The sequence below is a fragment of the Cadophora gregata genome (assembly GCF_030347475.1).
Source record: "Cadophora gregata isolate MNR1 chromosome Unknown scaffold_5, whole genome shotgun sequence".
NCBI lineage: Eukaryota > Fungi > Ascomycota > Leotiomycetes > Helotiales > Ploettnerulaceae > Cadophora > Cadophora gregata.
This window is the reverse complement of record NW_026695928.1, coordinates 1,259,835-2,298,715: the sequence shown is the minus strand read 5'-3', so window position 1 is coordinate 2,298,715 and position 1,038,881 is coordinate 1,259,835. Positions and strand designations below refer to the sequence as shown.

The 1,038,881-nt window shown below is 47.6% G+C and overlaps 356 protein-coding genes and 1 non-coding gene across 384 annotated transcripts; 182 read left to right on the top strand and 175 right to left on the bottom strand.

Moving 5' to 3' along the window:
* Positions 1–1,388: 1,388 nt before the first annotated feature.
* On the bottom strand, positions 1,389–1,925 carry ONS95_011540 (uncharacterized protein; the record flags this gene model as incomplete). The annotated part of the gene is made up of 2 exons (XM_058505165.1): positions 1,389–1,701; positions 1,774–1,925. 2 exons carry the CDS (start codon positions 1,923–1,925, stop codon positions 1,389–1,391), a joined length of 465 nt encoding a protein of 154 aa, XP_058359722.1.
* Positions 1,926–2,747: 822 nt separating this feature from the next.
* ONS95_011539 (uncharacterized protein) lies at positions 2,748–3,293 on the bottom strand (the record flags this gene model as incomplete). The annotated part of the gene is made up of 1 exon (XM_058505164.1): positions 2,748–3,293. One exon carries the CDS (start codon positions 3,291–3,293, stop codon positions 2,748–2,750), a length of 546 nt encoding a protein of 181 aa, XP_058359721.1.
* Positions 3,294–3,344: 51 nt separating this feature from the next.
* Positions 3,345–5,358, bottom strand: ONS95_011538 (uncharacterized protein; the record flags this gene model as incomplete). Its single annotated transcript, XM_058505163.1, has 7 exons — positions 3,345–3,375; positions 3,425–3,750; positions 3,844–4,022; positions 4,101–4,197; positions 4,316–4,652; positions 4,764–5,141; positions 5,201–5,358. The coding sequence occupies 7 exons, from the start codon at positions 5,356–5,358 to the stop codon at positions 3,345–3,347; spliced, it is 1,506 nt and encodes a 501-aa protein (XP_058359720.1).
* An 856-nt stretch (positions 5,359–6,214) lies between these two features.
* On the top strand, positions 6,215–7,567 carry ONS95_011537 (uncharacterized protein; the record flags this gene model as incomplete). Its single annotated transcript, XM_058505162.1, has 1 exon — positions 6,215–7,567. The coding sequence occupies one exon, from the start codon at positions 6,215–6,217 to the stop codon at positions 7,565–7,567; it is 1,353 nt and encodes a 450-aa protein (XP_058359719.1).
* Positions 7,568–8,408: 841 nt separating this feature from the next.
* ONS95_011536 (uncharacterized protein) lies at positions 8,409–10,024 on the bottom strand (the record flags this gene model as incomplete). Its single annotated transcript, XM_058505161.1, has 3 exons — positions 8,409–9,584; positions 9,636–9,721; positions 9,787–10,024. 3 exons carry the CDS (start codon positions 10,022–10,024, stop codon positions 8,409–8,411), a joined length of 1,500 nt encoding a protein of 499 aa, XP_058359718.1.
* A 344-nt stretch (positions 10,025–10,368) lies between these two features.
* Positions 10,369–11,775, top strand: ONS95_011535 (uncharacterized protein; the record flags this gene model as incomplete). The annotated part of the gene is made up of 5 exons (XM_058505160.1): positions 10,369–10,467; positions 10,566–10,595; positions 10,662–11,084; positions 11,197–11,648; positions 11,712–11,775. 5 exons carry the CDS (start codon positions 10,369–10,371, stop codon positions 11,773–11,775), a joined length of 1,068 nt encoding a protein of 355 aa, XP_058359717.1.
* Positions 11,776–12,342: 567 nt separating this feature from the next.
* ONS95_011534 (uncharacterized protein) lies at positions 12,343–14,016 on the bottom strand (the record flags this gene model as incomplete). Its single annotated transcript, XM_058505159.1, has 4 exons — positions 12,343–12,939; positions 13,036–13,472; positions 13,547–13,855; positions 13,923–14,016. 4 exons carry the CDS (start codon positions 14,014–14,016, stop codon positions 12,343–12,345), a joined length of 1,437 nt encoding a protein of 478 aa, XP_058359716.1.
* A 1,248-nt stretch (positions 14,017–15,264) lies between these two features.
* On the top strand, positions 15,265–19,150 carry ONS95_011533 (uncharacterized protein). The gene has a single exon (XM_058505158.1). The coding sequence runs from the start codon at positions 15,913–15,915 to the stop codon at positions 18,067–18,069; it is 2,157 nt and encodes a 718-aa protein (XP_058359715.1). The 5' UTR covers positions 15,265–15,912; the 3' UTR covers positions 18,070–19,150.
* A 312-nt stretch (positions 19,151–19,462) lies between these two features.
* On the top strand, positions 19,463–20,844 carry ONS95_011532 (uncharacterized protein; the record flags this gene model as incomplete). Its single annotated transcript, XM_058505157.1, has 2 exons — positions 19,463–19,748; positions 19,805–20,844. 2 exons carry the CDS (start codon positions 19,463–19,465, stop codon positions 20,842–20,844), a joined length of 1,326 nt encoding a protein of 441 aa, XP_058359714.1.
* A 392-nt stretch (positions 20,845–21,236) lies between these two features.
* ONS95_011531 (uncharacterized protein) lies at positions 21,237–27,293 on the top strand (the record flags this gene model as incomplete). The annotated part of the gene is made up of 8 exons (XM_058505156.1): positions 21,237–22,275; positions 22,321–23,681; positions 23,795–24,694; positions 24,746–25,259; positions 25,379–25,799; positions 25,944–26,284; positions 26,389–27,062; positions 27,210–27,293. 8 exons carry the CDS (start codon positions 21,237–21,239, stop codon positions 27,291–27,293), a joined length of 5,334 nt encoding a protein of 1,777 aa, XP_058359713.1.
* A 30-nt stretch (positions 27,294–27,323) lies between these two features.
* Positions 27,324–30,456, top strand: ONS95_011530 (uncharacterized protein; the record flags this gene model as incomplete). Its single annotated transcript, XM_058505155.1, has 7 exons — positions 27,324–27,344; positions 27,430–27,681; positions 27,740–27,877; positions 28,010–28,666; positions 28,787–28,886; positions 28,941–29,134; positions 29,254–30,456. The coding sequence occupies 7 exons, from the start codon at positions 27,324–27,326 to the stop codon at positions 30,454–30,456; spliced, it is 2,565 nt and encodes an 854-aa protein (XP_058359712.1).
* Positions 30,457–31,717: 1,261 nt separating this feature from the next.
* On the top strand, positions 31,718–32,290 carry ONS95_011529 (uncharacterized protein; the record flags this gene model as incomplete). Its single annotated transcript, XM_058505154.1, has 1 exon — positions 31,718–32,290. The coding sequence occupies one exon, from the start codon at positions 31,718–31,720 to the stop codon at positions 32,288–32,290; it is 573 nt and encodes a 190-aa protein (XP_058359711.1).
* Positions 32,291–33,103: 813 nt separating this feature from the next.
* ONS95_011528 (uncharacterized protein) lies at positions 33,104–35,378 on the top strand. The gene is made up of 3 exons (XM_058505153.1): positions 33,104–33,512; positions 33,569–34,889; positions 34,951–35,378. The coding sequence occupies exons 2-3, from the start codon at positions 33,936–33,938 to the stop codon at positions 35,119–35,121; spliced, it is 1,125 nt and encodes a 374-aa protein (XP_058359710.1). The 5' UTR covers positions 33,104–33,512; positions 33,569–33,935; the 3' UTR covers positions 35,122–35,378.
* A 579-nt stretch (positions 35,379–35,957) lies between these two features.
* Positions 35,958–36,574, bottom strand: ONS95_011527 (uncharacterized protein). The gene has a single exon (XM_058505152.1). It carries the CDS (start codon positions 36,414–36,416, stop codon positions 36,006–36,008), a length of 411 nt encoding a protein of 136 aa, XP_058359709.1. The 5' UTR covers positions 36,417–36,574; the 3' UTR covers positions 35,958–36,005.
* ONS95_011526 (uncharacterized protein) lies at positions 36,486–36,991 on the bottom strand (the record flags this gene model as incomplete). The annotated part of the gene is made up of 3 exons (XM_058505151.1): positions 36,486–36,575; positions 36,629–36,694; positions 36,749–36,991. 3 exons carry the CDS (start codon positions 36,989–36,991, stop codon positions 36,486–36,488), a joined length of 399 nt encoding a protein of 132 aa, XP_058359708.1.
* Positions 36,992–37,943: 952 nt separating this feature from the next.
* ONS95_011525 (uncharacterized protein) lies at positions 37,944–41,071 on the bottom strand (the record flags this gene model as incomplete). The annotated part of the gene is made up of 4 exons (XM_058505150.1): positions 37,944–38,260; positions 38,310–39,577; positions 39,630–40,785; positions 40,840–41,071. 4 exons carry the CDS (start codon positions 41,069–41,071, stop codon positions 37,944–37,946), a joined length of 2,973 nt encoding a protein of 990 aa, XP_058359707.1.
* A 1,803-nt stretch (positions 41,072–42,874) lies between these two features.
* Positions 42,875–44,359, top strand: PSA2 (Proteasome subunit alpha type-2; the record flags this gene model as incomplete). The annotated part of the gene is made up of 4 exons (XM_058505149.1): positions 42,875–42,943; positions 42,998–43,054; positions 43,113–44,282; positions 44,333–44,359. 4 exons carry the CDS (start codon positions 42,875–42,877, stop codon positions 44,357–44,359), a joined length of 1,323 nt encoding a protein of 440 aa, XP_058359706.1.
* Positions 44,360–45,117: 758 nt separating this feature from the next.
* ONS95_011523 (uncharacterized protein) lies at positions 45,118–46,505 on the top strand (the record flags this gene model as incomplete). Its single annotated transcript, XM_058505148.1, has 2 exons — positions 45,118–45,201; positions 45,252–46,505. 2 exons carry the CDS (start codon positions 45,118–45,120, stop codon positions 46,503–46,505), a joined length of 1,338 nt encoding a protein of 445 aa, XP_058359705.1.
* A 1,878-nt stretch (positions 46,506–48,383) lies between these two features.
* Positions 48,384–54,919, top strand: UFD4 (Ubiquitin fusion degradation protein 4). 2 transcript variants are annotated; one of them, XM_058505147.1, is made up of 7 exons: positions 48,384–48,492; positions 48,706–49,020; positions 49,076–49,164; positions 49,219–49,853; positions 49,907–52,451; positions 52,556–54,175; positions 54,227–54,919. In XM_058505147.1, exons 1-7 carry the CDS (start codon positions 48,437–48,439, stop codon positions 54,418–54,420), a joined length of 5,454 nt encoding a protein of 1,817 aa, XP_058359704.1. In that variant the 5' UTR covers positions 48,384–48,436; the 3' UTR covers positions 54,421–54,919. The 2 variants fall into 2 exon arrangements, with proteins under 2 accessions (XP_058359704.1, XP_058359703.1); XM_058505146.1 differs by having other exon boundaries at positions 49,076–49,853; positions 54,227–54,376; positions 54,433–54,919.
* A 499-nt stretch (positions 54,920–55,418) lies between these two features.
* ONS95_011521 (uncharacterized protein) lies at positions 55,419–57,067 on the top strand (the record flags this gene model as incomplete). Its single annotated transcript, XM_058505145.1, has 2 exons — positions 55,419–55,445; positions 55,499–57,067. The coding sequence occupies 2 exons, from the start codon at positions 55,419–55,421 to the stop codon at positions 57,065–57,067; spliced, it is 1,596 nt and encodes a 531-aa protein (XP_058359702.1).
* Positions 57,068–57,691: 624 nt separating this feature from the next.
* ONS95_011520 (uncharacterized protein) lies at positions 57,692–61,801 on the top strand. 2 transcript variants are annotated; one of them, XM_058505144.1, is made up of 7 exons: positions 57,692–57,769; positions 57,834–58,085; positions 58,133–58,252; positions 58,302–58,940; positions 58,993–59,226; positions 59,272–59,607; positions 59,658–61,801. In XM_058505144.1, exons 1-7 carry the CDS (start codon positions 57,755–57,757, stop codon positions 60,987–60,989), a joined length of 2,928 nt encoding a protein of 975 aa, XP_058359701.1. In that variant the 5' UTR covers positions 57,692–57,754; the 3' UTR covers positions 60,990–61,801. The 2 variants fall into 2 exon arrangements, with proteins under 2 accessions (XP_058359701.1, XP_058359700.1); XM_058505143.1 differs by having other exon boundaries at positions 57,834–58,252; positions 59,658–61,526.
* Positions 61,802–61,987: 186 nt separating this feature from the next.
* Positions 61,988–62,665, top strand: ONS95_011519 (uncharacterized protein; the record flags this gene model as incomplete). The annotated part of the gene is made up of 1 exon (XM_058505142.1): positions 61,988–62,665. The coding sequence occupies one exon, from the start codon at positions 61,988–61,990 to the stop codon at positions 62,663–62,665; it is 678 nt and encodes a 225-aa protein (XP_058359699.1).
* A 279-nt stretch (positions 62,666–62,944) lies between these two features.
* Positions 62,945–64,491, bottom strand: ONS95_011518 (uncharacterized protein). Its single transcript, XM_058505141.1, has 4 exons — positions 63,923–64,491; positions 63,666–63,823; positions 63,532–63,613; positions 62,945–63,428 (listed from the first exon to the last, which is right to left on the bottom strand). Exons 1-4 carry the CDS (start codon positions 64,314–64,316, stop codon positions 63,061–63,063), a joined length of 1,002 nt encoding a protein of 333 aa, XP_058359698.1. The 5' UTR covers positions 64,317–64,491; the 3' UTR covers positions 62,945–63,060.
* Positions 64,477–67,536, bottom strand: ONS95_011517 (uncharacterized protein). The gene is made up of 8 exons (XM_058505140.1): positions 67,058–67,536; positions 66,863–67,005; positions 66,248–66,810; positions 66,031–66,198; positions 65,613–65,980; positions 65,088–65,562; positions 64,961–65,036; positions 64,477–64,908 (listed from the first exon to the last, which is right to left on the bottom strand). The coding sequence occupies exons 1-8, from the start codon at positions 67,060–67,062 to the stop codon at positions 64,838–64,840; spliced, it is 1,869 nt and encodes a 622-aa protein (XP_058359697.1). The 5' UTR covers positions 67,063–67,536; the 3' UTR covers positions 64,477–64,837.
* GEM1 (ERMES complex Ca(2+)-binding regulatory GTPase gem1) lies at positions 67,506–70,354 on the top strand. Its single transcript, XM_058505139.1, has 2 exons — positions 67,506–67,793; positions 67,853–70,354. The coding sequence occupies exons 1-2, from the start codon at positions 67,784–67,786 to the stop codon at positions 69,727–69,729; spliced, it is 1,887 nt and encodes a 628-aa protein (XP_058359696.1). The 5' UTR covers positions 67,506–67,783; the 3' UTR covers positions 69,730–70,354.
* Positions 70,309–71,063, bottom strand: ONS95_011515 (uncharacterized protein; the record flags this gene model as incomplete). Its single annotated transcript, XM_058505138.1, has 2 exons — positions 70,309–70,943; positions 71,000–71,063. The coding sequence occupies 2 exons, from the start codon at positions 71,061–71,063 to the stop codon at positions 70,309–70,311; spliced, it is 699 nt and encodes a 232-aa protein (XP_058359695.1).
* Positions 71,064–73,248: 2,185 nt separating this feature from the next.
* ONS95_011514 (uncharacterized protein) lies at positions 73,249–76,139 on the top strand. Its single transcript, XM_058505137.1, has 4 exons — positions 73,249–73,397; positions 73,556–73,709; positions 73,761–73,872; positions 73,935–76,139. The coding sequence occupies exons 1-4, from the start codon at positions 73,389–73,391 to the stop codon at positions 75,778–75,780; spliced, it is 2,121 nt and encodes a 706-aa protein (XP_058359694.1). The 5' UTR covers positions 73,249–73,388; the 3' UTR covers positions 75,781–76,139.
* COQ5 (2-hexaprenyl-6-methoxy-1,4-benzoquinone methyltransferase) lies at positions 76,134–77,495 on the bottom strand. Its single transcript, XM_058505136.1, has 3 exons — positions 77,092–77,495; positions 76,948–77,029; positions 76,134–76,868 (listed from the first exon to the last, which is right to left on the bottom strand). Exons 1-3 carry the CDS (start codon positions 77,282–77,284, stop codon positions 76,205–76,207), a joined length of 939 nt encoding a protein of 312 aa, XP_058359693.1. The 5' UTR covers positions 77,285–77,495; the 3' UTR covers positions 76,134–76,204.
* Positions 77,496–77,887: 392 nt separating this feature from the next.
* Positions 77,888–80,428, bottom strand: ONS95_011512 (uncharacterized protein). The gene is made up of 7 exons (XM_058505135.1): positions 80,198–80,428; positions 79,875–80,139; positions 79,758–79,825; positions 79,580–79,709; positions 79,425–79,516; positions 79,244–79,368; positions 77,888–79,195 (listed from the first exon to the last, which is right to left on the bottom strand). Exons 1-7 carry the CDS (start codon positions 80,291–80,293, stop codon positions 78,826–78,828), a joined length of 1,146 nt encoding a protein of 381 aa, XP_058359692.1. The 5' UTR covers positions 80,294–80,428; the 3' UTR covers positions 77,888–78,825.
* ONS95_011511 (uncharacterized protein) lies at positions 80,429–82,270 on the bottom strand. The gene has a single exon (XM_058505134.1). It carries the CDS (start codon positions 81,769–81,771, stop codon positions 80,986–80,988), a length of 786 nt encoding a protein of 261 aa, XP_058359691.1. The 5' UTR covers positions 81,772–82,270; the 3' UTR covers positions 80,429–80,985.
* Positions 82,271–82,682: 412 nt separating this feature from the next.
* ONS95_011510 (uncharacterized protein) lies at positions 82,683–85,977 on the top strand. 4 transcript variants are annotated; one of them, XM_058505130.1, is made up of 8 exons: positions 82,683–82,868; positions 82,924–83,666; positions 83,719–83,777; positions 83,844–84,100; positions 84,151–84,344; positions 84,395–84,782; positions 84,836–84,901; positions 84,958–85,977. In XM_058505130.1, the coding sequence occupies exons 2-8, from the start codon at positions 83,559–83,561 to the stop codon at positions 85,479–85,481; spliced, it is 1,596 nt and encodes a 531-aa protein (XP_058359687.1). In that variant the 5' UTR covers positions 82,683–82,868; positions 82,924–83,558; the 3' UTR covers positions 85,482–85,977. The 4 variants fall into 4 exon arrangements, with proteins under 4 accessions (XP_058359687.1, XP_058359689.1, XP_058359688.1 ...); XM_058505132.1 differs by lacking the exon at positions 82,683–82,868 and having other exon boundaries at positions 83,149–83,334; positions 83,384–83,666; positions 84,395–85,953; XM_058505131.1 differs by lacking the exon at positions 82,683–82,868 and having other exon boundaries at positions 83,149–83,666; positions 84,836–85,953.
* Positions 85,978–86,537: 560 nt separating this feature from the next.
* MEU1 (S-methyl-5-thioadenosine phosphorylase) lies at positions 86,538–87,995 on the bottom strand. Its single transcript, XM_058505129.1, has 5 exons — positions 87,769–87,995; positions 87,388–87,720; positions 87,250–87,332; positions 87,123–87,198; positions 86,538–87,068 (listed from the first exon to the last, which is right to left on the bottom strand). The coding sequence occupies exons 1-5, from the start codon at positions 87,794–87,796 to the stop codon at positions 86,665–86,667; spliced, it is 924 nt and encodes a 307-aa protein (XP_058359686.1). The 5' UTR covers positions 87,797–87,995; the 3' UTR covers positions 86,538–86,664.
* A 48-nt stretch (positions 87,996–88,043) lies between these two features.
* On the top strand, positions 88,044–88,967 carry RPL26 (60S ribosomal protein L26). Its single transcript, XM_058505128.1, has 3 exons — positions 88,044–88,225; positions 88,312–88,424; positions 88,480–88,967. Exons 1-3 carry the CDS (start codon positions 88,207–88,209, stop codon positions 88,762–88,764), a joined length of 417 nt encoding a protein of 138 aa, XP_058359685.1. The 5' UTR covers positions 88,044–88,206; the 3' UTR covers positions 88,765–88,967.
* On the bottom strand, positions 88,968–90,378 carry ONS95_011507 (uncharacterized protein; the record flags this gene model as incomplete). The annotated part of the gene is made up of 3 exons (XM_058505127.1): positions 88,968–89,857; positions 89,920–90,214; positions 90,264–90,378. 3 exons carry the CDS (start codon positions 90,376–90,378, stop codon positions 89,461–89,463), a joined length of 807 nt encoding a protein of 268 aa, XP_058359684.1. The 3' UTR covers positions 88,968–89,460.
* A 2,185-nt stretch (positions 90,379–92,563) lies between these two features.
* Positions 92,564–93,870, bottom strand: ADH1 (alcohol dehydrogenase; the record flags this gene model as incomplete). The annotated part of the gene is made up of 5 exons (XM_058505126.1): positions 92,564–92,612; positions 92,666–92,889; positions 92,941–93,444; positions 93,497–93,720; positions 93,813–93,870. The coding sequence occupies 5 exons, from the start codon at positions 93,868–93,870 to the stop codon at positions 92,564–92,566; spliced, it is 1,059 nt and encodes a 352-aa protein (XP_058359683.1).
* A 2,111-nt stretch (positions 93,871–95,981) lies between these two features.
* On the bottom strand, positions 95,982–97,981 carry ONS95_011505 (uncharacterized protein; the record flags this gene model as incomplete). The annotated part of the gene is made up of 5 exons (XM_058505125.1): positions 95,982–96,512; positions 96,568–96,864; positions 96,912–97,255; positions 97,399–97,447; positions 97,499–97,981. The coding sequence occupies 5 exons, from the start codon at positions 97,979–97,981 to the stop codon at positions 95,982–95,984; spliced, it is 1,704 nt and encodes a 567-aa protein (XP_058359682.1).
* A 1,484-nt stretch (positions 97,982–99,465) lies between these two features.
* ONS95_011504 (uncharacterized protein) lies at positions 99,466–100,506 on the top strand (the record flags this gene model as incomplete). The annotated part of the gene is made up of 1 exon (XM_058505124.1): positions 99,466–100,506. One exon carries the CDS (start codon positions 99,466–99,468, stop codon positions 100,504–100,506), a length of 1,041 nt encoding a protein of 346 aa, XP_058359681.1.
* A 510-nt stretch (positions 100,507–101,016) lies between these two features.
* On the top strand, positions 101,017–101,880 carry ONS95_011503 (uncharacterized protein; the record flags this gene model as incomplete). The annotated part of the gene is made up of 1 exon (XM_058505123.1): positions 101,017–101,880. The coding sequence occupies one exon, from the start codon at positions 101,017–101,019 to the stop codon at positions 101,878–101,880; it is 864 nt and encodes a 287-aa protein (XP_058359680.1).
* Positions 101,881–103,689: 1,809 nt separating this feature from the next.
* On the top strand, positions 103,690–105,035 carry ONS95_011502 (uncharacterized protein). Its single transcript, XM_058505122.1, has 2 exons — positions 103,690–104,136; positions 104,202–105,035. The coding sequence occupies exons 1-2, from the start codon at positions 103,862–103,864 to the stop codon at positions 104,932–104,934; spliced, it is 1,008 nt and encodes a 335-aa protein (XP_058359679.1). The 5' UTR covers positions 103,690–103,861; the 3' UTR covers positions 104,935–105,035.
* Positions 105,036–105,533: 498 nt separating this feature from the next.
* On the bottom strand, positions 105,534–107,947 carry ONS95_011501 (uncharacterized protein; the record flags this gene model as incomplete). The annotated part of the gene is made up of 5 exons (XM_058505121.1): positions 105,534–106,800; positions 106,918–107,016; positions 107,074–107,142; positions 107,336–107,577; positions 107,735–107,947. The coding sequence occupies 5 exons, from the start codon at positions 107,945–107,947 to the stop codon at positions 105,534–105,536; spliced, it is 1,890 nt and encodes a 629-aa protein (XP_058359678.1).
* Positions 107,948–109,231: 1,284 nt separating this feature from the next.
* ALD5 (aldehyde dehydrogenase (NAD(P)(+)) ald5) lies at positions 109,232–110,856 on the bottom strand (the record flags this gene model as incomplete). Its single annotated transcript, XM_058505120.1, has 3 exons — positions 109,232–110,263; positions 110,313–110,712; positions 110,798–110,856. 3 exons carry the CDS (start codon positions 110,854–110,856, stop codon positions 109,232–109,234), a joined length of 1,491 nt encoding a protein of 496 aa, XP_058359677.1.
* A 4,277-nt stretch (positions 110,857–115,133) lies between these two features.
* On the top strand, positions 115,134–116,048 carry ONS95_011499 (uncharacterized protein; the record flags this gene model as incomplete). The annotated part of the gene is made up of 1 exon (XM_058505119.1): positions 115,134–116,048. The coding sequence occupies one exon, from the start codon at positions 115,134–115,136 to the stop codon at positions 116,046–116,048; it is 915 nt and encodes a 304-aa protein (XP_058359676.1).
* Positions 116,049–116,316: 268 nt separating this feature from the next.
* Positions 116,317–117,063, bottom strand: ONS95_011498 (uncharacterized protein; the record flags this gene model as incomplete). The annotated part of the gene is made up of 1 exon (XM_058505118.1): positions 116,317–117,063. The coding sequence occupies one exon, from the start codon at positions 117,061–117,063 to the stop codon at positions 116,317–116,319; it is 747 nt and encodes a 248-aa protein (XP_058359675.1).
* A 1,026-nt stretch (positions 117,064–118,089) lies between these two features.
* ONS95_011497 (uncharacterized protein) lies at positions 118,090–119,003 on the bottom strand. Its single transcript, XM_058505117.1, has one exon. The coding sequence runs from the start codon at positions 118,899–118,901 to the stop codon at positions 118,263–118,265; it is 639 nt and encodes a 212-aa protein (XP_058359674.1). The 5' UTR covers positions 118,902–119,003; the 3' UTR covers positions 118,090–118,262.
* A 390-nt stretch (positions 119,004–119,393) lies between these two features.
* On the bottom strand, positions 119,394–121,656 carry MRE11 (meiotic recombination; the record flags this gene model as incomplete). The annotated part of the gene is made up of 4 exons (XM_058505116.1): positions 119,394–120,268; positions 120,321–121,413; positions 121,461–121,588; positions 121,641–121,656. 4 exons carry the CDS (start codon positions 121,654–121,656, stop codon positions 119,394–119,396), a joined length of 2,112 nt encoding a protein of 703 aa, XP_058359673.1.
* Positions 121,657–121,858: 202 nt separating this feature from the next.
* On the top strand, positions 121,859–122,745 carry RSM19 (mitochondrial ribosomal small subunit component). The gene is made up of 3 exons (XM_058505115.1): positions 121,859–122,030; positions 122,086–122,101; positions 122,148–122,745. Exons 1-3 carry the CDS (start codon positions 121,988–121,990, stop codon positions 122,347–122,349), a joined length of 261 nt encoding a protein of 86 aa, XP_058359672.1. The 5' UTR covers positions 121,859–121,987; the 3' UTR covers positions 122,350–122,745.
* Positions 122,746–122,922: 177 nt separating this feature from the next.
* On the bottom strand, positions 122,923–123,548 carry ONS95_011494 (uncharacterized protein; the record flags this gene model as incomplete). The annotated part of the gene is made up of 2 exons (XM_058505114.1): positions 122,923–123,336; positions 123,384–123,548. 2 exons carry the CDS (start codon positions 123,546–123,548, stop codon positions 122,923–122,925), a joined length of 579 nt encoding a protein of 192 aa, XP_058359671.1.
* A 217-nt stretch (positions 123,549–123,765) lies between these two features.
* On the top strand, positions 123,766–126,174 carry PRP43 (DEAH-box ATP-dependent RNA helicase prp43; the record flags this gene model as incomplete). Its single annotated transcript, XM_058505113.1, has 3 exons — positions 123,766–124,073; positions 124,128–125,991; positions 126,058–126,174. The coding sequence occupies 3 exons, from the start codon at positions 123,766–123,768 to the stop codon at positions 126,172–126,174; spliced, it is 2,289 nt and encodes a 762-aa protein (XP_058359670.1).
* Positions 126,175–128,870: 2,696 nt separating this feature from the next.
* On the top strand, positions 128,871–129,170 carry ONS95_011492 (uncharacterized protein; the record flags this gene model as incomplete). Its single annotated transcript, XM_058505112.1, has 1 exon — positions 128,871–129,170. One exon carries the CDS (start codon positions 128,871–128,873, stop codon positions 129,168–129,170), a length of 300 nt encoding a protein of 99 aa, XP_058359669.1.
* Positions 129,171–129,840: 670 nt separating this feature from the next.
* Positions 129,841–130,279, top strand: ONS95_011491 (uncharacterized protein; the record flags this gene model as incomplete). Its single annotated transcript, XM_058505111.1, has 2 exons — positions 129,841–129,945; positions 129,995–130,279. The coding sequence occupies 2 exons, from the start codon at positions 129,841–129,843 to the stop codon at positions 130,277–130,279; spliced, it is 390 nt and encodes a 129-aa protein (XP_058359668.1).
* A 2,927-nt stretch (positions 130,280–133,206) lies between these two features.
* Positions 133,207–136,360, top strand: ONS95_011490 (uncharacterized protein; the record flags this gene model as incomplete). Its single annotated transcript, XM_058505110.1, has 3 exons — positions 133,207–133,321; positions 133,379–135,926; positions 135,979–136,360. 3 exons carry the CDS (start codon positions 133,207–133,209, stop codon positions 136,358–136,360), a joined length of 3,045 nt encoding a protein of 1,014 aa, XP_058359667.1.
* Positions 136,361–139,149: 2,789 nt separating this feature from the next.
* Positions 139,150–141,221, top strand: NRC2 (serine/threonine protein kinase, AGC; the record flags this gene model as incomplete). Its single annotated transcript, XM_058505109.1, has 4 exons — positions 139,150–139,999; positions 140,049–140,348; positions 140,394–140,775; positions 140,828–141,221. The coding sequence occupies 4 exons, from the start codon at positions 139,150–139,152 to the stop codon at positions 141,219–141,221; spliced, it is 1,926 nt and encodes a 641-aa protein (XP_058359666.1).
* A 2,397-nt stretch (positions 141,222–143,618) lies between these two features.
* On the bottom strand, positions 143,619–144,826 carry ONS95_011488 (uncharacterized protein; the record flags this gene model as incomplete). Its single annotated transcript, XM_058505108.1, has 2 exons — positions 143,619–143,704; positions 143,755–144,826. The coding sequence occupies 2 exons, from the start codon at positions 144,824–144,826 to the stop codon at positions 143,619–143,621; spliced, it is 1,158 nt and encodes a 385-aa protein (XP_058359665.1).
* A 3,272-nt stretch (positions 144,827–148,098) lies between these two features.
* ONS95_011487 (uncharacterized protein) lies at positions 148,099–149,385 on the bottom strand (the record flags this gene model as incomplete). Its single annotated transcript, XM_058505107.1, has 1 exon — positions 148,099–149,385. One exon carries the CDS (start codon positions 149,383–149,385, stop codon positions 148,099–148,101), a length of 1,287 nt encoding a protein of 428 aa, XP_058359664.1.
* Positions 149,386–149,465: 80 nt separating this feature from the next.
* Positions 149,466–150,339, bottom strand: ONS95_011486 (uncharacterized protein; the record flags this gene model as incomplete). Its single annotated transcript, XM_058505106.1, has 2 exons — positions 149,466–149,471; positions 149,557–150,339. 2 exons carry the CDS (start codon positions 150,337–150,339, stop codon positions 149,466–149,468), a joined length of 789 nt encoding a protein of 262 aa, XP_058359663.1.
* A 175-nt stretch (positions 150,340–150,514) lies between these two features.
* TFB4 (RNA polymerase II transcription factor B subunit 4) lies at positions 150,515–151,953 on the top strand. Its single transcript, XM_058505105.1, has 3 exons — positions 150,515–150,719; positions 150,767–151,606; positions 151,670–151,953. The coding sequence occupies exons 1-3, from the start codon at positions 150,674–150,676 to the stop codon at positions 151,837–151,839; spliced, it is 1,056 nt and encodes a 351-aa protein (XP_058359662.1). The 5' UTR covers positions 150,515–150,673; the 3' UTR covers positions 151,840–151,953.
* Positions 151,954–152,116: 163 nt separating this feature from the next.
* Positions 152,117–155,124, bottom strand: ONS95_011484 (uncharacterized protein). The gene is made up of 4 exons (XM_058505104.1): positions 154,794–155,124; positions 154,027–154,747; positions 153,761–153,960; positions 152,117–153,704 (listed from the first exon to the last, which is right to left on the bottom strand). The coding sequence occupies exons 2-4, from the start codon at positions 154,404–154,406 to the stop codon at positions 152,365–152,367; spliced, it is 1,920 nt and encodes a 639-aa protein (XP_058359661.1). The 5' UTR covers positions 154,407–154,747; positions 154,794–155,124; the 3' UTR covers positions 152,117–152,364.
* A 143-nt stretch (positions 155,125–155,267) lies between these two features.
* Positions 155,268–157,209, top strand: ARP3 (Arp2/3 complex subunit, actin nucleation center). The gene is made up of 7 exons (XM_058505103.1): positions 155,268–155,447; positions 155,539–155,561; positions 155,615–155,845; positions 155,893–155,939; positions 155,989–156,075; positions 156,127–156,958; positions 157,009–157,209. The coding sequence occupies exons 1-7, from the start codon at positions 155,413–155,415 to the stop codon at positions 157,074–157,076; spliced, it is 1,323 nt and encodes a 440-aa protein (XP_058359660.1). The 5' UTR covers positions 155,268–155,412; the 3' UTR covers positions 157,077–157,209.
* Positions 157,210–157,946: 737 nt separating this feature from the next.
* On the top strand, positions 157,947–158,991 carry ONS95_011482 (uncharacterized protein; the record flags this gene model as incomplete). The annotated part of the gene is made up of 5 exons (XM_058505102.1): positions 157,947–158,006; positions 158,060–158,210; positions 158,267–158,344; positions 158,395–158,907; positions 158,960–158,991. 5 exons carry the CDS (start codon positions 157,947–157,949, stop codon positions 158,989–158,991), a joined length of 834 nt encoding a protein of 277 aa, XP_058359659.1.
* A 228-nt stretch (positions 158,992–159,219) lies between these two features.
* ONS95_011481 (uncharacterized protein) lies at positions 159,220–160,073 on the bottom strand (the record flags this gene model as incomplete). Its single annotated transcript, XM_058505101.1, has 2 exons — positions 159,824–160,073; positions 159,220–159,759 (listed from the first exon to the last, which is right to left on the bottom strand). Exons 1-2 carry the CDS (start codon positions 160,007–160,009, stop codon positions 159,220–159,222), a joined length of 726 nt encoding a protein of 241 aa, XP_058359658.1. The 5' UTR covers positions 160,010–160,073.
* A 371-nt stretch (positions 160,074–160,444) lies between these two features.
* On the top strand, positions 160,445–161,770 carry ONS95_011480 (uncharacterized protein; the record flags this gene model as incomplete). The annotated part of the gene is made up of 2 exons (XM_058505100.1): positions 160,445–160,530; positions 160,594–161,770. The coding sequence occupies 2 exons, from the start codon at positions 160,445–160,447 to the stop codon at positions 161,768–161,770; spliced, it is 1,263 nt and encodes a 420-aa protein (XP_058359657.1).
* Positions 161,771–162,139: 369 nt separating this feature from the next.
* ONS95_011479 (uncharacterized protein) lies at positions 162,140–162,823 on the top strand (the record flags this gene model as incomplete). The annotated part of the gene is made up of 1 exon (XM_058505099.1): positions 162,140–162,823. The coding sequence occupies one exon, from the start codon at positions 162,140–162,142 to the stop codon at positions 162,821–162,823; it is 684 nt and encodes a 227-aa protein (XP_058359656.1).
* A 439-nt stretch (positions 162,824–163,262) lies between these two features.
* ONS95_011478 (uncharacterized protein) lies at positions 163,263–165,411 on the top strand (the record flags this gene model as incomplete). The annotated part of the gene is made up of 2 exons (XM_058505098.1): positions 163,263–163,716; positions 163,763–165,411. 2 exons carry the CDS (start codon positions 163,263–163,265, stop codon positions 165,409–165,411), a joined length of 2,103 nt encoding a protein of 700 aa, XP_058359655.1.
* Positions 165,412–167,464: 2,053 nt separating this feature from the next.
* On the top strand, positions 167,465–169,176 carry ONS95_011477 (uncharacterized protein; the record flags this gene model as incomplete). Its single annotated transcript, XM_058505097.1, has 3 exons — positions 167,465–167,656; positions 167,772–168,169; positions 168,225–169,176. The coding sequence occupies 3 exons, from the start codon at positions 167,465–167,467 to the stop codon at positions 169,174–169,176; spliced, it is 1,542 nt and encodes a 513-aa protein (XP_058359654.1).
* Positions 169,177–169,930: 754 nt separating this feature from the next.
* On the top strand, positions 169,931–170,804 carry ONS95_011476 (uncharacterized protein; the record flags this gene model as incomplete). Its single annotated transcript, XM_058505096.1, has 4 exons — positions 169,931–170,026; positions 170,104–170,416; positions 170,471–170,709; positions 170,760–170,804. 4 exons carry the CDS (start codon positions 169,931–169,933, stop codon positions 170,802–170,804), a joined length of 693 nt encoding a protein of 230 aa, XP_058359653.1.
* Positions 170,805–172,511: 1,707 nt separating this feature from the next.
* On the bottom strand, positions 172,512–173,356 carry ONS95_011475 (uncharacterized protein; the record flags this gene model as incomplete). The annotated part of the gene is made up of 2 exons (XM_058505095.1): positions 172,646–173,356; positions 172,512–172,546 (listed from the first exon to the last, which is right to left on the bottom strand). The coding sequence occupies exons 1-2, from the start codon at positions 173,133–173,135 to the stop codon at positions 172,512–172,514; spliced, it is 525 nt and encodes a 174-aa protein (XP_058359652.1). The 5' UTR covers positions 173,136–173,356.
* Positions 173,357–175,766: 2,410 nt separating this feature from the next.
* On the bottom strand, positions 175,767–177,101 carry ONS95_011474 (uncharacterized protein; the record flags this gene model as incomplete). Its single annotated transcript, XM_058505094.1, has 1 exon — positions 175,767–177,101. The coding sequence occupies one exon, from the start codon at positions 177,099–177,101 to the stop codon at positions 175,767–175,769; it is 1,335 nt and encodes a 444-aa protein (XP_058359651.1).
* Positions 177,102–177,227: 126 nt separating this feature from the next.
* Positions 177,228–177,776, bottom strand: ONS95_011473 (uncharacterized protein; the record flags this gene model as incomplete). The annotated part of the gene is made up of 1 exon (XM_058505093.1): positions 177,228–177,776. The coding sequence occupies one exon, from the start codon at positions 177,774–177,776 to the stop codon at positions 177,228–177,230; it is 549 nt and encodes a 182-aa protein (XP_058359650.1).
* A 947-nt stretch (positions 177,777–178,723) lies between these two features.
* ONS95_011472 (uncharacterized protein) lies at positions 178,724–179,260 on the bottom strand (the record flags this gene model as incomplete). Its single annotated transcript, XM_058505092.1, has 1 exon — positions 178,724–179,260. The coding sequence occupies one exon, from the start codon at positions 179,258–179,260 to the stop codon at positions 178,724–178,726; it is 537 nt and encodes a 178-aa protein (XP_058359649.1).
* A 1,088-nt stretch (positions 179,261–180,348) lies between these two features.
* Positions 180,349–180,825, bottom strand: ONS95_011471 (uncharacterized protein; the record flags this gene model as incomplete). The annotated part of the gene is made up of 1 exon (XM_058505091.1): positions 180,349–180,825. The coding sequence occupies one exon, from the start codon at positions 180,823–180,825 to the stop codon at positions 180,349–180,351; it is 477 nt and encodes a 158-aa protein (XP_058359648.1).
* A 1,742-nt stretch (positions 180,826–182,567) lies between these two features.
* Positions 182,568–187,887, top strand: ONS95_011470 (uncharacterized protein). Its single transcript, XM_058505090.1, has 3 exons — positions 182,568–183,005; positions 183,292–184,951; positions 185,009–187,887. Exons 2-3 carry the CDS (start codon positions 183,378–183,380, stop codon positions 185,580–185,582), a joined length of 2,148 nt encoding a protein of 715 aa, XP_058359647.1. The 5' UTR covers positions 182,568–183,005; positions 183,292–183,377; the 3' UTR covers positions 185,583–187,887.
* Positions 187,888–189,363: 1,476 nt separating this feature from the next.
* Positions 189,364–189,666, bottom strand: ONS95_011469 (uncharacterized protein; the record flags this gene model as incomplete). Its single annotated transcript, XM_058505089.1, has 1 exon — positions 189,364–189,666. The coding sequence occupies one exon, from the start codon at positions 189,664–189,666 to the stop codon at positions 189,364–189,366; it is 303 nt and encodes a 100-aa protein (XP_058359646.1).
* Positions 189,667–195,483: 5,817 nt separating this feature from the next.
* ONS95_011468 (uncharacterized protein) lies at positions 195,484–201,488 on the top strand. Its single transcript, XM_058505088.1, has 3 exons — positions 195,484–196,722; positions 196,947–197,230; positions 197,381–201,488. Exon 3 carries the CDS (start codon positions 200,006–200,008, stop codon positions 200,498–200,500), a length of 495 nt encoding a protein of 164 aa, XP_058359645.1. The 5' UTR covers positions 195,484–196,722; positions 196,947–197,230; positions 197,381–200,005; the 3' UTR covers positions 200,501–201,488.
* A 963-nt stretch (positions 201,489–202,451) lies between these two features.
* Positions 202,452–204,280, top strand: ONS95_011467 (uncharacterized protein; the record flags this gene model as incomplete). The annotated part of the gene is made up of 2 exons (XM_058505087.1): positions 202,452–202,551; positions 202,605–204,280. The coding sequence occupies 2 exons, from the start codon at positions 202,452–202,454 to the stop codon at positions 204,278–204,280; spliced, it is 1,776 nt and encodes a 591-aa protein (XP_058359644.1).
* Positions 204,281–213,198: 8,918 nt separating this feature from the next.
* On the top strand, positions 213,199–215,690 carry ONS95_011466 (uncharacterized protein). The gene is made up of 4 exons (XM_058505086.1): positions 213,199–213,622; positions 213,677–214,356; positions 214,407–214,729; positions 214,781–215,690. The coding sequence occupies exons 2-4, from the start codon at positions 214,211–214,213 to the stop codon at positions 215,515–215,517; spliced, it is 1,206 nt and encodes a 401-aa protein (XP_058359643.1). The 5' UTR covers positions 213,199–213,622; positions 213,677–214,210; the 3' UTR covers positions 215,518–215,690.
* A 133-nt stretch (positions 215,691–215,823) lies between these two features.
* On the bottom strand, positions 215,824–217,038 carry ONS95_011465 (uncharacterized protein). Its single transcript, XM_058505085.1, has one exon. It carries the CDS (start codon positions 216,989–216,991, stop codon positions 216,041–216,043), a length of 951 nt encoding a protein of 316 aa, XP_058359642.1. The 5' UTR covers positions 216,992–217,038; the 3' UTR covers positions 215,824–216,040.
* Positions 217,039–218,235: 1,197 nt separating this feature from the next.
* LSB5 (putative actin patch assembly and actin polymerization protein) lies at positions 218,236–220,451 on the bottom strand. Of its 2 annotated transcripts, none has more exons than XM_058505084.1 (4): positions 219,447–220,451; positions 218,969–219,397; positions 218,766–218,922; positions 218,236–218,714 (listed from the first exon to the last, which is right to left on the bottom strand). In XM_058505084.1, the coding sequence occupies exons 1-4, from the start codon at positions 219,588–219,590 to the stop codon at positions 218,458–218,460; spliced, it is 987 nt and encodes a 328-aa protein (XP_058359641.1). In that variant the 5' UTR covers positions 219,591–220,451; the 3' UTR covers positions 218,236–218,457. The 2 variants fall into 2 exon arrangements, with proteins under 2 accessions (XP_058359641.1, XP_058359640.1); XM_058505083.1 differs by having other exon boundaries at positions 218,766–219,397; positions 219,447–219,845; positions 220,020–220,451.
* Positions 220,452–225,272, top strand: ONS95_011463 (uncharacterized protein). The gene is made up of 2 exons (XM_058505082.1): positions 220,452–220,783; positions 220,844–225,272. The coding sequence occupies exons 1-2, from the start codon at positions 220,716–220,718 to the stop codon at positions 223,626–223,628; spliced, it is 2,853 nt and encodes a 950-aa protein (XP_058359638.1). The 5' UTR covers positions 220,452–220,715; the 3' UTR covers positions 223,629–225,272.
* Positions 223,925–224,994, bottom strand: ONS95_011462 (uncharacterized protein; the record flags this gene model as incomplete). The annotated part of the gene is made up of 3 exons (XM_058505081.1): positions 223,925–224,615; positions 224,775–224,833; positions 224,971–224,994. The coding sequence occupies 3 exons, from the start codon at positions 224,992–224,994 to the stop codon at positions 223,925–223,927; spliced, it is 774 nt and encodes a 257-aa protein (XP_058359639.1).
* A 116-nt stretch (positions 225,273–225,388) lies between the features above and the next one.
* ONS95_011461 (uncharacterized protein) lies at positions 225,389–226,441 on the bottom strand. The gene is made up of 3 exons (XM_058505080.1): positions 226,160–226,441; positions 225,968–226,017; positions 225,389–225,817 (listed from the first exon to the last, which is right to left on the bottom strand). Exons 1-3 carry the CDS (start codon positions 226,287–226,289, stop codon positions 225,644–225,646), a joined length of 354 nt encoding a protein of 117 aa, XP_058359637.1. The 5' UTR covers positions 226,290–226,441; the 3' UTR covers positions 225,389–225,643.
* A 48-nt stretch (positions 226,442–226,489) lies between these two features.
* Positions 226,490–228,433, bottom strand: ONS95_011460 (uncharacterized protein). Its single transcript, XM_058505079.1, has 4 exons — positions 228,285–228,433; positions 228,220–228,233; positions 228,116–228,137; positions 226,490–228,050 (listed from the first exon to the last, which is right to left on the bottom strand). The coding sequence occupies exons 1-4, from the start codon at positions 228,337–228,339 to the stop codon at positions 226,762–226,764; spliced, it is 1,380 nt and encodes a 459-aa protein (XP_058359636.1). The 5' UTR covers positions 228,340–228,433; the 3' UTR covers positions 226,490–226,761.
* Positions 228,434–228,982: 549 nt separating this feature from the next.
* ONS95_011459 (uncharacterized protein) lies at positions 228,983–230,464 on the top strand (the record flags this gene model as incomplete). Its single annotated transcript, XM_058505078.1, has 3 exons — positions 228,983–229,689; positions 229,738–230,098; positions 230,147–230,464. The coding sequence occupies 3 exons, from the start codon at positions 228,983–228,985 to the stop codon at positions 230,462–230,464; spliced, it is 1,386 nt and encodes a 461-aa protein (XP_058359635.1).
* A 662-nt stretch (positions 230,465–231,126) lies between these two features.
* Positions 231,127–232,066, top strand: ONS95_011458 (uncharacterized protein; the record flags this gene model as incomplete). The annotated part of the gene is made up of 3 exons (XM_058505077.1): positions 231,127–231,351; positions 231,507–231,767; positions 231,878–232,066. The coding sequence occupies 3 exons, from the start codon at positions 231,127–231,129 to the stop codon at positions 232,064–232,066; spliced, it is 675 nt and encodes a 224-aa protein (XP_058359634.1).
* A 20-nt stretch (positions 232,067–232,086) lies between these two features.
* ONS95_011457 (uncharacterized protein) lies at positions 232,087–233,333 on the bottom strand. Its single transcript, XM_058505076.1, has 3 exons — positions 233,247–233,333; positions 232,615–233,190; positions 232,087–232,526 (listed from the first exon to the last, which is right to left on the bottom strand). Exons 1-3 carry the CDS (start codon positions 233,297–233,299, stop codon positions 232,208–232,210), a joined length of 948 nt encoding a protein of 315 aa, XP_058359633.1. The 5' UTR covers positions 233,300–233,333; the 3' UTR covers positions 232,087–232,207.
* A 143-nt stretch (positions 233,334–233,476) lies between these two features.
* On the top strand, positions 233,477–235,379 carry ONS95_011456 (uncharacterized protein; the record flags this gene model as incomplete). Its single annotated transcript, XM_058505075.1, has 5 exons — positions 233,477–233,577; positions 233,802–234,046; positions 234,096–234,322; positions 234,384–234,696; positions 234,751–235,379. 5 exons carry the CDS (start codon positions 233,477–233,479, stop codon positions 235,377–235,379), a joined length of 1,515 nt encoding a protein of 504 aa, XP_058359632.1.
* Positions 235,380–236,028: 649 nt separating this feature from the next.
* ONS95_011455 (uncharacterized protein) lies at positions 236,029–236,892 on the top strand (the record flags this gene model as incomplete). The annotated part of the gene is made up of 1 exon (XM_058505074.1): positions 236,029–236,892. One exon carries the CDS (start codon positions 236,029–236,031, stop codon positions 236,890–236,892), a length of 864 nt encoding a protein of 287 aa, XP_058359631.1.
* Positions 236,893–237,478: 586 nt separating this feature from the next.
* On the top strand, positions 237,479–237,778 carry ONS95_011454 (uncharacterized protein; the record flags this gene model as incomplete). Its single annotated transcript, XM_058505073.1, has 1 exon — positions 237,479–237,778. One exon carries the CDS (start codon positions 237,479–237,481, stop codon positions 237,776–237,778), a length of 300 nt encoding a protein of 99 aa, XP_058359630.1.
* Positions 237,779–238,501: 723 nt separating this feature from the next.
* Positions 238,502–240,198, top strand: ONS95_011453 (uncharacterized protein; the record flags this gene model as incomplete). The annotated part of the gene is made up of 4 exons (XM_058505072.1): positions 238,502–238,678; positions 238,727–239,286; positions 239,343–239,439; positions 239,485–240,198. 4 exons carry the CDS (start codon positions 238,502–238,504, stop codon positions 240,196–240,198), a joined length of 1,548 nt encoding a protein of 515 aa, XP_058359629.1.
* A 444-nt stretch (positions 240,199–240,642) lies between these two features.
* ONS95_011452 (uncharacterized protein) lies at positions 240,643–242,420 on the top strand (the record flags this gene model as incomplete). The annotated part of the gene is made up of 6 exons (XM_058505071.1): positions 240,643–240,755; positions 240,806–240,939; positions 241,002–241,378; positions 241,533–241,632; positions 241,775–241,992; positions 242,100–242,420. 6 exons carry the CDS (start codon positions 240,643–240,645, stop codon positions 242,418–242,420), a joined length of 1,263 nt encoding a protein of 420 aa, XP_058359628.1.
* A 1,169-nt stretch (positions 242,421–243,589) lies between these two features.
* ONS95_011451 (uncharacterized protein) lies at positions 243,590–245,763 on the top strand (the record flags this gene model as incomplete). Its single annotated transcript, XM_058505070.1, has 2 exons — positions 243,590–243,793; positions 243,925–245,763. 2 exons carry the CDS (start codon positions 243,590–243,592, stop codon positions 245,761–245,763), a joined length of 2,043 nt encoding a protein of 680 aa, XP_058359627.1.
* Positions 245,764–245,821: 58 nt separating this feature from the next.
* On the bottom strand, positions 245,822–251,180 carry ONS95_011450 (uncharacterized protein). The gene is made up of 12 exons (XM_058505069.1): positions 250,577–251,180; positions 250,320–250,525; positions 250,100–250,268; positions 249,564–250,048; positions 249,252–249,514; positions 249,119–249,200; positions 248,550–249,069; positions 248,174–248,491; positions 247,415–248,123; positions 247,098–247,364; positions 246,579–247,042; positions 245,822–246,491 (listed from the first exon to the last, which is right to left on the bottom strand). Exons 1-12 carry the CDS (start codon positions 251,152–251,154, stop codon positions 246,071–246,073), a joined length of 4,482 nt encoding a protein of 1,493 aa, XP_058359626.1. The 5' UTR covers positions 251,155–251,180; the 3' UTR covers positions 245,822–246,070.
* ONS95_011449 (uncharacterized protein) lies at positions 251,181–254,193 on the bottom strand. Its single transcript, XM_058505068.1, has 5 exons — positions 253,994–254,193; positions 253,739–253,913; positions 253,610–253,659; positions 253,208–253,559; positions 251,181–253,157 (listed from the first exon to the last, which is right to left on the bottom strand). Exons 1-5 carry the CDS (start codon positions 254,010–254,012, stop codon positions 252,491–252,493), a joined length of 1,263 nt encoding a protein of 420 aa, XP_058359625.1. The 5' UTR covers positions 254,013–254,193; the 3' UTR covers positions 251,181–252,490.
* PEX11 (Peroxisomal membrane protein PMP27) lies at positions 254,172–255,380 on the top strand. The gene is made up of 2 exons (XM_058505067.1): positions 254,172–254,933; positions 254,984–255,380. Exons 1-2 carry the CDS (start codon positions 254,392–254,394, stop codon positions 255,144–255,146), a joined length of 705 nt encoding a protein of 234 aa, XP_058359624.1. The 5' UTR covers positions 254,172–254,391; the 3' UTR covers positions 255,147–255,380.
* Positions 255,381–256,406: 1,026 nt separating this feature from the next.
* Positions 256,407–258,911, bottom strand: ONS95_011447 (uncharacterized protein). Its single transcript, XM_058505066.1, has 3 exons — positions 257,571–258,911; positions 257,449–257,520; positions 256,407–257,368 (listed from the first exon to the last, which is right to left on the bottom strand). The coding sequence occupies exons 1-3, from the start codon at positions 257,838–257,840 to the stop codon at positions 256,628–256,630; spliced, it is 1,083 nt and encodes a 360-aa protein (XP_058359623.1). The 5' UTR covers positions 257,841–258,911; the 3' UTR covers positions 256,407–256,627.
* Positions 258,912–261,652, bottom strand: ONS95_011446 (uncharacterized protein). Its single transcript, XM_058505065.1, has one exon. It carries the CDS (start codon positions 261,336–261,338, stop codon positions 260,217–260,219), a length of 1,122 nt encoding a protein of 373 aa, XP_058359622.1. The 5' UTR covers positions 261,339–261,652; the 3' UTR covers positions 258,912–260,216.
* On the top strand, positions 261,653–264,189 carry MAK5 (ATP-dependent RNA helicase). The gene is made up of 2 exons (XM_058505064.1): positions 261,653–263,132; positions 263,180–264,189. Exons 1-2 carry the CDS (start codon positions 262,017–262,019, stop codon positions 264,050–264,052), a joined length of 1,989 nt encoding a protein of 662 aa, XP_058359621.1. The 5' UTR covers positions 261,653–262,016; the 3' UTR covers positions 264,053–264,189.
* Positions 264,190–267,083: 2,894 nt separating this feature from the next.
* Positions 267,084–267,999, top strand: ONS95_011444 (uncharacterized protein; the record flags this gene model as incomplete). Its single annotated transcript, XM_058505063.1, has 3 exons — positions 267,084–267,125; positions 267,230–267,421; positions 267,586–267,999. The coding sequence occupies 3 exons, from the start codon at positions 267,084–267,086 to the stop codon at positions 267,997–267,999; spliced, it is 648 nt and encodes a 215-aa protein (XP_058359620.1).
* Positions 268,000–268,633: 634 nt separating this feature from the next.
* On the bottom strand, positions 268,634–270,460 carry ONS95_011443 (uncharacterized protein). The gene is made up of 3 exons (XM_058505062.1): positions 269,788–270,460; positions 268,927–269,729; positions 268,634–268,878 (listed from the first exon to the last, which is right to left on the bottom strand). Exons 1-3 carry the CDS (start codon positions 270,241–270,243, stop codon positions 268,680–268,682), a joined length of 1,458 nt encoding a protein of 485 aa, XP_058359619.1. The 5' UTR covers positions 270,244–270,460; the 3' UTR covers positions 268,634–268,679.
* A 127-nt stretch (positions 270,461–270,587) lies between these two features.
* Positions 270,588–272,108, top strand: ABD1 (mRNA cap guanine-N7 methyltransferase; the record flags this gene model as incomplete). The annotated part of the gene is made up of 1 exon (XM_058505061.1): positions 270,588–272,108. One exon carries the CDS (start codon positions 270,588–270,590, stop codon positions 272,106–272,108), a length of 1,521 nt encoding a protein of 506 aa, XP_058359618.1.
* Positions 272,109–273,839: 1,731 nt separating this feature from the next.
* On the top strand, positions 273,840–279,486 carry TOK1_2 (Potassium channel). Its single transcript, XM_058505060.1, has 5 exons — positions 273,840–274,477; positions 274,536–274,643; positions 274,715–274,834; positions 274,880–275,295; positions 275,441–279,486. Exons 1-5 carry the CDS (start codon positions 274,311–274,313, stop codon positions 276,784–276,786), a joined length of 2,157 nt encoding a protein of 718 aa, XP_058359617.1. The 5' UTR covers positions 273,840–274,310; the 3' UTR covers positions 276,787–279,486.
* Positions 276,915–279,486, bottom strand: ONS95_011440 (uncharacterized protein). The gene has a single exon (XM_058505059.1). The coding sequence runs from the start codon at positions 279,436–279,438 to the stop codon at positions 276,946–276,948; it is 2,493 nt and encodes an 830-aa protein (XP_058359616.1). The 5' UTR covers positions 279,439–279,486; the 3' UTR covers positions 276,915–276,945.
* Positions 279,487–279,623: 137 nt separating this feature from the next.
* On the bottom strand, positions 279,624–280,118 carry ONS95_015059 (uncharacterized protein). The gene has a single exon (XM_058508744.1). The coding sequence runs from the start codon at positions 279,990–279,992 to the stop codon at positions 279,771–279,773; it is 222 nt and encodes a 73-aa protein (XP_058359615.1). The 5' UTR covers positions 279,993–280,118; the 3' UTR covers positions 279,624–279,770.
* Positions 280,119–280,353: 235 nt separating this feature from the next.
* On the top strand, positions 280,354–281,668 carry ONS95_011439 (uncharacterized protein; the record flags this gene model as incomplete). Its single annotated transcript, XM_058505058.1, has 6 exons — positions 280,354–280,358; positions 280,402–280,433; positions 280,473–280,687; positions 280,966–281,089; positions 281,173–281,357; positions 281,411–281,668. 6 exons carry the CDS (start codon positions 280,354–280,356, stop codon positions 281,666–281,668), a joined length of 819 nt encoding a protein of 272 aa, XP_058359614.1.
* Positions 281,669–281,689: 21 nt separating this feature from the next.
* ONS95_011438 (uncharacterized protein) lies at positions 281,690–282,371 on the top strand (the record flags this gene model as incomplete). Its single annotated transcript, XM_058505057.1, has 3 exons — positions 281,690–282,013; positions 282,090–282,210; positions 282,259–282,371. 3 exons carry the CDS (start codon positions 281,690–281,692, stop codon positions 282,369–282,371), a joined length of 558 nt encoding a protein of 185 aa, XP_058359613.1.
* A 290-nt stretch (positions 282,372–282,661) lies between these two features.
* Positions 282,662–283,882, bottom strand: ONS95_011437 (uncharacterized protein; the record flags this gene model as incomplete). The annotated part of the gene is made up of 2 exons (XM_058505056.1): positions 282,662–283,327; positions 283,403–283,882. 2 exons carry the CDS (start codon positions 283,880–283,882, stop codon positions 282,662–282,664), a joined length of 1,146 nt encoding a protein of 381 aa, XP_058359612.1.
* Positions 283,803–285,565, bottom strand: ONS95_011436 (uncharacterized protein). The gene is made up of 4 exons (XM_058505055.1): positions 285,302–285,565; positions 284,304–285,226; positions 284,098–284,248; positions 283,803–284,044 (listed from the first exon to the last, which is right to left on the bottom strand). The coding sequence occupies exons 2-4, from the start codon at positions 285,025–285,027 to the stop codon at positions 283,933–283,935; spliced, it is 987 nt and encodes a 328-aa protein (XP_058359611.1). The 5' UTR covers positions 285,028–285,226; positions 285,302–285,565; the 3' UTR covers positions 283,803–283,932.
* Positions 285,566–287,502: 1,937 nt separating this feature from the next.
* Positions 287,503–287,883, top strand: ONS95_011435 (uncharacterized protein; the record flags this gene model as incomplete). The annotated part of the gene is made up of 1 exon (XM_058505054.1): positions 287,503–287,883. One exon carries the CDS (start codon positions 287,503–287,505, stop codon positions 287,881–287,883), a length of 381 nt encoding a protein of 126 aa, XP_058359610.1.
* Positions 287,884–289,722: 1,839 nt separating this feature from the next.
* ONS95_011434 (uncharacterized protein) lies at positions 289,723–292,679 on the top strand. 3 transcript variants are annotated; one of them, XM_058505051.1, is made up of 3 exons: positions 290,146–290,265; positions 290,336–291,666; positions 291,742–292,679. In XM_058505051.1, exons 2-3 carry the CDS (start codon positions 290,484–290,486, stop codon positions 292,203–292,205), a joined length of 1,647 nt encoding a protein of 548 aa, XP_058359607.1. In that variant the 5' UTR covers positions 290,146–290,265; positions 290,336–290,483; the 3' UTR covers positions 292,206–292,679. The 3 variants fall into 3 exon arrangements, with proteins under 3 accessions (XP_058359609.1, XP_058359608.1, XP_058359607.1); XM_058505053.1 differs by adding an exon at positions 289,723–289,944 and having other exon boundaries at positions 290,146–292,679; XM_058505052.1 differs by having other exon boundaries at positions 289,723–291,666.
* Positions 292,680–292,746: 67 nt separating this feature from the next.
* Positions 292,747–295,111, bottom strand: ONS95_011433 (uncharacterized protein). Of its 2 annotated transcripts, XM_058505049.1 has the most exons (2): positions 294,364–295,111; positions 292,747–294,301 (listed from the first exon to the last, which is right to left on the bottom strand). In XM_058505049.1, the coding sequence occupies exons 1-2, from the start codon at positions 294,516–294,518 to the stop codon at positions 293,380–293,382; spliced, it is 1,077 nt and encodes a 358-aa protein (XP_058359605.1). In that variant the 5' UTR covers positions 294,519–295,111; the 3' UTR covers positions 292,747–293,379. The 2 variants fall into 2 exon arrangements, with proteins under 2 accessions (XP_058359605.1, XP_058359606.1); XM_058505050.1 differs by having other exon boundaries at positions 292,747–295,111.
* A 2,513-nt stretch (positions 295,112–297,624) lies between these two features.
* ONS95_011432 (uncharacterized protein) lies at positions 297,625–298,492 on the top strand (the record flags this gene model as incomplete). Its single annotated transcript, XM_058505048.1, has 2 exons — positions 297,625–297,780; positions 297,833–298,492. The coding sequence occupies 2 exons, from the start codon at positions 297,625–297,627 to the stop codon at positions 298,193–298,195; spliced, it is 519 nt and encodes a 172-aa protein (XP_058359604.1). The 3' UTR covers positions 298,196–298,492.
* ONS95_011431 (uncharacterized protein) lies at positions 298,476–299,105 on the bottom strand. The gene has a single exon (XM_058505047.1). It carries the CDS (start codon positions 298,818–298,820, stop codon positions 298,515–298,517), a length of 306 nt encoding a protein of 101 aa, XP_058359603.1. The 5' UTR covers positions 298,821–299,105; the 3' UTR covers positions 298,476–298,514.
* Positions 299,106–299,664: 559 nt separating this feature from the next.
* ONS95_011430 (uncharacterized protein) lies at positions 299,665–300,039 on the top strand (the record flags this gene model as incomplete). The annotated part of the gene is made up of 1 exon (XM_058505046.1): positions 299,665–300,039. One exon carries the CDS (start codon positions 299,665–299,667, stop codon positions 300,037–300,039), a length of 375 nt encoding a protein of 124 aa, XP_058359602.1.
* Positions 300,040–300,350: 311 nt separating this feature from the next.
* ONS95_011429 (uncharacterized protein) lies at positions 300,351–301,766 on the bottom strand (the record flags this gene model as incomplete). The annotated part of the gene is made up of 1 exon (XM_058505045.1): positions 300,351–301,766. One exon carries the CDS (start codon positions 301,764–301,766, stop codon positions 300,351–300,353), a length of 1,416 nt encoding a protein of 471 aa, XP_058359601.1.
* A 138-nt stretch (positions 301,767–301,904) lies between these two features.
* Positions 301,905–304,091, top strand: ONS95_011428 (uncharacterized protein). Its single transcript, XM_058505044.1, has 3 exons — positions 301,905–302,102; positions 302,156–302,734; positions 302,878–304,091. The coding sequence occupies exons 1-3, from the start codon at positions 302,024–302,026 to the stop codon at positions 303,075–303,077; spliced, it is 858 nt and encodes a 285-aa protein (XP_058359600.1). The 5' UTR covers positions 301,905–302,023; the 3' UTR covers positions 303,078–304,091.
* Positions 304,092–305,860: 1,769 nt separating this feature from the next.
* Positions 305,861–306,541, top strand: ONS95_011427 (uncharacterized protein; the record flags this gene model as incomplete). Its single annotated transcript, XM_058505043.1, has 1 exon — positions 305,861–306,541. The coding sequence occupies one exon, from the start codon at positions 305,861–305,863 to the stop codon at positions 306,539–306,541; it is 681 nt and encodes a 226-aa protein (XP_058359599.1).
* A 300-nt stretch (positions 306,542–306,841) lies between these two features.
* Positions 306,842–307,572, top strand: ONS95_011426 (uncharacterized protein; the record flags this gene model as incomplete). Its single annotated transcript, XM_058505042.1, has 2 exons — positions 306,842–306,885; positions 306,939–307,572. The coding sequence occupies 2 exons, from the start codon at positions 306,842–306,844 to the stop codon at positions 307,570–307,572; spliced, it is 678 nt and encodes a 225-aa protein (XP_058359598.1).
* Positions 307,573–309,936: 2,364 nt separating this feature from the next.
* Positions 309,937–310,888, top strand: ONS95_011425 (uncharacterized protein; the record flags this gene model as incomplete). The annotated part of the gene is made up of 5 exons (XM_058505041.1): positions 309,937–310,059; positions 310,118–310,154; positions 310,207–310,303; positions 310,356–310,426; positions 310,488–310,888. The coding sequence occupies 5 exons, from the start codon at positions 309,937–309,939 to the stop codon at positions 310,886–310,888; spliced, it is 729 nt and encodes a 242-aa protein (XP_058359597.1).
* Positions 310,889–311,539: 651 nt separating this feature from the next.
* Positions 311,540–312,553, top strand: ONS95_011424 (uncharacterized protein; the record flags this gene model as incomplete). Its single annotated transcript, XM_058505040.1, has 1 exon — positions 311,540–312,553. The coding sequence occupies one exon, from the start codon at positions 311,540–311,542 to the stop codon at positions 312,551–312,553; it is 1,014 nt and encodes a 337-aa protein (XP_058359596.1).
* A 95-nt stretch (positions 312,554–312,648) lies between these two features.
* ONS95_011423 (uncharacterized protein) lies at positions 312,649–313,386 on the bottom strand (the record flags this gene model as incomplete). The annotated part of the gene is made up of 1 exon (XM_058505039.1): positions 312,649–313,386. One exon carries the CDS (start codon positions 313,384–313,386, stop codon positions 312,649–312,651), a length of 738 nt encoding a protein of 245 aa, XP_058359595.1.
* A 537-nt stretch (positions 313,387–313,923) lies between these two features.
* Positions 313,924–315,041, top strand: ONS95_011422 (uncharacterized protein; the record flags this gene model as incomplete). The annotated part of the gene is made up of 4 exons (XM_058505038.1): positions 313,924–314,161; positions 314,211–314,259; positions 314,321–314,494; positions 314,549–315,041. 4 exons carry the CDS (start codon positions 313,924–313,926, stop codon positions 315,039–315,041), a joined length of 954 nt encoding a protein of 317 aa, XP_058359594.1.
* Positions 315,042–315,292: 251 nt separating this feature from the next.
* Positions 315,293–316,372, bottom strand: ONS95_011421 (uncharacterized protein; the record flags this gene model as incomplete). The annotated part of the gene is made up of 1 exon (XM_058505037.1): positions 315,293–316,372. One exon carries the CDS (start codon positions 316,370–316,372, stop codon positions 315,293–315,295), a length of 1,080 nt encoding a protein of 359 aa, XP_058359593.1.
* A 414-nt stretch (positions 316,373–316,786) lies between these two features.
* On the bottom strand, positions 316,787–317,388 carry ONS95_011420 (uncharacterized protein). Its single transcript, XM_058505036.1, has 2 exons — positions 317,013–317,388; positions 316,787–316,960 (listed from the first exon to the last, which is right to left on the bottom strand). Exons 1-2 carry the CDS (start codon positions 317,212–317,214, stop codon positions 316,803–316,805), a joined length of 360 nt encoding a protein of 119 aa, XP_058359592.1. The 5' UTR covers positions 317,215–317,388; the 3' UTR covers positions 316,787–316,802.
* Positions 317,389–319,108: 1,720 nt separating this feature from the next.
* On the top strand, positions 319,109–319,489 carry ONS95_011419 (uncharacterized protein; the record flags this gene model as incomplete). Its single annotated transcript, XM_058505035.1, has 1 exon — positions 319,109–319,489. One exon carries the CDS (start codon positions 319,109–319,111, stop codon positions 319,487–319,489), a length of 381 nt encoding a protein of 126 aa, XP_058359591.1.
* A 1,151-nt stretch (positions 319,490–320,640) lies between these two features.
* Positions 320,641–324,139, top strand: ONS95_011418 (uncharacterized protein). Of its 4 annotated transcripts, XM_058505032.1 has the most exons (9): positions 320,641–321,383; positions 321,438–321,503; positions 321,556–321,667; positions 321,717–321,741; positions 321,804–321,855; positions 321,905–321,932; positions 321,980–322,981; positions 323,027–323,163; positions 323,212–324,139. In XM_058505032.1, exons 1-9 carry the CDS (start codon positions 321,147–321,149, stop codon positions 323,413–323,415), a joined length of 1,863 nt encoding a protein of 620 aa, XP_058359588.1. In that variant the 5' UTR covers positions 320,641–321,146; the 3' UTR covers positions 323,416–324,139. The 4 variants fall into 4 exon arrangements, with proteins under 4 accessions (XP_058359588.1, XP_058359589.1, XP_058359590.1 ...); XM_058505033.1 differs by having other exon boundaries at positions 321,556–321,741; XM_058505034.1 differs by having other exon boundaries at positions 321,980–324,139.
* Positions 324,140–324,250: 111 nt separating this feature from the next.
* Positions 324,251–327,625, top strand: TBF1 (TTAGGG repeat binding factor). The gene is made up of 5 exons (XM_058505030.1): positions 324,251–324,421; positions 324,541–324,944; positions 324,996–325,557; positions 325,603–325,896; positions 325,944–327,625. The coding sequence occupies exons 1-5, from the start codon at positions 324,385–324,387 to the stop codon at positions 326,714–326,716; spliced, it is 2,070 nt and encodes a 689-aa protein (XP_058359586.1). The 5' UTR covers positions 324,251–324,384; the 3' UTR covers positions 326,717–327,625.
* A 385-nt stretch (positions 327,626–328,010) lies between these two features.
* Positions 328,011–329,422, bottom strand: ONS95_011416 (uncharacterized protein). The gene is made up of 4 exons (XM_058505029.1): positions 329,323–329,422; positions 328,860–329,263; positions 328,350–328,808; positions 328,011–328,293 (listed from the first exon to the last, which is right to left on the bottom strand). Exons 2-4 carry the CDS (start codon positions 329,049–329,051, stop codon positions 328,153–328,155), a joined length of 792 nt encoding a protein of 263 aa, XP_058359585.1. The 5' UTR covers positions 329,052–329,263; positions 329,323–329,422; the 3' UTR covers positions 328,011–328,152.
* A 3,708-nt stretch (positions 329,423–333,130) lies between these two features.
* On the top strand, positions 333,131–333,910 carry ONS95_011415 (uncharacterized protein; the record flags this gene model as incomplete). Its single annotated transcript, XM_058505028.1, has 1 exon — positions 333,131–333,910. One exon carries the CDS (start codon positions 333,131–333,133, stop codon positions 333,908–333,910), a length of 780 nt encoding a protein of 259 aa, XP_058359584.1.
* A 562-nt stretch (positions 333,911–334,472) lies between these two features.
* On the bottom strand, positions 334,473–334,985 carry ONS95_011414 (uncharacterized protein; the record flags this gene model as incomplete). The annotated part of the gene is made up of 1 exon (XM_058505027.1): positions 334,473–334,985. One exon carries the CDS (start codon positions 334,983–334,985, stop codon positions 334,473–334,475), a length of 513 nt encoding a protein of 170 aa, XP_058359583.1.
* A 341-nt stretch (positions 334,986–335,326) lies between these two features.
* THR4 (threonine synthase) lies at positions 335,327–337,125 on the bottom strand (the record flags this gene model as incomplete). The annotated part of the gene is made up of 3 exons (XM_058505026.1): positions 335,327–336,304; positions 336,350–336,940; positions 336,994–337,125. The coding sequence occupies 3 exons, from the start codon at positions 337,123–337,125 to the stop codon at positions 335,327–335,329; spliced, it is 1,701 nt and encodes a 566-aa protein (XP_058359582.1).
* A 240-nt stretch (positions 337,126–337,365) lies between these two features.
* On the top strand, positions 337,366–338,271 carry ONS95_011412 (uncharacterized protein; the record flags this gene model as incomplete). Its single annotated transcript, XM_058505025.1, has 1 exon — positions 337,366–338,271. The coding sequence occupies one exon, from the start codon at positions 337,366–337,368 to the stop codon at positions 338,269–338,271; it is 906 nt and encodes a 301-aa protein (XP_058359581.1).
* Positions 338,272–338,504: 233 nt separating this feature from the next.
* On the top strand, positions 338,505–339,231 carry ONS95_011411 (uncharacterized protein; the record flags this gene model as incomplete). The annotated part of the gene is made up of 2 exons (XM_058505024.1): positions 338,505–338,792; positions 338,836–339,231. The coding sequence occupies 2 exons, from the start codon at positions 338,505–338,507 to the stop codon at positions 339,229–339,231; spliced, it is 684 nt and encodes a 227-aa protein (XP_058359580.1).
* A 187-nt stretch (positions 339,232–339,418) lies between these two features.
* ONS95_011410 (uncharacterized protein) lies at positions 339,419–341,133 on the bottom strand. The gene is made up of 5 exons (XM_058505023.1): positions 340,844–341,133; positions 340,216–340,791; positions 340,062–340,146; positions 339,793–339,994; positions 339,419–339,719 (listed from the first exon to the last, which is right to left on the bottom strand). Exons 2-5 carry the CDS (start codon positions 340,455–340,457, stop codon positions 339,661–339,663), a joined length of 588 nt encoding a protein of 195 aa, XP_058359579.1. The 5' UTR covers positions 340,458–340,791; positions 340,844–341,133; the 3' UTR covers positions 339,419–339,660.
* Positions 341,134–369,961: 28,828 nt separating this feature from the next.
* Positions 369,962–375,517, bottom strand: ONS95_011408 (uncharacterized protein; the record flags this gene model as incomplete). Its single annotated transcript, XM_058505021.1, has 4 exons — positions 369,962–373,850; positions 373,898–374,327; positions 374,375–374,813; positions 374,866–375,517. The coding sequence occupies 4 exons, from the start codon at positions 375,515–375,517 to the stop codon at positions 373,659–373,661; spliced, it is 1,713 nt and encodes a 570-aa protein (XP_058359577.1). The 3' UTR covers positions 369,962–373,658.
* Positions 371,587–372,429, top strand: ONS95_011409 (uncharacterized protein; the record flags this gene model as incomplete). Its single annotated transcript, XM_058505022.1, has 1 exon — positions 371,587–372,429. One exon carries the CDS (start codon positions 371,587–371,589, stop codon positions 372,427–372,429), a length of 843 nt encoding a protein of 280 aa, XP_058359578.1.
* Positions 375,518–375,625: 108 nt separating the features above from the next.
* UPF3A (regulator of nonsense transcription) lies at positions 375,626–380,043 on the top strand. The gene is made up of 3 exons (XM_058505020.1): positions 375,626–376,103; positions 376,149–378,990; positions 379,042–380,043. Exons 1-2 carry the CDS (start codon positions 375,868–375,870, stop codon positions 377,665–377,667), a joined length of 1,755 nt encoding a protein of 584 aa, XP_058359576.1. The 5' UTR covers positions 375,626–375,867; the 3' UTR covers positions 377,668–378,990; positions 379,042–380,043.
* Positions 380,044–380,275: 232 nt separating this feature from the next.
* PHY1_6 (Light-sensor Protein kinase) lies at positions 380,276–384,688 on the top strand (the record flags this gene model as incomplete). The annotated part of the gene is made up of 9 exons (XM_058505019.1): positions 380,276–380,369; positions 380,421–380,763; positions 380,818–381,536; positions 381,637–381,669; positions 381,808–382,644; positions 382,704–382,826; positions 382,874–383,043; positions 383,164–383,380; positions 383,520–384,688. 9 exons carry the CDS (start codon positions 380,276–380,278, stop codon positions 384,686–384,688), a joined length of 3,705 nt encoding a protein of 1,234 aa, XP_058359575.1.
* A 4,231-nt stretch (positions 384,689–388,919) lies between these two features.
* ONS95_011405 (uncharacterized protein) lies at positions 388,920–389,534 on the bottom strand (the record flags this gene model as incomplete). The annotated part of the gene is made up of 2 exons (XM_058505018.1): positions 388,920–389,076; positions 389,146–389,534. The coding sequence occupies 2 exons, from the start codon at positions 389,532–389,534 to the stop codon at positions 388,920–388,922; spliced, it is 546 nt and encodes a 181-aa protein (XP_058359574.1).
* Positions 389,535–390,441: 907 nt separating this feature from the next.
* Positions 390,442–393,108, bottom strand: ONS95_011404 (uncharacterized protein). Of its 3 annotated transcripts, XM_058505016.1 has the most exons (6): positions 392,883–393,108; positions 392,547–392,676; positions 392,356–392,481; positions 392,206–392,298; positions 391,867–392,158; positions 390,442–391,756 (listed from the first exon to the last, which is right to left on the bottom strand). In XM_058505016.1, the coding sequence occupies exons 2-6, from the start codon at positions 392,661–392,663 to the stop codon at positions 390,888–390,890; spliced, it is 1,497 nt and encodes a 498-aa protein (XP_058359572.1). In that variant the 5' UTR covers positions 392,664–392,676; positions 392,883–393,108; the 3' UTR covers positions 390,442–390,887. The 3 variants fall into 3 exon arrangements, with proteins under 3 accessions (XP_058359572.1, XP_058359571.1, XP_058359573.1); XM_058505015.1 differs by having other exon boundaries at positions 390,689–391,756; positions 392,547–393,108; XM_058505017.1 differs by lacking the exon at positions 392,883–393,108 and having other exon boundaries at positions 390,689–391,756; positions 392,356–392,765.
* A 78-nt stretch (positions 393,109–393,186) lies between these two features.
* ONS95_011403 (uncharacterized protein) lies at positions 393,187–396,073 on the top strand (the record flags this gene model as incomplete). 2 transcript variants are annotated; one of them, XM_058505013.1, is made up of 4 exons in its annotated part: positions 393,187–393,543; positions 393,735–395,166; positions 395,255–395,809; positions 395,907–396,073. In XM_058505013.1, the coding sequence occupies exons 2-4, from the start codon at positions 394,941–394,943 to the stop codon at positions 396,071–396,073; spliced, it is 948 nt and encodes a 315-aa protein (XP_058359569.1). In that variant the 5' UTR covers positions 393,187–393,543; positions 393,735–394,940. The 2 variants fall into 2 exon arrangements, with proteins under 2 accessions (XP_058359569.1, XP_058359570.1); XM_058505014.1 differs by having other exon boundaries at positions 393,735–395,809.
* A 598-nt stretch (positions 396,074–396,671) lies between these two features.
* On the bottom strand, positions 396,672–399,129 carry ONS95_011402 (uncharacterized protein; the record flags this gene model as incomplete). Its single annotated transcript, XM_058505012.1, has 9 exons — positions 398,980–399,129; positions 398,900–398,928; positions 398,660–398,822; positions 398,501–398,608; positions 397,847–398,352; positions 397,635–397,796; positions 397,076–397,586; positions 396,974–397,008; positions 396,672–396,882 (listed from the first exon to the last, which is right to left on the bottom strand). The coding sequence occupies exons 1-9, from the start codon at positions 399,073–399,075 to the stop codon at positions 396,672–396,674; spliced, it is 1,821 nt and encodes a 606-aa protein (XP_058359568.1). The 5' UTR covers positions 399,076–399,129.
* A 62-nt stretch (positions 399,130–399,191) lies between these two features.
* On the bottom strand, positions 399,192–402,508 carry ONS95_011401 (uncharacterized protein). The gene is made up of 7 exons (XM_058505011.1): positions 402,119–402,508; positions 401,180–402,043; positions 400,792–401,132; positions 400,628–400,743; positions 400,508–400,571; positions 399,432–400,457; positions 399,192–399,353 (listed from the first exon to the last, which is right to left on the bottom strand). The coding sequence occupies exons 2-6, from the start codon at positions 401,422–401,424 to the stop codon at positions 399,628–399,630; spliced, it is 1,596 nt and encodes a 531-aa protein (XP_058359567.1). The 5' UTR covers positions 401,425–402,043; positions 402,119–402,508; the 3' UTR covers positions 399,192–399,353; positions 399,432–399,627.
* A 406-nt stretch (positions 402,509–402,914) lies between these two features.
* On the bottom strand, positions 402,915–403,418 carry ONS95_011400 (uncharacterized protein; the record flags this gene model as incomplete). Its single annotated transcript, XM_058505010.1, has 1 exon — positions 402,915–403,418. The coding sequence occupies one exon, from the start codon at positions 403,416–403,418 to the stop codon at positions 402,915–402,917; it is 504 nt and encodes a 167-aa protein (XP_058359566.1).
* A 14-nt stretch (positions 403,419–403,432) lies between these two features.
* Positions 403,433–404,601, bottom strand: ONS95_011399 (uncharacterized protein; the record flags this gene model as incomplete). The annotated part of the gene is made up of 3 exons (XM_058505009.1): positions 403,433–403,986; positions 404,042–404,074; positions 404,127–404,601. The coding sequence occupies 3 exons, from the start codon at positions 404,599–404,601 to the stop codon at positions 403,433–403,435; spliced, it is 1,062 nt and encodes a 353-aa protein (XP_058359565.1).
* Positions 404,602–404,805: 204 nt separating this feature from the next.
* ONS95_011398 (uncharacterized protein) lies at positions 404,806–405,449 on the bottom strand (the record flags this gene model as incomplete). Its single annotated transcript, XM_058505008.1, has 3 exons — positions 404,806–404,944; positions 404,990–405,234; positions 405,285–405,449. The coding sequence occupies 3 exons, from the start codon at positions 405,447–405,449 to the stop codon at positions 404,806–404,808; spliced, it is 549 nt and encodes a 182-aa protein (XP_058359564.1).
* Positions 405,450–405,634: 185 nt separating this feature from the next.
* Positions 405,635–406,054, top strand: ONS95_011397 (uncharacterized protein; the record flags this gene model as incomplete). Its single annotated transcript, XM_058505007.1, has 1 exon — positions 405,635–406,054. The coding sequence occupies one exon, from the start codon at positions 405,635–405,637 to the stop codon at positions 406,052–406,054; it is 420 nt and encodes a 139-aa protein (XP_058359563.1).
* A 69-nt stretch (positions 406,055–406,123) lies between these two features.
* On the top strand, positions 406,124–407,398 carry ONS95_011396 (uncharacterized protein; the record flags this gene model as incomplete). Its single annotated transcript, XM_058505006.1, has 1 exon — positions 406,124–407,398. The coding sequence occupies one exon, from the start codon at positions 406,124–406,126 to the stop codon at positions 407,396–407,398; it is 1,275 nt and encodes a 424-aa protein (XP_058359562.1).
* Positions 407,399–412,260: 4,862 nt separating this feature from the next.
* Positions 412,261–412,581, top strand: ONS95_011395 (uncharacterized protein; the record flags this gene model as incomplete). The annotated part of the gene is made up of 1 exon (XM_058505005.1): positions 412,261–412,581. One exon carries the CDS (start codon positions 412,261–412,263, stop codon positions 412,579–412,581), a length of 321 nt encoding a protein of 106 aa, XP_058359561.1.
* Positions 412,582–412,590: 9 nt separating this feature from the next.
* On the top strand, positions 412,591–414,345 carry ONS95_011394 (uncharacterized protein; the record flags this gene model as incomplete). The annotated part of the gene is made up of 2 exons (XM_058505004.1): positions 412,591–412,790; positions 412,857–414,345. 2 exons carry the CDS (start codon positions 412,591–412,593, stop codon positions 414,343–414,345), a joined length of 1,689 nt encoding a protein of 562 aa, XP_058359560.1.
* Positions 414,346–415,338: 993 nt separating this feature from the next.
* On the top strand, positions 415,339–415,695 carry ONS95_011393 (uncharacterized protein; the record flags this gene model as incomplete). The annotated part of the gene is made up of 1 exon (XM_058505003.1): positions 415,339–415,695. The coding sequence occupies one exon, from the start codon at positions 415,339–415,341 to the stop codon at positions 415,693–415,695; it is 357 nt and encodes a 118-aa protein (XP_058359559.1).
* Positions 415,696–416,004: 309 nt separating this feature from the next.
* Positions 416,005–417,632, top strand: ONS95_011392 (uncharacterized protein; the record flags this gene model as incomplete). The annotated part of the gene is made up of 2 exons (XM_058505002.1): positions 416,005–416,792; positions 416,918–417,632. 2 exons carry the CDS (start codon positions 416,005–416,007, stop codon positions 417,630–417,632), a joined length of 1,503 nt encoding a protein of 500 aa, XP_058359558.1.
* Positions 417,633–417,643: 11 nt separating this feature from the next.
* Positions 417,644–418,159, top strand: ONS95_011391 (uncharacterized protein; the record flags this gene model as incomplete). The annotated part of the gene is made up of 1 exon (XM_058505001.1): positions 417,644–418,159. The coding sequence occupies one exon, from the start codon at positions 417,644–417,646 to the stop codon at positions 418,157–418,159; it is 516 nt and encodes a 171-aa protein (XP_058359557.1).
* A 1,321-nt stretch (positions 418,160–419,480) lies between these two features.
* On the bottom strand, positions 419,481–425,200 carry ONS95_011390 (uncharacterized protein; the record flags this gene model as incomplete). Its single annotated transcript, XM_058505000.1, has 18 exons — positions 419,481–419,532; positions 419,581–421,492; positions 421,540–422,125; positions 422,248–422,607; positions 422,661–423,062; positions 423,114–423,142; positions 423,190–423,317; positions 423,364–423,439; positions 423,486–423,506; positions 423,556–423,875; positions 423,926–423,966; positions 424,015–424,201; positions 424,259–424,321; positions 424,373–424,472; positions 424,527–424,556; positions 424,605–424,926; positions 424,997–425,035; positions 425,105–425,200. The coding sequence occupies 18 exons, from the start codon at positions 425,198–425,200 to the stop codon at positions 419,481–419,483; spliced, it is 4,764 nt and encodes a 1,587-aa protein (XP_058359556.1).
* Positions 425,201–428,352: 3,152 nt separating this feature from the next.
* ONS95_011389 (uncharacterized protein) lies at positions 428,353–430,443 on the bottom strand (the record flags this gene model as incomplete). Its single annotated transcript, XM_058504999.1, has 2 exons — positions 428,353–429,100; positions 429,155–430,443. 2 exons carry the CDS (start codon positions 430,441–430,443, stop codon positions 428,353–428,355), a joined length of 2,037 nt encoding a protein of 678 aa, XP_058359555.1.
* Positions 430,444–431,143: 700 nt separating this feature from the next.
* RPC25 (DNA-directed RNA polymerase III subunit rpc25) lies at positions 431,144–432,408 on the top strand (the record flags this gene model as incomplete). Its single annotated transcript, XM_058504998.1, has 6 exons — positions 431,144–431,155; positions 431,220–431,415; positions 431,672–431,758; positions 431,847–431,910; positions 432,001–432,125; positions 432,245–432,408. 6 exons carry the CDS (start codon positions 431,144–431,146, stop codon positions 432,406–432,408), a joined length of 648 nt encoding a protein of 215 aa, XP_058359554.1.
* A 297-nt stretch (positions 432,409–432,705) lies between these two features.
* Positions 432,706–434,195, bottom strand: ONS95_011387 (uncharacterized protein; the record flags this gene model as incomplete). The annotated part of the gene is made up of 2 exons (XM_058504997.1): positions 433,355–434,195; positions 432,706–433,213 (listed from the first exon to the last, which is right to left on the bottom strand). The coding sequence occupies exons 1-2, from the start codon at positions 433,639–433,641 to the stop codon at positions 432,706–432,708; spliced, it is 795 nt and encodes a 264-aa protein (XP_058359553.1). The 5' UTR covers positions 433,642–434,195.
* Positions 434,196–437,197, bottom strand: CYS3 (cystathionine gamma-lyase cys3). Its single transcript, XM_058504996.1, has one exon. It carries the CDS (start codon positions 436,798–436,800, stop codon positions 435,541–435,543), a length of 1,260 nt encoding a protein of 419 aa, XP_058359552.1. The 5' UTR covers positions 436,801–437,197; the 3' UTR covers positions 434,196–435,540.
* Positions 437,198–437,578: 381 nt separating this feature from the next.
* ONS95_011385 (uncharacterized protein) lies at positions 437,579–439,861 on the top strand. Its single transcript, XM_058504995.1, has 3 exons — positions 437,579–438,073; positions 438,216–438,237; positions 438,288–439,861. Exons 1-3 carry the CDS (start codon positions 438,027–438,029, stop codon positions 439,545–439,547), a joined length of 1,329 nt encoding a protein of 442 aa, XP_058359551.1. The 5' UTR covers positions 437,579–438,026; the 3' UTR covers positions 439,548–439,861.
* Positions 439,862–439,886: 25 nt separating this feature from the next.
* ONS95_011384 (uncharacterized protein) lies at positions 439,887–443,829 on the top strand. Its single transcript, XM_058504994.1, has 2 exons — positions 439,887–442,830; positions 442,902–443,829. Exons 1-2 carry the CDS (start codon positions 440,090–440,092, stop codon positions 443,230–443,232), a joined length of 3,072 nt encoding a protein of 1,023 aa, XP_058359550.1. The 5' UTR covers positions 439,887–440,089; the 3' UTR covers positions 443,233–443,829.
* A 278-nt stretch (positions 443,830–444,107) lies between these two features.
* ONS95_011383 (uncharacterized protein) lies at positions 444,108–446,419 on the top strand. The gene is made up of 6 exons (XM_058504993.1): positions 444,108–444,766; positions 444,820–444,939; positions 444,995–445,078; positions 445,128–445,184; positions 445,231–445,574; positions 445,646–446,419. Exons 1-6 carry the CDS (start codon positions 444,192–444,194, stop codon positions 446,332–446,334), a joined length of 1,869 nt encoding a protein of 622 aa, XP_058359549.1. The 5' UTR covers positions 444,108–444,191; the 3' UTR covers positions 446,335–446,419.
* A 1,862-nt stretch (positions 446,420–448,281) lies between these two features.
* Positions 448,282–448,638, top strand: ONS95_011382 (uncharacterized protein; the record flags this gene model as incomplete). The annotated part of the gene is made up of 1 exon (XM_058504992.1): positions 448,282–448,638. One exon carries the CDS (start codon positions 448,282–448,284, stop codon positions 448,636–448,638), a length of 357 nt encoding a protein of 118 aa, XP_058359548.1.
* Positions 448,639–449,749: 1,111 nt separating this feature from the next.
* Positions 449,750–452,450, bottom strand: ONS95_011381 (uncharacterized protein; the record flags this gene model as incomplete). The annotated part of the gene is made up of 7 exons (XM_058504991.1): positions 452,155–452,450; positions 451,898–452,108; positions 451,437–451,780; positions 450,899–451,387; positions 450,697–450,850; positions 450,332–450,641; positions 449,750–450,201 (listed from the first exon to the last, which is right to left on the bottom strand). The coding sequence occupies exons 2-7, from the start codon at positions 452,027–452,029 to the stop codon at positions 449,750–449,752; spliced, it is 1,881 nt and encodes a 626-aa protein (XP_058359547.1). The 5' UTR covers positions 452,030–452,108; positions 452,155–452,450.
* A 981-nt stretch (positions 452,451–453,431) lies between these two features.
* On the bottom strand, positions 453,432–454,211 carry ONS95_011380 (uncharacterized protein; the record flags this gene model as incomplete). Its single annotated transcript, XM_058504990.1, has 1 exon — positions 453,432–454,211. One exon carries the CDS (start codon positions 454,209–454,211, stop codon positions 453,432–453,434), a length of 780 nt encoding a protein of 259 aa, XP_058359546.1.
* An 800-nt stretch (positions 454,212–455,011) lies between these two features.
* Positions 455,012–455,927, bottom strand: ONS95_011379 (uncharacterized protein; the record flags this gene model as incomplete). The annotated part of the gene is made up of 4 exons (XM_058504989.1): positions 455,012–455,271; positions 455,362–455,627; positions 455,716–455,831; positions 455,904–455,927. 4 exons carry the CDS (start codon positions 455,925–455,927, stop codon positions 455,012–455,014), a joined length of 666 nt encoding a protein of 221 aa, XP_058359545.1.
* A 458-nt stretch (positions 455,928–456,385) lies between these two features.
* On the top strand, positions 456,386–457,477 carry RPF2 (rRNA-binding ribosome biosynthesis protein rpf2; the record flags this gene model as incomplete). The annotated part of the gene is made up of 2 exons (XM_058504988.1): positions 456,386–456,457; positions 456,508–457,477. The coding sequence occupies exons 1-2, from the start codon at positions 456,444–456,446 to the stop codon at positions 457,475–457,477; spliced, it is 984 nt and encodes a 327-aa protein (XP_058359544.1). The 5' UTR covers positions 456,386–456,443.
* A 428-nt stretch (positions 457,478–457,905) lies between these two features.
* ONS95_011377 (uncharacterized protein) lies at positions 457,906–458,716 on the bottom strand (the record flags this gene model as incomplete). The annotated part of the gene is made up of 2 exons (XM_058504987.1): positions 457,906–458,599; positions 458,667–458,716. 2 exons carry the CDS (start codon positions 458,714–458,716, stop codon positions 457,906–457,908), a joined length of 744 nt encoding a protein of 247 aa, XP_058359543.1.
* Positions 458,717–460,978: 2,262 nt separating this feature from the next.
* On the bottom strand, positions 460,979–461,970 carry ONS95_011376 (uncharacterized protein; the record flags this gene model as incomplete). Its single annotated transcript, XM_058504986.1, has 2 exons — positions 460,979–461,663; positions 461,717–461,970. The coding sequence occupies 2 exons, from the start codon at positions 461,968–461,970 to the stop codon at positions 460,979–460,981; spliced, it is 939 nt and encodes a 312-aa protein (XP_058359542.1).
* Positions 461,971–462,341: 371 nt separating this feature from the next.
* On the bottom strand, positions 462,342–463,335 carry EMC3 (ER membrane complex subunit 3; the record flags this gene model as incomplete). Its single annotated transcript, XM_058504985.1, has 5 exons — positions 462,342–462,523; positions 462,572–462,733; positions 462,787–463,147; positions 463,199–463,232; positions 463,289–463,335. 5 exons carry the CDS (start codon positions 463,333–463,335, stop codon positions 462,342–462,344), a joined length of 786 nt encoding a protein of 261 aa, XP_058359541.1.
* A 185-nt stretch (positions 463,336–463,520) lies between these two features.
* On the top strand, positions 463,521–464,792 carry ONS95_011374 (uncharacterized protein). Its single transcript, XM_058504984.1, has 2 exons — positions 463,521–463,600; positions 463,703–464,792. The coding sequence occupies exons 1-2, from the start codon at positions 463,558–463,560 to the stop codon at positions 464,356–464,358; spliced, it is 699 nt and encodes a 232-aa protein (XP_058359540.1). The 5' UTR covers positions 463,521–463,557; the 3' UTR covers positions 464,359–464,792.
* Positions 464,793–464,970: 178 nt separating this feature from the next.
* On the bottom strand, positions 464,971–469,065 carry ONS95_011373 (uncharacterized protein). The gene is made up of 6 exons (XM_058504983.1): positions 468,773–469,065; positions 468,631–468,723; positions 468,522–468,581; positions 467,866–468,470; positions 466,242–467,816; positions 464,971–466,194 (listed from the first exon to the last, which is right to left on the bottom strand). The coding sequence occupies exons 1-6, from the start codon at positions 468,867–468,869 to the stop codon at positions 465,220–465,222; spliced, it is 3,405 nt and encodes a 1,134-aa protein (XP_058359539.1). The 5' UTR covers positions 468,870–469,065; the 3' UTR covers positions 464,971–465,219.
* Positions 469,066–470,695: 1,630 nt separating this feature from the next.
* On the bottom strand, positions 470,696–473,567 carry ONS95_011372 (uncharacterized protein; the record flags this gene model as incomplete). Its single annotated transcript, XM_058504982.1, has 4 exons — positions 470,696–471,653; positions 471,701–472,726; positions 472,779–472,984; positions 473,031–473,567. The coding sequence occupies 4 exons, from the start codon at positions 473,565–473,567 to the stop codon at positions 470,696–470,698; spliced, it is 2,727 nt and encodes a 908-aa protein (XP_058359538.1).
* Positions 473,568–474,348: 781 nt separating this feature from the next.
* On the top strand, positions 474,349–474,978 carry ONS95_011371 (uncharacterized protein; the record flags this gene model as incomplete). The annotated part of the gene is made up of 1 exon (XM_058504981.1): positions 474,349–474,978. One exon carries the CDS (start codon positions 474,349–474,351, stop codon positions 474,976–474,978), a length of 630 nt encoding a protein of 209 aa, XP_058359537.1.
* Positions 474,979–475,813: 835 nt separating this feature from the next.
* ONS95_011370 (uncharacterized protein) lies at positions 475,814–480,616 on the bottom strand. The gene is made up of 7 exons (XM_058504980.1): positions 478,456–480,616; positions 478,079–478,352; positions 477,462–478,028; positions 477,166–477,416; positions 476,678–477,103; positions 476,495–476,626; positions 475,814–476,448 (listed from the first exon to the last, which is right to left on the bottom strand). Exons 1-7 carry the CDS (start codon positions 479,815–479,817, stop codon positions 476,050–476,052), a joined length of 3,411 nt encoding a protein of 1,136 aa, XP_058359536.1. The 5' UTR covers positions 479,818–480,616; the 3' UTR covers positions 475,814–476,049.
* A 225-nt stretch (positions 480,617–480,841) lies between these two features.
* ONS95_011369 (uncharacterized protein) lies at positions 480,842–481,513 on the bottom strand. The gene has a single exon (XM_058504979.1). The coding sequence runs from the start codon at positions 481,470–481,472 to the stop codon at positions 480,993–480,995; it is 480 nt and encodes a 159-aa protein (XP_058359535.1). The 5' UTR covers positions 481,473–481,513; the 3' UTR covers positions 480,842–480,992.
* Positions 481,514–481,831: 318 nt separating this feature from the next.
* Positions 481,832–482,048, bottom strand: ONS95_011368 (uncharacterized protein; the record flags this gene model as incomplete). Its single annotated transcript, XM_058504978.1, has 2 exons — positions 481,832–481,884; positions 481,940–482,048. The coding sequence occupies 2 exons, from the start codon at positions 482,046–482,048 to the stop codon at positions 481,832–481,834; spliced, it is 162 nt and encodes a 53-aa protein (XP_058359534.1).
* Positions 482,049–483,329: 1,281 nt separating this feature from the next.
* On the bottom strand, positions 483,330–489,123 carry RIM15 (rim15, signal transduction response regulator; the record flags this gene model as incomplete). Its single annotated transcript, XM_058504977.1, has 2 exons — positions 483,330–488,579; positions 488,626–489,123. The coding sequence occupies 2 exons, from the start codon at positions 489,121–489,123 to the stop codon at positions 483,330–483,332; spliced, it is 5,748 nt and encodes a 1,915-aa protein (XP_058359533.1).
* Positions 489,124–493,419: 4,296 nt separating this feature from the next.
* On the bottom strand, positions 493,420–493,878 carry ONS95_011366 (uncharacterized protein; the record flags this gene model as incomplete). Its single annotated transcript, XM_058504976.1, has 1 exon — positions 493,420–493,878. The coding sequence occupies one exon, from the start codon at positions 493,876–493,878 to the stop codon at positions 493,420–493,422; it is 459 nt and encodes a 152-aa protein (XP_058359532.1).
* A 3,278-nt stretch (positions 493,879–497,156) lies between these two features.
* ONS95_011365 (uncharacterized protein) lies at positions 497,157–497,672 on the bottom strand (the record flags this gene model as incomplete). The annotated part of the gene is made up of 1 exon (XM_058504975.1): positions 497,157–497,672. One exon carries the CDS (start codon positions 497,670–497,672, stop codon positions 497,157–497,159), a length of 516 nt encoding a protein of 171 aa, XP_058359531.1.
* A 303-nt stretch (positions 497,673–497,975) lies between these two features.
* On the bottom strand, positions 497,976–498,936 carry ONS95_011364 (uncharacterized protein; the record flags this gene model as incomplete). Its single annotated transcript, XM_058504974.1, has 2 exons — positions 497,976–498,391; positions 498,447–498,936. 2 exons carry the CDS (start codon positions 498,934–498,936, stop codon positions 497,976–497,978), a joined length of 906 nt encoding a protein of 301 aa, XP_058359530.1.
* A 967-nt stretch (positions 498,937–499,903) lies between these two features.
* Positions 499,904–502,639, top strand: ONS95_011363 (uncharacterized protein). Its single transcript, XM_058504973.1, has 7 exons — positions 499,904–500,016; positions 500,216–500,771; positions 500,922–501,125; positions 501,176–501,266; positions 501,315–501,713; positions 501,793–502,158; positions 502,207–502,639. The coding sequence occupies exons 3-7, from the start codon at positions 500,978–500,980 to the stop codon at positions 502,286–502,288; spliced, it is 1,086 nt and encodes a 361-aa protein (XP_058359529.1). The 5' UTR covers positions 499,904–500,016; positions 500,216–500,771; positions 500,922–500,977; the 3' UTR covers positions 502,289–502,639.
* A 190-nt stretch (positions 502,640–502,829) lies between these two features.
* On the top strand, positions 502,830–507,159 carry ONS95_011362 (uncharacterized protein). 2 transcript variants are annotated; one of them, XM_058504972.1, is made up of 4 exons: positions 502,830–503,088; positions 503,187–504,420; positions 504,471–505,649; positions 505,712–507,159. In XM_058504972.1, the coding sequence occupies exons 1-3, from the start codon at positions 502,875–502,877 to the stop codon at positions 504,763–504,765; spliced, it is 1,743 nt and encodes a 580-aa protein (XP_058359528.1). In that variant the 5' UTR covers positions 502,830–502,874; the 3' UTR covers positions 504,766–505,649; positions 505,712–507,159. The 2 variants fall into 2 exon arrangements, with proteins under 2 accessions (XP_058359528.1, XP_058359527.1); XM_058504971.1 differs by lacking the exon at positions 505,712–507,159 and having other exon boundaries at positions 503,187–505,582.
* On the bottom strand, positions 505,981–507,159 carry ONS95_011361 (uncharacterized protein). The gene has a single exon (XM_058504970.1). The coding sequence runs from the start codon at positions 507,027–507,029 to the stop codon at positions 506,007–506,009; it is 1,023 nt and encodes a 340-aa protein (XP_058359526.1). The 5' UTR covers positions 507,030–507,159; the 3' UTR covers positions 505,981–506,006.
* A 1,552-nt stretch (positions 507,160–508,711) lies between these two features.
* Positions 508,712–510,778, top strand: ONS95_011360 (uncharacterized protein; the record flags this gene model as incomplete). Its single annotated transcript, XM_058504969.1, has 1 exon — positions 508,712–510,778. The coding sequence occupies one exon, from the start codon at positions 508,712–508,714 to the stop codon at positions 510,113–510,115; it is 1,404 nt and encodes a 467-aa protein (XP_058359525.1). The 3' UTR covers positions 510,116–510,778.
* Positions 510,779–510,959: 181 nt separating this feature from the next.
* ONS95_011359 (uncharacterized protein) lies at positions 510,960–512,571 on the top strand (the record flags this gene model as incomplete). Its single annotated transcript, XM_058504968.1, has 3 exons — positions 510,960–511,437; positions 511,495–511,561; positions 511,677–512,571. The coding sequence occupies 3 exons, from the start codon at positions 510,960–510,962 to the stop codon at positions 512,569–512,571; spliced, it is 1,440 nt and encodes a 479-aa protein (XP_058359524.1).
* A 403-nt stretch (positions 512,572–512,974) lies between these two features.
* On the top strand, positions 512,975–514,042 carry ONS95_011358 (uncharacterized protein; the record flags this gene model as incomplete). The annotated part of the gene is made up of 1 exon (XM_058504967.1): positions 512,975–514,042. One exon carries the CDS (start codon positions 512,975–512,977, stop codon positions 514,040–514,042), a length of 1,068 nt encoding a protein of 355 aa, XP_058359523.1.
* A 476-nt stretch (positions 514,043–514,518) lies between these two features.
* ONS95_011357 (uncharacterized protein) lies at positions 514,519–515,631 on the top strand (the record flags this gene model as incomplete). Its single annotated transcript, XM_058504966.1, has 1 exon — positions 514,519–515,631. One exon carries the CDS (start codon positions 514,519–514,521, stop codon positions 515,629–515,631), a length of 1,113 nt encoding a protein of 370 aa, XP_058359522.1.
* A 1,112-nt stretch (positions 515,632–516,743) lies between these two features.
* Positions 516,744–517,660, top strand: ONS95_011356 (uncharacterized protein; the record flags this gene model as incomplete). The annotated part of the gene is made up of 3 exons (XM_058504965.1): positions 516,744–517,320; positions 517,379–517,474; positions 517,584–517,660. The coding sequence occupies 3 exons, from the start codon at positions 516,744–516,746 to the stop codon at positions 517,658–517,660; spliced, it is 750 nt and encodes a 249-aa protein (XP_058359521.1).
* Positions 517,661–518,369: 709 nt separating this feature from the next.
* On the top strand, positions 518,370–520,376 carry ONS95_011355 (uncharacterized protein; the record flags this gene model as incomplete). Its single annotated transcript, XM_058504964.1, has 4 exons — positions 518,370–519,326; positions 519,427–519,541; positions 519,612–519,713; positions 519,766–520,376. 4 exons carry the CDS (start codon positions 518,370–518,372, stop codon positions 520,374–520,376), a joined length of 1,785 nt encoding a protein of 594 aa, XP_058359520.1.
* A 390-nt stretch (positions 520,377–520,766) lies between these two features.
* Positions 520,767–522,233, top strand: ONS95_011354 (uncharacterized protein; the record flags this gene model as incomplete). The annotated part of the gene is made up of 1 exon (XM_058504963.1): positions 520,767–522,233. One exon carries the CDS (start codon positions 520,767–520,769, stop codon positions 522,231–522,233), a length of 1,467 nt encoding a protein of 488 aa, XP_058359519.1.
* A 141-nt stretch (positions 522,234–522,374) lies between these two features.
* Positions 522,375–523,846, bottom strand: ONS95_011353 (uncharacterized protein; the record flags this gene model as incomplete). The annotated part of the gene is made up of 7 exons (XM_058504962.1): positions 522,375–522,790; positions 522,842–522,909; positions 522,966–523,158; positions 523,248–523,422; positions 523,471–523,538; positions 523,597–523,633; positions 523,691–523,846. The coding sequence occupies 7 exons, from the start codon at positions 523,844–523,846 to the stop codon at positions 522,375–522,377; spliced, it is 1,113 nt and encodes a 370-aa protein (XP_058359518.1).
* Positions 523,847–527,962: 4,116 nt separating this feature from the next.
* ONS95_011352 (uncharacterized protein) lies at positions 527,963–528,349 on the top strand (the record flags this gene model as incomplete). The annotated part of the gene is made up of 1 exon (XM_058504961.1): positions 527,963–528,349. The coding sequence occupies one exon, from the start codon at positions 527,963–527,965 to the stop codon at positions 528,347–528,349; it is 387 nt and encodes a 128-aa protein (XP_058359517.1).
* A 390-nt stretch (positions 528,350–528,739) lies between these two features.
* Positions 528,740–530,040, top strand: ERG26_2 (erg26, C-3 sterol dehydrogenase; the record flags this gene model as incomplete). The annotated part of the gene is made up of 2 exons (XM_058504960.1): positions 528,740–529,272; positions 529,396–530,040. The coding sequence occupies exons 1-2, from the start codon at positions 528,790–528,792 to the stop codon at positions 530,038–530,040; spliced, it is 1,128 nt and encodes a 375-aa protein (XP_058359516.1). The 5' UTR covers positions 528,740–528,789.
* A 259-nt stretch (positions 530,041–530,299) lies between these two features.
* Positions 530,300–533,152, bottom strand: ONS95_011350 (uncharacterized protein). The gene is made up of 9 exons (XM_058504959.1): positions 532,406–533,152; positions 532,314–532,347; positions 532,158–532,252; positions 532,085–532,106; positions 531,937–532,033; positions 531,873–531,884; positions 531,655–531,823; positions 530,729–531,606; positions 530,300–530,676 (listed from the first exon to the last, which is right to left on the bottom strand). The coding sequence occupies exons 1-9, from the start codon at positions 532,436–532,438 to the stop codon at positions 530,670–530,672; spliced, it is 1,347 nt and encodes a 448-aa protein (XP_058359515.1). The 5' UTR covers positions 532,439–533,152; the 3' UTR covers positions 530,300–530,669.
* A 1,162-nt stretch (positions 533,153–534,314) lies between these two features.
* ONS95_011349 (uncharacterized protein) lies at positions 534,315–538,102 on the top strand (the record flags this gene model as incomplete). The annotated part of the gene is made up of 4 exons (XM_058504958.1): positions 534,315–534,731; positions 534,796–535,507; positions 535,554–537,589; positions 537,641–538,102. The coding sequence occupies 4 exons, from the start codon at positions 534,315–534,317 to the stop codon at positions 538,100–538,102; spliced, it is 3,627 nt and encodes a 1,208-aa protein (XP_058359514.1).
* Positions 538,103–539,178: 1,076 nt separating this feature from the next.
* On the top strand, positions 539,179–540,514 carry GAL80 (transcription regulator gal80; the record flags this gene model as incomplete). Its single annotated transcript, XM_058504957.1, has 4 exons — positions 539,179–539,371; positions 539,478–539,805; positions 539,856–539,932; positions 539,991–540,514. The coding sequence occupies 4 exons, from the start codon at positions 539,179–539,181 to the stop codon at positions 540,512–540,514; spliced, it is 1,122 nt and encodes a 373-aa protein (XP_058359513.1).
* Positions 540,515–540,910: 396 nt separating this feature from the next.
* On the bottom strand, positions 540,911–542,223 carry ONS95_011347 (uncharacterized protein; the record flags this gene model as incomplete). Its single annotated transcript, XM_058504956.1, has 2 exons — positions 541,341–542,223; positions 540,911–541,252 (listed from the first exon to the last, which is right to left on the bottom strand). Exons 1-2 carry the CDS (start codon positions 541,947–541,949, stop codon positions 540,911–540,913), a joined length of 951 nt encoding a protein of 316 aa, XP_058359512.1. The 5' UTR covers positions 541,950–542,223.
* A 1,797-nt stretch (positions 542,224–544,020) lies between these two features.
* On the top strand, positions 544,021–544,587 carry ONS95_011346 (uncharacterized protein; the record flags this gene model as incomplete). Its single annotated transcript, XM_058504955.1, has 2 exons — positions 544,021–544,099; positions 544,166–544,587. The coding sequence occupies 2 exons, from the start codon at positions 544,021–544,023 to the stop codon at positions 544,585–544,587; spliced, it is 501 nt and encodes a 166-aa protein (XP_058359511.1).
* A 1,071-nt stretch (positions 544,588–545,658) lies between these two features.
* On the bottom strand, positions 545,659–548,757 carry ONS95_011345 (uncharacterized protein). Its single transcript, XM_058504954.1, has 3 exons — positions 548,646–548,757; positions 547,384–548,588; positions 545,659–547,266 (listed from the first exon to the last, which is right to left on the bottom strand). Exons 2-3 carry the CDS (start codon positions 548,254–548,256, stop codon positions 545,908–545,910), a joined length of 2,232 nt encoding a protein of 743 aa, XP_058359510.1. The 5' UTR covers positions 548,257–548,588; positions 548,646–548,757; the 3' UTR covers positions 545,659–545,907.
* Positions 548,758–549,953: 1,196 nt separating this feature from the next.
* PEX6 (peroxisomal assembly protein) lies at positions 549,954–555,648 on the top strand. Its single transcript, XM_058504953.1, has 5 exons — positions 549,954–550,487; positions 550,538–553,925; positions 553,975–554,726; positions 554,795–555,138; positions 555,327–555,648. The coding sequence occupies exons 1-3, from the start codon at positions 550,325–550,327 to the stop codon at positions 554,669–554,671; spliced, it is 4,248 nt and encodes a 1,415-aa protein (XP_058359509.1). The 5' UTR covers positions 549,954–550,324; the 3' UTR covers positions 554,672–554,726; positions 554,795–555,138; positions 555,327–555,648.
* A 376-nt stretch (positions 555,649–556,024) lies between these two features.
* On the top strand, positions 556,025–557,086 carry ONS95_011343 (uncharacterized protein; the record flags this gene model as incomplete). Its single annotated transcript, XM_058504952.1, has 1 exon — positions 556,025–557,086. One exon carries the CDS (start codon positions 556,025–556,027, stop codon positions 557,084–557,086), a length of 1,062 nt encoding a protein of 353 aa, XP_058359508.1.
* A 487-nt stretch (positions 557,087–557,573) lies between these two features.
* ONS95_011342 (uncharacterized protein) lies at positions 557,574–558,953 on the top strand. The gene is made up of 4 exons (XM_058504951.1): positions 557,574–557,827; positions 557,903–558,099; positions 558,149–558,759; positions 558,812–558,953. The coding sequence occupies exons 1-4, from the start codon at positions 557,778–557,780 to the stop codon at positions 558,944–558,946; spliced, it is 993 nt and encodes a 330-aa protein (XP_058359507.1). The 5' UTR covers positions 557,574–557,777; the 3' UTR covers positions 558,947–558,953.
* A 45-nt stretch (positions 558,954–558,998) lies between these two features.
* ONS95_011341 (uncharacterized protein) lies at positions 558,999–564,000 on the bottom strand (the record flags this gene model as incomplete). The annotated part of the gene is made up of 7 exons (XM_058504950.1): positions 558,999–559,862; positions 559,998–561,072; positions 561,116–562,421; positions 562,474–563,059; positions 563,112–563,477; positions 563,527–563,742; positions 563,797–564,000. 6 exons carry the CDS (start codon positions 563,998–564,000, stop codon positions 560,562–560,564), a joined length of 3,189 nt encoding a protein of 1,062 aa, XP_058359506.1. The 3' UTR covers positions 558,999–559,862; positions 559,998–560,561.
* A 2,564-nt stretch (positions 564,001–566,564) lies between these two features.
* ONS95_011340 (uncharacterized protein) lies at positions 566,565–568,014 on the bottom strand (the record flags this gene model as incomplete). Its single annotated transcript, XM_058504949.1, has 2 exons — positions 566,565–567,808; positions 567,927–568,014. The coding sequence occupies 2 exons, from the start codon at positions 568,012–568,014 to the stop codon at positions 566,565–566,567; spliced, it is 1,332 nt and encodes a 443-aa protein (XP_058359505.1).
* A 2,003-nt stretch (positions 568,015–570,017) lies between these two features.
* On the bottom strand, positions 570,018–570,730 carry RPS15 (ribosomal protein S15; the record flags this gene model as incomplete). The annotated part of the gene is made up of 4 exons (XM_058504948.1): positions 570,018–570,087; positions 570,153–570,449; positions 570,539–570,615; positions 570,716–570,730. 4 exons carry the CDS (start codon positions 570,728–570,730, stop codon positions 570,018–570,020), a joined length of 459 nt encoding a protein of 152 aa, XP_058359504.1.
* Positions 570,731–571,371: 641 nt separating this feature from the next.
* RPP2B (60S acidic ribosomal protein P2) lies at positions 571,372–571,815 on the bottom strand (the record flags this gene model as incomplete). The annotated part of the gene is made up of 3 exons (XM_058504947.1): positions 571,372–571,418; positions 571,470–571,602; positions 571,657–571,815. The coding sequence occupies 3 exons, from the start codon at positions 571,813–571,815 to the stop codon at positions 571,372–571,374; spliced, it is 339 nt and encodes a 112-aa protein (XP_058359503.1).
* Positions 571,816–573,372: 1,557 nt separating this feature from the next.
* On the top strand, positions 573,373–573,467 carry ONS95_011337. Its single transcript has one exon. It is a non-coding gene; the product is annotated as a tRNA-Ala (tRNA).
* Positions 573,468–573,729: 262 nt separating this feature from the next.
* Positions 573,730–574,822, bottom strand: ONS95_011336 (uncharacterized protein). The gene is made up of 2 exons (XM_058504946.1): positions 574,459–574,822; positions 573,730–574,176 (listed from the first exon to the last, which is right to left on the bottom strand). Exons 1-2 carry the CDS (start codon positions 574,588–574,590, stop codon positions 573,814–573,816), a joined length of 495 nt encoding a protein of 164 aa, XP_058359502.1. The 5' UTR covers positions 574,591–574,822; the 3' UTR covers positions 573,730–573,813.
* A 1,460-nt stretch (positions 574,823–576,282) lies between these two features.
* ONS95_011335 (uncharacterized protein) lies at positions 576,283–577,358 on the top strand (the record flags this gene model as incomplete). The annotated part of the gene is made up of 3 exons (XM_058504945.1): positions 576,283–576,327; positions 576,388–576,762; positions 576,816–577,358. 3 exons carry the CDS (start codon positions 576,283–576,285, stop codon positions 577,356–577,358), a joined length of 963 nt encoding a protein of 320 aa, XP_058359501.1.
* Positions 577,359–577,806: 448 nt separating this feature from the next.
* Positions 577,807–578,652, bottom strand: ONS95_011334 (uncharacterized protein). Its single transcript, XM_058504944.1, has 3 exons — positions 578,389–578,652; positions 578,115–578,307; positions 577,807–578,049 (listed from the first exon to the last, which is right to left on the bottom strand). The coding sequence occupies exons 1-3, from the start codon at positions 578,505–578,507 to the stop codon at positions 577,852–577,854; spliced, it is 510 nt and encodes a 169-aa protein (XP_058359500.1). The 5' UTR covers positions 578,508–578,652; the 3' UTR covers positions 577,807–577,851.
* Positions 578,653–580,939: 2,287 nt separating this feature from the next.
* On the bottom strand, positions 580,940–583,310 carry NOP12 (Nucleolar protein 12). 2 transcript variants are annotated; one of them, XM_058504943.1, is made up of 2 exons: positions 581,785–583,310; positions 580,940–581,736 (listed from the first exon to the last, which is right to left on the bottom strand). In XM_058504943.1, exons 1-2 carry the CDS (start codon positions 582,628–582,630, stop codon positions 581,233–581,235), a joined length of 1,350 nt encoding a protein of 449 aa, XP_058359499.1. In that variant the 5' UTR covers positions 582,631–583,310; the 3' UTR covers positions 580,940–581,232. The 2 variants fall into 2 exon arrangements, with proteins under 2 accessions (XP_058359499.1, XP_058359498.1); XM_058504942.1 differs by having other exon boundaries at positions 580,940–582,924; positions 582,984–583,310.
* On the top strand, positions 583,177–586,571 carry ONS95_011332 (uncharacterized protein). Of its 2 annotated transcripts, XM_058504940.1 has the most exons (4): positions 583,177–584,533; positions 584,585–584,654; positions 584,705–585,191; positions 585,240–586,571. In XM_058504940.1, the coding sequence occupies exons 1-4, from the start codon at positions 583,561–583,563 to the stop codon at positions 585,855–585,857; spliced, it is 2,148 nt and encodes a 715-aa protein (XP_058359495.1). In that variant the 5' UTR covers positions 583,177–583,560; the 3' UTR covers positions 585,858–586,571. The 2 variants fall into 2 exon arrangements, with proteins under 2 accessions (XP_058359495.1, XP_058359496.1); XM_058504941.1 differs by having other exon boundaries at positions 583,311–584,533; positions 584,705–586,050.
* ONS95_011331 (uncharacterized protein) lies at positions 586,169–586,533 on the bottom strand (the record flags this gene model as incomplete). Its single annotated transcript, XM_058504939.1, has 3 exons — positions 586,169–586,284; positions 586,343–586,470; positions 586,526–586,533. The coding sequence occupies 3 exons, from the start codon at positions 586,531–586,533 to the stop codon at positions 586,169–586,171; spliced, it is 252 nt and encodes an 83-aa protein (XP_058359497.1).
* A 146-nt stretch (positions 586,572–586,717) lies between the features above and the next one.
* Positions 586,718–590,547, top strand: ONS95_011330 (uncharacterized protein). 3 transcript variants are annotated; one of them, XM_058504938.1, is made up of 7 exons: positions 586,718–587,249; positions 587,416–587,581; positions 587,634–587,764; positions 587,810–588,013; positions 588,060–588,414; positions 588,461–589,325; positions 589,387–590,547. In XM_058504938.1, the coding sequence occupies exons 1-7, from the start codon at positions 586,921–586,923 to the stop codon at positions 589,524–589,526; spliced, it is 2,190 nt and encodes a 729-aa protein (XP_058359494.1). In that variant the 5' UTR covers positions 586,718–586,920; the 3' UTR covers positions 589,527–590,547. The 3 variants fall into 3 exon arrangements, with proteins under 3 accessions (XP_058359494.1, XP_058359493.1, XP_058359492.1); XM_058504937.1 differs by having other exon boundaries at positions 588,461–589,962; XM_058504936.1 differs by having other exon boundaries at positions 586,718–587,581; positions 589,387–589,962.
* Positions 590,548–591,497: 950 nt separating this feature from the next.
* On the top strand, positions 591,498–594,402 carry ONS95_011329 (uncharacterized protein; the record flags this gene model as incomplete). The annotated part of the gene is made up of 3 exons (XM_058504935.1): positions 591,498–593,747; positions 593,867–594,023; positions 594,140–594,402. 3 exons carry the CDS (start codon positions 591,498–591,500, stop codon positions 594,400–594,402), a joined length of 2,670 nt encoding a protein of 889 aa, XP_058359491.1.
* A 77-nt stretch (positions 594,403–594,479) lies between these two features.
* Positions 594,480–596,929, top strand: ONS95_011328 (uncharacterized protein; the record flags this gene model as incomplete). Its single annotated transcript, XM_058504934.1, has 2 exons — positions 594,480–595,041; positions 595,137–596,929. 2 exons carry the CDS (start codon positions 594,480–594,482, stop codon positions 596,927–596,929), a joined length of 2,355 nt encoding a protein of 784 aa, XP_058359490.1.
* A 992-nt stretch (positions 596,930–597,921) lies between these two features.
* MET17 (Homocysteine synthase) lies at positions 597,922–600,170 on the bottom strand (the record flags this gene model as incomplete). Its single annotated transcript, XM_058504933.1, has 6 exons — positions 599,728–600,170; positions 599,613–599,668; positions 599,476–599,559; positions 598,255–599,277; positions 598,053–598,201; positions 597,922–597,931 (listed from the first exon to the last, which is right to left on the bottom strand). The coding sequence occupies exons 1-6, from the start codon at positions 599,771–599,773 to the stop codon at positions 597,922–597,924; spliced, it is 1,368 nt and encodes a 455-aa protein (XP_058359489.1). The 5' UTR covers positions 599,774–600,170.
* A 2,712-nt stretch (positions 600,171–602,882) lies between these two features.
* On the top strand, positions 602,883–604,431 carry ONS95_011326 (uncharacterized protein; the record flags this gene model as incomplete). Its single annotated transcript, XM_058504932.1, has 3 exons — positions 602,883–602,961; positions 603,066–603,194; positions 603,254–604,431. The coding sequence occupies 3 exons, from the start codon at positions 602,883–602,885 to the stop codon at positions 603,538–603,540; spliced, it is 495 nt and encodes a 164-aa protein (XP_058359488.1). The 3' UTR covers positions 603,541–604,431.
* Positions 604,432–605,587: 1,156 nt separating this feature from the next.
* On the top strand, positions 605,588–608,229 carry ONS95_011325 (uncharacterized protein). Its single transcript, XM_058504931.1, has 4 exons — positions 605,588–606,842; positions 606,905–606,997; positions 607,051–607,571; positions 607,625–608,229. The coding sequence occupies exons 1-3, from the start codon at positions 606,386–606,388 to the stop codon at positions 607,218–607,220; spliced, it is 720 nt and encodes a 239-aa protein (XP_058359487.1). The 5' UTR covers positions 605,588–606,385; the 3' UTR covers positions 607,221–607,571; positions 607,625–608,229.
* Positions 608,230–609,857, bottom strand: ONS95_011324 (uncharacterized protein). The gene is made up of 3 exons (XM_058504930.1): positions 609,403–609,857; positions 608,598–609,346; positions 608,230–608,545 (listed from the first exon to the last, which is right to left on the bottom strand). The coding sequence occupies exons 1-3, from the start codon at positions 609,489–609,491 to the stop codon at positions 608,490–608,492; spliced, it is 894 nt and encodes a 297-aa protein (XP_058359486.1). The 5' UTR covers positions 609,492–609,857; the 3' UTR covers positions 608,230–608,489.
* A 470-nt stretch (positions 609,858–610,327) lies between these two features.
* ONS95_011323 (uncharacterized protein) lies at positions 610,328–612,089 on the bottom strand. The gene is made up of 2 exons (XM_058504929.1): positions 611,555–612,089; positions 610,328–611,498 (listed from the first exon to the last, which is right to left on the bottom strand). Exons 1-2 carry the CDS (start codon positions 611,691–611,693, stop codon positions 610,864–610,866), a joined length of 774 nt encoding a protein of 257 aa, XP_058359485.1. The 5' UTR covers positions 611,694–612,089; the 3' UTR covers positions 610,328–610,863.
* On the top strand, positions 612,090–613,628 carry ONS95_011322 (uncharacterized protein). Of its 2 annotated transcripts, none has more exons than XM_058504927.1 (4): positions 612,090–612,158; positions 612,211–613,029; positions 613,129–613,261; positions 613,317–613,628. In XM_058504927.1, exons 2-4 carry the CDS (start codon positions 612,705–612,707, stop codon positions 613,429–613,431), a joined length of 573 nt encoding a protein of 190 aa, XP_058359483.1. In that variant the 5' UTR covers positions 612,090–612,158; positions 612,211–612,704; the 3' UTR covers positions 613,432–613,628. The 2 variants fall into 2 exon arrangements, with proteins under 2 accessions (XP_058359483.1, XP_058359484.1); XM_058504928.1 differs by having other exon boundaries at positions 612,090–612,455; positions 612,545–612,661; positions 612,763–613,261.
* A 1,843-nt stretch (positions 613,629–615,471) lies between these two features.
* On the top strand, positions 615,472–616,995 carry ONS95_011321 (uncharacterized protein; the record flags this gene model as incomplete). Its single annotated transcript, XM_058504926.1, has 1 exon — positions 615,472–616,995. One exon carries the CDS (start codon positions 615,472–615,474, stop codon positions 616,993–616,995), a length of 1,524 nt encoding a protein of 507 aa, XP_058359482.1.
* Positions 616,996–617,527: 532 nt separating this feature from the next.
* On the top strand, positions 617,528–618,284 carry ONS95_011320 (uncharacterized protein; the record flags this gene model as incomplete). The annotated part of the gene is made up of 2 exons (XM_058504925.1): positions 617,528–617,634; positions 617,696–618,284. The coding sequence occupies 2 exons, from the start codon at positions 617,528–617,530 to the stop codon at positions 618,282–618,284; spliced, it is 696 nt and encodes a 231-aa protein (XP_058359481.1).
* A 1,656-nt stretch (positions 618,285–619,940) lies between these two features.
* On the bottom strand, positions 619,941–623,902 carry ONS95_011319 (uncharacterized protein). Its single transcript, XM_058504924.1, has 7 exons — positions 622,754–623,902; positions 622,635–622,645; positions 622,433–622,577; positions 622,092–622,317; positions 621,491–621,991; positions 621,128–621,440; positions 619,941–621,072 (listed from the first exon to the last, which is right to left on the bottom strand). The coding sequence occupies exons 1-7, from the start codon at positions 623,624–623,626 to the stop codon at positions 620,481–620,483; spliced, it is 2,661 nt and encodes an 886-aa protein (XP_058359480.1). The 5' UTR covers positions 623,627–623,902; the 3' UTR covers positions 619,941–620,480.
* Positions 623,903–624,150: 248 nt separating this feature from the next.
* Positions 624,151–624,592, top strand: ONS95_011318 (uncharacterized protein; the record flags this gene model as incomplete). The annotated part of the gene is made up of 4 exons (XM_058504923.1): positions 624,151–624,246; positions 624,298–624,329; positions 624,413–624,494; positions 624,566–624,592. The coding sequence occupies 4 exons, from the start codon at positions 624,151–624,153 to the stop codon at positions 624,590–624,592; spliced, it is 237 nt and encodes a 78-aa protein (XP_058359479.1).
* A 561-nt stretch (positions 624,593–625,153) lies between these two features.
* ONS95_011317 (uncharacterized protein) lies at positions 625,154–627,748 on the top strand. Of its 2 annotated transcripts, none has more exons than XM_058504922.1 (4): positions 625,154–625,560; positions 625,632–625,659; positions 625,716–626,244; positions 626,294–627,748. In XM_058504922.1, exons 1-4 carry the CDS (start codon positions 625,364–625,366, stop codon positions 626,716–626,718), a joined length of 1,179 nt encoding a protein of 392 aa, XP_058359478.1. In that variant the 5' UTR covers positions 625,154–625,363; the 3' UTR covers positions 626,719–627,748. The 2 variants fall into 2 exon arrangements, with proteins under 2 accessions (XP_058359478.1, XP_058359477.1); XM_058504921.1 differs by having other exon boundaries at positions 625,716–626,688; positions 626,740–627,748.
* Positions 627,749–627,957: 209 nt separating this feature from the next.
* Positions 627,958–628,877, bottom strand: ONS95_011316 (uncharacterized protein; the record flags this gene model as incomplete). Its single annotated transcript, XM_058504920.1, has 3 exons — positions 627,958–628,176; positions 628,340–628,651; positions 628,704–628,877. 3 exons carry the CDS (start codon positions 628,875–628,877, stop codon positions 627,958–627,960), a joined length of 705 nt encoding a protein of 234 aa, XP_058359476.1.
* A 4,435-nt stretch (positions 628,878–633,312) lies between these two features.
* ONS95_011315 (uncharacterized protein) lies at positions 633,313–638,042 on the top strand (the record flags this gene model as incomplete). The annotated part of the gene is made up of 3 exons (XM_058504919.1): positions 633,313–633,546; positions 633,624–635,668; positions 635,717–638,042. The coding sequence occupies 3 exons, from the start codon at positions 633,313–633,315 to the stop codon at positions 638,040–638,042; spliced, it is 4,605 nt and encodes a 1,534-aa protein (XP_058359475.1).
* Positions 638,043–639,559: 1,517 nt separating this feature from the next.
* ONS95_011314 (uncharacterized protein) lies at positions 639,560–641,539 on the top strand (the record flags this gene model as incomplete). Its single annotated transcript, XM_058504918.1, has 4 exons — positions 639,560–639,887; positions 639,942–640,195; positions 640,254–640,770; positions 640,821–641,539. 4 exons carry the CDS (start codon positions 639,560–639,562, stop codon positions 641,537–641,539), a joined length of 1,818 nt encoding a protein of 605 aa, XP_058359474.1.
* A 1,771-nt stretch (positions 641,540–643,310) lies between these two features.
* On the top strand, positions 643,311–646,133 carry ONS95_011313 (uncharacterized protein; the record flags this gene model as incomplete). The annotated part of the gene is made up of 1 exon (XM_058504917.1): positions 643,311–646,133. The coding sequence occupies one exon, from the start codon at positions 643,311–643,313 to the stop codon at positions 646,131–646,133; it is 2,823 nt and encodes a 940-aa protein (XP_058359473.1).
* A 276-nt stretch (positions 646,134–646,409) lies between these two features.
* On the bottom strand, positions 646,410–648,299 carry ONS95_011312 (uncharacterized protein; the record flags this gene model as incomplete). The annotated part of the gene is made up of 2 exons (XM_058504916.1): positions 646,410–647,630; positions 647,746–648,299. The coding sequence occupies 2 exons, from the start codon at positions 648,297–648,299 to the stop codon at positions 646,649–646,651; spliced, it is 1,536 nt and encodes a 511-aa protein (XP_058359472.1). The 3' UTR covers positions 646,410–646,648.
* A 549-nt stretch (positions 648,300–648,848) lies between these two features.
* ONS95_011311 (uncharacterized protein) lies at positions 648,849–649,894 on the bottom strand (the record flags this gene model as incomplete). The annotated part of the gene is made up of 2 exons (XM_058504915.1): positions 648,849–649,580; positions 649,631–649,894. The coding sequence occupies 2 exons, from the start codon at positions 649,892–649,894 to the stop codon at positions 648,849–648,851; spliced, it is 996 nt and encodes a 331-aa protein (XP_058359471.1).
* Positions 649,895–652,831: 2,937 nt separating this feature from the next.
* ONS95_011310 (uncharacterized protein) lies at positions 652,832–653,014 on the top strand (the record flags this gene model as incomplete). The annotated part of the gene is made up of 1 exon (XM_058504914.1): positions 652,832–653,014. One exon carries the CDS (start codon positions 652,832–652,834, stop codon positions 653,012–653,014), a length of 183 nt encoding a protein of 60 aa, XP_058359470.1.
* Positions 653,015–653,112: 98 nt separating this feature from the next.
* ONS95_011309 (uncharacterized protein) lies at positions 653,113–653,793 on the top strand (the record flags this gene model as incomplete). The annotated part of the gene is made up of 1 exon (XM_058504913.1): positions 653,113–653,793. The coding sequence occupies one exon, from the start codon at positions 653,113–653,115 to the stop codon at positions 653,791–653,793; it is 681 nt and encodes a 226-aa protein (XP_058359469.1).
* Positions 653,794–654,801: 1,008 nt separating this feature from the next.
* ONS95_011308 (uncharacterized protein) lies at positions 654,802–655,716 on the bottom strand (the record flags this gene model as incomplete). Its single annotated transcript, XM_058504912.1, has 3 exons — positions 654,802–655,148; positions 655,237–655,479; positions 655,593–655,716. The coding sequence occupies 3 exons, from the start codon at positions 655,714–655,716 to the stop codon at positions 654,802–654,804; spliced, it is 714 nt and encodes a 237-aa protein (XP_058359468.1).
* Positions 655,717–658,619: 2,903 nt separating this feature from the next.
* ONS95_011307 (uncharacterized protein) lies at positions 658,620–659,509 on the top strand (the record flags this gene model as incomplete). Its single annotated transcript, XM_058504911.1, has 2 exons — positions 658,620–658,776; positions 658,824–659,509. The coding sequence occupies 2 exons, from the start codon at positions 658,620–658,622 to the stop codon at positions 659,507–659,509; spliced, it is 843 nt and encodes a 280-aa protein (XP_058359467.1).
* A 637-nt stretch (positions 659,510–660,146) lies between these two features.
* On the bottom strand, positions 660,147–660,831 carry ONS95_011306 (uncharacterized protein; the record flags this gene model as incomplete). The annotated part of the gene is made up of 3 exons (XM_058504910.1): positions 660,147–660,212; positions 660,261–660,342; positions 660,473–660,831. 3 exons carry the CDS (start codon positions 660,829–660,831, stop codon positions 660,147–660,149), a joined length of 507 nt encoding a protein of 168 aa, XP_058359466.1.
* Positions 660,832–661,209: 378 nt separating this feature from the next.
* Positions 661,210–662,600, bottom strand: ONS95_011305 (uncharacterized protein; the record flags this gene model as incomplete). The annotated part of the gene is made up of 6 exons (XM_058504909.1): positions 661,210–661,371; positions 661,447–661,503; positions 661,555–661,619; positions 661,665–662,135; positions 662,188–662,211; positions 662,453–662,600. 6 exons carry the CDS (start codon positions 662,598–662,600, stop codon positions 661,210–661,212), a joined length of 927 nt encoding a protein of 308 aa, XP_058359465.1.
* Positions 662,601–663,571: 971 nt separating this feature from the next.
* On the bottom strand, positions 663,572–665,505 carry AIM9_5 (Phosphotransferase enzyme; the record flags this gene model as incomplete). The annotated part of the gene is made up of 6 exons (XM_058504908.1): positions 663,572–664,431; positions 664,479–664,890; positions 664,947–665,098; positions 665,183–665,283; positions 665,336–665,387; positions 665,448–665,505. The coding sequence occupies 6 exons, from the start codon at positions 665,503–665,505 to the stop codon at positions 663,572–663,574; spliced, it is 1,635 nt and encodes a 544-aa protein (XP_058359464.1).
* A 1,098-nt stretch (positions 665,506–666,603) lies between these two features.
* Positions 666,604–671,220, bottom strand: VPS10 (vacuolar protein sorting/targeting protein PEP1; the record flags this gene model as incomplete). Its single annotated transcript, XM_058504907.1, has 4 exons — positions 666,604–666,848; positions 666,908–667,254; positions 667,303–670,709; positions 670,756–671,220. The coding sequence occupies 4 exons, from the start codon at positions 671,218–671,220 to the stop codon at positions 666,604–666,606; spliced, it is 4,464 nt and encodes a 1,487-aa protein (XP_058359463.1).
* Positions 671,221–672,111: 891 nt separating this feature from the next.
* ONS95_011302 (uncharacterized protein) lies at positions 672,112–674,834 on the bottom strand (the record flags this gene model as incomplete). The annotated part of the gene is made up of 2 exons (XM_058504906.1): positions 672,112–673,560; positions 674,460–674,834. The coding sequence occupies 2 exons, from the start codon at positions 674,832–674,834 to the stop codon at positions 672,112–672,114; spliced, it is 1,824 nt and encodes a 607-aa protein (XP_058359462.1).
* A 5,146-nt stretch (positions 674,835–679,980) lies between these two features.
* ONS95_011301 (uncharacterized protein) lies at positions 679,981–681,962 on the bottom strand (the record flags this gene model as incomplete). The annotated part of the gene is made up of 5 exons (XM_058504905.1): positions 679,981–680,310; positions 680,395–680,945; positions 680,999–681,161; positions 681,236–681,427; positions 681,480–681,962. 5 exons carry the CDS (start codon positions 681,960–681,962, stop codon positions 679,981–679,983), a joined length of 1,719 nt encoding a protein of 572 aa, XP_058359461.1.
* Positions 681,963–684,610: 2,648 nt separating this feature from the next.
* ATP1_2 (Alpha subunit of the F1 sector of mitochondrial F1F0 ATP synthase) lies at positions 684,611–686,190 on the top strand (the record flags this gene model as incomplete). Its single annotated transcript, XM_058504904.1, has 6 exons — positions 684,611–684,682; positions 684,875–685,044; positions 685,132–685,188; positions 685,241–685,361; positions 685,411–685,848; positions 685,912–686,190. 6 exons carry the CDS (start codon positions 684,611–684,613, stop codon positions 686,188–686,190), a joined length of 1,137 nt encoding a protein of 378 aa, XP_058359460.1.
* Positions 686,191–686,839: 649 nt separating this feature from the next.
* Positions 686,840–687,985, top strand: VMA1_2 (H(+)-transporting V1 sector ATPase subunit A; the record flags this gene model as incomplete). The annotated part of the gene is made up of 1 exon (XM_058504903.1): positions 686,840–687,985. One exon carries the CDS (start codon positions 686,840–686,842, stop codon positions 687,983–687,985), a length of 1,146 nt encoding a protein of 381 aa, XP_058359459.1.
* A 519-nt stretch (positions 687,986–688,504) lies between these two features.
* On the top strand, positions 688,505–689,453 carry ATP1_1 (Alpha subunit of the F1 sector of mitochondrial F1F0 ATP synthase; the record flags this gene model as incomplete). The annotated part of the gene is made up of 3 exons (XM_058504902.1): positions 688,505–688,507; positions 688,683–689,129; positions 689,193–689,453. The coding sequence occupies 3 exons, from the start codon at positions 688,505–688,507 to the stop codon at positions 689,451–689,453; spliced, it is 711 nt and encodes a 236-aa protein (XP_058359458.1).
* A 1,860-nt stretch (positions 689,454–691,313) lies between these two features.
* On the bottom strand, positions 691,314–694,521 carry ONS95_011297 (uncharacterized protein; the record flags this gene model as incomplete). Its single annotated transcript, XM_058504901.1, has 3 exons — positions 691,314–693,170; positions 693,220–693,561; positions 693,613–694,521. 3 exons carry the CDS (start codon positions 694,519–694,521, stop codon positions 691,314–691,316), a joined length of 3,108 nt encoding a protein of 1,035 aa, XP_058359457.1.
* A 2,927-nt stretch (positions 694,522–697,448) lies between these two features.
* On the bottom strand, positions 697,449–699,030 carry ONS95_011296 (uncharacterized protein). The gene has a single exon (XM_058504900.1). The coding sequence runs from the start codon at positions 698,799–698,801 to the stop codon at positions 697,560–697,562; it is 1,242 nt and encodes a 413-aa protein (XP_058359456.1). The 5' UTR covers positions 698,802–699,030; the 3' UTR covers positions 697,449–697,559.
* A 244-nt stretch (positions 699,031–699,274) lies between these two features.
* Positions 699,275–699,853, top strand: ONS95_011295 (uncharacterized protein; the record flags this gene model as incomplete). Its single annotated transcript, XM_058504899.1, has 1 exon — positions 699,275–699,853. One exon carries the CDS (start codon positions 699,275–699,277, stop codon positions 699,851–699,853), a length of 579 nt encoding a protein of 192 aa, XP_058359455.1.
* A 300-nt stretch (positions 699,854–700,153) lies between these two features.
* On the bottom strand, positions 700,154–701,246 carry ONS95_011294 (uncharacterized protein; the record flags this gene model as incomplete). Its single annotated transcript, XM_058504898.1, has 1 exon — positions 700,154–701,246. One exon carries the CDS (start codon positions 701,244–701,246, stop codon positions 700,329–700,331), a length of 918 nt encoding a protein of 305 aa, XP_058359454.1. The 3' UTR covers positions 700,154–700,328.
* Positions 701,247–702,590: 1,344 nt separating this feature from the next.
* Positions 702,591–704,430, bottom strand: ONS95_011293 (uncharacterized protein; the record flags this gene model as incomplete). Its single annotated transcript, XM_058504897.1, has 4 exons — positions 702,591–702,884; positions 702,944–703,837; positions 703,892–704,296; positions 704,377–704,430. The coding sequence occupies 4 exons, from the start codon at positions 704,428–704,430 to the stop codon at positions 702,591–702,593; spliced, it is 1,647 nt and encodes a 548-aa protein (XP_058359453.1).
* Positions 704,431–707,966: 3,536 nt separating this feature from the next.
* On the bottom strand, positions 707,967–710,395 carry ONS95_011292 (uncharacterized protein; the record flags this gene model as incomplete). Its single annotated transcript, XM_058504896.1, has 5 exons — positions 707,967–708,234; positions 708,286–708,971; positions 709,016–709,237; positions 709,289–709,867; positions 709,916–710,395. The coding sequence occupies 5 exons, from the start codon at positions 710,393–710,395 to the stop codon at positions 707,967–707,969; spliced, it is 2,235 nt and encodes a 744-aa protein (XP_058359452.1).
* Positions 710,396–711,044: 649 nt separating this feature from the next.
* ONS95_011291 (uncharacterized protein) lies at positions 711,045–712,595 on the top strand (the record flags this gene model as incomplete). Its single annotated transcript, XM_058504895.1, has 5 exons — positions 711,045–711,200; positions 711,253–711,616; positions 711,664–712,010; positions 712,062–712,508; positions 712,557–712,595. 5 exons carry the CDS (start codon positions 711,045–711,047, stop codon positions 712,593–712,595), a joined length of 1,353 nt encoding a protein of 450 aa, XP_058359451.1.
* Positions 712,596–713,573: 978 nt separating this feature from the next.
* Positions 713,574–716,380, top strand: ONS95_011290 (uncharacterized protein; the record flags this gene model as incomplete). Its single annotated transcript, XM_058504894.1, has 5 exons — positions 713,574–714,006; positions 714,050–714,573; positions 714,623–715,024; positions 715,726–716,140; positions 716,280–716,380. 5 exons carry the CDS (start codon positions 713,574–713,576, stop codon positions 716,378–716,380), a joined length of 1,875 nt encoding a protein of 624 aa, XP_058359450.1.
* A 2,206-nt stretch (positions 716,381–718,586) lies between these two features.
* On the top strand, positions 718,587–718,945 carry ONS95_011289 (uncharacterized protein; the record flags this gene model as incomplete). Its single annotated transcript, XM_058504893.1, has 2 exons — positions 718,587–718,667; positions 718,718–718,945. 2 exons carry the CDS (start codon positions 718,587–718,589, stop codon positions 718,943–718,945), a joined length of 309 nt encoding a protein of 102 aa, XP_058359449.1.
* A 298-nt stretch (positions 718,946–719,243) lies between these two features.
* Positions 719,244–720,033, bottom strand: BOS1 (protein transport protein bos1; the record flags this gene model as incomplete). Its single annotated transcript, XM_058504892.1, has 2 exons — positions 719,244–719,978; positions 720,031–720,033. 2 exons carry the CDS (start codon positions 720,031–720,033, stop codon positions 719,244–719,246), a joined length of 738 nt encoding a protein of 245 aa, XP_058359448.1.
* Positions 720,034–721,336: 1,303 nt separating this feature from the next.
* ONS95_011287 (uncharacterized protein) lies at positions 721,337–721,888 on the top strand (the record flags this gene model as incomplete). The annotated part of the gene is made up of 1 exon (XM_058504891.1): positions 721,337–721,888. The coding sequence occupies one exon, from the start codon at positions 721,337–721,339 to the stop codon at positions 721,886–721,888; it is 552 nt and encodes a 183-aa protein (XP_058359447.1).
* A 3,797-nt stretch (positions 721,889–725,685) lies between these two features.
* On the top strand, positions 725,686–726,941 carry ONS95_011286 (uncharacterized protein; the record flags this gene model as incomplete). Its single annotated transcript, XM_058504890.1, has 2 exons — positions 725,686–726,690; positions 726,762–726,941. The coding sequence occupies 2 exons, from the start codon at positions 725,686–725,688 to the stop codon at positions 726,939–726,941; spliced, it is 1,185 nt and encodes a 394-aa protein (XP_058359446.1).
* Positions 726,942–727,235: 294 nt separating this feature from the next.
* On the bottom strand, positions 727,236–728,858 carry ONS95_011285 (uncharacterized protein; the record flags this gene model as incomplete). Its single annotated transcript, XM_058504889.1, has 3 exons — positions 727,236–728,157; positions 728,205–728,702; positions 728,788–728,858. The coding sequence occupies 3 exons, from the start codon at positions 728,856–728,858 to the stop codon at positions 727,236–727,238; spliced, it is 1,491 nt and encodes a 496-aa protein (XP_058359445.1).
* Positions 728,859–729,092: 234 nt separating this feature from the next.
* ONS95_011284 (uncharacterized protein) lies at positions 729,093–730,196 on the top strand (the record flags this gene model as incomplete). The annotated part of the gene is made up of 4 exons (XM_058504888.1): positions 729,093–729,269; positions 729,319–729,371; positions 729,421–729,638; positions 729,685–730,196. The coding sequence occupies 4 exons, from the start codon at positions 729,093–729,095 to the stop codon at positions 730,194–730,196; spliced, it is 960 nt and encodes a 319-aa protein (XP_058359444.1).
* Positions 730,197–736,000: 5,804 nt separating this feature from the next.
* ONS95_011283 (uncharacterized protein) lies at positions 736,001–738,563 on the top strand (the record flags this gene model as incomplete). The annotated part of the gene is made up of 4 exons (XM_058504887.1): positions 736,001–737,383; positions 737,436–737,561; positions 737,616–737,696; positions 737,748–738,563. The coding sequence occupies 4 exons, from the start codon at positions 736,001–736,003 to the stop codon at positions 738,561–738,563; spliced, it is 2,406 nt and encodes an 801-aa protein (XP_058359443.1).
* Positions 738,564–739,002: 439 nt separating this feature from the next.
* ONS95_011282 (uncharacterized protein) lies at positions 739,003–739,971 on the bottom strand (the record flags this gene model as incomplete). The annotated part of the gene is made up of 2 exons (XM_058504886.1): positions 739,003–739,665; positions 739,741–739,971. The coding sequence occupies 2 exons, from the start codon at positions 739,969–739,971 to the stop codon at positions 739,306–739,308; spliced, it is 591 nt and encodes a 196-aa protein (XP_058359442.1). The 3' UTR covers positions 739,003–739,305.
* A 2,748-nt stretch (positions 739,972–742,719) lies between these two features.
* ONS95_011281 (uncharacterized protein) lies at positions 742,720–744,030 on the bottom strand. Its single transcript, XM_058504885.1, has 5 exons — positions 743,835–744,030; positions 743,314–743,779; positions 743,128–743,267; positions 742,942–743,076; positions 742,720–742,894 (listed from the first exon to the last, which is right to left on the bottom strand). The coding sequence occupies exons 1-4, from the start codon at positions 743,937–743,939 to the stop codon at positions 742,969–742,971; spliced, it is 819 nt and encodes a 272-aa protein (XP_058359441.1). The 5' UTR covers positions 743,940–744,030; the 3' UTR covers positions 742,720–742,894; positions 742,942–742,968.
* Positions 744,031–744,100: 70 nt separating this feature from the next.
* ONS95_011280 (uncharacterized protein) lies at positions 744,101–745,188 on the top strand (the record flags this gene model as incomplete). Of its 3 annotated transcripts, XM_058504882.1 has the most annotated exons (4): positions 744,101–744,138; positions 744,206–744,306; positions 744,383–744,438; positions 744,563–745,188. In XM_058504882.1, exons 3-4 carry the CDS (start codon positions 744,393–744,395, stop codon positions 745,186–745,188), a joined length of 672 nt encoding a protein of 223 aa, XP_058359438.1. In that variant the 5' UTR covers positions 744,101–744,138; positions 744,206–744,306; positions 744,383–744,392. The 3 variants fall into 3 exon arrangements, with proteins under 3 accessions (XP_058359438.1, XP_058359440.1, XP_058359439.1); XM_058504884.1 differs by having other exon boundaries at positions 744,206–744,438; XM_058504883.1 differs by having other exon boundaries at positions 744,101–744,331.
* On the bottom strand, positions 744,101–748,169 carry ONS95_011279 (uncharacterized protein). Its single transcript, XM_058504881.1, has 5 exons — positions 747,851–748,169; positions 747,424–747,800; positions 747,160–747,378; positions 745,863–747,112; positions 744,101–745,807 (listed from the first exon to the last, which is right to left on the bottom strand). The coding sequence occupies exons 1-5, from the start codon at positions 748,027–748,029 to the stop codon at positions 745,376–745,378; spliced, it is 2,457 nt and encodes an 818-aa protein (XP_058359437.1). The 5' UTR covers positions 748,030–748,169; the 3' UTR covers positions 744,101–745,375.
* A 202-nt stretch (positions 748,170–748,371) lies between these two features.
* On the top strand, positions 748,372–749,106 carry ONS95_011278 (uncharacterized protein; the record flags this gene model as incomplete). The annotated part of the gene is made up of 1 exon (XM_058504880.1): positions 748,372–749,106. The coding sequence occupies one exon, from the start codon at positions 748,372–748,374 to the stop codon at positions 749,104–749,106; it is 735 nt and encodes a 244-aa protein (XP_058359436.1).
* Positions 749,107–750,388: 1,282 nt separating this feature from the next.
* On the bottom strand, positions 750,389–752,525 carry ONS95_011277 (uncharacterized protein; the record flags this gene model as incomplete). Its single annotated transcript, XM_058504879.1, has 4 exons — positions 750,389–751,001; positions 751,051–752,170; positions 752,218–752,352; positions 752,399–752,525. The coding sequence occupies 4 exons, from the start codon at positions 752,523–752,525 to the stop codon at positions 750,389–750,391; spliced, it is 1,995 nt and encodes a 664-aa protein (XP_058359435.1).
* A 2,886-nt stretch (positions 752,526–755,411) lies between these two features.
* Positions 755,412–757,269, top strand: ONS95_011276 (uncharacterized protein). The gene is made up of 3 exons (XM_058504878.1): positions 755,412–755,976; positions 756,201–756,429; positions 756,483–757,269. Exons 1-3 carry the CDS (start codon positions 755,756–755,758, stop codon positions 757,161–757,163), a joined length of 1,131 nt encoding a protein of 376 aa, XP_058359434.1. The 5' UTR covers positions 755,412–755,755; the 3' UTR covers positions 757,164–757,269.
* A 31-nt stretch (positions 757,270–757,300) lies between these two features.
* Positions 757,301–757,661, bottom strand: ONS95_011275 (uncharacterized protein; the record flags this gene model as incomplete). Its single annotated transcript, XM_058504877.1, has 2 exons — positions 757,301–757,521; positions 757,583–757,661. The coding sequence occupies 2 exons, from the start codon at positions 757,659–757,661 to the stop codon at positions 757,301–757,303; spliced, it is 300 nt and encodes a 99-aa protein (XP_058359433.1).
* Positions 757,662–758,676: 1,015 nt separating this feature from the next.
* Positions 758,677–759,648, bottom strand: ESF2 (RNA-binding ATPase activator esf2; the record flags this gene model as incomplete). Its single annotated transcript, XM_058504876.1, has 1 exon — positions 758,677–759,648. The coding sequence occupies one exon, from the start codon at positions 759,646–759,648 to the stop codon at positions 758,677–758,679; it is 972 nt and encodes a 323-aa protein (XP_058359432.1).
* Positions 759,649–759,947: 299 nt separating this feature from the next.
* On the top strand, positions 759,948–761,454 carry ONS95_011273 (uncharacterized protein; the record flags this gene model as incomplete). The annotated part of the gene is made up of 3 exons (XM_058504875.1): positions 759,948–760,352; positions 760,405–761,289; positions 761,341–761,454. 3 exons carry the CDS (start codon positions 759,948–759,950, stop codon positions 761,452–761,454), a joined length of 1,404 nt encoding a protein of 467 aa, XP_058359431.1.
* A 1,082-nt stretch (positions 761,455–762,536) lies between these two features.
* On the top strand, positions 762,537–762,987 carry ONS95_011272 (uncharacterized protein; the record flags this gene model as incomplete). Its single annotated transcript, XM_058504874.1, has 3 exons — positions 762,537–762,641; positions 762,694–762,755; positions 762,813–762,987. The coding sequence occupies 3 exons, from the start codon at positions 762,537–762,539 to the stop codon at positions 762,985–762,987; spliced, it is 342 nt and encodes a 113-aa protein (XP_058359430.1).
* An 852-nt stretch (positions 762,988–763,839) lies between these two features.
* Positions 763,840–765,289, bottom strand: ONS95_011271 (uncharacterized protein; the record flags this gene model as incomplete). Its single annotated transcript, XM_058504873.1, has 2 exons — positions 763,840–764,740; positions 764,850–765,289. 2 exons carry the CDS (start codon positions 765,287–765,289, stop codon positions 763,840–763,842), a joined length of 1,341 nt encoding a protein of 446 aa, XP_058359429.1.
* A 1,974-nt stretch (positions 765,290–767,263) lies between these two features.
* ONS95_011270 (uncharacterized protein) lies at positions 767,264–769,366 on the bottom strand (the record flags this gene model as incomplete). Its single annotated transcript, XM_058504872.1, has 1 exon — positions 767,264–769,366. One exon carries the CDS (start codon positions 769,364–769,366, stop codon positions 767,264–767,266), a length of 2,103 nt encoding a protein of 700 aa, XP_058359428.1.
* ONS95_011269 (uncharacterized protein) lies at positions 769,367–769,696 on the bottom strand (the record flags this gene model as incomplete). The annotated part of the gene is made up of 1 exon (XM_058504871.1): positions 769,367–769,696. One exon carries the CDS (start codon positions 769,694–769,696, stop codon positions 769,367–769,369), a length of 330 nt encoding a protein of 109 aa, XP_058359427.1.
* A 531-nt stretch (positions 769,697–770,227) lies between these two features.
* Positions 770,228–773,174, bottom strand: DBP7 (ATP-dependent RNA helicase dbp7). The gene has a single exon (XM_058504870.1). The coding sequence runs from the start codon at positions 773,127–773,129 to the stop codon at positions 770,379–770,381; it is 2,751 nt and encodes a 916-aa protein (XP_058359426.1). The 5' UTR covers positions 773,130–773,174; the 3' UTR covers positions 770,228–770,378.
* Positions 773,175–773,463: 289 nt separating this feature from the next.
* Positions 773,464–774,618, top strand: PAN6 (pantothenate synthase; the record flags this gene model as incomplete). The annotated part of the gene is made up of 1 exon (XM_058504869.1): positions 773,464–774,618. One exon carries the CDS (start codon positions 773,464–773,466, stop codon positions 774,616–774,618), a length of 1,155 nt encoding a protein of 384 aa, XP_058359425.1.
* A 1,312-nt stretch (positions 774,619–775,930) lies between these two features.
* On the bottom strand, positions 775,931–778,206 carry ERG8 (phosphomevalonate kinase). The gene is made up of 2 exons (XM_058504868.1): positions 777,435–778,206; positions 775,931–777,232 (listed from the first exon to the last, which is right to left on the bottom strand). Exons 1-2 carry the CDS (start codon positions 777,716–777,718, stop codon positions 776,155–776,157), a joined length of 1,362 nt encoding a protein of 453 aa, XP_058359424.1. The 5' UTR covers positions 777,719–778,206; the 3' UTR covers positions 775,931–776,154.
* A 766-nt stretch (positions 778,207–778,972) lies between these two features.
* On the top strand, positions 778,973–782,485 carry ONS95_011265 (uncharacterized protein; the record flags this gene model as incomplete). Its single annotated transcript, XM_058504867.1, has 1 exon — positions 778,973–782,485. One exon carries the CDS (start codon positions 778,973–778,975, stop codon positions 782,483–782,485), a length of 3,513 nt encoding a protein of 1,170 aa, XP_058359423.1.
* A 750-nt stretch (positions 782,486–783,235) lies between these two features.
* On the top strand, positions 783,236–783,625 carry ONS95_011264 (uncharacterized protein; the record flags this gene model as incomplete). The annotated part of the gene is made up of 1 exon (XM_058504866.1): positions 783,236–783,625. The coding sequence occupies one exon, from the start codon at positions 783,236–783,238 to the stop codon at positions 783,623–783,625; it is 390 nt and encodes a 129-aa protein (XP_058359422.1).
* Positions 783,626–793,172: 9,547 nt separating this feature from the next.
* On the bottom strand, positions 793,173–795,217 carry ONS95_011263 (uncharacterized protein). Its single transcript, XM_058504865.1, has one exon. It carries the CDS (start codon positions 794,451–794,453, stop codon positions 793,311–793,313), a length of 1,143 nt encoding a protein of 380 aa, XP_058359421.1. The 5' UTR covers positions 794,454–795,217; the 3' UTR covers positions 793,173–793,310.
* Positions 795,218–796,455: 1,238 nt separating this feature from the next.
* Positions 796,456–801,117, bottom strand: ONS95_011262 (uncharacterized protein; the record flags this gene model as incomplete). Its single annotated transcript, XM_058504864.1, has 2 exons — positions 799,059–801,117; positions 796,456–797,702 (listed from the first exon to the last, which is right to left on the bottom strand). Exons 1-2 carry the CDS (start codon positions 799,678–799,680, stop codon positions 796,456–796,458), a joined length of 1,869 nt encoding a protein of 622 aa, XP_058359420.1. The 5' UTR covers positions 799,681–801,117.
* Positions 801,118–802,075: 958 nt separating this feature from the next.
* ONS95_011261 (uncharacterized protein) lies at positions 802,076–802,828 on the bottom strand (the record flags this gene model as incomplete). Its single annotated transcript, XM_058504863.1, has 1 exon — positions 802,076–802,828. One exon carries the CDS (start codon positions 802,826–802,828, stop codon positions 802,076–802,078), a length of 753 nt encoding a protein of 250 aa, XP_058359419.1.
* A 10,290-nt stretch (positions 802,829–813,118) lies between these two features.
* Positions 813,119–817,871, bottom strand: ONS95_011260 (uncharacterized protein). Its single transcript, XM_058504862.1, has 10 exons — positions 817,201–817,871; positions 816,022–817,153; positions 815,605–815,864; positions 815,391–815,555; positions 815,252–815,339; positions 814,844–815,108; positions 814,711–814,797; positions 814,547–814,662; positions 814,443–814,496; positions 813,119–814,391 (listed from the first exon to the last, which is right to left on the bottom strand). The coding sequence occupies exons 1-10, from the start codon at positions 817,823–817,825 to the stop codon at positions 814,304–814,306; spliced, it is 2,880 nt and encodes a 959-aa protein (XP_058359418.1). The 5' UTR covers positions 817,826–817,871; the 3' UTR covers positions 813,119–814,303.
* Positions 817,872–818,579: 708 nt separating this feature from the next.
* Positions 818,580–820,110, top strand: ONS95_011259 (uncharacterized protein; the record flags this gene model as incomplete). The annotated part of the gene is made up of 2 exons (XM_058504861.1): positions 818,580–819,907; positions 819,999–820,110. The coding sequence occupies 2 exons, from the start codon at positions 818,580–818,582 to the stop codon at positions 820,108–820,110; spliced, it is 1,440 nt and encodes a 479-aa protein (XP_058359417.1).
* Positions 820,111–820,205: 95 nt separating this feature from the next.
* On the bottom strand, positions 820,206–822,072 carry ESA1 (Histone acetyltransferase). Its single transcript, XM_058504860.1, has 3 exons — positions 821,954–822,072; positions 821,864–821,891; positions 820,206–821,746 (listed from the first exon to the last, which is right to left on the bottom strand). The coding sequence occupies exons 1-3, from the start codon at positions 822,037–822,039 to the stop codon at positions 820,343–820,345; spliced, it is 1,518 nt and encodes a 505-aa protein (XP_058359416.1). The 5' UTR covers positions 822,040–822,072; the 3' UTR covers positions 820,206–820,342.
* A 249-nt stretch (positions 822,073–822,321) lies between these two features.
* REX4 (3'-5' exonuclease) lies at positions 822,322–823,320 on the top strand (the record flags this gene model as incomplete). Its single annotated transcript, XM_058504859.1, has 1 exon — positions 822,322–823,320. One exon carries the CDS (start codon positions 822,322–822,324, stop codon positions 823,318–823,320), a length of 999 nt encoding a protein of 332 aa, XP_058359415.1.
* Positions 823,321–823,522: 202 nt separating this feature from the next.
* ONS95_011256 (uncharacterized protein) lies at positions 823,523–825,007 on the bottom strand (the record flags this gene model as incomplete). The annotated part of the gene is made up of 2 exons (XM_058504858.1): positions 823,523–824,551; positions 824,600–825,007. The coding sequence occupies 2 exons, from the start codon at positions 825,005–825,007 to the stop codon at positions 823,523–823,525; spliced, it is 1,437 nt and encodes a 478-aa protein (XP_058359414.1).
* Positions 825,008–826,891: 1,884 nt separating this feature from the next.
* On the top strand, positions 826,892–827,502 carry ONS95_011255 (uncharacterized protein; the record flags this gene model as incomplete). Its single annotated transcript, XM_058504857.1, has 3 exons — positions 826,892–827,018; positions 827,091–827,398; positions 827,464–827,502. The coding sequence occupies 3 exons, from the start codon at positions 826,892–826,894 to the stop codon at positions 827,500–827,502; spliced, it is 474 nt and encodes a 157-aa protein (XP_058359413.1).
* A 1,123-nt stretch (positions 827,503–828,625) lies between these two features.
* ONS95_011254 (uncharacterized protein) lies at positions 828,626–829,060 on the top strand (the record flags this gene model as incomplete). Its single annotated transcript, XM_058504856.1, has 1 exon — positions 828,626–829,060. One exon carries the CDS (start codon positions 828,626–828,628, stop codon positions 829,058–829,060), a length of 435 nt encoding a protein of 144 aa, XP_058359412.1.
* Positions 829,061–829,280: 220 nt separating this feature from the next.
* ONS95_011253 (uncharacterized protein) lies at positions 829,281–829,763 on the bottom strand (the record flags this gene model as incomplete). The annotated part of the gene is made up of 1 exon (XM_058504855.1): positions 829,281–829,763. One exon carries the CDS (start codon positions 829,761–829,763, stop codon positions 829,281–829,283), a length of 483 nt encoding a protein of 160 aa, XP_058359411.1.
* A 451-nt stretch (positions 829,764–830,214) lies between these two features.
* MCM6 (MCM DNA helicase complex subunit mcm6) lies at positions 830,215–834,539 on the top strand. Its single transcript, XM_058504854.1, has 3 exons — positions 830,215–830,720; positions 830,768–833,267; positions 833,316–834,539. Exons 1-3 carry the CDS (start codon positions 830,446–830,448, stop codon positions 833,436–833,438), a joined length of 2,898 nt encoding a protein of 965 aa, XP_058359410.1. The 5' UTR covers positions 830,215–830,445; the 3' UTR covers positions 833,439–834,539.
* A 4,255-nt stretch (positions 834,540–838,794) lies between these two features.
* On the top strand, positions 838,795–839,438 carry ONS95_011251 (uncharacterized protein; the record flags this gene model as incomplete). Its single annotated transcript, XM_058504853.1, has 3 exons — positions 838,795–839,000; positions 839,065–839,285; positions 839,338–839,438. The coding sequence occupies 3 exons, from the start codon at positions 838,795–838,797 to the stop codon at positions 839,436–839,438; spliced, it is 528 nt and encodes a 175-aa protein (XP_058359409.1).
* A 1,277-nt stretch (positions 839,439–840,715) lies between these two features.
* Positions 840,716–843,438, bottom strand: ONS95_011250 (uncharacterized protein; the record flags this gene model as incomplete). The annotated part of the gene is made up of 8 exons (XM_058504852.1): positions 840,716–840,892; positions 840,961–841,297; positions 841,351–842,124; positions 842,169–842,258; positions 842,345–842,604; positions 842,652–842,861; positions 842,974–843,194; positions 843,246–843,438. 8 exons carry the CDS (start codon positions 843,436–843,438, stop codon positions 840,716–840,718), a joined length of 2,262 nt encoding a protein of 753 aa, XP_058359408.1.
* Positions 843,439–846,262: 2,824 nt separating this feature from the next.
* ONS95_011249 (uncharacterized protein) lies at positions 846,263–847,102 on the top strand (the record flags this gene model as incomplete). Its single annotated transcript, XM_058504851.1, has 4 exons — positions 846,263–846,412; positions 846,515–846,673; positions 846,728–846,926; positions 846,990–847,102. 4 exons carry the CDS (start codon positions 846,263–846,265, stop codon positions 847,100–847,102), a joined length of 621 nt encoding a protein of 206 aa, XP_058359407.1.
* Positions 847,103–847,912: 810 nt separating this feature from the next.
* On the bottom strand, positions 847,913–850,495 carry ONS95_011248 (uncharacterized protein; the record flags this gene model as incomplete). Its single annotated transcript, XM_058504850.1, has 3 exons — positions 847,913–848,201; positions 848,252–850,309; positions 850,371–850,495. 3 exons carry the CDS (start codon positions 850,493–850,495, stop codon positions 847,913–847,915), a joined length of 2,472 nt encoding a protein of 823 aa, XP_058359406.1.
* Positions 850,496–850,989: 494 nt separating this feature from the next.
* KRE2 (alpha 1,2-mannosyltransferase 2.4.1) lies at positions 850,990–852,886 on the top strand. The gene is made up of 4 exons (XM_058504849.1): positions 850,990–851,345; positions 851,413–852,237; positions 852,288–852,576; positions 852,626–852,886. The coding sequence occupies exons 1-4, from the start codon at positions 851,295–851,297 to the stop codon at positions 852,691–852,693; spliced, it is 1,233 nt and encodes a 410-aa protein (XP_058359405.1). The 5' UTR covers positions 850,990–851,294; the 3' UTR covers positions 852,694–852,886.
* On the bottom strand, positions 852,887–854,060 carry ONS95_011246 (uncharacterized protein). Its single transcript, XM_058504848.1, has 2 exons — positions 853,765–854,060; positions 852,887–853,701 (listed from the first exon to the last, which is right to left on the bottom strand). Exons 1-2 carry the CDS (start codon positions 853,990–853,992, stop codon positions 853,351–853,353), a joined length of 579 nt encoding a protein of 192 aa, XP_058359404.1. The 5' UTR covers positions 853,993–854,060; the 3' UTR covers positions 852,887–853,350.
* Positions 854,061–855,706: 1,646 nt separating this feature from the next.
* Positions 855,707–856,866, top strand: ONS95_011245 (uncharacterized protein; the record flags this gene model as incomplete). Its single annotated transcript, XM_058504847.1, has 2 exons — positions 855,707–855,904; positions 855,970–856,866. The coding sequence occupies exons 1-2, from the start codon at positions 855,851–855,853 to the stop codon at positions 856,864–856,866; spliced, it is 951 nt and encodes a 316-aa protein (XP_058359403.1). The 5' UTR covers positions 855,707–855,850.
* Positions 856,861–858,837, bottom strand: ONS95_011244 (uncharacterized protein). Its single transcript, XM_058504846.1, has 4 exons — positions 858,545–858,837; positions 858,375–858,498; positions 858,234–858,324; positions 856,861–858,184 (listed from the first exon to the last, which is right to left on the bottom strand). Exons 1-4 carry the CDS (start codon positions 858,559–858,561, stop codon positions 857,172–857,174), a joined length of 1,245 nt encoding a protein of 414 aa, XP_058359402.1. The 5' UTR covers positions 858,562–858,837; the 3' UTR covers positions 856,861–857,171.
* Positions 858,838–859,121: 284 nt separating this feature from the next.
* On the top strand, positions 859,122–859,493 carry ONS95_011243 (uncharacterized protein; the record flags this gene model as incomplete). Its single annotated transcript, XM_058504845.1, has 1 exon — positions 859,122–859,493. The coding sequence occupies one exon, from the start codon at positions 859,122–859,124 to the stop codon at positions 859,491–859,493; it is 372 nt and encodes a 123-aa protein (XP_058359401.1).
* A 2,814-nt stretch (positions 859,494–862,307) lies between these two features.
* On the bottom strand, positions 862,308–866,315 carry ONS95_011242 (uncharacterized protein). Its single transcript, XM_058504844.1, has 6 exons — positions 865,368–866,315; positions 865,142–865,312; positions 864,310–865,073; positions 863,962–864,261; positions 863,516–863,914; positions 862,308–863,467 (listed from the first exon to the last, which is right to left on the bottom strand). The coding sequence occupies exons 1-6, from the start codon at positions 865,538–865,540 to the stop codon at positions 862,701–862,703; spliced, it is 2,574 nt and encodes an 857-aa protein (XP_058359400.1). The 5' UTR covers positions 865,541–866,315; the 3' UTR covers positions 862,308–862,700.
* Positions 866,316–868,153: 1,838 nt separating this feature from the next.
* On the top strand, positions 868,154–869,116 carry ONS95_011241 (uncharacterized protein; the record flags this gene model as incomplete). The annotated part of the gene is made up of 1 exon (XM_058504843.1): positions 868,154–869,116. One exon carries the CDS (start codon positions 868,154–868,156, stop codon positions 869,114–869,116), a length of 963 nt encoding a protein of 320 aa, XP_058359399.1.
* Positions 869,117–870,121: 1,005 nt separating this feature from the next.
* On the top strand, positions 870,122–872,007 carry ONS95_011240 (uncharacterized protein; the record flags this gene model as incomplete). Its single annotated transcript, XM_058504842.1, has 7 exons — positions 870,122–870,172; positions 870,231–870,453; positions 870,509–870,604; positions 870,665–871,124; positions 871,201–871,540; positions 871,597–871,761; positions 871,846–872,007. The coding sequence occupies 7 exons, from the start codon at positions 870,122–870,124 to the stop codon at positions 872,005–872,007; spliced, it is 1,497 nt and encodes a 498-aa protein (XP_058359398.1).
* Positions 872,008–872,380: 373 nt separating this feature from the next.
* On the top strand, positions 872,381–874,423 carry ONS95_011239 (uncharacterized protein; the record flags this gene model as incomplete). Its single annotated transcript, XM_058504841.1, has 1 exon — positions 872,381–874,423. The coding sequence occupies one exon, from the start codon at positions 872,381–872,383 to the stop codon at positions 874,421–874,423; it is 2,043 nt and encodes a 680-aa protein (XP_058359397.1).
* Positions 874,424–874,773: 350 nt separating this feature from the next.
* Positions 874,774–875,525, bottom strand: ONS95_011238 (uncharacterized protein; the record flags this gene model as incomplete). The annotated part of the gene is made up of 3 exons (XM_058504840.1): positions 874,774–875,293; positions 875,345–875,388; positions 875,445–875,525. 3 exons carry the CDS (start codon positions 875,523–875,525, stop codon positions 874,774–874,776), a joined length of 645 nt encoding a protein of 214 aa, XP_058359396.1.
* A 1,172-nt stretch (positions 875,526–876,697) lies between these two features.
* SED1 (Tripeptidyl-peptidase sed1) lies at positions 876,698–879,915 on the bottom strand. Its single transcript, XM_058504839.1, has 8 exons — positions 878,991–879,915; positions 878,668–878,931; positions 878,248–878,619; positions 878,108–878,200; positions 877,775–878,006; positions 877,507–877,724; positions 877,026–877,452; positions 876,698–876,977 (listed from the first exon to the last, which is right to left on the bottom strand). Exons 1-8 carry the CDS (start codon positions 879,200–879,202, stop codon positions 876,825–876,827), a joined length of 1,971 nt encoding a protein of 656 aa, XP_058359395.1. The 5' UTR covers positions 879,203–879,915; the 3' UTR covers positions 876,698–876,824.
* A 110-nt stretch (positions 879,916–880,025) lies between these two features.
* On the bottom strand, positions 880,026–882,244 carry ONS95_011236 (uncharacterized protein). The gene is made up of 3 exons (XM_058504838.1): positions 881,431–882,244; positions 880,468–881,349; positions 880,026–880,394 (listed from the first exon to the last, which is right to left on the bottom strand). Exons 2-3 carry the CDS (start codon positions 880,817–880,819, stop codon positions 880,237–880,239), a joined length of 510 nt encoding a protein of 169 aa, XP_058359394.1. The 5' UTR covers positions 880,820–881,349; positions 881,431–882,244; the 3' UTR covers positions 880,026–880,236.
* A 162-nt stretch (positions 882,245–882,406) lies between these two features.
* Positions 882,407–883,454, top strand: RFA2 (replication factor A protein 2; the record flags this gene model as incomplete). Its single annotated transcript, XM_058504837.1, has 5 exons — positions 882,407–882,410; positions 882,460–882,581; positions 882,629–882,681; positions 882,733–882,787; positions 882,837–883,454. The coding sequence occupies 5 exons, from the start codon at positions 882,407–882,409 to the stop codon at positions 883,452–883,454; spliced, it is 852 nt and encodes a 283-aa protein (XP_058359393.1).
* Positions 883,455–883,848: 394 nt separating this feature from the next.
* On the bottom strand, positions 883,849–884,774 carry ONS95_011234 (uncharacterized protein; the record flags this gene model as incomplete). Its single annotated transcript, XM_058504836.1, has 3 exons — positions 883,849–884,040; positions 884,125–884,377; positions 884,458–884,774. 3 exons carry the CDS (start codon positions 884,772–884,774, stop codon positions 883,849–883,851), a joined length of 762 nt encoding a protein of 253 aa, XP_058359392.1.
* Positions 884,775–887,050: 2,276 nt separating this feature from the next.
* ONS95_011233 (uncharacterized protein) lies at positions 887,051–889,553 on the top strand (the record flags this gene model as incomplete). The annotated part of the gene is made up of 2 exons (XM_058504835.1): positions 887,051–887,898; positions 887,952–889,553. The coding sequence occupies exons 1-2, from the start codon at positions 887,515–887,517 to the stop codon at positions 889,551–889,553; spliced, it is 1,986 nt and encodes a 661-aa protein (XP_058359391.1). The 5' UTR covers positions 887,051–887,514.
* A 2,133-nt stretch (positions 889,554–891,686) lies between these two features.
* Positions 891,687–892,572, top strand: ONS95_011232 (uncharacterized protein; the record flags this gene model as incomplete). Its single annotated transcript, XM_058504834.1, has 2 exons — positions 891,687–891,811; positions 891,891–892,572. 2 exons carry the CDS (start codon positions 891,687–891,689, stop codon positions 892,570–892,572), a joined length of 807 nt encoding a protein of 268 aa, XP_058359390.1.
* A 435-nt stretch (positions 892,573–893,007) lies between these two features.
* Positions 893,008–896,044, bottom strand: DBP10 (ATP-dependent RNA helicase dbp10; the record flags this gene model as incomplete). The annotated part of the gene is made up of 2 exons (XM_058504833.1): positions 895,591–896,044; positions 893,008–895,541 (listed from the first exon to the last, which is right to left on the bottom strand). The coding sequence occupies exons 1-2, from the start codon at positions 895,862–895,864 to the stop codon at positions 893,008–893,010; spliced, it is 2,808 nt and encodes a 935-aa protein (XP_058359389.1). The 5' UTR covers positions 895,865–896,044.
* Positions 896,045–896,439: 395 nt separating this feature from the next.
* On the top strand, positions 896,440–897,971 carry ONS95_011230 (uncharacterized protein; the record flags this gene model as incomplete). The annotated part of the gene is made up of 2 exons (XM_058504832.1): positions 896,440–896,571; positions 896,619–897,971. 2 exons carry the CDS (start codon positions 896,440–896,442, stop codon positions 897,969–897,971), a joined length of 1,485 nt encoding a protein of 494 aa, XP_058359388.1.
* A 428-nt stretch (positions 897,972–898,399) lies between these two features.
* Positions 898,400–900,034, top strand: ONS95_011229 (uncharacterized protein; the record flags this gene model as incomplete). The annotated part of the gene is made up of 3 exons (XM_058504831.1): positions 898,400–899,260; positions 899,331–899,739; positions 899,811–900,034. The coding sequence occupies 3 exons, from the start codon at positions 898,400–898,402 to the stop codon at positions 900,032–900,034; spliced, it is 1,494 nt and encodes a 497-aa protein (XP_058359387.1).
* Positions 900,035–901,152: 1,118 nt separating this feature from the next.
* ONS95_011228 (uncharacterized protein) lies at positions 901,153–902,149 on the top strand (the record flags this gene model as incomplete). Its single annotated transcript, XM_058504830.1, has 4 exons — positions 901,153–901,156; positions 901,178–901,330; positions 901,385–901,600; positions 901,650–902,149. 4 exons carry the CDS (start codon positions 901,153–901,155, stop codon positions 902,147–902,149), a joined length of 873 nt encoding a protein of 290 aa, XP_058359386.1.
* A 943-nt stretch (positions 902,150–903,092) lies between these two features.
* DBP4 (ATP-dependent RNA helicase dbp4) lies at positions 903,093–905,534 on the top strand (the record flags this gene model as incomplete). Its single annotated transcript, XM_058504829.1, has 2 exons — positions 903,093–903,218; positions 903,264–905,534. 2 exons carry the CDS (start codon positions 903,093–903,095, stop codon positions 905,532–905,534), a joined length of 2,397 nt encoding a protein of 798 aa, XP_058359385.1.
* A 489-nt stretch (positions 905,535–906,023) lies between these two features.
* FAD1 (3'-phosphoadenosine 5'-phosphosulfate sulfotransferase) lies at positions 906,024–906,972 on the top strand (the record flags this gene model as incomplete). Its single annotated transcript, XM_058504828.1, has 3 exons — positions 906,024–906,229; positions 906,325–906,724; positions 906,775–906,972. 3 exons carry the CDS (start codon positions 906,024–906,026, stop codon positions 906,970–906,972), a joined length of 804 nt encoding a protein of 267 aa, XP_058359384.1.
* A 600-nt stretch (positions 906,973–907,572) lies between these two features.
* On the bottom strand, positions 907,573–910,523 carry ONS95_011225 (uncharacterized protein). The gene has a single exon (XM_058504827.1). The coding sequence runs from the start codon at positions 910,047–910,049 to the stop codon at positions 908,268–908,270; it is 1,782 nt and encodes a 593-aa protein (XP_058359383.1). The 5' UTR covers positions 910,050–910,523; the 3' UTR covers positions 907,573–908,267.
* Positions 910,524–911,275: 752 nt separating this feature from the next.
* On the top strand, positions 911,276–912,430 carry ONS95_011224 (uncharacterized protein; the record flags this gene model as incomplete). Its single annotated transcript, XM_058504826.1, has 3 exons — positions 911,276–911,395; positions 911,451–912,136; positions 912,190–912,430. 3 exons carry the CDS (start codon positions 911,276–911,278, stop codon positions 912,428–912,430), a joined length of 1,047 nt encoding a protein of 348 aa, XP_058359382.1.
* Positions 912,431–912,939: 509 nt separating this feature from the next.
* On the top strand, positions 912,940–914,336 carry AAT2 (Aspartate aminotransferase, cytoplasmic; the record flags this gene model as incomplete). The annotated part of the gene is made up of 2 exons (XM_058504825.1): positions 912,940–913,209; positions 913,266–914,336. The coding sequence occupies 2 exons, from the start codon at positions 912,940–912,942 to the stop codon at positions 914,334–914,336; spliced, it is 1,341 nt and encodes a 446-aa protein (XP_058359381.1).
* Positions 914,337–915,780: 1,444 nt separating this feature from the next.
* Positions 915,781–917,121, bottom strand: ONS95_011222 (uncharacterized protein; the record flags this gene model as incomplete). The annotated part of the gene is made up of 4 exons (XM_058504824.1): positions 915,781–916,164; positions 916,230–916,644; positions 916,742–916,855; positions 916,934–917,121. 4 exons carry the CDS (start codon positions 917,119–917,121, stop codon positions 915,781–915,783), a joined length of 1,101 nt encoding a protein of 366 aa, XP_058359380.1.
* Positions 917,122–917,579: 458 nt separating this feature from the next.
* On the bottom strand, positions 917,580–918,619 carry ONS95_011221 (uncharacterized protein; the record flags this gene model as incomplete). Its single annotated transcript, XM_058504823.1, has 4 exons — positions 917,580–917,903; positions 918,010–918,335; positions 918,387–918,491; positions 918,553–918,619. The coding sequence occupies 4 exons, from the start codon at positions 918,617–918,619 to the stop codon at positions 917,580–917,582; spliced, it is 822 nt and encodes a 273-aa protein (XP_058359379.1).
* A 3,885-nt stretch (positions 918,620–922,504) lies between these two features.
* On the bottom strand, positions 922,505–923,627 carry ONS95_011220 (uncharacterized protein; the record flags this gene model as incomplete). The annotated part of the gene is made up of 2 exons (XM_058504822.1): positions 922,505–923,437; positions 923,487–923,627. 2 exons carry the CDS (start codon positions 923,625–923,627, stop codon positions 922,505–922,507), a joined length of 1,074 nt encoding a protein of 357 aa, XP_058359378.1.
* Positions 923,628–924,681: 1,054 nt separating this feature from the next.
* On the bottom strand, positions 924,682–925,854 carry ONS95_011219 (uncharacterized protein; the record flags this gene model as incomplete). Its single annotated transcript, XM_058504821.1, has 3 exons — positions 924,682–925,523; positions 925,580–925,785; positions 925,838–925,854. 3 exons carry the CDS (start codon positions 925,852–925,854, stop codon positions 924,682–924,684), a joined length of 1,065 nt encoding a protein of 354 aa, XP_058359377.1.
* Positions 925,855–928,560: 2,706 nt separating this feature from the next.
* ONS95_011218 (uncharacterized protein) lies at positions 928,561–929,844 on the top strand (the record flags this gene model as incomplete). Its single annotated transcript, XM_058504820.1, has 3 exons — positions 928,561–928,931; positions 928,982–929,444; positions 929,503–929,844. 3 exons carry the CDS (start codon positions 928,561–928,563, stop codon positions 929,842–929,844), a joined length of 1,176 nt encoding a protein of 391 aa, XP_058359376.1.
* GEF1 (glycerol ethanol, ferric requiring protein) lies at positions 929,798–932,859 on the bottom strand. Of its 2 annotated transcripts, XM_058504818.1 has the most exons (7): positions 932,620–932,859; positions 932,547–932,562; positions 932,341–932,496; positions 932,166–932,294; positions 932,051–932,118; positions 929,938–932,002; positions 929,798–929,876 (listed from the first exon to the last, which is right to left on the bottom strand). In XM_058504818.1, exons 1-6 carry the CDS (start codon positions 932,788–932,790, stop codon positions 930,008–930,010), a joined length of 2,535 nt encoding a protein of 844 aa, XP_058359374.1. In that variant the 5' UTR covers positions 932,791–932,859; the 3' UTR covers positions 929,798–929,876; positions 929,938–930,007. The 2 variants fall into 2 exon arrangements, with proteins under 2 accessions (XP_058359374.1, XP_058359375.1); XM_058504819.1 differs by lacking the exons at positions 929,798–929,876; positions 932,547–932,562; positions 932,620–932,859 and having other exon boundaries at positions 929,938–932,294; positions 932,341–932,498.
* A 544-nt stretch (positions 932,860–933,403) lies between these two features.
* Positions 933,404–936,540, bottom strand: ONS95_011216 (uncharacterized protein). The gene is made up of 5 exons (XM_058504817.1): positions 936,502–936,540; positions 936,142–936,447; positions 934,813–935,853; positions 934,148–934,661; positions 933,404–934,098 (listed from the first exon to the last, which is right to left on the bottom strand). Exons 3-5 carry the CDS (start codon positions 935,515–935,517, stop codon positions 933,809–933,811), a joined length of 1,509 nt encoding a protein of 502 aa, XP_058359373.1. The 5' UTR covers positions 935,518–935,853; positions 936,142–936,447; positions 936,502–936,540; the 3' UTR covers positions 933,404–933,808.
* A 506-nt stretch (positions 936,541–937,046) lies between these two features.
* ONS95_011215 (uncharacterized protein) lies at positions 937,047–938,349 on the top strand. Its single transcript, XM_058504816.1, has 6 exons — positions 937,047–937,085; positions 937,138–937,233; positions 937,583–937,658; positions 937,709–937,794; positions 937,842–937,932; positions 937,980–938,349. The coding sequence occupies exons 3-6, from the start codon at positions 937,595–937,597 to the stop codon at positions 938,306–938,308; spliced, it is 570 nt and encodes a 189-aa protein (XP_058359372.1). The 5' UTR covers positions 937,047–937,085; positions 937,138–937,233; positions 937,583–937,594; the 3' UTR covers positions 938,309–938,349.
* Positions 938,350–938,661: 312 nt separating this feature from the next.
* On the bottom strand, positions 938,662–939,669 carry LEA1 (U2 snRNP complex subunit; the record flags this gene model as incomplete). The annotated part of the gene is made up of 5 exons (XM_058504815.1): positions 938,662–938,889; positions 938,938–939,072; positions 939,127–939,387; positions 939,475–939,515; positions 939,591–939,669. The coding sequence occupies 5 exons, from the start codon at positions 939,667–939,669 to the stop codon at positions 938,662–938,664; spliced, it is 744 nt and encodes a 247-aa protein (XP_058359371.1).
* A 602-nt stretch (positions 939,670–940,271) lies between these two features.
* VPS15 (Serine/threonine-protein kinase) lies at positions 940,272–945,036 on the bottom strand (the record flags this gene model as incomplete). The annotated part of the gene is made up of 2 exons (XM_058504814.1): positions 940,272–944,776; positions 944,826–945,036. The coding sequence occupies 2 exons, from the start codon at positions 945,034–945,036 to the stop codon at positions 940,272–940,274; spliced, it is 4,716 nt and encodes a 1,571-aa protein (XP_058359370.1).
* Positions 945,037–945,554: 518 nt separating this feature from the next.
* Positions 945,555–946,112, bottom strand: ONS95_011212 (uncharacterized protein; the record flags this gene model as incomplete). The annotated part of the gene is made up of 4 exons (XM_058504813.1): positions 945,555–945,653; positions 945,730–945,795; positions 945,869–945,912; positions 945,968–946,112. 4 exons carry the CDS (start codon positions 946,110–946,112, stop codon positions 945,555–945,557), a joined length of 354 nt encoding a protein of 117 aa, XP_058359369.1.
* A 1,332-nt stretch (positions 946,113–947,444) lies between these two features.
* FES1_1 (hsp70 nucleotide exchange factor fes1) lies at positions 947,445–948,368 on the top strand (the record flags this gene model as incomplete). Its single annotated transcript, XM_058504812.1, has 4 exons — positions 947,445–947,727; positions 947,843–947,931; positions 947,981–948,131; positions 948,187–948,368. 4 exons carry the CDS (start codon positions 947,445–947,447, stop codon positions 948,366–948,368), a joined length of 705 nt encoding a protein of 234 aa, XP_058359368.1.
* An 856-nt stretch (positions 948,369–949,224) lies between these two features.
* CCT1 (T-complex protein 1 subunit alpha) lies at positions 949,225–952,081 on the bottom strand. 2 transcript variants are annotated; one of them, XM_058504810.1, is made up of 4 exons: positions 951,722–952,081; positions 951,022–951,589; positions 950,886–950,963; positions 949,225–950,837 (listed from the first exon to the last, which is right to left on the bottom strand). In XM_058504810.1, the coding sequence occupies exons 3-4, from the start codon at positions 950,896–950,898 to the stop codon at positions 949,300–949,302; spliced, it is 1,551 nt and encodes a 516-aa protein (XP_058359366.1). In that variant the 5' UTR covers positions 950,899–950,963; positions 951,022–951,589; positions 951,722–952,081; the 3' UTR covers positions 949,225–949,299. The 2 variants fall into 2 exon arrangements, with proteins under 2 accessions (XP_058359366.1, XP_058359367.1); XM_058504811.1 differs by having other exon boundaries at positions 949,225–950,963; positions 951,022–951,069; positions 951,159–952,081.
* A 67-nt stretch (positions 952,082–952,148) lies between these two features.
* Positions 952,149–953,889, top strand: ONS95_011209 (uncharacterized protein; the record flags this gene model as incomplete). Its single annotated transcript, XM_058504809.1, has 2 exons — positions 952,149–952,588; positions 952,635–953,889. The coding sequence occupies 2 exons, from the start codon at positions 952,149–952,151 to the stop codon at positions 953,887–953,889; spliced, it is 1,695 nt and encodes a 564-aa protein (XP_058359365.1).
* Positions 953,890–954,648: 759 nt separating this feature from the next.
* On the bottom strand, positions 954,649–958,445 carry PKC1 (Serine/threonine kinase; the record flags this gene model as incomplete). Its single annotated transcript, XM_058504808.1, has 7 exons — positions 954,649–954,710; positions 954,765–955,170; positions 955,215–955,416; positions 955,466–956,567; positions 956,618–957,604; positions 957,657–957,926; positions 957,977–958,445. The coding sequence occupies 7 exons, from the start codon at positions 958,443–958,445 to the stop codon at positions 954,649–954,651; spliced, it is 3,498 nt and encodes a 1,165-aa protein (XP_058359364.1).
* A 1,499-nt stretch (positions 958,446–959,944) lies between these two features.
* ONS95_011207 (uncharacterized protein) lies at positions 959,945–961,513 on the bottom strand (the record flags this gene model as incomplete). Its single annotated transcript, XM_058504807.1, has 5 exons — positions 959,945–959,976; positions 960,065–960,399; positions 960,454–960,880; positions 960,928–961,355; positions 961,413–961,513. The coding sequence occupies 5 exons, from the start codon at positions 961,511–961,513 to the stop codon at positions 959,945–959,947; spliced, it is 1,323 nt and encodes a 440-aa protein (XP_058359363.1).
* An 851-nt stretch (positions 961,514–962,364) lies between these two features.
* On the bottom strand, positions 962,365–963,943 carry ONS95_011206 (uncharacterized protein; the record flags this gene model as incomplete). Its single annotated transcript, XM_058504806.1, has 2 exons — positions 962,365–963,508; positions 963,558–963,943. 2 exons carry the CDS (start codon positions 963,941–963,943, stop codon positions 962,365–962,367), a joined length of 1,530 nt encoding a protein of 509 aa, XP_058359362.1.
* A 715-nt stretch (positions 963,944–964,658) lies between these two features.
* Positions 964,659–965,133, top strand: ONS95_011205 (uncharacterized protein; the record flags this gene model as incomplete). The annotated part of the gene is made up of 2 exons (XM_058504805.1): positions 964,659–964,969; positions 965,028–965,133. The coding sequence occupies 2 exons, from the start codon at positions 964,659–964,661 to the stop codon at positions 965,131–965,133; spliced, it is 417 nt and encodes a 138-aa protein (XP_058359361.1).
* A 22-nt stretch (positions 965,134–965,155) lies between these two features.
* Positions 965,156–966,584, bottom strand: ALG3_1 (dolichyl-P-Man:Man(5)GlcNAc(2)-PP-dolichol alpha-1,3-mannosyltransferase; the record flags this gene model as incomplete). Its single annotated transcript, XM_058504804.1, has 3 exons — positions 965,156–966,055; positions 966,128–966,372; positions 966,428–966,584. 3 exons carry the CDS (start codon positions 966,582–966,584, stop codon positions 965,156–965,158), a joined length of 1,302 nt encoding a protein of 433 aa, XP_058359360.1.
* A 462-nt stretch (positions 966,585–967,046) lies between these two features.
* On the top strand, positions 967,047–967,529 carry ONS95_011203 (uncharacterized protein; the record flags this gene model as incomplete). Its single annotated transcript, XM_058504803.1, has 1 exon — positions 967,047–967,529. One exon carries the CDS (start codon positions 967,047–967,049, stop codon positions 967,527–967,529), a length of 483 nt encoding a protein of 160 aa, XP_058359359.1.
* A 594-nt stretch (positions 967,530–968,123) lies between these two features.
* On the bottom strand, positions 968,124–969,479 carry ONS95_011202 (uncharacterized protein; the record flags this gene model as incomplete). Its single annotated transcript, XM_058504802.1, has 2 exons — positions 968,124–968,674; positions 968,723–969,479. The coding sequence occupies 2 exons, from the start codon at positions 969,477–969,479 to the stop codon at positions 968,124–968,126; spliced, it is 1,308 nt and encodes a 435-aa protein (XP_058359358.1).
* Positions 969,480–970,679: 1,200 nt separating this feature from the next.
* Positions 970,680–972,711, bottom strand: ONS95_011201 (uncharacterized protein). Its single transcript, XM_058504801.1, has 6 exons — positions 972,279–972,711; positions 972,025–972,204; positions 971,871–971,973; positions 971,606–971,818; positions 970,881–971,552; positions 970,680–970,829 (listed from the first exon to the last, which is right to left on the bottom strand). The coding sequence occupies exons 2-6, from the start codon at positions 972,144–972,146 to the stop codon at positions 970,803–970,805; spliced, it is 1,137 nt and encodes a 378-aa protein (XP_058359357.1). The 5' UTR covers positions 972,147–972,204; positions 972,279–972,711; the 3' UTR covers positions 970,680–970,802.
* On the top strand, positions 972,465–976,245 carry ONS95_011200 (uncharacterized protein). The gene is made up of 4 exons (XM_058504800.1): positions 972,465–972,713; positions 972,767–973,607; positions 973,734–974,005; positions 974,055–976,245. Exons 2-4 carry the CDS (start codon positions 973,327–973,329, stop codon positions 974,972–974,974), a joined length of 1,473 nt encoding a protein of 490 aa, XP_058359356.1. The 5' UTR covers positions 972,465–972,713; positions 972,767–973,326; the 3' UTR covers positions 974,975–976,245.
* Positions 976,246–976,549: 304 nt separating this feature from the next.
* Positions 976,550–976,939, top strand: ONS95_011199 (uncharacterized protein; the record flags this gene model as incomplete). Its single annotated transcript, XM_058504799.1, has 1 exon — positions 976,550–976,939. The coding sequence occupies one exon, from the start codon at positions 976,550–976,552 to the stop codon at positions 976,937–976,939; it is 390 nt and encodes a 129-aa protein (XP_058359355.1).
* An 825-nt stretch (positions 976,940–977,764) lies between these two features.
* Positions 977,765–979,884, bottom strand: MDV1 (Mitochondrial fission protein; the record flags this gene model as incomplete). The annotated part of the gene is made up of 4 exons (XM_058504798.1): positions 977,765–978,040; positions 978,096–979,129; positions 979,178–979,778; positions 979,825–979,884. 4 exons carry the CDS (start codon positions 979,882–979,884, stop codon positions 977,765–977,767), a joined length of 1,971 nt encoding a protein of 656 aa, XP_058359354.1.
* A 447-nt stretch (positions 979,885–980,331) lies between these two features.
* On the top strand, positions 980,332–981,176 carry ARO7 (chorismate mutase aro7; the record flags this gene model as incomplete). Its single annotated transcript, XM_058504797.1, has 2 exons — positions 980,332–980,402; positions 980,462–981,176. 2 exons carry the CDS (start codon positions 980,332–980,334, stop codon positions 981,174–981,176), a joined length of 786 nt encoding a protein of 261 aa, XP_058359353.1.
* A 21-nt stretch (positions 981,177–981,197) lies between these two features.
* On the bottom strand, positions 981,198–981,974 carry BCP1 (Mss4p nuclear export; the record flags this gene model as incomplete). Its single annotated transcript, XM_058504796.1, has 1 exon — positions 981,198–981,974. The coding sequence occupies one exon, from the start codon at positions 981,972–981,974 to the stop codon at positions 981,198–981,200; it is 777 nt and encodes a 258-aa protein (XP_058359352.1).
* Positions 981,975–982,284: 310 nt separating this feature from the next.
* On the top strand, positions 982,285–984,325 carry GUA1 (GMP synthase (glutamine-hydrolyzing)). The gene is made up of 2 exons (XM_058504795.1): positions 982,285–982,378; positions 982,429–984,325. The coding sequence occupies exons 1-2, from the start codon at positions 982,308–982,310 to the stop codon at positions 983,987–983,989; spliced, it is 1,632 nt and encodes a 543-aa protein (XP_058359351.1). The 5' UTR covers positions 982,285–982,307; the 3' UTR covers positions 983,990–984,325.
* A 1,013-nt stretch (positions 984,326–985,338) lies between these two features.
* ONS95_011194 (uncharacterized protein) lies at positions 985,339–986,121 on the bottom strand (the record flags this gene model as incomplete). Its single annotated transcript, XM_058504794.1, has 1 exon — positions 985,339–986,121. The coding sequence occupies one exon, from the start codon at positions 986,119–986,121 to the stop codon at positions 985,339–985,341; it is 783 nt and encodes a 260-aa protein (XP_058359350.1).
* A 2,656-nt stretch (positions 986,122–988,777) lies between these two features.
* ONS95_011193 (uncharacterized protein) lies at positions 988,778–993,243 on the top strand. The gene is made up of 3 exons (XM_058504793.1): positions 988,778–990,251; positions 990,304–990,604; positions 990,655–993,243. The coding sequence occupies exons 1-3, from the start codon at positions 989,911–989,913 to the stop codon at positions 992,023–992,025; spliced, it is 2,013 nt and encodes a 670-aa protein (XP_058359349.1). The 5' UTR covers positions 988,778–989,910; the 3' UTR covers positions 992,026–993,243.
* Positions 993,244–993,245: 2 nt separating this feature from the next.
* On the bottom strand, positions 993,246–994,668 carry ONS95_011192 (uncharacterized protein). The gene is made up of 4 exons (XM_058504792.1): positions 994,526–994,668; positions 993,842–994,346; positions 993,633–993,781; positions 993,246–993,529 (listed from the first exon to the last, which is right to left on the bottom strand). The coding sequence occupies exons 2-4, from the start codon at positions 994,321–994,323 to the stop codon at positions 993,369–993,371; spliced, it is 792 nt and encodes a 263-aa protein (XP_058359348.1). The 5' UTR covers positions 994,324–994,346; positions 994,526–994,668; the 3' UTR covers positions 993,246–993,368.
* Positions 994,669–994,798: 130 nt separating this feature from the next.
* ONS95_011190 (uncharacterized protein) lies at positions 994,799–999,862 on the bottom strand. The gene is made up of 8 exons (XM_058504790.1): positions 999,800–999,862; positions 999,516–999,709; positions 998,868–999,450; positions 998,585–998,817; positions 998,433–998,535; positions 997,652–998,375; positions 996,504–997,600; positions 994,799–996,453 (listed from the first exon to the last, which is right to left on the bottom strand). The coding sequence occupies exons 2-8, from the start codon at positions 999,627–999,629 to the stop codon at positions 996,278–996,280; spliced, it is 3,030 nt and encodes a 1,009-aa protein (XP_058359346.1). The 5' UTR covers positions 999,630–999,709; positions 999,800–999,862; the 3' UTR covers positions 994,799–996,277.
* On the top strand, positions 994,866–996,185 carry SHE9 (sensitivity to high expression protein she9; the record flags this gene model as incomplete). Its single annotated transcript, XM_058504791.1, has 1 exon — positions 994,866–996,185. The coding sequence occupies one exon, from the start codon at positions 994,866–994,868 to the stop codon at positions 996,183–996,185; it is 1,320 nt and encodes a 439-aa protein (XP_058359347.1).
* A 1,401-nt stretch (positions 999,863–1,001,263) lies between the features above and the next one.
* ONS95_011189 (uncharacterized protein) lies at positions 1,001,264–1,005,298 on the bottom strand (the record flags this gene model as incomplete). The annotated part of the gene is made up of 3 exons (XM_058504789.1): positions 1,001,264–1,002,753; positions 1,002,806–1,003,745; positions 1,003,793–1,005,298. The coding sequence occupies 3 exons, from the start codon at positions 1,005,296–1,005,298 to the stop codon at positions 1,001,264–1,001,266; spliced, it is 3,936 nt and encodes a 1,311-aa protein (XP_058359345.1).
* A 653-nt stretch (positions 1,005,299–1,005,951) lies between these two features.
* ONS95_011188 (uncharacterized protein) lies at positions 1,005,952–1,007,057 on the bottom strand (the record flags this gene model as incomplete). The annotated part of the gene is made up of 2 exons (XM_058504788.1): positions 1,005,952–1,006,890; positions 1,007,043–1,007,057. 2 exons carry the CDS (start codon positions 1,007,055–1,007,057, stop codon positions 1,005,952–1,005,954), a joined length of 954 nt encoding a protein of 317 aa, XP_058359344.1.
* A 1,968-nt stretch (positions 1,007,058–1,009,025) lies between these two features.
* Positions 1,009,026–1,014,339, bottom strand: ONS95_011187 (uncharacterized protein). Of its 2 annotated transcripts, XM_058504786.1 has the most exons (8): positions 1,014,166–1,014,314; positions 1,013,055–1,014,053; positions 1,012,854–1,012,940; positions 1,012,205–1,012,794; positions 1,011,896–1,012,076; positions 1,010,550–1,011,826; positions 1,010,259–1,010,323; positions 1,009,026–1,010,194 (listed from the first exon to the last, which is right to left on the bottom strand). In XM_058504786.1, the coding sequence occupies exons 1-6, from the start codon at positions 1,014,222–1,014,224 to the stop codon at positions 1,011,598–1,011,600; spliced, it is 2,145 nt and encodes a 714-aa protein (XP_058359342.1). In that variant the 5' UTR covers positions 1,014,225–1,014,314; the 3' UTR covers positions 1,009,026–1,010,194; positions 1,010,259–1,010,323; positions 1,010,550–1,011,597. The 2 variants fall into 2 exon arrangements, with proteins under 2 accessions (XP_058359342.1, XP_058359343.1); XM_058504787.1 differs by having other exon boundaries at positions 1,009,033–1,010,394; positions 1,010,505–1,012,076; positions 1,014,166–1,014,339.
* Positions 1,014,340–1,014,737: 398 nt separating this feature from the next.
* On the bottom strand, positions 1,014,738–1,016,907 carry ONS95_011186 (uncharacterized protein). The gene is made up of 5 exons (XM_058504785.1): positions 1,016,452–1,016,907; positions 1,016,114–1,016,401; positions 1,015,552–1,016,056; positions 1,015,391–1,015,504; positions 1,014,738–1,015,340 (listed from the first exon to the last, which is right to left on the bottom strand). The coding sequence occupies exons 1-5, from the start codon at positions 1,016,524–1,016,526 to the stop codon at positions 1,014,775–1,014,777; spliced, it is 1,548 nt and encodes a 515-aa protein (XP_058359341.1). The 5' UTR covers positions 1,016,527–1,016,907; the 3' UTR covers positions 1,014,738–1,014,774.
* Positions 1,016,908–1,017,029: 122 nt separating this feature from the next.
* On the top strand, positions 1,017,030–1,019,398 carry ONS95_011185 (uncharacterized protein). Its single transcript, XM_058504784.1, has 4 exons — positions 1,017,030–1,018,057; positions 1,018,117–1,018,333; positions 1,018,390–1,018,509; positions 1,018,560–1,019,398. The coding sequence occupies exons 1-4, from the start codon at positions 1,017,419–1,017,421 to the stop codon at positions 1,019,201–1,019,203; spliced, it is 1,620 nt and encodes a 539-aa protein (XP_058359340.1). The 5' UTR covers positions 1,017,030–1,017,418; the 3' UTR covers positions 1,019,204–1,019,398.
* Positions 1,019,399–1,038,881: the final 19,483 nt, after the last annotated feature.

The following is a 1,038,881-nucleotide window of genomic DNA, read 5'->3' as shown; positions in this document are numbered from 1 at the left end:
GCACTGGCCTGAATAATAACTTACTGAGGGAGAACGTCCATTTATATATTAAATCGAGGTTGCAGTGCTGGCTGCTCTCCGGAAATGATATCAAGCATTATATCAAGACCTTCCCCTCACGGGCGATCATCCTTCAGGGATGAACATAAATCGCCTGCAGGATCTATCCGCACTTCTGCCTCATACAGGGCATGCCCCGATGACTTCGGGATTCGACCGGCAATCAGTTGACAAACTCCGCGCGTGTGAGAAAGTCCTCACGAATGAGAGCCATATCCCGTTTACAAATGAAATTTGATCAGCAGTGGTGGTTCCGGGGAGTGTAGTATTGAGTGAAGCTTGCGATATCAAAAGTGTCACAGATACTGAGTCACAATTCGTAGCATCGTTGGCTCGCCATACTCGTGCGGAGAAGGATAACATGATTGGCTAGTATCAAGAAGTCGAAAATCCAAGTATACGGTGATGTTTCTGGATCCAGAAATAGACTGCGGAGGTGATTCCAGAAGAGAAAGGTGGTTCCCGCCAAGCGATCGAATGCATGCTGAGGGGGTTGCAAGGGGGCCTGCTATCACCAGATTTGCACGTGTGCGCATGAATGGCTTCAGCTTTATCAGTCTGTAAATCCGGACTAACATGATTTTCCAGAAGTGTTTCGTTCAATGATCCTTGATCAACGGTGTCCGTCGTGAATTTTAAGCTTTGATTGAAGGGGTAGAGGGGCAAAGGGTTTGTGGCTGAGGAACTTCATGTTGCTGATCTGATCCACTACCACGACTCGTTGCCAAGAAAGCAGACTCGTGAGGATTTATGCGTGGTTCCCGCTCACTTGCTCTTTCAACCTCCTCGTCGCTTGATATTGCTTCGCAGCTTCTACAGTAGCACTTGCATTGACAGATATTAAGGGTTCTCTTAATATTCTCCACGAGCTGATGGACCTGTCTGATTCTTCTGCTTCTGAGATTTGAGGACCCAGAAGGACTTCGTATTCTGATTGCAATCATCAAGGCCCTCAAGGTGTACATCATCCATACTTTCATTGTAAACATCTCCGGAATAACCGTAGAAGGGAAACATTCGCCAGAGATGAGCAAGTTTACGGACCGAATCCTTGCCCTCGTTGTGGACTGATTTTGTCAAAATCGTCTTCGGTCAACCCGTCAAGTAAATTTACATTGTTTGATAGACCAAAGTCCAATCGCTTGAATCTTCGATACAAAAATAGACATTTTTATTGCCCTACAGGAATACTCCCATTTAGTCCCACTTTTCTACCTCCGTAGCTGTTTCTTCCCTTCCTCGCTCGAAGTCAAATGTCTATCAGGGGTATGAGCTCATATCGATAAGACCGATCATCCATCGTGAACAATTCTTCCTGCTAAATGTTTCTAATCGCTATCCTCGTCAACAAGATCCATACCACTCCCCTCCTCGCTATTATTGTGTTCTTCACCTTCCTCTTTATCGTCGTTTTGGGCATATCGATCCTGCCAGTGCCTATTATTCTCTTCCTCTAATTTCTTATGCAAATCCTCATCACCATCCTGCATTGGTGTTGCATACTCATACTCTCCATCTAAGTGAGCCAACTGATTTGCAGCAAGCTGTTCGTTGGCTTTGACTTTCTCAATCCGCTCGTCGTGTCCGTCGTTTGCATCTTCATCCCACTCATCGCGGGCTTCTTCGCGGCCGATACGCTCCCTGATATTCTGTGATTAATTTCATCGAACCAGGTGTGCAACTTTTAAGTCGTGACGAATGGCGAATACGTACTGCTCTGCTGCTAAGCGCATATTCCCAGCTTGGTTTCGCTCTTGCTGCTTTGTCCATTTCTCGGGGTCGGCATCGTCACGCCTGCTGTTATCCCATGCTTCTTCGTTTAGTGAGTCGTAGCGATTTTGCCATTCTTTGTAATCATCTGACATGGTGAATCAGTAAATGATTTCAAAAAAAGAATCGCATTCTTGACCTCCTGCCGAAAAGCAAAGGTTCCAAATTGGATACGACAGGAAGCCGAGACTCGCGTGCCGTGTTGCGTGAAGGTGCGCAATTGAATATACATATGTCAGACAGCCAAGTTGTAACACAGCTGTCAACCGGTCTAAAGCACATGCTGTAGTGACCGGCTGTAGGTTGTCTATCTCATGCCATGATTTTTAGGACGCGTCGTACAGACATAAGTGTATGCCCGACTGGAGTGAGTCGAGCCATTGTCTGCAGTTTGATCAATTACTTATCAATGCCTCTTAAGCTACGTGTCCGTATGTGATACGTTTGATATTTCAGTACTGAAGGAGAGGAACCTGTACCAGAGCGAAACTAGAAACATGACTGGGAACCTAATGGCCCAGCATATTTTCGTGCGACAGGACTTTTCTGAACTGTATTGTATTGAGCCTCTATCAGAAAGTCCACAAACAAGCTGCTATTTGCCTGGTGATCCATCATCAGGTATTTGAATGTGGGGAATTGTTACTTCTCCTCCTACCGCCGTATTTGTGCTGTTCTCACTTAATAAAAGGGGTGGGGTCCATGCAAATACACTCGTATCTCTTGACGCGACGATATGTGTGTGGCTTCCAAAGATTGGATACAGAGCCATCTCAAAAGAGTAATCAAGGTCCATGGTTAGACAAGCCTACATTCACTATAGAATGGTAGGAATACCATTTACAGCTCGCGACGCGACGTTTGCGAATATGCCTAAGATGAAACCCGCGGTGATTGTTACTATTATTATTGCCTCGTTATTCGCAGTTGGCACTGACTTTCAACAAACTCTTCCATATGTTCTTGTATACTCCAAGACTCGGCTCGAATCTCATCATCTCGTTCAGCATTTGTAAGTTGAAACCATCCCCTTCACACAAACTCAACATCCACTCGGCATCCATTTGCCCAAGCTCTCCGTGCCGCCCTTCCCATCTGCCTTCTGCTCCAGGACTTGTCTGGGCTTGAGGCATGTATCCAAAATCTTCTTTCTCAGCACCGTCATCATCCATGAAGCTCGCTAGATTGACGTCGCCATTGGAATCGACAACTCTTTTTGGAGAGCCTCTCAAGTAGCTCTCTTGCGCTGCGCCAGTGAACGCAATCGAGGCTGCTCCACCGTCGAGCTCAAGGTATGGTTGCGAAACCCGTTCACTAGATGGCTCCTGTGCTGAGTTTGAAGGGAGACTTGGATCTTGGGTGGAATTTGGCGGTGGTGCGCGAGCAAGGAACTCCATTGTTGCTCCTATGACATTTTCCAGGGCATCACGATACTTCTTGACTACCGGGGTTCGCTCAGCCATAACAAAAAGAGCTGATGAGCAAGCGCGTAGATCATTTGATACTGTGAAAGTTCATAGAGATGGCGAGATAAAGAGACAGTAGCTGAAGAATATTTAGCAGGCATTCTTTAGGAGAAACTTAGTCCACCAACCACATAGTAACACCGGCAATGAATGTAGAATGCAGTGCAATAAACGAATGCCCGTAAGAATCTCTCTGGTGCATCCGTTTGAAGATCTGGCAAATCTGCCCAGACACCTGCAAGCAAAGTGCGACTCGACGGTCCGTCGGTGGCAGTATCGTCAAAAACGGCTGAAGTAGGAGACGCATCGCCTTGTAGTAGTGCATGTTCAAATAATCCGACTCATATGGCGATGAGGGCGGCAGCTCTCGATGCCAATCTTCCAGCATCTTCAAAGTAGGATTGATCTTTGGTGTCAGAGACGTGACGGGACGGTCAACACGATACATCGTTCCCTATTTGAAAAGGCAATAAGTAGGGATCTTTTCACATTTATGAGGTGGCAAGCCGGGGTACATGTCAAGAAATGAAAGCTTCTATATGCTTACCTGGATGTAAGATTCTAACCGCTTCAATCGAAAGCCTTGTATTGCCAGTGTTATGTTCGACGATGGCCGAGATGCTTGGAAAGTGGGCGAAGGAGACACAGCCAAAGTACGGGCAATGAGACTATCATCACGAACAGTGTCATCGATCTCAAGTGGCAGAGCTGCATCTATATCGCGGTCTGCAATGCTATATGGGCGACCGACGGAAACAGAAATGACCCTTTCCAGGAAATACACTGTCCAGAACAAACGTCAACGGAGTTGGCCTTCGTAAGGCTTGTTGTTGCCGTAGTATGCTTCCCTATGAAGGCCGAGATCGACACAAGTTCTCATAGCTAGTCCGATCATATACCACTTTGTAGTGTTAGCTCAGCGTATGATTGACAAACTTTTGGCAATATCACGACGTCTGAAAGCAAATCACATCGAGAATCGAGACTTTGACGGGGATTGACATAGAATCTAAACGTACAATTCCGGAATTCGATGGTGAGCGCAGATTATAGAGCACCAACAGAGTCATAGCTTCAATGTTATGCACGGAATGTGACTCGCGAGCTGCGGATATGTACTGTAGTGCTTTCATGAAGAAGTTCTCGGGAGGAGTGTAGTCATAAGCCTCCGTCAACTTTAGCATCGTTGCTCCAATTGCGTATATCATATAGATTTTGAATGTCCCATATTGGTCTTTAGGACTCGTATTATCTTGAACAAATCTATTACCGTGCCGTTCCAGAATATCTGATCGATCCAGGAAAGGGTAGCGAAGGTGCACTCTTGTGAGATATGCGTCAAGAATCCTGCCTCCCCTGGTGACAGAATAGTAAGCAAATGCTTGTGTAGCAAGATAATGGAACATTTAGAACAAGAAGAATCCCCAAACATGCAACAGAGTAATTTCTGGAACAGGTAACACTTACATATCATCATTTGGAGGATTCGCGCTATTCTTCTTCAACTCCGCAATACTGAGAGGCTTCGTCTGGCTTTGATTGACTGTTGAAACCAGAGCTTTGTTCCAAACAGTTGCTTGTACCATTTGCCCGAGATTCGTGGCCAAAGAGAACCCAGAGGAAGATCCAACATATGCCGCTTCTCCTCCAAGACTGAGAAAACCTACAATATCCGCAATATTGCCATTGGCGAACCTCCTCTCTGCCTCGGGACAGGTTGGTGATACTACAGAATGCCGTTCGATCGGGCTCTGCGCTACATTGGGAGGGGTAGGTGCATTCGTATAAGTCGCTAATTGAGCTTCAAGGTCGGATATTCGTTCAAGGAGAGCATTGTTTGGGCCGCTACAAGTAGGATAGTCAGAGATGACTGCGAGATCAAGAGTATGGGTCTTGGCTGTTACCTGTTCCACTCTTCAATGGCAGAAGGAGATTGAACAAACTGCTCTTTCGCGTTCGCACAGTTCGCGCAAATGGGAAATCCATGGCATTTCTGCTTTCGTGTACGGCATCGCTCACAAGACTTTCTTGCTCTCTTGCTGGGTCGCGGATTGTCATCCATGGTCAATTGAGGGGTAGAATGGGCAGGACATTGCGATGGACACCACAGAGAGATACATCATGGCCGATTGCTCCAGGAAGCCAAGAATAGGGGATCAATGACAACGCCAGTGGAGACAGGAGATAAGCTCTTTGGCAATTGATAAGAGCTGTTGTTGGAGGTGTTGTGCTCGGAACCCTGTCGCGGGCAATTGGCCTCGGCAAACTCCCTTCCCAGCAGTACACGTGACTAACAAGGTTGCTGAAATTGCCAAATTTGTGCAGTCCTCCGTTAGAAATCCTCATCCTCACATTCGAGTCTTTTACACTCTATTGGGAAAGTGGGCTGGTACGATGGTTTAGGAGTACCAAGCAATCTAGTTACAGTCATGCGCCATGTATGAGATAAGCGCTGGGTTATGCTTGGCTGATAAAAGTGGTACAGTTGGTGCCGCTTTCTATACCACGCTTTTCAGCTTCGTTGTCAGTTCCATTTTATCGTGATCTCGTGAAGGGGTTCTCCATTGAAAGAATCAGTTGACATTATACTCGCTTCAATTGGAGTATTGACATTCCTACAAATGTTTGTGGTGTGTTCGTTTGCTGACAATGCAGCTTTCCCCTCCTGCATATGTCTGAATCTGCTTGGCAGCCCTCAACCTCTCTTTGCCGCTGCAACCTCATTCATTGGTACAACCTTACGACAAAGTCTCACCAAGACAACATCACTAACTTGTGCAACGTAGAGGAGTCCGGCCCAAGCCAAGCTTATCTCACGTGCTGGATACTGAAATTGGGACCTTGGTGTACAAAGCTACAGCCTCTTGCTTCCTGACCTCCTCCCTGATCAAGCACGGCCAACTACCTCTCATCTCAAGATGTCTTCGCCAACGAAACCACTTCTTCTTTTCTGCTCGACGCCAGGACATGGACATGTTATGCCCGTCCGGGCCGTTGCTAAGACACTCGTCGCCCGTGGCTACGAAGCAATCTTCACTACGAACGATGAGTTCAAGTCCATGATCGAGGAACTTGGCGCCAAATTTGTCCCTCTCCTCGGACGAGCAAACTTTTCCATGTCAACAATCAACACTCTTTTCCCCGATGACGATAGACACGGTCCGCCAGCAGGACCATATCGCCTCGCTCGTGCTTTGAAATATATTTTCGGAAGCACGATACCCGCTCAGCATGAGAGTGTACAGGTGATTTTGAGAGGTATCGAGGAGCGAGAACCGGGGAGACAGGTGATTGTTATTCACGAAAGTATGTTTTGGGGTACATTACCTATCTTGCTCGGAGCGGAGGGTTTGAAGCCAGCAGGCGTGATAAGTCTCGGCATATCACCGCTACCCCTGGCAGGACCCGGAATTCCACCATTCGGTCTCGGCCTGCCCTTTGACTCATCTCCCGCTGGAATAGAGAAGTATGAAGGGATGTCCAAGGTTCGGGAGGAGATGTACGAAGAGCTCACTGAGTCCTTGAATGAGATCTTTGCGGGGTTTGGACTCGACAAAATGAAGCAGCATATCATGGATTTGCATGTCACGGCTCCACACCGTTGGATACAGATGTGTATCCCAAGCCTGGAATATCCGCGAGCGAACCCTCCTCCAGGTCTCCGCTTTGCAGGAGGATTACCTGGCGGCCATAGGGGCGTGACGAGGGCGAAGCCAGACTGGTGGGAGGACGTCACTGTCAACGCAGCAAAGAAGCGGATTGTCTTCGTCTCTCAAGGTACAGCTACAGATCTGTACGAGAAGCTCATTATTCCAACGCTGCAAGGCTTAGCCGAGTGCGAAGACATCCTAGTCGTTGCAGCTCTTGGAAGAGAAGGAGCCGTGCTACCCGATGACTTCCAGATCCCCAAGAATGCTCGGGTGGGAGATTTCATACCCTTCGACGAACTTCTTCCTTATGCAGATGCGTTCGTCACTAATGGCGGGTATGGTGGTTTCCAACATGCAGTCAGCCATGGCACACCATTAATTGTCGCTGGTTTGGCAGCTGACAAGCCTGAAGTGGCCGCGAGAGTGGAATGGGCTGGACTGGGTGTCAACATGAGAACCGAAGTCCCCACTCCCGAGGCTGTCAAGGAGGCTGTGGAGAAGGTGCTGAGTGATGGGAAGTACAAGGAAAGGGCAAAGGCTCTGGAGGGCGAGGTGGGGAAGTACGATGTCTTTGAAGCAGTCATTAAGAGTATCGAGGAGTTATGTGCTGGGGATGTTTGAGGGATATACAGTCAGTTGATTTGATGAACTTGCGGTGTTCTGTCCTCTGCTAATCTTCACTCGAGAAAGTTGATGTCTTTAGCCTGGCGATAATTGGCTTGCACAAGCAAGTCCAGCCCAATAGTTGGAAAAATGTGGCCAGTCTCAAAAATCTATTACCACCCACCATATCACTCTGCAGTTTCCTTGATGTGCGAGCTCCCTTAATAGCCATAGGATATGAACATGATTTGTTTTCTCGTTAGAACTCAAGGTATTAGAAAGCTTATATGTGGGTAAGGAGAACATCCAAAGAACTCCACTGCACCAGTTCGCGGCGCAGACGAAGAGTGAAGACAAGGACCCCACCTTTAAAGACGTGATATTGGGGAAGTCCAGCTTGGTTTGTTAAGATGTCTTTGTTTACCTATCTTAAAAAGAAAGCGAGGTGTTGCGGACTGAGAAGCGAGAAACCTGATCAGGTAGTTGGGATGGCTTTTGAGTGAGACGATGAGACTGATGTGTTCAAGTTTGGCACTTATCCGTCTTAAATAATTGAAATAGCTGTGAAATAGCTACAGCTAGGAGTTAAATGTCTTGCTATTATCACTGCTTTCCAGGATTTGGATACATTTGGATACCTCTCAGAACCTTGTATTAGTCAGATTTGGGGTACTCATATCATAAACTGTCTTCTATATAACTGGAACAGATGAATCGTAGATAGTACAAGACAAGGCCAGTGAATACATCTGTCTCAGATATCCCAAGCAAATATCATATCCATATCTTTAACGTCAAGAGATCCATAATATCAATCCCTCCCTCCAAAAAGAGAAGTTCGTCTCATGCCAACCAAATCTCACAAAATCTTCCTCCTCCTCACAACACAAGGCCAATCATGCGGCGCAACCGTAAAATAATTCTCATACCTCCACTCCTTCCCCGGATCCACCAACTCAATCTCAAAATCCCTCATCAACATCGCGCATGTCTTATTCAATTCTAGTTTTGCAAGATTCTGTCCAGGACACTGGTTATATCCAGCTCCAAATGCAATCATGACGGAACTCATCTTCGCTGCTCGGGCTGGGTCCAGCCACCGTCTTGGGTTGAACATGGCGGCGTCATCGCCGAACAGAGACGTCATCTGGTGCATGGCCCAGATGTTGACGGAGAGGATTGTGCCTGGTTCAAAGTGGCGGTTACAGATGGTAATGCCTTCTGCGGGAGCGACTCTTGTGAGACCGAAGCCGACTGGAGGATGAATGCGCAGAGTCTCTTTGAGACATGCTTGCAGAACAGGCAGGTTCTGGGTTTCCTCAAAAGTCGGTACATCTGCTAGATGGGCTTCATCGAGCTCTTTCCTCAACATCGCCAGTATCTCCGGATCTCGGATCATGTAGTAGACGAAAGCCTGAAGCACCGAGCTCACTGTATCGGAGCCAGCACCGAGGTTCCCGATGGCGTTTGTGACGATTTCGATTTCGTCCATTCGGTCGGGATGTTTGGCAAGTTGGTCTTTCCACTGCTCGAGCATGTCTTTCCTTACCTCGGGATTTTGAGAGCGAGATTTGATGGCTGCCATGCAGGTATCGAAAACGTGCATCGAGGGTGTAAGATTGAAATACTCGATCAGCGGATTAGCGAGGAGATAGTCGTGAGCCCATGGGAAATGGCCTAGGATAGAGATGTAAAGTCGCAAGAACACATTGTTGGCGACTGTATCGCCAAGGTCCTTCCCTGCTTCGAGAAATCCAAAAGACTGGGAGAAAGTTGCTTCTCCCAGAATATCGAAGGCCAGATAGTTGAACCATTGTTCAAACTTGACTGGGGATTTTGAAGCCCCAAGTCTTTCCAGTTGGGTCCGAAGTAGTTGAAGTGCTCCATCGATGAACGGCTCTGTTTTAATCACATTTGTGACTGAGTAGCCAGCAGCCAGATTTCTGGCTTTCCGCATGTGTTCTGAACAATGCAACTCGGCCATCTGATTTACATAGCGCTTGTCAGGCATACTGAAAATGGCATATGTAGGCCCCTGCAGAAGTGTTCAGCTCGTGTAACCCAAGGCGACCCAGGCAGGAAGTACTTTGTCCATGTGTGACATGAGGACCTGCCGAATCGCAGACGCATCACAAATGCTGACTTCATTATGTCCGATTCGGACGAAAGTCCCTATGATAGATTCAGCGTGGTGAGGACTTGGGAAGATATTTAGTAGCAATGATCGGGACACGAACCATGTTGTTTGTGTTGTTTGATGACAGCTTCTTCGACATGGCCAGTGTAAATGTGCCAGAGATGCCACAAAGAAGCAGAAAATGAAGCCACGAAAGGACCAGGGATATCACTCAAAGGAGAGAAGTACCGCCTCCTGACAAATGATGTTCCCAGCAGAAGTACTGCTGCGGCAAGGATGACCTGTACAACACTCATGTTCGTCTGTTCTTCTTGCGATTTGCAGTCGAGTTTCTGCATGAATTGTTTTACGAATCGTGTCGACTCGACATAAATCAATCCAGCTCCCACACCAACATAGAAGCGAAAGCAAGGGACAACTTAGATGAGGTTAACAGCTCATCTCCATCTGGGGCTTCATCCACCCCAAAAAGAGATAAGAGGCCAGACTAGTGTCTGTCCAGCCTAAATTCTTCCAGGCTAGACTGCGCCGGTTATGCCATACTTAACGGTGAAGTCTAAAATGACGGGAACACTAGGGAACATCCGAACCCATCGGAGCCTTCCCCGACCTTTGAGTGGTTGTCAGATCTGTTTTCATTGTGACTGTGAACCATCAATTCAAACACCAAACACAGGAAACCATGAGTGAATCAGGCCATATCGATCCACCGGCAGAGACACAGGCTCAGGCTCAGGCACAGCTCGAGCAGGAGGGCGAGGAGGAACTCATAGAGGCCGACGTATGCCCGGCCCTGCCCCTCTTATCTCCTATCTCTCGTGCTTGCGTGCTGCACCTCACATCGCGAGCCTGTCCCTGACCATGCAAAAAATCCCATAGATCTTCTCAGACAGCGGATATGACGAGCAGGTAAGGAATGAAGACCCTCTTTTGCCCCGCAGAATGATCGGAATGCTAATGAAAGGTTTCAACCAGAGCGTGCGGAGCAGTCTTGAATCCGTCAATTCCTCGACGTTCGACTTTCATTACGAACATGGTCACAGGTACCACCGAGATGGGCAGAGTCTACTCCCGAACGATGAGACAGAACAGGATCGTTTAGACTTGCAGCACCATATCTTCAAGCTAGTTCTCAATGGGGAGTTGACCCGCACGAAACTCCCGCCTACGACGGGGAAAGTTCTGGATATTGGAACGGGCACGGGAATATGGGCCATTGAATTGGGAGACAGTCTTCCCGGCGCAACAATCATTGGCGTCGATCAGTCGCCCATACAACCACAATGGCTGCCGCCGAACGTTTCGTTTGAAATTGATGATGTGAATAAACCTTGGCTGCAGGGCGAGAGGTCGTTTGACTTTGTGTATATCCGCACGATGGCGGGGTCGATAACAAGCGTGAGTACTTATTCGGGACCTCTATTTTCCTTATCAAGATTCAACTCCCGAGTCCTTCTTTCAAATTCCTCTATATTTTGAAAATATTGTTCTAAATCACTGTTATTCAAAGTGGCCCAATCTCCTGCGAGAAGCCTACAAAGTCCTCAAACCCGGCGGCACCGTCGAGTTCGTCGAGTTCGGCCTCCGCTGGGAATGCATGGACGGGACCTTCAACCCCCACGGCAACTGCGCCAACTGGACCGACTCCTTCCACCGGATCGCGACCGAAGTCCTCGGCATGGATTTCGATCCGATCCCCAAAATGCAGAACTGGCTCGAGGAGGCGGGGTTCGAGGACGTGAAGGTCGCGGATGAGATCGTGCCGATCGGGCCGTGGCCGAGGGATAGGAGGCTCAAGGAGATTGGGAGGTACTTTTTGAGTAATATGTTGGAGGGGGGCGTGGAGAATTATACGTTGATGCTGTTTACGAGGGCGGGGTGGAATGAGACGAGTGTTAGGGCGATGTTGGGGGGTGTGAGGAGGGAGTTGCTGGATCCGGGGATTCATGCTTTTACTCGGGCGTGAGTTTGTTTTCTCACTATTACTTTGCTGTGGAAAGAGAGTGTGTGCTGATTGGTGTATAGCTGGTTCGTTACGGGTACGAGACCGCTTGGTCCTTTGAAGCCTTGCAGTTATGTCGATGATTGAAAAGTCGAGGATTGGGATGGGATAGATGTGGATCCGAGCTGGATACCATGATAGTGGGACCAACAGCACAGGGTAATGCGGAAAGAGCGTGGCAATTTGGAGACCATTTTGGACTTTGAAACATCTAGCACAGATATTTCTCCCCATACATAAAGCAGCACTACTGGCGTTCTGGTGTTGTTTTGATATTCTAGATATCCCTTTGGTATAGGCAAAAGGAAGCGAGCGTTGAATATTCTCCTGGCAATGGCCAATAGCAAAGCAACGTAAAGTCTAAATTTTGGGCATGGTTGATTAGCAGTTTACGGTGCGAGTGAACAATTTCTTAGTTCACTCGAGATTCTGGAAGTTCGGCCATAAATGAACAGATAGAACATTAAAGGACACCGCAGGGTAAGCGAGCAAGCAAAATTTGTTTGTACGTGTCCAACCCATCAAACTCCGAAATATACATCCATAAAGCCAAGTTTCCTCTTTTCTCCGCCCATACTGATATCGTATTTCCCCGATCCTCACATGAGCTCCTCGCTCGCTCTTCCCCTCCTCCTTCCAACACATTCATTCCAACTAAACATTTCCATCCGGTAAACTGACCCACACCAACCCACTCAGAATGATCGCAGCCACAACTGCTGTCAAAATACCTGCTCCAGCTTTATCTCCCGTCGTCAACGGCTCCAAGATCGTCGGATCGGTACCAGCAGGACTGCCTCCTCCAGCCCCGGGATCGCCCTTACTCGTTCCACCCGTCGCGTTCGTCAACGGCTCTCTAGCCTTCTGAATCAGATTCGCCTGAATAACCTGCATAGCAGCCATCTCCTGCCCCACTCCACTCGTTCCATCCCACACCTCGCCTTCGCTCCAACTAAGACCACACATACGCCCGTTGGGGCGGTCGGGGGGCGACCCAGAACATTGCTTGGCGGCTGCGACGGCGGAGGTTTTGAGGACGGGCATGACGGCGTCGGTTATGAAGGGGGCGAATTTGGTGGAGGCGGCCATCCAGCGGGTTAGGTAGGCTTTGTAGGAGAGCATGTCGATGGTGCAGTGGATGAGGGCTTTTTCGCAGGCGACTTCGTAGCAGATTCCGTCGGGGAAGAAGATCGCGATGGTTTGGGTGAGGAGGCCTTGGAGGCGGGATTGCCAGATGGCGCTGCCGTTCGTCTAGAGTGGTGTTAGTGAGGGTGACATCAAGCATGGCTGTTTAGGTGTGGCTCGTGGGAATGATGATATTGTAGAAGTGTTGAGGAAGGGACTTACGAATTTGTACATGGCAGCTGCACCGTGAAGGAACACGCCTGCATTGTACGAGAATTGGGCCTTGTAAATTTCAGTGCAGTTGGCATCATTTTTCACACCGGCACCGTCAAAAACGTTGTACTTTGCATCCATGAAGCCAACGCCCTCCATCCACTCCCAGATCACCTCGGCTTCATCAGCATAAGAGGAATTGCCTGTATATAAGGCTAGTCTGGAAGCAATATTGAAGAAACATCCGTTTGAGATGGAGTTCTTGTAGTCGTATCCGTTGAGGAATTTCAATGCTTGCCAGCGAAGACCGCCATTGCATACATCATCGATCTTCTGATGCTGCATGTTGTACACAGCTTGAACGAGGGCAATCCATTGTGGCTGACCTTCTTCGGCGTCTCGGAAGCCAAGCTCGGCGGCAGTCATAGCAGACATAGCCCAGAAACCTGGAAGGATGTCAATATCACGTGATCGAGGAAAAAATAAGTGATCTGCTTTGTTATAAGCTGGTGAATCGTACCTTGATCATCGTTACCCATGCCCAAGGTCTGGTTATCGGGGAAGTAATCGTGCTTTGGCCCGGCCTGATGTTGCAGGGCGTCGAAGGTTGCATTATTGTAAGTATCATCACCAGTGTAGTACCAGTAATCGATCAAGGCCCCAAACATGGCTCCAGCTTCCCACCAGAAGTAACCAGCATTGGTGATTGCGGGAGTTGGAGGAGGACCTGGTAGTTGGCCCGGAATGTTGGAAATGATCACGCCTGGAGTTGCTGAATAGTACTCAAACATGTCTGCAGCAATCGTCTTTACGACTGACTTGATCGAATCTGGAATTTGGCTTTAGCTACTGAAATCTCTCGAGAAGCCCAAAATGGACAATCCGACATCACTCACCCTCAGATTCGATGTCGAGGTCGATGCCGGCGACTCCATAATTCCAAGCAGAAAGCGCCAGCACCAGCGCGGACAGATTGAAGCGCACCATCATCTGTTCATTATCCGACGACTCTCAATACTCCAGATGAGCGAGTGGATCTGGAGAAGAGATGCTGTTGTTGTATGAGCACGAGGTTGGGTGGGTGTTGATGGCGTTGTAAAAATGAGGTTGTCTCCGGATTCAACTTTCGCCTCGCTCGCTGCAGGTGGAAGGCTGACAGAGCCAAAAATCGACTTGGCGGGTTGGCCGAACCTCGTAAGATGACGCAGCGCAGGAGCCCAGCAGAACCTTGTCTCGTATTTAAGGGGCGTGGGGCAATTTTTCAGGAACCAGAGCCCAAAGGAGTAAAGGAATCGCGAAATAAAGAGCTTCGGATGCGCTGAGTGGGTGCTGCTAAAATAAGTTTAAATCATCGACAAGCGCAGGCTCGGTGGTTTTGAAGTGGTGCCCCTCTAAATATGGATCGCGCATTCCAGTCCGACGGTGCGGCCGGTTGCCAAGGAGTGGTGAACTGATCTGTGGATGGAAGAGTACGGAAACGGGGTTTGGAGGAGAGGAGAAGAATGGAGGAAAAGGATGAAAGCCTTTCAGGGCGCTTGGCTGAGGGATCCAATAATACGAGTCTAAGAGTCAACAAAGGCGGCAATGAGGCCGTTGAATTTGGAAGCGGAGGGGTCGGTACGGTATTTCAGCGAGGCGCAGCGGTGGTGTACGGTCAATGGCAATTTAAAGCTCTCTCGTGTTCTCGAACAGATGCAACCTGCCTCGTGGGCTCAGGGCGCCAAACAGACGATGCGGTGCGATGCGATGCTTTCGAGAATTTACCCCTGGGCGAGGTATTTTGTGACTGTTGAAGATGTGATGTTATGTGATGCAAGAAGACTGCACGTCCACCTGCAGCGTGACAACCTGGTGATCCGTAGACTACGTAAATACTCTCCTCTAGGCCCAGCTGGGCATAATACGTTGAATAGGCTCGACAGGGCAGCATTCTGGTTTGCTGGGAATGCACAACCTAATATTTGCCTGCCTGCCAGCCAGCCCCCCTTTCCCTGCCTTTCCCCAGGTCCGCTCTGCTTTTATGCTGTAGTGCACAGATAAGCGAGCCAGCCAGCGTCGGGATACGAGCTTACCCGCAGGGCCTGACCTGAATTCGGCTGACTGGGCTCGCTGGATTGCTTGGCAGCTCGCTCGCAGGGTCAGACAGGGCCGTGTCCGGGAGGATCGGGGCTGTGCAGGGAAATGAAATTTTTCAAGTTCCCATCCCATCAGGTTTTCGGCCTTCTTTCGCCTGCCCCTCCCCGCCCTCCCTTTCCTCACTCCCACGAGTCCCAGTCCCAGTCCCAGTCCCAGTCCCGTCAGCTTCTCGCGCCAGTTCCTCAGACCTTGGCCACCCGACACCACCACCCAGGGTCAGGACCAAACAACAACCACCCTCCACCACCTGCACCTCATCAACCACGACATGCGAAACCTGTTGTCGTTTCGCCCTCGATCTTTCTCTTCATAACAACCATCTATCTCCTAACCGGTGGATCTTCAACTTCGATGACGACGTGTTGCTTCTCTCCGGTCTGATCTGTTCCTGAACTCCGGTTTCCCCAGCACACTCGCCGCCACGTCGACCCTCACGCTCGCTCTGTTCTATCACACGCCCTCTTGAATCTGGATGCTCTTGCAACTATTACGCAAGGACCACCAAACCAGCATCTGAAGCCAATCTGAAGTCATCAAACGATCTTCGACGACAACTCAACCCCATCTCGACCCAGCTCACACTCACTAACCCCACACTCGTTCCTGCATCTCGAGTTGTGAGCTCCGGACAACCAAACCACGTGCCCCGCCTTTGTTCATTCTGATCCTAAATACCTATTCACCTGCTTTGTCCGGATCAGAATTCTCTCACCTCTGATCTCAGCTAATTAATTCCATCACACCTTCGCGATGCGTCTCCCCTCCTATGGCGCGGCGGCGCTGTCCGTGTTGCTTTCTCTAGGATCTCTGGGCTCGGCTGAACGTGTCTTCCAGTCTTCCTCTCTGGAAATCTGTCAGGACAACTCTACCATCTCTGCCACTCTCTTCAACGTTGCTTTCACACCGGGGAACAGATCCGCATCACTAACCTTCGACGGCCAGTCGACATATGAAGGTAATGTGACATTTAATGTCACAGCCTCCGCCTATGGTTATACTTTCCTCAGAACAAACTTGGATCCTTGTACATTCTCAGGTCTGGAAACGCTCTGCCCGTTACAACACATTGATATCGGCTTCTATGAGACCTTTGAAAATATCTCAACCGATACCATCGGAAACATCCCCGGGATTGCTTATACTATTCCGGATCTGGATGCCGTCGTAGAGATCAACATGTATGCCCGGGGCGACAGTCAGATTGAATCGCATCGACTAGGCTGTGTCCGTCTTCGTCTTTCCAATGGCAAGACAGTCAACCAAACCGCAGTGAAGTGGGCAACAGCAGCGATTGCGATTATTGGACTTTTAGCATCAGCCATTGTTTCTGGACTTGGCCATACCAACACTGCTGCCCACGTCTCTTTGTACGCAACAGCACTATTCAGCTATTTCCAGAACATCGCTATCATCGGCCTCTGCGCAGTCCCCCTCCCACCTATTGTCATCTCCTGGACTCAGGATTTCGTTTGGTCGGTAGGAATCATCAGGGTCGGATTTCTCCAAAAGTTTGCTACTTGGTATCAACGAGGTACTGGAGGTAAACCAACGAGCATCCTCGTGACACTCGGAAGCAAATCGGTGCAAGTTGCCAAGCGTGGTCTGGATAACTATGGTGGGAAAGCCATCGTCGCGGCAGGACATGCCATCTATCGACGAACCCAAACCGTTGTCACCAATGCTGGTGGGGCCTATGTTGTAACTGGTCTCCAGCGGGCAGCCTTCCTCGCGCCAATGGAGCCGACCAACCTCTATGTCACATGCGTGACTTTCTACTTCATCTTCTGCTTCTTCACACTTCTCGTCATCTTCCTCTTCAAGGTACTTTGCGACGTAGCTATCCGAGCAAGGTGGATGGAGAGCCAAAACAACCGCTTCCAGGACTTCCACGACAACTGGCGAATCATGTTGAAGGGCACAATGTTCCGTCTCATTCTCATCGGTTACGCACCCATGATGATCCTATCGCTCTGGGAATTCACACAAGTCGACTCCCCAGCCGAGGTCTTTATGGCAGTCATTTTCTTTGTCGGCATGAATGGTGCTCTCTATCTCGCCGCCTTCCACGTCATGACCATCGCTCATCGCTCAGGACACAAGCATCAAACACCCGCCTATCTCTTGTACACAAACGCCACCACCCTCAAGAAATGGGGTTTCCTTTTTATTCAATTCCGCGCCTCGGCCTACTGGTACATCGCGCCGACTCTTTTCTACATCCTTTTGAAATCCTTCTTCGTCGGCCTGTCTCAGAAATCCGGCCTCGCTCAAGCTATTGCTCTCTTGATCATCGAAGCTGCAGCTCTCATTGGCGTCTCCGTCATCCGACCTTATATGGACAAAACATCCAACAGCATGCACATCGCCATCTGCGTTGTGCAATTCCTCAACGCTGTCTTCCTCCTCATCTTCACCGATGTTTTCGATGGCCCAGGTCTCCTCATCGGTGTCTGCGGCGTAATTTTCTTCTTCCTCAATGTCATCTTTGTCTTCATCCTTCTGATCATCGTCCTCGTCGCCTCCACTCTCTCTGTCATCCGCAAAGACCCCGAGACAAGATATCAGCCTATGGGCGATAACCGCGGTTCCTTCATCAAGTCTCAGACGACTCTCACGGCCGAACTCGACATGCTTGCTGCTACGGCGAGAGATGCTGGTGATGGCGAGGGAGGTTATTCCAAGGAGCAGATGCATGCTCGAGGCGCTAGCGCGAGTCCTGTCAGCCACATTGGCACGGATCACGGGAGCCATTATCGCGACCCCAGTCTCAGCCCTGTTAGTTTTGGAGGACATGAAGATCAACCTGGCTGGAGGCCACCGACGGCAACCCATAGGTCCATTACGCCACGTCCGAGTATGGGATCGGAGAGGTTGAGTGTAAGGAGCGGTATCAGGCGGCCTCAGTAAACCACGCCAAGCTCGGAATCGATTGTACAGCTTGATTTTTTGAGATGTAGCGTTGCATGAAGGTGGAAAGTAAATCTATATATAAAGTAATATGCGAGTATGGTGCATTTTTCAAGGAGTTTGGAGTGTGGGAGGTACTTTTTGGGTACATGTTTCTGTGCCTTTGTGCCAGTCAGTCATACAGACAAAATTTTAGAAATTCTTTGTGTAATGAATGATCTTCGTTCTTCTGACTCTATATCACACTGGCTCTAGTTACTTGTTGTATTCTTGATTATTGATGGGTGGCCTTGGTTTCCGATGACTTCTTGACCGGGTGTGAGAGAGCTTGTAAGATGGAAAAGTCGCTGCCTTTCTGGACTGTAATGTCTGACAGCTTGTGAACCCTTTCAGTGTCAACAGACAAGAAATACGGACCTACGAAACCATCGTTCAGAATTCTACGATCCAAGCAACAGTTCAGACTGTCCGTTCTCCCAATGTCTCCATGCTGCGACTTCCAGCCAATCTGGATTCGTTACCAGTGTCAAGCTCTCGACGCGACTCGAACGCGGATCTATCCAGCGAGATAAGCCAGGAAACATTGCTGTGCATGTATTCTAGGACAGATACCAAGCTTGAAGACTTGTGGGTCTCCAGAGATCCTCAAGTCCGTACTGCACTTACTTTTGGTCCCTGCTGAGCATGCCTTTCCCAAACCCCATGATCTTCTCTTACAATCACGCTTCTCCAGGACATGCCTTAGCAAACAATACTTCATTATGCAGAGGGAATTGCGGAAGACTTCGAGTCCAGAGGGCAAGCAACAAATTATAATCTGATCTAATGTGCGCAGAGCGAAATATGTTACATTTGAAGCACGCAAATAGCAAACAGCAAAGTAACTAGGCTTTTGTTCTAGCCTTGCCCACAATTTCCTCTTCCCAAAGTACACACTGATAAAATTGAAAGTGAAATTGAAAGAGGGGCAGAGGTGCAAACAGAAACGAGAAGGAATCGAACAATAAACTTGAAAGCCGTCTACAAAGCCAGCTAGATAGATTTCTTTTCTTATCACATTCGTGACGATGTTTGACCTTCTTATCAAGAGACCTGTGGAGCGGCCCGCCCCCAAGTTTCCCACTGAAACACGCTTAGGTAGCTGCAGAACTCAATCCACGTGTTTTCGGGTTCGCGTCTTCAAATTGGCGCTAAGTTGGCGCGTCAACCCCTGCTTGAACCCTTCTCTCCGAAACCTCCTGTCCATAGAGCAAAAATCCCACTGATTTATCAATTCGCAGTTGGTCAAGATCAATTCTCGATTTCAGAATGCTCTGAAGCTTCACAGCACCGGTTTTCCTATTTCAGGACTGTCGAGCGGCTCCATTCAGTGACCCTCACCACACGATTCAACATGGAGCCTGATGCGCCAGGCGAGTTCCCATTGGAGTACATCATTGACCATGTCTTTCTACCTCCCAAGCTTCCTACGGAAAACGACACGAGCGTAGAAGAAGAAGTGATTTTAACGAAGCTTGTACACGATACGCTTAACAATTTCATAGAGCTTCTGCCAGATGATGATGAGACTAGCCAATACAAGCGGCTCCCTCCCATGCTGAGCATCCTCATGGAGGTTGGCAAGCTGGAGTCGCCAATCAAAAAACTTGGGGCGAAGATTGAAGAAATGACAGCTGGAGGTGAGTGAGACACTCGAGCCGGCGTTGTGTGGATTATCATGCTGACCAGTCAATAGATGCCCTTGCCCTGCACATTACACAACAAAATGCTGGACTTATTCTGCGGAAACAGATTCACACATACTCGATCGAAACCTTCGAGCTTTCTGCATCTGCTAAAGCTGTCACAACGTCCGTTGGAAGACTGGTCCGCCGGTTCCCTGGCCCTGTTATCGCAGTGGCAGATCAACGGATTCGTGATCATAACTTCCAGAAGCATTTCACGAATTGTCTCATGTACTTAGACATCGAGCCACTAGAGACTGCCACGAGCCACACTACGGGTATATTCCGTGATTCTGCCGATCCTCAATTCGCCACCGAATGGCTACCTGGGATATTGCGAGGCATAGGTTCAGTACTCGAAGTCCCGCGAATCTTTAAACGCACACGCGATGAGGTGGTGTGGGGATCTGGCGTAGAGCCGTGGCGTCGCTCTCCTCGGTGGATGCTGATCCGTGTCGCGATGCAAACGACTCTTGCGACGAAGAATAGAGATCAGACTCGGTATAAAGTGTTCATGGTTTACTTCATGGCCACTGTACTCGAAATGGCTGTAACTGATGATGCTCCCAGCGACACACTACACATTATGCTTGCAAAGGTAAACAGACGCATTCAAAAGTTGGGGCCTATTATGACCGATCTTCCCTGGGCTGCTCAGGCGCAAGGTTACATCTTGGAAACGATGGGGTCTGCTCGTACATTAATGACTAAAAGATGGCAAAGCCTCCAAAAGAAACATTCTGATTCAGCTAGAACATTTCATCTTGCGGATCTCAGGAAATTGAAGCCTCACACCGATACAACATTAGGTCTATCGAAGCTCAGGCCATATCTCAGACAACTCCATATCGCAGAGTTCGAAGAGCGCGAAGAAATCATCTTTGAAGGCAAATGCCGACCTCGAATCAACAGTCCTGGAAGGTCTCTCCCAGATGCATCATTGCTCAAAGAGCCGACTACCAGAGAGATTCAGCTTAGCTTGCTGGATTTGGAACTTGTAAGTATAATCGGAAATGTTATGTTTTGTGCTTATGGTACTGATTGGGTTTGATTGTAGTGGGTTTCAGTACATTTGGATTCGTGGCTCGAGCAACATGTAAAATCCGAGAAATATATGCTTAAGCTGTCCAAACTCACCAACTGGTACATGAATAATTTCATGCTTGTTTTCACCGGGTCCCCAGAACGCTTCTCTGTCATGGTTCTAACCTTGATGCTTCTATGGGTTGCCCTCGACAAGGCTGCCGTCTCCCATGTAAGTTGTCGTGAATGTTACGTTCTCATCCTTTCTGTTCCAACTATGGCTTCGGTGATCCCTTTGATATCAGATATCATTGTGTTGACTTCATTTTGTGATACAGTACCCTTTATTAACTAAGTTCGATCCCGCTTTACCTTTGACACTTTTCGGGTCTCTACTTCTTCCCAAAAGGCACCAACCAGATGGACCAGTTACGAAAGGTCGAGACTTATATCTTGAAGCGGAAGACGAACTCGAACAACGCAAATCCTTCGATATTTGGGGACGTCTTGTCGCCGACAAGCTTTGGAGCCCAGTACTTTGACCAGTCCAATGCCCACCAGGTATTAAGGATCCACATCGAACAGGAAGCCAGAGATCAAAAGAATTCGAAAAAGATCGAGTTGAGAGAAAGAAGATCTGTGCATGCGAAAATCATTGAAGAATCAAGCAATCTTCAATGTGAGTTTATCCTGAAGTGGGTTGGCAGAGGTAGCAATAGGACGCAACGAGAGACTCATGTCAGCACCTGCCTGAAATGTGTCCTCATCAAGCAAGCTTCAATGATGAAGATAGAATGTCATGAGTGGCCGCTCCCATCATCTGAAGCTGCCGCCAAATCTGTCGTCTTTGAACTGGATATACCCGATCTATTCCGTAGCTGGAGGTCAACAACATATCGAATTCTTGCCGATGTGTTCAGTGCAATCCCTCCTCCTAGAGTGAAACCTAGGGGCACAATACTTACTGAATACGAAGGCCTTGCGAGACACCTGAAATCGAAGCCTGACAGAGTGCAGTTGGCGTCGTCCACAAAACCTCATGTCGACACTCCGCGTCGCTCACAACTCGTTTCTAGTGCCTCGGAAGAGAGTGTATGCCTATCGAACGCTCTGAATTATTTCATGCAAGATGCCAATTCTCAGCGTGCCGTGGGAGAACATCTTGGCAAGTACAACATCCAGGACAGGTGTACTTTGAAGCTTCCAAAAACTTGCTATCGACCACTTCAATATGCTGTATCTGATACCACACATACTCCCAACGAAGTCGTTGCGTTGCAAGGCGACTGTCCCGATGGTATGACTGTTCATGAATTTCATGCGTTCGTGGCGTTGCGTTGTGGAAATAGACTTCAATGGATGAATATTGCTCGGGAGCTTGTTTCCAGAACATTGAATTTTGGATTGGAAGAAGTGTATCTGCTTCTCCTCCAAGCTTCTTGTCAAGCTGGACCCTCTGGTATGTAATTCTTGCTGGTGGTATGTTCGCACTAACGTCCATCAGCTCTTCAGCAGGTTTCGAGAGATTCGCACGTTGATTTGGAAGAGGAGGGGTTCGGCCAAGACCTACTGTCTGCCATAGAAGCAGGAATGGCCTCCATTGAGAGCAATTGGCAAGGATGTACAGCAGCACTTTGCTTCATCTCTTTGACAACCCGCCTTCTATCTATGTCGCTTTATGAAAGTGTTCGAGTTCGCTGCCTCAAATTCCTCCAGCATGCTCGAATGGTCACAGTTGGATGGCTTCGAGATGTCAGCAAGCTTCTTCACGAAACCGCAGACGAGGATGACATTGCTTATCTCACTCTCAGAGTCCTTGAGCTGGCACTCATCTGTCATAGTACCTTTGATGTCGACCCTCGTCAGCTACCATCTCTGCTATCGTCGACCGAGACTGTTGCGATACTCATTGAAGCTGCGACAACGATCGATGATCGCTGGCCAGTGTCAGAAGAACCTCTGACCACAATGACTCGAGAGCTTCTCAGGCGATTCTCTAGGACTTCTCATATGATGGAATCAGTATTGAAAGAGAAGATTGTCTCGGCTCCAGAGGGCATTAACAAAGCAGTAGGAAGGATGTGGACTGACTACGAACCTGGAACGCCATGGAGCGTGCTTGCTGCGCCAAATGACCGATGGGTAACGAGTCAATCTGCAGCATCGGAGCACGGCTCATCTATGACGATCCATTACGATACATTGTTGGGGAACCTTCTAATCAACGGTCGTCCCTTGTCACGCCTCCCGCCCGAGTATGAAGAGCATCCAACCTACCGCCGCTTGTTTGGCAACAAGATCCTTGCGGTGATTCCATCACGTAAGGGATTGTATTTCCAAACGAGGAATACTGTCCATGGCTTTCAAGTGCATTTTGCTCTTGACGGTCAAGAATTGATTGTCAGAGCATGCCATGGACTTGAAATGTACGAAGCCATCCCTATCCATGCCCTTGAGGAAGATTTCCCAAAAGCCCTCATCAACAACTACGTCCATTGGTGCCACAGAGGGACTATGGAAATTGAATTTAGACCATTGGAATCAAAATGGGTGCTCTCAGCTGACAATTGGCGAATTTCGATGCCACAAGAGCCCAACGCAGGTCTTGTTTTAAGAAACCGCCGCTTGGTAGAACCTGCGAGCGAAACAGCGACGGTTGTCTGTCGATGGCTAGCTCCGCTAGAGGTCCCTTCGAATATCAATATATTCTACAACAGTCAGACTGAGGAGACCGAGATTCGCTTGCCGCGAATGAATCTAGACTTTATCCTACGTAATACCGGTTTGGAATCCAAACAATTTAGAGGTATGGTCGTGGATACGAACCAGCAAATTGGGACCTTACATGGATTGCTTCACAAATTGGTAGGTATTTCTAATTCGTCTTTGATTTCTTTTCTGGGGTCTTCCTGTTTTGATCCCACTGAGCATCCAAAGACGACTCTTTACATAGTGTATGCACTGACTCTACACCCAAGGTCTTGAAGGAAGCCGAGGGACGCTTGCGAAACGTCATTATTCCCCATGGAAGCGTGGCATTTCATCACCTTGAGCAGAATAATCATGTTTCAGTAACCATCTCCACTGGCTCGGACGACAAGGTATCGTACCACCGCTTTGACATCGATAAAACCTTGGGACTACTCGTCGACAATGGCAGCCTTCGAAGTCGGTTGTTCAAACTTTATCTTCATGCTCTCACCTCACATTGTCTTCCTGACAGTCTGACTGGAAGGACAGGAACTGAAGAAGCGCTTCATGGGCTGAGATTGGCCAGTACTCGATCTTTCCTTTCACTTGATGCAGAACATATTGATCTGCTCAAGCTGTTCGCGAAACTCACTCCGAGTCGTGATTACTACCCTAAGAATAAAGCATCAAAGGAGACGGTGAATTCTACGCAGATGGTCTGCTGGGAAAACTTATCCCCACTGTCTCATCACGAGGGTTTCGTTACGGAAGCTGGCCTGATGCTAACTCAAGCGGAATCGTATCGTGCGTTCCAGGCAGCGGCAAAGACTAAGTATCACATTGATGCTAGAGGCGCTATAGAGCTTCGAAATCGAGCATCTGTACGCAATGCGTATTACCGGCTCGATACCTTTGGTGCAGAAGACTTCACATCCAGCTATGATTCGATATACGCTGGTGCCCGCGACGCAATTCCTAACAGTCTACGTGAGCACGAAGCATGCTTCGTCTCTACCCTTGTAGACACATGGAGCTGTCGGCTTGAACCACAGACGAATCTGTTCCAGCAGCTGCTGTCATGGGGACCGATTTTCTATGGACCGCAGCCGAACTTTGATTGCAGTTTCGACAAACGTTGGCTGCAGCCTCCAGAATATGTTATGCCACAGCAATGGTTCAGTATTCAAGTGAGTTGAGATGAACTCTGCCTTCTCCATCGAACACTAACGCCTCTTCAGTCATTCTTGTCGAACTCTGATTCCAGCCGAGATAAGTATGGCATAACGATTCTTTTGGCCAATCTCGCTCATGGAAAATGGCGCAATGTACCCCTTATTCACACTTTGCTGGCCTTTGCTACAGTTCCGGCTCTGCGTAATTTACAGCCACCCCCATACGACAAGTTTGATTTATCCAAAGGCTTCGAACCGGACAAAGCTAGTCTCCGAACCATCATCGACGAATGCAAAGTCTCATTCGATGCAAGTCCTGAAAGGTTCATTCCCCTTCTTCCTCAGGAGCACGAAGAGGATCTCGCATATAGACGTGTCGCTACCTATCATTCCGCGACAAAACTTCAGGTCGGGAACTGCTTACAAGCCTTGATGCAGCAGTGGCCGACGAAGAATGTTTCCCGTCCGCGTACGGCGGACATCAAGACTTATCTACCTGGCCTCAAAAGCAGGTTTGGGGAGATCCAATCTATGTTTGGGATGTGGCACAGAAACCTAGAGTTTCAAACTTATGTGCAAGGTAAGTTGGACCCGATATTGTACCTCTTGCTAAAGCAGAATGTCAAGCTGCTCTGCACCTCACTACATCGAAGCAATAAGGCGCTTGACTTCTTCGTTACAATAGCTGATTGGGATTAGACATTCAGGATGTGCTCGACTCGCTGCCTAGACCAGAAGAAATGCCCGACCATTACGCTATACCACCCCAAGAAGATGTCTACCAAGCCAAACGTGCTTACCTCAGAATGGACGACCTGCTGCAAAACCCTGCTCCTCAATTGCCTCTGCCGCAAGACGATCTTGAAGATTTCTTCAAAGTTACTGATCAGATTCAGCTAGGCGAAGCAGAAAAAGGGCCATCAAAGTTGAAGTCCCTGCTAACGAAGCTCTCCAGAACTGCTACTGGATATTATCAGAACAGCTATGTCAAGGACATGAGGAATAGCCACAACGCCTTTCTCGCCACTTCGTCAACTAAACATGAACTCACAACCGCCTCTCCTTACGCGGAGTTGAAGCATCATCTGGAACAATGCCAAGATGATGCAGGAACATTGTTGTAGGTCTTTTCTTCTGCCACCGTTTCTTATAATCTGCTCGTTCCGAGAACCGGAGAATCACGTTCTTTCTCTCTTCTGCTTTGGAACAATCCAAGTGCTCTCATATTTGGACCATGGGGCAATGCCAATCTTACAATCTTTAGCAAGAAAATTACTGCGAAGTTTGTCGTTTATGGCTCCACTACTTACGACAGTGCTCGACAAGCCTCTCTATTGCCTCGTTTATCGCCGAGCATACTTCTTCGTCTCCTGGCGCGTTACAATCCCGTCACCCTGAGTGCAGAATGGAAACTGGCTATCATTCGATACGCATTATCTGTCGCATCCCTTCAGAGAGCCCAGCGAATAGTTGCATGCGGCAAACGAGATGCAGATATCTTGACCGAGTTGACGAATGGTGGACATACAAATTGGGATCCCGAAGACTTCCCAGAATGGCTCTTGTTAGAGCTAGAGAACAACCTGCTCATCAGACCAGAACAAGGTAAGGAAGTTCGCTTTGACATCTCAGCCGCTAAAACCAATTTCTTTCGCATTTGTATAAACGCATTTTATTTACCTTGGACACTTGCTTACTCTGAGGAACAGCACAAATTGCTCGTGAGATGATCGAGCCTCAATCGGGTGCCAATTCTATCATGCAGCTGAATATGGGACTCGGCAAGAGCTCTGTCATCGTCCCTATAGTCGCTGCAACACTGGCAGATCAATCGAAACTTGTCAGAGTCGTTGTGCTCAAATCCCTTTCGGAGCAAATGTTCCAGTTACTTGTCAGCAAATTGGGCGGACTGATCGGTCGACGAATCTATCGACTGCCGATCTCGAGATCATTGAAACCGACTCTGCAATCAGCCGAGTTGATTCAGAAGACCTTCGAGGAGTGCATGGCTTGTGGGGGTGTTCTTTTGGTGCAACCGGAAAGCATTCTGTCCTTTGAGCTGCTGGGTATTGATTATCTACTTTCCCGAGAATTGAATACCCCCAAGGCTGAGGCAAATCCCTCTCCTGAGGACTCCTTGGAACTCTCTTTAGCCAACTATGAGACGGGAAAGCTCATGGTCAAAACTCAACAGTGGCTGTATCAACACGCCAGAGATGTACTGGATGAATCGGATGAGATTCTGTCGGTGAAGTACGAGTTGATCTATACATTAGGGCTGCAACAGAATGTTCAGTTCAGTCCTGATCGCTGGGTCATTATCCAGCGTGTACTTGGGGTATTGGGTGAGACTACACAAAAGATGATGGAAGAGTTTCCGAAGGTAAGCATGGTCATACCGCCCGAAAACGATTGGCTGCGAGAGGGGTTTCTGTTTGTATGCCAAGGATCACTAGGACCAAAGGCATTCGAGATGAAGAATCGAAAGCAGGCAATATTAATGGAGGTATATGCTAATTTGTCGAGGTAGGGTCTCGAGATCATGACAGGTTTCGCTGGTTCTTTTCCTCGAATCCGGATCTTGCACGAAGATGTTGGCAAGATTCTCCTATAGAGAGTGGCAAAGGCTATTGTTCGAAGTGGAATGGTGTCTTTCCCAACATGGGTAAGTAGTGCCAAATATTTCTCCAGACATTGCGTTAGACCCTGATTCCACACCTTGCCCATGCTGATTCAAATATTCGCTGCAGACATTCAGTGAAAAAGAACGAGATTTCGTGCTCGAATACATCACGGACCTACATATGTCGAAGGCCAGAGCTGAAATTCTGGAGGAGAAGGTCTTCAAAACCCAGTTCACCAAGATGAGTTTGCTGTTGCTTCGTGGACTCTTTGCCGCTGGCGTGCTGGCATTCGTCTTTGCGAAGAAGCAATGGAGAGTGAACTATGGACTAGATCTCTCGAGAAGTATGCTGGCGGTGCCATACCACGCGAAAGATAACGTGAGTCAACACTGATGACTGCTGCTGAAGGGCTATTGCTGATAAGCGGATCGTGTAGCCAAGCCCTAGGTCCGAATTCAGCCACCCAGATACCGCGATCGCGTTAACATGTTTGTCCTACTACTATGGTGGTCTAACTGACGAGCAAATCCATGACAGCTTTGAAGAGCTCCTGCTCTCAGATCAGTCCCAGGAGGTAAGCTTGCCCCTTCAAATATTAAGAGAGAGCACAGAAACGGCCATACCTAAGTCGGAGGATCTTTCGGCAATGCACTTAGATACATCTTGAGGATTTCTTGAATATCAGGCTGACATAATTGCTGCACAGGAGTATGTGCGATGGATCCAATACTCGGAGGACTTTCCAAAGAAGTTCAAGCGCTTAGCCGGAGTCAATCTCAGAGACAAGCATCAATGCACGCAAGAACTCTTTCCTGCACTCCGTCATTCGAAGGGCCTCATCGACTACTACTTAGAACACTTGGTTTTCCCCAAGGAAATGAAGGAGTTCAGCAACAAGTTGTCGTCCTCTGGATGGGAGATCGCTCGCGAAAAGACACACCCCACTACTGGGTTCAGTGGAACGAACGACAGCAAGTACATGCTACCAATTCCGATTAAGCAGTGCGAGCTGCCCGAACAGCTGTCCACCAATGCAGAGGTACTAGCGTGTCTGCTCCAGCCTGAAAATATGTATGATACCGTCTACGCACCACGGGTGGAGGCTCTCGACGCAGCAGCCCTTCTTGATATAGCAGTCAACATGGATCCCCCAATCCGAGTTCTTCTGGACGTCGGCGCCCAGCTCCTTGACGACAACGAGAGAATAGCCTCCAACTGGTTGGACAAGGTGTCCCCCGACAATGCACAGGCCGTAGTATTCATCCATGATGATGACATTTATGTGCTGAATCGAGAAGGCATGAAAGAGCCTTTACTAATCTCTCCCTTTGCCAAGCAACTGGACCAGGTCCTGATTTATCTTGTGAGTGCATTGTCCGTTCCAATCTTCGCTCATTTGAGAAAATCTGTCTTTCCTTGGAGGCCGTCTCATTTCACTCCTATGATGGTTCCAGATCATGTGCTAATTTATGCTCTATTCCAGGATGAGGCGCATACTCGAGGTATAGATATCAAGATGCCTTCGGACTATCGAGCTATAGTTACTCTGGGACCCGATCTTACCAAAGACAGACTTGCCCAAGGTATGGAATTTCGGGATTTATGAAAGTTCACTTAGCTAATTTGTATTTTCTTAGCTTGTAAACGCCTCCGAAAACTTGGTCATGGTCAATCAGTCGTCTTCTGTGCTCCATTGGAAGTCCGGTCGAAACTCCTAGAGTGCAGTGGAAAGAAAGATGCCTCACTTCTTGATGTAGAAGATGTGTTGTTTTGGACTATGCGGAATTCTTGGGAGTTTACGAAAAAGGGCATGCCCTTATGGGCGACACAGGTCAGCACTCCCCCCATTTGTCTTTTAGATTTTTTTGAGACCCAGCTCTCTATAATCTTTCTTAGCGTCAAAGACTCTTGAGAAATCCCGAATTGAAACAATGCTAATGTGCCAAACAGGGTATCCGTCATTATCGCCGACGCGCTGCATGTGACTATTCTGGCCTGGTACCCCGAATACCACTGGGAATACTCGAACCTGAAGCTCTCACGTTAGAAGAACGCTATGGACTCGACCGAGTGTCTGCCGAGGAGGGGATAGTTTGTCGAAATCGCATCCAGGCTGAGACCGATCTGACGAGAACTGAACTCTCTTCTATCCGAGTTAAGTGCCGAGAGTTTGGGCTGAAGTCTTTTGGTGATTCGGATCTGCATGAAGAGCAGGAAAGAGAGCTTCATCCCGAAAACGAGCGTGAGCAGCAAGTCGAGGCACCACCTCCAACCAAGCCTTATAAGCACGTATTGCACGAAGATATCCGACAACTTGTCCTCACCGGCAAGCTAAATTCACGTGAAGGGGTGGAAAAGGCTTTCCGGGTATTCGACCTCACCCGTGCTCGCGACCGACTGAACGCAGATGACTGGCCTGAAAACCTTCTTATGTCTCACGATTTCGCAGCTACTGTCTTGGTGCCCGAGATATACAACGAGGGTAATAAGGACTCTTTCTTGCGTCCTGTCAATTGGATTCTCTCTTTTAAGGGTCCAGGTCGCCAGGACTCCTACCTTGTGATGAGTCCTTTCGAGGTACAAGAGTTGCTGCCGTACATGAGAGGTCAATCTCGAGTACGACTCCATGTCTATACGCCTCGTCTGAGTCTCTCGAATCGCAGTCTAGAGTGCCTTTCTTTCTGTGCGACGCCACCTGTCCGGGGTGATTGGACTGTTCCAGCAATTTCCACAGTGCTCAATCTCTTTGCGAGACAACTTTACTTGCGCGACGAGGATGAATACCAACGACTCTGCCGCTTCCTTGGGCTTCGATTCGAGTATCCTTACCGAGGCGTTGAAATCAGTGCTGATGGCTTCATCTCTCCTGAAACTCGTATTCTGCAAGACAGCGAGACAGCCATAATCTGCAAGTTCGCCCAGAGTCCGGTTGACTTTCTACGGCTCGTGACCAGCTTTCGCCGGCTAGGTCAAACTTTCACTAACTCGCACATGGGCAAGATTTTGAGTGGAGAATTAGTCATGTCAACGCAATTTGACACAGACAGTGGGATGATTGAGAGAGTAGAGGAGATCGACGATCCCATGGACGTAGATGAAACCGCTTCTGTGGCACCGTCTATTCCTGTTATCATCAAGCAGGAAAGACGATGAGGGATGGATAGAATTTGACTACCTGTAAATTTGTAGGATACCAAGTGGCATTGGGAGGCTGATTTGTATTATAATATGGCGTTGGATTGGGTGGTCATAGATGGGCTAGCCGCTAGGCTTTGTGTGTTGGATTATGTACTTAGGATTTTGGCACCATGATGCCAGGCATGAATGTGTTAATACAGAGACGACTTGCCAAAATTCGTCGACCTAAATGACTTTGATATCGTACCCACCTACGTTAAATACTTGCTATTTCCAAAAACCCGCAAATTATCTTTCCTTACATCACAATCAGCTGTTCCAGTTCACTAGAATTTCCTGAACTTCGCGTGTTGCGAGTTCCCCCCTGTTGGGAGACAGAGTGTTGGGTGTATCGAGCTTGATTGTTAAAGGTAAGCTGAAGCCGCGGTTATGTAATTTACAGAGGAAACCTCAAGTAGCTCCTTCCCTAACACCCCCTCCCCCACCCTTCGGAGTGACACAAAGGCAAATAATATTTCTGGCACCAAGTATGCTTCCATTCATTCGACAAAATCACAAAGTATCATCCGGACCCAATCAAAATGAGTTCAATGCATAAAACATCCAACTGCTCGCTGTTGATATTATTCGCCGAGCCGATATGCCCGAACAGAAAATACCTACGTTTCCGAGCCAAGCCTACTCCACAACTCAGCCGCAAATCAACTTAGAATAGAAAGTGGAACGTTTCATCGGCAAAGCTAGGCTAGCCAGCAAACAAAAATTCTTGCGGATCCACTTCATACAGTCCGGGGAAGTAACTTATGTAGTACTCTGTCTCGTCTGCCTGTCAGCCTGTCTGCTAAACCAAAAGTCACGATGCCAGGGAGAAATGTTGTGACGCTGCCAAGGTCGTTCCCTGTAAAAGTTACCCGTTCCGCACCAATCGAGGGGCTTGCCACAAGCGAAGTCTCCGCTCGGCAGTGTAAATACGAGGAGGCTAGCGGCTCTGTTCAACCAAATGCCGACGATCAATGGACCCCTATGATGACAACAAGGCAATCAGAATCATGAGATGAACACCCGCTGTGGATGCAGCGGATGCTATTCTCGTATTCTCTCGAAACTATAAGGAATCTTGGATGCGATGAAAAATATATAAACATGCTCTGCCTCGACGTATTTTCAATCCACCATCACCACACAACAACCACTTCAATCTACTCTTCACAACTACAAAACTCAAATCCTATTTCTCAATCAAATACCATTCTTCATCATTTTCACAATCATCAAAATGCGATTCACAACCATCACCGCTCTCACCACCCTCGCTGGCCTTGCCGCCGCATGCCCAACTCCTCAACCCCCAGTCACCAACGACCCAGCCTATTTCAGCCTCCTCGCCATCCGATCAGGAAGCTCCATCCAATATGCTACATTCGGCGCCGCAAAGAGCTCTCTATTCGCCAATCTGCCCGCACAAAATGCAAGCTGTGACGCCTGCGGCGTCAACACAGCAACCTTCACACTCAAGGACGGCACACTAAACCTTTACGCCGCGTCCGCCACCCCTCAGACCTTCTATGTCGACAGATCGGGTATGGGACAGGGCAAGTTGGGATACACCACTGGTGCTCAACCTACGCCTAAGAACGCTGAGAGGACCGGATGGAACATTAAAGATGGATATTTGTACTTCAATGAGGCGGGGTTGATTGCTTGCCCGAACTCTATTGATGGTGCTTGGAGCGTGTGGGTGTCTGCTGGTATTGAGAACCCGGCTGGGAACTCGAATTGCACGCCTTTTGCGCCGAAGGTTCAGGCGATTGAGAAGGGACGCCAGATCGGGTGCGTGTATACTGAGTAAGATGTGAGTCTGAAAGGGGAAATCGAAGGGACGTAACTTGTACGTTATTGCCCAAGGTTCTTGTATATGTTATTCAACGTTACGAATGAATGATGACACTTCAAGTGTTTTGAATTTTATTTGGTATTTTCTTGGAAGCTACGAGTATTAAAACTCAGTGCCATTCGTTCTCAGCACAGCGCACTTTGATGATACTGTAATATTTCCGGTTGTGAGCGTTCTCACTATTATAAGTTATGATCGATTCCACGATTCATTTGGTAGCTGAGCCAGGTGTAGGACCAGCCACGTCCACACCGCCAGATGATGATTCAGAACTGGTCTTCTGTCTTCGATTTCGCCTATATCGTGTTCCATAGGTCCAAGACAACTTCAAAGTCTGGCACTCTGACTCTCCTTTCCTTTACACACAACAGCTTGGCAAGAGACGTTCTGACCTTTTCAAGTCTTAAGAATTCCCAACACTAATCGAATCTTAGAAGCTGTTGAAATGCATCGTCGGTTACACCAGCTGCTGCATTTGGATTGACGGCGAAGAGGACAACTGACGAGGGAAACCAAATTTAAGTCCTTTTGGGAAGGAGCAACATGGGCGATTGCTTGTGAAACCGTTGATGGTGTCGGTTCTTTCAGATCGATCAGACATCCTGTTTATTACATCACTTTTGCTTTTTGTTATCGCCGACTGACTTCAGCATTGCCTTTGTTTACTTCTCGATCTCGCCTTTTCCACGTGACTTGACCCGTGACTTGGTACCGACCAGTGGCAAGATGGACGATCACCAGCTCGGCTGCGAGCTACTAAACTGCCCACTTTCGAGCCGTGGGCGGGGTCACGAATTACTCAAAGATGGGGGATCTTTCTATATAAGCGGGGATTGAAAGACAGTATCAACGGATTTCCCGGCGGTATCTGAACGTTTTGCGCGTTATCGTACTCTGGCCGTGAATTTCTTATCATCCAAGCATTCTCGGGCTCCACCAGCGGCTGATATCGTTTAGGGTTGAGATTCTTCGTCGTTCATAAACGGGAGTGTCCGACTGAACTCCAGGGGGCGATGGTTACATATTCAGCTGTCCCTGGTATACTTGAAAGAATAAACCTGTCGCAGAAAATTCTCTTTGGACTTCAAGTTCAAGATGGCATTCATCAAGCGGGTCAAAGATTATATACATCAGCCCTATGAACATCCCGGGGAGGGAAAGCTTGTCAGAAAGCTTGGTAGGCTTTCAAGAACTCTGCTCAGTTTCGACGATGATATTGACTAACATCAACAGATTTCTTTATCTTGACGTTTTGCTGTTTGATGTACTTCTGTAATTACCTGGATCGGTCCAACCTTGCCAATGCATACGTCAGTGGCGTGAAGGAGGAGTTAGATTTCGTGGGTAACGAGTACAACGTTATCAACACAGTGTTTACAGTTGGGTATGCTTGCTTTCTATCTTCTTCTCGAGTAGAACATATATTCCTGGGTTTTCAGCTTCTCTTCATCATTGCTGCCGATCCCTTTCCAGCTGCTACCTTCAGTATCTTGCGTCCCTTGACTGTGACCATATACTGACTGTGTCTAGATATATCATCGGCCAAGTGCCCAGCAATCTTGCACTCTATCATCTCAAACCCCGCATCTTCTTCCCCAGCATGATGCTTGTCTGGGGTGCTCTGACCATGGTGACCGCCGCTGCAAAAACCCCTCAGCACATCATGGCGATCCGTTTTTTCCAAGGTATTGCCGAGTCATCTACTTTCGTCGGCACTCATTATATTCTTGGGTCATGGTACACAGGACGGGAACTCGGAAAGCGAAGTGGTATCTTTACATCTTCTGGGCTCGCAGGGACTATGTTTGGAGGGTTCTTACAGACTGCAATCAACTCTTCGCTTCATGGCGCCCAAGGGATGGCAGGTTGGAGGTGGCTTTTCATCATCGATGGAATAATCACGATTCCAGTCGCGATATACGGCCTCTTCCTCTTCCCAGACACACCCTCGACAACATCAGCATTCTACCTCACATCTGCCGAGCGCGCGTTGGCCATCGCTCGAGTTCCAGAAGTCCCTGAGAGAGCGCCATGGAACTTCGCATTTGTCAAGAGGGTGTTCACGTCCTGGTACTGGTATGGCTTCGTCATGCTCTGGATCATTGCCGGCGAGACGGAATCTTTCTCTTCAAACTCCCTGCTGGCCATCTACATGAAATCAACGAAGAAGTACACCATTGCCCAGCTGAACAATTATCCCACTGGTGTACCAGCTGTTGGTATCGTGTCAACACTCTTCTGGGCCACTCTCACCGATTTCCTCGGTGGCAAGCGATACTTGGTGGGATATTGGATTGGTGTCACCGGTGTTGTTACTGCAGCAATGATCTTGAATCCTAGTGCCAGTGTTTCCAGTATCTTCGGAGCGTACTACTGGGCAGGCAGCGTTTACGCTTGCCAAGCTACATTCTTCGCCTGGGCAAACGACGCCATGAGGTATGAGGAGGACAGTTTGCGGGCTGTGGTCATCGCGAGCATGAATTGCGGGAGCAATGCTGTCAATGCCTGGTGGTCTCTGTTATTCTACTCTGCGAACTTTGCACCTAAATTCACGGTAAGTTTTTCATACATGTTGGGAGTCATGTACATGGCAGACAAGCTGACGACTTGAATAGAAAGGTATGTGGGCAATGATTGGGACGTCGATTGCGTTGGCTATCTGGACGACTGGGCTTCTGTATATGACGACGAGGACGGAGAAGAAGAGGCGTCTAGAGGCGGAGGTACGAGTCACGGATGACAAGAACTTTGACGCTGAGGGTACAGTTGGAGATGGCAAAGTGTGATGCTGTGAAGCTTTTAAAACTTCTGGAATCTCATAATCAAGCTCTTCCATTGTCTTCTGCAGATATGAGGACATGTACATACCCCCTTGGAAATAGCTAAATCCCAGTATCCAAGGCCGGACACCTCAAGCACGTGGAGAAGAAATTGATTGACAAATATTTCTGGTTTCGAGATATAAAGTTATATCAATGTCCTTTACACAATGCAAAATATTCAAATCCACGATTCCAAGTATGAGGATCCGGGATCCTAGGTCTCAAAATCGGTTGATAATAAATCTAGATTCTGAAAATAGTGCTGTTTCAATGTCATTTCCAAATTTAAGAACATTCAGTCACGCATTTCCGACAGCTGGATCTCAAAGTCCGAGATCCTCAATCGGAGGACAGATCACATCGACAATTATTCTAGGATTCAAGAACAGCTGTAGTTCAATGTCATTTGTAAAATTCAGGACATTCTGTGTCTCTGAACAGCTGGAATCTCAGTTCCAGGTCCAGTCCAATTCCTCAACTAAGACGCGTCAGAAATACTTCGAGGAAACATCAGCCTCGTCAAAATTTTGATTTCTTAACGCCTATAGGTATCTAAATAAGCAAAAGGGTCTGTTCAAAGTTCTTAAACTCCTCGAGTAAGTCGTGATGCTTGCTTCTATTTGATGGAATTCAAGTTAGTCTGCTGCTATTAGTAACAATACATATGGAAAAACTTTTCTTTGTGATGTGTAGGTGTACTAAATCTAAGCGAGAGAAGGCAAGTCACGAAATTCTATGTCACTGATAATTTGAAAATTTGTAAAAAGAACAGAATTGATTGATTCATTTCTTTGCAGGTGGTGTTAGTCGAAAGGCTATAGTACAAGCAGAACGAATTTGAAATGCATTCAAGCCGAAGCAGGGGCAGCACCCTTAGCGGCGTCCTCAGCAGCCTTCTGAGCAGCCTGCTTTGCCTCCCGGTTAGATCGTCTTTTCTTTTGCTCCTCGATCCGCTTAGCCTTAATAGCCGCCCAATCTGTGAAGAGATGACCATATTGTGCACTAAACGCCTCCAAATCCTTGCAGATCAAAGAATGCATGGTGTTGTAGCCTCGAGGCAAAAACCCCTGAGGATTCTTAGGGTTTGCCTTATCCCAGAGATATTTGGATTTCAAGTTGTAAGCCCAGGTGATTGCCTTGAAATCGCGTGGCATGAGAAAAGCATCCTTTGCTCTACATCCCTCAGCGACCTGCTTGTTCAAATACAGTCGATCTTCCAACTTCTGGTGATTTTGACGCCTATTAAACGCGGTCATCATTTCACCTCGCTTTCGTGGTGGATCGGTGTATCCGACTGTCTTGAATGCTGCATAGACTCGAGGATCAGATCAATAGAGGTAGCCAGGTTGAAGCATAGTCTTGTCGGCGGCGTTGAAGGTAGTACGGCCTTCGAAGCGGTAATTAACAAGGTAGTCGATCTACAAAATTTAGTAAGCACAATTTGAAAAGTGAGTGACTCGAAAAAGCGTACCTTCTCAGCCTCAGAGATAGTTGCTACGTCAATTTCCTTCTCCTCACGTTTGGATTTAGAAATGTTCTAAGTTGAGTTAGTGATTGCTAGCAGTGAGAAAGCGCAAGAGAGAGTATATACCTTCTTATCCTCGGCCTCGGCCTTTGCAGCAACCTTTTTCTCGAGAGCATTAATCTTCTTGTCCATGGCCTCTTTAGTAGCCTTATTAATAACCTTAGCCTTTACTGAAGCAGTACTGGCAGGCTTGACGACCTTTGATGGAGTAGTACTGTTGATAACATGACTTAGAGACTTGGTGGCAGCGGAACCCTTAGTCTTTCGAGCTTTAGGCGTAGAGCCAGGGGGAGGTGGTGCAGGAGCCATTGCTCGAACGATTGATGACTGTGTTGTTGCGCACGCGCAATGAGAGACTTTCTGTTGATGAGAGAAGAAGGAAGGTATACTTTGAAGAAACGGAGGCCACTACTTGTACCTTTTCGAAAGCTCTGTGTGGTTGATAGCGCTAGCATTCGCACCCTTCTCAATTGGAGGAAGCGAACCTCTTCGACCTTGATCGGAGGGTGAATCGGCTGCAATTCAGGTCAATAACTTTGAACTTAGCGGAAAGAAGACTAAACTGTAAGGTTTAAGCGAGGCAAACAGCAGGACTGTGACTCGAAGGGAGATTTAAGGCTGATATAAGGTATAGCGTGCTTAAGGTGTTTGATATGTTTGTTTACTTTAAGCTCAAATAGGCATAACTTCAACAGGCAGAGCTTGATCGTGTCAAGAAAAGGGGAGTAATATGCTTGTAAATTCTTAGCTATGTCACTCAGGCAGGAAGACGTCTAAAGTTGTGAAGAACAATTTTATTACTGTGAGAGTGCTATGAGTATTATCATGCCAGAGCAGGGCTATTCTCAAGGCACAAATGTAAATGTCTCAAGTAAACCATCAAATCAGAACAGTAATAGAGAGATCCTCCCAGGATGAATGATCCCCACAAGGAAGATTCAGATGACTATGCTTGCTACGTGCGGCTGAACAAATTACTCCAAGTACCATAGGTACAGAGGTGCAAAAATCCAATCATGACAAACAAAGGGAAGCTGGACAAAGACTAGCCGCACAATGAAACGCGCCCCAACTCAACCCGCCTATTTTCCCTAAAGAGGCAGAACGCTGGTGAAGGTATGAAAATGTATGGTACAGGCTGAAATGTAGTGTGTCCAGTCAGAGTATCTGGTATTTTGTAATGAGGCAGCGGGGCCAGAGACCCTATGACGGCGCAGCAAATCCACCACAACTTAGAATCAGAAGTACCTTTGTATCGACTTCAAATTCCATTCTGCAAATGATTTGACGTCTGGGACATGGAGCCGCTGAGAGTTGGAGAAAAACTCTCTACATAGAGTCTTCCATTCATGCCGTTAGACTGACGGTGGCCATTGGCTTGACCTGACAGATTCACAGCAGAATTGTAGCCCTCCATCTCCTCATCAGAGTCAACGCCATCATTGCTGTTGAACTCAGCCTTGAGTTTGTTGAGGACTTTTGTGAACTCGTGGAGCTGGGCCTTCTTCAGCTTCAAGGAGTTGCGCCTAGCTGATACCTCAGCATTACTCTCAAGTAGATCGCGGCACTTTTGCTCGCCTGGAATTTATTAGCATACCTCAGTCAAATAGTGTGCGACATGACTTACTGTCACCCTCATTGAGCCCAAGATTATTTTCCAGATAATCTATAACACCACGCTTGATGCTTTGGAAGTACCTCGCATTCATATTGGCACATATTGTGTCTGTGAATCGAAGCCTCGCAGTGGTGTAGTATCCCCGGATATACGCGGCGACCTTGAGCTCCTCCATGTATTTGTCTGGGCCTAACTGCTGATCTGTGATAGAATTCCTGAATTTCTCTTCGTCGTTTACCTTTGCTCCACTCTGGATTTGCTTCGACACGTAACAGTCAAGACGAATCTTGCGCCGCTGCGCAGTTAGGGCGTCTAGTGCTTCTCGCTGGTACTGGTTGAAGGAGTCATCGTTGATTGTAAACAAGCTGGTACGCTCTGTCTCAAAGAACTCGCAGGTAATCTGGCGCTGCTCCTTCTCCTTGTCATCAAGAAACTTTTCGATCAACTTCCTGGAGCTCCGGTACAATTCTGTGTGGATATATTTCTCGAGCACACTCTCCAGAGTTGAGAGGATAGCCTTTCGAAGTCCTTGGAATGTGTAGTCGATGAAAGTATGGAGCGGACCTTTCCACGCAGCAATCGCTGTCAGGGCGTAGTCAACCTTTACTTGGTGACTGACGTAACCAGGAATGCCAGTAACCGCGTGCGCCTCGATGGAAGCACGAATGTCCATGATTCGCAGAGCTCCGGACCCTGCGTCAAGGTAGCCTTCGTAGAATGGGCCGAAATCTTCCTTTTTAAAACTGCGAAAATTCGCAGATCGTCTCGGGGTGGCGTTGATCATTCTGCGAGGAGTTCTGTCCTCCTGCTTGACCTGCTGAGCTGCTAACAGCGAGATCGAGGACTCACGGTCATTGTGAGCAGCTCTGGGTCTGATGTTGCTACCTGTGAATCTCTTATCTCCATGCTGATCGCCATCAAGCCCTCGCTTGCGATTCAGAGGAGATGATGCAACACTCACACTCCTCCCATCGTCGGATTCATCATCCAGTACAATCACACCAACATCCTCGTCTGAGCTAGCTCTGCAAATGCAGCCAGGTCTCATAACTTCTGTGGCTTTCAAGAATTGGCGACATAGCAACTTCCACTCGCTGTGGAATGAATACGCAGAAGTCGAGCTGCTCGTGACAAGATTCTGCACACGGTGGCTGAATTCATGCAATTCCCGGCGAACGATGTGCTGGACTTTGTCGTTCGGTACCTCGGGCAGCAAAGCAAGCTGCTCATCAACCTCTCGAGTCTGGTCGTTGACTTTCTGAGTCAGATCAGGAATACTATACTTATTAGCTTATTTGTTGCATCTTGAAGATAAGTGAAAGCTCTTACCTGTTCCAGATCAAGGCGGCAAACTGCCTTGAAAGGTATTTCTGAATAGCCCCAGTTCCACAGATGTCCCTATATGGATGCCACTGCCCACCTTCTCTCCAAAGTGGATCCGTATCGAAGAATTCATTCTCTTGCCTCTTAGCATCTTCGTGGTATCGTTCGAGGTCTAAACTCGCATTGGCTCCAGGTTGTTTTGTGACAAAGTACCCAAGAGGTAGTACAAACTTTTTCTTCTTGAAGATATTATCGTAATCGCCATGAGCCGTTGCACTGGTTTGAAGCCTGTCAGGCATAGTGAGCACTCCGATACATCGATCTTCTGCCTTGCAGTGACCAATTACAGCTTTGGTCCGGGATAGGCCCGGATCGTTTTGCATGGTGATGGTACAGATGATCAACGCATTCTTGTGGTGAATGTACTTGCGAGTTAAGTTCTCGAAAACCTTGATTAGATACTCCTGTGTGGTGTCCTCAGCTGCTTGGAACAAACCAGGTAAGTCGTAGAACGACAGATTAGGCAATCCAGGTCCGCAAATCTCGACTGAGATGACGTTGGGGGAGAACTTCGCTTCGTCTGCGTGCGGTCCAGTCTCGTGTCGTCGCTCATATTCATCAGTGCCTGGAATGAACGATCTAGTGTCTTGACTGGGGTTAAGAAGAGCAATCTGTGCCATTTGCAGGGCTTCTTCTAGTTGAGCTTTGCGCGTCAGGGTCATGAACGCCCTCGTCTCCATGGGCCGATCGCTTTCGACCCATCCTGGAAACTCAACATTAGGTCGAGTCTTCTGGCGGGTGTATGACAACTGCAAAGACACGACACATCTCCAAGCATCTGCCTGCGACGTCTTGATATTGGTGGGGCAACGAGTACACATGCTCTGGCCTTTCGGCAGATTGATCTCAGCAATAGCGCCCATTAGTGAGCTCTTTCCCGCACTCTGGTCTCCAACAAGGACTAGTTCTGGTAGCTCGGTGTCGACGCTTTGGAGGCCGATCTGCTTCAACTTTTCGATAGTATCGATAAGTCTTTTGGCATCTCGGCCAACAATTGCGAGCCCGTCGGGTTCTAGGGGCCGCATTGTGGTAGGATGTGGCTGGCTGGAATATGAAGGAGGAGGACGAGAAGACCGAGAAGGGAGTGAGGGTGAAGACAATGCTGATTAGAATTGTGGTCAGTCATCAGCAGCACCAATATGAGTAGGGAACAAACTAGAGACTGATCTTCGCTGTTGCTTGAATGTTTGGCTTGTGCCTTCTCTTTTCATTGGCAATCCGTGGTAGATGAAGGTATGCTCTTCGACTTCGGAGTCTGACGTCAAGTCAATCTCGTTTTTGATAGGTGTTGGTGTGCGAGTGCGACTTGAATGCGAGCTTGGATCTGGAGTTTGATAGCCAAAGGCAGTGGACTCACGCTTGGGCAATGTTCTAGCGCCCGAAGCCATGAGAACAGCTCCGTATTTTTAGATAGCACTCTCTGGTAGCCTACAGAATCTGAGGTCGAATAATGGTCAGCATAAGAGAACTCTGAGGAAAGGTGAGGCTGAGATGCAGGCACTAAGAGAGGTGGAGAAGGTAGTAGAGATTGACAAAAGTAGAAATGGTGAATGCGGAAAATTGGCAATGAGAGCCAGCTGAAATTCTGAAAAATGAATTTCGAGGCTAAAGGATAGCGGTAACGACAAGGTGACTCGAAAAGTAGCAGACAGGAGATAAGATGTATGAATGGTTCGTAGATCTTGTGTGCTTAACGTACCTTTGTTTACTCGGGCTCCGAAAAGACGTTTTGATGAATAAACCCGTGGAGTTCACAATTGGGTGAATGGCCTTTGTAGCTACCTTCGATTGATACAAGAACAAAGCCCCTCGTTGCCTGAAGCAAAGAGGAGGTGGTGGCGAGGGGAGACTTGGTTGTTGTTCAAAGTGAGATATGCGCGAGCCCGACAGATCGGAAGGCTGAGATCGGGAGGCGAGAGAGAGGCAGGCCCAAGTAGCTTAATCAAGTTGGGTAGCAAACAGTTGCAGAGCGTTCATTCAGTGCAGCTATAGGTAGGCGAGGCAGAAATGCGATGATGGTTATCGACGTAGATCCGGCTGTGGAATTATGACAAGAAAGCAAACAGGTTCAAGGATCAGGATTCGGCAGGAAAATATCAATCATTTGAAGCAGAAAGGGTATTGCCTTTTTTCTAAGAGTTTGCTCTCCTCTTTATATTCGTCCGAGTATCACGAAACACTTCCGCACTAGCAAATCAACACGTCCAATTCCACTGTCTCAACCGCACATTTCATACTCGCGACGGAAAATCATTTCGCAAGGAACGCGTAAAGTGCATGCATGCTGCATGAGACCATTGGGACTCAGCATCCAATTGAAAAACAGCCCCGATATTCAGTTGCGGCCGTGGCCCGGCGATCGATCAGACGTTTGTTCAAACATCCTCTGAGGCTCTCAAGGCTGACCACAAGCGAGATCTCATTTGAGGGGCACTGCCGCCAGAAAGCAATCTGACTTGTGATCTTTACAGAGGGCAAGCAGGAGGATTTAACAGTGCAAGGGAATATCATTGGGCTGCAAAAAGGAGGGGCGGTGTGGTTTAGTGGAGAGCTACTCGGACAAGAGAGTGAGCGAACTTTCACAGCTCTTCACAGCCAACGCGCTGTTTTTGTATGGGACTATCGTGAGCCTCTGTGAATCTCTTCACGCCCACATTTTAGGACCAGAGTTCGCAATTTTGGCCTAGCGCAACATCCCTACACACTCAAGATCAAATGCCACACCCATCCCGATGGGATAAGTGAAGGCTGTGATCCTATTCAGCCCAGCTGGAGCTGGAGTCTTGACCCGCCATCTCCTTGGGAGGAGGTGCGGCAGTCCGATTGATGGGGCGGAACGTTTACCAGCATCCATCCAATTTATCGAGTTCCACACAGAACAATTGACGGCTAGAGCATCTGAGTTGAGAGGAAGAAAATTATAAGAGAGGCTTTAGACAGAGCCTTCTGGTCGCGATGAAGCGCTTTGTACCGCACGACGTGTCAAAGATACGAATGCAGCAGCAGCTGGATACAGCCAGAGGAGCCAGACAAAGCCCATGATACCCCACGTGATACACTAAAAAGAATCGCTTGACCTTGTCTGGAGATAATTGCGGGTTGTGCCGTCGACCGAAAGTCTACGAGGCCAAAGTGTCAAGTTCTATTGCTTCATAACCTACCAAGAACTCAACTGAAAAGGATAATTCAATATGTCTTTGCAAGTACCACACAGAGAGAAGGCCAATGGCTCGCATGCCGCTACAAAGGCTGTGATTTTGGTGAGCGGGGAGCATTGAAAAAGCTCCAGAAAGGGGCACTGACTGGGATTACAGGTTGGCGGCCCTTCGAGAGGAACTCGATTCAGACCTTTGTCCCTGGATCTTCCAAAGGTACCGCATACGTCAAAGAGTCTCCAAAGAGTGTTCTATACTGATTCTACCTAAATAGCCTCTCTTCGAAGTTGCTGGACACCCCATTGTCTGGCACTGCCTCACCGCTATCGCCAAAGTCCCAGCCATTCAAGAAGTATGCATGATTGGATACTACGACGAATCAGTCTTCCGCGACTTCATCAAAGATGCCTCGAAAGAATTCCCACAAATCAAGATCGTATATCTGCGAGAATACCAGGCATTGGGAACGGCTGGAGGACTCTACCATTTCCGTGATGCCATTCTAAAGGGGAAACCTGAACGCTTCTTCGTTCTTAATGCAGATGTGTGCTGCTCATTCCCTTTGAATGATATGCTCAAGCTGTTCGAGGACCGTGATGCAGAGGCTATTATTCTGGGTACTCGAGTCAGCGAGGACGCTGCTAGCAACTTCGGATGCATTGTCTCAGACGCACACACCCGCCGAGTCCTTCATTACGTCGAGAAGCCCGAATCCCACATCTCGAACCTGATCAACTGTGGTGTCTACCTCTTTGCTACCGAGTGCATCTTCCCTTCAATTCGAAGGGCTATCAAGAAGCGTACCGAACGCCCAAGACTTGTCTCTTACCCCTCCTCCGAAAATCTCGAATCCTCCTTCTTCCAAGATGACGATGAGGAGACGAAGAACGAAGTTTTGCGTTTAGAACAGGATATTCTGAGTGACTTGGCAGATAGCAAGCAATTCTTCGTGTATGAGACGAAGGATTTCTGGAGACAGATCAAGACTGCTGGGTCTGCCGTTCCAGCAAACGCGTTGTACCTGCAAAAGGCGTGGCAGACGGGATCCAAGGAGCTTTCCAAGGCATCTGCAAACATTCTTCCACCTGTATTCATACATCCTACAGCTCAGGTGGACCCTACCGCCAAACTTGGACCCAATGTCTCCATTGGACCGCGAGTTACGGTTGGAGCTGGTGTCAGAATTAAGGAGTCAATTGTTCTGGAGGATTCCGAGATCAAGCACGACGCGTGTGTCCTGTACTCCATCATTGGGTGGAACAGCAGAGTTGGCGCATGGGCTCGTGTCGAGGGTACACCAACACCAGTCAACAGCCACACCACTAGCATCATCAAGAATGGCGTTAAAGTCCAGAGCATCACCATCCTTGGTAAGGAGTGTGGTGTTGGAGATGAAGTTCGTGTCCAAAATTGCATCTGCCTACCATTCAAGGAGTTGAAGCGAGTGAGTGTCATCTTTCGTTACCAAGCAAGGCTATTACTAATGATCGATAGGATGTTTCCAATGAGGTGATCATGTAATTAGTTTCTTGGAAAGCTTTTGATGTAGGGGACATGCACCATTAATACCAGGCGTTTTTCTGGACCTCAATTTTGTTACTAGTATGTTGCAACTCTTTGGTGCATCTTCCCACATAGTCCTTGAGATAGACAAAATTCTAGACAGCATAATTTTGCCTCTCAAAAATAGATTCAGAGCTGGTATCTGTCTACAAATAATGCCCATTCGCCTCTTGTATCGTATGTCGACAATTCCTATTCTATTTTACCAACACATCCATTAACTCACACAAACACCGACGGGATTTCTTCGGTTCGGGATTAAGATAAAGATGTACCCCGCCGTGGGGCAGGATCGTTGCGTCCTGTCTGCCTCAACATACCAGCTTACAAATGCAGCCTCGTTTCCTGGAAAATCTGAGGAGCAGGCGTGTTTTCTATTTGGATTTTCCTTCACTTATCCCGGCTTAGAGCGACGCATATGCTACTAGTGTTTCGCTTTGGAAGAAAGTGAGGGAAATTGTTCGGCATTTAAGGTGACATCATCTAGCCCATGTTGATCCCTCCTTTCCGTGTCATATAAGTATGGCGGATGCTGCTCTTTTCTAGATAATCTAATCTGAACATCCGTTTGTGTGTCCCCTTTTTCAATCTAACCTTTCCCTGTTTCAGTATCAGACCGTCTTTCTCGTTCTGCTCAATTGCACTTTCCTCACTCAATCGTGCTTCATTTGACATCCTCCCGTTTGCCAATTAAGTAAATCAGCAATACCTTCAAAATGTCAACACATCACGCAGTACCAGCCAAGCACGGTGAGACCGAACCTGGAAAGAGAGGCATTCCCAATAAGGCCGCACCTGGTGTGAGCAGCATGCCCCCCAAGTGATGTGCCACCCAATTGACAATTAATAGGTCCCATATTTCACACCAGCGCAAGAACCTCCATCCGGAACAGCTACCGATCCTCAGCCTGATGGAAAGCCTCTGCCAAAAGTATTCCGACCTCTTACAATTCGTGGAACGACATTCCAGAACCGCATCTTCCTCTCACCCTTATGCCAATACTCGTCCGAGAATGGTCATTTCACAGCATGGCAGTTCGCCCATCTTGGCGGCATCTTTACCCGTGGTCCTGGACTTACCATAATCGAAGCAACAGCCGTTGTTCCAGAAGGACGAATCACTCCCGAGGATAGTGGTATCTGGAGCGATGATCATATCGAGGGTGAGTGGGGATTGAAGAAAGTCACTGAATTCGCACATTCCCAAGGACAAAAGATCGCTATTCAACTCGCCCACGCTGGACGGAAAGCGTCGACAGTCGCTCCATGGTTGAACATGGGAGCTACAGCTACAGAGGATGTGAATGGCTGGCCAAAAAAAGTCAAAGCCCCATCCGCAACCCCATATAATGACGCCTTCCCTCAGCCAATTGCCATGACTCTTGAAGATATAGAGGATTTGAAGAAGAACTGGGTTGCGGGTGTTGAACGCGCCGTCAAGGCGGGCTTCGACGTTATTGAGATCCACAACGCACATGGATATCTATTCCACGAGTTCCTGTCACCTGTTGCAAACCAGCGGGCTGACAAGTATGGTGGATCCTTCGAAAACCGCACACGTCTTACGCTTGAGATTGTCGAATTGACTAGAAAGGCAATGCCAAAGGACATGCCCCTGTTCCTTCGAATTAGTGCTTCCGACTGGTTAGACACCAACCCAGAATTCAAGGGCGAGTCTTGGACTCTAGCAGACACAGTGAAACTGGCTCCTCTGCTCGCAGAACGTGGTGTCGATTTCTTGGACGTATCATCGGGAGGCAACTCTCCTCTGCAGAAGATCAAGGGCGGCCCAGGATACCAAGCGCCTTTCGCCAAGGCTATCAAGAAAGCAGTGGGCGACAAGCTATTAGTTGGGACTGTCGGCAGTATCACTGAAGGGAAGCAAGCTGAGGCTATATTAACAGGGAAGGGAAGTGAGGAGCAGGCCAGAGGAAGTGAAGAGCTGGACGCTGTGCTTGTAGGACGCATGTTCCAGAAGGAACCTGGTCTGGTGTGGAGGTTTGCAGAGGAGTTGGGCGTGCAGATTAATGTTGCTAACCAGATTAGATGGGGATTTGGTGGCAGGCCGGGTGCGCCAAAGAAGGAGAAGAGTGGGAAGTTGTGAGGGGGGCCGAGCTAGATCGTGTCATATAGACCTACAGACGGTAGAATAGACAGAAAGGAATTAACAACCCCAATTACCGATGTTCTATATTTGAAGTTCTGCCGTTGCAGTCCCTCGGTCCCTATCGCCTCCTCGATAGTGATGCTACCCATAACGATGTTAAATCCTCTGACTTCTCGGCCTCGGATACTGAAACTTCCGCCTCGTCCACCTCTGCTGATTCCAAAGATTCGGACAGGCAACCTCCGCCTATTCCTTTGGTGGCACCATTCACTTCCAATGGAATTCCAGCTTACACCATTACTCGCCTGCCCGAAATACCACCTCCACCTTCGCAGAAAGCATTAGGTGGACTAGCAACAAACGATGCTAGGCTCGATGACTCGGCAATTGGATGCATTTCGATGTTTGTACGTCTTATCCGCTCTGATTTGAGCATCCACTTGCTTTGTCTCTCACAATATCTCGAATGGGCTGATCCTGTATCTGACTTTCTCTGAATCGGTTCTCTCGTACACAGAGTAGCACACCCGACCTGTATCGCGGTTTTCAAACCGAGTTGGAGGCTTGTCCTCTCCTCGAAATGCGGAGACCTTGCAGAGTTTGCTGGACCTCTTCGTTGCTATCACTGAAGGCGTCCACAGGTTTCTTAGGAATGACACAATTGCTCCAGTTGAGCTCGCGACGAGCTTCTTTTACCTCCCTAATGGCGGATCTGAGAATGTGCTGTCGGTCGCTCAACAGCTAAGCACTGATTTGCCTCCAAGTCCACATCTGTTGCCAGTGGCCGGCTTCCAAGGTCTTGCCTGAGCCCTATAAGGTATCGGATGGAACTGCTGCTGCGGTTCTGGGAAGTCCAATAAAGTACCAAACGTTTGTTGGTCAGCAGAGGGAAGATATGAAAGGTAAATATATCTTTTTGGCCTCGATAGCTTGCAAATGGTGCCATATATATTCGATTATAGCGCGTTGACTTACTTGCCCGCTGATGGACAAGGATAAGGTATCAGACTGTCATTTGTCTTAGCTCGGTTCAAGTGTCCATCATGGATGTCAACATCCAACAAGTGAAGCGAGCCGGAGGGATCTTTGATATCTTGAAAACGACAAGATATGTAATGAGTATGTCAGTGAAGTGGAGCATTGTAGCTCTGCGCGAATGGCACGATCACGTCTTGATCACTTCACAACGGAAGAGATGTTGTTGATATAGACTTACCCGATCATTGCGATGTAAATTACCGTAAGCTGGCTGTGGCTTGTAAGGGATTTCCAGTCCGTGCAAAGCTCGAGATGAAGTCGGAGAAAGCTGGAGGGTGACAACCCTGTCACAGTCCGGACCCCACGTCATTCCCGCTCATGGCGTGCTGAGAAGCGAGAATATATCGTGGCTGATAAAAGAAAGAGAAGAGCCGCAATGTACACAGGTAATTGACTTAATAAATTTTTACAAATTGGACTGTAGATAGTCTCAATGTTATGTCCTTAAAGAACGAAGCAGCAGGACTTTCCTGTGTGTAGGTCATTGATCGAGTGTCGCAACGTGCCATCCTGATTCAACCGCCAAGGGTTTTTTGGTACGGGAGCCGCCACATATTATAAGCGAGCAGCGGTAGCGGTAAGGTAGCGGGTAGGAATCTCCACTGGAACCTGAAGGGAAAGGCACGACAGACTGGCTGATAGGCTCGCCCAGCGCTTTCGAACGAACACCCAACCCCAATCCAGCACATCACAGCCTTCCCATTTCATCTCTTCTATCTACCTTACCTACCTACTTCACCTCCATCACGCCCGCCCACCCACGACACCTCACCCCCTCCTTCACCACCGCCTCCTGAACACGACACAACTCCTAACCCTGCCATACTGTCCCTTGCACAATAAACCTCGACGACTGCACTTCCCCCGCTGCCGCCAAATGGCGTGAGCCGATGGATCAACGAATGAGTTCTATTCCAGCAGCAGTATCGAATTCAGGAACTTCCAGGTCTGCATCTGCCCGTTCACTACTGCCCTCTTCTACTTTTTAAGATCAATCCTCCCTCCCTCCATATCTTCCTACAACCTGCGTTTGCTGCTTTCGATTTGCGTCAACCTCTGTCTGCATACAACAAAGCACTGCACAGCACAGCACATCATCCTACCCGCCCCATATTACATCACATCAAGTTGAGACACACATACTCATGCCTCCCAACAGCAGAATTACAAGAGCGGCAGCCAGGCAAGCAGCCAGCTCTTCAGAATCACCTGCTGCTTCTGTCGGAGCTTCCTCAGCTGCTTCATCCACTCGACAACTTCCTCCGCCAACATCTACAAGAAAGCGCAAGGCCCCCGCCCGCGACACATCCCCAGCACCTGAAGCCGAACTTGCAAAGCCCTCATCTGCGAGACGAACAAAGCGACAGAAGGTTGTAGATACAGACACAGCCCCGCCTGCTCCTCCTGCTCCTCCAGCAGTTCCTCCATCTCGCCGGAAGAAGGGAAAGACTGCTGCGGTTATGTCGAGTCCTGGGTAAGGAAGAACCAATCAGTGGAAGGTGTTGAGTGAAGCGCTAATTATTTCATAGTGATTCTGCTGGTCCTTCAAACGAACCCCCAGCTGCGGCCACGACATCTTCGAAGCGGAAATCTGCACGAAACAAGAAGGGTGGTCAAGGTTTGTCACACCGTGTGAAATCAAGCTCCGCTACAAATTTAACACATAAACTAGTAGATACGACCGTCACTCCCAGCGGGCGCCGATCGAAGAAGACGATTAATTCTGCAAAAGATGGGGACAACACTGTAGACACTGGTGTGGATGAGAAGGGGCCCCTTCCTGGTGAAGATGATGTGAGCGATGATAATGAAGACGAGGAGATGGCCCGTCATTACGAAGGCCGAGATGATGATGACGATGATGATGATCCCTTCGGAGGCTTTGGTGGGCCTGGAGGACCTCCTCACGGACTGTCGAGCACACTAAGAGCCTTGAGTGGCATGATGTCTGGGGTGTCTACGAGATTACGGGACATCTTGAATAATTTGAAGCAAAAGGACGACCCATCGCTACAATTGATTGCCCTCCAAGACCTTTCTGAAATCCTCCTCGTATCTACCGAAGACAACCTCTCCGGACACTTCTCCCCCGATGCTTTTGTCAAGGAGCTGGTTTCGCTGATGCAGCCATCCGACTTTGGAGAGGAGAATCCAGAAATGATGCTTCTTGCTTGCCGATGCCTCGCAAATCTGATGGAGGCTTTACCTGCTAGCACAGCCAACGTGGTATATGGAGGTGCTGTCCCGGTTCTTTGTGCAAAGCTGCTTGAGATCCATTTTATCGATCTGGCAGAACAGGCGCTTAGCGTAAGTATCAAACTTCTCTCTTGATTTCAAATTGAGTTAACATATTTCAACAGACTCTTGAAAAGATCTCAGTCGAATACCCTGCCTCAATTGTACGCGAAGGGGGGCTGACTGCTTGCTTGACGTATCTCGACTTCTTCGCCACAAGTACGCAAAGAACTGCCGTTACTACAGCTGCCAATTGCTGTAGAAACATTCCCGAGGATTCTTTCCCAGTTATTAAGGATGTGATGCCCATTCTGTTGAACGTTTTGAGTTCAAACGACCAGAAAGTCGTTGAGCAGGGTTCTCTGTGTGTTTCTCGAGTTGTTGAGAGCTTCAGATACCACCCTAGCAAGCTCGAAGAGCTTGTCAGTACGGATCTTCTGAAGGCTATCCTCCGACTCTTACTGCCAGGCACTACGAATCTCATTGGACCAAGTATCCACACTCAATTCTTACGAGTTCTCGCATTCACAGCAAAGGCCAGTGCAAGACTGTCTGCTGAGCTCTTCAAGATGAATGTTGTTGAGACCCTGTACCAAATCCTGACCGGAGTTTCACCCCCAGATGCTACAGAGGATGCGGCCTCGAAGCTAGATAGTGTGGTCGTCATGCAAGCCTTGATTCACCGACCGCGAGACCAGGTTATTGAAACCCTCAACGTCATCTGTGAACTGCTTCCAGGATTGCCTAAAGAAATCGAGATCTCTTCCGAAGATCTCCTAGATGCGGACGCTGCCTCGGCTGCGGCCACTAACTCCTCTTCGGGCTCCCGGAAGAAGTCCTCCAATGAGAAGCGTATCGAACTTCTAGAAGGATGTAAGAATGAAGTCAAGCGGTTCGCCATTATCATATTTCCCACGTTGACCGATGCTTTCTCGAGCACTGTCAACTTAAGTGTTCGGCAGAAGGTCTTGACTGCCCAGATCAAAATGCTCTCCAACCTGGATAAGGAGATATTGATGGAGGCATTGCGATCCGTACCATATGCCTCATTCCTTGCTGCAATACTATCTCAACAAGACCACCCTAGCTTGGTGAACTACGCTCTCCAAGCTGCAGAGTTACTTTTGGCTCGTCTTGATGACATTTATCGATACCAATTCTACCGTGAGGGAGTCATTGCTGAGATTGCAAAGCTTGCCACTGCAACGGAGAGTGCGAAAGCTATCTCCGAGGACTCTCCATCGATCGAGGTAGCAGAGCCTGTGGAAGCTAATGGCACAGAAAAGAACTCCGAAAAGCCCATACGAGGTGCACCAGGCGATGACGATGATTCTTCGGATGAGGACAATGATGACGAGAACGAAAATGACGAGGATAACGAGAATGATGATATCCAAGACGATATCAGTCCCTCTCCGAGCTCTCGTGGCTCTACCATGTCTCTTGATGGCCCACAGCATCGCTTACCAACAGATGCTGGGGGAATGCAGCAACTTATTGTCCAGCGAGCCAAGAGATTTTTGGATGTTCACGAAAATGAAAAGAACAGTAAGAACATGAAGAAGAAGGCGACCAAGATCTTGACTAGTCTGCAAAGCTTGGCGTCTGACATTGAAGCACATTATCTACAAAGAAAACCAGGCGATGGAATGAAGCTCTTCAGCACCCTCGCGTCCTACTTCGATGGCGACGTCTTGGAGAGCGTCACGAGCGCTGAATTGCTGAACTCGGAGGTTGTTCGCGTCTTGCTTGAGGTCTTTAGCAACCCAGACGAAAATTTGAGTAACGATGCTCGCTCAGCTTTCCTCGAGATCTTTATGGGAAGGACTGTTACGAAGAAGCCAAAAACTACGAGTGCTGACTCACCCGCTACACCTTTCAGTATTCTAATCCACAAATTGCAAGATCTTCTGAGTCGTTCAGAGCATTTCGAGGTCGTCACCGTCCACCAGAACACATTTGACGGGAACAGAAGTAGCGCTGCCTCGATGCTAGCCAAACAAATCCGTCTGAAGCTTGTAGCAGACGATGATTCCGAGATTCCAAGACCATATCGCAACATCATGGTCTCGATTCATGCAATTGCAACCTTCAAGGCTTTGGACGATTACCTTCGCCCTAGAATCAGTCTTTCTGAACGACCTCGGGGATCGAGAAGAGAGGGTCTCAGCAGTGCACTAGCTGCTTTGGCAGCCGCAGGAATGCCCAACCCGTATGCCCAGACAGGTCAAAGCCGGCTCGTGGAGCGTGGTTTGGCATCAGCCACTGCCGCTACACCAACAGCACCTCCCCCTGCCACATCCCGCAGTTCTCGAAAGTCGAAATCCAAGACCGGCTCAACCGGTGCTGCGGTTCCTGGGGGACCTTCCACTTTGGCAACTCCTCAGGACAAGACCGCTCGACGCTCCAGCAGACGTCAAACTCAACCAGAGACACCAGTACAGCCTCCCATGCAAGAAGAGGATAGTTTGGCTGGTGCTTTGGAATGTGCAGATGAGAGACAGCTCACTGACGATGAGGAGATGGAAGACAGCGCTGCTCTGGATGCAATTGTAGGCGATCTCGAGGATGATATGGAAGAGGGATCTCCTGCGGACCCTACTGCAGTGAATCTTGAGGTTGCTGCAGGTGGCAAAGTTACGGCACGGAAGGAAGATGGCACTCGTGTTGGTAAGTACATCGCACTGTCAATCTCTCAATCTTTCTTTGATTGAATACGTCAAAACTTCTTGAACCATTCAAACGAAAAGCTACTAACGTTATCTTCTTTGCAGCAACTCCGTCACAAATTCCTGGAAGCAATCCACGTACTGCCTCAGCTCTTCAAGCCGCCGCAGCCCAGGCAGCTCTTACAACGCCAAGTGCTTCTTCGCGGCCTATGTCTTACGCCGCTGCTATTCAAGCCATTCCCCAAGACTGGCACATTGAATTCAGCTTGGACGACAAGGTAATTGCGAACGAGACCACTATTTATCGAGCTGTCCACAGCACATCAACTACGATTGATGATCAAAACAGCCGCAGTGTATGGTCAGCGATCCACCCAATCAAGTTCAAGCGTGTACCTGGCCCGCCACCACCTGAGCCAAGTTCTTTGACTCAAGCTTCTGAGGTGATCACCGAGACTACGGCATCTGGTATCCCAGCCTCCTTGGACAAGCATCCAGCTACATCCTCAATCCTTCGTCTTCTCAACATTCTGCATGCGCTGAATGCCAACTTGGACGATGTGTTGGCGGAGAACAAGGATACTTTGAAGCTCAATGCGGAACCACTGTCGCAATTCGTCAATACAAAGCTCACCGCTAAGCTCAACAGACAACTGGAAGAGCCTCTTATAGTTGCTAGCAACTGTCTCCCCAGTTGGAGCGAAGATTTGGCTCGTCTATACCCATTTTTGTTCCCCTTCGAGACACGACACCTCTTCTTGCAGTCCACATCCTTCGGCTATGCTCGGTCCATGACAAGATGGCAAAATGCCCAATCTGCGGATGAGTCTCGACGTGACCGTCATCGGGACGAGCGACCTTTTCTCGGTCGCCTACAGCGTCAAAAGGTACGAATCTCACGGTCCAAAATCTTGGAGTCTGCCTTGAAGGTCATGGAGCTTTATGGTGCATCTCAAAGCATTCTAGAGGTAGAATACTTCGAGGAAGTTGGTACTGGCCTAGGACCAACACTAGAGTTCTATTCAACAGTCTCGAAGGAGTTCTCCAAGAAGAAGCTCAAGCTCTGGCGTGAAACTGAAGCCAACGATACTGATGAGTATGCATTCGGTGTACGTGGTCTATTCCCGGCCCCTATGAGCGAGGAACAAGCCTCCAATGAGAACGGCAAGCGCATCCTCCACCTCTTCAAAATGCTTGGAAAATTTGTCGCGAGATCAATGATTGATTCCAGAATCATCGACGTATCTTTCAACCCAACATTCTTCCGCATCGGTGACGAATCAACAGCAGTATCACCATCTTTGGGAGCTGTGAAGACCGTGGACCCACAATTAGCAAAGTCGCTAAAATTGATCAAGAAATATGCGATTGCAAAGAAGGCTATTGACGAAAATCCAAACCTCACCGCCGCTCAGAAGGTGGCCAATGCACAAGCACTGGAGATTGACGGCATGAAGATTGATGATTTAGGTATTGACTTCACGCTCCCTGGCTATCCCATCGAGCTTGTGCCTAATGGTGCACGAACTCCCGTTGATATCGACAATGTTCAGCTGTATCTGGACAAGGTCATCGACTTCACCCTAGGTACTGGTGTGCAGAGACAAGTGGATGCCTTCCGAGTGGGCTTCACCCAGGTTTTCCCATATTCAGCACTGAGTGCATTTACTCCTGACGAACTCGTTATGCTCTTTGGTCGTATCGAGGAAGATTGGTCTCTCGAAAGTAAGCCCTTCCATTCCCATGACTTTTTGCTTCGTACACTAACGTTTTTAGCTCTGATGGATTCCATTAAGGCTGATCATGGCTTCAACATGGACAGCAAGAGCGTAAAGAACTTGCTTCAAACCATGAGCGAGTTGACGCTACCGGAGCGTCGAGACTTCTTGCAGTTTACCACTGGCAGTCCAAAACTACCAATTGGCGGTAATTTTCTCGCCCAGTTTCGTTCTCCACAATCCACTTACTAATTCCAATTCTAGGTTTCAAGTCTTTGACTCCCATGTTCACTGTGGTTTGCAAGCCAAGCGAGCCGCCTTACTCGTCAGACGATTACTTGCCTAGCGTGATGACCTGTGTCAATTACCTCAAGCTTCCTGACTATACCGATCTCGATGTCATGCGACGACGCATGGGAACTGCAATCAAGGAAGGACAGGGTGCTTTCCATCTGTCATAAGTTGCCATTATAAACAGGCGCATATGCGGACCGACAACGGAAAAGCGAAGATTTTTTCTTTTGCCCATGAATTTACTTTAAGTTCATTGGCGCAAACATCATGGCATTTCATGTATTCACGAGCTTTCTTCCCCATCATGTTTTCACCCTTCCACCATATTTCAGGTAGTGGATCGAGTCAAATTGCATGGAAGGTCGTTTGGGCGCATCAACGTGGGAAATTCTTTATGAAAGGTCAGGTCTTTTAGCTTTTGCACTTCATTAGATAGATGAATGAATCAAGTCATTTCTACTACGTTCTTAATTCCTTTTGAAATTTCATAGTTTGCATTCGCAGCTTGCGATTATGGTAACCTGGAAATGCAATACCCACCAATCCTGACTGAATAGCTGAAGAGCAGGCTGAAAACATGACTTATCAATATTTGATCAAGCCTTGGATCAAAGCTTGACTTTGATTATGATTGGGACAACGGGCCAGCCAGCGACGTCAGCTAATGATACAGCTCTTTAGTGAGTCAATGGATCATCACATCACTAAGTCGAAGCCTCCGATTCTTCCGCGGCAGGACTTTAATCCGAGCTCCGGCATGACTTCACCAAACCTCGACCTGTCTTCGGATGGTCTCAATTCCAGTTCAAACAAGAATCTGACAATGACAGCCACTCTCGAATCTCTATTCCAAAAATTGTTGAAAAACATTGCACCGCGTTGGATCTACAGAGACGCCAGTTGAAGATAATATTTGGTCGCTGTTCCGACACGCACACTGGCGCATTCGTGGTGGGATGGAAGAGCTTCAAGCACGATTGATCGTACGACTGTGTGAAGATCTCATGGTGCGGATTTCGACTGACAGATGTTCTAGGAGGAGTATTCTCAGTCAATCGAAACTTCCACCCTCCTAGCCATTCTTTATGACTACGACATCAAAAGGCCGACCGAACTTGCTGCCGCACGAAATATTCTGGACATTTTGAAATCCTCTGCCTCAGAAGAAGAGAGTACAGGATTCGACCCGAGCGGTGCTAGTGGACCACAGCATGGACTCGACGATGGAAGCGTGCGCGACGAGGTTGAGAGTCAATCTGCCAGTCAGCGAGAATCAAGGACGCAAACTGATGACACATCACTTTCACAGGACCCTGGTACGTTAGATTTGGAGGGGCTGGATCTGGAAGAGGGGGAGAGGGAGGAGAGCACCAGCAGATCCTATTCGAGTGAGCTTGACAAGCTCGACCAAGCAGGTAAAGAGCAAGCTTTGATCGGGATATTCCCGGCTCTCAAGCCTTTCGATATAACTTGGACTTTGAAGAAGTGCAAAGGCGATGCGGGTCTCGCAATTGACGAGTTGATGACTCAAGCCTTCCTTGAAGAAAGTGGAAGTCGTCACAGAGGTGTCGATGCATTCTCAGAGAGTGATATAGCTCCCCGACGGAAAGGCAAAGGCAAGAAGAAACGAGCAGCCAAAATTGTCAGCAACCCGACCACGCCGCCAAGTCCCGTTGAGTCACCAAGTGAAAGCAAGTGGAATACCGGCAAGCAAGACATCGAATTCATCTCGGATAAGACTGGTATTCCTGACCAGCAAGTCACTTCTTTATACCACAAACATGGAGGGACTGCTCGTGGCACTATTGCTGCTATCATTCAGGCCCATGCTGAGATGGGAATCTACGAGGATGATCCCATTGTCGCTATCGATGCCTATGGACTCCACCAAGACTTCCCTTCAATTTCGATTGCCGACTTAGAGATTCTGCTGCACATCACCAACCATGCCCCATCAGCCCGCGACCTCGCTAAAGCGCTCGCGACACCAGTCAACAAGGAAAATGCAATCTTGCTTGATATTCGACATGCACCAATACAACTCGATTCTGAGCCTGCAGCCAAGCCAAAATCGTTCAATGCAGTCTATCATGACGGCCCTCACGACTTCGCCGGCTCATCTCAGGCAGCAGCTCGTTACTCGGAGTCTCGTAATGTTGAATTCGCCAAAGCAGCTGACGCATTCCGCAAAGCAAAATCCAATCCGTTGATGGGCGGCGCAGCAGCTTATTACTCAGAAGTCGGGCGGACTTACGATACGAAGGCCAAAGCAGCTGCCAGCCGAGCCGCAGACGCATTAGTAGCCAGCCAGAGCTCGAAGCTGGTTGTGGATCTGCATGGTATGAATGTCAAAGATGCGACGCGCATCAGTCGTGAGCGGGTCACGATGTGGTGGCACGAGCATGGTGAGGAGAGGGCGGATGGGAGAAGTGCTAAGGTGCCGCCTTATAAGATTGTCACCGGTGCAGGCAATCATAGCGCTGGTGGAGGTAAGCTGGGACCGGCGGTTGCAAAGATGTTGTTGGCTGAGGGGTGGAAGATCCAGGTTGGGAGTGGGAATAATATGGGATTCTTGCTTGTTTTAGGAATATCGAGGAGAAAGTGACGAGAGGGCGTGATTTGACGATTGGTAGAGTTGGATGCGAGTGGCGTCTCAGAATTTGGGCATGTTTTGATTGTGCATTTGGAGGAGTTAAAGAGTTTCCCGGTGAGATGGGAGACATTTTGGGCACATGGTTTCTTGGATGCAGGTGTGGAGTCTGGGGTAAAGAGATGCGGATACTTGTGTGGACATGTAACGAACTTGTGTAGGATTTGTCTGGGACATAGATATCCTCGTTAGAAAGGCACTGGCGATAATTGGATCTATAGACCACTGTAGCGACGCGCAGGTACGACTGAAATAGTGTTTCGGTAACAGTAAACAAGCGATTCTTTGGCCTTGGCTTGGACTTCTGTCGAGCACCCTCTCTAGACTCAATTTTGGAAACCATTGCAACTGAACCCAACAGAGCGCCTGCTAGAAACAGGATAGCAAATTGTATTGAATAAAAGCTACCACAGATCTCTGATGTCTCAACGGATAATGAGAAAGGAAGTTGAGATGTGAAGTGAAGCCTCCATAGAGAGCCACCAAGCGAACTGACGCTATGCCGATTTGTACCAGCTCCCGCCACCCCATGTTCCTGCAGGCATCGGCGCCAAATGACGCCGCGACATAGCTCCAGCCCAGCTCCCCACTGCCTTTGCTTCACTCAACCACAAGCTGCCATGATATCGCAGGTTTGCTATCATGGCTTTAACTTCGGTGAGCTTCCCATGTCTTGAACACATCCGATTGTTGTTTGGCAGAAAGGCTAATACTTCTGCAGTGGAAAACATTCGATTTCTTCGAAGTCAGCCAGGTTAATCCACCCGACGATGAGAGCCGGTCCTTCTTCGACAACAATGAGATCAGCTGCGTCTGCTCCGGTTCAGAGAGCCTCTTCCTTGGAAGCCATGATGGTGTTGTTCGCATACTCTCCTCTTCCTTCAAGATCTTGCGAACGTTCCAGGCGCATGATACTGGCTCGATTACGCACATGAGGCAGGTGGAGGGAACGTCTCTGTTGGTCACAATCTCGGTGTGTATATACGATGTTGTGGGGTAACCTGGTCTGATTCTCTACAGGAAGATATTTCCAACGAGCCTGTGTTGAAAGTATGGGCGTTAGACAAGCCGGTGAAAAAGACTGGGCTCCCGACTTGTCAATCAACACTTAGCATCCAGAATGGGAGGAAACCGTTTCCAGTAGGTGGACGCAATGTCTGGTAGAGTATCTGCTAACAATGATCTGCAGATCTCAGCCTTCACAGCGCTCGATGATCTTTCGCAATTAGCGGTCGGATTCGCCAATGGATCGGTTACTGTCGTACGAGGAGATTTGGTTCACGATCGAGGCGCAAGGCAGCGGACAGTTCACGAGTCGGAAGAACCGATCACTGGAGTTGAATTCCGAGAAGAGGATAGACTTACGACCCTCTACATATCGACGACTTCCCGGATTCTGAAACTTGCCATTTCTGGACGGCATGGACAAGCTCCAAGAGTCGTGGAGGAGTTGGGCTGTGCAGTGGGTTGTATGACCCTCGACAAAAGAACTGGGGATATTGTAGTTGTTCGGGGTGATGCGATATACTACTATGGTGTTGACGGTCGAGGCCCATGCTATGCGTTCGACGGACCGAAGAGCTTGGTGACCATTTTTGGGGATTATGTTGCCCTTGTCTCTCCGCCATCATCGAATATCAGTGCTGCTAAATCGAATGGACTAAGGCGTTTTGGTGGAGCACAAGCCGAGGATCTCTTCAACACTTCGACGTTCACTCTGTTAGAGACAGGACTACATTTTGTTGCGCATTCGGAATCGTTGGTATCGCAAGTCAAGTCTTTATTCAAGATATGGGGAGACTTGTTTGCACTCACCCAGGATGGCAAGGTAGACCTTCTCTGCTGTGTGTACACCGAACGTATGCTAATCCGCAAGCTAGATTTGGCGATATCACGAAAAGCCATTACAGCAGAGGCTTGAGATATTGTATCAAAGGAATCTGTTCAAGGACTCCATAACCTTAGCCCAAAAGTCCGGGATGGATGCGCAACAACAAAATGTGATATACCGCAAGTACGGTGACTTTCTGTACCAGAAAGCGGACTACGATGGCGCCATGGAGCAATATCTCAAAGCCATTGACAATACTGAACCATCACAAGTCATTCGAAAGGTATGAACTTTCAGTATTTCCGCTGATCAATGCTAAGAGTAATAGTTTCTGGATACACAGCGAATTCATAATCTGATCGAGTACCTTGAGGAATTACATGAGCATCACAAAGCTACGGCCGATCATACCACCTTACTTCTGAACTGCTATGCTAAGCTTAAAGATATTGGGAAGCTTGAAAAGTTCATCAAGTCACCTGGTGATCTCAAATTTGATCTAGATACAGCCATTTCGATGTGTAGACAGGGTGGTTACTACGACCAGGCAGCGTACCTGGCAACAAAGCATGGTGAACATGAGCTTGTAGTTGATATCCTGATAGAGGACTCCAAACTCTATCCGGACGCTCTACAATACATTTGGCGACTGGAGCCCGATGCAGTGAGTATCCCCGCGATTTCTTAAATGTGAGTTTTCTGACTAGCAGAAAGGCATATCCGAACATGATGAAGTATGCGAGAGTCCTCCTAGAGCATTGTCCCAAACAGACCACGGAACTTTTTGTCCAGTACTTCACTGGGCGATATCAAACACAGAAGGATGTTATCGTGCCCGCGACAGTCGCTGTACAGCAAGGTTATGCAGCTGGGGCTGTTACGGCAGTCCAAAATTTGAGAGACCTATTACCACTACCCTATATGAACACTTCAGCTGTTGCTTCTCCTCTCACCCAAGGCAACATTGCAGCCACGGTCAGCGACAACCAAATAGTTGACAACCCGGAGCAGGCACTGGCTCTGAAATACACTCCCCCTCAGCCTCGTACAGCATTTTCTTCCTTCGTTGATCATCCAGACGAGTTCATCTTTTTCCTCGAAGCTTGCCTGGAGGAGAAAGATTTGAAAAAACGAGACCAGATTGATCTCTACACCACTTTATTCGAGATGTATCTCCACAAATCGAACGAAAAGAAAGGTGCCAACAGGGAGGAATGGGAGGCTAAGGCCAAGAAGCTCATATCTGGCAAGGATATTCCTATCGATACCTCCAACGTTCTTCTACTGTCTCATCTCTCCAACTTCCGAGATGGAACAACCCTCGTCCGCGAGCAAGCCGGCCTTCGATTCGATATTTTCCGATCCTATACATCTGCAAAGGACACACAAGGCGCCATCAAAGCTTTGAATAAGTACGGACCAGAAGAGCCGCAATTATACCCTGCTGCTCTAGCATATTTCACTTCCGACCCTCGAATACTGGAAGAGGCCGGAGATGAGCTTGGTGCTGTTCTGAAGAAGATTGACGAAGACGGGCTGATGGCACCTTTACAAGTCATTCAGACCCTCAGTACAAACGCCGTGGCAACGATGGGCATGGTGAAGACATATTTACAGCAGACAATCGAACGCGAAAGGAAAGAAATTGCTTCAAATCGTCGACTTATCACTTCATACCGCACCGAGACTGTCGACAAGCGCCAGGAAATCACCGAACTATCCACGAAGCCCCAAACTTTCAACAACACACGTTGCTCGTTCTGCGGGTCCCAGCTCTCGTTACCAGCAGTTCACTTCCTATGCAAGCATAGTTTTCACCAAACATGTCTCAACATGGAGATTGGGGAAGATGGGAATGTGGAAGGCAGCTGTCCGAACTGTAGGAAGGATAACGATACCATTCGTGCGATCAGGAAAGCTCAAGATGAGAGTGCTGATAAACATGATATGTTCCTGGATGCATTGGCGCGGAGCAACGATAAATTTGGGACCATTAGCGAGTTTTTCGGAAGGGGGGTTATGGAAATTCCTCCAACACTGGAGTAATAATCAGTTGAGAATTTAATTTACAGTATACCCATGAATCTACCATTCTAAAGACCGTGACCTGGCCTCTGAGTAATGTACCATCCACCTATTATGACACGGAGGCCCATCGAGACGTTCCTCCCTAAGAGATGCTGCCGAGCACAGCATGGCTGTGCTAGCTCGAGTCCACAACAGTAGGCACAACCCACATGTACAACAGTCTCATTATTTTGTTGCATGTCTAAGATTGCGCCACATCAGTCATTATAGCTAGCTTACCGGTCTTTATGGGGGCTTCGATCGTAGAACAAGAACTTCTGGGAAGCTACCGGAGCCTGATGCTAGTGGAGTAGCGTTTGTACACTCCTCATCCGATTCGAATCTGGTCCCTGGGATTCTGCATGACTGGAGTCAAGGAATAATAGTCGCATGAGTTTTCCACTAAGAGTAATGAGAAGAGATTTTGTCGCCAGACAGATGTATAATTCTGCCTGTGAACATTGCGGATGATATCTCGCGTCCAGTGGACTTAGTGAACCAAGACTGCCGTCGGGGAATCCTAGACTTAGCATGTATTAGTTGCGGAAAGGACTATTTAGCTTGATTTTAACAGTCAGAAAGTTCTAGCGTAGCTCCTAACCATAGATACAAGTAGACGCTAAGTATCATGTACCAAGAGAGGTAGTCCTACTCCCTACGCTAAGCACTTAGTGATATCCGAAAAGGAAATCGTGAGAATGATGGCACCAAACCGTACCAAGAGCCGGTCAAAATAGAAATGGCAGTCCAAATTGCAATTCGAGTGTTATATTAACACGGCCTATCCGCTGGGAAAGCATTTTTCAAACTTTCACTTCGCTCCAACTTCTTCACCTTCCACACAAATTTCAGTCATACCAGACCACCAACAATACAACAGTACTTCAGATCCTCCTCAAAAGCCTCGAAAGATATAAAAACATCTCAAGTACCATATAAATTCAAATACAGTCAACAAACAACAACAACGCGACAAAATGTCCAGCCAAGGAGCACCACTTCTTCGGGCAATATTCTCAAATGCCATAGGCCTTCCCTTCGGAAACATTGAAATATTCCCCAGCTACAGTACCGAACCAAGCCTAGAACACAGAACCCTAAACAGACTATGTGTCACAGCGATATGGTTCGTAATCTGCGCCTGGATAACGCATAGAGTAGGCTGGTGGAATCACATGGCCGCACCAGCTACAGAAAATGAAACGGTAGAGGCAGAGGAAAATGAACATGACGAACATGATGGAACCGAGATGACGGAAGAGGAGATTTTGTTCCATCAAAGACGAAGACAATATTACGAACAACAAAGACAGCAAGAGGAACACGACCGACTCGAAGACGAAGCCCACCTCGCCCGCGCGACGACCTGGTTCATCTACTGGAACGACATTATAGTTCCTCTCTTCGTCGTAGTGATATTTTTCTCGCGCTTGAGTTACGCTTTCCACAGCTTCGCGTCTGCGTACTCAATTGCGCCGACATGGAAGAATCATTTCGTGTTTGTATTTGGAGAGTGGAGTTGGTGGGATATTGGGCCGGTGGTGTGTGTACTTGTGGCCTGGGTGTTTTTGCATCTTGGGGCTATCTTGAACGTTGATGGGGAGAGGTATTTTCATCTTTGGCTTGATGAGTTGGTACAAGAACTGCTGGATTGAAGGTGGATCTTGGATCGCGTTGTGGATTGGGGATTTGAGCTGGTGGATGCTGTGGAGGAGTGCATAAAGTGGTTTGGCAGTATTATGAGAGGATCTGGTGAGGAGGGTGGGGGTAGGGAGGTTGAGAGGGAGTGGAGTGCTTGGGAAATTGAGGCGAGGGAGGAAAGAGAGCTGGGACTTCCAGTTCGTGCTCCTCGACCTGGGAGGAGAATGAGATTGTAGAGATTGGGAATTGGGAAAAGAAAATCACCGACGTGAAGAATATCGAAGAAGGTTCGACGAAGAATGTAAAATATTTAATGCTAAAGGGAATGCACAGCAGATTTATAATGTAAGAGATTGTCAGAATAGGAATACAAAGTTCGAGAATGATTTCGGTAAGGTGATCCATCTCACTACTTACTCATACCACCAAGCCTTTCCAACTCCAGCCTCTTCATCTCCTCTACCTTTCTAATCCTCTCCGAAACCCACGGCTTTCTCTCGCTCGTGATCTTCCATCCCTTCAAACCACCCTCCATCCCCAGATCTCTCAAAGTCTTCTTTTCCACAAGACTATACCGGCTCTCATCTTCTCTGTCAAAACAAAACGGCTCTTTAAGCGAGACAGGTGGATTGGTGATGACTCTCGGTATGCGAAGTAAGTTTCTTGACACGGAATGTAGCATCAGAGGATGAAGGAGGTAGACGTCTCCGATCTCGCCGGTAGCTTCTTGGAAAGCAGAGTCGGGAATCTTGGATTTGTCCCAGGCGAGGGATTGCCCTGTAGAGATTGACATTAGAAACTTCTCAGTTCCGGATCCACGATGGCGAAATCAAGGTGACTGAAACAGCTTTGGGACCTGGTTATGAAAAGAACAGCTTACAGTATTCACGACCTTCGTAAGTGCTGTGGGTAGGATCGAGAGTGGATCGCATCCAAGGATTAGTGCCCTCGGGATGATCATACTAATATCATGTTAGACAATGAGAAGAGACGCTCGAGAGGGCGGCAATTCACCAGGTGTTTGGCGATGTGCTTGATTCCTTCGCCACATATAGCTGTCCCACCTCCTTTGGATTCAATATCGCTCCAGAGCGGAATGACAAGCAGAGCTTGCTCAGGACTATCGAGGAAGTGGACGAAGAAATCTCCATCGTTATGCCAGCCATCCAGCGCTATCATCATCAATTAATGACCCAATAGCCACATTCCGATTTCAGAACAATCGTACCTCCAGATAACAGAAGAAGGAATTATATTTTTGACACACTTACATCTCAAATCCAAATCATCATCAGAGCTGTACTCATCCTTTCCAAGATTAACAATGAACCCATCACTCCACCCCCTAAATTCAGGACTGTCCGAAATCCTCTCCTCGCCACCAAGAAGTTCACACATAGCAGCCCAAGCTTTAGGTGCAAACTCCGACACAGGAATATGGCGATGCCATGGCATATTTGTCCTCTCAGCTGTCCAAGTTTCCTTATCATTTGGATCCATACCAAGCCGAGTCCACAATGTAGAAGTGAACTCGGCTGCTTGGTCTCGCGTAAAACATTGTGGGATCTTGACGAAGCCGTGCTCAAGAAATTGAGACTTCTGGGCTTCGGTGAGTGAAAAATCTGAATTGGATGGAATGATGCCCATCGTCACCTTAACAAACATGTCGATTAAGAGGATGCTGCACTTAAATGGTAAGAGCTCCTTTTAAGCAGTGACTCCAACTTTGTACAAATATGAGTGTTTATATATTTACCCTGTCTCTCGCATCCGTAAGCAAAGAGCAGTGATAGGACACTGTCCAATTTATCCGGCGGGGGAAGTGGTCCGACAGTTGTCGCCCCGCCCTCCTGGGACATCTGGAGGTTTCCCGTATAACCGGTATGACATCTGATTTGACGACTGACAGACAAGAGAAACTTGGAAACAACTCAAGCTTTCGCTGGAAGGCTGCCTTGAATAGTATGGGCGTTCGTTAAAGTATACTGCTCTTCGGTCAACCCTCTCTCACACGGCGCGATATTAAGCTTCACAGGCAGCAAAAGAAAAAAAAATCGAGAATGAAATTAGCAACGAGCTCGTTGTATCAAGCTTTGAGGTATGTAAAATTAAACAATTCAACTCCATAAATTATTTTGTATCGCGCTAAGTATGCAAGAGATTTCTTTGGGGCAGAAATAAACTGCCTAAGTAGATGATAACGTGATTTCACTTTGGTTGGCAACGTCCCGAGGCCGGTCCCAAGTGCGAATGTGGCCTAAAGTAGCACGTCAATGGCAGTTGAGCATCAATAGTATCAGAGAACTTACCGCTTTTGCAGCTTGTGAGAATTGAACTTTCGGTGAACTCCAACCAGCAAAGTGGATCTGGATCAACAACCTTAGACTATTGAAATTGTTAGCAATAACAGCAGCTTGTACTACTTCTAGCACATACCATGACTGGTGGAAGCATTGCCGTGTTTGACCTTGGCTCCACGGGATGTTCAATCAGATGCTCATCTTCATCCGATGCCGAGAGACTGGAGTTTGATCGTAGCCTACTAGTTCCTGTGTTTTGGGTTTCGGCTCGCTGTAGCGGATTCGCAAAGCGAGAGGAAATGCTTCCTCTCTGTCGAACAGAAACAGCCTTTGGACGGTGCAACATTCCTACGCTGAAGTCCCATAGCAAGAGCCGGCAGTCCTCGCCAACGCTACCAAATCGGTAATTTCGGTCATCACATCGCCATGGATCAAAGCAAACAGCGGTGACCCAAGATTGATGACCTTGGCAACGAGCAACGATGGTAGACTCAGCAACTGACCAGATGGATACGAGATCGTCTTGGCCTCCAGTGAGGACATATTTGCCATCTGGAGACCAGCAGACGCAGAGAAAGCCACCATAGTAACTGGCATAAAGGTCAAGAAGCCTGTAGAGGGATGTCAGCGAGAAGTGAAGCCTTGCAAATCGAAGACTTACTGCTCCTTGAGATAATCTATGATCCGTAAAGTTCCATCCTCTGAAACTACTGCCAAGTGCCTGTTATCAGGCGAAAATGCAAAAGCATTTATGCGTTGGTTGGACAACTTCCAGAATGATACAGGGTTGAACTTCTGGTTCTTAGAATGTACAGACTTGTCCACGTGGAGCTTGGCGGTTTCGGCGTGCCCATTAGTCTGGTCAGCATTACCATTTGTCGTAGTACCATTCTCTTCTGGTAGGAAAGCCAGATCCTCCTTTTCCTTGTCATACACGACTAGAGAGCCGTCCATATGTGCCGCAAGAAATAGGTTTTCAGATCCAGGAATCCAACGGATTTCCGAGACAGGAGTGGCATTAATGATCCCCTGAGGTCGGATTAGCATAATGAAAAATAAGGTTTCGTTAAATAGCATACATTCTTGTTCAAGCGTGTGTATTTCTGAGAAATTGGCTCGAACCAGATAATTTCGCCTGTTGAAAATCCCATTATGATATCCATATGGTTTGGAGCTTTGGTAACTTGGTTGATATCATGACAGAGACAATGACCCTTGGTGAACAAAATCTTGGTTAAATGATCAGCCTGTTCGGCGAGTTAGTGCAGGCCGCATCCTGAAATTTGTCACATGTACCTTTTGAGGTGAGGACAAGTCAAGCCATTGGAAAGCTCGATTGATATTGGCAAAAGCGAAGTATCCATCCGCCGGCCTCTCCTGTACCCTCTTGCCCATATTCTCGTTGACAATGCACCTTGAGATGAACGACGAGTTACTCTTGGCGATATTGTTCTTGGGCTTCCTTCGTTTTCCGGCATCTTTGCTTGTTGCGGATAACATGGAGTTGCCTTCGCCGAATGCTGGAGCAGAACCAATGGAGAGAGTTGCCCTGGCACTCCCAGTGACAGATGTTCCGCCTCCATCACTGCTACCAGGAACATTATCTCCAGAAACTCGGTCCTCGGCAGGATGCTCTTGGATGCTACCAGATAAACCCCCAGACCTTGTGCTTCTGTTCGTATCGACCTTGTAGAGAAGCGGAGCTGAACTTCGGGAGCTGAACGAAAGCAGAGATATCTTGGTTCCAGCCGTCGCAGGTTGGGGTGTTGTCGCAAGGGGATTCGGATTGATAATTGGGGCTTCTGAGGGATGCGGAGGCGGTGTCGCAAGGTGTAGATCTTCTTTTAGAACGTATGTTCCTGTGTCGTCTTTATTAGCTTGGCTCTCAACACTCAATGCGCCGGGCACTACCTTCACCCACAACCAGCTGGTACTCGGGTCCCGTAGGGTGTGACAGGATGTTATTAGTCTCAATAAGAGCTGGAGCAGTTCCATTGGCAACAGCTGCGTTGTACGCATTGATTGAGGGATATCTGGGTGGGGGTGGGAGTACACTGGTTGATTAGTGGAGGCACAGCAGCAAGGCAGGTGTATCATGGCACTTACAACATGGCGTTTTTGAGCGTCCGCCAAGCGCAGACCAGCTATAACTGTGCAATTCAGTAAAAGCAAAATGCTCTAAATTGTATCGAAGATATCCAGAACAATGCTGTGTTGAGTGAGACGTCTGCAAGGTACTGGCGTGGTGCGGGGCAAGCTTGTTGGTACAGAGTATGGAGAACGCTGTCTATAAGACAATAGTGGATATAGCCGTAATATGTGCTGGGGTTGTGCAAATATGAAACCGGAGAAATGCGTAATATTTGAGAACTGAAGTCTGCAAGAGAGTAGAGGAAGGGAGCGAAGTGAGGTAGAATGACGGAGGAAGTCGAGAGCAACTGCACCGTTGAAGGATGGATGTCTTGCCTTGCCCCAATGTGGAGGCGAGTGGAGAGCCTAGAGTGGCTAGATGGTGCCTGCAGCGCCGCTGGGCCAGTGAGTGGTCTTGACTTGACAGCGGAGCATTTCAGGCCCGGATCCCGAAAGCTCTGGCGCCAGTTTGGGCCATTTCCCACGTTGTGCATTTGTGCCTATCAGAACACTTGGACGATCACTGAATCATCAACTATCAACCGCGGCCCAAAGCTTCAAATCCAGGTAAGCGCCGTGTGAGCTGTCTTTCAATTCAGCTTGGGAACCATCACGCAGAGGATCTATCGACAGCTGGCTCCCGCCATCCGAAGCATGGAGAAGCAATAAAGTAGCCGCGGCTCACAAGGCTGAAACACGATAATGTCTGCAGGTTCGATCCCTTCCCCTCAGAGATGCCTTGCATGTCAAGCTGACGTCTGATGGCAACAGTCCGGATTGTCTGTGTTGGCGATGACAGCGTTGGCAAGAGTAGCCTCATCACATCGCTGGTCAAAGATGTCTTCGTCACCAACAAGATCCAGTCTGTCCTCCCTCAAATCACTATACCTCCCAGCATTGGAACCCCCGAGAACGTCACCACTACGATTGTCGATACCTCTGCCCTTCCCCAAGAACGAAATACTCTGCGAAAGGAGATCCGGAAGTCGAATGTTATTTTGCTGGTATACTCCGATCACTACAGCTATGAGCGGGTGGCATTGTTCTGGATGCCGTACTTTCGCTCCCTTGGAGTCAATGTACCGGTTGTGTTATGTGCCAACAAGTCTGATCTGACAACGAATGGGAGCACGGCGCAGGTTGTAGAAGATGAGATGCTCCCAGTGATGGCAGAGTTCAAGGAGATTGACTCCTGTATACGGACGAGCGCAAGGGAACATCACAACGTGAACGAAGTCTTCTTCCTATGCCAGAAAGCTGTCACGCATCCCATTGCACCGCTATTCGATTCCAAGGAAGGGAACCTGAAGCCAGCAGCAGTAGCTGCTCTGAAGAGGATATTTTACCTTTGCGATAAGGACCAAGATGGATACTTGAACGACCAGGAGATGAATGACTTCCAAGCCAAATGTTTCGAGAAGCCATTGTCGGCCGAGGATCTAGATAATATCAAACTATCTATCAGTAAATCATCACCGGGCTCTGATGTTGATAGAGGAATTGAACAAAAGGGGTTTATCCAGCTCAACAAGATATTTGCAGAGAAAGGGAGACATGAGACCATATGGATCATATTGCGGAAGTTCCAATATACGGACAGCCTGAGTTTGAAGGACAGCTTTTTGCATCCAAAATTTGAGATTCCAGAGTATTCCTCTGCAGAACTAAGCCCGGCTGGTTATCGATTTTTCGTGGATCTGTTCTTACTATTCGACAAGGACAACGATGGCGGGTTGAACAATTCGGAGCTCGATGCTCTATTTGCGCCAACTCCCGGTTTGCCCTCTTTTTGGCTGGAAACCTCGTTTCCATCTTCCACTGTACGGAACGAAGCAGGTCATATCACTCTCCAAGGCTGGCTTGCCCAGTGGTCCATGACAACATTTGTTTCACCAAGCACCACGCTCTCCTACCTGGCATATCTTGGCTTCGAGCCAACAGGAGGTCCTCGCCTTTCCACAACGTCCGCCCTCAAAATTACCAAATCTCGCAAGCGAAGACGGCGAACAGGTCGGGTCGAGAGAAATGTCGTCCTCTGCTACGTAGTCGGTGCCCCCTCATCAGGCAAATCGTCCCTCCTAGATGCCTTCCTCAACAGACCCTTCGACTCCCTCTACCGACCCACCATCAAGCCTCGCACAGCAGTCAATAGTGTCGAGCTCCAAGGCGGCAAGCAATGCTACTTGATCCTCGAAGAGCTTGGAGAACTCGAGCCCGCCATCCTAGAAAATCAAGCTAAGCTCGACGCATGTGACTTGATCTGTTACACATACGACTCATCCGACCCCGACTCATTCTCGCACATTGTTTCTTTGAGAGCAAAATATCCGCAGCTGGATGACCTACCGGCTATCTACACAGCACTGAAAGCAGATCAGGACAAGACAACCCAGCGCTCGGAGACTCAGCCGGATGAGTATACATCGACGCTGAATATGAGTGCGCCGCTACATGTGAGCGTTACGTGGAACAGTATCAGTGAGCTTTTCATTACGCTGGCGGAAGCGGCTACGAATCCTAGTTCAGCGTTTCCGAAGAGCGAGGAGGAGGCTCCGGATAGGACGGGTGTATATATTGCGTTGGGGGCGACGGCTTGTGCCTTACTTGCCGCAGGGATGATTTGGAAGAGGACGACGAATGCAAATTGAGTTCCCATGATGTTTGAGAGCTTGAAGTGGCTAGGATGAGACTACGCGGTGCGTTCAGTGTGGTTGATATGCTTATTATAATTGTTAATCAATGATACCCCTCCCTTCTCATCACGAATTTCTTCAATGTCTTTTTGATTCGTAGTTGGTACAGTGTTTTAGCAAATTTTGGGCAACTTCACGGCTTTCAGTCACGGGGGGTTAATCAGCATAGACTTTCTTTTAAACACCAATCCTGGCACGCATTGTTAGACTGATGAGAATTCTCCATTGTAGCCCTAGCCTGCTAGTCCTTCCAAGGGAAATCTCAATTCGCACATGCTCGTAATTTGTATGGCATGGTGATCCGCAGATCGATTGGCTTGCAATCTTCTCAATCTCACTTTCCCATATCTTAGACGCATGCCAGCTTCAGTGCCAGATCCAATGCCTCCTGTTGCACCGCAGAACGACACAAACGCATTGGCATCTAACAGTTTCAGCCATTTACCGAAGGGTAAGACGCATTCCTGTAAGCATGATATCGGCCTTTTTTCCATTTGAGAGGTTTCGCAGCCTGCTTAGCTTACCGGCTCTGTACTATGACGAGTCTTTCCCTGCGTTCTCAGGAACATGGTAGTTGGTCATTGTCAGTAATGGATTGGCATTATAGCCTTCATCTGTTTGCCTGTACCGCTTCGTGATTTTCCCTGCGGCTTTGAGGACTTCGAGAATGCAGTTGTTCGGAAGTTCACTGACCCAGTCCGCATAAATCGAGAATTCATCCACATTCCAAACAATCCAGTCGATAACGAGACGACGCAGTTGACTTGTGTCCAGTGTATAGTTCCAAATGAACGCCAATACACCGACCGAAGGGAAATCTGTCTTCAGGTCGCTAATATCTTGCATTGCATCCAGAGTCTGGTTCATGAGCGATGGAACTTGAGCCATGTCGGCAAGGATGTATAGCTTCACAAGATCATCAATATCTGGCCAGGTCTCCTCGTGATCACTGTTGTTCCACACAGACTGGGTATAGAGCCAGCTCACGAACAACTCGAATGGCTTGACACCGGTCTCTGCAAGGTTCATGACACCTGTCTTGGTCTCTTCAAATCCTGAATTGAATACAGCTTTGAAGTACGGAGAGTAGTGGTAGATGAGGTCCTTGTGTACTCCAAAGTCCTTCAGCTCTGGACCGACTCTGATGTGGACAATCTCCGAGAGGGAGGCTCTATTGAATGTTAGCTATCAGATGGAACAGGCGATGAAGCAATGGCGTGCTTACTTCTATCCAATGGCGCCCTCCTCTTGACTGCCTTAAGACTTGCTCGGGTCGATGGAGAAGCCATGGTCACCACAGAGGCTGTTTCAGCAGGGTTCGTGAAAGTCGCTGAGTTCACTCTTGGAATCCTTAGAGATTGGGCCTTGCGAGGTATGAAAGCGTTCAGAAGACGAGGGTTTCAGTCGCCTCCTCTGGAAACAGGTACAGCGTATTGAGGTAGAGACCGAGATCGAGACTCCTGAGTCTGGTGAAGGCAGTGGAAGAATCAAATCAGCGTGAAGTAGTTGAGAGATGCTGAAGGTGAGGAGAGGAATCCTGACCGTGGAGTTTAACCAAGCTTGTGATGAGCAAATTCGATGCAGATGCAGATGTTTTCGACTTGGAAACGGTAGTGAGGAGTTATGGATGGAAGTCGTGTTCTGTGACAGATGAACGTGGATGAGATATTCACAGGATCTGATGGCGCGAAACACACGAATGTGGTGAATGATGTTGTTGAAATCTACTTAGAGTCGCACGACCCCTGACAATTGGAAAGGAGTTCACTTTCAAGCGCTACTAATAGACAGAGGTACTCGAGTCTAAAGTTATCGCCTGAAGTCTCAATGTCATTGAAAAGCTAGATGATTTAAAGCAGCATCTGTCATGTTGTCAGCATCAAGGATCTGATAGGAAAACCTTCATCCACGTGGTGCTGTCACGAAATACGAGACAAAGGAATGCGCTCTTGTCATCAAATCTTGCGATAGAGATCAATAGATCTGTATGAGTATAGGTCGTGACTTACTACACAGCTATGCCATCCTTGTCGGTACAGTATTAAAAGCTTATTACTTCGTGGGCGAGGCATCGTATCATGTTTATTCCTCATCCACTCTAAGATATTCTAACTTCCGCAGTGCACCACATGAAGACACACCTCTAGAAATATTGGTCTGATTTTATGACTTGCCAAATATTTTCAGACTTATCTATATACAGTGGTTCAAGAAGGTACGACGTCGAGGACGTAAGACAAACATTGTTGACATTGCGAATTCGCTTAACCAAATCCACCCCTCATAATATAGCTTTTCAGACTATTACTAGCCCCTTCAGCCATGCGGAATTCTCTACAAACTTGGATGTATTAAAACCCATCGCCTGACAGAATGGTTCCAATAGAAAGAAAATATCGTCCATTTTGTAGATATACTATGTCAGTAAGATCTGTCGTCCATATTTTAACATAGTGATCTTCACGATAATCACTAATCGACTAAAATCTGGCACCAGACCTCCACAATCCACCGAGGAGCCTCCAGAATATCAAAAGAAGAGCTGTGACAGCCACTCTGGTCAGCTATATAATGGCAATACTTCCACCTGGTCCAGACCAGCGGCACTAGCGAGGCGAGAACTTTACCACACGTCCTACAAGGTGCTTCGTTCTGTTTTACGCCCTTCCAATCCTGACATAGAGTTTGAGTCCGTCTCCTTTGATTTATGATATCAAAATCCACAGCCAAGTATACGAGTCACTGGATGTGTAGTATCTCATTGTCCTTGGCAAAGACTCTGTTTCATCGATGGGTTATGCAGGAGGCTGCGAGGTAAAACAATGGTCAGGTCTGTGCCTTGAGTCGCGGCCATCTGCGATAGTCACAGTATTTCTAAGAATATTGTGATTGGAGCTTTTCGAAGATGCTTCAGTTTCGGCTGTAGCATGGAGAATTGTCCCTTTCGGCCATTCTAAGGATACTGGCACTTGCCAAGAAGTAAAATGAGCGAGCGAGCAGCTGACAGTTGGTCAGAAACGCACCCTGAGTATGCTGTCATATGCCTTCCAGGACTTACTGGAAGGTATTAATGATTGAAATGGAGGGAGGTATGGCAACATATCAATTGGTTAGTATATTGAATAGGGGTATTGACTTCTGGTACCTGCATAAACGATGCACCGAGCGAAGCTGAAGTTAGACACATCAAGGGACGACACTCTGTGAACAAGAAGGATTCAACAACTCCACATAGTCGGCATCGTCCTGATAAATGATGGCTTGAGAGAAGCTGTGTTATCTTCCTGGCAAATGCTCTCACGAAAGAGAAAAGGGGAAGTAATTGCACAGGGGTGCAGTCAGCAGTCGGCTGTGACTATTAGTGCAGCAAGCGAACCAATAAAAGGCCCAGCCTTGCTAGCCTTGTCCGTTTCTGGCGGTTTCAAGCTCTCTGAATCTGGCAACCGCGACTGATTTGGCTCCGTTCTCAAAAACATCAAATTCGCCGTCAACCTCTCTTCCCACCTCACTCCGCGAACCTCCTCACAAGCAGTCGTCACCTCTTTGTTTGAGCGCGCTCTAATTTCTTATTCGATACCACTCTGCACTCCCCTCCTTGACCGTCTCCGTCAAGTATGGCCTCTGTATGTTGCCCCCAGCTCCTTCTACAGCTTCAACCTCCCACAAACCACAAGTCTATCACGGAGTTATCAACTCTTCACGCACCTACAGATCTACTGACATTCCGACGAATCTGCGCGCTCATTATATTTTCAAAGCTAACTTTGCCATGTTTTTACAGCAACGCCCTCACCCTTACAACAACCAAGGCTACCTTCCAAACGGCGGCGCAGGACATACGGGACTACCTCCGGGAGCTGCGCCTTTACTGCCAAACAATGGACGTGTGATTCAGACTGGCGGAGTTCGAGTGTTGTGCGTAGCAGATGTTCGGGGTAAGCATGAAGCTGAAATCTTTGTCACTGTACAAAGCTGACAAGGAGCAGGAAACCTTCGATCTCTCAACGAACTCGCAAAGCAAGCACGCGCAGACCACATTATTCACACTGGAGATTTTGGTTTCTATGATGGCACATCGCTGGACCGTATTGCTGAAAAGTGAGATAGAAACGCTGGACCCATACTTCAATCCTGGCCACGTGCTAATCCGATATTTTCAGGACCCTAAAGCACGTCGCGCAATACTCTCCGCTCATTTCAGAGAACGTAAAGAAGGCTATTGGAACTCCGGGAGGACCTGTCAAGCAAAGATTCAGTCCCCAGGATCTGCCGCTCTCCGAGCTTCCACAATTTCTTGACGGCAGCCTGAAGCTCGATGTTCCAGTATACACAGTCTGGGGTGCTTGCGAAGATGTCAGAGTATTAGAAAAGTTCAGATCCGGCGAGTACAAGGTCGACAAGCTACACATTATTGATGAGGCACGCTCAATGCTGCTAGAGATTGGCGGCGTCAAGCTGCGACTCCTTGGTCTTGGTGGAGCTGTTGTGATGCACAAGCTGTTCGATAACGGCGAGGGACGAACAACCATTGCAGGAGGACAGGGTACTATGTGGACGACTCTTTTGCAGATGGGCGAACTGGTAGACACTGCGAATCGCGTATACGATCCTACAGAAACTCGCATTTTCATCACACACGCCTCCCCTGCTCGTGAAGGCATCCTGAACCAACTTTCTGTTACGCTGAAAGCCGACTTCTCGATATCTGCAGGTCTTCATTTTCGCTATGGAAGCTCGTATAACGAGTTCAGCGTTAATCCTACCTTGGACCACTACCGCGGAAAACTTGCTGCTTCGAAAGCATCTTTCAACGATGTATGGGAAACGGTTAAGAGTGAGGTACAGCCGGCAATCTCGCAAAATGAGGCTCAGCAAAACCTGCTGCAAAATGCTCTTGGAATAGTTGACAAAATGCCAAGCACTGCTCTTGGAGGAAATCCATTTGGCGGCCCAGTCGGAGGACCCAATGCTGCTGGTGTTGGACAAGTTGACGAGAGTGCGTTCAAGAACATGTGGAATTTTAACTTGGCAGACGCTGCATTCGGATGGTTGGTTCTTGAGGTTCAGGATGGTCGCATTGGTACGGAGATGAGAGCCCAGGGGTTCAACTTCGCACATAGAGGAGCGAAGCAACATCCCGTTCAACAGCAGTCCGGCCAGCCTCAAGCTCCGGCAACAGGCTCTGGAACTCCCGGTGCGAGCCACGCGGTTGCAGCTGCTGCCCCACCAACTGGACCAGCTCAAAGACCCCCACCCACTCAACCGCAAGTATCATACAACCAACGAGGTGCGCAGCAACCACCAAGAGGACCAGCTGTCCCTGACATCAAGCCAGACTCCCCAGCTCCCCAGCAAAAGCCAGCGACTCCTCAACCGCAGACAAATGTGGTCAACCTTCCAGGACCAAGTGATAAGAAAGAGAATGAAAAGACTCAAAATACCAATGGAAACTCTAATGAGGCTACCTCGCCAGTTGCAAAGCCAGCTAGCGATCCTATCATTGGTCTTTTCATCATGAACGTGACCTCGGATGAAGCTGTTCGAGAGTTGTTCAAGGAGGAGGACAAGGAGAAGATCCTTAAGATTGAGAAATGGGGTCAATCCAACAAGGTTGCCCACTTCAAGACTTTGGAGGAAAGAGATGCAGTTCTCGCAAGCCTACCAGAGGACGTCAAGTCTCGGACTGGGGAAGACAGAAGTCGTCCATTGGTTAAGATCTTTCAACCACGTGAGAACAACAACAGCAAGCCTTTCACGGGTACCCGTGGTGGAGCTGGAAATTGGGGAAGCAGCCGGGGCGGAACCAATACTGGCAACCCTCAAGGCGGTTACAGAAGTGGCGGAGCCAGTGATAGTGAAGGCGGACGAGGTGGCCGCGGAGGACGTGGTGCACCAAGAGGTACTCGAGGTGAGGGACGGGGACGCGGACGAGGCCGTGGATTCAAGAACGATTCTTCTTCGCCAGCGCCATCTCCCGCGACTCCAGCTACTGGTGGCGATGCTTAATCAGTTATATTCTTTCTTCGACGCCAGATTCCCTTGCTTTCAACCAAAAGTTCCCTTTCTAGTACATCTTCCTAATGGTCACCCTTTGTGAGCCGAGGATATCGATCGGTCACTCGGTCTTTTGGCTTCTGCAAGGGCTATCTGCGATTAGGGCTGGAGGCGGAGTTAATCAGCTTATGCTTCGAAGTGGGGAGGCGATGATGGCTTTTCCAGCTCTTATGTACTCTGACCTCTTCATTGCATCATTGATTTGCTCTCAAATAGCGTTGCGTGTATTCTAGTTCTGGCAGAAGACAGAACATCGCTGGTGATACGATGGTGTTATAACATAGAAAATACAACAAATCTTTGTACTCGAGTCAAATAATTATGGGAACTTCACTTCCTTAGGTTTGCCTATGATACATATGATACACTGGTATGCTTACAACTTCTGGACTGGTTTGATTCCCTTGTGAATCGCTGCAATGCCACCAGTCAGATCTTCCCATCCTTTCCCAGGCACAACAAAACCCGCGGCCTTGATCATATCCCTAAACTCCTCTTGCTTGGGGAACTTCTCAATACTCTCGACCAAGTACTGATAGCTCGCCCTATCCCCAGCAACTAGCTGCCCAATCAACGGAATAGCACCAAAACTCCACCTCTTGTAGACTGCATCAAACAGCGGATTCGTAACCCCGCTGAATTCTAAGCATGCAAACACTCCACCCGGCTTTAATACTCTATACGCCTCCCTCAGTGCACGATCCTTGTCCGTAAAATTCCTTATTCCAAACGCCACGGTATATAAATCAATACTGTCACTCTCTACCTCATCGAGATGTTCGGCATTAGCTACAAGCCATGATAATCGAGGAGAATTGGCGTATTCAGTCTTCAAGGAGCGTTTCTTGCCCTCGGCAAGCATTGATGGATTGATGTCGGAGATGGTGATGGTAGATTGAGGGGAATTATTAATGTTCGTTGCGTGATCGAGGAGCCTGAACGCGATGTCTCCTGTTCCGCCTGCGATATCGAGCATTTTCCAGCCGGGTGAGGGACTGGTTGACGAGGAGCCCGGGTTGAGGCCGCGGACGAAGTGGTCTCTGTTGATTTGGTTAGAACATACTTCATTAAGATCTTCTAGCAGGAGAGTCGACGAAAACAAAAGATTCTGCGACATACTTCCATAACCGGTGTATCCCAAGAGACATGAAGTCATTCATCGTATCGTACGAGGCTGCGACATTGCTGAAGACTCCCGCCACTACAGTGTACCCCAATCAGTACAGCTCAACTCAGCACTATATCGTAAAGTCGGTATTCTACCTCTAGCTTCTTTCTCTGCCTCTGCGACGGTTTCGAACCCGAAGTGTGTGGTCTTTCCCTTGTTCGTAGACTGTGGTTGCGATGGCGAGTCTGCTCTCCGTGTGCTGTTCGAAAGACACCGATTGAGTTGTGACGGCCGAAATTGAGGCTTTGCAGCCTGTAGGAATGGCCGTATGGCTGGTCTAGATGCCATCGGAGCTGTGTTATGTGTCGGAGCGAGTGGTTGTTCACCTTGTTGAAGACTATAATTCTCTGTAGTTGCAACGGATACTTTATTTTCTCAGCCTCGTTCCATGCCTTAGGCTGATTGGCTTGTGGCAACAATGACTTCGGGTTCTTGAAGTTTCAACAATTAAACTTGAAAAGGCTTATGTAAATTCATTTTTTCATTTAGTATACATTATACTGACTCTGCTCAAAAAAAAAATGGAAGTCCAGCCCAGTCTGATCCAATTCGCCATTCAGCTCATGTCACGTGGCAGGTGCTAAAGAAACAACATGGTCCAGCTACATCGACAACGAATGTTGCAAAAGCGTACTGGAGTGATTCAAATGTCAGATATTGAATCACTGACATTCCTACACTCGTATTATCACGAAGACTAATCACAAATGATCCAGGCCACCAGAAACCATCCGCACGTGACAGGACACAGTGAGCCCAGCATATCGATGATGAAAATACAAAAAGCTCACCAAAGTAATTTCGAAGTCGAATTCTGATTTCAGTACATTGACAGCTTGAGATTTTAAGCCCAGCCAACGTGGTAAATACCTAGGGAGTATGCGATTTGACATCCCGACTCGCCTCGAGGTTTAGCCGTCGCTTCGAAATCAAAACATCAAAACATTGCACGTGGTGCTATCTGTGTCTCGTGACGGAAAGTTGTGCTATTGTCTGGCCGGAGTAAGAGGCTGTTAAGACACTGGAGAATTTATGCTCCTCAAACGGGGAGTTCTGTTGCGAATAACCCATCTCGGCGCTAGACTTTTATGTGCACCGCACGAATAACAACAAGGTATTAGCTACCTCGATAATTCTGGGATAGAGCTATAAATGTATTTATAGTTCGAAGCCAATACCGTTTCTTTTTCGATGTCCAATGTTTTATTAGACTTCAGAAAAGGGACATCACTCTATCGCGGCGCAAGCGTACCAGAGATTTGCACCAGAGAACGCCCCTCGCTGTTCATGTTTATCTATTCCAGCTATCCTACCAAGGATCGAGATCGACCAAGTCCAGCTCCGACCTCTTTTGCAGTACCTCATCCCAAAGCTGTCGAAAAGGAATCTCGCAGAAGTACTCGATATAAATGACACTCATCAAGTACTTTAACATCTCTCCCCACGAGTATATTCCCAAGTCCGATGAAGCGGACAGGAGCTGGCCTATGAACCATCCTCGCTCGGGCTCCTGCGCGAATATTCCTCCAGACATGAGTATCCATGGCAGGAGGGGATGACTTGAGGAACCGATGTCAAGCATTATTTCGAGGTTGGCTTTGAGCTTGTGGAGTTGGACGTTGAACATAAGGCTAGAGCTGTTAGCGGCATTATTTTAGTCGACAGAGCAAGATTGGGAATCGCGAGGCACAAATCAAATTTGGAGATCCACAACTGGCTGCTAAAGTTACGAATTGTCCACGACTTCACATACTGGGAAGTCCTTAAGAAAGTGAAGAGGCAGACATGGTGAAGTGGCTGGGCTGGACTGGAAGACTAATGAAAACAACTTACTCAGGACTGGGATAGTCATGTTGAAAAGGCAAGAAGCATAGCATAACAGTAGCGAGTCTTATACACTCAGATACACAAGATACAAGTGGTCCCTGGTCTTGCGGGATTGGTATGGAAAGCAGGCGAATTAAAATGTTCGAGCACAGCGTCGGTGTTGGTCTCGCAGGCCACCCGATACACTGTGGGTTCGAGAAGTTGTTGGTCATAATCCTCAGCTCCCGGATGGCACATGCAAGTGTTGATGATACACCTCCGTTTTCATAGTGGAATAAGCTCTTCGTGTTGGAGTAATCTGGCATGTCTTCGAGAGGTTTCCAAGCGGTAGGCGAGAAGAACTGGGGTTCGGTCATGACAGTCATTGTGATTCTGCACAGGTCAGCGCTTGCAATGCTGAGTAGATTAACTTCGGCATACCCAAATATTAAGTTTGTCAGTACTGGATTCGTAGCTCGAATAGCGTCCAGACCGCCTCTGATGCTGACGATTCGCTTCAGGCCTTCAACATGCATTTTCACCATTCTCAAATTGCCTCTCTCGAACTAGACTTCCCAAGTTACTCGAGCTCCAATCAAACTTTTGCCGTCTCGACACATACCTCAACTATGGTCAGGACTAGAATTGAGCCGATAGTCTCGTCGCTAATTCCCAATACTGGATCTTCAACACGTTGTCTGAGGAGACTGATACCTGGAGGAAGCGAGTTAGTCAACACTCGCCAATTAAGGCTGGAGACTACTATTTCCAACTCACATTCCTTATTGAGAAGCAGCTTCGAACTCTGTGTTTCTTTGCTTCCTTGCAATACTTCAAGATCAAATGCACTCAGTTGCAGAGTTGCATTGAACATAGCAGGGTCATCTGCAGCCATTGACCACCATGTCTGAAGCAATCAGCCGGGAATATAGATGGAGACCAAGAATCTATTGACCTGCTGAAAGGGTTTCTCTTGATATCCCAGAGCCATTGGAAAGTTCTTCGATTTAAAATTCGAGAAGTCTAGTTGAGTCAGCGATTGTAGATTGGACCATGACTGCAGAATACACACAGTGATGCATGAAAAGCTCGGCATTTGGAATGTTGCTTCCAGCACAAGATTTGAATGGATCCACTCCGCCTCCCGGATTTCCAAACAGGTTGATAGATGCCCCTTTCCGCACCTGTTTGGGTTTCCTCGTGGTACTCCGTGGCTGGGAGGTAGTCACATAATCTCCAGAGGATACGGACTTTTTGGCTGGGGGAGCAAAATCACACTTTTCCATGTTACGGAAATGCTTGGAGCAGTTTAGGCAAAGCGGTCGCCTCTCATCGCACTATCTGCCGTAAGCCCTTTCATTCTCTTTTCTGAAAAGAGATCTATAAGTGTTCTACCTTGACTTTTCTCTGTTTACATTGTAAACAACCATTCTTGGATTTCTTATGCTGTCTGTTTGGAATAGGTCCCAAATCAAGAGAAGTCGAGACCATTGCGACGTTTGCGGCTGGGGACTAGGAGGGAATTTTGGTCGAATATTATAGCTCGAGAAGGGCCATTGAGAGATTCATTTACCTGATAAACTTTTCTCGGAAATTTCAGCCACGTCAAGAGCCAGTCTACGACTGAGTTGATGTGGCAGGTGAAGCAGTGCAGTTTCACCGCTGCGCTGAGTCAGCGAAGGACGTCAGCGCTAAACAAGAAAATGGATCGGATGGACATTCTTTTCCGAGAGAGAAAAGCTTATTAAGGTTGCTATTGAATGATTAAATGCTCGCTGGGATTAAATTACCTTGTAGTAGATGGGCGTTGTGAAGGATCATGGATTGACTAAGCACAGCAATTTACAATCGACCGTGCAGACTGCACCTGTATACATGCATCCTAGCATGACCTTTTGCAATCTTCACATGCTCAAAGTTGGCATTTATTACGTTTCGGAGAGCTTTCGACTTTATAAAATCCTTCGTCGATATGTGGTCCCAAGTAGGCAATATTGTATGGGGTTGACACCCAAATCAAATTGTGGAACAGCCCACCACCTACGATCCTAATCACCTTCGTCCTTGCCGCAAATTATATAGACTTAAAGCAATGAACAAGTGAAGCTCTCGGAGTATGTAGGTCTGTATGCCAGTATTTCATCTTTGTTTGTCTGCGAACCGTGGAGATTCATCAGATTCATCTATCTCCGACCTAGGACAATCCTCAACTTCACTACGATCCCCCATCCCCTCTCGGTACCATACATTCCGTACTCATTCTCTGTCCTGAAGACCACCTCCTCAGCCTTCACGTCAACAACAACTCGATCTTCACCCTCCCTGCCCAGACTTCTAGCACCAGCATATCCTTTTGAACTCCGTGGCTCATCGATCAAAGGCGGCCTCTCCTCGCTTTTCTTCTTCCCAAAGAATGACCAGCCTTTAGACTGAGGCTGTGGTGTCACCTGCTCCTTTCTCTTCGGCAGCTCTAACGTGCTGGGGGGAGGTCGCAGATACTCCACCAATCGCTTGGCCATATCTTCATCTTCCCAGTACCATAAATCATCAGTGCCATAACTGTCGCATTCCTTATCGGTGACTTTAACGACTCGGTCGTATTCTGATGGCTCACTGAAATCGTAGTCCGTAGGTGTGGCCTTGGGGTCTTGTATTGCCTTTGCTGGGACGAGGATGAGGCTTCCTTTTGAGAGGCCTGTATTGGCGAAGTCAGAGATGTAGAGCTGGATGTGGTGGGTTAACAGGGAGAGAATCTTCTCTTCATGCGCATGTGAGAGGATGTCCCTTTGTGTTTGGATAGAGGAGATCTGTGTGTTGAGTGTCCGGAGTTGAGACTGAATTTGACTCGAATAGTATTGTGATGTAGATGAGGCTGATGTAGGGTGAAAGCTGGATATTGTGTCGTCGTAGGAAGGAGGGCCAGCTTCTTCTTCCTGAGTGTATGCTGGAACTGTACTCTTGGAGTCCATTCTGATGGACTGTTGGTCGGTCTTATGGAGGTTTTGCTAGAGCTGAAGCCCTGCCAAGTACGGAGTCGAGCTTCCTAGGAACGACGACCGTACAAGTGTGATTGTATACGCTCTTGCCGTCAGTGACGGTTCGTGAGCTCAATAGCCCCCCGATAATTTTAGATCACCGCCAATGAATCAGCCCAGAACCAGAAGAACCGTGGAATGTTCTTCTGTGACGTCTGGTGTTCTTCTGGAGATTCGAGGTTGAGTTCTAGAACGTTTCAAGAATACTTGAATGAAATGATAGTGGATTTCGACAACGGAGTTGGGATCCCGTTGGTCGACCAAAGTTGCAGAACTTTCGGATGAGAAGAGACGGAAAGTGACGACAGAAATCGGAACTCTCCGTTACTCGGTGTCGAAGGATTGTCCAGTAAGGCTCTCCGCAACAATTCGGCTGCTGGTTTCGAGACAAAGGGCAGGAATTCAGACCTCGGCAAGTGTCTGGTAGAGAGGCTGTGAGAGGCTATGAAACTGCTAAATATGAAAGGACAAAGAGAGGCAGGGGTAAAGCAACAAGTATTGCTTGTTGCCTTGAGCTAGGCCTTGAGCAAGGATCTGAGCTATTCGGAAGCCCAAGCCCCGGTCTTTCACTAGGAAGATCCACCATGAGGTTCTGCTCTGCCACCGTCTCGCTTGTTCAGAGTTGAGGGGACCCGAGGGGACCAATGATGGAGGAAGTGAAGTCTTGGGCAACTTTTACCTAGGAAGCAGTGGTCCGTCTGTGCCTTCTAGAAGGCCGCTAGAACATGCCGGGGCCCGTCTTGGAGGTCAGATTGAAGGTCACGAGACGCTAAGCGAGACGCCAGGGGGATCCTCAGCCCTCCGACTGACCCACGACGTGAATTCCTCCCTTTTAGTCAACAAAGGCCTCAGCTATTCGGGCTCACCACCATGCATTGCCTACCACCTGCCGAAGTATTGAGGCGATATCGGACAGCTCCATGTAACCATCCGAGCTTGATGCGGGTATTCGGAACACGGTGGCATCCCATTTGTTCTGAGTTTGCCTGCTTGCTCGGGCAGTGCTGGAGGATCTAGCTTGGTACCGGCTGGCAAGGCTGACAACCGATCAAGAATTTGAGAACGTGGCATGCTCACCCAATCCAGGTCTTTGTTTCTTTGAGCACCATTGAAGAGGGGTTTGGAAGGCGCCCTGCTATGCTGGCAGTCAGGCCTTCATCCTTCACAAAGCATATGCGGCATTTTTAGACACTGCACTTGGCCATACGACTGCCCAATTCTTGTAGGCAGTCAGCCTAGTCAAACTCAAAGTTTGTAGCATATATGAGCTGTTTTTTGACACCTTGGTATCAATCATATCTCTTACCATCGTCCCCTTCGCAGCTAATCACATACTCTCGCTCTTATTTCTCATTCACGTCATACAAGTGGATTTTTGTTCTTCTAGAATCCTTCCAGTGGTCCGCAATTAAAATCAAGCCAAAGTAACAAGCTTCTTGGAACCCCGCCAAGCACTACAATCAGTCAGAAACCATCCGCCCACGCTTGATTGAGATAGTTAGAGTCACCTGATACCCACTCCCCGGGTTGGCTGACAACCTAGTAGGCTTAGCTCAATCAAAGGACACTCAGTCATATCTAGTCAAAGAGGCATCAAGTACTTAAGGCTTCTCGATATCCTTCAATCTCAAGTGTTCTTCCAAATCATCAACTCCAACAACAACCATTTCACCGACACACAGTCTACCCTACCAAGGTCGAACACATAAATATCAGTCACAATGGTCTCCTACCAAATCGCATCTCCCGATGAGTACCTTGCCATCACTGGCGCGGGGGTGAAGACCATGAGGATTGTCAAGTCCTCGTGGGTTTTGCCTTTCCAGAAAGTAAGAGAAGTTGCTATATCTTTGGACTTCATCACAATACTGATTAAGACAGTGCAAACGTTTCAGCATTCAACCACATGACTACTCCATCAACCTCCAGGCTATGACAAAGTAAGCTTTCTTCTTCTATATTCTTGGTGTGGCACAACACTCTGATCTCAGATTAACCGGCAACAGAGAAAAGCTGCAGTTCTTGCTCCCCGTCGTCTTCACGGTTGGTCCTGATGTCAATGCACGTGGAGGAGTTGCCGGACAAACCCCAGTCGATGGTGTCAACATCGAGGATGCTCCAGAGGACCAAGGTGATGCACTCAAGAAGTATGTCATGCTTTTGGCCGACGCCGAAGCAAAAGGCAATGGAGGCGGCAGTCCAAAGCAGCATCTGGAGAACATCATCAAAGGAATCATCGAGGGTGAAACGCGAGTGCTCGTCAGTAAGTAGCCGACTCCACGACCATAATAATAGTTATCTAACCATGTGTAGGTGCCATGACAATGGAGGAAATCTTCACTCAGCGCGAAGATTTCAAGAAGAGAATCTTCAAGAATATCCAAGGAGAACTCAGCCAGTTTGGACTCAAGATCTACAACGCGAACGTCAAGGAATTGCGTGACGCTCCTCAGTCCAGCTACTTTGAGTCTCTCTCACGAAAGGCACACGAAGGTGCTATCAACCAGGTCAGCTCCTTCCCCAATTTCTAAATTTCGATTGCTTACATGTTATAAAGGCTCGTGTCGATGTCGCAGAAGCACAAAGACTTGGTACAGTCGGTGAAGCCCAACGCCAGGGAGAGCAGAACCGTGAAATTGCCAAGATCAATGCCGAGACAGCCGTCCAAAAGACTGAGCGAGACAGTGAGAGAGCCCGAGCTGAAGCCACTCTTGCCACCCGCAAAACGAACTTCAACAAGGACGTCAATCTCGCCCAAATTGAGGCTACTCGTGCCACTGAAGTCCGTGATGAGGAGCTCCGCAGAGAGGTTGAAGTCAAGCGCGCTCAGACAGAGTTGGAAAGACTGAGAGCAAGCGATGTCGTCAAGGCTACCATTCTCAGAGAATCCAAGCAACAGGCTGCTGATGCTAGTAACTACGAGGAACAAGCCCGCTCCAATGCCGGTATGTTACCATAGCCTCGTCTGCGTATCTCTACATGAGCTAACTCTTCCTAGCATTCTACACCCAACAGAAGACCGCAGACTCCCATGCGTACGCTGAGCAGAACAGAGCCAACGCAGGTACGTATTAAGTCCAAGTTACCGACCTCAGATACGAAAAAGTTAACATTGTCTAGCCTTCTACTCTGAGCAAAAGGCTGCCGACGCTCACGCCTACAAGATGAAAGTCGAGGCCGAAGCCCGTTTCCACGCCGCTGCCAAAGACGCCGAAGCCAACCTCATCCGTCAACAACGCGAGGCTGCCGGTTTATCCGCCATGGCAGGCGCCTACTCCGATCTGTCTGCTGCTTTCGGTGGCCCAGCTGGTCTGATCCAATACATGATGATCGAGAAGGGTGTCTACCAAGAGCTTGCCCAGGCCAATGCCGATGCTGTCCGTGGTCTCAACCCCAAGATGACAATCTGGAATACGGGCAACCAAGCTGGAGGAGAGGGCGAGAACGGCCAGGGTGGTATCAACAGTATCCGAAACATGTACCAGATGCTTCCTCCGCTTATGTCAACTATCCACGAGCAGACTGGTGTTACCATGCCTGAGTGGCAATTCGGCAAGCTCGCTACTCAAATCGGTGAGGGCGAGGGCCAGGTCGCTGAGGTCAAGAAGGTTAATGGGAAGGGTCCTAACGGTGTCCAACACTAAATGGCTCGATTCAACTCCACGAATGGTGGAAAGGAGTCACTGAACAGCTGTTCAGACCTCTGACTTGGAAAAACAAGCATCGCCTTAGCAAGACATCGCCCTTCAATATCCACAACTTGTTTTCAACCGTCACTCAGCCTCATCATCACACCTCATAATACACTCTGCGACGCCCAGCCACCACACCAACATCTTCGCCGCTTTTTTCCTTTGTTTCGTTTGCCATCAGTCACTTTTTTGCATGAACACACTCAATCTCCAACTAGCATACATGTACGAAACGGGGTGGTCTTTTGCAGCATGTTTGTTCTCTGCGTATGGAGTTGGCTTCTAGATGGTGGAGTACGGAGTCATTGTTTCAGTCTTCTGACAGTCAGTAATCGGGCGCCTTACGGAGAGAGTGGAGAGGCTGTATTGTTTCTATGGGCTTTGGGAGTTTTTGATGATATGTAGTTTCTAATCAAGAGGAGAGAAAATACAAAAAAAAAGTTAAAAATAAAAAGCGTGTGGAACTGAGTAACAATTGTGATTCCATTCTCGTAAGTTGTGTTTCAAGCACATGTCGTCTGCCGATGAACTTCTGGTGAGAATATTCGTTGGCTTGTGATCCAGGATACGATCAGGATCGAGGGCGCTCCTCAGTAAGTGTTCAGTTTTACCTTAGGGAACTCGGCCGTAGAATGCTTGCCCGCAGCCTAAGTCTGTCGTGAGTCGAATGAAGATATTTTAGCTGCTTGAGCCACTCTTTACTTACAGCCGTGCCAAGTTCTTTCGATTGCCTGCATCACGATGTTAATTCGTTATAGGACCTATTCACAAAAGTATCTTCTTACTAGCAGGGAATATAGAGTCAACAACCGAAATTTGTCTTTTGAATCCAGATTCAGAATTATAAATTGCCATAGTGACTGCACAGAGTGCTGCGTGCCTCCGTGGAAGTAGTGTAGGTTCGTCGGGAATTCAAAAGGCGAGGTTTGGAGGCACAGAATGTCTACCACAAAGTCATGAGTGCCGCTTGCTGCACTTTTCAGAATATCCGTCCAATAGATGTTGAAATCCACGATAGATTGAATGCTATTTTCTTCTTATAGAAGCTCCGACGAGTGTTTTTCGTCGGTGATATGCACGCGATAATGAACAGATATCTATATAGTCATCTCCACTCTCCTCCAGATCCTCAGACCTACGAGCTAAATACCCCCGGAAATAAAAATTCAACATTCTTCACGCCTTCAGCACCTCTCCCCTCGGCCTTGGTCATGAACTGAATCATGCCGGTTGTAGATCCCTCCCAGTGTGTCCCTTTCACCAAATCCTTGTGCTCGTCCTTGATCAACTCATCCAAGACTGCACCAACCAATCTCTTGGCGTTACCGCCATTTGCAGCCATATGTCCCATGACCATTGCGACGTCAACGTCTTCGGTGCTGTGCCAGCAATCATAGTCGGTTGCCATACAGATCATCTGGTAGACCATCTCGGCTTCACGGGCAAGCTTGGCTTCTGGGAGGGCGGACATGTTGATTACGGAGCCACCCCAGGAGCGGTACATGTTGGATTCGGCGCGAGTGGAGAATTGAGGTCCTTCTGTTAAAGGAGGTCTGTTAGAATTGTTAACTCGCAAGGTATTGAGTAACGTACCCATGCAAATGATGGTTCCTTTGTCGTGCAATCTGATCCCTTCTCCTTCCAAAGCATTTCCGCATTTCTGAATGACCTGCAAGAGCAATTAGTATCTGCTTCATGCCACCCAGCGAGGGAGAATTACCTTCGCGATCTGACCATCGAATGGGTCTGCAAAGCCAACATGTCCAACTACACCCTTCTCGAAGAAGGTAAAGGGTCTAACTCCTGCCACATCCAATCAGGATTCTATATGCAGTACTTATTCATCACAATAAATTACCCTTTGTACGATCAATGACCTGATCTGGAACAACGAAGTCCCTTGGTCTAATCTCCTCCTGCAGACTTCCCACAGCACTGAACGCAATAACAGTTCTAACTCCAATGCTTCTCAAAGCCGCAATATTCGCCCGGTTCGGTACTTCATGTGGTGCATACTCGTGGGATGCGCCGTGGCGGGAGAGGAAGGCTACTGGGACGTTGTTATGTTGGAGGATGTGAATGGGTGCGGAAGGGAATCCCCATGGTGTCTCGGGATTGACTGTTGCGACTGGAGTGTAGCCTTCGAGCTTCTGGAGCCCAGTTCCACCGATCACTGCTATCTGGACGATTCCTGTTCAGAAGTTAGGAATGTACGAGGAAAGACGTTTTCGAGACTTACCATCATATGTTGTTGGGAGGTCTGCCATTTGAGATAATTTGTTAGGAAGCAACAAGACAACTTAAGAACTTGTATGTCAAAAGGCTAATAAATGGCAGCTGAAGATCACGCAATATGAGCTGTGAAGGGAAGCAGTAAGTAAAAAGAGAAAGAGTCTACGTCCAAGTGAAGCTCCCACGTGGGTCGGCAACTTCAACTTTTTTGAAGGCACGACCCCTCCATTCAGGTTTCGGCCTCGCTGACTTCTACCCCGCCAAATGTCGCAAAATTCACCTCCGACATTGAAGTCATCACGTGATAATTTACCGCCAAGATTTCTCGCTAAATCGTCTGCGCTAACGCCCAGCTCCCACATTCTGGATTTTGCGGTGAAGCAAAAGATTTCCTCCTTTCAACGACCAACGACAACAACGCCAACGTTTATCACCAACCGCCACGATGACCAAGATCAACTCCGGTACGTCAAAGTCTTACGATTGCGTTTCCAATTTCGCTCAGCGCAATTGTATCGACGATCCACTGACCTGAACTGACAATTTGCAGCCCTCCACTCCTCAAGGAGAAAGTCGCGCAAGGCTCATTACGATGCCCCATCCAGCGTCAGACGTACCATCATGAGCGCACCTCTCAGCAAGGAGCTCCGTGAGAAGTACAACGTATGTAAACCTTTCGCGCAATGCCTTGCTCCGGCCCTCCTAACAGCTCTCTCAGGTCCGCTCCATCCCAATCAGAAAGGATGACGAGGTCACCGTCGTTCGCGGATCCAACAAGGGCCGTGAGGGCAAGATCACCTCCGTCTACCGTCTCAAGTACATCGTGCACATCGAGCGTGTCGTCCGCGAGAAGTCCTCCGGACAATCCGTCCCAATCGGCGTCCACCCATCAAAGGTCGTCATCACCAAGTTGAAGCTCGACAAGGACCGTGAGAACATACTGGAGCGCATCAAGGCCGGCCGCGAGATCAAGGAGAAGTTGAAGACCAAGGCAAAGGCCTAGATGGAGTGGGCATATAAACGAATGTACGGATGGATGGAAAACCCTGGGCATATTGGCGTCTTTGGCAGGATTTGTTATTTGCACATCAGTTCGGCTGCTGACTGGCTGGCTGGTGCTGCTAGGCATAGGGAATGAACAACAAAGACAAAAATTATGGCCATTTCACATCCTCTGTGCTTGCACGTTGGTTCAAATTGTGAAATGCTCCATGGGAGTTCCTCCCGAAGCAAGCGGTCGCCCACCAGGGCACGCATATGTTGGTTACGTTGCTATACATTTTGCTTTGGGAGGGAGCTGGCCTCTACTAACTTACAGGATCGTGGGATGGGCTCAAGTGCTTCAGCTGAATCTGCTGGATGCGCTAATTATCTCCGCGTCAATCGTCCTTTACTGGAATCATGGTTTTCGAGGTAAACAATAGCGCAAGAGGAAACGAGAGGTTGGATTCTTCGGAAGACGGCCTTCCTCGCCTGCAGACTGTCTCTAGATCTTGGTCCTTGATGATGAGAGTTTGATGGTGAGGGATATGCCCTTACATATATTGAACACTTCCCTGGAGAAATGTAAGTACTTTCAAGACCTGGACTTATTCTTCGGACTCGAGTTTCTCTTCCACTATTCACGTAGACATATGTAATGATTTTTTAGCGACTCAATCACTGCTCATCCATTCTTGCCATCTATTAATACACAAATTTAAAACTTCTCAATATATGGCCTAACATCCAACTCCTGCGTGAAGTGACTCCTCGGCTGTGTATGTAGATACCAATACGAGTCCGCAATTGCATCGGCACTGATCTTCCCATCCTCCACACCACCATTTACAGCCCATTCCTTCGTCCTGGGGATATCAATTACTCCATCTATAATCGCATGCGCCACATGTACACCCTGAGGACCAAACTCTCTAGCCAGACTCTGTCCTGTAGCTCTCAATGCGAACTTGCCGCTTGCGAAAGAGGACATGTTCGCGCTGCCACGGAGGGAGGCAGTTGCGCCGGTGATGATGAGGGATGGTGGATGAGGAGAAGTAGGTACGGAGGAGAGAAGGCCTGGGAGAACTGCCTGGGCGAAGAGGAAGAATCCTTTGCTGAAGAGACAAACAATTCAGCAAAAGGTCACGAGATGAGAGATTAGACAGAAATAACATACCCATTGGCCTCATACCCCGCCTCGTATTCCTCCAACGACAACTCCAAGAACGGCTTCCTCACAAACTTCCCTCCAACATTGTACACGGCAGCTGCTAAGTTCTTGCCCTTGAACTCCTTCTGTATCTCTGCAAATGCATTCTTGATGGAGGATTCGGAAGATACGTCGGTTGATATGCCGATTGCCTTTCCGCCTGCAGCGTTGATCTCTTTGACAATGGATTCGTAATTTGCAGGGTTGCGGGCAAGTAGGGCAACGGGATAAGTTTGGGCGAATTTGATGGCTACGGACCGGCCTGCATGGTGGTCAGCATCCGTGAAAAAGTTACGAAATTGGTACCGTACCAGTTCCAGCGCCCACGCCGGCGACGATGCTGTAGAAGTTACTTGCTGCTGCCATGGTCGTTGTTGATTTTAGATGGTTATTTGTTGCTGTTAGACGCTGTGAAGGTTTGGACATGAATTGAGAGGAGATTGAGACTGAGTATGTAGATTAAAGAAAACAGCGAGATGTGCTGGATAGGAGCAGTTATTAAAACGGTGCAATTGCTAACGCGTTGATTGATAATGCTATGAGGGGTTACGGATGATGCAATCGAGCTTCTCAATCAAGCCGACATTAAATCCGGATTAGTAAACAATAAAGCATGTACACCAAACATAGACCAAAATAAATCACCTACCTGCCTTCTCTGACTTTGTGCGTTTCTCAATGTCTGAAAATCTTGCAGAACATTGAAGTTATTCAGAGGTCGAAAGACCTCGAACCTGGAGTTCAGATCTCCTTGTCAGTTGTCGCCGTCCACCCCGCCACAAAGTGATCCGTGCCACCAGCTGCCTTCCGAACTCCGAGGTCTGCTGGTCCTGACCATCTAAAGCCTCAAGCCTCAAGTCTCAAGCCTCAGTCAAAAAAATCAAGGTTCTCATCTCATCGATCTCCATCCTTTCCAACCTAGCGCAAACCTTGAGAAATTGATTCCTTCGATCGACCCTTCAATTTCAAAAAACGCGAGTCTTTTGTTGCATGTCGCTTTTTCCACAATCAAGTTTTTCTAAAAATCAAACCCCTTAAATCATGGAAGAGGCCAGGTCCTGCCAGCTAAATCTGATAAAACTGTCCCACATTAGCACCCGGAACCCGACTCGAGTATCTACATCCATGTCCCTCGTGTCTCAAACGTGACGAGCAGGTTTATCTGTGGCAGATTGGTGGGAGACGCGGTTTCCTACATCCTCTATCCTTGGTCTTAGGCAGGGGAAGAGCGGATCGACTTCTTTGTGTTACCTCTGCTGGCGATGCGACTTGCAACAAAATATTTATCTTTCTATTTCTTTACCTCAGTGGGATGATCCGGTATGTCGCTTATACCTTATCCCTGATGTTGAGAGAGTTGGTTTGTGGTAGCGCGTGTTGTCTTCTCGGTTCCTGTGGCGTTTTGAAAGCCAGTTGTACTGTTTCCAGAAAATCTGACTCGCCATGTTGGTGGAGACGTCGTGAAGTCACAACTTTATTTTCTTTGCACACCCAAATACTCTGTATTTTCAGACACTTTTCAGCACATGTTTTCGTCTTCCAAGCTTCTCTTGAATCCAAGGAGGCCAAGTTCTCAGGTTTACATGCCAGAATACCAGTGGGCCGGAGATATGTCCCGGCGCAACTTATGTTCTGTGGCGGAACAACCCTTTATGCAGAATAGCTCGCAAATCTAATCTCAATCCATCCCTCCAAGTTTAAGCCTCCAAGCCATATGGTCTCCTTTTTTAGTCAGATCGAGAGATCCCAAGCCGTGTTCCCGTCCCGATTGTCCAGCTTACAGGGACCGAAGTCAAGTCTTGTCCCGTCGGAAGTTGGCTCCGACGAGTCTTTGTTGACTTCGGGTATTTTCTCGGGACCAGAAGGGGGGTTCGCACGATGAGATCTCTTGCATGTGATAGGTAGAACGCCTTAGAAAGATACGAAGGGACGCTTACTGCTACAAGGTCTAGTTCCGCTCGCAAATGTCTCGGATTTTTACAAGCATTACTATGTTCATAAATCAGAACTCATGTACTTGCCTAGTGAACTTAAGATACATCCTTTTTCACCCAGCTCTGGTGCAAGCATATGAGCATGGCACACATGCCTTCGCTCTTTGTTCGCTTCTTCGTCAAGCGAACTCCGAAATGGAAGCAATTGGAGCTGATATTGCTGGTCCAGATGATCATTTAGCCACGTGGAGAGCCACTGCAAATCCTATCATCGTAGTTACAGCAGCGGAGCTCACTTGAATAACCTTGATACAAGATCGTATGTATCGAACTAGCTGTTATGAGGCTTGGGGAGTTTTCAGACATATCAATCTTCAATAATGCGCTGATCACGTGCACGGTACTCGACGGCCTTCCGGTCAGAGTCGTCTTTCTCCCCGTTCTCTTGCTGAAGCGACTGCAGCGAGGCCCATGTCATCTGTCCCATCATCACAATTATCGCAATGGCATTGCATGCCTGTTTCAAAGCTTGATTTTTCAGAGACTATGTACAAGCGAACTGTTTCCAGCTCTCACATTACCTTGCCAAAACTTATCCAACCAAGCACTTGACGTTATCCCTTCATCAAATAGATCGTACATTGCTCAATATTGTTCAATTTCTGCCCAGTTTTCCATTACTTGGAGGTATCAACGACGTATCGTCCAGCAATCTTGCCCTCGTGCCTAGGAAGTTGTCAGATGTTGTTTACCTCTGAGGCATGTAACGGGAGACTTACATTAGGTCGTACACCTTTTGAAGCTCACTCATGCCAATAGACTTGTACGGTGCCTTAATTACGCCTCTTCTGAAGAACTCGATGGCCTCAGCCGAATCAGCTCTGTTTCCGACGTATGATCCTTTAATGGTAATCATCTTGATGACAGACTCGAAGACTGGTGCACGGAGATAGGCACCTGCTGGAAGACCAATGGCCACCACTGTACCACGAGGTCGAACGTACTTTAACTGTCAGCTACAAGATCAGACCAGCATGACGGGACATGAACATACCTCAGCAGCCTGTTGGAACGGCTTCTCGTTGACAGCAACCAAGATGACAGCGTGTGGTCCTAGACCATCCGCAGTAGCAGCCTTGACATCACTGACGAGGTTCTTGCTGGACATGAAGTCGACGTACGACTCAGCACCAAGCTTGGCAGTCATCTCCTTCTTCTCATTGCCACCATCGATTGCAATAACTCTGAGACCCATGGCCTTAGCATATTGGCATGCAAGAGACCCAAGTCCACCACCAGCACCAACAATGGCGACAGTCTCGCCGGGCCTAGCACCTGACTCCTTCAATCCCTTGTAAACGGTAATACCGGCGCAGAGAACAGGGGCAATGGCCTCGAGGTCACACTCCTTGGGAATGCGGGCAACGTGTGCTGCCTTGGCAATACAGTATTGTTGGAAGGTGCCGTCAACTGTGTATCCAGAGAGAAGGGCCTTAGCACAGAGAGGCTCATCGGATCTCTGGCAGAAGTCGCAGGCCAAGCAGGAGCCGTTGATCCACTGGAGAGACATGTCAGAACATCCAACTTGGGATCTCCATTTTCGAAAATACCTTTACACCAGCATGGTCACCAATCTCAATATCGTTGACCAATTCGCCCTTGGCAACTACGACACCGGCACCCTCGTGTCCACCGACAAGTGGGAGCTTGGTTGCCAATGGCCAGTCGCCATTCACGGCGTGGAGGTCAGTGTGGCAGACACCAGAAAACTTGATGTTGATGAGAACCTCATCTGAGGCAGGCTTTTGGACTGGGATCTTCTTGTAGACGACAGCTGGGGAAGTGTCAGCAAAGCTCAAAGGTTTCAGTATATGAGAGAATGGCGAGTTTGGGAAGCTTGAGGCTCAGATTCTAGGTATAACTCACGCTTCCCGGTCTCCTCGACAACCTGTGCCCATTGCTCAGTTGGGATGTTTGGTGCCATTGTGATTTCGTTGTTGTTTCAAATCGAAGTGCTTGTTGTGTTGGAATGGATTATTGTAGTTGTCAGTTATCTTGTGTATGAGAAAAATCAATTGATGAGAAGCAAAAGTATCTGAAGGAGGCAGAGAGCTCGGTGTTATATTTACTCTAGACAAACATGCCACTTTCAAGAAAAAAAGCTACCCCTCCATCTTACCTTGCTGCTGATAACCCCACTTGTCTGTCCCATCACGCCGCTAGAGCTTGCATGCCTGTCATTCCTTCCACCCAAGCAATTCCTATGCGTCTTATCTTGAGCAGCTCCGTGATCTATTGTCAAAGAGTTCCAATTATCCGGTTCCTGTGACGCCTGAGACCCAGTCCCGCTCAACCGTTGGCTTTGAGTTGAGCATCCCTTCGAGCATCGAGGGAAACAGATTGGCTAGAACACCAGAATTGGACCGGCCTAATGGCGGACATGGGCGACCCCCAGTGTGCATGAGGTAAATTTGCATGCAAAGCTAGCACGGTTCCAAGCCTCTGCATGATGTTGACGTTTGGCATGGATCTCAGAATCCAAACAGCTCTGCTCTTGTCATCAAAGTTTCTGAGATACGTATGTCTTGGCATCGAGTGCCTCACGTGGTCGGCTTGAACGGTCGAGGCTCGAAAGTGGTGTGTTTTCCTTAACGATAGATATCTTATGATTCGAAGGACCGACCCTTCCACCAAGCACCTCTGGCTTTCGCCAAACTCCGGAGTGGAGCCGCCCTTGAAGTCTACCAGTCACAAAATCGCCGAGAAATCCTGTCTCATTCGTATGGTAAAATGGATAGTTACGGCTTGAATGGCAGAACATGAACTGATTTCTGATCTCCCTAAGCCCACCAAGCCGTCCAAGATGCAACTAAATGCGGCGTATAATTCCAGGGTCGGTCAATCCCTTACTCCATACCCTTTGCAGTAAAGCCCATTGCGGGGAAGTTCCTAGACCGACCAGCTACGAGTACTCCATAAACAATTGCGCGTGGTGGACATAGCGGGGCTGTGTTGATTGACAGATCTACAAGGAAGCAATATCGAACCCCTTGATCCGAAAGCTTGCCCACGGAGCTCTGGATCTCCTAAGCTCGCTCGAGTCATGGCACAAGAGGGAGCGTCGGGCGATGATTTGATTGTTGGAGGGCATTGTAAAAATTCTCGGACGAACGCCTCTCCCCGCATGGTGCAGGAGGAATACATTGGCCAATTGAAACTGTGATTCCCAAAGTCAGGCCATTTCGACCACCTGAGTCTCATGGCCATGGCACCCCACATGCAGCCATGCTGTGATATTCGCGTAATATCGAGTGACGGCTAGGGATCCGGCGTCGAAGCAAATCAAAGGTTATGCTGAAGATCGATGACGGGGACTGAATTGTTTGGTAGGAGTGCGACTGGCAGTGAAGATCCGAGATAGATGTGGTGTGATGTAAAGGGGCATCTCGGTGGTGTTCCGCAGTTTTTGCTCTTGAACTTCTACTGTAAAAGCAGCGGTGCGCTAGTCTCAAGTAGAGACATCGAAAGTCTCGGGTCTTCTTTCCTCTGGACATTCGGTAACATGAGTATGGCTGAGGGGGTAGGAGACTGGTGACTGGCATCTGGCTGAATCTTATACTTCGTCGACGATCGACCTCTATGGTTACCCATGATATCATGCAACACCTTTACGGCGGATTAGTCCAGATTCTAGATCTCTTTCGCTTCATCCTTGTATATGAACCAAACAACATTCACGACTAAGAAAGAACGGCTTCGGCGTATTGAGAAGACAATTTGTCATCCATTGTGTCTTTACCGCACTACTTAAGGAAGTTCTAGGCCGTTATCAAAAGAAGAGTCAAGCCAACGAAGGGTCGCGAAGGAGAGCTGATACCCAACTTGTCACTGAATGACAATCAGCCTCAACACAACTACATAACGTGGAAAACAGACCGGGACATTCGCTAGAAGGAAAGAAAGCTGAATCAGAAAGGAAAGAATGTTTCAAGATGACCATCCGAAAGGAATTTGTTATACATTCGGCAGCAACAGGAAATTTGGTCATGTCCTTCGATCCTCCTCGACTCCTCACAAGTGGGGCACGTTGAGCGATCAAGCAGAGACCTTCACCATCTTTGACGGAGAGAGGAAACCATCGATCTTTGGGATCTTTGTTTCGCTTTTGTCAAAAGCAAGGACATCCTCAGGCTTCTCAATAGCAGCCAGTTTAGAGTAGCCGAGAGACCGACGCTCGAACTGCTTCTCGAAGCGCTTAGTAGAAGCTGGAACTTGTGGAGTCGACTTGTGGAAAGTATTCATGTCAAGACCGTAGGAAGGGCCGTCGACGGGAGGGAGGAGTCGGCCAGCTTGGAATCCAATGGCAGGACGGTAGCCGTAGAGAGCTGTCTCTAGGATGGCGGCATTCTGACGAACCTTGGTCTCGACAGCTGCTTGTGTCTCTGGGGTATTCTGAAGTGCACCCATTCGCTCGATTGCGATACCTTCAGAGAAGTACTTGGGACTGGGCAGAGGCACATCGTATATGCGTCGGAAGAGTGCACCATAACCCCACAGATTCCAGAAAGAACGCTCTTGAAAGAACGGCAGAGTGTCGTAAGGTGTGTGGCCAAAGTTCCAAGTACCCTAACACAAGTCAGAGGCTGTTTAGATCCTTCTAGGTGGAGAGACTATTACTTACACTATTGTTTGGTGCATCAGGGGCTCGCTTGTAGGGTGACTGACGAGGATTACAGAAATTGCGGATGAACCAAGCGCAGAGTCCGAACAAGCTGTAGGCTATGCTACGAAGGACTGGGGAAGGGCCCAATTTCTCCATTTGGCAGAAGTAAACGATATCGGCGTCGAGGATTGAGACGATGAGCTTTCTAACAAAAGGTTTAAACAGGGATGGAACGGAGTAAATAATCTCATTCATCATGGCCATCCCAGCTTCTTCGTTTGCGTCTTCGCGCCAGCGACACTTTGTCTCAAAGTTCTGCAAGTTTCAACGGTTGATCAAAAGCACGGGCTAAAATGACCTACCTTGCGCCACTCCTTGGCTTGCTCAAGAGTCTCGGGAATATATTTGACACCCATGGAACAACCGAGCTCACGCCAGAGAAGCCACATAGCTTGAACTTCGAAGCCTTCGAGCTTCCGGTATCCAAACTTGCTGATCCATTGAACTGGCACTTCCGAGAAGTGGATGATCAGATAGAGGACGTCGTCACTGTTGATCCAGGTGCCATATCGGTGATGATGTTCATTGATGCGAGAGATGACCAAACTATGGTTGGCAGATCGAAACTTGTAAGCCATCATACCAGACATCAAGTGCACGGTGGATTGCAAGCGATCATGCTCAACCATGGGATCCGGGTTTACCACTGTAGAAAGTCAACATAGTCAGCATTGGTCACCTCTTCGATATGTTTCGATGCCACATCTTGTACTGAAGCTGTAGAAACGGCAGGTCCTTGTTTCTGAATCTCCAATGACAGCAAAGAATTGAAGGGGAGGGGAAACCTACTATGTCCAGACTTAACAAGAGCACGAGAAACACCAGGGTCAGTCGAAGTCTACCAGTATTATTAGCATGGATATGACGTTTGGTCACAACGGTCACCTACCCGAAGGAAATCGGAGATCCATGCGAACTGGAAAAGACGAGGAAACTCCCACTCAGCCATGTTGCTCTCAATCTCTTGAGCCTGTTCGACAGTCATATCTTTCCACGAAGTGGGGTCATCTGTAAAGCCATATTTTTCCTTCAAGGCATTGATACGTCCATAACGCGATTTCTGTTGGAAATATCTCCAGAAACACAAGATAGTGCCGAACTCAAAAACGTGGTAGAAGCTGAACATCGCAGGTTTCATAGAATCCAGGGAATTTGTGCCGAACAAGTGTTTGGATATTGCAACTTGGGGAAGGAGGGTGCCGAGAGCAGTGGGAGCTGTTGGAGGTTGAATGAGAATGTTGAAAGCTGTAGGGGCGAGCAGGGCAGTCACGATAGCCTTTGCTGAAGTCGAAGTTGGAGAGTAAAGGATAAAACCAGGGAGTAGGAGCAGGTAAGCGGCTGCAACCCCCTTGAGTATGAGAATCACAATCATGGTTGTGGGTCCTGTCTCGATCAACATATCTTTCTGGGGATCAGAGAAGTGGCTTTACCTTCTCAGTGTTGAAGATACGTTGTTTCTTCTACGGTTGTGCAAAGCCCCTCGTTCCGTTTGCACTGTTATGTACTCTGCAACAGTAGACTTGTTTTAATGAGAGCGTCTATTTCTGCTTGTCAAGAGTGGACTCGCACTTCAAGCTCGTGTTGCTTTTATACTAAAACGAAACAGCTCTTTTTTCGCTTTACCGCTGTAAACGAGCGCCGACATAGGCATGCTCCGGCTAGACATCCTCTTTCGAACTGTTGTGCAGCAAATTACAAATGGATAGCTCCGATTTAGCGATCTTCAGTATCATATTCTCTTCAGCATGCGGAGATTTCCTTTTGCTGTGGCGATTTTGTGGCTGGAAAGCGAGACACTCAAACCGTGAACCAACATCCTCTGTTGCATTCTGCAGCTCTCTTTGGCTGAAGAGCAGTATCGATGTTGGTGACCACAAAACATGGCTTTTGGATTCACTCAATGGCCAATAAAGGCCGTAGTGGAGTTGTCTTCTGACCTTCTACGAGTCTCTTCTCAACAACAAATTATTCAACTTTTCCGCTCTGCACTACATATGACCCTCCACATCCCACAGCAGGTTCCGTGCGTTCAAAACTGCCTGGAATCTCACGACGAAATCACGCCAATACAAGGCAAGGGACATATGTTGCGTAACCTCGAGGTACTCTCGGCCAACCGGATGGCTTGGCTCTTCCAGGTCGGCATATTTCCATCGCGTGTTGTCTGCAATGACCCGGTTCTGCAAAGCACCGTGATTCTGGATCCAAAAAGAAACATAGGATGAGTCTAGAGTAGCTCTACAGTAAATTCCAACCACTGAGTGCTGGTCGCAATAAGCGGCTATTCATATTCTTGCTGTATCGCGGGACTGTGCAGCATCTTTGTAACTACCTGGAGACTCGGTTCAGTTCAGGGAGGTGGCCTTCACTCTCACCTCGTAATGGCTCTGGGTTTGCCTTTTGTGCTGGAGTTAGCCTCCTTTTCCAACAGATACGGACCAATTCCAACAAGTCAACAAAGTACAGTACATGAAAGCCAATATCATTCTCGTCTGAAAACACTTCCAATCGTTGTTGTGTAAGCCACGAAAGGCTCTGCTCTGTTCCAACAAGATCGAAATCATGCTCAGACTTCTGAGGCTCGTCGAAGCTGACCGAGACCGAAGCTGCAGAATCAAGGCAGGGCACTGCGGCGACTTCCTGACAGATTGAGTCAATGGAATATTGTTCTCCTCAATCAGCGTTTTAGGCCTTGTTCGTGAATAAGTGTTCTAATGCGAAGCCATGAGCGGAGCAGTGACTCCCCATCTCTTACAAAAGACAAGACGTCGTTCCCGATTGAGCTTTAAATTGACCCAAGATTAACCAGACTAACCTTTTCAGCACGAATACCCGAAGTCCAAAGTTTCACTCAACATGGCACCAGAAACCACTAAATCCTCCAGGAAGTCAAACTCCAGCTCCAAGCCGGGCAAAAAGTCGACCAGCCTAGTGGAGTCCATACTCAGCGGTGCATTCCACAAAGACGAGTCATCGTCATCTAGATCTTCCAAACGTCGCGAGGGGAAGGTTTCAAAGGATTGTACTACGTCCGAGTCAAAGGATCACAACTCTGGTACCAAGTATGGAACTAAAAGTACTAAATCTACAAGTTCGAAAACTTCCAAAGCAGCCAAGTCCACCCATGCATCATCAGACACTTTCCTTGAAAGTGTATTCTTCAGAAATGAGTCTCAAGCACCGCCGAGTACAAGCACTCATCCACTACAGCCATCTCAACCATCTCAACCAGCTAGTACGAAGATAATCTCCTCGCCACCTTCAGGACCACCTCAAGACCACCAACATTCCAAGCCTTCCGCAACAAGCATGAAGAGTGTACACGTAACCGAGAAGGACAAAGAAATGGCCAAAAAACAACTCAAGATAGAGGAACTTTCAGAGAAAGAACTCGAAGAACAAGAGACGTGGGCACTGGAAAAGTTGATCCAGTGTGGCCGTTGCCCTCAGAACTGGGGCTGGGAAAGATATACCGCGCCAGCTGGATATGAGAAATACAATGGCTACCGATGTTGCGGTTCCCCTGTGCCAGGAGCCAGGCATGTACATATGATCTCCCATGAGCTCTTGGCGGAGGGGAAAGGTGGACTTTATATTTTATCTCTTACAACGAACTGGTGGGATGGACCTTTCTACCCTGGTGATCATGAGAATGCCTTTGCTTTTCAAGTAACACCTTTCAGCCAGACCGTGAACATTCAGCAAATGGCACCTGGACAGCAGCAAATACAAAGCACACTCAGCACCAATGATAATCATAGTATCACAGTAGCCCAGAATACCGCAGCTGGAACACAGATGCAGTTTCAGCAGATGCAAAATATGTTTGCTCAACTGTTCCCCGGAACACCTCAACTCCAATTTCCGTCCAGCCCTCCACCGCTTTTCAAAAGATAGGTCTAGTACGCAGACTATAAGTATGTCGTAGCACTGGGCTATTTGAATATGATGGTCCACTGGGCCAGAAAGTGGGAGAGGAGGATTTGCTAAAGTAGATGGCAACTTGTTACAATCAAAGATGTTTTCAGAACAGACCAAGTTTTTTTTTAAAAATTGGTTGCAGTCAATCACTGAAGAGGGATTAGAATCAAACCCTTTACCTACAGAGAGCTTTGTAGTCAAGTGAATAATGATAGGATGGGAAGATGCTTCTTAGTTAATGTCGTCACTTCAAATGGTGACTTGGGTTGGCATCTGTGATTCTACAGTGAAACTAGAATATGGTGCCCATGATCTAAGTGACTGTCCCGGGCTCCCCGGGGCCTGACTGGCAGCGTCTCAACTTCCTTCCCGAGACTATAAGATCAACCGCACTGCTTTTGCTTGAAACTAAGCTCGCAGGTAACACCACAGGACTTCCCAAGACCTGGTCGACCACACTAATAGGATAGTCTCTCTCTCGAAGGAATGGCGCCACACTCAAAGAAACTCCCAGAAGCTTCAAGTTCAAGCTCGCCTTCGAAGCCCACCAAGAGAACAAGTATCTTAGGATCCATGTTGGACAGCGCGTTCTCGAGAGACAGCTCATCAAGACCCAGCTCCAAGCTCTCCAAACACACCGACAAGCAAGATGTCAAGAACTCCGCGAAAGAAACAAAGAGCTCGAGATCAAAATCCACTTCTAAGAGTGTCAAATCTTCGGCATCGAAACATACTACTGAGAAAACCAAATCTTCGAGTTCAAAGCCGAAATCAGGATTACCGACATCGAAGCTATGCAATACAGCCACAGCAGAAACAGAACAGTTCTTAAATAGTGCTTTCTTCAAGGACGAATCAAGAGTTCAAGTTGAGGAGTCACAACCTCCAGCTCCCGCGCAGTCCACCACCCCAGACATCACAACTGCCTTTACCAGCGAACATGACAGGAAAATGGCAACAAGACAGCTGCGAATCGATACTCTATCTGAGGTGGAGCTCCAAGAACAGGAAGAATGGGCACAAAAGAGGCTCCTAGAGTCTCAGGCTTGCCCAGCTGGCTGGGGCTGGCAACGATACACAGCTCCTGAGGGCTACTCCCAGTTCAATGGGTATCGCTGTTATGGTGGAGCTAGTACACACTTAGTATCTCATGAACTGTTAGCAGAAGGAAAGAATCGTCTGTACCAGCTGGATCCATTTACAAACTGGGCGGGACCTTTTGATGCAGAGGAGGTGAGACGAGAGCTTGTAGAGCTCGCCATCGGAGGACAACAACTGTCACTTGCGGATCAGGCAAAACAACTTACTCCGGAACAGTTTGCAGCGCTGCTTCGAAGTATATTCTCCTAACAATAGATGTGGAACGGGTACTTTGGTCGGTGAGGCTATGCTGTGCAAGCCCTTCATTCTCCCAGAAGCTGAACAAAGATCTGGCATCTATCATGTAAGGACGGCTCACATTACATATGCAAGCTAAGCATGCCAATTTAATGCTCCGATGTGGCGAGTACACTAGTGCGACTTAATTTCAAGTGATATGTTGACACTCAAGTATTCTGTGACTTGATTCGGAATTCTTGACAGTGAAGTCCTTCTCGCCTGGCTAAATGGGCTTGCTTGTTGGTGAGAACACTAGAAACTAAAGTAAACACACCGACGCGAGCAGGCGAGACCTTGTAGCGTCAGAATTAGCGAGATCGGCCTCCTAAATTCCAACGGGACCTGTACTCTCCTCGCCTCACGTCACTCTCTTCGCTGCTCCAACACATCTGCAATAACAGACAGCCTACCAGGCACTTTACGTTACCTCAATTGGATTCCTCCGCAAATGGCGACGCATCTTCTGACACGTTTATCTCTAGTTGAAGCTATCCCGATGCGCCGAGTCAGGACTTTTTGGTACAAAGGAGGTATGGGCTATATCTTCAACATGATCTGGTAGATCGTCTATGGAATCGAAGCCTACGCGGATGCCAGTTTGTGAACGATGTCACACGTCGATGATCCAAAACCAAGGAGAAGGTCGTCGCCTGTTTGCTCTGCAGCACCGTCTTGAGAGGCCACACAATGGAATTCAGAACACGATCAACACATGAGATGCATCTGCTCTGACAGGATATACGGGTTGTTGATGGATGACAGAGAGGCCATGCTGAAGCCGAGATTCTTCACCGAGTAGCGACTCCTCTTTGTCAATGCTCTACGCTCTGTGGTTGCGACATTAACCAGACGTTTTCTTTGGCTGTACTTTGGTCACAGGCAGGTATCGACGTCCTAAGGACACTCTTGGGAATTCTTCGCGACCACATCTTCCACATACGACGCTAAATGCTCGAATCAGCCTTCCCCCGCAGGCAGTCATTTGCTGTTGACCGCCACACTTAATTTGTACCCAGTGTGCCGCTTGTCGTTTATCATAGTCGTCGGACAAAGCCAAGCTGTGTATCCATGGTATGGAAGAGGCGGCTTGTGCTCTGGCTAAGTATAACCAGTCGATGCCAATTTGGACGTGTCTGAATCATGGTTCATGATCAGAAGCACTTTTCACTGTTCTGAAAAAAAAATTGTCCTCTTGCCAAGGAAGTCCCTAGCTTGAAATCGCAAGCAAAGTTGCATTCCTTACAAATCCCGAGTATTATCTGAGTCACTGCAAATTCCATTCCCGATGCTTCGATGTGCTGAATCTGCTTTCTAGGGTCGCTCAAGTAAATTCTTTCGGATAGCTTCCTCCTTGACCTTGGCTGGCTTGCTGTGGTTGCTCATGAACTATTCATAGTCTTACGTGCATGTCGTCGAATATGTTGTCCCAAATCTACTAGTCCTAAGTGGATGTCGTTGCTATCCATGACGACGCTTGGTCCATTTCACAATTGACGATGAGCCTCGAATGGTTCTCGAAATATGTCAAGATGCATTTTTCAGTCTCCTGTGGCCCGCTGCCAAAAGCACGTTTATCACGCCAATTGTGACAAGGCTGCAGGAGGCCTGTCTAGTTCCCAACCTTACGAAGTTACCAAAGTACCGAAAAGACGGTGTAACCTTCTGGCATCAGCTCCTCTTCTTCAAGAGTATCTTGGCAAAAATATCTGCCCTTAATAATGCCCCCGCTGTGGGCCTTTCCAATTGCATGAGTGTTCCCCGCAGTAGTGTGCAGCGGGAAAATGGTCTCCCCTGCTTGCTGCCATTGTCCGACTGGGAAGTTCGCCGACAGGGATATGTAAGCTGATTTACCAAATTTTGGGTATGAAAAGGACGAGCTTCCCTCGAGATCTGCACCTTGTAGAACCTCGAGTTTCTTAATTTAGCAATTGGAATTCTCAACCTGTCTACCATGGCGCTCTTCAGTAAACCTGCCGTCCTGATTGTCCTGGGCTTGTTGAGTAGTTTAGCAATCTCTGCCCCATCTCCAGGACCTCTGCTCCGACAGATATACACGTTTCCTCCGAATCACTTCATTGAGAACATAGCAGTTCGCTCAAATAGTGATTTGTTGCTCACGTCTATGAGTGTCAATACACTTTTCAGTGTCGATCCCACAGTTGCCACACCCAATGCTACAGTCGTTCACACGTTCCCCGAGGGCCATGGTCTTATGGGCATAACCGAGTAAGAGTTTCTCATATCATGTGCAACCTCTAGTCACTGGAAAACAATCTAATAATAATATCCAGACTCACCCCAGACTTATTCGTCGTCGTAACCGGAATTTGGGACCTAGCACTCACAAGAGCCACTCTGGGCAGCCTCACAGTCTGGACCGTAGATCTCTGCACCTCCAACCCCATCGTCAAAAACATAACCACTATCGCCACCTCCGTCCAACTCAACGGTCTCGCCCCAGTCCCCGGATCCAAAGACTTAATACTCGCAGCAGACGCCGACGTAGGAGCCGTCTACCGCATCAACATCGCCACAGGCGCCTACTCCATCAGCTTCAGCGATCCTCTTTTCGCCCCAATCAATCGCACTATCCCAGGGCAACACCTAGGCATAAACGGGATCCGCACGAAAGGCTCATATTTCTACTTCGTCAGCTCCGCCAAGCAGCATTTCGGGCGTGTGAAAATCGACTCCCTCGGACAGAAGACCGGGCCAGTACAGATCATCAGTAACAACACCATCGTCGGCGGAGATTTTGGGTCTCAATACGACGATTTCGCTTTGGATGCGGGGAACGATGCGTGGATTGCTACGCATCCGAATCATGTTGTGAAGGTTACGCCTGGGGGTGTGCAGATGGTGATTGAAGATACGGAGTTGTTGTTGAATCCGACGAGTGCGCAATTTGGGAGGGGAAGTGCGAAGGAGAAGAAGACTTTGTATGTGACTAATGGGGGGTGGTTCACGGAGGACTTTACGTTGATTAATGAGGGTGTTGTGGCGCTTGATACTACGCAGGTTTGAGAAAGTGTTGGGAGTTTAATGGCTGTGTCATGATGATATGAATGATGAATGTCTAGTGATAATTATCAATGGGATGTTCGATGCGAATTCTATCTGAAACCTGCCTCCTTTCCTTACCCTATTGTGCACCCATCTAACTCAGTAAGATGGCATTCAGCCTATGTTGCGAATATGAAGCTCACACATAGCACAACTGAGCAAAGGATAAGCTACAAGCAAAAATATCCCCCCTCTTCGAACTCGAGAAGATTGCTGTGAGAGGTGTGGTTCAAGAGCTATCTTTGATGTATCTATTGAGGTATGTATGCTAAGTAAATACAACCGCAAACTACCAAAGGAATATTCCAAAACGCCATCATCTGCAATATCTCAACTAAAAGATTCCAGAAGGGGTATATATGTGTAGTGAGAGACACGAATGGGTATCATTATATGTTCGTCAATCATAAGAAATCCAGCTGGCACCCTCAACATAGTCGAGTTCCAAAACATCCGGTCCTTGCGGTTCGAAGACCCGAATCAAAAACCCACCATCCATCTACCCAACACAAAAGAAATCACTCTCTCCCACCAAAGCCGCTTATCAGTCGAGTCAGCACTCAAACCTGATCAACCGGCCTCACCGGATCCACAAAGGGATCCTCCCTCTCCAACTCCCTACTCCTCCTACTATAATCAACACCACTCACCACCCTCCCACTCTCAATCTCCTTATCCAGACTCCCCTGCTTCCTCGACTCTCCATTCGGACTCTCCCCCAACTCCCAACTCCCCACCCTCTCATGCCTCACAACCGTCGCGCCCGCACCACCCTTCCCAGGCGTAAACGCCAGGTCCGCATCCGAGCTCAACTTATCCGCTCCTTTGAATCCACCATTCGCACCACCACCTGCGTTACCGCTCCCGCTGCGTTTAAGCACGCTGATATCGCCCAAATCCGGAAAGACCCTGTTCCCTCCCTTCTTCCTCTTCTCAAGTCTAAACCCCGCGAGAAGCAATCCAGCAACAAGGAAAATAAACGCCGCCACCGCAACAGTCGCACCAATCACGCCTCCAATAGTGGGACTCACGCCCCCAGCACCAGTATTTCCTGCTCCTCCCGAAACAAGCCCATCAGAAGAAGAGCCATCGCTGGCATCTCCATCATCCGAAGAAGAGATGTCTTCAAACGCCGTGCAGAACAGCGTCTTCGTCTCACAGACACGACACCAGTCCAGTATATCAGTCAACGCAAACGCCACCATCGCTTTCTTGAAATCCTCCCACGGGATAACAGTCTCTGCGTTGCCTCGTCCGAAGAGCGTGTAGGCTCGCAGATCGGCTCCGGGCTCTGATCCATTGCGGAAGAGGAAGCGGACGAACAGCGAGTCTTGGTACGGCATGGGCATGTCGCTGGTACTTTGCTGCTCGGCGTCTGCTGGAGGGATAGAAAATAGCTCGAATGTCATGGTTGAGCCGTGGTCGGGAAGGGTGTTGAATTGTGGTGCTGAGGGGCCGGTGGCGAGGTTGGCGAGGGCGAAGAATGCGAGGAAGGGTTCGTGGGAGCCGATGTAGACGGTGAGTTTTGACATGGCGCCCGAGGAGGCGATGTTGTCGCTTAGTTTTTGGATTACTTTTGCGGCGAAGGTGCGGCCTGCGATGGCGTTGATGGTGTTTGTGCCGTTGGGGGTGTTGAATGTCCATTGTTGTTCGGAGGCTAGGTTTCGGAGGGTGGCGAGGTCGTTGGTTGTGAAGTCGGGGGAGTTGAAGATGGTGCTATTGTGCCGGTATTGGTAGAGGGCGCTTTCGTAGATAGTGAGTGCGTTGCCATAGTTGAGGGTGCTGCTGTCGAGGGAGTGGAATACGGTGTTGGAGAGGGAGGCGTAGCTGGGTAAGGTGGTAAGTAAGTGTTCATGATTGCCAGTTCGTTTTCTCAAGAAACAGCGGTTCGCACCACAAATCCTAAAGTCGGAATTCTGTGGCCGAAGGCAAAGTCAAACTCACTATGTCTGAGTATCCTCAATTTTCTTCACATAAGCTGGAGTGTTGACAGCTTTCGCTTGCGCATTCGAGTATTGTTTACAATCGGTTTGTCCAGCAATCCTGTGAAGCGAGTCAGTAGCTGAAACATCAAGGAGACTTCGGTCATGAAGAGCTTACCAGATATGGTTGAAATCCAATTCGCTCAATGTGGCAACTCTGGGGTATTGATATCCGTTTAAGGGGAATCTGGATCTTGTTAGTCTCGTCTCCTTCAAAGAAGCCCCCTGGTGTAATTGGGACGCGAAAGTTTACTCCGCTCGAGCACAACTCCACGGTCACCAAATCAAGCTCATTTCACTACTCTCCTCGCCCCCAGACATCCAATTTCCATTCTCTTATCCATTCCCTCAAAATCAAACAAAATCAAGAAACTACTCACTCATACGTCCCTCCATCCCCTCTCGCCGCCTCCTCATCACTCGAAATCGTATCAAACGGGGGATATAGACCCTGCATGAATGCCAGCGCACTCGCCGCCAAATACGGCTCATCCGTCGTCATCACATCCAGTTGAGAGTTATCCAGATCATTCTTACTAAGTCCATTGATTGGGACCGTATCTTGTGAGATATTCGTAGGGACGATGTAGCGGTTACGGATTCCGGAGCCGGCGAGGAAGAGCTAGGAACAGAGAATAAACATTAGCAAGGGATTTTTTGGGCTTGGGAGGTTTAGGTGTGACAGCTTGAGGAGACGCAAGCATTGGGATTTTGATCTCAAGACTCCGATCGCAAGACGAAGTCTCTGGTAAATACGGAGGGAGAGAGAATGCGCCTACCTGTTCCGCGCCAAGAGGCGTTAAATCAACACTCCTCGCACTGGTATGGAAATCCGGTGTTTTCTCCCCATGATACGTATAAGTCACTGCCGCCCAAGTAATCTGATTCTCGTTCGTGGTTTGCGACAGGATTGGCGTGGTGAGTGTGAGGAGCGCAAGAGGGAGGGAGAGCCTGGAGAGGGCGGTGAAGTGGGGTGGCATTGGCATTGGCATTTTGGCGGGTCGGGTTTGGAGGGGTAGCTTCGTGTGGGTGCGGGTGAGAGAGAGACGAGAGAGAGGAGAGTCGCTGAGTACAGCGATGCGACTATCTTTGGAGCACAGCTGTCGCAATAGAGGAGGGAGAAGCTGGAACGGAAGAAGGGGAGAGGAGGAGGAAGAGACAAAGACGGAAGGGAGAAAGGAACAGAGGGGGAAGAGAGCAGGCTGGAGCTATAGCTATGTAGTATAGGCTGAGCTGAGCTGAGCTGAGCTCATCGAGAGCTTGTGATAGTTACCGGTAGCTAGCTCGCTGGCAAGGCTTGCTTCATCCAACATGCACAGCTCCCATGCGTGTAGCTCGAGTATAAAATAAGCCTAGGGAGCTCCAGGTACTGTCCGCTCCCTCCAATTCCATGCCGTCCTCACCGACACACTTACCCATTTCCATCCCCCAAAGCCTTGCACATCTGCACGCATCCGTGTCTGTCACAGAGACTGAATGTCCGTACGGTACGGACGGTAAAGTGCTTGCATGTCAACCTGCATGTTCGCCTCTTGGCAAGAGCTCCAGGGCTGTCTGCACTCAATCACGCGATGGTGGACGGATAACAATAGGTGAGCTAATGGTGGGCTGGTATCGCAATTGGTTCGATTGGCTGCTGTGCCGGATCCTTCCTCTCGCTTTTGCATGCATGAGATGGGTATAGAAAGGATTGAGAAGGGTTTCTGGGTGGTTGGGAGGAATGTTGCCAAGTACGGGCGTTTGCATCTTTTCCCAACTGCTGGCTGCCGTCTCTTATCGACTACTGTATCGATTGGCGATTGCGCTAGAACAGGGGAAGATGGTCGTGATATCATTGACCCCGCAGGAGCTGTTGGGGGGAGAAGCATTTTGATTTTGATGATGCTGCGAAAGTAGACCGATACATTTTCCAGAAAATGATGCATGAAATGGATGAGAAAAGTATATCCTGAATAGAAAAGATTCTGTAGAAGTCCCAAGCACAAAGTGGAATAGTTGCTGCACTCAACATTGGGCCATCAAGCTGTCAGCTTATCCGGACCCCTGTAATGCTGCCGAGGTCTGGTGACGGGAGGCTTCACGAAATTCTGGTGGTTGGGAGGAATACCGCCCCAAATGCACAATACCGTTTCAGTGATGAAGGAGATGACCACGAGTTCTTTGTTTGTCAATTTGTTTGGATTTTGATATAGTAAATGGCTAATAATCATGTACAAGTTTTCATTTCAATTCATCCCGTCCGTTCCAGTTCATTACTCCTCCAAGCCGAGCCAAACTTAACCGAAGAGAGCATCACCCAAGCGGATAGATACCGACTTGGTCTGAGTGTAGTTGGCCAACGCAGCCTCGCCGAGCTCTCGTCCGATACCAGACTCCTTGTATCCTCCGAATGGGACCTGGTGGTGCAACATGTTGTACGAGTTGACCCAGACGGTACCGGCGCGGAGCTCGTTGGCGACGCGGATGGCGGTGTTCAGATCCTTGGTGTGGACAGCGGCGGCAAGACCGTAGGTGGTGTTGTTTCCGGTCTTGATGATCTCCTCCTCGGTCTCGAACTTGGCGATCGAGCAGACGGGGCCAAAGATCTCCTCTTGCATGATCTTCATGTCTTCAGTGACATCAGAGAAAATGGTAGGCTGGATGAAGTATCCCTTGTCTCCGTGGCGCTCACCTCCAGTGACGACCGTGGCACCAGACTTCTTACCCTCTTGGATGTAACCCATAATGCGGTCATATTGGACTTGAGAAACTTGTGGTCCCTGGAAGGTATCGGCCTGGAATGGGTCACCGACCTTGTTTTGGGTGGCACGCTCCTTAAATCTCTGAACGAACTTGTCGTAGATACCGGATTGGACGTAAACACGGGAACCAGCACAGCAGCATTGGCCGTGGTTGAAGAAAATACCAAAGTTAACCCAGGAGATGGCGTTATCGATATCTGCGTCGTTGAAAATAATGTTTGGTGACTTGCCTCCGAGCTCGAGAGTAACCTTCTTCAAGTTGGAGCCAGCAGCAGCCTTCATGACTTGACGACCGACGACAGTTGAACCAGTGAATGCAACCTTGTCAACGTCCATGTGGGCAGAAATAGCTGCACCAGCGACCTTTCCAAAACCAGATATGATGTTGATAACTCCTGGTGGAAAACCGGCCTCCTTGACCAAGTTTGCAGCAACAAGACCAGAGAGAGGAGTCTGCTCAGCAGTCTTCAAAACAACAGTGTTACCGGTGGCAACAGCGGGACCGATCTTCCATGCCCACATGAGCAATGGGAAATTCCATGGAATAATTTGACCGCAAACACCAATCTAGCAAACGTCAGTAACTCGTCTTGAGAATTACCACTGCAAAACGTACGGGTTCTTGTCTTGTGTATGTGAAAGTCTCCGAATTGGTATCAATAACCTTGCCCTCGATCTTGTCGGCCCAGCCTCCGTAGTATCTCAAGCATCCAGCGACCGCAGCGACGTCACCTTTGGCCATACCAAGAGCCTTGCCATTGTCGAGAGACTCAACGGCAGCGAGGAGATCGAGGTCCCTCTCAATCAAATCGGCGAGCTTGACCAGCAGCTTGCCTCTGTTCTCTGGTGTCTCCTTTCTCCATGATCCCTCGAATGCCTTGCGGGCGGCTGCTACGGCGATATCGACGTCCTTCTCGGTGGCCTCGGAGACGGAGCAGATGACTTCCTCGTTGGTGGGGTTGATGGTCTCGAAGGTCTTGCCGTCGACACCCTTAACCCACTCGTTGTTGATGAACCTGGGGAGAGTAAGCATTAGCAATGCAGACTACGCAATGACGTGAAGGAGATCCCCAAAATGCGGGGTAGAGGATGAGAACTTACAATCCTGTGGGTTGAGTGTACTTGCCAGTTGATGGCGTGGTGAGTTGAACTGAAGTCATTGTGAATATGTTTAATTGAAGTTGAATGCACAGGGTATCTCGAAGTTCAGTTGGATTTTGTTTGTTTGGATTTTGCACAAACGCGATGTATGAGGAGAGGGAGAGAAGAGGAGAATGGCGGGGAGGGGTAGAGTTTTATGTGTCCTGGAGGCAAGACCTGTGTTACCCTTGGCCCGGCAGGGAAGAAAAGCTACAACCTGGTAAGTATTCAACTGTCGCCTCCTCTCCCTTCCTCCCTCGAGGCGAATAGTAAGAATTAGTCAGTCTTGGTGCGTTACTCTAAACCTTTTGGTGACACTTGGTGGAGTCTAGTCGAACTCCATGACCACGATGGATGGCTGTGAGAGGCCCTAGATGTGTGGAAAGCTCCACGAAAGCTGTTTAGCTGTCTCGCAGCTCCCGGGGCTGGGCAAGGATCAACGCCTGGCATTGCCCCTTCGCGCATTTCTCCTTTTCATTCTGTTCCAAAGAGTTCTAGTTCTAGTTCTAGTTCTAGTTCTACTGTGGCCAGAGTTTGGGTGTATGGAAAGGACCAACGGCCGTCAAGGTGGTCCGGCAGAGGAGAGGAGAGGAGAGGCAAGGAAAAGTCAAGTCAAGGAGACATGGCAAAAGTGGTGTGGCCATCTGCATGCATCCTTGACTTCGATACCCCTCCATGCCATGAACACCGTGCACGATACGATACGATAAACACCATCTCCCAGCTAACGACACTAAGCGTCACGGTGCATCGCTGATCCGAAAAATCTAGACTTTTGCCTCATGATCTTCTTGTTCGTCCGAAGCAGCCCAAAGCTTCAACGAGACCCCGAGATCCAAAATATATCTGCTTTCCTGTCTGGCTGCGAAGTGTCCACTCGAGTCCCCATTTTCGGTGACAGCTAAGGTATCTTTCGTGGCATAGCCTCGGCCCCCTTTTCACCCCGCCGAAGCCCCGCATCTCGCTAGACTTTCCCGCGAGCTTTCAACACCTCATGGCCTGGAGCTGGACGTGACAGCGGAAAGTATTCGGAAATGTGACACTCCTACCAAACAAACAAGCAGAAGGATGGATGGATAGAAGGAGGGCAAGGACAAGGGTTTCTTATCGGCGATATCAGGAATTCACAAAATCCTTCGGGCTTAAGATTCGCACTTTGCTCGGAATCTCCGTACTTGGTCGATCAACGAAAAAGCACAAGCATCCAGGCCCCTCCCTGCCAACTACCTTGATCTCGCAAATCACACCCTGATCCAGAAGCACAATGTCAAATACTTCCTAGTTTCCTGAAACCCAGAAAACGCCTCTTTCTTTCTTTCAAAAAATGATATCGGGATCGTTCCGCTCAGCCCTCGACTTTGCCCTCTCACCTGCATCTCCTGCGCCAGTTGGGCAAAATCTCCATTCCACAGGTCCAGAGCTTCCGTTCCTCCAGAACTGCTGCATACGAGACATGCGGAAGGGGTTTCGATCTAACCGCCCAAAACAAGCGCCACAATTCTCCTCAGATCTGATCTGATTCTGAACTTTATGGCTTGATGTTGTTGGAACTAGGCGTTAACCATTCTTCCGAATCCAACGGAAACCTTCACTCCTCGTTTGCGTCGTTTCGATGCAGCGACCTAGTTCCCCCAGACCAGACTTCTTAAACGATTTATTTCCCCGCACACCAAAAGCGGTTGGTCTGCGCCTCAACGTAACTTTTATCGACTTTGATGCTGGCACTGGCTCGAGATGGTCTCCGGATCGCCGAAAGGTGAGAAAGTGGGATAGCTTTGTGTGGGGAAGGGGGAAGCATGCAGAGCTAGGTTCAGCCCGGTCGCCTGGTTGGCTTCTGGGGGTGCCGGGAATAATTGGGTTCTGGGAACGCGATTGCGAAGAGGGGTAAGGTAGAGAAGCATGAGGAGGACGGAATTAGGTTTGAGCTCTGGGAAGGGGATGAGGTTTGGTATGGTGCTTTTACTGATGGAAAAGCAGCGAGGAAGAATCGTCTACACCTGCCACTTGGGGAAGGGAGGTGGTCCACGTGATGAGAATGTGGTTTGATTTCAAGACTGTGACTTTGACTTCTATATTGGAAGCTGACAGGGAGTCCAGATTTTGGGAAGTGATCTAGGCTCTTGATACATCAAAAGGGGAGAACGATTCGCTATTATTCTCTTGCAATCAACTCATGCTTCCACGATTCGAAGTTTAAATAAGCGAATGAAAATACATCCCACAACAAACGCTCCTCATCGAATGTATCTTTCGAGGTCCTGCTACCACCGTTTCAGAGCTCAATCCATGCTGAGATACAGCCGGCTCTGCACCGGCATCTTCTACCACAAGATGGTTCAAAGGCTATGGTACTGCTCTGGAGTTCTCATTTTGGTTCTGCATCTTATTTGAAGAAGACAGCCAGGAGACACAATCAGCAAGAAGCTGCACTTACAGCCAGAAAAGATATTTCAGTCTCAGATATTGTACACTTCCCAGCGGTCGTTGCTCTTCATGTCGATACTGTACAGAGTCAATAACGTGTTTAGAAAACCTCACAGCACGGCTCCTGTTTGAATCTGGCGAAGAGGATGAGTCCATGGTATGGGTTTTAATATGATTTTTTGCTGCATTGGAAAGAAGTATGGAGGGATTATTGCTGTTATGTAGCTGATGCGAGAGATTGATCTGGATTTGCTCGAAGGAGTATTTGCTTTGAGACCGTAAACTTGAAAGGGAGAAGGGAGAAAAGAAAGAGAGCAAGAGACATTGTGGAGGAAATCGCAAGATATACTTCCCTATATGATGGTATCGCTAAAGTGCTTAACATTTTCGTATTGTGGGCGACGCATAATAGGATGGATAATATATCCACTTCCTCGCTCGCTTATCCTATTGTTGAAGGATTCCAGCGTTGAACTTTATCGAATTAGGATTTGGTCAGAAGAATAACAATAGAACCATAACTTGCGCAGCATTTAGTCATCATATCATCATTGAAGACGGTGGCTCAGGACGAATACTTGATTTCGTCCTTCTAGGACTGCTGAATCGTGAGTTTAGAGCTTTATTTTGGCATACTGAGGATTACAATAGCAAGTCGACAAGCGAGGGATTTTCCAGGGGTTCTTGCTAAATCAGTGACCTCTGCGATGGTGAAATCTAAAAGGAAATTTCACTACAATGCTATCCGAATGACTTCTAATTTATCATCCAGTTAATGCGTGAAGTTGCTGGTGATTTTACATGTATGAGAAACTGAGAATATTGGAAATTTGGCCAACATTTCATAGTGATAGGTCTCAGACTTCTTTCACTGGTGAGTAGTTTGTGTACTAGATAAAGTGACTGAATTTCAGTTATCAAGCCACTGGTCTGACTAAGGCTCTAAATATTACTTGTTCCTGTCAGGGCCAGACATTTTGTAGTTCCTCAGTTCGTCTGAATATGTAGAAATGGTTGTCGATTATCAATTAAGGCGATGATCGACTGCCACCCACCATCTTCATGAATGGCTTGGAAATTGATAAATCAAGACGATAAGAAAAAAGGTCTCTTAATCTTTACATGATCGGACGATTGTTACGACGACCGAAGAACAAATTACACAGAACGCGCCGAGAATGTGACGATGGCAGAGTTGGTTGAATCCAAGCGGGACAACAACAAACCAAATCCTCGCTTACTGTATCCGTCAAAACCTCCCAGACCACATCGTGATCCAAGCTCGCACACTGATGCTGTACGCACAAGAAACTTGAAGTACCTCGGTATCAGCTGTCAACCTTTCAGTACGGCCGCAAACATTTCCACAACCAATTTGTTGAGCATCTCAAGACCTCAATCCAAGCTGTCAAGATTACGAATACTGCTTATGGTGCTTATGGTGGAGGCTGAACATCATCGCCAAGGGGCCTGATTTAGTATCCTGCTCGGGAAGCCACAGGGATCTTCTTGCCAATAACCTCGTCGGCATCACCATTCCCAACAGTTTGAGGACCAATGTTGTGCCGTGTCGGGTGCATTGATGATTTTCTTCTCTTCTGTTAGATTTTACATTTGTACAACTTAAGCAGAGATACTTCCTCCCTCATTATTGCCTCAAGTTACCTGTTTTCTTGTTCACACGCTGTCCATCAAATTTTTCGGTTGACGGGACGTTCCCGTTCCCGCTTTCAGTATTTGGTTGTATCGTTTTATAGTCGAGGTTTCGAAACAAAAGCCAAATCGAGATTTCCCCTGGGAAGGATTGATTGATTCATCTACTCGAGTTGTCCCATATCAACTATTAAGACGCCATCGTCTGCTTGCCACCATCATGCCTTCAAGAATCGAGCCAGATGATGCACCACTCCTGGCATCATCAACTTTGGCACCAGCAAAGCCACTCTCACAATTCAAACGTCTCTCCCCTGTAGTCGGTCTGTACGAGCCCCCCAAAGCCTCAGGAGTACCCTCTCCTAACGACCCAACCACCATCCTCTTCTGCTCCTGGATGAACGCCACCCCGAAACATATCGACTACTACACACGCACATACATGCGTCTTTACCCATCCGCGCGCATCATCCTCGTCACCATCGCCACCAAGCAATTCATGTTCGAAACCGAAGCCAGGCGCCGGAAAGACGTCGCTCAGGCAGTCACCGCGCTGCTAGCTCAAGATCCATCCATCCAGAGATTGCACGTGCATTCGCTGAGCAACGGCGGCGCCAAAAGAGTCTACAACATCGCCGGGGCGTATAAAACAACTACCGGGAAAAGCCTCCAGATGAAATCCCACATCATTGACTCCGCTCCGGGCATCCCAAGATTCAGGAGGGATATCCACGCGCTTGCTGTGCCGGCGAGGAAACTCCCGCTGTTTCCGTGGATGATGTTCATGTCCGTCACATATGTTATTGTATCTGTTGTTTATGTGGCGGTGAATTGGATGCCGAAGTCTTTCTGGCACCAGCTGGTTTGGGGGCCGACTTTTGCATTTTACAACAAAGAGCTGTTTGATGAGAAGTGTCTTAAGGCGTATATATACAGTAAGGAGGATTTGGCGATTGATTGGCGGGACGTTGAGAATCATGCGAGGACTACGGAGGAGAAGGGTTACAGGGTATTAAGGAAGTTGGTGGAGGGCGCGGAGCATGTCCAAATGTTCAAGGGGAAGGGTGGAGAGCAGGATTATTGGCGTTGGGTGCAGAGAGTTTGGGGGTTGGGGATTGGGGTCGGTGAGAAATGAGGAGCAAATGAAAACATGTAGACGTGGGAGTGTATTGCCGGCAAGATAAAAAGACTGTTGGGCAATATATGACGAGTACGAGTCAGTAGAATGCGGTCATTCAACATCAAAGCTCTAAAGTACCTAGATGTCAGAATCTGCAAGTTCGCTGATCAGCGAGACCGGCACTACAGCTGGTATGCCGGGAACACAGTCGATTTAGTACGATCGCCGAACAAATCTTTGCCTACATCACAAAGGGCCGCTCCACCTTCCAAGGGACTGGTTATTAGTTCTGGTCAGCATCACTTTCAGCGATGTCTGTGGAGCTCCCATCCTCAGTGCTCCACTCAACCATCCTCTTCAAAACCGAAGCTCCAAACTCTTCATTCCCAATCTCCTCACCCCACCACTCCCTAAACGTCCGCATCCTCTTAGTCGCCTCTCTCGCCATCTCCTTGCCCTTCTCTGTCTTCATCATCCCCTCCAGCCTAAAGAGCTTCCAATCCATCATCTCCACACTCCCATGCATATTCCTGTCCGTCCTCGCACCCCCATAAGTAAACAATCTCCCAATGCCAACGGCACCAATAGCATCCAACATGTCAGCATCCTGAACAACGGCCAATTCCGGGTGCTTGTCGATGAGATCGAGGGCGTGAGATGGGTCTTTGATCTCTGAAGTGAAGGAGACGGCTAGACAGATGGATTGCACCTTTGAGGCGAGCGAAGGGGAGGCGCCCAAATTGAGGAGGAGGTCACGGACTTGCGTGGCAGGGTCTTGACCTTCTGCGAGGTATTTTTGGTCGCCGACGTCGTGGAGGAGAGCAGCAAGGGTGATAATCGTTGGGTCGAGAGCGCTTGTTTGAGTATCAGTGGTGTCTGTAGGACTGGAAGATGTGATCGAAGATGAAATACGGTGTGCTATGCCGACGACTCTTTTGATGTGGTTGAAGTCGTGTGACCCATCGAACTTGTTCATGTAGGCCTCCACATACTCTGTGACCTTGTTGACCAGGTCCTCGTTAGTTATCATATTCTTATGTATCGAAGCTGTTCAGATCTTGCTTTCGAGGTTTGGTATAAGTCTTTGCGGAATCAAGAGTGTAACTGCTGTAATGAAGGATTGAGCTGAGGTTTTGGTACTGGGCCTGTCCTCATAGCTGATGTGAGGTGGTACAAATGTGTTTACTAGCAAGAATATGCAAATGAACAATGTGACTCACATTTCCAGCTTGCTTCAAGGCACCAGAGAAAGAAATGGGTATTTGCTTGGGCGACGTGTCCAGCGCATGGACACGAAACGCGTTCTCACGTGTTGTTGATTTTGCGCTGACAGGGCAATCAAGCAAGCATTAGCTCAACTAGCAAGATAAAAATAGATGTCATCGCTTAAGAAGGATCACTGATATGTCATGCGTGGTATTGAAAATGTTCCTGGAACGAGCTGTGGACCTTCGTCAAGTTCAAGTCCAGCAAATCGGCACACCCAATGCGCCCCACTTTTCTTCCACTTTCATCTACCTAATGAAATAAGATGATTTTACCTCAACCAGCGCATGAAATACTGCGAGAGTAATTGCCTTGAACAGGTTTCTTATTCATGGAGATATTGGTCTCTCCTTGTTCACCTTCCCCGGGTGCGGCAAGAAGCATACCATTCTCGTTGCCCCTGTTCAGATATCGACTTCCGTCGTTAGGAAAGAAATTTCTTTTTGTTTGATCATCTTTCGTCTATAGTTTCATTTCTTATTATTCATTTAGGGTTGGATTGTTCACCCTTCTCCATTTGCATATATATATATATATATTGGCGTTTTGGCAGTTTGTTTACTTACGCGAATCATCGCTTCGGTTGTGCTTCTTCGGCAATAGAAACAAACAGGATATTTATTTCTCTACCGGGATCGTGAGTTGATGTATTCAGACTTTCGAATTTCATCTAGTAGACAGCTAAACTTAATATACCTAGATAGGATATGGTGCCTTTCACTTGACCATAGAGAGAAGTGGATCGGAGTTTCGGGGTAGATCATCAGAACGTAATCATACTTATCAATAGGACTTTGAGAAGCAGTAACTTAGCAGCATGCAGTGTGAGGATTGATCGACAGGATTCAGTAGGAGAACCTCGAGGGAGATCGATTAGTATGAAAAGACGACAATTGTAAACACGCTTGGCACTCATGAGGAGTTACAGAGAGCTCATTTCACACTCCGATTCCAGACTCCAACCTAGGCCGCCCAACTCTCCCACACTTTGACAACCTCCTTCGTCTTCGTAATCGTAGCAAATTCTCTCAAGCTCTCCGTGTTAAATCTATGAACAATTTCCGCATCAAACTCGCCGTCCGGCTTCTTCCACGCAGCCGTCGCATCCTCCACAAAAACCACCTCTCCTGCCTCTCCATTCTCTCCATCTGCAACTTTCAAATTCCCCGCCATTCGTGTCGTCGTATTGACACAATGGTCCGTCGTCAGACCGGCAAGATACAATTTTCCTGGCTCGCCAGCAAAGTGTTTTCGGAGGACTTCCTCGAGGTTCGTGCCGATGAAGCCAGAGTTGACGGTTTTGGTGATGATGAGTTCGGATGTGAGTGGAGTAGCGAATGGTTGGAATGAGAAGCCTGCGGATGGAGGGTGCAGTGGTGAGTCGGGGTGGAGGGAGGAGTGTTGCACGTGGATTATCTTGTGGCGTGCCGGGGACGTTGATGAGGTACTTGAGGCGAGGAGTTTGCGATAGCTGCTTAGGAGGGATTCGGTATTTTGTTCGAAGGATGGGTTACTCCTTGAAGGGCCCCAATGGGTTGGATGTGTGAGGCCTTGTTGGACGTCGATTAAGAGAAAGGCTGACCTCGGTTGTGTAGGCGCCATGGTTAGGTGATTTGATATTATTGTAAAGCACTAGATTAGGGAATGGCCTACTTATTTTATCGAGTGTAAAGAGTAAGGAGTTGAAATTGAGTGTTATGTTCACATCTGAGTATACCTATTCGCTTGAGGAAGCCTATCTATCAATCCGCTTAACAGTCCCAAAGGCGCGTCACCTGAAGGGCGCTGACTTGCCGAAAGTGGGTCGCAACTCCGTTCAGAATAGCCCCCCTCAATCTGGTCTCATTAGAGGTACAAAACTCCGCCGGTTTGGGAGAAGATGTGCTAGCACGGAAGTGCAATTCAGATAGCTATCAGTATCGACCACGCAGTTCCCTAACTTACCATCTATCATAAGTCATCATGTGGTATCCCGCAAAACAAAATTGCACAAGCTTTTCCCAATTCTCCAAATCCCATATCGCCACATAGCTTAAAGAAAACTCCCATGCAATGCCCATGACCCAAATCCCATCACTCTTTCTTAGTTCGGACCTACTTTCTTCTAGATGATGCAGGAACTGGCTCAAATGCATCATCATCCGAGATCTCATCATCGCTCAATTCCTGGGCAGCCTGGCTCTTTGCCTGTGTTTGCGAGAAATTAAGCTGCGTTTGCCGACCTCTCGTAGTCGTAGCAGCAGCTCGTCTCGGTTGCGACTTTGTTGGAGCTGGCTCATCAAGCATGACAATATCGTCGTCATCTTCATCATCACTTGGTTCCAGAACCTTCTTCCGACCTTTTGCCGGTGCCTTTGCGGGTGCCTTTGCCTTCGGTGCAGCTTTGGGCTTTGCTGGAGCTTTTTTCGCTGGAGCCTTCTTTGCCGGAGCCTTCTTGGCCGTATTGGAAATGACCGACTCGTTATCGTCATCACTTGCCACAGTTTTCCTTGCACCACGCTTGGCTGCAGGCTTTGGAGTATGGTCTTCCTCTTGGTCATCGTTGTCTAAATAGACCATCGAACCAGGCTGGTCAGCCCATTCGCCATCGACGTCCGAGTCCCATCCTGCAGGTACAGGCTTCAGAACACCCTTTCTCTTTGGCTTCTTGACACCGGCTCTGAAATCAGCATTCTGCTTCTCGCGCAATCGCTCCATAGCAGGTTCAAGATCATCTTCCTCATTATCCAAGCCCATCAAGTCTCTGACTCCCGTAGCAAGACTATCGACAATGAAGGTGTCCATAGCGTGCTTATCGTCCTTCTCAACAAACTGAGTAACAGCATCTCCAAAAGGCTCCTGGGGGAGGATTTTGAGTGACTGAGCTGAAAGAAACTCGTGGACAAGCTTTCCAACCTTGATATTGTCGTTGGTGATAGCTGCCAGAACCTCTGCATCGGGCATTTCCTTCGAGTCAGAATTCGTTTTTCCTGAAGCTATTAGTGAAAGTTCATTTCTATCTCCATGATCTGTTATAATTACTGCTTGCTGTCTTCTTCCGGTAGAATTGGACCACATCCTTTCGGTTGGCGACAGTCTCGGAGAAGCGGTTAGAGAATCGCTGAGGGTTTTCACACTCGAACTTGCCACCGTCAGGCGCCGAATACTCAACTCTGAGTCTTACGAGCGGCAAAGGTATCTCTTCTGGTGGATCATCAGGATCCTGAATCGAAAGCCACTCCTCCTTCGCCTCTTCAATAAGCTCGTTTACCAGCTTGTGTAATTTATCGGTCAAAAGACTCTTGTTGTCTTTTACCTTGGCGAGGCGCTTGAAGCGGTCGTCGTCCGCAAGTACCAGCTCCCGATGGATGAAGGGTCGCACAGACTTGATGCGATGCTTCTCAACAGTGAAATCGCGGCCAGTGACACTAATAATAGCAACATGCTTCGAGACTGCTTCTCCAGGCACGAGCGACGTTGCAATGGAAGAGCCAGGCTGCATCACTTTAAAGCCCATCTCTGGGTTTTCGCGTGGATCGATCAGACATTCGTGCTCATGTCCCCAGATAATGAGATCCAACATCTGAGGTAAGAAGTTCTCTGGAAGGTAGCTAGACTCAGTATGTGCATGGTGATTTTGGTGGAGGGCCATCAAATTGAACCATTCCTTCTTTTGAATACTTGGTGAGAAGAACTTAACACCACCTTCTCTCCATGTGTGATAGAGTCTCTCATCTCGGACATTGCTCATACCATAGAGTGCCAGCTTGGTATTACCTTTCTGTAAAAGAATAGGCTTGATCTCGATTCTGTCGGATTCTGGCGTTCGGCCGAAGTAGTTGAGTAAACCTGACACTTGCAGGAGGTCAAGAGAGCATAAATGACCATCTCCTGTTGGATCATCGTGGTTGCCATGAATGGAGAAGACAGGAATAGCAACATTGATATCCGGGTCCTCGTAGTTGACGATATTGAAGGCACCATCAAAAACCTCGTTTGCATCGCTAAGGAACTCCAGCTCACAAGGCTTCTCTCCTAAGCAGTTCTGTCGAAGAGATCGCATAACCTGGTAGATAGATTTCCGGGATGGCTTGTTGTCGTGGAATAAATCACCAGCCAAGAGTACCATGTCGACCTACGTGATATCAGATATGCTGTGCTCATACGAATATATCTACTTACATCTTGGTCTTTTGCCATGCGCATAACTTCGTCGAAGCTTCTCCATGAATCATCTTTTCGGACTGGGTCTCGCTCTTCGTAACCTACATGGCTATCAGTAGCGACAAGGATACGAATAGTGTCCGCGCCTGTATACTCAATTAGCATCAAGTAAATACAGAGAATGAGGTGCAAACTGACTGCTTCGCGGAGGCATATTGTAGGTGGACGTAGCTCTCTTCAGAAGTTTGTTCTGCTAATTTATCTCGATACGCTTAAGAAATTGGTGAGAGCAGACAATGAGTCCAAGATATGACCTTGGGGGGTTGTTGCGTTCCGATGTTGTATCGAAGTCGCGGGCAAGGCTGCTGGATGCACAGTATTTAAGGGATCTTGAGGTCGTATGTCAGGGAGACGCGACAGGCTTTAGCGTGTTTAATCCCTGCAAATGTAGCCTGGAGCCTGGTCACTTTGCTTCCGGTTCTGGATGAACTTTTGTCGAAGCGAATTTACGAGGACGACAACCCGACCTCACAAGCAGCGCAACAATGAATCCCACGCGGGCCCTTCTGGCGCGTTCAGTCTGGAAAGGTATATTGAATGTATATTGTATTCTACACAGATGATGGTCACTGACTCTCCATAGGACCCAACATCGTGCCGTAAGAGTCAACATCTATGTTAACTGCCTCCTCTGACATCGAGTAGACTCCCCATCCAACGAGCAGCACCAGGCCAGAAAGTCCCTCCAATCAAGACCCAAGCCCGATCCGCGACCATCCTTCCCAACTTCGTAGGACTTGTGTTCCAGGTGCATAACGGGAAAATATACCACGATGTAGCGATTACGGAAGACATGGTCGGACACAAACTTGGTGAATTTTCGGCGTATGTATCGATTCTGTCGTGAATTAATTAGGACTGATCATGGCACAGAACGAGGAAAAGGTTCTCATACAGGCAGAGCAAGAACAAGTAAACGGAATGAAACGGCATATCGATGGGCGGCGTTTTTGGGAGCTATCAACGAACTCTCTGTAGGAAGACGATTGTATTATACAAACGCGAGAATATGGTCCAGTAATTCTCGCTCGCTGGTTAGATGTATTATTGGCACTGGAAATGGACTACGAGAATAGGAACATTATCGCTGGGTGGAACATTGCATGAAGTCGCAATCCTGAAAGCTATGCAAACCAACTTTCAATTTGGAACGAGGAGTAAGCTTCTCTTGCTTTCAAGATAGCCCGACTTCCGCCTCGTTCGTATTGATAATTGATCAATGTGATTCGGTTGATTAGAAGATCTTTCATTTACCCTAGCAAGCCCTTGTGTGCAAGTATCGAACACTTTTGCCCAGATGATGACTGCCATATTCCATGGCAATGAAACGCCTCATTATGCACGTAACGCCACCTGTTGTATCCTTCAAAACCAAACCAGGCCAACCCAAACCTTAGCTTCCTGTATGTCCAAGAACCGCTCATCTATAGAATTCGCCCCTTTTGACATTGACTCCGTATTCTCCAACAGCCATTCCCAGGTCTTCCATTGTAAGAACGGTTCTGTTCTGGCTACCACCTTGCCCACCACCTCCATAACCTGGTCGTTGGATACCAAGAGGACCGCCGCGACCTGCCTGCTCCTTGCTACCTGGCGCAGCGGTTGGCTGACCTGGCACAGGGAATCCAGCAGCAGCACCCAAGTTTCCCATAGGATTGTTCGCATTCGAGGAGTTGGATGAACGGATACGTGAGTATTGATAGGCATCAGCGGCGATATCTGCGATGAACTTCTGTGTTGCGAGAGCAAGCAGGCGGGCAAGGCGGGGGTCTGTCTGGGGAGGAGGAGGAAGACCAGCTTTTGTCAGATAGTAGTTCGTAACAGCATCTGGGATCTGGTTGTTTGTTAGAACAGCTGAAAACCCGTGCGGCTCGTACTTACAATTGGCGCATAGTCGTCCATCTTGGAGAGGAAGTCCTTCAACGAAGCATCTTTCCGCGTCGGCACCTTTGGTTCAGCGGCCGGCGCAACTGGGTCAACCTCATCCTCCTTATTTGCGACTGGAAGAAGATCCTTCGTGGGATCTGGAGAGTCTGCGTTGGCCATTCTTGTATCCGAATAATATGGGGGACTCGAGGATGAACCAGGGCAGCTGAGCGGCTCAAAGTCGCGATAGCAGTTTGGTCACATGATTATTATCTTAGCGTGGTTTTAGCTTATCACCAGTGGAACTTTATCGGAATTTTTGAAATATTTTGTAGGCAGCCTTGTCGCGCAAATTGAAGTAAACACCACAAACTTCCCATTCTAGTCAGTTTTCACCATGACTGACCGACGTCCAGATCAGCAAGAGATGTCAAAAGCAAAGAGGGCGAGGACCGATAACCTTGACCCTAAGCAAAACCCTTACCTGGCGCATCACTACGAAGTTGAAATCGACGATTCCTACTCCAATGGCAACAGCAACGGCGCGCAAACTGGCTTGTCAGGCTTCAAAAGACATGCTACCACTGCTGCACAAGCACATACTGCTGAAGATGGACCTGCGAACCCATTCAACAATGCGCCATTGTCGAAACAATACTTCAATATTCTGAAGACCAGACGAGATCTTCCAGTCCACAAGCAGAGGTACGCGCAGCACGACAAACCCTCTATATGGCTCAGATACTGACAGTAATACAGACAGGAATTCCTAGACATGTTTCACAAAACTCAGATCCTGGTTTTCGTTGGTGAAACGGGTTCTGGAAAGACTACACAGATTCCTCAGTTCGTCCTCTTCGACGACTTACCCCACTTCAACGGAAAGCTCGTGGCCTGTACCCAGCCTCGTCGTGTCGCTGCAATGTCAGTTGCTCAGCGTGTGGCTAATGAAATGGATGTGAAGCTTGGTGAGGAGGTCGGGTACAGCATTCGATTTGAAGATGTGACTTCTTCCCGGACGATTCTGAAATATATGACCGATGGTATGCTTCTGCGAGAGGCTATGCATGATCACAACTTGACGAGATACAGCTGCATCATTCTTGATGAGGCTCACGAACGTACACTTGCGACGGATATTCTGATGGGTTTATTAAAGGAAGTTGCGCTGAGACGTCCAGATTTGAAGATTGTTATCATGTCTGCTACACTCGATGCACAAAAGTTTCAGCGCTACTTCAACGATGCGCCACTCCTGGCTGTCCCTGGTCGAACTCATCCCGTCGAGATCTTTTATACCCCAGAGCCGGAGAGAGACTATGTCGAGGCTGCTCTGCGAACAGTTCTCCAAATCCATGCCACCGAACCGGAGGGAGATATTCTACTTTTCTTGACTGGAGAGGAGGAAATTGAAGACGCGTGTAGAAAGATCTCACTTGAGGCAGACGAGATGATACGAGAAGCTGATGCAGGGCCATTGAAAGTTTACCCACTTTATGGAACTTTACCTCCTGCGCAGCAACAACGCATCTTCGAGCCAGCACCACCACCGGCTAGACCTGGCGGGCGACCAGGCCGTAAGGTCATTGTAGGAACCAACATTGCAGAAACTTCTCTGACAATTGACGGTATCGTGTACGTCGTTGATCCTGGTTTCAGTAAACAGAAGGTCTACAACCCACGTATACGAGTCGAGTCTCTGCTTGTTTCTCCGATTTCCAAAGCCTCGGCACAACAACGAGCTGGTCGTGCAGGTCGTACACGACCCGGAAAGTGCTTCCGTTTATACACTGAGGCTGCTTTCAAGAAGGAGCTTATTGAGCAGACATATCCCGAAATTCTAAGGTCAAATCTTGCCAATACTGTCCTGGAGTTGAAAAAGCTTGGAATCGATGACTTGGTACATTTCGATCTTATGGATCCACCAGCCCCCGAGACATTGATGAGAGCACTCGAGGAATTGAACTACCTTGCTTGTCTCGATGATGATGGAGATTTGACTGCTCTAGGCAAACTTGCTTCTGAGTTTCCTCTCGACCCAGCACTTGCTGTCATGCTCATCTCCTCGCCCGAGTTTTACTGCTCCAACGAGATCTTGTCCCTGACTGCTCTGCTGTCAGTTCCCCAGATATTTGTTCGACCAGCGAGTGCAAAGAAGCGCGCAGACGAGATGAAAGCCCTCTTCGCACACCCAGACGGTGATCACCTCACCATGCTCAATGTCTATCACGCTTTTAAAGGACCTGCAGCTCAACAAGACCAAAAGAAATGGTGTCATGAGCATTTCCTGAGTCTGCGAGCACTCCAATCTGCCGACAATGTTCGTCAGCAACTGAAGCGAATCATGGAAAAGTCGGAATTGGAACTCCTCAGTACTGATTTCAACGACAAAGACTACTACACCAACATCCGCCGTGCGCTCGTCGCTGGTTTCTTCATGCAAGTCGCGAAGAAGGATCCTTCCGGTAAGACGTACAAGACTGTTAAGGATGATCAGAGCGTTCTGCTTCACCCTAGTACGGTTCTTGGCGTCGACAGCGATTGGGTAGTTTACAATGAATTTGTGCTCACAACGAAGAACTATGTCCGAACTGTCACGGCTGTCAGACCTGAGTGGCTATTGGTAAGTCGCCCTATGCTTTCCCTACCATCGTATTCAGTAGGAATTACATTGCTAACATGTGAACAGGATATCGCCCCAACCTACTACGATCTATCGACCTTCCAAAAGGGTGAAATCAAGACATCTCTCCAGAGGACACTGGACAAAGTAAAGAGAAAGCAAGCCATGAAGGGAGGAAGATAGATAGAGAATCGTTTCGGTTTAGAAGTCGATCGGTCGATCGAACAATGCCTTGCAAGAGGTACGCGCACATGTTTATTCATAGGAGGGAGCGAAGAAAAATCCCGGTTTTATTTCTTGAAATGCTAGACGGAGCTCGAGTGGCGCAACAGAAAAGGGAAAGGAGGAAGGGATATCCTGGTTATCTAGAAGGGACTAGCCAGTCAATCTGCCTGCCTGCCTGCCATGTGATAGTGTCGAATCATGAATTGCCAAGCGACAGCTTGTTCTCACCAATATTCAACATTCATATTTGAGATGAAATGGGGCCGCCAACGGTAGATTCCAGGCGAATGAAAGCCTGGATTTCCAAATGTTGGTAATATGCATGTGAGTATGCACAAGTGCAGATAGCGTGGGGTTACACCTACCTTATAATCAGTTAGCATAGGTACATGATACTCAAGTATCGCCGCATCGGCATCCGAGGTATGTAACTGGCGGTCCGAGGTCCATCATGACACTAGCACGCCTGCAGCTGTCGAATAGGATTTGTCCCGGAGGTAGTCTATGTTGTGCATAACGAATTGAAGGTTCGTTCGTACATTCGTCCTGTTATATCGAAGATATGTATAGATGCAACTACAAGATCGGAATTGCGCCGGCCTCTAATCAGCGCCAACAGCTGCTGAGCCGCCGCCGCACCGTAGGTCGTTGGGTCTAACTAGTGTATTCTTGAGTGGAGTTGGTGAGAGGCTGGAAGAGGAATGGATCCGAAGTAAGGTTGGGAGGTTTGCTCCCGGTGTACGCCTTTTGGTCGTCCGATTAAAAAGTCAACTACAGACCAAAAATCATAAGAATAGTGTGTTTTTATTCAAAAAAAAAAGCAGCGCTATAATATTACATTATTGCTGTTTTATGTTTTATTAATATTTTTGTAATATAAAAGTAGTTCTGTGCAGCAGTCGATTTTGGTGTGCGGATAATTACATCCACCGGGAGGTTTAGTGGTAGTGTTGGAGGATGTCTGAACTGGAAATAGTGAGGGCCAGCGAGGAGAAGAGGGGAATGTGATATATCGTATTTTTGTGTTACTCTCAGCCAAACCAGCTCCACTTCGCAAGTGCTTTCTGGAATTAACTCCGCTGTCTCGACTGGGCAGCCGTAGTTTAGCTGAAGCTCCGTATCTATAGAAATGAAGTGTTCTTGACAATAGCTTGGATGGTGGTACGTGATTGGACGAGTGCCTGGCTAGGTAGTGAGATAATTCACTGTTGCCTGTGACTGAGTTACCAAACTTTCAAGTTCCAATTTCCACCTGCGCTTGGAGTAATCAGTTCGGGGATAGGTATCTCGTATGATTCCATATCTGTCGTATTTTCTAAAGCTGGTGGCGTTGCTGTCTCAAGTCCAAATGTTGCTTTCTCATTGTCACCCTTCAACAGCCTGATAACAAACAGTAGCTGCGTCAACAAGGCGGCGCACTCTAGAACTTGTCTGTAGTGATGCAACCAGAGCTACGAGGAGCACAGTGTCGGCCGTTCATTAGCAAGGACCAGATACTCGGAGGAGAGCAATTTCCTTCGGATTCTGTCCAAGAAACGAGAGGTTTTATTTCGTTAGTTTACAAGTATAGTCGCGCATGGGGCCGCTGAAGACTGAGGCAACCCATCATGAATCAAAACCAGATCTTGATTTTCATTGATGTTACAATTTCCCCAACTGTCGAGGCGAAACCAGTGTATGGGCATACAATCTCCCGCTCCCTTAGTGGTTGGAGATATCTCCGGTGCGTGGGACAAGAACGCCATGTTGCCGCTCCCCACAAGACTTCTCAACGTTCGTAAATGATGGCGTTCTGCAACATTACAGTCCAGTCTGACTAAGGTTGTGAAGAAAGAGTATTTTTCAGCCGTTACATGTGCTGAAGCCTACTCCGTACCTGCTGTCTTGACATGACATCTGATAGTACACGAAACACAACACCCTACTGTAGAACGGGCCGCTGCCGTCAGCCAAAAACGGCCACTAAAGCAAGTGTTCTTGACAGCGGGTGAGAAACTTGACTAGGGCCTCTTCCCGGCCCGAGCGCAATTCATGTTTGGTAAATTTCTCGCTTCGTAAGTGCTGACACGCCCCTCTCTCATCATGACTCCTGAGTCCTGCTCGAGTCCTGCTGATGGAACTTGTGGATTTGGGTGGATTCTGAGTCTTGGACTTACGACAGCAGATCCTTCCAGAAAGAAACAACTGTCCGACAGTCCACTATTCTGCGCTCGTTTGTCGCACCTTGAACCTTACATTATGATCTATCTGATGGGGCAGGACCGAGGAAGACACTGGCGAGACTGGGAAGTCGGCTTGCGGGTCAGTATCGGTAAAACACTAAAAGCCGGTATGCCATTAGTGCAGCAGTCTCAAAACCTAGACCAACAACATCAGAAGCTTGAAATGTCCTCATCCTGCCTTGTGTTTAATTCACAAGACTGTATTCATCATCGGCGATGCGAGTTTCGGGGTGCGGCCGCTGCATTTTTAGTGCACTGACATCGTTCGATGGCGCTCTCTGCACGTGGGATGGAAGGCAATGCGACTAGGGCTGCTGGGTGCGATCCTTGTCGCGGACCTTGGCCATGTCCAACTGGTGATCCTCGCTCGGTGTGCCTTCACTGCATGGGTCAGGACGCTGATTGTGGTGGCACCACAGGAAGCTTCCGGGCATGGGTATTTGCGTGTGTGTCTATCGGAAATCCAGTGTGAAATCGTTCGAACCAGAAGTCCAGCTACAGAAACACCACAAAATCAGGCTCTGCATGGTTGTGAGCCCGGCAAGTTTCCCTTACCTGCCCCGGAGTCCAGTATTGGATAAAGATATCCGCGTGTGGTCAAGCGACCGCCCATCATCACTAGAAATGTTCGTCTTCGACGTATTGTCAAGCCTGTCGTGGGGGAAAGTCAATTGGGGGAGCACTGGAGATTTCATGGGTACTCCGCTCCAGGAACGCCATCAGCCGTTGTAGAAATGATGCACCCTAGAACCCTGTTCCATCTGATAGCGGCAAGAAGGTACCGTAGTACAAGGAAAGTCCGGAAGGACAGTAGATGAAGGCTTTTTTCTGCAGTCCAGACCTCGGAGAAGGTGATATAAAGTTTTCGAATAGTGGATTATGAGTCTTGGTGATGCGATGAGGTAATTTGTCGAAGGCAAAGACGCATATGGGTGAGAACATCCAATTTAGAGTGCTACAGTGAAGTGAGGAGGAAAATTCGCAATTTTCGACTTTGAGGGGGTTCCAGGATAGACCCCAGCTCCCAGAATTCCCGGGACCTTTCTAAGCGAAATGCACCAACGCCTTCGTTGGTCTGTCTATCTTGCTGGAAGCTGAGGATGAACGCGCGGGAGGGGTGGTGAGGACTGGGTAGGGTTTATGTTGCATTGTCGGCAGAGCAAAGCAGGGGGCCACCTTGTGTATGGAGCTTCCCTCCGTATATATCCTGGACACAGATCTCTTTTCTTTTTTTCCGAGCTTGAAGGCTCGGCTTCCTTCTCTCGACCCTGTACCAATTGAGATCCACAGTCCTTCCTCATACTATTAGGAAACCTTTAAAGGCTTCCTGTAATCCCTCTTTTCCCGCGTCTTATCGACGTGGACTCATCGCTTTTCTGCCAGCGGGTAGAAGTCCATCACCATGAGTGGTTCTGGAGGGTACTATAAGTATCGGTGCAAGTACTGGTTGACTTACAATTGCCCGCATTGGGTTTGGGTGAATAACGCACCATGTGCACATTGTCTTGTAAGCTCTCACGAGGTAGATGTGAGGGATCCGCTGACGTCCATCCCAGGCAGACGGTCGTGATTCTGAAATGGCTGAAATGTCAGCTCCGTTCCGCCTCTCACGAGAGGTATTTGTACCACAATTCGAAGATGGCATGCTTCTTTACACCGTCATGGAGATCGTTGCTGGAAGTGATTGGGATAGTGGCTGGGCTGTCAAAGAAACGCCAGCCGAGCCAGCCTTCCCCAGCGTCACTGGACCAACTGCAGTTACCATCTCTGCGATGGATGGGGTTGATACTCAGGAGACTGGAAAGATCGGAGTCCAAAGTCCGGCTGCAGGAAGAAACTGAACCGGAAACGAAGGTCATCTCTGATACACTTTATGGAAACGGGAATAGGGAGTTCTTTTTCGGTGCCACTCTACCTTGACGAAAGCAGAGTGGAGATTGCTATTTGTACGGGCGGAATTTGAAATGGTTGGTCTGTACGTCCTTGTCGTCGAGCATTTATGGGGATTTCTGCTATTTTCGACTTGCGAGCGTCCTTCTTCTGCGTAATGAATCATGTTACTTAATGACATTCCATTCTTGGAAGGTAAAATTGGGTGGTAGGCGAGACGAAACGCCTTTGATTCGTTGATTTCGGAAAGATATGGGAAGTTATTACCATTTGATGGGAAGATGTTCCAGAGATTGTCAATTGACGAATAGGAGGACTGCCGGATTGCAAAGGATATCAAATTTGAATCTTTGGGAAGCCTGATGATTTCCAATCATGGTTCATATCCAGGTCCACTCGACACCCTTCAAGCATGTGTGTCGGTCAAGCCTAGCTGGGCTCTCATAGACTTTGCTTGTAATGATCTTAAAATGATGCCAGCACCAATTGCTAATTGATAATCTGGATTTGGTTCGTGGCGGGACGTCCAATCGGAGCTTAAATCTCGAACGATCATGTATGGCCTAGGCGAGAAGTATCTCGTCACCAGAAAGCAACCCGAGAATAGAAGAAAATTTCATTCGAGAACATTCAGCAGATAGGCGCATCGGACAGAAACGCGAAATTCTCCTCGCCATTCCATTGATGAATGCATGACATGGACCTCCTGGAACCTCGCGAGTGATAAACAGTGCCAGTCTTCTGGGTCTATTCTGCTTTCAAGCCAACCTTGGAGAGCGAGGTCGACAGCTGGATGAATTGCGCTGCAACAGTGGAGTCGATGATGCATGCTGCGTAAAGACCAGCAGGGTGTGAAAGAGCATCATTGGTTCGGTCGGGGGAGAGTCAGAAGTGGTAAGAGCAGAAGTCTCGAGCCTGTAGGAACGAGTGAGTCGCCGTAACATTGCATGGTCATCATACCGCATTCTCGCGACTATGGACTCCTCGCCTCTGCGCTGTACAGAAAATGATATGTGATAGAAACGCTCTGGGATTCAAGATTGTAAGAGTCTTACGATAGCGGCAGTTCTTGAACTCATCATCCGAGGTTGAGCTGCTCTCTGAGCAGTTTTAAATTATGTGGAAATTAGTAATACTGTAGCCATGGGGTGCAATTGCTGGGAACAGAGGGATTTTCCGGCGCCGTCCAGTGTCCGGTTAATCCGAGACACTCCATTGATAGACACCGACACGTGATCGGGCTTAAATTGACTTCATGACATTCAGAGTGGTTCTCTTTCAAGCATTTCTGCCTTCTGCATCGCCAGGGAGGACTGGCGGATCTTCAAAGCGACGCGGCAATGGAAGTCTAGACCAGAGCCACTTGCGATGCTCTCTCGCAAGGAGTTTCTTCTGAAGGTAGAAACAGTGGAAGGACACTGAGCACGACAGCGAAGATAGTACAATCGAAATAGCTTGTTTCGGTACGTCATATTGAAGCTTTTTGAGTGATAAATCATGCAACAGGGAAATGTCCAGGCAGTATTGAGCTACTCATGCAAGCGGATATTGTTGCAGGAGACGATCATCAAAGGAACAAGTCTTGAAACCAGACCAGCAGCTTTGGGAACAGCTACCATAAAGAAGTGCTAAGAGTGATCTCTTCTGAAAGTTTGTTCACTTCCATCCCGCATATGCTGTCCAGTGCTTCTCTTTTGTCTTGACCATAATTTTGAAGTCATGATGCTAAACAGACGCGTCTAGTGGAATTGACGAACTTGTCAAAACCTGAGATGACTCTTTCTACCGTACCGATGGGGCTGAGTCAAAGAAAGAAGAAAGATTGGAACGTGAACTGAGGAGAACAGTGCAGATCTCCAATTCGAAAGAGATATATTGGAGTCTTGCATGTTGACAAGGCTCGTAATTCTCAAAACGCCATGTCAGATGATTCGGCATTAGGAGAACTTTAATTTTTGCAAGAAACCATATACTTCGGAAATTTCTTTAATTCTTTTTGTTTCGAACTTGCCGTTGCTTGGTCGAGATCTCAAAGCGGTCACCTCGTAAGAAAGCCGTTGCTTTCACCGTAAACACGGCAGCACGCTTACTTTCAACGATATGCTGCATCCAGCATATCTTTGATAGAGAATCAGCAGCCTGTTTTCTCTATTACAGATATAGAGAATGGCTCCTTCTCTTTTGGACCAGGTGGTGAATTGTTGCCGGCTTCGCATCGCATCAGTGCTGTATCGCTCCTGCCACGCGAGAACTCCTGCGTAGTGCGCGGGCATCACATTTCACAGCATCCACTCTTAATCTCTCTCTTCCCTTCAACTACAACATCATCCTCCACAATTCTGGACGCCTCTCTATACATTCCTTTCCATTTGCTGGCATCATCTCAATCCTTCAAAGTCTATGACCGTGTGCGCACAGTCTGGCACATTCCTCTTCATCAGTGGCACCGTGGTTTTTCGTTGTCGTTCTCTTCTGTGGTAAGCCTGTGTGCTGTTGGTGAATTGTTTCTCTTGTACTCCTCCTCCCATACTCTCTCTGTTGTGGACACAGCACTGGGGCGCTCAATGCAAAGGCTTGGGTTAGATATCATCTCGACGGACCCGTGTCTGATCAATTCCCGGCTGGCTTGCGACTCTGGTGATTCTACCGTGGCTAGCAGGTTATGCGCGTTTGGAGGTTTAGTCAATTCACCATGCAGGATCAGCAATAGAAGTCCAGAACATGAAAGACAGAGGCTTACAAGATGGTAGGTTCACTCACCTGCTGTCCCGGACATAGGTGAAGACGACATATCGGAGCTTGTCAAGCCGTTCATAACACCTTGCGCAAATCGCCCCGCTAGGTAGCATCAGTCCTGTCGACACAATCATTTTCCAAGATGGAGGTGCTTACCGAGACGCGTCGCTACTCCGTCGACGAATTGCTAAGACTGAGAAGCTCCCTTCCCGTGGTCACCTGCCTCGTCAGAAACATCAACCAACACCCTGATATTGGTAAGTGTCGATATTCCTACCCTAATCAAGCACCTTTGCTAATTTGGTGCCTAACAGCTTGCATCTTCAGGATCCCTGAGGAGGCACTCCGCAGACCAGAGCAGTTCTCTTGCACCTCCGCGCACCTCACAGACATTACGAACAAGCCTGTCCTTCGCCAATTAGGCAGAAAGAACGTTACAGAGTCGTCGGAGCAAAGTGAGCCGCGCCCCCTCGAGGTTAGCAGAGTCCAAGGCCTTCAACCTGTTCATTGGCACCTTCGAAGACGCGAGAACTCAGATCGATCTTCTCAACCACACTCTGCACCATCTGGCTTCGCCGCACAACAATCTGAGAACTTCCAAAAATTCTACAGAGCTGTTGTATCACCCACCCACGTACGTGTCACAGCAGGTGGTCGTATCGTACCAAACAACCGATCTCCAGCTCCTACACCTTCAGAGGTTATCACTGACAAGAACGAGCACGAGCTCGAGTCTAAATTTCCCGGTGGAGTCCCTTGGATTCAAGACGTCTCCTCAGTGTATTCGCAGGTTCCTCAGGTTCCAGGCGGTTCGTTGCCCCCATTCAACTTGCATCCGCAATCCTCTGCAGTTGGCTTTCCCATCATGCCTACCCCACCACCTGGTTACTATGGCGCTGGAGCGGCTGAGCAGCTCTCCAAATCACATTTGGGCGCACAGCTTCCTGGGGTCAAGCCTCAGCAAATCAAAATTTCTCCACCGGCTCAATTCGACCAGACCAAGCCATTCACCTACAATGGTCAGATTGTCTACCCAGTTCCTTACGGCCACCAACCCCCTCCAAATGCAATTCCTCTTCCCATGGGCATGCTAGGTAATCCGAACTTCTTTCCTCAGGTTGCTCCTCAACCACCTGGTCTTATGCCTTCTGCATTGCCTTTCCAATTTGCCAATCAACCAAATCCTGTGATCTTCGCACCTGCTCAGCAATCTGGAATGTTGGCTATGCCGAATGGTGTCCAAGGCTCTGAACCTTTCATGCCTTATATGCCGGTTCCCGGTCTCCTTTTGCCTTCAGACTATATGAAATCCCAGCTTCAAGTCTTGCAAGCCCACCTCCACCAGATCGATACAATTCTGGGCAGCGACAAAAACAGAGTGGATAAGGCAGTGCTAGAGCAGCAACGTACCAGCCTCCACTCCCAGATCGACCATATGGAGGAACTTCTCCAAGTTAATTGTAGTCGTGGAGGTACTGCAACAGGTGTTGTTCGTCGTAGTGACAACAAGTCCGGTGGATCACACGAAGAGCACAAGTCCACTCGATCTGTATCCGAGAGTCTTCGGGCAGACACTGCAACAAAGACCGATGCCAAATATGACAACAGTGCTTCTCATCAAGATTTGCCGTCCAAATCCAAGTTGACTATTGCAGCTGCCATGGCTCCACCATTCCAACCACGCTCTCGTACTACTGTTACTTCTGCGGCTGGACAATCAATTCAACCAAAGCACCCAAAGCACATTTCGCGTTCAACTTCGGCTATTGAAGATAATGAGCCTGAGGAAACAGTGGCCGAGATTACAGCTCGTTTGATGGCTTATTCTACCACTGATTGGCTTCGAAGCGGCTTCAAGTTCGGCAATGATAGAGGTTACGATCCTCCTAAGGACGAAGTTCGCCATGGCGTCTCTCATCATAATACACAATATGAGAAGTCTCGATCTTACCAGCGTTCGAGTACGTCACATAGTCAAGCTCCTGCGATGAAGCCAAACACTTCGGCACCGCCATCCGAGACTATCCCTTACCTCATTGGCACTCTCCCAACTGGTGTAAGTGCTCAGACTGCCAACGCTAATGATCTGGTCTATTCTCGTCCATTGACAGATGATGAGCTTCGTGCACGATATCTGTACTGGGGAAAGGCACCTCGATCTGTTCAGAGTGGTTTGCCCAAGTTTGATGGAAAGGATTTCTACCCACCTTCCCCGGTAAAGAAGCCTGCCAGCATTGCTTCCGTTAAGTCGGTTGAGACCCAGGTATCACTTGAGATCGAGCCTGAGAAGACGTACCCATTCCGTCTTCCATCGAACGATATTGCATACCTTAAGCCAATTCCTCAACCGGTCTTTACGGATGCCAAGAGCAGAGGAAATTCGCAGCAGTCTACCTTTACACAAGGATTGCATAATGGTTGGTCCCGCGATTCAAGATCTGGTCACAATCAGGAGGCTACTGTTGGGGAGAAGGTCGTCAAGTCGGTTCCTGGCCTTGATTTCTCGAAACTGTTCATGGAGAAGGGATGCCCCGGATACAGATCGCCCTCTCCAAAGCCCACTGTTGTACGATTCAGCAGAGATCAGGATGAAGCACCTGTCACCCCTGAGAACGCTACATTCTTCGAGGAAGCCGAGGACGAGGTCGACGATGCTAAGTCCGATGATTCTTGGCAACCAGCTGGTCGCGATTCTCAACGCTACAAGAGCGAGAACGGCGTCATCAGTGTCGATTCTACTGCCAGCGACACACAGGAAACCGAGTCAACCGTCGAAATTAATCTGTCTCCTCGCGCCAACGGTCACCGAGTTTCTCCCAAGCCTTTGAAGTCGTTTGATGAGCGAGTTGAGAACTTCAAAAAGTAAGTCTCCCTGGAACGTTCCACGTGAAGAGACAGAGCTGACTTTCGGAAGTGTTGACGAACAGACAATTTTCTTGCAGCAGATGCTTAAGAACGAAGGCCGAGCTGGTACTCCTTTGATGGGAACCATTTCGTCTGCCACTGCTCAAGGATTCCTCCCTCAATATCGTGGATCCGCGGCTGCATCTCTTACCCCAGCTGAATATATTCCATACAAGTCAGCTTCAACCAAGGCCACAAACTCACAAGCCGAGAATCGTCCATTCAACCAAGATAAGAATGAACGCCATGGTGTTCCTGGTCCCCAGACTGCCGAGGCATACTTGAGACAGATCAGTGAACAGCTCCAAGAGACCGAAAAGAGTACCCTTGATCAAGGATGGAACCCTAACACCACCCGTACTGGACCTGTCCGTCCTGGTGAGGAGTGGTAAATTGCTGACACATTATCTCATCTTTGCCGTTTTCGGTTCCATTCATTACTTGACGGATTATTGTCCTCGGTTTCTCAACATTTCAATCTCAGTATTGTAAGGGATGTACGATATGTCTGCCTGACTAGGCTTTGGGATTGCGGTGTCAGCTGCTGTACCACAAGCCTGATGGATTTGCCTCACCTACATTATATTTCTCTCCTCTGTACATGGTGCGGAAAGATGCTTCATCTCATACGAGTCTCGATACATGTATCATTCGCATGGCTATTGCAATATTGCATCTAATCGCCTTTCATTGATGATATTGGGCATGCTGTAGAATTATTTGTTTCTTTTTCGGACTGGGGAAGAATGTGGTGGCGACGATACGGGATGGTCTGAGATACTGACACTGGGTTTCCTTTTGCTCTGCTACTGGTAAGGGTAGCGGCATTACACAAGAGGTTTCACTGATCATGAGCACAGTCACGCATAGGTCAATGTCTACACATGCAATGAAATCCGATGTCTTTGTGCGAGGTAATGTGATGTGATTTTGTGGCCCTTCCCTTACTGTCTTTACAATTGATGCCCTGTGGCTGTGCATTTGGGTGCTTCAAGCCAAATGTGCCTATGCATCTTCTAGAAGTTCTAGAAGCCGTTCCTTCCCCGAGTTAAGCTACTAGGAAACATCATCCAATGAGTATGGTCCTAGATCAACGATCGGCTGGGTCTCGGGTCGGAATTTCGGCTCAACGCTGGCCCATCTCAAGTGTTTGCTTTTTTCCTTTTTCCGTCTAGGAAGGTTTGCTTTTGGAAGGAGGGGTAAGTACCAATATAAATGGCGCCATTTGGGTTATCTTTGCGGGTTGACTGTGCATAATGTTTTTTGTGGAGGATAGCTGCGTCTTGGGAAGGAGTAGATTTCAGTTTATTGGATGGATGTGAGAGGATGGCAGGAGTTTGGTCTGGAAGGGGAAGGAGAGGAGAGAAGGCGGGCCTTGGCTCGGATGTTGGATGTTAACATTAGCAATTATTGGTTGATTCGGAACATATTGCTGCTCTGTGAGTATGTTTCTATACTCCTGTCATATCCTACACGATCAGAATTTGATCGACTCGTTACTTCAGTAAATCGCGATTCGCGGGGTTGAGTTTGAACTGTGTGATCCCTGCAAGGATGAGATCATAGGGGATGAGACGAGGTGGGATGGATGTTCGAGATGGGATGGGGATGGGGATGGATTGGATTGGTAATGGTTCTTTTTTTTTACCTTCGGAGGCTGTTCGAGGCAAGCCGAAGTGCATGCAGTGCATACGTGCATGGAGATATTCCGATCGGTACGGGGGTTTCCGCTGCCTTGGGATTGGAGAGATGTAGGAAACATTACTCGAGTAGGTAGGTAGGTAGGTAGGAGATGTGGAAAAGGGCAATTGACGAATTACCTACCTGAGAGTGTTGGGTGTGTGGACTTGAATTTTGCCGCTGGGCAGGGAGACGAGGGAGACGAGGGAGAAGAGAGGCGGGGAGGAGGGGCCGGCGAGAGAGAGGGTGAGGTTTTGGCGGCGGGAGAGGGCTAATAATGGCTGGGGGAAATGATAAAGAGGAGTAAGAATTGTAATCCATAATGATATTAGGAGGCGGAGTAGATGGCATTGTTTGTAATTACAACCATCGAAAAGAAAGCATTGCAGTATGATGAAAACATGATTAGTGTCGGATCCAGTCCTAACAGGCTCTGGGTGAAGCCATTGATGTTGCTTCCGAGGACGAGGGCTGAGGAGGGCTGAGCTATTGGCAGTGCATGGCGGCAGTAGAGCCAGGCAATAGAGCATGAAGAACGAGTGCGAGTTCGTAAGGGGGAACCAATATGATATATCTGCTTGCTAAAAGTTAATATCGAAGTTTACTCCTGTTGTGCATGCCTCGGTCTCGCTCTCAAAATCAACTCCTTCCTCGCTCTTGCTCCGTCTGACTACAATCCTTTTAAACACCCCTACCAAAGTAACAACATACTGTCTCATCCTCCTTGACGACTCCAAGACGTGTCTTGTGTTTCTCTTGTGTCTGGATTCCAGAACATTATTGAGGTCAAGGCCCGCGATACCTTACCTTGGGGAGTTTAGCAGGAAGCAGCGGAGTGGCCAGGCTGTCGGATCGCCCCCTTTCTGGCCCGTTCAGGCTTCTGTACACGCCCATTCCATCCCATCCCACCTTGGAGTAGTGAGTGGCAGTGGGAGTGGGAGTGGCAGTGGGAGTGGGAGAGTGCAGCTTCCACTTTGATAATCCGCCCCGAGAGACCAGCGGGACACCAATCTAGCGCAGCCCAAGACCAAGAAACGAGCATCCTGTCCTGTCCTGTCCTGTCTTGTCCTTCCCATCAGTTCATCCATTCTACAGTACCTCTCCCCCCCCCCCCCCCCCCCCCAAAATCTCCGAATAGCGTCGTGTTCGTGCTCCTGCACCTGCTGTAATTACTCCATCGGCAGACTCGGGGCCCTCCTGAATTCAAATTTCTGATGGCCCAGTAGCGATAGGCATCGCCAACTGCGCCACGGCCCCCCGAAACCGAAACCGAGGGCCACTTTTCCGCTGGTGTGCTGAGGAACATATCGGCCTTGATTGATAAGTAACTGCGAAGCACGGTCCAACAACTATCGACTGTCAACGCAACGGCGGCACCGCAAGACGGTCCTTCTCCCATTCACCACGTCCTCCATTCCATTCCATTCCCATCCCTTCCTACTCGACAGCCACTCTTCGAGTACCGCGGTGCAGCTGTTGTTAAAGCTGCTGCGGATTCTCGATGACGGCTCTATTTCACGGCTCGTCTCCAACCTCGATCCCCAGCGAGAAACGAGCCTTCTCGGGCATCTCGATGTCGTCCAACAAGCACCCCAACGGCCACAGCCCGTTTCCGCAGAAGCTGAAGAACTTCTTCCGGATCAACACTCTAGGTAGCAATGATGAGAAGAAAGATGGCTCGATAAAGTCCGAGAGCAAGAGCTCATTCCGACAGTCCAAGTTCTTCCCCGGCTCAGGACGGAATCGCTCCACGACCGTGGCCAGTGAGGGCAATGCTTTAGATGATGGGGTCAGTCCTACGGCTCATGCCAATCCATACTTCGCGCACCAGGGCCCTCCTGCGTTACGACACCACAATGAAGGTTCGGTTCCTCCGAGTCCACCTGATACCCCGACCCTTAAAGTTGATGCCGTGTCAGGAGCGAATGATCAGGCAACGATTGCTGGGAAGGAAGAGTTGGCACGAAAGTTGAGGAGAGTAGCCAGTGCTCCAAATGCTCAGGGACTTTTCTCAAAGGGTAAGGGAAGCGGTGATAGGCCTGCCACAGCTGAGCTTGGTAAGGAGCCATTGGCACACAATGCCAGCACCAGCATGCTGTCCCTGGTGGATCCCAAGACGAATGGATCGCCTCTCGCTGGCCCTGCACAAGATAGCCTAGGAGCTCTACAACCACCCAATTTGCGAAATGCCATGGCGTTCAGGAGGACATATAGTTCGAATTCCATCAAAGTACGGAATGTAGAGGTGGGACCAGGCAGTTTTGATAAGATTAAGTTGATTGGAAAGGGAGATGTAGGAAAAGTGTACCTGGTGCGGGAGAAGAAGAGCAGCAGGTTGTATGCTATGAAGGGTATGTAATGTGCTACTCGCGCTGGTGCCTTCTAGCTGACAAATTCCAGTATTGAGCAAGAAGGAAATGATCAAGCGGAATAAGATCAAGAGAGCTTTGGCAGAGCAGGAAATCTTGGCCACAAGCAATCACCCGTTCATCGTTACCCTATACCATTCTTTCCAATCGGAGGATCATTTATACCTGTGTATGGAGTACTGCAGTGGTGGAGAGTTCTTCCGAGCCTTGCAGACTCGTCCTGGAAAGTGCATACCAGAAGATGATGCGAGATTCTATGCCGCGGAGGTTACAGCTGCTTTGGAATATCTGCATCTGATGGGATTCATTTACAGAGATTTGAAGCCAGAGAGCAAGTTTCCCTGTCCCTGAGTCATTGCTTTACTAATTGTATCAGATATTCTGCTTCACCAATCAGGACACATCATGTTGTCAGATTTCGATCTTTCCAAACAGTCTGACCCTGGTGGAAAGCCAACCATGATTCTGGGCCGAAATGGTGCAAATGTTAACTCATTACCAACGATCGATACGAAATCATGCATAAACAATTTCAGGACGAATTCGTTTGTTGGAACAGAGGAATACATTGCGCCGGAGGTCATTAAGGGATGTGGACACACAAGTGCGGTAGATTGGTGGACTCTGGGTATTCTGATCTACGAGATGCTGTACGGAACGACCCCTTTCAAGGGAAAGAACCGTAATGCTACATTCGCCAATATCTTGAGAGATGATGTCCCGTTCCCCGAGCATTCTGGAACGCCACAAATTTCTAAGTAAGTGGGGAAATTGAGGTTAATAAAGGAGTCAAGATGCTGACCACAACAGTTTGTGCAAATCCCTGATTAGAAAACTCCTCATCAAGGATGAAAATCGCAGACTTGGCGCTCGGGCTGGAGCCTCTGATGTCAAGACGCACCCCTTCTTCCGCACTACCCAATGGGCTCTCATCAGACACATGAAGCCACCGATGATCCCACATCAAGGACGAGGTGTCGATACCGTCAACTTCCGAAATGTGAAAGAGAGCGAGAGTGTGGATATTAGTGGGGGCAGAGCAATGATGCCAATTCCCAAAGGAGTACCTCTCGATTCTGGACTGGCCACACCTGGTGGTGAGGTCCTGGATCCATTCGAGGAATTCAACTCGGTCACTTTACATCACGATGGAGACGACCACCACCAAACCGAAGATCTGAACAACGGACGATATGACCATTGAGGAGGAGCATCCATTGGCGAGCCATCTTCTACAAATTTTCCGGAGATGGTGGGTTTTGTTTGAGTATAGAACGCTACATTGATTTTGCAAGACGCGGGAAAAGTTGCTTGCTTGCTACGCGTATGCAATTTGACGGCCACGAGCGAGAGACAGTCTACAGCACATGCCAGCTTAGACTTTGATCATTGAGAAGTATTCTCCTGTTTCTTTCATTGCTTTGAAGCATTTGAAGGAGGAGAAGGGCGGCGGATTATTTTCGTGAAGGCACTTCGATCTTGGCCCGATTTCTAGTGATGTCGAACAGAGAAGGCAGAAGAGGACAATAGAGGGAGAAGAGAACCGTCCACACGCGCAACGACGGTGTGGACTTACTGAATGGCGCACAACACAACACAACATGACACTGGCATGGCATGCATATCGATCGGTCAAAGCAAATTGTTGAATTTTTTGGGAGGGTTGGGACTGGGACTGGGACTGCATTTGTACATATGGCTTTTTCTACCGGGTGCAGGCAATTTTCTTCTTTCTCTCCTCAGTCAAATAGAGATTAGTGGTCGGCAGGGACGGGGACCATGTTTGTACCTGATGAGGAGATTTCTGAGGATAAAACTTGCTGCTTATTACTGCTACTACTACAACAACTACTGGTATGGGATCGGGAGAGGCATGTGCGCAAATGGAATGGACTGAATTGAAATGGTATGAAAATTCAATGGATGGCGTTTCAATCTTTGAGTGGTGCTGCTCGATTTTTTAGACTTTTCTGTGACATCATTTGGACTTCAAAATAGCTGGGAAGGTGAGTGGAGATGAGACATGCCCGGTGCTCTCTTACTTTCTCGCTTTGGAGAGTGGGTGGGTACCAAGGTACCCATAATCGGCAACTACCTAGGACACCATTTCTTCAAGCCAATTCATTTTGCTTCGCAGCACTGCGGTCGATTTTGGTGAGGTTTTTTTTTTTTTTTTTTTCGCTTAATAAATGCCTGCTTATTTACTCTCTCTCACTCTCTCACTCTCACCAGCAGTCTCCTACGTTGCCGATATCCCCAACACTCATTTCCCATCCATGTCCCACTCGCTACCCTGGGTAACTTTTTGTGTTTTAAGTTTTAGTGACTAGCAGTGCTTGAGTGTTGAGACAAAGGATGCTGGTCGAGCGTCGTCGAGCTTACAGAACAGTGAAGGTTGTGATGAACAGTCATCTATCTGTCTGAAATAGCTTGATCTATCTGCGAAATGCAATGACTAGTCAAGTCTGTCATACCAATAATAGGTATATTGTTTTGGGATGGTGATGTTTCCGTCTGCTGTCAGCAGATAATGGGAATATCTTAAGCAGGTACGTTTGTGATAGGAGCGGGACAGGTGAGAGACACTTATAATTTGCGAGTTTGTGCTATGCGTCATATAGCTCATCACTCGCTTTGCCGGGGTATATGTGAGCTATGGACTTGTTCAGAGTAAAGTTGACTTTGAAAATTACGTCTGGTGTGGGATCCCGAGCGTGGTTTCTTGAGGGTCGATGGCCCTTCCATGATTCAGAGGCTGTCTCTTAAGTACCATCCATCAAATGTAATTTTTGGGCTCCTGTTCCTTGTAGTTAGAGGAGGGATAGATGGAGGTCGAAGGAGGGTTGTTCAGACTTCCCTTGGTTTGATTTTGTGTAAGATGAAGATTTGATGGAGGGAATGGTGCGTTAGCGGTCAGCCAACTGAACCCTTGACTCAGTTTTCCGTTGGTACTCTTAGACATTTGACTAATCTGTTTTAATTCATCCATGGGATCACTACTTCGTGTTGATTTCTAATGATACCAAATATGGAAGCGGACGAGAGAATGCAAGGCATCTGAATTCAAAACAGAGAGCACGAGCTAAGCGAGCACGCAGTGAACAGCCGCTTTGAAGTCGCGGATGACGCTCAAAGTTGGTTAAGAGTATAAAGCTAGAGTTTCTCCATCTGATATGAAGAAGATCAATACCCCAAAAGTCAACAGCAGAAATGCGTATGGGTAGCAATTGCTTCATGTAGCTAGTCACTTTACTCTTTTTTTGGCATGGCCTCTTGGTTAGCGATCCGACTAGTTTAAGATCCCAACTTTGTTGCGACGTCGTCCATTCTTTTGCTTTTTGCTTTATTTCTTCACTTCAACACGGCTATTGGAATATGAAGATGTTTGTTGGCTTTGCCCCGTACTATTGATGTTACTATTATTATTTTGTTCATGGGTCTCATGAGACCATCGCCTGCCAGCCGGTTCAGGCGCTGTCGCAAACTTCATTGATCTCCAACTCCAAAACACTCCTTTTGAAGACTATATATATTTCAACTGTTGAGCTCCTGTTTCTTGCGCAGATATTAGATTTCAAGATTAATTTCTGCATCAAAAGCTTCATTGTACTTTTGTCTGTCTTGAGCCTCTTCTCTTCGTAGCTGGTCCAGCGACTACTTTTGCTTTTGGTCGGATTTGTTGGAAGTCTGGTTGTCATCAGCCTGTGGTTCTTCTTCCCTATTTATTCAGACCTTACCCGACTGAATACTCTCGAGCGTTTCACTCTTTACCAAGACTGGTCTGCTCATTGCCTCCATGCCGCCAGCATTGAGGATGATGCTCCCACTCATAGCCAATTTCTCAAAGGCCCCTACGCGTGTCTTTAAAGTGTCAACTTCGCTGCCGAGTCTCTGCGTGGTTTTCTCCAGGTGCTTGATATACTCGAGAGCTCTCATCAGAATCGCTGCTTTTCCATACTTTTGCTGGTTTGACTTGCTATCACCTTCGCGGACGGAATCCTCCTCGCCACCGTTGTCATTTGGCCCATAGAGGGACGGGATTCCTTCACGCAGAGATTCGATCTTGGCGTTCAAGTTTGTTCGGTATCGCTTTTCGATGGCGTTGTGACCCCGCTTTCTCGATTGGCACAGTGCACTGTTTGGCTGGTCTTCCATGTCCACCGATTTGCGTTTATTATTCTTGCGCGTACGAGTTTCTGGCTCGGGCGAAGGAGAGAAGGATTGCGATGCTTGGGATGCTTGGGATGCCGCTGGTGAAGCGGACGCTGAGGCAACTTTGATATTGGGAAGTACATGGGATGGCATGGCGATATCTTGCAGGCTCCGTTCTTCGGCTTCAGTGAGGGAGGAAAATCCACGATAGGACCTGCGAAGCTCTTGCTGCACCTGCCCTTGTGTTGGATTGGCTCCAGTCGTGGGGTATAGAGGGATGTTTCTCTGATTGTTTGTCGAGCCTGCTGATAATGGTGGTGTGTCTTCGAACTCGAATGGAGCATCCGCAAATGGGAAGTCGGTGCCAGCAGAGTAGGACGTCGGCATCATGTCAACTCCCGAACTCTCGATTCCCATGGCCCAGGTCTCTAGAGATGCATCGTGACGTTCCATACTTTCAGTACATTGAATATCAGCTGGAATCAGATCCGTCGTCGTTGCACCTTCCCATCTCATCCAGTCGTCCCAATCTTCCTGGGCGAATTCCCCGTTCAAAGATTTATCGAACAAGTTAGAACTCGGGTTGACGAGGTTCCTTGGGGTGACCATGATGCTGTCTTTGCCGGCTTGGCAATAACTTCGGCTTCTTGAAGGCATCTTAGATATTCTTTGTCTTCTGATATGACCGAGGATCGAGGAGATAGGGTAGATCGATCGAGATTGGGCTGAACTCGTTGCTGATATGAACGGATCAAACAGAGCGAAGGGTGATTGACGAGAAATAGTACCTTTCTGGAACTGATGATGACGAGGGGTAGAGGTCAAGTTTGTTGGATGAGGGGGTATCTGGGATGGAAGAGGTCCATGCAGTGGATCGGAATGGGGGGCTTACCGAACAGATATACTTGGCATGGAGAGAATGGAGATGACAGCCCAAGATTCTCGATCTCGCTGGCCAGACCTTCGGATCGGGTATGGGGTCAAAAGGCATCCTCCCGGAATGCGGTAGGACAGTGACAGTCATTCTGGACCCTTGGACCCTTGGAGACCCTAGGAGCACTAGACCTCTTGCACACAAGTGGCTGGCCAAAACGTGGGCAGTTATTGAGAATCCGCTGCTTTTTGGAGAATATCCTCGCTGGCTTAAGCTCTTGGAACCTTACGCAGCCGATCATGTTGGTCTTGTTCATTGGCTTGATATAGTCTTTTTGCAGCTGCCCCGCTCTTCCGCTTCAACCATCTGGGGATTCAAGTGGACCCAGACGTTTGCCGCAATGTGTTGTTTCTTCAAGCATGGGCACCCGCAGCTACTCCCCTCCCCGTTGACTTGTGCGATGAGACATTGAGTTGTCGAACAACAAGTGCCAACAATTCTTGCAGTTGGAATCAACCCCAGATGTCAACAGCACGTCCTTCCGAGCATCGTGGGGTACTCTTGAGTCTCTCACGTCATTTGAGAGTTCAAAGGACGCAGGGACCTCTGGACCCTGAGTGCGCCACGCTGGACCCCTAGAAAGCCCCCCCTAGGACCCTGAAATGATTGGGATGGCATTTCCTCGCTCCACATCAAAAAACTAGACTGCACATCTAACTAACAGCTCACAAAACTCGCCCCATCTTCATCTTCATCTTCATCTCAATTTCCATCTCCAACCCCAGCAATTCGCATGTCGGCGCCCTACAGCCAGTGCCTCATCCCGTGATTCTCTTGATGAATTGCTGCCTATCAGTGAGATGTGGCGCAGACGAGTGCACATCGAGCGCCATCGAGAGCAGCTGTTCGCGATGTGGTGTCATAGCCACGGGTCTCGATGGGGGGAGGCGTCTTATGCCGCAATGCCTACGTTTGAGCTCTTTGCTATTGGTTCCTATATTCAAAAGAATGGACCATGGATTATCGCAGATAAGAGCCGGGCGGCGGCTGGTCTATCGGATACCTTGCAAAGGCACAGCAGTCATGGATTTTCGCCTTCTCCAGTTCTCCGCAGTGGCAGCGTGGAGGCGCCAAGGCTGCACAAGACGCAAGAAGCCATGGTTGAAATCTCTGAATCTATCCTTGTTGACTAGAAGCTCTTTGGGATAAAATGTGCATTGAAATTTTTGGCAGAGCTTAAAGTTACGGAAATAGTTCCGATGGAAGGGAGCATTACGGCCCCTGGCAAACAATCAGCCCTGACCATTGTCCGTTCGGACATCTGTCATAACAAAGTTCAAGACTCCTGAGTCGTTACGAAACGAAGATGATATTTCTCATACTTTCTTACCTTTCCTAGAGTTTTGATTCTCTACTTGTCACCGCTATCAAGGCAAGACGTCCCTCCAAAGCCGATGCAGACTGAACAAGTGGCGACGTCACAATGCAGCGTCTCGATATACTCTTCTCATCTGCAGGTCTCATCACACTCATGCGGGCAATAGTAACACTGCATTGGCGTCTTTTTGATAATAAGCTTAAGATGTGAAAGAGCCGAGTCGATAACGGCCATAACATCGAAACACCTTTGCATGACCTTCGAAAAGTATTGCGGTACCTCTACCTCCCAGCTCCTCAGGGGCAGGTGGTATCTCCGTTCCAATAGACTTGTTGTAACTGCTGTTTTTACGGCTGTACTACTGCAGATAAGCACCAAAGGCCACTTTGCGTGCCGCAATGTCAATCAAGCCCCAGCAAGTCGTCCGTGGTCTAGACTCGGCCAATGTATTCTCGTCGCTCAAAATAGGTGCTGGTAGACATCTATCACATATTGTGGATCGTTACCAGTGGGAAAGGCCCGTCTGTTGATGCTGTCGAGCTCGTACGTGTTTCTCGAAACGCGCCACTACGTTGTGACATGTTATTTCTTGCGATCCTAGTGTAGAGGTAACGACAACAAATCCTCAATTGTAAAATAATCCAGAAGGGCCATCAGAGAACCAGAGATTGGGGATTAGCCAGTGGTTGCGGAAACTTGGACTCGAGGACTCCAATCCAGGAACTCAAGCTTGGCGATAGTGTCTTGCATCTGGTATATTAGGGTCGAGGAAGCCATCAAGAGAGGACTCGAACTAGATGAATGAATTGTGACACCTCTCAGCCAACATTTCCCAACCCAATGCTATCACAACAATAATAGAGAACAAGCTACGACCGTACGAAATCCTGGACCTTTCATTCCATGCCACCGTGTGCCCGTCATTAATGTACTGTTTGAGTAGACGGAGCAACTTGCTCAAAACCTCATCCGAATACTAATAGCTCCTTCCTATATTGTATCATCCTGTCTCTGGTAGGATACGATCTGATTCTACAACTTATTTCATGACGTGAAGTGGTTGTTCGCAGACAGCTCAACACTGACCACTTGAATGGGGAGACAATCATGTAAATAAGAACCATGCAATCTAAAAATTTATAAACAACAGCACCCAAGCGTTGGCATTGGCGCTACGTATCTATTTCTGGTTTGACACTCAGTACGCGGAATGGGGTTTGATGTATTGCAAGTCATAACATAAATTGCGAGTTCTTCGCTTAGAAGGTCGGTTGGAGAAAGAGCGACGGTGATGAAGACGGAGAAGATCTTGAGTCTCGAATCTTTGGAATCAGAAGACTGAAGCCGGAATTTGGTTCGATTGCACAATGCACGAGCTGCTTGGCTTCTGGCTTCTTGGCTCAGCCTTACGTTCCATACTTTTCTGCTGACAGACGATCACTTACGTGAGACGCTAATTCCACCGTTGAGATGTGGGGATTTATGGTCAGGATCCTTAATGGGGAGTTTGTGGTGTGGTGAAAGGAGGGATCTGGGATCTGAATGCAACGACACAAAACCCACAGAGACATGCTGCTGTAGCGGGCAGAACCTAGAGCGAACTCAAATCTTCCGGGGATTGTGTCATCAATTTTGACTGCTTGGAATGATTGTTCATATAGTTGAGGATGATCTGGTTCATTCGGTAAGCAGCGCGGCGCCCGGCTTCTCGTCCGCCAGCAACTTCTTCAGTGCCTCAACAGTTATTTCTAACACCTCTTGACTCCTTGATTTCTTCAAACACTCCTTCAAAGCATCGACACCGCCTGCTTCCTTCACCTTTTTTATTCCCCACTCTCCAACCTTCCCTGGTGCCGTCATCAAATTTAAGATACAGACGATTCCTCGATGTCTCAATTCTTCCTGGTCTTCTTTGCAGAGCCCTAGCAAGAGTGGTACACCGCGATCTCGTTCCAGAATGGCATTGACAGCGGTGTCCCATTCTGTGAGACTTGCCATGGCACCACCAGCTGCCCGGCGAGTCTCGAAATCTTCGGAATCGGTTAACGCGAGGAGTATGTGCATTCGCTGGCTAGCCTGCCTGCCTCCGTCAGCGAACTTGGCGACACCTTCTGGTGCTTGCATGAGATTGCAGATCAGCTCGACCGTTGCTCGCGTCACCATCTTATTATTTGATAGGAGCAGTTCTTCGATCTGGGGGAATGCAATCCGGATGATGGGGTTTCGAGCTGTGTCGTCTGTCGAGGCAAGGTTGGTAAGAGCCAGGAGGGATTCGAATACTGGGAGCAGATCTCGATGTTCGACTGAGGGATCATCCCCAAGGATCAGAAGAAGTGGTCGAACAGCCGAGGTGACTGAGAGCGGATTAGACCCTCCGAATACGTGCTGAGGGTTGGTGGATATAAGGATTCGAGCTAGTGCATGAGCAGTTGTTCGACGTGCTGGGATATTATCGGTGGGAAAGACAGAGTATGCATGAAGGAGAAGCTTCACGGCTCCTTGTTGAGCCATCCGTCCCCGGATCTTCGTAGTTCTGGACAATGAGTTGACGACCGAGACAACCAGCATTAATGAGGCGGTCGAGCCGTGCTGGCTGTGGGTGACGAGAATCGGAATTGCACCAGCATCAAATACTGCTTGACAGCGTTTCGCGGCATGTTCTTCATCGTTTAGTGGATCTGGTTTGGATGATTTCGAGGCGTTGGCATAGGCTTTGAGTTGGGTCATGCGTTTCTGCTCCTCTGTAAGAGAAGGTGGATAGGTAGTCAAATTAACAAGAATGGTGAGCGCTCCGTAAGTCGCAGGTGATTTCGCAGGTGATTCTCCCAAGGCTTTAATCAAATTCTTCAAGAATATCTGATCAGAAGCCAAGCTATGTTTGACTTTCGGCTGTAAAGAAGCGTATGCTAAGCCCTCTATTGATGTGTTTTGCGAAGTGCTTGTAGATATCATATTCTTGAACATGTCCGAAAGTTCCTCAATACTGGTTGTCGCGGGCTGTATTCGTTCCTCTTCTCCAGCACTTGGGGCCGAGGTAACAGCCTTCAATCCTGAAGTTAGTTAGAATACTTGCATGGAAGGTCCAATGTATTCTTGATGTTGTATACGTGAAGACCAAGACGAGAAAGTACCTACCTGAAGCTTGGCCAGAACAACAGCAGCTAGATTTCTCACCGCCTCGGAATGAATACGTTGTTGCATCGCTCCATCTTCTACAACTTGATGTTTATCTGAAGATGAAACATCCACAACAGCGGAAGGAACATCGGTGACAATCTCGTCCAGCCACTCTGTGCAATACTTTTTGACAGCCTCTCGACAAGGTGTGTTCATACAGGCTGCATTCAGCATTTCCAAAGCAGCTTGCTCGACCTTTCTGCTCTTCCACTTCCGTCTCATCAAAGGTCCGAGACTAACGACGAAGCCCTCACTCAGGAAGAGGTCAGCTATGACATCGGGAACGATAGGGAAGAGTGAAGCTGCAACAGAAAACGCAGTGATAAAGTCATCGTAGGTGCCTTTGCCAACGGTTGTATGGAAGAAACTTGAAAGTGCCTCGACACCCTTGTCTCCGGCAGCTTTGAGATATGCCGATGTTGTCAAAGTTGCGTGGCCCCGTACTGTTGGCGGCTGTCTCATATCCAGATAGCCCAAAAGAGTTTCTACACAATCTGTATCGAGAAGATCGTAGAGAGGCTTATGTGGTCCTGGAGACCTGGTCTCTTTCGACGACTCATCTGTGAGTAGCTTGGTGAGGGAGTTCAGCTCTCTGCAAGTATCTTCATCCTCCTGCCCGCCTTCCATCAGCTGAGCAAGAAGTAGCAATGTTCGGTCCTCCAGAGAGACATTTGCCTTCTCTACAGCTTCTGATGTTGCAGGTACGCTGGGATCAGCTACCGGTACGAGTTGAGAAGACATTTCGAATATTCTGATTATCTTAGTGAAGGATGAAGTTAATGGCCAAGAAGAATGAAGAGGGGCATTCTGAACTTTATGGGCCATGTCACGGGACCAGGCGTCACTGATTGACAGGGATTGACAGAGCAAATTCGCGCTCGAATGTTGGACGTAGCTTAACATTCGTCGGAACAACAAAGAAGATATATTCACCCAGCTGGACTGGCTCTAGCTTGTGGGTACCTACTTGAGGCTTTGTTGCAGTCACAAAAGTCTGCGAAGGCTGATTTCTAGCAGAAGCGCAGTTCTAAGTCTCCCAGTCCCCCGAGGCTGACATGCCTCATCTGCCTCCACCATGAACGCGGTAGATGGCTCCGAGCATTATGAGGTTGGTGCTAAAGGTTGGTATATCGCTTCTGGTATGGTATCTAGTCTCACAATGATACAGTCGCCTCACCTTCTCTTCTGGTCATTGTGCTAGACACCAATCCCCACGCCTGGGCACTCCTCAAATCCACACTTCCTCTCTCGAAAGCGATTTCAAACCTCCTCGTCTTCATAAATGCCCACCTAGCATTCAATAATGCAAATCAAGTTGCTGTAGTAGCATCTCACAGCCACCGCGCAGCATGGCTATATCCTAGTGCCCCCTCCACCTCCGAAGACGTCGAAATGACCGATAGAACGGCCTCGAATCTCGACAATGCTAACAAATACCGCCCCTTCGCCCTCATAGAAGACACTCTTCTCACATCTCTCCGCGAGCTCATAGCTTCTACAACGGAAAGCGATGTACGGACAACGACGACAACACAAATGGCTGGGGCTCTCACTCTGGCATTATCATACATCAATAAAGCATCTGCAGCCTACTCTGGCATATCGACGGAAGACAAGCCTGTAGGCCCAAACGCGGAGACTGCAGATGTCGTCGGTTTGCAAAGCCGTATCCTCGTAATATCAGTATCAGGAGATCTGGCACACCAATACATTCCAATAATGAACACTACATTTGCAGCGCAGCGGCTACGGATCCCTATCGATATTCTAAAACTCGCGGGAGATACTGTCTTCCTACAGCAAGCATCAGATACTACCAAAGGAGTTTATATGCAGCTACGGAACCCAGAGGGTCTGTTGCAGTATCTGATGATGGCATTTCTGCCAGATCAAATGGCGAGGAAGCATCTAGTTGCTCCAACGCAGGAGGTGGTAGATTTCAGAGCTGCTTGTTTCTGCCATAGACGGGTGGTGGATGTAGGATTTGTGTGTAGTATATGTTTGAGCAGTAAGTATTTCTGGGCAACCATCGTTTTGACTTGAACGAAAAATTGTTCTAATGCGGCTATAGTTTTTTGCTCGCCTCCAGAAGGAGCAATTTGCTTGACTTGCTCTACACATCTCACGCTGGGTGATTATGGTGCAAAGCCAGCAGTCATACCTCGGAAGAAGAAGAAAAAGAAGAGGATAAACGGAGTAGAGACTGGAAGTGCCAGGGGAACTCCGGCACCTGGAGAATAAACGTATTGTGTTGGGATAAACATTACACAGGCAAAACAATTGCCTTCCATTTTTCAATATGGTTATCCAGGCAGAATGTCTGCCACCAACCATTTCACATTTAATTGATCCCCTTTGAATGTAACCAGATATGAAAATTGCTTCTAGGCTTGCATGCTTCGTGCAAAGATGTCCGTCAAGAATCACAAAGGCCACAGTGAAGATTGAAATCCAGGCATTCTGAATTCTGTCTATAAGTTCGATGGTGTGTAGCGAGCACTGAAGCTGCATTCCATTGCCACAATCTTCGCCAGGCTATCTACGAGACATGTGTCTCTAAAAAATACCAGCATATCTCGACGGTTCGGAATAAGGAGCCCTCCCATGTTGACCGCCATCAAAGCAATTTTGTGCCGCCGCTAGGCCACAATCATAAGTCATGTCCCCATCCTTATGAGGCCTATGCCATCTACCAAACGCCATGCTAAAACAATGATGAAATCAAACGCAGTAATGATGACTACAGGGTGGGAGCATTTACACTCATCAGTCGACTCGAATCTTCCTCCCCCCTTGCACAACACCACCATGGTCTCCAATTCTTGACATCACACACTTAGCCTCCCTTTCCCTTGAATGCATGGATGCTAAAGCGAATGAGTCGGTGTTGTGTGCGAAATGGAGGAAGAATCCGTACGGGGTCTTTTTGACAGCCATTACACCGATAGCACCTGCTGAGTTACTTCCCACGACTCCTGGATGACCCATAAAATCGGCCTGGACGAAAGACACCATGGCCTCTTCCTCGGTCGCATCAATATCTGCACCACCTTCGGCACGCCGAGTATTGTGATACAGCCTCTCTGCGCACCGCTGTGAAGCCATGGTAGTTGCCATGTGTTCGCCGGTACCACTCGTAACAGCTGCCACGGTGATGCCCTCCTCATCTGCTTCATCGGCTGGAATGACGGCACTTCCGATGCCAACAAGAGCAGCAGGTCCAACACGGCCGCGGAGTTTCATACCTATACCTCCAGAGGACGAGCCTGCGGCGATGTGCCCGTACATGTCGATAGCAATGGCACCAACAGTATCTGTAATAGCGTCTTCTTCTCCTCTCCTGGAGAGTTTAGGCGGGGATTCTGCAGTGCCCTCTTCAAAGAAAGCACGAGAAGGTCTGATTTCGGATGCTTCTGTTTCGCATGGAGGAGAGTGCTGCCCATCGCTGCTACCAGGTCGAGGTGGATCATTGGAAAAGAACTCATCTTTGCTCATAGAGACTTCAGGTGGGCTCTTATGCAAGTCGGCACTTGGACCGAGCAGCGAATGCGTCCGTCTGTCTTCACTGTGGTACTTTCCGAAACGAGGGCGCTTCGCGGGGAGACCTGTTGGTGAATGACCACGACTACGAGAGGTCGCAGTGCTGGAAAACGCTGGAGGGCTGACAGAAAGAAGAGCTGGACAGGGATCTTGAGTACACATTTCACGCCCTGGAGTAACTTGAGGAGATGCTCCAGGGGAATCCGGCTGACCCTCATTCCATGTACCATTGATAATAGCAGCAGTATGATCTCGTCGCTGCTTTGCTCGGACGCGCTCCTCATACTCAGCGTCCAGCTCGTCTGTTTGGCTGTTGCTTGCACTCGAGCTAGGTGTCATACGACCACCGCTTTCCACGCGCCTTAGGTCTTCTCGCCAGCGTATATATCGATCTCTTGCATTTCGAGAAACAAGCATTTCATGCGGAACAACGGGAATTCCGTGCTCCCATGCGAAGTCCGTAGCACCTTGCCCAACAAGGAGATTTGGCGGAACTCTTCGGAGGGAGAGTGGCTTACTGGAGGCTTCTAGGATTGCTCTAGCCAAATGTATAGGATTCTTAATCTCTAAATAATGAGTTAGTATCATTCACCCAATTCCTTGGAGTTGGGGTTGAACTTACGTGCTGTAGCACCGCAAGCACCACTCCGACCAAGATAGTCAACGACGGTAGCATCGCATTCTACAACTCCGTCGATTGCCAAATTGCTTCCATAGCCAGCATTGGTAATTTCTTTGTCTTCGAGAACCTTGATAGCAGCTTCTACTGCATCAACAGCGGTTCCGCCTCCTTGCAGAACACGCATTGCCATTCGAGCAGCACTGTGGCAGTGTTAGCATATCTAACCACGAGAAACCTTGTAGCCGTTCAACAGTCAGTCTACATACCTATCACATGCCCCGAGGTGGATATGCTCATTGGTAGTACTATGGTAACCGGCACCAGCATGGACAAAGATCGCAGCAACATTGCCTTGCTGATTTGATTGGTGGCTCCGTCTGAACAGTCTATCGGTCGCCCCATCCATGGTTGAGCTGAGATAAGGTATTTGTGAGATAGTTTCAGGTGCGTGCGCCACAGCTCTTGCCAATTGTTCCCGCCCTTCAGGGTCGTTGTGAAATGGTGAAGGAACAATATCGGCAGGCTGATAGTGGTGTCTGCAGAGCGAAGTCCTCAGACTTTGGCGTAATTTTCGGAGCTGATTACTGGCAGCTCTGAATCTGGCTGAGGTTGAGCGGTCTCGAGTCAATAGGTCGAAGGATTGCATGGGAAAAGATGACCTTTCAAGTTAGAAGAATGGGTCCGAACGATCTAGATCGACACCGAGCTTTGTAGCTTTATGCTATGGCGATGTATAGCATTAGATCGGACTCGAAGAATGTTGATGAAAAACGAAAGTAGCTGTCTTCGTCCTGTGTTCGGTTCTGTTGATCTCGGATTGGCGACAGTGCTCAGTTCAAACAAACTGGATTCTGATGAAACAATTTGGGAGTAAAGTTGAGAATTGGTAGGTCTGGAGAGAGAAGAATTGTTGTGGAACACAATAGGATTATTAAAATGAGGCTTTAGGAGGCGCGATGTTGAATCTCAGAGGTGAATTCGGGAGACCTTGAGATGTTAGCACGATGGCAAGCTTTGGTCGAGGAAGCCTCACAAATGTGCTGCTACTGCAGCTGTCGCCGGCCTAGGAAATATGAAGCTCGATCCAAGTCATGAATAACGCGCTTGGAAGCGAGCGTAAAATGATACTCGAAGCTTCGTGCAGGTATAGAGATCCAAAGTGAAGCGAATGACTTGTGAAGTAAAGCTAGAAACAGCGCAAAGGATATGGGTGTTGGTGAGAATGAAAATGAAAATGGATGGCTGCAGGACACGAGGAAAAAGGTTGTCTCTTTTCACCTATTTTATTTCTCCCCATCAGGAAGCCGCAGGACAATGCTACAGTAAAGATCTCCCACCTCTCCTCCTTCGACGCCAAATCCGCTGTATGGGCTTTGGAGAAGGAGCCTCCCCTCCTTGCAAACAAAAACATTCTGAAAGTCGTTCCACGACACGTGACCATTCCCCACCATGATGGTCGTCGGAGGCGGCGGGGTTGGGAGACTAGGCGATGCCACACCTACCAACTGCCTGGGCTGTCATCTTGAGCGCATCATTTGGTCGACTGACGGTAACTGGACACCTTCGAATCCTAGAACCACGAGCCCCTTTTGAAAGCTGTCGCATAACTTTTCCGAAGAGGTGGAAGTGCTCTGCGCAGCCTTTATTCCAACATGGCTTCCCATACTCCGGCCGTTGTCATGGACAAGTATGTGTACCCCGACCTCGAAGGCAGCTCCGTCAGGGGGATGACTATGTCTGGATGTGCACTTTGGACGCAGCTAACTGTCAATCTCCAGCGGTACCGGTTTCTCCAAGCTCGGTGAGTCCTCTATGATGGCATCTGGTGCTGTACAGAGGCTGACGAATACACAGGCTTCGCAGGCAACGATTCCCCCTCCTTTGTCTTTCCAACAGCGATTGCAACAAAAGGTCCAGCTGGTAGTGCCGGTGGTGGCTCTGGATCGGGGCGCCCTGCTGTAGCCAACAAGCCCTCGTATCTCACAGGGGGAGCTGGACAGGGTGGGCACCTCAACATGAAGCGCGGCACCGAGGATTTGGACTTCTTCATCGGTGATGAAGCTCTTGCCGCAGCCAATGGACCAGGTATGTACGCCGATGGCAGGATGGAGACGGTATAATGACTTTACTAGGGTATAATATTAACTATCCTATCCGCCATGGTCAGATTGAAAACTGGGTAGGTATAATCTGTTCGTTGGGCACAATGCATCGGTTAACTGGCGTAGGATTACATGGAAAGGTTTTGGTCGAACTCAATCTTCAAGTACCTTCGAGTCGAGCCAGAAGATCATTACTTTCTGTTGACAGAGCCCGTAGGTTATACATCATTGTCAACTCGGAGTATCTGCTGACGGAAGTGGTAGCCTCTCAATCCTCCCGAGAATCGCGAGAACACCGCCGAGATCATGTTCGAGTCTTTCAATTGTGCTGGGTTGTATATCGCGGTACAGGCAGTTTTAGCTCTGGCAGCTTCGTGGACGTCCTCCAAGGTCTCGGACCGTTCTCTGACAGGGACAGTCATTGATTCTGGAGATGGCGTTACCCACGTTATTCCAGTTGCTGAAGGTTACGTTATTGGATCCTCGATCAAGTCCATCCCAATCGCAGGCCGAGACATCACGTATTTCGTCCAGTCCCTGCTACGAGACAGAGGCGAGCCCGATTCCTCCCTCAAAACAGCCGGTGAGATCAAGGAAGAATACTGCTATGTGTGCCCAGATATTGTGAAGGAATTCTCTCGTTTTGATCGAGATCCCACACGTTTTGCGAAGCATCAAGTTACCCAGCCAGGAGGTCGCAAAGTGACAGTCGATGTCGGTTATGAACGTTTTCTTGCGCCAGAAATCTTCTTCAACCCCGAAATCTACTCCTCGGATTTTTTGACCCCTCTACCCACAGTTGTTGATAGTGTCATCCAATCCTCGCCAATCGATGTGCGCCGAGGGTTATACAAGAACATTGTTCTGTCAGGTGGAAGCACATTATACAAGGACTTCGGAAGGAGGCTACAACGTGACATCAAGCATCTCGTTGATGACAGAATCAGAGCGAGCGAGGCGCGTAGTGGAGGTGCACGAAGTGGTGGTTTGGAAGTGCAAGTCATCTCTCACAAGCGACAACGGCATGGCCCGTGGTTCGGTGGAAGTTTGTTGGGCCAAACCCCCGAATTCAGAAGCTACTGTCACACAAAAGCCGGTAAGTTGACCCACCTTGATTGTTATGATCTTTGACTAAGGCTCGACTAGAATACGAAGAGATAGGGCCATCCATTGTTCGCAGATTCGCGTTACTAGGCGGCCCCGGTGGATCATAGAACTCAAAAAATGAAAGGAAGTGAGGTTTACTAGTGGACAAGGTCAAGTGAATGGCGATACGAACCGTAAACGAAAGTGATAGATCTGAGAGAAGCAAAAAGCTGCATGAATATAAGAGCATTCAATCGTCTCGAACAGGATTCCCTTTTTGTGTTCGACCTCACTTCGGGCGTCATTAATTATCCCGGTCTCAATAGGTCTTACCTCTCTCAGGAGCTACCTCGCTCCTTTTGAGGGCAGATGAATCGGCTTCCACAAGCTGATATCACAACCCTTTGCCTCATTCTGACCTTGAAGTATATTAAGCCGAATTTGCTGGAAGGAAACTCGATCATTCAATCACGGAAACGACGCTGTGACAAGTAGATCATGGTCTTGAAGGTGCTTGCCATTCTTAGCTTGGCGTGACTATCGACAATAAGTAGAAGGCATTCCGACTGGCTCCCTCGATAACAAATATTGTTGTATCTGAATTCAGATGCAGATTCAGTCAACCGTGATGTGCTCATCGAAGTATATTTTCCCCAGGTCCCGACTCCTGGTCAAATGTCAAGCAAGCACAAACCTTGCCGAGGTGGACCTCGGTGATGGGTCCTCGGGACAGTACATACAGGGGGCCATGCACTGGAGGATTAATGATCAGATCCCCGCAGAATAGCTAGCTGCCGAAACCAACATCAACATACCTCCCCTTCTGGAATCCTGTGCAACTTACTGACCTTCGCTACCTTGATCCCGTTTGTTACTTTGATGAATGAATGTGAAGATCCACCCTACATCCATCGACTCTGGAAATTAAGCTATCACTGCTGTGATCCCGCGCGCCTCCGGTCAGACGAGATATCAGCAACTGGTCAGCAACCATCATTATGTCCAACAAATACGAGGAAGTCATCGTGGAAATCTCAGGCCAAATAGGAATTATCAAAGTAACATCTCGAATCCATTCATTTAAAGCAAGCTTCAACTAAACATGCCTTAGTTCAATAGACCAAAGAGCTTGAACTCGTTCACAGGCAAGCTGACGCAGGAAACCATCTCCGCCATCAGAGAACTCAATGAACATCCCGATACGGTGTTCACGGTCCTTACCGGCGAGGGTAGATTCTTCTCATCTGGTGCAGATGTAAGGGGTAAGCGCTTATCCTCTTCTGATGTATTTCGATCGTGGCTCACCAAATGGGAGCAGGATCTGGACTAGAATCAAACCAAACCTATGCGAACGATGGAGAGAAGAAGCTTGCTTTTATGCAGAGATTTACACCTGGTACGTCCATCTTACCTTATAACTTTGCAAAGGACTAACCTGGAGTACAGCGCTCGAAATGCTTCGGTCCATTATTGATCACAAGAAAGTGTTCGTCCTTGCCCTCAACGGTCCAGCTGTTGGTGGGGGAGCGGCCTGGTTCACCGGCATATCAGACATTGTCTTCGCATCTTCATCATGCTATTTACAGATTCCATTCAGCGCACTCGGACTTGTGCCCGAAAACGGTTCGGCCATTAATTTCGCTCAAAGCATGGGAGTGCACCGCACCAATGAGTTTTTCATGTTTGGTCGCAAACTTACTGCTAAGGAACTTGAGGAATTCGGAATCGTAAACCGTGTGTTTGACAATGAGGGGTTCCAACAGAGTGTCAAGGAATATTTGGAGGAGCAATTGAACCTTAACGATCCAAAGAGTATGATGGAGATGAAGCGATTGCAGAATGCCCCGCTTAGGGATGGGAGGTTGATTGCGGTTGTCAACTCTGTTGATGCTCTCGCGGAGAGATTTGTTGAAAATGCGCCGATGGAGAGATTTGCGATTAAGAAGAAGGAAATGGAGGGTGAGTCTCCTGATAGGCTACTTATGACGATTGTTGACAATTCTATCTACAGCTAAATCGAAAAGTCGTACTTCCAAGATTTGAGATCTTGGCGATGCTAGGGGTGTAAGATCACGCAGATATACAATTTGAAGATAATGAACATGGCACTGGTGAAACTTTTGTTCCTCGCTCCTCCAGGCGAAGCAGGCCTAGAGCCTTTAGGCGTCCGTCGCATCAAACTCATGCTCATCCGACAAGCTGATGGAGGAGGATTCACCAAAATTTGAAGAGAAATCCCACTTTATTAATCATACTAGCTTCATGCTCATTTTATCGACTAGCAGCAGCCATAGCCTCCTTGTCAGCAGCCAACATCCTTTGAATGGCCGGACGGTCCACACAGCGACTCCACCAAGCGCTTACAGCTTCGCGACCAAGAATGATATCTCCATATCCACAAGCAAAAAGTCTCTGAATCAACGGGATATAATAAATATCCACAAGCGAGAAGTCCTTTCCGGCCATAAACTCCCTTTCCCGCAAGAGCTTTTCCGCAACATCAAAAAACCCTTCAACAGACCGCAACGCATCCGAGAGGACGGCATCATCGGCAGACAAGCCGATGAATCGCTTCGCGAACTTCTCGAATGCAATTCTGCCTGCTGGTTCGGCGAAGTAGAGTGTCTCTACTGACTGCGCTTGATCAAACAGTGCAGTGGCTTCTACATCAGAAGCAGAAGGTAGAAGTGCGAAGGAGTACTTCGTGGCGAGGTACTTGCAGATGGCGCGGCTCTCGTAGAGCGTGAAGCCGTCGCTCGAAGTAAGAGCAGGTATTTTGCCCCATGGATGACGATTCATGTGTTCTATGGACTAGAGCGATGGCATTAGCTAAGTATTCCCGAGAATTCGGTCGATATTGGAAGTAATCTTGCACATTTTGCTCTCCTTTTTGAAGATTTAAAAGCACCATTTCATAATCTGTGAAGCCACCCTCAGCGAGAGTCAAACGAACTCGATCAGTATTTGTCGATCCCCGAGCGCCATAGAGAGTAAATGCCGGCATCTTCGCGTTGGATATGAGTTTTGATGCGAGTCTGGAGCTGTTTCTGAGCTTGTACATTTGAAAATTTGGTAGACATTAGGTCCGCCAGCTAGTATATATATACACCATTTGACATTTGACATAAAAACGAAACCGAGCGGTATCTCCGACCACAAGCGTCCCCTGTTCTCTACCTACAATACTCGGCTCTTCAATGAGCGAATAAACACCTCCGAGGTGGGGGATCCTTCAACCTGCTGATTGGTCTGTTCGCTCTTGCGACCCAATCGAGCTAGAGCTGACATGTCGCCGCAACTATCTAAAGCGAGACCCTCTCAACTTCAGGTTTTTCCTCGATCTTTTAAGAGAATGAGCTCTTCTAATTTGGCGGCTCGGATTGCTCTCCGCGTACGTCTTGTTCTCCGCTGAACAATTTTGTATGTCGAGCTCGAAGTTTATATGAGCGTCAAGTCCGACCTTAACACCGTCTCCTCCACCTTCTCCTTTTCCAGAATGGTGGCCAGACCTCGGGATGTTGTCGCCCGCAAACGAAACACTGGAAGAAGAAGCAAGGTTAAAACTGGTTGTAAAACTTGCAGGTCAGTAAAATTAGACATAGCCATCGCTTGCCTCGGAATTAACTCGTGCTCACATACCCACAGGATCAGGAAGATTAAATGTGATGAGATCAAGCCGTCCTGTCAAAGATGTACAACTACTGGCCGCACCTGTGACGGCTACGAGTCCGCGTTCAAATCTTGGGAAGCACAGTCTATCGGTAGTATACGGGTCTCTTCTGGCGGCAACAAGTCCATTGCATTGTCAGGGATCGTTCAGCCGACTGTTGGGTTTATCTCTCAGGATATCGAACTCCTCAATCGCTATTTCTCCACCAAGACCCTGTTTAATGTAAATATGGGTTGTCTTGAAGAAGCCCGACAAGTCCTCCAAGCCAGTTTGACTGATCCCTCTGTACGTCACGCAGTGTCGTCTCTGAGAGCACTTCGGCAGGACCTCGAAATATCCGGTGATACCCCCACGTCTGTCGCTCACCCGACTCCCGGCTTTCACTATGGCCTTCAGCAATATAACATGGCTTTGGGAGGTCTTGCGTCAAACATGTCACTGCCGAGCTCCAGCACAATCAAGTCGGCATTACGTTGCTGCCAGATCTTCATCAGTATTGAGCAAGTACAGAAAAATTACTCTGCCATGGCCCAACATATCATCCGAGGTCTAAGAATTATGTACGAATACCGTGCAAGGCCATACTTTATCGAAGGGAGCCAGTTAGTACCAGCCTACGATGGTCATTTACCTCTGGTGGATGTCTTCATCATCAAGCTTTTTTCTGCGCCTTGTAAATTCGCAGATTCTCCAGCAGTACGGGAGGTCTTCCCGACGACCTCACCTGCGTCTTTCGATAGCCCGCATGAAGGAACCGATGAATCTCCCAATGTTCGCACAATTTTGCCTGATATGCGGACAAGACTTACAGTAACTGCTGAGTTAATACTTGAATTTCTGAGCAAAATGTCACAAGTCGTGTCGGTGGAGGATGCTCTCCAATTGAAGTCCGAAAAAAATGCTATTTTGGACTCCCTGGACTCATGGCTAAATGATTTCGAGCTTATCCAGATGGGACCTGAGCCGATCTCGATGACTTTCTTGCGGATCTTTCGTCTGATATTGAGAATCATTCTCTTAGGAGCACTTGACTCCTCGCCAACGACATGTACGGAGCTGCAGCTGGAGAACGAACGATTACAAAGTCTAGCCAACGATGTGGGCGAAAGAGTCCAGACTTACATAACTTGCAATGGGACTAGCAGCGACTGAGGCCACGCTCCAGTGCGCACAAAAGGCACCATTATCTGGCATAGCAAGACTCGTTACTGGTTCTGTCAAACTTAACAAAGCTCTTTATGGTGTATTGCAGCACCTATGGAAGTAGCCTAGAGCAGTCCACGGGTCTCTCGACGAAGAAATCTATCAGCGTAAGATTTGACGCGATTTCCAAATCCAGCATGAAGACCGAGCTGGCCAATGAGCTACAATTACTGGACTCACTTTCGCCGCACCCCGGAGACATTCTCAACAATATATATGGAACCACAGACCCTCCGCACTTCTGCAACATACATTCATCGTTGTCCTTGCACTTCCAATTAGACAAGTCCGGTATCACAATTGCCATCGTTAACTACCATGCATTTTCTCCTCCTCGGCGCTACAGGAAGGACAGGCCAACACGTCGTTTCCGAAATACTCTCTCAGGGCCACACGGCTGTTACCCTCGTATGTAGCTTTGCGAACATAACTTCTCGTCCTGGCCTCACGGTCGTCACCGGCTCGCCACTTTCAAAACCAGACATAAACAGAGCTCTCCTGGCAACACCCTCTCAACCAATATCTGCTGCAATCACCACACTGAATACAGTCCGCGAGTCCGACAGCCCTTTCGCAGCTCAAGTCTCACCTCCTTGCTTCCTAGCTGACTCATGTGCCAATATCTGCGAGGTGCTGGAGCAAGCCGGTTGTCATCGTATCGTGGTGATGTCGACGGCAGGCGTCGGAGATTCGTGGGGCAGATTACCCATTTTGAGCAAGGCATTCATGAGATGGACCAATATCAAATATGCTCTTGAAGATCACGGGCTTGTTGACAAGGAGACTCGGTTGACGAAGTTGGACTGGACTCTTATTAGGACTGCGAGGCTCCAATTCGACGAGGAGAAGTCGGCCCAGATTACGGAGGTGAGAACGCTAGGGAGTAATGGTGAGGGAATGAGCATGTCTGATAGCGTGAGTGTTACTGCTGTGGTAAGGTTCCTAGTTAAGGTCGCTGTTGAGGGACTTTTCATCAAGAGCGCTGTGGTTGTGACGAATTGATGTAGCCCAAGCACTCGGTAGAATGCATCTTCTTGGTCTACCATGCAGGATCATAGTTCTATTCATGCCACAATGAAACGAACGGGCGTTAGTACTTCTCCATGAGCTTTGATCGAATACAAACCTTGAGTACATCATTACCGTCCTGTGCATAATGGACCGGGAAGGACGGAAGCTCTGCTTCTTCCTGTTGAGATATTTTGCAAGCCAGTTGCGATTTCCAGTTCCCGGGCACTCTAGGACTCCATCCAGTTCTATACCAGGACTGTTGCCGTGTCTAATTAGCTTCAGCAAACCTCAGGGGAAAATATTAGCCTTGTAAATCTGACTAATCACCTGCCAACTGGTGGCACAGCATCACCACAAGGCATGAGCACGTTGACAGTGGGCTCCTAATTGCCACTGTGTTGACCTGATCCCTTAGATCTCCTGCAACGGAATGGACAGTCAAGGTGTCTTTACAGCAGTGTTTGTCCCTCGAAAGCGCCGGCGACATTCGATGGGCTCAGCACCTATTCCCAATATTCAGTTGTCAATCAATACAGCTCGACCAACCCATTCAACCTGTCCAGCATGTCTTAATCTTGACTGGAGCTCATTCGGTAAAGAAAGAGAGTTTAATCATAATCCTTACGAGCGTCAGCTCACCGTCAGCTTTTGCGAAGTGATCTCCAGTGCGAAATCTGGCTGCCAGACCTGTAACCTGTTGGAGGACGCGGTGATACAATTCAGCAAACCGCTCCTGAAATTGGATGTTGGTCTTTTCGAAGACCTGGTTAATTGCGAACTTATGGTGAAACTTCGTTATGGATACTCCGTAATCGTGGATGTTATGGAAGATTCCGAAACCGTGGAAGGAGAATATTTTTCCATTGAGATATACAGAACCGAAGGTTGGTTCTTCTTGTGCGACTCCAACGGAAGCTCATCTGAACCTAGATCATGCCGAAAATAGTCAACTGGTGGCTCCAGCAAGAGATGTGATTGCAGAACTAGATATTGACTCGGTGGTAAAGTTTATAGAATCCAAGAGCAGAGTGTGTGCACAGCAGCACAAGCATTGGCAAGTAGATGTCACACCACTGCCTACCCGAATTCTGCACATTAGGAAAGAATCCGATGAGCTCCGAATCAAGCTCTTGGAGACTAATGGTATGTCCGGAAGATATATGGCACTCAGTCATTGCTGGGGTCCAGGTGGGGCCCCTCTGAAAACAACGACAAGTACAATTCAGAGCCATTTTGCAGGGATCGAACTCGCAATGCTACCGAAAACATTTTCGGACGCCGTACGGATCACTGAAGCAGTAGGTATTTCCTACTTGTGGATCGATTCTTTATGTATCATCCAGGACGATCAACACGATTGGGGAATAGAAGCAGCTAAAATGCATGATGTCTATTCCCGTGCATATATCACTCTCGCCGCAACAGGCTCCAGCTCAAGTCTGGGCGGCTGCTTGTTTCCCAGAAAGCATGTAACATACTTTGGAAAAAGTATTATGCATAAGGATTCGCGTCTGCTAAGTGCTGGGGCAGAGCTCCCGGATGGAGTTGGTGTTAGATACGAAACGAGGTCTCATCAACAGATCATGGGAGACTCCCTCTTAACCTATAGCGGTGGGGTTCCTCTCTTGACTCGGGCCTGGGTCTTGCAAGAACGATTTTTTTCTCCTGTATTCCTTCATTTCCACGAAGAAGAACTGGTCTGGGAGTGCCACGAGGGCATATCTTGTGAGTGTGGGTATTTTGATTGGGAGAGGTTAATCTCCGGAAACACGCGCCAGAACAAAACCCTCTCCTTGAAAGCAAATTTTAGAAGAATATCACAAAGTCTCGGGAGCGTCAAGACGACTCAGGATGCCTATGACTTCTGGTTAGATTTCACGAAGAGCTTCACGTGTTTAAACATAACAGTAGCCTCAGACCAGTTACCAGCCGTCATGGGCATTGCTGCTCGACTTAGTAGAACTCTCCCAGGGTTCTATCTATTGGGAATTTGGAGTGGTGATCTGGCTCGCGGCCTCTTGTGGCGGAAATTCCCCTATCAAAAGGGCACAAGAGTTGAGGTTCCTCAAGACTGTCATTGTCCGACTTGGACCTGGGCTTCCGTCAGCGTCAATTCGGCAAAGAAACATGGATTCGGCTACCCATGGTGGGACGCCAACCCTCCTTTTGAAGTTGATCCTCATTTTACTGCAAGATGCAATGGCCTAGATGACGATATCTTGATTTTCGGCCCGCAATGCAAGCTGCAAATCGGGGGAGATTGTATCTTCTGCACACTTGAGCATCGGTCTCCTGCCGATTATAGAACAGCTTCACACATTCTACACTTTGAAGACGAGGAGGCGTTCATGTATGCAGACATCAATTGCAAAATTGAGAAGTACGGGCCGATCATGGGCAAGTGTTCCTCTAGAACTGTGTGCTGCCTTTTTGTTGGCTCAAGACTGGAGAAGGAACAGTGGGTGCTGGTTGTTGAACAAATTTCTTCCGGAGAATATGAGAGAATAGGAGTCGCTGAGGTTGATTCAACCAAAGATTGGTTCAGAGATGCAGAAGTGAAGCAAATCGTCCTGATTTAGGTCTCTATGGGTTTCAAGAGAAGCCTAGGCTGTGTGGTAAGGTCAAGATACACTTGGTACGAACGTGGAACTTCACAATTGGTGCAAATCAATTCTACGCACGTTCATAGGGGATCCAAACTTATAAAATTTCAATCGGCAACTCCGAAACTTTCATTCACCCAACTTGGTGACAGCAGTATCCTTGTTATCGCTCTCAATGAGCAGCTGACCTCCATTTCTCTCAAACAGCTGCAATCTCAGGCTATCATCTGACAGAATAGCAGTCCCAACATGCTCTTCCGGCAATTGAATAACGCTGGCGGAAGACAGGAACTGTATCTTGCAGTCCGGAGCTCTAGAAATTGATTGGATAACGGTGCCGAATAATCTTTGCAGGGTTCATCTGCTCACACGATCTCGCAACGACAAACATGTTGGAATGATGGCACAAGACTTGAGCATCAGCTTTGACCTATTCCACCTGCTACTGACTTCAAGCGAGAAGAGAATGGTGAAAGCATGAATCATCGTATTGAACAACCTGACTTGATTTCTCTCCAAATCTTTCTTGCCTTCGTTTCATTGAGAACCTCTCACATCTTTGCCCGTTGCCGGCTCAGATCTAATGAGTCCAACGTTGGGTTCCAGGAAGCTCAGTCTTCTAGTAAGAAGATTCCTGATTGCCTTGCCAGATCGAATCCGAGAACATGCTGTCTGACACTTTCCATGTACGGTCCTGGATGGCCAACTCAAGAGTTTCTAGCAACCACTTGGAGCCGTTCGTCCTATGAAGGAGTAAAGAAGCTCAACAGCCGCTCAGTTATTGGCCAGAGTTAGTTTTCTGGTCAGGTATGCCAAAGACATGCTGATGATTCACGGCATACGTGGTTGACAAGAACTTTCAATATGCACCCGATCTGCTCACCCTTCAAGATCTAGCACCCCGCTGACTTCTGGGCTCGTTGGTCGCTTGTCGTTCTGCCAGGGCTGCTTAACACACCATTGAGGTATCTGCATATCTCTATCCTAGCCACCCTTTGCTATATGTGCCTCGCTGTCTTTCTCTCCAGAAGTATGCATGTCAAAGGTTCGGGGGAAAGCTACAAGGCTTTTGGATACCTATGGCTGGGTCTGGAGAATCCAGTTAGCTTTACCAATGTCTTGAGAAGGCAAGTTACATTACAGGTCACGGCTTCATGATAGCTGCCGCATTACGACGCGACACTGCGGAACACGTCTATGGAAGACAGATGATGTTGGGTCTCTGTTCGCTTTCTTGAAAAAGCCGAGGCTAAACAAGTCCCTGCACTAAATGCTTGGCATACATAAGTCCGCCAACTGATGCCGCAACCTTACTTGGCCGGCACTGAGATTTCCCCTCAACCTTATCAAACTTATCATATTTTACTTCAGTGTTGGGCTTCTACTCAAGAAAGACGCATCCGAAGGCTTTTGGTGCTACATACCATTGGTCACTTCCTACTTGAGGCGACTCGCGCCATGTTCCACCCCGTTTCACCCGAAGAAACATGGCGAGATGCAACTCGGGTACTTTGAACTCCTTGCCTCAAGCGAGCTCCAAGTGACATACCCTCGGTCTGTACTGTCTGTATAGGTCAGCTGTAATTGCCGTCGCCCATCCTGAGGAACATCCTGAGCCGCATTCATTCTGCTTGTACCTGGCTTTCTGTACATTCCAGAAGCTCCAGTTCTGTCCAAGATCGCCTTATCATTTTACCATTCAGGACAAGCGAGCGTGTATTACAAGAGATCGACCTCCATTTCTTCTTCTATTTGACGAGAGTTCATGGCGTGGCATGAAGCACTATTCGGATTTTGTTTAGTGCTCCGACTATGCTTCAGAGATCGGCACTGCCATTCCACTGATTTGACAGTAGTTGAAAGCTAGCTGCTGAATATGGTGTAGGCTCATGTGCATGCCCACCGTTGCCGGGGCTAAACGCATGGTCCCGGATACGGGTTATATGGGACTTTTCCCTCTATTTCACTCTAAATCAACGTCTTCAGCTCGTGTACATCCACCTTTGTTATTTTGGAAATTATCTTAGTGATGGACTCAACCGAAAAGTCGCCGCATAATTCGGGAGTATCTTCAGATGAAGACACTGGCAAACAGAAGAGGATTCTGCTCTTTACAAGCAGCGAGTACGGGCAGGCGAACGTCATCCTCGCAGTCTCACACGAACTACTCATTCTTCAAGAGTATGAAGTGCATATCGCATCATTTGCACCTCTCCAAAAGGTACTACTTGGAGAGACCATATATACTTCTCTTGAATGTTCAAAAGTTATGGAGACATAGATCTCATCCTTATACTCAAGCTCTGGAGGCAACTGCTGACTCCTCTCTTACCTAGCGTATAAATGAGCTCAACGAACTCCTGCCAGAGCATGGAACTGCCGCTGTCTTCCACGCCATCACTGGGCCAGCGGCTCTGGATGCTCTTGCTGCCAAGGATGAATTTATTGGACCATTCCCGCCCGGAGTTACAGGTGCTTTGAACACGTACAGACTCACGTTACCTGCAATGGCAGATACATGGTCCGAGTCAGAATACATGTCAAGCTACTGGAGATGTTTAGATATTGTTGGCTCGGTTGAGCCTGACATTATCGTCGTGGATCCGCTCATGAGTCAAGGGCTGGAAGCATGCAATACACTCTCTCGAAAACATGTGGTCTTGAGCCCAAATACGTTTCTCGAGCTCTTGCGCAAAAAGCAATCGCTATTCTCACAGTTTTTTACTATACCAACGTGAGGTCTCCTGGTAAAATCCAATGAAGTAAACTGACGATCTCTCTTTTTCTAGAATTGCTTCGGGATTCCGCTACCCAGTTCCATGGCACCTGATTCCTGCCAATATCTACCTCAAAATAGCATTGATCTGGATATTAGTCACTTCACCAAAAGTCAAAGCACTCATACGGTACCGCAAAGCAAATCAATTGCCCAGCCTGCCTCCAGTGTTCAATATCTGGCGAGAAGATAATCACTGCCTCGTACCATCAGTGCCTGAGACTGATTACCCTTGTCATATTCCTTCAAATGTGACTCCATGTGGACCAATCCTCCTCCCGGTTTCGCCAGTCTCACGGCAGGATCCAGCGCTCCTCGCTTGGCTGAAGGGTGGCCCAACAATCCTCGTAAATCTTGGCAGCCATATTCGTATGGATGATACTATGGCGCGTGAATTTTCGTCGGGGTTGAAAATACTGTTGGATAAGAAGCCCAACATTCAAGTCTTATGGAAACTGAAAACATCTGGAGGTGTAGCCGTGTCGTCCAAGGCCAAACCTGACAGTGGATTCTCAGGCTCAGGTCTGAACGAAGCATCGCTTGGCTCTATTTCTGCGGAAAGAACAAATGGCAGGATCCGGATTGTCGAATGGCTCTCAGTTGATCCTCTAGCAATCCTCCAAACAGGTCTTATTGCATGTTCTGTTCATCACGGTGGCTCGAATTCATTCCACGAAGCTCTCAGCGCTGGTGTCCCGCAGATTGTGCTTCCATGTTGGCTCGACACACTGGACTTTGCCAACAGAGTGGAATGGTTAGGCATCGGAGTATATGGTAGTCGAAACACCGCTCCCAATGTCGAAGGTCTCGAACTTTCGCGGGCATTTCTGAAGGTTCTAGATGACAGTAACGAAGCCTCACAGATGGCTTCGAGAGCCCGAGAGCTCGCTGATATCAGTGGTAAAGTAGGAGGACGGAAGAGAGCTTGTGAGAAAATTGTTGAGCTGCTGGAGAGCTCTTGGTGAAAGTAACTCTTCAGTCGTATGAAGAGTCGTATTGAGGGCTGTAGGCCCTATTCTCAGGCTTCGCTGTTACATTGAACTCTTGGATTCTAATTCATGGAAACACCATGTTCCTTTGGCAACTCCATCAAGGGCTACTATTATCCGTGCCTAGATACGCTACTACCAGACCTTGTCGGTACTTTCTCGTTTCTCGTCCACCGAATGACGAAATCAAAACGTGTACTGTACTGTGACAGAAACTAACAAACGGCCGGGCACATCATGTAAAACATGAGACCAAGCCACGGGGCTTAGTCGTATTAAGTCCTAACGCCCCTGTTCGTTTTGTTGTCACTTTAAACGAGGCACGTGTATTTTCTCCTCGTCCGGATAAATTCAGGCAAGCCCGTTTCCCCTGGTGCCGGTTTAGGCAAATACGAGATATATTATGATCAACGTATTCCGTCCTCAGTCGAAAATCTACGATCAGCTGGTCCCATAGTTCAATTTTCAATTGGTAATGCCGGGGCACTAAGTGCCGCGGCTACATCCAAAATCTGGGGTTGACCTCTGACTGTGGGGGCCTTAGATACCTTCCAAGCTTCAATCGGACATGGACGTGATCAAGAAGGAAAGTGGCTGCGATTTTCTAGGAATCTTCTGCTTCCGTTGTTCCGGATTTGCTGCTGGGTATATAAGCTGAGCCGTGGTACGACGTTTCTTGCTGTCTCAAGAGACCAATCTCGTTACTCACTCTGTAATATCTTTTCTCAAGATGAAAGTCATAACTTCTTTCTTCGCTCTAGCAGCAGTGGTACGAGCACACTATGATTTCCCAGCCCTGATCTCTGGGTCTACCAAAACACCCGCAGTAGGTCATTTTCAAAATAGCCCATGTATCTCTCAAAAGTCTCTCACCCGATGTTTACTGACTCGTTGATTATCTAGTGGCAATATGTTCGCCAATGGTCTGGGTCGTATACATACAGCCCTGTGGTAGACGTAACTTCAAAGGATATCAGATGCAACGTCAAGGGCGATTCAATCTTCGCACCAGGTACTCTCGGTGTGACTGCTGGCTCGACAGTTGGTTTCACGGCCGATCCACCTATCTACCACCCAGGTCCACTGCAGGCATACATGGCAAAGGTTCCAGCAGGATCGACTGCATCAACGTGGGATGGTTCCGGGAGTGTGTGGTTCAAGATATTCGCGCAAGGGCCGAAGTTCGGTGGACAGTCACTAACATGGCCTTCGGACAGTATGTATACCCAATGTCTTATCCTACACAAGTGCTGATTCGATTTGGGAACAGGTGCCGCAACCGTGACTTGGAAAATCCCAGCGTCAACCCCCAACGGGGAGTACCTGCTTCGGGTTGAGCACATCGGTCTACATTCTGCGTCAGCAGCCGGCGGTGCCCAGTTTTACATTTCCTGCGGACAGATAAACGTCACTGGTGGAGGTTCTGGAACTCCAGGGCCGCTTGTTGCTTTTCCAGGGGCGTACAAAGCGACGGATCCGGGACTGATGCTGAATATTTACTATCCAGTGGTTAGAAGTCTTCTGATACCCTACCATCTCTCGTGCTAACACATATTCAGCCAACATCTTACACTCTGCCAGGACCTCCGGTTTGGACTGGTTAGGTAGCATTAAGCCTCGTGTCATCTAGAGCCCGTCAATGTCAACATTGACCTTCATCGAAACCTAGGAATCTCGGGACCGGAGCAAGGAACGCACAGAATGAGCGCAATCCCGCATAGTTTAACAGCACTGAACGATGTCTACTCACATTTCCATCGCACATTTCAAGCATTTATACTTATTTCAATAGCTTTACAATGTCACTGCACATTGATCTCTGTTTTTTTGTTCAAAAGCAGCGAACAAAGAAACAACGTTAAGATTGGTGCCTCTAGCACTTTGCACAAAGGTCTTCTCAGCTACTCGGCTTCAACTCCTCAAACTGACATTGGATCTGAATTTTCAATGCAATATTATTTAATTCTGCTTTTCTTAAGGGGGCCCTGCTCGACGGTAGAGAAACGCGAAAAGAGCAAATCCAAACCCTACGGGGGTTTTTTACAGACACTGTCTGTAAACAGGTATTTTAGACGGGATTTTTATCTACAATTTGGTCAATTGTCTGCATTTTTCTCAGTTGGATTCTCTGATTTTAATCGATTTTTGAGGATTTAGAGTGAAAATGCAGACATTACCTATAATTTAAGGGAAATACAGTTACTATGTGCATTTCTAAGAGTTTCCTAACTAATAAAGTTAATTTTCCCTTTGATTTCCTTCCCTCCGTCTCCCTCCTCTGTCTCCTTCCTCTGTCTCCCTCCTCTATCTCCCTCCTCTGTCTCCCTCTAAGGTAAGGTCTCTTTCCTCTGTCTCTCTCTAAGGTAGGTCTCCAAAGGTAGGTCTCCCTCCCCTCTAAAGGTAAGGTCTCCCTCCAAGGTCTCCCTCCTTCTCCCTCTAAGGTAGGTCTCCCTCCAAGGTAGGTCTCCCTCCAAGGTAGGTCTCCCTCCAAGGTCTCCCTCTAAGGTCTCCCTCCTTCTCCCTCTAGGTAGGTCTCCCTCTTTCCCCCTCCGAGTGTGCTAAAAGTAAGTAATAGGTCCATGTTTATATTGAAACAGAGAAGGTCTGAGTTACCTGAACTCTCCTACCTACCCCTAACACAAGCTAATTTATCTGTATTTTTTGGATACACTTATAGTAGACATTGTCTGAATTTTATCTGTATTTTACTACTACTAGGAATATAAACAAAATGCAGATAATTTACAGACGTTGTCTGTATAAAACCCCTGTAGGGAAAGGGTGTCAACCGCCGCGACGCAAACAAACATCACACCTCTTCATGCTCTTTAGACTGTGAGCGTAGAATTCATCGCAGGCTTCAACATCCAAGCCTCCAATAGCGCGGTGATGCCCACACATGGAAAAATCCTTTGTGTGGTGCCCACAGCGATGATGGATTACTATTAGGTTACACATCGATCGTAAGGTGATGAGCTTGGTTTGGTACAACTCTGCATCAGACGATTTGTGGTCTCGAGCTGTTACGTGGAGGAATTTATTTTTTGGAAGAGTCGGAGGTACATCAAGGTCTTTATAGCCAACACTAAGTATGCTGTTTCAAAGACTGTTTAAATAACAGACAGAGCTTGTCGGTTTGTTCCAGCGAAAGTAATGACTGGACGATTGCTGTATGGCCACATCTGAACATAAAACCACATGAGCACCAAATCACTTTCTCTACCCGCCTAACCTCTGATCTTCCGCCAACAGCCTGATTTCGTTCACTGCACGTATCTATCCCCTGCCAGAAACTGTAGCGTATCATTGGCTTACTCCTTAAGAGTGAACGATGAGAAGGTCGATACTGTTCTGTATATCAGCTGTTGTGCAAAATGTATGTTTTGATAAAAGTTCCTGAGATTGTTTCTAATATTAACCATGACAGAACAGAAAGGTCACTTACCAACGTCGGACACAGACGTGCCATTGTACCATAGGGCAACAAGCTTCTCGAACTCATCATCATTCAAGCTTTGGGCAGAATATTCTACTCCATCTTCATCGGCAAAGATATCTGGGCGTAGGCATTCAGAAGATGGAGCAGCTTCCACGTTACTGTGGTCATCATCCCTCTTTCGGCCATAGAAGTTGTAGCCGCCACCAGTGTAAGGAGCATCGCCTCCGATACACATTCTGGTCTGGCCAACGGTATTAAGTTGTGCTTTCTGTCGGTTGCAAGCATTTTGATCATAGCCTTTGACCGTGATTCTCCAGTTGCTTGGGATAAATTCAAAACTGATGGAGTTCATTTCCGCTTGGTTACAGCACTGGTTGGGGTTGACGTTCCAACAAGAATTGAACCGCCCGGAGCATCCATTGTTGCCATAGAAGCGGATTTCGATTGCAGAAGCGACAGTAGCAAGGCCAAGGAGGAAAGTCATGGTGAGTTTCATGTTGATTGAAAGAAGCTGCCTGTTTTCCAAGATAGGTTCAAGTGCGAATGAAGTGATTGGTCAGAGCACGCCGTTGCTGATGAATGTTCTGCTGATGGAAAGTGATGATTTGGGAGTGACTGTTCGCTATATATACCCAATTTTGGTGGAGCTTGTTGCTGTAACTGTTAGTCAGACACTTCTTCTTGCATACAAACACAGTAAGCCCAAGAGGTGCCAAGGTCTTGAATTTAAGTAGGAGCGCATTTATCTTGCTGGAATTTCTAGAGGAAGCGCCAAGGTATATTGGATCTTGGACAACATAAGCACTGCTTTCTCAGTGATGGAAACTCAGAGAGGCTTTGATGCCTGTATCTATCACTCGTTAATGGCGACTTCGTGAAAATTGTTGTCCAGCTACAACTATGTAGTCAGACCGTTCATATGCCACCGCCCAAATCCCTGCCAATGCAAAACTCGAATCATTGATCCATATTCAAAGTATCTAGCGCTTACACCTATATTAAAACTTGTAGATCGGAATTGCACGTTGCCAATGAAACGCTGCGCAAAATAGCAATTGTCCGAAGTGCGATGTGCAATTTTCGGGGTTCGGGGGTCTTGGCCAACCGGCGACACGAGTCAAATAGACACTGTACCACTATATTTGCTGGAAACAAAAGGGATGATAGAAAACAGAGAAATATTGAGAAAAGGTGACAAAGGAGAACAATTGGCATATCCAGATACGTCTAGGGCATGGGCAGAGATGACAAGTGTAGAGAGGTACCTATCCTCCACAACCTGCTACTGGTATGCCGTTCCATCAAGTAGGTTTGTAACTTGTTGACGGTAAATAAGATAAACTTTCCTTTGCATGGTCTTTGGTGCGTGTTTGACAATTAAGAGTTGGAAGGGGAAAACAAGTGATTTTGCGACCGTCACGCTTCTTTTTCGGTAGTGGAAGAGTAGCTTGGTGCTTGGAAGATGCTAAACAGTTGACAGGGACACTCCCACCCATGAGGTAAGGTTCTTTCATTTAATTAGATACGGCTCATTCGAATTTGTATTGTTTGGTCGGATTTCTGGGCATGATAAGTAACACGATGGGCGGGTGATTTCACTTGTTGACATCCCTTACCTCTAAGCGAATTGAAATGCGATTGGTCGACTTCTCGAAGGAACGCTACCTACCATGACTGGCAGCACAAGATCTTGCCATAATGTCCCACAGATTTCAGAAAACATTGTCGATCAATCTTTCTTAAAAAAAAATATGGAGAAAGTCCATTTTTGGCAGAAAGTAGCATAGCTCCTCTGCCAGTTTGCTTTTGTTCCCTACGAACACCCTGAGAACTAGCGATGGACTAAAACCCCTTCAAGTCAATCCACTTTTTCAAACAGATAGAAGCCAGTTGTATGGTAAGGCAAATTATATTACCACTTACCAAGTTATGCGGTATCGCTTTCAGGCACCTACATCGAGCTTCGGCTTCCTCCCGCGGGCCAAGAAAGAAGGATATTTCAGCTGTTTGTTGTCGGGGAAATACGGTCCACTGCAGCCCCCTAAAAAACGATATCATTAGCCAGATTCCTATGGTAGTGAGCTACATGTAACTTGGTACCGCCCTAACGTCTCTCCTTGCGTAGCGAGACACCCCCTGTAACGAGACAAATCATAGGTACCTTGAATTCAAGCGACTCCAAATCTTTGAATGTGTTAAAATTTCTCTACATTTTTATTTTAATTACATTGTATACCTCTCCCGAACACTCCTAACCTATGAATTCTGAAAATTTTGATCACGTCGTCGCCGCCTACCTGAATTATAGAGCGCCTCTTTTTATGGTATAATAGGACCCCTTGACCCGCGGCACCACCATTGGGCTCTTTTCGCCTTTTCAAAATAATAGAACGATTAGATATAGATTTCCGAGTTTCATTATGATACAAAAAAGATTTTCTTGGTGTTGTGGCGGCCAGAGCGCGCCATGACATACGCCATTGCCACATAGGCTGATACTTCCTCCAACAAGCGATCACGGATCGCGGTGTGGCTATAGTAACGTCGGTAAAATTCTAATAAAATCTGTCGCTGCCTAAGAGTGTACCGGTTAGAGTAATTTCATATATGCAGTATTATAATTTAGCGCCATTCACTTATGTGGCTGTGCGCTGGATGCCTGATGCTCGAAAATCACTCGGCGAGGCCTCTCACTCGTTCGTTGTCATTTCTGCGGCGTCCAGCTATTCACCAACCAGGCGTAGCCAGGTGGTAGAGCGATAAATATGGACAGTTCCACCTACCCCGCACATTTTGCAAGGCTGATGATGTAGGACTCCCCACTTCTTGTACAGAAATGCAGCTCTGGATTGTTCTGGCCTAAATCAAAGCCGCTCGTCTATCCCTCTTCGTACTTTATGCGTCAAAGACACTTCACTTCTTCAAATGATTTTTCTAATTACCTACTTTGACCGATCCAAGCTGCGAAAGTACGACCTGGCCTCGAAGGACATCAGGGAAAGCTTAGAGCTTCTTCCTGATGAAGATGTAAACCCTGATGCGCCTTGGAATATCGCAACCTCTACAATATTAATAGATAGCAACGTTTTTATAAAAGGTCCGAAGCTACGCGACCATAGGCTTTATTTCAATTGAGAACAATTGTGCTATGTCCATCATTGGTATATCGGTGGTTTGGTGCTTGATTGTCTGCACTATCAGACCACCTCTGATGTGATACGAAGATACCCCATCTTCTGTAGTAGCCTCTACGTTGTACTTCATCTGCTACCAAGACCAGTCCTACGTACAATATGTCTCCAAGTGCCCGTGAGGTTTCACAGTAGGATCCCACAGGCAAGCAGAAAATCTCGGGCTGCATGTCTGCGGGTCCTAATAGCTGGTCTGGCGTGCACTCTGCAGCTATTGAATGGCTTTCTGAGCCGCAGGCCTGCAATGCGTAGGAATGTCCACGGTAAGGGGCAACAGTCAGATTATGCATGAGCTTTCCACTGAGACGAATGTACCCATCTGACATCCTGCCGAATGGACTTCTTTCCCAAACGGGCTGTGCCGCTGCCTCGACGACTGTTACTTCGGGTGACACAATCCATCCAGGGAGATATTTCACAGGGCAGTTCATAGAAGCCCATGACCATGAAGGAGCTCGGTACTCTAGAGGTTGTTTCATAGCGGAGTCGCCGGGATTAGCTTCCCAGAGGAGGTCACTTAGAAGAGTAGACCTCCATAGCCCAGCGAGGTAGTCGGTGCCTAGTCTCTGCGCGAACAAAGATGCAATCCCACTGATTGCAGGCAGTTTGTCCTGCTCATACGTCATTTCGTTCCTCGAATAATGCATAACTAAATTATGCCATGCAAGACTCAGGCGTCGGGCGTGGTTCTCTTCGAATCGACTGTCCGCATGGTAGTTTAGGGAATGAGTCTTCAGCCTATCTTGTATCCCAGGCTGCGGAAAGTCCCTTTGGCGTCGTTCAAATAATTCGGAAGGGTATCCAAAAGGAAATTCTTCACAACAGCGATCGCATCTACACTCCCAAAAAAGCTGTTCCTTGGCAAAGCCCAGTGTTCGGGGTGACAGTAGGCGCTCCTGCATTACCCATGCGCGAGTGTTAAGTTTGGCGGATTCGAAGCTGGCAGGCCAGACATTTTGATCCCATAACTGATAAGATGACTTAAAGCCATCTTTCATGCTCTCTACCGATATGAAGCGTGAGCCCGAGTAAGAAGGTGGTCGATTTTGGAACAGGCCGCCGGTACAATCGTTCGAAGAAGTGGCTGCAAGATTCAACAGGCATCTGCCATACACCTGGGTCATCAGAGACGATTCGAAATTCCAGTCTTCCTTCGAGTCCTGGATGATGCATAGAGAGTCAATCCAGAGGTACTGGATTCCAAACTTCCAAGTAGCATAGATTGCATCCTGAAAGGTCTTCGGCAAGGCATCTATAGATATTCCATCCATGAGTTTACTCAGATTGCTCCGTAACAGCCTGAAGGGCTGCACAGAACCCCAACAGTGGCTCAAGGTAGTATAGTGCACTGACCTCTGCCAGCTGTCGGTTTTTCTGAGTTTGATTGTCGTTGGAAATTAGTTCGTTGCCGGTCCTATATCGAGCAGCCGACTAGGGGCCCAGTCCCCCAGAGTATCAACGCTGTTGCAGTTGACATGATCGTGCATGCACTTGCGCAACCATTTCTCTGCTCTTAAGAAGCTGCTTTCTGAGCCTGTGCTTTTATCGTCATCGTTCACTCCACAGCCTGCAACGTGGGTTTTTGAAACGCGCCACAATCGGAACTTGATCTCCTCTTGAGAGATAGAGACCCGCAGAAACGGTCGGTCGATATCCTCTTGCCACTGCAGATTTGTGTTGTAATATTCCTCAATAACAACTCGGAATTTAACGGATTCGCCATTCTTCTGGGCGATGACCAGTAGATCTGACTTGAGAGATCTGAATTTGCATACGACAGTCTCGCACACATTGCAGCCCATACCGGCTGTCTTTATAACTCGAGAGATGAGTCTGTCATCATCTAAGCTGTCCTTAAAACGTCGCCAGCTCTCGTCGCCGTAACAGCTATCGTGGTGATTGCTCTGAAAGAAGTCGCTACAATCTCCGCAAAGCGAGACGTCCATGATACTTCCCGAAGTGCGACTGAAGTAAGGTTAGGTATTGTTAGAAACAAGGTCGCTGGAGGCGGTCTCTTAAGCTGCAGTACGCGCTTAGGCAGCGGCGAGAACTACGAGTCACGTGACATGCTCCCGGGGACATCTAACGCTGAGTCAGGGCACGCCACGCACATGACCGGGCCTCAGAATAGTGGATGAGTAAAATTTAGCGAGCCCGGGCGTGAACATAGTATATTTTGACTCGGTTAATTCATATTACTAAGCACCGAAATATGTGGCCCCTCTCCTCCCAATGGCGAAACTCCCGGACAGCATTCTTTCTGTCTCTGAGTTTCTTTAAAATTTAGAGCCATTTTCTTTCGTTATGGACCTTTCCCTAAGTGCTCCGAATTTTGAAGAGACTTTAATTGTCGTGATTAAGCATGGGGGTATAGCCGAAACGGCGATTAGTAGCGTGATTAAAACGATTAATAGCACAACTAACCACAGTTATTTTCTTCTTGTTAAGTGTTCTCTTTAGGGATAAATAGTTAAAGAAAGTCATATTCTAAGCACAAATTCATAGGCCTGCTAAAAACAAGTTGTGATTCTAAAACTATAGATTCGTCTCGTTACAGGGTGCGTCTCGCTACGCAGGGAGACACGTTACTGTGTTATCATTCATGCAACTGTTGATTTAACTTGATTGTCCTTGGGATGGGAAATGCGATGAGTCTATTTGAAAGGTTTGATGTTTAATCAGAGTATCTTACAACTGTAAATCATGATAAAATCACAATTACTTTTCATGTTTGGGGCATATTAATATCGCATGATGTTTATTCACAGTTCCTACAGAGTATATACCAACAGCTCTGTTCTGAATTATGAAGAGAGGCTACACACCTTATCTATCCTAGCCTAGGTACTGAAATCTGTCATCTTCTTCTCTCAAGGCTGCCGTTATCTAGTAGCTAATAGCTATCGTAAATCCCGTGGAGGAGGCCCCAATCGCGCCACCTAGGTTTACTGACGCTGACAGGGATATCTCCTAAGCCCTTTTCGTAGACGGGACTAACAGTGCTAGGAGTATTCATCCCTTCGTCAGAAATGGAATAACACCATTCAGGATGACTAAAACAGACCATACAGTTCGACTTAGCGTGCTTGACAGGAATCGTCGTGGCAGGGATGCTATTCCACCTTTCTAGATCCACACCAGATACAACTTCAATAACCAGCTCCGCCCTGTAGATTCCTTTCTCTGTTCCCTCGGGTACATGCTCAATCTCGCAGCTGGTCACAATCTTGAGGTTTCCATTGGATGGGCCCAGAATCCTGAGATCGTAAACTATCCCGGCTTCCACGGCGCGGACATCAGGCTGCTGATCCAACATACCTCTATCCAGGAGTTGCAGAACATGATTCTCCCACGTTGTTTTGACTTCCAAGCACCGCTGTGCCACCGCTTTTTCGAGTTCTTCTTCAGCTTTTGATTCTTGTAGAGCCATCTCGCGTTCATAGATCATTTACATCGTTGTCGGCTGAATGATTGGAATGATGTTCTGCCAATTGGGTGGTGGAACTGGCGCGAGAGGGTAGAATTGCCGGAAAGCTTTGCAGCTGTTACATTCCCGATCCTTAGTTGCCCATATGATTTCGAGGTTTACACAGAGCTGGAAGTTCTCCACTGGGGTGTAGTATTGTATTGATGTGGTCGGGAAATGGGTACATGTTTCTGTGTGACTGGTGGGGCTATGGATGCATCCACAAGTCAGGTAGAGGCAGGAGATCTTTTGGCAAGTAGAGGATGGTTGGGATGCTGGTACCCACCATTTTGGGAAAGATCCTGGAACCATGATGGAGGTGTTGGCACACTTTTCATATTTTCCGGCAGGCATAATTGGATACTATAGTGGAGCCTGTCAGAATATTAGACGGTGGTATATAGTATAATGAATAGTGACCGATGAGAATGGATGTGTCAGTGTCAAGGCTGATATGACAAGCTCCATTCTTGTCCATCATATATCGGCGGCCATCATCACTGTTCAGAACCTCTAGGGTTGTTCAAGAGTTCAAAAACTTCTTATTGTCTAGCAGCGGAAAGTGGTACCAAAACCTCTTCTAAGAAGTGGGAGCTTATTGTGTGCATTGTCAAATCACCTGTTTTTTTTTATACTGTGAGGCCCTTGTGGTGAGGAAGTATCTAGGACAAAGGAGTAAAGGATATTACTATCAATAGTCAATGGTTTTGAAAGGTGTTCGTGAGACAAAGCACCGCTCTCTCTTGCCACATGCTTTTGTTACTATCTCTGTGTGCCTTGCCAATGGAATATCTGTTGTCTGTGACCCCGCTGATAATATCTATTTACATTCGCTTACGCAACAATTTCCCTCCAACCGCCCTGAGCTCCAATAAAAGCACAAGCAATGTTCAGAGGTCTATGTGGCCATACAAAAACTTGCAGTCATCGATGTCCGTCCTTGACTCAAAGGCTTTTGCAATCACTTTAAGCTTGTAGCAACACTTGACCGCTTTCCGGGTGGTCACAGGAAAGCCTTGACAAGGCATCATGAAATCAATCAAGCTCTTTGATCAACAACCTCTCTGTTTCTTAAACTTTTCTATCTCTTCTTCTCTCTTCAATTTCCACTTCTCCTGCTTCTCCACTTCCCACATCCACTCCCTTCTTCTCTTGATAACTTCCCGAATGGGCAAAGTCTCCCTAGTGTCGCCTTTCTCTTTCACATCTACATCTGGAGCGCTGCTCTTTCCCCAAATCTTGAAGAACCCTTTCTTCACAGCGGGCACTGGGACACTACATTTCGCACATGGATCTCGTTTTATGGCAAAGTGCCGATTCATGTTGAGGCAACCTTTGACTTGCACGTATTGCGAAGGCTCGGGAAGCCAGCCACGGTATTGCTTTGTGCAAGGGTGCTCGTGGAGGAAGAGTGTTTCGATGTGGCCGCATTTCTCGTAGAGGAGAAGAACTTGGAGGCAGAGGAAGCCGGGGACGGGTTGTGGCGGGATTGGTGGTGCGGAGGATGGAAAGGACTGAAAATGTGGCATGTCTTTTCGGGTAGATCAATTTTGGAGCCCTCGTAGCTCTCCTCGCTCGGAGGGTGTGAAATCTCTACGTGCTTCTGGCGTGGTGTGCTGCACCAAGGTGTCTGGTTAGAATTCTTTGAAGTGTTCGTGCGCTTCTGTGTTGGTCATGAGAATATATGACCAACATAATTAGTTTGTGACCGGGCGCTGAATAATTCACTCTTAAGAATCGAAATCTCTTTGATAATGATAAAGCTTTGTACTCCATGACAATGACTGTTCAGGTGTTGTGACAAAAATGGACTGAATCCGCGATGCAGGTCACAACGACAAAGAAAATTTGCCATGGACATTGAACAACACAATCTGGGGGCCAGAATCTCCACAAGCTATTTGTGGTGTTCGAATCAAGAAAGATTCTGTAGAAACTGAAGAAGGGGTAAGCCCTTCCATGTCACTTGATTATATTGCAAGTCAATAAAACAATGGCCGATAGAACAAGCAGTGGGATTCAGATCCGAACTCCACTGTCATAATTAGGACAAGAAGCTGCTGATGAATATTTGAGCAGTAAAGCCTACCTTGTTGCTGAAGTTCACGATATTTGACGCAGAACTCATTCCAATCAACCTAGGTACATCCCTTGCAGTGATGAGGGGAGTACTGGGACTGCCAGAAATCACTACATTTAATCTGCTCGCCAAAAAGGGACTGCCAGTTTAACTGAAGTTGGTAAGGAGTCCGTATGCAAAGAAGTAAAGGTGAGAATGCAGGTCTCTGATGTCGACCTCTTGCAGAAGACCTCACAATCTCCATCCAAGACTGAAGTCTGCAAATCGTAACGATGTTGGGGTTGCCCGGCGAGGCTGGGGTGTAACAAGTACATGTTTGAATTCAAATAAAGATAGCCTAAAGCTTGAAACAGTCTTCAATTTATGACTGCTCAGATGTGGAATGGGCAGATGTACAACAGAAAACACCTTCACAGGCTAGTGCCCATATCAAGAGACTATCGGCTGCACTTGAGCCTCAAACGAAGAATGACCAGAATGAAGCAATAGAAACCCCACCACAAGAGTGGTGGGGAAATGAGACATTTGACGTTGAGATCCGAGACCAGGGAAAACACAAGCAAGCACTATCTGACACTGTCAGCCACCATCAGCTGGAACATGGTAAGGAATTGAAGGACAACAGACCTGCCGCATCCGCGCCTTGGCAATCACTCCAGAAAACTACAGACAATTACAAGACCAATCATGACGATACAAGGCTGAAGTAACCTTGGTTTTACAAACAGTAACATTCTCGTTAATCGACACTTGGGATAAGATCTTGGAAACCGATGCTGGACCGAGATATGGGAGTTTTGAGGCGTCAACAGAGACTCAATAAATGATGTCATTGACGCTTGTGTCGGCGATTAGCGAAAACAAAAACAAAACTTGAATCAAATAAATAATAATATTTAATTCGTCAAATAATAATAAAACAGCCCCCGCCGAGGTAGGTAGCTATGGATCATTCTCACTCACTTTGAGTTTATCCGCTGCCTTGCTGCATATTCCTAAACTCGAGAACGGTGACTCAGATGAGAGGCCAAAGTGACTCTTGTGGCAAAGGCTCTGCCGCTGCTTGACTCATCAATCTCGCGTGGCAGCGTCGACCTGACTTCTCGTGATCACAACCGAACCACGACGACATTCAAATCAAATCATAAGAACATCTCCGCTCGTTCTCTTTAAGCAACTCTATAGTTGTGATACCTGGACATTATTTCGTTCTCTCTAATCAACACACAGCAGTGCATCTGCTCTCTCATCACAGTCGTCCCCTCCTCGTTATCGTCAGCCAATCTCTCCACATCCGCGCGCCCCGACGCCCGACTGTCGTTGTCATCAAGTTGAAATTATGGCATCCAGCCCTGATCCAGCCACTACGAGTATTTCCCCTCATCTCGCCCACACAGGTCAGCAGCTGCCCACACCGCCTTCCTCAGTGCCTCCACACCATATGCATCGCACTGGAGACAGAGGTTGCAATGCATATCATGGCGGCCCGTGGCTGAGGTCGGGGTCATCTGCTTCGGTTGACTGATGCGTTGGCAGACATCCCTCCTACACTCAACCATGATTCCGCCTTGCACGATGGAGCAGCATCAGCGCTGAAAACAAGGGTTTGCCGATACTTCGGCAGAGCAGGTATTTAATTCCTATTTTTTGTGAATATTTCCATTGGCTCGATGCGCCTTTATTTGCATATGCAGGAGTGTGTTGTGCAGCATGTGTTATGTATCAAGTGATTTTCACCGCTTATTACGGGCGTGGGGGACCAAAGCATTTGACATCTTGATATCGAATTGTTGGGAACCAGATCCTGGCTCTGTCACCATAGCCTCCTCGAGTTCCACGTGATACTTGCCCGACGATTGAAGGACATGAGAGCAGAGCATGAGAACAGTGAGGCCAGCGCTGATCGACACAATAGGTTATTGTCGGGCGGGCAACGAGTGTCAATTCTTGCATGATGAGACACGACTTCCCGGAGCACCCAATGCAAAGCCAACTCATGAGATGCCCGAATCATCTGTCGAAGGAGCTGCTGGCCAACTCGTGACAGAGGATGGATTGATACAGGATCGTCGTCAAGCGGTTACAAAACCCGTACCCAGCTCCCGTGTGGTAGCAAAACCAGTCCCACAAATCCAAACTCAAGATCCGAGAGAGTTTCAACTAGGCCAGATTCGAAGACGCTTCTCTCCAAAGGAGACCAAGCAACCAGGTGGGGGAGCCACACTCCTGAAGTTCAGCCTTGCACCGTCAGACCCGGACTTCCCGTTTGAGATGACATCCTTGGAATGTTTACTTTCAGTACCAGTCGCATATCCGAAGGAGGGACCCTCTTTGAAGGTTGAGAACAAAGACATCCCCCGAGGCTTTTCTCTCAATGTCGAATATGGTTTCGATAATATGGTCAAGGAGAAGCCAGAGTCTACCCTATTGGAGCTCATGAAGTGTCTTGACAAGAACCTTGAAGCTTTCCTATCTGCGCCGAAGGCGGAGACAATAAAGCTGTTGCCGAACAAGGATACCCGACATCTTTCAGCGACTCCTTCAAGGTCAGTTGAGCCCGCTTTCAGGCCTGCAAGTTCATTGATAGAAGCGGCTGCAAGTATACAAGTTGGGAAAGAAACTCTCAGAAATGTCGAACCACTTATCACATACACGGCTCAAGAGAAAGCTGAAGCTCTGAAGAGAAGAGAAGTTGAGACTAGACAACTGGAAGCTCGGATGAAAAGATTACCTCTTTACAAGATGTCTCCTGATGGAATCGCTTACACCCTTCCTCTTGAGCCCAAGCGAAGAACCGATTTACCTCTTTCCTTACAGGCTGTCAAAGCCGTTGTTTTGTTTGTTCCTCTCTTATATCCCCTACAGCCTTGTCGGATTAAGCTGGACAAATTAGATATTCCCGAGGCTAAGCCACTCGAAGTTGGGTTTCTTCAACGGTCGACGGAGCAGAAAGCCACTACATTGACTGGTCATGTCAACTATCTTGCACAAAATATGCATCTTTTGGCAAAGACGAAGTTAGAAGCCAATCCTGTACCAGCTCCAATAATCCAGTTACCTGTGAGAGAGGAAACAGAGGTCACAAAGTCTGCTATTGAAGGTCATCAAGATCCGGAACGCAGCCACATTCAATACATTACTCGACCTCCAGAGTGGACATTCATTGAACGAGGCGAAGCTTCTGACTCGGACGACCTCGACTTTGACTCTTATGATACAGGAGATGAGACTACTGATGAAGAAGGCGGAGTCGAAGTTCCAGAGGGGAATGGAGAAACGTCAAAGCAGCCAGCTCAGAATCCTGAACGCGGTACGGCGATCTCTTTCCCATTTTTGGACTTGTTTGGTATCGAATTACTTGAGGTTGTGGCTTTGAATATCTCCGTAAAATGCGAGAGATGCAAGGACACCACTGAGGTCAAGGGACTGAAGGATGGCGTGACCAAAACTCCAAGCTGTCGCAAATGCACGACTACTTTCAGCGTCACTTTCCGTCGAGATCTCCTTCACGCCCACGCAGTCAGGGCAGGTTTCCTCGACCTAGAAGGCTGCATCATTGGCGACATGCTACCCAGGTATGATCCCAGACTTTTATTTACTCATTACCTGCAGTGAAGACTAACAACTTCTAGCACATTCATTCCAACTTGCTCACAATGCTCCACTGTCTATCCTCTTCCTGGAATTATATCTGTTCAAGGCGAATCAACCAGTAATATCTGCCGAGAATGCCACCAAAAATTCACCTTCAAGATCCCTTCCGTGAAGTTCCTCCGCATCTCTTCCACAAACCGCCTCCCACCATCCTCTGGACCCCGCCGCAAACGCGAAACACTCGGTTTAGTACCAGGTACTGAATTGCCAAAGCGAGGCCGATGCAGACATTACACAAAGAGCTACCGCTGGTTTCGCTTCAGCTGCTGCTCAAAAGTGTATACGTGTGACAAGTGCCACGATGAAGCAGAGGACCATCCGAACGAATGGGCGAATCGCATGATCTGTGGATGGTGCTCGAGAGAGCAGAACTACAAACCGGAGGACTGCGGAGTCTGTCATGGGAGTTTGGTGGGGAAGAAGAGCGTTGGTGGATTTTGGGAGGGAGGAAAGGGGACGAGGGATAAGGTAAAGATGAGTAGGAAGGACAAGAGGAAGTTTAGGCGCATTGGGGGAGACGCGAAGCCGAAGAATTACTTGCATCAGGCATAGATTCTGTGTAGTGGGTCGTCAATTGTGTACTGTATTACTTTGAGAGTGGACGGCTGTTGTTCCTCAACGAGCTGAATGTTGTGGGTGGCTTAGGACACGAGTGTTTACTTGCTCCAGGCTTCCCGTCAGCTACTGCTCGCTAAAACACAATCACATGGCTTACCTCGCTGCCCAAAGAATATAAAGGATCAGCAACTGCATTTCAATATGTAACCAAGGAAACTCCTCTCGTTCTTACTCATCTCCTCCCCCTTTTTCTAATATCGACCCTCGTACAACCCCCACACTGGACGTCCAATGACAAACCCGTACAACCCACTGCTCTATCACGACCCAGCAAGATCCAACCCGTCCGAGTTATACCAACGCCCTACCCAATACACTCATCCATTTCTGCAGTTCAGCCACAGCCAATAACCAACATCGGCACCAAGATCTAGACCTCTCCACACTCGGAGATCTGTCCGTACGCCATCCTGCCCTACATGCATATATATACAAGAACATATGTATATCTTTACCCCGGGTAGGACTGCACCAAGCTGTGCCACTTCCATTTTCTCAGTGACACTGCTTCTGTTTAACGCGGGTCTGTCACCACCCTTCCTACCGTCCCGGGTTCTCGTCACCTGCGCAGTGCGGGCAGTAGTACATGCAGCGTGGGGGAGAGGAGTTGGGATGGGCAGGTAAGGGGGACGCTGAGATATTGATCGACGGGCACGTGTGTTATGGATATTGTGGGTAATGGCAAGGGAAAGTATATTGGTATACGTATGGAGTTGGTGATGTGATGGGAATCTGGGCCGGAGGTATGTCCGCAAAAAATAAAAATCCAATACAACATGCCTGGCATGCAGGTAGGTAAGTAGGCAGACTGAGAGAGTGGGAGAAGAAGCAAATGCACGCGCAATACCTCATTGGCATTTCGACGGATGCGGTGTGCAGAAGGCAAGGTTCTGATGTTGAAAATGCAAAGAAACTGTACACATATCTTGATCAGTGTAAGACAGGTACATCATGAATTTCTTGGAATAATGCAATCTTCAACGGAGGACAGAGTTGCATAGCCGTTCCCGCAGCGCATGCTTCTATCTACCCAAGAATGTGCAAGCATCCCACCAATGCTTCTACACATTTGACAGAGAAGCAGAACCAGTACATAGGTACCACAGCTCTCCTGTCTCTTTTGTACCTGGTGTCGTGTACAGTACTACTTCACATCATCGGCTCCTTCACCCTCACCATGCACCCCGCCAAAAAGGGAAATCGGCACAGCGTATAGACGCACAATTCACGGAGTAAAGTATCAAGATCGAAAGCAGGCGGTTACTTACTTCTTCATTCCCACTCTCTGCACAATACACCGCATCGCATCGCACCGTACCGCACATGTGTGTACTGCAGGGTCTTGCAAGCAGGAGAAGAAGAAAATATGTGAGAGAGGCGGAGGGGCATCCGGGCAGGTCGTTACACAGCACACAGCGTGACGGCGGGCGACATGCCGTTACAGTATTCTCTCCCGCAGTACCTCTGCAATTCAACGATCCCAACTCCCTGGTTTTCGTCTTAGGGCGACATTATGGCTATTGAATCGGATCGGATCTAGATTGGAATCGAGATTATGCTGAGCTCATCAGGTTGGGTTGGAGAGTTGGATAGTGGCTGTTGGCATCTGAATATGGCATTTGAGGCTTGAGCTTGGCGATATGCTTTTGTTGGTGGAGGTTGGTTTTGGGGGAAAACGATGACTTGATCACTTGAAAGGCGGGGAAATGGAGCTGCATTGCCGCTGCGCTGAGGAGAAATGCTCCGAGCGGTGGGTTTTGCGATAAATGATAGATTGGATATGAGAAACAAGAGTGATATAAACAACATGACTGATCCTGTTAGAAGTAAGTAATATTGAAGAATATTTTGACAAAACTTACTAGTTATATCAAAAATGAAAGAATCACACAAACCTAACAAACAAGAAGTAACAAAACAAGCACAAACATAAATTGAAAGAGGTTGGATACTCAGTATGTCCTCTTGCAAGATGTGAGCTATCACATCCGACCGAGATGCTGCTTCCTCACCCGCATTCTCACCCGCATCGGCAGCTATCTGGTAACCGTACAGTAGCAGCGATCTCATATCTCGGGTAGAGATCTTGCTGGGCACCTGGTGAGGAACGCATCAGGATCACCACCGGGTATCGATCCGATTCATTCTCCAAGATTGAAATCCAACACCAACAACCTGATACCACGAAGTGGCCTGACAAAAATCAAAAAGGGAGCTTGTTTGAAGCATTGGTTGGCAATTCATCACCAACGTCAGTCGAGATATTGCTTTCAGGCCAGCTGAGAACTGGGATACTGTGAAAAAGAAATAGGAATTACGGCGTGAGGTTGGAGCTGGAAGACAAAGTGGAGGAAGCCACGGAGGGGTCTCCGCTCCAGCTGTCAGCCCCCAGTCAAGCCACGAAACCGCCACCGACGCAAACCACAATCCAGTATCGGTGTGCTGCCCAATTCAGGAATCGGCGGATACACGTGGGCGCTTCTTTCTTGATATGACCAAGAAAATAAATCCCAATGAATGAATAATAATAATAATAATAATAAACAAGAACGAAACAAGAATTGAGCTGGTGCACAGAACTACTACGGGTGCAGGGTCCGGAAGTATCGGGGAGGAGTGAAATAAACAGATCAACACGGTTTAAACGAACAGTGCTTGAAAGGTAAACGCGAAAGGAACACCACACCACAACATCGGACTGAGTCCTCTTTGGAATGAACTGTCCAGATGAGTGGCCTGGAAGCAGCGATGTTTACCTGAGGGGTAAGCAAGCTTATCTGTTTATCGAGTAGTGAATCCGATCCCGTGGAGCATTCTACAGGACCTACCTTACAATAATAGCCTTTCGACGTTCCTCTAGTCGTGTTGATAATTTCACATATGCACGACGCGTAAAGAACGCAAAATAATCAAGCGTGTCACAGACTCACAGCCTCAAGACAAGACGTGCTTTTCCCCTTCCCCTTTCTCCTTCCACATGTGAAATCTGGCGTTCTCCTCACGCATCAATCACGCTTGCCTCCACGTTTCTTGCCGTGCTTCAAGTCAAGTCAGGGCGAGACGCGGGAAGTCAAGAGCAGAGGAGAAAGCGAAGGAGATGAGAAAGCCGAGATGGCGTCGGCGTTGGGGACACTCGCGATTGCGGTTCTGGGAAGCGAGGGGGAGAAAGTGCGATTCCCAGGACGCTGGTTCGCGGAAAGTCCAGTCTGCTTCCCCGGCGCTAAAAGGGGAACTGGTTTTCGGGAAGTGGGTGGGTGGGGGGTCTGGACCGTTAACAATCTTTGCTGCTCGTTGGATTTGAGGATGATCTGAGGGAGGTGATAGCCAAGAATGCAGGTGTGATTGGTGGAAGGAATAAGAAAGGAAGGTGTGATGGATGGACGGACGGTGATTTGAATGAATGTTGTATTTGGGGAGGACATGGGGTATTATTCCGATTTACTTTACTGTAAATTTAATTCTTAAATTCTTTTGGGAGGGGATCAGATATCAACCTTGATACTTTTGGGACTTGCTTTTTTTATTGATTAGAGGGGGAAGCGACGATTGGGGTTTGGCATTTAGGGTAGGAGCGAGCCGTGGACTTGAGATTTGGATGGGGCTAGGTATTGATTGCGGTGCATTAACGGGGTCTTGGACTTGAATATGATGGGTTTGATAGGCACAAATGAGAGCTTGAAAAGTGATCGAAAGGGTAAGTGATTTTTGCGTGCTTTCATTGTAGGATTGGTACTATCACAATGAGTGGGTAGCGACTGCTCATCACAGAAGAGAGTTTGAAACCGGAAACAGCCGTCCCTTCCTTCCTTTCCAATACTGAGGTCTCCGGATGAAGCAAACATATTGGCCAAGCAGCAACGACCTTCCCTTTCCTGCCAGGTTTTGGCACTCGTGCACTTTTGACACCTGTGATAGGCGTCCAGAAGATAAGCTCCACGCACAATCCAATCCCACGGAATTGAAATGCCACGCTCATGCCAGGTATTTGGTCCCCCCACCTTCTACTTCGAAAGAGCATCCCGCGTGGGGGTTTGGGTGGTGGTGTGAATTGGGGGGTTGGGTGACGAAGTGATGGCTCTTTTTAAGGGTTCAATACTGGATAAGACAACACGAAACGAGACGGTGGGCTTGCGCCTTCTGTAAAAAGGAAAGACGCAGGGAGCACCCGCTGTTTGAAAATAAGGGCACAGCAAAAAATAATAAGAATAATGGACAAGCAAGAACAGGGGAGAATAAATCAAGTCAGGAAAACAATTGTTTGCGGCGTGAACCCCCTGAGGGAGAGCTCTGATCATCATGACACTTTCCTCTCAAGGCACTTCCCCTCTTCAATATCACCTTGTGATAAGTTCTCACCGAACACGCCAATAATCCGGCGACATGAACATGCTATCAAAACATCGCTTGGGCCGGCGTCGAGAAATCGAACACCTACCGACATGACCCCAGATTACCTGACAACAATGGAGAGTTCCGACGAGGAGGTGCCCATCTTTTCCTCTCCCAACTCCTAGAGGTGGATACACTCCTCTTCTACCAAGGATTCAATCACTTTCAAATCCTCGATCGCTGGTAATTCGTTTCCATTGGGCTGGGTCGGTGGTCTCGGTGTTTTGGGGTCGGGGAAGCTGTCAGCGAGAAAGACCCTGCATTACTATGGGCTCAGATTGGAAGTTGATGGGAATTGTGGGTAAAGGTAAGGATAAAACCCTGGTATCCTGCCCAGTGCGTGATTTTCCTCTTCTTGTTTGCAATTAATCGGGGCCCGGGGGAAGTCTGGATTTCCATGGCGCGATATTTTGGGTTAATTGTAATAATTCTCTCCATATCACTGGTTTCTCTCCATATCACTGGTTAGGGAGGGAGATCCTGTTCGTTTTCGTTTGGTGGAGTTGCTGAATCTTGGTACTGGGGAAGAAAAGTAACGTTGTCGGCGACATGTTCGGTTTGCCATTGGAGAAAAGTGGCGGTCAGCACCGCATGACTTGCAGCTCTTTTCTGCTCTTGGAGATGAAAACCTCAGATGATGAACTGAATTCTCGATTGAGAACATTCCTTTTTTTCTCAAGATGGAATAAGGCGACGAAGGAGGGACACCGGTCCTACATGCCGAGTATTAGCTGTGGCACAGCATCGAGGCTGATATGAGGTTCTCCTCGTCGACCAACAATTTGCAAGACGTAGTAGCACAAGATCCAACAATCCCTCGTGACACAGAACCAACCCCTCATCACATGTCCCGATCGTCTGCGCCGGACGGAAAAACTTCTCCTCCTTCCCCTCTCCGCCCCGTCGTCCTTTGGTCCAGATAATTTCTCCAAGGAGTCTAGCTCGGGCAGCAATTTAGCCAGGGAGGTCCGCATTCATCCGGCCTTTCTCTTTCGCCCAAAGCGGGGAGAACCGACAGGGAGGTGACAAGGCCTGGATCTTTTGATCTCCGTCTGGCACAATTGCGTGGATGGCCATTGGTGAGGCGGCGCTTACGCGTGGGGCGTGATGTGAAAAAAATGCCATGTGTGAAGTCGGACCGCTGGACATGGCGAGCCGGCGGAAAAGGGTGGAGTGCGTTGCATGGAGGTGAGTGGAGCGCATGGATTGTGGTTCCCAGGGATCCAGGGCGGGAAACGCAGGGGGCAGACGCATGGAAGGCGTTTTTGGATTGCGCTAGAAGAAATGGATTGCTGGGGACACGACTGGCACGTGAAATAGAAGGAGAGTGGGAAATGCGCACCAATGGAGTCGAGGGAAAAGAGCTGTGAAGGAGTTTGGTACCTGCATGGCAGATGCAAAACTGGCGCAGCTTTAGATTGCGCCGGCGATGGAGATGATTAGCCTCAAAACTTCCGATCATTGATTGCACACGACGCGCTTCCGGGAGCATTTTAGTCGCACTGCATTGCAGTGCAGACGCATGTGAAAGAGAGCAGATAATGGAAAGAATGAACATCCTCTCGAGCGCATTCTCTGCTCATGACTTGCGTAGCTGTCGTCGACTCGTCATTGAGACCCCATCCGAGAAAATAGACTTTGGGGAGAGAGTGAAGAGTCAAGCTCACGGTTTGCCGATACCTTGATCCTGAGGGCCTCGTGGAGAGGAAGAGGCTACGGTGGACGGGTCGCAGAGCCAGCTTCCGCGGCCAGTGATGGTCAAAGGGTTGCTTCCGGAAATCCCTTTCTGGAATGCTTTCTGGGGCAGCGTTCCAATGGCATGGCTGGTCAGGGGTTCAGTTTGAACCTTAACGACGTCTGTCCCTGCTTTTGGGAGGCGGGTGTTCATGCCCTCTGCTTCCAGGGGTCAAAGATATTCAATTTTATTATTTCTACTGCATGGCCGTTTTATTTTTTCATTTTATTTATTTGGGACTCTGGTCCGACCGTTCTGCGATGGCAATCCTTGATTGCAGGGTGTTCTCAGATACGCTGGCAGTTGTAATCTCGGGAGGGTGTCCGCGAGACGGTCCGTCGTCCTGGGGATACTGATCATTGATGTGGTCTGAGCAAACCCAGATCTTCTTTCCTTCGTGACGACGGATTAGGCAAGAGTTTCGCTGAGCTGCTGAATGAGGAGAGGCTTGATTTCCGACTGTTTGTTTGTCGGGTCCGGATCGTATGAGCATATCAGGGACATCTCCCTCGAAGACGAAGTGATCAGCCGAGGGGCTTGAGGAAGACGAACTGTGACCTGAATTTTGGCAATGTTCCGAAATACCATCACGACATCTATTACCAAGGTGAAGCTTCTTTACTGAGTCGCAGCTGGGGAACTTGATAGAACTCAATCGCCAAACTCTCACCCTCTTCTCTGGCTTCCATGCAGCAACACTTTCATGCGATCTGCTGCAACCAACAAATAGAGTTCGCGACCATTCCTGGGCTTTGAACTGCCATAGCACCGGCTGTTGCTTCCGCGGTCGAGTGAAAATGCAAAGAATGGCATCGTGACGAACCCCTATCACACCAGCAAAGTTTCAACCTGACTCGCAGCACGAAACATCGTGCGTTCAGGCTACATCGTGCGGTCTCAAAATCGTGAAGTGGCTTTGAAACATCCTTCTGCGCGACGGCGCTTTCCTTTGGCTGGGCTGCTGCGAGGCCCGTCCCGAAATTCAGATGAGACACCGGGATTTCTGTTTCGAGAAAAAAATTGGTTGATGCGATGTTGATCAGCGTTCTCGACGCCCCGAGTCAGTAATTACACTTCCCAATTCGAATCGATGACGGGCTCTGGCGTTGGGCAGAGTTCGTCCGAGTATTGTTTGATTTAATTTTTTGTGTTTTGATATGTTCCAGAAAGGCTCCATCTTCTGACAACTGACTACTGTCCATTTTTGGCAATTCATCAAGGGGGTCTATTTAATCTTTATTGACTGAGGTAATGCAGGTGTACACTGGGTGGGGACTACTGAGTTTGCATGATCGGGAACTGGTCACAGGGAGAGGCTCGCTAGGAGCAAACAATGCCATGAGACTGTTCGTCCGAAACCTTTCTTTCTATTTAATTCATAACAATGTATATATCCGGGGACGGAAATACATTATTCACTCAGCTTACCTGGGAATGAGGCATTCGATTAATTAAATCAATGTCGAGTATCCAAATCAGGACTTCAATCACTTCTGATCATCCTATCGCAACTGTCTATCCAACCCACGGCGTTACGTTGGGTGTATCCGACCATGGAAGCGAGTCGTGGATGATGCACAGCGCCTGATCTTCACCATCCTCCGCATCACTTTTCAGGGGAAAGAGCCGAGCCGCACCCCCTGGAGCACCCCAGACTAATCCCTAACGGCACAGGTGCCGGGGAAGATTGTGGTTGATCCCCTGGCCGCCACTCTATTTTACCAGTTTTCCAGCACACCCTTTGAGGCTTCATAGGGAAGGCTGAGCTACCAAACTGTCCAGCTGCTTGGAAGCGAACGCAGGATGGAGAGAAAGAGGGGTTTTCTCCGCTATGTGTGACGGTACGCACTGTACCAGATTTTGGGAGAGTTTGTTGCTCTCCTGTTACTGGCGCTGCAAGGCTGGAGAGTTGACATGTCATAACAAACCTCCGAAAGCAGCGGGTGAGATATATTAAAGAGAGTTTGGTAAGGAGTTGTCAACTACGACGCTGCGTATGTAGGCAGCCTTGCCAAGGTAGCAATGAGAGGAAGAGAGTCTTTGCACCGCAAAAGAAAGGCGAGGTCGCATTCGATCAGTTTCGCAATTGGTGGTACCGTATCCGATTGTCTCTCTGCACATAGAGAGGTGAGCTGACTCGGAATTTCCAGATGTTCTGGAAAATCCGCATCCGGCTGCTAGCCGACACGGCCAGACAGGCTGAATATCAACCGCGGATAAAGGCTATCCCCATGAACTTTTTGCACGTCGTGTGCCACTGCCTCGGGTGCGGAATGGAACTTTCATTTATTGACTCGCCGTGTCTTGGGGAACTCGGAAATTGTGAGTACGAGCTAGAGGTCCCGAGTTATGCACTGAAGCAGTGGAGGATTTGGAATTGATAGGAGGGGATGTATGGGGTGGGGAAATGCCATGTGGAGGTGGGGCCGGGGCGCAAGCCGGGAGTTGCATGCATGTGAGATCGTGAGTTTGTGGCATGATGAATGAAACGTCTTGGAATCGGGGGATCCGGGGAAACGTAATTTAGTAGTCTCTAGGTAGCTGAATGATGCCTATCTTTGGAAGGTCAAGCAAGAAAGACGACAAGGTAGAGCTCGTAGCATCCTAACTGCAGTGAGAGATATTCTCCAAAAAAGTAAGGAGATTCGTTCGGCTGTATTTTTGCTGCGCTGGGCTGGGCAGCTGACTATGCTCATCACTTTCCCAACAGCATCACGAGCAGTCTGGTGCTTGACATCTTGGACTTCTCATGGTCGGTGCGCTTTACTTTCAAAGGCAAAAGCATGATACTCATGGGACGACGCAGGGTCTGGTGCGGGCTTGCTTGCGGGGTACATAATGCACCATTATTTGAATAGTGAAGTTGGGGGAAGAGGATGAGAAGAGAAGAAGGGTCGCTTGAAAATGCCACCTTACACTGCCGTCATCTAGTGTATCCCTCACGCGTGGAATCCACGAACTTTAATCTAAGCGCGAATGCGCTCCCAGAATTGAAGGTCAGGCGCAAGCCACGAAAGCCTGCTCTAACTCTCGTACTGAATCAGCTGCGAATGCGCAGGCGGAATACAGTCCGTCATGTCCGTCCTTACAGCTAGGCTGAACAAGCCATTTTAACTATGTTCAATGGTTCGACATTCGAGGAAATTCAGTTTTGAAATTTATGATTGGCGGGGATATCACATATTAGAGCTGGATACGGAGGACCTCCGTTTGTTGCGATGCTATGCTAAACTAGAGCTTTGAAGAGGAGTCATACACGACTCTGGGTTTCAATTTCAGTAGTCATTTCCATAGTAGACTGTTGATATCGGGAATTTAAGGAGTATGGTACCTCACACGCGCGCATGTGAAAAGGGTCGATTTGCTACCGCGAAACTGATCTGGAGGCGATATCTCCTTGTGATAGCGGCGCGCTTGCTGAAGTGGAGATGTGCTGTGGGACCCGAGGTACAAGATACATGCGACCGAATGGGAATATTCCTTTACCATGTTACCCTGGACTTCTCCATGTCTTAGAAATTCTAGGCCACTTTGAACTCGTTGCATCATCCTTTCGACGCTGAAAAATAATTTCAAAATAATTAATGAACAGTTTGATACCAAGAAAAGACAAGCAAAAGGAGACGTTGTGAAAGATAGTTGACCCCAGATTTCTCCGCACCTTATCCCGCCGACCGAGCGGGATTGCTGGAGAAGCTTGGCGGGGGGCGGGATAAGGAAACGGCAAATTGCCGAAAGAGGGAGGAGCGAAGCAAGTCAAGACCAGTCAAGGCAAGTCCGGTCAAAGTCAGGAAAAATCAGGTTGTGGTCGTGACCTGACCAGCACCTCGACACGACCCCATGGGGATATTGATGATGTCAAACACTCGAACCCTTTTCCGACCCTCGCCAGCGAAACAGAAGGGCCGAAATGGAAATTCTTGATTTTGTTTGGCATTTCGCATCGCCGTTGCATGGCAAGCCCATGGCTGGAAGGGTCGTTGTCATCGTTTTTGCTCGGCGCAATGGAAAGGGACCCAAGGATGTCTCTCGGTCGTTCCTTGCAGGATGTTGCCGAACCGTGGGGAGGAAGTCATTATTCGGTGCATTATTATTATTCTTATCACAATTTATTTTACAGTATTTATTGGTTCATCCATTATTTACTAGGCGTGTTTCTTTGGAATTTAATCGCTGCCGCATTCCATTCAGGCGCTTAGGATGAAAGCGCACGCAAGCAGGCAACTCGTTTGCAGCGTCTCGCTTTCCGCTTCCGTCTTCGTGATATGTGTTGATGAGTCTTCGACCTCCATAGGGGTGGCGAAGGCCCAAGCTGGCAGGGCAGGCAAGGCTGAGTATCAAAGTCGTCCTCGTGATGCTTTTCGATACCGCGGCTTGCATCCCGAACCACAGGGCACCTCCACACAAACACAAATAGGCATTGTGGCGGCCGCGTGGGGAATCTTGGGGCTCCCTTATTGAAGATGGGTGCCTGAAGCCGAATTGTTATTGTTTGTGTTTTGTGTTTGTGACTACCACCAAATAATAGATCGACTGCACCTATCGTGACTTCGGAGGACGCGCTGATCTGGTGAGATGAGATGAGATCGAGGGATACCAGCAGCTCCGATTGGTGAGATTGAGAGACGTAAGCACCGAGTTACATTCTGCTTCCGAGACTGGAGAGCGTTACTTTCCAGTTTAATGGTGAGTTTAATGGGATTCCTGCTCAGGGCGGATTGGCCCCATGGGAGTCATATGTGACATAATGGCTTCGTTCCTCATCCAATGCATATCGCTTCTACTCCATAGATTCCTTGCTGTGATATACTTTACCTAGGACAGGATATCACGAGCAGCCTTCCTCCGCTCAGCTCATGCAGGTGTCGTCGCTTGCCACAGCCAGGCTGAGATGATGATGTAGTAACTGTAACTCGAGGCTGAGTAAGGCTTCGTGCCTCATCCACCATCGTACGTACATACTCCAAGGTAGTAGAGTTGTCACGCGTGAGTTGACCTCTGCGCTGTCAAACCCCAAAGTTCGCAGATGGACAGGCAGATCCTGTTTTCAGCAGGGCAGAACGTTTACCAGCCGCTCGGATCGTCCATCACGCACCTTGCTTTCCTTCTTACCTTGCCTGCAAATCAAATCAAATAATTATTTTGCCAATATACTTGCCTAACTATGGGTACAGTTGTCTCGGGCGCGTAAAGCCAGTCCGATAGACCATTATAGCTGTGTTTTGCTGCCCATCTGATCGATATTCAGGCTTCGCCCAAGCATTCAGCTCGCCTGATGTACGGTAGCGAACAATAACAGACCGCGACCACGGCGCGAGGATCCGCCCCGCTGTCAGTCAGCGATACAGAGCGCAGCACAAGCGATTAACTCAAAGCAAAGCAGATTTGGAATGGGCAAGTGATCTCATCCACGATGCGAGCTTTGACAACACCAGAGTCATAGATAGAGTGCTAAGATGTGAGTGTGATCGATATTTCCCCATGTCGCCATGCTGCGTTGTTGCTTTGCCTTTGTTAGGCGTGGTTTTGCGTTAGGGAGATCTGTGTGCAGTCGGGCGTGTTTCATGAGTTGTTCAAACGCTGGAAAGCACAGGCTGATGTGCTGCAGTGTGTTTGGGCTGCGCATGACCCCCTTTTTTTTCTTCATCGCCTGGCTGCCGGCCTGGCTCAGGGGCTTCTACTGCGTACATTACTCGCATTTTGAGGACGCTGGAGAGTTCGCAGGCGCAGGGCTGCTGTTCAGGAATTGAGCGTGGTTAAAAATATCAACCAACGAATTCGGAATGTGGATGTGACTTGTTGAGATCCTTTGAATTCGTTGGTTAACAAGGCCCGCGTTGCCAGCCAATGAAAAAAATCATAGAGCAGGATTTATGTCATTTCTCCTTATGACGGGGGAGAAATCCTGATATGATAGGAAGGTTAACGCCAGACATATGATTTGATTATCTGATAGCGAATGATATGATAAGGGTCTGGCTTTTATTTTTTATTTGTTTGTGTTGGGTAAGAGAAGTGTGATGTGATGCGATGGGGTTTGATGAGTTGCACTCGACTGAGCTGAAGAGGCCTCAGTTCCAGGTTGACAAAGCGAGTCAGCGAAGGAAAGATAGGAGGACCAGGCGGTACGGGTCGTGCCTTGCGGTCGCTTTGATTGTCATGTGGCGACTTGCGAAACGTGGGGAGACGTGGGGTTCGCTCATGCCCAGTAGAAACCAGTTTCGGGGCAAGGAGTCTCCTCCGGTTCTGTCTTACATCATATCTGATTCAATTGTTCGAGATGGCAATTGTTTTGTTTTACTTGTCAATCGATAATGCATGCAAGGACATCGCGCACGATTCAAATCGACATTCCTGAGCTCCAAGTTCCAGATTTGCGAGGGGCGGATCGAAAGACATACATACGTCCGCATAGGAATGTTGAAGGCCATATTTATTGAGGTGGCTTCAAATTATAACGAGTCATAAAAACCACTCGCAAACCGGCCTTGGAAGTCCGATTGATCGACGCTGAGTGACAGGGCAGGGCGACGGGGAAGTAGATTCCTAGCTGCCGGTGCTGTACCATGCATGCGCGGAGCTGATATGCTGTGTTCTGGTCATTTGTGATAATAACATCAGCACAACATGGGCTGAGATTGGTAGGATTTGGGGGTTGGGAGATCTGAACGATAGCCGCTTTGGGGTGATCGCGAAGCCACATGATGGATGCGCCGCAAATCAAATCAAATCACTGTGACCTTGCGAGAGTTCAATGATGCTTGGAAGATGGAACGATGGTAGGGCTTGTTGTTGAAAAATAATTCGCATGGATGGTTTGACTAATGGAATTATTGAGTGGATTATTGATAGAGCCTATGAAGAAGAGAATTTCTGTTGGGTTTGGAATGCTTGGTTGAGAGGATGACCTGTCGATGGATTATTTGGATACATTGTGGCGTTCCTGTTCGGGAGAGCGGAGAGATGTCTTCCATATCTGAATAGGGCTAGTGTTGTGGGGGTGAACTTGGGGTAATTCCCGTTGTCTTGGGTGGGGCTGTCCCGTCCATCAGGACAGACGTGACAACATAGGGTGTGGAACTTTACGATGAGGGTGTGTATATGAGTGAGTTGAGGGTGTGGTGTGTTGCGCTTCTGGAAGAATGCGTTGGCGAGCGGGTAGGCGTTTGAAGCGGGAGTTTATATTACATTGGATGGGCGGATTAGTTTTTGATGTTTGAAGATGTCTTCTGACTTGCTGTGTGACGGATGAGATTTTATCCATAATTGACGATTTGAGATATGAGATGATTTAGATGACTCCTTTCTTAATCATCCAAGCAGACTCATTTAAGTTGATCTGAAAAGTAAAGTCTAAAAAGGGAAACTTGAGAGTAATGCGGTAGGCCAAGTATAGTGCTTGTACGAAGTCGGCGCACGACATTTCTTGTGCCAATTGGTGACCGTGACTTGTTACTATCCTTCGAACCCATGAACTCGCCCTTCTAGGTACGGGTATCACATGTATTCAGGCTTGGCTTCTTGGTATCGATTTCATGATACACCAAATGCTTCTTTCCGAGGTGTTTTCGTCGTCGAGAAGGGAACAAAAGACGTCCCCTCATCTGGTCCCCTCATCTGGTCCCCTCATCTGGTCCCCTAAACTGATCCGAGCCTCGGAACTTTCATGGAGCCTTTACCTCAAGCCATCAATAACAACAGCGGCCCCATCACCCGAATTGTTGTTCCATTGACATCAATGCGAATAACTCGTAACTCGCAAGCCATAATGACAGCGGAAATGAGACGGGCTTTATTCGTAAGTTCGTAGAATATCCAGTAAAATACCAGTATCGTTCTCAGTGAATGGATTCCTCCATTTCTCCGCATCCTTTCGGTCGGAAAACTTTGTTCTACAATGTGACGGCGTTTCCAGCGTGTGCATTCTTCCGGCTGAGACAATCAGGAGGGGAAAGGAGGTCACGATACTCCGTTCCTTCAACGACAGCGGTTCAGAGGATGCAAATTCCGAACTGCTCAGCATAACACACACGAATCGTGTCGGCGAGAGGGGATGATGAAGCCGTCCCGAGAGACAAATGAGACGACAGACGAGACGAGAGACGAGTGCGCGGGATGAGTCGCTGAAGGGTCTATTTGCTATTATCAATTTTCATGGCGAGCCACTCACTCACACTTGTTGGTGTCAAATGATGGTGCTGGGATTTCCAATCTGGTTGGCCTTCGCTTCACGATGACCGGTGCAGCACACTTGACAAGCGAGACAGGGCTCCTTGCTGGGGAGTTCCAAAGATTCGGGTTGATGCCCTGCGAAAGGGAGGTGTGCAACCGGGGGTTCTGGGAGTCTCCCCGGTGGTGGAGCGCCGCCGAAGCCACCACAGCCCTGAACTGCCTCTTCCAGAGATGTTGCCCCATTGGCAATAGACCAGACGAAGTGCCGGGTAGTGGCTTTTGGAGGCGTCTTGCCCCTTGGGGTATTACATCCTCCAAGAACACCGGTCGGCTTTTCCGTTCTTGGGGAAGGCTGAGAAGTGTCGGACAGAACAGCGGTCACGGGCGAAGAGTTGACCGCCAAAACCCCACGCTTCTATTCCCAGCACCTCTCAGTCTTTCACGATTCAGTGCTTTCAGGCAAGTCGGTCAGAAAAATTCAGGGATTCAGGGCAGTCCTTTTGCTGTAGCACGACTGGTCACAGTTCATTGCAGCTGGTGCTTCAAGAGTCATTGACTGGCAGACTGGACTGGAAACCGTACATTGTTGCTTCACCAGTGTTCATGCGACACTTCGTATTGACTCCGCTGGCTGTATTGGAGTCACCACCGAACGCATTATTGCAATGATTGAGCGAGCCAGCGTCAGAAATAGGAACCTCAAGACGCTATTGCCAGCAGGCCCAGCCAGCATCGCCCACTGTTTAGAGTCCATTGCCACTGGCCAGAACACGAAACTCTGATATCGTTTTCAGCGTTCAGCTGTGCTTTGCTGTCGGGTCCTGGAAGAATCATTTGCCAGATGGTCCGAAGCCGAGCGGGGAGACTGCTAAGACCCAGTCTGGGTGAGTCTGAGCCTGAATAATGTCAATAACATGAACTTGCTTTCTTGCTCTCTTCCTTTCTTCTGCTGCCTGTCCTTTGAACGCCTGGATCCCCCCGCGGCGGCCGGTAGAGTGGGCGTGTTCATCATTCCGCGGGCGGAGTTTCCGTGCTGAGGGGTCATGTGCGCTGCGCTGAGAGATGGCGAATTCCAAGGCTTGAAGAGGCCATTCAGAGGGTGCACGTGGTGCCGGGACCTCAAAGAGCAGGAGGGGCCAGGCTATGGAGGCACTTCGGATGAGGCAAAGAGCGGCGCAACTGAGGCTGCGCACAGCGATGAGAGCCTGGAACTGGCACTGGCACTGGCACTGGCTCTGGCTCTGGCTCTGGCTCTGGCATTGGCACTGGGAACAGCAAAAACGAAGCAATTGCGCGGGCAAGATTCTATACAATTGAGTAATTGCCGATGATCGAGCGTGGACCGGAGACAGCAAAATGAACAGCTGATTGATTTCGGTTCATGACACCGCTTTCTTACAGTAATGCATACAACGCCGGTCAAATATCTACGACCGCTGGAGGAGCAGTGAAGTGAGTTGGACGCTGGGATGATGCCCTGAGCACCAAAGCCAGAGCATCGTCACAGGCGCAGGAATCACACTCACGAGACGAGACATCGGAGGATGCCCGAGTAACTTAAGAGCTCTTTCTTGCCTGAGTTGCCTGGATGCCTCCCAACCTGCCCACCCCCATAATTTCTAAGCCTATCTCCCCTCTCCCTCGCCCTCGCCCTCGCCCTCGCCCTCGCCCTGGCCCTCACCCTCTCCTCCGAGCTCCCCTCTCCGCTCCCCTGTCGCGCCGACTTGACCTGACCGACCCTGCAATCCCGACGACGACAAGGGTTCAGCGTCGTCCCCGTCCCAATCCGGCATCTCAGGAAAATGCCCCTTTCGTGATAGCGGATTCCTTAGATGCTACCCCTTGCAGCTAGTCATTTTCGGGCCTTTTGGAAAACACCACCTCACACACCTGCAGTGCTGCACCCACCTCAGCATCCACCCCACCCCACTCCAACTCCTCCCCCCTGGGTCCACCCGACCGCAAATACCTTAGTGCGCCAAACGGCCTAGCCCAGTTACCCAACCCAACCTGCCCTGCCCTGCCCTGCCAGGCCAGGCCAGGCCAGTACTTCCATACGCGATATCCATCATATGTGCCCTTCCTGCACTTCTCAACTTCTCCCCAACAACACAACCACAACACACTCCGCCGAACAGCATACACACGCACGCAGTACAACTCCATATTCAGTCTTCCTCCGCTCCGGCAGTGCAACTATTCTACAGCATCGACACATCGTGACTGTTCCAGCACCTTCGCATCGATTCATCATCATCGACACTACCGCCGCCGCATTCGTTTAATGCATCTCGCCGCTGCTATCGATTACGATACCGATTAAAGAACTGAACCACCCGATACTTCTACCCCTCGACCGCGCGGAACTCTCTACATTCGACCATCAAACAGGTCGTCTACTAAAACACCGCATTTTCCACGTCGCTCAGCGATTCAATCGCGAGCATCTCGCAGCAGTCGTGTCTTCACTCTTATAACAGCTCGCGCGCTCGGGCAGATCAGACACTATGCCTTCACGACTAAATACACCGGTCTTGACCGTCGACGCTGGTCTCATCCACAAGGTCGATACCAGAAATGTCGAGAACCTCTTCAGCATGTGGACAGGTGAGCAGAGAAGTGGCTTCGAACCAACAGGTCATAGACTAACTCGTGCATAGTTTTTTCCAGATGCGCAGGATCATTAGAGGAAGGACGAAGATTAGAGAACCTGAGCTGGAGGTTATGGAACAGAGAGACTTTCTGTTGCGATCCAGTATCAGAAGCCAATGCAACGACTCCAGCAATCTCCATCTCATCAAGAAGTTCAGAAGGTCGGTACTCCTGCACGGAGGTACCAAGTCTTTCTGGAAGTCTCGACTCATTAGATGAAGACGCTCTAGAGTTTGATACCGACAACTCCTCCTCAACATCCGCTCCCGTCGATATCGCCCACCCAGAAATCCAGAGGCACGATTCAGTAAACAGCCGGAGTCGGGGCCGCGAACGACATATTACACCTGATGACCTCGAGAGGATGGTCATCACAATCAAGGAGAAGAAGGACCTCGAGCCACTCGCTCCCAGCACACACACCTACCTCGCGCCTCTGGCCCAGAAGATCCCAGAACCAGAGCAACCTGCCACTCCCGAAATCGTCGAACCCGTCGACACTTCGTTTACCTCGGATGCTGGCTCCGAACAATCGGCGCAAGGATCACAAGCATCATCTAGTACCAGCGCCACCTCGGAGAGAAGTACCACGAGCGTGGTCAGAGGCTTCTCGCCTTCACATGTTAGCTCATCATACCGATCCATTCCTCTTCTTACTGCACCCTCGTCTATCCCAACAACCGACCTCACCGACGCTCCAGCTGCTAAAGGACCACAACCCAAGAAGCACAACATGTTCGCCCTCGGTGGGTCTTCAGGTGAAGATTCTTTGAGTGAGCAAACCAACTCCATGGAGAGCAACTTGCAACCTATCCAGCAGAAGAAGAAGGCCGTCTTCAGCTTCGGCGGCTCATCAAACGAGGACGAGAGCTCTCTACCTCAGAAGATGAAGCTGCAAAGTGCGTTGGCTGCAAGCCGACCGCTTGCCAATAAGAAGGTTACCTCCTTCAAAGAGGAGGTTGCCACCCGGACGATCAAGGAGGAGCCTGTTTTCGACGACGACGTCTTCGAGTCGGACGAGGATGAGATTGACGAGAGTGCTATCGACGATGACGACGATTCTTCGGATTGGGAGGATTCAGTAGAGGACAGTGGTAACGCCAGCATCGACGAGAAGACCTTCTTCCAACGCGTCGACTCGAGACCGAACTTGACCTCGCGCCGATCCTTGATCACCACCATGCTTCATCAGAATGACCGAGCCAATGCTCTGGCTACTGCGGCTGCAGCTTCGCGATCAACTCCTGCTCTTCATCGATCGCGCACATCCTCTCCTAATGGACCATCCCTCGCAGCGTCACCAGACTCTGATGATGCCGCACCTCTCATGATGAAGAAAGGTCTCAAGCCAATCTCTGAAATCCCACGGTCAGCAGCTCAACCTATCATTCAAACCACTACAAACACTACCCCACATCAACTGGCTCTCTCACCAAGAACAACCCGTCGAAACATGCTTGCTTCGGAACTCACTGTCAGTCTTCGCCAACATCTCCTCTGGGAGCGTAAGCAGAAGTCGCAGACTGCCAATGCTGTTCTTAAGCGAAGACACACAGCACATGATGTCGCCAACCTCAAGCAATACCCCGAGAAGGCTTTCATGGACAAGGAAGACTCCCAGAAGTCAACCTGGAACGACTACTATGGTCAGGGATTGGGCGAATACCACTCGAGAGGATGGTAGATACAACAACTCATATCAGTCGCATAATGTAATTCGGGACAAGAACGGATTGCGCATTGAGCATTCGGCAAACATATATACGTTGGCATCAAGTTACCTTCAGCAAACGAAGAAGTATACTTAAAGCTACATCGGCTTCACAGCCTCATCAGCATTCATCGACCTAGCATTCTTGGCATAGAAGCAGGCGTGCGGTTCACCACGGAGCATTGGCATTGGGCAAAGGATAATGCCTCTTGCTTTTAGCAACAGCATTTGCTTATCAGCGACATTTTATTGTTATGATTTCTCGATTTCACATCATTGCGCGCGCGGAACGGCCTAAACATGGGTGGCGTTTTTGGCCATGCATCTTCTTCCATCGTTGGTTGCAAAGCATGTGTCTGGTACGGGAAAAGAAGATTGGCGGCACACTTTTTGAGCTGCTTTGCTGTGTCTGTTTTTTGATACCGAGTTTCTGATTCCAGTCTTGAACTGATCAAACTCATTTGACCTTGGGGGTTCTCGGCGTTTTACGGAAGATACCAGGGATTGATCTTTGTGTGGGCCAACTGAAGTTTCAGTGGTACCTTATTTTTGTACATGGTGTGCTACGATAGTTGAGGGTCGGCTTGTGACTTGGGTTCAGAATATGAGCCAGCAAGTGAGCGAACAAGCGAACGAGCAAGAATAGGTGGTTTGGGTTTGTTCTATCAACCAACAACACCTGTGGAGGATCAAAAAGAAAATAGCGAGTAGTATGACCAGTCTGCTAGCAGAGCTGCGATCCAAAAACAATCGAAAACCTTTGCATGTATACCAAACTTTCCCACCTTTCTCTGCATTATCGTGACTTCTGTGACAACAACTCTCAAACTCGCTACCTCACTACGTCAAGAATTGAATTGAAACGAAACCACTTCTCGCGACCATTCTATTACTATTGTAGGAAATGAAACCCATCCAACTAACTCCCTCCTGTCACGTCCGTCTTATACGCCGTACACTGCAGCAAAATGCAGCCTCGAGTCACACCCGTCCCACTGTGGCTTTGGTCATTTTCTTTCATGTGGTGCCGCACCGTGCTGCTGATGAGATAGACGATGTAATGTGATGTGATGTGATGCGATGTGATGTTCCCTACTTTCCGATGTATGTACGACGTACGACAGTTCTGTTCTGTTCTGCATTTGCATGTACGACAGCGATGCAGTGCGTTGCATCACGTCGTATCGCAGCGGATGCGCGGGTGGGGTTCACGATGGTGTTGTACATACAGATAGATAGATACATACATACATTCATACATACATGTACAGGTAGGCAGGCAGGTGGTAGCAGCAGGGCTTGGCGTGGGTGGGTGTTGACACATGGCTTGTGGATACGATGTGATGGGGATGGGGCGTATGTATGTGTGTCGTACAACAATACCGGCGCGCATGCATGGGAGTGATTAGATATGTAATTTCTGGATTGTGTCACGGCCTGGAAGTCTGACTGTAATTCCCCAGCCATTGGGATGAGCTGAGGCTTGAGGCGCCATGATGGTATTGTGTTTAGATGACGGAGGTGGGGGTTTCTTCAGCGGGATAAAGGGAATCTAACTGGAGTTTCTCCTGGAGTAATGAATATGTCGTGCTACAGTGTAGAGGGACAGTATGAAAGGGGAACGAGTGCCCGGTTGAGAAGCCTGATACAAGAGATGCTGGTGGTAACGTGCATTATCGTGACTTTGCATCTAGTGCTTGGCTTTCTTGAACATGTCCTCAAAAGTTTGATGCACATCTGAGGAGGAGGAGACCCCGGTTGCGGGAATGTGTGTTACCACACATTACCTATTTGTGGTGGTGATGTTTGTAGAACTGCTTACTGTCTTCTGCTTACTTGAAGTATTGCTCTTACTATTTACTGGCGTGGCAGCCGATGCCGTGATGAGGTTCAACGTTCGACTGCGACTGTGAGCCGGGCAACGAATGCATTGGAATATGCGATGACCGTGGGGGTTGCATGTGAAACAATGAAGCATGATATGAGCCGGGCGATGAAGCTGGTCACTTGTTGAAGTTGAGGTTGCACAGGGAATAGTGCTGAGTTGTTCTTTGCTACCCTTTTCGTCCATCAATTTCCTCCACCCTTTTAACTCCTCTTGAGACCGTGTCTTGCATAGACGATCCGCCTAGTCGAACCAGCGTGCTTACTTCTCGCCCTCCTTTTATTCATTTATTATTTTGTATTGTATTTCTGTATTTCTGAAGTACACAATTCTTCACCGTCTCCCAGGTCTCGAAAGTAACTGCCGACGAGCTGAACAAAAGCTGACGCTGACCGCACCGGTTGAATCCTCTCTAGGTCACAATACAACACACTCCCTCCTCCTGCTCTTCTCGGTCGCCGATTCGGCCAAATCAGATCCTCTCCGTTCAACGTGAAATCGAACTTGAAAATACAAATTGAACATATGACCCCGACCGCGCCTCATACCAAAATGCAAAAGATCTGACCCGAGCATGCTGGACGATACCCTGATCTGACTGCAGCGCGACGGACCGGCCAGCCACTTCCTTTATGTGTGGTCATCTTCCTTGTCTATGTTGCATTTCGAGGTGAGATCTTGACTATTGCTGGTGTTTTCCTAAACGATGGAGGGGATTTGTTTGGAGCGGGGAAGTCGGGGTAGGAGATCCTGGACCGGGGATGAGGATGACTGTATCTGGGGATGTACAGAGGAAAGGAGGTAGACGAGACGAGACAAGATAATGGTCTGGGGGGTGTATGACCGTGGGGTTTTGCGACAAGGAAAGGGAATAGAAAGGTATAGATTTGGATTGGATGCTTCTACGAGAGAGTGACGAAAGTTTGGAGATCGTATTTCTTGCATTGGTGAGCCGATGGTGGCTGAGGTCAGATCAGATGGAGCGGGATTTCTGTACCAAGGTACGTTGTATTCGGGTATCAATTCATCTATTCATTTATCCCTTAAAATAATATTCCATCAGCCTTGTATAGAGTAGAATCGAACAGCAGCTGAAATAGAAAGCTGCATTACTCCAATTTAATACCTTTTGCTGGTCTTGTTTGGGGGCTTCTCGCTTAAATTCAGGGGCGAACTTCACCAGTTCAGCGTTTCGATTCAGCGCTTCCACTGTTGGAACACTATCACAAACATCACCACAGCGCTTCAGGCGTTGCGCGCGCGCATACCATATCTACAAACATAATTTAATCATTAATCCACGGCGCATAAGTCGACTTGACCTTAGGTAACATCTTTGCATAAATAGTCCTCTTCACAATTTTTCTATTGGTTCAAGCACAGCCCAGTAGGGCCAGCACCCACCTAGCATAAAGTTGTGCGTTGGGAAGGTTGCCTATTGCCAGCGCTTGCATAACGGCGGTGAAGAGCCTGCGGTGATTGGACGGTGGAGGCGATATTTTGGAGTTTGGGGACACATGTGAAGATCAGGAGTGGGCGTGGAGGTGGTGGAGCGGTTACGGAGAAACGAAAATCTCTGCAGGTAAGGATGACTTGGTGTTTTGCGTTCCGTTTGCGTTTTGACTTTTCTGTGTTATTTGACAATAAAAAGAACTGCTTATGGTATGCAAATGAGACAAGCTTTATTGGAGCTAATTCATTATTGCGCAATGCTACCTAGGCAAGGTATTTGAAATATATGGTTTGTTTTGTTTCGGCTACCTCCGTCGGCGATATCTCGTGGATGGGACGAAATATTCAGCACCAGCAAGTTAAATTTTCTAACTGAATCATGAGCTTACGAATTCTCCAAATGCAGTGCATTATCTTGCCTTAACATAACTATCTTCGGATTCATCCGTCGCCACGAGGCTACTGTTCGTATGCCGTAAGTTCTAGAATGCAGTGGAGACATCATCACATGAAAGCATCCGCAAGGCTGTAACTTGACGGCCCTTCTCTTTTTCGTGCGGTCTCCACCCTACTTCTCGTCCCCCATTATATCTGCAAAGCGCGTGCAAAGTCTTCTTTTCGCTGGGTTTCAGGATGAAAAATTCCTCATTAGGGCTCGGTCATATATTTTATTTCATTACGTGCGCATTGGATGTGATAGCCGAGACTCTCGGATAGTGTTGGGATATGTGATAACAAGGGATTTGGAAATACCTCATTAAGGGAAAACAAGGGTAATTTTTTTGGTAAGGCTGGCGTGGAAGATGTGGACTTGGCTACATGCAAGAAGGGTTTATTGGGTCTCCACTGCTGATGTGTCTGTTATCCGGTTGGAGAGGGTAGTCGAAGCTATTTAGCCTGATGTGATGCAGAAGATGTTGAGGAGGGCTGTGTGGTTCATGAATGGTGGAGGGGTACAAATATACCTTCCATAAAGAGCGGTATGTGTCTTGGAGGAGTTGGAAGTCGCCGACTTTGTAATTGTTTGCAATAATGATAATGCTCTTTCGCTATTTACTCTACCAGGACTTGCCGGTCTCGTTAGTGAAAAACACCAAGTCATTCTCCAAAAAGCAAACAATAACCTGGAGAAGAATTTGGGGGTCAAAGGAGGGGTACTCCGGTGAAGTCGGGTATCGCGGTCCTCAGTTACCTTCACCGCAGGGCTGTTGAAGAAAGAAAGCCTCCTGTACTGTAGTCTGCGGGACTGACCGCTCCCTTTTCAACTGCAGATTCTGCATTGATCAAACGCAAAAAACCTGCATACCGCATCGTTCGCATGAACTGAATTGTTTACCTCCTCGAGCCTGCACATCCCTTTAAAGCTTGTCTCGAGACCGGTATTTTGTCCCCCTAGCGTGGAGAGCAGGTACCGCTACCGTCTCCAGTACCGCGACTTGCGTACTGTAGATCCTCTGTCATGAGCTTCTAGCCTTCTTGATCTGCAGACTCTTGACTCTTGAGACGTGAAATGTGGAGCTCCTGTATTTCTGGATCTGGGATGGAAATCAAGTGGGTACAAGGTAGTCAGGGACAAGATCTTGCAACCTGAAATTCATGGCTCTTGGTCTGGAAAACGGCGTCTGACGGTGGCAGAACCGCGGCGCTTCTTTCCCTTCTATTTCCAGGCTTGGAGGGGTACGCCTTCCCAGTGGGGTAACCCGCAATGGAGGGGTCGGCGTCTGAGTTGAATGATGACGATGAGGTGCATGATCCGAGAGGACCGTTTCCGATATCCATATCGTTTGGAGCTTGCAAGGAGCTTTAGTTTTGAATGAATATTTATTTATTTATTATTTTCTTCATTCTTTTGGCTTTGGTTCGCTTGGTATGCTTAATCGTCGGAACTACTTTTTCTTGGACAGAGTCTGGGGAATGTTGATTAGAGTTCGAGGGAACCTGTCATCGTCTGCCCGGTGATATACTTTCGAGAAAGTGGCATGTTATTTCTTGCTTGTTTGTTGACCTCGTATTGGAATTTGGTGCTGAGAGCTAGATTCCCATGTCCTCTAGGTCATCAACAGGAAACTTTTCTTTCCGCGTTGTCTTCCACAAGTTACTATTTTGTCATTTCATCATTGAGTCTGCCAGCAACGAGTCAGTCGTTTTTGAGCGGGATTCTCTCCGAAAGTTCCAAAAGGCGGAAGTGTTGCCAAGGGACTGCGGGGGAAGGGAATCTGGGTCAACCACGTGGATGTCCTTCGGGGTATCTTTTCGTCGGCTGGGGAGTTGTTTATGCGCTCGGGGATATCTTTCGATGAGGGAGTTGAGTACTAGCGTACCGGTCTGAAGGATCCCAGGTTGTCAGGCCGAAGGCTTGGGTCATTTTCTTGTTTTACATTTTGATTTTGATGACTTGTCTGTATCGTGAAAGTCTAGTCATCACTGCCCCTTCAAATTTATTGCCGAGACTTCCTGGGATATCCTTACATCATTTCTATCATGCTGTTTGTTTTTCCGCCATTGGCAGCGTCAAGTGTCGCTCTGCGGTTTCTTGCCAAGCGGCGTCTGGCAACATCGTGACCATTGCCACGGTGGTGAGGTTCCTTCTAGAAAATTGCTTTTGGAATAATATCCTGGGCAATCCTGGGCATTTGGATCAGTTGTTTTCCTTGGGTCCGTCAACTTGGTTGTCACCAGATCCTCTAACCCAATTATGAATCCGTGCCGACGCTGGGATGTGGTGCCGGCATTGTCTTAAGGAAGACACTCTTCTTCCGAAGTGGAAGGAAATTACCGACAGCAACTCCCGTAGTCTAAGTGCACTCTTTTCTGGCCCCCAGAGTAGTAGTAGTTGGATCCCTAAAGAAAACGTTACAGTTGAGCTCCTCCCAAGCCTTCATGGTCGCCCTGATGCATGGCTCCGTCTGGGGGAAATTACCGCCATCGGAGTCTCTCCACATACCAATACCTAGTCCCAAACTCTCTTTCCTCCATTCCGTGCGGAACGCTCCAACTTTCCTGTCAGTTGGAGAATGCCAGCTCTAGCTTCGACACACTACTCCCTTCCCTTGAACTACAACCGTCTTATGCCCAACCTATCATACCATCCTTGGGCACAAACTCAGTGTTTCCCGGTCATGATTGCACGCTACCTCTCCGAACTTGCCCGAGAAACACTCGGTATAGGTGTCATAGACGTTAAACTTTGTGCCGTCTCACTACTCAAATCAGATGAAGGAAATCCTCGCGGACTGGAAGCCATGATCTACCCCGCATTCGCGGGGCTCCATGTTCGGCAAGTGAGCTCACCAACTGTCCTCCCCGAGTCAGACTTCCTCGGCAGACATCCGACCGAAAACCCAAAGAATTAAAATAAAAATGAATGTTTAAAGATTAGTTTAATCTAAAAAATAATAAATTCGTCCATCCAGAAAGTCAGAGAGGCTAGGATATCCATCATTCATCAGGACGTGAACGTGTTTGGTCATGCAATTCCCCTTCAAGCCGATAGGACAGCTGCGTTGGAACGGAAGTTTTGTAATCTGATATCAGAGATAAATATCCATGTACCGTAAGCATCTCACACATAGCCTTGCATGTCATCTGCCATCCATGCCAGTCTCGCAAAGCCCCTGTGAGGAAGATACCAGATGGGATGGAGCAGATATTAGACATCATCCGCATCCGCGCTGCATGCTCTCTTGGTCACTACGGGAAGCCTCAACGTTTTCGCTTCGCATCCTCAACAACTCCTGTAACGCATGATTACTTGAGCCGCTGCTGACGCGTATATATGCTCAAGGGCCTGCTGGTCTAGAACTTCGTATTCATGAGATTGATATGAGAGTGATAACGGACTTGCTTCGCTGTCGTTGATTATTGTTATGGCTCTTATGCCACCACGCTATGTCAAGTTATGTCATCACAGAATGGACGAATGATATAGAGAAGTCCCTGCATTCGAGGAAAGTTGCTGCCCGCTACTTCCGCTAGGTGATGATGATAGTCGTATTGAATAATCTGATGATCCTCGCACGTCAGTCGAGATCTAGGTAGGCGTGGGAGTTTTGTTCTTCTTTTCATTGTCAGATGTCCTTGACATGTTGAGTTTAGAGTGATCGTGCTTGGATAAGGCAAGTCCAGCCAGACACCCGAGTCTTGGCACTCGAGTATCCTTGTCTTTATTGTCGTAAACATACTCACTGCTTACAAACATCGTTGGTGTTATTGTTCAAAATTTGTCTTTGTGTGTATGGGACAATAGGACTGTTGAGCAAAGAGGAAAGAGTATGGTAACATACTTCCGCTTTCACAGAGAGTAACAAAGGCACGGGAGTTTTGTGAACCTAGAAGATTTTCACTCTGTATAGTCCTAGTCCAATAATAAAAAGATCCTCTACTATACATTGATACCAAGTATGCCTGCTGTATATTACTTCTTGCAATGCCTCCCAACTTCTCTCGTAAAATGAACCCTGAGGAGACGCAGGAGTCTGAGCAAAAGAGAAATTGCTTGGAGGGTCAATAGGTAGGCGACATTATCTGCTGCGGAGTCAAGATAGACTTCTATAAAGACTGCGGTCATACTTTGACACTTACTGACCATCATATCTCCTGTATCCACTACGTAGAAGAGAAGTCGTCTACCTCGCAATACGGGTATCTCCTAGCCGTCCAATCTCCTCAACCACCTCCGCTCTCCATGTCTCCTAAATCAGGCTCTCATCTGCCCTACTCTCAACTGCGCTGTACAGATCTTCATAGATACATATCCTTAGTATCAGGCAAGTGTGGGTGCCAGCATCTCAGTCGCCACTCCGCCCTCCCAAGGGACAGCCTCGTCTTGTGTGATCTGTAAAATGAAGACCACTAATCAGCATTCGAGAAAGTTGCCGCGGGGATGTGTGTTTGATGTCATGTGTTTGCAGAGTTGGTTTTTGGGGAGGAAAGATTGCCCATTATGTCGAAAGGGGTTTAAGTTAGTGAAGAAGCGGACACCGTATGAGGCTGGCTATGGCAAGCCGGTATGGAGGATGATAAATATTCCGGGTTTCTCCAGACTGGTCCTGAGTGGTTACTTAGAGCTCGGGTGAGTGTTTGTTTTCATATTTGGCGAAGTTGAGAAACATAGAGAGTACAATTTTATCTCCCAATTTGATGCACAGCTCGCGGCACAATATTACGGTGACTGACCACAGAATCGGGTTCCTGGTTAGACAGAACCGTGCACTGGATATAGAGAAGAGAGGTCAGTTTTAGGCGTTGCTACCTTTTCCAAAGAAAATAACTTGGTGGAGCTCGTGAAGTTGGAAATGTAACCAAGTGGTTCCGACGAAGTGGGCCCCAGCGGATGCTCCTCAGGAAAGACCATTAAACGATATCATAGCATAGGTATTCTTACAATTGCATATCTTGAATATCACCAGTGTGTTTCTTTCTTTTCATTTGAGGCTACTGCACCTCAGCCCACTGGGGGTCTTAGCGAGCTGCACTGTAAATAAACCCCTGGAGCGGGAGACCTGGCGGTTATTTTTAGGCGAGTGTGGAGTCATCGCGGGGTCTTCAACGTCACCCATCATTAGCTATTCCCAGGCTGCAACTGTCAAAGAACTCTCCATTCCTTTCCACCTGACGTTGTTCCCGAAGCCCTCCAGTACAGTTGTGGCGTTGAAACTCAAAACTCTGATGGCCGTCACAAATAGCCATAATGTCGAGCTCAGTCACCAAGTCCGCCTGTGGGCAAGGATGTAAAGCGAGCCGCTGGGAATGCAGCCGCTTCGATGACCTGCGTTTCGAGACGTTTGGTTGGTGGTCAACATTGCCGAATTGCTCCAGCGCCTTTATCCATGATCTGCCGGGCAGTTCTTTATCATAAAGTGCCACTTGGGTACATACATAAAAAGGTCTGGGTGGGGCGTTCAAAGCACTTGATATCCAGTCAAATGATGTGACTGCTTAACGGACTGGAGCTAGCTTACAACCATGCATACACCTAAGTAACACAGATGCAAGTTCTTTGTGTCTTCTTGTTCTATTCTAATGATTGACAGGGGCTTCGGGTCTCTTTCTGGTCACAGCTACCTTGTGAGCGATGCCAGGCGCGCCTCCTGAAGCTGCATCACTACCTGTGAAACATGGTAATGTCCAGAGCTTACTCGAGGCTTTCAATATATAAAGGTGCACGAAGCATAATTTTTGCTGATGTTAGTGATTGTACTGGGATGCTCAACTGCCAAAACAAAAGCGAGGTCTACCCGACTGCCAAGCCATTGTCTGCTTTCAATTGTGTTTTCCTTTATGCCATTCACGCGCAAAAGTTCTTCCGCTCTCACTCACAACACGCTCATTGTCAATAGGTAGACTAGTTCGCTCCCTGCACAATAATAGTCTTCTTGTTACTGTACATACAAAGAATCATCGAGATCTACATATACTGGCCTGGGCCACTTCCTCTCCCTCCTCTTCTTGGAACCATTACTTTCGTTCCAAAAAAAACGCCATTTCGAAAAACACAAAAAAATTCTCTTCCACAACACACATTCAACAACTATTCAGCGGGTCTGAATACCACCACTCTTTGCAAAATGATCCCAACTACCTTCTTCACCGCGCTAGTCGCACTTGTAGCCACAACCCAAGCACATATGGAAATGAAATGGCCACCCGCCCTCTCCGGTCGATATAACGGCTTCACCATTAAGCAAGACAATAATAACCACGCACCTCTCAGGTACAGATTTCGATTCTTCCTTCTTCAACGTACTTGCTAACAGTTTCTAGCCCCGATGGTAGCAACTTTCCCTGCCGGGGCCACCTTTCTGATCTGGGAACTCCAGCCGGCAAGAGCGTCGTCACCTGGAATGCCGGATCGGAGTACAGTTTCACTATTGTCGGTGCGATTGAGGCTCCAAACGCGCCTGCATTCCATAATGGCGGATCCTGTCAAGCAGCTCTTAGCTATGACAGCGGAAAGACATGGAAGGTTATTCACTCCTACCAAGGTGCATGCCCGACTTCCACCGGGGGACAATTCAAATTCAACGTCCCTTCCGATGCAAAAGATGGCGCTGCGGTCTTTGGCTGGCTTTGGTGGAACCACACAGGTATGTTTCCAATGCTCGAATATTCAAAGAGTCCCTCTAACTGATTATCAGGCAACCGTGAGATGTATATGAATTGCGCCAGTGTGACAATCGCATCTGGAAGTGGACCTGCGCCAGCAATCCCCTTCGAAAAACGCCCTGACATCTTCAGAGCCAACATCGGTAACGGCTGTACCACGGCAGACGAGACCGACGTCTTCTTCCCCAACCCAGGCCCAGATGTCACAACAGTCGGAACCAAAAAGGGAAATACGTTCAGTGGCGAATGCAGTTCTGAGGCCCCAGCAGGACCAGTGGATGCAGCAGGTTCTGCAGACCCAGCAAGCTCATCCGGCGCTCCACCATCTTCAGTTCAAAGCCCGGCTCCAACTGCGGCTCCAGCAAAGGGCGCTGGTGCAGACTCTGCAGCAGACGGCGGAATCTTTACCACCACCGTGACGATCGCTGTTGTTGCCTCCTCTTTAGATCCCACTAGCGGTCCCTCCAACCTTCCTTCCAGCTCTGCTTTTAGTGCCTCTTCCAAGTTACCCTCCACAGTGCCTTCCAGCATCCCTTCCGGCATGCCGTCAGGAAACCCTTCCAGCTCCGCTTTCACAGTCAGCACCAATGGTGAGTGTGGAGGAACGACAACTTGCTTGGGCTCTGTCTTTGGAGATTGCTGCTCGAAATGGGGATGGTGCGGCTCAACGGCGGACTATTGTGGTGCTGGTTGCACTTCTGATTTTGGAAAATGCGAGGCTGTTGCTGGCCGATCTGCTGCTATCCGTGGTCGTCACGTCCGGCTCTGAAAAGCATAGGAAGCAATGATAGCTGGAGAAGAAGGATATCTCTATACATAAGTGTGGAAGATGGTAGATCGTGATGACGATACCTGGCATTTTGTACATATCTGACTACCTGCGAGACTTTGGAGTTACAGCACCGCAAGGTTCACATGAAAATAGAACGCTCTTTTACAGTATTCGGAAAGAATTGTAATTTTTGACTTATAGTGACAGTCGCTGCAAACATTCCTTTCAAAGGGTTCGGGCATGCCTTACTCTTGGCAGTGGAGCTTGGAGAGACTTTCCACGAGATTGAACAGTTGAACCGATGTAAACATCAGGTGATGTCCTGGAGACATTAACTTCTGCGTCCACCACAAGCATTACGATAAGATGCAGTCTTCAAGCGAACATGGGATTCGACATGCTATTAAATCGCGTCTCATTGAATTAACTCTTACAAGTTCCACATGCCCTCGTTGCTTTTCTCTCCATCCACTTCGCCATCTCTCATAAGAAAGCCCAATTTGTGGCTGCCGTACTAATTCTACAACGAGTTCCAAACACCAACATAGTCCACTTCCAACCCAGCACCTGTCCCATCCTTAGTCTGATCGTTCGGGAAACCTGGCCACCAGCCTCCAACTGCGACATTGAACAGCAAGAAGTGTCCCTCGTGAGCCAACTTGGCCCAGGTAGGCTCATCGCCAACAGTTGACCCTTTGACAGTCAAGACCTTCTCTCCATTCAAAAACCAGCTCAGAGACTCATCAACCCAAGTACCATTGCCCTTGCCAGACGCAGTCCGGTCAACCTGAAAGCCAACCGTGTTCCATACCCCTCTCGTGAACGGCACGCCGCCGTTACCAATACCGTTGTATTCATTGCACGGTCCACCAGGAGCGGTGCCGCAGTGAATGGTGGAATAGATCTTGTTTTGCCCATTGAGCACTTCCAGAAAGTCCCATTCACTAGCACTCGGCCAGTTGGTAAAGTTACCCCTGAAACTTTCACCCAGAGCCCAGAAAGCGGGCCAGATGCCTTTAGATTGAGCTTCAGGATTATCGCCGACTTTTAGCCTGCTCTCGACGAACAACTTGCCACCGGGTGCAGCGACGAAATCCTTTCGTTGCGTTTCGATTCTTGCTGATGTCCACTGACCATGCTTAAGGCGTGGGGAGATCATAAGGGTGTCTCGGTGGGTGAGGCGGACATTGTCAGGAGAGTCGGTGTAAGATTGATACTCGTGATTTCCCCATCGTTCGGCTCCGCCGGGATATGAAGTCCCGATATCGAAAATCCAGTTGTCAGACGATGGAATTGTACCGGGAACTCCATGGAATGTGTCGATGAATGTTATGGAGAATCCAGGTTTGATAAGCCTCTGGGTAGTGCGGGCATCCAGAGGTGCTCTGCCACGAGCAGCTAGTCCTGGACCATGAACGGAGCCCGCCCAGGTGGTAGCTACCACCATAGAGAGTGCCAGAATTGACTTCATGATGATGTGAGATTCTAAAAGAGTGACAAGAAAGCAAGTAAAGAACGTTGGGTGCTGAGATGATATCCTTGGGGAGACCACCTGGTCTTTATATGTATTTCGTTCATTATGACACTTGAATAAGGTTTAATTGCGATAATGCTACCCAAAATCATATCGCACAAAGCACAACAACGAAGTCCGATACGCTAAGATTTTATTCCTTGGATTGCAGATCAGGTTCGGCTGATAATGAATTTAAAGTTTTCCACGTGTTCGCGACGCTGTGAAGAAGAAATGTCACGAGCAAGTTAATCTCCCAGGGGAGAGCTAGGGAACCTCCGTAAAGGCTTCGCTATTAGGGACTTTCCGCTAGCCCCTGTCGTCTTCGAATATTTCAGAAAAGGGTATAGCTACGACTACAATGCTACAGATCGACGAATATTCGCTATATATATAGGTCTAAATCACGATAAAATATTCGTTTGGACAAATATTCAGATTCGTCCACGATACTCCTTTCGTTTACTATATCTGGTTTAATCGGCTTCGCCTATCCTTTTGATCTTCAAAACTTATATATCTTAAGATAGATTAGATAAGAGCTTAACGCAGTAACCTGACGATCTTTAAACTTAAAGAAACGTGACTAACTAAAATACCCTACATGTGGCATTCATGAGTATTCAGATGTCGTTAGCGCATAAGGTGCGGAAAGTCTCTATTTTGACTGGGCTTCGGACCCTCCAACGAGAACTTAATAGGCGAGTGTAATCAACTATGCTTTTGGTTTAGTCTTACCACAGCTCTTCGTAGAAAAGGGGCAGAGGAAGTGACAGGTGAGGCTCTGTGTCCTACTAATGAAACTTTGAAAATTTTTGTTAGTTTCCCCTGAAATAAACCCAAGCAGAGTTGACTGGCCAAGTAACTTTGGTGCATTAATATCGCCCCCCCTTAAACAAACGTTAAACCTCATGAAAACTGGACCTCGTGTGGGTAGTCAGCTAAGGTGTTAATCCAATAATTCTGCAGATTCTTAGCCTTAAGCAGGGCTTCGAGTGTATCTCAAACCTTCTATCTACTCTTACTTGTACAATTGACCAGAATTTAGCTCGTGCTCTAAGTATTGCTAGGGTCGTCTACCAGTGAGAATAAGCCTTTCAGGTGTTCAGCCTACAAAAGTCCACCTTTAACGTTTGTTAAGGGGGGGTAGGGGGGAGAAAGTAATAATCTATGGTCTAAATTGAAAGTGTGATAAGAGTTGACCAGGTATGCGACGGAAATCAATAATGATCTATCACTTGATTTGAATTCAATAGTGACAAAGAATGTTCAGCGAAATAAATTAAAATGTATGTCATGGCGTGCATTACTCATATCCATTGCGTGACAACATCGCTGTCAGGTCAATGCCATATTCCGGACCTCGGCACCTAATATGATCATCTCCCAGCCTAGCCTGTATGCATTTGACTTCTCCAAGAAAATCAAATCGTTCTCCACACTGGTTCACGCTTCTCGACTTGCGGGGTGTTCACAGCATTACGATCCGCGAAAGGATCGTCCTCGTCTTCTTCATCGATTTCATCCTCTTCGTCTTCCTGTGCTGGAGGTGGCGGTTGAACAGGTCTCGGTGGCTGTCTAGGAGCCAGAGCTGGAGCACGCGAGCTTGGACTGTTGCCACCGATACTGAGACCAGCTAATGACTGGGCAGTCTCTGTTTCCTTGCCTTTCTCAGTCATGACTGTTGTGCTGTTAGCTATGCAAACGTGCAGGTTTGGAATTGAAGGCCTACCTCTGTACATGTGTTGTTGGTTAGCCAACTCATCATCAGAGTCGCTATCAGCATCGATAGATCGATCAAGCTGCTCGAATGTCATGAGCGAAGTAACAAGTTCGTCGTTGGCATGAAGAAGAGCGCCGAGCCACTGTTCTGACTCGACAAGTTGAATCTGGAGACATTAGAGGGCCTAATACGATTGGATCTGTTGGACTCACATAACGAAGAATCTTTCGACGAAGCAACTTGCAAGATTCAAAATGCTGTACGGCGTTTTGGTTCTCGGAAATCTGTTCACGCTCCCGGTTGACCAATTGCAACGCATTCAACAGATTCGTTGATGCCACCGAAGATTCGGCAATGCAGTTCTTCATGATGTCCTTTTCAGCGTTCAAATCGAATGGCTTCCCCTTCTTATTCTTCTTCTTGTCTTTATCTTTCTTTGACTTTTTCGAATCAGGTAATGTGACAGCCATGGTGGGGTAACTAGGTGAGAAGCTCTTGCTAGATTGAGCAAGCGAAGTCTGACGAGATTGTGATGCCGAAGCAGGGCTTTCATCTTCGTCGCCTTCAAAGGGGTTCTGCTCAGTTTCGCGCAGAACTTTGGATCTGTCTTGAGTGACAACCTGTTTTCGGCGAGGTAATTGCTGCGGGGATGTCAACACGATGCATTTCCATCTACCTGTGGAGACGTACCTTATAAAGACCTGCAATTTGCTCGAGACCTCGAGTATTTTTATACTCAACTGCCCATTGCCTGAAAAGGTCTTTGCACTTGTCTCTCACAAGCGGATCAGAAAGATCCGAAGTACCACAAACACGCAGGCGCTCCAGAAGCATTTCATCCGCGAAAGTACGCTGGAAGTTTGCTCCAGCATTTTGAATCAAGCCATCCAAGAGAGTAAGGGCACGAAGTTGACGGTGAACATTGCCGTACTTTAACTTCTTCCGAATCGAGCGAGCAGCTTCTGCTGGACCCGTTGCTTGTAGTTTGATTGCCTCTACCAAGTCTGGAATGCCTGCGAGATCATCTTCCTCGTAGCTTTCACTAGTGAGGTTCTCAACAGCGACGGTGACAGCCGAGTATGGCTTCTTCTATAAATCCATATTGCACATTAGCAGACATGAAGCGATCAAGGAGGAACGGTGATGTGCTTCCACCAGACAAGCCTGGGTGATTCGAGGCAATCTAGAGACCGTTCCCGTGTTCTCAACATGTCCATAGGCAGGCCACGTGTGAATTTCAATGAGAGAGACATTTGGACTTACGTGAGAGAACATAGCAGCGAAATTCCTCTCCAGCAGTCACGATACCTTCCCGTGACTTTCTTTAATGTGTGGGAAGACTCGATAACCGGCTACCCAATCCTATCTCAGAGTCCGGCAGTCTCGGGACGTGTTGCTGACACCTTGTCGACACAGTAGAAAGAAATAGAGACGCAGAATCCTTGGATAAGAAGCACAAGTCTCGAGGAGCCGAAAAAGAACGAGGGATATGGGCGATTGCTCGGCTTGGTAGCTATGAACTGAAGTCGGACAAAGGACACAGCCAGGATGGCGGGGTAGCTTGTTTGTTGAAAGCGGGGTTACAGATGAATTCCAACGCTCGAAGGAGCCCGTAGCTCACGTTATGGTCGTCGGTGCGAAGGCTCACGCATAGGAGATGAAGCCCACGATGGTGAGAGCTGGGCATAATATGATACTGCGGACGAGGCTGGAGTAGCAATGGCAGTGGCTGCATGAACGTGCCCCTCCATTCATGTGATGTGCTTCAACTGCCGGATTGGGGAAAGCCGGCCCGAAGCTCAGCCTTGTCGGGGCCTTCTCAATGATGCTCATCCAGCCTTCTTCCTTCTTCCTTCAACCTCCCCCCTCCAGCAGAGACTGCTTCCTATCTATCATCAACTTTGTGGTGGGACGGGGCACTGAGATGTTGGGAACTTGCGGCATTCAACACGAGCCTTGATGTCTTTGTATCGCGGCTGGGATCGAGAGGCAATGGTGGAGCCAAGGAGTGTGGAGAGTGAATCAACGTACGTTGGTTGCCCATTATTCACCGTTGCGTTCAATCTGCTAATTATCTATCGGGATAGAATGTCGGGACCATCTGTATCATCCTTTACCCCCATCAATCCTACTCGAGCCCGTGTTCGGTTCGTCGATCCCCAGAGGACCCTTCATGAAATTGGACTTATTGACGATACCTCTTTCTTGCATACAATTGAAAGTGCACCTGATTTCCAGGGACAAAGGGGAAAGAAAAGAGGCGTAACAAACGCGGAAAACGGCAGAGCTGTTTCAATTGGGCGAGTCTGGGAGTACAGGGACGAAGGCGACGTGGCAGCTCAGAATCAAGGTCCAGACTTTGAATCATCATTTCCCAAGAGACGAAAAGTGGCGCCTGCCAAACGTACCAAGACTACCCTAAGAGAGTCAAAGAATCAGCAAGAAGCCTTGAAGCTAGACAACCCGTCTCAGGTTTCACTTACTCAATATCACAAGGACGAGAAGTGTTCGCAATTGACAACTACTTCCGATTCTAGCAAGTGGGGGACCAAGGAGGCAGTACCAAATCCCCGAAAACAAAAATTCCCAACGGGCCCCTTTCGCGACCCCGTCATAACAAAGCCTTCTCTACCTCGCCAGACATCTCATGACGAGAAATCCATTATGTCGAAGCCCGTTACGATCCATCAAGGCTGGACGAGCACAGAAGAGGTAGTGAAAACAAAGTTTAATGGCATCTCAAAGACAACTCTCGACAAGTTAGCTACGTTCAGATACAATCCATGCACAGAAACTCAAGCCGGACTGCCTGCTTCTAGAAGCGGAAGTCTCCAGTTGGCTGATAACTCTGTCGGGGGGGCCGAAGAAGCACAGCTCGCTAGTGAGTATGGTTGCCATTCAATCAACGAGCCTACCTTCAACGAAGGCGACCTGGATGGTCAAGAACATAATGCTGAGCCAGCAAAATGCCACGTTCCGCAGTCACAGGGAGCGGCGTGGACCTCTGGTCAACTTCATGAAGAGGATGAGTTCTTCAGCGATGCTATTTGGAATGTAAATGTGAGATACAATGGCAATGAGAATGCGTATTCAGCCAGCCAGCCAACGGACCTCCCCCAGAACGTACTTATCAACGATCCAGCCATTTGCTTTACCAGTGGACTTACAACTCCTCTGCTCATAGCTCCTGAGGCTCCTGGAGCTGGTTCGGAGCCTTCACAGAACGGTTTCGACTGTGACGATCTTTCTACAAGTGAAGTAAAAGAGCCGACAGAAATGCCGGCCTATGTTGATATCTACTACCAACGAAGTGATCTTATGGCACCTGCACTTGTCCACCCGCCGAAATCCTCTGATCTAGCTACTACTAAGCACAGTCCTGAATATGGCAAAATGCTAAGTGGCTCCCAACACAATCATGGAGGCTTGCCCGATCCTGTGCAAGATATACAAGCAAATGGCGTATGCCAACTTCGTCAACAGACTCAAACTGCGACTGAACCCACACAGTCCAAATTTTCGTGCCCTACGCACGCTGTGGATGCCCAGGTTGAGCGATCTGATCTTGATGACCCTCAGACGACACCTAGAGACGTAATCAACGACTTCAACCTTGATGAATTCGATAACGAGGGTGTTGATGACGCAGACTTGCTCGCCATTGCGTCTGAGGCAGCTATACCAGAAACACAGCGAATTGAGACACAGTCAGTTCACAGAAGCCCTGTCAGCGCGCCATTGAATGTATACCTCCATGTCAGCAGCTGTGCAATCCGACATACCACAAGCGTTGCTGGAGACGAGCAAGTTATCAAGGATGTAACCCCAACGTCACCCGTGATATTCTCCGACGACGAGTTCCCACTGGAAGAAGGGCTTGATGAGGAGGATATGATCTGCTTACCCACGCATGTTCAAGGCGTCCTCGAGACCTTTGAAGCTCCTCCGAGCCTCGAGTACTCTTTTGCTAATTGCTCTATGTCAGGGGAAGTATATGACAAATCTCTTCAATTCTCTCCTCCCAAATCACGGCCAACATCTGTAATCCCAGGGAATGTAGAAGGCGGGTCTTTTGCTGACGGGCACAGTCCCTTCAAAGTACAGCATGTCGAGGAACTAGGATCAGATCCTGTTGAGAAAGAAGACTGGTCTTTTATCAGGTCGAATGACAACATGGGAAAATCTACCGTACCAATGCTGTCAAATCCCATGTCAGATCAAGAGAACGCGATTGCAGACAAGATGACGAAGCATGCCATACCTTTGGGGCCTCGAAATCTGCACAAGCGCTCGGCTTACACCAAACTTCAGGCTGTCACTCACTCATCAATCATTGAAGAAGTCACGCTAGATGATCGTCACGACTACTTACCTTTGCAGCCATTCGCTCGCCCCGATTTTCCTTCCTTGGTTCTCGATCGATGCCCAATCGTTGGAGTTTCGGCTCAGAGCTTTCTTCGCGTCTGCTTTCGAGTTGGTGAAATGTTCAGAGAGGGTGCGAGATGCCATGCTCTGAAGCATGATGCTGTCGTCGAATTCTTTGCACGGATCACATTCTCATCTCGCGAGCCTAGTACTACCAAGCAGCACTTTCAGCTTGCAGATCTTTGGCATGACCGCCCTCCCTTCCCGACTGGTATCTTAGCCAACTACAAAACCTCAGGACTTGCAGAAAGTGAGAGCCGTGCCTTCATTGGAGCTGAAAAGAACTTGATGGCCAGGTGCATCGGAAGGTTGAGAAGAGATACTAATAACTCCACTGGCTGGTCGATTGACATCATCAATATTAGACCTACAGACTGGGAGGAAATCGGATGGACGAAGAGAATCGTAAGTGCAGGTCTTGTTAAATCAGAGAAGGGGGCAATCTGAACGGCCAGGGTACGGAGGATCTCAAATGACTGGAGTGTCTTGCTATTGCTATCACACATCTTGCTAGCCATATGGCTGAACTGACATCTAGGTACAACTAACCTGAGTTCTGATACCTACCACATCCATCTTACATTAGCTCCTCTAGCCATCACACCTAGCTAGCCCTATCAGACTGAATAAATGCTACAAGTCCCTAGCCAAAAGAAACTCCTAAGACCCAAAGGCAAATGTGCCTGGCGTGAAATCAGCTCACCTTCTAAAACGCCATCCCTGACCCCTAATCCATTTCTCCCTCATGACTGATTCGCATTATTCAACTCTCCGTCATTCGATCCAGGCGGGTACTGTTTCTTCGAGCCCGCCTCCGCAACCGATACAATCGTCAAGCAAACCATAAACAGAATAAGACACAGCAGCAACGGACCCTTGTTCTTCTGCCGCCCATCACTCTTACTCCTAAACGTAACACAGCAGTTCGTGCCCTTACCAGCCGTCAAAGCCCTCTCCAGATCAGGCGACGCATCCGTGAATGTCACGCAGCAGTTATCTCTCTCTTTTCTCCCCTCAACGCCGGACCCATTGTCGCTTCCACTTCCATTGCCGTTCCTATTCCCGTTTTGATCTTTCTCCATCAGCAATCGTCCAATACTCTCCTCCAACCACTCAATCCTCTGCTTTAGCCCTGTAATGGTAGCAAGCGCATCGTTCGACGTGCCGATTGTGTTGGTGTTCGTGGTGTCCCCGCCGAACGTGGAGGGCGCGACACCCCATAACTCGGCGTATGATGGAGCGGAGGACTCGTTGTGCGAGTGGTGCGAGGCATAGGTGGTTGTGCTGGGAGTTGGGCGGGGTGTTCCTGGTGAGGAGTGTGTGTGGAAGCTGGGAGGGGGTGAGTTGGGTATTGAGGGAGGTGCTGGAGGACCGCCAGCGATAGAGGGTTCGTAGCGGGAGGATGCGACGCTGTTGGCTAGGCCTGAGTTGTAGCTAGGAATTGTTGTTAGTAGGGTGTCTTGAGAATAGCAAAGAGACTTGTGTTGCGTGTTAGGAGGTAGTCAAGTGGAGGTTGGAGCTTGTGGTTGTGGTTGAAGAGTCCAATGTGGGGGGTACAGAATTGAAGAACAACTGGACTGCGACAACCCTTACTTGTAATGTGGAGAGCCATGAATGCTTTCCAGGATAATGGTTTCGTCTCTTTGAGGCACCTAGATATTGTATTAGGCATCATATTCTTTCTGTCTTCTTGCTTCGTCTTCTCTCCTGAGCCAATTCCTCCATATCCACATCTCAAAGTCCGCGCTTCAGGCAACCATTTTTTGTACCAAGCAAAACAGCAACTTACGGGCTCATATCGTGTACGACTCATCTTGAGCTCAGATATCTCTCTATCACTGAATGAGAATAAAGAAGAGACGAACAAACAGTGTACTAATTGTATGGACGGACAGATGTCATGCAAAGCAAATGGCTGAGGCAGAGAATCAATAGAAGTGGACCTGGAGATACGGAGTGCAGTGATGCGTGATGAATACGAGTAGAGCGAGATGGGATTCGATCAGGCCGAGGATTATGTTTCGCCGCGTCAGCAGTAGCTTCAGCCCTTCAAGCCCGCAGACTGCACCGTCCAATTGTGTGGCCGGGCTGCGGCTGCGTGAAGGGGACCATGCTGTGCCGTGCACTTGCATTTGAGAGACATGGCCAGTTTGGGAAACTCGGCTCGGCTTGTCACGAGGTCTAGGCGTGATGTTGAAGGATTGTGAATGGAGTTCAAAAGATAGAAAGGTGCATCGGAATGGCCGAAGATGTCGTGAGGTAAAGTTTGAGCGTGAGAAAAGCGAAATCGTCTATCTCGTGTTGTGGTTCTATATTCATAAGTACATCTATCGCGAGTAGGTATTCTTCTTTCAAAGCTTGCTCCCGACTCGAAACGTGACAAAGGGGCTCTTTCAAGACCACTGCTTTTAACAAGTTGAATGAAATAGGTATCACCCATCTCAGAAGCTCAAGGACAGCATTTAAGCTTCGACCAATCCCGGCCACTTCTCCTTCAAGAACGCCACGATAGCATCAGGTCCCTTCTCAACTTGCAGTCCTTGGGGGATAGCCATCGTCTTGATGCCAGGTACTGTCTCCTTCGCTATCCTCTGGATCTCGTCACTCTCTTCTTTGGTCCACATTGATGCGCAGAACTTGATCTTGGTCAGCCTAACTCGCTGTGGACGCACTCTGAATTGAGTTGAAATATGCAATGAGATCTTGCTGTGACTAGTGCCGAGGTTCTCGACCATCACTGACTCGGTGTGAAAGACGAAACGGGTATATGAGAGGGGATTAAATACCAGAACATCAGGTTTGTTCCTTTCACACATCGCCTTGACATCTTCTATTCCTATATTTGAAATCAGCTCATGTTCGGAATTCAAGACTTCATACACCTTCGTCCTTTAGATACAAAGTTTCAAACACAAAACCAAGTACAATTTGATCATCTCAAAAATTTCCAGACACTAGCGTAGAGGGCCAAAACTTACTCTCAGCATTCTCAGCATGCACAATCGTAAATTCCTCCTTGACGTCCTCGACAACTCGGCCAACAAGACGCTTCGCTCTCTCAGGCGCCGTGTTGACAGTGCATAACTTGTAGGGACCTTTGGGAGCCATTGTTCTGGTTTGTTCTCGTTTAGTTTGTAGAAATTTCTTTTGCAGATATGTGAAGGAGAGAATGGGAATTCTAAAAAGGAAAGAAGGTAAATAATGAAGATGAACGATACCGGAGGGTAAAGGTAGAAAGATAAATCCTTGAGGTGGACGGGGAGTGGAGGGGAGAGTGGAGTGGGGATTTGGCGGGTGTGGGGATGTGGGCGGCGGGAATGGGTCACGGCACTAGGTAAGATGGGGAAGTAATTGAATGTTTGAGGTGGACATTCCTGATCTCTTATTTCCTTCCTTGATACAATGCCAACCCCGGTGCCCCTCTTCTTAGATGGGCCTATTCGAGTAGACAGTCTAGCAAACAGGACATTGGACAGGTTAGTAAAATCAAGATCCAGACGATACGTCCAGAAAAAGACTCGCATAGTTTCATGAAGCTCAAAATTGAGTAGAGATAGATCTTATTCGCCATTCATTGCAGCTAGGTATTCTGAAGCCGTTCTATGCCATATACTGGCATCTCGCCCAAGCCAGCATCGGCATTCTCACATTTCTCAAACTCCTTCGCGGCCCACTCCATCCTCGGCTTCCACTTCTCAGGCAGCATGCCCACGAGAGCCCAAAACTGGTCTCTCGTCATAACCGGAAGCCACCAGACTTTGTCCATGACCCTCAACAGCATGAAAAAATAGCCCACGATGGTCAACGTCCGAGGATCTTTTTGCTCCAGCATCTTGACGAACTTTGGCTGCACTTTGGTCGTGAATTTGAAGACGTATTCGCTATGAGGGTTGTAGTACATCTTGGTCAGCCAGACGACACTCAGTTCGTAAGCTTGTACAGTCTCCTCGTCAGTGGCTTCTCTGTCGAGATCTTCGAGAAGGAAGTTGAAGATTGGTGGTGAGTCTTCGTCGAGAATTGGTGGGACTTGGTTGATGCGCTCATGTTCTAGAAGGGTCTTGAGTTCTGGATCCTGGAAGTGATACCATGCAGCAGCTGCTACGGCGCGCGGGCCATTCCATGGTTGGAACCAGTGAAGCGGGAGTCCGTTTGGGCTTGCGGAGATGTATTGCTGGCTGCTGATGGAAGTGAAAGCGATGAGGCATGCTGTAGCAAAGAGGACTTCCCCGTTATTGCTGCTAATCCCCTTACTCAGCTCTGCAGCATGTGCTGAGATTGCCCTAGTCAAGTAGACGTGGGATGCTTGAGCAAGAGTCCGGTCAGTCGAGTCTAGACGTCGTAAGTTGAATGCCGAGAATCCAAGTAAGGCGTCCATTAAATCTTGGTTTGTAAAAGCCAGTCGCATGATCCAATTTACATAGATAGTTCTCGTAGCTGTCAGCTCATCAACCGATGCCGGTCCGAGGAGTTTGAAGTAGGTTCGAGGGCTCATGCTCATGAAGTGATGCATGAGCCTCAGGTCCAAAAGTCGGTCTGAGGGTGTGCCCATATGCATTGGGATAGACTGATTATTTTGTAACATTTGCAATAACGTAAAGTCATCCATAGTCGGCGGATAGGCTAGTGATGGTTTGCTATCCTTGTTCCTCACTACAATGGAGGTGGATATTGCAGAGGAATCTGAATCGGCTGGACTTGCACTCCCACTGAGGCCGGAGCTTTCAGAAAAAGCCAGAGAGCTCTCGCGAGACCTCCTCAATGGAGGGATTTTCACTGGCGGGAGTTTTACCGGAGGTAATGGTAAAGCAGGTGATCTGTCCTTCGACGGACTGAAGTCGCATTCAAGATCATGTTTGCTGCAGTTCATACCTATAACATATATCAACAGACTGCTTTACTACGATGGAACGACTACGGTTCACTCAAAGACTTACATATCGGATGAGTTTCGTCACACTAGCACCACGTTAGCACTCTTCAGCTTTGGCGGAGGTGACGAAATGATGGGGCTACCAAGGGAGGAGTCCAAATGACCTACTTTCATTCGCCGTACTGCAACGGATCAGGATATGTCAGGTACATCACGGTTTTGGATGGACGTACCTTTACATCGCTTGCAACCTAGCCTCGACTTCCTATGTGGCCGCCTGGTAGCCATGCCAATAGGCCGCGGTAGCTGCGTCTTCCCCGAAACGCTTGGAGAGGGTAGGCCGGGTCAGTCAGGGTTGTGCTGGACTTGCGTCTCAACACATCATAAGGTATCGAGGATTCGCAGGTGCTGTTCTTGAAGGTTTAGTGATATGCATACTGACCGTTATAAAATGGTCGTCGGGATTTAGGCCAAGTTCGAAAGAATGAGCAAGACATCGAACGTTCAAGACTTAACTATTCCGCATCGGGCCGCATGCCCACTGCGAGGCGCAGTGATATTACTGAGTATCCTTGAACGCTGTGAACTCGGAGAAATATTTCCATTGGACGGCTGCCGCAAGGCTGCAGAAGGCTGAAGAGGACTTCGATATGAATGCTTCGAACAAAGGACAGCAGCCAGACCTTTGCATTGGGCTGTCCCAAAACAACGAAGAGACCAGGACACGGAGATAGATAGATGCGTTAAGGAAAGCTGGTTGAAAAGTATACAAGTGCTAGCGTATTTGGTTGGTGACACTCCCCTAAGTTCTAGCGAGATTGTCCTGACTTCGCGTCTCAGTTTCAGGCGCGTCACACTCAAGCACCAAATCGGCTTTCACATCTAAATAGGACCATCGGTCGCAGTCGCAATTCAGCAGATTGATATCACGATGAATAATAGACGACTAGTCTCCAGGTCGCGTTTGAACGACGCAGCATCTCCTGCCCCTCGTCGCCAGCAACCGCGTGCCTCCGAAACTCCTGCACGTCAGCCCGCGCGACTGACTGAGCTTCCTCCTTACGAACCTCCAGTATGCGCTCTTTCTTTCCAGGCTCAACAAGCTCTAGATGCCTTAAGCAACACCTACGACTACAGCAAGTACAGGAGGCATCTCGATAGCGCGAAGGGAGTGGTCAGAGAAGCTGCAGCAGAGAGCAATGACCGACTTGTAACTCGAAAAGAGGCATTTCCGAGGGCAGTTGAGAGGCGCCGGAAAGAGGGGGTACCAGACGAAGACAAGCCAGAGGCGGAGATTAATGACGAGGTCTGCTTGAAAGGATTCGAAAGGAATAATACAAAGTTCACAGCCGAGGCAGAGGAGGCTATGAGAGAACTGATCGACTACAGCGATGAGCTTGCTATACAAAGCACTATTATGAAAGATGTTGTCCGCGAAATTAGCTCTACGCCTGCTCCCCGTCGCGCTGTTCCTCGGAGACGGAGAGACGTTGATAGTGATGGTGAAGAGCAAGAGGAGGAGGAGGCGGAGGCCGAACCCCCCGCGGCAGATCCAGAGCAGATGAGCGCACTTGAACTGCTCAGGCAGGCAAGGGAAGACCGTGCTGCTGAATATGCAGCACGAAGCAAGCGGTCAAGGTATGTACTCGAGGGTCCGCTTATGCATCTACGCTAATGCTGCCGCAGGTATGGTGATAATAACGACTACAAAACATTCAAACAAATCCTACACGATGCTCAGAATCCAAACTCAGGCCTCCATGTCCCTCATCCTAGCACTTGGTTCCCCGAAGAGAACGACGATAATCCTCGCAGGGGCAGGAATGACGATGATAGTGATGAAGAAGTCATTATTGCCAGTGCTTCCGAAAGTCTGAAGTGCCCTCTGACATTACGTTACTACGACGACCCCGTCACCAACAACAAATGCAAGCACACAATAGACAGAGCAGGACTGGTGGACTATCATAGGACGGAAGCTCGTGTCTTCCAAGGCTCACATGGCAACCGGAAAGTGGCAAAATGCCCTCAGACTGGCTGTGATGCAGTAAGTACACCATATCCAAGAAAAAGTATAGCCCAGCTAACAAGCCAGATGCTTGCATTGGGCGACTACGAAAGAGATGAGCTTATGGCCCGTAAGGTGAAACGAGCTATCAACAGGGAAAGATTGCAGCAGCAAGGTAATGATGACGATGATGACGAAGACGACGGAAATCCCCGAGGTACTCAGCGAAGTAGACCTGAACAGATCGATGATGAAGATGATGATGACGACATTGTGGCCGATATCGATGAAGATAATAAAGCCAAAGCTGCCAGGATCAAGCGTGAAAGAGCACGTAGTCGTGGCTTGAGCTTAGCTCCGCCTGCAGTTTCGATGGATTCAGACGAGGAGATGAGTATGAACTGATGTCGGGTCTCGGCGTTGTTTTGCAATTTGGGGACATAAATGATGACATTGCTCTACAGCTCGGCTATGGGGAGGGGGCTGTTTGCAGGAAATTTGACATTAATTGAACAGATTCGATACTGTTTTCTTCCACTTATAGGGAGGTTGATATCTCAAGGCCATACTCTCTACCTTTTCTACTCACCGACTCCTTGCAAACTACGCATGCTCTGCGACATCCCCAGCCAAAGGAGAAGGAAATTCGTGTTTATTACCCTCTACGTTTCTCATCACTTTCAGCAGGGTAGCGCGGCTTCTTCCTCTATGCAAATATCGACTTTCTGAAGGAACATGTAAACGCTAAGGACTTCGGTAATTCCCCTGCAGATTTTTCTAGATAGACATGTTCAACCGACCAACAAGAACCGGAGATTGTGTCAAGTTCATCTCACGATCTTCTGATCATTGCGTCTTGCACGGCACCAGGAAGCCTCAATCGAACGTATCTTAGGTAGGAAAGAAGGTATGGATAGTGAAGCAATTGGAAAATTTAAGCTTGCCCCACCTCGCTAAAACCCCCACCATCTCAACCTTCACCCCTCTATCTACCCATGCTACCTGCGTCTCATCTCTCGTAGCCGTAAGTTACCTCACATGAGCATATACTGCTCTACTCACTCATCATGTCTTCCGAGAAAGAACTAGAAGAACTCTCCAAGCCCGAATTCTGGGACAATCGATACGCAGAACACATCACATCTCCAGACAGCAATGAAAGTACTGCCGAACAAACCATTCCCTCGTTTGAGTGGTTCAGAGACTACAGCAAATTACGAGCTTTTTTCCAGAAATGGTTACCCATACCAGGAGGAGCGGAGGTGATATTGCATTTGGGATGTGGAAACAGTGTTTGTACTTCTCTTCTAGTTTCCCCATATCTCCATGTCAAGATTTTTGTCTCAGATTATCTCCCCACTACGCGAGAGACATTCGCCTGAGATTGATGCTTTGATATCATCTTATCGTTATATACTTCACAAGACATCACTAACAGAATCGTTAGACTTTAACTTCTGATCTCTACTCAGAAGGGTACAAGAACCAGATCAGCGTCGATTTCTCGCAAGTGGTCATCAACGCCATGATGATGAAGTACGCAGCGCTGGGGACGACGTGGTCTGTTATGGATGTACGGAAACTGGAATTCCAGGATGCGAGTATCGATGTTGCGATTGATAAGGGTACGCTGGATGCGTTTCTACATGGCAGTCTGTGGGATCCGCCAGAGGATGTGAGGGAGCACGTTGGGGCTTATGTTGATCAAGTATGTCTTTTCTTGTTTTCAACTTTCGTTTTTATCTTAGGTTGGCTTTAAATGGAGTCAGAGTGGAGATGGAGATGAGAGTGAGGGGTGTAACGCTAATTGTGGTGTAGGTTGCTAGGGTTCTGAAGCCAGGTGGAAAGTGGTTATATATCACGTATCGACAGCCGCATTTCATGAAGCCCCTGCTGTTGAGAGAAGAGAAGTGGACGTTAGGGGTTGAGACACTAGTCGATCCTGATGGTGCGGGCGGCTTTGAGTATTTCGGGTTTGTGATGACGAGAAATGGTAATCCTCCATGAGTAACTACTATGTATAAACGTATTCTTCACAATGGTCTTCTGTTCAACCAATGACTTAACAAGGTATCTTAGGAAGGCCTATTGTAAGTCAAGGTCTATCGGGATATCTACAATCTAGTCCATGAAGATTCTGGTAAGGGTCTACCCCTTGATGCCAATTACCCAGGTCATATATCCTGTGGGCCAAGTATGCTGTTCTTGACCGTTCTTGACGGTCCAGCCGTCACAAGATGCTCCACAATCCTTCATTAGAGCCTGTACCTCCTCGGCACTCCTCGTCCGTAACGAGGATACATACCCATCAAAGACCAAAACAAATGGAATGATAGGTATGATATACGTGAAGAAAAGGTGGCCGGGAGATCTCCAAAAGTAGAATGGCGTAATGAGGAACATCAACAGACCCATAGCGAAGATGGTAAGTAAGGACGAGAATGTCCTCTCTTGGAGCTCAAAAATACTATAGAAACTGTCAGTAAATTTCCAGTAGCTTGCTTGTTTTTAAAACCGCATATTAGAAGTCAAAGTCGAGTATTGGGAAGCCGTACCCAAACCCATCCGCCGTCTCAATGGTATTCCGCAAGATATCCAAGCCAAGCTTGTCCTCAAAATGATGAAACGCCAGATTATACAATCGAAAGATCTTCCTCCCATCCGCACCATTCAGACTCGCCGGCGCACTCGCAGCATCCACTGGATCAGATATAAAAGTCAAGTTCTCGCTCCGCTTTGAGGCGTCCGTCCAATCTGGGATGTGAGGGTGCAGATCAGTCAGGATGAACTGCACAGCTCCATTGTCTGGTGTCAATGTCCGAGGCGACGTTACAGCGCGGGGAGATCGTGGATTCAATGCTGCTTTCGAGGCATTGATAGATGCGGTGTATGGAGAAATAGGTGTGCGGGAGGAGAGCTGTGCGTTGAGATCTTTCTCGATGAAGGGTGTCGGTCCACCTGCGCCAGCGCAGAAATCAACATATGTATAGCTCGTCACATCGTCTGCAAGAGTTCGGTACAGCGTGCTGGCTACGAGCTGGGCTGGTGAAGCTTTCTGCAGGACTGGGACGCGGAAGGTCCAGCAGAGTGTGAGGCATGATTGGACTTTTTCGCGGAGGTATTGGGGAAACCTTTTGCAGCAATTAGCTAGGTTGACTTTAGAGAGCAATTGGACGGATTTGCGCACCATTCTTGGTCATTGATCTCGTAAAAGTGAATACGGGGGCAAAGAAGAACCATTATAGCTATGGCTAGAACTCAATGGCAGAAAACGTGGGAGAGAAGGAACGATTTTTTAACTTTGAGAAGTCATTGACACGGCTGAGACGAAACATGAGGACGAGGCTAGTGCCAAGGGCACACTAGTTCTCCCCAACTTCCTTGATTCCAAACTTTCCTGGTCATAAACATTTGGAAATGCACGCGTCAACGCTTTTTGTTTTGTTTTCGTTTGTGTTCTTTGCTGCGTATTTTCTACTTAGAAGTCCGACCATAAGAAGGAATGGAGTTGCCCTGAAGTAAGTTATTTGGCCCACTCTCAAATATTTGCCTCTCCTGGTTTGGTCGTACGACAGAACATGCCATTGGATTGCGATTCAGAGTACACTGGTATACTCGGTGGATTGTTTCCTCAATTTTTTTTTTTTTTTGAGTTTGCCACGGTCGTCTGCGTTTTGAATGATAGCGCGAGAAATGCGGACTGGCCGTTGTGCTCAGAAGACCTCGCTGACACATCTTCAAGGCGACCTCCAAATACCTTGCCGCTTGTGGGAAACGGCATTCTGTTTCTACAAGCACGTCACAAGCTGTTTTCGTGGTTTGTTAAATGTGAGCGTCAGTTTGGATTCGAAACTTTTCAAATATCTGTTCCATCTCTGCCACCTGGTGTGGTGATCAACGACCCGAAGAACTTGGAATATGTATTCAAGAACGAAGGCATCTTTGCCAAGGGTGACTTTTTCAAGAGGAGGTCATGGGACTTATTTGGTAATTTGGTAAATTTAATCTTTCAGATGCACCTGCTTACACATCTCAGGAAATGGTATCATTAACGCAGACGGTGAACTATGGAAGGTTCAGCGAAAGGCTGGCCTCCACTTCTTGAACAACACCAACCTTAAAGTCTTAAACGACGTTGCTCTTCCTGACTACCTCAATGAGACGGTCGAGAGCCTCCAAGAAGTCAAGCAGGGGTCAGTGGTGGATCTAGAGGAAGTGCTTCACGAATTGACAACCCAGCTGATGGGTCGAATGGCTTACAATGTATGCCAACCTTGCACCAAGATAGTTAGCAACCCATTACTCAAAGTTAATGGTCACACAGATGGACATTCACAACTCGGACCCTTTTTCGAAAGCCTTCGACTTTGCTTCCGGTGCCACAGGAGAAAGATTTCAGAACCCGCTGTGGCAGATCAGTGAGATCTTTCTTGGAGAAAAATTCAGGGATTCAGTTGCACAAGTCAAAGCATTTGGCTCCATGATCGTTGCCAATGCTATTCAAACCAGAAAGAGCAAGACAACCGAAACCGATTCCGCTTTAGATGCAATGTCTGGGAGTTTGATAAATTCCCTGCTCGATTCTATTGACGACCAAGACACGGTTGCAGATGCTGCTTTGAATTATCTATCTGCTGGTGAGCAAACGGTCACGGCAGCTGCCATTGGCTCCTTTCATTAACTCTTTTCAGGTCGGGACACCACTGCACAGGCACTGACATGGACATTCTACCTGCTCATGCGAAATCCTAGTAAGGCCGAAGCAGTCAGACAGGAGGTGATGCAGGTAGCTGAGCTCGACCCCTCTTTTCGACCAGGTACATGGCCAACAGGTAGTGTCCAATATCTCAAAACGGCCATATTCCGGCCTATAGCACTCCCATATGTCACAGCCGTATTTCATGAGGCGCTTAGACTGTACCCACCTGTACCCTTCGAGCTCAAGCAGTGTGAACAAGCGACGACCCTTCCAGACGGCACATATCTCCCCAAGGATTCTATTCTTGTTTGGTGTACCTGGGCTATGAATCGGTCTAGACTGATATGGGGCGAAGACTCGGCAGAGTTCAGGCCAGAGAGATGGCTGGCAGACGGCGTTCTTATTTCAAAAACCGCATTCGAGTATCCGGTCTTCAATGGTGGCCCCAGAACTTGTCTGGGCAAGACAATGGCAATATCCGTTGCAGTACAAAGTATAGCTACGCTGCTGGCTAAATTCGACTTTCAGCTTGCCGACAAGAAAGAGAGAATCAGTAAGAACAGTCTGACACTGCCAATGGAAGGCGGACTTCCTTGTCGTGTTAATATTCGGGGAGACTGAATCTAATCGATGTTTACTTGGCGCCTGAAAGACTTAGCGACTAGCAGCTCCGCGGAGACATCAGCAGCCTGATTACTAAAGCTAGACGTCAGTAAAATGGCCCATTTGGAATCTTACTCGCCTGTGTCGCCAAAATGCAGACCAGTCATTGGCTGCCGGTGGGCTGACAATTCAAAACCCGAGGTTTCTGTAGGCATTTGCGCCCTTCAAACAGCGGCCAATCTAGCCTTGCCAGACACTTGTGGTCGTAAATTTATTGGATGATCAATCATTCCACATGAATCCAAAGCGGGTTGAAAGGCTGCAGGCTTCCCCGCCCAATGGAACTTAATGAATAGCTTCAATCACGAAGCGTGGCCGCTTACAAATGACGCCGCCAATGTTCCCACTATCGTCACCTTGGATCCAAACTCTCAGACTTAGGCCAATATTATGTTATAATCATGCTCCAGGTTTGGAATCTTGTAAGGTCTTACGGATGTACCGCAGAGTTGCATACTATCCACGACGATAAGGTTTCCTCATGTGGCTGCATGATGTGTTCGATGCGAATATATAAAGAGTGCCAGTTTTCTCTCGACTACAAAATTCGTTACCATCAGATACACACTCAAAGCATCAAACTGCCTATAGAACAAATATCATAGCTATGTCTGCTTACACAACAAACCTCGTCAAGGCTGATGGCCTGAAGATATTCTACAGAGAAGCCGGTCCAAAGGACGCGCCAGTTATACTTCTTCTCCACGGGTTCCCAAGTTCATCTCACCAGTTCCGAAACCTCATCCCGCTACTCAGCCACAAGTACCGGGTGGTCGCTCCCGATCTTCCAGGGTTTGGCTTCACAGAAGTACCAGCAGAGCGCCAATATAGCTACACATTTGAGAACATCGCCACAAGCATCGGTGCATTCCTTGACGTCCTTGAGATCAAGAAGTTCTCGCCATACGTCTTCGATTATGGAGGACCAACTGGATTCCGTCTCGCGCTCCAGCGACCAGAAGCCATCCAAGTCATCTTCACGCAAAACGGCAATGCCTACGAAGAAGGCCTCGGCGAGTTCTGGGCACCTGTTCAAGCGCTATGGATGGAGGATACTCCAGAGCAACGAGCTGTAATCCAAAAAGCTCTCCTCACCCTCGAAACTACCAAATGGCAATATACGAACGGTTCTCATGACCAACAAGTAGCCCCTGAAGCTCCCTACTTGGACTGGGCACTGATGGAGCGGCCCGGCCAAACAGAGATTCAGATTGGTTTCTTCTACGACTACCGTACCAATCTTCCCTTGTATCCTCTCTTCCAAGAATACTTTCGAAAGTCGCAAGTTCCACTCATTGCATTCTGGGGCAAGAATGATGAGATTTTCGTCCCACCTGGAGCGGAGGCTTTCAAGAGGGATTTGCCGAATGCGGAGATCCATTTGTTGGACACGGGACATTTCGCTGTGGAGACTATGACTGCGGAGATTGGGAAGTTGATGTTGGATTTCCTGGCTAAGAATGGTATCTAGTTGATGGTTGATGGGGATAGAGTAGGACTCTGGGGACTCTAGGGACTCTAGGTAGTGGATAGTACAAATAGCGACGGAGCTATTATCTGATATATCAGCTAGTGGAGAATTCTTAAATTTCTACTTCTTAAAGTTTATCAATCCTTTAAATGCTTTCAAATACACCACTCCTCCCATCTGAAGCCCGGCCTCCAAGTGGAATTTGAAGCCGATCCCAGTCACTATCAACAACTCGCACTTTGGCCGAGATGACGATATCACTCTTATGGATAAGAAATTCAATAGAAGCTGGATCTAGGACCATGACCCATTCCCCAAGTGGGCTGCATTATTAGGAGCAATACTATTGTAAACATGTGTTGGTCTAATGAGCCTGGAGATGTCTCTCAAAATGGAGAACAATCAGAAGGAACCACAAGTCTACAATTTAGATTGCTTCAAGCCAGGTTCCACATGGTTCCTTCCTCAGAACTATCATCCAGCTAAGCCGCCTTAGACTCCAATATCAAAATTCGATCTGAGAGAAACAAGTACACACGTGCTTCAAGTCTTGGCGGTCGTCTCTCCTCATTAAGTCCATGAGACAATGCCGGAAAGTCTCCGATGGAACAGACGGCACCAGAAGATATGCCAGACGCCACCAAATACCACCGGGCTGTCATCCGACTTCATCGGGCAACTTTCTGAACAAAAAGTCGGCATCACCGATACACCAGCTCTTCCTCTTGTGCAGGGGGGACTGCGACCCGCTCTGTTTATCATGCCAGCGGGCGTGCAGGACAGCGACGATGTTATTGGGCGTTGGAAAGTCAAGCCTTTTAAGTCCCGATTTAAGGGTATGGATGCATCCTTTAGGGCAGCTCAGCGGATCGAGAAGAATAACTAGCGGTGGTTGGTGTGTGCGTAAGGATTGAGATGGTCTCTGGGTTTGGCTGGGCTGTGACTGACAGCAAAACAAACGTAGTAAAAGCGTGCATCGTTAGGTTGTCGAAGTTATTCTATTTAAAGAGGCCAGTCGCAGGCAAATAACAGGCGATAAGAAGTTCTGGTCAATAGTCGCTTCCATCTTCTCGTCTCAAGAAATGTCGAGGATTGAAGCCCTCCCAAGCCACTGAGCGAACATCTCAGCATCCTTGCACCCACCACACCGGCAATCTATCTTTCGGCTACCGTATGATTGGCCTCGAGCCACAGGATGATCACGCGCCTAGTTACCCCATAACCATAACCATAACCATAACCATAACGGGTGGCTTTCTCGAGGGGAGGCTTGATTCCCCCAAGCAAAAAGCTTGAACTAGTCTTCGGTATAAGTTAACAAAACGTCGAAGCTTGTCCAATGTTGGATGGCTTCCCCCCGTGCAAATCCCTGCCGTGTGCCGAGCCCTGCCTTCCATCTCGAGGGTCCAACGTCAATCTTGCCTGTCTTCGTGAGGTCGAGCCGAGCTTCTGCTTCTGATAATAGCTGAGCTGCAAGACTAAGTACCTTGCGACCGTTTCCCCCGGTGCCACACCACATAAGTATCATCCATTTCCCATTTCCCCGACTTCACTCTTGTTTTCCTCGCCTCACACATCTCTCTCTACTCCAGACCTCTCCTCCTCAGCAATGTTCGGGTTCAAGAAGGAACCAGCCGTCCAGGCGCAAGGCGACTTTGGCTCGGATGCGCCCTATGTCCAAAATGCGGAAACGGATTTGGAGAATACAGGCAAGAATCGATGGGCGAAGCTCTGGCCGGTCATGGCTTGCGGAGCTGGTCTTTTCTCCGATGGATATGTGAACAACGTAGGTAGACTATGCGCACTTAGTCCGCGAGTACTGACAATTTTGTAGGTCATAGGTTCCGTATCAACAATGCTCGGCCAGATCTACGGCGCCAGATATAAAGGATCCAGTGCCCAGAAGAACATTTCCGCCATCACATTCGCTGGTACTGTACTCGGCCAGCTCATTTTTGGTTATACCAGCGACAAGTGGTCGAGAAAAAACTCTTTATTACTCTCGACCGTTATCCTCATCGTTTTCACGGCTCTTGCAGCAGGATCGTACGGCGCCGGTGGCAGTCTACAAGGCATGTTTGCTGCTCTTACAGCATATCGTTTCCTCGTCGGAATTGGTATTGGAGGAGAGTATCCAGCAGGTAGTGTTGCATGCTCTGAAGCCACGGGAGAGCTCAAGTCCGGCACAAGAAATCGATGGTTCATCCTTTTTACCAATGTCATGATCGACTGGGGGTTCGTCATTGGTGCTTTCATACCTTATCTCCTCGTGGTTATTTGCACAGAAAATCATCTGCGTGCTGCATGGAGAATCTCCTTGGGTTTGGGTGTTTTGCCCCCCTTGATTTTGCTGTGGTTGCGGATCAAGCTCCAGGAACCCGAGGAGTTCAAGAAGTAAGTCTTACAAGTCTGATGGCTGCTAGGAGCTTAGAATTTTCTGACTCGACCAGGGAGAGCATGAAATATGTCAGAATTCCTTACCTATTGGTACTTAGATACTATGGATTCAGGCTCTGCATCGTTTCCCTGGTTTGGTTCCTCTACGACGTAAGGCTCTGGAATAAAGTAAGGAACTCTTGCTGACATTCCTAGTTCTCTACTTATTCCTTCGGTATCTTCTCGTCAACAATTCTCGCAAATATCTACGGAGATACAGCTCCACTCACAACAGTTTTCGGGTGGAACACAGTAATCAACTTGTTCTATATTCCTGGTGCTATGCTGGGTTCCATTTACTCAGACAAGATTGGTCCCAAGTATGCCCTAGCCTCTGGTGTATTTGCGCAAGCTGTGGTCGGCTTCATCATGGCCGGTCTATATCCAACCCTTGCCAAACCCGAGAATGTAGTTGGGTTTGCCGTGGTTTACGGAATCTTCTTGTCGCTTGGAGAACTCGGCCCAGGGGATAATATTGGACTGGTTGCATCGAAGACATGTGCTACAGGAGTCCGAGGACAATATTATGCTATCGCTGCTGCGATCGGGAAGGTTGGTGCCTTTGTTGGCACCTACATCTTCCCATATATTGAGGCGGCAGGAGGAAAGGGCACGAATGCTTCTGCTCAGTATCCTTTCTATGTCTCAAGTTGTTTCTGTGTCCTATCGGCGTTCGTGGTCATGGTGTTCCTCCCCTTCATCGGGCAGGATACCATCACGAAAGAGGATATCAAGTTCAGGGAGTATCTCACAAGTAAAGGGTGGGATGTGAACCAATTGGGTTTGTTGAAGGGCGAGTCTGTTGAGAGCCGGGCTGCTGTTGCGGATGCTATTAATGCTGAGCATGAGAAGGATGCGAAGTCCGAGTAAGCGGAGGAATGGAAAGGTTCTGTTAGCTCGAGTAACGTTAATTAATGTCCTTGACTAGTCAATTACGTATTGATATAGTTATGAGAAGCGCTCTATTGGCAATAGCTTCGGATGTTTTGGGATGTTGAAGTTTGGATGAGGTCTGGTAGTGAAAGGACGAGCTCCATAATTGGTGACGGTCATGTCAAGCTGGTCCACCGAATTGATCTGCAGCAGCAGCTCGATACTGTAAAGTATGACGTCTAGAAAGATACTTAGCATAAGCTGAATACCAAGTTTCATAATTGACGCCGCTGAAGGTTCAAGCACCCAAAGATGCGCTGGTTGATCAGTTGATATGCTTCACATAAGTAAGCTTATCGGGTAGGGTGCTATGCGCCAGCGCTCCGAAGCCTCTCCATCAGTCTTCCTCCAAAGTCAACTCACACCAGCAACTAACCCACGATGGCGTCCATCATCCCTTTCGTACGCCGTAATTGGGCTTTGGCCTATCCAGCAAGGCCTGCAAAGAGCCAGGACGCCTTGCGGATTGGCCTTCTGGGCGCATCAACCATCGCGTGAGCTGTCTCCACTGTGGTAATGCGCAAGCCATGCTGATGAGCATCAGACCACTTGCGGTTATTGGACCTGCGAAATCTCATCCAGATGTCATTGTTGTAGCTGTAGCTGCACGAGACAAGAAAAGGGCTACTGCGTATGCGAAGCAGCATGGTATTGCAATCGTACATGAATCGTATCAAGGTTGGAGCTCAGATCTCGTCCAGCATAAGCAAACAATGACTGACTGACCTTCTGCAAACCAGAATTAATCGACGACCCCTCGATCGATGCCGTCTACATCCCTCTCCCGAACGGCCTCCACTACGAATGGGCAGTCAAAGCTCTTAAAGCACACAAACACGTCCTCCTCGAGAAACCCTCCACGTCCAACGCCTCGGAAGCATCCTCTCTCTTCCGGTCACCCCTCCTCTCCCAGCCAAATGCCCCAGTCCTCCTCGAAGCCTACCATTCGCGCTTTCATCCTGCATGTTCTGCCTTTCTCGCGCATATTGATCACAAGAATGTCGTTTCGGCACATACGACGATGACGTGCCCGCGTTATGTATTTCCAGAAACGGACATTCGGTTCGATTATGATATTGGGGGAGGTGTCACGATGGATATGGGTGCATATACTACAGTGGGTTATCATACATGCTCTTTTCTCCTCTTCGAGATCAAGTCGCGAAGGTTGCGGCTGCGGCAGCACAGTTCTCTCACATGTAGCATGTCGACGTTGTTACTCTGCAATGATACCCAAGTAACGAACACTAATTGTGCTTGGTGTACTATAGTTGTTTTTGCGCCTAATATTTGGGACTGAACCAGACGAATGTTTGGAGGCAGTACCTAGACCGATGCCCAAGGGGTTTGATCAGAGGTGCGATCAGGCTAGTACGTGGACATCCTTACAGCGTACCCCTCTTATTTCTGGATCGACTTTTCTAGAAAAGGAACTTCTCGCGAACACATCCGATCTACACATTTCCACAAATTATACATTCTATGAAGCCCGCATTCGCTAACTTTCCTCAAGTGACGGCTAAATGGCGATTCCCAAATGGAGGAATTGGCACGATGTATATCGATCTGAGTCTACATGGTCCAGGACCCCTTCCGGGGTTACAATGGCCGAGGTGCGAGGTTGAACATCGTGAAACTGTTATCCAGGATGAAAGCCTCGGAGAGGGAAGTAAAAAAGAACATGTGGTTGTCAAGAAAGTCATCATTTGGAATATGCTTATGCCTGTGGTGGTGAGCTCATTTTGAGTTATTCCCAAACCCACGGAATACCTCCGACTCGATCCCTCGATCCCACGATGATTGTACCATGTTTCTATACTGACATCCTGACCTTGTAGTGGCATCGAATCGATATTGTGGAGCATCACTCTATCCGAAGCTCATCTGACAAACAACCCCTCAAAACTTGGACGACAACCGTGTATCAGAAGGCCTATACCTGGCAGGACGAAGCTCGAAAAGGTCAAGGACACGAATCTTGGTCTACGTACAGACACCAACTGGAGCAGTTTGTGTACAGAATCAAAGGCAGAGGGTCATCTTCGGGTATCTGGATGGAAGGCGAAGATTCCGTGAAACAAATGGAGATGATTGATTCTGCCTACAGGAAAGCCGGTTTACCGCTCAGACCTACGAGCCATTATCGAGAGACAGTCTGATATGATTCCAAATGTTTGTTTCGATTTTAACAGATGGCTGGACCTCGGCTTCCCTGCCCATATCATCTCATGAGGCAGACTTCTCTGTGTAATCATGAGAGTGCCGGCATGAACTGGATCAGAGGTAAGGTTTGTGCGAAGGAACGACAACGGGACCGAGTCCTGTTTGAGCGTGCCAACGTACGGCGGTTTGGCTCGATGGAGTACTGGTCGTTCCAAGTTCCCGGCCATGCTCAAAACACGCCAATCATTTATCAGATGACAGTTTTGACAGCTGCGCCTCGTCGTGGGGTCAAGCCCGGATACAAAACTTGAAGCAATCCCGGGACCACAAATTCATCATTAGCCTTGTCTTGATACAAGGGCTATTTTTGGCTTCTATAGGAGATTTGACATCGCCGTCGTTGTGTTGTAGGAGAGACTTGGATTGATATCTACAATTCGATGTAGCATTGAAAAGTTAAGTACGCTTCGAATCAATCTCCAGAGTCGGGCAAGAATGAGACTGGTCGATGAATCTTTAAAGTTCACAGCTCGACAGGGGAAAGAACAAGCATCCAGTGGTGTTGATAGCGCCCGTCTCTTGATCGACGAAGATCTTTCAGGATTGATCCAATGATGTCCGTTGGCTTTGACAGACTCATCCCCGCCACCCACATCGGAATGTTCTTCCAACGACAGCTGCTTCAACGGCGTGTTTGATATCCCAGGACGCATTGTCCGTGCGGCCGGGTGCCACAGCCACATCACGGGAAGCCTGCGATATCCGACGAATAACCTCCCCGCTAGTGGTTTAAGGTGCGCCGAGGATACGGTAAGCGAGGTCTGAAGGTCTGAGGCAAGCATGGCATGGGTGTTGGGCAGGCGGGCATGGGCTTGTTTCTACCGGGCTCAGGCTTCTCTGTTTTCCCCCTCTATTTCGATTCTCCGGTCCTCCAACGTTGAAAACGGGTGTGTTGCCCAGATCCACCTCTTATCCAGATTATCAGGGGTTGACGCGTAAAGGAGCTGCAGCCCTGCGAGGCATAGCTCTCCTCCTCCATACCCAAGCTTTCTCTCCATGTCCTTGTATATAGAGATCTCTCCTAGCTTATATTCTTCTCTTCACGCCACTTCCACCTGCTTGCTTACTTCCTTTTTCTTGTCTTCTCTTCAAAAGTTTGCCCAAGATGCGCTTCCAGCTCTTGTTTCTTGTTGCGGGACGATTATTTCTCGTGTCCGCTCAGGTTTTGTTTAGCCAGCCCACGGAAGGGGAGGTTATGAGCGGGGGGGTTCCTTTTGTTCTTAATGTTGCCGAATCGACGTCAGCGCCATATTTCAGCCAGATGACGAATTTTTCACTGTATCTTCTTGCCGGGTCGTATTCTTCTCCTGTAAGTTATGGCCCTTATTTTGGCATATCGATCTGCGAGTCCTGTACTTGATTTGCGTCCAAACCATGCAAGATTTGTCTTCTATGTTCGCCTGTGTCGATGACCAATACACAGCCTGACTGATTGATTAGATCCCACTTTTTGCTTGGAACCTTCCAGACGTCAATCCTTCTACTATTGCCAACAATGTCAATATTCCTTCTGATATGGGAACAAACGCAATCGATGCGTACTTCCTAGGAATCCGTGGCACCATTCTTCTCGCCTCGACCCTTTCGGTAACCTACTTTTCACCTCTCTTCACTCTTCAAAATATGACCGGTCCCTCATCACTCGTTCCCGCGGGTACCACGAGAACACTTACCGCTGCCACGGGTACTGCTACGGGTACTCGAATATCAACACCAACATCCAAGCCTCTTCCCCGAGCCATCAACTGTTTGGATCCAAACACAGGGTTAGAAATCGTGGTTTCGATTGGAGAAATTTCAGTGGATAGTGCATGCAGCCGATCAGCAATCAGTATGCTTGATCTCCTCTCCACCCAAACTAGATCCGCGACAACAATTCCGACTGCGAGTTCGGCTTCGTCTCCAACGACAGCTGTCGGTAGCAGCAACGCAAACAACACATCCACCAGTCCCAGCGCTCAAACATCAATCGGCGCAGCCACGGATCAGAGCAAAGCCTCTGGACTCAGCGGCCGTGTCGTCTATATTAGTATCATCGCTGCGCTATCTCTCCTAGCTCCAATAATCTGCCTTTGGCTCGCCCTCCGCCATCGCGCAGCCCAAGCCCTACAACCCCAATCACCCTCCCCATTCGCCATTTTCCGGCCCCTCTTATCCAACCTCAAAAACTTTGCTGTATTCTTCGGCAAAAAGGCTTCCCAGCAGCGCACACAGACCAGACCGAAACGCAAACACAGCGACGCGGAGAAAGGCGAAGGATTGGAAGTCCATGTTACGAGGTCATTGCGCCATATGTCGACGAGGCAATCGCAGCCAGTCGCTCCACCAGTTAATACAAGATCGAGTATGGTGCAGCGTCGTGCGTTCGAGGAGATGTATACGAAGCGGGAGAGTCGGAAAACGATCCTTGCTGAGCTGGAAGGCGATGCTATCATTTCTGAAGTACCTGGGATGCCAGCTACCATAACGGATCCTGCTGTACCGGAAAGCAGGTCAAAGTACGCACGTGAGAGTGTAGCGAGCGACATTAAGCATTGGAGGACGGACCTAGATCAGGCGTTTGATTCTTATGAGGCGAGGAGACGCAGTGAGACGATGAGTACAAGGACAGGTGCTGAAAATGAGAGGAGTAGTGAACGGGATAGTGTTACGACCAGAGGCACAACGGTTTTAAGCGAGGGTAAACAAGCAAAGGTGGTGAGAGGGAAGGAGGTCGCGAATATCGTTACGTATACGAGGAAGACTGTCTCACCGCCTCCACCACTACCAACATCATCACAAACACAGACGCAAACAGTATCATTACGTACCTCTCTCCAAGAAAGAGATCTCCCGCCAATACCGCACATCGCAGAGCTTTCCACCCTCCCTAGTCCCAACACCCACCGCACCGACCCTCCAATTCCAATATCTCGCTTCTCGGTGCGTAGTGCAAGCTTACCGAGGAGCAACACGATTTCAAATCTAGACTCGATTACAGATTCAGAATTCAAGGCGAAAGCGCGGGTCACACAGCTCGAAGATGAAGTGTTCAAGAGGGAAGCGAGCGTGGTCGTTAGGGGAATAGAGGAAGAGAAGAGGATTAGGATGGTTAGGCAGGAGAGGAGGGAGAGGAGGAGGGAGGAACTGCTTCGGGGTGGAGTTGGAGGAAGTGCGACTATCGACATGGAAGTCGTTAGGTGGGTGAGGAAAGGCAAGAATGGCGGAGTTGAAAGAGACGGAGTAGAGGAAGATGATGGCGAGTATAGAGCAAACACACATGCTGCTAGGTCACCCTAAATGTAGCTTGGATGAAATGAAAGTCTCATCTGAAGCAAAGATTTGAATTGAATATTGCATGACTGATGCTTCTATTTGTGAAGGGTGAGATGAGTTATCTGCTTAACGTGTCCTCTATGGTTTAGTGTCTAAATGCCTCATGTTTTCTGGCAAATGCGCCTCCACCTGGTTCGGGCTACTGCACCCGTCTATATCTCTACTCGTACTATACACAAGAAAGAAAATGAACGAAGAATTTCCATATCGAACGTCCCACCATCGCGAAAAGGTATCCTATTTAAAGCACAAAACAACAAGGGCAAACCCACTACTCCTTCTTCACCTTCCTCTTCCCCTTCGGCACTCTCGCCAACCAATACAACCCAACAGCACCAAAACAATTAACCACAATAAACATCCACAAGATCCCAAAATTCCTCCACCGGTCCGCATAATTCGCATTCACACTCTTCAAAAACACATTCGTGTACTTCACGCTGCAGAAACTGCAATCCGTGCTATCACCCTCGTTGAGCACGTAACCACCCGCGGCGGATGTGTACGGGTTGAGGTACTCGCCGCACGTGAGGTTGGAAGGCGGGTTGATGTGGAGATATTCGATGGAGGAGCAGACCACGTTGGTATTGGCGAGGCCGGTGGAGAGCATGCCGGATACGAGGTAGGTGAAAGGGCTGACGCGGTACATGAATATCCAGAAGCGCGGGAGGGCGTCGGGGGAGGCGAGGACGCTGGGTAGGAGTGTTAGTTTAATCCGCGCTTATTCTTCTCTTTGGGAAGTAGTAGATGGAACGAGCAAGGGGAAGACGCAAACTTACCCATTGAAAATCAAACACAGCGAGAACAGCAGATTGCCCACGTTACCAGCCGTCTCCGCGGTCTCAATACCAGCCACAACAAGATGTGTGAACGTCCCAGCAAACATGACGAAACTCCACAAGAATAAGAACATCAGTCCTCCACGCTCGGTAACCGCATCTGTAGGCTGAGCATTCCGGTACAAACCGATAGGGTAGTACCAGGTAAAGTACAGAATAATACCCCCGAGGGTGTTCCACGGCATCTCGACGATAAGGTTGGACAGAATGAAGACTACCCAAGAGTAGGTTTTTGATGGTCGTTCACGGGACTCGTAGAGTGAGCGTTGAGTTACGAAATGAGGCATGATTTGCTGGGAGAGATTGCCGAAGACTGTGAGGAGCATGAAGATTGCGAAGAGCTGGTTTTGGAGACCTTGCAAGGAGGTGGGTGCGTCCCAGAAAGAGAAACCAATGAAGAGACCCTAGGGATGTGTTAACTACAGGGGCGGTCAATGAGAACAACCGACCAAAACTTACTACTGATGTACAGAGAGCAGTCTTCGAGTAAAGGTACGAAGGCGTTCTCCAGTATTGCTGGAAGACACGGAGAAGGACAGCCATGAGCTGTACACTTGGTGGAGCGGCGAATTGATCCAATGCATGTGGGTCCTCAGAAACCGGCTTCTGACTGAGTGTTTCTTTCATACGAGCAAGTTCTGCCTTCACGGCTTGTCGTTCTGGAGAATGTTTCCAGACTTCAGGCCAGTCGATATCAGTGGTTGACCCAGGAGCTGCTCCAATGACCTGTTCGAATTAGCACAGAAATAGTGTCGTTCAAATTACATGAGACTCACCTCGAGCATCTTTTCAGCAGGGTTATCATCCGGTCCAAATTTAGCTGATCCATTCCTCTCAAAGTACTCGGTTAAAGTGCGCGAATCCTTTCCCACATCACCGAAGTAGACAGTCTTTCCACCACGTGCAAGAAACAAGAGACGATCGAACTCCTGAAAGAGAATAGCGGAAGGCTGGTGGATTGTGCAGAGAATAGCCTGTCCATTATCTGCGAGCTTACGGAGGAGTGCGAGAATCGACCATGCGGTTTGAGAGTCCAGACCGGAAGTAGGTTCGTCGAGGAATAGAAGAAGAGCCGGCTTAGCAGCAAGTTCAACCCCGATGGTGAGTCTTTTACGTTGTTCAACATTGAGACCTTCACCAGGGACACCGACGACCGCATCAGCATACGCTTCCATCTCCAGGACCTTGATGACTTCGTCTACATATGCAAGTTTCTCGGCATGGGGGATGGTCTTTGACTGGCGAAGAACTGCACTGAAAGTTAAGGCTTCTCTGACGGTTGAAGTGGCCAAATGGAGATCCTGCTGCTGAACGTATCCTGTCTTTCTCTGGAAGCCAGTGTCCCTTTCTCGGCCATCAACGAGCATCTGGCCAGAAACTACACCCATAGTGACACGGCTTGCGAGGACGTCGAGAAGCGTTGTTTTACCGGCACCGGAAACACCCATAAGTGCTGTGAGAGTACCAGGTATCACCCATCCGTCACTACACCAGGTTTAGCACACGTCCCGGTTACTATCCGTGGAACAACTTACACGTCATCCAAGAGCCTACGATCCTCCTTCTTGATCTTGATATCATAGTTGACACTGTCCCAGTGAAACACTGCCGTCTGCTTTTGAATGGAGGGAGGTGCATCAAGCACAGTCTTCTCTCTAGCAAGTACAGCTTCAGTATTAACGCGATCATCAACATTAGCTTCTTCATCAGGCTTTTTGGATCCGAGGTCTGGTACTCTGCCACGTCTGAAGAGCAGGACTTCACCCTTGCTTTTCTTGGCGGAAATGTACTCAGTGCAGATGAGGTAGACTGCGCATCCAAAGGCCATTAGTGCGAACATAACACCGAGGTTTCTGATACTCCTGTTAGCCTAACAGTATCACTAATGTACCTCCTACTTTAAATACGTACCTCCAGAGATGAGCACGCTCATATTTGAAGTTAACCATCAAATACGTATCTCCATCCACAAAATCTGCACCAGCTGCGGCCCCGGTAGTCGAACAGATCCTTTGTTCAGGCGTAATATTTTCGTATCCTAAACCAGCTGGGACGAACATCGCAGGAGAGCACGGAATCTTCAGCTTGTGGAACTCGTTGATCATCAGAGCTTCGAAAGCATATGCGACAGGGTTCAACCAATTAATCCATCTGAACCAAGGATGCATATCTCTTGTCGGGATGGCGAAACCAGTGTAGATAATCAGGGCGAGAATGAATAGTGCTGCAGGAGCCATTGCTTGAGATAAAGTCCTGGACATAGCAGCAATCGAGCGAAAGTACATGCTGATGGTAAGCGTGCACATGAAGGCAAATAGATAGAACACAAAAAAGTGTTCTGGTGTTCTCCGAAGATTGGTCATGAAGTACAATGCAAGGTTGAAGCAGGTAGCCGTGCCTATTTTATTTGGCAGGTCACACAGCATGGAGGCTGATCAATTGTAAGTCAATGTCATAGCTGTTTGGATAGCGGGTCATACCTATAGCTTCAGCAAATGGATGGTAGAAGGCGTATTTGGCTTGCTTTTCAACAATTGGTCGCTGGGCATACAACGTCAAGATCTGCCACGTATTTAGTAAAGTATTCGGAATCATTTCACGCACAGGGCTTACCTCTAAAGCGCTCTGGAAAGCCGCCATTAGAATTGCGAAGAATAGTAGCGCCCCTTTGCTGTACAGAGAAGCAGTCTCGTTCGGTAAATTGTAGAATACACTGCCAATGATGAGAGCCATTACAGCGTTTCCAATGAAGGAGGTCAGCATCAGTGTCATATCGCCTTGAAGTCTCTGGAAGCCGCGCTGTACGCAGAGCTTGACCTGCTGAACGACTGAAAGCGTGTATGGTGATTTGATGCGTTGGTTTTTGGATTGAGCGGCTGCCACTGATTAGCGATTGTCCACAACTTGGCTTATATATTTTCATACCTCGACGACCTTCCTTGAAAAGCTCCAGACTTGGGCCACCGATAGGATACAGGGTGTCAAATTCTTCGATATCTCTCATCAACTTCGCCCTATCATCACTTTTGTACCAGGCCGCAGCGAACTCGTCAGGGGTATATGGTGTCTTGCCCTCAAATCCTGGTCGTGTGACACGCTCTGCTGGACTTGTAATGGAGGTCAAGAAATCGCCTGTTGTTTGTCGTGGAGGACAGTCAAAGCCCATGTCCAGGAAGTACTTTTTGGCGGCATGAATATCCCCGAAATAGATCTGTCTGCCTTCATACAAGACGGCAACCTTGTCAAAAATATCGTAAATGCTTTGTGAGGCTTGGTAAATAGCAACGACTGCAGCCGAACCAGCAAGATCAGTCGACAGTCTGAGAGTCTTGACAAACTCCAATGCAGTGGCACTGTCCAATCCTCTGGTACTGTTATCCCAGCATTGCAGAGGACTTCCCCCAAGAGCTCTGTTCCCAAGTCAGCAATGACACCAGAAAGAAGGAAATGTTTCTGCTTACGCCTCTGCGATACTGACACGCTTCCTCTCTCCTCCGCTTACCCCACGAATGAAATCGTTTCCGACCTTGGTATTGAGTGTGTGATTAAGACCGAACACAGCCATTATCACATCGCGCATATGAGCGGCGTATTGTTCTCTCGTTACGCCAGGAATTCGGGTCCGGGGAGCTGGAAAACACATTAACAAACAAATGTTGACTATGCAGTCAGAAAACCTACCTCGAGCTTTCGCAGCAAACTCCAGAGTTTGTCCGACTGTTAGTTGAGGAAAATGGACATCGGTTTCCGCCTGGTAGATACACTCTCCTCTGAAATCGTTGTGCATTTGCTCGACCGAGATACCTTGGTAATTGATATGCGATTTCTCATCGATAAAATATCCATCAGTCTCTCCAGAAATAGTCTTCAGCAAAGTTGAACAACCACTAGTAGAGATTATAAGTAAGAGAAGATCGTATTGGGGAGTACAAATCTACCTTCCAGGTCGGCCTAGCACCACCAACATCTCTCCACTTCGGATTAACCCATCGAAATTCCTCAGGATCTGGATCTTGGTCTGCTGCCTACGGCCAATGATTTTCTTGAAGAGCGACGGGATTTCCAGAGGGTAGTTTCCAAAGGTCTTCTGGTAATCAGTGGCCTCACCAAATCCGTGCGCACTTAGATTCCGGTAGGCGATTCCAGCAACTCTTTTGGGGAACTTTTCGGGGTCCCGCGAATGAATAGCCAAAACTGTTTTCATCCATGATCTGTAGTTGAAACTGTCAGATCTAGGATCAAGGATTGGGTTGTTGGTCTCTTCGAAGGGGTTAACGTAGTCTCCCTCCCCGTTTTTCACTGAGTGGTGTGTGAGAGCTCGCGCCAGTTGATGGATTTGGGGCTTCAATTCTTCTTCATCTGCAGAATCCAGTAGAGATTCGTGACCGGTCTTCTCGCTGGACTGTCCTTCAGTCTCTTTTGCGTAGGTGTCGCCTGTTGGATTTATCTTCTCCTCAACTGTTTGCGCAACAGCCCCAGCCTGAGGCAAAACGCCAAATGGTGTTGCGGACGCCATGATATAGATGGCGCGCAGATGGCGCGGGGGCCGACGAATTAGGAAATACTAGTACAGTCAATTATTTAAAGGAGAGGAAGAAGATGAGATGGTTGACGACATGAGGACTGCCAACAACTGTAAAAGGTCACAACAAGCAGGTGGGGTATCAGGAGAGAAGAGAGAAGCATGGAAACAAAGCCAAGACCGAATATGAGAAGACCAGATGAACAATAATTTCATGTGCACGCGAAGGGTCCAGGCCGAGTGCAGCTTCCCTTCCCTTCTAGTCCCTTACCATCCCTGCAGGCGAATGCGAAGAAGAATACGAATACTCCGTACAGTGGGTGCGAACATTGCGAGAGCCTCTCACAAGACGACAAGCCCGACGGATGGCCAGACATCCGCTATCCGAGTCCACTCAGCTTCACAGAATCACAGGAACGATAGCAAGGATAGCAAGGATAGCATGCCCAGGCGGCTCTGGCATGGTGAAATGCGCTCCAGAATAAGCGAACGCCGGGTAGCTTCTTTGATTGACACAATGGCAGGCAGAACCATCACAACGCCGCATACTAGAATTGCAATCTTGAACCTAATCTGCTCCGCCGACTCGGGCAACGGTGCGGAGCGTGCCATGCGACTTCATATCTGTCAAACCCCCCGCTAACAATATCAACTCGCAAGACTGCAATGGGCTTGATCACTTTGAGTCATGCCAAGTTGTGCCACAACACCACATGCAGTTATCTTCGAAATGGCGGATGAAAATTGTATCCAGATGTCTGCGACGGTGACGGGGAGATACGGAGGCCATTTTTGCCAAGCGCTGCCAAACGAAATACCACCAATGAAAGAGGCGTATGAACGAACACGAGAAGGACAAGCAGCCAAGAAATAGCCATGTGCGGCGTAGTCGCCTCAAAAGTTTTTGAAAGTTGAGAACAAATTATTCAGATGGCGAAGCAAGAACAAACAAAGTTACATAAATCGAGTCCCGACTAGGGATCTCGTTCCCAAACATGGAGACAAGCTGGGACCCGCAACTTTAATACAACACCCAGTCTACCCCACGCTGACGAGATGCTCCATGCTCCATATAAGGTTAGAACCCCAAAGAAACTCAGTGCTGGAAATACGGATACGAAAATCATTGGGTGCCCAAAGAACTTAAAATAATGTGTTATCAGCGAGGTTGTTGGTGAGACCGATCTGGTATGATCATAACTTCTCAACCATTTTTGTGCTGTGCGACCCACGCGACTTTTTCTGTGCATTTGGGTTTGGTATATGATGGCTTCTTCATCTTCAAATGTCGTACACTGTTGCTGCGTTCGTACAATCCGAAACCGTTGGATTAAATCTTTCCGTTCGTAACCCGACCAGATCGACGTCTGCCACTCACAGGCTCATTCTCGACCTTGGCCTTTGTGCCTCCCTTCTTAGAGGCAGGAGGAGACTTTGTTGTCCCTTTTTCCACGTTCAGCTTCTTCGATCTCCTTGGCTTTTGAGGTATGGGTTCTGCCGTCTTGAGATCCTTCTTGCTGGTGGAGGTGCGCTTCTTTTTTACGGGAGTAATATCCCCTTCATTAAGATCCTCCTCATCCTCCTCTTCTTTGAGGACAATCTTCCGCTTCTTCGAAGGTCCCTTGGCTTTATTACTTATGCTTCCCTCCCCAGCATCTGCGCTGTTTCCTGCACCGCCGCCCATTTTCCCATCTACATCAGCAGCAACTGGCCCAGTCTTCTTCTGAATGCTTGGCACCACGCAACTTGTCCTGCCGCCAACAGTTAGGAAGGTAAGTTTTGCTCCATTGGGTAAAGTGGTCGCCGCATCTTTCTTTCCCTTGCCCCATCGATGCTTGAATAGCCATTCCTCTGGGAACTTGCTCGAATCTGCCAAATGATCGACTGCTGTCTGGCAGACATAGAGCATAGACGTATGAAGCTGCTTGATTTGGTCCGCGCTGAAAGTGTCGGTGTATTGCTCTGGGTGAAGCTTTGCGTGGTACATAATTTCATCACTGATAATGTCAGCGGTGATTCTTGGACATTGAATGAAAGGCAAGCCTACCCGACCCAGTTGCCAATACCGCTGATATTTGCTTGATCCAACATGAAAGCTTTCACAGGAACATGCCTCTTCTTCATCTTCTCTAGGAGCCATTCTTCTGTCAAGATGTCCTTGTCAATGACTGGGTCAGGGCCATTCTCTTTGAGTGGTGACGTGTTTCTGATGTCTTCGGCAGCGCAGTCGACAAGTCGGATACGAGCAAATCGCCGAGCATCCGTAAATGCTGCTTCGACCTTGGGCTCGCTGTCGGTCTCCAGGGCGAACTTCCAAAATTTCGGTGGCCATACTTCTTCTTTGTCTGTCTCCTTCGGTCGATAGTAAGCAGTCTGCTCTCCTCGAATATGAAACCACCCTATATATGTATATTAGCTTTCGACGTGGTAGTGGGTCTAGGATACTTACCGGTCATTCCGAAATGAAACACTGGATGCGGTGGAGATGACATGATCATCCTTTGTACTATCAGTAAGGTTTCCCAGTAAAATGCAGTTTCCCTTTCATGACGCTCGAAGAAGAAGTTGACATGCATACCAAAAATATTTGCCTTGCTGGCCAGCATCCAGAACTTTTTTTCCTGTCAAGGACGTCTGAAACTCCGTCGCGCTGGTCCCAACTTTTCCAAACACGTTTGCATCATCTTGAGCCTTGACTACAGAGAGAGTTTTGCCAACGAGACTCTTCTTCAAATGATGAACAATCCGCGCAACTGGGCAGCAAATTAGTATGAGTATGGATTATGGATTATCATGGTGTCATAGATATCTGTGGGGCAGGGACTAAAGGTACCTTCAGCGATCTCAGGCATTTTGAGGTTTGATATGGATACACGTAAGCTCGTCAAATTGTTTGTGTTTATGCCTTATAGAATTCGAGAGCAATGATGAAGGTAGCTTCTGAAGTAGGCAGACGCGTCCTGCTTGGTTGGATGAACAAGGATGAGGTGAAGCATGACACGAGGTAACGTGATCTCCACTGCAGTAATGTGGGGCTTGTGTTTTCCCAGTGGGGTCGGGATATATCCCGATCGACGACCGAGGTCTCCCGGGACTTCAGACTTTCACAAGCATACAACTGTCAATTCCTAAACATCTTCCCGACGCACCTCCATTTTCACTCTTCACATACCACTCATAACCCCCCCCCCCCGCCACAACTTCATCTAAATCATACAAACAACCGGCAAGATGGTTGCAGACTCCCTCATCTATCATCCCTCTGTGGCTCACTATCTCAAATACGTAGCGACGACCGTGGGCCGCGACAAGCTTCTCCGAACAATACAATACTTCTCACGCTTCTACGCCTGGTACCTCTACCGTACGAACGGCACGCCTGGGGAAATCGCGCCTTTTGATGCTATTAAGAAGCAGTTCGGACTGGCACGCAAGTTGATGCGCGTGGGCAAGAACGTAGAGCACTTCAAAGCAGCAGCTATCGCGGCAGATTCCAAGAGCTTGGATCCCATTATCAAGTTCTGCGCCGTGGGACGACAGTTGGGATATGCAGGATACCTGTCTCTGGATGCCGTCACATATTTGGATGCCGCGGGCATCAGAAAGAGTCCTATGACACAACGGTTGGCAAAGGAGGCCTACAGGTGTTGGATGTTTGGATTGATATTCAGTGCTGTTTCCGGCACGTATTCGCTGTACAACTTGAGACAGCAGCAGAAACGCATCAGCAAGGAGGATGGGGAGGGGGTCGTTGCTACAAAGAGAATTGAAAAGTATATCCCAGTCACCACCCAATTTATACTTTTGGCTAATTGCGATACAGGGAACGAGCAGCAATTAATCTCCAGCTTCTTTCCGACCTTTGCGATCTCACAATCCCCACCTCTGCCATTGGTCTGACGAGCTTCGATGACGGGTTCGTTGGGTTGGCTGGAACGGTTAGCAGTTTGATCGGAGTTTACTCGGTATGGAAGAAGACTGCATAAGGTGGCTGGAAATTAGGGTTTAATTGGCGTGTTTGTCTGATTGCGAGTTGTATTTAAGTTGGAATTCTTGGCTTTGCGATGAAATAGACCTGCTGCGCTGTGGAGGGAGTGATACTTCATTTGCCTACAATTTGATACCGGAATCTATGATTTTTGTCCACCATTGATCGCCATCGTTTTTGGATGGTTTGATTGAGAGAAGCTTGCCACAGTTCACAATTAAATTGATTTGGGTTAGAGTGTAAACCCATTCCTTGATCGACCCTCCTTCCATCCCTGCTGCCCCTGGTTTGCATGGATTCAGACCCTACAGCATAGCTGCTTCATGCCTAGTCTCGAAGAAGAGCTCACCTTGGCGACTAAAGACTCTGCAAGGCTGAGACGAAAGGGCTGCTATATCGTAATAACGAGTGGCCCTGTACATTCATACTGATACTGACTTGCTTGTTCTCAAGAACATATAACCTCATAGCAAGGTTTCGATCCGCATCAAACCTTCAGGCCCCCATGCATCAGAAGCCCAACCCAAAAAGAAAAATTGGAATCGCAAATGCCCTCCTGCTCTATCCATTCCCAATTATAATGTTCCGCTTGACTCCTCTATTCTAGGAAATTTTGGTGACCAAAAATTGGCGTGGAGCACTTAGGTCGCAGAATTATCTCGCTTGTCGCAATTGAAGGATCTACATGTAAACAAATGTTACACTTATCCTCCAGAAACTCCTCAGCCGCGAGTTTGATTGGTCTATTACTTCGGCATCCTTCCATCGCTCATCGTAGTTGACTTTGACTGAGCGCAGCAACCGTCGAACTTTGCGTTATTGACGTTTGTCAATTTCGACTATCTTGTCTCATGCTGAGGTGAATTAAACGACACAAAGCGCCGGGGCCGACAAGCAAAAATCTGCCAACGACCTAAAATAGATCAAATTGAAATGTAGCACGTATCTAGTGAAAAGATCTTCGTCACATTACTTGCCTCACGCTAACCTATCTCGGTATGCCATTCGTATACTAATGAATTGTCTCTCGTTTTGTTGCACTTCGCACTTCTTTTACGTAGGTAGATCCCCACTTCTTCGTTGGGGACTAAATGATTGTACATCTACAGGCCAGGACGCTGGCTGAATATGGTTATAAGTCCGAGTACTGCAGCTTCATAAGTTGGCGAGTAAGGCTTCGGGATTGGATAGCTTTACGACAGGCGAACGAAGAACGTTCGACCACATGATGTCCTAAATTTTATGTTGATGTCCATGACAGAGAATGTATGCGAGACACTTTTAAAATCACGAAAATTGACAAACGGTACCATAAGTTCCATTCCTAGTCTTCAACTTGCAGGAGACTTGCCAAGGAGCGCAAACACACTCAAGAAGTAGCCGCAGCACAAAGATACCCTACAACCAGCATGTCATCCAGCACTTCCAACCGTTCATCGAGCGTCCATCCACGAATTTTACAGAAACACTACCGTCATCTTAAATCGAAGCAGCAGGGACCGATCCTTCATTAGCACCAACACGTCCTCTCATGCGTCTTGTAACAAGCCATCCCACACCACCTGCAAAAGAACTAGCACCCGTAAACACAATAAGTACACCATAGCCACTCTTAAATCCTGACACTCTACCAACCGATTTATTCAACAAAACCTCACTTAGAGGCCCACTGACCACAGCACCAATGCCTCTTCCAGCAGCGAACACACCCATCAGAGGACCCATACCAACATCTTCACAGCCTTTGACCTGCTGGATCTCCTTCATCATGCCTGCCCAAAGCGCAGAATATCCACCCGCGAACGCGCCATACATCATAGCGAAGATGATGAGAGAACCTATCTCCTTCGCAGGGCCCCACAGGATGAAAACGGAGAATGTACTGCCGAATGTCGAGATAGCGATGACATGCGAGACGTGCATCTTGTCGCAGAGGTGCCCTATGACTATAGATCCAACTACAGAGAATAGATTGAGGAGCGAGATGAGTAGAGTGCCGATATGAGGCGAGAGGTGGAGGTATATGGCATAGGTGGGGAGGTAAATGGCGGGAAGGAAGAAGCCAAAGGATCCGAAGATGTTGCTGGCTTGGAGGATGATGTGAGTTGGTTTGAAAAAGAAGGCGTAGGAGGGTTTCTTGTGTGGTGACGAGCTGGCGGGCAGCCGTGGCTTGATGAAGTAGATTAGGGGTGTGCAGCAGAAAAAGAGGATGATTGCCCACTGGAATGGATGGCATCAGTGAAATTTCCCAACTTGAGAGCCTGGCTTTAAAGATGCTTGAACGAGTCTTTCGAACTTACGACGCGAAGTGTATTGGCAAAGCCCCATTCATCAAGCAGCGCCTTTAGAGCGAACGGAAAGACGAGTCCGCTCTAAAAACCTGTCAGCATTGGCTTGTTGACACTCGGCTAAATGGACGTACGGCGCAGACACCAGCCCACATAACACCAAATGCAAGGCCCTTCTTTTCGACAAACCATTCATCAAGGTAAAACATAGTCGGTGAGTATAGGAAACTTCCACCAATAGCGTATAGGACTCCTTGAGTGGCGATCAGATGCCAAACTTGAGTCGAGAAGCTGGAGGCAACCAAGGCACCTGTGGCAATCACCAGACCAATGATCGAGGAGAAGCGTCGAACGAAAGGAAATGCCTCGAGGATATGCAATGAAATTGGGGCAAATAAATACATGACACCAGTAGAGCATGTTCCAATTGCTGCAATGCCTTTATGATTGTTGGAAAAAGGGGCGTGGGTGCTGTAGTAAGACTGGAAGACCCCAAAGGAAAATGGAAAGCCTATTGTCGCGTTAGATTATATTTCTGCAGCTTATGAGGCAGCACCCACCCCAAACAAAAGCTTCGAATACGAAGAAAGCGGCCAGGAAGAGCCAGGCATCTCGACCACCATCAGCTCGCGGCATCTTTGCGCTCCGCGACGAATTCGGAGTGGCAGGCCGGGCTGGATTCGCGTTCTCGAGATCATCATTCTCAACCGGTGGAGCTGGTATACTGTCTAGAGGGATTTCATCGTCTTTGGCATCGGATGCATTGATTGAAGCTGTCGCTGATGGCTCCACTAAGATGCTGTGGTGAGCGGAAGACATGGTGGTCGAGTAGCCAGTCTCGCTGAGCTTTATAGAACTTCAACCCAGATTCAAGATGATGAAGGAGCAACATTCAAAGTCTTGGGTTGAGAGTGCACGTTTGCTCGCTAGAGACGATAAGATTGCTCATAGAAGGTGAATTCATGTTCACAGAAGCCGTAAGCGGAGGCCATGTAGTTAAGAAGTCGCTTGAATTTGCTGAGCCGAAAACACAGGGGTATTTTCATCATAGGGCACGAAAGGCTATGTATGTCTATGCTTTCAACTGCTCCTGACCTGTCGGTTCTGCACCTTGATCAAAAGTGTTCCGACCGATACTTTATTGAGCAGGCATCGCTATCCTACCCGCGGACTTCAAGAATTCGGCACCGACAGAAGAGTCTTGCTTCATGAGCCGGCTCGTCGTCGAAAACTGAAGAGTTGGTAGCATAGACTTGATACTACCTGCGACGAATATGAAGCCAGCCCCGTAGATTCATCCATGGAAGTTAAAGTGGTGTTGTTAACCAACAAGTGAACCACGCCGATGGATATGATGACAGTTGGACACTCCATCGTCAAAATGGAGTACTCGACATCATGAAGCATGCAAAGTCGACATGACCTAACGATAACAGAATACAGAATACAGTGCAAACGTAAATATGCATATCCAAGCATCTGATAGTCTCTGATCGGCGCACGGTCGAAGTGCACAGTAGAAACCAGGCAGGTATTGACCTTGTCATTGCGTGCAATCATTAGTTCCGAGGCAATTGCGGCTCGCAAAGTGGATCCAACCCGTACTATGCAGCTCAAACACGCCATCAGAGCGTACATATAAAACTGCAAATACAACTGTATACCGTTCTTTGTATGAAGCATTCCATAGAGCTCTCATCACAACCAACATGAGCCAGAGTGAGGTAGCCATGTCGCAAGTTCCCATGTATCACGATTTCCGGCAGACTGAGACAGCTCCACAGGGTTCAGATAAAGGCAGATGTTGAAATGCAAGCAACGCTATCATAAACAGCTGTCAAGTTAGATGGAGCACAATTAAGAGGATCTCAAATGAAGCAGGACCTCTCTGAACGGTAGGTGTCAACTCTTCTACTCTTGATACCGCATTGACGCTGTTCTGATGAAACCTCGTATTATACCCTCAAAAAAGAAGAAAGCAGCTTGGTGTTGGGTTTTGATTCGAACCGAATGGGAGTGTGACATCGCTTGTTGCTTTCTGCGTGGTTACACATGGCGACGAAAGAGACCTTGGTGGCGGCGGAAATGGGTGGCTGGAGAAGTGAAGCATTGCTGGAAACTTACGGTCGCTCTGCAGGCACGTATTCTCAATGATGACCAGTACGGCGAAGTGCATCATGCAAGGCACCAAACGCGTGGAATGGAAACATCGCCGGCGATGAATGCCAGATGCTGGTACCCGTCCAGTGACGACGGCCTGTTGAACGCAAAGAATGGCAACTTGCACCACACTATGCCGCCACAGTCCAAACCAACGTCTACAAGAAGAACATGGCGGAGGGCAAATCGACGCGATCTTGGTTTCCAGTCGTCTAATGCTAGCCAGTCGAGAGGGGGAGAAGATATGCACAGAACAACCTAGACCCAAATTTCCATGTGTAAACATAACAGATAGAACGCTACACAGTTCCAGCGTCGTGCTTGGGATCGGATGGGAACTCTGGTGTAAAATCAGCCCAACGTGGAAGAGAATTGCATTCGAAACTTCCGCATCAAATCAAATCAGGTCATCACGAAAGAGGTGTTACAGGTTAATGACTTGATCTCTGTATGGTTTATTCCGACCATCTCTTGGCAGCATAATCGCTTCCCAGAGCCAAGGTCAAGTCTCACTCGATGACTCTCCTCTGTCTCGCGATATAGATCATGATGAGTATCCGCTCCAGTCCCAAATCCAACGCCAACGCTATGCTATTCTGAAATCAAGTAGAAGCGGGGAATCAAATACTGGTCTTTCCGTATGCGCCCCCTGCAGCTTTTCTCATCTCGAGAGCACGCTTGTATGGAGGAGCAGTGGGAGGCTGTATTGGATCCAATGAGACGTGATCTTTTGACAGATGATATGAAGCATCCGCGTCAAATCCAGACAGATCTCCACAGGCAAGAAATGGAGCAATCCACCTCCCATTCTTCTTGGCTTCCGATTCGACTTCTGGCAAGGTAAGTTCCACCAAACCATCCGCGGAAGCGAGAGGCACTTGGCCGCTCTGACACCACGTCCCATAGTCGGACTCCTGAAGTATTGTCGGGGCAATAATGGGTTCTCCCCCAGTCATTGTGGTAACCATCTTGGACAGTTTGTCCCCGACGCCCATAGGTTCTTCCAAGCTGGCCTTGAAACCTTCTGGAGGGTTGAAATTCAAGCAGACAATGAATGCCTCCACACTGCTGGCACGGCTTGACCTCGGTTTAGCAACGACGACATCCTCGAAAAAGAGCTTAAGTTGCGCAAAAAGGAGGTCTATGTTGCGTCCTCTAAAGATTTTTGCCACGAATTTTCCTCCAGGTCGTAGAACGCAGAGTGCCAAGTTCAGGGCTGCAAAGAGCAGCTGAGATTGTACATATATATCGAGATCATGCAAGCCCGTAACGTCTGGCGCTCCATCAGAAATGACAAGATCGACGGGATTTACAGCATGTTGTGATTGGGATGAAGGGTCATATTTCGGATCGAGAGCGTGAAGGAGAAGTGGAACAGTCGCCGGATGAGTGATGTCTGCACGTAGAGTTATGATGCCTTCTAAGGGACTCATAGGCTGAAGATCTATGGCGACGATCTTGACATCTTTCCGAGGCTTCAGCTCGGCAGCTTCTGTTTTATTCTTCTCTGCTTCAAACTCTTCTTGTTGTATTTCAGCAAGCGTAGGCTCCGCTCCGGTAGATTTGAGGATCAATTGACGAATTTTCTCCTGTTTGTCTTCCCAGGCTGTTCGGCCAAATTTCTCGCCTTTGATGAGAACTCGGGAGAGAACTTGACTCCAGCTTCCAGGAGCTGCACAAAGATCAACAACACGCGTTACACCAGCAAAGAGATCAAATTCTGCGCTCCCAGTCAGCTGCATGTCACCAAAACGCCAGGGTAGATCAAATTGCCTTCATCAAGTTGGAGGAGTTTGAATGCACTCCGCGCACGCCACCCTTGCTCCTTTGCCAGTCGGTAATACGCATCGCGCTTGTCCTTCGACGATTTACCCATGATGACCAGAGATCAGGGGACTACAGTGCTTTCGGATTTCTTCTGAGCTGCAAGGCAGAGACTCATTGGAGGCTGGCGTTGGCTTAGCACGAGGCTGTTACATATTTTCACTAGCGCAAGGCTAACCGCGCTAAATAACTACCCTGTGGAAAAAGTCTGGTGGGATGCTTCCCTCCCAAGGCGAACTCCCAATACACAAAGCTCCTGCTTAAATCCTCACAGACGCCCTACATAATCGAAATGGCACCCGAGCAGAAGAAAAGAACAAGGCCCGTACCTAATGCCAGCCAGCAATCGAAGAAACGGCAAAAGATTGAGCCTGTGAAACAACCAACAGATGCTGTCGTTAAGCGTCCCGTGGTGCTGGATGCACTGCCATGGAACGAGGTGCAGATGCCGGATATGTTTAACGACGCCGAGGGATTCTTTGGTCTAGAAGAGATCGAAGGAGTAGAAGTCGTTCGGGAGGGCAATACCGTTAAATTCGTACGTACTCATAACAATGGCATGGAGTTTGGAGATTAATTCGATATAGGTTACTGCTATGAAACCTACGTTTGACGAAGACGAAGAATTCGAAGGATTTGGAGATGAAGAGCCAGAGAGAAGCGTGCCAAGTACATCCGATACTTCAGAATCCACCCAGAAAGCTAAAGAGAAGCCCGAGAGGATAGAGAAGAAGGAAAAGCAAAAGGACAGGAAAGAGAAAATGGCCAAAAAGGACAAGGCCAAAAAGTTAGAGACGAAAGAAGACGACAAGTCAAAACTTAAGGAGCCCAGTACTAATGTGTTCAAGCTTTTGGAGGAGGACGCAGAAGTGGAGGAGACTGACGTTTCGGCATGGGCAGACTTGGATCTTTCCCCCGACACACTCTCTGCTCTCTCGAAAATGGGATTCGCAAAACCGACCTTGATTCAAGCTTCCGCCATACCTGAAATTTTAGCAGGCCACGATGTCGTAGGAAAAGCATCTACCGGGTCTGGGAAGACTCTTGCCTTTGGCATACCCATTCTGGAAAGCTGGCTGGAAAGATATGGAGAGTTGGATGAAGCTGCCCTGAAAGAGTCAAGGCCCCCGACTGCACTGATCCTTTCTCCTACCCGCGAATTGGCACATCAGTTGACGGAACACATCACAGCCCTTTGCAAAGGTCTTAGGAATGCTCCCTACGTGGCGGCGGTTACGGGAGGATTGTCTGTCCAGAAGCAACAACGTCAGCTTGCGAAAGCTGATGTAGTTATTGGAACGCCTGGTCGACTGTGGGAAGTGATGAGCACCAGTATTGACTTAACAGCAGCTTTCAAGCAGATCAAGTTCCTGGTAATCGATGAAGCGGACAGACTATTGACTGAAGGCCACTTCAAGGAGGCAGAGGAGATTATCAATTCACTTGATAGACAGCAGGATGCGGAGGAAGATGATGAAAGTGTTCCGGAGAGACAGACCCTAGTTTTCTCTGCAACATTCCACAAAGGCTTACAGCAAAAGCTCGCCGGAAAGGGAAAGCATGGACTCATGGATGACGGGGAGTCAATGGAGTATCTTCTTAAGAAGCTTAATTTCCGAGAAGATAAGCCGAAATTCGTGGATGTCAATCCTGTTTCGCAGATGGCCGATAAGCTTAAAGAAGGAATGGTGGAGTGTGCAGGCACTGAAAAGGTAAGATACGTGTCGTAATGATCTCTCCTTCATGCTAATTGTCTTAGGATCTGTACTTGTACTCGCTCCTTCTTTATCATCCAAACCAGCGGACACTCATCTTTACAAATTCCATCCACTCAGTCCGTCGACTTACTCCCATGCTGCAAAACCTCAACTTACACGCTCACGCCCTGCACTCTCAAATGGCCCAAAAGGCACGAATGCGCTCTATTGAGCGTTTCTCCTCACCCAAAGCTACCAGCTCGATTCTTGTCGCAACAGATGTCGCAGCCCGTGGTCTTGATATCGGTGGAGTTCAGCTGGTCATCCATTACCACCTTCCCCGAGCAGCAGATATGTACGTGCATCGTTCAGGCCGAACAGCTCGAGCCGAAGCCTCGGGAACCAGTATCCTGATGTGCGCCCCTGAAGAAGTGGTCGGAATGCGCCGTCTCGTTGCAAAGGTACATGCGCAGAACGCAGTTGCAGGGGGAGGAAACAAATCAAAGTATTACATGCGATCATTAGACATTGATCGCAAGGTGGTATCCCGTCTCAAGCCTAGAGTCACGCTCGCGAAGAAGCTCGCCGATAGTGCTTTGGCTAAGGAGAAGAAGGGGCACGATGATGAATGGGTGAGGACAGCGGCTGAGGAACTGGGAGTAGACTACGATAGTGAGGAATTTGAGGCTGCTGGCGGAATGCGGAAGGGACGTGGAACTGGGAGGAAGTTAAAGGAGAAAGAAATGAGAGCGCTTACGAAAGGAGAGTTGGGCGCTCTTCGTGGCGAGCTGAAGAGCTTGTTGGCACAGAGAGTCAACGTTGGTGTTAGCGAAAGATATTTGACAGCGGGAACTGTGGACGTTAATGAGCTCCTCAAGGGAGCTCAAGGCAATTTTCTTGGGCAGGTCGATGGCATAGGAATGGATGATGTGTAGTCATCTGTACTCATGAACATTAAGAGACTATTCTCAACACCTGACGTGGATATACAAACGATAATTCTTTCAACCTCCAGAACACCAACAGTTGCCTTATAAATCACACATACCTTGTGAAGTCGGCGCGTCACGACAATCAAATTGATGTTGTCCGTGCCCCTGAACTCAACTTCATTGTGACAGAGCGTCATCCTATAAAGGGCGAAGAACATTTTCTCGTAAGGAACAGCTTGTGGTTTCTGAAGAGCTACTGGTAACACAAGCATGATCTAGCAATACCTAGCCATCGCTCACATTGCCGTACAAGACTGGTAGAGATTGGCTTGATATCTGCAAGAAAGTAAACAAACGAAGACCTTGCTGACCAAATGAAACATTCAGTGTGAAAGGGAGACGAACAAATAGCATTCATTATGTGTAATTACGTCTCAATATGAAGCATAAGAGCTGGTTGGCTCTTATGTTTCCCACTTCATACCTGGTGGTCAAATGTCAGATAAAATCATCTCATCGACATCACCATATCACCCTCGCTTAACGGCAATCCGGCCTGACTAACCCTCGCGGGCTGAAGGACTTCGACCAGCAAATTTGTCAGGACAACAGCACAGAAGCATACACTAAGCGAGCCTCCAAAATGCCGTGGAGGCTCGCCAAAATACCAATTCTGATAAGTAACCTTGTCCAGCATCCAGTTTCGAGGCACTTTATAGACAGTGGATTGGTCAAGCTGCAGGTATTATTTGGCTTTTTTTGGAGCACTTCAAAAGGCTTTCACACAGAGCTTCCAGTGCAGTTACTGCGATATTCAGATATGGTCGCTCCTTCACTGCTCGAACTCAAGGATGCTCACATCTGTGGCCAATCTCCCAACTCAGCTATTAAAGAGGTGGCATGAAGCCAACTTTCCCAAGCATTACCGGCATTGCTCGTCACTGCACTCATGATAAGTTTAGTTGAGGTCAACAGTATTGGAGCTCGCTTGAGAATTGGTAGCGATGTCATGATCGACAAAAGATAAGTGGCCATGTCAAAGAGATAGGGAAGGAAATTATACGTATCTTTCGCGTGCTCCCCAAGAAGTCTTCACTTCAGTCGATATTTATGGCGTACCAAATGGACAAGGCTCAACCATGAGTATCATCATCGAACTCATGTATGGGTGACCTGTATAATAGGAATCACGGCCAAAGCTGATCCGGTGAATTTGGTGAATCCAGAATCAGAGTCCAGCTTTGGCTAGTCATGAGTTCAAACAAGTCCTGGCGTATGGGCTATCTCAACTCATTCCACAGTTTCAAATCCATGGTAACGACAATGCAACGCAGCGCTCTCTCCTAAGCAGCCAAAGACTGACCACCAAGATTGGCTTGGAATTCAAAGACGAGTGCTCCGCTTCTCCTGGCACTTTAGTAAGGAATCTCCGACTGGGGCAACACTGGACGCCGCCATTGGTGGCAGACTAAACCAAGAAGCGTTCTTGGCGCAGCAGAGATGTCAACCTCTGATGAGACTGCGAGGCGGTCAGGTGAACCGACCTTACCATGGCTTTATTGATGATTGCTCCTCCAAACACTCCCGTTTGCTGTGACTCTCATTTGGTCTCTCTCCCGGTTTGCCAGCATAACCGACAGTACTCAATGCAGAGAAATCATTCAAGAACGATCCGACCACGTATATGGCGACCTTGAAATCGCAAATATTCTCGCTACCATCGCGTTCTGTCATCGAGTCCCTCGACAGTATGAGAGGCAAGCAGCCGGAAGTAAAACACTGCGGATTGAGTGTCCGGTGCAACCAAAATCACACCAAAGTGTAACTAGAAACGCATAGCACTAATATATCGTTCCTTTGATCGGGATATTGAGCCAAGTGGGCCTTGACGCATGTCGAAATTACATACCAACACATGACAGCACTAGCTGAGAGAGCGAGCATATACAGGCGTCAGGACGGAGACGTCGACAGGTCGGGGAACGCCCTGCTGGTGTATTGCTGCAGCCATGGCATATCACCAGTCGACATTCAGTCATATCCCGCTTATGCCTTCTAAATTAGCACAGCATAACCATCTACTTGACAGGAACGACCATTGAGAGTCTCTGCAGAAAGCCTCAATCCAAATTTCAAGGCAATAACACATAGAAACTACCGCCACCAATATTGCTTGCGTGCGGGACGTTTGGTTCTATTGGAGGCTCATGTGAAAGTTTTTGCATTCTCTGAAATCTGTAAGCGACTCGAGCCGGATTGAGGAGCCGGCCATAGGCATTCTATGACGAGGCTCCACGGGAGGAAGTCTGTCGAGGATACCCCTCTTTATCGAGGGATGAGAAACAGCTATTCTCAATACGGACGTAGAAAGGACGTCTAAAGCAGGGTCACAGCAGCCTTCATTTCAGTCGTAAATTCAAGATCAGATCGTGTGTAGTCAGTGTAAGGCTCTTCGATTTATCGCGACATGCCAAGCCAGAACTGCAATCATTGACATTGAAACGTGGCAGCCGTCTCGAGATTGAGGCAATACGTGTATCGGACGCAAGACCTACGTGACAAAACTAAGTAACAGAACTCATTCCCGAGCTGGATCGGGGACTTACTGCATGTCTGCATGCGCCAAAAACTCACGATATTTCTATTGCTGTTCACGTGATGCGCCTCTATCGCAGAAAATACGGCACATTGTTTTGTCCCGGAATCGGTTCCTATCGCGAACCCATACAATTACCCGGTCTGACAGTGAGACTGATATGCCGGTGCACACGAGGGCGCCGGGTTGTCCAGACTTCCAAGTGGGCTCTATCTTTCGCGATCGGCAGTTCCATAAAACGCTCTCTGGATCGAACCAACTAAAAACGGCCCTGTTGACGTCTTTGATATGAAGAAATGGGTTGCTTAAGTAGTTGATGAAAACACAAAACTAAACGGCTTTCTCATGCCGCGGCAATCACATACAAGCGTCCGAATTCGACCATACAGCTATGTCGTCGCTCTATGACTCGTAGTACTTCTGGTTCATCGGCTGAGCATGAATTCGGAGTATCAGGAGCAGGCGAGGAGGTTAAATGAGGTGAGGGCTCCAGCTTCAACCTTGCCTACCTACTCTAGACAGGCCTGGTCCAGGCTTGTTTAATAGTCACGTGATTGTTACTAATATCTGTTGGTTGTTTGTAGATTCGAACTTATGCTAGTCAAGCTTCGCAGGGAGGACGTACGAGCTCGAACTCGAATGGCAATGCTGGAGAGAGCTCGTCATCGAATGGCTCATACTCGAATCAACAATGGGCCGACAGTCAACCGGTGAATGACCCGCTCATCTTTCAAGGAGTGTACGCACCGAGCGGATTTGATATGCTGGACGTATTGGTATGTTCTTTATTGTCTTTCTATGTTATCCACTCTGTGTCGAAGCCTATTCCATCGTTGCGAAACCTGGGACCCGAGAATCCTGGGACCCGAGAATCCTGGGACCCGAGAACCCCTGATCTTCGAGCCAGTAACTTGGTGTTCTCGCTCACCAAAATCCATAGCTTCAAGTATATAACAGACCAAATCCTCAAATTCAGATCGGCAGTGTCGATAGTGCCGTAGCTCTCGTCCTCTGTGATGCAGAAGCTCCAGACCACCCAATCGTGTACTGCTCGGAACCTTTCGAGAATCTCACGGGGTATAGCGAACAGGAAGTCATCGGACGGAACTGTCGATTTCTGCAGCACCCGCCTGGACGATACTGTTCAGACAGGAATGTCAACCAAGGCAATTCAGTTGCTAAGAGGGAAGTGAAGCACAATATCAGCACAGCTCACGAGTCCCGAGTACGCTTTACGAACTTCAAGAAAGATGGAACGCCATTCACGAATATTTTGACCTTGATCCCAATAGCTTGGCAGGGAAGGAATTATATTGTAGGCTTTCAGGCTGATGAGGGGAGTCTGTATCGTTGAGAATTTGGCAGGCCGACTGGTGTTTGAATGACAGCTGAGGAATTCGTCTTTGGCTGGGCTGCATGGACGGCGTTACTGGGGTAAGGATACATGACAGTGGCGTTCGAGAAGATAAATCGCAAACATCAGAAGCCTTTGCATATTCCCAACGCTTGAGAGGGAGTTACAACTGGTGACGTTGCAGCTAATGGCGATGCAGCCAAAAGCAATAAAGAACGGATCAGCGGGACAAATCGCAACCGAAGGCGATCTCCTGAGAAAGCAGCGCTTGGCTTTCAGCGCAGATGCACTCCAACAAGAAGTTATTTCTCTGGAGTGATTCTTACACGAGTTCGGTCGGACAGTTGTCTGTCATCCCGGGTATCTTTCCTCATTGATCTCTTTTCATACAGCTTGAGCACTATCCCAACATGCAATACTCCGTAGTCAATACAATTTAATGGAGGAAAAGCACTCGTCCCTTGTCACAGAAAACGCAATGGCGTGCGAAAGGACTGAGTATGGTTGTTATGGCACTTGCCATTGCAATGATTTCACATGGGACTTCCACTACCCTTCTTAAGAGCTCAATTGGTAGCACAAGATCATGATTGATTCGTGTGAAGGCGCTTCTCTATCCGCCATGATATCGTACAAACGCGGAGTATGCATGCTGTCGCTGCTCAGTATCGATAAACCATCTATGCTCGCTCGCTACCTCTCAGTCTTACGGCTTGCCCGTACTTCTGAAGCTTGGTGATGAGCTGATCACCCTGTTTCACAACGTCGGTATACTGCTTGTTCTTATCGTCAGGTCTGTTGGTCTCAATGATACCCTTTCCGGTTACACGGTCAATAGTACATGGGATGCGCTCCGCGGCAATGAACTTGGCCAAATCCCTATGATCGTAAGCATGACGCAACTATTGGCAAAATATAGACACTTACCGGTCCAGGAAATCAACAGAGACACCGAAATCGTTGGCCATACTTTCAAGACCAACGACACGGTAACTTTGCAGCAATTGCTGGTAAGCGCGGAGACGCATCTCTCTGACGAACCAGCCACGATGCTCGTAAAGATAGCGATCCTGGGTCAGAAAGCTGACTTCAACAGCAGCCAGAGCTCCAAAGAATGATCGATAGCTTCCGGTGTACAAGCTACCAACGAGTTGAGCAAGTGGCGAGAAATCGACAGCAAGTTCAGCCTCGGGTTGATCGCTTCCCAGCGTTGTGAGGTTTACAGCTGTTTTGGCAGGAGTTGCAGATGAGACATCCTTCATTTCTTCATCAGCACCAGGGCCAGCTGAGAGTGCTCCCGACAGAGCCAGAAGCTTATCCTCGCCATCCCCAAGAATTGCCTTGATCTCTGGCGCATCTACAACCTTTGACTTGAAGTCAACGCGCTTTAGCGAGACGGACCCAGCGAGTACGGAATAGACGACAAGTGACGAGTAGCTGCACAGTTCGTAGCTGGTGAAGGTTGAGAGACTGTCGAGGAGGAGGGGAGCGGCCAAAGCGTATGACCGGACTGTGAGGAGGTAAAGACCTTGGTATGCCTTCAATCGATTCCTTCGGTCCCAATCTCCACCACTCTCAACCAATGTCTTTGCTCTATCAACGTGCTTCTTGACCAGTAACTTGTCCCCGTAAAATAGACCCATCCTGATTATAGCAAGTACAATATCAATTTTTGTTCCCAAGACACCGGTTTTCTCGAATACCTCTTCATACGCTGCGATTGCACGATCCTACATTCGCTCATCATTAGCATATTTCCAAGCCTTGGAGCAGAACTGTATCCCCCACCTTGTCTCCAACTCGTGCCCAGAATTCTGCACGCTTTCCTCTCGCAGCCTGAACCTCAGTCTCGCCAGCCTTCTCCGCAGCCTCCTCTTCTTCCTTCTTGAAGCCCTCCAGCTCCTCGTCGTTTTCCTTCTTTAACTTTTCGTACAATGAATCATCCCATGGCAGATCGACCTTGGGTATTGAATGCTTGCTTGCCACCATACCAGCCGCGCTTGGCTTTCGTCCCAAGGGCTTTGTTGACTTCGACGAGCTGACACCACTCTCGTTGAGGATACCTTCCGTTGGGTGTGCTAAGTACCGATACAGAGGTGCCATCTTATGCTCAGAGATCGCGTCTTGGAGAGACTTCAACGACGTTTGCTGGACTGGTTTTGGCGCAGAGGGATTGGTAAGAGTGAAGATGTGCTGGGCAATGGGTAGAAGTGGATACTTCGCGTATTGAGGATCAGAACCCATCTTGACAGGAGAAATTGAGGTTTCGGAGGGGTGAAGTGACTGTAGACTGCTCTTCAGGGAGGTGGTAGTCTATTTCGGTGGATGGATGAGTTATTGATCTGTTTGGTTCCAAAGCTCAAGCTCGCGAGCCTCTTGAGATTCAGCGCCAGGCACCTAGCGTACGCGAGGCGAGGCTGGGGCCTTGCTTTTCTGGGGTCGATTGTCCTGCAGGTGAATACAACTCAAATTCTTTGTTCATCACACACGAAACAATATTTCCACAACATTGGCTTCCAAGCAGCTTGCCATCTTTTGCATCTCGAGTTTGAACAATTGGAGTCTCGCCTTTCAATTACGCAGCAACTATGGCGGGTGGTGCAGATACATCTGCTGTCGATGAGCAACCTCAGCTTTTCGATGCCACCAAACTCGAACCGGCCAAAAAACGCAGACGCTCACGGTCGCCCTCGAATTCAACTTCGAAGCGCGTAGACAATCGCTCTGATTCTCGAAGAAGATCGCCTTCGGCTCCAGGCTCCTCCAGACCCCAAAGATCACCCTCTCCCCCACCTCGAAAGCAGAAGCGCCCAGGCCAGCGAGCTCGTATCACAGATGCAGAGCGCGAGCATATTCGACAAAAGCAGATCGAGCGCGAGAAGGAACTTGAGGCTTTAGCTGCTCAGCAGGGTATCCACGATGCTGTCAAACAACATTACAATGCAGTACCAGAGCGAGGTCGGGATTGGCGCAAAACGGACAGTCGAATTAAAGGGCTTCGAAGCTTCAACAATTGGGTCAAGAGTACCATTATACAAAAGTTCTCTCCGGCTGAGGACTGGACTCCTCCGGTACAAGAGCGCGGAGGCATGGTATTTGCAGAAGGGCCCTCCGCTACGAAAGGCTTGCTGGTACTAGATATCGGATGTGGAAAGGGGGGTGATTTGGGCAAGTGGCAGCAGGCACCACAGCCAGTCGAGCTGTATGTTGGCTTAGATCCAGCAGACATTTCAATTGATCAGGCCAAAGAGAGGTATCGACAAATGTCAAGCCGTGGCGGAGGAGGTCGTGGAGGTCGCGGGGGTCGAGGTGGATACAACAACAGACCGCAGCAAAGATTGTTCCAAGGCGAATTCTACGTCCAGGACTGCTTCGGAGATACCATTGAGAAAGTTTCGCTGGTTCGAGATGTTGGATTTGATGGGTCTGGTGGGCCTTCGAGATTTGGTGGAGGAGGGTTCGATGTTGTCAGCATGATGTTCTGCATGCATTATGCTTTCGAGAGCGAAGAAAAGGCTCGACAAATGCTCAAAAATGTCGCAGGAGCTCTTAAGAAGGGCGGCAGATTTATCGGAACTATTCCAAATTCTGATGTTCTCAGTGGCAGAGTCGAGCAATTCAACGCACGAATCGCCGCCAAAGCTGAGGCAGAAAAGAACAAGGAGAATGGTACAAAGCCAGAAGAGAAAGCAGAGAAAGAGGATAAGGAAGATGATGGTGAAATCGAGGAGGGTGAAGCCGAGGAGAGTGCAGAATGGGGCAATGAGGTCTATAGAGTCCGTTTCCCAGGAAAGACACCGGCCGATGGTATTTTCCGGCCTCCATTCGGCTGGAAGTATAACTTCTTCTTGCACGAAGCCGTCGAAGAGGTTCCCGAGTATGTTGTTCCATGGGAGGCTTTTCGTGCTATTGCAGAGGACTACAACCTCGAGATGCAATATCACAAGACCTTTGACGAGATTTGGCGGACGGAGAAGGATGATGAGATTCTGGGCCCATTGAGCGAACGTATGGGTGTCAGAGAGAGAGGCCGTGGTGCATTACTTGTCAGTGATGAGGAAATGGAGGCAGCCAGCTTTTACGTCGGTTTCTGCTTTTACAAGGTCTAAGGATAGATCTGGCTTCAACAACTGCATATTTGGGAGTTGAACAAGATAATCTGGGCAACTATGGATACCGGGAGATGGCCGACTTGTACTATACATTAGCTCAATGCGTCTCAATGGGGTCGTAGCTAAAACTTACATTTGGCAGATCTAGAAAGCGTTGATCTCTAACGACAGTCACAAATATCTTTGATCTGATTGCACACTTAACGCAATTTGAAAGTATTCATGGTGCAATCAGTTCATGGTTTTGTTTCCAGCTTCTGCTATTGTTCATTACCTTGACTCGTGAGGGTATTGCGATAATACTTGATAAAATGGCCAAGGGTGAATGGCGATCTCACCATATCTCGACAAAGGTAAACAGACATGGTGAATGGAGTCTCGGTAACATCTCGCGCGACTCCAGACTCATAAGAAGGCCTCCTCGCGTTGAGATGGTGTCAACATCGAGGAGATTTCTCGATGCGCGAACAGCTCATCTTCGAGATCATTTCGAAAGGAGCTCGAACAACCAGAAGGTAAAAACAGCACATTCAGAACAGCACTTCTCTACATCAAACACCCACAGGAAAGCACTTATAAGAGCACCACGCATAGAGCACAAGCCTTCTGATTTTCATCGTCTCCAAATCAGTCGCGCTCTCGAGTCCGCATACTCCCTTCAGCACTCGAACAATTGGACAAAGCAACCGACAAAGAACCACACAAAGACTCGAGATGTGCGTCCACACGTATCGAACTTGGCTTCAATGCCTCCATCGCATATGGATTGGTTTCGAAATCTGCCCCAACCATGAGAAATGCACAGAGGGCTGGTTGCCAAGTCGTAACTTGCAGGATGTGCCTGGATGGTGCGATGGTTGTGTAGCCAAAAAGGCCAGGGAGGAGAGGGAAAGAGCTGGTGGAGATCACAAAGATGAGGAGTATGACTACTAAGCTAGGAGAGAAGAAGGAGACTTGCACTGTCTCTGACCCTTTCTCGGAGTCTTTGCCACTTCCCAATTTTCCACCTTGACCATGCTTACTGCTGGTCGCTGGAGGAGAGACATCCAGACTTTAGCGCTTAATACAAGTAGACGGGCAGATAATGAAAAAATTGACCCCCATTATTCTCTAATATACATGGACTTCTTTTCAATGTGATGCGATTGTGAGCAAGGCTGTTGTAAATACGTTCAATGTAAAGAAATGCTGATTTATTTCTCGCTTATGGAACAGAGGCAAAGCGAGTAATATCAGCGCTCAGCAACTGCAAAGTGATATAGTACGTATTTCCTTCAAACTTCCAATTGGAAGGCAAGTGACCATTAAAATGGCATTGTATGACTTCTTTTGTTAAGAACAAAAAAACCACTTTCCCTTCGAATGGCAGATATGCCCATGGAGAGCAAAGCTTCGAAGGCTTACTTGTTGGCTCTTTCATTCGGAGGACAACAGAGAGTAAGGTTGTGGTGAGAGAACAATGAAGGCAATGAATGAACAGATGGTAGGTACCTCAGTAACTTTTGAAACAGGACCTCTTGAACTTACCTTCTGCATCAATTATCCACTTACTGTAGCTTGGGATCTTAACTCTGCTTAGCGTAAGGGGTAGCTACACACCGAACTAATCATCTCAAGTGAACTTACTTTTCGATCATAAGTAATTTCCACCCTCGAACAGTCTCTTTCTCGTCTTTATTGCACTCTACAGCCAGTTTGTTGGATCGAGGCTGAAGTTGCTAAGGTAATGGAAGCAGAAGCAAGAAACCTGGGAATGTCCCGCGTAATCCCTGATCCCCACCACCCATCCCGTCAGCCCGTCTCCGGATTCCAAGGAATAGGCCAAACTACGTCACCAGCACCTCCTGTACCAAGCAGAAATTCAGGACCCTGCAATAACTCTCGTAATAGCCATTAATATCCAAGCAGAACCTTGAAATGCACATGCAAAGACAAGACAAGCTTCATTAGCGCCAGCCTAACCGGCGTGGATCTCTTAACTACTGACCTCCCCGTCCATCCACCTTCTCTGCAAACTGCTGTGACATGTCTTGGCAGGTTGCACCTACTGATTTCATTGTCCTCACTGCACAGTGTTCTATTTATTTACATGCATAATTGTTTTGCTCTCGAAGCACGACATCGACACAGACATTAGATGTGATCTGGTCTACACAGGAAATGCCAAGATAGGAAGAGAGCTTTCGGGGTTGTGACAATATGAACGATCCAGGTCTGGACGAGCCCATCTCAAATGATGCGAAAGATGTCGAGAATCAGAGGGGTGAGGAAGGAAATGACACGAAAGAGGAGGAACAGGAGTTTTTAGCGCCTAGTCGATGGTGGCTTGCAAGTACTGCTTTTCCGTTGATCGCTGGAACGTTTGGGTGAGTTTGCCGAGCTTTGTGTTAAGTGAGGGTGGTGGAAGGCTGACGGTATTTGTAGTCCTATGGCTTCGGCTTTCAGTATATGTGCTCTCGTTGTGCCTTGGAGACAAGAGATTCCGCCAGGTAAATCAGAAGCTGACGGTGTGAGATTGCCTGATCCGAAATGGTAGGACATATCCAAACTTCTCGACATATAATCACAAGAGAGCATTCTTACTGATATACAGGTTCGAACAGGTTGATCGGTATCAATGCAGCTCAACTAGCGATTGCCCTGATATCGAACCTGTTCTTACTGTTGAACATGGCGAGACGAGTACGCTTTTCTATTGCTCAGCCAGTAACAATCATTGGCTGGTATGTCCTCCTCGGAAACAACCGTCCCAATACTTACACATCTAGGTACATATCCTCGTTCGCACTCATTGGCCTCTGCGCCTGCGTATCCGGCCCCCTAATAATCCAACCCAAAGCATCTCACGCCTTCAGCCAAGCTTTCTACTACGCCATCTTCTCCGCGAGCCTCTACTTCCTCGTCGCCTCACTAATGCTCATCACCGTCTGGGGCGCTTCAAAAGGCCACTACGACAAGGAATTTCAGCTGACCATGAGCCAACGCACGCTGATGTTACAGACTATCAGTTTCCTGGTGTATCTTCTGTGTGGCGCAACGGTATTTGCGCATATTGAGGGCTGGAATTTCTTGGATGCTGTCTATTGGGCGGATTTTACTCTGTTGACGGTGGGTATTGGGGACTTTTCGCCGAGTACACATACAGGGAGAGGATTACTCTTCCCATTTGCGATCGGTGGAATCAGTAAGTGATACATCCAAGTTCCCCCTATTTCTCTCAACAAGATTTGCTCGCTTAAGTGTGGACCTATGTTTACGTTTCTCTTGGCTTTCCCTTTCTATACTTTATATCACTGTAGATGAAATGGAACTAACATTATAACTTAAAGTCATTCTAGGTCTAGTAATTGGATCTATCCGGTCCCTAGTCCTCGAGCGTGGAAAAGTGAAAATGGGCGCTCGAATGGTCGAAAAAGAACGCCGCCGACTCATCGCAAAACTAGAAAAGAAAGACAGAGCCGCCGTCTTGAAACCCATCTCCTCAAACCAAAATCCTCAAAATAATCATAAGAACAATAATACCAACACCAATGGAATTTCCAACACCAACCCTCAACCTCTATCCCGCGCTTCCACTAAAACCCTCGCATCCAAACCAAATTTTCAGACCGAGCGCGAACGCCGGGAACGAGAGTTCACACTCATGCGCCGCATCCAAGAACGCGCACACACCCGCCGCCTCTGGACATCCCTCACCATCTCCGCAACCGTATGGATGGCGCTCTGGTTCGCCGGCGCCGCCATCTTCTACGCATCTGAATCCCACCCTCAATCATGGACCTACTTTGCATCCCTCTACTTCTCCTACACGTCTCTCCTGACCATCGGCTACGGCGATATCTACCCTGTCTCCAATGCCGGGAAGGCGTTCTTTGTATTCTGGAGTTTACTTGCTGTGCCGAGTTTGACGATTCTGATTAGTAACATGGGCGACACGATTGTGAAAGGAATTAGGGATTTGACGCTATGGGTGGGCAACTTTACGGTGTTGCCGGGGGAGAAGGGTGTGCTGGCTACGGTGAAGGAGGGAGTTGGGAAGGCTACTAGGGGGAGGGTCGGAGGTGTTGAGATGAAGGATGTTCAAGGAGAGGAGGACGAGGAGGAGATGCCGCCAGGCTTGTTGGGGGAGAGCGAGAGGGGTGGTGAAAATGACGGTTCAGCGAAAAATGAAAGCGAAAACAACGGATCAGATTCCAGAATTCAGAGCGGCAAGAAAACGAAGAAACCCACCAACTTACCCTCCAGCAAAAAGGCATACCACGTCATCCTCGTTCGCGAAATGAGCAAAGTCATGACACACCTCAACAGCTCACCACCAAAGCAATACAGCTTCGAAGAATGGGCTTGGTACCTGAAACTCATTGGTGAAGACGAGAGTAGCGAGGAGACGCATAGGCGGCCGGTGAGGAAGCCGGAGGCGGACAGGGAGGGGTTGGGCGGCGGCGGCGGCATTGTGGGGGGAGTGGAGGGGAAGGATAATGGGGAGAAGTTGGAGTGGAGTTGGATGGGGCATAGGAGTCCGTTGATGGGAGGGAAGGGGGAGGCAGAATGGGTGCTGGAGAGGTTGATGAAGAGGTTGGAGGGAGAGTTGGAGCGTTTGAGGAGGGAGGAAGCGGAGGGAAGGGGAACTGGGTTGGATCGTGAGGGCGGCAAGGAGAGGACTCGTTCGCAATAATGATATAATGGGAATCGGAGTCTGGAGGAGCGAGCATTACTTGGGGTAATTACCGCTCTGTGTGATAATCTTGTATTCTTATCCACTATATACCCCAAATTCATAATATCCTATCCTCATAGCCTGATACTCATATTCCACGATCCAACACCCACCAAATCAATCATCCTCATCATCCGAATCCTGAATGAAAGCCGGCGGACCCGGCACAGTATCCTGTAATAAACTATCCGACAACAGCTGAGTCTTTGACAGTATCTGGGACGAAGACATCGAAAACGTAGGGTGAGATTCATGCCCTTGTGTTTCTAGATAGGAGTTGTGTCGAGGAATCGGCAAGCTCACCGGTGTGCTGTTGACGGGTCGTGCGGGAGACTCCCAAATAATCTCGCCTTGCGAATGCCGCATTGGTGTTTGTGTTTGGCTCAAATCAACGGTCGTCGCTTGTGATGGCGGTGGTAGGCGGATGGATCTTGGGGCAGGCCGTGGAGTGGCTTGCAGTGATGGGGAGGACGGTATTCTCTCTTCAATGTCTTCGTCTCCTTCTTCATCGGACATGACCTCTTCGTCAACTTGATCGGGAGATGCTTTTGACAGGTCGCCAGGTTGTGTAAACTGCTTCATCGTGCACACAAGCTGCTCATCGACTTCTTGCGTATCTGTTGATGATGAAGCTGGAGCAGCCGGTTCTGGTTTGTAGCGATCAAGGAACAATGGTGGCAAAAGGTTGGCCATGAGCTCGTCTATCACAGCAGGTGCAACTCGTGCAGTTTTCGACGGCGGTGCTTTCAGCCATCCATTCTCTTTTAACTCTGGCAGATGCTTGGGATCTGCGAGCTGGTAAACCTGCAGGATCTCGTATGCCCTCCAGGTAGAAGCTTTCTTGTTGAAGTCAACATTACCCAGCCCCATGTCATCCGCCAATTCACCTGGTTTCTTGGCTGGACCGATCTCCGCCATGTACTTTAGCATAGAGGTAGGTTTCATCTCATAAATCCATATCCGACGGACGTGAAGAGCGAATGCCCAATTCCTGAATTCGTGATTCTTTGCACCACTGACAATATTTGTGACATGTGCGGGGTGCATCGAGACAAAGACGTCAGATTCGGCTGTTCTTGGACCCATTGAGTGAGCATGTTGCGTGGAAAGGCGTTGGCTCTCCATGATTTGCGTTTTCTCAACAGCGGTCTCGTGTTGTATCTCAGAATCCTCCTGTTCCTCCTCATTCTCATCTTCGTCGTCGTCATCCTCATCCTGTGGAACCTCTGGTTCCTTCGTCATGTGGCGTAGCTCGGAAGAGCCCAGTATTCTGTCAGCTTCCATCTGGGTCTCCAGGCCGATATTTCCATAGCAAGTTTCTGGCTCAGCTTCCTCCTCCTGGCTCTTTTGAGCCGCATAGTCTTCAACAAGTTCATCATTTCCAAGTTCTGGAGACTCTGCGGTGTGATGTTCCTGATCTAATGTGTCTCTACTCAGACCGAGCTCTACGGAGCACGATAATTCAGACTCGGAGACACGATAGTCCTCATCATTGCCCAATTCTTGGGATCCTACAACCTCATTGTCAAATTCTCGTCCTGGCGCTATCTCTTCGTCTTCTTCTTCATCAACTTCATCAACTTCATCATCGCTCTCTGCATCAGAGTCCAAAATCACCGTTCTTTTCATTGCTGACTTTCTAGCTGGAGTCGACCTCCTCTTCACCATTGGTGAAAGCGGCTCTTCAATCTCATCATCCTCAGGGAATACAAATCGAACACTCTTCGCGGGACTTGGCCGTTTGGCTGGCGAAGAAGGAACTCGGCTAAATTGAGTTGTATCGACCGAATCATAAGTATCTTTGACTTCAAGCTTGGGAAGCTTTTCAGGGCTGAGTTCGGGTCGTCGACCAGTGTTGAAAGGTATTGGGGTGTTAATAGGTGTCTCTTTCAAGGGAGATCGTCCTAAGAACTTTCCAGAACGAACCGAGACGGGAGTAGCTGGGGATTGTGACGAAGGAATTTCTGTCGCCAGGATTCGTCGAGGTGTTTGTGGCGGCGGCATCTCGTTTATTGGAGATGTTTGTGGATCTGCAGCGCTGGCCTTAGATGACTCTCCGGTCTTCTTCCTCGAGGACAGTGTGGGTAGAGTTGTTTGCGACGAACTTGGGACGTCAAATATAGAAGGATCTTCTTCTTCGTCTGGTGCGGATGTGAAACTCCATTCCATCTGTGTAAGACGCTGCGTATGAAAGGATGGTGTGCTGTCCGGCTCATCCCCTGCAGTCTTCCTCCGCTTGTTCTTCCGTTTCTTTGCCTGCTTCTCGTAGTCTCCGTCTGGCTCCTCGACCTCAACCGGGTCCTGCTCGTCGTCACCCAATGGAGGTGGGTTTCTCATCCTCAGATAGTCCATCTGTGTAAGAGTTTCCTGCTTCGTTGGCTTCGGAATCCGAACCGATGTCTTCTTTCCATATGATCTGATGTGCTTTCTTGGTACCGGTAGCTTGCTTTGCGTCAAGGGTGTGGACGATTTATACACTCGATCAGGGGGAGCACTGATGCGCTTTCTGGGAGATGGTAGTGTGGTTTGGGTCAGTGCTGGTGCTGAGGACCCTTGCATCTGATCAAAGGTTCCGCTGGAGCGACGAGTAGCCTTTTTGCGGGGAGGCATGTCTGTAGACCCGGCTTGTGCGGATTTATTGTTTATATATTCAAGAAGTAGAGCAAGTAGAGCACCAAGGTAATTGTACAGAGAAACGAAACGCGTCGGAGCCCCGCGACGCGAATCCCTGCAAGCTGATGTCACCACTTACACACGAGAGCACAGAGCACAGAGCATTCACAACCTCCCAGCTCTCTCGACCTTCTCCTCGCTGCATCCCTTCCCCGTCAACAGCACAGAATAATCACATGTTTCTTATCATTGGAGATTGACTACCCAAGGTAGACAGGTCTGCCAGTGGACTTTGATAAAAGTTCAGACTCATGAATTTGTTGGGCTTGCTAGCCACGATACAAGCATTGCCCAGTTATCGTTATCTTCGTACCTGAGCGTTGACATGAAAGGAGCCACCATGATGCAGAGAGATAACATGGTGAATGGTCTATTGGTGAGTCTTCAAAGTCTTGGAGGAGTGTTCTTGAGTGGCAGCTTGTCCTCTCAGAGATTGTTTTTGTTCGATATCGACCCAGCTCGCAGTGGGCTGATAGCATTTCATTTTTCATTTTCCGGTTCTGGGTCCTTGCATATTTACAATGTCGCCTCTTGTCACGTTTTGCATTGTCCTGGTCGGGAGTGAGATTTCTTCTAAATGGCCGAGTACGACATACAAGTCCCGCTTGATGTGCGATTACAAGGCAAGTACGACTTCGAATCTTCACCTCCATCTGGGAACACCATCGGCAATCCTGTTTGTCCTTACACCTCGAAGGCGAACAGGACTGAACTTCGTGAACACTGGTAACAGAACATATGAATACAAGGTCGCACACATGTGACAGAGACTTCAGACTAGGTTGTAAGACTCGCTTTCTCCACATCATCTCATCGTGCTCTACTCACTTCTCTCCACTCTAAGAACCTCTCATGGGGTACGAACGAGGCAGGCACCCCTTCTCAAGCTATCTTCCCCAGTCCAACCTCTGCATACGACTTAGACCTCTCAAGTAACTCATGGTCTCTCATCTGCTAATCATCTCATATAGACTGCTTGCTTTCATTCATCTGCCACCTAGCAACCTCGACTACTTATTGCAACACTACCATCAAGATTGAAGAGGCCTTCAGAATGCAGAGCTTCGAGATCCCCAATCATGGCACCATGGACGCTATGTCAAATGCAGCTGCTGTCGCTCTTCCTGGCTCTGAATTGTATGATAAATACATAAAGCGATGGTCAAAAGCTGCAGAGAAGCCAGCCGTAAGTATATCTTATGATCCGCATTCTGCCGAGTTTACCTGGAGTACCAATCTGACGGGTGTTGGTCTTTTATTCTACTTCCCGCTTGTGCTGAAGATGTTTCACAATCCATTCTCTTTTGTAATAGACATGGACTAGATTTTGCTATCAGTGGAGGAGGCCGCGCAACAAGTGGTTCATCATCTTCTGACGGCGGTGTGTCGATTGATCTTTCCAGAATGTAAGGTCATGTTCATCCCCAATTGCGTCGGAACTGTGCCTAGATCTAAAATTTCTAGGAATCGAGAGTCACCGTTGATGCAGAATCGAAAACCATCACGGCACAAGGAGGAGCGCTCTGGAGGGATATTGATAGAGAAGCTGAGAAGTATGGACTTGCTGCTGTAGGTGGCGCAGTTAATCGTGAGTAAGATCTTGCCTGTTATCCAGAACCAAGATTCCGGTAAATTAGATGGACATGTTCAGAGAGCTGAAGTTCCCGACAGATACTGGGGTGGGCGGACTGACTTTGGGTGGAGGCTACGGTTATCTGACTCCAGCTCATGGTCTTGTGGTTGATAACCTCCTGGCTGTGGAATACGTGCTTGCTGATGGTCAAATCGTCACTGCCTCCGAGAAGGAGAATATGGATCTGTTCTGGACCGCTCGAGGAGCCGGAACTTGCTTCCGTGTCTGCATCTCTCGCTTGGTACCCCTGAATCATTCTTCGCTGATCCGTTCTAGGTAGCTACCTCCTTCGTGTACAGAGCTCACGAGCAGAAAGATCCTGTTTGGGCGGCAATGCTCAGGTTTGAGAACGATCAGCTTCCTGCTGTGATCGATTACGGAAATGAGTTTCTAGATATCTGCGATGAGAAGGCTCTCTTCCTCGTTGCTTTTTCCAAGGTTCCGGCCTTTGGAGATACCCCTTCCCTACTAGCAGTTTGCTTTTACAACGGACGAGAAGCTGTTGGAAAGTCATTCTATGACTTTCTCTTCTAGCTGAACCCGACCGTCCTCAAAATGGGTGAGATGCCCTACTCGGCCATGAACGCGTATATGAACGATAGCCTTTCCCATGGCTTTCGCAGATCGATGAAAGGCTCGGCTTTCATGGTGCCCCTTAATTTCAGTACAGTCAAAACGATCCTTGACGAGTTTACCGACTTTGTGTCCGACCACAAGGATGCCGACACTTCAACTGCTCTCATAGAATACTATCCTTTCAAAAATCCGATCAAGATACCCCAGACTGCCACGGCATTTTCGAATCGAGGCGCGTACGGAAATCTGGTATTTGTGATGACCTGGACAAATGAAGAACTAGACGATGTTTGTCGTGGGAAGGTGAGCAGATTTAAATGGCATTTTCGTACTCCCTACTGTGATACCGCAGATTATTGATGCTAAGTTGAGGTATAAGGCTCGGCGCTGGACAAACTTGGTACAGGAGGAGTTCCAAAAGATCGGATTAGCGATGGTGTCCGTGGGAGAAGTCGACTCCGTAACAGAAGATGGAATTGGAGAGTATATGAATTACGATGGTCGGTATGATATCGCATACGCAGCTTCATAGACTGACGGTCATCTAGGTTTCGGTTCTGATGGCGACAAAATGTTCGGCATAAACTATCCTCGACTTAAAGAGTTGAAGCAGCGCTACGACCCCAAAAATATTTTCAACAAGGGTCCAAAGCTGATCTAAGTAGAGATTCTTTCAGAGGTTGGTGAGTGAACGTACCAGGGCTTACAATACGTGGGCCCCTCAAAGTAATCGTCGGAATTGAAGGTTAATTAACATCATTCTTCGCCTTATGTTTCTACAACAATAATAATAACTTAGCTGCTGCTCTACTATTGGCATCATCGATAACCTTAACTACACATCCAGCTGTGTTAGTCGTCGATTCTAAGTCCGCAGTGAGATGTGAACGGAATTTTTCGAGGGGACATTTGATGTGTCAGCTTTTACATATGGGGTATCAAGTTCTCCAGTTACATGGCAAAGCTTTCTTTCCTAGTGTTCGGCGTCCCTCCTTCTCGACTCCCAGCACTCGATGAACTCCTCAGATATTCGGCATAAAGATGCCTATCATCCGGCTCACCGTTTGTTCTCCCTGCACCTACCCTCCCAACAGACATTCCCGTCCTAGATCCTCTCACACTTTTCAGTCCGAAGCCGCCATCTGCTGTCAGATCTATACTCGGAGTAGCCCTTATAGAACCTGCGCGGCTGGTATTCCTCGACCGACTCCCGTTCGCGGCAAGGCGCCTCCTCTCATCGGCCATCTCATCCACCAAGCCATACATCGGCTCCCTCGTCCCGTAACTAGAATGCATGGGCTCTCCATCTACCGGGACTAGAACCACCATCCACACTCCCACTCGGTCATCGCTTCCCAGCAAAGGCGTGCAACGGATGAATCGAGGTTTGACCTCTGATGGGCCACGTCCCCTCTCGCCGACGTGTGTGTTCTTGGGTAGCCAAAGTACTTTGGCTGTCACCGAAGCGCCATCCCGAAACGCGGATTCGAGAGCTGAGATCGTTTGAGTTGGACCGCCGAGTTTGGTGAAGAGGTGAGTGCGTAAAAGCCCGGGAATGCGGAGGGATGGCGAAACGAATATTATTTGCAAGGAAGGGTAAGGGCGCACGAGGAGATACTGTTTTCAGCGTAAGCACATTTTCTGGAATCAAATCCAGGGATTGAGATTTCGGAATGTTTCCTTCTCGCTTACATGTTTATAGACTCCTGGTAAGTTCATGTTCATGGGATTAGGATTACTAATATTCATATGCGAGAAGTTGAGACCATTATCCACAACCTCATCACCGCCAATTACACGTTTTGATTGCCCTCTATTCTTCACACTGTTCGGTGTACCTGACCTGACAGAGCCGCCTTCTGTTGACTCGTCACCTCCACGGCTATTGCTTCTGGCGACATCGGATTCTTCTTGGCTGAACATCGTGCTCAATTCCTGGAGCTTGGCGAGAGATTCTCTGGATTTATTCTTCGGGTGATGCGCGGAGAATTTGGATTGTAGGTTTCTGTGACTTGCATGGTGCTTCGCTTCCACGCGTTTCGCTTCGTCGTTTTGAAGGAGGGCCCGGAAGGACTCGATTCCAAGACCCTCTCTCACTAGCCCGGTGACATCGATTTGAGCGCCGATGAAATAGCGAACTACGCCTTTGTCGTCGTAGAGAGGTGAGCACATGAGGAGATCTACACGCAGTGGAGAGTTAGTATTGGCCTCATAGGAAGGTTTCATGAAAGGCCCGAGGTGTGTCCCAAGAAGTCCTGACTCCTGAGACAGTGGGAAGTAGGTAAAAGCGGGCTTGCCCAGAACATACTGACAAAGGGAGTTCCGTCTCGGCGACTGCGTATGTCAGTTATGTTTTCATATTACGACATTTGGCAGGTGGGGTTTACTAGTTCAGTAATATTTCATTTGATTCTTGTCCAAGAGATATTGCTTTTGCCAGCCTCAGAGTTGTATCCTTGTCTGTCGCTGGACCCTGCAGGAATCTGCAGTTGCTGTTGATCGCGTAATTCGTGCCGTACTGGGTTGTTCTGTGGAACTCTGCGAGGGTAGATCAGTCAACGTCCATGGTCGTATACTTCCGAACAGAACGAACCTTCACTTGCAAATATTATGGGATTATCGTGAACCGATGGGTCGGTCAGGCAGTAAACTTCAGCCAGATTTCCCACCAGATCCCGCATTATTGGGATTCCTTGCCCAGTTATATCCCTTGCGACACAATCACTAACGACCCCGATCAGTGTGTGCGTAATGAAAGCCGGGAGAGCTTCCGAGCAGAGTAACAGTAGTTCTCTAGCTGCATAATCCTGAAATCGAGCATCGGTCGACGCAGCTTGAACCCGCGAGAACTTGCAGTAATCTGTATGCGATGGCCAGCGAATCGACCTCGCGACTGCGTTCGCATACTCGATCGCTTTCATCGCTTTGCGCATTTCCAGGTATCGGATTAGGGTCGGAACCAGACTCGGTCTGAAGCGATTGAGGAATGTTGAGAATTTGTAAAACAGATGGTGATCTCCTAAGATGAAGTGAAGGTGTTCGATGGAGAAGAGTCGGTTGACAACATCCTCGATTGGTACATCGTTCGCTGACGCGGGTGGTGGTTGGAGATTGAAGAATTCTGCCTCTGCTGCTGTGTCTGCATCTTCGAATGTGGGTACCTTTTGGTCCAGGTCGTCCGCCATATTCAGAGTTGCGTCGTCGAGGGAGGTACCAATTGGAGAGAAAGGCAGAAGATCCAAGTGATCTTTTCCAGGAATCTGTGAAATTCGATGTACCGAAATCGTTGGACTGCTTCGGGCACTAGGAGGCTCCATCTGCGTTGTTCTTCACGTTCTTGCAAGCTCACAAGTCACAACGACGGGAGCATGCTGCTGTCGATATGGTTTTAGACGGAGGTACAAGGGAAATTGTGTGCTACTTCCCAAAGTAGTCTCTGTCGCGAGGGAGCAAGATGATGAAACTTATTTCTTGAACAGTTTCCAAGAGCAGCAAATAGCGAATCTTGATTTAAGACTGGGAGACCGGTTTGAAATTAGAGACACATCTTTAAACAAGGAGATACTGGTTGAAACCAAGCGATGACTGCACCTGAATCTAGGATATGTGGAAACAATCAGCCCATGGCGGCGAAGCTTTCACTCCACTGCGGATACTCTTCCCCATCATCTAGGATTAAACTCCGGAAGTCTCTCGTTGTAGGAATGAATGTTCTTCTCGCACAGGACCCTGCATCTACAAGTCAACAAATGACTCGTGGGCTCTGTTTAACATTTATCATCGGATTTATGTGGCAAAGTGTCATGTGGTACAGACAATAGGCTTTCGGTCGTGAAGATGATAACGAGATAAACATTAGTAGCTTGATGCAGAGAATGCAATCGTCGTTCTTGTCATATCAGACATCATCGAACGTCTGGAAAACAATCTCCACCCCGCTTTGACCCGCAGCTTTGGGATAGGATTGACCTTGTCACCGAAGACATGGGGCGACCTGGTGCAGATATTCCAGATGCCAGATCCTTGGGAATAATCGCTCGAACTTTTCAGGTAGTGAGGAAAGTTAAAATAGAATTGTGGGAATAATTTGGCGGCAGAATGGGAACTACGTCAATCGCTGCCATGCTAATATGTTCTGTTTGTTTTTCAGGTCTAAATCAATCGAGCTGGTTGACAGATAGCAAAATAACCCACTAAACTTCTGATACTTGTAGGCCGGGGTTGCTTGTACATGATGATTTAGTACAAAGAGGGACGTGCTATGAGCGTTTCAAAACTTGGAAACAGTGTGTTCAGACTCATGGGGTACCGGAATGCGCAGGGCCAGGGCTCATGGCGTGAACTCAAACTGATTGATAACGTGTCTGTAGAGTTCGGATGGATCCGTGCCCTGACTAAACTGATTAGAATGACAAGAGAGGACACTCAAACTTGCAATCTTGAAGCTGATAAAAGAATGATGAAGACAGAAAATAAAACATTATCCAAAGACGCCGTGAACAGATTTTTCCGCTGGAACTGATGACAGTGGCAAAACCGACATCGTATCGTGAGACTGGGCATTTCGTTTCTCATACATTGCACCGCACTTTTAATGGACAGGTATACTGCTAGGCGCTTTCTCGTCCCATTCGGCGCATGTGTGTTTCGTACCCAACGCAAAAAAGATCATTAAGTCGTTCCACTTGGGCTGCCAACAAACACGACTTGAATCGAAGCGAAGCTAAGCTTTATGGGCATATCAGAAGATACTCAACTTTTACACAAGAAGGCTTACATACGCAGCAGTAGCGGCAAATATTTGCACTGGTCTCGCGTTTGTCAAGATCGATAAAGAAAGCAAGAACGGAGACGAGAACAACAGAACCATCCCGATTCTGACCACCACTTTTTGGATGAAGTAAAGCACCAACCGCCACAAACAGTAATGTAGTCGAAGCAGGCACAGTGAGATCCAGATAAGGCGGTAAAGTACGAATTATTCCTCTTGACAAGTCCGCTATCTTCATGGTTCTGACTGGCGTCTGCCACCTAGCCAGCTAGGCTAAGTCTTGCCATTGGCATGAATTGAGAGTTGGAGAGAGTCAAAATAGATACTTTCCAGCAATCCAAGACGATCAGATGAGGCCGTGGAAGCAGTCTTTGTGTCATCCAGCGTCTGGAAACCTCGAAGTCCTGCGCCAAAAGCTCCGGAGATAGAATTGGCACAGGCTGATGGGACGACAACCTACTAATGTGTTCGTTTTATCTTCAGCAAACAGCAAGCAGACTACGTTTCTGAAGTTGAAATAGCCATCAAAGAATAAGTAGCGAGAATTTGTTCCCCGCGGTTCTTGTGGAGGTATATTGAAGTCAGCTTATAGATATCTCTTGACGGGAGGGAAAAGAAGGAGCAACTGTCATTTTCAATGCAAACGGGAGAAGAAGGAGCCCACTGGTCGGTTCCTTGCTTCTGAATAAATAAACAAATGCGACAATTCAAGCCCGTTGAATTTCACGTCTACATCCACAAATATATTTTAAAGACACTGTCCTCTGAACCATCAACGGAGCCCCTGACTGATCGACGGATGCATCTGCCAGTATTACCACAAACCCTCCCCACTTATGGTTAGCGAACTACAACACCAAGTCCAATAGTTGGCATCATGATGCAATCTCGGATACCAAGTGCGAAGACAAATCTATAGTAGTGCATCGCCAACCAAAACGTCCTTTGAAGTCTCCTTGCACGCGTCAACAAAGGATCTGAAAATGATTGCCAATCGAGAGTAGTCCAACAAGCAGACGACATGGAAGATTCGACATTTGCAGTTGTTGCACCTGAGAAAAAGGATATCCGCACGCGGCTGTCGTATATCACTACGGGCCAAATACCGAAAGTCATGAAGGGAAACCCACTCAATGGCAACTGCAACAAGAAAAAGCCCAAAGCTGCAACCATCTCGCCGAAACCAACGCTCCGTTTCGTCGAGCAGCCCGTTGGAGGAGTATACACAGCAGCCGCTTATTACACTCCTTCAGGGGAATTAAATCATCCCACACAACTTCTTCCAAGGGACGAGCCGCATCAGAAGAGTGCTCGGGAAAGTTGGAGATGTAGCTCGTTTGCTGTGACGTCGAAGGAAGACGGGCTGCTGCGTTTCCCAGTTCGTATTGTAATAATCCCATAGCTTCTATTAAAGCGACCCAACAGCTGATTCTCCAGCATCTTCGACGAGAAGATGCACAAAATCAGGAACGAGAACTAGTGCAGCAGCAAACTGATCAGCAGGTGAGAATGCTCCTGAACCAGAATCGGCAGGATGCCGAGCGAAGAATGCTACAATTGAAAAAAGATCACCGTCAAGCTCGCGGTAGGAAAGGAACGTCGGATTTCTATCGACAACTCCTCAGCGAGACACGCCCATGAACATGCACTCACCATCAATGAAGGTCCAAGTGCGTATCGTTTCCTCTGCCAGGGCTTCCTCCACAGACTCTACGTGTCTTGACCACAAGTGCTCAACCACTCTCCACGAAGTAGTTAGGATCTAACACTCGACAGTTGTATCCTGGATAAGCCACGCAATCGAGTCTTCAGTCAAGTTTCATAATGCTACCTACAACTCAGCAACACCACTAGTGTAACTTGACACCACAAGATTTCGAAAAAGACTAGCTCTGCCGGGATAGAAAGGACCTGTAGGTGACAGCTAGGTCACCGCATTCATTAACTACAGAACTTACCTATATCCTCAAAAACAAATGATAACTCCGGCCGACTGGGGACCAGATACCATCACCAAAACAGAACCACTTGCAAGACCGGCATTAGGTCATTCAAATCCCGCTTCAGCAAACATCGCAGGTACGACGGACGCCATCTTGCCTGAATATCTCCTCAACCTCGCCTGATTGGGAACAAGCGACGAAGTACAGTTTCGTAGAAAGGCTTAGTTGTGCTTTACGGCAGCAATGATACGTGGTTTGCCTTTGAGCTCTGTCTTACTGAATGTGCTCAAAGTCTATGAAGGAGAAGAAGTCATGGATTGAATAGTAATGAATAGAGAACCTGGTTGCAGGCCGCAAGGAAGGTGGTCAGAAGGAGAGGAGTGAAAAGTTGTGCTGCAGAAGCCTACCTGGAGATTCGTTAGCGTTACTGGTGTAGCGTTCTGTAACCTGAAACCTAAATGAGTTAGCGTAGCTCGCAGGATTATTTCAGCGCTTGGAAGCTGACCAATCACAAACGATATTCAACTGACTAATTATTCTATGAAGATTACAATATGGCTTAATTATCTTTATATGATCCAGAAATGGATTCTTCAATTGAATTGCTGAGTTGATCTAAAATTATTTTCTAAGTGAATTGATTTCTACCTTTGTAAAGGTAGTGGTAACTACTTCTTTACTATACCCGATTAGGAAGAGTCTAGAGCTCGGCAAAGCTCGGTAAGACTCGGTAGAGCTCGGTTAACTCTGAAGGGGTTTACCGACAGTTACCCACTTAGTTATACGCAAAGGGAAATAGCTCTACGCTACTATGGGAGTTTACGTCAAGTTTTACGTCAAGTGTAATTAGGCCTAATCGGGAATAGCCCGGGGAATTTGTCTATATAGGCTCGAGCGCCCTCCACGGAATCGAGGGCTCCTCAGCTTGATATTCGCGCTAATAGAGAGGTTATCACCTGATCCGTGGTTATTTCGCTCACGTGCTAGCTAACGCTAAACCGTGCTATTACAACCTTATCCAGAACAAATTCAGCTTTGCGACCTTTCACAATTATAAGGTTTAGATAAAATTATTGCATCTATTTTTACCTAAGGAAGTTTATAAAAAACAATACATATTATCCCATGTTATTTTAACACTATACTTTCTTAGAGTATTATTTTTATTATTAATTTCTCATTTTTAATAACAATAAATTGATCAAAAGATTACTTTAAATATAAACTTGGTCTTAGATTATGATTTATAAATATTATTGAGCCAAGCGCACTAGCTTCAGGTGCTTAGTCATAATATAGCTGGTGTAAGCGGAGAAGGCTCGCGAGATTACAACCACGACCGCCTTGTTTGCTTTAACTTCAACGCCCGACGCGCCTTCATCTCTCACGTCCGGGGCATCGCTGGAAGCATCAAAAGGAGCGTCTATATTTTTCATTTTTGTTCATCCATTCGAAGCGCGTGCCGTCTTCGTGCAGCCCCAGGCGTGGTTGGCCAAATACGACAATTCCTCATTTAATCCGTGAGTTCTCTTTCTAAATTTCGCGGCGTTTGGAGTGGGCCTCAGGCTCATTTTACGCTTTAACCACCCTCACCATCTCCTGTTTGCCACAACACATTATATTTTGCTCTTTTTATGGCTGCATATTGTTTTGCTTCCCATTTTAAATCACGTATGGCTTTTCCACTCTTTTTCCGAGATGCTAATTATAGTAAATTACAGATATCGGTAGCACGTGATGTCCTGCCTGCTCCATTTAAGTCAACACCCTGCCTAAGCTCTCAAAAACTACCTGTATGGACTGAAGGAAGGCCTCAAATAGTGAGCGAGAGCTTTAATCCAGTACGATTCCTTGGGATCTTGTTGACCCGGGAGGTTTTGCTCTACGGCTAATCAATATGCCAACGCCAAGCACGACGGGCCAACAAAGTATTGCTGCTGGGAGCTATCGTTCTCCCTTTGGTTCGGGACCTGGTAGTTCTTCGTCTAGTGTATCTAGAGTCGCTCACCAATCGTCGGGGCATTCTTCGAACCCTCGAGGAGAGTATTCGTCAAAACCTATGCACCAAGGAAGCAACAGCCACCCTCTTCCCAAGCCAATCCGTCCTCCCAGTTACTCAACGCCTTATGCTTCTATTGGAAGCACAACAGCCGCGAATGGTGTCTCTCAACGGCCAAGTGTTCCTGGTTTTGGAACTCAGGGTTCTTCATCGCAACCTGGAACTGATCACGCACCAAGACCCCTTTTGTCGCCCTCCCCTGAGCCGGTCTCGCTTAAATTAGACAACAGATCTACCACTTCAGCGTCCGAAAGCCAGAAAGCATCCTACTCCAGCATCTATGGATTTCAAATACCTCCTGAAATCCAAGTCAGCAGGTTCGGATACCCTGAAAGGCCCAGTCAACCATCCCGTCAGATCCATGGAGGTAAGTCATCGATAGGTCAGGGGCGTGCCCGAACCGATCTACCCCCACCAGCCAAGGCACCATTCCGAGCTTCTGCAAACATTGCACATCCCTCACACTACCAGCAAAGCACCCTTCAATTCTCAAGCACTCCAAAAGTCGCGGCATCGCCTAGATCCAGCTTCCAGGTAGTATTACCTACAAGTCCAGCGACGTTCTATGGCACAAGTCCGTACTCCGCAGCAAACTCCCGTCCCTACCCCTCAGGCGCTCCATCATCTGCTGCCAGGAGAGGCAGACCACTCAAAGGCGCAGAAGCCAAACCAGCAGACACAGTGCCAAAAAAGCGTGGCCGTCCCGTTGGCAACAAGCCTCGCGTAGAGCCCACGCCAAAGAAGCGAGGTCGCCCTTTCAAAACAGTCGAGTCGGAGTTGAAAGCTAAGGCACGAGCTAGCTCTAGCGGTACGAGTACGCCTACGTACAAGAAGAAAGGCCGGCCGTTCAAAGTCCGGCACCAGCCCTTCATCCCACAGCCGGAGCCTATATTCTACCCCTTTATATGCGAGTGGAAAGGCTGCCAAGCCGAGTTACACAATCTGGAGACCTTGCGTCTACACATTCATATCGTACATAAGAAGAAAGAGTTCGGTAAAGTGACATGTCTATGGGCGAAATGCGGAGCGAAGAAAGTTATTGAGGGAGCAGATGGTGAGAAGACAGTCTTAGATGATCATCCGGCATTTGCGACGAGGCAGGAGTGGAAAGAACATTTGGAGGTGAAGCACTTGATTCCTTTCGCGTGGCATATGGGCGATGGACCCAAGGCTACCGATTTATGTGAGTTCCCCCGTCCACACTCGAACTACCCTGAGAGTCATCATCCTCCACTCCCAAACTAACACAACCGACCAGCCGGCAAGCCCAAAGGCATTATCAATCCCCTCTGGCTCAACGACTCAAACGGCAACCAAGTAACACCTTCCGTGAAAGGCCAACTCCTTGAAGAAGGCCGCGCCAGTATCCTCAACAAGAAACGCTTCCGCAAGATGAAAGGTATGAACATTTTCAAGGAGAAGCAGGTCGCTGGCGGACAGGATCTGAAGGGCATGGGTGGTATGGCACCACCTGCCATCTCGAGCGATGATGAAGATGAGGATACGGGGATTGATGAAGCGGAGCTTGAACTTGAAACCGAGGGTTTGGTTAATGAGGAGGGCGAGGAGGATGAGGACGACGAAGAGGAAATGGTCCGGAGCGAAGCTTTGCATGATAGGAGAGCTGGTGGGAGCCAGGTCGTGCGTCTGGTGGATGAGCATGATGATAGTGATGGAGACGACATGCATGAGGAAGACGATGTGCAGATGATGGGACTCTGAGCCTTCCGCTTAATCCTTGTCGTACACTACATCGCCGCATAGGCATTGTGCTACCAATACTTCTTAGGGATTCACTCGGAAAAGTGCAGCTTCATTGGGCTGATTTGCATGGCGTGGCGTGGGGTATTATTTGGTATTGCATGGTGCGCTGGAGTTCTATGATTTTGGGACCATCTCCACAGCTCATATACCTCGAGAGGAAGTGGACGGTGGGGAGAGAACGCCCGAGAAGAGTATTGGGACTGTATGTATAATATCACTAACCAAAAACGGAGGCTTTAATGAAAACCTGACCGAAGTCAAAATGTCTTCAGTAGTGGAATTTTCGGTCTCTTGTGATTTGGCATCTACCTCGAAAACCAAGGAGGCACAAAGAGGTGTCGTCAGGTAGGCTGACTTGAAGGCGGCAAGGTCAAAATTGTTCAGTAGCGCCCGCCGGAGATGCACGAGAAGTAATGAAAGATCTTTGACGTGCGTGGGGTTAGACAGTGCTCTCTGGTCCAATGACAGCCAACAACGCAATCTACGAATACTGCACGTGGCCATGTTTAACTATTTGCATTTGTGCTGTTACCTAGGTAAGTCTAAGTTCTCCATCTTACCAAGTTATCTGGTTGTACGAATCTAAACAGAATGCTGATCTCGTCCCTTCATCCTGTTATTATGGTCATCCCACCTTCTGAAAACGCCACATTATCTGATCAAGTCATCTAGTCACACGTGAGCCTCTAGATGTTGGACCACGAAGCGTGCCCTTTCTGATCTGTTCGCCTCGTATCCACATCCTCAATCCAGATCAACACCATTTAGAGCCTCGCTCAAAGAATCTTTCTGTTCTGGAACCTCTGGATGCACATCATTCAACTTCTCGTTGATCTGTACTCCCTTCTCTTTCGCACTCTTGATATTCGCTGCTGTCTCTTCAGCTTCGCCTTCGCTTCTCGAGCCCTCGCTCTCCGTCTCTGGCGGAGTCGCCTCTCCCGTAGTGACAAGCGTCCTTCTCACATGATTCAGATTCCTCTTCAGCATACACATCTCGATAGCAATACCTGGTCCAAATGCGCAGCCAACTACAAAATCCTTGACCTTGCCTCCCGGCGCAAGCTCATCCATGTCTTTTTGCCGCAGGCGATCCATGACCGATATTATGGTGGCGGAAGACGAGTTGCCGTGGTTAATATATGTGTCGTAGCTTGCGCGCATATGTTCTGCTGAGATACTCATTGCGCGCTCGACGCCCGAGAGGATCGTTGCACCGCCGGGGTGGAGAGCCCAATCGAAGTCTGAGGCTTCTTTGTAGCTCGTAGGAAGGTTGGGGAGAGTGGAGATGAGATCTGAAAAGGTTGGTGATACGACTGCTGCGGCAAGTTTTGGGACTCGAGGGGAGAGGACGACTTTCCAACCTACAAACAAGGCTCGTTAACATCGACGTTAGGTGAAGAACAGAGAGTGATATACCCAATGGATCAACATCAAATCCCAAATCCTGCTCGGTATCAGGAATCATCCTGTGGTCCCACCCAAACAGCTCGTACACAGGCTCGGCATCTTCGCCACCGATACCGTTACTCAGTACGAGCGCGCTCGCACAATCGCTGAATAGCGTAACGCCAATTCTTGTCTCCTGGAGCTCATGTACGCTGTCCAGTTCACTTCTCACCAGCAGACTACTGATCTCCAGCGCAATGACCAATACTCTTGCTTTCCTCCCGCGAAAACTACTTCCCAGTGCCAAGTTGGCCGCTGTTCTCAGACTCGCAAGACCTCCGCTACATCCAATTCCATGCAGGAGCACTTTTTCTACCGGCTGTGTCATTCCAAGCCCTTTGCACACATAGTGATCGAAGCCAGGGTTTGCGCTGTTTGTGCAGGTGGTGGAAACGACATGCGTAATATCTGTAGGCGATAGCTGTGCTTCGTGGAGAGCTTTCCGGGCAGCGGTTACCGCGAGCGCAACGCCATCTTTGAGAAAGATTTCGCAGAGTTCTGTGATCGTGGGTGCGCGGTCCATGTTCGCCATGGGGTGGTCCACTGTGCCAATTGCTGAGCGACTATCAATTCCTGTGTAGTTGTTTATGGCGCGGACTTTGGTCATGCTGGCGAGGGTCAGTTTATGTCTCTCCATATCTGCAGAGTGTGTGTGGTATGATGGACGAACGCTGGTGTATCTGGATAGTGGCGTTTGCAAAGAGTATCCAGAGCTTCTGGGTGGAGTTGATATGGAGGGTATTCGACTCCCAAGCCTGTGATGGAGAGATTGAGCTCTCCGAACTGGTTGTTCGTCCCACTGTGGGTGTCTAGAGATGGCGACATGGTGGCGGCGATTTCTGCGGTCCAAATTCGAGTCAATTGAGGTATGTGAAGCTGTATGAGGCTCTACCAGAGATCTCAGCTGTGTTGTGTGGAGAAGAAGTTTCCAGCTCAGGGACACAGTCCTGTGCAATTGAGTAGTCAAGCAGCTGATTCTGCCGAGGCTCAGACAGCAAGTTCACAGATTGAAAAGAAGTTCGAGCTGTTCCTCTTGATACCGGGAGTGGGTCGTGTGCCTGCCGTAAAGTGTGGAGGGGGTGGTCCTATGGTGCTAGAGGAGGCGGTCGAGTATGGAGGGGTTGATTAAGGAAAGGCAAAGTAGGTGGTTACAAGGGTAAAAGAGAGGTGATAGAAGCCAAGATCCTGTTTTCAGTGTCTCCTTTACAGCAAACCTGGAAGTACATGCAACAATTGGATGCCGCCTGGGCTATCCTCAACAAAATCGATGAGCAGCAAACGAGTGACAGCCCTGATGGTAGGTCAGTACCTAGTAACGAAAGAAAGTTAGTGGGATTGTCACCAGTGGGCTTGGGCTTGGACCTTGGTTGTGGCTTCCCTACCCTACCGATGGACCCTGCCATGCCCTGCCATGCCCTGCCATGCCCTGCCCCTCGATTGCAGGGAAGTGGTGCGCCTGCAGCAGCTACTGTACTGGTAGTGTTTTGTTTGGCTCTCAGGCTCGGGACGGTTAGTGAGATGCCGCATCCCAGCCACCGCCAGGGCGGCATGCAGCAACGACTTTAACGAATTATGTCACCACGAGAACACACTCTTGAAATGTCTGTTGGCACATGCTTGAACAGGGCAGCAGGGAATATATACTGAGTACTAGTTATTTGATCAAAACATGTTTGCCTCACTACCGTCTTATCTTCTGTAAGAGTGAGGTCAGTGCCTATCTTTTTATTTCGCAAGCTAAAAGCTGCGGAAGGGGACTCTCTGACAGCGACATGTTAGACACTACGCAGCGTAGGCCATTTATCTCCGGGACGTCCATCGCTGCCGGGGCCGGACTAGGTCGCTAAGCTAGCTTTTACTCGCATTCGAATGCGATGCCTTACAGACTTACAGTACTCCCCCCTGTCCCAACGTTAAACTGTGGGGCGGCTCTATTTATTATTTATACTTGAAATAGAAGGATTTCGTGCTGTTTTAAAGATTGACAAGGGGATAACGTGACGCGATTTTGGTATGTTAACAGAGCAAGCGTGAGGGGAACACTCAAGAGCAGCGTAAAAGCAGCTGCCTAGGCGCCAGTGGCGATTTAACGTTGGGACAGGGGGGGTACTGTACTACCTTTAGTTTCCCAAAAGTCGGTGACATAAAATCCAACTTTGCTGTCGCCCCAGGATGACGCTTCAAGAACTCGAAGGTTGGACTCCTCATCGTCAATCATTGTGACCGTACATGCAAAATAACACTGGAACTGGCATGCCAGGACAAAAGTATCAGGCGTGCACAGACTAAATCATTCTCGTTTGTACTTCTTCACTCACTCCTCGACGTCAGCAGCTTTAACGTCAGGATTATCCACCTCCAAAGTCTTGGTGGTACAGTCACTAGCTGGCCTGAGCAGATTGTGGCTATTTCATATCTGTAGACTTGCTTCCATAGCATGTTGTTCATTTGTGGTTCGACCTTTCGGTGCGGCCATTCCAGCTTCGTCAAGTAGACGAGGACTGTCAGCATGAAAGAGTGTGCAGGCAACAGCAGGGACAAATTTGTCGCCGGCGATCTGTCTGTACTTTTACTCGTGATGATATCTTTACTATCTTTTGGAAGCCACAAATTGATCTCTATATTTCTGTTCAGAGGCGAGTGGCGCAGCTGGATAGTAGTTCGGCCTTATCTGAGTTGCTCAGCCCCTATGTTCCGTCAGGTAGGCCGATGAACAAGCTGTTCTTAATCATGTTCCGACATCCTTTTTCGGGATTTATCACTTTCAATAAGATCGCGATTGGTAACTCCCACTTGTGGCAGCGTGTTGGTCACGTGGCTCGACATCTGACTTGTCAACCAAACTTTTCGCCTCTCGGATGGAGTTGCATCTTCGAACTGTATCTTAGCCCCAATTCTTCGTATTCTATCGATCTTTTGTTTCCGTGCTGGCTATTAAAAGCGAAAGAGATATGGCCCTGTTCAGCATTGGCAGCTGAAATGCTGGCCGTCATTCAAGGTCACATTGTTCTGGACCTATTTTGCTGACAATCCGCATTCTTGATCGCATTATAAATAAAGATTGGAATCTGCTATAGAATTTTGCATTCTGGCCGCTGTATGATTTCGAAGCTCTTTGCACAAACTTGGGTGATTAGTCCCCGCCCCCCATACCTCACCCGCGCCTGCTAAAAGTGTCGGCGCTGGTGACTTATGACTGCCCTGGCTGATATTGGATCTACCCGCAAATTAGTCGCGTTATCGTCGATTTTGTTTACATGACTTTTCCCCAAGGAACCGTCTTAGCTGGCTTGACTTTCCTGTGCATCTGGTGATCTGGTTCTGCCAAACTTTCTCGCCTTTATATCACCGACACAACACAAAGGGGACTTGAACATGCACAGAAAATTAGCATCTATCTATAATGAATGGACGTAGAGTTCACTGAGTTCTGGCCAGACACAATTACCACTTCTGACTTCAAAATTCCACGACGGATTTCCTGATACGTGCCCGCACGTGAGAAAATAAGCGAGGTATCAAAACAAACAAAAGAACTGGTCCAAGTCCAAGCCAAGCACTAAGCTGTAGCGCTTTAGCTAGCAAATAAGCAGACTTACTATTTCGCCCAGTTTGTAGGCTGCAAGCAGCAAATACGAGTTGTTTGAACGCAGCCTCGTGGTGTGCACATAGCTTCCAACGGAATCTGGTTTACGGTGACGCCAGCGACTCGGTACCACAATTGACAAGCGAACCGCCCAGTTAGAGCCGCAACCTTCAGTTGACATGCCAATAATCATAGTATACTATAAACTCAAACTTCTCTACGGGAAAATTCCCTTTCCAACTCACAATCAATGTCGCACAAGTTTTTAAACCATCTCATACCGCCAGCGCCAAACAAGACCTCATATAATCATTATATCCCATAAACAAACAGCAGTCGCTCATCATGGATCGCGAGCCCTTCTTCGATTACTACAAAGCCCTGGGAGTCTCTCGAGACGCCAGCATGAATGATATCCAGACGGGATATAAGAAGGTGTCCTTGAAGCATCACCCCGACAAGAATAACAACTCCCGGGTCTCCACAGAAGCATTCCAAAGAGTATATGCCGTCATATTCCTTCATTACACGTATAATACTGACAGTTTCACAGATCAATGAAGCAAAAGAGGTGTTACTACATCCAGTGCAGCGCCGTATGTACAACATAAAGTACGACCAGCACGTCGCCTGGACTCTCCGCGATAGCAGAGCTCAAATTTCTAAGTGTAAGCGCAAAACTGGCAGAGACGAAGAAGATGATTTGGAAGAGAAGATGCGAAAGGCAGCAAGAGTATTTGCGAATAAGCGAGCAAGAGATTCCTACCAAGAGCCCGATCCCGAGATCACTCGCACGGGAAAAAGTCGCTGCAAAACGGGAGAAAATTTTGAGCGGCAATTTAGACCAAATAGATCAAGGCTCTGGACTCCCTATCAACATCCTGACATCAGGATTGTTGGTGATAAAGGCTGGTAGATGATATAAATAGACTTTCCCTGTCCCTGATATGAAGCAATTCTATCTTTTGGTGATCTTTAATCATTCTGCATTCGAGTCCGAGTGAATCTTTCGTGAGATTGGTATCGTGTGAGACTGTTGATAAGTTACTAGTTCAACGTTCGTGGTATCAGACGGGCGCGTCGATCGCCAGTTGCCTGAGGTTTCTGTTCGTGACAGCTACGCCAGGGGCATGATGAGCATGTTCCAAAAAGAGTGATATGAGATACCTTAATCAGCTCCACTAAATGTAGTTAATGGCAGCTAATATAGATAATGACACCTGTTCGGTGGCAGATCATGAAAATTGAAGAATTGCCGAACGAGAAGATTTATCAATGCCCTTGCCAGCTTTACATCTCGCTTCCAATTGAACGCAAGAGCAAGCTGCCCTGATCAGCCATGGCACCATCTGCAGATGTTCATTGTCTCGCCTCAGAAATTTCTGTACTACTCCAAGGGGCTCCGCCAGAAGTTCCAGATTGCTGCAACCAGACCTGCGAGTGGTAACAACAAGGAGGAATACGCTAAAATTGGCTTCAAAATCAGGGAAGAGAAATACCTCACTCTTTCCTCTAGTAATGCTGCCTTGTAAGGAATTCATCCTGACGTTCCGTACGGTTGGTCAGCAATTCTCCAGGACTGAGAGCCTTCCAGTTGTACCCGTAGAGTTGTGATATCCAGTAAAGATCATGTGTCCAAGAGACCAGGCATCTCTAATCTCTCTCATCACTGGTTCTGAGCGGGAAACGTAAGAATGACACCTGCATTCACCGACGAATCGGAGACCTACTTTCCTCTTCCACTTACCGTCAATTCATGCCTAGTATTGCAAAACAATGTTACGAACCCTCCTCCTATTTTTATTACAGCCTAGCATAGATGCGTTGGCCGGGGATGGGATTTCTATCTCGGTATTGGACGAGAGAGGTGACCTGGGTGTGTGACAGCTCTGTCGTGACTCTATCATAGTATAAGCCCAGTGACTTGACCGAGAGCGCAAAATTTATCCGCGATTTTGACTCAGTGTACTGCCGCCCAGAAGTCTTTCTTTTTGGGTGTGATGTGTAAATTTCGCGTTGATGAGTGAGTGTTGGACAGATATCTTTCCGAACTTCATGGAGACTACTTAATTTGCCACTTGATAAAGATGTAATTTCGATTGAGATTAAAATATTTCGGTAGGCCCTTTATTCATTTCCAATTTACACTGATTGAAAGCGGCGTATTATTGTTGTTATCACTTAGCGGAAGCGAAGCGAGATGTCGGTACAGTAGGGAACCCGGCAGCCCGGAACTCGTGGACGGCCGGTCCGATGATTACTGCATGGGCCGATACCTAGACCTCGTAAATAGTTGTTACCTATCCAACTCCAACTCATCACGCGGTATTCCATGCCCCAAATTCACGCGAATCCAGTGAGCTTTCTTGCCTCGGTCTGTTAAAAATGCCCATAATCAACCCAGCTTTTCTGATTCACGCTCTCCTCGAGCTTCCGGCATCACTCAACTTTTTCTTCAGGCCAAACGAGCAGCTCTCAACACCTGTTCCACAAGCGCACGCTCTGATACGTCAATATGCCGTCCTACTCATGAGCTCCAATATCGTTGCTCTAATATTTGCTTTTCGGCCTGTGGATGAAACGAGTCGGAGAGTGGCTGGTGCTCTGGCCACCTATCATGCTGCGCCATTGGTGAGAGCTGTTGGAAGGATTACCTCTCACGATGAGGGGTATGGGAAGGCACTCGGTGGGCGCTGGGTTCATGCTGTAGTGCATGCTGGGGCTTTGGGAACTTTGGGATGGTTATTCTTTGGGTGGTGAGGAAGAGAATTGGATTGCGGTGAAGGAGTCTGCTATGTCATGTCAGGCTCAAGGTTGCTAAAGATCGCATAGATTTTGGAGAGGATCAGCTCGAGGGAAGCACTTAAAATCGCCGAGAACGTTTGCGCCGGAATCTATCCGTTGCGTTAAGATCAGGATTGGGATTCTTGACAGGGTTCGCTTCGGTGGATCAACAGAATCCTGATCGCAGCGCAACGGAAAGTATTGAGAAGCAACACCTCCACTCCATATTCAAACCAGCGTTGTGTGACTCTCAAGATTCTGTTCATTTCAAGGGTATCGAAACTAGCTCAATCAAAAGTGACCTTTTTACCCTGGAATGTTGCAGTCTGTTTCTCCTCCTTTGCTTTCTTCGCAGCTTGCCAACTGGGATGCAGTACGCCGACATCGTCTCTCTTCTTCTCCCGAAACCTAGGCTCAACAGCAATAGCATTTTCCCCTGTCACCTGGCTGAAGTCTCGTTGCCTTCCACCTCTATCATTGCCACCTCTCCCCCTTGCTCCAAATCCTCCCCTTCGGCCCCTTCCGCCATCAGTCGCACCTCTTTTCGCATCCCATCCGTCACCCTTCTTCTTGCCCATCTCTGCAACAGGTGGCAAACCTTTCTTGATATGATTCGCACCTGATCCATGTTTTTTCTCAGCTATAGCCCGTCGTGCCATTTGGCCAGGCCTGTTCTTCTTGACGGGAGGAGGAGCATCGTCAAAATCAGATGCAGATGATTCAGATCCGGACCAGTAACCAGCATTAAGACTCGGTAGGAAGGTTGACCCTCTGGGGGCACTGATGGGTACCTTTGGTTTTGAGCTTTTCTCTCGCCGTTGTGTTGCCTCTGGGGATTGTGATTTTGTGATCTCAGCAGTTGATTTAGACGAAGCTGACGATATCGAGAGTGAACGTTGTCTCGATTGATAAGACTTCCTCTCAACGGCGTATTCTTCTTCGTTGAAACTGTCCTCGTCCGAGGAACCGCCCAGGAGGGCATCGTAGCGAGCCAGTTCTGCCTCGGAATCCATATCCTCATCACCATTGTCCTCGTCATCTCCAGGTGATTCAAATCCGTCCCAAGCAGGGTCTTTTGTTGTTACTCTCTGGGATTTGGGCCCTTCATTTTCTGCTTCAAGATCTTCGTCGTCCGTATCGACTCGTCGGGAGACTCCAATTTTCGATTGCTTCAGTATTCTTTTGACCTCCTCCTTCTTCCCCCCCTTCCCTTTGCTAGGTGCTGCTGGCGGTGGAATTCCCATCGCAATATACATCCCGGTGATAATCTGCGGTATTGCATCTTTGACTGGTTTCGTATTCGTCATCCCACTCAACACATTATTCGATGCTGCAATCATCTCCTCTGACATATCAGGCCTCGGAACCACTTTCCTCACCTCTTCTGGCAGCACTTCACTCTCCGCCAGTCTCTTGATTTTCAACAAGGTTTTGTGTAAATGAGAGTCTGTGGCCTGGTCCAGATTTATCATCTTTAAAGCCTCTATTTCTCGATTGATCCGTATGATATCCTCGCTTTTGTTCTCCGCCCTTGCGATTTTCAATCGATTCCCCAGTTTCTGCCGCTGAAAGCCTTTCGCTGTTTTGAGGGCTTTGTGAAGCAATCTCTTACTCTGCGTGAGCTTTGCTTCGGCATCTTCCTTGCGCATATGCTGGACTCGATCGCCCGAACCATCAAAGGTAGATCTCTTGCGTTTTGGCATTTTGTGGACGTTGTGCAGTGCGTCAGTCAAGAAAAGCTTCAGCCTTGCGATATTTTGATTGACGCTAATTCGGATTTGGAGCAGTGGGGTGGCAGAACTCACCGCCAAAGTGGAATGATGCCCATATGTCAGCAACCTCGGACCTAATCTTGAGACCGGAGGTCGTAGACAATGATCTAGAGCTATTGTAAGTAGTAGATAAGTGGCAATCTCTTTGTGCGTTTCACTGCATATCGATAATTCAAATCCTAATCAAGATGGCGACCACTTCAATTCAGGCATCAAATCTGTTCAATGTAGATGGCATTGTTGCGGTAATCACAGGAGGAGGATCAGGTATATTCCAGCCATTCTCGGAACTTTGCAGATCGCGTACTGATATCGAGCAGGAATTGGATTGATGATGGCAAGAGCTTTGGCTCTCAATGGTGCACACAAAGTCTATATCATTGGCAGGCGGAAAGAAGTTCTCGAGAAAGCAGCTCAATCGGTCAATACAAACAATATTATTCCGCTGGTTGGAGACGTCACCTCGAAGGACATTTTATCCTCCCTCGTTTCTATCATCAAATCAGAAGTCGGGTATATAAATGTTCTCGTTGCCAATTCAGGAATACTTGGTCCCCAAAAGTCCATACCGATCACAGCCGAGTCGAGTATCGCGGACTTTCAGAAAGCCTACGGAGATGCTAGTTTCGAAGACTATGCAAGCACATTTGAGTTGAACACTGTTGCTGTATGGTTTACTGTTGTCGCGTTCCTTGAACTTCTCGATGAGGGCAATAAGAAAGGAAACGTCGAGCAGAAAAGTCAGGTAATTGCCACGAGTAGTATTGGTGGCTTCAATCGTGCTGTCCCAGGTGGCTTCGCGTATGGACAGTCTAAAGCTGCTACGACGCATTTGATGAAGCAATTAGCAACAGGATTGGCGCCATTTGGGATACGATCCAATACTCTCGCCCCAGGGTGTAAGTTTATTCATATATTATCTGGCCATATGTCTTGCAACCTTCCGTCAAGTGAAATAAGTCTTTGCCTGATTCTGATGCCTTGCTTGATTTTTCTCGGCAATTTCTCTGTTCACTTCCTGGCTATGTCTGACTCTGAAAAGTGTTTCCCTCTGAGTTGGCAGCCGGCATCATCGGGAACGGTATTTTTTCACGATCTGTGATTCCTCTCGAGAGAGTCGGTACTGAAGAGGACATGGCTGGTGTTATCTTGTTCCTCACAAGCAGAGCTGGTGCATACTTGACTGGTACAGTATTACTGGTCGACGGAGGAAGACTCAGTCTAATGCCCGCAACGTATTGACAGTCTTACGTTCGCATGGTATGCTGATGTATTTCTGAAGGATGATACATATATATTTTACGGAAATTGAACACGTCTACTTTCACCCTCCTTATTCACGATAGCAAAGTCTGAGTTCGTGTTCATCGATGGACTACGTCCATTTGTCTCGAGAAAGGATGTCATTGCTTGCTAAAGAGACAGAAGGCCAGGTTGGCGTGGGACACAGTCTACTTCAGGAAACACTCCCAATGTCCTGCAGCAGTAATGGAGGAGTTGCCGCGTGATAATGTCGAAGTTCGGTCGAAGTGGCCAAAGAAGAATGACCATCTGCCAATTTTTCCTGCCCCAGCACCTCGACACACGATCGATATGGTGGGCTGCGTCGTAATCAGACAGTATAAGACTGAACATGTAGCATCATGCAGATAAGCATGCCATGCTTTTTTGTACTGCCCGTTGACAACTCACGAGGGGAGAAGATTCTTCTGCTGCATATGCATCCTAGAATGTTGTCGCAGATCATCCAAACGAACCCCAGATATAGGCTTCGAGATTCACTTGGTAGACAAAAAATAATGACTGTCAAACGATTTGTCATGTCGGACATAGTATATTTGGGCCTGTACAGATAGATGCGGGCTGGTAGATCTGCTCGGCGAAACTACTTGTTTAGCCTCCGGTGTCAGTTGTAACACTTCCGCATGGGATTATCCGAAGTTGTTCACTATCAACGATTGTGAGCCTCACAGACCTCGGAATATGCCTATTTCGGAGAGGCGGAATGGACACGCCTGCACGCGCGGATAGAGTCTATGGTTGTCGCCATGTCAGTCATCCAGTTAGCTGGATGTATATGAGATACAACACGACCATTTACGCTTATCGTCACTGTTGCTGCACGGCGGCCGGACATATGTCTCTTATGGACCCGTATCAGTGCATATCGATAGTTTCCAACTCTGACAACACTTATGTCCGGGGAGACCAAGACTGGCATTGAGGTTGCTGATATCCAAAGGATGTGGACATGCTGGCGGCTGGGACAGCCGTTCCTCCCTGTCCAGGACGTTGGCCAAGAAGCTGCATTGACTTCAATCAAATGTCGATATCATCATTGACCGGAGGCATCCATTAACCAGCCGCTGCGGTAGGGATCGCAATTACTTGAGATGAAAGTTAGTCTATAAGGTCGAAATGACTGCACCCAAGCCTGGAGCTCTGGGCAAGTGGCGAACTTGCTGTTCACCATCTGACTCTTACCCAATTACAGTTTGTCTACGTGCTACGTCTGATGATTCGGCAATATAATTTCGGATGTACAGGGTACATGAAAGATTGTGGGCAGATTTTGTTTTGCTTTGCAATTCTGCTGCATCGCTTAGAGCTTGCAGCGACGACAAAACAAAAACTGGGCTGCGATTTGACTCCTGGCCCGCCAAATTCCAATGTTTAGAACATAGTTTTGTGATGTTCGGACATTAAATGATCCCTTTAATCAATATTGTCCCACTTGTCACCATATATTGCAAGTTCTGCCTAAACTGCTGGTGAGATCTTCGCCGCATGTCGAGATCAGGTGCAAGAAAAGAAGATTAAGTTTAGGCTCCTCCAACCGAGGAGATGATCAGGTTCTATACGAATTATGGACTTCTTTCATATAGTAGATGATATCTACATGGGTGCTGAGTTTGGTCTATATCTCAGCCCCCGGGGAAATTCTTACAGCCGGCTTGGCAGCACCATTGATTCGTATGTGAACGTTTCAATCATGTTGCATGGAGGGAGAAGGAGACGATTGAAGGTTTTTTCTATTGTGGAAGAAGATACAACATCCATTGAGGTGACAATCGTTGACAAAGTGGGTGCAAAATTTGCTTCATATCGTCAACATTTGATACAATATATTCTCCGTTCCCGCAACCCAAGCCAGAATGAAGCACCCCTGGTAGACTGGATACTGCATATTTCCAACATGATGATAGAAATCTCAGGACTTCCTCGCCGGGGCTGAATGGACCCTTGAAGTTTAATATATCGGTCGAAAAATATCCTTGTCTTGAAACCCCACCGGCAGATGGATTTTGTGTTTCCCCGCGCCGTGCCCCCCGCGTCCGGCCCCAGTTTTGGCGGAAGAGGCGCAACTGGTCATCATAATCGGGCATTTTCAAGCCATGATCTACATTCATAAGCTTCGCTTTGTATCTCGGAGGGATCTGCCACTGGAAGCTAAGTTGGTGCGCAGAAGATGAGCTTTATGATAGAGACGAAAGTACAGAAGTCTATATCCAGAGGCAGAGGAATTTCGTAATAGCTGTCTGGTAGATTGCTCCTGCTTTGTTTATGTCCATGGTCCATATCTCAAACAAAGTAAATCAAATGCGTGCAAACACAACAAGGTATAACAGATGAGCTTGTGCTCTTAATCATGTCAGGTACCAAGATATCACCTCTTTAGGCTGTTCTACCAGGTGGATGCTACCGAAGTTTTGGACCTATCGCAGGAATTCCACTCACTATTAAGGGTTAAATTGAAACGACCAAGGACAGCACCTAGTGCTCAATTTGATATTGCCTCTGTATGATCTTTCTCTTGTTCATGCGGCTTGCGGCTTCCAAAACTTTTCTCCGTAACAATACTCTTGGGTTTGGTAAGTGACTGGACGTATACCGCAGGCGGCGTATGGAATGGTGCCAACATGGTGTAAACGCCTCCAACTCGATGAAGCCTTGAGATTGTGGGTCAACATTTTTTTCGGCTGCAAACACTCCGTCGGGTGGTCTCCCCGCGTTTCCATATCTCTATGAACGACGTATTAAGTGAGCTAGCCGACAGGCGAGAAAGGAGAGTCAAATGTCCATATAAGAGATGGAAGTACGCCATCAGGACATTCTTTCAGCATCCAAGAACAGCAATACATTCCTTCATCATGATCTCCTCTGCACTTGCACTTGCTTCCCTCTTCGTCGCTGCCAGCGCACAGCAGGCTGGAACTCTTACTACAGAGACCCATCCTGCTCTTCAAGTAAGCATCTGCACCTCGAGCGGATGTAAGACTTCATCTCAGTCAATTGTCATCGACGCAAACTGGAGATGGCTTCACACCACTTCTGGATACACCAATTGCTACACAGGCAACACCTGGAACACAGAAGCTTGCCCTGATGGAGCCAAGTGCGCTACCAACTGTGCTTTGGATGGAGCAGATTATTCCGGCACCTACGGTATCACCACCACCGGTAACTCTCTCAAGCTCAACTTTGTCACCAAGAAGGACCAGACCAATGTCGGATCTCGAACATACTTGATGGCCGCCGGCAGTCAAACCAAGTACCAGATGCTCAAGCTCTTGAACAAGGAGTTTACGTTTGATGTGGATGTGTCCAACTTGCCCTGTGGACTGAACGGTGCTCTTTACTTCTCGGCGATGGATGAGGATGGTGGAATGTCAAAATACTCCACAAACAAGGCCGGTGCCAAGTAGTATGTTCTCCCCCTCTCCCACCTAATGTATTCTGAGAGAGGATTACCTCAAGAGATTGCTTGAGAGATTCACTGCTGACTCTGTACCTTCGACAGCGGAACTGGTTATTGCGATGCTCAATGTCCACAGGACGTCAAATTCATCAATGGTCAAGTAAGTGTACCCTGATTTCAGATCCAAGCTTCAATAATGTGAGACTCACAAGCTAACTTGCATCATCAGGCCAACTCCGTTGGATGGAAGCCATCCGACAACGACGTCAATGCTGGTGCTGGGCAATATGGATCTTGCTGTACCGAGATGGATATTTGGGAGGCAAATTCCGTCTCCACAGCATATACACCGTAAGTCTTCTTGAAAGATCGATGCTCATCAAGTGCTGACAAAGCCGGAATAGTCATCCTTGCTCAGTTGTCGGACAGACACGCTGCTCTGGAACAGACTGCGGAATCGGTGCTAGATACTCGTCCTTGTGCGATGCCGATGGATGTGATTTCAACTCCTACCGTATGGGTGTCCTCGATTTCTACGGACAGGGTAAGACGCTCGATACAGCCAAGAAGATGACCGTTGTCACCCAATTCATCACCAACGACAACACCGACACCGGCACCCTGGTTGAGATTAAGCGCTTCTATGTCCAGGACGGTGTAACTTACGCCAACACAGAGTCTGCTATTGAAGGAGTCACCGGTAACTCCATCACCGACGAATTCTGTGAGGCTCAGAAGACTGCCTTCGGTGACAACAATATCTTCAAGACCAAGGGAGGCTTGGCTGTTATGGGCGCGGCCTTGAAGAAGGGTGTCGTTTTGGTCATGTCCATCTGGGATGACCATACCGCAAACATGCTCTGGTTGGATGCTCCTTACCCACCTACCAAGGACGAGAGCGAGCCAGGTGTCTCCCGAGGAGAGTGCAGCAGGGATTCTGGAGATCCAAAGGTTGTCGAAGCCGAGAGCCCAGACGCATCCGTCACATACTCCAACATCAAGTGGGGTCCTATTGGTTCCACCTTCAAGGCTCTCTAAATGTTCCTTGGATCATTAGTACTGCGATCTTAAGAATCAGTATTAGATATCGGAAGACTTCTTGTACATACATCAGACAGCTAGGCTGTAGATAGACTGAGGGTTTCTTTTCTGTACCTAGTTTCGGCAAATTTGAACAAACGGGCGGCTTATCGGTGGAAAATGACAGCATGAAAAATAAAATACACTCTTTTCAACAACGCAAGGAGTCCAAATCTAGGTGTCGGTGGACAGATCGTGAACGTGGAAGGTTGTGTCTTTGGAGTTCCAACGAATTGAAGCTGCTAATGCTTCAGACTCCTCGCGGCACGAGATAGAACCGGTGAATCAACATGATGTATGATGACTGAGTACCTGGTCCTCGAAGTGAATGTTGTTGTGAGGTCGAACATGCGGAGGTTGGCAAATAACGGGGGTCCGAGGCGACGCTAACCCCATTGGCATGCCACGTTTGAGTCTGGGATGGGCATCACGTTTGGGGCTTGTCGATCCCATCAACAGCCATCACCTCACGGCTTTGTACTCCGTACACCAGGTAAAGACCTTAATCAATTACGCGCCGTGGCTATGGAATGGACGAAAAGCAATGCATCCCCATTTGGGGCTTTCGCACAGACCTCAAGAGCCCTCAATCAACTGCTTTCGCAACCTCCGACGTCTCCAATACTCTGATCCAGCCTCAAACTCCGCTTGACGCGGATAATGTTCAGCTGTCCAGAGAGCTGTAATTCGGGAGATCGTTGCTGAAGGACACTCAACTGGCGCCTCAAGAGGCCTCGGACCTCAGGACGACCACACTCTAGAGATCAGAAGGCAGATCTAGATCTCTCGGGGCGTTCGGCTGGACCTGAGCTTCACACAATCATCTCGAGTCTAACGTTTTCTTCAACTTCTGTCAGATCTTTCCTTTTCTCTTGGTCTGAAAAGCAAAGCTGAGGCTTGAAAGGCGGCTGGATGTGGCAGAAGCTACGACCTCGAAGGCCACTGGCGATCCCTACCCCAAGAACTTTGTGTTACGCCAAAATCTTTGGACCTATAGCGGCCTCCAGAATGAATTCCGAGGTGGCTCTGCGTGGGAATGTCTCTGCCGAGTCTCTGATGTCTCACAGAATACCAACAATGTCATTGTTGAGAACATTGGAATTTGGCTCCTGTGCCCGTCTTCTTTGCAGGTCATGCTGTGTGTCTAGTGGCGCATACCCAACATATTCCTAGATTCTAAAGAGCCGAGTGCGTATTTTGGGAGGAGGCGACTCTCGTACAGGCTCACTTCTAGGCTGCTTGTTCCCGAAGAATGTGTAACATTCCCCTCCAGTTGGTGTCTTGTTCCAATAGGCACGGCTGTCGGATTCTTTGACAGCCACTTCATGCAGTATGTGTGACCTACTGAGCCTACTTCGTTCTCGTAGCTGGAACATTGTTCGATCTCCACAAGCTAGCCACGATGGCCCGCGTATGGATCCCGTGCAGGGAATACGAGTAGTTTGTTTTCTTATTCAAGTCTTGAAGATGCATCTAGTTGCCCAGTCTTCGAATATCCGCATGGACCCGTTGGCTCACGCTCAAAAGGGTTGCACGACAGCCCTACTCCAAGTCGAGGACGGCCCAGGCAAAGAGGTTCAATCTCTTGCTTGAATTCTTGTATAATTGTAACTCCCCTCGCTTTCTCATTTCGCTTGCCGTTTTTGGTGCGCAAAGCTCCCTCTGGATCAGAAATCTTGATAATGGTTTTGCCTTTGCGAGAAACGAGAGCTGGAACGGTTGTGTCTGTGGTTTTATCACTACTGTCCATGGCTACCTTATCTGTATGCTTTGGTAGGATTTCCCCTTCCACCTTTACACCTTGTACTGAATTTAATAGCTCGTCGAGTTCAGAACGTACGGAACTGGAGCAGGCTACCACTGGTGTGTTGGCGTATGTCATGAATCTTTGGTGACATCTGGGAATTCAAGCTAAGGATGTGTAGTAATCTTGATCATATACGCGGATTCGATCGTTTTTGTTTCTGGGACTGCAATTTTGTCCCAAGGTTATGGAATAGACTCTTCGCAGTCAATATGCTCTACTGCTCTAATCCTGTGTTTGAGTTGCTACATGACAACAAAAGTACGTCTAATCTGCTATCATGATTGTAAGGAAATTGACTTTGTCTAGGTGGTATGGCAAACTTCCAATAGCGTTTCACAGTGAAATTTGCTTACAGGAACAGTTCATATACTACTTCCTTGTAGAGCGTGTTGTATGTTCCTGATCGATCATTCTACTTGATGTGTATGTGCTAATGGGGTGCTTCGCAGTATATCGTCCGGAGAAGCTCAAACTCAAGGCTGAAGGACAAGCTTTATTTATTCAATTCTTTTGGCATGCTGCTTCCATACCTGGTTGTCATCGCCCTCAACTTCTACTTTCGATTTGCAGACTATGAGCAAGAATCATGTAGAATCGGAATGAAAAGAGAGTCCATGATACCCCTCATAGCATTTGATGTATTAGTTAACGCAAGCTTAATCTCCATCGCACAAGAATTCCCGCTAACAAATACAGGTTTACCTGACCTCATTGTTTCTCATTCCTCTACGCTGTAAGTACCTCACTGAGAAAATTCGAGGCTCTATTAACTTTATCATACCCAGCCCTCTATTCCTACAAGACAGATCGGAGTTCCCAAACCCGGACGGTCGCACTTCGTACTTTCGTTGGAAGTTGCTGTACCTTGACGTCAAGCATTGTGTAAGTTCAAATCCCTCTGAGCCCTTCTAACTGCTTGCTAACATGACTTCAGCAATTTGACCGTAGTCATGGTACTTAAAGGCGAGCCAGGCTGGATATGTCTCATGTGTTGCAACATTGACAGTAAATCCCCCATGCACCATGCCTCTTTCCAGCAATCCAACTTACACAAGATCTTCCATAGTCCTCTTCAGCGTCCTAGTCCTCCACTGGATAACATCTAAAGACAACGCTTCGACATATCCCTCTCCCTCATCAAATTTCCAACCCTCCTCAGGTCCCACCTCACCAGCCCGTCTCATCCCACGCCCACCCATCTCAGATATGGAAGCCTACCACATGAATCTGCGAGACCTGAGCCGCAAGTCCGGCGTCACTACTATGGTGTCTGCGAAAGATTTCGATGATCTGGAACTGGAGAGGATCAACACCTTGCCACCCAATGTTGTAACCATCGAGACGGAACATACGATGGAGGTTAGTGAGATAAGACCAGATACTGATGGGAGTGGGAGCGATTTGGGATTGCAGAGGGTGAGGGCTGATGGGAGTAAGGAAGAATTATTTGGGAGGGAGAATTGCTAGTGTAATGGTTCATATCTATCTTGTTGGCTCCTTTGAAGGCGTCTATGTTTTCGCTTTGTCGGGTTGGGAACTGGCGTGTATGTGATTTGATGGCGTGGTGCGGTCCTGGGTATCGAAGGCCACCAAGTACTTATATCTATTTATAGGCGAAGCAGTATCCATTAACATACCAGACCACAATGGTCTCCAGTCAGTGATCTAGTATTTTTCCCATTGTAATGCAATGCAGTTTATATACTGGAACGTTTCGCTTCACTAGGGTCAATAGGCTACTGCCACGGCCCCGGATTGTGATGAATAAGCGACTTGCTTCCTCGGGTAATATTTGACCTCTTTGGCCGAGGAACGAAGGCTTGCTATACGTACGTTTTTACTAGTTGGTGTTCTTTGAGAGATATTTTCGAGTAGATGTGTGTTGAAAGGTCGTGTTACGATCGTTACCGCGGCTGTCAAGCCTGGAACATATAATCGTCACGGTCGTCCTACCTTTTCAGATTTCTTTTTGCACAAACTGCCTTGAAAGCTACATCACAGTTGCAACAACTTTAATATCCGACAAAATTTCATCTACTCACCTTCCGTTTCATTTAATAAGATCACGCAAATAACACCCAATAACAAATACTTACCATCCAATACCTTTCCCTTAAAATGTCCCTTCCCTCAACAATGCGCGCCATAACCCTCCTCACGCCGCAAACCTATGATCCTCACAACCCTCCAACATCACTCACACTCACCACTCTTCCAATCCCCGTCCCCTCCGCAACACAAGCACTCCTTCGCATCACCGCTACGGCAATAACGCCATACGAACTCTCCTGGCCAATGCCAGCCTCAACGCCCCGGCCGAGAATCCCAGCCCATGATGTAGCAGGAACTATCATCTCGTCCCCATCCGAGCAATTTCAACCTGGAGATAGGGTTTTCGCTCTGATGCCTTGTTTTGTAGTACAAGGTGGTTTGGCAGAGTACGCTGTGTGCGATGTTGAATTCCTGGTCAAGATCCCGGATGGTTTAGGAGATGTTGAGGCAGCGAGTGTGCCGAGGGCGGCGTTGACGGCCGTACAGGCTTGTGGATGGGCGGCTTTGAAGCAGGGTCAGAAAGTGCTTGTGACGGGTGCAACGGGTGCGGTTGGAAGGATGGTTGTTCAAGTTGTGAGGAGGGCGGTGGGTGGAAAAGGGGCGGTTGTTGCAGTTGGTGGCGTTGGGAGTGAGGGTTTGAAGGGGTTAGGTACTGGTTTGGTCGTGAATTATAGGGATGTAGAAGGAGGTTGGTGGGAGGACGTTGTTAGGAAAGGGGTTGAGGGCGGTCAGGTAGATGCTTTTGTTGATTGTGTTGGTGGGGAGAGTTTGGAAAGGGGAACGAAGTTGGTGAAGAGTGGTGGTAGGATTGTCACAGTTGGATCGCCGCCTCCTGCTTGGGCTAGGAAGGGGGAGAATGGCTGGGAGGAGATTGAGGAGAATGGAGTGGAGAAGTTGTTCTTTATTGTGGAGGAAGATGGAAAGCAGTTGAAAGAAGTCGCAGGTTTGCTTGAGAGTGGCGATCTCAAGCCGTCTGTTGGTCTTGTTATCGATGGGTTGACGGAAGAAGGGGTCAGAAATGCTTATGCGAAGGGACTGAAAGGAGGATTGTCTGGATCGGCAGTGGTGAAGATCGCTTGAGGCTTGCTGTACAGTTGGCACATCCCGAAGAATCACTGTAACAATTAAGTTCCTGACTCTAATCATTCATGACTACCGAGATCGGAAAAGAAAATTCAATCGAACTCAAAATAAGAAGGGATGCCACCTCCTCTCGTTCCGCGACTCTTCTTAGCACCAGCTTTCCTGCCACTGCCTGGCTTGTTGTTCAGATCCCTGTGTTGAAGCTCGACTTGCCAGCCAGGCCAGGACATCTTTGCGAGCTCTTCTACCATCGCGACACTTCTATGCCGTCCCATGGCGCAAGATATGCCCACTCGAAGTCTCGACGGATCAGCCCATTCCGCTTTTTCCGACCTGGAGTCCATTCCACTTGGGATGGCATCGCCATCTTCTGGCTGGTCTGCTGAGAAATTCATTTCAATTTGCGTTTCCCCTTGCGCTTCGCCCAGGTCTCTTTCAGCGTCGTGTCTTGACTTTAGGACAGCATTCTGCTCCCGCTCCGCGTTCATCTTCGTTATTTCCACTTCAATCTCTATTCTGATAGCATCTCTTCTGCCGCAGAACTTGGTGTCGGATAGCATCCATTCCTGTAACCTCCTCGAAGTGCCATTGAACGCATCTCTGATGTGTTTTGGTGGATTGGGGAGATTTCGCACATCGAACCTTAATTGAGGTTGCGGGTCGAGAGGAGGCGCATGGCCATGGGATATTAAAGTCAAGACTGGGAGGTCGACATGTTGGAGGGAATTCTGCGCGTAGTCTGGCAGACCGATATTTTCTTCGCTGAATGACGATGAGGAGCTGCGCAATGTCTTCTGCGGATTCGATGTCGTGGAGTTGAACGAGGACATTGATGTGTGGAGGAGGATGGGGAAGCTCGGTTCGAGGCTTTCTTTTCCCGGATATTTTCCGATGTCAAGAGTCAAGACAAAGTCAAGTGAAAACCAGCCAATCACAGCACGCTGAATACGGCTTCAAGGATCTTCATATAGATTCTGGCCAATCCACACGGTCAACCTTCCAAAAACATCTTCAAGATCGAAATTCTCCCGCTAAACGACCTTGGCCAAAGGGGGCATCCGAGGGATGCTGCAATCAGATGAAGCACAGTACGGCGCTTCTTCAAAAGCTGCAATAAGAGCCCCCAGAGTACGGTGGTTGACTGGGTAAATCCATCAAGGCGTCGGGCGAATTGGTAGGCTGCATTTACGGATACGGACCACTCACAGCCTCGATGTCGTTCCGATAAGTATGGCGCATCAAGTGCCTTGTCCTTTTGGCGTCCGCTCTTCTTCAAGCTGCACGTCACTCCAACGTCTTTGCGTTTTCATTTTGCGCCTCTCTGCTTTTCTTACCTTTTCACAGAGGTAATTTCAATTAGTTGGATCATGGCGTCTATCATCGAGTTGCTCAGCCGGGCTGAGAGGCAGTCCACGAAGAATTGTACTATTGATACTTGCCCCGTCAGCAGCTCGGTCTACGGCTACTACCCAAACAAGCCTGTGACTCTTATTCTGGTCGTCCTCTTTGGACTCTCGATGATTGCACATATCGTTCAGGGCCTCAGATCAAGATCTTGGACCTTTCTGGTCGCATTAGGAATTGGATGTTTTGGGGAGAGTGTTGGTGAGTATTCACTCATGAAGGATCTGTCAAGAGGTGCTGATTGGTGTAGGATATGTTGGCCGTTACTTGCTGAGAAGCGATCCTTGGAGTCGGGCATAGTACGTTTTCTTTAGCAAAGTCGTCCAACTAATACAGAACGTTGCTGACTTTATCTCGAAGTCTCGGAATTCAGCTTGTTTGTTTGACAGTATCGCCGGCGTTCATTGCTGGTGGCATCTATCTCACTCTGAAGCATGTTATTATCATTTACGGCTCAAGATTCTCTCGAATTGCTCCGAGGTTGTACACTTGGATCTTTGTTAGTTGCGATATCTTGTCGATTCTCATTCAGACGTAAGACATTTTGCTTGATTCTCCTTTCTTCACTGTAATCTGACACATACTCAGATCTGGAGCAGTCATCGCCTCCCGAGGAACCGGTAAAGTCAGCACTGGCAACAACGTGATGATGCTTGGACTTGTACTCCAAGTTGTGACCCTCGCCATCTTTGGCGGCATGGCTCTTGACGTTTATTTCCGCATAAAGAAATTCTCCGGGCAACACAACGAGTCTAATCGTGCTCTTCGACACTCTAAGCGCTTCAAGTGGCTTCTGATCTCCATCTTTATATCGTATATCGCTATCTTCCTACGCTGCATCTACCGTATCGCTGAGATGGCTGGAGGCTGGAGGAATCCCATTATGCAGGATGAAGTATCGTTCATCATCCTCGATGGTGTGTTGTGCTGGATTGCCGTGTTGGTGTTGAATATCTTCCATCCTGGATTCTTATTCAAGGAGTCTTACGCTACAATCCAAAGGGAGAAGGATGTTCAATCTGAGACGCCCACTGATCACGAGGCTCCTTTGGAATCTGTGCCTATGGCCACGAAGGCTTAGGCGGAGCTACTGGTGCATTTAACACTTTCGTTGTACAGTACTCTTCGTTATTTATGACAATATAGAGATCCATGATTATTTGATCATATTCTGCTAGGGAAAGGTTTGCAAATTGGGTTCGACCTTTATCATACCTGATTACCTTGCAGGCCTCCCTTTTACCATCTGCGAACTCCAACTGCCAATGTGCAACAATCGAAGCCTGTTACAGAACGCCAGTTTGCCAACGTCTTCTTCATCAAAACACTTACTCACACCAATGAAACCATCTCCACTCGCTCCCTACCTACTTCCTTCTCGCCTCTCGTGGCAGCTTTCTTCTCCTCCTTTGCAATCACCTTCGCCTCCTTCTTGATTCTCTTGGCCTCTTTCTTCTCCTTCCTACTCGGCCCCTTCGGAAACTCACTCCCTTCACCCCTCAGCACCCTGCCAGGATGCACTACGTTGAACAAAATCCCTGCGATCAACATTGGGAGTGCATCCAACGCCATAAAATATGCCTCATGGTACGGAATCGGGTTCTTGTCAGCATCAAGACCGGATGCAAACTCCACCATGCGGAAGATGATACGGATGGTAATAAGTACCAGCGCTGCGAACAGCACGTATAGAAGTGTGCGCCAATTGTGTGGCTTATCGTCAAGGATTTGCGTCGACGAAGTGATGCCCCGTGAGCGTTCATGTTGGCGCATGGTGATCGCGAAGTGAAGAGCAATAGCAGCGAACAGCAGAATACACAGCTCCTGAAAGCCAATTCCACCCATGTAGATATGTATGCCCAACATCTGCGTCTTGTACGAACTGCTAGGCTCGATCATGACACCACCTCCAACTTGCGTGAGGAACGACAGGACGTCGAGCCACACGAAGATCTTGGCTATCTTGATGCCCTTGATGTGGAAAACTTGCTGTTCTGGGGTGAAGAAGTAGATCATGCGGCCTAGAACCATGTAGACAAATGCGTTGATCCACATCGGCGCTAGTAAGACGAGGATCTGGGAGGCGAAGGCGAGGGCTGTGATTTGTTGATGCCGGGTTCCAGCTGCACGGATGGAGAAGGATGCGAATTCCCAGGCGACGCCCATGATTAGGACCCAGCAGAGCTTCTTCTTAGAGTAGTGGAATGCTTGGAAGATGTGGACGAGGAGGCACACGCCAAAGGCAACGGAGAATACAATTGCGGCGGTGAATGAAGGATAGTACATGTAATTAGAATCGCAGGCCCATTCTGGGACATAACCGTTCTTATCGGGCTTTACACGAATACATGTTGGTGTTGAGGTAGATGCGGAGGTTGCAGTGCTGCTGGGAAGCGAGGAAGTGAAAGACATCTCGACTGTTGAGGAAAGAGTTCAAGGAGAAACGAAGCTGTGGTTGGAAAGCCATTCTGCGAGCAAGAAGCACTGGCTATATACTCAGAGTAGAATATAATCTGACGAGAACGAGGCATGCAAAACTGCGACCCTCGGTCTTAGGAGGTACACCCTTTCAGGGTTGACGCCTCAGCTTCGAATCAGCACCAGCATCTCGGAGTAAACGCCGGAGACATTTGACGAGGTCGTGGCAAAGCACCAGTAAGGAAGGATTCTCGAATGCTTGAATAATAACCCAGTTCACATTTCAAGGTATCAGAGATAATGAAACATCAGCATCCTGGAATATCCAAAGCTTGTCCTGCATATCTTATTGTCAGATCGGGAAGATTCTGCGCTTCCACGTGACAGGGAACGATTAAGCCAACAGCATGAGAGAATTGAGCGGTTAAGGCTGGAGAAGAATGGAGCCTCTGAAGGGGTTCGGAGAGGCTCGTCGTACCGACGCGTCATCTGTGCCGTAGAAGTCGCACAGCCTCGCTTCGTATCTTCCCTCATGGAAATGTTTAACAACGGAGCGAACGAGCCAATCACCGCTCAACACTTCTGACCTTTTGTCAGCAAACTATGTTACAATACAGCACGCGCTCTTACTTACCTAGGTATGCCGCATCAAACCTTTGAATCAGAAAATAGTCCCCAAGGAGACGAGATTTAGACAGGTCATATTGCTGCCTAAATTTCGTACACCCATGATTCCTGATCTGAGTGCTGAGCAGGAGATGGCCTTGACCGTGATCTTCGCGAACGAGGTCATGACCTACTGAACCAGCATGGAATAGCCAAAGTGCCAAAACCATTCTCGAAAAGGATGTTGTTTAGAGGTGTGAAATTTCAAAAACTCAATTGTATGACTTTTGCGGCATGTGAGATCTTACCTTGCCTTCCCTACCTCAAGGCTCCAACTGTTCAATTGGGAAGTGAGGCATTTCTTTATAAATCAATTGGACTCACTTCAGGTATTTCTCTAGATCATGAGAACTGGTACTGGATGACCACACAGTAACTGAGTCATGCCTGGTTGTATGCAGTTTAAGGCACGTTCTGTGGAAATGCAACTTTTGGACGGATTTTCTGTACTTCTTCTTCTTGGCAGCTGTAGTCTGATACTATTTCAGGATGACTGCTGACTGTGCATTGTCGAAATGGGAGAGTTGCATGTTTGAGTATCAAATTTCGCACGAACAAAGGTTGCGTCAAAGCTGCAAGTTAAGGGGACTTCGGAAACCGTTACACTAACCAGCGAGGATCGTGGACTAAGCTCCTCACGAGGCCGACGTTGTCGTCTCAAATACATATGGAATGGCTGCTGGAAAGCCGCTCCTCCAGACGTTGCTTCTGGAAACTGTTCAGAGACCTCCTGCGTCTATTCACTGCGGCTAGAGGCTGCCCGGTTCTGCAAGGAACCGAGTTAATAAAAGTAGCTTTACATGGAGTGTCGCTGGACCGATATTGTTGGAGCAGCTTTTGGACAAAAAACCGGTCCAAATTCCATAGAATGGTTAGCTTCCCGAACATATCAATGAGTTGGCCTCTGTGACATGCCTTGCTCCCCAAATTGGGTGTGCCGCGTCATCCAGGATAAATCCCTCTCCGCCACGCCGGAAATTTGGTAGCTATTGTGCGATACTTGACGATACGAGTAATTGATGCTCAGGCTTGTGCGCAGCTACACCCGACAGCGGATGATCCTCTGGGTCTAGCAGAATGGATTTCTGGTAGATGGTAGAGAGAAAGGGGTTCACAATTCGACCTGAGACGTTCTTGACCATCGGTCCGTGCCAAGGCTCGTCAAAAAAGCTTGACTATTGCAGCACTTCAACAACACCAAGATTCAAAACAAAGTCCCTAGTTGCATTGAATTGCCAAGATCAACAGGGCAGGACCCAAAGCCCATGAGTGTATGCTAGTGTCAGTCAATCGACCTCCTTTTCTTCGTCTGGCTCGTTCCTCTTGTTTTGACTGCAAATCTGTGTCGACATGACGCGACGTACGCTAAACGAGATTCGACAGAGCAAGCAGAAACGGTCCCGATCCCAGCCTCGAGATAGTTTATTCAGTCGGTACTAGGGTCCGGGTACCTTTCGGGTACTTTGAGCATGCAAACAAAAGTCAATTAGTCTGTTAGCGTTGCCACGATAGTGAGACCACGGGCCTTTAATTGGGCCTCACACAAACCCACCACAATGTCCCCTATGTGGGTAAATGGTGCCGAGCAAATGCTAGCTATTTGGGCATTACCCCTGATTTATCGGAGATGGAGTTTCTCGGGAGTGTAGCCGCACTCTATTTACCATCCTCATCCCTGGAGTGTCGAAATGGAATGAACTTCTGCGTAGTTAGCTCTGCCTAATCTCTGACATTAAAATGTCTCATACTAGGTATAGTCTCTTAATATTCTGCATTTAGCACTACATAAGACAGTTTACTCCGAGAGAGGGTACGATCATCCCTTGAAACAACTGCCTGGGTCATTGCTAGATTGAGCTTTTACCCAGCAGTCATATTCACTGGACTGTCGCTACCTCACTTCACGCTCTGTTCTTGCTGATGACTTCCACAGTTCAGAGATCTTTATACTTCTTATATTTCTCTTTCGAGTTGGAAGTGAGCCGGATTCCAACTTCATCTTCGACAAATAGCTTCGACATTTGATCAGTTTTGGATCTTCCGTCTAGGTGCCGTGTCAAAGAAATGGACGACTCCGGGAACCGTGGTTCTCTCAGAGGACCTCATATCACCCACGTCCCTATCCAATCTATATCTCGCCTTGCACCTTTCAGTGCTCTGATTATCAGCCTCGTCTTCGTCGTTTACTTTCTGATTCGCTTTTACCTTCTTGAAGGATTCCTCTTAAGAAAAGTTTACCGGAAAATCTACACGCAAATGAACGAGATCACCCGACGAGGCTTCGTAAACCACCACATCGCAGGAGCCACAAAGATTCTGATTCTGATCATCGCTGCGTATCCGTTTGTTGATGTTGCATTTGTTCATGAGGATTTGCACACGCCGTTTGCTGGCTCAAGATATGTGACGATGGGTGATATCTTGATCGTCGCTGCCCAGATGTAAGAGTTCTAACATTGCGCCGATCTCGATGAATAGGAGATCAAGTACTTTAAAACTCCATACACTTTTCCATGTTTTTAAAATTGCTCTTGCCAATCCTCATCAACCAGGCTCATAGCAATGTATGTTTTCGAGCTGTTCTACAGACCGAAGATATCACCTGTTAGCGTCGGACATCATATTGGGACGATTGTCATCGGGCAAGTAGCTATTGCCATCAACTTCAGGCTGGGATGGGAGAAAGATGCCACAATCGAGTTCATTCTCTGTACAGTGTGGGGTAGGTTTACCATGCCAGAATGCATACGAGATTGATTCTCAGAACATTTTGCTAATCCGACACCAAAACAGGAGCTTTCGACATCGTCTCCGAGTTTCTTCCCCATGTGGCTATCATTTTATATCGGGTATGCCCGACCTCACATCAGTTCCTACGGAGAGTCTTCGCTATTTCGTGTATCACTACTTATACGGGAACAATATTGGAGACTATCGTCACCATGTGGCTGTTTGGCAGTTTGGCAGTTTGTGGAAACGTTGGACCATGGCATTCAAAGTCACGACACCGATGTTGCATGCTCTCTTTGCCACTGCCCAGCTGTGGGGGAGCTGGAACTTTTATAAGATGTATCAAAGACAGCAAAGATTGATGGGCGAAGAAGAAAGAATCGCTGAAGATCTGGAGTTTGGTTCTGAGGAATGCAAGGTAGTAAAGCTTGAGCATGGTGAGAGGAAAGTGAATCACATCGGATTGATAGAGGTGTCTGAGAGTAGAATCATGCAGAAGATCGTTCCATGATTGGCTGTTGCTGTTGGGTCTCGTCAAAGGATCTCAAAATATGGGACACCTGCGTCTTTTTATCTGTATGACTGAAAACTGTACAATACGGAGTGAGTTTGGAAGACCTAGTTGTGGAATGATGCATTGCGAGGACTGCGGCGGAAGCATGGTGGCCTTAGTTTATAGGTCAATTTGCATTTTCTTTGTTCCCATGCTTCGTTGATCCTGTCGTAGATTAAGTAGCAATTCCAAACTCAATACTTGTAAATATGGAGTGGAGCGTTCCATTAAGAGAAAAATAGTGGTATTCCGAAAAGCCTTGCACGTTCTGAAAGATATGCTTTTATCGGTATATCCAGGAATGCGCAAGATTCCAGGCTAATCCAATAAGGTAGAGCTTCTCACCCCACTTTCCTTCAATACCTTCTCACAAATCAAATCCGCTGACACATCATCTCTCCCCAACCGACCGATGAGTAGTCCGGGTTTAGTTTGTGAGCATCAAAATCTGGATAGATATTTCTCCTGCGTTAGAAGGCCGGAAAAGTGTTCATACAATCAGAATTAAAATCAGGATTGATTCGTTGGCAGCTTGAACTCCCATGAGATAAGCCACACAAGTTTCCTTCTATTCAAAATTGGAATGCCGGGGCGTTTTAGCATTGCTTATCAGATTTCTCTAGCTCGATCAGATAGTCCAACTGAAAGCTTATTCGTCAGAGCCAGGATGCAAGATCCAAGGGACCTCCACTTCTGACCTCCATACATGCAGCGTCGATCATCAGCTGACTGCGGGATGAACCTCGAAACTTCTTGGGACAGCTTCGTTCTGTCCTTTCTTCTTTTCTTCTGTCATTGTATCACAATACTCGGGGGCTCATGGCTTGCGAAAAGGACTCCAGGATTGACTTCCTGGACGAACAAGTTACTGCTACAGTTGGAAGGACGAAACCTTACCACTCAACACCTCACACACGAAATTTTGTTCGTGCATTCGTTCTTTCCTCGTCATTGATGATTACACTGGTTTTCTGGCCTCTTGGAATTTGGAGTCAATGGACACTTCCAGCTCAATTGTCCCGCGAGACACCCGATCATGAGTTCAGGTGGATGGATGTAAGGACTAAAGCATTTCGGTCATAGTGAGCGCTCATGCTGACCCACCAGTAGATTCAGCCCAAGAGAGAAATCGAATGGCATCCATGCTACGATAAATTCGATTGTGCCAGACTTGATGTGAGACTTGTGTGGACTCATATGATTTGAGTTCTAATCTGACATGTTGTAGGTGCCTCTCGATTGGCAGGATCCATCGGATGATCTGCGAGCATCAATAGCCATGATCAAGCTCAATGCTACGGATAGGAAGGACTACAAAGGATCTTTGTTTATCAATCCAGGTACTTAATCTTCAGTTGTACTTCTCGGCAAACGTCCTGATCAGCATAGGTGGACCTGGAGGTAGTGGTGTTTGGTAAGATGCTCAGGACGGGCAATGGAAGTTCACTAAACTAGATACACTGACTGATTGGTTAGGTACGTGAAGAAACTTGGTGAAGAATACCAGACGATTGCTGGAAAAAATCATGTGAGTCAATATGTATGGATACGAAGTTTTCTTTGTTGATTTTAGATAGGACATTATTGGGTTTGATCCTCGCGGAGGTAGCTATTTTGACCCCCTTTGGTGGACTTAACTCACTTTGTTGCAGTTGGGTTGACTCGGCCGGTAATCGACTGTTGGAACGGATACCGGCAAAATGCGGAACTATGGGCTCTTTCCAGACTACCTGTTATTGATGCCCACCCAGGTATGCTTTACGATGCATACGCACAATCCAGCGCTTGGTCAAAACAGTGTGCATCTACGATTGGAGGTGAACCGCGTGGAGATATCAAGAATGTCGCAGAAATGAGGGTCCAAGAAGCCGGTCCTGGTCGATTTGTTGGTACCGCTTCCGTTGCTAGAGATATGCTCGACATGATGGAGAAAATTGGAGAGCAGAAGCTTCGATATTGGGGGTTCTCTTATGGTACCGTTCTGGCATCCATGTTTGCATCGCTGTTCCCAGATAAGGTTGATCGGATTGTGAGTGACGGCAACGTGGATATCAGAGGATGGATGATCGGATCATCAGTCCATTTCATTGATGACGCCCACAAAATCATGGCGGCTTTCTACGACTTCTGTCACATTGCTGGTCCCTCCAGATGCAGATTCTTTGCCAAAACGCCAGAAGCCATCAAGGAGCGTCTCGACAGGCTGCTTACAGCTATCAAGAAAAGCCCTGTCATAGTTCCCGCCAATAAATCGCCCTCCAATCGACCTGAGCTAATTTCCTTTTCTAGCGTTCGGCGGTTGATCTCCAAGTCTTTCTACCAGCCGATTTCCATATTCCCAACGCTCGCCGAAGGTCTTGCCGGTCTAGAAATTGGTGACGGAGTACCATTCATAACAGCCCAAGGTGTGTCTAAATCTCCAATTTCTTGCGGCAACGGATCAGACGTGGAATTGGAATTATCAGAGGGAACTAGCGATGCTTTCCCGGCTGTGATGTGCTCTGAAGCCCAGCCTTTGCTCGACACGCCAGATGAATTCCAAAAATATGTTGATGCTCTGACCGGCTTGAGCTCGGCAACGGGAGCAATAATGGCGCAGGATTTCAGACTGCAATGCGCAGGGTGGACAGTTCGAGCGAAGTGGAATTTCACAGGTATGTATTACCACGACCCAAGCTTCATCTACTAACATAGATCAGGACCATTTACTGGCAATCCAGCCAGCCCAATTTTATTCATCGCTAACTCAGCGGACAATGTGACACCTCTGTCAAGTGCGAGATTAAATGCGGGTGGTTTCAAAGGTTCCAGAATCTTGATACAGGATTCGTTCGGGGTAGATAATAGCCTGAACTTCATGAGTAAAACGGCTGACATCCTCTAGCATACAAGTCTCTCGACGCCATCGAAGTGCAAGGCCGCAGTAGTCAATGCATATTTCCAGAATGGAACACTTCCAAAGAACGAGTTTGTGTGTGAAGCTGATGTTAAGCCGTTCGACCCTGCCGAAGGGAAGAGCGTGAGCTTTGACGAAGTGGGCAGGGCCCTGTATACTCTGATGCGCCATCATACGGAGGTACACAAATGATGGCACGGTCTTTTAATTGAGCGAACATCCTGGGATGCTTTTTCTGGACCCTTGCGAGAGTGTTGACGAAAGGGAACTTTACACCTGCGACAACAATTCTAGACTTCAAAAGATAGTAATTCGAGTCGATCGTAGCAGCTGGAAATCTGCATATCGACTTTCCATGCAGCCATGCTAGACATGTGGGAGTAGAATAATAAGGTCGTTCTGTTGATGCATACTTATCATTGGTAGAGCTCTCTCATGTAACAGTCATCGGAAGCTTTTACTGGATAACGTGAAGCTTTGATGAATGTTATGAAGACATGCACTCAACGACCAGATCAGGAAGCTGGAAGTCGGACTGCGAATGCTCTGTAGCTAGACGAATGAACTGTGCGAAAATTGTACTGGAAGAAAGGAGGACTTTGCTGAAGCCTTTAATAAGACTGGAGCATAATTTGAAAATTCGACTCTTGAATGGACTTTTGAGATGAGAATCAGGCTCGGAAATGACAAGGTAACATGCAACGAGCGGGAGTTCCATTAATCTTAGATGGAGAATCAAAGAAACGAGAAGTGCTTTCAAGCGACGGACTACCAAGCCTCTGTTTTAAACACAGGCTCGTTCAAGAGTGAGTTTGATATTCATAGTGGATGACGAGGGGCTTTGGTGGCATTATTGTTGGCAGGATGCGAATTCCGGCTGACTTCTTTTCGAATGCCGCTATTGTGTATCATGGAGAATGATGTAAGTTAGGGTCTGAAGATTGGGGCAGAATTTTTACGGCAAAGGATAGACACCAGTGACACAATTTGGGAGCGGCGACCCAGGGAAAAAATCGCGGTTGTCATTGTCAAACCCAAGCCACCTTCGACGCTGATAATCCAGTACTTTGGTTCTGGCGCTTTATTCGATAGTGGAAATACATTCAGTTTGCAATTCCTCTCTGGTAGTAGCCAGAATTGAAGGGCAGAAATCTATTCACCATGGCTGCAGCTATGGCTTCCTCAAGAGAGGAGATGGGTAAGTTTGAATCCGCTTTCACCCTGCGACCCGGCCTCACAGTCGCAATTGCATTGTGCTTGAAGAAGACATTCTTTATTTCAGATCGACAACGTATTTCTGACATGTGCTTCTTGTAGACGTTCCTATAAAGCATGAAGTCTCCGATTACCCCACATCCTTCACTTCCCCGGATACCTCCCCATACCTCAAACGACGCCGATCAGAGCAATCACAAGACACGGGGGAGAAAAGGCAGAGGCTTGATTATGCTGCCCCATACTCCAATGTACCTATGGAGAGCCCAAGCATTGCAGACCTGGCAGAGCAGGCTTCGAAGGCAGTGATGAAGCAATTCGAGCTGGAGAATCAAGCACGGAATCAGACTCAGACGTATCTACCGCAACCTCCACCACCTTCAAACATCACCTCCTTTACTCCTGCTCCGACCGAGAACGAGAGTGGCGTACCAGCTGGGAGTGATTTTATATCGGATCCGTATCTCTACATGCGGATTTTTAGTCTTCCAATACTAGAAAGCTTGGTGAGCGCCAGATTGGAATTCTTCTGATGGCATATGCTGATACATAAATAGTCTACCCAGATACTGTCAACTTTAGCACAAGGACCCTATAGCGAGACCATCCGAATAGTCCAAGATCCAGACTCCGAACTTGGGCAAGCATATGCCACCCTGAAGTCGCTCTTCGACCAAACAAAAAGGATATATTCGAAAGATGGACTTTTTCTCTCCGCAGACGAATTGAACATCAAAGAGCCCGAGCACCGAGCCACTATTCGGACCACAAATTTGGCTTCATTCTCGGCGGCAGTATTCGCATCTTCCGTTGGGTTCTACGAATTGAGCTCTTCGTTCATTGATATTGTTACACCTGACGGAGCTTGCCTAGAGAAGGAACCTGGGGAGCTTCTGGTAAACCTGAAAACACAAATGTACCTGTCCATGGTTACTTCAGAGGAGCAAACAGATACCAAGGAGGATGTGCTAGAAGAGATGTTCCCATACGATTTTGATGAGGTGCTGAGGCAGCGGCATCCTGATATCCCATTGTCTCAGGACGAACTTGAATTTGTAAATTCAATAAACAGTCGAAGAGAATATCTTATGAACGAGCCTACGGATGTAGATTCAATACGTGAGTTGGAACTTTAGTCTCGGTTGCACTGCTGACCTTTAATAGAGGCACTATCTGAGAAATTTGGCTGGGAAGGCTTCTTGACTGGCGTCAGCAGCTATCTGAGGAAGAATTATGAACCACTTCTGGCTCCCTATATGAAGCGCCATTCACTTACCGCACCTGCATCACCTCGACGGACGCCAGCAGCAGAGAATCAGCAGACCTCTATGAACACTTTTCAAAGTGCTAATGGTGCATCAAGCACTTTCGACCAGGATATATCAGTACATGCGCAACTTGCTGCTGACGAGGTCCTGAAAGCGCTGGGCTACAACATTTCTCCACAGCAGAATTCTGGTATGTCCTGTCCAAATTTCCTTGGTTACAGCTAACTTTGATAGAAGTTCCCACGCATCAAAGCCAGAATACCGCTTCGAACGGCTCTCTCCTTCCCCCGGATCTCAGAAACACTGTGCCATATCCCACGCAAAGTGCGCCAACCCAAGTTTTGTATGAGAAGGCTAGGCGAGCTGCCAGTACCAAGGCGAACACTGCAAGTGCGCGTCGACCTGGGACGCCTAGTCAGAGACGACCATGGACCAATGAAGAGGAAAACACTTTGATGGCTGGGCTCGATCAAGTTAAGGGACCACACTGGAGTCAGATTCTTGCCCTTTATGGACCGAATGGTTCACTTAATGATGTCTTGAGGGATCGAAACCAAGTTCAGCTGAAAGATAAAGCGAGGAACCTCAAACTATTCTTTTTGAAGAGCGGCATTGAAGTGCCTTATTATCTTCAATGCGTTACAGGAGAGCTCAAAACCAGAGCCCCAAGTCAAGCTGCCAAGCGAGAAGCAGAGCAGAGAGCACGTCTCGCTGGTGAGGATGAACAGATGCGCCAAGAAGGCATCTCGGCTCTCAGTGGTATGGCAAGTCAGAGTATGGCGAACGGTGAAGACTTTTCCGGAAGTGCGTCTCCGGTGCATTCGGAGGACAGTCAAGACGAGGGGGCTGAAGAGTTCCATGTCGTTGAGCCAGAAATGGAGGAGGCGCAAGAGACGAAAGAGGCAGCTTTACAGCCGTCAAAGCCTCCCACGCCACCGATATTGTCGGATGAGGAACACCTGCGGCAGAGCCTGATGGCTGCTAACGCTGGCAATTCAATAGCTGGGTAGTGGCTTCTGCCTCTTGGACGATACAAGCGAGTTTCAGCAGTGGGAAGCAAAGAGCTCCCGTTCCCTCGCACCTGAGAGCAAAGGAACAGTATTAACGACAGGATCTCTCAAAAGTGTTCCTAATGGCATTCCATCAAGTCAAACTCAAACATCTGACCGAATTTCATATACTGGAACCTGAATTTGTGACTTTTGCGCTTGCGTTTATCATGCCTGTCAACACTATCGCATTCCAAAAATGGTACTCGACGGGACATTAGATCAAACCGCTTTCGCAGGCCTCGAGGACCAAGAATTTGCTGCTGCCTATCACTGCTTACCCGGGGCTGAGCTGTTTGTAAGTAGTGAATTATGTATAGGTAATTCTTTACCCTCACCGCGTTGTGAAGATGAGGCAGAACGGGAAGGAATCAACTGGTTGAGAAGCTCTCTATTGGCAAGTTACATGGGTAAACATAAAAAAGGGCAATGGATGAACATCAACAGACCTTAAGACACGCCGAGTGAACTTTTGCAGCTACGCAGGAATATAATGCGCCAAATCTTCTATTATGATTAAGTCTACCTATGGACTCCACAGAGGTTTAATCAACAAGGTTCCTCCACACCAACAACAAACAACAAAGCAGCCAAGAGAGAACAGAAGCAGAGCCTAAGTGATGCTGTTATTAGAAGTCACCTAATACCCATGTATCGCCCTCTTGGTAGATGGAAGCCTCAAGACAATTTTTCACGTGAATTGTCAGTTAAACTTGCCGTTTTGCCGTTTCGCCGTCTCCGCGTTGTTCGTCTGTTGACCTCTGTGTCTCTTCCATTTCCTGAATGATTCACAGCTCCACGCTGGTGAGAGACCGGGAGAGAACGAAGGAGTACCAATAGCTCACAGGTATAATGCAAAAGTTTAAAAAGTCCTCTATGTTACTTTTGGCAACTTGACAGTGCTCGAGTTGTACCCAAGAACCTTCCATGAGATGTGCCAGCACGCAGTGGCTCCCACCACAGCCTCAGCGTAGTGCTTAGGGCTCAAGCCAGTCTTGACTGTCAACAAACCCGACCAGCACTCAAAAAAAGTTCGTTTTCAATGATTGATAGCCACTTTACTCTGTCGTTGCATGCGTGAGGTAATCCTACTTCTTTCGACCAATTGAAGTGACTGCCAACCTTGTGTTTTGACCAGAAGGGCCGTTTGTCGCTAAGCGAGTTGCGCAAAAAGGCTTGCATGCTCATAGGAAGCGCAAATTTATTATCTGATGGTCATGTTGACCCTTATTGCAAAAGAGATCAATTGATTTGGGTTATTTCGGTGAACCTGTAATAGTCACATTCAAATGAACGGTGATCTGGTAGCAAAGATGTAGTGGCATCGGTGATTGTGGGAGTTTAAAATCTAGGTAAGCCTCCAATGTCAAATATATCTGGCAACAGTACGTCGTGAACTATACTGTCCGCGGCGGAAGTTCCATAGTCAGTCTTTTAATCTCCTTCTTCGTCTTTGTACGTTTGAAAACTAATATCAAAATCCCGACTGCAATAGCATTCACGACCGCATTCGCGATGCTCAGAACCCATGTTTTTTGCTGAGAATATATGTCAGCATAAACTTTCGGCCATCTACTCATGTGGAGATGCCTACCCCTCGATCGCAAACGTTCTTGAAGTTCACGATTCCCTCGAAGTTTGGCTGAATATTCTGCGCAATCGGAGAACAGGCCCAGCCCCAGAGATCTTTCCCATTCTTCGCGACCCGGTATGCAATTGCAAGGGCGATCCAGATAGCCAAATGCATGATATCAACTGTCATTCCGATGCCTCCTTGGATGCCGGCGATGGTGTTGGCTGCTTTGATGGAGAAGAAGTAGGCGATGATGATCCCGAATCCTAGCAGGGCAGTGATGAGCGAGAGGGCAAACATCATCACTGAAGACCAGATTTCGGTTTGCTTCGCCCATGGCCCACGACCACCTCGCATTGTATCCTGTGTAGACAGAAAGGAGTGAATGGTTTGTCCTTCCTGAGACAGAGTTGTGAGGGCTATTCCGGTTCCAGCGAGCCGGGAGAGTAACCGAAGGTAGCGGATTCTGTGTTTCAGTTTCTTGACCTGGTTAGTTCTAATTCGTTTGATGTGGACGGAGACGATGCTCACTTTGTCTTGTTTTGAGAGCATGGGAATAATCGGAGATTGATCCTCAATGCCACTTCCGCCATTCTCGCCAGTATAGCCTGGGGACTGAGGGACAACACTAAGAGGATGATCTTTCTTCTCGCTAGATCCGTATTGCATGTATGTTGGAGTCGTAGGTGTTTGCGGCACCGTGTTGTAAGTTGGCGCTGCCATGTCGCTAAACCTTGAGGTTGGGGTTTCCGTCGTTATTGGGACAATGTCTTGAGAATTGACGCAATCAGACGATCGAGACGAGACTCTACAAATGTCAATAGAAATTGTGGGTGATACACTTGTTTAAAAGCGATTATGGCCTGCGGAGTGGCTTGAAAATTGAAGTGGCGGCCGACACAGTTCGACTTGGAAGAACACGCCTCAAGTCTGGGCTTGATCTGCTATATCAATCACTGATACGAGAGAAATACCAGGATGCTTCCCGTCTTACTTGCTTACAGGTGGAGATCCTATGCGGGTTGATTCATGCCAGCTGGCATGGCTGTTTGGCGGAGACCTCGATTCGAGGATTCAGCCCCCAACCACCGCGGCGAATGTGATTGCGGCACTGTTGTTGGGATCTTTGCTTCTAACTTGTTTCTTCTCGGTACTAATGGCGAAAATATGGAAAAATCAAAAGCAAGATTAGTCTCAAAATGGTGGCAGAGATGCAGAAGTTTACGTCCAAAACTACCTCCTGGAAAGTTCGACTGCCGAGGCCAAAGCTGTTCAAAGTCCAGACAAAAATTTGGTATGGCTTCCGACATACTGACTTGGTCATTGTAGAGGAAGTAGTTTGGGCGAAAACTTGGTCCCACATCAATTCCCGGAGTCTGACTCTTTCCAGATATGCTGTTCAAAGAGGACCCTGGTTCAGATAAACATTCAGACCCATGCAAGCTCGATGGTCACAGCAAGCTCCACTGTGACGAAAACCCTTATCTCAGCTCTCAGACTTGCTTGAGAGGCTAAGTGGGGAAATGGCGTATTTTAGTGGTCTTAGTAAGTCTTGGAAGGTTCAGGATTATTAAGCAAGGAGGCCTCTCTACGCAGCGTCTGAGGTTATTCGGGCGTATTTTAGTGTAATCGTCGAATGGCTTCGGCGATAATTGCTCTTTAAACAACAACTATTACCTGCACCACAATCTAGTTGTAAAAGTCTGAGATGAAGGTAATAGACTGATCTTTGATCTATCTAGTGATATCATTAAAGTTCCTAATAAAAGTTATCGTATATCAGGCATATAGCTTCGGATTTAAGTCGAAATCTCGTGTTCGTTAAGTAACACGCGTCGTGAAAAGACGCGATTTTTCAAACACTTTAAGATATCTCAACTTTCCACGAATAATAAGTAAAATATCTTAAATCAATCAGATAGAGTAGCTATTTCTCTACACAAATATCTACTTCTTTTTTGTGTAGCTGTTTTTTGAAGATCAGGTATTTAAGGCTACACAATTTGGATTTGATTTCAGCGATTTTAATTAAAATTTCAGAAATTCTGAAATCTCAGAACAAAACGCTGACGAGTTAGAATATCACCTAATATCTAGGATATAAAATAATCTCCTGAATCAGGGCTTTTCAACGGTGCTTTCGTTTTTTTATTCCGAGTTCATTTGACTACAGGTTTATCGTGTTAAAGTTGATGAGATTCTCAGCTGAATTACTCGACGAACACACCAAAACGCGCCCGAATAACCTTAGGCCCTCTACGGAGTTTTACTCTCCTTAAGTCCTAATTGGTCCAAATGCCCCTGGATCCACTGTAGGTACGCTATTCACCACTAAAAAACGCCTGCCCAGCCTTGATCCACAAAACTCGGAACTTAGTAGAGGTGCCTGAAGACTGAGGTAACGAAAACCCCTTAATTGGCGGGCCTTGGCCACTGCACGGAAGCGGCCAATGTCTAATCAAGGTAAGCAATTCGTGCTGTCCTGATGTGGAAATCAATAAGGGTGAGGAAGAAGGTTGAGTTATGGAGATCTGATACCGCGCAATGACGCTAATGCAGTCAGCGTGCAGAGGGACTAACAAAAGTGGAAATGGGAAAGAAAAATTTCCGCGAGGTTATTCGTCTTTTGACATTAACCCGAAAAGGTATCTATCTCGTACCCTGACCGGAGCCGAGATCTAAGCTCTCAGCGTGCGCAGCATATTGACTGTCATGCTATCCGGCCTCGAATAAGTCGCTCCATTGTTCCGATCCGAATAGCTCCTTATCCTGCACGATGACTAGCGATTGAACTGTTGGCGGACGGAGGAATCCTTCTACTGGAGCTGCTGGTGTCCTGTAAACGCATGGTCATATGCTGGGGGTCAGCGTGTTTCCGGGAATCGCGATATCAAGATCACAATATCTCCCACTTCCTTTCTGTCCCGAGCTTTCAGCTTCAAGCGAAGCTTACAATACAAGAACAGCAGACTTCAGCTCCTCAAGAAAATTCTCCAGAATCTTCGCACATGTCACAAATTCCTTCGCGAGTGCTTTGATGATAAAGCAACCTGACAACATTATAGTCTTACACCGTCACCCTCAGCAGAAGCGATCCGGTATATTGCTACGGTTCAAGAGCAGTATCCAGTTCTCAAGGCTGGTATCCCTGTTTGCTTTCCAACAGGGTCCGAACATGGTTTGGGTTATATGTTGAGTACTTTCCCACGTCCTGTCAACCTGCTCCCTCCAGAATGATTAACTGTACTCAAGCACTCGGAGTTCTTGCAGAGTCTCTATCCTGGAGAGGCTTGTGGTCTTCATGTACTTTCTCACCTTGTCTGGCTCGCCCATCTAATATGCAATGGTGCTGCGGAACTTCGGGGCAATCAGCCATGAGAGATGGCCTCCGAATGAGAAATTTGAGCGAGCTTGACACCAATTCCAGAGAACCTTTTACTTGTTCTCCCAAACTTTCCAACCCAGCTTTAGGGCAAGATTTGGGAGACAGCTAATACTGAACCGCGAGCTGTTGTGATTGATCTCCCGGAGATTCGCGCTTTGTTTACAACCTAATTTCAGTCTTTTTTACACCTTATACCTCTGGTAAGTTTTTTATACTACGCTGAACACATAACTGTCATTCCTACAGAGTGTCGAGACCATACTAAATGATCCGGCCAGCAATATACCTGCGGTCTACTCTAATTTAGTTCAAGACATGACCAGCTTTCGCCAAGCTTATGGCGCTACAAAGTATCCTTCAGCACGTTTCCTTCCTGAATACCGAAAGAAGACTTGAACAAGCTGTTACTATTACTCTGGCAACTAGCGAGCGTCAAAACTTCGCACCTTGGTCTTTGCCTGCACATCACTGAGAGACTCCAAGTTCTTTTTTGGAAGTATCGCCCTTGGAATGTAGACTACCGATGCTGTCTTCTGTAACAAACAGTGGACTTCGGAGTCTACTTGGAGAACGTTAGGCTAACTTGCATCCTCGGAGTATGTACTAATGGCTGTTGTCTTCAGCTGTTGTAGACCAGATCAGAGGACGCCTTCTGGAGACACCCCGGAACCGGAGAGGGAGAGCTTCTCTTCCAAGGAGGCCACGATCTAGCTTCGGTCAAAGTACACAACTAGGGAATCCGAGATCATGCCAGAGAATGTGTTGATGTCAAGTACTTCCTATCTTTCTGACGATCTCAGTATTTGTTACGGATCGACTGAGAGATTCTTCGGTCACCGAAAGAGTCGGACGGATTCATTCTTGATCTATTTCAGACTACATTTTGAGGTCACCTAGAATATACCTTACATATGCGGTCCTCCGATGCTTAGTTGATTGAAAATGGGCCGACTACAGGGGACGTCTTGAGCAAAATGAGGACGGATTCTGGTCACGTGCCATGTCAACTTGTAATAAATGTTCTCAAGGAGTATATTTATTGAGATAGAACTGACTTAAACGAGGACATATTATACTATGAGAGGTATATAACTCTCTGCATTTACTTATTCGGTCGTCAAATTTGCGATATACCATCCTGAATCCACTTCATAAGGGATGTTTCCCGGTGTATGAAACTCACCGAGCCGGAGTCGGACACAACGTTCTCTAAGATTCTACATTCTCCAATTCGGAGGTTATTTGTAAAACGACTCATCTTTAGAAATCTCATAAAACCCTTTCGATGTCCGAATCTCAACTTCTCTTTCATTCATCCCGAATATCTCTTCACTCGTGCTTACCCCTGCAGAATTTACCGAGCCGATTCGGTGGAACCCCCGAAACTCACTTCTCGGTTCAGCGACATTATTTCAGCATGCAAATCCTAACAACTCCCAACACTCACACGTCTCGGACTCCGGGCTATCGAAACATGGCCCTCCAAGCCGGCGTCCTATCTTCCCCCGGCGGCACAGGTGCAGCCTCCAAACCAGCACTCCTGTGCCTCCACGGCGGCGGCACAAACTCCACTATCTTCAACATCCAGACCATCCGACTCCAGCGTGCGCTCTCCGCTTCCTTTGAATTTGTTTTCATTGATGCTCCGTTTGAAGCCCCGCCCGGACCTGGAGTCATGCCTGTCTTCGAGGGTTGCGGTCCATTTTACCGCTGGACAAAACTCGGGTGTGATGACATGCCCGATGAGACCAAAAAGCTTATTGCCGATGTCCTGGCGCGCAGAGATAAGAATTTCGTTGGCATCATCGGATTCTCACAGGGCGCGAAGCTGGCAGCGGGGATTTGTCTGGAGCAGCAGATTCGAGCCAGCAAGACTGCTGACGTGAAGAGGTTGGGATTGTTGAAATTCGCCGTGTTTCTGAATGGGACCAGTCCCCCTCTTACGTCGATGCTAACGGCGGAGGAGAAGGGTGAGTTGATCAGAATTCCTAGCGTGCATATTGTCGGATTGCAAGACCCGTGGAGAGAGGAGAGTGCTGCTCTGTTTGGAGATTCGTTTGATAAGAAGCATTCGAAGAAGATTGAGTTTGATATTGGGCACCGGCTGCCAACCGCTGAGAAGGATACTGCCTTGATCGTGGGCGAGATCTCGAGATTGTATCGGGAGACTGCTGGAAGAACGCAGAGATACTACTGAGTATGTAAGACGATTGGAGACTGGAAAGGACTGTTGACAGAACGGATGATCCAATTCTGAGCAGGATGAAAGTGACAGATGGCGGATTGGACCTACTCATGGGTTTTGGTGAAGCGAATGTTCTTGAGACAGTATCTAGCTGTTAGAAACTGAGAAGTACGTAGGGGGAGGCTCGAAGCTAGGTCATGCGTGCATGGAAGCCTGTCATTGTGGTTGGATACCGCATATGTTTGTCATTTGGCGTGGCGTTTAGGACAGGATAGATCAGTTCGAGATTTACGAATGTTAATTTGCAAGTTTGGTACGAAAATTCTTACTTGCACTTCAAAATGTCGCCTGGTAAGTTTCTTCCATCTTCCGGTCGATCCGCGAGCTAGCCCATTTTGAGCAGGATATTATGGTGACTTAAAGATTCTTAACCTACTTCAGCAAACGTGGTCGTCGAGCTCTTCCGAAGATCCTTTGGTCATATGCTGCTTTGTCCAGGCATACGAAGCAGCGAACATGATGCTGGCCTCGTCCACAAGTCCTAGGTCACTACTCGCCCGGCAAAGCTATGGAGTTATATACGTAGAAGCAAAAGCCTGGTAATTTCTCCTTCTGATTCCAGGCACTTTTTATGCCACATCTTCTCGTTCTCATTCATGAACCCGTACCTCTGCCCGTTCTGAATTTCCGTCAAGCCCATCTGCGGTGAACGGCATCTTAAGGACTTCTTTGGCTCTGATACATTTTTGGACTTCAAAAAAGCTTCATAGTACGCAGCAGCTGTTTCACTAGTTGAAGGCTCACGAGGGATTCTTGCGCTTAGAGACTCGTACTCTACAAACGGGTTCCGCTTCTTCGCCTGTTCATTCGCATACAGCTGCACCTTCTCCTTTGTCCAAGCTGGCATGGTATTCAGTAAGGTCTCCAGATCCGTGGGCTCTCTTGCAGCGACGTTTTGATCGTATAATTGCTCGAGGAGGTCTCCCAATTTTCTCTGCTCTTTTGTGTGTGCGAGGAATGGTAATGGTAGAAGTTCAGAGTGAGTTCTGGAGGACAATTTGTTAAGAGTAGCAGCTTTAGCTGGCATCTGACATATGAATCTACAGCATTTTCTGGATAGGCAAGCTTGAAGAATCAGGGATTGAGGATATCCTAGAGTATTGACCGATCGCTATCGAGTCTGTATTTATGTGACTGACAGACACAAATGATTCATATTTTCGATTCTCGCTTTCGATGAAGCAGCTGCCTTGAAGGCTCACAGTTATCAGGTGCTGAGTTGGGTCGCAGATGGTGGGGTCGCCAAATTCGCTGGCATTATTTTGCACACCTCTAATCCAGTGACTTGCAACGATATGGAAAGGCAATATCAAAATGGAATCCGAACCAGGGTCAACCAAATGCTTTTGTAGCCATCCCAAGTCGAGATCATCTAGTACCCTTCAACTCTGCCTCAACCTCTTCCTCCACGATCTTTCGTACACCCTCCCATCCAGCTCCCTTAGGAACGACTCTTACCCTTCTCTCTTTTTGTTCTAACCCAATAAATTCCTGTGGCAGGACGCTGTCAAAGCTGAACCCTTGCTCGCCCTTCAAAGCTACATCTACGGCATTTGCGAACTTAGCTGGATGAGCTGTGGAGAGCGAGATGTGGTGAGTGTCTGCAGGCGAGTTTCGGTCTATGGAGCGAAGAGATGCTGCTACACCGATGGCTGAGTGTGGGTCCAGAATATAGCTCGACTTCGCAGTATAGAACGCTTTGATAGTCTCAAGTGTCTGCGCATCACTGACTCTTTCGCTCTCAAAGTCTCTCTTGGCGGACGCAAGTACCTCATCGTGAACACCAAAACCTCCCTTGTTCTTCAGATCCTTCAGCCAGCATTCAACTTCTTGACCAGATTGCTTCTTATTCCATTCGTCGTCCATCCCTGCTCCCGCTGCGAATTCGTAGGCTAAGAACCATAATAGACGCTCGAAGTTACTTGATACCAGAATGTCCATGGCAGGACTGAGAGTCTCCTTGACGCCGTCCTCGTGAGCCTTGGCTCCGTCTGCGGCAATGCCTCCCTCGGCAGCTGCTCCGTGAACAGCCTTCTTCTCATAGTGCCCTGTTCTCCAGAAACGATCAAGGATATCGTTCTCGTTTGTTGCGACAACAAGCTTCTCAACAGGTAGGCCCATTCTCTTTGCAAAATATCCAGCTAGAATGTCTCCGAAGTTTCCTGTTGGTACCACGAAACGAACTTTGTGATTTGCCTTGTATGCGGGCGATTTGGTGAGTGTGAAGTATGAGTGGAAGTAGTAAGTCGTTTGGGCGAGAATTCGGGCCCAGTTGATCGAATTGACAGCACCAAGATTCAAGGTCTTGTTTATTTGCGGGTCTGCAAAGAGAGCTTTGACGGTATCCTAGAGAATAATCAGACTTATTTCTTCAGACTCCAACATACTCACCTGGCAATCATCAAAGGTGCCTTCAACAGCCAGATTATGAACATTGGCATCCAAGACGGTTGTCATCTGCGCCTCTTGTATGGGGCTAACCCGTCCTTTGGGATGTAGAATGAACACTGAGACATCCTTCTTCCCACGCAGGCCGTAGATCGCCGCTGATCCAGTATCACCACTTGTTGCTCCCACCACTGTCAAATGATGCCTGTCCTTCCCAGTCTTGCCCTCATTCCGTCGGACAAGGAAGTATTCGAAGAGGTTGCCCAGTAGTTGTAATGCAACGTCCTTGAATGCAAAAGTTGGGCCGTGGAAAAGCTCTAACAGGTGTAAATTATTCGTTTCGTCCAACGTAACAAGTGGGGTGGTTTCTGAAGTACGAAATGTTGAGTAACTTCGATTGATGACTTTTTTCAGATCTGCAGGGGGTATTTCGGAGGGAGAGATATATAAGGACAGAATTTCGAATGCAAGTTCGGAAAAGGACAGGTTCTTCCATTTCGACTCCCAATCGCGGGGTATAGCGGGGATCTCTTCAGGGATGAAAAGTCCACCATCGGATGCCAACCCTTTCAATACGACTTCCTCGAACGAAAGCTAGACATAGTCAGCGATTTTGCTATCTGTTACAACTTTGATTGGTGCCATACTCCATAGGATCCTCCTCTTGTTGACAAGTACCGCTGGGAAGGCGAATGAGTCGTATCTTTTGGTTCCTCTGCGACTGGAACAGGTTTTGTGGCCGGCACAGCCAAACCAACTGGCGCAGTTGAATCAGACATCTCGTTGATTTGTGAGAGTGGCAATTGACAATTGGGATGGTTGTGACTCAAGCCAGCTTAGAAGTTTATGAGGCCAAAAATTCCCATCCGCAATCGGACCCTTTGGCGATGCCCGCCAACCTCAAATCACGTGTGGATAAATACGCCTTTCATTGGGCGTAAATCAAGCATCTTGTTTCTTTGCCCCTCAAAGTGAAACAACAATTGCCCAGAAAGTATCAACTCATCAAGTAGAATTTCATGGGTGGGGCGCTCATGCATGTGCAACAAACGCCCGCATACACTCCAATATCTGCTGTTGCCCAACTACACGGAAGTTCCGTGAGGCAACGACAGGCTTTCCGCATCTCTGTCACACCGCAGCTTCCTCACCAACTCGCCGTTCCAGTGCCGGCTATTAGAGAAATCATGGCCCAGAATGTCTATGATAATCAAGATTTCTTTAAAGAATACATCCAGCTACCTCGTCAAGTTCGGGGCCTTGAAGGGACCCCGGAGTGGCAAGACCTGCGAGCTCTGATCCCAAATCCCAAAGGCACAAACTTCCTTGACCTAGGATGTGGATTTGGCTGGGTATGCCGATGGGCTCGAGAGGAAGGCGCTGGTTCAGTCTTAGGTGTTGATGTGTCTGAGAAGATGCTTTCGAAGGCAGCTGGCTTCCCCACAGATCCTCGTGTGACTTATGCTCAGGCTGATCTAGAAACCTACGAATTGCCCATCAACAAATTCGATATAGTTTTCAGCTCGCTGACTTTCCACTATCTGAAGAAGTTTCCCGATTTGGTGTCTAGGATACATCAATCGCTGAAACCTGGTGGAACGCTGGTATTTTCTGTCGAGCATCCCATTTTCACCGCCCCCCGAAATGCCAAATTCGTGAAGGATTCTGAAGGCCATAATATCTGGCCACTAGATTCATATCTGAGCGAAGGTTCTAGGACGACAAACTGGCTTGCAGAAGGAGTCATAAAACAGCACCGCACGATCGCGACGTATATCACGATCCTTCTGGAAGTCGGCTTTACTTTGTCGGCTATTATTGAATGGGGACCAAGTCTCGAACAGCTGAAAGAATCGCCTCAATGGGCCGATGAACGGAAGAGACCTCCTTTTCTTCTCATGAAGGCGACAAAGGGAATTCTGTGATGGGGAATTTGGTATGGCAAAGTCCGCCACTTTGAACAAGGGGTCTCAGCCGTACGACTTTAAAGCTCCAATTGGCTGGCATTGTCTGACCAGAAGCTTGATTCAGCAACGACGCCTCAGACCAATAGTCAGCTGCCACCGGACAAACAATGAGAACCTTATTCATTATATCAGGCGGCTTGAATTTGTTACCTCGCTTTTCGAATTTTTTTTTATCATTTCTTCAACTCACCATGGCGTTTCTCGAGAATTATCATAACTGGTTGAAGGTCGCCGATACGGCCTTGCCCCAGAACATCATTGGATACCTTACCCAGCTATGTCTTGGGCCTCTTCGAGCTGATCCTTTCACACTTCTGCCTTACGACCATCCAAAGGAAATCGCAAAATGTGGACATAAAGTCGGCACGAGTTTCTTGCACGGAGAGTTACCGGAAAGGGAGGGTCCAAGGCCGGAAATCTCTCGATGGATAGCTCCCCACCGACAGACAACTCAACTGACTGGAGATGACATGCACAAGGTATGAAGTCCGGCTTGACGAAGCACTTTCGCTGACGGAGTAGCTACTCGCTCAAGCTATGGAAGAGCTAGCAGCGAAATACTCGTCACATACCGTCGTCCGGACTTCTGTGCTGGAAAAATCAGGAGATGCCTTTCTCGTCGCAGATGGCGTTGCTACTCCGCACAGCATCGCCAAGAGTACGAAACGCGAAATTGCTCATGTTCATGCTGGTACTGGAAGTGGTGACTATTCATTGCATATGTCTTTGAGTCCGGCCGATTGCAAGGAGGTGATTTCAAAGAAGTGGGGTGAGAGGATGACGCTGGCTGGCTCCTTGGTACCGCATGAGTATTTGATGGTCTATACGCCAAGGACGAAGGAGGAGGTCGAGGTTGTAAAGACTATTGTGAGCGCGGCGATAGAGTTCATGGCAGGTGTTGAGAAGCCTTCTGGATAGGGTGGGAACTTAATTGGCAAAACATGCAGCCCATAATCTTGAACTCCAATGCTTGTCAGTTGACTTGTCACTTGCACTTCATCTCCTTGTTACCTTGTGTCTACCTGTATGAAACTGAGGTCAAGCTTTCTTAAGAACGATTGCTAAAAGCTCTCAACATCAGAGAAAATGCCTTTTCAAACCGCTCTTGAAACTTTACTTCCATTTCGAGCTACAAATTCTCTGAATCACGATGCCAAATTCATCTCGGCAAACACCTCTACCATTCCAAGTGGAAATAGCAGCGATCGGCTTACCTTCCACGTTTTAAGCCAAACCTTGGAATCACTTCTGCACGCAGGTCAAAGCAGCTGACTCTATTGTTTGTCATTTGGAGAGAATAAACTGCGTAGTAACGTGATCCCAAAACCTGCCCCATCTCGGATATCGTCAGAGTAATATCTCAAGCTGCTCAGCCTGCTTTATTATCTCGGGCGAGAGCTCAACAACTTTGACATCATACCGAATTAGCGACTACATATCTTCCACGGTGGACAATGCAGTTCAGAAGTTGTGACGTACCTTCGAGATTTGACCGAAGCCTCTCTTCTTGTGAGCTTTTTGGAATGACACTCGTGCCTCTTTGGATTGCCCAATTCAGAATGAGTTGAGCAGGCGTAATTTTGATACTTGCTGCAATTCTTTGGGCAACAGGGTCGCTTGCAACATTGTATTGGGTAGATCGGTCGATTGTAAGGGGTCCCCATGCCGTGACGTGCATGTTCTGTTGAGCCTTAGACGGAATCGTGGGCGGAATCCACGATGAGAGTAGCATTTAAGTCTTGACTTACCTTGGATCGACACCAGTCTATCCTATCCGCCTTCCGTCGATAAGGTGTAGCCGGGATCTGGTTCACAGCGGGAGGAATTTTGGCCCTGAGCATTTGTATATTGAGTCTGGACCGAGAAATGGAGTGGAAGAGATATTTGGACAGAAAGACTTACGTCAAGAGCAGCTGTTCAAGCTCAGGTTGGGAGAAATTACTGACACCAATAGATTTTGCTTTCCCAGCGACGACGAGAGCTTCCATCGCCCGCCACGTCGATGCTATTGGAACATTGGTCGTAATTCCATTCCCGTTCTCATCCTCCGGGAAGGCAGTGTAAGGAGTCTGCTTCACATATGATTGTGGCCATTGGATCTGGTCTTTGTCAGTCTGTGATCGTGATTTCAGAGAGAATAACATGATACCAAGTAAAGATCCACATAATCAGTGCCAAGGTCTCGCAATGTTTGGTCAAGAGCTGGTCCGACATCTTCAGGGTCATGTTCTGTGTTCCAAAGCTTACTTGTGATCTGCCCAATTGATTGTACCATGCAGAATGTTATGTCAGAGACGTCTGAAGCTGACTGACAAACAAGTCTTTCCGTGGAATGCCTGATGCTTTGATGCCACGACCAACTGCAGCCTCATTCTGGTAAATTGGAGCGCAGTCGATATGGCGGTATCCTATCTCAAGAGCAAGTTTTACTGTTTTTTCAACTTCGATTGGATCTGGCGCTTCAGACGTGTTAGAGAACTACAGGATCGTCAGAACCTGCAATGAATATATTTGATAAGTGACTGTTTACAGATGTTCCGAGGCCGATTACTGGCATGCGAAAGCCCGAAGACAGAGTCACCGTCGGCATATTTCGAGTAGCCATATTGACGTCAAGTCATGGACGGGACGAAACTGTCTTGCTGGGGAAGTGGGGAAAGATGTTGGTTTTGTAGATGCACTGCAGGTGTCGTATTGCATTCAGGCTAACTTGATTGGGAGTCCAACACTGGTGAGGTAGTCAGCAGCGAAGCCAAAAGCTTCTTGCCTGAAAGCAAAAATGGAAACTCTCATATTTGTAAGGTTAGCAATGATTATGACGATTATCGAGTTTACCAAGGATGTGACTGTATCCTGACGGTGTCATTTCCCGCGCTGGTGATGTCTTTGCAGGGCATCTTACGGTGTGTCTTGACAAAATCTAGATATAACAAAGCTAGATGCTTGTTGAAATTAAGTATTTGCGACACTAAAAACTGTTTAAAAATAAGACATTAATGTTTCTAAGATGTGAACTTAATGATTCCAAGATACTACACTGTACATCTGGGTAGGAAGACAAAGTCAAGATATGATGCATTTACGAAAAGTTGGTTCTCTTATTTGCATGAACTGTCCAGAGTAATTCCCACTTTTGTTCCAGGTATTCTTGCTACAGTTGTAATAGAGTCCTAAATATTCCGTAGCTAGTCTTCCGTTTGGGTTTGGGTTGGGCAGGGACATGAATTTGGAAGTGAATAGCTGGAAGTCAAGGATTGAGGGAAAGCGAAGATGCCTAGTGTTCTCCGTATATCGACTTTGAGCAAACAGCATGGGCTCAAAGGTGATCTTTGCTTCCTTTATAAGTAAAATTCTCGACTCAATGTTGGTATTACCATGGAACACAGGTAAGTAAAGCCAAGAAAATACACGTGATGTTTACTTCGGCTACAATCAGCACGCCGTTGATTCCACCCTGCCCCCCAGGGTGTTTCTTAGGGCGATACCCATATTTCCTGAGTCCAATGCAGTCAGTTGGAATTGTTTCGGCTCCGAAACTTTTTGTAAATTCGTACAAACTCTGATTCCGGAATTTCAAGAAACAATCCTGTGCCTATTCCACCAGAAGGAAAAGCCCCGGGAAATCTTCGAGGGGTCTGCTGGAACAAGCGGAGGTTGGCTGAACCATCAGCGGGGTGGTCTTTCTATTTCTGATTGTTCGAATTGTTCTTAGAACATAGAATACCATTCGTGTCAGAGTCCAGACCCCATGCCCGGATTGAAGCGAGTAGGGCATGTACGTTGGTAAAATCATTGCAGCCTTCACAGTCAAATAGCATTGCTAGAATGGAGATAAAAGCTGCATGGAATATATTATGGGAACAAAACTAGAAGATTATATCTCCTTACCATGGCTGACCAGTAGTCGGCCATATCTCACTCCATGCTGGGCAGCACAGATGGCGGATGATGTAGTGAAATGTGAGACTTCAATGTCACTTTTTTTTTTTTTTTTTTTTTTTTTTTTTTAAATCTATAGTCTATTTAGCTGCTATCTAGCGCTATACAGACGTACTGTTATAGGCTAGTTATATATATAATCACGAGCTAATTAGCCTCGTATCTAGAGCTAATTAGAGTATAAAAGGAACTAGTATAAATAAAAGAAAATTAAGTAATAAAAACCTATATAACTCTATATGATCTTATATACTCCCTAGGCCTTTCGCTCTTATCTTAATATATATTACTATTATTATAGCCCCTCTTTAGCGAAGAGCTTAAATTTCCTTATTATATTATCGCTAATTTACTACTCTAGCTGCTCCTTAAGAAAGTGTAGAATATTACTTTAGTAGTAAGTCTGTAAATATTACCTTCGAGTTTATAAGACTTATAGTAAGTATAAAAACTACTGTTTTAGAGATAAGCTCTAGATCGTTTAGATATACTTTTATATTAGTATAGACCTCTATAAAGTACTTATCCCTTAATCCGTCTAAGTATTCGTAATCTTTAATAATATATTTAACTATTTAGTACGCTTATTCGCAGTTATACTATAGGTTATCTAATCGTTTAATCGTATAAAAGTAGCTACAGAGACTAATCTTATTAGTTCTTATCTAGATTAGTACTAAACTCTTAGCCTTTATAAAGCCCTAGTAGAGCTTATTAATATATTAGTTAATATAATATTAGAAGAACTTCTTTTAGGTTTTCTTATAAAAGAGTGATATCTCGCCTTAGTTCTAGCGTTTAGTCTATTAGTATCTCGCCTCCTTCTTAATTTATCTCTTATACGATAAGATTAATTAAGGAAGCTATAGTAAGTGTGTTCCCTTTATTAGCTAGCTCTTATCCTCGTAGTATCTCTAGCTTATAGCCTCTTTTATAAGTTAGTTTACTACCTTATTCTTAGGGACTCCGATATATACTAGAATCTAGTGTATTATTACTAGTACTTATCTATATTAAAAGATATTTACTAAGTAGTATATCTTCTATAGAATTATTTAGCTAGACTACTTCTAAGGGCGTGCTAAGAATAGGATTATAGCTTAGTTATCTATAAAGATAGTAAGTCTTCTTATATTATTATCCTTTAAGGCTATATCTAGCGCTATCTAGATACTATATAGCTTAGCGCTATAAACTATAAATTAAGAGAATAGACTAATATCTAGTTAATACTTTTTTCTCTGTTTTAAGTCTTACGTAACTACTCCTACTTATCCTTTAATATTACTTCTATTAGTGAAGATTTATATATATAATATCAGGTTCTTCTACTAGAGCTTATTATAAGATTCTACTACTATTTCGGCGTCCTTAATAATATAAGTTAAGGGAATCTATTATAGTTCAGCTACTACTAGTACTTATTACTTAAGTCTCTTAAATACTTCTAGTAATATAATATATCTTATACTTTTCTCTAGCTCCTAAAGTAGTAACCTCCTTAGGTGTTCCTTACCTATCGTGCCTCTCTCCTTTAGTATTCTTATCTCTTAGTATATCAGAGAAGCTCTAATTTAATATACAGTAATTAGGCTAAGCTAAGTAAGTTATGCTTTAGTATTAAACGTCTCTATCTCAGCCTTAAGCACTACTATAGCTATAAATTAGAAGGCTCTAGTAGCTAAGTATAGAGCTTTCTTTTATAAAGTATCTAGTGTTTATAGCTACTTTACTTAGTGTATCTTCTTCCTATAGATAGGGTTTAAAATCTACTAAGTAGAATAATTATAGAATATCTATAGAGTAATAATTACTTTAATTAGTATTAGTATATCTGCCTTTAACGCTCCTTACTTAGAGCTAGAGATTACTCCTATAGCTTAGATAGATTTCTCTACTTGTATCTTAATATACTTTATATATTTTATACTATTTAATTCACTATTTAGAATAATTCTTAAGTAGCGGGTATAAGTCTTTACTTATACCTCTATACTATTTCTAAGGTCGACCGGTTTATCTTATACTATAATTTTCCTTCTATTACTTTTATAAGTGAAGTATATAAGCTCGTACTTCTATAGTATAAATACTAAAGTATATTACTAAGCCTATTCCTCTGCCTTTAAGTATAGGAGTTCTAATTTCCGTACTATAGATTCGATAGTAGCTCTTTCTATTATAAAGCTAGTATTATTAATATAGCTTATTACTAGCTCTTTTAAACGACTTATCTCTAGTAGGTCTATATTATAGAATAGATATAAGATAAGTGATAGTAGTAAGCCTTAAGGGATTCTAGTAGAGACTCTAAACTTTATACTTACGCTCTTATAAAGTTTAATTTATATAGTTCTATCTTATAAGTAGCTAGCTATCTACTAAATAATCTCTTCTAATAGGCGTTATTTTTAGAAATTATAGAGGAGTCTTTCGTAAGAGATATTATTAAAGGCTCTAGAGACGTCGAGTATTAAGAGACTTACTACCTTATATTTCCTTTATATTATATATACTTTCTCTAGGAGTAAGTATACTATATACTTATATAAGGACTACTTCCGGCCTGTAGTATAAGACGCTAAAAGAAGCTTATATTATTTCGCGTAGTATTATATTCTTTTTACTAAGATAATATCTATAACTTTTCCTATTATATTTATAAGAGCTACTAGATAATACGACTTTAGTTATAAGTAGTTATCTTTCCCGGGTTTTCTTAATACTACTATAATTAATCTTTTAAACTTACTCAGATAGTATTAGAGTTAAATAAACTAGTTAAAGAGTCTTATATAGATCAGAGCTAGAATATCTATTATAGCCTTTAGGACCCTATTAGGGATTCTATTCTCTCTTAAGGCTTTATCTAAAGAGGCGTCTCTTAATACTTCTTAGACTTCCTACTTATTAATCAGAGTTTATCGCTCTATTAGTATAAGGTAGTTATAGAAGTACGTATCTATTAGGTCTACCTCTAGAGATTAAAGGAAGAAAGTAGCTTATAACGCCTCTGCTTTACTTTCTATATTTTCTACTAACTCTCTATTACTTTTCCTAATATCTAGTATAAATACTAGAGCCTTAGTACTTCTTTATCTTATCTACTTTACTAGTAACTATAACCTTTTCTTATCTTATACGCTTAATACTTTCTCTCTATAGATATCTCTTTATATAACTTAGATCGCCTTCTTTCTTACTCTCTTTATTATTATAAACTCCTATAAGTCTTAAATAGTACTCCTAACCTTATTCTACTATTTCTAAGCTCTTTTAACTTTATCTACTACCTCTTTATAAGCTTTTATAAACCTTAGGACTATTCTCTTAGTATACTCTTTCTCTATTATAGCTAATATTACTACTTACTATATTACTTCTATTACCTTATTAGTAATATCATTAAGGTCTATTAGTGTAATTATAGTGTTAATTTCAGCTATAGAGAGTAAGAGCTCTTAGAGCGTTCTCTAGAAAGTCGCTTAGTCTATAGTTTTATAGTCTTATTAGCGGACTATTAAGGTTCTAGAATAGTCTATTAAGACTACTATCTTTATTAGTAGATAATCTAAAGCTATATCTAACTCTAGGATTACTTTATAAGTAGCTAGCTTATCTATAAGTTCAATGCTATACTAGCTAAGGTTAATCGCTATACCTTATAAGCTTAACTAAATATCTACTCTTAGTTAAGTAACTATACCTGCTAGAAGAGTAAGTTTAAGGCTATAGTCTACTATTATACTTCTTACTGCCTCTATATATACTCTTATAGCTAAGCAGCTGTTTAAAAGTAGTAAGTTCTTAAACTACTTCTTATAGTATATATTAAAGTTCTTTACTACTACTTAACTATTATTCCGGAACTTCTTAAGAGTAATATCCAGTTCTAGTAATATACTCTCTTAAGGTATTTCTTCTTAGACTTTATATATATACAGATCTAATACGTTATATAAGTTATATATATTATATACTATAATTATCTTTATAGTACTTCTTAACTTAACTATAATATATACTAAGCTTATATAAGGTTCTCTCCTTGTAATATAGACTAAGCTAGAGTAGATTTTACTATAGATAAAGAAGCTAACTAGCAGTCTTTTAGTATTAGCTAAGTAAGCTTTAAATTATCCTTAGAATAAGTTATAAGTAGCTTTCTTATTATAACTATTAAGCTACAGTTCTTAGATTATAATAATATTATACTTCTAGGTCTTCTTATTTTATAGTAGAAAGTTTATTATATCGTATGATTTCTATATATTATACTATAGAATAGAGAGTGTTTTATATTAGTATATACTTATTAGTAAAAGTTCTAAGTTTACTATTATATAACTATACTTATAGACCTTAATAATAATACTAACTAAGTTTCCGATAATATTATAGTAGAGTTAGTAAAGACACTAAACTTTACCTCTTCTAATTTAGCCCCTAAGCTTATTCCTTTTAGGTTAGCTTTATTAACTATAGCGCTCTTAGTAATTAAGCTATTAATTTCCCTATTAAGGTCCTTATCTTTTCCAGAGTTTATAAGTCTCTAGAGTTTTAGTAGTCTTATACGGTCTTTATAAATCTTCTTTAGAGCTCTCTTAAACTTACTAATAGTCTTAAGCTTTATTACTATAGTATACTTATCGCTTAGTTCCTCTTCCTTTATAAGCTTAACTAAGGAGCTCTAAAGTTTACGAGCTACTAGCTTTAGTGTTCTTCTTAGTTCTTGTAAAGGTAGTGGTAACTACTTCTTTACTATACCCGATTAGGAAGAGTCTAGAGCTCGGTAAAGCTCGGTAAGACTCGGTAGAGCTCGGTTAACTCTAAAGGGGTTTACTGATAGTTACCTACTTAGTTATACGTAAAGGGAAATAGCTCTATAGTATTATAGGAGTTTACGAAAAGATTTATATTAAGTGTAATTAGGCCTAATCGGGAATAGCCCGGGGAATTTGTCTATATAGGCTCGAGTGCTCTCTACGGAATCGAGAGCTTCTTAGCTTAATATTCACGCTAATAGAGAGGTTATTACCTGATCTGTGGTTATTTCGCTTACGTGCTAGCTAACGCTAAACCGTGCTATTATATTATATTAAGCTTAAATTACACTGCTAGTGACGGCGTAATAATATCCTGACGACTTATACTCGTTACCCTAAGCGAGCCTTTGTTTTTCGACCCTTATCGTCGCTACTTTACTGGCGCTACGCACTCGGTTATACGATAATAGATTACTTATATAAAGTTATAAGACTACGCTTAGCCTAGTGTTATTTAAAAGCTGGAATCGCCTAGCTTTACTATTGGTTAGAATTGCGAGGCTAGCTAAAAGTAGATAAGTGCTTATTATTACTTAACACTCTTATATTAACTCTGAACGTCTAACTAGGTCACGGGACTTGGCTATATAATCCGACTACTGAGCGTTGTGCTAGTCGTTAAGAACTCTCTTAACTCGGACTAGCGTCTTATTCGCTATTAGCTATTATAAGAGCTAATATCCCTCTTAGAAACGTTATTATATTACGACGGCGAATAAGAGCTACTTCAGAGAGCTAAGCGAGCCTACTAGCGTGCTCCTAGTAGCGGTAGAAAAGACCGTTTTTATAGCTCCTATTCTTTAATACGCGCGGCTCCCTAAAAGAACTAATTAAATCCTCGAGTTTAAATATATATTTAACTTATACGCGTAAAACGCTAAAAAGAGTTATTTTAGTACTTATTACAATAGTTATTATTCTGTAATAAGATAAGATACGCTAGTACGTAACGTAAAGGTTACTATTCTATGTTATAATAGTGAAAAGAGCTTTTATTAGGCTTATACGCTGAAGGGGTCGTTTATATAATTAACTTACCCTTTAAAAACCCTATATTATCACTTGATAATATCTTAGTTAAACGTTAATCGATTTCCGCGATTTTAGCAGCTAATTAATAGTACGAACTATAAGTTCTTGATATAATACTTAGGGTAGTTATAATAATAGCTCTCTAAGTAGAAATATAACTTCTACGGAAAATCAAGATAAATCGAACTAATTAAGAGTTAATAACGAAGCTAAGTTATTCTCCTTAGTTTAAGGTACCTCTACTAAAGTATAAATACCCGGCGCTAGTAATATAGACTAATCAGAGGTAGAAGAAGCTTCTATAGCTAGACCTAGGTCTCGCTTATAACAGCGAGATTTAGCTAATAAGAGTCTAGTGGACTAAATCGCCGAACTACGTAATATAATACGAGAGTAAGCTAAAGAGAATCGCTTATTATAGCGAGAACTATAAGAGCTAAAAAGCTCTAACTCTAACCCTAATTAAGTAAGAGACGAAAGCCCCTTAAGGTATATTCGTGAAAATATATTTAGAACGAATATTATAGAATGTACTAGGAGTAAGTAAAGAGATAAGGAAAAAACGCCTATAATATATATTATAACTCTATCGCTTAATAGACTAATTAGAGAAGCGAACGCTATAACTCGCTTTATAACTCAAATTTAAAAAGAGCTTCTTAGAGTGTCTCTACCTCTAATTTCTCCTATAAATTCCTCTTTTATTAGAGATATAATTAGAGCTACTATCGTAGGAGCCCTTAACCGGTTTCTTAGATATAATAATAAGCGGCGTAAGACCGGAAAAATACGTGATCTGAAGCCGCTTATAGATAGTATAGACCCTACGTTCGAGTGATAGGAATTATTAATTATTTCTAAGCTAAAAGTAAATTAGGATTACTTTAATAACGAATTTGCTCGAATAACCTACGTATATAATATAACGGAGAGTAAAGTATAAGAAGCCTTATTTATAAGGCACAATACATATAGCGGGGATCCTTATACGCACTATACGGAGCTAATAGCTAATTTACGTAAGATCTTTGTTATAAAGTAAATATCGACGTACGAAGCTAAATATAATAGCTTATATATGTTATCTACTAACGATTTTAGTGATTTTAAAGCTAAATTCTTACGCCTTACTAATAAGGCTAGAAAGCCTAAGGATCACTTAAAAGATTACTTCTATATGAAGTTATACTCTAATCTTAGAGCTACTATAAAACCCGTAGTAAACTTTATCAACGGATTCAACGAGTTTTATTAAGCTGCGCTAAAATCGCACGAATCGCTCTTTAATTAATATAGGCGCTAATAGCTTCGCCTTCCTAAATAAGCCTTTTGCTAAGAAATTACAATATCTCTTTAGCGTTACACCTTAACGGTTATTACAGCCTATTATAATAAAAGGCTACGACGGAATCGCTAATAATCAGATTACGTCTTATCTCTCTCTCTCTTTTACGATTAATAAGTGTAGAATAGTTAATATACCTTTCTTTTTACTAGAATTAGGTAATTATAACCTTATTCTAGGCCGCATTTAGTTAGAGTACTTTAAAGTATTACCAGATATAGCGGGAAAAGCCTTGATTTAGCTTAGCGAGCTTCCTAAGAGCGTTAGACCTTTTTATAAGGAAATATCAATTAGATAAGAGTAACTTAAAAAGAAGCTAATTAATAAAAATCATTAAGATAATATTAATCGACGTCTAGAGGCTTAAGGGGCTAAATGTTACGGACGCTCCTGGGAGCCCGCTGGGTCCCAGGAGGAAATATCCTCAGAGCAGGCGTACTCCTGGGAGTCGGACGGCTCCTAGGAGTAAAGCTCACAGGAACCAATAAGGTCTAAGGAACATGTATCACATAGCATTACATTATAGTAGTATTGCAGGTCACGGTGATCTGGCAGCGGCCTTCCGCGGTCGGGTCACGTGACGGATCCCAGGGGATCCCAAGGGATCCAGTACGACTATGTCGTGAAGGATCCCAAGGGACCTGTGGGATCCAAGGAGAACGAAGGTTCTATATAAGACTGGCACGTCTGCCATTAGATAGGAGCTTCGTGCTCAACTTCAAATAGTATTCTGATACTTAGTAACTGTCTTCCCGTCTACGTGATACACCTACCTCTCGATCATCAGAGATCAACTGCAGCCTTCTGTATTTACAGCGAGTAAATACCGGACCGTTACACTTTGAGCACCTTCTCGTCAGAGGTACCGACTCACGAAGACAACATGTCCTCCGTCAAAGGATCGTCGAACGACCACTCGGCTCCCGCCAAGGTCTTCGACCCAAAGAACATACCCAAGATCGCCGCCCCGGATCTCTACAACGGAGACCGATCCAAGCTCAGAGCATACCTCACGCAGGTTAAGCTCTATACGGGCTTCAACGGTCACCAGTTCGCCACGGAGACTGACAAAGTCCTTTGGGCTTCGTCCTTCCTCCGGGGATCTGCCTTCAACTGGATCGAGACCTTCCTCTCGGACTACATCCAGAACCTAAAGCAGGTCGGGTCAGCGACCACGTATACTGCCGCCTTCCAGCAATTCGCGAATCAGACCAGCTGGAATGACGACGCCCTTCGGGCACAGTACTACAAAGGGTTGAAAGACGGAGTGAAAGATGAGATAGCAAGATCGGACGCGCCTACCGACTTGCAAGAACTCATCGAAATGGCTGTCAAGATTGACAACCGAAACTACGAGAGGGCACTCGAGAAGAAAGGCCAATACCGCTCCGGAACGCACATGCACCAAGGAAGAGGGGGCAATAACAAGAAACCATTCTACCCTCGGGAAATGGAACTCGATGCGACGTTCCGGAAGCCAAGTCATCAAGGAAAGCCGCGCAACGGCGGGCTATCTAAGAAAGTCATGAGCGAGCGACGAGAAAAGAAGCTGTGCTTCGAGTGTGGCCTCCCTGGTCACATGGCCAGCTCTCATCGACAAAAGAAGTCGTGGACAGACAAGAAACATGCCAACGCAATGGGACGTGGCTCTTACAATGAACCAACACGACAACTCGCCGCGACGTATCGACACATGACTACAGACGAGCTCGAGGAGAATCACATCCACACCCAGTTGGGCGATTCTGACGACAGCGAGCGAGATTCCGCGAGCGTCGTGGATCAGCTCGAGCAAACCGTCGTCAGCACGCCCCCTGAGGACTATGTGTATCGAGACAACGACAGCTCTGGGCCAGACGATGACACAGAGTTAATGCCAAGTGACAGCGAGGAAGAAGCCCAGGAGCCAGAGTGGACTCCAGAACCAGGGCCACCTCAACCTGAACTCTCAGGACCAAGAGTGGGTGAAACTTGGGAAGTTACCCAACGAGAAGAGAGCCTGTATCAGGTTAGCTGTAACACTCGCCACTGGACCAATGTAGCCACCGGGGTTACTTATCAAGAACCAGGCCTTGTCGGCTTGGGGGGTCCACCGTGGGGGGCAAGGTACGAAGTAGTCTACCGGGACTATAAGCGTATCGGATGGAGAATGGCCGGCAGCTGGGAAGGACCGACGACCTTTATGCAGCACTTGCCACTCCAGAATACCGTCATTCTTAACACCAGCGCGCCACCAGAGGTGGGCGAGGAATGGGAAATCATGGCTGAGAACCGACATAATAGGACATGGGTCCACGTCAATGATAACGGCCGGTACTATTACGAGATGTACAACCCAGTAACATACACCGAACTCGGAATAGGGCTCGTATACAAGGTCAGCCTAAGCTATGGCAATCGAAGGGTATGGGAAAGTGTCCTCGACCATAGCGTACATTGGGAATATTTCTGTGTGCGGCAACTTGCCGCCATTGGGGATAAACATCTCACGTTGGAGGTTAAAATCAAGGGAGTCAAGCTTCAGGCGATGGTAGACTCTGGGGCACAAGGGAACTTCATGTCTCCTACTGTTGTGCTCGAGCACTACCTGTCAACCGAAGTAAAGGATAAGGGATACCACCTGGTACTGGCGGATGGCAAGGTCGCCTCCGATGGACTGATCGAGGTCCAGACCGCTCCAGTCCATATGGGCATCGCCGGACACTCCGAAATAATCCAATTCGACGTCGTCAGGATTGGAAGGCACGACATCATCCTGGGGCTGCCATGGATGGAAAAGCATAATCCTGTTGTCGATTGGCAGACAGGAAAACTTGAGTTTAGTCGTTGCCAAGACTGCTGTTATCCACCGGGAACAGAAGCAGTGAGCATTCGAGAGGTTAGCGCCACCTCCAAGGAAGAGCTCGGACACCAAGACAAGGGTCCACTGATGAAGGATATACCATCAGCATACAAGAAGTTTGCGGCACTGTTCAAAGAAGAACGAGGCATCGAGGCCTTGCCGAAACACCAGGACTACGATCATCGGATCGAGTTAGAACCAGGTACCAAACCGATATTCCAACCACTTAGGGAATATTCGGCGACAGACTTGATGACGATCAAGCAATACATCGATGAAAACCTAGCGAAGGGATTCATCCGAGAGTCCAAATCTCCATGGGGGAGTAACGTCTTATTCGCAGAGAAGAAAGACGGTGGACGACGAATGTGCATCGACTACCGTCGATTGAACGATGCCACAAAGAAGGATCGTTATGCACTACCATTGGCCAAGGAGCTGCGGGACAGACTCGTTGGAGCCAAGATCTTCACTCAGCTTGACCTAAGAGGAGCATACAACCTCGTTAGGATGGCTGAGGGTGAAGAAGAGAAAACAGCATTTCGCACCCGTTTCGGTCACTACGAGTACACGGTCATGCCCTTCGGCTTGACTAACGCACCAGCCACATTTCAGCGTCTGATCAACAATGTTTTGCGGCCTTACTTAGACGTAACGTGCATATGCTATTTGGACGACATACTGGTCTACTCCAAATCAGAGGAGCAACATGTGAAGGACGTCACAGCCATTCTCCAGAGGCTGGAGGACGCCTGCCTGTTACTCAAACCAGAGAAGTGCAACTTCCACGTGGACGAGGTTGTCTTTCTAGGCTATGTGGTCACCACCGCAGGATTGGCTATGGATCCCAAAAAGATCAAAGCAATCATCGAGTGGACGGGGCCCACGAATGTCAAGGAAGTACAATCATTCCTCGGGTTTGCCAACTTCTACAGGCGATTCATCAAGGACTACTCGAAAATCGCCGGGCCACTCACGGAGTTGACCCACAAGGACAAGGAATTCCACTGGTCCGACAGCGCACGAAAAGCGTTTGAGGCACTCAAAGCGGCTTTCATCGCGGAACCAGTACTCACTTCCTTCACCCCCGACAAAGAAATACGCATAGAGACAGATTCTTCGGACTACGCTATTGGAGCCGTGCTCAGCCAGCCGGGCGAGGACGGAAGATAGCAACCAGTCGCTTACCATTCGCGGAAACTATCACCAGCAGAACTCAACTACGACATATACGACAAAGAGTTGCTGGCAATTGTGGACGCAGTACGCGAATGGAAGGTCTACCTCGAGGGCGCCGCCCACGAAGTACAGATCCTAACGGACCACAAGAATCTCATTTACTTTACAACGACCAAAGAATTGAACCGACGCCAGGTTCGATGGTATGAAACACTCTCTACCGTTAAACTTCGAATTTCTTATGTCAAGGGAACGGAAAACGCCAGAGCCGACGCTCTGAGCAGGAAACCAGAATATCTCGCAAACAAAACTCACGAATCCCACACCGTACTGCGGAAGGATGGTGATTCGCTAATAGTCAATCACCGACAGCTGGCCTCAACGGGCCAGGTCGCCGAGAAAATCTGGAGGGGCTATGCCAACGACCCGGTCATAGCCGAACAGAAGAAGCAGCTGGGCGAAGGATTCTCCTTCACCTCAGACGGCACGCTTCTGTACCAAGGACGAATCTATATACCCACTGGGGACAGGATTAAATTCGTCACGCACTGGCATGGGCTGCCCGCTCATGGACACCAGGGGGTAGCTAAGACACTGTCTAGGCTATCCAGGGAATACTACTTCCCAGGTATGAGGAAGGTAGTCAAAGACGTGGTAGCGTCGTGCGACACATGCATCCGGAACAAGGCATCACACCATGCTCCGTATGGGCTCATGAAGTCACCAACAACACCACCTCGCCCATGGAAATCAATCGCTTTGGATTTCGTGGTCGAGCTACCACCCTCGAAAGACCCAGTCACAGGAATCGTATACAACTCGATCTGTGTAATAACGGATAGGTTCACAAAGTACGCGTACATGGTACCAGTACTTGGAACACAGGACGCGCCCATGATGGCGCAGGTATTCCTCAGAACAATCTTCGCAAGCCACGGAATACCAGATGAGGTCATCTCAGACAGAGACAAGCTCTTCACCTCGAAGTTCTGGAAAACTCTCATCGCGCTCTTAGGAATGAAGCAGAAAATGTCAACCGCATTCCATCCTCAGACCGATGCACAGACAGAACGAATCAACCAGATAATGGAAACTTATCTTCGGTGTTATGTGAACTACAAGCAGGACGACTGGGTGCAACTACTTCCACTCGCTCAGTTTGCATATAACAGCGCGGACCAAGAGACCATTGGAGTATCGCCGTTCTACGCGAATTATGGGCACAATCCCACGGCATACAACCCACCAATAGCCGGTCAGGGTACCGCGCAAGAAGCCATACTACAGGCAGATGAGCTTAAACAGCTCCATGAAGAATTGTCAGCCGATATTCTCTTCATCGCGCAGAGATCTGCGATCTACTACAACAGAAAGCGTAGCATGGGACCAACGCTCAAGGAGGGGGATAAAGTCTACTTACTCAGAAAGAATATCACAACCAAGCGACCAAGTCACAAATTGGATCACAAGAAGCTAGGACCATTCAGGATTGCAAAAGTCAAGGGACCAGTCAATTTCCAGCTAGCTCTTCCAAGGACAATGAACATCCACCCGGTATTCCATATATCCCTCCTCGAACCAGCACCACCAGGAGCACCACCGGCTCCTGTCACCGAAATACAACCAATCAACCCGAACGCCGAGTACGAAGTAGAGACTATTCTCGACTGTCAGTATTCCCACGGCAAGGCAAAATATTTGATCAAGTGGAAAGGGTACCCACAATCGGAAAACACCTGGGAACCCAAGTCTAACCTCCACTGCTCGGGACTCCTCCAGCGGTACCATCGGGAGCATGGGGGACCGCGGCGGAGGGGGAAGGAAAAGAAAGCCCCAACCAGAAGGAGTCGGGCAACCCGGAAAAGGCTTGGGGATCAAGGGTAGGATCCTCGAGGAAGCGGGAGGCTTCCGCCAGGGAAGAAGCGGCTTCTTCCTGACGAGCGGCCTCCGCGCGTTCGGCAGCTTCAGCAGCGTCGAGTTCGTCGAGCGTCTCGACGCCTCGACGGATCATCTCTTTCTCGCGATCATCCAGGAAGCGCTGTTGCTTGCGAAGGCGGAGGATTTTCGCCATCGCCTCTTCCTCCTCGTCACGAAGTTTTTGGCGCTGGCGATCCAGCGAGGACCAGTCGCTCAAGGACGGGAGTTTCGAGGTGTAATTACAAGAGGAGCGCTTCTTGCGAACGCACTCCGAACAGCGAGTGGATTCCTTGGAATCCACCACACAGCGGCGCTTGTGAAGCCGACAAAAATCACAAGGAGACATTTCTTCTGCGTCTTGGGAACGATCGATTCGAAGGGCCAGGGCGATACGTTCAAGTTTCTTGCGGGTCGCCTCAGAGGTCATGATGGAAGAAGAAGACGGCCGTGGGCAGTCGTCGATATTTCCTTTGGCATACTTAAGCGTGGGGACCACGCTAGGCTAGGGAGGGGATAGTGTTACGGACGCTCCTGGGAGCCCGCTGGGTCCCAGGAGGAAATATCCTCAGAGCAGGCGTACTCCTGGGAGTCGGACGGCTCCTAGGAGTAAAGCTCACAGGAACCAATAAGGTCTAAGGAACATGTATCACATAGCATTACATTATAGTAGTATTGCAGGTCACGGTGATCTGGCAGCGGCCTTCCGCGGTCGGGTCACGTGACGGATCCCAGGGGATCCCAAGGGATCCAGTACGACTATGTCGTGAAGGATCCCAAGGGACCTGTGGGATCCAAGGAGAACGAAGGTTCTATATAAGACTGGCACGTCTGCCATTAGATAGGAGCTTCGTGCTCAACTTCAAATAGTATTCTGATACTTAGTAACTGTCTTCCCGTCTACGTGATACACCTACCTCTCGATCATCAGAGATCAACTGCAGCCTTCTGTATTTACAGCGAGTAAATACCGGACCGTTACACTAAAGAACTTAAGCTAGTACTTATTACTATAAGTGAGAAAAGGAAGTGAAAAGCGAATTGCCCTAAATTAGTAGCTAAAAATTCGTTTAAAAGTGAGCTACGCGAATAGCTTAAAACTATAGAAAGAGAGTTATTAGGATTTTCTAGTTCTAGCTCTTATAAACTAGTTACCCTACGTTATAATCTACTTACCTTATTAAAATCGAAAAATCCTACTAGCTCTTCTCTAGATATTTTTACTATTAGCGCTACTGCTTTTAGTCGAATAATAAATAAGGATAAAGGGTAGGGAACTAAGCTATTTACAACTAGCTTATATAAGATCGATCGGCTAATAGCTAAGCTTTCCCCTAAGGATCGAAGCGAAATAACAGCGAAAGTACCTAAGTTTTTAAAGGACTTATACGATACTTTTAGTAAATAAGAGTCTAATAAGCTACCTCCTTATAGAGACTATAATTATAAGATAGTTCTCGATAAACCTCATGACTTAAAATATAGTCCTTTATATAATATATCACGGGAGGAGCTAGTCCTAACTAAGGATTACTTAGAGGATAATTTACATAAAGGCTTTATAGAGCCTTCGAACGCTCCCTTCGCTTCGCTAGTCTTATTCGTTAAAAAACTAGGAGGTAGCCTACGCTTTTATATCGATTTTAGGAAGCTAAATAAGATTACGCGAAAAGATCGCTACCTGATTCCTTTAATCGATAAGATACTAGCTTATATTAGTAAAGCTAAGATATTTACGAAGCTAGATATTCGATAAGCTTTCTATCGAATTAGAATAGACCCTAATAGCAAGGAGCTAACTATATTTAGAACGTGTTACAGAGCGTATAAGTGTAAAGTGCTACCTTTTAGTCTTATAAACAGACCCGCTACTTTTTAAAGGCATATAAATAATATCTTATTAGACTATTTAGACGATTTTTATACTACTTACCTTAATGATATTCTTATATATTCCGAAAATATTAATAAGTACGAAGATTATATGCGAAAATTTATTAAAAGGCTAAAAGACGCCGGCTTATAAATCGATATTAAAAAGAGCGAGTTTTTAGTTACACGAACTAAATACTTAAGCTTTATAATTATAACTAAAGGAATAGAAGTCGATTAAGATAAAATCTCTATAATAAGAGACTAGAAAGACCTTAGCTTAGTACGCGGAATATAAAGCTTTTTAAGCTTCTATAACTTCTATCGACGATTTATAGCAGACTATAGTAAAATCGCTAAGCTACTTATTAATCTTACGAAAAAAGAAGTATAGTTTAAATTCGATAATAGCTATAAAGATACGTTTAAGAAGCTTAAAAAGAGCTTAATTATAGCACTTATACTATATTACTACGACCTGGAATTAGAGACTATAATCGAAACTAACACTAGTGATAGCGTAATAGTAGGGATATTATCTTAGAAATACTTAGACAGCGAATTTTACCTTATAGTATTCTACTCTAAGACTATAGCTCTTACTGAGTATAATTATGAGATATATAATAAAGAGTTATTAGCAATTATAAAATCGCTTAAAAACTGGAGATCCGACCTAGAGCGTACTTACTAGCGTATAAAGATCTACACTAATTATAAAGCGCTAGAGTATTTTATAATAACTAAAGCTTTAACTAGTAGATAAGCGCGTTAAGCTAAAGCGCTAGCTAATTATTATTTTATTATTAGCTATTATAGAGGTTCTGAAAACGCTAAAGCTGATATTCTTATAAGAGATAAAAACAATACTAAAAATCAAGACGCTATAAAAGTAAAGTATTATCTAAAATCATTATTATAACCCGATTAAGTCGAAGAGGCTATAAAAGAGGATTTATAGCTAGCTTCTATAAGTACTATTATAAATGACTCCTACTTTGTCGATAGGCTTTTAAGAGCTAATAGATAAGAAAAGTCCTACGAGCTTCTAAGGATAGAAGTAAAAGAAAAGCCTAATAATAACTTCTCGCTTAAAAACAAGTTATTATTATATAAAAGAAGACTATTAGTCCCTGATATCACTAATTTATAATATCAGCTAATTAAGGAAGCTTATAATTAGATCTCTATAGCTCACCCTAGTAGAGATAAGATATATCAGCTTATAAAGGCTCGATATTATTAGTCTAATATACTAGTTAATATCGCTAACTACGTTAATAAGTACTACAATTATTAAAGAACTAAAAAATCGACAGATAAAACACCAGGGTTATTATAACCTTTACCGATCTCTAAAAAGCCTTAGCATAATATTAGTATAAATTTTACAGAGCTACTAAAGGATCGACACAGCTATAACTACATAATAGTAGTTATAGACCGTTTTACAAAGTAATCGATTTCTATTACTTATAATAGACGAATAAACGCTAAGCAAATGGCTACGTTATTTATAAAATATATTTATTAATACTACAGCGCCTCTGATATAATTATAAGTGATAGAGGCTCTTAATTCATTTCTAAATATTAGTAAGAACTATATCGTTTATTAGGAACTAAATTAAAGCTTTCTACGGCGTATTACCCGTAAACTGATAGTTAAATAGAGAACTATAATCGCTACTTAAAACAGCAACTATAAGTGTTCTTAAATCACTATTAAGATAACTAGTCTGAAATACTACTCTTATTAGACTACGCGCAGTTAATATTACTACACGCTAGCTTAAGGTAGCTAAGTCCTTTTGAAGTACTTAATAGCTATAAGCTTAAGACGTCCTTTAATTAGGAGCAATTATCTAGCGAAGCCGCTAATAATATCGGAAAAAATAATATAGCTGCTATAACTAGATTTAAAACTCTATTAAAGTCCTTAAATTTAGGCGCTAGTAATAACGCTAGCTCGAATAATTGTTAAGTATTAAGGTCGACTACTTGATACTTAAGCGAGGAATATTAAGGTAAATAAATATCTGGACTAGATTCTACGCTAAGTAGTACTAGTTATACACTGGTGCGGGAGCTAAAGGGTAGCTCTACTATATAAAAGGGTAACTAAAGTATAGGGGGAAATAGCTCTATACTATATAATAGGAGTGATATTAGGTTACTAGATTCTACTTAGATGTTAATTCTACACTAAAACACAGCAATTCCTACGTTAATTCTAAGACCTGGATCCAACGACGAACCTTACTTAGCTCTACTACCGTTCGACGCTAATACGTAGCGTACTAGAGATAATAATATAGTTATATAATATAAACGTACTTAAAGGAGTAACATAATAAATACCTTACGGCGTATATATAATATAATAGAGCGTGCGAAGGTATATATAAGTAAAGCGTAGGCCTCTTAAAGAGAGTATATAAATCGTTTAAGACGAGATATCGATTTTACTATAAGAGATCACGTGTAGTTATATACAGAAAACCTTAAGTTAATACGGCCCTTAAAGAAGCTAGACTTTATTAAGCGAGGTTCTTATAAAGTTATATAATAAGTAGGCTACGCTTACGAGTTAGAATTACCTCCTTTAATAAAAATCCACCTTATTATTAACCTCTCTCGATTATAGAAAGCGTATAAGCGAGCTAACGACGAATTAAATATTACTAACGCTATAGATAATATAGAATATAACGAAGACGAATACGAGCTAGTTCGTATACTAGCTTATCGTTATTATAATAATATAATATAATATTAAGTAGAGTAGAGAGATTACCCCTCTGATAACATATAGTACGATATAAACAGCTTCGGTAATTCAGCTAAAGCTATATATAACTATTATAAAATCAACGGCGGAAGACCTCTTAGCTAATTAAAGCTCGCCTTTAACGCTCTATTATAAAATAACGATTTTATTTTTACAAGTAATAATCTTATAAGCGAATCAGAGGCCAAAGATTAGCTAGAATAGCCTATTATAGCTATAACCCTAGTCGATAATTCGACTAATATCGATGAACTAGAGCCTAGATTCCCTGCTTTACAGCTTACGCCGCAATAAGCTTTAGAAGCTAGCGAATTAGCTTCCTTATTACCGGCGTATTTACTTCACCTTACTAAGCTTATAGCTCGATTCTTCGCTAAACCAGACGGTATAGCGAACCCCTTTTATTAGGTATTTAACGAAAAGCTCTTAACGCTAGACGCTTATAAGTCGAATTATAAGCTATAAGGCTTAAAACCTAATAAAGAGCGTATTATAACCTATATACAAGCTTAGAACTGAAAACTCGTCGAAATCGCCTGTATTATAATACAAATAGAAAAGGCTTAGCGAAAGGCTAATCCTAATAAGGAATAAGTAGTCCAGGAATATCTAGTGAATATATACTATTTACAATTATAAGACTACTAGCGTTAAAAAAGTGCTTTGTTTTATCTGCTTATTAGTTTAGTTTTATACCTCTTTTTACTTACTTTTAATCTTTAATATATAATAATTACTTTTACTTTATTTTTTTAATTGTTTTATTACGCTTTTAAGCTTATAACTCGATTTTTTCAAAGGGGGGGGGTAATATAAAGGTAATAGTAACTACTTCTTTACTATACCTGATTAAGAAGAGTCTAGAGCTCAGTAAAGCTTAGTAAGACTCAGTAGAGCTCGGTTAACTCTGAAGGGGTTTACTAATAGTTACCTACTTAGTTATATATAAAGGGAAATAGCTCTATAGTACTATAGGAGTTTACGTTAAGTTTTACGTCAAGTGTAATTAGGCCTAATCAGGAATAGCCCGGGGAATTTGTCTATATAAGCTCGAGCGCTCTTTATAGAATCGAGGGCTCCTCAGCTTGATATTCGCGCTAATAGAGAGGTTATCACCTGATCCGTGGTTATTTCGCTCACGTGCTAGCTAACGCTAAACCGTGCTATTACAGTTCTAAAGCTAAGTCCGGGTCCGCTGCTATAAGAGCTAAGGATTCCTTAAATACTCTTTCTATATTCACTAGTATTTTAAAGTAAATATATTACCTTAGAGTCTTTAGGAGGTTAAAGATTAGTAAGCTCTAGTTTATATCTATATCTATAGTATTCTTTTTAGTACTCTCTAGTATTAACTCTAGTATTATTATTATTAGTATAGTTAGTACTAGTATTACTAGTAGGGAGGTTAACTATCTACTGCCTTTCTCTAATACTAATAGTATTAGTATTAAAGTATTAGGAAATAGTAGTTCCTTTACTAATCGCTACTTTTCTTATATTACTCTTTTTATAATCTTCTTCTACTACTTATATTCCTTATAGAAAGCTAGGTAGTTCCCCTTATAGTTACTATACTTATATATAATAGTAACTTTTAGCTCGGAGTACTCCTTAGTCTAGTGCTTCTTTAAGCTATAGAATCCGTACTTTTTTACTATAGTATATATATAAGCTATATAGTTAAAGCTATAGTAGTTAAAGTATTATACTACTTAGGCTTTTTAGCTATACTATTAAGTCGCTTTTAGGGCGCTCTCCTAGACTATTCGTCGTATTATAATATATATATTTATAATCTCTTTACTATATAATTCAACTATAATATTGAAAGGTATAGCCTACTATATAGTATATTCATAGGGCTGAGTAAGAAAGACTAGACGATAGTAAGTAAGACTATTTATATTAGATAATAGAGTTAACTGTAGTTAACTCCTCTACTTTATTATAGGTTTTTCACCTCTAGGAAGTATATCTATAGAGCTATATAGAACTATCTATAGAAAAAGCTATAATATATAAAGAGTTAAGTGCCCTTAACTAGGCTATCTTTAACCTAGTAGTATATATAATATCTAGCTTAAATCCCTTTATATTCTAATACTTCCCCTTAAAGTAGATTACGCCTACTATAAGTCCTTCTTAACACTTAATTCTAGATTATAAGTCCTTCTTAGCGCGCTTAACTCTAGTAACCTCCTTAGCTAATCTTATCTAACTTTTAAACTATTTAAACGTAACTTATTCTAATAGTTTTATTATACTATTAGTAACTATTTCAGCTATAAGGATATAATTAACTTTCAGCTTCTTATAACGGTCCGGTATTTACTCGCTATAAATACAGAAGGCTGTTATTAATCCCTGATAATTGAGAGGTAGGTGTATCACGTAGACGGAAGATAGTTACTAAGTATTAGAATACTATTTAAAGTTAAGCACGAAGCTCTTATTTAATAGTAGATGTACTAATCTTATATAGAACCTTCGTTCGCCTTAGATCCCTTAGGATACTAGATCCTTAGATCCTTGGATCCGTTTTCTTATAAGGGGATCCAGGGATCTAGGGATCTATCACGTGACCTATTGTCTACTATGATCTAGGTAACTATTACTACTGAAGCGTGAGTATATAGTAGTACTACTCGCTTATCCTGTATTATTCCCTAGCTAGTACTACCCTATCGGTAGTACTGCTCCCTTGTTAGTACTAATGCCCCTATAGTACTACTGATAGTTTTATTATCATATGGGTGCTAACTGAACCGTAGCGCCAAGGGGTCCGTAACACTTCTCTTATTCCGCGAGATTATAGATATAATAGTACGCGATATTAATATACTTAGACTATTTATTTAAGTAAGTATTCTTTATTAATATAATAGCTCCTTAGTTATCTCTAAGTATTTATACTAGCTCTAGGTTTCTTCTAATAAGCTTAGAGTAACCTAAGTCATAGAAGACTTAAGTAAACTATTAATTATACTTAGTGTAGTTCGTAAGTACTATATACTTAGATTTATAGCTTAATATAGCAACTAATCGTTACTTCTTACTTAACTAAGATATTAAGCTATTATAGAATATAGTTATACTTCTTAAAGTACTTTTCCTATTAACTTTATCGCTTACCTAATCTATATTAGAGTAGAGTATAGTAATACTATACTCTTCCCTTAGTCTATATTAGATCCGTGTCTTAATAGTTAACTTTAAGTACCTAAGTAGTAATTTTAGAGTATATCTATAGTACTTAGCTAAGTCGCTTATAAATTAGCTAAGTTTTCTAAGGATAAAAGCGATATTAAGCCGTATGAAGATTATTACGTATATCAGGCTTCTAATAATATATTAGTACTCGGTAATATTAATCTGCTTATTATTATTATTAGCAGGGTAAAGGTATTCGTATCTAATAGTAGGAGTTCTCTTTAGCTTAAAAGTTTTCTAGGTAATTCTAAGTTTATTAAGTACACTTATAAGGTATTATTCCTAGTTAAGTTTAATAGTCTTATACTTTCTATTATAAGTAACTCTAGCTCTAAGAATCTTACTAATCTCTCTTAGGTTCTTAGTGTTAAACCTTAATAATAGTTTCTTATAAAACTAATCTAGCTCCCTCTTAAACTTAGCTACTACAACTATATTATCGATATATATAAGGAGCTTAATTATCTTATTCTTATATATAAATATATAAGGATCTACTATACTTTATTAGAATTCCTATTTAATAAGTTTATCTTTTATTAAATAGTTCTAGTCCTTTATTACTTACTTTAGTCTATATAAGCTTTTCAGAGCTTACTATACGTAGCTGGTTTTAGCTAGGATACTATCTAAGATCTTTAAGAAGATCTTCTTTTTTAGTTCTAACTTAGTGAAGGTATTCTTAATATTATATTAATAGTATTTAAGATCTTCCTTTACTATAAGTGCTAAGAATAGCTGGAGTATATCTATTCAGATAGTTAGAGTAAAGGTCTAATTATAGTTTTATTTATATATTTAACTAAATCCCTTAGCTACTAGTCGAGCTTTAAACCGCTCGATCTTACTCTTTACTATAGTCTTAATTATATATACTTATTTATAAGAGATAAGGTTTATACCTTTAGGTAGAATCATTTTATAGAAAGTATTATTTATATAGAGAGATAATATTTCTTTAGATATTATAGTATACTATTACTCTATATACTTACTTTTAATAGCTTACTTATATATCTAAGGAATTATAATACTAGTAATCTCCTTTATAAGTAAAGCCGCTTTATTACAAAGTTTATATAGCTTATTATCTGATATATTTCCTTCTACTAGAATCTATATAATTATTACTCTAATTCTCTTTACAATTCTTTTATCTTCTAAGTCTAATCTAGTTCTCTTTTATAATAACTATATAAAGTAGCGTAGTACTTTTTTCTCTTTTAAGTTAACTATAGTTAACTTAGGTTTATTATTAGCTTTTAGTTCTACTAGTGTTTTACTTAGAAGGTCTAGTGTAGTCATATTAGCTTATAATCTAAGATTAGGAGTCAAGTCTATATTCTTATTAACCTCTAAGTTAACTTCTAAAGTTATACTAGTTACTAGTAGCTAGTCTAGCGTTACTTCTAGTTCCGGTTCTAAGTTATAATCTAGTATATTAGCTTCTATAAAAGCTAGTATATCTACTAGTAATATAAAAGAGGGAATAACTACTATAGGGTTTATTTACTAATCTTTAATTATCAGATTAGTTTCCTCTAGTACCTTTAATCTACCTCGAGCTTTCTTATCTAAAGTAATATTTAAGGTTCCTTATAATCTTACTAAAGAGTTTTAAATCCTTAGGTTAACTATTCCTCCGGAGCTACTTTCTTTAATAATTACTTAACTAGATAAGATCGTTAATCTATATTCCGGGGAATATACTTAGAAGTACTTTATTATATTTTCCGAGTATCTTATTAAGACTCTAATTCTACTAAGATTAATAAGCTTATCATGCTACTTATTTATAAGTATTATCTTCTTATCTATATAGTAAAAGTATTTATTCCCTTACTTATAGATATAGTTAATTAATAGTATTTCTCTTATAAAGGCTTTTATTAGGTAAGTCTTTATACTATTAGTTACAGGTCTAGTTATAGTCTAGTTTCTTATATATAAGTCAGCTTTAGTAGCTTTATCTTAGAATTCTAGTAGTAGTTAAGTATCTTTAAGTATTATATATATATTAAATTGTATAGTCTGAATTAATTATTTAATAGGTCTATTCTAATATAAGGATATAATAGTTATTAATTATACTAGTACTCTGTCTTTAGTTCTTTAATTATTAGTAGCCTTAAGTAACTTAAGTATATTATCTAATCTTACTTACTTAACTTTCTTACTAGATTATAGTTTAATACTAACTTTCTAATCTTAGAGTACTTAATAAGTATCTCCTTTAGTTTTTAGTAGAATTACTTAATTTTAGTAAGAATAGATATTAATAATTAGTAGAAAGTAGTAGTTCCCTCTAATTAATATTAGAAATAGTCTAGTGATATTAAATTATACTAAGTTAAGGATTTCAGTAAGCTATATACTTAGTGCCTTTAGAATCTAGTTCTTTATTTTTATAATAGTATATATATTACAGATATTTAGATTCTTAGGAATCTTAATTACCTTTTTCAGTGTAGTTATATTATATAGTTCTGAATCTTTTTAAGTCTAAAGTATATAAATTATTAGTAGTACTTAAAGTATCACTTAAGGTCTTTTATAGTAGCTATATTATTATCTATTAAGTTATCTTTTACTAGTTCGATAGCTAGTAAAGCTCTTAAGGTTTTAAGTTAACTATAGTTAACTTTTCTAATAGTTCTAATTACCTTCTTATTAAATACTTTAAAGATATATTTTATAATATAAAGATTATAAGATTACTTTACTTTTAGAACTCTTTTATTCCTTTTAATAATCTAAATATTCTTATTATTAAAAGTTCTACGATAGTCACCTTTATATAATTTCTTTACTAAGATTAAATTTATACCTAGCTTAGGAATATAAAGTATATTATCTAGAAAACAGGAAGTTCTATCTATTACCTTAACTAGTGTAACTCTATATATATATAAGTATAATATCTCCCCCCTAACTTAGATACAGACTTTAAATATAAGTCTTAGTTTCCTAAATAAGTAGAGTTAGTTAGTTATAAATAAACTTACACTTATATTAACTACCTAGTCTTTAGGGATACTCTTATAGATTAACTCTTTAGATAGTATAACCTTTTTAGTAGTATTATCTTCCTTATTAAAAGAAGTATCCTTACTAGTGTAGTTAGACTTATTAGATATATTATTATCTGAATTATATACTACTATATAATTCTTTCTTTTATATTTAGAGTAATAAGATAAAGAGCTTTTCTTAATAAGCTTAGGGTAATTCTTTTAATTAAATCAGGAATAAGAGGTCTTATCTTTAACTTATAATCTAAGCTTATATATTAGCTTAGCTTATCCTCTCTTCTTCTTCTTTAGCTAGAAGTTTCTAGCGTATTCTCTACTAGTAGCTTAAAACTTGTAGTTAGCGATAAAATAATCTTTAGATCTATAATAGTAGTATTCTAGAGTAACTCCGGTTATACTATAGTCTAATAAACTACTATCTTAGTAAGAGTAGTAGTTAGAGTAATAGTATACTTACTTATATTATTACTAAGTAGTATATACTTATTCCTTACTTATACTTTATAGCTTTAGATCTTATATATAAGATTCCTTTTCTTATAAGATCTTAACCTTCTTATCAACTATTAGAGATTATTAAGTTAGGAAACTATCTACTATAGTAGTATATTAGCCTTACTTTTAGAGAGCTAAAGTCAGAATTAAGAAGAGTGCTTTATTAGGGTATATATTCTTTATTACGTTATTTACTATAATAATCTTCTATTAGTACTTCTTTAGCTTACTTTATAATCTATCGATACTAACGTCCTTATTAAAAGTGAAGTTTTAAATACTTATTATATATTAGTTAGTAGTTAATAAGCTAGTCTTATTATACTTTAGCTTTAATTATATCTAAATAGTAGAAGTAGTCTTATACTTATTAATAAGTATAATATTATTTTCACTAAGTCCTTCTAGTATAATTTCTAGAGCTTTTACGTTATCTTAGTCTTATTCCTTTACTTTATTAAGGTTCTATATTCCTCTAAGTCGCTTAAATCTTATAGTAATCTCGTTTACTCTTAAGTTAGATAGTATCTTAGAGGTAGTAGCTTTAGCTTTACTTTCTCTTTCTCTTAGGATCTATATATATTTAGTCCTAGTTACTTTAATAGTATAAAAGACGCTTTTACTCTTAATCTTAACTTTCATGTAGTAAAACTAGTCCTTATAGCACTCTCTACTTAAGGTTAGTAAGTACTTACTATCTTTTCCTATTTTATATATCTATTAATATATAGAAATCGATACTTTTTAACTAGATAGTTTTTATATATATATAATTAATAAAAGGTTTTAACGTGTTATTAACTTAGGGTTATATAGAAACTATACTTGATTTTATAATTATAAGTAGCTTTCTTTACGTGCTACTCGACTTCTTATATTTATATAGAGCTTCCTCTAAAGTCTATAAGTCGTGTAGTTATTATAAAACTCCCTCTAGAGCTTATAAGTTATTTAGTTAGTTACGAGAGTACTTCTTACTTAGCTTCTTAACTTATTATTATTAGTACTCTTACTTAGCCTCTTAGTCCTTCTTACTTAGACTAGTTCCTTTTCTTACTTTAAGGAGTTCGAATTAATCGCTTTACTTTTATCGATTCACTTATTCTAATTTATCTACTTAAGGCTTATAACCTATTAAAAGGTATAGCCTACTATATAGTATATTTATAAGGCTAAGTAAGAAAGACTAGATAATAGTAGGTAAGACTATTTATATTAGATAATAGAGTTAACTATAGTTAACTCCTCTACTTTATTACAGGTTTTTCACCTCTAGGAAGTATATCTATAGAGCTATACAGAACTATCTATAGAAGAAGCTATAGTATATAAAGAGTTAAGTGCCCCTAACTAGGCTATCTTCAGCCTAGTAGTACACGTGATATCTGACCTGAATCCCTTTATATTCTAATATATAATTATATTATATATTTTCCTTAGCTTTACTTTAGAGAGCTACTTTACTCTCTTAATAGCGCTTACTAAGTATAGTAAGTTAGGGTTATTATAGAATAACGTATTAATTATCTGTTCTTAGTTTATTATATCTATACTTTTAATCGGGATACTTAATACTACTACGCTTTATATTAGTATTATAACTTCTACACTCTTCCCTAAGAGGCTTTACTACTCCTTCCCTTAGTAAATTAGTCTCTCTACTATAGCTATATTCTTAGCGTATATAAAGATATCTTTACTATATATTAGTCTTACCGACTCTACTTATTATAGTAAGGTAGCTAGTATTAACGCGGTAGCTTATCTGCTATTATTACTATAGCTAATACAGTTGCCTAATACGCTAGTAATAGTGATATTAGCTTACTTAATAATATACTTATTTAGCTTAAGCTACTCCCGGAGCAGTTTCTTTATAGTTTCACTATTTATAGTAAGTTATATCTCTCTTATAGTAATACTATTAATCTAAGAAGCTCTAGCTATAGATGTAGTAGATACTATAGTTACTCCTCTAGTAGCGATTCTACTACTAGCTACTAACGCGTAAGACTATCTTTTCTAATATATCTGTAATACTATAATCGTATTTAACTATATCTCTTATATTAAGAAGTTACTTTTACTAAGTAATTTATATAATAACGCGATCTACTATTTATACTAAGCTATAATATTAACTTAGAGCTACTAGACTACTTTCTAGAGCGTATCTTACTTATCTTATTTCTCTGCTACTTTAAAATAGGTAATAATTAAATCTAAGAATAAGACTACTATTCTATAAAGTATACTAACTTTATATTTAGCTTCTAAGTTATATACTACTTTAAGTTAATACGCCTCCTTATTAAGGTTTAACGTATAGATTTTCCTATCTGTACTCTTCCTACTTATAATAAGCTAGGGAGAACTTAAAGTTAGTGCTATAAGGGTAAGAAGCTTCTAGGAATCGATTCCTAGGTTTTATTTTACTAGACGAGGCGTAGTTATTAAGTTATTTCTAAAAATTAAGTTTGATTAAAAGATAATATTTAACTTCAATGTCACATTCTCTCTGTAGGACTTCAAAAATTGTGCTTAGCTGGATAATCGCCGAGGACATTTCCCAATCCCAGGTACATCGTGATTGTGTGCTGTCGTGTGAGAGCTGTAAGCAGGGATATTGCTTACAAAATTATAGATACTCCCACCTTGGGTAGGAAAGGAATTCTTTGCACACCACACACCTACCTAGGTAGCAACTTGTCTGCGAAAGTCCGCGAGCGCTCGCTGTATGGTTGGTGCGGCCGCTTCGGACCGGGTAAACTCTGCTGAGACAAGCAAGCACGTGAGAACTGTCAAACATTCCATCAAACATTCTGTCAAACATGTCAAACATGCTCGCTAACGTCAAGAGGAAAAAATTTCTCAGCCGCGCTAGACGCACGGGCCATCGCTGGAGGAATATATCTAGGCCGCTCCCTCGGACTCTCTGCAAAAATTATCGACAATACTGTGAGCACCACCCCCCCTCTACAGCCGCCCTCAACACTGTGCTAATATATTCTTCAGTCAAAGAATCATTTCTAAAGTAAACGTCCTCTTCTGAGCTTCTCAAACAAGCTACAGTACTCCATCCGCGACGATGACCATTATTTTTCCTCGGTGCCCAAGAGTGAAGCCTTTTACTTTCGAACTGTCTGCAAAGATGGCGGCATATGCGCAAGCGTTTGCTGTATAGAAAGTGGTGATGATCTCGGCCCTTTCCTTGTGTGCTTCGGCCTCGAGGTCTGGGTGGGTGCCGATGGATGACTGAGCGGTGCTTTTTTTTTTTTCTTTTTTTCATTGCGAACCTTGATTTTTCAAGGCCGTGAAGAAGAAATCTTCCTACTTCATAAATATCAACAAGTGGCCTTGACGTCGAGTAGCTTTCTCCGAGGCTTGCAGCCTCTCCACTTGTCGCGTCGGCTGCTCGCAGGACTGCAGGTGGCTGCATTGCGAGCAGCAACTGCAGCCAGACAACGCACTCTGACGATGGATTAACATTGACCACTGAGCTGTCCGAACGACTGCAATTCCACAGCCCGCACAGTAGGTATAGTAGGTAAGGTAGCCTTCGGATGTAGGTAGCGAGTGTGCTCCACTTTTGCACTTGCAGTCTTGCACTGCAAGGAACAATGGACAGTACTTGTAGTAAGGTACGGAGAACTGCAAAGAAAGCATGCAAACTGCAAGACCGGGCAGGGTCGAGGAGGAGGTGCAGGTGGGGCAAGGAAATCCCACGGTGACGGATCTGGACATCGCCAATGGATTACAGTAGATACCTTGGTAGATAAGGTAGGGTAGGCAACATCGACTTTCGTCCACATTTGCAGGCCCCCCAGTTCAACCGACCGAATTTTCAGTACCATAATGTACCCCAGGTAAAGGCCAACCGGGAAAAGGGAAGAAGGAGAGGCTCTTCTGTAGGCGACAAGGCGGATTTCTCTCCTCTTTGCAGCGGCTTCAGTGCGTGCTGCGCCTTTTGGCGTTCCACCTGACAGGCTTCTGCAGCGAGAACCACGCAGGCTCGCAGGATCAGGATATTGTAGGCAGCCGGGCAGTGCCCGCTTCTTTTCCATCCTCCATCCTCCTCAAGGCAACCTGCGCCTATGCCCACCCCATCCCCAACCCTCACCAATGGCAGTGCATCGCCGTTCTCTGTGAGCGCAATTGGTGCGCCGGTAGAACATGCATGGCTCGATGACTCCCTCCCCTGGCTCGTGTTCCCGTCCTCTCACGCCGGTGGGCAATTGGTCGGCGTGGGCCTGGTGCTTGGCGGGCAGTTTACTCGGTGAGCAGATGAGTCCTGGTCTGGCGAGGATGCTTCCAATTGACAGGTCGGTATGGAGGGGAGGGCAGGGTGTGTGCGATGCCCTTTGCCAGATTGCATTGCCAGCTAGGCAGGGCGAGAATGAGGGAGGGAGGATATGTATGTAAGGAAGGTAGGCAGCAGTTCGAGCTAGATCTTCCTTTCTTTCCTTCTTGATCCCGAGTCTTCGAGTACTTCTGTTCAGTTGTCTGTCAAGTGGTTCCTCTCTACCCTTTATATACTGCAACTGGACCTCAATCGCAACCCAACTCAGCCTTGCATCAACATTGGGTCTCAATCCTCCATACTTCACCGCCAGTACGCCCCACGAGCTGGATCTATCCTACTATTCATTGGCACTTTCCTCTTTGCCAACTCACCTTACTGCACTTGGGCAGCCATATCCTACCCAGCCTGCGGTCTGTCTCGCCTCGCTTTGCAGTAGTACAGTACTGTACACAGATCCATCCAAACAAAACATATCTCATCCTATCCTATCACAATGTCAAGCCCCAACTCAACCAACTCAACCAAGAAGAAGGTCCACTACGAGCGTGGTACCAAAGGAGCCTCCCACCACCACCGTTCAAGCCGCGACTCAGGCGTCGGGTCATCCAGCGCAAGCGATCGAGCCTCCTTAGGAACAACACCTAACAACAACACTTCCTTCAGCAACGCCCAGATTGAAACGCAGCGCCACAGCCTTCGCGCCGTGCAAGAAGCCCTCGACGCCGCCAACGACAGAATCAAACGCTACGAGGCCAGCACTCAGAAACTCGACGCCGCTCTTACAGAGAGCAACAAGGAGAACCGACTCCTGAAGAAAGAGAAAGCAGAGCTATGTAACAAAGTCGAGGATCTACTCGACGCACTCGACGATGAGCGGGAGAGAAACGCAAGGCTCAGACGAGAAGTCCAAGGCCAAGTCTCATCCTCATCCTCATCCCGCAACAGCCCACCTCGCTCATCACCCCGATCCTCGCCTCGCAACTCAAGGGAGATCGAAGAAGCAGCCACCGTATCCTTCCACCGAGAATCCGGACGCAGATCAAGCTATCAGCAGCCTCAGCCAATGTATCCAGCTGCTCCTCAACCACCGCCAAACTCAGCACCGAATCCATTCTTGCCTTCGCCCAGGAACTCGAGCTCGGGTGTTCCTGGGGTAGTATTCGTGCCTGAGAGGACTGTCAACTATGCGCCTAGTACGCTGTCGTATTCTAGCTCGCCTGTGTACGCTCACGCGCCGCTGACGGTTCAGACTAGGGGGAGCAGGTATGAGAGTGGGAGTGTGAGTGGGAAGGGGAGTAGTGTGAATGATGGGAAATACCACCTCTCCCCGCTGTGAAGTGGTTCTTGAAGCGACAAATTGGAACCGCACCGGAAAGGAAAAACAAGCAGAGAAATTGAGGAAGCCATCTGAGTTTTGGATGAATGCATGAGCCTTGCTCTGCATGACATATATCTATCTTGGAAAGATAGATGAGAACCTGGTAACCAACAGTCAGATCACATCTGAGATCTGAGCAGCAGTCTCCGGACTTATCTGCCTTTGAGCCATCTGATCCAGCCGATTCACAAGAATCGGCAGACATGGCACAGTACGACACAGCATTTAGCCTAACGCACCTGCGGGTGTGCACTTCAAGTGACACGAGACTTTACGGCTGAGACGATGAGATGGGAAGAAGTGGCTTGTAAACAGCACGAGCTACAAAGAGCTTGAGATTGTAAAGGAAGTTCGTCAACCATGTATCGAAAACGGGTGTACGAAAATACTGGCGGTTTGAGCGATTATCTTGCTAGATCTTATCAGTGAGCAATTTGCGAGTTTGGAAGCGATGTATATCTATGTAGCTAGCTTACTGTATTGAATCATTCTCAACGCAACTTTAATACATACTTGTTTTCTCTTGTGTGACATGTGAGGCACACCGTACTTCGCTGGAATGCTGCAGCAATTGGATGAAGAGCATCACAACATACCTAGGCAACCTCATACCACAGGCCACCTCAACATTGAAAACCTCAGCATCTAAAATTTTGGTATTTTCATTGATGTCGTTATCTCATCTCGTAATACTCATACATTGCAGTCAGGTCAAATGCCAGAGAACAATGCCTCGAAACATACGAAACATCTCTATTTCGGCCAAATCGCACCACCAGAAGCCGGAAATGTATATACCCATGGAGCACTAGGCAGCACATCCGAAGAGATCTTTCCTGACGTCTCCAACAGCTCAAATCCTCCAGCATATCATGCCAAGAGACGCTCTCATCGAAAGCGTGATTGTGTAATGCAGAATCCTTGAACAGCTACGATCTTGAAATACTGGGTGGAGATACGGCGGAGGAACTACGAACGAGTACTCCAATGTTTCCTCATGCTCATGGTTCCAGGAAAACCGTGTACGTCAATCGTTGAAAAAAGAAGATATAGAAACACATGAATCGACAATTGTTGTACAGGGTAGTCAAAACGCCTCCTCCGAATGCAAAACCTCTAAACGCCATCGTGATATCCTGCAGCATTCTCCACAAGATTGTCGAGTGTGTGAATATGCAAAGGTTGATCTACAAGAAGTATTCGCCAGCTCCTCTTCGACCTGCTGGAACGGCACGTTGGTCCTCGGGGACCGCGCTGAAGATGCTGAACTTCGGGACCAGATCTTTGCCGACGTTCATGATGGATGCAACATTGCCACAGCGGTAGCAATAGTTGGGAGCGGACCAGACAGTAACAACGGACTTCTCGGCGAAATGGTACTGTTTGGAGTCAGTATTGAAACTCAAGGACGTACAGGAAAACATACCTTATAGCCTTCGTTGACCAGCTGATGAGCACGGGCAATGAGTGTTAACTTGTTGACGTGATTGAACTCAGTTGCAACCTTGTTACCAAAGAGCCACCCAGCCCCACGAGGGGAAACTGCCCAAGTTTCAACATCTTCAGGATCACTCCAGACCAAGTCACAGAAAGCGCCTTCATGAGGAATCTCCTGAGCACGAGCAACAACGCGGATCTGGTCAACGGTGCGAATTTCTGGGCTCAAACCGCCATGAACACAAAGAATTCTGCCATCAACGATAGCAGCAAGGACGAGAAAGTCAAAAACTTGGCAGCAAGACTTCCAGACCGAAGCATTGCCATACTTTTGTTGACACTCCTCATAGAACCCATAGACCTGAGTGATTTGGCGGGACTCGTGGTTACCACGCACGAGGGTGATCATTTCAGGGTACCTGCATAGAATTAGCATTGAAAGTCAAATCAGCACGACCGAACCTACATAGCCTTAAGGCACATCAAGAGAGTAAAAGTCTCCAAGCTGAAGTAGCCCCGATCAACGAAATCACCAAGGAATATGAATTTCTGACTTCCGGTGCCAGAAACCTCATTAACACCGATAGCTGAATCTCCAGCAGCACTACCACCACGACTTGATTGACCTGCTGTACGTGGGCGACCGCGTTCTTCCTCGTCATCATCCTCACCACTCGCACTCTCAATACCGCTGTCTGATGAACGGATCTTCTTTCGGAGCTTGGGATCGGTAATCTCGGTCGGTGGTTCAATATCGTCGGAGCTGATGACTGTGGTTGGCGCTTGAACGTTGGACTCTCCTGGCATGCCACCTGCAATGCGGAACAGCTCAAGAAGATCGTAGAATTGGCCATGGATATCACCGCAGATCGTAACAGGTGTCTCAACAGGTTGAATATTGGACTCTGTGATATTAGATCAGTAAATATTGGCAATTCAAATCAAGCGTGAGCTGACCTTCCATCAAACACTCTTTCACCTTTTCACAAAGCTGCTTCATAACAGACTCGGGAAGATAGTGACACTGTTTTGCTTCTTCTAACCATTCTGGGAGCTCAGAGTTGGGCTTCAGTTTCGCCGGACCGGGCTTGGGGACATTTGGACCTGGCATCTTGTATTCTCGGGGTGGCGCAAGAAAGGATTTATCGAGGACTTGGGCGTTGCTTCGACGATGTGATCGGTCTGGAAGTGAAGGTGCACAGTACTGCTGTTGTGAGGATGGGTATGAAGGTAGCTGTGGGAGTGGAGGGAGGGGACGCGGGGTGATACGGTGGAGGGTGTTTCTGCGCCCAGTGTCGATATTGTGCTGATGGCACAACTGCAGATTGTCTTCGTCCTCGTCTTCGTCTTCGTCTTCGTCTTCCCACTCGTCGTCGCCGTTGTTGTCAAGAGAACGGTCGTTAGGATCCTCGCTTTCGCAGTCAAGGAGCTCCTTAGCAGTGGAGGTGGGAGAGAGAATGGGGTTTGAGCTGTCGTTGTTGACTCCGTGCTCACCGGTCTGGATCTCGAGGTCCAAAGCCTTGCCTTCCCTTGTCTTGGCCTGTCCCCTTCCCCTTGCCTTTCCCTTTGGCTGTGCTTTGCCGTTGCGTCGCTGGTGGATGGGTGCCATGGTCGCGGGGTGGCTCGAGCGGGGCTTGGAGCAGTCTAGTTTCCTCGAGGTTTAGCCGGCCCGGGACTCTATCAGACTGACGCCTGCCAACTACGAGTGCTCGGTAATGGGCTTGTTCGCGAGGCTGGCAGCGATAAAGAGCAAAGCAACAAATGAGCAAATGTTGCGCGCAACGAAGTCAGAACGTTTCTGACGAAGCTCTCAGCATCTTTGACGACCGCCAAAACTCCCTAGACTGGGCCGTGCATACCGCCATCTGGAAACGTATTAGCGCCACTGTCGCCGCAACCAGCATCTAGCTCAACTCAACTACCTCCCCCGTCGCAACTAGAAGCGAGTCTACCTTTCCGATGGCTACTCGAACCCAAGCAAATGGAGTCCTCTCTATCGCCTCTTCTCAGACGACGGGTAACGGGAACAAGCCAGCCCCAGCCAAACCAGCAGCCGTCAAGCTGAAGATTATCATCCGAAGACTGCCTCCTGGTCTCACACAAGAAGAATTCACCACGATTCTAGGGGAGGAGTGGAAGCTGGGCCAGGGAAAAGTTGACTGGTTTCGCTATAAACCGGGCAAGGATTCAAAAGAGTAATATCCTCTACCACCTGCTGGAGAATCTACTAAATTTTCCAGCGCATCTAAACCCTCCAAACCTTCTCGAGCATACCTCCATCTCACGAATGAGAGCTACCTACTCAGTCTCTCCGATGCTGTTAGATTGGCAGTTTTTGAAGATGCTACCAATACATACAATAGTCTGTGTCTTATCGGGCCTCCTTCTGTTGAATTCGCACCCTATGGCCGAATACCCGCTGGGCGACGTCGTGTGGATGCTCGTGCCGGCACGATAGATCAAGATCCGGAATTTATGGCCTTCCTGGAAGACCTAGCAAATCCAACTACTGGAAAGGAGATCAACGCGGATTCTTTACTTGACCCAAGTCCTTCAAAGCACGAGAAAGTTACGATGACTCCTTTGGTTCAGGCTCTAAAGGACAAGAAAGCAAGCAAGAATAAGGACGCTGCGGTAAAAGCCGCCAAGAAGCAGGAAGTTAATAGCTCGAAGGGAAAGTCTGCAAAGGAATCGGCTGCAGAAGAGAAAAAGAAAGGCAAGGATGCGAAGACAGATAGATTGGTTGACAAGGCCACCAAGGAAGCTGTGAAGATCTTAAACAGAGAAGCCGCTTCCAAGTCTGTAGCAGGTTCATCTGCTACATCAGAAGCATCGGGATCCGAGAGCTCTGCCACACCCAAGCTTGACCTAGGCAAAGTCCCAGGCCGACAAAGACAAGCCATCGTAGCAGCACATATACGTATGTTACAACGTGACCTTGGATTGAGTCCAGCCCAAGCGCATCGCCAGGTCAGACGCGATAATGCAGATGCGCAGAAAGCGGAAAGGGCGGCTGCGGCTGCAGCTGCGACTGCAGAGAAGGGCAAGGATAATGGAGATTCGACTCCTGCTCGCTCGTTACAGGCTCAGCCCGTCCCGACTGCTCCCAAATCGACCCTGAATCAAAATTCCAACCGTAAAGGACGTGGTAAAGGATCATCCACTGAATCGGAAGGAACCAAATCAACGACAGCAAATAACCCTCCTACTCCGATGGTTTTGCTAAAGAAGCCTGACGCTCAATCTACGGCAGCTTCAAGCTCGTCCTCTCAGCCTGCTAAAGTTGCCACTGCACCGCCAGCTGCTCGAAGACCACAGCAGATAGCTACTCCCTCAGAAGGGGCTACACAAGCTTTCGTCAAGCATGCCAATCCTTCACAAGGTGTCACTGAAGCACTGCTGAAGGAAGCCATGGAAAAGTTCGGTACAGTCACGACTGTTGAGATTGATAGAAGAAAGGGATTCGCTTATGTCGACTTTGCCGACACTGACGGTCTAAAGAAGGCCATGGGTGCCAATCCAATTTCAGTGGCCCAAGGAACAGTTCAAGTCATGCAACGCAAAGGTACAGCGTTACCTCCAGAGAAGAAAGCTATCAATCAAATTCCAAATGCCCCGGCAAGGGCTGGACGTGGAGGAAGAGGTGGTAACGGCAGTGGAACTGTCGGCAGACGTGGTGGGAGGGGTGGAGCGAGAGGCGGTGCTGGCTCTAGTGAATCCATGAAGACTCCTCCGGCGCCTACAGGGCCATCAAAGTGAAAGACGATAAGACGACCCATGCAGACTACCTTACTTCATCTCGAGCAATCCACATGCTTAAGCATAAAAGTTCACTCGGCCAGATGCTCTATTTCAGAGCTTCAAATATATCAATTGCTCTGAGCCATGAGCTTTGCGTCGAACGTAGCAAGACACGCCTTGCAGAGGCAAGATTGGAGACCACACTTACGCGTTCGCTGTATCTTCCATGAAAATTTTCACCCTCTGCGAAAGATTATAGCCCGAATCATGGTGTTGGAATATGCGTTCAAGAGGGTTAAAGACTTTCGCAGTCTACGAAATTGTCCCCAACTTGCAGAATGAATAAGCGGGCCATGTTAGGAGACAGCAATTTACAAGATCAGCGAGTCTAGCAGTGAAGGACGAATTCTATTTGTTTGACGCTCGATTTTCTTATGTTCCCAGGCATAGAAATACAAGCAATTGATTTACATACGGATCCATTTCTTCAACCTCGTTCCTTTCATGGATTTATCGAATGCAAACTCAACTACGAAGCTCCATCTTGACAGCTTAGTATGATACTCGCAGAGGCTCTAACATCAGCTTGGCAATGTGAAAATCTTATGGCAAGTCAGTCTCTACTACTTCGTTCATAGGAGGAGTCCAGCCGATTTCCGAGGGCAGACAGACAACCGATCAACTTCGATGCTCGCCCATTATTCGGTATCATGAGTTAGACAGACATCATATTCAGACTCATGTCCAGACATAGCGCACTACCTAGCTAGGGGTGTGGGAGTCATCCAGAGGCCACGGCCAGTGTCATCCTAGACCGATCTCCTGTGTTATTTTTGACGAACAGTATTGTTTTCCTCTAAAATGCCGTCCTCTCTCGATCAGCTCGAGGGCTAAACTGCCACGCATATCGAACGACAGCTGCTTGGAGCCCCATGCCTCTTTGAATTTGCAAAGGTTATGGGCCTAATTGAGGACCATAAGCTTATATCAAACAAAGTTCCTGTCATTCTCGATTGGGCATATGCTCGCAACTCCAATTTCATGCAACAAGCCTGACTTATGCGTGCTCAAAAGTCTCGAGTCATGTACCAAGCAGCTTTCGCAAGAGTGTTGAATCATCGATATGGGTAACCGGCTGTCTAGTAATTTACTCGAGCCGGCCGGCGTTGTGGCTTTTGGTCGTGCTCACTGCCCGATAGAGTTTGCTCAGTGGTCGGACCTCGTGACACAAGAGTGATGACCGTCAACAGAGTTTGGCGAATGTTTGCGATGATGGAGGCCTGGCAATGTTCTAGGCTTGCCTCAGTTCTGCCGGCCCTTGTGAATGCTCTTGAAGAATAGGTTTGCTCTTGATAGCTATTGTGCTGTCGGTTTTCTAACAAGATTTAAAAGGTAAAATTGCATGTTCTATTTACAGCTTCTGAGCTTCAGGGTCCAGTTTCCCCCTTGGGCCGATATGTTTCAGTTATTATTGAAATCCACCAGAATTCTTAGCTTCTCCTGTTGTGAACATACAACGGTCCGATGGCTCGAGGCCTAGAGTCCCATGTGGCTCGGGCACGCCTCAACCAGGATGGAAGGTCTTCCCAGCTCCCTGGACCATCATCTTTCTTCTTTCCCTCGTTTCTTCTGTCGGTTGTTCATTGTTGATCTGGAGGACCCGATTTGGATCTTTTCACATCCAGCCATAATCGGCTTTGTCCACCAGCTTTGCGTGAGAAAGTCATTGGAGTAGGTGGTGGCAGTAAGACATCGCACTTGGCCTAGCTGCAGTGTTTCTCTGCCAAGGGATGAGGCATCGTATCATATCATATCATATCTTTTCAAAAATCTATTTCTCCAGCGTGCATTTGAAGGCTGTCGAGAGCAATCCAACACGCATTCGTACTCGCATGTACCCGGCATCGATATCAGTCAAACTTGAAGCACAAGAATGTTCCGGGTTGCTGGGGAGTAATCCCTTTTCTCCTGGGCGATCACCATCCGCCCACAACCGCACGGTCAACAGGCGGAGCTCAGCTCCAGGTGCATTGTGCACAGTGCACAGTACGCTCCGCATCGCTGCATTTCGCCGCCACCCCAGCCACTGAGTGTATTTGAGCCAGCGCAGCGGGCAGCTCTGTGGTTTGAGTTTGCGCTACGGTTGAGACGGGGAAGTCTACTCATCTACTCAGCCTACTACTGTAGCCTCTCACACTGAACCTCTCAGCGCCATGTCACCGAGCTGGGGAGCTGGGGAGCTGGGGAGATGCCGCTTTCTCGATAGGCGTCCCAGTTGCCAGCAAACCCCATCTGGTTTCCGCTCGTGGCGATCGGGCGCGTTTAGCGTCAAGGACCCTGATTTGCGACCCATAGAAAAGTGACCATTACTCGCTGGACCGCACCGCACCGCACCTGGAGATCTCATAAGAACTTCCCCCTGTGACTTTCGGAGCTGTTCTCCAATGTGTAGAATGATTGTTCTTCTGTCCTTGGACTCTGGAACTTGTTCATCGTCCATGACTGAGACTAAGACTGCAAGCACAGAATGATGAACATTTGGCTTGCGCCTGGACGCTAAACCGCCGGGGCGCACACGAGTAGTCAACGAAGTGTCCGGAGGACCCCCTCTATTCAGACGGGAATCATGGCTACAACCATGACCTCCAACTCATTTGGGATTCGTCGGGTCTTCCCCATCCGCATACCACAGCCTAGGAGCTCAGCAGATTCGGCATTGAGTGAGTGAGATAGACGGGAATTGTTCGTTACCTGCCACTGACAGCAGCCAGATGCCCTTGGCCTGATATCTGGCACAGAGCCATCGGCCGATGGAGAAGACTCGGGTTACGAAAAGCCTCCAATTCCGAAGGCACTTGTTCGGAGGGCATCCCAGCCAGATCCCGATCCAGCAAATGGAAATGCGCCGGATGGACAAAAGCTTGATCAAATTTCCAATGACGACCCACCGCAGGTTGCCACCACGGAGGAGCTTGATACAATGCCTCAAACAGGTGGACGATTTGTCTCAAACACTTACAGCTATGTGACGGCCGGAGATACGCCAGCTACAAATGCTCCAACAACAGAGAAAGTTCAAAAGACTGTTAAGGTCTATAGGTGTGAAGATGAACCGTGAGTTCAGTAGTTGAAATAAAACATTCCAAGCTACTAATCCAGACGTCCCAGAATTCATATGCCGGGTGCGATACAGGCGTTCGGAGCTTTGATCGCGATTCGGGAGGACGATGCGGGCCGGTTCGCGGTTCGCGTCGTTAGTGAAAACTCCCAGAACATTACCGGGCTAGAACCTGAACAATTATTTGACCTTCGATGTTTCACCGATCTACTCTTTTCAGACGATAAGAGGGAATTTTTGTCCCGGGTTCGCGGTCTAAGAAACCAGCCGGTTACATCGACTACCAACCTAGACGTCTTCTCCCTCTCGCTGACGTCGCTTCGCGGTGCCCCTCTTCAATGCTACATAGCAATGCATCTGAATCTCGAGTCTGACCTCATCATATGCGAATTCGAACTAAAGAGAGACATCTTCAATCCTCGACATCCTCCCGAAGATGGGCTACCAGCAGAGCCTATTCAAGTTACCGATCATGAGCCAAGCGAGGAAGAAATGAGCCTATCAACAACGGCAATGCACAAACCACTGCGTGCTGTACAAGTTGCGAGAGAGACTGGGCGCCAGATGGGACCTATGGAGCTATTTCATGTGCTTTGCGAAGTCCAGGACCAGTTGTCGAGTGCTACAACCCTACCTGAGTTATTGGACATCGTTGTTGGCTTGGTTTATGAGCTTACCAGCTTTCACCGGGCAATGCTATACCAGTTCGATGAGACTACTGCAGGGACTGTTGTGAGCGAGATAGTCGATCCTAGAGCATCTACAGACAGTATGTCACTATTACTTTTCGCCTCTGGGGCCTAGGTGTCTTCTCATGCCAAATGTGTCTTGCTTGTACCTCCAACTATACCAACTGACACGCTTGGTAGTTTATCGAGGGTTGAAATTCCCCGCCAGTGATAGTGAGTATTCTCACAATTGTCTTTACCTTTGTGGTGGGGGCTAGGTCGCATATCCTTGTCCTGATTGCATCAGGACTCAAAATTATGTCCAATGATTTGCCCTCCATGCAATCATAACTGACTCTGACATATTCGTAGTTCCAAAACAGGCCCGCGATCTCTATATGATCAACAAAATCCGAATTCTTTATGATCGCGACCACCCGAATGCGAGACTAATCTGCCGAACTCTCGAAGACGCCGAAACCCCACTCGATCTCAGACACTCATACTTGAGAGCCATGTCTCCCATTCACATCAAATATCTCGAGAACCTGGGAGTACGAGCAGCCATGTCAATATCGCTTACGGTGGACAATAAGTTGTGGGGTTTGGTCAGTTGTCATGGTTATGGCTCTGGCAAGCGAGTTCCCCTACCTGTACGAGAACTTTGCCGCGCTCTGGGAGACCTTGCGAGTACGAATATCGAGAAATTGATATACTCAAGTCGAATAAAGGCGCGTAAGCCGCTGTCTGCGCATCCACAACAGCGCTCCCCATCTGCGTACATCGCAGCTTCTTCCGGAGACCTCCTGAACATGTTTGGAGCAGACTTTGGATTCCTGGCTATCAAGGGAGAAGCGAGGACTATTGGTCGACTTTTTGCATACAGCGAAGCCATCGTTCTTCTGCAATATATTCGGGCGAGATCATTCACTAACATATACGCATCCGAATGTATCACGAAAGACCTACCTGATATCGACTACCCTGCTGGATTCCACATGATTTCGGGAGTATTGGTTATTCCTCTCGCACTTTCCGGCTCTGATTTTCTTATATTCTTTCGAAAGGGTCAGACGCAGGAGGTCAAGTGGGCGGGGAATCCACATGAGAAGAAAAAGGTTGTTGGGAACTACTTGGAGCCAAGATCAAGCTTTCGCCGCTGGAGTGAGCGTGTTGTAGGAAGGAGTCGAGAATGGACGGAGGATCAGAGTAAGTAATTTTTGTATTTGCATGCAAAACGATGAGATTGAATCTAACCAGTTTTTCAGTCGAGTCTGCCGCAGTCCTGAGCACCTTGTATGGTCGGTTTATCGAGGTATGGCGTCAGAAGGAGGCAATCGTTCAGAGAAATCGGATGACTCGCATTCTTATTCGAAATGCTGGCCATGAAGGTGCGTACCTTGATATGTTTTAGCATGTCTGTGCTGATGTCATCCAGTTCGTACACCACTAAATAGTATTATCAACTATCTCGAAGTTGCACTGGAAGAAGTCTTGGATGAACGAGCACGACAGCATTTGCAAAGGTCGTTGCAGGCCTCGAAGTCCCTTGTTTTTCAAGTCAATGATCTCCTTAGCCTCACTGAAGCCGAGGACTCGGATTTTAATGTATGTGACCTTCATAATCACTACTGCACACTTGTTACAAGTGACAGCGGTCTGAGATACCGACTTAACCCACACCTGTTCGAAACCATAAGAGAAACATGTGGTTGATCATGATTCTAGACACACGAGGAAAACATTGATCTCAGACATCTGCTTCAGGAGGTTATCAGCTCGTACAAAGACAGAGACTCCCGCCCAGATCTTCTAATTGACCTCCATGATGACCTACACATCCCAACTATTGTACGTTGCGATCCATCCATGCTACGGGCTGTGGTATCGAACTTGCTGGCGAATGCAATTCAACATTCCGGTGGCGATGTAATTTTCATTCAGTGTAAGTATATTGTTTCATTCCCCTGTAGTCTTGCTTACGGGAAACGTCACGAGCTTCACCATTCCCTCCACTCCACGGTGCTGAAGTGGGAGATGGACTTGAAACACCCAATCCTATGAGCAGGACTGATACTCTCTAGTGGAACAAATCAGCTCCTCGGACACAAATGATCTGGTCGAAATGTCATTTCAGGACAATGGCTGTGGCTTGTCCGAGCAAGCACTCGACTGCCTCTTCCAAGACTTCGAACAAGTCTTAGACGATGATGACAATGAAATCAATGGTGGCAAATACGAAACTGCTGCGAAGGATCCAACAGGTCCAATATCATTGGGGCTTGGCTTGGCCATGACCGCAAGATTTGTTCGTTTGAATGCTGGTCAAGTATCGATTGACTCGGAACTCGAGAAAGGGACCAGAGTATCGATCAAGATTCCATTCAGAAAGGCTCGACGAGACAAATCGAGAGACAGTGACGCTCGTAGTGGAGACTCCCTGCCAACCCCGCCGATGCTTACTTCTGATACCACAGCCAGCGCTACAAATGGCACTATTGATACAACTACAGCTATGGCTCAGAATTCAGGTCCCGGCCCAGGCAGCCTAGAGCGTTCCATCTCAGATACGATCCTGCCAATTCGACTCGGTATGACTAGAGATGAGCTACAGTTGACTCCCGGCCCCGAATCGCTGGCATCAATTGCACATGCGGTCTCAATGACCACAGGGCCATCGTATGATCCAAACACAGGACGCTTCCCATATCCTCCTGGGAATGTCAACTACAAGAGAGTTAGTGTATTGATCGCAGAAGACAATCCCCTGAACAGCCGACTTCTTGAGACTCGTCTATCGAAGAGAGGACATCGAGTGACAGTAAGCGTTGACGGGCAAGCCTGCGCCGATGTTTTCAAACACGACCCAGCGGCTTTCGATGTCATTTTGATGGATATACAAATGCCATTAGTCGACGGTAATGCATCCACACGTTTGATTCGAACCTATGAGAAGGAAGCGTCCCCACCGTTGTCCGAACAGGCAAAGCCGCATGGAAGAATCCCAATCATCGCAGTCTCTGCATCACTATCGGAGTCAAGCTGTACCGAGTACATGGAAAGTGGATTTGACGGATGGATTCTCAAGCCTATCGATTTCACCAGACTGGAGGCTATCATTGCAGCGATCGAAGATGAGAAGATAAGGAACGCGTTGATGTATGGTTCTGCCAAATGGAACGAGGGCGGTTGGTTCCAGCAGAAGCACGACACTCCGACTCAGTGTCAGCATGAAGGCAAAGACCCGGAATAATACGCGGCATTCGAAGTATTCAGAGGAGTATATATGAGTGGTGCATCGTTTTCGAGGTCGTGTTTTTCGGTCATTTTAAGGCACCATAGATTATAGGTATGTTTTGGTATGTTTCGATACCCTGGATAACGTACTGCACCTGCTTTTTGAAGCAATTTTGTCAAGAGATGGAAATGTAGAGGAAGGATAGCATGTGAGAGAGTTGGATTACTGCCGAAGGGAACGAGAAGGGTAACAGGCCACGGGCCACGGGCCAAACAGGTTAAGTATAAGAGGGAGCGTTCGGCCAGGTCATTTTGGACTGCATGTTTATGAGGTATGATCCAATATCCCAAAAAAACATGTACGAACGAAAATTGTAAAATATGATATGAGAAACTTAGATACACGATGCAAAACTAGTCAAAATCAGCCTTTGATGTTGGTATTGAAGGCTTGGCTCCGTCCAAGAGGGAGTGGCAGTGGCGAGTCGATGGAGTCGGCGAACTCTTCATCGCCACATAACCTCAGTCGAAGTCGGCAACAGCACTATTTCCCGGTGGCATCACTTTGTTGCATTGCAAAAGCACATTGTTGTATGAAGGAACATAGTTCAGCATTCAAAATCCGGAGTCCAGCCAAGTCTCGTGACGAAACACCTCGCCAAAGCAATCGTACCACAATCACGGCGGACGGAGCATTTCCAACACAGGGCTTGCGTTTTCCGCCCGACATAAGTGGGCGTGTACAAGCTGAACCCCAGGACCCTGAATTCTTGTTTGTTCCAACCTCAGGACCCAACCAGGCTGAAATAGCAGCCCGTTTTTAAGATGAATGGGCAGGTATGCATGAACGGTGCTGTGGGGGCTAGAAATCGATTCGCTTGTATTCTTGGGGCCTGAGATTGGGTGGAGTCCTCGTGTCCGGAATCTCCTACCGGGCCGTAATGGTGAATTCCCAATACATTCGACAAGAGCTCTCACGAGTTGGGCAAGTGCTTGAGGAGAGCTCGAGGCCGAGTAGAATGAAGATACTGATTGGTGGTTTCGTATCTTGCTGCCGTGCCGAGAGAAGAAGAACACTATTTCCGACTTGTCAAAATATTTATTTTGGAAACCCAATAGAAATAGCTCTCCGTAACACACTGCATTCTTTTTGCGGACCTTGCCGAGACTTTGTGCCTTGTTCCAACCAATCTATCGACGCAGTACAAAAACGTATTTCGTCATTTGCATGAAATCTGAGAACAAGAACAAGACGGCTGTACATGATTTCAAATGCTGAACAACAAGTGTTGTTTCCGCCAAGGTGTTGTTATTAGAATGGGATAACTTCACACTATTAATGGGGCCAAGATCGTCAACCCGCATGACTACATGACGTCTAATGCGTATGATGGGATAGCAAGGATACTATCATTGACGTAAGGAAGTTTTGGGACGTTCAGCCTCTTGCTGAAACAATATCTTAAGAGGATTCCCAACTTCGCATTCAAAACTTCTCCTCCGGCCCCCGCCAATCCACCATGCACCCACGTGAACAGCCCTATTTTCGTTAAGCGACACCCCCTTTCTTCGGCATGGCATCCGAACTCGAAAATGTACTCAACAGGCTTGGGCTGCAAGAGTATCTGCGATTGTTCCAGAATGCGGGGTTCGATACGTGGGAAGCTCTCACCAAAATCACGGAAAGTCAACTATCGACGCTGAAAGTGAAGCTCGGGCATCGACGGAAGCTGCAACGAGAGATTGCGAGATCGAGGGCGTGGCCAGACGATGATCCCCTGTGGATGAATTCTGATCGTGATCAGCGTATTCAAGAATGGCAGGACCAAGGCCAGTGACTCTTGAAGCAGCTTGGAATCGGCGCCTCAAGACTTGGCGAAGTCCGGTGAAAATTCGCAATACAGAGGTAATAGCCCATCTGCCTAATTTCGGTATATTGCTTCCTTGTGAAGGCATTTAGAGCTGACAGCCCCGTAGTATGCTCCCTGGTTCCATCTGGAGATAGTAGCACCAGTTGCTGGGCTCCTTACTGGACCCTATTAGACAGGTTCCAGTTGCGACATATACAGGAATTGGATATCTGCACGCCATTGAGTCAAAAACCCTGCAACCGAAGATTCCGATGCATGATGTGTTGACAACAAAATCGGGAGTCTTTTTGGCCTGACTCTGTAAATGGGAAAGTATGGCGAAGAGACAAGTACCTTTTAGAGAAGGTAAAATCTCGGCCAGACTGAGTCAGAAACCTAGAGACCCTTAAAAAGAGACCGACGAAGGTACTTTTGACACCCGCGTGAAAAACTTTAGCTAACTAAATGTCAAGTGCGAGTAAGGGCCGCGAATGATGCGGCAAGCTGGAAAAGAAACCACTTTAGTGATAATAGGATCGACTCATCTATTGTACTTTGTATGCTTTTTCGTAGTCCATTCGGAGCACCTCGTGCTTATACGACGACTTTTCGGACAGCCGCGAGGTGCAACACCAACTTCAAAGAAGCAAGCATCTAACATGAACGGCTGTTTAGAACAGTATTGGCAAGCCGAGACTTTCGACCTGTGTGCCGAGTTCTGCTTGCACATTGTGCCATTGTTTTGTTGCATGTCGCAGCATTATTATTGCTAAGATGTTTTGACGATGAGGACGAACACTGGGCCATGTGGGCATCGAGAATAAATATTCCGCTCTCAGCCAAGACCTAAAGTGGAATCCCGAAATGTCAAAGTCGTCGGGATGACGTCCGCGGCCCGCTCGGAGGATAAGCGAATGGATGAAAAACATGGTCCGGAGGTCGACTCCGCGCCGCTGACGATCAAAGTATAAACAGGGCCTCGCCTCGAGGGTTTCTTGCCCATTGTTATTATGCGAGTATTCAACTCTCCCACCAATTCTTCGCGCGAAACCCATCATCGAACAGAGTTCTGTGGGCGATCATGGCCGCAGAACTCGAAGCAGCGCTCACGGTACTCGGTCTGGAGCAGTATCTCTCGCGGTTCTTGGACTCTGGCTTTGGAGACTGGGACGCGCTCACTAAGATTGCAGAAACCCAAGTAAGCTGATTTCGGAGTTGGACTGTTGATTTTCTGAGGGGAATTCCCTGCAACGAGGAAAACAGCCAAAGTTCCTGTGAGATTGTCGAGACGGAATGCAATGGCTAATTAGCCTGAGTAGCTCTCGCTGCTCGATGTTCGGCTGGGGCATAGGAGGAGACTCCAAAGGGCTATTGCGAGAGAGAGGTCATCCTGGCCGGATGACGTTCCTTTGCCGCACGCCCCAGACCTGAATCAACGGATTCAAGATTGGCTTCGTCAAGAAAACTGCGTGCCTTTCCCAAAAGAAGATTCGATGCCTTCAGCGTGGCTATCTCAGTTACCAGTAGACGCAGCTCGAAGGGATCCACGCGTGTTCACTTCAGAATATCAAGTTCAGTCGTCATCTGAAGATTCTTCCTCATACACAGTAAGCCATGCCCATTCACCACTTTCGAGATGGAGTATTAAAACGTGACATTTTAGGCTGGTTCTGGTACAAATTTGTTTAACTGACTGAAAGCCAGGATGGATCCCAGTCTGGATCTAGAGAACCAAATAGTTAGCTCAAAACCCTTTGCAACATCTGGCAAGAGTGGCCCCGAGGCTGTGGAGCGAGCAGTGACTTAGGTCTCTGAGCGTTTTGAAGATAAGGCGAATTGGTATCTTACTCTCGTTGGAGTCCACGGTGGTGCTGGGAGAAGTCCGGCGTGGACTCCATGGAGAATCTCTCTAGAGTCCCGGTCCGAGGATCGTCAGGAACGTGAAGGGGTGATTTGCAGAAGATGCTGTTAACGGCATCCAGTGAGGAAGGAGGGACCTCGCCACCGATGGCTACCAGAGCCGAGAGACCAATTCCCCGTTGGCGTTATTCCTGTATTCAGATAGATACCCCATGTGTACAATGCATATATGATTTGTGACTTCACAAGTAATTGTCATCTTATTGCTTGCTAACTTGTATCTCAAGCCATTCTTACGTGCACTGAGTATCGTGGAGGATTCTGATGAAAGGCGGGGACCACTGAAGCAGGTGCAATCCAAAAGACAAACGAAAAAAGCATAAACAGCATATTTTATTTTAAAAACCGCAAAGATCAGGTATCATCAACGACTTCTCACACATAAGCGCTCCTAAGCGCAACGAACAAGCATGCCCAAACTCCAAAGACAAGGTATCATACGGTCACATCATTAGTCTCCACTCAAGACGTTCAAGATCATCTGTGAGCCATGACTTCTGTCCGTCCGCTCCTATGCCAGACTGCCAAGAGCGCACCACAAGATCCGCACTTATGCTCGCAGTCCTTAAACCAAGATGCCAAATACGGGATACATCCCAAGCAGAGACAGCAGCAGCACAGCAGAGCCGAGAGACTGTAACAAAAATATTAGCTTCTCGTTCATTCCAAATTCGAAGATTCCTGGGAAGTAGTAAAGACTTACTGTGTAGTTCCCCCGGACACAAACTCCGTCCTAGTCATCTCCCTCACGCCACAGACAGGACAATCTACCGGTGCAGGACCTTGCTGCAACGAAGCTAGAGGCGTAGCCATTTGATATTTCCCGGTGCTCGTGGGCGCAGCTCCGACTTGGAAACTCTGGTGGGGAGTGCCCTGCTGGAAAGTCTGTTGGGGGTTTGATTGAGGCTGTTGCTGTTGTTGAGGTTGGAAGTGTTCTGTGCCATATTCGTGCTTCTCGTTGCCGTGGGTGGCGGCATTGGTTGCGTAGTTTGGGGGTGCGGTCTCTATGCCTGGTGACTGCATGGCGATGGGCTGTTGTGGTTGAGCTCCATAGTGGGCGTTTGGATCGGTAGTAGCCTGTGGGTATGACATTCTGAGGGATTTGGTCGATTGTTTCTCGTGGTTTGTGTAGAAGAACGGCTCCAACGCTGCAGTTGACTGTAAAGACTTTAAGGCGTGTAAGGAATGCGAATGTGTCAGATGAGGTAAGTAGGTAGATGAGAGACTCAGGATGAAGAAGAAAGATGAAAAGAAAGTGTCAAGTCACATTTCCTGGGGAAGGACAGCTTTGATATACCTGCCTATGACATATGCGGAGAGCCTAACCTCCAAGAAAAGACAGCTAGGATAGCTATTTCTACCACAGCCGGGTCCTTCCTTACGTGAGAGTGTGGTTGGTCTAATGAAGATCAAACGGACAAATCACCAACAGGAAAGTCGAAGGCCAAACACCAACCAACAGAATCCTCCGAATGCTACCTACCAAGCACGACCATAGCCACTGGGGCCCATCACCAGGCCTGTTATTCAGACTGCGCCTCTCGTCCTGAAGCTGTCGCCAAAAAGTTCACCCAATATCCTCGGGTGAATCAGTCTGACACGACCAAAAGGTCGTCATTGGCCATTCCCATCAAGGAGTAAAGAGTGGCGTGCGGATCCATGCTTCGCTTCCTGGAACACTTGCACGCAAAAGGCATGACCCAGAGAGCGGCGTGTACCTTAGAGGCTCGCTATCGATAAATAGAGTATACCAACTGGTGAGCTAAGAGGCGGAGGCTAAACTCAGCCTTGGAGTTTCCAGTTTTGACGTATGGGATCGACGATGGTTTGGGCGGAATGCTACCTACCTTGGCACCCACACGTGTGGCAAGATTAAGATCATGTGACTTGTCTTTGGTACTTGGCATTCTTGCATTGCATGGCAGTGCAGGCAGCGTAATTCGTTTATTACGGATCTTCGGAAACAAGTTATAAGATGGCTGCCTACCACTGGTGCCATGAGCTTTTGCGAGGGCCAGGAGAGATAAGAAACGACGATTGAGACAACGTTCGGATTCTGGAATATGTTATTTCCCGAGCAGTAGGGCTGAGCTTACCTTACCTTACCTGCATCTCCCCTTACTTGCATCCTAACATGTACTAAGATTTTCTGCTGACAGGTATAAGCAGCTTATATTTCGGGTAAAGTATGAATGAAATTATTCGCCTCAAATGAACCATGTCACTAGGTACCAAAGGATAGGAAGATTCAGTCTATTTTTGAAATTTCAAGCTGTTACCACAATTTGATGCTATTCAATCCGCCACATCGCCATCGCAAATCGAAAGACTCCACGCTGGCAAATCTCACACTTCACTTTTCTTCCATTCCGTCTTCCATAGATTATACATTACTACTTCCACCTCACCCCTAGTCGTCATTCCATGTACTCCCGTTGACAGATATCAGATCTTTTCGGCAGCAGTAGGTGTGACAGCGCTGGTTGGAGCGCTGGCTTGAGCAGCCGCTGGAGAGACAACGGTTGGACTGGCAACATGTTGCTCTCCAGTCATGCCGGATGTTTGCAGAGGAGCTGGAGCAGCTTGCTTCTCCTCAGGATACACAGGTGGCTGCGAAGCCTTATTATCGACAGGGCTGTCCGGGCTCACTGGACTGATAGGGCTCACTGCATCAGTCGCTGGAGCAGAGCCAACCACAGATCTGATGGCCTCAAACCAGTTTGTAGCATCGGCAGCAGTGTGGGCCTTGAATTGGATTTCTGAAGAGCCGGACAACTTGCTACCGAAACCCTTGCTGACATCCTTCCCTTTAACGTTGAACTTCTCGCCATTCGTCGCTCCGATAACAGCATCGGGAAGGTAGATTGAAAGCTCAGGAGTAGGGTCCCTGCGCAAATTATCGCTGTCCTTGAACTCGTGGAGGAATTTAGATGGTGTGACAACGTAATATCCAGTTGAGTAACCACTCATGCTGAGTTTGTTGCGAGATTTTCTTTCCAGAGTGCCTTCGATCACGGCCTGGGTGGAATGATGGTTCTGGTTCGGAAAAGTCATGCCGTCAATGGTACGATCTGGCGACTTCGGATCAATAAGAATATTGTTGTTTCTCTCCACAAAACCGGTCCATTCGAAGTTGAGAGGAATAGCCTGGGCAGTGCCGAGCATTTCCCCGTAGAGTTGCTCGACCTTCTGAGCTTGTCCACCAACGAATTGGTTGAAGGACATGAGTGCTTGTTGGATGACCTCAACAATGTGCGCCTCGAATTGGGCGAAGTTTTGCTGAACAGCAATCAAGTCATGTTTGTTATTATTCTCTGGATTCACGGTCAGTATTGTAAGCTTTGTGAAGTCTCTACTCTGGCAAGAGAGCTACAAGTCTCGGAACTTGCCCAACCATTGGTAACAAATTTTAGAATTGGCATACCTTCAATAACCTGCTTGCCCAGTCGGTGATAAACACCTCTCTGCAAAATATATGGATCATCATTTGCCGTCATCTTGCCTCCACTAGACCCGAATCCAGCAGTGTGTTGTCCCAACAGTTCGATGTGCTTCTGGGTGGTATTTCGGGCCTTGTCGACTTCCTTCGCACTCTTACCAGCACCACCGGACAGCTCCTTGGACTTGTTCTTGATTTCCTTGTGAAGACGGTCGAGGATAGGGAGGACGGAGCCCTTGAGGTTCTTTTCGGTTTCGATGTGTGTGTTAACCATTCCCTAGAAGTCGTTAGAAGTTGTCCCGATATTTCCGAAGAGCTTCGTACCTGCGTGTTCTGTCTCATGTTCTCGAAGAGCCCTGCGATTCCTCCCAAGTTCTGGTCAAAGTGGTGACCTTCCCTCAAGGGATCCGAGATTGTCTGTTTCTTATTGTCAACACGCTATACTCCGGCTTATCGTAACCAATGTATCCGCACCTTTAGCACTTTTTCATACTCCTTGGCATGTGCCTTCTGGATCTTCTCTGTGGCTCCGACATAGGCTTCGAGATAGCCCACGGCGTGTTTCCATGCTTGCAAACGCTCTGCAAGTAACTCGGAAGTCTACAGATAAATTGAATTAGCTGCTGTCGTGCACATACAGGCGTGGAACGCGCAGGTATACTGACATTCTTGGGGTCCGTGAGAGGCACAGCATCATCGCTCACGGCGCTGGACGTTGAGGCCTGACGCAATGGCATGGTGACCGGGTGCGATCCCGGCAAGCCTGGCTTCTCGGCAGACATGATAGAGGTTGTTCTGAGCATCTTGAGTTAGTTGTTGCTGGTACGTATGATGGGATCGCAAATGTGTTCTGTATTGCAAGCTCACTTTAAGGTACAGTACTGGATTTGGGTGGGTGGGTGGGGTAGGGGATGCAATCCTGGTGATAATCGTAGGTTGGTTAATTTCCGGCCCCTCCAAGCGAAGAAAACAGTCCAGGATGCCGAACGAGTAGAACGTACCTAGGAGATTCTGGTTTAGAAAAAGTCGTTGATTCTTTGTCGCTTTGCGATATGGAAGGTATTGTAGATGTTCGAGGCAGGAATGTTGGATTTTATATCTCTGGTCTGGTCTGGTCTGGTCTGGTCTGCTACATCACACATCGAAATTACCTCCACTAGCGCTGGATTTTAGGGGTCGTCGGGCGGTAATTACCCTGCTGTTCATGACGTAGGAGGAGCCCCTCGATCTCGCTCCCCACCAACTCTCCTCGTCCCCGTCCTCGTCCTCGTCCCCTCCCTCCCTCCAAAAATCCCATCCAAAAAACAACGGACGAAACCCACATCGGACTTTCCAGTAGCTGCACAGCCTCAGACTAAAATGTTCTTTCGACACATAGAAGGCTTTAGCAGCCACTCGGGAAAATGATGCTACCTTAATGCTTCCCGTTTTGGCCTTGGTCGTAACTTTCTTATATTCATTCCGACACTGTGGCTTGCCCTCCGTCCTCGCGCCTGCACATGTGGTGGCAGAAACCAAGGCAGAAGCAGTTCAAACTCTGTACAGTGTACCCCCCGGTCCCAATGTTAAATTGTGGGCCTGCTCAGTTTATCAATTAGACTTGAAATAGAAGAATTTCAAGCTGTTTTAAGAGGTGACAAGGGTTTAGAGTGTCAGATTTAGGTATGTTGATATAGCAACCGTGAGGGGAGCACGTAAAAGCAGCTGCCTAGGCGCCAGTGGCGAGCTAACATTGGGACCGGGGGGTACACTGTACCTTTCGTACAACTGGCACGCGAGCGTGGCAGCACCCATAACTTCGTGAACACTTGTTCCTTGTCTGCAAGTTCGATTCTAAGGGTTTTCTTCTCCAGGTCCCAGGGGTCGCCTCGGGAGCTGCAACGACCCTCCCTTCGAGCTTGGATGTCATTTCTCTATTGTGGTTTGCTGAGCTGGCATGGGACCACATGAAGAGCAATGAACTTGTACATCATACATTACGGAGGACGGCGGGATGTTGCAGATTGAGATCTGTCGCACAGCCTCACTCTATGTCGATCTCGAAGCTTTCGAATCTTCTATCGCTTGGTCCCGTGAACGTCAATCTCACGATCAAGGGCTTGAGATGACTTTTGTTGAGAAGACTTACGTTGCTTTCCTGCTTCTACTGAAAGATCTGCCATGCCTTGGTAGAAAACTTGGATCAAGTGGCAAAGCTTTTCCAGGACGTTTTCTTGATCTCATGGTGGACTTGAAGGCTCCCATACTGGAAGGCATTGCCTGCAGATGACATCCTTCACAATTTCGTTCACGTCGTTTGCAATGAACTTCTTTCTTCGACAGTGATACAGGAGTCTGCTTATCCATGTTCTCGCTGCTTTACAAGAAACAAATTTCAGGATGGTAATTCTCAGCAGCTACTTCTATTACTCCTGGAAATGTTCGCTCCCGCCTTTCACCTTCCTTTGAACTTCTCATCTCTTTCCCATTGTCCTTTCCCTGAATAGTGACAAATTCACAAGCAAAGCTAAAGGTTTCGGCAGCTCGTCTATTTTCAGTCGTTTGAAGTGCACAATACTCATACCACGATCTCAGTCGGCGACGTACTTGCAAAACCCAAGCCGACCACAAAGCAAACTAGATCCAGAATTCCAAGTTCACAAGCCTGCTGCCATACCCAGCATCAACTTAGTTGAATGATCAAGCTTTATTTTGCGTGCCAAGCTCCCGATTTGTACAGTCCGAAACCACCAATCATTCATCTTCCCGCAGTCTCGGCCAATAATAGGAATGCTTTGGTCTTCACATGTGCTTGTAAGCAATCCGTAAGCTAAGTGGAATTGTATGCTTTTTTGGACTCGCTTAGCGAATTGCACTCCGTGCTTGCTCAGCTTAGTAACATGCGGCCACTATTGACACGGCGAGCAAGCTACTGATTGTTATGGAATGTGTTATAAGTGCTCTTAAAGTCCACCGCCTATCAGTCCCCATGTGCACACCTCTGTTCTCGTTTCCTCAATCGACTGTATCTAGATACATTCTGAAATTCGTCTCACATACCTGCCCTGCAAGACTCTGTGATGAACCCAGCGTTTCGGCGGCTCTCTTCACTATCAAAAACAATGGCCTCTCCCCGCAAAATTCAGAAGATCTTCCTCGCCCGCGAGCAAAGCGAAGGGGCAGGTGCACGCATCAGACGCTCAATCGGAACGGCGCAGATGCCAGAATTATCTCCTTTCCTGATGCTCGACCATTTCAAGTCAACTTCGCTTGCTGGCTTTCCGGATCATCCACATCGTGGACAAGGTAAGTCACCACGTCTATTGAAATTCCAGCACAATTTCGAAAATATTGGTAATGAAAGTGCATATGCTCACGTCGCCACACCATCCAGAAACAATCACATATGTAATAAACGGCTCCATAGCCCACGAAGACTTCATGGGAAACAGCGGCACCATCCACACCGGCGGGCTCCAATTCATGACAGCCGGGCGAGGAATCATGCATTCTGAGATCCCTCGTCCAAACCCAGACGGAAGTCCCAACATCGGGCTCCAGCTCTGGGTTGACCTTCCCAAAAGGCTCAAAAACACTGAGCCTCGCTACCGGGATCTGCAGAAGGAGGAGATCCCGACGGTGGATCTTGATGAGGGCAAAGTGCATGTCAAGGTTATTTCTGGGGAGAGCCATGGCGTTGAGAGCGTGAAGGAATTGGCGTATACGCCGGTCTGGTTGCTGGACGTAGAGATCAGGCCAGGTGGGAGGATCAGCCAGAAGTTGCCAGCGGGGTGGAATGCGTTTGCGTATGTGCTTGACGGGGAGGTGGGTTTTGGTAGTGGCGAGGAGAGTAAGATGGTGACGCAGTATGAGAATGTTGTTTTTGGGCAACAGGGAGATGTTGTTGAGGCGGAGGTGGGTGCTGATGCAAAGGAGAATGGGAGATTTGGTAAGTCTACTCGTGATTACCCCGGGCCCCTCCCCCCCAATCCTCGTAGGAAAATATGAGTCAAAGGTAGAAACTATGACTAATAACAGTAATGCAGTCCTTGTTGCCGGTTCACCATTGGATCAAGAAGTCGTTCGATACGGTCCTTTCGTGATGAATACTGAAGAAGAAATCGATCAAGCTATGAGGGACTTCAGAAGCTACTCGAATGGCTTCGAACGAGCGAAGGGTTGGGAAAGTGAGATCGGCAAAGGGAAATTTTGAGACGAGAATTCTGTCTCTGCCTGACATTTCCGTATATATTTCCAGATTATCAGGGAAGAATCTATCCTCATAACAAGGACAGCTCAGTGGATATGATTGAGTAATACTGAAACGCCCCTTTTTTGGTACATATACAGGCGATATCGAGTGTACGACCGATGAGAAGTCGGCTGAAGTTTTGGAATTCTTCTCTGTGGACCCTTCCTGCGAACTTTCTCTGACTCTTGTTACTGATCAAACCCGACTGTTCTGGCATTGCTTGTGTGGATAGCAAGGCTAGCCTGGGTGCAACAATGCCTCACCAGCTCTTTTGGAACACATGATGTGTCACGACGGAATCGTTGTTGAATCAGGTATTCGAAAATCGACTCGGCGTCAGATGAGCAGTGCTCTGTAGGTACGAACAGTGAGGAATTGTCTACTAGGATCACATGATTATTTGTGGCTCGTGACTTCCATCCTGGAAATGATTGGACAACCAGGATGTTTTGTTGCACGTCGCAAGTATATACCCGGCATATGCGCGTGCCCAGAGATCATCAACTGCTGGTATCTCTCCAAAGATCCCTATTGGAAAATATCTGGTATCCGAAGTGGATCATCGAGATTCCCTGATCAACGCCTCAATCTCGGCGATGAGGCGTATGCTTTGCTGGATACTTGGACTCTTCTGAGGCATCACTCCGATCCATGCAGTGAGAAGGTCTCGTAGATGGGGACCAAATTCTGGGATATTGTGTTCGAGGAGTCGGGGGCGGAGGGAGGGATTCTGAAGGGCGACTAATATGATGAACATAGTACTTGTCATTCTAGTGCGGTTAGTAGCTGTTGACGCCGCCCTTGGGAGAGAATGTGCAACATAAAGCTGCTTGTGAGGATTTCAATGTAGTCATTACTTACGAGAGGGCACAGATCCAAGTGTCGATCATAACAGTCTGGCGAGACCATCGACGTCAGTAAAGAGAACTTAAAAAGCCTGGGAAGAGTGAAGGGGTCACAAACCTGACTGAAGGACCGCAAGTTCGCGATGTGATCACAGCTTGCTTTGAGGCATCGACTTGCTGCGTCGATCGTTTCAGTTGAGTGAGGAATTTCTCGATGTTTTAGCACAATCTCAACGTATGGTCGATATATCACACTCTTGCATGCAAGATACCGCTGTCGGAGGAAGGCCGCATGCTCATTCCTACAGTCTCTCGTATTTTCTTCAAATCTTAGAAACTCGGGAAGGGTATCGTGCCAGAGTACTAGTTGTCGATCAAGTTCAGTAATCAGACCTCGTAAGGCCTCATCCCTCGCATTCGTATAGTTCTTGTATTTATCCTCGGCGTAGAGGAGATGATGCACCCGGTTGAGCAGACGTCTTATTGAGATGCAGGACAAGAAGTACAGAGCCGATGATTCTGTTTCAGCTTCTGTGAAGTGTGTCTGCAAGGGACCTGGTAGTGGTACTTCTGACTCGACTTCGGCAACTCCGCTTTGGGGAAGATGGGAGAGTTCAGATATGAGATCGCTAACATACAGTTATGAGAAGGATCGTAATGAGTGAGGAGTTTCTTACCTTTCGATAATGTAACAAGACCAAAAGATGCGACGAATACATTCTTCGTCTTCAATATTGCCTGACCCTGTGCCATATACGAGGAGGGCTCGACACTTGGTAGCCGCCGTATTCAAGTGGCCCCATGTCTGTAAAGGCCGCTGCAAAAAGGAGCAGTAAATCCTAATCCAAAGTCAGTGCCATGTCTTTCACAAAACGAGTACCGAACGAACGCTGCTAAGAATACACATTGTGTCGAAATGGTGCTGATCTCCATGTACGCAACGTTGAGAAGCTTCAAAGCTTCATCAAAACAAACAGTAGCCATCGTCATCAGCTCGTTCTGCTGCTGTCTAGATTCAAATCCGTGGCCTTTGACGTTCGAATGTACTAGCTGAACCAATTCCGAAGCAGCTCCCAGTCCCATAACGAGGAGTGCGGCACAGTCTCCACAGGTATTTTCGACAAACCCATTTCTGACTCTTTCGAAGATATTCTGTAATGTTGCTTTGCTTACAGTTGGATACCAAAAATTGACATTTTTCTGGAAGGAGTTGAGGAGACGCTCTGCCTCGTTTGTGGTAAAGACTGGCCGTATTGATCGCGGCTGGAACGGGATTGCTGGACATCTGCTCTCTAGAAGAAATATAGGGCGGAATTGAGCACGGAGAGATGGATATGGAGCTGCAATGGCGGAGCTTAGAAGATCCTCGGTAGCGCTGATGTGAGTCGAAGGAATCTGTAAGTACGTTAGAAAATCAGAATTACGGGAAATACGTGGAGCGAGGAAAGTATGTCAAACCCATCGAAACATTGACGCGTGCAGAACGTTTCGTTGCCACCTTAGTTTGATACTGTGAACTGGTGTGAAAGAAAGTCATACATACAGTAGCATTTGCCACCTTGGCAAAATCACTATTATCTGGTGACGACGGATCCGAGAATCTCGGTGAAGTTACAGCTCTATGCTGAAGAGTTTGTTGCTGTTGATCGCTCTTATAATTTCCATATTAGGATTACTCTTCCATCTCAATCACAACACTCACAAGATTTTCATGAATACTGCGAAGAAGACCGTCCATACGCAGGACAGTTTCAAGGATCTTGTCGCTCTTGCCCTGGTTTGCACCCGATGGCTGCTGTTGCTGTCCGTACAGACAATCAACTTCATTCTCCATGCACCATGAACAAGGTTGTCGACCGTCACATCTTTCATCTGTCAGTTACTACTCCTTTTGAGTCTGTGACAATTTCGGACACCGCCTCTAGTTGAAAAATGAATCTACCTGGATTTCCTCATTCGGCAAGCATCGCACTATATTGTACATTTAGCGGGAGGTTGACACCTTTTGGTAAAGACACTTACAGCATGAGCAGTTCTCTTCCTCGGCCTCGCAGAATATGGTGTCGCCATCGTTGCAGAGCTATCCGAATTGCTTCGGGGATGGAGCTGGAAAGACATTCCTTTCTTGCTCGTCACTGTAGCTCGTATGATAAGTGCGGACTCTTAATTCCTGGAGAGGTGTAGGTGGGCATTGGGTTTCGGATACTAGGTGACCCTAAGAAGAGTCGTGTGAAGGTCGAGAAAGCCGTCCCACCTCGGCTGCAGGTGCTCACGTGTCGTGGGGTTTGGACCAACTGACGGGGGGGATGGTGGGCCAATGCGGGGTACAGTCAACCCTGGAAAATCCAGGTTATCCAGGTAGAGATGGCATGAATTGTGGGACCGGGCTCAAGTATGTTTATCCGCTTCCATGTGTTTACCGGGATCAAATGGTATAGGTGTAGGTGTAATGACTGATGCTACTCCGTAGGTATGCCAGTCGGCTGAGGACAAGCTTCGCGACTTAGATTCCACTTCAATGCAGGAGGAGTGACAGATAAACATGATTCAGAACACACAGAAACTACCAAATATATTACTATCTCGACGGTATGGCATGGAGAATGACAACTCTGCCCACCGGGGAGAATCGCCTGTAAACAAAAAAGCCTTACGATCAATTCCCTACAACTAAACATCCGCCGAAGTGGTCACAGATACGCCCATGGTATTGGCGACAGTATGTACAGATCTCTTCTGGAGACTCTTTTTGACAGGATGTGGATCACTGAACACCTCTTCAAGTTCTTCCAGAGTTCGGTCCTTCGTCTCCACAAAGTAAAGGTAGATGACCAGAGCCTCGATGAGATCCCAAACAACAAAGACCAGATAGAAGTAGTAACTGATCTCCTTGAACGCGGGTCCACTGCTGTATTGAATGATCGTGCTGGCAATGCTGGATCCAAGGTTTCCGACTGCGGTCCCCTTTGCCCTAGTCTCGGTAGGAAGAGTTTCGGCGATGTACATGCTTTGGAGAGGTGTCCATCCGAATGAGAAGACTATGCCGAAGAGGTAGACGAAAGTAATCGCTGCATTTGACGCCATTTTGTTCTCCTTATCGACTGCAAGCTTGGTGGTACCAGTGATGATTGCGAAACAGACACTTGAGAAGAGGATGGACCATATCAGAAGAGGACGTCTTCCGATGCGGTCTGTCATGCGAGCTCCGAAGATGGCGCCCAACCAGCATAGCACGGGATAAATTCCATTGAGCTTGAGTTGGGTGGAACTGTCTGCAATTCCTGCAGTCTCCACCATGACTGGGAGGTAGTAGGACGTTATCGAGTTTCCTGACAATTGTCCGAAGAACGCCATGCCGAGAACGCAGATAAGACGGTGACGGGCGTTGCGTGTCTTTACGAGCGCAGAGTAGTCCCAAGGTCGTTTGTCACTTGCATCGGTTTGGATTTGGTGATACATCTCGTTGATTTGAAGATTGACAATTGGGTGATCATCTCGGCCTAGAGGTGGTCAGCATCACTCCAAGGACTCGGTTGGAGATACATCATACCTTCACCGTGGTATTTTCCAAGGATGGTACGTGCTTCTTCGACCCGATCATTTGCTACGAGCCACTGCGAAACATATTTTAGCCTAGGATCAAGAATACATGGGGACAGCTCGATCTTACTCTTGGAGATTCTGGAAGCATGAAAGCTCCTACTGCCACAACGATAGAGGATGCCAACTGAGCCCAAAGTGGAATACGCCATGACCAGTTGGAATCGATAAAATTGGTGCCATAGCCTAAAATGTCAGCGAACATTATAGTTGAACTCATGGACAATGACTCACAGGTCCAACTGGCGATAATAGATCCAATGTACCAGCAGGTGTTGTAGAGCCCAGTAAGAGTTCCTCTCCACATTGGATGTGCCATTTCGGAGACATAGCAAGGGGCGCTGACACAGCAGAAAGAGACACCAAATCCGAGTAGAAATCTCCCTCCCATAAACATGTGCATGTTAATCGCAGGAGCTTGAATGCAAGTGCCGATAATGATAATAACCGAGCCGGTGAACATGCCCGCTCGACGGCCAAATCGATCATTGACTGGTCCGGTAAGAATAACGGCGGGGATTGATCCAATGTTGTAGATAGCGAAAACGATTCCAGTTGATGAACCCGTATTTCCACTAAATCTTGTCAGGGTTGTTAATTTTTTTGGAGGCTCCTTACTCACATTCCAAAATAGTCCTGGTATGGCTTCATGGCATTGATAGCACCCATCAAAGAGCCATCATACCCGTTCAGGCACCCGCACAGATAAGCAATTGCGAGAACACCATATAGCTTGAACATAGACTTCGAAAATGCCGAGTACTTGGTCGTGTCGACCTCAGTAGCCAGCATAATGGCATCAGATGCAGACTTGTCCAAGTCATTGATGTGCGAGACACCAACGGCCTCCTTCTCGTCGAAACCCATTGTGTCTAGTGAGCTGGAACTGATCCAAAGGCACCTTTCAAGATAGAAAATGGAGAGTACTCTGTGGGACAACAAGAATGTAAAACATGGGGGAACGACTTAGCTTTATGTCCATGAGGGAATCTAGCTCGAATCATGGCATGGGAGTACATTAATCCAGCAGGTATCCCAATCGAGGGCAACCGAGTGTGAAGTTTCAATCAGCAGCACCTGTGCATGGAAAAGGGACCGATACCACTGGGCTAGTGCCATCGCATACAGTATACCCCCGGTTCCAACACTACTAGGTGGAGAACGTGGGACCTAATCAAGTCCTACAGTTCATCATCTTGACATTTTCATTTGATGCAAACTCCTTGAAGCTGACCCACCGAATAACGTTGGAACCGGAGATGTCCTGCAGGAGCAAGGAAGATGGGGTGATAGAGAAACAGTCGCTATTCGTGGAGGCAGAAACGCGGGGTAGACGGCTCAAAATGAACAGGGTCTGGCAGCAATTGTCCCCTTGAATAAGGTCGGGAAGCAGCTGCACGTCGGGGAGACCGGGGATGTCGGGGGTGGTTGAACGGATATATTCATGTGGCGTCGTGAATTGGTTTCGGGGAGTGCATTGGGGGAACTGCCGAGGTTCATTCAGCCATCTGATTGGTGCGCTTGGCAATCGCGGACTTCCTCTTTCTTGTTGAGTTCTTACCTAGGTAAATTTAACGCGAAGTCTCGTTAATCGTGAAGAAGCTTATGACCGTTGCATTCGGTTCTGCATTGGGATGCATGTGCCTCACACCAATCATGACCTGTCAAGTCCTGGTGTATATAGACCTCGTGCTTAGGTAGCATCGCCGTGCTAGACCTTCCTCCCCATGCAATCTGATTTGCTCGAGCGGACGGAATATAGCTAGATTGGAACGCCAAGGTAGTCGTTGAATGAGAAGGACAGAATAGGAAGTTGAATTGTAAATTACAGAGGATCTTGACAGGATATGTTTTCTCTAGGTAAACCCTTTTTTCCTCTGTTGAAGGAAAGTCGAGAACTCTTCTATTGACTTTGGTTTCGGTGCTCTCCATAGATCCAGGCACGGCGGCGTAGAAATGACAGCCTTAACTGCCACTTGTTCTATTCTTGGCATTCTTGTCTCAGATAGTCAGTGTTTAACGTCTCAATTTCCGCCTCGTGGCCAGCCAGCCAGCCAGTTGTTCTTTAGACGATTCATCTAGAGTCACATCTTTGCCCGGTTTCTCATTTCAATGAACAATAGGGTGAATTGCTTCAAGCACTACGTTGAGGCCTAGGTGTAATGCGTTGAATCAAGCACGTTAGCACGATGCAATGACAACAAGACATATACGTATAAGCGAGAATATCATTTGTTGCTAAAACAACAACCGATATTGATGCTTCCCGAAGTCGGGATTATGAGATACCAACCGCACAACAAGCGAATAACACCCCGCAGTATTTCTCTTCTAAATATGTGCCTCACTAAGTACATTCAGTTTCTAGCCTCCCATGACTTCCGATCCTTGTAACCCCGCAAGCAAGGCTCACAACCACACTCCAAATTGAACTCGCTTTCCACGTCCGGGTACAGTCCAGAAGGTCCTCTACGCTTGATTCTGTCACCTCTTTCATAGAATAGGGTGATTTCATCGTTGCGTAGAATATCAACGACAGCATAGAGCCAGCCATAGCAGGCTCCAGCCTCGTATCGGTATTCGATCTTGGAATTATTGAGACAAGAATGATTGATGTAACAATTGTCTCCAAACAAAGATTGACAATGTGCTGGAGCGGATTGAACATCTGTCATGACTTTCTGGTCCAGATCCAAAAGTTCCGGATTGATGCTACCTGGACTAGGCGTCTCTCGCGAAAAGCGTTGCCAGAGCCGATATAGCCAGTCGCCAGAATACTGGTACTCGGGATCCGTTTGTAGAAGTTCCAGAGCATCTGCTTCTGCAGGACTGAACTTGCAGAGGTTGCTAAAATCCGCCATGAGGCGCTTGCGGACTAGAGTTTGTGTATCATCATCTTCCTTGTATTCGAAATCTTCACCAAGATAAAGAATGGGTGCTTGTGATACAGTTTCCATGTCTTGCTCATCACTAACATCATCTTGAGAAGCTTCAATGACCTCGATCGACGTGTCATTTTGTAATGATGATCATAATGGCGATTAGCCTTGCTGGTTAGGGTTTGGCTGGCTTTGGAAATAAGCTTTCGTGAATTATTACTACCGTCTCCAGAAGCCATTGCTTCGGAAATTGTGGGCTGAAACGACGTAGATGTAGAGCTCAAGGCTGTAGCCGTCATGGATAGCGGTCTTTCGGCCATTTCATCGCTCTTGTGAGTACTAGATGCCTTACGAGCCGCACGGTCGAATGTGCTCCCAACTTTGTCCAACGCTTCTGCAATATCCTTGGACCATTTGATGACCGTTTTGTAGAAGTAAAGTGTGATTAACGCGTGCTCAAACATGATCAGCTGGCCCTTCTTGATATTGACCTTTGCGAACATGCCACGACCTTTACCATTTGTACAATCTCGGATCTCGTAAAGTTGGTCTATAACATGATTATAGTGAGATGATTTACAACAGGTGTCTCATGTGGGGATTACCTGGGGATATGTATCCTGGACCTTGATTTGGATCTGGGAATAAAGTTAGTGCAAGACCTTGAAAATGAGTTGAGGGTTGCCCAACCAGTGTTATCCTCAAACATCACACGACGAGATGGAGGTAGTTCATTGGCTTCGAGCTGTCGTCGAGTTATGGCGGAGACGACAGTATAAGGAAGTCCTAGCTCAGAGTGAGGTATCCCGTTTGGCGAAACATAATTCGAATGCGCTGCAATGGGCTTCTGGCCATTCGATAATTGCTGAGACAGCTGCTTCATGTTAATACGCTTTCGACTGTTCGAAGGAGACTCATAGGCTGGCATCTCGTTTCCCTTGTGCTCATCAAGTCCGCTGGCACCGGAGTTGCGAGGACTGGCCCCCGGGTCTGTATCTCCATCCGCTTTCTGGCCATTTGAGGCGGTTGATTTCTCCTGATGAGATTCCTTAGCATTACTGGGTAGAGATTGTGTAGTTGCTCGAGTCTCGTCCGCCATCCTGTCTGTAGATTCCCCATTAACCGTAACGGATTCAGACACTGAACGGCTGTCAATTCCAGGCATTCTCGCTGTGGTAAATAAGTTTCAAGTGATTCGATATCATAATCGAAATGGAGGGAGCCATTGACAAACCATGTCCTTGGAATTCCAGACTGGGAAGGAGTGATCGAAACATATCTCGACCTCCATCCAATTTCACGAACGTGGGGCATTGAGTGACCTCAAAAGCATTTCATATGTACAGTGCTGGTATCATCCTCTATTCCTCTATTCCTTGCTTTCTAAAGCCTTGGACTTCTTCTCCTCCGCATCCGCATTCTGCTTCTCATAATGCGCCACCAATTGATCCATATTCCTCGGGCCCTGACCAGCCGATACGTTGAAAGGAGATCCGGTATTGAAGACTCTACGTCTTGTTAGAGTTGTCTCAGCGCGCTTCGAGGAGACTCACTCTGGGAACCTCAGTTCAACATGCTTGGACCCTGGAGTACTCTGAAACAAGTTTCTGTCGAACGCAGCTCTCTCCAATGCAGCTGTGTGCAAACCATTCCGTGCTGTCCATCTCTCCTTGTAATCGTTGTAGTAGTTGCCGATGAAGTTGGAGAATCCTGTTTGTTGGCCGTTTGCTGATGGTCTTGATGCGGCGTAGATGCCTAGGGATAGCGGGACAATGGCGAGAACGACATAGAATTGGGTCTGGAAAATCCTTCAGCATGAAATCGTGTTTCTCCGGCATTGGTACTCACTCCTAACGACTCCGCCTTTGGTCCTTCATGGTGATGTCCGTGATCGCCATGGTCTCCGTGCTCGCCGTGCTTCTCTGGGTGCGCAGTCGAGTATGGGGATATTCTCCGACCAGCAGCTGCAGGAAAACGCCCGGCAGATCCAACTGCCTTTCTGAGTGCAAACATGTTGTTGTGGTTCAATTGGGCGCAAACACAGCTCTGGTCTTGAAGATGTGATGTTGAAGTTGGGCTCCTCATTGATGATTGAATTAGTCAGCGGGGCGGTAAGATCGCCAAACATGGTTTAGTCCAGGGGCAATATGTCCAGCTCGAACTCCATAGCTGTACAAGAGCTGCCACTTGTCCTCAAAATGGCTTCCACAAACCCACAATCTGCTGCGGAATACCTGGAAGACCAAAGTGACGATCTCGAAGAGGACACCGAATCGCTTGCCTCTCTAGAAACCGACGACGGCCAGGATCATCCTCCTGAGAAGGTTCTTGCGCAGTTTACATCCAAGACAGGCTTCATCTGGTACCTCGTCAAGTGGCAGGATTGCCCATTATTGAGATCTAGCTGGGAGGGGAAAGAGTTATTCGACGATTGTCCCTGCATTCTGGATTCCTGGCAAATTGAGCTACAAAACCAGGCCGAAGGTAAATCGAAACCGCTGGACATACACGCTTTCAATCAAGCTGTACTTGATGTGGAGTTGGCTGAGAGGCAGCGGCGCATATTACGAAGACTGAAGCGCAAAGTCAATCGTGTCCTCTCTATCGTGACTGATTGAAACGTGTCTTTGAGAGAACATTTGAAAGAAAATTTACAACCATCCAACGGATCACAAACCACGAACAAAATGGTTCAACTACATACGCGCAGTATTTTAGGCTTTGTCTGCCTCAGCCTACCAATACTTGCACTAGCAGTTTCTTCTCCTCCACCAGAAGCATCACCAGCAGCAGACGCAGACCTGATATGTTCAAGTACGGATCCAACAGACTGTTATTCCAAAACCTTCGAGCCCACGGAAGACTTCCAAATCATAAAAGAAGGACAGAACATACCTCCTGGGCTCCATGTACGGATGAACATCTGGTCAGGGGAGAAAGAAGCACGACTGAACATACCAATGGAAGGCGAACAAGGAGCAGTAGATGGCGTACTTGAAATCCCAACCGACCAACTCCCCACCGAACAATCCGTCATCGTAGTCCCCCAACCCGAAGACTCGGACTCCGAATCCCAACCCATCCCCCCAAAAGACGCCCCCATCTACGACACCGCCGGCAAAATCCCCCCACCAACCCCCCAATCTGGCGACGAAATAACCACCTTCCAAAAGGCCATGATAACCATCCAAATGGAAGCCCGAGCCTTCGACTCCGCCCTCGACGACCTCCGCGACCTCTCCCACGACATCTACTACGGCCTCGAGATCGCCAAAGACGGCCCCGTCCTCGAGAAACTCATCTGCCTCACCCTCGGCTACGGAACCGAGAAGATACCCGCGCGAGAGAACGGCCGCGACCACAAGGCAGCTAATATTCTCGCCTCGTCTATACAGAATAACCCCACGGCGCTCAAGGAGGTCAGCGAGTTCTGGAAGATGGTCATGTACCCGTCGTGCGGTGTAGTCGAGCAAATGAAGAGCGGGAACGGAGCTGAGAAGGGCATCCCGAATTTCGTGTCGATGCTTCGCGCTAGATTGGGGAGGGAGAAGGATGCTGGGGCGTTGAAGGCGAAGGTTGGTGCTATTAGTGGACTTTTGAAGGAGCCGCTTATTAGGGACGAGTTTCTGGAGAAAGGAGGCATGGAGCTCCTGCTCGCTATCTTCCTAAAGAAGGGAGAGCAATTTGATGGCGTGAGGATGAAAGTCGCTCAGCTCGTGAACGACAATTTCTTAGACGAGGGGATGGGCGCGAAGCTAGGTGTTTGGCCAAAGATGCCAAGGAGTGAGAAGAAGTTGTGTGAGAGCAAGGCCCGGATGTTAGAGGATGGATGTTGGGAGACACATGTTGAGGCATTCATGGAGAGGGCAGGTGGAGAGGAAGAATGGGCAGGAGATTTTGTGAAGAATCTTGGAGAGCGAAGGAAGAAGTTTGGGAGTTCGATTAAAGATAGGGAATTGTAATCTATTAAGATGAGGGACGATAGAATGTATAAAGTAAACGACATCAACTCACGTCCTGTGTAAAGGTAAAAGCTTTCGACTAAATAGTCTGATGCTCGAAGGGAGTTCTCTCAATTATTCTTTTCACTCTCCACGCAAGTTCTCCACGCAAGAGTAATCCTCATCGCGAGTATGAGCCTCGCATAAAAAGTGTGTCCTATTGAGTTGGCATCTCGACCATCTACGTACCTCTCTACACTCTTCAAAATTCTCAAGTCTCTCTTCTTAACTATTCTTTCTTAGCGAGACATCTATCCAGCGACAGGACCGAGATGACATGGTCAGCGTTAGAACCCAAAGGCAGACTCTTGAGCCTGCCATGGCCGAAGAAAGAGGCAAGGAGTACACTGGGACGGCTTTCCTCCTGGCGAATCAAGTCAAAAGAAAGCAGAGAGCAGATGCAAGCGCGAATGACAAGAGGCTATAATACTCACCACGACAACCACCATGCACGGACAGGTCCTACAAGACCTCCATTTATCGAGAGGGAGAGGAAAACCCCTGATGCGTTCGTTTTCTCTGTCTATAGTCCCACGCAGGGACAAACAGGACACAATAAGAAAGCGACTTAGCATCTGTTATTGCTCGTTGTTGCTCGAACAGCATTTATTGGTTTTCGACACTGCCGAGATGGAGAGAGGAAATTTAGAGATCAGACGAGGCAATCAAACGTGAAAATTTCAAGTAAGCTCTTGATCGTACTCACCGGACAGGAACGAATCAATGAAAAGCAGCCGGTATTGAGAGCAGGATTAGGAAAGTCATTCAGATGAGATGGAAATGGTAACAGGGGGGGTACTTGGGTGCTGAGAATGAGAAATACGGACATAGAAGATACTGACGATATCTTCTTACAGTCTCTTTGGAGGGGAACGAAAGGCGTTCTTGGAGCGTTAACGCTCGATTTTTTTTCTCGAGAAAGCAGTTGGAGTTCGGTGAGAGAGATAAGAAAATTGACATTTCACTGTGGCTGAGAAGAGAAGTTGTTGGTGGCGTTCAGTGAGAACTCGCTAACGCTGCATGTCAACATTGCTTGAAGCTGGAATCGAGATGTAGATAGGTAGATAGATAAGAAAGAAGGGAAATGATGTACCAATCATTCAATGTGCATAGAGACCGTGTTCTGTTTTCCAATTGTGTTTGGAGAAGAACATGCCGCAGGGAGACAAGAGAGGAAAAAGAAAGTGAAGCAGCGATGGCAAAGCTCGTTAGAGCCATCTGATCCGAATCTGCCGGGAAAGTCTGGCGGATGGGAGATGACAGTAGATGCGTCATGCGAGGTGTGCAGTAAGACTTCTTGTTTCTTCTCCACCTATCTCGCGATCCTGAGGACCGTATGTCCGAATCGAGAAATATATGAGATCTGGGACTTGCCTCCCATCTTTGCGCTCTCGTACTTCTACTTCGAGCAACAGCCAAGAATCCAGCCATCGTTTGCAAGATGGAGACATCACTCACTCACTTCGCCAAGCTCAGCTCTCCATATCTCGGATCCCATTTCCCATCCTCTTTCCCTTTTACCCCCTTGTCTCCCATCTCATCACCATCATCATGAAAAACATCATCATCATGCATCTCCCCCAGGCACACTTCCCACATGAGACACAAGACATGTCGTCGCGATAGCCACTCAGCGCCAAGCACGCCTCAACGTGTGGCATCCGAGCCTTGCGCCTGGGCGCCGCCGCCGGTCATCCACTTCACGCCCTCAAGCTTTTGTGGCGTTTCTTGACACTTGCTGTCCCCTGTCTTGCCATGCCCATGCCAGGCAAGCACACCTTGTAAATGCAAGGTCGATCTGTCTTTCTTCCGCTGACAGGCAAGACATGGGGTCTGGCTTGTCAAGAAGGCTTGATCAGGCTTGGATGGATGGTCTTGATCTGGCATGCCAGTCGGGACTACCGACCACAAGGTTCGTTTCTGTATTGTGCTGAGCGATGATGACGTCTGCTATACAGCCGTTGTTTCCGAATTGCGGTTTATGCTGATGATTTAATCGAAGTTGTGCGTTTGTTGGTTGGAAAGGAGGTGATTATGCTGGGAGGAATGGACGTATGAACGTCCAGAACGGCGCACGTGGGTTTGACTTCGATATTGAGCCTCAGGCTGCGAGACGCTTTCCAGGTCAATTCTCCAGATCTGTGCTTTCATTTTGAGGCATGGCCAGTTTGAGTAATTGTATGAAATAGTTCAGCAGGCGCTCGCGTGGCCCCGACTGGATTGATCTGCTTGTAAGTTAGTTAAGTTAATCCAAAGCAGTGAGGAAATTGGTAGCTTCCATTACTTCATTTGAACTTCCCGACACTTATTGGTGAAGTACCGAAGCTTGCTTGTTTGCTTGCTTTGCTGATGTCGTGCACTTTGTGTTTGACCCCACACCATTATTTTCAAGTGACTTCATTTTCAACCAAGGCCCTTTTTAAACTTCGATCTTGTCCATCAACGCAAGTCTTTAGGCACTCTCCTCAGGCATCACCATATCGTGACATCTCTCGCCCCGTAGCACTCCTCTCACTTCGTGCCTCCGAACAGAGAATTCAACAAGGAAACGGAGCACGCCTCCAATTGCCTTATTCGTCGTTCCTCTCGCCTCGCTTTTTGGAGCAGGGGCTCTCTAGCCCACACTAGCTGGGAGCTAAGATCTAGCGGCTCGGCATTGCATCTGGGGTTCATCTCCAACCATCGTGCAACGTGCTCTGATCTTGCAGTCTGATTGGCTATCTGGACGTCGTGTCTCTGCAACTGGGGCGGGTCGACCGAGAAGGAATGAAAAAGTATTTTGGTTTGTGGAGTGAAGAGCGGAGCTTTTCGGTGGTGGGGAGTTTTGAGGGGCGAGTGATGTTCAGAATAACAAGCGTTTGTCAGAATCGGCTGAGGGCTTGGATGTGCGCGTGGCGGTCTTGGAGTCTTGGATGAAAGGCTTGCCTTCACCGCAGTGAGACGTATCGCGTGCGCTGTGTTTGCGGGCGGGAATGGCGCCGAGAAGAACGAAGATAGCAGAGAAACTCGAGTCGCACAAGTAAATGCTTGGTTGAGCTTGATTTTGAGCCCTGGGACGAATGTGAGCCAGTGATGGGGATTATTAAATGCACATAGCCGAAGACGACTTGATATGTGATATCGATATCTTTCTTGCCTCCAACTAAAAGCCATGTTCTTGTCGCACCACTTTGCTGCATCTATTTGATAAGTGGAGAGGACAAGGAAGATCCAACTTTTATGCTAGAGTACGAGTAAAATTGTCACCGCAACCACTGGCCGCTCTAGACGCCTCGATTCTCCAGATACCTAATCCATTCGATGAGAGGCTATCAGATGATGGAAAAGGCGGCGTGGGGGATGGCAACATTGGGACAAAAATATGCGGGTTGAACATTTTCTTTTAGCTGCAGAAGGGGAAGAGAGTAACGGGGGAGAGTAGTGGAATGGATTGCCTTTGGTGGGATCGATGGTCTATTGCTCGGTTACGGAACTGTGGACTGCAGGTGGTTTACGAGTATTGGAGCAAAAACACGGAACGGTGCACCGCGATCATGGTCTTTCTGCGACGTGATGAGGATAGAAAAGCTCTTTGACATAATGAGGACATGCCAGGATACGGTCACAATTGAGTTGTTTAAGTTGTGAATCTCCCTTCTGTAACATCAGTCAATCGTGCTGCCCAAAATGACGCTGCAAACAGGGCACATCCTGATGTCAAGGATCAGGTCCATCTCCAGATTAGATTACCTACCTTAACCTTGAACCGAACAATGTTGATCCGATCCACTCCACTCCACTCTCCGTACTCCTGCAAAAGACCCTGGGTGGAGGCACTGATGCTGGCCAGACCCCTGCAAGCGCAGAACAGCCGGCGCCTTGGCTTCGGTCATTGGCGCTGGCACCGGCACCGTTACTTACAGTTCCATCTCAGACAAATCTTCCTCACGCAAGAAAGCTTCCTTGAATGGACTAAAGTGACTTTGAGCATCTCCCACCAGATGGCCCTAGCCAAATCTGATATGCTCCCATTGTCACATCGACAATTAAGCGTCAGCTAGTCGTATAAGCTCAAGCTTTTGCGTGTGCCTCTGCCTCTTACGCACCAGAAAAATTCAAATGCCGTCCGCCTCGGGCTTGAGCCATGCTTTAGGGTACCGTTGTTGCACTTTACCTTTTCTCGTTGACGATGGACTTGTTCGTTTGTGACGTGAGTCGAGCAGCAAGCAAGCAAGCAAGCAAGCAGACTGGGCAGGTAGGTAGGCCGAGTTATTTCATATGTCGATTGTGTTCTTCCCACTGTCTCATCCACAAAGTCGCGAAGTTTCCCCCTCCTTCCCGATCCTCCCGGTCAGTGGCAGCACAACATCCGTCTTGTCGACCCATCACAGCGGATCCCGCGTGCATGTGTCGACTTTATCGGTCAATTCGTGCCACTCCTTTCCACATCTCTTTCCCGGCATTGCAGCAAAGGTCAAGTCCTTTGGAGTCGAGTACTCGTACTTGGAGTACTACCTTCACTAGCTTCCTGGTTGTTAGTCCCGCTCAACCTCCGTCTGCACCGGCCACTCCACTTGCAATCCACTACCCTAACCCTGCTTCCCGCTCTACCTACCCAACCAGACTACCACAACCCTGCTTGCCCTACATTCTTCCAGCTATATTATTCTCCTCCCCCGTTCCTTCAGCCTTTCTTCTCTCAGTAGATTTTTCTCACTCAACTCCGCGAGTCTCAATTGACTCGAGAACTCCCAAGACTCTCTCATCTCAACGAGTCATCTCGACTCAAGTAGTTGAAAATGGCCAACCTCCTTCACCACCACCGACACCATGATCCCACAAATATGGGAATGGTCAGCGCTCCTCATGGCCCTGAGACTGGTGACGACCACGCAAGTTTCCCATACGCCCACGACAAGAACCGTGAGATGGAGATTTTCGACTACCTCCTCCATCCCGATGACTTGTACACTCCCGAGGGCGTTTACTGGGCCGACCTTCCCATCGGACAGAGAATCAAGTTCGTGAATAAGGTCGACAATGCCGAGGCTAAGAAGGAGTTCAACTCGTTCTGGAGCATGTTCAAGAAAGATCCTCTGAGTCCTGTTGGATGGTATTTCAGACATGCTGTCCTCCCTGGAGCTGGACTGGGTCTTGAAGGGTAAGACGATCCAATGTCACAAAAGCCACTGCTGACACTCAATGGATATGTTCTGTTCTCAATCGGTAACCTTACTCCATTGTTCCAGGCTGTTTGGCCAAGATGCTGGAAGAAGTTTGAAGTCTGTGACAAGAAATGGATCGACGCAGTGACTTATCTCGAGGTTGTTGGTATTATTTTGGGACAGATTCTTGTCGGTATCATTGGTGATGGGTAAGATTCGGTTTTCTTATTGTCACAGGAGTCACCCCTTCACGTGACTTTGCTAATATAAACCAGAATCGGGCGCCGTTGGGGTTTGATCCAAGATGCCCTCATTATGTTCGGTGGTCTCCTCATGCTCGTTGCATCCTGGGGTGTCGACTTGAACGGCTGGGTTATCTGCTATGGATGGGCCCTTTTCTTCTATGGTATCGGTGTTGGGGGAGAGTATCCGATGACCGCAACCGCAGCTATGGAAAACGCCACGGGCTCCGGACGTGTTTCTACCAAGGAGGACCGTCTTCACCGTGGCCGAAAGGTCACCATGGCATTTCTGATGCAGGGCTGGGGTCAATTTTTCAACCAGGCCATTCTTATCATCCTTCTCCTCATTTTCCACCACAGCGGAAATCCGCCATATTCCACCGTTTCCGCACAGTGGACATTCCGTGTGTCATTCGCTCTCCCAGCAGTCGGAACACTCTGGCTTGTCTACTACCGTTGGTTTAAGATGCCTCTCGCATCCAAAGTGCTGAATGCGTCAAAGAAGAAAGCAAATGTCACTGGATACGACGTCCAGTCTTTGAAGATGACCTTCAAGTATTTCGGACCCCGAATCATCGCTACGGCCGGCACATGGTTCGCAAATGATGTGTTCTTCTACGGAAACAAACTCTTCCAATCACAGTTCATCAAGGTCATCTCACCAGCCTCAGCCGAATCCGGTAACGTGATGACTGGCTGGCTGTGGAACTTGGTCAACGTCGGTGTCTCGCTCTGCGGATATTATCTTGCCTCGCTCCTCATTGACAACAAACTCTATGGACGAAAATGGATGCAACAGATCGGATTCCTCATGTGTTTTATCTTCTTCGTTGTACCCGCTTTCCACTACAAGTACTACACCGGGATCCACCACATCAAGGAATTCCAAGCCATGTACTTCCTCTCCTCATTCTTCAACCAGTTCGGTCCAAACAGTGTCACCTTCCTTATCGCTGCCGAGGTCTTCCCTACGCCAGTCCGGGCTACCGCTCACGGATTCTCAGCTGCCGTCGGCAAAGCTGGTGCTCTGCTTGCATCTGTCCTATACAATTACATTGGCACTCAAACGAAGTTCTACTTCGTGCCATGGTTTGGTCTTGCAGGCATGCTTCTCACCTACCTCTTTCTCCCAGATACCACTGGTCTCGATCTCAAGGAGCAAGAGAGACGATGGACCTACCTGCGCGCTGGCCGCGGCGACGAGTACCATGGTATCGCTGTCCACCCCAAGCACTTATCTATGTGGGAACGTTGGACCGGCGTCGGCAAGGCATACAACCCTGAGCTCGACAAAGCCAGCAAGATCAAGGATATGCGCGAGGATTGGGAACTCCGCGAGGCCGAGAAGCAAAAGCGCGAAGATGGTCTTGTCGGTGACGATTTCGACGATGATGAGTACAGTGCTGAGGTGCACAACTACTTCCAGGAGACGAGGAGATCAAACTCGCCGAATGGTGTTATGCAGCGCTCGAGCAGTGAGGAGGCGGAAAATGAGAAGATTACGCCTGCAGGTTCGAATTAGATGGGAGTCGGTATTGACCGACGCATTGACGATTCAGAAAGTAGTTGGTATGGATTGATGTATTGGCTCAATTATCTCAATAAATGAGCGGAGCCCTGGCGTTCAGGATTGGATGATTGCGTGCATTTCTGCAAGCGATAGAGCTTGGCGTTGACTCGAATATATCTAGACTGCTGGTGAGCGAGCATCGTACATATCTATCTACAACCTGACCTTGATGTCTTGTTGAATATGGGTTTTCTTGTTCAAAGAGACTTTACACATATTAATATCCAAAGTAGATAATAATATCAAAATCAGATAACGATCTTACTTCCAAGTTCTGAAAGGACATTCCACTAAATTTTCGGTAGAGAAATCATCAAAGCTCTCGCTTGGCAACGATATCAGAGACTGGCACAAGACCAGCTCTAAGGTACACATTCTATCGAAAAGATGAAGTACAGCTGTTGGTTCTAGCTAGGTATCAGGATCAATGACAACGAAATCGACGTTTTGACCGAGTAGAGGTTATGCACAATATCTGCAGATGATTGGCTATGAAGCTAATATCCGAGGACCTGCATTTGCTTACGGGTGGCATCGCTGCCCAGCCTCCATATCATCCAAGTACCAAGACCAGGAGTTCTTATCCGCCAAACAAAGATAGGTTTCAGTTTGCACTGTTTCTGATGGTGGATGTGAGAATCCGGCTTGCGATGAAAGTCATGGGAGCTGCGTACTTGGCTCAATTGAGGAGGCAAGCCACCGGACGAAAGCTGTAGGGCCGAACTATTCTGCTTCCCTTGAAGAGAGTTCAGAGGTCTCAGCTGCAGCCTCGTCTTGCTTTTATTCGCCATACCGAGTCTCAGCTTCAATATACTAAAAGCCGTAGTACTTCAGTAAGTGAAGAGTGGTGTTGATTTCCTGCAGCTAAATATCTGTAAGTCCCAGTCTCTGTTTATTCAACAAGAACTCGCGTAGAATTCTCATTGCCCATCAACTCCACCGACCATGGCTTCTATCACTCTCAGTATCGAGACCAGCAAGCTTTTCATCGGTTCATACCAACGTGTCCAAATTGACTTCGGTGATTCAGGCCTGTCACTCGACCTGATTACCTTCTTTATCAAATCCAGTCCACCAGGCTCCGGCGGCTCCATCTCCTTCACTAAAGATGACCTCTCCAAACCAAACGAAGTAATGCTTCTAGTCGGCTATCAGGCTGGACAGCATGCTCTCCAAGTCCTTGACTCAGCTGGCACGACTGTTCTCGCCCAGCTTGACTACGAAATCATATCCTTCTGGCCAGAGAAGGATGTGCGTCCACCTCATTGGGTTGTAGGACAGCTCCAAGACTTCGTTACGTGATATAAATGGGGAGGCGGTTCATCCGCTCCTCAAAACATTGATGTAATTCCGCAAATTGGCACGAGAAACATTTGTATCTTGATGGTCGATACAAGCACATCTCGTTATCCAGCCGGCACTGACTTCGACGCCATCAAGAAAGTCTGGACTGATGCCACAGCCGACACAGTGCCTGGAGCAGACGGCAAAATACGAAGCGCAAAAGCGTAATTCGAAGAAGTTCCTCAGAACCGCTTCACCCTGAACCTAGCGGCAGGTCAAGCTCTCGATGTCAGTCTCCCTGAAGACTGGGATACGTACTTCTTGAAGATGTCCGCTGCCTTTCCACCTACCTCGTACGGGCCGAGAGGTGCATTGGCACAAGCCTGTATCTCAGCAGCAGCAGATCTCACAGACGCTTCCGGCAACGCACTCGTCGATTTCAAAACTGTGCAGACAATCATCATGGTCATTCGCTCCTCAGGCCCCGCAGCAACGGATCATTTCTTCTGGCCACAAGCTTGGGGCGACACATTCACCGTTCCTGGCGGCTCTGCCAACATCGCCGTATTAGGTATGCCAGATGCGTGGAGCACCTTTATGCCTACCAAAGACTTGCTAGGTACACTCTGCCATGAAATCGGCCACAATCTTGGATTCCCAGACTTGTACACCAGTCTCAATACCGATTTCTCTCCTGAGATCAAGAAACGAAACATCACCAATTTTGATCTCATGTCCAGAGAAGCTCACTTGCCACACATGACAGTTGGCCAGAAAATGGAGACAGGCTGGCTGAGGCCCGAATGGGTGCGAACATTCGATTTCTCACGGTCCACCATCCCCTTAGATGAGTTCGTCACTCTCCAAGCTGCGGAACTTGGTGCTCCTCCAGTTGGAAGTGATCAATTCTCAGCTGTTGAGATCAGGCTTGCTGACGGCTGGAACTATTACTTCGAGTATCGCCGAGGGCAAGTAAGTCAAATTGGAGACCAGGCAGTTGCTTCGGAACTCGATACTGGAGATGCGGTCGTTGTGGGAACTGATATGATTTCTCATAATTTCTCGTATCCAATTGCACGTCCTCAAATCATGCGTCTACGGAGAGATGCTGAATTGTACGTCTTATTAAGCCCCTCATCCTCCTCTTTGAACGTCTCAACACCTTCTTGATAAACAACTTCCTCGCTTAGCTTTTTTTTCTCAAACAGTTTCCTCAACGACTAAGTCAAACTCCGTTCAGGGAAAACTCTTTCTTCACCACTGGCGAAGACTACAAAGAAACAGATACCAGCTCAGGAGCCATCTCCGACTTCAAGATGACAGTCATCTCCATCTCCGGCAACAAATCCCAGATCCGCATCCAATACGGCACAAACGGCCGCCCAGACCTCTACATACGTCCCTGGCCGGCCGGAAACAGCTACCAAAGCCCGGATATTCTCATCACCAACGACAAATGCCTCACTGACCCGTCCCAATGGTTCAACCAACCCTGGGTAGGCCACGCCAACACCGTGCACGCCACCTACCGCAACCGCGGACCCATGACCGCACGAAACGTCCGCGTCGAATTCTACATCGTCGATTTCACAGCCGGCGGAAACCCACCAAAGGTCTTACTAGGAACTGATACTCGAGACGTACCGCCAGAGAGCACAGCACCAAACGGTGTAACCTTCGAAACAACCTGGATCCCCAACAACGACGGCCACAAATGCATCATAGCGTCAACCCCGCTCTTCGTCGACACCTCCATCTCACCTAACATCGTCGAGATCACGGACACCAACAACACCGCGCAGTCCAACTACGCCAAATACATCGCACGCTCCGCGTCCCCCGCCACACGCGAGATCCTCCAAGTAAGCCTCACCAACCCCTTCAAATCCCGCGCGGATATCTACGTCCTGCCCAGATCCAAGGTCTATATGCTCGTTTCTATCGCTTGTACTTAGCAACAGCAAGTATGACGCTCGACCCGGGAGAGACGAGGCAGGTGCAAGTCATGGTCGAATCGATGTTCGGATCCGACTCCGACGAACTGAAAGAGATCATCGATAAACGAGGCAAAGAGTTCTTCACCAGCCCAACACAGATGAGTATCCGCGGGTACGGCTTCCCGCCTGAAGATCCTGTCCGCCCAGTCCTGCTAGGTGGGTGTCAGATCGACGTCGGGTCAGGCAAGGGGACCGTGTTCAAGAATCTCAGGTGGCTGAAAGGCGAGAATCAGATTAAAGGGCTAGTTGTCGCTATGGATGGAAGTGTTCGTGTGCGTGGTATGGTTCTGCTGAAGTTCCATGCCGAGAAGGAGCAGCTGGGGACGAGCGTGACGGTGCCGCTTACAGGTGAAGGAATATTCTCCTTGGGCGATATCGAGGGTCGTGCCAAGATCTTTAGGGCGAAGATTGTGTCTGCTCATTATTTGGGACAGCCTGGTCTGGCGCCATGTGAGGCGGAGAGGGTGGTTGATGTTTTGGCTTGAAGTTTCTTAGGATATCGCATTATGGATTAGTAGAATGCAGCGGGCTGTAGTGACCACCTTCCTTCTCTAAATGTCGTCAAACACTTCTGGGACTTTCAATAAGCGTCTCATATTAGTAACTGGTCCTGTGGTATCCTGCCCACGCTCTGTGAAGCACGTCCACAGTTGTCAACAATACCAAGTCCAATTCTCGCTTGAAAAACCTTAGCGACCTCCTTTTCAGCCGAATCAAATTTCCACAGGCAATGACTTCACTCACAGGTAGGAACTCGAATGATTATTTATGGTTTTGAGTCAAATAGAATCATACCATTACCTGACCGTGGCAGACTACTTTAAAGCCGACCTCTCTATAGCAAATGACGTGCGCTCAGCGAGCAGAACACATGTAGAGACGGGGCTGGCCTAAGCGAGGTCGACCAAAACAAATACCACGATGCGTATCACAAGAGCATTCGGCATCCTCAGATCACACGTTCGGTCACTGGCCCGATTATTCACAACTTTTGTTCCGTTCTGACCCTCCGTAACGATAGTGCCACTGCAACTCCCGTGTAATCGATGGACTCATGTATCGAGTCGCATTGAGTCGGGTCACCCAAGAACAATCCGCATTTCCCTGCTACTAATCACTACTTATAAACATTCCTAAAAAAAATCAGGCTACAAATCTACCTACTTAAAGTAAACGATTCATAGTGTGTACAATACCTCGTAACAATATACGTTCCCCTACCGAACTCCACTCCTCTTCCATCCTCAAAGGTAAGTACATACCGTGATCCTAGCAATACATGTTGTCAACTAAACTCGGAACATTTAACTGCTTATGTCTCCATGTTCAGTGTGTTATGGGTTGATCCCAGATTTTACTTATTTTTTGCTGTACAATACTCTCTGCTCCTCCTTTCTCGTCACTCATTTCCTCACATGTCGGAACCTCGGGTCAGGCCAAACGTTCTTTTACCGTATCATTAGAAGTTTGGACTTCCAATAATTATTTATGCCAGCATCCTTCTCAATCTCCAGTCTTGGCATCTAGGAAATTTCAGGCAGCGTTTTGAGCAATTCTCATATTATGTCATTTATCTATCAGACGAGAAGCTCGAGCACTTTGACTATTCCGTTTTAACCGAGCTAGTCCACCAATCCATCTATATATACCCGTCTATTCATTCGTATCTTTGCCTTGTAAAGAAGAGATAAACACCAATTCGCCGCGCTGCAATTCTATTTCATAGTTACCAAACTTGTTTGCGCATTTGCTTTTTCGTACTGAAAACAAAAGTGTTTTGAATATCAAACCGAGTCCCAGGTAGGATCAGCCGAGTGGGTATGCTGCAGCTGGACTTGTGGGCTTCGTGACAAGGGCACTGGTATTCAATTAGCTTAGTCTTCTTCATCGATCCGGAAAAACTTACCCCCACATGTCTGTATCAGCAACAATGTTGGCACCACTTAGATCCAGGTAGTTCTTCGAATTACCCGCCGCATTGCCCTTCCTCGGAATACCCTGTATATCACACACATCTCTGTGACTGACTGGAATATACAGTTTCGCCGCTTGCAGCTCAGTTGGAGCTTCAATGAAAGTTGCCGTCAATCCTGCTTCAACATGCCACTCAATGTGGCAATGGAAAAGCGCGATACCGGGATTATCAGCCTTGAAGCGGATGGTAACTGAGCCGTCAGACATGACTTGGACGGTATCACGGCGCATCGGTGCTCCTGCGGGAATGTTGATAGGGAAGTCTGGTCCTCCAGATGTCCTAGAAATAACTTGGAAATTATGGCCATGGAGATGGAAAGGATGGGCGAAAGAATCGTGATTCTGTAAAGTGAGTTCCACCACTGCATTAAGCGGAAGAACGTAAGAGTTGGTATTGGCACCGTAGATGGATGGGTTGTTGACTTGGGTAAGCGGGGCATTCATGGCTGTGTACAGGGTGGGGACCTTCTGTGGGATATAGTCGATCCCATTGAGGTAGCCACGGAATTGCCCATTCTGATTGGTCCCAAAGCTGATGGTCATTTCAATTGGCATAGTGACGGGCTCGAGAGCCGCTTGCTGGTCGTATGGTGTAAAGATCGAATCGTCAAAAGGAAGTGGGTTGATAGTGAGAGGCGCAGGAAGTGGTGCAGCCGAGTTGTAAACGAGATAAGCCGAGACTTCTGTATTGAAAGTGGCAGGGATAATCGTAGGATTGAACATGTCCGTGCTCATTGATGCTTTAATAGCAAAATTCTTGGTACTATCCGATTTCGCAGTGACTATCACACTGTATCGTTGGGCAACAGTGATGAATAATTGGCTGACGGTCTTCTGTGTTGTATATACGCCATCGATTTCCACGACAGTCATATCATGGCCATCGAATTGCAGATAAAACGGCGCAAAAGCTCCCATGTTGATGATCCGGAATAGGTATTTCTTGCCAGCGACCATCGGGAAATTGCCATTCTGAGCCTCATTAATAAGTCCCGAATTAGGTACCGGCTCCGCGCCGTTGTTCTGGTTGGCATTATCAGTTGATTGGTAGTAGTTGATCAAGGGCGGCGCTTCTGTGTGGTAAAGATCGCTTAGCGTGAGTGTGTATTCCGTGTCAATACCACGGTATGGCGCGTTGACGTCGTTGACGATGAGAGGTCCGCGGAGACCATCAATGTATTGGCCCCCGACATGAGAATGAAACCAATAGGTGCCTGGTTGATTTACTTTGAACTCGTACACGAACGTACCGCCAGGTTGAATTGGACACTGAGTGACCATGGCAGGTCCATCGGAATATGCAGTACCGGTCTGGAAGATACCATGGAAATGGATAGCCGTACTTTGGTTTCCCAGGTTGTTTGTCAAGGTGATCTTGATAGTGTCCCCCATGTTGGCTTTGAGGGGAGGACAGGGGAATTGACCATTGATGCCGATCATTGGGCGAGAGAACCCATCTGGGGATGCTTGTACCCATCCAATACTCCAGGTATACGCAACCTGTTTGGGAGCAGGAGGTGTGACATAAGGTAAAGCCGACGAGGAGGTAGAACTTGCAGGTTTCGAGGTTGAAGTGGCTTTTGTGGATGTTGAAAACGATGTTGGAGATGACGACTTTGTGCTGGAACTTGGCTTTGCAGTCGAAACAGATGTGCTTGATCTTGAAGTCGCAACCGATGATGATGACTTAATTGTACTGGAAGATGAAGCGGCCCCAAGACTGTAAAGCTGTAATCTCTTTCCAGCTCCGCAGTAGGTGAGCGGATCGCCTGGGCACAAAAAGTTGCAATCGGCTTGGTTGTCTGCCTTGACACTTCCTGCACTCAAAACATCGCCACAGTAGCCTACATCATGTGAGCTCAGATCAAAGGTACCTCAAAGACAGACTCACATTCACGACCATACTCAACGCCGAACATCGTGTTCCCTGGGGCGGTAGAGCAGAAAGTCGCACACATCTCTAGTGTCATTAAATCGTTTGCATAAGTCTTCTTGTTCAAGGCTCTGCCAGTCGTCGACTCGGTCCAGCAACCTTGGACGTTATAATTGCCGACCGTTGGCTTGATTGCAGGCCCTGTAGCTGTTGGGGCTGCTGATGATTTGGTCGAGGTTGGTGCAGAGGTACTGGTGGTTGGCTTTGTACTGACCGATGATGGCTTCGACGTGCTTGTACTTGGCTTCGAAGTGCTGGAGCTAGGCTGAGATGTGCTTGTAGAAACCTTTGTGCTCGATGTCGAAGTCAGAGGCTTTGAAGTTGAGGATGATGATTTGCTTGTGGAAGATGAAACAGCAGCTCCTGGTTCAGCGATACCCTGCATCAACAACGTGGTGTATCCTCCGTCACTCCACCATGTGAGATAGGAAGCCCAGATTCCGGTGGCGCTCGGCTTGAACACCAAAGGAATGGTAAGAGTTGCTCCTGCTGCCAATGTGGTCCCAATAGCAGGAAATGTTGGCGAGGTATATCCGTTTCCGACCTGCAAAAATATTTAGCGCTGTAAAGTCGGGAATATAATATCAGGATTTGGTTCCTGAGACGTCATCCAAGGGTATTTTGGACCCAACATCTCGGATCAATAAAAGGGAAAGTAGTACATACAATTGGCAAAGTAACGTTGTGGTAAGGCATTCCATCAGCGTAGTAATCTTGCCACGCAAATCCCTTGAAAACCAGAGCAGCGCTTCCTTTGTTGGACAGGAGGACCGATTTCGTAGCTTGTGAAGGCTCTTGGCCTCCGATATATACCCCACCAAATGAAGCTACGGTTTGGTTGACTGTTAGATATCCGCCGGAAGCGACTACAGTCCCAGACATTGGCACCACAACACCAGGTAGGTAGCCAGAAGCAGCTGTGGTCGTATAAACGTTGAGATTACTGCCCTGTGTGCCAGGTGGAAGCTGGTTGCCTCCATTTGCGTTCTGCCATGCCAAAATAGCTGCGGAAGTCAAGTCAAATGTCTGGTAACAATCAGTATGCTGTTTACTATTATTGATAACTTAGATAAACTTACGACTCCAAAGGTGAACGATGTTCCAGAAGCCACAGTAGTAGGCAGAGCGGTTGTTGGACACTTGAAAACTGGTGACGTGATGTTGCACTTCGGATTGGTGATTGCTGTGTTCGCGGTACACTTAATTTGAAGGGTCGACGTCTGTCCGGTCATGACATTGCCAAAAGCAACTGGATTAGGAGCACAAGTCAAAGGTTGGTTTGCTTTGACGCCTCCGCCAGTAAGCATCATGAGTGAGGTTGCTCTGACAGTATACACTCGCCCATCTCCGAACACAGCCCGTTGAAACTTCGTGATACCTCCAGTTGCGGCCGTGGTTGGAAATACGATTGGAGTCATTACCCCATTTACAGGAATTGCGTTGTAGGCTTGAAGACCCCAATTGACGTCTGTTAGCCAAACCTAAACAGTTGTTAGTAGCTCGCATGGCCAAATAACTCTTCAAACACCTACAATGCCAGATCCTGGAGCTCCATTGTTACCTACGATCATTAGCTTTGAACATTGGGGGTGTCTAGGGAGGCTATACTTGTCACTGTTGGGACGGATTTGCTAGTAAATACTCGGTCCGATACTCCAGCTTGTGTGAACACCGGTTTCCCATTTCCATCGCGACTGAATTTGTACGCGTACAGACCCATACCAGAAGGGTTGATGCTGTCGACCTGTGAGCAAAGTCCCAAAACAAAATTGGAAAACGTACTAGACATATCCTCCCTCGAGTGGGTAGCTTCCGATGCCGCTGAGGACCTGCTTGCTAACATTGATTGTTTGGAGGACTTGTAATGATTAGTACCAGACCAGCTGTAGGATGGAAGGATTTACCATTATCAGCACCTGCCTTTCCTGCGTATTGTTAGTATCAGCTCGCCAAGGAACCAATCGAGTCTCTCACCTCCTGCGAATCCACCAAGATTGTCCGCATTCATGATGAACATCTTTGCATCTTTGCCTGCGCCAATTGCAATTCTGCTTACACCTGTGCCGTAAAAGACGTTTGGGTCAAGCAAAGCCAAGCCTCCAGATCCAAAATCGGTATCTCCTCCATTGTTACTGTCGTATGCGTATGTCTCAAAATAATCTTGCTGCTTGAGTTCACCCGTGCTTGGATTGACGCCCATGTTAACGACAGCCTGCTCGAGAGTGCTGAGATAAGTCTTGCCACTTGCTGGAGCGCCATTTGCTCCTCCATTCTGTCCAGCTCCACGAGCATTTCTGAGGAGCAGTCAGTACATGTGATCACGTCTTTGTTACCCGCCACCTACCCAGTGATGAAGAACACTCGGTTAATATCAGCAGCAATTCCCTAGATCCCGTCAATAGCGATCGACTCGAATTGAGTCTTGAAGCTCACCATGCCTCCCTGCCAAATGCCGGCTTTTCCACCTCCTTCTTCATTGATGTCGAGCTCCTGTGGCGATGGAGCACCAGGACTAGCTTGCATTGCCTGGATATTTGTAACACCAACTCCGGCCGTCTTGCTGACAGCAACCAGCATTCCTGTGTAGTTGAATCTGTCACAATGACCACCAAACCCAGCTCTGAATAAACACGTCGTAAGCGAAATTCTCGAAAAGCATGATCCAAATGTCACTTACACGATGGTATTGCCAAGCATGGCAAGTCCAGGTCTCTGCAGGATGGTACCTCCTACAAAGTAGCTACCAAGATATCAGTCATGAATCTTCGATCTTTGAATTAGGCAGTCATACCGAGTGCGGTCATTGTTAGCAGCATGGCCATCGATGACAACCGGAAATCCAGGCACGTCTGTCAAACCCGGAAGCTTGACAGCATACATCTTGTACACGCCTAGAATCATTAGTTCAGGTGTCAAACTTCCTTGTGACATCGAGAATCACAAACCGTTGATGGCTCCCTGCGGTCCAGCTTGACCTACAAACCAGTCAGCTCAATCACTTCCACCAACAAAGATAAACACACCATTCTTATACCCTTTCGAAAAGAAGTACATGGTATCCGAAGCAGTATCGATGACTGGTGTTCCAGCAATACCAATCGTATTCGGCATATCACCACAGTTGGCATCACTGGAAGCGAATGGCGGATCCAGGGTCCGCATCTTGATCAAAGTACCCGTCAACCCATCATGCACGCGAACATTGTTTTGATTCGACACCGTAATAACATATTCATTTGGTGCTCCAGGAGGCGTGTAGACCAGTGGCTTGGCATAAAAGACTTCATTGAGGTTGAAGGTCAATTTCCATCCCATAGCTAGTGAGGAGGCTACTAGCTTGGGATCCTGAAATTCTGTTGTCAACAAGTGCTCAAATGCCCACTTTACTTGCGATCGCCAGGCACGAGATACATACCATATTATGATTAGGTAGATAGCCGGATTGAGGAGGATCCTAAAAGCATGATGTTAACAAACATGCTCAAATCTCCGCATTCGCGTTGTTTGAGCTCGAGATACGTACGGCATCCTGTGTAGAATCGGTAGGTGCAAACGAATGGACAAGGGCTGGCAACGCAACGGCCGCCAGCCCTAAGGACTTCTTCCAACCCATCATCATGGCGATGGACTCTCCGTGAAGGTCGAAAACGACGGAGTGTCTGACTGACGAAAGGAATCGTTGAGGTCGAGAATGTAACTCGCACTCTCACGATACTTACGTGCCAGCAAACGGGTGTGGAGTGAGCGAGTGAGTGAGACTGAAGAAGGGAACCTGGGAGAGACAACCCTGGATAGTCACTTAAGGTAACGATCAGACGCTGAGGGACGCGCCAGGCCACCTAGGGCTGGACACTGGACACTGGACAGCCTCAAAAGCCTCAAAAGCAAAAGCAAGATGGGGAACGGCAGGAAGAGGCCGAGTTGTACCTGCCAAGTCATGGTGCACGCCTGCAAAGCGCGCAGGCACAGGACCCGGGATTATCTGTGGCATCCAATTGACGCCTCCCCTACCTCACGTTCCAGACGTCATGGACGCCATCACCCGGCACAAAGATACGCCCTTATCCGCCAATCTGTATGAAATGAGACCTTCTCGATCACCAATTGCAACCCTGTGCCTGCCTGCCTGCCTCCGAAATATTGAAAAGGGGAGAGCAACCGACGAACCACAGGCACAGGATGACACGTTTTTGCTGTTAAGCTGCTTCCTCTTCAGGGAGGCCGCAAGCCGTGTCCAGGTCCTTGCGGGCAAGTTGCGGCACAAAGAGCAGCTAGTGCTGTATTAGGCTGTTGTGGCTGATTATGGACAGGGGAAGACAGGAACATCTATTTTACAGTACTTACACGAGCATCTGTAAATTGAAGCCAAGATCAACACCAAGGAATTGATATCAGTCTACTTCGCGTTCGCTTTGGGGTACTGTGCTCAATGTGCTGTGTTGTGTTGCAAATCTGTTGTCAGATCTATGAGTCTGTGAGATGCGGGCGAGGAAGCGAGTTGTCGCCCTCTAGCTGAGACCTCTTCATTTGTGCTTGCGCAACTAAGAGATCCTGCCCTTCTTAGCAACTCCTTCCTAAAAGCTTATGTCAATAGTTTGGTCCTGTGCGTCTCTGGAGCCAGTCGATCCAACCCACTCTCTCCCTCTCCACCTTGACTTACTTAGTCGAATCTCGAGCTCAACAATCGACCTCTGGCCCAACGATCCACAACCTAAGCTCCCGTCTGTCGGGAACCACGACATCCAAACGGTGTAACCTCGTCAAGTCTTCCATTGATGTCAGATCACTTACGGGAATAGAACAGAGGCAGAGATAGACAGGGCAGAGGAAAAGCCACGGCGTGGTGGCGTACACCACTGACAGACTATTGCCAAGAAACTATTGCCAGGATGCGAATTGTCCCAGCATCTTTGCGATAAGGGATCCAAATCCGAATCGATGTGTACCAGGGGTTAGGTAGCATTGGCATGCGGAAGGGAGGCGCCGAACATGGGAAACAGAGACTTTTGAGAACTGAAATCGATGGCAAAAAGGGATTGCCAAACACATGGGAGGGGGAGGGCTGCCTCGTTGGCGAGATTGCCTGGCCGTGGATGGATAGCTGCACCCTTGCTCTGTTCCTGGCCGTTACTGTAGCTTCGCTACAGAATTAACCTTGTTTGCTCCCCCCAGTCCCCCTCCACCCCTGACGATCCAACTCCAGACCATCTGAAATTTACCTCACGAGATACACCGTGGGGGGCCATGTGCTTACATTATTGCATTTCGTCTTATCACAAGATTCAGAATTCGAAGCAAAAAAACACCCACTGGTTGAATCGTGAATTGTTGGCCCGCTCAAGCGCTTAAGCCTTCCACCTACGCTTGGGATTCTTGGGAGTGTAAATTTCCCGAAAGCTCGCATAATTTGGCGAGAGCGCATCTGCCCTATTACTCTTTTCAACATGTCGACGTAAAGACTGCCAGATAAGTTCCACACGCGCCACAATTCTGTGAGATGAACACTACTAGAACTGCATAGGTGGTCAAGTCAAGTCAATCCCCCCATCATTTTTGCACAACCAAGCACAATACAACTGTGACATGCAAAGGGGCAGCCGCATGCACCTCGCCGAGTATCTCTCCATCATGTCTCAAACACAAAGGCTGTAAACACAAAGGTTACAAGTAATTGTTACCGAGATCGATCCTGATCGTGATGCTATCAATAGTGTGCACACGGTGGCTTTGACCTTGCAGCCGCCTTCTTGGTGACGTCTTCCATCCCTTCCACCCTTCTGTCTATGCTCATTTACCAGATTTTGAATTTGGCGGCGAGACACCTCCAATGAGGAGCCCCGCCAGAGAGAAGTCCAATCGGTTTGAGACCAGCGTAATGACCAGATGGCAGCACATGTAGTATGGCTTTTGGAGTTAGGTCCTCTCACGGGATAAGTTCCAAGCTCAGTTGATAATCTACTTGCTGGTTTTACACATCGGAAGGACTGTTACAAATTGTTAATTTAACTGGCGATAAGATCTCTTCAATAAATACAATTTGTAGAGACAGGGTTCGAGACATGTCCTCAAAAGACAATAGACACCCAAGGGAAGGGACTTCAGATTGCTTGCGATCGGACAAATCCGAGATCCCAGATCACTTCGGCCACTGTCAAGCAAGTTTGTAAACCCATCAAAATACACCACCTAACAGACTAAAAGTTTCTTCCTATGGTACAATTCGTGGCAGGAACATCTACCAACCAGGTTCATCAGCCATTCACTGTGACCAGCAGCAACTGCAGATCGCGATTCGCGGTTGTAACTCTGAATTTTACCAGTGCACAAGCCCTCTCACTAGCGAGTCAAAGAAAAGAGAACCGAGTACATTAGGACCATTGTGTGACGGAATGAAAAGCGGTGATACAGGCAATACTGAAAGGAAACGCATTCTAGTCGACTGCAGATATGAAATGCGGTCAAAGATGTAGTCCGAAGGACATCGTACGGGACGAAAGCGACTCCATCCAATAGGACTCGAGCAACATGGCATGATTTAACCTATTCACCACCCAGAGCCCCATTCCAGAGCGAAGCTGCAGGAACGTAAATGAACCAAGCACTTTGCCATTGCCAGGAAATACTGGACCTCAAAACGAACGGCCTCAGATTCTATAGTAGACCTTGTCCTCGAGCTGTATGAAAATGTGAAGTCGAAAGAGCGAGAAAATATCGAGACGTTGATGGAAGTGGTGATTGAAAGGTAGAGAATCAGGAATGAAGAAGGCGAGCTCAATTGTCTCCATACGTGAGGTTCTCGGTGTAGGTATTCTCCTCACTTTTAAATCTGGTAGGCTCCTCATCGTTTCTTGATGTACCAGTGAGTTGCTCCGACATCAATCCCTTCTCCTTGAGATACTTGATAGACTTCAAGATGGTCAGATCATCTTTTGCCGTGTCGTTGAGAATGAGCCGTTGTGCAAGAGTCATCTTTCCACCGTTTGCCTCCTTATCTCTCAAAGCTTGATTGCGAACCTCCTGGTCGTGAACGAAGCGACACTTGCCCTTCTTGCCGCAGGTACCACCAGTCGAAAAGTACTTGCAATGTCGTTGAAGTTGAGCTTTGGATGGCTGTGAAACACGGTACGGTGCATTCTGGCGAGAAGAAGCTGCTTCAGGTTTGGAGTCATCGGAGCCAGAATCCGATGAACCATCGGAATCGTCATCGCTCACTTGACCACGGACTTCATCGCCCTCATCGCCGTTCTCACGCTTGCGCTTAGAACCGCCCATGGATTCTTGGATCTTTCGCTCAGCCTTCTCGAGCTCACGTCGGAGCTTTTCGGCTTTTCTCTGCTGAATCTCGAGTTTGGTCTCGCCCTCTTCCTTCTTGATAGACTTCTCCTGCTTGATGCGCTGTCTATTTTCACGCTCTTGCTCACGTCGTTGACGAAGCTCTTCTGCGGCAGCTTCTCTACGAGCTTTCGTAGGAAATTTACTTCTTCGCTCAGCAAGCCATTCTTCCAAATCAGTTGGCAACCTAGAAAATATTAGCAAGAAGAACTAATCTCCTATCGCAAACAAACAAACATACTGCGGAGTATCAGGACCAAGCAAAGTGACAAGTCTGGCTTCTTCGTCGGCATCATCAACCTCATCTTCGCTGTCTTCATGCTCAACACCATTTGGTGTGAGACCAAGAGTATTGGTGCGACGCTTCTTCTTCTTTTTGCCGTTGGCATCTGCACCTGCAGGCCTTTGGCGATTCTCTGAAGTAGATCTCTGACCACCTCCATGATGATGGTTACGATTATCGCCACGATCGCGATCACCACGACCGCCGCGAGAATGCTGAAAATCATTACGACCGCCACCTCTGCCTCTGAAATTTGAATTGCCTCGACCCCGATTAGGGCCAGAGTTGTATGGATTGGGATCTAGCGGTGGACGCTGTCCTCCATGAGAGAAATCTTGAGGGGGATACGGCTGATAGTGTGGTTGAGAGAATGGGGGAGGTGGACTTTGATGGGTTGCAAATTGATGAGAGAAGGGAGGGCCCGCTTGAGCCATATGTCCTCCTCTATCATTGTCAAATCCCATTCGAATGGGCGGTCCCATGAGAGGTGCTTCATGGCCTCCACGGCCACCTTGAAAGCCACCACGACCGCGATTATTATTATTATTGAAAGGGGGTCTGGCATGCTGGGGAGGACCTTGCCACTGCTGTGGAGGTCCGCCATGCTGGTTAGGAGGCCCACTGTGACCATAAGAAGGGGTTGGCTGAGGAGTCTGAAACTGCTGAGGTGGTTGTTGCGGCCCATACTGTGGCTGCGGCTGGTAGGCTTGTGGAGCGTAATTTGGATGATAATTTTGTGGTTGCAAAGGGGCAGGTTGAGGTGCATGCATAGGAGGTTGCGGGTGAGGGTGCTGTTGATGTTGTGGAGGACCATGATGCTGTTGACCATGTTGATCGTGCTGATTGTTCTGCCACTGTGGTCCACCATAACCGCCTCCAATAGGAGGGCCTTGCTGCGGCTGCTGGGGACCGGGAGCTTGAGGGCCTATGTATGGAGCAGACTGCTGACCATTATATCCAGCAGGCGGACCTTGGGCTTGAGGAGGGCCTTGTCCTTGTGGGTTGTAGCCTCCATTTGGTTGTTGAGGATTATAGGGTTGATTGCCATGGAAATCACCTCGACCTCCTTGATTGCCACCTCGGCCACCTCGAGGAGGACCACCTCCTCTAGGAGGCTGTTGGTATTGCGGATGAGGATGCTGCTGCTGCGGGTAACCGTATTGCGGTTGCTGCTGCAGGTGATTCGATGGAGGAGGGCCAGGAGGCGGTGGAGGCGGAGGGTAGTTGTATTGCTGAGTGCCAGCCATGGGAGCGTTGTGAGAAGCGACACGGCGCGGTACAAGTGCTGGCAATAGACGTTGCTCAGAAGCGTAGTTGTAGCTGTGGATGTCGACAGTCTTATAATAGATGTGCTCTGATGGCAAGATGCGTCAATTGGACTCTGGAGGATGATGAAAGGAGATGCAATTTGAATCGTGCGGTACAAGAAAGAGAAAGGGAGAGCCAGGGAGGAGCTCACCAGGAGGTCGAGGTCCTGCCATTTTGGCGGAACGTGGCAGCTAGCGCGGAACCACTCAAACCTTATTTGTCAGGAATGCGACAGCTTTTGGGAGATGCAACTATCTCGAAGACTGATCTCACTGACAACTAACTAAGGTAACCTCTTCAATGTGGTGAAATCATCGATCCTTGATGCTGTGGACGTGGAGTTGTAGTTGATCGAGCATCTCGAGATTGGAAAAGTTTGCTATCGGCTCGAGCTGTTTTTCGCGCCAGCAAACAGCGAATTCAAGTCTTGTCACGTGGTATCAAAATCAAGATTCACGACCTGTTCGGCTTCAACTTCAAGTTGGATTCTACTTGGAATACTTGGCTCTGGCTGGAAAAGGTCCAAGCTGAAGGGCGCCCTCTTGGACCTGTTCTCAAAACTAGTCCTTGGTATTCTTGTTCGTCATAAATATCAAGTCCAAATCTCCCTAACGCCAAACCATTTTCCCTCCCTCCGGCATGTTTATTCTCGTAAGTCAGAGAGCGAATTACCCTTGGGAGTAATATCGAAGAACTACCATTGACCTCTCAGCAGACCAAAATCGCGGATCTTGTCCAGATCGTACCAGAAGATTTCAACAAGGACGCAGCACAAGCTATCGAGGATAACATCAATGCTAAATATGCCAACAAGGTCATTCAAAAGATCGGGCTCTGCATCTGTCTTTATGATCTCTTGTCTTCGTCTGAAGGTTTGATTGGTCATGGTACCGGTCTTGTCAACGTCAATGGTATGTTTCCCAACTCCTGCCATCGCCAAGTATGATTTTATGAGCCGGGCCAGGCCTCTCTTGTTCTCTTCAATATTGTTATGGCTTCATGGTGAACTTTTGATTTACGGGTTGCTTCTCTATTCATGTGCTTGGCCAGTTTAATATTTCCTGCACTTCTTGATTCGGCAGTGTTTCTAGTTTAATATGAAGGAGATCCATCATAGCCTTGTTATCAATATCCAAAACTAGAATATAGCTGATCTTACCCATATAGTCGAGTTCCGCCTCATAGTCTTCCGGCCTTTCAAGCACGAAGTAATAGTTGGTCGTATAAGCAGCGCCAACACGGATGGTATCAGAGGTACGTACATCAACAAAAGGACCACTCCAAATGCTGCACAGCCCCTTTCCCCATACTCCAAGAAACAAGACTAATGCTCGTTTCCCAGTACGCCTTCCTTTCTTCGACGAGATCTTCGTCCCCAGGCAATCTCTTCCAGAAGGCTCCGAATTGTCAGCATCATTTCCTCCTTTCGCTATGATCCCCTTTCCCCAGTCCCATGTTACCTCACGTCCCATTTTCAAGCGCTAACAACCTCCCAGTAGCGGCGAACAGATCTACGAATGGCGCACCGAAGACAACACTCTCTTCTTCGACACTCACGAGACCGTACGTCTCCGTATCCAAGACGAGGTCTGGAAAGATCAGAATCCCGTTGGCCCTAGAGGTACTAGTCTCCCCAAATCCTTCTTCTCGCTCCTGCCCCTCCCAAATCAACATATCTTATCCACCGCTCTCCCTCCTACCGTCCAAAAGAAAGTCTAACACTCATCCTTTTCCCCACAGAAAAAGAAGAACCATCCAATAGCCTCACAATCCCTGTTGGTAGTGGCAAGACCAAGAACAGTCCGTACTCGCTGATTGGAAGCATGGATGATGCAGGAATGGGACCTATCATCTGGTGGGATGGCGAAGAAGCTGAGGAGGAGGAAGAAGCTGTTGCGGAGTGAACCTAACCAAAAAACTAGACACTCTACGGGGACGTAGACCCAAGAGGTGACTTCGGAGGAGGCAAAGATGGAAGGGATTGGATTAGAGAGAGGCAAATGTGTTTACATGTTGCTCCTCTCGGAAAACGCCGAGTGGAGCAAAAAGTTCCTCAGGCAAGTACACCTTACCAGGATACGGATGAGAAAGTTTGTTGCTTTGAATTAGATTACAAGCACCTCATTCAATACAGAAAGACAATCTGTTGCTTTCGTCTACCTCAATTCCAATTTCTTATGACTCCCCTTACCAATCTCTACTTACTGCAACACCACTTGCGCATAAGTATTCTTATCCACCCCAGTCAAACCATCCACCAGCTCACTCCCCTTCGTACTCGCGGTCTTCAACCAGCACGTCCCTTGATGCGCACTCACATACGCCAAATAACTATTAAAAGTCGCCGCCACGCACGTCTTCCCACTCGCCGCCACCCCGTTCGCATTATACGTCGCACATGCTCTCGCGCAGTCTAGCAAACTGTACGCTACAATGGAGATTATGTCTGGGCCTGCAGAGTCCTGTCCACAGACTACTTTGAATGTTGAGCCGAATGCTTGGATGTTGTTGCCGTCCAGGGACGGGCAGTCGAGGGCGAGGAAGCCGGAGGTGGGGACGGTGATGTCGCTTGTGGCGGTGGGTGTTGAGTCTGGAGAGAGAGTTGAGGTGATGGTTCGTGTGCGGGTTATATAGATGGCGTCAGGATTTGAGTTGGATCCTGAGGAGTCGGTGCCAGAGCCGGTGTCAAGGTTAACGTTTGAGGAAGAACTGTTTACTTATTAGCGACTGACCATTCTAAACTCTAACACAAGTCTTCGGAAGCCACCATCAGTCTAAATTTATCTCATTCCCCAGTTACTTAACCACTGAGTTTCCACAAAGCCATGCCTGAGAATAACACAAACTCACCATTTCCTTCTAATACTCCTCACAGCCAGGCTCCCTCCCAGCCCACCACCAATCCCACTCGCAATTGTAACGAACGCCAACAGCAGCGCCAACCAAAACGTCGGCCTCCTCACACCGCAAATCGTCTTCTCCTTCCCTACATATCCACCCGGTGGCCCTCCCATACTTTCAGGAGACTGTCCATAATAAGGCTGAACATGGCTCGTCGGAGCTGGCGACTGTGGCGCGAGATATGGCTTTGTGTCCGGCGCGACTTCGAGCCCTGAATGAGGTTGTTGAGTCGCCATATATTAGACGTGTACACGACCTTATCTTCGCTTGCCCAAAGGATTCCGTCCGAAAAGCAGTCGTTCGTAGCACCGTCGGTACAACGAAGTAGAACACAAAATAAACAAGACGAGAAGTACAAAACACCTCGAGGAAATCTCAAAAAGCCCACTTACAAAAGTACCTCCCTCTGCCTCAAACCTGCCATCCATGCATCCCCAAAGCCCATGTTTATTTTTACCCATCCCCATCACGAGTTGTGAACTATATCTCTAAGCGAGCCAGAGCTGAGCGGTGGCATCCAATCACTTTCCCGAACAGGAAAGCCACCACAGGGGTTCCCGAATCCTTTAATTCAGATATCTCGCGTGCTGGCATGGTTCAGTTTCTTGGTATTTCAGGTGGGACCAATTGATGCTTGAGTGCTGCAAGCCTTCGGGATAGGGCGGCCTATGAGCGTTGTTGATGGAGTGTTGATCTGGATTACTAATTTCCTTGATACGTTTCTTTCTTTCGTTGACAGGATGCACTGACAGATGTTCGAGCAAGTGGAGAAATCCTCAGGAGTTGTATATAAGTTGGTCGTTGTATGTTGCGATATGTGTTGAGTGAGATTTCGTTGCTATCATTATTACTTCAAACGCGAATCTTCATCAATGAAGCACACCTTCTTCCACCCAACCTCCTCTCTGTAACTTGCACAATTCATCAACAACAATGGGTGGGACGCAAAAAGAGTCCCCAGCTTTGACATCAGTCCTCCCAAGGCGAAATTGTGCACATGTTTATCGCGAGCAAATGATGCCTTGAGGAACAAAGATGATAAGGTCAAGAATATGAAAGACAGATATCTCGGTGCAAGGTTCACCGACAACTCGCCCCTCACGTCGAATAACATCAAGGCGTCTCAAAGGGTCAAGCGTTTACTCATGATGCGATTTTGGAAAACCTGTACGCCCCATATGCTCCTCATATACGTAAGATAGCTCTAGCAGATTAAGTTACATGGCAGAGTCTCACTTCTAGGTGTAATCAATAAATCTGTGGCAAGTGTAGCTTCTGGGATTATCCAGACTCTGACCCACCGAAATGCTGCAAAATACAGTCTATTTATGAAAACTCTTCATTAGAAGCTTTCCGCTGTCCCATCTGAGGCCCCTGCAAGCTGGGAAGCTCTTCCGCGTTACAATCAGAATAATCACTGTCATAGATCTGCCTATGCGTACTTAGTGAATCGTCTCTGTGCTGAACTGAAAGACCAAATCTCGCCTTTCTCAGATCCTCCAGTTCCCGAGCCAGTCGAGCTCTACAGTCTTCCTCCTGATCCAACCTTCTAAACCCTGATAGTCCCAGCAGGATCGCAAGATGCATGGCAGGAGCAGTGGGAAATGATGAACTTGTTGAACTGCGAGGCTGCAGACGTGTAGTGTTTCTTACACTCAGCAGAGAAACTCGATGGGCAACTGACAGTGACACAGATTGATGGTAATATAAGTTACTAGACGAGAAGCGTCTGATATCTTACAACGAGTCATAGTTGTTCTCGACTGCGACAGAGAAGGCACGACAAAATAAAATCAAAAAGCATGGGATTGCCCAGCTCAGACCCTCGTCGTCACCTGTCGTCTCCCGACCAATCAGCTACAGGATTATGTTTTCAAGCAAGCTTGTTTGCAGAGTGAAATGGATGTAGAGCAGGAAACCGCCTATTTTCTATTTTCTGACTAATAGTCAAGAGGTATCTGAAAAGTATTCGCTGGACACAATCCTATATCCTGTCTATAGGAAAACACAGTTCCGGTAGTAGATCCAAAGCAAGTCTATCTTGTAGAAAGACTTGTAAATAACGCCGTATCTCGAACTCCTTAAAATGCCCAAAATGCAATGCAACTCTCGTAGCTCGTGAGGTATATTTCGGATCAAGCAGCGTATCCGTTGACACCGATGATGCCCTTGAGACCATTCGAGATCTTAGGCCAGACAACTGCCCTCTCCAGTGCCTGGAGAACATCTTGCTTGAGATCCTCCGCATCCTCGATACCGCAGCTGATTCTCACCAAGTCATCAAAGACACCAACTGCTTCACGCTGCTCCTTGGGGATACCGGCGTGTGTCATGCTGCTGGGGACCTCGACTAAACTCTCAATGCCACCTAGTGATTCTGCGAGTGTGAAGATGTTTGTGGTCTGGCAGAATCGCTCGGCTGCTGCTGAACCGCCCTTGATGCGGAAAGAGAGCATACCACCGCCCATGCCGTTTCGGTGTTGCTTGATGGCGATGGCTCGGTGTGGGTGAGAGTTCAGTCCGGGGTAATTGACTGCGATAACATTTGGCGACGCCTCCAGGGCCTTTGCGACAGCAGTAGCATTGACTGTTGCCTCTCTTGCTCTCAGATGCAAAGTCTTCAATCCACGGTGTGCCAACCAACTATCGAATGCCGAGGGGATGGCTCCAACGGCGTTTTGCAAGAATCCCAGTCTCTCCTTCATGGCATCGGAGTTGAAAGCTGCAACACCCATCACCACGTCCGAATGTCCATTGATGTACTTGGTAACCGAATGGACGACAATATCAGCTCCGTGATCCAAAGGATTCTGGACATATGGGCTCATGAAAGTGTTGTCCACCACAACCATAACACCACGTTCATGCGCCTGGGTAGCAACGGCCCGAATATCAACCAGTCGCAGAGTAGGGTTTGAAGGAGTTTCAATCCATACCAGCTTTGTCTCTGGAGTAATGTGTTCTCTAATATCGACCTCAATTTCTGGAGTAAAAGTGACTTTGACACCGTGTGCCTTTGCGACCTGGGTGAAGTATCTGTGTGTGCCACCATAGACATCGCTCACACTGATAACATGACTGCCCGCTGCCAAACTCTGCAAGATGATGGCAGTGGCTGCGGAGCCTGAAGAGAAAGCCAATGCATATTTTGCGTGCTCTAGAGCTGCAACAGCTTCCTCGAAGTTATCGCGGTTGGGGTTGGAGGAACGGCTATATTCGTATTTCCCGACCGGCTTGCCTACAGCGGTTTGCGCAAAGGTGGTCGATAGCGAAATTGGAGCAATGACAGCACCGGTGGAAGGATCATGACGAGACCCAGCGTGGACAGCAAGAGTGCCAAAACCCTGGACTGGAGAGGGAGCTCGTGGAGGGGTATCAATTGGGTGGTCGGCCATGTTGAAAAGTCGTTACGTGTTTGACGAGGGGTAGTTAGAAGAGTTCGGTCGAAGACTGATTGCGCAGCAGGAAATGGTGAGGCGTGAAGAGTATTTGTAACCAAGAGTGTTGGAGGATGTCTTGAAGTGAAGGATTGTGGAGTGGAGGGGCGGTGAAATTTATTTTATGAAGCAATGTTTGGTGGGGATTGATCTGAAGGATCGAGAAGTGATTGATAATGGATTGCACGAAGTGCGGTTACGACCGGACAAGGACAAAGGGCGTGTGTATCACGCAATTCGGTGACTCTCTGGGCTGGACGCAGGTAAGAGAGTCAATTAGTCAGATGGCAGGGCAGGTAAGGAGGTATGGAAGGGATTGAGGCTTGATTAGTATTCTAGACATTTGCATTGTTACCTATAATACAGTCTATTAAGGTATCTGTGCCTACCTTTAGGTACGAGTACCTGTACGATTGTGCTGCATGTACATATAATATGATTTACCTATGCCTGGTATACCTGGAGGCTGTACCTTACCAGGTGGTCCATAAATTTTGATTTTATTTTCTTTGGTTCGGCCCACCTCAGTCCCTGAGCCTGAGTCCCAGGCATCATGGACGCCCACTTTTCCCGTGGCCAGGGCATGGTCCGATGGTCGCCAGGGCAGAGGTGGGCACTGGGCAGTCAGCAGCGCTCGCAGCACTCAGCCCCAAAGCCCCAAAGCCCCAGCCGTGCTTCACCTGGCGGCCTGGCTGGCCTCAAGAGTCAAGCCTCGCTCGCCTGCTGCCCCTGCTGCCCCTGCTGCCCCTGCTGCCCCTGCCGCATCGTCACTCGTTCTGGCCGAGGTGATGCCCCTCATACTCGATACCAGAGACGTACGACAAACGAGAGCTCGGGGATCTGCGACCCTATTGGTCGATCACTGTCCTGCACAAGCGGTCGGGTTCGTGCTGCTGCCGGAACCGACATCAATCGGAAACCCCAAACGGAACAGAACAGAACAGAACAGACAACAACCAAAACCCCATTATGAAGAGGAGGCACCAGTGAGGCAGTGTTGACTGAACTGTCGCAGACCCTGACCTCTCCCCTACTCTTCGTCTTGACCTTGATGCCTATGTACCTGCGGTTCTACGGCATCACGATGCATAGGAACCCCCCTCCTACAAATAACAAAACTCCGCCATTCCCTATTCCTTGATCCTGATTCCACAGCTTCAGCTCCGGCTCTAGGACGACGAGCAATGCCCCCGCGAAGGTCACACAAGAAGTCTAAGGCAGGCTGCCAAAGGTCAGTCAAATTTTCAGAATACGCGGTGCAGTCCGGGAACAATTGCATGTGCAGTGTCTCTTTCCTTTGGCAGGCTAATCCCCTGTGTGGACATTCACGCTTGCTGAGCCAAACTACTTTCCGTGCTGACTTCGTTTCACAGATGCAAGAATAGGAAAATAAAGGTCAGAATTCCCGTTCTCCCCAAGCTTCGGCGGGCCTAACACTATTCTAGTGCGATGAAGTACACCCAACTTGTGGTAACTGTCTTAAACATGGAGTTTCCTGCGATTTCGAGTGTCCCGAGACGCCAGCATCCGCCAGCACACCTTACCCGGCCCCAAGTCCTCGCATGGGGTCGGCATCATCATCAACTTCCACCCCGCGTTCGTCTACGGTGATGCCAATGTATCAGAACCCTACCTCGCTTGTCAGAACACACTCGAATTCCACTGTGTCCCGGTCCTTGGAGTTCAAGCTCTTGCACCACTACACAGCTCTCACTTCGCAGACATTCTCGGATACGAAGGAGCAGAACCATGTATGGCAGGTTGATATACCGACAATAGCGTATGATGCTCAATATCTAATGGATGCCATTCTGGCGGTGTCTGCTCTGCATTTGCGGTCTATACATCCGGAAGACCACAGTTTGATACGAGCGTCGCATGGATACATGGCCTCCTCGATCGCACAGTATTCAAACCTGTTGAATCAAGGACTTTCGGAAATGAATGCGGAAGCGTTGTTCTCAACTTCTGCTCTGATAGCTTTCCAGGCATCAGCCTCGAGACGTTTTGACGACGAGGCGAACGGAACATATACTCTCCCATTGGCTTGGTTCCATTCGTTCCAAGGAGTCAAGACGATTGTTCTTGCGAGTTGGCAATGGCTGAGATCAAGCAATCGCATATACCCTATCATCAACAGCCAACCAGCGCTTTTTCTTGACCCAGATCCAGAGCGGAAGCTGTTCTTCGCGCCACTCCTACAGGGACTCGAGGAGCAACTAGAGAATCTCCCACCCATGGCACGACCAGAAACCAAACAAGCGTATGAACATGCAGTTTCATTTTTGAACTGGTCCCATCAGAAGCCTGTACGCAATCGCATTCTTGGCTTCGCAGCTACCGTTTCTCGACATTATGTGGATTTAATCGGACAGCAAGATCCAAGAGCCCTCGTGATCTCAGCATGCTTCTTTGCGCTTACGAAAATGGTGGATGACGTATGGTGGTTAGAGGGAATTGCTAAGCGAGAGGTTAACGGTATCTTCAGTCTGCTGCCGCAGGATTGGTGGCCTAAGATGGAGTGGGCATTACGGGTTGCGAATCACGAAGGTCCGATGAGTGAAGAGGTTTGGGGATGCTCGCTGCATACATTGTATGAGAACGATACTGTGAAGCTAGAAGACGAATTTGAGGCAGACGTCACGCAGCACATCGAAATGCTAGCTTCGATGGTCAACGGATGTGTTGTGGAGCCCCTGGATTGAAGAGGGTGTTTAGTAATGAGGCGGACCGGGATTGGGTCAAGTTTGACAAACGGACACTTACAACGGCTGGCACAAGAAGGGCCAGGAATATCCTGCGATCCTTGAAGGGCTCGGAGGAATATATCATCCAGCTCAAGTTGCCAGCCAGTAGATGTGGAGTGCATTCGGACAGGATGTGTTGATTACGTACCTCGGACGGTACATGGAAACCTTTGAGAATGAAGCTACTTAATAGATGGGAGATGAAACGAATGATAACTACTATTACTGTATACTATGCTTCTTTCAAATGTAACTGATACTTTTTACAATACATATATCCTTGTATTGGAAACAGTGGTCATGCTCTTCCCGCTGCACCGAATCAGCCTGCGTTAATGCCAAGCGCGCTAACCCACCTGACACCGCGTCAATGAATCTCGCGTCAAAAGGCCTCCACCATTCCAGCATTGTCCTATCCTGAGAGTCTCGTACACCAAGCGAGCCGACCCTGTCACGAAAGCGCTCGCCCTGAATGAACTCGTAGCAATTGCCAGCTAATAATGTTCCGCAACCCACGAGAGAACATCACTATCGACCCTTCAACCACCACTCCCCTCAGACCCTCAACAGGTCGACCTCCAACGCCACCCGGCACAGATCGAACCCCTCTTCAATCCACCACAACAGTAACGATAATGTCCAGTCGCAGTTCCACCAAGCCACTTACTCCTCGTCCATCTTCCAAAACCAACACTCCCAGCCTAGGCAAGCAAAGCACCAGCACAAAGAAGCCTTTCTCTGCGAAACCACAGGGCAAGCCCAACGCCAGTATCCTCAACTTTTTCAAGAAGGTTGATGGACCTGTGCAAGATGACTCGATATTCTTGTCGCATGGATCAAAAATAGCGAATTTGCAGAATCTGGCAAGGGACCTGAGTCCTGTCCTCGCAGAAGAGGAGTTGGATCTGTATGGAGATGGCGAAGATAGGTTTAATGAGGTGGGTGGATCGGTGAAGAAGAGGAAGATTTCTGGGGAGAACATGCCGAGTGCCATTGGAAATGATGCGGATTTCCTGGAAACTGCTAGAGAGAACGAAGTTCCCATCAAGAATGGGTGTACACTTCCTCCGCCAGAGGTAGACGCAAAGCCGAAACCTAAACCGAAGAAAAGAAGTGGACCATTTTTGTCAGACTCGGATACAGATGATGAGGACGATAACGAGGCGATTCAACAGAATGCTGTGAAGGCGGAGCAGGAGGAATTAGATACCCTTGTGTCGAATCAACCCGATAGCATGAATGAAGTTGTGGAGACGAAACCTATCGACCATGTCCAGATCCGGGAAAACAAACCTTTGGTTCCCACTATCATATCAGTGGTCCCAATAAAGAAATCTTCATCAAAATCCCGCAAGAAGATAGATGTAAAAGAAGCTCAAGCAAAATGGGCGGCAATGCAACCCAACACTCCACCGTCAGATTATGACATCCCGGGAGAGAGCGAGGGGTCCGCTTATGGTGATAACAAGAAGTCAAAGAAAAGGAAGAAGAAAAAGAAGTCTCCAAAGCCTGATACGAAGAATGAAAGTAATGGCGATGGCGAGCACGAGGGCGAAGTTTCTAAGAAAGCGAAGAAGGCAAAGAAAGTACCAGTCATACCTTCCTTGAAGAAGGAAAATACTAGTGTAGATGAATGGGAGAATTTCGAGGATTTTGAAGAGTTTCCGGATGAAGACGATGAGTTTGGAAATGGAGAGGAAGCGGTCGAGAGGAGATGGATGGAGGAACAGACCAGACTGGAGATGGAGGAACAGGCTAGATTGGAGGCAGGAGAGGCAGTCGAAGATGAGGCATCTTTCAACGGTTTCGACGACGAAATGGTGTTGGACCAGCTGGAAGACGACGGGATGTCTGCTAGTTGTCCAATTTGTGAAGCGAGCCTAGCCGGCATATGTGCAGATGATGCTACAAAGCATGTCAATGGCTGTCTAGACGGCAATCCGATCCCTTTACCGGAGCGGCAGAAAGCTCCTGTCGAGAAGGAGGGTCCGAAAGAGTCCAAATTTTTCACTCCAGGAGCCAGTCGTTTTGCTCGGAAAGCAGCCGTACCCAGACCAGGCCAAGCGAATCCATTTGAAGTAGGATCAGCAGCCGCAGCACCATCGTCGGCTTTCTCAAAGCTCATGTCAGGACATGCCGAAGACGCTGCCTGGGCGAACGCTGCCGCCTCGGAGCAGAAATCAAGAGGAAAGCCGGCATACCAGAGAACATGCCCATTCTACAAAATCATGCCAGGTTTCTTCATATGTGTCGATGCCTTTAGATATGGCGCGGTTCAAGGATGTAACGCGTATTTTCTTAGCCACTTTCACAGCGATCACTATATTGGACTTACGTCTACATGGAGCCATGGTCCCATCTACTGCAGCAAGGTCACAGGGAATCTAGTAAAGCAGCAACTTCGAGTGGATCCAAAGTATGTCATTTTTCTCGAGTTCGAGGAACGTTTCGAAGTCCCGGGAACTCAAGGTGTGGCCATCACGATGATTCCCGCCAACCACTGTCCAGGCAGTTCTCTCTTCTTGTTCGAGAAGGTCATTGGGAAAGGAGCAAATCCAAAAGTACAAAGGATTCTACACTGCGGAGATTTTCGTGCCTGTCCAGCCCATCTCGCTCATCCTCTTCTTATGCCAGATGTCGTCGACACTATCACTGGCAATACTAAACAGCAGAAAATCGATGTCTGCTACCTCGATACTACCTACCTCAATCCTAAATACTCCTTCCCGTCTCAAGAAGAAGTCATTAAAGCCTGCGCCGACATGTGCGTCTCCCTCAAAAAGGAACGCGCCGAGGAGAACGATGCATGGGAGGTTGTCAAGCGGGAGCGAGCCGGGACCGGGATGACCAAATTCGTACAGAACGCCACCATCAAGTCCGAAGACGATAGTATTGCCATGTCCATCAACTCATCAAAGGATACCAAATCACGCGGTAGGCTCTTAGTCGTCTGCGGCACGTACAGTATAGGCAAAGAGCGAATATGCATGGGCATAGCTCGTGCCCTGGACTGTAAGATCTGGGCGCCACCTGGCAAGATGAAAATCTGCGCTGCGCTAGAAGACGAGGAGTTGAGCTCCAGGATGACAAGTGATCCGAGAGAAGCGCAGATACATATGCAGATGCTAATGGAGATCCGGCCGGAGACGCTGCAGGATTACTTGAATGGCTACAAACCGCATTTCAGCCGTATCGTAGGCTTCAGACCTAGTGGTTGGAATTATCGCCCTCCAAATTCTCGGTTAGTCGCTCCGTTTCCCAGTGGCAGTATCACATAAACACATTTACAAGTCGTATCTAACATCCTCATAGATTCACAGCCTCCCCCGCCATCCCAACAATCCTGCACTCCCCTTCCTGGCGCTCTTCCTTCTCCATGATGGAACTAACGCCCCAGCGCGGCAGCACTCGCGAAGCCTCGTGCTTTGGAGTCCCCTACTCCGAACATAGCAGTTTCCGTGAGCTGACTATGTTTGTTTGTGCATTGCGCATTGAGAAGGTCGTCCCGACTGTTAACGTAGGAAGTGCGCCTGGACGAGCGAAGATGAAAAGTTGGATCGAGAGGTGGATGGCGGAGAGGAGGAAGAATGGTTGTTTAAAGCTTGGTGAAGGGGGTGAGGCGAAGGGAGAAGTCAGATGGTGAATTTTGGCAGCAGTTGGTGGGGAAGCATTATGCTTGCTTGGCTTTTGAGCGTGAATCTGGCGCCTAAGATATTAGTATGTCCATGTCTACCAATCTCCTGGAGAAATCACGTCGAAATTCAAATCGAAATGTAATTTACAACAGTGTGATTCTCATCCAGCCCTGCCTCTAGCAGCGGTACTGAGATAGACCTCCGTCTCGTCTCTGATCCAGGCACACTGAATCATGTCCGACGCCAGGTGCGGCTGAAAGCCATGGTCGCGACCAAAATCTTGGGTATGGTCTTGGCTAATAACACTTCTTGCAAAACACATTTCTGCCAAGGTGCTTCTCGCTAGCTGTGTCTTCGTCTTTCGCGTCATTCGTCTGTTTAAGTAGCCGTGAGCTGCTTTTGCTGTGTGGGCTTAAGCCACCCCCTTTTTGGAACTCGCGGCTAGCACTATCATCCAGGTACGGAGTAAGAAGGTAGATGCACAACATAGCCAAACCTTACGAGACGCCATACGGTACGGGTGCATAAACAAATTTCCCATACTTGAGGAGCCACCGCATTTGATAGTTTTTTCTTGGTTGTCATTGGCTGTTTATTGCCCCGTGGACAATTTTGTGACATCTCTGAATCTTATCTACGATTTAAGCTAATCGATCTCAGAGTTTGCCAGCCACAAGAAAAGTCTATGTTGACCAAGAGCAGCCCTAGCCGTTCTAGTTGGAATGTTGTTCTTTATGTGTCAACGCTCTTTACCTCATTGACATCGCCAAGTCCACATATTGCGCTCGAGGAGATGGAAATCAACGACTTGGCATCTTTTCCAGAGAAGAAAATTGAGGTAGGAATTTAGAACTGCCGCGATGGCTTCGCAGCAATCAAATACATCCATTGCCCTCTGCGTTCTTTACTACTCCTTCCTCTCTTCTCGTCCCTTTGAGCAACACCCCCACCTCAAAGTTCTCACACCATGCATCTCCACCACCGCTCTAATTTTAATGCGCTCTTCGTATTCTTCACACTGTCAGCACTTTCTACACTATTCACAGCAGTAGTTGCACAATCCAATGGCGTGGAAATCAAAACCCAAGCTACATGTCCAGTTCCAACCATCACCGTTCACGTCTCCTACGACGTTGTCCTCACCCCTCTCTCACTTTCATGCTCGGTGATTGAAAATGCGACGTTTGTATTTGGCAATGGGTATGAGACGGAAATAACGAATGCGCCAACCTTCTTGGATACGCTGATTTATGATACGAAGACGGTTACTGTTGAGAAGACGGTCACTGCGCAAACTCCACCACCCTATATACCTGGAGGGGAAAGTCCTTCTAATGGAGTGCCATACCCAACGTCTTCGCCTGCATTATCATCCGCCAGTAGCTCACTACCTACGCCGTCGTCCTCTACTGCCTCTCAAACTACTTCAGAGTCAACCTCTTCAGGCAGTACCGGCTCGCCATCGCCTTCTCAGTCTCCGCTTCAACCCCCGTCTTTTTACAATGACTGCTCAGTAGACCCTTACAACCCAGATTTCAGACTGTATGTATTTTCACCCCGGAATCTGTCACCAATGATCTGACCAAACTTCATAGATACATCGTCGATGGCACGAACGGCAATGTACTTGGTGCTCTTGGCAACAATGGCTCTGTCCTCGGCTATCAAAATGAGGATAACGGCTTGACATTTCGGGTGCAGATTTCTGCGTCTGGGTATGTTTTCTATATTCTGCTGCTAATTGACTGGGTTGAGGCTGATAAATATAAGCTTATTCGATTTGGTGACTGATGAAGCCTCGCCGAGATATCTGGGTGTTTCGGATGCGAGTACTTATATTCTAGTTGACTCAAGGTAGATCCGAGCCTCACAAGACGATCTGCAAACTGCTAAGACGGAAAAGTTCAAACAGTGCATCGCCAACCACATATCCAGGCCTTGAAGGGCAGATTGCGACATCGTAAGCGTCTTTCCTTTCGTACTGGCACATGCTAATTTGTTCAAAGAATATGGTCAATTGACTGTAACGGTGCGCTCTCTTCGAATACCACCTCAATTATCACACGTCGTAGCTCTACATCGCCTAGCAAAGCAATTGAAATCAGAGACGGCATTCTTTTCATTGAAGTTCCTCTCTTCCTCCTCGACATCACCCTCCTCCGACTCCTTCGTAGCGTCAATCCTCCCATCCCAGCAAGTCCCCGCTGTCTTCTCGGTGGCCCAGCTTTCCTGAAACCAGGAGCACCTCCAGCAACTGTAAATGCTTGTGGGTCGTTCGGTGTCACGGTCCCCTACGCTTTCGACTTCTTTGACTTCTCTCCTTGCTGTGATGGCCATGATGCCTGCTTCGGTAAACACAACCCGCTCTCTCGTCCTCAACAGTACGATTATCACTCATGTTCCCAGCTAACACTTGATTAGATGACTGCAGTATCAACTTTTTCGACTGCAACAATCGATTCCTCAACTGCATGCTCCCAAAGTGCAAACTAGGCGACGATCCCGAGCTCGAACAAGTCTGCACCCGCCTCGGCGCAGCATTCTACCGCATCGTCGCCGGGCCGGTCGGTCTCGCAGCATTCCAGACCGCAAACTTCCGCCGCTGTACCTGCGACAAACCAGAATCCTCAACAAGCACCTCGGCCAGTAGCACCAAGACCTCTACGACCAAAACGAGCACATCAACAAGTAAATCTCCCACCGCCACCACAACACTTTGTGCGTATCTCCGCGACAACCCAACACCGTTCACGTATCTCTCTGCTCCAGGCTACGCAGAATGTAGGGCAGCTGTGCCAGCGCGACTTGAACCAGGTTGTTCGAGGGACTGTTCGGCTGTGGACTGGGACTGCAGCTACTGTTACGAGGATGGCAGGCCGGAGTTCGATTCTGGATGTCCGTCGCGCTGTCTCCAGCAGAGTATTAGACGATGTGAGTTGTACCAGGAGACGTGTCCTGATGCATATAGGGGGGGATATAGTCAGTGTGTGAATCTGAATTTGGAGGGTGGATATTGCTTTAATGGGAGTTTAGAGGAGTGTAAAAGGGTGAGAGATGATTGTGAGATTGTGAATAACGATCCGGGGTTGGCGTATGTACATCCGGCGTAGGATTTGGGAAGCTCTCACAAAGCGATTATTTAGAGATGTCCTTGATTGATTTAATCACATCATATTCCACAGTCAATCTTTTTCTCTTCTTGACCTTAAGCATGCAAGGCGGAACCTCGCTTAATAGCTGGCACACATGTCAACAACGAGATGACCACTCAAAATTTGCAACGTCGCGCATACACACAGACCATTAGCCTTTCGAGAATTGACTCTCTAAACTATGTTTTGGATGATAAGATTTTATAATTACAAGTCCCAGAAATTTTCAACCCTCAAGGTATCTCAGCCTTCGATTGCGGGAGGGGATGGCAAGCCAGCCACCATCTTCGGAAGCATTATGTGCATGGTACTAGTCTGGTTGTTCATTTAACAACGATAAATGGCTATTTGTTTCAAAGTAGCCCAAAGATCTGTCATCAGCACGTATTGTCTGTTGTTGTCTGTTATGATATGTTCGTACAATTGCGTGAGATGTGCGAGTCTGCTGGATTGCTCTGGAAGCGCCCGTGTGGCAGAATTGACGCTCAGGAGAAACTTGAAGGCACAGCGACCTCACAATTGCATGCCATGTTCCATCTCGCTTGTCGAGTCAAGTAGTCTGATACGCCCTCCCAACTGGGCGACCAATGGCTCATTTTGTCAGAGCATACTAAAGCGTAAGACGGTCATCAAATTCCTCCACCACTGAGTTCGCTTACGGTACTTGGGTCTTGAAAACAAGGACTCCTTCTAATTGGTGTAGAACACGACTATCAAATACCTCATCTTTTAGGCACCTGCGACAACTGCGATTTGCGCAAACTTGCATGATCCACGATGTCCCTGCACGGTGGACGTCAGATTTTGCGTGTCCACCCGGCGTACCTCAACTAGGCTGCCGAATTAACATTTCGCTTAATTTCGTAAGCAGCCCCTTTCTTGACCGAGGCCTAAAGGAGACATACCCTACACCACACCAAACTTATGAACTAGTGCCGAGTTCCGCAAGAATTTGGGCTTAACCAGACTGTGACTCAATTTTCACGGCTTAGTTGTTCGCGGCAACTTTTCTGGGAACTTTTTCTGACCAGGAGTCACAGGTTTTGTTGGGGAGATTTAGATGTTCAGATAAGCTGCGAAAGAAGACGAGACAGGAAATAACGCTTACTAAGCCATCTTTGCATGCCCATTGTTGGTTTCGTCTTAATGCCTCAGTTGTGTTTCCTGTCGTTGTGTTCCCCAATCAGAATTCTATCAGTCACCAACAGAAAACAAGCTTCTTGAGCAGCAGAAAAAACCCAGGCAGTGTCATGTACGGTAGCGTGACCCGACTCACCATTAATAACTAACTACTCGGGAGTGGCTTCAGAATAGTCGAAACGGCGCACGACCCGAGTTGAGTCAATCGGCCATGTGAGTAATAACTAAGGCACATTTTCATGTCAGGCAGCCAAGGTTTTCGGAGTTCTTAGCTGGTCCTTTTGCTTTGGTACTGTATTATTGTGGTTTGGCGAAGTTCGTAATTTAGAAGCCTGAAAAGTGGGGTGCCGAAATCGTCATCCTGTGACTGTGCAAGGGTGCGACGAATCGGAGAGTTCTATGTGATGCTGGTGCGGTCGAGCATGGGGAATTAGAACTCCCCATATGGTGGAGTATGATATGTTGGTTTGGTTAATCCATGGTCCGATCTTCTTTAGGGATGCGTGGCTTGCATTGCCTACTGGCTAAAAATTTCAAGGCAGCAAAATTCGTTAGAGGCTTGCGTTATTTGTTTTGATTTCCTAGTCTACAGGAAAGGAAGAGAACTATATAAATCTTCCATGTTCCTTCTGAATTATTCTCTCCACAAAGCATTCACCATCATCATCTACCAATCCTCAAGTCTTCTGCTCAGTTTTACACATTCTCATCAAAGACCACCACATAAAACTACTTCACAACATATCCTCTACCAACACAGTTAAGATGTCCGATCAATCCAACAGCCAAAGCTCACAAGGAAACTATTCCTCCTCCTCCTCCGACAAGCACAACTACGCAGCCTCAATCCAATCGACAACCTCCTCCTTCAAGTCATACAAGCCTCTCCTAGAGACCGAATCTCCTTCATCATCATCAAGAGAGTCGAAGAATTCCAAAGCATGGAAGAAGACGAAGAAGTTCCTCTCCTCGATCGGCGAACCACCAACCGCCGAGTACGACCGTCAGCAAAATGAGAAGAAGGGTATCAAGACGAATGGAAGGGAAGCATTTGGTGCCATCAACTATGGCCCATATCGGACAAGCAATTTTGGAGGCGAGAGGACGTTGGGACGGATATGAGATATCGTTGATTGATTCGTGCTTCTTGATGATGTCTTTGAAGTGAGCGCTTCTAGCGATTTAGCACTTTGGAGTTTGGAGTTTCGTTCCTGGGATTTCGATGGAGTGAACAGGGGTGAACTTTGTGACGCTTCGAGGTTCAATTGATTGATCGGATCCGATATCTGTGTATTTGTAGGCCAATCTCTTGATCGTGGGCCTTCTGTTTCCAGGATTGTCTGCTAGAGGTTGAAATGTTCAGAAATTCATGTATTCGTCTCACTTGACTTGACTAGTCTGCGATAGTCTTAGAATAAATGGTGGAAAAGAAGTCCATGTTTCGAGTGTGCCTCCACAAGGGTCGTGAAGATATTTCCAAGGATCCCAGCTAGGATATATCGTCGTTTCCAAAACAGTAGCTATCCTGGTCGAACCCAATGTCTCCAAAGACATCCTGGAATAAGTGCTGTTGAGTGCAATATCTGAGCGTGACTGGTGTGTCTCCAGAATTTTGCTCAGCAGCACATGGAAGTGTTCCACGCACTGCTTGACGAATGGATTTAGTTGTTCCGCAGCACGTAAAGTAGACATGGTCCCACCTCCGCTCTAGCACCGGGGTCGACAAACATAATCGAAGCGCGGTGGCGATCAAGATTGTCCCAGCGATATGCAGCTACAGAATTCAATGCCCCAAAGGCAGAATGCCAGCGTCCAAGGCATATACCATCTGCGCCGCATCAGTCCTCGCAGCTACCGTAATGTTGAGTTCGATCTTCGGGGCCGCATTTCCTATGTTCACCTCTTGGATGTATGCCAATCTTGGTATACATTGGGCTTCTTCAATACCAGCTTTTTTGATTGCAGTTTGCTTGCCGTTTCCTTGTTTGATGTACAAGTATGGGGAGAGCCTGAGGATGAAATGTAACTATGCGCAAGAAGCTGCTATGATGATGGCCCGCATGCAGAATAATGGCTCCGGGACAAGCAGCACCTGGATAAGGGATCTGTATAACTTCTCATTTTAAATTCCCTCCATGTTGTACATATTATGTGAATCGTGCTGGTCACCAACTGGCACTCCTCTTCAGTATAAATTTTTGGGGTGAAACCCCATCCGCCAGATGCCACACGATCATACACTTGGGAACAGCAACGAAAAATCCCAGAGAGGTTCCATAGCATAGAAGCCCTCTTCATTAAGAATCATGTCCAAACCCTCAAACATGATAGGAGGTTCGGGTATAGTCGAGCCAGTTGATGCCGGGGGAGAGATAATGGCTTGGTCCTGCTGTTTGTCCAAGGTCATGGACGTCTCTAACGCGGTCCGCATCGACTCTGCCCGCTTTAATATAAAGGACCCTTGAACATGTACCATGTGGCTGTCGTCGAAGCCAACTTGGAGATCAACCATGAGTTGCGCTGTCTCGATGACGTTGTCCAGTACGTCGAAAATATTCGGGATAATGGAAGCGTAGGTCTGACAGACGGAGATGACGAAGAGACAGCAGAAAGAATCCATGACACATGCTGTGTCGTCAACGTAGCGCAGCCTATCTTTCTGGATCGGACTGCGACCAAGAGGCCCTAGTCAACGAGATTAGCAATTGGTTCTTCTTAAGACAAGTAAAAAAGAAGTCACATCCCCAAAAAGCTCGGGAGGGCCAGTAGAACGGAGCATTCAGACAGGAATTTTACGGGAAAATCGGACACCTACATTCGAGAACATGATTCGCACAGGCTACACACCTCCGGATCTGGTCCTTTTGCAGAGCCGTGAGACTCTGAGGGGAATTCCTAAGGAACTTTATGGCATAACTTGTAATGCAGAATCGAGTGAAACGTGCAGTAAAATCAAGAAATGTTCCTTGCTCAGAGGCCTGGAGGTAACCCGACCATTTCTCATACCATGCATCGATCTCCCGGTCAGTGTCCCTCAGAACTGCTTCAACGGAGTTCTCGTCCACTGCCTCGGATACATCAGGGAGAGACCACCACTCTCCTAAACGTGGATGCTGTGCACTCGCCTACAAAAGAGCGTCAAATTGCGGCTCCGAAGCAGAAAAGTGGCTATGAACTAACCTTCTCCCAGATTAGGTTCAGGTCGATCTGACCGAATAGATTGCAATTACACGATGACAACATCTGCCCACCGATTTCTTGGAGTACTAATGGTGCTGCACGTATAGAAGAGTCGATATGAATTGTTGGAGGCGTACCACTAACAATCGAAGTGCTTCGCATATGTCAGCAAAGTAAACAAAATCATTCACGAATCCCATACTAATGTGAGGTAGCAAACATAAATAACCAGTATATGTATTTCTGATATGCTCTGGTCTCCGTGATTCCATCAGGATTCGACCTCATCTCCGCCCGCAAATCTTGCAATGAGCGATGGAGTCCTAAGCGAGTTCCATAAACTTCGATCACAGACTTGAGGTACCAGAATTGGACTTCCGAAGTTGCTGACGGGTTGGAGGAGCGTGACGGGGGTGTTAAATCAGCGTAGAGAAAGAGGATGAACAAGCTTTTCAGAGCCGAGAGTTCGTCCGCATGAGGAGCTCCTGATTGCATCGAAAGTACACCTCTCGGGACTTTGATTACCTCAGGTAGTAGCCTCTCCCTCATCTCCTTGCCGCCAGGGAGATATCTCGCGGTAACGAAACATATGCAATAGACGACTTGCAGGTCATTGTCGATCAAGTAGTCGGTATCCTCGAAGTCCTGGGGTCGGAAGACACACATGAACGGAAGATGGCGTTGGGTGAATCTGGAGCCTATCAGCTTGACTTCTGTCTAGTATTCGGCGTGTATCTTACAGCTGTATCATATCTTTCATCTCTGCCCTGGAAAGAAGAGTACGGTCAACTTCCAGGCTAGACGTGGTTGGAGTGAGTGCTTCATTGCTTGGGCTGTAGGTCGACTGCCGTTTGCGTTTCCGAAGGAAGGTTGACTCCATGGGTCTCGGTGATGATGTCGACGAAGATGGCTTGAAGCGAGACTCAAGAACAGCATCCACTGGTGGCGTCGAGTATATGCATGGTATCACGGAGTCGTTGGCCGGCTCACGATCTACAGATCTCGGCTTTGGATCTGGAAGAAATCTGAAGCTATTCGTTGGCGGTCGAGGTATTGATGCAATCGAAGAGATCCTTGACGCATGCTGGTGAGAGAGTAAGCGTTGTTTCCCTTGTGAATGTCTATCATGGAGCTCTCGACACATGGAGGGGGGCAAGCTCCCCACCAGAAGAGGACATGCTTGATTGAGGGAGTTTCTTACTTGATTCACACGTACATCGGAGATTCGCGTCTCTACAATGGATTTTTGACGATATGTAGTCTGGGGAACACATTCTCGACCGACTTTTTGACATCTGATACATGGAGGATTTTCCGACCCCTCACATTTCATCTAGTGAAGCGAAGGTCAGCCAGTGTCTCTAAGCAACGCCAAAATACACCACACTGCAGGATTCTTCAAGTTCCGGACTCTTCTTGGATTAGAAATCATTACATGGGCTTCGAAGGGACACTAACCTTCATCTGTCTACAGGCTACGCAAGCCCGCACACCATGATGATTGCGTGGAGGGGAGACATTCTCGACGTGAGCTCCGGTCGATGGAACGGCACCGGCCCGAATACCGGCTGTAGTATACTGTTCCGACATAGCTGATAACGGCCGCTGTTTGTTCGGTGACCTTATATACGCTCCGGATGTTGAATTGCAATAGAACTTCGAAGCCTAACAAAATGGCGAAGATCCACCTTTATCTTTGGAAATTCGCAAGTGTCTTGTTGGCGAAGAATCAACTGCAGAATTCTCGACTCTAGGTGAGAAATTCCACGAGACCTTTTCAGAACATACCTCTCACACGGATTGGCAGTCCTTCCGATTCCACTTTGACGATGTCGAAAGGTTTCACAACGCGGAAGCTCCGGACTGTTTACGGACCCGGCACTCGGCCGGTCTTCATTTCAGTGGGGCCTGACTGGGGGGTATACCTACGAAGTACCTACCTTGGGTAGTGGAAGATCTGCTCGTCGGCTGAAAAGGAATGGCTGACAATCTTAATAGTACTTCATATGCCGACATAATCTCATAACATTCAAGGGGAAAAAACACAATTGAAAGCCATGTTGACCAGTTTTTGGAAATATCCATTCGTGGCTTGTCCACATCCCGTGCTTCAGCGTCTGCTCTAGCTCTACGCTCTAGCCTGATAATAAAAAAACGTCGCTAAACCGACCACTGGCGACGCCGGAGCAATTCAATCATGCTATCATTTCAAGGAAAATCTAGCAACCTACCTTCACCTCCCTCAATTGAAAGCGTCACATCTCATCCTTACCTATCACCACATCTCAACTCACTCCAAAATAGAAACGTCGACGAAATTGTGAGCAACTTCGCGAAATGTGAAGCTGTATCAAGAGGAAATTCTATCATGTCCGCATCTTGAACTTTGTCTTACGACCCTCGGTTGGTTGGACTATTTTGTAGAATCTCACTATTCTCGTTCCCACTTTGTCAAAGCCGTTCTTCTTTTCTTTCCAGTTATCTTCCTCCCCATTCCGATACTCCATTTTGACGATTTGATACTGGTGGGCGTGTTAATCCAGCTTCTTCCTCAAAGTCCCTCCAACATTCGTCGAGAAAAACGGGTAAGCTGTCCGAAACCTTCCCATGGTTACTTGTATCTAGAGTCTCAAAGACTCCTCCTATCGATATTGTCACGTACCTCGATAGTTCCTCAGCGATCACCACACAGCACCAGATGTCCAAAACTACCTCTTCCCTCCAACTCAGTCATCCTACCCACGAATCAATTCTGCCCAGCACCCCTTAACCCCTTCACACTCAACCTTCACAGTCAGTCCATTCTCATTCCCTATCCTCTTCCTCCCTCGCCCAACCGGCCGGGCACCAATCCCCTCCCTAACCGCATCCCTCACACACCCCCACCACCCCTCCATAACCCTCATATGCTGACTTCTTTCACAAAAGCTTTTACTTATCCCCAACTCTATCACGAACGTCACTTCCTCTAAGCCTTTGAACGCTTCAAGAAAGGAAAATACCCAGTCTTGCCTCCCATTTCCTTTTCCATGATCATTCTCACTCTGTTCTCGTGCAGCAGTGCCAGGTCCCAAAGGTCCAAGAGTTCCGTACCATATCTTGATTTTCCGGACTTGATTTGAGCGGTTGAAATGGTTGCCGAAGGGCTGTAAAAGAGATGGAGACGAGAAGACGAAAGTAGCGTGTGCGTAGTAGAAGGAGGGTGGGAGGATAGCTAGTAAGAGAGGGTTTGAGAGGGCTAGGGGTGTGAGGGCGTGGTGCGGGAGATGATGGTTACACTGAGTTATTGTGAGGTGTGGGAGGAGGGCGTAGTAGTTGGAGACGATTTGGTGGAGGAGTTCGAGAGGTAGGGAGAGGAGGGGAAAAGGTGCGACTACTGGTGGTGGCGTGTTTGTTTCGGATGGTAAGAGTGCTGAGATGTCGATTGATGTTTGGGTATTGAAGCTTTTGAGTTCCAATGATGTTAATGCGTCCATTTGTAGGGCGACTTTCTGGCCATGGTTGACGACAGACATGTTTGTTGACTCGAACCGTCGGTAATGCTAGGCGACGCGAGATTGCGGAATTGACTCTTGTAAAACCCGAGTACCTTGGACGGCTTGCCCAAGTTGAAGCTTTAAGATCGCTTCATTGACGATAAGATATATGTGAGTGTGTACGAGTATTCGAGAGAAGATTTGAGAATATCTGAGCGAGATGTGAGATAGTTGTCTGGCCTTTGAGCAAGTTTGAGGCACTTGCCAAGACTGGGGATTTCGCAACATGGGAATGAAGTTTTGGTTCCGCGATTCCGTATTTGAGTCACTGGAGAGAATAGCAGTACTTATTAGTTAGAAATTGAATTGGCATGGGGAGTCGTGTTGATAGTAGGGACCTTGTGGGTCCAAAGGATTGAATATGTACCTTGAGGGGTAGATTACCGGGTCGTGCACCCTACCGTGACCAAAGTAGTTATGTTACTACCTTACACGATTGCCTTATTGGCTAAGCTAAATTCTCCTTGGTTTAAGTCACGTCCATTCTAGGAACGTGAACATAGGCGTTAGCAAGTTGTTCATATATAAATAACATGTCATGAAAATTCCCGTCTAGTCTAACCAAACAATGCAATGCCTCCTTCTCCAGTACCAGATATGTATGCATGCAAATGTCTTAATCTGCCTTTTCTTCATGGAATCTAGACCGCGTGTCCCCCTCGCTTCAAGGAGATCTATTGCATCATCGGGCCATCCAACCATGGACCTATGAATCCCTACCAGCAGCCATTCAATGGCCTCTCCACTCTGCATAAGCATTCATCCAATGCCACCACTCTCTACTTATTGTACACCAAAAAATTCCTCAAGCTATCCCAGTGATCGCTTTGGACATATATGTAATCCATACTACTCCTCAGACCGCTCTGCACAGTATCCGGATACCATCTGAACAGCCACATGACGCTTCCCCAGCTCAGAGCTGCAAAGACAGGCCACGCATCGTGTCCTATTCGTTTGGAGAGGGCAGGGTCTTTGATAATGCCCACAGCAGGCTTGATGGAGAGTTCGGCGAGGGAGAGACAGACTCTTGCGAATACTAAGGGACGTAATTCAGTTAGTAATATTCGCGCGGAGACAAGCCAGGAACGAGCAACCAAGTAGCAGTTTGGAAAGGAAGATGGCTTACCAAAAATCACAATCTGTTTACTGACACTACTGATGTGACCCCTCTTACTCCTCCTTCCAAATACTAAATAACCACCAAGCAAACCCGCGAAAAAGGTATCATAGAACCCTTCCTTCCCTGGTTCACTTCCCATATGTTTGAGCGCCAGCATCGTTAACTTATAGATGGTAGCATATTTCGCTAGATTCTGAGCGTGTGTTTTCGTTGCGCGGAATATGAGGGACAGTTTTTCGCGGACGGTTCCTGATCGGAACAGGAATATCATACTGCGAGTAGACAGACGTTAGCCATTTGATCGGGGGAAACATCGCAGGCACCAAACTGCCTTCGAGAAAGAACAAGAGGAAGACGTACACTAGCGCATGTGGAAACCTGACTTTGGCACCATATACAGCACCATTTCGAGCGGCTTTCACGACGGCGAGAATATCCGCATATTTAGGATTGAGGATTACGCTCTCGAGCGCTTTCTATAAATTCTGCGTCAGCCATTGCCCTAAACCCTTCTCAATAGCTCGCAGAAGGTGCAGATGAAGATATACCTTGACCGCATCAACAGTCGCCATATTTCTGTCCTTCCCGGCTCAAGCAACAGCAAGCCTCGGCAACTCTCCAACTTCTCCTTCGTCCTCGTCGCACGCTCGATGCGGCAGGGTAAAAGGTTGTCGCTACCGCAGACAGCGCATCTGAATCTTCTACTTCGTATACTTCTTCTCTCGGTGTAATTGCGACGGTTGTGGTGTTGTTATTCTTTCATGTGCAAGTGTTTTGGTTTGCCGGCGGAATGGGACTCAATCGGCACCAGGCATTCAAGAACTTGGAGATGCCGCCGCCAGTACCCCACAGATCCCCGTAACAGGGATGTCATGGTGCATTTCCCATGTGAAAAGAGGAAGAAGGACGCTAAACTGAATCATGATTCTGTCAGGCACCCATCAGTAAGTGCCTGGCTCACTTTATTATCGCCCCACATTAATTTTCTGATAGCGAAGATTTTGAGATCAAGAGCTTCGTCCAGCTTGCGACGGCAGCATCTCCGACCTATTTCCAACCCACCAACAGATCCAGCAACTCAACTCAAGATGTTGCGGCAAATGTATAGTTTTCACCCCCGAAATTGCAACACTATTAGCTAACACAAACCAGCAAACCCCGCAATGCTCGCTCCAAACGAGCCCTCGACAAAAAAGCCCCAAAAGCAATCGAGAACCCCAAAACCGCCCTCTTCCTCCGCGGCACAACCTGCTCGCAAGTAACCCAAGATGCCCTCACAGATCTATACCAACTACGCATCCCACTCGCCAAGAAGTTTACCAAGAAAAATGCAATCCACCCATTCGACGATGCCGCCTCGCTAGAATTCTTCTCCGAGAAGAACGATGCCTCATTATTAGTCTTCGGATCGAGCAGCAAGAAGCGTCCACATGCGATTACATTCGTGAGGACATTTGGATACAAGGTCTTGGATATGCTGGAGTTGTATTTAGAGGCTGAGTCGTTCCGAACACTGGCGCAATTCAAGAATAAAAAGTGTGCGGTGGGATTGAAGCCTATGTTGTTGTTCTCTGGAACGCCATTTGAAAGTCCCGTTACGAATGAATATACCTTGGTCAAGTCTTTCTTTACGGATTTCTTCAAGGGTGAGCCCGCGGATAAGGTGGATGTTGAGGGCTTGCAGTACATGGTGAGCATTAGTGCGAGGGATACGGTGGACGGGGAAGAGGTTAAGCCAAAGGTTCATTTGAGGGTCTACTTGGTCAGGACGAAGAGAAGTGGACAGAAGCTGCCCAGAGTTGAGGTTGAGGAGATGGGACCTAGAATGGATTTCAGAGTAGGCAGAGTACAGGAGGCTGATGAGAGCGTGCTCAAGGAGGCGATGAAGAAAGCTAGAACTAGCCAAGAGAGACCGAAGAAGAATATATCTACGGATATTGTGGGTGATAAGATGGGTAGGATACATCTGGGCAAGCAGGACTTGAAGGAGTTGCAGACAAGAAAGATGAAGGGTTTAAAGAGAAGCCGAGATGTTGCCGATTCTGAGGATGAGGAAATGGAGGATCAGATTAGTGAGGACGAGCCCCAGCCTGAGCCTGTGAAGAAGTCAAAGAGAGGCTGAAATTGGATGAGAGACATTCTGCATGGACTAGGTGTTTGGAGTTCTCCGGAGTTAGTCTGCGTACGACGGATTATGTTGCTATTGTACAGGCAGCAAGGGAAATGAAAAGCATTCAATCTCAGAAGAGCAAGTCAAGACCCCTAGGATGACAAGCTTCGCCCCCAACCTCAACTTGAATACCACTTTGAGTTGTGTCTGAAAGTGTTGGTGGCAGGACTGCCAAGCAATATTACTGAGAGCACGACTCTAATCATCAATAATTCGCATTGCAGACCGGTAATAACGTATCTAGTGAAAACAAATTAGCCACTTGATGCAAATTGGTGTCCTACGTTGCGAATTAGATGAGGGCTCAACTTACGGGGTGACTGCGATCTTCAGATGTCGCAGATCTCTTGAGTGGGATTGATCATAACCAGCCTTCCACTTCATGAGTCGAGTACGTAATTCGTCAGGTTCTCGCATTTCTTAACGCGGTTGATAGGATGTACGTGGAATTTGTTGCAGAAATCATCTATGGGGTACCCATAGCCGGTACGAGCTTTCTCAACTTCCATCTCTTCGCTGAAAGGGACCTTAGCCAAGTCGAAGATAAGCTCTCCGCACAGCATCTCCTTGAAGGAGCCAATTTGGGGCTTGTTGTAGTTATCGAGTGCAATGTGGACGAGAAGTTTGCGAAGAGGAGAATCGCCGGAGGTGTTAGCATAGACGTAAGAGTTAATACCAATGTCGAAACTGCCTGTGCTCTCGTAGCGGTAGAGAATCGCATCGATTGCATCGTTTCTCAGTCTGGGCATTTGAAACTTTTCCCCAAGGATATACAGCTTTGCGAGCAAGCCATATGCGCTCTTCATGGCGTCCTCCTCCGTATTCCCAATTTCAAGCTCGTCCATCTCACCGGATATGCAGATGATGTTGTGATACATCCAATAGACCATTGCTCGCACAGCGATGGGGTCATCGTTTGGGAGTCTGATGACGCGCTCCTCTGCTGTCATCCATTCTGGTTTGTAGGCGGATTCGAAGAAAGGACTTGAAGGACAAAGCACGGTCTTATGAACAGTGAACTTCGTCAGATTCTCGCATCCACCTACTTCGAGACGAATAACTTCATCGAGATCACTGTCTAAAATTCAAAATCCAGAGGCATATAAAAATGGCTCTTCAGAGTTTATATCTGGAGACTTACTGGAGAAGGCGTGCCCTCTTGAAGACTCGCATGTCATCGACGGAGACCATGGTGTTGAAGGCTTCTCTCGAGTGATTTGACTTGGAGTAGAGAGTGACGACACCGATATAAGATGTTTTCAAAGATATCTCCAAACCTGCGTTCGGACTTGACTCAGCTCTAGACACCTTTTCCCTCTAATAAGCGTTCAGTGGGATATTGTGAGAAGGTAGTATCCGCCGCATCGCTCCTTCTTGGATGGATTCAGCCGCTCGATAGCGCAGCACGTCTCAAAGTCAGCGGCAGCAATGTCCGACGAGTGTTTACCGAAGCGAATTCATGAAAAGTAAAAGCGGATTGCTAGGACTTACAAAGTCGTGAAATTAGGAGGTGGGCACATCGATGGATTTTTGCTGATCGTTTTTTTATCAGTATTATCAGAGAACACCATTTCAGGATTTGGGAATATTCAATTGGAGCGAGCTTGTTCGTGGACCATAAGCAAATGATGCAGAGCAGCTATCGACTGTACTTTAGGTAGTTGTCTTCTCCAGCCATGATTTGTCATAATAAACTTTTCTGTGTAGTCAACGACATCTTGATTTCATGAGCCAATTGTCCAGATATCTTCCAATCTCCCCAAATATCACCAAGGATTATGTTCTTAGATAATGTTAGCAAATCCAATAAGACTGGTAAGGAGCAGTAGGTATGAGCCGCAATGTACCACAACATCTTCATCCTCTTCAGTCGATTATTACTGGCTCCAAAAATTCCAACGTCTTTCCTTCCTTCCTGGTTTCTGGCACGTCTGCATCTTTCGCCGTTTCCACTTCACCCACAATGTAGTACCTGTGGAAATGGTTACAAGGAAGTACCCCTTCATCGTGCTTGTGAAATTTCTTGCAGAAGTCGATATCTGGTCGTTCTAGCTTGACGTGGAAATCCAGGTATGCCGTGTGGGGCTTACCATCGAGGAATGCGGCGGTCAGGTCAAGAAAGAACTTCAAACATCGTTTCGTTGATTCGATAAAGTAAGCAAGAGACCATGAGGCAAACTCAGGTTTAAAACCATGACTAGCAGTTGGCGTAAGGGATCGTTTTTACTTGACGTTCTCTCATAGACTTATGGATTGATTGCTGGGCAGATAATGTTCATGCCAGCTTTACGCGACTGGAGCATAGCTTCAATGCAATAGTTCTGAAGCCTTGGTATGCCGTATTTGTCCCCAATGACATACAGCTTTGCAAATAGGCCCCAATAAGATCCCATTGCAGATTCAGGGGAGGTAGCGTGGCAGCATTGAAGAAAGCACTGTTTTCGCAGAGGATGTTTTTATGGACCGTGAAACAACTGCTCTTTGGTTCATCTCCAACGATAAGGGTGACAGGTTGGTCCAAACTCCCACAATGCTCGTGTCAGTACAGAAAACAGCCAAGGCCCAATGCACATACTCAAAAAGCTTGGTTTTCTTGATTGATTGTTCATTCCCTGCTGTGATTAACTTTCATTTCTCGGCAGGCTTATCCTCCATCGTGGTAGTCGCTTGCATTACTGGTGGCTGGAGGGTAATTATTTTGGACGCTGCTGCTCCAAATTTGTTTCCTGCTAGCCCTTTGTCAGTTTCTGGCCTGTAATCTAGAAATAAAGATCCTTACCGATAGAAGATGTGTTGGTGAGCTTCATCGCGAGAACTTGGAATTCTGGCCGGTGGTCACAGATTGACTTGCGTAGGTTTGAGAAGGGCGTCCGAGTAGCGAAGAGGAAATTCTCCAACGTAGTGCTGGACAATGGATGCAGTAATGATCCTTCTCGGGCAAGTAAGCAGTAGTTTCGTACTCTAGCACGAGCTTCAAAGATAAGTGAAGCGATGGCTTCGCTGGTAGCGTCAGCGTTGGTGAGTAGAACGAGCTTTGATATTGAAAGGAGTGAGTGGAGACGGAAGTTGAGGACGAGAGGTTGAAGAACTGGACGGTTGCCTCGTTTACTGTTCCCAAACAGGAAGGGTCGTCAAGGGGCATGCTGAGACGAGAAGGCGCCCCTTGAAGGGTCAGGCACCTTTGCAAATGCCCCAGCAGAGAAGAACAGCAGAATCTTGGATTTTGCGACCTAGAGGATTGCAATGTTTCCCCTAATGATTATACTGTCAATGAAGGGAAGCCACGCAACCATGATATATAATACATACATGATCTTCGTTAATGAAGTATAGCACCTCCACATGCTCTCAGTTGTGAGCCTTTGCCCAGTTCACGAGTCCCAAAGATAAGTAAGCAAGCAGTAGCAGCAGATTTTTCCGTTCCAATATTCCTACACCTGTGAAGCACCACCATCACTCAGGGCGTTCATCTTCAGCCACAACATATCCCTTCATCATTTCACATCTTGGCATTCCCTTCTCATGTTTATGAAAATTCGCACAAAAGCCCTCTTGCGGAGGCTTCCTGTCCCTAAACCTGTTGAATCCCTGATCACGATCCAGAAACGCGGCTTTTGCAAGGTCAAGCAGGAAATCCTCACGAATCCAGCATCGATGCTCATACAAGTCGTCCGCATCGAATTTCGAGCTCACAGCCTTCACCACCAACTTCCTGAGATTCGATCCTGGTTGGGTTTGGCCATAGATGTATCGTGAAAGCTTCACCAAATCCAACGTTCGCGAACGAGACAGCAGAGCATCAATTGCATCATTCCTGAGCCCCGGCATGAAAAATTTGTCACCGGCGAGGTACAACTTGACGAAGAGACCTGGTGCTGTCTGAAGAGGGTCCAGACAGTTAATGGGGCGTTGTTCAATGGTGTGGGAGATACAGATCTCGTCGTGGTACATCCAGTAGCAAAGTGCTCGTATGGTTTCGGGACATTGGTTGAGCAAGAAGATGGTGCGATCATTGGGGGAAACAAAGAGGTTGCACATTTCTGCGAGACCAGGGCTAGCGGCGAGGAGGACATCTCGATGAATACTGAGAGGCACGGAATCTGGTCCGACTCGTAGACTAATGAGATCTCCAAGCGAACTTTTACAGATTAGAACTGAGAAATCATGGCGAAAGTCCAGAACGCCACATACCTATAGAGTCGATGCTTTTTATAGTGCTTAGGTACGCTCAGCTCATTAGAAGCTCCCTTAGAACCTGCTATCGTCGGCGTTGAAGGCTGAGGCACAGTATTGTCGTGCGAGGGCATCAGGCTCTTCGGGCATGGACTGATGGAAGGACCGATTTCTGGAGCTGAAGCTGGAGCTTCCCAGCCGCCGTTGAGCTCCTCCTCAGAGGGAACGTCATCGCGGTTGAATATGTTGCGTCTGATTTGAGCGAGAGACATGACTTGAGATCAGAAGGATGATGTTGCAAATTTGGAGCAGATCATCCCGGAGAGTAGAGGGTGCCCTCAAGCTCGAAATAAAAAAGGATCAGTCGTGGGTGTCGCTATATCCAGATCCAGCAACTGCGACGGTCGTTCCTGCCCTTCCCAAATGACTTTCAGCAAACCATCTCAATGACAACTTGACTCCCAGTCAACAGACTATCCAAAATGATGCCGGCTTCTCCGAAATCTTGATTGATATTTGCGCTATGCCAGCTAAATTTTATTATATACAGACCGGTATCGTCAGTTTGCTTAGCAAACTTTCGAGAGGACCCTGTGCTTCGCTCCACTACCGACCAGAGTAAGAAAGCAGTCTAAACTTGCAATCACACCTTCACCGACTTCAAAAGTCTATCTTCAACACCAGCAAGCGTATACTCATGAGCCAAAACAGCCAGGTTCTCCGCCTCACCCTGAAATTGCTTGTCCGGATCAACACCAGGACCAAACATCTGTGCTCCAGCACCTGGTCCCATTTGTCCCATCTGCTGGGCCATCTGGCTTGCAGCTATATTCAATCAGCTTGCCACTCCTTAATCTGGGCCGAGGTACTTACCATTATCGCTGCCAAGCAAGTAGTTGAACACTGACTGTAATCCAAAGATACACAGCACATACCACGAGATAGAAGACATCCACTGCGGATCCATATCTCTGGTCATAACACCGGCTTGCAACATACTCTTAAACTTGATCGTCAAAGGGAATGGAAGCTTGACTGTCCAATTTGGTCAGCACCACCCAATCCAACACTCCAGCGGGAAGACATACTGATAACAAAACCACTGAAAAATGCATTAATCCACCCCATAATCAGTGTCTGTGGCACAATCATTGCCATGTTTCCCTTCATCATCCCCATCATACCTTCCATAGCTGCTGGGTCTGTCATCGGATTCGGCGCCGCCTGGCCCTTCCTATCAGGCTCCTTCAAAAACACACCATTCTCATATGCAGTGACCAGGTAGTCTTTGCGGGCTTGGAAGGAAGCAGGCGAGATGACGTTGGCGTTTCCACGGAGGTTCATACCACGGAGGAGAGAGCGCTGCTCGCGGATGGCAGGGAGTTCTTGTTTCTTGGGTGCAGTTTGCATGAGTACCGTTGCATAATGGCGGAGAACTCCAGTCAAGATCTATAAGGTGTTAATTGAGTGCTCTTTGAGCTGGAGGATAGCGAAACGTACCATGACCACTGTAATAGGGATCAAAATCCAGTAGCTACACAAACCACCATCAGTATTCCATTGCCGACGCAGAGACGTAGTCGTCCTTACAAGAGCTGTGGATCCCTATGGATCGTCTGAACAGGAACTTGCGACATGATTGCGGCGGTATCAGTGTTGTCGCAATGTTGACTTGGTTGAGGAGGGGAGAGTGAAGTTTGGCTGATGTTCAAATGGCTTGCCCGCTAACTCGGCTCGTTCCGAGAGCTCCATCTCACTCAGTTCAAGACACGTCTTCCAACCGCGCCTCGCCCAAACTCACTCCAGAGACATCTCCTCCTCTTCCAACTTCCATATTTCTTGCCACGACAACCGCAAATATGGCAGTTTCACAGGAGAAAATATCAGTGCACTCACTTGCAGGTATGTGAAGCCCCCATCAGTTCTACAAATGCTTCTGTACTCATCTCCTCGAATGCCAAAAAGCCCCTCTATCTCCAAGCTCCAGCTAACGTTCCCTCGCAGACCTCAAGAACACCTCCGACGATGCCATCCCCGCTTACTTGAACTCCCTCTCCTTCAAACAATCACACACCCTAACCGACACACGCCTCGCACTGGGGTATTCCGCCTTCTTCATCTGCGCCGCAACCTTCTACTGGGACTACAAACTCGGCTTCGACTCTACAAAGTACTACACCGCCATCGCAGTCGCCATCTACACAGTCCTAAATGGCGTCCTCACATTCTGGATCTGGGGCGTTGAAAAAGGCACCATTTACATTGGCACGAGTTCGGCTGGTGACAAGATCCAAATAGCATCTAAGACAGAAAAGCATGTCCCAATCTACAATTTGACAGTTACGGTTTGGAAGAAGGGGGACAAAGAGGGGAAGGTAGTGGGGATCAAGAAGCCATTCACGCAATGGTTTGACAAGAAGGGTGGATTTGTGGTTCTGCCATTTCAGCAAATGATTGCGAGTGCGGTAGACGTGGTGGGCAAGATGGATCCAGGGAAGGTGGTAAAGAAGGAGAAGAAGGTCGCGAGTGTGGAGGATGCAGACAAGAGTATGGATGATAAGTGGGCGAGCTTGTTGGCGGAGAGTTCGAGTGTCAGTGTAGGTGCAGAGGAGACGACGACGCCGAAGTCCTCTAAGAAAAGGAGCAAGAAGGCTGCGTAGGGTAAGGGATGGAGTGGATGTGTATGAACTGCAGAAGACCTCTATCTCTTTCGGCATTTGGAAGGGAATATCAAGGGTCGAAAAAGGAAAGCATTTCTGGAGGCGTTTGGACTGCCATTTCCATGTGAAGGTTTTGATCAAATACCCAACTTAGGCATATACTTCTCTGCCATTTACAGGTATGCACTACTGCAATTTTTATCGATAAGATTGATGTACGTGAACAACGAAGTGCGTTTTAGACATTGAAATTATTAGAATATCCAGATCAGCTACAGGACATCCGGCACAGTCATTGTCCCTCCCAAAGCTCAGGCATTAAAAGCTCTATGTCCTCAATCGTATTTAGACATTGTACAACTCTCCTTGTTTGATTCTCTGATGAATATCCACTACGGATTGTTTTGACTGTCGGCAACGTTATCTCGCATATGACGATTTGGCTTTCTGTGAGGGAAGAATTAATGTCAACCGCCTTGCTGGAGGGTTTCTTCTTGTACCAATAACAGAGTGAAATAATGAGAGGGTCCTGGGCATGGGAAGGAAACCTCGCCCAAAGATTATGTCACTTCAGGATATTTATCCACGGCTCACAAATCGACCAGAGTACAGGTAGAAACGGAAATTCAGTCACATTTGATTTTGTTTCGTCTACGTCCAAGCAGCGTTGCCTTTTATCTGTCCATCTTAACTCCTTCGCTATGCGCCATCGTCATATTCCAGCTCACCCCACATATCCATCAGATGCAACACAGCGTCGATAGAAGAAAGAAACAATCAAGAGAAGCAATCTCAAAAAGAAGCCACATATGCGAAAAAAGAGGAAAGATGTAAGTACGGCCAACAACAAGCACTGGGCATTTAATTCATCCGATCATTCAAGTTGAATAACTCCATCGCACATTCACCAGCCTTCTTGCGAACCTCCCAAGCAGCATCATCCTTTGCAGCATCCAGCTCCGACTTGATCTTGTTTGCGCGCTGAGTGAGTAACGCAGGCTTCACAGTTTTCACCATCAGGATCAGGACATCGACTGCGATGACACGGCATTCAACACTTGAGTCTGAGGGATTGTGATATGTATTCCGCAGACGATCTAAGACTCGGCCGAGCACGGAATCCAGATGTTCTTCGATGACCTTTGGATGACGGGGGGCGAGCTGAAAGAGAGTCTTCATATATGCGGTCTTTGCGAATTGCTCATCTTGTACTGTGACGCCCTCAAGGACGATAGGCAGGAGGCGAGAAGCTTCGATGCCTACGTCAAGTTGAGTCGGGGTCATGTAGACCAGGATTCCTGAGATGGCGATCAGATAATTCTCCTTGAGAGACTTGTCTGTAGCTGCTTGCCAGAGTGCAATCAAAGGGTTGGCGGTAAGTGCGAAACATTTCGAATTTCTCAACAGTCTCACAGAGCAGAAGTTCTCTTTGGTGAGGACCGGGGAAGGTGCAAGAAGAATGCGGAAGGACTGAGCAACCTTGCGGCCATAGGTTGGGTTCTGGATACCGTCAATCATCAGGCCAACGAGAAGCTCCAAAGTTGGGTCGAATGCCGATAGTGATGCTGCGGTGAAATATGCAAGTGTTTGATAGACCTTGGACCCCTGGCCGGCTTTCGCAGATACAGAATCTTCCACCAGACTCTTCATGAGATCAAAGAGCTTAGTTCCGTCTTCCAAGTTCTCCTTCGTGGCGCCGAACTTGTTAACCAGCAGCTGAAGCATTTCATGGGTAGATTGTAAACATGTGCGAGAGGTGTCTTTTGGCATGTTCAGAGAATTTCGGATCATCGCAGCAGCCACATTACCGGCTGGAATCCGTAATTCGTCCTTACTCTTTGTTCGTGGTCAGTATAGATAACATGTAGTCATGATAAACATACCTTTGTTGGGATTACTGCCAGAAGTGAGGTAGACAATATATTCATTAAACACTTATCCCGCGGCCCTGCTTGTAAGTTCTTCTGGGAACTCGCAAGCAAGCTATCTCCAGTGTGGGTAAAGAGAGACCACATTGCACTTGGCTCCTTTGGGAAATTCCGATTCCATGTCAGGACCAAGTTGTTTACAGGTGTAACCAACTTTGAGCGTAAAGCTAGCGTAGTGGCCTTCCCAATCATAAGAACCAATTTATCCAACTCAGCGCTCGTGCTGGAAGGCTTGAGACCGATATATAGCTGGCCGTTCGAGTCCACCTTCTGAACGACAACCTCTCGAAACAGCGACAGCACGATGTAGTCGTACGGACCCACGGAGGGATCATTCGGGATAGGAAGTTTAGTAGTGATATGGGCTTCGTTCACAGTCTTATCGAACTTCTCAATGGCATTAGCGATAGATGCAACAATTGCAGAGGCATATTGCAGTTGGCCACTGTCGCCCATAATAGCCGTGAATTTGATCAAAAGCTTCTCAACCATAGCATCGAAGTTTCGGTGCCAAAAGCTGCTCGCAGCAGTGACTGGTGGCTTAATCATGATCTCTTTTTTGCAAACAACAGTACAGCAAATTTCGGTCAGAGATTCCAGGTATCGAACGATGACATCGAGTTCCCCTGTACATGTTTCAAGATCGGTAGAGATTTTCTCAGGGAGCTTCTGAAGAAAATCCAATAGAGTGTTCTCTCGAAATACCAGAGGTTCAATCGAGCAAATATGTTGCAACGATTCTACAACAGTCCGAGAAACTTCGGCATCTTGTGCTTGGCTCGTTGCAAGCTCATTCAACTTTTGAACGATCATACCCTGCTCAACGGTGGACAGGTACTCAGGAATTTGAAACAACAACGTTAAGCCCTTGATCGCAGCAACAATCAGTGTTGGGTCTGGACCTGATCCTGTAGCATTTTCAGAGTCCGTAAATGCGCCGAAATAGACGTCAACCAAGTTCTGAGAAAATTTTGCAAAGTCCGTCGCCAATTTCTCCATGTTTTGTCGCTCGACCATCAGCAGAGCTGCTTGGTCGGCCGAACACGTGGCGGTGGGGTTGGAATTATCAGGTAGCGCCAGTCGTGCGACCAAAATATTGTTGAAAACACCAAGTAATAGAGTCTTCTCTGACCCCAGGCGAAGATCTTGCCAGATTGTGTTCATGCTTGGGAGGACTTCCTTAATAACCAACTGGAAGGCGTACGGAGAGCCAGATGCAATGACGCTCAGAATCTCTCCGGTACGACGCATGAAGTGCTTTTTGGAGTCTTGAAGGCGCTCCTTACACTCCTTCGCCGTTGGTACAACGTAAAGAGCCAAAGGGCTGTCAAGACTTGACCAATCGTAAGATTTCCTGCTGAGAGCTGAGCTCAGGGCATGTAGAACCTTCAACGATGATCTGATAAAGTCATCGACATCTCCGTTCCAGACCTCATATTTGAGCGAATCCCAGATCTTGATAGACCATGGAGCAAGCGCTGGAACTGAGTATGACTCGACACAAGCAGCAAGGGTTGCCAAAACTTCGTTCTAAATTCATATTAGTAGAAGTCATTCTCGGGCTACAGGGTTGCCTCGCCTTTGTCGTTGCAGATAAGTCCTGGGTGGTATCCAACTTCTCCAAGCACATTGGGATTGCATTCTTGGCGTACGAATCACTAGACAAAATGCATTCAAGCAACATATCTCGTAACTCCTCAGAACTGGGCTTGGAAATTTGTTCCCTTGATCCACCAACCGTCACTGGCCAATACCTGGAGAAGGATTCCCATATGGCCTGGGATTCCTCGACTTCAATGTCCCTGTCGTTGCTGAGGTACTTGTACAAATTGAAAAGAACTTCCAAACAACCTGGGGTCTTCTCGAATTCTGCAAGTGTGACAAGACCACGGACAAGTTGAGGAATAGTCGAGGATTTGAGTAGGGCGTCACCCCGTGATCTCAAGAGAGTGTTTATCAAAAGGTAAAGTGTCTGACGTGCGGTAGGCTTTAGATCCTTAAACCGCGTCTCTCTAGACAAGCTGAAGATTGCTGTTGCCACAGATACGGCTTCTCCAGGAGGAAAGTGAGCCCATGTGACAATCACTGTCAGGCAAGTTGCGACTTCGTGTATGCCAGCACGGAATGACGGTAGAGAATTGGTGTTGTTTAGTCTGTCACAGAGATAATCGGTAAGATACTTGACTACCAAGCATTGTTAGTTTTGGCTTGCGTTGATGAAAAGCAATAACTGACCAGTGTGTCTGGATGGCTCAACCGTCAATCTGGCCAAGACTCGTGAGAGGAGAGACAATCCTGTAATTTGTCAGTCGAAGGTAGCCAGAGAGCGAGAGTTCCAACAAACCTCTCGCGACAGCGACCAGGTCCTCATCAGCATGGATGAATGGCGCAAGGTCCTTGAGGAGGTTCTCCACGGAGTAGACAGCCAACTCAATTGCTATTTTCAGTCAGGCGGCTTGTCTTTCAATTGTTATTTCTACTCTTACAGCCAACATAGTCTGTGACTATCTCCTCTTCTCTCGTAGCTTGTCCTGCACTAATATTCCCAGCTCCAATCCAATCCTGAACTGTGAATAGAGGCATTATCGAGACTTTTGATCTTGCACCTAGGAGAAGAAATGCGCCTGTCAATACATAGGCCTATGGGATGACAAGGAGAGACTGGGACAATGAGAGACCAAAGAAAATATTCAAAAATGACACAAAAAATCTTTGTAGGTTGAGAAGTGAGAGCGTCTGGAGGTTATCTGCAAAGCGAAGTTGAGAAGTTCACGAGGTTCGAGTTTCTCAGCCTTGCCACTAACAATCAGGCCCGCCTCTTATCACCACGAACACGCTAGACAGGGGTATCGTCCGCGTTCGGTTTCCTCTGAGGAGGAAGCTCCCTTGAGTGATGGAAAGAATACAGAGTTGAGGGGAACAAAAGATAGGTATGTAGCCAAGAGACTCATGCATCATAGTGAGTTTTGTTCCTATTACATACCGCATCAAACATAAATCTAACTTGTGGCACATAAGGTAGGTAGGTTAAATAAAATCTTCGCACATACCGCTAGTAAGAAAACTTGCCCGTTAAAGCAGCAGCACAAGTCCAAGCGACTGGTTGGGAGACCAAAATGGAACAATCACTGATATCTGAGAAAATACATCAGTATCAGAAGTCATACATGTCTTGGCAGACTTCTCTCTGAAGAAGTAGAATCTATTCATTACGAGATGAACCTTTTCCTGTCCTAGAATACATCACGAGATTCAAGTGTTTCGTTGACGATCAAGGTTAATTTATGGCCGAAAGCCACTTGTTACAATGTATATCTTAGTAAGTCCCGAGATGCTCAATCTATCTCAATGCATTTCACTAGGCCACAACTGCAGGGCACATTAGGGACACCAGGACATGGCAGCTGGAGGGCAACGATGGAAAGAGCCCTTTGAAGCTAAAGGCGGCACTCGAATCACCCCTCCAAAATTGCACCCCTCATTTCTTATCGCTTTGATAAGGGGGAAATTTTTCATAAGACGTTACCCACTCCTCTTATTCTTCAAAACAAGTAGTTATTCTGCTACCGCCTAAGCACTAAGCTCAATATATATATTGGTCCCTGGCGTTGCATACAATTTGCATTGGCTTCCGAAGATCTCTGTTGAGTCTACGACCTCCGCGACAGTGGTTATCCCTAAGTGGAGAACTCCTCTATTAGTACTTCTCACCTCCAAAGTCATCTTGGTATACACAATTGTGAAGACCTTACTTGGAGAGGTAGCATAAGGGCTAACGGAGTTGAATTTAAAGCCTAACTTAGCTGAGTTCTCTGTAAATAAAGATCCTGCTATACAAATACATACCGAGTACTCGGCTAAGACTTGCAAGGAGAAATGAGTGATAGAACAATTCCTCGGCTTGGTCTATTGTAAGAACTCCAATTGAAAACCTGATTTGAGGGTATAGAAGAGACAAAACTCTGCTCGAGAGAGCATGGATAAGGACCTTGACAATGGTCAGTGAAAGTGTTCAGAAGTCGGTACACTTGATGGGGCTTCTTAAAATCGATATCATGTACAGAAGCATATAGCTGAATCCTTCCGCTTTCTCTATTTGCTCTGCATTGACTGTTCTTGTTTAAACATCGAAAAAAAGAATGAAAATCTTGCTAAAAACTCCTGTTAACAAACAGCCCAGGACCACAGAAATGTACCAACTTTATTCCCAATTTCCTGCGAGGGAAGTACCCCGCATTGTCAGTCACCACCACTTCCCCAACAGCCAGACACTCTCAAGTGACGATAAGTCTCACACTTACATTCATAATGTAAAGACATGGAGCCAATCAAAAATCAATATCAAATCGATTGCATCCTCCAAAATCGTGCCAGATATTAAACACCAACTCATAACTTGACCCTCAAAATCACTTCTTCTTCAACCTCTTCCCCTGGGTACTTCCAGCCAGATTCTCTTCTATATCCGCTCTACTTCTCTTCAGCCTAGTACTCGAACGAGTCCGGATTCCAGCGTCAATACTCTGTTCTGGCACAAGAAAGAGATCCTTCACAGAAGCATCTGAATCACCATCAGCACCTTCCGCCGCCTTCTTGTTATGGAATATCTGAGTCGATAATCGCTTTGCAGCAGGTCTTTGCTTTGGCGGTTCTGGGTATGGAGTTGATGCTCTCTTAGCTTGATATGGTTTGGCAGGGGTCTTCTTAGGAGCTACGCCCTCTTCACCTTGGGCTTGCTTTGCTAGCCTGCCTGCTGACCCCTGGCGTGTCTGTCGAATTTGCCGAGTCAATGATGCATCCTCAGAATACTCGGAGCCATTGCTAGACTGCCTTGTCGCCATAATCGCCATTGGTTTCCCTTCAGCCTTCTCTTGTACCCTTTCATATGCAGCTCTCATTGCATGCTTCTCCTCTCTCTCCCTCTTCTTCTCCTCGGCTATTCTTTTGTACAGGTCATCTAGATTTTTCTTGACCTGCTCTTTCATCCTCTTTGACTCTTCAGCTTCAATTTTCTGTCTTTCTGCAATCTGGGCAGGTGTCTCTACTACTCTGTGTCTGAAAGCCTCTCTTAAAAGTGTTCGAATACGTTGAGCTTTGGCAGCACTCGTTCTTGCGGCATCAGCTGCTGTGTCTTTGGCCTCTTTCTTTGTGATTCTCTTGGGCTTTCTTTTATCATTGGCTTCTCTCTTGATTGTGTTTCGCTTCGTGTTTTGAGCGCTAGTTTTCTTGCTGGTGGTAGTTCTAGTATTTGCGTTTGATGGACCTTCACCACCGTTGCTGTCCTCATCATCTGAGTCTGGATCTGAGTCTGGTGCATCGCTTCGCTCTCCAGCCCTCCCACTATCTTCTTCCCCACCAAGCACCTTTCTGTGCGAAAGTCAGCATAAGCGAATAAAATTCCAAGGTCAAAATACTTTATGGCATCTATGAACGTCTTCACTCTATCATCGTCCCGGCGTGGCACAACAAACACAATGTGATTGATCCCACCAATCTCACCGTCATTCAGGAATCTCAATATTGTCTCTACAGCAATACGCATCGCTTCATCATACGGAAAATTGTTCTTATTCGTCGAGAGTAGCGAGAAAGCAATCATCATGTTCGCTCTGTTATTCTCAGCACTGACTGCTTTGCAAAGAGCATTATAATAAGTCTCGCCAAGGTCAATACGTTTCCTGGCATTTGACTCTTCTGATGCCCTGGGATGATAAAGAGGTCCAATGGCATGGATGATCCGGCGAACTCCAATCAGTCCTAAGTTATAGGACCCGGTTGTCCATACACTTGCTCGTTTGTTGACATAGTCCTCCCTATCCTTTAGATCTGTTAAGGCGACTTTTAGCATTGGACCAGCAGCAGCATGGATCGCTTCATCGTCTAGCCCTCCATTACCATCCATCTCAATGGCTGCGTCAGTAACAACGATTCGTGCATATGGTGGACCTTTCGGGTTCAAAGAGGGGAAATGGGCAATGTCGCCAGCGCAAAGCTGGATCAACACTCTTTTGTATATCCTTCTGATAATGGATTCAGGTAACGGGGTCGCGTCCACGAATTGGTCTTGTTCTTCCTCATCTGGATCCGAATTACAATCACTGTCTTCTTCATCTTCATCATCGTTGTTGTCACCCGGCTGATCGTCTGCGTTGTCGTCATTGTTTTCTTCGGAGGCGTTGCACTCGCTAAGCGGCTTGAGAGGAGACTGAGGAGGAATGCTCACAATTGGGCTAATACATCTCCTAGTTTTAGCCTTGATATGCAATGGGCTTCTAGTTGAAGGCCCACCAGTAGGAGTCGCAGCAGCAGATTTTGCAGCCGATATTGGCTCGGTCTTCTCACCCCGTATGGCATTTGACGTTGAAGGGGCGACAAGGAAGGCAGGTAGTAGGTATGCCGCATTCTCATTAGGAGGTGCTAAGGAATACACAAGCTGTGTTCTATAATCTTGTTAGCAACTTCAATCATGTAATACACCATTCTGTTACTTACGGTAGCTCTGTAACAAAGTTTTGCACAAGCTGTTGTCGAAATTCTTCATCTCGCTTATCCTGGCGCACATCCTCTCCCTCTGGAGGTGGAATAACTATTGCGATCTGCTCTGGTGGCTCTATCTCCAAGTTTTGTATCTGAATTTTGCCGATAAGATGGCGGATGAAGCCAGCGATGGCTTTCAAAGCATTTTTTGTTCCGTGTGGCTGATACTCTCGTTAGCACGAACCACTCCCAGAAGAATAGACGTACCTGTGGAGATCTCCAGTCCGGCAATTCTGTACATAAAGGAGAGATAGCAATCTTCATCCCAGGTACATAATTCTCTTTAGCGTACGCAGTATCAAAGATCGCAGAATAAGTATCCCACAACAACTCCAAACGCGATGGCATATAATCCGGATTCTCATCGTCAAGAAAACTCGGATGGTACACATGAATGATCTTCTTAACACCAGGCTCCAGGCCACAAGCGCTCGTCACTTTCAAAGTCCCTTCACGATCCGCTAGTGCGCCAGTTGCGCCTTTCTTGATTTCTTTGCTCAGCTCGCCTGCGCCATTGGTGTCACCGGCAGCCTCAAAAACCCTCTGCGCAACAGTGAACTTATGAAGTCTTGCTCTTAGATCCTTGGCAGAGAAGCGACTGTTGAATATTGTGTTGTTTGTGGGTATTGGAAATGAGATAAATGTGCCATTGAAGTCATGGATGTGACCTTCGAGAATATCGACTTGAACTCCCTTATACTTAGTCGTCGCAAGAGTTTTGAACCCTTGATTTCTGGCCGCCATCACTGCGCAATATCCGATGTTGCATATAGTTTCAAGACAAAGTCACAAGCATGGAGAAAGGCAAACTCCAACAAGGATGCCTGGAGATGGAACGTGGTTTACCCCAGGTAACAATACAAACAAAGATCACTTCAAGAACAGTAATCAAACCAGCGGACTTTGAAATATGACACAATGCTTTACATGGAGATGTGATGAAAGGGTTCCCTGCAAGACGTGCATCTCAACAAAGGATCGCAGTCCCTTCAACTTCAAGAACGCCGCACGCGTCCCCATGTTCAACAAAGAAGCATCCCAGATTACCACAAGACTTTTTGAAAGACAAACAGTGATGGAAATCTATCTTGGTGCATTTCAAGAGGACACGCCACATCTAATATTTGTGCTCATTGCCCGGAAATTGGCATTGAGAGTCGCGCTAAGTCCCTAGACGAAATGTTTGTAAATATATAATTTGCTTGGCAAAGCTTCATAGCTGTTAAATGCGTAACTTTCTTTCTCTGCTTCTCGTTCGGGAGGCTACCTAGTTATTAGTAACAAAATAGTTGTGGTTGGACAGTATCGTCAATCCTTCTCGTCACTGATCACCATTTCAGCTTCCCCTGTCGGCAACCCCGCCCTCCCCTCTGTCAATCATCCATCCTCCTTTGCGTAACGCCCTTCGGAAAACATTCTCCTCACGCTGCTATCAATAGAGCAATCCATTACGATATCCTCGAGTCTTCACGTTCATAATCCCCAACATTACACAATCCGTCACAAAACCGTTGCTGCAAGCAAAATGAGCGACTCGTCACCAACACGCCGCCCATTCCACGGCTCCTGCCACTGCGGCTCCATCCAGTACATCATATTCCTCACACTTCCCCACCAACCCCCATCCAGCGACACATCGCCTCCCCTGGGTTCCACCCGCTCAAACCAAGAGTTCTACCGCTGCAACTGCACGCCGTGTCACAAAGCTGGCCACTTTCACATCCGCTTGGATTGGGCTCCTCAGGACTTCGTGCTCCTCTCCCCGCTTGATCCCCTTACCGAGCTTGGGGATTACACCTGCAACGCCGGATCTATCCACTGGCCATTCTGCAAGAATTGTGGGGGGAGGTGCTTTCTCTTCGTCGGGCAGGGGGAAACGGCAGAAGTGGACCTGGATGACATAGGCGTCAATGGCAAGGATGGCAAAAAGATGGGTAAGAGAACCATATGGCGGCCCAAAGCTGAGGGCTGGGACGAGCACAAGGCTGGGTGCTATCTCAGTGTAAACGGATACACTGTCGATTATGGGCAGGAGGGATTTGAGTTGGGTGAATTCACGGCAAACAAATTGGTCGCGTACCTTGACTGCCTTGAGCTTTCAGGTCGGGAGAGGGAACCACGCTACGACAAGCCGTACGAGGGCGGCGCGTTCTGAAGAACGATATGCTCTACTTGGAGTGTGATAGTGATCTGGCAATCGTTTTGTTACTTGTTCTTAATCATCTTGGCGTATCTCAGAGATTTTGCTACAATATGGAGATGTCTTATAATCCGATCACGCATTCTGTCCTGCCACAGAGACCTATCAAAGAACCCGTATTTCATCATATGTACGTAATATTAAATAACAACCAATCACCAGGCACGTCACGAAACATCCTGTCCTTCAATAGCATCATAAAACCCTCAACAGTGTCTTTCCAAGTATCTTACCCCAAATAGAATCAAGACTGCCCACGAAACATCCTTGAGAAACTGTTCTATGCTATATATCTGGCGCATACACTTTCTGTGCACTTATTCAGGGGCGGAACTATTCAAGGTTTTGGAGTGTACTCCATGGAACGATGCCGGAAAGTGAGACGTCTTTGCTGGCCCAGGTCTGGGTTGTTCCGAGGGGACTTCCATCCACGAACTGGTAAAATGCTATCTTTCATCATCCAAACAGAACGACTCTAAATTAACGCGCTTCAAATACTTCTGTAATTAAAAAATGGTCAAGATGCATTTGGTCGTTCACACATTTTGCGTCATCAGAAGGTGCGTCTGCTCTGTTTATTTGCTTTGACAAACTCCTTTTAAGCGAGATTTCGCTTGATTATTCTCCAAATGTTTATCTTCATTCAATCTATCTACCTTACAGGAGAAAGCAGGTTCCGACCCACCGTGGGAGGTGCACTTTCCTGAAATGACGACCTCTCAACTGCTAAGAATTTCTTATCACTATACTATCAATTGACTGTCAATTGACAGTTACCAAATTTTTGTAACAGTGATATGATTATTATTCTAGGAAAGTGCCCCTCCCACGGTGGGTCGGAACCTGCTTTTTCCTTTGAGGTATATTGTCCTGAGGTGCACACGTGCATACATGACATACTCCAAAGATGCTTTGAATGTACCAAAACACAGTTTGTTCGCATACTTGTTGTGTATCACTTCTTATATATATCTGAGAGACATAAAGCAGTTCAGGGAATTGCAGAGCATGTTTTCTTTGGGGCTCTTAAGTACCTTTCTCAGCATCTTCCACCGCCTTCTTCCTCGATTTCCAAAAGTTCAACCTCTGTCTCGGTCCCCTAGTGGCTTCTGACCCTGACTGGGGTATTTCTGTATCGCTAGAAGCATTTTCGCCATCGTCACCCTTCCACCTCTTCCGCAATATTTGCTTTCGACGCTGCCACGTGACCTGATGGAACCATCTCCGAGTCCCAAGCCGCTGGTTAAGGCGCTCTAAGACTTTGCCAATAGCATGACGGGTTGTATAGATGACGAGTCCCATAAGCGGGACAATAACTGCGATGGAGACAACGAACATGTACTTTACAACGAAGCGCATGTGTAGCGTAGTGGGGAATTCTACCACTCGGAGGCTGAAGATAGTGGCTAGGAGGGAGAGAGGAGCCTGGACTTGTTAGCAAGATACACTAAGGGGAGCTGGTGAAACACACAAAGATGATAGTAACGAGTGTGAAGAGCACCATGATGTTTCCTTGTTGCTTGGTTGACTCTGCAGTCCATCTTGCTGACCGTGCTTCAGAAACATTTGCTTGCTTTTGTTTCAGGTCAAGCAGGTGATTCAGCTGACATCATCAGTACTTTTGATGGGTCCCATCCAGTGTTCCGGGACTTACAGCCTTGTTTGCCTGTTCTGCTTGATCTTTGAGTCCCTTGACCCTCACTTCTTGTTCCTGTACCATCTTGTGCAACCTTTCGAAGTCGAACTCTGAACTATAGGGTACGGTTTGTCCTACATTGTTCTGAAGAGATCCACCAGTTTGAGAAATGACAGAAGATTTTGGTTTGGGCTCAGAAGTCTCTGCCGGCCTACTCAATGCATCCGAAGCTTCCTGCAGAACAGGGAGTTGGGATTCAAGTAGCACAGACAGAATGTGAAGTTCATCTTGAATATCTTTGATCTCCTTTAGCTGCTCAATTTCCTTGTCTATGTTGTAAAGCTCCTCTGGACTTCTGCTGTGCTTAGCAGTAGTTCTCTCCTTAGACCAAGCATCTTTCGATTCATTTGCGAATTTGTTGAAAAGCTTGGTTTCTTCATCGGTCTAGCATATATTAGCCATTGCTTTTTAAGACTCCATCTAGAAGAAGGGGAAAGACGGCATACAACAGATGCAATGGCACTTTCATACACATCCAGTATTTGCATTTGTCTATAAGGTGTTGGCTTGTTGCAAAATGTTGCGAGGCACTTGTACACAATCAATTGAGCCAGGTCGTAAACCGACTCCAGTGGCGGCCTGTTCACAAGTGTGAGATATTTCTGTATGCTCTTCAGGACATCCTGAGGATCGCCTTCAACCTGGGAATCTTCGACATCATGTGTCCAGTTTTGCGGAAAACTTGTGATAATTGTGTCTTTGGTAAGTTAGCACTGAAACAATCATCAGTTCAGGCACTTACTCTCATCGAGGATCCAGAGCCAAAGCTGATCCACCATTAGCACATGTGCTTGTTCCTTAGGCTCCGTGAACTCTTCTTCAGGCTCATCAATCTTTGTGTTCCGTCTGCTCTGAAGAATGCTGGGCGACTCCTCGTTCATCTGGTTACCAGACACTGAAGTTAGCCTTCGACCGGCGGGAGAAATCCCCTTTGACGCCTCAGGCCCCTGTGGATCCGGATTATCGAGATTAAATGCAGATTCTGGGGTGGCCGAAGTCGGTTTCCCAAAATTGTACTCTTCTTCGTCAGCAGGCAATTCGTGATTCCGCCTCCATACATTGTGATAGTAGCGGGTGATGACTTGATCCTGGTCTCGGTGTTCAGTGTCTTCCAACATATGATAATAAAACTGATCAAGAGTTCGGCGTGGATGAACTGGTAAGGTGCTATACAGGTACGCACAGAGCAGCTTTTCATTTTTGGTCCACTCTCTAAAGCTCTGAATAATTTTCAGGTCTGGTATTTTCCTTTGTAGATTTGGGTTATCAAGATCGTGCTTGTAGGCCTCACGCACTGTCTCCATAATGCCTATCAGAGAATTAGTATATTTTCTTTACATTGGCTCCAGCGGTACTTACGTTGCATTTCAGATCTGTTCGCTTCGGTTTCCCAGTGCACAAAAGGAATTCTCAGATTAAGTGCGGATGCCATTCGGGTATTACCATCACGATCCAAGGTCATATTGCGGCAAAGTGGTCTGAGTGATCTTGCTTGCGGACGGGGATCTAGCAGAATTGGCTTCAACGGATCAGAATCGACGGAGAATGGTTCACGCCGAAGGATGACATCTCGTTTTTGCTGTTCTTTCAAACTCCTCTTCTCGTATATTTTCCTGATGAGATCCTCTGCCCACTTTAGAAAAGTCAGCACTGACGGTGGTTTAACGTTTCAATAGCCCTTTCCACCCTTGACACCGAGGGCTACTGGCAAGGGAAAGGTGAGAGAATAAGCTTACTCCAAGATGATTGACAGGAATATGGTACCATCTACAAACCACATCCGAGGAGGGACCATCCCCGCGTGTAATTGAGTCTACTCCTTGCACGCCGTAAAGGAGGTTGTCGACTGTTGGCGCAGGGGATATTACTCGGTGACCTCTGTTGCTAGTAAAGTCGAACTCCACGATAGGTATCTCGAATCCAAAGCCTGGAAATCTGACATGCTTATGCTTCATCGGAAGAACATCTTGTGGAACTGCGGTTGGCGTAGGAATGGGTCCTTTCACCCATTTCCCCCTTTTCTGAGCATCCTCGCGTTTTTTATTGACCACTCCCTCCATGTCCTTGATGTTTTCGCAACTCCCAACTTCGAGCTTGTAGATGTGTTCATACTCTGACTCTACGCGGTTGGGCTGAGAAAATGTCGCCGGGATCACGTCGTCGTCAGAATCTGGCTCTGCAGTCACCTCGGCATCTTTGATGGTTTGCTCCTGCAAAACGGCAGCAGGTAAAGACGTGTTCATTTGGGATTCGTAGGCAAGCCATTGTTTGAGCTCAATGCCTGCGATACGAGATTCCTCGAACGAAAGCTCTTTGGCGCCATTTGCAAGCAGCACTTGTGCGATTGATTCATGACCTCTTGACCTCGCCGCATATAATGCAGTCCGTTCGCGAGAATCTCGGTCATTAATCTTGAAGTCACCAGATTCCAAAAGTAAATTAAAAATAGCTTCATTTCCAGCGAGTGCAGCAGCATGCAGTGGCTTTCCAATATTCTCTAGGCTTGAAAGGTGTGATTTATCGGTGATGATATTTCTCACAGCTTCCAAGTCACCCTCTGAGATTGCCTCCTGTAAAGGGCTCAGGGGTTCTGAGCTGACTGGCTGATGTTCAAGGGCCCCAGCTCGAGATGCAAGAAAATCACCATGGTCTCTCGTAAGTGAAGACCTATGGCGTCGATTTTTTGGCCTTTGCTTTTTTCTTCTCTTTCCCTGTCCTTGAAGAATCGGGCCATCATACTGAGAGGTAGGTAGGGTTTCCAATGTAGTTGAGGCACCGGAAGGTGGCTCAGAAAGTCGAGATGAGATGGAATCAAGCACGTTTTGGGCAAGAGAGGCTCTACGAGATGCCAAAGATGGTTTGATTGAGGTGGATGTGGTGTCAACGGAGCCTCTCGATAATCTGCCGGAGAGTCGTGACCTCTCCGGATTTGATTTTCCAATGGTAATAACGGAAGCTAGACGACTTCTTTGGTTCTGGTTCTGAGTCGGGATGGCACTATTCCTTCGATCAACTGAGTAACCTAAAGGCCTGTGGCTTCCATCCACAACATCAGAGCTGCTCGCCGCATTGGCGTACGACGTCGGGGGGCTTTGCATTATCTTCAACTCGGAAACGATCTATAAGCGTGTAGTGTATTTTCGCACTAAGTGTGTACATGTCTTGATTTGCGATCATTTTTCGAAAGGGTCGTCCATCAATCATACTTATAAGACCATGAAAGTGCAAGAGCCTCAATTCGCAGAGCCTTGCAGACGCCACCCAGTCATTCATGGCCGAGCTGAACACACCAGACGCCATAACAAATACTGTCCTGCCAGGCAGGAGATCTGCGTATGTCCTGGGCGACAGGCGCCTCAATCTATCGAATAAGGCGGTGGTGGCGCAAGGCTGTCGGCTTGGTGTAGCACACAGAGGATGTACAGCATGACTGCACGAACGTCTCATTGGCATGAAGGTCTCGGAGCAATACGATCATGGTGTGCAGCCCTGCGCATCAGCTGTTGCCTCAGATGTTGATTGTTGGGGGCCGAGAAGTGTACGGAGCCGTGGTGGACACGTGGAGAGACAAAAGCACATGTGTGGATGAATAGTTCAGAGAGCTGAACGAGAATGACAATTCTCTAGAATGGTGATGAAGCTGAGCTCGGAGGGAAGTTGGATGGATGCAGTGAAGCTGAGTGCTGAAGGGCTGATGTTCCAATCGGTGCCCTGATTTTGCCGAGGTGTAAGGTTACTGTACTGCAGCATCGAACTCCTGAGAATTACGCCAGTCCTCGCTTACAGAAACATTACAGGCTACGCAGACTTCACAAGTCAACAATGCACCAGCCATGTAAGGGCTCCAATTTAGAGGAATACGCTCGGGCGATTGTCGCAACTTAAATGAGATTTCAGCTTCAGATGCCAAAATCTTGTTGTTACGGCTTTGCTGATGGCTCGAAGTATTAGGTGGTCACCAGAAGCTGCGCCAGTTTCAGTAAGTCCAAACCTAGGCTGCAGGGAATCTCACTCGAGACACTGTCTAGATTTATGTTTTATGTGGCCAACAATATAAAAGTAATCTTAAAATGACAAGCAGGTCACGGGTCAGTCCCTCGGTTAAAACCGAGAGGGCATATCGGACAACTTCATATTTGCTTTGCTCCACTCGGCTCGAAAACAGGAATATTAACAGTATTTCCTATATGAGTGCAGTTTCAACGTACTTCTCATTGCTCCATCACACGTACAACTCATGTCCCTTCAGACGCGGAATCTCAACAGGAATTCGTCATCCCGACCAAACGACCTCGGCTCTGACCACCCATCCTTTCTCGTCCACCAGGGCGCGCAAATGTGTATCATATTCTAGCATGGTATGATGCGTCAGTATACGGCGCAGGTCTGCGGAAGAACCCAGCTTGACTCCCTCGTCGGCATGACCTGCGCGGCTTGCCCAGCGCACTTTCCAGGATCCCTCGCAGATGATCTGATCCCAATCTATGATGATGTCAAAGCCCGAAAGTGATTTCACCAACACCGAGTAGCCAGCTTCGTAATATAGCATGTACATCCATATTTCCGAATCGAAACAAACTCGCTTTGTTCCTGGATTCAATAGCTCAGTGATGTAAGTCATGATGGTGTCCACAACTTGTGGAAGTGGGATGGACTCGGGCCGGACCGACATTAAGACTTGAAACATGTCTGAGGTATCTTTGTCCTGGAATTTACAGATCCAAGCAACGTCAATGGACGGATGTAGGTACATTGTTCGGGGCCATGTCGTCAATGAGCTTTCTTGGGAGCAAGTCGGGAGTGTAACAGTTTTGTATAGTCGGAGTGCTTCGGTCCGAGACTCAGAAGTTGCGAGCAGAATGCTGGCGATGCTATCGCACTTAGGACTATTGCATAAGTGGGTGTCCTCGGCGGGGTAGACGACCACGTACAGTTGCAGAAGAATGGGGTGAATGTGGTTGATCTGTTGTTACATGCGAATTTCCACTGAAAAGTTTCTGAATTAGAACGAATGCAAAGACTCGCGGTTGTTCCATGAGAGGCTCCAAGTGATAGCACTCACGATCATATATCTTACTTCCCTTGGCAAGCTCCGAAACAAAGGGAAGCTCGTCAAAGGGTAGAGGCAGCAACTGGCCAGTGGAGCGAGGACAACATACTGAACACTGCAGATAGCGGGCAGATTAATATATGATGTATACGCTGATACGAATAACTTACATAGGCCATGTTCGTCGTGAATCGTGTTGGGTGCCACGACAAACGGAGCTAGGTCCTTGATCGAATTCCCCACCTTGTCGCCTGCAGAACGTGTATCCAACAGAGGCATTGTGAATGGGCCGTCGTGTTGACTCGGAGAGCAGTTGACTTATATTGATTATCGATCTCGTGGATTTCGCGTTGACTTGACACGCCTTGTTCTCTCCGGTCCTGTGTCAACTTCGATCACTCGTTCGCGGCTTGCTTGAGAGTACTACTAGCCTCGAGTCACCAGAAAAAAAGCGCCATACTGGGAAACCAATATGGGTACAATGTATGTCACATGCATTTATGTCGCTGCTCAATCTATGAAAAGTAAATAGGCAATACGGCAATGAGTTTGTTTCAAAGGGTGACGGTGGCTGGTACTTTCACGGGCGGGTGGCATTGAACCAGCAACTTGAAAGTAAACAAAGAATATTGACATCTCAAATGTGTTGATATACGACAACTCCAAAGCAAGAGGAACCAAGTTCAAATATGCGAGAGAATGTCCCTTTGCATCTTAATGCTTGAATGGGTCGGCTCAACCACCTTCACCTGGGTCCCGCTATCCAAGCACTATTTGCCCCAGCAAATTGCATCAGCTCTCAGCGTCTTGAGCACAGTCATACAACACTCAGTATACAACGAAGCAGTTTATTGAAAGTACATTGCAAACCATCCTAAGTCTACAACATTCTCTTCGCCCACAGCATTCCAGCGATTGCCTTTCTTCAGGCGCCAGCTACTATGTTTCTCTCCACCGTCCCCTGCCTTGGTTTCGACCAACAAACTCCACGCAGCCGTACTTAGATAAATGGAAGAAAAACCCCAGCCGGTAGGTTAGTGGGTGTTGAGATCAGACAATCTGTAAAAGAAAGTTCCCGCTCAAGTAAACACAGACAAATTAGAAACATCCGAAAAAGAAAAGGTTCAATGTCCCCTGCCTGCCAGCCCCATCCATCCCCTCCAAAACCCCAAGCAAATGTACAAATGAAACGTATGTAGCAATCCGAGTCGAGAGGGTGGCATATGCGCCAGAGAAGAAGCATTATTTCCATCCAGGAAGCAGTATAGAAACACATTTTGTGGTGTCCTTTTCTCTTCCAGATTTGATAGCAACGAATCAACGCAAAATGAAAATTTGAGAGCTGAGCGGCGACACGTCCAGTGTGTAAATGCAGCAAAAGTCCAAAAACACCCGGCCCGGGTGCAAATAAAACGCCGTTTGTGACCCCATATTCCGCCACATGTCCTGCTAGGACCAAATGTACCGTAACGCCGCGCTGTTGGTGTTGCAAAAAAAAAGTTGTTTAAGTGCCGGGCGAACCTGCAAACAAAAGAGAAAGTTGTTATTTTTTGTTTTTAGTTATAATGGTTGGCCGTCTCCACTATTGCTCTTACACATCATGTAATCTGACCGATGTGACGCTGTAGACGGTCGTGGCGTTTGATCAACGTCCATCGGGTTTCTTTGGGAAGCAGATGGCTTGGGAGTTTCGTTCAAGTCAATATTGATGACATTCTCACCCGGAGTGGTGAAAACTTCCGGTGGAGTTAAGCTTGCGCCGCTGATTTCAGACGCCAAAGGAGCTTCTTCAGCAACTGTAGGAGGTGGTTCGATGGTGTCAGCATAGGCTGTCGCGTCCGAACTCGAGACGACGCTGCCACGACTGTTTGTTCTCATCATTTCCGTGCTGAGCTTGGATCCTCGGTGTGTCTTCTGGGCACCTTTAGGGCTGGTCTTCTCACGCACCGACACGTCCCCCAGGACTTCATCCTCGTCATCTCCCGATTCAGCCGACTCAGCACACTCCCGGCGGTGCTTCTCCAGAGACTCCCGCTTCATCCTCATCTTTTCTGTAGATCGTTGACGGATTGGAAGCTTATGAGTAGCCTCCATCCGCCCTGGTGCAGACTCCTCGTGAAGAAGGTGCGGAGGTAGTGCCTTTGGAAGATTGCGAGAGTCGAGCATTGCCTCCTCGTTGCTTATTCCGAGACCAGATGCATCATCCCAATCGCCTGTGGCTTTTCGACTGATGACAACATGAACGTCCTCGTTCGCAAGAGACCCCGAGTCTCCAAAGAGGCTAGAGCCTCTGGAATCCGCTCGACTGGAACCTCTGTAGCTACCAGGCATATGAGAGTAGCTCAGAGACCCATTTGAAGTTGGGCTATCTTCCAGTCGAAGACTCTCCTGTCGCAAGCCGGAAGGTTGAGGGTAGCCCAGTGGGTTCGATGTAATTTGACCAGGTGATGGGGCCTTCCACTGACACAATCTGCACATGGCATCTGTTAACTTTGAAGTCGTTGGAGGCTTTTCAATCAAAGCATCAAAATGATGAGGTGCTTGTAGCTCTTTGAGATAGCCAGTGACTGCAACTATTGGAGTGGCAGAATTGGCATTCTTGGTGTCACGAATCATTCGAGCAACGTCTGCTCCATTGATTTGAGGCAGCTTAAATTCCATCATGATAATGTCGAATTTGATCTCACTCATAGCATATCGCATGGCCTCCGCTCCGTTCGCCACAGTGATAGTCCGGCACCGTAATTTTTCCAATAGTTTCTCCATCACCATTCGTGACACGGGATGATCTTCGCAGATGAGAACATCTAGAGGACGGAAAGCTGGCCCATCGGCCAAGGTGATTTGAGACATCCTGCGAGAACTTTGGCGACGACGTTGAACACGAAGAAGGGCGTTGGCCTTATCGCCTTCGTTGTCCGATGACGATGGCGACATATCGAAAACTTGGCTGCGTCGCTTGCGGTGCGAGAAGAGATCGGCAGGTATTGGGCTGCCTTCCTGCGAGCCAACAGTTTGCGACCGAGCTCTCGTGGAAGAGCTACTGGCTTGTCTTGGTGTCGAAATCTTTTGAGGTGACAGTGCCAATGGTGGTGGTGGTGCTCCTCCTCGAGTCTTAATGGGTGACGAGACCGCTGAGGAGGCCTTTTGAAGACTAGACGGAAGTCTTGGTCCGTCGAAGAAGCTCCCAGGTGCTAATGAATTGTTGGATTGATGCGACAGACTGGAGGAAGTGCTCGATGTCTTGCGGCGACCCTCACCATTCTGGCCGGCAACAAAAGAAACGAGAAGTGGCGATGAAGGCTGGGACGCTCTGCTCGGCGACGAATTTGACTGGCTGAATCCTGATGGTGAAGATGGTCTGGCGGTAGCTTTGGCATTTGAGAGTGTCCGCTGGATGGGCATTGGCAGGATAGGACTTCCTTCCAAGACTGGTCCCGGTGAAGTTGCGTTGTTTGGTCCTGGGCCACTTGGGCTCGTAGCATTTTGTTTATTCTGTGCAGCTAGAGCCTCAGCGCGAAGTTTTTGTATGACGTCTTTGTTCGCCTTCTCCAGAACCGGCAAATTCTTGAACGCAAAATTCCCGAAGTCATCCGCAATTACAGGTTCGCTGAGTCTGCGACTCTTCATATCGCGGACATGGGGTGGGATATGCAAAGGCATCAAGCCACGCTTGATCGAATTGACTTGAGACCGTACACGAGACAGCGCATCATGAGGGCGTTCATGGTATTCAGTACCTGCCGTCGAAGGCTGTGGTGAGGTCTGATCTTCCATCTCCTCTGCAAACGATTGTAAGGTAGCACCGCGAGAGTCAAAATATTCAGTATCTTCTGGATTTTCAGGCGCCGGGACGAATTGTGCGTCGTCCTCCAGGAGCTTATCCCATTGCGTGCCGTCGAACCACGGATGGTTTCGAATCTCGTCGCCGCCGCAAGAAAACTTGTCATCAGTATTGGCTCCAAGCCTTTCCCGCGGGTTGAGGCAGAGAAGCTTGTTCATCAAGTCTTTTGCCTCTGGGGACACTTCAAAATCGTTATCATCAGGCCAAGAGATTCTGCGAGCGAGGATGTTTTCAAAAACTTCGTCCGGCGTCGGTGCATGGAATGGTGGATATCCATACAAGAACTCGAACAGAATACAACCAACAGACCACCAATCACTATTTTCGTCCTGGCCAACACCATTCACAGTCTCGGGCGCAAGATAGTCTGGAGTGCCGACGAAACGACGATTGCTATCATCAGGATCAAACAACGCCATTGGGGGTGGCATCATACTGGTCTGTGGTGGCGTACTACGCATGTCTGAACTTGTTTGGCTGGTTGTCGGGTGCAGAGCTGGAAGGTCGGGAGAGACGGTTCCTTCATTCTCGCTCATTTCTTCAATAGGACTCCGTCTCTGGTTCATCATGTGTTGGGCTTGACTATCGTTGAGAGAAAAGCTGCTGAACATTTGATTTAAAGCATCACTGCCACCGGAGTCGCTACGGCCGGAAGCACGGCGAGACTCTTTGTTCAGGGTGTTCTCACGACTCAGGGCGAAGTATGATGGAGTCGCCAGCCCACCAGCAAGGTCTGGAGTCATCTGAGGTGTAGATCCTGGTGAGTGATGGCCTTGAAAATCAAATGAGGTTGACCGTGATGAGCTAATGGACATTGTCCGCGCAAATGGGCCTTGCTTTAGAAGATCTGGGGCAGAATCATTTGTGGAACTGTTGAGAACCCGCTTTTGGCGACCAATCAGGCCCATTCGCGAGAGACCGAAATCAGTTAATTTCAAATGACCTTTCTGGTCAATGAGAAGATTGTCAGGTTTGAGATCTCGATGAACAATTCCGCGATTGTGAAGATGCTCAACACCTAAAATAACTTCGCCCAGGTATTTCTTCGCCCAATCTTCTGGCAGGCCGCCGAGAACTTTGATGAGAGACGCACAATCTCCACCATTCAAATACTCCATGACCAAATAGAGATAATCCTTGCTGGAAAAGGTCCAGTACAGTTTCGCAACAAAATCGCTTTCACCTTGCCACATCATGATAGCACGCTCTGCTTTGACATTGGTGACTTGGTTCTTTGCAACCATGTCTGCCTTTTTCAAGACTTTGATGGCATAGTAGTCACCGGTAGATCTCTTCTTGGCTAGATAGACACTACCAAATGCACCTTTACTGATTGGTTTAATGATCTCGAAGTCCTTAATGGATGGTGGTACCGCTCGAGCTTGCGGTGCACTGACAGAATTGAGTCGAGGGGATGGCGGTTGCCGTGAGGGGTCCGAGCCAGCAGCTGATGACTGCCGTCTATGATGGTGCTGGTGATTGGGAATAAGCGCTGGTGAGGTAAATTCGCTTCCCGGAAGCATCGGCGATGCTGTAGGGGAGACAACTCCTTCATGAGCAATAGGCAAACCTCGAGGCTTTGAAATGCGGAGCGGCGAAGACGGTTGCGGGATCCGGACAGGAGATTCTTGCCTGTGAGGAGATGTTGTTCCAGGAAGGATAATACTTCGCCGATGTCGTTGACGAGAGCTCGCAGCACGTCTAAGATCACCAAATTCGGAGACAGGAGATTCTGTGCGGGTAGGTCGGGACATCAATGATGACGACCGATGACTCGTATCACTTTCTGCACCTGCATCACTCTCAAAGAATAGAGATTGTCGACGAGAATCCTGAGACTGCGATAAGATGCTGTGCTGGCCAGTATGCGATCGCGGTGTTGGGCACTCCTTGGGGCTGCTCGATCTGGTCGAAATCGCAGTTGACGAAATTCGCCGTGCTCCACTACGACCCAATTCAGCTTCTCGAAGAGCGGCTGCTAATGAAGAAGGCCCATCAAAAGAGCCGCTGAAGAATCCTTCATCATTCGCAGGGATTCTCTCTGTCTCGTCATCGGAGTCTGTAAGATGACCGGCAGCAATCTTAGCAGCCTTTCGCATGGCCTCATCGATACAATCTTGAACAATAACCGAGAACTCGATACGGATACGCTCGGAGTATTCGATGATTCTGCGGTGGCGTAAAACAGCCTCGACCTTTCCTTTGGCTGCTCTCTCGCTATCCTGGCAAAGTACAGACAAGCCCTGTTCTTGCTCTAGCGTATTATTAGTAGGAGATTGCCATTGCATCACTTGCGATATACGGGATTCAGATTGAGGAGATTGCGTGCGAAACTCGCCAGGAGCATGAGCAGAGGCTTCTTTGATAGCGGGCGTGCTAATCTCAAGAGCAGTATCGCAAAGATCAAGGAGTAGTTCGACAATCCTTGCTTGGGGTCTTCGAACAGCAAAGGATCTGGCTCGCGCATGGCCGAAGCCAGACCTGGAAGGATCCCTCGATCGATCAGCAGGTGTACCTGGAGATGCGGTTCCGGAGGAAGATGTGGAGGAGCCGGGACCAATGGGCATGCCCTTGTATTCGGCCTGGGGAGGTGTCAAAGCAGGTTGGTCGCCAGCAATAGGTCGTGATTTGCGAGCTTCAAGAGCATCGAGCACTTTCACAATGGCGTGACGGTGCTCTGTAAGGTTTTCTTGGCACATCTGAACTTCCATCTCAGCTTTGTGCTCCTGCAGACATAGCTCTGTATGCTTCTCAAACCACCATGGAGGAATTTGCCGTTCGCAAATCCGACAAAGAACAGGAAGAGGGGGGGCATGATTTCCCGGATCCTCCAACCCAGCTTCAGCTAATGTCGTAAGATGACTTGCCAGGACCTCTGCTCCGGAACCGAGAGAATCGACAATTACAGCAGGTAAGTCGATTTGGATTTCGCGAGGGGCGATCCAGGGTCTGATCATCCACATTGTCTGGAACAGTCAGCATAATTTCAATCTCGAGTTCAGCTCAACCTACGTGACTCTCTCCTCCAGATGTTCGGTCGTAAACCATGATGCCTTGTCCCTCCAGCTCAATCGTCGCGGGTTCACGCTGTGCTGCCGCCAATTCCTCGTCCGTCTCGGCCATGAGAGTGTCGATGGGAGCCAACTTGGAGGCAGGTCCCAGCTGCACACTGAAACGGACTATTTGACTGCGTGAATCATCTTTCTTCATAGACTCCACTATGTCCGAAAAAGCCTCCTTGTTCTCGCTGACTAGCAGGTCTTTGATTGGCTTTCCTTGCACCGACTCGAAACTGGTGCCGATAACATCAGTCCAAGAGGGGCTTACCCATCTAATATTTCCATTTAGTCCCAGATCCATGATCACGTTGAGTGTTTGCTCCGCGGCCTCTCGCAGGTCCTCTCTCTCCTCCCGAATATCCGCACTCAGAGAGCGCTCCATCTGACCACCAGCTTGTGCCCGCAGCTGCACGACAACTGGTGGTGCCAGCATACTATTTTCTTCCTCCATTGTTGAGTAGATCCCTCTGACTGCAATGCTGCCCCAACATTGACTATGCGTGCGCCTCCCTGGTCAAGTTGCCGGACCAGATTGAGTGTCGCTATCATTCGCGTCGTTATCGCGGGTCTGGCTCGGAACCGTGTCGTAAAACGGCGTAGCTGTTCGGCGGAGTGCCCGTACCTAGCAACTGACGGCGATAGGAGACATCATGGGGATTGATGCTGATGTCTCTTCTTGTTGTGGGCTGGGAAGCGCTTCGGGTAAGGAATTGGTGCCAGAGTTCGAGGAAGAGCTACGAGTAAGTCGTTTGTCGGGGCGGGACAAAGGCACGCCGGCTCTGCAGAGATAGCCCAGCTCTATCTATCGTCAAGAGAGGCTCGGGACCGGCACGAGGTCGAAGTCGAGCAGCAATTGTCTTCGTCGGCGGCAAGTTTGGTGGTGTTGTTGTTGTCGGTGGGCCCAAAACTTGGGAGGAGTTTGGGGATGTGACTTGAGAGTGGAACCCTTGAATCGGCCGTCTGTCTGGTCTGGCGCTGAGGAGGATTCCCCTCAGCGGGCTACGATGGGTGGTTGACCAATGACACGGCTGCATACAAGGGCAGGGAAGACTCTTGGCTGACAGACAGCATGCGTAAATAAATAAATCGCTGCATGAAAGCGGCATAAAATACTTATACTACCAGATTTTGGTAAATGATACGCTTGGGATTCCACCATTGCTAGATTTACTTGACTTTCGAGATGCACTCTATGGGATATGTATGAGTCGTTGGCTGGGAGGCAGAGCATTCTCTCCAACTCTTCTTCTCCAACGGCTTCTCGCTTCCAGTATCGTAAAACAACAACATGATTCCTATTCCAAGCGCTGGACTCGCTTCTGAACGTTGTATTCTTTTTTCTTTCTCGTCATGCAATATCACCCTCAGAGTGTTGCTGGGCACTTCGTCCACTCCCTCTGTAAGACAAGCCTAGCATCGTTATTCGGACAGCGGGCGGCTTCTTATCTGCTGTGACTTGCATTTATGCTGTCTCACCACGACAATCAAAACCACTATGCCGGGTGTCAAAAGGCTATGCACAAGCCATAACACAAGCTGTTCGCCATTTTTCACTTTAAGATTCCCTAACGAATTAACATGACAAGAAGAATCATATACTTTGCAAGGCAAGACTCACTATGGCAACACTAGCGCTTCACATCATTGCCGATAACCCTGTCTTCTTCTCAACCCTTTGCATCATGCATGCAACACCTACCTTACCTGCTGGCCACAACTTCTTCTCGCATAGTAGGCAAAAACTTCGTCTACCTCAGCCCACAGGGTACCTATATGCATAAGCTGTTATCATCATCAATTAGAGCAAGTGCTCGAATTGCTTTCTTGCATTACAAACCTACGATGTATACTCCACTCTAGCTCGAAAACAGCCCCCTTCACCAAGTTGTGAGTTGCCAGTCCAGACTGTGTACCTCCTTTCCATAGCAAGCTATGTTCAATGGATGGAATGAGTGGCGCATCATTCTGGCTGTCAGCACCTGCGCGGCAATTAATTATCCAGATTGAGACTCAAGTTCTGCTTGTCCATCCATGATCCAACACTGCTGAGGTATCACCACATAGAGGGGGAGGCCAGAAGGGGTGGGGTTGTGAGATGATCATCTCGACCACCACCATCGATCTGGATGAATACTGTTTCTTGTCATCGGAGAATCCTTTGCCTCCGGTTCACCAGTCCAGACCAGTCACAAAAAATCTAGCATTCTGTGTCCTTCTCTTGCGTCGTGGGACCCACAGGGGTCGTATATTTGCCACCGCAGGGCAGCCAGCCAAGGAAGTCCCCCTGGACAATATCAACCCACATATTTGTTTGTTTGGACAACAGCTTCTGTTCTCCTGCCACTCCCACGACATTCCATACCTAAACAAAAGCGAGCGCCGACTTCGAAATCCCAAGCATCTTACGGATCTCATCCCACCCTCTTCGCCAAACGGGAGCATACCCCCTTCCTGGCCGGTCTCACCCAACAACAGCAGTTTCGCAACCATCAACCCGTCACATCCCAGTCCACCCTACATGAAAAGAAGACTCTCCCCTCCTGCACGTCCTTCTGACTTCCGTATATCACCTCACAGCTCACCTCCACCACGAATTTTAGTGCAGAGTGTACAGCAGGAACACACCTAGCTCCACGCAAGCAGGTAATAATAAAGGTCTCACGCAGCTATGCAAGCCTATTCAAGGTACCAGTGTAATATTCCTATGGTCTCAGAGTCCGACAGAACGAGCATGCGACCAACCGAATTCTCCATTCTGGCAGTCAGCAGGCTCCCAATCCAACATCCTTCCAGAGAATGTGGTCGCACCTGTGGTAGGGCCACAGACAGACAGACGTCTAGCCCAACAAGCCAGCAAACCTACACATTTAAATTTAAATACTTAAAATTACCTGCCTAGGCACCTCATCATAGAACTCTCCGGAAGTTTGATACCCCATCACAAGACGACTACGGAGCCACTCCTCGACCCAAGCTTCCTCTCTTCCCATCCCCCCATGTCTCAAATAGGACCTCGACGTCAGACACTAGTCGAGTCATTGTCAACACCAACAGCAGCGCCGTCACCGCGGATGCAGAAATGCTGAACCGGGAATGTGGGGTTGTCTGCTGACCCCTCTGTGCCCATCCTGAAGGAGCTGTTTCTTCAATCACGTGCAGCAAAGTTGCTAATTCGTGTGACAACTCAGTCGATGGTGCAACCTTAAGCGACCTTGGAAACATTGGCTGCATGTCTGGATGTCTTTGACTTTGGGGTATTTGTGGGCTTCATGAAAGTTTGGGTTTTTGAGTTCCCTAGCACTGCCGGCTTGCCAGTCTTTGCCAGTATTTGTTACATCACAATACACTCTAGATTCATCAAGCAAGTCTTTGCTCTGCCACCAACGAGAAACTCGCAGCCCCTGACTCGGCAAAGCTGCAGTGACTTGGGAGCTGAGATTGTCGAGTTAGTTCTAGCTTCTAAGTATTGAGTAGCGGGGGCCGAAAGTCTGTGGAGAAGATAGTTCCTCCCGAGCTCCAAGCTCTTGTATCAAACTTTCCTGCTCTAGATCCTTCCAACTCAATTACATACCCTTACTCTCAAATTCTCAATGCTTTGACTTCCTCCACACCCTATCTACCTAGACATCTATACCTAGATAGTTTCCGTTATTCCCGTCCACATCTGAGCGTTCGCAAATGCCGCGAGACCGTCCGTCACCGTTGACACACGTGGGGCCACCCGAGTCTCCGAGCCACTATTCATTGACCCCGCACCCTACTGCAGCACACCTTGGGCGGCATACAGCAGCTTAGCTAGCAAACGGACTTGGACGAGGAGAGCTAATTTTAAACTTCCCGATTACGAGTCGTAACGAGTAGGATTTAGAGCTTATTTGGCGCTCTTTCCCAGGTTCCTCGAGGCAATCTCAGCCTCTGGCTAGGCCGTCTTTGGCATTTAGAACACAGCAGGTGTGCAAGTAAGCCAGGCGAGGACTGTTGTCGATCGTATTGGTAAATGGGGAAATAATTTTGATTGAAACACTGATTGCTCTCTTGTGCACAATCACTTTGAGTAGGCAGTCGTTTGTTATACCCAAAATTACACAATATTCAATCAATTGAAGCGTTTCTCACGTGCACCGCCGTGTTGAAGTCAAGCAGGAAAGCACCCAGACAACAAGTCTCTGTTGCGAGTAGTCCAGATTCAAGAGTTATATCACGCTGAGAGACCATTGCACATACCTAGGAATATGACAAGGCATCATTGCCGAGTCGGTAGTGATGGCCGCAAAAGCGTATCAATCATTGTCAAGTGGCCTAGATGCTGGCATGGCTCAGCTAGTGGGAAAATATGAACACCGTCAATTGAATTCTAATGCTTTCAATGCAGCTTTGGGGTTTCATGCATATGCACGCAATCTGGTTCTCGGCTATGGCTGTTTCTGAGCAATACCAGATGGGACATCATCTCCCTGCAGTTCTCGGCACCTTCGACCAAAGCTGCAGAGAAATTGACTATGACGGACGAAGCTTCTGCCACCAGCAACCCCCTGACAGTTTGCTGCTGAGGGATCAATTACGACAAGTGAAGCTGTCGTTTCTTCGAAAAACCGGGCTGCCAAAGAACACAAATCGTCCAGATACATGTTTATATCAGACAGCATCCCGTTTTGAAGACTAGAACTACGTCATATTCATACAATCCAATCCAATCCATCCTCCCACTTGTCCATCGTATTCACACATCATTTAAAGAACGCCAAACTCATTCCAAGATAGTTCTCCAACCTACAGATTCGCCTCCCTCCTCATCCACAGCAACACCAATCCTCTCCGCAAATCTATGATTGTTCTGCCATACAATCACAATCACCTCCAGCTCCGGGGCCCTCACACACAACCGCCTCCAAACATCCAAGTGTCTCGACAACCAAATCAAATCCCCCCTAGCCACGGCCAACTTCTTAAACCCACCCGGCTCAACAGCAGCACGCAGCGCAGCCGCCGACGAACTATTCATCTGCGTAATGGCACTCCAGCAGTATGCCATTACCGTATCGTGGTCTGGAGCGAGCAGGAAGACGAATCGGGGAGTTGGGCTGGCCGGGAATAGCCGAGACCTCGATGTAGTGTCGTAGGCAATTGATTTGGGCCTCTTTCGAAGCGCGGAGGAGGTTGGGGACGGTGATGGCAGGGGCAGCGATGTAGATATTGCGGGGGGCATCGTAGCGGAAGATTATGTAGCGGGGTACGATTGCTGCACCGTAGACTTGGATGCTGAGCTCGGGGATCAGGTTTTGGAAGAGAGTGAAGTTATGTGGGACTATTTTGAGGTCAATCTCTTGTCGGAATTAAGATAGGAAATTTTTTACTGGAGCTTGGATCCCCGTTCGTCTGAGCTGGGCCAGAAGGGTTTGTGGTGTTTTATGCGGGATTGTTGTCAGACATTTCTTTCCCTTTCGTCATTGTTCTGGTAATTTAAAGTATAGAAATAGTTTTTTTGCCATTTATTTGTTGAAGTTTGTTGGGTCTGTTTCGGAGTTTGTGTTTGATTGATGTTGATCCTCGGTTAGTTACTTTGAAAATTTGCACCCTCCTGAGTCCTGAGTCTGGAAGGTTCTTTTTCTCAAGCGAGGTACAAATAGTTTGTTTGATCGCCCTCCTAAATACTAGACCCAGAGACCCAGTGAGATCTGAAGGCTACAGCTGGTCTACTTTAAAAAAAATACCAAGTCGAGAGACAAGTCCAAAGCTCGTACTGCGCAATTGTACTGAAGACGTGTGCGCGTTTTTGTGTTTCATTTTGAAGTAGTATCCACGTATAAGTATTAAGTTGTACCTCATACCCAAGATAAAGGTTACCTTTGAATCCCAAAAAGGCTTGTGATTTCTTTTTCTTTGCAGTATTTTGAAGACTTTCTCCATGCTGTATATATAGAGCTATCTACTTGTTTTGATACGTGGCTTTGTATTGCTATCATTGCTTGGATACCCCTTTACAGAAACAGAACACAGTTATTGTTGGTTTGAATAAATCAAACTTTGACAATCTCGCATGCAGTTATCGTTTGCGTGCAGTGGTGCATACTATTTGCCGCCCTTTTCTCCCTTCCCGTGCTGGCAGCGGCAGCGATCCCAGCTTCTGGTTTCCCCAGTTCTGGAAACCTGGTCCTACCTATGTGACTCTGTATCGTCCGCATCTAAGGTAGACAGGATTTGACCCCTCACAGCATAAGTTCAGAATAAAAGACCACTTTTGGAGGATCATTGCTCTGATAAAGCAAAGTAAACATGGGTCTCGCTTAGCTAGCGCGTTTTGGGTGGAGCCACCTCGCGCCACTTCATCGTCACACCTTCAACAGAGGATACAGGATAGGCTGGCACAAGTCAAAAAGTACAGATGAAAGCTTCCATGTCTTCAATCAATCGAGCTTATGTTAGGTCTCTGCTCTAAGGAAGTTATTTTCGAGTGTCCTATTGCTGTTATTCTGTCAGAATTGCCACACGTCGAAGTATGTCCATGCTTTCCGATACCATACCACAACCAAGGCCATCAGAAACAGCTCCAAGACTTTCTGCGATATCTTGGATCTATTTTTCAAGATTCCATGATGATCTGACAATTGACATGTGAAGCTCCCGCACTCCTCAAGCAAACGTCAACGTTCAAGAAAACACCTTCCGACCTTCCAACTCCGGTTGTTCTTTCTTGACCTCCTCAACCAATCCCCATCTCTCACTCATGTTCACCGATCTCGAGAGCTTTCTTGAAACAAGGAAGTGCACCATACAAATGCAGCATATGGACCCCATCAGCAATCAAACCTCCTCCAACGCCCCGAACTCCCTACTCAGAAACTCGTACGTAGTCTTATTCGTACGGAATCTTCCCTGTGGAATCGCAACCGGACAGAGAGACCGCTTCAAACATGTACTGAAAGTCGTTCTTGACGATAACGCGACGGATGAGCGGGCGGAGAGGTTGCGGGATAGCAAGGAGAGAGGTGAAGTGTAATGATGCCGAGGTTAGGCTCACACCAACTCCACTAACTGGACCAAAAGATCACAATATTCAGCGCAAGCTGAATACGCCTAACTCATATTAAACGTATACCGACTATTTTCACGTGCCTTACAAAGGTGGAATCGAGAAGTTGTGGAATCGAGAAGTTGTAAATTGAGGTAGCAGTAGTCGAGTTTAGTATCAGCCTTCGGCTTGAGAGCAAAATAATGATAGATATCCTGTTTGAAGTTGAAGTACAGGGAGCCAAGTTGAACTTCGGCAGTTTCGGATAATGGTTCAATGGCATTGATATCGCGGTACTGTATGTATTGGTTGCGATATGAATGAGAAAAAATTAGCCTAGTCATCATCCTTCCTAACAAATTCGGTCACAAGTGGTACACGAGCTCTCATTCAATCAGCAGGTCTGCTGTCAAGCGGAAGCCAGTTGCGTAGCTCTGGGTCCAGAAACTCGATTGAGTACTGGAGGCCGCAAAGGGGTTTGACCGTTGAGGGGGCTTGACAATGTTGACCTTTGGAGAAAGACTCCTTCTTGCGCTTTGGTGGATCAGGAACGCCTTGGGCGCTGACCTGGCTTGCAGGCTTGCGTTTGCGAGGCATCTTGGTATTTGCACACCTTGCCAGATTCCAAGTCGTTTTTTGTTATTTGAGGTCAGAACGCGCTTGGAGGAAAACATCACCTTTTATCTCCCTTGATCTGCCGCTCCCACCGCCTTTGCTCCGACTAAAGTAGTAAAAATCAAACCAAGGTAGGCAGATATTTCGAGGGAGACACTCACTTACAATGAAAAGTAAGAATCTGAGTGGTACGCTGGCTGATGCAGCTCCTAGTCTTGACGTAGCAGAATTCCGATTCTTTGAACAGCCTTTAGCACTTGCAGAGTCCAAGATGGAAGTCTCATTGTCCGTGTGTATGCCGAATGTAAACAAAACTGAGGAAGAAAGACACAAGTATGACTATAGACTACTTTGCAACAGATACCGAAACTCGGCGCCGACTCTCCCCCTCCTCCAAGCCGCTCCCCACCTTCAGAGCCGCAGACTCGCCGTAGCACGCTCTCTTGGGAATAGTAACAGCAAAGCAAATTGAATGTTGTTGGATATAAATCATCCATAACTACTATATTTCATGGCATTCAGATGGACCATCAAGAATGGTACCAAACCCATTCACACAACACGGCAAGGCAAAACCGCAAAACAAGAGAAAGCAATGAGACACGAACTCAAAACGATAACGCCACAGAATTGTTCCATAATATCTCACCATATGCTCACAACCTGGGAAATGCAGGGCACTCGACCTCAAGACCCAGCTTCGAACTCAATGCCTTTCCATTGTGCGAATCTTGTCTAACATAGAACCGTATCCCAATATCGCCCAGAAAACTTCGTAGATATCCACGAAATCTAGTCATCTTTTTCCATTTTCCATCCCCCCGCAATTTCTGTCCCTGCCCCAGATACAACTCCACAGCTTAATCCCTTGCCAAGATTCTACCATCCATTCTCATCCCGCCAGTACCTCTAATACACAGCACGATGATACCCAGCAGAAAGACCAATAGGCCTCCAAGAGCGATTAACTCCCAGAATAGCCTCCTCCGCAGCGTTCTCTGTAGCATCGCATCTTCAATGATATCAACCTCAACACCATGTGATTGCGTTAACAAGCCCTCATCATTGGCTTCGTCGAGTTTGTTATAGTTGTGCTTGAAGGCGTTGCCAATAGGCCACCATGAGGAGGTGCTGGACGATAAGTTATTAGAGATTCCGTGGGTATTGGGCCGGTCGTAGATGCCTGTGTATCTGGGGCTCTGGTTGGAAGTATCTGGAGGGGAGGATAGGTTGGTTGAAGGTGAGTTGTGTGGCGAGTAGGGATTCAGGTGAGAGGCGTGAAACGGCGACGGGAGGTCTAGGAATGAGATTGAGAGGGAGGGGCGGGAGTCGGCTTCCATGATGCGAGATTGAACTTTGGAAGAGCGGAAGGGCATTGTGGTAATGAGTTGACGGTTGCTTGAATGCGTTTACACGTATCGAAGATATCCATGCAGCTGCATATTCAAGATACGATATGTATGTAGAGTTGAAGGCCAACTTCCCTTTGTCGCCGGTTGGGGCGTTTGCGGATTAGTGTAGAGTAAGATGCTGAATATGGACACAAAGGATTCGGCACGGGGTACGGCATCGAAGCCAAGTCTCGAACATGGTCTTTTGAGCCGTAGTTAGCAAGAGGTAATCCTGTACGACCAGCCCATCAAACGGTCTACAGAACACCATGTTGACTTCGATTCCAATCAATTCCTTGCCCATTCCTCTTTCTTCTCCTCTAACCACTCTCCCTTCTCAACCCATCTAGTCTCCAGCCACTTTGAGAGCTCCGCCTCACTCTCGGGTAGATCTTCCAGTGGAAATCTCCTCAGATGAACATGGAATTTGTATCCTCTCTTTCCACTCAGTCCCCCACAGCTAAGGGACTCCCATATCGTTGGCGCTTCCAGAAATTTATGATTGTGCTCGTAAGCAATAGTCATGTCGTATACGGCTTTGATGTGTTTGGCCTTTCGGAGATGCTGGACTGTCGTCACGAAGCCTTTTGTGCGAGGATAGAGGAGGTGTTTGGGGATTGGTCGGTCGTTCTCTTTGCACCATACTCGTGCTGCTTCTGCTTTTTGGGGAGTGTATCTTGTGGCTTCGCTGAAGCTGATGAGCCCTATGAATTGATCAGTATTTTGTCGCTAGTTCCCAAGCAGTGTTATGCAACTTACAAGTTGGCCATTTCCGCACAGTAATCCCTGCAAAAACTCGATCCAGCTCTTCTTTGTCCTTCGTCCACTGTCTGCTCACCATAGGCATTCCCATAGCCCAGATACCCCATCCAAGCAACGGCACCCAGCGAAGCTCAATCTTCGCAAACCAGCGGCAGCGGCCAAGCATGCCTGCGCGAATGGCAAGTGCTTGGATCATATAGAAGTCCGTCCAGCTGACATGGTTCGAAATTACAATGGCAGACTCTCCTTCAGGGACTTTGTCTCCGGACATGGTGATCACCGCACCATTGAACACCTCGAAAATACATTGTATCCAGTTCCAATTTGTGAAAGCGACGAATGAAGACGCATTGTATACTCCGTCAGGGAAGAAATAACTCAAGGGGAGGAGCAGAGAGCAAACCAGGTCCATGAGGACCAGGCACAACGCCCATGGTATGATGATTACCAGGCCCCGCAGGGTTGTGAGAATGTTTCCAGACGACATGTTGGATGCTTGCGAGTCTGTCCAGAGAATAATGGAAGGGAGAACGAGAATTTGCAAAATCGAGCAGCGGTCAACGACGCACTCGAGTGGCCTTTGCTTTGCCCTCGTGCCCTCGTGCCCCACGTCGTCGTGCCTTGGTGCAACAGTTCCCGTCCAGGTTCCAAGGTCCAGGTGGGTTGGAGTGGATAAGGTAGCTAGCTACTGTAGCTGCAGCTGCACTGACGAGACTGGACTTTGGCGATTGGTATTGGCATGTGCGTGTGCATGTGCCAGGCACGGGCTTCAGGGTTCTCTTGGCAAAGACTTCCCGGGCGAAGGTACCTAAGGAACCTACCTAAGGTAAGTACCAACCTTACCTGCTCTGAGGTTACCTATCTAGATTCTTACTTGAGGTGCTTGAGAGCCTGAGGTACCTAAGGTACCTTAGGTAGGTAAGATTGCCTGCTAATTTGCCTGCTTGAGGGACTTGAGGCTGTTACCGTCCCACCCTTTCCCATGTCTGCGTCCCAGCGCTCGACGAGGACGAGGACGAGGACAAGGACGAGGACGAGGACAAGGACAACCCGGCGAGAAGGATTTAAGAATTTAAGGTTATGATGACAGGACCTCGGTACCACCTACGTACTGTAGTGAGGGGAGGCAGGGAGGTACAGGCACTTGAATACTTTTCGCTCTCAGCGAGCTTTGACCAGCAATAGAGATCTCGAGCATCGGAGAGGCGAAGGCGAGGGCGATTATTGGATGCGATGGGCCCGGAGTTTACTCACTGTCAAACAATTTGTCTGACCATTAAACGGTCTGGCTGTGCTAATGTGTCAGTGCCAGGCAGGAATAGCTCTCTTTCTCGTCCACTGTTCGATCGTCCTCTATGCAAAACATTACATTGTCATCATGCCTTTGTTTGCAAGCCCAAAGCGCCAGAGCACAAGTTTGTTGGTTAGGTCGGCCAGGCAGATATCGGCTTGGCATGAGATGAGATGAGATGAGATGAGATGAGATGAGATGAGCTCTCTTACTCATCATCCAGCAGAGCAGAGCATCGCTCCTCCGGAAAAGCTGGAGAAAGGAGCAATGGAAAAGGTTGGTGTTGCACAAGCACAGAGTCTCGAGTGGTCTGATCAGAGGGCATCCATCCCCCGCTTACCTCAATTCGGCTTTACCCAAGGCATCTATCTATCTATCTATCTATCTATCTATATAGGTACCCTTCGTAACTCGGCATCACCTCTCGAGTCTCAACCAAGTATCTGCTCGTTATCGTTCTACTCACTTCTCTCAGCACAATTTAAAACGGGAACTTTCTCTCCGTCTCCGCTGATTTTCGGTTTCTGGCGAGGCAAGGCAAGACAAGACACCTTAGGCACGGGCATCAGCCAATGCATTTTGCACTGCCCCATACCGTTTGAATAAGCTCATGCCAATACCCGAACAGACCCCCAATTGTGGCTCCCCGACATCAATTGCATTTAAGACGACGTCCCCTCCACAGCAGAACAGACCAACTCTTCCCGATCGATAGCTAGCCTACATCTGCCATTCTATCTCGTCTCCATCTGATCTGATCTCGACCCTCCGTGCACGATATTCTATCATATCTCAACATCAGCCTTTCCAGAGCCGTGGTGTAGTCGCAACTGATCTCCCTCAACCTGCATAGCTCCCCCTGCGACGATCCATACCTAGGTTAAAGTCGCTCGCTACCCTTCTCCGACAACCTCAATTCCAAATACCTCACATCCACCCCGCCACGCGCGTACGAAGCCTATTGTCACCAATTATCAAGCAGTAGCAGTCTAGAACAGCCGGTGGACAATTCCTGGCTCCCATATCTCTGGGTAAGTTCTGCACAACATCCTTTCGCTCCTGCGCAATCAGCTCCCGTGTATCCGCCGACTGGAAGCCACCTTGCGGCTTGAGCGTTGACATCGAACCACAAGCAGCACCGCGATTCATGTAAAGGCACATGGCTAATCAAAATCACGCAGAGATCGCTCTCCAGGGCGCTGCTGATAGCAATCTTACGTCTCCAAACCTTGCGACCATGTCGTCCGCGTCCCCAGCCGATCAATACGGCAATAAATCTGTAGGTGGGAGTGGATATGGCAGCGGCCAGTCGGACAGCAGCAAGAGCCCGCTTTCCATGAGCCTGGGATTTTTGAAGAATTTAACGGAAAAGAAGAGTACGAGAGGTCAGTGCTGCTACTACGTTGGTGCGGTGCACGAATTGACCTTCGTTTAGTCGACGGCCAGCCACCGAAGAGGAGAGGACCAAAGCCGGATAGCAAGCCTGCATTGACGAGGAGGCAAGAATTGAACAGACAGGCGCAACGGTAGGCATGTATCGGAATACTTTGGTTCTATCTTCTAACAGCATCAAGAACGCACAGGGAAAGAAAAGAACTATATATCAAGGCCCTGGAGCAAGAAGTCCTGCGCCTCAAGGAGAATTTCAGTATGGTATCCCGCGACAAGGATACACTTGCAGAGGAGAATCGACAACTCAAAAAAATCCTCGCCCAACACGGCATACCATGGAATGGGACAGGTGGTGTTGATGAGCTTGCAAACAATACTAGCGTTGGATATACTTCCAGCGGAAGCATCTCCGGCAGCTACGCTCCAGGGTCACAATCATACAGCCCACCACCCCCAACCAATTCGAATCCCAACTTTCAGAACGGTGCATCAGGTACAGGCATGAACGGTCGGAGTATGGCCCAACAACAGGTCCAGCAGGGGGTGGATTATGACCAGGCAGGCATTGACTTCGTGTTAACGTCAGTTTACGCCAATCCTTCGAAAGCGTACATGTCGCCTCCCCCGCAGTAGCTAACGAGGCTTTTTCACCACGCATAGGCTCGAGAGACCGTGTATGGACCACATCCAGTTCCTCATCGAGCGAGCGAGTGATCCCGAAGGCGAATTTTGCGGCCACGCCTTGATGGCTTCGTGCCCTCCTGAACCGTATCCCGAAAGTAAGCCCGAGATGCCATTCGGTCACGGGCCTACGAACATCAATGGCGATGCCCAGAAGACATGGGATCTGTCGAAACCAGATCTGGCGAACTTGCTGGACCTTAGTAAACGGCTGAATCTAGACGGGGAGATCACGCCTGTTATGGCTTGGGGAATGGTACTTGGCCATCCCAGGTTCACAGAAATGTCTACCACCGACTTCCAAAACGTGTGCCTGGAGCTTAGGGGAAAAGTCAGGTGTTACGGGTATGTCTATTAACCTTGTCTCCCAGGTTTTGGTACTGATATGTGCAGGTTTGGCGCAGTATTGGAAGAATTCGAGGTTCGAGATGCTTTGGAAAGTGTGCTTTATACTAAGCCGGACATGGTGTTCTAGGGCTAAGAAAAGTTTTCGATTTTCGTATAGCTAATATCAGGCGTATGGTTTGATACCTGGTGGGTTGGGAATGTGATGAAGGGTTTCATGAGCAATTTGTAATGAATTTAATCTGTGTTGATAGCCGGATAAGGTAAAAAAGCGTGGAAGACAATTCTGGAAATTAGATTTCTATCTTGTTACTTCGTTCCCGGCTCCAAACAACCTCTTACCTACTCTGCTATATGCGTAAGATTGACAGGCGAGCCTGTTATTGAAATTAGAGAACGATTGATTCGAAACGTCCCGAAATTGAAATTTAATTGTACTAAACCAAGAAATGCTAGAACCCAAAAATTAAAGGCCTCTGACGACCTGGAACATTCGCTGAAATGCTCCACGACACTTATTTAAATTTGTTGTTGGTTTGGAGTATCCTGTCTGCCTATCCGGCGGTTTTGATGCTTACATAATGGGATTTTGGCTCTGGCTCGACTGACAGGGATGTGTGCCCCACTAGATTTCCACACATCGAAATAGAATATTCAAACCTCGTCGGCGACAGGCTCAACCCCACGTATTCTCAACACCAGAACACGTCGCAATCATGGCACCCATATCACTTACAGATATCATTGCCGCCCTTCCGTCGGAAGATTCTTGGGGACCACCAACCTCGAATGAAACCACATTAAATGGCGTTCCCTATGCCCCATACTCGAAAGGCGACAAATTAGGTCGCATGGCAGACTGGACCACAGAGGGCAAGGATGGAAGAGATGGCAGAGGTGGGAGACAACAATACAACCGAAACTACAGAGGTCTGATCTTTTGCCTCAATATAATGCCACATATCTGCCATATAACATCATTGGGGGAATATGCGGGGAGGGGCATTTTGCTAATTTCTGTAAAATAGATCAACAAGTCTACGGTGCCGGAACATCCTCCTTATTTGCTGTCCAACTCGCCGAAGATGAGTCCTCTTTCTCCGTTGTCAGCAATACTCGCGACTCAACGAAGACGAGATTTGGTCGGGGCGGAGCATTCACGAGAGGACGGGGTCAACGTGGTGGACGCGGCGATACCAGAGGCGGACGAGGACAGTTCCAGAGAGTCGGAGGACGTGGTGGCCAGCAAGGTTACAACAACTATGATCAGCGAGGAGGCCGTGGAGGTGCGCGTGGTGGACGGAGATTTGGCTGGAAGGATTACGACAAGCCACAGCGCAACCGTGATGCGTCTGTTAACATCAAGCCTGACTGGAAGATGCTGGAGGAGATTGACTTCAACCGTCTGGCCAAGCTGAACCTGGATACGGATGATGGAGAGGATATCGAGAACTACGGTTTCGTCTACTACTACGATCGGTCATACGACAAGCAGCCTGTCAAGTCTGCGGAGCGAAAGTTGAACGTCGTTGATCGTGCCGCCTACAATGTCACCACATCCTCAGATCCTGTCATCCAAGAACTCGCAGAGAAGGACGAGGCTACCATCTTCGCCACAGATAGCATTCTTTCCATGCTCATGTGCTCTCCCCGTTCCGTCTACCCCTGGGATATTGTTATCGTCCGACAGGGCAACAAGGTCTTCCTCGACAAGAGAGACAATGCCACTTTGGACATGGTCACAGTCAACGAGAACGCTGCTGATGCGCCAATGGATGCCTCAGAAGGAAGCAAAGATGCTATCAACCAACCGAGTGCTTTGGCTGAGGAGGCTACGTATATCAACCACAACTTCGCTAACCAGGTTATGATTGAGAATGAGAACCAGAAGGTCGAGATGGCCCACGAGAACCCCTTCTACAACCCCGCCGAGGAGACTGAGCCCGCTGCCAGCAAGGCATACAAATACAGACGATTCGACCTGTCGCTTAATGATGAGGATCCAGTGCACTTGATTGTCCGTACAGAAATTGATGCCGTTCAGAAGAACGCCATCAGCGGAGAAGATCAGTTCCTCACAGTCAAGGCTCTGAACGAGTTCGACCACAAGGCACAAGGTAGCGGTGGTGCTCTTGACTGGAGAACGAAGTTGGTTGGCCAACGTGGTGCAGTTGTCGCAACAGAAATGAAGAACAACAGCTGCAAGCTTGCTAGATGGACTGTCCAAAGTATCATGGCCAAGGCGGATGTCATGAAGCTCGGGTAAGTTCTTTCTCACAGAACAGGAAATAGGAAATACTAATACACTCCAGATTCGTTTCTCGTGCCAACCCCAAGACCAACGACAAGCACGTCGTTCTTGGTGTTGTCGGCTGGAAGCCACGCGACTTCGCCCAACAGATGAACCTTAGTCTCTCCAACGGATGGGGTATTGTTCGCACGATCGCCGACATGTGTCTCCAGCGCGAGGAGGGCAAGTATGTTCTTGTCAAGGACCCCAACAAGCAGATTCTGCGTCTGTACGAGGTGCCCGCTGGTAGTTTCGAGGATGACGGTGAAGGCGAGATCATCGAGGAGGCTGAGGAGGCTGAGGAGGCTGAGGAATAGATTTGTATTGATTGAGCGCGGTTATGATAGGAATGGAAAAGCAAATTACTCTTTCCGAAAGGCAGGTCATGAACCGAAGGGGGATTCATGGAGTTGGCTCCTGAGGGCAGTTCTTGGGGATATCGGAGTTGTGAAGCTTACTTGATTCTTAGACGGCAATCAAAACGATGTGCCACCTCCCTCTGCTACTGCTATAATCCCTCTTTAAGTTATAGTTGACTGGGTTGCTTCCTCTTGGTCTCTCTTGGTCTCTCTTGTTTGTACTTTTCCAGGTGTTGGGTTAAATTCATGACTTGTGCCTATCAGCACCAATGGTCTTGGCACAGTCGCCCAATCCTTCTTTCTCAAGCGAGGCAAAGCCGCGCAAGCTTTCAACATCTCTTCAGGCTGCAATATTTCGACGGTCAGCCTCAGCCCATTACATTGCCTCTGCTAAATCTAATGCCTGTGATGATTGTTCCTGCCTCAAGATTCAAGCTCAGGTTTGGGCTTTAGCTATTTCGCAGAGGCTCATACCACCCATCCCCTTTACACTCCAGTTCGTCCCTATGTATGCAAGAAAAGATAGAACAGTTCCTCAAACCCCCCAAATTGAACTCCCAGAACACGACAGGATGCCACTCCTCTCCACCTCCCCCACCTCCCTCACACCCCTCCTCCCCCAACACGCTCAGCCTACTCCATCCGCACCCACATGGTGGGGTAGGAACTGGCGCCCTATACGCTTCTTCTGTGTCATTTTCTTGGTGTTGTGGGTTGTTGGGCCGTGGGTTTTGGGGGCACTGATGAGGGGTGTGGAGGGGAGATGGGGCTGGGGATAGAGCGGAGGAGGAGGTCGAGGAGATAGGTCATGAATCTGAGAAAAACACTGTTGTTGATGTCTTGTAAGTTGTACCATCTCACTATATTTTCTTTAGTTGTGAAGAGTTTCTGATACAGAACACAGACCGAATCCACTGCTGCGAAGAATGAGAAAGAGGCCGAGACGAAGCGAAAAGTTATGCAGACTTGTTCCCAAAACATGTAACAGGACTGGGAGACTTCAAGCGTCTAGAGAGGTGAGATTATTTCTCCTCCTGGTGTTTTGGTTGGAGATGGGAGGCAACTCGTGGGGAAACTCGATAAATTAGCGTAGGAAATAGGTACAGGAGCTGCATTACTGGAGCGAAAACACATGAGTAAGGGCCTCCTTCAAATGTAGTGTAGGATCGGAGAATGGTCTGCTAAAATTGATATCCTGACTATCTATCATCACTTTCCTCTTCTTCCAAAAGTCTGGCATTGACTTTCAGGTCTCCGCTTCCAACAAACGCATTACCAGGGCGACTCTGCTCTGTAGCCGAAGTCATCTCAAATTCTGCCTCATCCGTCAATTTATTCTCCCACTCCTCTTCAAATGGGATCATGGCTCTCCATTCCTCATGCGTCAACTCATCAAAGTTCGTCGTCCGAGGTTGATTACCCATCACCACGCCCGGTACAAAAACCGCCGGATCACTCTTCGTCCATGGACTGCTCAGAAACCCATTCGCGAAAGGCGTGTCGACCACGACTTCAACACTAGCAATAAATGGTCCAGATGTTTCCACAACCACAGCAACGTTCAGTCTGTCTGGGATTCCTTCCTTGGTACGTTTATTCTCTCTCATATCCCAATAGACGATATCCCAATCAGTTCCCATCTTGCTGCTCCAGAAATTCCCGACCGTCTCGAAGCGATATTGCTTCTCATACTCCGTTTCTCGTTCTCCTTTCATCCCAGGCCCGACAGTCAGCGGACCAGCAGGAACCTGCAACGTGAGTTCTCCACCCACAGTGTTCTTCCTGCCTTCCACAGTAGGCAGCCCATAGATCTTCCTCGGCGCGAATTTGAGTACAGCCGGACTTGCGTCGGCTGGGGAAGAAGATGAGTGTTTCGAGAGGGTGATTTTAATATTGGCGTTCTTGAAGCGAAAGCCATGCTCGCCACTTCGGAGGGAAAAGGAGAAGATGATGAGCGATGCTGGTCGTTTGTGAAAGGTGCCATGTGACACGTTTGTGACCATGCCTATCACGCCGGCGCTGGAGAGAAATGGGGCAATTTCTTGGTGATAGACTTTGAGCATACGAGTGGAGGGCTCGACGAACGAGTATGGTACAGTGCCAGACTCGTACTGCGTTTTTGGGTCTTCAACATCGAGGCCGAGGCTGTCGGTGGTTTCAAAAGTTGCTTCGCTGCGGTAGGTTGCCAGGATGGCATCCATATCCAGAGTTGTTTCGGACATTTTGTCAATGCTGCTTATTAGTATGTAAATTAATGAAGACTAAGGTTCGGGCCCGGTAAGTAGAATAAATGGTGTTGAAGGAAGAGGGGTGAACTTTGGATGGTTTTGTCGATCATGACGCAGATTGCCCGCAGGGTTGAGTCGATCTCCCGCAGACAACCTTCGGCGTGTTCATCATGCTCAGCCCGCAATCGAAGAAATACAGATGTAAACACCTCGCTAGCATTTGATATATATTTATTTTGAGAGAGTAGCCGGGATGCAAATTTGAAACTTCACAATGACGAGACTTTTTTACCTTGAGATGTCTAGCCCAGCTCGAGCTACGGACCCAGAAATCACGACTCAAAAGTGCATGGATCCAGTCTGCTCAGGACAATGATTACCTTTCTGGAGTCTGGGCACTGTATACATGGTTGGTCCAGTATCTCGACCATCGGTCCATCGAGTACTCCAGATCTATCAGTTATTTCCAGATACTGTCCTTTCGAGGTAAGCAGATGTCCATTTCTGTTGCCAGTTTACTTGCTACAGATATTCCTCGTGATACTAATGTCGGCCAAGGCCATGAAAGTGTATTCCAGCTCTGGCGGATGCTACAGAGCCTGGACGAGAATACAGTAGTGCTCTGTTAGTAATAGGTTCATCCAAATTCAGGGGCTATCAGAGTTTGACGCTTCGTTAGATTAAATATGTCTGCGAAGACTTGGAGTCAAGACCATTAACGTAGCCGAAATGAAAAAGAAGCCCATGGATCTTGACTCAATTGACTGCAGCCTTGACAATTTCCAACAACGCAAAGCCACTAGTCATGACAAAGTATACGCTGCAGACTGATGAACGTTACTACAAGTTTGTGTGATCTTGTAGAGTAAAAGGTCAATTGCAAAACCAACCATAGGAAGCACGATTTGACGAGCCAAGACTCCGTACCGAGCCAATCACCCGAAGTCAATATTGACAATACCCACTCGCTTTACAACCTTTGTGCCTCAAAGCACAATAGCTACGACCGCAATGCAAGGATGGACTGCTTTTCTCAACAGTAATGGCACGTAGACAGCCATTCGCTAGGTCAACTTGGATGCCTGACTTTGCTGAACAGAATTTTTTATCGAATTCACTGAATATGTCCTTCCAACCTCGAATCAGGCACACAAATTTAACCTCATTTTTCTCAAATGAGATCAACGGAGAACTTCTCTTGGATCTTCCTTCTCTGAAAACATTTGCAGAAGTCGTCTTTGATCTCAACATCTATGATCTCTCTCGCTACGTCCAATCTGCAAAGGCAGTCACTCGTCTCACTTTCAGAACCTGCTCGAGCGTTATTGCTAGTGCTGATCTACGCATATCTGCTCGTCCAATAATTGCAGACAAGTTTTTACACAGGAAAGAGAATCACAAGCTATAAATGTCTGGTAAGATGCCTTTATCCTGTCAAAAGAAGCTCTTGACTGAATCAAAGCTTTAGGACAAGCAGCTTCTCGAAACCGCCCCTGGAAGTGAACCCAAACCGACATTCTAATAAAGACAACGCCGAATAAAAAGAGTCTCGATCTATGAGTTCTTGTATGTCCAAGCTCTCACATACTAATTTTGACAGTATAACTAACATTTATCTGGGATTGTAACTTGAAATATCATCCAGAACACTGTCAGAAACTTCGTCAAAGATCATCATGGGGACCTTCATCGACCATTATCAAGTCCTGCGTGTGGGATTGTCCGCTTCTAATGTTGAGATCAAGCAAGCGTACCTGAAACTTTCAATGTCGTTCCACCCAGACAAGTATAATGCACCCGATGCCACCGCAACCTTCCAGATGATTAGCAATGCTTATGCCACTCTTAAAGACAAGTCGAAGCGGAAGATTTTTGACTTGGAGCGTCAAAAGTTCATGGGAGACAAGGAGTGGGCATTTCCAGAGGATGTGAAGAGGGATGAGGAAGATCGAGATGACTCTGCCAAGAACCCTTTACAAGACACACCCAAGAAGTCAAGGGGTCAGATTGATGGGGTCGGGACCCGCCTCACATTCTCAGCTTCCATGAGAAATCATTTGGTTGGTCGTCCACGTCGCCGTTGGAGACCTAGACCAGAGTTGCAAATCGGCCTGTACACTATCTTTGAAGAAGACGAGGATGAAGAGGAGCAACAGCAACAAACATATCAAAACATCGCTGCCTCAAAGGTACCAAGGATCCCAGCTGATAGATTGGTGAAGTGGCATTCGGGTGCGAAGTTATTCAACACCACTTCTCTCATACCATCTCGTACCTCTTGGTTACCCCGAATGCACACGCCAGCGCAGCTCTTCTGCTCATGGAAAATCTCGGAACTACAAGCCAGAAACCGCAGAGTGAAAAAATGGTATCGCTTAGCTGATGAGTTACGCGGACAGATCGAGCTGCGCCGCCTTAACGCTCAACGACAACAAGGAAAGGTTGCTTGCTTTAAGGAAGACTTGCAGAGCGAGATCGAAATTTTTGTAATCAGGAAGGAACGGAATGGCCAGATTTTCCGGAGCCAATATGAGCTTGATCAGGCCTTGCTGGAAGAACGATGGTTCAAAGCTTTTCAAACGGACATACTGGAGGCGGAGAAGAAGATGGAAGGTATCAAGTCGTCAATTCGAATGTTCATGGATCAACTTCAAGATCACCAAGATGACTTCGAGCACGCTGAACACAAGGCACTCCTTGCTGTGGCTAGCAAAGTCTTGAACGTGCTTGACAAAGCTGAGTATGTTTCTGATAAGGATCCAAAAGATGTTGCAAAGAGCAAGATGGAATGGAAGAAGCTGACTCACATCGGCGTCACTGAGTACCAGAGCTACCGGCAACCCGGTGATATCGAGAAGGCTTGTAAAGTTGCTTGGAGGCATGAGATAGTAGTTGAGGAGGACTTCAATGACTTACGGATCTGCCGTCGTTGCAAGAGGGACATTTTCTTCAATTGTTTTCAGTGCAAGCGCTGCGCTTCCTTCATGTGCTCCACCTGCAAGGACAGAGTAAACCAGTTGAAGAAGTACCATGAATGGCTTGCGGAACAGGATAGATCTGACTACTTATTTGGCGTCTGAAGATTGGATGGTTGTTTGATTGGATTGCTTGGCTTTGTGGGCTTGGAAGTCTTCAGCGATCTGGCGTCTGTCACTTGCAGATTCATGGTTGTGAATAGAAGTTTACTGCAATCTGGCGGGATGTATGGGAGGGGTTTCAATAGAGAGGAAACGCAACGTGCGCGTCTGCCTGCACATCGAATTTTTGGCATGGAAAATTCGAAGGTGTACTGGAGTTCAAGCATTCGATTGGTTCTTTATGCATGACTCTGGGCACCAGAGAGGACAGTCTGTTCGCTTTTCACCAGAACACTCCTTCATACGCATGCAGAAAAGGTAGGCTGCAGTCGGGTAGCGTATATGAATAGAAAAATACAAAAGCTTGTGGAAATGTTCAGTCCACCTCCACCCATGGGCTGCTCTGTCCACATAAGCACCAGACACTAGTGAAGCTTTCTATCAGATGGATATTGGGAAACAAGCTGCCACCGCTTATTAAAGACTCGATAAACAGCAGACGAAATGCACATTCTTGGAATTTAAAAGCGCCTTCTGATACATTCCGAGGACTTCTGTTGGGCTGAGAATGAACGAATGAGAAGACAGTTACACAATTACATCATATGATCAAGAGACAGTTGCAAACGATGGAGTTATAAGATATGTACAATCCACCACGAGTAAATCTCTGTCTCCGTACCTAGGTCCTTGAGTGAAACTAAGACTTTGCTACTGGTGCTGATTGGTGGAGCTGCTTCACGTGATGCACACAACATCACTCGTAAGGTAACCTCCCGATTCGTTGCAACACCGGTCCAACAATCTCAGAGCCAGAACCAAACACAGCAGAAGGGCTTAAGAAACAATGGCCCACCCAGTGACTGCCTTTTCCCGTCTTCTGGGGCTGGCTGATGAGCTCTTGATACAAATAATTTACCATCTCGATGATCCTCGCAGCCTCTGTAACCTCGCAGCCACATGTTCGCGGCTCCAAGGCCTTGCAGAAGCTGCCTTGTATAACACGATTCTCATCCGTAAAGGATATCGAGCTCTCGATATCTTAGCCTCGATCCTTGGAAGGCTGGAACGCGCACTTCTCATTCGCAAGCTCCATGTCCGATATTTGTACGATAATTCGGCAGGTATCGAGACGTTGAACATAACACTGCAGCACCTAACCCAGCTGAAGGAATTACTGATTGAGGCACCCTGCTGTAACGATACGCATGCCATAAGAGCGGACTTTGAGAGCGAGGGGAAGATAAACTACGCGGCGTATTTCGACTTTGCTTCCTCGATGACGCTAGGGCCGCAGCCAAGAGTTCAAGTCCCTCTGGAAACTTGTAAGTCAGACCCTTTGGCACAGATTCTCTAGGTCCTCGAATAACTCTGATTTATAGTTACACTTCACAGTCACAATAAACAAGGTTCTAATCGAGAAGTGTTTGACCTGGGGAAGAATTCCATGTAGGTCCACTTTCGCTCTCGCTCAGGTTAGATATGTCAGAATCGGCTAGATACACGTTTAGGCTTGTGTTGGGCCATACATGCTGAAATATTTACTAATTTGTCCTGCCGTTAGCATCTTTCGTCATCCCACACTTCAGAACTTGAAGATATCCTGCTTTGACGTTGGCGACAATGTTGAGGTACATCTCTCAGCATCCCAGAATTCAACAGTTCTCAAAAGCCTCACATTCGACGAGTGTAATATCACTGTAATGGGGCTAGCAGCCATCCTCTCTGTTCCTAAGGGTCTCGAAAGGTTGATACTTGGTGAGAGAATGTACCATGTAACAAGCAACCACGAACCACTTGGACGATTCCCAGCGGAGTTCTTGAAGGCTCTAGCAATTCAAGAACGCTCTTTGCAGTATTTGAAGCACGTTGGTGGACGCTACAGTGTCTCGCATGCTTCAGCCAATCTTTCTATGACCAACTTCTCTAGTCTGCGAGAGATGGAGCTTGAGTCACAGTCGATCCTAACTCGCATTCTCAGCGACACGGCACCACCATGGATGCCAACAATGCCTCCTGACCTCTCACTTCGTATTACCTTCCGTTCTTGGCAACTCTACCTCGAAGATGATGACGATATATGGTTCGAGCCTCTGTCTGCCATCATTGAATGGCTGGGAAGGGTCTCTTACCTTGACTTCATTGTTGATTTTGGGGAGCGAAACGACATGGAGACGATCGTACCACAATTATGGAAAGGGAAGCATGGTCGGAAGCAGATGAAGCAGATTTTGAGTCTGCTAGGCCATGGTCAGAAGCAAAAATCGACACAGGGGCGGCGTCTGAGAATCTTCAATCTGAAGTGGTCTGGTTTCATTCCTCCATATATGTATGGAGAGCAAGAACCCAGAGAGGAGTTAGCATTCGATTCTGCTCTTTACCAGCCGGAACGAGCAGGAAGTCTGGAGGAAGGCGAGCTGTCGGATGAGCTTTCAGATGAGTTGGCTGAAGATTTGTGAGTGGTGACGGGGAAATGAAGGTCAAGCAACGAATTGAATATGAGAGGATCAAATGATAGAGATGAGGCGCGAATGATGTCCATCTATTTGTCCCAATGTTTTGGTGGTTTAGTTTTGTTGCTTACATAAGTGCGCTGAAGACGACCTGTTGGGCGATCTGCTCCATCACCATCTCGCTACTTCCCCGCATTTCGCTTGCAAAGCTTATTGCTAAGATACCGACTAACGGCCACTGGATTGTCGAGAGCAACTGATGGTGTCTAAAATCAACAATCGGAATGTTAGATCAAAGCCTGCTTCAACCTTGGAACATGGTCTGTTGACTTCACGGCCTCTCTAGACATTTCAATCTTCAAGTTCTCTATCAATATACACTAAGTCCTCATCTCAAGAAGCTGTCTTCATGATAATGGAAGGCCAACTGTCGCGCCAATTCCAAGATCCTCCATCTCACGATCAGGAGCGAGAGGCATGTTCTTCCATTCACCCAACCGGATTTTATATCCGCCACCCACCTGCTCCACATCTCCTCAAGTCTTTTATCACTCCGGACTCCCAGCTATTCCAGACAATACATATGGGAGCAGCCGTTGTCGACTTCAAGAAATGGATGCTGGTAGTTGACGGGCAAGTCAAGCATCCATTTACAATCACACTGGAGGGCCTCTACAAGTTTCCAAAGACAACCGTCACATCCTTCCATGAATGTTATGGTAGTCCTGTCAAGCCGCCGGTGGAGAACTTGTGGCGCATAGGCAACGTAGAATGGACAGGTGTACAACTCAATACTTTACTCTCTCTAGCTTGTCCTTTACCAGCAGCACAATTTGTCTGGTCCGAAGGTCTCGATCACGGAGAGTTCTACGGTGTCACCTCAGACAGGTATCAGAAAGACCTTCCTCTGACGAAGGCCATGCAACCGGAAGTGCTCGTAGCCTACGAAATCAACGGGCAGCCTTTGTCGAAGGAGCGGGGTGGACCTGTGCGGTTAGTTGTTCCAGGGTGGTTTGGGACGAATAGTACGAAGTGGCTAAGTAAGCTGTCTTTACAAAGCGGTCGGGCGAAAGGCCCTTATACCACGACTTTCTACAATGCAGTTGATGAGGATGATCCTTTGAGGAGGACGAAACCAGTATGGGCTGTGGGACCAAATTCGATGATTGTAAGGCCGGAACCGGGGGAGGAAGTGGAAGGATCCACGCTACGTGTTGAAGGTTGGGCGTGGAGTTGCGACGGGATAGAGCTTGTTAATGTGAGTTTGGATGAGGGTAAGTCATGGCATGACACAGCAGTTTGTGAAAGGAAGGATTTTAGCTGGCAACATTTCTCGGCAGATGTCAACATTCCTCCCACGCTACAAGGCGAGTGTACACTTGTATCTCGTGCGACTTCAGTGTCTGGTATGATGCAGAGGGATTCTGGGCGACGGAATCATGTCCATAGAATTCCAATCAAACTCCATACACGATGATATGTTCAGCTGGTTCAAGATTTGTCGGAAGGCAAGGTTGTGACCATCAAAGGTAAGTCCTCCTGACTTGAGATTTATCTGGTATTACGATCGTCAAACTCCTAGAAATCAAAATACTCAAAAGATACCAGAGCCAAGATGCATACGCAAAGCGTACCGCGTGTGCCTTCCCCGCTTCCCCGCAAGATCAACGATTTACCCCACTTCCAGGCCGCTGTCAAGTCCAGCGCAGTGATTCGAGAAAAAGATACTGTTCTTTCACTGTATCAGGAAATCAGGAATGAATTCGAGCTGAAGCTTTTATCGCTGGTTCGCCCTCCAGAACTACCTGCAAGGTAATACTTAACTTCCTCGGGGTCATCAAGGACTCCACAAGAGTAGCAAAGGCCTTTGAGTGCTGTGTCACAGCCTCCAATGGTTGTACCCATTTATAATATTTAAGGTATCAGTCTTAAATCCTTAATAGGGATCTCACCATGACGAACCCAATCCGCGTTGCGGCATGTCACGCCTCAGCCGTCTTCCTCTCCGCCAAAGGCACAACCGAGAAGGCTATCTCCCTCGTCCACGAAGCTGCCAAAAACAAAGCCAACCTCGTCGTCTTCCCAGAGACATTCATACCTGCCTTCCCAGTCTGGAGTTCCGTTCGTCCACCAACCGAAAACCACGGACTTTTCCAACAAATGGCTCACCAATCAATATACGTTGACGGGCCAGAGATGAGTGCCATTCAGGCCACAGCGAAGATATCGAACACAATCATCAGTATTGGTATCTCAGAGAAAGTGCGATACAGCTCTGCTTGTCTCTTCAATAGTAATGTCATCATTGGCTCGGATGGAGAGATTCTGGTCCATCACAGGAAGTTGATGCCGACGTTCTTTGAAAGATTGACCTGGAGCTCGGGGGATGGATATGGGCTGCGAGTGGCTGAAACTGCGTTTGGGAAGATTGGGAATTTGATTTGTGGCGAAAATACGAACCCGTTGGCAAGGTACTCGCTGATGGCTCAGGGTGAGCAATTGCACATTTCTACGTGGCCAGCGATCTGGCCAACGAGAGCGGCAACAACAGCGACGACTAAAGATTTCAGTGAAAAGAAGTCGAACTCAATTGTCTCAACTAGAGAAGTAGAAAAGAAAGGACCAGCAAACTACGACAACATTGCGGCAAATCGAACGAGAGCTGCTGCCCATTGCTTTGAAGCCAAGTGCTTCGGTGTCCTCTGCTCAGGTCGCCTTGACCATAACGCCATAGACAGAATCTCAGAAGGATCTTCTGATGAAAGCCATGTTCGTAGCGTACTAAAACAGTCGCCAGCTGCTGCAACTATGTTCTTGGACCCGACAGGAGCATTGTTACCTGGCTATACTGTCGATGAGAACAGCGGGCAAAGTCATACCAAGGACTTCTTGCAACATGAGGAAGATATTTTGTACGCGGATATTGATTTTGAGGACTGTGTGGAAGGGAAGCAGTACCATGATGTCGTTGGTGGATATCAGCGATTGGATGTTTTCGAGTTGAAAGTTAACCGAACACGGAGAGTTCTAGCTACTTTTGTAGACACAACCATGGTGGAACAATAATTCACTATCGATATCCAGTGTTTCTACTGGTAATGGGAGCTATCTGACTATTATCGAAGATAGCGGATGCTTCGTCATGATTGTCCAAGGGTGTTGGTATATCATCAGTAGTTCAGCATTTGAGACGTGGGTTCCGACGTTGTGCCTGTCGCCTAAATCCTCTCTTGGTCTCATCGTTCTCATTCTGCAGCAGTAACTTCCAATAAACCCAGTTTTTGATCATACAACAGGCTGGTTTCATTGTGTCTTTCCTGTGTTTTCGATAGCGATGTTTACAATCCTAGCTATGGTTGAAAAATCTTGCCATGGCGTCATCACCATGCTTGAAAGCCGCAATCATCCTCTCCCAGCATCCTTCACGTAAATGTTACAGATAAAATGTTTCAGGTGAGAGGTGATATTATGATTCTACTCGTTTGAGCGGGACGACACTCAGGATATACGGCTGTAAGGCAGCTTTTCTAAACTCCGATGCGAAACGCAGGTAAATCCACGATCAGCAGTATCCACCGCGGAATGGGTCGTTAAAGCCGATGTGGAAAATTATGCGCCTATGGGGCAAGGACAACACCGACTGTACTGATGATACGTCGCTTTGTATGAGCAAGTGGATTTCTCGAAGTATATAGCATTACGATGAAGTCTTCGTGTAATTGCTTTCCATAACCTGCTACCGTCGAAAGGCGCTTGGCCATAGAATTGAAGATCCTACGTCATTTCATCATTCCTCCTCGAGTAACAGGTTTTGATCAGCATAGTCTTCGGTTTCAGCTCGACTTGGTCCTACCAGATCTTCGATCAATCATGCCTCCTCCAAGAGGAACTCCAAACCCACTTGAGGGTCCAGGCGAGTGCACTGCACCAGTATCTAACTGTAGAGGTTCACTAACCAACATTATTTTAGGTGACTATGTATGTTTATCGACAGCAAAGCTCTTAGCCTTTCTTCTCTGGGGTAAAGCTTTCGGGAGAGATCTCCACCTGACTTACAACGATAGGATGTCACTTCGGAAGTCCACAGCGATACTTATCCTGGAATTTCTCCGCTGTCCTCACCAGCGACCAAGAAAAGCGTCCTCATCGTAGGAGCGTCTCGTGGAATTGGTCTTGCAATGGGCATCTCATTCGCTCAGTCAGGCGCCTCTCGGATAGCCATTGGAGCACGATCGTCTCTGATCACCCAAAAAGAAACCATCCTGGCAGCAGCTAAGAATGCAGGTCGTGAAGAACCCAAGGTGTTGATCATCAAGCTCAATGTGAGCGACAAGAAAAGTACTGAGGAAGCTGCGCAGCTTGTTGAAAAGGAATTTGGAAAGCTGGACATTGTTGTCAACAATGCTGGAACTATTGGTACCCCAGCTATGGTCGGGGAAAGCGATCCAGATGACTGGTGGGAGACAATGGCGACTAATTTGAAGGGTCCGTATCTCGTCAGCAGAGCTTTTCTTCCTTTATTACTGAAAGGAGGTGACAAGACTATCGTAACGACCAGCAGTGTCGGTGCTCATCTTGTTGGTCCAGGATTGAGCTCGTATCAGACGAGCAAGTTGGCTGTGATGAGATTGATGCAATTCATCTCTGAGGAATATAGAGAGAAGGGCGTTGTGGCATTCTGCATCCATCCAGGAAATATCAAGACTGACATATTGAGCGCGTTCCCTGGTGGATTACCACCTGTCTTTGACGCAGGTTAGTTGGGGCCGACGTCCAGTCTAGGCCGTGAAGAAGTCGCTGATGCATCTGGTAGTTCTCGTCGATACTGTGCAATTACCGGCAGATACGGTTACCTTCCTGACGAGAGAGTATAGAGAGTGGCTTGGAGGACGTTATATCAACTGTTTCTGTAGGTTACCTCAGCCAAATTCGTCTCATGCTTTTCATGTGTCCTTGAGAGTGCTCATGACAGATTCGGGAAGAGCAGGAAGAGCATTACTGACTTGGAATACTCGTAGGGGACATGCCAGAATTGGTAGCAATGAAGGACGAGATTCCGAAAGGAGATAAACTCAAAGTCAAATTGGTATATTAACTTACAGAAGGAACAAAAGACGGCACTGCAAAAGATAGGAGGAAAAGTAGTGACATGATCACTGTACCTAACTCACGAATAAAGTGAGCTCTTGAAAAATCCGGCTCTCGCAGTTGTCTAGTTTTCTCAAATTTTCCGTCAGACCTGATCGCCCCATGTCGTGTTGTTAGACGCCAGTGCTTGGAGCGCGCTGCCTTTGGCGGCAACGAGCTAGCGCCCACGCAATTTTCAAGGGTTTCGATGGGAAAGTGTCAGTTTGACCTCGAATGCTTGATTAACGGGGACACAAGCAGGAAGTCCAAACTTTTCCTGGATTCCCTTCCTCTGGGATGTTTCCCAATGGCCAGAACTACCTAGACGAGCGAGCAAGTCAGCTGAGGTAGCGTAAGATCTAGTAGCTGGCGTGGAAGCTACTGTAGGACTTCGTAGCCAAGACCAATCCAGGAACGACATACCTTAATTACAAACACTCCTTGAAGAGTTTGTCAGCAGTCGTCTTCATACAGTCTGCGATTTCATGTAAGTTTTGAGTAGTATCTCACAGGTCGCTCCCTGTTCGACGTACATCGTAGGGTCATGCAGCCAGTTCCGAGTTTAAGCGCGTTGCAACTTAACCTGCATGTGCCCCTGACCGTACACGATATAAACCCTTCCGCTTAAAAAGCAGTTGAAGAACAGACAATTTGCTCTTGCTAGTCCATGCTCAATTATGGCTCGCGGATTCGATGACATTCCTGGGTCCCTCCCTTCCGATAAGGTTCCGAAGGACATTGACATCAGTACCATCCCGTTCAGCGACATTGCAGAACGTGTACTTGGAGACCTCTCAGGAAGCGACATTGACGACTCTGCATTATGGAGGGACCATTTTGTATTAGCTGGAGCGGTACGGACCTTTTTTGGCCGGGAAAGAATTAAGAAACAGTGGTCGTCTTACAGTCGAGAAAGACTCCCCCGCTCGTTCAAGGCTGGTGCAGCCATGATCATACGGCCTACACCGGGCTCATCCTGGGTCGACGTCTCATTCACATTTATCACCACTCAAAGAGGAGACGTTGTTGGGAACGGCTCTGGAACAGCCAGTTTTTTTCCGAATGAAAATGGCCAAGGATGGAAGCTGTGGATGTTGAAAACTATGCTGGAGAATTTTGAAGGGTTCGGCCATCCTGACGACCCATCGCCAGTATTTAAAGAGCAAGAAGTCACCAATCACGTATCTGAACAGTCCGAGCATGATATTGATGTCTTGGTTGTTGGGGCAGGACAAAATGGACTCAGCGTCGCTGGAAGATTGGGCGCATTGGGAATCTCCTATATCCTATTGGAAAAAGCTCCAACTATTGGCTTCTCTTGGACGGGGAAGTACGATGCAGTAAGACAGCATACAGTCAAGGAGATGAACAACCTTCCGTTCGACAGGACATACAAGGCTTCCGATCCGACATTGTTGCCGGCCAAGACCGTTGCGGAAGGCTTCCAGAACTATGCCGAGAAGTATAAAATCAATATCTGGCTGAATTCAAACGTGGAAAGCTGCTTGAACAGCAAAGAGAAGCCAGGGTGGGTCGTCAAAGTCCGGAAAGGAGAGCACGAATATGTGATAAAGGCGAGGCATATTGCTCTATCGATGGGTGCAAGCCAATCCGTTCCAAATCCCCCAGCAATTGTAGGTACTCATGGAGCCCTTGTTGAAAATAAACGCATCCCAAGATCAGGACCGAACTCTCTTTGGTCGTCTGGCAAGTACTGATTTCACGGGAAATTAGAAAAACGCGTCTTCATTCAGAGGAACTATCCTCAATATCGGCACTTTCAAAAACAGCTCTCAATGGAAGGGCAAGAAAGCAATCGTTGTTGGTTCTGCAACGGGGGCACATGACGGTAGGATCCCATCTTTCCACTCCCTGGCGGGCAAAAAGTTGGGGATGATGCTGACCACAACCCAACACAGTTGCACAAGACATGCTTGACTATGGTGTTGGCAAAGTTACAATGGTCCAGAGGGAGAAGACTTCTGTTTTCCCTGTTGAGTGGATTGTTGCCGGCCAGTCAAGTACGTGGGCAGGATCTTATTATGAAACCAAGAGCTAACGTCGATATTGCAGCAATATACAATCTCGATATTCCCCCACAAGTGGCAGACCGTATCGCCGGGACAGAGCCGCACAAGGTTTCTCGAGAGATTTTGAAGACTAACTTTGATATTGCCAGGGAGATTGAGCAGGAACGATTTGACGCTTTGGAGCGAGTTGGCTTCTATGTGGATAGAGAAAAGCCATTGAACGATGGAGTTGTTCTGCGTTTAGGCGGCTACTACATTGATGTTGGAACGAGTGCCAGAGTCGCCAAAGGAGACATCAAAGTCAAATCCCGGGATCCCATCAAACGATTTGTGCCACACGGACTAGAATTCGAGTCCGGGGATGTTGTGGAGGCAGACGTTGTTGTTTTTGCCACTGGATACCAACGAGATCCTCGACTTCAAGCAGCATCCATTGTTGGAAATGAGATAGCAAACTCAATGCGTTTTTCAAGAGGATTTGACGAGGATGGTGAGCTTGATGGGATTATGATGCCATCCTATCCATTTGCCTGGCTTTTAGGAGGAGCAGTGTCTATTGCTCGTTGGAATTCGAGGTTCATTGCACTCCAGATCCAAGCCGAACTGATGGGACATCCGTTCCCTGCCTGCCAATGGGAGACGACTGAAGATTGAAAATGAAGTTGGTAACTAGTTGTGAGGTATATATGCTGGATTCTTATTCGTAGAGTTATAAAGAAACAATACTCAATCTTATCAAACTTAAGATCAGAAGGGGAAGAAAAAGCAATGTCCAGTAAGTTACTCCGTGCTGGAAGGAGTTGATAAACTTGCTGCCAAGGAAAGATCGCGCTACACGTGCGACGCGTCCACCCCGCCTGCCCGCCCCGCCAACCAAGTCAAAGACCACCTCTCCGAGTACCAGCATCCTCGAAATCTACAACCTCAATTATTCAAATGCAAAGATAGAGTACGACACCAAGCTAGACATCACCAAGACATATGCTCAAACTTGCTCTTTGCTATTCATTCTTAACATAATGAGCACAAGACTTTCCCGCAGCCATGGCAGGAATCGCCCGAAAAAACGTCGAAATCTTAATTCATACCACAGCTCCAAGCCGAGGACAGGATGATGCGCTATACAGGAGGATGGCGGAAGCATACTTAAACTTTCAGCCTGCGACACATCAAATAATCCCAATCAGAGATGACAGTCCGAAATATGCGGCAGAGAAGCTGGATAAGGACGCAGGCAGCCAACTGCAGGAAGAACTGATACAGGCGACACAAGCATCAAGCGCATCATATCGCCCTGGTGAGGACAGCAGCGAAGAGGAGGATGCATACGAGTATATGGTCGAGCACCGGTTGAGCTTGTCTCAGGAGCAGCTACACTCTCCATCGATGTCTTTCAGAAGTGCAGTGGATAATGCGGACTCTCCAGTCTTTCACGCAGGAATTACACACTATGACGATGACCTATCGTTACATCGGAGTCAAGAAATAGTAGTGGCAGACTCGTTTGTGGCGCCACCAAACGAAATTCCAGACTCGCAACCAGAAGTCCATAATACTATGGTTGTGTTCTCCTCCCCCTTTCGAATGCTGGAATACAAGCTCCAAAATCAAGAAAGTCAGGGAACAATGTCAACTCCAGACAAAAGCCTGGGTCGGTCCGATAAAACGAGCCGTCTCGAACTCCCGTCTGGCTTGGGAGAAGCACTGTCGTCTTCACCAGATCAAGGCTTCACACCATCGTCACCTTCACCTGTGAATCATTCAGGACGTCCACTGGAGAGAATACTCAAGTCTAGAAGTCTAAATCCACCATCATCTCAAGATCCTGCCCTCAACTTGAAAAGAAAGTGGACTAGTTCAAGCTCGGAAAAATCTCATTCTTCATCAGCTCCTCTAAGACTGGCAGTGCCAACTGCTCAAGAATCAATATCGTCTCAACCCCTCCCCGCGAGACTTGAGAAGAGGGCTCGCCTTGAGCCACAGAATACTCGACCTTTTGCGAGCAGTCAACCCCTTCTGGCATCTAGCAAACCATCCGCTACTCCAGACCCAAGCAGTTTCTTAGCTCCAGGAATCTGGTGGGAGCAGCTCGAGATTTGGCCCAAGCCGCCAGCAACGTCAACTGTAGAGCTCAAAGCCGAAATGCTGATCACCCCTCACCTTGCGTTAATTGCCAACAAAATGCCGCCAAGTCTCTATGCCCCCGTGTTAGAGAAGCGTTCTTTACGGGGGATGGAGCGAGGCTACTGGGTTATGGAATGCGAGGGTTGGTACGAGGAGTTGCTGCAAAGGTGTTGGGATACACTTGGCAGGTGCATTGCACGAGATCTTGCGGGATGGGGTGTTTGGTGCGTCCGGGATGAAGACTTCAAGAGCATTCGGGTTTACTGCTGGGGTGTGGTGGTTAAGCACATCTATCTGTTGCTATATATGGCAAGTGATAACAGGATCAGGAAAACAGGAGCTCGTTGGATAGGTGGAGATGGCGAGACGATAATTCAAATGACATGATGGAACACACCAGTTTTGCTCAGTCTGTAGAACGTTCGTGTTACACTTCTTGCATGGTGATAGTTCATAACTCATTTCTCTATTTACCGTGCAGACGACGCTCGGGAGTATGATGCAATGAAGAGGCTAAATTACAGTTTGCTAATTATGCTGGATGATGAGACCCTTTTCACTACCCACTTCACTCTTCCGCTCCACGTCCTGCGTCATGATCGTCGTCACAAAGATGTCCTTCCCGTTCCCACTACCACTGTCATCTATCGACGCTCTCTCCACATCTCTTTCCCTGTACCTGCCTTCACCGACCCCAACTCTCGTTACAGTCTTGTGATCACCATTCAAATCCGTCAGACGAACAGGTGCCGTGTGGCACAAACCAGATCGGAAAGTATGTGAGCGGCCTTGAGATGGCATAGTAGGCTGTCTGCTGCTGTGATTTGTCGAGAGCAGACGGGGGAAGAAGCGAGAGATCAATGCTTTTGTTGCGGGCATGCAAGCGCAAATTATACCGACCGTCACTTCAATGTTAGACCATGTTGCAGTGTCGGCATTGTCCCCTAATCATTTATGTCAGCTCTGAACAGTCAAACCCCGAGCAGAGGACTTACACGTCATGTCCTTTGAAATGGAGGAAATATATAGACCGTGAAGACGCAAAACGCTGACGAGGCAAACGCTACTCAAAGGTTAGCCATGCCCGGATAGCCGCATTCAGATACGATGATCACTTACAATCCACCTAGTGCAAAAACAAGCATCAAGCCAATCTTTTGCTTCAGCGGCAACCTCAAGCTCGACAACACCGGCATCGGCAAGACGAGGATGATGATATCTGTCAAGATATTGAACGCTGCATTGAAGAACCATAGGAACTGGTTCGGAATACACTTCCCACCACCAAGCCAGAACGCGTCGATCGGTACACCTGTGATGATCGGGAAGTCAGCAATTGCTCATCTACGCATCTCTGGGGAGTAATGTACTGGTAGGTTAGGCACTATCCGAACGACTTACAATTGAATATCTGTGTAATGACTGTTTCTAAGCCAAATACTGCGACGAGAACAATGGACGCCCAGCACCAGAATCTAATTTTGGTGCCCACGAACACGCGTAGGTATTGTAAGATGATGGATATTTTGATGCTGGTCAGAGCAACATTGTAGGCTATGATGGCAATGAACAGGGACTGATCATAGGTTAGATGCGTTGAGTGGAGAATTGCAAGGTTACCGACTTTCAGCATATTAGAGAACTCTTCGGGGCTCACTTCTGAGATGTGTTTTCCTAGGCCATGTTTGACTTCTGTTTTGTTGGCTGATGTCAGTACAGTAAAAGCATTCGAAGGCACTATAGTACTTGCCGAAACCAGATGCAACGACGAGAACAATGCACGCAATCTGGAATGGAGTGTTAATTTTCCAAGCCGAGCTCGATTATTGTTGTCAAGCACTTACGAGAGAAACCACAATTGCAGCATCGTCCTTCCCAGCATTCTTCAAATATCCAACTCGTGCAATCAATCTGAAGATAACAGACACCGCAGCGAGGACCATAAACACAATGCCCGTGACGATCACGGTGCTCCCTTTGGATTTCGGACCCGACGACATCGTATCGTTTTGTTTGTACAAGTCAATCGACGGGTAAGACTGAGTTTCTAGGTGCCTTGCTTGAAGTATGAATGACAGACCAACAGGTGGACATAGATATCCTGTTTCATATGCTCGAACTCCTTTCTTAGGAGGATGAGAGAAGGGATCAGTCAGGTTATAGCCTGCGGATGTCAGTTCGCTCATATGCTAAACTAGGTCTATGGCTCGCTATGCTTCCCGCTCGGTCGAGAGTCCGTCGGTTTTGGCTTGTGACTTCACAAACAACTATCGAGAAAGGATGAGCATCGCCTCTAGTTTGGTTATATGTATCTCCACATTAATATCGATCAATGAATGGCAGAGAGATGCCTGCAATATAACGCTCGCATTGGCCTGCGGGCGGCGTACTGTTCTTCCCCAGCCGAATCCTCGGGGTCAAAGCTGCATCACAACAGTGTTGTGGCATTCCTATTCTCTTTCTCTTAGCCCCCTCACTTTCCAACCATGTCCACAGCTTCGATCTACTTCAATTCAGTCTCACCATTCCCCCGCAAACAGTGCCTCTGCATCGACGCTTGACTCAAGTTAAATTCAATTTGTCTCTGAGCACACCCTGCAGATTACGAAAGTGACAAGGGAGGTACAGTGTTGTTCCAATCGAGAGATCATCGCGGAATACCCATGTTCCTGCCTGTGTGGACTAGCTGACGACGTAAATGTGCTGACAAGCTGAATTGTTCCACGCCAGTGCAAGGAACTCCCTAGACCGGAACTCAAAGATGCTTGACACCGGGAAGAAGACCATGTGTTCATTGGGCAGGAACGCATCCTTGTGGCGTAGAAGAAAACTCTAAATTGACACAGACTAGGGGAGCTATTCCTACGCAGGCAGGCAGTGAGGCAGGTCGATGATGGAGCTCCTCAGGAGGTACAGTAGTGTTGTCCGGGGAGGACTGCAGAACGTGCCTACCTAAGCTAAGCGAGTAAGTTGAGATTATTATAATAGACGAATAATGGAGCTTGCAGGTGGTGATCCCCATGAACCAAAGTGAACCAAAGTGAACCCCTTTTTGAGATCCAACAGGGCCGGTTCCCTTGCCGATCATGAGACAAGCTCGACAAGTTACAGCAGTTGGCGATGCTGTGATTAACTCGAGCGCCGATTTAGATTGCCGGACTCCGAAAGATTGATGATGATCCGGGGACATGTGTTCCGGGGGGGCATGAAGGCGAGGAAGGCTCTCAAACACCGGTCAGGACGTGAATAATAATAATAATAATAATAATAATAATAATAATAATAATAATAATAATAATAATAATAACATCCACATATCATCCCATCCCACCCCATCAACCATCTGCCGCCCCCAAAGGCACGGCCCGTGCACTACTGTACTCCTCGACTCCTTTTAGGAACAGAACTATCAGAAAAGAAGAAAGCCCCGAAGGCCATCTCAAATCGTCGATGATCGAGAATTTAAAATGTCAAGCCGTCGATGAACTAAAATCAAAGTTTATGCAACTGAATCTCAAAGCGAGGATGTCCCTCCGCACTAAGGCTTCCGTTCCCTCCTTCGTGCCCTGCGGTGCCCTGCTTTCCCTTGTTTGTGCCGCCGCGTAGGAGACTACTACTGGGATGGGGCGTCGTCCCATTTTCTGATGATCTGGGGGATTGGCACTAGGGACGGGAAGCCAGGCTTAATGTTCCGCGGAGTAATACTGGAATAATCTTCAGCGTGGTAGTCTGGTAGAAGGGGGGTTGGTGGATGGTGGGTTTCCTGGGGGGGCTGACGATTAATCAAGTACATGTCACCATCGTGATGATAATGCACGATGGCGTTGACGGGCGCTCTTCAAGGAAATCAGAGTTGGGCCCCGACGGGTTGCAGGAGCGTGTACACAAACGCACGCTCGCATCGCGAGTGCCGTCGGATGAGCTGCCGAAACACTGCTTGATTTCTCGTTATTGTCTGTATGTCATTGCTAACCATCCTACCGAGTATTTACAATAACAAAGTGTTTCAGTAAATCGCAGCAAGGCTCTGTTCTGTGTGATGTCGACATCTAGACCTCGGAATCGTGAAGCCGAATCGCGATCGTCCTGTCATTGGGCACGCCTGTCTTGCGCGCTGCAGGCTGGGCTCCCTCTCCTCGAAATTCTCCGTCCTGTGCCGGAGGCGCACAACCATTATTGATTGGATATCTGTCACGCGTGGATGCCAAACAAAGGGAAGAACAAAGCCAACCCATGCCGCCATGCGACTCTCACACGGGAAAAGGGGAGATCCTCCGTCTGTCCATCGTGCTTATTATTCGTTGGCTAGATCTGTCCCGTCTTTATTAGCGTGGTCCCAGTGTGACGGTTATGTCGGATGGTAAATGTGATCAATTGTGGCAACTGCACGGCACGCAAGGTGAAACGGAAAGAAGAATTGCCAGCTATGGAAATTTCCATGCGAAATCTAGATCTAGAAGATTGCCCCCTCCGGAGCTAAGCAATAGTGGTACAGTCACCTCAGATAACCAACCAAAACTCCCAATGCATCAAGCAGGCAATACTCAACGAAACAACTGATGCTCTTTTCATATTTTCGCAAGAACGATGCAGCCGGCCGATGCAACTATACCACCCAAAAGAGACTCGTAAGAAACAGCAGACAAACAAACAAATAAAAACGATTAGTTAGGGAGAAGTGTGAAGTTGAACTAGACAGCAGCTCGACCCTGGGGGGAGGAGACTGAGTGACGAAAGTTAATTGATCCCAGAGGCGTTTCATTCGAAGGATCAAAAGGGTTCAGCATTAGATAGATCAGACTACTGTACATCGTAGATCTGGCCGTTCGCAGGAACTGGAAAGGATGAGGCAGCTACCGAGAAAAGGTGGCAAGGAGCCATGGTGCCGAACTTGAAGAACTTGCAGGAGATACCAGCTTAGCAAGCGGCACGACAGTCAGCGAGGCTGTTGATGTCTGCTGGAGTGGAAATCGGGGCGGCCTGTCCCGTGTGTGCTGAGGGAGTGGCGCCACAACTGTTGCGCTTGTGTTGACTGCTGAGGCATGGTGTTGGAACCAGATCCTGTGTTTGATACTGCATTTGAGACAGTGCTAGATCCAGTGCTAGATCCAGTGTTGGAGCCAGTGGTTGAGCCAGTTGCGCTAATAGCGACTCCCTTTAGGTTGGAGCTGGTAAGTGCAACAGCTGGGATTGAGCTGCACGCCTTGTCGTATGTGATCAGATTGGTTGGTACTGGATTGCTTGGGGAAGGAAGCAGCCGAGACAGAGTAGAGCATGCACTTGACAACGTTATCAACTTTACCAAAAAACGAAAGACTGGCAAGAACCATTAGCTTGGCATTCATCCTGGCAAGCTGCGGTAGGAATGCCAGTTGGTTGAGCGATTGGAGCTTGGCTGCTACTGAAAGATGGAGCACTGCCACAAGTGTTGTGAATGGTCAGAGGCGATCCAGAGACCGAAGCGATCAAACTGAAGCAGCAAGGATGGCGATGAAGATCTGCATGATTGCTGAGTTTAAAGATCGGAAAACTAGAGGAAGAGAACATTGATTGCTGAGTTTTGTAATGGAACTTGAAGATTTCAAGTAAGCAGATACGATACCAGAAATGGAAAGGTCGAAAGAGGACACCAGGGTAGAAAACTCAGTAAGGAAAACTGGCTAGGAAACGGGCATGAGGATAAGAGTAGGAACGAATACGTCGGGTGGAGTTCATATCTGATTTGTAGTAAATTGGCCCCAACACATTCTTTTTCGAAATCTGCCCAGTGCTGTGGAGCAGGTGCAGATAATCCACCTCGAAGCTGGCAAGTGTGGATACTCACAAGCATGGAAGATAGAGAAATCTGGGGCAGGAAAGACGGCTTGGTGACGCGGAGACTCAGCCCTGTAAGGACAAGCCACTTCAAGCTTTTGAAGAGTAGCATACCCCTGTGCGCCAATATGAATATACTGTGTTTACGATGCACATCGTTGGTTCACTCAGAGGGTTGATTGAAACCACTCGCTAATTCCTGACAACCGCGCTGAGACCAGAGGAAGATCTTACAAAAGACTACGAGTCCAAATGAAGAAGAATAGCCTGGCATTCAGAATACCCACACTTTATGCTTCGCGATGTGGGATTCGCTTCGCATCGGGAAAATGAAGCCACTGAGCTTAAGCGCTGAGCTTAAGCTGAAGAAAGAGCTTTGCATGAGATATAGATCCAAGATTCCACTTGGATATACACGAATAAGCAATCCCACCAATATGGCATCAAAACCAATAAACAAGCAAGGAAAATCGGTGCATGGAGATCTATTGGTGCAAGAATACAGAGGGAATGACCTGCTAGCTGCGCAAGTCACGCAACTATACACGTTTCAGCAGTCTTGTATCTCAGCCATCGGGACGTCGAACTTTGAAGGAGATTATGATGGGCTTCATATATCTGCGAGAGCGTATGGCTGCCATTTCCAGGCCCCTATTGGATATAGGGAAAAACAAATGCAGATGGCATAACCCGATGCGCAGGAACAGAGTCGTCCCAGAAGCCGACCAGCATGTTTCTGGTGTTTCTGGTGAATCTGGCAACGCCCACTATGATCTGTGTTTAAGGTTAATGCCTCAGACAACATTTCGTTAAGAGCTGCTTTTGTGCGAATGGGGGGCTTCTGTACTAATGGAGACAGAGATTCTGTTGAGAGAAAAATGAACTTGGATTCTGGAGGACTGTTCAAACAAATGTTATTTTTGTGAAGTGTGGATAAGGTAGTGACCAAGTGGAAACTTACCTAATCTTGGCACTTGACGTTTGATAGACCAGGACTGCAGGACCAGGATGTCAGCACTAGCAAGACCCCAGATTCTCAATTTACCCCCTGGGAAAGCATCCTTCTCCTTCACGAAATAGTGCCCAACATCCACCAACCCACCACCTCTCCTCCTCCAGCACTTCGAAGATGGCACCAATCCCCTCTACCGCGCCCAAAAAGTCCCTGGGCAATGTAGTCGTAATCGGCGGCTGTGGATTCCTAGGCCACCACATCGTCAATCTCCTGCACGACAGCTACACCTGCAAGATCTCCGTTCTAGACCTGCACACGTCGCGTAACAGACATTCCTCCTCAGAAATTACATACTTCGATGGCGATATCACTTCCGTCACTTCTCTGATCAGCATCTTCGAGAAGGCTAAACCAGATGTAGTCATCCATACAGCGTCGCCGAACCTGGTGGGCGCGAACAATGATCTGTATTACAAGGTTAATGTGGAGGGAACCAAGAGCGTTATTGAGGCGTGTCAGAAGACTGGCGTCAAGGCATTGGTATATACCAGCTCTGCGAGTGTGATTTCTGATACCATTAATGACCTGGTAAATGCGGATGAGAGATGGCCTGTTATTCCAGCCAAGGCTCAGGCAGAGTATTATTCTACAACTAAGGTATGTAGCCCTCCAATTTTTGTATTATGCAAACCCTTTCCCGAACGAGCCACTACGCTTGGGACATGTTTTCTATATGTGAAACTCCAATGGTCCCAAAAGCTAACCTTCCTCTCCGGCCAGGCCCAAGCTGAAGCCCTCGTTCTTGCAGCAAACCGCTCTCCAAACGCACCGAATTTCCTAACCTGCTCCCTCCGCCCAGCAGGCATCTTCGGTGAAGGCGACGTTCAACTCATTCCACCCATGATCAACGTCCACCGCACCAATAAAACCGGCTTCCAACTCGGCGACAACCAGAACCTCTTCGATTTCACCTATGTCCTCAACGTAGCACACGCCCACCTCCTCGCCGCATTCGCCCTGGTCCAAACCTACAAACTTGGCACAGCGCCTCTGGATTACGAGAAAGTAGATGGCGAGGCGTTCTTTGTTACCAATGACGAGCCGGTCTATTTCTGGGATTTCGCCAGGGCTGTGTGGAAGGCTGCAGGGAGTGACAAGGGGACTGAGCATGTCTGGATTATTGGCAGAGATTTAGGGATGAGCATTGGGGGTATTCTAGAGTGGGGAATGTGGCTTATTGGGAGGACGCCGAAGTTGACGAGGAGGCAGGTGAGATATAGTACTATGACGAGGTACTATGATTGTGGAAAGGCAAAGAGGAGGCTGGGGTATAAGCCGTTGGTGGGCTTGCAGGAAGGTATTACGAGGGCGGTGGGCTGGTTTGAAGAGCAGAGGATCAAGGAGGAGGAGAAGAAGGCTCAGTGAGTTCTAGAGGTGCAGAGAAGAGAAAGTATAGGGTTATGACGATCATATATCGCTGCAAGGGAAGAGGCTCGTTTCGCCAAATGAACAATTTGGCAATTTAATAGTACATAGACAGGTGGTGGATGTAAGAACATGTAAACCCATCTTAATGATATTATGGCTGAAGGGCTTGGGGAAATTGGTGTTCCACATCTCTAAATGTACTTAAAGTCATCACACGCATCAGAAGAGAAGCACTGCAATGCATGTAGACCAAGTTCAAGTTGCTAAAGAGCTTCCCAGATGCGCCAGTACCAGCAATTCGCTAAACGCCCCAACCTAGTCCTATCCTTCCCAGCCGTCCCATCCATCCATGTCATGATTCAAATTGCAATGGCCAGGCAAGAACCGATCCAGCAACCAAACCTAATCCAGTAACTCCAGTCATTGCAAGCAGCCAGAGAGGACAGAATACAAAGGAAATAAGTCGATGTCATAGAGTCATGGGTCTCGCTGTCTACGCGAGACGAAAGGGCTCGCTTGTGTTCAATGTACGACGCTAAATGACAAGGACATACTCGCGTGGGAATTCGGAGTCGCTCGTATGCTGGGTAACTCGTTTTATCGGTCCATTGCTTCATGCTTCCCGTTCATTCCCTATTTGATGTTAAAGGATCCGTGGGAATAGATATGTAGATGTCTGACTTACTCCATGCTTCGCTGAACAGCTCTCCGAAGCTTGCGATTATACGTCTTCTTGTCATCCTCAGACCCCCAGTATAGCTTAGCAGCCTCAGGGTTGACCATCGTTCTGGGATCGTACGGTGGCGATTCTTCCTCCAGAGCCTCAATGATAGCTTCAATATGTGATTTCACATCCTCGGCTCGTCTCGAAGTGTAGCACGGAGTACCGTCGGATGCAATGCGGTGATGGAAAAGTTGAGTCTCGAATTTTGCTCTTGGCTGTTCCTCAGGGAAGCGTGGGCTGAAGAAAAGCTTGATCCGGAAGAGACCACCATCGAGGTTGGTCATTGGACGTCCAAAATAGGTAATCGACCAAACAAAGGGATTTTTGTCAACTAATTCGATATCTAGAGTGACATTCTTATCTCGTTTGTACGCCTCGACGACCTGCTCGTATTGCCGTTGAAGATTGGAGGATACACTGCTTTCCTTCTTCTTCGATACTAAGCCTTCCTCAGCCCATCTGTCGGTCTCGGCATCCATTGTCTTGCGAATCAGCCGTAAGCGTCGTTCAAGCTCGGTATAGTTGAACTTTCCTTCCATGCCATTTCCTGCACATTCAAAGGGCATCCGGGCGAATGGCTGTCCATCAGTAACATCGGCCTTGGCCTTGCTGATTGCTAGTAGGTACGACTCATAATACCAAAGAAACCGGCGTTTGCAAAGATCCTTGAATGGATCAAAGTTTGCGGAAGCTTCATCGAAGTCTCGGTCGATATCAGCTTCGGTATCACTATCGTCTCCACCGACCATGGCCTGCTCTTGGACGGCTCCTGATGGTGATATACCTAGATACTCCTCGAGCCGCTGGATGACAGAAATTCGGAGGGACTCATGGCGGATCTAGACCCCATGTAAGCATAATCCATCTTTTGGTGAGACCATATCCACCTTGTTGACATAGTCCTTCTGATTCTTCTTGTCACCCTCCTCATTGGCAGTTTCAAACCCTGGCTCGTTCTCGTAGGGATTCGACGACATCAGACTTTGAATCGAGATTAAAATTGACTCCAGTCCCTGTGCGGATGACCATTCTTCTCCTCGCTCGCCTCGCCATGTGCTGTACTCATATCAGCCTCCGTCCTTTGTGTCGGAAATGTATGTCCTACCCAAGAATCGACCTAGAAATAAGAGTCAGCCCAGGTTTCGAACTAGTATCTTCGAAGTACTAACAAGCACACCTTTCCTCCAGCATATATGTTTGGGTTGAACCGGCATCTGCCTCCGTTTGTAGTCGTTGCAATCACGGATGGTGCCTTCCCTGGGTAGTCTGTACCTTATCTCAGCGCTTCGTCCTTGAATTTATATAATACGGTTATACCTCTACCAAACTTGACCGCGAACTAGAACAATATCAGCAAAAGTCTATCGCAACCTGCATAAGTTTGACCAACCTCAAAGAAACCAAATTCATAAGGTGTTTCTGGAGGACCGATTATGATCGCCTTCACGTTGCGTACATCGACGTCTCGGCATGCGACGGCCAGAGCTAATACAGAATGGATCAGCTCGACATTCCTTGTGGAAATAAATCGTATGGTAGATCTTACACAAATCAGAGGACTTCTGGAGGTCCGACAACTCCTAGCAATTAAACGTCAGCCTCGCGACCCCACCATGGATGCGCCATTCCCAAACGTACTCTTGTAATTCGAATTATGGAGTGATTTGACATGGTGGACGATCAACTGTTCGCCGAGGATTCAAGGTGTTTTCTTCTCTTGCGCAGGTGCATGTGGTAAGAAAATATATGTTGAGGGATGGAAGAGGAGGAGGACTGTGGTGGGGAGCGGGTACTGGAGTCTACCAAAAGGGAAGCGTTGCCAGCGTTGATACGGGAAACAAGGCAGGCAGGCCTTCGCTTGGCACGGCTAACGTGAGGCTGAAGCTAAACTCTAATCTGTAAGAATTCACTCAATACCTCCCTATAGCTACTTGGGTGATTTTGATTTGATTTTGTGAATACGAGACTTTTCGGTGTATAGTTTGACACCTTGAATATCTTTACTTTTCTTCATGTTGAAGTTTGGTGGCGAATGAGAAAATTCGTGAGGTTTCACTGCAGGTCTCCTTCTGAGCTGGCGGGAGCTGCTTGGAATGACGAAGTCAAAGCCAGGACCGGTTACTTACAAAAGATGGTGTTTGACGTATTCTGAATAACATTCACACTTAAATTGTAGCATTATTTAATATTCATACCTGAGTCCATGACTAGCACTGTTCATCAGAAGTTTCTCTACCAATATAATCTTCAAGGTAGGGAGTAGGAAGGTCCAAGTAAGGAGTTCTGAGCCTGGACTGTGTCGCCATTGACTTGCAATTAGTTCAAGTTGTTTAGGAAGGTAGAAATTTTATTATGGTAAATCTGTCCGCAGTATGTATTGACGAGCAAAACTCTCTAGAAAGCCATGGAGTGTCGTTTCCTAGATGTGATAGGGTCATCGTGCCTCTGCGTCCTAGAGCAAGCGAATAATCTGACAAACCGACCAACACAAGGGAGGAGGACTCTTGGCAGGAGACAGCAGCTGACTGCTATATTCTATTGGTCAGTTACGCTACCTACCTACTTGAGCTGCAGGACTTTGTAGCGACTTGCGGTCCTTCGTCTAATCAGGCTAAGGGTTCCATTGTGAATGACTTCTTGCTGTGTCTTGTCACAAGTTGAATGATGTGGCATGCAAGTCAGGGGTAGCTTTTGAGTGCCCTGGAGTACCAAGTATATCCAGAACACCGGGATTGAGATGCGGGTTTTTATTCGAGAAGTTCTGGGCTGATTATTGAATGTAACTTGGACACAAAAAGGTAATATGAGTGTAGATCTGCTTAGGCTCGCTGGCAGTTCGATGCCTGAGGCACAAGGGTTTCGTCTGCGCTGTAGTGGCACTGCTCTCGAGCGGGAGGAGACGAGAGTGAGTACCTCTCCAGGACAAACCTCACATTGGGAGCAACCCGAACTCCAATCTCTTGCATCTTGTCGCTGGCGCCTCTCTCGTTCGACACAAATACGACTTTCCCTGCTGTTAACGAGCACTATACGCAATCTCGCCGGAGGATTCAGGGCTTGGTTCTAGCGGGCGCAATCCACTCACAGACGGGCTCTCAGTCAAGACTCGAACTCCTGTATCAGCAAGTGCTTCTGATCGACACCACGCGATTGAGTCGCAGCCAGTTCAGAATCACATCTTTTACTTCCACTTCAAGAAACCGGTGTTGATGCGATTAGCCAAGCTAAGAGGGAATACTTGGGACGATATTACTCCTGGCGAAGTGTTCATGTTTCAGGTGTTGCGGGCAGGATATTTGAGTCGCCAGCTCTTGATCGCACGTACGCAGGCCAGTTAATTTGATCCTCACGACTCAATCCCAGCAGAATCTGGGCAGTGATCGGGAGTGCTGGTCCAGGTCTGCTATTTCGTCGTCTGCTCAATACGCTCACCTTTGCTACTGCGATTGGACGAGATCGACCTCCCAGTTCCTGCCACTTCAAAAGCTGCCTCTTGCAAGCAACATACTCGTGGATTGGGATAGGAGGTACATAAGTTGAGTAGGGCATGATGAGTCCTCAGTCGGAAGGGGGTCCATCTGGCCAACATGGTGGACAGTATACAGCGTATGATCCGGACAGAGGCAGCGTTCCTGCAGAGTATACCAGACAACAATACCCTGATGATAGGAGCCGATATCAAACGGAGAGAGAAGGGCAAGATGGGCCACTTCCCAGACCCAATGGTGCTTTCGCGTCGGATAGCAGAATGGCTGCATCACCTTCTGGAAGTGCAAGTGGAAGAGAAAGAGACAGGGAAGGCGGACTACCAAAGACGAGCGGAGAACGCAATCGGTCAAGGACAAGAAACGGAAGGACCGCGTCAGGACAGCTGAGACTCTGCAAGAAATGCGGTGAGCCTTTGACAGGGCAATTTGTTCGAGCGCTAGGGGGAACATTTCACTTGGACTGCTTCAGATGTCGAGTAAGCACTTCCTTTGATTTTTTTCTCCTCCATCCTCCGGGGGCTTGCTAACAATGTCTCACAGGACTGCGGAGAGATAGTTGCCTCGAAGTTTTTCCCTGTTGACGATGAGAATGGTGATGGCCAATACCCTCTCTGCGAAACCGACTACTTTCGAAGACTGGATTTGATCTGCTATAAGTGTAACGGTGCCTTGAGAGGATCATACATTACGGCTCTAGATCGGAAATATCACATCGATCATTTCACGTGTTCAGTTTGTCCTACCGTCTTTGGAGCACAAGACAGTTATTACGAGCATGACAGCCAAGTCTACTGTCATTACCACTATTCGACTCAATTTGCACAAAGATGTAATGGATGTCAAACTGCAATTTTGAAGCAGTTTGTTGAAATCTTTCGAAATGGTCAGAATCAACATTGGCATCCTGAATGCTACATGATTCATAAGTTTTGGAATGTTCGCCTCGCTTCATCACAAGAGAAGCAAGACAAAGATGAGACAAAGGCCATTGAGGACACAACCGATGAAGCAGGTCGAAATGCTGTTCGGGATCTGGAGGAGAGAATGGAGGAGAAGGTTTACAAGATCTGGAGTGTGCTTTCAACCTTTGAGGAGTCCTCAGCTGCTTGCATCTCCGACATGCTCCTGCATGTCAGCAACGGGGCCTATGTGGACGGAGTGTTAGTTGCCAAGAAATTCATTTGGCATGTGGATATTCTGTTTCGCTCTGCTGACAAGCTCGATTCTACTATGTCCTCACTAGGCCCAAAAGGTAAACAGCTTGAACCTGTTCCTTTCAAATATGCTAATAATATCAGGATTGTCTTATTCAAGAGAGGCGAAGTTGCTTTGCAAGAAGATCGTAGCTTTCTTCTCGCTTCTGTCGAAAAGTCAAGAAGGAGGAGTTAGAAAACTTGGAGTTACCCAAGAGCTGCTCGCGTTGGTAACTGGCTTAGCTCATTATCTGAAGCTTTTGATCAGAATATGCCTGCAGGGCGCTTTGAAGGTTGAGCGAGAGCATCAGAGCTCGCAATGCCTGCAGGAATTTCTGGATGATCTTGGTGATTTGGAAGCCATCAAGAATGAGGACTCTCTTGAAACTACCACAGGAACATCGAACCTCAGCGGCTCAAATCCAGATCAATGCGTCAACTGTCGGAGAACCATCGAAGATGAATGCACACGGTTGGGAGAGCGGAGATGGCACTTGAGCTGCATGAAATGTGCCAACTGTACTCGAGAGCTTGGTCAAAGCCTTGAGGATGCCACATGGTCCGATCAGGATCAAAGAGTCTTTTGCACCAATTGTGAAGTGCGAACGCAAGGATCGGTAGGTGGGTTCGAGCGGGTAACAAGACTTCAGGAGTATGTTTTCTTGTTGCGAGTCTCCCTGGCTCGATTGCTGGACATGCTACGAACTAGTGGCAGTCTTCCACATACCTCCGATGACCCCAATTTGAACGGTTACGACTCTTCTGAAGGCCATCGTTTACCTGCTCACAATGAAGCACCGTTATTGAAATCCGATACTCGTTCGAAGTCGTACGGCGGGAATTCGGACGACAAGCGTGGCTCTTCTTCCTACGAGAACACTCTCAACGATGTTCGTCGGCTACGAAGTACACGAATGGACAAGCACCTATCATCAACTATCAAGAAAGCCCGAACGTCACGAGTATTGGAAGGTCCAGATGGTCGAGGTATAAGACCTGGATCCGCTGGTGCTGACGGATCCGAACAACGAGACCCTAACCTACAGGTAGTTGATGAGAGAGATGTTACTGGAGCGTCGCGCACGGAGCTCATGTTCAGTGGCAGTAACGGTATCACTCTCGACGACATCCCGAGAATTGTGGCAGCTGAGCAAGCCAAAGAGCAACGCCCAAATGCCTACAAGCATGCTCGCCATGAGATATTCCGAACTTCCATCACTGAGCCAAAGCTTATCAACGGCCACCAGCGCAATTTGTCCAGTGGCAATCCTCTCGATCAACCAGGTGTAGGTGAGCCGTCTCCTCAACGACGAGAAGGCAAGAGATACTTTTCCGAACTTTCTGCCTTGGAGTATTTCATTGTTCGACATGTAGCTGTTATTGCCATGCAACCGATGCTAGAGGGTCACTTCACCATGGAAGAGCTACTCAACTTGATCGAGACTAGAAAGCCTACATTTTGGACGAAGGTTGGCAAAGCTCTCAAGACTGACGGCAAAAAAGGCGGAAAGAAGAAAGGCGTTTTCGGTGTGCCTCTCGAGGTTATCATCGACAGGGACGGTGCAGACTCAACTGAGGGCATCGGACCTGGCACATTGCGGATCCCAGCAATGGTTGATGATGCTGTGACCACCATGCGGAAGATGGATCTCTCAGTAGAAGGTGTTTTCAGGAAAAACGGCAATATCAAGCGTCTGAATGATACTATGGCGACAATTGACCGAGATGGATGCGAAGCTGTCGACTTCTCGAAGGAAAACGTTGTCCAAGTTGCTGCTATACTCAAGAAGTATCTCCGGGAGCTTCCAGATCCACTATTAACCTTCAAGCTACACAGACTCTTCATTGCATCACAGAAGATTGCAGACGAAGACAAGCGGCGACGGATCCTCCATTTGACTTGTTGTCTGCTTCCAAAAGCTCACCGGGATTGCCTCGAAGTCCTTTGCGCTTTCTTTAACTTCGTCGCTTCCTTCCACCAAGTTGATGAAGAATCAGGGTCAAAGATGGACACGCATAATCTTGCTACTGTTATTGCACCTAATATCCTCTACACCAATGCAAAGACTCCCGTTGACGATAACTTCTTGGCGATCGAAGTCGTACACACGCTCATTGAATGTAATGAGCAGATGTGCGAAGTATGTCTAGCTTTACCCTCCTAACCACTCCATTCACTAACCATATCCCAGGTCCCTGAAGATCTTCAATCGATTTTGAGCGACCAAACTCTTTTCAACAATCCCAGTGACATTACTACGAAGGAGATCTTGAAGCGATATGGTGACCTAGGTGCAGCGGGCGGCCCACGCCGAACAGTTGAGACTGAATCTTCCCCGCTGGGCAAATCCAAAGATGGTCGCCCGTTGGCACCTGTCGTAACTCGAGTCGACACAGATCCATCTCAGGCATATGCCTGGCAGAAGGAGAGTAGTGTCCGTCACGTTCAGGATCCTCCTGCGCCTTACGCAGGAAGCTCCAACCAGAATACACCCCCACAACAGCAGTGGCAAGGACAAGACCTTGAACACCCGTCTCCGTATCCACAGCGCAATGGCACCCCTGACAGTCAACACGATACACGACGAGAATACCGAAACTCAGGATGGGGTCGACCTCAAAACGGCTCAGTCGGCGTCACAGGAGCTGGATAAGGTCCGAGTCAATAATGCATAACGTAACTTCCCTTCAACTTCGCGGGGCGCCACTCTCCACAACTATACTACGACGAGGCCAGGCTCTCTCTACGAACCGTCACGGCCGATCTTGACTTACTTTGTGCCGCGAATTTCTTCCAACATTCTGCTATTCTGAAAGCCCATTTCTGAAGCATTGGACCTGGCGTTAATCTTCTCTTTCACAACCAGCAGGCACTTGCGCATACATGCAGCTGCTCTGAACGATTGTTTGTTATATGTCTACTTATTATCGAGGCTTTACCTCCAAGGAGGGGCCGGGAATTGTTTGGAGTACATGGTCTGGCATCTTTGGGAGATTCTATTTCGAAACTCTCTCTTCTAAAAGGTTGGAACGTGATCCATCTTCAGCGAATGGAAAACATTGCGCTGTCCACGTACATTCTCTCTGTCATTTTTGTCCTGGCCTACTGGGCTGGCTGCTCATATTCGATGGATGATTAGGGGGGTAAAAGAAAGAAAGGCTGACTGATTAGTCGATCGGACAGATCGAGGGTGTCGATGAAAGGAAACGTGAATAAATCCTTTCCAAGATGATGAAGTGATTGAAATCCAATATTTGCTTCTCTCGTATGTCACTTATCACTGGTCATAGCGGTGCCCTGCAACAAACCGCCTTGAACTGAAGCTTCTCCACAGAGGATCAATTCCTGACAGATATTCCGGTATTTGGTAATCTCAACAATCGTGCCACTCCATTTTAATGGTCACAATGTATAAGTACAAGCAACATTGCAATCGGGCTGCTTTTAAATCAAGTCAGACTACAGGTGAATGATGTCTCTTGATTTCAAAGCACTGCTCCCCAACCCCACCTGTAGCTTAAATCTACTGCTTCACCCCCTCAGTTCCTCTTCCAAGGTACAATACTGTACCAAGAGCAAATAAACCAGGCAGCATTTATTTGGTATTTTGAACAAATACAAACGTACAACCTCTCGCAATTATTTCCTCTATCTAAATTGCTGCAAACTTCCCGTTTCAAACCCATCAGACAATAATACGGGAGACAAGTCCGAGACAAAACAGCACCAATGCCACCCATCCGCGTCGGCTTCTTGGGTCTGTCTAGCTCAGGCTGGGCACCTGGTGCTCATCTTCCATTCTTGAAGCACAGCGACAAGTACCAGATCGTAGCTATCTGCAATAGTTCGGTGGAGAGCTCGAAAGCGGCGATCAAGAAGTACGAGCTGCCTGAGAACACGAGGGCCTATGGTGATCCCGAAGGTGAGTGAACTGCTTTGCAAAGTCATGAATTTTCCTCAGAAAAGGACAGCGATGATGAGAATATCGTTCAATTTTGACTGTATAGTACCTTAAATAACAGCCACAGAACTCGCCAAAGACAAAGATGTCGACCTTGTTGTTTGTAGCGTGCGCGTAGACCGTCATCTCGCCACTGTTAGCCCCAGTTTGAGAGCGGGCAAAAACGTATTCGTTGAATGGCCTCTGGGAAAGAACCTCGCGGAGGCCAAAGAGCTGCTTCGCCTCAAGAATGAAGGCGGAGTCAAGACCGCTGTGGTTGGATTACAGGCAAGACAAAGCCCGGTTGTGAGAAAGCTGAAGCAGCTTGTTGATGATGGAAGAGTCGGGAAGGTATTGAGTAGTACTTGGACAGGCCAGGGTGGAAATCTGGGCCCAACTGTGCAGGAAGGTTATGCGTGAGTGTTCTGTCATGATTATGGTGACGATTTTACGCTGACAATCATAGCTATCTATCTCAACGAGAGGTTGGTGGCAATCTGGTCTCGATTCATTTCGGACACTCCATTGATTACATCCAAGCCGGTAATTCCACTAATCTTTCTATCGATGACTCGCAAAGACTTACTCACATTCAATACAGTACTGGGCTATGGCTTCACACCCGCCCCCAAGACACTGCTCGCGTCTCGCCGTTCACACCAGAAACTCCTTTCATCTTCCAACGAACTGATCAAAGAAGAGCACCCTGTAACATCCGACGACACAATCTTTCTCCACGGAAGTCTCACGACTGGAGTCCCTCTCGCATTCTCCCTCCGTGGCGGTAAGCCTTTCAAAGACGTCCCCGGTCTCGATTGGCGCATCTACGGCGAGACAGGTGAGATTCGTGTCACTTCCTCTGGACCTTTCCTCAACGTAGGATATCCCGATGTCAAGATCTCCATTTCAGATTTTGATCTGTATGGCGGAGACAGCAAGGATACAGTGACCGTAGAGGTTGAGAAAGATGAGTTTGATGGAGATAGCTGGGGCCTCCCAAGTAAAAATGTGGCTAGGATTTATAGGGATTTGGCTGAAGGGAGAGTGAATTGTAGTTTCGAGGATGCGGTGGAGGGGCATGAGTTGATTGACGAAATGTACAAGGAGAATGGGATCGTGTTTTGAGCAGTGTTGAGTATGGAATTGACAGTTTACAGCTACGAAGGACCTGACGACTTTCAATGGAGACTTGGGATTCCGAATGGAAAGGAGGTTTCTCTGACTAGCCTATGAATACTTCCCATCATACATTTCTGCATACTCGGATGTGTCAGCGACCCAAGTCGGACACTGGAGAGCATAAGAGTACCAGGCACCGAGAATTGGCAATCATCTATCATACCGAGAAGGCGAGTTCGCTCTCAGTATTTGGCTGAATTTTAAGAGGTACAATCGTCCAACTTTTAATGTCGCTAAGCAACCACATCAAAATTCGAAAGTCAACAACCTACACAAAAGATCTCCTTTGTTTCAATAACTTTCGCCCACTTCTCTATCCAAAACTCAGTCCAGTCACAGACCTCACAGCCCACTAGCAGCCGCAACCAAAACATCCACTGTCTTCTCAGGAATGCTCAGCATCGGACAATGACCCGAATCAGTCTCCACAACCTTCACGTCCACGCCCTCACTTCTCGCAAACTCGATCATCTGTCTCTGCGCCTCTACAGGAATAATCTTATCTCCCTCAGTAAGCAGATAAATAGCAGGAATGTATTTGTACCCTGGGTGGGTGAGTTCGCCAGAGAAAGAGATGGTAGAGTGGTTCGGCATCAAGCTCATGTAATGCTTCGCTTCATCCTCTGGCATATCGGAGAAAATATTCTTCCAGTCGTTTTCATGGTCCAACGCCATGTACTCGCCCTAGATGAAATGCGTCAATACCAGGGAGCCGTCTATTATTCATTTTCCTAAGGGACTGAGATTCGGTAAAGGAAGGTCAGCTACTCACAGCATTCTTGATCGAATCAGGCAAATCATCTCCCATCGACTTCCTCAAACTCATTCCCACTGCAGGAATAAAACTGGCCAAATACACCAATGCCACCACACCACCATCCTTGCCCTCTTTCTCCCTCTCCCCCTTACTCAAACCCTTCGTCGCTTCGGTGCCAGGGAAACCTCCATACGAGTTCATAGCCAAGACGACATTCTTGCCTTGCTCGACGAGCTGGAGGAGGGCAGAGTGAATGTAAGCAGCATCTTCTTGGAAAGTGGCTGGACCTTGGTCTGAGGGTCGCTCGCCGGCGGATTGCAGGGCGGTGGGGTGGACGGAGTAGCCGCGATTTTCAAGGAGAGGCGTGACTCTTTCAAAGAAGGTGGTGGGTGAAAAGGAGCCGGGGACCAGCACGAATGCAGTGTTTTGGGGATTAGACATTGTGAGGTGACGGGATAAGAGATGAGATAGGTGTGACTTCAAGCTAGATAGTGAGTAACACAAGTTCTCGATAATTCCGATAAAGATGTCAACTTGAGTGTAGCTGCAATTGAAGAAAGAGGAGATGAGATATGGTGGATGGACGAGAGAAGTCTTTTCAATGAAGCATACGAACCTACTCATATACTCTTCCTTCCCTTACCTTTACTTACCCCTCAACTAGCTCACCAAGCACAAGTGGCTTGTCGTCAGTTCCTAGCTTTGGAGGGGCATCAAGCCAAGCCAAGCGGGAGACTAACTTCTGACCTCGGGTTGGGTGCCGCCGCCTATTTCTGACATATGGGAAGCGAGGAGCCAATCAACATCGAGCTATAGTGACATTTCTGTCTTGCGCGTTCGTATTGTTTAATAAAGTGGATTATTTCATGAAATGAGGAGCTTGTAATTCTACTAGCTGACCAAATGAGGTGCGGCCGTTTCGTCCACAATCAGGGCTGTTTTGTAAGCAGGTGGAGGAGAAGTGGATTATGGTCGGCAGATGCGGCCGCTTTCGCTTACCATTGGCATCACAACAGGACAGGGTCAATTGCTGGCTTACCAACCACGCGCAAGATCAGTTCTTTCGACACGTCTTTTTGAGGCTGACAAGTATTCATCTCCTCAGGATGTTGTTTCTTCTGAATTGGTTGGGATTTCCAGGCACCACACAAGTTTCCCAGGTCCACCTATCTGGTAGCCGGATGAGAGGCAGACCACAGCGCCGCAGCGCGCTTTGAAGACCCAATAATCAATCCGCTGCCTACCCTTTTTTGAGCTGAAGATCAATGAGCTTTTGCTTTCTTTAGACCTTCTTGTCTCAGATGCCAAATTGGGACTCAAGAACACCAGTCCAAGCGTTCCATTACTCAATTACTCTATGATTAGTTCGTGGCTTTACCGAAGGCGAGGACATGATAATCGGGATATATCCAGCCTTATGGCTATTCTTGTATCACAGCCCGCTTCAAATATAGAATAAACATATTCGTGTTACACTGTACGGGTCAAAATCTTTATGATGCAACTCCATGGCTTCAAATTCCTCAAAGCGTTTGATCAGTTATGATGTCACTGTGATTCTCTGATATCTTTAGAGTGATGCATATTGAAAGCCGCCCAATTACTTGGAGTCTACGATTCTATTTTCAGTGGCTTTATTAGTCTTTTTTATATCCACAAAGCAGAATGTCTTCAATGGCATCTCTTTTAAACCACAAGGTAAGCTCACAATCTATATATTCGAACGACATCCTCCATCATAGCACCTCTGAATCTCAGGTTTCCACCATTACTCTTCTTCATCAAGTTTTACGAGCAGCTATTCGACTCAAAAATACAACACAAGCCCTCGTCGACAATACTATAGTCAACATGTGCAGAGCCACTCCCTTGCTGTGTGGAAATTGCAAAGGATTGGTCGCAACCATATTTGGCTCATGGGAGGCATCAATCCTCTGCGACTTTGCCCTAGCAGCACTGGAAGAAAATCCGGAAGCCGAAGATTATGGTCTTAAATGTCCGTATTTGATAAAACTGCCATCAAAGATCTCTGATGCTCATCGAAATGGTTGTCCAGAGTGTCCAAGATCAAAACTCTGAGCAGAGACTGTGGATTGCAAAGATTGATGGATCGATGGAGTGTATTTTGGATGGCCTATGCGAGTAAGCTTGGGTTTGGGTTTGGGTTCTGTTTTAAGTTGAATTTTGGCTCGGGTTCCTTTCCTATTGGTTTTGCTTGGTTTTGCTTAGTGTTGCTTGGCTTTGCGTTTTTCTGAGGGTCGGAGATCATTCTTTTGAAAATTGGAAAATTGGGAATGATTAAATTGCGAGATTTGTGATCTAGCTTTAAAATCACATTTTGACGCTACCACCATGATGCTCCCAGCGATCCATAGTTATACACAACGTTGACTTCGGTTTGAGATATGCATTGACAAGAAATACTTAAATTGTAGGGGTATCCATTGCGTGCATCAATTACCCAATATCATAGACTTTTATTGTTCGAGTTGTTGTCCTGTATTTTGTCCCCACAAAATACGACAAAAGAACGGGAGAAAGAAAGAAAGAAAATCACTAGAAGACTGCTTACCGTCGATTTTTTGGAGGGTAGCAGAAACAAGGAAGCAGTAACTAGTATTCATGTCGCTCGATCGTTCCAGACTGCGATTGCAGCTATCATCTCAAGTATCACCTTCCAGCATGAAACGTAATCATGGAACTTCGTCGTCTCATCGCCATCAAGACATTCACTGCAGATGAAGATGGAAGTAAGATCATGCCGACGAATATGAGTAAGTACAGCCTTTCGGATCTTCAACTTCTAGAGCATGTTGCTGACTGATGGTTAAACTGAACAGTGGATGAGCTCTGGGTCGCAGCAATCATTGACACCCAAATATACGCAAACCTTCGAACAGCTCTCGGCATCAAGCTCCACCGCCGCTACGGCGTCAGCTCGCCAGATACTGACCACGAACCTCGCACCCTACGCCTTTCGACAATGAAATCCCTGTACAAAAATTTCTTTGGCTCCGAGCCTCTCAGTCCAGCATATCAACTGCGTCCACAAATGTTTATGAATTATCCGCAACCCGCCGTCAGTCCTCCAGAGTCCATCACGTTTGAAATCGGACTGTTGACTGGACGGACATTCCCCTTGACTATCGCTCGCAAAGCTACGGTTTTGCGCATGAAGGAAGAGATTACGAAAGGTAAGGGTATTGCTATTGAGAAGCAAAGATTGATAGCTCTGGGAAGGAAGTTGGTGGAGAGTTGGTAGATGGGAAGACTCTCGAGGAATAGGCTTTTGCCGACAAGAACACGGTTTACCTGATCCATTGACCAGATGTAAAGCTATATTGGAGCTTGTAAGATAATTCGGGAAGCTCATCAGGAGAATCTGAAGAGAACATTTGAATTAAATGCAAAGGGAGATGAAGATTGTGCTCTGGAGTTATATCCGTTGCTGAAAATTGGATGGATCTTAGCTCACATCTTTCTGCTGCTCTGCAGCCTCTGAGGAACATATGTGCGTCTCACATGCCAACGATGTTATCGACTCTTTGTTCCAAACGGATTTCAAGCCTTGAGCTCTTACGTAGTCTGTATCACCAAACTTCGGGTACTGAGCCTCCAGGCGAGGACCATTCTTTATTTCCATCAGCCACTAAACTGTGTAAACAAAGCGACCCGGGCTTTAGCGAGATCCTAGCGCGCCGAGCTCGGCATCTACCAATCAACTAGTTTGTTCTCCAGTCCGCCAGGTACCATTCTAGTGAGTACGGTGGCTTCATGATTTCTCTCGATCTTACAATGAAGAGCTTTCTTACATCTTCAGTTGAGCTCGAAATCAAAAAAGACGGTGATGCTAGGACCACAGGGATCATACGGCTGAAGTGAGCCAGTGCTACAGGAGCTTTTAGCGAGGCGCGGGACATTGTGGGGAAGTTTTCTAGGTATCTCAACCATTGCCACGGCCATTATTTGAATAATTTTGGTCTGCCAAAGGAGAGGGCAGTATAAACTTTAGGTTTAAGTCGCTATTGAAGAAGCATGTGATTCTTTGAAGGGAGAGGGATTATATATGTCGATACATCTTATTGGTGACCTGCCGAGAGTGACTTGGATTGACGCCACTGAAGGTGCCAAGTTTCGGATGCCTGGAATCAGAGTTTCGACTTCTGAGAGAACAAAGTCAATTGATAGGCTTAGGCCTTTGGATTGCTGAATGAGAGGTTGCTACTGCAAATTCATGACGGGATATTGTGAGACCCGTTATTACCTTGGATGTACCAGAATGTGGAGACTGACGTGCACATGGACCAGTCCAGCTTGGTGTTTACGTTTTGGCTTTCAGATTGGCATCTTTCTTGTATTTATTTATGTGTTCGTAATGTATGTAGTCAGAGTCTATCTACATAATTTTGACATACTAGAGTATCAATGCTATTACAGTAATTTCTATGTATATGTATGCAGGCCCATTGAAACCGTCTGCTTTTGCCATACCGAGGCCCGACGCCAACACGCTCAAACGCTGAAAAGTATGTACTATGTACTTGATAGTGATAGCCTTCTACCCGGCTCCTCACCCGTCCGCTTAATCGCTCCGACTATCACTGCTACTCTGGCTCTCCTCTTCCTTTTCTTCTACACCATCGGCACCATTGACGCTCTCAGCCTTTGGATCGAACTTCGGATCCCTCCAAACATCAACATCCTCGCAGCCTTTCGGTATCCGAACTTTGTCTCTAACGTCGCACGTCTTCCACAGCACTTCCTTTAACTCTTTGCCAACCTTTTCAATGCAGTCCATCGCCCAGATAACGTCCAAATGCTCATACTCCTCAATCACATTACTATGCACAACTCTCACATGCGGTTCTCTGCCTCTCTCAAACCTTCTCAGCAGCCGACGCCCATCAACAAGTTCATCCGATCCAGTAATCCAGAGAGCAAATGGCGGGACCTTTTCATTATACCACGCAGTAGAACCCTTAGGTCTCCTCAAATGATTCTTCCTAACCTCATGGCTGCGATGGAAATGCGATGGCCGATCAGCAGGTTGCGATGATTCGCCCTGCTGTTCGGACTGCTTATAATAGTCCTCCATCTCATCCTCTGCATCCTCAGCATGTCCTTCTTCACGAGTAGCGAGGATACATTTCTGTTGCGCAAAACACTCGCGACCCAGCCACCAACGCATCGATTCCGCAGAGACGTAAACAGGCGCGAACTGGAAGCAGCGGTCTCGTAGGCCACGGTCCCAGCGGTCGTCGCTCCAATTGAACAGGAAATGAAAGACTACGTATCCCATGGCGCCGAAGAGCTTGCCGGGGATGATTCGGTGCATCGTCATCATGAGAGGGATGAATGCATGAATACCAAAGATGATACGGAAGAAGGCTGGGGAGATGAGTCGCATGAACTTGAAGTAGGCTTTCCCGATCAATGGACCAGCATACGCGGCTGGGGCGAGCGCACAGAAGACGGTCAGCTTCTCGCCTAGATCTGGACGTTGCTCTTTCGCAAGCGCGACGAGTGTTTGAGTTGTGCCTTGGGAATGTGCTATTAGCCCAAGCTTCTCGAAGCCTGTTTCTGAAAGTACTCGGGACGTAAGGGCTGGAAGGTCCATTACTCCCATTTGACGAATGTTCCATGCCCACATCCTAGGGTCGGAGGTGGATAGAAGCGTGTGATCTGGGTGAAAACCGCAGCGGTTGTTTCCAAGCCAAACGTCGTAACCAGACTTGCACAAGTAGAAAGCCAATGATCGGTCATCGTTTGTGCAGTATGCTCCAGATGACTGTAAGAGACCGTGCATCATAAGAATGGGAAACTTGGGCTTCTGGGTCTGCGACGAGCGAGAAGGACCAGCGCCAGTAAAAATATCTGGGCCACGAGCTGCTCTTTCGGCATCGGACAGAGGCGTAAATTCAAGTGGGTTGTAAATATGCCACTGCGATAACCAGGAGGTTAGCAGCTACACAATAATCATGTCTCAGGAGCATATCTGGGAGTTAAGTACTCTTGAGACAAACGCACGGGGTGAGAAGGCCTCTGCCCGACCACCTACCAGCTCAATGATGAAGCCATCTTCCGTCTGCACCTTGAATGTCTCCATGTCAAGTCCAACTCGTCTCGCATAGTAACTAACGTCGCACACCAACGGATCTGGGCCACCTTCCGTAGGTATGAATTCTTCCTGACCGCCTTCAGTATCATCCTCCATTTTAATCGTTGAACTTCTCCGGGCTCGTTTCTTCTTCTTCCAAGCTTTTTCTTCATCCTTCCGTACTTTCTTTAGTCGCTTCTCTTCTTGGTAGAAGGGTCGCCTAGCATCCGGGTTTCGAAATGTCAGGCGTAGCCAGATATGGAAGAACATTGGCTGTAAATTTTTGACACCTGCACCAAGCACAATTGCACCCAGAAAGCACCCAGAGAGGACGAATGAGGAGACTCGGAATGTAAGGCATTGCAGCTCTCGTGCAATAGAGGAAGGTCCATATAGTGGAAGCGGTGGGAAAAGAGGATTCGTTCTCGAAGGGGGCATTGCTCGACGCAGGGAGCCTTCCCCGTTCTTCTGTATTCTCCCGTCCTGGGGAGGTTCTGGCCGTGTCCCATTTTGCGATTGTGGTTTCTCAGAGATGGCCCCCACTTGTGTTGTGTCCGCCGAGTCTCCTTCAACAACAGCCTTCAGTCGATTTAGTTTTTCTGCCTCTGCGAGAGGGACGCCAGGTAAGCGTCCCCCATCTCCTGTAACTATGATGGGGTCATGGGGCGTGATGAAATGGGCTTTAACAGCCGTATTTGCTCCGTCGATGTCGTCCCCCGAGGAAGCGAGAGATAACTTCTCCGCCTGGTGAGCATATTTGATGGCGGTGGTAGGAAGCACAGCAGTATCGGTTCCCTTTGGCGCTGTGCCTGTGTTACTTCCCATGGTTGGCATGTCGCCTCGAGCCGTTATCGCCAAAGCAATGAAGTGGGAATCGCTAACATGACAGGAGACCCAATTGCGAAGGAATTGGTATGTATCAACGACGCAGAGGAGTTGTAATTATGATGGAAAGCAATTGGAGAAAAGACGGGACAGAGACGGGAGGATTGTTGTGCTTTTCGACGGCTTGCTTTGCCTTGCCATAGCGTTGCATGAAGAGCATTGGAACTGAGGTCTGGATAGCCTTGCACTTGCTGGGCTTCGCGTTCAGGCGGTGGCCAGCCCACTATTCGTTCGGCCCGCCATCGAGTGGCGCAAACAGGTTTAGAGCATGTTATCCAAGCCTTTCTACTGGTCTATCAAGCTTCCTCAAATTTCCCAAGAATGAAGGAGGACTCTACCTAATATTGCGATTGGCATGTGATGGCTGCAACCACGGCAGGACGAAAGGTACATGTCATTGACGTCGAGATCAGCGTGAGGCTGAGGCTGAGTCGCCTTGGAACCGAAACAGAGTCCACATAAGACATCCTGTAGAGTACAGTAATGTAGTTGTGTGTGTATTATTGTAATGTTTGGAGATTTGGTTAACAATTGATAAATGAAGACGATCTTACCCGTTACCCGATCGAGTATGGCCGTTGTTATGGCTGTTGTGAAGAAGCAATTCGTAGGCGACGTGGGAAGCTGACAGCGGTTGGGCAGAAGGACCCCTGAAGTGAAGCCAATACTGTAAGGTTGAATGACATCATATTTGAACAAGGCTGTGGGAAGGTAAAGTTCTCGCCCAGCCTCAAGAATCAAATTAAGTATTAAGTACTGCTCGTTCACTCTATCTTGAAGCATCCTGACACAACTGACACAGTGAAATGGCTGAGTACAAATTTGCTGTGGAAGGAGTCCTTTCGGTTGGCATGCTGCACGCAGATCGGCGAGAGTCTGCGAAGCGAAATGTCCATGTTGACATTTGATAAGGTTATGAATTGACTTATTTGGTCAGATAGAGATATTTCTACGCTTGGTTGTGGTACATGTTCTTGCGGCATAACAAGCCAGGTCATTCAAGATGCACTGAGAGCGACAGAATCCTGGATGCAGATTTCTTGCAGTGGACTGAATACGGGAAAAGAGCCAAACCACACAGCAAAGGTGGCCGGATCCATCAGTGACTTTGGTCATGAATGGATTCGGTCAACTCAGTCGCTTGTTATTCTCCCATCCTCTTGATTAGTGCGGGTACATCAAACCGATACTTTCTGTGGAAGCTCTCACGCCCCACTTTCTTTGATTCGAGCGCGGAGAGCAATTGGAAAACTGGAAGGAAACACCTCGGCCTCCCAAAGCTTTTCCTCTAATATTTGTTTTGTGGTGCCCAAACAATTGTCGAGATGATTCGTTTCTTGCTGTACAAGCTACGGAGGCTTTGAACAAACTAGTCCTTTCTGGGATGGACTGTTGTGAAACAAAATTCTGGAGATCGTGAAGCGGATATGGTCGGTTCGAAAACAAGTGCGATTTGCAACAAAAGATTTCTGTGACATAAAAACGTGATACTCCGAGCAAAACTTGGCAGCACCTTCGGTGCACATATCTATTGACACGTTTCATCAAATTTTGAGCTTTGTACATAAAGTGGGTGGAATTTCTTCCTTACAAGGATAATAATGCCTTTTGACATGCCAATATTGCTGCTCGCCATATTTGGTATTGTACCGGTTCAGGTGGATACAGGAACATCAGGTGATATTCAAAAGCCTCTACCCGCATCCAGACTTAGCGCCGCAACTTGTCAAGCCTCGGCTTGCGACGAGATGGTGGGAGCTGTCGGCATCTCGTTCCTCGTTGTTGATCTCCAGACCGACTTGTCTAGGCCGACATTGAAATTGTTCTGCGTCTCAATATTCAAGTTACTTGGATATAGGCCCAGGTACTCGAGTCCTACCTTTCTCTTATTCAAATCAGTTGCAATTCGACCATCCGAAACATGTCCGAAGCATGATCGGATCCATAACCTGAGCTCTTCTACGCGTACATCGCCCATCAACGCGACAGTGACCGGTGACCTCTAGCAAATACAGCCATGCCGGAGCGAATACCATTGTCACATAGTCGGAAGCGGAAAAGGAGACGCCAGGATAAATCTGCGATATCTGCCCGACTGGTGTTAGATGACCATGTGAAAGGGGATGTTGGAATCCTGTCCGAGGATCTATTCGCAGATTTATTCCCTGCTCTAGCTCTGGGTTAGTTGAGATAATGGCTCTGTGAACACAACTCTGATATGCGTGTATAGCACTAGAGAATGGTAATGGCGCAACTAATGCCCCCGAATTCCATCATGTCGCCATCTCTCCATGGGCCCCGTCAACGTTCGTTGAAGACTCCACCTGGACAGTAGTTCCTGTTAGACCTTCGAGCGCGCTTGCACATTCAACCGTACAATTCTCGCCTGCGTCTTTAGCCTTACAAAGCTTCGCAGAAGCTCTCCAGAAAATTGCCCCCTCCAAGCTATCAAGTCATAGTCGGAGTGGGATTGAAATCAGGATCCTCGATGTGATACCGCTTCCACTGGATACGGTCTTTGTGACCATCGAGGCAGATTTAGCAAGAAGATTGGAAAATGGCGAAGGGACATTTCACGGAGAGCATACACGGGTAAATGGGCTGCCAAACGGGAAGGCGATTGCAAAGATACCTGAAGACCGCCTGACAGCAGCAATACGAGAATCATTAGGTGCACTGAGAATTGTTCATACCGGCGATTTCTTTTCCCTGCCTCTTCCACCACACCCAATTACCCATGTGCCCCCGCCACCCGCCAAAGTCACGCTCTCGGAACCTGTTGGACAAGGAATTCTATCTGCGCGGACGAGAATTATCATCACACAAACTGGGCATCATGCCAAGAGCGTGCGGAAGTCTCAGCCGCTTCCAGTCAATCGTGGTTTGAATGGAGTCATGGAAGATGATGAAGACACTTCAAATGACCAATTTTATTCCGCAGCCGAGGACCGGTACAAGACTGATACAGCTGTAGAGGATGGAACAGAAACGGAAACAGAGACCGAGCTTTCAGAAGTGGACAATGATGATCTCTCTGATGACTCCATGGATGATCTGATCTCCCTACAGGCACCCTCACTTCCGGCTCACAATGCAAGTGGCATATCAACTATGCAAGCAGGCACTCCGATGACCCTTGGCCGCGGCCGAAAGACCGATGGAATCAGTACTCCTGGTTCAGTATTTTCTTCATTTACTGCAACCACGGCAAGGGCTGGTGGCCAACGGGGACGGCTGTTCAAAGCCCAGGGACTTGTGAAGCCTCTCCAGGAAGAGACACTCCATCCGAAGCCGAGCAGCGAGGACGATGAGGAGGCCAGGATATACGTCGACATCAATTCTTTGACGAAGATTGGCTGTTTTTCAGGAGATTGGGTACGACTAGAAGCTGCACCCGAGCCTCCGCAGCAAGGCACCGGCCTGTGGGGCCTAGGGAGTTTCGGCGCTCCCGAGCAAGAGGATTCTATCTGGCGACCAGTGAAGGTTTTTGGCCTGCCAGAAAGTTACTCCCATCGGCCAATAACGAAGATATCTACAAGCAAGCAGGACGGAAGACGTTTATCCTTTTTTGAATCCCAAGTTCAAAAGCCATCTAGCCCTACTGTTTATCTTTCTCCTATCCTTCTAGCCAACATGGAGAACACGCCATATTGCAGGCTTTCTCCCTTGAAACGGACGCCGCTACCCATGAGAGCCCCACTACCCAAGATTACTGGTGCATCTCGACCTCCTTTTGCACGAGAGCTCACTCTTCTGAAGATCAGCACACCGTTCTCAACGGAACGGACTTTGCAAAACGCATTCTTCTCCGGTCTGAAGCGCCATTTCACCAGTCGCACTCGAATCGTCCAGAAAGGCGATCTCTTGGCTATTCCAATCGATGAAGATCTTGGCCGTACCTTGTATCAGCCAGCAGCGAACGACGATTTAGAGATCGATGATCTGTTATCGAACACCGTCCTAGATAATTCTCGACCCGCCAAACCAGCCAAGGCAACAGGCGTTGCATGGTTTAGAGTCGGTTATATTGGTGCTGCGAAGGATAACCCCGAACAGGGTGAAGAGGAGAATCTTTGGGGTGGAGTTGCATCGATAGATGTGTCTTCAACACACATGATGCAATCTGGGAGCGAGAATAGTCGATTGCCAGCGACGATGGAGAACTCTTGGGAGTACTATCTGGGGCTCAAGTCCATATCAAAGTCGGACACAGAATTAACTTCCATGCCAGAACCGGTAAGGCATCACATCCCAGCCCTTCAACGCCGATTGAGAGAGTTGATTGCAGCCGCCACGAGTCCTCGTGCCATCCATTTAAAACTACAACCACTGGCGATCCTTTTGGTTTCTACTCAAAGGAATATTGGCAAAACTACAATGTCAAAGCGTGCATGTTCTGACATTGGGCTACACACCTTTACAGTCGACGCATACGACATTGTTAGTGAGGGTAGCGCTGGCAGCGATGTTAAATCAGCTGGAATTCTAGAAGCACGTGCTGAACGAGCAATGACCTGTGGCCCGGAATATTGCGCGCTATTGATCAGACATATTGAAGCTTTGACAGCAGACAGAATGATCGCCGCCCTCAAAGAAATATTGGCTGGATCAAGAGTCCTCATAGCGACTACTACTGAGGTTGACAAAGTCCCAGATGGCGTTAGAGCTCTCTTCACCCATGAGCTAGAGATGACTGCACCTGACGAATGGGAAAGAGAAGGCATTTTGAGGAGCATCATAGATGACCAGCCAGTCGCTCTCGCTCCTGATGTCGAACTCAGTGGAGTTGCAGTCAAGACTGCCGCACTTGTCGCGGGCGATCTCGTTGATGTTGTTGACAGAGCTCTCGCAGCTCGAAACTCACGAATTGAAGCGCTGGCTTCTATGTCTTCTGATTCAGAAAATGCTGTTACAGTTCGTGATGTTCTGGTTGCTGGTGGTCCCGCTGGTAGGTGTCTCACGAAAGCCGACTTCGAGCTTGCAGTTGAAGCAGCTCGCAAGAATTTTGCGGATGCCATCGGTGCTCCGAAGATTCCCAACGTCAGTTGGAACGATGTTGGAGGTCTTACGAACGTCAAGGATGCTGTCATGGAGACTATTCAGCTGCCCCTCGAACGCCCGGAACTGTTTGCAAAGGGCATGAAGAAACGATCTGGTATCTTGTTCTATGGACCGCCTGGAACCGGCAAGACTTTGCTTGCAAAGGCTATTGCCACAGAGTTTAGTCTCAACTTCTTCAGCGTCAAAGGCCCAGAACTGCTGAATATGTACATTGGTGAGTCTGAAGCCAATGTACGTCGCGTTTTCCAGCGTGCCAGAGATGCACGTCCTTGCGTCGTCTTCTTCGATGAACTCGATTCAGTAGCACCCAAAAGAGGAAACCAGGGCGATAGCGGTGGAGTTATGGATCGAATTGTCTCTCAATTATTGGCTGAGCTTGACGGCATGTCTGATGGTAAGGATGGTGGTGGAGGTGTCTTTGTAATTGGTGCCACCAACAGGCCAGATCTGCTTGATGCTGCTTTACTGCGTCCGGGCCGATTTGACAAGATGCTTTATCTGGGAGTCAGCGATACCCATGAAAAGCAGCTGACCATTATGGAGGCATTGACAAGAAAGTAAGTGTTTCACTGAAGTATATCATAAGGCGAGACTGACAGAATAAAGATTCACACTCCATCCCACCCTCTCACTACCACGTATTGCCTCTCGCCTCCCATTCACATACACGGGAGCCGATTTCTATGCGCTTTGCTCCGATGCCATGCTCAAAGCCGTCACTCGCCAAGCTTCCCTGGTTGATTCTAAAATTGCCCAGATCAACAATACTAACATTGCATCGGGGAGATCCAAGATTTCCACAGCGTACTTCTTTGATCACTTCGCTAGCAAAGAAGACGTAGCGGTCATGGTCACGGAAGAAGATTTCATCAATGCTGAAAAGGAACTGGTACCTAGTGTTAGTGCAAAGGAATTAGAACATTATGGTATGGTGCGGGCGCAATTCGAGAAGGTCGAAGATAAGGACAAGGAGAAGAGCAATGGCCGTGTTGATAAAGGCAAGGGAAAAGTCATTGATGGAATTCCAGACTGGCAGAAGAGCAACGGGGCAGGAGGAGGAGACCATTCACATCGGCCACGTAGTAACGGGAGAGGCAAAAGCAAAGAGAAAGTTGCTGATAGGAAAGGAAAGGGGAAAGAGAAAGCTATGGGCAGCTGGGATGGCAGTGAGGGAGACGAGGATCAGGAAGTCCTCGATGAGAGGACCAATGGGTTTGTTGGGATGGGCAAGGGCAAGGGCAAGGGCAAGGCGATCGACATGGGATTCCAAGACGGAGAGGATGAAGATGAGGGCTTGTACTGATTGACTGATACTTCGGCACTATTTGGACGAATAGTCAGGTAAATGTGGCATATCGGTATGTATTTACGGCAGCGGGTGAAATGGTCTCAAAAAGCGGCAACAGCAACTCACTCTAATTAATAGTTGCGAAAAGCTCTGTGGCCTTCCTTTAAGAACCATGCTCTCTCGTCCCTGCCGGTTCGGTTTGAATAAACGGCACCTGACCAAGTGGTTTCTTAAAAGTCTCACACAACATCAAGAGTGGCTCAGAACCGTGCCCGATACGGACAATATTTCAGCAAGGCAAGTTTGTGTCGCCTCTCGAGATTACCATTCCAGATCATATGGGTGCATCTTTAGGTCCACATAGTGTGTTTCGTCCCTTGAAGTACAAAATATCCCTGGGACATATATCCTACTGTCGTGGAACGTCCACAATTATCATTGATGTCCTCGAAATGAATCCGTAATTCTCTGAATAGTGGTCGGTATGCCGAATCTTACATGATCAACAATCACTGAGTCATCCTAATTTTCGGTGAGGTACATGTGCGCCTTGGATGTATTTACAAGCCCAGGGGAGCACCTTTTTGGAAAACTACCTGTGTACTCACCGTTCCAAATACCTTACTCTCGTTTCATACTCAACTCCGTCCTCCTGACTCCAAACTCACAGATCATGAAGACTACAGTGACGCTTTTGTGTCTTGCTGTGGCCGTCAGTGCCGTACCCGCTGCTATTCACATCGGCACGCTTTCCCAAGCTCATCGACCCGCATCATCTTACCTTCTTCCCAGACATCGAGATCCCAGCAGACAGCGCCGCACCGAACTCCCTCTCCAGGAACGATCCTTCCTACATCCCCTTCTTCGGTCCCCAATGCGTAGCCGGAGACGTCACTAACGAATGTTATCTTCAATATACGCAAGCTCTTTGTATCCATACTACCCTATTAGACAACCATAGATATTTCCACGTTAATTCCACTTTTGACCAGACTTGTTGTTCGCTCGGCCAATCTCAGGTCCTTCCAGACTGCTGGGTCCAGATGAATATCCACACGCATGCTTGAAGATGCGCCATTCGTATCTTGTCATCAGCCTTTACTTTTCTTGGCGTCCTGTTTTGTGATGGTAGGTACATGATATGGGGCGACAGTCAGATGGTTGTCCAATTGCGTGCGCGTTGCTTTCAATGACCAAGACTCTTCTAAGTCTTGGATTTGTTGGTACCTTCCTAAACCAGCTTGGGTACACAAAATCATGTTTCATATATGCAGGAGCTCATAACGTGCTTCTGCCTCTTTTCATTTATAGTTCGGTGGCAGTACGACTTGACACAATGATGTCGAAACTATATGCAGCAAACCTGAGATGTTTCCTCCAGATCATTTCACCTCGGACCCAGACTGGGAGGCGTATGCCACAAAACATGGATGTCCACTACCGTCAAACAATACTTGTCCACCATTATCAGAGCCAATCGAACCATTGCACTTCGATGTAATTCAAGCTCGAGCCAACCAAGCTGAGGACGATATCGAATGGTCCACAGCACATCCTCTTGAGTCAGTCGGTTACGTAGCAATCTTGACAACCATCAAAGTCCGCGATGGAGCCGATGTCAGCATTCGGATCTCACACCCCAATACTACTCGTCTCCGCCAAAAACAACCTACTGCTCCTCTGCCATTACTTTTCGTCACACATGGAGGCGGTTGGCTGCAAGGAACCCATATCTCAGAGGAGGCATGGCTCCTGTGGCATCTATACAAACATTTCGAGCTCGCAGTTGTCAGTGTTGAGTACCGTCTTGCTCCAGAATACACGTTCCCAGTCTGGATCGAAGATTCTTGGGATGTTCTTGAAAATCTTCTATGTTCTGAGAAGTCCCAAATTTCGACCCTTGAAGTTGACCTCGATCTCCAAAAAGTTTTCCTTGCAGGCTCCTCATCAGGGGCAGGAATCAGTGCTGCGCTTTCTCAGATGTGTCGTGATAAGAACATCCCGATCTCAGGCGTAATTCTCAATGTCCCTGTGGTATGCGACTACCGTCACTTTCCAGCCGGGTACAGCGCCGAAGGCCAAATCGGATCCTATAGGCAAGCTGTCGAGACCTACAGTTCTGGCGCTATGGTTATGGTTTGGAATACGATCCAGCCATCTGAACTGTCTGGGGCTGATTCGATGGTTTCGCCGTTGCTCGGTGACCTGTCAGATCTCCCACGGCACATGGTGTTTGTGGCAGGTCAAGACGCGCTGCGTGATGAAGGCATAGCATATGCGACAAAATTGAAAGAAGCAGGGGTGTCGGTTCAGTTGGAGATTTTCAAGGGTGTCCCTCATCATTTCGCGCAAATTTTTGAGTTAGAGGCAACGGCTCGATTTCAGAAGATCTTTAGAGAAGCTTTGGAGGACTGGTTGAAATCTGAGTAGAAGTTGGGTACGAAAATCTGTATAGGCAGAATAATAGAGGGGTCCGTTTTTCAAGACGCTTTGTGCTCTTTACACAACTATATTGAAAGACTTGCTTCTCTCTTACACCTGCCTTTCTGCACGATTGAGAATAAATACCTTCTGCTGACATGGTTTCCGTTGTCACAACAGGATTTTGTACTAGAGAGCAGAAAATCGTGGATAAGAGGGAAGAATTGGGCTATTAATTATAACGTCGCACTATACTCTTAGTGGTCGATACGTCGCCTTGCTACTCTGCGGATGATCGTTTACTGGCTCGCTACCATGTTCTTGCAGTAAACAAAAGGATTTGTCAGTGAAGAACGTCCAGTTAGTATGTGTTGCGCCAAGAATGGGGATCCTCGCTTAGGCCGACGCCCACCAAAACAACCCCTTTCCGCGTTTCGCCTGGCCCGAATAGAGTCTGAGCTGGTTACAGGCAGAGTTTCAGCAACAAAAGCTTATCTCATTGTCCAACTCATATTTCCACGACGCCTCGCCATCTGCCAATTCCATCTGTTTCGTGAGCAGTTCTCGCAACTGGGTGGTTTTCCGATCGATTTGTGCTGTTGCTATTCTGGTTTCCAGTTGAGACTAGACGAGGCCTGACTTTTCCGTCCCTAATCACGGGTTTCATACTCTCGCAGCTCACGTCACGACGCAGTACTGCATGATGTACGTCCCAGTAGAGGACGAAAAGCCAGAGGGCGAGGTTCCATGGTACGTACTCAACCACACCGGCCGACCGGCCGTTTGTTTGCCACTGTTTCGTTGACTGATGACATTTCACGACAGCTCCCCACAGTCTCCTCATTCGATAAGATTTACAGGACAAATGCCAGAAAATTCATTTCCCAGCTTAGAGTACGATCTTGCTTCCAAGAAATGGAGGATTCTCATATTTTGGACTTTGGTCATTCTGGACTCCTTCGCAATTCCGATCATACTGTATTTTGTCCTTAATTATTCTACCACGTTGAATAAGAAGCAAGGTACACACATTTCGGGCTTAGCGTGATTGAACTAACTAACCGTGTTCAGTATATTATATTATATCATTTACATTGTTTGGAACTCTCATGTTAGAATATGCTCAGAGAGCATGGAGACTCTGGATGAAAAATTCAACATGTCGAGTTGTCAACACAAAGAGGCTAGATGTATGTTTCCCCATTGAGGTCTTACAAATATGTTCTAACTATTTCCAGTTTGACTGGCTTCATTGGAATCTTACCTTAGTTCTTGGCGTAGTTGTTGTCGAAGTAGGGATAGCAACCAGCCTGAACGAGCCCCTAGTTCGACTTTTGGCAATGCCACTCCCCTCTGTTTTCTTCACTTTTGGACTCGAGATGTTGTTAGTTGAACTGATGAGATCATTTCACATCCGAGCCCGTTTTCGCGTCTCATCTGTGCCAAAAGGAGGCATGCTACGCCCAGCACTTTACACACTCATCGAAGATGTCGTCGCGGTGGACGGCAATGGAGGGACGGAATATCGGGAACGACTGAATACCAGATATGAGACGAGTCCAGAGTTTCGGCGCTTGATGAACAATCTAACATATTTTTGGATGGTACCAGCTCTGCTTTTTGATGTGGCAGTGAGCCATTTGATATTTTGGCGAGGAATAAATGAGGATACCGCTTATGTTGTGAGTATAATTCCCATCGTATTGTAGAGTCTCGCATGCTAATAGGCCGGAGATTGGCTGGAGCTTACCATTCGCATGGGCAAGTTTTTGGACGATTATGACAATCTATTGGGTGCGAATCGCGTTGGATGAGGAGAAACAAAATTGGGGAAAGGAGGGATCACAGCTGATTCATAGCTCAATATGAAACTCCCAAAGATAATAATCTTAGTCATTCATCCATCCGAGCATTAATCACTTCCCTTACAACTCTCCTAACGGAACTAATAGCTGTTCATCAGTGCTTCGACTTCCGTCTCTTCCTCCGCGGCACCATAATTCGGTATCAGAGATCTATATTTGCCATACTCGGAAGGAAAACCCACAGCGCTGACACCATATGGTTGTGTGACCACCCTCCCATCACTATCTTACACACATTTCAAACCCACATCAGGCTGCACCATAGTCTCGAATCCATATTTCTGAGTAATCACCCACCTTGACTTATATCGTTGATCCAGACAGCTCCAAAAATCATTGAATCCCCTATGACCATTCGAAACGCTGTAAGTCTTTCCGCCAATGCTATTTTGGCTTCGAAGAAGGCATCTGCGGCAGATACGTTACTCAATTCTGCTCCCATGATGATAAAATCCACATCTAAATCTGAATTCTTCGTTGCCATCACATCGTATGAAGACCCTACCAGATCTATTGTGTAGAAAGTAATGAGAGTCACGAATTGCACGAGAGCCAGGAAATCCAGAAGAAAGGGCAAATAAAACCAAGAAACCAGACTTGAGTTGAGAAATGAGGAGTATTTGATTGCTTCTATACTCGCAAAAGAGATGAAGAAAAGCGAATACGCTGGAAATTCATGGCCCATGTCAGCTCCATGCTCAGAAACCCCTAGCACGGCAAACGACCAGGAGACCTAGCCTGGAGGGTGAGTAAAACTCTCATTTTCCGATTTCACATGTCGCAGTGAGTAGCCCAATATATCGATCACCAAGATGATGCAGTGGCCGCCGAAGCTGGGCTGCTTGAGCCCATCCAAGATGATAATTTATCGCGGGATATGAGAACTCGAGGCCGATGGGTGTGGAACTTCAACGCGGAGTCTGACTATTTGGGTTAGGAATTCAAGGCTACAATCGGTTCACGCAACAATACCCATTGCTCAATGACTTAAGTTGTACTCTGCAGTACATCCAAATAATAGAATCAGCTTTAGTCAAGGGAAGGCGGTAACTTACGCGTCACTCTTACTGTACCAGCGCCTGGCGTGAGTCATATCATTTTACGAGGATCAAATGCCCTGAGAACGTTCTGCCAAGTTGACTTCTTTATTTTCTGAGGTAAGAGTCGTTCAGGAGACGATATGGGCCAAATGAGCAAAGATGTTCGAGACGAACTCGCAAACTGAGAATCCCGAATTGCACCTCTATCGAGCTTTTTGCAACTGGAAGCGTTGCTGACAATAGATTTTCCATCTAAACGGTTGTGTAGTTGTGAAGTACAAACTACATGTTCGCGCAGATTTTGAAAGCATGTCGAGGACTTGCGTTATGTGAAGCCGAGAGTTATAGATCTCTGGAATTCAGGAAATGGAGACACGTTGACAATTTGAAAAGCTTGAGGTTCTGAAGTTTGCTCGGGAGCTCGCAGGTACAGACAGAGATAGTCAACACGATCGAATGTGCCGAAAAAGCCATCCCAATAAGTTTCAAGGCAGTCTCGAATTGACGTCAAAGAGATCATGCCAGAACAGCAAGATCGTGACCCTTACAACGAGCGCGTGGAGAATCGTAGACGAAGATTTACCACCAGACTACTGGTTCCTTTGCCTGAGCCTGCATTACATGCTTGGATGGCTTACGAGATCTGTAGTCCGAGCCGTTGTGACCATTCTGGCCTACGCAATCCATCTGCTTGAGCATCTCGAGGGCTGGGGAGTATATCGCCTTACTAACTTCCATGTTGGCGGTGTCTTCCAAAGTCCAGGCTGTTTCATCGCCCAAGTCCAGAGACTCATTCTGTTTGAGAACGTCATCAAGCTTTACTGACGTAATGGACGCCTCGTACCATGTAGTTAGCTTTTCAATAGGAGGCTGATCAGGATTGCTCGGCAATGCCTCAAAAACCCAGTATGATTTCTCCGTCGGACCACCATTGATATCTAGAGACTGAAGCTCCGATACCTTGAGAGTGGAATCTTGAATAGTGCTCTTGTATTCGTAAACCCGACGAACGGTGACATCTTGGATGAGGAATTTCTTCTGAAGAGAATTGTCGAGCTTCCAAGATAAATATGGTCTGTGTGAGTTTGATCTATAGATGTCAGATAAGTTATATGTCAGACTGGTCAACTCACGGAATGAACAAAGTGGCTTGGATAGCCGTGGCAAGCTCGCCGTACTTGTTTTCCAAGATTTGACTATTACCATATCCGATGGCGGCAACCTTTAAGTCCCAATGTCTCTTGGTTCCATGAATGAAGAGATTTCCCAGACGGCATCGTGCCTTAATCTGAGCAACGAAGGTCTCTGCATCGATCTCAATCATGACAGGGTACAGCGGGTCTCGAGGGTCAGTGAACACGAATTCGTAAGTGGTACTCCATCCCGAAACTATGTCTGCCTGCCACAGATTCTGTTCACCTCTGCCCTTCATATTGACCATGTACTGGATCTCGGCAGGTATGGTGGTCAGAACACTCGTAAAATCTGCAGTAGGACCGTACTCGGTGGGCTGAATAAGCATCTTGTGAAGAAAGACACCATCAAGAAGGTGATGATCACTACCCTGGGTGATCCACTTTGGATGAAGGCGTCCTAAGATGATGCGACCGAATTCGGCTTGAACGACAACCTTTCCTCGGTATCCGCGAAGTCCAGCCAATAGCTCCCTAAAACTTTGATTCATTTCTTCGACAAGGTCACATAGAGGATCTGTTAATGATTTTCCGGGCTGAGAAGATGCTGCTGACATTGGTGGTGAGAATGGCCGTTCATGTCTACTGGCAAAATGATGGGGGTTTGGTTTAGGTGCTCGCTGCTTCATGGTTTGATGGAAAACCCTATTATCGGGCTCGTGTTCAGATTGTTCCTTCTCAGTCTGCATCTGAAAGCCGGGGCGTTTGAAAATGGGGTCTAGGATTTTGTATTCGAGCGACTCAAGAACAGGGTCATCCTCATCAAGAAGGGAAAGTTGAACGTTGTTGTGTCTCGCAATCGTTTCCGAAAACAAACGCCTATTACTCGAAAGTTCTTGCGGCGGAACAGTATCGGTTTGAGATGCCGACCTAGTGTGGCTTCGAGATACCTGCTTGAGGAAATCAGGTTGGCGTGCTTGCGGTCGAGGTTCAGCAATTGACTGCAGTGGCTGCTGGTGGAGAATTATTGGTGTGAGTGGTATCATGAGACCATCGCTTGAGCTTGTTACCTGTGGCATTGAAGCAGACCGCGGCACTTCCGAGGTTGGATGACGAGTAACTCCGTTTTTGTTTGTGATATTGGAATACGGGTTAAGGACGCCGGGCCCAGTTGAGCCTGAAGTCCTGCGTATAACACCGATGGGACCTACCTTTGCCTTCCATGAAAGCTCCTTTTCTACAATATCGGCAGTCTTTTCCGGACTGTACTCTTCATATCTATCCCAAGTTGGCTTATGAGACTTGGCTATGGAAAAATTAGCTCTACTTAATATATAACCGCAAATGTAACGTCTTACCTTGACCACCAGAAATGCCATTTGCTTGGATGCGGAGGCCATCAGGCAAACCCTCTGGGGCTAAAGCGACTCCCAAGCTGATCGGATCAGGTATCTCTGTTGCCCATTTCTGCACAGATTCATCCTTCGGGTTCTTATGTGGTCCGCTACGCAGATGAGGAGCCAAAGCATTTTGAAGTTGCTGGGAGTTAGTCTGGGCCGCAGGGGTTGCGACGCGCTCAGGATCTTGAGCAGGTCGATATAGCATGGGATTTTCCGAAAGATCGCCTTTGCCATTGTATGTGTACGCGGTTGAGAACACTTTAATACCACCCGGAATATCCTCCACTTCGATCTTCCGTAGCTTCGGCGTCTTGAACTGGACATATGTTGACTTGACTGGAACGTAGGGTGCGCATCGCACGGTGATGGCGCTGGTCAACGTCTCGTAGTCACACGCTCCATTTGAGAATATAACTTGTAACTCATCCAACAACGTTGTTTCAAAGTAGAACATCTTCATATCAACGAAATACTTCAAGGCATACTTGGTGTTGGCCGTCTCCTCGGTGTAGAAAACGTGATTGACCCATGGATGTCTGTATGGCTATTTGCTATGTCAGCTATTTTCCTGCACAAATGCTTCGATAAGCACTGACCCAATTCTTCTCAATGTTGTTTAGCTTGTGTACCGCAAGATGCAGATTTGCTTCCTCATGGGCACCAACAAACACGATACCCTCATTTAGATTCTTGCTGAATTGGCACGAAGTCAAGCGGACAAGCTCCTTGAGATCATCTTCGGGTAGCAGGTCGTTCAACATAATGGTCTTGTCAACACAATTCCAAGCTTGGCGAAACTTGTAGTATCGAATCTCTGCTGGGAAAGAATCTTCGTCTACGACTGGCATGAGTTGATCGTCAATCTGAGTTAGCTGGCTGGTGGCCGCTAACTCAGGACTCAGACCACGAGCAGCAGACTGCGTCTTCCACACAGCGAGTCGCTGTATGAGATTGCTATCCAACTAGCACTCGTCAAAATCTATGAGGGCGTGTCATATAAGCAACACTTACTGGGGTGTCTTGACCAAAGTCATAGTCTTCATCAGCGTCCTCATCGTCGATGGTACATTCCTCAATATCCTCATCCTTCTGGTTCGCTCTGTGAATGGCTTCTCTGATGACTCCATTCATAACTGTAAAGAAAGCCGTCCAAACTCTCTTACAATCAACCTTAGCACATCGGACTTGCCACATACTGTACTCAGGGATCCAGCGGTTCTCGACTTGCTATCTCAGGTTAGCAGAACTTTCAGGACTTTGCAGAATAAATTATGCACTGACGAAATCCCAAGGTTGAGTATGTTCTGCTATTGCCAACTCCGCTTCAAATCTCTTCTTGACAAGGTCAACCCCCTCAGGCTTGAAATGCCATTCATTAGCAAAGCTCATGATTGTCAAGAGAGTCTCGCGCGACAAGTCAATGGCGGATCGACCAGTCGTAAAAGTAGACTTTGGATGTGGAGGGGCTACACTTCGTCTGTCCATGTTGGCGGTTCTGGCGTCTTTGGTGGGAATTTAGGAGCCGGAGGATTCTAAAACCTGAAAATCAGACGAGCCACGATGGAATATTGGAGTAGCGATGAAAATACTCACTGAACCAGCGAAATCCAAGGAAATGTAAGATCCTGTTGATATGTCATGGGTCAGCGGGATGAACTTGCATGTCCAGTGAGCGACGAGACTGTTTCGAGGGCAATATCGACTCGGGGGGCGCTGGGAAGAGTCGCAGAGTGATTGTTAGTCCTTCGATGGCGACAGAAAGCTGCGGTAAGATGATGCTGTGGGCTTGTTAGAGATGGGAACTGAAAGCTACTCATATTGGAAATGTCCCCAGGTGCAGCATACAACCAGGTAGCTTGGCTTCCCAGAGAGGTAACGTGGTAGCATAGCAAAGGCAGAGAATGGGCAGGTACCTTTGAATAGTCTTCAAAGCTTCACGAGTTCTTCACCGTGTAGTAACGTAGGTCGTGAACTGCACTCCTTTTCGATCTACCTAGGTTAAGGCGACAGACGAGCGAAGAGGGGACGAAAGTTGCAAGTGTACAATTGCTCAATTGGAGCACAGTAGTGCAACGCCGAAAGGAAGATCAGCAATATGCAAGGGCTTTGTACTGAGAGCAGCTTTGACCAAGTCAAAATGTAGTGAATTGTTGACAACGTGGTGTTGTTGTTGTTGACTGTTTTGTTTACACTCAAATCTGCCACGAAATATCGGCGGGTGTTACGACACCATGCGCGTTCAGTACGTTGATGCTTCACATAGCACACTTTGAGGTGTATCAGAAAGCATACCTTAGTACGATTGGATTGGATTGGATTGGATTGGAGAGAGTGGGAGGGGAAAGTGTGGAAGATGCGATCGAGAAGTTGTGTTAGGCGAAGGATGGAAGGTACGAACCGAACCACCTTACAAAGGTGGGAGACCACAACCTTGCGAGCGAGCCGGCGGCACGCCGTCCGGGCAGCCAGCACAACGCTACAATTTACACGCCAGGATACGAGAAGTAGGTCTTTGTTACTCGACGATCTAAAAGGAGCTATGGGCTATCAATAACCCATGAAGTGTATAATTTCGTCTCTCTGAAGCCTTCTCTGCATGGAACGGAGCCTGGAGATGGACGAAACTAGCCTCAGCTGAAGCATATACAGAAGATGCAGAGCTCAACTATTCGGTCTCCAATTGGCTATATTTGAGGTCTCAAGAAGACCAAAAACCTCGCAGAACCCTCCCGATTCGCATCATCTTTATCTACTTTCCCAGCACTGAGTTTGCTCCAACCTCCGCGAACGTAAATAGAAGTAAACCTAGGTTCACAGACAACTTCTATCACGGACTCACCATTGTCAACTCGGCTACTGCCTAGTTTGGGTGAATTCAAAGACTAGAACAAACGTTACGAGCCTGAGCTGGTAGGTGGAAAAGCCTGAAGCTCGGCCAAGGAGGGTTGGCCTTACGACAGGGAGCTGCATCAAGGCTTTACTGCAAAGTAGCATTTTACATGGCTCTGTGGGATATCAAGGGTGGGACAGGTAGAGAGTACAGCATGAAGAAAGTAACGAATGAGCCCAATATCTAACAAGCTATTGTCGATGCTTTCTTGGGTCTTTCTCTCAGTCCGCAGAGTAGATGGTGGCAGGCTTTTAGCCCCAAGCATGCTCGACAAAGGAGTCTCCTCTTACCGAAAGAGGGCCATGGACTATTTGATGCGAAAGCCTCACAGACGCCGCTGTGACAACGAAGCCTAAATACCTTGAGCTGTTGAGGCTTTCAGAAGCAGACGGTAATGCGCGAGTCAAAAGTCAACAAAAGCAAGCAAGGAACCAAACACGCAGCAGCATGAAAAATACCAAATTACAATTCTTTAAAATTCCAAGAACAACGGGCATTTAAGCAAGTCGTTCCCTCAGACACCAAAACTAAGACGTTAGATAGGGCACAACGAAGAATTGGACAGAATGAGAGAAGTCAACGAATAAGTCCTCTCCGGCCCATTCCATTCTCCTTCAACCTACATCGCATTTGCTCCCGATCCCTATGCAGGCCATTGCGTCTGTACGCCACCTAGAAACATATACAAAAGTCGCCACACTCATCCCACCAGTTGATTTGAAGCCAAGTCATCAAAGTCGTAAAAAGCGCAGTGCATCGCAACACACCGTAAGATTCTATAGCCCATCCACTCCTCGCATCCCATGTATGGAAGCTTACAAGCTGCCTTGATGCAGAAGAAGCAGAATTGAAAAGAACTCCTAGAACACCCAACCAGCCAGCCGCTATCTTGTGGAAATGCCGCAATGTACAAAAAACAACGAAGTCGCTGCTTGGCCAAGCTGCTTCCCATATCCAATGCCCAAATATGCAGTCTTCTTGGTGTATGTATGGTCATAATGAAGGAGAGTCGTGAATATCAACCTATCTGCCGTCTGGCTTGCGCTTGTCGTCCCCTCCACCTCCACCCATTACCATACAGCTGCAGAGTATGAGCTAGCCATCCACAACCTTTGCTTCTTGATAAGGCAACCTCTGTCGTACAGGAGGTTAGGGGGCCTTATTCGGCCCCTTTGACGTTTTTCTTCACTCCCAGAGCCCATTTCAGTTCCCCAAGAACCTTCTGCGTTTCTAGCAAAGCTGCTTCATTGGCTTGCTCTTGAGCTCGCGCTCGCTCTTTGATATTTTTGAGAGAGTCTTCTTGCACAATTTTGTATCTGTCAAAGGCGCTCGCTATCCCATCTTTCTCTGCTTGCAGAGCAGTCAATTGCTCTGCTTGCTGGTCACATAGCTCTTGCAACATATTCATCCGGTCGTCATCGGCTCTCCTTTCTTGCACAATATTGTTGATCTCTGTGCCGAGCTTAGCAACCGTTCTATTGACTTCAACTCCTTGGTCCCTCCAATGGCTTGTCATGGCATCATTCCGGCCTTTCATCAGCGCTGCAAAGGTCTGTGCCTCTTCCACACTCCTCTTACTCTCCCCCTCGATCTTCTCCATGGCTTCCCTCCACCCCTTTTCACGTTCTATTGCTTTGTCGGCCCGATTCTTCTCGGCCTCAATCTGTGCCTTCATCTCCGCAACTTGTCGTTCCCTTCGCTTGAGCAGCGTTTTATTGATAGCGGCATCGTGTAGTTTCCCATCGTATTCTGCGGCAAGGGCTTCCATCTTCCCTTCCGCCATCCTAACTGCTTGTTTCGACTCCTCCGCCCTGAGCCGCTCCAGATTGAGGTCTCGTTTCAACATGTCGTTCTCACCCATAAGCCTCTCAATGACTCTGCCCGACTTTCCCAGGTTAGCACGACCAACGGCGGAACTCCATTGCCCTCCTGGCGATGCTAAATTCCCGTTCGTGTTTGGAGACCCTTCCTCTGGTATTTGGAGGTTGCTGGTAGTATATGATCGTGTTGGCCCAAATTCAGACGATATCTTCCGTACCAAGCCGTTCCCAACTCCCAGGTTCGGGTTATGCCGTGAGAGGGGCGGCTGTGAATGCGGTATAGAGGCTTGAGGTGAGGTTCTCGTGGCGTGAGGCATCGCTGTTGGATCGCTTTTTTGAACTCGCCGCACCTCATCTGCAGAGGTGATGTCAAGATGAAGACTCTCTGACGGAACTGAGCGGATGGTATTAGACGAGTTACTTTTCGAAAGTGCCGATGGTGTACTATTCCCATTCAAAGTATTCATCGCGTTCGAGGAGATTGGGGATAGCGTTCGAGGAGGCGCATGAATGGGTTGGTTGCTAGAGTCGAAATCTGCAGGTTCGCCGTTTCGAAGTTCTGGGGCAGGGAGATCCATTAGACCTTGTTTCTATTTTCAGATATCTATGCCCTCTCATATGCGCGATGTAGCCACGCCAAAAATTTGTCTGGCCGGAGGCTCGAACAGTGAAAGTGGGAAAAAGTAAGCTGGCAGACGTACTAGTAGAATCTGAAAGGATGGTAATGTGTTGTTGATACTGCTGCTGGTAGGGATGATCCGGCAGAAGGTATAATTCTCGAGCGCTCATCGCTCTTCATTTCTTCTCCCCTGGATAACCTGTAACTGCCAGTAATATGCAGATGTTGATATTGCCCTGGTGCTAGGTATTTCCTGGGAGCCTTCTGTTCCTTCTACGCCGGTAGTAGAGGTTGCAAACGACTTCCTGCCAGACCGTGCAAAGCACAAATTAGCAATATGTGTTCTTGCCGTTGAGATAGAAATAGTGGTGATTCTGGTAATGTTGTTGGACGGAAAGGTACAAAAGTGAGATCCATGTCTCTCTTTCACATTGCATGCAAAGAGAGTAAGCGATGATGCGGTTGGTTGGTTGGTTGGGTGACCAGACGGGGCACTTGGGACGGGTTCCTGGACGCGACAGGGGCCGCTCGGATCCCTCACAGCTTTACCCCTGCATGAACGTCCTGCATCATAACCGCCATCCATTCCACATCATAACGTCCGTGAAACTGACCGTCACCAAGCCAGATGAAAAGGGGATCTGGTGTCCGGATCTTCAAATGATGCCGGGACATCATGGTAGGACCTTTAGACTCCGGATCGTCACAGGAGTGGCGGGCCAGCCAAACAGTGACGAATGAGGGGCCGCGCTGTGCTACTTCGACACGTTCTGCTCTGCTCTGCACATAGTTACTTTTCATCTTTCGTGGACCCATTCTCATATTTCATGTTGACTTGCATGGCATTTACTTTCCATCAAGAGAGATACTGGAATAGCATTGGCACGTCCAAAGCTCGGGGTCTCCCGTTTGGCAAATCGCCCCATTTCATCGAGGAATTCCGTGTTCTTCAAGCTTGTATTAGCTTCCCAGAAATTACCTGGAAATGGCTTCAGCCGAGATTATCATATGCAAGAGGTGTTATCGAATAGAATGCCAAAAGTGCGACCTTTATAATCCTCTGCTCTTGTTGCCGTGCCTTCCCCCTTTCATTTTGTATTCCGACCTCTTTATCTGGTCATTTGTTTGCTGATCGAGTTCATGAAGCACTTCAGTGAACTTGTTCTATGAGTTTGTCACATGCTACGGTTGATACTAGCATTCTCATGTATAGTGGCAAAATTACGCAGTCGGGACTTAGGCCGTTGTACGATTCTACTTGTCGTAGTACAAAGCCCCCGCATATTATAGGTCAAATCCAGGGCCCGAATTCAAGTTTACCGAGGCGGACAACTCATCTTACGAGAATGATCAGCAGTGTCGTTTTCACAGTTGGAAATCCTGAAGTAAGTGGAGATGAACGGCCTAGTTTACAACGAACATTTCTCAGGTCGATAGTAAATGCTCAGACTCTCGATCAAAGGAAGCCAGGTCCAGAAATCTTCTGTGCCTACACCACCCCTTCATACCATGGAAAGCATGTCTTTTTACAACCTACTGGTGAACGAGTGTTGAATGTATCCGCAGCAAGGAGCCTCTGACATCTGGTGAAAGATTTCTAGCCCTCATCTGTACCACATCTGTGCGACGACTATAATTGGGGTAAGTGTGAAGAACAGGCAAAGCAGAATTTCCTGTGGATGAAGTAAGGATGGCCGGCGAGAACGTCTGTTGCGATGAAAGCCATCTGAAGGGTGGGATTCGGCAGTGGAATGGCTAGCTGTTCTTGATGCATTATGGAATGATGCGCGGATGAATAGCAGTTGGGGTAAGAGAGGCTCATTATGAACAAGCAGAGGGGATGGAGAACCGAGGGGATAGGGAAGACTAGAATCATTGATTGTAGAGCCAAGGTGACATAGCGTAGCTGCTTCACTGAACGCTACATCTGGGGTCTTTGCCTCGCAACATGGCTTTAAACTCTACTAGAAGCGATTGCCATTCACCATTATTTTCGAGCTTATATTCCCCGTTAGTATGGTCTCTCTTCACACATCACATCCATTGTACACATGTCTGGAGGTTGCACGGGTTCATTGGTATCTGCGGCAGTTCATTTGTTGACTGCTACAAACGAACATCCCATATCCATGCGCCCATCCCATCCGTAGAAAGCCCAGCGTACAGCAAGTATTTACTTGAGAGGAATGAAACGGGAAGAGTGGGTGGCACCAATACCGGGTCTTCCGTGCTTCACTGGGTGGCTATGAAAATGTCAGCTTTGTCCTCCATTGAAACCCAAAACGGATTTCAAAGTATAGGTACATACTAAGAGATAGAGAATTCTCCCAAGTAGTGTCCGACCATCTCAGGCTTGATTTCGACCTGGTTGAACTCCTTTCCTGAGTAGATACCGATAACGCTGCCGATCATCTCTGGAACAACGATCATGTTTCGGAGGTGAGTCTTGACAAGATCCGGCTTCTCGTTGGGCTTGGCCTCCTGCTTCGCCTTGCGGAGCTTCTTGATCAAACCCATGGGCTTGCGCTTAAGACCACGGTTGAACCGACGGCGGGCGCGGGCGTGGACGACATCACGAAGTTGGTCGGAGGAAAGGTCCAGGAGTCTGTAGATGAAGAATCGAGGGTTAGCTTATTTGCTCCCCTTTGTAATTCTCAAGACTTGGCTATGTATGTGTATGTATGGGAGGCGTACTGATCGAGGTCGATTCCACGGTAGGAGAACTTTCTGAACGCTCTCTTCTTCTTGATCTCGGCGGCCTCAACGGCGTCCTGTGATGGGAGAAGACGTCAGCATTGATTCTCGAGGTTACTCAGTGCTCAGAAGGAGCGCGCGAGTGGCAGACAGAAGAGAAATGCGATTGATACTCACGTATTCGTCAGCCATGATTGCGGTGGATGTGAGTGTCGGCTTTCGTTGATGTCGAAAGTCGATGGTTTGCTGGCGATCGTGAAATGAAGTTCTGAGGCGTGGAGTGGATTTTGCGATTCGTTAGCGTCGGGAGAACTCGCTTACTCGTTAGCGTCATAATTCTCGAAAGTAGGGCAAGAAACCCCGAACTCTTGGCACCTGAGAACAAGGCTGAAGGAACAGCTTCAGCCTCAGAATTACTAAAAGCCAGGGGACGTCCAGTTGGTGGATTGGCAAACTTCCAGATTTTGTAACATTGCTTGGCGCTAAAGCACCAGTGATTAATTGATTAGCTTCAGAATTGAGAATTGTTTATTCCGAATGGGACATTCTTTTGCTCCCTCAGATCGAGACCGGTAGATCTTCTTTCAGAATTATTGAATCATTTCACTTATCACAACTTTCATCAAAGGCACTGCGTGTTGGAAGAAGCACGTCTGTATTGCATTAATGTAACCTGCATCTTAACATCTCATCGTAGAAGGCCGTTAATCCGACCCAATTCCCATGACATGCAAATCCCTTGCAAAGCGCGCACAACTTCTCCCAGAAGCCCTGACCATTTGTTGTAAAGTATCGAGAGCGTGGTGTCGTCCAAGAAGAAAGAATTTGTTCGTTTAGTCGAAAAGACCGAAACCCATATCCTCGTCGGACTCCTCCTTCTCTGTGTGATGCATCAGTATATATCCCAGTGATTGCCAGTTGTAGAACTTACCCTCAACCTTCTCCTCGTCCTTCTCCTCGGCGGCAGCACCACCTGAAGCGGCGGCGCCTCCAGCAGCTGGGGCAGCACCACCGGCTCCTCCAGATGGAACGGAAGCCAACTTGCTGGATCCCTCAGTGATCAACTGTAATGCCCATTAGCCCCCATCCTGCATATATCACATCGTGAATTGTTGTACCTCTTGAATGTCCTTGCCCTTGAGCTCGGAGATGAGGGTGGAGAGACGCTCATCATCGGCCTCGATTCCGACGGACTCGAGAACGGCCTTGACGTCGGAGGCGGATGGAGAGGTGTTACCACCGATAGTGAGGAGAAGGTATGCCGCGAGGTGCTTCATTTTGCTTGCTGGGGATCGTCAGTACAGCCCACAGGGCATTTCACTCTGCGCGCAACTCACATTTGGTTGTTGTTTTTGGGAACAAGAGTTTCAATCGATTTAACCGCTATTTGAGGCGGAGACTGAGACGTGATGTTCGAGATGTTGTCGTTGATTTGGACTCAGGAAAGTTCGGAAAATTGGGGTTGACTAGCGTGTGGGAAGCTAACCCTGCAAGCGAACTTCTAGCGCGAAATTGCTCTGCGGCTGCTGCTTCCGATGACAAGCCGAAAAGCAGTGATCACCTTTAATATCATCTATGCATTGAAGAGCGAATTGAAAGTGACTCAACTGGAGCGATTTCATAGAGCTGGCTTTGGTAAAAGTCTTAGGCAGTATCTTACCCTTGTGCTTGACTTTTCCGTGGACTTTGACTGAGTCATTGGCCGAACGTGCCCTGGACTTGCAGAATGGCATGATCTCGTGTTTTGTTCAGAAACTGACCAGTATGAGTCTACTTTGTTGCAGGGCAAGTAAGATAAGTTGTTTTCTGAGAGTGACTTCCGTCTAGAGATAGTTATTCGGCTATTGATACATGGCCATGGCCTCCCCTCCAGTCGTCACTTCAAGCTTGAGCCAAGTGGTTCGCCAGGCTTCTCTGCCAAACTTTTCTCACAGTTCGTTGTCCTCATAATCTGTGAAACAAAACATTGCCATGCGAGCGAGTACAGGGGAACCCCAGAGTACAGTCGGATCATCTGAAAGCTTGGGAAGTCTTCTTGCCAGCTGGACAATTATGTATAAAGCATAAAATCTGGCTGCTTGTATCTGACGGATCGTTGGAGACTGTGAAGCCTTGGGACACGGAATGAACACAAGTTCCCAATAATTTACTCCATGATCCAGCTGAGTCCTACCGAAACGAATGTTCGTTTACTGTACAGGTAACTTTTGTAACAGCTGTTATGCCAATTGTGGTAAGGCTCTAGATTATGGAAGGGTGCTTGAGAACAAGGGCAAATACTGGTGGTAGTGCGTTCCAGATCCAAAAAGTAGTAATTAGTGTTGATTGGCCTGTTTAATATTGCATTTGACAAACCTCGTTCCCATTTCAGAACATTGAAGGTAAATTCATTGATATCAATCCCTGATTCCAACTACAAAAGAGCAATGATGTTGATGTTCTGGCCGCCACTTGACCAACTTCTTAGCAACGAGCCAGCTTGGCTCCTAGACACGAAGTAGGCAGCTTCCTCTTAATTAAACGTACACAACGATCCAATAACTGACTTGAAAGTGCCGAATTAGTGAATACCTAAAATTTCTTGCAAATGTTGGCGACATGGTTCTACAATTTTTTCTTGTTTTGCAAGTCATGAATCTGTAGGACGTGCTGCACACTGCACATAGTCCAAGCCACTGTCTCCACTTCAACCTAGACCTACCTACCTACTAGGTAGGCTGCTAGGTAAGGTAATGCCTGTCCCACCAGGGCAACTCGCTTCCGCACACACATTTCCTCAAATTTTTGTGTTCAATATGTAATGAAATAGCACTTTATCTTGCATCCAATCAAAAGGGCGAATGGTTTAGTGGTATAATATTCCCTTAGCATAAATGGACTTGTTCATTCAGCCTGGGAATGGTCCAGGGTTCGATTCCCTGTTCGTCCATTCATTAAATCATCTTTTTTGAACCTTTGGGTAGCTGAGAAACATCAAATGCTGTATTAACTGCTTGAGCTGTATTTTCAGTGTTGGCACCTTTTTGTGGTGGGCCTGCATGCTTTGCTGAGCCGAGGTGCTCGCTTCGCTACTCAAGTATTTGTTGTATCAAGGCGAGCAAGGTTGCATCCCCACTCTACTTAAGCTTTCTGTATTACGGGAGGGAGGTCTGTCGCTTCTAGACATTCACATCTTATCTATGTTCTTATAGTGAATTGAATCTTTGATTATTTATTTTTGTTTTTTCAAAAACTCCTAAACATAACCGGGTATTTCAGCAATAACAAATGGAAATCTACCATCCACCATGTCCACCGCCACCTCCTCCGTGATGTACTACTCCTCCTCCTCCGTGGTGACCACCAAATCCCCCTCCACCGCCTCCATGATGACCACCAGGACCCCCGAATGCTCCCCCTCCTCCGTGATGTCCCCCAGACCCACCACCGCCATGCTGCGGTCTTCCATGCTGGCCACCAAACCCTCCTCCACCTCCGCCATGCTGTCCTCTAAATCCAAGTGGGCCTCCGAACCCACCACCATGTTGCTGTTGGTGGTGATGTCCGCCTCCGAATGCTCCTTGTTGCCTTGGCTGGTGACCACCACCCATACCCATCATTCCGCCACCGCCGTAATTTTGCTGTGCTGGTGGTCCTCCCTATCTAACGTCAGAGGTTTGATTGGGCAAGACTTAGTCGCATTAGATGAGAAGACTAACATATGACGCTTTTTGTTGGTTTTTGCCCCCGTGCATCTTCTTCTTGATTTGCTCCTCCGCCTTATGCATAACCTTCTCCATGAGACCCATCTTGAAAATCGTTGTAAACTTAAGTAGGTAGAGCAGGAGGATAGATGGTAGAGAAGTATCCAACTTGTGGAGACTTGTTCTGAAATGATACAATAGAAGAGTAACAACCAAGGCAAGAGAAGCCAGCCCTACCTTATGTACCCCATCTCCAAACCACACTCTCCACAATAGTAGTGACAACGGATCCATAGAACAAGCCACTCCGTACCTTACATACGCAACTTGACTCCTCTTGACACACGTACCTTTGTGGCTAGCCATCATCGCGAGGTCATGGTCATGGATGGTGGATGCTGGCACATTAACTTCGGCCCCACTCCTAATTTTCAAGCACTGACAATGCTGTGACAGACGTAATTTACTTGTGGCTGTGTGAGGCTGAGAGAATGACGGAAATTGGGAATTGTGAATTGAAATTTGATGATCAGAAATGGTAACATGAACACTGAGAATCCACGGTTAGAGACTGCGGGTGTTTTGTAACTTATTATTTCATGTGAAGTGGTTGGATGATGTTCTGGAAGACCGTCAGGCCTTCGTAAGTTAGCAAGCTTCCCTGCTCCCGAACCTAAAGTCTTGGCATTCTATGGACCTGAACCTCGAGCTGCCCCGAATCTTATCTCGTATATCAACAAACCACCCGATGTCAGCTACTTCTCACTTCTGGGCACGACACGGAACACTTCCATGCCCTATCTCTCGGGTTGTCAAATCGCGTACGAAGACCTCTATTCTGGAAGCCCGGATCGTCGAGCACAGCGTGTGAGGCGATTACCTTGAGCTTGCATGCACACCAGCTGAATGACTCTTTAATTGCTTCTTCTTGTCGATCGTTTTGATAGCGACCGAAGCAGTCACATGAGGATCGTCCTCCAAAATGCCCCCCTCCGCCCCTTTCCCCTCCCAGCTTTGAGGGAACTTAAAGGGCTTGGGGCATCAAAGAAAGTTGATGTCGAGTTGAGACTTCAGTGCGGTACGGGGCGCGCCTCTTAAAACAAATCACACTGGAGTTGGATGAGAAGCGGAGACGTGCCTCTCGAAATCAGATCGAGCAGCACGCACCACCTGCGCCCCGACATGCCAAGAATGTCACACAAGACACGAGGCTGAAACTTTAGCATCAACACCTTGCTCGACCTCGCTCATGAATCTTATCTCCGAATGATTGCTGCAGTGCGGTCTTGGGGAATAATTGCCAACCTGGATGCCAAACCAGGGAATTGGACATCTGGATCCCTCAAGTCGGTAACTCTAATTCCAAGGGGCGAATCCGAGGTGAAATACCCCGCCAACCCGTTGACCCGCCGGCTAGCTTTACTCCTCCGCACGAGGCTGAAGCTCAACCTTTGAGAATTCATGTAAGGTAGGTAGGGAGGTATCTTTAAATTACAGCATGGAAGTCGTGGAAATCCTCGGCCGCTGGTTTCTGTGCAATTCTTCTTTATACTGTAGAGATGTTGATGGCTCTCAATGGCCCTCTTTTGCCATTTCCCCGAGCCCTCATTCTTTGCATGCCAATTCCTTGAAACAAATCCGCCAGAGCAGGAATAGCTGCGCAGCTAGCCGGATCTGCGCCAGAGGTAGCTGTTTCTTGATCAGAGACCGAGGGGTGTGGACTAGCAAAAGAAGGCACGCAAATGCGACTAGGGGAACCCCTCATCCAGCTCATTCCCCTCATTCGTGTTACTAGCAGCTAGGAAGACACCGTTTCTCTAGGCCTGGACTCCATGGTGAAAGTATAAAGGACTTCCAAAAGGTACCTTGTTACCCCGTCTCCTCCTTCTCTACCTCATCTACAAGTTACATGATCAAGTGATCTGCCCACCAAAGCTGCCCTACGTTGCATTAACGACTATTACGAAGATTGAAACTTCGTTCCAGAGCTTCGAGTCAATTTCAATCTGTTCTCCTGTCTCTTTCTTCACAGATTCTCTCAAATAACGAAACTCAATCAACATGGCCGAACCATCCACTGAAGGCTATGCTCAAGGCTGGCTCGAGGTACCTTCCCTTCTCCCGTTCTCGTCATTCCATTCAGCAAGAGTCTAACTCCCCTCTAAGTATGAGAAAGTCCTTGGCATGCGACCTCTCCTCACTGGAAGTCCGCAAGATATCATCGACCAGTTCAATGGCCTTGGCGCCAGTCTCGCTGCACAAGCACCTCCCCCTGATGCCTCCATTATAACTGAGGACACCACTGCGGATGGCGTCCCAGTCCGCATCTACACACCTCCTGGAGCGACGGGCAAGAAACTGCCTGTTGGTGTCTACTACCATGGTGGTGGATGGCTCGTTGGTAGTCTCGATTCTGAGGATGCGTGGTGCAGAGTCATTTCCAAGAACACACCCTGCATCCTCGTCTCGGTTGATTATCGTCTCAGCCAGACAGATAAGTGGCCTACCCAACTCGACGACAGCGTCACTGCTTTCAAATGGGTATTCCCTCTCCCTCCAACCCTTTAATCAGTCATCTGACACTACATGAATAGGCCCGCAACAATGCCACCAAATATGGCGGTGACGGCAGCAAGCTCTTCACAATCGGTGCCTCAGCAGGCGGCGGACTCGCACTCTCCGTTGCCAACGAACTTATCAAAGCCGGGCAAGGCTCTCAAGTAAACGGTATCGTCGCAATGGTTCCCGTAGCCGCACACCCGGACTCCATCCCTTCCGCCTACTCCTCAATGTACACAGCCTACACGGAGAATGCGACCGGAGTTCCCATCATCGACGCCGGTAGCATGAAGACGTTCTTCGACGCCGCGGGCGTAAAGTCTAACGACGAGAGAGCCTTCGCTTCGTTGAGCAAGAACTTGAAGGATTTCCCCAAGACTTATATTAGTACTTGTGGGAAGGATCCATTGAGAGATGATGGGAAGGTCGTTGAGGAGATGTTGAAGAAGGAGGGGGTAGAGACGAAGAGCGATTATTATGACGGAGTTCCACATTATTTCTGGTTGTTCCCAGGGGTGGAGAGAGGCGAGGAGTTCTTATTGAATGTTTGTAAGGGGGCGAAGTGGGTCAGTTCTTAGTGAGTGGGTTTGGTTCCGGTATCTTGTTGGAGTCGAATTCCTCTCAAGTTTGAATAGTGATATAGCAAAATAAAGCAGTGTTTTTTCATGAGAGATCTAATTTTCAGAATTGACGGATAGTTTTCATTCTATGGCATCATCCATCCCCCAGCAAAGCAAAGCTAAGCAGATCTGTCCGTTTACTCTGTTGAGCCACTTCAAAGATGAGGCAGTACATGCACCGATGCGCAACCAAGCCCTCGACCTCCGTTCGGGGATAGAGAAATTGATGTAAAATCTCTAGCATGGGTCACCACGAACAATGACCGAATATCCATCGGTGTCATCCTCCTGTCCACCGACATAACCGACAGATCGGTACTGTGGGCAGTGGTTGACGATATCCTCAGCGTAGCTACCCATGTATGAGCAGGCTCTCCAGAGTGTGCTCTCGTTCTATAAAGCACAAACACATCACCAGTTAGCAAAATTGCAGAAAACACGACAGGGAGAGTTAGTAAAGGACAAGACACACCCAATTGCAGACAAAGATCGATGCACTATTAGCACAAGCCAGCTTTCTGCACGATCGAGCAGCGAAACGGCACAGATCAGGTTTGACACCGCGTAGGAAGTTGATATTTTGCCAGACACCGCCTTCGGGAGCCATTACCCACTGGACTTGAGGGTTGGGGAGGCAGTAGACGCTGCTCTGATTTGTCTCTTGTTAGTTTATGTGTATCGATTAGGTGTGAGTTTGGGGAGAGCTTCACTTACCTTTCCACGCTTCTCAACTTCACCTTCAATCTTGCCCTGAACTCGGTCATTTTCAGCCTTGAGCGCAAGTGCGGCACCTATGCTGAGGCTCTCGGGTAGCTTGAAGTCTGGGTGAGAAGCGGCGTATTGAGCGTAGACATGTTGGATTGTGCCTTGGCCTTGGAACTCGTTGCCGTCAATGGTGAGGTTGAATCTGGAGGAAGGGGATGTCAGCACGTGAAGAGTAGTGTATTTCTCAGAAATTTGCTCTTGAGGATGCTGGGATTAGGCTTACTCCATGGGCTCTGTGGGGAAGGGGAGGCCGTCGAATGGACCACCAAGGTGAGATGTTGTGGTGCTGAGGGCCTCAAAGGCGAGGAAGGCCAGCAGGATGAGAGATGTGAGGAGGTTCATGGTAGGTTGATGTCTTTTGCAGTGTAGTGTCTTGCTGGAAAATGAGTTTGAAGTTGAATGGGAAGATGATTTGTCGAAGAAGTTGGAGTTGGGCTGGAGAGAGATAAGGAGCCTCAATAGAGAAAGCACCTCAAACAAAAGGTACGAAGCAAATCATGAAGTCACGGCTGTTTTCAGAAACAGTGAATACATTTCAGGCATCTATTGGAGGCATGTACTTCCCGATCTGGAGGGCGATGCCGATCTGGAGGCGATATCGGCTGATGACAAACAAGCACCTTCTATTTCAAATCGCCCATCCCATAGTAATCCCACACGAATTATAATGCAACTTTAGTTCCGAAGGAGAGCTGTTATCTAAGTACCATGGACATCTAGGAATAGAGCCAGCAAATGAGATAGCGCAGTTTTTGCAGATAGCTAGTTAGACCCAGACAGCATAGCAATCACTTGGTTACTCACATCCTCCCACATAACTTCTCTATGGATTCTTGGTATCGATCTAACCATCGTAGATAGAGTGATCATTTCAATGGGGTAGGTAAAAACTACAGATATCATGTCAGAATCCCACTTTGAATGTGTTTTGGATGCCTGAAACAAAAGTTCGGAGATTGAGGAAAGTGATAGTTACGGTAATCACAACTGAGAACAAGCTCATTCCAACTATGTCAAAGTCAGCAAGTATTCTCTTAGAGGTGCATTGAATGATTGGATAACGCAAGGGCAAGACTGTATTTGTGGGGTAAGCAGTAGCTAAGAACAAGTTCAGCGACGTTAAGGCAGACAGCACGTCTGCATCAGCAAGCCTGCCACTTACATCCGATCAGCCAATCAATGACTTTTCCACTACAAGTACTTATTAACCGATTTACAACTACCGTACTTTGGTAAAGTATTGAAAGTGCATGACCACACATCCCTTCAACCCTTCTCACGTCCAATTTCATGCTCAAGGCTCGTCAAATTGACCCAAGTATCCATTTTCTTAGGATAGTACTCATCAAAAGGTGTGTTGTACACTTGAGCAGCTATGGGGTACCGAAAATTGTCGTATGGTTCAATGAGGAGGATATTGACGACAGGACCATCGGCAGCTAGAGAGGACCTCGGGGGCGTGATAAACAATCGCCATGAGCGAGGCACATGTGGAAGGAATCAGCTTCAATTCGAAGTATGAACTAAGCTATGCAAGTTAATTTTGATCTGCTATTGTACCAGGTGCGAAGATGTTCAGGGGAGGTGTCTATGCCGATAGAACCGCCTGAACATGAAGGAAAAGCGGCGTATATAGACGTGTGAGGGGCAGAACCGTGAGAATAATTCTCAGTTTCTGTTAGCTTTTAGTTGTTGGCTATAGTTGACATAGAATGTTGGCGGCTTTCCTTGGCAAAGTCTGGTGCAGTTTGACGGAACAGGTGCAGAATGATTCAGTCTTAAGAGCAGAGCGTCATTTTCAATCAGAGCCACATCAGGTTTCCGTTCGTTAAATCTCACAAGATAGATGTGCGAATCTTTTTACAAGACTTGGGAAAGAAAACTCTGACATCTCTAAGCTCTTCTCATCCTGCTCAGCAAATCTCGCTTAATGTTCAAATATCAACAATACTCCCAAAACTTCATTTAAACTCCTTCCGACAACTCAGAGGCCATCTAAACGTTTATACAAAGTCACAAAAGAAATTAATAAGATGGAATCTCAATCCCTTTCTTTTGTCTATACTTTCTAAGAGCTGACTGATTGTGCAACGAACAAAAGCCAACGCCAACATGCGTGTTGCCATTCAATAGCACGGTTGACCTTGCCGTTGCCCTAAACCTGTCTCATTCTTCCTACCACTGACAAGATTCTTTTCGAACAATTACGGTATAGCCTTCTGACTTAACATCCTGTCCCCCAGCACGAGGGAAATTGGGGTTGTGGTGGTCAGTAGTGTAAAGGCTGAAGTTGTCTTGGACGAAAGAACCGACGTAGTTGCAATCTGGTTATACTTCGCAGTCACTGTGCAGTAGATTATTGGTCAGAGATGTCTTTTCTCTATCCAATAGAAAAATCAACAGAAATGGGAGAAAGAGGTAGTTAGGACCTATCGTTGCACATATAGACTGAAGAGCCGTAGTAGCAATGCATTTTCTTGCAGCTGTCAGCCTTATTCTTGCAGACACCACGTACGACCGAGAGGTTATGAATGTTCACACTGAGAGCCCAGACATTAGCTCGCTGCCAGTTCCAACCAGCGACAGGTGTGCAAAGGGTTTGCTACTATATCCATGTTCAGCGAGTGTGCATTATTCATTGTGTGTCAGTGGTGGCGTGAGAAACTGTGTAGTTAGATCAAGCAGCGATGGCACCGGTTGTGAGGAGAGAAACAGCAACAAGTGCGAAGGACAAGGATGCTTCAATGTTCAACATCCTGAATTTGCGTGTGGCTGTCCCAACTTGATGAGTTGAAAGGTTGATGGATTTGCAGGAAGAAGGGTCTTGTTGCGAAGGGTGTATTTATTTACAGTAAGCGCAGATTGACGGGAACGAAATGGTGGGTCTCCAAACGTGGCAGCTGTTCAAAAGGGGATGAATTTGCCACTCTAGCAGTAAGGCAAAAGACAATATTATTCTTTTTGAAATCACATGCCTACGGCCCACAACCTGATCAAGTCGGTATTGGGACATGTAGAAGTTCGTGTGCATTCCAATGACTTATCGTCAAATCTCAGCTGCCTCCTCTCAACTCGTCTTCTTGCCACCTGCTTTCCTCCAAGAACTTGCACGAGTACTACTTTTGGACTTCGGCTTTCCTTTACCCTTCTTCGCTCCACCCATCTTCAGGTCCTTAGGCCTTCCATTCTTGGAACTGGCTCTGTATCCCTCAAATACAATGCTCTCTGGTGTTCGTGCAATGCCCTCAACCACCTTCCCATCTCCTTTCTTCCCCATCACCGTTCCATTTGCCCCACTCGCTGCATCCTTCTTCTTGAATTGCGCTGCTCCCGCCTTTCCTAGGAGTTTTCCAGCACGACCTTGGAGGGATGACATTTCGGAAGTCGTCTTGGGCTGGTAGATACGGGGCTTATTGCCGTTTCGTGCATTACGAGGATCTGGACGAGCAGCGGCTGATGCATTGGCGGTTTTGCGAACGGCTTTGGCACGGACCACGCGTAAGACGCGGGGTAACATGGGAGGGTACTTCTTCTCATTGAAAAGAAGAGCTGCTTCTACCGAATTTGGATCCTGCGATGATTAGTGCCTGGTCAAGTTTGGAACGGGGCTAGTGTTTACTTCGAATTGGACATAAGCGAACCCCTTTCCAACTCGGGTCTTTTCATCTCTCACCACTCGTACACTTTCCACCGCTCCTGCTTTGCCAAACTGTCGCCATAGCCCTTCTTCAATGTCAGAGGGAATTTTGGAGCGCTTTCGCTCGTTCTCGCCGCCTTGGTCGAGCATACTCTCGTCGTCCACGAAACCTAGGTTTCCAACAAACACACACCTGCGGTGATCTGTTTTGGCTGGATGAGCAACGCCATCTACACGAAGATGTCGATCTAGTACCATGGTTCCGTTCAACTTCTTGACCGCTTCTCTAGCTGCGAATGCAGTAGAATAAACAACATAAGCGTTGGTACTTTTGGTGGTAGCAGACATGAGTTCTTTCTTGGCAAATGCTGCTTTCTTTGGGAGTGCTGTACCAGCGTAGGCAGTTGATCGAAAACGAATAGACTCAACTTTGTGATCCGGCTTGCCAGCTAATGGCTCCGGAAGTGATGAGAGAAATGATCCCATGTGAGCAAGGAGAGTCTTTTTGGCAGACTTATCAGTTATTGCTGACGTGCAAACATTTGCAAGGAAGACAGTTCGGGTAGCTTTCTCAAGCTCCAAAGAGTCTTTACTTGGCGCCAGAGACTCATGTAGGGGAATGTCCGCCGGCACAACTCTTGTGACATGATTTCCCTCCTCTGCGCTCTCACTGCCGCGCTCTGAGCCTTTATCCGAGTCCGAGTCGACATCCTTGGCTTCTTCAGACGTGTCTGGATCTTGCGCAGCCATCATCCGCTGGCGTTTGAGTCGTCTTTCAGCTTTGCGTTCTGCTTCTTCTCTCTCTTCCTCCTTGGCTAACTTCTGCATGTATTTCCCTTCGAGGTCTTCTTCGTCGCCTTTCCTTTTACGCTTTCGTTCAGGTTTCGGGGCAGACGCTTCGATAATTTTGTCCAGCTCAACTCCACCGTCGGATTCGTCCTCGGATCCGGAAAGATCCTCCAGGTCCACATCGTCCAGGTCTTCCTCTACACTGCTCAAATCATCGTCGTCGGCCTCACCCTCTTCCTCTTCCTCGCCTTCGGATTCCTCTTCTGCAATTTGCTTTCTTGGTGGAGGAGGCTCCTCATAACGCGATTTTGGAGGTGCTTTGACCGGACCGGCCTATTGATTTTCAGTATATTTCTTGATCTACTGATCAATCATTTCGAGAAGATACTTACACTGGATGCAAAGAGTAATGCCAGGGTTGGGTCGACAGCTGCTTCATCCACAATTATAGACTTTTTGACGTGATCCTCGGTCTTGGACTTCTTCTTAGTATTCTCCCCATCTTTGCGACTATGTTTCCCCATTTTGAAATGTTTGAAGTTCAGAAATTAGGAATTGGTTAACCTATGACCCGAGGAATGAATTTTTGGTGCAGCAAGGAGATGTTTATCAGGGGCTAATCCCGATATGGCGGGCGGTGTGCTGGCTTGGATCAAGCCGGGTGGACCATTTGATCACCCGCGATGCGTCCAGCAGGTCTGAAGAACCCCAGCTTCTCTCCCACAACACAACGCTCCTCACCATTCCCTGCTACCTAACCACGCCCTCAGATCCGGGCGCCAGCTGGCTCACACTTCAAGCAACATAAAAAAGCGACGGCAGCTCCTCGAAAACTTCATTTACCCCACAACTGTGCCCTCGCGCACATCAACACTACGACTTCACCCCCATCGCACACCCCGACACGAGGTTATGTGAGGACCGGGGCAGATACAAGCAAGACTGGGTACGAATATCATTACATGCGTGATGAGCATTGAAATGGAGCAAGCAGTGGATGCTATACTGCAGGTTGCCCGTGAAGAGGGCTCCCTAACGGAGTTGAGTGATGTTGAGATCGACGGTGACGGCTCTAGTAGCTTGAGTGAGATTGAAGATAAAGACGGCGATCAGGATGAGGATGCAGAGGGATCAGACGAACTCAGCATGATTTCTGATGACGAGAACGATTCTGAGGCAGAGACTGAACGGCTCGAAGAGTCTCCAAACAAATTTCGACAACAGGATCTCGTCATGAGCTCGCACGGCAACAATCAGACCTACGAACATAGCCCGAGTAAACTACATAAACAAATAGCACCCGTTGATCTGGAAGACGACGACGATGACGACCCATTGTCCTCCGATGACATCTCCCTGAACGATCCCGATTCTCCAAAAAGCTCAGAGCGTGGGGAGCCCGAGCCAGAAACCACAACAGCGGCAACCTCTTTAGGAGACTCTTCTGGCGAGGGCAAGAATGTGCTATCAGTCGCAGACGCGGACACAAGAAAGCGCAAACGTTCGATAATGGCGGGGGGCGCGGTTGACGATGACCTCGAAGAGCCTTTGCGCAAGCGCACTGGGTCTGTGATGACCCCCGGCGACGATTATGCGATTGAAGACGATGTTGATCCGGACGAGGATGGAGACCTTTCGAATCCGATCAGCGGTAATGTTTCTGGAGACGAGGGAGGGGCAGTGCAGGAGGATGAAATCGCCGAGGGAGGCGAAGAAGCTGTCGCAGCTGAGGAGAACAGTACTGAGGTCCCAGATATTCCAATTTCTCCAAAGAAGCGAGGCCGGAAGAAGAAAAGGGCTGCAGAGAATGGCGTCGGGGGACACGAGGATGCGGATGGCGATGTTGCTGTCAATGGGGATCATGAAGTCAGGAATGGCGATGAAGAGGCAGATGCCGAGGGTGATGACGAGGCAGAGGCTGCCATGAGAAATGAGGAAGAGCGTGAGATATTCTTAATTCCAGCACTCCTCGAATGCTACTGACCGGTCTTAGTTGAGAAAAAGCGAATTGCATTGGATCAGTTGGCCACCATAGAACGTCAATTCGCTACTTTCCGAGACAGGTAAGGAATACCGACCTTTATTGTTGGGGCATCGCTAATTATGATGGAAGACTCTACGATGAAAGGTTGGCGCAATTGAATCGAGAAGAAGAGATGCTTCGACAAGATAACCCTACCCATCCCGGCTACCTAGCGATGATGAAAAGCATCACTGCTCGTCGTGACGAACGCATACGAATCGCAGATAAGCTGAGAGAATACGAACTTGAGAATCTTAAGATTCAGTCAGTAGCGAAGAGGAGTCAAGTTCTAGTCCAATACCAACAAGAAGTCCGCGAGATTCGGGAAAAGAAGCTCGAGCAGCTGGGGCAGAAATGGTACGAAATACAGCACGATAGAAGAAATCATGCCGGCAGTGTTCCAGATTATTCTCTGAAGTTCCAGACAAGGAGATCACAACAGATCACAAACCAAACGGCATACAACACCGAAGTGTCCATTCTGTCCGGGGTGGCCAAGTATGTTGGATTCCCTGCAGCTCCACCCATGGCATCAGCGACTACAGCGGAACTGGAAGAGGATTTTGAGAAGATGGGCGTAATTTTATCCTTCCCTCTTCCTGCAAAATATGCTGACTCTCGTTAGCGAACAAAACAAGTCCTGCAGGTCCAGCCAGCCATTCCACTTCACGAACTGGCTGCCTTGCGCAATGTCAGTTCGTCTTCACGGTTCAAACCAGCAGAGGAGCAGTTTATGAAGGAAACTCCCTGGGCAAATCCTCAGCATCCGTCACATGGTCATCTCTTCCAAAGACAACCCTCTGCTCAGCGAACGCCGAGAACTGCAAGCCCCTTTTCTCAAGTCCAGGTTCAGCCTCGACGAAATTCGCATCAACATGGCTCCGGGTTGCCCATCTCGGGTACGTTTTCTAATTCCTCATCTTTACTGCATCAATCGAACGGCCTGTCTGGGGGCCGCATCTCTCCACACAATCCGTTCGGAAACTCCAACCACACTCATACCATAGCCCCATCTCCGTTAGGTAGCCGGCAAACATCATTATCCCCTCAACACAACCGGCATCCACCAGCATTGCCAAACCAACAACATGGCCAACCTCAACCCCAACCCCTATCTCAACCGCTGGACGCTCCCAAGAGTAATGTAAATCAACAGTCTCCGGTTGAGCCATCTGATGTTCCTCGAGATCTTCCACATGAAGTAAGACGTGAGCAAGCAGCTGCAATGACGAGTCGCTTTTAACCCAGTTTATACGATTATGACGGCGCACATACGGTGGAGGCGTTATGAGTTCGGGCATTTACACCAGGGGGAGTTTTGGATGATGCAGGTTTGGTCTTGTCTTGTATAGACGGACGGGATGATGGGTTCATAGGCGCAGACGTTATATTCCCTGGCGTATGTACTTGTAATGTAGAACTACAATCGATGGTTCACTCTGATATCAAGCTCCCTTGGGACCGAACGCCACCCATGCAGATCGTATTATACACTGCGCCAAATCCTTCCAGATCCTCTAAGTTACCCACCCCACAAGTCGCCTGCACCAGTCCTTACTTCCCAGCAGCCGCTATCGTACTGGCTCCTGGTTTGGTTGATGGTACAGGAGCATCTGGAACTTTCACATCCTCAAAATCATCTTGAGAAACCGCTCGGATCGTAAATGAATCTGCCAAACACCAATCAGTCCTGAATTCAAGTAGCACACGTCCAATTCAACTACTAACAGACGAAGCCGCAGAAGCCAAACAAGGCCAGACCGGTCAGCGCATTCTTGATGAGATAAGGTCTTCTGGCTCGGATCAGGGCGGCAGATTGTTTATAGTGCTTGTCGTAGTATGACGATCGCGGTAATCTACAGGTGCGTTAGTGAATATAACCAGACAATAATTGTTCACAACGTGACCTACACTGCCATCTTGAACTCTGGGTGAAGCTGAAGCAATTCCCTTGTCTCCTCTAATCTCGAACCATTTTCAGGCTGGCGCTCTGGCTTTCGAGGAGTTGGTTCCAAGCTGTATGGATGCCTTAGGCGTTAATGCTAGCGCAACCTTATTTTCCCGACAGCTTCAGTGGTATAGGCGCGTCTCATCGCTGAGGTCAACTCAAAGAGCTCTTATCTCTCTTTCTTCAACAGAACGTCGACCACAAAATTCCATGTAGGAAACCCCCATGCCTATCTCGACCACCGGATCGTTTTCTGTGCGACTACAATTGAGATAATAGCTTCATTCATATCGCACATGCAGATCCAGGAACCCCTCGCAGAGCTTCGTGCCAGCTACTCAAGCATCTCCAGGATATCATGGAGTCCCCCGTCCACGATCAGATAAAACAACTCGAGAATGCGCGCAAATTGGTCTTGAATGATGCCATACACTATCCACAAGTCGTGCAGGGAATTCTCCCAATAGGCGCTCCTGGCTCGAGGGTCGAGCTACGACGATGGGTTTCCGAATTCCTGGCAGAAACATTTGCGAGTCCATCAGTCGCGCCGCAGCAAAAGGAAGCGATGAGTCTGATTGTGTTGGAGACGTTGAAGAGTATGATTGAGAACCAGCAGGAGGATTCGGCTGTGGTGAAAAGTGTGGTGCAGACTGCTGCTAGCATATATCCTTTGGTGTTCAGATGGATGTACGTAGCATCCCTCCCCACCATATGCATGCATCTTAGAAGTTTTTATCGCGCCTGCGCCTTCTATATGACTTGCTGCTTGAATATACCGCCCGTCTGGATAAGAAGTTTGGCCAGGCCAATGATTTTTGGGAAGGAATTGGATCTAACGTTTGTGCATTAACAGCATCAACAACTCTTACGACTCAGCAACCTGGGAACGAATGCTCGCCATTAAGTCGAGAATACTGCGGATGTGGGACAGCGCTGCTCCTGGTGTACGGATATGCTGCATTAAATTTGCCCAAAGAGTAGTATTGGTTCAAACAAAAGGCCCAGATGCCGATCCAAGAGTATGAATGGTTTGAAAAGTGTTCCTGGAGTGCATACGCTTACTTTCCACAGCGTGGCGATCCCCTGGAAGTCTCTCTTTCCATGGTACCTCAAAATCATCCCCTGATACCACCAAAGAACCTCGAAGCGGAAGCGTCCGGTCTGTTGGACAGAATGCTTGCAGTATTCCATGAGAATAGCAGGTAAGTAATCTTTAAATTCCCGCTATCACTGACTGACATGAGCAGCGATGCGGTACTTGTTGATGCAACGTTGAACTCCCTCTCTACTCTAATACGTGCCCGCCCCCATATTTCCAGTAAAATCTTGAGTGTCATCTTGAATTTCAACCCGCTAAAGCAAGCAAACTCCCCTATGACCCCTAAACTTCGTGTCATGGTCAAGTCTATGGAGAAGACCACTCGATCGTTGCTTCTCCATGTCCTCAAACGGTATGCGTCAAAATCATATTGCCAAGGAAGTGCTGACAGTGTACAGCGACCAGCAGCATCCATTAGCTGGAAAGATGCATCAATACATCGAGCGGATGATGAGATCAAAATCAGATATATTTGATGAATCCGCACGGAAACGCGGGCCTCCAGAACCTACAGATGGCTTCGATGCTGCAAAGCGACAGAAGTTGGGGGCTCCTGTATCGAGACTGGCTCCAAGACTCAATGTGCCACCGCTTACACCAGGACCACATACAATTGCAGAACTGTTCACAGTTACTACGGATGATGCATTGAAGACTTTTGACGTATCACAGTTGTCTGAAGACTTGGTTCTGAAGATTGGAGTTACTATCATGCAGAAGATCGATGCAGACACTCTCAATCAAGCAGTTGAGGTAAGCCTGACATTGTACAGTGCAGTCCGAGTTCTGAATTATTTAGGGTGTACGCCATAGATACAAGATCTTGGAGGCTGCCGCGCCAGTCATTCTCGATCCAGCCACTGCTCCATTAGGCGTTGATGAGGAAGACGATGATTATGAGCCGGATTTCTACGCTGCAGAAGATACGGAACAGATATTAAACAAGCTCGACATTGCGCCTCCAGAGGAGACAACAGTCACAGCTCCCAGTGTAGCTCTTGGACATTTTATGCTCCCTGCACCTCCACCCTTGACTCTTGAGCAAGCTAGCCAAGTCGGCCAAGTGACAATCGTAAAGATGTTTGATATAATGAAGTCCTTAGACGAGAGAGGCAAGAAGTCTAAGGCCGGTATCAACAGACTTGCAGCGAGTGCATATGATCGCGATGCATGGGTCACTATTCTCAGCCGGATAGCCACTCGTACGCCAGGAATGTTAGAAGAGGCAAAAGAAATCAAATCAGAGCAAGATGGTTCAATCTCGGGATCTCTCGCCACAAGAATCCGAGAATATCTTTGCGCGTATATTTTAGAAGATTTCCGGAAGCGCCTCGATACCGCACTTACTTGGCTTTGCGAAGAGTGGTACAACGACAAGATCCAGCTAACGTCTTGCCCAACCGCACCTCTCCATTACGAGGAATGGGTTCTCAAAGTCTTGGATGGCATGGTGCCATATTTGGATGGTCAAGACAGAGGTTTGGTCATCAAATTCCTAGGCGAGATCCCTGGCTTAAACATGGATGTGTTGGATCGCGTTAAAGGTCTTTGTAGAGATCCTGCGACGGTCAATATGGCGTTGCAGAGTCTGCTTTTCTTGGTTGCTTATAGACCGCCGGTTAGGGAGCTGGTTTTGAATGCCGTGGAGGATATTTGGGATACTTGTAAGCAGATTTGGCCATCCAAGCTCCTGACCTCCCTACCCTAAAGACTAATCAACAGTAGATGAGGATGCCCGACCAATGGTAGTGAAACTATTCACCAAATGGCGACCAGGTCTCCCAGACCGCCTGAAAGCGGCCGATCCGACCGTGGAAGTAGAAGAGCAGAAACCGATCAATGGTGATACTGCTGTGGCCGCTTGAAATAAAGCCGTGCCGAATTTTCATAAGATAAAAGGAAACATCTCACTTTATTGTACTTTAGCATTTCTTCTTTTCGTCTGACGCTACTTCGCGTCCACCGCAGCGTGTCGTTGCGCCCATGTATGTTTTGGGCATGGTGCATTCATTGGCGGCGTTCAGGAGTGGGATTGATAACTGCTCGTCTTGATAGCGAGGAGGTGCAGCATGGTCTGATATCAAGACTTAGGGGGAACAGGGATGGCATCGGCATTGGCATTGTATTTGTGTACCGAAAGACGGCTGCGTGGATGTAGCCCTGCATTATGGATAGGAGGCAAACATGGCAGACAGGTAGCTGCTGAAAGCGGACAACGTGACTCTATCTGGCTGGCTGCCTTAGTTGTGGTAGTGCCGGAAAGAATGAATTGACAATCCAACGTGGTTTGCGAACTTTTTAAGGGTTGAATTTGTCCGTGGCAAGTGCCACTTTGATTGGCTATGATCGAACTTTCCGAATACCTGATCTCTGCATGATTTCATTTACCTCCTATTCCCTACCGACCGCGTTCTTGGGGGCCTTATATCGGGATGATAATGTGGTTCAAAGTCCCTTGTTGACAAAGTCAAGGAAAGAAGGGAAGGTCAAGCGACATTGTGGCTTTGCCCCCATTAGCCACAGAGAGGAAGGTCCCCATCGCCCAGTCCTCACCCTACGGGGGTTTTCATGCAGACAACGTCTGTAAAGTGTCTGCATTTTATCTATGTTCCTAGTAGTAGTAAAATACAGACAAAATTCAGACAATGTCTGCTACAAGTGTGTCCAAAAAGTGCAGACAATGTCTGTAATAGACGCATGAAAAAGCACAGACAATTTAGTGTGTATCACAGACTTTTCATGTTTTAATATAAAGTTAAACACAGACCTTTTACTACTTACCTCCGGAACACTCGGAAGGGAGACCTACCTTAGGAGGAAGGGAGGGAGACCTTAGGAAGGAGACCTACCTTAGGGGGGAGGAGCGAGACCTACCTTAGGAGGGAGGGAGGGAGGGAGACCTACCTTTGGAGGGAGGGAGGGAGGGAGACCTACCTTTGGAGGGAGGGAGAGAGGGAGACCTTGGGAGGAAGACCTACCTTAGGAGGGAGAAGGGAGGAGGGAGGGAGATATACCTTTAGAGGGAGACCTTAGGAGAGAGAGAGTAGGAAAAGGGAAGGGAAGGAAAGGGGGAGGGAAATAAGAGAGGGGATGTTTAACTTTATTAGTCAGAAAACTCTTAAAATACAGACAATAGCTGTATTTTCCTTAAATTACAGGTAATGTCTGTATTTTCACTCTAAATCTTCAAAAATCAATCAGAATCAGAGAATCCAGCTGAGAAAAATACAGACAATTGACTAAAATACAGACAGAAAATCCGTCCAAAATGCCTATTTACAGACAGTGTCTGTAAAAAAAAACCCGTAGGGTCAACCAGAAATGCAAGATTACACTGTCACTGTTACCCGCATGTTTTGCGGCTAGAACACCATTTTGCAGCAGTGCCCTGGCTGAGATGTAGTCCAGCAACACGATACATGACGGAACAAGCCGCTGGCTTGTGAAGGACGTGATCTGGCCCTCTGGAACCACTGGAGTGGAGTGGAGTGGTGCCAAAATCCGACAACTTGCAAGCATAAGCCACGATGGAGCAGAAAGTGTCAGCCCTGTCCATGTCCGTCTTGTCGAGTAATCATGGATTGTCGATCCAAAGCTCTGGTTAGAAGAGAGGACTCCTTCGGTTTGAACTGCTGGATTTCAACACGTTCGAAATGCAAACTGGGGTCGGCTCTCAATTTTTGAAGACCTATCTGAACTGTGAACATCAAGCAGGATGCACCAAGGGCATTTACAAATACTGTTGGGCGCCGCTCCTATGGAATAGCCACATTGCAACATTCCCTTTCAAATCTTTATATGTCGCTGGCGTACTATAAACAGTATAACACGTCAACATGGATCCACTAAGTATCGCGGCATCTGTTGCAGGTCTCTTGACACTCACAGTTCAGGTCGTCAGGGTTTGTGAAAGTCTTTACAACGACGTAAAAAAGCGGCCGAAGTTGTTGAAAGACCTGTCAACAGATCTAAACAGACTCGCTTCGGTCTTGAAGCAGCTACAGAAATCTCTCACTGAGGAGCCCAGAGGAGACGAGGATCCACTTCGTCAATGTGTGGAGGGCTGTAAGACTAATTTATCTATCAGGGACGTGCAAGCGGAGCTCGAAGCTGTCAAGGCGCTGTTCTTGAAGAACATCGTCGTCAAGGCTTATGCACAGATGACCTTCAAATCCAAGATGGCAGCGATTATGGAGTCCCAGCAGCGGCTAGATAAGTTTACGCTTGCCGTCAATGTCGCTCTTGCAGTGCGCCAGCATAGCTCCGCGAAAGAGGTCCACGCAAAGCCTGATCAATTGGCGGTTGACATCAGGCAGGTGAAGAAAACGTCCATTGGGCCTGCAAATTGGGTGGATCCGTTGCAGCATTATGTTGATAATGGGTTTGCTGCACTCAGAAAATCGGGACCGAGCTCTGCGTCCTCAGTCAGCAGCCTAAAACTCGTGGATCAAACTGTGTCTACTGCCAGTAGTCAATATGTTGATCCTACGCCCGATGCAGATGCAATCACCTCATTTGGCTCGTTTGATGACTGGCTTGATACCTTTGCCTGTGAGGAAGCAGAGGACAGGGTCCACGTCGTTCCAAAAATCATGGACGACATAGAGCTTGCACCAATACGACGTCCATTAGTTGCACCTTTCAAAGCTCAACTGCTCGTCACTGACTTGCCTTTCGGGCTTGATAAGTCCTCACAAAGTCAGACACAGTCAATAGCCTTGAGCTTGAGCGATTTCTGGGACGATGCTTTAAATCTCCTGCAACAGAAGGGCTACCGCAAGATCTGTGGTTTCAAAATGGGTAACAAGCTTCTCACACCGGTCGCATCATATGAGGACGAGGTGTCTGTACATGTCACGAAAGGTTTATCGACATTCTCAATGGCAGGGGGTCTGCGGATCAACATAGACACGCCCCTTGAACTTTACTTCGATGACTTTATTAGAGTCGGTGAGACGGGGCACAGCGCTCCACCCATGACTATTTCCAAGATGTCTGAAGAGGGAAAGATTATCATAGTCGACCACTTTGGAATTTCGTCGAAAAAGATAGAGGTCGGTTTCTCCAGGACTCTGCGTGTGCCCGAAGACGGAATACTGTACAACCCACCAGTCCTACTCTCGCCGTTCCCATTAATCAACAGTGAGGAACTGAGCCTGGACCATCTCTTATTTCGCAGGAAAGGTGGACTGCTTATTCCCCTATGGCAGAGAGAGGCCTTGGCATTAACATTCTCTGGAGAACCCCCGTTATTTCGACACATGAAGGTACATGCGGATTTCGCAGTTAGAATCTATGCTGGTTCGGTCAATACAATCTCTGGTGTCACTCAGAAGCGGTCTAAAGAAGACGATGCCCAAGACTATGTCCTGGCGCCGCTACAGAACAGGATTGATGGTTTCCTGGTTCGCGCAGGGATTGTTAAGCAGTTTGTGTCGGTGCCTCTTGGCTCAGACTATACAGCTGAAGGCCAGGTTACTGGTCAAGAAGCTTTTGGCGGTCTTCAAATTCTAATTGCACCACGCTTTCGTGTCAGAGGAACATTTCGAGGACACGATAACCAGCGACTGACGACCCGAGAACTTGGCCTGAAGGTAGACGATCGTCTGTACATGTCCGGTGATGCAGTTAGTTTGCGAGCCAAAGAATTCGGCTATGGGGATGTCAGCAAGTACTTTATCGAAGATGGATGCATGTTCCATCACAGTGAAGAAGGCCGTCCACTGTTCGTCCATGAGATGGCTGTCCACTTTCCTGGGATGGGAAACCTCAGCAAACCTATATCGATTATCCCAATTCGGCCATACAAGGTTATTATAATTGTACGCTCACCGAAAGAGTACAAGGTCACACGCTACTCTCCAGGGAAATATGTCGGACTCCGGCGTACCCGCTGCGGCCCGGTGGAGCTACCCCGAGAATACTCGCCTTTCATAGGTATCAACGACCTGGCAAGAAGGCTTGCAAAGCTGTTATTTGTCAACGAGGTTGTGCTCTTCACCTTGGGCAACGAAGAGATACAACGGCCAAGCAAATATACCCCCATTCACAAGGTTATGACTGATAATGCGGTACTTTATTGCCAGGTCAGCGTTTCTCCCCTGATATCTCTAGTATAGATTGGAGCGTCATCTACAAGATTAAATGTCCTTGAACTATTTCAGGATATGTCAAATTCGTGCTAAATTGTGCTGACGGTGAGAAGGGATACACCCTCGAGTTCTTCACGGGCGCCGCGGCTGAGCGTGAACCGCAAATTGTCACAAAACCAAAGAAAGAACTTCAGTGGGATATGGGCCTTGCAACGGGTGGAGAAATCAAGCAGGCAATTATACCTGATAAAGAACCTCTGGAGTGGAACTGTAAGTATTGAGGCTCATTCTCCGCTCTCCCAAAAATTTGGGATTCTCTGGACATATGTTGTAACCTGTTGTCACAACTTCAGTTGTAGTAATTGCTAATATCTCCGTTACGTTAGGGTCAAGGGCGAGGCTGGTCAACGTACAGATCGTCAACTCTGTGATCTTTGAGGCCGTCACGGGCTTTACACCGCCGCCACCGCCAATCAGCTTCAAGGATTATATCAAAGCGAAGTTGCCATTTTTTGAGCTCCTCGGTGATGCGTCGATACAAGGCGGAGGAGTGCTTGACAAACTTCATACAGTTGGACAGCGAGACGAAAAATGGGAATCCAGCTGCAGGCCACTCTATCGAAGAACACGAAAGTGGTGGGATGTGTAGTCTGTGAAGAAAATCTGGTAGACACCATTTTGAAGCCATGCAATCATGTGTTCTGTGGGCTATGCGTCCGCAACCATATGTACCAGGATGACAGAACTCGTTGTGTTGCTTGTCGCACAGTCGCCAAAGCATTGCAAAGCTTTGGTGCACTCATGGAGATGCCATTCAAACATGGCCAACCAACGATTGGTGATGCTAAAGACAACCAACCCCAGAAATCAGTTGTCGCTTCGTCTTCTAAGGAAGACCTGGGAGCTCCTAATCCTACGATCCTGAAATTCGAATCGGATGTTGTTGGCGAAGGTGCATTTATCCTGCCAGCAAGCCGCTTACAGCGACTAGCCCTGAGTGGAAGGAAAGATGCAAGTCTCGAGATCAGTGCATTGGTGGCAGAAGGAGCAGGACATTACGAGAAAGTTGCTTCTGATAATGGTCGCACAGTCATGCAAATCGCCGTATCTCTTGGTGACATTGACCTCCTCGAGAAGCTCATCGCTGCCGATATCAATGTCAACGAACTTCCCTGTGCTAACAATGGTCGGACAGCTCTCCAAGCAGCTGTAGAGCGTGGCGACTTGGCTATTGTTACTCGTCTACTAGCAGCTGGCGCTGATCCTAACGGACCTGTGAGTCTTTCAGGTAGGTATTAGAGGGTCCCATGATTTTCTTCATTACCTGATTATCTCCCGAACACGTACCAGATACGGCACTTGCTAACTCCTGGGTTATCTTAGGAGGACTTAGCGCTCTGGAAGGAGCTGCGAAAATTGGTCACATTGGAATACTGGCTCTCTTACTTCAACATGGTGCTTCGATTCGCAACAATCGCAAACGGAGGTCCGCACTTCATTGCGCTGCAGAAAATGGCCATGAGACCGCTGTGGCGATTTTACTTGCCTACGGCTTTGACCCAGAAGCATATTTGGAGCTCCCCAATGATGAAGGGCGGAAAACTCGTTTCAGCCTGAACATCAATTTCACTCCGTCAGAGATGGCTGCGAAAAATGGTCACATTGGGGTATTGAGAGTCCTGAGAAAAAATGGTGTCGTCACCAACCCTATCAGCACAGCTTGTCAGTATGGGCATGTGCCGATTGTGGAGTGGCTTTTGGATGATTCCAGGAAACGGGAGGCGGAGAAATTTGATATTCAAACCGTAAATGACCAGGACGACGATGAGGATGAGGAAGATGCCATATATCAGAGGTACTACCGCCAGAGCCGCATATTCAAGAGCACCGATGATTATGGTTATCCTAAGCGGGAGGGATTGGAAGGAACGCTAGATCAACTGCTAGAAATTGCTGCAGAACATGGTCAGTTAGAAGTGCTGAAATTGCTTCTCGACAATGGAGCCATACTTCGAGTCCCGGGCAGTGGAAGCACAGTTGACCCCGACCCTGAATTCCCAGATGAGGAGACACCAACGTTTTATGACTCAACTCTACTGCACAAAGCCGCCAAGAGCAGCAGCGTCGAGACTGTAGCTTACCTCTTGACGCAAGGGTTTGAATTGGAAGAGACTCGAGTCTACCAGGAGAAAACACCTCTTATGGTTGCGGCGGAAGAAGGACGATATGCGACTTTCGAGTTCCTCGTCGCAAAAGGCGCCAATGTCCATGCAGTAAGTAAATCAGGACAAACGCTCGCGATTATAGCAGCGAGAGGTGGCTCAGAAGACATTCTTCGCCTTCTGTTCAGGCACAATGTCGACCTCACAAAGATAGGCAGTTATTCTGAGTCAGCCTTGGCTGCTGCGCTAAGCTCAGGACATGACTCTATTGCCAGACTCATACTGGAACAGCTCGACAAGCATAGCGAGAAAAGTGGCTACAATGCTTGTCTCAGTGGCGCGCTTGACGTTGCAGCTACGATGGCCAACTTGCCTTTCATTCGCAAGCTAATTGCGCGCGGTACTGACCTCGACTTCAACATCTCTCTACAACATATGAGAACTTTCATTCGTGAAGAAGTAAACGAGGATGACGCAATCGAGTGTGTACGTCTACTGAGTGCAAAGGGTGGCACTTTTACGGACTTGTCGAGAATTTTGAACCGGCTAGAACAAGCTGGAAGGTCTAAGCTAGCAACCGTCTTTGTGCAAAGTTTCAAAAGTTGTCCGCCAGAAAAGGACATCAAGTGGGTAGAACACATCGAGAGCGCCGCCAAGATGGGTGATGCGGAATATGCTGGCGCATTGATCAGGGCATATCGGCGGTCGCTGGGCGAGAAAGACGGCCAAGCGTTCATACCACGGCATTGGACGCTGCAGTCTGCTTTCAGTGCAGCGATAGATCACGGGCAGCTGGAGATCGTGGATCTTATACTCGAAGCTTCCACCACAGAAGACGCAAGAAAATATGTGGATGGTGTGTCGCGACTTCTGGGGCCGAAGGATCACGCAAGGCGTTATTTGGAGGAGCGATATGTCTTGAAACCTCTGGAGGATGTTCCCAGATACCAAACTCAGCAGTATTGGAGTGACAGGTTCAGGCGGCCAGGACAACTTTTCGATTTTGATGTGTGAGGGCTTTGTTTACTCCGATGAGAATGTCAAAAGTCTGCTCCAGACTCCCAGTACAATTTGAGGATTCTTGCCGACAAGTGAGCCTTTTTCGAGCAAGTTTTGTTTTCTGCTTTCTCTACGTTCTACCTACCAAGATGATTCTAGGACGCATAGCCACTAGTACAGCAATTCAGATGATCGAACGCCTTCGAGAGTGCTTGTTAGAATGGGAAGTAGACACGGCGGGGAAGGCTTGATCGGCCAGCTATCCGAAAGTTCGGGTTGATATCACGCAGATAGTGCCAAACCTTCTCGTACAACACTTCGTCGTCGTCGAGAAGCGTAAATTAGTTATGGCTTAGGGGAAGTTTTTGTTCCTCGGGTTCTGTGCAGTTAGTTCAGATAGCTGGATTACCTGTGGCCAACGTCTGTGAACTTGCATCATTATTTCCGGCCCCGCCATCCACATCTATCTAGACACGGCCTATTTCATAATGCATGGCTCACTACAGAAGAAAAGTAATTTGAATAGCTTTGCTCGTTCTATCTATTGTTCTTTCCGCAAATTCTTACCTTGAACCTGTTATTAGTATATCACAAAATTCCAACCATTACAGGGCACAATGTTCTGACAAATCATTGAAGGCGCCAAAAAACCAGGAGGCGATTATTCAGGCAAAAATTTATCTCTCAAGCCACTGGATTCTGGAATGCACGAGCGGCATTACGGTGGCCGAAGAAGGTAGGATGTATCAGTGAGGAGATCTCGGAAGAGCTTTTGCATTAACTAGGTACGGTGGATGCATGATAGAATTTTATCAGTGGCAACAACAAAAGTGAATCAACACCACCTACCAACCCCTGTCAACCCAACTATTGGATCTACATGTCGTACTTTTTATCCGACCACATCTTGCCGTAAAGTCAAGATCTCGCTGCAAAGGTATATGAAGGAAGTGCTCAAATCAAAAAGAATTTATGGACCTGCACGGAAACTTTGCGAACCAAGTCATCTAGACGACCCTATCAAAACATTGATTAGTCAACGATCTGAAAGAGGTATTGCAGTTATGAGAATTTCCGAAGAGGTCGGCGTGTCGCTTATTCGACTGAGAAGAAAACATTGGGCTCACCCGATACTTACAACTTAGCGTCACCGCCTGCATTACCGGTGGCAGTCGAGTTATCAGCTCCTCCGGTAGTCTTGGCTGCTGCAGATGCCTCGAAGGATTGTTGGAAATCGCCAATAATGTCGTCGATGTGTTCTGTGCCAACTGAGATACGGATGAGGTCCTAAGATCCTATGTTAGCCGAGACAATCTTAGGGATGGAAGTTGAAAACATACCTCAGTGACACCAGACGCAAGTCTCTCATCCTCAGATAACTGCTCATGGGTAGTTGACCATGGGTGGATAGCCAAGGTCTTGGAGTCTCCAACATTGGCCAAGTTAGAAATCAGCTTAAAACCGTCAACGACCTGGCTGCCAGCAGCTCCACCACCCTTAACGCCAAAGCTCAGTACGCCACCGAAACCTCGTGGGAGATACTTCTTGGCTAACTCGTGCGAAGGATGGCTCTCGAGGCCTGGGTATGAGACCCATGAGACGTGTGGGCTCTTCTCCAACCATCTAGCAAGGGCAAGGGAATTTTGCGCATGGCGCTCAGCACGTAAGCTCAATGTCTCGATACCTTGAAGAAGTTGAAAGGCACCAAATGGATTGAGAGAGCTTCCCAAATCCCGGAGTATCTCAACACGGACACGAATAGCAAATGTGATGGGTCCAAAGGTCTCCCAGAACTTCAGGCCGTGGTATCCTGGGGATGGCTCAACCATCTCAGGGAATCGCTTCGCGTTCTTGCCCCAGTCGAACTTTCCGGAATCAACCACAATACCTCCAATTGTAGTTCCGTGACCACCGATCCACTTAGTGGCTGAGTGAACCACGATATCAGCTCCATGGTCGATTGGACGAACGAAATAACCTCCTGCTCCAAATGTATTGTCAACAACGAGAGGGACGCCGTGATCATGAGCGACCTTCGCAATAGCCTCGAAATCTGGAATGTTGTACTTTGGGTTTCCAATGCTCTCAATGTAGACAGCCTTTGTGTTCTCATCGATTGCAGCAGCAAAATCCTCTGGCTTGTCTCCGTTGACGAACTTGGTATTGATGCCGAGTCTGGGAAGAAAGACCTTCAGTTGGTTGTAGGTTCCTCCGTACAGGTTCGTTGTGGATACGATATTATCACCAGCATGTGCAAGAGCTGCAATTGCCATAAATTGAGCCGCTTGCCCGGAACTGGCTGCTACTGCCGCCACACCGCCCTCGAGAGCTGCAATTCGCTTTTCGAAAACATCGACTGTTGGCTGAGAAGTAAAGTCAGCTTACGGAAGATTCAGAGTTTGGAGAAGAAATAGGCTTTCTGTCAGCTTGTTAAGAAGGCTGTGCCCGATGGCTTGCAGAGATCAGGGATCATGTATAACACGGGGTCCAATGATCTGCGGATTGCTGAAAAGCTATCGATGTGTTCCTCTGGAAATGGCGGATTGAAATAGAGAACCTACATTCATAATCCGACTGTAGATGTTTCCAAATTCCTTGAGACCGAACAATCGGGCGCCATGAGCAGAATCATTGAATGTGAAGGACTGGAACCCAATTAGCTTCCAAGCAATAAGGGACAATTTGTGAAGCTGCGTACGGTAGTGGCATAGATTGGGACTGCGCGTGCATTGGTTGCTGGGTCTGGTTCTTGACCTACTCAAAAGTTAGGATTGATTGTCCTAGCGTGGAGGAGGGGTAAGGGTAATAGCTACCAGCGTGCAATTGAAGGGTCTCGAAGTTTGTTGATGGAGGCGCCATTGTGAAGGTTTCTACGTTTTCTTTCGGTTTGTGTATCTGGGGAGTGTAAGTGATGAAGCTGGGAGAAATTCGAGGAGTGGGCGGCGTCTTTTATGAGCCAGTTTCCTCCTCCCGAGCTCTGCTGTTGGTGGGCTGGCACTGTAGGTAGGTAAGCAGGTAAGGTAGGTACAGGTGAGGGTGAGGTCGGCGATCCCCAATGTGGGGTAAGTACCTTAGTTGGCTTGAGCACGCCATCCTGCCCTTCCCTTCCCTTCTCAAAGCGGAATGAAGGTGTTCCTTCTTCCTTTCTATCCAATGAGATGTACAGGTAAATAATGATGCAAAAAAGTGATGGACTCAGCTGTGCGACTTTTATTTGCATTTTTGTTTGCTGCAGCTCCGAAGCCGCACAGAAAAGCTGTGGTTAGGATCTGCAGTCAGCCATGAGATGAGATGAGATGACCCCGCCAAATTGATAAGGTAGGAACAATACCTATTAATGAGGGACAGGCTCGGCGGGGCAGCGTAGGGCAACGTAGGGCAGCGTAGGGCAGCGCAGGGCAGCGCAAAAGGGGTCTCTCCGGGCCGAGACAGGCCGGACATACGCTCGATACGGTACGCTGCCGAGTAAGCAAACGTGATTGGGCTGATGGATACCTTTATCTCAACGGCTTCGGCTTCGGCTTCGGCTTCATCTGCACCGCACCTTGTCGAGGCTTGACTTGGAGAAGCTGAACATGCTGCTCCTCGGGAATCTCGTAACCTTATTACAACCACTTGCCCAGAGATACCCGGCTGAAGGGCGTGGGCTTGACAACAGGATTGAAGGACGCTCCGGCCGGATTCAAGGGCAATGTAACTTCCTGTTCAAGTAATTATGAAGCCCAAGAGCTGAAAGGGTATGAGTCTAGGATTTGATACCTCGTCTCGTATCGTCGAACTGGAACCCGGCAGGCTTTGCGCGGTACTGGGTTTTAGACTGCAGCTCTTCTTCACAAGTCCACAGTGACTTCCAGTTAGAGGATGGTATCATGATGTACCTACAGCCTACAGGCATTTCAGCTAGCAATATTCCCAGTGGCCATCAATCCTCTTGGGACTAAACACCTGAGTTCTTCTAGAACACTACCTACCTTATAACCAAGAAAGCCAGCAGTTGTTACGCAAGAGATTGAGGCGATCACCTACCAGTCGAAAGGCGCACGTCTCGCACCAGAAAGAATGAATGTTGGTAGATAATTGCCATGTCCAGTAGACTCATACCAGTGGACTCATCGCGTGAGACACTGCCACTTCCCCACGATTCAGATCTCGTTGAGCAGCAAACTTCAAGACTTCTACCCATGTGAGCCCAGCCATGACTCTTTACACCAGACGAAGAACAAGAAACACTGCCATATTCCAAGCCCATCAAACGTCAGCAAAACTTGGGGAAAGACCACAACTCAAGCATTTCTCCATCTCCCAAGATTCCCCCAAGACATCTTGTTCTCATGTGTCAGACAAGATTATCATCTCTACATCTTGGAGATACTTCAAACGAGTTTGAGATTCCCTCGTTTGGTTTAGCCTCGCATCCAAACCCGCCTTCAAAGTCACGTGTGCACCCCTTTGTCAGATCGCGATGCGAATCCACAGTATTTCTCAAGCCCAAAATAGAATCTGTTACAGACCGATCTCTGCATTGACACGTCCTGGAAACACACAATCGACGCGGCATCGAACCGTACGCCATGCCTGCGATGCATGATTGGATTGCCAAGGGAGAAAGCTTCCAGTCCTGACTCTGGCTGGGAATCTGAAGGCGATCTTGGCGTCCCCGGACGATTGACGATCAAAATCCGAACACACCGGCGCGCGATGAACTCTGAAGTCTCGCAGTCTGAACTTTACAGATTCTGTCGCGAGGCTAAGAATACCAAGCCGTCTGCACGGGCAAAGTCAAGCCCAGGGAGCCGCAAAGTCTGACAAGTTCTCGAGCCGAATTCGTCTCTGAGCGCGACTGTGTTTGTTTCACTGCCGAGCGAAGCACGCTTGCTTGGCCTTGGAGAAGTCTTGGACGACAAAGCGCGTGTGTCGGAACCCACCTTTTGGCTTTTCTTCTGAAAGCTTCGTGACGTTTATGGAGACGATGAGGTGAGGATCTCGGAGGGTTGGCAAGGCAAAGTCAGGGGATGCAAGACATGATGGGAGCTTTTTTCTTTGCCACTCTATTCTTTTTGCTAGTCGCTTCGCGGGACAGCGTCAGTGTGGTTTTAATTGACGGTTTTTGTTTTACTGGCTGGTTTCCTTTCCTATGTATCACTTGGCACTGTTTCTGCTCAATTTCACTAATTTCACTTTCTGCGTGTGCAACGAGGGGTAAATTGTGCAGAGGAGATTGCGGCGCCACAACTGGTGCTGTTCAACCTCGTCAATTGGCTACCCGCGCTGTGTCCAAGAGAGCACTTGGGCATGCTCCTCTTCAGCCCAGTCCAAAAAATACCATATCGCCGGACGATAACATGGAACCCTGACCAGGACCACCCAGGGCAGACATGTCGACTTTTGCTATGGTCCCCTCTGATTCGCGCCGTTTCATTGGCGGAATGGACGTCCACTGCGAACCCTAGTGCTTGATAGGCCTCGGCTGTCCCCTGTTGTCCCAGTCGCTACCCTTGCCCGTTTCAAAATGATACAGAAGGGGTCAAGACTACCGTCCCCAGATTATGCGGTGCGTCTGCCCTCTCATACAAGGGGCCTCGACGCCTTCAAATCAAAATCAAATGCCTCTCGCTGTTCTCCCGTAATTGCTTTGATTTCTACTCCGATCCAACCCTTTCCCAATCAACTTTAACCTAATCTCAAGTGGGTGGTCTGCGATCATCTCACGGTACTTTCTTCCCTCCTCCGCTTCTTCTTCTCATCATACATATCACTGCCGCTCTGCACCCATTTCCTCAAGTCCTGCTTGCTGCTCCTCAACCTTATCTCATCAACTACCGGTCTATATATTCATACACTCCTTATCAACGCGCGCACAAGTTGCAGCCGCTTTCAAACAAGAGTTGCGAGATTCTAGAACGAATTCGCCAGTCAATAACAAATCACTACTCACCACCACACCAAAATCCCATACACAACCTTCGAAATGGCGCCTAACATGTTATTGCCAATCCGCATCGCCCAGGGTGTTTTCGCTCTGGTAACCATGGGTCTTTCAGCATATGGTGCGTACTTTCAGATTTAACAGAAAGAAGCCTCTCAATCTCAATGGGGGGCCTTCTGTTCAAATCGAGCCAGCATATGAGCACACGACTAACAACAGTAACAGTCGCCCACTGGTACAACAATGATACCCTGACAGCTTCGCCATCTCAAGTCAACTTCCTAATCTTCGTCTCCCTCTGGTCATTCATCTCCATCGCCTACCTTGAACTCGCACCTCGATTCATGGCAAAAGGTATGTACATTCTCTTCATCCAAATCCCAGCACATAACAGAAACTAACATACCCACCAGCCTCCCACCCCGTCCCAATCCTCGCTTTCAACATCCTTAACATGCTCTTCTACTTCGCCGGTTTCATCGCCCTCGCCGTCTTCCTCGGCAAGCTCCTCTTCTGCCGCGGCTCTGTCTGCGCCGCCGCCCGCGCAGACGCCACCTTCGCAGCCTTCTCCTGGCTCCTATGGACTGCATCCAGCGCGCTTGTTGCGCTGCAGATGTTCAAGGGTGGATTCTCGGGCCTCAAGACCGACCGCCAGGCGAAGAGCGCCATGAAGGAGGCGCCGCAGGGCTTGGGAGCGTGAAATAGCTTGCTTGGTGGTGATGGGAGGGAGGTGAAGTGGTGGGCTTGGGGGAACAGTGAGGGGAGGGGGAATAGGAAGTGGCCTGGCAAGAGAGATGGTGTGGATGAGGAGTATGGGGATTTTGTTTGAAAGGGGGTCTTGAGGACTTCTCGCTTGCTGGCTTCGTTTTCTGATCTCCACTTGGATGATTGGAGGTGAACGCCGGCCTGGATTATGACTTTATGGATTGGATGGATTGGATTCATGGATGGGTTTTGGTTGGGGAGGTTGTCTGCATTATGAGGCCTACGGGACGTCAACTAAGCAGCCTCCTGTTGAGTGGCTGGTCCGGTCCTATGTCTATGTTATGTATACACAGCAGCTCTCAGAGTACTTCCACCTCTTTTTGCGAGACAAAATCTGGAAATGGAGTGGAGTTCTTATTTACAGGTAGATAATACTATGCTTTCTTATTGGATACGTTTTATTCAGAATGAAATCATTGTGTGCCACATGCGAATCAAAATATTAGACTCTTCATCTGCTCGAGAAAACAGCCGACGAACTCAAGTAGAACAAAGTCACTTCAGATTACAGTTCTATTGTCGCATCCTCCATCTCCTCCAATGTTGGGTATGTACCCTAGACCCACAGTCAGACTGTTCCATCGCAGCAAGGTTGATGCCCACATGGTACATCCTCTGTAACAGACTCACTTCAAAGTTCTCGCTTGAGTCCTAACCCATCAACATCGGACACTATTGGTGGCGATGCTAAGCTGGTAGTCAGTGGCGAAAGTCGGGCGCAAGACGCGACAAGACAGCTTTGGCTGATTTAGGATCGGGTGGTTAAGAACTGTAATATGGAGGGTTTAGGTCAACATGTGAGAAGAGATATTGGAGTGGGCTTTGGGTTTGAAGTTTCGTTTTGGGAGTTTCAGTTCAGCTTCGCTACCGAGGCTACAGTAGCTTGGCTGCGCTGGTGATCAGCTACATAGGCGAGGGATTCAGGGGCTGAGGAGGCGAACCTGAAGGCTTTGTTGACTTTCGGGATAACCTCAGAACTGTTAGGTTACTCTTTTTCCCTATGTGTGAAATTCAACCTGCTAGGCTTTCAGACCCTGAAAGTTGGCCTCAATTCTCATCTTTAACCTTGGTATGTGTAAGCTAGGCTAGATCTGAAATGCGACGAAGAAGTATATATTGGTCCACGCTAATGGTAGTCTGGAAAGGCTTCATCTTTTTGAATATTACATAGACGTGGACTTACTCACTTCGAATATGCGGATATCTATCGAGACTCTCCTGATCTCGATGAAAGAAAGTCAGGAATGACAGTCTCGTTGGAAAGGTCGCAGGTGGCCGGGCGTACAGCCGTGCGTCCACCGACTTTGCAAAGTATGCAAGAATTCTTCGTTTCAGAATATCGTTCTCTCTAGAATAATTTGAACTCTACCGGTGAGTTATCCTTGACATGGCTGAGCAGCTAATTTCCATGTTAATTGTTTTTATGCATGTGTTTGTTGTCAGCTTTACTAGTCGCCAGCGTTGACTTTACCATTTGAAGAATTGTTATCAGGATAGTGGAAAGTCGAATTATCTTCGCAGTAATATTGTGGCTTCTATGATATACCGAATTAATTTCATGAGTATTTTGATTGATCTCCATGGGTGAAGGGGGCGAAGTGGCTATTCCAGCTCATTCGGTCAAGCATGAGTCCGTCCGTCATCGACTTTGAGCTTCACCGTACCTACAAAGTAGTTTGAGGTTAGACGTTATATATCTCGACTGTTAGTTTAGGAGAGCTCAAAAGGACTTTTCCTCCTAATGTCTTGAGTCGATACTTGAGTAATTCGTGGCGTGCTCAACAGTAACATTTATGCTCCATGGCAGAGAAGTCGTTGATACAAGCCAATCATAAAGATCACCGACAGTACCTAGAACATGTAAGTAGTCCCTACCAGACTTCCAGACAGCGATGTCCCTCAATCACATACTGAGAGGAGATGATAACATCGCAAGCTGCGCTATAGCAATACTCATATTTTAGGCGCCCAATATATTACTCTGGGATTGCGATCCGGAAAAGGTGAAAGGTTATCTATCAAATTTGCTTGCTATGCTAGATTCAACCCACAGATTTGACTGGTTGTTAGCAATAATGGGAACAGCAATAAGGCTCATTCAGTAAGTCTCCATGCCAAACACTCTAGCGATTTTGAAGCTTGGAATACGCAACTGACGACAGCTAGAAACCTAATGAACAAGCCAGCGCAACAATCTCCCATGTGTGCTTCCCAACCATGACCTCCTGCCCATCGTGTTTCTTCATGATTAATTGACAAGTTGCCTAGGATTCTCCAATGTGTGTAGATAGCATTTTGTGTGACAAAGGTCTCTCTGTTCGAGTGAAGAACCGAATTGAAAACGTGGGTGTGAAGGACAAAATACGCTTATATTGACTGACTGGGTCGGTCAGATAACTTTGAACTAGAGAACATCAAGACTTAGGTGTCGTGAAGAGAACAATGAAAACTTCGCCGAAGAAGATCCTGTAGGCTAAAGAGCTCCAATCAGCTACTAGCGAGAAGCATTGAATGGCCCTGCAATTGAACAGGAATCATAGATAAGACAGAGCATGCATAAATCCAAGTGGGAAAAATACCTTATGACCGCAGGTCTGCACTGCGGAACTGACAAAGTGATGTTGACAGAGGCTTGAAATAGGCGACCAGAATCCGTTGTGGTTAAGTACATATAATAAGCCTCGGGTAAACTTTCCAAGCTCCCCAAGCATCATCGAAGCCTCCCGCAGACCTCACTCGAAGCTCACCACGATTAGCTCTCAACCACAAAAACACCCACAATGCTTCGCACCAGCATCACCGGGCTCCTCGCCCTCCCTCTCGTCCTCGCGACCCACCTCCGCATCACAATTCCCTCAACACCAATCCTGCAGCACCCCTCGACGCTGCCACCTTCCACACACGCAACGCTCACGACGCTCTCGCACCACTACTCTGCGCCACTCACAACTTCCAACTCCTTCGACTTCCGCAATGTCACATCTGGAAGCTACTTGCTTGATGTCCATTCCCACACGCATTTCTTCGCGCCGCTGAGAGTCGATGTTTCGGAGGGTAAGGTTGTGGGACACGCCGCTGGTGAGGCGGAAGTACAGGTTTGGGGAACTTTCAGAGGGAACGAATGGAGTAATAAGGGAGAGGTTAGGGAGGTGAAGGAGATTGAGGATAGAGTTGGTGTATGGGGATTCGAGGTCAAGTGTGTCGGCACAAAGGAGTATTTGATTGAGAGGACTGGCTGTGAGCGCTTCCCAACCTCCATATGTGTTGAGAGGGGCATTTTATTAATCTCACACATAAAGTCTCACCAATGTCGATCTTGAAGAACCCTATGATACTTATTGCCGGTGTCAGCATGATTCTGGTATTTGGAATGCCATATATTATGGATAACAGTACGCCCTATTGTCGAATCATGGTTGCGAGTTGAACACTGACATTGATATAGTGGACGACGAATTCAAAGCCGAGTTTGCCGAGAGCCAGAAGAGATCTCCTTTGGGCGGCGGGCAGGCGGCCCCGAACCCATTGCAGAACTTCGATGCTGCTGCTTGGCTAGCTGGATCGAGTACACCGAAGAGGAGCGAGACGCCTGTTGAGAAAGGGGTGACAAGGTGATGAAGGCTGGGAAGCGATATGAGGCAGGAGTGAAGCTCAACCCAAAGTCGGGTTCTGTGAGCTTGGTGGAGAGCTGGTTTTGTGTATATTTACCAGCAATATAGAGCTGAGACCCGACAGCTGTCCTCGGACTACTGAATATGTAAACGAAAATTCAAAGAAACTCTTTTCGACGCAGGCTATTTTTTGCTAGTATCCTATTTATCATCCGTACACTGCTCAGCTCCACAACGATACTTCACATTCCACCCTATATGTCAGTGTCATACTCCTCAAGAGCATCTTAATCGCTCCATTATCGAAGCAAGAGCAAACCCCAGGGTCGGCAGTCACACAATAGTAAGCTTCAAGGTAGCTCAATGCAAGATCCCACTTTCCCAGTCCCGTCACTCATATCTAGGTAGACAAAGACTTCGACACTTCACCGCCAACTAGCACATTCCAAACCTTTTTCATCGGCTCCCCATTCACTCAACATCACAAGAAAGAATCGTCCCACCGCCTCCCACCTGTACCTAGTCTCATTCTCCCCAGTCTAGCTCATCACCCTAAAAAGCACGACTTGCAACAAAACAGTACCAACAAAGCAGAAGTAAAATCTAAAGTTTCAACTACTACTAGTTGGGACACCGCACCGCTAAAAGATAGCCACGGAGCAAGCGTGCGTTCGCTAATTAATGGTGCTGCGAAGTTGATGCGAGGGAGTCCCGGAATTTGCGTTAGTTTTGGCTTTAGATGGACTTGGGCTTTGGCCACGATGTGGCCGGAGCAGATGTAAGCGGAGAGCCACCTGAGTGGGTACGAGATAAGGACATTCTGAGTTATGGAGCTCTGAATAATGGGGCCTGGCTGTGATTTATCTTCTTTTGACACCGGGGGTTGTGGAACGGCTTGGTATGCATACAGCGTGCAGATTTCGGATGCAGGAACGAATAGCACAAACATTGTTTACTTATTTCCGAATGTGCGACAATAAGTATGTCCAAAGCACTGTGTACTCCAGAGAACATTTCAGACGTGTGTCACCACAATCAGATTTCTATTTAAAGTGAGGCACGAACCCTTACATAAAACCTCGAGATGCCGGATTGCAATCCTCAAACGAATACAAGCATGTATCGCAGAAACAAAAAGCCATCCATCCAGATCCGCATCAAAAGCACCCGGGGAAAATAAACTCGTCTCGGTCGTCAAAGATTGACCCAGCCAGGCTTCGCCCATCCGCTCGATCCATATTAGGAGACCGGGATGACCCAATATCCATAGTCATTAGTCTCCACCGTCGTCGCCTCCGAAGTCGCCTCCATCGTCATTGTTACCATCTTCTATAAGTTTGTTAGCGTGACACATGATTTAAGAGGGGTTTGAGTAACGTACGGTACCCATCTTGGTATGCTTCTTGCTCATCGTTGTCGTTCATCGCGTCGGCAATCAACATTCCACCAACCAAACCACCACCAACACCAAGTGCAGCAGCACCTCCAGCTCCCATACCACTCTTCTTAGGAGCGCCGCCATATCCACCGCCGCCGTACCCAGGTCGGCCATAGCCTTGCTGCATGAAACCTTGTTGTCCATAGCCGGGTTGTCCGTAACCTTGCTGTCCATAGCCCGGTTGACCATAGCCTTGTTGATAGCCACCTCCGCCATAATGCTGCTGTTGCGGTTTCATGAAAGAACTCATTCCACCGCCTCCATGGCTACTTGAACCTCCACTGGCCTTACTCAACAACTTGCCAAGAAATCCACCGCTCTTTTTCTGATCTCTAGCGGGTAATTCTTGTCCATATGACTGTTGAGGTTGACCATAGCCTGGCTGCTGGCCATAGCCGGGTGATTGGGCTGGCATAGGTGTATTCTGGTAGTCTTGTTGCGCGCCACGGCTTCCGCTTCGAGCCCTTTGATCTTCCTCTGCCTGCAAACGAGCTGCAAGTGCTGCGTCGGACTCGGTGTTTGGATTCATACTTGATTCGTAGGGGTTGTGCTTCGTGTCTGTAGGTTGCGGCTGGCCACCTCCGCTGTATCCTGGAGGAGCTCCGGGCGGTGCGCCATCAGCTGGAGGTGGGTAGACGGGCTCCGTGGGTTTATCCCATTGCGACTTCTTGGTGTAAATATTGACATAGAACCTGTATCTTGTTAGCAAGCTTGACCATTGGAGAACACGGCAGACTCGGGTGCTAACCATTCGCTGTACTGCTCATTCCATTGCGCTTTCCAGCCCTCCGGAACTTTTGGTGGAGGAGGTCCGCTTGGCGGAACAAAGTCGCTCATCTTGAGGTACTGATGCGCAAATGAGTAGATAGCTTCGAAAACTGTCTTGTTTGAAGTTGAGTGGAGGAGTTTCTGTAACTTGCGAAGTAAGCAGCTGATGATGGGTTGGTGTAGTGCAGTGGGTTGCAGGACCGAGACTCCTTGTCTTTAAGCTCTCGAATTGCCCCTCACTGCGAGACGTAACCCACCTTGCTCAGCCCCAATCGCCCCTGGTGATCCCAGCAACGGGCGCAAACCTGATGATTCGGAAGCTGTATCACCCTGTCACCCAGCAGATTCTTTTGTTCTAGAAACCTCTCCGAAAAGACCGAGGTTTAGTGGCTGTGAATTTTGGCTGAGATTCGTCACCAGAGAGGAAGTTGTGGATGTTGATACAAGTACCTTTGTAGAAGAGGGGCTGAATCATGACGTTGCTGCCGTGCCTCGTGACTACAGCGTGACGTCTAGTTGTTCTTCCACTCAACAGTGGTGATCACGGCACAGGAATATTATTGTGAATTCCAGTTATACTTCCCAGGTGGGGTTTTGAGGGTGGGAAGGAAGCCAGAGCATTGTGTGTCTTTCCTGGGAATTGCTGTGGCGCAAAAGCACAGGATCCTGGCTAATTTGGAATCAACTTGGACACAGGCTCCTCAAGACGATATTGGATTTAAGTCATCAAGTGAGAAGCATATGAGAACTACACTGCTGTGAAGATGTGGTTGATGCATATAGATTCAACATAAGAGGAGTGATCAAAAGTAATAATCCACAAACTCACTACTGATTGGCAGGCCATTGCGTCGAAAGTTTTCGAATGCATCCGTGGCCATAAATCGATAGTCATAAAAAATGTGTATCGTTTAAGTTATGAAGATGTAGTGATATTCTACAAAGCTGGCCTGGAAGCTTGAAAGGAGCAAAGTTCATCAATAACCGACAATGATATCAAGAAATATTGCAACGGAAGAACGATCTGTCACAAATAAGTAATGATGATGCTCCAGCGGCTGAGCTCACTCATATTGTATTGAAGAGTAGCCCTTGATTGGGAGTCCTCGAAGCATCATCGAGATGTTCCCGGCACAAAATCAGCAACCAGGGTTGAATGAGGTCGCTTCAGTACACAACAACTAAATAGTCAACAAACAGGTAGTGAAGGACGTCGGACCAACCTTCGTGCCCACCTGAAACGACTCTCTAGTATAGCACACTATATCCTTCTGAAAACTTCAAATGGTAAACGAATTCCCATCATATTCCTGCAATTCACCCTAGCGCTTGGTGTATCTAGCTTGCTCCCGACGCCATTGAATGCAATATATACAGCACAGCATGTTAAAAGCCCCACCGTGGCTTCGAAGCATCGTCCGAGTTGAAACGACAATTGGTATCAACAACAGCCATATCCCGAAGTCCTTTGGGTATCTCTCGACAACTTAACACCACTTCGATTGTTGGCCCCAGTTGGAGGACCTTTGACTCCTGACCTCCTGTCATTCAAGTCATATTTCCCTGCCTCGACATTCATATATATTCTCTCTGCAACTCTGCCAAAAGCCATCTCAACTCCTTCTCCACTTTTGGCACTCGTTTCCACGTATTCCAACACTCCATTCTTCTTTGCCCACTCTTCAGCCTCTTCCTTCGTAACTTCTCTCTTATTCTCATCCCCAGACGCCAGATCACTCTTATTCCCCACCAGTACAACCACAATATCAGGTTCGGCAATCTGCCTCAAGTCATTGAGCCAGTCCGTGACGTGTGTGAAGGTCGGCCTCCTCGAGATATCGAACACTAGCAGCGCTCCCGAAGCACCACGGAAGTAACTCCTCGTTACGCTCTTGTATGTTTCCTGGCCTGCCGTATCCCAAAGACTCAGTTTCATATGCTTCTGCTCTATTTTAGGCTCTGCTCGCCGTGGCTCTGGGAGTCCTTCTGATATTTCTGGCAGGGTAGGATCGCGTACGGTAGGTTTTGGTGCTGGGACAGGAGTGTTTGGTGGTCCTACGGGGACTATTCGAGAGCCTTAATCAGTCGTTAGCACCTGTTCTCTAAGCATTCGATAGCTGAATTGCAGTTACCGAACTCAACTCCTATCGTAACGTCATGATGCGGAGAGAAACGTCCTTCGCAGAGACGTATCGTGAGTGAAGATTTGCCCGTTCCGCTATCGCCTATACAGACGAGTTTTGCAATGTAATCCCATGACGGAGAGGACATTAGTGAGGTATCGAGCGGCTTGCCGTTCGGGCGCAAACAAACACTCGGTGGGTAGCTGTATAGACTGTGCAAGTGGTATCTCAAGGCACGCGATCAAGAACTGGATAGGAGTGCAGTGGTGATGATGTGGCGAAACCCTAAGGTGGGGTAGATGTTTGAATACTGGACTGGAGTTGCAATAACGGATTCGTCTGCGTGGTAGGGTTTTGTATCGTTGATTGTTGTACAGTTTGTTGAACAAATAGAAGGTGTACTCCTCACCAGCTTGACTGCATTCACTCCATTCTCTTGGAGCTCCCCTCGAGAAAGCTCCGTGGCTGCTGATTGGCTTGTACCCTATCTTAGCGCCAGTATTGACATGAGGGCAGATGCAGAGCAGTCGTACTGTTTGCGACCATGACAAAGGAGATCCGATGAGTATTCACAGTTGCTATAAGTAACACGTAGAGCATTACTGGCTAGAAGGTCAAATTATTATTGACGACATTTATCTCAGTCTTGCTGACTAATAGGCTAGCAACAGCCAGATAGACGTTCAATCCACTCCATATCGGCATCAACTCGTTGAAATGTCTCAACCCGTCATACCACAGTTTTCTCTGAAAGGTAGAACCGCCATAGTCACGGGAGCAGTAAGTGGACTTGGCCTCGCAATCTCAGAGGCGCTCGCGGAAGCAGGAGCAAATGTGGCGATTTTCTACCACAGTAGTACAATAGCAGAAGAAGCTGCTGAAACTCTCGCAGCTAAGTATAAGGTGAAAGGCAAGTCTGCAATCTACATGAATTGGTATCGTTACTTTCAAAAGCCACTGTTATGATTTTGGATTCCTGATCGCTGATTCGGAGGATAGCAACCGCTTATAAGGTCAACGTCACGCAACCAGAGGAAGTACAGGCTGCTGTTGACCAAGTGGTTTCAAACTTTAATGGCCGCCTTGATATTTTCATAGCTAATAGTGGGATTGCATGTAAGTACCTCAATTCTCTGTCTCTCTCGCCACAAGACGAGAGATGCGATTCGGAACATTTCTCGCCTCCTGCTCGGCATCATTGACAAACCTTATTCTAGGGAACGAAACCAACGTCCTCGACAGCAGCATCTCGCACTACCGAGCCATCATGTCCACTAATCTTGATAGCGTCTATTACTGCTCTCGAGCAGCAGGGAAGCACTGGCGTCGCCAAGCCAAAGAAGGCACCACACTCAGTGGTGAGAGGCTCGAAAATTTCCGTAAAGGAAGTTTCATTGCAACAGCGAGTATGAGTGGGCATATCGTTAATTATCCCCATGTACAGACAGCGTATAATGCAAGTAAGGCGGGTGTAATACACATGTGTGAGTTGAAGTTTCTCTGCCTCTCGAGAATCGTTTGGACTGCCTCTTCGAAGATTGATTATGCTTGCTTGACAGGAGCTGTTTCACTCACTAATACAGGTAAATCACTCGCTGTGGAGTGGGCAGATTTCGCACGTGTGAATACTGTCTCGCCTGGCTTCATACAGAGTGGTCTCACAGCCGCAGTGTCAGAAGACATCAAGGACCAGCTAAGAGATAAGACGCCTATGCGGTTTGTCCCCTGAGCTTCACTGTGATTTGGAATTGTAGTTGATATATACCACTAGTCAAATTGGCGAGTTGGCAGAGATGAAAGGTGTCTACTTGTATCTTGCATCTGATGCCTCGAGCTTCACAACAGGTACTGATATTGTGGTTGATGGAGGGTATACTCTATGGTAGGCTAGCCATATTAGTTGACTTCCGCACTTGTTCAGACAGTGAGTGTAGAGGTGATCGGGCAGATTAACATGTGAGAAGCTGGAAAAGCTCAAGCAAATGCTGCATAAATCAAGTTAGCTCCATATGAATCCGAAAGCCTTTGTCCTCCAATTGGGCTTAGTGTAGTGTAAGCTCAATAGTAATCACCACAAGTTCACGTACTACAAAAACTTTCTATGACTAGTGAGAATCTCCCTGCCAGCTACTAGCTAAGACTTGCCCCAATGGTCCATCAAAGTTACATTCACGATCAACCCACGTCGCGTCTCGTGACTCCACCAACTCCAAACACGTCCCGATCTGCCTTATCCCTTCCACTGCGAAATGGAACGTTTTTAACCTTTTGAATCCCGGTGGAGTAGAGACGAGAAGCGACCTTAGCGAGCAAATCGTGATATACTTTTCTTGTGGAACGCTCACTTAAACTGGGGATTACCTCGCTTCTCAAGCCAGATCAGGGTGTTCTGCTCCACTTCTGCGTGCACCGACAAAACGTTCCATTTCGCAGTGGAAGGGATAGCTCAGCACTTACATGAATCTAAATAAGAAGTTGCCTGACATGGTCCTCTATAAGTGCGGCTGCGTAATGGATCTGCTCAGCAATGAGTTTAGGTGGCTGCAAATGAGAAATGATATCTGTGTGGCCACAGTCAGGGTCCTCAGGTGGATCCCCAGCCTGGGTAAAGAGCTTGATCAGTGATCGAGCTCTTACTTTTTGAATTTTTGGTCTTACTTCTTTGCTTCTTGATCTTCGCTCCTCTTAGCGCGCTTTTGGTGCTGTGATACAAATTTTGCCTTTTGTTTTTTGGATGGCCAGCTTGCGCTCGGTTCCTTCTTGTTGACTACCGAGCTCGCGTAATGTTTTGAGCGCGTGCTGTTCTTTTCATGATCTGCTACCTGCAGTGTAGCTGTGCTGAGATTGAGCCAACGTGAAAGAATCAAAGTAGTCCAGAGTTGTGCCCACCTTGGGTTTGTATGTCTCACTGTGTTGCATTTCACCCCTCCTCCTAAAGACCTGTCTGAATCTTTGCATTGCAGCTCATTTGATCATATTATAATTTTCTTGCCTGAGTTTACCATGTGGTTAGAGCTACCAAGTTCCAGCAGTGTCCTCAATACCCACTCTCAACATGCTTGTCCGTCTACCATCATCGATGCCAACATCAGATGCCAAGCCGCGTGGGACTCGGCCAAGACGACATATAATACCAACTGCGTTGACATCAGATGTCAGTACTAATTTTCTGAAAGCTGTTGCGTGTATTTGAAAATGTGACGCAGGAGATGTAATTCAAGCCCCTTTTGTTTTGTTTCTCTTCCTTCATGCTTTCGCTTACGCTGGCAAGGGGATGAGCACATCCGGCAGCTAATCCGATTTGCACTTCCCGCTTCCGAATGATAAATAAATTCCGGTCATACTGTGCGATTCCCATGACTGATTTGAAATGTTCTCGAGAGATGCGGAGGCTCTAATTACACACTCTTGGCGAAACGGATTCACTGACGACTCCACCATTCGAAGTGTCACGTGCTCTTCCACATGCCAATACTGCCAATAGCGCTAGACATTGACAAGGTTTCGGAGTTCTTTATTTGCTCAACATCCAACTTCCCCTCAACTCCTCTTTCATTGATTGTTCCTCGTCCATCACATAACTCGCAGTCCATCAACTAAGCAAAAATGGGAGGCGGTCCCGTAATTCCATTCCGTAATGGAAGGCGTGAAGTGGAAACCATGATTAAAGGGGACAAGTACTTGCGGGGCATCGTCGATATGGGAAGGTAAACCGACATTCGGAACTCTTTTTGACAATTCTGATAAGTTTCAGCAATGGTATTCGGTTTTCAGTATCGAGTCTCGCACCGCCAACTTCCCGTATCTTACCGACCTTGGTGTCCTACCGTTTGGACATCAGTCTGTATTCTGCCCAGTATGACGAAGACACGGGCGAAAGAATCCCTATCCCCGACGATATTATCCATCAAATTATAGCAGCTCTGATGCGCTTCAAGGTCATCTGCAAAGATCTCAATGTCCCAGATCATCACATCAGGATTATTGCCACCGAGGCAACACGCACGGCAGTTAATTCCGTGGAGTACCGCAAAGCTGTGCAAAAAGCCACAGGACTAGAGGTCGAGATGTTAGGCAAGGAGGAGGAAGGCTATGTCGGCGCCCTTGGGGTAGCAAGTGGCTTTTCCACAGTCAGTGGCATCGTCATGGATTTGGGCGGTGGTTCCGCACAAATCACGTGGATGCGGTCAATCGATGGCAAGGTAGAAGTCAGTCCCAAGGGATCTGTGAGCTTCCCGTATGGAGCTGCAGCTCTGACCAAGAAACTGGACGACTTGAGGAAAGGCAAAAGTGAGGAGGAGGGAGATGCTGCGGTGGCTAGATTGCGAGAGGAGATGGAGGCGAATTTCAGAAAGGCATACGACGAACTTGAAATACCTGAGGATATGGCCGAGCGAGCCAAATCTCAAGGAGGATTCCCCCTTTACCTCTCTGGAGGCGGTTTCAGAGGCTGGGGGTACCTGCTTCTCTATATGAACCAAGTCCACGGACGCCATTATCCTATATCGATCATCAACGGCTACAGAGCAAGCAAGGAGAAATTCGAAGATGTCGAAACACTGAAGAAAGTCGCCCGGGAAGCTGAGAAGATTTTCCGGGTTTCTGATCGCCGCCGTGGTCAGGTTCCAGCAGTAGCGTTCTTGGTCAACGTCCTCACAGAAGCTCTCCCACACGGCATCAAGGAGGCCCATTTCTGCCAAGGAGGTGTGAGAGAAGGTGTGCTCTTCAGAGAACTCTCTCAAAACATTCGAGACGATGATCCTCTGGAGGTTGCGACCGAGAATTCTGGTCGTAAGTCCGCAGATGCTCTGAGTACTCTTATTATGAATGCCATTCCGGAAGCGTCTAAGGAAGAGGGTGGCCGAGCATTCCCGGAATCGATCAGCAAGCATGTCATTCATGCATTTGCCAACGTCCTATATGTGCACGCTCATATGTCCAAAGAAATTGCTTCAACAGCGGCTTTGTACTGTACCAGTGCAGGATTTATGGCCTCTACCCATGGCGTATCACATTCAGACCGCGCTCTTCTTGCGTTGATGTTGGAGGAACGATACGAAGGCGAATTGCCACCACGCGAAGCTGACTTCAAGCTAAGTCTTCAGTCGATCTTGACTCCAGAAGAGGTGTGGTGGACCAGATACATGGGTTCCATCGGATTGTTGATCAGCAAAATTTATCCTGGTGGGAATTTTGATGAGGATGAGCCTCGCATCAAGGTTAACTCGGAATGGGCCAGCGGGTTTGGAAAGGACGATGATAAGGAGGGTTTGAGATTGATCATATCCATCAAGAAAGTCAAGGATGATGCCCTGATGTTGAGAGAGGCTTTGGATGATCACGTGTCGGATATTGATAAAGTTGGAAAGCACAAGAATTGGATTGGGGGAAGAGAGGGTTGGGGTATGTCGATTGATATCAAGATCAAGGAAGTGGCGAAGCTTGATTGAGAATTTGTATATCAAAAACCCTTGCCTTGGTGGAATGCGTAATGTGGCGTTACGGAGTAGTAATTGAAGGGGAACTGGAGTCGTTTCTTCCAGCTTGGCAACTGTACTACTGTTTCTCAAGGTGAGGTCCATTGATGGCTTGTACGAAGTCGTACAAGAGCTAGATCCGGCCGGTTACATGCAAACACACCTTCAATAGGCTTTTCGACGACAGGTGCAGTGTTTCGGAACTGTGCCGAGACATATGTGCAACGTTTGTTTTCCCATCGAGCTCGTCGGGTGTTGCAATCGCTCGTCAATTTTCCCACCCTCGGCAAAGAACTTCATAGACTGATAACCGGTTTTTAATTTCTTCAAAGCTTACGATCCCTTCAATGACAGCAGACACCCCCAAAAGATGTTGAGGACGCTGTTTCATATCATTTTACTATTTTCAGCCACACTTCCGGCGCATGCCTTGGAACTAGAATCCATCCTCCATCAAAATGCATCAGCTGAATACACAAGCCAATTCTCAACTCAGGATACCGCTATGTCAGACACGAATTTCACAACTTTGACTCTCTCCACCTCTCCCCTCCTCATCTACCTATCATCCTTCATCAGTCAAGACGAAGCAGCCCGCCTCTTGTCTCTCTGGTCTGTATTTTTCACAAACCACCGTTCTCAAATCCCCAAATCACATTAACCCAACCACTAGTGAGCACTCCTACATAACCTCACCTCTCATATCCACCCCCTCCTCTGACACGCCACGACCACCTGAAGACTACCGAACCTCAGCATCCTGTACCCTCCCCAACGACGACCCCACCATTCTCGCGCTCACTCTAAGAGTCTACAACTTCCTCCAAGCACTGAATATAGAAGCCGACGGCATCGAGCCGTTCCAAGCCGTGCGCTACCTTCCCTCACAACACTATGACCTCCACTACGACTGGTTCGAAACACCTGTCCGCAATTCCGACGATCGAGAGTACAATCGCCTTGCAAGTTTCTTCCTGTACTTGGAAGCGGATTGCTCTTCTTCCGGAGGTACAAATTTCCCGCGCATATCAGTCCCAGGAGGTGTGTTGGACAAGGAAGAGAGAGGTAAGGGGAGGTATGGGAGGACCGAGAAAGGCGACGGTATTGTCTTCAGGCCTATTGTTGGGAATGGTATGTTCTGGGTAAATCTCAGAGCTGATGGAAAGGGAGATGAAAAGGTTTTGCACGCGGGTTTGGTGGTTGAGGAAGGAAGTAAGACTGGATTAAATATTTGGATGATAAAGTTGAAGGACGTCTCTTGATACAACTGTGGACCTCTATCACGCCAAGAGGCACCCCAAGCATTCCGGTTGCCATAGTGCTGTTGCCCGTCATTTCTTCGCTTCCTTTATGTCCTCATTGTATCCCTTCCACCCTCAAATGGCACATTCTGTTGATGCACTCAAACAGTGATGTGACAGTAAAGTATGAAATAGAAGCGAGTCTTGGCCAGCAAATCTGATAGCCAGCTTTCATAAATTTCGAAGATCTGGTCCACTTCTGAGGCTTATTTTGGTTACTTAGGCCCGCTCTCAAGTACGCTAAAACATGTGCCATTTGAGGGTGGAAGGGATACATCTTCCTGTTTCTTTTACCATAGATGTGAATGTTCTCCAGCCACGCTCTTCTGTAGAGTGGCTCCCGTAGTTGTCGTAGGCAGGTAACGAGCTCTGCTGGTCATGGATGAAAGATCCGATACGGATTGTGATTTCGAGTTTGCTGCCCTCTCCATCAATATATCTGAGTTGATTCTGGTGTATTGGTACACCCCCGGTGTGGCTACAGTGCCAAAGTCTCTACAGACAAGGCGTGTCTCAGGAAGCCACTTTCAAAACATTTCGCAAGTAAAAGTATCATCATAATGTCCTTAGAAATCCGCATGGCCTATCTATACGACAGAATCATTAGCATACGTCACTATCTTTGGTAAAGAGCTTCAGTTAACTTGGCACAGTTTCCTGAAGCCTAATTACCATTGGAGGAGGTTGTTGTTAAGGTTGCGCGCTACCATACCTCCTCAAATACCGTTGTTTCTTTCCACCGTGTTGCTTGAGGCTAGAATATCTCTGCCGGCAGCGTGCATGTTGAAAATGCGTCACGGAGTTCGCAGCTCCCACGCTATGGGTATGAAAGAGGGGACGAAGGAAGATATTTGGATTGTGGTAGAGTGCTTTAACTCTGACCACGCCGGGTGACTCACAGTTTGCTCCATCATGTTTTCCAGAGTGAATACGATAGAAGGACCGGGAAACAAGATTGCTTGTGTCTCGGGCAAAAGTAAACATTGGCTTATGCTTCAAGCGAGAAACACTTAGTCAATCACATTTGTCAGGCAAAAATTTGTCGCTTCCTCCAGCCAATGCATCTGACACGTTTAAATTCCTGCTTGGGATTTATTCCAGACATGAGTTGCAGATTTCAAATCAATTAATGGAAGTTTCTTTATGAGAGATCTTACTCTCCGTAGACTAATGGAATGGCTGGCCATTGGGAGGAGTCGTCAACCCCATTTCGGCTTGCTCCAGGATGACCTGGTCCAAGACAAGACCATTTGCAGAATCCAATCACCTGTATTTCCTTTAACATAAGAATATAAGGATTGATGTTGGGACGTTCCACACGAACTGCACACCAGGGCTCCTTGAAAATCTATTCTCCCTAGTAGGTTTCTTTGCACCATTAGGCGACCTCAAACCAACACATACCTCCTCACGTACAAGGAGTAGCAAATATCAACATTAAGTATGACCCGCTCATATTTACCCTCCAAAAGCTACCCCTCCAAATTCTTAAATTTTACCTGTTTCATGACTAACAATAGTTGATTTACCGGCCATCGTGATATTGAACTCAATATCGTGGTACATGTTCTGCTCCATAATTGCGCTGTGTTCGAGTGCGAATTCGTGAAGCAAGCTGCATTTCGCCGAAAGGCGTTGAGGATCGGTTGTAAAATAGCGGGAATCCAAGTGCATAGTTATTCAAGCAAGTGCAATAGCAGGTAGATTCTTGACGTCGAGGTGATTTGCGCTTCCTGGTGAAATGTTTAGTAAACAGCCAAAGGTGGGTCGACTGCAAACAAGAAGCAAATAATTCTTGGAAGAATAGAAGTAACCAGGGTGTCTTAGAGCCTTTCTGAGTGACTGAGAGAACCTTTTATTCGGATGCATACAGGATTGCATCCGCTCCAATAGCTTTGAGTTTAAACTCTTGCAATCCGTCTTAGAGCACCAGCACACTTTCGAAAATATCCACACCATCCTCACAGACACGTAGATGATCTATATACTTTTTTTACTTGAAGTTTGATTTATAATTGTGTATGCTTGCAGACTTAGCATATTAAGGTAGTGTTCAAACGGGTACGTCAAAAGATAGACGGAAATATTTGTAGATTATCGGTGAAAGCCACAGTGCGGAGAGCGGGGATCCGTTCCATGACCAATACCTCCCAACTTTCAAGCATATCCATGAACCTTAAGCCACTCCAAAATGACCTTTCCATCACGGTCCTTGTACGTGGCCCTCCCGAGAATTGTGTCACTAACAATCGCCAGAGTACGGTCATATCCTCTGTTATCTCTGCCATCAAAGAACTGGGCAATTTCCTTCTCCGTATCCCTTTCGCTAAACTTGTTCAAGCAGCAAAGAATGAACCGGTCAAGAACCACCATGTTCTTCCCAAGGCGATCCTTGATGGATTCGAAGTTCTCTTGGAAGTACTTCCACAGGCCGGGTCTGGTATTTGGGTTTGCCGCAAGCGCAATAGCTCCTGTGTGCATGTCCTGGGTTGCCACATCATTGAAGAGTAATGTCAGGTATTCGGGGAGAAGAGCCAGATTCTGGATGTGACCAAGTTCTCGAACGATGGTTTCGCGGCCATCAATCGAGGTGGTTGAAAACCATTCCTTCTTTAGAAAGTCAAACTCAGATTTACCACCATAACGAACCACCAATGCGTAAACAGCTGCTCGGAGATTGGGGTGGATGGCAGACTTGTCTGCGCCAGATACATAGAGATCGAATCTCCGCTTGGCTTCCGCAATCACCCTAAAAAGCTGTCAGTTATTCCGATTGTAGTTGTTTGGCAAATGACAAGACTTACTTCTCATGGCCGTTCAAACCTGCTGTGATGATTAACAGAGCGCGAACCTGGCCAGTAAGGAAGTCATCACTAGCCGATGACTCCCAGCCGATTCTCTCGACTGCGGGTGTGACAAGTTTGAGGATAAACTTCTTTAAGCCAAGCGTGATTGCCTCATCATCTGCAAATACAGACTTTACGGTCGAAAGTGAACCAAGAATCTGAGACCAGACCAGGGAATTAGTCTCGGATTGAAAGCCCTCGACGAACGACAAAAGTCCTGGAGTAGAACCTTCACCAGAATATGCAAGGGCTCCAGAATCAGCAACCAATCCTACACAATGTCAGCTTATATGTCAAGTCGAGCGAGTAGTACGGGCGTACCGATCTTGTCTGAGAGGCTTAATCTCTTGATCTGACCGCCCAGGGCGGCCAGGCGAGTTGGAGGATAGTTGGTGCGATAGAATCCAGTGGTGTCCTTATTGATCTTGTAGAATGATTCATCGACATCCCGAACGATGTCCTCTTTCTTATTGAAATTCAATGGAGTAACATCTTTGCTTCCCACCTTACCTTCTAATCTCAGGGGTACCCACCAAGTAGTGCTATCGTCCTCACTGGTGACGTCTCCAGTGGACAAGTATCGATTCTGCTTGAGTCCAATTTGGCCGGGTTCCTCTGCTATAGTCACAACTGGAAACCCAATTCTCAAAATCCAAGGATCGATCAATGCTCGAATATCCTGACCGGATGCCTTACCAACAGCAGACCAAAGATCATTAGTTGTGGCGTTACCGAAAGCATGAGTTCTGAGATAATCTCCGACGCCCTTGAGGAAAACATCTTGCCCGAGATGAGCAGCCAACATGCGAATAATAGAGCAGCCTGTCTATCGCAGTTAGTATGCTCTTCGAGCGTGTTTGATTGCATGGTCTTCCAAGGCTTTTTATTGGCTGAGGCGCATTAACACGGGGTTTTCACTGACCTTTGAGGTAACTGATCTGATCAAATACTTGATCTACATCAAGAGCATCTTTGACAGGGACGTCAATCGGATGAGAACTACGCAGCGAGTCTAGGCCGAATGCCCCTTGCATTCCTTCAGATACAAATTGAGGCCAGACGTGCCAATCTGGATGAATGTGATCGGTGACGAGCCAGCCCAACCAAGTTGCGAAGCCCTCATTAAGCCAGAGCTCATTCCACCAATCCTACATTGGTAGATAAAGAGTCAGTGACGACCTTCATGATAATTTCAGTGCAGGAATTGTGCAGTAGAGGTAGAATATGCTCCTGCGAGCAGAGATGCCGAGAGAAACCACTCACCATGGTTACCAAGTCTCCAAACCATTGATGAGCCAGCTCGTGAGCGACGACGTACGCAATTCTGTTTTTGAATTTCGCATCAGACGTCTTTTCATCAAATAAAACTGCCGTAGTCCGGTACGTTATTAGTCCCCAGTTTTCCATCCTAGGCAAATGTCAGTGGGAAGCTTTTTGGGAACATAATCTTTCTATGAGCACTTACGCTCCGTGAGACTAGACAGAAGCACCGGTTAGCATGACGTCTTCTAGAGTGAGGGGTGACTTATTATAGCCTACTAGATTAGTACGCGAGAGAAGTAAGGGGAAGAAAGTGAGCATTACAAATTCATGAACAGCAAGAAGATCACACTTTGGTAGCGGATAGTCGATGCCAAAAATCTCAGAGTAGTAATCGATGATTTGAGGAGTGTGATCAAGAGCGTATTGAGCCTGGGTCTTCAAGCCTCTCGTAGTGTAGACGCGAACCGGGAGATTCTTGCCGTTGAATTTGCGCTTGGTGAAATCTTCGATGTACTCAAAATCTCCTACGGCCCACGCCAAGAGGTAAGTGCTCATGACGGGCGTCTTCTCAAAGGACACAATCTTAAACCCATCTTTGGACTTCCTTACCTCCTTCTCGGGCATGTTCGAAAGCGCTACTTGGTCATCCGGAAGCTCGATTTCCACATCAAAGGTTGCCTTCAGGTTGGGTTCATCGAAACAGGGGAATGCCCTTCGGGCATCGCAACTTTCGAATTGGGTTGAGAACATGACATGACTGTCTCCATCTTTCGGAACTGACGCAGCTGGTGTCGTCGCTGGCGTGTACTTTGATCTGTAAAAGCCCGCCATATCGTTGTTGACAGTGCCCTGGAACTTGATGACGATGAGTGCTTTCTCAGAAGTTGGGAGATCCTCTCCAAAGGAGATTGTAGCTCGCTGTCTAGGAGCATCGTATGAGATGCCGGTCGACACGAATGTCTGCTGGGTCTTGGTATGTTCTAACGATACCTCCACGCCATGGATCTTCAGCTGGTGAGCATTTAGGGTAATTTCCCTTGAGCTCTTGACCACCTTTGCTAGGATGGAGACAGTGCCCTGGTAGCTAAATGCTCCTCCAAGCTCGATGTCATACAATGACAGATCATAATTGACCGGCTTTACATTGTTGGGCAGAATGTCCCGATCAGAAGCCACAGCTGATGCCATTGTCATGAAGTGCCAGTCAAAGCCGAAGAGTACTGTAAGGGGTACTTGGGTGGCAGTTGAATGGTGTAAATAATGTGGTTAATGGCGGGGTCGTTGCGGTGTTTGACTTGTGTTGATTCAGGTCCGCAAGCAAAGTTGGCAATCAGACACGGAAAATGGTCTTCTTAATTGACAAGACTGGAGATTCGAGATGAAGAATGAAAAGACCTGATTGAGTGACCAGACCAGGCAATGAGCTCGTTAATCAGCGCACAAATAAGGAAGGAGAAAAGCCAAGCTAAGATAGGTAAGTCAAACAAAACGGAACAGGCAACTGGTGGTACAGTAATAGCAATGGAGGGGTCCTCGAGTGCAACTGCTCATTGGCCGCCTTGCCGAGCACCGAGACAAGGCTGAAGTCACAAACCCAAGCCGAAGCCCGAAAACAACAATGGAGCCCATCCACGTACTACCCGACTGTAAGCACCTACCTGAACTGAACAGTTTCAAACAGCACACCCGCGTCAACAGTTTCCGAGCTATCAATCGCAATGGCAACCGGACAGAAGCTGTATCCACGGGCTACTGTCAAGAAGATTGTCAAGGCTCATTCGAAGCGCAATGTCACCAAGAACGTGGATGTCTTGGTGAGCCTTCCGTCGCGTCTCCCAGAGGCACCTACCTAACGGCAACTGCAGATATTCCTCGACTATGCACTCTTTCTGCAGACGTACGCGACCCCAATCTATCAAATCACAATTCTCGCATCGATGAGACAGGTTTCGGGAAAGTTGGGCTGACAGTTACGTCCAGATTGATGAAGGAGGCTACGATCAACGCGAAGCAAGCAGGGGAACGCGGCATCAGTGCGAAAAGCGTGAAGAAAGTCACAGAGGTACATGCTACAACCTCATTTCGACGCGTACTGCCAGTTTTCGCTACTCTTACTTACGTCATCCTTTCCAGAATTCATTATCGAAGTTCAAGGGATGAGCGAGCCAGGAGACTACTGCAACTTTGATCAGCACCGCCCACAACATGACTTGCGAAGCCGACTTCGAATACGGATAGGAGAAGCAAAGTGATTGCCGTGCCAGCAGCAGCCAGCTCTTTTAGGATGCGGGCCATAACCCTCGAATGATGCAGATGCGGGCTGTATATCACGATTACCTGGAGCATGCACATCTGAAGAGGGATGAGGGGGCTGCATAACTGAAGTTGGTGGAATATGAGGAGACTGGAGTCAAGGGCCAGCAGAGACGGTCGGTGGGGGAAGAGAACCAGACTTGCTCTTGTGCACCTTCGTTTCGGAGATGCAGATTTTCGAGACGTCGCCGGTAACAAGAGCAAGCTATATCAAAATAAACTTCCACCTCTGCAAGCCAGTGTGACTGTGACTCCAAGCTCCTCTCTCCTCTCCTCTCCACTCTCGTCTTCTTTCTGCCTCTTTCTGTTGCGTTCCGCTTTTCGCTTAGGCCGGACAGGGGTGCCGTGGTCTGGCCGGGAAGCTCAGAAAGTTCCGTCAACTTAGAACTTGAACTTGAACTACCACAGACAAAACAATCACATTTCCTACAATCCTACAAAATTCAAGACCACGAATCCTACGATCTACTCTATCACCCTCTTTCCAATTCTGAGGATTTAAATACTCTACGCAAACAATCCCGCGCACACAAGCCTTCCACTGCTCAACGACGAGCCGCTGCACCACACAAACATCAACATCCTCACACTCTTCCTCCAAACCAACATATCCTTACAATGGCTGCCACTGCCACCCAAAACCCCGTAGTCAAGACCGAGTCGAAGTCTGCGAAGAAGAAGAAGGTTGCCAAGACAGCTGCCACCGAAATTGAGTCTCCAGCTTCTGCCGCGGAGGTTACTCCTGGAAATGGCGTTGCGGATAGTGCGAACGGCGATGGAGGCTACGAAAGCCCCTACATCAAGGAGCTTTACAAGTATGTATACTGGAGGCTTTCTAGCGACCTTTTGGTGGTGGTTGTGAACAGCCGAACTGATATTTTCATAGGAATATCCGCAACGTCAACAAGAAGATCGTAAGCAGAGCTCCTGGGATCGGTCTTTGTGCGTTAGCTAACCGCTTCATTTCCAGGCCAATGCCTCTAAAGTCGACAACATCGTCGCAGAAAATCCTGACAAGTCGCTCGACGACCTCGTAGCTTCCCGAAAGATCAATGCCGACCAAAAGGCTCAACTCTTGAAGAAGCCCGCACTTCAGGCATCCCTTACCCAACTCGAGGAGCAGATCGCACAATACAAGAAGTTCGACCAGGAATACAAAGTCAAATTACAAACTGAGAAGGCAGAGTTCGAGAAGACCCATATCGAGCGCTCAAGCAAGGAGTTGGAGGAGGCGGTCGGCTCTGCCAAGTCCCAGGCTGCTACAGCTGCTGTCAAGCAACAGCAAGATGATCTTCTCCTTCTGTCACAATTCCTGAAGCTTGCTGCTATTCGCAGAGGTGAGGATGAGGCTGCCGAGCTTGAAGAGAGCAAGGCTCTGGAGGGTCTTCTGGCCCAGGTCTACGCCGGTGACGCCAGTGCTGTCGCTGCCATGCTTAATCTCATCCAGGGCTCCTCAGAGACTGTCACGAGTGTTACCGGAGAGCCCCTCTCTGTTACTTGTAGGAAATCCCCTCTCACAGTGCCACACAAGACTAACACTTACTCTAGATGCCGACTTGAAGACCGCCTCCCTCGCACAAATTCCCGCTGTCGCTCCAGAAGCCGAGCAAGTCGAGACCACCGAATACCCAGTAGAGTCTGATCCAACCATTGCCAACGCCGGTCTTACTGAGCTTGATGCCCCTGCTGCTACTGAATTGACAAACGGACACGTTGAAGCTACATACGACCAAGGTATTCCCGCAAACTCAGGTTTCGGTGACGGAGCTGCCAATGCAGCTGCTGAGGCAAACTGGGACAACAACAATGACCTGTCCACGAGCCAGGAGTGGGTTGAGGTTCCTCGCGACGCCACTGAAACTGATACTGGTGTAACTGCTACCCCTGCTGCTCCAGCAAACACCCAGAGCTGGGCTGATGCCGAACCTGATTCCCCTACTCAAGTAAGCGCATTTCTCCATTATCTACCATGACTTGGACTGACTTCGTTCCAGCCAATCGCCACCCCACCCGCCAACGATGGATTCCAAGCTGTCGAGCGCAAGCAAGACCGTGGTGGACGAGGTAACTTCCGTGGAGGACGTGGAGGTAGAGGCCGTGGTAACTTCAGAGGCGATGGGTACCGTGGACGTGGAGGTCGTGGTGGAGCTCCTCGTGGAGGCCGTCGCCCAGACGAATCCTCGTAGATACGAGAAACCTCACACCCGCTTCTGCGTTCGTGCCATCACTCTCCCCCTCCCGTGTAATATTTCCTTCCTTCCTTGTTTTGCGGCATACTTCCCCGGCGTGAAAGGGGTTCTAGCATTGCGTGCATGCATACGCATTTTTGTGTCTAATCTTCCTTCTCTTCCTTCTCTTCCTCTCTCTGTATCTGTTCCTCATGATGATGGATGGCTGGATAGCCGGTGCTTCGGGGTGTTCTCTCTCTTTCTAGCATACTTGCGTGCTTGTTTGCTTGCTTGCCTGCATTCGTCGTAGGTAGACTGGGAGCATTTTGTGCTACATGATATGGTCTGATCTGGTCTGGTATGGGTCGAGGCTTGGTTGGGTTCCCATTAAAACAAACAAAAAGGGTCGGATGATACAACACACAAAAAGCAGAAACTGAAATGAAGGAAATGAAGAATGTAAACAAACCAAAAGCTCTCTCTTTGCATCTTGAATTGGCGATTTAGCACTTGTGATTTTAGCGCTTCTTGCGAATCAGCGACCTTGGAAAAGCTGGTATGCCAAAAGTACGGGATTGCACATGAGGTCAGGGAAAAATTGCCATGTCATTTGAGGAGTTTGCTCAGTATTGGTCTTGCTGTTTATCACTTTGTTCAACCATGTCTCATAGAAGATTTTGGAAATGCAGAATTGTGGGTGATGCGTGTTACATGGTTTAATCCTAGTGCTGCTGCTCTATGAAACGCTACTATCGATTTCAAATTACATATATTTTTCCGTTGCTTCGGCCGTTGAGAATGGCTCTGCTCACGCCTTCACCCAGCATGATCAGAGATAAATAGAACAATGAGTTGCTACCACGAAAAAGTCACCCGCATACCGATTTGGTTACTTCAACAAGAAGTTTCTGTAGGTGTAGAACTCAATACATTGAAGACTACATGCAAAACTCCCGAAACATAAAGTCTCCCTGCCAATGCAACCACTTCCTGCCCCTAAACGGAGCCAACAATAAAGCGAACTGCCTGACAGCCAGCTCAAGCTTACTCCTCAACGATAGCTGTGGTACCCCCTCCAATTGTCCACTCGCCACCACTGCCCTTGGTTGGCATGACACAAGGCTGCCATGCGACGTGCAATTGATGAGTGAAAGAGACGGTAGCGTCATCGTTCGACAGCTCGCCGGTCTGCTTAGCGTTTGTGGATGACAGAGCAATACGGTTATTGACGTTAAGGATGCCATTTGCGCCGCAAGGAGACCACTATTAGAGACAATGAGTTAGCGGTGTCTCTGAAATTAATCATTTTGTGTACCACGGGGCAATTCTCTCTCTGACGAGGGTCATGAAAGCTTCAGTAGGTTGGTGATTTTTGGAACTCTTTGTAGAAGATTGTACATTTGGGAATAGGGCAAGAAGTACTTACGATGATGGCAGTTGACTCGATGAGATCTTGCTTAGTATAAACATCACCATTGACCCACTGTGCGCCCGAAATCGTGGATCGTGTCGTGCAGGTCTGAGAAGCAGCTTGCGAGAAGAAGTACGAGGAGACGAATGTCCCTGTCACGCCAGCATCGAGACGAGCCCATCCGTGGTAAGTCGCGTCGACAACAGAGTACTGGAATCCACCTGGGTACTGCAGACTGAGATGGATCTGGCACTGCTTGGTCTTGTCTGCTTGGGCGGCGGTTGGGCCAATGTAAGTTTGGAAAGCATCGAATCCAAACGTCACAACCTGGAAACAGTAAATAGGATTTTCTTCTCGAAAAGAAAGAATTGACACATACGGTACGATCTGGGGAGATGGTACTGGAGACAGAGCCTTGTGGGCAACCATTGCCAGAAGACTGAGCACTGATGATCTTGATTTCTTCAGCTGGTGGGCCTTTAGCCTGGCGTTGCGCCACAGGGTTGGCTAGAGCCAGGGCAGGGAGAAGAATGACAGCGGTAATGAGTTGCATAGTGAAGATGAGCTGAGAAGTCTAGGCAGAGAACTGGATGGAAAGTGTGTTGAGTGAGAGAAGAGTTTCCTTGGGGCATCCAATGTTTATATACACATCAGACGGTGCCTCACTACACAGCACTGTACATGAACCTTAACTCTATTGCAATTCCAAAATTAGAACAATCAATTCTCCCATACTGCTTTTCAATTCTCAATGCCTGTTCTGGCCCTTTTGGATCAACTGATCAGGCGGTCTCCGAGGAGGCATCGCGGGAGAGGCGGCCTGTTTGTTCTATTTTCAGAACTCCATAAGCTTGCTTGCATTTGCTGGATTGCGGGGTAAAGAGAGTACGAATAGCTTTAATCTGAGTTAATATAAATTGTGTCTCGAGATCCAAGTGATCTACTTCCAAATTGAAATCGCCTCGGTTCAGAGCTCCCGAGAGGATCCGATCGTTTAGAGCGAGCCGGATGCAAGTTTCTGGGACCACATATGTTAGCTCGGGGATAGTTTCTCTGCCCGAAGCAATGAATGAGATTTTTTTTCTTTGGTAGAGATAAATGAATCTTATGTAACAACTTTCAGGCTCAGAGTCAGAAGGTATCGGCTGCGGAAACAATCCTTCGTGTCCTATCGAGCTCTTGCCACATCTCATTGTGGTTCAACAACCGTACTGCCCATCATCAAGAAAGAGGTGGGATGGAATGTTGAAAATGCACATAAAATCGGCGAGACCGATGACTCTGGCATGATCTGGTTCTTTTCCAAGCAAAGAAAGGCCAGACATTCAAATGTGAAGTGATCGTCCTCACGATACACACTGGCTGAAATCCTTAGAAGGCTGAATGGTCGGCAGAGACTTGCTGGCATCCAAGATTTTGGCGCAAGCCATGAAACGATCTGGACTTCGCCACTGGACGGAAGTCTCGCAAGGAACCGAAGTCCCTGGCATCGGAGAATTGGCAAAGTACGATACGGAGCAGTACTTGGTTAGCTTAGCCGGGCTAGAAACAATGCAGGGGAATCATACGCCAGCCTCGTGATTAACTTTAATTTGACATCAGTTGGTTCTCTTACATGCATGGACCCCGGAATCTCGTACCTGTCGATAATCGGAGTAGCAACGAGCTGAGGTTGGGAATGATATGGCTGTTACTCTTAGGAAACTGTGCAGTTGCCAAACAGTCTTGGAAAACATTCGACCTCACGGAAAATATTCGCGACAAAACTTAGAATAGCAAAACATACATGCAAAATATTCTCCCACAAAGACATAGGTAGCAATACCTGACACATTCTTAATCGCCTCAATTTAAGGTAGTGGCAATCATCGAGTCTCAGGAGAACAGGCCACCAGAGCAGCGGAAGATCGTAGGAGATCTCTAAATTGCAGAAAAATTGTGGTCATGCAGCTTAATCTGGATAAACCTCACAGAGTAAGCATGAGAATAATTTGCCCCGGCGAAAACGGAAAAGAAAATTTCAGGGTGAAGTTTGAAGGCGAGATCTCCTGGGTAAATGGAGGCCCACCCATGGACCAACTGGCAAAGATCAATATAGCCGTCGAAATGAGGAAACATCGAGCGAATTGTTGCACCAACTTGTGCTTGAAAATATGAGCAAATAGTTGTATCTCAAAACGGCTCATAATTGCCGCCGATCGGTGCCTGGATACATGTTCACCGCTACATAGCTTGCAATTCGCCTGTTTGAATTCGTCTAGGTCAAGTTCACATTCTCTTGAGTTCGGCTGTGCCGTGACAGCTGTCCCCGAATCATTGTCACTTGAATTTTGATTGAAAGGTGCTTGACCCTATCCGCCATAGCAAATTTGCCCCAATGGAAGCATCGGCTGTTCAGAACTGGTCCCAACAACGTCTTGTCAACAGCTTAGTGCACAAAAGCAATTGGAGAGCTTGCCACCCTGTTGGAACGATTGCGATCTTCAAATAGTAAGTCTTGTGACTTGCAAGTATTTAATCGATGATACGACTTTCTTTCGCCAACAAGTTTCGCTGAAGTTTATGTAAGCGAAGGCTCAGTAATGGAGTCCCTGTGAGAATGTCTATCTGAACAGAGAATAATACTGTCAGCAAGCAACTTAGTTTAAAAGATTGTACGGTGTGAAATGAACAAGCATCATAATAGTGATTTCATCAGAAATTGTCTGTCTGGCTCGTCAAATAGGTGCCACTTGGAATTGAGCTACCTGGCGTAGCAAAGCATGTGACTAAAAGCAAAAAGGTAAATACCGAACAAGTAAATCACACTGATATGACTCCTCATTGCCTGTTTCACAATACCAACGGCGATAATGTTTATTTACAAGTTGTTTATTCAGACGTTTGACAGGTGGGCTCTGCTATCTTTGGGCAGCCCTTATCGGTCTGGGTGCCGAGTCTTACTTCGTTATCTGGTCAACTCTTCAGATACCAAGTTTGGATAAGGACAAAAGGGACAGAATATGAAAAGATTCAGAATGAAAATCAGCAGGGATGTTCTTGCCTCCACAAGCTCATAAGCGCATAAGCATCGATAAGTATTCGCTCATTTGCATCTAGGGCACTTCAAGGCAGTGGCAGCCGTGATCGAGATGCACAGGAAGAAGCTAGCAGTACTCAATAATCCAAATTCCATTCGCTTCTTTTCTCAGATACGATGATAAATGGCTGCGCAATTGCATATGAGACAAGATCTAACCATCTGCTTGGATGAATTCTCAGGGTAAACAATTGAGGTTAAAAGTGCACACCTACCAGCTTCGTCTCGCAGAATCTACAAGACGAAAATTCTGTCAGCGAAGCTCTGCCACAAGATCAGAAACAGAGGATAACGAAGAGAGAGGGAGGGGAACAGCTGCTTGACATCCAAGTTCTTGGACAAGCCTATTCTGGCAGTAAGCCGAGGGGACATAACAGATACCGCCACTACATTCTTGAGGGATCATCACTAAGCAATGTTGCATCACAAGCCTTGTTTTCTTTGGCGTCTGCTATTGCCCCTGATAGGTGGACCACAAGGACCCGCGCGGGAGAGCGGGCAGATGCATTGCAGAAAATTCATTTGGGCAATCAGGGGAAAGCTGATGAAGCTTATCCTGACGTCTGACACGATTGCCCTGATGATCTTGACGGTAACCACGGATAAGGAAAAACTGTAAAGCTCTTGAGACACTTCCGAGGAACCAGGTGAACTGGTCAGATTGAAGGCTGCAGAGTCACTGGATGGTCTACCAGACATAATTCCTTCAATTGGCATGCAAGTGCCCACGATGCTTTCTTCATCATGCTTGAAAAGCGGATTTCTACTTGGGCTCACCTAGATGAACAAGCTCATGGAGCCATCGTGACAGAAGCCCAGTCAAACGAGTAAGATGTCCTCACAAGCGCCAGTGAACGGAGCGATGATAGAGATACTTTGCGAAGGGTTGGTCGGAGCAATGAGCTGCGGCGACAAAAGAAATAAGTTGCTTGGTAGCAGTGTAGCTTCGACGCGTGTCGGGTCAAGTCTCAACACCCGCATGGCCCAACCTAGCCCCTGCAGGAGGAATGAGCCTCATTGCTCCACCTGGTCCAAACGCAATCGGATCTGATAAAAACAATCAACAACGAGATCCGATCTAGGATATACTTGTCGGTAATGGTTTACCAGGAAGGGGTCATGATTGAGAAAGAAGCACTTTATTCTTTCGGACATTTGGGTACACAGAAACCACAGACTTACTCAAAACCCCGCTGTACAATTATATGGATTGCTATAAATTGATTCACGAGATTCGTTTGAGCCGCCTGGGAGGGCGGCTTTGAAGGGCGGCTTTGAAGCTGTCCAGAGACCTTGTCGGGCAGTATGGAGAACTTTTGCCTCGGGATGTTGTTCTAGACGTGCATGTGGCAATGTGGAAAAAGCTGAAATCGTGCAGCCAGCAATGCAATAGCAGAACATCGCGCAAGAAATGGTCTTAGGAGAGGATGATAATGGACGTCTGAACTAAATGTCAGATTGCCAGAACTCCGCATAGGAAGATCGCTCGAGATGAGGGAGGAGGAGGAGGAGTAGTGCAAGAGATCCAAAAGATCCAAAAGATCCAAAAGATACGCGACCGCATGCGCAGATAAGGTTAGCGTCCCACGATGATCAATTTAGCTCCAGCATGAACCGCACCGCACCTCAGGTCGTCGTCCGATTCCTCGTTCGATTCCTTTTCAAGTCCAACAACCCATCGACGACGACTCAATCCGATAATTATCCCAATGCGCCTGACATCAGTACAGTTGCGATAGGAATTGGTTACGACTCAAAAACCTCTGCGAGTGTTCTCTCGCGTAGAACGATCGTCACCCCGACAGTTTGCCCCTTCCTACGTCAACCCCCCCTACGACCAAACTCAACTCAAGGCAGATTGCCCGTCCGCCAAATCGTCGCAGAACTCGATCGTATGAAGAATTAAAACATGTCAGCCGAAACGATGGCTGCTCCGGCGCCACAAGCTGCACCGGTCGGCCTGAACTCGCCTCCCGATTCAAACTCTGCCCTTAAAGATGGTGGCAGCGACTCTGAGCTATCCGACCTGGAACCGGACGTTGACATGACCGAGATATTGGAGGTTGAACCTGATCATATTTCGTCTGGAGGAGTGCCAGTCTTCAAACCTACCATGGACGAGTTCGCAGACTTCACACGATACGTTAGTATATCCTCGCGCTTGCCAGTCCTTCTCCTCAACGTTCAGTCATTGGAATCCACCGACTAATATGGATAAAGATGGCTGCTATAAATAAGTATGGCATGCGAAGTGGAATTGTAAAAGTGATCCCGCCGCCGGAATGGGTTGCCGCGCAACCTCGACTCGATGAGGCTATCAAGACAGTTAGGGTTAAGGAGCCAATCAAGCAAGACATTATGGGCACAGGAGGAACATATCGACAGGCGAATATTGTGCATCAACGCTCCTACAACTTGCCACAATGGCGCCAATTATGCGAGCAGAGTGAGCACCAACCTCCTGCAAAGAGAGGCGAGAGACGGGTCAACCAAGACAAGCCTCCAAAGCCTTCACCAAAGCCCAAAGCTTCAACTGGCGGAGCGAAGAAGAAGGGCGCAGGAAGGCCACCAAAGAACAAGTCGAGATCTGGAAACGTCGATAATGATGGCACCAGTACCCCGGATCGTCTTCCAACCCCGGTATCTCCAATCATGAAAGCAGAGGACGACAATGACTCTGTCAAGCTTGAGCAAGAAGAGTACGATACGCCAATGAGGCGAATGGGAGGAAGACAGCCCAAGGCAATCTCCGTCTCTTCAAGACGCAAGAACAACAAACGTGAGACAGGGGTCGTGGATGAAGCTGCTTTCAAAGACTTCAAGTATGAGCTAGAAGGCGAGGACTACAGTCAGGAACGCTGTGACGAGCTTGAGAGAAATTACTGGAAAACTCTCACGTATGCACCACCTCTCTATGGTGCAGACATGCCTGGTACACTTTTCGATGAGCGAACGACGACTTGGAACTTGGGCAAGTTGGACAATATCCTCGACGTTCTAGGCTCGAAGATTCCAGGTGTCAACACTGCGTACCTGTACCTGGGTATGTGGAAGGCTACATTTGCTTGGCATCTTGAAGACGTCGACCTTTACAGTATCAATTATCTTCACTTTGGGGCACCGAAACAGTGGTACAGTATCTCCCAAGGAGACGCACGCCGATTCGAGGCGGCCATGAAGAGTATCTGGCCAACAGATGCCAAAGCCTGTGATCAATTTCTGAGACACAAAACTTTCCTGATCTCACCATCCCAGTTGATGTCAAGTTACAATATCAAAGTGAACAAAATTGTTCACCATCCTGGCGAATTTGTCATCACATTCCCATACGGCTACCACTCAGGTTATAACTTGGGCTATAACTGTGCCGAGGCCGTCAACTTTGGATTGGAGTCGTGGCTCGAGTACGGACGTGTTGCCAAGAAGTGCGAGTGTAGCGAAGCTCAAGACAGCGTCTGGATCGATGTACACGAGATTGACCGGAAGCTAAGAGGCGAAGAAACCGAGTATGAGGAAACAGATGACGAAGAAGAGGAAGAAGACGAAGAGGAGGACGCGAAAGCTGCGAATCTTCCAACGCCACCAGAAAGCAATGGCAGTACCAAACTCAAAATTCCTAATAAGAAGCGCAAGAGACCTACCACCGATAAGGCCGGCAACCCCAACTCTACCGTCAAGCGGATCCGTGTCCGCATCAAGGCGCCGACTCGAGAGCCATGTATCCTCTGTCCCAACGACATACCTTCGGAGCCCTTACTTTTCACCGAAGATGGTCAGAAAGCACACCGCATGTGTGCTCTGTACATCCCTGAAACATCGATTATGTCTGGGGAGAAAGATACTATCGTTGATGTCCAGTACATTGATAAGGCCCGTCTCGACCTCAAATGCAATTACTGTCGATCAAAGAAAGGAGCATGCTTCCAATGTTCACAGAAGAAGTGCACACGAGCATACCATGCGACCTGCGCTGCAGCTGCTGGTGTCCTTGTTGAGCAAGGCGAAATCCCTGTTTTTGGTGAAGACGGGACCGAGTACAAAGACTGGGGCATCGACTTCAGCTGCCGCTTTCACCGCTCCAAGCGAGACAAGAAGATGGATGGTGACACCCTCGGCGAGGACAAGCGTCTTCTGAAGGCTGGTTTGGACTTAAAGCCTGGGGATGTGTGCCAGATGCAATATTTCAAGGGCGATATATTTGCCGGGGCAGTCGTCGAAAATAGAATCAGCGAGGAAATGATACTCGTTGATATTCTTCCGAGAGGGTAGGTGATGATAAGTACACACCTTAATTTCAAGCTAACATGTTGCAGTGACCGAGTAGAAGTCGAATACAAGTGGCTTCTTGTCCCAGATCCAGCAGACCGACGTCTTCAGAAGCCATCAGCCAAGGCTATCCCCATGCCTAAATCGTTCAAGGACAAAGAATCGCTTAACACATCTAAGCGTCAAGCTGATGATTTACCAAGAGCAGATGATCCATTTGTCGAAGGCTCTACATGGGCTGAGTTCAAGTCCGAGAAGATTCAACGCAACCCTGCTCAAGTCAAGGTCGACTTCAGCAAAGAAAACCAAATATGGTTCTATCTTGGAAAGAATTCAACCGAAGCCAAGGCACAATTTACAGAAGATCCTGCAAATCCTCGACATAACCCCAAGGGTCACTTCCTCGACACCATCCCAAAGCCAGCTCCGGTTGCAGCACGGCAATCATATAGTGCCACTTATCCTTCGAATCTGAACCCCAATGCGTCGAGCATCTCCAAGACAGCGCCGATTAGACCCCCCCAGCCTGTTGCAAACTCTGTCAGGTCAGAGAAGCCATATGTATACAAGCCTCGCAGCAGCGGTGAGATGTATAGCATTGATCCAAAGGCTTACGTTGATCAGCAAAAATTCCTTCAACGATCAGTCCCAGCTCCATACGCCTTTGGCACTGATCCTCGATATCGACAGGCTGACCCTCCGCGAGCCTCAGGCCAGTTTACTGTCAGTAATCCGCCTGCTGCAAGTATGAGCTCGGACATACGACTTTCACCTCACATGGCAACTGCACGACCTGCGCCTTCACTAGCAACATCTCGACCTCCAGCAGCTGTACCACGACCCGCAAATGCAATGGCTCCTCCGCGTGTTGGAGCTTCCATGCCTGCATCGTATCCATCTTACCGTCCTCCACAACCCCCAGCACCTAGGCCAATGAATCCATTTGGGAGCAGGCCTCCAAGCTCCAGTTCAAGACCAAATCCATTCGCGAAGTACTCGTACCTGCAGAAAGAGCATAATAGGTCGCCACTGGAATATAAAAGTCCGTACAGACCAGGTGGCGGATTCATGAATGGTTACCAGGGCAGTCTACAGGCCCATTTGCAGCAGACAATGTTCCGACAGAACACTGGGCGTGTAAGTACACCCCTGTCAAGCATATCGACGCTTGGCAGTAGTTTGAAAACACAGTCAAATTCGCAATCACCGGTGTCGTCGTACTCCACCGAGTCACCAACCGCATACAACTCCCATCGTAGTTCCGGCACACCTGCACCCGCGCCCGTACACAATCAAAACTGGGCCACAGCTCCACCGAAAAAGGACAGTTCTCAACTGCACCCAGCGATTCGACAAGAGTACAATTCGATGGTTCGTCACGAGTACCCACCCACAACACAAAATTCTCAATCATCTCACTATCAGGGCTCTGTTCTTCAGCCTCCGGCAATGTACGATAGGACTGCGACTCAATTGCAAGCCCCATACCAGCCATTTTCCACGCCCCAGCAGGCTCGATATTACTCCCAGCAACAATCTCACAATCCGTACCACAACACGCAACCTCTTCAGCAGAACGTTGCGGCCTCACAAGCCTCGCCTTTTATCAATAGCCATCACCCAGGTGTTGCGCTGCCAAGCGCTCGGCCAGCAATTTCTCACCCACATTACCACTCACATTCATCACCAGTGATGAGGAGCACTTCGGCCCAGCAGCCCGTCTCACAGCAACAACGCCCGCCCGCGGACGTTGTTAGAAAGTCGCCGGACCAGCCATTTGTCGCGCAGCAACAACACCAAACCCCTCGCCCGGTTGACAAGAAGTCTCCAGAGCAACTCGCCTCTCCTCAGCAACAGTTGCAGCCCAACTCGGCTGCTGGCAAGTCACCAGACCACGCTGCTGTCACACAGCAACAGTTTCAACCCCATTCAGTCGCTGTAAAATCACCAGATCATGCTGTTACTTCGCAACGACAGATACAGACTCCTTCTTTGGCTACCGAATCACCAGGTCAAACTCCTCTTCCTCAGCAATATTCAACTGCCTCAACGATTGCGCCTTCGTTGAATCAGCCGCCCGTCTCTCAGCAGCCGCATCAGCCCCACTATGCGACTACTGGGCCAGGCCCCCAAGTGTTGCCTTCTCATCAGCAGCATCAAAACTTTCCAAGAGTACCACCTCAAGAGGGCAAGATTTTGTATCCACATCAGCAATATTTCCAGCCTCCGACCATCCATTCACAGGGTTCCGAAGCGGGTTTAATGCCGACGGATCAAAATTTGCAGCTTCGGGCCTTTCCGGATGTACCGGCGGATTCTACGACCCTGGTTGAGAGAATGATGATGACTTTGAAAAGAGCGCCTGCGGCTTAGGTGTTCTCGACTTCCAGTATAAGTGAGAGGGAGACCAAGATTACGACTGGATGGAACGATCTGAATGATAAGAACGGGTGATTTGGGTTTTGGGGTGTGTTTTCGGTGTTTTGGGCTCGGTAGATACACATGATGGGGAGTTTTTCGGTTCTCTGTTGCCGCCCCGCGACTAGTACATAAGGTTCAAGGCGTTTGGGGTCTCCGTGAAATAGGCGGATAGGCCATGTTTTGTTCAATGGTTGTTTTTGTTCCGGTTCTCCTTTCATGCGGCGTTAGGTTGGCTGTTGCTAGCTATACCTGGTCATTGCTATCGTTGATATGATCTACAACGAAGCGGGCCAGCGCTTTGTCTCGATTCTTCCCTTCCGCTTGTTGCTTAGACACGGCAGCACTCGCATTTAGATCGTGGGCTTGGGACGGAGAAGGCTTGTTAAGTGGCTGGCGGTGGCTTGATTTCTTGGGACCCTTTGTACAGTACTCTAGCAATTCACTGGGTGTTTCGAACGATCTGATGTCCAGTTCTCAAATAGGTTGAGTCTCTCACTGGATACCTCTCCTACAGGCACACAAGTCTGGTGCACAGAAGTTCAAGTTCTCCCCCTAGCCAGTCACACTAATCTCTACTGGGCGTTTGAACATGACTCGCCATTTCTCCTTCCTCCTCCCTGCCGAAGCAAAGATTGGGCCATTGTTCCAGATATTGGGTCCGGTTTGCGGGTTGCGCGGGCCATTTCCGCCTTCACAACCTGGAATCCTTCCATGCCCTGGCTATCTTGACTCCCGTCTAGCCTCGGCTTCCAAGATCCACACTTAGTGCATTTTACCCCACGGTGTCCCCGCATCTGTTAATGCCGGAAGACGTTCAGGTGCGTTGCAATTGCTCTTCACGAATCTACAGTACAAGAGTACTTACCTAGGTATTCCCGTCGCCACCTCATCCCTTCCCATTCTCCCACTAATCAGCTTCGTATCAGTTGCATCTACAGAAGGGGACAGTGAACAAAAAGAATGATTCCATATGCCTCACTTACTCCGCTGATTTGGTAGTCATGCTCATGCTTTGCTTGATGTCCATAGTTTTCGGGGAGTGGAACCGGATAGCCTCCTCGCTATGAGGAGTCGACCAAGACGTCAAGGTTGCCGTACTGCAGGCAACAATGAAAGCGAGTACTTGGGTACCCCACAGAAAGCGTACCGAGTGAGCTACTCGTACTGAGGCTGGAGCTTTGCTTGCCCCTGGGTATTACTGGCTGGGCATGCAGAAGTGTGCGGCGATCCATTTTGCAAGGGCACCAACGCATACCAAAGCTCCCATCAAGACCCAGGAAAGCATCATCCGGGTGCAGGGAAGGAGGGGTAACATGGACTTGTCCTATTTGGGATGTTGAGGGGTGTAAGTCGTTGATATAAGTAGGAAACCCATTCTTTCCCATCACCTTAGATTTAAATCTTGTGATGCTTAAGTTACTATCCTCTGTTCTGCTTCAGTCTTATTTCACATATCTTGAAACTTCACAATGTCCACTTACAACGATTCAGTTGGCGAGGTCGACATCATATTTGCTGGAGGTGGAACAGCAGCATGTGTTGCCGCTGGCAGACTTGCAAAAGCAAATCCAGATCTGAAGATTCTCTTGGTCGAGGGAGGCCGCAACAACTTCAATGACCCCACAGTAACGAACCCAGCTGTCTACTTGAGCCACCTCGCTCCAGACAGCAAGACTGCACTATTCTACAAGGCCAAGCCGTCAAAACATCTCAATGGACGCGAGGCAATCGTGCCAATGGGTGGCATGCTCGGAGGCGGATCGTCGATCAACTTTATGATGTATACCCGTGCTCAAGGTTAGTTACAGCCCTCGCTTTCAGAAGTATAACACTGACATTCAACTTGTATAGGCATTGATTTTGATAGTTGGGAAACTGAAGGCTGGAGCTCAAAGGAGATGCACCACTTCAGCAACAAGCTCGAGACTTATCATCCCAAGGGCGACAATATCGACCAGAGCAAGCACGGACACGACGGCCCGATTCACATCTCAGATGGTGGATACAGGGGAAAGAGTGAGAAACAATTCTGTGATACTGTTAAGAAGATGGGGTACAACGTGATTGAGGATTTGCAAGACCTCGAGGCCAACGGAGGTTTCTCGGTATCTATTCTCCCACACATCTCGTATGTCGCTTGGTATACTTATCTGTGCTTGGCAGAAATGGCACCGATACGTTGGCCCGGATGGCAAGAGACAAGATGCTGCTCATCGCTATATCCACCCCCTCCTCCAAGACGGACAACACCCAAACCTCCACGTCCTTCTTGAGTCCAAGGTCGTCCGAGTTCTGTTCGACGAATCTTCTCCACCCCGCGCCATAGGCATTGAGTATAAGCCCAATGCCGAGCACCAGCCCGAGCTGGCTCTTTCTAAGCCCGTTCATAAGACTATCAAGGCTAGGAAGCTCGTAGTCGTCACTGCTGGTGCACTCGGCACGCCTCAAGTCCTTGAACGCTCTGGTGTTGGCAATCCTGAAATTCTAAAGAAGCTCGATATCCCAGTGGTCGCTGACGTTCCAGGCGTCGGTGAGAGCTATCAAGATCATCACCTCTTACTGTATCCTTACAAGTCCAATCTTGATGAGGCTGAGACTCTTGACGGTATACTCAGTGGGCGCAAGGACTTCGTCAAGGCTCTTGGGGAGAAAGATCCTATGCTTGGCTGGAATGGAATCGGTGAGTCGCGACTGTCTTGATGCTACCGAATTAGCTCTAACAAAAATCAGATATGTGCGCCAAGCTTCGCCCAAGTGAGAAAGAAATCGCCCAAATGGGCCCAGAGTTCAAGAAAGACTGGGACAGATTCTTCGCCAACTACCCCACACGCCCTCTCATGCTCTGTGGTGTGGTGAACGCATTCCTCGCAGATCCATCTCTCGTCGAACCGGGTCAGTATATCACAATGGGCACTTACACCGCGTACCCCTTCTCCCGCGGCTCCATCCACATCAACTCAAAGGAGGACGTCATCAACGGCTACGACTTCGACACTGGCTTCCTGAATGCGCCATCCGATCTCGCGAAACAGATTTGGGCCTACAAGATGTCCCGGGAGATCGCTCGCCGTCTTCCCTACTACCAAGGCGAGCTCGAACTCGGACACCCGAAATTCCCAGAGGGGTCTAAAGCCGCTCTGCAAAGCGGTAGCTTGGGTGGCAATATCCAGGATATTGAGTACAGCACTGAAGATGACAAGGCGATTGAGGACTGGATTAGAGGTAATTTGAACACGACGTGGCATTCGCTTGGCACTTGTGCAATGAAGGAGAGGAGTAAGGGGGGTGTGGTGGATGGAAGCTTGAATGTTTATGGGACAAAGGGGCTGAAGGTTGCGGATTTGAGTATGGTGCCCGAGAACGTGGGTGCGAATACGAATAATACCGCGTTAACGGTTGGGGAGAAGGCGGCGGATATTATTGGGAAGGAGCTGGGTATTCAGGTTTAGAGCGCTGCCTTGATTGGATGTGATGATAATTATTGTTGTCGTGATTAGTGTTTGAAAGTTGCATACTTTCTCAGAAGCATCTACGCACTGACGCGAAATTGATTTGACTCGTTTCCTCGGTTGGTGGGTTTGCTTGGATAAACAGTGCCCGCTCTCGCTTAATGGAAGGGTGGTAATTGTCCAGCAGAAACATAGCACTTGGACAACGCATACTCCGGCTCCTGGTTCTAATTGACTAGTCAGCAGAAAATGCTGCCTACAAGGCCGGAGGATTCAGTACAAGATTTCTGAAGCAGCCTTCCCTCGCTTCCCTCCTTCCGGCCGAGGGCATTGCAGGGTACCTTATTATGCTTTAGCACGTGACACTCACATAGAAATAAGCTGCCAATTGAGGAACTTACCTAGGTAGGTATCTGCTGTCATTGTGATATCCAATTTCTGCGTCCTTCTACCGTGATGGAAACTGCTGTTTCGATCCCTAAGGGTAGGTAAGTACCTTAGTCCGAAAGCTTAAGTCCCAAGAAGGTCACGTTTACCTACGCTAATGGAACCTTCAATGCCCTTTCAACTTCTAAGTTCTAACACGGCGCCCAACCTTCAATATAAAACAAATATCCACCAACGTCAAACTATTGCCCCGTACTATCACCATTCATACCAGCCTCTCCACGGCACAGTCCCCTATTTTGACTTTCAATATTCTCCTGGTGGGATCAGATCTATTTCCGGACGAAGGTCTGTCCCGGGGTCACCAAGATGCATCACACCGTCCGTACTGTACAGTAATACCTCCGTACAGCCATTTCATTTCACAGTACAAAGTGGGTTGGCGTCGGAATGGAAGCGAACAATTGAGCCTCCCCTCCCTTGTTCCTGCATGTGAGTGGCTGCAGTTGTTCTCGAAGTTCGTTCTACGCGCCGATGTTCATGAGGGTTGCCGCTGCAGGTTGTCATTCGCAGGGTGCATCTGCAAGTCAGCGCCAATCACACCCACACCCACCTCCCACTCTGCTGCCAGCGTGCCACTCCATCTCGCGCGCGCCATGCCAACAACCCTCGATCCTCGATGCTAATTTTGGCTACAGAGATTGTTTGTCGGCCATGGTTCGCATAAGAGCCCAGTGCAGGCCTTGATTGGCTGCCGTCTCACGCATGTCAACGCTGCATTGGCAATAGCATGATGAACCTCTCTCTGCTGGGCCTCCACGCATGTCTCTTGGAGGGGCCAGCCAGGACTTCACAGCACACCGCAGCATGAGATGAGGAAGGACATGGAGGACAGGAGACTACTGACTGACGACGATAGACTCGGCCCAGTGAGCGCGTCTAGCTGCTCTGCGTCCTGCTCCCACTCCCACTCCCACTCCCACTCAATGCTGCAGGCCCAATCCGGGACCCGATAGCCAATTCCAAGCCTCTGTCGGACTCTTAGCGCTAGCCAGTCATACCCTCGCGCCGGCATCTCGAGCTGGTTGCTGTATAAACATCTATGCCACCCGGGAAACTTGAGTGGGTTACTACCTCTTTGTCATTTCGTTTCTGTCCCGCAGTGTTATCGCCGTCGCCGTCGCCGTCGCCGTCGCTGTTGTTTGCTGTTTTCTCAAGTCTTCGTTGATCGAAGCAGTCTATCGTTTATAATTGTTTCTTACCTCTTACCAAACTCCATACCACCATTTAATTTAGCGACGCTGGTCGTCCCAATTATCCGAAAATACTTTCTTATCGAGCAGGACGCAACAGCATTCACCCGGCGCTCACTGCCTCGACAAAAATGGGTACTTTAGATCTACTTCCGGCTACTACGTACAGGCCTCCTTCGCCTGTGCAGGCTCGCAGGCGACGAAGGTCTCTAAAGACTATAATTGAAGAAGATGACGTGGAGTCTACGCGAGGCTCCTCCTTCATACAGGTGCACAGGGGACGAGATATTTCTCCAAAGATGGCAGAATGGCTTTCGCCTCTCAGTGATCACTTTCCAACCCCTCGAGGAAACCATTTCATGTCTGCACCTATTCCACAATCCGATGACTCGTCAGATGCTGGCAGCATCTCTCCGTCACCATCCTCAGCTCCATGGACCCGGGATAGCTTCACAACCGAGGCCACTGAGTTCGACGATCTCTATGATGTTTCTTCAGACGAAGAGACAAGGAGAAGGAAGAATCTTGTTCGAAGAAACAGTGCTCGGCAAACAACAACCAAGTCAAATAGATCATCTGCTGATTCGAGCACCACGAGAAGTTCTCTAAGTTCTCTGCCTGCTCTTGTCATCCCATCCTCTCAAGGCGACCCATGGCCAGGAGTTGCAGCGTTCAAACTCTTGACCTCACCAGTCCCACCCACACCACCCCCGAAGGTCCCAATGTCTCCTGCGATCTTCTCCTATCTCCAATCCCAAGAAGTGCCATCTTGCTCCGCTCCACCATCTCTAGATGGCAGTTTCACTTCCGACCAAATGGCTCAGATGTCTGCTCCACCAACTCCAGACATTGGCAACAGCAGTGAAGCAGATGGAAATGAATGGGGAGGGGGCGTTCAACTACAACCTGCTGCTATGGCCACTTTGCAAGCACTTTCTGGGGGAGATTATGTTTTCGAGCACCAGACGGAACAAGTCATTGAATTGACTCACATTACTCCGGAAGTCTCGCCCGCACGAGAGATGCAGCAGAGTCTCCCACCGCTCGTCACCAGTATTCATCGGAACGACTCCATAATTCTTTCGCCAGAACAGCAGAGATCAATGAATAGTCTTACTCGACTGGAGATCCCATCTCCAGGAGGCTTCTTCTCTGCTCTGTCTCCGGGTGCACGCCACACATGGCATCTTGTTGCCTGCACTCCAGACTCAGCCCATCCGCCTTCCTCGACTACTGCTGAGCACTTTTACAAGACCCCATGGACTTCGGCTCCTGTCGAACGCATTGTTGAGGTCTCAGAGAGCTCTGAGACAACGTCCGACGGCCTTCCTACCGCAAGACCTAACTTGGCTCAGCTCGATTCCGGTTTGACAATCCGTCCGGAACTCAAGCATGAGGATTCCGACGAGACAATCACCGGTCTGAACATTTTCTCTCCCATGGATGAGGAAATTGTCGCCGACGAGATTCTTACCGATTATGCTGCTGGCTACGCCGAGAAGCTGAACGATGTCTCCGTCGCCAACTTGGACAGAACTGGCATGTGGCTGACTGCTCAATCCTCGTATCTTTCCGAGCTCATCAATCCTACTGAGGAACACGGTGATGAAGCTACTCTGCTCAAGCGTGCTGCAAGCACAAAGAGCCAGAGCCAAGTTGAAGAATCCCCGCCACGCAAGACTGTTCGCTTCTCCGAGATCGTGTCTACTTCTACGGACATCGCCTGCCCACTTCCCAAACTTACTCGTCAAGAGTCGGCCTACTACCGTGCATTTCAGCACTTTGTCGCTCGATCCAGATACCGAGACACCTTCATCCATCGGTTTCCTCGCTTCGAAGCTCTTCAAGCCCAACGCATTTCGTTCCCTGCTGCTCACAGAGCTCAGCTTCTTGGCAAGTACCAACTCAGTGTCGTTCCAATGAGTGCCAAGCGCCGCCTCTCAGCAAATGTTGCTCGTGGTGATGAGATTGCCCCGGAGGATCCAGAGAAGCTCAAGCGCGATAGAGAATACGAAGCTTCTACCCAAATGGCTGCTGCAAACTGGAACGTCATGGCTGTCAAGCTTCTCAACGGTGGTCGCTTGATCGCTGCCCCGGTTGCTAAGCGACTTGCTCGCTTGTCTTCCATGGGACCAAAGATGGATGGTACTCCTCGCGATCGTGCTCGTATTCTTGATCTCGGAGGGCAAGCCACTTGTGACTGGGCATGGCACTGTGCGACCGAGTACCCAAACACAAAGGTGTACACTATTACCACCAAAGCCCTCCGCCAACTCTCCAACTCCAACATTCGGGGCCCAAAGAACCACCGCAATGTTGCTGTTGAGCGTCTGGTCAGGCTACCATTCAAAGACAGCCAGTTCGATCTCATTTCCGCCCGAGAGATCTACACTATCTTGAGAGAGCAGGCACCAAACGGTCAAGACGAGTGGGATGCGTGTTTGAAGGAATGTATGCGTGTGCTCAAGCCAGGCGGATACCTCGAGTTCAGCGTCATGGATTCCGATATCATCAACGCCGGACCCCTTGGCCTCGCTAAGAGTGTTGAGTTCGGCTTCAACCTGAAGACTCTTGGCTATGATCCTACGCCAACAAAGCTCTTCATCTCTCGTCTCAACACAGCGGGTTTCGTCAAAATCAAGAGAGCATGGGTCTTCCTACCCATGGGAGTGGCACCAAGGAAGCAGAAAGATTTGTCGGTCATTACAAGAGATAGTATGGGAGTTGAGGTTAACCTCGAGCTGGAGGCGATGGTATCGGGCAGCACGGATAATGCTGCTAGCATCTGTGGTATTGTCGGTGGCTGGGCTTGGGAGAAGTGGGTTCAAAGATGCGCGGTTCAGACTGGTGCTGTTGAGGGCAAGGCAGAGAGTGTGGCCGAGGTTTTGGAGGAGGGGAGAGCCTGTGGCGGAGGATGGAGGACTGTTAGTGGGTGGGCTAGGAAGCCTTTGTGAATAATGGAAAGGAACTTGAGGGACGGAACCCTGTTTAATTGGTTGGATTTGGTTGACGGATTGGATGAGGGGAATGATGCGATGATTTGATGATAAGGTTGTGGGAAGGCTTGGACCCAAGGGACGACGGGGATGGGTAGTGTCTGGCTGTGATTACAATAGATTAGCAGATTTAGTAATCTGGCGTTGAATAGGATGGCGTGTGGTGATAATCACTTCGGGGTTTCGTTTGTGCATCTCTCCTCTGCGTACCTAGTAGACAATGGACAAATTTGACTCCGCTCCTTGAACCTGTAACCTAGCATACTCGAAGTCGCTTTTCTTGACCTGGATATCTATACTAGGCTTTGCTATCTGCAGTGCCATCCAAGGTATGATAAATGTATCCAGAACGATTGTACATACTCCACGCCAGTATCTCTCCAAACTGAACCAGAAAGCGAACCAAGATCCTCAAAGACAGACTCCTAAACAACAAAACAAATTTCTATCCAATACAACCACACTCCGACATGCTACTCAAAACCCCCCACTTCCAGGTTCACAAAACCTTGCGGCCGAACCTCATCATCTAATCTATCATTCTCGTCCCCCTTCGTATATGCCATCCACCTCGCCACCCTTTCCTCCCAATACGTAATTACTTCATCACTCAACTTCATATCCCTCATAAGATCAAAAACATCTATCTGATTTCTCTCCCATCCCCCACCAGGCAACTTTATATCCTCCCAGTTCTTAACACGAAACTTCTCAGGATCAGCAGCATACAGATACGCGAGGCGTACAATCCCGATGCAAAAGTCCACCCAGTGGTTTATATCCTCAGCATTAAGCGACCCTTTCGCTTGTCTAAATTCGACGGTTTGAGGGAGGTCCGGCGTGCGCATTAGATAGGTGAGGTTGACCTGGCGGTCTTTGTCGCCGAGGTGTCTGTTTATCTTCTCTCTCCCGCCTGTCCTAGGAGTTTGCGGCCAGTTGAGCAGCGCCACGACGTCCATGTCTGAGTACTTACTCAGACCCTCGCGGATTTGAGGAATAGACGCTTTCTTGCGCATAGCTGTCGTGGAGCAGTCCACCCCTATACAATCATCTATCGTGGTCTTGACTGCAGGCCCAACGAGTCTATTGGGGAAAATATTCCCGAGATCCTCTTTCATGAACCCTAGCCTGTTGCTGGAGAACTGGTACTCTGTGTTTGGATGACCGGGTCGTCGACATGGTGGGTGCAGTCGAGCAATTTCTTCCTCGTATACGAGGAGGATCAGGGCGAGGTATCGCCAGACTTTGGCTTTGTGCCACTCGGCGTCGTCTTCGTTCATGTTGAGGTCATGTTGGAATTCGGCGGCTGAGGGTCCTTGGACGTGGATGTGGAGGCCGCATTGGTTGGTGATGAAGGCGCCGGTTTGAGTGGCTTCTTTGCGGGTGAGGGCGTTGACGATTTCTGAGATGCGGATTTTGTCGTGGGCAGTGTTAGAGTTGAGTATGGGTGATACTCTAGGTAAGAAATGTCAGCATTTTCATAGAGGACAGACTTGAATAAGAAAATGCATGGCTCTAGACAAATGAAGATGAGAGTAGATAAAAAGAAAGTACAAGCCCCAATACCTACAACTCAACTCCAAGCGAATCCCATTTCGCATGCTGCACTGTTTTCTCTGGAAGCCATTTCTTTATATTCTCCGATCCCACACCGCATACCGAATGATCTTTAGTAATCTTCCACTGCTTCTTATTATCCCAGTTCAGTTTCTTCTTATTATCCGTATCCAATGTATCCAAGATATTCAGATCTCTCGACGCACTCGCGTTTGCAAATGCTGGAATATTCTGCTTCAGAATATTTGCTACAATCTGTAACGGCTCTTTCCTCCAAGGGCTGAGCCTCTCTTTTGTAAAAGGATCTAGAACATTAGACTCGACTCCCCAGCTGTTGTAAATCTTGTTAGGCGAGAATATTGGGTTGACTCTGCTGAATCTTGAGAGTGCTCGTGTGCCATATGGCAGGTTCTTGACAATTTTATACTCTGCGTTGCTGGGAAACGCAATTAGGTCTTCGTGGAATGCAAATACGAATTCTAGCTCTACGCCGTAGGTTAAGTCGTTGGTACTTAGTGTACGGGGAGGTTCTAAAGGCTCTGGTTCTGAGCCAGTATCACTTGACATTCTGGCGATATTTCTTGAAGCAGGACTTGAGCCGGATAACAGTACGACGATAATGAATTGAGAAGAAAATAGTAAATCGAATCTAGCATATTTAAGTACACAGGTTTGGGGAAGAATAAGAGTCCTTGGGATCCATTGTTCATGGACGACTTAAAGACACTGGAGTGCAATGGCCGGATGCGGTTGACACTTGAACCACTCCCAGATATGCAAAATGGTTCAGGAAGTAACAAAGAGCAGTAAAATACGCAGACACTAATGAAAAGAGGAATTGAAGGTGGTTTGCGGTACATGTGGTAGAAACGGCTGCGATGAGCTGGTTCGTTGGATCTGCGCAATAATTGGAGCCCAAGCAGTGAGTCCCTGCAGATGAGGTCCAACCAGAACTGGGGGCAGCTGCCATCGCTCTTGTGAATCGACTTACAAATACTGTGACTCGGGGACCAGGAAGAGTTCGGATTTCAAAATCCAAAGTACCATGAACCGGCAACTGGACAAAATGGTATTGGATACAGCTATAACTCCGAAGCCAATAGATCCATTCATGCATCAATCCTCTTCAGACGACGATTCTTCTTCTTCGTCCTCTTCCTCTTCCTCGTCTTCCTCTGGAATCTTCTCTGCCTCCTCAATCTTCTTGATCTCCTCGGCTGAAGCTTCAGAAACAGAAGATCCTCTGTGCGTTAAGATTGGGGGATTGACGTCCGTTGGCTTCCAGGCTGTAGATGTTGGTGATTGTATTGAAGCGATTTTGTCAACCGAATTTCGAGGTGTGTGTCTCTTGTCAAGTGCTCCTTTCCAGGCTGTTGATGTGGGCGATTGAATCGACGCTGTACTATCCACAGTGTGTGTGTCGATCGACTTCTCGGACTTGTCTGGTACAGCGACAGGAGTTGGAATAGCTTTCTCGGTCTTCTTTCCATCTTTTAGCTCCTCCGAGACCTTAGGCTCTTTGGGTGCTTCTGCTTGCCCAACACCACTGAATGTCTCGACCACCTTCTTCTTGCCCTCCTTTGCTTTCTGTGCAGCTTGCTGGCCGATCTCTCTCAAAGCTAGGGCAGGACCAGATTCTGTGGTAGGTGATTTCGCACTTTCGGAGGCTTTCGCTGTCTCTGTTGTTGAGGATTCGGGCTTCTTGTTCTCCTGTGAAACTGGAGCCTTTGCGGGCGCGGCTGTGGTTTTGGGCAGAACCTTTGCGACTGGAGCGCCAGGGACAGGGACGATAGTAACATGTTGCTTCAGTTCTCCATATTCGTTCCAGTCCTCAACTTCTACAAGATCCTAGCCTAGTTAGCCATTTGTATCTGAAACTGGGGAGGGCTGTATCTTACCCCTACGACAAGGCCCATTTGTACGAGTCCTGGTATCTTCCTCTGCCGGCCAGACTCATCCTTCCTTGCTCTCCGGCCCCAGAGCATGCGTGCTTTCTCATCTGTAGCGATATCGATTGCCTTGAATGGGATGCGATTTGCCTTCAAGATTGTCTCCATGCGCGAGGTAGCGGTGACGATGTGCGAGGACCCGGAGGTCAGAGAGGTGTAGAGGTAGAGCGCGGGGTCGTTGGAGTACGTTGACTTGGGGGCCGATTCGGACATTTTGGTTTGTTTGCTATTGTGTTTGCTGCTGTGGTTTTACTGCGGGTATGTAACGGACTTCGGAGAGGACGATGGACGTTCCTCGTGGTCTTGATGTAAATCGGGCACTTTGTTTCAGTATGTGTTGTCTGTTGACTGACCGCGGTTGATTAGGAGAGAGCATCCCTAGGTAGGATCCGCCCAACGCATAGGTAGGTGCTGCGTGGGGGATTCCTGACTGTGCAAATATTATTCATAGCGCATGTCATTTACTTTTAAGCAAAAGAATTCACTACCTAGGGTATCGACCAACAAAGCTCCCAGCAATGCATGAATATGTCGTGGCATGGCCGTTGACCCTGGTTTATCCTTATCTGAATGATTGGCAGTGAGGTCAGCGCCTCGGCTGAACGTCTTGGGTTCCAACTTCCATCAACGACACTGACCTTCGGAGCAGCCATGAGAGTAAGAAAGATGAGTACATCGCAAAAGAACCCATTACTCTCGATATACCTTTTCCAGCGTTGTCGACAGAAGCAAACAGCCAGCTCTGCGGATTCGCCACGTTAGCTTACGGAATTGTGACCGGACGGCCTGGTGTTTCTGAAAGTTGGCTTACTATGGCTGAGTTGCAAGTGCAACTGCCTTCCCTTTCGTCCTGATGGCACGGCCAAACGCAAATTACTTGTTGACCAACAGAATGTTTCAAAGATGGACGTCATAAGTGTCGTGATGCCTTCCTCGAAGCACGACCGTCGAACAACCTTCGATTCGATTCCTCAATTGCTGGGAGAGGCGTACAGAACCTCTTTAAACGCCGTTGCGCAGGTCTTCCAGCCACCAGAAGTACAACTCGTTGTAAATGAGGAAGAGTGCAGCATATGTTCAGGCGAAGTTCATCAGACAGAGTTTGACCAGCACGACCACGGTACCATTCCTGTACAACCTGGCGGGTAAGGACTCCTGTTGATTTTCCATGCTTCGAATATAGCTTCAGACTAAATTGCATTCCAATTGTCAAGATTATCCAAGTTGACCCAACAGCAGAGGTATGAGGTAAGACTACGGTTTTTTCAGCACCTGGAATAACTGATGATGACACTGTTGTCACCTCGCTATTGTTTCAAACTCGTTGAAACTGGCAAATGAGTCCTCATCAAAGCTGTGAAGTAGAGCTCTGTCAAGAACGCAGCTGACACTGCAACAGAGACACGATTCCGTCAATAATCCATGAAGGTTCGATCTGATCAGGGGAAGATTTCGCAGATTTGTGCCACAAGAAGATGGTGCAGCTTCTATGTCATCGAATGAGTGAAAACGATGGGCATTCCCTGAAGCTTCTTTCCATTGGAGCATCAGACTCCGTCTTGATGTGACATACGCAACGATGGGAGCCTGGCTGGGCTGCACAATAGCAGCCACTGTGCATAGCCTGCTATCAGTGAAGCTTCCACTAGCCTAAATCGCTCCTCGTAAAGCTAGGTTGTCTAGAAGTTGACTGCCTGTTTGAACTCTACCTGTCAGAGTGGGCAGAGACAGTGCATGGACATCCTGATCTTCGTTATCAAGAATATGTGTCACGGAGACAACGAAGCTTCTGTTTCTAGCTCAAGATACAATCAGAGTCCAAAAAAGAAAATTCCGCAAAGCGGTCGCGGGGCCCCCAGGTTGCATGGGAGGTAGCCTGCGAGAGAAACGCAGAGATCTTGGAGGCAAAGAATACATACCTACCCAGTCCGTACGAAATACTTGCAGAAGCTACGGGAGAAGACCTCAACGCGGGTCTCCTGTTAGCCTTGAATGTCCTTGTGGAACCAGCTAGTTCCAGAAACTTGTAATACACAAAATTTCTCTTTTTTTACGATTATGTTGTGGAGTGTAATGGCCTGGCAAGGCTGGTGTTTCGCTTGGAATTGGCTTGGCAAAACACTCCAAAGAAAACAAAAAAACCCAGTGCCAATCCATGAATGGACTAAGCTTTCTGGAACCGGAGCAAGCGCAAATTGGCGGGAGTGTGCATTCTAGACAATGCTAGACTCCACGTTCGTGTTGCAAAGCAGATGCATAGATAATTGTCAAATGGCAGGATAACATCATTCTGAAAAGCTTAGCAGAACTGAGAGAGAGGTGTCCCAGTGTCCCGTTTCAGATTATCTTCTCATTCATTACCATTGTCACTTCTATAGAGCTTGGTGTGACGGCTAATGTCACGGGTCTGTGACTGACAAGTTTCTCTGAAGATATTCCCAGCTCCTAGTTGATTCTGGAAAAAGTTAAGCCATTCGTTCTTCTCCGCCCGATTGAAAAGGCAGCACACTGTCCAAGTCTCCTCCCACCTCTCCCCTGGAAAGCAGTTCATTCAGTCTTCTCATCTTGCACTCTCACTTCCATTGATCATTGCTACCATTTCACATCTCATCAAGAGGTGCGATGTGCATCATCCCTCTACGACGGTCCTGCTCTACACCCATGCAATCGCGGAAACCCAAAGTTGTGACCACGAAGATCGTCCACCGCCCATACCAGGCCAATCAACCACGAAACAGCCCAGCTCCACCTCACTACATCTCTAAGAGAACCAAATCATCCAATAAACACACTAAGTTCACCAAGGACATCCAACCTCAAACTCTCTCAGCCTCAGCCATTGTTGCCGCAATGAACACCACCCACTTTCCACCGCCTGTGAATGTACCGGTGCTACAGTGGACACAAGTTCCCCCGCCTGATTCTCACATGCAACATCCCATTGCTACATGGGGAGGGTACCAACCTCCAATTTGGCCTGGCTTACCTTCGCCATCTTAAGCTCAAACAGCAAACCCTTCACTAGCGGACAAAGAGAAAGAGAGAAACAACCTCACTCTCGCCTGGCAAGAAGCAGAAGCTACAGCACAAGCTCAAAAGCTCGTTAGCAAGAATCAATATGCAGAAATCCAACGACGGATCGAATCGGACATGGAGTTTACCAGCAACTTGCAGAAGATGGTCAATCCGCCACCGAATGCTAGTGAGAATGCTGGTCACGAGGTAGCGAATAAAGCAGAGGCCGAGAAGAGGAAAAGGGATGAGGAAGAGCTGCAGCGGTTCAGGAAAGAGGAAGAAGAGAGAGAGAGAAAGGAAGACGGAGTGGAACGTTGATCTTGCGGTACTGAAAGGGGATATTTTTGGAATGGTTGAGACATTGACGAAGGTTATCGGGGACAGGGAGAGGAAGGATGAGATGAGCTTTGTGCGGAATGAGGAGAGATCTGAAGGAAAGGCAGAGGGTATCAGGGAGGAGCGGGACAGGTATCACCTTGTTCGGGGAAGAGGCAGGCGACCTCGACGAGAAAGCGTGGACTGGAATCGAGGTTCGAGTGCTGAATGTAGCAGAAGTCGAGTCTGGGATGGGAAGAGAGGTCAACGATACGGCGGTTTGGGTGGAAACGGAGGGGCTGATGGAGGTAGAGGCTGGAGGAAAGAATGGTACGCGAATGGAGGTGAAAGTCGACATGGCAATGGAAGTGCTCTCGCACCTCGTTATGGATTTGGCTATCATCATGGCGTCGATCCTGCGCTTGTTTAGCTCAAATCTCTCCGTTGGAAGATCGCATTGCCCAAGCACAATCGGATATACGAAGCAACCATTGATCCAAGGGTTACCCAACCACAACGCTATTCAGCAAAATCAAGCCTTGCAGTTCTCAAGTACAGCATCACAGCCACTCTATCCTGCTGCTGTGAACGTTACCATTGCCTCCCAGGTTGTTTCAGGCAAGCTCGAACAGTTCGAACGTCGACAGGATTCTATCCTGGACAAACTTGAAAGTTTTGGTACGAAGCAGGACCAGAGCCAACATCGCATGCTGCTTGGATTTGATTATGTTGACGGCAAGCCGGGAAATATTAGTGAAAGGCTGCTGCGGGTCGGTATTTAAACGATACACTGTGGTAGCACATGTACACAAGTACTCATTGCATCGGGAATAGTGGAGAGAGGCGCCAAGTCCACTGAGGACAGACTGAGCGGTTAGTCTGCAAACCGTGACTGGAAGAAGAGTTATGAAATTGATATCGTTTTCTGTCAACTTGTGATGTAGAATATTCTAGATAGTGGGAGTTGTTTGGATTTGATACCTCGGGCGTTTCGGATAGAATAGTTGCAAATAGACTTTCATTCCTGGACTCTGGTATTGTTTGCAATCTCTCTACTTTTCCAAATTCGAGGTCTTCTTACTTATATTCTAGCTCAATTACACATGGAAAGCAGAATTGGACTGCTGGCCATATCAGAGAATCTCAAGGAACTCTTCACGGCATCGGCTTCCATTCCGAGAAATCCACTATCGACAGCGCGTCTATACTCTGGTCAATTATTTCTCCATAGATCGATAGATCGTTGATCGGTCAAGAAGTCATACACAAAGCTTCGTGGCGGATTGTTAAGGGATTTGTTGTACAGACTGAGCGTACATTGAGATATCTAGCTAGGGATCTAAGTCATATAACAGCAAGGATTACTTGGGGCCTGGAATAAAGAGCGACGCAGTACACCATGACCGTTTCTTGCAGTCATCAAGTGAGGTTAATGTATAATGGGTTGTAGTGTTTTTGTATTTTGTATTTACTTCTCCATATTTAAAGCATTCAGGAAGAGCCTGTGCAACGATGCCATAATCTACCACCACGCTCAGCAAAAAGCCAGCTAGATAGGAGAATTGACCACCGTGCGACTCAAAATGCCTTCAACAAACAACAAGCTTCTGCAAATAATATCTCAATAACCCCTCCCCTTCCATTAGGATTCCGACCAACAAAGTGACAGAAGAGAGAATGGCACCATCCATTAGGTATCCCCATATAACTTACACGAAAACCTCCCAATACATATACCCCCCTTTGATTTCCGTCCATGTGCACGACCAGAGATCGAAATATTGAGGAGCTTATCCGAAGAGATAGGCACCAAGAGCGAGGAGGCCCAAGGTGAAGCCAGGGACAACCACATTGCTGGCACCGCTTACACCAGTCTGCGTAGAAGATGGAGCAGGAACGGTGGGGCTATAGTTGCTAGCTGGAGTAGTAACTACGATAGCTGTGGTGGTTGTAGGAGAGCTGGTCGAAGCGACGGGCTCAGAGGTGTTGCTGTAGGCTGGAGTGGTAACTGGGACGTAGCTCTCGGAGGGAACGGTAGCCAAGGTTGAGGAAACGACTTCGGTGGAACCAGTCACAATGCTAGCGGTGATGGTCGAGCTTGGAACGCCCTCAGCGGAGTCGGTAACAGCGGTGGAGCCTTCGTAGAGTCAGCATCACAATTCTTTCACGGAGCTCGAAGTTGTCTTTGGCGCAAAAGGTGGTCAAAGGTCAAAAGGAATACATACTTGGGACCTCAACGGTAGAGCTTGGGACATAGGTCGAGCTTGGAGCCTCAGCGGTGGTGCTTGGAACCTCAACGGCCGAGCTTGAGACCTGAGATGTGGTTGGGACTGGAGCGGGGGTCGATTCGACTGGCGCTGGGGTTGAAGGCGAAGTCTCAACAACTGGGGCTGGAGTAGAGCTGACTGTAGTGAGGCACTCAGTTGAGCTCACGGTGGTGAGGACGGTAACGCTGCCTCCAATACAGTCTGTTTGTTGTCGGGTTAGCCAAGGTCGCGTAAAGGTGAAGTCAACAACTGGGCGCGGCTGGATGGAGAACGCGGCAAAACGGTGAATATTGAGAGAATGGCTGGGGCCTTACCAGTGTGAGTTGGCTCACAGTGAACAACGGTGACTGTAGTGGTCTGGAAGAAGGTGTTTGTCATGACTGTGGCCATGGCCAAACCAGAGGCGGCGCCCAAGGTGAGGAGAGTAGAGGTACGCATTTTGTCTGAAGACGAATTGCAAGTTGGAAGTGAGGGTATGTAAGGTAAGAGTATGATACGTAAGGCGATCGAGAAAGATCGAGGAGGTTGTCTTGTACCAAGAAGGGGGAAAACGAATGTGTGTGTGTTGTTGTAAATAGAACGCGCTGTTGGTGGAGAGAAATTGGGATTTTATCGTCGAGCACGAGGCTGGGAGCTAGCCGAATCACCTCCAGCGGCACGTGGCACGACGATATACTAGGCAGGCTGCCTGATCTCAATCAAAGCGAGCAAACGAGGCATCAAGCCGGCATCCGTAAGATCTCGTGATGCTGTTTATATTTGGCTGACGGGAGTTCTAATTGGTTGGTGATGAAGTCCCAACGTTGGAAACGTTGGAGAGTATGTTCGACATAAACAAACCTCACCGGGCCGCATATATGTCTGTGGCAACGTCTCCAAGGGATTCGAATAACCAAGTCAAGGCAGAAGAACACGTAGAATAAGCAGAGCACATTCATATACCTAATAGGTTGCAAGTCTAGGCATTTCAGACGTAGGCAGAGGCAGGCACTTACCCATCCTCATGGTGCACCTCTGACATGTTCCCTTGAGCACCTGGTATAAAGAAGGCATATGCCGTTCTTTGGCTGCGTTTGTAAAGCAGATCGGTCGAAGTGCATAAAATGCCTTTGAAGAAGTACGAAAGTCCCCTCTTCAGCGGACGGGTTGACCCTCTCCTGTTGCTTCCCGTGTCGGGTCCTCGCAGGTTCCAAGTGGTACAGCTGCACCTACGCACCTTGCAGCTAATAATCACAGTTTTATGTGGTACCAGGAAATTACAGAAGTGGGAAGAGGTGGTACAAAAGTTTGTTTCAGAGACGGTGAAACACATGCAGAAGATAGGTACAGGCAGTCCTAGTGGTATGATTCAAAGACAGAATAGAGCTGCATTTCAAAGGGCAGTGGCACCAAGGAAGCAGAGTGTTCAGTGCTATGAGGAAATACAGCAAATTTCGAATATCGAGACAGCGGGGGAAGGAAGGGTTCGTACCTCTTTGTTCATCTGCCGTGCGGATTATCCGCAAAGGTGCAAACGGCTGCTCCTACCTAGGTACCTTACATTCTGTCGTTATCTCACTGCTTCGGCAGGTGCGAGGTAGTAAAAGGCAACAAGACTTTGACAGGTAGGCGGACTTTGCGATTTGCAGATGCCACGGCACTATCCAAGTAGCCCAACAGGTTGGCAACACAAGACATGCGAGTCTGCGAATTGCCGGGCTACCAACAAGCGGCCGAAAAGACGCAAATGGTGCTTAAGGTATGTTCTTGGGGTTACAATACGATACGATACGATACGATACGATACGATGCGATCCGTCAGCCAACATCTCCATCGGCGGAACGGAAAGAACGACGTGGCAGGAACTGTTACATCGAAGGCAGTGCAAAGCTGGGAGAGACTGACGAGGACTTGATTGCGCTGAGCCTTGGACTTCTTATCTCAGGAGTTAGAGCGGCTGAGGACCTATGGTAGCTCGGGTAGGTAATTTACTCCGGAAGAATCCTGTTCGATTGCATCTTAAGGTAGGCGTTTCGTTGCTAATAGAAACTGAAAGAACACGAAGACGAGCCAAAGCACGGCAGCAAGGCTTGACGTTGCTGAGACACTAAGGTAGCTGGCGTTCTCGCAAGTCCGGTCTGAATGTCTCGGAGGTGTTCAGCCCATACCACCGGCCGGCAACTCAGGCAGGGCAGGGCAGGGCAGGGCAGATCACTGTCCTTTACAATCTCCTCCTTTTCTTCTCCTCAACACCATCTGACAGGTTCAAGCGACGTCACCTTCCAATCTTGCTCCTTTTCACCGAATGCTGCTACGATGTCGTCAAGAAAAGCTCAGTGGACTGTGTGAGGCTCGTGATACGGACATGCGAGAATCTCACAGGGAAGCCCTGTTCAACTTCCATTCCTCCCAATGATTTAGGTTTGCCTTCCAAATCTACCTCCAACATCCCTATAGCTTGGCGCTGGTAAGTTCAGCGACTTCTCTTTGAGCTTTCCTGTCCCCCTTCTTTGGGCTTCAAGAGAATGTAAAGAGTTTTCCCAAGCTTTCTTTAAATACTTGACTCGTTTTTAACCCTGAATCCTTACGCCAAATATCCAAAATTTCAAGTCATCCTTTTTAGCAGATCGTACCAAGCTGGACTGCTGGGTCTCAAACAGAATGAGGACCCTTTCCTATCTAGGCAGCTGGATATTTGCTCCGATGTCATCTTCTTATTTCTCCTATTGTTCTCTGTCTACCGGAGGGACAAGACAGGAGTCTGGTGTCAACCTATATTGGCATTTTCTGCCCCTCATAGCACATCCATGTTATGCCACCATTCGGGCAGGATTTACTTCCTTTCCATTGTCTAGCTGCCGCTCCAGACCTTTGTCACTGCGGCATTTTCACCATTTCGTCTCCATGCGACGATAACTTCTTCTTGGCAGGTAAGCAATGGCCAAGATCGGCATCAATACAAGCAGGGTTTGTGAGTTGACCGGGACAGAGCATCGCACAAACGCCAAGAGCGGGGGATACCCAGAAAAGTGAAAGTCCAGTTTCTGTGATGGTGCGACTCCAACAGGTCGGCAAGATTTGACTTTTAACGCTTGTTTATTCTCTATATCTGAGCTTGGCGAGACTTCAATGGTATACGCGTTGCCAAGATCAGCAGCAAGACTTTGCGAGCATACAGACGAGGCTCCCTGGCAAGATGTCAAAAATATTTAAGATTACACTCAAGATCGGGATGAGATTAGCTTTCGTGAAGCCTTGGAACTTGTTCAAGACGTGAGTATAAGTTCTGTTACTGCCGCTGTCATCCAAGTGTTTTTGAGCTGTAGTGGTTTAAGCAACATTCAGTATTGACAATCTAATCATGTTTTCTTTATTGGTCATTATCGCTGCTATCCCCAGCATAACTGCTTGCCCGCAACATGGCCTCGCTGCTCGTGGTCAGAGTCTCAATAAAAGGGCTGGTGGGGAGCAAGACTGGAGTTATGAAGCGTCTTACGATTGGGGCATGATCAACGAGAGTATGCACTCCACCATCTAAAGTCATGCAGTCACTGACAAGACCTAGACTACACCCTTTGCCAAACAGGCACTCAACAATCTCCCATCCAGTTGATGATCACTCAAGGCCTTTCCACAAGCCACAGCCCCAACTTCGACACAGTTTCTTACTCCGCCGTCCCTGGCTCTCTGTCAAATTGGGGATATGGACCAGCTTTCACCACCTCCTCCAACTCCAGTCTCACCAGCCGGCCAGCAATGAGCTACGACAACACGACACTTTATCTTAAAGGACTTCACATCCACTCTCCGGCCGATCATTCCGTGCAAGGTGATCGCTCGAAGGCAGAGCTGCATCTCGTTCATGCCGATGCATCTGGCAAAGAGCGCGGTGTCATTGCTATTCGTATCGACCCTGGCAACGTAGACTCGGTCTTCTTCTCCCAGATGCTCGGTCAGATTGGCAACAGCACTGTCCGGCCTACCAAAAACCCCATCCCAAGCTTCAACTCCCAGGAGACAATACCAATGAATCTTGATATCTTGGAAGCTATCCGAGAAGTCAACATGTTCAATGATTTCTGGACATATGAGGGTAGCTTGACGAGCCCGCCTTGTACCGAAGGTATAAGGTGGTGGGTGGCTAGAACCACGTTGTACGTCAGCATTGAGCAGATGCAGGCGATCTTGGCTGTTAGTACCTTTTCGGCGAGGGTCGAGCAGGAGGTTTGGATGCATGGCATCAATAGGTAAAGTGGAGCTGGCAAAAAGAGACGTTGTCAAATGGAGAAAGATTACAATCTTGTATTTAGCTATTTCACGTGTAGTATTTGTATGTATCAGCAAGCACAAATTGATCAGAATATTCTCACTGCAAACTGATTTGTATTCAACACAAAGATGACCCGAGGAGCTGTTGACAAACGAACCCAACATAAATAAACAAAACAGAGAGAGTTACTGGGCTTGTCATATTGGCGAAATGCGGGTGTGAAGAAGTGATGGCGGCAAAGGTAACAGGGCAGTTCGCTCCTTGAGCGCTTGGCTCGCCTGCCAGACCACAACCCCTTCCTGCTTCTCGATACTTAGAGAGACTACAAACGAGTATCAAGATATTGTGATGATTAGAAGCTCAAGGTCATGGCCATTGAGCAAGGGAGTTACAGAGAAGATGTGTTCAGTGGCACGAAAGTCTCGAATATCATGCGAAGAGAAGTAGAGTGCTATGCCAAGCCCTGTTGCTGGTTAAGAAAGGCCTTGATTCAGAGGTTCTTCAACAAAAGCTCTACCTTCTAGTATGAAAAACCTTCTCTAATGCATCCTGGTAACGCCTGTTCAAACTCTAATTCCAGTTGCGTGCCGTCATTACCATTTCAAATGCATGCCTCTGTCAGCCTTGTGCCCCTGCAGAGCCTGGAGGAGGCAGCGCTTCAGGTCCGAAGGACATTGGAAGTAACTGTCTAGTATTAATAACTGTTTGCAAAACCAATTAGAGATAACGTACCTGTTCCAGTCTCATGACCACATATGCTCCATCCTTATCAAACATGAGTATTGGTATATCCAGCTCGCAAAACTCGCGGATACTGCAGATGTCTAATTAGCCCCTTGTTCAATTTATTAACCCCTCCAAGGCCCTCATTTCCCAATCACCACGCCAGGTCCCAGCCTTGAATACACTTCCTTAAGAAACACAACAGAGATGGCAGGACTCACAACTGTCTACACATCCCACACGGACTCGCAGGAGGAGAGATGTCCGTCGCAACAGCCACAGCCTTGAACTTCTTGTGCCCCTCCGTCACAGCCTTACCAAACGCGACGCGCTCCGCACAAGTCCCTACAGGATACGAGGCATTTTCGACGTTCGCACCATCGATATATTGGTCGTCAAGTGTAAGGATCGAAGCTCCGACGCGAAATCGCGAGTAGGGACAATACGCCTTGGCTTTGGAGGCGGCGCATCGTTTGTGGAGGCTGTGGAATTGGCCGCTGGTGAGGTTGTAGGTCGTGCAAGTTTGGGAGACGTGAGTCTCGTTACTGGAGAAGAAGAGCTCGGGGGCTGGAGGTGACATTGTGGCAGATATGAGAAAGGTTAAGAGAAAGAGAATGTGGAGAAAGGAAAAGAGATGGTTCGTGATGGAGGAGTTGGATTGTGAATTTGGTACGAAACCTCGGCCGATTCCGACAAAGCCAGTTTAGGAAGGAAGGACGTTTTATCGTCAACAAGATTTCACACGTCGAGGTAAAATCGAAGAGGCAAAGATGAACAACGACATATAATTTCTGACTAGGATGCAGTTCCAGCGTTTCCTTTTTGTTTTCCTTGTTTTGTGAGATGGAGGCCTAGTCCCGTCAAAGTTCAAACAAAGTCTGGAACACAGCAAAGAACTCCGAGATGGACAAGCAATTTATATCGAACATCATGAATATTTTTAAATACCCAGCTACTCTTATATTGGCACTGTCAAAGGATTCATCACACTAGCTCCACCATCGACCACGATATTGGCACCTGTCACGTAGCTGCTAAACCCAGAAGCAAGGAAACCAGCTACACGACCAACCTCGATAGGCAGACCTGCTCGTTCCAGTCCGATGTCCTTCTTTTGTGCCTATCCAACGTCAGTCCCTGAGATAGCCTGCACCAAATTCAAGTTCAAGAGGAAGGCCCTTGAGGAAATACTCACCTCCTTGGATTGTAAGAATGAAGGCGGAAATTGGGCATTCATGCCTCTCATATCGAACTTCTGCTTGTAAGCAACTTCTCTGGTTTGGATATTGACGGGGGACCTTACGTTCTTCAAGTCAACACCAACATCTATCTGGCCCGGCGAGATGCAATTAATTCTCACTCCAGTTCCTGAACCAGATCAGCAGCACCTATGACAGTTTCGGCTCAACATACCCTTCAATACAGCAACTCCCGCCCTCACAACTCCCAATGCAGCATGCGAGCTCATAGTATAACATGGTCCCCAGCATCCACCGTACGTGCTAGCCACGCTGCTCACGACGATTATACTACCATATTCCCTCTCCTTTGGTGCTGCATTAGGATATGCCTGTTTCGGCGTTGTCTTAGCCATAGCTGGTGGTCCGTATTTCAGCGCAAAGAAGGGTGCCATTGAATTGGCCTCGAAGCATTTTTGGAGATCTGCAGGCGTTGTAGCCTCGAGTGAAGGAGGGCCGAGGAGTCCAGATGAACAAACCCAGACATCCAGTCTTCCCCAGGAATTCAGCACATCGTCAATGAGGCCCAGTGTCTCTTCTTCTTTGGCAACATTGAATGGATAGCCGATAATCTTGGTATTGGGGCTATCCGCGGCGACAGCTTGGATGAGTGATGTATAGTCTGAGCTGTTGCCTTTGTCGCAGGCTGGTAGATCGTGAGCCAAAGCTTGAAAGGTGTACTGGTACTGTAAACATACCATAGATACAAGCTGCACCGTGGACTATGTCAAGTCAGTGTCCATTGCACTCAAGTCCGCGATGTCACAATCGAGATCAGCATTAAAGGCTCCCAAGGTCTCTATCATTTCCCATTGCTTCCGTCTCTAATTAAAATCCAGAAAGTTCCACGTCTACATTGTACGGATAACCAAACCCCGTTACACTTGCAGAATTGACCCCTTCAATTTCACGAAGCCTCCAAATCCAAACGAGCTCACAAGTAAAGTAAAAGCATAAACATACCAGCCAGCTCTCTGATGATCGCCTGTCCGACAGGCTGCTGCGCGCCGGTAACAACACATACAAACCCGTAAAGCTTCCCATCCGCACGATAAGGACTGAAATGCTCCGAATCCATCACAGAATTCGTCGTAACTCCAGTATCAGACATCTCTCCGGCCCAGTCTCCAAACGTCGAATTACAACCCGCCCAACAGAGCTGTAAATGGGCGAAACGAGGAGAAATTGAAATACGAGAAAGACAATGAAAAGGGCTCCGATGACCCGAAAGACCTCGAGAGGGAGAGAGAACAGAAGGAAGAAGCAGGCCGTTATCACAGCTCGAATCAAAAATATCGCGATAAGAGCTCCCCCCCTCCCCTCCACGGCACGGAGATCTGCAACAGAGTCGTTCGTCCCCCGCGGAGCAGGGAACAGCTGCCTGATTATTCGATTTGTCACCCAATCATGGGTGTTGAATTAGTTGACAAGCCACCTGGTGTGCTTGCACGCTAAATGCTTTTTTGGCGGGGACAGGAGAGTGGTGCTTCTCCGAGGCGGCGTGCGTGGCGAATTGGCGATAAGAAACACATGATGGCGGGGTAAAGTTCCAGCATGTCAAGAATTGTAGAGAGGGATGAGTAGATGCCTCTATTATGGAAGCTTGCCAAATTGGTCTGTCTGGATGCATTGACGCAGAAACGTCCTATCTATGGCTTTCATGTCTTTGACCTGGAGGTGTTTTTACAGTACAGAAACAATGCCTCGCTTCGCTTAGCACCAGCATTGATAAACAATAGCGTTGCGCGGAAGCTCGGCATAAGAGGGCATGGCACGATGCTGGAATTTCAAAGGGTCTCAAAGCACGACTGCATCTATGGCACGCAGGCGTGAACTGTAGTACAGTGCGTAAAAAAAAGTAATCAATTGTTACGTTTTCCTCGGTATAGGCGACAAAGTAAGTGTCAGTGCCGCAGACTCTAAATTGAGCATTGTCGCGTCACGCGCCATCTCTGAGATCAGAAAGGTCGAGACTTCTAGGTACTGGCTAAGCTCTGCATCGCGTAAAAAAAAGACGGTATCGCAAGCAAACAGATTCGTAAAATCGGAGTGGAGGATTTCAGAGAAAAGTTGTCCCAGCACTCAGTACGGCCATATCTTCTCATATAAAGCTTTTTGCTGCTCATATTCACCCATATCCAATAACATCTTCTTAAGGTGTATATTCACGGCGTGAGCTCGTTCGTAGTCACTGCGTAGAACCATACCACCGACCGAGATCAGGTTCTGATCTTGAAGTAAGTGTAGCACGGTTCCAAGCTCTTCTAGTAGCTCCATTTCTTCGTTGTGGAGCCACAATTCTTGATCGGTAAAGCTTATCGGACATGGTATTGAGTCAGGATTGATATCTTTCCAGTGAGCCGCAATAGTTATCAGCGCATGCCGAAAGGAAAATACATCATTCCGACTCCATGCACCAGAAACCAGGGAAACAGCTTGCAAAGTCGACTTGTGGAGGTGGTTGATTGCAGCCCAGCGGAGAGGGTTTTTGGAACGGGTGAGGTCCTGATAGCGACTGAGAATTTCATCATTCTCAACTGAGCCATTTGCTCTCTTTATCCCATCCGACGTCGATTCTGGTATGCTCTTGTATCCACCAGGAGGAGGAAGCATGGCTGGAACCTTGTACTGCAAAAGTATTCCGGACACCGCGGTCGATTGCCAATCAATAATATTAGTGATCTTCTTCGTATCTGGGTCAACAAATATGTTGTCCAGGTGGAGATCCTGGAGGAAAAGCGTTTTGGAATGCAACTCCTCAGGGAAAATGTGGGTTAAGTGGGGAACGAGGATGAGATATCGTTCTAGAAGTGAAACGTATTCCTCCGGTAGTTCGGGCGTGTCTACAGGACGACAATAATTCATCTGTGGCGTTGCAAAGGTCCTGGTCCATTGTATCTCGTTCAGGCCCATAGCCAGCATGTAGTCGACAGTATTTTGCCCTACCAAGTTAGTTGTTTACCAGGTCAAATAAACATGCCGAACATACAGGGACCTCGCTGTAAAGCCATTGTTGCCCGTTGCCCTTCCCAAAGTACTGGTTGACTCAAGGGTCCAAGGGCAAATTTTGCGATATGTAATGGGTCGAATTCTTTCGAAGGATTGCCATTGGAATTGTACGTAGCTTCAAGGCTTGGAGCGCGCAGGCCTTTTCTTTCCAGATCGTCCTTGTAATATATGCAACCATGGCTATGGAACGACACGGATGCAAGCTTTGCCTCCAAATCCACAAGCTCTGTCACAACATCTAGTTGTGACTCTCGAGACCAATAGCGCCACAAGTTACCTAAAGGCTTGCCTCTAGCTTTCTCCTCTATGATATATTCGACGCCTACTGGATTGAGTGGATCCAAGGAGTATGTGTGTATACGGGGAACGGGAAAGTTCAAAACCTCCCGCACCTGCCGAATATACGTTGGACTTTGAATTAAATGCAGATCGGGCGAAGTCTACTCACAAAGTTTCGTGTAGCAACTTCAGATGCAGTTGTAAAGAATGCCGATCCAACATTTGGGTTAGGAATTTTCGCAAGAACCTCAACACCATTGTCCATCGTAATGAGAAATGCCTTGTTGAACTGGCCTTCTATGCACTTCAATACTTTTGTACCTATCATCGAACGAGCATCAGTAAACATGCGACCCCTCGTGCTTTGGATCGATAGCAAAAGTAAATTGAGAATAGAGGTCTTACAGGATCTAGCTCCACTACCAGCAGTCTTAATGGCCACATCTAGGAGTGCATCGAGGTTGAATCGACGATAGCGTATAGCAAGCTTCTCAGGCTCATCCGATCTAGGACGACATTGAGGTATTGTGGTGAGCTAGGGGGGGAACGCATGCGCACAGCCATCTGTATCGACGATATTGATACAGCTCCTCTTCTGTAATCCCTACTTCTGTTTTGAGTAAGCTACTGAATGCTACGCTCTTCCCAATTATTCGTATCAGAGTCTTACCTGAGCCATCTTCCATCGCCTGTCGGAGCGCTGGTGGTGGTGGTGGGGTGACAGACATCGTCCGGGTACATTGCTGGTGATAACGAGGAATGAAGGAATATCGAGGGGCTCGTAACACCAGGCCAGGTGCACGTTGTTTGTGTGAGTAGAACCGCATATTCATAGAAAACAAGTGTTGCGTTTATGAGATGATCGCATACTGTCTTTTGCAATTCCTACCATGCCTGGATGCTCCTGCCAGAATGCTCGGCTCGGAGTAAATCATCAGGGACCCAGGCCTTCCTCAGTACAGTAGCAGTGGCCGAGGCCTTACGAATACTTCGTTACCCCCCGGTACTGTAACCCAAAAGTCACTCGCCGCTGCCCACCATTTTCTTCGCCAAAGGTACCTAAGGTATCTAAACTACCTAAGGTTCCCCAAGTACAGTACTCCTGATTTGCCCTTGGATATTCCGCCAAACGAGTGATGAATGAACGGGTAGCCACGACAAAAGTCCTGGGCAAATTCGATATGAAGAAGACCTCTCGAGGAGTATTCAACCCTACGACTATCGTAACCGGTTTCAGCTTTCTACTAATGAACATCACTGTCGAAGGACTCGGCTTTTTCGCACCCACGATTATCAAGACAATTTATCCCCTGGACTTGCTCGTTTCGCAACAGCTCCATGCAGTACCGCCTTAATTGCACCTGATCGTTCTTGCGTTTTGATGCGCCAATTTATCCCATTAGAAACGGTTTTAATTTAGCTACGTCGACGACTATTCTCATCACTGCTCCCATGATGATGATCTGGATGAGGATCAACAACAAGCAGCGTTCGAAGGTGGATGCTGAAGCGGTGCTGCGTGGTCCCAGCCAGAAGGAGATTCGGGACCTTGACTTGAGCCATCCTGAGTTCAGATGGAAGTATACTTGTTGATTTAAAAGCAACCAAATGTCAAGCGAAGAAAGATGTCAAGCGAAGAAGACCATGAAAATCAGCAAGAGCGTTCAAGAATCTATCGATGTGCGCTTTTGCTGGTATACAAAACGGGTTTAATAATCATACGCCTAATCTATAATCACAAAATCGGGGCTTGTTCCCCGTCTACCGTATCCATCATACAAACATCCAGCCCCTATGTTCATTTCATACGCCGAATCGCGGGAGGATCAAACCTCTTCATCACTTTCGTCGCCCAGAAGCTCTCCCTCGTCATCGTCAACGACCGCATAATCACCTCTTCCTCTCGCAAAGCTATCCCGGGTCGTGAAGCGCGCAGGTCTGCTTCCACCAAAAGTCGTTCTGGCATCGCGCCACAGACTGGTTGCTAATGCTGCAGCTCCCGTAGCTACCATGACTATGGCTACGAGGACTAACTTCGGATATTTGACGTAGGGGGGCTCGAGATCCGATGCTGCGGCTAGATTGTTAGAACTTGAAATGCTCAGGGAGAAGTGAACAGGGGGGCCTTACATTGCTCGCCTAGTCTGATCTGCCCGAAGTTGCCCATGTTTGTCCACACCCACCAGCCGACACCTGCTGCGACACCAATGCATACAATGATGATAAAGAATATGCCGATCGCGGAAACTCCATGCTTCTTCTTAAACTGCTCTCCCTTACCAGGGCAAGGATGAGGGACACTTTTATCGAACTCTTTGCCTCCTACACAGGTAGAGAGCGGAATACGACGATAGCCGGTTGGATCGTCATATTCAATGCGACTCTCATCTTCCTTACAAATCAAGGAATGGTCGTAAGGAGTAAAGCCAGGTACAAGAGCACAAGAGCCATCAGTTTGTCGTTGATAATTGAAGTCACTAAAACAATGTTAGCTCATAAAAGCAGACTGTGCATAGTGAACATACCACTCGAAGTCTCTCCTGGTGCAAGAGCAATTCCTTTCGATGCTGTGAAGATGGGGAATCATTTGGCCATTGAAACACTTCTTCTCTGTCCTCTTTCGATGATATGATGAGACGTGACCAAACAAGCAATCATCCTCTTGAGACGGATGCTTTGGTGTCCATAGGTAATAATCGTCAGCCTCAACGTCGTTTTCGTTGAGCTTGCACTGGACGTCTGTAAGACCCGAGAAGTCGAGATTTTGAGCCACGAGTTTGTCACCATCATAACCCCAAAGCAAAAACTTCCGCGAGTTGTCACTGGGTACCGTTGTAAGATCGTCGATCTCGACCTCTTTCTCAGCGAATTGATATTCGATCCAGTTCTCACCTTCGTCCAATGAATAATACACCACCTTGGTGGCAACCTTTTCCCTCACGATGACAACGATAGATCCTTGATCGCCGAACTCCCACATGTACGAGCCTTTTTTGACAGATTTCCAGGTGACCCCTCCATCAGAGGTCATGAAGGTATCTGCATCTTTCATCGAAGACAGAGTCTCGCCCACATTCCCTGTGCCGAGCATTAAGCCAATGGCAGAAGCGGATGAGTAGGTATGGGATTTGTCGGCACGTTCAGTGTACCCATGGATATTCAGCGAACACTTCTCTAGGTTACTGTTGCTACAAGAGAATTTCTTGCCATCGGCATCTTTTGTGGGTGGTTTGAGATAAGCCCATTCAGCTCCATCGTTGTGGGTGATCATGGTCTTGAGCTTCTTCCCCTCCTTCTTGAAGTTTTTGGACTGGAAATTTGATACCACGTTCACCATTGCAACGCCCTCGATTCCAAACATTTTCTCGAAATCCACATAACCCGGGCCATCTCGGTCGACAGCGTTCAAACTTAGGACGTAAGAAGTTCCATTGGAGTTGCTCTTGATGATTGATCCATACTCATACCCTTTTTCATTGTTGACCGTAACATGCAGAAAAACGGAATGGGTAGAGCTGTCCAGCACTGTGTATCCTGTTTGATGTGGGACAGAAAAGCCATATGGGAATTGCGCATCAGCAAAAGTCAATCCATTGACGCTTGTGTCAACCTTCAGCGTCTCTGCTTTATCGTCCTTTGTTGCAACGACAATGAATTCAGACATTGTGGCAAAGTCAACTACATTTGTGAAATGGGTCACCGGTGGCTCATTGAAGAAGTCATCGCTAGAAACGAGTTTGTACGGATTGTCCGTATCATCTGCGCTCTCCTTTGACTTGACCTCACAGTAGATGAGTTTGTCTCTGCTCTTCTTGTCGATCTCAGGTTTGGGTCCGGGAACACGGTATCCGTTTTCGGGTTCTGCAATGAATTCGCACTTTCGGACGTAGCGCTGCAATGTCTTCCACTTATCATCACCACGATCGGTAGTGATAGAAGCCACTGCATGGCATTCTGGGCCATCGGGACAATCACCTCTCCTTCCAACCCAGATTATCCAATCCTTATTCTTGGGGTGGAAGCTCATGACCGGGATACGTTTAGTGTTCGGCTTATCAGGGGCTTGGAAGCTTCGTATGTTCTTGCCACGGTCTGTCGAATAGTAGACCTTCTCAGAGTCTGTTATGAAGAAAACCATGTCGTTGAAATACGAGTGGGGGATGATGGCCAGGATTGTCTCGTCTTTGAACATTTGTTCCCAGTTCTTGCCATGGTCTTGGGAAATATAAACCCCCGCATCCGTTTGCATGAGGACAGTCTCGTCTGTTCCTTGACTGACACCCGTACGTTCGAGGTAGATCTTGCTGTGGAAGAATTTCCCATCAAAACTCTTCTGAGCACCATCTGGCTTACCAGACGCTGGCGCCCCCACGGCATCGACGCACTTTCTGTCAACCGGATCGTCCTTTTGCTTTCCTTCGGCACGCTTGCAATCATTGCCTGGGATGAGTCGCCAACCGGAAGAGCCTTTGAAGGTGTCTTCTGGTCCGAAAGCCTTGCATGCACCCTCTGGCAGGATCAAATCACCAGCCTTCTCGCACTCTTTTCGGTCAGCACTGCGAACGAAATTGTAATCGCACTCAAAATCGGCATCGGCACATTCACACTGCTCAGAGTGGACCTCCGGATCGACAAATTCCTTCTTGACGAAGCAATCAGCATCCGCCTTCCGTCTGCTGTACCATTGCTTATGGCCCATAAGACAGGTTGGTTTGCCATCTGAGTCAACTCTGGCATACCATTTTTCCATGTCCCCCTCTTTACACTGCGATTCTTGCATATCATCAAAATCTAGGACCATGAGAAATGCCGCTGCCCCTGTCCTTTCTTCGTCGATCGCTTCAAGCAGAAATTTCAAAGTCGTCGAGTCTTGTAGTGTAGTGAGTTGAACTGGACGGACCTTCTCAGGAAGATCTGCCTTTCCCCATGATTTCCCATGGTCTAGTGAAAACCTGATCTCGTTGTGAAAACCTTCCTTCATCGCTACAAGAATGGAACCTTGGTCCCCAAATTCATACTTGTGAGGACCATCCAAGGCTTTTCGCCATGTCAATCCAGCATCATCTGAAACATACAAATTTCCTTCGCCATAGTCCTTCAGATATGTGCCAGTGTTGCCAACGCCCATCAGCAAACCAGGAGCGGGACTGGAGAACACTCTTCCGGAATTTGAAAGCTCCGTGACGGAATGGAGGTGGAGGTCTTCCTTATCCACGGTTAAGGATTCCCAAGTCCTGCCGTCGTCGAAACTGATCTTGGACTTGATCTTCTTTCCGTTGGTCTTGCCACTGTCAACATCTTCCCAGTTGTCTACGACGTTGTACAGTATGATACCTTGAACACCGTAAACCTTTTCAAAATCCACATACCCATCGGCGCCTCTGTTCGTGTGTTCGAGGTTCCGGGCGTAGAAAGTTCCGTTTGAGTTACTACTGAAGAAGACGCCCGTTGGGTTTGTCTCCCGACCAGTCATAACATCAATTTGAATGCTATAGTTTGTCCCTTCCAGCAGAGTATATGCCTCCTCCGTAATTTTGTGATCGTGTGGAAAGATAGCTCTATGCCACTTCACTGTATCATCCGAAATATAAAGTGCCATCTCGTCTGTCTTGTCTGCTACAGCCGCGACCACCAAATATGGATGAGAAATAGCCATGTTCACAATCCCTTGTACTGTCCTGCCAGACTCCAGCTCGGGCTCGAATTCCTGAACTGTGCCGCCGCTCGACTCGAAGAAGTTATCCGAAACTAGCAGTCGATAGTCTTTTCTCCAAAGAGAAAATCGGCCTTTCACCACGCAAAGTATTCTATTATTATCCAAATCTTTTTGCCCAGTCGTAAATTGTTCAGTGGATTTGGCCCAATGACAGCCAGAGGTGTCGATTCGCAGCGTTTTTGGGGGTTTGGCAAAATTGTCCAAGGTGTACATCGTCTATGGCTAGTAAGCGACAGTAACAGATGGATTTGACAATTCTTACCAACTCCGAGCAGAAAATGCCTGTGCATTCCATAGCATTGAAGATTATTCTATCTGGATCTCCAGCATGGTATGTGAGAGCCGCGTTGAAGATCGTAGCCAGCTCATCTGCTTCAAACTTCTCCCACGTCTTGCCCTGATCACTGGTCTTGTAGTGTGTCTTTTCCACTGTAATGATATATGCTCGTTTCTTGTCGAAGGGATGCATTGAGATCTCCAGCATCTTCCCTTTCCCTTCATCTATCTTGTCCCAGGTTGCACCTGCATCTGTCGAGCGGTAGACATCATTGTTCTGGTTGTCCTCGAACAGCAGAACGTCCGAGTCTTCGAAATAGTTCACATTATGGGGAATGAAGTCGAACTTTTTGCTCTTGACAGATGGCTTCTCCTTTTTCGCCCAGGCACCGGTACATAGCAGTGTCGTGAATAGGAGGCTCGACCAGCCTGCGGCAGTGTGTAGCCTCATGATCGCGAGTTGATGGATTGGAGGCGCATCAAGATGTGTGACTGCTCATCAAGTCGCCCTTGATGATGAGATTTGTGAGGTATGAAGAGAACCAACAATGGATTCAAGGTTCGGGATTCGTGGTCTTTGCAGGTGGTGTACTGTGTATCCCGGAGCTCACAGAGGCTTGGCAAGAGCTGATGAAACTCCAGCAGCCACACATTGGGCAGCTCGCGTAGCTGATGACGAAACACTGAGCTCTGCTATTGAAGGCGGACGGGCTTGAGGTATTGATTCAATCGATAAACAGGTGCTTTGGAGGAAGTTCTTCTTGGTAATAATTTTTTATATCTTGGTGAATCAATACTTTCCATGTATCACTTTTGCGCTTGTTGCAAAGTCCATCTATTAATGGTAGTAGTCCTACGCCACAGTTCCATGTGATCAAAGATCCACTTCTCTGAAAGCTTGATTCTCATACTTCTCCAGCTGCAAGATACGACAGTGGCAGAAGTTCTGCAGCACACAGTATCCTGCTTTCCTCTTGGTAAGTACTACAATAAAGACGTGCTTCTCGAGTCCCACATTTTCTCGTCCTTTGCTATACCTGGTTCAAAAATAGTGACGGTCAAAATATCGAGGTTAGAATGAAACGTAGAGATTTGGGAAAGTCAAAGGTGGGCAATAAAGGTGACGCTATGCCAATAGCATTAGCAATTCTATTCTGAGATTTTCGTGTAAGCTACATCCCATCCCGTACGTCAAGCATGTGGTATCACGTCAATCTGATGCAACCGCGAGCTATGCCTTGGGCCACGCCATCAATCCAATGCAAACAAAGAAAAGCCATGGCCCGCTAAAGTACTATACAATCAAACAATTCTCTCTCGTAATTAACCACCTTTCCGTCGGCTACGTGCTCTTTCGCTGAGAGCTCTTAACCTTGTTCCAAAATCTTTTTACTACGCCAGTCTCCTTATCTGGACCCCAACCATCTGCTCCTCCCAATGGCCCTCTGAATTCGGATTTCTCGTCCATCGAAGTAGAAGGCTCCTCTGTTAGAGGACTTTTGCATCTTTGCCATCCATAAATTGTCGTCTCATCGGCCCGTAGATCAGGTCGCGTGAGAGTCATTCTCAGTGTCATTTCTCTACTCCCCGCCAGTCCATGAGTGTATGACTCAGGTTGCTTGACCAACATAGGCTTGTTGATTCCCAGGTGCGAAAAGTCGGAGGATGTTCTGCTGCCTTTCGATCCAGAAGTTGCAATTGATTGGTTTTGAGAACGAAACCCAAGATCTCCTCTGGGGGTCAGTGGTGACTCCGGGTCGGCCATAGATACGTCGTCGTCGAACAGGGAGGCCATATCGTCATGCAAGAATGATTGACCCCTGTCAATGCCAAATGACTTTTTCGTTCCGCTGACCTCTCGCGACAAACGTCTCGGAGGCTTATTTTCTTTGTCTGTAATATCTGTCATGCTATCCATAGAAGGAAATCCGAATTCAATCGCCTCGTCGAACTTTTGTGGAGATGCAAGGTATACTCGCAACTTCAGTCGTGCTTCTGGGTCTTGATAATGTGCCGCATTCGGATCTATCGTGGCGACTGACAGCTTCGCTACATGCTTCGGCTGTATCAGGGACATTGTGCGAGATCTGGTTCTGCCATGGTTGAGAGGAGGCTCGAATTTCGGTGAAAGTGGTGATCGTGGATGAGAAGAAAGGGAACTCCGTCCAAAGGGCATTTTCGAGACGGACATTTGTCGTCGGAATGAAGGTCGTCTCGCGCTGGCGGGAGTAGGAATGACAACGCCGTCTAGATTGGCATGATAGTCGTCCAATACCAGCTTCAGATCCAGATCCTGCTCATCGTCCATCCACCGAAAGCTCTCGTACATGTGAGCGGCCATATTCGAGGTGTTCTCCTGCTGGATGTTTGGCCGAGAACTATCTGTGCTACTCCGGGGAGTACCAGGCCGAGACTCGTCGAACAACGGTGTCACAGGGAGATTGCGACTGGCACGTCGGCTTGCTCTATAGATTGCTTCGTCGGCAGCGTCGAGGATTACACTTTCTCGCAGTCGACCAGCCAGTAGCACCTGCTCCTCCCTTGTAAACTGCTTGTTCTTGATTTTGTCCGGTAGGGTCAGAAACCACGAGGCCTCGGTGCTGGAGATAGATTGTTGTCTCGCGATCTTCCGCTGTCGTCGAGAAAAGTTCCGACGAGGTTCGATGAGGGCAACGTTCACGCCACGGCGGTCTGCTATGGAGCTCTTTCGATGGCTCTGGATTGGCAAATCATGGAGTGCGCTCGTCCGTGAGTTCTGGGCAAATCGTAGTCGCTCCAAGGTGGAGAAGTACTGTAGGAGAAGAGGTCAGTCGATGCCAGTTCCGAGGAAGTCCACGCTGATGAGCGGGAGCTCGCACATCCTCTTGTGGAAAGTAGAAATTGAACGAAGCTGCAGCAAGCACTGAAGTGGAGGAAAAACTAGAAGCATTGTATGGTTCTAGTACTCGGCGACTAATTGGCAGCTTCGACGCCAATATTATTCAAGTTGGGGGTGGTGGGAGGGAGGGACTGAACTAGTCCTGCAGGTACTTTCCCTCCGTATGTGACTGGATAGTGAAGCTGCATGAGGCCCATAGCGGCCCCCTCTGAAGTATGCGGGATGAGCCCCAGATGGTGCTTCAGACACACCGCCCCTTGGACCCATCTGGAATAGCATTTGCAAGGCGCGAACGGCGCCTCGATAGGTGTTGATCCTTCTCTGCCATTCGCAACTAGGTATCTTTTCGGTTGGGAACCATAATAGACGGTGGCCCAGCGGGTGAAACGGCATGTCGGGTTGAGCACAGAGGGACAGACAGACGGGCGGACGGACAGAAAGCTAAAATCGACTCTCGGGAGATAATTGGGAAAAATAGGAGTGAAAGAGGCACATCTGTTGCGTTTGCAGGCCTTGTTGCAGCATCGATGCCCGATTTTGGACAAGAGACTAGACGTGCACTATGCACTATCAGAATCGGCTGGACGGCTCCTGGATAACTTCCGGATATGGCGTCTTCGTCTGTGACATCTGGTCCTTCGATGCTGCTGGACCTGAACAATGCATGATCCAAGCGAGTGCTCGACATACTGTGCGGTCACGACAGCCAACAGTACATCTCACTTCACTCGAGGACATTGATCGCAGAAAGGCATCATGCACGCCTTCGACAAAGACCAACAACAGAGCGTGGAAGTGGCTTGCACACGTACCTTTCTCCGCACTGCAATGGGCAATGCCTCAAATTCCTCTTCCGTCGTGCCAAAGCCCGTCATCTCCTTCATATTCTTCCTGAACCGTCGTGTGCTGGGGAGACTTTGTGAGGATCCAGGGCGGTCGAAAGATTGAGCGTACAGAGCTCGAGGGGAAAGAGGGCTTTCGCTAATGTCGAGGTCGAGTTCGTGTTCGAGTTCGATTCCGAGTTCTGGAGTCGGATTCAGGTCGAATTTGGAGCTGGACATCCCTGAGGAGGTATAGATAGGAGCGAGAGTTGATGATGACGATGAGACGTGGTCGTCCATTGTAGGAATTTCCAGTCTGCTGGTACTGCTGATGCTACGGCTACTGCTGGGCTGAAGCGGTGCCATGGCTGCTTTTCTCAGAGTAGGTTAGATGAATGAAGGAGTAGGTCAACTATTGCATCTTCATGCACGAGGTGCTTGCGTTTGTTCCTGGATGGAGATCCAGGTGGTCTGGAGAAGGTCTGTTCTCAAGAAGTCAAGGTGAGGTGGGTGACTGAGGTCAATCCGACAAAATCCCAGGACCCCTTCCTTGCATGACAGGCATGCTGGCCCTGTCAAGCCGTTTGGTTTTACCAGGTACAGTGGTTCAAGGGCTGAGTACTAGTGGATCTGGACTCTGGAGACAATAATGGAAGTGAGCATGCCAGGGGAACATTCACGAACAGCCTTGATATGAAATGGCTTTCATTTCATGGGATTGGATAGGTTTGGTTGATTATCAGGGGGACGAGTGGACGAGAATGCTGTACAGTGACCTGCAGTGCACTCTGCAGTATAAGTCTTGCTACCCATTGCAGTATTGCCTCCTGCTGTGTAATGGTTTCAAAGGCTGGCCTTTGATACGCATGAATCGGAGCATGGGCAGAGAAAGATTACACTCTGTTCCTCAACTTTCTCCATCTCGCTCCACCAGCATAAAAGACAGGAGACAGGTCAGGTCATGTCAGAGGGCGCCAATCAGACTTTCGTGGGATGGACTGGATTATTGGATTCGCTCAACTCCACCTTTATATCCAGCAACCCAGTTGAGGAACTGAGAGCTCAGCAGTTGCAAGCGCTCGGGCTTGATAGCAGAGTTGCGAGCTCAGAATCATCGTCGACGATCGCCAGGATTCGTCCAATATCTGGTATCTCTGCAGGGGCCGTCAACAAGGGAACACAGCTCTGGCGAATGAGCAGACGAGCAGACGTCCACAGCACAAGGGCGGTGCGGGTCGCAGGGAGAGGTCAGGGGCAGCGGGTGGAGCGGGCGGCCAAGGCCAACCAACCTAAGGCCCTTGGCGAGGCAGGCTAAGTAGAGGTAGGGGGGCTCGGAGGGGTGGGATCGCAAGACAGGACAGGACAGGACAGGCGAGACAGGCAGATAGGGCAGCTGGCGGACAAGCAGTGCAACGCTGGAACCAGGCCAATTATTAATCCGGAGAGGCCCAGTGAGACCCCCCCCGACCCCGTTCTGATCCATGCATAGCCCGCCCAGCAAATCACAGCACAGTAGTAGTGGGCAGCAATGCAGGCACCGACCCTTTGAGTCTGGGACACAATTACGGATGCCCGCACTCACTCTTCAAAGTAAAGGAAAGTAAAGGAAAGTAAAGTATTTGCATTTTCAGTCCAGTCGTTGTGAACAACGCATCTCAAGTCAACAAACTCACAGACGTCGCCTTCGTATCACCGCTTTGTTAGCGGGGCTTCACCGTGTCAATGTCATTGCCAATGGAATGGGCAATGGTGCAGGATTGACTTTTTATGCTACAGTATGCTCTGCTCTGCTATGCTATGCCACGGCCAGCTGCCAGCGAGACAGCGGCACATCCAGCCCACAGGACTTTTCGGTACGAGTAAATTTACCTTGAGGTAAGGTAAGGTAAGGTAGGGACGGGGAGAATATCAGCATAGCCGAGCCGGTCCTAGCCTCGCCTCAATCCAATCCACACCACATCATCACCAACACTCAACACCAACAAACACACACATCGTCAGCAGCCTTCCAACTTATGTGCTGCATCGCACGCTTTACAGAGTGCATAGGCCCCGTTGTGTTTGTGTCCTGTAGCAAGATCTTCGATTCCCTGATTCGCCATTCAGAAGTGCTGGTTTTGTTGCGTGCTTTTTCTTGTGGGGGGAAGCAGTACGCCTCCAAGTCCAAGCTAGGTAACGCCGGGAATATTCCAGAGGCTGAGATGAGAGGCCACGCTGTAGCCAACGTGTCGCTGAGGAAAACGCCAACACAGTAACACTCGCTGCTCATCCTGCACTTGCTATAATAACGTCGCGGCTTCTTGCCGTATTCTCGTGAACATGCATCTCATGTTCTCAACACAACACATGGTTACAACGCGGTCTTGCAGACGGATGCACGCACTTTACTCATACAGTACTGTACCTTGCAACATATTAAAGATCCTTGCAGTCAGCGACCGGCCTCTCCGTGCCTGATCCCGATACGTACCTTATTCGTTATCTGGTAGTTAGAGTATGGTGTGGTGTGGTGTGGTGTACAGTACCCGAGTAAGTATGCTTGAAAGGGCCTCCAAGCAATATCGTCGGCTCTCTATTATTACAAGTGATTCGCGAACAGAGCGAACAGAGCGTCTGGAAAGGGAAGGGGCAAGAATCCCTACAGAAAAATGCGTGCTGTTATTGGCGAGATAATTAATTCTCCGACTGTCCTCTCATCCGATATTTCCCTGTAGCAATAGTGCGGTGCGAGATGCATCATCTCGTACAAACGGTTGCATTCGCAGCTGCTTCTGCGGACGAGTTCGACGTGGTTGAGTGCTGAAAAGCTGCCATCCAGACGAGGACGAGGAGGCCGCAGAAGCACACAGACCTGAACTCTCTGGCTATTATTGGCGAGGCTAAACACCAAACTTTTCTCTCAACGTCTGTTCTTCTCTCTGCAGAGCAAGGTGCTTGAGATAGATGAGATGGATTATTTCCTGGCGAAGCCAACACTTTGGATGAATTGAACATTAAGATCTCATTTCAGCCAGCCAAGTCAGCACGCACGCTCACTTTGAGATGGCCCTGGTTCCCGCGTGCGATGGACGTGTTTCAAACGCGCCAAGGCTACGAGAAAATCTCATGAGAGACAAACGTCCTCTTTGATCTTTCTTTTTGTGCCTTGGAGCCTTTAAAACCTTGTCACCACATCACATCCCCCTCCTTTTATCTCCGAGTTATACCCTTACGAGGACTAATATTACATCAGGTAAAAATAAATCCGAGTGGACGTTCCCACACTCTGGACGATCCCGATCCCCCAATGTCCTGTCGAGGTCAGCCCCTTTCCAAAGTTTAAACGTCCCAGACAGCCAAAATGCACATTTGATTCTGGTCGATGTCGATGTCGATCAACGGACGATACGGCATCATCCGCACAAAGTGGCTTCCAGGCTGGTTTGACAGCGTTTCCCCAGGTGACAGACATCTGTCACTGATCACTGGTGCAGAATTCTGTCACTTTCACGGGCGAGAAGACGACATCAACACACATTGTCTCCTCGTTTCCCCACAACGACCATTGGGCACAGGCCGCTCGCTCTCTTGCTTGCTTTTCTCTACTTTGCGGTCCTTTCGTCTCACTATCGATTGTGCCCCTCTTATTCCAATAACGAGGGAGGAAGACGTCAAAGCGACTCCTTGCTCGATTATCCGAGCTCTTTCGTGTGTGCTGTTGCGGCAGGTCTCGCCTCTTCACCCTCCATGAAGCAAGATCGCAAAATTCTATTTCCCTTGCTCTAGCGCGATCTTCAGACGGTTTGTTCAATCTGAGCATAGCCAAGGATTTCTTCTTTCTTTTTTTTGTTTCTCTGAAAGCATATATTTGGTAACTCGTAAAACATTCATGTTGACGTTTTCTGCGCCAGTTGCGATAGGGAGCACGAATAAAGGTATCTGTTGTTTTACTCGCTCAAGAAACGCTTGCCTTGCTGCAGTAGTAACTAAAGCAAAACGGCAACATCCTCCCCGCGAGCCTAGCTGATGCCTACTGCTTATTCTTTGCCCACGAGCCAGATTAAGTCTGTGTTCCGTACCATGTCTCAGTACACAAATTTGGTTATTCCTTTCGTTTTCAAAAACCACGTTCTGTGTTTTCCCCTGTACCATCATTACTGTATCACAGCACTATCCCGCCTCGCATCCCGAGACAAATCGGAGAGAAGATTCAACCCCTCACTTTCCTTCAAAGAAGCAAATCCTATCTGCACTACTAAACTTTATCTACACGGCACGATGTGATCTCATCTTTCACCCTGTCGTAATCAAGCACGAAACTAGATCTCCCCAGTTGCACCCTTACTCTTTAAGGAGTATGCATGCCGTGATGTCCAAGATATCCAGGTTATCTTATCTGAAACCGTGTTTTAGAGCTGGGAAAGTGCGCTCCCTTGATTACAGTACAAAGTTGGCCTTTCTTGAAGATTTCTGTGGTTGATTTCCTTTTTCGGACTTTTCGCTGTGTGGTTAGCGAGACAGGTTTGCCTATCCCAGGGACTTTGACAGATGAAGGGCGGTACCGTACAGTACATACAGATAACCCTCAGGAAGCGAGGGCGAGGTAAGTCTATTGTGCTACTAGGCAGAAATACTGTCGTGGAATACTGCTCCGGAACCGCTAGACTCACATACATTCTACTCCTGGATTCTTATCAGATTTGACGTCAATGTTATCTCCATCCCTTATCTCCTGAACCGGTGAGGTGACACAATGCGAACAACGATAACTCTCAAATTTGGAGCCTCGTGATTTATATTCAATAGTCAGCTCTCCCAATACCTCTCACCTTGCATTACACCCCGTTGATGTAACAGCTCATGTCTTTGAGCGGGCTAATAGATGCACAATCACGAAATCCCTTTGAAGAATACCTGATATCTGAATGCAGTTCATGACACAAGGCGTCACCAATGCTCATGCCGTGTCCTCCAGAGAGAGGTGCTATTCACGTAGGAGAAGGTCGCAGAAGGGCGATTCAAGCAGGGTCGAATGTAAGTTGGATTCGTTCTATGACCAAGACTCGTCTTCAGATTGCTTGTCCAGCCAAATCTTGATGGCAATGAAAGCGACTATTCATGCAAATTCTGATTTACAGCTGTCGAGAGAGGAGTCAAAGTGCACCATTGCACAGGAACGCAGGTTCTAGAAAACTGAAAGATATATGAGTTTTGAGTGCAAGTCCAAGCATTTTTAATCCCATTGTAAATGTAGTCTAACAGCAAGCTTAGCGAGAGAGTAACAAGAAACTGCTTCTTCTGCAGAAAGAGAGAGAGTGCCGCATCTTGCCATCCAACCTCCCGGGATACACTCGCTCGTTGCTCATATCCCTATGTAGCAGATTTGTTCTCGTATATCTCCCCGTCCATGTTATATTGGCGAGTATCAGCTGTCAAAGAAAATCAAAGCGAATGCAACCCAGACAACCATAAAGCAAGCTACAATAGAGATCTAGACCAAAGATAACATTGCCGATACCTCGCCATCACGCCATCAGACACCACCAGCAAGTGGAACACCGGCTTCAACACGAACGCGATTTCTTAACGAGACCAGCGGATCATAGTATTCGTACACCTTATCCTCTTTGCCCTTCCCCTTGACAGCTGGAGCGACAAAAGTGGAAACTCCAGTTGCACGATCGTATGTACGGTAGGAAGCAGCAAGCCGTTTGCCTCCACCGCCTGGAAGGTCAACGACGAATTGAGGCATCAGGAAGCCGGCGATAGTACCACGTAGGTGGCATTCGAGATCGAGTATGGTTTGGAGTGGTGTGCGCAGGTCTTCAACGCCTTTTACCATGTCACCAGCATAGACGTAGTACTGTGAGATACCAAGACAGTCAGTCAGCTTACGATATGGAGAAAGAAATCGCGTATTTGCGAAATGAACCACCGAGTCACTTACAGGGAAGATGTTGTTGTCTCCTAGTTCTCTGATCAGTTTTCCCATGGTCTCCGCGTCATCATTCACACCCTTCAACAAGACAGACTGATTCCGGACCATTACACCATTCTGAAAGAGTTTCTGTGCTGCGTGTCTCGTAACCCACGAGAATTCATTTGGGTGGTTGAAATGCGTGTGCAGGGCGACATGTTTGCCTCGCCGTTTTCCAGCGTTCGACAATCGGATCAGCTCATCCGTCCAAGTATCGTTTGGGTCGAGTGTTCGAGAAGGAGAAACACAGAGACCCTTTGTAGCGACGCGGAAACGACGAACGTGATCGATGTCCAGAAGACGATCGCCAATCATACGGAGGTGATGGGGTGCAAGAGAGTATGAATCACCACCCGATATGACAACATCTTGGATAGCAGGAGTATTGGCGATGTAGTCTAGCATTTCGTTCCAGCGGGACAACTTCGGTTTCAAGGATGCTTTGGCCACAGTATCGGTGTTGGCACCGACGGCATAGGAACGAGTACAATAGCGACAGTACAGAGGACAGTGAGAACTTGCTGTTGATAAATGTCAACAGTCACCTAAAAAGAGATGTAAACACAGGAATTACCCAGAAAAAGACATTTGTCTGTATATCGGTGAACTAGTCCCTCACAAGGACTGTCCTCGGTTTCATGAAGAGAATCCAATCTTAATTTGGGGTGATCTGGCTTGAACGTTGACTTTTTGGGAATAAATTGCCTGCTCAGAGGATCGTTGAGGGGATCATTCCACTATTTTGTTGTCAATAGATATATAAGATTACATAGTGAAGGACGAGTTGGGAGTTATTTCAAGTATGACTTACATTAATACTGGACACAATATGTGGTGTCAAACGAATAGACATCGGTGCCATTGCTATGCCATCCATGACATCTTTAATGAAGTCCTCCCGAAGCACAGTAGGTTCAGGTTGACCAGTATACGGGATTCTCTCGGGTAGTATCTCGTTGAGAAATCCGTGTAATTTCATTTTACCCTGGATGTCTTTGGCTGTCTAATCATCATGTCAATATCCTGCTCACATATATACAAATGCTTCGACGTACGTTCCATGTATATGATAAGAACTCCTCCTCAGACACATCTTGCCAGCGGCTAATTTTCTGCCAGTATGGGACACGATCGAATCTTGGGGAGGTGCGATAAGTTGGGCTTGCCACTGCTGTTTCAATCCGTGAATGTCGTTCAATCTCACCTCCAACGGAAGCCAGGCCGAGGTCTTTGATGCCACCTTTTATTAGATGGATGGAAGATGGGCTAGCACGTGCGATAGAAAACGGAGGGTAGATACCAGTTTGGTTTCGTGGAAATCCTTTGGTATTCCCCATGCTATCGAAAATTATATCCTTCTGAAGTGGAGCATGAGCAAGGCCTGCATTGTTGCAACAATTGGGACTTGATGTGATGGTCCTCGCCCAGAACGTGGTTTTGAGAGTTGGGGAACATCTCGCTGTGCTCCAGTATTGTCCAAGTTGCGTATACCCTTTGATGAGAGCACTTGCAGGCGATCTCAACGAGAGCAGAGTCATATTGGGATCGACTATGCCTTTAAAGCTTTTGTGAATAATTCTGTGTGGCACGGAATCGTGCTTTTGCGGATGATGGTTCCTTGAAGAAAAAGATATGGCCAGACTTTATAAGCATGGAATGTTGTGTGAGCCACGAGGTGATGATGGCAGGATGGTGAAGAATAAACTCTCGTTAGGATTGGGGGCTTCGAGACTCTGTATCTCGATACCAGTCAGTGAAATGGATATCGCAGTCCCCGCTGCATTTGACACCCTTCCCTTATGTAACAAGATACCCAAAATGATTGGAATCATGCGTCTCATTAGCGCACCATCAGACTTGGTAATGACTTACGAGGCAACTGAAAACTGCCGGATATTGGTAGACCCCAGTCCAGACGTGCAAAAAACAGGTATTTTCTTTCCGAACTGACAGGATTGGCGTGATGAGCACTGTTGGAAAGTTGTTTACTTTCCGTGGTAGCACTAGATTGAATTGGCACGTGTAGGCGAAGCGGGATCAACGGCGCCTCCGTATGCTGTACGCTGTGGTATTCTCTGTGCCTGAGAGGTCCAATCGGATGCCTACAGCAGTTCCAGCAACCAGGTTTGCTTGCGGGGAGTCAATAGTCGTCCTTCCATGCACCTTGATGTTGGAGCTATAGCGCACCAACAATTGGCTCCCAACACTAGGCGAGGGTCGGTACGGAAAATTGCCGAAAGCCCAGAGCGAACTGCGGTCAAGAGGTATGCTGTACAACCTCAGGCTTGATATTGAACGAAATGAAGATGCAAGCTGAATGCTTATCATTGACAGCCTACTCAACTCTACAGTCAAGTGATTCGAGGGTAGCCAACTGAGTCTAATGGACCCGGTGTAATAGGAGAACCAGGGTATAATCAAGGGTTTGTGACAGGTAGGATTGAATAGCCGGGACCAATAACGAATGTGGGAGATAAGAATGTATGAAGTTCGAACACATTCGTTGTTGTCAAGCTCAGTGAGCACAGCAAGACTATGTTCAACTTTATCCCGCTTGTAAAAACAGCAGGAAAGAAAAGTGCTGTAATTGCGGCTTATGTGCTTTAAATCTTTGGAGGATGGGGATGGACAGAAAAGATATTTTGAGATATGTGTTAGAATGGCTAGTAGAGTGGATAAGCTGAAGCTGACGGTTCTTCACCTCATTTGAAGATATCTTGATGGGCAAGCCCAACAAGACGGTTTGGTGGATATTCTGGGATTAGGGTATGCACGAATTTCTTCATCCGGTTATTGTCTTGTCGTATATGACAGAAAACGGAGTTCAAACCTGGAGGTACTTCCGAATCGCCTTCTGGGCAGGTCTACTCAGACCCGAATATTATGGAGCATTGCATCTTCAACGCATTCTGACTCGCCCATCCTAAGCCCAACACCAAGGCAGAAAATCAGAAGACCCCATTCGTCCGTGGCTGCAGGAGCTTTGACAAAATCCACACCTCGACGTTGTTCCTAGAAAAGTCGCTATAGTTGAAGTATTGCTTTTAACGAAGATTACGCTTTGGGCCATTTCATAGATGCGATGCGATGCGATACCATGAGCATGACCTTAGGATAGGTAAGCAGACGTAGGATTTGGACCAACTTTGGTTCGTCATACTGCAGTACTTTGCAGCAGCGCTTCCAGCCATCGGCCTTGTGCTGGATCAACTGACCATCCATTGATGCGAGACAAGCGCGTATGGTGCTCCACAGGTTGTACCGAGCAAACGCGAAAATAGTAATCCGAGGCAGGCAGACAACAACGAACGTAATAGTACGCCACGCCACTTGACAATGTCGCGACCTCCGTCCAAGGAAGCTGGTGGTTGATCCTGCGGTTGGCTACCACTTGTAGGGTTGGGCTGAATCCGGCCGAGTAGACAGCTGGCAACATATAACGGCCAACCCATTATGACTGGAGGAAAAGACGATGACGGATGCGTTACAAGACTCAACGGCAAAAACGAGCCCCCAAAAGACCCCAAGATCCAACGGATGAGCGGGGATATACGCCTAGCTCGAAATAGGGCAGCAACAAACGAGCGGACCAAGCACCGATCCTGCAGCCATAGTGGGAATAGAAGAGGGCTATATGTCGCCAGAACTTCCTGCAGCATGGCGGCGGCGGCGGCTGGATGTTGAAAGGAAAGAAGACGGCAACGAGGACGAGGACAACGGATCGAGATGGAGCTCAAGTCATCTCATTGGCTTACGCCACGTGATTTCCCACCGCGCCGGAGAATTCTCGGATTGGCTGTTGTACGAGTGCTAGGGGCGAGCCATCCTATGTGATCTGAAGCTTCTCGATCACAGCATTGAGTTCGTGGTATTGGAAGATGTGGATAAGGGAAGAAGACAGTCACAGGAAAGCTTGGGACTGGAAGGAGGCAGGAAGGTACTTAGGGTGAGGTAGTTGAGCTCTCTGATTGGCTCGCGGTCATTTCGGTTCAGAAAGAAGCGGAGTCCCTTCCCCGTGACTTTCCTAGCGTGAAAGAGAAGAAGCCCTTCTCCAGTCGTCGCTCCTGCTTGCTTCAACTCCCAGAGGTCTTCATACCACCACCACAACCCACCGCCATCTCCCCTCTGTCAATTGCCTTTGCAATTGATTCTTTTACATCTCCTTAACCCATAGACCGTGGTCACCATGTTCAGGAACGCTCTCCGACAGTCCAGCCGGACGGTGGGCGCAATCTCTGCGTCCGGCAGAGTCGCAGCAGTACGTCCTTCCATCCCGATCCGCATCTCCTTCAAACCATCTGCAATCATTCGAGATCAATTGATACTTCATTGTGAAGCTCAATTGATCCCCTCTGAGCTTCCATGTTGGTGGTTGGGAGCTGTTGGGCCAGCTTCAACAGCTACGACTTCACGTTTTTTCGGGCTTCGGCTAACTGGCATTTTCTCCTAGGGACGAACTGCCGCACCCGCAGCTTTCAACGCAGCATCAAAACAAATCCGAGGATATGCATCTGCTGATAAGGCATCGCCAACCGAAGTCTCATCCATCCTCGAACAAAGAATTAGAGGTGTCCAGGAGGAGTCCGGTCTTGCCGAGACCGGTCGTGTTTTGTCCGTTGGGTACGTTGCATCATAACAAACATATCGAGATCTGGAGCTATTCATATGGGCGCTTGAGGAGATAAAGCAGTGCTGACGGGTTATTAGTGATGGTATTGCCCGTGTCCACGGCATGAGCAATGTCCAGGCTGAGGAGCTTGTCGAGTAAGAATTCCGCTGACAGCGAAAAATGCCTCAAATATTGATTAAAGCATAGGTTCGCATCCGGTGTCAAGGGCATGTGCATGAACTTGGAAGCTGGTCAAGTTGGTGTTGTGCTTTTCGGTTCTGATCGTTTGGTCAAGGAGGGTGAGACTGTCAAGCGTACCGGAGAGATTGTGAGTGTATACGACAAAGGCTACCATCAGCAATAGCTGATATACATAGGTCGATGTTCCCGTCGGAATTGAGATGCTCGGCCGCGTTGTTGATGCTCTTGGAAACCCAATTGATGGAAAGGGACCCATCAAGACCACCGAGAAGCGTCGTGCTCAGTTGAAGGCTCCCGGCATTCTTCCCAGACACTCTGTCAACCAGCCCGTACAGACTGGTCTCAAGTCTGTTGACGCAATGGTGCCAATTGGACGTGGCCAACGTGAGTTGATCATTGGCGATCGTCAAACTGGAAAGACGGCCGTTGCCCTCGATGCCATGCTCAACCAAAAGCGCTGGAACGATGGAAAGGACGAGTCCAAGAAGCTTTACTGCGTGTACGTCGCTGTTGGACAGAAGCGATCCACCGTTGCCCAGCTTGTCAAGACCCTTGAAGAGAACGACGCTATGAAGTACTCCATCATTGTTGCTGCCACCGCTTCCGAAGCCGCAGTAAGTTACCTCCAGCTTTTCATCCTCACAAGAAAATGAGTTTATACTGATCTCCCGTTCTAGCCGCTTCAATACATTGCCCCATTCGTTGGTAAGTTTTCCTCTTTTTCTTTTTTTGCATTTCATCTTCACTTTTCATTCACTTGTGGGACAACATTCAAGCACCTACGCAAGGCGTGGGTGCACCTTCCTCATCAACCTTCATGCTCTTTCCCCAACAGCATTCGCATGATGGCACCGCCCTGGGCGCTCTTGCCTTTGCAGAGGCAGAGGCTATATCACCTCCGCTCCTCATCTTCTGCTCTTCTCCTCAACAACTTCACAACAACCTCTTCACCTTGAAGCCGTCAACCACCACTCTTCAGTTCTGTCTGCTGTACTATACTGTCGTTGATACTACCCTACCCTCCGCAATCGAAGATACGGATTCGCACACATTCTCTGTTCAGACAACGTCCGAAACAGCAGTCGTGGTTGTGAAGATCTGCGAGTGATTGAGTATATCCTCTGTGGTCGAGCACACAGTAAGTCTATACCACTCCTTAGTCAAGCTATGCTAACAGCTTGGACAGCGTCCGAATCGGCACTGCCGATGCTCTGTCGATCTGGAGCGGTAGCACATTGAGATTACATGCCTGAGACAATTGAGCAGTAAGTCCCAAGTCCTTTTGTGGTCAAGCACATGCTAATTACCTGCACAGCGTGCAAATCACCACCGCCGATACCTGCAGTCATTGAGCTCCTCTGCCTGTGTCGAACGAGGTTGTCGACGCCATACATACACATACTTTCAGACACTGTCTGATTCAGTCTGAGAGGAGTCCAAATCACCACTGGTGATTCCCAGCAGCCACTGAGCATACTTGCCCTGGACAGTGAGGAGTAAGTCCACACCCTTAGGTTACAGACATATCTAACATACAACAGATTTTGAGGCGTGAATCGGCACTACCGATTGGAACCGCAGTCAACAGTGATCAAGATCACCGCAATGGCTGCCGTCCAGTCAGCTTTGCAGAAGCTTGTTGATGATTACATGCATCAGCATGTCAACCTCAATGCCCCAGACTGGTATATCAATCCTGAGTTCAAGGTGGTTATGCAGGGAGAGGCTGGCCGCAGCATTTGCAATGCTACACCTCTCTCATTCGCTCCCGGACTTCTTGAAGTCCTTCAATCTCCTACGCCGCCTTCGCCTGACTACTGGTTGTCCACGCCCAAACCTGACGGCAAGCTTTGGGGTGTCTACGCTGCACTCTTGACCAAGGACGGATGCGAGCCAGCTCTTTGCATTGGCTCTGGTACTGAGGCCTCCACCGGGTACAAGATTCGCATCTCCCAATACTATGACAAGAGACATCCTCTACTTCCTCGTTTTGTCCGTCTGTTATACGACAAAGGTTATGACCTTGCTCACATTGGTCTGATTTGTTGGTCACCTATTCCAAAGGTCTCAATTATCCCACGAGCAAGACGTCGTTTCCTTGCCATTGAGGGAACATTCATAAACATCTTCTACTCTGCCATTCCTACCATCATGGATGGTATGTGGACTCATTTCATGCCATGGTCCCGCGATGATGTTCTTTGGCGCCCGTTGAATAGTCACACGCCATTCAAGGAGACTGCTGCTGGCGATCTAAAGATGACAGCAGAAGAGCTTCTGCTTGCTGAAGAGGAGCGAAAGAAACGCAGAGTTCACATGTTGGAGAAGATGAGAGAGGTATACGACCGCGAACGTGCTCAAGACATCGATGCATTCCGCTTGAAGAAGCGGCTTCAGGCAATTTCGTGGGTTGCGCGCAACAAGGCCAAAGTCAGTGAAATCAACAAACGCAGCAAGCAGAAGGCCCTCAAGACGAACCGATTCCACTGTGAATGTTGCAACAAGTCCTTCGCAGACCGCGCAAAGTTGACACGGCACAACGACACTGATCGACATAAGATCAAAGCTTCAGGCGTCAGACCCCGTCTGACTGCGAAACAACGCATGAACGCTGGACTTCGTGCTCAAATACTTGCCAATAAGACTTTTCATTGCGAGCCATGCAATCAAACATTTGATGGGCAGTTCCATCTGGACAAGCACAAGCTCACACAGAAGCATCTCACCAAGGTCGCTTCTCAGCACCTGTGAGATCTTGTGGCACTTCACTGATGAATATTCTTACCAATATCATTTCAACTCGCACGAATCGACGTTGCCGATTCGCATCACCCAGCGTCTTTGCAATGTCGTCAAATCATTTCAGTACATTCAGCTGTCAACACATGTATCAATTGCCCAGGGCACAACACCTCAAAGCGACATCTCAAGAAGGCTGCTCTTGCATCTTCTTGAAGTCACTTGCCAAGCTCAACACTTTATCATTACCCAGAATATTGCCAATGTCGTCAATTCATTTCAGCATTTTCGATTATCATCATATGCATTTCAACTCGCTTCAATCGACGCTACCGATTCGCATTGCTCAAGAGTATCTTCAATGTCGCCAGATCATTTCAGCATTCTCAGCTATCAACATTTGCCTCAATTGCTCCAGAGCAGCCGACATTACTAACCGTCTTTCTCAATGTCTTGATTTCATTTCGTCACTCATCGCCAGTTAAGTATATGCTAACATGTTTGATTTTTTGAAGGTTGCTCCATGGGTGAATGGTATGTACCCCCCCCCCCCCCCCCCCACCCCCCATCCTTCACAACAATAGCTAACATGTCCTCAAGGTTCCGTGACAATGGGAAGCATGCTTTAATTATCTTTGACGACCTTTCAAAGCAGATTTGTCTCTCCTCCCCGTTTTCCCGAACTTTTTGACTGACTTTTTTCCTCCAGGCCGTCGCCTACAGACAAATGTCTCTCCTTCTCCGTCGCCCACCAGGACGTGAGGCTTACCCCGGTGATGTCTTCTATCTCCACTCTCGTCTCCTCGAGCGTGCTGCCAAGATGAGCGACAAGCACGGTGGTGGATCTTTGACTGCTCTTCCCATCATTGAGACCCAAGGTGGTGATGTGTCCGCTTATATTCCAACCAACGTCATTTCCATTACCGATGGACAAATTTTCTTGGAGGCCGAGCTCTTCTACAAGGGCATCCGACCTGCCATTAACGTCGGTCTCTCTGTGTCCCGTGTCGGTTCCGCTGCCCAGCTTAAGGCCATGAAGCAAGTTGCCGGTTCCTTGAAGCTTTTCTTGGCCCAGTACCGTGAGGTTGCAGCTTTCGCCCAATTCGGTTCTGATTTGGATGCCGCTACCAAGCAAACCCTCAACCGTGGTGAACGTGTAAGTTTGATCCTATGGAATGGCACAAATTAGAAATGGAAGCTAATCTCACTCTCCTCGTAGTTGACTGAGCTCCTGAAGCAAAAGCAATACTCTCCCATGGCCGTTAACGAAATGGTTCCTCTCATCTACGCTGGCGTCAACGGACATCTTGATAGCATCCCAGTCAACAAGATCCTGCAATGGGAGTCTGACTTTATCGCACACTTGAAGTCGAACGAGTCGGATCTGTTGGCCACAATTGACAAGGAGGGTGCATTAAGCAAGGACCTCGAGGCAAGACTGAAGGACGTTGTCACTACCTTCACCAAGAGCTTCGCCTAAACGAACAAAACAAAAATTCCCCTGCGTTAATGGCTGAATGCTACTCCGTCTATCTCTTTCTCTTTTGTTCTGGCATGGTGGGAAGAGGGTTTGTGTGTATTGAATGGTGGGAGGGGTGCCGATCAGAGGGAAGGTTGATAGATAGTGGCCGTGTAAAATAGATGACCGTCGATTCTTCCTGAATGTTGAGCCCCCTTTTGAGTTTTCTGTTTCTGATCTTCCGTCTGCTCTTTACTTCTTGGAATTGTCCTGCTGAATATACAAGGAAAGAAATATGAAAGTTGTCGGGACGAAGAACCCCCATTTAATTCTCCTGTACAACAACACATTTAAGACCAGAATCAGCAGACTGCGCAGATTGGAAGCAGCAACATCCTGGGGAAATTTTGCAAGTTGCAATCCTTTTTGATGACATTTAGATGGCACCCGAGTCTCGATATCCGACTTCGAAATGCACGATGCCAATAACATTCTGGAGTTTGATGTCTCATGTCCCTTTTCTTTTTCCTTTCATCACACTACGTTGCATCCAAATCTGTCCATTCTTCACAATTGGTATAGCCAAGAACACACTGTGTCTGTCAAGAACGAAAGTTAGCTGCCAGTCGGCTTAGGTGGATAATTGAAAGGATAAAGGGGGACCTGGCATTTACCAAGCAGAGTGGCTGTTCAGATCTGAAGCAAGTGCAAGCAGAGCATGTTGCAAGGAAGACACAGCACTTCAACGTGTGTGTGTAGAGGAGATATCTCTGCCACGTCGGAGGTTATTAATTGAACAGTGACATACTGTGTACGTCGAAGTAGAAATATGACAGTCCTGGATGTAGATTGTCTTCAACTCTGCCCTTTCTCAAAACTCATTCACATCAAATGTATACTTCCATGACGCTATGGTATCGATACGCTTCCATGCACTCAAGAAACTCTATGACATTTCCGGGTACATGGTGGACTCGTTTCCCACCCCTGTTCTTCGGTAGGGACACGGAACAAGGGTCGGGCAGAAGAAGTACTTGAGCCTTAAAAGGTACTCTGCATATGGAACTCGACTTGGTGAGCTGGCTTCTCGGACATAGTCACAGCTGAACAGCGAGATGCAGAGAATGGATACAGCTAGCTCCTTCAACAGTAAATTTCCATTGATGGAATTTCCATCCCAACGGCCAGCGAATATCACCTCACACTTACAAAGCGCACATGGTCTTTTTTGCCTTTTCACATTTTGCTATCGACTCTTACACGTATTCAGTCCCCAGTTACAAGCACATATGTTGCATACATCTTTTGCATGCTCGATCTCTCTTTCTTATGCCATCCACCCAACTCGTTCCCCTGCAGAGGCTCTCAGGTACTAGCACCACCTACCCGCCAGCGAGCCAAAGAGTGTATAATGAAGCGAAGTGATGTCAATGACAGAATTATCGCTGACCAGGTGCCATCCAGTCAGCGAGGTCACAATCCTCCTGAACAGCCGTGGACAGACGAAGATTGGAACAGGATGACCGGAAGTGGGTATCGCAGATTCTGGGACCGTAAATATCATTATCGTTTTATGCTCCGCTTATTCTCGGTTTGTTGTATTCATTCGTTCGTGTTTGACAAAAGGAAATATACTATGGCAACTCGTTGTTCATGGACATCGTAAGTGAAAGTGTATGCCCATAGAGAAAATCGCTTTCAAAATCGGTTCTCATGTAGAAGAACTGGTCGGTTATGTTCAGATTGCCTGGTTTAGGAAGCTGTCAGACACGATCCATCAGATTCTGTCTTTGCTGGCTTGGAATACGAACGAGCAACATCTTTCCCGAAGGCGATGTTGCTGCTACCACTGTAGATCGACGAGAGTAAAGAGTCGCACATCTAATATCTGCGGCTGCGTGGAACATCGAAAGAGTGAGTCTTCAGCTCGACCTCTTGAGCCTCGTTGGCAGGGTATGCAGCTGAAAATGGAGCTTCTGTATTAGATCGATGTTGCTTTCGTTCCTTCTTCTGGAAGATATCTTTCAGCTGGTCTGCAAAATCAACTAATCTCTCCATATCGGCTGCTGGGCTATGGACATAACCGTTGGCCATGCTCCCTGGCTTCCGAAAGGCACCCATGACGATTCCCGAACTTCTGAGTCTTTTCGGTCCTCCTTCAGAGAGGATCGGGATCAGCAGCCCTGTTTGATAATTGGCATCTCCGTGCCTAGTATCGGCCAAATCGTCGTTCCAGTGCTCACCTCCTCGGCCTCGAAGAACACGAATATGCATGTCGGAAGCCAAGTCAAGGGGCGTAGTCAGACCGTAAGCGACCAAGATTCTCTTGTGTAAACCATTAGGTCCCAGAAGCTCTTGTTCAGACATAAATTGTCGTGCAGGCTTTATCTCAACAGCATAGATGAGATCATAACCCATACTCTGGGCATGGAAAGCACAAGCGTAAGCTGCCTCTTCTAAGCATTCATCTGACAAGCTGTATACACATTCTGAAGTATAGGCTGTCAAAGTAGACGGCATTCTCTTGACCCTAGTAGATGGAGAATTGTAGATGCCTATGCTCTTTTCCATTTGCTGATGGGAGTTATCCTCGATGTCGGGTATCGACAGATCGATCAAGGGACTGCTATCGATTCTTAACGAGACTATGTCAGCAGCAGCTTGCGTGTGAGGTACATTGAGAAGCTTTGGAGATGATGTGTCAGCATACTTCCCCTCAGAATATCTGTATGCTGGTGTGTTGGAATTTTCGGCTTCCTCGCGACCAAGGGGTCTGCTAACGCCACAGACCAAATCTCTCTGATCGCAGTGGTATTCACTTTTGTCGCTATTGTTCATGCCAGACTCTTGCTCGTAGTCGGTTAGAGAAGCAATGCTTTCTAGATGGTTGAATCTTGGCTTCATATTTGGAGTACCTGTGAATCGGCCGCTGTTCATTCTTCTGACAGTTCTTGGTACAACTGAAGAGCTTTGTCGAATTGGCTCGGCGCAGTCTTCGTCGGTCAGCTCTTTGAAATCATTCCAATCAAGGTCGAATTTCGGCTGAATCGACAGATCTGCCTCTCTAACTGAATGAATAGGTGTGTTCGGCGGATGAGGATGCAGAGATGTCAAATCCGATGACGAGAACGGACGAGGCGACGAGACCCTGAAGCCAGTGGGATATGATGACAAGGACTCCTGGAAAGATTGACCTGCGGTCATTCCAAATTGGTCACAGACACTCTCACGTTGATTCTTCAGACTAGTCGGAGTTTCAAAGTATCCAGAGCTCGACTCTGCCGATGATGGTGGTGTCTGCTCTGAATGCTGAAGCAAAGCTTCTTGACTGGTTCTGTTGAGAAACAAACAAGACTGCATAGCCTTGGGGGTTTTGTCTTTTTGGTATGTCAAAGCAGATGGAACAAGATCGGACTCAATCACATTCGATCTAACAACAGATTTGATGCTTTGTGCCTCGTAAGGTGCGTTGATAAGAGAATCTCGGTCTAGAATCGGCGTCGAGCGCTGGTGAAGGTTTGCTAGTGCATCGACTTGCAGCTTGAGGTCTTTCATGACCAGCGACGTAAACTCGGCGAGTTCACGACGCTGGACCGGTGTAAATAAAACTCGAGGCTTAGCTGAGAATATGGCAAAGACCCCCAGGACTTCTCCACTTGTAGACATCATAGGTGCCCCAGCCCAAAAACGAATGTGAGGTCGAGTAGTCACCAAAGGGTTATTCGTAAATCGCCAATCCTGAGATGGTAAGCATTCATTTCAACTATCACATATGCAGGGCACATACCTCCTTCGTGTCCAGAATGACTAGGACATCCTTTGAGAGTAGACAATGCGCAGCGAGACTAATGGATCGGTCTACTCGAGATTGATTAAAGCCATTCTCAGCCTTGAAAACCTCGCTTTCTTCGTTAAAGAAGCTCAGAGAGACGAATCTGGTCTTGAATTTCTTCATTGCCAAACGAATAAGGTCTCCGGCTTTGTCCTGACCCCACTGTGGCCACAGAATGTCATACTGACGACTCAGTCTCATTCTTTCAGCCTCTCCTGGCGGAAAGACGCTTGGTAGGTACTCGAATGATGAACTGAGTGGGGGAGGTGGTGGAGGATTGATAAGATTAAAATGACCCTTCCAATGGTTAGCGTCGCCATATTTCATGTATACAGGAGAAGCCCTTACCTGAGAATATGACTCCATGTACTGTCTCCAGGCAGCATAGTGGGAAGAATTTTGAGCCATTTGGATGATCACGTACTCAAGATCTTGCTTTTGATATCGAAACACCTGCTGCGAATGACGCTTTAGCTCATCAGGCTCATAAGACGGAGAAGATGACATCTCCTCTCTGTTGTATGCAAGTACTGCATCGATGTTGATCGATAACGGTTGGCTGATGTCTATGGACTCAACATCACTGCTTCTTCTACGGCGCGTTGCTCTCGTTGGCAGGCTGGGTTCCCTCAAACTTGTAACGACACTGTTGTCTGCTGAAATATTTTGAGACCCAAAGAGTGCTAGAGCAGCTTCTCCTCTGTTGCGCGCGATTGTGATTGCTGAGACTGGAGCGTCTGGATTCGAGCGAGTAAGCGCATTCATACTCGAGGGCGTCAAGTTCGCTTGCTCTTTTCGAGGCTGCAAACGATATTTCAAAGGGGTGAAGTAAGGCGACGGGTGTATAACATGTTCTTTGACAACAGGCTGCTGTATCTCGTCGATCTTCTCATTCAACGGCTCTATGAATGGCTGGTGCTGAGGATCATCCTGCGCTGGTCTCTTGTGCGACTTATTGCCCGATATCCCAAATATGGTCTTCACAAACCGGACAGTTGCATACTTCTTTTCTCTCTTTGCTCGAGCTTTGTCTGCGGCCTCTTTTGCCTCCTCCTGTATGATCAAAGTGTGGTCTAGCTCTTTGAGGTTGTCAAGAAAATCTTTGAGACCCTCGCTATGAAATACACGACTTGCCACGACATCATCTTGTGTTTGTTGTTGTTGTTGTTGTTGTTGTTGTTCGGTGACATCGTTCTCAATATTCATCAGCGCTAACATGCTGCTGCTCAATTCCTCCTCTGTCATAGAAGAGCTCATCTTAACGAACCGTCATGCGGCGACACGAAAGAAGAGTAGATCGAAGTGTCCTTTACTGAGAGACGGTCCTCTAAAACCTGATAAAAGCTTCGAATTGAGGACTAGAGCAATATCAGTAAGAGAAACAAGCAAGACTCGTGGCTTCGAAGTACTTCAAAGACCTAGATCGCAACTTACCCTAACGGCGCAAAGAGGATAACTCCCTGCACATCACAATCGCAGCTGTCGCAGCAGTGTACAGACTTTGTTAAGAATCCAGAAAGGAGGATACTGGTCACGACTTTTTGTCAGTCTCCGCGTTTGCGCAGAAGCTGACACTCGACTGACGTTGGTGGTGTTGTGTTGACGGAAAAGAAGCGGAAATTTACAATTCGAAAGGTTTGTGGGAAGCTTAGTAGATTCTCGAAAGATGATGCCTGATTTGAAGGTGAATATGAGCATCAGGAATTGATAACGGCGCGTGATGGCCGCCTTGTAGACGAGTTCACTTTTCCTGGGCGTGGGATATCGTGAACGAAGCCCAGCCGAGGAGGGGGAGGGAGAGGCAAGTGCAAGAGCTGCCGTCTCTTCTGGAACTTGAAGGAGAAGGAGGCCAGTTGCCATCCACATCCATATCGCAAGCCGGAATCCACAAGACAACAGAACTGGGGAAGTGGGACCTGAATATCAAGATCAAGATCAAGATTCAAACACGCAGTACAGCCTGGCAGCGGAATGCTTATCCTGCTTGTTCCTCCGTGTCCAGCAGGGTGAAGCTCATGTGGCGTTGACTTGATGTGATGGCGTCCACTCATGCACAGTCTGCACATCAGAGTCCTGTACAATGCACAGGTACAAGACAGTACAGCATAGCATATGCTGTGTAAGTGAAGCTCAAGGTCTACTCGAGGTCAACCCTTCATTTACATACACAAAGACTTATTCAGCTGCCAGACAAGTGGCTGACCCTGGAGGGTTGTGGGTACTCGTAGAGACTCGAAAGACGAGCAGTAGGCACCTACCTGGGCCCTCTCAGATTTAGCAGGCAAGGCAAGGAAGAGCAAACGCGTCATGAAATCAGATTCAAAATAGGTCCGAGTTCAAGATGTGAGATATGAGATGTGCCCATCCAAGCCACAGCCTAGGTAGGCAAGGCAAGGCAAGCCCGACTTACGATCAGATCTCGTTCCTACTGATCGCCACAGGAACCCCAGTTCCGATGCCCGCTGCATGCACCTGGCTGGCCATTGATGTAAAGCTCCTCAATTGGTGGTTCCCTACTCTCAACGGGCGAACGGTCATGCAAATGCAATGCCATGATGCTAGATCTGGGGATCTGTTGAGGGCAGTGAATTGAGGGAAGAAAAGGAGAGGGGGAGGGGATCGGCACCATGAGCTGAGACACACATCCATACATCCATCCATCCATCCATCCATCCATCCATCACTGACGGACGGACGGACTCGGCTCGAGCTCCATGTCGAACAGGCCGGGCCGATCCGATTTCAGCCGAGCCGACCTGTGTGGATGCCAAGTACGAGTGACAAAACGTCTTACAAAGAAGAGACACTTCTCGACACCCGAGACAGAAGGGTATTCGATCAACGATTGTTGCAAAGGGTGCTTGCTACGTTCTCCAGTTGGCAGTCTGACGGCTCGTCAAAAGCAAGTCAGCCAACCCCTTGCTTTTTTTCCACAAGCGAGAAGGCCGTGCGCTCAATGTTGACACTGGACTGGAAAATGATAGGACAATTCGACACCTCCACTATTTATTTTCGTGGCACATGGGATTCTGTTTTTTAAGACATCGAGGTCTCTGGATATGGATAGATATTCCAATACAGTAAGAAGTTCTCGAACTAGATCTCCCTGGAACTGGAGGGGCTGGTTTTCGTCTTTAGGACCGGACACGGAACAAAAGTACCTCTACTCCTCAATTGTCTCTTACAAGACCTGCCAGAAAGACGTCACTTCTTGCTTATATTGAGGTTCTAGCAGATCTACAGTCCCGAAGATTTTTCTAGCATCAGGGACGGACCGGAGCATCCGTACGACGATGCTGCTGCTACTCGCTGCTGTGGTACGGTACAGTCCACACTGTCGTAGCCTGGGCATCCACAGAAACCCCGAGTCGCCGATTCAATTCAAAATATTGGTAGAACCGTATGAGTGGTCTCTCGGATCTCTCCAGAGTGCTAAGCTTATATTACAACCAACGGTACACACGAACAATTGAGTCAAGGCCGCTCATTTGTCTACACTTAGGCTAATGTGAAATGTACGCCTCTAACGTCCGCTTCTATTATTTCTACATGCTCCGCCCTCTCCTATGGAATAAATTGCAGTTTGTGATTCTCAGAATAATTTTCCCGCCGCCAAGTTCAACTCGCCACAAATACTGCATCTATCCTTCCTCCCGCTTGTGAGTGGGAGCACAGCAGCGTCAAGTATAAAGGAATTTTAGCCGGCTACACATCGCTTCCCGCTGCAATTTATAAAGCACATGTGCATCCAAGACTCCCGCTGTCTTGTTACAATATCAAGCACGAGGCTGCTGGACTAATGTGCTTTACTTCGTTCCGTCTTAGTCCCAAAAAAGCAGTCACATTGTGCTGAAGTGTGCTCGCCGAGGTTCGAAGCTCAGGAAGATCTACATGCTAGAACTGCTGAACTGTCGTGGATGGGTTGTATTTAGTGGAGGGGTCGAAGGCCAGCAGCTCCTCACATTACGTGAGAAGAGGGTCTGCTTTAATTCGTGCCAGGCTTCAGACTTCTAAGGAAGTGGAATACAAGAATGGCAATATCAGACATAGCCTTAATAGCTACTGGTCCCACAAAAGGAGGCCTTTGCCAGGTTCATGTAAATGCGCATTTGCTGAAGCTAGACTCAGTTATGCCGTTTTTATTCACGTTGATCACCGAGTGCCTGCAGCCAAAAAGACCAAAGATAAACAAATTAAAGCTTTTGTTCTATAACGACTCAAAGCTAACATTGTACAAATCTTCATCGAGAAGTACTCATCTAATATGATACAGATTCAACGCTCAGATCCAATTCTCACTTGCCGTCCTCACACACCACAGCCACAACTACACAAATATCGTCCACCTTCCCACCCCTCCAATTCTCATGCGGATAGTACTTTTGCACCTCCCTAGCAAAAGGTCCATCGACCCTAGTATTCATGCTGGCCGATTTGGCCTCACTCGTAATACCTACGGCCAGGAAACTTTGCAGGCTCGGGATCTCCTCTGCACCACTCTTCCCATCATCTGCCATAATGAATTGAGGTAAGCTCTTACCCACACCCACTCCACCATCACTATGTTCCCAAGCCCTGGCACCCAACATAATCTTGGAGACAATCCTCAAAATATCCTGGCTGGACAGATTATCCCAAACGCCATCACTCGCAAAGACAAGTACATCGCCATGTCTTAGCAAATGCTGCGAAACATTCGCATCCTTCGGGAAATCGCAGAGCTGCTCCCCTCCAAACGCAGCAGCCTGAGCAAGCACCTTCTCCGGCACAATCGACAGCTGATACGGCGTATTGAACGCATGTGTTTGCGGCTCGGAGTAATTATGAATCGCATTTAACCTCAATTGCACAAACCCCGAATCCCCCAAATTCGCAACCTCCAGCCCTCCATCCCCCCTCGCAACAGCAACACACGCCGTACTCCCGCCCGCTCTGACCGTATCGTCTTTACAAATATCCTCATACCCGCGCTGCATAAGACTCCGCGCGCCCAAAGGCGGATTCCATTCTTCGGCTTTGTGAGTATATGCTGCGTGCGCCATGTAGTCGCAGATCCCGTGCGAGAAGTCCGCAGGGTCCACGCCAGAGTCGACCCAGCCTCCTACGCCGTCTGCAACGCCGAAGGCGACATCTGAGCTCTCTCCTACGCGGCTGACGAAGAAGGCGTCTTGGCCGCTGTCTGGGCGGGTGCGTTTGTCTTTCCGGCGTGCGCGGATGCGGTTATAGGGGTTGAAGTTGAAGACGTTGGTATCGGGGTTGTAGCGCCGATCTTTGGCTGTGAAGGAGGCGGCGATGCCGTATGTGAATTTCGAGGTGGAGAGAGAGGATCGCGAGGTCGAGAAGGCTCTGCGAAATGCTTGTAGAGGTTGGGGAAAGTGTTGTTTTGAACTGATGGAAGATTGTGATGGATGTGTAGAGAATGGCCGAGGTTTCAGGGAAGAATTCTCGATGGCAGGTATCGCACTGCATTTGATTGCCGCCAGATGTGAAGAATTTGTCCTACATGCTGTGACAGCAACTCTCTCAAGAGAAATCATCGTTCTTTATGTATTTTGGGAGGAAGGATGCGAAGCCCTAAGGCTCGCTGAAAGAATTGGGTAAGAAGTCAGACTGCTGCCACCATATTTCCAAGAATCGGCGTTTCAATGAGGTGTCTGAGAGGACTTAGAACGAATTGTGATTGATAGTTGCTATGTTTGGTGTTCTGGTAATGTCCTGGGAATCTGGTTGTGTCAGCTGGATAGGATTGAAATCCGAACAGAGTACTCTAAACTTTACGCCAAGGTGTTCCAATCGTCATTTTGCTTTTCCATCCCTGCTCGGATCCAATTCCGCCTCGCAACCCCTTGCACCCACATATGTATCACTCGACCTCGGACATCCAAGTCAGCATCAGCTTGATCTTCAGCCTCGTCAGCTGGTGACCTTGACAAGTACAAGTCTTCGTAAGTTTCCCACAGAAACCACTGAAATAGTATCAACGGAACTAGACCAACAGTTCTAACAGATCATGGCGCGAACCCTTCCCAAACCCACGGTAGCCGCCATCGAAACCGCCATTCAAATAGCTCAGGCCCAAAATAAAGCACCAAACATTCCCGCCATCGCGGCCGTCTTCTTCACAACCTACGAGACTGTCAGCCGAATCCGACGTCGCCTCTTGAGATTCGAATTCACTGGTGTCGACGAGCGTAAACGCTCCGGCCCGAAATATCTCAAGTCCCAAAACGAGGAAGCTGTAGTGAACACGATCCGGCTCTTTGTCGAAGCTCATCCTGGCACGGATCAGAAAGCCGTGTGTTATAAGTTGGAGGAAGTGTTTGGCGTGAGATATAGTCAGAGTACGGTTAGTAATTTGATGAAAGTCAGGGGAATCCCGCATAAGAAGACGAATAAGTTCTATAAGAAGGCGAAGTTGGTGTCCACGCATCCGAATGGCATGATTATGCCATTGCCTGAGATAATGGAGGATAGGACAAATGTAATAGAAGGTGTGGTGTCTGCACCGTATGTGAGTCCATATGCAGGACCAGTCGTAGCTACTAGTAGTTCAGGCATTGAAATATCGCCAGCAATGCAATCAAGTTGAAAATCAGTGCAATGAGATCCGGATCATGATAAAGGGCTTTGGCTTTTGACGCTTGTATTTTTGCACCTGTACCTCCAAGATTCGCTTACATGTCTTTGAGGAGTTCTTGTCACTGGGTACTAAGTAGAACCAGATCAGATGCCCAGACCATAGTTGCATGTTGCAACTAGTGGACGTCGCTCCTTGTCAAGATCCAGTTCAACAACTAGCACCTCTGCTCCATTGCTCCTGGCCTATGGCATTGTATGGTGCTGAGCTATATCATACAATCAGGCATGCATAAAAGGGGGATACACTGTAGTTGGACAAATATAGTGTCCATTAAAACTGTTCAAGAAAGTGGGTATCTGTAAACCAAGAGTAGCATATAGATACAGGTACGCCTTCCAATGCAACCAAAAATCCCACCTGCCCATCCATCTCTGTCAAAAGAGTGATTGCCCAGCTCATCCAGACCACCCGAAATCCACAATCCTTAATGCACAAGCACAACCGGCTTTCCCTTCTCCCAGCCATCCAAGCTCTCCTTGATATTAACCCAATATCTCAACCTAACCGCCTCCTCCTTCGCCCTCCCCAAATCATCCCCCTTAAACGCCCTATCCAACACCCCCTCACTCTCCTCAATCCTCTCCTCATTCACCCTCCTCATCTCCTCCAGCTCCTCCTCATGCCCTGCATTCTCAATCTCCTCCCTCGCATCCAGCACCTCCATCAACAGCTCCGGATCATCCACCTTCGCCGTCTCGTCCTCCGCGACGTCGATCCCCCGCAGACTGAGCAGATATTGTGCGCGTAGTAAGGGGTTCTGCAGCGTTTTGTAGGCTTCGTTGATTCGTGCTGAGGTGGCTTCTGCGCGGGTTTTGAGGTGCTGTGGATGCCGGTCGGGATGGGCAACAGCTTGGAGCTGGAGGAACTCGCGCCGGAGTTCGCGAGTGTCGATGTGGAAGGGCCCATTAGGTGGAGGGCCTGAGGGGAGGGTTTTGGGGAAGAATTCGTAGTGTGTTTGGGGGGTTAGGTTGGATTGTATGGCGTCGTCGGCGTTGGATTGCGGAGAGGTAGAGGATGAGGTTTGCCAGCGTCGTTGGGATCGATGCTGTGTATTTGAGGTAGATTTATTCCTGTTACACGCTTGGCAGATTGGTAATGTGAGCTGTGAAGTCCTAGGAAGAGTTGTCGTGAAGTTTCTAGAGGGGTTCGAATTCCGCACGACCTGCCGCCGGAGCGATAGTGTAGAGCGCATTCTAGCGTTGGGCCTTGCTCGTGGCCCTGTAGCTGTTTCTGGGAATGTACTTCGAGATTTAGGTTTGGGTATAAGCGTTGAGGGGCTCTTGTTGAAGTAATTGAGTTTTCGAGGCGAATTGTGTATTTGATCTTGAGTCTCGGGATACATGACGTCGCCTCGACGCCGAGAGCGGCCGCTCGTGACAGGGGTAGTATCAACTATTTTGCCATAACTTTTCAATCTCATCACAGAAATCAAACAATTGGTGATTAAGAAGCGGCTCGCTATCAGGATAAGATTTCTATACTTCTCAATTGGCTGTGTTCGCCAGGAATTTCATCCGCACAGCATTTCCAAACTCTCAATTTTGCCAGTCTTGGCCGAAGAATAAACTCTATGTTCAGCAATTTTCTGATCATTGAGAATGGCGTAATCGTGACATTCTCGAACTCAAGCAATCTGAAATATGGTATGATATAAGCATGCCACAGCCAGTTTCGAGATATCTTCAACTGACTCCACCCAGCCAAGCTCGCCTAGGCCCTTTCAATAACAAGTGCATTGGGTGTGAAATCGATCTCCATCTGCCAGCTGAAGCGGGAATGGCTTGGAATTCTTGAAAACCCAAGTGCCGTTGAATACTCATTCGAGTTTCGAGTTTCATCCTACCTTCTTTATACGTTCCACTCATCAGTACCTCCTACCTCCTCCCTCCTACTGCTGTCTCCTTGTCCCTTTGCTCCTTTCCTCCTTCCCTCCTATTCAATCCGTAAACATAAACAACTCCATCGCCGCATGCAACACTTAACCTCCCAAGAGTTTATCTCTCCAATTATGCTCTTCTCAGGTTCTCATCTTCAGTTGCCAAGCCAACCCGCGTTAATTCTTGAAGGTGGCATCGAAGGATATTTCCCTGGAGTGGGATGGGTACTCGGGATACTCGGATATCGAATAGTCCCTTTGCGGGTCTTCGCTGCTATTCGTGTACGTATGTTTTGTTTAAGCACACGTCTGGCATAATTACTGTGTTGACTTTCGCTTGTTGGTGATGATCCACATTTTGTTGGTTTGCCGTAGTTAGCTGGATCGAAAAGCTATGTAGAATCGAGTGTATCGCCAAGGCGACCGACTTTCAGAAACTCCACTGGTATATTTAGAGAAAGATGTAAACAGAGTATTAGATTGATGAAGAATGCTGAACCTGAAATATCTTAGAGCCCATTTCCACATTCAAGGGCAGGTATTCGCTTAGAACTTGGCGTCGTGGCAAGAGGGATCTCGATGGAGAGATTAAGAAAGTGATGGGATGGCAATCACAACAAAAGACGAGGTTTGCAGAGAAAAAGACATAACGATATGTGCAGTAACAGGTTTTTATTAATCGTTCCTTCAATTATACATAATCATCGTATCGCTCGAGGCTCGAGCAATCTATGCTCAGCCATCCATTCCGCTCCATCCACTTTCACACCCTTCGCACCAAAGCAACGCCTCATACCACTTCTAACACCCTTAGTAGGTTCTCTTCTCAATATCATGCTCAACAACGGGCTTGTCATCAGTGTGACCACCAACACCCATCGCCGACGCAAATGTCTCGTGAGGAACCCACTTGGCAGAAGTACGTGGGGACGACTCCTCCATCATGCGGTCGACCTGCTCAAGAGAAAGACCCTTGGTCTCAGGAACCAACAAGTATGAGTAGACGAAGGCAGCAGTGCAGAGACCTCCCCAGACGAAGAAGACGGAGGATTTAAGGTTGCCGTGCTCCTCACCAACCATGTAGGGGGTGATGACTGCGATGATCTGCAGAAATATCGTTAGAAAGGTGTTCACAGAATGGCAGACGATGCGAGGCAACTTACAGTGTTCCAGAGCCAGTTAGAAGCAGTGGAGAGACCGACACCACGGGAGCGGATGGGCAGAGGGAAGATTTCACCGATGAGAATCCAAGCTCCGGGACCCCAGGTGGTAGCGAAGAAGAAGATGAAGATAGCAATGAAGGCGATCTGGGCGTTGACAGCGGAGATGTTGTCTGCGATTGGGTCACCGTTGGCATCTGGGTGGGTGTGGTTGAAACCGACGCTGACACCGATGATGGCGACAAGGAACTGGCAGATCAACATGCCCAATGCACCCCAAACGAGGAGGGGACGACGACCGAGCTTCTCAACAGCCCAGAAGGAAAGAGGGGTGGAGCAGACGTTGACGAGGGTGAAGATGAGGGAGATCAAGAAGGTGTTGCTGATAGCGCCGGTGGATTGCAAGAATGGGGTGGAGTAGTAGAAGATGAAGTTGACACCAGTCCATTGTTGCATCATCTGCAGAGAAGTTCCCAAGATGGTTCGGCGGACATTGGAGGATTGCTTGAAAAGAGAACCCTTGAAGCAGTTTGCCCAGCTGTCAATGAAGCCAGCACTGGGGATGACACTTCGCTCGTACTCCTCGTTGGCGATAATCTCAGCAAGCTCATTCTGGATGTACTCGGACTCGGCTGGCTGACCACGGAGTCTTTGCAGAGATCTGCTGGCATCTTCGAGTCTGCCCTTCTTGACGAAGTAACGTGGGGAGTCTGGAAGGAATAAAAGACCACCGGCAAGGATGACTGCCCAGGCGAACTGGATGCCGATTGGGATACGGTAAGACTCGGGGCCGGTCTTGTTCTCGCAGGCATAAACGACGCAGGAAGCGAGGAGGAGACCAATGGTAATGCAGAACTGGTAGCCTGCGACGAGAGCACCACGGACTTTCTTTGGGCACTGGGAATGCTGTTAGCTTCGCAGCGTGAGGTGAGGCATGTGACTGAGACTTACAATTTCAGACATGTAGAGAATGACAATGGCACTCTCAAAACCGACTCCGATACCAGCAATGACACGACCACCAACGATAACACCAAGGGCACTTCCGCCAACACCAGTGAGCATCTGAATGATAACACCGATCATGTAGATCACGCAGCCTCCAATGACAGTCCATTTACGTCCAATTCGGTCAGCGACATCGCCAGCGATAATAGCGCCAAAGAAAGTACCAGCAGAGAGGATAGAGACGATCAGAGATTGGTGGGAAGATTGAAGCTTGTCGACGCCAGGGCCCTCGATTAGGCGAATGAACTCGGCGGAGCCATTGACACCGTTGATGTACCCAGAGTCATAACCAAAGAAGATACCACCGAAAGAGGCGAATGCGCAAAGGAGGTAAGCTTTGAGAGTGACCTGTAAAATGAATTCATGGTCAGTAAGCGTGAACTTTGTAGGGTGAAATCAAATGGCGTTTCGTCAGGAGCGTGACTTACAGGAGCCTCGGTATGCTCGATGTTGTCGGTGGCGTGGAGAGCGCCGCCTGCCATTGTGAGAGATGATAGTCCAGTCCACAGACAATCGATTACAGGGTGGTAGGTTGTTCTGGAGTTGGAAGAGACCGTCGATCCAGCAGTTTGGTGAATGTCGAAGGTTGGCTTGGGAGGAAACACAAGAAACCCGGCGATCTGAGGGGAGGGGATGGGCGTATTTAAAGAAAAGAAAACAACAACAGGATCGCTGGCGGCACCGTACAGCCGTCAATAAAGTTGCCGGGTCGGTGTCGAAGAACGTACAGTAGGACGAGACTGGCCGAGGTCAATCCGCGATTCACCAGGAAGGTGATCGGGGAAAATGGAGTGAAAATGGAATGGGAGGAAAATCAGCAACGAGCACGAGCTACCAGCCAATAACACAGCTTCTGGAGCATGGGGACGCGGGGATCTGGAGGACGTGACACACAGGGATGCAAATTGTGCATGCAGACGGCGCTTTAGTGCGCCTTAGCGCTCTCTAGAGTGCGGCTGCAGCTGTGTTTAGGTGTGAGGCAGGGGCAATTAGCAGGAGTTTTACAGTGCTAGCCAGATTCTAGCTCCGACGAGTGGACCAGAATGGCCGAGATGACAGTAGCGGCGTAGGTAAGGTAAGGTAAGGTAAGGTAAGGTAATGACTGAGATGGGGTGGGGCCACTACTGTACTGGAGAGCACTGGGGAGCACTGGTGGACTATGGGCAAATACTTGTTCCGTACAGTACAGTAGCGCCGCCGGGTAAGGGTTCGAGCTGTGGAGGGGAGCGAGGGGAGGACACCAAGCGAGCTTATGTTTGGCCCTGGCTCGCCTGGCCCGATGAGCCCTTGACTGCCCAGTACAGTACTTGTACTAGTAGTGCCCAGTCCAGTACCACTGTACCACAGTGAAGGGGCAAGGCTAGGTTCGCGAGCAGCAGTGGTGCAGGCTGTTGAGGTGAGTAGACAGTTCTGCAGTACTGTAGAGTACAGGGCAGGGCATAAATGCAACGCAGAGCATGTAGCATGCAAAGATCATCAACCATTCATTGCATAACAACGCAAAGCAACTTAACCAAGCTTCGGATTAGATTCCCCTGCTCGTTCGTCCGCTTCCCTCGGGTCCAACTCCCCTCCCTTTTGCCTCCCCTCGACCCCTCGACCCCTCTCCCCATGTCTCTTCTCCTCACCCCATCCGGCCAAGTAAATTTAGTAGTTCCAAACCTTTGCTTCAAATCCAGCACGCTTTCTTTCCATCCCCTCCCCACTTCTGCTAAGGAGCCGCGTTAAGGCCGTGTGTGGAGACGAAGGCGGGGGCAGCACGCTGGCATCGCGTCTCTATCCCTCATTCGACTCCTCTGATCACCTGGCTGCGTGTCGGCGGCTGTAAGTGGACGTCCTCAGAAGGCTCAGGCTCAGATCCAGCCAGGGGGGCGTCGCGCGACCGAGATGTGTCCGAGTGCCCCAGGTGGCTGGCCTCGCTGGCGCTGCTGGCCTGCAAGAGCACATGGCTGGCCGTTTGCGGCGCCATGGGGATGGATGTGGTCAACTGTGGTGCTTAAACTGAGTACAGTAAGGTGTGGGAAATCTTGGTCGGCGCCGGCCAATTGCCGCTCGGAGAGATGCACCTAATCGCATTTAGCTGCGATGCGTCGACCGGGCCAGGCGAGCGAGCGCCAGGATCTGCTCCCTAGTAGAGTATCGCTACCATCAGGTCGGACCGAAAGAGACGCACCACACTGCCCCCCTGGGCCCCCGTCGCTGAGTTGGGCCGAGAAGTCAGGAGGGAGGCCACGCCCAGAACAGCAGTCAGGACTCAGGAGGGAGTCAGGAGCTGGTCAGGTTTCTATTACCACCTGGGCCTCTTTTCTGGAGTGTAGTGTGGTGTGGTGTGGCTGTTTGCAGCGCTGTTGTTTGAAGTGAAAGGTGCTCGTGGTCGATGTTATGTCTCGCAGTGAGAAATCGTGCGGTAAGTGGCTGAGCGGGAAGCCAGCCCTTGGCTGGACGGTGCTTGTGGGGTCTCCAGCTTTGCAGCCATCTTGACTCTTGTCTCGGTGCCACCCCAGGGCATCCTCTGTCAGGCATTCCCTGTCTTCTGCTTGGAAACGCTATTGGCCACCTCGACGGACATGCATTCCGGGAAAATGTGACCAACTCGAATCAAATCAACGCAAATCAAATCAAATCAAAAAAAAAAAAAAATGGAATCAAACTAAACCAAGCCAAAGAATACTGTATTAAGATGAAATAGAATATGAAGAAATTTTGAAATGACCGTTAAGACAGCCAGCTACCAACCAAGAATTCTAGAACAAATTGCACTAGCTTTGCTACCTAGCTAGCCTTTTGCTTGCTGCAGTGTCATGCGACTGGCTTACTCGGTCCAGTCTTTCCAAATGTGTATATCAAGACGTTACCTTCAGTCAAGCCAACAACCAGGGCCTCGGCCTTTCTCTACTCTCGTGGTATTTGAATTTGGAACACGCCATGCCATGCACGACTACAACTCTGACAACTAAGCCAAGCAGTCCAAAAAAGTCAGAAACGAAAGCGAAGTCCACAACGGCCAGACCGAAATCGAGACCCAGACTTCAAACCTCCACCAAAAAAAAGGCCGCAGCCACAGCATTAACATCAGCATCACCAACAACGTCCCAGCCGGCATCTCCAACGGCTTTTTCAGAAACCCAATTTCCCAACATCAACATGTAAGCGACGCCGACGCAAAGCTCCCGAAGAACAACCGCTCTCTCGTCCTCTACTTTGCCGCAGAGCTCTTGCAGACGAAAAGTGGACAAACTTCGGCTTCGGCCAGTACTCGGTGAAACGAAAAAACAAAACGCGCTTTTCCTAAGCCCAGGAAGAAAAAATTTGATGATGTGGAAGCGCCCCGTTCCATGTCTGAATATGAATGAGATGTGGAGGGAGTGGAGTTTCTGGTGGGGATGCTTTGAACTCTTGGGATCGTTACAGTACCCGACTACCCGGGGAGTCAATCACAGCAATGCCGTAAGAGATCTAGGGTTTCGAGTTTTTGCAACGCCTGGACACCCATTCTCTGTTTCTGCCTCTGCGGCTCTGGTACTCCTAAAAGTATTGACTGAAGTACAGAAAATTTACGCCGCAAAGTCAACAAGGAAGAAAAAATTTCGCCAATCGCTCCGACTTGTACCGATTGCCCGAAAAGTGGACCGACAACAACACGATAGCGATCTTGAAATCATGCCCAAGACAATGACCAAGTCTTGGATTTCCGGCCAGTGGAGACAGGCATAATCTGATGTCATGAGTTCCTTGATTCCTGGTTGTCCTTGTTTCTTATGAGCAGAACTTTCAGGGATCAGCTCTCAAGTCTCATTGAGGGACTTCTTTCTACATAGTTAAGTGACTGGGTAGGAATAGAAGACTGGCTATGAGTATAATGGGTATCCCGTCTCCATTTAAAACTATATTTGCCTACACAAAATGCCCTAAGTACGCCATATTTGGTATCCCGAACGCCTTTGTCTACCCGGCCATGAAGCCCCCAATATATACACGTTATGTGCATTGCAGGTACAAAGGAGACTCTTCGTTTCTCTCACGAGCTTGAGAAAGCATCGTGGATGGCGTCTCCCTCTTCAGGAGTTACGCGGAGGCCGAGAAGCTCGAAAGCCAGGCCGGCAATATCAGGTTCAATGCCTGATTCTAGAACGAGGTCGTCCTCTGAGAAGTGCAGCCGCGAGAGGCAGAGAATGTATTTCTGCGTACCGCCTGGTATGACTGATAGTTTCTTCTGCATGTCGAGGTTCTCGTATTTGGTTACTAGGAAGTACAGTAACCGGAAACCCAAGGTTATGATACGTGCACTGGACTCGAACTTAGCTATGCTCGGTAAATTCGAGGTCGTCGGGACTTACCTGTCCTTTCGTCCGGATTTGAAGTCGTACAATGTATCCAGCTCGTCACTTACAAGAGATACCAGTCTCCCAATGAGGAGATGATTTGATTCCATGATACTACAACAAAATGGAGAGCGTGTCATTGCAATCATGAGTTGGAGTGTTCGGATCCGGAGCTGAAAGATGTCCTTTTCTTTCCAATTCTCACTTATCATCTTAACTGCAGACTCTCTATTATTAACCAGCAATAGAGTGACTGGAGTTTCCACAAGGTGAAAGCCAGTTTTGTCCAGGATGTGATTTGTTTGCTCGGCATAGGTCATCTCAGTTGGCAGAGCGCCGAAAGTTTCCATAGTGATGCTCGTGGACAAGAGATCAAGCATAAGATTGAGATCTGTAGGACCTTGGTTCGTGCTGAGCATGAAGAGGACAAGATCCCAGCGCATCAATTTCCAGAATCTCGTGATATTATCTTGGTCCGACATGCATCCTTGAGCTGCAAGATACAGTAGGGACATGCATGCAGTGACATCTATATACTTCTCATGAGGCCCTCGGGACTTTTGGAAGCGTTTTATAGCTACTTGGTCAGCAGTCAGTTGAGCGACGGGTAGCAACGAGTCAATAATATGTGTCGCAATTGAGGAGGTATCGAGTTCAAGAGCAAATGTCAGCATATCTATAAATAGATATACAGGGGCATACTACGATCTGTCAGTAAAGATATGCCGTTGATGAGATGACCTACGTGATCCTCTTTTGCACAATTCGCCCAGATGGCAATGAGAAGCTCACAGAAGTCAACTTCAAGATCTTTAGAAGATTTCTTGAATCCGAGCGAAGGAATCTTTCCCAATATGATTGCTTGAAATGACTCGTTGGGAGCAGATGGATAGTTGTGCTTTCCCAACTCTTCAAAAGTCCGGAGGCCATTGCTTTCAACGCGGTGGTCCAGCATCATTCCAAGAAACTTCGCATTTAGTCAGCTAGCATTCAAAGGAGGGACACTCCGATTACTTACGTCAAACCGACCGTCTGGAATGCCCAACTTTGCTATAAGGCCTTCGTCAAGTAGAGGAGCTGGAGGACCAGATTCTGTGGATTCCTCGCTGTGTATGACTTGCAAAGCACTGGCAGGGCTCTCAGCAGCCTTTCGTTTCCGTTTTGCCGGCTTAGAAGGAGATCCTGCCAATCTCTTCTGGAATTTGGATGGGGATATCTTTGATGGTGAGACAATCTCAATTTCGTCGTCGTCAAATCCATCGCGATGTGGGAGAGCCTTCTTCTTTTTAGGAGTTGTGACAAGATCGACTCCTTTCCTTTCAGCTTCCCGGGCCTTATTCAACTGACGGACTCGCTCTGATTCCTCAGCCAGATCTCGCCTGATGAAATCTCTTTCCGTTGCAGCGTTTCTCTCGGCGATACGTGCAGCCTCCAAAGCTTTCTGCTGCTTTGCAAGCTTGTCCTCATCCAGCTTTCGCTGGGCGGCCATTTCTCGTTCATATTGCTTGACAGTCGTCTCAAATTTACTCCTTATAATCGAAATCTCTCCCGCCTTGGCGTTGACATCGTTTTTTAGGGCATTTCGTTCCTTTGTTAACTAATGAACGTTTCAGTATGCATCCAGAAAAAAGCAGGGCATCGGTACCTCTTCAATGATGCTCTGCAATCGCTGCACTTCTGAACTAGGCTGTGACGAAGTGGCACTGCCATGTTCTACCCGCAGGGAATCATCTTCAGGTACAACAAGTTGAGGCGGGTACCGATTCGGCTGAGAGAATTTAGGAGGAGGATTGGTTCTCTTTCTATTTGGTAGGATTGGACTTGGAGTAGGATGTGGTTGAGGCCGGTTTTGGTCTCGAGGTGGTGGTTGACCAGAGACACTTCGATTGGGATAAGATGGCACCAAAGGTATAGCCCGTGACTGGTCAACTACCACGGCATTATCCAGGTCCTCGTCGTCGAAATCATCACCGTAATCGGATGAAGGAGGGGGTTGCGGCAGAGCTTGGGTCTGGGCCTGGGTAAACTGAATGGCATTGTTCTCTAATTCTTCGAGAGCATCTTGCGGAAGAGTGTCGAGATCATCGTCCCCGAAGAAACTGTCTCCATCGTCGAACCCGGCCATGCCATAGATCCTTCATTGGGCAACATTGGTGTTTGGCGGGTGCTCCTTGCTCGGCTGGATGTTCAAACAGACGCGTTGGTTGATCGCGAATTGTGCCAAGACCTTCGGCTTCGGAAGTACCAGTTATTCCGTGCAGAGCAGATTGCTGTACCCGAGTGTACCAAATTTCATTTCAACCATGCAGAACCCTGCTCAAAATAGGTACATAGGGGCTATTTCTATGAAAAAGATAAAAGTTGTGCTCTTGATTATCTTGCGTTGCGTGAACTCACAAACGTTTTTCTAACCAACGCGTGAAACCCTGTGCACAAACCGACGCGACTCGAGAACTTCACGAGCAAGCTTGGAACCCCTAAACAGGCGGCTCGGATACGTCAGCGGCCCAGCTTACCTTTCACTTCAAAGATCAACGTCTGCTGCCAACTCCGGACAAAACACCACTCCTCAGCCACAGACTACTCTGCTTTGCCAAATCTGCTCTGTTGAGCCCAGTCTGAGCTTGACCGTCTGCCTACTTGCGGTATCTACTCCATGCTTGCACGCAGCACATAACACCATCTCCAAGTTCGCAATCCAGATCTGGCACACATCTGAATTGACGGAAGAGAGGGAATACTGAAGCTCGACCACCAGCACAAAGACTAGCATCATGGCTAAACCACGTCGCGGGATTAAGTTCAACCACCGGAATGGACATAGTTCTGGCGCAGATGGGCGAAGGAGCAGCTTCTCGGATATCAGTGAAGCTGCATCAGAACCAGGTTCACCAACCATGGGCAAAACTGGCGTTGATGGCGCATTGGATGTAAGAACTGCAAAGTTTCGTAGATATGTTTGCTAATCATTGCGACCTTCAGGTGGCCCCGGTATCCGAATATGAGAAGAAAAAGGCAACTTTTATTACCCGGTCCATATGGACTTTCGTTATGATCGGCGCGTTCTTTGGAGCAATGTTCATGGGCCACATCTACATTATTGCTATTGTGACTGCGGTACAGATCGTCTCTTTCAAAGAAGTTATCGCAATTGCAAATGTTCCCAGCAGGGCGCGACGATTGAAATTCACAAAGGCATTGAACTGGTACTGGTTGGCCACCACCATGTACTTTCTTTACGGGGAGAGTGTGATTTACTACTTCAAGCATATTGTCTTGGTGGATAAGGTGCTACTGCCATTTGCAACACATCATAGATTCATAAGCTTCATGCTCTATGTCATTGGTACGTGTACCAACGTGGTTGAGAGCGCAATAGTTAACATATTCCAGGGTTTGTCTTCTTCGTGGCCTCGCTTCAAGCCGGACACTACCGATTCCAGTTTACTCAATTTGCATGGACTCATATGGCTCTATATCTTATTGTGGTACAGGCTCACTTCATCATGAACAACGTCTTTGAGGGGATGATATGGTTCTTCCTACCTGTCTCATTGGTCATCTGCAACGACATCTTTGCCTATATCTGTGGTATCACTTTTGGCCGGACGCAGCTCATCAAGTTATCACCCAAGAAGACGGTCGAGGGTTTCGTTGGTGCTTGGGTTCTCACAATCATCTTTGGAGTCGGCATGACCAACGTCCTCATGCGTTACAAATACTTCATTTGCCCTGTCAACGTAAGCATTCCCCACTGAAACCCGAAAGCTTGGCTAAATAACTCCTTTTAGGACCTTGGAGCAAACATCTGGACCGGACTTCAATGTACTCCAAATCCGGTCTTCCTTCCACGCCTTTATCACCTTCCGATCTGGTTTCCCTTCGTCCAATCTTTCTATATGGCACCGATGCAAGTTCATATTCTGGTATTTGGCACATTCGCTTCTCTAATCGCTCCATTCGGTGGCTTTTTTGCGTCCGGCCTGAAGCGAACCTTCAAGATCAAGGATTTTGGTGATTCAATTCCAGGCCACGGCGGGATTACCGATCGTATGGACTGCCAATTTATCATGGGGTTCTTCGCCTACATGTACTATCACAGTTTCATTGCGATCTACAAGGTGTCTCTTGGAGGTGTCATTGAGAGTGCGATCAACGGGCTCACACCAGAGGAGCAGATGGAGCTGGTGAAAGGAATAAGCAAGCACCTTTACAACCAAGGTGTTATTCCTGAAGGCGTAAGTCAAATAATAGTACACCCGCTTCAAATTACTAATGACGTCCAGGTGTTGGATTGTATGAACCTCGCCGTCCGGAGGAGATGATCAAAAGTTCTTCCATTACGACTGATGATATTTCGAACTTGACTTGGCTTTCATGTATAATAAATACCCTTCTCTTCCACACATGCCTATAATTATTTGGGTTTTTTCCCTTTGTTTACTTGAGGCACGTTGATGGATGAATATTGGGAACCCTGCAGCGACATTTTTGTGGTTGATGGCGAGAGGCACTTTGGTTTCTAGCATTCCGAGGAGCGAGCATGCAGTTGGGAATGGAATAGGATGGGATGGGATAATCTCTGCTGAAGTTGACGGATTTCCAGTGATACCTAATGGCAAATAAAAGCAGTAAAAAGAAGGACGCAGAGCTTTGGAGTGTGAATCACGTCTTCTCCCTACGGATGATGGTATTCCTACGTGTGAGCATGCAACCTTTACAGTTGAGTTAACAGATTCGAATGATTAGATCTACATAATGACGGACGTTCAATGGTAACTGTTTGTAGATTGCTATTTTTCGCCTCGACCACAATCGCCAACAAGCACCAATATTTGCACTGGTAATGATCAATTCTGAGGACGATAACGCCTCGAAAAACTTGCAGAACATCCTTTAAGTACATGTCGCCTGCGGGAAAAAATATGAAGAGCACAGGATGGCAAAACAAATTCCACCGGATGGTGGAAAACAAACCCGCTGAATGGAGTTGCTCTTTGTGGTCGGATTTGCTGGTTTTGATGCTGTGCTTTGCCTTTCCCGTTTCCCAACAAGTGTCTATTGAGCTGTCATCGTGTGGTGCTTTGGCTTGTCGTTGATTTTGATTGCGTTACGAATTTTTGTTGCTGAGTTATCGGTCTTGAGGGGTGGCACTTGCCTTTCCGCGAGGTCAAAATTGCTAACTTGGTTTATGAACCTGCCAGAACTTACTCCAGCCGAGGCTGTACTCCTTATTTAATGGCATCCTCTCTCACCAACCCAAATTACTTCGTTGATTCCTCAGGACTGAAAATGAGAGCACCATGATTTCGAATTTCACCTGGTGCTTGATCTTGGCACGAGCCTTGTGTTGTGTGGCATCTACAGCACCTGTACTTCCTCCAATTCATTACACCATTTCTCGGCGATCAGGCAGCTTTCCTGCGCCAGATACTGCCAACCTCACACACCTCCTTCAAGAACTAAAAGTGGTAGAGACCCGCTTCAATGCGACTACTCGTGATTTCAATGGCAACAAAGTTGTGCGGAAACCCAGACGGGTTCATGGTACTCAGGCCAGCACAATTCTGCTTGGAGAGGTAGGAAGAGAAGGGAACTGGTTTGCGACCTTAAGAATGGGAGAGCCTGTACAAACCGTGGACATGGATCTTGATATGCTGACGGCGGACTTTTGGGTGTTGAGTACAAGCAGTTCGAAAGGGAGTTGGTTTCTAGATTTCAACAGCAAGACCTATGGTTTGTTAATCTATCACCATGGAGAATTGGCTAATAATCCCAGTCGATTCAGAAGTACCTCTTTCCTTTCCGACATGTCGAGGGCCAACAGACGTGGTACACTTGCCTACAGTACAGCGAGCAATTCCTGTTACTTTTGCTCATTGTAGACCTGCCAAACAATGGCTTCGAGCTCTTCTCCCTTCCGGATCATATCTTGGACTGGCTTCTTCGGCTTCCTTAAGTCAGACTAAGGCAGACGGATTGTTGCAGCAGCTATTAGAGAAGAAAGCGGTTGACATGCCGATATGGTCAGTGCTGCTTATTAACGGAAAGGAAGGAATCTTCAGCATTGGGGGTACTCTCGCTGCTTCAGTGAGACAGGTTGAGAAAGAGACGGACGAGATGCTGAATCCTGGTGAGCACGACGAGACGAAACGAGATACATCTAAAGCAATAGTGGAAGACGATACGAAAGACTGGAGATGGATGAAGGTGCATGGCGCAGAAGGATGGTGGCAAATTCTTATGAGAGGAATTTGGATCGATGGGATGAAGATGCTGGACAATCAACCAATCGTGCTAGACGTTAGTGGGGATTGATGTGCCGATATCCTTTGATTCTGACGCACCACAGGTCAATACACCATTCATCGTCGCACCACCACTAGCAGCGCGGTCATTCTACTCGTCTATCTCCGGTAGTAGGCAGTTATCTCCTCCATTTGACCAATTTCATGCATATCCATGTTTTAACCCACCGAAAATACACTTTGAATTCGAACAGTGGAACGTTCAAGTATTGAAGGGAAAGAGAGACAAGGGCACCTTTTCGCCGGGGGGAAGATTCTCCCTGGGAAGAATGGCAACAGGAAGTGGATACTGCATTGGTATTGTGGTTGAATCGAGGATGGGTGTTGGAACAGCTCTCGCTTGGGGAGAATCTGTATCGACTTTTAGTATGGATGGAGGCAATGGACTTGCTGATGTCTGGATCATCGGAGAGCCGTTCTTTCGGGATGTTCAGGTTGCCTTCAACGTAAGTCTCCATCTTAATATTTTAAAACATCCCTGACAATAATTGACAGTGGAAAGACAAGAAGGTTGGTATGCAAGGGGCTTGACAGATAATCCACATTTAGAAGTTCGGTCTAAAACAAGTACTTCAAGCTCTCAAATTCTAAACTAGATTAAAGAGAATTTGCGCATATTTTTCTGATGTCAAGATGTCACATGCACTCAACAGGAGAGTTTTACAAGGAGGATGCGAGGTTCCATATTGTCGAAAGCAGGATAGTGGGGTTGAAATGGCGCTCATTTAGATCTCATTTTTGGTCTAATTAAAGTCATCTGGTGTAACGATCGCCCAGTTACTCATTGCATTAGTCTAGATAGCTGTTCAAGCCTTCCCATATCAGCTCTGGGCCAGTGACGGCAGCACACTAGTAGAGGCCATCCGCTAGATCTGCTCTCGATACACATATGCCGAGGCACACCCTCCTCCTCTTGATACATTACAAACCTAAATCATGTTATTTTGGAACTTCTGATATGTAAGGGACAAAGTTAAGCTCACTCTCTCTCTCTCTCCCTCTCTCTCTCTCCCTCTCTCTCTCTCCCTCTCTCTCTCTCCCTCTCTCTCTCTCCCTCCCCCCCCCCTCTCTCTCTCTCTTCTTCCCACGACAAACAGAAGGTCCACTTCCTTGCCTCTACGAACAATTAACAATGATCTCCCTCAAGTCCCTCTTCCTCATCGCCACAACTGCTCTAGCAGCAGCGATCCCCTTCTTCCCTTCCGCACAGCTCATTTACAGCGATCTTGTAGCCCTCGACAACAGCGTCCTAGCTCTCAAATCAACCATCCAGTCCTACACAGGCGGCCTCCTCACCGCAACACCTATCATCGGCGGCGTAACGGCTGTACATATCGCAAACCGAAAAGCGTATACTGATGCTTTGCTCATTCCTAATGCCACGCTCGCAGATTCACAGATCATTGTGGACTTTGTAAGTGCGACCCTGGCGAAGCATATCCCGGAGTCAGTGGAGATCTTGGAGGGGAAGAAGAGCCTGTTTGAGAAGGATCAGTTAGAGGGAACAGTATTGGATAGTTTGAAGCTGTTGAAGTATGACCATGATAGTTTGAGTGCGGCATGTGAGTAAATATTCCCCTTTGCTATATGTCCTGATCTAAGCTTTGAGTTTACTTCTTCGGAGGATGGAACCTCCACATGATGATATAGACAAGGGATAGACTATCAGCGCTTTTATAGTCTATGCTGATTTTCTTCAAGTGGTGCAGAAGATTGATCCTATAGTACTACCGCAAGCTCAGGTTGCCGTGAAAGTTATCGATGATGCTTTGGATAGCGGCGTTGCGACATTCTCTTCTTAGGCTTAGAGTACGAATGAATGTGTTACTATTAAATGGGATGTGGATAGTAACGCACATGAGGCTATCAGCCTTTAAAGGTCTTGGTTTCGTCGGAGAAATGATGCACCGATTCTCCTATTGTTTCCATACAGAACATACCGGTAATCGAATTCTGGGCATGGGCGTGACGCAGTGGAGTCTGATGACCAGTAGAACAGTATCCAAGGAATTCACCGAGACTTGAGGTATAAGCTTAACATATAAGTTAGATATCCCTTGTCTCGCAATAGGTGGTAGACAAGGAAGATGGAACTTGTGACCTGCATTCTTAAGCGAAGATGCCAAGAAAGAACAGTAAACAGAGGAAGTTTCCTGCTTCGCGTACAGAAGGCTCTCGGCATTTGCAAGAAACTTGGCAGCATTGTTTTCATCTTAATGTATCAATTCTCCGTGTTGAGGCGAGGTCAGCAGAATGAATAGTGTCACACACAGATAGTGATTTCTGCAGCTGGAGATAAATTAGCACATGGTCAGGGTAGAAGGAAGTAGACGGAAAGTTACTAATCAATGCTCAGCCGTTCCTCTTGCTTTATAATTGTCCTTGTGCTTTAAAGAAGAGTCAGTTATTGACAAAGAGCGTGAAACCGTTAAATTCGTTCAGCTTCACTTCCCCATCTGCTCACATGGTACGTAGCAGGACATGCCTACCAATCCCTCAATTAGGTAGCTACCATGCCTTGGCCCCGCTATATAGTTTTCAACTATACTATACCTTGCTCTGCAATGGACGATTTGTCCAAGAGAGCCTTTGCCATGGACCCGAAGAAAATGGCTCAGAGGAGGAATTTAAAATCATAGAGGACAACTTGGGAAAACCTTCTTCCAACGACAACTCGGCTGCACTGACAGATCTTCCCTTCATCATCTCACCACTCTCCACTTTTGACATGTAGAGCAATTCTTTCAAATACTTCACTCCACCTTGACAGATCCACCTGAATATTCTCACCGCCATCGGCTCCCACGATCCAATTGTCGGCACCCCGACCGAGCTAAATACCACCTTCAAGAATCCAAACAAATTTCGACATCCATCTCAAGTTCAGAACAACCAAGGACATCCAATACATACCCCAAAGCAGTGATTCGTACTTTCTTATCACCATTGAGCATCCACTCATCCAATCCGGGACACAAACACAAGAGTTTGAACTTTGAACTTTGAACTTTGACAGATGCACGCACCATAAAAAAAGAGTACCACTGAAGAGATTGACAGGTGTGGATGGACTGCTGTGGAAGTGTGGAGATGGGCTGCACGGCACTGACTTGGTGATGCAAGATGATGATCTGATAAGATTGCTTAGAGTTTAACGACGGAAGTAGTTGGTGTGCCGAGGATTAACCTTGTTCTTTAACTTCAAGCTTATCCCATCTTCTTTTGTTGGTATGTGGTCAGATGTTGGGGAAAGCTGAAAGTAAGAAGACGAGAGTTGCCATTTAAAAGGTAGAAGAAAGCATGAAGTGAAATAATGAGCCGAGAGGGACCGACGGGTGAAACAAACGCTTTTACCTCCTTCTCTCAACAGTAGCAATCTTTCAAGTAACTGCCGGGCCTTGAAGTGGAATGAGGGGTGATCACAAGGTGTCAACATGAAAAGACCCTCCATTCAAGGCTAAGCAGGCACACGGCGACAAGCACACAAGTCTAGGCTCGAGGATAAAAGCTTCAAGTGGGGTACCGATCATCTGTTCTCCATTTCCGCTAGGAAAATCTAGGTAATATGTGCCGCTGCCCATGCAACGATTGGGTGACAAAGCTTCTCTTCTGTTTCTTGCGTCGAAAGTACATAGCTAAACCTTACCATAGCCTGCTATAGATAGGGCCGAATCTCCGGTTTGGCCAGTCATCTGGTCTGGTTGCATGTTTGTATTTTATCCGTCTCTTGTGAAGCTTTATTCCTTGTACTCCGATGAAGGAGCATGAGAACAGCGCTACTTCTATTGCCGGAATGGGCGGAGTAGGTATAAAAGACGTGATTCCTGCTAGATAATGTAATTTTGCAATCTATTCTCTAGTCCATTCAACTACTTCTCTACAAGTTGCTATTTTGATAGACTTCGTGCAAATAAGTAAGCATACAAGCTTGTAGCTTAGGGATGGTTGTTAGACCAAGCTGCTAACTGACATGCAGCTCTTCAAACATCTCCCTGAACAATCATCACTATGCAATTATCAACTCTCCTCTCCGCAGCTTCACTGCTCTTGACTGCCGCCGCAACTGTTATTCCGTCCACCTTAGTAGAGGTACGTCTTCATCTAATAATCTTTCCAAATATCTCACTAAAACTGCCCAGCGCCAATCCTCTACAGCGCCAATCGACACAGCACCACTGCTCTTGGGCTCGTGCCTAGCAGTTGGGACTTGCTACTATGGTGCTGATCAAAAAAGCTGCTACACCGCTGGTTGTGGCAACCAGTCCTTGCTGGGGAGCATTTGCTCTTGCAATGGTGATGTGCAGAAGGCCTTGACGGTGCAACTCGAGAAGGGTGAGAAGCTGTGGCCTGTAAAGTGCCCGTACTAGGAGTAGTTGGGTAAAGGTCATTGTGGCAGATGGGTCAGGACAAGACTGGGAGGTGCTCACTCGAGTCCGTAGGAAGGATGTGTAGCGAGACGTTTAAGGAGAGATGATACCGAGAGATGTAGCAGCCGAATAACCAGAAACTTAGGATGTGAGCTGAGAAGCATCTATTTCATACATGCACTTCTGAACGCAACATCTGCTGGATTGCTTCTCCCAAGAACGCCAAACGCCTCGCTGTAAGTTCCAAAATACATGCGCATCTCGTCCGTATCCCTCCTTTCCGACCCGTACGCGACTCTCATCGCAGGTAGTGTAGCACTAACCAACAGAAGCCGAAGAAGATTACCACACCCGCCCAGAATATCCACTTGTCCTGCTTCGCCCTCCTCTCAATCATACGTATCGTGTCTCCGCTCACCCCCAATGTGTTCGCCACACTATAGAGTCTCTTCTGAGTTCCCTTCAAAATCTCTCTCTGCTGGCCTAAATCACCCAAGACTGCTTGACCTCGAGCCAGATACTCATCCAATGCCGTATGTGTGGTTGCGAAGAAGTTCTGTTCTCTTAAAGCATGGTTCTCCCTTGCCTGGTCTCCGGACTGCATACTCAGGCTCGATTGTCCACCTTCTTTAGGCGCCCATGGAGAGCCGACATTTGCATTCGCTGCGACAGAGGCATTGGAGTATGGGTTGTCTGGCGTGGCAGTATGATGTGGCCTACGTCCCAGTAATTCCTGCCTGTTGACGCTACTCTGCACGTCCTCATTCTGCAGCTTCAACTCTTTGAATTCCTCTCTGAAAGATTGGAGTTCCGCTCGAAAGGATTTGAGACGCTCTTCTGCTTTCTCCTTTTTCGAAGGGTTGAGCTCGGATTTGATGAGTTCGGCGTAGGAGTCGAGAGTTCGTGAGAAGGAAGTCAGGGATGCTGATATTTGGCCGAGGAAGGAAGGGGATAAAGGTTGACCTGATGTTGGAGAAGACAGATCGCGTTTGAGGGATGTGGACTGCTTAAGTGCGGTGTTGAAGAGGGTGTTCTGGAATTTGGTTAGTTGACTTGGTCTTCATCGAATGTTGGACGGACCACACCATCTTGTGAAAAGAAGAAGCTCACACGGAGCCTGTTTTGTAATACTGTATAATGGGAAAGGATGAGGAGCAGAAAAAAGAGTATAGCTTCCTTTGCATGCGAAGATTCGTAGGTGCCTGGGCGTGGTGAACAATGTCCTTCATGTCCTCCGTAAAAGGACAACATTTAAAATCCAGAGCCTTGTCCCCTCAACGTGGTACCAGCCGTTCCAACGAATCGGCTTCGAGCTGGACTGTGGCTGGTCTCGCTGAGTCGCTGGTGTACCGTCCCTTAACTGTGGCACCAGCAGCCGGCCAGCCGGAAGTCGAGTTTTTCCGGCCTCCGAGCTCCGATCCCCTTGTCCCAGGGTGAGGCGAGGGGGTGGGACGTCACTGATTTAGCGATCTTCAGGGACCTGGACCCCTGGAAACAGTCTCCAGAGTCCAGTCCAGAGTTTGGGGGGTGAGAAACCTGGAAAGCCTGTCTGTCACTGTCGCTCTCGTACGGGTTACGGGTCCCGTATCAGATTGGCGTCCAAGACCTCGGCAGGCTATTGTCACAGCCACATGTCAAAGAGGTAGGCAACCATGGATTGCCCACGGGTTGATTGGCAGATCATGGTTGGGTTGGGTTTGGGTTCGCAGAGAGCCAGATAGCACATCCCGTACCAGAGCGTTGCGACTTGTGCTTGGTGCTTGCTGCTTGGATCGCCAAACTGGGAAGCTAGGACTTTCCCATATCCACCCTCACATGCCAACTTGACGCTGACCACCTCGAACCTCTTTCCTGGACACTGAGCCTGCAAACTCAATCTTACCTGAAAATCCTCCCTCCATCTTTAGGAGCTCAAGACTGCCGTAACGAAGTCAATTGTCAGGCGAAATCTGCATCTTGATAGTGTTTGATAATACAGCATTCTTTTTGCTGCGCCTCCAAACACTCTGCCCGCCATTCACTATCTGGCCCATTCTCACCCACAACCGCCACTGCCAACAATAAATCTTTCTTGCCGTCACGTTATATCTGGAGCCAGCCATTGAAAAGATTGGATAAAGCAGTTGCACAATCGAAGGGTCACAATCGAGCCGTTGCGCAACAGTCGGCTTCCAAGATCGGCAACGCCTTTGTGCGCCGTCCAACACAACATTTCCAAGTACTTGGTCGAATTGCAGGATCAAACACTTGCTCTGAGCCAGCAGACTACGGCTCAATCCGTAGAGGAATGGTAGCAGCGACTGTAACACAATGTGCGCTTCCACTCAATACCAAGCAGTTCTCCGCTGACGATGCCCAACAGAATCCCAATCCTATCTTCAAAACTTCAAAATGCCGACTTTAACGACGACCTATCTCCTCCCTGCCATCCTCCTCAATCCCGCCTTCGTCCTCCATCTCTTCAATACCTTCGTGTCGCATATGATGCCTCCCCCACCCTCGGTTTCCCTCTCCCCGCATCCCTTCATGGAGAGTCTTGGCCCTGTCCGCAACGCCCCTCCCTACCTCGACATGCACGCGGACGATCAGCTATGCTGGGGCTACACAGTCGTCATGGTCCTGGTGCAGGTCCTCGCCTTCGGACGTGTGAGTGATAACAGAGTGCAGAGAAAGAGCGCCAAGGCGGCTAAACTTGAGCGCGAGAAAATCAGGAAGGAGAAACTCGAGAAGGCCGCTGAGGTTAGGAAACCAGCTGTTTCGAAAGCCAATGGACATTTGAATGGGATTCTGGTTGGCACTTGCGATGTTCCTGCAGAGCAGAAACTCTTAAATGGTGTTGCGAATGGTGGACCGCAGCCCCAAACGTCAACGGACGAGCGGAGGAAGGAATTTGATAGTGATGAGACAATGACGGAAACGAGTGAAGAAGAGATGATTCCCTAACTTTGGTTATGATACCTGCCTGCTTTCATTTGCTTCGGGATGATGGGTCAGCGGTTAGATTGGTTCTGTTGGGAAAAGCTGGCGAGCATGGCGTTTTTGGGAGGGCTTGGAACTATCGGCATACGATATTTGAGTCTTCGTGGTCTGCGGATGGCAGTCATGGATAGAGATAGTGGCAAGAAACAATGCGACGAGTTCTCATGTTATTCGCGATTTAGTGCGGTACCGATTTCAAGGAACGAGTGGGGTTCATGTTTGCACGATGCCTCTGTATGAAAGTCCTCGTAAGGGAAGTTGACAAGAAACGTCTAAGACAAAGAAATGCAACGACAGAATATTGTTATCATGAAGAAAACAAGAAAGAGGGGGGCATCAAGATCTAAGTAGTTTACAGAAGTCATACCGACAGTTCCGATTCACATGTCAGTGGCTGACAAACTCGTATCCGCATTCACAGGTTGCTTTCTCAATCCACCACGAGTAGCCGCACGTTAAGCCACGGACAATGAGCATAGCAAGGCCAGATAGAAGCATTCTTATACTTCGTGATGAACCAGCTGCTGCTGAGAGTATTTCCGTCGCCATTAACGTACAAAATGGGCGAGCAAAATGTTGACTCTGAACTGTTACCATAAGCTGCCGCACTAATTGGCTCGCTTGATGCCTTGAAGGGGGACTTCGGTAACTGGACTGCTATTGTTGACTTTCCACTACTTCTGCGCAGCTAGCTGGCTCACCAACTCTCGGATTACTGGGTTTCTCCTCTCTTTTTCCCCTTTCCAGACTTCGTTATTAGATGTTGGCCATCAGGTAGGATAGATACTTGCTAATGCTAGCATTCACATCAGCTGACGTGCACGGCACAAAGTACCTTACAGGAGAAAGCAGGTTCCGACCCACCGTGGGAGGTGCACTTTCCTAGAAATAACGACCTCTCAACTGCCAAGAATTTCTTATCACTATCAATCGACTATCAATTGACACTTACCAGAATTTGGTAACAGTGATATGATTATTATTCTAGGAAAGTGCCCCTCCCACAGTGGGTCGGAACCTGCTTTTTCCTTTAAGGTACAAACATCCGATCAGAATCTTAATATCATATATTAAATTGTAACGATCTTCATCTTGAAAAGGTAAGCGCGGGTGGAATAGCCGGATCCAAGAACTATAATTTTCCAAGGCTAGCTTTATCGCTCTGTCTAACTACATAAAGCACATGAAAGAGACTGGCCTACTTCTTTATCGGTTGTTATCAATTATTAGTCTTGTATTATCTCTTCTTCTCTTACCTTATAATCAGACTTGAACAGAAACACTAAATTCTCTCTTCCGAACCACAGTAATAGCAAACACCACGTCGCCACCTTTTCTCGTCCTTGGCATGGGTCAGGTATCCACGAATTCCTCTAATATTGAAAAGCATAGGCAACTTGTCGCCACACCTATAGATCTCGGCATCATAGTCCTGGACACTGCAAGAGTATATACAAGCTCTCTTATCTACCACGGCATATCTTGAGAGTCAGAAGGTAACGTTTCGTACTAGGGCGGTGGTTTACCTGAAGAAATTATCGGTATTGGAGGCTTGTCTTCGGATTTTGATATCACTACTAGGGCTCGGATGGTCTGGATCCTGGTGGTGCGTCGAAGGAGGGGATCCTGAAGTTGTGGAGAGAGTGAGGAAGCGTTGAAAGCGAAGAAGGTAAATATTCCTCTTCTCTTTTGGAGAATATCGAGAGAAAAAATTTGAACTCCTTATATGAAAATTTATCTCCTGCGCTTCCCAGACTAGACCACACCCATCAGCGAGACAATGGAAGGAATCCAAGCTTTGTACCTAACAGGCCATTTTGAACAAGTGAGATCCAGCTTAAACCTGGCCAAGTCACAAGACAGCACTAACCTCATCCCCAGTTTAGACTCTCCGATTTCACTGCCGCTCAAGTCCAAGAATGCCACACCTACATGTCCACACACTCCTACATCCTCCCAACCGTCTACCAAAGCATATATAACCTCTCCGCACGCCGCAGCCAAACGTTTCTCTTCCCTCTCCTCCGCCAACTGAATACTTCAATCCAAGCGTGCTCCTGCCGCAGTTCTGACTTCCTCGTCCTGACGCCCGAACAGATGCGTGCTGGTGATGGGCTTTTCGAACGTAGGACAATGCTGGGTAAGGTTTTACAGAGTATGCATGGAGGAGAGAGCTACTTGAGGTTTCTAGAGAGGTTTGGTGCGTTGGTGGATGAGATGGGAGGGCAGGAGACGAGGGTCGGTGTTTCTGATAGGTGGGTAGTTTGGCATGGGGGGTTGGATGGGAGAAGGTGGATCTTGTCGTTGTTAGGGCGAGTAGTGCAAGGCAGGTGAGTGCTCGAGCTCGTTGTTTCCCTTGATATTGGAAGAAATTGGTCTTTGGAGTTTCGTGCAATGCATTTCCAAACAGACTTGCAATATGTAGCTTCGAAGATCCTGGTCTTGGTCACTACTACTGTCACTTGAAGTAGCTGAGGGAGACCGTCAAAGAGATTGATAAAGGTCCTCTTGGAGAGTGGGTCGTAGAACGGCTGGATGAGTTGTGAAAGGGTGTAGAAGATGAAGCACTTGAGAATAACTTTATGATGTTTGCTAAATTCCTGAACGCTGGTGAGCTGTCGGGAGCTATGCACTAGCAGCAATAGACATGCAGTCGCTTCCTGAGCAGGATCTTGAAATAGAATTGATAAACAAAACATGGTAATTTATTTATCTCTTTTTAATTATTAGTATCTCTTAAAAAAGCTATAAAATTCGTTTGATTATTTTTGCGTGACACTTGCTTTCCTGTGACACTTGCTTTCACTGACTGTAGGCGAGTGCCCGCAGACTTACAGAGGGGAACCGACTATTAGTCCTTGAGTCGAGGTTGGAGTCTCCCATTGATTTGTAGTCACAGAAGCGGTGGATCTCCTCGTCATTGATATCAAATCCCAAACATCGAAATTAGGATGTCGCGAGTGAGCACGCAAGAGGTCTCCAGAATGGCAGCATTTAGTCCAGGGGAAAGTGGATCCTGTCATGGCCAGCTGACCGACCAATCAGTAGCCACAGAGGTCGCGCCTTCAGATTAAGCGAGGCGGCGAAATGGGAAATCTCCAACGTTGTGTTAGAAATAGCTGCTCGGAAACCATGCATCTGGGCAACAGAGACATGGTAATCGTGGCTTCCGCTTCCCCTTCCCCGCAATCTTGTCAGGGCCGAGATCTTGACTGTTGGGATCGGTGGCGGTGAGTAGTGCGGTGAATTGCGGTGTGAGTGGCCTGAGTCGAGTGTCGAGTGTCGAGTGTGCGGCGGGAGACATCCAAACCATACTTAGGTGTCCAACGATTCTTGCGTAGAGCATTCAAGAGAGTCGCCGAAGGTTAGCGATAGGTACTTAAAGCCTCACAAGATGAAAGGGAGAGCCAGGAGATGTGACTTTGTATGGAGGTAAGTAGGTAGGCATGGCTTTACGCCCCCAGCATTCCGGCAGATAATCCCCAGACCCAGACAAGCGTGTGCGGGTGTTTAGAACGGGTCTGCTCCGAGTAAGCCACGCCACCTTTGGCGGACAGCTACAATTGCACAATGCGCTTTGGGGATGGTGTCATTGCTTGTGTCATCTCCTGTGACTGGAATCAGGCATTCGTATATATCATGAAGCTCCCTTTGACGTATTGCTTTTCCTTTATATCAAGAATCGCGCTTCTTTCCGTTATTTGAGCCTCTACTTTCTTGATCGTTCCAAATTCCATCAGCCGCATTTGAGTTCACCCAATATGGCTCCCACACTGGAGGTACGCTACGAAGAGAGCGCTAACAGCACCGCTCTTCCTACTAAGGCCAGAGCCTCTCCAATCTCATCATATGTCCCAGGTCGAACAGTTGTCCAAAAGCACGACACATACAAGTATGAGGACTTGAAGCCGTACTTTCCAGACAAAACATGGCCAGCCTTAGAAGAAGTACTCTACACAGATAAAGCACACTTTGGCGATCCAACATTCAAGAATCTCCTTTCAACCGCTACAGACATCTTCGACTACAACCCAAAAGTCGGCACTGAAGTCCACGGTGTAGACCTCTCCATACTCACAGACGCAGCCAAGAACGACCTTGCTCTCCTCATCGCCACGCGAGGTGTGGTCTTCTTCCGCAATCAGAAGAACCTGTCCATTGAGAAGCAGCGAGAACTAGGCGCTTACTTCGGAAAGTTACACAAGCACGCCACGACTTCTGTTCCCAAGCGTGGAGACTTGGATGATGTACACGTGGTGTACACGGACGAGAAGTCGAGAGATCAGAGAGCCATGTTCGCGCCTAGCTTCCTGTGGCACTCGGACGTCACTTATGAGATTCAACCACCATCTTACACGTCGCTGAAAGTACTCACTGGGCCGCCTCGAGGTGGTGGTGGCGACACGCTGTGGTCTTCACAGTATGCTGCTTATGATGCACTTTCTGCGCCAATGCAGAAGTATCTCGAGTCGTTGACTGCGTTGCATTCTTCGCATATGCAAGCTGAAGGGTCGCGAGCTGCTGGGAGGACAGTGAGAAGAGAGCCGATTGTTACGGAGCATCCGTTGATTCGTTCTCATCCTGTGACAGGCTGGAAGGCGTTGTTCTTCAACCCAGGTTTTGTGACGAAGATTGTGGGAATTCCAAAGGTGGAGAGCGATGTTATTATTGGGTACTTGAATGAGATGGTTGCTACGACTCAAGAGTTACATGTTCGGTTTCAATGGGGCGATGACGATGTGGCGTTTTGGGATAACAGAGTTACGGTAAGTCATCTTTACCTTCGATGCGGAAAGAGATTCTTCGATTTCTGGGTCTGTGTGCTAATATCCAACAGAATCATTCTGCTTCTTATGGATTCGCACCTCATCGGAGACACGCTGTGAGGGTGGCTTGCCAAGCGGAGAGACCAAGTCTGGCTCCAGATGCCAGGAGCCAGGAGGAGGATTTAGCGAAGAAGTATGGCTTACCTATTGTCAACAAAGATGGGAGTCAGCAGAGTAACTACAACGATTGAGGCTGGACTGGTGTAACTAAGTGATTTTGATTATTGCGGCGATTGAGCGGGCGTTGGGATGGAATACATTGTGTCCAGAAAGGGCAGGCGTTAGTATTTCTTTATGAGATATGATCTTGACAATAGTCAGAAAAAATGCACACAATACAATAAGGACAAAGAATGAGTGATAAAATACTTATACTTGATTTCTTCACTGGTATCTTCCTCAAAGTATGGAATTTACCCACTAACATGCCCTGATGCTTCTCATATGCAGCCCCGACTCCCAACTCCACCCATTAGGTATACAAATCAATACAGTCCGTTTCTTCGTCCGTTTCTTTGTCCATTGCGGCTCTCCCCAAACCCGTCAAGTTGCAAGCTCTGTAAACTCTCACGAGCCCCACCCACCTTCGAAGCAACGGCTATCATGCCTTGCTCGAAATCGTTCAGAACTGCTATCAGCTCCGATCGTGCGTCCTCTTGGCCGGTAGAAGTACCATTTCTCTTCGCGACCAAAGCGTTGATCTGTTGAGCGCTATTTGCCTCGACCGATCTAAGATGCTGCTCGATTTCAAAGATATGTTTTTGATATGTAGAGAGCGTCGAGGCTAGCTCATCAGCGGTCTGATTGAAGAAGCTGACAATATCTTGGGCATCTGCATCGCCATTCTCCTGGGCTCGGCTGTCATTCGCGGCAGGGTTGCCTGACCAGACGCCAGTGTTGTGATATTGTGGAGGGAGCTTCAAGTTGTCAATGGCTTTGAAGCTTAACTTTGCGTGCTCGGCATCGACCTTGATGAGCTTCTGCACGATTGAAATTGCCTGTGCGTCTGAGTCCTGTGCATTCTCAACACCAATACGTTTTCTCCTCACGAACTCAACATCATGGGGGACCTGTGCAAGCTGGTTGTTGTGTGCGGGCATTATAGCATCACAATCATTCTTTAGCTGGATTTGTTGTTGAATAACATCATCGAAGAGCTTGATTTGCTTTTGTAGGTCATCGTGAAGGTCATTGAATCGTGTTGTACCTCGGAGTTGGCTAACATCAATCCGGACCCCAGGAACAGTCTGTTGTTGAGTCGAATTTTGTCCCAAAGACAGGCCACTGCCTAACGTGCTTCCAAACATGCCACCTCCTTGATTTTGGTTTAATGTTGGGAACGTAGAGTTTGTCTGTTGTGTTTGGGGTTGCTGTTGATTTTGAGTCGTACTACCTAGACCACCACCACTGACTTCGGTCAGCTCGCTCTACACAAAACATATAGCAGAACTTACAACAAGGACGTAGCTGGCTTGGCCTGGTTCTGGCCCTGACCGCTCAATCCACTAAACATTCCACCTCCAAGAGCATTTTGGGCCGGTTGCGCTGGTGCCGCGCCGAAGAGTCCACCAGGTTGCTGGGGCTGAGAGGAGGTAGTAGAAGCACCAAAAAGACCAGTAGTCTGAGCAGGTTGTGTTGTAGCAGTATTTCCAAATAGTCCACTACTCTGCTGAGGTTGCGCAGCACCAAATAGCCCTGACGCCGGCGGTTGCGTGCTTGCAGAGGTAGACCCAAATAACCCTCCGGTCTGAGGCTGGGAAGCTGCTGTGTTCGCTCCAAACAGTCCTCCTGCTTGCGGTTGGCTTGCCGTGGCTGTCGATCCAAACAATCCTCCCGTCTGCGGTGCTGATGTCGTCGTCGCCGTCGCCGTCGATGCACCAAAAAGTCCACCTGGCTTGCTAGCCGCTGTATTTCCAAACATCCCTCCTGATGCAGGTGTTGTACTTGAACCACTAAATGTGATGTTAGAGCTTAGACCGAGCTTGATGTCGAGTTCGTCGCGGTATTGATCTCAAAGACAGGGACGGGAATACTCACAATAATGAGTTGGCAGAATTGGTGTTAATACTTAAGCCGCCGGGTCCACTCGCAGATCTTGCCAGGGCCATTATTTTCCACACGCGCCTGCCAGAGTTAACAAATCAGGGCTGTGTCACACGTCCTGCAGCTGGAATGGATTGCGACCTGTAACCTGACTCTTCTGGAGACGGAGACGCGGGCGCGGCCAGAATAATTGAACTGCGCTAAGCAACTAAGCTCCCGAGTATTGTACTTTGCAGGAACAACGTCCGTCGACTCTTTGAAGCTCTCCTTCACAGCAACACAGATGCGAAATCGCCAATATGGATGTCGACGAAGATGATGACTTTTATGCGCCCGAGGAAGGCACGGAGGAGACTACAGATAAACCCGAAAAGACAGAGGCAGCCCCTCCTACGGCCGCCAAGCCAGAACAGGAAGATGAAGACCTAGAAGAGGGAGAGGAGGAAGACGAAGCAGAGTCAGAGGACAGTGATTCGGTACGTGTAGATCAGAACCTTAACGGATCTTTGTTTACCGTTGATTTAGGACATAGATATCATCACCGAGCGGAAAGATGGGACCAAGCCTGCCCCTCCGTCGTGAGCCTTTCCTCCTCATAGATTTGAAAAGAGCTAATTACGAGCATAGTCAACCAAAATACAACGAGATCCGGAACATTCCGCAAAGAACGACTGCAAATGAAGTTGTTGTGAAAGCACCTGTCGTCAAGAAGGAAGCAACAAAGGGTGCGCCCCACGTTTCTGGGGCTGATTTACCAGGAATATCAACGTCCAAGATTGATGTCGATGCGAAGCCAATATACGAGCCTGCGGGAAAGCCGATCACTCAGGTCAACATAGATGAAGGTGGTTTGGACTATCCTCCCAGAAAATGTTTGGACTAACATAATAGACTTGAGCGAGAACGACAAACCATGGCGCAGACCCGGCACGGATATCAGCGACTATTTCAACTACGGCTTTGACGAATTCACATGGGCGCTTTACGCGAGCAAGCAGGACTCAATCAGAGCGGAGTTTAGCCCTGAGAAGGTGGCTGCGAACCAGAAAAAGATGTTGGATGATATGAATATGATGATGTCCATGGGAGCTATGCCCGGAATGATCCCAGGAGCTGCTGGAGGAGCTATGCCAGGTATGGAGGGAATGACACCCGAGATGCTTCAACAGATGCAGCAAATGATGGCCTCCGGTATGGACCCAAGTCAGATGGACCCCACAATGTTCGGCCAAGGACGTGCTGTAGCAGGTGCACAAGGTGGACAAGGCTTTGGAGGTCAAGGGTTTGGCCAGGGCCAGAATCAATATGGTTACGATCAAGGAATGGCCGGTTCTGGCGACAACAGAAATCGTGGAGGGAACTTTGGCAGAGGACGTGGTGGTAGGAGAGGTGGTGGATGGTAGTTGCGGAGTCGTTCTCCATTGGCGTTCTGGATGCATTGAAAAGGGTCGAGGAGTCTGGCTCTTTAGGTAAATGGCAAATTGCTACAAAATGGCTTATTTCCTTCATATCTATGATCTGCTTTGCTTATTTACTATGTTCCTGATTTTTTCACATGTTGACGCAAAAGGCTTGTGTCCGTGGCTCCACGACCTATTCGTGCTCTTCCTGTGTGTTCTTTTTGAGCTGCTTAAGAGGCTCGGGTGTCACGCTCGGTAGGACCGGAGCCGGAGGTTCTTGATCCTGATGGAGCCATTAATGCTTGCTGTGCCTCAATAACACTCTGTAAGCCAGAAAGTGCAATGTTATGAAGGAAGTGATCATCCTTCGGTATGGCTATAATGGTAAATATCAGCACCTTCCTAATTACACCCAGCTAACGGTATTTCATAGGAACTAGGGCAAATAATGCCACCATCTGCGGATGTACGATGGAGCTTATGGTTCAGAGTCTCCCCCGAGGAGCAAGAGTCTTTGGCTTTTGCAAGAAGCAGCGCTTATTAAGATGGCCCCCTAAAGCTAATTCTCTACAAATTTAACTGAGAACCAGGACTAGAACTGTCACAGACATCAGATCCTTCACAGCATCCCATATTTATGCCTGCACGAGCATACGTCTCTCAGATTCGTTGACGACTATGTCAGAGCCCTCTGGAACGTCGCACTCCTTAGAAAGAGGCCTTTTGTCTCGGTTGTACAAATGTTGTGAGATTTCGCTTTAAGTATTTCAGATCTGCTGATCGTTCTTTATCCAAGACTTCTCTTGATTCGAACTTTCTTGGCATCTTTCATCTGACTGCATGATGAAAATCCAAGATAGTTGTTGTCTTTTGAGTGTCCACTTCTGACTTGCCAAAAAGTAGACTGTACAGAATGTGTTACTCAGATATCCACTTTATTCCATGCGAGCAAAGCTCAAGAGCCATGAAAGCTTCAATGTTGCAGACTGGATTGTGTATCACCTGGATTAAGAGTCACAGAGCTGACTGCTAGGCTTGGAAAGTAACCTTTATATTCACAGAAGGGACAGCTTCAGGCAAAAAGTATTTCAGCTCAGATGCCTATGTCTTTGAATGAGACTTTGGACATCAAAAAATTAGTCCGTGAGCCATAGGTCGTAAATAAAGATGGATTGGCAGTACTTTGAAGTAGGTCATTGTCCACGCAGTCTCTTGATCTGAGGTCTACTAATCAGAGTGATTCAGCAGATTCTTGCACGTAGACACTTAGCCACTTCGAAGTGACGGGACTATTTTACATAACGACAGTCTGGAGGGTCAAAGATGAGTATTCTAGCATGTCCTTCTCATTCCATTCACTAAACTGCAATAGTTGTTCTGTCAGTTGAAGAGGGAAAGAGCCTACAAGTACCTCTAAGTACACAGAATACGACAAGCTATTAATGTGAACAGCTATGGATACACTGAGGTTTCATAAGCCTAATAGTTACGTTGTATGTCTGTCATTCTTGTGACCGGCATGGCACACAGGGTACAGGAGGGTTTAACGCAAGACTCCGAACTGATCCTTTGATTGTTGCCAGCATAATGCTACCGAAATAAGCAGAACTTGCAAGAGAGAGATGAAGACGATTTCGATGCCATACTCATTCACCCATTCTACAGTAATGGCCTGCAACGGGTGCCTGTTGGGAATGCACGCTAACAATGTGGTCGTCGTCTGGCCACTCGGACGTGGAAGTTTCCTACGTTCCATCCCCACGAGTTACAAATGAGCCTTTTACCATGTCTAATGACCTTATCGAACCTTTTCAATAACGCGTATCCTCTCCAAATTGCCTCGGCTGTCTGTCTTGGAAGAGTTTCCCACCGTGGTTGGGCAGTTTTTGGACTTTCCGGCTTTCCTAAGCTGTCAGGACTCTCGAAGTATCTAAATCCATTGCAAACACTCTCAAGACTTCTAGGTACGTTAAATTAACATCTAAGTCACCTTTTAACTCTATTCTAGTACTTATAGGTGCTGGAATGCTCGGTGAATATCTTCGACTTACCTTTCAGAGGTTCAGAGCTCCTGACCGTCACGAATACTCACAGACCAAGAAAATGTACGTCCTACATTGTATAATACGACTATAACTTCATATTTTAGCACTCTTTACCTCGTTTTGCCGCCTCTACATGTCAAATCACTGCCTGGTTCAACATTGGAAATCTGCAGAAGCTGTTAGTCGGCCACTCACTGCGTTGTAAGATGCCAGGAAACACAACATTTTGAAAGGGTAAGAATTCCAGAGCTCTTTCTAGGCAATGAGCAGAGGTGTTCATCCTATCAGCAACAATTCTTTACAGAACGCGACCCCGTGCTGACAGTAGATATTGAAGACCAGGAATTTATCCCCACGACCTAACGACTATCTTGACCAGACTAACGAACCACAAAACCACGAAGCATCGATAGCGGAAGCTATGGTCCCGTCCCAAAACCCACGGCACTTGAGAAGCTTCTGTCAAAATAAGCAGAATATCATACAAACGACAGTAATTCCCCTGGTAACGCCTGTATACACGTAATCCATCCCAACCACACTCTTCGTTGTACGCCTCAGCTTCGAATAAGAACTTTCGGTCTACCTCTTCATACAAACAATGGCTTGTATGCTTCAAGTTGCTCAGGACAATGCTCTTGGTGCTTCTAATGTTATAGCTTGCTTACTTCATGTGGGACGTGTTAGGAAAAGACGATCTCCGTCGCGACAACGGCCAAGTGGATCCCCTTCCCCCATTTTTTACAGGTATGTGCATAAAGTTACTACGCAGTGGCTCTGTGGTGTATGAAGTCCACAATCCATGAAACTACCATCACTTGTTGTCTGGTAGTTGTCCTTTGCTTTGCTACTTCAGGACTTTGGAATTCTCACTTAGTATAGCCATTGCTGATGGCCAACCTACGGCGCAGTCTAGCTAGGTATCGGCTCTCTGTACAGTTCACAGAGGAAACTTACTACCGTTTATCTGCGGATTCATTTTCACAGATTTTTAGTCATTGCAATGGCTGTCTTCTCGGGGTTTCACTGCCTTGCTGCTGCTTCCGAAAGCAGAAGTAAAATGGTAAACCGAGTCAATAAATTTCAGAATGAGGAGCGCCAACACTGAAATGAAGAAGTTTGATCATAGCTATATAGCTGTCGGTCTTCCGTGGTTATCCAGACACAATTACAAGCTAGAAACGTTGAACAGTTCGACACCTTCCAGTCCCGTGCCAGAAGTCAAGTCTCGGACATCATCATACCACATACTCTCTCAGACACTATAGAAAGATTTCTTGACTCATCAATTGCTGACTTATACAGACATCTTCATTTGGCAAAATGGTCACAGTTTTGCCAGAAACATGCGAGGTGGACGGTGCGAATATAGTCGGCATCCCTGAGATGAAATCAACGGAATCAACGCAGTCGATGGTATCTAGAAGAGAAAGTGAGACCTAAATTGCCTGAAGAAGTCACATCAATGTGGTCGATAGCTCCTATGCTTTGGTAATAAGCATCATGGGCAGAAGCTCGCTTACACATGTCAACATCCCTACAGCAATAGTCACATTTCCTAGCCATGGACCAATCACTTGATGTGGAATGAACATGGACTCTAGCGAAGCTGCTCAGGAGTTTACAAGCGGTATGATACTCTGGTAATTATCTTTGATTGCTCAGTCATTATCCTTCCTTTTCTCGGCTGCTGCTCGGAGGGATCTTCTGCTGTCGGTCACCCGAGCACCATCCTATCGGAACTGGAAAGGAAAATCGTGACGGGACGACTCATTTCTAGGCACGGCGAATATTGGCGGCTCGCGGTCATCATATTTCATTGAGACAAAGCAAAGCCGTCCCGGGAAGGAAACACCCATTTTCTCTGGTCATATGAGCTAGGACTACGTAAAGACAGTCTGGACGAGTTGGCGCAGGTTCTCTCTAGCTTGTCTTGATTGGGTCTTCCTTTCGCTTCTACAATCGTACGTTCGCAGCCTTACCAAACCGCGTCGCGCCGTCCTCCGTCCTCCTCCTTCATTCAGCTTCATTTCCATTCCAACCTGCCGGTACTGGCACCGTCACACGTATTTCTGAGACGGTCCAGGAGGTTTGAAGTGCGTCTGCGTTGCGGGTCCTCAACATCCTTGCCACTTCTTGAGCGGAGCCTGCCACGCTCTTCTATCGTGAATATTCCTTCGACCTGGAGTCCTCGGAACTTGCCTGACCAAGCAACCGACATTGATAGACACTATTCCTTTTTCGGATGTTTTCAGCCTCATCGTCCGCCATCTTCCTCTTCCCTCGTCTACAAAAGGGCGCCTACCTTGAACCTCAATCCTTCCTCAAGCTCTACAACACCTCAATTCTCCACCAAGCTGACCTCCACTCCTTATCGCGTTGACCGTATTTCGACTGATACCTTCGATCCTCCTATTCTACAGTCTTACAGACATACTTCTCTCATCAGTCATACCCCTACCCACCACTGCAGAGCCCACAAGCGGCTTGGTCTCTGCCTCGTCTGCGCTCCAAGGATATCGGTTGACAGCTGAACAACTCTACAGCTTGCAATCCCACAACAGGTACGTGCCCGAGTCGCAACTACCATGGCTCTCTTATCATATTACAAGAACATACCCTCCAGGGAAGGCTTGACGGGTTTTATTTTCAGCTGTTTGTGATAACAGTCGCGTTACTTCCTCTTTCTTTGTCTTCAGCTACTCTGTACGGCTGTGTACTGGATAGTAATCCAGCGCATCATTCCACACTGACCTCGAGGGTTCCCGCAAGACATGGGAAAACACTGGGAAGGGACATTATTGCAGCCCTTTTCTGTATCCAGATGTTCTGGTGGTGTTAATATTGTGTCCCATCGTCTCACCTTTCCCTCGAAGATGTATCTCTAGGGCGTACCTCGAGATTTTACTTGTGTCGCGCTAGTGCGCAGTCTCGTCTCATTCACTCATCCTATCATTTTCTTTCTGCCTGACCATCTTCCACAAATACAAGTACTCTTTTTTCCCGGGAGTCCACTCCCATTCTTTCTTCAACCCTCTTCACCCATCTTGCATCCTGGAAATATTTCCTCTCTCTCTAACTTTCTTATGAATCAAATTTTCTGCTGGCCACGTTCCTTCAACCCCATTTTAACCTACTCTGTCACTTACATTATCACTGCCATGACATATCATCCACTTTGCTAGTTAGCTGGTGTCTCTACTGGTACGTTACATGGCTTTGTGTACTCTTTCACGTATCCTCAGCCTAGATCGTTTCTTTACAAAGTTCCAGTTTGGTAAACACATTGTCGTCCACACTTCCTTATTCGCACAGGTCGTACAAGTGGGCAATCAAGTGTGTGTAATCATATCAAGTGTTCGTCGTGAAGAGGCTTTTATATCCAAGTGGGGATAATTTGAAGAGTTCTTTTGTATTTTAATCCCCATTCTATAAAGTCGAAACAGCAGGGGGCATTCAACAACTTGTGCCATACTGAGGCTGGTACTGTATCCTCGCTTAATATGCCAAGCGCCTTTCCTTCAAGTTGACGCTCTTGAGAGACTTCTTCCTCCTCCCACCTCGAGAGATTTCGCTCCTTGTTTCTATACTATTCTGTTCTTCAAAGCACCCTCCTACTCTCTTGCGTCCATTTCCTCACTCCTCTCATCTGTATTCTCGACCGGTTTGGATATGTTACATTTTTTGCCATCTCTACCTCAAAGACTCGCTTCCCATCGCTGATGTCACAACCTACAACTAACAAGCTTTTGAACACAGAACATGTCAAGTCCCAACTACAAAGATAGACGCGATTCTGCGAACTCTCGTCAAGCCTTTGATGCTCAATCTCAACATGAACCTGACATTGATCCTGATCTTGACTCGTCTTTGTTAGGTATCGACAACAATATGGAAAGCAGAAGCTTCATGTCTGGTCACCCAAGTCACGGCATGGCTCAGTCCCCAGCCAGTGGTTATACCAATAGTTCCACTTCGAGAATTTCTAACAATGTACAAGGCAACACTACGCTGGTTCCTCAGACCCCGACACCTCCAATGAAGCGCCAACACACTGGGAGCGGCAAGGGTTCATTAACTACTCCTCAAAAGTTGCAGTATGACTCGTCTAACAGCAATCCAAGCAATGTCGGTGGTCCATATACTCCACGGAACTACAACAACACCAGCTTTACCACTGCCAACTCTCCCTACCACATGGCCCCGGGCCCTCTCAACATGGCTGCTGCTAACACTATGCAGCGTATTCCAGATCTAAACGGCCTCCTTAGCACACAGTCTCCCCAACTCTCTCAAGACTTCTTGAACATGAATTCGACACATCAACAGCACCGTAGCCTGGGATCATTCAACCAGCCTACGAGTATGGTCAATTCTCAATCTCCTCGAGGCCGTCAGGACTTCATGAGTATGGCGGACATGTCTCACCAGCGCCGTGGCTCACAAGTTCCCTTCAATCAAATTCGCTCTTACCCATCAACTGATGATGATCTCGCCGTGGGAGTCTTCGATTCTGGCTTTAGTCTAGAGACATTTCAAGACCAAGGGCAGGACTGGAATATGCTTGGTAACAATAATCAACAAGGTTTTAGCGGTGGTCAATCGATGGACAATCGGGACATCCAATTCGGCAACAACGAGCAGAATCTGCAATATCCAAGTCCAACTACACTTGCCAATCAACCAGGTGGTTACACGTTTGATCAACAAAACACAGCTGACTCTGAGGACGAAGAACTTGATGAATACCAGAATGACGGTGACGGTGACGGGGATAGTGATTACGAAGCTGGAAAAGGCACTCCCTCCACTTCAAATACCCTACACAGCAGCTCTCGTTTGGGCCCAATTGACCAAATCTCAAAGTACCAAGGAATTATCAAGAGCGAGGGTGGTTACAAGGCTTTACTGGCAAAGCGAGCCAAGGCTGCTAAGGATTCGGTGTCTAGAGGCCGTTTAGACACTGGCCCAACAGACAACGGAGAGATCCTTGAGTACATTCAGGAACTTTTCGACGCCTTCATGAATACGGTTGGCATTGTGGATAAGAAAGCTCAGGATGGAAGAAAAGCCCAAGCAGCTCGTCGCCTGGATGATGATTATTATTCTGCGGAGGTTGTTGAGATTGCTTGCTGGGAACTTTTTGTGAGTCAATTTTATTCCCGTCTGCAGGTGAAATGCTAACAGACTCATACAGATCAAATGCAGACAGTCTTGCATGGGAATCAGACTCGTGGATGCTTATCACAAGACAAAGCGTGAAGGCAATGACGTTCATAAAACCTTCAAGGAGCGTTGGGATGCTATCATTAACGCTTGCCAGGTAAGTTTGGTACTACTCTGCATGCCTCTAATCATTCGCTAATTCTCTTTTTAGCACTCAAAGGCAGTTTGCAAACAGGTCTTAGATCCATTGTATGTTGACCGCTTAGTTGACGCCCCAGAAGCTCAACTTCAGGTAAGTCAGCATGCTAAGAGACTCAAATAACGACTTCTAATAAGTTAATAGATGAAGCTGAACAACAAAAAGATCAACGCCGAGAGAGACAAACAAAACAGACTCGGTCGCATGGCTATCAAGAATGGAGTTAGTCTGACTGACATTCCAGGCATGGTAAAGGAGGAAGAGACAGAGGACGGCATTGTCACACCATCAAAGAGACCTGCTCGCCAACGGGGCTCTGCTGCGAAGCGACGAAATCTCAAGCAAGTCAAGTACGAATACCCTGATGAGGAAGAAGAAGATGGTGATCCAACGTACGAGACGCCTGTCAAGAAGGAGCGAGCAGATCCTATCACGGTATCATCTCGTCCTGTCTGTACACCTCGGAAGAAAACACCTCGCAAGGCCACCACATCTTCTGCGAAATCCAAGAAAGTATCGGAGTACCCAAAACCAACCCCTGAGTTGGAGATGGAATACTGCGTAGCAATTTGCGATCTTTTGAAGATTAATCGTCAGTTTGCACAGGAATTTACACTTGAGCAACTTCAGGTTTTCGCCAGACCATATAATGGTGAGCAACGTGATGTACCATGGTACCATGAATCCTTCGTTAAAGGTCAATACGGTCTTGGCCACCAGATGTTTCACGGAAACGGCAAGCTCATCCCGCATTTCACCTGGAAGCTCCGTGAATTGCGAATTTTGGCCATCGCCCGTGGGGAGTTGGAGGAAAATGGCGAACACATCCCTGACCATGAGGTTCAATACTACACCGTATCAGAAGATCCTGAACTGAAGAAGATCCTTGGCATTACTTTCAATGCTTTCGGCATCAAGATCTTCAACGAACCACACCCTCGCGAGGCTTCCTCCTCCTAAGGTCGCCAATGCCACCATGCTTGGCCTTGTTCATTTTTCGTTGGCACGACTGATAGGCACGCCTTTGGAAACCGACTCTCGACTTACTTTCTGTGATGATCTTACCACACAACCGATGCTTTATTACTTTGCCGGCTTTTGCAATGGATTTGGGAATAGAGTTGGGGCAGCTTTGGAGAACATGACAGGGATCTGCTTGGACGGCGTTGAGAATGGTTGATGGCGTTCACACTGGCGGATTTCCCAGAGTTATTTTCCTGATGCGTTGTATCACTTTTGATACCCTATCTTTACATTAATTACAGTGATTTTATATGAGCTTGCTGGGGGCATGCCTAGATTTTGCCTTGCACAGCATCATCGCAACGCACTCATTTAGCATACGATGGATAGACAAAAATTAAATAAACGCGTTGATTTTTTATAAATCATTGTATGCCATACCGACAAAAACGTGGGGATTACATCACTATGGTAGATTGCCTCTATCGATACCTAGCCAACGGAAGCTCTAAGTGTCATTGGCATGTCTAAACTAAGCAGTACATGTTTAGATTTGAGTTTGAGCAGGGAGGTTTTCGTTATTCCTATGCTCCCAGCAAGAAAGCCGCAAGTTCACAAGTCTTTTACTTGTATATCAATGTCAACCTACTTAGGTTACTTGAACAATGACACCCCTGGCCTGAACAGCAGCTCCAATCTGAAGCCATAGATTTTTTCACAAAGGGAATTTTCTCATATCCTACACCAATTCACTCCAATCTACCTCCGCACTCTCAGTCTCATCCTCCGGGAAACTCTCCACCAGGGTTCTCAATTCGTCAATCGACGCAGCTAACAGAGCAGCTAAACCTTCCGTCAATGGACTGCTACGTGGCGACTCAGGATGTGCTTTCGTAGGTATGAGTTTCTTCGTGCGCAAGAAACTCAATGCTAGCCTCTCAGACTCGGCTTTAGAGATTGAGCTCTCAAGAAGTGGCATGTCTGTCTCCTTGTCGTGCTCTATGTGTCGGTGCAAGTTATCCATCAGTTGTTCGAGGAGGGAGGGAAACTGTGTCTCGGTTGGGGAGAGGGATTGGAGTTTTGCAAGATCGTTCTTGACCTGATTGAAGATGTTAGATTCCAGGTCAAGAGATTTGATGGAGATGTTGGAGAGAAATGAAAGAAGGAAAGCTACCGCTTGATGCTGTGCGCGGTCAATCCTGGTGAGCTCTTTCCCTCTGTCACCAAGATGTTGCTCCAAAGCAGGATACACAGTCAACTCTTCACTGATGGCGTGTCGAGCAAGATTCCAAACCAACAAATTCCTCCACTTGACCTTATCTTCCGTTGTAGATGCTACTTTCAGCTTGTCGTAGCATTCGTCTAGATAACGGTGGTCTTGACTTATAACTTGGGAGATGAGCATGTTGGTAGGAAGAGAAGACTACGGAATGTACAAATACAAGCTTCGGAGCAAGGAAACGATTTGAAAATACCAGAAATTAAAACTTATCACATTGAGAGGTGGTACTTGGAGTCCACAACGGCACTAATCAACGAAGACTTTAGTTCTAGGCCATAAAAGCCCCCCACTTGGTGACCCCGCAACTTACTACTGCAAAGCAAGGGGCTGCAATGTCGTGTAGCTGTCCCGGACATTGAGCTTAAATCTGCACAGCAAGATTCTAATTAGACTGTTACGAGTCAAGGTACTCGTTGCCATCAACAAACTTTCATAGCTTCACATCCCCTTTAACCCTCGCTTATCATTTTTGTCGTCAACTTCTCCGTCCTCCAGAGCCTCGATTCTAGCATTCGCTGCCCTTTCATTTTCTCATGCGAAGTAAGCTTCTTGTACTTGCTCCGCAGGATCCTCGAAACCACTAGCGGTGGAACTATCTTGACTTGATCTCGAACTTCTCTCGTTGGTTTTCTCCAAGACTTAGTCCCATATGCATAGCCTACTAAGGTCACAGAATGCACTAGGTGGCATTCCGTATTCGTATCTGGAAGTCCTTACTCTAGCAGCTTGGAGCCAAAAGTGCATGGAGATGGGAGGATGGGAAAGCTTCAAGACGAGGGCACCATCTGCGACCAAAATCGAAGGTCATTGTTGACTGCCTGCTCGGTTCCAGCCCCTTTTCAGCTCTCGCCTCGCTTCTGCTCCATCCCTGCTTGTGCATGTTTATTGCTGTGCCCAGGCAGGCTTTGGCAGTTTCCGAGAGGCTTCAATAGCAGCAACTGCGATTAACGATTCTGATGTTTACCAAAGCTCGAAGTCGTACCAAGATTCGCAATCGACTTGAACCTGCAGGTTTGTCTTAAGGCAGAGGTTTGTTCCCGTCAAGCAGTTGACAGATTATCCCAGGGTTGCTTGGCCTCGCCCGATCTGTGGACGCCACATGGAGAAACGGGACGTTGCACAAAACGTATGATAGGTAGAATAGGAGAAAACAGACCGGAAGAAGCTTGAATTGGATTATTGAAAGCCCGCTAAGAAATACCCTCAAGTAAGCTGCAAGCCTCCCATTCCGTTACTCCTTCAACCCCCAGAACATGTCTTTCCCCCGCCGAACCCATGCATTCGATATCCCACAAATCGGTGGAAATCAATCACTTCCACAGATTCCAAGTTCCAGCAGCTTTCAAAGCTAAAGATATCAGGTAAAGCTTTACCACTGTTCGATTCGGACGTGCGTGTTATCATTCAAACCGACGGCTACCTGGTAAGCTACAACCACAGGAAAGCTATCGGTCTGTTGCGGATCCCCTCTCATTGGCTTGATTGAAGTCGCTCGTGACATCTGATTTATACCTAGTATTTGAGACGTGTCGAGTGCTACATCACATCAGCATACAAGGTTAGTCACCAACTCACGAACTGTTTACATACCTGTATTTGTCACTCATCTGCTACGCTTTTGTCAATCATTCAACCACAAGCCAACCACGCCCCATACATACACCAAAGCACAATCCAACCCGGCCAGAAAACCAACAGGATCAAGCCATTGCCTCCTCCAAGCACGAAAACCATAAATTCAAACCAGATTTTCTTTCTCAAACCCTCACTGGCCTTCCACCCCATTCTTCCCATCTCCTTAGCCATGGTAAAACTACTCCGAGCAAGCAGTACGGAGGCAAACTTCCCTTTCAGATACAAAATCTGCGAGATATACAGCGAGTTTTGAAATAGCTGCAGTGAGATCATGCATGTCCGCAGAGTCAAGTAGAGTGTTGTGGTGCTAAGAAGTCGCTGGAAGGTCGAGGCGAGATAGAAGGAGTGTGTGAGGGCTGGGGAGAGGAGCGAGATCGTTATTGTTGTCGTCGATGTTGGTGATATAGTCAGGACTGTCATTTTGGTGACTGGATATGGTCTCACGGGACTGTCGTTGATATTGTGGCGATCAGTGTGCTTTCTTCTAGAGCGTTCTTTTGTTTCTGCTTGTACGGATGAAAGTGGATCTCTAGGTGGGAATGTTGTGTTGCATGGCATGTGATGGTGGGTTTTCTGCAGGGGTAAAATGCTTAATTTTGCGCAAAAAACTCTCGGTGATTTCAGAAACAGAATCCTGAGAGAGGAGAGTTGTCAAGAAGTAAGAGAGAGAGAGAATGTGGGATGGAGGATCTTGAAGTTCTTCATGGAGGGGTAAGTAGTGGGGGTTTGGGTTGCGAAAATAAAGGCCCCCAATCATTCAGCAGCAGCGGGGTATCACGACAATCTCAAACGGGAATGCCGCAACAATCCTTGATCGAATGGGCTTGTACCCTTGCAGATAGAGAGCCTCTTGATCCTCACTGCCCAATGAGAGATGCTGATGATATTTAAGAGTTGGGGTCTCCGTTATTGCCCGCTGCAGGATGTAAGTAGGTGCCAGCGAAGCCTGGACACGAAGTCAAAAATGCTCTGCTGCGGAAGAGAACAACAATGTGTACTTCTCACATCGTTTTGATTGGAAGAGGATCGGAATGAGATAAGACAGAGTTTGGCTAGATATGCAAAACGAGTTGAGAACCGATAAATAGACCAAGTAGTATTTTGTGCAGAGAAGGATTGTCAAGAAGCGTGGGAGCTCCATGAGCAGGGATTGGTTGTCGCTTCTGGCGGGGTTCTGAATTTTGCCCCTCATGCTTGACAACAGAGGCCGAAGTCGAAGCGAGGAGGACTCGGTTTTCAGACATGAGACATGTGTATATTTCCCGCGACTGATAGGAGGAGAGTTATTCGATACATTTGAAGCGATGCTTGAAGTGGAAGTGAGCAGCAATACTGCCAGTCATGCGCTTTGTGTTTGGGCACCTCAACAGAGGCTAGGAAGCACTTCGTCAAAGTTCGACGGACGAGACGTCTGCAGATACAATCAGCAACGCTCGAACGCTCTAAGTCGCACGGGACCTTTGGGACATTTAAACTCATGATGTATCAAGCCCCTTGGTTGAAGTTCATGCTATATCCACCTGTATTTGGATCTTTTTGCATCTGGAAGTTGTCGGTCGATAAACCGAAAGGCTTCAGTATGCCATTTCCGAGCTAGAAGAGTAAGCAGACTGGTCATCTGGAGCTGGAGCGATGAATACTGACCTCTTTTAACTTCCCCATCATCTCCCCCATTTCCTTTTCCTGGGCAGCTTTTGTTCGAGGCGGAAGTTGTACCAGCTGCCTTTGCACAGCCTTCCGGTCCGCCGCTGACAGATTCGACATCTTTTCCAGGGTTTTGTAATCTGCCAATGTTAGCTGGATCAGTAGCTGGAAAGAAGGTAAACATACCTTCTTCTGCCCCCTGTAAACTCGACCACCCTCCAAGTTCGCTCCGAGCCCTGGCTCTCCTCATCAAAGCCTTTCCTCTAATTCTCTCAATATCTGCCTCCCTCTTTCCCTTATCAGAAGTATCCTCTGCTTTCGCAGCACCAGCACTAACGATCTCTTCATCGGCTTCTTCTTCTTCATCTTTCGCCGTTCCTGCATCATCCTTGCTCCGTTCCTCTCTGCCTCTCCCCTGCAATCTATCCAGCCCTTCCAGTGCCGCAGACGCAGTCTTGACCGCTTCCTTCCAATCCTCTAACTTCAGATGGCAGGCTGCGACATTGCTCTTTAATACCGCAACTTCGTACTCCAGGTAATTCGGACAAGTGGCGAGTGCTTTATCGTAAGTAGCTATCGCATCTTGGAACGAGCCTTTGGCAAAGAGGTCGTTTGCGTCATTCTTCACTGCATTGGATTTCTTCACCAGTGCCTAATTGCGTAAGACATCAGTAAACACCACCGATTTGAAAGGCTCAGGAACGTACAGATTCTTCCTCGGCAGAGAATCTGACTATCTCTTCTGGTTCATCCGCCTTATCATCTTCCTTGTCGCGACCTTTGCGCTGGAATCGTTCTGTTCTGGACGACATGTTGAGGGTGCGACTAGACGCTGCTGGAAAGAAGCCCGAAGCTTTTCCACAGGGCGGAACTAGTTCCGGTTGGCTCCTGGCGCTAGTGAGGGGCCCCTTAGAATTTACCCCCCCCCCCCCCCTCCCCCCCCGCACTATGAAGTACTAAGTAACTTTCCACACTCAAGCAAGAACTTATTATGGCAACAGCAAAAAGGGAGTAAGCTGTTCACCTACTCATGTACACCGTATTTTTATGAGACACTGCTCCTAACAGATTTGTACAGTCTTCCGCCTGTTCGGGCATGTTTGTTTGACATGGATGGGCTTTTGATTGACTCGGAAGAAAAGTATACGTTAGCCACCAACGCCGTTCTGAACAAATATGGCAAGCCAGATATTCCTTGGTCGATGTGCATACCTCGCATTTTCAGCTTGAGAATAAATCTACTAACAGTATCCAGAAAGGCAAAGATGCAAGGACGAGCTGGCCAAGCAGCTGGAGATGTCCTCCATGAATGTACGTCGCAAGCGAGCTAGGACTGGTCTCTTCGAATGTCCCATGACATCCTGAACACAGCTCACCCGCTTCTCAAATACCTCATCCTCGGCAAACTGCAATTGCTAAAGTACCTACTTCATAGGGGCACAACTTCCCGTATCCCGAGAACAATATATGTCTGAAGTCCGCGTGTTACAGCATGAGCACTTCCCAACCTGCAAACCACTCGCAGGCGTCGAGACTCTACTGTCAAAACTAGCAGCTGCCCAGACAACCAGTAAAGATAAAGTTCATATAGCCCTAGCAACAAGCTCCCACAAATGGGCATTCGATCTCAAGACGGCACACCTTCAAGATAGTCTCTTCACAGTCTTCCAGACTGAACGAAGGATTCTAGGAGACGACACGAGGATTCCCAGAGGAAGAGGCAAACCAAGTCCGGATATCTACATTCTAGCGTTGAAAGTTATTAATGAGACGCTTCCAGAGGGTGAGAAGGAAATTCTCCCCGAAGAATGTCTTGTGTTTGAGGATTCTGTGCCCGGCGTAGAATCGGGGAGGAGAGCTGGCATGAGAGTTGTATGGGTGCCTCATCCTGAGCTATTTATTGAGTTTCAAGACAGGGAACCAGAGGTCTTGGCTGGGAGAACTGGAGAAGCTGGGGATGTTGACATGCACTTAGTAGGGGAGGTAGGTGATGGATGGGCTGAGCGGCTGAAAACTCTGGAAGATTTCCCGTATCAGCGGTATGGAATTGTGACTAGCTAATGGTTGCATGTGGAAAGAGAGAGACAGCTTGTGTACATAGAGACTTGCTAAAGACAATGCTGGACAAATTCAGCAAAATTTGGAACTTTGGGCATAGGTAGTAGTCAACTTGAACTAGTACGGGACAGCTCCTACCTCATAGATTAGTTTACATGTCTGGTATCATAAGAACAACCTAAATATGAAATCACAAATGCGCCCTGGCTTGCAGAGCCTGTCTCCTCTTCTGTTTCCTACTCAGTTCTTTCTTGTCCTCCTCGCTTAACACATCTCCAGCATCTTGCGCAAAGAGCCTCTGTGCGATAGTCTCTGTGTGTCTCAAAACTCTAGTGGAGACCGTTGCTCCGTCCCGTCTATTCTTTCCTTCTCTTCTAGACTGCGCAATCTTCTCTATGAAATCCCACAAGCGGCCCTTAGCAATCAGACGGCCAGTCTCGGGATTACGATCCGGTGTCCAGTCAGGTGAAAGCTTGGAACGAGGCTGGATTTTCGGGTCTCGGCTTTTGGCTACGACCACTATACCCTCTTCTTCGAAACGCACCCAGGCATTTTTGAGAGTTTCCTTATTGACGGCTTCGAAATACGATAAGTCTCCCTGATGATACAAAGTTTTACCCAGCTTTAAAAGTCACTAGTTAGTTTGACACAACATACAAAATGGAGAAAAAGCTTACCAATTGGGCACTTTCTTGGCACCCTTTCACATCCAGCCACCCATCTCCCTTGTAATTCAGAGGGGGTGTGTACCCCATGAATGCCACAGCCCCAAGCCAGAAAGCCTCAACGAAGGGCCAGATCAGGAAACAGTAGAAATCGTAATTCTCACGACCAGCAGCACGTTCTTCATCAGCTAATCCGACCGAGACAATGTTCCCCTCAGCATCCCGTTCCAGAGCAACGACCTTATCGCTTTCTAAGCCTTTGAGAGTGTTGTCCAGGTTGACAATCAGTCCATCTGTGGGATAGATGAACTCACCCCTGAAAAGCTGCGACAAAAACAGTACTTGATCTCGAAGCTCGGTGTATGTGATCTTCTGGTTATCAGGCCCACCACCGCGCTTTACACGGATATACATGGAAGCACTAACAAGTGCTTCTGTGATGAATAGGTGAATCGTCATGTTGCGGTAGAACGACAGTTGAAATCGGTCTACCGCATAATAAGTCTTTTCTGGCAGCCCTTCGACAACACCAACAAGGTCTTTGCCGAGAACATCAAGACCGCGGTCGATGACAGCAGAAGTTGGCGCATTTCCAAAATGAGCTACTCGGCCTCCTTTCGATCTGACTCGATCGCTAAGCCATTCAACCCTCCGAATCAGCTCGGCTTTGCCTACCCCTCTTCCCCTCAATGTCAGCAATACAGTGCCGATCAAGGCTGTGGGCATGACGACTGATACGGCATTGATATCTGAGAGAACTTTGTATCCCATGGTGCGAAGCATTTTCTGCCTTGTAGCAGGGTCAATAGTGCTACTCATATCTACTCCCTTAGGAATGCCTGTGGTTCGACCCTGCTGGTCCTGGACAAATTGACGCAAACTCCAAGGTTCATGGAATCGGACGTCCACACGTCCCAGCTTCAGGGATAGTACCGAGGATGCGGACAAAAAGTCTGCCAAGTTCTCTTTCTTCTTGGGCGTGCCCAAAAGCTCATTGATGTACCCCTCTGTTTCTATGACTTTATCGTATTGTGTACTGACAGGGCAAATGATGGCATCTTCCACCCGACCAGAAAGAATACTATCCAGGATGAAGCTCAGTATACCGAACTTTGGTGGTAAAAGCTTTCCAGTCCTGGATCGACCTCCTTCGATGAAACACTCGAAATTGAAGCCACCTTGAAGAAGTGTATCAATATACGATTGGACGAGTGTTGTGTAGAGGATATCGTCTCCGAAACTGCGTCGTATCCACATTGCTCCTGTCTGATGTTAGTATTTAATGTTACCAAATCACTCTCATACTTACCAGCATGCTGCAAAAAGCTCCCCACGACTGGGAAGTTCAAGTTATCGCCAGAAACGACAGTTGGTAGCCCAAGACCCAGACGGTAGCAAATTAATTGAAGGGACACATAGTCCACATGTGATCGATGGCAAGGCAAGAAAATAATACTCTGCTTGTTCTTCTCGGCCTTCTCAGCAACCGTCCGTAATCGAATGACCTCTTCGCTTGAGACATGAATGCCTAGATAATTAGTTAGTTATCGACAAGTAATATCTAGAGACACACCTTGATGGTAGGCTCTCGTTAACAACTGTGTACACATATAATACGCCCCTCGAATGAACGGTTTGCTCTCCATTTTGCATATCATCTCCCCAGTCCATTTCTCGCTTAGCTCTTGTAAACTCTGCTCAATAACCATCTTCCGCTGCGTTCGTTTTCCTGCGTACAGCGGATCATCTTTATTCAACAGCCCCTCTTTCTCCTCTACCGCAACCCTCTTCTCCGCTAATTCGGCGATTCGTTTCTGCAAGATGGGTGTAGCAAGAACCGCTTGTGACATAGACTCAGAAAACCCATTGTAAAATATAGGTTGTCCAATGAAGTTATCATAGGCCCGCCAACCAGTGCCAGAGACATGAAGGGAGACCTCTCTGAGGAATCTAGCCATCCATCAGTCTATATCCTCGGTGACAGAGACAGGGGTACAGACTCCAAAGGACTAGACCTAAATCTGGCCATATTCTCCACCAGATTCCGCTCCTTATCCGCATCCTTTTGCAACTCTGGTGGCTCGATATAGCCGCTTGGATGGAGCGTAACTTGATCTCCCAGAATCTCTAGATCTGGGGCCGAGGTTCGCGGACCAGAGGCGTTTCGTGAATCTGCCATTGTGTATGCTCTCCTGATTCAAATTGCCAACACATATATGGGATTTTGAGTTGTTGACTATGGCAGCAGGGTCATGGCAGGTGCCTGTGGTGAAAGCATTGAATGTTGTTGATCGCGTTAATGCATTATTGAGATGCCTCGGCGCGCATGGAGTGTAGTCCGGAAATCTGGGGTTGGCTGGCCTAGGCTTAAATCGGCTGCCACTTGTGGCACTAAAAGCTTATTTGCAGCATGTGAAAGCTCCCCTCCAAAACGTCGCGAGCTGACATCCCAACTCACGACCACAACGGTCGAGTCACAAGGAGAGCAGCTCTAAAGCCCTCGAGGCTCCATTTCCCCAGAATGTCATCCCAGGACATAGGACTCTCTCTCCTTTCGCGAGCGTTCTCTCCCGACACAGCCGGCAGAATATTCACCGAGAAGGTAAAAAATCGACCTCTTCACTTGAAGCCTACAGAGTCATCGACAGCACAACAGCAGCGACGGCTGGCGCGCAAAGCCAAAGAGTCACGCAAGAAAAAGCAGAAGCCCGCGCCTCTATCTGCGCGCCAGAAACGAGCACTATGTTTATATGACATTCCGAAATCTCAGCAAAAGTATGCCATTTACGAACCGCTGAACAGGATGTGGATCGGGTATATACAGGAGTTGCTCTGGGAGGATGGGATTATGAGACAAATTACGCCTAGTATGGCAACGAGGCTGTGTAGTGCGGACTTTCATGGGGCAGAGCTTGAGGTTGCGAGGAGTCGATGTGTCTCCAGGGTCGGAGTGAAGGGCATCGTGGTGAAGGATTCGAGATTTGTTTTTGAGGTGGTGACGAAGGGAGATGGAGTGAAAATCTTGCCCAAGGAGCATACGGTCTTCAGCTTTACTGTCCCGAGACCAAAGAAGGAAGGAGTAGAACGTGTCGATGAAGCAATGGACAAAGACAAGATGGATGTGGGAGAGATGACGGAGAAGACAAAGACCATTGCGAAGAATGTGGTTTTTGAATTACATGGTGATCAATTCGAGTATCGGGCAGCAGATAGGGCAACCAGGAAGTTCAAACCGCATTACCTGCCGGACCTTTGAGACGAAATATACGAAGTAGCCTGCAGGTTCAACCAGCAATCGCTTTACTCCTGCTATTTTAGAGCAGAAATCTGCTATAAAGCACTCCACCCGCCTGACGGACATATGGCGCCGTTTCTATTTGAAGGACTTGATATCAGGGCACGAAAGGAAGTCGAAAGCCTCTTTGCCCCAGGTCCGACTCCATCCAAGGGAAGCTACACCAGAATCCCTGCCACCAAAGGAACCGCTTCGCAAGCTATATTGGATTCCCACGACTCCAGATTCCGCCAACATAGCTCCTGGGGAACAGTGGATACCCAAGACCACACTAGAAGTAGCCAACTAAAACAATTCTCGGCACCCTTCCCATGCCAAGGCAGCAAAAGCAAACTCCGCGTTCGCGCTCCAAAGCCACATTCCAAGATCCTGGCCATTGGACAGAAAAACTGATCCATCAGCAGTGAAAACCAAAAGAAGAAACGTGCTGACCCCAAAAACCGGGGAAGCTAGCGGGTCCAGCCAGCGAGCCAGCCATCTCTGCTCAGAAGTGTATCAAACCCCTTGGTGGCACGAGCGAGATGGTGGAAAAGCAATGCCAGCCAGCCAGACAAATCAAGACAAGTTATGCATGTACGAGAGAAGGAAAAGCAACAAGAGAAGGCTGCGTAACCACACCGTATTAAATATACGGCAGGAGTACGCGGATTACGCTTGTTCTAGAAAATCGAGTCAAGATCTAGGGCCGAGATACTTACTAGCTTCATTTATTGGAATGTGAAGGTGAAGGTGATGCGATGTGATATGTGATGATATACATTATTATTTCCCAGCTTGCAGCGATAGTCTAGCTGGCTGCAAGACGCCAGTTTCAGTTCAGTGCGTCGGAGTGTACCTCCTACGAACTACTCAATAAATACAGTGTACAGGTACAGAACCCACCAGCCTGCCAGATGTGAAACAAGAAATACAAGCAGAGAAGTCATGAAAACCAGCCCATAACTCCAGCGCTCTCATGTAGGATTTTCCCGACCATTCCCTCCTTTATGCAAAGATTCGCTTCTTCCGTGGGAACTCCTATGATCATTTCTCGTAATTCAGAATGGATGTCCTGTTCTGTCCCATGCCAGCAAAATGTAACTCCAAGATGCATCCCAAGTTTCTCACCAATGCCGTCTGTGTGCCGCGGAGGCTCCCAGAGCCACTATCGTGTCAGTGCATTCAATGCACAATCGATGCTAACTGCTTCTCCAGTGAAAAGTATGTTGTACAATACGAAGTCCGCCTATCATTCCGTGAGATCTCAAGCGTATGGTGGTGGAAATTGATGGTGTGATATAGGTGGTGGAGGGGGGAAGTGATTCTGGGCTTGAGTATTTGGAGGCTGGTAGTACTGCTGATAGGGGTGATTCGGTAGCGAGAAATCAGCCTTGGCTAATAGTGGGTTAAGAATCCCGCTAGGTATCGCCGGTCTGGCTGGAGGCGGCGCTGGTGGTAGACTCGTGGTTGGTGGTTGTGTTGTGGCCGGATAGAATTGGCCAAGAGATGTTTGTGAGACTTGTGGTGGGGGTTGTGTATCCTCACTTGGCCATCCCCATTTTGCCTTCAATTCCTTGCCGATGAAACCAACTTTCCAACCTGTCTCCTTTCGAATCTTCTCAAAAATCTCCAAGACCTCATCCTGCTCACGACGATCAACGAGGCATTCGGCAGCAATGGCGAGAGAGCGTAGTGCAACACTAGCAACACCCCTGTCCTTGACATGTGCAACGATGCCACAAATTAGATGAGCATGGTGCATTTGCATCTTGTTCATCTCGTGTGTATCTTTGGACATCAATGGGTTGATCTGTGCTAGTAAACACATAGCAGTGTGGTAGAACAGACGACCAACGATTGTGGCACGCTTGATGAGCCTTTGTTTGATTAGCATGTTTCGAAGTTCAATTAAAAATGTTTGCTCACCAGACTTCCGGAAAAGCGGATTTCGAGCTGGTTTGGTCAGGGTGGAGGTAACCTATCGGCTGCATGGTCCTCGGAATGTTCAAGTCCCAGCTGTCACACAAGTCCTTGAGTCTCTTCCACTCTGAAAATCTGGCCTGAAGTCGAATTTGCTCATCATGTGGCGATGCTTCTTGGAACCGTGGGATTGAAGCTCGGAAGTTCGCAATCTTCCCAACAATGTAGAGCATTCGGTGTACCCAAACCTCCTCCTTTCCAGATTCTGTCTCAGGCTGTAGATTCATATCAACGCCCCATTGATCTGGTTCCCACGCAACTTGCCAGTTGAAATGTAGACAACTCAGAAGCTCCATACCGACATTCAACCAGAAACAAGCTGCACCAATACCGGTACTTCTGGCATTCCAACCGCACTCCTTAATTAAGGCCCGGGCACCTGCAATGTGGTTCATTCGCTGCATAGCTCGTTCGGACATTATTTCATAAACGTTCAGAATCACCGCAGTGGTGGCACAACATACAGTATCTCGGTCGGGGTTCTGTAGTGAGCGCAACAACTGAGTGGTCGCCGTGTCGTAGTAGAATAGTGCTTTATCTTCATGATACATCGGGTTGACTAAGGTCAAATGGCGGGCGCCGCATGCAAGAAAAGCATTGAGAAGCATGGGCTCCGATAGTGCGTGAAATGGAAGGATTCTCGAGAAGTGTTTTTGAGCATCCATACTGTCCATCCAAAGACCAACCTCCTCAACAAAGACCTGCATGAAAAGAACTTCTTCTGGTGAATTGAGATACCGACGGGTTTCACTTGTGGGACTTGGAGGCTCGGGATTGCTATATGAAGTTGAAGGAGGTGCCGTGAGGAAAGACTCGCTGCCTGTATGGGAATGATGCCGGCTTGCTCTTCTCGAGTGCGAGTATTCATTCTTGGCGCTCAATCCATTGTCTGAGTATGGCCGAGAGGATTGTATCGGTGGCAATGAGTTGTCTTCTGCCAGCGTCCGTACAGGGTATTGTGGGGGTGCTTCTCGAGGGGGGGTAATCGTCTGATCGAGGTGGGCATATCTACCAAGGCCGCCTTTGTATTCCGATGCAATCTCTCGAGATTCGTCTAGAAACTTGACTGAGGTCTGTTAGAACTCGAAGCACTAGATGGGACAGGAGTATGACCTTTCCAATCCGCAGTTGGTGGGATGATTGGCGGGCTCTTGACAGTAGTATCTATGAAGTTTAACCGCACCCCTCTTTTACAGAGTCGACTCGACTTCCGACAATTCTGGCATTGTTGGTTATTGCTTGTATAGCCTCCACCAGTCAGCTTGGTAAACATCGCTACACAGTCAAAGCTCACCTTCGTCGCATTTCAAATGGCGCTCCCGACAAGTCAAGCATCCTGTTCGCACTCTCTTGGGTTTGCTGGACGCTGTTGTAATGGGCCCCCTCTCCTCCGCCAGCTCTGTCGTAGCTAAAGCGGTCATCTGAGTATTGCTCTTCGAAGTGTGCTTGGGCTGAGGGGGGTTCGAGATGCGCTGCCGCTTGGGCGAAGGTGGGCTAATGTCGCCAATTGGAGTTGTGAATTGTTGATCCGCAATTAATGTCAAGTCAGAGGCAGTTGAAGCCGAGTACAAAGGTGATGGTTGGAAAGGATAGTCGAAATCAAAAGGAGACGCAAGATATCCTTGGCCTGCCACGATGAAGGCTCTGCGCTGGATCGCAGTGAATACCTTGTTTTGCTTTGGCCTCCCGCAAACATTGGCATTCACGAGTGAATCCGGAAGTTCTCCAGGCTTGATCTAATGCCAGGCAGGGATTGTAGCAATGGCAATGGACAACTTTTTTGTTGCTGGCGGCGGCGGCGGCGGCGGGGGACAGGGCAGGGGCAGGCGCAGGCGCAGGCGGCAGGGTGAGCTGTGGACGAGGTCCTGTGGAGACTCTGGAGAGGCGGTCGTCAGTCGGATCCTTGAGTCTCCGAACGCTACCAGCAGGGCGAGACTTTCAAGGACTGAAACCTTCCTGGGCCAAGGACGAGGGATTGCCGAGCGTATGCGGCTTTTGGTGGGTATTTAGAAGGCTTGGTCGAAAAGATGCGTGAGTATTTGGAATGGTAGGAGAATAGAATTGAGCGATGCAGTTGGTGCAGAAGATCAGAGTAAGAAGCTGAGGAGGCCAATGGAAGTCAACAAAGGAGAGGTCTGGCTGGCGAGGAAGTACAGTAGGTAGGTAGGTATACCTTAAGGTAGCTGTCGGCAGCAGTGACGATGATCCACGCAGGGTGCAACTGGCTGTTAGTTAGGTAATTTACCTAGGTGGGTATTTTTTGGAGATGAAGGAATGGGCTCTGGCCTCCTTTTCTCGGCTTCTGGGCCCTGGATAGTGTGAGTAACTGTACGCGGGGCTTGCTGCGCTCACAATCGAGGCTGTTGCAGATTTGGAGAGGGGAATGATTGTGCAACGAAATACGGATGCACAGGACATTCCTTTCGGAATGCGATTCGCCTCCGTGACACCTTCAACCAGATGTGAGTGAGCACAGAAGGGAGAGGCAAAGGCAAAGGGGGGGGTTGAGGGCGTGGGCGCACAAGAGATGGCCAGGCAAGGCAAGCATGAGGGAAGGGAAGGGATCACAAGCCATACCTTACTGCCCTGCCTGTACAGCGGAATCGTGGAGAGCAACAGCGAACCGTCTCGTCCATCCATCAGTCGTTTTCTTGCTGATGTCGTCAATCGAGCAGAAAGTAAATTACATTACATTACATTACATTACATTACATTACATTACAATTCAAATGTGTCCTACTTTCTGGCTTTGTCGTCTTACAGGGGCACTTATCGCTTCGGCTTCCAGAAGTGATTCTTCCAGAGTTCCATTATTATTGATCCAATCCCGGGTCTCTGAGTTGGTGCCCGTTATCCTGGTTCAGTCGTCAGAGGCGTATATAAATCAAGCCTCATTCTTCCCCTCCTGCCGTCCAGGCTAGGCCCGTCTATTCCCTGCCTGTCTTCCTCGAAATAGGAATAGTGAGATCTCCTCGCGACGGCATACCTACAATGCAGTAGGTACAGTATGATTCTTTTGAAATATTGACAGATCGGCGTAAATGTTCCTTGCTCTACGACCAGCCAGTAAAAGTGACGAGAACTACTCCGGGAATTACCTACCGATGACATGACATCGGACCCAGCTGCCTGTGTGTGTATGAGGGAGGGTGCGCGGCTGTCAGCCTGCTGTCACAGAGCTGCCGCAAACTCGTAGCCCTCCCGAGCCTTGGGGGTTGACGGAGTGTCCCCATTGGAGAGCAGGCAGGGTGGAAAGCTTGCCCCTGATGGCGATCAATTCTTGATGCGCGGGTAGGTCCCTTCCAGCACAGCCACGGTTGGTCAAACGAGCTCAAGGTCGAGCTCTGTTCGCCCATGTGTGAGGGGGAGGGGGAGGGGGAGGGGACTTCGGATGTCATGTTTCCCGAATCGAAGAACCTCCTCACTCACTCACACTGACATCAAGTCAGTCGCATCCAGTGCAAGTGCAGAGCAGAGCATAGCATAGCATACCTAGTTTAGCATAGCATAGCATAGCATAGCATAGCATAGCATAGCATAGCATAGAAGAACAGAACAGCAGAGCAGAGCAAGACAACTCACAACTCGCCGATCAGCGGGTTCTGCAACGAGTGCCGAGACGGGCCACGAGTGGCAGAAGAATGCTGAGGAAAGCGCTGCATCTTGGCGGGTAGCAGCAGCTGTCTGATTGTCCTGTCCTGTCCTGTCCTGCTGCAGGAAGCCATCAGAGATGATCAGAGATGGAGAGCGCGAGCGGTTGTGATGTCCAAGAACAGCCATGGCTTCCGTTGAGTTTGCACAATTGCCTGGCCTGGCCTGGCCTGGCAGGGAGAATTTACCTATTGGAAGTCATCCTGTACAGTACTGGACTGGACTGTAGACGAGTTCGTGAGAAGAGCCGAAACTCAACTCTACTGTAGAGCAGTTCTGGTTCTTGCAGCATGCACCTGCACCTGCCCTTCCCTTCCCTTCCCTTCCCTTCCCTTCCCTGCAGCCTTCCATTTATTTGTCTTGACCCTTCCACCACCCCAATGACTAACCTACCTACCACCTGTCCTGCTTTGCCCTGCCTGCCTGCATCAAATTGAGGTAGAAGCTCGTCAAAGCTCCTAAGGAATGGCTGGACGGACTGGGGTTCAATCTGACTTGCAGCGGGGACTTACTGTAGTGGGAGGCTAAGCTAAGGTCATGGGAACCTGGAATTTGAAAGGCGGGAATGAGGTGCCCCAGATTTCGCTTGCCCCAAGCTTAGCTCTTCACTCACGTGTGTGGGAGGGGAAGGGGCCAGACAAGACAGATGCAGGATTATCAATATTATATTATTTTAAGGTACAGTAGGTACCGCACGCCAATTGCTTATATATCTTCGAAACAAACCTGCGGCTGCATCGAAATATCGCTCTACTTTCATTGGTTTCTCGATACCCCAAACAGCATACAAACCATGGGTTTGATGCATGAATATTCGCATGGTCGGTGGAGAACCAACCTTTTTTTGGCCTCAATATTACGAACCCGAAAGTCTTGACCAACATCTTGCGAAAAGCATCAGCACCACCTGACACGGCGGGCCGTCAACCACAGATCCCAGACTCTTGACCAGCATCGTCTTCTAAAGTCTGATCCAAATAAAGCAGCGGCAGTAGCCGGCATGGCTTTACCTCCAGCCCAGCCGGCGTACATCCTGCGTGGTCATGGCTCCCAAATACACTCAACCACATTCATACGGTCAAACAGCCGGCTTGTCACCGGCGATGAAGAAGGTTGGATAGTCATATGGAGCCTGGCAACGAAAAGACCAGTCGCTGTCTGGAGAGCCCATGAGGGTGCAATCCTTGGGGCCAGTCCCTGGGGTTTTGACAAACTTATCACGTGAGTATGTTTCAAGTATTATCACGAATTGATCTATCTATAGTTCATTGGTGTTATTATGAGAAGATAGAGTCCCGCGAGCGTGCTTGGAAGAGAGGCGAATCATGTATAATTTCACATATCTCCTAGGCTACCTTACATACCTCCGATATCAAACAGACATTCTCTCACATGTTATATGCCCATTTCGGGAATCTTGTTATCTCTCTCTAACACTATTGCAGGCATGGCAAAGATAACAAGCTCATTGTTTGGAGACTATCAGAAGAGGACGAAGCGTCCATGAGCACTGTGCTGCCAGTTGATGTGCCGCCGGAGCCGCGGAGAGAGCCATGGCTATTACATGTGCTTCATGTCAACACCATGAACTTCTGCTCATTCGCGCAATGCCCATTACAAAGCTCTGATGAAGAGCTTTTGATAGCTGTCCCCAATACCCTCAGTTCCGAAACCGTACGTTAGCATTACTCCCGTTCCTTCATACCGGACTACGCTGATCCTGTTAGGTTGACATTTTCCATTTGCCATCTTCAATGCGCATCCATACTGTTCCTAGTCCATCTTCAATCAAGGGTGGGATGGTGATGGCTGTATCCATATTCTACCATCCTCAGGCTGCCTGTCTGACAGTGCTCGCTGCCTACGAAAGTGGCCACACAAGTGTCTCCCAGCTCGCAAACTCAACCTGGTCGCACCTCTACACATCCCAAGCACACACCCAACCTATCCTGTCTCTCGACGTCTCTCCTACGAGAGACTTCTATATCACATCCTCTGCTGATGCCATTATCGCTAAACATCCCATTCCCGTAGCAGCCGAGAATGTTATCATGGCTGTCGAAAGCATGCCCTTGAAAACCCTCCAGTCGAAGCACGCCGGCCAGCAAAGTTTACGTATTCGTAACGACGGCAAAATCTTTGCGACTGCAGGGTGGGACTCTAGAGTCCGAGTCTACGGTGCGAAGGGTATGAAGGAATTAGCAGTTTTGAAGTGGCACAGTCACGGCTGTTATGCCGTTGCCTTTGCCCAAGTCGAGAACAAAGAGGAAAGCGGAGAGGGGAGTGAGTTGGTCAAAAAGGAGAATTCTATGACTGTCAAGGAAGCAAGGTTATTGAAGGCAAGGACGGCACACTGGCTTGCTGCTGGTAGTAAGGATGGGAAGGTCAGCCTCTGGGACATTTATTAAGTTGACCCTGTACTGTATGTGTCGCATAGCAAGCATGGATACCCTTTTTGTTCTACGTAAAGATTGCATATCTAATGGCTATTATTTACAGTACTTCGCTCCTCAATATCCTAAACAAAATCTATGCAAAACACGATTCATGATACCACAGGCAGCGAAGCGGCAGCAGCTCGACAATGGTTCAGATTGCCATTCGCCCTCCGAATCCACCCGTCCAGTTCAACTGTCCAATGCTTGGTATTATTACTGTCCGGCCTCGTCTCGCAGAAAGTTCTCAGCGGCATCATTGTCTCAACAGCTCTCGCCGTGTCATTATACGTGTCCGTCAAGACCTTTCCAGTCAACATTGATATAGGCACTATATGTCTTCAGACTCGATCATCTAAGATCTTAGAAGAAAGATGCAGAAATCTACATACAGCCCGTACTACCCGTGTCAGAGAGGGCATACTTTGGCGGCCAAGGATTCGGGGCTGCAAGGCCAGGTTGATTGGCCATGATTATAAGATCTGCCAAGTACAAGTCGCGTATCAGACATTGAAAAACACATTTGTTTGTAAGAAGAAGAAAAAGACTTGCTGCTTGATTCTGAAGTCTACTGGGCTAGGGTTTCCGATGTTCTTTGTTGGAAGTGCGTACAATTAGCAGCGAGGCATTTGTGCGACGTTTGTTGCTTCCGGAAGCAGACAAAATGGAAGGAAAACAAGCTGCGTGTGGACTTGCACGGAGAGGGGAAACGCTCACTTCCCTGGCTAGTTGCAACAAAACCCAAGAGCTTTGAAGTGAGTCGGATTTTTCTATGCCTAGAAAGTGATTCATCATCGAATCTCCTGATAGAGTCAGCATGTGCTGGGACGGCAGCCTAGGTTAAGTCTGTGCTGGCAGCACTCAAGTACATACAATTTCAACGAGAGTCATCTCGGAGAACACTACCCTCTGCATTTTTTTGGTTAGGATACCTCCCTTCGTCAAGAAATGCCGAGCTATGAAAATAGTACCAGCCAAGGAGGTACATAAGAGCCATGAGCTTCCGAAGTTGAATAGTTCTTTCACAAGGGCGTGGAACACAAAATCCAAGACGCAGAGTCATGAAGGATGAGAACGTAGTGCAAAATCTTAGACTGGGAATATCGCCGGGTGCTTCTCAACCACACTCCAGGACTGGTCAGGAACTCTGCGGATTACTTCCGAGTTGGTAATAGGTGGGAAGATCGAGAGCTGAAAGCTAACCAAAGCACACAGATACTTAAGCAACGGGAATGTTTCTTCTCGAAAGCAAAACACGCGCCAAATTATGCCAGACAGGCAGTTATTGACGTGTTCTAATGTCCAGCTCAGAGATATTATTCAACTTGCTGATGAGGAGCTCAGGAGAACCTTGAAGGATACGAAGGGATCCTCGAACTTACTGAAACAGCCCTCCAAAATGACTAGGAAATATTGGAGATGATGCAATGGTGTCAAAACTATAACCATTCCAGCAAATTACTTGCGTTTGATTGAGCATCCTAGTCTAGAAGATCTTGCTCAAAACCCTCTTGACCTGCTCCGGTTGGTCTTCTGGCCGTCTTTTCGCTGCCACTGGCGTCTGCTTGAATTGACGTGCTCGTTCTCCGCCCATCTTTTCTGCCTTTGGCGGCACATTCGTTTCCCTTGTGTCTTCAAGGTCTTTTCTCCTCTTAGCAGCTTTCTTGGCTTCCATTCCCTCCAACATCTTCGCCCTCTCCACGTTCTGTACGAATTCCTTGTTCTCCTTCGTAGTCTTGCTTATCTCTGCTCGCATTCTGCTGGCGCGTTCTGCATTCTCCGTGGCGATTTGCTCTGTGAGGTTGTTCCATTTGAAGCCCTTCAGGTAGAGCAGATTCCACACATCGTCATGATAATATGTGCCTTTCTTTCCGCCAATTGTCTTTGCGTTCAACAGCTCACAGACATGCTTCGCATGAACCTTATTGACGAACTCAACCCATCCATCGACGAATGATCTTTTCTTGTTCCCGCCATTGCGCACTCGACGAGTATGCGATGCGGGGTCTTCAGGTGTCATGAAGATGCGGTTGATAGGACCATATGGCTCGAGGAGTGATCTGAGCTTTTGAGGTTTCATAAACGGTGGTATTCGGGACAGGTAGACAACGCCAGACTTCTTTATCGCTGCAGCAGTTGCAACGAGATTTTTCTTCGACAGAGGTTTCGAAACGCCGGGCAATTCCATCGTATCATTTGCATTGCGGGGTACCTTCTTCAATGCTATCGTATCCTTTGGTTCCTCCTGGTTCGCCTTCTTATCCTCCTCCTTTTCCTCCTCCGAATTGTCATGTAGCTCGCCTTCATCCTCGTCGCTGAGATCACTGTCCACTTTCCTCCGCTTGAAACTTCTGCCACCGCCCTTCTTTACATCCTCGATCTCCGAGTCATAGCCCTGACTGCGATCGTCTTCGCTGTCATCCGCATCAAGGAATTCGTTGTGCTTTCGAGTCGTCATTTTGCGTGTGGTTGTTGTGTATTTGGAGTAGACGCAATGGGCACGAGGAAAGTTTTTGGGGCTGCTGAAAATAAGGTTAGTACCCCTGTAATCAGTAACAAATCGGGCGGGATGATGCCCTTGGCGGGGCTATGTCATATGTTGGCCGGCACGTCGTGGTAGTGGGGTGCAATGAATGAATCGTGTGTGCGGGAGGCGCGACAACATTTATCCCACTCTGAAGATTTGGCTCTTGTCTTCTCTACTCGGTACCTCCCTCTTCAAACCCCACGTCAGCTAACCATTCCAATCCTCCCAACATGTCCGTCGAAACCATCACCACCATCTCTCCAACCACCAACAAGCCAGTTCTGACCCGAAGTGGAATCTCTGCCACGGAGCTTCAGCTGCTTCCAAAGGTGGCAACCGAGGCGTTCCTGAGCTTTCGAAAGACATCGCTAGCAGACAGGCAAGCCATTGTGGAGAAAGCACTTAAGCTTCTGGAGGCTAAGCAAGATGAGCTGGCAAAGGAGCTGACGGAACAGATGGGACGACCCATTGCATACACAGCCAAAGAAGTGACGACTGCGGTCAAGAGAGGGGAGTATCTTCTGAAGATTAGTGAGGATACTCTGAAGGATACAGATGGCGAGGCAGAGAAAGGATTCAAGAGGTTCATTCGAAAAGTTCCAGTGGGGCCAGTCCTTATTCTATTCGCATGGAATGTATGTTGGAGACGATTGAGCCCCGACCATATTCTAGCTAATCGATCTGCAGTACCCGTATCTGATCCTTATGAACTCGCTCATACCAGCTCTTCTGGCTGGAAACTCCGTTATACTCAAACCTTCACCGCAAACTCCAACGATTGTTGAACACATATCCTCCATATTCACAGAAGCCGGACTTCCTCCTAACGTAATCCAATACTTCCACTGCGGCTCACCCACAACTATCGAAGCGATCGTTAGAGATCCGCAAATCGCCCTTATCTGCTTCACTGGATCCGTTGCTGGAGGTCTCGCTGTTCAGAAGGGAGCAGCAGATCGCGTCGTGGGTGTCGGCCTGGAACTCGGTGGCAAGGACCCGGCATATATCCGATCAGATGTTGATGTGGCATGGGCAGCTGAGGAAATTGTTGATGGAGCTATATTTAACTCTGGCCAAAGTTGCTGCAGCTTGGAGCGAGTCTATGTCGACGAGAAGATCCACGACCAGTTTGTCGAAGCTGTGCAGAAGGTTCTTGCGGGATACAAGCTCGGCGATCCCTTTGACAAGGGGACACATGTTGGGCCGGTGATCTCAAAACGCTCAAAAGAAGCAATCGAAGCACATATCAAGGACGCACTGGACAAGGGCGCAAAGGATGCAACTCCGGACAATGAATCGTTTAAGTCGCCTCCACCTAACGGCAATTTCATCAAGCCAACGCTATTGACAAATGTAACTCATCAGATGATTGTCATGACGGAGGAGACTTTTGGTCCTGTTATCCCTGTTATGAAGGTTAAGAATGATTCTGAGGCTATCAAGTTAATGAACGACAGCGAACTCGGCTTGACTGCCTCAATTTGGACGAAGGACACTGCTAAAGGGGCTGAACTGGCAGAAGATGTTGACGCAGGGACTGTATTCGTGAATAGGTGTGATTATCCAAGTCCGGTAAGTTCCACATATCCCTTCCATTCAATCCACAGGGCTGACCCTTTGTAGGACCTTGCGTGGACGGGCTGGAAAAATTCTGGAAAGGGCCAAACCCTGAGCAAATTTGGATTTGACCAATTCGTGAAACTGAAGAGTTTCCACGTCAAGGACTACCCTAAGTAGAAGAAGATCTTCGCCGACCTGGGCCCGGCAACCAGAGATATTTCAGTGACACCAGGTTTCGGAAACACCTCCTGTCATTCGGCGTTGGTGACCTAGATATGGCTAATGGAACGTGGATTTCGTTTCAATTCTGCCTTTTAACGCTGTGGGATCCCAACATGCTATGTGGCTTCAACTAGTAGCATCACTGAAACATGAATTGCCAGTGATTGTCGATCACAGCTTTCGCACATACCGTGGTTGCACATAGGGATACGGAGAATGCTCCGCTCGCTTAAACATCCCTATGTGGATGCGATTGGCTACCCCTTGAACGCTATCCCTCCCTTGCTTCGGATGGACTACAGTTTGATATGCCTTGCTGCGAGAAATGAACACACTCTGGAAATTGTTATACAAGATAAGCTTTCCCCTGGATTAGCGTGGGGAATCATTACATTTTCCAATCCATTCTCGGAACCCTTCCCGCGGGAGATTCAAGACCCCTAAACACGTTCTCGCCACTTCCATGGCCAGGTTTTTGCATCATCGGCGTGCTGAGGTGTTCCTCAGCCGCAGTACTACGCTACAAAGGATTCAGGCATCAAGGTTTTCCATTCCAAGTGGACTTTATTATCCATGGCAACCCATCTCCGGTGCAAGGAGAAGTCACTTGTATCATGGCTCGTACTATCCGTTGCTCCATGATCACCCTGAGAATGGCAAGACTGGCGCCACCGCCTGCCTACATGATGTTACACTGACTCTTACTAATTTATGATCTGATATCGCGTTGCCCCTAGCAGCACGTCCATCTTACCTACCTAGAAACATCTAAATTCAGATGGACCTTTGTATATAGTCCTCAGTATCCCCACATATGAGAAGAAGCATGCACAGCGCGGTTCGATAATCTGCAACTACTATCGTTGTTGGCGGTCATCGTTATTCAGTCCTTTCCTCTCAATTTATCTTGTCGTTCAGTCCCTCGTTTTATCAGCCAGCGTCTAGTTTTTCCATTTCACAGTCATTTCATATCAATTAATCAGAGACATACCTATATATCGTCCTCTCTACCATACCACCGACATTTATTCTTCACGATGACGCCATTACCACAAATCCACAACTTCTTCTCGGACATTGGGAGCAGATGTCGTCAAGTACTCTGTCTGAAGCCGTCTTCGCCTCCTAAAGTCATACAAATTGTGAGTCTTGGGATACATTACCGCCCATATGACCTGCTAATAAAAATTGTAGAGCGCTCCTTTCGACTTCAAAGAAGGTCCAGCTATACACTTCCCAGGTTACAGCGAAGACGAGTAAGCCCAAGCAAACCAACCCAATTGCCATACTCATGGATCTCTAATTGAACACAGTATATCTCTGATGCGAGAGAAAGCCCTAGCCTCCACCGCAGTCGTCGAAGACGGACGATTCGATTACCACACAAAGCGTGTGGTCCCCAGGTCACGCGGAGGTTCATTCAGTTGTGGGCTGGGAGAGAGAGTGGTGTACCATGCTAGAAGAGTCAGCAAAGGGCGTTTACATTGATCACAATGGGAAGAAGCACTGGGGAAGCAAAGTTCTTCAACAGCTCTTTGGTTGAATTATTGGGTCTGTTGGAATATCAAGGGGCGTACTCTTGGAGTTCGGTGGGAACGAGAGGAGGATCTATTAATGTGAAAGCTTAATATTCTCTTCTGTTGGCTGGGTACATCTGAGTATGGATGTTTCTCGTGTCGACTGTTTAATTAGTACCCTTACCTACACTTAGTTAGCAAGAGGGTAGCAAGAGGGCCGGAAAACAACATAATAAGTTCAACTGGGCGACCCATAACCATTGGAGTTTGAACAAGGTAGACAACCATACGTACTAGCACGAGCCTGAGCAGATATATCCCATTTTTGGGTTGGCAACGCGGCTGAACCTTCTCAATCACCAGATGGTGAGATTTGTCACACCAGCTTCAACTGGCCTACACTTACCGTCTTCTCTACCAACACACACAATATGTTTTCCAACGTTCCACTACATTTGGGATAACCGGGTAGCTGGGACATCTTGTGTCATGTGAACTGTCAAAGCTCTTGCAAGCAGTAATATCCAAAAGAGATAAGCAAGCAGTATTACAGGTCTTTGTGGAATGTACTAGAGATAATGGCAGAATCAGGATTACTTTGCCGAACACAAACAACAGAAAATGACAAATCAAACTTCTTGAAGCATTAATGATGGTCAGTGTATGTGGGCAGAATGTGAAGGATGCAATGATTCTAAAATTTCAAGGTCTTAGAATTCTTAGATACTTTGAGACAGCATAATCCCTTGGGTATCTCCTGTACGCCATGCTGAATCCCAAACTATAGCATGTTACTATTATTGCTGTTACACTTTCATGATGTTCACTTCCCAAACGTGTAGAAGTAGTCACTGGCATGCGCGCCAGCAATGCTACCATCAATTCTTGCACGGGTTCCTGCCTGACCTCGCTTCTGTGCCTCTACGAGAGTGCTATGCCTAGCCATCTCGGTGTCCAAGGCAGACTTCTGTTTAATAAGCTTAGAACGATAAGCCCTACCAAGAGGTCCGTCTGGGTTAACCATGTGCCCAATCTTGGCCATGTCCTCATAGTTGCTGTAACGCTCGACGTAGTCCTCCTCAAACGGCATAGTTGGCATGGATGGGTCTTGGGCAAGGAAGTCCATATTGCGGCGGATGACTTCTGCTTGTGTTTCCTTCTTGGGTTTGGCATTCTCGGCTGCTTCCTTCGTCAACCGGAGCTTCTCTTCCTCGCGGTCGAACTTCAAGATATCTGCGTGCAATTTGCCATCCGCTGGGAACATACTCAAGTTCAAAGATATGGTATCTTTCAGATGAACAGCATTCTCTCTGAAGATAGTATCTTCTTCTTCGGCGGACGTGATCGGGTCAGCGGCTGGGTCAGGTGGGAAGCGAGCGCTGAGTTCATTGGACAAGACTTGAAAGAGCAACCGTACTTTTTCCTCTTGCATTGCAACAGGATCCTTGATTTCGATATCCTCAGCTTTCTCTCCCGGGTTGGCATTCAAAATGACCTCTTTCTTTGCAGGCAGAACTTGGATGTGGTTGGCAGAGCGAGCGATGATGCAGTCAGCAAGAAACTCGATCTGTGCGTAGTCAATGGGTTGGGCTCCAAGACCGTCGGTAGGAGCAGAGGTTTTGAGGAAATCGGAGAGAATAATGATATCGACGATTATTGATTTTGAGGGAGCTGTAATCATTTCAGGGAATCGAGAAATGAGCTCGTCAACGATAGTAACTTCCCTGAAACGAGAAATAAAGAGTCAGCTTGCTACACGCTCTGATAGAGAAGGAAAACAATTCATTCTGGAACAAAAGATGCTAGTACTTTGATGCAAGAGATTGGACTTACTTGATGGGTTCCAGCTTGGCATCGGCGGCAGCGTGGTGCGTCTTGTCTCCAACAGAATTATTCTTGAGAGGAGAGGACGTATTGTAAGAGTTTGGAGCAGCTCTACGAGCCGCAAGTAGTTTCTCTTTCAGCTTTGAAGATCCAGTCTCTGATGGGGATTCCGTATTCTCAGGAAGAGACATCTCAGTGCCAGTCACAGGGGTATCCTTATCGTCGACAGCAGATACACTTTCGTCTGCACTCGTCGCAGCTGGAGGGGGTCCTTCGTTGCCTGATGTACCACTGCTATTAGTCATATTCAAGTACTCATCGAATGAAACGGCAGTGATGTCGACGGAGTTGAGGATAAGGGCAGCCTGTTTGGTCAGAGAGGATGGCATTGTCGGAGGACTTGAGGTTTCCGATCTTGCGAAGCCAGCAGCTTGGTTCTTTTTTGCCATTGTGTGTAAGGAGAGTGCTAAGCTGCTCGTATAGAGCAGACCGAAAAGTTGGAGAATTATGATCGTGGCGGAGATTTGAAAGTGAATTTTAGAGCAGCAAAATGGAGGTGAGCAGAGGAGACAAACCTGATAGGCCGGCAGGTCGCGAGGCTGATTTCGCAGTCGCAGCCTTCTTTGAAGATTTTCTGCTATCTGGAGTGCTATTGAGAATAATTCGAGGCTGTCGTCCTCGGCCACGGCCAGCACCACGTCTTGCTTCGAAGTATTAGCGCTGTTTCCCAAAACAAAGTGTGTATGTCAATTGAGCACCACGACCGACTTACAGGGGTTGTTCATATTGCAAGGGCAAAGAGCAAAGTAAGTACTATCTTGTACGCTCACAGACTGAACACGATCGATCTTGATGTTATTTTGAAGAAATTTTGGAGGAATCAAAGAGACAGCGACGCTGTTGTTGTGGCTTCGAATAAGCGAGACAAGGGTCTGAATAACGACTAACAACAACGCCTACGACGGCCAGAGTCACTTCTCGAGCTAGTCTCAAATGGGTCTACATGATGATTCAAGGCGTTAAAGCCTTACCTGCACTCTTATGGGCCTCTAGCTGGCGTACTCTGGGATTTTTGTGCTTTGCTTCTACTTCTAATGACTTCTTGCTGTGCGCTTTCTCCCCTCATATAACGATACAAATTCAAAAATGACAGTTACTAGCTGCGTAATCGTGCCATAAAACTTAAGTAATGTTCGGTGCGATACTAGTAACTGGCATTGAACCTGAAGTAACGATGTTTTATTGGAACTCGCAGACGGAGAGATTCACCGCAAATAAGCCAGGTTCTTTGTCGAAAGAATGCCTTGGACCAGAGAACATTATGCCTCAAAGTTTTGTACTGTGATTCAGATTGTTACGATTGATTAAGCTTGATAACGTTTGGCTAAGCTTGATGTTCTTGATAGACCACAGCTTGGAATTTGAACAGCGCTTCGACGAAGAATAAAAATGTGGCGTCGACCTAGTTTTTTGGCAGTAACACTACGTGATTCCAGGTTCCTGCCAATGACAAATTCGTCGCATGAGACCGTTATTGAAACGACATAAGGATAATTCATGAACAACGCTTTTAACCCAAGCCTCATGACAGTCATAGCCATTTTGTTTGCGCTGTTCATCTCATGTTCATTAGTATTCCAAGTTTTAAACCACGTAGTAAGCAACAATGACATTCGCAGCTCCAGCATTATCATTGCCCCGCGATGCGCATGCCCTAAATACTCCTAAAAGTAGTCGCAAATACGCCGCGAAATGGCACTATGACAATTATCAAACTGATTGTTCTTGCCCTACTGAACTTCTGGGGGTTTTATGCTGAAGATTTCTGTTACATGTTTTGACATTCCTTGACGTTGCGATTTGTTTACTTTCTATCGATCTAAGCGAGATTTCCAGAAGTTGCTGCTGAATTTGATTTTCTTTGCTCCTAACCTTAGTGTTTGAGGTAATAACCTCCGTGACTAGTAGTAGAAGAATAATATCTGCGTTGACTTCAGGATGTAACTCTATGGTTGGCATGTTGCTGCATTGCGAGTAGCGGAACTCAAAGCAGTAGAGGTCAAACGGAGGTATTCACCATTCCCCAAGACCCACCAAAATCTCGCCTATTACACCAGGTCCAATGCGACTCTGCTCGACTACTAAAAGATAAAGACTGCAGCCAGCTTACAGAATGCTTTCTTTTCAATCATCTGTAAGATCGATGACAGTTTTGGATTTCAGAACAGTCAGCAACTCGACTCTCTTCTCGTCATTGGTTCCCACCTTGCTCGGATTTCTGATAACATCCAGCACGCCATCCAAACTTTCAAATGCTTCAGGTATCGGAGCTCGCAGAACATCTAAGTCGTTCACGATACTAAGATCTTGGCACGACACTGCTATTGTGCCACCCATCTTTACCATCGAATCGCAAATGACCATCATCGCGTCCGTCGCCGCGTCTTCGGACAGATGATCCTTGAAAATATCGAGTTACCATCGTGGCCGACCAGCAGACATATCCATTCGACCATCCGCATCCCAATCTTGACCAATGCCTTGAACGCATTCATTTTCGTTTCCATGCAGCCTTTCCGTCCCAAAGCTAGAACATGAGAAATATTACGATCGACTGCCGTGCGAACGTCTTTGGCAACTTTGTCTCGAGCGTAAACACTTGAACCCTCGATTCCTGCGTTGTGCAACGCAGAATCTATCTTCCAGTGGTACCGATCGCAACTCAATGGGACCGAGCTATCTACAAGCAATTCCAGAAGATCATCTAAAGCAAGTTGAGATCTGGACCAGCTTGGGTCGAATAAGATGTGATTCCATCTGAGAAGCAATATTTTGGCCAGTAGACCATCATTGCCGTGTGTTCGCTTCATCTGTGATCTCTTCTTATCGACAAAGAGTTGAAATGCGGCGCAAGACCTCGATCTGAAGCCATAATCATGCTTGAATTGATGATTGTTCACTGTCTTGAACGTCACAATGTCATCGTCTATGCACTCTAAGAAGTGGTCGAGGAAGTTTGCTGCTGAAAAATTGGGATCTTGAATCATCTCAGAGTGAATTTGGCGAATTTCATCTCCGTCCAGCATCTTTCCCAATTCCGATAGGGCCACTGCTATCTCTCCAAACAGATCCGCCGGGGCCCGGTACTGCGTGCCAAGTACCTTCATCGCAAATGTCCCAGCATCTGCCAGGACATTCATTGCGTTGTCCTCCAATTCGAAGCAGGTGCTTGGAGTCACGTACGAGGTTATATCGCTCTTGATGATTCTACGGACTCCAGTAGCGATAGATGTCACCCCTCGACCAGATCCTATTTGGCTGGACAATTGATCAAAAATCATCCTGAATCCAACTGGCCCGGGATCTTTCATCAACCTGAGCAACTCGTCCAGGGCAGTCCAGGTATTTCCATTCCAGGAAATCATTGGCTGGTATCTGAGGGTTTTGACCTTATGAAGGAATGCTTGCTCCTCTAGAACAGTCTTCCGTTCCGAACCTGACATCTTCTCCGCAATCTCCAACATACAACTCAGCAGTGTTCTTGGAAGCGAACTGTTACGAATCATATCAGCAGCCGTAGATCGAGGAGCATAGGCCGTTGCGGTAGCTGTCTCTATCAAAACGTGCAATGCATTGATCTTTGTTTGGGGGTGAGCTCGGTGGCGGATATAGGGAAAGATCATGCTCTCGAGAGATGTTTGAATCGTTTTCGTGATGGTTGTTGCCCAATCCGCTTCATTTCGAACATATCCTGCCGAGACCTGGTCATCGAGCGCCTGCTGGAGATGCGCATCCCAATGGCTGAAGTCGCGAGGAGAGTCTGTGACCTTTTGCGGTGCACGCATCATTCTGGAGAAGACATTTTCTGGCTTCTTGAAAGTTCGAGGAGATAATTGTGTACCATTTGGCCTTTCGTCAAACTCGGCGTGAGATCGTTTCTGGGCAGAGGTAGCTTGGGCTGCCGCTGCCTCGATAGCTGCCGAGACGATATCTTTGTGTCTCTCATGCAGCTTCTGCTGGTCCTGGCTCACTACGTTTGCCCGAACTACTCGCATTCCCGCCTGAAGATGCATGTTTCTAGTCTCGGATGTAGGTAATTGTCGAGCTGAGATTGCCAGTGCTGGTCTATCTTGCTGGCTCCGTTCCAATTCCTCATGTTCGCGCTCTGCTCGTGCCATGACCCGGTGATGATATCGCGTAGCCTCTACTTGTTCCGCAGCTCTTCTTTTTTCTTCCACTTTTGTCAGTGCAACTTGTGATACCTCCTCGTTTGCCAGTCGCCGTCTTTCTTGGTCGAGAAGTACTTGAACCTGTCTGAAACCCTCATGCTCTTCTAACTGTTGCCTTTTCCGTTCACGAACTTCATTCGGTGTCTTCTGGTCCTGTTTTGCCTCTCGCATCTCTCTTTCGCGCTCAGATATTCGATGTTGGAGAATTACCCCATGTTCTTCTTCTGCAACTTGCTTCTGCCTTTCGCGGTCGTCGTGCTGTTGCTGCTCCAGGATACTCTGCTCTTTAAATGCCATCTATCTTTTGATTATACGCATTTTTTCTTGTTCTCCTAAAAGTCGCATTTGCTCCTGGTAGTCGACCAGCTTGGCTGCCTTCGCTGGATGTCGGCTCTGCTCCCTCGAAGCTTGCTGAGCCTTGACTATCTCTTGTGACCTCTGTAATTCTCGAGCCCTCCTTGATTCTTCAGCCTGCAGCACGATCCGTTGCATTTGTTCCTCTGCTTTGGCTCTCAGTTGTGGATCGGAGATCAAAGAAGAATATTGCTTGTAGTAGTCGCCCTTAACAGGATCCCATCCATCGTTGTCAGGTCGGATATTCGCCGCGGACAACCTCATTTCCATCATGGCGATTGGTGAAATTTTACAGAGATATTCAATTGGTTTAATAAAACAGAAGTGAAAATCAGCTACTGGTCTTTCGCAATTAGAAAAATACCCATGTTGACAAGATAGTTGAGAAACTTAAGATACACGTGCATCTGACCCCAATTGACTTCAAACTCTTGGGTATTAAAAAAGAAAGACAATCCTTACAACGATTTGACATGGGAAAGACTCGTGGATGTCGAAGGTATCTAAGCTTCGACAATCCAGTTCCGGATGTACTGCGCAGTATCGCGGATAATGCTGCCAAAATAACAATAAACTAATAAAGGCCAAATGGGTGATATCAAACTACTCAGAACTACAGGATTGAAACGACAGTCGGGGTATATGGCGAAAGTTGACGAATGAATGGAACAAGCAAATTGTACGATGTATGATGTTGGAGGAGGGACGCGCTTACACGCGACTTTTCGCGAGGCTCGAGATGGCCCGAGCATGCTCACGTGCTTTACTGTATCATTCCAATCTCATCAAAATGAAGATCTTTGCCTGCACAGTATTGAGATTGTCTACTGGTTGTTCTGGTTGAGTTCAGGTCCGCATTAAAGTCACAGATTCGCGGGTTTCTGTTCACGAATCTTCCCTATTCTCACCTCCCTATGGATAAGGAGTTGGGTATCTCGATTTGTTTTCCGACTACTCATCCAATATTAAATTCTGATGCCACAGACATGTGTTCTTTCATCTTCTTTTTCATCCTCCGTATGGCATCGTTGCCATCCACTGCCGGTGCGTCCAGATCGAGCTTCCTCTGCTTCCGGACCCTCTCTCCTTCTGGCGCCTTATCCTCCACCTCTCCTCTCTTAGCTTTCCTGGCGGCCACACTTCTATCTGCCTTGGTCATCTTCGCAGGTCTCAACCCGGGTACTTTAATGCTACCAGGTTTGTCTCGTAAAGCAAATGCCTTCGCCAAATGTCCAAGATGAAGCGTCTGCATGTTGAAGTATTTTCTCTCGTTCGCCACATGCGTTGCATATGCACGAATATGACTTTGATATCCACGACGCGCCATCTCAAGATATTTGGGAGATTCTTGTGCCCAGCGTTCAACATCCAATTGCCACTCTGTAGCGCGCTCTTCCCACTCTCGCCCCGATCCACCAAATCCCTTCCTTAAGATATCCTCCGAGGTGTTGTGTGTCAGAGATTTCTTGCCATCCCGATATCCTGATGCAAGAACAGAGACGTACTCTTCTTCCTCGCCTGGAAGGAGGAAGATCAAAGCTCGACCGTCCTTTCCAGCTCTAGCCGTTCTTCCAACACGATGCAGATGATCATCTGCGCTGAATGGTGGGTCGTATTCCACAACGTAGTCAACATTTGGTAGATCAAGACCTCGAGAAGCAACATCTGTGCAGATCAACACACAAGGCTCTGCGGATTCGGTAAACGCTTTGAGAGTTGCTGTTCGTATATTCTGAGCAAGAGAACCATGAAGCTTGTGGACGATGACAAAATTTGTTTTGCTCGAGAAAGCGGTTCCGAGAGCGATGGTGTCTTTCGTCAGATCCGTCTTGGTAATTGTCGGTGGTTCACCAACTGGCTCTCCATCTTCGGGTGCGGCCTCGAGTGGACGACTAAACAGCGAAAAGTGGAAGTCCACGGAATCAGCACAAGAGATGAAAACGATTGCCTTCATCACCGATCCTCGTCGTGCGAAGGCTCGTTTCAGGATTGCAGCCAGACTGACGAGCCGTAATTTGGCTGGTATGATGGCGTATGCCTGTTTCAATTGTGCCGGTGCTGAGAACTTCTTGTCATCTGGAACGACACCATCAACCTTGTCCTTTGCAGCCTTCGCGGCTTCTTCTTCGGTCGGGTCAGCTTGGATGTGTACAGCATCCTTCAAACTGATTTCGCCAAGTCTCTGGACGTTCATTTTCATTGTTGCTGAGCAGAGAACTGTAATCCTTCGACTTGGCAGTTTCTTCAAGTCAAGAATGCTTTTGCTGTTGGCCGCTGACCCCCTCTTCTCAATCTTCTCGACGATTCCCTTGATCTCTTCTTCGAATCCCAGCTCCATCAATCGATCACCCTCATCCAATACCAACCATTTCACGGTGCTCACATTCAGGACCTCGGTATTGTCTAAATGGTCTGCCAGCCGTCCAGGTGTTGCAATCAAGATGTTCACCCCTTTCCGTAACCTAGCCTTCTCCGACTGCTTTCCTTCCCCTCCAATCACAGTAGTGCTTACAATCCATGGAGCACATCTCAAAATCTTCTCAAGGACGGTTGCGATTTGCTTGCACAATTCTCGTGTTGGCGCGAGAACTATAGCAAAGAGACCAGAGTCTCTGTGGACTTGCACATCTGCGCTACTCATCCCCATGATTCGCTCAGCAATTGGTAAGAGATAGGCCAGGGTCTTTCCAGATCCGGTCTCTGCCTGTATGAAAGCATCGCTGTCGTCTTTCACCATCTGAGTAATTGCCGCCTTTTGAATTGCAGTTGGCGCTTTCATGTCCATCTTGGTTGACAAATGAGCAGCCAATCTTCTCGATAGGCCGAGCGCCGTGAAAGTAGCCATTTCTTCAGTTAGTGGTGCATTCGAAGGTTTTGCTGACTCCACCTCGGCTTCTGGCTCTTCGAATTTTGTTTTCGAGGATGGGTTAAATGAGAAAAGCGATGAAATGATTTGGTTTGGCTTCCCACCACTAAGACTTCCAGGTGGGAGCTTGCCAGATACATATGCCGGCCTCGGGTCGTCCTCAAATTTTGTAGTCCTTTTCATACCCACATTGATGCTCCCAGGTGGGAGTTTTCCTGAGACGAAAGCAGGTCTCGTCTCCTCCTGGTAGGGCACATCTCGTTTCGGGCCACCATTTATGCTTCCTGGAGGTAGCTTTCCGGATACAAAAGCTGGTCTGGAGTCATCTTGAAAAGAGACTGTCCTTCTCACCCCAGTATTTATGCTCCCGGGTGGCAGTTTCCCAGCAACAAAAGCTGGTCTTGTGTCGTCCTGGAATGAGATCGCTTTCTTCCCACCTGTATTTATACTGCCAGGCGGTAGCTTTCCAGCCACAAATGCAGATCTTTTATCCTCCTGGAATGACGAGACTCTCCTCCTAGCACCTCGTTCGCTTCCAGTTGTAGTTTTGCTGGAGGAAAGAGGTACCCGGTTTGGGTTCTTCTCAGAGTCGTCGACTCGTTGTCTCTTCGGTGGCCTTGGTGCTGCTCCAGGGCCGATATATTCTTCCGTGCTAACATCATGTCGTTTTTCCTTGAATATTTCCCTCTCGGAAGGATTTGTCGATCGTGGAGTTGCCCGCTTTTGGACGCTTCTCTTTGCCGCCAATCTGTCTTTCCACCGCCCTCCTTGAAAAACTTGCTTTGTGACCAAGGGGGCATCCCCAAGGTCAAAGTTCATGATCATGCCATCGTCCCCCATGGTTGCGCAAAAATCGCAGAATTGCTCACGGTTGGAGCGTTAGAGCTTGCCCAGGTGTATTTTTCTCTAAAAATTATCGATAAGGTCGGCACGGCACTAAAATTATCCGCTATCGGTCGGGAGAGCTAGCTCTTTTTAGACTAGAACAAGCTCAAGCTCCAGCCTTGTTGATGAGACGAATCCAACTCAGACTTCGATATACGCAGCACAAGTCAGTACAGTACAGATGCCTTGCACCGAATTCCCTCGGAAACATGGACCCTAGGCGGGAAGTAAGCAGGATTGAGTCACGGAACCTACTTCTCCCATTTTCGGAGACATACACGACACAACGATGTTTTCCCAAGCTTCCAGACAGTCTGTTTCTCGCCTTGAGCGTAGGGTAGCTACTTCGAAGATTATATTCCGCCATCCACGAGCTTTCTCCACCTCTGGAAATATCCAAGCACGAAGAAGAGACCAAGTCATACCGAATACATCAATCAAGGTGTTCCGCGACATCCCGGCGCTGCGCCAATGGCGTTCTAAACAGCTTCACGATTACCGCTCGGTTGGTCTCGTGCCCACGATGGGAGCTCTGCATGAAGGCCACCTCTCCCTAATACGCCTCGCAGCGAAGGAAAACTCGTCCGTAGTAGTCAGCATTTATGTCAATCCTACTCAATTTGGCGTACACGAAGACCTCGACAGCTATCCAAAGACATGGACAAAGGATGTGGAAATGTTGAAAGATCTTGACAGAGAACTGGCTTCTGATGGTGGAAATTTGGGGACGATCGCGGCGGTGTTCGCACCTACAACGGAAGAGATGTACCCGAGCGGACCACCGAGTCAAGAACTTGATGGGAAGGGAAGCTTCGTCACAATCACTCCTGTCGGGGAGGTTCTTGAGGGCGCAAGCCGGCCTACATTTTTCAGAGGCGTGGCTACGGTCTGCATGAAACTGTTCAACATCGTAACGCCGGAGAGGGTCTACTTTGGCCAGAAGGATGTTCAACAGACGGTGGTGATCAAGAAGATGGTCAAGGACTTCCGTATGGATACCAATGTTGTTATTGGAGAGACGAAGAGGGAGCCGGACGGGCTTGCGTTGAGCTCGAGGAATGTATATCTTGGTTCGAGAAGGCGTAAAGTTGCGACAGTGCTATCGATGGCATTGAGAGTCGCCGAGGCAGCATATTCTCGTGGTTGTCGATCGAGAGATGAACTTCTCGGACCTGCAAATGAATTGGTCAAGCTGCTGTTGGAGGCACAATTCCAGATGAAGCCCGAGGACAGGGTGAAATTTGCGATTGACTACATCTCCTTGGCTGATCCAGATACTATGCAGGAGCTGGAAGATGTGGATGAGGCCACGGGAGCTATCCTGAGTGGTGCGGTGAAGATGCTAGCTGTCGAATCACCGCAACCCGGAGAAGACCTTGGTCTGGCTGGTGGACCCCCTGTGAGATTGATTGATAACATCATCCTCAAGCCAACAAAAGCATGAGCTCAGCACTGATTGCAGTTGGAAAGACACACCTCTAATTGTCTGCAATTCTTAAGTGTAGATCTGTCGCTGTACTAAATACCAAAAGGCTCTATTTTACATTATTCCAACTTGTACGATGCCTCTCCCTTGAATATCTTGTGTGCTCCTACTCCAATTTTCGTGTGTCAAAGACCGCAGCATCAAGCCTCAAGAAAGTTCGGAGCTCCATATAACGTAACATCTTTCCACATGAGACCCTAACCTTCGCTTGCGGGAAGAGCCCTCAATTCTAGAGCATGACGAGAAGCAAAGAGTGTCTATCGTCTCAATAAAGTTCTGCCAATATGCTGCCATAGGTCCTTCGTTCGTTCTTGGGGCGCTTGCTCTGGCTAATCCCAGACGTTCCCATCCGTTGTGAGTTACATAATTTTTATGTATGGCTTACAAACATTGACAGCCGTGTGGAGATGACAGCAATTTGCCTGTAATCTTCATGATATCTGACGACTTCCATACCTTGCTCTCATCTTACCTTCAGGAGGTTGCAACAGGAAACCCTTGCTGAAGTTAGTACTTCTTATCTAGGCCTCTTGAACAAGAGTGAAGCCGCTCTTTCCTTTCCTTGCTCGTGGGTATCTTCCCAAACAGCCGCTGCTAAGCAGTGTGGAACAACTAGTTGAAGGGCGAGCTCTGAGGAATATATAGATGTGGAGGAGAAAGGTAAGCGTGACTAAGCCGCTCTTGGGTAGAGGTGGAAGTACATTACAACATGAGGTAGAGTAGTGAATGTGGATTATGTCGTGACTGATTTTTACATTGGCAAGTTCGAAGTGAAAGAGACATGGATCTTGATTGCCTTTAAGTCTTGGAATTTATATTGATTGGTCGATTGGTCGGTCAAGGAAGGCTGGTTATCGAGGGAGTTCGCTTTAAAAGCCATCTAGTGATCTATTCCAGGGGTGTTTCAACAAAGGATCGCTTATTGTGAGAAGTCAAGGAAGCTTCGATGGTGAAAAGAATGAGATGTAGTTCTAATGAGCTGGAAGCTTTCTGTATTACGCTGATCATGGAAATGCCTGCGGCATTAAGAGATCGGTCTCGTCTCACGATGCGTATTCCTTATCGAAGATAGACACACACCAAATGACGATGAGAGGATAATGACAATGGGGCAGAGCATGACAGCGATACTGAATTAACCGTGGAGACAGGGAGACAGAGAGTGAAGATACAATACTTTAAGAGTTTCGAGTACTAGTTGGAAGTGGACTCCATGCTTCAGTCCTGTTAAGACAAGCATGTTGGACCTCATAATACAGAAAAAGAAGATGGGGCAACTTTGTAATTGACTGTCAAGATCCTGGGCCTCCGGTTTACAATATCGGTGCCTTGGTGATCTTCTCCAATGGTTAACATATGTTCTCAGGGATGACTTTTTATTTAAATCTAGCTTCGAGGTAACGTTTGACTCCTTGCTCAAGACAGCCGATGTTCTGTGAAATTTGGCCTATTTTCGCTAAAGCTATCATGAAAACCAATAACCATCGAAAACGCTCATTTGAGGTCACCATATGCAGCAGCATCTTCCACTCTCGCACCCTCTAACTCGCCCTTGGCAGTCAATAACTTCACATTGCCTTTCTTCTCATCACTCCACTTCTTCAGGAATGTTTCCAACTCTGTCTTCGTCTGCTCATCGTCTTGCACCAACAGCACAATGGCATCATAACCACCTGCACCAGGAACCACACCTCCGAGAACACCCTTCACACCCCTCGTGACTGCATTCAACAGCTCGGTTTGCTCTTCAGGCTCGATCGGCACCCCAGAAGCCATACTCATATCCTTGATCATAGCTCTAATCGCCACGAATGCCTCGGAAAGCTCAAGAGTGCATCCCTTCGTCAATCTTTCTGCCAAGAGATCATTGCAGCCTTGTAAGTCGTCCCAGAGCTTATTTGCATCTTCCGCCTCATTCTTACGCCATTCAAGCACTTTCTTTACCATGCTTACAGTCTGAGATCCACAGTCCACATCGCACATCACCAGCGCCATGCCCTCAGGAATCGTAACTCCCCCTTTCGAGATCTCGGTATCCCATTTCTGCTCAGCGGTGTCCTCAACGATGCTCTTCACACGTGTAGCGAAGCCTTTTGAACTGGGTTCGCCGAGACTGGAGAGGATGGAGGGTGAAAAGCGCCTGTAGACGCATGTTCCGTAGACGGCCGCTGCGACGTCGAAGCCGGAGCCTACTTTGCCTTGGGCAGCACAGTGGGCTGCTTGTGCGAGGTTGTGCAGTTTGGAGCGGCCTTCTGGGGAGGAGAGCGTGAAGATGGAGGAGGGGAGGTAGTGGGAGAGGATGGCGCCTGTGAAGGCTGTGACGAGGGCAGCAGAGGAGCCGAGGCCGGTTTTGTGGGCGTCTTGGAGGCGGACGTTGAAGTCGGTGAACTTGTGGGTGGCGGTAGAAGAGGAAAGGGTGGTGGTGGAGGTGTTGGAGTAGTAATCGTCGTCAGCAAGGATGGTAATCTTGGTGGGCTTGATGGTGGTTGAGAGGAGCGTCGAGATATATGTCAGGGCGTAAGCTAGCGCTGTCTCGACGAAAGGGTTGCGTGATAATGGAATAGACGAGTTGCTAGATCACATTAGCCAGATTCAGCATGAAACTAGACATATGCCGGGAATATCGTCCAGTTCCATCAACGACCTCGAAGCGAGAAACGCATCGAAATCAAAACAATGGTCTCGTGACAATGCCACGTGATAAGACCGAGAGAAGGGGGCGGATTCGGGGATATCAAGACAGCCTTTCTTCTCGGGCAATAGAAAAGTCCTACCCTGGCAACTGCGTTACTTCCACCCCACCTTGATCCTCAACTAGATGATACCCATAATTCCACGCTGCGTCCCGGAACTGCGGACTTTGAACCACTATTTCCGACAGCTCTACACCCGAACTGGTCTTGATATCCTGAACGATGACATGAATTCGCGCACTGAGCCCAAACACTAGACCGGTGTATTTGCGATCCAAGACAAGATATCCACCGGCTAGAAGGACTTTTCCTGGTGCGGAGACAGCTGTAGTTGAAGAGGATAAAGGTGAAGCGATATTTGCCATATTTGGACTTTTTGATAGTGGCGTGACTCTTGAATCCTCTACTTTTGCTGCTGCGTTGTAATCCCAATAAACACGGCTTGGGACCGAGGCTGTAGATCTGGCTAGATGATGAAGTTGTACGTGGCTTGCATTGATCAACTCGGACTGGGCGACTTGAAGTGGTCAATTCAGCGTGGGAGGGAGTTGTAAGCCGGGTCGATTGTTCGCCGGATGGTTTTCTCGACGCAAATCCCCTCCCATCCATGTTTGGATCTGATAAGCTCAAGGATGAGGTGCTGTTCCGCTCCCTCGCTTGCAGTGTGGGGTTGCTTGTAGCTGGCCACTCGGGGCGACGGAATTGAGCTGGGCCAGCTGGGCCGCCAGGGATGCTCTCGATAATGCCGGCAGCTGAGTGGCTCGCTTGCCTGCGAACCCGGCCTTTCCCGGCGTGTCCCGAACGATGACTGTGCCCACTGCCCACCACCACCACCAGGCCCCCGGCTGTCCCTTCCACGCGGTTCCAGCAATGCAGAAAAGCCTCCTGCTCCACTCCACTCTATATTTTCGTACCGTACTCTCACACGACCGCTCCGAGCCACCGATTTTCCCCTGACGACACGACACGACACGACACGACACGACCAACCCAACTGGACAATACCTAACTTTGTCCTCCCTTTTCACACCACACCCAATTCTTTCTCTTCGCCCGTGGCTTCAACCTCCGTTCTATCTTCGCTCACGACGCAGCTGACCTCCAGAGCTGCCTCAATCCGGTTTACTGCACTCTCAGCCTCCTCCGGCCTGACCTTGCATGTGAAGCTCCCTCGTCCCTCGTCCCTCGTCCCTAATCCCGCAACTACTCTACTCGTCATCAGCGTCGACCTAGCACCCGAGGCCACGAACTCATAATTGTCTTTCTCCCGTCTGCCAGCTCCTGAGGCTTCTTTCATTCGGTCCTTAGGCCTTTTGCCTTCCAACAGTCAACTTCAGCGCCACCAAAGCAGAACTTTTCGACGTCCATTGACGTATTCACTTAGTCGATTTCGTCGAGTCGACCAGCTTTCCAGAGACGGAATCTCTACTCAATTCAATCAGCGCGTTTGTTTGGCGGCATAGCTGTCAAATGAACCTGCATTCGCCGATTTAATTGAGATTTAATGTGAGTAGGCTGCCTTCGCGTTGACGCGACTGACCTCGAGTCCCCTAAACCTTCCGAAGCTGACCTCTTTCTAGTCTCCTCTCAGACAGTCTTGAGAGGTCAACCATCACTAAATGCCAATCTACTCCAACATCGCATCGACACTTGCACGTCAAGGTCCCAAGACATTCACACACGGTTACGCCCAATCCGTCGTTGCCGCCACACATCCCCAAGTCTACGCTTCCTCGAACAGACCTGGATTCGGTCTCAACCGACGTGCTAGCAAAGCCGGTTACTTCCCCTCGTACACTTTTCAGAATGCATTTCACAACAGTGCCCAGTCCTCGAGTACGGTCCAGCTGGTCCGCCACGAGAAGAGTGATGGAGGGCTAGATGCGTATTTCGAGGCTTGGAAGAAGCAACATGCTACAGGCGAGGCCGACAAGGAATGGGCTCAGTTTCAGTTCCCAAAACGCATCGAGTGGAAGCCCTTGATCGAGGTCGAGGAAGGTCGAAGCAATGTGCAATCTCAGACGCTGGAGGCCGCTCCTGTCCCCGAGAGATCTTACGGTGCGAGCGCAGTAGATGACTACAACAAATTTGCAGCAGAAGAGGAAGCTGCCTTAGCTAAGATCGATGCTGCTATTGAGAAGGAAATCAAATCACGAAACGACCAAGCAATCTTCGAGGCAGAGTTGAGCATCGTTGCGGCTCGAGTACCTACACCACCTCGAACTTCATCTCCAGCTCTATCTTCTAAGTCTGGCTTCCTAAGATCGCCAACCACTTCTGCAACCACTATCAGCACAGCTTCTGAGCAACAATCACAAAGCTATGCTGAGCATCTCACAAAGTTGTCCGAGGGTGGACGATATGCAGAGATCCCAGCCGTTTTCGAGGCAATGCTGGTAGCCAACATCCAGCCTACAGCATCTGCTTACAATGCTCTTTTGGATGCAGCCATTCATTTACCTGCTGAGAGAATCCAAGTCGTCCCAAAGGCACTTGATGTCTACTCTGACATGCTGAGACGTAAAGTCCTTCCAAACACCGCCACCTACAACACTCTCATCAACTTGATCTCTTCCCGATCCATCGAAGTTTCTTCGCTGAAACAGTCCTTGGAGGAGAGACGTGCCCGATTTGGTGGTATGGAGGAGCCTGGCAAGTTTATGTTCGCATCAAGTGAGTTTGAATTTGCCATCTTGGCCGAGGATGATCGATTGGACCTTGCCGTGCGTATGTTCGAAGCCTCCATCAGTCTTCGTACGGACCGTTCATACCCGCGGGAAACTTATCACAAATTGATTCAAGCTTGTTCCGAGGCCGGCAGAATCCCAGAGATGATCCGATTCTACGAGCATATGGAAGCTAGCAATATCTCTCCGCTTTCAGCGACATTTTCACCTATGATTCATGGCTTTGCACACGTGGGTGATTTGAACAGTGTTGTGGAATGTTACGATGAATACAAACAACTCGCCATTGACAACGATCAAGGAAAGATTGAACTCACAGACAGACAAGACGGCCATGTGTATGCTGCAGTGGTCAAGGCTTACGTCAAGTCTGATAGAATTGAAGGAGCTGTGCAATTCTACCAGAGAATTCTTGAAGCTTATCCAGAGCGTGTTTCCGAACTTGGAGATTGTGTTGTCCAGGGAGGTCTTGTCCAAGGTTTCCTTGAGAAGGGCAAGCTCTCAGAGGCACTGGGTTGGGCCGAAGCTCTGAGTGGATCCACCAAGAGCGAGGCAATGGGAAAGATCGCAACCCGGGCAGCCGATAAAGATGATAAATCGACTGCAGTTGCTGCTTTCTCACATGTTTCTGTCAATTCTGACCTTGCCACTCCCGCAATGGCAATGTTAGCTCTCAGTGTACGACAAGGTGATGTTCCAGCAGCGCAGAGATACTGGCAATACCTGTCAGCTCCTGAAATGACTGTTTCGTCAGCTTTCATCGAGCCAGCTGCGATGTATGCTGTTGCAATGATTGGTTCTGGCCAAGTTCTTGAGGGTCTTACTCAGTCCGAGCAAATGTTCGCCCGTATCCGATCTTCCGTTGAATCCAGCACCCATCTCCAAGATGAGATTGACGAGGGAATGGAGTTTATTAATCAATTCATGTCGCAACGCGGAATTACCGACCCTCGTCTTCTCCCAGAGGTCCCGGTGTACCAGCAGTTCACACCTGTCCAATACCCCGCTGTGCCAGCTTACGAGGATACCTTCGATCCATACGCTGCTTCGACTGATTTCAAAGGCTCTGCTCTGATTGCCGATGAGCTTGAGAAGGGTAGCAGTGCTCGCGCCAAGGCCTCTCGTCTCAATGAGGCTCTTGGTAGGTTCAGAAACATGCGTCGCGCTGGTCGTCACCCACGTTACATTACTTACGCCAAGCTCATCGCTGCCGCCGCACGTGAGGAACGCATGAATCTGGTCCACGACATTCTCGGCATGGCCAGATCTGACGTTCCTCTTCTTCCTCAATACTCGGTCGTTCGCTATGGCTGGGTCTCCATTCTCGACGCTATGGTTGGAGCTTGTCTTACACTCGGAAACCGTACTCTGGCTGCTCAATATCACCAAGAGCTCCTTGACATGGGTGCTGCACCAACTGCCAACACTTTCGGTCTCTACATTACCACTTTGAAGGAATCGACGAAGACCTTTGATGAAGCCACCGAAGCTGTTAAGATCTTTCATCGTGCCAAGTCTGAGGGTGTTGAGCCTTCATCATTCCTCTACAATGCACTCATTGGCAAGCTTGGAAAAGCGCGTCGTATTGATGACTGTCTTTTCTACTTCGCTGAGATGCGTGCTCTTGGCATCAGACCAACCAGCGTTACCTATGGCACAATTGTCAATGCTCTCTGCCGTGTCAGTGATGAGAAGTTTGCTGAGGAGTTGTTCGAAGAGATGGAATCGATGCCAAACTACAAGGCTCGTCCCGCCCCATACAACAGCTTGATGCAATTCTTCTTGACCACCAAGCGTGACAAGAGCAAGGTCTTAGCATACTACGAGCGAATGAAGAGCAAGGGTATCCAGCCAACAAACCACACATACAAGCTTCTTGTCGATACTCATGCAACACTCGAGCCAGTCAACATGCCTGCTGCCGAAGCCATCCTTGATGTCATTCGAAGCACTGGTCAACGCCCCGAGGCTGTTCACTATTCGTCCTTGATTCACGCCAAGGGATGTGTCTTGCACGACATGGATGGAGCCAAGGCAGTTTTCGATTCCGTTATGGCCGACTCTTCGATCCGACCACAAGCCTGCCTCTACCAAGCACTCTTCGAGTCCATGGTCGCCAACCATCGTGTTACCGAGACCGAGCCCATTCTTCGTGAGATGTCACAACGTGGCGTGGACATGACTCCTTACATCGCCAACACTCTCATTCATGGTTGGGCTAACGAGCTCAATATCGACAGAGCTAGATCCATCTTTGCTTCGGTTAGCCGTGAGAAGAGAGAGCCCAGTACCTACGAAGCCATGACCAGAGCCTACCTTGCCGTCGAAGATAGACTCAGTGCCAAGGCTGTCGTCCAGGAAATGTTAGGTCGTGGATACCCCGGAGCTGTCTCCAACAAAATCCTCGAACTACTCGGAGGTGGACACGCTGAGAACTCAGCTTAGTGTTCCATACCTTTCAATTATCTATACAGCTCATCAGTCGATGATTTGTTCATAGATGATTGGCATTCTGCATGCATTTTTTCTTTTGTTTCATTGATACCCGTGCCTTTTTGCACACCTTCGATATTGCGGATTGGGGGGTATCAAGGTCGTTTTCTTGAAGAACCATTTCATTTGTCGTTGGGCCAAAAATTAATGCTCTGTTGCGGTGTATCAACATTGAGCTTTTGGAGTTTGGAGTCTAGAAAGGGAAGGAGGGGCATTGGATGCTTTTGAAAGTCAGTCACGGCCTGGTGCGCTTAATGAGTAGCGATGGAGTGAATAGTGGACTGGCGGAATGGGGTGTCTGCGCGCGTGCAAAAGGAAAGACAAATCTCAACTCCTCATCTAGCGGCGGTGATCCCAATCATAGAGATTGATTGATGTGATGCCGACTAGCTTGGATGATTGTGTAACAATAGAAAGAAGTAAAAACGAATATCAGCCAGAAAGGCTTTGGTATATTTCAAAGGCATTATCTCATAATTCCAGCATACTCCTTGGACATGTAATTCCTTCCCATCAAGGGATCCTGCGCCGTTTGTTTTCTCGCTACATTTTCATACCATCACACCCTTTCCGTAAAATCATCACTTCATCCTAATCATCTTACAACCCCCAGACTTCTTCTAAACAACCCTCTCTTCCCCTCCCCACTCCTCTTCCCAGTCTGTACATCCCTCTCAGCAGCAACCAATACCTCCTCATTAAATGGAAATCCCGGCCCGTATCCCCATCCTGACAGCATCACCATCCCTCTCGCTCGATCGCCTCCCGCTTTCACTCCCACTTGAGCTCGAACTGCCACTTCCACTTCCCTGTCGCTCGCCGGCTCTGTGGTGGTGGTGGTGGTGCATGGATGAAATGGTGGGTGGTGTGGTAGTCCCTGTTCGACTTCCTGATCCGGTGGTTGAGCTGGAGCTGGATATCGGCAGGGAGAACGAGGATGCGGAAGAGCGTAGCATGAATGATGGGGCGAGAGAGTGTCGTTTTGATGATTTTTTGGACGATGAAGGGACGGCGAGGAGCTCTGCTGGGATTGGTAGTGGGGATGCGGTTCGCTTTTTGCGTGATGGGTGCCCGGGTTTGGGGGAGACGTAGCGGCGGGAGGTTGGGTGTTTGGGTTCGTAAGCTGGGAAAGTTGTTGGTGGGAGGGGGAGGTGGGTAGTTGAGTTGGATTTTGGAGTTGGGTGTGAGGAGGAGGGAGAGGGAGAGGACAGGGATTGTTCGGCGCCCATCTTGGAGGAGACGTTGTATTCGGGAAGGAATATAATTCCTTTTCTTGGAAGCTTGAAGAGAAAAAGCAAACGTGGGTCAAGTTGAGGATATATGAGGTTGTCGCTTCTGTGTTGTTGTGCTGCCGGATCCCGGCTAATTAACTGTTGTCGGTTTGGCTGGATGAATTGGTTTGTATCCTTGAAAACAAAATAATGTTTGGCCCAAATTCGAGAGGGTGAGGTTGAACTCTGTTGTGTCGTGATATATTCTGGTAAAAGTGTGATTTGCCTATTTGTTGATATGGTCGGATGATCTATGTGCTCTATCAGAAGTTCGATCTGGATATTTTGAGATGGACCGGGAGATTTCCAGAAACTCTATTTGAATGCCGGTTGAGTATACTCAGATGAGATGATATGGCATGAGGTGAAATCAGTTTGAGATTAAGTTAAGATCCGAGCCGAAATGAACGATTCTTTCAAAAGAAGAACCAGAGCGGGCAGGAGAAATCGTCAGAAGAAACTGAAAACTCTTCCCTCCAAGTATCCAGTCTCTCCTCTTGTATTTATTTATGGAACATTTCGATGTGGGGTCTCCTTGTCCACTCTGCCATGTCTGTCCGTCATGATGCTGAGCCAGTTTAATCCATTAGCTGCAGTAGAGGAACGCCCGTCCCGTCTTGGCTGGGTCGTGTTCTGGAAGTTTTTTACGTGGTGTTTGGATTTTGGACGCTTAGGGGCTCGGCTAGCTGGGCTCGTGGATGCTTTTATTGGAGGGCATCGGCTCCGCATCGAGGATCTTACGCTCGAGGGAAAACATGCGCGACCGCTTGAGGCTCGGACTATTGTTTCTGGGTGTCTTGGTCGCTTGTGAGCGAACTGCTGACAATGGGACGATGGTGATCCTAGGCTGTGTTTTGCTCAGGAATGTCGCCTTACTGATTTGGGACTTTGAGGAGAAATCTAGGTAGGTACCTCAGGTAGAAAAGGATGGAATCCTGATCATGTGGATGTGGGGTGTCCACTGTTTCCGGCAACCCGGGTTGATTCAATTCGACTTTGCGAGGGTGTGGTGTGTCCTGGTACGAAGTAGAAAGATGGAGGCTGATTCGGATCGATAGATTTGATTGGGAAGATTACCTGTTTTGCCTGTCAGATGGCTCCACCGTGCTGATTGATCACTGCAGTGCAGGAAAAAAAAACTCTGTCGTTTTGCTGTCAGCTTGTCGGTCAGCGTCAACTTGAGCTCGGTCCGAGAGACCAGCAAAGGCTATCTTGGTGTTCCTCGTTGCGTCAAGGCGTCATTTGAGGGGTCGGTGGTGTTGGTGTTGGTGTTGGTGTTGGTGTTGGTGTTGGTGTTGCGGCTGACGGACATGTTTCGACGGCGTATCCCTGGCTCGTAAGTTACATTAAGCTATGTGTTTGGAGCTTATTCCGTTCGTCCTCCCTACCCTAGATAGAGTTCGCTCCTATCGTCTTTACCCTATTTCAAAGTTCTTCCCTTTGCTGAGAAGCAGTCGCGAAATCTGGCTGGTCGAGGTCGAGGTACCTCTGGCCCATCAGCTGATACCCCGCGAACCATGTACGGGTACATACATGTCTCAGACGATCATGCTCGATCATGATCGTGCACAATAGTCCGAGGCGGCCCGTTCAAATCTCAGCCGATTTTGTTCCCATACTGCCCCATCTCATCCTAGTGTCTTGGGAATGGAGCCGTGCCCGCTGCCGATGCACCGAGGGGGTGCAGGTGCACAGAAGAAGAAGAGTCGAAGAGAAAATCCCCTTCTCTTCTCTCTTCTACTCTTCGGCCCCTGGGAACTTCGCCATCCAGTTCATGGCCGTTATAATAATAACGCTAACGCTGTGTTGTTTGACAAAATAATTGATCACAAGGGTGATTCCCGAAGGCGAAGGACATCAAAGGAGGATGGGATACGTAGGCTCGGTAGGCAAGGGGAAGCTCAGCCTTGTTGACCGGCGGCATTATTGGGGGTCAAGCGACGTTACGAAGTTACTTCGTTAAGGGGGCAGGGGTAGGAGGCTCAGATCAGGGGTGAGCTAGAGCCTAGAGCTACGCCTGAGTGGGCAAGTGGTATGCGGTACAATGGTTCGTTCGTTTTGAGGGCGAAGGGAGATTGTGCGTTTTGTCTGTGAGTTATCATTTTCTCCCTTTCTTTCAATCCTCCAAAAATGCTTAGGAGAGTCGAACAGAACCCAGGACATCTCGTGCATCCGATGTGATAAAATTTGCTTTTAGTAGGCTGAGAGCCATTGCACCAAGAGTGCTGCCTCCCTTCGTCCATGGATCGCGCAATATACCTTGAATTTCGGAAGCTCCAAGTCAAATGTTTTCTTTCTCGAATTTATTTCGCATTTGCATATCTAATCTGCCACTTTGTCATAACAGTTTTGCAAGAGTCTATTTTACTTTTACCTGTCGTGATATTCTGTTTCACTGTCAAGAGTTCCTCACAACTCACTTTTGAATCGTAATGACACTCCACTGCTTGCAGGACTATACGAGACTAGGAGAAAGAGGCAAGCGTATAGGATTCTCACAGTTGATATCTGGTTGATGTCAGAGGACAACCAACCTCATGTACGATTCTGATCTGCTCTGACAGAACTCGACTGATTGTCCGTCAACACCAGAGTACAGTATTTCTATCCACTGAAGCCCAGCGACCTCTAGATTGCTCTAGGAAACTTACCCGAAGAAAGTGGTAATTCACGGCAGTGGGCCTGATTTGAAATCAAAAGAAGAAAAAGCGAGATATCAGAGACATGCGAACCGGGGGGGTTGTGCTTGAACGAAGTGCAAGCATACAGAAACGAGGTATGTTTACAGTGTAACTTACTGCCAAGGTATACTACTAGTAGTTCATTACGACAAGGGTGTTCACCAGAGCAATTACTTAATAAGTATTCCTGAAATTGTTACTGTCAACGGGAATTATCGGTACCAGATAGAAAGAAACGTCGGTCGAGTTTTGACGACTACCTTCTATCGCAGGTAGACTAGCTCGACTAGTCACCTCACTACTACCCACTGTGCATTCTGACTTATTTTGTAATTATTATTGTTAATGTTATTATATCTTCGGTTTTTCTTTGGCGTCACTACGGTCAACTAGGCGTCAAATTCAATTCTGCTGCCATATTTCGTCTTTATCATTATCGATTATCAACCCGGACTCTGATAGACCTACCTCAGTCGGGTCAGCACCATGCAGTCCCTCTTATAAAATCTCAAGGAGTCTTAACAAGCCGCAATCATAGTAAATGTTTGGAGAGACGGATGTAAATACTAACTTCTTGCCTCACTTGTCCATTTGCCGATGTTCTCTTGATAATCTTTCTTTCCACGAAAACCTCTGCTGGCTTTCTGGCCGGACTCACTTATCTTATCTCTCACAGTTGGCACTTAGAAATAAACACACTTCAGGATCCCAGCATTGTACACCTTTGCGTTGCATGTATTTCCGATCACGTGGCTCACATCGGCCTTCAGGATCATCTTTGCTTCTGTTGAAACTTCACGGCTATTATTAGACCTCTAGGTAGAGTATAGCTAGATGGGGAGTTGGTTGTGGCGGGAAGAAAGCGTTTTGTAAGCTGCTCAACGATATGAACCGACCAACAGGTTAGATCCTGCTGAGCACTGTCCGACCTGGTTCATGATTGCGTTTGAGGGATGACTTGTTCCATGTCAAAATCACTTTCACCATCGAGGCACGGTGTTGAATGGTTGGATTTAACCACAGTCAAGGACTGTGGTATTGATTGTGTGAATAGATTGGTGAATCTTAAGAAAAAGGGGGAAAGGTGGCCAGACGTAGAGACTGCATCACACGTTCGGAACAATGATCCCAAGGATCTGTGGAAGTCGTCCTTCATGGATCACAAAGGAGGAAAAATTTGCAGCCTCTACCAAATATCAGCAATTTGTTTTGAAAATACGTTTGCAGAGCTCTCGATCCTCGTTGGATATCCAGGTCCTAAGCTCTATTCTGTCACTTTCACAGCATAGAAACAGAGATTGGAGAAGCAGAAGCTCTCCGTCTGGCCTACCGACTGGTGTCGTGACCAATATCAGGTTTATGAGTTGTACTACATGCAATGATAGACAAGATTTTAGAACAAAACGTTAAGAGCGATGACTGGTTTTACAAGGCGAAAAGTCCAGGCATTGATGTGTTCGCCATGAGAGTGCCATCGCAAAGCCCAGAGCCAAGTCTTGATGATGCACTGATTACTTATGCAACTAAAGAAACCGACTCACAAGACTGTACCCGAATGGTAGCTGCCTCCATGGAAAGGCATTTTCTTGTAGCATTGACGGTCTTCAGGTAACTGATCCGCCACTCTTAAATATGATGCTTCAGTTTCGCTTATGTCAACAAAAAATATCCCATTTGATACAAGACACATCGCTTGCTTACTCCACATTATCATCATTCATCGCGCTTATGAAGGTCTGAGAGCGGTGCTGGGTATCTACTAGGTTAGCAGACAGATTTAAAAAGACCGTTTCTTGCTAGATCGCTCTCTTTGCTCAAATAAGTGAAAGTATACATCGCGGCTTTCTGCATACACCTGATGCTCTAACTTGAGACCGGACTATTGAATCGTGGTGATCATATAAAATTATGATTTGATGTAGCAGATTTAACTGCACCGGTGTGCACTTTTCATGATGCTCGCGTTTTATTTTTCCTGAAGAAGATCAAAAATCGACTCTTACATCTTGAGCATTGTCTTTGGATTTAACTGTCCCTTCTTTCTCATACATCTTTTCTTTCGAGATTTGTCGAATTGTTATCGAGGATGATCTTGCGTCAATCGTCGACTGAGGGGGAACTGTACCAGAATCTGGGCGCCGACCAAAAACTCCAAGGCAACTGCAGTCGAGAAAAGGATTCGGTGTAAGGGCTCCAAACCAAGTACACATTTACTATAGAGGAGTGTTCCTTCAAGTATCGATTGTGTGTGAGCATGAGGTTCTGACATGGACTTGAATAATGAGGTCGTTGGCGGATGCAACGTTTCAAGTGACATTCCAAGCTGTGATTCATCACTGGAAAAAAAAAATCCTACCTGTCGACATAGGCGGACTTGCACTTCGTATACGATTGTCAGAGTCAAATTAGTATGGACACTGGTCTGGATTTAGCTTTCTCTTCTGTAGTATTGGTTTTTAAGACTGGTAGCCTTCGAGTCACTCAGAATATATGCCTCCATATCCAAAGGAACGAAGTCACGCGCAGTAGTCGTCTCTCAATGCTTCGGCTGCCCTATGCCCCATTCATGCTGAATCTAGATCCAACTATCTCATAAGGCTATTCATAAAGCTTTTGCCTGTTTGGCCGATACCATAGGATTGGTGTTGTGTCTGGTCCCAGCAACCTGGGCGGATGCCTCATCGTCACTTCTACAGAACCACGGTTTAACAGTCCATAACACTTCCGGGAAAGCCACGAAGCTCACGTCAGTGCATACAAGCAACTGAAATTAAATCGCAGTCGTAGCTAGTCAATACTGTAATACCACGAAGCAAACTACAAAAAATCAGCGATTCCTCCATAATGGGGGAACCTGTTGGTAGCAGAGCTGCTGGAGAAGCGAATGCTTAATGCCACGAATTTTCAGTTTCAGCAATAAGGCGTAGCTACATACCGACTTCGGTACTCTTCTATCCTCTAATCATGTGAGCTAGCAATACAATATTTGATCTGTTAGTCTAGTCTTGGAGGAGGGCTTTGCAAAGGAGTTTGATTTTGGCACCAGAACTTCCTCGATGCCAGATTACTCCGCGGCCTTACTAAAAGCAGAGTCACGACTCTCTGGCGCCTTCATGAGCCTCGTCAGTACAGAAGAGGTGAAAGGTAGACTTTACCTTAGTGTGAAGTTGTTCCAAATTCTTTCAACAGAGAGCTCGGTGTCGCCGCATTGATGGGGCTTGACTAGTCCATCGAATTACCTATTGGGGCAACATAGTGGCCTTAAGAGCTTCTACCCAGATATGGTCTGGATCTCATCTTGCTTAAATATCACTAATACCGTTGCGTCGGAAGCTGACCTAGCTCGGAGCTTTTGTTTGACGGCTGCATGTCACTTCACATCTGGTACCTTACTATTATAGCTTGTCGGGGAAGACATCCTAGTGCTATACCAGCACCATGATCTTTATCCTAAATTCTTAAGACATCCCAAAATGATGCTAGTAATACCAGAATACCTATGACTATCAACAATGCAACCCTCAAAGGAAGCAAAGTAACATCGCTAAGCGAGCCCCTGAAAATGCATACACGCTACGGAAAATAGACGAGTCATAGATAAATCTAGGAATGTAACATCGTCCATTCCATTTACCATATAACCACATCTCGGACGTTTCACTGCAGAAAATCCTCACAGATTGTCATGAGATCCTTGCCATATCAGAATCGATCCATCGCTACTTGCAAAAGGACCAGAATCCCATCTCGTTTCCAACATGACGGAGTAACCACCGAACAGTGCATGATACCTTCAACCCAGCACCCCAGTACAATCTACCTTCGTGCAGTAGCGGTGCCCATCCCGGAGCAACGGAGAAAAGGGGCCAAGGAGAAATCATCTGCATTACTCCGGAAAAAGTAAGATGGAGGAGATCTCCGAGATGCTGAGTGTATTAGATTACCGCTGCGCAGTCCATCGTCATACCATGTATTGAGTTTCGTTCATCTGGTAGACCTGGTATCCATCCAACACCAAGCACTGCTCCGACAGGGATGCCCATCATGCACCAGCAGGTCCATCCCAACACGCAGGCGAGAAGCCAGAACCAAAGGTTATCAGCAAGATATATCCCTGCGTGTCTGGAATCAATACGTCCACACCACTGTTTCGCTAGCACCGTCCCTGCACCTTCAGCGAAGCGAGAAGTCTAATGGACAAACAGAAATAGAGTGGATGCGGACTACGGAGGCACATCGAGGAGCGAACCTTATTTTCCTATCTTGAACTGTACAGTAGTTTCTGCAACGCGCCTTTTGAAACACCTACTGTCCCTCCATACAGACAGAACAGCACGATAAAGGGCAGTACCCCGCACTTGCAGTACGGCACCTACCTGACGCACCTAAATATCTACTGCACAATGATGTACATGCGATAGCATGCAGGGAAGAAGCAGTAGCTAGGCCTCACATTTCACAGTTTGGTGTTAGCTCTTTTTGTTTTTGCTGCGGCACTACTGCTGCACAGACGAGGTTGGATGGCTGCTGATGGCTGGATGGCTGGATGTCAATATATCCGGTCTCGAGACTACGCTACTGCACTTCACTGCAGCACTGCACAGCACAGAAACTATATAGCCGGCAACCTAGTGCAGTAGCCAATCTTGCTACATTTATCAGATCTGGAGTTTGTCCGATCCGGCATGGTCAGTCTCATCCTGGTGGCGGGGTAGTTTTGAAGTCCGTGTCATGGCTACTACGGTTGTATCGAAGCTTGTTTTCGGCCACACATCAAACATACACTAGACTGGACGAGATAGTTGAGTCTGAATGATGAGTCTTGTCAGTCCAATCAGTCTCACTCCCAGCTACAAGGTTGACTTGACTTGACTTCAGCCGGTAGGCAAAAGATCCGACATGAGAATACCCTGAACTACCTTGACTATGTACCCCGCTATCAGATTCAGATGGTACTGTAGTAACTAGCAAGGAAAGGAGGTCGGAAGGATGATCCGAAGGATTCTCAAGCCTCTGTCTTGCGGATGAGTATACCGAGACTCCTAACCGAACCGTCTGCCTGAGACGAGATTTTGACATATTACTGGTCAAGTGTCCGGGCCGAATATCATGTAAGATAGCCAAGTGAGGTCACATAATGGCTTCAGATCTCGATTCCCATGTTCTCCTTGTTTGCGCTGTCTTTCACTGGGTTTGCCTTGCATATTTAGATGAGAGAAAGGAGCGTTTTGTTATTGTCCAGGACCACGGAAGCCACCTGCAAGCGAGATCAAGCTTTGCGAATTGCTGATAATCGAAGATCCAATCGCATGGTATTGAACTTACTTTCTTCTACATGTTCACCATTAAAGCATACTTGATAAGCTTTCGTATTATTTAAAAGGCACAGCGCTTCCCACCAACCTTGTTTCTACGAACTACGATCTACGCTGGTTAGATATGGCATGGCGGGCTTCAAAGCGTGTATCAAGTATGCCATCGCTTCTAAATCGGACGTTTTTATATTGTTTCATCCAGTCCGTGAAACCTCTTAAACTTTGACTGCCGAGCGAAACCAGCAGAACCCAGACGAGGAACAATTCTCCGATTGACATCAGAAGCAACGCACGAACATTGTGGAAGCGGTGTTTGTTTCGCCTATAAATACTCAGATGAAAATCTCGAGCTAGGACGATTGCTAACTGCAATTCTCCGAAAATCCCATTTGTGTCCGGACTACGACGTGCCGTGCTTCTAAATCTTAAGCTTAAACATAGACCATTTGAGATTTCTATTGCATCCATGCGCGCCACGTCTAGCCAAATTCATCCTTCCGTGCAGCAACGAGGAAAGGCGCCGAGGTCATAGTTCGTTTCACAGGTATGTAGAGCTGGTATTAGAAGCTAACTATTCATCCAGATGTCAGTCCGCCATGACCCTACTCTCGTCTGAAAGAGTTCCGACGGAGATATTTCCAAACGAGATCATGACCAGGGACGGCAGTTAAAAGGTTCCGGGTGCCCCCAGGTATATACTTTCACCCCATCTCCGGTATTGACTTAGCTTACAGCATATCTTCACCAGCCTCCCATATTTGCTACCTTCCAAGTTTTGTCTTTCTAAATCCCATCGAGATTCTCCCTCCCATGTCGAGCCAGCGATCCGAAGATCTGGAGCAGAGACTGAGGCGACGATCGATAATCAGGGATCATGGAGAATCGAGCTCTTGGTAATGAGGTTATTACTAGGTTCAGCGATCAAGTTTCGTCCTGAGAAAAATACAGATGAATGGTCCAAATCTCAGTGACTTTCCAGAGTGCTGGTATAGAATTTGTTTTTAAACGGTGAATTGAACTCAATCCTTGTTGCAAGGTCTACTGTTATTGCCCCATTTCCCAGCAAGGCTACTCTCAAGAAATTATTTCTTTGCCAGTTTAGGAATTGCAACACATGACAGGGAGGGATCATGCTAGGAAAGAAGAGAGACTGAGAGCAGGTGAGACCAGGACGCTGCGCTACCTCATGAGGATGCTCATCATGAGATAGCACGAGTGTCAACTATCGACTAGCATCATCTCAGTCGCTCTATCATCGTACTTGATTAATCCAGCCCCGCCATGCCTCGGATTCGGCCTCGGTAAAGAGTCCATGTCACAATTTAGCATGGGAAGCGAAGTAAGATGAATGTAAACACAAATACTGAATTTAAGCGAGTCGGGCTCTTTCGTTCTCTCAGCAGATATCCATTGACCGCGACCCAGAATAGCCAAGTAAAGACTTCGATCTATCTTCCATCTCTTGATTTGAAAAAACCTGCAGTTCTCAAAATTTGCGCAACGCCATCTCTCACGCCTTCAAATTCCACTCCTCCCCCTCCAAAACCCACATCTCACTCCTTGTCCTCAACACGCTGACTTTCACACTCTTCAAGCTCTTACACCCCGCCAGAACAACCGCATCCAACACATCTTTACTCAACCCACTGGTCTCTCCCTCCTTAATACTCTCTGCAAACTCCTTCCCCGGCACACCTACTAATTCCAATACTTCCACCCCAGCACCCTTCCCATCCTGCCCAAGAACCTCAAAGACTTCACCCCACCCTTTGTCCACCGTGACGGTCAAGCCTAGGATCTTGACTTTTGGGCACGCCGAAATGATATTCTTGACCTGCTCGACAGAAACTTCAAACATGGTAACATCCAGCATAACCATCTCCTTCCCCACATCCTTCAATGCATCCACCAAGCCCTCCGTCTGCCCCTTCTCAACAGGCAAAATCCCCACCTCAGTTCCTTCCCTATCATCCTCATCATCCGTAATATCCGGCGCCGAAATACTCGCCGTGAGTCCCAACAATCCTGTGTTCGCAGTCCCACCCGTCTCAGCGCCTTTCTTCAAAAAGTCCACGATCTCAGCGCTTGGAACACTGCTCAAGAACTGCGGATCCGAATGCCGATACGTGAAATTGACTTCCAAGAATCGCAGACTTGGAGATACTCTCCCAGCAAGCTCGGCATAGAATCCTTTCGGTCCAAATACATCCAGGAGATGCAACTCCCTCAATTGGGTCTGGAACCGAAAGAAAGTCACCGCATCATCCTTACTGTAGGTCGTCGTGCCAGCCAGCAATTGCGAATATAGCGTCAAACTCTTGATGCCCATGAGTTTCTTGCCGAGCTCGGTAAGGAAGCCGGGTGGGTAACCGAGGGAGAAGAGCTCGAGGGTGAGGGCGGTGATGGATTGAGGGAGGTCGGGGACGGAGAAGGGTTGGTCGAGGAGAGGTTGGTATTCGTCGAGTTTGATGTCCGAGGTGAGGATTAGGGACGTGAGGCCGGCGGTGAAGGCTTCCGGGGGGAAGGTTGGGAGGTTGAATGTTTGGAGGGGGATTTGGGCCGCGCGCGCTTCGGAGGGGGCAACGGGGTGAGAGGATTCAAGGGCGCTGGCTTTGTCGGAGAGGAAGGTTGCGGGGGAGGTTGAGGTAGACATCTTGTAAAGCTTCGAGGTAAGTGATTCAGTTGGTTGGTTGGTTGGTTGTTTGCTTGGAAATGAGCCTTGGAGGTTGAGGTAGGCGAAACTGAGTCTGCAGTACTAATTGCCAATTGCCGTACAGGACGAAATGCGAGACTGAAGATGTCTTGTAGCTTGTATAGTACAATACTCACATCGGGGGAGATGATAGAAATAGAAGAAGGACGAAGGAAGGAAAGGGAAGGAAGAAGAAGAAGAAGAAGAAGAAGAGATTGAGAAGCCGTCCTCCCCGCTCGCATCTAACTGAGATACCTATGCATTGGCGCGTCGTCACATTGAGGGGTCAAGTGCAGAGCAGAGCAGAGCTTACTTACATTGCATTCCTTACCTCCTCTTACAAGTAGCTCTAGCTCGCTGTCTGTACCCTGCCTCGCCTGCGCTGATTATCTGTTGGAACTGAGGTGAAGTGAGGGGAACCCTCTTTGATACAGGGGTTGCACCAGCACCAGCACCAGCCCAAAGTGTGGGGTAAGTTAGGTTGATGGAGTGGGAGTGGGAGTGGGAGTGGGACAGCCGTCCGGAGAATTAAAGGCACGGATCCCGAGCCTCGCCCGACGATGGTGCAGCCAATGAGATGAGAGGAGGGCGGGTCCAGGCAATGAATGTACAGTACTGTATTGACGGGAAGGTTCGTATTACACACCCAGATTCCACACCCAAAGAAGTGACGATGGAGTGGCAGAAGTAATTAGGTCCAGAAGAAGAAGAAGAAGAAGAAGAAGCCGAAGTGATTTCCTGTCTGTGCATGATATTCTCTCCTCTAGCACGCGTGAAAATGCCCAGTGGCCCCGAGGCCCCCCAAATCATGCCTTCCATTGGAAAGCAGCACCGTGAGTGGGGCGGGTCTCCTGGCTTGGGGTCTGTGCCTGAGCCTTTGCTGTGTTGGGCTGGCTCCCAGCGTCGGGCCTCCAGGGCTGGCTTGGGGTTGGCTGTGGCCTCTGCTCGCTCCGGGCCTCAGCGGCCTCTTCCTCGACGGACTGCCTGGCCTGGACTGGACTGGACAGGACAGCACAGGAAAAGTAAAGTCAGGCAGATTATGAGTACCTTACCTTACTGAATGGAATGGCAGGTAGGTATGGTTTCTCCCTTTTCATCCAAGTAATCTACCTATCCTTTCAGCCCACCATCAGCCTGATCATGATCCCTCACCGACACCTCTTTAAGAAAGCAGGGCGTGCCCTCGTCCCTCGTCCCTCGTCCTCCTGCTGAATGACTCCACTCACGTCAGCATCAAAGCTCTCTCTTCTTCATGCTCCTCCCCGTCTGGGCTCCATTTTTTCCGTCTTGTTTACCTGGCGAAGAGATACACTTACAGATATAGCGCATAGCGTTATGGCTCTAAGTCGCTTCGCGAGATTACATGGAAGGCTAGTTGCCGCATCTCAAAAATTCTCCGCTCAACGAGCCCCCAGCCCAAACCAACCAAAACCTCTGCACCTCACAAACACACAAACAAGCCTGGGAGCGGAAAGGGACCTGCACACGAGCATCGAGACCATCTTTTCCATCAACCACTCATTCTGTATTGACTATTCATCATACCCCTCTCTGCTGTCTGGAAACCCCAGCGCTCAAGGATCCCTTCATATATCTTACAACGAATGCCAAACCCCCCTGCGCCAAAGAAGTTCTCTCGCTCGAATGCGAAAACGCCAACGCGATGCGCTATGCCCCTGCGATATCTACCACAAATCCCGAAACGAAACGGAGAATAAAAAAAGACAGCAAACTAATATACATGGGTGGTATCTTGACATGATAGGGAAAATTCGGTCTCCCGAAGTTATATTTTGTACATGAAATGGACCACAATGTCCTGGACACAATGCCGACGTTGTGCGGCCGCTGGAGGACACCAACACCTCTCTACACCTGGAAATCTGGGACAAGAGCTGTACACTGCAGGAGATTCGGTCATCAGAGAGCGCGGCAAGAAAGTAACCACTCGAGGTCGCTTGGATCAAAGACCTCGTCGACCTGGTTGTTCGAGCAGACCGCCAATATCCACCCGACCACTGCGATCATCCCTTCGTCGCGTAGGATCCATCGATGAAGCTTCCCCACGTTGATCCCGAATCGGGGGTAGCTGGAGGTCATGTGGACGCTGTGATTGCATCTGCCCTTGAGTCTGTGGAAGTTCGCTGCGCGGAGTCTGATACGGAGCTGGAACCTGAGGATACTCTGGCCGCTGGGGCTGAGCGAAACCTGTCATACTCGCGGATGATGTAATACTAGGGCCAAGAGCGCCTGGCGTCCGGTATGCACTCATGTCTCCGCGAGGATCTCCGAATCCCGGGGTTGGCCCAAATGGCGACGCCCCTTGGGAGTGCTGGTACCCTTGCTGAGGAGTCTGATAACCATATTGAGAATCTCTTGAATAGGTCTCACGCGAAAACGGAGAGGACGAAGGTTGATGGAAAGTCTGAGGCGTGGCTGGCAACACAAGTAGAAGGATGATGAAATATGTCGAATCCCTTTTCGCTAAGCCGAGGCGAACCTGGAAAGTCCTTTGTTGACCATCTGGCGCTTGAAAGGTGAACATCTCTTGCCGTTCCGTTCTCACCATACCAATCTCATCTTGGCCAAAACCGACACTCTGAATAACGTGGTCTTCCTCGAATTTGGCGAGATAAATGGGTGGCAGATAGTTAGGCTCCCTGTCTCGACGTTCGTCCTCGAAGATTCTTTGCAATCGTGCAACTTTATCTCGATCGTTGACACTCACAACATCCTGAAGTCGCCTCGATTGAATGGACTGAACCCCAATCGTTTCGCCAAAGCTCTGAGTCGTCTTGGAAAATTGCATTTCCATGGTGAGGTATGCGCATGGTGGCTCATAAGATGGTACCGTTCTGGGAGTAGGGGGCATAGGTGCTCCGTATATGTTGGCATCTGCGGGTGATGCGTGCTCCAGGAATCTTGGTCCCATGGGACCACCACCCATAGGGCCTCCTTGCGATTTCAAAACTCTGTACGAGCCGGATCTTTGAAGGGGATCTTGACCAAATGGCGAAGGGTCGCTAGATGCATATAAAGAAAGTGGCCGTCTCATGGACGGGTCAGCAGATGGAGGATAGCCAGCGCCAACAACCTCGTACCGAGATTCACGATCATCTCGTAATCGGGGGCGACCCCTTTTCTTGTGTTGTACATCGATACAGGATTCTTCTTTCCCGTTGCTCAGGCAGCGGGAACATGGTCGTTGGGCTGCAACAACGAAAGATTAGTAAGGTCAATATCAGACGGCGATAATTGCTCAAGAAGTTAAGGATTGTGTCTCCGCAATTAAGGAAAGCTTCCGCTGATCTCCCCATCTTGTGGACAGCGGCACACTAGTGTTGCAAATCAAAAATTCGAAACCACCCAACAGAAGCGCCATCTCGCATGGTCGCTTTCCATGACCTCAATTGTCAAGAGAAGGCGGATTACAAAAGCCGAGGGGCATCCAGCTCATCTGATGGATACAGCTTGAGCGGACCTTGACCCTGAAACGACCGAGGCAGGTTCCGTGGGTTCAGCTGAGCCGTGTTCCAGAAGGAGTTGGGAGGTCATTTCTCAGGCCGGGTCCCAGAAGCCCAGAAACCCAGAACCTAGAAACCCGACAAACTCAGAGGCTAGTCGATCTCGCGCAAAACGCGGGAGACAGGCGGCCCGGAAAAGAAAAGGTTGTCGCGAATTCGAGGTCAAAAGAAAGATTTGAAGCCCAAACCCCGCTTCTTTTCTGACCTCTGATCCCTGACCACTGGCCTGGATTGAGGCGATCAGAACAGATGGGAGGCTGCTGAAATGCTCGGGTTCTGTCGGGCAGACCAAGAATAGCATAGGCTGCTGAAGAGATCTAACGCAAGCAAAACACGCGCATACCACGAGGGCCTGGCTTTGCCCGCCTGCTTACTTGCTTGCTGGCTCGAGTGGCTCACGCACAGCACAGCATAGCATAGCATAGCACAGCACAGCACAGCACAGCTCATTACCGCTAAAACCTCGGTGGGAACCCGCCAATCGGGCCGCGACCCCGCCATTTCCAGCGCTGCACCACTGCAGTACAGCCGGATTGACAAGAGCCCTGATCCCTTCAGCGATCTTCCGCCGTCGCTATGGCCGCTGCAAATCATCTCCCTGACATCGGGTGTGCTGTCGGCGGACGCAGACATACCCGACCAGCCACTGAACTGCGGACGACTTGACTTGCGCAAAACTCTGCCAAGCATCGCAGAACAGTGCGCTGCAGTTCTTAGCACTGCTCCTGCTCTGCTCGCTTGCGCAGGGTAGCAGCAGCTGCCGGGATATTCGCGATTCGAGATCGTCTTGATGGCTCAGCACTTTCGGATATGGCCCATGGCCAATAAACCAGGCACGGACGTCACAGTAGAACTTTCTAACCAAGACGAGCCTGCGCCACAGCAAAGAAAAAAAGTATTGATGCATGCTCGCGATCGGAGACTAATGCGGATATCTTCTGCATGGAAAAGCAAAAAGCAACAAGTATGGGGATCATAGCTGAGACAGAACATACCATCACATCTGCATGAAGTTAGCCTGTATTCGAACTGTAGAGAAGACCAACATACCTTAGATGAGCCCTCTTGCATGGCACACATGCCGAAGCTACATGACCTTTGGTCTTTCTCTGCTGCTTTGGTGACTGAAAGTCAGCCGACTCCCGCATAGGCGCTCTTTCAGGTGCTGAGAATGGCGGAGGTATCTGTTGAGGGTGGGGTTGGTAGCCATGCATTTGATGTTGCTGCTGTGGATGCTGCTGTGGTTGCTGTTGGGCTATTTGCGGAAGAGGTTGCTGGTATTGCATAGGCGCCACAGGAATATGTTCTGGTCTGTATGGTCCTGGATACGGTATTGGGGAGGCCTGTTCAGGCGCGTACCCCCTCATGGGAGGACCCCTTTGTTCTATATGCTGCTCCATCTGAGGTGTCTGCATTCCCCGATAGACGTCCTGCCCAACCGATCCATAGCTTCCATGACCACGATCGCTGGAGTCGGGGTTTCGTCTTGGTGGAAGCGGCGGAGATCCTGACATGGGCGGAGAGGGATATGCCCTTGAACGAGCACTGTCGGACGCCGCTCTGGCCCAACTCAGATCGAGAGAAAAGCGCGCCAGGTCTGATTTACCTCGACGTTCGCCGAGTGAGGTGTATGGATTATCGCGACGAGGTGTTGGGGATTGCATGGAAAAGACGGAGCTTAGTGATGGTGGTGCTCGTCACGGAAAATTGACTCCAACCTCGCACACATCCAGCCGCAGGGCGAAGTAATCCTTATGGTTCGATCAATGGTTTCTCGAAAGGCAATTAGTATATGCCTGCTGAAGCGTTGGTTGATGCGACCAACTATTGAGATGGTAGAGTCTGATTTATGCCTTTTGCATGCTTTTTCTCTGCGTTTCTCAGCACACTGTTCCCATGTTGAATCATTCACAAGCATCCACTGACCTTGTCTTCTTCCTTCTGCTATAGGCAATGCCTAGCCAGTGATCGAAACTGCAGTGCCGTCTGTAACCTCGTTGGAAGCAAGGAGTGACGTGCTCGAAGATGGGAATAGGAACGGAACGAGCCAATCGGTTCAAGATAAGTTTAATAACTGCAAGGCAGATGTGAAATGTTTCCCAGAATGCCGTGGCAGAAGAGGTGCAGCAAAGAGTCTGTTTGGATGGGCAAGTTGTATCGTGGTACTGATGCACCTTCTTTGGCTGCAGTGGTGATTGTGGTTAAGAGATGGGTGATTTGTGATATTCGGATTTGGTCGGGAAGGGGACAGACTGAAGGTCGTGCTGGAAATACAGTCAGTAAGTAAAATCAAGGATACGAAAAGACATTGAGTGATCTGGAAGAGCAAATGGGGCGGACGACGAGTGTTAAAGTGTGGCTCTACTCGGAAAGATTTAGGGTATGTTGGACTGAAAGGTGGGTACCTTGAGCGCAGGCGTCAATGAGGGAGGGGGGGTTACTCGCAAGGACAGGGTACTGATAAGATACAAGGGCTGTAGTAGCGTGCGGTGCAGCAGAGTACAAAAAGATTCGGAAGGGAAATGTTGAATGTAGGGTACTAGATGAACATGAAGTGCGCAGCTGCAACGGGCTTAGCTGAGAAGGGAGGGAAGGGTACGCAGGACAAGCAAGGCCTAGGTTGGTAGCGGTTGTGGTTGTGGTTGTGGATGTTGAGGTGCAGGTGCAGTGCAGTGCAGTGCAGTGCAGGGGCTCCTGTGAGGCAAGCCGCCGTTGATGATGGCGGGTGGCAGTTTGGAGGAAGGGAAGGGAGGGGAAAGAGGAGGTAAATAGACCGAGCAGAGCAGCGATGTGAGGGAGATAGGCCAGGCCAGGTACGTACCGGGAGCAGTAGAATCCCAGAATCCAGTGCAGTCTAGACGTAGCGTAGTGCGAAGTGACTTGCTGGAGGCACCCCTCTTGGTGGTGGTGGTGGTGGAATTATTGGCGTTCGAGTAGGGCCAGGCAAAACCGTTGTCAAGCTGGGAACCCCAGGTAGCGCAGGGACTGGTTGGGATCGGGATCAGTTGCGTGGGAGAAGGGAGTCAAGAAGGCAGCTGGGCCGGGTCGAGTCGACTCGGTTTGGGTCGAATCGAATCGACTTGACTTGACTTGACTTGACTTGACTTAAGTTGGCTTTCTTTTCGGCTGGTCTTTTAGCTTTGTCTCTGATGGTGAAGCGGGCGTTCGTGCGGTGCGGTTTCTGACTGGGAGCTAGAGTCGCTAGTGAGCCAGGGCCTGGGGCTGATGCTGGAATGTCGGCTAGTCAGGCTTAGGCCTGCGGACAGGGCAGGGGAAGGGCGAGAAGGGGTAGCGGAGCACAGCAGCGCAGGGGACTGAGCAGGGGACCAGGGCCAGGGCAGCTAGGGGTGCTGGGGGTGCTGGGGACTCACTGAGTAGCAGGGACAGGGGCAGGGTGTGCCCGGACGTGCTCGTCGTGGCGTGCTAGGAGCAGTTGATCGCAAGGATAAAGGTATGGGCTGGTGCGGTAGAGTCTGGTATGCCTGGAATCCCTGTTAAACTTTAGTTAGGTCTCCGAGATTCAAGACTTGCTGGTACAGTATGGAACCGAAATGCAGAGGCAAAGCATCCTGCAAATGCAGCTGTGGCGCAGGTACCAGATGGAGAACAGGAACAGGACAGCACAGCACAGGACGGGACGGAGACTTGAGGCCAGACAGAGTATACGACATTCCATGTCAGAGGACGGGACTTCCAAGCGAACCTCAACATCCTGTGAGACAGTAGGGGCGCATATCGAGAGGTTCATCCCACCAGATCCTGAGATGAGTGCCGAAAGGACTGGGGGACCAGAGTCGCTCTAATCCTCCCTCAATGGAGTCAGAGCAGGTATTGTACATTGCGTGTTGGCCAGGGATCTGAGGTCGGGGAGCGTCATTTGGGATATGTACGGATAAACGTTGATGCTGATGTGGAAACCGTTCCACTGATATACACCCCACCTCAAGTGTAGTTGTTGCCCAGGTGTAGGCGACACTTAGGCGTCCACCTCGTCCTGTTTCTCTGGCGAACGAGTATGCCCAAGAAGAGGCACTTCCATTGCCGTGTCCAGGAGAATCCCTAAATACCCTGCTCCAAGGAACCTTGGATGAAAAGTGCGGCTCGGTTGGACGGCAGTGTCGAAGTTGGTGGTGGTACCTGGCTAAGGCGGCTGGAAACGGGAATCGACTGAAGGGGAGGACACTTGCCCATGCCATGCCATTGCGATGCCTGCCATGTTCGACGGTGGCAATACAGGATGTGCTTTGTGGGTCCAATCAAGATACAGATGAATTCGGATTTGGATGATTGGAATTGGATTGATGCATGATTGTGAAGCGCGTACCTTTTTCCCTCCTTGTGCAGCGAGGTGTGCCAGTGATTCGACCAGGGCAATCGAGCTGTGAATAATCTCCGTAGGGACTGCTTCCGAGATATGCAGCTGAGCTGGTGTCGTTGGTGAAGCTGGCGACTTTTACTCAGTCCGCGATCAAGAGATGATGATTCGGCGATGGTGGACTCGAATCTCTTCGAATACAAGCACAAGCACTGGGAAGCCTTCCAGGTACGAGTCCGAGTAAAAGGGAGAGAGCCAACAGCGGCTGGAGGGGTTGGCGGGAGCGAGAACGACTGACTGACTGCCAGGACGTATTCCGTTGTAGAATCGAGAGTAACGACGAGGCCGGGGGAGTTGAACATGTAAATACTCCTCGGCCAGCAAGGCTGGCTGGGCTGGGCAAGGCTTCCCTCTCCAATGGACAGCGAACGGACGAACTGATACACTTGATCGCTCGGACTAATACTGGGCTGGCGAAATGACGGCAGACCCACCATCTCTGGACGCAATGCAATGCAATGCAATAAAAAATAGAGTAATTTACCTCCAGGACGAGGCAAAACGGAGGGAGGGTAGCTCGAAAGGGAAGTGCAAGGCGGCTGCTGCTAGGGCCGGTACGGTACAGTATTATTGCGGTATCAAGCTATATGCCGTTGGGACATGAGGCAAAGATAGAGATGCAGATAGAGGGGAGATAGACTTGGCCCCTGCCATAGATCTTGTTGTTCTTGACCTCTCCTCTATTCTATTCGACAATCTACCGTACCTCACTCAACATCTCAGTTCCATATACGAGCATTCAGGTGTACACCACTCCGTAGGGAATGACTGACATCCAGTGCCGCTTTCCTGTTATTCGAGGTCCCCTTCCCCTGCCCCTTCCAAGGCTCTGCTCCGTCCCATGTTGTCCACCCATCCCTCCCTTTCATCCCATCTTCAAAACCCCATCCATCATCCATCATCCATCATCCATCATCCGTTATCCGTCATACACCATCCACCACCCCACCACTTCTGCGACCGCCGACCAACCTCGTCCTCATCCTCATCCTCATCCTCAACCCTACGAACAGGGCCGTGTCGCTTGTGCGCACAGCCAGCTGGTGATCCAGGTCCCTCTTGTTCTGACACGCCTCACCCCATTGCGCTCGTCTGGACTTCCGCATCGGGCACAGACTTATTACACAGGACCGCCGTTGTCTATTTTGCTCCCCTCCCCTCCACCCACGCGCCTCGGAGTTTATAAACATCCTGCCCGTCTATCAAACCTAGTGCTGGCCGACTCATTTCCTCCCTCCTCGATTCGTTCACCTGCCGCGACTCTCGTCTCTGGTTCTTTGGGATCCTCCACTTCCAACACTCCACTTTCTTGCTTCTTCTTCTACTTCTTCATCGGACGGAAGCTGGCATACCCTCCAGGTTCCACCTCTCGCTGACTCTCTGCCCACACGTCAACCCAGTTATTCGCAGAATGAACCGTTGCGCGGGGTGGTCATGTCTTGCCTCAGCAGTCGCCGAGGACAAATAGGACCCTTCTTTTGGTGCCGCTCTGCCTTGAATGAAGGCTCCCGCACCCCAATGTGACATGATTACAATGATTTCAGTACCTACAATTTCACATTACAATCTCACCACATCGCTTCACGATACGCAGGCAGGTCAATGTAGCGCTGGCCATCAAGCAACGTCGATTTTACCATCAATCAGCAGCCTCAAAATTCTTCGACGCCATGGCCGACTTGCGAGCACTACCTTCAATAGACCTATCATAGCTCTCCGCCACCAACACCCAGCACTCTATGAGTCCGGCACAGCGACTTCCCGTACATGACTGTTGCTCCATGAGTCTATCCACAACTATGGCCAAACAATAGTCCGACCCTTGGTCGATCTTGTATCTTGATCTCCCTTGCCTAGTTTGACGCTGTGAATCCCGAATCTGCAGTGTGAGGTCCCAAGGTTTCCAAGAGGTAGGAAATAGCAAGCATCAAAACGGGCGCATGCATGTGTGCAGCTCGCCTCGAGCGATGAACTGCTCTTGTCCACCCAGACTGAGGGATCGGGATACAGACGCACGTACATGTGCGTGGTTTGGCTTCCCATTTCCCCAACTTCACAGAGCCCATGATAGCATGCAACGTCAGTCGCCGCAATCCTTGCACCTGTTTAGGACGCCTGCAGCCAGCGATCGTGCCTGCAGTCACCGTGTCTAAGTCTATCCATCCCTGATTTCTTGTCGTCCAATTCAGCAGTCCTTGGCAACCACGGCAGAAGGCGACAAAACAGCGTCGACTATCCTGGACTTTTCATCTCAGCTCTGCACCTCTTCTCATTCCCATCCATGTTCCCTGGTCGTGCTTGACCTGCAACGCTGCGCGGAAAACTGCAAGATACGCTTCATCGCTTGACGGGCACGACAAGGACCCGCCTCCCAATTTGAGACCCTCGTCGTCCGTTGCTGGGAGCGAGCAGATATTCCTCCCTAGGATACTGCTTCAGCTGATCAATCAATCAATCAATCAACGGACAACGCTGAAAATAGCGCCCAGCTCCGACGCTCCCCCACCTTCCAGCAGCGCATGAAAGAGTTGCTGCTGATCAGATCGCATCCCTTCGTGACAATAATAATAATGCGCCTATTGCCCGAGACCTTCTCGGGAGTCGGGACCACCATGACTTGCTTGAATTGTTGTTAGTCGTCTGATCTAGACAATTTTGAGTTTGCCTTGCAGGACTACTTGACTACTGCAGCAACCCAAGCCTGGTGACAGGGCGAGCCATCCCTGGGATGGCCTGCAATTTGCTCGGCCTGCGGAGTCGACGGCGCGTCATTGGCACCGGCAGCGACTAACGACTGTTCCAAACCCAAACCAAAGTTCCAGCTCTGCCTCCCGGCTCTAGGGAGCTCAGGAACGCCATCGCTCGTGCTTCGGCCCACACGACGGCCCAGGCCAGCGGTCCACTGACAGCCTGACAGGTCCCGAAGTGACCTACCTTAGTCATCTAGTCATCTAGTCACCTAGTCACCTAGTCACCTAGTCACCTAGCCAGCTAGCCGAGGATTTTAACTTTGAACATGCGGAGCGCTGAAAAGCCGTTTCTAGCTTGAAGCCTGCTGTCCTTCTGGAAGATTATTGCATGTCATGTCGCGACAGCCGAGCCTTGTATTCATTGAATGCCCTGTGCGTCCCCAGGGAAATTTACGAGTGCGTACGGAGAAGCGAGTACGTGTCAAAATTGGCGAGCGATCCAAATTCCGAACTTCAAACCGCGAATCGCAAATCGCAAACTTCAACATTCCTGGATGGAATAATACTTCAAATGCGTTTCGCAGCGGGACGATCACGCTGATGGCCGTGGCGCTTGAGCCTCTAACGCTCCCATGGGCCAGCAGCCATCCACGATAGCCGAGTTCTTCGCATTTCTCTGGAGTGTAGGTACGAGCTGTTGCAACCACAGCAATGATTATACAGTCCATCAATACAGATTAACATCACGATCGTCGCCTTGGGAAAGCATAAAGGGCTACGTGCGATGTATAGCCCTGTCAATAGTTCGTTTAATTTTGCTCGATTCACAGAGCATATCGTCGTCGCCATCGACCAGGAACAAGCGGCTGCGGACAATTAAACTAAGCGGCACCGTCTCCATTTCCACGTTGTCCAGGCATCACTGGTAAGTTTTCAAGCCATCCATTATTGACTGGGAAGACCGATGGCAGCTGTTAGATTTGCTAGCATCATTTATGCATGCCATTCCTATCTGAGTAGCACAAACGGAAAAATATTGGACATCATTCATGCCTTCGAGTTCGAACGAGTCAGAACTTGACTTGATGAGCATTCTATTCAATGAACCTAGTTCTACAATTTATTCTTGGGGCGGGATTGACATGGTCTCCGAAAATGTTCCAGGAGCGGTGCTTGTTCAATCCTACCTAGGTACAGGTCACATGGGATGTCCAATGCTCTTCGCGCTGCAGGTACCGTAATCTTCACGATATTCTTGCCAAGAGCGTATGACTACCTTACTGGCAAGTTTGCGAGGATCAGAGCTGTGTGATTTTGGAGATTGAAGAGTCCTCACAAGTGCAACTAGATTGGACCATGAAGCAATCCCTGCTCGTCCACGTCCCCCAAAGCCAGCTGCGTCAATACGACATCGGACAGAAATGCCGTATCAAGAACGTCAAATCCTAGTGTATTTCTATCTGGAACAATAGAAAGCGCGTGCTGAGGGGCAGATGCACAGTGCGGGCAGAACCGCTCTGCAGACACATCAGACGGGTAAGGATCCCACGGTACCTTTTGGTGCCTCGGATAGAAGCGAATGTGACCAGCGGGCCAGCACAACACTGCACTACTACACAGACAGGACAGGACAGGACAGGACAGGACAAAACAGGACAGGACAGGCTGCACAACACATGGGAGATGGATCTTGATCGGGATGTGGATATGAACTGGGGGGGAAAGAGAGGGGAAGGGGAACCTAAAGAAAGGGTTTCCCAACAACAAGAACAGCCACAGACTAACCGACATGCATGCTCCAGGGGTGGCTCGGGCACAGTGCCTGTGCCTGTGCCTGTGCTTGTGCTTGTCAATTTCCCGTCATCAACAACAGGAGGGGAAGGCGGGTCGTGGACGGTTATTGGACGCTACGCTATTGATTCCTGGGTCCTGCTGGTCGCGTTTGATGGCTGGCCTTGCGGTTGCTGCCCTGGCTCGATATGACAATCATAATATGGACAAGGACAAGAGGCCTGTTGAAGAGCCCTGCCATGCCTGCGACGGGAAACCCGTATGAGCCTCGTGGCAGTGGCACCATCTCAGCTTCGCTAAGAATAGGGGGCCACTTCCGCTTCTTATCTCCAGATCCCATCGCGCATCTAAACAAACCCGGTACAGTATCACTGTATCACACTGCTTCTGCCACACAACCAAAGTCAAAATCACAGACAGGATCTTGTTGCAAAGTCTTGTGCGGCCGGCCGCAATCCTGCCATTCTTCGTTATTCCCAGAGGAGACACCGTACAGCCAGCTAGCTAGCTGTTCCGTGCTTCACAAAGTACGCCTCACTCACATCTCAATCTCCAGCCACCGCCATGTTGTGAACAGGGAAGACATGCGCAATAAGATGAACGAGGCCGTCGACCTTCCTTTCTCGAAAGGGCCCCTCTCACTTTTTCATCTACGTAGTGCGGGATGTTCCCTCACATTCAAGAATTTTAAAGTAAGCACGTGGAACTAAGACCCGCTGGTGTACCTACGAAGGTGACCACTCTCGCTCTAAATTGACTTGATTATTATTCGATTCGATGCAACAGCAGAGTCTTCAACGGAGCGGAGTCCACGGCACCTGATGGAAATGACGCCTCGTAAAAGCACTGTACAGAAAGTCCTCACTTTCGTTGCGGGCCGCATGTTTTCCGGCGGCTCCCATGCTCACATGTGTGTCCCAAGTTGCCCGTGGTGACCGAAAGTGGGACGGCGATATTAAAAGCAATCCATCTCAAACGAACCATCGAAATTGGGGCTGGATGGGGAAATACAGTTGCAGGCCGACCGCCACCGCGTTTATTGCAGGACTTGTCAGCGAGATGCGGGGGGCATGGAATGCATTGAGTCCCGTGCGAAACAAGAAGCAGGGCAGGGCAGGTCTCGTCTCGCATCCCCATCGCGGCGCGCGTCAAGAAAAACGCAGAAAGCTGGAAGGCATAAATGTTGCTCATTTCAGACGGAAAATATACCTCCACACGAGCCCCTCGGTGATCCATTTGGCCATATTATTCCGATCGGGTCCGAGCCTCTGTGCGTAATGATGTGATGGAGACTGAGACTGAGACTGAGACTGAGACTGTCCTGTCTTGTCCGTCCGATCTTGCCACAGCCGTGGAGGCAATCAAACTCTATCTCAATGTCACTCCAGAGGTTTGAAGGTTCGAAGGTTCGAAGCTTCACAGCTTCACAAGATGCCACATCCGGCGCGATGGTGTGTTGCGTTGCTCACGTCCCCCTGCGCTCTCCAGCTTAAAATCCAGGAAAATTCGCTTCGAGGCAGCCATGCACGCTCACCGACGCTGTGGTTCGCACAAAGCGTAAGCCTGGAGCGGCGGCGTCGATCTTGCAGCACTGTGGTAGCGAAGCAAACTCCTTGTCAGCGGTTGGCGATCATCAGAAAAGCCTGATGCAACTCCAGAGCTTGGCGGTACCCTCCTTGCCTTGTCTGATGAGCGTTCCCGGCTTATAGCCACCGCCCTGGCCGATATTACTATTGGAGCAGAGCAGACCAGACCAGACCAGAGCAGATCCGAACATGGCCATCATCAAAGCGCACGCAAAAGGACATTTAATCTCGTGTTTTGTGCTTCAGGTTAGGTGTCCATGCCAAAGGACACCTTGCTGCACCAGCACCGACCGCGCCTTATGTATTCCTCATTTCCTGAACATCCATCCAGAGGTGGGAAGGTTGGAGGGATTTATCACAACCGCTTGGTCACCTACTCTATCGATTGCGAGTCGATAGCAGCGACACTATTGGCCCCGAAATCAGCCTCTCACACCTTAATTCACGGGCTGGGGCCAACGTCCTCCCGTCAACATTGTTCCTCACCGCCGCTAGCCGTGGCGAAACCGGTGCCCCCTCCGCTCTAAGAGTTCGTCAGCCTTGTATGGATATGATCAGTGGGTGGTACTGTGTGTACCCATGTTGTGGGGATCAAGGCTGACAGCATGTTCCCAGCCTCGTCAGGCTTCGTCGCCAAATAAATATATTACGCAAACCCATTGATTTCATACCCCCGCTCAAATCTCATCGGCATGGAAGCTATGTTTAGTACGGCGGGTTCTTTTCGCTGTTTACAAATACTACTTTACCGTGCTTGTTATTTCTTCTTGAATATGCCGTACTAAGCAGTCGGTACTTTCTCATTGTTACTTGAAGTGCATCTACGTTGGTACTTTTTCTTCCGCTGGTCAGCATTAAAATCCATCTCCGCTGTTAGAGTTCAATGCCCAGACTGCGAGGCTCAAGATCTGCCCATCTCTACTCTCAGATCTGCTCCATAGAGTTCAGTCTTCGTATTTCGGCCACTCAAGAGGAGGCATCAGGGCGGCCGCTCGAAAGCCAGCTCAGAAACGGATAATTGTTTAATGTGTTTGACGAGCCGAATGCCCGTCTTCCACAAGCCCACGATCAAAATCTCCTTTTGGTTCAAAATATCCTACGACCGTGGATCCGCACGGTCGCACGTAAAGCCCAAGATCAAAGCATTTCGTATGGCAGATATTCCCCTAGAGTCTGGGTGGAGCCCGACCCAGTGCTAAAGCTTCTTTCACTATTCGCTGAGGCGAGTTTAGACCTGGGCCTCTGTTCCCAAAGCTCGTACAGCTTTAAGCAACTTTTGGTATAAGTCTGCATTTCCCCACATCACGGGAGTCTCTTTTGTACCTCCTCGTTACTCAGGAGTTAGTAGACCGTGAGACTCGGCACACTCCCGAGCCAACAGGTCTTCTGACGAGCAAGCCAACCTTCAACAGCCAGACTTAATGCTGCCGTCTGTATGCTAGTCTCGAAGTTCAGAAACTGCTCAAAACCTGTCAATCCTATACCTACTCGAGTATATTTGGGAGCTGGCCTAAGGTGCAAGCCACCTTTAGACCTAATCGAGCAAGTCAACAGCGAGATACTCTCGGTTCGCAGACCCAGCGTAGCACCAACGCCAATGTCGCCTTAATTCCTTCGTCTCGATGATGTGCATCTGCCATCGAACAAAGTGTGAGTGCACTGGCCTCACCCGCCAGACCGGCACCATAAGGTGTGGCTGACTAGCCCGAAGGATTTACGCCTTGGGTTGTGACACCTGCCACACAACACTCAGTTCAATAGACTACCGCGCTACGGGTACAAGAGGCCCCATGCAGTATATTGCAATTTCCCAGCCTTATTGGAATGGCATAGCCTTGTCATAAACATGTCATTATCGTATAGTTTTATCGATAACCTCACCAGCCAAATTTCGATAGCGGTGCCTCCAAGACGGCTTTCTCCCATGTGCTTAAAGATCCGACCGACGCCCCGATCCCGGCGTGCACATGATCTTCCCTATTCTCCATTTTCTCCTATTCTCCAATTGCCGAATCTTAATAAGTCCAACCCACCAGCGCCCTTAATTGTCTAGCTAATTCTATCAGGAAGCAGGATCATCGCCACTAAACCCCTGTTCGGAAGCAACTCCGAGAGAGTTTGAAAATTTCAAATCTACAGTATTAACCAGTCCAATAATGAGATCCACCCACCACATATTATCGTGACTGCGCCGTCTTTCTTGGGATTACTTTCTTTTTGCATATCTCTAACTCAAGCCAATGATAAAAATGGAAGCCTTATAGATTGGTACGCTTCCCCATAGGCCGATTCGTGGAGCTTTAGCTAGAAGGCTTAGTTTAGGCCTTGATGTCGGCATTTGAGCAATCCTTGCTAAACTTGAATGACTGTGATGGTCCCTTCGACCTGCTTATATCTCAAAGCGCAAATCCTCGCCGACATAACTTTACTTCTGGCCTCTTCACATCAGTCCTCCGCAAATGTAACAAATGATCACCTCGCTGACTTCACCAGTGGTGTGCAAGCCGTAAATTGGTGCCAGGAGATTGTAAGCACGACCGGCAGTGGAGTACGTGAGATTCGCATATCCCCCTCCTCCGGAATGCCTTTCCGTTCCAGCTTTTCACAATAGCGGGACTGTCTAGTTGGCGATCGCACAACTACTGCACGTTTGATTACGGCAATATGGGACCAATACAACGGCTCCTGCACGTTGGCTGTTGTCGCCTTACCCTTGGAAGACAGCGGGACCAGAACAATACATCACTTTTCTAAAGAGACACCCTCTTGTTGATGACAGTTTCTATGGTTGATTCGTTTGATCATACCGGTTCGAGAAACGAGTCCAAGAGTATATCTTGATCGGCATAAATTATACAATATCGGGGCATGCAGAGACTACACAATACGGTATGGTGTCTCGTAATTTAGCTGAAGCTAACATTGGCATTACGGCTCAGCATCCGAGCAGATCCGTGTCTAGGCCCCAAGATGCACCAATCGACTCATATATCCACGATGAGAAGAGTCGGTTAGCTCATTTTGCTTTCTAGAATCTCCTCTAGCAAAGACTGTCCACGTCTACCATACTGCCGCAAAGATCGAGCCCACTCTGTGTGCGACACAACTTCCCAATGCAATGCTCTTGAACTTATGTTTGTGCAGTGTCTTCTCTTCGCCATGCCATGTCCTACAATACATCGTGCCTGTGAATAGGCGAAATGTAATCTTGTGTGAGTTTGATGCTACTTTGACCACGCACTTGCAAAGAACGAAGATCCATCGTCATCACGGCACAAGCGTGTCTTCCCACATGTGTCTCGATAAAGAATGTAAAAATCGAGCCACGGCTCCCTAAGCATGTTATTCTGTGTCTAAGACAAGTATCTGCGGCCTCAATTCCCAGCTGTCAAAATGTTTCAAATGTCGGCTACAGAGCTCTGAAAAATAAAAAGCACAATCTGAACCAAGGTCAGACTCAATCTCAAGAACGATTCAAATGGCATCATCATACACCCTACGGAGAAAAGCAGCATATCATGATCGATCGAAACGCCTCTTGGAAAAGCAACAATGCAGAGGTGCTCGCATGAACGCACCAAACCAAACAGTCCAAGCGAGCGTTGCGCTGAGAAAATGCATCCTCCGCATAAGAAACCAAACGCAGGAGTGCATGTCTAAAGACGCTAGCCACGCAACAAACGCCATGCTATTATATCCGCTCTGTTATGCATCAAAGCATGTTGTTATAGTTCGTCAGACTATAGCGGCTCATGCATATTTTCGGAGTGTTAATGCAAACTACCAAAAAGCAAGGGAGGGTGGGAAGGAATCGCACGGTAAAAGGCGGCTGAGACAGTGATCTGAATCTGATCTGAATCTTTGCGTCTGTGTGTATGTGTTCATGTGTGGGTGAGACAGTGACTTGACCCGAGAAATCGAAACCAATGGGATCGGGTCGAACAATCAGATCAGATCTTTCCGAAGTCCGGAAGGGGATTGAAGAATGGAGAATTTTTCTGTTCTGCGACGATCTACCGATGACGGGATCAGGGACTCGGGACTCGGGACTCGGGGACTTCGGTCAATATTTCCGGAGAAGCTTGAGGAATGGAATGTCTTTCTTTCTTTTCTGAGTGATTTGAATTTCGCTTAGTTGAGAGGGGACGATAACTTTGTTGACATTGATACCCATGTGGGCAGAGTCCTTGTGCATATCTTTGCTTCACATGTTTTCATGTCCGGGAGTCATGTACTAGAGCTTGGTGGAGTACATAGGAACAGAAGCAACGAATATGGACGTCTCAAGTTCCTCTCAGGTGAAGTGAGAAATAATTAAGGAGATATTGTACATCTTAATCTGGTCGACCCGAGAGATAGACAGCGAGAAGTTCAAGCTGTTGGTAATTTCATGATGAAGAGTTTTTTCCCTACAGTAAAGCACCCTAATACTGGTCACATTCTTGGTTCATAGTGATCGCCTTCGAACCAAAGTAAACAAGAGATATTGTGACACGTGCTGTGCGGCATGAACTCGCTTTTTTCTCAGCTCATCCTATGTTATGTGTCGAGATTCGATTCATTGTAGTTGCTGTGTCTGATTTACTCGATTCGCTACTCTTACATGTGGATTTTGACCTTACCAATAGAGGTTCCTGATCCTGCGAAACAAATCCCAACACAGGCATCGATTTTTCGTACATGTGCGATTACACCAGATGGTAATACATCTCCGGGACTGTGCATGAACTGCTTGCGTAGCTTACACCGATGTCCACCTTCACCTTTTCTGATGTGTCCTTCCTTCAAGTTGCTCGATGTCCTTGTGGCTCACGAACACTTCTAATCCGTATACTTGCATGCATGAAGAGCACCGATGCAGATATGCAAGCATACCCAGGGGATTCCCACGAACAAGGCCCAGAAGTTTGTGTGTTGCGTTGTGATACTCAGCTTCTTTGGCTGGCGTTTTCAAGTTTATTTAGTGGATTCTGCCTCCATCGCAAATCCGATATCAGTGCAAGCAAGCTGGCAAGTACCATGCAGATCAATGGCAAGCTCATATTTCAGCTGCATCCTCGTGCTTTTCATACGTTCAATCTCCTGCAGAACACAGCTTTGCCAGTCATGTCTATCCATGTCCATACACTAAACCATTCCACTACATAACATCTACACCGTAGGCACATCCTTACCTCGCCTTGCCTTTCCCACCCACCTCGGAATCAAGCGAACAGATCGCCGCTTTCCTAGCCTTGGTTCCGAAGTATTCGGAGCGGCGACTTGCATGCATATGTTGTGTTGCGCCTGTGTTGAGCGGCTTGCATATGTCTGTACGGGGATACGTGCGTGAACAGGAGGGGTAGAGAGATGTGGATGACAATAAAGGATTGGCTAATCTTGCAGCGAGGGTAGGAGGCCGGGTAAGCTGCGGGGGATATGATGCAAGAAAAGAAGCGAGAAGTAAACAGAAGTGGTATGGGCTCAGAGTCCGCCTTGTTTCATTTGGAAAGAATTTGGAATGCTTGGGACGACGATACAGGGTTCAAGGCAGATCATACAGGCTTGTGCTAGGGCAAAAGGGGTAGCATGTGTTCAAGTTGCATCAAAAGAATCTTCAGGTGATTGATGGCGGTAGTTACATTACATACATGCAGTGCGAGATAGTCTGACGCCGTGACACCATTTCTCGGCCTCGAGATCCGAGAATGGGGCCAATCAAACCACCTTCCTGCCTCCCAATTCCCTGCACTGTGCTGCAACTCTTGGACAGAAATAGGGCAGATACAAGAAACCAGTGGGAAAAGGGGGGAATACGTTGTACAATGCAGCGGGAGGCCGTGTCAAAAATCGCTCGAAAGATGAGCTACAATCGGCTCTCGATGCCAGCAAAGTTCTGCTCTCCAGGCCAGTGTACTCCGGGCCAGACATGCTGCATTGCCTCCCAGATGTGCCTGCACAATTGATCAGCATTAGATGATGAAGAGAGACATTGCGATACATACCTGATGTGGATAATTTCCAGTCCATCCTTGACTTCTTGTGGCAGATCCTTTGCACTAGGTAACGTTAAGCTTCGGGCAGATCAACGGGTGGATTGCATGCTTACTCTTTCTTATTCTGGGCAGGTAGGAGAACGGTCTTGACGCCAGCACGGAGAGCACCAATGAGCTTCTCCTTGATACCTCCAACTGCAGTGACTCGGCCGCGAAGAGAAATTTCTCCCTACTTTGTGTCAATTGAGTCCCAGAGGATTGGTCAAGTACAACTTACAGTCATAGCCATTGTTGGAGGGACGGCTTTGCCGGAGAACAAGGAGATGAGGGCGATCGTATGCGCCATCCCAGCTGACGGTCCATCCTGGAACCCGTCAGAAAGAGTTAGAATGGTGCAAAATTAGACATACCTTTGGGATTGCCCCTGATGGGCAATGGACGTGGATGCTGCGATTCTTCATGATATTTTCCGAGGGATCAGCTGTCAATCCCAGCTCGTAAGCATGGGCTTTTACCCAGCTTAGTGCTACCTCAACACTCTCCTTCAGGACATCTCCCAGCTTTCCTGTAAGCTGCACACTCCCGCTTCCAGGCATGTCGGCGACTTCAATGAAAAGTATACTCCCGTTCCCACCTGAGCTGTAAGCCACGAGACCGGTCACGATCCCAGGTCGACTGGTCATTTCTCGTCAGCATTTGCTTAGCCACAATATAAATGCGGAGATTTTGTATCTCCTGTCCTGCATTTCACGCAATTGCCCATGGCATTGGGAACACGACATCGGGAACAAATGTCAGGGATAATCGGGATGGATTACCTTGTTTTCTCGGCAATTTCTTCATCGTACTTCTCGATACCAAGGATCTCCTCGATATCTTCTACGGACAGCTGGGGCTTGTACTTCTCTGCGACACAGTTCAGTTCGTGATATCCTGCTAGGGTTAGGAACGACTTACCCGAATGGCCAGCGTCTTTTGCTTCAGCGTACTCCACAGCCTTCGCACGACAGACTGAGCCAATCTCTCTTTCAAGATTTCTCACACCAGACTCCCGAGTGTATGACTCGATGATTTTGGACACTACATCGTTGTTGAACTCGACCTGTCCATCCCCGAGACCATCTGCGAAGGGTTAGTCTTTGGCAGGTCGTTAAGTGTGAATGATGCTTACTTGTCCGTATCTGCTTTGGGATCAGATGCTGGAGAGCGATGTGGCGCTTTTCGAGAGTGGTGTATCCTGATAGACCGATGGTTTCCATACGATCTAGCAGAGGAGGAGGAATAGTGTCAAGGCTATTAGCAGTTGCAATGAAAAGAACCTTGCTTAGATCAATTGGAATATTGACGTAATGATCTGTGAATGTATGATTCTGCTCGGGATCTAGAACTTCGAGCATGGCCGCAGAAGGGTCACCATGAAAATTCGATGTCCTGCATAAACATTCAGCATTGTGTTCACGGCCGTCAGAGACGCATGCAAAGACTAGGAAGAAAGATTCGGGTAAAGTCAACGCCCCAAGTCAGGCTACAGCATGTCGATAACTGTATGTCCAAGACAAGCTTCCAATACATAATGAATGGTACTCACCCAACTTTGTCAATTTCATCAAGAAGAAAGACAGGATTTGAGACCCCGACCTTTTTCAGGCCTTGGACAATCAAACCCGGCATGGCTGCAACGTATGTTCTTCGATGTCCTCTGATTTCCGCTTCATCTCTCACACCTCCAAGAGATATTCGATGGAACTTACGTCCCAAGGCTGTGGCAACTGACTTTGCTAGACTCGTCTTTCCAACACCAGGGGGTCCAACTAGGAGCAGAATAGGCGATTTGTCGATCATCTTCTTGCTCTTCAAGATCTCCAATTTCGCTTCCGATTTCTCTTCTTCTGCCTTTGAAATCTGCGCATTGACATCTTCATTGATGGACTGTTTGAGCTTGAGCACAGCCAAGTACTCGAGGAGACGCTTCTTCACTTTGTCGAGTCCATAGTGGTCATCGTCTAATTGCTTTCTTGCTCTGGTCAATGTCTCCACACCAAGTTGATCTTCGGTGGTTGTAGTCCAAGGGATCTCAGTCAAATTTTCCAGGTAGTTTCGAGTAACTTGGTATTCCGCTTGAGCAGGTGACATCTTCTTTAACCGCTTGAGTTCTCTGTCGGCAACCTTTGCAGCTTCTGGTGTCATTTTGGCAGCTTCAATTTTCTTCTTTAACTCCTCCATTTCATTCGGTTCTTGGTCTTCTTCCCCAGGCGCTCCCACCCCCAGGCCATTCGGTAGCGTCATTCCTGCATTGCCATGTCTTCGTGTCCTCTGATTATTAATTCGATTCACCTGATCCAGGTCGATGTTTGCAGGAAGACTTGTGCTTGTAAAGGTTGTAATGCTAACGTTGTTCTTGATGTTTCCGACTTGGCGTTGAAGTAGCTCAATAGCTTTCTCGAGGCGGTCCTTCACATCGAGAGCAGCGAGAACCTCCAGCTTCTCCTCAAATGAAGCCTCAACTATGTTTGCCATGAAATCCGCCAAGACGCCTGCATCTTGTAAACCTTTCCGTGCAATATATAATTCGAGTCGCCGAGCAAGAACTGGAGATAGCCCAACAGATCCGGAAGTCCTGGGAAGAAGCGAGGACAAACGAAGGAGTGTCAGCAGTTCGCGAGAGAGCTGCTTGAGATGTGCGAACAGTCCTTGCATTGCGACATCCTCCGCTGATATTGCTTGTGGGTGTTAGCCTTATTTTTACCATATATTTATTTGGGCCTACCATCGTCATATTCGTATGTGACTTCTGCTTCAAAGAATGGGCGTTCTTGGGTGACCTTTTCGATCCGAATCCGAGCAATCCCCTCCACTAATAAAGCAAACTCGCCGGTACCTCGTCCCTCGACTCCAGTTATCTTCGCAGCCACTCCATAACCAAATATGTCATCCTTTGTGGCACTGCCAGGATTCACGTCCTGACGTTGCTTCGCTGATAGATTCCGTTCGTCCCCCGTTATCATCTTCTGGCCATGGCTCGTAAGGTAAGGCGAGCCCAGCGGCACGCATGCGATGTTGACATTATCGAGCCTCTGACTGTGGGTTTTCGATGCAGCTCGACTGTAAACATTGGATAGTAAGGCGGGGATATCAGCGCGGTTGCTAGCAACTGGGATCCTCAGGACGATTCCGGGGAGGAGGACAGTATCTTTGGCTAAAGGGATAACAGGGAGTATAACTTGTCTATTGGGGGCCATGGTGGTCAATAAGCCACAGAAATAATGAGTTCTCGAAGTTTGAAAAAGGAAAGGAGGTGTAATAGAAGTAGTTCGCAGATAGAATGGGGTAGAATAGCTGGTGTGGGGAGAGAATGCGGAGGAAGCTGTGGCAATCGTCAACGCAGCCGTCATCCGCCCGTTCGAGATGCCGAGGTTTAGATCCCTGCAACAACTGAACACACGAGGCTGAAGAGCAGAGCAGAGAAGCTGAAGCCCCAAGGCACCGTACGTGGCTGAATTAATGATCCTACGAACTACTTATTACCTGGCTGATTGTCCATTGGCAGCGCAATACTTTAAGTGAGCCTGTAGCGATTCCTAGAGACCAGCCTTTGCCTTCAAGGAACTGTGGAGGAGTTGGCGCCAAGGCCAGCCTCGAGGATTCGCAATTCCGAGGCAACCCCGAGAACTCTGCAATCATCCTTCTTGAGCTCGACTGTTGTCTGTTGACTTTTGATACTGATCGGGGACGAACTTCTTGATTGTTGCGAGGTTGCCATTTTAGCAAACTGCCCCTCCCAGCTTGTGGACAAATGTGCCTTCTCATTTATAGCTGTACAACTCTACATATCAAAAATTGCGAGCCCATTCACTCTTTGGCGAAACAAGCAGTCGATTCCTCTTCCATTATTGATATAGATAATTACTTCTCAGACTTAATTGCCAAGGGCGTCCTCTTGGCGAGATGCCTCACGTGACTGTCAACATCAGCTTGGTCATGCTCTGCCAACTTTCTTTCCTCCTCCAACCTCAGCAATGTCAGGTACCATTCCCAATACTTTACCAAACTCGTTATTTTAAACTCCATTAAATTCGCGCAAGTATGGCTTCCCTTTATACCGCCTCATGACACGATGCCCACACACCAGCATCTGATTCCTTTATCATGGCGACCCTCACCAAAGCCCTCACAGAAGGCTGGCTCTATAATGTCAAGAAGGCCGCCCAATCCACCACAACTGAGTCGCCAAATTACTGGTCTTCTGATGCCTCAAATCTAATCACCACCTCCCGACCACTCTCCTTCAACCTCGGCACGGGTGCTGAGATCCTCACCAGCACTCTCCAAAAATGCGAGTCCACAAGCCATGAGCTCATCATTGTAACCTGTTTCTGGGCGAAATCCATCTCCCAAGAACAAATCTCTTCTCTCCTCTTAAAACTCTCAAGCAAAGGCCTATCCCAGAATCGCAAGATCAATGTCCGATTATGCTTCTCCTCGCGATCTATCGCCCAGAAACTTTTCCAAACATCCTCGCTAAATGGGAAAGTCTACTCAGCGTCAACATGGGCTGATATAGGACTGCCCGCACCTGAAGATCTCACGGGGCTAGATATGGATGTGAAGAGTGTGTTTGTACGACCGTTTAGCGTCATGCATCCTAAATTCATTCTCGTGGATCGCAAGCTCGCATTCATGCCATCATGTAATGTGAGCTGGGAGAATTGGTTTGAGGGGTGTATTGAGATGAGAGGTGGTATTGCGGCGAAGCTTTTTGATTTCTGGGTCGCATTTTGGGCGCAAGGAAAGACGAGCTTGCCTGCTTCTCTACCTCAAGACAACGAGTCTGAGGAGACAAATGCCCAATTACCAGGATTGGTAACAAATGCAAATTCAGCAACACCTCAAACCGCAACAGCAGCTCCAACAACCTCACTAATCACCCAAAGAGCCTTCCCACCAACATTACTCCCTCCCCAAACCATCCTTCTCCCTTCCCCCCACCACTTGAACCCCCGCTTTCTCATCGTCTCCACACCACCATCTCCACCAACTCCTCTCAACCTCTTCCTATTACAAGCCTTCTCCCTTGCAACTTCCACCATCTATATCCAAACCCCCAACATTACCTGTTTCCCGGTTATCGCTGCTCTACGCTCCGCCCTCAACCGCGGCGTCGACGTGCATCTCGTGACGAGCAGCCGATTGATGATATTGGAGCAACTAGTTACCGCTGGTACGGTTACGGAGTTTGAGATGTGGAAATTGAGGAGGTGGTATAGAAAGGTCTGTGGGAAACGTACGAAGCGAGGTCTAGATGAGAATGTGGACATTGAGAGGGGTGAGGGCAGGATGGGAGGGCTAAAGATTGGGTATTATCACCCCAGTGATGGCGTGCAGAGGGACGAGGAGCCGGTAAAGAGTCACCTGAAATTAGTCATTGTTGATGAAGAGGTGACGGTGCTGGGGAGTGGGAATATGGACCGTGCGAGGTACGTTCTCGAGCCATGATGTTATTTGACATGACGGAAACACGGGAGTGTATGTTTTGATTCAGATCATGCTAACTCGAAGCCTTTGCAGTTGGTATACTAGTCAAGAGCTCGGCATTGCGTACTTTTCGAAGGACGTGGCAAGTGAAATCAGAAAGGACGTAGATGCAGGCTTAGAAAGAAGGGTCGAATATGTCTGCTGAGAATAGAAGGGTGGCTGAAGGTGAGTTAATAATGTAATAATAGGATTCAGGAGGCAGGCACCCTTGAAAGTAGACATACGCAACGCTATAGCGAAAGGCATCAATTCATCCTGCCATGAATCCTCACAATTTTGTGATATCAATCTACTCTACAACCTATCACTACGCCTTTATTTGCCGTATCCCTGACGCCATAAGTATATCCAACCCAAACCGATCCACCCAATTCCATCTACCAGCCCCAAGTCCTCGAGCTCGCCGTAAAAACAGGTGGTTTCCACTGTATCAGCGTTGGATCAATAACCCTCTTCGGCTTCGTCTTCTGCTTCTCCTTCATCGTCTCATGCTTCTTGATGAGATGCGTGGGCAGGATAATCTTATGCTCGCCCTTGTGATAAACTTGCATCTGTAACGCCTGCAGCGTACTCTCCACATCCTGAGACGTCATAGACAGATTATTCGCCAGCATGTCAATGCTGACTTTGGAGTCTGTCTCATTGGCTTCGATGAGAGCTTCGACGAGGTTCTCGGTCCAGTATTGTCGGTAGGAGAGGAGTCCTAGATCGGAAAGAGGCTTTTCTGGAGAGCCGAGCTTGCCTTCGATGCTGGAGAGCTCGTACGAGAATTGAATGAGGAGGCGACCGTAGCCTTTCCTTTGAAATTGTGGGAGTGTGAGGATACAAGCGACGTTGTACCCGTCCACACTTTCTTTCTCTTTGGAGAAGTATCCGACTAGGTGGAAACCTTTCTCGTCTCTAGCTGTCATGACGTAGAACAAGAACGGGTCGACGTCGTAGTAAAGTGTCTTATGATCCAAAAACATCTTGGACAACAAACAGAGATTCCGGCACCAGGTCCGTTGACGACGGCCGTCGATCTCAAAGAATGAAACATAGTCATCTCTGTAGATCTCATTTCCAGGAGGATGCTGCAAGGTACACTTATGTCGATGCCGTGTAAATGATTTACTGTCGGCAAAGTAACTCAGGCAGAACTCGCAAATGTACATCAGATCTTCTTGCGTGAAGGCTTCTGGATACGGTGAAAAGTACCACGGGTAGAGTTCGTATTTACCGAACTGTACTTTCGAGATATTCCTGATACGGGAGATTTCGGCTTGGTTTTGGGTCATAGACCCTCCAACTCGAAGTTTCTCAATCTCTTCCTCCCGGTTGTACTGCTCAGGAGGCTCTGCTTTCGCCGCTACAGCGCTCTGAACAACTTCATCCACATCCATGGGATCATCTTCCTCGGCTCCTGGGGTAGCATCAAGATCCAGGGCAAGAGTAAGTTTCTCCTCGCCTTCTGGATCTGGGGTAGCCTTCTGAGATTCCGAGAATTCTGGCCAAGGCCGTGGCGTGCTTGCTTCTGAAGCTATTGATGCCTCTCTCGTCCTTGCAGGTCGTTTCTGACCTTTCTTTTGAGCAACTGTCTTTCTTGCCACAGGGGCAGAAGCCTTTTTCGTCTCTTTGGGTTTCTCTGGACTTGGCCATTCTACCTCTTGAGTGAAGTCAATGCGGGCAGTCGGTACCCATTCATCAAGACGTTTGTTAAAGTTATCGAAATTGCAGTAGAATTGCCGACCACTCTTAGTCTCTTTGATACTCAGAATCTCTGCTTTGCGTGGTTTGCCATCCTATATATCGTTTAGCATTATTCTCGACTTCAGTAATCACATGAAAGATTAAAAGTCTAAACAAGAATGTGTTCTCTGAGGTTGCTTTGACATGAGACTGGGTTGAGTAGTACTCACTTTGACTACCATAGCAATACAACCGATCCTGTACCAGCGTCAGTAAAAACAAGTCCACTCGGCCTCGCGACCAGCGAAATCAAGACTCACTTCAATGTATCCACCGTCGCCCGACCCTTCTGCTTCGGCGCCGGCGACCCCACATTACTATCTTGAGCCTGTGCGCCCCCCGCCATGATGGAAACCGCGATTTAATCGATGAAAATTAATTGTTGCGCGAGTGACATCGATGATTTCCTCGTTGCTCGTTGATGTTCTTGGAGGGGCAAGAGACGAGGCTGGGGGGTGTTTTAGCGGCGGGATGCTTCTGAGCCTCGCCTAAAAATTGGCTGGAGAAATTTCCAGACTGACCGAGAAGCTTCATCTTGAACTTTCATTTTAACCACATTCTATTCTGTACTCAACTTTTCACTCCAGCATCAGAAAGGAAATGAATCGGTGACGAAGGCTATCACGAAATGGCACCGGAATTTTCGAGTAATTGGAAGAAGCTCCAGGCGACGTTGAAAGCAGAATCGAAAGCTAGTACGGAGCGGAAACGGAAAGCGATTCCTACTGAGCGACAACAAAACTCCATCGCAAAGCGTAGGAGGTTAGAAGGCAACCCGGTCAAACCGTTCAAAGTCGTACCCAATCCTTCAAGGGTCGCAAAGAAGAGAAAAATGGGTAGCGGCGGAAGTGTCGAGGCAGCCGTGCCATCACCAGAGCAGTTAGAAGCACCTGAAGATGCGAAGGCACCTTCTGCTTCGCTGGCTCTCTGGGCAGAAGACAATGATATCTCACCGAAAGATCTCGCCGAGGCATATGGAGGAGGTCTGAAGGATACCACGATCAAAGGCACAAAGGCAGATATAATCAATGGAGGCTTGATTGAGGGCGTCGACATTGGCAAATACGTAGGAATCGATTGCGAAATGGTGGGAGTGGGGGAAGGAGGAGCACAGTCTGTCTTAGCCCGAGTCAGTATTGTCAACTTTCACGGCACGCAGGTGTACGATTCGTTTGTGAAGCCGAAGGAGTTTGTTACGGACTGGAGGACGTATGTCAGTGGTGTCTCGCCGAAAAATATGACGACCGCGAGGGATTTCGAAGTCGTTCAGAAGGAGATTGCGGAAATATTGGAGGGGAGAGTTTTGATTGGACATGCGATCAAGAATGATTTGGCAGCCATGATGTTGGGCCATCCAAGGAAAGACATTAGAGATACGTCGCGGTATTCAGGGTTCAGGAAGTACAATGGAGGAAGGACGCCGAGTCTGAGGAAGCTGGCTAAGGAGTTATTGGGGGTGGACATCCAGGGAGGAGAACATTCAAGTATCGAGGATGCTCGAGCTACAATGTTGCTGTTCAGAAGACACAAGTCAGGCTTCGATGTCGAGCATGCTCAACGGTATCCAACAGCAACACCTGGACCAAAGAAACCTAAAGGACAAAAGAAGAAGAAAGGCAAACGTTGAGATACCTGAGGAAAGGAAGTAATAAATTCGATCTCATAAGTCAAAGCTACGGTCGGAATGGGGAATTATATCTCGAATCTACCACAAACGGCAGGACAATAGCGCATCTACCGCTCCACGAACCCTCTACGCTGCCAAGAAATCAAATATCGTGTCTTCCGGACTCCAGCGCTTGAATCGAATGCACGCTAGGTGGCATAAATCATAATGGGATCCCCTCCATCAACTCCATGGCGCCTTCTCTGCCTACGGTAATAATGGCATCCCCCAGGGTCTTGGTAGCAAAACCAGCCTCACAATAGACGAAATAGTAGATCCACTTTCTACGGAACACTTCCACCTCCTTCTCACCCATATTATCGTGCTCGTTCATCAAGGCCGGCCGGATCCGTGACTCAAAGTTTTTGACGAACTCCTCGCGCCACAACCGCAACGTCTTTGCATAGTGGCCTCCAATATTCTCGATCTTTTCCACAACAAGCGTTCCTTCCGATCCCTTGCTAATATTCTCCACGAGCTGGCTGATAGATGGCAGATGACCGCCGGGGAAGATATATTTCCGAATGAAATCCTCTCCTTTTGCATATGCTTCGTATCGTCCTTCTGGCATCGTGATACATTGGAAGACCGCAATGCCGTCTTTCTTCAAAAGCCGATGTATGCAAGAGAAATAGGTTTCAAGGTATTCCGCTCCTACTGCTTCCAACATTTCGATGGAAATGACTTTGTCATATAGCACTTTGGGAGTTGGCAGTGCTCTGTAGTCCATGAGCAACACTTCGATCTTATCCGTGAATCCAGCTGCCGCAATCCTCTTCTCGGCCAGTGCCTTCTGCTCAATTGACAGTGTTAGAGTAGTGACTCTGCATCCAGTCTTCTTCACTGCTTCTATCGCGAAAGATCCCCAGCCAGTACCGATCTCCAGAACATGGTCTGTAGGTTTAATATGCGCGCCGTCTATGAATCGGTTCAATTTCGTCATTTGAGCAGCTTCTAGGGTTTCTTCTGTCTCATCAGCACTGGAAACAGGTTTCCAGATCGGGCAAGAATAGGTCATGTCTTCGGACAGGAAAGCGGCGAACATCTCATTGCTGATGTCGTAGTGGGCTGACACATTTAACAAGGAATTGGAAAGTGTGTTGGTGCTCCTCGCAAGTCCAGTTATGGTCGCGGCAATCGAGGAAGTCAGTGTCGTTGCATTGGCAAGCTGGCTACGGTTCAGGATGAAGATCTGCAAGGTTAGTCATGGTCTGGGACATTCTGGGGGCATTCAGCCTACCTCGAAAAAGCTCGTCAAATCTTCACATTCAAAGTCCCCCAACATGTATGCCTCCGCGAATCCCATATCGGCAAACAGAAACAATCGCACCCAGAACGCCTCCCTCTTGACTACCAATTCGGCTTTACGGATCACTCCCGCCCTCTTCGATGCGCCATGAACACCATTGACGCCATTGGATTTTCTGGAATGTTCCTTTGCGATCTTTTGCCCGTAAGTAGTCGTTTGCCCATTCGTTTCATCGACAATAACCAGCTGTCCGACTTCTATTTTACTTAGGAGAGACGTGACAGCTGCTTTGGAAACAGACAAAGCTGGGCCCCAGGACATGCCTCCAAGGGTCCCCCGAAGCAAGTCGACGCCGCGCGCCAACGGCTGCGTAACAGCTGTGGGAAGGTAGGAAGTCATCGTGAGAGTTGCGTGTACTACTCTCGAGGGGGAGAGATTCGGGGCAAAACTTGTTGAGGAACTAGAGGGCGCGAAGCACAAGAACGAATTCCCGGCGCAAAATCGCCGTATTCAATGAGACACAGGGGACGGGGCTGAGGAGAGGTAAAGAGGTAAAAGGTTCTGAGTAATGTAGATAGGAAAAAGGAGAGAGAGGAGGGGAGAGGAAAGGAAAAGAAAAGAAAAGAAAAGAGAAGAGGATGGACGCAAAATAAATGGCCCGGCCTCGGACGTACATCCATGGGCTGGACAATGATGTTCAGTGAATCGGCCTTCCTGTGCAGCAGCAGCAGCAGCAGCAGCACTCCCAGGAACAGTGCCCCTCATGACGAAAGGCGGTGTTCCAGCCTTCCTCAAATGGGGCAAGGGAGGGGGAGGTAAACCCAATACATCGACCACTTTGCTGCCCCACCTCTAGTGCATTTTGGCCAAAGCAAAGCAAAGCAAAGCAAAGTAAAGCAAAGCCCAGCGCATGTCTGTGCATGTGGAGGATTGCATCGCAGGCATCGCAATGACCGGACTGAGCATTTCCCTCTCCAGTAATTGACTTTAGCTTGAAGTTCCAATATAGGTATCCAATTGGATAGTTCATAGTAGGCGAATGCGAAGGTAGCGTTTCTAGAAGCTGACATGCTCGGAGTCGTTGTGATGTGAGCAAGAAGAAGGTTGAGGCAGAACTCTTTGCCCCTGAGCTGCCAATGGGGTCGATGCAGTGCCTGGTACCCTGCATGAGGGCTCGCAATAATCCATGTACTGTACAAGTCCAGATTATGAGGTGTCTTTGGAACGATTGCAGGGGCCCAACACTCCGCGGCGTTTCCCAGTGCAACGCAGTCCAGGAAAATCCAAGAGCCTGTCTCGCCTGTCTTGCGGACGTGAGATCTGATCATCTGGATGGTAGCGAGCGAGTCTTGACATCACCATTCCCATTCCAGCTCCCATTATCACTTTCCGGACATTGTAGAAGCCCGACTTGCGCTCGAAATCTGGCCTGGTCTGGCCACGTACTCTTCTTCTTCTTCTTCTTCTTCTTCTTGACCGACTTTCAGAGAGCGACTCATGAAAGATATTCAGGGTCTTCCTTCGTACTGTGATTTACCACATTCTTGACGCTCGCTCTCCATATGGAAAACGCACTTTGCTTCCCTGTGAAATGTGTATGTAATGTACCGGGATCTTGCTGCAGCCCCCGGCCCCTGGCGGCATTCCTACCCTCTACTGTAACTTACCCCTCCACACCTTCGACCCTTGGCAATCACCACCAACCGCATTGACTTGCAGACTCTCAAGCTTCAGACAAGAAGCCCACCATGCTCAACACACATCTATCCGGTTCATTTTCTTCCGTGCTCTGGGAAGGACAGGAGCTTGGGGATGGGATTGAAACGTGACTGGACTTTAAGTGTTTCGATCGATAGGTGAAGCGCTGAAGCAAGCTATGGTGAGATACCTTATGGCAGGCAGGTCTGACGAAGTCTGGGCCGAGAGCAAACAATCAACTCGAGGATCAAGCAGATATGGGCTGGTACATAACAGTATGGACACGCGACCTTTCATGACCGCCACCTCAAAATTGATACGAAAGGATGAAAGGGTTATATCAAAAGCCCCAAAACCCTCAAAACCCGGCGTTCAGTTGATGGCTGCAACTCGGAATTAAGTTAAGAACCCTGTACTATACTGTAGATTTGGCGAAAGCTTGGGCCTCGCCTTGGCTCATCGCGTCGGCGCGTCTCTCGCTTGACTTTCGCGACAAGCACTTCAATACAGGTCCAGTCTAACTCAACATCCTCTGCAACTTCCGATTCCAGACCTGTTCGAAAACCTCACAAACCCCAGTCCAGCATGCTCGCCCTCGAGAGAAGTAAAACGTATCGCGGCAAATGTACGCCCAATGTGCTGCCTTGCAGAATAAACCACAATGGCGCTGTCAACACTTCGAGACGATATTGGAATCCAACTGCGCAGCCAGGTATGCCTTGCACTTTTGCCACATTCACATTGGAGTGTGTAATCATCGAGTTGTTAAACTAGTACAATTTAGATGGCAAAACCATAGCTTATTTCCGCGGCCGCAAACTCCACGGCAAAGTCTTAAAAGTCCCCTCCAAATACCGTGGTGTAGTAGTCGAGAAGACGGAGAGGGTTTTGCCGAGAGCGCCAGTTCAGACACAGAATGACCAGGTGGAAGGAGAGGAGGAAGAGGAAGAAGATGAAGAGCCTGAGGTGAAGGTTATGGAGGAACAAGCGGGCTTTGAGGAGATTGTGGTTTGGGGCCATGAGATGATACCGGATGGGATGGCGGATCCGTATGTGAGAGGGTTAGAGGACTGGATTGCTTTTGCCGAGAGTGTGAGTTTTTCCTTTGAATGGAGCAAGAGACTTGAGGCAAAAGGGGAAATCCTAACTGATTACAGATACATTCGTTCGACCTGGTGGAAACGAAGAAGGCTTGAGAGGTTGGTTGTATTTGGATCTTGGCGTTTAGGGCATGGAGGGCGTTGGATGGTAAAGGGCATGATGACTCATTGCGTGTGAGTATAGAAATGGTTACGGGCTTTTGAGCTTGCTTTACAAGGGATTGGTTCGGGAGTACGTGCGAAAGTCATGCCAAAACATGAATCACACGATGTCCAATGACCACACCGTGAATCTCTGGGCGCCGATCTGCGCAGATAATACTACCTTTCTCTCCAGATCCTATTGAACTCATTATCATGGTAGTCCACACAACCTTTCCAAGGGGTTTTCGATTGATCATATCGTTATTAGGAACCTGCTTATACCGGATCAATCTATCAACGGGCTTTCATTACATATTCCAATACACTGCTACATCCACTTAATATACCTGATGATTTTCACCATCAATGATAGGCATTCACAATTTGATACGTCTCAAGCTGTCATCTAAAGTTTCACCATCACCTTCCTTCGGTGTGCATGCATCAACTTTAAATGAAGCACGCGTTCTTCTTCTTCCAGATTCCCGGAAGATATACGAGGGTTTCATCTACTATGATTCCTGAATTCTTATGGTAATTGAGAATTTGGTTGAGGTCATGTTCACTTCGTCCTGAGACGTGCTCTCCGTCTAAGACATATCTCACTCACGGACCAATTCCATAGCTATTTTCCTCCGACTCTCCAGGTAATTGAGACTAACTTATGCGAGTAAGCGTCTAATTTCGTGCAATTGTTTTTGATCTCCAATCCGACGATTGGACCTTTAAGATCTAGTGTTGTTCTGTATATGATCTAGTGTTGTCACCAAACACAATACTGTAGCAAAGCGAGGACCGTATTTTCCTTATTGTCAACCACCACTTCGAGGACTTCCACGATGCCATTGTGTTTAGACAGTTCACTCACCCCCAAGTGTAAGCTTGGGGTATAGTTAAACCTCTCCTCTTCTGCGATCCTTCCTCTCTTTCCTCCTTCCTCGTCGATTCGAATTATCTCATCCCCAAGCTCAAGCATACCAGCAGCAACCGCAGCACAATCTTCCAACACAAACACAAACACCACATCTCTCTTTTCATCCTCCCAAGGGCCTGGCAGCAGATAGTCCGACCAGGAATGGAGAAGTACGGATACTCGTTCTTCGAGCCAGCATATGCACCGGTCCAGATCCCTGGTCGTGGAGTTGGCTTCGTCGCCACTCCACCAGCAGCACCAATTCTGGTACCAGTAGCAGTAGCACCACCACCAATCCTCCCAGCTCTTCCAAACCTCTCGTTCCTCCCATCTCTCGCCTCTCTCGCCTCTCTCACCACTCTCCCATCTTTTCCCACCACTCCCACCTCCAGCCGTCCCGACTCCGACCTCGACATGATCGCCACCTCAACCACAGCCACCCGTCTCATCCGCTCCTGTTGTTGGGAAGAAGACCAGCAAGTTCTTTTCACGGCTGGCCGACAACTTCAACGTCAGCAGTGGACCGATTCGACGAAGGTGCTAGAGGAGGAAAGGGGACGCGTTGAGACGAGAATGAAGGAGCGTGTCTACGAGTGACTTTTGTTGTTGACGGATATATAAGGAGATCGAGAAGGTGACCATGAAACTGGATTGTGTGGTGTGGATTCTTGCTGTCATACTTCTTTGTAAATTGTCGTGAGATCGAGTAATTGATGTGTGGAAGATTGGCCGAGAGTCCTTGCTCGTACCGCTGACCAGTTCCCTCGGCTGACAGTGTTGTAGATGAAACTGCCGTTGAAGTCATTGGGTACGAGTACTAGTCATCATCCTTCCTCTCGCTCTTAACCCACTCCTTCTGTTCTTTCTGAAACTCCTTCTTCATTTCCAGGTACCCCTCATGCTCCTTACACCTCTCCCAAACCACCCTGAAAACCATACTAGCCTCCTCTTTCTCTTCCTTCCCCTCATGCCCCTGACTCCTCTCATTTTGAACCCCTTTCTCTTTCCCATCGACATATTTCCTTCCACCTTTGTAATTCGCATATCTCTTCGACCTTGTCATACCCATCTGAATGAACTTGCGGGCCATGTCCATCCCTACGAAATCATCGTTGTCGTAGAACTGGAGGAATTTCTCCCAGAGGATCTTTGAGGATTTCTGCGCGATGGGAATAGTGCGGAAGCGCCAGTGAGGGAGGAGGTAGGATTTGTAGGGTTCGTAGGTTAGGACGCCTTGTTCGCCGCGGCCGATGTGGTAGGTCATGAGATGAGACTTGGAGGGCCTTTTGAAGTCATCCATCGTTGTAAACAGCCTTTTCGCAGTGTTGAAATATATGACTGGAAATGTGACCGGAAGATTTGGGGGTTCGAGAATGTGACATATTTCACTCGAGTGAAGTGATGACGTTGATGAAACTAGCTCTCGGCTGCGAGTCGAAAGAAAACATACACTTGAGACATGAGTGGAAGTGAAATTTGCTCAGATATCCTCACTCTTTTGTATCATAATAACACATCAAAGTGTAAAAGTATTCGAAAACTTAAGCATGAGATGTACATAAACTTCTGAAGCTTCACTGTCTAGCGTAGACTTGGATGTTGAGGTCGAATGCTAGGCGAGTGAAAGCTTTGGATACTGCTAGAACGACGATAGGTTGGGAAAACTCGACAAGGTGAATTGCAGTTTTGGGAGCAACAACACCAGGTATCCATCTAGTTAACCCCAGTGAGAATCAGTAAAGCAGAGCTATGAAATACCAAGGTACTATTAGTCCAATCAAGTCAGGCTTCACCTATCCCCCCCAAAAACCACTCTATTACGGCGACCTGTTCACGCCCAAGAGGCAAAAGTCGCGTCTTTTTGCGCGTCAGACCGCGACTGTCTCAATTTTAACGCCCGCCATCAACTCCTGAAAACCTCCCCGCCAAATCAATAACACAACTTCAAGCAAAACCACTCCCAATACTCGCAATCGCCCACAATGGCTTCAGTCATGATGTCCGATGCAATGTCCGATATGGGAGGAATGTCTAGCAGAAATGCGACTCCACGTCGTCCTATTCAAAGGGGTTCCTCTGCCAGACCAAGGGGCCCACCTTCTGAGAGTGTTGCGCCTCTGAGTGATGATGAGGGATTCGCAGATGATCAGGTACCACAGGGAAATGGACGGCCAAAGCGGAAGGACCGCGCGGTCCCTCGTGTTGAAGATGCGATCGGCCAATATGTCCAGATCAACTTCGAGGAGTTTCTGGAAAGGTAAGAAAAGTAGCCCCTGAATACGCAACAAATCTGACAGTCCCTAGTTTCGTCGAAGAGCCATCAGCGTCAGGAGCGCCTCCTTCCAGCGCTGTGACAACAGACAAATATTACATTGCTCAGATTCACGGCTTAAGAACGTATCAACTTTCCACCCTCTATGTTGACTATACGCATCTCTCTCAATACAAGGGCGGTGTACTGGCGGAGGGAGTTGTGGAGGAGTATTACAGATTCCTGCCTTTTTTGACAAAAGGCTTGCATAACATGATTGCAAAATACGAACCAAGATATTTCCGTGACCATCGTCAACCCACAGCGTCAAGCAACCAGACATCTTCCGGAGCCAGTAACGCTGCATCGGCAAGTCAATCTGACTACCAAGGAGAAAAAACGACAAACCAACAGACAGACAAGCTTTTCGCGCTGGCCTTTTACAATCTGCCTCTTGTGTCTCGCGTTCGTCACTTGCGCACTGCCAACATTGGACAGCTTCTTTCCATTTCTGGCACAGTCACCAGAACGTCAGAAGTTCGACCTGAACTGTCCCTTGCGACGTTCATTTGCGAAGCTTGCAGAAGCACCATTCCCAATATTGAACAGACCTTTCGATACACAGAACCTACACAATGTCCGAACGAGAACTGCGGGAATCGTTTGGCATGGAGATTGGATATTAGACAGAGCACTTTCGTCGATTGGCAGAAAGTTCGAGTTCAGGAGAACAGCTCTGAAATCCCAACAGGAAGCATGCCACGAACCATGGATATTATTCTTAGAGGAGAAATTGTGGACCGAGCCAAGGCTGGAGAGAAGTGTATTTTCACTGGTGCTTTGATTGTGGTTCCCGATGTCAGCCAACTTGGGCTGCCTGGGGTTCGACCGACAGCTGTGCGCGAAAACCAGAATAGATCTGGCGATGCAAGCGGAGTAACAGGTCTCAAAGCTCTCGGTGTTCGAGATCTTACTTACAGGCTCGCTTTCTTGGCCTGTATGGTCACACCCGATACTTCTACCAAAGGATCATCTGTGAGCCAGCAATTGAATCGCCAGTCGAACAATATTCTCGCCTCCCTTAATCAAACAGCTCCCATCGACCCCAACGAGCCCGGAGACCATGCTCAAGAAGCTGTTCTAGCATCCATGACCCATGCCGAAATCGAGGATCTCAGAAAGATGGTTCACAGCGATCACATTTACTCTCGACTCGTCAACTCTCTCGCACCCATGGTTTATGGCCACGAGATCGTCAAGAAAGGCTTGCTACTCCAGTTGATGGGAGGTCTAAGTAAAACAACCCCTGAAGGAATGTCTCTCCGTGGCGATATCAACATTTGCATTGTCGGCGATCCTTCAACTTCGAAGTCTCAATTTTTGAAGTATATTTGCTCCTTCTTGCCTCGTGCTGTGTACACATCTGGAAAGGCTTCTTCGGCAGCCGGTCTTACAGCCGCGGTTGTTAAGGATGAGGAGACTGGAGAGTTCACAATCGAGGCCGGAGCGTTGATGCTGGCAGACAATGGCATTTGTGCTATTGACGAGTTCGATAAAATGGATATAAGCGATCAAGTTGCAATCCACGAAGCTATGGAACAGCAAACCATTTCCATCGCAAAGGCTGGTATTCAAGCCACTTTGAATGCGAGGACTTCCATTCTGGCAGCAGCAAACCCAGTCGGGGGTCGATACAACCGAAAGACTACCCTCCGAGCTAACATTAACATGTCTGCTCCTATCATGTCTCGTTTCGATCTGTTCTTCGTCATCTTAGATGAGTGTAACGAGAGTGTTGACAGACATCTTGCTGAGCATATTGTCGGCATTCACCAACTACGTGACGAAGCTGTTCAGCCAGAGTTTACCACCGAACAACTCCAACGATACATACGATTTGCAAAAACCTTCAAGCCAGAGTTCACTCCCGAGGCTAAAGAAGTTCTTGTTCAGAAGTACAAGGAGCTCAGAAGTGACGATGCACAAGGAGGTATTGGACGAAACAGCTACAGAATTACTGTCCGCCAACTCGAGTCTATGATCCGTCTTTCTGAAGCTATCGCGAAGGCCAATTGCGTCGAAGAAATTGTCCCAAGTATGGTTATTGAAGCTTTCAATCTACTCCGACAGAGTATCATCTCCGTTGAAAAAGACGATGTGGAGGTTGATGAAGATGACGAGGAAGCTCTGGGTCCGAACGGTACCAATGGCCGCCGCAGAGACACCGATGGAGACTCGCCGATGGCCGACGGCAATGATGAGGATGAGGATGGAGCCGATGCACCAAATAGTGGTGCAGGAGCCAATGGCGCAACTCCAGCTCCAGTCATTGGGGAGAGACCAAAGACAAAGATCACATACGACAAGTACATCAGTGTGGTTAATCTCTTGGTCCAGAGAGTCAACGAGGATGAGAAAGCACAAGGGGAAGGCGTTGATGGTGACACTTTGGTCCAATGGTACTTGGAACAGAAAGAGGATGAGCTATCGGGTGAGGATGATTACCATGCAGAGATGGCATTGACAAAAAAGATTATCAAGAGAATGGTCAAGGTATGTTTACTCTGGCTCCAACGATGACACAATACTAACACCTCATAGGAAAATATTCTGATGGCTATCCGGGGCCAAGGATTGGTTGGTGAGGACGAGGAGGGCAGCTCAAGCACTGCAGAGCAGATCGTCTACGTCCTCCATCCGAACTGTGCGGTTGAGGAGTACTGAATGTGAGATATGAGGAATTACATGTATGGATCACGCAAAGTATGACTAATGCGGTGGTGGGTCGGAATGGATACCATGGTTTCTGGTAGGGGTGTATGGCGCTATACTTTAGAGCTATGTTGTCCGTATTCAATGACGAAGAGTCTAATGAAAGCCAATTACGTTAAGAGGGCTGTATCACAGCCTCGGCTTGTCTTTCCTGTCCGCGCTTGATTTTTCAGATGAGTTTTTGTCGGCCTTCACCAGAAAGCTCAAGGTTCTGCCCCTGGTCAGGGAAAATGGACGCAGTTGCTCATATAACGCCATTGTCAAGATTCAATTACAGTCTTTTCTTCCGAGCAACAGCAATGGCATGCGGCAATTTGTTGGTTCTGTAGCCGTATCACATCGATTCTGATTTTCCCTATTCCCCTATTGATGAGAGCGACATCGGGTCTATTGCTCACTTTCATGGGTTTGATTGGGCTTTCTCTCTTTGGCCTTGCACAAGCCGGCATTGCATGCATGAAGCCGCAATTTTCACCTCGCGTCAACGTCGTGAGCCGGATGCATGAAGTCACTTGGCCAGTTTTGAAGAGACATTTCAGATTCAGAGATACTCTCATCATGTCGCTTTCCGCTAGAGGACAATACTAAATGAAAGCTTCTGAGATGTCTACACTCAACATTCCTTTCTCAAAGTGGTGGATAAAAAGCATTACTTTCAACGAAAATGTCAGTCTAAGCGGACGATAATTCAGTCATGGGATCAGCGCCATTCATCGGACGTGCTTCAGTTTCCCAGCCCGACCGGGAAAGTATTATCTCTCGATGCTCTTGTCGGGTAGGACCATCGACGTGTCAAAGGCACGCTTCTCCTGTTCGCGTAGCCCTCTGTAACACTACAACGGAGGCCTTATCTTGTCCTACACTTCCTCTCTCGGGTTTTTGTTCTGCTTGCTGTCTCAACCTCGAGCTTCGGACTACTCCTAAATATCCTGCTCATATGTTGCCCTTCATGCACTCATGGATGTTTTGCTTCGCTCCTCCTCGAAGTTTGTGCTGTCTTCATTTTCAGCCAGTTTTACATCGCAGTGAGAGTTTACCGCCATGTTGTCGGAGCTTAAGCGACGAATGTCTGATACTACAGATGAAAACTCGGCCTTGTTGCCTGTGATTTCGATTGGTATGTATACAAATCACATGTCCAGGGCATCGACTTCTATGGTAGAGCTAATTTCCTTACAGTAGTACTTGGCTCATTTGGGTTCATGCTCAACGCCTCTACGCATGTGTATCTAGTGGAACAGTCTGGTATGGCCGTATCCTGATAATGCAAATTCAAAGACGTCCGCAATTGTTGACTTGTCAAAATCCCACAGTCTGCAGAGAATACTACAGGCTTCACGAGCCTGGTCTCATAGGCAGAAATGGACTCGTGAATGAAGCTATTTGCAAGATACCGCAGATCCAGTCTCGGGTAGCGGAAATCCTTGGGGTGTATAAAGTGTTGACCTATCTCCCTGGTAAGTCTCGCATTCTCGCAGATGGCCTACGAGCATAAGCTTACCAGGAAGCTCTCTTTATGGCCGGTCCATACGGAATGGTGGCAGGGAAAATCGGCAAGAAGCCTGTGATGCTCATGAACCTGATAAGCTACAGTCTAGCTGGGGCATATTTTGCAATAGTTTGCAAGTTCAACGATCTTCCTATTCGTGCTGTTTAGTTGACTGCTATATCACAGGTTATCACCATGAGATATTCGACATTAGGTTCATTTATTTGACGCCTTTGTTCGACAGCCTTGGTGGGGGCTATGTAATATTTTCCTCGTTTACATACACATACATGTCGGAAAGTGTTGATCAAGACCGATTGTAGGGACATCTATCCTTTCTCGATTCCGGTGCTGATTTGGCTAGGAGCGGATTTCTCTATAAACTAAGTGCCGGGGAGATGGTAAGTTGCCTTTGGCATCCTATCCAATACATTCACTGTTCTCCACGATAATTCGGATTGGTCGAGAGGCCAAAACACCATACTGACTTCGATCCCTTCACTTAGCTAGTCTCGTTTCTGGGTCTTTATCTTAGCTCTCTCCTACTACGGAAGCACGTCTATCTACAATGCCTACTGGGATTCATTTCCATAAGCGCAAGTATTCCAATCTGCTGCTTATTGCCGAACTCAAAACGCAAACGCAGCCCCGATTCTCAAGTCTCCAATTGCAGCAACGAATCATCCCAACAAAGTTCAGAAACTTCATCTCTCCTTTCCACCACTCCGCCAATAACAACGCTTCCCATAGACATAGAAGAAGGGCCAATGTTCTGGACGATTATGACGACAGTCCGCTCAAAAGCGAGGCACTCCATGGCCACTTGTCGAGAACTCCTCGCCGCGCCTTCGCTATCTCGCATTACCATGTTCACATTCTTCTTACTCACCTGTGGTGCCAACATCCGAGTTGTGTTCATCCAATGGCCATCCATAACCTATGGATGGATCCTGGCCGAAGTGCACGCTATAATCTCATACGAGGCTGTGATCTCAGCAATCCTCTTCCTCACGCTGCCTACCATATCCCACAAAATACTCAAGCCGCGTCTTGGGGGCTCTGTCTTAGAAGCGGACCTCTTCGTCACGAAGTTCTCTGCCGTGGCACATGTGCTGGGCATATTGTGCATTGGATTTGCCCCTACGAGAGCTTCGTACATCCTGGGAGTTACGATTTGGAGGCTCGGCCATGGATTGATGGATGCGCTACGGAGTTATGTGACGGGATTGTTGGAGAACAAGGATGATGTGCAACAGTTGTATCTGGGTATTGGAATGGTCGAGACGCTGGGCGCCATGATTGCTACAGCCGCTTGGAGCGGGATCTTTGCAAAGGTGCTTGGAAAGGGGTATCTGTTATCGAGGTTTCCTTTTATGGCAGATTCGGTAATACTGTTCGGTTGCTGTGCTTGTATATGGATGCTGGGTAGAATTGGATCTAGGAGATCGAACAGTGCTGGATACGTTTGAATTCATATTGGTCTTGCAAGCCGTTCCATTATAAATTTCTGACGATGAAAATTTCTTGCTTTTGGAAGCCGTCATGTTGTAGTTCCGATGTTGAGCAGATTGATGATAGGGGCCGGTTCATAATGATAATGTTCCGTTGGTTTCATTGCAGACGTGAAAACCTCCTACCTGATAGTAATCCAGCGGCTGATAACTGACCATCCACTTTGTATGGAATGGTGTTTATTCAGTTATTTTCACATCCCCGTATCGAATGACAGGAAAATCCACACGGTAATATTGCATCAGCTCGAAGGCTGTACAGTCCGCCGCCAACGCCTGCGCCTAAACAAAGTATACTTCCACCAACCGTATGGAGTATTCCAATCTAGTGTAACATATATCTCATCTCCAAATAGCAACCGAATTGCATAAGTGTCGTGTTATCGTCATCGCTCCTCAATCCGTGCTACTGCTCAAACTCCACCTCCTACAGATGCGGTCAGAATTCCATGTACCTCGCAAAGAGAACTTAGTCTTACCACTTCTGCCAGGCGCCACCGAATAATTTATATCTTTCGTTTTCGTTGTAGCTCTCTTCGCTGCTTCACTCCTGGAAAATACAGCCCGCCATTTCAAAGCCACGAAAATAGCACTTCCTCCGAAGAATGTAGCAATCAGTAGAGGAGTCCGCTGACGCCTAGATACGCAAAACATAATTAGCATTGTTTCTCGCGCATAGACTTGGAGACTGTGGTGCCTCCGAAGCCACAGCTTCTACGTACGAGAACACCGAACGAGGTGGCGCCATTTTGCACTCTTAAGTGCCCTGTACTTTCTCTGCCTTGTAAAATGTATGCCTATATTCGAGAAGCTGTTTCTGGAGCTCGAGATGGAGTCGCAAAGCTGAGTTGATGGGCTCGAGTGGCGGTTCAGGATTTGTTGAGGAGCATGAAGCTCTGGGTGAGGGGAGCACACGAGCTAGAAAGCTCTAGCTTATTTCCCCACAATCTGGACGAGAATTAAGGTTATAACGCTAAGCTTCATATGGGACCATCTTCAAACGAGGACCCCTTTTCTATCTCGCCGGTGTTGTGTTCTCTCGTAGTACTTTGGGCGACATGTTTGTTTTCATCAAGCAAGTAGAAGGCTACATCTGTAAGGATAATTGCCTGGCTTGATTGTTGGGACTAAGCGATTTGGAGCTGGCTCAGCCATGGCATTTATGCTGCCTTTCATCCGGATGTCGAAACCGTCCCCCAAAGTTGGGGCTTCTGGATTCCAAGCGACCTTGAGCGTTTTCAAGGTGGTCGTGAAGTCGGCCTCAGCAATTGGGTCTTGCAGGATGACAAAGACTTGCGAGCCAAGTGGCGTTCTTACGATGCTTTGCGCCATTGTTTCCTATCTTGCCGCGCATGCCTTCTCCGAGCTACTGTTAGGGACGGACAGCATGTTCCTTATATCTGCATACATTGCCCCGGAGACATCTCACATCTGCCCATAATAGAAAAGATTGTCCTTCCCTCTGCTTACTTCAGATGCTAGTACCCAAAGTTGCATGCCAAAACAAATATATTACCCAGTTATGGAACTTCAAGTAGAGTCACCTGATTACACATACTCACCGCCCTTTGCGTCACCGAAGCAGCCATTTGCCACTTGTCATATGCACTATCAACCTTCTATTGTTTCTTTTGAAGCTTATGTGGCTTTACTATGGTCACATGGCTTTCTGCACTGGACGATTTGGAGTACTCAAACACGTGACCTATATTTGCACATCCACACTTCTAAATCTGTCGAGGAAGATTTCAGACAAATTGTCGTCTTCAATTGGACTTTAGTTGATACATTTACAGTTTCTAGTAACACTGCAAGGCTCGGGTGCTTCTTTGGGCTTTTTGTATGGAGTTTGACAACGATTATTCGAAATATGCCCTTTGGTTCGCCTCATATTCATGCGCCCTATTTTAGTTGCGTATCTTAAGTCTCGGCAATCAATTACCAACTCATGCACCAAAACTATCGTTTAGCTGATTTCTTTGCGGTAGGCTTGCAAGGTGCACTTTTGATGGGTCAGTGGCTAGATGACTAGTCGCAGTGTTCCACTGGGCGGGTTCCTGTGATTGGCAGGGGTGCTAAGTCTTTTGCACTTTCTGGCCCGCGGCTGATGCTGCCACAGGTACGGGATGGCGTGAAACAGTAACATACCTTTCTACTCCAAAGGCTGGCCATGATAATGCTTGAATGTCACTTCTAAGGCCGTAAAAGGTTCTTGGAACTCGTATTTTCTCGTCAAGGGTTCCGAACAGCATTCTCTGTATCGATCTCCACTTCTCACTTCTCGCCTCGCACAACACGATTAAGGAAGATGCCTCGAAGCACAGCCTATGCCGATTTCCAGTCCCCGGAATCTGCTACTGCATCTCACACTTCATCTCGGCCATCGACTCGAGCCAAAAATGACCAGAAATGGGACGCACAAAAGAACGAGATTTACCGATTATACATTGAGGAGGACAACACTCTTGATGCGACTATCCAAATGATTGAAGCGACAAGTGGCTTCAAGGCAAGGTCAGCTCTTTATTCTTTTAGACCGATAGCGACGCCATTGCTTACTAACCTTGGATTTGTGTAGCCCCCGAAAGTGGAAGATGAAGCTCAAGGAGTGGAGGTTTGAGAAAAACCTCTCCAAGCATGACATGGAGATCATAGTTGCGAAAGCCCGCAAACGTGCTAGGGACGAAAGTAAAGATACCGTTTTCTTTTATGGCTCGACTCAAATTCGGCCAGAGAGGATCGAGAACTTCAAGAAGCGGAAGACCGCAAGCGGGAAGTATATCGTATCGTCAAGAGCAGGTAAGAGAAATACAGCTATACAGCCCAAAACAATTAATTCTGACTCGAATAGACACCCCAGAGAACGTGACCTACCGCACTCCGAGTCCGGAATGCTATCCAAGCAATCTTGCGGACGATCTTTCCTCAATCGACCTGAACCAGAATATGTGATTGGCGACATTGTTTCGTCTTTTCTAGCAGCTTTCGAACGAGCTTCTTTTGAGAGTCATATTCTATTGAATGCTAAATGACCAACGCCGCTTGTCATTGAGACCGCATCAATAACGCCTTGCTAAATTGAAGTATCGTCCAATGATTTCGCAATCAAGAATCCGAAGTCCACCCCCAGTGCTACTTCTTTGCAGAAAAAGTACGAGTTGATAGGATCACAAATGGCTCTCTTTCAAGATCAGAAACGCCTCGTCTTCCATCTTCTCGACCTTCGTGGACCGCTCTTTGGTGTAGGCCTTGCAACAGATTTGTCAACATTGCACCACCAACCGCAACATAATATCCATGTCGGCATCATCTCAAGTCGGCAGATATTGCTATAATGTCCAAGTTCCAGCGTCGAGGTTGAGAATAATACGATTACGCGGGCAATATTGTGGGACATAGTCTGCCAGCTCATACGTTCAATTGTGAATACACTGCCAGGAAAAACTTTCTGGATGAGCCTGACCGCCGCGACATATGCGCAGAAAATTGGTTGGGACTACAGGCTCATCAAATAGATGTCATGTTTCGATAGATGCCATAAAGGTTGCTGTATTTCGAGGTGTTATGTATGGCTTTGGCTCGATGGATTCTGGGTCTTACATGCTGGAGATTTTCTTGGAGCTATAGACTGACACTGATCAACTGGAGCGAAGGCGCATCATGATCTACACTTTCTATTCTGGTTCAAACCTCTACTGGACACTTCATTGCTTTGTTTTCTATCTTGGCACGTCAGACCACTTTTGTGTTTACATTACATAATTGCATCTTCGCTTTTGTATTAGTCAGCTTGCACTCTTGCACTTTCAGCTGGACCACATAGCCCGCAAGGCAAGAGGATATTGTGCTACGCGCGGTTTGCTTTCGTGCCACGAAACATCGCATTACGTATGTTAACTCTTTGTGGAGCCTGAAAATTTCATATTTCAGCTTTTGGTGAGACATTACGACAGTGAAACCGCCACAATTCGCTTGATCGGCCCCTGAATTCTAAGCGAGGTTGGTTTGTGGCTGCTGCGGGATCTACCTACTTCAAACAAATGATGCGAGCAGAGGCAGCTGGGCCTGCACAAAACACAAACTTTTAAGGACATTGCAGAATTTCAGGAATGGGAAACATCATCACTCAACTCTTACACATCTGCAATCAGTTTCGCTGAGGAATTCATTTGCTAAACAGACTGATGTCAAGTCATTACCCGCAAGAATCAATTGTCAAAGGCGCAAACCTAATTCAAATCTCCAGGAGAAGCACCTGCAAGGCGGTTCTCAGTGATCTCCCACAAGACTTCATAGTCGCCGTACCTGGACGGGACAGACGCCGCAAGGAAATGAGTTGCTCTACCCATGGCGACCGAGATCTTCAAGGATGGCATGTTCTCCTTCAATATCACATTGTCGTCAATCTGGGAACAAGATCAGTATCAGATAGTACAAATAGCGAGGAATTAAAAGACTGTCAAAGAGAACTTACGTCGGAAATGCGCCAGTGCAAATTCTGTCTCAGGTATCCCACCACGTCTTCCCGTGACAAGCTCTGCAAGGTGAGACCTCGCTCTTGGATATTCTTCGTGATGTGCTCGACCAAGTAATCTGTTAAGATCACCTGCCCGGTGGATAACTCATGGTCTTGCCTTTGGCGGTGGCAATTGGCACAGCCTTCCGGGCCATCACCACGGAACTCGGCTGGGGCGCTGAAGTTGTACACGCAACCGACTTGAGTGGGTGTATCTGCGAAGTAGAACGTTGGACCTTCTGGAACATCTCCAAGAAAGATACGTATGATGTATGGATAGCCGTCGAGTGCAAATCTGTGTTTGGTGAGTGAGTAGTCCATTGAGTAATTGTGTGCTGAAGAAATTACCTATCGTAGAGGACATTCACGATATAGTCATTCTCAGTCCACTTCTCATCGGGATGAGAATGAGGATGTGGAGCAATGACGGACTCTGTGATTGTGCTGGCGCTTGTAGCTGCGTGTTTATGAGATTCTGCAGCAATCGGTGCTTGGTTTGCAGCAGCAGCGGGCACGACAAGTACCGTTTCTCGAGAAGAAGAGCTCGAAGCGACTTGTGCTTGTGCTTCGGGTGCCACCGGTTCAATCTTGGGAGTCCCGGTCTGGGGCTTGACTTCGGGGGCTGGGACTGCTGCAGTGCTGGTGGTGTCTTTGCCCAGAATAGATTGCACTTTCGGTTCATTTGGCTGGAGCTCCTGGGCCTTCTCAACAAGTGCTGGAGGGAAGTTCTCAACTATGAGATTGGTAGCAGCAATGGTGGACAAATGCATGATCGCGACCCCCTCATTCTCAGACAGTTGGAGAGTAGATTTACCAGTGGTACTATACTTAAGCTCTATGGTGGTTCGGAGCGCCTTCTGATATTTCACGGTATCGAATTGGCCGTTAGTCTTGTAGATGTCGAGCCACTTCTGCAACTCGGGATATGTGTACCCCAAGTCCTGAAGGTTCCTGCATCTACCAGCAGTCCATGGAGTTCCTTGACTATCCCTACTGAATGGAGCGAGTGGGATGTTAGGGTCAATCAATCGCCCCGCTGAGGTGCGGAATGGCTGAACGTATTTGTTTGGGTACAAGTCCTGCCACATTGCGAATAGCCGATCGACGTTGTTGTGATGCATCCTTAATTTGGTCAGCGGGGACACTCACTTCGCGGGTTCACTCACCAGAAGATCGGATCGAAAGCTGCAACTGGGACACGGCCCATTTGGCCAGATCCGCCAGAGAAGACATGGAGCTGTCCATGAATATCCTCGCTAGTGTAAGTCAGTACCAAGTAGCTTTGTTTAAGTTTTGCCCACCGATTGAGATTTGTGGAGAAATCCAAGACGTTATTACTTACAGAGATGAGTACTGGGTAGGAGGCTGACCCTTGACAAATCCCTCCGTCGAGAATGCGTTATAAGTTGGTAGATATTCCTCAAGGAACAATCTGTACACAGCTTCTGGCAGAGTATTACTAACAACAGAGCGGGAACCCCGAAGTTCTCCTGTGATTCTGTCCCAGTTCTGCTTCTCACCGTTGACCCAAGCTGAGATAAAATCGGGACTTCGTGAATTGAAGGTTGTGGGATGTCTACTTGTGGCTTTACAAACATTAAACTTGGCTGTCAGTGGGAGCTTCTGCGATACCAGGATAGAAACCCTACCGGAAGGGTTTGGTCTCTCGTGATGCCGAAATCACCAAACGTCGCTTCGTTGGGAAGTTTATACCTCCACATGGGGTTGCTGACAGTCGCAACACCAGTTTTCGTCATGACCTCAACTGTAGGAACGGTGATGATGAAAGGAACATTTGGGCCATCACGACGGCGATCGTTGGGAAAGTGCCAATCAGGCTTTCGCATCGCCCAGTCCCACTTCATGAGAGTCAGCATTATAATTCGCGAAGTTTTAGCAATACAAAGGATGTAGGACCTGGCCTTACAGTCTTCAAGTGACCAAAGCAGTGAAGAGCGGAACTATACTTACGAAAGGAAGTCTCCATGTTTCTGCTGCTTGAATCATGGCTGGTTGATCCTCCAGGGCGAATGTTGTAGGAATCAACTTGAGCATGATTTCATACAGTCTCTGCTCATACAGCGCCAAATATGGCCGGTGCCATGGTGGGAATAGAGGACTACCATGAGTACAATACCATGAGTTCTTGGGAGATTTGGTATCCCAGGACACCAAAGGTTGGCCGTGAATACCTGACAGGCAGCGTTAGATTTTGGACCAGATGAGGAACTTCTCTGACAAACCTGCAACTGCGAAATAAGATAGCTGGTCATCTGGGTCCATCTGTTGGAATTCGTTCAAGGCATAGATGAACAATGATTTCTGGAAGACATCAATCTTCTCTTTGGATGCCCACCACTCGTCGATTTCTCGACGCACGGGTACTTTATCCCCTGGCCCGAGGCCTTTCTTGATGCCGGTGATGGGGTATGTCATCCTTGTACCACTTGTATGTCAAGAACCGTTATGCGTGGTGAGGGAATTTGAGAGAGATTGAAAGCTCTCAGAGCCTTGCGATATATATATGGTACTTGGGTGACACAAATGCATGTAAGAAGTAAGCTGAACCCCCTGCCATACGCCATAAGCTTGCCGAGAAATAAGGATGTCTGACCGAGTTGAGGAATCCATTATCATTGAAGGCTTCCAAGCTCAAAGGTTTCAGCTCCAGGCAGTGCGCCGAATGGCGTCTGCAGTGTCGGAAAGGAAATGTTTCCTAGTGGTTGTCCATGCCAATATGGGACGAGCATCAGCCTCCCTCAGAAGTACTGGTGCGTGCAAACTGCTGATGCCCTCAGGAATTGGTCAATGTGCTACATGTTTTCGTCGTCTAAATCTTGGCTGCATTCAGTGAGGGGTAACGGAGAAACCCCACGTACCGAAAGTCGTGAGGCTGCTGTAAGGCTAAGCAAACACAAAACGCGGATGTTGTTGATGCCCTCACATCAGCCATAAACTTGGCTGGCGCATGTTACTCAGCCAGCCCTTGAATTCCTTGACATGAAAGTTTTCGGCAGGTTATAGGCCACTAATTCAGGCTTGCAATTGTCGCACGAAGTATATCAGACAGCCAAGCATCCCCAACGGACGCCGCTGTGATTCTAAGGAGCTGAAGTCTGAGCGAGACTCCTCAATGTACATACAGGCTAATGCATCGCATCGCTCAGCCCTACGGCTACAAGCCACATGGTAAGCATAAAGTCACTTTGAGTAAAAAAACCAGCCAGCAACCAGTGATCACTTGAATTTAGTATATGCTGGTCAATCAACTCGTCGATGTAGACACATGTTCAAGCAGACCTTCCCAGTTGCCAAATCCAAAATTCCGACGTTACGCCCGCCATGGTGCGAGGCCAGGAGGCTCCATTTTCCAACCTCAACAAAGAAACCTCGTAGAAATAGATACTGGCAAACTACTTGTATGTGAAGAATGGCGACAAAATCTTCACTCTTATGGAAGGATAGTACAGAGATTGAATGACTTGCTGGCGAGGGATATTATCGGTCTTTTCAACAGCTCTTGATGTAAGACTTTCGATCAAGAGATTCCAGGCAGGTGAGACTTTTTGCTCATGCGACTTGAAAATGCTATGATTACATACAGAAGAAGAATTGATTTCTGTACAAGGGAATGTTGCAAGCAAGAGATGAAGCTGCAGGAACTACCCGCTCAATTTCCTTATGTCCTGTTTCAGAAAACAACAACAACATGACGCCGTATTGCACGCTTTGCATTTGAAGGTTGCCGAGGAGCGGTGCTGTTCGTTCAAGATATATATTGCACTCTAAATGAATACGTAAGGCGCAGGTAGGGGTTAGAAGGAAAGTTTTAAACATATCTCAAGTGCAAAGATACCAGCAATCTTCCAAGATGGACGTAATGACAAATAAGAAAGCAAGTTGAGCACATGTACAAAGCTCGGCAGAGTCAACAAGAGTCTACGCTATCATCGCCAGCAGTCGATAGCGGTCAGCGGCAGTCTCGGGACTTGCAAACAAATGTCAAAACGCCGAAACTCCCCCGTCCATGCCCGACGATAGCTGGGGTGTCAAGATTGCAACTGCGATAAACGGAGGCATAGAATGAAGTGTGGACTAGTAGCTTCTCGTAAGTCAACACCGACTTGCGAAGACTTCTCGAGACATCGATAACGAGATGCCTCGTTGGGATGTTTCCCGACACACAGCTCGCCTGGCGTGGTTTGTCAAACTGGTTGTGGTTTGTGCAAGTGTCGAGGAACGGAATCACTTCCCAATCAATCCATGGGCGAAGCCATCGACTTGACACCATGCATCTGAGCGAAGGGCGATCTGCTTCTGAGCGTACCAGCAGTCCTAGACCGTGTGCCGGGAGTCACTTCCCTCCAATCACTGATTCCCGTCCAACCATGATGTTGAATAGCGTCTCCTCCCTGCCCAGACATTTGTTTTGATATTACCAGATTTCCGATGACAGGAGAGGAGAGGATGATTTAAGGTTTAGCAAAAGTCGGATCCCATTCAAAAGAATCAGTCCACGGATATGGATCTCTTCAAGCAGTCCCACCAATCCGTAACGCCGCATCTGATTGGCCGTCGCTAAATTTCAGGGGTCTCGGTACTCCTCAACTACCGCAAACAGGACGATTTCCCCAATGTAGGCTATCCGCATGTGGGCAATCAATTGGGCGATATCCCATCGCCCAGCCTCCAACTATCTTACTGAAAGACATCCCATGCCATGTATACTTCGGGCCCCGCCGCCGTCCTGGCCTCCACACCTTGCTTCTTCCCAAAAGAAGAAGGTAAGAACGAGCCAAGGATGCAAGTTCGAGTTGTGGCTTTCCATGTGCCTACGCGATTCGATATCGCTGGTGTCTGCCCTGAGAGCCCTGGTTTTGCCCACGGGTACAGTGTAAGCCTAAATCCCATGAGGAGCCGGAGAAGGTCAGTGGGAAAGTCTATTCGTCGGAGACGCGCTGGATGTGGAAGGTTGAAACTGAATATCTAGGGTAGCAGGATAGGCGTGCAAAGGGGAAGATCGATTGTTGGCCATCAGAAGCTTAGGGAGATAGGCAAGGGCGATCTTTCCTTATCGAAAGCTGTGGACGGTACTGAGAGGTGGGGAGGTGGTCTGAAGTGTGGTAACTAGAGCTCTGGATAGAGAGGTAGACGCAATGAGATATAAGACGGTTGCTGCCTTCCACAAGTATATACCTTCGTCTCTCAGTACCTTAAGGACCTCCAGCTCAACTCAGTCCCATTGGACCCGCCGCCCAAGATGCTTTCAGTCTCGCTCCTTAGCGCATTACTGCTTTCTACCTGTGCTCTTGCCGCTCCCATTGAGAAGCGAACTCCGCCAGGGATCCCTTCTACCGCTGAGGCAAAGTCTGCTTTGGCAGGACTCACTGTGGCTGCCCAGGGTCCACAAGTAAGCTTTTCTTCCCGAATGATATTCAATACTCCCTGATTGCTGGCGTTACCCGAATCTGTTGTGCCGTTCGTGTTAGATTTCAAGCTAATTGTTGGCAAGACTGGGTATTCACGCGATCTCTTTCCTACTTGGATCACCGTTTCCGGAACCTGCAACACCAGGGAGACTGTCCTCAAGCGTGATGGTACCAATGTTGTTACAGACAGTGCATGTGCTTCTACTTCTGGCTCATGGTACTCACCATATGACGGGGCAACGGTAAGCCAAAACTTCACGGCAAATGAAGTAGTGACTAATTGGCTGCTTTTGTAGTGGACTGCTGCATCAGACGTCGATATTGACCACATGGTACCTCTGAGCAATGCCTGGAAAAGCGGTGCAGCTGCATGGACCACAGCTCAGAGACAAGCATTCGCCAACGATCTCACCAACCCTCAACTCCTCGCTGTGACTGATAACGTCAATCAAGCCAAGAGTGACTCTGGACCCGAGGACTGGAAGCCCCCGTTGAGTAAGTGCCCAAAGCCTTTTTCCGGATGAGCGAGCCCTCATACAAGAGCTAATTGCGATGTAGCTTCCTATTACTGCACATACGCTAAGATGTACACCAAAGTCAAGTCCGTCTACAAGCTGACGGTGACCACTGCGGAAAAGGCAGCATTGACTAGCATGTTGAATACTTGTTAGAAAGTGAGAATAACAACAATATAGCTTGATGAGTACGATGAAATGAGGATATGAGGATATGAAAAGACAAGCTTTAATCTGCGGGGACGAAGAAATCAACCCTGGCTTGCGATGGAGAGTTCACAGATTCTGTTGCCACAAGGGTTTCAGGCATCATTTTATGCCTTAAAATGCCCTTCCGATTTGACAAAGTATGGAACTCTACCATGGGTACATTCCTAGCGAAATGTTTCAGTACACAATGAAGTATTTGCACGGGCTCATGGTCACCCAACTCGGCGTTGGGCATCAGTACCGCCAGTAAAGACTGGCCTGTACTCGCCCTTTTTTGAAGTAATCAAGCCTAGCCGAATGGTGACTCCCGCACAAGGCGCGTGGGTAGAAGAGTTTCGCGACACCTCTCCAAATGGGCTCCTTGAATTCATCAACTTTCGTATTCTATTTTAGGACATTTCCTATTCGCTTCCATCTTGTCAGATATCAAGACGGTGCCATCCAACCGGACGACAGCATGTAAAGCCCGACCAACCGACCCCCGGGACGAACCAGACCATAAATATGTTTGCATTTCTCAAACCATAAGCTCGCTCATTCTTGCTTCATTCCACTCCATCCCATTCATAAGCTTCAGTCTCATCCGGACCGTATGCAGTAATCGCTACGTAGAAACAGGGCAACGCTGATGCAGAAAGCAAATGGCATCTTAATCAAATACCACAGGGCTGCGCTTTCCTTTCGATCTTTCAAATGTCGTCTAAAAAAGAAGATTTGTTGTTGGTAAATGTAAATAAACACGTCGTATCGTTCCTATCATGCCAGTAGCTCAACATCCAATCCAATCGAACGCATGAAGAGGTTGACGTTGGCCAATCGCTGGCTCGACATTGCGGGCGGAAGAGTCTTAGCAAGGCTGACAGTTTCCATGACACGATCTTTAACAGCCATGACAAGACGCTGTTGCTGCTCAGGGCTCGCCCCAATGCCAATGGCGGCCAGGAACTGCCAGACATAAACATCTTCACCAGTATTGACAGTTCCGGGGAAGATGTTTGGCAAGGTTGGCTCAAGAGCGTCGAAGAATCCATTGTACTTGTTCACCCTGCAGAAAGTCAGCATAATAGCACGAGTTCGTTCGTTGGAGCAGCTTACCATTCCTGCCACTCCTGCTCATCAACACTTGCGCCTTGCTTAATAAGCTCAGCTCGACTCAAAATCATGGTCAGCATGCTGACTCCAATTCTAGTCCGAGCAACCATGTCAATGTTAATGTTGAGAATAAGTCCCAAGACACCAGTGACGATATCCAATCCCGCTTCATTGAGATACCCGAAAAGAGATGGCATGACAGCCAGCGAAAAAACTTCGACGCTCTCACGAACCGTAGCATTCAATTGTGTCTCTCCGGGGAGAAGCAATGCGTTTCGAATAACATCGAGTTGATCGAGATGGATTACAATCATGGTGAGTATAGTCGTCCGCTGCTCCTGAGAAATGTGGCGGAATACTCTAGGAATGGCCTTTTGGCCCTTGGCGAAAGACAAGAAAGCAATGAAAGGATGAGTAGTCGTAGCACCGATAGGTTCGTGGACTTTCAACTGATGCCAAAGTTGCTGATTGAGCTTTTGCGCCTTCTCCCGCCAGTCCATGTGGAGTCCGACGAGCTCTGGGTTGATATCCTCGTTGAGAGCGGGAGGTATGTGGCGATCATGGTCCTCCATCTTCATCAGAGTATTGTAAACATTCTCGATATCAGTTAAAACAGTCTTCCTGTCGCTTCCACTGACTCCTGCGAGATGAGCCTTGCGATCACGAGCGGCGCTGCCAGGTCTGTTGACATCAGCTCCGCTGTCATTGCGCTTGATGTTGAGCAAAGGCTTTGGCGTCTTTGCGTTGCTAAAAGAGATCTTGCCCAAACTACCCTCAATAACCAACTGCTTGTTCTTTGGCTTATTCTTCGCAGCCTCCACAGCACGTTGAACTTGTTGCTCCATTCGCTGCATGTGATTGTCACCTCCTCGAGCCTGTCGTCGCATGCCACCATGACGACCACCTGTTTGGAACAAGTAGGTCTGTGCAAAGTTGCTGAGTGGTTGGCCCGGGTGTTGACGCGGTCCTCCTCGAATTTGATTATGAACCTGGTAGTAGAAATCCTCTGACAGACCAGTATCAGTTCCGTGCTCATTTGGATTGCCGGTAGCGGTCACAAGCTGTTGCAACTGAATGCGGGTAATGAAGTTCTTGTCCTGTGGGGTCATCAAGCCATTATCCTTGGATAGCATGAAGATCTTGTGATTACGCTTTGCTCTCTTTGCCTCTTCCATAAGGAAAGCAGACTTCTCCTCCTCTGAAAGGTGGGCAATCTGCTGAGGATGGGTGATGATGTGGCGCGAACCCGAGGGGCGTGACTGGTGACCAGGATGTTGACCAACAGGGGCAGGTCTTTGTTGCTCGGCTGAGTATCTGTTTGGATTTTGCAAGATCTGTGTGGGCTGTTGTGGTGGGCGTTGCTGCGCTGGTGGTTGGCCAGGCTGTTGTGATCTCTGCAAAATATGAACTGGTTGACCAGATGGAGCTGGGCCAGTCTCAGATTGTTGTGGACCAGCCTGAACAGGGAACTGAGGTTGCTGTTGAGGAGGATAGTGCTGATATTGGTGAGGTGGCTGGGCATATTGATGCTGCTGATGCGGAGGAGGAGTTGGTTGATATTGTTGAGGTTGTTGCTGTACAGGGACTTGGGCTTGTGCTGGCTTCTTGGCTTGGGCTCTCATAGCTGCCTCTACTTCCTCCAAGCTCATCATCTTTCGGCCACTAGTGGGAAAGCCTGGAGTTGCAGGCATCTCTTGAGCTGGTGCAGGAGCCGACCGCTTCGGTGCAACACCCCACAAGTTTGCATCAACCTGCATGTCTGGAATATAGTCAGGCTCATTGTAGCGCTCGTAGCCAGTTCTGGCAGGTCTAGCTTGAGCTTGTGCATAGGTTGAAGTGCTTTGAGTAACCTTCGATATTGGCTGTTGCCTACTGAATCGGGCTTGTTCCTCACTGATAGCATCTGAGACCTTTGCAGTCTGGCCGAAGAAGTCGAAGTCCTTGCCCACCGGCTTCTTGGTAGCTGCCGCTGATCCACCACCAAAGGTATCGTCGTTGAATGCATCGTCCGTCTCATCCAATTGATCGCCTAGACCATCGTAGGTATCCTCGAAGTCGAGTCTGCAGATGCGTGTGATGAGTATGCTAAAGGTGGCGGGGGGAGGGCTGTTTTCCAACTCACGCGTCATCATCGTCTTCTTTTCGCGACAAGCCAGCGAAGGGATCTGCAGCTTGAGAGAAGCCAGGCGCAGAAGGATTGTGACCGCGATCGCGGGGGAGTGCAGTGTCGAATCCGAAGAACGACATGACTGCTTTTGTCTTTTTTTTGTGGAAGTTGGATTAGATTTGAATGGCGCCCATCAAGGAAGCAAAGTCAGCGCATAAAGAAGTGGAAGGCCTGCATGTCATACCAGAAGTCAGCTTGGTGAAAATTAGTTTGGAAGTGTTTGGTGAAACAAACTTGAAGGGGGGAGGATTGGCAGGTAGGCAGTAGTCGGGTGTTCGTTTCTGTCTGGAAGTGAACTGGTGTTGACTTGAAAATATAGTTTGGTATAACCCAAGAGCAGCTGCCACGCTGGGCAGAGAGGCTTAGCTCGAGTGAGCTGTCCCGAAAGGGGAGAGATGTTGGAGCTTATTGGTGTCAAAAAATTGATTGAAGAGATGTTGTGGAGGTTCAACTGAGGTGGTGATGCACTCTGCACTGTCTTGGTGGGGAAGCGAGGGTCAAGGTCAAGGTCAAGCAGATTTGAGGCTCTACTCGATCAGGTTAGACGCTGGACGACCATCGCCCCCCTGCAGTAATTGCAACTAGGCTGAATACGAGGCCAGCCCTGCTCTGCTCTGCTTGTGCTTGCTGGCCTCACCTCGAATCTATCAAGGGTGAATTTCTACCTCCTTTTTGCTTGCGCGTCCTCGATCCTTTTTCGCGCATCTGACCCTCTTCTTCCTTCTGCACATCTGGGGGCCCATTGTCGTTCCTTCTCTACTCCGCTTTGGGATATTTAATTGTTCACAGCCAGAATTGGGGTCAAACTTCTGGCTCTTTCTTGGTTACGAAACGAGGATTACGGTTTCCTCTTCATCCGGACTTTGATCTTCTACCACTATGGCCACAGGGTCCGCCAGATACTTGAGATATATTCTCTTCGCCTTCTTTGTATGCTTTCTGCCACTACTTTTGTCATCGTCCCTATGTTTGAAATGAAATGCTAACCTACTCCTAGGGGCTTGCTGTCATCTACTTCATATCTTCTTCTTCGACTCAACGATTACCGTCTACGAACGAGATTCTTAATGGTGCCGGGAAAGGATGGAACAACGTTCCAACGAAAGCCGGAGTCTCGGGAAGTGCTGCTGCTGCAGCCCCCGCTGCAACTGGAATAACGCCCAATGTTCCGGAAGGTCTTCCAGAAGCTACCGCAAATGGACCAAGGGCAAATGCGACATTCGTCACATTGGCACGAAACTCTGACATATGGGAAATTGCACGATCTATCCGCCAAGTTGAAGACAGGTTCAACCGCAAGTACCACTACGACTGGGTCTTCCTCAACGATAAACCGTTTGACGCTACTTTCAAGAAAGTTACCTCCTCCCTTGTTTCAGGCAAAACCCATTACGGGGAGATTCCAAGGGAACATTGGTCATTCCCAGAGCATATCGATCAGGAAAAAGCTCGAAAGGTTCGAGAAGACATGGCTGCAAAGAAGATAATTTATGGAGATTCCATCAGTTATCGTCATATGTGCAGATTCGAGTCTGGCTTCTTCTTCCGTCAACCACTGATGCTTAACTACGAATACTACTGGAGAGTTGAGCCAAGCATTGAGCTATACTGTGACATTAACTATGATGTTTTCAAGTTCATGGAGACCAACAAGAAGAAGTACAGCTTCGTTCTGAGTTTGTACGAATACGTCGAGACTATCCCTACCTTATGGGATAGTACCAAGAAGTTCATGAAGGCTCATCCTGAGCACATCTCCCAGGATAACTCTATGGGATTCTTGAGTGACGATGGCGGAGACTCATACAACCACTGTCACATGGTAGGTGCAATCTGATTATGTTTCATCGTTTGGGACTAACTCGAGATTAGTGGTCCAATTTTGAAGTTGGGAACCTCAACTGGCTCCGCTCCCAGGCTTACATAGATTACTTCGAGACTCTTGACCAAGATGGTGGATTCTTTTACGAACGCTGGGGTGATGCGCCAGTTCATTCGATTGCTGCTGGTCTTCTATTGAACAAGGATGAGATCCACTTCTTCAACGACATTGCGTACTACCATGTTCCATTTACTCACTGTCCTACTGGGGAGAAGGTGAGACTTGACTTAAAGTGTCACTGCAATCCCAAGGACAACTTTGACTGGAAAGGATATTCTTGTAAGTTTTCTAGCCCTCGCACGTGGATTCAACTAACGAATGCTCGCAGGTACTTCTCGATTTTTCGACATCAATGGTATGGAGAAGCCGGAAGGATATGAGAACCAACAAGATTAGTGCAGCATCAATGTATGATATCCAGTGATGACAAAAAAAATTTGATCTACCAGGCATGGTTAGGAAAGGCGGCGTTACTGTGTACTGTGTACGAATTAAGTCCCTAAGATCGCGTGTACATAGTTCTCGGTTTGGACAGCTCAGGGACTGGGAAACGCTGGATTGGGAACGGCACGAATAGACACTTTGATTAACTGTCAGATTGTGAAGTTTCTATTTACTCACTTTTCACTGTCATTTTAATATTTCTTCTGATCTGAGGGCCGGAATTTCTGCAACCGAGCTCCAGGTATAGATGTTCACTTTGGCTGGACGTGTTCGTGAGATCATGAGAAGTTACAGAGCAGAGAAGATGAGGCGAACAGGCATGGTACAAGGATAGAAGAGTCCAGCTGTCATCATTAGACACCCGAACGATGGCTTCTGCTCTTCGTTCTAGTCATTTCTTCCTTTTGTACAGTGCATAGATATACAGAGCTAGTCGACCAATTCCCAACGCCATCAATGCATCTCCGAATCTAAGAACGTGCCATATACCCCTCCCAGAATCAATTTTTATGCAGTTCTATGTTGTCGTTTTCGGCTTCTTCGTCCCATACTTTGATCGACTTGTCACTCTATTCCCAACACCACCCTAAGCACAATTATTAGCCCTATTTAGCTTCCAGGTACTAATATTGTCCCATTTAGACACCATTCGAGAAAATAACGTACCAAATCCATAGCCCCTCTAACCAAATGATACCTCACACCAGGACAATCCTGACTTCTGCCCCCTCTAACCAATACCACCGAATGCTGCTGCACATTATGACCCTCCCCAGGAATATAACACGTCACAACCCTGCCTGTGCTAAGCCTTACTCTTGCCGTCTTTCGTTCTGCGGAATTGGGTTTCTTGGGCTTGGTGATGCCGACTTTGATGCAGACACCTTTGAGTTCGGGAGCCTTGACGTCGCGGAGAGCTGGAGAGACAGCTTTTCGTGCTCGCTGGGCGACGCGGCAGCCCTGGTTCTTGATCAGCTCATTGCAATGGTCGAAATTTCAAGGTTCTATTCAATTGGACTGTACCTTTACGACTTGGTTGTAAGTTGCGAATGGGGAAGGAGTAGCGGAGAAGTGGCGAACGAGGGAGGGTGATGGGTTTGATTTCGGTGTCGATGCAGATAATGGCATCCGTACCGATGGCATCAGGAATCTGCGGAGCATTGTGACAGTCATTGTGTTGCTGGTTGTCATCGTCGCTGTCTGGACAGGAGCTTCGAAGTCGGCGATTTTTGGCGATCCTTGCAAGATCATGTGACTCGCGCTTGCTGTGACATACCATAGAGGGGAGCGCGGGACTGAGTACACTATTATACCTACAGTTGTTGCGCAGTCGACAGTTAAGTCACCGTCTGGGGACTGTCAATATTTTTCTAGGTGACTCTTTCATATTTCTCCCGAGAATCGATATGAGCAAGCCTCCTGTTATTTGCGCCGCTTAGGCTCGTCCTTTTTGATGTTATTAATTAGCCCTACGGGGGTTTTAATACAGACACTATCTGCACTTCCTACAGACACTGTCTGTAAACAGGCATTTTGGACGGATTTTCTGTCTGCATTTTAGTCAATTGTCTGCATTTTTCTCAGCTGGATTCTCTGATTCTGATCGATTTTTGAGGATACAGAGTGAAAATGCAGACATTACCTGTAATTTGAGGGAAAATAAAGTTACTGTCTGTATTTTAATAAATTTTCTGACTAATAAAGTTAATTTTCCCTCTTATTTCCTTCCCTCCGTCTCCCTCTTCTGTCTCCCTCTTCTATCTCCCTCCTTTATCTCCCTCCTCCGTCTCTCTCCAAGGTAGGTCTCCCTCCAAGGTAGGTCTCCCTCCAAGGTAGGTCTCCCTCTCCCCTTTCCCTTCTCCGAGTGTTCCGAAAGTAGGTAGAAGGTCTATGTTTCACTTTATATTGAACATGAAAGGTCCGAGTTACCTAAACTCTCATACCCTTAATGGTCACATATACTCATCGATAGTCAGTATAGGGGATGCTAGCAAGATGAAGATCAAAACCTGGCCAATTACAGTGTGCGCGTTCTTCGTGGTCGTAGAGACTCCTCATTAGCCAAACAAGGAGTAGTCAGCACACTATGTGACATTGCAATTATTTCACTCTTTCTGGTCACCTGCCTTCATGAACACTGTTATTGACGAGTAGGTGTCTGGAAAAGCCGGAGAAATGCTAATTTGTATAACTCAGCTAGTGTACGGTAAATCGTTTCCAGTCGCCCGTTCTTTTGCGCTGGACCATACATGAAGGCGTTGAAGTTGTTCTTGTACCATAACCCAAATCGTATTTTCATGTGACTTGCCATCGTTGACACGGTCACCCAAGCTTTATAACGCATATGCGAAAATTGAAGGCGAGTAGAGAATTCTTGGACTTAAAGCAAGTTTCTTGAGCTTTTAAGCTCACCCAAGTAGTACACAGCATATGTACTTGGTGAAGTATCATCGGCCGAGACGTCGTCGTAGAGCAAGTCAAAGCATGCTGTCGAGCGTGATTAGTAGTTGATACACATTCAATATTTAGACTACTTTTTCCAAGTTGGTCAAAGCGCGTCAAGAAGCCTATGTTTTTTCTGCGTAATTAAGCGAAACAAAACCAAAATCAAGTCGGCGTAGTTCCCAAGTCATCGAGCCTTGTGGAGCACATCCTCTGGTACAAATGTGGAAGAAAAATAATCGTAAAAGCAAATCATAAGCAACCAGCTGTTGATTATTCAAATAGATGTCCTTTTCAGGTAAGGAAGAGGTAATGATGTCTAATATCAATGGAGTTATTGATCGTTGCAGACACCAGAACTGCACTGATTTCCATAGTAAAACTACCCTGCGCCACCCCAGACCAGTAGATCAGGATTTACGGTCCAGTGTTGTTGCCCCTTTTTCTTTTGACCTTAGCGAAAGTTAAGCGAGCTAGCGACTTGGCCAATCACAATCTCAATTCTTACCAAATCCGAGGTTGGCTTCCCTTTCTGATCTATTCGAAATCCTAGTAGAAGTGGCAGAAACTAGATCTGCGTTCTTTTTATTCGCATTCAACGATATATACAGCTCGTTGGTTCTTATCAGCATTCACCTAATCAAATCCGGCTTGTCCAAAAGATATCATGGCTCCGGCGATAGTGACCGAAAGTGGTAAGAAGGAAATTCAGTACGCAGATGTGAGCCACCCCTCCATCAATAGACAGGGATTTACGATACAAAGAAGTTATTGACCTAGGTCTAGGTTGCTGTGACTTACACAGCCGATGAGTTCCAAGGAATCTACAGGGGCAGAAAATACCACGAGCCAGACTTTAGCGCAGTCCTCAACCGTGCTCAAGATATTGGTTGTTCAAAGATCCTCTTGACGACCATGACAATCAAAGGCGCTCACGAGAACCTCGAGGTCTGTAAGAAATACCCTGAGACGTGCTACATGACACTGGGCGTACATCCATACCACGCTTCTGAGCTTTACCAAGGAGGAGACCAGGTGACCAAGCTCAAGCAACTTGGCAGGGAGTTCATCGCGACGAACGAACGGGCATTCGTCGCATTCGGAGAGATCGGATTGGATTACGATAACCTACACCGAGCGGATAAGGAGTCTCAGCAGCGCGCCTTTCGAGATCAGCTAGAGCTTGCTGTCGAGTTTCAATTGCCGCTATTTCTCCATGTGCGTGCTGCATGCGATGATTTCATATCTATCATCTCGCCATACTTGCCCAGATTGAGGACGCCAGGTCTTGTCCACTCGTTCGCGGGAACTAAACACGAGATGCTAAGGCTCGTCGGATTAGGGTTCCATATCAGTGTCAATGGTGTCAGCTTCCAGTCTGAAGAATTACTAGATATGGTGAAGTATATTCCGTTGACGCATCTACAATTAGAGACAGATGCGCCATGGTGTGAGATTAGCCCTAAGAGTCCAGCGATGAGGTATCTTGTAGATGCAAGTCCACTGCCACCGTCCAAGAGGCATGGGAAATTCGTCGAAGGACAGATGGTCAAAGGGAGGAATGAACCATGTACAATAGAAAGAGTTGCCAGAGTAGTAGCGGGAGTTAAGGAGGTGCCGTTGGATAAGATTACGGCGGTCGCATGGAAAAATAGCGTCGGGATGTTCAATCTAGACAATTAACGATGATCCATCAACGGCAGCTAAACAGATTTTTGCTGAAACCTAATAGTGACTGTGTTGACATGCTAAGCGAGACGTGTAGAATTTTGGTCTTTCAGCTGACAAAACAAATGCAGCCCAGAAAATGTTACAGGTGCCTCAATGCATTCTTACTTCCCGGCCAAGACTGGACGAGCCTTTCATTTCATTTCTCATCAGATAATACATGCAAGTTCTACCAACTCCCAAACGCCTTGCGTCCCTCGTCTTTTGCGTGCAGCCATGAGCTATCCATTTCCTGAGAACCCCAATACCGTGAACATTTGCTAAAGGAAATAGTCTGCGACAGGCTTCTTTGCTGGCATACCTCGAGAGTCTTGAGGAGCTGCTTGGAATACCCTATATCTCCTCGCGGGGCCGCTCAAGAGTACTCTCTCCTTTTCCTTCATAACGCCACCATCACTCCGATTGACTTCTCCATTGCTTCTTGCGATCATGCCATCACCACTTCCATCTTCGCCCAATTCGAGGATGGCGGCTACATTACCACATCTGTAGCAGTAATTTGGCGCAGACCAAACGGTAACGATGGTATTATCGAACATCTCCTTGAAGCCCTCCATGACAAGTTGATGTGCTCTTGCAATCAAAGACAAATCATTGGCATGGTTGAAGACTTTCACGATGTCGGCTCCAAACAGAAAGCCTGCTCCCCGTGGGGATAATCCCCATCCGTCTATCTCGTCCGGATCTGACCAAAGAAGATCGCACATAGCTCCTTCGTGTGGCACTTCTTGCTTCCTGTCCAATAATCGGATCTTGTCGATTGAATCGATTAGTGGCGACAATCCTCCATGAACGCACAATACTGCTCCGCTCGGATTTCCTGGAGATCCTCTGCTGAAGCCTGAGGCACCCGAACCAGGTGGACCAGTCTTTGCTGGCGACTTTCCTCCTTTCTGCCGTGGTATGCTGCTTATGATTCCTCCCTCTGAGTTTAATACTTCGATTTCGGTATCCGGGTCGATGTATTCCTGGGTCGAGGTGAGACTGTTCGATTTAGGGCCAGATACCTTGTGCTTAGAAGGTTCAAGAGAACTGGCAGCTCCGAGAACAATGGCTCCAAGCGCAAGATAGTCGAAGACTTCGCAGCAATATCGCCATACATTCGCACTTCCATATTTCCGCAGACATTCATCGTAGAAGCCGTATACTGTTGTGATTTGTCTGGACTCGTGATTGCCTCGGATTAAGGTCATTCGGTCTGGGTATCGTACTTTGAGACATAGGAGGAGGAGAAAGGATTCGAGGGAATAGAAGCCTCGGTCGACGAAATCACCTAGGTAAATCAGTAGCTGTACACGACCCTCATTTCATATAACACATACCCATGAACAGGTAGTTTGTATCTGGTACATCACCGCCAACCCGGAATAGCTCCATCAAGTCGTGAAACTGCCCATGGATATCGCCGCATATCTGGAATGTCCATCAGTCTTGTTCCTGTCTCCTATCCTGAGATCGCATACCGTTACTGGCGCAGTCACGGTCACCACATTTCCCTCCTCAATTAACAACTCCCTAGCTTTGTGGCATAGCTCTCGGACTTGGGCTTCCGGAATCGGTCGACAAGCTCGCAGCTGCGCAATTGCTCTGAAATATATTAGGCGATGTTCTTGAGGCAGGCAGATTGAAATACTTGTCTAGGTCACTCATCTTGCTATTCCTCTAGACAGAAGCCTGCACAGTTGCAGCCTTCTCTTCTAGTTTCCAAATGCTCCTAGCAGCTTCCCAGGGTTGTATATCTTGATTTAGAGCTTAGAAAGCAGCCGGCGCATGGAGGTGTGGCGTCAAATTGGGGCAGAAGGCGATGGTAGTATTTGGGTGGTATCGTAAGAAGCGTTTTTATTGTACGAACTCGCCAGAAAGTGTGCACCACAACTGAAGGTACAATGTCAGGTTGTGGTGAGATGGTCGTGTGCTTGCTTGAGGAGCTGTATTTCGTGGATCCCCAGCCTTGAACTTTTGATGGAGTCCAACCGCGGGATCGCGTTCACCCGAGCTAAACCTAATTAGAATTCAAGCTCCATCTAAATTATCATGCAACAACTCGACTCCAAACCACCACTATTCCATGTCTTCCTACCCTCCACCAGTGCAGCAATAGGTATGTTGACATATTTTACGATCAATTGGTCTTTGCCATGTATACTGATGCAGCTTCCAGCACCATTTCCCTCATTCAATTGAGCCCGGAAGGCTCGCAGCATCCCACGATGCCACCACACATGCATCCTCGAAGCCGCTTCACATCATCCCTATTCGCAACCACCCTCTTTGCGAGCTTCTTTGTCGTTGTTCTGCCGCATGCGCTTCCATGTCCGGCACCGAGAGTCGCGTACGCAGATGATGGAACACCACAGACAGGCAAGAAACGGAGGAGGCGGAAGTGCCCAGTCGATGAGAATGAGGGAACCAGTGCTGTGAAGGGAGTTTCTGCGGCGGACGAGAGCAGTGACGATATTGAGGATGTGGGCTTGAGGAAGCAGAAGAGGGAGTGTCCAGTGCCGAAACCTGGCGGATTGGTGGGAGGGATTCTTGGATTTGGGGGCTCGAGTAGTGATGGGAAGGGCTCTAAACCACCGTGACGAATGAATGGGGTGAGATGGGTAGGAGTATATGTGTATATTCTGTATTATACTCCACAATGGAAGTATCAGAAAACTTTTATTAGGTTTCGACAAACACCCAGTCTGCTTTCTGAGTAAGTCGTAGCCATTTTTGTTAGTGAGATCAAACTTCAGAGCCTTCAATCACTTTGTCTTGTAGCCTCCCTACTTGCATACCAGGAGGGCCATCTGACTGTATCTTGTTTACAAATTAGGTCTCTTGAACTTCGAAATTCAGATCGATTCTCAGTGCTCAGTCGTACCTCGAAAGCTCCATTCTGAGAATGCGAACCATCGAAGCCATGTCAGCAAGACCTGGGGGATGAGATGAAGACGGAAAGTTCATCATTGAAGCTCGACTGGCAAAGTAATGTGGTCCATGACGCGGCAGCACCGACAGTACTTCAGGCGCTCCATGCGCTCTCACTATCGCTGGCAGCGCTGTGAGTGCTGAATCATTGTCCAATAGCACACAAATATAATGATTTATTTTATTTCAATGCCCTCAATTGAAGTAAGTATATGTGTTTGACCATTATCATAGATGATTACGGTCATTACCATGCGTCTTCGCTCGCAGCATAATCATTCGTCCTCCCGCACTCTCACCGGCTCCGCGAATATCTGATCTCTGTGGATACATTTAGGCTGCAAATTTTGACAGTGAGCTTGTTATCGACAAAGGCAAACTATAGAACATACTACAGCGACCCTCTGACTTGGTGCGTGAATTAGCTATCCCACTTGTCTTGTACCAAAAGGTAGACCAGCGATGCTTTATATGTTGACGGCAGTGAATGTTCTCCATCGCGATAGGAGATTTGAATGAGCCCAGAGGCTTCTGTCACAGTTTGTCAAAGGCATTGTAATTGGTCTCTGTATGTATTCATCTACAAGTATTTCAGCGAACGAGACCATTCTAAGCAGCATCTTCGGGAAACCAGGCCAGTGTGAATATCCAGAAAGTGGAGTTGTTTACTCTCGCTTAATATCACTCGTTCCCACTGTGGTGTCTTCCACGATTACAGCCCCTTATCAAACTTTGTATAGCAATTACTGAACCAACTGTATGTACTAGTGTGTAGCCCATATGTCAATTCCATGATGTATGAGCTCACCACTTGGACAGTAGATGCACATCGGCCTGTTTTAGATTGCGGGCACTACAGAGTAGCTAAAGTGAAGCAGCGGCTGGCAATAAGATGGCAGTGAGAAATTGAAGGATTTAGGAGCGAGCGGTTCAAAGTTCTTTCCATCGTGTCAATTGTTCTTTAGAAAGCAGAGCGGGTCTTGGGAAGCCAGAACGATCCACTTGCATCGTGCACTAATACTTAGAGACCTATCCATCGCTCCATGGGACTTGTTCCAGACATATCCTTCATAATCTGACTTCCAGGATTGTTCTATTTTCAGGCGCCATTATATTAAAAGCCTGAACACGAGTCCAGAGCCTTTTTCTAGTCAGAATTTTGTCCAGGAAAAGTCCCCGTGGCCAATACCGAAGACAAGGAACACGAACGGACATGGCTCAGATCTGACAATCACTCTTTGTATCTTAAATACATGAAGTCATCGTCAATAGACAGTCCATGGCAAGTACCAATGAATATTAATACAACGAATCGCATACAGGCTCCTTAATATCTGGTTCCAAAGCGTCGGCTTGAAACCAAAATTATTACGTTTGACAACACACCCTTGGAGTTACAAGCCTTGGAGTACCTCAGGCGAACGATCTGGTTACGATAAGACTGTGTATTCTGAAATGTTTGTACTGGTATTAGTGGATCGGACCATTAGTATTGATGACAAAGCCAAAGAAGACAACAATCAGCCACTCTCCATCTTAATTGTCAGCTGCTACCAGTAGACACCAGATTCGCTGTTCAGCACACCAGTGGCAGTAGAGTGTAGCGGCTATTAGCATCGATCTCTCTTGAAGCATGAATGCGGGAGCGGAAACAAAAAAGTATCATACCCCCACTTCCCAGCAGACACACGTCGTCATGGCAGACCGATACCTGTTCGGCTCGTATAATGTGTCCACGGTGCGTATCCCAGGCGCACAAATGGAGTACATATATGTAGGAACTTCTTAATCACCTACGACTCGCGCTTTGCCGCCACCACCTCGGCCTTTCTTCTCCATTCACTTGACAATACCAATTAACATTTCATAGCACAAACGTCATGCTTTGACTACAACGAGTCAGCCACCAGGTATGAAAGTTACGCACCAACACAAACTGCCACGTCTGTAAATCAAATATACCTACATAGCACAGAAGTATGCTCCTCAGCATGACTTCTTTCCCAGACATTAGCCTTTTGTTTCGTGTAAGAAATCTTACTTTCAAAACATACCATTCATAATACCAGACACCTTTTTCGATCTCAATGGAAAGTTCCACAGAAGGACCAGTGGTAGAAAGAAAGATACAATTGAAATGACAGCTGGCAACGAGGGCATCGGCAGCAACGTGTCTAGTTCTCAGAAGGAACAATAGTACGGCTCAAAAGCTTGTCGGAAACCATGAGCCAGTATACTACCATGACGCGATTAAGCCATTCTGACGGCATTATCTGGTCAGAGAAGCGAGTGAGTGCTAGTCAGGTCTATAATCAGGAGGCAAAGTGCACGAGGTTACTGTTGCAGATTAGAGATAGCGCTGCGCTCCTGATATGTACGAAACGAAGTAAGATAACAGATGAAATACATAACCTGCTCATGTGTTTATACGCTTGTAGCTTATTATTCGACAACTTATTTCAGAAGCTCATGATGTGAAAGAGGTCATTTTGATGTCGTTTTCATTTCTCGGGATCTACACTGACGATTCGGGTATCTATCTTCGCACGCTCGCAACAAGCAACCGTACCTCATTCCTTACTTCCCTCCCTCCCTCTCTCAACCTTGGACCCATTGATCCCAGCCATACGCCAAGATTCCATCTTACATATCGCAACGAATCAGAAAGCTGCAATTCCATTATTCCATCCTCCAATTAAAACCAAATAACATTCAAAGAAGTCGAGAAATCAAGAAAGGCAAAAAGTATGCGTTCCCCGTTCTATTTCGGCCGTGAACTAAAACTCATTCATTCCGCATTCCATTCCTTTTGGGTATATTCCATCCGTTGATTGTTGCAGTAGGTACGTGTGATTAGAAAAGTCGAACTGAGTCGATCAGTAGTAGACCTTTGGTGTCCAGAGAGGTGGTCGAGCGCCTTCAGTATCCCAAACCAATTTGTTCTTCTCGTTCAAAGTACATCCCTCATCGGTAATAGGGATGACCCTCGAGGTGTGCGAAACTTCCTGTCTGGAGATTCCGACATCGTCTCTTGGGATCCAGAGGAGTGGAGTAGGAGAGTTTACTGATGGCGGGAAGTATGCGTTCTGAGCAGTATGTTCCTCGTACAAGTTATCGGCATCAAGTAGACCGTGAGGTACGAGACGGCGGAGAGTGGCGTAGTCGGAGTAAATGTGGGGCTTGAGAAACTTGGTGACGAAGTTTGGCTTCTTGTGTGGTGCGGCAGTGGAGGTAGTTTCACCACTACCATTCTTCTCCTTGATGACAGACTCGTGGGATGCTGCCTCGAGTGATCCTCGGAAGGACTCTTCCTCAGCCTCCAAAGACTTGGGTAAGTTGTAAAGAAGGGGACCGAGAGCAGCATTCATGGAGAAGTGGACGAGAACAGTGAAGACGAGGAAGACGATCATTAGGATCAATGGACCAACTGTGGTGTTGATGGCAAACAGACCAATGAGACAAATCTCCGAAAGGTAAACTCCGGTAAGAAGCTGTTGAAGGGCTCGAGGATATATAAGACCTTTCGTGTCGATTTGGGAATCAGTCACGAAGAGGACGTTGTATCTGAAGGCGAGATAAAAGAGCGACATTCCGATGGTAGCGAAACCAAGGACAAGTGGCGCAATGCATGAGTATGTAATACCTGAAACTACGTTAGTCTGGACAGAGAAGAGCGAAAAGGATTACTCACCAATAACAGCAATGTTGGTGAAGACTGGAAGAGTGCTTCCCCACGAAATTGCGCTGAGTCCGGCCCACTTGTTGTACATCTTTCTTGGTGTACTAGCGAGGAACTTGTACATTAGAGTGAAGATGACAAATCCAACGACCTGCGACAACACTCCAGCAGCGACAGTCAGACCTTGAAGGATGAAATAAGACATGTAGAAGTTGGAGGCCTTTGGAAGATTGTTGGCGAGCAAACTAGTGATGCCGGTAGGGTTCTCGATGAGAGTCTTGAGCACTGTAGAAGCTGCCGAAGAAACAGTCATAACCAAGAAGACTTGGACAACTTGGAATACGAAGTAAGCGTTTTGCGTGAACAGTTCTACGCGCGCTGCTGTCGGTTCACCAGCTTGCTTGGCACAGACTAGGATATGTTAATAACAGATTTTGTCATGGACTGGTGGCACTTACGTCTCATGATGATTGGCACCAAAGACATCAGAATTGCAAGGGCAACTGATGGCAGAAGACCACTGACAACACCCATGATAGTATCCGGAATCTTGTTCAGCCACTTAAGCCAAGAGTAGTTGGTAAGGTACTGAATGTTGGAAACCAAACCGACAAAAGCAACCGGGATGGCCCAGAAGACAATCAAAGCTGTAATGAAACCCATAACGGCGATTCTGCGGAGAAGACGTGCCGACCAAGAAATCTTCAAAGACTTCCAGAAAACTTCATTGGGATTGACGCCGATGTATCTTGGGGACACTAAGATGAGTCAGTAGGATGAGAATTATTATGGAAGGAAAAGCATACTGTGAAGAGCCTGGTGGTGAGACAGGGTTTGGAAAGCAGCTTGAGCATCAGACTGATGAACAAACTCAATGAATACACCTCCAACCTTCTCGGTTTCTCCAGCACGGTATGCAGCTTGTGCTGCTTCGACCTCAGGGATGAGAGCTTCCAATCGAGAGCGGCACCAGTTGATACTGTCAACCTTTTGTCCAAATAGACCAAACTTGCCCAACTTGTGTGTTGGTCTCTTCTTGGTGGGGATCCATCGAGCAGCCAGGGAACCAGATTCAGCATCTCCGTCTCCAATAGGTGGTTGCTCAACATTTGCTCCTTTCTTGGCAGCCTTCAATCGCTCAGCATTTGCCAACTTGATCAGCTTGACCTCAGCAGCCTCCAACTTGTATGCGACCTTATCACGCTCTTCAACCAACTCATCGACTAAAGTGGTGTCTCCAGTAATCCAAATATTCTTGACCGAATCGCCAAAGACCTTGCGAAGCTTCGCTACGTCGAGGTATGGCTTGGGGACGGACGTGAAGAGAACGGTCCGGGAAGAAATTCGATTGCCGTAGACTGGCGAAAGAAGGAAGGCCTGGCGAAGATTGATGTAGAAGATGCTTTCGCGGATGACCAAGAAGAGTACGAATCCGAAGAAGAGCCATCCACAGAAGCAATGGGCGAAGAACTTGTATTTGCCGTTCTTAGCATTCTTGTTGACATTGCTCATCGAAAGCATGTCCAATTGACCGCCACCATTTCCTCCAGTGATGTTGATTGGGAACAAGCTAGTGTCACGTCAATACTCGATTCTGCTGCTTTCGTCGAGTCACGTTGTGACCAAGAGGGTACATACACTGGCATTGTGATACAAGAACCGACGAACATAATGACCACAGTCATGCGCAGAAATCTAAGGAAGAGGTAGGCATCGAGGGATTGGTGCTGAAGAGCGTAGGTATCGGGGATCTTCCAGAAAGGACCAATCCAATTGAACCACCCTGATGGGAGAGGTGCTGAGCGTTCCCTGTTGGGTGCAGTCAGTACGAGTAAACAGAGATGACACGCGACAATCAACGTACTGTTCACGCAATGTGCCGAGGTAAGTTCTTGGAGCATAGAATCTGCGCTGGGATTTTCGCAATATGAGAAAGACCAGGAAATAGACTGCAGCGATCAAAGCTGTCGGAGCTAGGGTCGCAATCAAGCCTGATAAGGAGACATTGGGCTTATTCTCGTCGACAGGGTCAGACATGATGGATGAGCGATGCCTTCGCAAGAGGTGAGCGGGAGGAAAGGAGAAGAATGTTGTCGGTCAACAACTTCGAAAAGAGTGAGGAGAGAGAGAGAGAGAGAGACGTCGTCGAAAGTGAACGGCTCGTGGAGGCAGGCTGGGCTGGTCTATCTATCTCTCGAGTAAAAGCAAAAAAGGGTCTTGGTCCGTGCCTGCTAACCTGTCCCTGTCTGGCTGTAAATAATAATGCGATGCGACGCTGGGGGGCGCGCAAGCAGGAAATTGATCGCTAAACCCTGGCTTCGACGTCACTAACCAAACCACCTGCACGTCCCCTGGTCGAAGGGTAAAGGGCGATGGCTGGTCAGATCAAGACTTTGAGTGCCGAGTCGCAAGCAACAGCCGACTTGGAGACAGGAACTGGGACAAGTCGAGGCGCTTGAGAGGGATGGTTAATGCGAAGTTGTGGTCTGTCTGGTATGATCTTCTATTGTCTGGCGGTGGGAGACGTGCAGTGACGAGTTATGTTATGTCGGCTCAAGGAGGAGGGATCCTCGTCAATAGAATGACACTACGGAGGTACTGCCGACGGGGGAGGAAAGAGATGAAAAGCGGAAGTGAAGTGAAGTTTGACAGGCGAGGATGCCCGTCCCTTTTAAAAACTCAGATAGATGGACTTCAGAAGCACACACCCACCCACCCATCAAGCAATAAGAACGATTGGAGCGAGCTTTTGGTGCACTGTTCAGTCCCGTCTGCACTGCGCTGTATCGTGCATGGTCAGTCCACTCAGTCCAGCAGTACATGTACATGCAGTGGGACGAGTACAGTACAATACAGTACAATACAGTACAATAGAGTAACAGCAAATTATCTTGTCTGACCTCTGCCGCCCGATTCTATCGAGCGCAGCACGGTCCTCGGCAGGAACCGACACATCTAGACTCAATAAACATACTGTTTTGATGAAGCAAAGACCGTACCAGCTGAGCAAGCGACGACGCTATCGTCGAGGTCTGTAACTTAAATCACAGATCTCCTCTGTCTTTTCATGCTGCGACTCATGGTTAGGACAGCCGGACATGGATGGATGGGCATCATCCCACCCCGCCAGCTGCAGCACCCAGACAAAGAATCCAGGTGTCCATCCATCCTGGCACAAACCAAAGCAAACCCCAGGCTATCAAGACAGTACTGTACTGTAGTAGTCTCGGCACAAAAAGATCAGATACGCGAGAGGCTCGTCGCATACGAGTACTCATAGCCAGCCTCCAGGGGGTGCTGAATGGCCATGGCCATGGCCATGGCCCCAGAGCAGTGCATGCGGATCCGCTGCAGCCCCATGGAGAGCTGAGCTGAATGCAGCAGATGCAAGCCACACCACCGAGTTTCATGTGACGGAGCTGCAACGGGGGAAATTAAGCTGCTCAGACGCGGAACAGAGAGGGTCTAGACTTCAAGACCCCATCTGCGCCTTCAACAGCATGCGCAAACCGACACACGGAGAAAGGTTCGACACGCTCAAAACGCTTGTTTGTGGAGGCGCAATATATTTGGCTTTCGGAGAAAGATGAAGTGAAGTGAAGTGAAGTGAAGTGAAGTGAAGTGAAGTGAAGTGAGGTTGGTTTAAACGGAGACGCCGTTGCATTCCAGTTGCAATAATAATCCCCTAACCAACGGCGCGCCCCTAGGGCAAGCGCTACTGGGCCAGGTACCGTTTGATAGAAAACGGCTTTTCACGTACTGATCGGCCTTTCCTTCCGTTTTACATAATGCATTTCATTTCATTGCATTTTGCATCTCTCTTTTGCAACTTTGCAACTTTTGTCGTAATTCTGTGGCTCATATTCGGCGAGACATCCTCACGAAAGCTTGGAAGAGCAGAGTTTGACGGTCAAGACACTCCTTAATATATTATGACTTTGCAATACCACGATACCAGAAGTTGCCCTGGGTCGAGACAAGGACTGATGTCTCGGTCGGGACTGCATCGAGCTCTCGAGTGAGAATCTTGACGATAGCTAAGTCTTCTGAAATTTGTCGTTTGCCATCGATTTCCGTATTATGAAAGAGCGAGATTTCTAGGTACGCGTAATTCGGCTCAGTACAACGTCCCGCCAAACTGCCAGATCGTGTGTTCAAGGTACTGTTTCAATAATTGATAGAAGCAATGACCTCATATCGATTTTCTCCCTCACTGTTCTGAATGATTTCTTTCACAGATAATGCAACCCATTGGAGTTTATGGGTCGTCACGTGATACCTCCGACCTTTGTCACCTACCTAGGTACCTAGGTAACTTACCTGGGGTAGGTAGTGACACTGGCCTGCCCAGCTGTACCTATTGACCTGTCTGAATCGCTTGTCGTTCAATTTAGTCTTTGCGAGCTGCTTGGAGATATCATGAGGTATGGTTGCTGAGCTTAAAACACTCCGCTGTCACATAGTAAGATGATGGCATTGTGCAGACGCTTCCCCGCCGTTACCCCACTAACGAGCCTCTCGAGCACCTGTGTCACATCACTCAGACACAGTGAGCATCGATAGCTTGGAGATCGGCTAGAACACCAAGACAGAGACCAAGACGCTCTACCCTGATCGCTTTTCCGTTTCTACCGATCACAACTCTCAGTAATGTCTGACCGATCCAAAATCAAGATTGTTGCCGTCATAGGCTGTGGATCAATAGGCGCATCTTGGGCAGCTCTGTTCGCCTACCACGGCCTCCAAACCACAGTCTACGACCCCAACCCCCTAGCCGAGAAAACACTCCGTTCCATCGAAGCCGAAGCCTCCAAAGTCTTCGCCTCCCTTGAAACCACCAGCAACAAACCCACCATCACGTGCTCCTCCTCAACAATAACATTCACAACCTCCTTACCCACCGCCCTCCTCAACGCCGACTTCGTCCAAGAGAACGGCCCCGAAAATCTCTCCATCAAATCTACCCTCCTGACCCAAATAGACGCTCTCCTCCCCCCAAACATCCCAATCCTAACCAGCACATCGGGCCTAACATGTTCCTCCCTCTTCCCCGCGCTCCAACACCCCTCCCGCCTAGCAGTGGGCCACCCCTTCAACCCACCACATCTCATCCCCCTCGTCGAAGTTGTCGGCTCTCCCCAAACATCACCTGAGACTATCGCCACAGCCATGGCCTTCTACAGCTCCCTCGGCAAGAAACCAATTCATCTCAAGCGCGAGATACCAGGCCACATCGCCAACAGGCTGCAGGCTGCTCTGTTCCGCGAGATCCTGCATTTAGTGGAGAGCGATGTGGCGACGGTGAGTGATATCGAGACGGCGATGGAGTATGGTCCGGGATTGAGATGGGGTGTGATGGGACCGAGCACGCTCTTTCATTTGGGCGGTGGGAGTGGTGATGCGGAGGGGAATGGGGGTGGAGCGGAGCATTTCAGTAAGCATATTTTGAGGCCGATGATGGGTTGGTGTGCGGAGGAGACGCCGTTGCTTGGCGAGGAGTTGAGGGAGAAGTGGGTGAGGCAGACCGGGGAGGCGGTTAAGGGCGAGGAGTTTGGGGAGTTGTGTCGACGGAGGGACGAGGGGATTGTGGGAATTTTGAAGGAGAAGAGTTGAGTGTTGATGGAAGGGATAAGGGATTTCGGTCTGAAATCTGTACCCTGGGGGTTTTGAAGAGGAGAGAAGATGGGTTTTGATGACTTGGGTAAGCACAATGATTTGGTAGATTGTAAATGTTTGCATCTTCCATACGGCGAGGACCTAACCATCTGTACTTGTGACTTGATTTCTGTCACTCTTAGAGAATTTGTGTTAGAGCGCAATTATTTTTCAGAAGACTTGCATTTTCTCATAAATGCAACAACTCTTCCCCTGAGTTGCTGTTTACATCTCCTAGAGGAACAAAGATGGCTTAGTGCTCACGAGCCAAGTTGCATGGGGTCGGTCGTTCCACTCTCACTGCATCTTACCACCCTAAGAGAATAGAACCGCAGTCATTGCCCAATACGGCCTGAGGAGCCGCTCTTATATTTGCCTACCTTCACTATGAGAAAGTCATCACACGTTATTGTGTTTTTGGATGTTCTTGTTGATGAGCTACAATTAAAGAAGACGTTATTTAGATTCTTCCGATTTTTTTTAAGTGATTGACGAAAACAAGAAGGAAAGCCAGACAACATCTGTCTAGATACCGGATACTGCCTCTCCCCGGATATAAGGCAAAGTGAGATTCAAGTTGAAGTCATGTCATGTCAGGCTCAGCTTCGCTTGGTAGCGTGTCTTGGTCTTGCCAAGTGTTGACAGCGAGTAATAGCTCTATGCTAATAGGACTGAGAATGCGACACTCTATGAGTGAACATCCCAGAAAGTCGATGGATACGCAGTTACAGTCAGCTCGAGAACAAGCATCTGATACCGCTTGAACTGGCGATTGAAGACTCGGACCTGCTGTAGCCTGATTCATTACTTGTGGCGACGGCTGCTTACAGGAGCCATAAATAGTTGAGTCTTCAGCTCAGTCCCTTCTCAATCCCGCTTCTCTAAGCTTTTACTACACGGTCAAATGCGACCTTGCACAAACAAGTCAGTGACAATAAAATGTCAACACCACATTCCATCATCATGGCGGGAACCATAGACATCCCTCTCATCCTCCTCAGCTTACCCTTAGCAGTAGGTTACCTGTCCTGTCCTCCATTCTCACATACCAAACATAAGCTAACCAGATCAGTGCATCACCTATTCTCTTCTCCTAGCTCTATACAACCTCACACTGCACCCCCTCGCCAAGTTCCCCGGTCCCATATTTGACAGCGCCTTCGACTTTCCAAGATACTGGTACATGTACCTCGGAGACTCGGCCGCCAGATTCACCGAATTGCATGGTCGGTATGGGAAGGTTGTGAGAGTTGCTCCAAATAGACTGTCGTTCAATACGGCTCAATCCTTTACTGGTAAGTTACAGGTATTAGACTTTGAGAGTGACTGAAGCCAATGGATAGAAAATAGACATCTACTCCACCAAAGGCAGAGATGGATATCCATTAAGCAAAGATCAGGAGCAATACACTGATGCTGTCAACCAAGAGATGAAAAGTATCGTTTGTACGTATATCCCGTCAATTTCTCTTTTCTCCCTCCGTCATACTAAAATGCATCCCATAGACCTCGACAACCCAACTCACAAAAAACACCGCCGCGTCATGACCTACGCTTTCTCCCACTCCGCCGTCCGCGAACAGGAGTCCACCGTGCACTCCTACTGCAACCTACTTATCTCTCGCCTGAAAGCCCAAATCGCAGACCCTTCCATCAAAGGCAAAGTCGACCTAGTCCGTTGGCTAAACTTCACCACCTTTGACATAATCGGCGACCTCGCCTTCGCCGAGTCTTTCCACTGTCTTGAAACAGCCCAGAACAGTCTCTGGATGACTGCTGTGTTCCAGAATTTGAAGACCGCGGTGTACATGCGTATTGCAATGGGGTATCCGCTACTCAAGTTAGCGTTGCAAGGAGCGCTTAGGATGCCAAGTGTTGCGAGAGCGACGAGGAAGTTAACGAAGGACTCAGAAGATAAGATGTCAAGGCGGTTGGTATTGGAGACGGATAGAAAGGATTTCACTAGGTGTGTGCTTTCTCTTTCTTCTCTTCTTGTTAGGTGGTTGCTCATGATAGGACTGTGGGTAACATGAGAGTTGTAGCCATTTCCTCAAGCATAGGGACGGTATCATGACAGACAACGATCTTCTCAGCAATGCAAGTCTCTTCATCCTCGCCGGCAGCGAAACGAGCGCCACTCTGCTCTCAGGATTGATTCACCTCCTTCTCAAAAACCCAGACTGGATGCAGAAAGTCAGAGATGAGGTCGACGCCGCTTTCAAGGATACATCGGAAATGACGTTCATGAAAGAAGCTCAGCTGCAATACTTACACGCTTGTGTTGAAGAGACGTTCCGAGTATACCCACCTGTACCAATGGAGCTCAATCGCGTGACGCCACCTGAAGGTGCAACGATTGACGGTGTTTTTGTGCCAGGAAATGTTGGTAGCTCCTAAAAAGATTTCTTCCTTCGAGACCACTGACGAGAAGAACCCAGAAATCCGTTGCAACCTCTCACCTGGCCACGTACCACTCTTCACGCAACTTCAAGGACCCACTAGAGTTCCACCCCGAGCGCTTCCTCGGTGACAAGCGGTATGCTGATGATAATATGGCTGCACTGCAACCTTTCTCTGTTGGTCCACGAAACTGTATCGGCATGGTAAGAAGATTCAAATTACACTCGCTCGCTTCCCTAGAAGCGAAACACCAGATTGAAGTCAATACTGACCAAATCAACAAACAGAATCTCGCATACGCAGAAATCCGCAGCATCGCCACAAGGGTACTCTGGAATTTCGATATCGAACTCTGTACCGAGTCGGAACGGTGGCTAGATCAGAAGATGTGGCTGCTATGGGACAAGAAACCGCTGATGGTGAAGTTGAAGGAGCGGAAGCGGAAGTGAAGATGTCGCACTGTACCGGCAAGCAGATTCGAGTTTGGCGCTTGCAGGATTAGACGTAATTCGAATGTTATTCTGCGTTCCTTTGTTGCCTATCATTGAGTTTCCATGCCAGTCTTGGCAATTTGCTGCATTCATCGCTGAGTGTTGACATTCCAGACGTGGCTGTCACGTGTCAAATATCTCAATGCGGAATCTCTTTGTAGCAAGTTGTGCGAGAACCCACTTGTTCTACCTCAAACCCATTGTTGACCTCTCGAAATTAAGCTCATCACAATCCTGCAACGGTTGCTGAAGGACATTGTCTCTGAATACCCACGTCACCTCGAATCAAGCGAGAGACCCCCTACCGATACTCCCGCAAAACCTCAAGACAATGTCTGAGACTATGGACTTCCTACCAACCGGCAATAACGGACCACCGAATCCAAGACATGTAGCTTTTGACGATTTCGACTCCGACTTGAAAGACTATGATGATTTCGTCCGTATGAATCCAGTCTCGGAAGAGAAGAAGAAGCACCCAGAAAAGCAACGCTCTTACATCCCACCCACTCGCTTCGCTCAAGCATACAAATCGATCTTCATCCAGAAGCCTGAGAGCGAAAAAGTGAAAGATATCGTCCCCTATGTCAACTGCAGCTATCTCTCCACGACGAGCAAGATCCCAACGCTGTTGGAGCTCAAGCAACATGCGCAGTCGCTGGTTATACTCATCAAGAGCATCACCATGGCTGAACAGGGCGGCTTGATCGACAACGAGAATTCGGGAATCATGGGCGCGCATCCTTTCTCTGACGGATTAACTTTCGACTTTCTGAATAATCTCAGAGAGCCGTATGCTGGACCCAAGAATCCTGCTCTGATGGCAGCGCATCAGAAACAGCTCACCAGTCTGGCGAATGTCATTACATCGGGATGGCAGCCGATGCCAGAGCACAAAGATCAGTATGGTAATATTTCACCACCTGCGAATACGGTCATCATCCAAGATGTATGCCCGCTACATCATGTCGAGGATTCTGTGGACAATACGACGTACGGACAGCCGTACGCTACTCATCAAGCATTGATCGCCCACGCAAACGAGGTCCTAGAGATGATCGATCATGAGTACTCTGCTGTCGGTGGCTTGTTGGGCATCTTACCCAAGGTCGAACAGAAAGAGCAGCGTGCCAAAGCCGAAAGTACGCTTCTCGGACAGCTCATCCTTTATGTGACACGACTTGTGCAGCGAATCCACGATCTCGAACGACTGTACGCCAACGCTTTGGACTGTCTTGCCACAGAGTCTGTAGTTCCTCACCAAGCACTCAGTGCGCTTGGCCCAGATGGCAGAAAGCCAAGAGAGATAGTTTATCCGCAAGATCGCTTCGTGCTCGTCAACGCTGGGGACAGCGTCTGGGAGTACCTCAACAGTGAGTTTGAGTACCGGGAGGAAATAGATGGGCGTGTTGCAGCCAATTACAAGAAGCACGGCCTTGCAGGCGAAGCAATCTGGGAGCAGCGAGGAGGGAAAGAGATGTCGAGGGGCATCACGGCCATTGATATAACCACCAGGTACTATCGACTCCGAGGTGATCCACTTAAGACCATCTTCGTCATTCCCGCTCATAGCGAGCACCCTGGCACGAAAGTCACTCGTAAAATGGAGAACGAGCCTACCGTCGTGGCGGTCGTGAAGCCCGTCTGGCCGGAGCGAATTAGCGAGTGGGAAAAGAAACATAGAGCCGAGTTGGAAGAGCTCAAGGTGCTCCGAAACCAGTTCAGGGCGTCTCAATCAGAAGTCGAGCAAGCGAGGCACCGTGTCACGGTTATGGACGGGATTCATGACCAGCTGAAGAAGAGAAACGCATTTCTTGAGACTGCCTTGATAACCGAGCCGCACGTCCACACAGCTCAGCTTTTGGAAGCGTCCGAGAAACTGCAAGCGGACAGGGAGGAACTAGACACTGAGCGAGCTAGATTGAAGGAGGTCCTTGACAGCAATGCTAGAGAATGGACAGAAATCGACGAGATACGTAATAAGCTTGATGAAGAAAGAGCCCAATTCTACCAGGAGCAGCAAGAGAAGAAGCAGAAGAATGACGAGGCCGCTGCAGCAAGAATTGAGAAACTGGAAATCATGGACGCCGAGCGAGCAACCGCAGCTCAGGAACTCGCGGACAAGCTTGCCACTGAATGGCGAGAGGAGTTGAAGAAAGTTCTGGATTTGAAGAGACTCCTCGAGAGATACCAGGTCGCTATCAATTTAGATGCTCTCATTCCGACGGGAACGACGAAGGAGCGACAGAAGACGATCGATGACCTTGTCGCAAGTGATGAGAGAATAGAGGCTGCAAAGCAAAAAATTCAGAGGCTGAGTGACGAGGCAAAGAAGAAGGCAGATGATGGCGATGCTGCTATGGGAGGGATTTGATCTGAGATGGTTTGAATGTCATGCTCTTGAGGTTGGTTGTGTTTGATTTCGGGGCAATCGAAGACGGCGAAATGAATGCGGAATACGCTATAATATTCTGTTGTTGGATGTTTGAAGTCTTTGGTCAGTTTCTCAATCAAGTAATTCTGAGTACACGATATGACTTAGCACATTTTTGACATGACACTCTTTTTTGGAAGTGTGTCTCGGATACAAATGTCATCATTGTGAGAGTGACCTATGTGAAGTAAAGTAGCTTGAGGAGCAACGCAGACTGAGCACTTCCAGTAAACCATATAAAATAAGCCGCAAACGCCACTGACCTCTAAGAACTCCGTAGTAAGATCCATCTAGCCCAATGGCTTTGCCTTCTTCTTTTTCTTCTTCTCACCACCCTTTTGAAAATCGCGCCAACTTCCAATCCGCTGATCCCTTGTACTCTCCCAGTCTTGTTCATGTTCTCTCTTCCTCTTCCTAGCCTCCAGCTCCTCATCGGCCTTCTTTTGCTCTCTTCCCTCCTCTTGCATCTGAGCCTTCACCTGCCTTCGTCTTCTGTGCTCATTATCAATCAGCACCATCTTAGTCTTCTCCCTCCAATCCCTAGCAAATGCGTCCGTCTTCAGTTCAGGACTATCCACAGTCCACTTGTTCTCGCGGATCAGGAGCATGCGGGCATCTGCGATGGCTTCATCGAGGCGCTCGCGGTGCTTCTCGTCCATGAGCTCTGTCTGGGCTTTCTTCAGTCGGTCGAAGGCATCGGGTGCTTGCGGGTTTTTGGTCTTATCCGGATGGATCAGAAGGGATTTAACACGGTAGCATTTCTTGATGTCGGATTCGGGCACACCGGGTTGGAGGTCAAGAACTGCATAGCTGTGAACTGGTTAGCAAGGTGGCAGGCGCCCAAGCAAAGGCAATACATACGCATCTAGACGGAAAGCTTTCAAGATTCTATCAATTTCTGCATCCTGTCGAACGGATCTGTGTCAGTAGGTGTAGATCAAAGAGATGGTGGGGGTCACACTTTCAGGTACTCTTTCTCTTCAGAGGCTAGAGCTTCAAGTTCGTCGATATCATCGTCAGCTTTCAGGGGCGTGGTAGTCATGGCTCACCAGATTTGCCACAGAAGACTGAACTTCCGGTCGACTTTGTGATAGCTTTATTGGTGGTTGTTGGAGAACTGTGTTGGTTGTAGCGAGGATGGCGGGGAGGAAAGTCGCGATTGCCAGACGCTAAGGCGATTAAGCAGCATGGTCACGTGAACGCTTCTCTCCCAGATCATTGATACCTACCTAGGTAAGGTAAAGCACTGTCAGGTTTTCGGCACTAGCTTGAAATCTCATTCATTTGTGATCAATGTGAAATTCACCTTGGCATATATAGGAGAACATCTTTGAACATCAACCTGATAAATACAAGTCGGCTCTCAGGAGATCTACTTCGCGGCGTCGCATCCGAGGAGCTGATCTGGATGAAGAAATTCGGATGGTGCCATTAAAATAATATACTTTGAGGAGAATAGATTAATCAAAAGACATCCAATTGGTGAGTTCATATCCCAGATCTTGGCTGATACTACCGAGGAACCTAATAAAGCACTTTTTGATCTTTTGTTTATTTACTCGCTTCCCGAGGCTTGGCTCGGCACAATCCTAGTTTAGGTAGCTATAATATGATGTGAAAAAGCACATTTTGTACACTTTCAGATTCAAACAAACTCTCTTATCTTCATCACTAGAACCTTAACTCAATCAGCATAAAACTAACATTGATCAGGAGCTACGTGAACTTGACTTTGATACAGCTGATTGCTGGCATCTTTGTCTTATAAAATCGAGCAATTGATTGGATACCTATTCTCGACAGCGAAATGGTTGCATCTTCAAAGAAGATCAACTATTGGAACGTGAGCAGTGACATCGGTCCAAGTGAAAAGTTTGCAAAGCGCGGCAATTCGCAGTCAGAGTACAGCAAGTAATCAAAACAAACAGTAAGAAAATAAAAAAAATAGAAATAAATTACACAGAGAGAAAGGATAGAAAGACCAACGGTGTAGTGGTGCTAACAGTACTCATAAGAGTAAGTTCTCTCGATTCCTAAGAGTAGCGAAGTAAGAGAGTTTGATTGAACCACTGTTTTTTTCTCTTTTCAAGCGGCTCTGTTGCTTAAGGGAGGGTATTCTAATAACCGATTAAAATAATTGAGAAGTAATATCTTTATTGATAGAATGTTTTGTATTCTATTACAAGTATCTAATACCGTTCTAAGACAAAAAGTTACAATTTGTTTCATTAGATTATTTACAACAGCCGCCTCGTTCGATTTTACAATGCTAATATATTTGAATTGTTATCACAAGATCTCCTAATATCAAGTGATTACTAAACTACTTGTTAACAAACGCTTAGAGACTCATAAAAAGCTTCAGCATAGCTGGATAATTAGGAGTGCCTAGTCCGGTGACTGGGTCCCATCCTTTAGCTGCCGTAAAGCCATTTGTATTACATCCGGGATTGTTTCCAGTAGTAATATCATGAAGCACCTCTGGGTGAGCGTACTAGATCCAGTTAGTACACAATAATCATATGTTAAACATTAAGCTTACAAGAGTGGGGTTGACGAAGCCGATAGTGGACTTTCCAGCAGCAATTCTCTCTTCGTTGATGCGGTTGAGGATTGAGGCAAAGATAGGAGCTGAGGCAGAGGTACCCCCAATCAGAGTTGGAGCACCTTTGTTGAAGATAACGATATTGTCTCCAACAGCACTAACATCGGGGTATCCTCGACCGCCCTTGTTGTAGACTCCACCACCAGCTCCGATGTTCATGTTGTTGACGCCAGAGTAGGATTTGTAGGGCGGAGGAGTGTTAGTCAAATACGCTGACACGGCTGCTTGCTGATAAGAGGGTCTTGGGTAGATATTCGAGAAGCCCCCACCACTACCGAATCTGGTTACAGCGGTCTCGTCATCGGATTTCACGTTACCTCTGGGGGGAAGTGTAGTTCCACCAACGGTGGTGATATATGGGCAACTACCAACACCAGTCAGCATGGAAGTAAGAGAAGGGATTGAAAGGTAATCCCACGTTGCTGGAAAATCTGGAGCAAAGATCTGGCCTGTGCCAAGACATCCATCGGCATTTCCTCCCTCTCCCGCAGATCCTGCAACACCACTGTCTCCAGATGCAAGAACAACAGACACGCCTTGCAAGCCAAGCTTCATGAACTCGTTGCATTGCCGCTTCTGGTACGCAGGAGGAAGATCTGCTTCGCCTCCGCCATATGATATCGAGATGACATTGGTCTTGCCACAAGTCAGCGGGTGCATAACAAAAGGGCAACTGTGGTACTTACAGGCTTGTAAACACCACATTGCAATTTGCCCTTGTAGGCTCCTGGTGCATTCGATGGATCTGGATACGGTGGATCTAGAGGGTCGACGTAAGAACAGTATGACCCGTCAATAGCGTCCAGGAAGTTGTTGAGAAATCCGCTGAATGTGTAGTTGGCCTCATAAACTGGGTCGTCTGTCTGGAAAAGAACTGTATTTTGAGGATAGATGAGAGGATAAGCAACTTGAAAGTCCCTGTGGGAGTGTAAGGTTAGTAAATGAATTGTGATAGTCGCCGATAGCGTGTATCATGCGTTGTGGTGCAGAGTTGAGACATCAGATGAAGCGAGACTCACAAATCCGACTCGGGACCAGCAGACTGAACATTGACAGGAGCAACAGCTCCATCAATTGCTTTGAGTGTGGGATGAGTTCCTTGTGGAATGTTGCTGTGGTATGTCAGGTGAATTCCACATTGCCTGATAGTCCAACTTACGGGGCAAGATTCAAGAAGAAAAGGTTCAAATCAGTCTGACTATAAACATCTCCAAGATCTTCAAAGATTCCCAGTTGATTTCCAGAAGCAGCCTTAGTGGGCTTGGTGACATTGTAAAGTGTTTGAATGCAGGCAGGTGTTATTGCCGTGCCACAGGCTTGCAACGCGGGGATGGCAAGTAAAGCTTCGATACTCATTCCTAGCTCCTTAAGGAGGGGAGGAAGGATACCACTGTTTCCTTTCCCGCTAGTGACTCCAAAGGTACGTTTCTCAATATCCGTGTTCGGATCGGGTCGACGATGAGAGCTGAAGAGCTTGGTACCAGGAGTGATGTAGTCAACATGTTCCTGGATGTGAGACGGAACATGGTACCTGGCATCTTGTTAGTACTGATCATTTGAAAAAGCAGTGGTCGTATACTTGTCGCAAGCCACGGTGGTCTTGCCGGTATCCGAGTGCTCGTACTCATGATACTCTGTAATCAACAAGGACTCAAGTTCAAACACCGAGGCATCAAACTGCACCCACTGCTTGTTGATCGACTGAGATATCTTCTCAGAGGCAATGCCGGCTGAGACAAGCCAGCCACGAACGGCGTCCACAGTATCCTGTGATGGCGCGAAGATATCGGCAACCTCTTCCGCAGAGTAATGTTGACCATACTTCTTGGAACCAGGATGAGAACTGGCGAGCAAAGTCAAAATATGCATCTACAAAGGGTAGCTTAGGTGAGAATAACTTACACGTCCATCAACAGGTCATGCCCCTTGTCAAGGTTACTTTGGGTCATTCCGATTCGTACGGGAAGCTCAACATTGGCGTCCACCCTACTTCTCTTAATCCATGAATTGGGAACAGTGTCCCGACGTTCATGGACAAGATTGCTCGATGAGAATGGGACAGCTGCAGCCTGTGCAACAAAAGCACCTAGAAGAGCGACTTGGAAGAAATGCATAGTAGTGATAATGTTGTTGGAAGCGTCAATGCATATCACATTATGAGAGAATTTCCAAGCTTTTATATCTGTTTGCTAAAAGCAGACGATAACATCAACATCTACCACTGCTCTAACCCCGCGTCCAAATCCAGATAGGGGCATGCCTAGGAAAGCAGATCACCACGATGGAAGCGACGAAGTCGTCAGAGGCGGTGGTAGGCTTGTTCCTCATAGGTGACTAGGAAGGAAGGTTCCTAAACGTCGGCAGAAGACAGCACCTATCATGACCACATTCCATTCTGGACCTAGCTAGCTACTGCAACCACGCAGATCCGAATGCTTAAATAAAGGCTATCGCTTCCCGCTGGTGACGGCGTGATGGAATTTGACACGGAGCTGAGATGGTGGCTGCACCTTCTGTCGAAGGCCGACCAGTGAGAACGAACCATTTTCTGGAGAAGCTTTCCCTAGTGGAATGCCGAGGCAGCGCCTCACGGTACTGGGAAAGCTTGATGTTCTTGGGCATGGGGTTGATGTTCAACGAGTTGTATCACTGATACAGGTGCTCTCGGCGATTGTTCCCTAAGCTACTTTGTGCTGCTCCACAACGAGTCTTTAGAAGATGAATTAGAACAATGTTTTCGCTAGAAGTGGTAAGCAAGCGCGAAGGAACCCCTGAATGTAGACAAATGGTACATAGAGCATACGTTTGAATTTCTGGGAGAACTTTGACCTCGGCCCAGTGCAGATTTTTAGTCTGAGATCAGCACCACTATCGGACGGCAGAAAATAAGCTTGTCTTACTTTGGAGATGATGTACTATGGCAACTCAAAGTGACATCCATGACTACAGTATGGAAAGTAAATCTGGTGAAAGCGAATCGTATGGTGCTTAGTAAAATGGAGCACCTTGATTGTGTTCCGATTTTCTCAGGGCTTGATCTAGCTAGGACGCCGCAAGTTCTCGAGACAAAGTAGCAACCGCCCTCCCTTTGCTATTGGTTTCCCCAGTCCTTCCTCAGGCTACATTTTACGGCATTACTTCTCCCTTCCTAGCATTTGAAATCTGTCTTGGATTGAACACACTCCCCCAATGTATTGAACGGGCTTCCGTCGCTACAAGCTGTGCTAGACGCTCGCCTGCAGCAACGCATGTATGGGTAGCCCGCTGACCGAGGGCATTCCGATACTTCACGACAACACTTACGTGCTATGAACGACAAGAAGTTAGCCAGATACCTTGTATGCGGGACTCAATAGGAAGGTTGGGATAGCTTCCTCACCTGGCGAAAGAAGCGACGGAACTTCAGGAGCGGACGAGGCAGGGACAACGTAGCAGCCAGCGATCTGAATGGCGATCAGGGCAGTGACCATTCGAAGGAGGTTCTTGAAAGCCATGGTGGTAGCTATACCGAGTCTGATTGTCGCTGGAACTATTGTAGGAGGGGATGGGCAGTTTTCAGAAAAAAGTACAATTTGGAGAGAGGAGCTCCTTCTTATAGCAGAACTGATTGAGAAGGAGACGAACATTGGGAGGTCATGCCGAAACCACTTGGAGTGTGTTGGCAGGCATTGGCAGGCATTGTCTTCCTCCGAACTTTTCAAGTTCCAACAGAAAAATAGATGAGGACGCATCTTTAACCAGATTGAAAGAGAATTACAGGGATTCGGTTCAAAAAAAAAAAAGCATGGAATATGGCTGGTACTTGACGCTCAGCCGAATTGGACGACAATAGCCCTCCCAGAAATATCTGTTGAGAGTCACGATCGAGTTTCAAGTCGGGTTGAGATCAATTCAAAACAAATGCAACATGGCTACTGTGCGCAGTACCACAAGATGGAAGGCTCGGGATAAAAGCCACGGACCTTGGGAATTCATCCAGGTCTTCAGCCGGTAAAGCAGGGTGCAGACAGCCAACATTTCCCAAAATCGAATGAGAGAAGTTATATCATACGTTGCTTTCATCTTTCCCTTTTATTCCCGTCACCTGCACATAGTCAAACCAACAACGCTTGGCGAGTACGTTTTGCGAAGCCCCTGACAGACTGACATCACTTGAGGGTCGTATATTTGTATTATTTTTTGATCGATTTAAACTTCCTTTGATCTAGAGGTAATGAACAAGGTCTGCCAGTCTGAAGGCAAAGCGGACATTGCAAGAGATCTGTCAAGGGTCAGCCAGTCCATGTCAATGCAGAACAAGAAGGCAAAGGAACATGAGGTTCATTTAGATTGGGAACTTTACGGAGACTACAAGCCCGCTTGCTAAATACATTCTCTCGCCTCAAGACGCAGTCTAAAACACCGTGAAGTCTTGGTCAAATGTCTTGTCGTAGGCGATGCCACCCATCGATGTCGTTTCCATTGCTGTCAACTTCTGAGTCGCCACCTTGGCTGGTAACACAATCCTGGATATTAATAGCGAGATTACCGTTTTTGCCAGCTAGCAGCTCTCGAAACTAGAACCCACAGGCTCCGAATTATCCTACACCCTTTTCATTCAAACCCTAGGCTATTAGTTCCTCAAGTCTTATTAGATCTTGGTCAACTGTTGCCGCGATCAGCGGATATATGACTAAAGAAATGATTTCCGCTCTGAGAAATATGTCAAGAGGGCATCTTCGGTTCTACTCCAATTGACAGTGTCGATTGCGAGTTGTCGCTCCGCTGGGCCTTTGGGAGTCGCTGTCGTAGAAAGACATTTTGGTGTTTGAATATCTGAAGTCATTCTGACAAATGCTGGTCATGTAATGTAGCCCTGGAGCTCAATACGTTGCAGGTAAAGGCTGGGTCTTGGGAATCGCTAGAGGTGTAATGAAAGTACTGGGATAAACGGACATTTGATAGCGATTGGAATTTGTTGACGGTTACGAGCTTTATCATTCTCGGAAAGTGCCCTTCTCAGGTGCCCCTCTCATGGTGAGGGCGTACGTAAGTACCTTTTCCTGTAAGGCATGTTCTGGTAGAGATTAGCAAGCAGGTATCGTACGAAGGCCAGTTGTAGAAAGTATACAAAGACAAGAAGACTGGAACTTGGTAGAAGCACATCCCATTTCAACTCTTAGTACTGCAATATAAAAATAATCCAATGTCGAGGTGTGATGTAGTCAGGTGATTGCTTAGTGCCACTTAACGCGTTCGCGACGTCTTCGACGCGTTTCTCCTGCAACTCAAGTAAACACCCCTCATATTATCACAGTCCAACACCTGCATCCGCAAGCATGGGTATGCTTTGAGTCTCTTCAATCTTGCTGCAAGTACTAATAGTCAATAGCAAACTACGGATATGGCGGTGGATACCAAACAACCTCATACGGAGCGCAAGGCGGGGCAGATGGAGGGGGATTTATGGGAGGATCACAACAAGGAAGTCAGGATAGTCCAGGAGGCAACAAGGTACGCTGCAGACCTCTGCAGTTGGTGTAACTCGCTAATATGCGAAGACATATGGGAAGGATTCCCTGAGACCAGTCACAATCAAGCAGATCATTGATGCGTGAGAAAGCCCTCTCAAGAAAAGCTTTGCCTCATACTAATGGTGGAACAGCAATCAACCACACCCTGACGCCGAATTCACCATTGATGGCTCTCCAGTTACCCAGGTATGTTCTTATACTTTTATTCGTCGACGGAAGGCGCTGATCTATCCAGCTCACCTTCATCGGTCAAATCAACCAAGTCTCCTCGCAAGCCACCAACACAACCTTCAAACTCGACGATGGCACAGCCTTAATCGAGGTCAAGCAATGGGTAGACAGCGACGCAGATCCGGATGCTGCCAAAGACCTCCCTAGAGAAGGCGAATACCTTCGCGTCTGGGGTCGTCTGAAGGCATTCAATAACAAGCGACACGTCGGAGCACATATGATTCGCCCTGTTAAAGACTTTAACGAAGTCGGCTACCACCTCCTAGAAGCCACGGCCGTTCATCTATACTTCGTGCGCGGCCCTCCAGAGTCGCCGACTGGTACGAACGGAGCTGTTAAGAGTGAGGGTGGCGGACTGTTTGTAGAGCAGAATCATTACAGTGCTGGAACCGAGTCTATATCGTCGAAGGTTAAAAATGCAAATCTGTCAGTGACTGCGAGGAAGGTGTGGGAGTTTATGAAGAACTCGCCTCAGAATAATGAGGGCCTGCATGTTCATATGATTGCTCAGACAATGGGAATTCCAGCGACTGAGATATTCAAGGCTGGGGATGAGTTGCTGGGCATAGGAGCTGTCTATACTACGGTGGATGACGAGACATGGGCTGTTTTGGAAATTTAGAAGGAGTTGAGTCATGATGAAATGGCGTTTGGCGGACCTGGGTAGGCATTGCAGAGGTTTATGGTTAGATGCTTGCAAAATCCTGTGAAGGAAGCATAATTATGATAACTGCGACACGCGCACATGCCACCTACAGTAACACATCGCTCTGTACTGGAGCTCTTGAAGTTCAAGGTATGGCCGTTGTGAGGTATAATATTATAGAAGACTGTATTGCCTATGCCGAAAGTAACGTAAAGTCTCAAATGCACTCAATAGAACCACAACAAAGTGCATTCTCGTATCCAATCTGATGCTTCGTGAACCCAAATACCAAAAGAACCAAAAATCCCAAGCATAATCATAATTCATAAGATGATGTTACAACCCATCATCATACATCGTCACCCTGAACCTAAACCTTCAATGTCCCTTTCGAGCTCTCAGCCATGCTCTGCGGCTCTCTCACCATGATATGCAACTTGATTGGCTCCTCGCCACGCTTTAGCTCAATATCAGTGATGTGCTCGAAGCCGTACTTGCTGTAGTAGGGCAAGTTGCTCGCAGCGCTGGATTCGAGATAGGTTGCTCTGCCTTCGAAATCGGCCTGTCATGATATCGTTAGTATGCACACAAGATCTCGCATAGGCAAGGAGTGGGTCATCATTGGTAAAAAGGATACCAAGCTTACCCTGGCAGTGATGTGCTCGATCAACTTCCTAGCGTAGCCTTTGCCGCGTGCGCTAGGTTTCGAACCGATGTAGACGAGATAGTAGGAGTCGTCGTCACGGCCACCCATGATGCTGTGCTTGGTCTCGTGAAGGAGTGGCAGGAACTCGTCGTAGAACCGTGTCTTGCCTTCCGAGGAGAGCTTGTACCAGAGTCTCCACATGCCGGATCGGAAGATGGTCCACAGATCGTCCATGTTCTTTCCTGGCGGCATCCTGTTGGTGTTGCATTAGTTGGTGCATACCGCTTGAATCCTCCCAAAGCTAGTTGGTATGTAAAAGTCTGAAATGCTTACCAAAGGGCAACAGCATCATAATTCGGCCCAATCGTCGTCACAATGCCTTTGTAGCAATGAGCTGCAGTGATGTAGCGCAAGATATCACAGTGCATCTTGTACTTATACTCTTCTGTGTAGCTGACCATGTCATCGGTATCAATGAAGTATCTCGCAACTTCATCAACGGCGAAGGCCTCAGCAAGGCACTGAGCGGCCTGCTCATACTCCGAAATATCGAGAAGGCGGACTTCCTCACCCGTTGAAGGAGAGAGACTACGGTTCTTCTCAAGAGTAATGGTCGTGGCATTATCATTGCTATTAGTTTGCGCCGCCATGATTGCGGTTTGGGTTGACTGTTCTTTGGGTGTGGGGTTTCTTTCAGCGATCAGATTTGGCACAATATAGTAACAGGGAAAACCCACATGGTTCTGCTGGTCTTGTTGAATCACCTGTATGTTGTTTAGAAAGCTGCGTTCTCGACACGGTTTCGTATCGAGATGGGAAACGCAGACAGTTGAGACTTTGGCGTATGTCAACCGACATCAATGTTGAGTTTCTGAGATCTCGGGTAGGGAAGCTGGGATAGATGGTCGGACTGCTTTGACCAGCGGCTGTAGATTTTTAATATGTATGCCGAATCTGGGATTTGAGAGAGCGGGTATATCGGAAACAGCTATTTCAGTGCCGTTGAATGATGGGCGAGTCGGGTAGCGAATATTTGGAGTCTGATCGAAATCTTGAGGAGGCACAGGCAATTTTCACTGTTTGATAGATTCAGAATGATCAGAGTGAGGCGTAACTGGTGAGAGAACGATGAGAGTCAGCGATGGGCCAGGGTTATTATAATTGTTTCTCGACCCTAGGAAGTCGCCTGAGACGCCTGTCCAAGGATGCCCGCTTCCCCCACTAACACTAGGGAAGCCTTCGTGAAATGGCGTCCAACCACAGAATCCCGGCCATCCGCTGATAGCCATTGTTGAACAGATTCGGTTTGTGGTTGTGCCCTGGATTCGAGATGTCACATAATCTTGGACGGCCAATCCGATGAAATCTGACTTCAGAATTGAATCACAAATCTTTTAAAGCTTTCTCTGGGAACAGAGAAATTTGGCTGGAATTGATAACAGAGCACTACATTCCATTATCTCGGTCTCGGCCGTCGTTTGGAGGCTCGGCTGGCCCTCCTGCTTTCAGCTAGCGGCATGGACCCTTCGAAACCTAAGGCGAGAAATCAAGCACAGAATAAGTCTAGGGGGCAAAGCCTGGAGTAACTGTACGTGGGAGAGACAACAACCTGGAATTGATAGGGAAAAGACATCGACTGGACTACCCTTGTTGGATCTGTTGATCTCAACTTCGTATCAAGATGAAGAGGAGGAATTTGGCACAGAGCAGCATGACAATCCCCACCTACCTGTTTTTAGGCCCTGCAACCAAGACTTGAATCTTTTGACCGCTCCGTGAGGAGCATCCTGCCCAGTGAGCGTATTGCTGAAAGTGCATGCAATGCTCAATGTATTGAGTCTGTCTGCAAGGGTATATCACCTGTCCTCGTCAATAGTTGTGGGCCAATACTTCTCCTGCAAGGCTTGAAATGAGGTTGACTCTCCCACTCATAATCATTCCAAGAGCAAGCCCCGCATGTATGCCAACGCCATCAATGCACCAAACATGGTCTCCTGCAGCTTCATCACATTCTCCGGATTTCCTGTTCGTTCATGTACTTCTCCAATCCGCTGTCCAGGTGCTCCCACCACTCAAAAAGCAAGGAGTTGCAGATAAGCTTGAACCATGGAGTGAATTTCAAGGTGGGGTCCTCGAACATCTTTTTCAATCCGTCCGCAGTAACATAATTCGTATCTTGGACTTCGTTCAAGTTGGGTTTGAGATCGACATTGGCTTTGATGAAGAGGATATAATCAACTAGTGGTTGTAGCTATTAGTATCTGAGGTGCCTGGGCCTCTCTACTCTGAATGGATATCCCCCTACTCACTCTCGTGCTCGCCCCATTTGCCATCACTAGGCGCCTTGTAGTGGATTCTTGTCAAGAACTTGAATTCTTCGAAGGGAACTTGTGCAGCGGGAATACCGAGTTCGTGGTCCAATTTGCGGATGGCGGCCCTCTTTACACCTGCGACAGCCTCTTCCAGTTCGACACCTCCTTCTCCTGGGATTCCAAGCGGATGCGAGCAGCAGGTATTTGTCCACATATCTGGGAAGGTAATCTTCTCGGTCGCGCGCTGCTGAAGGAGCAGCTCATTGTCGGAATTGAACAGGAAGACAGAGAATGCGCGGTGAAGAAGTCCCTTTTCGATATTGGTCATAAGATGGCCTAAACTCATTAGTCTCAGTAACATGACTGTTCTATTACCAACTCACAGATCTTCTTGCTGAAGTTTCCAATAGGCTTGTCATTTTCGTCGAGAACAATGCACACCTCGTCCATCAATCTAATCTGCTCTGCATCATGGCCATCCAACTCTGCGGAGCTTGTATCGATGTCGGGGAACAGACGCAGAATGCTCTGGGCCGTAATGGGCTCAGCCTGAGTGATTGTAGTAGTTGCAGACATTGTGAAGAGGGGGCTCCAGGTCTTATGTGTGGGAAGAAATGCCGCAAGGGGACAAAAATACCTCGCGCTTGGACAAAGCAGACGCGACCAGCGAGCTGCCCCTATTTTAGCGGGGTTGCTCAAGGTACGGGAAGAGTGGCTCTAGCAATTCCTGTACCCCTCCTGCCCTCCTGATACTCCCTCATGCAGGAACTCACCAAGTGTCCTTCAGCATGACCATGTAAAGGCCCGTCAGAGGATTCATCCAGGAAATGTTCTTCTCCAGCAGCTATACGAGCAGTCACAACATAGTACATACACATGGGTGCTCCATGTGAGACCCGAGCAGTCGTGCAGAGCGGCGTTTGAAGGGGTTGTGCGATAAGCGCACGGTCTATTCACCTTATCGGCACCCCGCCGATAAACATTTTGGGTGCTGGCAGCACAAAAAGTTTTGGCAGAATTCGAGGTTCGAGAACCAACTTTCTCCCACCATTAACGATATACGTCTGAACCTGTCAAGATGGGCAAATCAAAGCCCAGAAACCGTACAAAGAGCCGCGCGAACCCAACAGCCAAACCCATCGCAGATCCAGAACTCGCTGCCATTCGTGACCAGCGCATTCTTCCCGTCCTCAAAGACTTGCAGAGCCCAGATCTGAAAGCTCGGTCGGCGGCAGCGCGTGCTATTACAAACCTTGTGGAGGATCAGAAGTCTAGGAAGCTGTTGTTGAGGGAACAGATTGTGCGAATATTATTTGAACAAACCCTGACAGACTCGAATTTGGAAACAAGAACAGATGGTTGGGGAATTCTACGAAACTTGACCGTCGAGGAGGAACCAGACTTCTGCATACACTTGTATAGACAAGATGTGTTGACTGCCATTGATGGAGTTATGAAGACGGTATGCTGCATGGCTAGTCCTTTGTGTAATGTCTCGAACGCTGACAGTTACAGATCGTCCAGACTATTGAGTCTCCAGACGTCCCATTTGCAAAACTCCCTGCTGCTCAGCAAGAAATCCTTTGGAACCTTACAAGCTCAATCATCACTCTTGTTACTTCTCTCTCTGAAGCCCAAGAAGAAATTGCTGAGGCCATTTCGAAGAATTCTACCATCATCACTTTCCTCTTCGGTTTACTTGTCTTCTCTACACCCAGCCATGTCCAGAACGAGGTCCTTGCATGTTTGACAGTACTGACGGAAGATAACCATTTACTTGATCAACAAGTGGTGGAAGGAGACTGGTTGAAGAGGCTTCTCCAGATCAAAGACGCTGAGGCCATTGATTCGATTGCTGCATGCGGGGTCCTCCATAATGTATTCGTTACCATGAAGTGGTTCGACCACAATACGCCGGTTGAAGGAGCGTCAGATGCAACGTTGATCCCAACATTGGTTAAATATATGGCCCATTCTCACCCTGAGAACAACGGTACAAACGGCCACGCCCCGTCATCCAGCCCTGACCAGGTTCTTCAGCTGGCTTTAGAAATCACCGCATCAATTGCCACAAGCCTTCAAGAAGCTTTGGAGCACGGAAGCAAAAATGAAGCAGAGTTCGAGGGCTTTGATGAATCTGTCAATGGCGAGATCGAGGACTTAGATATTAAGGACATCGATGAAGAAGAGGAATTTAAGGACGAGGGGTCTGGAGATGAGATGAATCAGGATGAGATCGATGCCGAAATGGAGATGGTCCTAGGCGATGATTCTAATGAGGAAGACAAGCCCAGCGAGGAGGCAACCCTTGGTCTTCTGGTACGACTTGTGGCCCCGCAGCTGCTATCTTTGGTGCGCCAAATACAAGTTGCAAACAGTCCTCTCCAGGAGCACGCACTGTCTGCTTTGAACAACATTGCTTGGACTATCTCGACTATAGATTTCTCAACAGGCCATCTGAAAAGTCTTCAAAAATCTTGGACCGCTGTCGCTCAAAATATCTGGAATGAAATCATTGGTCCTGTACTGGCTTCGAATACCGCTGACATTGAGCTCGCTTCATCGATCACCAGTCTTGCATGGGCTGTTGCTCGCAGTGTGAAAGGCGCGATCAAACTCAAGTCAGAAGAGCAGAGAAAGTTTATGGCCCTCTACCAAGCATCGAAGAGCTTGGATGGCGCTTCAAGTGGACAGTCAAAGGCAGAAGACGACACCGACGCATTCCAGGGACTAGGTGTAAAGTGTATTGGTGTTCTTGGAAGTCTCGCCATGGATCCTGCGCCTGTTGAACTCAATCGTGAAATCGGTATATTCCTCCTCACCACCTTGTCTGCTCTACCAGATGTTCCAGCTGCCGATACCGTCGAAGCTCTGAACCAGCTTTTCGACATTTACGCTGACAAGTCTTATGCATTCGACGAAACCGTCTTCTGGGGTGATAACTTCTCCAAGCATCTCGAGGATATTCAGCCCCAGGCGAAGAAGCTCGCAAAGTCAATCGACAAGCGAAAGTTTGGCGAGTTGCGCTCTAGAGCAGACGAAGCAATCCTCAATCTTGGCCGATTCCTGGTCTACAAGAGAAAGGAGCGAAAGGAGAAGAGAGAAAATCTTGACTGAACATCAACCGAGCATTGAGTACCGTTTCTGGATAGGAAAGGCATTTGTTGGAGTAAGGAATGGGCAAAAATGATACCAAATCTGGAGGCATCTGCAATCGAGGAGCATAACCATGGTTAAGATGTCGGCCAATTGATGCTTTGTCGACTTTTGCAAAATACAATTAAGCATAAACTCACTGAAATGGTGCCTTGCAAGCTTACTCAGAAGATGAACAACGATTCAGGGGTTGGAACAGTCACCGGAGCGGTCTTGCTATGATGTGAGGCTGCGCCACCACCACCAAAAAAAGCCTTCTCCGTGGACAGGACATACTTTAAACCGAATGTAAGTCTCGAAATCGTCCTAGCGTTGCCACTTCATTTCGGGACAGTCCAGTGTCTCGTACCCACCGAGTCGTCCATTCTGCTTTATGAAGACTGTGGCCGCCAAGGTTCTCACTCATGAAAGTCAGCTCTTCAATTCTTTATGCTCTATCCTCTTCAACTGAGCTGCCCAAATTGTCCTGCACCATATATACCTCATGACTTTTTCCGACAATACAGAACTATCTCAATTCGTCCGGCGTGTATGGAAAGCTCTGTTTTTTGCTCTTGCATTTGTGTTTTCTCTATCATCCGAAGCCTTGTCATATCAATTATTTGAACCCGAATCATCATGGCATCAATTGCAGCCCCAAATTTCTGATCATTTGCGCGTACTTGTCAACTGTATCTGATTGAAGAAACCAACGTACAATCCCGTAACTGGGCTGCTCTCGTCTGCCGCCACCTAAGTCATTCCCCGTGGTAGCTCGGGGACGGTGAGCAGAAGTTTGCTCTGTGGTCCGGATTTTCTATGCTTTTATTTGATTCTGTCAGTACTGCACTTCGTCTCTTTCATCCCTCGCGTGCATTTCAATTCCAAACTTTAAATGGGATTGATCCGTTTGGCTCACGATCACCATGCGAAACCTTTGTCTACTCTTCCTTGTTGCGATCAGCTAGTGCTGGCTGTACCTTTCAAGTGCTGAAAGCTAGAGCGACTCTGCTCAATGATGGAAGGTGCTAAAATATGATTCATCTTCAGCTAGCGACGTGGGATCAGGAAGGAAATATGCATATCCCCGGTGTCGCCAGAAAAAAAAAATGGCAGAAATGTCGTAATTATGGTGCCGGCCGCCGCAAAACACACATTAATGCAAATGCAGGGCCCTTTAAGACGAGTGAAAACTGATCTGTTTTAAAAACGAGCCTCCAACAGCGGCGCCGAAAATCTTGGGACTTCACTCGCTGCCGTTAGGCTGCAAGGCGCATCTAACGTGCTCAGAAAGGTCACACTCGAGGCTGTGTTTGTTCTCACAGAAATGCTCGCATTTATGCTTCGCACTACGCGGCAATTTTCAACTTAATTCCAACTGGCAGAAGCAACGTTATAGTTTAACGAAACATGTTCAATTCGTGGAATGGCACAGTCTGGCAAGAAATGTGACTGGATGTGGTTATCCGCCTTATGGGGGCCGAGATCCCCATCACGATATCGACTTTCTCGCACCGGATCGTCCCGAATCCCATCGTCGACTCGGCTCAGCCACTGTACTCATCGAACTTCTAGCAGCTACAGCCTTATAGTTGACACTAACAGCAGTACTCTTGATATCTGACCTTACCGAAATCCCTGTCAACCACAACTTTTCCAGCTCAACATTGCCTCGCATATCTCGAAATGGGCAGCAGTGGCGACTAATTCCTTCACTTTTAACACTGCAATTATATTTCTCTTTGTCAGATAATTGCCTTGCAATATGGCGCATCAGGGACCGGGGTCGGGATCGAGCGGCTTCTCACCCGGTGCCCTTGTGTGGCCTTGTTGAGCTGGATACCGGGCGCCACTGAAGGCAAACGGCTCTTCCCTCTCGGTGAAGCAATTCGCATCCAGTATTAAGCACAGCATGTATCTTGCTGTGTCAGGCAATCGCCGGTACCTTTCGTACTCAGACAGGGTGTGGATCCAGTGAGCTACTACGAGCGAATGATGGCCATGGTATATAGTCTTGCTTTTAGCCTCTCACTTCCTCACCATGCTCAAACGATGGCATGTATCATCAACTAGGTATTGGATTCTGTTGACCAGTTAGTTAAACTTTGTTCCCGGATGCGTCTCAGGAGCGGAACCACATTAGGCCAAACAGAAGCGAGTACCAGTGAGGCCGGAGGGGAAACCATGCAAGACGATAACTATTCTACTCAAGCAGTGTGGGGATCTCCACTACCAACAAGGTTAGTTTGTGAATGGCTTTTACCATGAAGCTACCAAATATCACCAGAAATCACGCTTTCTAACTTCTGTCACCATCAGCAACTCGCCTCTCAATCGCTGGTCATCACCAAGTCCTCCCTCGGGTGAAGCAGGCCCATCGAACCCCCCTTTGGCGAGTCCTCATCCTGGTCAGCATGCTTACCCAGCAGTACCCCATCCTGGGACAGATTCTCTTCTATACGATTCATGGCGAGATGACTCTGCTGACGATTTCAACTACGAAGAGCAGCCGCACAAGTCTCAGTCGCCTCACATGCACAGTCGAAGTCAATCTGACCCTTACGGTACCTCAAATCCCGACTATCAGCCACCCCCAACTGTCCCTACGCCACCAAACGACTATGGATTTCCCGCTGCCAATGACGGACATGAATATCAACATCATCAACATGCCAAGCCACTACACACATCCAATTCGATTCACCGGTATACCCGAGACCAAGAAGCCTGGAGTCCTGCTGCGCAAATCTCAGCCGAACAGCGCAAAGAATTGCTAGCCGAGGATATACCGGACTTGAAGAGGGAGCGAGAGTATGATGACAAAATGGAAGAAGAACTGGCAAAATTGACAGAGGACGAAAAGAGACGGAAGAGGGCCAGAAGGGAGAAGAGAAGAGAATCATCTCCCAAGAACCGCCATGGCCAGCGACGTGATCGAGATTTCGGTCAAGATCGAAGGGGTGGTGGACAGGGAAGCTGGCATGAGGTCCAGTCTTCTTGACTTACTAAGCTATGCTTGCTTTAATTCCTTGAAGTCTTTGAGAGTTTGGGAGCATTGTTTGATGAAAAGGTCACTTGTGTACTACTGGTTATACCCTGGCGTTAGGGCTGTAAGGGCATACGGTAGGCTGGATCGTATGTAGGGCGTTCGATTGGATTTGACTTGTAATGCGCCGTCTTGCAGATGCAAATATGGAGGGGACCACAAGACTCTATTTGGCCGGGCGATTTGCTATTTTGACATTTTCAAGGCCGCTCCTTGCGCTCGCCCCGTTTGAATGCATTGCATAGTTGAACCTGTGCTTCCTGGGTCTACCCGAGGGGCCTAGAATTTCTTTCGGTCATTTCAAAATTTGTACCAATGCAGTAACATTGCCAGGGCTAGGGGTATCTGAATGCAAGACTACTGTCAAATCACAGACCTCCCTAACAATATCTACCTCTTACTCCTCTTCGCCGGTCTAGCATTCTTCGCCCTCTTCTGCTCTTGCAGTTGTCTTTCCTTATGGATATCGCCCACACTCTTGATCTCCTGCTTGCCAGACCCATCCTTCCATTTACCAATCCTCTTCTCCTTAGCCTCTTCCACCCTCTTCTTTCTGACATGGAAATCGTCACGGTATCTATCGGCATCCTTTGGTGCTTTCTCCTGCTTATGCTTGTATCTCGTGCCAAAGCCTCTCCCAACACCACCTGTGACACCAGCACCCTCTCGCTCCGCCTCGCCCGTCCTCGGCAGTCGATCAACCTTATGCGCCTTACGCCATCTATCAAACCGCCCGCTCTGGAAACTGGCTGCGATTTTCTGTCCGCTCTCACCGCGGATCATCTTCTTTCCTTTCGAACCATCTTCGTCATTGGCTCGTGCCACATATTTACTGTTCTTTTTGTCCCATCGCATGCCCTTCGCTCGCGCAGGCTCGGCAAAACTCTTGGCGCCATCGTCGTTGGTCAGATCCATCGTCACGCCTCTTGCGGCCTCCACGAAATTTGAGTTCTGAGATGCGGTATTGTAAGAGCCAGAATGCACGCCATAGCCGCGCTCTTCGGCTACATTGAGGTTCTTCGGTGTGTACGACATGAAATTCTCAGAATCTTTGTAAGAGAGGCTACGGCCTTTGCCTTTTTGGGAGGATTTCGAGAAAGTTAGTTCGAGGTCTGCGGAGGATGCTTCTGACATGTTGTCGTTATTGCCACCCGTCACGGTGACGTCCATCTCGTCATCATCATCGTCATCAGCTGCTTCAAGCTCGACTTCATTTTCTTCATCGTCGAAGGGAGATGCGTCCATATCGATGTCGGCAGTGGCAATGGCTGCTTCAGCTTTTACAGCTGCTTTCTCGTCTTCCTCTTTTTGCCTTCTTGGAATGATCTTCTCTCTTCGGGCTCGCATCATCTCGGCAGCTTCGCCGTGACCGGCCTTTCCTCTTGTTCCAATCTCGAAGACGGTTTCTTGTGGGCGGAAACCGCTGATACGTGCAAGCATGTCGATTCGGGCCTGTTCAGTCGAGGTTGTTGCATCGTTAAACAGAGGGTGTAATTGCATCCATCCTTTCGATGCCACTACCTCCTTGGCTCTATTTGCGCTTTCGCTGGAGGCTGAATTTCTAGTCCTGATGTACAGCTTCTCTCCCTTCGCGGCAACACCTCGAAGAGCGCTTAGATCATCATCATCCCCTAGCAGTTTCGTGATCCATTCCGAGTTTGCCTCGAGCTTGTCTCGGAACAGCGCACCAACAATAACATCCTCTGCATAATTTGGCGAGTCCCCACTTTCTCTTCCCAGTAGTAATCTCTTGCCGAGAAAGAGCTGTAGATCTAACAAATATGGTGCATCTGTATCTCTGACAAGACTGTAACTCCAACCACGTTTTCCGGCTCTTGCTGTACGACCAACCCGATGGACAAAGATCTTTGGTTGTGGAGGGAAATCGTAGTTGATCACATTGGCAAGAACTGGAATATCGATACCTCTGGCAGCGACATCCGTAACCACTAAGATATTAGATTTCCCTGTGCGGAAATTTTCAACTTGCTCGTTTCGTGCTGCCTGATCCAGGGATCCGTAAGCGTGTGAGACTGCAAATCCGGAGAGGCGGAGAAGTGACGCAATGTAATCGACATGATGTTTAGTAGCTGCAAATATGATTGTTGAGTGCTCAGTTGGCTTTTGTCTAGGATTGGGTCCACCGGATTCTCTTTTGCGCTTCTTGCTGTTTCCATCTGCAGCCGCTTTGACAGCAGCCTCGGGTAGGCCGGTAGGCATCTTTATTAGATCATTCAAGATGTGAAGTAAAGCTCCTTCTTTCTCTGCACTCTTGACGCTGAAAAATGCGCTTTCGAGGTCAGGCGATACCTTGCTTTCGGCATCCAGACGGACAAGACTAGGCTCCTGTAGACCAGCCCTGGCAAACTCCACCAACGACTTTGGAAGCGTTGCGGAGAAAAGAAGTGTCTGCCTCGAGGTTGGCAAAGCCACCAGAATCTCGGCAAGTTGGGCAGCAAAACCCATCTCGAAAAGGCGATCTGCTTCGTCAAATACCACGTACTTGACGGATGAGAGATCTAGAGACATCTCAACCTTCAAATGCAGGAAACGACCTGGCGTTGCAATTACAATGTCAGGGTTTCCTGCCATGAAACCGAACTGCTCTTCCAGACTGTCTCCACCAACAAGGAGAACGCACTTTAAATCCGTCCCACGTCCAAACTCCTTTACAACCTTCAATGTTTGTAGCGCCAATTCTCGAGATGGTGACAGAATTAATGCCCTCGCTCCTACTCGGGCACTGTGCGACTTTAATCGCTCAATCATCGGAATGACGAAAGCGGCAGTCTTTCCAGAACCAGTTCTTGCCATACCCACGACATCTTGGTGATCGAGAACCAGGGGAATAGTCTTTCGCTGAATCGGAGTAGGCACTGAGAATCCTTTTCGACTAATTGCCTTCAACAGATGTGAATTGAGACCTGTACAAAATTAGAGAGGTTTTCTAGGTGAAAGATGAAGCTGTTTTACCCATTGCCTGAAATCCACCACCTTTCTTGACACTTCTTCCTTTTACATTGGATGCCTTTCGATTTGAAGCAGCCTGCTTAGCCGCAATAAAAGCTTCATCTCCTTCTCCATCGCTCTCCAAATCCAAAATCCCACCAGCATCGAGAACTCCTAAATCTTTGCTGCTTGGGAGCACAAAGTCTTCATCGTCGCCGTTGACATCGTCTTGGAACAGAGATTTGGTGATATCGAACTCATTTTCTGACGCCGCAGGGGAAGACGCACGGTGAGGCATCTTGTTGAAAGCTGATTGCTTCAGTTCGTGGCGGGCAAGTCAAGCCGTTATCGTGCTTTCCTGGAAGCATTTTTTCCCATAACATTTCCCCCACCAGCGGCCGCTAGCAGCAGTCGAAGTTTCAGCCACACCAGCGGAAATGTGGCTGACGAGGCTGACAGGCTGACAGGCTGACTTGACGTGGGCTTGGTGGACTTGACTCGGCCGAAGTCTTCTTTCACAATTTTCCTCCTCTACAGGCAAGATTATTAATTACCTACCAACTAATACTGAAACTGAAACATGAATCAGAGGAGGCAGTCGTTATTGCCCGCTTTGTGCTCCTGATGGCTTGATGATGTTTGTTCCAGTTCTGGGCCTCGAGCCGAGATTCGGGGATTACGGGACCCGTAAATCCCCAGTCTACGTTCTGGCATTGGCACTTGATCATCAACAGTCTATCGGTGAGCCTAAGGCTCTGGAGAAGTGGGGGTTGGGTCTGGAATAAAGCTTCTCGGTATCCCACCTCGAAACCTGCTCGATGCGACGATTATATCCAGTTTATCCCCGCTTTGATTTCTGAAGTATCTTGCACAATGCTTACAGCAGATGGCTTCAGTACTTTTGTTTACGGCACCAGAGTTGGGAATGCTGGGCCACCACCTTTCTTGAAAGTTCGTTCCTCAAAGGCCTTCATTACATGTACTGTTGCAATTGCTGTCTTCACTGTAAGCTCTACATCTGATGTCGTCATCTGATATCGCTTACCAAGTAGGATATCTTCCTCTATTCGGTTGTTGTACCTGTTTTGCCGTTTGCTCTGACCGTCAGAGCTGGTGTTAAGGAAGAGGATGTCCAACGTTGGACTTCCATATTTTTGAGTGTGTACGGTGCAGCTCTTGCAGTTGGAAGCCCCCTGTTCGGCTGGTTTGCTGACAGGTCAACTTCCCGCCGCGTGCCACTGTTGCTGGGTCTATTGGCTCTTGGAGGTTCAACGGCAATGCTTTGTGCAGGGTCTTCACTAGCTGTTCTTATCACAGGAAGGCTTCTACAAGGGCTTTCGGCAAGCGTTGTCTGGACGGTCGGTCTGGCACTTTTATCAGATACTGTTCCGAAAGAAGACATTGGTCAGGCCATGGGTTATATGGCGGCTGCGACTAGTTTAGGCTCCCTTACTGGTCCTCTTCTTGGTGGTGTAGTATATGCTCATTCCGGATACTATTCTGTATTCGCAATTGGCTTTGCCATAATTGGTCTAGATATCCTTCTGCGTCTCTTTATGATCGAGAAAAGTGCCGCTCAACAGTGGTTGCCCAGGATCCCATCGAACGGCGAGGAGATGTCCCCTCAGCATACTGTGGGAATGGAGATACAGTCTGCACCAGCTCTGGATGAATATTCTACATCGGAAAAGGCAGCACCCGGAAGGACAGCAACGAGAACTCTACCAATGGCGACTAAGCATCTTCCCCCTCTCCTCGCTTTACTTCTGGTCCCACGGCTGTTGGTGGCGTTGTTCGGGTGCTTTGTCTACTCGACCTTTCTTGCTTCATTCGACTCTGTACTTCCTCTTTACGTCAATGATGTCTTTGATTGGAACTCTACTGGCGCGGGTTTGATTTTCATCTGTTTGGTTGTCCCACACATGGCCTCTCCTCTTGTTGGTGGCTTCTCCGATAAATATGGCTCCAGGTTCATCACAACAGCAGGCCTACTGGGCTCTGCTCCGTGCTGGGTGCTCATGCGTTTCGTGACGTACAATTCAATTGGTCAAAAGGTGCTTCTCTGTGCTCTCCTCGTGCTCATCGGAGCTTTCTTGACTCTTGTCATGGCACCTCTCATGGCCGAAATCGATCACGCAGTGGCACTTGAGGAGAAGAAAAAGCCTGGCAGCATGGGAAAGAAGGGAGCTGCAGCCCAAGGATTTGGGCTCTTCAATTTTGCTTTTGCTGTGGGCACACTGATCGGTCCCTTGTGGGCTGGATTCACAGTGGAAAATGCAGGCTGGGGTACAATGGGTTGGTCCATGGCGATACTGAGTGGCGTTTGTGCTATCACGACATTCATTTGGACTGGAGGCAGAATCATGCTCAAAGACAAGCCACGGAATGAGAGTGTGGTAGTCTGAACTGGCATATTCGACTGCCGAGATGCGGTATTGGAAGGGGCGATCAACATGTCGTGGAGTAACAGAACCGCTATTCTTATGGGCATGAATCAAACCCCCATGTTAGCAACAAGAACATCCTTCTTCCGCTCTGTGTCATGCCTGTTCATTAGCAATGAATCACTTGCAGGTGGAACAAGCACGTCTACCTAAGTCGTTACCTACGTCCCTTACCTTGGGTAGATCAAAGGCACGTGGTCTAAGGCAACCATCTGCTGCGCCGCAACCCTGGTCGGGTCCTTATATGTCGCAGCTTTCGCTTCAACAAGATTCAACAATGCTATCAAAGTCATCTTTGAAACCCCCCTCCCCCCCTCAAAAAAAGCTCTTAGTAGAAGGTACAGATCGTGCCTCAAGTTCTGAGCACAAGTGGTAAAAAAGCATTCACCATGGCCAAGCAATCATCTGCTCTGAGTTCTATGCCACTGAATATCCTTGGAATAATTCTCGAGAATCTGCAACTGGTGGATATCAAGAATACCAGGCTGTCCTGCAGGTATCTTGCTATTATTGGTCCCCGTTTCAAGACCTTCGTCGCCCATCAGACCACAGATCTCAGCACCGAAAGTCTAAACAAGCTTCGGGAGCTGGCATCACATCCCCAGCTGCGCTCAGCTGTGGAGACAATGGTTGTGATGGCTACGGCTTTTGACACCTCAGAGCTTGACCGTATGGTTAAAACCAAGAGACGTCGGATCGTGGAGGTGAACGGGCCCTTTACTTCCATGACAGAACCAGCACTTACAGATGATGAACTTGCTCAAGCCGAATCAGATCTAGTATGGATGCACGCTCAACAGATCCATCAGCGCACTCAGACGATACCTGAAAGTATTGATGCTTTGGCCGCGGTCTTACGCCTATTTGGGACCTTAGACATGATCGACCTGGACGCATGCGTTACAAAAGGCCGTTATCTGCAGGTCTCTGCTGCTCAGGCTGGAGAGTGGCATCCAGTATTCATCCGTGCATCCGAAGTTTACCAGATCACGACGTCTGCAATTGCACAAAGTGAGCTGTCGCTGAAAACGCTACTCGTATACCGCGAAACGCCCCGGTGCAGTGTTCCATCTTTCGACGTGACCTCCCACATGGCAAAACTCGAGGCTTCACTCGGCTTCAGATCGGCTTTTAATTCAGTCGAGAACTTTGCACTCAGCTTCTCTACCAGGGTTCAAACTGATCTCTCGAAGATTGAAGCAGCAAGGGACGGACTCGAGGGTGCAGATGCAGCGTACCACAATTTGATGGTGATTGCTGCCTCATTACCCACCTCTGACTGATTCCTTTTCCTTGCTGACTCGAACTATTATTACATAGGGATCTGACGCTGGTCAATACTCAAACGAGAATGTCGAAGCCACTATGGAAGATAACTTTCCTGGTGTGGCCCGCATGCTCGGCCATATGCCCCGACTCGACGCGTTTGATCTTCACATGACTAACACGCTGCGCGGCACATCCGCTGTCTATCACAAAGTTATGGACCATATCGCGAATGAGGTGAAACTGCCTTTGTTGACACAGGTCTTCTTCCGCGGTCTGCCTGCATCTGAGCAGTCGTTGGCGAAATTTATCGATAACCATCAAACAATCTCAGATCTCACTATCGACGAAATGAATCTGACATCTGGAAGTTGGGAGCGTGTAATCAAACACATTGCTCAATTACCAAACCTGTCGAAATTACGTCTGTCCAACCTCTTCAACGAACGAGGCGTGTTCAACTGTAGGTTTCCTTGTCCACGATATTTGCTATCCGCCCAACTTCTTCCCATTTTATACTAAGTTGTCTCTCAGTACTGTCAAAAGACCGCAGGGATGATGAATCACCATGTAAAAGACCAGGTGATTCGTACCGCTGCTTACGAGGTGTGAAGCGCCACACTCGTGCTTTCGGGCCTGCAGAAATTCAACGACTCAAGAATGGTCCAGAGTTTGATAATACAGATACTGGTCGTGGTTTGGGCTCTCCTGAGTTGATGCGTTGGATGAAAATGAGAGAGTTCGAATACAGGATCTGAGGAGACGGAGCGTCTTGAGGCTGAACATCGATATGGATTCTTGTCAAGGAATTTGAGGTTCGGTTTTTTTGGTACTGCTGAGAAGAGACTGCGATTTGGCCAGTTCTTGCTTCCTCATGTAGCGTCAGCTCTCACTTCTTACGAGAAATCAACACAAAACTTGAGCATTGGGCAGTTGACAAGATTCCGCTCGGACTGTACGGTACCTGTATGTCGTTCTGACAAAACCTTGCATCGCCGCTCTAGCCCCACCTCGTCATATCTGCGAAAATTCCAAGGTCTTCATCATCCGGTGGGAGATTTATCATAATGTTCTCATCCAACCCGTGATGATCGTTCAAGTGAGGCAGGTCAACAGTAGTCCTACTAACAAGGCCTCAACCGGGACATCAACAAGGAGAGGGCTGGGGAAAAGCTGAGTGCGGATCATGGTAATTCTTGCTTCATCTAAGAATAACTTATATCAGACCTTGGCCCGAATCACCAGAGACTGACTGTAGCGCTGGGCATCTCAATCTTCACCTCCAAAGGACTTGGCTCGTCCTCCCAGTTTTCCAGTACAGAAGGTTCCAGGCAGAACATCAAATTTCTTCATCAATAGCGCATTCAATTTCTCAAGTAAAAGCATAGTAAGTGGCATCTTTTCTAATACTTCCATTTGCCAAGATTTAATGAAAGGGGCCCAAAACTTCGGCTAATTCTGCCTTGAAATTCATCGCCACGTTCCCCGCGTCTCCTGCTCTTGAGTGGTTGCCAGTGTATTGGCTCCTATTGAGCTATCCGCAACAATAGCTGCTCAGGGGCTCATTTCCATATCAACTATCCTATCATCGCTTTATCTGTACTCTTGCCAAGGGGATTAGAAGCAGTCAAGACGCGGAACTTTTCGTCCACCTATCAGGGCTCGCTATCGGTCCAGCACTCACGACAATGGGCGCTTGCCAAGTTTGCTTCAGATGGCAGTTATTTGCTTCGTTCTTTCCATACATGGTAGCAGGGCATGAGTTAAATAATGCTCAAGTCAAGTGTGAGTCTTTATTCCTTCAGATCATCTCCATTATTCTAGCGCCTTTCTCGGTGTTAATCCTGTCACATCCATCATTACGTCGTCAGCCAGAATGCGTTTCTTATTCACCACAACAGTCGTACTCCCAATCCTTGCTCATGGATCGAACATTATCATGTCCAATGATGACGGATGGGCGGAAATCAATCTTCGAACTTTTTATGATACTTTGAGTAGCGCAGGAGAGTCACCCGTCGTGTCGGCTCCGGCAGAGAATAAGTCAGGAACAGGTAGATTGTGGTTCTGAATCAATTACCCTTGCTCAATGATCTGACTTCCAGTAGGATCTCTTGATGGGGAGGCAGATGAAGTCAAGGACGGATGCGAATTTGAGAGTTGCCCCCCTGGAAGCCCCGCGGTTGGACTCAATAGCTCCGATCCACGCCTGAATTACGTGAACTCGTTTCCGGTGACCTCGATGGCATATGGAATTTCTACATTGTCTCCCAAATTCTTCCAAGGACCACCAGACTTTGCAGTTACAGGACCTAATGTTGGCTGTGTGTGACCGTTCCTGATTTGAGCTATTACTCTACTGACAAAACCTAGCAAATCTCGACGTTCAAGTTCCTTTCTCTGGCACAGTTGGTGCAGCGATTGAAGCAATCAAGACCGGCATTCCAGCCATTGCCTTCAGTGGACGCAGCGGCTCTCAAACAGCATGGACGGCACCCACTCCAGGCTACTCTATTGTGTACGCTCAGCTTGCAACAAATTTGACAGCAACAATCCTCAATTCTGGAAAGCCATATCTTCCTGAAGGTACTTGGCTCAATGTCAACTTCCCAGCCTCATCAGCGACATCCTGCTCGAGTGTCGGTGATTTTAAGTTCGTTTTGAGTAGAATATTTCCCGCAATTCCGTTTTTCGAGCCTGATGACGTCGAGACTTGCGGCGATGATCGTTTATCTTTGGAGAGGAAGGTTGTGGGAACAGAAGGATGTTTTGTAAGCATCAGTGTTGGGGACTCGAATAAACTGGATGCGGACGCAATGACTCAAGAGATAGTACTGAAGAAACTAGGCGGGCTTTTGACTTGTCTCCCTTGAGATTGGAGAGTGCTCCGTGCCGCATCATCGCCTGGCGAGCATTGTATCACATCTTCTTAAGCGCAATGCACATCTACGTTAATCTGGAATGTATTCTCCTTGTGATTCACTCCTTGTGATTGAACAATGTATCACACGCAGTAAACCTTCACTAATTATCATCTTCATTGCAATAAAGAATATAGGCAAGTTCGCTTTTGTTAAACTAAATAGATTAGTTAAGTTTAACCATTGAGTTATGTTTACTATTGGCATTTAAGCGATGCGAGTAAAAGTTTGACTTGAACAAGGAGAATGCAGTGTATAATCCGGCTTATGACACATCTACCTTGCTACCGAAATTTGCATGAATTAGATCGTTTTAGATAGTGCTAATTTAAAGTCTCTCAAGTCGCCAGCTAAACCTTTTACCTCTGTTCTTTAGGATGACTTGAAACCATCGTTCAGACCTGCAGCTGAAGGTAGGAATTATATATGACCTGGAAAATTTATAATAGCGCTGACTAAGGTATGACACAGCTTAAGATAGAAGATGGCTGCGTAAAGATACTCAAAGATCACGTAACTTTGTAGGTCAGCACTGCTACATACAGTCCTGTAGCTCAAATTCAAGGCTTGGGCTGGGCGGACAGACAATTGCCACACTCCGCTGCCCTAGAAAACGACCAATTTTGAATCAAGAATAACTAAGATTTCCGCACTCTTCATTTTTCGATGTAACGCGAAGTCTGGAACTCGGATTAGTGACTTTCTATAAAGTCGCAATGGGCTGCTAGACGTGCCTAGCCAGGTAGGTGTTTTATTGACAATTATGTGGATAGAGGGGGCATTATTAACCCCAAAACGGCTTAGTTCAGCCGGCCGCTAGCGCAAATTTCCTGCCCAAAAGTTTCGCTGGATATGTTGCTGGATGCTAATATTTGCAAGGAAACTTGAACATACCATGGCTTCTCAACCAGATGGGCGAAAGTCCAAACCCCCAAAGCGGGCAAAGAACATATCTCGGTCACTCAAACGTAAACGAGATGTCGACGACCACGACACTCTGCAAAAGGCCATTGAAGAGCTAGTAAGTATTTCGACTTCCCCACCAGCGCAGTACTGATGGCTCTAGGATCCAAAAGCTGAAGTAAAGGACTTTTCCGACCTACCTTTGTCACAATTGACGGCTTCTGGACTCGAAGCATCGCATTTCAAGACCCTTACAGATATCCAATCGAAAGCTGTGCCGCTTGCTCTGAAGGGAAAAGATATTTTGGGTGCTGCAAAAACTGGAAGCGGAAAGACTTTGGCATTTTTGCTTCCAGTCTTGGAAAATCTTTACAGGCAAAAATGGACTGAACTGGATGGGCTGGGCGCGCTCATTATATCGCCCACTCGAGAGCTTGCAACTCAGATCTTCCAGGTGTTGCGCAAAGTTGGACGGAACCATTCCTTTTCAGCTGGGTTGATCATAGGAGGACGAAGTCTACAAGAGGAGCGGGAACGTCTGGGAAGGATGAACATTCTTGTGTGTACTCCAGGAAGAATGTTGCAGCACATGGATCAAACAGCCGACTTCGATGTGAGCAATTTGCAGATGCTGGTACTGGACGAAGCGGATCGGATTATGGACATGGGATTTCAAGCATCTGTGGACGCTATTGTTGAGCATCTGCCAAAACAGAGACAGACTATGCTTTTCAGTGCGACCCAGACGAAGAAAGTCTCGGATCTGGCAAGACTCAGTCTACGCGACCCTGAATATGTCGCTGTTCACGAGGCAGCGTCGAGTGCTACTCCAACTACTTTACAGCAGTACGTTGTGATAACGCCACTAGCAGAAAAACTCAACACCCTTTTCAGTTTCATCAGAAATAACTTGAAGGCCAAGATCATTGTATTTCTGTCATCTGGCAAGCAAGTTCGGTTCGTCTACGAGAGTTTCCGACATTTACAACCCGGTATTCCTCTTCTCCATCTTCACGGCCGCCAAAAACAATCTGCGAGACTCGATATTACCTCAAAGTTTTCGTCTTCGAAGAACTCGTGTATTTTTGCGACTGACGTGGTGGCAAGAGGTCTAGACTTTCCAGCTGTGGATTGGGTTATTCAGTTAGATTGTCCTGAGGATGCGGACACCTACATTCATCGAGTCGGTCGGACAGCTCGGTACGAGAGAGCTGGAAAGGCTGTGCTATTCTTAGATCCTAGTGAAGAGGAAGGAATGCTGAAACGTCTCGAGCATAAGAAGGTACCGATACAGAAGACAAAGCCTCGGCAAAAGTTACAGCAAAGTATCCGGAATCAGTTGCAAGATATGTGCTTCAAGTACCCCGAACTCAAGTATCTCGGTCAAAAGGCCTTTACTAGCTATGCCAAGTCGGTCTATCTGCAGAAGGACAAGGAAGTCTTCAAAATAAACGAGTACGACCTCGAAGGTTTTGCGAATAGCATGGGCCTCCCGGGAGCTCCGAAGATCAAATTTCAGAAGGGTAACGATACGAAAAATCTCAAAAACGCACCAAGAGGAGCCATTTCGAGTGATGATGATAGCGATGCTGAAGAGTCAACGAAGAAGCCGATCAAGGAAGAGGTTAGGACGAAATACGACCGCATGTTCGAACGTCGTAACCAGGATGTTCTGTCTGGCCATTACTCAAAAATGATTGCAGAGGAGAATCTTGACGAAGATGACGATGGCCTTCGTGATGCCGATGAGGACAATGACTTCTTGTCAGTCAAGAGAGTTGTTCCTGTGGACGATGATGCGGAGTCGGATGATGAGAGTGTTGCGGCCGCGGGTCCTGCAGCACGAGTAATTGAGGGCATCAGCAAGGAGCCGATCGTGATCGACTCAAAACGAAGAGAGAAGATGTTGACTTCCAAGAAGCAAATGCTGAAGCTCAAAGAGAAAGGGACCAAGATGGTTTTCGATGATGATGGAGTTGCTCATCAACTGTACGAACTCGAAGACGAAGCTGACTTCAGCAAACGTGGAACCGCCGAGGAGCAGAGAGCGAAGTTCTTGGAAGACGAATCGGCGAGAGTTCGTGAGGCTGATCTTGATGATAAGCAGCTGGCGAAGCAAAAGAAGAGAGAAAAGCGAGAGAAACGCAAGGCCAGAGAAGCAGCAGAGAGAGAAGGATCGGATGCCGACGAGGCTCCCGAACTGATTAATGTTGGAGATGATCAGGATCCAATGGCTCTATTAGCATCGCTCCCCTTGGGCGATGAAGTCGAAGATGAAGAGGAGCGACCTGCGAAGCGTCCAAAGAAATGGTTCGAGGATGATTCTGAAGAAGACAAGAAGGTGGCCAAGCGGAAAGGCCGCATTATTGAAGCAGATGATGAGCCAGAGACCCTGGAGGACTTGGAGACTCTTGCTGCTGGTCTTCTCAAATGATTGCTTCCAGGCAATTACCAATGAAACTATGATACCCTTTACTTTTGCCCTGTCCCCTTCTACCATTGCCCGTACCAATTATCAGACAAGAGCCTGAAATACATGCTGAAGTTCCCAGTTGATGCACGAATTCTCCAAGGCTTTTCAGACAGGAATAGCATTTCTGTTGCCTTTTCGGGTCTATAGGCTACCTAATGCCTAATGTTGTCGGCTTACTTTGCTGCATTGTTAACTTGAAATTAATGTACCTTCCTATCTACCCGGCACTGGAACGCCATTGTTCCGATCCCGTCCTGTCCCTGAAGGACCCAGCACTCTCCTGTGCTGCCAGGCTGCTGCCCCTCCATCCCGAAAACCCCACATTCGGCTATGCCGCGCTAAGAATTGGCCACCGAGCAGAACCGGGCCTCACCTTCATCTTTGCTGACGACCCTCAACCTTCACTGCTCTCCTTCTATGTAGCAAGACACATGGATTGCAGTGAACGAGATGCCACTGCGTGCACCAGAGGATACCGGTGACAAAGCGCCCACCGTTAATGGCCACGATGAGACCATCCTGCCTGTTTGCGCGAGACTCGCGGCGCGATTGAACATCTTCCTAGAGACCGAGGCTCCGACCCCGCTATTGAAAGCTGTCCAGGAGCAAACCAGAGTCGCACTGGGGGTTATCAGCACGGCGTTGGATAGATACAGGTACTGAATCCCCTTGAAATTGTTTTGAGCCCTCACTGGTACTAGAAATTGAAATATTGAAGGACGTGAGTGCTGACTCGTGTCCTATAATTCAGCCTAGAAGAGATATCACTTTCATACAATGGCGGCAAAGACTGCCTCGTCCTCCTCATTCTCCTCCTTTGCGGCCTAGCAAACTACACGAAAGGTCCACTCCCCAAAGCCCTCGCTACCGTGTACATTATATCCCCGCACCCGTTTGCCGAAGTCGATGCATTCGTGGACGATTCCGTTACCACATACAGGCTAGATCTAGCACGATATGCTATGCCGATGAAGCAGGCGTTCCAAAGATACTTGGAAGAGAACAAGAGGGTGAAGGCTATTCTCGTAGGGACGAGGCGGACGGATCCTCACGGGCAGAGCTTGACGCATTTTGACGAGACGGATTCGGGGTGGCCAGCTTTCATGAGGATACATCCTGTCATTGACTGGCACTATGCTGAAATATGGGCCGTACGTTTCTCTGATGCTCCCCAAACCAGCACGTCTATTAACAGTGGCAGTTCATTCGGCAAATGCAGATTCCTTACTGTCCGTTATACGATCAAGGATATACGTCGCTGGGAGGCACAACAGATACCCATCCAAATCCAGCATTGAAGGCGGACGGAGATACTGGCACGAAAGAGAGTAAGGTTTTCAAACCAGCATATGAACTGATGGAAGATAATGCTGAGAGACTGGGACGGGATTGGAAGTAATGATAAATGCATTTAGACATTAGATGGCGGTTGCCTGTTGTTTAGGTATTCACTAATCTGACAAGTTTGGACGGATTCACATCGGAGATCATGGTTATTTTTGTAGGTAGGCAAGTTACTTAAACTTTTTGGAACGAGCTGCCCCACCATAAAGCCCCAATGTACAACGTATGCAGAGGACTGGCAAGCTACCTCACCTGAGTATGTGCAATTATACACTGAAAGATTCGATGCCCAGACTAAAAGTTTTCACTGCTTCTGTTTGCCAGGTGAATAAGACATATAATTTTACAACATTACACCCTCCAACATGAGCGTGGAAAGAATCGATCACTTTGGGTACCGTTCTATACACTTCACCCTAGAGAACTTGTGGAGCTTTGAACTTCTCGTCCTGGAGCTATCCCCTCAACTGCCGTGTCAAACACACCTGTAGCGAGACCCTGTAATTAAGCTAAGAACGCTGAATTTCGTTGTCGTCTAGGCAGCCTTAGCACCTCGCTTCAGCGCCGTGCCCTGGAAAAGTGTGTTTCGGCAGTCGAGGGGATAGATGTCATGAGACATCCATTCAGCCGGTAGTAATATCCCTACTGTCCAAACCATATGGTCCTTGAAGGGGCGCCACAGCAGTACATATGCCGGCCGGGCTACAATGCTCGAGGTATACATGTCCTTCAAACCTAGCAAAAGTCCTCCCATTCGAGCTGCGCATTGAAACTCTTGCAAGAATCTCGGTAGACTGCCATTGCAAATGCTATGTCATATGGATTCTGTGAAGCCATCTTTCCTAACGAAGGATTAAACTGACAAACTGAAATCTCACCACAACTTATCATCGACGAACGGTATGGCCTTCATCACTGTCATTCAAAGACGGATTATCATCGGTGTCAAACTCAGCTGAGGCCAGAGAGAGCAGACGTAGAAGTGAGAAATGCTGGGATCACGATCAGTCGTGTCAGATGTCAGCATTATCGATTGTCGGTACCATACAGGGTTTGTTTTATTATACACTATAACCAACTCTAATGTGCCACAGTTATGTGGAAAGTACCGGCTGACAACTTTTCATGTATATCTCTGATAAAGCGCTGGCCTATTGTGATTTAAGACGATTACGAGGTTTGTGATGGAAGTCAATATAAAAGACCTCCAATATGTCATCGATGAGACCATAGCTGCTTCTGGATATTTGAACGTCCTTTGTATACACATGTAAAATACTCTAGTTGCAATACAGGTAGCATAACAACAAACCAGCCGGGTATGATGCAAAACACCTGAAAATGAACAACTCAAACGCCACCTTGCTCCCGCTTTTCACTCCTCGATGCATGTGCGCCAATCTCACCATTATCCACTGTACGCGTATCCAACCTTTCAATCTCCCTAGCTCTGTCTAGCTCCGCTTGTTGCTTGTCCATCCTTACAAGTCTCTCCTCTCTCCACTTCGGTCCCCATTTCATCTCTACCCAGAGCATGGGTGACGCAGCAATGCAGACGAGTGCTATAAATGTAAAGCACCAGCCTCGGCCCATTCGAATGATCATGATATTGATGATAGCAGTACCTCCAGCTCCGACAAAGCACCGGACGAGATTGTTCGCTGCTGTCGCAGTCGACGGACTTTGTGGATAGAGATCGACGATCAGCGTACTCAAAATGTTGAAAGCCCCGTTTATGCACAAGCCCATGAAGAATTGTAGAATGAGAGGTGCGGCGAGGATTGCCTCCTTCTCGAGAACCCAACCATAGCATAAGTTGCAAGCAAGGCCGAAGTACAAGATAGGCCAGATGATCTCGAGTCTAGCTCGTTCAATGGGGAAATGTCGTAGATCGTCGCCATGCTTGCGGTCAATGGTAAAACCGATCTTTCTTGCAACTCTTTTGTAATTTCCATCCAGCAATTTGCCATTAATGAAGCTTGCAAGAGCACATCCACAACCGAATGGGATGTAGCAAAGTCCAATTTGCAAGTCATTATAATGATAAATTTCCGAGAATAGTTGAGGGATCGAAGCAACTATATCGTAGAATGCGGTGTAGATCAGAGAGTTGTAAATCAGGACGACAGCCATATCTTTTTCCATTATGATGCGTACTGTCTTGAGGGGGTTTGGCCAACGAAGCTTTCGGCCACGCGCCAATTCTTCCTGCGCGAGACGTCGTCCCTCAGCTGTTTCGGAGCGTGATAGGCCTTCCAAAGATCTTTCTTCCTTACGATGCTGATACCATTCGAGTACGGTTAGGTTCCATCCTTGAGGTGGCACAGATCCATTCCCAACCACATTTCGGCCAGTCTCTGGGACGGTAAGAGCGTATGGAACCAGGAAACATCCTGAGAGGATGACCAAAAACCAAAAGATAGACCGCCAGCCCAAGAACTGGGCAAGAACACCTCCTATAACCGGACCAATTGCTGGGCCCATCATAGTTCCAGCTCCAAGCAGACCAATATACTTCCCTCGCTCAGCACTCGTGGAGACATCTGCAACAACGCCAAAGCCCAATGCAATTGCTCCACTACTTCCTGTACTCTGTAGACAACGGAGGATAAAGAGGGCAGCATAGCTGTTCTGTAAGGCCAGTCCAATATTGGCCCCAAGGTAGATAATGAAAGCAATGATGTAAGCTGGTCGGCGCCCTGCCATATCTGCCAAGTCTCCGAAGATCGTGGGAGCCAGTCCTTGGAAAATCATGTAGGACGTCAGAGTCAGATTGATCAGAGTGGTGGATACATTAAGCTCCTCTTGGAGAGGGTTTAATGCTGGAAAATACATGTTCGCAGACGTGGGAGAGATGAACGCGGCAAAGGTAACCATTATAACAATGTATCGCTTCTTCCACTTTCCAAAAGCAGAATAGACTGGACCAGTTCTGACAATTGCCAGTGCTTCAAGGTCTTGAGCGTCATGCTGGGCGGCTTGCGTCTCGTACGGCACTGGAGAAGTGGTTCGAGAAGTGTGGGGTAATGATGTCGAGGATATTTGTCCAGGTCCCTGGATAATGGTGCTCTGAGAGCTTGCTCCAATTGCTTCACTTTTTTCTGCCTCTACAAGGCGATCATCTTGAGCCATAACAAGAAAGACAAAAGAACATTTCAATTGAAGAAAATGGCAACAGCGGTTATGCTGTTGGTAAGAATGGAGGATAACTTACCGTGGCGGTCACTTACCATATATATCATTGCCATCGAAATGGTTAGCACCGGCGATCCACACCGATTACCCTTAATACGGGGAGGGTTTTCTCAAATATTTTCAAAGGCAGTGGCATAATTGGCCAGGAGCAGGACTATTCTCGGCATGGAAATGCCGTAGGCCGTTATCGCACGCCCCATCACAACAGAAATAATCGGACTTCCTACGCTCAGATTAGACAACAAGCGCTGGCCGCGGGAATTGGGGCTGGGCCAGAAGGCAACGCAACGCAACGCAACGGAGTAAAGCCGTGCAAGCGATTTGATTCGTAAGAGGGGCGTGGAATGGCGAAGGTAGGGTAGAGAGGGTACGAGTAGGTAGGAACAGTCCGCAGAGGTGGGGGAGGGGGAGGGGAGGGGGAGGGGGAGAGACGGAACAGGAAGGTGGCGTTAACTTAGCTGGAGGTCGTTGCATGATGAAGGATGTTGGTACCTAATAGTAAGGTAACTGCTAAAGTAGAGGGTAAGTAGGTAGGTACTCGTAGGTAGGTACCGTACTCGTAAGGTACGAGGAGCGAGGCGAGGGTAGGTAAATTACAGTACGAAAGTACAAAAGCAGACAAGGTTGAGGTCGGGTAGGGCGCGGGGGGAAGCAGTGGAGGCCATGGGTTCATGGTCATGGTCATGGTCATGGCCATCTGGAATCGGCGGTTGATGACGTTGGCCGACAAGGCGACAGAGGCAAGGCAAGCGAGACGACTCAGACGAGACAAGACGGGAACAAAACGAGCCTAAAAGTGGTGGCCACTGGCCAGTGGCCCCAGCCCGCAGCTTCCAGAAACCAGGCAGCCAGGGCAAAAGCGCTGGAGCATCAGCATCCCTGTCAACTACACTACTTGTAGCTTAGCTCGTAGGTAGGTAAGCTCAAGCGGCCGAACCCGATCAATAATGCCAATGTGGATGCAGTCCAGTCCAATGTTCAGGAAAAGGACAGGACAACGGACAACAACAACATCCAAACTCCTGCGACAACACTCAGCTTCAACTGTTGTCCCATCTCGACCCCAACCAGACCCTGCCTCGAACGGCCTGATGTACGTCATCCGGAATAGGCAATCTTGTCACTGCTAAGCAGTTCGCTTTCCGCTCAAAGTACTCGCTATAATGACGGATCTCACTCCAATTCTCAATGAGCTCCTCAAGAGCCACGATGCACCACCTACCACGGACCCATCATTGTCGCTCCGCAATATCGACAGTTTTCTTAGAGAAGCATACGAAATAGTGAGCTCCTCCACGCAAACCCCCTAGCTCACATACTCACTCATCTTGCTCCCAGAATGCTGGTATCGTATCCCTAAGCAGGGAACTGCGAGGCATACGACAGTCCTACCTTTCTACCGCACCACCCCCGAGGCGCTCAGCAGTATCACAGAAGGGCAAAGAATGGAAGCATTTAACAGACCGTCAACGGGATGAGATTGATGCTCAGACGAAAAGACTATTACGAGAACTCAATGCTCGCATCCGGATGCTGGCAGACGCGGAGCAAGTGAGGCAAAATACTGAAGAGACAATCCGGCGAAAGAAATTCGGACGGCTGGGTCTGGGAACACTCGGAAAATGGGCAGCGGGCGGAGTTGGGCAGACGAAAACGATGGATGAAGAGCTGGATGAGGCGAAAGCCAATGAGATCAAGGTGCACCGCGAAAGCGTCCTATGGTATTTACGTGAAAAATTGCAGGATTGCGGACAGTTTCAGGCCTCAATGATGGAAAAGAGGATTATGCGACAAATCGAAAAGAACAAGAACATGATATCAATGTCACGAATGGCAGGCCCTGAGTTGGGAGGATTTGAGAATGCGCCAATGCCACCGTCAACTTCACAGCCATCATCTGTAGCACATCTGGAGACGAAAGAACAGTATACGGACGAGGATTTGACACCAGAGCAAATCCAGATGTTCGAGCAGGAGAACCAGGATATGTTGAAGCACTACGAGAGTACTCTGGACCAAGTGAGGTGTGTAACACAACTTATCCGGGCATTTGTGGAAGCGCTAATAATTCGTATAGGACCGCAGAGAAATCTCTCATAGAGATATCGGAGTTGCAAACGCAACTTGTCAACAATTTAGCAACGCAGTCAGCACACATAGACCAGCTGGTCAGTAACTCGTTCGTCACAGCGGAGAATGTCGGAGGTGGAAATAAACAGTTGAAGAAAGCAACGGAGCGAAAGAGCACTGCAAAATACGTGTTCTATGCCTCCTGTGGACTGAGTTTCTTCTTGGTCGTATGGGATTTAGTCATCTGAGATCTAAGATACCAATAATAGTCAGCCAGCATCGGAAGTTTCAAAAGCACTCAACCTTTCCAAAACAGCTTCTTTTGACATGTGAGATGTGAAACCTCTTCCGCTTGGACAGCGGGTATGCATGCAATATGCAAGACGGAAATTTATCCTCGTGATGGTAAGTGAATAGCACATGCTCCATTTTTTTTGGTTGTCCACATAACAAGGTAGATCATCTCATCACGACTATTGGCATACGCCTGGGCTGTACGGGGCTGTACGGGACCTACCTAGGTAGTGTCGTCGAGAAAGAAGTGGTATACCTCGGCTCATAGGAAGTTAAAGAGGCTGTCATCCCCCAGAAAATGGAGCCCGCTTGCCCGCTGAAATCAAACCCACTCAAGCTGTGTTCACCCCTGGAACAAAAGCCTGGCGAGTTGGAGAAGGCCTAAAATAATCATCCGAGTCACCCCAGAAAAGGCGTACATCAAGCGACATCCCGCGCTACTCGTTCCACCCGCTACCCCAGAATGACTTCCAAAAACACCTCACAGTCATTAAACCACTCTTCGTCCTCCTCCTCACCCCCGAACCAGAGATTGCAGAGCATCACCGGCCACATGTCTTCCTTCACATCCACCAGTTTCCCAGCAGAGGCTGTGCCTCAAGCTCCAGAGGACCCCCTCTTCGGGTTGATGGCAGCTTACAGAGCTGACACCTTCGACAAGAAAGTTGATCTTGGAATTGGCGCCTATAGAGACGACGATGCTAAGCCATGGGTTCTACCAGTTGTCAAGAAGGCAAGTCATTAATTACTCTGCAAAATTCCTAGAGCTTCACTAACTGTTTGTTCAAGGCAGATGAGCTCCTCCGAAATGACCCCGCCTTGAATCACGAATACCTTCCCATTGCTGGTCTTGCAACCTTCACAACTGCCGCTGCAAAGCTTATTCTGGGCTCCAACTCTCCAGCTCTCGCAGATAAGCGCACTTGCTCCGTACAAACCATTTCTGGCACAGGAGCTGTCCATCTTGGAGCTCTCTTCCTCAAACGCTTCTACCCAGGCAACCCCACCGTCTACTTCAGCAATCCCACCTGGGCCAACCACAATCAGATCTTCTCCAATGTCGCCCTTCCAATCGCAACTTACCCCTACTTCTCGAAAGAAACCAAAGGTCTCGACTTTTCTGGCATGAAAAAGGCGATTGGTGACGCTCCAAATAACAGCATCATTCTCCTCCACGCCTGTGCACACAACCCCACCGGTGTAGACCCTACAAAAGAGCAATGGAAAGAATTGGCAGTCCTATTGAAGGAGAAGTCGCACTTCCCATTCTTCGATTGCGCATACCAAGGTTTCGCATCCGGTGATCTGGCAAAGGATGCCTGGGCTGTCCACCACTTCATTGAGCAAGGCTTCGAGCTCTGTATTGCACAATCCTTCGCCAAGAACTTCGGATTGTATGGTGAGCGTGCGGGATGCTTCCACTTCGTCACTGGACCAGGAGCAGACGCACAAAAGACAATCGGCAGAATCTCGTCACAGTTAGCTATCCTGCAAAGATCCGAGATCTCAAATCCTCCAGCATATGGCGCGCGAATTGCCAGTCTGGTGCTGAACGATGAGGCGCTGTTCAAAGAGTGGGAAGAGAACTTACGCACAATGGCTGGTAGAATCATTACCATGCGTAAGGCTTTGAGGGAGAAGCTTGAGGAGATGAAGACCCCTGGCACATGGAACCACATCACAGATCAGATCGGCATGTTCTCTTTCACAGGATTGAGCGAGAAGCAGGTCTTGACCTTGAGAGATGTGGCACATGTCTACATGACGAAGAACGGACGTATCAGTATGGCTGGACTGAACACCAAGAATATCGACTACTTTGCGAAAGCTGTTGATAAGGTGGTTCGGGAGACGCAGTAGATTGCCGGGTGTGTATGATTGAAATGAAGTTATGCTTGGGGGTAATGGGGTATGCTTACCTAGGATATCTTCACTCTTTGCTTTGCATGAGACGAAAGACTTTCCTTTTGACCTCGCCGTCGGATGGTGTACATTCATAAACTGTTGTCCAAAACTTTCGTAATAATTGGTTTAGACAAAAGATAAATTCGATATCTCCTAGACCAGCTCTATGTCGAATTTCCAGTGACACTCGTTTGATGAATCTTAGATACAGCCTCAAAATATTATTTTTACCTTTGGTCCACGTCAGACTTTGAGACACTCACATTAGAGAGTTCTCTCTGAGGAAGAGTCAGGAGTAAGCCCCCGTTAACAAGAAATTCAAGTGTCTTGCTCCTGAGGATTCGCAGGTGCCTGATCACCATGACTGTAAAGACAAAATATTGTTATTTCGAGGTGGCTGCGCGAGACTGCCTATGTCAATACGGTGGAAGATTGAAAGAAGGTATCACTTTCTGAAGCATGATTTCCACGATCCCCTCGGTGCAAAAGCCAATTTCCTTTACTCAACCCAACTATCCAACACCAGGATCTAACGACCATCGAGAGTCTACCTAGGGTCTATTCACCCCGCGAGTCCCTGAGACAACTTTGCATGCCTCTTGCACCTTGGCTCAAGTTATGAAAAGTTCAAGAGAACGAAGTCCTGTTCAGAGAAGGATCATGAAGCCATGGAGAATACCCCCCTGCACTATTAGAAGCAAACAAAATTGTTGTAGGTTAAGTCGACTAGTATTGCCCGTATCAGAGGTGACGACAGTAGAGTGGCAGTTGGTTATTGACTATTTATCCTCCGTCGGTGAAGCATAGAAGAAGTTCTCGTTATAGGTGTGGCAAAGTAGTAAATACAATATTCTTAACGAGGGGAATGGTGTTCTTGTCTCAGGATCGCTTGTTCTTGTGCGATTTTAGCCCCACAGGTCCATATTTCCGTGGGATTGCCATTGTACCTCTTCCAGTAGACACTAGGTAGCATGATAAGATTCTGTTCGCATAGTTACAAAGGATGAAAGCATCAGGAGTCGGGGAAATATCTACATGGTCATATTTTTAAAGGCTCTGGCAGGATAAGGCTCTCTGTTTGCAGATCAGGTAATGTAGACCAGCATAGAATTGCTTATTGTTCGAATCGATATTCATCCCAGAGAGCCTCAATTTCAAGGTCGAGTGAGAGTCAGGGTTGCGGTTGGGCGGGGACGAAAAGAGTAGAATTCGTCCACGAACTATCTTCTCGCTTAAGTAGCAAAACATTGTCAGATATCGTAAGTCATGGTCTACACAAGAACACTAAGCCTGCAAAGCACTTGTGTCATCAATCAAATCGATTTTTAGTACCATGGTATTCGAATGTTCTCTTAGAAAATCACCACATTCCACTCCGGACTCTCAGCACACCTCACTCTTACAATTCATCATGACTCTTGGGCTTTCGTGGATTCCGTTCCTCCTCGGTCAGCGCATGATCACTCAAACGCTCTGGCCCTTGGAAAATATCATCAATGACCATTTGCCGTGCTCTGTGAGCTGCTCCCAGTACACCGACCAACCTAGGCACTATCGACGTCCTAAACTTGTGTTTGAAAGCTGGAAGAGCCTCCTCCAGAAGGGCTTTCATCGCAGACATTGAATCGTTCGATGCCTCACCCGTAAGGATGACAGCAAGTATTCGTGAAGGGAGGATGGGCGCGTCCCATTCACGTCTAGCCAACTGACTGCCGAGGAAGTCCTGAATCTTTTCCAGTGTGAAGGGTGGCAGTATATATCTATTGTCTTCCGTTTCATCCACCTGAACGCATGTTAGCAGATTAGTCGGGGGGTACTGAACCGCGTAGATTCAGGATCTTCACTCACAACTTCTCCTTCAATCCAATCCCTCTCGCCACTCTGAGCATACAGCTTCTTGCCGACTGCAGCAAACCCGAGGGAAAGGTATGCCTTCCCATAATCAACAACAAAGACATAATTCTCCTCCTCATCGAGGTTACAACCGGGCGCGAGGCCTGCAGCTGCACAAGTGTCGAGATCGTAAGCCAGCCGTGCACTGTTGAAGTGTGTGATCACTTGGCCAGTTCGATGGATGTATCCCGCCCGCGAAGCTGTTTCCACCATGTTCGTGAAGGATGAGATGTCGTAAAAATGTTGGGGAACTGAGAAAGCGCTGATGTTCAGCCGATCGGGACTTTGTCCGAGGGTAGATGCTGTTGCGGTGACGATCGATTCGAGGGTTTCGTTGAACATGGCCATGTTTTCCAGGTCAAAGTAACCACTGGATAGATAAGCATACCGAAAAAGGACTGTTTATTAAAACGGATTTAGAGGTAGGAGTAGATGGCAGGGCTGAAAGAGTAAGTGGTATCAATTACACGTGGTTTCGAGGGTCCTCCATAGTTGCGAGAAAGTATTCCTGCCATTTGAAACTGCTTTGGATACTGGTAACGATGTGTATCTGAGAGTTTGAGTCATAGTAGGCCGAAGATCTAAATTCATCGTTAACGGTCAGGCTCATGTTCAGAAGTGTATGGCACGGATTTAGGAGTAGAGTTGAGTAACCGTACAGCTCAGTATGGCCGAAATGAATGCCGATGGTATAGTTGATGGTAGCTGCCTCACTGGTATGAGCCATTGCGAAGATCTTCAAAAGACCCAGAGAACGCACAACTGGGGCACCATAAAACCGGATCCGCATACTGTTGCTGTCGTTGTTGCGTCTGTTGTTCTTGCTGTCTGGATAACTGGGGCACATGTTTAGCAAGACTTTTAGGAGGCGTCGAGAGAGAACTTTCGTACTGGAGAATTGGGAACCGATCGAAGCCAAATGAGTATATTAAGGATAGATTTCCGCTGTTCAGCGTTGTGTGTCAGCGTTGTTTATGTCCCTTGGCCTTGTAGCCGAGAAGCCTCCGGGACCAAAGTACCAAATAACAAACAAAGAATTAATTGTGCCTATTGTTTGAACCTGTTCATAGGAACCTTTAAGGTTGGATGCTAAGCGCTGGCATGGAGAGCGCGCCAATACATACCGCCCTGACCAGAACCAACAAAAGGTTTACTGAGCAACTTCAGCTTTGGGGGCGGCCCGGGACCAACATATCGAGAAGTCGCAAGTCTGGAAGCTTGTTTGTATGAAAATTAGGCCTAGTAAGAATAGGAAAGGACCGATCATCAGTCTTCCACTTTCAGTGGAAGCTTTAGTCCATCCTTTCACCAAGCCGTATGCCCTCCATCAACCCTCAAATCCGCTCCTGTCATGAAACTGCTCCCATCACCCAGCAGAAACAGAATCGGTGCGCGATACTCTTCGGGATGAGATATGCGACTGAGCATGTTTCCATCCAGCCAGATCTTTTTCACTTCTGGATTTGCAAGTGCCACTTCTGTCAGTGGTGTTTGGATATATCCGGGACTGATGGAGTTGACACGGATTGGTGGACGATTAGATGAATTGGTGCCCCATTCTGAGGCAAGCGAACGAGCGAGTTGTTGAACAGCTGCTTTGGAGCTGTTATAGGCGGAGGTATGGACTCCCTGTGATTTTGCATAAGAAAGTATAAATATCAAAATCTGCTGTTACTTTTTTATATTGTTTTTCTACATAGGTCCAGAAGCGAGACATAGGTAGAAGACAACGAACCTTATTGGCAACACTCCCACTCATACTCGCAATCAAAACAACACTGCCTCCGAACCCCTGTCTCAATATGACCTTGGCAGCAGCTTGAACTACCAAGAATGTTCCCATCACATTGACATCTAGCAGTCGTCTGAAGTCATCGGGTGTATAGTCCACTGCATCAACCTCGCCAGAAATGCCTGCCGCAGTGACCACCCCTCGAAGAGGAGAGCGGAGCGAGTTTACAGCAATTTCGAAAATGGAAGATACGTCAGTAGCCGATGAGACATTGACTGAATAGTAAGAGAACTGTGTTGATGTTCTGGATGCCAGGTTATAGAAACGGTCTGTCATGTGATTAGCTCCTTGTCGATAGGAAAGGAGTAAATGGAGAGTACCAAGATCAGGAGGATCTTTGGGTAGGTCAAGACAGATTACATCTCCGCCTGATTCGAGGATCGAGTAGATCACTTGCGAGCCGACTGCTCCTATACCTCCTGTAACTGGTGACTGTTGAGCAAGTGATGTCTGTGGGGTACCCCGCATTTGATTGCCAACACTTACCTAGAATTGTACGATCTTTCATACTGAACAGCTCTTGAGTTGGGATCTGGTATGGTGTGGAATCCATTGTTATGGTAGGGTGGAGGTATGTTCTTATCAGTATTCAAGGGTGGCCGTACGTACTACTTTATGTAGGGACGATGGTGGTTCAATGCGGACCGGACTGTTAATAGGTCATAGTTTGAGAGTGCATCACAAAGTACGCCATGACATGTCTTAGACTCCTCGTTTTAAAGAACAAGCCATATAAAAGGAGCGAATGCAATTCAGGGACCTGATTTGTCATTTCACAGGTTCGATTGTATTTTTAATTTGAGCGTCTCCGTACTGTCCCTGTACCTACCTCTACCTCCCTTGAACATTTCAACTCTGACTACTTATTCGACCCTAGTGAATGGAGTATTATAGACCTCGTACGCATCGGGATATTTAACAACGAGTTTCTCCATTTCATTCGTGACGAGTGAAGTCAGCAAAGTAGTCCTGCGTCCAAACCTTCGTTTCGTACCCCGTTCAAACTTTTGACATATGAAAACCAACAGCTGCTTGTGCAATAAATCTCCTACTCCATATGAGTCGGCAAAGTTGTGCTCATTCTATTTTCTTACACAGCATAGAGCGCAGTCCCGTCATCTTAGACCTCTGAGGGGAAGGAATTAGGAATATATGAGTGGTAAGTATTGAATTAAACCTGTTTCGTTCCTGCCACACGTTGCCAAACTCGTCTAATACCTACTAACAAGCTGGAATTAGAGAGTGTATAAGTCTCAGATTATTTATGTGTCTAGACATGAGCGGAATCAAAGACCAATGGATGTCCAGTCTGTGTATCGGCATTGCCAGCCCAGAGATCTCCATAAACGAGGCAAGGCTTGATAGAACTACCGTTCGTTTCCATGCGTTGAAGTAGACGTGGAATGACCTTCTCCAACGCATTCTTCAGCACGTCCATACCTTTTCAGGGGCCGCCTCGCTCTATATTGAGATCCACAACACTCTTCAATCCACTGGCAAAGGACTATTCGCAGGTTGCAGTATATTTGTTTCTTGGGCAACATTTCCAGTGTATGTCACAATATGATGTCCGAATCTACCTTTGGGGATTCCCCTTTGGTGTACAATTCTGCCAACTTCGCAAAGAAATCAGCAGGTTCAAGGAGATCATGAGACAGGTGGTAGAATTTGCAGATGTAGTAATGAGAGATGGGAAAGCCCGTGAAGGATCCCTATGGGATGGGGTTTGGGCTAAAATCGCCTACTGCTTCGTGAATAGACAACGTGGATTCAAATTTGTCGTGTTGTGCCTTTTCCTCATGCTCATCGAGAGAAACCTATGATATTGTCAACATCTCATATCCCTGTTTTTCGAGGTCGTGTCCGTTGGCTGTAATCGGCCTTACCTTTGTGAAATAGTTTTCTTTCTCGCTATCATCATTTATCACTACGAGGTAATTTTTAGCAGACACAGACTGCACTTTCTACAGAGAGGTACTATGTGTAAAACAGGCGTTTTCTAATTGCTTTCTGTCTGTAATTTAGACAATTGTCTGCTTTTATTTTCAAGCTAGATTCTCTGATTTTCATTAAATTTTCCCTGGTTTTGAAGGGTTCCCCCTGACTCGAGTTAATATTCAGACTCTGTCTGCCGTTCTTAGCGATTTCCTTTCAGATCGCTACTTCTTTCTCTCCCTCCTTCTTTCTCTCTCTTCAAGAAAATGTCCTCCAACAAATGATTCGGCTCGGGTAGTACTTACCTTTCTCAAGCGTCATCTTGTACGTCTATGGACAACTGTACGAGCAAGAGACATACGGTTCCTCAATGTTATCATTTTCGAGTGTCAAGCTTGAGTAAGACGTTTTCTCTCCAACTCAAGACAGACCGATACCGTCGCTTGGAGGAGCCGAAGATATGCACTCGCTAGCCTCTCTTGCATAGTAGTAGCCTTTGTGGTTGACAAAACCAGTTTCTGTGACTTCTGACCAAAGACTTCTGTGGCAGCTGCATTTCCGATCTTGCTTGTTTTCCGTTCAAAGTATGGCTTAAGAGTCTTGGTAGATGTAGGTTGAAAGCAAAGCCCCATGCCTGTGAACAATTAGATGTTGCAACGAATTCGCATGTCATGGGGTTCGTGCAGCCCAACAAGTTTCAGCCGTCGCAATACTAAAGTAAGTAGTATCCGAAGGAACGGACGGGTTCATCGGTCAGAACAGTGGAAGGTGTATAAAACGGAGCTTTACGAGGCCGCACTAAACTGCCGGCCAAAGGCTAGCACGCACTCGCGCAGTCTCATGAATTGGACTGGACAGCTCGGTCGTCCTAGAATTTAATCTGTTCCCAAGCTCTGCTCTCTTCCCCTCAGACCTGTCTTCCAGCAAGAAGGCAACAACCAACCGCGCTAATTAATTGTGCTACGAACGAACGCAAAATCCAGAGGAACGGGCGGACAGACGTCGATAAATACCACTACATCATATCATCTCTCCCCCCTTCCCCCCACCCCCGGAGTTTGGCAGAAATGACTCCAGATTACACCAGCACCTCCCGGGCGCAGAGCCACGATGAGAAAGCCACCTGCGATATAACTGAGGGGGAAAGACAGAGTGAAACGCTCTGTAACGCAGAGACTTCCACACGAAAGTGGAAGAGAGTACATAGGAAGAGGTACAAGCAGCAGAGCCACGAGGGAAAAGCCAGTATAAGTGAGGGAGAGAATCAAAGCGAAACCACCCTCCAAAGTGAACAGGCATCAATAGAACAAACAACCCCTAGAAAAAGGTTCAAAAAGAGGTATAAGAAGGTGAAACCTAAGATGAACTTCATTGCGACGCAAACAGAGTATTATGGGTCTCTTCATGCTCACTGCCACGAATGCAAAAAACAAGAACCAAAGCCAGTAATGGATGGTGATATTCTTGTCCAGCCTAGCGGTTCCAAGAGGAAGCTTATCATGCGAAAAGGCTGTCTTGCACTCGGAACTCCGTAAGTAGCATCTTGTCCTCCTTGTTTCCAAACCTCCTACTTACAAAGTTAATACTAATTTATTCTCCATGAGCAGTTACTGTACTTGCACTGCTGGCGGAGGCGTGGATAGCGAAGGGCGCTGTTTTGAGGTTCATGGGGACCATAGACATCGTCGAGCTCGAAGTCCAGAAATCGGTTTTCATCATTTTCGTAATCCTTCCTTACCACGCACTCCCACACCCTCCGACTGGTGACGGACGGGGTCAAGAATGGGGTTTAAACGTGTGGAATAAGGCCGGTAGGCACCTGTGAGGATCGACAGTACTTATGAAGGAGGAATTCGTGCGTTTAGAATAGTATTATCAGAAGAAAACACTGGTTTGTATCCAGGAGGCAACGTGTAGATGGCGCTATTATCGAAGATTCCCTAGGTGCACCAATTTTAGCCTCACAGGCCGAGACAGATCAACAATGGAAGAACTCACTTCCAAGCTGAGATGCACACCAGGGCAGCTGTGTTTCGCCTCAGGCCTCAGAAGTGTGGTGTGCCTGTGCCATACTCACCAGAGACCTCAAAAACAGCATCTTTTACGTATCAAGCATAGTTCCAGCCCTTACTTTGTATTGTTGAAACTACAAACCTGACAGGATCACTTCGGCAGTGATTGCCAAAATGAGGAAGTGAGAACCTTTGATTTTCTTTAGATGATGATATGATTAATGGGGAGAGTGTGATTTTCTCCAAAATGGATTGTGATTTCCTAAAGCTGCACTTGTAATCTTCAATTCGCTGGAAATTTTGTTCGCGGACCAAACAGGGGGTGAAGAGTAAGAATGGCAAAACTCAAGTCAAATTGGTAGGAGTGATAGAGACGTCGGCAGGCATAAACACAAAGAAGACTATGATATGTTTTTGGTTGAAAGAGCTGGCTAGTCGGGGAAATGTAAACCGAAATTAGATCAATCGGCGAAAAAGTGTGCTGAGTAATGTTACAGCGGCCCCTCAATCAAGTTCTTGATGCCGTCTCCCTTCTTAGTTCTCTCCCAGGCATGAGTTGCCCGCTCGAATGGCTCGACACCAGTGATCAGCTCCTTGACAGAAATTTTCTTTGACTCCAAGAAGTGTAATGCCAAATCATAATCGCCGGCATTGTATCGAAAACATCCTTTCATGTTGATCTCCTTCTCGGATAGCTTCACGATTGGAAATTCGACCTTTGACTTCCCTAAGCCAACTTGAATATAGGTGCCTCCACGCTTTGTCACTGAGATGCCAGCCTCGATACAGCTAGCAACACCAGTAGCTTCGAGCACAACATCTGCTCCTTCGTCAAGCTGGTTCGCGTCTATGATCTTTCTCGCAGTATCCTCGGCCGGATCCTCGACCAAAGGGTGATAAGTGCCAGCATCCGCAAATGTATGCGCAAACTCTAGCCGGGAGTCGTTCACATCCACAGAAATAACCTTGAGGGCTCCCATAGCTTTAGCAACAGCAGCGCAAAGTAGGCCAACAGTCCCAGCACCAAAAACCACAACTGTCTGACCAGCCTTGATATCTGCTTGCCGAGACGCGTGCACTGCAACGGCAAGTGGCTCCACCAAGACACCTTCATCCAGACCCATGAAGTCTGGCAGCTTGTAACAAAAATCTTCCGGCAGCTTGAAGTACTTTGTAAGCGCGCCATGGTTGTCAGGAGGAGCTGCCGCGAACTTAATTTTTAGGCATAGGTTGTATCTGCCTGCTCTGCATGATTTACAACGACGGCAAGGGTGGCCAGGTTCAATTGCCACCTTGTCGCCAATCTTGAGAGAAGTCACAGCTGTACCAATTTCGTGGATAGTTCCTGATGCTTCATGGCCCATGATGAGTGGGTGAGAAGGGTCAACTTTGTTGATTATTCCCCCATGGTTCCAGAAATGCACCTGGAATAGCGTCAGCAATTGTATATTTTCAGTTGGATGAGATACAGACATCACTTCCACAAACACCAACATAGGCAATTCGAATGACGACTTCATGTTGGTCTTCAATGGTTGGATATGGAGCCTCTTCGATCTTTGCTACTCCTGGGCTGTAGAGAAAGCAGGAGGGGTTCTTGAGCGAGCTTGTCATGATAGAATATGTGTTCTGGGTCAGGAAATTCAGTCAATAGATATTAAGTGAAGATGAGTAATAATTTTTATTGATGAGAGATACTTGGTCAGCTTTGTAGCCCAAGTGTGAATGTTCAAAAGTTCTGGTCGATGTCACTCTTCCCGCCTGAGATCCTTGGCTGTGCCTGGAATGCCTAAGAAGGGCGTCTCAGCAGTTAAGTGACGTGGATCATCATTCGTCGATCTCTGATTTCAGATCGCTTTCTCATTGCTTTGCTGACCAGGGCAATGAATCCGAGAAAGTGCATGCAAGGAGATGGATGAATGCGAGGGAGAGGGGCAGTGGCGGCATTTAAGGCACATACTCCGTAGCGTAGTATTGTCTTCAGCGCCTTCCAATCCCTGAAATGACTCTGCGCTAGCGGGCCATGTCTTCCCGACAAGACGACTTCCCTTCCTCCTACATACACCACATCTTGATATCGAACATCAATCCTCGGCATCGAGTTTGTATGTCTGCATATGACCACGCCTTTCAAGTGTCATTGAAGGTGATTACCTGGAAGCCGAATGATTCAGACAATCACTGGCAGACGATGTTGAGGTATGGCGATTTTAATCTGACCAACGGACCACCACGAATCTACACATGTAAGAGTTCCGGCTACAACGGGGTCTTGTCAATGCGGTCATTAGTCTCAATCTGGTGCTCTTCTCTTCTGAATTCCTTAGAAGATATCCACGCCCGAAAATGTGATCACTGCAGAGGCCCACATGTTTGTGTGAAACAACTAGCGGAATTCTGAAAATTTTAACGCAGCATCAGGACTCATGAAGCCTCAACATCGAGACCTTGATTGGTTTTGACCTAGTAGTGGTACTAGACCAGACTTACTCACTATTAAGCGTCCTCCGCTTTACAGGGTATTGATTCCCAATAGTTCAGGTGAAGAGGCCACCAGCTCAACTGAGATGCTCATGAGACTCTGTTCCAGTCGCGAATACTCGTTCTTATAACCATCACACTTTTCACATTGTCTTTGGGGTTATAAGCTACGTCTGCCACTCTCAGACTACGTTCCCCCGGAAACCTTCTCAGCATGTCCCTTCTTAATCCCTAGCAGCTCCGCCTCCGAATCAACAATGAACGGAATCTCATCCTCCAAGCTTCTTCCCTTGGGCTTCCAACCTAAGTACTTCCTTGCCCTCTTCGCAAAACCCTTCGAATTCAAGCCCCAAGACAATGCCTCGAACCCAGCAACCTCTTTCGCTTCGTCCGGACTCATAGTCTTCGTGCTCTTCTCTTTGATATACCCCTTCTCAAAACCCGATTCTCCAACTAATTTAGAGACTTCTCCCCAGACGTGATGGCCATTCTCTGCTAGGAAATATCCTTCTTTGCCCCAGAGTTTGCTGTCCAGATCTGGTTTATTCTCAACCGCAGCCTCGGTTAGTAAAACGAACAGGTCACTGAGATCGTGGACATTCAGGTTGTCCCATTCGGTGAGACCCTTGCCGAGTTGTGGCGCTTGGCCTTGCTCCAGGGTCGTCTTGACGAGGTTGTAGACCTGTCTGCTTCGCTGGTTTCCAGGACCGCGACCAGGGCCGTAGATAGTTGGTGGGCATATGATGGCAGTCTTGACGATATCAGATGATGCATCCAGGACAATCTTGTCGACCGCTCGATGGAATGCAGAGTCAGGAAGAGATGTTAGATCCGAGACTCTGTCAAGATCATCGTATGGCTGCTGCGAAGGTGCTTCGCCGTAAGTCTCAGTCTCCATATCTTTCCAGCAGAGAATCCCGGTGCCAGAGAGATGCAGCCAGAATCCGGGCTTTCCTTTACTGTGGCCGGCGGCGATTCCCTTGGCGATGGCTTTGGATGCTCCCACATGATCGGATGAATCGGCGGTATCTATTTTCTTTTCTTAGTCTCGACTTTCAGTGGGAAAAGGTGCTGGAGCTACTCACGAATGACAATATCTGCTCTGGAACTCTCTTCTTCAAGGAGTGAGGAGTCGTCTAAGGTGCCGTAGACAAGACGCACACGAGGGAAGACGGATGCAACTTGCGCGCCTTTGTCGGAATCTCGGACGAGTGCTGTGTATTCATATTCTGGATGTGCTTTTTCGAGGGCGTAGAAGGCATCTCCTCCAACGTATCCAGTGGTGCCAGTACTACATTCAACATTAGTGATGTGTCCATATACCATTTGCCTCATAGACTTGCATGAAGATCTTCGTCATTTTGAGATTTGAAAGTTTCGTGTTATAGCGTTATTTGTTCAAGTAGAATGGACGTCAAGAGTCTCAAGTACTGTGCAGCGGATAAAGATTGATGAGTTTGTGCGGGGCAGCAATGACGATATCGCCATTTAGTACCGTCCCGTCGGAAGGAAGCAGAGAACGATTTTTGGATGGATTGTACGTTGAATTTCATCGTAACTGACGAGTGTAATCTTCGTGAAAAATGTCTCTGTTCTAGATTTCTTAATTGAGCTGAAAGGATCGCCAATGTATTGCCCAGCCCCAAGTATTTGAAGCAAATGTGATGATAAAGCCACTTTGGGGCAGCCGAGACACCTTTGCTGGTACACAGTTTCCTTAGAAGTACACCCATAGATATGTAGTAATTGCCATTCGGTGATATTGTTTTTTTGTAAATATCGTCGTACTTGGGCCTCAGCTTAGTAGGCTACTTGACCACCAAATCCTGCTCCGGCTATTCTCCCCAGTCTCCCTCGCTTCGGAAGCGAAATGACTGGGAATTTTATGTCAAAAAACAACAATTCAGTCTGACTTGAGCAACGTACGATTAAGCGCAATACAGCCTCTCCCAAAGACAAACAAGGTCTTTGCAAAGTCTGCTGCCACAATATAGAAAGGTAGAACTCGGTTCGCCACCAATCTGATTCCTCGCTTCTCATGGCTGTTCATAGCCCAGCTGTTCAACACTTTGATCCTGGAAGTGCTTCTACAAATACCACATTGACCCGTTCAGGAAGTCCTCTCAGCTAGATTAAATCAGTCAAACATTCAAAGATCTGCCTTCAAGAGCCTGCCAGTGAGACCCGCCTTCTCGAAGATTCTTCCACAGTTTTGGTGAAAAATTGCCTGATTAACTGTCCATCCCATCCTTTTAGTTGGCTCCACATACTTTATATCAATAACGACCCTCTCCAGAGCAGAGTTCACGTCCCATACGTGTATTAGATATTCTATGGTGATTAACCAGTCTCCAGCATAGACCCATTGCGCGTAATCTAACTCGATATCGAACGTTACGAATCTCATCCGTCGTAGGGTCACATCGCTGATGAGCTCTTGAATTTTTGTTCGTCCAAGGTGGAGATAGCATATCAGTGCAGAGTTGATCGAAAAGGGCGTTTGGTATAGAATAGAGAGCGCTTCATAGCTTGTTTGTCGGTTGACGAGGAGGAAAGGCAGAGCGCTCAGCCGGGCGAAGTGTGTCTCGGAAACAATGCTCTGCATATGAACTTAGCATCGAAGTCTGGTAGAGAAAGTTTAGACCTAGAAGCAAGAGGAGGGGAATGAATCCCAAGGTCCAATACAACAGGGCTTTCCAGCCAGAAAGAATATACTCTGCATACCCATGCCAATGGATCCTGGCATCCCTTTCCACGACAGTTCTGCTCCATGTTTTCACAACATGTCTTTGCTGAGAAGGTCGGCCAAGAGACTGCGTACTGGTAGATTTTATTTCGGAGCTCCGCTGGAAGAGCGAGAAACCGCGATATGTGGGGAGAAGATGAGACGAGGGGCTCAGCTTCCAAGCAGGACTCAGGAGCCATTCCGGGACCATGCTCCGAACCTTACAAGGCAATAATGTTACTAGAGTTGACACACCCCCATCAACGCAAGATGGTTTCTCGAAGGATCATCTCGAATGAAACTGTTGGTAATATAAATATAAATAAGGAGATGGAGATCCTGAATCTCCTGTCAATTTGGGTACAGTGGCGAGAGTGGGTGCGAGGAGTGGTACCAATCTGATCTGGTGATCATGGCCCGGTCGGACTTCTCGGTGCAGAACTCCTCGAGCTAGGAAGCTGTCTCGTGCTCGTGTCCTACGAGTACTTAAGTAGCTGTCATCGGCAAACCAGCCAGCCAGCCAGCTTAACCCACGTTACCCACCCTCGCACCCCTCACCCCACCCACCCCCTAACCCCCACAGAGTGGCGGCGGCTTTCGCTTCCCCGGGTCAGGATCGCGGAAACGCCCATTCGGAACCGAGAATATGCCGACAATTTCAGGGGTAAAAGTATGTCGAATTGTATCTCGGCGCCTCCAAATAATTTACCTTCCCAGTGCACTCTCGGAAAGATATCAGCCATTCCCGCCGCCAAGTGGCTGAGGAGAAAAGCAATTGGTGGGAAGCTACTTGCAATGTCAAGGGCCAATAATCCCTTCTGTTGCAGTCTTGAGTACTGTAGTGTCCAGGGTCGCCTGCAGCTAAATTGCAAAGCCGCTTCTCATAAACTCAAGCATCCACCCATCCTCCATCCTCGCCATCCTCATCATCCATCTCATCCCAGACCACCTTCCCCCCCCCCCCCCCCCCCCCCCCCCCCCCCATCCACCTCTCCACCACTCACATCTACCCCCCCCGAGCACCCCCAAGCCGGCAGCTGCATATTGCCCAGCCTCATCTGACTCGATCTCAACAAGGGCTGCCCGGTACATCGCTCTTCATCCTCCGCATTCGCATTTGGCATAAGCTTAGTTTTAGGCCTAACCTTGCTGCCAAGATCTTCTTTGAACCCATCTTGCCTTTCATATCACGTCTTAAAACCTAAAGCTTGCCTCCCCTTCAAAATGTGGCAGCTGCCCATCTCCCTCTCAAGACTGTCTCTCCTCCCCCCCTTCCTTCGCTCTCTCGGAATCCACAGCTCGCTCGCTTGTCAGGATCAGAGTACCTGTGTAGTAGACAATATGCGTTTCTCTCAGATCACTCTCGGCGGCCTTGTGACATCTACTGTTGCTGCTACCAATCTTTTTGTATCTTCTTACTCTGGAAATATCACGACGCTGCTTTTGAGCCCAGAAGCCATTGGGGGATTCTCGTTGAAGACTGTTTCGGTCAACACAGTTGCTCAAACTAGTCCGTCATGGTTGACGAAGGATGAACTGAACGGAATCATATATTCAACTGATGAGGGGTTCTTTGGACCAAATGGCTCGGTATCTGCTTACTCGGCATCTGAATCTGGAGAATTGACTCTATTGGGCCGCTCTATATCTGTTGGTGGACCTGTCAGCTCCGTTGTTTACAATGGTGGAAAGGGTCTAGCTTTGGCACACTAGTACGTCACTTACAAAAATCTTTATTTGCCAACGATTAACACAAGTATAGTTCAGGTTCAGCAGTAACAAGCTGGTCCATCCGCGCAAATGGGACTCTTGACCCCCTGCAAGCCCTTACCTTCAAACTCACCGCACCTGGCACCAACCCAGCACGGCAAGACGCCCCTCATCCACACGAAGTGATCGTCGACCCAACAGACAGCTTCATTGTCGTGCCCGACCTGGGCGCGGATCTCGTCCGCGTCTTCAGCATCGACCAAACCACCAGTCTCCTCACGGAGTCGACGGCATTCTCCACACCCGCTGGCTCTGGTCCACGACACGGCGCATTCTTGAAAGCGGAATGTGGAAATACCTATTTCTTCTTGATTTCGGAATTGTCGAACACCATTGCGAGCTACAAAGTCACATATGGCGACAAGAGTTTGAGTTTCGAGGAAGTGTTTGTGAGCGGGACATACGGGCCCATGGAGACACCAGCCGGAGCTTCTGCTGCTGAAGCTCTTATAAGCGTGAGCAGCTCGTCTACCCCTTTTAACAGATCTGTATAGACTGACAAAAACCAAATAGCCTGACCACAGATTCCTCGTCACCTCCTCCCGCAATGCACCACTCTTCGATATCGACAATTTCGATCCCAACAACAGCACCAAGATCGCATCCGACACTCTCCAAACCTGGGCTATTGACGATGCCACGGGAGAGCTGTCATTCACGCAGCTTGCTCCTGCGGGAGGAAGAGTTCCAAGACAGTTCTCGCTTAACAAGGCGGGGACTCTGGCAGCGGTGGGCTTGCAGAGTGATAGTAGGGTGGTGATCTTGCAGAGGGACGTGGCTAGTGGGGAGTTTGGGGATTTCGTGGCGTCGGTTGATGTCGGTGGGGAGATCACGAGCGTCATTTGGGATGAGTGAGATGTTGAATAGTGTTGTTTGTTTTGGATTTACTGCAGCTAGAATGAGGACATGTCAAGAGCCGAAAGTAGTTGGGAGGCCTTGGACACTGACTTGAACAAGATAGACCAAACATATATTGGATATTGGATCAAAGGTCTAAATCGATATTCAAACAGAGGCGCTACCGGTCTTCTAATTCTACACCTTGGTCGGCATCCACGTCGTCCTCGGTTCCATCCATCATGTAAGACGTTGGACCTGTATGACCACGAGGTGGCGACCTCGCTAAATCGACGCTTCCACCTAATCTGATCTTCCCTCTCGAAACATGATGCACCTGATCCGATAACCAGCCCGCACCTCTCTTGATCACTCCCCAAAGCCGCTCCTGGCTCTCGACTAGATGCCTGTCATCCCTGGGATTCTCGCTGGCTTCTACCTTGAATTGATACTTCAGGCAATCTTTCACGGTCACCAGACCAGTGAGCTTCCCATGGTATTCAATGAGAATCACTCGTGGGCCAATCTTGCGGAATAATTCCATGACTGTCTCCAGCGGTAGCCTTGGGTGCACAGTGACTGGGGTAGGATCTATAAAGCGGCTGAAGTCGACGGATGATGATGCCATTGCATCAAAGGTCGTTGGTGGATGGCCGGAGATCGCTGGCGTCGCTGGTATCGAGTCTCGCCGTGAAGTATTCAAGCCGAAGTAGCACTTCGCTGTTGAGCTGATCGACCGGTCTTTCTTGACACGGTCAATAGCATATCGTAACTCGGTCCGCCCAATGTATCCAACGAGGATCTTTGAGGCTCTATCCTCAACTATTGGAAACCCTTGGTATTTGTCCTCACGTAGCAATTGCTCCAGGTGCTTCATCGCCAATCCAGTCGTGGGTAATGCGATAACATCGCCAGTCATAACTTGTGAGACTGGGACATCAAAAATGTGTTCTTCCTTATTGTCCAAGAATGGGAAGCCGCTGAAATAGATCATCCTATCGGCAATTCCTCCTTTCCCGAAGAGCTCGCTGACTGCTTTGGTTACGCCAACCACAACCATTGTTGGTAAAATATAGGTTAAAGCTCCGGTAAGCTCAAACATGATGACTACCACAGATACTGTGATGTGCATGATACCGCTCAAAGCAGCAGCCGCTCCAAGAAATGCGTATGTTCCAGGCGTGATGCAGGGGACATCCGGCTGGCACGCTGAGAAGAATACAGATGTTGGGTAAGCTTCGTGGAGAGCTTGCACCAAAATCCCCACTGTTCTTCCAAAAGAGGCTCCGATGGCCATAGACGGTACGAAAATACCAGCGGGGACCTTACAGCCGTACGAAATGATGACGAGGAATATCCGAAGGATTGTTGCTATGGTAAGAGAAGCCACCATTCTCCACCTATTCTCTCGATCGCATAGACCGTTATAATCCTCAGCCCCCTCGCACTCTAAAAACAGAATCTCCATACTCTCGGTCATGTCGATTCGTAAAAACATGTTGGGATAGCAAATGATTGCGGTCCCAGTTGCCAGTAACGTCGCTTCGAGGATAGCGTATTTGGTGAGATACTTTTTGCGGAAAGCCTGCGCTCTCAAATTCCACTTGATAACAAATGCGCCATACAAGCCCCCAAAAATTCCAATGATGATGTAAAATACGACCTCGAAAAAGTGCCATGACCGATCGTAGTGGACTTGGAACATAACAAGCTGACCCGTCCTAAAAGGGTTCATTGCCGACAGCACGGCCGTGGCAACTAAAGCGCAAAAGTAACTCCTCCACATCGTCTTCAGTGGAAAGTAAGAAGACATCTCCTCGAGGGAAAACAGGACGCCTCCAATGGGACTTCCAAATGCGACGGCTACACCGGCGGCAGCACATGCGCTTAGAATCTCTCGAGTTTTCGATGCGCTTCTTTTGTACTTGTCGAACAGCCTTGAGATAACATTTCCGGTGCAGACAGCATAATGTACACTCGGACCTTCCTTGCCAACGGACAGACCAGATGCAATAGCGAGAGGTAATGCTACGGACTTGATGACCAGAGTCCAGAATCCAAGGAAACCTTTCATGACGAATCCAGCTATGATACACTTGATCTCCGATATCCCTGATCCCGCTGCATAGGGTGCGAAGGATCTGACTAGACTTGCTGAAGTCAAAGCGAATATTGTCTGCTGTCGTTAGTAAATGGAACACGAAGCAGTCAAGGGAGTCTCTACAGCAAACATAATATATAACACATAGTTGACTAGAGATAGTGAGCTCCATCGATGCCAATCATCGCAACCTGTTTTCTATCAGCGAGAAGACTCTTTGGCTTCAAACTGCCCCTACCATTGTCCTCTCCCCAACAGCAGAAGCTCTCATTGAGGTAGAAGGCCGTCTCGCAGTACCCCAGTTTCACATCCGAAAGCCACTCAGTGATGATATTCAAGAAAGCTGCATTCACACCAATGGCCGCACCTGTCGTGGGTCAGCAGTTTCCTCCAGCTAAGAGCCCCGTAGCTACCTATCAACGTAACCACTATCCACCCTTGAGCTGCCTCATATGACTCTCCAAGCTTGTATCTCCAGCCCGCATGGCCCCCTCTCTCGAAAAACCCAGCTGTCTCTTTCCGCCGTACTTTTCGCCGTAGTTGTTCTTTCGCAGCATCTTGTACCCAATCTGTTGGTAGCCTGTTAACTCGTGCCGTCGCATTCAAATAGCTGAAGTACCTATTGTGGTAAAATCCTAAGCCTCAATTAGCATCATCATAACACCTGTGGAAGTTCCACCTTGCCCACATACCTCATATCTCTTGATCTTCGCAATCTCCTCTTCTATTTGGTGTTCGGCATTCGTTGGCGCGTTCGCAGCCTCGCCATGCTCAGCATTCGATATCGCGGAGGACAGTCGTGAAGTTACAGTTGGACGTTGACGCGGAGCAGGCAGTGAAACGGAGGATGATCGGGAGTTCATGGCCTCTTCCGGGCCAGATTCATGTTCCTGAGCTGTCAAATACCAGGATTTTTGATACAAATCCTCAATGATGGATGGAGTCCTGCTGCAGGTCGATCGTTGACGCGGCCGCTAGCGGGGCCAAGCTGATCTGATGAGGCTGGGCTGGGCGGCGGTTGTGGTTGTTCAGTGATGGTCGATGCCGGGCGATTACCCCGTACGGCTAAGGCACATGAGATAATTTAAGTGATGGTACTTTACCGACTGAGATAAGTTCCAGGCAGGCCGTTGCAGGTATTGACGTATAAAAAATCTAAATTTCAAATTGCAAACTTGAGAATTCTTAAACTTTGAGGCTTTTGGTCCATGTTTGTGATGTCAGCTCTTAGGCCTCTCTATCAGGTTGCTTTGATTGAATGAAGGTGTAAACATCATTCATGAAATGTTTGCAATAGTAATGTTTTACGGTATACACACATGGGAGTTGCGAAACTTAAACATATAATTGATTTTGGGGCGAGCATTCATAAGCGAGTTTGTTGATAGTCATTCTGCTATTTTGTTTGATTGACATACCTCAGTAAAGTTGTCATTTGAAGCATATTCAAAGTCCCTAATCTGATACTAAGAAACATCCAAATTCAATGGCCAATATGGCATATACTCATTACCAACACAATTATCTAAGTACCAGCTCCAGCTGTAAATAATACCAACCAGTCCGATGTATCTGACCCGCCACAAGCGTTGGCACCGATTTCAAAATCGTATCTGCCGCCGATACCTATCATAAACTTGTAGCATTTAGGGCTCCGCGTGAAGTGATCGACATATTTATTCCGAGAATCTAAACGATCAGAGTGTTTTCTCTCGATCTGCAAATGCCATCGATCCGAACCTGTCAAGGGTTCAATAGCACGGATATCCGATACATCCTTGACATGAAGGAGGGAAGGTACGCCTCCGAATATTTAACCTGGTACCAAATGCACTAGTGACCATTCGAAGACGCGTACGAAATCGTTTAGAGCAACGGATGTTAAGGATACAAGCCAACTCTCTCTAAGTGTCTCCAACCCCCTTCGCTCCTATTACTCAAACCACTTGCTATGGGAATAGACTCAACAGCTGAAGTTATCCCATACCTTTCTTCCTGTGACATTGGTATACCGGTGAGACTTGGCTTAAACATCTTCCCTGGAGGAATAGAACTGATGTTCGCCTCTTCCAATCTTGCCTGACGGCCCGCCCACCTCAACCCGAGCTTGATCATGGGTGACTGTATTTGCTTGCCTTTACGTATCAAAGTTATAGGAAACTCTAGCTCTTCTATTGATCCAATTAGGAGATATATCGATAACTGGCAGTGTTTACGTACCATCCAATCCATACACCAGGCTCTTGTTGGCAAAACTTGCCTCAACTCCTGGAACGAACGAAAACGGTAGACGAACTCTGCCGATATGGCTCTCCATCCCTGCAACACGATCATATATCTCGACATCGATCCACTTCGAATTCTTCGGTAGGGTAACCTCAAATGTCTTGTTCCATATCGGATCCTGTGACTTTGGGAAAACGTCGGTCTTGAGTTCCATGACCCTCATCTGCCCCACACGGGCTGCAACGAATAGTACTAATTTCACGAATAAACTTGGCTTTCCAAACGTTGATTTTGGGAGACCTGTGGCTGACATGATTGTCATCTCGATGACATCGTCCACTTCCGAGCCTGACAGTATCCTTTCTGCAGTATGCCATTCTTCAAGCGCTCTCAAGGCTTCATCTCGAATTAAGGGCCGAACAGCACGCCAGTCTCGAACATATAGAACTGCATTCTCGACCTCATCCCAAGCAGCTAATTGCTTGTCAATCCAGGCACTTCGTACATTCTAGAAAGTCTCAGAGTCAGTACTGGTATTTAAGGAGAAGAAATTGATATCTGCGAAAGTTTCAGAGCAGCCGGGAGACGCCAATATAGAATAAGGGTACGATGCGGGATCTGAAACGATATGAATGAAGGGAATGTCAGGGAAAGCGCACCATCTTCTTATCCTTCCAGAGGAATTCCAGTTCATGACGCGACCTGCTGATGTACGTCCGACCCTGAAAGATGTAGGAGAAAGCTTCGAGCATGCTCATGATGTATGTCAGAAGCCGGTAGTAGCTCTTCTGGCAGAACTCAAATTCTTGTCTTGGGAATTGGTGACTGTCATCGATACCAGCCGCAGTATCATATTCGAAGTCCAAAGCATCCATGTCGCTGAAAGCTTCAGAGACTTGAGAATGCTGATCTTGGAGTAACATGAACTTAGACACGGCTTTCGACATGGAATCCAAACACTTGAAAGCATCGTTGACGACGCCCACACTCTGCGAGAGATTTTTATGCTCGAAGGTTACTCGTAACAGACTCATAAGTCTCTCAATGTCGTCGTTACATTTTGGCGCAGTCTCATGAGCCATGGTAGAGAATGAGTTTGGTTCCAGTAGAGATGAGACATCTCCTCGGCTTTTGTATTGCGCGTGCATGTCTTTGGGGAGCCAAGAATATGGTCGAGGTCCAGCATCAGGGTTCTGAATTCGTTCAATGGTCCTTCGACTAGCTTCAGCATCTACGGCCCTCTGAATATACGTGTTGAAATCCTGGTCTACCTTTTCATCGTGTCCCTCTTCGAAGGTATAGGCAGGTGGCGCCTTGGACGTTGTGGCCATTAATTCGATTTGCTCATTATGGCTCATGACCATCGAAGTGTGTTCCAAACATTGCACCTTTTCCCTAATGGTACCGCGCTTGGCCCCAGGTGTATAGCCGGCAGCTCTTCACCCTCATTATTGGTATTGGATTCTTCTCCAGGCAACTCACTTTTCACACCTCCCGCATTATGGAATTGTTCGGTCACGTCGCCGGCCCCCGTGATATTGTCCTTAAGCCAATTGTCGATGAAAAAGAAGTTGTCCTGAACCAAGTTTTCTTAAATATCAAATTTCTGAAGTTCTGCTCGTAAATCATCCCAGTTTCCGGCAACAGCTTCAATGTCTGGAAAGTTGCTCAACGCAGTTGTGATTTTCTGTCTGAGCGAACTTGTTTGATATCAGCTATTGCAAAGCTGCGCAAACAAGATTTTAATATCTATGCCAATAGGAAAATGATGTTCACACGTATCTCGCAATATCATAAAGCAACGCTGCTGTGAGAATAAATCCTGGTTCTAGCCTGAACACCGCCGCAAGCTATCTTCCATGGTCCAACAACAAACTTCGGAACGGGGTTCTAATTTCACAATTTTGTTGTTTTCAAATGTATTCTGCGGCGGCATAAACATAATTCAAGCACGTAATAAGCAATGAAATGCTTGAAGTCTTACCTACATTTGAAGGGCTTCGAGAAACGAAGATAGCCGAGCAACTTGGTCGAGAATCTTGTCTCTCAAAGCAGTCACTGCATCAGAGCTTACTTGACGGGATCTGAGACCATAGATGAACCCATCTAGTTGCTCGAATACCTGGCTGCAAGCTCATTTTGGGTGTTGATGACCCACTTGTCCGTCGCTGAAAGTCGACACTCCTGACTAATATCGAGTGTCAAGCGTAGCACACTGATCATGGCTCCATGGACAGTAGTGCATCAGAAAGTGGCTTGAGCCGAGTAGGGGCCTGTGATACGACTCGATATCTCTATCTTCGAGTCAATAGTGATCCCGACCAATGTATCTTAGGATTTCAACATACCTTCCATGCATTCTCTATCGAACCGCTGATACCAGAGATGAGCGCTTGGGTCATTTTGTCTGATCAATTCAGTGATGTGCTGACAGCCTGGTGTAAGAATGAAGATCAATCAAGGGATCTGACTTGGGAAATAGTCGTAGCAGCACAGGCTGACACATGGCGACCAAGCCCGCCCAGCTCCTAGAACCAAGACTTGTGCCTCATCTTGGTAGGATGCACAGCCCTCAGCTCGCCCAGGGAGTTGTGGCTGTAAGATGCTGGCCGTGTCCTTCCAGTATCTTGGGGAGAGAATATTATACTGCGCAACTATATATCTTTACGACCGTAAAATTATAAAATCTTCTATCTTGACTAGTGATGTGAAAGCTTCTTGGGCCAAGGTTGGATATGTTGGAGTGGAAAGTCTCCTCGGTGATTGTCGGCACTTATGAGGCACTCGCTTTCTGAGCGGCAATGCGGCCGACTTCACCGCGTCCAGGACTTGGACGCGTCTCGATCTTCTCGCCTGTCAACTATCCACGTACTGTTGATTGACCTCGGAAGTCTGGAAGTTTGGAGGTGTTGTGTGGCTATCGCAGGAGAGAGCAAGTACAGTCCCTCCCCGCAAAGGACAAGGTTGCTAACCGCAGCACACAGGACTACAGAGCGCTTCTTATTGCTGACACTCACCTGCGAAGCGTGACTTACCAGCTTTAGCAAGCCTACAAGGTCAAGACCAAAATTATAGCGCAGGTACGAGAATACCTTCTCCATCTGGATCGCTCTCATTTGGACCTGCTTCTGTCGCTACTTCCTGGCTCTGAGCGCTTGAGCTGCACGCCATATGACTGTGTCTGTTTGCTGCAATTGACTCTCGAGCTCGTCAAGCCAAGAGGGCCGGCCCCCTTTCTCCCCAAAGCTTTCTCTGATGGGCTACCAAGCACTCTCTAAATTCGAGCGAGGACTTTCGCTGATTTGTAAAAGCTGCTTTCTATTTCTGGCAGACCTCAAGGGTGTCTTTCAGTTTGCGCAGCTGAAAAGCCGCTTGATTCAAACCTGTCTGCAAATTCAGACACTGGTAGCTCATCTGAATCTCCTATAGGCTAAAATAATCATGCCCTACAACACTGCTCCTATCCCTCCCCGGAAGGAGGCCACTGGTACTACCCAACTACCACGTAAGATACACAGCCTTCTCAGCATACGAACAATCACTCATCGCTTCCAGTTTCCCGTGTAAAGAAGATGATACAAGTTGATTCGGATATTCATGCCTGTTCCAACTCTGCTGCTTTCGTCATAACGGTTGCTACGGTCAGTTTAACGCGATTTCGTTGATAAATGTCTGACAAAGTCAACAGGAGATGTTCATTCAGTACCTTTCTGAACAGGCACATAATGTCGTCCGCTCGGAGAAGAAGCCTCGCAGAAACATTCAATACCGAGATCTTGGTACGTGATTTCCTACAATGTATCCCAAGCTAGCTAATACTTTTCAGCAAATGCTGTGGCTCACCATGATAATCTGGAGTTCCTTGTTGATATTGTCCCAAAGACAATCCCTTACAAGGAAGCCAAGAAGATCGCATCAGGGCCCAGCAAAACGAATGGCGAGAGTTCCGTCGAGGTCGGCCAAACCACTCTCGATATATTGAAGCCTACTGCGAACGGCACTAATGGATTTGGAGCCCATGATACCTCATTAGATGATGACGAGGCTGATGATCCTAATGCGCAGCTGGAGAAGGAGAGTCGCCGCGTTCGATTGAGCACGGGGTCTACCATCTCTGAAAGTCAGAACCAGGGCCAAGATGTTGAGATGAATTGACCTGGCTTATTTCAAGCAGCGTTCACGAATGAGTCATGACTATTGTACTATAAAGAAACGACAGGTCGACATAGGTATTATGCGTATGAATTCGCTGGTAGTTCTCTTATATAGAGCCGCCATTTATTACCACGAATTTTTCATCAATTACAGTAGCGGATATGTTGTGGCGACCATGTGTCTAAATATATCAAGTCTCATATGAGAACTGCCATGTTTTCTCTATGTCAACAGCAGCTCGGTATCCAGAAAACGCCAATACTTTTCGTATCTCCCAGACCATAACGCCGTCTGATATGCAGAATCAAAGCCAGCCACATTTTACCCGTTCTATGTATTTCAAGCTAGTTCGCTCATTCCTCCATATCATCTACACCCTGAGCAGCTGCCGGCACACGCCCCTCATTTAGTTCCTGCTCCAAGCGAATGATATCCTGCAAGCTCTTGGCGTTCCTAATCAGCTCCTCCACCTTCTTTCGTTCCTTGTCGGTCAACTTGACGCGGTAATTCTTCGATGTTGAGACAGCTGCTGAACCGTTCGCTGAAGGGATATCGAAGGTCTTGGACTTAACGCCCATAATCTGCCGGTGCATCAGCGATTGGTCAGAAGCTTGCATCACCGGACATACCTTCGAAGCCAGCGCAGATGGCTCAGCAGAAGTACCAAAAAGCTTCTTCGCCTTCTCACGCTCTACATCCTTAACCTTTTTGTAATCAAAAAATCTGACAGTTGGACATCTCCAGATAACCCAGTACCGGTAGTTCTAAAGACCAATTAGCCAGCTCGTACCTGTCTTCCTGAAGCTCCGAAATCGTACCTCTTTTCTCGTAACGGGATTCTCCAACAAGACTAGATGTGTAAGGTGGTGAAATGTAGCAAGAACATCCAAATCTGCCAGCTCCGCAAAGTTATTGGCCGTCAACACCAATGTCGTGAGATTTGGTATCGAGTTGGCGAGTGAGGGTTGGATGCCTGTGATTCTGTTGCGCGCCAACAGCAGTGTTCGTAACCGTGCTGATAGAGGGAAATTGCCTAGGACTTGGATATCGTTGTCTGTAAAGTCGATCGCATCGTGGGGCTATTACATTTCGTCAGTATCAATGCCTTCGTAACGCAAAGAGCTTTGTCTCGCGAGGCAGAGCGCGGGGGGGCAAGGAGAACTTACACCGGCGACACCGAGGTTCTCTATGGCGGGGATCTTATGGCCTGCAGAAGTACAAAAATTCGATATCAACTCAGCTCGCCTCAAAGTGTAGTATCATGTTCTTTTCAGGTACGCACCTCGAAGATCAAGCTCCCGCTCTTTGAGTGGGTTGAGGTAGGAGAGGGAAGATTGGATCAGGTCTGCCGTGAGACGCATTGTGTCGATTTACCTGTTGTTTTCGTAGATGTAGAGGAAAGGAAAATGGTTCAGCTGCAGGGAATCGTGCTGTGTAGCGCTTGGTGGTGATTGTTGACAAGGCTGAGGCTGTTCCCCTCCACCCAATTCTCGACTTTTAAAATTAGCGAGGCTAAACCTAATTGGGCTGTGAGCAAGAGGGGAATGTATCGCAGAGTATCAGGTTTTCAATCGAGTGTATACCTTACAGGAAAAAGCAGGTTCTGCCCACCGTGAGAGGTGCAATTTCTTGAAATAACGACCTCTCAACTGTCAAGAATCTCTTATCACTCTCCATTGACTGTTAATTGATAGTCACCGAAATTTTGTAACAGTAAAATGATTATTATGCTAGGAAAGTGCACCTCCCACGATGGGCCGGAACCTGCATTTTCCTGTAAGGTATGTATATGTGATACAATCGAGATAATGTAACTATGGTTTGCGTAGTCTATTGTGGTGTTGTTCACTAGCGCATGTTACGTCTGAATCTTCTCCGCTTCTTATATCCCGAATTCTAGCGCCGCTCCATGCTCCTCCTGATGACCCAAACGCCTATTGAATGCTGAAAAACATGTTGCCTACTACTGAAATACAAATACAACGCCAGACCTGTCCACCGACACCATCATTCCATACGGAGATTCTAGTAATGCAATGTTGAGAATCGAGTCGAGGTGAGATCTCAGAAGCTGCTGCTGCTGGAGAGAGATCACTGTTGATCTCGGCGGTCGCCCGCTTGATGTCTTGCTTGCATTGGAAGTCCGAGAACTAACCCCTGCATTAGGGGCCGTTGGTCCTGGCCTCGGAATTCGCTCCGCGTTGAGCGTTAATGAAGCTGTTGGATGTGTAGAGGTGAAGCTTGGCTTTAGCTCTTCAACATCAAGCCCACTGACAACCATAGAATTTTCCATGCGAGAGACGTCCCAGAAACGAATCTTCTTGTCAGATCCTCCTGTAATGATGAAGCCATATTTCGTCTCTCGGTTATCATCGTAGGAGTCTGTTCCCGCTACCATAGCTCGCATACCTCGATCAGAATTGCTGGACCCATTTGGTTCTAGTGCAGTTGCAAATCGCCCAAGCATGCCCTCAGGTCGGTCTTCATCAACAGGCCACGGCTCATACCCTTTAGGTCCGTCTCTGCTACCACCTGCCCGATAGACCTCTCGACATTGAACCTTTTCAACGTCCCATACAGTCATTTCTCCGTGACCACTGCCACCTGCGACGCAAACCCATCTACCGCGTCCTTTTGTGGGATGTAAACACATCCTGTAAATAGAGGTAGCTCCTGGGACTCCCCAAGCTCTAAGACGAACTTTGAATCGCAGATCCCATAGATCCAAGACTCCATGAGAAGTCCCTAAAAGTAGCCACTGCCGTCTTTTATCAACGATAAAACAAGTTGGTGTTCCGTGATGAACAGGATTTTCTAAAGTATAGAGAATTTCCATTGTCCGAAGATCGATAGCAACGACTCGTGATCGATTAGTGGCAACGAGTAAAGTCGAGTTTGTCTCTATTTTGAAATGATCTGACCACATGGCCATTTCTCCTTCAGGAAGCTGATACTCGCGCAAAATTCGAAGCTTGCTGTATCTCACTGTGCCATTAGCCTGAACACATTCAACTCTGACTACGTTGATGCTTCCATCACTACCACAACTAATGAACGAGTGAGTGTTCTCAACAAAACACAGAGCAGTAATTTGAGCATCATTAGCATGTTTGTGAGTTTGTCTGGAGCGATATGCAATGTTGCGTTCAAGTCGTCCAGTATCCCAGACTTTAATACAGCCATCGTCTCCTCCTGTGAGGAAGAACAAATTATCAGGAGCAACGGCAATGTGATGCACGGGCCCAATGTGCTCTGAAAATGTGGCCACTAGGGTACCTTCGGGCTTCCAAGGTCGATCTGGAGTCTGGGCCGATCCTTTGTTGATGTTCTTTCGCCTGCTCGAAGTTGCAATCATGGGACCAAACTCAGCAATATCGTTCGGGTAATTGTCCACATACATGGCATCCAACATTTTCAGTATACTAGGGTCATTGCCAGCATAGGTATGAGCTCCTCGGAAGCGAATCTGATCCTGGCCGTGTTTCTCTTTCTCTTTCGCCAATGCTAATGCAGACGAATCCCCTCTGTTGTGGGGAAATGGTCCTTCTACTCTGCCAAAAACGTTCGCAGAAGTCATACCAATCTCAGGGAATGATTTCGTCGAATCTTTTCGGTTCATCAAGTTGATCGCACTGGATTTGTGACGGATGCCATGGCGTAGTTCCCTATCTCTCGAATTCACACTCGAGCCTGTATCTGGCACAGAATCACCCTCATCTTCGCTGCCCTTCCCGTTTGGCACCTTGACTGGAATGGACGTGCGACGAGATGTTTGATCCAAAGATAAAGGCTCTATATCCTTAGGAGACGACGAAGTGACCGAGGATGGAGAAACAGGAGACTGACCACCACGCCCAGTTGCCACTGTTGATAATGAGCCGACATGGCTGCTAACTCGAGCTTTGTGAGTATTGAAGGCGGAACGCCTCCTCCGCGCAATGGAATCATCAATTGTCATCGAAGCATCAAGCAGGGCATCAGCGATAGTATGAGGGGCCCGGTCACTGCCATCGGATCCACTGTTTAGCCTTCGAAGTGGTTCATCCAAAGGCTGCTGCTCATCAAACATGACTGTCTGTGGAGTTATTCCAATATTGCGGAGATTGATCACGCTGTTGAGATATGCCGGGTGCTGTGTGGTCTCTCGAGCCTTGGACATAGCAAGTCGCCAAATATATACTCTCAGCGCAAGCAGCTTGAAGTCATCATCGGTCCCAAGCCCCATGTTCCTGAGTTTCGCTAACCACTGTTCATCCTCTTCATTCTTTGGTATTCTCTGGAGAGCATGATGGCCAGAATCCTTGCTATAGGACGACATGATGCCAAAATTGGTAGAGTCGAGCGCGAAAGTTCGCAGTTGAGGAACTGGTTTCCAAAATATACCCCGATCAACCTTAGTGGCCCAAGTTACCGAGAGATCCAGAATGGCTCGCGACATTGGCTTCTTTAGATTGTCAAGCAGACCAAGCTCGGAGAAATCATTAGCAGCTGTTTTCAGAAATGGCCTTATCAAAGGATGAACGATGCATTGTGTGTCCGCGACGGAAAGAAAGATTGTGGCTGATGATAGAAACATAGCTGCTGCCTCTCGTATCCAAATGTTGGGATGCATGGTGAACCGGGCCACTATCTCAACAAGCTCCCAAGTTTTCGATCTCTGGAAGAGGCCTAACTCTGCCATGCTAGCAAGTGATCGAAGGACACTGGAAACAACAAACTCTTCCGGGTCCGTCAATGCTTGTACCATCAATGGCAGGATAAATTCTTCTAGACTAGTACCTCCCAGAAATGTTGCGACCCCTACAATGGTCTCAAAAAAGGCGCACTTAAGCATCCAGTTTCGATCATTGAGGTACGTGTTCAAGTGACTCAAGATAATATCATTTGAGTCTGCTGTTCCGAAGAACATGCACAATTCCGGCACGGAGCCAAGGAAAGCGCGTCGGACGGCGGAATCGCCATCCGTGATGAGTGCCTTGGTATGCATCTCGAACAGCTCAATGAGTTCGGCTCTGGAATTGTCAAAAAGACCCTGAGTCTCTGCACCTGCAGGACCACCATCTTCTGCTTCTGGATCTGCGGTAGGTAAAGAACCGTCCGCTTTCAAGGTGGCAACCATGTCAAGGAATCGGGAAGCAGAAGTCGCAAGACTACCTAAACAAGCTGCATAGGTTGCTCGAACTATCGGCCCAGGCTCAGAAGAGGATCCAGGGAGGAATATTTGCATGCGAGGCAAGATATACTCCGGGAATACATGAGCATTGACAGGTGACACCACAGTCACTAGGGCCATAAGTTGAGTTAGTGTCCGTATTGCGGCTACCTTGACAATGTCCACTTTATCATTAAGCAATGCAACCAGGTACGGTAGCACTCTATCGAGCTTTGCTTCATCAGTCAGGCGTTCCGAAAAGGCTAAAAGGATATCGCAGGCCCGGATTTTGGCTGTGGCGCGTGCAGTATTTCGAATGGACGACACAACCAAGGCAAGGAATATGAGAGTCCCATCATCCGTCGGCCTCGCCTCAACGATGGATGATTGGTGCTCATTGTTTGGTATGTTCAGATGTACCGGCAAGACTTTCAAGCCACTGGCCGCGTATGAAACCTTTTTGATTGCTTTTCTCTCATTCTCATAGCCTAGAAAATATGTTATCTTGTCGAAATCGTAGTAGATACGGTCTATCCGCTCGTCGGCTTCCCCTAAGTTAGCTGTAGCCCCTGAGATCGGCGTTCTTCCTGATGATGGATCTGTGATCAATCCCATATATTGGTGTAAGAAACTGTAGAAATAATCTGGAAAGACCTTCTTTCTCCAGAACTCAAGATACTGCTCTGCTGTATACCTGGACTCGGGGTCAACGTTAATCATATGGGCAATCATTTCCCGGACGTCCTTGTCGGCGATCCTGCCCAACTGAGCTGTCACTGGATCGAACTCCCCCTTTTTATATTTGTACAGCTGGCTCAAACTGAAAATGGGCGATTCCAAGAATAGTTCGGCAATCACACACCCAGCACTAAAAACGTCCATAGCCCATGTAATCTGTGCCTTCGGGTCCGGAATTTCACCAGCTGCTAGAAAGCGCTCAGGAGCAAGGTAGCACGTCCTTCTTCCGGCAGTATCGAAGAAATATGAAAAGTCCGCTGGGTTGTCCTCTGGAAGAGTCGTAGGCTTGAATGAAGAAGAGAAGTCCGACAAGTACAGCCAATTCCAGGATGTGACCAAGGTGTTTTCCGTCTTGATATCCCCATGGTAAATGTCCCGAGCGTGGCAGTCGCGAACCCCGCACAATAATTGGAAAGCAAGCCATTTCTTCTCGATGTCTTCGAGGAAAGGTCGAGTGCTCATGCGGTCGTAAATAGAGCTATAGAGGTATTGTCGAACGAGAAATCCTCCAGTTTCGGTCTCAACGACTCGCTGATAGGCAAGCGCATTCGGAACATCCGCCAGCGCCTTTCTTTCTTCTGTACAGATATATTAGCATTTGAGCTGATCTTGGATCGCTGTACTGACGGATGATTTTCCGCTTGTATTTCTCGAGCCTCATGGCATATGGCTTGACTACCACTTTCACCAGAACCAACCCATCTTGATGCCGTGCCCGTATGCTCTTCATGAACCGTGAACCTCCCATAGACTTTTCATAGGTCAAATCCGAGAGCTCGGGGACATCAATGCCCGCAGAGCCCGCATTGAGCGTCGTGAGGGAGAAGCCTTGTCCCATGGTTGTGGAGCCTGGAATGTCATCTGGGCAAAGTCATTAACGGGTTTGAGCTCAGGACATGTTTAAATATGCACAAGCTGCAGTAATGCTCTGTGCCGCGATTTGATGGTGATTTTGTTGGCAAGAAGCATTGCTCACAGTTTGTTCATGCTGCGCTCGTTGGTGAGGCGTTGAAGCCACCAGCGTCCTGCCGCGGCCTTGCCTACTTGTACGGCAACCCAAACTCAGCCAATGAGGCAACAACATACAGTAAATGCATCAGCTGCCAACCTTCCCCAATTGCATGGCTCCCGCCCCCATATAATCAATTACAAAGGGTCAAGGTTCTGCACCAATATTCAATACATTATCGCTCACTAAACACTCATTTTATTTCAAGGTAATTTTGCAAGATACATTGCAAACATAAAGCGCCTGGCTAAACAAAATTGCCAGAATATGCCTTTCACCTTCCATGGCCCTGACTCGTTCCACTAAAGTCATTGCACCATTACTTACAGATACGCATATTTCTTGATTTAAGCCTTGCCCTTTCTTCTCAGCTCTTCCTCTTCCTCAGCTTGAATCTGAGCATCAATCTTTGCACCTCTGCTGGGCTCGTTGCCGTGCATTTTTGCCTATCAAAAGTTAGACTTTGGCTCGACCCCAACAAACACGCAAGGTTGTAGAGTTTCAACCCTTTTCGTTGCTTACAGGCAATGTTGGATCTTTTTTCAGCGCTTTTGTTTCTTCGCTCTCTTCCTCGTCTTCGTTCTCACGCTGCATTCCTGTTAGTATGGCTATTCGTTTGGCACGGGATGATCTATCTTAGAATCCCGTTGATAGTATATACCTTTTCCTCGCGAGCGAGCTTGTTGGCGATAGTTCTTTGATCCTCTTGAAGAAGAATGTCAGCACGTAGCCTCTTTTGAGACGAATCCATACAACTTACTAGAGTCATTGGCTTTGTGACTATTCTCTTTGCCCTCATGGAATCTCTTGTCCTGCTTCTCTTGTTCTACCTCAGATTTGGACACGTTCTTCTGATCCCCGTCTTCGTAGACCTGAGAGTTTCCGACGTTTGAAGTTCCGCTCATTTTGAATGCGATTTTGGGGTATTTGTGAGTAGCTGTCTGTTATATGAATAGAGGAGAAATGGATTCAGTGCTGCTGAAAGAGAAAAGAAAATGTGATCTTTTCAGGCAACTCACAAGTGTAGGTATGACATATTGACGCTACTATGTTAGTCGGGTCAAGGGCCCGCGATACGTCATGGCCTTAGAGCTGCAGCTCGATCGCATCGCGTTATCCACCATTTAATTCTCTTGCCTGCCTTAATTTCCTGGCTTCTAGTACAGGTGGCTTTCTCTATTCTAGGATTATCTGCCAAATATTGTGTAAACAGTGTATTCTAAGTGGCGAAGTTGCTCTCTCACATTCGTCACATGACATACGTAACTGATTTTCACCGGCACCAATGTCAGTATGAAATCTATCTCCCAGGTGCTTGACTCTCCTTATTACTGAGAACCCTTTCGAGTCTCTATTAGAAGTATTTCGGTAATTATGGAAGAAGTCTGACCGGTCACTTCCGTTGTCAGTCAATTCCTGCTCTGAATATCTTCCATGTCTTGATCTAAATGGAATAGCCCTGGACATCTTCTTTAATCGAATTGAACAGAGTTAAGACTTTATATAATTAGACAAAGATTATAGTTCTGCGTACGATGGATCTATTCTCTCAAGTAAACTGCACTGTACTGCTTGTCGGTGAATGGATATATGCGGCCTGACTGCGTAACAGTACAGTACTACCAGCAACTGAAGGATTGCAGTAAGAACATGGTTAATATCAACTATTGCGGAATGACAAGACCAAACGTAGCTTCTTGCAGCCATACTGGTTTGGAGGTATCAATATCAAATTACACTCAAAATGTTGCCAGTTCCCAAATGTCGATCGGGGCAACTAGGCAGGTCTGGTAAGCATTCACATGTCTATGATTCACAAGAACGAACAAACCACCAAGCAGTCAACGCCTGAGAGTTTCCAAGAGATAATAAAGCGAAGAAAATAGAACAATATGCACTTAGCGTCCCCTTGAGTGAAATGGATGTGACGTGGAGCGGAACCAATGACAAGACCAAGAGTCAGTAAATAACTTCATTTCCCATTGCAGCCCTGAGAATTGACTGCTTTCCAATTTTCGGCCTCCGCCTCTGAAGAAGTGCTTCGAGATAGAGATATTGTTGCATTTTAGAGAATGTGGTCGAGTTCCCGATTTTACACGAGAGAAGCATTCAAGCTCCACAGCCGACCAATCACAAGCCGGGCAAACTAATACTCAAAGCTCGAGCCGGACCCATCCAAAAACCTACCTCAGACCATCACGACTATCAACACATCTCAACGCCCACCACACGCAGCAATGGCCTCTCTCTCACACACCTCGCGCACGCTGCTGCGGACCATCCCGCGCAGTAATTCTCTCGCTGTCCGCGCCCTCTCCACCTCCGCCGCAAAGCGTGATGCCCCTACGAGCTCATTCGACTCGCCTTTCCGTGGCATGGGCAACGACGCCGGCACCAAGATTCCCGACTTCAGTCACTACCGGAGCAAGTCGAATTCGAACTCTAACTTATTGTTCCAATACTTTATGGTCGGGACGATGGGTGCTTTGACGGCTGCCGGTGCAAAGGCTACGGTGCAAGGTATGTTGCTACAAGAGGCGAACTGGACCGGACATCTTGGGAAGAGTTGAAAGGGCTACGGGTGGAAGAAATCATGTCAATTGGGATATAGTACTGATGATTGATATATCTATAGATTTCTTGGTCAACATGTCCGCATCCGCAGATGTTCTTGCTATGGCCAAGGTTGAGGTCGATCTTGCATCCATTCCTGAGGGCAAGAACGTAGGTTCCACGACTCAATTGGACTAAGAATGATTGCTGACGGATAAAGGTTATTGTTAAATGGCGAGGAAAGCCGGTTTTCATTCGCCACCGAACAGCAGATGAGATCAAGGAGGCCGAGAGTGTCAAGGTCGAGACATTGCGGGATCCTCAGAAGGACGAGGACCGTGTTAAAAAGCCCGAGTGGTTGATCATGGTTGGTGAGTTGCTGGTGAACTGAATATCAGTGTATGCATTGATGCTAATAAGAAGTAGGTGTCTGCACACATCTTGGATGCGTACCCATCGGCGAGGCCGGTGATTTTGGAGGATGGTTCTGCCCTTGCCATGGTTCTCACTACGATATTTCCGGCCGTATTCGCAGAGGTCCAGCGCCACTAAATCTTGAGATCCCAGAATACGACTTCGCCGATGAGAATGCGCTTGTCATTGGTTAAGGGGATGTGTATAATGGAGTTTCATTTGTTAGATGGGAGGGGCTTAGAAGGGACGAGAGAGAGAGAGACTGTGCGGCTTTGTAGAAGAGGTCGATGCCGTTGTACAAAAGAATCATCGAAACATTTTGCAAACATCGATTAGTTGGTTTGGGCTACGTGATGTAAATCCTCCGTCTCGCGATGAAATGTAGCCCCAGGAACACGCTCGGCTCTCAAAATCCGACAGAGGCACACTCTGGGCTTGGAGCTTTGTAGACCCCAGTGACGGAGATTAGGGCTGTAGATAGAAAGTCCGCTCTGATTTAATTTTCGGAACTTTCTGTGGTGGTCAGTAATGCATCTATATGATATTGACGACAAACTACAGGATGTTGAATTTGTGATACCTGAAGCTTTCTAAGTGACTACCCTTCATTGAGGTGTGCTCAGCGGTTTCTTTCTGGTTCGAAAATGATTATGGGGAAATTATCCGAACATATAAGGTGTGACATACCTCCTTGCAAAGCCTTTCATGACGAGGATCTTACGACTGCGAGCATTTGGTATAGGCGATGACAAGAAAGCTAAATATTCGTTCATGAATTCGCAGAACCCAGCTGCAGGCTTAGCTTGGGACTGCTCTAAGCTCTTACACTGGGCGCTTTACCGCATGTGAGATGAGGAACTCGCTTACTTCGTGAGGAAGTCACGATGCCAACCGCTTAGGCGATCAAGTGTCAAAACAATGATGCTCTCAGAGCAATCTCAATCCCGTATGGATAATGAAATACTCAGGATAGATGGTGACATGTCTCCTTTGCTGGGTACATGTCTTGGGCATCTTTGATAACATTTAAACCGCGAGAGAATGTTTTGGAAGGCTTCTATTTCGTGCTACTGACAGCTCCACGATCTAGTCTCATTATATTACAAGCATCGCTCAAAACAGCTCTCAGTGACCATGTCCATCATCATCACCACCTGCTTCAGGTTTATCTAATTTAATAAGCGTATCAATTCGCATGATCGATATGCAGGCTTCTACGGCAGATTTCAACTGCCTAATCTTGCTCATGCTCGGTTCCAAAACACCAGCTTTGATCTCATCCACCACCTTGCCCTTCGTAAGGTCCAAACCATAGTTCTTGTAGTTCTTCTTCTTGGCGATAGTCTTCTCGTCCTCATTGGCATCTCCGTCCTGGATTCGCTGGGAGAGTGCGTGTCTGGAACGGAGTTGTGCGACAAGCTCGGAAGAGTCTTTGGCAGCGTTGACAGCGAGTGTTTTTGGGATGACCAGGAGAGCTTGAGCAAACTCGCCAATGGCAAGTTGCTCCCTTGAGCCGACGGTTCCAGCGAATTCCTCCAAGTAGATGTGAAGAGCTGTCTCCACAGCACCGCCACCTGGGACAATGCTACCACTTTCAAGAGTTCGCTTGACAGCACAAAGTGAGTCATGTACAGACCTCTCCATCTCATCGAGTTGGTAATCATTGGATCCTCGGAGAATGATGGAAGCTGATGTGTGAACCTTGGTACCCTTTACCAAAATGCACTCATCGTCTGAGATCCTTTCTTGAGAAACTTCTTCGGCGTGACCCAAAGACGAAGCATCGAACTTCTCGTCCCCATTGAGGTCCGACAAGGAGCTGATCAGTGTGGCACCAGTTGCCTTGGCAATTCTGCGAAGATCCTCTTTCTTGCATCTCCGTACTCCCATAGCTCCCTTCTCAATGAACAGTTTCAGGCACAAATCATCGATGCCCTTGGTTGTGAAAACAACATTTGCTCCAGACTTCAGGATCATCTCCACACGATCCATGACAATACCAGCTTCCCGCTTGCGAATCTCCTCCAACTGTTGAGGGTCGTCGATTGTGATGTGAACTCCGAGCTTCATTCTCTCTTTCTGCAGGTTCATGTCGAGAACGGCAATCTTGGCATCAACAATTCGGGTCTTCATCGCTTGAGACGCGACTGTGCAGTTTAATGCGTAGCCCTTGACCAGGATAGACTCCAGAGCACCCTTTCCATGTGCCTTGAGAATGTTAACCGCCTTGACTGGGTATTTGACTTCCTGTCTGTTGTTTGTTGACTTGACTGCTTGCATTGCATCCACAACCATGTTGGCGAAGAATTCCGAGTCTGATCCAATAATCTTGCTAGACATGGAGGTTTTGGCAATACTAATCAGAGATTCACGGCCCAACTGGTCAACTTTGACACTGATATTCTCGTGCATGTACTTTACTGCTTCGCGGAGTGCTAACCGATAGCCGGTGATGATAGTTGTTGGGTGGATCCGGTTCTTCATCAATTCATTCGCTCTCCGGAGAAGCTCTGCTGCGATTATAACCACAGATGTTGTTCCATCACCAACCTCCTTATCTTGTTGTTGTGCTAAATCGACCAGGATCTTTCCTGCAGGGTGCTCGACATCTAGGAGACTGAGAATAGTTGCGCCATCATTCGTCACGGTAACATCGCCAATATCTGACATGAAGTTAGCATGTACTCCCTCGTATCCGAAGCTTTACAAACCGTCAACCATCATCTTGTCCAACCCTGAAGGTCCGAAGGAGCTCTTGACGACATTTGCAATAGCCTGAGTTGCAAGGACTGTAGAAGCTGTTAGCTCGCCTGCATACACAAACTCCAGTCCTTTTCTGTTCCTCACCATTTGCTTCGCGTATATCTTGCCCAGAGACCTTTGTGCCGCCGAGGACTGCATACTGTTAGTTCAAATATCGTTCCGTATGAGGCAACCAGAAGATGGCTTGGGAGTGCCATCGACTGAAGGTTTTCAAATCTTACACAGAGTCCCAGCGTTCCGAGGCTGTTCGAAGAGCGATCCCATGACGAGTTTTAGTCTTGGAAGAGGTTTGGGAGTCAGCTGTCGGTGGGGATGATATTTGGTGAGGTGGTTGTGGCGGAGAGGTGGAGCTGTTCACGACGACTGTATAGTTCGCGTTTATGAATTATTTCTTGCACTCGCGACGAAAGGCGCTAGCGTGGACGTGAGCTTGGTGATTGTGGACCTTCTCCTGCTTAGTAAGCGAACCCACTCTGTTTGTTGACTTTGATCCAATTTGATTGATTTAAGTTAGCAGAACTCCATGGGCGACAGACAGTTTTCCGTGGTCCTCGTTTGTATCATCATTGTAGATTCCAGTCAGCTCACAGCATCCAAAGGCGATTTTGGGATAGCTCAGTAACCCACAGCCTAACCACACTCACGGTTGATCCTAGGCAAGCAAAATCAGAGAATGGCTTGGTGCTTACTTTCTGATCTTGCCTTCATCGTGTCCCATAAGATCACGAACTATTCTCTACGTAGTAACTTGGAATAGTAGATTACGAAAGGCAAGGGAACAGACAAGGGAAAAGGCAAGGCAACTTATGAGTGCAGGCTGACCAGCATCGGACTTGGCCCTTCGTGACTGTAAAAATCAGCAAAGAGCTTGAGGACATCTCACTCTTCGAACTACGACATCTCCGAGAGTTTTGGATCCAGTTATAAGATAGATGATCATATCTTTGTTTAAGCTTTTCCTGAATAGCAAATATATGCATCCAAATGTCACAAAAGCGCTGGTGGACTTCGCTGTTTGAAAATTGAAGGGGGCGAGGTGATTACCCACTAGTCACAGTCCATGAGCCACTTGGTCAAGGCGTTCCTAGCGCGAGGCTGAACCCGCTTAGATTTAACCCCACTAAGAGGGGAAATCTGTTGATGGGTCACACTTGTCAACACAAGTCACAGATTCTTCCTACAACATCAAAACAACAACACCAGAGCACATCATGGCGGACGCTACTTCTCCAGCAGAGCCCTCTAAGTCTGCCCTTAAAAAGGCAGAAAAGCAAGCAAAAATGCAAGCCGAAAAAGCTGCAAAGTTGGCCAAACAAGCAACCATTGCGGTGGTCGGCGGCAAGAAGACAGATGCAGGCAGCGATATCATTGGGATGACAGTCTCGAAGTCAGAGAACTTTTCAGCTTGGTATCAGGAGGTAGTCCTCAAGGCGGAGCTTGTGGATTATTACACAGAGATTAGTGGCTTCTACATCCTGCGTCCTGCCTCCATGTTCATTTGGAGTGTCATTCGCAAGTGGTTCCAGGAGCGCATCGAGGCTATAGATGTCGAGGAAGCAAGTTTCCCTATGTTCTTGTCGTCAAAGTCTCTAGAGAAGGAAAAGGACCATGTCGAGGGTTTCGCTCCCGAACTTGCTTGGGTGACAAAGGCGTTTGTTACCCCTCCCTAACGCGCGATTGAGACTGACTCGATGTAGTGGGGATAAAGACCTCGAAGTCCCAGTCGCAGTCCGTCCTACTTCAGAAGCTGTCATGTACCCATACTACTCGAAGTGGATCAGAAGTCATCGTGATCTTCCCCTCCGCCTCAACCAATGGAACAGTGTCGTCAGATGGGAAGCCAAGCAGACAACCCCTTTCTTGCGCGCAAGAGAATTCCTATGGCAGGAGGGACATACCGCACATTTGACTGAGGAGCTAGCTGGTGAGGAAGTCTTGCAGATTCTTGAGCTTTATGCTGGAGTCTACGAGCAGTTGCTGGCTGTTCCAGTCGTAAGAGGTCGTAAGACAGAGAAGGAGAAGTTCGCCGGAGGATATTACACTACAACCGTTGAGGGTTACATTCCATCCAATGGCCGTGGTATTCAAGGTGCTACATCTCATTGCTTAGGTCAAAATTTCAGCAAGATGTTTGATATCACCGTCGAGGATCCTGCTCCAAAGGTCGGCGACAAAGCCAAGCACTTGCACGTCTGGCAAAACTCATGGGGTCTGTCCACCCGTGTCATCGGTGTCATGGTTATGATTCACGGTGACGACAAAGGTCTCGTTCTCCCACCTCGTATTTCCAGACTGCAGGCCATCATCATCCCCGTCGGCATCAACAAGTCTACTACCCCAGAAGATAAAGCCAAGCACTACGACCAATTGCAAGAGTTAAAGGAGACTCTCAAGAAGGCCGGAATCAGAGCTGACTATGATATCCGCGACGGTTACACTCCAGCCTGGAAGTTCAATGACTGGGAGCTCAAGGGTGTTCCTCTCCGTCTCGAGTACGGTCCCAAGGACGCGGCCAAGTCTGTTGTATCATTCGCTCGTCGTGACACCGGTGAAAAGGGCACAATCGCGATCGCAGACCTCGCCACCGAGATTTCCAAGCTCCTCGAGACCATTCAGAGCGACATGTACAAGAAAGCCGACGCTGCCTTCCGTGAGCACCGCATCAACATCACCAAATGGGAGGAGGTTGTTCCAGCTCTGGACGCCAAGAACGTAGTCTTGATTCCTCACTGCCTGGCAGAGAAGTGCGAGGATAAGATCAAGGACTTAACCACCGGCAAGCCAGAGGAGCAAGAAGGCCCAGAGCAGCTGAAGGCTCCGAGCATGGGAATGAAGAGCTTGTGTATTCCTTCTGAGCAGCCAGAGGGCATTGTCAAGGGAGAGACCAAGTGCTTGAATCCAGAGTGCGAGGCTTTCGCTGAGAAGTGGTGCATGTTTGGTCGGAGTTACTAGTTATCTTCTTGCTCTGACAATGATGCTGAATGGTTGGAGTTGAGGAAAAAGTTTTGCTAGCTGTAGGTGCAGACGATGGCTGGGCCGGGTGGCAACGGGCGAGGAACGCGCGACTTGATGATCATCATGAGAACCTACGAGGGGCATCTTTCTTGGAATCAGTGATGTAAGGACAAACTGGATTATGTTTTGCTTGCTAGTCCTTCAAGACGTTACGAAGATACGCCAGAGTCAGATTTCGAAGGCGTGAAACAACCAGTAGCACCCGTGCACCGTCTCCTACCAGTCCAGTCCTCTGAAATAAGTCACCAGCGAGTCCAAGAATATGAATCCAACGTGGCATGAAAACTGTATCAAGCGATGTATTAGAAGGGCCATCGGCTGCTAACGTAAAGGCAGAGACGACCAACCACCCACCCACCCAAGATGCCGTCCGTCTAAAAGAAGCGAAAGAGGATATTCATGACTTTTTCGCGTCATGGCCTATCTGTATTCAGTGAAAGGCCATCCATCCACCCATAATCCACCCATTCATCCTAGCGATGCCTTTCTCGCTTCATCACCTTCATATACCCTATCCCGTATTCGTACCTGTCTGTTCTTCATCGCACATCCCGATTTCTCTCAGGGATATCCCTACAAAGCATGATGTGAACAATAGACCGAGACTCCGGACCAATGCGGCAGATGCTTTTGACTGTATAAAGGTTGGGAAGTCAAGAGGCCTCTCTGAACGCTAAAAGATTGACGCGAAACCGCTCAAACAAAGTCGGCTGAATATGAAAATCCACGGAACTCCTCTTGCATTGCCTGAGAAAGTACTGTGGCAACTATCAGCAACTTGTTCAGTCTATAAGAAGGGAGTAGAAACTTACCAGATTGTACTGGTGTGAGAACTGGGGTAACGCTCGTGAATTCAGAATCAAAGTTGCTGGTATCAGTAGCACTTGTAATTTGGGGCTGGAATGGTGGCTGAATTCTCTTATGGTAAACATCGTCCCAGTTGATATTTCTAAAGAACGGCTGGCTCATGATTTCCTGAGCATCAGTAGGTCCACTCCCGAGCCGTTGATCTGGTTCCCTGGTAAGAAGCTTCTGGAGGATCGAGACAGAATCGCGAGGCATATGAATTGGGTACAAGGGTTCGTCGGCAAGAATGGCGTCGTAGATTTCGTCCTCATCCTCACCACGGAAGGGAGATTGTTGAAGAAGCATCTGGTATATGAGAACGCCAAATGCCCACCAATCGACTGCGCGGCCGTATTTCTTGTCCAGCAAGATCTACAGGATGTTAGAGGTAATTCGGAGCAGGTAGAGAGACGTACCTCGGGAGCCATGAATTCAGGAGTACCACAGAATGTGCTGGTCGTTGATCCATACCACATATCTTCCTTGCAAAGACCATAATCCGCAACCTTGATGTGACCATCCAAAGTCAACATGATGTTGTCCAACTTCAAATCGCGGTAAATAACACCATTTTCATGGAAGTATTTCAGTGCCAAGCAGACCTCGGCGGCATAGAATCTACCAAATATTAGCACCGTTCCAATCAAGGCTGATATAATCAACTTACTGTGCACGCTTTGTTCCAAACTGGCCTCTCTGAATGTGCAACATCAGATCACCACCACTAATATATTCCATAACAAAATATACTCTTGTCTCTGTTTGGAAACAAGCGTGAAGATTGAGTAGGAAAGGGTGACGTTCCTTGTTAGCAATCAAGAACACTCTCTTCTCTGATCGTGTACTCTCCACTTCGTCGTTCTCGATGATGAATTCTTTCTTCAACACTTTGATTGCATACAACTGCTTGGTCGCCTTGGTCTCCGCAAGCATGACTTTACCAAAATTACCTTTGCCAAGGACCGCAAGGAAGTTGAAGTGATCCAGACCAATGCGGCGACCGGTACCAGGCTCACTCGCAGGAGGAGCTGCTTTCCGTGGAATGACAGCGCTAGGCTGTTGTGCAGCTTCAGGGATTTGAGGTTGAGCAGAGTGGCCATACAAAGCATTTGTCGGCGACTGCTGAGGAGGCTGGATCTGTTGTGGCGGTGGCTGTGAGCCGTAACCGCTTACTTGGGCATATGCTGCGGGATTATAACTTGGCTGAGAGGGAGCTTGGGGCTTTGGAGGTGAACCATAGCTGCCATCTTCAGAGTGAGAATCCATACGATTAGCATATCCAGGAGCAGAAGAGCCGCCGCGGCCTGCATAGTCCGTTGATGAGCGCTGGTACGGATCTCTCTGTTGAGTAGGGCTCTTCGGGCCAGCCATAGCGGCTGCAGCTGCAGCAGCTGCAGACGACGAACCAGTTCTGTCAGGTCCTGGTGGTCGTTGCTGTGTAGGTGATGTCTGACCTTGGGAATACATCGCCTTTGCTGCTTCAGTTGCTTCCATCGACGAAGATGGTGCTCCGTAAGACTGAGCCCTCGGAGGTCGACCTGGATCGGATTGGCCATAAGACGTGCGAGGATCTGATGGACCTGGCTCTACTGCTGCGACAGGCTTATTGTTTTGCGGCCTTAATGTACGGCCAGAGAGGGGTGTCTGAGTTGTCTGTCGACGCTTTTGATTGCGAATACCATCAAGAATGACATTAGCAACCGCCATAGACATGCCACAGAAGTCAGGCACAAGGTGGACGCATCCGGCGTGACACGTGAGACCACATTCTTGAACATGTTAGCTACAAAATTACAGAAATTCGAAGAGTTCAACATACCACTACACTTCCTACAGTTCTTCTTACCGAACGGTAAGATATACCCGCAGTGGCAACACCAATTTGCGCTCATATTTGCAAACTTCTCGAAACGATGAGGAATGCGATGATTGATCTTCTCCTCGTCCGGGTCTGTCTCTGCATTGGATTTGCTGATGCATTTGGTGACAACGCTTGTGTAGCACTTTGTGTGGCAAGTATATTTGCAGTCCTCGCACTGCATACCGGCAGAATACTTGAGAAAGTCCCCGCAAAGGGCACAGCGCATGACGTTGTAGAATTGTTGGGAGACAAACTTGTGGCCGTACATCTCGTGGACTTCTTCCTTACGTTGTCGAATCGCTCCCTTACGATTGAGCCCGAGGTCGAATGGTCTTCGATCTTTGGCCTGTTTGGTAAAACCGATCGTCAAGTGAACTGCTCCAGTGGGCTCGAGTGCGAACCAAGCATCGACTGGCTGCGGAGGAATTGCACCCGCAGCAGGCATTCCAGCCCCCATTGAAGCTGGGGCTGCAGCTCCAGCACTCCCAGGAGGAGGACCAAACTGAGGAGCCGGAGGATTCATATTGAATTGTGGAGGTGGGGCACCAGGTAGAGAGCCATTGGCCATTCGGTCCGCAGAAACCCATCCAGAGCTGCTAATTTCAGCCTCAATCTTCTTTCTTCTCATTTCCTCTACTATATCAGAGATCCGGATCCAGAGTAAGCCTATCGGCAAAGGGTGGTCACCGGGCTTGTCATACACCGTCAATTCAATCTCGTTTGCCTTGTCAACGTTCAAATTGTGGTATTCGGCATCCCACTTATCGGTTCTGGAGGTTCTTGTGCGCGCCACAACATTGTCTTCGACCTTAATCGCAACAAAAGTCTCAGGTCCGCGAGCAAAACGACCAGTTGCTGCATGATCCACGTCCTTCACAGCTTGTATTCTAATCGAAAGCTGTCCAGTCAGTGGTTTCCGCATGTTAGGGGTATTTATGCTGTCATCTTCACGGCGCATATTAGTTTTGACTCTCCGTCAGGGCAAAGATGGACTTACCATCTGGCGCATCTGCAGTGCTTTCCATGTCAATGTGGAGATCCTCATATCTCTTCAGAGCTTGCTTCAGCAGCTGAATCTTCTGTGTGCTCTCAACTCTACGGCCTGCAGCATCTGCGCGACTCTTTCTATCTCCCTCCATTTGGTACAGTTGGACCATCTTTTCGATACCTTTAAGATACTGCTTCTCCACATTAAGTTTGAATTCTAGTTGCGACAACATGAGTTGGATTCGGGGGCCGAGGTATGGTGTATCGTACTTGATCAAATCTGCAAGCAACAATTAGTAACAACGTACCCATTACAATGAAATAACTTACCAAGCTTTGTAAAGTTCGGACGTGATTTGGGGATGCCCTGCCCGGGAGCCAGAGGTGCATACGGGTGTCGTGGTGGCATCATGCCCGTCTGCGAGTAATCTTGTGTGCCATAGTCACCTCGTTCCGAACCAGCGTCGGTATATCCTCCTCTTGAGTCCTTTGGAGGCGGCGTAGGCGGGCCATCTCTGTCGCTGCGAAACCCGGAGCTCTGAGGGCGCGCTGGTCCAGTGGATGAAGAGCCCAAATTCATATTGTCCATGCCTTGTCCCATTCTCCGCATCTGAAGTTCCTGCATGCGTTCCTCCAGATACTGAATATTGCGGCGACCTTCTCTCATCTGTGAGTCCAGTCGAGATCTAACCTGCTCATTCTGGGTTTGTTGCCGCATCTGGTTCGCAGCTTGGATGAGAGCTTTCTCACGCTCGATCTTCTTGTACACCGAGGTGAGGGCATCGTCGTCGTTGTTCATGATGGCTGATGGCGCGCGTTTTCCTACGCTGCGAGGTTGTTGAGAGACACGGGCGATTGTTGTTTATCTGGTCGAAGTTGAGTTGAGGAGGGGCTACACCACTGCTCAGTGCTCTGGCGAGAGGTTGCAGTTCCGGAGTGAGTGGGGTGGACTTGTTTTCAAGGTTCTTGGCAGAGCAGTAGGAGCCAATGTCGCGACGATGGTCAGCACCGTCAACTATGTGTAGCAAGCTCGTCGTATCTGCGTGCGGAAGATCGCTCGTGTTGTGTTTCGAAATGTTTCCCGTCTAGCTTGCCCACGTGAGGAATAGGTCGTCTGCTCTGCACTAGAAGTTTATCTACGTACTCAGCCACGCGCAGCTAGCTGGATCGCTTCAAAGGCGGTGGCGGCGACGTGGTGAGGGCGGCGGCAGGTGTTGAGTAGAAAAAGACCGAATGCGACGTACTGTTGAAGGCAAGGCAGGGTATGTGACTCCCATGAGCAAAAGCCGAAGATGGATGCTGGAAGAGCCGGCGTGACAAATTGATGGCCTGGTTATGTGATGGGGGTCTAGTGCTCACTTCCGTACCTAGAGGCGAGTTTTGATATCGGATAGGTACTGTAGTAACACAAGACGACGCCAGAAAGGCAAGGTGGATAAAGTGGAAGCTTAAGAACGGAACAAGGTGAAGTGGCAGTTGGGCAGTGCTTTGGGAGGGCATCCAGCGTTACAGGACGGTATGTTGATTGAGTGCCATGACCTGGGCCGTTGGAATTCTGTGGAGGTGAGGTGAGGTGAGGTGGGTGAGGTGGGTGAGCATGGAGGGGAGATTCCTGGTAGGGCTCGATTAAAGGAGGGGCCCGGGACTTCACCATACTGGTGCGGTTGACTTGCTCCCTTGCCTCCCCTCCACACAAACGGAGGATCAGGCTGTGCTTCCGGGGTCGTCTGTGCTGTGCTGGTGCCGGTGCTGGATGTCTGGCACCGTCGTCATCTTGAACAGGGATGTGAACTTTGATCCGGCATCAATCAAAATACAGCAAGCATGACATCAACAAAGAAAGTCGAACATTCTTAAACAGTACACTACACGGTACCACATACCAGGATCGAGGCCACTTCCACTTTGAGGATGGATTGAGCTGACTACGAGCCGGATCAACTGCTGGAAGCAGGCCTGGAGATTATGGTGGACACAATTGCAATTCAACTGAGAAGACACAAGGAGAACATTACAGTTTCAGTTGCCTGCCACTATTCAAATCCTCAACTTTTGCTTCTGGCCAGATCAAACACTGGGAGCTAATGAGCCCGTCGTCTAGACCAAGCGTGACAACTACTACATTTGACTTCGTATGGTTCAGGAACCTGTAGCCATCCGCCCTTAGAAGACAAGTTTTGCCCTAAATAGTCCCTCTGAACAATGGTTCTATTTCGGTGTGCCTGGAAAGTCCACTAGCCAATTCCATTTCCTCGCCAAAGTCAGCATTGAAACCCGCCATTTCATGATCCTTTGCCTCTAGCTCGTGTACTGGGACTTCAAGAGTTTCGCTACAAGGTATTCTGTTAGCACAAGCGTCGTACAAAGATTACTCATTGCCATAGGGACAAAGTGAAGGGAAGTGGAAAGGCAACATACCAATAGTTGTAAGTTGGATATTGCTAGTGCCCTCATAAATAGCACCAATCTTACTATCTCTCCACATCTTCTCGGCAATCCCCTCTCTCACAAATCCCATACCACCCATCCACTCAATGGCCTGTCCACTGACTCTTTGCGCAATTTGCGAGGCATACAACTTCGCCATAGCCGCATCTTGGACAAAGTTCTCGCCAGATTCCTTTTTCCGAGCAGCGTTATATACTAGTGCTCTCGCAGCAGCAATCTCCGTGTACGCTTGCGCAATCTGGTGCTGCATACCCTGGAAATCACCGACAAGCGTACCGAACTGCTTACGGTCGTTCCAGACGTACCTAAGAATCATCAGTTGAGCAAATTCGGAATTTGTGAGCATAGGTTCTGCTTACTTCGCAGCATTCTCAAACGCTCCAAGTGCAAGTCCGGTCATTTGGGCGGCTATACCGATTCGTCCTTCGTTGAGCAGAGCGATGGCATATTTGTATCCATCACCTTCCTTACCAAGCAGATTTCCTGCTGGTATCTCAACATCGTCGAAGTTAAGCACACAAGTACTGCTAGCCTTGATACCGAGCTTTTTCTCCTTCTTGGCTATAGAGAATCCTTTCGTGTCCTTCTCGACAATAAATGCAGTAATTCCCTTATATCCTTTGCTTGGGTCCAGGTTTGCGAAGACAATGAAGAATTCGGCTTCCATCGAGTTGGTAATCCACATCTTGTTTCCTGAGATTTTGTATCCAGATTCGGTCTTGGTAGCCTTCGTGGCAAGTGCAAAAGCATCAGATCCAGACACTGGCTCAGAAAGACAGAAAGAACCTAGCTGGTTAGCAAACGTCTTGTGAACTGAAGTAAGTGCTCCATACCGACAGTATTTGTAGCCAATTTTGGAAGCCACTTCTTCTTCAATTCTGTACTTCCATACTTCAATACCGCGGTATTAACCAGCGTATTATGCACGTCCACCATAACGCTGACACTCGGATCGACCCTAGCCAGCTCCTCAATGCCAACAATAGCCGCTGTGAAGTTCATGCCCGCGCCACCGTATTCCTCTGGAATTTCCACGCCCATCAACCCTTGTTCGAACAGCTGCTCAACGACTGAGGGGTCCATGGATTCGTTTTCATCCATCTCGCGGACTTTAGGTGCAATGACATCATTTGCGAACTTTGACACTGAGTCCGCCATGGCAGTTTCTATTTCGGACATGTGGGTAATGGGTGTAGGAGGAATCTCTGTGAGGTCGACTGCTTCATTGCGCCTTCTTGTGGTGGATGATAGAGGTCTGGCCCTACAACATCAGTCAGAATATGTATGAATTAAAGGTTCGGAATCCGGTAAGATATACTGTTGATATATCCTGCTTGCTCGAGCAGGTCTGAGAGCTGGGCGAGCAGTAGAAGCTGCCCTTTGGACCACGGGCCGTAGTATCTTTGCAATTGAAGCCATACTGAAGAATCTAGAGTAATGGAGTATGAGGGGTTGGACTGTCTTCTGAGAAGCAAAGAAACGGTTCCGAAAAGTGACGGGTGAGAACTATGAAGAATGCAGATGCATTAGATGTTGCTCCGCGGCTCGTGACGTTCGGCTTAAGAAATGGAAGTGCTTGAGACATCCGAGGCTGGACACCTCGGCAAGGAATGCCCAACCAGGGCAGCCCTTGAACCCAACGTATCCGTCCGGGGTAGAGTATTATCAGCTCCATATCGGCTCTTGTGTTTTATGAAAATTCGGGAAACAGGACCTGACCGAAACTCTATGCCGAAGTATTATTGATGGTGAAGTTCTGTCTCTTAGAAGTGTAGATGTCATCTAGTCTCTGACGGTTGAGCTCACTTGTTTATGATCGTTTCTTTTTAGTAAGGAGTGTAATTTATTTTTCTGTAAAGATAGACAACACGGTGCAGAATCCAGAGAGCCAACATATTTTTACCCACTGGCTGGTTGGCTCTTCAAGCTGGTATTTGCTTCCCTAATAAACACTAAGTCCAAGTCTCAAGCGAGAAATCAAACCCAAACATCATGTCAGACGGGTATTCTAACGCCATGAAAGCATCCGCAACGCCGCAAGCCATGTCCCAACGTTCAAACCCCTGCGTTTATCAGAGCTTGAACGCCACAGCGCCTCCGCTTGTAAATACTCAAAACTCAATGCCGAAATTGAAAAGAAATTCGTGACTATGCCGAGCCACCATAGTATCTACTCCCGCGCACTCGCAACTAACCACAGAACGGATACTCAGAAGTCGAGGAGCATCTAATTCTGAAGAAAACGTTGCAGAAAATCCCACCGAAGTTCTTTACTCGGTACTGCGCTTCTTAGGTGTAGGCAAAACGAACCAGCACCCAAGCATGACAGTGAAAAGACCAATAGCGATTGGGTGCAAGACGAACGTTCCAGCAGCTTGGGCCAAGATACCTGTTGTGAATGGAGCCACAGCCCCGCCAGAAGAACCAAAGGCACTTATAACACTCAAACTGCTAACCTGCTCCTTGCGACCAATGGCTCTCGAGAAGATGACTGTTGCGCAAGGATATACTGGTCCCAGCAACAAGCCGACGATAGAAACTGCCACGGCATTGCCTATGACGTTGGGGACCAACCAGACCAGAAGCTCAAAAATTACCGCTCCAACGACCATTCCGTAAACGAAGAGCTTTTCTCCGATCTTGTGGGCGGGGTGGGAGAGGAAGAACCGTCCGAGTGTAATACCCGCCCAGAAACCGGACGTAACATATCCCACTGATGCAGGATCCCCGTGGCGAGCCGTGATCAGGAAAGAAATAACCCAGCCAGAGATCGATACTTCTGCTCCTTGATAGGCGAAGATAAACAGTGCACCAAGAATGACAGTCTTGGATTTGAAGGATTGCAACATATTGACTAGTTGCTCTTTGATCTGAGCCTTTGGCGCTGGAGCAAGGCCTCCAATTTCCTGTCGCCGCGACGCAATGATTTCCAATGGAGTGAGGAGAGACATTCCAGCTTCAGCCTCATAGTGCCAGAATGACCATGCACCGAGGACTCCATTGAATAGGGCAATGGAGAGCGGGAGAAAATAGTACCTGCTCCAGGGCAAACTTCCTTTAGTGACCAAAGCCGTAGCTATTAACGGACCAATTATCCCTCCAACTCCGTATGATCCATGCATTGCTCCCAGCATCTTAGTGCCATTGTGTAGGTTAGCGGCAAATACATTTCCCATAGCCAGATTTATTGCCATTCCGAATCCCAGAAGAAAGAAGCAAACGACGACCACGGGCCACGGTGGTGTGCAAACAATCGGGATGTATCCGCAAATCATAAAAGTCTGCGCAACAATGAGGGTCCTGGCTCGTCCAAGGCGGGCTCGAAGGACATCGACAAAAAATGCAGCTGAGATGAAGCCGATGGCATTTGTGACGAAGATGAGAGAAACGACAGCATATCCGATATTGTAATGTCTAAGGTACGTCAGAAGAGTGGCATTAGCTAACAGAAAGAGAAACATACGTTTCCATGTAAGGAATTAAAGCTCCGGGTGCTGAGTCAGACAAGCCATTCCCAAAGTTAAGCAGACAGACAGACAGCATTCGAAATCTGTTCATTGGCGGGTAGGAGAAGCTCTGCAGCGCGTCCACCTCATGCTCATTGACTGGAGTTGGCGGACCACTCATCTCCAGGTCGTTCGGCTCTCTTGGTGTTTGGGTCCCAGAACCAGGCTGGGAGGTGCCATGAAGCCTGCTACCACATTGTAGATTTTCGAGCTCGATGGGATCCGGAATAGAGTGGTAGACTCGAGGGAATGCTTTGGCGGGGGCAGCAGGAGCTGTAGGAGCTACGTCCTTGCTTGAGGATTGCTCGATATCAATGAAAGCACCGAAAGAATGAGAACTCATACTGGTCAATACCCTGATAACGGTAGACGAATATTTGCTAGCAGCTTTCAAAGAATATGCAGGCGATGGACTAGCAGATAAAGCAGCAAGATGAAGATGTAGAATCGAAAAGGGATTGGGATAATAGAGAATTGGAAATACACCACGATAAGGAACTGGTGGGGAGAAAATTGAACCCTTAACCCACGAGTGGAGAAACTGCCCAGCAGCGATCGGTGGATGGTCACACACCCTGACACCATCAGCTTAGGTTACCAGACCTGTGAATTGGAGCTTTTAATTGACGGCCCGATTGTAATGCAGAGGACTGCTGACGGCGCAATGTGGTTCATGCCTTGCATTGTGTTGGTTCGGACAAGCTCTTGCGTGGAGGAATTCCATTGCATTAGGGCGATTGCTGAAAAATCAACGTTAGGGATTATTTTGGAGCTCCTAGGTAGTTGACTTGATTCATTCGTTCGGCAAACCTGCATTCTTTGATCCTGGCTCGAGGGGGGGGCGGCGGGCCTGGAGACTCGCCCTTTCCTTTTCCCCCGCCGGATAAGGTGAATCATTTATCCTAGCCCCATTTGCAGATCCAAAATTTATTCTCCAGAGCTCGAAATCAACACGGTTTGAAATTCGCTCAGCTGCCAGACGCGTCTCCGATTACGAACAAAACTGACCATTTGCCTTCCAGAGCTTTGCGGCATACTTTCCATACCAGGGAATCAGAATGGCAAAGCCAAAGCGCAACATCGTTGCAACTGCAGAGGAGACGTCTACCCCACCTTCTGAGGTGACAACTACCCAGTCGATCGCACGGGTAATCAAAGCCGAAGGAAACAGCTTGTACTCATGCTCGTTGCCCAATCAGAAGACCATTCTCGTTGAACTCCCATCTCGGTTTCGGAATACCATCTGGCTGAAACGTGGGGGCTATGTTCTCGTTGATACCAAGGAGGCCGATGTACGCCAGAACAAAATTGATGGTGAGATCATAAATGTAGTTCGCGACGAGCATCTGTGGAGGAAAGAACCTTATTGGTGAGCTTCTCGCATATGTACATGACTGTTGGCGCGTATTCGCTGACCTATTATCTAGGCCCAAGGAGTTCCCGAAGTCTTCTGCATATGCTGAAGATTCAGACGATGAGGAATCGACTGTCGGAAAGATGCCTCCTTCCGACCCGGAGGATGAGTACGAATAGGTTGGACGATACTTGAGCAAGATCAAGCGAACTTCTTACTCGCAGCTCCTTCGCCTTTCGGGCTCACGAAATCCGTCCGAGTGCCCCACCACATTCGCATCACAGTGGCAGCTAGTACACCAACCACAACCTTTGAGCTCACATCTGTACTTGGGTAGACATTCCAGGCCCATTCTTGAGCTGCCCATAAACCATACTGGAATATTGGGTGCATGCCACTGCGCCAGAGCAGAAATGGGGTAGCCAATGCGATATAGGCATAGAACTGGTAATGAAGGGACCGAGCAAATAACATGCCAATAGCATTGGCTGTAAGAATTGTCGTCAAGATGTAGTTCGGAGAGACTCGAATGGAAACAGCATGCTGCAATTTTCCGCATGGCTCCTGGAATTTCAGAGCATTTCTAATCAGTTCCGACCATGGCTTTTCTGCAGGCTTGAGCCATCTCGTTGTTACGAACAGCAGTAGCGTACTGGCATGTCCCACTAGCAGCGAGTATGAGAACTCCTTGCTCAAAAATGTCTCTTCTCCGAGGAATCTCCAATTGACGGTCCATCTGAACAAGAAAACCCTTGAGAACTCGAAAGCTCTGCCAAGATACCCCATTGGATTTTCCGGCAAGAATGGGAAAGCTATAACAAACTGTAGTTGTGCCATAAGGTAGGCTTGCTTGAGACTTCCTTGGAGACCTCTCCCCAGGAAGAGTACAACTCCCACAGCTGGGAGGGACAGCAATAAAGACATCTTGACTCCAATTCCCAGGCTGTATAATAGGCCCCCGATTGTCCATATGCGTCGTTGGAACATGTAGATAGCCACCCAGAGGAAGAAGACGGCGAAGCAGTCGTTAAACAGTCGGAGAACGAAGATACTATGTAGCCGTTTCGACATAACCAGCATCGGGAAGATATAGAGCGGTGCCTATTCGATGGCCCAGTCAGTAACACGCAAAGGCCAAAGCTGACATTCCCTTCTTAATTCTGCAATTCATACCTTTGCCCTCCTGTAACAAGCCATCACAACAGCCAAAGTCGCCAAATAAAGCACTCCAAAGATCCTCTGCGCGACTAGAATATTTCTTCCCTTATCCGTAAAATGATACAGAATCAAGTAAATATAGACATGCACAGCTGGGTACACCAGTGGACCCGTACCGCCTTTGATCTTCGTGTAGTCGCGCTCACCATTCACATATTGTTCAACTTGCTCCATGTATGCTTTCCAATCAATTTCCGTGTCTGTTAATGCCATCAATCAATGCTGTACTCTTGGGCTTCTAGAACAAGAACTCACAGGAGACTTTGTAAATGATCAAACTCGTGAGAAACGCATCTGCGAGCAGCAGCAGAGGGGGCACGTATCTAGAGAGAGGATGCACGCCCATTGCCAGGTCTTTTGCTTGTCGAGGATAGGAGACGTACCGCACTGGCGGACTGCTTTCGGTGGCCATAGCGAGCCTTCAGCACTGCATATCAAAACACAAATCGATGAAGAGTTGAAGTTGAAGATATGCAATCAATGGCTGAAGGGGAGTGATTTAGAGCAGATCCGAGCTCCAGACGACGCGATCCATGCAAGGCTGCTTGCCCAGCCATGGGGTAGTAACCACACTGGAATAAAAATGCTACCGCAATTCTACATGAATATAACATTCTTGACCATGCTGGAGCGAAAAGATTCAGTCTACAATTTTCCAGAATCAGTCTAGGGATCCTAAATTGTTTGTTTTCTGTCCATAAGTGGCCCAAAGATACCCTTCAAAGCTCCAAGCCATCAATAGCCAGACAACGCTAATGCATCCATTAAACCGGGGTCCAGCTTCAAGATCCGTCTTCAAGATCCGTCATCAACACCACTCTCAGTCAGAGCTCCTTCCGCCCAACTTCGTCCAAGGCTCTTCAAACCACATTAAATGATCTCTTTACGATCTCTACCAGCTCGAGGAGCTCGGAACTCCATCTCCAAAACCTTCCTCATATCCACATCAACGAAATCGTTCTCCCTCCTCCGCAACCACATCCAAAACACCCAGCAAACAGCTCCATCTAGGATCTCGAACCCCTCTTCAATCTACAGAAACATATCCGCTCCCCTCACCTCTCAGCGCCACTACTCTGCCAAGTCCTCTGCGGACTCCATAATTGAGGAGATCCAAGATCAATACGCTGTCGCGAGGGACGAATTCGAGATCAGCACTGAAGAGACGGAGAAGAAGAGCGTGTATGCACAGGCTGATCGAGAAGCTGCTAGGGAAGAACTTGATAAGCTGAAGGGGATGTATGAGAAGGCGCTGCAAGGGAGCGACGCGGAGGAGATCAAGTCCAGGATCGGGAACCGAATCAGGGAGTTGGATCACGCGGTTCAAGCACTAGAGGAGAGTGCGGTGGAGCATTAGATGGACATCTGAATGATGTGGGAGGATAATTTTTGTAATACGTATGTGTCTCCAAGAGCCTTGGTTTGTGTTGATACCTCTATTTACTCACTGCTTGGCTGTGTAGCTTGCGACTCACTAGTGAAGACGTCTTGGCGGCTCATGGATTGTTCTGAGTGACATGAACCATATGAAGATACGTTGTATGAATATAGTTCGAGGTCATCAAGATGGCTTCATAATGAAGGGATTACAATGAATCATAAATGTATATTTTGCAGAGCTGTATCAGAGATACCGGATCTCTCAGCACAACCCAACAGTACAAACAGATTTATAAAGCACTCAATTCTGAAGGGCGAACCATGGTTGGTGTAGGGGTATCGAACAATACGGATATGAAGCTGGTACATAGTTTGAGCCAAAAAAGCTGCAACTCAAGGGGTATTTCGCCTGTACAAATAAAGGCTCCTCTGTTTGCAAAACCAGCCGTGCGCCTGCTCCTTCATAAAGCAATCCAAATCGATCAGTAAATCACATATGCAGTATCCCCTACTTCATATATAATCTCCCAGCCAGAATGTGACCAAAACCAATTGGCAATTACTGGGCTGATCAGGCATCTTCATCGTCGGTCATCGTGTTGTCTGGTTCCAGCTCATCTTTCATCGACATTATGTAATTCCTCGAGGCAATGATCATGAATGCGATAGCGAACCCATTCCAAACATCCATGTCTTTATTGGTCAAATCAAGAGTTGCAAGAACCTTGGATTCGGAATCAGGCTCAGCGGAATTGTGAGTGACGAGGATGACCTTGGTTTGAGCGACGACCAAGCCATAGAGAAGTGGCAACGATCTAGAATATTTTGCTACCCCTCCAGAATCATCATCTGAGATCTTGAGGTTGACCATGTGTTGCTCGGCAAGGAATTTCATCTGGCTGGCAAGAGCTACGCCAATGAAACCAGCGGTTTGGGACGAACGAGCTGCCAAAACTGTGTGAACAGGGATGAAGCGCTTCTTTTGATAGCCACCATCTCTCTCGGCCCATTTGATGTAATTCTGAATCTCCTTTGCTACCATCTTCTCTGGATAGCCGCCAACACTGAGCTTGTCGCGGACACGAATTCCAAGGGTGATAAGTGCTTGAAGAGCTTTGATTCCTGTTCTGCTTTTAGCACTGCAAGTACTCATTTCTGGATATTATTTACCTCGGTAGCTGGGGAGACAATTGGAGTTGACAAAAGTGTTCTCCTCTTCATCAGTGAACAGAACCTCGGGGAGAGTTGGAAAGTCGATCCGCCAATCACTGGGAATGAGTGGCTCGAAACTGCGAAGGGCCAATCTCTCGTACAGGAAGAGAGCATCTGGGTGCCAGCTAGCATCGGATTTGGCCTTCAAAATATTCTCCTGAATTGTCTCAAACTCCTTTTGTCTTGCCAAGTATTCCTGGACCTTCGCCTCAGATGCTGCAGCTTCTTGAGCCTCCAAGTCAACCTCATCTTCCTCCTCGGAGTATTCCTCCTCTTCCATCACCGCGTCGCTACCCTCCTCCGCATCCCCTTCTCCGCCTTCATCTTCTGCATCGAACTCGATGTCATGCTGACCCTCCTCCTCGGAATTTTCTTCCAATTCCTCGCTATTGATCGCTGAGCTGGTTAAACTTCCTTCGGTACCAGCGGTCGAAACTTGAGAGACCGAGTCGCCTGGCGAAATGACAATCCCCTCCTCGTCATCCTCACGAACGCGCTTTCTGGGGTTCTTGGGTTGTGGTGTGGTCGGGTACTTTGAATTGAGGTGATCAAAGGTAGCTGCTTGTGCCTTTCTGCCTCGAGGCTCGGAGAGAGGGGCAAGGTACTCATGGTCTTTTGAAGTGGAGGGAGTGCCAGGACCAATTGTGCGACGGCGCTTCGCAGCTGGGGAAAGGAAGTGAACGAAGGTGTCTTTGAGTTTGAATAGCGTATCCATCTTAACTGTCTCAACTTTGAGCCAGCTATACCTCAAATGACAAGAGATTCGGTTGATTAGAGGTGAGTTGATATGAGTGGAGGGTTCTTGTTGAACAGGCAACAGTCGCTGGTATCACACCTGTAGAGATCGAGGTTGAAGAAAGGAGGAAGAGTCAAGAGGCGCATTTGTTGCGAGAAGTTTAGATTAGTAGAAGATATCTCGTTAGATGGTATCAATTGATCCATTGCTTGTGGTCGGCATGGTGGTCAACAATAGGAGGCCCAATCGTAGGTAAACTCAAGCGGCAATAGCATTAACGAAGTAAGGCCCCTCCCTAGGTACCACAGCCTTGCCAACAGGCTGTAGAAGCTGAAACCGCGCTAAACCAGCGCTAAAAAGCTATCCCTGCAAGTGCTCAAATGAAGGTTTGGGAAACAGATATGATTTCATTTCAACAAAAAAATGACATGCCTTCCCACGAAACATCTCTAGGGACCTATGGTCCTATTGCAGTTATGTCTCAGCTAGCCACAGCTTCCAAGTGGAATTAGGTACAACGCATCAGCGAAACTACATTAAATACACAAATCTGGTTAAAAGTCCCCAAAATACAAGCTTCAAAATAGCTACAAGAAGATGAGTGACAGCTTAAGTCCCTCAAATACACTTCAGCATCACTTCAATGACCTGAAATTCAAGGATCAAATAGTTAAATACGACTATGAAGTGCTAACCTCACCTTCACCGCTTCCACTCTACCTTGACAAGACATCGCAGGACTCCTCCACGAGCTCTGTTCTTAACCTAAGCACTCTTCGACGCTGCTGGCTGCAATCGTTCCTCTGCCTTGCTAGATATCTGGAATTTTCTGTCCAGAACCTTGCCCAGTGCGTCTTATCCTAAAATTCTACCGCACCCTTATGCTCGTGGGTATCTTTCATCGGCGTTACGGTCGCTCAGGACGTATTTCTAGCAAAGGCCTCCTGTCAAAGATACGTAGCGCAATAATCCACATCCACTCAATTACCAGAAGTTTCGTTCCATGTTTGGCCGTGGTGTTGGTAATCATATTCCGAGCCCAGCTCAAAGACTGTGATTCTCATATGCACTACCTATTCGTGATACAGTGACGTGCTTCCACACCTTCGCTTAAACGTAAGCATAGAAAGGGGAAGGGGCGAGATTTTGTAAACAATTCAATGCATTGCGAGCTGAAATATGAAAGAGAAGAAAGGGACAGAAAAAAGAGTGAGAAATCTCGTGCATTTCAAATTGAATTCACTACCAGCTTGCATATAATGTGTACGGTTCATTCTCATCTTCATGTGCAATAGCTAATTTCTATTCCTTCGTGACAGGGGCGATGGGCTATGAATCGTTAGCAGACTTATCCAGTTGAATCTCTTAACAGGAATGTACCTTCTGCCACTCAACGTGTTGTTGCTGCCCAGCGTGTGACATCAACCAGACATCACTAGGGCTGTGGACACCCTTTGGTCCACCCAAGAAGTTGTGTGGGAAGCCAATATCGAACGCATTTGCTTCCTCGATAGCATTGATATCTTCTTCTGTCAATGTCAAACTCAACCCTTCAATATTACCCTTCAGGTGATCAATTTTGCGTCCCCCGATAATGGGAAAGACATATGGCGTCTTCTGCATCACATAGGCCAAAGCGACACTCGTGATTTGCGTCTTCTTGGCAGTGGCGATCTTCTCAAGTACTCTGCTGATTTTAATGGCAGCCTCACTCGCCTGTCCCATCTTACGACCCTCCTGGCTCTTGCGCTGATCATCGGACTTGAAGTTCCCGCCTCCGAGGGCTCCCCATGGAGCCAAACCCATACCTTCGTCACGACACATGGGAATGATATCGCGCTCGAAGTCACGGTGCTCTGCACTCCAACGTCCCTGATAGACGGAGAATTGACGGAGATGGTTCTGACGGGCGTACTCGTTGGCTTTGGAAACAATCCACGCTGGGGTATCTGAGATTCCAAGATAGAGGACTTTGCCCGCAGCGACGAGATGGTTCAAAGATTGCATAAGCTCGGGGATAGAGCAAGTGAAATCCCACCAGTGAACATAGAGCTGTGCACTGATTAGAAATACTCAGAGCAGATGAACTATCGATCCGTTCTTACAAGATCGATGTAACTTGTCTGCAACTTCTTCAAGCTAGCTTCGACGGATAAGTGCAGTGACTTGGTTCCGTTCCCAGCAGTGTTGACGATGATCTCCTTTCCACCACCATAACCGGTTCTAAAGCAAGTCGTGAACTTGGTAGCAATAACCAGTTGGTCTCTATTGCCTCGCTTCTTCATCCACTCTCCGATCCACATCTCCGACTCCTCTTTCTACTTGATGGTCAGACTGGTCAGAGGATCATATGTTGGAAGTATCTCTAACCTGATAATTATTGGCAGTGTCGATAAAGTTTCCTCCAGACTCGTAGAAGAAATCCAGAATCTCCTCGGAGGTCTTTTGATCGCACTCCCCCATGAAATCTTTCCTAGGAATTGTTAGTAGTACTACGACACTGGCATGGCGACTTGAAGGTTACCAGGCGTCTCCAAAGTTCATGGCCCCGAGGCACAATGGGCTAACACGAATCGAAGCAGTTGGCGAGAGCATCCGATAGTAGCCAAGGGCTGTTTTTGGTGGTGGTGGGGCTGCAAATGCCATATTGATAGATGAATATGTTGAGACGAGATACGTTTGTATGGGAATTTGGTGTCAGTTGGTTCTTGATGTAAGCTAAAGAAGATAAGAGGGTATGAGTTCAACCACAGACGCCGGGGCTGGAACAGTACTTATAGGAATTTCATGATCTCATAGGCGAACCAAAGCCACCCCTCACTTACTGAAGACTATCCATACCACTCTCTAACTCCGCCGAAGTCCCGACACTTGCATCGTCGTTTGGGAGCTCCAGGTACGTGTGAACGGCCTTGAGAAACTTAACATTCCAGCTTCTCTGATTGGACAGAGGAGGCAAATAGAGTTCTTCGGGTGTTCTTTCTCGTGTCTCAGTGATGCCACTTCCTGGACTGGATGCACTGTCGTCTGTGCTGCCCCACATCATGACCTTAAATCCGACATTTACGCTGCGTACCTAGGTACTCTTCAGCTGTCGATGTGTAATGGTCATCAACGGTAAGGCTAATTCCAAAGCGGAAATTTTTGTAATTCTGCATTTGTTATACCGATCACAAGGTTCGGCAAGGGACATGCAGGATAAGCGCTCGAGAGGTACAGATCCCCACTGAGCATGTCGATTCTTTAAGGTACTGACGAGAGAGCAGTACGCATGCTCTCCGAAACCGAGCAATCGGGAAAGCTGAGCAGAGCAATCGCATGCTATCAAGACATCGCTTCTGTCAGCTCTCAACTGGTCCTCTTTCTTCGGCTCGATTGTCCCGATTCCCGGATCCGAGGATTCTAGAATAAACAAAGCAAAAACCCGAGGCCAAGTCAAAGCTCCCCCTCTCACTCGAAAGGTTTTTTGAACGCTTGTATGACATGTGGGCAAGGGTGTTCCTTTTGCTTTCTACATCGCTTCAAACTCCTTGTCCACATGTCATATAAGTGTTCAAAATATCTTTGAAAACATTTCGGGCAACTCGTACCTACCTACCGAAAGCCCGCAAGGGCGAGTCTAGGATTCGGCCGAGTCACGTGTCTCTCTGAAAGTCCAAAAGGTCTGTTAGTAGGCGGAGCTAGGAGGCCGCCGAAAAATGGATCCAAGATAAATACTTTTCCCCCGCTCTTACTCCAACTTTTTTTCTCCATAACTCATCCTTGTTTGTCTCTTTCAGCGCTCAAAACATTATTGTGAGTCTCTTTATATATTTTGGTGTAGCGAATGCAAGGCGAGGGAAAACATTTAGCAGAGGCCAGCTGCTCGAAAAAATACCAACCCTCCAACAATGAATTCCCATCTGCCAAGTCCCCACTCCGCACTGTTGACAAGACGGGAGTGAAGGATGCCGACCCCTTTATCACAGGCCCGCCGTTGATTGAGGCAGCTTCGACTCCAGCCGTCAATGGCTCCGGTATACCTGAAAAGACCAAGGCACCCGATACCGATAGTTCGTCAAATACCGACGAAGAGAAAGATGATTTCCCTGAAGGCGGGTTACGAGCGTAAGCGACCCCACTCTTTGACATTGCCTGGTGCATTTTGGAAGCATTCATCGTCGACAATATGACAACCGACAAGCTGCATCTCACTTCAACTTATTTTGTCAATCAAAGCTGACTTTGATTTAGTTGGCTCGTTGTCTTGGGATCCTTCTGTGGCTCGTTTTCGGTCTTTGGAATAATTAACAGCACTGCTGTCTTGCTCGAGTACTTTAGTCATCATCAGCTACAAGAAAATGATGAGAGTCAGATCGGATGGATCTTCGGACTTGCTCTCTTCTTGACTTTCTTCTGCGGTGCTCCTATTGGACCTATCTTTGACTCGTACGGACCAAGAGCCTTGATATTCTGCGGGAGCGTCCTCTTGGTAGCTTCTATGTTCCTACTTGGACTCTGCACTGGTGAGTAGTATCTAGATCTCACTTTACCTCAATTACTAACCGAGATTAGAATATTGGCACTTCATCATGGTCTATAGTGTCCTGAACGGCATTGGTGGTTGTCTAATCAACACCCCTTGTATCGCCTCAATTGGTCATTTCTTCCTCGTCAAGCGTGGCAATGCCACGGGTATAGCCATGACAGCTGGATCAATTGGCGGTATCATCTTCCCATTGATGTTACAACGGCTATTTCCAAGGGTTGGCTTCGCTTGGGCCACTCGGATTCTTGGATTCATTCTCGTCTTCCTCCTCCTACTGGCAAATTTGCTGGTTCGAAGCAGACTTCCTCGGAAACCAATGGTGAGCTTCAAGAGCGTGTCGCCAGAATTTAGTCTCTTTTATAAAGACATGCCGTTTGCACTTGTGTCGTTTGGGATTTTTTTGATGGAATGGGGAATTTTCGTTCCATTGACGTACATTACTTCATATGCCACGTCTCATGGACAGAGCTCATCCTTTGGATTTCAGATCATTGCCATATTGAATGCAGGATCCTTCTTTGGACGGTTCTTCGCTGGATTGGTCGCCGACATGATCGGAAGGATGAACACACTCATTCTCAGCATTGGGCTCTGTATCATTGCTTGTCTCGCACTATGGCTTCCAGCAGGAAATTCCAGCGCGATGCTTATCGTCTTTGCCATCATCCTCGGATTCGTGAGCGGCAGTAATCTAAGTCTCAGTCCTGTCTGTGTCGGACAGCTATGCAAGACCGAGCACTACGGTCGCTACTTCGCAACTTGCTGGATGTTCGTAGCCTTTGGCACGCTTACTGCTCTTCCAATTGGCGGAAAGATCCTTACTTTGATGGATGGAGACTACACGGGACTGATCGTTTTTGCTGCTGCCTCCTACCTTGGCGCTGCTCTATGTCTCATCGGCGCCAGGGTGTTAAAAGTTGGGTGGAAGCTGAACGTGATCTACTAAGTGCATGAGGGGATATGAAGGACGGTACTGCCCGAAAAATCGGAGATTATAGGTGGAAATTGGTATCGTGTATAGAGGCAGGGGAAGTTCGTTTTGATGAAATCTTGGGAGGTTGGAAGTTAGTTGATGGAGATCATTCATAAGTTTTCGCGAGTCACTTTTGAAGCCGTCGTCTTCTCATTTATAGCTTTTCCTTCTGATTTACAAACGCACAAACTCTACGTCCTGTAATGATACATTTACACTAACTGAAGATAGCAATAGTAAAAATTGTCGTTAGTAATTACCCACATCAACTTTGTACCCCTTTTTGTGATCCTTTGTTTCGAAACCCTCAGGCCAGTTTTCTATAAAAGGAGGGCAGCCTCAACTAGTTCATGAAGCACAAGCAATCGTAGCGCAACGGGATGACGGTAGACGGCTGGACGACCTACGGGATGTGACTCGTGCGAGTCAACCAACGATCGCAAGTATCCACAGCTTACAGTAATTAAAAAACAATTCGGAGGAACGTGAATCGGCAGCCGTAAAGCCAACGGACAAGAAAAGGAAGTCACATCTCCTGATCCTCAAAGAGGTGCGTGTGTTGAAATCGCTTAGATTATTTTTGGAACCTTCGCCTATTTGTTTTGACCCGAGACCTCCTCAGCGACTCTCATGTACCCAAATAAAGCTTTTTACTATCGTTCCATCAGTCTCGCAGCCACAACTTTACATCAACATCTACGTGTCACAGCCCAGCTAACACAACGCCTAGAAAAACTGTCCCCCAGGTTGTGGCTCTGCTACCTAGTACCGCGAGACAAGATCGCAAAAAAATATTGCAAAGCCCCCCGGCCCTTGGCCCGGGAATGAAGTGCGCCGCAAACTTTGCAAAGGCTTGACAGGGCTGATAGCTACAAACTAGCAAGACTAACCGCAAACAAGATGCAACAAAAACCAAAAATATGGAGCGACGTGTACATATACGAGATTAAACCACTGAAAAGTAAGCTAGTAACTACCCAAAAGAGTTGTGGCTGCGAGATCTCCTTTTTGTTCCGATCGAATGCTACCAAGTGATTTTACGGCTCTAAGAGATAGTCTACAAACCGGGAAGAAGACCCCGAAGAGCTGGGTAAGATATGGCTCTCCGAGGGACAAAAACGGATAGGCGTCATAGCCAACAATTGACCGTTGCCTGATTGCGGCGTAAGGGTGTTATCAGCGGTGGACTCTCTTCTTCATGTCATATATCGGTTCGCCAAGCCTCGCTTACAGCTCATCATAACAACAACAAAGATTACATTCACGCCACATGGTACTTATTTCCTGATAAGTGAACTCCACCATTTTGAGCGATTGGATAGAATGATGTTTGATGATAATGTCCTCGATCCACGTGGACGAATATATTATCCTTTATTTTGCCACGCAAAATAAATATGCACGAAGCTGACTAAGGAAGTATGATCTCACACTCGCCGGCTGAACGGTTAGAAAATCACCCGTACGGTACTACAATAAGAACTGCAGTGCAGTTTCCGAACGACGAGTTTATTTTGAAACCTACCTGATATCTCGCACATCACAACCATGCATTTCCCATCATTTAAAAGCTCGACCCCAAAGCCCTCACACCCAACCACAACATCACCATGGACAATGCCCATAATCACGTCCATTGGAGAATTCACACAAATAATCGAAGACCATCACCATCGTCGAGCAATTATCTTTATCACTACCCCTCATTGTCAAGATCTCAGCCCAGAGGAGCTCGCGTGGTGTCGCAACTACCAAATTCTCACCGACAATTACTTGTTTAAGACCGACTTTGACCTTTGGCCTGTTGTACAAGAGCACGTTACGCCGAAAGTGAGGCCTTGTTGGATCACGTTCCACAAGGGGAAGGAAACTGGGTGGGTTGGAGGTGGGCTCAGGAGGTTCGTGGAGATGCATCGGGAAAGGGACGCGTCGCGGTGAGAGTTTGTAAGAGAGGCGTTTCAACAGTGCCAACTTCGAGCCACCAAGCACCTAAACGATTCAGAGGTGGGGGGGAAGGGCTCCAAAATCAAATCAGCAAACATGCTTATCGATGAAAGTAATGATCCAGGAGTGTCGCGGCAGAAGAGGTGTATGAGCTGTCCAGCAGTAAGAATTAATTTTGTCTGATAGAGCAGATATGACCGAGAGAGCCCATTTCAATCTTTGTACTTTTTTGCCCTTCGTTTCCCTTTCTTTGTCTATACTGTAAGCGAGGGAGAATTTCCAAAGACGTTAAATTTGGCTGAGGCTGAGAATTAACAAATGCAAGCGATTGTGCTCCTGGACAGGGCTGCAACTTTTCACTTCTTGAACACCCAACTCTTGCTGTAATCTCGCCTCGGCCAACCCTCAATAGGACTCCGCGAAGTCATAGCCACAAATGATGAGGAGCTAAGCCACAGTTCAGCACGAACTTCTTGACCAGGACTATCCACCTGATATCTTCGGATGGTAATGAGCTACACTCCTCCTACACGATATGGACAGACAGTCTGAACGACCTTGACCATCAATCTATGTATTTTAAGAGAGACACAAGTATTCAAAGCGGAATTCCAATTTGGCAGGTTTGCGTGGCTCCAAAAAAGCATATTGAATGGGTGGAGAGCACTGGATATATTTGTGGTATCTCCGCTTGTTACAATATATCTACAAGATATCCGACGACATCACCCAGCCACCACCTGCCTCCCAAACTCCACAAACCATGCTACCCCGCCAGGCCCCCGCTGACCTCGCTTCCTATATATATTCCAAACCGATCTAACATGTCCAAATGCCCACGATGCCGTCCTTCCGCCCTTCGGTTAAGTAGCCATCCTTGATTCTAACCTTTTCTACAATTGCAGGTGTCTTTCCATCTTCCTCGGCAGTCACACCTGCTCCACAATCCCAGTGGCGGCCATCGCTTTTATCGTACACCTTAACTACGTCTTCGCCTGCTGCTGTTACAATTCTGCGGTTATCAAACATCATGCTAGTGATAGGCGCATCATATGCATACGCATCGAAAATTGCTCCTGTCCTGAGATCCCAAATCTAAAACTTGTGTCAGCACATATTCGAAACTCTGGACGTAAAGATAGGTGCTTACTCTCACGCTGCGATCTAAGCTACCTGTAATCAAATGTACATCATCGAATTGCAGACAAGTGACAGGACCCGTGTGGCCAACCAAACTTCGATGAACCTGTCCACTCCGCAAGTCCCAAAGGCGAACCATGCCATCCGCTGTTCCACATGCCAGAGCAGCATCAAAAACTTGGACAGCTCCAACAAAGTCAGCTGAGCCATCAGGCACTTTGCCAGTCTGGCGCCATGCTCCCTCACTAGACCCCATAGTTGCTGAGGCTTGTGCTGCTGCCCACATCACGTCCAGGGTTTGTACACAACGTCCCTTCTCAAGATCCCACTGCCGTAATGTCTTGTCAGCTGACCCGGATATGAGAGTGTCTCCTTTGAAATGCAACGCGGTTATCTCATCAACATGGGCCTCTAAAGTGAAGAGTGGACAGTCTCCCATGGTTCCCGGGGGTGGCTCAGGTTCCTCGTCCTCAGGATTACCGAATGCCAAATGATCCTCATCATCTTCACCATCCTTATTAATCCGGTTGTCTTGAGGATCGTAACGTGCTTTGCTCAGGTCCCAAAGTCGAATAGTTGCGTCCATCGATCCTGTTGCCACAATGTTGTCCTCGACTTGAAGAGTTCTGACAGATGCAGTGTGTCCTTCCAATAGTCCTATACAGCGTCCCGCGTTCAGGTCCCACACCCGTACGGTATCATCTAGAGCAGAAGTAACCATGGTACCAAATGGGACATCGAAGTCCAAGGCTGTTATTGAATCGTTATGGGCACGAAGCTCTCGAATCTTGGACCCAGGCTCAAAGTGCTCGTGTAGAATTGGCATCGACTTTCGCCTTATGGTTTTATGGCGTTTTGCGCGGGTAGGAGTTGTGTTCTCCGCCGGAAGTTTCTCATATATTGACTCGGACATGAACTCAGTATCCGTACTTGGATTTTCCAAATTCAGATCCTGGTCCTCCTCTGACTTTGCAGCTTCAGCGAACGCTGCAGCATCGTCTAATTGTTCTTGTGCGTCGTCTAACCGGTTTTCAACGTCCAAAACTATTGAAAGTGAGTAAATGTCCCGGAAACAAAAGAGCTTCCACTAACTGTCATGTTCTAACATGGCCTCTTCTTGCTCCAGCCCCGCCAACCTATCCAAAACTATCTTCCTCATATAATTGAGATTAGATATCTTGTTATCTATCTCCCTTATCTCACTACTTGCCATATTCTTTCGAATTCCCATCATCTCGAGGCGATGATTAAGAGAGTTCTGTTCCTTTCTGAGCTTCGCAATAGATGGCGGACTGTCTGAGTCGGACTTATCATCCTCGAGCAGCTTTCTACCTCTCGATATTCGCCTCTTGTGCTTTTTGCCATCTGGACTGCTCTCTGGCAATGTGGCCTGGAAACCTTGGAACAAAGAGTATGCATTATCGTTATCAGGAATATTGGCCAGAAGTTCGTCAGGTAAGTATGTCAGGGCGCGATACTGGATCTCCGAGGTCGAAAGCTTCGAGCGGACGAGATCCGTAGGCGATGTTTTGGCAAACGAGAACACACTTCTCTGCAAATTCGGCCGTCTCAATTGCTTCTGTAAGTCGCTCATTGCATTTTGGTAGTGGGTAGAGGATGTCGGGTCTAACGGTCCCATCAGGTGTCCGGCTGTCGTGGTTACTTTCCTCCCGAAAGCTTCTAAACCTCGCGTCTGGCGTATATTAGCAGATAGAGTCACTGAGGGCTGGAAAACTCACGGATATGAGGGCATCATCGTCCCCATCCATTGAAGCGCCATTGCGGCTAGAGCTCGCCATGCGTGCTGTCCTACGCTATGCGCCAGCACATACGCGGTATGTTGCTATCTGATCACTGAGCAGAGTTGGGTAGCCAAAGGGCGTGTTAGAATGGTGATGGCCGAAGTTGAGTATATTCGTTGGTCTAGGTACTCGTGCTCGTGCTCGTGCTCTTTCTCCCTCGATGATGGCTTCCAAGGTTGAAGCTGTCAAGCCATCGAGTGGCTGAATATCGGCAAGCGGCCGCGCGACCCTGGGCTCTGACTTCCAACTCAGAGAGTTTGCTTGTCTTCTACTAAATACTCCGTGAGCAGACAAAACGACGACAATTAATTGCCTTGTTATCTCCGGGCTGTCTCGTTCCTCTAAGGTCAACATCAACTCTTGGTAAACCTTCAGCCCTTTTCCAACACTCAGCTCCAAAACCTGTTGCTCTGAGAGTGCTTTGCTACCCCACTTGAACTAAATATGGACACTGCCATCGACCTTTCCGATGTCTCCAAGGCCTTGGATCTTTCCAATATTCGATTCCAGCTCATGTAAGAGGTACAGACTTTACCCATGGTCAGAAGAAAATTAATTTGTTTGGCTTTGGCAGTCGGTTGGAAGATACCATCACATTTCATCTCATCGAGAGAGTACAGTTCCCCTTCAATGGCACAATCTATAAGCCCGGCGCCCTCAAGATTCCCAACAGCGACCTCAGCTTTCTCGATTGGACACTACGCGAACGAGAGAAGCTAGACTCCCTAATCAGAAGATTCGAATCGCCAGACGAATACCCCTTCTTCAAAGAAAGTCTACAAAAGCCTATCCTACAACCTCTTCACTATCCCAAGATACTTCACAAGAACGATGTCAACGTGAACGAGAAAATAAAGCAGAGCTATATCGAGCATTTTCTCCCAGCAGCCTGTGCTGATTTTGGCCGGGAAGATCGGGGTGAGACTGAGGAGAATTACGGTTCATCTGCGACAGCCGATATCGCTTGCCTACAGGCGCTGTCACGACGAATTCATTTTGGCAAGTTTGTGGCAGAGTCAAAGTTCCAGTCGGAGAAGGAAAAGTTCACAAAGTTAATACAAGCTGGAGACCGCGAAGGAATTGGAGCTGCTATCACAAATGAGGCCGTGGAGAAAAAGGTTCTGGAGCGGCTAGGTCTGAAGGCTAGGACGTATGGCACAGATCCCAGTATAGGTGCTGATGGACAAGGAAAGATTAATGTGGACGCCGTTGTTGCGATGTACAAGGACTTTGTCATACCACTTACCAAGGAAGTGGAGGTTGAGTACTTAATGCAGCGGCTGGAGTGAGAGGAGGCCACTGGCAGTATATTATTGACCACCATTGAGATACTCGCCGATCGCTTTTGAAGCTCCCTCAAACTTGCTTGCCTCAATCACAATTATCGATCCTTGTGGCTTGATACCCATTTCAGAGAACGCCCGCTTGCTATCCGCCATGCCCTCACCCTCATCCTTGGTGTACTCAAACGAGCCCGATACCAAAGCATGCTTTTGAAGTACCTCGTCCTCGGGGTGGAAGTAGAACACCTCTCGGCTAGCCTTGACTGCTTTGTTCTTCTTCGTCCGTGGTGCATCCTCCTGATCTAAGCTCGAGGAAATCTCGTTATAAGTCTTGGATAGAATCAGGTAGTGGGTAAACTCGTATGGCTCTCTGTCCTCAACAGCTGCTTCGATCTCGTCGATGAGCATAGTGTACATCGGCGGCGCAATCTCCGCAGGGACGTTTATCAAGCGTTCACCAAGAACGAGACCGACTTGACAGGAAGATGTGAGAAGACTACCGAGTGGTGCCAAGGATGGGCTCGACTTAGACTTCTCAACAAGGTACTCAATAAGGTCTTTTATTACCTTCTTCTCTCGATGCTCGTGAAGATTGAGAATCGTAAGAAATGCATATGCATCAGTCTCATCTCCATCAACCTTAACAGTTGATCCGACCGTAGGCTGTGACAGGATGAGGTCGGCGAGAGCAGAAAGATCGAACAGCTGAGAATCGACATCAAGCAACTGTCTTAGAAGACTTTTGAGACCATGGAAGTCGACCTCTGGCTTGAAATTGAACCATTCGAATTCAACATTGACCATATCCACATCCTATGGAGGAGTTAGTGTTGGTGCGGAAATCATATGCGGGGTACCTTACATCGTCACTGCCACTATCATTATCACCTCCTTGTGCTGAAGGTGCCTCTGGGAGAACTTCTGGATCTCTATTCCTCTTTTTGACCATCTTTGCTGTTTTGTTGAAGGTGCCTGTCAAGAAGCAGAAGCAGGATGGCCAGAATAATTTCTTCAATATCGGCGCTATCTCCATGTGATCTTATCTTAGTGCGCTATCGAAAATTCCTAAATTAAACCCCTCCAAATTTCCCCCTCCTTTTTCGGACATTCAGAGTCACAACCACAAAATTCGCAGAAATGGCTTCCAACGGAGAACTCCCAGATGAGCCTCACAAGCTCTTCGATACCATTCTCACTCTTGATTTTGGGTAAACTAATTGCATCAGGTCATACTTTTCTTATTCTAACGTTCTTCCAGTTCGCAGTATACTCATCTTATCACCCGTCGTTTACGAGAACTTAATGTCTACTCTGAGATGCTCCCGTGCACTCAAAAGCTGGCAGATCTCTCCTGGAAACCAAAAGGGATTATTCTTTCAGGAGGGCCGTACTCCGTCTACGAAGCAGATGCCCCCCACGTCGACCCCGCGATTTTCGAACTCGGAGTTCCAATCCTCGGAATATGCTATGGATTACAAGAGATAGCATGGCATCATGGGAAGAATGTGATCGCCGGAACGGAAAGAGAGTATGGACACGCAGATGTCAAAGCGAATAGAGAAGATGGGCGAGTGGATAAGCTGTTCAAGGACTTGGAGGACGATGTGAAGGTGTGGATGTCTCATGGTGACAAGCTGGGAGCACTTCCTCCTCAGTTCCACATCATTGCGACAACCAAGAATTCCCCATACGCGGGTATTGCGCATGAAACGAAACCAATCTATGGCATCCAGTTCCACCCCGAAGTTACACATACACCTCGAGGAACCAAGTTATTGGAGAACTTTGCTGTTGGAATTTGCGGCGCAAAGCAAAATTGGACAATGGCTACATTCGTGGATAAAGAGATTGCAAGAATCAGAGCTTTGGTCGGAGAGAAAGGGCAAGTTCTCGGTGCTGTTAGCGGAGGTGTCGACTCCACCGTCGCTGCCAAGCTTATGCACGAGGCTATTGGAGATCGCTTCCACGCTGTTCTCGTTGACAATGGTTGCATGCGTCTCAACGAGTGTGAGCAGGTCAAGAAGACTTTGACCGAGCACCTCGGTATTAATCTCACCGTTGTCGATGCCTCAGATCTGTTCCTTGATGGCCTGAAGGGTATCCACGACAACCCAGAGGCCAAGCGTAAATTCATTGGAGGTACCTTCATCGATGTCTTCGAAGCCGAAGCTCTTAAAATCGAAGAAGCAGCCAAAAACTCTCCAAAAGCTGGTCCAATCAAGTTCTTCTTGCAGGGCACTCTCTACCCAGACGTCATCGAATCCATCTCCTTCAAGGGCCCCTCTCAAACCATCAAGACCCACCACAACGTCGGCGGTCTCCCAGAGCGCATGATGAATGGTCAAGGCCTCAAGCTCATCGAGCCTCTACGCGAACTGTTCAAAGATGAAGTTCGCGAATTAGGAAGACAGCTCGGTATCCCACACGACCTCGTCATGCGCCACCCCTTCCCCGGCCCAGGAATTGCCATCCGAGTCCTTGGTGAAGTCACCCGCGAGCAAGTTGCCATTGCCCGCAAAGCTGATCACATCTTCATCGAAGAGATCAGGAAGGCTGGTCTCTATGATCAAATCAGTCAGGCTTTTGCTGCTCTCTTGCCCGTCAAGGCAGTGGGTGTTATGGGTGATAAGCGAGTGCACCAGCAAGTTGTTGCTCTTCGCGCGGTCTGCACCACCGATTTCATGACGGCGAATATCTTCCGTTTTGATTGGGACTTCTTGGAGCGGGTATCCACGCGAATTGTCAATGAGGTTGATGGTGTCTGCCGTGTCGAGTACGACTTGACCAGCAAGCCTCCTGGAACCATTGAGATGGAATAGAATAAATAGTAAGCGGTTGGCTCTTGGGATTCAAAGGTAAATCATAGATAAGCGAGAAAGCCTGGCTTAGGTACCAAGCCTTGTAAACGCAAGTCTCTCGCGTTTTGGATACCCTGATTTTGATTTCTGGCGTTCAGAGTGAGCGGGCTGGAGGCTGGATTGTTAGTTAGATCGTAGAATTGGAAACGTCGCCGTTAAAACTCCGGTGTACAAAATAAGTACGAAGTTGTGGGCGAGGTTCTGCAGGTTTATGGCAGCTGTAGCCGTAACCGGGCAATGACCCACTCAACTGTCCACATCTTGCGCTCTCTGTTATGTGGTGCCTAAATCCAAGCATGAGTTGCAGAGGTTAATTCAATTACTGGCTTACGGGCGCAGTATAACCTTTCGTCAATTAAGCACTGCGCATTCTCCAGTTGCTATCAACTGCCCCTCCCTAACCTCACAACCGTCCCATCAGCTCTCTTCTCCATAGCACTGACGACATCCATTGAACGAACATCGCTAGGCAAAACATCCAAACCATGGTAGGACAGCGCCACACTCGATATTTTCCAAATTATCAACAACCGAGATCTCCTCTCGAAAACTGTCAGGGCAACAAAGACCATTCCCAGAAAAGACCAAGCTACATGGAAAAATGAGCCAGGTACCGTGGAGTTAGGCTCAGGACCCCAAATCCCTAGAAAGAATCCGAGAATCTTGTCCATATTTCTTTCCAAAAATACTTCGGACACGATGTCTTGCTGACACTCTTTTGATGAGTTTCACTAGGAAGCTCGCGTCCAGCTGATAGGTCCCAATGCCAAGTTGAGAATCAAATGTTACGGGAGGGTATTCGGTCGATATCAGTGTTGAATTCAAGAGGCCGTCAATGACAAGGGTGGGAATAGGTGCTTAGACAGAAGGTGATGGCACACTCAAGAGCTTGGGGTGGTTTGTTGTATTCTCAGATGGTCCATATCACTTCCATCGCGTACAGTGGAAATGGCATGTTCGAAAATGTCCTATTTGCAAAGCCCAAGGTTGTTTCATTCGATCCTAGTCGCACAGATTGCAATGACGGGCAGTTACGAAAAGTGCTGGCCCAGGCTCTATTTCCGCCGTCCGTCAAGCTGCACCTACATATGAGAGGAGAATCATCGTGAATATCATGAATGCCATCCTCGCCGACGTCCAGGTCACAGCTGTAGCGCTGGCCAACGAAATTACTGACATCAGTGCAGGCACTACACAGAGTTCAGGTTGCGTACGGTTTCCCGGTGCAATTCCCAATTGGGCATTGAGGAGTGACTGCAGGCACGATTCCAGTGCCTAATGCACAGCTCAGCAACGTTTTTTTCGCCGTTTTAGGAGAGAGAGGCCAAGGAAGATGTCACAAGCTCGTGAAATTCTCTGATAATCGGCATTTGAGCCTTATTACAAGGCTTGGAAATGAGCTGTAATGGGTACGAAATTGCCTGCTGAATAAACGCCCCAAAAGCTACCGAAGTGATGATAACGAGAGTGCATATTCCAGCAACGATCGGTCCTCGTCGGCCGCTGAGAAGCCGCGTGATTGCTCCCATCGAGCCTCGACTGGCATCATCGAATAGTTCAATAGCAGACGCAGCATTCCCCAATTTGTTGTCTTGTAAATTCAATGATCTATTGCAGCGGCCGCAGCTATGAGTAGAGACACCTTCGCTGCTGAAGCGAGGATAGATGCGAGCGTGTTGGGGGAAACTCGGTATGACTTGTGGTGCGGTGTGGCCGTCCCAGCAAACGAGCACAGTTGCTAGAGCACCACAGCAGACAATACAAAAGGTCATGCTGATCTCCCCAGTCCAGGAGTCATATATGTTGCTGAGATTCATTTTGAGATAAGTGAAAGGATAGCAGCTGCTGGGAAGGTTTGACGAAGGACAGACAGGTATTTGGAAGCTATGAAAGTGTGCATAAACCTGCACATAATAATGATTGTTGTCGCCGCTTCGCATCCTTGGCAAGACGCCTAAATGTATGGCGATTCTGTGTGTTGTACTGTGCAAGGCCAATGGTTCACTTGAGCAAACAATGGTATGCCATTTCACCCACCCGAACATCACCTTAGGTGAGTCTAGAAGTATTCCAGGCCTCGTGATGAGTACCATGAATTGCAAACCCAGCTCCTAATAATCCCAAGAAGCGCCCCAAAAGTGGATTTTGAGACTATCAGAGAGGTGTGTAAGGAAGGGCACGTTGTTGTCTTCGTCCTCTAGTTCTTCACTCACTGTAATTGCGTCTGCATAGGCACACAAATTCTGTGCTTGCTAAAGTATTTGAGCACAGAACAACACGAGCATGAAATGAAGCGGATGCTATAGCTCGGGATTAGAAGATTTAGCACTTGCAGATGTTGGCTACAGTGTGATGGGGGTAGTGAACGATGGGGATGCATATTTAGGAGACAAGATAGGCTCGTGGCAATTCACGTAATGCAACTGCAATATCAAGCGGGAGGTTGAGATTTGTCTGTATATATGGCAGAGGAGGAAATCAGGAGATTTCATGATGGACGTGACGAAAGTTTTGTGAAGGACTGCATGATGAGGACAGCTCGCGAGGTGATAGCAACAAGAAACACAAATATTGGATATGGAGGACCATACAATCGCCGCTCCGCTGGGAGAAACAAAAACGCGAGAAAAGTCAATAAAAATATCCCACGGCCAGTCGCTCGACCACTCGAAATTGCAACATCATTACACAACTCCAGGAACCAGCGTCCCAACAACCTGGGATATCACTTGTCTTGCTGACGCAAACATCCAATCGAACCCGCACCTACGCGCTATCGACTGTATGTTTTGTTTGATTGCTCAGATCTCACATAAGGACCGTGCGTTTCGTGCGGGCAACTGTTTCCGCAGATCCTCAAGGCCAATCTCAAATGTTTCACAAAAACACGAAAATCGAGAGCATTTCCGCACAAACAGTGATCAAAGCTCGAAAAGTTCCCGAGTCTTTGTCCACATTGATAAAACACATCTGAAGATAAGCCGTCTTTGAAAGAGTCTGGTACAGACTTGAATAGTGTCAAAACAACGAGGGGTATATCGCACGTATCGTAGAAATCGGAGGCTCGCGGCGATCAAACGAATCAAAACTTTTATCAGACGGGAAGTATTGACTGGGTGTGCCTGGTCGCCGGTGAAGGATCCAAGTGAACCCTTGCTTAGTAGAATGCTCATCTCCGAAGACCCTGGTCCAGCCAGGAACACTCGAGCACAAAAAGAACGCGTCTCTCGTTGACGACACGCACAGGATTAGAGGTGAAAAATGCAAGTTGGGATGAACGGATCAGCATGGCTCGATCTCGATAGTTTGTTTATGCATTTTTTTGCTTGACATAAAAAGAGAAGAAGGAAAGAAGAAGCATTGAAAGGCTATTTTTGACGGTCTCGCTATTCTCGTTTCGGGACCTGCATCGGTGCCTGGATGAACGCGGGGAAGATATCCTAAGTCGCTCGCTTGACCGCACTTCTAAAACGAGAGGCCATACAAAATGCACGCCGGAACTGACAGGCCTCTGGATTGAGCAATCATGCAATAGCATAAAGGGCATAACAACGCATGATAGGGGCTCTCTTGGTCGCTGGGAGGAATCAGGGGAATGTTAGCGAGGCTCGTGAGCATGGCTGTGTTTGTATGCCATGATAAAGAATGGAAACTTGACCGAATTTCCATCTGACGATTTGTGGTAGGCATAACAATGAGGCGCAAAAGAATTGTTTGTGTGTGAAGCTTACTCCACCTTAGGCATCTCTTGAGAGATGATGTTCGTTATTTGAAGTCTTATATGTTTGAGCTGGAATGGATTCCCTTGGGAAGGTGGACAATCTCTTCAAAAGTCGACATCAGACATGGGATGAACTTGTAATTTTTTTTCGTCTTACTGTCACCCGTTGGCACAGTATCCTGAAAAAAGAAGTGCTTCATAGCACAACAAGTTCTGTTCTGAGGAAACTCCTTGAAGTCCATAATAAGAGTTGAAGGAACCAGGTGTGGTGGGACATCACTTACCAACACCAAATCTGGTAAACGTTGGTACTTGGGGCGACGACAGAGCGAAGCTTTGATGCATAAATATGCCAAACATAGATCAATAGACATCTGCAACCGACGGACGATTATGCAAACATCACACAGCATCCAGAAAGAAGGGAACCGTTCAAACAGTTCACAAGCCTCACTGCTTAACCTCAAGCCATGACAGCAAGTGTCAGCACCTCTCTCGTCGGTTGATTGGCTGATTGGCGCGGTGATACCTAATATAAATTAGGTTCCAACCTTACCGCATATCGTCTGGGTTTGGCAGCTGTTTCTGCACTCTCTCGAGCAAAACTCCACGACTCATTTCCCATAAGCAGCAGCTCTTGCAACGCTAGACTTTTTGAGGCAGCACGTCACAGAAGAGACCAAAACGTGCAGCTCAGCCAATTCCACGTGAGACCAATGGCAAGTTGAGAAATGTCCCGACAGGATCCAACACCACGCGGGAGCAGGGGATAGCGAGAGACAAGGAGAGGCGGGAGGAAAACAAATACAGAAAAACGGGTGGACAGCAGCCGTGTGAGCGAAAAGCGCGAGAAACGAAGGTCTCATATGCTGCGACTTATGCATCTCGTCCGCCATTATCCGGATTTATACGAGATTATGGACAAACAATTGCGGTGCATACTGTAACCTTACCTGCAGAAGTAAATTTACTTGCACTGCACTGCACGGTGGAACGGAGAGGCTCGCAATATTGAGGTTGAAGAGAAATGAGAAATGAAAAATTGGAAGTTTATGTGTATGTGTATGTGGGCCTTGCATCGGACTGCTACTGTATGCATCATCTCGCATGCCGCCAACAACAACAACAGAAGAGGATTAAAAATTACACTCAGCACGCTTCCCGGACGAATCAAGCTGCCCTCCTGGTGCGATCCCGAAACCTTCGTTCTGGCGGGTCTTGGCCTTTGCAGCTAAGGTAAATTTACTCGGTACGGTACAGTAGCAATCTTGCGCTGCATCGGAAACCAGGCTATCCCCTGCATCGACGTACCGGGCGCCCTGGGTGCTGTGGTGGGAATTTGTGAAGCATCGAGGGCAAAGCTCGGCTCAGACTTGTTTGAGAGGAGAGGAGAGGAGAGGAGAGGAGAGGAGGGAGAAAAGAGGAGACGAGGAGAGAAGCACAGAAAGACAAAAAAGGGCCTGCGCCTTTTTCGCATCATCGGGCCAGGAACAGCAAAGCACCACCTGAACGAGCATCTTTCGGCACTGAGCTTGCCCTCTTCAGGCCAGGTTCTTGCTCGTGTTCAGCCAAAGCAGCGACGGCTCGCCCGCCAAACAGCCCTGGTGCCCTGGTGCCCTGGTGCTCTGCCCACTGGCGCACGGGCCCACAGGCCCTCCCCAGCAATCATCCAGACCCCGGCCTGATCCAGCCTCCTCGACTGTTGCAGTGCTGCTGGCGTCCGCTGTCCGCTGTCTTGTCTCTGCTGTACCCTGACTTCCAACTTCCCTGCACTGCACCGCACCGCAACCGCACCGCACCTGCCCTGCCCCGAGAACCTCCCGCCGCCCGCCCAAGCAATAATCAATCTCCTCCCAAACCAGTCTGCGTCCGTTCGATACGACTCGACTATCGACCACCACCGCCGACCACGACACTCCTTCACACCAACCCCCCACCCCCCCAAGTCACTCGTTTACACTTCAATTCGTCTCCCAGAGCGTCACCATCGAGTGCACTCCGGGCTTTTTTGGTTAGGAAAGGCTGAGGGAAGGACCCGAAGTTTTGTTTACGCTACGGTTCGAGGCGGAGATATTGACGATCAACAAGGCCAGCGCAGAGACCGACAATTGGAAGCGCGTGGATGTGGTGACCAGGGACGCACAACCAGCGAGACCGAAATATGTGGGAGGGAATCGAGGAGAAAGGCAACGATAGCACCATCCAACTCTCGCAGCCAAATAATGGAGTGTTCGATGTAATGGAGGAGTCAATGGTGTCGCTGGAAGAATCGCAAAGAGGAAGACCCATAATGCCAGCGCCGTCGAGAGAAGGTCGGGGCACAGGGCCCAGCAAACGAAAACAACGATCAACTGGCTTCAACACCAAGACGATTCTCCTGGGAGCTCTGGCAGCGGTGCCTGGCGCAATGGCTCAGAATTGTATATCGTTGTCTGGCTCGACGCAATGTCCCGCGTTCCAATCAGCCTCCATCTCGACCGACAGCACTCTTGTCGGATTTTTGTATGTATCGCACTCGTCTGAATTCCCACCGTTGCTGACAATTGTCCCAAAGTCCATTCCTTCAATTCGTCTCAAGCACGTCAACATTCGACGAGCAATTGAGCGCGTATCTATCCACAAGCTACGTCCAGCAGAAGTATGTTCCTCACCCGTGCAAATCCACACCCAACACGCCTAATGCAATATGCAGGTACCAGACACTTCTCGGCTGTAGCAACATTAATCTCACAAACACCACCGATCTTTATGCCCGATTCACGACCTCAGTAATATGTAATGCAATAATTCAGAACTCCGTAACGCCGTGTGGACTCTCTGCAGTTGCCTCCCGGCCTGTCTGCGCGAACACATGTGTAAGTCTCACATGTGTGTTGATACAACTACAACCACTAACAGTCAATAGGCCCAAAATGCAGAGAGTGAGGCAATTATTATTGCCAACAGCGAACTCTGTTCAAACCCAGGCCCCAATGCAGACACTCAAATCCGAGCCGACTTCACTAATTGCGCTCTACCTGCCGAATCTTTGACCGGTTCTTGCATCGACGGTGCAGCCAATGAGGTCAACAATTGTGGATTCGGTAACAGCACCATTGGATTGTGTCAATACTGCTCATCGGGAGGACAGAACAGCACCGACACATGCTGTTATAATTCGAAGGCAGAGCAAGTATGTGCTGGAGTTGTACTCCCAACAATTACCGGCTATATGACCTTTGCAACAACCTTGCCTACTGCCACAGCAACATCTTCCTCAGCCAGTTCTCCTGCAACCTCAACCTCTGCACCATCCGAATCTGGTTCTAACGATGGCCTGTCTGGAGGTGCTATTGCAGGAATCGTCATTGGTTCAATAGTTGGAGCGGCCATCCTTGCAGGCCTAATCTTCCTGCTCATTCTTTGTCTCCGTCGTCGCAGAGGGAGTCAGAATGGCAGCGTGTTCAACCAGCCAACTCCAGCCAGGAGAGGACACACTACAGGAATGGCCTACAATCCAGTTGGTGCAAGCACTACCACGCCGGAGGGATACGAAGTTCTCCCTGGAGGACGAATTGCACGCATGTCAGCCCTGGAAGGCCATTCAGGAGACTCTCCCCCTCGTGGAGAGTTGGGAGCAGCTGGGGCTGGGGGTGCAGCCGCTGGAGCCGCAGCTGGATACGCAGCAGGAAGGAGAAGACATGACCAATCATCCTCAGATGAATACAGTCCAGTATCTAACTCAAACGGAGGTGGTGGTGTATTGAGACCACCACCAACTTCACGACGGGCCGGATCATTATCGAGCAATTCTGTTCTTGGCATGGAGGATCCCCAATCACCAGTTTCTGGAAGCGGTGGAGACATGTCATCACCCCAGGGTGTTGCCAGCCAACAGTCCGAGCAGTTGCCATTCTTCAAGGACTACTATTCGCAAGACGAAATTCATCCAGGTGACAAGGTGGCAACTCTTTGGGCATATCAACCGAGAGCAAGCGACGAGTTTGCTCTGGAACGAGGAGACATGCTCAAAGTGGTAGGTATCTGGGATGATGGTTGGGCGACTGGTGTCATGATCAATGAACGAGCGGACGAGTGGGATGCGAAAAGGAACGCTCAGCGTGATAGTGGTGTATCAAACACATCCGGTCGGAGGGACGAATCACCAGCCGCAAGCGGTGAGATCAAAGCATTCCCCTTGGTATGTGTCTGTCTACCAGATCACTGGAGGAAAACGATAGAGGGCGATGGATCGACAGAGACCGGTTCCAGCGCACCTACTGGCTTAAATCAATGAATCGATGCTCGTTTCTCTTTCTGATTTTCCTATGGCTTCACGACGGTGTTATTCTGTTCCGGACTCGGCGTTCGAGGCTCACGGCTTTTCTGACTTGTTCTTATGAGCACACATTACGCCTCCAGACTTGGCCTACCACAACCTAAACCACATACTACATACATAACATGTCGGGTACCAGCCGATCAACGTTTGGCAAACACCTCAACACGTTGATGTTTTTCGGATACAAATCCATTCCACTCCCTCACGCCTATCACGTACTATATTCCTAGACCTATCTTCTGCATAGCATTTGCGTCTTCCGCTTCGACACTGGCATGACTCCATATCATACCACCGATCAGCGACACGCACTCCGGCTTATTAGCCGTCTGAGATAACGGTCCTTCGGTTTAATATCATCATCACGACAGATCGATCGCCACCGTCCTTGTCTGATACCTAAGTACTGGATGATTCACTGGACACTGTACTACTTGTCGCGAGTACCTGCTACTATTACTCTAGTATATCCTTTTTCTTCTCCCTTTTCTTTTTCTATATACCCATTTCTTGTTTTGAGTTTGTTTGGATTGGTTGATGCGGTGGAACTTGAATGAATGGGCACACTTTTTTGAGACGATGAATTGGCTACGTTTATATTGTGTGGTGGATTATGCTATTGTGGATAGATGTAGGTTTGGAGGGAGTGGATAATCGATAGAGGGAGGGGGGGCAGGAAAAGAGACATGTTATTACCTTGTGTGTTACTCCGGTAGAAGTTCATAGATAGGGTTGCCTGACAGGATAGGATAGGACAGGATAAGAGGAATGCAAATATTGAAAACGTGTTGCGGTTTCGCTTGTATTTTCTTCCTCTCGCTTGTGTCGTACTGGAAGACGAAATTTCGCTTCACCATGTTGACTTTAGCGTCGCCTATTTTTCTGGACATGGTTGACCCAGGCAGATAGTGTCTACTTTTGATAGCACATATATCAAGGCAAGGCACTCTCCAACGGTATCTCTTCTTGGAGAAGCAGACGCATGTTCAGGGGCAGTGGCAATTAATTCCCTGTCATCTAAGCATTACGCGAGCAGGATTGTCAAGATACTTCCACCTGTGGATCTCGCACATTCTGTGTAGATCACGGTACCAAACTCTCCTCGTCTATTTCTAAATTATGGGATTCCAGCGCTCAATAATTACCAGAATCATGAACCTCAGGCGATGTAAGGAAGGCAATGCAATGCAATCTATTGGTTCTATCCAATCTGTCTATGCAACACACGTGGTGTAAAGCCACGAACGATCTATTCTATAAACAACCGAGCCTAAAAAACTCTATACAAAAATCTTGATCTAGTTCGCCGCAGCTTTCGTGTACTCGGCGAGTCCCGAAGCGGAGAGTTCTTGGACGGTCGTCTCGCCTGCGACGACTTTCTTGACGTCGGATAGGATCGTAGACCAGTCTTCGAAGACGGTGAAGGGGACGGATTCACGGACGCAATAGGTGATAAGATCTGTTTGAGGAGATGGTTAATGCTTGTTGTCTCGTTTACGGGGTCGAATGCTTTCCTCCATTGGGGCATGAAAAGGGATGACAGGAAGGATTTAGAGACTAACCATGTCCCTTCTTCGCGAAGAGCAAATCCGTTTCCTTTGCAGCGGAGAGATCTGAGACTCCGTCACCGGCATAGAACATTACCGGGCGTTCGCCATCAGGCAATTGGCCGTACGGTCTGATTTCGAGGGATTTGTCGTGTCCGAAATGACTACACCATATCAATTTTCATGCCCCAACCAAGCCCTCTTCCGAGGAGCAAGCCACTCACCTCTCATCATGGAAGACAATCTGCCACCCCCCCTCCTCATTTATGCTCTTCCCATCCCTCGGCGCAACATCATTACTAACAATTTGAATCTCATCCGCCTCCCTGCCAACCAGATGCGTCAAGAGCGCCCTTATGATCGGCTCCATCCCACTACTCAGCACCACAACTGGCATGTTATTCTGTCTCGCCCACCCGAAGAACTCTTTAAACCCAACATCCAATGTGATATTCTCGAGAAGGGTCTTGATGCATTGATCATAAGGCGTCTTGACGGAATCCATCATCTCTTGGAACGAGGCGCGGAAGGTCATACGGTCGTGCAGCACGTCTTGGTTGCCTTGCTTGCGGAGCTTCTGGCCGTAGCCTAGGTTGTCTGTGAGGAAGTCATTGGAGTCTCGCTGCGTAATGGTGCCGTCGAAATCGGTGAAGAAGATGTATTTGGGGGAGGTCGCCATGGCGGGGAGGATGGTGGTGGAGCCCATTGTGTGTTTGTTGATTGTAGGAACTGGAAATGTTATTGTTGGATTGATCCTCTGGATATGTATTCAGAGCTGGACGTATTTTGTTATAGGACTAAGGAGATAGGGTATTTGGCGCAGAGGGCCATGTACTGGCAGAAATATATTTCTTGCAGATGACGTCGAAGCCCAGCCCAAGTGAAGCTGATGAGACAAAGTGACTGACCTTCTAAATTTGACAAAAGGGGGAATCTCTAGGATAACAATGAATTTATGAAATGGGATGAAGAGAAAGACAACGATCTATCTGTCAATGTAAAAAAAAAATTCAGTCCAAATAGAGAGTGTAGATCAAAGACGGTTGAGTAGAGACGGGTGGGATACGATGGAGGGGTGAAGTGTAGTGGACTCCTTAGTGGGGCTTAGCGGTGAACAAGCGGCCTGGAGTTGCTTTCGGGGGTCGGAACGTGAATTGCCAGAGCTTCAACCTCAAAAAAAGCTCGCCCAGGTTCAACACCACTCATCCTTTCCCTGCCCGACCACAACTCGAAGAAGGGACACCGGCCATGCAGCCACTGGCTCGATTCGTCCCAAGGCTCTTCTTCGACTCAATTGCCTCTTCAACAACCAGACAATCGCTGCGAATTCCCAGTCGGTCCTCGCTGCGCCCAACCACCTGTTTACAATGTAGAATCCGAACACACGTACGGCACTTTGCCGATTCTCCCAAACCACCACCGAACTCTTCGCAATCGAATCCGATATCCAACACACCATCAGCTTCCTCTCTGGATACAGCGGATACAGCTTCGGCTCCAGAAAATGCTTCTAAAAGCCCTATTCCAGAAGATGAGCCCACCGACCTCCCCTCCGCAGAAGAAAGTCGTAGATTGGCAGTCACGAAACGCTTCTCCCACCTAATGGACCACCTGCAAGGCAATATTTTCATCGCCTCACAACGTATCAACGATCTGACCGGCTACTCGGGTATCGAAGCCCTCAAGTCGCGGATCACACTCCTCGAGAAGCGTGTCTCCGATGCACAAGAAGCAGTTCGTTCATCACGGCTCACCTACAAAACCACTGTTGCGGACCGGGCGGCCACACAGAGGGAAGTAACGGGTCTGTTAGCCAGAAAAGATAGTTGGACGCCGACAGATTTGGAAAGGTTCACGGCACTGTATAGGATGGATCACACGAATGAGCAGGCGGTGCAGGAGTCTGCTACCAAGCTGGCGGATTCGGAGAGGGAGGCAGAACATGCTGCTAGTAAGCTGAGCAGTAGTATCCTGAGTAGGTACCATGAGGAGCAAATCTGGAGTGATAAAATCCGGCGCATGAGTACGTGGGGAACATGGGGACTGATGGGGGTTAACGTGTTACTGTTTTTGGTCTTCCAGTTTGGCTTTGAGCCATGGAGGAGGAGGAGGCTGGTGCACGGCTTTGAGGAGAAAGTTAGAGAGGCACTAGAGAAGGAGAAATTCGCTGCGCAGGCGAGAAGTCATGATTCTGCAAACGTAGCAGATGTGCCTTTGGACAGCGTGGTAGCTGCCGGCATCCAAGAGCTGGAAGAAGAGGCAGAGAGTGGTACAGAAAGTTCAGAGCCAGCAGTCAATGCGGTAGTAGCTTGCATAGAAGGCGAGCAGGAGCCAGAGGCGAAAGCTGCAGTGGATCCAGAAGATATTCACGTACCAACCGAGCTCATGAAGCTCAGAGCACGATCTTCAAGCTGGGCCTACCAAGCCCAAGCCACATTCCAAGACTTGTTTAGTAACAGGTTGGTAGAGATGCGAAAGCAGGATATTACGCTGATTGCATTAGAAGGTGCTGCTACAGGAGCAGCGATCGTTACTATCATTGCCACTCTCTTAATTCGGCCATCTTAGGCTGAATTATATACATCTGTGTTTTGGAGATTTGTAAAATAAGAATACCCGGTCATATTAGACATTCAGATTACTATTCTCTTTGTTCTCGCTTAATATGCGCCTGGCCTCTTGCTGTATGCAGGTCGAGGTACCATCTCTGGACGATCGTTCGATGTCCAGGCTGGTGTGCCAGATTTCAAGGCGAAGTCCGACAGGTGAGCTCCAGACGCTTGTTGAGCCCAGAGCTCGATGGCAAGCCAGTTCTGGCCGTGGTAGTTCAAAACGCCTGGCAAATGTCAGTAGCTACACTTTACAAATATCTCAAGAGCTACTTACCCTCTGGCACAGGGAACTCAGATTGTGGACCAATATTGTTCACATATTTCCCAAACTGATACCCATTAATCCAAAGTTGAGCTCTGTAATTCGCAGTGGCACCATTGATGGTCGTGTTCCCAAAGCTGAAGCTGAGCGGTATGTCGTAGTTGTTTGGCAAATCAAGCGAGAAGCTCGCTTGGTAGAAGGCTACACCAGCAGTGCTAATTCCTGTCACCGGAGATCCAGCAGCCCACTGTCGATTGGGAGGATATGGCTGCGTGAAGCCCTGCCTCTCGGCGTAGAGACCACCTTCATTTAATGGTCCACGAGTTTTGTCAATGTAGTCCTCACCACCGAGATTACCCGTGAGTTTCCAAGAGATATCCTTCTGATCGTGGCCTGCGAGGTTATAGCTCAGGATCCCACGAGGTGCTTTCATCTGGTCAGGGCCAACGACAAAGTTCTCATCCAAGCCATTGTTATCGATGACGATTGTGAGGACGTAAGTCTTTCCCTTGGTAAGGTTTGGAAGTGTGTAGGTGCTGTTGTTCTCTGAAGCTTTGTCAATACCTGGCCAAGAACCGAGGTAAGTAGCGTTCAGCCAGACTGAGGACCCAAAAGCGCTTCCTCCTTGGGTGCGGACCAAAAATGTGCTTTCGCTTCCGGTGGCGACGAAGTGGCCGCGGTAGAGCAGCACACCGGTGTGGTATCCGTAGTCGCTACTGAATAGTGATGTAGGGGTTTGCAACTTGAACGGGTTGTTTGAGGTGGTGTGGTCTGCTTTGGTCCAGGCGGAATCATCATACGTTGACTGAACCTCAGGAAGATCATCAAGGTATTTCCAGCTCAAAGATGAAAGATCTGGAAGATTGACCTTGGGCTGGTTGTACTGAAGAGTAGATGACCACTCTCCAGTAACAGAGTCGACTTTGTAATCCAGCTTTGCGCTGTTGAAGTGAAGAGAGTTCAAGCCAGCAGGTGCGCCAAGGACTTTGATAGGGACTGTAGCGTTAAGATCGCCGTCGATGTGAAGGGCCTTGTTGTTGATGTAGACTTTCCTGACGAGATAGCCAGCTTGGACAATGACCGAGGTTGTGTTGCCAATATTGGCAGAACTAATACTTATGAGTTTAAAAGCACCGAAATTGGAATGGACAATGACTTACTACGCTCCCCATTGATCGTCTCGGACGAAATCAGGAACCCAGTAGTTGTAAGCAGAGTTTCTGTCCAGGATGTAGACGAAAAGGGCTCCAATTTGAACCACACGCCGAGTCGGCGAAGTCTTCCAGTTGAGAACAGCAGAGCCATTCACGCTCTTAGTGGTAACATCAGCACCCTCAACGATTTTCGCCGAGCTGCCAGAGACAACAGCAAGTTCATGTTGCTCTCCTGGTCCACCATAGACAACAAGGACTGTCTTTCCCCCGAATTTCTTCCAGGTGAAGATCTCTGCCGAAGAGTACAGTAGCGTAAGTCCGCCAAGATCGTACTCAGTCACGTGCCATTTCGAGTCTCTGCCACTGAGAGTCAAGCTCCCTCCAAGTTGTGGGATAGACAAAGCTCCCTTGCTTGTCGCGACGGTCAGCTTGTACGTGGCAGAATTAAGAGTCTGATAATCAGAATGCCTGATGATGTAAAAGTTTGTTGCTGAGCCATTGCCGAAAAGTGGCGTAGTGAAAATGCTACTTGAATCAGTATAGGTTCCGGTGGTTCCAGTCCCTACCCTGGAAGTGAGGTACGCAGGTGAGACTTTGAGGAGATTGCCTTGGAGCTTCAACTCGCTGTATTTTTCTCTATGGATCTCGCGATTCTCTCCAATGTTCGCGCCGTAATCGTAAGAGGTGTATCCGCCAGGATGACCAAGATTTCCCCAGTTTGTTCCACCATCTATGTATGTCAGTAACCAAACTCCGTACATGGTCAAGAGAGACAGGAAGAACTGACAGATCATGTACAGATTAAGTATTGCAACGCCAGATGCAAAGTCATTCTTGTAGAAGACTCTTTCGAACTCCATATTCAGCAGGTCAGAGCATTGGTCGAAACCCTACTCTCATTAGTAACTTCTCCTCACGAAATCAGCTAGAGATACTGACCAGGCCACCCCAGGGATCGAACGACCCGCCCTGGAACTCAATGAGCGCGTATGGCGTACTTGGGCTCTGTTGTTGGTGCAGAGCATGGAAGTTCGTTGGCAACCTACCCGCAGGCCAGGTACGAGGATTAGCGCAGTCAAAACCCAGTGGGTAGTTATCATGGCCATAGATATCAACATTGCCCTCTGTGGATCCTCCGATGGAGTACCCTGGCGCGAAATATCCTTTGGGCGCTAAGAATTGTCAGGGTAAACCCAAGGGTATTGAAAGTATAACAGCTTACAAGCATCGTTATTGACCAGCGGCACAACAATCCCAGCATCTCGGAGTTGTTTCTTGACATAAGCAAAATAGACTGGATCTGGGAATCCTCCAGTAACGCCAGAAATGGCGTTGGTATATTCATTCTCGGGCTGCACAAGGATGACTGGACCACCATTCGTGATCTGAGCTTTGGCGATAGCAGCGCCGATACCCGCCATATACGTGTCTGTGGCAGCTAAGAAGTCCGGAGCACGGGTTCTGAGTTGTCCTTTGATGCGTTGCAACCAGCCTGGGAACCCACCACCAGACACTTCCGCGTTGATATACGGGCCTGGACGAGCGAGGAGGTAAATACCCGCTTCTTTTGCGGCATCGAAGAATGGCTCGAAGGCGAAGACTCCTTCAGCAGTGTAAACCCCTGGCTTTCCTTCTAGAAGAGCCCAGTCTACGTAGAATGAAACGCAATTGAATCCCAAAGCTTTGACTTTTTGGAACACATCGAGCCAGAGACTAGGGACTGGTAGTCGGAATGGATGGAATTCTCCACTGAACACGAATATTCGTTCACCATAGACCTTGAGGGAGTGTTCGTCGTATGTGACCTAGTCCATTTAGTCACAGGGTTTGTGCATGTATGCATGTAAAACGCAGGCTTGAGAGTACTTACGATATCTTGGAGGCCAGCACTGTCTCTCTCAATTTTCATATTCTTCCCTCCGATTGACAGAGCCGCAGCTTGTGCCACGAGGGCAAAAGCTGTAATGGTACGAAGGAGCTTCATTGTAAGAGAACCGATTTGGAACTTTGCACGGGCATGTTGGATATCGCAAAGGGACTGGGCTGGCTTATATGCATGCCATTCTAACACTCATTGGCGCTTGTGCAAATTTTAAAAATCAAGAGTGATCCCATGCATGCAAGCTATGGCATCAACAAATGTGATTCAGATACCTTACGCACATGCAGCGATACGAGAGGCCGATGACAGAACAAAGTGAGGAGTTATTGTCAATCTTGCCCTGAATTGGCAGTTCGTTCAGGTACAGACATAACGTGTGATGTCCGGTAGTGCCGTATGCCGTATGCCGTAATACCTAGTGCGGCGAAATTCAAGCAATCGCGGGGTAAACGGGTGGCTTTCTGCACTAGGTAGTTGTTCCCTTCCCCGAGCATCCCCGCCCCCGGACGATCTCTCGGTGCAATGATGTTGACCAGACAAGCACTTGGTAGGCAAGTACAATTCAGCCGGAATTGTCATGCAAATTTGACGCTATTCGAGCCCTGTTGACAACCATTCAGCGCGGGGAAGTTGTAGTTGATATTTGCGCGCCAATCAGATCTTCTCGGAATAACATTTATATTCGCCCGAGGTGGGATCAGGGATTGATTGCATCAACGTCATGCCAATTTGGACTCTCGTGTGGAACATCAGATGGTATTTCTGAAGATTATCTTCGCTTGATTTGATTGCGTTTGACGATTTAATTTATGGCCCTCCCCTCTCCCATGAGCTCTATTTGGTTTCAAGAAACGGTAAGCGAGCTCGCTAAAGTAAAGGGGTTGGAAAGGTAGAGAAAACATTGAGGAGTTGATTTACATCTCGTAAATGATGGACTTTCTAGACGAGTGAGGTAGTGGGAACCACTTACTTGAAACCAGAATCAGAAGGATGGCCAGTTTAAAGGGGCTAAAAGCTCAAAATCGTCTCTGTTTCGTCATATACCATAATATTTTTGGATACTCACTATTGAGGCACATCATCATATCACAGTAGATACGGAAGACTTTAACCACACGTTCATTACGAGAAAGTTAGAATGAACTGTAGTAACGCCAACAAAACGTACAAATAGAGACCCAAACACAGTATTCACTCTACTTGTCCGTATATGAATGCCATTCACCAGCTACTCCATAGACGTACCCAGGTACTTTATACTGGCCAGTTCCTCCCATGTAAAAAGCGTCAAATGAAATGTTTCAATGTTCTATAAACATTTGAGGACATTACTTTATTTATGATTTGACGCCGATGGCCTTGGTGCTACTGTTAAGGGCTATTCTGCATATCTCAAGGAGTAAAGCCACACAGCTATCTCCATTCGACTAAAACACCGCTGCATTTATCCTAAAACTAAATTTCACCACGTCACACATGTCATCTAAAGTTTGCCTCCACATCTCACTCGCATAGAGAACTAATAATCTTTGTTGCATTTCGATGTTTTTGTGGCGTGCCGATCCTGGCCACATGGTTACCACCTACGTACCGTTCGCACAACAGTAAAAATGAAGATAGTAAGAGAAATTGGGGAACCCCTAGTTGTCAAATACACTAACTTCGATCTCACTCCATGATAGTAAACCAAAAACCCTCTACCTACCAACTACCAGTTTCTCCACACTCGCAAACGCTCAAAGCGTAAGACCGACCTCCACATTATCACCGGCTCTCCTCCTCACAGTCTCCCTATAAACATCCACTTTCACGGGGCCCCTCCTCTCCAACTCCTCCGCCGCCATCTCAAAGTCTTCTGCCTCTCCCTCCACCTGCCGAATCCTTCTTCTCTCTGTTGGCTTGTTCCCCTCGACCTCCCCATCCACATCCCAGCCAAACCGGCCCTGATCATCCACAAGCATCTCAGCCTGCCCATCAAAGCTCTTCAGACTCCCCGTTGAATAAGCACTCTTCCCCGTATCAATATAGTCCTCAGGCTGTTGCTCAAACTCGAAAGCCCCATGCAGTTCAGAACCGTCCAGCTCCAGCGGCATATCCTCAGCATTCATCTTCGCCATCTTGCTTTCCAAGGCTTTCTTCGCCTTGTTATTCGCGAGAATAGCTCTCCAGCTCGCGAGTCTCTTCTGCTGCGCTATCTCAGCAAGCGTCATCTTCACCTCAGCAGCTGCTTTCTGATCCGCTATCGTCTGCTGCATTTCGAACCTCTTGAGCGCGGCTTCTTCGGCGGCTTTAGCTTTTCTTAAGCGCTCTTGTTCAGCTGCTTGGTTGATTTTAAGACGAAGTTCTTCCGCCTGTCTTTCTATTGTTTCTTCCTCCTCGGCTTCTCTAGCCAGCTCAGCTTGGTCGGCTTTCCAGGCGGCGTAAATCTCGTCGACCCCAGGAGGAATATAAGTCTCTGGAGGCATTGGAATTCCTGCCGCGAGTCTGTTCCTTCTGAATATTTCTAGGGATCCAAGATCGTCCTGCTCTCGCTCTCTCCTTTTGTCGAGATATTGCTCAATCTCAACATCCAGAGTCGGTAGGATTTCCGTGAATCTGCGACCAGCTGCAAGGGCGACAGTCTTTCTTTTCCCGTACTCCTTGATGTTCCTTTCCAAAGCCGACCTGACATCCTTGTCGAACACACGGACGAGGAACTCCATATTTTGAGGCATTTTGTACCTCTCTGGCTCAGTATCCGCACCATCATATCTCTTGAGATCCTCCTCAGCCTCTCCCCTCGTATTGGCCAAAGCGTTCTTCTTCGGGAATGGGCCTTGCAGCTGCGACTCAGCCTCCCGCTTCATTCCCACCGCTATACTAGCCTCTCTCTCGCGCTCAAGTCTTGCAGTTTTCATCTTCGCTACCGCAACGTTCAAATTCATCTGTTCCTTGATAATTTCCCGCTCCTTCGCGTTGTAGGCTCGCTTCGCCATTCTTTGTGCCCGGACTTCCTTTACATCTTCTGGGGCGATGGATCCTGGGAAGAAAGGCATGCCGACCTGGAGAGGGTCGATGAAATTGTCTTTCTGGGAGGACTGTATCACCTCCGATAGGGGCTCGGCTTTGGTGTGTAGCCAGCGGAGCTCGTCTCTGTCGGATGGGAAACACTCAGGCTGTATGATGTCGGTACCTGTGGGCATGCCGAGTTTGTTGAACTTCTTGAATCGGATTAGAGTATTGTCGGCTTGGTAGCAAAAGTCAGCTCTGTTCTCATTATGATTTATGACATAACTCACTTAAAGCAGGCTTCGCAGCGTCACAATTTAGATCCGGTTCAGATGGTGCCGCAACAGCTTTCTTCCATTCATCCCACTGCGCATCATCCTCCCACTCATTCCCCGAGAATTCCTTCGTAATTCGCACTCTGATCTTGTAATCCCACTCTTGCCCAGAAGTCAGAGCGACCTTCGCTAAGTCAGGATCGCTACGTCTTAAGGACTCCCATCTGCTCTCATGGTCGTACCCCGGCTGTCCTTGCAAGTAATTCCTGCCGCCTGGACCCCACCAAAAGGCAATTTGCTTGCCAGGGCATTCAATGACAGCGAACTCTGGAAGTGGTCCAGCAATCTGGTTCTTCTTGATCTCTTGGCCGTTGATGAGAAGGGTTCCGCCATGGAGGTTGGTGACGAAGTATTTCCAACGTCCATAATCATCATCCTGTAGTTCTTCCCGCCACATTAAGTCATCGACAGGCAAGAGGGGTAATTGATTCTTGTCTTGATAGCAGTGGGCAGGAGGATGTCTTCTGACGGGGACATTCTTCTTTCGCTTTTGCTCGGCAGTTACCGCCCACGGGTCGTTGGCAGGCAGATCTTTACCCTCATCTTCAGGTATATGCCATGGATACCGGACCAGAGTCTCCCTGTTCTCCAACATCGGCGTTGTGGTTTGTCTTCCAGGGTAGTTTCTGTCGCTTCTTCTTTTCACACGACGAATATCCAGCGGGAAGAAGTCGTGACGGTGTTTGTAACGATTATCGCGAAAGAAATCGCCGTATAGAAGATGCATGCGGCTCATCCTCTCGTCCTCGGTTTCATCCTGCTCAAGCGGCTTTGTGGGCATATTGAAGATAGTCCCAGTGACTCCATCCCACATTTTCTTTTTGCGGAACACACCGTTGAGACCCCCACCAAGATCTTTTGGGATTTTGACATATTCGGTCACGCTTCGTAGGACCTGTCCTACTGTCAGAAATGATACTTGACAAGACACACAACACGTACCGGGTATGGACTCCGTCCACAATCAACACCTCCATCAACCTCGAGCCATGTCTTTGCGGGAGTTTCATCAAACAAATCGTCCATCTCAATCTGCAAAGTCTTCTCGCCAACATGACGTGGGCGCCAAACAGTATTCTGCAAAGCATCAAGCCAGTCCCGGTTGCCATTGTCATCAGAATCATCAGGCTCTGGGTATGGATCAAGACTCTTCATAGGGAAGAATCCGCCGCTAAAGTGGTCGTCCCTTTCGACAAGGTGTCTCGGCTTATAGAACACCGCGGGCTCTTCGTCAATCACTGGTATTGGCATTCTGGCGAGATGGCCATTATCGTCTACGTCAAGATCGAGATCGAGGTCGATATTCTCGCTATCATTACCAACATCTTCCATGACAGCATCTTCATCTTCTTCAACCCACCCAATCAATACTGCTTTGCCATCCTCTTCCAGGACATCAACCCATCGATCTTCAAACTCGATTATAGGCACCGTTTCGTCAACAGTCAACGTCCTCTCTCCCTCCAAGCACGGTTCCGTAACTGGATGCCACATCTGTGGTCTCTGAGAGCCAAACCTGGGTGTCTCGTCTGGTGTCTCGTCTGTACCAGGTAAAGTATTATTCTCCTTTCTGTACTTCGGCATATCCGCAGAGGACATGGCGTTAGGTGAGATCTTTTCTTCGGAGACATCGACGTGACCGAATTCCATAACTTGCCGTTCTTCCAATGCGATCTCGATTACAGTATCCAGCGATTTCGGTCCGGCATTTCCTTTGGGAACAGGAAGTTTGACTCGGTTGTTTGCGGCGATATTTGACCTGTTACTCATAGTGGCTGGATCCCTGGGTACGACTCGTTCAACCTGAACGATTTCGGTAAGAACCCGCTCTCCATAGACCGGAACTTTCTCTCCTTTGCGTTTGAACACTCTCTTACTACCTGGCTTGGGTCGACTCTGCAGCTTTTTGACGATCGCATTTTTGGCTGGTCGTATTTCGGACGTCTGCTTATAGACTTTTCCTGGTGCTGCTTCGGGTTTCTCTCTAGAGAAGACCGTCGCTCTAGCAGTTGGTTTGCTGTGACGTTTCGGGAAATTTCGATTTCTGAATCTGTCAATCTCCTGCTCTCGTCGTCGCTTATCTCTCGCATCTTCCATTTCCTTCTTCAATCTCTCATACTCCTCTCTGATCCACACTGGAGACACCCGTCCCTCAATGTAATGGTTGTTCCAAAGATCCCAAGCTCTCTTCCAGCTGGCCCAAACCTCCGCCCCTGCACTCTCTTCTCTGAAAACCGCTTTTCCAGACCCATCGCCGAGTAGGCGCCGTTTCAAACCCGCTACAGTGTCTGGAGCAAGACAGGGCGCCAAAGGTGAGGGGATCGTCGTCTGAGGGATGTCGACTATCTGTGGAGCCCCGTATTTTCGAATCTGCGCTGCGACACCAGGTGCATGTTGAAAAGGAGAAAAATCATAGAAGGGTGGAGGCCGCCGCCGTGATTGAGCCATCGCTAACTAATGCCACGATTGAAAATATAAGATAAGGACGACGATACTACCTCTCTGGATTGTCGATTCTGAAGCTTGAGGCACAGGGGACTTTACGAGGGCAAATGAAATAACAATGTGATGTTCAGTGGACAAAGGGCTCTCGCAATCGGAACAAAGAAGCGCACCCGCATGAATTGGAGACTGCGTGGGTGTTTCCGTATGCGTTAACTTGGTATGCTTGAGGAATGGGCTGTCCAGATGCGGGTTGCTAGCTGGCTCTGATACCCCGCCTCTGTCATAAAACTGAAGACAATCAGGAGTAATGTTTTCGTCTTGCTCAGCACCTGTCTCTTTCTCAAAAATTAAACCAAACGCACTAAATAAGGGGGCTAATTGCTGAAGAACGATCAGCTTTACGATTGAACCATCACTTGATGCGGATCGCCTTGAATTGGAACGTAAACCGAGACAGTAGAATGCAAACAGATAGTCTTCGCCCCAGTTGAGCCTTCACACGCTAGTGCGAAGAGCTGGCTGATATATTGAATCCCAGAAATGAATCGTTCAGTCCAACAGTGTTGATGCTGCCAATTGGCCATTTTCATTACTTCCCTAGAATCTCTACCCCAGTGTCAAAAGCCACCCACAGGCTCCAGACACCTCTGTAGTCGTTATAACCCAACACCAGAGTATCGATCCATAACATTAAAAACCAGTTGATTATCCACCTCACAATCCATGCCCGGCGAGCAACCAAGATCTGCCCGAACTGCCGATGAGTCGCTCACACCTGCCATTGTCGTGATTAGTTCCGCCGCGTAATTACAATTATTGACATTCGAGCTGGATGTCGTAGGCACGTATACCGATGATGACTGCTGCAAGGTCTGGTATTGGTGTTTCGGGGTGTTGCTTTGGATGGAAGAATACGACCGGTTCGACAAAGAGAACTGCTGATCATAGTCGTAAACCTGGTGATTCTGGCTCGGTGCATTCGAGCCTGGGCTCATATGCCTCCCCATTTGCGCGGATACAAGCCGTTGATGTTGCGACATTGCGTGACTCGCTGAACTATGTCCCATCGGGGAGCTGCTCGTCGTGCTACCACTTGGGGTCATGTATTGCATGGATGCTACCCTCCCAGCTTGCTGGATTCCAGAACGACGTCGCGGGTTCGCAGTCTGGGATGGATCCCAGGTTGATTGAGTAGTGGTGACACTGCCCGAGCTATCTCTATCGCAGGACTGTCCTCCTCCCGAAGGGTTGCTGCCATCCGTACAGCATGCTTTGGGCGTTGAAAGCAATTGTTCCAATACCTGTACCGGCTCGCTATGGCTGCCGTATTGACCTCCCATTACCGTATCGGCCGTTGAGGTTCTTTGCAGATACACCTCGATACTCTCGTCCCTAACGCCATGCTGTGCCAATAGCGCCCGTAATTTCTTGTTCTCTTCTGCCACTCTTCTCGCTGCTGACTGAATCTCACTCGAGGCTTCGACACCTTGGAGTTCGCATTGCCGCAGCCTGCTCTCCAATTCCTGAAGATATTCTTTCCTCCGGGCCCGGCTTCGTCTCTGGTTGTCGCGAATGCGTGCGAGGTTTGCCTTCTCCTTTGACTGAATTAGAATGTATTGGCATGATGTGCTCGTTCCATGATTGTTTGGTCATTTGGAGCCAAGTAATGCTCACAGCCAAGACATCCGTTCACTGGATACCCGAAGTGGAGATGAAGGGAAGGAGGGGAAGAATGAGGCGTACATACCGAAGATGTCGACATCTCTCCAAACTACAACACCAGTGAAGGAATGGACAAAAGCTCGAGCTGTGATTTTGCTCTCGCGAACGACGTCCGAATGATTTGGTTGTGAGACGAAGCTTCTAAATACTGTACTTGAGCCGTTCAGGACCTGCGGTTGGCTGCGATATGATCTTCAGGTGCAGGCACCGTCTAGACCGGGGGCGGTTCCAAGCAATACGGAGGTACAGCGGTCAAGTGTTGTTACAGCACTAGCAAGGGGGGTGCAGCTTAACCTAGAAGGGTAGCATCGCGTCAATGCACTTCCCATACGATTTTAAGTATACAAATCATTAAGTTGATGAATATTTACTTAGTATTTTGTAAATCTACCTTCTGCTTTCTCGACAGCTAAACAACGATCTTGTAACGTTTCTAACTCGGTCGGTGTCGTGAGTACAGACTCGTCGGTTGGTATCAGCTATGAAGTAAGGTAACAAGACGCTCGATTCTCAATAGGAATTGAGACGTTACAAGCAGTGGTAAACTAGGTGTAAACTTGCTATTTGATTTGAGCACGAAGCTCTACTATCTAGGAAACTACCTACTCGTTATATAGAACTTCCGACTTCCTGTGCAAGCCGTGCAAGACGTCTTGCAGGGCGCGCAAGCCCGCAAGCCCGTCTAGCAAGCTAGCACATCACGTGACCCATGTCCACCGTGATCAACATAACTATTATTATGACAACGAGCGTGGAGTATGGTACTACTCGCTAATTCGTACCATTCTCTTGTTGGTGCCATTCTCTCAATGGTACCATCAACCCTTTGGTACCAAACACCGACTGGTGCCATCCACTTGGTAGTACCATCAGTATTATGGTGCCAACCCGTGACTTGTACCAAGACTGAGCCTGGTTCGTGACAGATCTAGTATACTCTTAATTAGAGCTCTAAACTCGTCTTCCCCTACTTTTTCCCACGTATCTTTTACTGCTTCACGTAAACGATCGTAAGATATGATCTCAGGGTAATTATCTTGAATATAATTCTTTATGATATACTAAACTCTCTCGATTAGGTTCAAATCAGGAGAGAAAGGAGGCTAGAAGATCACGATGATTCCACGCTCTCGAAGCTCTTATTTAGTATCCGCAGCTACGTGGCCTAGAGCTCTATCTTATATAAGGACGAGATATATTCCTTAACGCCGTATAAGTTCCAAATAACTGTGGATAATCAGAACCGTATATTAATAGTAGCTTTCTTAATTAATCGATCCCTAATCCTTTTCCTAGAAGATACTAGGCCCTTTAGTATATCTATGAAAACATCCCTAGAACATCTAACCCTTTTTTCGTTAATATCTTTCGATAATACACGTCTCGTCCTACTCCTCTCTAGGTCTACGTGTAACCTAGGTTCGAGTGTGTCTCCCTCTAGTAATCCAAGTCTTATTAGTCTATAAGATCTAGTACTATTGCTCTATTGTCTATTCCTTATATTCGATAGCCTAAGTAAGACGTAATCGTCGATTCGTCTTAGATATCGGAGGTTTTCATATAGCTAATCGATAGTAGAAGCCTTCACGAGTAAGAGCAGTACGTATAGCGTCTTTTTTAACTCTAAAATCGAGAACCTCAGCGAGTTAGGTAAACGATAATCGATAATTATACTGTGACGCGCAGACAAACTTAACTAATTCTTCGATTTAACCTTAAGTAAGAATTAGAGGGCGACCTTTCTTCTTTTGCGGTATAACTCGAGTATTATAAGCGTATTAAATTTGTTGTTTTATCAGCTGAAAGGCAAGTGTCGACTAATTTAATTATAAGACTAGCTGATTAAGTGAAGAAGGATAATATCGCGTCGTTAATCGCGTGTAAGCTCGTGATTCTTTGTATACTTTAGCGGAGGGTGAGGAATAGGCCTATTTAGGGCCACAGGAGGAGTCTCATGATCGAGAAGAGCAGGCACTAGAGCTGTATACGTAATAAAAGCGAATAAAAGGTCTATTAAAATAAAATTATTTAATTGATGTAATTATCATCAACTTACGTATAAAATACAATACAAAAGCGTGTTAGATGCATTAACGCGATACTACTCTTTTAGGTTAAGGTGTATCTCCCCCCTTGCTAGTGCTGTAACAACACTTGACCGCTGTACCTCCGTAAGTTAAGGTAGGGTGAAGCGAAGCGCAGTCCCCGGGGGCAGGGGGCAGGCGCTGGGAACTCAGAATCTGGGTGGGCCGATGTCAAGCTGTGGGATGGGGAGAGGAGGAATGGAGGTGATGGGGTAGTGGAGGAGGGGAAGCACAACACCAAAATATGTCGAGGACTCGGTACAGTAGGTAGAAATAGTACTAGTGATGGAGATTGTGATAATCGTGGGCCCCTTGGCAGCGGCACGAGAACAGAAGGTGGAAAAGAGCGAGCGGGATCCCAATAGGTAGGTTAGGCAAGTCCCGTTGAAAGAAGATCAACTGTTGCTTTAGCCTCGTCCTCTTCTCCCGCTTCGCTTCTCTGGAAGTAGATCCAGGACCCGGCCTGCCGGCGCAGTGGATGGACAATACAGTACAGTAGGTAGGTACCAGCGTCTTATCTGGGCCTTTTCCGCGCCTTTGTTGTGCTGGCTGGGTGTGTTCGTTCAGGCGAGCTGGATCTCGAATGGGGCGAGGCGATTGTTTTCAGCTGACGAGCACTTGACTTCAGAAAGGACGGAAAGAACGGAGTGGAAGTTGATGCATGCTCATGCTCTCCTCTCCTCTGCATTCGTTCCTTTATTCGGGATCGAGAGCCACGATTCCGGCGACCTGGTGCGCTTTTCCTGCCGCACTGTTCGGCTCGGCTCCAGGTCGGCGACAGAAGCAGCTACTTTATTAAGTAAATCACAGTACAGTAGCAGTAAGGTAGCTGAGCGGTTAAGGTTAGCCTTCCGGGGGAGGGGAGAGGAGAGGAGAGGAGAGGAGAGGAGAGGAGAGGAGAGGAGCTAGAGACGCCAAATGCACACCTGCGTGCCCTTGACTTCCATTCCTTGCCTTCTGATGTCTCTCCACCCTCCGCCACCACCTCCACCTACAATACTGTGTCTTGCCAGTCTCGCCAGTAGTCGTCCAGTAGTGTACTTTGAGTAGTCTTCGGGGACTTCATGGTTCATGATGAGCAATACATCTTGAGCTATTGGCTGCACGCATCAGCATGCTCAAGCAAGGTCAAAATAAGCTCATCAGATAGAGCTTACGCGTGCTTGGCCTCCCTGCCTCCCAAAACACGCCGCCTCTCAGTCAGAAGCTGGCTCAGGCCATTCTGCAGGGAAGCTAGTCATCAGTATTTGTATCAGCGTTCGTGGTGGAAGCCAATCATACGAGGTCAGCGACCTTCACCCTCTCATTTGGTGACGACAACCAGTTTTGGTAACAGACTCCCAGCAATGTATCATTTGAACACAGCTTGAACATATTCAATGGTTGACCCTAGGCATCCAGACAAGGAAACAAATCCTACGCTCGAGAGGAGAGCTAGCGCTACTCACCTACGACACCGGTACTTGCGTATTCGCATTGGATCCGAAAAGCAAATCGTAAGTTTCAAGCATGGTCCCTCTTGTGCTGACCAAAATATGCATTGATTGCGTGTTCCTTGCCAGAGATCCTTGATCAGCACCACTAAGTCCGTGAACGCAAAAAGAAATAGTCAGGCCAAAGAGGCAGGTAGTGGGACAATACAACGGAAATCCTCCGCCGTGGTCTAAGGACGAAATTTGTGAGGGTGGTTTTTCTGAATTATTTGCCCCAAGCATGGTCCTGATTAGATATGGGGAGTCTTCAAGGGCAGCCAACCTGAAAGGTCCTCGCTTGACCTGAAGACGTCCTTGAGCCACCATACCCTGGCAAGTCATCTAAAACACCTCTGACAAACATCTGCTAAAACACCACTCAACGTTCACGCGGCGATGATCTCCCGAGCCATCAAGATAACCTCACTCGTCCGAAACATCGCTAAAAATATCTCTAGTTTACTTCTCTCCTACACAACCCCACACCTTTCAAGTTTCGTCTCAAGTTCTCAACCCCAAGTCACAAAGCTTCTTTCGACCCAGCAGACTGGACAGGAAGTTTGCCGAGATAAAAATAGCCCTGGTCTCTTCCCCTAATTGTCCCCTTTGTTAGACCACTCCGTTGATGTCGAAACAACTTTGCCCCGTCAAAATATTGAAATCGTCATATATTCTACTTGAGAAAAGGGAAAAGGTAGCGAGGGCTAGTCAGCTGCAGAAAAACCACCTTCCATATACAGTGCTTCGAGCTGATGGGACATAAAGATTGGTATTCCTGCAAGACCATGCCCCTTCAACAAGCTCTGACCCTCTTTGGTCCGCCCATTAGTGTTTCCCGAGTCAAGAATCCTAAGTCGGCCGGGGTTTCAAGCAATAATGATTTAAGGCGGATATCTCGCTTGCTGCCCACAAGTGGTCCGAAACAGCTCAGCCTCAACCCCCTCTTCTTCAACAGGCTCAGATCAGAACAAATGGAGTTTTTGTTGCACGACGCAGATTTAACCTTCTTTTTAGAATTTCGCAATCAGTCGGAAGTAAGCATATCGGAAGCTTTCCCAGGCTTCCTCGCCTTTCGAGCCCGATCGAGTTTCTGCAACTCCTGGAGATGCCACTCGAATTCTTTTACACTCAGACTAAACCGCTTGAGGTTCTGCTGACCTGCAATGATCACCTCTTCGATGTCGGCGGGTATTACTTGCTGGAATTGTGGTGATGAAGTTGTTATCATGAGGATTATCACCATTGCGAAAGTCCTATAATTTGGTCAGAACAAAAATGTCAGAGGCGGTAGTGAAGTCGGATAGGATGAATCTGGTACTCACGCCATGCCTGTTGCGAAAAGGTTTGTCATAGAGTTGACTGGTTCGACGCTGAATATCTTCACGAAATCCACACAGGATTGTATACAAGACCTGCATTTGTCCATAATCTCTTGACCGCGAGGGTGACTAGTGGCAGCTTCTGGGTTGAGGAGAACGAATTCGTAAGAGGCTCGACATATCACTTCAACAACATCAGCATTATAGATGCCAAATTTCCTAGGATCGAGATCTCGGTTCCCGGTCCTGAGACAAGGTTTTGATCCGAGATCACAGATCTTTGGAGGACATTAGGGGAGAAAAGGTACATACAATATTGGCCGGCGCAATATCGTCCGCGAAGTCGCGAAACGTTCCAAAGGTGGTTTGAAAATTCCCGATGATCTGCTACTGATATTCCCGTGCCAGAACTGTCATCCCACAACGCCCTTGGATCTGTGGAGAGAAGGAACGGTGGCAAATTCCCGTGAATTGCTTCATGGTGATTTTGAAGCTCGTTGCTGATTTTCAGAAGCCAGTTGACGTAAGAAGTGTGATCTTTCTTGCGCCAGGACTCATGAGGATTGTAGATCACTGCAGTTATGCGATTAAGAAACCGTCGGATTGCGGAGTTAGTGCTGATTTGGAAGGCGACAAGGCTGGAGTCAGTCGAGTGTCTTAGTCTCGTCTCATGGTCTGAAAAGTCGGACGGACTGCTTGTATCCATACTCATGGGACTGTGGTATTCGGTACTGCTTTGCTCAGACGTTGGATATTGGACCATCTCTTCGTATCGAGTGATTCCTGAAGGGGGTGTTATGGACAATTCCATCGCAAAGTCACTTTCATAGACGTAGATGACCCAAAATAGTCGACAAAACGAATCCGAAAACTTGGGCATTCTTTGATATTGAAGCACCATTCTGGATGATCATAATCAATATTAGAGTTGTAGCGCGAGTTTGTAGCCAAGGAATCATACCGTTTTGCTAAGATCACAACTTTTCTGGCTGCTAGGTGAACTTGTTGATGGCTTTCAAGAGTCCTTCCCTTCGAGCCGAGGTAAATGCTGTGAGACGTTAAGAACTGTTCAAGTTCATAGCGAGACAGATAAACGCAGCCTCGCAATCAGGGACAAAGATACAGAAGCCAGGAAGTGTGCTTGAAGGATCCTCAAACGTACCTGGAAAGCGCAAAGCACTGTGCGGCCTCAATACTGTCATCAAAGGAGACTGTTCCCAATAGAAGCTTGGCTTTTGCCCAAAGTAAGCTTTCGCTGATGTACGCTGGCGATCTGCCATCGGCCAGTGGTATAGGTGGATGTCCAGAACCGCTGGAGTATATGAGATTTGCTCGTTCTTTTGATATCGACCCCAGACACAACACGATGAGCAGCAAGCAATATTTTGTTGTACTCAGCGCTCTCGGATTACATGGTTTGTCGTGTTCAGACTCGACAACAACCTGCAGCATGTCATAGATTTCAGGCTGGGACAGAATCGGGTAAAAAACATGAACGTTGACGAAATATTCGTGGATGAGTTCTTTGATATCTTCAAACCGTTTTAAAAATAGACTCTCCGTATCATCTTCCCAAATCACCTCACTTGCATCACCGCTGCTAGGATGTCGGAATAGATGCCATGACTGTGTCTCAACTGCAGGCACTTCTTTTAGGTCTGAAAGAAGAAATACATCGGTTGCTTCCGGTAGAACTGATCTATGAAAGCGTAGCTCACCGCAGTTCATGCGATCTTCCGATAGGAGAGCCTGAACAACAGTCCACTGGTATAAATTGGTAGTGTTGGCATTGTGGAGTGTAGGAAGAGTTAAAACTTCCTCTTGTGAAGCACTGTCAGCGCCTAACTGTCCAACGCCTATCTCTTCAACGTCGCCAGTCCCGGGCGTGAGGACCGGATTGCTCTGAGGTCTGACTATGGAGCGGCCACCTGGATTCTTTGCGGGCTGAAACCCCGACCAGATAGGAACCGACCCGGGAGGAGAAGTAAAGATTCGGTCCTCCAATTTCTGAATCCTGTCGAGTAGGATGCGCGTATTTGGGTCTAGTCTCTGAGCTTCTGGATCAAGATATACGCAGTCAACGTTTAAGCTCTCGCACAGCCCACATTTGGGGGAACCTGCATCGCAGCGAACTTTTCGCGTACGACAAGTCCCGCAAGCTCTGATCTCAAAGTTAGCACTCCTCTGTGAACATTTTATCATCAAAACAAAGGTTAAATGGTACAGTCGTATACTTCTGGTTGAACGGGGCCTTCCAGAATAAGACTACCTACTGGGCTGCTCGACGGCGGGCCGAGGGATTTCGAGTAGAGTTGGTTGATGCTTGACTCATGAAGCTGAAAGCCTGCGACTAGAGAGATGATTTGAGCTGGGTACATGGGGCTGACTAGGCTAGAAAGATTGTGAATAATTCGAGAGTAATCGATGTAAGTAGAGTTAAGAAAGTCGCTCCGCCGAGTATTGTCATCGCAGAATCGGGCATCTCCTTGGCAGCACATGACAGGTGGACACATGACATGAAAGTAGGGTTCAGCGCATTCAACATTCATATTCCGATCGAACAGTGTCATTCCTGTATACTCTAAGTATATACGTTTCAAGTAGCCCTCACAGTTAGGCTGTTGGAAAGTCGAGTAACGCTTCGCCTTTAGTTCACGTAGACCATGCGAGTGCTTCCGTTTCTTATCACCTCTGGGATAAGCCTGAACACTAGAAGCCAGCTCGATTTAAAGGTTACCAATAATGGACTCAAGTATTGCCACCGAATTTCATTGGGAATTGAGTGAGGAACAGAACAAATATGTCCTTTTATCAACCTTAAGCGAAACGACTTGTCCAGTATTCGGGGGGTAATAAAATTAGAATTTATTAGAATTATGGAGCTATGCATTTACTCTGATCTCTTTAATTGATGCCTTTAATCTTGCCTTTTCAGCAGGCGATAGTTCAAAGACGCCTTCTTTTTGCCCATTTGTCAATGCCACTGGCTGGATGACCTTGCCAACTAGTCTCTCATCATCGGCCTTCATGGAACTGAAAAGTTTCAGGGTGTCATTCAATCTCTCCCTTCCGACACAGTTCTCGAACTTCCAGCTAGCAGCCAGCTCATCCAATTCCTCGAAAGTCTTTCCACGGAAGTACTCAGCCCATTCTGGGATGAGGTACTCGGCTAAAGTGATTCCTCGGATTCCTCTGAAGACGTGCATATTCATACGCCATTGCCATGGGTATTTTTTGCTGTGCTCTTCTGGAATGTTGTCTTCGAACCACTTGTGTAGGGGGCCAAACAGTCCTTCTTGCAGATGTGCGTCGTCGTATGCCCATGAGTCGACTGCCATGACTCGTTTCTTTTCTAAGATAGGACCGAGGAGCTTCATCCATGCCGAGTCTGGATTGACAAAGACCATGCCCATGATGTTGATATCTTTGTAGGCCCATATAGACCACGCTGATTCAATGAATTAGTCAAAATCCGTTGCCGAGCGGAATCTTGCTCACCGATTTCCTCGGAAGTATAGATCTCCATCTGCTTATCGAGCATGTTATACCTCTCTTCGTTCTGTACTTTCCATTCGGGATTGCTCTCCTTCTCATATATTGGGCCGAATTCGCCTAACAACAGTCAGCTTTGTTTAACTAAGGGGGTGACTGTCAAGTACCATTCCAGATTGGGACATTGTGCTGCTTCATAAACTCCACTTTTCGGTCATACATTTTTCGGATGTAAGCATCTTGATCTTTCTCACCCACGTATCTGCCGATTCTGTTGGGAAATCCAAAGCCGCAGTAATCGTGCACGGCATAAACGCTATTTGAGAAGACTTTGTCGAACCCAGAAAAGTCCATGCTGAAAGTATTTCCCTCAAGGAAGAGGATGTGATCTGGGTCAATGGCTCTAACAGCGGGTATGATTCGGTCGTAAAAGGCCAACAGGCGTGTCCATTGCTTGTCGGCTGGCTCATTCAAAAGATTGTATCCAGCGACCCAAGCATTCGATCGATATCGAGCAGCGATCACTTCCCAGAGGTTGACGACCCGATCTTGGAAATGTTTGTGGTCCCAAAAGGCGGCGTATCCTGTGGGATTATCGCAATGCCAATCTTGAGATTGACCACCAGGTGCAGCATGCAGGTCGATTATTGTGTAGATATTGTATTTCGCGCACTGCGGCATTAAGTCAGTGCCTAATCAATACTTGCCAAAGTGAACACGGAAGCTTACGAGCTCAACAACCCTGTCAACATGCTTGAATCCTTCCTCTTTGATGACCATTGGATTCATGTCATCTTCGAAGTGATGATAATTCAAAGGTAAACGGAGAGAGTTAAAACCCAACGACGCAAGAAATTGCGCATCCTTTTCAGTGAAAAAGTACTCGAGAAACTTGTCGAAAAAGTACTCACACTTCTCTTGTCCGAGGACTTCGAGAAGAGCACCGCGAATCTGACATTCCCGACCAGGAAATCCGTTCATAAAGTTTTCCATAAGCATCCAGCCTCCCAGGGCTGTCTGGAGACAGTGTGAGTGATCATCTCCAACAGTCGAGAAGCAAAACCTACCCCACGAAGGACCACTGTTTGGCCATTTGCGTCAACAACTCTCGAACCCTCAACTTTCAACATTCCGGTAGACATGATGGCTGTCAAAGGAGGAATAATATTAACATAGATTATCAACAAGTCGTTGTGGATGGGAACAGAGGAAGAAAATGAAACGAAAACAGATAGCTGTAACGGGAGCTTTAAATACTGAACACACGCGCGACGAGTGGAAGAGTAAATAGAAAAGGCAAACCCCACTCATGACGGACATACTCTTGGCTCGCCTCTTGGGCTCCGTAAAGGGTGGGTTGCTTGATACCTATCTGAAGCATAACATAGAACTGGGGATGAAACGGAATTCGATAACCGGACATCTGGGACAGCTCAGTTTATTCGATCGGGGCAAAATGTGATAGCTGCCCCGGGTGGGGATACATAATTGGCTGGGCCAATCTTGGTTCCTGAACTCCATGTTTTCTTTGATGGAGCTGAGTTGACTTTGACCAGTGGAGACTTTTTACGAGTCATGTTATCTCTACCTACGGATACCAAGTGTCATGGCTTCGTCCAGCGGGGAAAGCATTCGGATTTGCCCCGTCCAAGCGAGCCCTGGTGCGCCTTGGCTAGAAAACCTCGTTTGTGGAGGCCCCGCTAACCCCATCACTGCAATGAACTCTTCTGGGTTCTGGGGAATATTCCCCATTTCCGTGAGACCGATCGTATGACAGTATGTAGTTCTCCGCCCACTCTTGGAGGTCCGGGGCGAGTGTAACTACTTTCCCCATCCTGTTTCCGTACCTACGGGTCACTCTCGTGGCTCCTAGTGGCTTGCTTCCTTTTTGTCCAGCTCGATAGACAACATTCAACCATTCATGTATAAGTAGGAACAGCTCGTCCTTCAAATTTTGAGCAGAGCTCGCCAGCACTTCTGTTTTCGATCAATAACTTCTTATTCTTCTTCTTCACCGTTGAAACAGATTTCATCATGGATAACTTCCGTCAAAGGTTCCCTGCTCCAAGGCAATCTCTGCTTGAGAAAGAGGCTCGCACTTCATCAGCGCCATCAGCAGCCTATGAACCATCAAAGATATCCCAACTCGCCAAAGAAGCTCCGTCATGGTACAAGGTCGCGTCTCGTCGTCGTCTCTATGGCCTCCTCTTTCCTGCAGCCATTGTTAGTTATATGACAAGTGGCTATGATGGCTCTATGATGAACTCCCTTCAGACAGTTTCATACTGGGACGATTACTTCGGACGACCCAGAGGCTCAACACTTGGTCTTGTATCTGCAGTCATTGCGCTAGGCGCAATATGCTCGACTCCTTTCGCTCCATGGGTCGCTGATAAATATGGGCGGAGAATGGGCATTACAGTCGGGAGCATCATCATGATCGCCGGTGCTATCATCCAGTGCGAGAGCAAGAACTTCGCAACGTTCTGTGTTGCACGGTTCATTCTAGGATTCGGACTTTCTTTCTGTACCACTGCTTCGCCTAGTCTCGTCACCGAACTTTCTCACCCAAAAGAGCGTGTAGCTGTTACTGCTGTATGCAATACCTGTTGGTTCTTGGGAAGTATTCTTGCCGCATGGATTACATACGGGACCCGACTCATTCCCAGCACAGTAAGATAAATGTGCGCAATCTCTCAATAACATCAGTTACTGACTGCGAGATCTCACAGTGGTCGTGGAGAATCCCTTCGCTCTTGCAGATGGTACCCAGTTTGATTCAACTTTCAGCTATCTGGTTCTTACCTGAATCGCCTCGATGGCTTATTTCAAACGACAGGGGTGACGAGGCAATGGCAGCACTGATTCAATACCATGGTGATGGAGTGCAGACTGAGTTGGTCCAACTTGAATATGCTGAGATCTGCGCTGCAATTGAGCTAGAGAAATGTACGTACTTGGACCTAGTGAGGACATCTCCAGCACATTGGCTAACATTCTACTAGCAACCGGGGCTACGACCTGGAAATCAATGATTAGCAGCAAAGGAAACAGATATCGTGTGTTCATCGTCGTTTGCATGGGCACGTTCTCACAATGGTCGGGTAACGGGCTCGTATCGTATTGTAAGTACAGAATTCTGTGCAGCGAAAACGATCCTAATCGATGGCTTTAGACCTGGCAAGGATTCTAGATAGCATCGGAATCACCAATAAAGGCACACAAGCGCTCATCAACGGCATTCTCAGCATCTGGAATTTTGGAATTGCTCTGACATCAGCTTTCTTAACCGAACGCATTGGCAGACGACCTCTTTTCCGGATTTCAACCGTCGGCATGCTCATAATCTTCACCACATGGACAATCTGCTCTGCCCTGTTTGCGCAAACAGGTGCAAACTCGGCCGCCATCGCAGTCCTGGTCTTCATTTTCATCTTCCAGTTCTTCTACTGCATCGCGTTCTCGCCCTTACCCGTCGCATATTCTGTCGAGATTCTGACTTATTCTGTCCGGGCAAAAGGCATGGCGACATATGTGTTCTCCACCAAAGTTGCAGTGTTTGTCAACCAATACGTCAACCCGATCGGACTTCAAAATGCAGGTTGGAAGTACTACATTGTATATGTTGTGATACTGCTGATTGAGAGTATCATTGCCTATCTATTCTTCTTAGAGACGAAGGGGAAAGCCTTGGAAGAAATTTCGGTCCTGTTTGATGGTGAGGAGGCGGATGTGAAGGCTAGGGCATCGGAAAAGCTGGCAATCATGGATGATACAATCGAGGAGCGTCACGAGCACGTTGTGCCGACGAAAAACTAGAGCATCATTTGGCGGCTCGGTGTTTTGGATATCTTTTTTTTTTTTTTTTTTTTAAATCTATAGACTATTTAGCTGCTCTCTAGCGCTATGTAGATGTACTGTTATAGACTAGTTATATATATAATCACGGGCTAATTAGCCTCGTATCTAGAGCTGAACAGAGTATAAAAGAAACTAGTATAAATAAAAGAAATCTAAATAATATTAAAAACCTGTATAACTCTATATAATCTTATATATTTCCTAAGCCTTTCGCTTCTATTCTGATATATATTACTATTATTATAGCCTCTCTCTAGCGAGGAGTTCAAATTTCCTTATCGTATTATTACTAATTTACTACTTTAGCCGCCCCTTAGGAAAGTATAAAGTAAGTTACTACTCTAGTAGTAAGTTTATAAATATCGCCTTCGGGTTTATAAGGCCTATAATAAGTATAAAGGCTACTATTTTAGGGATAAGCTCTAGGTTATTCAGATATACCTTTATATTAGTATAGACCTCTATAAAGTGCTTATCCTTTAATTTATCTAAGTATTCGTAATTTTTAATAATATATTTAATTATTTAGTACGCTTATTCGTAGTTATACTATAGGTTATCTAATCGTTTAATTATATAAAAGTAGCCGCAGAGACTGATCTTATTAGTCCTTATCTAGATTAGTACTAAACTCTTAGCCTTTATAAAGCCCTAGTAGAGCTTATTAATATATTAGTTAATATAATATTAGAAGAACTTCTTCTAGGTTTCTTTATAAAGGAGTAATATCTCGCTTTAGTTCTAGTGTTTAGTTTACTAGTGTCTCGCCTTCTCCTTAATCTATCTCTTATACGACGAGATTAATTAAGAGAGCTATAATAAGTGTATTCCCCTTATTAGCTAGCTCCTATCCTCGTGGTATCTCTAGCTTATAGCTTCTTTTACGAGTTAGTCCGCTACTTTATTCCTAGGGACTCTAATATATACTAGAATCTAGTATATTATTACTAGTACTTATCTATATTAAAGGACGTTTACTAAGTAGTATATCTTCTATAGAATTATTTAGCTAGACTACTTCCAGGGGCGTGCTAAGGATAAGATTATAGCTTAGTTATCTATAAAGATAGTAAGTTTTCTTATATTATTATTCTTTAGGGCTATATCTAGCGCTATTTAGATACTATATAGCTTAGTGCTATAGACTATAAATTAGGAGAATAAACTAATATCTAGTTAATACTTCCTTCTTTGTTTTAAGTCCTACGCAGCTACTCTTACCTATCCTTTAATATTACTTCTATTAGTAAAGATTTATATATACGATATTAGGTTCTCTTACTAGAGCTTATTATAGGATTTTATTACTATTTCGGCGTCTTTAATAATATAAGTTAAGGGAATCTACTATAGTTCAGCTACTACTAGTACTTATTATTTAAGTCTTTTAAATACCTCTAGTAATATAATATATCTTATACTCTTCTTTAGCTCTTAGAGTAGTGATCTCCTTAGGTGTTTCTTACTTATTATACTTCTCTCCCTTAGTATCCTTATCTCTTAGTATATTAGGGAGGTTCTAATTTAATATATAGTAATTAAGCTAAGCTAAGTGAGTTATACTTTAGTATTAAATATCTCTATCTCGGCGTTAAGTACTATTATAGCTATAGATTAGAAGGCTCTAGTAGCTAGATAAAGGGCTTTCTTTTAGAGAGTATCTAGTGTTCTTAGTTATTTTACTTAATATATCTTTTTCCTATAAATAAGATTTAAGATCTACTAAGTAGAATAACTATAGAATATCTATAGAGTAATAATTACTCTAACTAGTATTAGTATATCTACTCTTAATACTCTTTACTTTAAGCTAGAGATTACTCTTATAGCTTAGATAGATTTCTCTACTTATATTTTAATGTATTTTATATATTTTATACTATTTAGTTTACTATTTAGGATAATTCCTAGGTAATAAGTATAAGTCTTTACTTATACCTCTATACTATTTCCGAGGTCGATCGATTTATCTTATATTATAATTTTCCTTCTATTACTCTTATAAGTGAAGTATATAAGCTTATACTTCTATAGTATAAATACTAAAGTATATTACTAAGCCTATTTCTCTACCTTTAGGTATAAGAGTTCTAATTTCCGTACTATAGATTCGGTAGTAGCTCCTTCTACTATAAAGCTAGTGTTATTAATATAGCCTATTACTAGCTCTTTTAAACGACTTATCTCTAGTAGGTCTATACTATAGAATAGATATAGGATAGGTAATAGTAGTAAGCTTTAAGGGATTCTAGTAGGGACTCTAAACTCTATACTTACGCCTTTATAAAGTTTAATTTATATAGTTCTACTCTATAGGTAGCTAGCTATTGTAAAAGTAGTGGTAACTACTTCTTTACTATACCCGATTAGGAAGAGTCTAGAGCTCGGCAAAGCTCGGTAAAACTCGGTAGAGCTCAGTTAACTCTGAAGGGGTTTACTAATAGTTACCTACTTAGTTATACGTAAAGGGAAATAGCTCTACAGTACTATAGGAGTTTACGTTAAGTTTTATATTAAGTGTAATTAGGCCTAATCGGGAATAGCCCGGGGAATTTATCTATATAAGCTCGAGCGCCCTCTACGGAATTAAGGGCTCCTCAGCTTAATATTCGCGCTAATAGAGAGGTTATCACCTGATCTGTGGTTATTTCGCTCACGTGCTAGCTAATGCTAAACTGTGCTATTATATTATATTAAGCTTAAATTATACTACCGGTGATAGCGTAATAATATCCTGACGACTTATACTCGTTACCTTAAGCGAGCTTTTATTTTTCAACTCTTATTGTCGCTACCTTACTAGCGCTACGCAATTAGTTATATAACGATAGACCACTTATACGAAGTTATAAGACTACGCTTAGCCTAGTGTTATTTGAAAGCTGGAATCGCCTAGCTTTACTATTAGTTAGAATTACGAGGCTAGCTAAAAGCAGATAAGTGCTTATTATTACCTAACACTCTTATATTAACCCTAAACGTCTAACTAAGTCACGGGACTTAGCTATATAATCCGACCACTAAGCGTCGTACTAGTTGTCAAGAACTCTCCTAACTCGGACTAGTGTCTTATTCGCTATTAGCTATTACGAGAGCTAATATCTCTCTTAGAAACGTTATTACGTTACGATAGCGAATAAGAGCTACTTTAGAGAGCTAAGCGAGCCCACTAGCGTGCTCCTAGTAGTAGTAGAAAAGACCGTTTTTATAGCTCCTATTCTTTAATACGCGCAGCTCCCTAAAAGAACTAATCAAATCCTCGAGTTTAAATATATATTTAACTTATACGTGTAAAACACTAAAAAGAGTTATTTTAGTACTTATTACAACAGTTATTATTCTGTAATAAGATAAGATACGCTAGTACGTAATATAAAAGTTACTATTCTACGTTATAATAGTGAAAAGAGCTTTTATTAGGCTTATACGCTAAAGGGGTTATTTATATAATCGACTTACCTTTTAAAAACCCTATATTATTACTTAACGATATCTTAGTTAAATATTAATCGATTTCCGCGATTTTAGTAGCTAATTAATAATACGAACTATAAGTTCTTAATATAATACTCGGGGTAATTATAATAATAGCTCTCCGAGTAGAAATATAACTTCTATAGAAAATTAAGATAAATCGAACTAATTAAGAGTTAATAATAAAGCTGAGTTATTCTTCTTAGTTTAAGGTACCTCTGCTAGAGTATAAATACCCAGCGCTAGTAATATAGATTAATCAGAGGTAGAAGAAGCTTCTATAGCTAGACCTAGGTCTCGCTTATAATAGCGAGATTCAGCTAATAAGAGTCTAGTAGACTAAATCGCTGAACTATATAGTATAATATAAGAGTAAGCTAAAGAGAATCGCTTATTACAGTAAGAACTATAAGAGCTAAAAAGCTCTAACTCTAACCTTAATCAAGTAAGAGACGAAAGCCCCTTAAGGTATATTCGTGAAAATACACTTAGAATAAATATTATAGAATATACTAGAGGTAGGTAAAGAGATAAGGAAAAAACACTTATAACGCGTATTATAACTCTATCGCTTAATCGACTAATTAGAGAAGCGAACGCTACAATTTACTTTATAACTCAAATTCAAAGAGAGCTTCCTAGAGCGTCTTTACCTCTAATTTCTCCTGTAAATTCCTCTTTTATTAGAGATATAATTAGAGCTACTATCATAGGGGCCCTTAACCGGTTTCCTAGATATAACAATAAGCGGCGTAAGACCGGAAAAATACGTAATTTAAAGCCGCTTATAGACAGTATAAACCCTACGTTTAAGCGATAGGAATTATCGATTATTTCTAAGCTAAAAGTAAATTAAAACTACTTTAATAACGAATTTACTCGAATAACCTACGTATATAATATAACAGAGGATAAAGCACAAGAAGCCTTATTTATAAGGCATAATACATATAGCGGGGATCCTTATATATACTATACAGAGCTAATAGCTGATTTACGTAAGATCTTTATTATAAAGTAAATATCGATATATAAAGCCGAATATAATAGCTTATATATATTATCTACTAACGATTTTAGTAATTTTAAAGCTAAATTCCTACGCCTTGCTAATAAGGCTAGAAAGCCTAGGGATCGCTTAAAAGACTACTTCTATATAAAGTTATACTCTGATCTTAAAGCTACTATAAAACCCGTAGTAAACTTTATTAACAGATTTAACGAATTTTATTAAGCTACGCTAAAATCGCACGAATAAGAAAAGCTAATAGCTAATTAAAGAAGAAAAGAGTCTATTATTATAACTAGCGGCTTTAGAACCTTTAGATCAGCTCGCAGAGAGTAAAGAATATAAAATCGTTATAATAATAATTACATAAAAAAGACTACTGAAAAAACTATAGCTATTACAGCTATAAAGCCTAATTAGGAAGTACGCTATTATAAGTGTAATAAGGTAGGGTATTTATCACCTTAATACCCTGAGCCTAAATCAGGTGATCTTAAAGAACTAAATCAAGAGGAAATCAACGAAATCAGTTAATCAGAGAGCGAAGCTGATTTAAAAGAAGAGGCCTAAAATAAGACCTTCTTTTAGGCGAATATAGCGACGTAATAGATCTAACTAACTTAGACCTATTAACGCTAATAGGCGGTCTATACTTTACCTACCCTTATCGCCTTAGTAAAAACAGATATTCTATCTAATTACGCTCTTTAATTAATATAGGCGCTAATAGCTTCGCCTTCCTAAATAAGCCTTTTACTAAGAAATTATAATATCTCTTTAGCGTCACATCTTAACAGTTATTACAGCCTATTATAATAAAAGGCTATAACGGAATCGCTAATAATCAGATTACGTCTTATCTCTCTCTCTCTTTTATAATTAATAAGCGTAGAATAGTTAATATACCTTTCTTTTTACTAGAATTAGGTAATTATAACCTTATTCTAGGCCGTATTTAGTTAGAGTACTTTAAAGTATTACTAGATATAGCGGGAAAAGCCTTGATTTAGCTTAGCAAGCTTCCTAAGAGCGTTAGACCTTTTTATAAGGAAATATCGATTAGACGAGAGCAACTTAAAAAGAAGCTAATCGATAAAAATCATTAAGATAACATTAATCGATATCTAGAGGCTTAAGGGGCTAAAGAACTTAAGCTAGCACCTATCGCTATAAGCGAGAAAAGGAAGCGAAAAGCGAATCGCCCTAAATTAGTAGCTAAAAATTCGTTTAAAAGCGAGCTATACAAATAGCTTAAAACTATAGAAAGAGAGTTATTAGGATTTTCTAGTTTTAGCTCTTATAAACTAGTTACCTTATATTATAATCCACTTACTCTATTAAAATCGAAAAATCCTACTAGCTCTTCTCTAGATATTTTTACTATTAGCGCTACCACTTTTAGTCGAATAATAAATAGAGATAAAGGGCAAGGAACTAAGCTATTTATAACTAGCTTATATAAGATTAATCAGCTAATAGCTGAGCTTTCCCCTAAGGATCGAAGCGAAATAACAGCGAAAGTACCTAAGTTTTTAAAGGACTTATACAATACTTTTAGTAAACAAGAGTCTAATAAGCTACCTTCTTATAGAGACTACGATTATAAGATAGTTCTCGATAAACCTTATGACTTAAAATACAGTCCTTTATATAATATATCACGGGAGGAGCTAGTCCTAACTAAGGATTACTTAGAGGATAATTTATATAAAGGCTTTATAGAGCCTTCGAACACTTCCTTCGCTTCACTAGTCTTATTCGTTAAAAAACCAGGGGGTGGCCTACGCTTTTATATCGATTTTAAGAAGCTAAACGAGATTACGCGAAAAGATCACTACCCGATTCCTTTAATCGACGAGATACTAGCTCGTATTAGTAAAGCTAAGATATTTATAAAGCTAGATATTCGATAAGCTTTCTATCAAATTAGAATAGACTCTAATAGTAAGGAGCTAACTACATTTAGAACACGTTATAGAGCGTATAAGTATAAAGTACTACCTTTTAGTCTTATAAACAGACCCGCTACTTTTCAAAGGCATATAAATAATATCTTATTAGACTATTTAGACGATTTTTATACTACCTACCTTAACGATATTCTTATATATTCCGAAAATATTAATAAGTATAAAGATCATATACGAAAAGTTATTAAAAGGCTAAAAGACGCTAGCTTATAAATCGATATTAAAAAGAGCGAGTTTTTAGTTATATGAACTAAATACTTAGGCTTTATAATTACAACTAAAGGAATAGAAGTCGATTAAGATAAAATCTCTATAATAAGAGACTAGAAAGACCCTAGCTTAGTACGCAGAATATAAAGCTTTTTAAGCTTCTATAACTTCTATTAATAATTTATAGCGGACTATAGTAAAATCGCTAAGCTACTTATTAATCTTACGAAAAAAGAAGTATAGTTTAAATTCGATAATAGCTATAAAAATATATTCAAGAAGCTTAAAAAGAGCTTAATTATAGTACTTATACTACGTTACTATAACCCGGAATTAGAGACTATAATCGAAACCGACGCTAGCGACAGTGTAATAGCAGGGATATTATCTTAGAAACACCTAGATAGCGAATTTTACCTTGTAGCGTTCTACTTTAAGACTATAGCCCCTGCTGAGTGTAATTACAAGATATATGATAAAGAGTTATTAGTGATTGTAAAATCGCTTAAAAACTGGAGATCCGACCTAGAGCGTACTTACTAGTGTATAAAGATCTATACTAATTATAAGGCGCTAAAGTATTTTATAATAACTAAAGCTCTAACTAGTAAATAAGCGCGTTAAGCTAAAGCGCTAGCTGATTATTATTTTATTATTAGCTATCGTAGAGGTTCTGAAAACACTAAAGCTGATATTCTTATAAGAGATGAAAATAATACTAAAAATTAAGACGCTATAAAAGTAAAGTATTATCTAAAATCGTTATTATAACCTGATTAAGTCGAAGAGGCTATAAAAGAGGATTTATAGCTAGCTTCTATAAGCACTATTATAGACGACTCCTACTTCGTTAATAGGCTTTTAAGAGCTAATAGATAAGAAAAGTCCTATGAGCCTCTAAGAATAGAAGTAAAAGAAAAGCCTAATAATAACTTCTCGCTTAAAAACAAGTTATTATTATATAAAGGAAGACTATTAGTCCCTAATATCACTAATTTATAATATCAGCTGATTAAAGAAGCTTATAATCAGATCTCTACAGCTTACCCCGGTAGAGATAAGACGTATCAGCTTATAAAGGCTCGATATTATTAGTCTAATATACTAGTTAATATCGCTAACTACATCAATAGGTGCTACAATTATCAAAGGACTAAAAAATCGACAGATAAAACACTAGGGTTATTACAACTTTTACTGATCCCTAAAAAGCCTTAGCGCGATATTAGTATAAATTTTACGGAGCTACTAAAGGATCGACACGGCTACGACTACGTAATAGTAGTTATAGACCGTTTTACAAAGCAATCGATTTCTATTACTTGTAATAGACGAATAAACGCTAAGCAAATGGCTGCGTTATTTATAAAATATATCTATTAATACTACAGCGCCCTTAATACGATTATAAGCGATAGAAGCTCTTAATTCGTTTCTAAATATTAGTAAGAACTATATCGCTTATTAGGAACTAAATTAAAGCTTTCTACAGCGTATCACCCGCAAACCGATAGTTAAACAGAGAACTATAATCGCTACTTAAAACAGCGACTACAAGTGTTCTTAAATTACTATTAAGATAATTAGTCTGAAATACTACCTTTATTAGACTACACGTAGTTAATATTACTACACGCTAGCTTAGGGTAGCTAAGTCCTTTTAAAGTACTTAACAGCTATAAGCTTAAGACGTCCTTTGATTAGGAGTAATTATCTAGCGAAGCTACTAATAATATTAGAAAAAACAATATAGCTGCTATAACTAGATCTAAAACTCTATTAAAGTCCTTAAATTCAGGCGCTAGTAATAACACTAGCTCGAATAATCGTTAAGTATTAAGGTCGATTACTTAACACTTAAGCGAGGAATATTAAGGTAAACAAATATCTAGACCAGATTCTACGCTAAGTAGTACTAGTTATACGCTAGTACAGGAGCTAAAGGGTAGCTCTACCGTGCAAAAGGGTAACTAAAGTATAAGGGGAAATAGCTCTACACTATATAACAGAAGTGATATTAGGTTACCGGATTCCACCCAGATATTAATTCTATACTAAAACATAGCAATTCCCGCGTTAATTCTAGGACCCGGATCTAACGATAAACCTCACTTAGCTCTACTACTATTCGACACTAATACATAGCGTACTAGAGATAATAACATAGTTACGTAATACAAACGTACTTAAAAAAGTAATATAATAAACACCTCACAGTGTATATATAATATAATAGAGCGTGCGAAGGTATATATAAGTAAAGCACAAGCCTCTTAAAGAGAGTATATGAATCGTTCGAGACGAGATATCGATTTTACCATAGGAGATCACATATAGTTATATATAGAAAACCTCAAGTTGATATAGCCCTTAAAGAAGCTAGACTTTATTAAGCGAGGTTCTTATAAAGTTATACGATAAGTAGGCTATACCTACGAGTTAGAGTTACCTCCTTCGATAAAAATCTACCTTATTATTAACTTCTCTCGATTACGGAAAGTGTATAAGCGAGCTAACGACGAATCAAATATTACTAACACTATAGATAATATAAAATATAACGAAGATAAATACGAGCTAGTTCATATACTAGCTTATCGTTATTATAATGATATAATATAATATTAAGTAGAGTAGAGAGACTACCCCCCTGATAATATATAATATAACGTAAACAGCTTCAGTAATTCAGCTAAAGCTATATATAACTATTATAAAATTAACAGCGGAAGACCTCTTAGCTAATTAAAGCTCGCCTTTAACGCTCTATTATAAAACGACGATTTTACTTTTATAAGTAATAATCTTATAAGCGAATCAGAGGCTAAAGATTAGCTAGAATAGCCTATTACAGCTATAACCCCAGTTAACGATTCGACTAATATCAATGAACTAGAGCCTAGATTCCCTGCTCTATAGCTTATATCGTAATAAGCTTTAGAAGCTAGCGAATTAGCTTCCTTATTACTAGCGTATTTACTTTACCTTACTAAGCCTATAGCTCGATTCTTCGCTAAACTAAATAGTATAGCGAACCCCTTTTATCAGGTATTTAACGAAAAGCTCTTAACGCTAGACGCTTATAAGTCGAATTACAAGCTATAAGGCTTAAAACCTAATAGAGAGCGTATTATAACCTATATATAAGCCTAGAACCGAAAACTCGTTGAAATCGCCCGTATTATAATACGAATAGAAAAGGCTTAGCGAAAGGCTAATCCTAATAAGGAATAAGCGGTCCAGGAATATCTAGTGAATATATACTATTTGTAGTTATAAGACTACTAGCGTTAAAGAAGTGCTTTATTTTATCTGCTTATTAGTTTGGTTTTATACCTCTTTTTACTTACTTTTAATCTCTAATATATAATAATCACTTCTACTTTATTTTTTTAATCGTTTTATTACGCTTTTAGGCTTATAACTCGATTTTTTCAAAGGGGGGGGTGATATAAAGGTAGTAGTAACTACTTCTTTACTATACCCGATTAGGAAGAGTCTAGAGCTCGGCAAAGCTCGGTAAAACTCGGTAAAGCTCGGTTAACTCTAAAGAGGTTTACCGATAGTTACCCACTTAGTTATACACAAAGGGAAATAGCTCTATAGTACTATAGGAGTTTACGTCAAGTTTTACGTCAAGTGTAATTAGGCCTAATCAGGAATAGCCCGGGGAATTTATCTATATAGGCTCGAGCGCCCTCCACGGAATCGAGAGCTCCTTAGCTTAATATTCGCGCTAATAGAGAGGTTATCACCTGATCCGTGGTTATTTCGCTCACGTGCTAGCTAACGCTAAACCGTGCTATTACAGCTATCTACTAAATAATCTCTTCTAATAGGCGTTATTTACGAAGGTTATAAAGGAGTCTTTCGTAGGAGATATTATTAAAGGCTCTAGAAATATCGAGTATTAAGAGGCTCGCTACCTTATATTTCCTTTATATTATATATATCTTCTCTAGGAGTAGATATACTATATACTTATATAAGAACTACTTCTAGCCTCTAGTGTATAACACTAGGAGAAGCTTATATTATTCTACGTAATATTATATTCTCTTTACTAAGATAATATCTATAACTTTTCTTATTATATTTATAAGAGCTACTAGATAATACAACTTTAGTTATAAGTAGTTATCTTTCCTAAGTTTTCTTAGTACTACTATAACTAATCTTTTAAACTTACTTAGATAGTATTAGAGTCGAATAGACTAGTTAAAGAGTCTTATGTAAATTAGAGCTAGAATATCTATTATAGCTTTTAGAACTCTATTAAGGATTCTATCCTCCCTTAAGGCTTTATCTAAAGAAGTATCTCTTAATATCTCCCGGACTTCTTACTTGTTAATCGAGGTCTATCGCTTTACTAGTATAAGGTAATTATAGAAGTATATATCTATTAGGTCTACTTCTAGAGGTTAAGGGAAGAAGATAGCTTATAACACTTTTACTTTATTTTCTATATCTTCTACTAACTCTCTATTATTTTTCCTAATATCTAATATAAAAGCTAAGGCTTTAATACTCTTCTATTTTATTTACCTCGCTAGTAACTATAACCTCTTCTTATCTTATATACTTAATACCTTCTCTCTATAGATATCTCTCTATATAACCTAGATTACTTTCTTTCTAGCCCTTTTTATTATTATAAACTCTTATAAGTCTTAAATAGTATTTCCGACCTTATTCTACTATCTCTAAGCTCTTTTAACCTTATTTACTACCTCTCTATAAGCCCTTATAAACCCTAGGACTATTCTCTTAGTATACTCCTTCTCTATTATAGCTAATATTACTACTTATTATATTACTTCTATTACCTTATTAGTAATATTATTAAGGTCTATTAGTGTAATTATAGTATTAATTTCAGCTATAGAGAGTAAGAGCTCTTAGAGTATTCTCTAGAAAGTCACCTAGTTTATAGTTTTATAATCCTATTAATAGACTATTAGGGTTCTAGAATAGTCTATTAAGATTACTATCTCTATTAGTAAGTAATCTAAAGCTATATCTAACTCTAGGACTACTCTATAAGTAGTTAGCTTATCTATAAGTTTAATACTATATTAGCTAAAGTCGATCGCTATACTTTATAGACTTAACTAAATATCTACTCTTAGTTAAGTAATTATACTTACTAAGAAAGTAAGTTCAAGGCTATAATCTGCTATTATACTTCTTACTACTTCTATATATACTCTTATAGCTAAGTAGCTATTTAGAAGTAATAAGTTCCTAAACTACTTCTTATAATATATATTAAAGTCCCTTACTACTACTTAACTATTATTCTAGAACTTCTTAAGAGTAATATCTAGTTCTAGTAATATACTCTCTTAAGGTATTCTTTCCTAGACTCTATATATATATAGATCTAATATATTATATAAGTTATATATATTATATACTATAATTATCTTTATAGTACTTCCTAACTTAATCGTGATATATACTAAGCTTATATAAGGTCCTCTTCTTATAATATAGACTAAGCTAAGGTAGATTTTACTATAGATAAAGAAGCTAACTAGTAGTCTCTTAGTATTAGCTAAGTAAGCTTTAAACCGCTCTTAGGATAAGTTATAAGTAGCCCTCTTATTATAACTATTAAGCTATAGTTCTTAGATTATAATAATATTATACTTCTAAGTCTTCTTATTTTATAATAGAAAGTTTATTATATTATATAATTTCTATATATTATACTATAGAATAAAGAGTATTTTATACTAGTATATACTTATTAGTAAGAGTTCTAGGTTTATTACTATATAAATATACTTATAGAGCTTAATAATAATACTAACTAAGCTTCTAATAATACTATAGTAGAGTTAATAGAAACACTAGACTCTACCTCTTCTGATTTAGCTCTTAAGCTTATTCCTTTCAGGTTAGCTTTATTAATAGTAGCGCTCTTAGCGATTAAGTTATCGATTTCCTAGTTAAGGTCCTTATCTCTTCCGGAGTCTATAAGTTTCTAGAGTTTTAGTAGTCTTATATAATCTTTATAAACCTTCTTTAAAGCTCTCTTAAACTTACTAATAGTCTTAGGTCTTATTACTATAGTATACTTATCGCTTAGTTTCTTTTCCTTTATAAGCTTAACTAAGGAGCTCTGAAGTTTATAAGCTACTAGCTTTAGTATCTTCCTTAGCTTTAAGACTAAGTCCGGGTCCGCTACTATAAGAGCTAAGGATTCCTTAAATACCTCTTCTATATTCTCTAGTATTTCGAAATAAATATATTACCTTAAGGTCTTTAGGAGATTAAAGATTAGTAAGCTCTAGTTTATATCTATATCTATAGTATCTCCTTTAGTACTCTCCGGTGTTAGCTCTAGTATTATTATTACTAGTATAGCTAGTACTAGTATTACTAGTAAGGAAGTCGACTATCTGCTACCTTTCTCTAATACTAATAAGGTTAATATTAAAGTACTAGGAAATAGTAGTTCCTTTACTAGTTACTACTTTTCTTATACTACTTTTTCTATAACCTTCTTCTGCTACTTATATTCCTTATAGAAAGCTAGGTAGTTCCTCTTATAATTACTACACTTATATATAATAGTAACTTTTAGCTCGGAGTACTCCTTAGTCTAGTGCTTCTTTAAGTCGTAGAATCTATATTTTCTTACTATAGTATATATACGAGCTATATAATTAAAGCTATAGTAGTTAAAGTATTATACTACTTAAGCTTTTCAGCTATACTATTAAGTTACTTTTAAAGCGCTCTCCTAGACTATTTGTTATATTATAATATATATATTTATAATCTCCTTACTATATAATTTAACTATAATTATATTATATATTTTCCCTAGCTTTACCTTAGAGAGCTACTTTACTCTTTTAATAGCGCTTACTAAGTATAGTAAGTTAAGGTTATTATAGAATAGCGTATTAATTATCTATTCTTAGTTTATTATATCTATACTTTTAATTAGGATACTTAATATTACTATACTCTATATTAGTACTATAACTTCTACTATACTCTTCCTTAGGAGGCTCTACTACTCCTTCCCTTAGTAAATTAGTCTCTCTATTATAGCTATATTCTTAGTATTATGGTAGGGTAGTGTGATTCTAGGTCGGAAGATAGTTAGCTTATTCCGTAAGGTTATATAGATAGGCGCGATAGCGTGTAACAAATATATTATCTTCTCTCTTCTACTCTTACTACCTGTTTAGTTAGTAGTTCTCTATATCCCTACTTACTATATACTTTAATAGTATTACCCTACTTCTTTATATTAGTAACTTACGTAAGGAACTAGAAGTAAAGTAGAGGAATAGTTAAGATATAGCTAAGCTAGTAGTAAAAGTAAGAGTTAGAATTTTATTACTTAGTAACTTAGTTATAGTAATAGATAGATATATAAGAAACAGCTAGAAAAAAGGGGCTTAAAGAGCCCTTATTTAGCGAATAGGATATTAGGAAATAGCGGAATATAAGTAGAAAAGGCTAAGAAGGCACGGAAGGGAAAGTTATTATAATAGGCTTAGAAAATAAGGTTACTATAGTAATAGAGAAAGTTTATATAAGGAAAACAAGTAAGGAATAAATAAATATAAAAAGAAAGTAAGTCTAATATAAAAAAGGGGCCTAAAGTAAGGTGAAAAAGGGATATAAAGAAAAGGGGTTAGGGAGGTTAGAGTAATTAAGGGAGCTAAGTCTAGAGGTTATAAGGAATATAATTACTACGCTCCTACTAGTAACTCTAGTACTTTTAACTCTAGTAATATTAGGTATACTATACCTTATAAGTAGGCACTAAAGGTTTAAATCGTTTACTAAATTCCCTAATATAACTATATTTCTAGGAGATCCTGAGAACTAGAGAACACTAAGTATAAAGGAAAGTAATATAGTAGAATACATTTAAGTCCGGGAGAAAAGCTATTAAGAATTAAGGATTATAAATTCTAAGATAGCGGAAGTTAGGTATATTTTAGTTATACTAGCCCTAGGTATACTAGGCGCGCTATACTTTAAGGGAGCTAATATTACAGAGTTCTTAGAATAGTATACTGATTAGTATAATAACGCCTAATTAAAGGATACGAACCGAATTAAATAGCTTCCCTGATATTATAATCTCACTATTAGTTAGTATATTAAGACGCTACTAGAGTAGATAAATAAGAATTAGGAAGAGCTAGTAGTCTCTCTTTTAGAGGAGTATAAGGATTAGGATACTTTTCAACAGATAAACTCCCGATTATTCCTTAAGGCTCTAAAGTTAAAACCGCGAACTATAAAAAGTGATATAAAGTAGTTCATTTGATAATTTACTATAATATCAGCTATCCTAGTAAAAAGGGGCTAGTTAGAAAATTATACTCAGGGAGTATAGTTCTTAAATAGGCTACTAGGGGATATTCGTAAGAAAGTAATATATAAGAATAAGGTTAATATTAATAAGCCGGGTATAATTAAGTTTAATAACTTAGTTAAGATAGCTACTAAGATTTATATATCTAATAAGATAGTCCGAGAGTTTTCTAATAGTCGCGTGAAACAGAAGAGCCTTAGTAAATTAGTAGATTTACTTAGCTAAGTACCTATCGCCTCTAAGGCAGAGAGTTAGCTAGTTCCCCTTATTATTAGCCTAAAAACTATATCTATAGAAGTAGTAGAGGAGATAACCTAGGTATTTAACGCGCTAGCGCTAGCTATAAGAGTATCGCGAGCTCTATAAGTACCCGGGGGAAGATCAGGATTTAGCCCGCCTAGCGAGGGAAATCAGTTAGGAGCTTACTTAGTAGGACCCGGTAGTTGAGTTAATCTATCTAGACTACTACAGGGAGCTTACTTAGGCTAATCCCGGCATCTAAATAACTTACTAATTAGAGTATATATAGTAGGTACTTATAGGGATCGCTAGAACTAATATTTCTACTATTTAGAAAATAGATATTTCCGTAGGGACTACTTAGACTTCCTAATAGATATAAAAAGGGGGCTCGTATATAACTATTAGGGCTAGATATATTACGGATATATAAGTAGCAGGAGGCAGTTAGTTAGGTAGCGTAAGGGGGTCCTAGTAATAGAGGGTATATAAGCTAGTTAAAGGGGAACCTTAATATAAGGAACTGGTAAGGGATAAGCTAAGGGGAGTAGTTTAATAGTATAGCTAATATAAGTGCTATAGTACCTTATAAATAAGGCTAAACCCGCGAAAGTAATAGTAGTAGGAGTAGTAACTTAGGATAAATCAGATATTAAAAAAAATAAGGGGGACTAGGAAGCTATAGGAATATTAAGAGCTAGAAGTGAAAAACCGAAGAGCGGAAAGGATAATAAATAAGTAAACCCTAGGAAAGTATTAAAGGAGTAAGTTAAGAAGGAAAAGGACTTAGTAGCTTTAAAAGTTCTACGACTTAGAAAGTAGAAGTAGAAGGATCTAATTAAAAGGGTATTAAAGGAGGGAATATAATAAGGAGAGATTATCAAAGAAATAGAGATAGATAAAGAGTAGATTAAGAAGTTAAAGAAAGTTAGTCCGAGAGTTACTAAGAAGGTAAAGTAGTACCTAAATATCCTAAAGCAGGGGGCGTAGCCTCTAGAGCTATTAAATAAGGTCCTAGATAATAAACTAAAGGGTATTACTAGTAGGGAAGTGCTCACGTGCTTTAAGCTCTTATAGAAACTACTTTTTAAAAATATAACTATAGTAAAGTTACTTTAGACCTCTAAGGGGGGAGTTAGGAGTAATTAGACTAACCTAGTATTAATAAAGTTAGCAGGGGTAGAGGAGATATCAAAGGACTCCTAAGTCTTAGTAATTAGAAGCCCGAAGGTTAGAGTCCGATTAAGCTCTCTAATTATAATAGCGCTTATTAATTGCGGATCAGAGGCTAATCTAATAACTTCTATAATTGCCTTAAAAGTCAGGCTCCTTATTCGACTTAACCCTAATCTTGGAATAATAGGCTACTTAGGAGAGCGGGAGAAGTTTAAGGGGTTATATAAGAGAGTCGCTATAGAGATCAGAAGTATCTTAATAGCAGGGAGTTTTTTTACTTTAGCGTAGGCAGAGAATAATATAGTCCTAGGATAACCCTTTATTATAGCGAGTCTCTTATTGTTTTCTTATAGCGGAGGTTATTAGTTTACTATAGTTATAAATAATAACCGAACTAAGTAGGTTATAGTAAAGATCGCGGATTTAATAAGGTCTCGCACTAAATCGGATATTTTCCTAGAAAGCGCTTAGCTAAAGCTGTAGTAGTAGGTAGTTCTAGCGATAGATCTACTAAAGGGAGAAGTGAGTTAACTAGCGTATTTAACCTGCTCGGCGAAGGAAAGGTAAAAGTATTTTTAGCTATAGTATTTACTAAGCTTAATAGGGAAGGGGATAAAGATATGATTCTTTCAAGGAGTATAGATTTAGTTATACTTTTATAAGTAAAAAGGGTTTTTCTTACTATTAGAGTTTAGGGTACTTATAAGAAGAAAGCTAATAAGGTTATTCCGATTTAAGAGGGAATTTCAGATAAGTTAAAGCTAAAGGGGAAGCTAGACTAGAAGTAGAGATAATTAAAATAAAAGAGAGTTAAAGGGCTTATTAAACTACTTCACGAATTCGATAAGTAGATAACCCTAAAGTTCTCAGAGTTATCACGTAAGATAAGGTTAATACCGGAAAGAATAAAAGAGATAATAATTAGAGGAGGATTATAGCTATAAGAATATAAGCTTTTAGAGGAAATACTATATAAACGCGAGGCTATAATAGTATTTAACTTCTCTAAATACAGAAGGATATATAAAGATATCTGCTTACTATAGGAAATTCGTATAGTTCTGTATAAAGCTTAGTAAGCGCCTGGATTCCTAGTACTAAAATATCTATATAAATATATTAAGGATATACTTACGGAGAGGCTTAAAGCTAGTACCTTAGAATATAGCTATAGACTATATAAGAATTAGTAGTTTTTAGTTAAGAAAAAGAGTAGAGCATATTAGATAGTAGATACTATAATAAAGTATAATATAGTAATAATTCGGAACGCTAACTTACCGCCTAATATTAAGGAAATATTAGAAGATTTTATAGGGTGTATAATTACCTCTTTAATAGACTTCTTTTCCGGGTATAATCAGGTCACCTTACACCTAAATAGTAGAGACCTAACTATATTCTAAATATTACTTAGTCTCTTCCGCTATACTACCTTAGTTTAAGGGGCAACTAACTCTGTTATATAATTTTATAGGGTTAGAAAAGTAATTCTAAAGGACTATAAGCCTAAGAGAGCTAGGATATTTATTAATAATATTCCTATCCTAAGCCCTTACTTAAAATATAATAATAAGGAGGTTAAGCTTAGTATTCGAAGATATATCTTAGAGTACTTTATTAATTTAGATATAGTCCTAGCTAATATAGAGAGGGCAGGGGCTATAATTAGCTTTAAGTCGTAGTTCAGGGTTAATAGCCTAAAGTTAGTAAGTTATATCTATACTATAGAAAGTAGGTTACTAGATAGTGAAAAGATAATAAAGATACTTAACTAGCGGGAATATTAAAACACGACTGAAGTTAGGGCGTTTCTTAGAGTCTATAGCTACTACTATATCTAGATTATTAACTACACTAGAAAAGCTAAGCTACTATATCTTTTACTCTAAAAGAGAGTAAAGTAGAAATTTAGGGACATTAAAAGGTTCATAATAGACACGCTAAAGTTAGCTCTAATAATAGCTCTAGCACTAGTAAGGCTAGATATCTTTAAAGGAAGCAGCGAAGTAATTCTAGTAGTAGATATAAGCTTATAGGGATAGGAGATAATCTTAATATAGCTAGATTATAACCTTAAGCGTTATCTTATTAGGTATAATAGTAGAGTATAGATAGCTACGGAAAGAAACTATAATACTACTAAGAGAGAGTATCGCAGGGTTTTAAAGGCGTTAAAGAAGGTTCATAGGGTCCTAATTAGCTACTACTTTATCTTAGAAACAGATACTATAGTTCTAGTTACGCAGCTTAATTAAAGGGCGTCGGACTTACTTAGGGCTCTAGTTATAAGATAGATTACTTAGATATACTTTTTTAATTTCGAAGTACACTATATACTAGGAACTAAGTATACTATAGCGAATAAGCTATCTAAGTAGCTAGCTACTTAGAAGAAGTTAGATACTAAGGCTCTAGAAGAGGATATTAATAACTTTATAAATACTTAGTTTAGCTAAGTTAAAGTTAGTATCTAGACTAAGAGAGCGACTCCTTACTTATAAGGAGTATAAAGTTTAGATTCTAGGCTTATTATAGAGTATCTTCTTACGCTAAGGCAGCTAAGTAGGGTTAACCCTAAGGACTTCAGGGGATTTAAGTAGTGAGCCCTAAATTATATAGTTTAGGATAGAGTTCTATATTACTATACTAATAAAGGTCTTCTGATAAGAAGAGTTGTAGATAGTAAAAGGGAGTAGTAAACAATCCTTAAATCCCTCTATAAGGATACAAGCTATAAAGGATAAGAGAGTACTTACTAGAAAGTTATAGAAAGGTATTTCTAAGACTTATTATACTTAGATATAAAAGCTTATATAGTAATATACGAAGCTTATTAACTTCAGGACTCTACTAAGATAGAGAAAGCGCTTTATCTTATATAAACTAGCGCTTTATAAGCTAAAGTAGGAATAGATATAATATATTTACTACTAAAGCAAGGAAAGTATTACTTAGTTATAATATAAGATAATCTATCCGAGTAAGTTAAAGCTAGAGCCTTAGTAAATATAACTTTAGTAGCTATTATAGATTTCCTTTAGGAAGATATAATATATTACTATAGGATCTTTAGAAAGCTAGTTATAGATAGGGGGCCGGAAAATAAGAAGTAGATAAAAGAGCTCGCTTAGAAATATAGGATCTAAAAGGTAGTAGTATTAGCTTATTATACCTTAGTAAATAGAATAGTAAAGCGGGGTT

What these genes read in the sequence shown, in the direction of transcription:
- ONS95_011236 (XM_058504838.1), bottom strand. Translation starts at nt 880,819, where the DNA reads ATGCGTCCTCATCTATTTTTCTGTTGGAACTTGAAAAGTTCGGAGGAA. An exon ending in TCCGTCGCTTCTTTCGCCAG is followed by an intron (nt 880,395 to 880,467) that starts GTGAGGAAGCTA and finishes TGTCGTTCATAG; the next exon opens with CACGTAAGTGTTGTCGTGAA.
- UFD4 (XM_058505146.1), top strand. Translation starts at nt 48,437, where the DNA reads ATGGATCAACGAATGAGTTCTATTCCAGCAGCAGTATCGAATTCAGGA. An exon ending in GCGGTTATGTCGAGTCCTGG is followed by an intron (nt 49,021 to 49,075) that starts GTAAGGAAGAAC and finishes ATTATTTCATAG; the next exon opens with TGATTCTGCTGGTCCTTCAA. An exon ending in TCCAAAACTACCAATTGGCG is followed by an intron (nt 54,377 to 54,432) that starts GTAATTTTCTCG and finishes TTCCAATTCTAG; the next exon opens with GTTTCAAGTCTTTGACTCCC.
- ONS95_011383 (XM_058504993.1), top strand. Translation starts at nt 444,192, where the DNA reads ATGCATCTCCACCACCGCTCTAATTTTAATGCGCTCTTCGTATTCTTC. An exon ending in GAAGGGCAGATTGCGACATC is followed by an intron (nt 445,185 to 445,230) that starts GTAAGCGTCTTT and finishes ATTTGTTCAAAG; the next exon opens with AATATGGTCAATTGACTGTA. An exon ending in TGGCCATGATGCCTGCTTCG is followed by an intron (nt 445,575 to 445,645) that starts GTAAACACAACC and finishes ACACTTGATTAG; the next exon opens with ATGACTGCAGTATCAACTTT.
- GEF1 (XM_058504818.1), bottom strand. Translation starts at nt 932,790, where the DNA reads ATGAACTCCCGATCATCCTCCGTTTCACTGCCTGCTCCGCGTCAACGT. An exon ending in GATAGTGGTTACGTTGATAG is followed by an intron (nt 932,295 to 932,340) that starts GTAGCTACGGGG and finishes GACCCACGACAG; the next exon opens with GTGCGGCCATTGGTGTGAAT. An exon ending in TGTTATATATTATGTTTGCT is followed by an intron (nt 932,003 to 932,050) that starts GTAGAGACTCCC and finishes TAACGACAGCAG; the next exon opens with ACAATATTCGCTTTGACTTC.
- ONS95_011334 (XM_058504944.1), bottom strand. Translation starts at nt 578,507, where the DNA reads ATGAACCTCCTCACATCTCTCATCCTGCTGGCCTTCCTCGCCTTTGAG. An exon ending in TTCCCCACAGAGCCCATGGA is followed by an intron (nt 578,308 to 578,388) that starts GTAAGCCTAATC and finishes CCCTTCCTCCAG; the next exon opens with ATTCAACCTCACCATTGACG. An exon ending in AAGTTGAGAAGCGTGGAAAG is followed by an intron (nt 578,050 to 578,114) that starts GTAAGTGAAGCT and finishes GAGACAAATCAG; the next exon opens with AGCAGCGTCTACTGCCTCCC.
- ONS95_011514 (XM_058505137.1), top strand. An exon ending in GTGCGTAGCAGATGTTCGGG is followed by an intron (nt 73,710 to 73,760) that starts GTAAGCATGAAG and finishes GACAAGGAGCAG; the next exon opens with GAAACCTTCGATCTCTCAAC. An exon ending in CTGGACCGTATTGCTGAAAA is followed by an intron (nt 73,873 to 73,934) that starts GTGAGATAGAAA and finishes CGATATTTTCAG; the next exon opens with GACCCTAAAGCACGTCGCGC.
- ONS95_011345 (XM_058504954.1), bottom strand. Translation starts at nt 548,256, where the DNA reads ATGCCAACCATGGGAAGTAACACAGGCACAGCGCCAAAGGGAACCGAT. An exon ending in ATGGCTTCATCATTGAGCTG is followed by an intron (nt 547,267 to 547,383) that starts GTAGGTGGTCGG and finishes TGGTTATCGCAG; the next exon opens with TGGCATATTTACAACCCACT.
- PEX6 (XM_058504953.1), top strand. Translation starts at nt 550,325, where the DNA reads ATGCCGGAGCGAATACCATTGTCACATAGTCGGAAGCGGAAAAGGAGA. An exon ending in ATTCCCTGCTCTAGCTCTGG is followed by an intron (nt 550,488 to 550,537) that starts GTTAGTTGAGAT and finishes ATGCGTGTATAG; the next exon opens with CACTAGAGAATGGTAATGGC. An exon ending in ATGGAGGCATTGACAAGAAA is followed by an intron (nt 553,926 to 553,974) that starts GTAAGTGTTTCA and finishes GACAGAATAAAG; the next exon opens with ATTCACACTCCATCCCACCC.
- ONS95_011244 (XM_058504846.1), bottom strand. An exon ending in CCGTGACTGCGCCAGTAACG is followed by an intron (nt 858,325 to 858,374) that starts GTATGCGATCTC and finishes TGGACATTCCAG; the next exon opens with ATATGCGGCGATATCCATGG. An exon ending in TACAAACTACCTGTTCATGG is followed by an intron (nt 858,185 to 858,233) that starts GTATGTGTTATA and finishes TGATTTACCTAG; the next exon opens with GTGATTTCGTCGACCGAGGC.
- ONS95_011418 (XM_058505032.1), top strand. Translation starts at nt 321,147, where the DNA reads ATGGCTTGCGAAAAGGACTCCAGGATTGACTTCCTGGACGAACAAGTT. An exon ending in ATGAGTTCAGGTGGATGGAT is followed by an intron (nt 321,384 to 321,437) that starts GTAAGGACTAAA and finishes ACCCACCAGTAG; the next exon opens with ATTCAGCCCAAGAGAGAAAT. An exon ending in AGCGAAGTGGAATTTCACAG is followed by an intron (nt 322,982 to 323,026) that starts GTATGTATTACC and finishes AACATAGATCAG; the next exon opens with GACCATTTACTGGCAATCCA.
- ONS95_011447 (XM_058505066.1), bottom strand. Translation starts at nt 257,840, where the DNA reads ATGTATTTATTTGCCCCAATTTCATTGCATATCCTCGAGGCATTTCCT. An exon ending in TGTGGGCTGGTGTCTGCGCC is followed by an intron (nt 257,521 to 257,570) that starts GTACGTCCATTT and finishes ACAGGTTTTTAG; the next exon opens with AGCGGACTCGTCTTTCCGTT. An exon ending in TTGCCAATACACTTCGCGTC is followed by an intron (nt 257,369 to 257,448) that starts GTAAGTTCGAAA and finishes CATCCATTCCAG; the next exon opens with TGGGCAATCATCCTCTTTTT.
- ONS95_011440 (XM_058505059.1), bottom strand. Translation starts at nt 279,438, where the DNA reads ATGCCTCCCCGCAAAAAGGCTACTCGTCGCTCCAGCGGAACCTTTGAT.
- ONS95_011215 (XM_058504816.1), top strand. Translation starts at nt 937,595, where the DNA reads ATGCCCTACAACACTGCTCCTATCCCTCCCCGGAAGGAGGCCACTGGT. An exon ending in TGGTACTACCCAACTACCAC is followed by an intron (nt 937,659 to 937,708) that starts GTAAGATACACA and finishes CATCGCTTCCAG; the next exon opens with TTTCCCGTGTAAAGAAGATG. An exon ending in TCGTCATAACGGTTGCTACG is followed by an intron (nt 937,795 to 937,841) that starts GTCAGTTTAACG and finishes CAAAGTCAACAG; the next exon opens with GAGATGTTCATTCAGTACCT.
- ONS95_011225 (XM_058504827.1), bottom strand. Translation starts at nt 910,049, where the DNA reads ATGGCTCAAGATGATCGCCTTGTAGAGGCAGAAAAAAGTGAAGCAATT.
- ONS95_011385 (XM_058504995.1), top strand. Translation starts at nt 438,027, where the DNA reads ATGCCCCCGCGAAGGTCACACAAGAAGTCTAAGGCAGGCTGCCAAAG. An exon ending in TCTAAGGCAGGCTGCCAAAG is followed by an intron (nt 438,074 to 438,215) that starts GTCAGTCAAATT and finishes TTCGTTTCACAG; the next exon opens with ATGCAAGAATAGGAAAATAA. An exon ending in GCAAGAATAGGAAAATAAAG is followed by an intron (nt 438,238 to 438,287) that starts GTCAGAATTCCC and finishes ACACTATTCTAG; the next exon opens with TGCGATGAAGTACACCCAAC.
- RSM19 (XM_058505115.1), top strand. Translation starts at nt 121,988, where the DNA reads ATGAATCCCACGCGGGCCCTTCTGGCGCGTTCAGTCTGGAAAG.
- TOK1_2 (XM_058505060.1), top strand. Translation starts at nt 274,311, where the DNA reads ATGAACGATCCAGGTCTGGACGAGCCCATCTCAAATGATGCGAAAGAT. An exon ending in TTGATCGCTGGAACGTTTGG is followed by an intron (nt 274,478 to 274,535) that starts GTGAGTTTGCCG and finishes CGGTATTTGTAG; the next exon opens with TCCTATGGCTTCGGCTTTCA. An exon ending in ATTTGCGATCGGTGGAATCA is followed by an intron (nt 275,296 to 275,440) that starts GTAAGTGATACA and finishes TATAACTTAAAG; the next exon opens with TCATTCTAGGTCTAGTAATT.
- NOP12 (XM_058504943.1), bottom strand. Translation starts at nt 582,630, where the DNA reads ATGCAGAAGTTAGCCAAGGAGGAAGAGAGAGAAGAAGCAGAACGCAAA. An exon ending in TCGCTTATGTCCAATTCGAA is followed by an intron (nt 581,737 to 581,784) that starts GTAAACACTAGC and finishes TAATCATCGCAG; the next exon opens with GATCCAAATTCGGTAGAAGC.
- ONS95_011369 (XM_058504979.1), bottom strand. Translation starts at nt 481,472, where the DNA reads ATGTACCTACATCCGTCCATTGACGTTGCTTGGATCTGTAAATTCCAG.
- ONS95_011520 (XM_058505144.1), top strand. An exon ending in CTCTGTTGGTCACAATCTCG is followed by an intron (nt 58,086 to 58,132) that starts GTGTGTATATAC and finishes GATTCTCTACAG; the next exon opens with GAAGATATTTCCAACGAGCC. An exon ending in CATCACAAGTCATTCGAAAG is followed by an intron (nt 59,227 to 59,271) that starts GTATGAACTTTC and finishes TAAGAGTAATAG; the next exon opens with TTTCTGGATACACAGCGAAT.
- ONS95_011401 (XM_058505011.1), bottom strand. Translation starts at nt 401,424, where the DNA reads ATGGGTTTCGACGAGAAGGAGGCCGTTGGTGTCTCGCACATCAATGAC. An exon ending in TACCAGGACTATTTTGGAAT is followed by an intron (nt 401,133 to 401,179) that starts GTGAGTAAGGAG and finishes GACAAGATTTAG; the next exon opens with TGGAAATACGGGTTCATCAA. An exon ending in TATTATCGCCAGTTGGACCT is followed by an intron (nt 400,744 to 400,791) that starts GTGAGTCATTGT and finishes CTGACATTTTAG; the next exon opens with GCTATGGCACCAATTTTATC.
- ONS95_011186 (XM_058504785.1), bottom strand. Translation starts at nt 1,016,526, where the DNA reads ATGTCTACCGGAATGTTGAAAGTTGAGGGTTCGAGAGTTGTTGACGCA. An exon ending in CAATGTCCCAATCTGGAATG is followed by an intron (nt 1,015,505 to 1,015,551) that starts GTACTTGACAGT and finishes GACTGTTGTTAG; the next exon opens with GCGAATTCGGCCCAATATAT. An exon ending in CTATACTTCCGAGGAAATCG is followed by an intron (nt 1,015,341 to 1,015,390) that starts GTGAGCAAGATT and finishes TCATTGAATCAG; the next exon opens with CGTGGTCTATATGGGCCTAC.
- ONS95_011461 (XM_058505080.1), bottom strand. Translation starts at nt 226,289, where the DNA reads ATGGCTCCCAAAGGTCCCTACAAGTTATGCACTGTCAACACGGCGCCT. An exon ending in GCATGCTGAGAATGCTGAGA is followed by an intron (nt 226,018 to 226,159) that starts GTAAGTTTTGGC and finishes TTTCAAATATAG; the next exon opens with GAATAGAAGATGTCAAGGCG. An exon ending in GGAACAAACCTGATGTTCTG is followed by an intron (nt 225,818 to 225,967) that starts GTATTTAATCCC and finishes ACCAAGATCAAG; the next exon opens with TTCTGCGCATCAATGTGGAC.
- ONS95_011420 (XM_058505036.1), bottom strand. Translation starts at nt 317,214, where the DNA reads ATGGTTTTGGCACTTTGGCTATTCCATGCTGGTTCAGTAGGTCATGAC. An exon ending in GTTTGATGCGGCATACCTAG is followed by an intron (nt 316,961 to 317,012) that starts GTAAGTAAGAGC and finishes ACAAAAGGTCAG; the next exon opens with AAGTGTTGAGCGGTGATTGG.
- ONS95_011518 (XM_058505141.1), bottom strand. Translation starts at nt 64,316, where the DNA reads ATGTTTGTTAAGGTGACGATGGGCATCATTCCATCCAATTCAGATTTT. An exon ending in AGCACATCGCCAAACACCTG is followed by an intron (nt 63,614 to 63,665) that starts GTGAATTGCCGC and finishes ACATGATATTAG; the next exon opens with TATGATCATCCCGAGGGCAC. An exon ending in TTACGAAGGTCGTGAATACT is followed by an intron (nt 63,429 to 63,531) that starts GTAAGCTGTTCT and finishes CAATCTCTACAG; the next exon opens with GGCAATCCCTCGCCTGGGAC.
- ONS95_011465 (XM_058505085.1), bottom strand. Translation starts at nt 216,991, where the DNA reads ATGAAGTCAATTCTGGCACTCTCTATGGTGGTAGCTACCACCTGGGCG.
- ONS95_011410 (XM_058505023.1), bottom strand. Translation starts at nt 340,457, where the DNA reads ATGTTATTCTCTCTGAAATCACGATCACAGACTGACAAAGACCAGATC. An exon ending in CTTGAACAGCTGCTCTTGAC is followed by an intron (nt 340,147 to 340,215) that starts GTAAGTCTTTCT and finishes ACAAATGCTCAG; the next exon opens with GGCCAAAATTCCTCCCGCTG. An exon ending in GCTTCGGTCAAATCTCGAAG is followed by an intron (nt 339,720 to 339,792) that starts GTACGTCACAAC and finishes ATGATGTCAAAG; the next exon opens with TTGTTGAGCTCTCGCCCGAG.
- ONS95_011404 (XM_058505015.1), bottom strand. Translation starts at nt 392,684, where the DNA reads ATGCTCAGAACAACCTCTATCATGTCTGCCGAGAAGCCAGGCTTGCCG. An exon ending in CTCTCACGGACCCCAAGAAT is followed by an intron (nt 392,482 to 392,546) that starts GTCAGTATACCT and finishes ATTTATCTGTAG; the next exon opens with ACTTCCGAGTTACTTGCAGA. An exon ending in GGGCAAGCAGGTTATTGAAG is followed by an intron (nt 391,757 to 391,866) that starts GTATGCCAATTC and finishes CCGTGAATCCAG; the next exon opens with AGAATAATAACAAACATGAC.
- ONS95_011246 (XM_058504848.1), bottom strand. Translation starts at nt 853,992, where the DNA reads ATGATCTTGCAAGGATCGCCAAAAATCGCCGACTTCGAAGCTCCTGTC. An exon ending in CTTACAACCAAGTCGTAAAG is followed by an intron (nt 853,702 to 853,764) that starts GTACAGTCCAAT and finishes ATCAAGAACCAG; the next exon opens with GGCTGCCGCGTCGCCCAGCG.
- ONS95_011185 (XM_058504784.1), top strand. Translation starts at nt 1,017,419, where the DNA reads ATGGATAACTTCCGTCAAAGGTTCCCTGCTCCAAGGCAATCTCTGCTT. An exon ending in CCCGACTCATTCCCAGCACA is followed by an intron (nt 1,018,058 to 1,018,116) that starts GTAAGATAAATG and finishes GAGATCTCACAG; the next exon opens with TGGTCGTGGAGAATCCCTTC. An exon ending in TGCAATTGAGCTAGAGAAAT is followed by an intron (nt 1,018,334 to 1,018,389) that starts GTACGTACTTGG and finishes ACATTCTACTAG; the next exon opens with CAACCGGGGCTACGACCTGG.
- ONS95_011416 (XM_058505029.1), bottom strand. Translation starts at nt 329,051, where the DNA reads ATGGCAGCGCCAACTTACAACACGGTGCCGCAAACACCTACGACTCCA. An exon ending in TGCTCTCAAAACAAGACAAA is followed by an intron (nt 328,809 to 328,859) that starts GTGAGCATCGTC and finishes AACCAGGTCAAG; the next exon opens with AAACTGAAACACAGAATCCG. An exon ending in AGAACGTTTGCGATCGAGGG is followed by an intron (nt 328,294 to 328,349) that starts GTAGGCATCTCC and finishes ATATATTCTCAG; the next exon opens with CAAAAAACATGGGTTCTGAG.
- ONS95_011443 (XM_058505062.1), bottom strand. Translation starts at nt 270,243, where the DNA reads ATGGGTTCTGATCCTCAATACGCGAAGTATCCACTTCTACCCATTGCC. An exon ending in GGGCACGAGTTGGAGACAAG is followed by an intron (nt 269,730 to 269,787) that starts GTGGGGGATACA and finishes GAGCGAATGTAG; the next exon opens with GATCGTGCAATCGCAGCGTA. An exon ending in TCTGTTGATTTCCTGGACCG is followed by an intron (nt 268,879 to 268,926) that starts GTAAGTGTCTAT and finishes TTACGATCATAG; the next exon opens with GGATTTGGCCAAGTTCATTG.
- ONS95_011497 (XM_058505117.1), bottom strand. Translation starts at nt 118,901, where the DNA reads ATGGCGCCTACACAACCGAGGTCAGCCTTTCTCTTAATCGACGTCCAA.
- ONS95_011336 (XM_058504946.1), bottom strand. Translation starts at nt 574,590, where the DNA reads ATGATGGCTAGCCACAAAGGTACGTGTGTCAAGAGGAGTCAAGTTGCG. An exon ending in TTGGAGATGGGGTACATAAG is followed by an intron (nt 574,177 to 574,458) that starts GTAGGGCTGGCT and finishes GACGTTAGATAG; the next exon opens with GGAGGACCACCAGCACAGCA.
- GUA1 (XM_058504795.1), top strand. Translation starts at nt 982,308, where the DNA reads ATGGCTTCCAACGGAGAACTCCCAGATGAGCCTCACAAGCTCTTCGAT. An exon ending in ATTCTCACTCTTGATTTTGG is followed by an intron (nt 982,379 to 982,428) that starts GTAAACTAATTG and finishes ACGTTCTTCCAG; the next exon opens with TTCGCAGTATACTCATCTTA.
- KRE2 (XM_058504849.1), top strand. Translation starts at nt 851,295, where the DNA reads ATGGCCACAGGGTCCGCCAGATACTTGAGATATATTCTCTTCGCCTTC. An exon ending in CATACAACCACTGTCACATG is followed by an intron (nt 852,238 to 852,287) that starts GTAGGTGCAATC and finishes ACTCGAGATTAG; the next exon opens with TGGTCCAATTTTGAAGTTGG. An exon ending in TGACTGGAAAGGATATTCTT is followed by an intron (nt 852,577 to 852,625) that starts GTAAGTTTTCTA and finishes GAATGCTCGCAG; the next exon opens with GTACTTCTCGATTTTTCGAC.
- ONS95_011323 (XM_058504929.1), bottom strand. Translation starts at nt 611,693, where the DNA reads ATGTCCTCTCCGTCATGGGATTACATTGCAAAACTCGTCTGTATAGGC. An exon ending in TACGATAGGAGTTGAGTTCG is followed by an intron (nt 611,499 to 611,554) that starts GTAACTGCAATT and finishes CGACTGATTAAG; the next exon opens with GCTCTCGAATAGTCCCCGTA.
- ONS95_011517 (XM_058505140.1), bottom strand. An exon ending in ACTTGTCCTCACCTCAAAAG is followed by an intron (nt 66,199 to 66,247) that starts GTACATGTGACA and finishes CTCGCCGAACAG; the next exon opens with GCTGATCATTTAACCAAGAT. An exon ending in TCTCACAAGCTGCAAAAGCG is followed by an intron (nt 64,909 to 64,960) that starts GTAAGTTCTCTG and finishes GTGCTACTTTAG; the next exon opens with GCCACATTCGCACTTGGGAC.
- ARP3 (XM_058505103.1), top strand. Translation starts at nt 155,413, where the DNA reads ATGGCTTCCCATACTCCGGCCGTTGTCATGGACAA. An exon ending in TACCGGTTTCTCCAAGCTCG is followed by an intron (nt 155,562 to 155,614) that starts GTGAGTCCTCTA and finishes ACGAATACACAG; the next exon opens with GCTTCGCAGGCAACGATTCC. An exon ending in CTACTGTCACACAAAAGCCG is followed by an intron (nt 156,959 to 157,008) that starts GTAAGTTGACCC and finishes AGGCTCGACTAG; the next exon opens with AATACGAAGAGATAGGGCCA.
- ONS95_011512 (XM_058505135.1), bottom strand. Translation starts at nt 80,293, where the DNA reads ATGGTCTCGACTTCTCTTGATTTGGGACCTATTCCAAACAGACAGCAT. An exon ending in GTAAACAGAGAAAAGTCAAG is followed by an intron (nt 80,140 to 80,197) that starts GTAGAACACTTA and finishes TACGGCAGATAG; the next exon opens with TGCGATGAGAGGCGACCGCT. An exon ending in CGAGCTTTTCATGCATCACT is followed by an intron (nt 79,826 to 79,874) that starts GTGTGTATTCTG and finishes TGACTCAACTAG; the next exon opens with ACTTCTCGAATTTTAAATCG.
- ONS95_011317 (XM_058504922.1), top strand. Translation starts at nt 625,364, where the DNA reads ATGGCTGCCACTGCCACCCAAAACCCCGTAGTCAAGACCGAGTCGAAG. An exon ending in TACATCAAGGAGCTTTACAA is followed by an intron (nt 625,561 to 625,631) that starts GTATGTATACTG and finishes ATATTTTCATAG; the next exon opens with GAATATCCGCAACGTCAACA. An exon ending in GCAACGTCAACAAGAAGATC is followed by an intron (nt 625,660 to 625,715) that starts GTAAGCAGAGCT and finishes CTTCATTTCCAG; the next exon opens with GCCAATGCCTCTAAAGTCGA.
- ONS95_011190 (XM_058504790.1), bottom strand. Translation starts at nt 999,629, where the DNA reads ATGAAGCTCCTTCGTACCATTACAGCTTTTGCCCTCGTGGCACAAGCT. An exon ending in GTGCTGGCCTCCAAGATATC is followed by an intron (nt 999,451 to 999,515) that starts GTAAGTACTCTC and finishes TAAATGGACTAG; the next exon opens with GTCACATACGACGAACACTC. An exon ending in ACTTAATCTGTACATGATCT is followed by an intron (nt 998,376 to 998,432) that starts GTCAGTTCTTCC and finishes TGACATACATAG; the next exon opens with ATGGTGGAACAAACTGGGGA.
- ONS95_011463 (XM_058505082.1), top strand. Translation starts at nt 220,716, where the DNA reads ATGTCTTTGTATCGCGGCTGGGATCGAGAGGCAATGGTGGAGCCAAGG. An exon ending in AGTGTGGAGAGTGAATCAAC is followed by an intron (nt 220,784 to 220,843) that starts GTACGTTGGTTG and finishes CTATCGGGATAG; the next exon opens with AATGTCGGGACCATCTGTAT.
- ONS95_011324 (XM_058504930.1), bottom strand. Translation starts at nt 609,491, where the DNA reads ATGAGCGACTTTGTTCCGCCAAGCGGACCTCCTCCACCAAAAGTTCCG. An exon ending in AATGAGCAGTACAGCGAATG is followed by an intron (nt 609,347 to 609,402) that starts GTTAGCACCCGA and finishes AACAAGATACAG; the next exon opens with GTTCTATGTCAATATTTACA. An exon ending in AGCATACCAAGATGGGTACC is followed by an intron (nt 608,546 to 608,597) that starts GTACGTTACTCA and finishes ACAAACTTATAG; the next exon opens with AAGATGGTAACAATGACGAT.
- ONS95_011484 (XM_058505104.1), bottom strand. Translation starts at nt 154,406, where the DNA reads ATGCAATCCTTCGACCTATTGACTCGAGACCGCTCAACCTCAGCCAGA. An exon ending in CACCTCGGGGCATGTGATAG is followed by an intron (nt 153,961 to 154,026) that starts GTATGTAGACTG and finishes ACACTGCCACAG; the next exon opens with TGCTGCTCGAATGGCAATGC. An exon ending in TGCTTGCGGTGCTACAGCAC is followed by an intron (nt 153,705 to 153,760) that starts GTAAGTTCAACC and finishes CTCATTATTTAG; the next exon opens with AGATTAAGAATCCTATACAT.
- ONS95_011457 (XM_058505076.1), bottom strand. Translation starts at nt 233,299, where the DNA reads ATGGTTCTTCTTTGCCCCCGTATTCACTTTTACGAGATCAATGACCAA. An exon ending in GAGATCAATGACCAAGAATG is followed by an intron (nt 233,191 to 233,246) that starts GTGCGCAAATCC and finishes TTGCTGCAAAAG; the next exon opens with GTTTCCCCAATACCTCCGCG. An exon ending in GAGACGGCGGATGGGTTTGG is followed by an intron (nt 232,527 to 232,614) that starts GTACGGCTTCCC and finishes CAGTTTCTATAG; the next exon opens with TATTTTTGAGCTCCAAGAGA.
- TBF1 (XM_058505030.1), top strand. Translation starts at nt 324,385, where the DNA reads ATGGCTGCAGCTATGGCTTCCTCAAGAGAGGAGATGG. An exon ending in TTCCAATACTAGAAAGCTTG is followed by an intron (nt 324,945 to 324,995) that starts GTGAGCGCCAGA and finishes ATACATAAATAG; the next exon opens with TCTACCCAGATACTGTCAAC. An exon ending in TACGGATGTAGATTCAATAC is followed by an intron (nt 325,558 to 325,602) that starts GTGAGTTGGAAC and finishes GACCTTTAATAG; the next exon opens with AGGCACTATCTGAGAAATTT.
- ESA1 (XM_058504860.1), bottom strand. Translation starts at nt 822,039, where the DNA reads ATGGCGGGGGGCGCACAGGCTCAAGATAGTAATGTGGGGTCGCCGGCG. An exon ending in GCGACGGTGGATACATTGAA is followed by an intron (nt 821,892 to 821,953) that starts GTGAGTCTTGAT and finishes ACGCTGGTACAG; the next exon opens with GATCGGTTGTATTGCTATGG. An exon ending in GTATTGCTATGGTAGTCAAA is followed by an intron (nt 821,747 to 821,863) that starts GTGAGTACTACT and finishes AACGATATATAG; the next exon opens with GATGGCAAACCACGCAAAGC.
- ONS95_011342 (XM_058504951.1), top strand. Translation starts at nt 557,778, where the DNA reads ATGATGTACGTCCCAGTAGAGGACGAAAAGCCAGAGGGCGAGGTTCCA. An exon ending in CCAGAGGGCGAGGTTCCATG is followed by an intron (nt 557,828 to 557,902) that starts GTACGTACTCAA and finishes ATTTCACGACAG; the next exon opens with CTCCCCACAGTCTCCTCATT. An exon ending in CACGTTGAATAAGAAGCAAG is followed by an intron (nt 558,100 to 558,148) that starts GTACACACATTT and finishes AACCGTGTTCAG; the next exon opens with TATATTATATTATATCATTT.
- PEX11 (XM_058505067.1), top strand. Translation starts at nt 254,392, where the DNA reads ATGGTTGCAGACTCCCTCATCTATCATCCCTCTGTGGCTCACTATCTC. An exon ending in GCTACAAAGAGAATTGAAAA is followed by an intron (nt 254,934 to 254,983) that starts GTATATCCCAGT and finishes ATTGCGATACAG; the next exon opens with GGAACGAGCAGCAATTAATC.
- ONS95_011325 (XM_058504931.1), top strand. Translation starts at nt 606,386, where the DNA reads ATGCTTCGCACCAGCATCACCGGGCTCCTCGCCCTCCCTCTCGTCCTC. An exon ending in TTTGATTGAGAGGACTGGCT is followed by an intron (nt 606,843 to 606,904) that starts GTGAGCGCTTCC and finishes TCACACATAAAG; the next exon opens with TCTCACCAATGTCGATCTTG. An exon ending in GCCATATATTATGGATAACA is followed by an intron (nt 606,998 to 607,050) that starts GTACGCCCTATT and finishes ACATTGATATAG; the next exon opens with TGGACGACGAATTCAAAGCC.
- ONS95_011466 (XM_058505086.1), top strand. Translation starts at nt 214,211, where the DNA reads ATGATCCCAACTACCTTCTTCACCGCGCTAGTCGCACTTGTAGCCACA. An exon ending in AATAACCACGCACCTCTCAG is followed by an intron (nt 214,357 to 214,406) that starts GTACAGATTTCG and finishes AACAGTTTCTAG; the next exon opens with CCCCGATGGTAGCAACTTTC. An exon ending in GCTTTGGTGGAACCACACAG is followed by an intron (nt 214,730 to 214,780) that starts GTATGTTTCCAA and finishes ACTGATTATCAG; the next exon opens with GCAACCGTGAGATGTATATG.
- ONS95_011319 (XM_058504924.1), bottom strand. Translation starts at nt 623,626, where the DNA reads ATGACAATGGCATCAGCTGTGGCTTCTGATCGGGACATTCTGCCCAAC. An exon ending in TTGGAGACTTGGTAACCATG is followed by an intron (nt 622,318 to 622,432) that starts GTGAGTGGTTTC and finishes CTACCAATGTAG; the next exon opens with GATTGGTGGAATGAGCTCTG. An exon ending in TCAGATCAGTTACCTCAAAG is followed by an intron (nt 621,992 to 622,091) that starts GTCAGTGAAAAC and finishes TGCGATAGACAG; the next exon opens with GCTGCTCTATTATTCGCATG.
- TFB4 (XM_058505105.1), top strand. Translation starts at nt 150,674, where the DNA reads ATGAACGCGGTAGATGGCTCCGAGCATTATGAGGTTGGTGCTAAAG. An exon ending in TTATGAGGTTGGTGCTAAAG is followed by an intron (nt 150,720 to 150,766) that starts GTTGGTATATCG and finishes ACAATGATACAG; the next exon opens with TCGCCTCACCTTCTCTTCTG. An exon ending in GTGTAGTATATGTTTGAGCA is followed by an intron (nt 151,607 to 151,669) that starts GTAAGTATTTCT and finishes ATGCGGCTATAG; the next exon opens with TTTTTTGCTCGCCTCCAGAA.
- COQ5 (XM_058505136.1), bottom strand. Translation starts at nt 77,284, where the DNA reads ATGGCATCTAGACCAGCCATACGGCCATTCCTACAGGCTGCAAAGCCT. An exon ending in GGCAGAGAAAGAAGCTAGAG is followed by an intron (nt 77,030 to 77,091) that starts GTAGAATACCGA and finishes GGTACACTGTAG; the next exon opens with TGGCGGGAGTCTTCAGCAAT. An exon ending in GGGATACACCGGTTATGGAA is followed by an intron (nt 76,869 to 76,947) that starts GTATGTCGCAGA and finishes CCAAATCAACAG; the next exon opens with AGACCACTTCGTCCGCGGCC.
- ONS95_011322 (XM_058504928.1), top strand. Translation starts at nt 612,263, where the DNA reads ATGTCTCAACCCGTCATACCACAGTTTTCTCTGAAAGGTAGAACCGCC. An exon ending in AGCTAAGTATAAGGTGAAAG is followed by an intron (nt 612,456 to 612,544) that starts GCAAGTCTGCAA and finishes TTCGGAGGATAG; the next exon opens with CAACCGCTTATAAGGTCAAC. An exon ending in AGAGATAAGACGCCTATGCG is followed by an intron (nt 613,262 to 613,316) that starts GTTTGTCCCCTG and finishes ATATACCACTAG; the next exon opens with TCAAATTGGCGAGTTGGCAG.
- ONS95_011263 (XM_058504865.1), bottom strand. Translation starts at nt 794,453, where the DNA reads ATGTCTACCTCAACCTCCCCCGCAACCTTCCTCTCCGACAAAGCCAGC.
- ONS95_011200 (XM_058504800.1), top strand. Translation starts at nt 973,327, where the DNA reads ATGCAAGGCGAGGGAAAACATTTAGCAGAGGCCAGCTGCTCGAAAAAA. An exon ending in CCTGAAGGCGGGTTACGAGC is followed by an intron (nt 973,608 to 973,733) that starts GTAAGCGACCCC and finishes ACTTTGATTTAG; the next exon opens with TTGGCTCGTTGTCTTGGGAT. An exon ending in CCTACTTGGACTCTGCACTG is followed by an intron (nt 974,006 to 974,054) that starts GTGAGTAGTATC and finishes AACCGAGATTAG; the next exon opens with AATATTGGCACTTCATCATG.
- ONS95_011260 (XM_058504862.1), bottom strand. Translation starts at nt 817,825, where the DNA reads ATGACGGCTGCGTTGACGATTGCCACAGCTTCCTCCGCATTCTCTCCC. An exon ending in CACATACGAATATGACGATG is followed by an intron (nt 817,154 to 817,200) that starts GTAGGCCCAAAT and finishes AACACCCACAAG; the next exon opens with CAATATCAGCGGAGGATGTC. An exon ending in CTGGAAATTATCCACATCAG is followed by an intron (nt 814,392 to 814,442) that starts GTATGTATCGCA and finishes TCAATTGTGCAG; the next exon opens with GCACATCTGGGAGGCAATGC.
- ONS95_011428 (XM_058505044.1), top strand. Translation starts at nt 302,024, where the DNA reads ATGGCGACCACTTCAATTCAGGCATCAAATCTGTTCAATGTAGATGGC. An exon ending in AATCACAGGAGGAGGATCAG is followed by an intron (nt 302,103 to 302,155) that starts GTATATTCCAGC and finishes GATATCGAGCAG; the next exon opens with GAATTGGATTGATGATGGCA. An exon ending in CAATACTCTCGCCCCAGGGT is followed by an intron (nt 302,735 to 302,877) that starts GTAAGTTTATTC and finishes GACTCTGAAAAG; the next exon opens with TGTTTCCCTCTGAGTTGGCA.
- ONS95_011436 (XM_058505055.1), bottom strand. Translation starts at nt 285,027, where the DNA reads ATGGAGCCTCCTAGTGCCCGAAGCAGTCCAACGATTTCGGTACATCGA. An exon ending in CATAATATTTGCAAGTGAAG is followed by an intron (nt 284,249 to 284,303) that starts GTTCGTTCTGTT and finishes CTACCCTCGCAG; the next exon opens with AGTTCCACAGAACAACCCAG. An exon ending in AATGAAATATTACTGAACTA is followed by an intron (nt 284,045 to 284,097) that starts GTAAACCCCACC and finishes TGACATACGCAG; the next exon opens with TCGCCGAGACGGAACTCCCT.
- ONS95_011431 (XM_058505047.1), bottom strand. Translation starts at nt 298,820, where the DNA reads ATGAATTCCTTACAAGGCAGCATTACTAGAGGAAAGAGTGAGGTATTT.
- ONS95_011281 (XM_058504885.1), bottom strand. Translation starts at nt 743,939, where the DNA reads ATGTCGTCCAGAACAGAACGATTCCAGCGCAAAGGTCGCGACAAGGAA. An exon ending in TCTCTGCCGAGGAAGAATCT is followed by an intron (nt 743,780 to 743,834) that starts GTACGTTCCTGA and finishes TTACGCAATTAG; the next exon opens with GCACTGGTGAAGAAATCCAA. An exon ending in TGATGGGGAAGTTAAAAGAG is followed by an intron (nt 743,077 to 743,127) that starts GTCAGTATTCAT and finishes TTACTCTTCTAG; the next exon opens with CTCGGAAATGGCATACTGAA.
- ONS95_011510 (XM_058505130.1), top strand. Translation starts at nt 83,559, where the DNA reads ATGGTCTCCTACCAAATCGCATCTCCCGATGAGTACCTTGCCATCACT. An exon ending in TGAAACGCGAGTGCTCGTCA is followed by an intron (nt 84,101 to 84,150) that starts GTAAGTAGCCGA and finishes AACCATGTGTAG; the next exon opens with GTGCCATGACAATGGAGGAA. An exon ending in ACAAGCCCGCTCCAATGCCG is followed by an intron (nt 84,783 to 84,835) that starts GTATGTTACCAT and finishes AACTCTTCCTAG; the next exon opens with CATTCTACACCCAACAGAAG.
- ONS95_011373 (XM_058504983.1), bottom strand. Translation starts at nt 468,869, where the DNA reads ATGCCTCTATTCACAGTTCAGGATTGGATTGGAGCTGGGAATATTAGT. An exon ending in CCTGGTCGCTGTCGCGAGAG is followed by an intron (nt 468,582 to 468,630) that starts GTTTGTTGGAAC and finishes GACAAATTACAG; the next exon opens with GATTGTCTCTCCTCTCACGA. An exon ending in TGGCAGTAATCCCAACAAAG is followed by an intron (nt 466,195 to 466,241) that starts GTATGTTTATCA and finishes CCACGAACAAAG; the next exon opens with AGTAAGGACGAATTACGGAT.
- CYS3 (XM_058504996.1), bottom strand. Translation starts at nt 436,800, where the DNA reads ATGGCCGACCACCCAATTGATACCCCTCCACGAGCTCCCTCTCCAGTC.
- ONS95_015059 (XM_058508744.1), bottom strand. Translation starts at nt 279,992, where the DNA reads ATGAAAAATGAAATGCTATCAGCCCACTGCGAGCTGGGTCGATATCGA.
- MAK5 (XM_058505064.1), top strand. Translation starts at nt 262,017, where the DNA reads ATGAAACCTACGTTTGACGAAGACGAAGAATTCGAAGGATTTGGAGAT. An exon ending in AGTGTGCAGGCACTGAAAAG is followed by an intron (nt 263,133 to 263,179) that starts GTAAGATACGTG and finishes TAATTGTCTTAG; the next exon opens with GATCTGTACTTGTACTCGCT.
- ONS95_011370 (XM_058504980.1), bottom strand. Translation starts at nt 479,817, where the DNA reads ATGCAAAGCCCCCCGACGTCGTACGCCAATGCGGCGAGCAGCTCTGAT. An exon ending in TTCCTGTCAATCATCTTGGA is followed by an intron (nt 478,353 to 478,455) that starts GTAAGCTTATTC and finishes ACTTTTCTAAAG; the next exon opens with TGGGCAGAGGATCTCATCAG. An exon ending in CAGAACAGGCAAACAAGGCT is followed by an intron (nt 476,627 to 476,677) that starts GTAAGTCCCGGA and finishes TGATGATGTCAG; the next exon opens with CTGAATCACCTGCTTGACCT.
- UPF3A (XM_058505020.1), top strand. Translation starts at nt 375,868, where the DNA reads ATGGCTACTCGAACCCAAGCAAATGGAGTCCTCTCTATCGCCTCTTCT. An exon ending in CCGGGCAAGGATTCAAAAGA is followed by an intron (nt 376,104 to 376,148) that starts GTAATATCCTCT and finishes TAAATTTTCCAG; the next exon opens with CGCATCTAAACCCTCCAAAC.
- ONS95_011216 (XM_058504817.1), bottom strand. Translation starts at nt 935,517, where the DNA reads ATGGTCATGAGCCATAATGAGCAAATCGAATTAATGGCCACAACGTCC. An exon ending in TCTGGAAGGATAAGAAGATG is followed by an intron (nt 934,662 to 934,812) that starts GTGCGCTTTCCC and finishes GAGACTTTCTAG; the next exon opens with AATGTACGAAGTGCCTGGAT. An exon ending in CCTGGTGTATGGATTGGATG is followed by an intron (nt 934,099 to 934,147) that starts GTACGTAAACAC and finishes TTGGATCAATAG; the next exon opens with AAGAGCTAGAGTTTCCTATA.
- ONS95_011361 (XM_058504970.1), bottom strand. Translation starts at nt 507,029, where the DNA reads ATGTCCGAAACAACTCTGGATATGGATGCCATCCTGGCAACCTACCGC.
- ONS95_011242 (XM_058504844.1), bottom strand. Translation starts at nt 865,540, where the DNA reads ATGTCTGACCCTGTCGACGAGAATAAGCCCAATGTCTCCTTATCAGGC. An exon ending in TCACCACCAGGCTCTTCACA is followed by an intron (nt 864,262 to 864,309) that starts GTATGCTTTTCC and finishes GACTCATCTTAG; the next exon opens with TGTCCCCAAGATACATCGGC. An exon ending in GGTGCCAATCATCATGAGAC is followed by an intron (nt 863,915 to 863,961) that starts GTAAGTGCCACC and finishes AACATATCCTAG; the next exon opens with TCTGTGCCAAGCAAGCTGGT.
- ONS95_011279 (XM_058504881.1), bottom strand. Translation starts at nt 748,029, where the DNA reads ATGGCAGATTCACGAAACGCCTCTGGTCCGCGAACCTCGGCCCCAGAT. An exon ending in GAGCTTTTTGCAGCATGCTG is followed by an intron (nt 747,113 to 747,159) that starts GTAAGTATGAGA and finishes AACATCAGACAG; the next exon opens with GAGCAATGTGGATACGACGC. An exon ending in GCCAAGAAAGTGCCCAATTG is followed by an intron (nt 745,808 to 745,862) that starts GTAAGCTTTTTC and finishes TGACTTTTAAAG; the next exon opens with CTGGGTAAAACTTTGTATCA.
- ONS95_011276 (XM_058504878.1), top strand. Translation starts at nt 755,756, where the DNA reads ATGGCTTTACCTCCAGCCCAGCCGGCGTACATCCTGCGTGGTCATGGC. An exon ending in GGTTTTGACAAACTTATCAC is followed by an intron (nt 755,977 to 756,200) that starts GTGAGTATGTTT and finishes ACACTATTGCAG; the next exon opens with GCATGGCAAAGATAACAAGC. An exon ending in ATACCCTCAGTTCCGAAACC is followed by an intron (nt 756,430 to 756,482) that starts GTACGTTAGCAT and finishes TGATCCTGTTAG; the next exon opens with GTTGACATTTTCCATTTGCC.
- ONS95_011449 (XM_058505068.1), bottom strand. An exon ending in GTTTCATTTCGGAATGACCG is followed by an intron (nt 253,560 to 253,609) that starts GTAAGTATCCTA and finishes ATACATATATAG; the next exon opens with GGTGGTTTCATATTCGAGGA. An exon ending in GGTATTGGCAACTGGGTCGG is followed by an intron (nt 253,158 to 253,207) that starts GTAGGCTTGCCT and finishes TGACATTATCAG; the next exon opens with TGATGAAATTATGTACCACG.
- ONS95_011192 (XM_058504792.1), bottom strand. Translation starts at nt 994,323, where the DNA reads ATGGGCTCCACCACCATCCTCCCCGCCATGGCGACCTCCCCCAAATAC. An exon ending in ATTGTCTTCCATGATGAGAG is followed by an intron (nt 993,782 to 993,841) that starts GTGAGTGGCTTG and finishes GATATGGTGTAG; the next exon opens with TCATTTCGGACACGACAAAT. An exon ending in CTTCGCGAAGAAGGGACATG is followed by an intron (nt 993,530 to 993,632) that starts GTTAGTCTCTAA and finishes CTCCTCAAACAG; the next exon opens with ATCTTATCACCTATTGCGTC.
- ONS95_011533 (XM_058505158.1), top strand. Translation starts at nt 15,913, where the DNA reads ATGCGTCTCCCCTCCTATGGCGCGGCGGCGCTGTCCGTGTTGCTTTCT.
- ONS95_011502 (XM_058505122.1), top strand. Translation starts at nt 103,862, where the DNA reads ATGGCGCTCTTCAGTAAACCTGCCGTCCTGATTGTCCTGGGCTTGTTG. An exon ending in GGTCTTATGGGCATAACCGA is followed by an intron (nt 104,137 to 104,201) that starts GTAAGAGTTTCT and finishes AATAATATCCAG; the next exon opens with ACTCACCCCAGACTTATTCG.
- ONS95_011201 (XM_058504801.1), bottom strand. Translation starts at nt 972,146, where the DNA reads ATGGCATTTGCAGCCCCACCACCACCAAAAACAGCCCTTGGCTACTAT. An exon ending in ATGAACTTTGGAGACGCCTG is followed by an intron (nt 971,974 to 972,024) that starts GTAACCTTCAAG and finishes AACAATTCCTAG; the next exon opens with GAAAGATTTCATGGGGGAGT. An exon ending in AACACGTTGAGTGGCAGAAG is followed by an intron (nt 970,830 to 970,880) that starts GTACATTCCTGT and finishes AACGATTCATAG; the next exon opens with CCCATCGCCCCTGTCACGAA.
- ONS95_011350 (XM_058504959.1), bottom strand. Translation starts at nt 532,438, where the DNA reads ATGTCAAATCACTCCATAATTCGAATTACAAGA. An exon ending in ATGAATTTGGTTTCTTTGAG is followed by an intron (nt 532,107 to 532,157) that starts GTTGGTCAAACT and finishes ATATTGTTCTAG; the next exon opens with TTCGCGGTCAAGTTTGGTAG. An exon ending in CGCGGTCAAGTTTGGTAGAG is followed by an intron (nt 532,034 to 532,084) that starts GTATAACCGTAT and finishes GATAAGGTACAG; the next exon opens with ACTACCCAGGGAAGGCACCA.
- ERG8 (XM_058504868.1), bottom strand. Translation starts at nt 777,718, where the DNA reads ATGGCAAATATCGCTTCACCTTTATCCTCTTCAACTACAGCTGTCTCC. An exon ending in GAAGTAACGCAGTTGCCAGG is followed by an intron (nt 777,233 to 777,434) that starts GTAGGACTTTTC and finishes AATGTGATCTAG; the next exon opens with CAACTCGTCTATTCCATTAT.
- ONS95_011470 (XM_058505090.1), top strand. Translation starts at nt 183,378, where the DNA reads ATGCCCGAATCATCTGTCGAAGGAGCTGCTGGCCAACTCGTGACAGAG. An exon ending in ATTGGCGACATGCTACCCAG is followed by an intron (nt 184,952 to 185,008) that starts GTATGATCCCAG and finishes AACAACTTCTAG; the next exon opens with CACATTCATTCCAACTTGCT.
- ONS95_011446 (XM_058505065.1), bottom strand. Translation starts at nt 261,338, where the DNA reads ATGCAGCTGACTGGGAGCGCAGAATTTGATCTCTTTGCTGGTGTAACG.
- ONS95_011468 (XM_058505088.1), top strand. Translation starts at nt 200,006, where the DNA reads ATGACCGGTGCAGCACACTTGACAAGCGAGACAGGGCTCCTTGCTGGG.
- ONS95_011384 (XM_058504994.1), top strand. Translation starts at nt 440,090, where the DNA reads ATGTTCCGCAACCCACGAGAGAACATCACTATCGACCCTTCAACCACC. An exon ending in TATCGCCCTCCAAATTCTCG is followed by an intron (nt 442,831 to 442,901) that starts GTTAGTCGCTCC and finishes ACATCCTCATAG; the next exon opens with ATTCACAGCCTCCCCCGCCA.
- ONS95_011434 (XM_058505052.1), top strand. Translation starts at nt 290,322, where the DNA reads ATGCCAACGCCAAGCACGACGGGCCAACAAAGTATTGCTGCTGGGAGC. An exon ending in ACCCAAGGCTACCGATTTAT is followed by an intron (nt 291,667 to 291,741) that starts GTGAGTTCCCCC and finishes ACAACCGACCAG; the next exon opens with CCGGCAAGCCCAAAGGCATT.
- ONS95_011330 (XM_058504938.1), top strand. Translation starts at nt 586,921, where the DNA reads ATGGAGTCCCCCGTCCACGATCAGATAAAACAACTCGAGAATGCGCGC. An exon ending in GCCCAGATGCCGATCCAAGA is followed by an intron (nt 587,582 to 587,633) that starts GTATGAATGGTT and finishes TACTTTCCACAG; the next exon opens with CGTGGCGATCCCCTGGAAGT. An exon ending in GGAGGATATTTGGGATACTT is followed by an intron (nt 589,326 to 589,386) that starts GTAAGCAGATTT and finishes AATCAACAGTAG; the next exon opens with ATGAGGATGCCCGACCAATG.
- ONS95_011296 (XM_058504900.1), bottom strand. Translation starts at nt 698,801, where the DNA reads ATGATTTCTCTTGAGAGAGTTGCTGTCACAGCATGTAGGACAAATTCT.
- ONS95_011374 (XM_058504984.1), top strand. Translation starts at nt 463,558, where the DNA reads ATGGCAGTTTCACAGGAGAAAATATCAGTGCACTCACTTGCAG. An exon ending in ATCAGTGCACTCACTTGCAG is followed by an intron (nt 463,601 to 463,702) that starts GTATGTGAAGCC and finishes GTTCCCTCGCAG; the next exon opens with ACCTCAAGAACACCTCCGAC.
- ONS95_011460 (XM_058505079.1), bottom strand. Translation starts at nt 228,339, where the DNA reads ATGGCTACCAGGCGGCCACATAGGAAGTCGAGGCTAGGTTGCAAGCGA. An exon ending in TGACGAAACTCATCCGATAT is followed by an intron (nt 228,051 to 228,115) that starts GTAAGTCTTTGA and finishes TATATGTTATAG; the next exon opens with GTATGAACTGCAGCAAACAT.
- SED1 (XM_058504839.1), bottom strand. Translation starts at nt 879,202, where the DNA reads ATGCATTTCTTCCAAGTCGCTCTTCTAGGTGCTTTTGTTGCACAGGCT. An exon ending in ACCACCGTGGCTTGCGACAA is followed by an intron (nt 878,620 to 878,667) that starts GTATACGACCAC and finishes ACAAGATGCCAG; the next exon opens with GTACCATGTTCCGTCTCACA. An exon ending in AATGTGGTGTTTACAAGCCT is followed by an intron (nt 877,725 to 877,774) that starts GTAAGTACCACA and finishes ACTTGTGGCAAG; the next exon opens with ACCAATGTCATCTCGATATC.
- DBP7 (XM_058504870.1), bottom strand. Translation starts at nt 773,129, where the DNA reads ATGGGGGACGATGGCATGATCATGAACTTTGACCTTGGGGATGCCCCC.
- MEU1 (XM_058505129.1), bottom strand. Translation starts at nt 87,796, where the DNA reads ATGGCAGACCTCCCAACAACATATGATG. An exon ending in CCTCCCAACAACATATGATG is followed by an intron (nt 87,721 to 87,768) that starts GTAAGTCTCGAA and finishes ACTTCTGAACAG; the next exon opens with GAATCGTCCAGATAGCAGTG. An exon ending in AGGAACCATCATTTGCATGG is followed by an intron (nt 87,069 to 87,122) that starts GTACGTTACTCA and finishes CTCCTTTAACAG; the next exon opens with AAGGACCTCAATTCTCCACT.
- ONS95_011528 (XM_058505153.1), top strand. Translation starts at nt 33,936, where the DNA reads ATGATGCTTGTCTGGGGTGCTCTGACCATGGTGACCGCCGCTGCAAAA. An exon ending in ACTTTGCACCTAAATTCACG is followed by an intron (nt 34,890 to 34,950) that starts GTAAGTTTTTCA and finishes CGACTTGAATAG; the next exon opens with AAAGGTATGTGGGCAATGAT.
- ONS95_011332 (XM_058504940.1), top strand. Translation starts at nt 583,561, where the DNA reads ATGAGCATTGAAATGGAGCAAGCAGTGGATGCTATACTGCAGGTTGCC. An exon ending in TTCGCTACTTTCCGAGACAG is followed by an intron (nt 584,655 to 584,704) that starts GTAAGGAATACC and finishes TTATGATGGAAG; the next exon opens with ACTCTACGATGAAAGGTTGG. An exon ending in AGGATTTTGAGAAGATGGGC is followed by an intron (nt 585,192 to 585,239) that starts GTAATTTTATCC and finishes GACTCTCGTTAG; the next exon opens with CGAACAAAACAAGTCCTGCA.
- ONS95_011362 (XM_058504972.1), top strand. Translation starts at nt 502,875, where the DNA reads ATGGCACCCATATCACTTACAGATATCATTGCCGCCCTTCCGTCGGAA. An exon ending in ATACAACCGAAACTACAGAG is followed by an intron (nt 503,089 to 503,186) that starts GTCTGATCTTTT and finishes TCTGTAAAATAG; the next exon opens with ATCAACAAGTCTACGGTGCC. An exon ending in GCGGATGTCATGAAGCTCGG is followed by an intron (nt 504,421 to 504,470) that starts GTAAGTTCTTTC and finishes AATACACTCCAG; the next exon opens with ATTCGTTTCTCGTGCCAACC.
- ONS95_011511 (XM_058505134.1), bottom strand. Translation starts at nt 81,771, where the DNA reads ATGGACTCCAAGAGTACAGTTCCAGCATACACTCAGGAAGAAGAAGCT.
- LSB5 (XM_058505084.1), bottom strand. Translation starts at nt 219,590, where the DNA reads ATGCTTCTGGAGCGCCTGCGTGTTTGTGGTACTTCGGATCTTTCTGAT. An exon ending in AAATTGCAGGTCTTTATAAG is followed by an intron (nt 219,398 to 219,446) that starts GTACGTCTCCAC and finishes ACATCCCCGCAG; the next exon opens with CAATTACCTCGCCGAAAACA. An exon ending in CCAACAACACATGTACAGAG is followed by an intron (nt 218,715 to 218,765) that starts GTAGGCCTTCAA and finishes ACAGCACAACAG; the next exon opens with TCATGACTGAGAAAGGCAAG.
- ONS95_011527 (XM_058505152.1), bottom strand. Translation starts at nt 36,416, where the DNA reads ATGATGACCGCGTTTAATAGGCGTCAAAATCACCAGAAGTTGGAAGAT.
- RPL26 (XM_058505128.1), top strand. An exon ending in AGCTCCGTGAGAAGTACAAC is followed by an intron (nt 88,425 to 88,479) that starts GTATGTAAACCT and finishes CAGCTCTCTCAG; the next exon opens with GTCCGCTCCATCCCAATCAG.
- ONS95_011450 (XM_058505069.1), bottom strand. Translation starts at nt 251,154, where the DNA reads ATGGCGTCCGCAACACCATTTGGCGTTTTGCCTCAGGCTGGGGCTGTT. An exon ending in CGTGTCAGTATCGCAGAGGC is followed by an intron (nt 250,049 to 250,099) that starts GTAAGCAGAAAC and finishes ACTTGGGAACAG; the next exon opens with AGCTCTTGGGGGAAGTCCTC. An exon ending in CTGCTCTCTGTACATCAGTA is followed by an intron (nt 247,043 to 247,097) that starts GTAAGTTTTGGT and finishes ACACATCCCTAG; the next exon opens with GGTCTCTTCATTGGTTTCTC.
- ONS95_011363 (XM_058504973.1), top strand. Translation starts at nt 500,978, where the DNA reads ATGTCGTCCGCGTCCCCAGCCGATCAATACGGCAATAAATCTGTAGGT. An exon ending in GGAAAAGAAGAGTACGAGAG is followed by an intron (nt 501,126 to 501,175) that starts GTCAGTGCTGCT and finishes ACCTTCGTTTAG; the next exon opens with TCGACGGCCAGCCACCGAAG. An exon ending in GGCATTGACTTCGTGTTAAC is followed by an intron (nt 501,714 to 501,792) that starts GTCAGTTTACGC and finishes CACCACGCATAG; the next exon opens with GCTCGAGAGACCGTGTATGG.
- MCM6 (XM_058504854.1), top strand. Translation starts at nt 830,446, where the DNA reads ATGGCTTCAGTCATGATGTCCGATGCAATGTCCGATATGGGAGGAATG. An exon ending in TTCGAGGAGTTTCTGGAAAG is followed by an intron (nt 830,721 to 830,767) that starts GTAAGAAAAGTA and finishes GACAGTCCCTAG; the next exon opens with TTTCGTCGAAGAGCCATCAG. An exon ending in TTATCAAGAGAATGGTCAAG is followed by an intron (nt 833,268 to 833,315) that starts GTATGTTTACTC and finishes AACACCTCATAG; the next exon opens with GAAAATATTCTGATGGCTAT.
- ONS95_011193 (XM_058504793.1), top strand. Translation starts at nt 989,911, where the DNA reads ATGTGGGAGGGAATCGAGGAGAAAGGCAACGATAGCACCATCCAACTC. An exon ending in AGCACTCTTGTCGGATTTTT is followed by an intron (nt 990,252 to 990,303) that starts GTATGTATCGCA and finishes ATTGTCCCAAAG; the next exon opens with TCCATTCCTTCAATTCGTCT. An exon ending in CTGTCTGCGCGAACACATGT is followed by an intron (nt 990,605 to 990,654) that starts GTAAGTCTCACA and finishes AACAGTCAATAG; the next exon opens with GCCCAAAATGCAGAGAGTGA.
- ONS95_011187 (XM_058504786.1), bottom strand. Translation starts at nt 1,014,224, where the DNA reads ATGAGTCAAGCATCAACCAACTCTACTCGAAATCCCTCGGCCCGCCGT. An exon ending in GCCCGCCGTCGAGCAGCCCA is followed by an intron (nt 1,014,054 to 1,014,165) that starts GTAGGTAGTCTT and finishes CTTTGAGATCAG; the next exon opens with AGCTTGCGGGACTTGTCGTA. An exon ending in GTTGTGATCTTAGCAAAACG is followed by an intron (nt 1,012,795 to 1,012,853) that starts GTATGATTCCTT and finishes ATGATCATCCAG; the next exon opens with AATGGTGCTTCAATATCAAA.
- ONS95_011433 (XM_058505049.1), bottom strand. Translation starts at nt 294,518, where the DNA reads ATGTCGCCATCTCTAGACACCCACAGTGGGACGAACAACCAGTTCGGA. An exon ending in CACTATCCAGATACACCAGC is followed by an intron (nt 294,302 to 294,363) that starts GTTCGTCCATCA and finishes GACCCTCGCCAG; the next exon opens with CATGACCAAAGTCCGCGCCA.